This window comes from Malaclemys terrapin, chromosome 5, assembly GCF_027887155.1.
Source record: "Malaclemys terrapin pileata isolate rMalTer1 chromosome 5, rMalTer1.hap1, whole genome shotgun sequence".
Taxonomy (NCBI): domain Eukaryota; kingdom Metazoa; phylum Chordata; order Testudines; family Emydidae; genus Malaclemys; species Malaclemys terrapin.
In genome coordinates, this window is record NC_071509.1 from 116,328,711 (window position 1) to 117,482,143 (window position 1,153,433).

Sequence of the window (1,153,433 nt, forward strand, 5' to 3'; positions counted from 1 at the left end):
AGCTGTTGGGCAAAGGATTACACACTTTAGGTGAATTAAAATTTAAAAATGAGGGTAAACAATGCATATCGATGTGGCGAATGTTGTAGGTCTCTAGATGGCATTATTGTAGGCACTCTTCTATTTCTCTGAAAGCATGATCTTGGAGCAATGCTCATCACTAACTGTGAAACAGTTCTTTTTAGATGCTGAACAATTACCAGTAAAGCTTGAGATCTCAGAATAATTTTCCCTCATATAGTTGTGCTTACAAGCTATACCCACACAAGAGGATAAAATATAAGGCATACAAACATTTTTAATAAAACCTCAACTGGACATTCACATTATTTTATTTACACTCATCTTTGAAGATATAATAGCATTTTTATTATAGCACATTGTGAGGCTAAATATACCAACTAAATAGCTCCATTTTCACAAAATATGAATAAAAAAAAGTTTGAGTTTCATTTTCAACCCTAACATCAAAGTTAGGGTTGAAAATGGATCTCAGTCTGAATACAGATTGCACTTCAGTATCAAAGTTAAGAATGCAACATAACAAATTTGTGTATTAATCCTGGCCATTTGTGGTTTATTTACAAAGCCAGGATTTTGCATTGTGTTTTACAGGGATAATTAAACAGAAATGTATGAGAGACCTTTTGTTACTGGGGCTGGCCCTTTCAGGAGAGTCAGGGCTCTGTGACAAGCTCCTGAAAGGAAGAACAAGCCAACTCAAATCCACCTAGAGGTAAAGAAATCCCTATGCGCCTAGTTGACAGCTGATTAGCTAATGAGCCTGACAAAGGGTTACCAGTCCTCAGCTGAGGTGATAGTTGTTGCTCTGGTAGACAGGAAGTTCACCAGAGCAACAAGTTCAGGAGGGGGTTCCTGGAGACAGGAAGCCCCCTGAGGAGAGCTTACCAGAGCCAAGAAGGTGCACTCTTAGGCTAGGTCTACACTACCGGCCTGTATCAGCGGGTAGAAATCGACCTCTCAGGGATCGATTTGTCACGTCCCGTCGGGATGCGACAATTGATCCCCGAATCGACGCTCTTACTCCATCAGCGGAGGTGGGAGTAAGCGCCGTTGATGGGAAGCCGCAGAGGTCGATTTTGCCGCCATCCCTACAGCGGGGTAAGTCGGCTGCGATACATCGAATTCAGCTACGCTATTTGCGTAGCTGAATTTGCACATCTTAAATCGACACCCCCCTCCCCCCGTAGTGTAGATGTAGCCTGAGACACAGAATGGCCAGGCTGTCAGAAACTACATGCTGCTACAGAGAAGAGCTACAGCTGATAGATCTGATTCTGGGGAAAGAATTCTTCCCAGATCGTGGCAAGAAGCCTGAACAGAGAGAGCTGCTGGAGTGGACTGGTGGACTCATGTGGGATGGATAAATTAAGATTGATGGTCTCCCAGCTAAGACATTGGAGTGAAGGTTTGGATGCATTTTCATTGAGGCTCTGGTTAATAAACTAGACCCCCTCAGAGGGATGCTATTCCCTAAATAAAGCCTCATTTAACTTACGGATAGCCTACTTGGGGAAAGTGAGGCAGGGAGCATCTACAGGACACCTGGCCAAATAGCAGCACTATAGGACAGGTACACCCTGTCTGAAAAAAGCTTATGCTCTATGGCCCGAGTCCTACAGTTGGATCTGCTACCATGAGCCTTTAGGCCCAGGCAAAGATCCACTAACTCTGATTAGGATTTATCACAGACAAACACAGAAGGTGATAAGACAGTGGAGGGGAGGAGACAGGATGGACATTAAATAAAGATGATGCAGGTCTAATGACGTTTGTAAACAAGTAAGTTCTGATATGTTTAAACAGAGTGTGCAAGAGAGGAAGAATACATAACACAACAGTGGCAACTGTGGAAAGCAAAACAAATGCAGTGCACTGAGGAGATAAGATTTGGTCCTCTGAAGTCATACTGAATTAGGTATTGGACACTGTTGAAAGCAACCTTCTCCCTTCTATCACAAATCATTTTCATCCACCTCTATTGGTCTTACTCCTTGGGAATAGACCAAAGAAGGAGAAATGCCACACTCAGGTATGGGCTGCAGTAAAGGCAGGTGTCTCTCTTGCAAAAGTGAAGCTTGGGCCAACTCAAAGCAAGTCTCAAAATAATCCACTGATTCCCCATCTTGTCTTTGCATTAAGAGTTGGTAGTCTCCAAAGCGAATGATGCATTTCCATGGCAGGTCAATTTTGTTTAGGTAGTCCAGTTCCACATTGTCCACAATTAGTTTGGTTTTTTTGCTCATGTTCTTTATCTCAAAACCAAGTTCTGAGCTGTTGAGTTGCCTGAAAAACTGCAGGGTAAACTGAACCCGGGAAACACGGGTATCCATTAAATTATAATGGCAGATGTTAGAATCTCGGCCAAACTTTGCCACTTCATCTACCCTGCGCCGCTCTCGCTTGTGGAATTTTAAGCTGCGAAACACCTGCTTTTCTTCTTGGCAAGGATGGTACAAAGTTATATGGAGACAAGTTACTGTCTCTTCAGTTTCCACTTCTTCCATGGAACTCATGATGATGATCCTTCTCAGAACTACAAGAATGAAAGAAACATGAAATTATTGCAATGCCAAAAAAATCCACTTGAAACTGGCATCATTTTAAGAACTTTACATACTATTGATTAATTAAAATGTACTTGTTTTCTAGAGATCCATGGGTAGTAAACATAGTCTAGCAGCCTGGGCACAGGATTGGGAGTGAAGAATTCCAGCTCGATCACAATAGTTCCATTCCCAGTTTTGCCATTGACTTATGTGGATCTGGACAGGTCAAAAGCCTCTCTGTGCTTTGGTTTCCCTTTTGTAAAATGAGGATAAGTACAGAGACAAGGTGAGTGAGGTAATATCCTTTATCGGACCAAGTTCTGTGTAAGAGCAAAAGTTTCTCTCTCACGAACAGAAGTTGGTCCGATAAAAGATGTTACCTCACCCACCATGTCTCTCTAACATCCTGGGACTGATATGACTACAACAACACAGCATACAACCACAAGTACAGGCTGTTAGGAAACTGCCTTCATATTTTTAAATGTTTTGAGATCTTTGCATGAAACTATGCAAATATATTAACTAGTTCTGCCCCTATTATAAGTGTCTTACTAAATGAGTTCACCTTTGAAGAAACATTTTGGTGATACATCATTGGAAGCCTAAACACTTGTTTTGTAGACCTCAAAGACCCACATTGGAACTATTATAGTATTTGTTAATGACTGAATATTATATATCACTATTTATTATATTCCTTTGACAATATGAAATGTGACAAGTACAGTTTGCCTGGGATGTGGGAAACTCAGGATCAATTCCCCTTTTCCTGCCAGAAGGTGGGGAGAGGATTTGAACAGAGGTCTCAGATCTCTCTAATCACTAGGCTGTGGGACATTCTGCTGCAGGGTTTCCTCGGTCTCCTGTTTTGAAGCAGTGGCACTCCAGCTAAATAATGAAAGTAAGTGGACAGGCCCCTTGGTCTTGCACTTCCTAGATGGGTTCCCTAACCTCTGGACTATAGAGTCATTCTCCCTCTCTCTGGCCTACTGATTACTTCAGTATTTATCCATGGTAGAACAGTCAAGCAGGAGCTCAGAAGAACATTAGCTTTTTCAGAATTACCCACTGACACAAACTTTACCTTTTGAAATCTCATTAAGGAGTAGCTGCTATATGTAATACATTACAAATATCAAAAATGAATTTAAAGTCGGCATGAAAATTCCCCTGCTTTCTCCAACAAAAATGGGGTACAGGATTTGCCATACTGCATCAAACCTGTGGTTCATCTAGCCCAGTATCTCTAACAGTGGCCAACACTAGTTGCATTAGAGGAAGATGCAAGAAAAACTGCAGTTATGGAAGTCTGTCCAGAGGGAAAGTTTCTTCCTAAACCCTATTAATTAGCAGTTGGCTCATGCCTGGAAATATGGGGTGGGGTATATCCCTTTCAAAACTTCTTGTTCTTGTTTTTAATATGTGCTACTGTAATTCTGGATGTTTTTGTCCACATAAATATATTTAACTCTTGGCCACGTATTTTGTGGCAAAAAGTACCACAAGCTATGGTATTTCCTTCTACATCCAAATAAGTTCCTCACTTAACTGATACGTACATTTCACTATGAGGTGCATAATCAGTGTTATTCATTGTATCGGAGTCATTACTAAAAGCAGTTTACAGTTCAGTCTATTGTATTTTATTGCTACGTGAAGCATCATTGCGATATGGACTCTGACATACGATTGCCTTTCCAAGCATAAGATTGCACAACTTTAATCTATAAACACACAAAGAATGGATTACTGGTACTAGGACACCTTTCTGTGATGCCAGTATTTAGAGATACCATATAAATATCTCAAGATCTCTGGAATTATTTTCCTTATTTTCCTTCCTTAATTGATATTCAAAACAAGGTACAATGCTTTTTCTTACAAAGCAACAGCTCAGGTGCAGAACATCTCCCGTTTCAGTGCTAGATAAATCTGCCCAGGGAAATCACATTAGTGAACTCTACTTAAGCATTACTTGCTAGAATGGTGCTGGTATGGCTTTCCTGGCCATTGTAAGCAAAACCTAAATGTTAAGAAACAAATTAATTTCAAGTAGATTCTGATTTCTAGGCTGTTTATAACTCCTGTAACTAATTCTGCTTTTCCCTAGCCCATCTTGAAAACAATATAAAACTGATGGAAGCAAAAAGCCCCCAGCCTTTAGCAAGAGTTTTACATTCATAGGACTACAGCGTTAAACCCTTGGTGTCATTATCACATTTGGAATGTGCATACTTGTCTCACTTCCCCGTACATTCCACGCAAATCCATCAGCAAAAAATCCACACAACTTCCTTGGGGCACTGACTGTTAACATCACCAGGCATGGGAATGTGTGGATCTTTTGCTGAAGGGTTAGGTTGCCCATACACCCACCCCACAAAAGAAAATTTCTAAGACCAAATTTCTTTCTGGTATTCAAACTTTTTATATTGACAATAAAGCAAGCATCAAGAGGTGAAAATACTAATGATGCAACTGTTTTGAAATCAATTCTGACTCCATTAAATCTCACAAAACTTAGAAAGGGAACAAACTGATTACACCATCAGGTCTATTCCCCCCACCTCCCCTTACAAGATGTAAATTCCTAATAGAGGCCATAATAAATGTTTGTCTAGGCTAGCCTGGATCTTTTCTCTCCCCCCCACCTCCCTTTTGCCTCCATTTGCCACTGAGGGGCATGGCCACTGTATGGACTGAAGTTTGCTACTGAGAGGAGCAGCTAAAACCTGGAGTGCAGTTTGCCAGTGAGGCAAGCGGTTGGACTGAGGACTGTTGGCCCCCTGGAAGGGGGGAAAGAACCTAGTGGGGCACAGCTGGAGGGGTGTGTCCAGAAGAGGATGACAGGGCTGAGGGAGCGACACAGTTCCTGGATGCAGAGACAGGAGTGAGGATGGGTGGGACACCACCTGAGGAGGGCGCATGGGCAACCGGAGCTAATTCCCAGGATGGCCAGCAGGGGGTGCCGCAGTGGTGAGTCGAACACCTGTCACCAGGTCCAAGAGCAGAATTTCCCATAATGCCTGGGAATTGACTAGAGTAAAGAAAACATTTTCCCCAACATCTCTTGCTATGTTTATTCCTTTGTAGGTTTTTTATAAGAGTAAATTTACTGAGAGTTGACAGTGCAGCAAGATCTAGTACAGACATCCAAGGTCCTGACAATTAAGGGCTTGATCCTGCTCCTATTGAAGACAGCAGCAGCAGCAGGCACACGCCCTAAAATCGCAGCAGAGGGGCCCCTCCAAGCTCCATCCCACCGCAGATCTATTGATGACACGGATCTTTGGCGGGAGGAGGCATCCCTTCGACCAAGCAAAAAGGAAGCTATACTAACTGGATGAGGGCAGCAGCCGAATGCCCACTCCCACGCCAATCTCTGTCTGTAAACAAGAAAGTGCCCCTCACCGGCAATGGCAGTGAAAAGGTGCTCTCGGCCCGGCCCCTTGGCTGCCACCTGCCAGTGGGAAATTTTTCTCCTTGCAGCTGGGAAACTCCCAAGACGCCGATTTAGTCCACCCACGAGCTGCCGCTCACAGCGCATCCAAATGTAAACACGTCCCCTGCCATGCCGTGTTACCAGCTGCCCCCCGCGCAAGCCTGCTCCAAGGAGCGAAACTCCCGCTGCCTTCCACGGGCGCAAGTAATTGCGCGCCGCCCTTTGCATCCCCAAATCAGCCCGTCGCCACTGATCCCCCCCGCCCCGAGATACAGACACACACATTCCGCTTGTGGCGCAGCCTCTGCTGCTGTCTGCCCCCCTATCCCCACCGCTCCCATCCATCCCCCTTTAAACTGCCCCCGGGAAAGAGCCAGCGGCCATGGACACCCGTCAGCTCCGTGCGCTCACCTCTGCCGGGGGACCCAGAGCGCAGCGAGGGAGATCCCAGCGGGGTGTCGGGGGAGCTAAATGAGCCTCTCCCGCGCCCGGAGCCTGCTCCTCTCCAGGCTCGGCTTTAGCGCTCGAGTCTGTCTGTGCGGAGCTGCCACGGGACAGGATTTTCCCCGCACTCCCCGCCCATTGCCTCTCGCGGGTGGAGGAGGTGGAGCAGCTGCACCATGGGACTTGTAGTTCGCAGCACTAGGGCTTCCTGCTTCACCTAGGGCGGCCACCAAAACAAACTCCCTGCACCGGCGGCTTCTCTCCGGCGAGCATAATGTAAGTGCCCCTTAGTGAGCATAATGTAAGTGCCCAGCACAACGGTCAGCAATTCGGGTAATTAAAGGGATTCCAGCAACTTTAAAAACAGGCTACGGGCTGAACCTCTGATCCTTGTGAATAACGCCTGCTGATGACCAGATCAGAAAGGGATTACACAAATGTATTTCCCTATTATTGTATCACTGTGTTTTCTTTGCGCCTTTAGCATTTGTGTGTGACTCTACCGTTTGCTTTGTCCGCTCGTACAGTCGGTCAGTTTCCTTTGCTGGTGTTGCGGCCTTTCACACAGCAACGGAGCTGAGAAACATTTTAATAAAAACGAAAATGAGTGAAAAGCTCCCAGAAACTGTTAGGGAGGAGTCAGGGTAGGTATAGTGCCTGAGACTACATTACCACATTGGCAATGGCCATATTAATTAAAATTGATCCATCTTGTAGGAGGTGTCAACATACCTGACATTTATTAATTAAAGTCAAAGAAGGAAGTGTTGAGGATCAATTGAAGGGAACTAGAACAATAATCTGCAAGGAATTCTGAGCTCTATTCAGCAGTTTGTTTCTATCTGGGTTCTTGTACAGGATCTATGAGGGACAGAGTTTATTTATGTGTATCATACAAGTTGTTTGCATTCTATCGGTGTAAAAAAAAAAGTTCTCTTAACACTATCATGATCAGATTTCTGTCGCTGATGATTTATTTTGAGCAAAATCTTGCTCACTTTACTGTCACACAGCCCTCACCGAAGTCAGTTGTGATTAATGGGAGTTTTGTTTAAACAACTCTCAGTAGTCCATTCTAAAGAAACATGTTCAGATACAAAAAGTTTTAAAGTTATATTTCTAGGCAGCAAGACAGGCTGAGTCAAATGGTCAGTTAATTGCATTGTAATTGCATGTACCATTCTGCATGTAAGTTGCTGAAAGACACTTCACTAGTTCTCAAGTGTATTTTTCCCAGGTTATTAACCACCCTTCCCCACTAGGCTTTATTTAGAAACAAACAAAATATCTGCTTATAATGTGGTAGACAGAATAAATGCCAGCAGGGCCGGCTCCAGGGGTTTGGCCGCCCCAAGCAGCCAAAACAAAACAAACAAACAAAAAAGCAGCAATCGCAATCATGATCTGCGGCGGCAATTCGGCGGGAGGTCCTTCACTCCCAGGCGGAGTGAGGGACCGTCCACCAAATTGCCGCCGAATACCTGGATGTGCCGCCCCTCTCCGGAGTGGCCGCCCCAAGCACCTGCTTGAGAAGCTGGTGCCTGGAGGCGGCCCTGAATGCCAGTGTTAATAAGCTATCCATTTACGTTTTAAAATAGGAAGTAAATTGAAAACTGGGCAGGTGACATCAAATGAACTACCCAACTAAATTAACCAAAGACCTGTACATTTAGCAATGCAGTGTGAGACAGGACACTGCTTCATAGGACTGTTCACGGAGGAGGAGGAGGAGGAGGAGGAATCTTTGTTAATGAAACCTTATGGTTAAGATCATAAACCCATTGTGACACCGCACCCCATATTCTTCATAGTGATATTACTATGATATGATTATAGTATAATGATGCATTTTAGGCAAGATGGGTAATGTAAGATGTCATTGGGAAAGTTATGGTCTGCTGAATATGATTATCCTATTTGTCATTGGGGAAAGTTATGGTCTGCTGAATATGATTATCCTATTTGTATGCTTGTATTATTTTTGCATCTGAAGTTATGAATATTGGCTATGTATCTGTATTTCAAATGTAGTTATACCTGGATGATGCCCATTAGGCAAGATGCTTTCAGTCTAGATAGTGGGTGGGGAAGGGCCTGTTCAGGGTAATAAGCCATTAGGGGAAACAATAGGCCTCAGGAGAAGCTTATCCATCAGCTAGTGAGCCTTCCTGTGAACACTCCAGACAGCCTGTAAGTAATGGCTGCTATGACTCAGCAAGGTATGCAAAGGCCTGTAACCAGGCCACATGATCCATCTTGGGATGTTGGTGTTTTTCCATAAGCTGAGTTTAGCATATGGAGGGAATCCTTTTCCCTCCGTATGCTAAAGCTATCTAACGCAGAGAATGACATCATCTGTTGTTCTTCACTCCCCATACAAGAAGATTCCTAGAAACAACTAAGGAACAAAGACTGAACTGGGGGATTTCTAGCCTGTGTCTGAACGACCTGGGGATTCCAAGCTGTTAAGCAAGTGTAGCTTGTCCCTCAAGAATCTGCAGTCTGCTTGTACTGTCTCTCAGGGTGAGAGATTGGATATGAATTAGCAGTTTATCTAGTATGATCAGCTTAGTTTGTGTTTTTGTTTACTTACTAAGTAATCTGCTTTGATTTGTTTGCTACCACTTATAATCACTTAACATCTATATTTTGTAGTTAATAAATTTATTTTATGTTTTAACCTAAACCAGTAAGTTTGCAGTGAAGTGCTCGGGAATCCTAGCTCAGAGGGGCTGTTGCATTTCCTCCGCACATTGAGGGGGAGGCAAACTGGATAATAAATTCATACTGGTTGGGGTTTAGACCAGGGCAGGATGGCACAGCTCTGGGGACTTAGGCTGGGAAACTGGTTATTTTGGCCTCTCTACTGTTGGTTCGTGCAGTAGCTGGTCAGAGCCTGCAGGTAACTGCAGCTGGGTGTGTCCCTGCCTGTGTGAGTGCTGGTGGGAAGTATAAGTCCGGGAGCGGGTCTGCAGCTTGTCACAGCAGCACTGTATGAGAGGGAGCCCAAGCTGGTGGGTCAGAGAGCTCAGTGGCACCCCAGTTCCAGGTGGCATGCTAGGGGGAACCCATCACACCTATAAAGGTCAGTAAAAACCAAAATTATATTTCCACAACAATCATTGCATTCCCTCTTTCATAGTGAAGTCTTTCATATTACTCATTGTGGTGATAGCTTTGATTTCATATTAAATACCTTATATTCAGCATGACTGAATAACAGTTATTGTAACAAATATCTGAATTCCTTGACATCTGTAGGTTCAGAATCTCAGTCTACTGTTGCATTAAACAGTGTTCTGACTTTAGGATCCTGTGGGGGTGGGAGTTAAAAGAAAGAGAGCATCTGTAAATACACACGTGCATATGTCTGAGTGTATGGCACATGAATGCAGAATTAGGCCCTCATTACAGTTTTCAATCTTCCCACATTCATTTTGTAGTACCTAGTCTTCAATCAGTATCACACTTAGTAAAGCACACAAGCTACTTTGGACTACATCCATTTCAAGTTTAAAACAAAACTAATGTTGAGATCTCCAATCACAAAGGAATTACTGAACAAGTCTTTAAAAATGTAGAAATCACATCTTAAAATCCTGGGATAATTCAAAAACAGACAAACAAAATTGTACTAAACTTTACAGTGGGTGGGGGAAACAACCACTTTGGGACTGGAAGTGAGTGTGCAGAAATTAAGGTGCCACCAGACTCCTTGTTGTTTTTGTAGATACAGACTAACACGGCTACCCCCTGATATTTCAAATGGCAGTTTTTCTAAAGCATTTTCATTTACAGGTGCTTAGTGTCTCTTCATTCATAATACTAGCAAGCAGTTCTGCTGGAACCCTGGTAACCACCAGAGTTGGGCTTGGAACCTGAGATATGTATAGAATTTTATCCAGTTTTCTTTATATGTATTTGCAGGATTGTCTCCAACTTCTCCCTCAAGGACTGGATTTGTCCATAATTCATGAGGTTGGGAGGATTTCTACATTCAATTTGTTGTTTTACCGTAACTGACAACCACTTTGGTTGTCTGCTTAGGGCACTGAATTTTTTAGTTGTGCCTCTTTCTTTAATAGCTTGTCTCGAAGACAGACAAAATTAGACTATGCAAGCAATGCTCCCAGCTGATAGTGTAAAACATAAAGTAGATGTATTTATACCAGTACATATTAGAACCATAGGAATTAATGTGATAAATAAAATTTGTAAATGTTACCCTAATATGATCTAACACAGAAAAGAGAAACTCTTTTCAGTTCTTAGCTTTCAAATAGATATTTGTGTCCTTAATGTATAACTTTCAGCAATCACACCATGTTCAGACCTTCACATGAGGTTTCCTCCAATGTGCTTTCACTTCATTGAGGCTCCGGACAAGTTCCAGAATGTATTGCTGTCCTTTAGAATTCAATCTATGAGCCAAAGACTAAGCCCAGTCTTCTTGTACTCAGGTCATCTTCAGCTGAGCTCCTAACAATGTATCCTAGTCACGGGCCCACATGCCCAGTATTGAATCCCTACAGTGAACAGTATTCAGTACGGGACTGTTCTTTGGTGACACTCCAGTGTCACTTCTGCAATGTCTTGGCCATAGAGAAATGCTCCATCATAAAGTGATTACATCAAGGAAAATATATTTGTATTGTAATTCTTCTATACAGAAAGATCCCCACCCTTCAGGGTGTTTATATTGTAACAATTCTGCTTGTTAGGGAAACATTTAGGTTTGTTTGTTTGTTTGTTTGTGTTTTTTTGGTTTTACATTTACAGCTTAATTAAGTTATTTGCCAACAGAGAATAAAATAATTTTTCTTATGTTTTAAGAAACAAATGCTGAGTCTGAGCAAATTTCACTGACTGTTAGAGAAGAAAAAATCCTTTCTTGGCTGGCAATCCAAGTTCAGTCGAAAAGAATATTTTACTTTGAGTCCTGATGCAAACTTACTGCATAATAAAAGTTCAGTTATAGCATCTTTCATCCAATGGTTTCCAAGCTCATTACAAAAATGAGTAGGTATTAATTACAGATACTTCTTTGTACCTTGGTTACTGTAAGTTACTTTCAAAAGATCACACAGTGAGTGAGTGGCAGATTAGGGAATAAATTCCAGGTCTTTTAAATCCCAGCCTTAAGTACTAGACAGCCCTGCATCTCCCATACTATGTATGTGACAGTATGATATCTGTGTGCCAAATCTTGTAATCTATACTTTCGTAATATTCCCGTTGAAATCAATGGGTGTTATGCCTGAGTAAACTTTGCAGGATTTGTCTCCATGTGAATAAATACACCTCTACCCCGATATAACGCGGCCTGATATAACATGAATTCGGATATAACACGGTAAAGCAGCGCTCCGGGGGGGCGGGGCTGCACACTCCGGTGGATCAAAGCAAGTTTGATATAACGCGGTTTCACCTATAACACAGTAAGATTTTTTGGCTCCCAAGGACAGCGTTATATCAGGGTAGAGGTACTACAATATTATAAAACATATACTTAGATTAATATAAATAAACAAATTCCATACCATGGATGGTTAAACAATACAATATATTACTTCCTTTTGTATACAAAAGTGCTTAATTGCTTTAGGTACATTTGGCTAGATATGCTGCTTGTGCTCATTTAAAATGATTATTGTGATGTAACTATTTGCTGTGTACAATTTTTTGTTCGTATTTTTTTTTAAAAGCTTTACTTCAGAGAGAATTTTAAATCTTAGTGCTATTGCTTTTAATGTGAGACTCCTGAAAAGGATATACTGGAAACAAAGTAAAGGGAAATCATCTCTCAGTTATACATATCCCAGAATGCCTTTTTAGTGCAACAGTCTTGTATGGGTGTGTTCTTCTTTCAAGAAGTATCTTGTTACAGACTGACCCTGAGGCTGCTGTGGTTGGAACACCCACAATTGTGCAACTTTTATGTGTGCTTTTATTGTCTGTGCTGTTTTTTTCATGTCTCTTGCCTGCCTCTTATTTCCTGAAACCGAACTAATTTACAAGAACTCTGATGTTTGATAATAATAAGGAATGATCATCTTCCTGAATCAGATTACGTGCTATCATTAAGATACTGGTATCTATAAAATCAGGTGAGTATCAGTCTGGTAACCTGTTTTATCTTCCCACCATTCATCTGTTTATTATTTGATAAGCACTTGGGTGTAGGAGGATTTTTCTAGGAAAGTGTAGTTAATGTGAGGTTAAAGAATCTTTATTGACCAGGTTGTGGCTTTTAAAGTGTGTGTGTGTGTGAGAGAGAGAGAGAGAGAGAGAGAGAGAAACCCATTCCTTAGACAATAGCAACTGGGTCTGATTCTCCTCTACTCCACATCAGTTTTACACTGGTGGAACCATTGCCTCCAGTGAAATTACTCCCGATTTACATTGATGTAAGTGAGAGGAGAGTTAGGCCCAGTACATTCATGCTTTTAAGATAGTGTCATTGGCATTTACTGCAATAATACAGTTGCTTGGATTATTAGAGTGCATTTTTTTCTCATATTAACTTTGCTGTTAGATCGCTGTAGCTTCAGACTTTCCTTAGGTGAAAAGTGGGACTGCAAATAAATGCTGAATGGCAAAATTTTGGAAAGCTAGACAGTGTAGCCTAGTGGATAGGGTACTAGTCTGGAAGTCAGATGATCTGACTTCTGTGACCAGCATGGCCACTGACCAGCTGTGTGACCTTGGACAAGTCACTTCACCTTCTGTGGTTCTGTTTTCCCACACTCCTTCTGTCTGCCTTGTCTATGCAGACTAAGGTGTAGGGCCAGGGACTCTTTCTTAATACATGTTTGAATTGGGCCTCACACAGTGGGGCCCTGATCTTAGTTGGGGCCTTAAGGTGCTACTCATACAAAATATCCTAAAAGTAGGAACTCTGAAGGGTACCACACACTCAAGATTTGTTTTATGCTGGATATGGATGAAAACAGGCGCACATTAGATCAGAAAAGTAATTTTGAGTAATGGACCAAAGACAAAGTTTATTTGATTCAGACTGGACATTACAGAATGATATAAATTAATGATATCTTCTGTAAATTATCCTTGAACTGTCATATTAACATAGTGGGACATGATATAGGTTTTCTGTGATCCTTGCCAGTAATCTTCTGGGTCCATAGAGAACACATTACTGAACCAGTGCTTAATTTTTACATTCAAAACTGATGCAGCAAGCCCAGAGGTGGAAGGGCTATGAACTGCCAAGCATAAAGGTGCCGGGACTCAGCCTGACACAAATTAAGCAGTGACCAGAACTATTCTGTCAAGGAATTTAGCAGCTTAGGATGCTCTAGGACCTCACTCCTGCACCCATTGAAGTCAAGGGCAAAGTTTGAAGTTATTTGCAAGTCATTGAGGTCAAGGGCAGAAAAAGGACCTCATTAGAGAGAAGTTCTGGGATGTGCCTGATCATTTGCTTTGAGGACAGTATTGCTAATATCACTGCACAAAGTAACCTGTAAGGTGATGCATGAGGGGGTCACGCAGAGTCACGTTCCCTGCAGATTTCTGCTAGGGTTTATATAATCTTTTTTGCAGGAAATGGGTTAAAAATTGTGCCCCCACCCTCTATCTTGTGCCCCCACTCACAATTGTCACCTCTACCGTACTGTTAACTTTTATTCTTAGAACTAATAAATCTGCATTTAATTATATGAAATCTGAATAAATATCTGCACACGTAGGTATTCGTATTGGGCACAGGTTATATATACAGAATGTTCATTCATTATTTGGGCATAGCCCATTGCTCAAAAGCGGGTATTAGGTGACTGTTCAGCCTTGTTTATTCAGATCAACAAAACATGCTTTGCCACAGAGCCTCCAACCACATTGGGGGAAAAAACCACAGGCTATGTCTACACTACCACTTATGTCGGTATAACTGTCGCTCGCGGCCACCCCCAAGTGACATAAATTACACTGACCTAAGTGCCAGTGGGGACAGTGCTAGGTCAGCAGGAGAAGCTCTTTACCACTGCTCGTTGGGGATGGATTAATTAAGTCAACGGGAGAGCTCTCTCCCATTGGCTTAGAGCATCTACAGTAGAGAACTTACAGTGGCACAGCTCCTTCGGTGCAGCTGCACCCCTATAAGCTCCCTAGTGTAGTCATAGTCACAATTTTGGTACCACGGGTGTTATACAGTCACTGTGAACTTGTTTAGGTCTGAAAATGTGTTTTCCTTAATGGAAGATAAATCCAGTGTAGAGATATATAATTATAATCAAGGTACATGCAGGGTTTAGGAGTTTAGGGAGGACTAGAAGACCTATCACCTTCTTGCAGCAGCAAGAGGGTCTAGTAGGGTTACCATATTTCAGCAAGCAAAAAAGAGGACGGGAGGAGCCCCGCCCTAGCCCCGCCCACTTCCCGCCCCCACAGAACCCCCAACCCTCCCCCCGTTCCTTGTCCCCTGACTGCCCCCTCCTGGGACCCCTGCCCCTAACTGCCCCCCAGGACTCCACTCCCTATCTAAGCCTCCCTGCCTCTTGTCCCCTGACTGCCCCAACCCTTATCCACACCCCCACCCCCAGACAGACCCCTGGGACTCCCACGCCCCATCCAACCACTCCCCACCCCCTGACAGCCCCCCCCCCGAACTCCCAACCCATCTAAACCCCTCTGCTCCCTGTCCCCTGACTGCTCCGATCCCTCTCTGCACTCCTGCCCCCTGACAGCCCCCCCCAGAACTCCCAACCCATCTAAACCTCTCTGCTCCCTGTCCCCTGACTGCTCCGATCCCTCTCCCCACTCCTGCCCCCTGACAGCCCCCCCCCCAGAACTCCCAGCTCCCCACCCCCCTGCTCCTTGTCCCCTGACTGCCCCTTCCTGGGACCCCTGCTCCTAACTGCCCTCCAGAACCCCACCCCTAAGCCTCCCTGTTCCTTGTCCCCTAACTGCCCCCTCCTAAGACCCCCCCCAACTGCCCCCCAGGACCCTACCCCCTACCTGTACCCTGACTGCCCAAAACTTTCTCCACCCCCCCCAAAAGCCCCCCCCCCGTTTCTTGACTGCCCCCTCCAGAACCTTCCTGCCCCCGGTCCCCCTTACCCTGCTGCTCAGAACAGGGTGTTGGGCTCTGTGCGAGCCGAGCCGGACACGTGGCTGCGCTCCCCAGCACAACAAAACCCGGTCCCTGGCCCTGCACAACAAAACCCGGTCCCTGGCCCTGCACAGTGCTGCCGGACCAGGTTGCAGGAGAGGCCAACTCAGAATGCAGGGCGGCTCCGGCTCCTCTACAGCTGCTCAGGAGTCCAGCCCGGGATTTTTCTGCAGCCCTCCCAGCCGCTCGCTCTGCCGGGGGAGGGGGAAATCCCGGACATTGTGAGTGCTTTACAAATTCCCCCCGGACGCTATTTTTAGCGCGAAAAGGAGGACATGTCCGGGTAAATCCGGACGAATGGTAACCCTAGGTCTAGCATGGAAGAGGATAATCAGGAGAGAAAGCTGCTTCTCGCTTTCACCACTCAAATCAGGCAGGAAGGGAGACTCACATTTATCAGATTCCTAGAGGCTTGCCTAAATGGTGCAGCAGTGTGCACACCAATGTATTGCACACCAATGTATTGCACACTAACGGCCCACGTCGAACCTGCTGCATGCACTAGGGGACTTTTAGTGCGTGCCAACAGGATCTGCATGGGCCAGGGTGTGCACAACACATCAGTGTGTATTAAAATTCACATCTTTCTAGTGCGTATTGCTTGTGTACATGGTGCAGCCCTCTTTCCTGTAGGCTACTAAAGATGGAGCCTCTGAACATGGCATCCCTACATCTTCCCTGTCGTGTCCATTCTCTTGAGGCTAAACGAGATAAGCTTCCTTAACTTTTCCTCATGATCTTATTTTCAAATCCCTTATTCAGTCTGGTTGCCTTTCTTTGAACCCTTTCTGTGTCCATGATATCGTTTTAAAGTGAGGGCACTAGTACTGATGATATGCTTTTGCTAAACAGAAAAATTACTAGGGTAAGTAATGTCTTGTCTTCTGATTATTTCAAAAGAGGAACTTCCCTTCTCGAACATCAGGATTTTGCAACACTAGCTTACAATAATTATAATTGCAACAAGGCACATCTAGTGGCTTCTCCGGATAGAAAATAAGAGTTGGACTCACAATGGGGACTTGGGTGCCCAACTGGCAGTAGTCTCAAAACCCCCAAGCAGCTGCTGTGTAACTGTGTAGGTGCCTAACCTCCCAAGATGTTCACGTTTTCAGAGGTAAAGTCCCCTGACTGCCTAAATTTCTGCTGGCAAGTAGGTAAGCATGCATCCACCTCAGACCTGACATCACTGAGCCATTGAGCACTAAATCTCCAGTTCTCTTTCAGATTTCACTTAGTTCAGCTCGTGGGTGCAAAGTTTATACACTTTCAAAATGGCCATTATACTCCTGCAAAAGAATACTGGCTGCACCAGCAACCATGTTTGTATGGTGAATTGAGAGCAACTGGTGAAGCACAACCCCTGAAGTGTAATTAGTGTGCCTAAGAAAACAGGGTTTGCATTTAGCTGCTTCAACTGCTTGAGTAAGGACTGAGTTTTCTTCCCAATACCATGTGCACTCATAATTGATAATATCTCTTTGAGAGATTTAATAAGATGGGTTGGCTTTGAGATGTAGGAAACTATTGTCTTAGCTGAGCATTAATAACAGGACTTATTCCTCAGTCACACTGATAAACAGACTCCGACTCAGCAGAAGTTAGAAAGGGGCAGGTTAAGATTGGTGTTACACCCAGAAGTGAAACTGTCCTGACTTTTCAATATTTATATTCTCAACCTTAATTTTGCATGAAGAAGGATTTTTGGCCTAAGGGAGTGGGGCTGGGACTGTCCCATGGGTCCTTCATTGTAATTAGATTTGGGGGAGTTTCCCATGGGAAATTCCAGCTTTTGTGGGAAATATTTACTGCCATATATGGCATGGAGGAGATTTCTAAACAAATATATCATTTTTTTTTTAAAAAGAGCTATCTGCAGTTGAGGCAGTTTAAATATTCCCATGAAATAACTAAGCTGCTGTTTTAAAAGCAAATAATGAGAGACAGTGTAATTACTCTTTTCCTATTACATCACTATTGGCTGTGTCAGGGTTCCCTCCCCACTCTGAACTCTAGGGTACAGATGTGGGTACCTGAATGAAAGACCCCCTAAGCTTATTTCTACCAGCTTAGGTTAAAAACTCGCCAAGGCACAAATTCTCCCTTGTACCTTGGATTAGGAAACGCTGCCACCACCCAGAAATTAGACAAAACTCAGGGAAAGGACCACTTGGAGTTCCTACTTCCCCCAATATCCCCCCAAGCCCTACACCCCCTTTCCTGGGGAGGCTTGAGAATAAACAAGATGAGCACAGACCAACCTTGGGGGTTTTTTTAGGACACTAAAAAAAAAATCAGATTCTTAAAAAGAAACAGAATTTTATTAGAAAGAAAAAAGGTAAAAGAAGCACCTCTGTAAAATTAGAATGGAAGATAATCTCACAGGGCAATCAGATTCAAAACACAGAGGATTTCCCTCTGGGCAAAACTTTAAAGTTACAAAAAGAAAAGCAGGAATACACTTCCCTCTCGGCACAGAGAAAATCACAAGCTAACATAAAAGTAAGCTAACGCATTCCCTTGCTAGTACTTACTAATTCTAATGGAGTTTGATTGCTTGCTTTCTTGATCTGTCTTCAGCAAGCAAACAGAACAGACAGACAAAACAAAGCCTTTCTCCACCCTCACCCGCAGATTTGAAAGTATCTTGTCCCGTTATTGGTCCTTTTGGTCAGGTGCCAGCTAGGTTACCTGAGCTTCTTAACCCTTTACAGGTAAAAGGATTTTGTGCCTCTGGCCAGGAGGGATTTTATAGTACTGTATACAGGAAGGTTGTTACCCTTCCCTTTATATTTATGACAGGCTGCTATCTCCTTCTATATCTCACTGTTTACCAGGCACACACTGTAACTTTCTTTTCGTAAAACACCACTTGGAACTCAAGGAAAGATTTGTTTAATCAAATATTAGACAATACTGTTTTACTTGGTGGCTTTTGAGAGTCTGTGGCTTTAGGTGTCGCTGTTTTCCTTGTGTAGCCCCTGTATTCATTTAAATTGGTTTTTTTAGGTATAAAAGTATTGCCATACCAGATCAGGCTAGTGGTCTGTTACAGTATCCTAACAATGGCCAGCTCCTGATGCTTCTCAAGAAGGTTCAAAAATCCCACAATGGAGTTTTCCTAGGATTACTGACTATTGCCTGGCCCTTTGGCGTGACACAAGCACAGACTGCAACTTCTAGTCTTGACCCACGCCTTGCAGCCAGGATCCTGACACTAACTCGTCTTCTCAAAAAGCAGCATAGTGCCTAAGCCTCCTCTCTCCAGGTGTCAGGTTCCCATTTGTGGATCACTAAGCTGATAATAGGCACTTTTCTGTCTCCTGGACTTGGGTGCCTACTTCTGAGAGATGGGAGGGGCTTAGCACACACGCCTCTGGTCAGCATCTCCCATTGGCTAGCTTAGATGGGAAGCTGCCTAGCATCCCGGCTTTTGTGGATGCCATTTATAGGCACCTATTTCTCCCCAGTTGTTGTCTGTGGAGCCCAGGTTCCTAACTTGACCTTGTGGATCACAGTGTGGTTCCTGTGATTTCTCTAGGCATTTAAAAGTTAGGTGTTGTGTTGCAATCCCTAAGTCCCTTGGGGATTCCACCTTTACTAATTTATAGCCAAGTATTATTATTTATTACTGTAAAAGGCCTAAACTTTCTCATCTTGCTCATATATGTGGTACCTCTTTGATTCAGGGAAGCTATTCCCATGAATAAGGTAAATAAGGTTTGGCCTTTAGATGGTCTGTTAAAAAATGCACACTGTGCAAGCAAGAATTTTTATAGGTTTTTCTTTCTAGCCAGAAACATTAAATAATTAGCATAAACTATCTTTTTTTTTTGTTTGTTTTGGCCTGGGAAGTTCTCCAGCATAAACTTTTGAATCACACAGAAGATAGGTAAGTTTTTAAATATTCCTGAAATCAATTTACTTTCATGCAGAATAAGATGTAAATGCAATAACTTTGCTTCGTCTCTGGTGGAGAAAGAAATCGTAGATCACATTAAATGATTTTAAAGAGCACTTAGACGTAGGGTTTTGTTTCCAAGTCTTTTTGATGAATAAAGAAATTGAATTAGACAACACTTGAACCTGATTATGTAAATTTAACATACTGATAGGGTTTAGGAAGAATCTATCACTTTGGGTAGGTTTCAGAGTAACAGCCGAGTTAGTCTGTATCCGCAAAAAGAAGAACAGGAGTACTTGTGGCACCTTAGAGACTAACAAATTTATTAGAGCATAAGCTTTCGTGGACTACAGCCCACTTCTTCGGATGCATATAGAATGGAACATATATTGAGGAGATATATATACACACATACAGAGAGCATAAACAGGTGGGAGTTGTCTTACCAACTCTGAGAGGCCAATTAATTAAGAGAAAAAAAACTTTTGAAGTGATAATCAAGCTAGCCGAGTACAGACAGTTTGATAATAAGTGTGAGAGTACTTACAAGGGGAGATAGAGTCAATGTTTGTAATGGCTCAGCCATTCCCAGTCCTTATTCAAACCAGAGTTGATTGTGTCTAGTTTGCATATCAATTCTAGCTCACCAGTCTCTCTTTGGAGTCTGTTTTTGAAGTTTTTCTGTTGTAATATAGCCACCCGCAGGTCTGTCACTGAATGACCAGACAGGTTAAACTCCCACCTGTTTATGCTCTCTGTATGTGTGTATATATATCTCCTCAATATATGTTCCATTCTATATGCATCCGAAGAAGTGGGCTGTAGTCCACGAAAGCTTATGCTCTAATAAATTTGTTAGTCTCTAAGGTGCCACAAGTACTCCTGTTCTTCTTTTTGGGTAGGTTATTCCGTAATTTCTTACTTTCTATTCTTGACTGTTCCTTTGGAGCAGCTGGTTCTGGCCACTGTCAGAAACAAGATACTAGCCTAGATGGATCACTAGTCTGGGCCAAGAGGGCAATTTCTATATTCGTCAGTTATTTAAATAAATTAACATTTGGGGTGAAATCCTGGCCCCATTGAAGCCAGCAGCAAAACTCCCATTGCCTTCAGTGGAGCCAGGATTTCACCTTGTGTCTTCTTCCTTTGTTTGATTCCCAAGGGGCTAACTTTCAGACCTGGCTATCTAAACTCTAAATGCAGAATTTACGGGCACAGTTGCTGTGTGGACAGAGTGGGTGTTTCCGTGCACAAATGAGTAACCGTGCATATATGCACTCATTTTGCAGGCACTATTTAGGTGACCACTTTGAATGTGTGTGTTAGTTTTCTGACCACTTTTAAAATAGCCATTAATTTGTAGGTGGTCTGACCATTTGAGTACTAATTTAGAATAATTGACTGTAGTGACTCCTTTTACTCAAAATCCACCTTGTAAAATGCCCACACCAGATTTAAGTGTAGTGTAAAAAGGGTAAATGTAAAGAGATGCCATTATTCTGCAAAGCTGATCTCTCACCACAAGGGGACAGAAATGAAACATTAAAGGGCTTAACATTATATGCCTTAAATATATAAAATAAAGACTACCTAGACTTTTGCAGAAAACCTATGAAAAATGTGATCAGTAGGTGAGCTTTTTCCCCTGGGGGTTGGCTCTACTAACGTATTTCAGAGGCCAAGTATTCCTGCACTCCCTTTCACTCCCTCCAATCCTCAAAGACGCATGTCCTACATTATTCCCCTTCATATAGAACATCTGGGAGTAGGAGATTGAGAACACCTTAAATTTTTCTCCCCTTGAATCTGTAGAGCCTGTCCTACAAACACATATACATACTAACTTTACTTATATGAGAAGACCCATTAGCTTCTGTTAGGAGTACTCACCTGATTAAAGTTAGGCATGTGCTTGTGTTTGCAGGATCAAGCCCCTAGATAGCCACCCCAACCCACCGAGTGAGCTTATTTTAAATAGAATTCCTTTTATTAAAGAATATTATTACTTTAATATTGGGTAGAAATCTAATATATAGTGTGATGGATTTCATTTCAAGTAGCTATTTACTATTTGTATAATACCATAGTCATCGTGATACTATATAAAAATTTGAACATACATCACCCTTTGGTTTTAAACTCCTTGACGTCATCCTTTGTTTGATTAGCCTTACAATTGCTTGAGTAATAACCCCAAATTAGAGGATTTTTCTGTGCCATTAGTTAAATTAACCATAAAGAGTGGAATACAGAATCATAACTGCCTCAGCACAGAGGCCTGGACTTGATGACTTTTTAAAGGTCCCATCCATCCATACACTTCTATAATTATTAGAGATAGACTAGGCCTAGAGTCCCTTGCTAACAGTATCTTTGAGTACTGTTGCATTGCATCCTTTTCTTTAATAAGGGATTATTATTGTCTGTTTGGGAACCTTGTAGCTGAATTTCTTCAGTAACTTTCATTGCCATGAATTCCACAAGAATCCACTGAAGATGGGGTGATAACAATGATGAGATAAAGAGTAACTGGGAGCTTTGGGGGCACAATAGCCAGACTTGTGAATATCTGTATACTGGTGGCTAGATAATACCAAGGAATCATAGACAGCCTACATCTGTGAATATAATGTACTATAAATTGAATTACAATTTTCTTATCTTCTTACAAAAGACGATACCCACCCAAAATTATCTCGCTTTCTACTACTTGATCTAATTCTAGTCTGTATTGCTTTTGGTATAGGAAGTAATCTGAAAACAAATTGTATGCAACTTTACTGATTCCAGATGTATTTCCACTTTAATCGCTTGGGTATGTTCACATAGCCCTGTTCAGGCAGGTTAAGATATTACAGCCAGTAGATGGCAATGTTGGGTTATGTTACCGGAGTTGTAGTGTAAATCAAGCCTTCGGTCTTTTTGTTCTTTTAAAAGACTTTTAGTGCTCGTTAAAGTCTTGTGAACACTTGATCCTGAAAACATTTACACACATGAGTAACTTTATGCACACGAGTAGTCCCATTGAGTTCAATGAGACTACTCGTGTGTGTTTGCAGGATCAGGGTCTAAAGTGCTGGGCAACCTTGGAGACTGAGGATGAGGTTTCCAAAGGCATATAGGGGAGTTAGTTACCTAACTCTTCTTTGTCCTCTACAATTTCCTCCAAACTCCTCTGTGTATCCAAAGACAGAAGCAGCAACAAGAGCAAATATTATGCCATCTTCCCCTAGCATTGCCCTGCCGCTGTGCCTCAAACCTGATAGTGGGATAGCTATACTTTTTGGAGTGTATGAATTAGAATTTTGGAATTACAAGAACTGTAAATCTCCCTTTTAAAATATTTTAAGTGAGTGTCTAGGGGTGATGATAGTGGACTGAAGATTGCTTAGAGCTCACTGAGGAAGGCAGCAAAGCCCTAATAATAATTTACAGCCAGACCTTAGTACTGCATATCCCTTATTTATTTATTTTGCAGCATCCAAAGTGTGCTAGTAAGACTTGATCCCTGCCCCCAAAGAGCTTATGATCCAAATATCAGACAAGAGACACAGCTGATTCTAAATGGAAGAGGAAAGGGAAGTGGGGAGGAAGGAAGAAGAGATGCATAGGAAGGAGATGAATTTGCTGAAAGTTTTGAATCCCAATTCTAGGTGGAGCGAGTCTCCAGAACAGCTCTAAAACCTGAAGTATTTGGGAGGCATTTCAATGCAAGAACAAAATGTGACTCTCTCTTTGTTTTACTTCCCTCTTCAGTCCTCCTGCCTTTACTGAGGGGATAGGATTCTTCCCTCTCACTTCTGCACTGCTTGGTGCCTGAATCAGTCTTCTTGAAGTTGTGTGCATGACTGACAAGGAGAGCTGTTTCTCGCAAGATGGGTTTTCCCCATCTCTCTCCCTCTCGCTCCCCCTGTCTTCTCTTGTTTTCTTTCTCTCCTGTGTTCTGCCTCCATTCCTGCTCCAGGCCTGTCTTGTTTCTCATCTGTCCTTCCCTCCCTGACTTCTCTTTTCTCTCATTTCCTTTTTGTCTTTTCCCCCTTTCTCCTCTTACTTGCCCTGTCTCCCTCACCTGCCATTCTCTGCTTCCTCTCACTGTCTCACCAGTTCTCCTAGCCGTGTCACCTTCCCCCCCATCCTTCCCCCCTCACTGTTCTCTTCCTTTTCACCTCCACCAGCTCATCTCACCTCTCTTCCTTCTCACTTTCTGCTCTTCCTTTCTGATTCTCCTCTGTCCTCCCTCCCTAAAAAGAACAAAGCCTTACATGACAAGTTCAATCACACAGGTCTGGGACAGCAAGACATTTGCAGGGAGGCTGTGAACTAGGGTATGAGCTGACCCTGCTACCATAGACTTGTACCCAGTAGTGAACTCTTTCCCCAAACCTTTGATCTCTCCCCTGATTTGGCTACATTGTGGGAGCCGCTCAGGCATTCTGCTTCCTGCTTTGATGGAGAGGGAAGCCAACTGCTATTCAGAGAACTACGGCAGTCAGCATCAGGAAGGGATCTGTAGTGGGGTTCTGCTACAGAAAAAGGGCCATAGCATTACTGTGACCTGGAGGCAGCAGTAGTTCCTTAGTCAGTTTTTAGCCTCTCTGTTGATACTGCCAGTAAGTCCCAATGGTGAGGGTGTTCTTTAAATAATAAATGTTAAATACATTATACATCACATATTTATCTAGAACACTCTGCCTCTTTCCACCTCATCAGAAGCTGAGATCTACAAATGCACAAGGCCTCCAAAAGCGGAGCAGTGTCCAATGAGTGCCATTTTACATGCTCAGTATTTGCTGCATAAGACAATTATTGTAACAGCAGAACCTTCCTGTGGAATTGAATAGAGAATGGTCGAGTTTTCTGTAGAGTTTTAAACCAACTGATGGAATTCTAGAGCAGAGCAGATTCTTCATTATGGTACACTAGTTGCAGCTCCATAGTAAATGATGAGTTGAGTTTTGCACTTAAAGCAAAGGTTCAGGTTAAATATGAAGAGTGGTATTGCCAGCCCAAAGTGTTCAAAATCATGAGTTGGGCCCCACAAAATTAGGAGACTGGCTTAAAATTCATGAGATTTTTAAGAAATAGTCAATTTAAAGGATTTTTTAAATTTGCCTTTTGATTGGGGCCTTTGTGGTTTACATTTTCAGACTTTTCTCAACAATCGTGAGGGTTAATAATTTAATTTTTCTTTTAAAATGAAAACTGAAGCTTGGTCTACACTACCCCCCCTAATTCGAACTAAGGTACGCAACTTCAGCTACGTGAATAACGTAGCTGAAGTCGAAGTACCTTAGTTCGAACTTACCTTGGTCCACACGCGGCAGGCAGGCTCCCCCGTCGACTCCGCGGTACTCCTCTCGCCGAGCTGGAGTACCGCAGTCGACGGCAAGCACTTCCGGGTTCGACTTATCGCGTCCAGACTAGACGCGATAAGTCGAACCCAGAACTTCGATTTCCAGCCGTCGAACTAGCTGGTAAGTGTAGCCAAGGCCTGAGATTCTCACATACTCAGTCAACTCCAGGAGCTGGAGCTCTAAAATAAACCCCGATTATCATGCATCTAGTGTTCAGATAAGAATTGGCAACACTGGAAGAATATATTGTATCCTCTCCAAAATTACAGCATTAGCTCTTTGGGCACAGAATGAATTTTCTAAGAATTTACAAGTAAATTGGTTGGTTAATGTTTGGGTTAATATTAATTTTAAATGGTCCTTTAAGAAATGTACTTAATTGTTTTTTTGTTTTTGTTTTTTGTGTCCCAAATGATCTCAGTTCAGGCATTGTCTGTCTGCACCAAAATTGGCAGAGAGGTGACTCTTGAGTAAATTTAGTACAATGGGTAGGGTTTTTTAAAAAAAAATGTTTAGAATGAATAGTCCTCTTCCAATGTTCTTCATAAGTGAAGACTTATCTGAGCAACAATGTTCTTCAGAGAAACACCCCTCTTTCAAAATGGCTGCCATCACTCAGTGTTCTCAAAGGGACTGAAGCCACAGATTGCCCTTAGCAAAGATGGAGTCAGAACTCTCAGGAGTTCACCAGCTGATGCAGTTGCTGGAATAGCCTGGTTCCTGATACACATAGCTTGTGGTGGAAAGACCACTGGCACCGCTAACAATTTGGCCTAGAATGATCCAGACTCAATAGGAATTAAATGTTGAAAAATCATAGTCTAAATTGCACGGTATGTATGTTGGATAAACAATTGAGAAGACTATGTGTGAATACAGGGTGTTTTACAGCCATGCCAGGGGAACAAATGTTAGTTAGCCCAGTAAATTACCCTAGCCTAAATGACATCTGAGAATCTGCAGGTTTGATAAATGAGGAAAAGATTCCTCCTGCAGCTTCTCCTGATGCATCATCCTCCCATTCTTCCCTTTCTCGAGTGGATCACGGTTCTTGTTGAAACATTGTGAAATCAATTCCTGGTAAAGTAGCCGTGTAATATGATTGTAAATTAATCATAGCATAGAAGTGCAGAACCAGAAAGAAACAGATATGAGAATGCAGCAGGAGCATTATGCTCAGTCATTGGGAAAAGGGGGCAAGGAGGCACTTTCATGTGGCTCTTGCTAATTAGAGTGGCATTGACTGACTTTGGAGGAAGCCTCATTTAGCCCTCAGAATGGGAGAGGCTCACTGTGATGCAGGGTTTCAAGAGTAGCAAAGGGAAATGAATGAGGGAAGAGCCAAGATTTTAAAAATAATCTCATCATTAAAAGGAAGCCTAAATCATCGGATTGATCTATGGGAGAAATACTCGGAACTTGCCTTTTTGCAATCAGGCACCAAAACCGCTTGGAGCCTCGGATTGTGGGGTAGGGCATGTTTTTGAAGAGGAATTTCTAGTGGATTTAGTAGAGTTGGAAGGTAGAAATCACTAATATTACTTCTAGGGCAGCACTATTGTGTTTAGTAATTGTGCACCTAATTGCTTGTGTAATTGTGCTCCCTCACTCACCGCTATACAGAAAGGGAGCCCCTTGCATTTTCTCTGTAAAACATCAAATTAGTTGATCAAAAAAGCAGGTTTTATTGGTGGCTGGCCCCAATGGAACTATGCTGATTTACATCAACTGAGGATCTGGTCTACACAATAAACATGAGTGAAGTTACACTCATTTACTCCAGTTGAGAATCGGACACCATGTTTTTAGGGAGATTGTGTATTCTGTGACTAAACGTGTATTAACTTAAGTTATAATTTTATGGAGGTTTCCATAAACTTAAGAGATCACTGATCATATATTTAAGGTTTTCTCCTTGTTTGTGCTTGAATTCTACTGACTAAAATATCAGAGACATTTTCATTTATACAGGATGAGGCAAATTAAACGAATATCTTCTAAGAAGGGCTTCTAACAGGGTCACTGATTCCTTAATGGAATTGGACCCAGCTCTCCTATTCTTATCCAGGTGTGCCCTAGTCTGGTGTAATGAGGAGAGCAGGGCTGCCCTTGGGGTTATAATTGAGAGACACCCCAAAGGCAAGAAGGACTTCATAACCCAGAGAAAGAATTCACAACCCATTGTCCACGAAGGGGGAGAGGCCAGAGTCCTGAATAGAGAGAGCTCAGAGGAAGAGCAGAGCTGGGCTGAGAGCTTCAGGGTGAGGATGCTGCTCCTGAAGGAGGAAGCGGTGAAAATGTCATGGTTGAGCAGTGGTGCCAGATCAGGCTGGTGAAAGCAGAAGGCGAGAAAGCAGTCGGAGGATTACCTACAAACTTCCCAGACCAGAGAGCCATGGCCAGAGAGGGTGGAAGGCTGAGAATAGCAAAGGGCGATGGTTGCCGGCTCTCTGAGCCGGAGAACTGAAGCCAGAGAGGGCTGAAGGCTGGGAATGACAGAGGGCTGAGCCCACTGATGTCTCCAGGCAAGAGCTGGGAAGAAAACAGAACAGAGAAGCACCTCAGCTAGAGGGGCTGGGGTGAGGCATAGTGAGGAGGCATACGGGGGAGCTGGAGTACAGTGAGAGACACAGGAGCTGTATTTGGTGTGGATGGACTTTTGGGACTTGAAAGAGTGAATGTACCGTTCACACTGTGCTGGGGAAATCTGGATTATGGTTCTGGGACCTCTGGTAATAAATTAACTGTGAAAAGGGCTATTTATTGCATGGAGTTACTGAGGACTCCAGAAGAAAGGGGAAACTGAGGCAGGAGCCTCTGTCAGCTATGGCCTGCCTTGAGGGTGACTCAGGAAGGGGCCATCTTATCACATATGGTGGATAATGCAGGCAGGAGATCAGCCCCTGGGAAAAGGGCACTCTGGGAGAGGGAAATTGAGGCGGTGGTGCGGGGGTTATATGTCTTTTAAGTTTATTCAGAGGTATTTATATGAGTTATCACCTACTTCAAGGAGCTTCACTATTCATATGTGGTTTGGACAATTTTCCTTTCAGAATGACAGACTGTGAACATTTTGCACGTAGATCTCGATAATCTTTATACCACCTCAGACTACAGTCTTGTCCGATATCGTGAGCTAAACAAAATAGGACCTGGTCAGTACTTGGCTGGGAGATGCCCAAGAGAATCCCTTTAAACTGTAGGAAGTGATATTGGTAATTCAGTAGAGTAGATGGTATTCTTTTCCCTGAGTGGGTACAGAATGTAAGGGGCTCTGGGCTACTGAAGGTTTCATCTTTCAAATGAGACATAAAATTTAAGACCTGACTATAACAGTAACCACTGAAGTCAGTGGATTATGACCCATCATGTGACAGGGTATTAACCTTTGTAACCCTAATGACTAGCTGTGATCATTAAAGACCCTATGGCACTCCTTGCAAGAACCAGAGTATAAGTCCTGGTGTCCTGGTCAGATTGCAATTTAAGAAATGTGTTCTGCCTAGCTAAATTCTATCTGCACCTTCAAATGGATATAGTATTCTTCTGTAGTCCCTGTTCTAAGGTGTCGTGCTGCTGTGTACAGCTGCCACGTTCCACCCCAAAGTTGGCTGCATTTCAAAGGCATATGAAGTGATCATTGTGTATAGTTTGTCTAGAAGTAGGTTACTTTGAATATCATACTGGAGTCCTTATTAATGAAAGGTGCTGGATAAATGTAAGATATTATTTTTGTCACTTAAAAAAATTCCTGTTTGGCTACTCTGAAGCAAATTAATTGTGTATAAAGATAAGTGTTTGCAGTATTTAGGGGCCTGAAGAAATTTCACTGGCTTCAGTAGGCTTCAGTACAGGCCCCATAAATACCATGATTTTCTTTCTAATTTGATTGTATTGTGCCTTGCGAAGCTCACATAAGGTACCTTGGGCACTGTATTGTGTGTCAATGTATATTCTAGTCCACTACGCAAATTTTAAAGGGGCTAGGTGATGTGCATTAGTCATCTAACTATGTGAGATGCATCTTGCCCTAGAGTTTAATTATTTTCTTTTCCTTAATGGATATCTGTGGAATAGCCAGCAGAAGAGTAGCCAGTTGGTGCTGACCAGAAGTGCTTTACCTGGGGTGGCTGCTATGTGACAAAGCTTCCTGGGATGATGCAATATTGATAGTTTCACTCAGCAGCAGGCATTGATCATAAAGCTCTCTGGTGAATCAGTGAGGCACCTGCTGGACTCTTTTCTCTTGTTTTCAGCTGCCACCCTGAAAATAAGAGAAACAAATATGCGCACGCACACACCCAAGGCCTGATCTAAAACCCACTGCAGTAAATGGGAGTCTTTTTACTGATTTAAATTGGCTCTGGATCAGGTCCACAGAAAGGGATATAGCACAAGAAAGGAAAAAGAATGTGGATGAAAAAAATGCATAGGAATGAAATGGAGGTAAAAAGGAGAGAGGGAAGCAGGGGGTGGAATAGAGAAAGGGAGAGAAGCATGGTTCAAAAAGCATTTCCAGTTTACAATAGTATCCCACATCACTTTCTGATTATATTGGTCACCTTCTAAATAGAGATGGCCATCAAAATTTGGTAAATTTTAGGTACCCCACAGAAAAATGTGCTAAGGCAATCTCACCCGGAAGGCTGGTTCTCAGTTCATCTTTATATATTGTGAATTGTTGTTCCAACAGCCATGGCTTCTGAATAATTGCTTGCTGTTGAAAGACCAGGTCAACATTTTACTTTAATCTTGTATGCTACAGTTATAGATTGGCTGTTAGAAGTAGTGACGACAGCCTCGCATCTCATGTGCAGTGTGACCTTATTTGGGAGGAGAGAGGTTCTGTCCCTTCATAAAAATTCTTCATGATGAAAACATTAGGATTTCACAACACAGAGAGCACTGGTTTATGGATTTGTGCAAAGTCTCACAAGGGAACACTGTTCAATAGGCTTCAAAGTGATTCAGCCATGGCATAACTGCGGCTGTGGCCACATGTAATATAGCCTGTAGCTCTTTAAAGAGGATTAGCCTTAGATCAGGGGGAGCATTCATCACTGGATTTCATGTAAAGTAGAATATGCTAATGAAATGGAAATGTCTACAGCAAACATTGCATAATATCGTAGACCCTCAAAATTGAGCTTAGTGTCTTGATATCTCCACTGGAAGTCCAATTTCTTCCTCTCGTTATTTCTGGGGAAAAAAGTAAAATATGTGATGTTACAAAAACATTTCTTTTTAGCAAATTAAGGTTCATTTTGTTGCCTGATTAGCTCACCAAAGTTCAAACAGCAGGAGCAAATATCGTAAGGTAACTTTATGAATAATATTGACCATTTTAATGTACAGCATTCCCAGGAGAACACCCCCCTCCCCCCGCACACACACACACAATTTTTAATCTATTTATTTTGATCATATACATATGAAGTTTGATCCTGAATTCTTTGTGTTTCTGTACCTCCCATTGGTATGCAGGAAATTCAGGATCAGTTCTAAAGATGCAAAATAATTGTCATATGTATCTACTCTACTGCATCCTTATAAGCCATTTCCTCCCTTCTGCCTGTATATGAACCTCAATGCACAGTTTTGTAAAGTGCTGTGGGTTTGAGTCCCCTCTCACATATTCCAGCTTTATACCAATGTAACTCCACTGACATCATCTGAGTTGTTCTGGATTTAATCGGTGTTACTGACAGTAAAATCGGGCACTATGTTTCTATTCTACTTCTCCCTGCGGAGCATTTTGTGAATAGTTGGTAAAAAGACCCCATAAAAAATAAAGCCCAAGAGTTTCAAAAATTGCTAGTGATTCTGGTTGTCCAGCTGTAGATGCTTTAAAGAAATCTGATTCTTAGAAAGTGCTGAGCACCTGCCTTCTGAAAATTAGACCCTTTTGTGTTGTCTCAAGTTGGGCACCCAAAAATCACTAGTTACTTTTGAAATTCTTGGCCAAATTGTTGTTTTTTTTTTTTTTAAGGGAACCCATTCCTGTAGTAGAAAATAGTATATATTTTAAATATGTCAAACATTTTAATCTGATTTAATGCATATTATTTTTTAATGTATTTGTAAGTTTCACACCATATATTTGATCATGATGGGAAGCAGGCAAAGAGATGGGAAGCCTTGGAACCCTTACACATACAGGTAGTCTGTATTTACATGAGTAATCCCCTCGAAATCAACTTGACTACTCACATGAGTAAGCATGGGCTCACGTGAGTTTGAGCTGATCAGGCCCACGGTTTTGTATATACAGCCAGGGGTTTTTTCCATACCCGTGCAACACATCTGGTCAAATATTTGGTATAAATATAGAGAAAGATGCATAATAGACCTCTATGGGGTCATTTAGGTTTTGCACATTTACACATGAAGATGTGAAGTGCTCTATAGGCTTCATCTCAATTTGCTGGGAAATAAAAGTCCTAGGAAAGGCTTTGAGCAGAGGGTTCCTCTGGCTTGATTACCAAAGCGTGAGCTTTCATTAGTTACTAGCATTTCGCTCCGCTCAGCTCAGTAGCTTAGGATTTTGTTTTTTGTTGGTTGGTTGTTTTGGGGGGGGAGGGTGTTTTATTTTTTATATTGCAGTTTTGAAGGGTTTGTCTCTGTAGACACGGAGGGCTGGTGATACATATTCATGAAAGAGAAGTCTTTCCAGCCACTGTTAACGGTGACAAAGACTTAGCTGTTTCACACAGCAAGCTGACTGGAATTGTGTGTGGGGGGCTGCATGACCAGATTAGTGCAAACAGCAAGCTTATTTCTCAAGTCGTTAGGCCTCGCCTTCCTAACAATTTCCCCAATTGTCATTTGTGACAAGGCTGTCATTAGGTGATGGCTTCTTTTGGCCATTTTCAGATAAAGATAATTTCCTTAACTTCCATTTTATTTGACAACAAGTAGTTTGGAACAGAAAGGAAGTGCTTCAGTAGTTTATGGATTAGGGGTTTGTCACTTCAAAGGCATCTTTGATCTAAAAATATGTGCTGTACCAAATTCATTGTCTTTTTTTTTAAAGATCTTTTAAATTTATTGATCTGTCTCTCCGTTATTCCCTCTTTTGCATCCAATAATGGTGTGTGAAATGGTAGTTTTGGGAGAGGGAGGAGAGCCAGAATTGGCACTTTTAAAGCCACTACAAGAGCAAAACAACAGGTGCTTTTGTACACCAAGTCTGGACACTATCACAATTCTGCATTTAGCCAAAGATCCCTTCTGCTGTTATCACCCTGTGTTATATTAGAGGTATCAATTGGGAGTGGAGGAGGTAAAAAGTTGGGACTTTGGCACTCTTCTTAAGGGAAGTAATGGAAATATTTATAAACGTGTGTTTCATGAGGAACAGCTTACAGTACACATTTCACATCCACCAATCAGCCGCTTTTATCAAGCAACAAGAACAAATGGCCTATGAATGTGGAGTGACTATAGAGCAGTGTACTGCACAGTCTGTTGAAAATAGACATCTGAGACACAGAGGATAGTCCAATAGGAGCAGTAGAGCCCTTCAAAAATGACTCAGGTTGGGTTTGTTTGCTTGTTTGTTTTAACATTTCTGGTTAATAAGTAAACAAAGTTTGAACAGTTTAGGGATCAGTTTCTGCCCCAGAATTCCCTTCTCCTACATCCCCTAGTACATAAAGGGGCCAATTGCTCTACAGTTTTGGTTTACAGCTTAAGGTGACAATTTTATGTTCTCCAGAATAATGCTGCTCATGCAAATATTCTTGCAGGCAGCCTTTTTTGGTTCCTATGGACAATGCAAGTGACTGTGTAAAAAAGTGAAAGAAATTAGTGCAAGTTGTGAAGTGTCTTTATACCATAGTGAAATTGTGCATATATGGCCAAATTCAGGAAAGAACTGCTACTGAGGAAAATACTTAAGCACATGCTTAAAGTTAAGCATCTCCCATTACATTCAGTGAAAGTTGTGGTGCTCGGTATTTCTGAGTCAGTCCCTTCTTCCCTTATGTATCTTGTTTTGTGAATATAGCTATGGGTGAATTAACTGAAAAGGGAATATTTACATGCAACTGCAAGAAGGACAAGTCTTACATAGACATGGAGAATTGAGGGTGATTATTTTAAATCCCCACCTATCTTAAAAATGCTAACTCTCAAGGGAAATGTTTAATGAGGATACATTCTGGAGAGCAATGAAATCTAAATTTTTTACTGACCACTTTTTTTTTTTAAGACCTAAAACAAAGTGCTATGTGAAACTTCACCTGTTAGACAGAAGTTTTCTTTCTTAGGTGCTTATTAGTGTGGTGATGTCTGGTTTTCTCAAATAGAATTATAGAACTGGAAGGGACTTCAAGAGGTCATCTAGTCCAGTCCCTTGCACTCATAATCCGGATCAAAGTTTTATGTAAATGTCTATTGTTTTTAAATTTTATGAATGTTCCCTAAAATTCAAAAGAATAATCTCAAATGCTTCATTCTGAATAGATCATTTCCCTTAAAGACTTTATTCCCTTAAAAGCTAAAACAGTTTTGAAACAAATCACTTGAGGCTTTTTTTGTTTTACTAATAAAGAACATTCTTGAACTTTTACTCAGTATCCGTGCCACACTGAAAAATATCTGAAGTTTTCTGAAGAACCATATGAAGGATCCTTAAGTGTCCAGTGGCTATATTTACAATCCATCTCCAAAGCACTATTTTTCAATAATGGCCAAGGTAGATAACAGGGATTCTGTCTCCAATCTTATTACATTAGTCACTTGAACACTTTTTCTCAGCAGTCTGTATGGCTCACCAAAAAAGGTGAAAAGTCCAGATTTGAATTAAGGATGTTTGGATCCAGTTTCTGATTCACCCCATTACAGAGCTAGGAAGCAGCCATTGAGTTTGGCTCCAGACCTGCAGCTAAGCTTTCCCAAAGCATGGGTAAGTGGAGTTAGATGAAGTGCCTTGTTTGGGCCCATCTCTGCTTATAAGCAAGCATTAGACCAAATTCTGCTTTCCATTACACCAGAGCAAATCTATCTCAATAATGATATTACTCTAGGTTTACACTGGTTTAACTGAGGGGCAGAATTTGTTCTATTTTAGTGATATCTAATCTATCCACATTAGCTTTTTCTGTAACGCTTATCTCTGTAGAGCCTAATAACAATCCCCTCACTGCTGTGGGCTGTTCCTGATCCCATTTCTAAACACAAGCACTTCTGCTTCAGTTTTGACTGGGGGTGGCTGTGCAGAGGGCGGCTTTCTTTTCCCCCCTTCTCTCCTTTTGCCTGTTAATTGGCTGAGACCACCAGAATTTGGAGGACACAGATGTCACTGATAGTTTGCCTAGGGAGCACATTCATGCCCATCTGTTGCAGTCTAGAAGGCTGTTCGTATATCCACAAGGCCTTCATTTAATTCTTGTCAGAAAGTAATGTAAATCCAGTTTACCTCAGAGGTCACAGCCGAGATTTATGCCAATGAGCCCCCTGCAATTTACACACACTGTAGTTGTATAGGATGAAAAGAAAGCCTTTCATGTTTGTGCATATTAACAAGAAAGCTTGCCTTTGGAGAGGCTTTTTTGATTGAGGTTCTTCCTTATTTTAATACAGCCAATGCCAGTTGGTATACCCAGCTTTACAAAAAGAAAACATCTAATCTTTAAACCAGAGAAGTAAAATAATAAAAAGCCCCTAGCAAATAGCTTTGCCATGTCTCTTTCATTATCTCTGACAAAGCAAAGCTTCCATGCACCAGAAAAAAATAATACTCTAGTGAAACACAAGTGATTGTCAGAATATTCAGAAACTGAACTTGCCTGCTGCTGGGGATGATAGTAATACTGATCAGCTGAAGTGCTCACTGGTGATATATATTTTTTGTTAAGTCTTTGGTTGCTAGTGTGTTGATTGTTCCACATGTAGAAAAATTCTAGGACATGAGACCAAATCCTCAGCTGCTGTAAATCGGCATAGCTCCATTGAAATTAATGGAGCAACACCATTTACATGAACTAGGGATTTGGCCCCAAAGTGTTGTGTGACAAGTGCATAAATGCACAGAACTAGTAGTATGCATTTTCTACTTTTTTTTTTTTTAATAATCTCATCTTATTAAATTGGCTTTTAAATAGGAACTGGGAGACAGACAGTGCATATAAACGTGGCCCTGACCATTTGGATCTGGAAAGAAAAACAGACTGCTGTGGAAATAAAAACACTTCTAAATTTCACAGGTGTGGGGCCTAGTCCTGCTCCTGATGGAAGTCAATAGGAGTGTTGCTAGTTCCTTCTAAAGGGGACTGGATGAGGCTCTTTAGATTTAATGGATGCAGGTATGCAGCTAGAGTAGCTTTACAGTAGCTCCAGAGGGTCATGATTTCACTACTGCTCCTATTTAATCAAGGGACTTGGAGCCAGATCCTCATCTGGTGTAAATCAGTGCAGCTCCATTGACCACAATGAAGCTACGTGCAGCTATGCCAAGTTATACCAGCTGAGGATCTGACCTATCATCTGTTGTCAGATGTAATCTTCACAATGGGCAGTTTTATATATTCAGTTAATTATTTGGTTAGAACAAGAGAAATGATTTCTGCTGGCATCACAGAAGGGTTCCTTAGCTCAACATGCATCAGAATTGCCAAGCGCACATGGCATTGGCACAAGGGAATGTGCAAAGGAAGGAAAGAATCTTTCAACTTTGTTGAATTAGAAGGGAGAGAAAAGTTAATAGGTTGCATTCTACTAAATGGAATTTACATTTAATTTGAATGGAAATATATTAAAAATAACTGTTTTCATATAAAAATAAAGGATCAGATTTTTTTTAAAGTTGTTCACGTGGTTGAGAAAAAATATCACCTAGATCATGAATATACGGGGAAGAAATATGAGAATGTTTTGCTACAGTGAGATGTGTCAGGGTGTCTAAGCCAGTCACAGAGGGCCTGATTTTTAGAGAAGTTGAGTACATCTAACTCCAGTTAAATCATTGAAAGTTGTGGGTGCACCTTTTATGTATATCAGTTTTAGACTAATGCAGCCCCACTGACTTCCTTGGAGTTACTCCTAGAATCAGGCCCTAAGTCTGCTTGGTGTAGACAAGGCCTCTCTTCCTGCTCTCTGCAATGTGTCTCAGCAGTGGATTTTGCTTTGGGGAAACGCTTTTTGATGTGATTGACATGAAGATCAGTATCATGTACTCTATGGCATTTAAACCCAGCTTGAATCTTCCATCAGTAAGGGGGAGGGGAGGGGAGAGGAGAAGCAGGCACAGCTGACTTAAAAATTAAAACAGTGTTTGATTTCTGAGTTTCAGTGTAGCACTTAAAATAATTAAAATGTTTATTTGAAAGTCAAAACAGTCCCAGTCATAAATAACTACCCCATTTCTCAATTGACTGTGCTGCGTCCCAGCTGAAATGCCCCTGGGATGAGGTTTAGTTGCTCCCTGTTGGGATTAATCCATAAATGCAGCCTCTACATGGAAATCATCAGGTCTTTGCTTCCCCTTCATTGGTCTCCCTGGAATTGTAGCATGGCCTCAATAAGATCAAAATTAGGATAATATATTTTCAGAGACAAAAGGCTGAGAAACTCTAATTGGGATTTCAGGACCGTAACACTGTGAGCATTTCCTAAACATTGTTCACAGCTTCTCGAATGATTATTATATTTGCTCCGTTTTTGGAGTGTCTGTTGATTGCTTTTCAAAAATGGCTTCAAAACTGATTGCAGTCCAGTTAGGCGAAGCCCCACATTTCCTCCTACCCACAATATAACTTAAAATTCCTTTCTTTTGGCAGATTTTGTGATGTTCTAGCTCAGGGGTTCTGAAACTTTTTCACAGTGCGGTCCACACCTTGCTAAAGAGATCATCTCATAGTGCCCCCGCCTCCTACAGTCATTCCCATTGGGTGGCAACTACAGCATTTGTGTAAGTACTAGGTATTTTCTGGTGTTTTTAATACAATAAAGGTTTTGTCCTCTTTGGGAAAAAATTAATTATGCTGTCTTCTTTTGCTGTTCAATTCATCTCCTTCTCCATATTCTTTATTCGCCTACCCCCAACTTTCCCTGGGACCTGATTGTCTTTTCCTCTTGCATGTTTCCCTGCTGTCAGATCTTCCTTTCTTCGGCACATGTTGTGCAACCCCCCTGAGTCCCTTCTCCTCTGCTCCTTGGCTACATTGCTTTTCTGCCTAATCACTTTCTTCTCTATTTTCTTGCCAGTGTTAACCCAGCATTCTGATGCCCTTTCCTCCCTGCAGTTTGCCGCCCCTGAAAATGCTGCTGAGCCACTTGGTAGCTTCTCCCCTGGGCGTTCTTATTGGAGGCTCTTAACTCTGTTCCCAGATGTTGCTGCTGCTCGCAGCTGACAGCTCCAGTCCACCCAATGGCTCCAGCCTCTGGGATTGGCTTCTGTTTCTCCTCCTCCTAGGTAGCGATGGACGAGGCCATAGTGCTGGCTCCTCCTTTTTGTGTTCAGCTGCTTCCAGGATCTTGGAGGAGAAGCCAGCACCTTTTGACCTACCAGCTTTCTCTGCAATCTGCAGGCAGTCTAGGAACCATAGTTATAGAGCTGCTGGTCTAACTCTTGGGACCCTGATATAGGGACCAATCCTGAAATATTGAAGCCAATGGAAACTTTGCAACTGACTTCAAGGTGGTGCAGGACCAAGCCAGGAAAGAGGCCTATGTTTATAAAAATTAATAAATGCAATTGAAAAGTTATACACCGGTGAAATGTACATTCATAATCCTATTGGAGTCTCTCAGTTGTTCCGCTCTGGTGCCCTAAGACCCCTTCCATCTGCTCATGATAATGTTTGGTCATGTACTCGACTTTAGGGTGTTGTATACGTAACGTGCAAGCTAGGAGTCCCTTTTTATTGGAGATGAAGAAGTATTTAGCATTCTAATACTATTAGTATTTATTTTATTTTTTATTAAGCTATGTAAGAAATGGCAAAAGAGAGCACCAGAATGAACACATGGCTGCTTTCAACCCAGGGACCCTTCTGTCATTCATCAACACATGGAAGCTCATGATATACAACAAATCATACAAATATTTCATTATTGTACAGCACGTATATGTACATGTAGACTCACTTTGCAGTGGCATCCACCAAAGAAATGCCTTTCTTTCTAACTACTATGCCACTCCTTCTTGCTGGCAATGTATGACAAGCCCAGATTATTGGCTAACAATCTATACTGTCTATATTTTGCATGGGACAGAGGAGGAATAAAAAATATTCTGATGCTATAGTTAGCATTCCTGCACAACAGCAAGTGGGAAATATGAAGAAAAATGGATTTCATTATCCTGGGAACAGTCTACCTGTTGCCCATGAACAACTGAAGAGTGTACTTTGATTAGCCAAATTGTTTCCCAATAAAAGTTTTAGGACTTGTGATCAAAATCTACACTGTGGTGCTCAATAACGTGAAGAGAACGTATTCTTCCTGACTACACTGTCCAGTTACTATAGAGGTGTAGATCTTTTATGGGAAACTATTTCTGAAGTGGCTAAGTAAGGAGTTTGAATTTTTTTTAACCCATCATTCACCTTGGGGGCAACTTGGAAGTGGACACCCTGGAAGAAGTGATTGAATTCCAAGGGGAAAAAGTGTTTTCTTGTATATTTGTGGTCAGTAGACAAAAATGTCCTCAAAACTACTGAAAATCACAGTGTGAGCTGGGAAAACTATATACATGTTTCTAAAGTCTCACTTAAAGAATAATGGGCCAGATTCCAGGGTCCAGCTGCAATGTACGCAGCACAAGTCAGACTGTTTGCAAAGCTCCCTTTGATTCCCCTGTTCCTTGAGCACTGTGTTTAAGGCCAGCTCCGTGTTCTTTCTTGCTCTAGTGCATTTTTAGCACAGATTTTTTTTTTCTGTGAGTATTTATCTGATGATGTGGCCCAAAACATTTCTCCTCCAACCAGCTGCTAAGGCATGCTATTTCCAGAGTTGGTGGGGGTCTCTCTCTCTTTCTCTTTTCCATATACACATATTCTGTGGTGAGAGAGAGAGTGTAAACTAATACATGTATGTATGGTAATAAAGTGCTTCCCAGAAAAGCAAGTTTTTTTTTAAAGAAATCTATTTACGTGCAGGAATAGAGCTAGGGCCATATGGCAGGGATGATTCGTCTTAACCTGAGATGTACTCATGGGACTGTCACATGCACCCCTTCACAAACAGGATTGTTTAGTCAGATAAATCAATTGGATGTCAGTGTGCCTAATGGTAAATGTAGCTCTGGTGTTTTATAGTAGCTTGAGTTGAGAGCTTCTTTTTTTCTTCTTTGATTGAAAGGTAGCCTGTAACTGGATCAATTTCTTTAGCCCTAATGGGATAAGGAGGAGAGTGCTTTGATATTATAAGGATGTACTTTTTCAGCAATGCTACCAGGTTTAGCAAACTGAAGTTCTCACTACTTATGCCTGTACAAAAGATGCTTAGGAAAAGGGATCTCTGTGAAGCGAAGTTGTGATGAGCCTTTTCCAGTGATCTTGACAAACAATTTGGCCTACAATTTCACTTGTCCTTTAGATTTGAATCTTTTTTTGGAGCGGGGGAAGAAGAGAGGGTAGGTTTTAACCTTAGGATGATTGATGTTTGTTTGTTTTTAAGTTATCAATAGCTAAATTAGGGTTTAAACATGACTAGCTGACATGATGCTGAACAGGGTTTGTGCCTTATCTATGCTGGATGTACTGTTGTGGTCAGTATTCTATAAGTTAATTGGAGTCTTCACCATAATGTTTTGCAGTGAAGACCAGGCTTCCAAGCTAGACTATGTCATTTAGTGTAGCCCTGTGTTGTGGGGTGATGCAGACCCTAGAGGGACCACAGTCTCAGGGAGCGTTAGAGCTCCCTCTTTCATTGTCCCCAAAGAGCAGCCAGCAGGCCCTCTGTCTGGGGAATTAAGGAGACCGCATGACCAGAAAGTAGTTCCTTGCCATTCCCCCATCCTCTGCTGGCGGTGGAGCTCTGCTGACTGTTCTGCATGCTTGGGAGAATGCAGAGCACTGGATCAGGCCTATTTCTATTGCTACCATCCCTGATGAACACCAGGGAGAAGACAGCACTAGTGGAGTGGGGCAATCTTCTATAGACTTGCTGTGAAAAACCCATCCCTGTTCAGGGACAGCCACCAAATTTGTGAGCATCCCAGCCTCCACTGACTCACTTTCAAGCATTAACTGTTACAATGAATTTATTGAAGTCGTAATTCCTTCCAGTGGGTTCATGTGAAGTGAACAAAACTCCTGTTAACATAAAGAAGACTGGTGACAGGAGACTGTTCTAGAGGTATAGGACTTAAAACTGAGAATCTGCCTCCTGTTTCTGTCCTGAACTGTAACTGCAAAAAGAACATGCTTCATAAATCAATGAAACCCTGAGTAACGTGGGAGTGATTTATAGGCTTGTGCTTGTTTTTTGCAGCATTTAAGTGCCTTCACCACAAGACCATCCTTTCTCTTCCTGTAATCCTCTTCCTCATTCACTACTCATCTTCCAGCTTCTGCAACAAATGCAGATAAAAGATTTCACAGGCAACTTTATTCTGGCATTTCCTGACTTTTGAGTGCTTGACTTTGCAACCTTAATAATGTTTAATTCACATAGTTTATTGTGTGTAAATTCCAAACTGAAACCCCCCTCAGAAATTCCATCAGGTGGCATGATATTGACACCCACATGGGTCATCAGCAGAACTGGAACCTTTAGAGCCATTACACTAACCTCTGCCAGTGGAGCTAAGGGAATAAATGATAGCGGTAGCAGGTTGTCATCCTGTATGTGGACCAGTGTTGGCGCGGGATGAGAGAGTTTGCCAGGGTTTCACGAATATTTGCTGACCGCTGAGGAGTGGGGAGACTCAGAGATCTTGGGTTCCATTCTAGGCTCTGTAGGGGAGTGTGCTCCGTGGGCACAGACTTTTCTGCTCTAACCCCCAAAATGTGATCATTTCTGCCCCATCCTTTCCAATGTGACCCTGCCCTAATCCTGTCTCTTCCTCACCCCTTGCCCCAATCCCATTGTCCTCACCTAGCCAGTCCCAGCTTCCACTCCTCAGGGTTTTCATACCAGTCCCAGTCTACTTGCCCAGAAAGTCCTAGGTCTATCACTGTAGCCTATAGGTATAGGTATGTGCTAGGGGAAGCCTGGCATAAGGCCCCAAAACCCTTGGCATAAGTAGCTAACCAAGAGTGAGCTAGATCATAAGAATCACAAGATAAAACGCTGTAATAACTAAACTGCTGATAGATAAGCACAATATGGGATTCTTTTTTAGGATATTTTTAGTTAAGGACATCTGCTGATGTCTGGTCACAAGAATGCCATGGTAAACTAATTGACACACATGCAAATAAGCATGTGGGGAAAGGATTAGTAACCTTTCGGAGACGGGTACCCCAACATAGCACCTAAATAAGCTATAAATAAGGAAAAGAGGCTGAAACCCCTACTGAATATGCATTAGGCATAGTGGTATCAGCATAACACATTATGAAAGTTGTATCCCAGCCTGTGTGCTTTGAGAGGGAGAGACGTAGCTCTTGGGAGATGCCAGGATGATGACCACTGGTGATGGTGAGGAAGAAGATGACTAACACTTTAGATTGTTTTGCAAGGGATGGGGATAAGTATATGGATGCTCCACTCATTTTATCCTTTTCTGCCTGCTTTGCTGGGTTGGAGTGTTTGTGAATTTGCTAACTGTATTAATAAAACTGTTATAAACCAGAGTGTGCATGTTACATTAGGACCTCTCAATGTGCATGGTTGCAACAGTAGTTCTGATAATACTGGGCCTGATCTTGATACAAGAACCTACCAAACTTCAGAGTGCTAATTAGGGAAACTAAATTACTAATATAATCAGCATACAATTAATAGATCAGGCAACATGGCTTTGGACTTCCCATCCCTGTCTTCACCTTCTCCTTATCCAGCCATTTCCAGTGACCCCATCTTTTTGACCCAGTCTCATTGACCAGCAAGTCCCAGTACCTTTTCTTCTAGTTCATCCAATCTGTCTCCCTCCCACAATCTGTCCTCCAGTTTTCCAGTCTCAATTTTCCTTCCCAGGCTCCTTGTCCAGTCTCAGTGTTTGCCCCCCAGCTCTTTGTCCCAGTTTCTACCCAGGTTCCTTATGCCAATCTATCCCTCACTCCCCTTGCAGGTCCAGCTCTTGTCCCCTCTGCATTTGAATCAAGCAGCTTTGTCTTCCAAACTGCCTGGGCCTAACGGGGGTCATTGACAGGCTTTCTGTTCTCATTTTCAGAACCATGACCTGAACCTGGACTCAGCCCAGCCTGCAGCAGCCCTGAGATGCAATGCAGGGAAAGCCCTGCTCAGTCTTGAGTTGGAGCAGGCCCGGTGCAATTGTAGGGAGACCAGATGTCCCGATTTTATAGGGACAGTCCTGATTTTGGGGGCTTTTTCTTATATAGGCACCTATTACCCCCCACCCCCGTCTCGATTTTTCACACTTGCTCTCTGGTCACCCTATGCAATTGGTATCTTTGAGGAATTTCACCGCTAAAATCAAAGTCTCTTCTGAGCAGGAGTCAACTTCAATTTTTCCAAGGCTTATAACTTGGCCAAAGTTTGGAATATTTTCACAGGGTCATCAAAAGGCTCATCCCTGACGCAAAGGCCACCCTATGCCAAACTTCAAGTCCCTGCTCCAAAATGGGGAGCACTAGAAGTTCTCAAAGTGAAGGTCACCAAAATTTAACAGGGGCAAAACAATATATCTTTCTCTAATCTGATTCTTGGAAACCATTTCAGCTGAAATTTTTCTAAATAAGTCCAGTCTGAGGCAGACTGCCAACATGGAAAATTTCAGCCAAAATGGTTTACATTCGGCAAAGTTATAAGCAACTGGAAACAGGATCTTATAATGGGAAATGTCAGGCAATCCTAATAATAGGCAGTGCTACCAGCCCCTCCCATAATATAAAAAACAGTCCTCTTCCCCCTCTATGTTCTAAGGTGGCTGTTGAAGCTGAACTAATTCCATAGTTTTCTGTAATTTCAAACTAGATTTTTTTGTGTATAGTTTGTCTATGTCACACTGTGTTGACAGCCATTGAAGCAAACACTAGTATCTCTAGATATAGATTCTGAAATCTTGAATGCCGGGAAAGATTCCTTTCAAGAGATTATTTAGAGAGAATATTGTATTGGGGGATTAGCAGCGTGTTGTGTTGATTAGAGAAGTTGCGGGGAGGGTGCATAAGAGAGAGCTGCATACTACGATGCCCATGAGTAAAAATTATACAGCCTAACTTTTCCCTGCAGGCTCCAGTAAGCATATGCCATGTCACCCAGCAAGTGTTTGAAAATGTGGCGTTTCACTGTAATTCTGTGTTAAAAGGTCTACAATTCAGTTCAAACTAAAAGCACTTGACTGCGTGAGTCTCCTAAGTGAAAAGGGATTCAGTGCACCCTGGCTAGTCACTGCACTGCTTGTGATTTTATGGCTCCATTGAAAAGCAAGCCCTTTCTCTCTGCTCTCTGGTACCTCAGAGATGTTTGCCTTGCACAGTTAGTCACAGAGACCCTGCAGTTATTTCACACACTCCTCTAATAAAGTCTTCCGTGGCTGTCATGTATTTCCCCTATTATCTCTCCCTGCTTGAGTCTCACAGATAATTGATGATGCTTTAGTTAATCATCTTCCCTCTCTTTTGTTCACCAGGTACCTCAGCCTTGAAGGGATCCTTTTCATTTAGAATTTGTGTCTTCTCCTAGGTAATTGATCACTGCTCACCCAGGGACGCCCAATTCGCAGCAGAGTGGGAGCAGGCATCATGAATAATCAAAAAGTCGTGGCTACACTGCTTCAGGAGTGCAAGCAAGCTCTCGATGTGCTCTCACCCAAGATGTCTGATGCATCGGAGGAAGACAAGAGAGAGTACCAGCAGTGCAAAGGTGAGGTCTCAACGAGAGGCCCCAGGAACAAGCCAGCAGATTGCTGTGAACTTCCTTGCCACAGTGACACATCCCCATCCCTGTCCTATTTTTCTTCTCCCAGCAGATGAGTGTCAGAAGATGACTGGATTTCTAGGACATGAATGGGATGTGGGCTACAGGCAGGCAGGGAAAGAAGCCCACTTTGTTGCAGTGAATTGCTGTCAGTTCCAATTTTAGGCTTCAGTAAACATGAGCCTATAAGGAACAGTTTAGTTTGGGAAGAACAATGCCCAAAAGTTTGCTGATGCACATAAATTTCAATTATTAAAAAAAAAAAAAAAAAGATGCAACTTCTGAATGCTGGCACTTATTTACTTTCCTTTCACTAGGAATTTGTCTGTTGCTTATGTATTTAACAGTTTCTCCTCATCCAAAAATCTCACCATTTGAATCTCTTTCTTGTAAAACATGCAACACCTCTACAAGTGGTGTTCCAAGAAAAACACTTGCAATATCCATATTGAAAGAATATCCTCTGCCTTTAATATTTGGAATAAATACATACAAAATGAGTGCTAAGATTCAAGAGTTTTTCATTGCCTGTCCTATGGAGAAGCTAGCATTTATTTCAGCATTGTGTGATGGTTGGTGTTTTGAATTATTTCAATTCCAGTGAAATTTAAATTTGTATTAGATATGAGAACCTGCCAAAGGTTACTGTTCGTTCTAGTCAGTCTGTAATAAGCTTTCTAAGGGGCTACCCAACCTTACACCATCATAGCTTTTATTTTTCACATAAAGAATTATTTTGAGTTTTCATTACTGAATTCGTTTTCTGAGTGTCTTTCTTTCTGTCACCAGCTGGAGAGTGTACCTATTCTGTTTTGCCACACAGAAAAATTACTCATGCCCTGAATACAAAGGAAAATATTAATAGTTGAACCTGAGATTTTTAAAAAGCCAAAACCATTTTTTTTTAATAAGAGTGCATGTGTTTCTCACCAACTAGTTCACTTGTCTGTAGTTGGTACTATATGCATTCAGGGCATTCTCCCCACTTTGCATGAGTGATTCAATCCTAATAATATTTAGTACATATTGACCCATTTTGTATTCTAGTCTGCTTGGAACAGATTTGCAAACCCATGATCTTACTGGGAGGTCAGTGGCTATCAAGCATCTCAGTTAGTTTCTGAGCATGGTTGTGTTTGAGGGTGGTGGATAGGTTTCTGTTATAGATACGGGAAGATTTTTCTTTTTCTACAAAGGGTACTTTGTTTTCTCATCACAAATTCCTTTAAGCTTTATCACTCTTTAGAATGGGCTCTTGAACTCCTAATCAGGTAGCGCTTTCTTCTTCATCCTTCTCTTCTTCTTTTCTCCTATTAAATGCCACAAAGCATGAGAAATAATCAGCTTAGTTCCAGATAAGGTAAATCAGTGCCCTTATAGTTACTAAATTAGACATGGCCCTTCAGGTAAACTGCTTCAGGAAGTGAGTGATCAGAGACTGAAGTGAGGCTCAGGCTTTTCTTAGGAACGGCTGGCTAAAAGAAGAAAATCCACTTGCAATGGGGCAGTGATAATAATATTAATACCTAATCATAGTTGCTGTCTGTGTGTGTATTCTACTGGAGGGCACAGACTGCAGGTTGGCTGGATGATCTCAGACTGCAGATCCCCTTTCCTATGGCAGGTGGCTTTTAAACAGCAGTAACAATCAGATTGTGATATAACTGATTCATCAAGCCCACATGTGCTTCCAACAGAATGGCATTAGTACAGGGTCACTTATGGCAGCAGTTTGAGCCAAGGGGATTCTCTGAACACAAACGCTGGGGGTTTTTCTTCTCTCCCCTCCCCCAGACATTGCCTTTGTCAAACTGGTTTTCAGACCAAACATAGGAACAACTGAAAGCCAAACACGCACAAATGGGGAAAAAAAGAATCCTCACCATACCTTACTTAAGGTTTTTTGTTTTGTTTATAAATCCTACAAATCAGCTTCAGTGTAGTTTCATCTCCTTCTTCAGCCCTCCTAATTAGCTGTGAATTTACATTGCTTACAGTGATAACACAGCCATGTCATAAAATCGGTGGTGCTTGGATTTTGGCTGAAGAGTGCAGAATTATTTATAGTTGCCACTGCAATATTTTGTGGTTCCATAGATGATGATACAATGCACACAATACAATAATTGTATTTATTGCAGTCACATCCAGAGGCTCCAGTAAGGATTGGAGGCCCCATTGTACTAGGCACATTATAAATGCTTAAGAAGACCTGCTCCCAAAGACAACCTAAAAGACTCATTGACTTTCAGTGAGACTTAGGTTCGTAAGGCCCACATTCTCCAGGTACTTAGGCACCTTACTCTCATTGAAAACTCACTGATTTCAATGGGAGTAAGGTGCCTAAGTACCTTTAAGGATCTTGGCCTAAGTGCTCAAGTCACTTTAGAAAATGAGACTAAAGTTCCCAAGTGACTTAAGTGCTTTTGGAAATTTTATCCTAAATTCTGTTTTAACTAACACAGCATTAAAGACATTTGGTTAAGATAATAGGAAAGAATTAGGCCTTATTCTATCCTTTGCTATTTATTGCATCCAAATGGGAACAGAGTTCATCTGCGGGATCGGGGCCTAATTAAAATCAAATGTTTAATGCAAATTTAAATTTCACTGGAGTTGAGGGTAACAGTAATGGTCTTAGAGAGTCTGCCTACGAGTGTCCCAAACCACATTACTTATTACTTTTGTAATGCTTGATGCTGTTACTGTCCTCTAAATGTCGGTATTATTTAATTCAGTGTGCTTTTTTTTTTTTTATTGGGGAGGGGAGAGATGAGGAAGAAGAAAGGGAGAGAATGGCAACGTTGGGAAGTTGCAAGCAGTGAGGTGCAGCAAGTCAATATCAGCAACTGTTAAATCTATTAACTGCAAATGTCTGAGTCAAAGAAGTCACTCTGGCAGAAAAGTTGACTCTGGCATCTCTGCAGGTATTGCTTGCTAGCCTGCCTGACCTCTTTCTCCTTCTGCTGCTGTTGCTGATCTGGGCTGAAGGGGAAGCTGGGAGAAGCTTCTCTGCTGGAGTTGTCAGCCACATTTGACAGCCCGGGAGCGCACCAGAGTGGCACCTTCTGGGACTCAGGGTCTCCAAGCAGGCTCCAGCAGGCTCCTCGGCCAGGGGAAACTTCCTCTTTGTTTAAGGCTACCATACATAAAAAGGCAGGATCTTAGTTCTGTCCTCTTTGTGGTCAACCAAGTTTCCCTCAATCCTATTTATGTGTTATCACAATTGTTATCATAGAGTTTCTGTTAGCACTGGGAAGAGGTGAGCATGCTACATAGCTGTCATCCCCTCTGACCATTCCATTGAGCCACCTTTCCGTGCCTTCGCTCTCTGCCAGCCTGTGCAGCAGTGGGAATAATACAGTCAATGCCCAGACAGTGCTTCAAAACCATGGGGAATCCTGGCTGCTTGTGGGGTGCTAGCAACATATAACTGCAGTGCAATGTCACTTGAGTGAGATAATATGTGCAAAAATGTGGGCATAATTTTAACGGCAACTTTTGAAAATTTGTCCCTGAATGTCAGGGCTTCCATCTTTTTCCAAGAAAAACTATTCTACAGCCCAATAGCTCTCACTGTCAGTAAGTGGACTTTAATAAGTATAAGAAATGTGGGTTTTAATTTATTATCTCTAAGATATCATGATATTGTAGAAATGTAGAAGTACATTTAACTCATTATCTCATTAAGTAATGATGATCTCAGAACAGGATTTTTCCTGGGGATCAATGACCAGCTGGGGCTAGATACGCAGCTGATGATTGCCATTAACCCCAGCTGGTCAATAATCCCTGGTTAATCCACTTTTATTAGCAGTGGGAGTCATAAAGTTCTGGTAGTTAGCACAGAGGTCTGAGAGTCATGAGACCTGGATTCATGCCTCATCTATTCTATTCCTAACTCTGCCACTGACTCACCATGTGACCTTTGGCAAATCACTGAGGGGCTGAGCATGCAACATACCACTTGAAGTCAATGGTAGTGCTGGGTGCTCTTCACCTCTGAAAATCAGGCCTTTAACCTTACTGTGCAATACCCATTTTAAATAGGACTTAGAAATCCTCAGATGTAAGGCACTGCCAATGGGGAATTCAAAAGTGTAAAATTGGCCTAATTCTGCTTCCATTGAAGTCAGTGGTCCATTGGCTCCAGCAAGAGCAGAGTTAATCTATGCAGAACACTTCTGAAAATTCTACCCTATATGTTATGGAGTATTATTACTTCTAACATAAACTGAAAATGAAGCATAACAGTACAGGCACATATTGCCAGATCCTCAGCTAGTGTAAATCCATGTAGCTCCATGGACTTCAAAGGAACTACCCTACTGTATAGCAGATGAAGATTTGGTCCATGGATTTTCTGTATGGGTGATGCAGTTTCAGCTGGTAAATACAGGGCATTTGTAGAGAATTAATTCCCTGTGCCATACATCAGCCATTCAAATGGACTGAATAATTTTGTCTTCATTTTTCTACATAACTGAGTTTTATTACTCCTTTCACTGTGGTACTGGGAGTATGTGTGTGTGTGTGTGGGGGGGGTGTGATCCACAGTTATTTCTACTACTGCAGCTTGAATAATTCATTGCCAATGACCTTTGTGGCAAATGTGGACATTGAAGAATTATTTAACAAACTTTCCAAGCCTTCTAATTATCTTAGTCCTTTTTAGTCATTAGCAGATTTCTAATAGTCTTTAGCAAATGGGATAGGTTTACCATGCTGTTGGTTGGGTTAATTCACTCAGCCAAAAACCTGTTCTTTGGGGAAAATGTTTCCTACGTTTCTTTCTCTAGTTCTTCACGCATAGACGGCCACCAAAGTGTTTTACTTCCTGCTAAAAACCTTTTTAATGTCTGGCAGCCCCAATTTACCTGCAGGGCATAGCAGAGCAACCGATGAGACGCACCCCTCTCATTATTACTCTTGTGACAAAAACCAACAGCTTGTAGTCCCTGAGAAGAGGTGCAGGCAAGGGAATGCTTTTTGCGGGTTAGATGCTACATCATAACACCAGAGGCTGAATTATCTGCAATTTCCTTACCTGCACTTTGACCTTTTCAGCTTCGCTCCCTGATGATCTAAGGACCCTTATTGAAGAGGCAAAGGAAATGAAGTGGCCCTTCGTGCCAGAGAAGTGGCAATACAAACAAGCCATAAGCCCAGAAGACAAAACAAATCTGCAAGATATGATCAGTGCAAGGCTGCATGAATTACTGGTATGAAGTTCAGCACACCTGTTCCTTTAAAATCTACAAATGCAATTCTTGAGTGTATAGTGTCCTAGTCCTCTATATTTACTGCTACACAGATGACACCATTCCTCACTGTAATTTAGCAGACAATGACTTTGTTAATGAACTAATCTGAGGAAGCAGCTATCAGAAAAGGGCCAATCACACACAAACTAGATATGGAACTCCCATCGCTTCCCTAGTTGAATTCCCCAGATGAAATGAGGTTACGATTAGTATGAACAGCTTAGAATCATTCCTGTTGTGATTTTAATGAATCCATATCCTGGAGACAGTGGCTTTGTGCCATCACTCTTCATGGAGTACCTAATCTCTAGATACGCTAGACATAATGAAAGCTGGAAGGATAAAGGATAGTATTGCTGTTCAGAAACTGGGAGCCCAGTCCTGCTCCCATTGAATTTAATAGGAGTTCTTCCATTGATGTCAGTGTGAGCAAAATCAGGCCTTTCTGTTAGATTTCTGGGCTGTGGGCTAGCTGAGACTCAGACTTGAACTTGAGATCTAAGATGATGTTCACCCCCATTCCCAGCTGGCAACCCAATGAGAGCTTTTAAGTTGATTATTAAGAGACTCTCTTGCTGTGCCTGACAGTGGGGCAAAATAGCCTAATTCAGGATATGTCTACACTACCCACCGGATTGGCGGGCAGCAATCGATCCAGCGGGGATCGATTTATCACGTCTAGTCTAGATGCGATAAATCGACCCCCGAGCGCTCTCCCATCGACTCCTGTACTCCACCGCCGCGAGAGGCGCAGGCAGAACCGACAGGGGAGCGGCAGCAGTCGATTCACCACAGTGAAGACACCGCGGTGAGTAGATCTAAGTACGTCGACTTCAGCTACGTTAGTCACGTAGCTGAAGTTGCATAACTTAGATTGATTTCTTCCCCCCCCCTCCCCTACCCCACCCCCCCCGGGTAGACCAGGCTTCAGAGCACAGCACATAGTGGGGAAATGAGTCCCGGTGGACGATGCAGGAGGTTGGCATCAGAGGATACGTATATGCTGTAATTAAAAACCCGTGGCTGGCCCGTGCCAGCTGACTCGGGTTTGTGGGACTCTGGCTAAGGAGCTGATTAATTGTAGTGTAGCTGTTCGGAGCCTGGGCTCTAGGACCCTGCGACGTGGGAGGGACCCAGAGCTTGGGTTGCAGCCCAAGCCTGAACATCTATACTGCAGTTAAACAGCCCCTTCGCCCAAGCCCTGCCAGCCAAAGTCAGCTGGCATGGGCCAGCCATGGGTGTCTAATTGCAGTGTAGACATACCCAGAAAGGCTCCAGGCAGGATATAGTGGGTGGAAGCAGTGACATCTCCATGTGTACAAATATTTTGCTGTATAATGGTACAGGAAAGAAAGTATCTAAAAGGACTTTGATAGTATTCCCTCAAGCAGAACTAATTATATAAATGGGCAGGAATATGCCTACAAGGAATGATTTGTTCATTAATTCAAAACAAAAACATAAAAATAACTTTACTTCATTTATGCTGTTTACTAATCTCTGCACTTGATGCATTTGGGGTAGGGATGGCCTTTCTTCTGTTTTCGCCTTGCACAATGGGGTCCTGATCCATGACTGGAGCTCCTAGTTGCTATGGTAATACAAACAATAAATTAATAATAATAGATTAGTCACTTTCACTTTATTAGCCTCTTTAACGTTCCAGTGATCTTGCACTACTGTGATGCTGTTGTGTTCACGTTTCCAGCAAAAGAGGAGAATGTTTAAATCCTCCCAGAAAACTTTGCATTGACATTTAAAATAAAATCCTGAAATACATATTTATATAATATTTTGTAAAACCTGATTTTGGAATTTAGTTCAATGGGGCTGATAGCGCAGAGTATGGACTCCTCACATGAGTGAGGTCATGTGGGATTGGGCCCTCAGTTTTGGGACGAAAGTCCACAACAGAAACCTGCAAAAATGTTTCTGCATCATGCAAGAAACCCCTTTGATTTTAATGGGGCTTTTCACAAGAGTAAGGATTACTCACCCAAGAAAGGTTTTGTAGGATTGAGCCCTAAACAATCAATATCTGGTGCCTAAAGACCCAAGCCTGGAAGGTGATGGATAAAAAAAACCCCACTTTTTCTCCAGCCTTTTCCAGTTATAGAAATATCAAGTTTGCTTGTTTGTTTATTTTGAAGTCAAGTGTGATATTTAGATTCATGGTGCCTGTTTAAAAACAGAGTTAAACTAAAGATGAGGGGACTCCAGTTTTCCTCTCACTTATAGTGAGGTACATCAGGAGTAGTGAGCAGAGTTACACTGGTGCAAGTGAAAGAGGAGTCAGGCCCAAGAGACCTGGGGAGAAATCCTGGCCCCACTGACATGAATGGCAAAACTCTTCTTGACTTCACTGAGGCCGGGATTCCATTCTTGATCTTGTATACGGTACTTCACTGGGAGTCAGGCCTGAGTACAGCCAACAAGTTTTGGATCCAGGAACTTCAATCATATTTTTTACACATCAGCACAAATAGCTTTAAAAAAAGAAAATTGGAAGCTTGACTCGCACCCCTTACATGTTACTAATAAGTGGGGAGTGTTTGCTTTTGTACGCTCCACTGATAAGAAGGATTTTATTGTAATTCTCAATTTATTTTGGTATTTTCTTTTTTCTCTTGGTGTGTGTGGCCCTAGACAGAAATTTATGGCAGAGGCCGACCTCCTTTACAATCCTCACAAAGCTTTCTAACTTTGGAGCACTTGTCTGCTCTCTCCCAGGATAAACACCTGCAGTAAACTCCCCGAGAAACCGGGATAGATAGGAGATTAATGTGGCTGTAATAGTGGAGCAGTGTTTTCAGCATTATGCCCGCTCCCCAGGTAGATGGGTCTTTTCCGAGATGATACCAATTATTTATTGCCGAAACATCTGTTGATAACTGCAGCTGCCCTTGTTAAACAAAGCATATCATGGGGTCATAGACTATAGGGACCTAAAATCCTACCGCATGCTAGTTTTAAACCATTCACCAATACCCCTTGAAATCCATGGGTTACCGTCTTCTTCAATGTTTCATCGTGCCGTTGAAAATACTTTGTAAACGCTGTGCTGCCCTTCCCCGTGTGCTTTGAAGTATTATTTCATCTTCATCGGTAATTTATATTCCAGTGCTATTGTACTGTGGGGAAAAAAGGGAAAACCTTTTTTGTTTTCCATTTAATTGTAGATCGACTGACATTTTGACCTGTATTATTAGTATTAGTCAGGAAAAGGGATTTTTTTCCTCCTTCTTCCCCCCCCCCTTTTTTTTTAATTTTAAATAAAATTTCAAGGCAGAGCAAGAGCTCTTTGAATCAAAGGCTGGGGAGGGGGAGAAGAATGAGGCTGAAAAGGAATGTTTACAGTTTGATGAGGAAAGATAAAAGTCTGAACAACTTTTTCTTTTTTAATGTGGAGGGCAAAGAGATAATTAAATTCTCTGAAAGAAAAATAAGCCTTCGTAGATATTGAGGAAAACCTTTTAACAATTTTCATCTGCGTTTATTCTAAATTATTAAGTTTAGAATAAGTTCTTAAATTTAATGAACTAAGGTTTGTAAAGTACTTTGAGATCTTGAATGAAAGGTGCTTTATTACCATAGAGCGTTGTTGCTATTATGAAGCGCCAGATTTTGATACCCTTACTCATGTTGGGTAATGACTTACGTGGTGAATAGTTTGTTGATTTCTTGGTTCTACCCAAAGGGAGTAAGTGTATTGGAATTTGGTCCTCAGCATTTGGCTTATTCTCACATTTTTAAAACTGGTGTATCAGTTCCTGGCTGCTGCATCTGTAGGAGGCACAAAGAGTTTGTCTGACCTGTCAAGGTGAGACGGCTTCCATCATTCTTTTAAACTACTCCACTTCGTATTTGTTTCGGAATTTTTGCTTTTCCAATATGACTAAAAGATTATTTCCCTCCCCCATGTTTTTTTTTTTTAAGTCCTATTTAGTTCAAATTCAATGGGAATCTTCCCTGCATCTCTTTGAAATGTCTTCTGATGAAAATTCACAGGCATATCCAAATGACCATCCCAATTTAACTGGCTCAACAAAGCGTTTCTCACATTTTTTAAACAGACAAACAGGTTTTTAAAGGAGTGGTCAGCTAAAAGTGAGCATATCCCCCAGCTAGTTACAGTGGACCTCATTCTGCAGGCTTCTTCAGCAAAAATTCCCATGAAGGGGGTATTTGAGCTGGGTAGAGACTTCAGGATGGAGCTCTCTATTTGTATCTAAAGCCAAAAAAATGTTCCAGTTGTCAGTGAGATCCTAATGCTTCCAAACCCCAAACATGTGGAAGCGTCAGGATTTTTGTTTTACTCATAAGACTGCTTTTGTTTTCCTTTGTCAGACCATGGTAGCAACCTTAAATCTGGAAGGATTATGCCCTCTCCATAAGAAAACCACACACATCTGCAGGACTAAGACAGGACTCCTGGCCCTTCAGTTCCAAAACCTGAGGCTTCTGCTGCTTATATTAGCCCTCTGAATGATCTCTGTTAGCTGTAAGCTATCAAAATGTCCCTGTGTTCTGCTTCCAGCCTATAGAGGGCAACATGTCCACACACACACACACACACACACACACACACACACACACACACACACACACGTATGTGAGTAGTTTCATTGTGGGACAACTTTATGCTCATGAGCAGTCATCTTGTGAGACTACTCATGTGATTTAGTGATTTACTGGATTAGGGCCATACCCTGCACTTACTGAAGTACGTGACAAAAATCTCCCATGAGATTAATGGGAGCAGGATTGCACCGTGTTATATTAATTGTTGTATTTATTATATTAAATATTTGTAATGATCATGGACCAGGATCCTATTGTTCTGGGTGCTGTACAAAGACAGAACAAAAAGATAGTCCCTGCCCCCAAAGAGCAAGAGGGAAAATGGGTACAGATAGACAAGGAAATAATGAGACAATACTGGTCAGCATAGTGGGCAGTGGTCTCATCGGCAGCCTAGCCATTGACAAGCTTTTTGTAGGCATCAGGGCAAAGAAGAGTTTCTCTAAACCATCCACAAGAATCATTAATAACTTTGCTTATTGAAAATCTGTTTTCTTTTTCAAATGTAGCCAGCATATGAGGTTTCAAGGAGATTTAACTACATGGAAAGCTGGAAGGGGTAAGAGCAAGCCAGTTTTGACTAGAGGGAGACCAGCATTAAACAGAAGTCAATTTCAAGTAATGATCATTCTTTCTTATTATTAGAGTAGTATCAAGGGACCAGCCAAGATTGGGTCCACACATGGTGCTAGGCCCTGTACACACAAGTAGACAGTCCCTATCCCAAAGAACTTGCAGGTTAAATAGACAGGAGAAACCCAGGGTGAGGGCAAGTGGTAAAACTCACAAGCAGAGTGAACAATGTGAAACAATATTTAATGACTGTTAACTAAAAATACATTTTCTGCCAGGTTTGAAGAAGATATGTTAATTTATTTCTGTGTCCTCACAGTAAATGCGGCAATTTTCAGACCAAAACAATTTTCCAAGGCAAAGTTATTGGGAGACTGGGGGGAGGGAGTCTAAAATAAGCTATTGTAATGGGAACTAGTTGAACCTTAACTTCAGGAAAGCTTATTCAGTCCTTACGTGGGCAAAATTCCATGAAGTTAATGGGAATATTCAAGTCAATGGGAATTGTGCGATAATGAGGACTGAATAAGCTTTCCTAATGACTTGCCCTAATGAAATGTTTAGAGGCTAACATTAGAGAAACAGGCCTGATTAAGATGTCACAGGTGTGCTTGACACTTTAGAGATGGGAACCTTTGAAACAGCAGGAGCTGAGTATTTAGCTTTCTCCTTTTTGTACCTGTTGGTAAGGTAACAAAGAGCATTATAATCTAAAGCCCTAACTCTTGGCCCTGGGCCTTTAGCTGTCCAGACTGACCTTTTGCTACCTGACTTACGTTATAAGATCTCCCTTAGGTGATCCAAGTGTAAGGGAGAGTCAGGTAACTGAGAACTGCAGTTTTGTTTCTGTCTGGTGCTGAGGAAGGAATTCGTGCCATCATAGGCTCCCTTTCATTTCTACTGATGCCTACATCCCTAGCATCCCAGGTCTTTCTTTTTTTAATTGAGAAATATCACAGAACAGCTTTTATAAGCATCAGAGAATGCCAGCTCTCTAATTCTAATCCAGAATTCGCAGTGCTCAGGAAACTGAAATGCATACAAAACCAAAACTTTCCATCGGATCTGTTGGATCAAAGAACAGTTTACCTGTTGGATCCTGTGGTAAATTAGCCAAGGGTATTTGTGATAATGCTGAAAACATCTAGCCCTGTCTGGTAAATTGCCACAGTATATCTGTCTATTAGTCTGAGTGACCAATGACCATTTTAAAGTATTTAAAGAGAGACAAGGTGGGTGAGGTAGTATCTTTTATCGGACCAACTTCTGTTGGTGAAAGAGACAAGCTTTTCAGCTACACAGACTGAAGAAAAGCTCTGTGGAGCTCAAAAACTAGTCTCTTTCACCAACTGAAGTTGATCTAATAAAAGGTATTACTTCACCCACCTTCTCTCTCTAATATCCTGGAGCCAACATAGCTACAACCACACTGTAGGAAACATTTTAAAGGTATGATATCTTGTTTACCTTGAGGGATATAAATTAACCCTGTTAATTGCCAGTTTTCAAACAATAGTATGGCAGTATCTTCAAGCCCTCGTGAGTCACAAAACATTACATCTTAAAATCACATTATTCTGACTACCAGAATGCATTTTGCCTCCACCTTCAACTCGGACTGGATTTTAGTGGCTCATATCTTGAGAATTGTTAGACCAGGTAGACGAGGAGGAGGAAGGAATTATAAATTCTGATCATAAAGCACCATTGAAGTAAATGATTGCTTTGCCAGTGACTTCAGTGGGCATCCATCTTGTATATTTAAATACACCCCTTTACTGGATTTAGCCTCACAACACCCTGTGAGATAGGGAAGTAGTATTGTCCCCATTTTACAGATGGGAAATTGTGGGACAGAGAGACCATGGCCCAGATCCTCAAAGATATCGAGGTGCCTATTTCCCATTGATTTAAATTGGAGTTAGGTGACCAAATATCTTTGAGGCTCTAGACCTAAGTGACCTGTCCAAGGTTACACCAGCAGTCTGTGGTAGAGCAGGGAATCAAACTTGGCTCTCCTTAGTCCCAGGCTAGTGCCCTAACCACAGGACTATCTTTCCTCTCCTAGCAGGCAGAAACTTAGCACTTGCATAGCAGTTTACATTTTCCAAGTGCTCCCTGTACTTAGTAACTAATCTTCCCGGGGTTATGGTGAATGCCCAAAGGGACTCAAGCTTTTGTTTTCCTGATTCTGACATCCTCAGAATTCCTCAATGGCAACATAGCCTCAGAGATTCACAAGTGAATATTGATCCATGTGTTGTCATGTGTATGAAGTCTACGTGCTGTTAAAGTGTAGAGCAGGAAATGAAAAATATATAGTAAATGTAATTGCCAGAAAATTAAGCTGAAAAGAGAGAGTGAATTTTTGATTCTTGAAAGCTGTAACTGTTCCAGAACTTAGTTCTCATATGGTGAAGAAAGACATTTACTCAAAAAATAAAGCTGTTCCAGGGCTTTTAAATTCCTTTGTATCTGGGGCTACTAGTAACAGGCTCAATCAATCAATGGAAAAACTATCAAAGACCTCAGAAGGGAGTTGGTTAGGGCTTGTATCAGCAGACCCAGAAGTTACATAAGAAGTGAGGTAGTGGTGTCTACCAGTTTGATCAGGGAACTAGATGTCCGGAATCATGTGTTCTATTCCAGACTCTGCCACTGATTTGCTATATGACTAGGGCAAGTCATTTAACTATTCTTTGCTTCAGTTTACCCATATGTAAAATGGGTGTTAGAGAACATAGCAACCTCACAGAGATACTGTGAGGTTTAATTCATTAGTGTTTGTAGAGGGCTATAAGATTGGCAGAGGACTATACAGAAAGGAACTATACAGAAATGCAAACTGTATTATTTTACAGTTAGATTGTTAACAAAGATTGACAGAGAAACCCAGTACAATGCCACAGGGTTAACAATTCCCAGCAGATCCAGTCTCCACTAGAGAAGATGGGCTTTGCTAACAGGGCATTAATCAAGTCCTTCAATGCCATATCCTTCAATGCTTTGGCCCTTTGTTGATTGATTGGCCCACAGCTGATATAGATGGATGGAAGAAATATAAACAAGCAATAGGCAATTTCTTAGGATTTATATATATAGATGAGATGTAAATTGTGTGTCAATTTAGGAAAAGACCTAGGAGATATAACTGAAGCCACTGGAAATATGCACCATGAAAATTCCTTCCCGTTGCATGCATTTGGGATCTCCCTGAAGAATTTCAATGTTCACTAACAAAATAAATGAAAGCTGAAGTGTTCAAACATGAGTGCCTACAGCTAGGCACATAGTTCCCTAGTTAGGCACCTAGATGAATGCAGGATGAGTTAATGGTGCTCAGTATCTTTGAAAATTAAGCCATTTATTAGCTGCCTAAGTTTCTACCCCTTTTTGTTGCAAAGGCATCTTTCCTAATGTGAACTTTCCTGAGTCTGCAGACAGACACTCATTTCATGGAATGCTTACCTATGTGTTCATTGCTTTATAAATAGACAGACAGGCGTGAACCAGTATTTCATTTATTTGTGCTTTTAATTCCTGTTAAATTAGTCATCAGATTAAGGGTTCCCCAATCTTCTTCACCTCCTCCTCCTCCTCATTCATTACTACACCAGTAATATCCATTTTACACAGTTCCTGCCAGGTCTAGTGCCAGATGGCTCTGGTTCTGAATTTGTGTCCTGTCTTGGGAACAGCTGCCATTGTCAGTGCAAAGAAGGTGTCATGGCTTTGAACCCAAAGCTCGGACCAAAACTTGAAGCTCTATGTGGGGCGGAGCTGTAGCACTAATGCAAGAAACCATGAAAACAGCACACACTTCCACTCGCTGCTGTTAAGCAAAAGCCCTTCACTTTCAGTAAAGGCTCTTTTACATTTTTCCCAATCAACCATGTATAGAAATCTCATGCAAACTTAATTCCGTCACCACCTGACTCCGCTTCCCAGCCATGAGGTTCCTCTTTGTATCATAAACTCAATTAGACATATGCATTTCACTTCATGGAAACAGATGTTAAAACAAAGTGTGTATTTATTTTCTCTTTCTCTGTCTCCCCCTAGATCTAGACACATACAGACACTCTCTAAAATGATAATAGGAAATATAGTAAATGAGAGAGCTCCCAATAAAGGACAAAGGGGCTTAAGTGTCCATGTATGAGCAGCAGATCTGAATTTCTGATTGCTCTCAGCTAGGCAGTTACACCTTTGAAGTCAGTGGAGTTACTCTGGGTTTATAATGGTGCTATGGAGAGCAGAATTGGGTCCTCTGTCTCAGTTTGTTTAAAAATAGTTTCGAGAGTTTCTTTGTACATGTTTTTGTGTACGTACCCAGCATGGCAGTTATCCAGCACTATCTTTGGATGCTAAGGAATTTTAAAGCCATGCTATTTGGCAACAAATGAAAGAAGTGAGTATTAATTTCTCAGTGTACTGGTAGAAACACAGGAACTTAATTACAAGGACTGACACCAAACTACGTTGCTATGTGCCACACAGCATGCAACCGTTCCTTTTTTAAAAAAAAAAATTGTGGAGATTCTCCCCCGGGCTTGACTTTTCTACATTTTGAGTACATTTGGTTTTGGAGAGAGACACAAGAGCCTTCAGCTTTGAGCAGAGAGTTAAATTATGCAGCTGCAAGGCTGCCAGGCCCTCCAGAATAGGATGCTTCGTTTAGATTTTTCACAATGCTATTGAAGTGCTTATTTTCCTCCTGAAGAGACACAAACAGATGCAAACTTCTGTAAACACTTTAGAAATGAATTCAGTGAGTTTGGCCTCTCAGCAGTGCTCAATAGCTGACAGAAAAATGTCTAATTAGTGCAAGTGGAAATAATAGGGCCACTTGGATTCCTTCCATCCTCCTCCAAGTCTACTTTTCCTAGGAACTCAAAGGCCCTTTTGTTTGGTAGGTCACCCTCTCTCAGGCTTTTGTGCTCCAATCTATTAAGGGAAGAAGGGGAGAAAAAATAGATTAGGCAATGCTCTGTGCTTAAATATATGGTGTGTTCATGAGCATTTAGAATGGGTAGTTTGCAGGGTCAGTTTACAGGTGCTTAAAGAGAGGGATTCCTCCATTGTGGACAGGCAGAAGTAGAGCATGTGTAGGCAGGGAGTGGGGAATCCCTTTCAAGTGCCATCCTTTCAGCAAACACCACTCTCTGGATCAGGAAAAAGTTAAACAAAACAAAACAAAAAAACAGAACACCACCTTGAAGTATGGAAAAGCTGGGAGATAGCAAATATGCTGCTATTGATTGGTACCATTATCCTATCATCATATCCTATCCAAACCATCCCTGCCTTGCTTTCTTCATCACCTGAGAGTTACATAGCAAGCTGTGCATTTAAAGAATAGTAAGATCCCCTCTGTGAGCCTGAGCCTGATCTCAGTTGCATCAGTATAAATCAAGAGTCTCTCTATTGATGTCATGGAGCTAACCTGGTATAAAAACCCATATGAAAGGAAAATCAGGCTCAGTGGCACAGATTCTCAAAGGTAGTTAGGCGCCTAACTCTCATTAGGTACATGTACACTTAAGGTGGCGTGTAGCAGACAGACACTGCCCAGCCAGCTAGCGCAGATATAAATAGCAGTGTAGATGGGGAGAGAGAGCCTAGGCGAGTAGAGTAGCATGCCCTACATGCAGGAACCCTCTGCACACCCAAGCAGTGCCTCTCATGTCTACAGTGTTATTTTTAGCAGTGGAGTGTCCCACTGCCAGGGCCATGGTGAAAGGCTCCAGCAGTGAAGAAAGGCTCTAGCAGGGGGCCTTTCCCTGCTGGAGCTTTTCTCTACCAGAGCCTTTCCCTCTGGCTTACTCCCTGCCACAACCTGTTCTTGCTGGGGAGCTGCTGGAGTTTTCCCTGCGTCTGGAGCCTCTCATTGTGGGGTACAGCTATGCACCAGAGTGACAAGTGTCGACGCAGCCAACCTTTCACTGTGGCGGATACTAGCTATATGTATGGTCTTCTCCTTTACACATTGTTATAAGTGTAGATCTAGCCATTGAGTTGGGTATTACTAAATACCTTTGAGTATTAATTTGAGTATTGAATATGTGCCTACAAGGAGAGCTAATGAGCGAGGGAAATGTTATAAGCCAAGTACAAACATTGAGCTAGCTGCCTAACCTTTTTATTTGAAATTTTGCTGGTGATTCAGATAAAGTTCTCTCTTCAGTCGCGCGGTATCTGATAGGGCTTTGGGGACTGATTCTGCTCTCACTCACCAGTTTTAACACCATTGATTTCAGTGGAGTTACTCCTGATTTACACTGGTGTGAGGGAGAGGAGAGTCAGGCCCTCTTTGGGAGAGAGCTTGACATACTAGATTTTTCAAACACTCCTGGCTCTGCACTTTTCACTGTATAGAGAGCCCTTTACATCCAAGCATCTCAAAGTACCTGACAAAATTGGGTAAGTAGCATTACTAGCCTCATTTTTACAAGGCGGGGTAATTGAGGGTTACAGGGAGGTTGTAGGCTAAAGACCTGGCTGGAAAGCATATTCTGTGCCTGTGGAAGCACAGGAGGGATGGGTTCACACCAAGAGACAGTGTGACCCATGGGAATTCTGTAGAATAGGATCCAGTTAAAAGACAGTTCAGACAAGAAGGAAGGGACAATAACTTCACACTCCTTTACATTCCTCCTACAACCTGTGCTCCCGGAGTGATATTTTGAGATAGGAAAAGAGGCTTCTACCGTGGTTTACTGGTCCTTCATTCTGCCCTGCTTCTCAGATAACAATAATCATGTAATGTACACGTTTCAGTGAAATGATCATTGGATGCTACTCTCCCCATCACAAGACAAACCCTCAAAGGTGGTATGAAATTCCTAATTTGAGCTTGTGGAGCTCTTTTCCTCATTGCCCCATTGGAGGGAAGGGGGGTGGGGGCGGGGACTGATCCTCCAACTCCCCTGGAAAGGGCAAAGTGTTTGGGCCCTTGACTGGCAGATGTCCCAAGATCTGCATGGCTCTCTAGACACCCACAGAGGCTCTGTGCATCCACACTGCTACCCTGCTGGCCTCCCTTCCCCCTAACAGCATGCTCCTTCGGGAACTCTGGCTGATTCCTCATACCAGTGAGAAGGATCAGCCACAGAGGAGACTCCAAGGGAGTTAATACTGCTTTAAAAATCATTAAAGGTGACCTGCAAAGGAAAAAACATTGGACTTCTGCCCTGTTTGCTTCTTTGTGATGTATAAAGGAGTGTTTGATCTTGCAATCTTAATGTTGCATTAATGCCAGTTATTTATATTTAAGTCTGATCCGGCAGAGAGCTGATTGCCTCCTGAGAGGCCATAATTTCCTATGGGACTTTTAGGGGAAAAAGGAAAAGAAACTCTGGAGGTAACACTCACAGCTCCCATTTAAGCTAATGGGAACTCCAGCAGCTCAGCAACACTAAAAATCAGGCCACTCATTTGGATAATATTTAAATATTTACACATATGTAAATAAGTGGCCTGAGGCACTCAAGGCATTTTGTTTTCATCTTCACCTCTCTGTGCCTCAGTTTCCCAATTGCAAACTAGGACTAATGGTACTTACCCACCTATGTCAATTCTTTGAAGATTTATGGATAACAACTGCCGCACAAACTAGATGCGGCGCTCTTGCAGCTGTCAGTGACATCAGATGGAAATTGGGAGGGTGCTGGGTACTTCTCCAGGCCAAGCAGTGTAAGAGCTAGACATTACCATTATGACTATTAATTGGTTTGTTGTTCATTTAAGTTTATTTACAAAGCACTTAACTGCCATTCTAGGAGCAGTATAACAATTAAAAAGACAAAATAGGGACAAAATCCACATTACAAACCCATAAAACAAACTACCCAACCAGAAGCTTGCATGCTAAAAAAAAAAATCACAAAATAGACAGAAATAATATTTATAATACTTATAAACTTTATTTAATCACTATCACCCTTACCAAAAGCCCGGGAACAAAATAATTGCAAGCAGATTGAGAAATGCATACAGTATTTTATCAACCAGCAGATATTTGTTTTTCCTAATGTCTATTTCTTCAATCTCTGTAAAATTGTGTGACTATCTGATAGCAAATAAGGAAGATTATTTGACTGAAAATTTGGTCTAGTGCATAGTGTTGTGTAAGCAGCACTATTCCGCAAAGAGTTATTAAGCTTGAGTATTTTCTGTAAACACTTAACTGAACTTATTTTACCTCTCCTGTTTCTGCCTGGCTCTCTCCTGTTTTTGGTTTTCTTTTCAGGTTTATTTGAAAGCCTCCATCATGGTCAAGGACTGTGCAACAGCAGCTGCTATTGTGTTCCTGATTGACCGATTCCTGTATTGGGTGGATGCCTCCAGCAAACTTCTTCGGATTGCCAAAGGCCTGCACAAGTTGCAGCCAGCCACACCAATAGCCCCTCAGGTGGTTATTCGCCTAGCTCGCATCTCTGTAAATTCAGGTAACAAAACTCTTGTTAAGTGCTCTCTTGCTCTCTCTCTCCATTTTCTCAGCTCAGTTCTAATTAGGAGCTACTTGACTTTCAAGAGGATACTTTGTCCTATTCTGGGGATGACATTCCTATGATCCCAGTGCCATCTTTTCAAACCTAGATCCCACCCCCCTGCCTCCCTCCCACCTCCTCTTGCCAGCACAAAGGGCCTGGCATAAAGGGTTTCAGAGCCAAAAGCAGTAGAGAAAATTGTGAAAGGGTGTGGAAAATACTAATTGGAGCTTTTGTTCCTTAACAAATCTGGCCTGCTGGTTTCAAACAGGGGTATCTGAATTGCTATACTTCTGACCAAGAGCCTTTAAAAAGTAGATTAGAATACTGGCATTTTCTCTGCACTGTCCCAGCCGCTTTTTCAGTAGGGCCACTTGACTATACAAACAATGCAGCTGACAGACCCACTAATGTAAATTGGTACTTTTTTTCCATCACTCTTGGAGCGTGGATGGTACCTGAAGGGCTTTTAAAGTATCTTCCCGTTATTTCAGGACCAAAGGTAAAAGGAGAAGCTGACTGAATCTAGCCTGGTTTTAACAACTCAATTTAAATTTCATTATATATTTTTTTTGTAAAATAATGACAAGAGAAACTATAATTTACCTTTCATATTTCTTATTTCTCTCTATGTGTTTCTAATGCTCCCTTTGCTGTGGTGTCTAAGCACCAGAATATTCATACTTAGGGCTGGTGCTGCAAACATATCACTCTAACCACATGAGCAGTTCTGTTGACTTCGGTTGGACTGCTTGTGGAGCCAAAGCTGCCTCAACGTGATAAGGGTGGCAAAACAAGGCCTCACAGCATCTCTCTCAGCATTCAAACCTGCCAGTGTGTGACCCAGGCCATTGAAACGGGTGCTGAGATGTGGAACACCTGTGTTTTGTTGAACGCTGTGCTGTCATTGGCAGCTTTTACTGTTTTTTTTTTCCACTGTAAACCTTGTGTTTAGGATGTTTCCTTGCTGCATGAATTCAGTACCCACCTACCCAGTTCTTAAATCTGTTACTGAGGAGGGGTAGTTGTCCCAGGTTGCTCAGAGGATTGGTGGGTTTGGGAAGAAGGTGCCTGCCTGGGTTTGTTGGGGGCATCATGGAGAGAGGGATTTAGGGAGAAGGGATGGTCCCTGGCCAGGCTGCTCTCAGTACAGTTCAGGCCAGGCCATGCATTTCCCCAGTTTAGCTTTCCTCACCTCCTCTAAAATTAAATCTGTCCTATCGCCCTACCTCTCTGCAGCACACCATAGCTGCTGCCCCTGCTCCTCTCTAGCCCTCCTCTCTAACAAACAGAGGGGGGAGCCCAGGGAGCAGGTGGGACAACTACATTTTTTGCAAGAGAGAGTGTAGAAGGGCGTGGAGCCACTCAGCCTGCGAAGAGACCAGCAGCTCAGGGCCTGTTCCACACTCTCTTCTTTGAATGATGTAGCAGCCTAACCTCCTCACCCCTCCTCGGTCCGAAACCACCTCTCTCTGCTTGTGATCAATCCCCGGGAACAGCTCCCTATTCCTTGAAGAGGGATAGAGGAGATCAGGGAACTATAGCTGCTGGAGGACAGTCTCTTCCTTTCCTCCACTATCTGCCACTGTTTGCTGTCCTCGGAGGACACCACTTCAGGGTGGGGGCAGAGGCAGCATGGATGGCACAGTGGAGAGCTCAGCCTGTTCAGCACAGCCCTACATTATGGGAAGGGTGGAGCACCACAGGCAAGCTGAGGCCTTTTAACGAGTTCAGCATACTGCCCTCATTATGACCAGCCAGCCCAGCCGAGGGGCCCATGAGGAGGGCACAGCCATGGCACCTGCTACTCCTGGCCCTCCTTCAGGTGCCGGCCCCCTGTAGGGAGCATCTCAGAAGCAGCTCTGTGTAAGGTGCATTTTTCCCTCCCCACAGCTGGGTGGCTGTGTAGGGGCAAGATCTGCATGATTGTAAGTAATATTGTAATATCTAGGGTACTGGAAGGAATGAGGCAAGGCCCATAACTCTGCTAGGGGTTGTTGTTTCTGTTAACAAATATTTTATTTATTTATTAGCCCAATTCTACAAACACATTGTACTGAGCATATCCCATGAATACAATGGGACTATTCGCAGCAGCAGTTCTGCACTCTAGTGTTGACAGGATGGAGCTGTAGAGCAGGGGTTCTCAGACTGTGGGTCGGGACCCCAAAGTGGGTCACGACCCCGTTTTAAGGGGTCGCCAGGGCTGGCGTTAGACTTGCTGGGGCCCAGGGCCGAAGCCCGAGGGTTTCAGCCCTGAGTGGTGGGGCTGAGGCTTCGGCTTCAGCCCTGGGCGGCAGGACTGAGGTTATTGGGCCCCCCGCCCAGGGCTGAAGCCCTTGGGCTTCAGCACTCCCCGGACTAGGGCGGTGGGGCTCAAGTGGCCTCAGGCTTTGGTCCCACCTCCTGGAGTTGTGTAGTAATTTTTGTTATCAGAAGAAGGTCTTGGTGCAATGAAGTTTGAGAACTGCTGCTGTAAAGTAATACATATTAACTTGGCATACATGATTTTCTAAGTACAAAATAGTGCAAATATCCTAGCTATAAGGTATCCTACTTTACCGTTTCTTCTGTGTTTCTGTGCATGCAAAATTGCATGTGGCGCTCAATATACATACAGGTGTCCTTTATTTCCTGACCACTAGTTTAAATCTAGCTGTGAGTGTTTAACAGCAGTCCTAATTTCAGTAATGTAGAATTAAAAACACTTAAACGTGAACAGTGAATGCATTAGAAAGATGGAGACTAACTAGAACAGGCAGACTTTTATTCATGAATAATTCAATCCCGCCTGTATTACATAATGCATTTTTATATTCATCTATCTTTTGGGGTTCTTTTTTCAGGAAAACTTTTAAAAGCCGAGTATATCCTAAGCAGCCTTATAAATGACAATGGAGCAACAGGTATGTCTAAGTCATCATTTTTGGCAAGTTTATACACTTTTTAGCTAATTGTATCATTTGCCACACTCACACAAACTTTAAATATTATCATTCACTGCACAAACCTTGATAAACTCCTGATTTTGCAATGACTTACACCAGGCATAATGCTTCCTACCAATATTAGTCAGAATTCAGTGGTGCTGCTAACAGTAGTAGCCTGATAAGAAATAATACTGATAACTAAGATGTGCCTGCAGGATCGGGTCTTAAATTGTGATGTTCTCTTGCAGCTTGATCATGCATTCCTTATGCACCAAAAACTCCCACAAAAGACCCTTTGTTGTTCGTATTTATTTCCTTTTTAATTATTATTTTTAATGCCCAAAAATGTGGTAGGCAAACTACATATTTCCCTTCTCTCTGCTTTTTACCATGAGAGAGAGAGATATGTGGGCAATGAAGCTTTCTCTTTTCACACTTCCCTAATTCATTCAGGGCCCATATTCTGCGAACTTTTACTTAGGTCGAGAAGTACCCTGCACCTTTGACTGCATCACTGACACCCTGCCTGCTAATTTCTCTCCCATGGGAGTTTTCTAACATTCTAAACCTCTAACCAGTTTCAAACAATTGACTGATTTTATTTTATTTTTAAATCAGATTGTCAGAGAAATGTTTCTCTTTCCTCCCCAAATCACTTGGGCTTTATGCACAAAATGAGGAATATTGTGTCCTGTGCCAATAATAATTGTTTCATTATATAGTGACCATCAGAGCTAAAAATGCAGGATTTGTACCAATGGGGAAAAGAGAGTTCCAGCTTTCACAGCACTTGTTTCTAGTCTTGGAAAGGTCTGAAATATTGGACTTAAAGGTCGTAATATTCTTGTGCTATTTTAAAAAGCTGTTAGAATTTGTATAAATACTTATTTGTTAGCGTTACTCTCTCCCTCGGAGGTCTGTACAGTTGGCATCAGAGCTTGATTTACAGGTGGAAGGATGTGCTGTATTGTCAACCCCAGGTGCTCAATAATCATGAGTCAGGCCCCAAAAATCATGAGATAGTTTTTAATTATACATTTTAGGTGCTTTTTCTTTGCCTTTTGGTTTCTGAGCCTTTATGATTCACTTGGGTCATGTTTTCAAGCTTTTCTCCACAACAATGAGGGCTAGAAACTTCCTTTTTTAAAATGAAAGATAAGTCTCTCAAACATCCACACAAGTCCAGGAGCTGGGATTGAAGAGACAGACCAAATATCACAAGACTTGGGATCAAGTTAGTGTGGGTTGACAGTGCTGAATATGAACAACATTGCCAGTTTTAAAACAATGCAAACCTCTGAGATAAGGTTATTTGCATGCTGTTCAGTGAGACTAATTGTTTTATCTAACCATAGTTTGTAATATTCATTCTTTAGTGATGTGTGTAAGTGTATGTCTTGTTTTTAATTATGCTTAGCAAACTTACTTATAAGTTAATAAAGTTTTGGGTGTGAACGTTCAATATCTATGAAAGATGCCATATAACTATCAGACAAAAATAAGAATTTAGATGCCTAATTATTATGTGTGTGATGAGAAAGCATTTTTTTGCACAGGCTAAAAGAATGTGTTATGCTGCCATTTATACATTACCACAAATATATTAATTACATTAAATAATCACTTTAGTTAATATTTGTGATATTTAAATATTATTTATTAATATTTAGCCACCCTTGCAAACCTCTGAAATCTTTAGAAGGGTATTCCATAAAAGTGCTAAATTTTATTATTATTAATATTATTTTATTGCTGTTGTTCTAGGGTATATCTAAAAACAATTGGTATGAAAGCTTTACACTGGTGTTTATCTCTCTGAGTTCTTTTACTGTTCTATCACCTGTGTATCTGAGTGCCTACAAGGTATCTAAAGCCCTAATTCGAAGCCCATTGAAATCATTGGAAAGACTCCAGTTGATTTCATTGAGATTTGGATCAGATTTTAAGGGCTCAGGAACCACCGATAGCTGTGTCACACTCCAGTGAGTTTTTAAACTCTTGTTTCAGGCGTGTGGCTGTATGACAAGGAAAGCGATAGGATTCTTGTTCAGTCAGTCTGTATACAGATCAGAGGACAGATTCTGCAAAAGCTTGGTAAGATCACACTCTGCAGCTAGACACCTTTCCATGCAGTGATTTCACCATTTAAGTGTTAAAGTCATTTCCCATGTTCATAACTTACTAAAAAGAAATTCCTGTGTTAAGTAAAGACTTGGCTTATCTAATTTTTTCCCCTGGTTTCTCTGACAGAGAAAGCCACAGAAAATTAGCTCTACTCACAACTGGCTGAGACAGAAAACACTTACAGCTAGCAAGAGCCCATTTATCAAACAAATGCAATTTACAAATTGTCAGTCTGTTGCTGAGACAACCAGAAGATAAGCACTCGCAAATGCAGTTTCTTTGTTATTTTTAATATTAAAACTATTCCCCCTTTTTCAGCATTCTTTCCTGAATGAAACCAGCCAGTAGCTTACCCCCATAGAGCTGTCCTGAAAATTACCTGGGCAGAGGCAAGAAGTCCCCAGGTTGGTGGTGCAAAGAGCTGCTGTATGGAAGCTCTGCTCTTGGTAGGATGATAGCATAGCCAGCCTAATGCTATGCTGTGCCTTCTGAGTGAATTTCCATTTTCATGACTGCTGATCTGCAAACCAAAGCAATATGAAATTAATAAATGTAATGATGTAACTAAGTTGGAAAAGTGTCATAGAATGGTTTTATACAATCTTGAAATCTCCCAGCTCAGGATAGGTGAAATAAACTCATCTGCTTTAAAGCAATATAGAGCAATGTTGTAACTTAAAGAAGCAGTCTGCTTATTGATCATTTCTCTGCTTTATTTCAGGAATGTGGTATGAGGCAGCGGAGCTGGTTTGGGCGTCAATTGTAGGCTATTTCAAACTGCCTCAGCCAGATAAAAAGGTTACTGTTTTTTTCACCCTGAATACTCTCACTAATTCCACGTTGAGTCCAGAATCTGTTGTGTTTCCCTCAGTTATATGTCCTGGTTTTATTCTTCCTGGATGTAATCAATTTCAGTCAAGGTTAAAACGTGGGGCAAATGTTCTAGCTGAACATTACACTACACTTGATTTATTTTTACATGCATGTGCTTGCACTTATTTTTAAACCAGCATGTCTTGAGCTTTGTTTTGTTTTCTGCAAAGAAATAAAGTGATCCTTTTCATTCATTACCATCACCAGAAGTAAATGATCAAATGAGATGATGCAATGTAGTTCTCTGACTGAGTGACAGAGTAATACCAAGATGCAGCCATTATTATACTTTTAGGGAGGGTCTTAACCATTTCATTGGAACCAAACATTCCTGAGCTTCAGGAGTGTTCAAATTCTGAACCAGGGTCTGAATATCTATCTATCTATCTGGGTAGTTATATAGTCCCCATCATCAGAGTATCTGAGTGGCTTACAGTTTTTAATATATTCATCCTCATAACACCCCCATGAGGTAGAGAAATGCTATTATTCCCATTTTACAGATGGGGAACTGAGGCACAGAGTGGGTAAGTGACTTGCACAGAGTCACACACGAAGTCTGTGGCAGAGCAGGGAATTGAAGCTTGGTTACTCAGTCTTATGTTAATGCCCTAACCATCATAGGTCCTACAACCATCCTTCATATATTTTGTTTTTAACTTTGCAAGTAGCCCAGATCTTTATAACACCTCCATGCTTTAGAATATTTGGAATCTGGATCTGAATTGTGTAAACCAGTCCTATCTTTATAATGGACCAAACCAAAACTCCAGATTTCAAACTTCCTAAACTTAGTTGGTTAAAACTCTGGACCGAAGTTTTGCAGCTTGAACCTGTCTCAGAAATATTTATATGAAAGCGGAGGTGTGCAGGGAATTGTACAGATATTTAAGAAGGCAAAGAGGCATCATGTAATAGAATGATTTAGCTGTACTAACTGCATCTTAAGGTAATCTGTTGTCTGGCATACTGTTTGGGAATAGTGAACAACTGTCCTGTTTTGGAAGGACACAAAAGCCAAATGCACCTATCTTCATGACATTACAAATTCTTGTGATTCACTGACCCCTATTTAAAATTGCAAATTCCAGTGCCCAGAGTTAAATAGTCATTAACTGGAGCACCTGCCTTTTTGTCAAAACCTGCTGGGTTTTTTTTAAGTGCTTCATAAAATAGATCAGGGCAACATTACCTCATCAGTGGCTTGGTGCTCTATCAGCAGAACTGTACGTTGATTGCATTTGATATGGCGCTTGTCTAGACAATTTTTCCTCGTGCCTCACAAATAGTTTGAGAGATACTGATCAGTTCTAAATTATTGGTGTGCAGAAAAAGTTAGTAGAGTGTTAAAACAGCCTAAACAGATTAAGAACCTGTTTTCCAAAATCTGTTTAGTCAGGATTTAATGTAGCATTTAGTCTGACGATATTCTTATGTTATGTCACATGATGCTGTGCTGTATTTGTCACACCTTAAAAGCTGACAGGCTGGAGGAAATAGGAAGGAAGAATGTAACAAAATTCCAATCCTCATTCGGATCCCTCCTAAAATACAAAGCTAGATCCGCAGTTGGTGTAAATGGATGCAGTTTAATTCAGTTTAGTGGAGCCATACAGACTTACACCAGCCCTCATTCTTTCCTCAATGCCCGCACATTTATAATAATCCAAGAAACAAAATCCGGCTAACTTGTTTCCTGCTCTAGATTTCCCCATGTGTCCTCTCTTCTCTGTATGTCTTGTAGATGGCATGGAACTGTCTTTATCTTTGTGTCTTGTGCAGCACCAGCAAAAATAGAAAATACAATGGAAAAAATACGTATTTGTTTTTATTTTTCAGGGAATTGCTACATCACTGGGTATTTTGGCTGACATCTTTGTTTCCATGAGTGAGAAAGATTATAATAGTTTTAAAAACAACTCTCAAGTTGACCTGGTAAATATTCATATATTAGAAGTCTCTTGCTGATCCTTATTTAGTTGCACCAAGCGCAGCCAAACTTCCTGCTCTTGTCCTTGCACTGAGTGCTTGGGGAAGCTCCACAATGCCAGCCAAAGTATTTGTTATCTCGCCTAGACACAAAATGGGTGTCATTTCCCTCCAGGACAAATTAAATTAACACTGTGAACATTGTTAAGACCAAAATTAGACACATGTTAAACGTCCAACGTGATGGGAAAGGTGAATGGGGAGAGTCTCCAGGACACAGGAATTGGTACAGATCAGACCGTTGGTGTAGATGATCTAATATCTTGCTCTGGCAGTAGCCCAAGACTCATTAGAGTAGAAGCCTCTTGTGGATGCAAAACCTGAGAGGTGCTGAGCATCTGCAAAACTCAGTGGATTCAACTAATCAAATTCTAAGGTCCATGCTCTATCCTGACTGAGTCCTGATCTTCACTGAAATCAATGGCAATTTGCCTGAGTAATGATTGTGTTTTAACTTATTAAAGATCTCAGGATTCGACCTATAGGGAGTGGATGGTGTTCAGTGCATCTCAGGATTTGTCTTATAATGAAGTCAATTATTTCACATAATAACTTGAGAGGAGAAGTCAGTTTCCCTCTGTACTAGAAGTGCAATCTGAACATAGCATTGCATCGAAACAAACTGGGACTTTCATTTTCTTCCACCGTGTGCCAAGTCCTGTGGTCCTAAATCAGCCCTTGCTCAGACAAAATTCCTGTTGAACTACGTTAATGTAAACAGTAAGGCTGCACAGTTAGAAGAAACCAGTATATGTAGAATTTAAGGTTCCCAGGGCAATTTAATTCATGTGCATTGTCTATATTTAGTATCTTCCCGTTTTCTGGTTAGATATGTAACTTAATTTCTGTTTGACATAAAATGACTACTATAAAATCCATGGCCAATTTAATGTAGTTATAGGAATCCTCAATTTACCGCTTTATTTTAACAATCAAGCTGTAACATTTCATTACATAAAGCCAAATTATGACTCATGTTCTCGTCAGATGCAGCTGGGCTCTGCAGTCAGATCAGTCCTACTGCTTTCAATGGAACTAGGCTGGGTTACACCAGTGTAACTGAGCTCAGACTCTCCCCTTTTATTTCCAACTATTTCCCACCACACGACTATGACCCTCATTATACAGTCAAGTCTTCGTGGGTATGTCTACACTGCAATGGAAGCCCAAGATTCAAACTCAGGCTCAAGCTTAACCCCGCTTCCTTCCACACAAAAATCACTCTAACCTAGGGCCCAGGCCCCAGACCCCAGGAGGGTGGAGGGTCTGAGCCTGAGTCAAGCCACGACCCAGGATTCAAGCTCTGTTGTTTTGCAATGTAGACACAGCCCTATTGGATCCATGCTCTGGGAGTCCACCAAAAGTATCCCATGAGCTGACTTTCTTTGTCCTCTGGACAGTCAAGTTTTCCCACACTGCAACACGAATAAAGGGCTTGAGTGGCCACATTTTGGGAGGGTGCTAGGAAATGTGGGATATGGGTGGTTGGGCTCAGGCCTGCATAATGCTCCAGCCCCAGGTTGGGAGCCAGGGTTCAACAATTCCTACCCTAGGGTTATAAAGCCCTATGTTAACAAATCCAGGCTCTGCTAATTCAAGATCTACCTTGGACTTACATTGCAGTGTTGACATACCCTATAACTGTTACTTGCCTTTTTCCACCACCAAAAATGTGACATTACAAAGATGACAGTGTGTGTAAAGGAATTTTTATCCTGCTGTTTTAACAGAGCCTTCTCCAAGAGTTTGACCATCGCTTACTGTCAGCTGCTGAAGCCTGCAAGCTGGCAGCTGCCTTCAGCCAGTACACCCCGCTTTTTGTGCTCACCGCGGTGGTGAGTATGATTTCAGTTCATATCTGGGACTTGGGTAGGATGGTGCACCCCTCCCAGAACTCCTATCTAAAACCACAGAGGGAGAAAGACAGGTGGAAAGACAGCTCCCCCAGAGTGATGATGCTTTGCAAGTTAATACCTCACCCCCCTGCAACTCTAAGCAAATTTAAAATAAAGCATCATAATCAGAGATATATGACAATCCTTACCTCATTTCCTAGAAATGCAGGAACGATCTGTAAGAGCTGGTATCTGTGCCTTGAAATGCATGAAGAAATAGCACTTTTTTTCTTTTTATTTGGAACAGAATTCCATATTTCTATTTCATTGATTTCTCATCCTTCTTCCTTTTCAGAATATCCGTGGCACATGCTTATTGTCCTATAGTTACTCCAGAGAATGTCCTCCAGAGAAGAGAAAGTTCTATTTGTCAGAAGCTAAGGAATCCTTTGAAATTGGTCTTCTCACCAAGAAAGAAAATGACCCTGTCACTAGCAGGCAGGAGCTTCATAGTTTTATTAAAGCAGCTTTCTGCCTTACAACAGTTCATCGGCAACTCTACGGGGAAAGCAAGAGACTCTGTGAGGTGAGACAGCTATGTAGCGAAGCCATGGAGAAACTGTACACTTACAGCACTTCACCTTTTACTGAGGATCAAGACAAAGAAACACTTGCCAAAGAGATCATGTCTTTGATCATGTCTGTCAAGAAGCATTTAGAAGTACAAAGCTTCCCTAATTCAGATGCCAGGTCTTATGTTCCTGATAGCTACAAAGGTGGAGTGGAAAAGCCTATCTTGCATGGTGAAGTGAATTTTGAGAAAATCCTTGAAATGCATTCCCAGCATCATAGGTCAATAAGTGAAGTGTTTGAAAGTACTTGCAGGAGCCAGGAAACCAGACACAGAGAAGCCAAAATGGGAGCTTGCATCACTGCCTTAAAAACTGAAACTAAAAATGTAGACACCATGTGTACCACTGAAGAAAAATTACCCTATGGCAAATACATTGCCAAAATCTCTGATTCACAAAACGCAAGAAGAAGCCGTGAGAGACTCAGTGGCCGAAGGAGATGGATTAGTTCTAATGTAATGAACGTCTCCCTTGAAGAAGAAATGGAGAGCAAGCCATTAGATAAAGTTACCAGTGATGAAGATGGGATTTTCAGCCATTTGCAAAGCAGGAGTCCAAGCACTAGTTCTTTGAAGTCTTGGAGCAAGTTGTCAAAATCAAGTTCCTCTGCTAGCTGGGAGGAGCTAGATTGTAACGCTAGCAATAAACTGCCCAGAGATTGGCAACCAAGGGAAAAGGGCTCAGTGGATGAGCAGTGTTGCACTGCCTCAACCGAATCTACTGAGGAAAATGTTCAAGCTAGTAGCCTGCACTCATTGTCCTTCCAAACTCATCATCTTACTCTTCAAGAGCCACAGAGTGGCTGTTCAGGTCCTTCTCAGCATTCATTAAAGAAAAATATGCTCTTTGCTAATAGATTAGCAGGTGCGTCCTCAGCTTCCAGAGAAGGGCTCTTGCAGGGGACAGAACCTGAAAGGGATGCCTCAAAACAGAACGCAGGGGATGCCAATAGTATAGACTTCAGGAATAATGCTATTTCTTTCATGGACTTAAAGGGTGCCCATTGTTCTGGTCCCAACAGACCTGAGAGGGAGACAATTTCCTCTTCCTTGGCAGAATTAGAATCCTTTGAAATGATTGAGTCCAGAACCAAGGACAGCAATAGAGACGTCAGTGTTATTCACAGCCCTACTCAGCGCAGCATAGTGGAAGGAAATGTAATAGATGCTGAAAGATATAAAAGAATCACAGAGCCATTATCTATAAATAATTATTTGTGGATTGACCCAGAAGGAGATACTGTAGACAATACAGAGGATCTGCCAATTGAGCCTCATGTACCTACAGGTAAGGTAGCTACTACGACATCTATAAGCAACAAGCCAGAAATAGCAAGTGATTCCTTTGTATGTAACTGGATTAATAAATCTTCTGCTGAAATGGCTGGAAATGGGTCTTTTGAAATGCCTGAAGTCGACACCCAGGCAGATACAGAAGATGAATGGGAGTTTGCTTTCAGCAATAGCAGGAGCTCAGTAAACAGCTCTCCTGCCATGAATGCTCCAAGGCCTCAACTTAGCCACGGGGTTGGGATCAGAGTTTCACCATCAGGGAGGGAGAAGCCAGAAGCTGACGGCTTCAATGACTGTGCTACCACAGAGGAAGACGAAGCGGAAAAGTACAGGAACATTCTGAACAGCAGCCACAGCTCAAGCTCCTCTCTGAAATCATGGTACAAATCAGCCCAGTTTTCCAGCAGTTTCTCTGAACTAGAGAGTCCATCTTTTCCAAACTCCAGTGGGAGCTCTTTTGTCTTTGTGCCTGGGAGAACCAAAGAACAAATCCTAAAAGCTCGCTTTCTAGAGGATGCTGACTATGAGAAGCTCTTGTCAGGTGTTGAGCATCACTGGCTAGTGCAGAGACTGGAGACTACTGGAATATTTAAGGCTAGACAACTCCACAAAGCATACTGTAAGTAACATCTTCCCTGTGTGTATATGTTCTGTGCCATTGTGGTCCCAAACATAGCTATAAGGAGGTCAGAGCTAACCTTTGAAGGATTTTGTACTACGTGCAGGCCAGCACTCTTACTATGATGATGAACAAGGTATAAAACCCTCAAAGATAGATAGAAGCAGCAGATAGAAATCTAGGGTCTGATCTTGCAATTCTTATTCATATGTGTTTGTGCATTGGCCGTATAATTCAGAGGTTAGAGCATCGCCCTTGTAAACTGAGAGTCACATGTTTGATTCTCATTTTGCCTTATGCCAATAATTTAGAAGAGAGTAGAGTAGGGACTGGTCCTTTCTGGTCTTAAACATCTATGAAACTATGTATGAGTAAAGGCTGCAGAATCAGGTCTGTACTACTTACTGGATCATACAGATCTCAAGGGTCTGGATATTTTTAGGCCCTCTTCATTGTTCACAATATTTAGATTTAAATAAAAAAAGAGCCAAGCCAGGGCAGAACAACATTTTGGCTTAATTTGCTATTTTGCTTAATATCACATCCAGTTTTTTCCTTTCATCTGTTAACCAAACCAAGTCAGACTGTACCTGCTGCCAGAATCTCTCAATTATTTTTAATTTGTCTTAAGGTTCTTGTGAGTTTTATATTTTGTTCATTTCAATAAAACTCTGTTCTCAATCTGTGAGTCTAGGAGCTCTGTCTGCTAGATCACAAAGTTAATAAACAAGCACAACTGACGTGAAGCACTGATTTAAAGTGTGGCTCTAATCTGAAGAGGGTAGGTTTTGATGAAACATTTTGATTGACCTGATCTGAAAAAAACATTCAGAAGTTCAGTTTGTGAAAGTTGTTGAGATTTCAATTTGTGATGGGAAAATTATTTGAAATCTTGAAAATTCTTGTAGAATCATTTCCTGCCCAGCTCTAAGTGCCCTGGTCAATCTAGTACAGTATCCACTCTCTGACAGTGCCGGCACCAGATGCTTCAGGGGAAGATATAAGAACCCTGCAGTGGGCAAATGTGGGATGATCTGCCTCCACACGAAGGTCTCCTCCTAAACCTAGCAGTAGATTGGTTTTAACCCTGAAGGTTTTATATCCCTTCCAAATTTGTGTTAGCATTAACTAGTATAAGTCTAGATAGTCTTATCAGTATAAATATCCAGTGCCACACAATTTGGTGGTATTCAAGTTTATATATGTGCTAGAGGCTTATGACTGGCTCATAGCAGGGGCATTACAGAGCAGGAGTGAAATGCATTTGATTCTTCCTGTAGATATTTTGTGTTCTCTACTCGCTCTTAGTTTTTCTGCAGGATGCCCTTATCATTTAAATTTTTATTAGTGTACAAGACAGGTGCAGGAAAGCCCTGCTACCCCAAAGTAGCCGTACAGTGTTTCCTGCCAAAGCAATGCATTTTACTTAACTACCTTATACATTTCCACTTACGGATGAGCTTCTTCAAAAGATGCTGTTTCAATACTGCACTGTAATAGGTAAGTGTGACAAGATAGCAGAGCTTTGAAAGTTTGCCTGGGCATGGACATCAATCCCAACAGAAAAAATTGAAAGCTCTTAGGTTTCATCCTTGGTTACTGGTATGCTTGCTAAAGAAGCGGTCGGTTTCATTTCTTTTGGTAGCTGCTCTTCTTCTGAAATACTCTAAGAAATCTGGGCTGTGGACAGGCCAGGAAACAGCTGTGTATATTGGAGACTACCTGAGCGTGGCGAAGGAAGGCAAACAAAGGAATGCATTTTGGATACACTTTCTGCATCAAGAAGAAACTTTGGGAAGGTATTGATCAAGCACAAATTGCTGAAGTGAAATTTTAATCAGGGCTAATTCTGCACACATAGGAACATAGCAATTGCCATACTGGATTAGACCCAAGGTCCAGCTAGTCCAGTGTCCTGTCTCTAACAGTGGTCAGTACTAAGTGCTTCAGAAAAAGGTGCAAGAAACCCCACTGTTATAGGGGCGTTATGGGATAACCTGCTCCCAGGGAAAGTTTCTTCCTAATCTCCATTAGTTAAGAGCTGGCAAATATCCTGAAGCAAAAGGGTTTTATAGCCCTTCCAAAGCTCCTGGCTATTTGATCCTCACTATTATAGCTCTGGATATTCTTGTTACCCAGTTTGATTCTGAAGTTACGGTCTTTCCATAGGGACAGGTATTTAAAAAAGAACCAATTGTTTCATTATTGTTTTCTATGGTATCCAATACTGTGTTACATTTACTGTCCATTTTCCTATTATACTCTTGGGCTTGTCTACACACAAATCTGCACAGAAGTCAGTGAATGGATTTTATTTCACACCTTTTGTTGTTTCAAATTCTTTCATTGTGGATTAAGAGTTTCCTATTTCTGATTTAAATATAATCCAGATACAACAATCTTAATCTGAAACGAGAGTATCCACACACAGATTTGCATGAAATAGGAAAATAGTCAAATTAAAACCAATTTAGTGATTTCAGTGCAAGCTAGTATGTAAACAAGGCACACAGTAGAGTGTGCAATATTGTGTTTTAATACAAATGTGAGTAGAGGTTGCTCATGGGCACAAGATTAACTACCAAGTATTGACCTCTGCCTGAAGTGGAGTCTTAAACTCCTTGCTGTGCTCAGTGTTGCAATGCCTAAGTCTGATTTTTTTTAAAAATGATTTAGACATGTGGGAGCCTAAATCCCATTTACAGTCAGATTTTGGCTCCCAGGTGTCTAAATCACTTTTGAAAGTAAGATTTAGGCTCCTAAATCAGTTAGGCAGTGCAATGCTGAGCGCAGCAACACCAAAATGGCTTTAAAAATCTGGGCCTAGCTGTCTTGTTCTCAAGAGGATAAGGAGAGAGGTGGGCGGGGCAGAGCATGGCATGTCTGAGAGATGCATAACATTTTATTCTGTGTGGTGGCTTTGTGAAATGGACACCTCTGCCTAAAAACTGGAATAAATCCACCTGCTCACTTCACCTAGGCCATAGCACCTAGAGGCAGTGCTTGCTGCTTGGGAGAGGGAAATGTGGATTTTTGACCATGAATAAATGTGATGTATGGGTCATTAGGGTGTATGGTGGGATTTTCAAAGGTGCCTGTGCTCCAGTGGAAGTCAGCTGGAGTTAGGTGCCTAATTCATTTACACGCTTTTGAAATTCTCACCCTAAGACTAAGATCTTTCAGAGCTAACTTCTGTTATTCCATCAAGAGGTACAAGACCAGATTCCACTTGTTGTCATTTTAAATAACTTACCAATAAATAGCTTTGCCCTTGAACAACAAAGTGGATTTGTGGTGATGATTTGCAATCCAATGAGGATTTCCCTTATTGCTATCTGCCTGAGGAATTGGCTATTCTGTGTGTTTGTTTTTACCATGTAGGTATGTTGGGAAAGAGTATAAAGAAGAAAAGGGGCTTCTTAACCATTTTATTGATGTAGAGCGACAAATGACTGCCCAGTACTACGTGACAGAATTCAACAAAAGGCTGTATGAGCAAAAGATTCCAACACAAATCTTTTACATCCCCTCTACAGTACTCCTGGTAAGAAATCCTAAACTGAAATCAACTGAAGCAGGGAATTTACAGAAGCCAGCAGGAAATGATCAGAGAATGTTTCTCCTGTAGAATAATGGGTATAAAGTGAGGAAAGTTTCAAGTTCTCTGCAGAACAATAATGATTATTATAAGCCACTTGTGTCCCATACACAGTGGATATGTAAACACAGCATTTTGGAGCAAGCAGGAGTGAGCCTCATGGCTAAAAATAGACAGCCTCTCCATAGGTTTCAGAGTCTGAGCTCAAGCTGTAACTTCAAAGCACTGTCTACACAGCTGTTTTTAGAACACCAGTCTGAGCCTTAGAATCATAGAATATTAGGGTTGGAAGAGACATCAGGAGGTCATCTAGTCCAACCCGCTGCTCAAAGCAGGACCAACACCAACTAAATCATCCCAGCCAAGGCTTTGTCAAGCCAGGCCTTAAAAACCTCTAAAAATGGAGATTCCACCACCTCCCTAGGTAACCCATTCCAGTGCTTCACCAGCCTCCTAGTGAAATAGTGTTTCCTAATATCCAACCTAGACCTCCCCCAGTGCAACTTGAGACCATTGGTCCTTGTTCTGTCATCTGCCACCACTGAGAACAGCCTAGGCTCCATCCTTTTTGGAACCCCCTTTCAGGTAGTTGAAGGCTGCTATCAAATCTCCCCTCACTCTTCTCTTCTGCAGACTAAATAACCCCAGTTCCCTCAGCCTCTCCTCATAAGTCATGTGCCCCAGCCCCATAATCATTTTCGTTGCCCTCTGCTGGACTGTCTCCAATTTGTCCACATCCCTTCTGTAGTGGGGGGGACCAAAACTGGACACAATACTCCAGGTGTGGCCTCACCAGTGTCGAATAGCGGGGAATAATCATTTCCCTCGATCTGCTGGCAATGATCCTACTAATGCAGCCCAATATGCCATTGGCCTTCTTGGCAACAAGGGCACACTGCTGACTCATATCTTGGTCTTGCTAGAGCAAGTCTGTCGACCCAGGGAGGCTCACTCGTTCTCACTCCGAAATGCTGGATAGAGATCCCCTAAGAGGCAAATGCCATTATCTGGTAAACAAGTTTGATTATTTAAAGATGAAAAAACATCTAACATACAAGCACAGATTCTCACCAGAGAGTGCAATAGGTGCACCTGTAAAAGTATGTACGTCCTGCCAGGCTCACCAAACCCATACCTTTATGTATGTACCTTGGGCAGGGAAGGGCTCAGCTAACCAGCTGGCAGGTATAGTTGCCCAACTGTTAGCACCTAACCAGTTTGTGCACAGAAGTATGAGGGCTCGTATTTGCCTGCAGGTGCACATGCTATTTTAGTAGCTGCACCTTTAGCGTGCTTCTTTAAAATGTAGCCTATAGTTATAATGATGCTCTCGGAAATAACAGAATTAGGGTACAATTCTGCTCAGTTTATTCACTTAAATTGGCCCATTGATTTAAGTGGGACTTCTCAGCACTGGTGCCAGAACGGGGGGCAGGGGGAGGAGACAGGGAGCCATGGCCCTCCCATTTATAAAAGGGCCATGCCCCCCACTTTTTAACAAAAGAAACATGCGCTGTGGGGAAAAATGCAGTCCCATGTTTAGAACTAAAGTTGTCTGTTTGTTGTACTATAATAAAACCTTAAATATTATAATGTGGCTACATTTTGTATTCTGGTTATTTATGTTACAGTTGTACTCTGCAGGATATTTAAGTAGCATTTTAATTCCTCTGCCACTTTGGCCTTGGCCCACCCACTTCTACAAAGGTTCCAGTGCCCTTGCTACTCAGATGAGCCAGGCAAGCAGTGTGTGGCCCTTAGATTGTCAATTCCTTGGGGCAGGAACTTGTTTTTTCATCTGATCATTAAAAAATGTTTAAATCAATAATAATAATTATTAATAGTAACGATGTTGCAGGAAATAACAGTTAAAATAATATGGGCCAGATCCTTGGGTCCAGCCAGTCCCCATTCAGTGCAGCCTGAGGGTTACACTAATCTGCATTGCTTTGTAATGGCACCCAAGGAATGGATGGGGATCATCAGATTGCAGCACATCCAGACTTGCCCCCAACACACCATCCATACCGAGGGGGATGGCAGGGGATGCGGAGAGCCAACATAGCTAGCTACATGCCATGTGGAGAGTCCTCCATTCCAGGGAAATCAGCAGCTACCCTGGGACAGTGGCTTTCTGACCCTCTTGCATCACCTGCGTGGCGCACCGGCCAGAGCATTAGCCAACATCTTTCCCTCTATCTTTTATAGATCTAGTTTACACATTTAACTACATTCTATTAGACTTCTGCAAATAAAATACAAATAGCCCAGTAGACTATTGTGTACAGTATCGATGTCCTATTTCTTTGTCCCTGCATGTGTGGCATATAAGTTACTGCTCTGTTGTTCACGTGTACACTATAATGCAATGTGCAAATGATTTTGGATCAAAGAGCTTTGCTTTACTGCTTTTGCTAAGTATGCTGTCATTGGTGCTGCTTCTCAGCTCCTTATCCCACTTTTTAAACTGACTTTCTTGCAATATATTTTTCATTTGCTTTACAAGCAAGATACATATAGAACTTGTTGATCACCGTGTCTGGTCTCACCAGGCTGAATTGACATTTCCAGAGCTGACACTTTCTTGTCTCTAGCTAGATGTGAGCTCTGCTTCCAGATGTGTGTGGTGGGAACAAACAAATGGGTGGCACAATGTGGGGGCTCTTTACATCCAGTTTCCTGTTAGTGCAGTGGGGAAAAGTAATAGTGCAAATAAGAATTCAAATAACTGAGCTATAGGACTTCTCATCTCTACTGGGATTATTTTAATCCTTTAACATTCTGTTTTCTTTCAGATATTAGAAGGCAAATCTATAAAAGGATGTGTGAGTGTGGAGCCCTATATTCTGGGAGAATTTGTGAAACTATCTAATAACACAAAAGTAGTAAAGACAGAGTATAAAGCCACAGAGTATGGCTTGGCCTTTGGCCATTTCTCATATGAGTTTTCCCATGGCAAAGATGTGGTTGTCGATTTGCAAGGTTTGTATGATGGCTGATTCTGTTTGTTGTGTGCCCTTCCCGTTTTCCAGCAGTGTGTGCTGTACAAAGAACAAAACCATTTACAATGTCATTAAGGCAAGGGGAGGCATAGCGAGGACTCAGACTCACATTGCGTAAGAAAACTGGACATAATTTTTGGCATGTGAAATAAATAACACCTGGCGGCTCAAGGAGAACCTCCCTCTCTTCTTGATGTGAGAGAAACTGTGATCCTGTTCCTGGGCCAGATCCTAGTGTGATGCAACCTTGTGTCACTCCACCCATGTGAAAGTTAAACTAAAGCTAACAGAAATGGGCCCCTGAGGGGCTTCTCTGCAAAGGGGGCTCCTCAGGTGACACTGAGACAGTGTAGCCGCTCCCATGCCACACTTTTCCTTCCCTGTGATTGGCAAGCCCCCAAATGGCTGAAAGCTACCTTCGTGCATACACCCCCTCTTTAGCTTCACAGGCTCTCCTTGGTTAGAGCTGAGGACCTGACTGGCAAGCTGTTGACTCAAGTACCCTCCTCCCTTAGCAGGGTAAAGCCAAAACCAAGATGCTATTGGGACCTGATGTCATCTTGTGATTGTGTTCTTACCTGCATATCAGTGCAGCCTTATTCTGCTCTCGCTTACCCTGGGGTAAATCAGGAGTAACTCCACTGACGTCAGCAGAATTCCACCTGTATAAAACTGATCAGACTTGGGGTGGGTGGGGCTTAATTACAGAATGCAATGAAGTGAAGGGACTATTGTATGTCATTTTGTATTCTTTATTCTACAGGTTGGGTGACTGGTAATGGAAAAGGCCTCATCTACCTCACAGACCCCCAAATTCATTCTCTTAATGGGAAAGATGTTTCACACTCCACCAACTTTGGAGAGAAAGGAATCTATTATTTCTTCAATAATCAACACGTGGAGTGCAATGAAATCTGCCATCATCTTTCTTTAACGAGGCCTTCGGTAGCAGAACCTAACTAGCCTCATGCAAAGACAGCCTGACAGGTGCTGATGTCGGACCTGATCCCTCACACATTTAGACACATAAATAACTCTGCTTGCGAGAGCAGAGACATAGAAGTAAAAGTACTTTTATTCCTAAGTGTGGAAGGATCCGGGTCATTGTTCGAGGTTGGTAACACCATGTTTCTGAATACTGCTTGTGGAAATTAACAAAACCACATAAAAGTATATTCAAGGAACATACAGGGTGTAACAAACCCACAAGGGCCAGGAAAATTATGAGCTAACACTAGAACTTTGTCCTTACAATGATCAGTCTCATCTAGAATTCGCAGCACCAGAAGGAGGCAAGATAGTACAACCTTTACTCTGGGCTTGACTTCAATGTGGGTTTTGGCTGAGAAAGGACAGTGGGATGTGTAACCCTAGCTGCTATTAGGAGATACTATTCTAAGGAAAAGGGTGTAGTCAGGATCTGGTATAGTTATTTCAGGTATTTGGGATTACTTGTATTTATGATTTTCAGAGACTTTTTTCAGTGTCTATATGCTGTGTTACTGAAACAAAAAGTGATAAAATATAGCTTCTTTCTCTCAGACCTTAGTGTGTAATTTCTTGCTTCCATTTTAAAATGGCAGTTTTAATGGTGCTAGCCGCAGAGCAAACCTTGCAGCCCTTATACAGGCAAAACTGCTGTTGATGCGGAAGGAAGCCTTGCCGCAGGAAGGATGGCTGGACTTGCTCACATCTGTGTTAATGTGCCCACAGGACTGACAGTTCTCTCTTCAAAACAAAACAAAACGAAACAAAACTGCCTCTAATGGAACTGTGGCTGCCACAAATCTAAAGGCCAGTCTTGCAACCCTTATTCACACAAGTAGTCCCACTGAAGTGAAGGGAGCTATTTGCCCTTAACTGGACACAGGACTCCAACTGAGGCGTAACCAGCTCTGAGTAGAGTGGTCCAATCACCTCCCGTGACTTGCATGCTATGCCTCTGTTCATGTAGCCCAAAATTGCATCTGCTTTTTTGGCAACAGCATTTCATTGTTGACTCATGTTAAGGTTGTGATCCACCTCAACTCCCAGATCCTTCAGCCGTGCTGCTGTCAAGCTAGTTATCCCCCATTCTGTATTTGTGCATTTGTTTTTTCTTCCCTAAGTGTAGCACCTTACATTTGTCTTTGTTGAATTTTGTTGAAATGTTGAATTTATCTTTGTTGAAAGCGTTGCAGCGACACTACTGTTTTTAGTGTCCTAACTCAGATGAGAGCTAGCACACACATGCATATGTGAGCTGGGAGTCACCCCCCTAGTTCATAGTGTGGACATAGCCACACGGTCACAATGTCTCCTGGGAACTGCAGCTTACACAATTTTCAGGGCAGTGCCTAAAGTCACATTCTGTACCTATGTGCTCATCTAGCACTAACTTATCTGACACATTGCACTCTCTTGTCACTGATGGTGTAAGAACCTGTCATCTGTAGCTCTTTTCATCTGGAAGTGCCTTCCTGAACATCTCTACTTAACTCCTAGCTGTTTTCAAATCCACTCTGAAAGGATATCTTTTCTCCCTTGTCTATAGCTCTAACTTCCCTTTTTCCTCTGCTTTCATTTCTAACATGTCTCTTGATTAACTCTATAAAGAATGAAAATGCTAAACTCCCTATATGCTTAATGTATCTATCCAGCCCATGATGTATTAGGATTTCTGCAGAATATAAGAATATCATATAAAAATTAAGATTCTGCTCCTCGTGGTTGTGAAAATAAACTTTCCAATGTACAGTGACCCTGTGCACTAGCCTAGATAAACCTGAAACACCAACTCTAAGAAAGTTGTGAACTGTCCTAATTCAGAGCAGTGTGGTGATAACTCTGAAGTGTAATGATGCTGGAAGAAACAGATTGGTGGATAATTTAGGCTTGCAATTGCACACATAATTTGCGCATATAACATGCAGTCATGCATGCAAATTAGGCAATTGCACGTACAAATGATTAAATAAACAAATGGCAGACATAGGGACAGTCCTAAAAGTATCCTGCAGAATTTTCCCACTGACTGATGCTGAATGCACTAGCAATTTTACTAGCTACGTGTTTGATCCATCTCCCATTAATGCCAATGGAAAAATTCGCATTGACTCCAAAGAGTTGTCTTGGCCTCTGAAAGTTTAATTATGACATGGTCATATTCTAGTTCACCCTTTGTACAATCATTATCATCAGTGAGAGCTCTGTTATAGACTGACGATAGTTTCATGTCCCTGATTTTGTGACCCTGGCTCACAGACCGTAATATAAAACTGTAATTCCCCACAGAATGGACTTGATGCCTTAGCATTTTGGGGTTTCTTCTGTCAACATAAATTATGCGACTGAAGCAGAAATATCTGGTGATATTCTGGGGTTCAGGAGATGTAATTTCACACTAACCCCCTCAACAGCCAGTGTCACTTACCCTGCTGTTCTGCCCCCTGAGAATACTCAATTTAATTCAACCCACACCCCGAAGACGTTTCTTGGAGCTTTTACATGTTTGCTGGCTGTGCTGGGGACATGTTTTAGTATTGCATGTACATGCAGCTGCTGCTTTGAACATTTCCTCTTTATTTCATTCATTTTTATCTGCACTTTTGTTATTGTTCATGGTTCTATAATATACTCCAAGAACCCCTGATTTTTAACACTCCGGGGTCTTTGAATGTCCTGTGGTATGTGTGCTGTCCGCAGGCTTCAATAGTGCTTACCCTGGGTAGAGGCAGCTGCCGCTTTTTACTTTTTATGAAACAATCTTTTGTTGGTTTTTTTAGACCAAAGCTTGTAATTCATGGACGTGACCTTCTTGGACTTTAGTGAGCTACCACCTGGAGAATTGGAAAGTAGCAAATGCAGTTATGTCATTCCCTTCTCAGAAGCTCATTGGGGATGTATTCAAGGGGCAGAGAATGTCAGGCTTTATCTGCATTCGATTTCTTGTCAGGCTTGTCTTCACTGCAACAGATAGCTCGAGTTAGTATACTCAAGTTACTGCACTCCAGCTAGCCTTCAGAACAACACTGGAGTTGCACAGAGTGGTCGGATTAGCAGCACAGACTGATGAGTTGTAACTCGAGCTGTTACATTCCCCACTGTGTAACTAGCAGCAGCATCACTCCAGCCTCAATGCACCCCTCTTAAGGGTAGTCTCCACTGCACCTGGGAGGTGATTTCCAGCCCAGGCAGCCAGACTCAGACTAGCTCCGCTTGAGCCAGTATGCTAAAAATAGCAGTGTGGATGTTACAGCACGGCCTAGCTGTCAGAGTCCAACCCCCCACCCCAGGGTCTGAGCTCAGGTAGTTAGTCCGAGCCACCGCCTGGTGTACCTCATTTTTAGCATGGTAGCTCAAGCTGAGCTAACATGAGTCTGTCTACCCATGCTAGGTATCGCATCCCCCAAGCTGTGGTGCAGATATTACCTGGCTTGAGTTTAAAGCACAATTTAGCTAGAGATTTTGGGGCGGGGGGGCAGGAATTGATTTAGTATTAACACTCAGATCATAGCTTGAGCTAACTGTGCTGTGAAGACTCACCCTTAGTGCTCCTTTGCTGGTGATGTGATTGACCTCGTAGAAAGCGCTGAAAGCCTCTGTCTGAAGTAGCCAGACAAACTAGTTTCCGATGCATTCAGATCATTGTCCCAACTCTTCTGTGAGCTGAATGGTCTCGTGGTTGCAATGCAGGATTCAGACACTCTCAAGTTTTATTCCTGGTTCTTCCACTGATTTGCTGTATGGCCTTACTCAAGTCAATTAACCTCTCCGTGGCTCTGTTTCCCCATCTGCATAATGAGCAGAATACCTACCACACAGGTTTGTTGAGGATTAATTTGTTACTGTTCGTATAGCGCTTTGAAGATGCCATTGCCATGTCTCGTAAGTGCTAAGTAGTATTATCTATGAACCAGCTAAAGGCCTTGATCTTGCATATAGTTCCATGTAGTTCGGCCCTGTCTCCATGTGGCACCTTATCAACTTCAGTGGGGCTCTGTGCAGGTTTGGGGGGGTCCACCCATGTGGAACCACCTCTTGGATGGGGGGCAACATTTGTTACTTCTCAGGGAGCTGCCCCACCAGCTAAAATAAAACAGCTCTGACTTTGCAAAAAGTGTGCCCCCTTTGCGTTTTGTAACAATGTGAATAAAAGGTGTTTGATTTTCCTGCTAAATCTATAGTTCAAGACTTCCATTAGCTAAAATACAATTTTTTGCAAGCCAAAATATGTCTTAAAGTTCCAATATCCTGTCCCAGAAAGGCATCTGGTTGATATTGTTTAGGGTTTTTTTTTCCCCCTCATCTTGAGGGGGAAGGAAACTGGATACTAAAGGTCCATCAAAATATCGGACCCCCAGTACAAAGTTAGACTTAACAAAACCATCAGCTTTTGTTTCTCCCCCCAGCAGAGAGTTCAGACTTTTTGTTACTGTTGTTTAGTTCTGCTATTGTTTCTGAGGTGATGTTTGTACTGAGTTGTTTGGATATACAGATGCCCTATAATTGCACAGAGCAGGGGAAACTAGTTGTAAGGAGTGGGAAGCAAGAGAAAAAAATTAAATCTCTTTATTATGGTGCATAAACCTTCAGTGTTGGGGAGCTGTGCAGCTGCGCAGGGAAAAAATGCATTCAAAAATATAATGCTAGTGTGAATAATCCTTTCTAGAATGCTGCTTGCAGACTGCTCCAGCTTTGTCAGGTGAACTTGAACTGGGCCATCAGATTTGCTCTCATTCCCACTGCACACTGTCTGTCACCCCAGGGCATTCACCGTCTTGCCTGTTGTTAAAAAAGAGCAAACAATCCATCATTGAGCCCGGGAGTCACTTTCTCATAGAAAAGTAAAATCGGCATGTGACAGTACACTCAGCTCCAATGTTTCGCAGATTAAAATTATACATGAAGACTCACGTGTTACTGGGAAGATTAAGTCAGTTATCTTGTACCACAGCCAATAAAGAAGAGGATTGTCTGCAACAGTAAAATGCTGGATTTAACCTAGTGACAAAAGTTGTGTGCACATGGGTTAGTGCTTCTGGAAAATACATCTATAGAATTTGAAGGAAAAAGAGATAGTAAGGTTTCAGGAATTAATAGGCTGCAAAAATGTTACGTTAAAGCCTTTTTACAGAATTCACTGGGGTGTTTTTTTAATTTTCTCAGATTGGTTGAAGGGTCCTAATAAATTATAAGCAACTAACACTGCCGTGCTTAGTAACTATCAGCACTAATAACACTTTTAATAATTAAACCTGACAGCATTTTAAATAGCTAATTTACAGTTTATAGTGTTTGTTTTACTTTTTGATTTCACTCTGGTAGACAGTGAAATTAAACTGATCATTTTCACTATTTTTAGTCAGTTTCACTTTTGGTTGTCTTGTATTAGAACAACGGTATTGTTTTCTTTCACAATCTATCCATCTCACATAATTATATGGCACCCATTAGATTAGTATCTGGGCGCCTGACAGTCTTTAATGTGTTTATCCTCAAAATGGCCCTGTGATGTGAGCAAGTATAATTATCCCTGTGGGTAATTGTCTGCAGGGATTCTCCCAAGGACTTCTGGAGGAAGCCGTGATGGAGCAAGGAATTTCACCGTAACCATTTACCCACCTTTCTGCTCCGAGGGGCTATTACAGAGAAACCAAAAACAAATAAATCTTTTCATTTAAATTTTTACAAAATGATTTTTTTCTATTTATGAGATTTATAAAAAGCTTTTTTCTTAACAAAAATCTAAATTTTAAATCTTAAGCAAGTTGGCAGTATCTCTTTATTCTAACAAATTACAGACCCTTATTATACCTGTATCTTTTCACTGTAAAAAGGCCCACATCTGCCAGTGTTTGTCATAAATCATTAGGAAAATAAATGTGCATGACACCATTTTGCTGAGTTTTCCCAGTGCACTATAAAAGATGGAATGCACATCACATCATTACACAAGGTTGTATTTTCATGTGTGTGTCTCTGTTGACTCCAATAGGCTTTGAATCAGGCCCTTTAACTGGGTCCCCAGTCTTTTCTGAGATGCTGTGTAACCTAAACCACACAAGGCCAGAGTCTGATCCCATTATTAACACTGAATAGTCCATCGCTCCATGTGTAGCCCCAATTACTTCAGTGTTGTTGCTTTGAGGAGTAGAATACTGAGATGCTACGTGCTGTGAGGAAGGAATCAGAACCTGGCTCGCAAGGAGATGATCTAACATTTTATATCCATTTTCAACAAGTATTTGGTGGGTGAGGTCAAAACCCAAGTTTGGTAGTTTTCTTCCTGTGGTTCCCTGGGTGTTCGAAAATGGGCTTTCTCTTTGCCCTGGTTAACCCTGAGTGAGTTTCTAGCTTGTAGTTGCCTTTGAGTTAGCAGTAACAAACCAGACTGACTCAGCTATCTGTGAGCTCGCTTTAAGAAAGGTAGCCTCAGCAGCCTGCTCTTTCAGCACATCTCCCTGCAGCCGTTGTTTGAAATAAGGACACAGTGTAATGGTCTGTCTCTGTCATTTATTTTGGTGCAAGACTTCTGAGTCAGGGAGCTCAGGATTATAGGAGTCACGGATAAGCATCTCAGTTACTACAGCCCTTTAATGAGAAGCAGCTAGTGTGTCACTCTGTAGCTAGTGGCAATGACCGCCTGCCAGACAAGCTACAAGGGTTACTGGCAGCCTAAACAAAGGCAAATCACCTGGATTGCTAAGTGCTGCTCAGTTGTGTTAGTTGGGTTCCTTTGGGCATAGCACAGCACTTTGTGCCTGGTCAGTTTTGCTGCTTCCCTTTTAATGTAGTCCAGTGACTAGTTACAAATAACAAATACCCCATTGGAAATCAAGTCACTGCTGTTAGCACAAAGGGGTACAAACTGCACCACCTAAACCCAGGAGGATTCACCCCTGGGCAGGGACATTATAACCTGTGACCAGGCCTCCAAAGGGGCCCTTCTGATAGAGGCTGCCTGCTTATTTGCTGAATCCTGGGTGCCCTGGCCAGGCCTACTCAACAGCATAATGCTGTCCATTTCTGAGGCTGCATTGGCCAGCTGCAGGGCTCTTTCCCTCGCCCCACCAGTGTGGGGGTTATGGGTGCCTTGTGCTACTGAAACCTCCTCCAGATGGATTTTCCTTAATTGGGAGCTCTCCTTGCAAGGCTTCACTGGCCAAAGCCACTGTGGCCTAGGACTTGATTCTGATCTCACACCAATGTAAATCAGAAGTAACTGATAAATCAATCGAGATATAACAGTGTAAAATCAGGGTGTCATCAGAATTAGGTTCAGAATGGCAGCAGGCAGCAACTTGAATCACAGGGAACTGCAACTATCCATTTTATTTATTTATAGAATTAACAGGTCCCAAACAGGGGCTTGGATGACTCATGGGTGGGTGCTGGATATAGAGCTTTTCATTTCTAGGTTACAGATTTCAGTTTGGACCTAGTGACCAAAAATCCCAGTTTTGCTATTGACTTATGTGACCTTGGGAAAATCACTTAACCTAACTGAGTCTCAATTATTTTCTTATCTATTAATGGAATGATAAATTACCTCTGCCAAAGGGTGCCGTGGGCTTAGTTAGTTAATGTTTATATTGCACTTTGAAGATCTAGAGCATTATATAAGTGTTAGCATGATCGTTCTACAAAAGCTGTTCTGTGGCCTGTGTTTTGGTCTCTATAGAATATTGTCATTTTATTCATAAGGAAATTAGGTCTGAGTAGGGGGAGAAGAAAATATTCTCTCTTCTCAGCCTGCATGTTGTTGGTTCAAGTAACAGACAAGGGCTTGGGTTTATATTCAGTGCTTGCACTCTGGTGCTGCCAGGAGTTTGTGGTGGGTGTGCTGGACAATTTGAAGAGATCTTTCTGTCCTTCCAAGGAGATGTGGTCCCTCCTACTTCTGTCTCTGAGTATCCAAGTGGAGACTGGGGATCCCCTGGTGCTTTTTATAAAGTGTATGGGGCAAATCGAATAGTCTGGCCAATTAGGATGTCCCAAAATGCAGCAGATTCCATGGAACTATCCGCAAGAAGGTAGTAGAGGCAATGGACACTTCCACTGTACTACCAGCATTTAACATAATTGCAGAGTACTGTGGAACATTTCCAGTGTAAAAAGAGCTCTACAGAGCCCAGAATCTTTCTCTTCTAATGATTCATTATTGAATAAAATGGCCTTAGTAGCTTTATATAAATGTTTGCCCTCTACTCTCTTGGTCTGAGACATCACTCAGAGTCTTTCACATTGGTGTCAACAATGAATTCAGAGCAACCTCTCCAGCTGTGTGGCAGCCATATGTATTCTTGAATTCAAGATGGCGCACTCCTTTAGGTAATCTACACTCTTTTTTTGATCCAGAGACCTAAATTTAGACACTGATCCCTGAGACGCCTCAGATCTTACTTCTTGTAGTGGGGAAAATCCCCACTCCTGTCAGGAAGGGGTTAAAAACCTCCCCTGGGCACAGTGAGCCTCAACCCAGCAAGCACCTGTGAAGCTTTTCAAGCCTGGAGATGGGCATGTCCTTAAAAGGGAGGATCACTGCTTAGTGCCGCTGAGCATGCGGCACAGGATTGCATCCCCAACCCTTGGAAGCCGGGGCTGCTGCCTGGTGAAACGGCTTGAGAGCCATGGCCGGCCAGGCCCTCTCAGGCAGGTGAAGGAAGGGCCTGTATTTTTCCCCATTCCTCACCTACCCCCCGTTGGCTTCCCAGTGGTGTAGGATTGTGCTTTTTGTGGGCAGTACTTTAACTCCGCCCTGCAAGGAGGCCAACACCTTGAACAATGCAGCAGCAGCGCTGTTCCCAAGCCTCTGAGACAGCCCCCAGGGGCTGCTAGAGTGGGAATATTACCCAGCCATAAAAATAATATCCAAAAACTCTACTGGAGAGAAGCTTTTTTTCATTGGCTCCTTGTGTCTCTGACAGATTGGTTTGAAATCACTGGAGTAATGTTGCTGAAACACTGAAAGTTGTTTGCAGATGAGGTTAAAAGGGTCCAGGTGGCGACATTAACTCCACAGCCTGCATGCCACCAGCCTGTAACTGTCATTCCTCCTCTGAATAACCTTCATTCTCCACATGGATGGCAAACACATCAATGCATGTATTGCTGCAGTTTCTCAGCAAGCAGGAATCTGGGGTGACAGTTACAAGGAAAGCTGTGTTAATTATTTAACAGAAGAGGGGGCAGGATGTAGCTGGAGGACCTGTGTTCCCCTTTGGATTAAACACTGCCTCAGTTAAATCAGTTATGATGCAATCATCACGGAGTCCATCTGCAAGGGGAAGGGGGGGCTAAGTGAGTTAGATCTCAGCAGCAGTGCACTGTAGAGGCACTCAGCGGCGACTGCTGCCTGTCTGAAGAAGAGCATCTCCAGACAAGCCTGCCTAGAACAATGCCCACTGTGCCGCCTCTCCATCCAATCCCCCTCACGTGACTCACTCCAACAGTGTGAAGGCCTGCTCCTTCACAGAAAACCAGGATTACGCTGGATGTTTATAATGGATTTGCTGAACTGGCCACAGTGCAGTACGGAGGATGCAAATCCTTATCCCCTCCGGAATTGCAGAGCCCCATGGAGCATACTCTGGCCTCAGCACAGCGCAGTTATTGCTCACTGACTGTCTGGTCTTAGCTACCCATTCAATTGACTTTATCTGGATAAGTCTCATATGGGTGCCTTTATGATCAGTTTCTCATTCACAGGAATAGAGGGAGGTGGGAAAGAGGGCTCAAACAGAAACTTGCTCTTCTTAAAGACAATAGCAGTGCTCCCTTTGAATTCAGTGGCAGCAGGAGCAGACACTGAATATTCACAGGAGATGCTACCAAGAGCAGAAAAATAATGTTTCTGCTGAAGCTTCCCATCACTTCCAATCACTCTTTTGTTTCTACAAAGAACGCCATCCCTCCAGAATGGCCACAGCTGCACTAGAGTGGAATGGATTTTATTTTAATCTGGTTTGCCTTCTAATTCCTTAGTTAGATTGTGTCTCTGGTCACTGATTATTCAAAGCAAGGGATATCATAGCCTGGGATTAATCCTTACTGAATGGATGAGCAGGACATCAGCTGCTTCTCCATCACCTCCATAAGGGCTAAGTCTGGCTCTTAGATCTATATGGTGGTAGATACAGTCAGTGATTGAGCTCCTTTTGACATTGAGGGGAGATTGGCATGCAGAGGGTAGGGAGAGCAGCAATAAGTATCAATATCTTCATATGGATCAGGGAGTAAAATATTTTAACATGGCAACTGCAGGGGTAATTCTGTCCTAACTTACTGTATATCCCATCACCACCACCCCTCACTGGCCTCAATAGTGTTGCACAACAGGTGAGTCCGGCCAGAATCTGGCACCTTTATTTCACCCGGAGACAAATCAAATAATAGCCAAGAAAAATACATGCTTTTTTTAGGTATATTTATTGCTGCACACACACACCACGCCGGCTACCTACCCATCCAAAGCAGGTGGTCAGAGAATGAGAGGGGAGGGGAGAGGCCAGAACCTCGGCTCCCCCTTAATGCACCAGCCAGCACAGCTGAGCCAGCTCAGGGCCGGTAATAATTTACTATTTGAATAGATCAGGATCAAGTTTCTACTCCCCACCTGAAACATGGGGACGTTAGGAAGGAATCATGCCTCTGCCCATCCCTGTGTTATTTCTGGAGGGAGGGGGTGCACCAATGCATTGCCCTGTGCACAGGGCAAAAAATGAAAGCAAAATCTAGCCCTCAGAAAGTTAAAGGAGAGTTTTTCCCCTAACTTTGCTATTAAGGGGGAAAAAAACAAGACAGCCACTGCAGCAATAAATGAAATGGAGAGTTCCAGAAATATTTCAAACGAAGGTGGAATTAATATTACAATACAAAAGACTGACTTTTCACAATGAAAAATAATGTTAATAATCTCGCCTATCTTTTAAATCCACTTTCATTTCCTCTTTCTGTCCCAATCTATTTTTTAAATGGATTCAATAAATCCCACAAATATATTATTTGTAGATTACACTCAATGTACATGTTTTAAATGAATCCTATGATGAGCTCAGAAACAACTTAAAAATAAAAAGCGTCTCCAGCTCTCATGAATGCAAAGAAAAGTTGAACGTGAGCCAAACAGAAGCGATGCCTGCCTGAGTCCACAGGCAGCCTGAAACAATAGCTCAATAGTTCCTAGAGGTGTGAACTGCCCCATTCATCTAGATTCCAAAAGCTGCTGCCACCCCAAGGAGGGATGGGGGGGCCATTGCCTAAGCACCATTGCCACAGCATGGGGGTGGGCCCATGAGAGCTCTAGAATGCGCTCTGCCCACACTGCTCAGAATGTCTTAATTCATCCCTCCCTGAGACTTCAATCTTACATGTCCCAGGCTCACCAAACAGGTGAATAAACAATCTAGAAATGCATGCCTGATCATACAAAATACCATACTGAAAGATGTAAATCTGTGGCATTGGGGAAACAATGGTAATTTTGCTTGAAGGAGGCCTGATTAAAACCTGAGGGTCACATTCTTGTTGGGTAGACCATTACTCTGTGATTAATCCCTTTTACTTCACTGGACCACTATTTCAGTAAGGTGCCACAACAGGCACCAGAGGAGTGGAATCTGGTCCTGACTAAGGCCTTGTCTATACCGGCAAGTTTCTGTGCAGTAAAGCAGCTTTCTGCAGTGTAACTCCCAAGGTGTACACACTGCCAAGCCACTTAGTGCACAGAAACTGTGCAGTTGCAGCGCTATAAAAAACACCCCAACAAGAGGCGTACAGCTTTCTGCGCCAGGGTACAGTGATGCGGTGCCAGGGTAGACACCATGGTGATTACAGCACTGCGATTGGCCTCCGGGTGGCGTCCCACAATGTCTGTTCTCTCCTCTCTGGTCATCAGTTTGAACTGTACTGCCCTGCCCGCAGGTGACCAACCATGAGCCTCACCCCTTAAATCACCTATAAGCATAGGAATATTGTAATCGGCCAGATCCAGCCTCCATATAGGCAGCGCCATCAGGCCTTTAAACAGACAAAAGCACACTCAAGTCATTCTGCACTTGCTCAGCCTGTTGTTGAACCGCTCCTTGCTGCTGTCAAGGTGCCCTGTGTATGGCTTCATAAGTCACGGCATTAAGGGGTAGGTAGGGTCTCCCAGGATCACGATGGGCATTTTGACTTCCCCTACAGTGATCTTCTGGTCTGGGAAGAAAGTCCCTGCTTGCAGCTTCCTGAACAGGCCAGTGTTCCGAAAGATGCGTGCGTCATGCACCTTTCCAGCTCAGCCTGCATTAATGTCCATGAAACTGCCACAGTGAGCCACAAGTGCCTGGAGAGCCACTGAGAAATAATCCTTCTGCTTAATGTGCTCGGTGGTCTAGTGCCAGAATTGGAATATGCATGCCACCTATCGCCCCTCCGCAGTTAGGGAAGCCCATTTGTTCAAAACCAGCCACAGTGACACGCACATTGCCCAGAGTCACAGTCTTTCAGAGCAGGATGCAATTAATGGCCCTGCAGACTTCCGTCAACCTGAGTCCAACGGTTGACTTTCCCACCGGAACAGGGTTAGCGACTGTTTGGTAGCAGTCTGGAGTAGCCAGCTTCCACAGTGCAATTGCCACATGCTTCTCCAACGGCAGGGCAGCTCTCATTCTCGTGTCCTTGCACTGCAGGGCTGGGGCGAGCTCCTCAAGCAATCCCATGAATGTGGATTTTCTCATGCAAAAGTTCTGCAGCCACTGCTTGCCATCCCAGATGTGCATGATGATGTGATCTCACCACTCAGTGCTTGTTTCCCGAGCCCAAAAGCGGTGTTCCACTGTGGTCAGCTCCTCCGTGAATGCCACAAGCAATCTCATGTTGTAGCTACTACGTATGGCAAGACCAGTGTCAAACTCCTCTTGCTTTTGTAGTTTAAGGGTTAACTCCACTGCCACTCGTGATGTCTTAGTGAGAGTGAGCGGCATACTGGTCAATAGTTTGGGATCCATTCCTGCAGACCAAAGAGGCAGAGTGCGCAGTACACAAACTGTTGAAAGATGGCGCCAAATGTGGATGGAAGCACAAGGATTGCTGGGATGCGAAGCAATGCATCACGGGGCACTGGGGTAGGACCCAAGATGCCCCGCGCCCCCTCTGCCTTCCCACAACTCTTAGTGGCAGAAGAGGAAGAGATGCTCTGTGGGATAGCTGCCCAGAGTGCAATGCTTCAAATACGGCTGCAAGTGGCACAAGTGTGAACACGCTATTGCACAGGCAGCTGTCAGTGTGAACACACAACAGTGGTTTCCCTTCAGCATTCTCTGAGCGGCGCTGTAACTGCCAGTGTAGACATACCTTAAGGTCTTCAGGAGTTGGCTCCATAACAGTAACTAATATAGCTGTTTTCAAAGCTGTATTGTCTGTCCCTCATTCCCATATAAAAACAGGACAATTGAGGATCTAATTATTTTTTTTTGTGGGTGAGGCATCACTGATTATTATATTATTCAACATGAGTGTATTATTACATCTGTTTTATTGTATTTAACCATCTCCTTCTTCCCGTCCCCTGTTTTAAAAAAAATAATCAACCAAACTAATGAGTCCAGCGACGTTAACAGTCAGTTGAGCTATATAACTTGCACGGTCATGCAAGAGGTGGTTTTTGTCTCTCTCCTTAGTTCGGGAGCACCAGTTGATATTAGCAAAGTTGAAGTCTAAACTGCTGTGCTTGATGCTAGAGGCTGAGGGATGCAGTCCCTCTAGAGTAGGCCATCATGTTAATAAGGGTTGATTTGTAAACGGCGTCTACCCCCACCCCCCTTTGCCTGACTCCCGCTTTTCTGCTCAATGGCACAGATGCTGCTTTGTGCTGTCTGGGACCAAGCAGCTATTAGCAGCAAATCCAGCAAGGGAAATTAATGAAGGGGACTACTAATAAAAGACAGCTCAGGACAGCCATACCAACTTGCTCCAAGCAGTAATTAACTTTTTTTAAAAAACTCATGAAGGTAAATATGCCATCAGCTTTGGTCCAGTCTCTCTTTCTCCTTTATTAAAAGATGAGAGAGAGCAAGATTGTTCGTGGTAGCTAAGGCAATCAATATTCCTTTCCCGTAAGAACAACTTTCAGTAACTTGCTGCACTATTTCTCAAACTCCCTGGCATAGAAACATAGAGCAATCCTCATAGACCCAATCCAATCTCTAATTAAAAGTGGCCAAATAAATAAATAGACTAAATAAAAAATCCCTCTGAAGAGAAATAGATTTGAGAGCAAAAATTATTTTAAAAGGAAGAGCTTCTCTTTTGCCATCTAATGTTCTTGCTTGTCTTTCATCACATACTCTGAATTTAATACACCATGCTAACTATTGTAGATATAAAAATAGCAGACAGAATAAAGCTAGATGCTTGCAGACAGATCTCAGAGCCCCATTGGCAGTTCAGCTGAGTTTAGTTTTGACCATTCAGGACCAATTACTAGGGCCAAATTTGCCCCCACTTAGCCCTATGCAATCCCACTGAAGTTATGCAACCTTTTATGTTCACAGTTTAATAGACTTTAAGACCAGCAGGAACCTTTATCATCATGGAGTTAGATGCCTAAATATCTTTGAAGATCTGGGTGTTGGTGTCTAAATACTGGGCCAGATATTGTGACTCCTATTTGGATAAAACTCTCACTGAACACAATGGGATTTTTGCCTAAGTAAGTAGGGCTGTAGAAATGGGCTCATTATACAAGAAGTACACACAGTTAAGATTGTGCAGGGGATATTTATCTAGACCCTTTTAAATAATATACACTAAAAATACTGCCTGGGCCAAATCAGCGTACAGTGAAAGCTAAATTTTGCCAGGACCCAGTCAGTATAGGATTTGTTTCTGTGTTTCTGTGGACAGTGTGTCTCCAACTTTTGCATTTATCGATACCCTCATTGACCCATCCCTTTTCCCAACAGCCAAGTCCCTAGTTCTCAAAATGTTTCCTTTTGCAGAGCAATTCAAAGGGCTTATAGTCTATTTATTGTGTATGAAAATCACTAATTGAGGAGGTTATAAATAGAACATTTTCTGTTTGCTTGGGCACATGCGTACATTTGCAAGTGTGACCCTTACACTGGGATCTGCATATCCTGCCAGTCTGAAAGAGAGTGCCTGTATTTCTGAGTATGATTGTTGTCCTTACCTACAAAAATAAGATTAGGGAAAGCAGTTACTGTCTACTGTTCAACAGCTTGAATGTACTGGTGAGTGCAGCTGCCTTGAGCGCTTTGCCACAGAGTCAAACTCTTCCCAATAAGCCTTCTATGCTTGCTTGAAAAACACAGGCTTAGCCTTCATTTAACCGTTAGCCTTGCTTCTGGCTCAGTTTTATTCCTTCACGCTGAGTTTATCTGATTACTTCAGCTGGGTGAAACAGAAGGCCTGTTGACATCACCAGTGAATACTCTGGCCTTGTATATGGCTCTGAAGCGGCCATCTAGCATTTCATAAAGACGCAGGAATCAATTTTGGAGAAGCATTGGGAAAGCTTGGATGTAAAGCATGTATTAAACAGATTCTGCACAAAGGAAGCAGCGCACCTATCTGTATGCAGCAAGTGGTGTTTCTTCATTGCAAAGTGGCCTTTCAAAAACACACAAATAACATATTACGAATAAACCTCATTGTTTTGATCATTTAAAATCCACAGTGTCTTTCCATGCTGCAAGCCTCTCATTTGTCAATTTTGAAAAGCACAGAATGCAAGATGGGCCTGAGAGCCGAAGTATGGATCCATCTCTGAACTCTCACAACTTTTTGGGAATGTTTGGATCTGAAGTTTTGGTTCCAGCCCAATTCTAAACCTGATTGTGATGAGCTGCTTTTCCTATGACTTTATTAGTATTTTGCCACAGTTGGATGGCTGCTTGTGAATTCAGTATTTATTAGTGTACTGGGGAATGAAGTTCTTTGTCTCACTACACCAGACGTTACAATAGCCCCACCATTTCCCACAAATGTGCCTCAACACTTGACCAGGCAAGACAGCTTGCAGGGATAAGAAAGAGTGCAGTCTCCCTGACCATTCATTCTTTGGGTTCTCTGCAGAGACTGCTAAGAAGGTTGCTGATTGTAATAGTAGTTTTAGCGGTGTGGATACATGCCCTGCTCACATGATTCCATATCTATTGCTCTTTCTCCATCTCTGAGACAAGACACACCCTACTAGAATCACCAACAAGGTACAGTTGTCCGGGCTCTGCTTTTTTCTGTTCTCCTTGGTTGTGTTTTCTCTACTTTTAACTTTAATTACCACTATAATGCTGATGATACAGAACTATACCTATCCTTTGACACCTCCAGTGACTCCGCCTTGACTAACCTTCTCCAAATAGACTCCCTCATCTCCCATCCTGGGAAATCTCCTTCTCCGTACCTCAGCAACATTGTGTAACTCACTGCCTCAGCTTCAGCTCTGCTCATCCATGTTTTTATCTCCTCTTCTCTTGACAATGCATTTGTCTTCTATATGGTCTCCTAAAATTAAGACCTCCAGACACCTGTATGCAGAGGAAGTGGCTGCTTGCTTTCTTCCACACAAACATCACCATATCAACTTCATCCTCATGGGCTCCTCATTCATTTCTGAGTCAAGTTCAAAACTGCCCACCTAAAGCCTTCCATGACCTCCATGCAGCCTGTCTCCCAGATGACTGGCCCTCTCTAATCCCCTCCCTGATGCCCCCATATGTTTTGCAGTGACATCCCTCAGTCCCTCCCATCCTTCCCACTCTCAGTGCAATAGACTCTGGCAGAATGACCCTTCTGTATTTCTTAGATAGCCTATCCCAGGGGTAGGCAACTTATGGCACTCATGCCGAAGGCAGCACGCGAGCTGATTTTCAGTGGCACTCACACAGACCGGGTCCTGGCAACTGGTCCGGGGGGGGGGGCTCTGAATTTTAATTTAATTTTAAATGAAACTTCTTAAGCATTTTGAAAACCTTATTTACTTTACTTACAACAATAGTTTAGTTATATATTATATACTTATAGAAAGAGACCTTCTAAAAAACATTAAAATGTATTACTGGCATGTGAAACCTTAAATTAGAGTGAATAAATGAAGACTCGGCACACCACTTCTGAAATGTTGCCTACCGCTGGCCTATCCCAAAGGAAAATTCATGGCACCAGGCTACTGTCATCTCCACCAACCAAGAAGCAAGAGGTAAAAATATTTATACAAGGTTAGCATTACCCCTTTCCCATCAGCCTATATATTTCTTGGGTTTTCAGCAGTTTGAATCCCTGCTACAGGAATTACTCCAGTAGTTGGTAGCAGTACCAGGCAGTTATCCTCCAGTGGACCAGCCATTAAAGAGGGGAGGGGACACATTGTCAGCACATTTCAGAAGCATGAAGAACTACTTCCCTGCTGCCTCCTCTCCTTCTACAGAAAGTCAAATGAGGAAGGAGGGGAAAAAGACAGAAAGGGAGGGAAAAGCCCTGCAGGGAGAATAACTCACTCTGAGCCAGGCATACCTCAAGTGTCCCTCCCTCCTGTTATCTGTGTTCCAGGTCCCTGAACTCTCTACTCTTCTCTCCGCCAGCCACATCCACACAGCTCACTGCCTCCCTGTTACATGTGTTTATTATTAGTAGTAATTATTTTATTTTATTTATTATTATTCCCTATCAGATGGGGATGAGGAGAAGTCTACAACAAGCTGTTTTCTACTTCTCTGCCATATCAACTCTCCGTCTCATTCCAAATATCATATGAAAAACAATATTTTCTCCTTTGACTATTAGTTGTATGTATTGTTTGCATTACAATAGTGCCTAGAGCATATTGTGCAAGGCACTGTATAAACACATGATGACAAAAGTCCCCCCAAAGACCTTACAGTCTAAATAAACAAGAAAGACAAAAAGGTGAGAAGGGAAACAAAGAAGATAAAGTGATTTGCCGAAGGTCACCCAGCAGGTCAGCGGCAAAACTGGGAATAGACGCCAAGTCTCCAGACTCCCAGCCCAGTGATTTGTTTTTCCTTTCCCCCTGTTATTTTAGGGCCCAATCATGCAATGATTTACTTACATGCTTAATGTTACACACTGTGAAAAGTCCTATTGACTTAAAAGCATGTGTAAGTCTTTGTGGGATCATGACCTTGCTAACAATTTAACTGGACTTGTGTGCACAAGAACCCTGTAAATATTTTGGGATAGAGTTTGTAGGAAAGATAGTATGCAGAATTGTAGTGCATGCATATTTAATCACCGTCCCATATATAATGCCTATGTTGATATGTGGCATCAACTACACCATTAAAGGCCCCTGGCTTAAGCACATGCAGAACTTTACACAGCTGCTTAGTCCCAATGGAGTTAATGTCAATGGGACTCCTCCTGAGTGCAAATTTCCACATGAGCTTTTGTCATTGAAGGACCTGGACCTAGTTTAGGATTGTCTCAAGGTGACATTGGCACTTTAAGAAAGAAATGGTCTGTACACCTGTGGCTGGTAAATTGCTCACTCCCTTCCCCTTTTTTCCCCAATTAGGCTTTAAAAAGGGCATCTGGGCTGGGGCCTAAATGAAAAAAGTCCCTGAAGGAAGTCAGATGAAAGTTGCCTGGAAGGCCCCTGAAAGAAGCTAAGAGAGAACTGGTGAGTCAGAGCTGCCTAAGACCATTGATTGAGGGAGACAGAGAAGGGCAGGTGAAAGCTGTCTTAGGAGGAGAGGAGACACCCAGAAAGAAGTAGCAGAGGAAAGCTCTTACAGTGAGCCATTGGGAAGAGCAAAAGGCTGTTAATGGCCAGAGCTGGTGGCCCCCTGACAGATTAAAGGAGAGATTGTGCAGAGGCCCTTGGGAAGATGGGGAGGAACCCATCTGGTTAGGAAAAGCTGAGATCAGAACAAGGGGTTGGTCTTGGAAGGCAGTTCCCTGAGCCAGGAAAGGACTGCAGGCAGGGAGGCCTGGTTGACTGGAATACTGCAGGCAGTTCTGTTACAGGAGACCTGACCTGGGACTACCAGAGAAGACTTGTGGGAGAGAACTGGGTCTTAAAATTCTCAGGGAGAAGGGACCATGATAGTGTTTAATAACTTTCTGGTGGATGGTGGTGGTGTAGGGGGAATTGGTGACCTTTCAATGGGATTGGGGAGTTGCTGCATTATAACTTAGTTTTACTTTGGGGTTTTGAGAAGTGTCTTACTATGAGGCTCTGTGGACTGGCAGTTGAATTTCTTGCTAAGAGACACAATGTTACTTTATCCTGGTGGATTCTATGGGGAAACTGAGGCAGATGTGTATGTCATACTATGACCTGCTAGAGGGGGCTCTCCACATAGGGCCACCCTAAGTCAAGGGTCTATGTGGATTTTCAGTATCAATTCTGTTTTTCATGGGTTTGAGGGATCATTGTACAAGTTACATTAAAAGCTGTTGAATCTTATTGTTACAGAACTTCACAAACATTTTTGTGAACAAGTGTTTTTGTTTTGTTGTTGTAGAGGTGCTATGTTTAGTTAAGTTTTACATAGATTTTCTGAGGCAAAGAGTTTTAACTTTGATAACACAATGGTTGATCTTTTCAATGTAAAATAACTTTGAAGCCACTGAAATATTAAAAATCATGCAGTGACTGAATACCTGTTAATGCTCCAAAAATTACAATACCATACTAACTCTGTACATCCTAACTGAATTACTTGACAGTACAATCGGATTACTTGTTTCTCTGGCATGATGTCCAACATTATGATAAGCTAATTTGAAAATGACACATGCAAGACTTGATTTTTTTTTTTTTTTTCATTCCTTGGGTACTAAAAACTTGCATGGAGTGCAGGCTCAGACCCCCAAAGAAACGAAATAATCAAGAATGCAAAACAAATTCCTCATCAATAATTGCATATAAACGAAAGGATTGACGACAAAGCCACCTATTCAACGGAAAATAACCTTCTATTATTGGGAGGGGGCGAGATCTGTGTTGCTCCTGGTTCTTAGCTGCGAACTGTCTATGTATGTTCAGATTTACCCAGGAACATAAATTGGTTGAATTTACAGTTCTTAGATATTATTGTCTAGCCTCCTACACTTAATTTTGCAGAGTGATCAGTTCCTGGATGGAACGAGGATGGGTAACAGCTGATCAACAGCTCTCGCCATTCATGCACTAAAGCCCCACTTTCTCTTTGCTTCCAGACATTTGTCTAGGGGGAGGAGGGTGGAATCTTTGTTTAAATGACACAGCCGAATTATGGCTGTGTCAGGAACACTCCTTTTAGTTATGACGAGATGTGGCAAGATTTATGCCTTACGTGAAAGAAAGCAAACGCAAGCCCTGGGGGTTATGCTTTTGTCACACTGGCACTGCTTTGGCTTCTCGTCGCTATTCTGATGCCAAGGAGGGCAATAAACCCCCACGAGAGTCCTAGAACTGCCCGCTGAGCTCTGACGGTGCAGAGAAGCTTTTATGCCCAAATACAATACACACAGGGATCATAAACTCGTTGTAAAGGGAAGATGACCTCTCTGTCACGAGGAATTACGTTTTTATGGCAAGGAGCTGCTATGGAAACCAGCTCCTATTTTTCCCCACTTATTCTGCACGGGCAGGGTTCCATTTTACAGCCCACTCCCAGCACGTATTGACTTTATTGGTGATAGGCTAATGTCCTGATTTCCCCCCGGGAAATGCTCAGCACCCACAACTCCAGCTGAAGTCAGTAGGGAGTGGGAGCGCTCAGCACTATAAACGTCCGCTCTCGGTGGATAGACAAATAGTCCCCTCTTTGTCCACTTTGAAGTATTTGCAGGAAACGCCAAGATAGACTGGATAGTACTTGTGGTTTTGCCTCCTCTGGCCCAACTGGGAGAGCCCGTCTATATTTTAATAAGTAAAAAATTTTAATAAAAATCACCTAAGCTCTTAGAGGGGCATGTGTTTGAAATCTGCCCCTGCCTTGTGCCATCAGTTGTAGGTATCAGTACAGTATCTGCCTTCAGACACGTGGTGTTTGTTTCACTGGTGAGGCATTGTGCTTAACCTGCTCCCACTCCACTAACTGTAAAAGGGGGCACCTCAGGGTTATTTTAAATTGTGCATTTCAGAAATCAGAGCCGTGGTAGCATGAAGGCCCGTGTTCCTACCATAGGCAGAGGCTCTTTCAGCTGTAGCTGAAGACAGAGACTCAACTGCTGTCAGGCACATGCCCTACTGGGTGGGAGAGGGTCTTTTATTTGCAAGGGACAGAGGCTGACAGGGCAGAGTGGTGAGCCTCCCTCCCGCCCCCTCTGTATTCGGGCAGAGTGGCTCACATTGTGTTTACAGCCAGTAAGTGATAAAAACAGACATTTCCTTTCACGCGCTGAACGGCTGGATGAGTGGGGAATGCAAGTAAAACCAGCAGGTCTCAATAACGGACAGGAACTGTACCGTAATTGTAATGTACACGAGTAGGATCCGTTCACATCCCCTTCTCCTCAAGTCTTCTATGCCATAGCTGTGGAGGAATGACTGGCTTTTCTAGCACATGGTCAGCTCGTTTCCCTGGGACACGTTATTGCTCAGTTTAATGGAACTGTGTATCTCTCTCCTAATTCAGGAGATTCCTATTCATCCCCAGAAACCATAAAACGAGCTTTCCCCTGGAGCCGTGTAAAAGAGACCTCGAAGACCTTGTGCCCCCCGAGGTGAGGTTCAATGGGACTCATCTCGGCTCCGATTCTTTTTATTGTCTGAATCCAAAACTCAGCTGCACCCACCACGTTCTTGCCTGGATTTGGGTGGAAACCACTGAGTTGCATAGAATCATAGGACTGGAAGGGACCTCAAGAGGTCATCTAGTCCAGACCCCTGCTCTCATGGCAGGACTAAGTATTAGACCATCCCTTACAGGTGTTTGTCTAACCTGCCCTTAAAAATCCCCAATGATGGAGATTCCACAATCTCCCTAGACAATTTTATTCCAGTGCTTAACAACCCTGACAGTTGGGAAGTTTTTCCTAATGTCCAACCTAAATGGGAGGCAATTTTAAGCCCATTGCTTCTTGTCTCAGAGGTTAAGAAGAACAATTTTCTCCCCCCTCCTTGTAACAACCTTTTTTATGTGCTTGAAAACTGTTATCATGTCCCCTCTCAGTCTTCCCTTTTCCAGATTAAACAAACCAATTTTTTGTTCAATCTTCCCTCATAGCTCTTGTTTTTAGGTCTTTAATCATTTTTGTTGCTCTTCTCTGGACTGTCTCCAATTTGTCCACATTCTTCCTGAAATGTGGCGCCCAGAACTGGACACAGTTGATGGTGGTTTCGCCTCAAATCCATATGTATGTTTGCCTTTGATCTGTTCTGACTTATTGCCAGAGTGAACGTAGGTGAATCTGGAGCATTTTGAAGATCCCCGAAAGACCCGCCTCACGTTTCTGGTTCATAAGGAACCCCCAAACCAGGCTTTGTAAAGTAATGTTTTCCCATTCCCGTAGCCCTACTGCCAACCAGTGCGTGGAGTCTATTCTCAGTACTCCTGTTAGGACAAGGCGCTCTCTCGTCTAGCTCATGAACAAGGCACTGGAGACGGAAATAAACAAGGAGAAGAAATGTCCTGCTCCAAGTCCTGTGCTGCCTTGCTGAGAGCTGGAAGGAGCCCCGAAAAGAATAATGAAATGCTAATCACCTAGGCGCGTTGCTCATCACACCTGCGCGGTAGCGACATTCGACGTTCAGGTACAGCCTTTAATGGGGGGGAAACTTCGCCTTTGGGGGGATAGGAACGCACGTGTTACCGAGCCTTTTAAAAGTGCACGCGGGACAATGGAATCGGTGGGGCCTGGCTTGAAAAGAGATAAAAGCACCGTTTCTCCCCCCCCCCTCCTTTTTTTTTTTTTTTTTTTTTTTTTTTTTTTGCATTCCTAGAGTTTGGTTATTAAATGGGCTGGTTAAGAAGAAGAAAGTGAAGCTAGTCTGACGCGCTGCCCCACACGCTCAGTGGCCTGAGAGAGTGGGTCTTGTTTTGTTCCTCCAGGCCAATGACTGATTTGGGGGGACCCAGCCTGAGATTGCTGGCCACATCAAAGCAGTGATTATGCAAATACCCACTTTTTAAAAAAAGAATTATTTATCCCACAATAACCCCCTGCCGGGGTGAGAAACAATAGATCTGGCCAGATAGCTCTTCTAGCCCAAGGCTGCCGGGGAGGGGTGGGGCGAGAGAACCCCGCAAGTTTTATTGGACTAACCTAATTTCACTAATTCTCTTTTCACACGTTTTTCTTTTGGGACTGCGTTTTAAGGGCCGGGTTTCACGCTCCCAGGATCTCGTGGCACCGGGCGAATTCATGGGCTGCGCATTTTATTTAATTAATACATTCATCCGCGCCGGTTCCTTGGTGGGGATTGGCGCCTTTGTAATGAGTTCCAGGTGTTTGTCCCCAGAAGTCACCCAGTGCTCTAGGGTGGATGATGACGATGGGACCGATTGATTTTAATTAGTGACAGTGCTGTAAATCTGGAGGTAACGCCACCGAGGTCAGGGGAGTTAGCAGGCTTTACTGAGTGCGAGCGGATCCCCTCCTGGGACATTTAAAGAGGAGGAGGGCTCTTAGCTGGAAGGAAGTGTGGGTGATTACCCAGCCTGTATCAGATCCCCCCTCTCTCCTGTTAATACACTGCCTGATGAGAGCTGGGCTGCTTAAGTCTGAAGCCCTGCGACTACCTCCGGGGTCTGACCTATTGCCCACCGTGGGCTCCTCCGCCTATCCCAGACGCTAGATGCTGGCTGGCCCTGGCGATCTGGGCTGAGGTCGCTCAGGGTGAATCGTTCTCATACAGCCCGTGTGTAGATCCCGTTCGTGTCTGTTCCGTGGCGGTTCGCCTGCCCGCTCCGCGGCTCTCTGAGCAGACGTTTGACATGCAGGGGTACCCCCGCTCTGCGGGACTCGTGTGCTCCGACAAGGGCTCACGCTGCTGCTCTCCGCCCCCGCCCCCCTTCCAGGGCCGCTCAAAATCGATAAAAGAGGAGCGAGCTCGGGTACCTGCCTCTATCCGCTTCTCCAGCCTTCGCCTCCAGCTTTAGGTGGAGCTCTGGGGATGGATTATTGCCGGTTTCATGGGGCCCCAAGGCTTGTGTATCGTAACCCCTCTTTCTTATAAAAGGGGCCGCGTGATCTGCCCTCTCCACTTTGTTTCCTTTCGCTTCTAGAGAACAATAACGAAGGACCGGAGACAGGCACTACACGGCGGCAGTGAAGGGGGCAGAATCTGGCCCACAGCCTCGCACGTGGTTTAGATACCCCCCCCCCCCGATTTCTGTCAAAGTTAGTTGCTTTCAGAGAAACAGACCCTAACACGGCATTTCTTGGAAAAAAATCCAGTCGACTTTATAGTCCTCTACACACAACCAATTACTTCAAGCGCTCACGAGTGAATAAAAAGCCCTGCAAGGGTGGTGATCAGCCTAAAACTCTGGCTTCATAAACTGATGCCACTGAGGATCTAGACATAGATTCCATCGTTGTTCCGCCACAAAGGAAAACATCAGTGTAACTTCTCCCAAGACTGTACTTTTTTTTTTTTTAAAGCAACTTCAGCAGTGAATAGAAATGAAGTCTATGCCATAATATTTATCACCTAGCTGTATGTTCAAATGCACATCTCTCAGATATACATTCTGGGTACACACACACACACACACACACACACACACACACGTATCTGACTAAGAGTAGCATCGGGTGACAACCTTCAGTCATCTAGCAAGCAAGGAGGTAGTGACGGCCTGCAGCGGACCTACTATTTCACACTATCCCTACGATACTCTCCTGGTGGCTGAAATCCTGCTCAGTAGCACCGAAGACTATCGGTCCGTGTTGGTGTGTGTTTGAATAGTTTATTGTAGTGGGGAGGGAATCATTTAATATTTAACGATTTTAAATGGGTAGTTCCTTGCTAGGCCTTGGTGTGTGCTTGTGTGAATTAAATAAGTGGACGTGATTAAATGGGATAAGTGATTGTCGAGAACATACAGAACGATGGCGTTCTTAGAACAACGCAAGCAGCTGTTACTGTGTCTTGGGTGTTTTTTCTTTGAGGATCATCGATCCGCTAGAAACCTCCACCAGAGCCTTCACAGCTCACTGGATCGATGTTATAAAACTTGGATACAGTACACTGTTTGGGATGAAGAAAATTTCCTATGCGTGGCCAGCAGCAATTTTTAAAAAGCTGGGATCAATTGATTCTTTCCCCCACTTTGTCCTTAAACTAAAATCTATGAAGTGAACAAAAAAGTAGCTAACTTCTATCGATGTTATAGAACTGTCCTGAAGTCATTCGATTATGCACACCTGGTCACTTCAAAAAACAAACCGGATTTTGTTCTAAATTTTCTGTGTTATTTCCTGGGCTGAGATGATGTTGGCCTAGGATGCAGTCCGGAGAGAAGTTTTGTGTGTTGTGAGCGGGTTGCTAGCGCAGATGCTTTGAGTAAATAATAGCTGTGTGTAACGGGATCTATGGCTTCCTGATCATTGCCTGCGAGGCTCCGTTTGGTAAATTCGGTGTCCGTTGGAAACAATAGTGATGGTATAAAATCATAAACCTCTGAGAGGCACAGAGGAAGAATCGACTTCATACGAATATATTTACTTTTATATCCCTTTCCATTTAAACTGAGGGAGTGATCGGATTAAACGGCTATTTCAACCAGTTTATCTCACCGGATTTGTACAGAGGAGAATTTGTCACGTTACTCCCTTCTGTGTCAATCCACACGTAGAAAGACCCTGCAAATAGCAGGGCAAGAATCTTCAGTACACTTTCCCTGAATTTAAATTAACTGCAAGGTTTAGCAAAAGGGCTCTGATCTCGCTTTCCTCAGCGTTGCATCATGAGTGAACTGACCAAGCAGCCCCAACTTCACAACATCTCTGGATTTATACACAGTAAAGGCTAGTGGATTTATTTTTATGACTCAGAGCACAATAAAGCGGTGAAGATTTAACGTTATGGAAGGTAAGGGCACTGTTTCTAGCTGGACCTTTCAAGTTTTCTTCAAGCGTGGGTTAACATTTAATTTTGTAAAATCATATAATTTCGGCTGAAGTCTTAAACCAGTTGAGTTATTTTTAGAGTAAAGCAACTTAATTTCACTTTTTTTTTTATTTCGAAACAACTATTTATGGTCTACTCGTTCACATCTACACCTTGCCCCTCTTTCGAGGGAACTATACACGCTTCTCCTGAGTGTTGTGGTTCAAACACATGACAAAGTGATTGCGGTGCTTAATCTTCATGTAAACACGCAAATATACCTAGTGTTTGTATTAATAACACCTGATCCTATACTACCGACTCTGAGCTCCTTTACTGGATTGGCTTTTGAGGGGTGGGGGTTAAGTCACTTAGCATGTCGTAGAAATGCCCCCTAAACTTTCGTGGTTACAATAAAGGACACTCGCCCCTTTTGCTGCCAGATGATACGTAAACAATCCAATCAGAAACGCTGCACAAAAGTTATGAAAATTATATATTTTATTTATCTTAAGAACACTCCCTTTGCTCTTCAGCTGTAAATACATACTAGAATAAACTCTGTGAAATATACAAAAAATACATATCTTCCATGAAATCTTTCTTTTATAATAAATAGATGTGAACACGTGTGTGGCTGATCGCTGTAATGCTCCGTGTCTGTTTAGGTTTTCAGTTTGTTGATTTATTTTTAATCTCTTGAAAGAATGGGGGAGTGCCTCGTCCCCTAAAGGGTCGAGATAAATAATGCATGAGGTAATCCTCCCTCCTGATTCCCCCCCCCCTTTTCCTCTACATTTTTTTTTCTTTTGATAGAGAGTTCAGCCTAAATTTCCACGCTTGCATTCAATCATTACAAAGCCTACAAATTATACAATGACTTCTAACCTGGGCCTGGAACAAAACAACTTTTTCCCCCTTATAAATCATAAGAGACAGATGGCAAAATAGGGGGAGGGAGCAGGAACGAGAAGGACGGGACAAAAACGCATTGTGACAAAGCTGGGAAACTGAACAAAGTGCACATCAGAGAGGAAAAGTTTGGTTTGACAGGTGAAATTCCCACAGCCTTGAGGCAGCACTGGGAAGAAAGCAGATGCCAGGCATTGCAAATCTGTGGCTAATATTGTTACCGGCCCTATAGTTCAGCTGCGCAAGTACTTTTCCGTCATACATTAACATGTCAGTGAAGAATCAAAGGTGACGAGAGCACATCACGCAGTGTCGCTTCCTTGGCAGATTCACAGGCCCCGCAGTCCCTTAGCGCGTCCGACTTGTTCGTAGCCCTTTCCCTGCGCTCGGCCTCCTCGTGTGTCTCTGCCAGAGGTTCCCCTGCGGGGCGGGGGCTGTTCCTAAGCCCAGCTTGGGTCAGATCCACTGTGACCTTCCCCAATCTCTTGCCTGGGATCTACGCCAGCTCTCCAGCCCCCGCGCGGCTTATTGCACCAGCACTACGCGAGCTGCCACCCCGCCAGCAGGGCCCGGGCTGGCTGCACCGCCGGGGCGAGATGGGCTGTTAGATAAAGTCCCTGGCCAGCGGGCGAGGCGGCGCGTAGCGGTGCTTGTCTGGGTGCCAGTAGTCCATGTCTGAGGCGGAGCTGCCCGGGCTGGCGGGAGATAAAGTGCAGCTGTAGGAGGAGGAGGCGGAGGACAGGGGGCTGTTGGTGCAGCTCCAGGAGGAGGCTGGCGAGGGGCTGCTGTCAGTGCTGGCGGGCGCGCCGCCGGGGCTCAGCAGCACTGCCTCGGGGAAGAGGGCTCCCGGCAGGCCGGCAGCGCCGCAGTGATCGGCCAGGCGCAGGGTCTCGGTCAGCGCCCAGATGTAGTTGTGCGCAAAGCGCAGCGTCTCGATCTTGGTGAGCTTGGCGTCCTCGGGGAAGGTGGGCAGCACCTCGCGCAGCGCGTCCAGCGCCGCGTTCAGGTTGTGCATGCGGTTCCGCTCCCGGTTGTTGGCCTTCAGCCGCCGGCTCTTCTTGATCCTCTGCACCGTTTCGGCTGTCTTGGTCCCCCGGGAGCCGGCCCGGGCCCGGCCGGAGCGCCGCTTGCACTCGTGCCGCCTCAGACTCAGCTGCAGCCGCGCCTGCTGCTCCTCCGCCGGGCGGGCCGGCGAGGGCGCCTGGAGTTCATCGTCCTCCTCTTCCTCCGCGCTGGAGGAGAGCGGGGTGAGCGAGGCGGAGCAGGGCGAGGCCGGGCCCAGCAGCAGCAGCTCTCCCTCCGCCTTCAGCTCCAGGCTCTCCGGCTTCACGAACATCCTGCAACGAGAGCGGGAGAAGCCCCATCATCACGCCATGTCCCCGCATCTCCCCGGCCTCACAGGGCTGCAGCCCGCCCGCCCCAGGACTGGGGCGCCCCCCTGCTCCCTGCCCACCCTTGGCCGTGTAGCTGTCATGCGCCTATTGACACACGCGGCGATCTGCCCCCCGCGCACACGTTGTCCCCGCGGTCTCTACGGCACTTCTCCTCCTCGCCCGCTCTAGCTCTAGCCCGGCAAGTCAACTCCGCGCAGCCAGCGCTGCCATAGGAACGCAGGGATGCATTCCCACCCCCGGCGCTCTCTGCTGAGAACCTGACATCTCTCCCCTTTAAAACAGCTGGAGCGGGGCAGGCCGAACGCAGGGAGAGGGAAGCGGCCGGACTTAGCACAAGATATTTTGCTCTCAGCAACTGAGGGTTTTTTTTGCGCAAAGTTTGAAGTAGAGACTCAGTGACTTACTTGGCTCCCCTTTACAATGTTTTGTCTCTTTGCGGAGTGCTCTCTCCCTGCACTGGCCCTCACCGCAATCTTCAGGGACAGATTTGCGTGTGTCCCCCCCTCCCTTCTCCTGGAGAGGGTCCCACTGTTATAGGGGGTGGGGGTCCAGCTGCCTTTGCCAAAGAGGAGTTGAAGAAGGGCCGGTTGCCTGCTGCCTCTGCCTGTGTTTTGTTGGTGGGGTGTGTGAGAGCGAGTCCTGGTGGGGCCAGCTGCTGGCACGCGCCCCGGCACTCCAGTTAAAGTGAAGCTGCTTGAGGTTCAGTGGCTGTGTGTCTGGCACACGACTCTCCTTAAAACCCCTTATATATCCCCCAGAAAACAATCAAATCTACCCCCGGGGCCCCTTGAGCTTTCCCCTCCCCCTCCCAGGGTTTATTCTTTCTTTTCATTTCATTTATCATCACTCATCTCATTCTTTTTTCTCTCTCTCTTTTAAAGCCCCCTGCACCCCTTGCCTCCCTCCCCTGTCTTTCTTTTATCTGATCCCCATAAAGTGTGTGGTGCAGCCCCGGCTGCTCTGCGGTGTGATTGGTGCCTCGCGCTCGGTTGGAGCGTGCCGCTAATTTATTAATGAATGGGGGTCGCGAGGCGCAGCTGGCCAATCAGGGAGTCCCGCTAGCCACGCGCGCTGGAGCCTGCTCCTTTTCAGCAGCTCATTAGGCTGGAGGGCAGCGAAGGGGAGGGGGACTATAGTATCCAAAACTCAACCCCCCTCCAGTCCCCTCTCCTCGCGGACTCGAATGCACAGAGAGACGGACTTACAGGCCGGGACACACAGACGCACCGATAGAAAAGATGAAGCTTGAGCTGATGTATCAGATTCCACTGAGAACAAGGGCAGCTCAGTGGTTGATACTCAATGAAATTCTGTGCCGCACAGTTTACACCCTACATTGACAACTGAAAGATACAATGATGGGAAGCACGTGTGTCCGTATAGGTCTATCCAAATAATATTGTGGGCGTGGTGTAGTACGATCTTGAGCTGGGGGGGTTGTTCTGGAGGGATGTGGGGGGGGGGAGATGCGGAGTAGAACGACTTCTAGTGTGTGGTACTGGATGGTGGTGTGGAGGAGGAGGTTTTTAGCTGTGCATGGTGGAAGGCATGAAGTAGGGTTATGTGTGAGTGTCTGGGGAGAGACTCCGCGTGCAAAGATGTGAAGAAGGAAGGTGTCTGTATTGCTGTATAGGGGGTTACAAGCCTGGAGCAAGATTATCTACGCCTTTCTGGGGAGGGGCGTGTGTAAGGGTAGCAGGTGTGGAGCAGGGCAATGGCTGTGTCAGAATAGAGGTGTGTGTGTGTGTGTGTGTGTGTGGCGTGGAAGCCCACGTGCTGTTATCTGGTACATGGTGGGGGGGGGAACTCTTGTCTCCAAGGCATAACTACAAGCTCTTCAGTGAATGAGTTGCATTCCCGCTCCTCGTCGTGTGTGCTTGCCCAGTTTAACTTGCTCAGTGTGTTTCGCACGAGGTGTAGACCTGCCCTGAGGAAAGGAGCTGTCCAGAGTCCCCTCAGCTAGCCAGTGCTCCTCGTTTGCCTTCTTCCAATAGTTTCCTTCTGGCTTGCTTTCCTAAACAAATCCCTCCCTTCTGTTTCCCTACGGCTCGGAGGGCATTCGAATCCTGTAGCCAAAAGACACCGGTGAGAGGATGCGCGTGTGGTTGTTGGAAGAGGGAGGATTAAAGAGACTGTGGCTACGGATTCAAGGGGGTTAGGGGTACACTATGGGATCATTAGATAGCGATCCTTCAACAGGAGGACTGGGTGATTTGTAGGGGAGGATTCGCATCTGCAAATGTCCTGAAATGAAATGATTATGACACACCATAGCTCTGACGATAAATAGCATTGCAAGTGAGTTACCCAGGCTAGGATAGGGGGAACTTTGAAAAGAACATAGAAAATCCATTGCCAGAATAGCTACCATTTTAATTTTTTCAGGAAAGGACGTCTAAAGAGTTCTTGCTGTACAAAGGAGGAGAACAGTGCAGCTAATGTGGTCTGTTGAAATCGTTGGAAGGCCCATGTGCGGATAAGATCTGTACCTCCTGTTCTGGAGGGATCTGAGCAAATGAAACCTTTCTTGGCAACTCATGACACATACGGGAAATAATAAAGCCATGACAACAGGCTTGCACGAGATTCGTCTTTTTTTTTTTTTTTTTGCAGCCTTTTTTTTTTTTAATTTCTGTGCTAACGTATTTTCTCTGCTCTGTGTCCATTCGTGAAGTTTAAGGCTCTAAAATACATAATAACAAAAATAAAACAAAAGGCGAGTTATGATTAGTATTGTTTGCGAACTCGGAACAACTTTAGAATGAATATGAAAAAAAGAAAGGAAAGGCTTTTAAATATTGTCTTAAACACACTACACTTAGAAATTAATGCCAGTTTATGACGGGGAAGAGAGAGGACAGATTAAGAAGGAAGCTGCCTCATGTACATTTATGCTGTATTTTGTGTTTGAAGAACCAACCAAGAGAAAAGGGAAAAGCAAGGGGGGAAATTATTTGGGGAACAAAAAGTGCATTGGAGATACATAGTTTTTATTACAACATACTGTAGTAAGATGTTAAAATACATATCTGAAGAAAATCTTAAATCTGCCTTTTTTGCCAGAGTTTCAACATGCTGAAAGAAATAAACGAATAAAGCAATACAACTGATTGAAAACAAGAGGGTTTTCTGCAGCTTTAGAGAGATGTTTCATATACACTCCTCTTCATACCTGACAGATCAGATGATATATCTACTCTTGCCTTGTATTTCCCTCGCCCTTGTAAAAGCAGGGAAATTCAGAGGAATGAACGGAAATGCATTTTTTGGCGATGTGTTTATTTTCTAATTTATAATGTGCCATTCGTTCTATCGAGTCACAGGTTCACCAATTTCAAAACAACAATGTGAAATATAACACACTGACACAATATCCGCTCAAAAGGACTTAAACAAAACAAATCAAGCAAACAAACAAAAAACCCTGGTCAGTCCACGACCAAAACTCAACCCCCACCCTTTCTCCAGACCACCCTCTTAGGCAAAAGTCTTGAGTGAACACATAGGCCTTGCAACATGCCCTGGAGGTCAACAAATTCGGTCTTTGTCGGTCCAACACGGAAAATGAATTTGTGCTAAAGACATATACAATCAAATGAAGCCCACAGCATACTTTAGTGTGCAAAATCAATTTCTATGAATATTGTTGTAAACACGATTATTGCAACTTGGGAGGGAGGAAAACCCCCACATCTAATAATACGCATAGAGAAACCTAAAAACTAGATGTTGATACCATTACACATACCACACACAGAGATACTGTACTTACTTAAATCTCAATGCAGCTCATTTAACTTCATATTCAACAGATATATTTCCAGATTCTACGTGATTTGGTCTTTCATAATGAGTGTGCCCGAATTTCTTTGTGAAAAATACTTTTTATCATTGTTATTTTAGCTTTCATGTTTTAGTGCTGAAACCAAATCTGAGAGTTAATATCACCTTCTAAATGTTTTATATTTAAATTCAATTGAATGTAATACACATACATACAGTTTCAGGTACCGGTGAAAGACTTCCTATACAGTCCTTGTACATGCTCCCTTAAGTTGAGTAAAATATTGACTGGTTTATTGAAAATCAAAAGTGTTACTAAATTTAGTGGACTGAATGGAAAGCGTCTGCGAATCTGGCAAGTGATTTAAATGAATATTTTTAATATTGTTCATCAGAAGTATGGAAAATCTACATGCTTTCTTAACCATATGCAAGAGTAAAACCAAGAGAAACTCCATGCAACAGCCCTTAGTTTCCTCTCTACCTTATGAAAAATCTTCAATGCAGACTAGAGTCACCTACTCTCTGTTGTTCCACATTTCTGGATTCCCTCCCCCCTCCCTATTTACCGAGATTTATTTAAATTTGTCACTGGTGTAAAAAGTGATAGACCGGACATGGACAGTATTGGGGCTTTGTTAGAACAATTACAAATCAAAAGGCCCTTTAAAATGTCCAAACCCAATTTTTCTCCATGGTGTCTAGTTGACAGAAACAAATATTTATGGGAGATGCTACAGGGAAAGAAAAGTTTGGAGGAAAGAAACTTCATAGAAAAACAATTTCAGTTGCGTGATTTAAACATAAAACATTGCAATAAGATACTGGGGACATAAAATGTTGCAATAAGAGTGACTGGAAAGTGCATGACCGTATGTTTTTCAAACTAGTTACTTTTAACCCAGCCTCCTACTTGTTCAGCAACTTAGCCAGGTCGTGATGGCAAAAAGCTATTTCAGTTCGGCCTCGATTTTGAGCCAAACGTGACCAAAGACCAATGTGCTAAGCTAGGCTTTCTAGCACTCTTTTAACGTAGCTAAATTCAAGAGGCACTTGTGTGGTCTAAAAATTGGCCGAATGAAACGAAGCTGAACTGTTATGCAAAGAGCGCTGAATAGCACCAGGGGGGTGGAAAAGAAGTATCGCCTACTGTCCACTGCATGAACTGTCCCCAAAGGGTCAAACTGTTCAGCTTCAGCCCCTTTGCCAGGCTCAAGCCTCCTTTGCAGGAACAAAAGCCCAAAGCAGGCAGTGATCAAGAAACAGGAGCACAATGATTTAAGCTCATCACACAGCCCAGAAATAAAGGGCACTGAGCTGGCGTGTGAGCGAGTGAGAGAGATCTTTAGAAAGGCTTTGTTCCTTATAAGAAGCTTGAACTCTGAGGCGACCCAAAAGTCCTAAAAGTTTAGGGTAGGTGTTGCTGAGGGACCTTTGGCTCCAGCCCATCCACGCTTCGACCTCACAAGTTGCGAGCGAGCATGAACGGCTCGCTGCTGCGCCAGGTGACCGGAGCCCTGAGCTGGGGACAGGGCATGTGTGCTCACGGGAGGGAGAACAAGGGTGTGTTTGGATGTTGCGGTACTGTGGCTAAAACCTAGGGCGTTCTCTGCACGTGCTGCGGCTTGCAGGAAGGGTCTGGCCAGGGTGAGGGGCCGCCAGCCCATGGCACTTAGCTGCGGTTCTCGGCCCCTCTCCTCCTGTGGGGGGTAGTGGTTGGGGGCGAGGGCAGACACTCAGTTCCTGTTGGCATTGCGGGTGTTGAGAGCGTCAGCCCGGGGCACCCCCCACCCTTCAGTGTGTTACAGTGCCCCCCCACCCAATCCCAAAGACTCGCTTTCCTCCTCCTTTCGTGTCTGTGGAAATGAAGCAGCGGGCCAGATTAATGCATTGCTTGGGTTTCACCCTGAGCCCTCCTTGTCCCTGTGGCTTCAAGGCGTCTTTTCCCTCTAGCACAGAGCCCCCCGGTGGGACTGTGCCCCCGTTTTAGGCCGATTGTTCCCTTCCAGATTTGCATGGCAGGTGCAGGCCTGCGGAGTGATTTTTAGCCCCATGCCCCCCCCTCCGTCTCCCCCAAAGGGTGTCTGTGTGCTGTGAAAAAGGCCGCCGGTCCCCTCCTTTCCCATGAAGAAGAGAAGACGCCAGAGCCCGCGTGAACATGCTTCAGTTTTCTTATTATTTTCTATAGATCTGGGCAAAAGAACAGCCGATTGTGTGAAAAACCCGGTGCCTGCAAAAGGGACATTGGCCATCCAGGCGAAGGTGCGAGAGCGAGCGAGCACTAATCGCTGAACCAGGAGACAAATACGATTACCAGCTTCGAGCCTTGAGTCAGAAAGTCTCATAGACTTTAAGATGTTAATCCCCAACATAATCCTTCCTTTGGCGTGTAGGAATAGTGCAGCCACAAGAGTTGTTTTGTTATTTATATTGGCGTTTAATAAAACTCAGCCAGTGGTGAATGGGCTGCCCACTCTCCAATGGTAATTAATTCCCTATTTCAGTGACCCAATTGTGCTGGGATAGAGCAGTGGGACAGTCCCACTGCCCCAGCCCGCCTTTGTGCAGCTACACAGCTCTCGTGCTTCAACAGCTATGGAAACTCATTCTTTTGATGTCATTCAAGGAGTTTTCCTTGGGCATCTTCTAAACTTCAAGGACCCTTTTCTTTCTCAAACGCATGAAAAGCAGGGCTAGCTTGACCACCTCTGTAGAATGTAATGATTTGGTGAAAGGGCCTTTTGGGGGTTTGTGTAAGGAGAGAGAGAAAGAAAATTTGGCAGGGGGCTATCCAAACGTGAGCGCACCAACCTCATTCAGCTCCTAATATATACAGATCTTAAAAGCCATCCTTCCTTATTACACATACTTCTGGGCGTCTCTTGCCCAAGCCATTTTTTTCAAAAAGGATCTGCTGAGAAACGTGTATTATTTTACACTCTTGCCACACATTCAAATAGGAGCATGTTGGCATTGTGCACTCGCAGCCCTGAAAAAAAAAATCTAAGACGGTATTTTCCGCCATTAAAAGGGAAAGCTAAACTGGGTGGAATCGGTTCGGTTAGTGTTCTAGCCAAGGATGCGCTATTTGCTGTTATATGTTGGGCCCTGGGAGAGTCGAGGAGAAAGTAATAGCAATTAGGTGGCTGGAGAAGGAAGGTGTGAAATAAACACGTGAAGAACATGCAGTGGCGCTGCAAAGCAGTCCCAGCGCAAGCAGCTCCTTCTATGTCTTTATACACACTTAAAAAAACACCCACCTTCGCAAGTCACAGAAACAATTCTGAATTCAACTAAGAAAATACAGAGTGAACCATATGGCCAGGGTGGCTCGAGTTGGCTGCATTTTCCCCCAGACAAAGAAGGGATTGAGAGTTGAAGGAAAGGAGAAAAAAACCAACTTTCCGGCTGATGAAGCTGTTGTCTGGAGGCAATGATCCCAAATCTCAAGGCTTTATTCCAGGCTCCGACTGAGACGTGATATGTCATATGATTAGCATCTTTCATATTTACAAGAGTAGTATAGGCTGCCAGTCTTTAGAGAAAGGCGAGAGAAAGAAGGGGCATATGCTGAAATGGATTTAGCATTTGAAAGAGTGAAAAGAGATCGGATAAATACACTTAAACGAGGATTTAGTTTTACTCCTGGTGAGTTCTAATGGATTGTTGATTGAGATTTTAGGGAGCTGTAACAGAGGTGTCAGCAGTAATTTAAAGGAGCTATTCAGTCATCTACTGTTTCTTCTTCTTCCACACTTCACTTATTAATGTCTTCAGTCACTACTTGGGCTACAAACACGTATCAAATATGATAGCGAGAAGTGCTCGCTCTCTCTAAAATTTAAGAAAATGGATAGCTGCAAAGTTTAGGCTGTGTAATGCAGTTCTGTTTCTTCACACACAAAGAACAGCACTTCAGCTTCTGCTGGCAGCAGACTTGCATCAGATTTAAGTCATTATCTGTACTGATGTCGTGTGATTATTCAAATGTTCTTTCTTCACTACCTTTCTTTATTAAACCTTTGATAGTTCAAAAGGATAGTTATCCAGATTGGTCTAGCGGAAAGAAAGAGTGCACTGGCACCACCTCGTGGACAATCTTTATTTTATCACAAGATCATTTTTAGGCTCTGGAAGAACTTACAAGTACAATGAACAACACATGCGTATTATATAAAATCACATTGCAAAACCAAGCTTTCTACATGATATACAAGAAATACTGGTTACTGGTTTCAAGTTGTTTCAGAAACTAGGATGAATGGCTTGAATATCTTAACTAAGCAAAATTTCCAAACAACTAACACTTTCAATACAAAACATTCTTAGACCTGGGGCCTAGACATATTCTCTGATAAAATATATTTTCAATAAGCTACAAGAGGCTTCTCTGGTTGTTTTTTGGTCATTTTATAAGGGCTGTTCTGGTTAGTTTCCAGACTTCTTGTCTCATGTACAGGTTTCCTGTTTTACATTCAGCTCTGTCATGGAATAGCATGCTATGAAGTTGTATTCATATCATTCAGGTGGACAGCAGCCCTGAAAAGAAAGAATAAGTATTTGTGGGTGGCTAAAGACACATTCTTCTTTTTAAATTCTCAAAGATTTTATTTTTAAGGGGAGTCACGGAGTGTTTCATTTACTCATGAAGGAAAAAAATAAAAAAAAGCTTCAGTGTCTTATATCAATGGATTTGCAAGTAAGCCAAGTAAGAATTCTTCTAAGACAGGCCATGCTAAACGATGATGTAATTCTAAAGATCAATTAAATACTTTTCAAAGGTTATGTTTAATAAGTAAAGGGGAAAAAAGCATTTTTCTTTTTATAAAAACTTAGCCAAAATGTAGGATTGGCTGAAAGAACCCATATTCTCAGAGAGTGAAAACACTTTCGTTTTTATTATTGTGTAAAATGTTTATCCACACACCAAAACCACATTAAGTTACATTCTTGTATCCTCAGTCACAATGATTAACACTTCACTCCACAAGTGGTCCCACTGGAAACAAAGGTGCAATTTAATGTGAGTAAGGATATCATAATCTGGCCCATAAAGAAGTTGAGATAATCAGATTGTGAAACAACCACTTATTAAATCATAGCAAAAATCCCTTTGAAGTCACTGGAAGCAAGAGTTGGCCCAAAGTAAAGAAGCACTCCATCCTATGTTATTATTCATGATGGGCTGCCAGCACATGTAATAGATTCAGGTGGTGGCTATGGTTTGTTCCCTGGTATTTAGAGCCTGGAATGATGGCAGTAATATCTTAAATTTTCCAGCATGGCTACAGGAAAAATGCTTTTATCACACCAACTCCTGATAGTCAAGGACACATATGGATGCACATAACTATAGGTAATTAAAATAAGGGCAATAGGAGAGGAGAAGACACTGCATTAATGTATGGTCTGCGAATATACCATCTTAACTTTTAACTTAAAAGATTCTGTTTTCAGTAAGTATTTAACATCTCAACTACAGAATCGGGTAAGGCTGGAAAGGACTTCTTGGATCTATAGAACCTATTTTGTACTATACCCATAACTATGTTGTTTGAGCACCCAGTCCAACCTCTGTGTGTGGCAAGTAGCATAAAACACATCATGTGTGAGAGAGATGGATGTTTTCTTTTTCTCCATTAACTATATAGCCATGAGATATTGCTGGAGATATTGGGGCACAGCATATTTTCTCTCCATTAGGTACATTTCCCCCTCAGTTAGTCCTAAACAATGGCTCAGGTCACCAATAACTTGAGTCCTATTTTCAGTGTGTATTTCATTTTGCCCTCTTACTCTTACCACTGTGATTACTTTTAGTGCTAGATTAAATTACCGGGAATGTATTTAAAACTAGGAAAACATACTTTAAAACTGCTATTAATTGCTATGACCACTATAAGAGTATATACAAAATTTGACATAATTTGAATTGCTGCTTCACACTAAAAATCCTGTGTGTTGCCAAACCAGCCGGAGATTTTTCAGGGTGCATGGCTTCATTCCTAGATACAAGTGGCAATAATTAAGCCTGGAGGTCACACATACACAGATAACCAAAGTTAGATCTGTGTTGGATAGGATAGGGTATAATCTTGTGACCATTTGTAAATGGGAATGGCTGTAGTTTGCTGACATGGCTATTTGAGCATCCCACAACAATAACTGGTTCCCCATGTAGGTAGTTATAGGCTGTAATCAAGTCACCCCCTTACTCTTCTCTTTGATAAGCTAAATATATGTCAGTATTACAATTTGTTTGAAAACACGAGTCCTTTTTCACCCTCCAATCCCTATACAAATTGTCTGATTTAGGGTAAAATTATTTCTTATTTTCAGGTTTTTAAAAAGGCTGAAATTGATCAGGAGTATCAACAATACATGGGGCAAAGTGTACCCATCATTAGACAGATTCCAGAAAATCCAAAACTTGATATCTATATTAGTAAGGAACACAAGACCATTCATAACTCAGTGCCCCCAGCTACTGGGCCTTCTGGTTTTGTGTATAAGAATTACCCCATAGGCAAAATCCTATATCAGGTGTCTCCAGGCATTTCTTTTGAAAGGAGGGGACCATTCACTGTAGTGTATACAGGATCATGGTTCCAAGCCAGGTACTGGACTCAAATGGTGGACAATCCCAGAGAACATCTGCAGGGGTCTTTCAATATTCCTTCCAGACTCACAGCTACACACATGAGATGCCTGATGGGGTGAGGAGCACACCAGGGGCACAGAACAACACAGGGCACTTGGAGGTCTATAGAAAGTAACCTTTAGGAGCTTCATAGCTGCCCTATGAAGGTTCCAGAGACACCTCTAGGGTGACCACATTTTGTTCCTGTCAGACAACACTACCCTGTGGCTTATCTCAACAACCAAGGGGGAAGTTGGAGCTCTTTTCTACATGTAGAAGCAATGGAGATAATGAAATGGGCACAGAAGAACATATTTTCCATAAGACAAATATACATGAAGAGAGAACAGAATCAGAAGGCAGATGGCTTAGCAGACATGCAGTCAACAGCTCAGAATGGTGTATAAATCAGGACATTGTCAACCTGATTTTACAGAAATATGACCTCTGAGATGTCAATCTGTTTGTTAGTCAGAAGAACAGAACGTCGACAATGTACTTCATACCAGGGAAGCAGATGCCAGGTCCCTGGGGACGGATGCTCTCTCACACAGATAGCCACAGGACCTGCTTTACACAGTCCCACCTCTTCTACTTCTAGGGAAGGGAATTCAGAAGATAAGGTGAGAAGCAGCAAAAGGTGATAGTTCTATCTCCATACTGGTTGAGTAGACCGGGGTTTTCTTGGCATTAGAACCCCCACTGCATCTACCAGTAAGACTGGTTATTCTTCACCTATTCTCCATCCAGGCAGTCTACTCAGACTATCTACCAAAGTGATTGGGACTCTTCTCTCTTCCAGAAAGGATTTATCAGTAAAGGCTTACTCCTTTGTCGGGACAAGATATAGCTCAAAACAAAAAACTCAAGGACCCTGCCATCTCAGCTCTTCTGGACTTTCTTCAGGATTGTATGGACAAATGACTTCAGCCACGCACCACAGTGTATCAGATGTCAGCCATAAGTAGTATCTTACATACAGGGTCCTGTGATTCCTTGGCAGGGAATCCTCAAGTATCCAGATTTCTCTGGACTATCAGATTGGTCTGACTGCAGATCTAACCAATCTTTCCTAAATGGGACCTACCACTGTTGCTGAAAGCCCTCACCCACCTTTTTGAACTATTGACATCGGTCACTCCCTTCTATTGATCCATCAAAACCTATTTCTGGTCACTATCACATCTGTTAGATGAGTTTCAGGGTATGTCTACACTACGGGATTAATCCGAATTTATATAATTCGAATTTTGGAAACAGATTGTATAAAGTCGAATGTATGCGGCCACACTAAGCACATTAATTCGGCGGTGTGCGTCCATGTACCAGGGCTAGCATCAATTTCCGGAGCGTTGCACTGTGGGTAGCTATCCCATAGCTATCCCATAGTTCCCGCAGTCTCCTCCGCCCATTGGAATTCTGGGTTGAGATCCCAATGCCTGATGGGGCCAAAAACATTGTCGCGAGTGATTCTGTGTACATCCTCCCCTGTCTCCAGGGAAGCAACGGCAGACAACCGTTTTGTGCCTTTTTCCGGGGCGAACAGTGCAGACGCCATACCACGGCAAGCATGGAGCCCGCTAAGCTCAAGAAAGCAGTAATGAACATTGTAAACACCTTGCGCATTATCATGCAGTTTATGCTGAACCAGAACCTGCAAAACCAGGCTGCGAGGAGTAGGCTACGGCAGCGCGGAGGCGAGAGTGATGAGAACATGGAATTCTATCAAACCGCGGGCCCCGGCGCTTTGGAGATCATGCTGTTAATGGAGCAGGTTATAGCCGTGGAACGCCGATTCTGGGCCCAGGAAACAAGCACAGACTGGTGGGACTGCATAGTGTTGCAGGTGTGGGATGATTCCCAGTGGCTGCGAAACTTTCGCATGCGTAAGGGCATTTTCATGGAACTTTGTGACTTGCTTTCCCCTGCCCTGAAGCGCCAGAATACCAAGATCAGAGCAGCCCTCACAGTTGAGAAGCGAGTGGCGATAACCCTGTGGAAGCTTGCAACGCCAGATAGCTACCGGTCAGTCAGGAATCAATTTGGAGTGGGCAAATCTACTGTGGGGGCTGCTGTGATGCTGGGATATAACAAAATTATATGTTACAAGTGCTTATTTATTATATTATACTATCTATTTTAAAATATTCTTTGGTGTTACATAGAAAAGTACACAATTTCTATACCTTTTCCTGCTGTGAAAGAGATTTTTTTATTTCTTTCTTTTGCTTATTCTTTTCTTCTTCTTTCTTTTTCTCCAAGTAATATTTAAGAATGTTGTTCAGTTGTTGCTCATACTGGCTTACATGTTGCAATCCATTCTCTCTTCCTAAAAGCAGTCATACAGGACAATTACATCTTATTTTGCAACATCCATCATAAAATCATATTGTCATGATGAAAATATCTAATTCCCAAAACACACCAAAAGGAAATGTTTCTCTAACCTTGAAAACTGGATTTCTGTGAGGAGCCTAACCATTATAAATCAGTGGGGCTCTTCCTCTAATGTCAACAGGCAGTTAACTAATTTAGTGGGTAGAGCTTTGGCATCCAACTCTTCTCTTGCAGCAGCTCCTACCTGAAGCACTTCCTAACATGATAACTCACTGTTTCTCAAGGTGTGCAGTGTGCCCCACATATGGATGTACAAAAGCCTACCTGAGAGTGTCAGTTGTACTTTAGAGTCTCAGTTTTCATTTAAAAAAGTCTCTGACTGTTATGGTTCCAAGGGGAACTTTAAAGACATGAGAATGGGAATATGGCCTGGTCTATGGTGCTCAGGGGTGTGAAAAATCCACATCGGAGTGCTGTAGCTATGCCAACCCAACCCCTGGAGGACACACAGCAAAATCGATGGAAGAATGTTTCAGTTGACCTAGTTACCGTCATCTAGGAGGTGATATTCCTACAGAGACAGCAAAAACCCTTTCCATTGCTGTAGGCTGCATCTACACTACCGGAGTTATGCTGGCATAGCTATCATGTTGTTATGCCACTATAGTCCCCATAGTGTAAACATGGCCTATAACTGATTCAGTAATGTCTGCCTGAGTTTGCAGAGAGCCTGAAACAATAGCTTTGAGGTGTGAACCGCCTCCTTTATTTTATTGGGACTAACTCAGTTGCCAATGATATTTCAGATGTCAACACAGAATCACAGAACTGGAAGGGACATCGAGAGGTCATCTAGTCCAGTACCCTGCACTCAAGGCAGGACGAAGTATTATCTAGACCATCCCTGACAGGTGTTTGTCCAACCTGCTCTTAAAAATCCCCAATGATGGAGATTCCACAATCTCCCTAGGCAATTTATTCCAGTGCTTAACCACTCTGACAATTAGGAAGTTTTTCCTAAAGTCCAACCTAAACCACCCTTGCTGCAATTTAAGCCCATTGCTTCTTGTCCTATCCTCAGAGGTTAAGAACAACAATTTTTTTCCCTCCTCCTTGTAACCATCTTTTATGTACTTGAAAACAGTTGTGTCCCTCTCAGTTTTCTCTTCTCCAGACTAAACAAACCCAATTTTTTTCAATCTTCCCTCATAGGTCATGTTTTCTAGACCTTTAATCATTTTTGTTGCTCTTCTCTGGACTTTCTCCAATTTGTCCACATCTTTCCTGAAATGTGGCGCCCAGAACTGGACACAATACTCTAGTTGAGGCCTAATGAGCATGGAGTAGAGCGGAAGAATTACTTCTCATGTCTTGCTTACAATACTCCTGCTAATACATCTCAGAATGATGTTTGCTTTTTTTGCAACAGCATTACACTGTTGACTCATATTTAGCTTGTGATCCACTATGACCCCCAGATCCCTTTTCGCAGTACTTCTTCCTAGGCAGTCACTTCCCATTTTGTATATGTGCAACTGATTGATTGTTCCTTCTTAAGTGGAGTACTTTACATTTGTCCTTATTGAATTTCATCCTATTTACTTCAGACCATTTCTCCAGTTTGTCCAGATCATTTTGAATTTTAATCCTATCCTCCAAAGCACTTGCAACCCCTCCCAGCTTGGTATCGTCCACAAACTTTATAAGTGTATCCCTATGTCATTATCTAAATCATTGATGAAGATATTGAACAGAACTGGACCCAGAATTGATCCCGGCAGGACCCCACTTGTTATGCCTCTCCAGCATGACTGTGAACCATTGATAACTACTCTCTGGGAACGATTTTCCAACCAGTTATGCACCCACCTTATAGTAGCTCCACCTAGGTTGTAATTCCCTAGTTTGTTTATGAGAATGTCATGCGAGATAGTATCAAAAGCCTTACTAAAGTCAAGACATACCACATCTACCACTTCCCCCCTATCCACAAGGCTTGTTACCCTGTCAAAGAAAGCTATCAGGTTGGTTTGACACAATTTGTTCTTGACAAATCCATGCTGACTGTTATTTATCACCTTATTATCTTCTAGGTGTTTGCAAATTGATTGTTTAATTATTTGCTCCATTATCTTTCTGGGTACAGAAGTTAATCTGACTGGTCTGTAATTCCCCAGGTTGTCCTTATTTCACTTTTTATAGATTGGAAAAGGGCAAATATAGTGCCAGTCTTCTGGATTGTCTCCTGTTTTCCATGACTTTTCAAAGATTATTGCTAATGGCTCAGCTATCTCCTCAGTCAGCTCCTTGAGTATTCTATGATGCATTTCATCAGGTCCTGGTGATTTGAAGACATCTAACTTGTCAAAGTAATTTTTGACTTGTTCTTTCCCTATTTTAGACTCTGATCCTACCTCATTTTCACTGGCATTCACTAAGTTAGACGTCCAATCCCCACCAACCTTCTTGGTGAAAACCGAAACAAAGAAGTCATTAAGTACCTCTGCCATTTCCACACTTTCTGTTATTGTCTTTCCCCCGTCATTGAGTAACGGGCCTACCCTGTCCTTGGTCGTCTTCTTGCTTCTAATGTATTTGTAGAATATTTTCTTGTTTCCTTTTATGTCCCTAGCTAGTTTGATCTCGTTTTGTGCCTTGGCTTTTCTAATTTTGTCCTTTTGTGCTGTTTGTTTATATTCATCCTTTGTAATTTGACCGAGTTTCCACTTTTTGTAGGACTCTTTTTTGAGTTTTAGATCATGGAAGATCTCCTGGTTAAGTCAGGATGGTCTCTTGCCATACTTCCTATCTTTCCTACGCAGTGGAATAGTTTGCTCTTGTGCCCTTAATAAAGTCTCTTTGAAAATCTGCCAACTGTCTTCATTTATCTTTAAATATTTCACAGCTCAAAACATGTAAGAAAGGAGGGGAAGTATAATAAAGACCTACAACAGTGTTTCCCAAAGTGTATATGTTGTAGGAAGGAGGGACCTGTGAAGGATTAGCCAAGAGGATGCAGAAGATATATTCATTAAGATGTATAGCCCCTTAACAACAAAAATGAGTCGCAGGAGGAAAGTCTGACCCAGGGAGCCCTTGATGCTAATTGGCAGAGGGCACACAGGGTGCCAAGGGCTTTATAAGAATCCCCTGGATTCAATAGCTGCATAATTGTTCACCAAAGGGTGGCATGTGAGGTCTCCACTGGTCATCATAATCACTGTGAAATGTATGTATAGATAATATTTTAGGTGTTATGTGTCTATATAGAAAATTATGTTCTTAAAGTCTTAGAGTTAAGGCAGCTCACAGGAGATTACAAATTTCAGAAATGTTCCATTCAGGTAGGACACCTATCTCCCTGGCTGGCCATTTGTATATTGTCTGCCTCACACTGCCTTCCTATTTGGATACTGAGCCAGGTTCAAACTGAAAGACATCAAAATGTACAAGAGAGGAAATCTAAAGGAATAAATAGGAGGGGGGTGTCCTGTTTATGAATAAAGACAAAGAATTGGTCTGGTACATCTTGGAGGGCAGAGAGATCCACTTGATCCTTCAGCGAGGTGGCAAACAGAGTGTTTGTGTCTGATGAAAGGAGAGTTACAGCCAGGCTGGCTGTAAAGGGCTGCAAGGATTTTGGGTGAGTAATATTCTCATATCTTGAGAGCATCTTGTCAATTAAGTGTAGGCTTTAGAATGCATGTTACTATTTTATATGTAACCACTTTTTCCCAATACTTCTACTTGTTACTCTATGTCTTGTTAAATAAACAAACTAGATTTCATTGTAATGTTGGCAGGCAGCCGAAGACTATCCCTGACAAAGGGGGGAACGCACTGCTGGCACAGAGCTGGAACAGCTAGTTCTGCAGCATCTACTCATCATCCCTTGTTGCAGGGTGAGGTGAAACGAACAGTATTCCACTTGCTCCTCAGATGGTGTTGAACGGTCGCAGTCACATGAAGGGCATCCATCCAATCCAAAATTTGGAAGCAGCAGAACATCACTGAGCTGGCAAGAAATATTCTCACCAAGGAGTTGAGGGTTTCCCCAAAAACTATCCATTAGCTTCCAGAAACAAGGATCATTTAGGGAAGTGGAACCCTTAGCCACCAAGGTGGCTTTGTGACTCAGGTGAATATTCACTAGAATCCCAGATATTTCTGGGATAGCCTTTAGATTGCTTTAGGGATTGAAATTTTGGCATTTGACTTCTCCCAGAATTCCTTTGATTTATTCCATATATTCCTGGAGAGGGGAAACACTCTCTAGATTTTTCCCTCTGGATGTAATCACTTCCTGGGCACCTGGTCCATGGTGTCTTTCATAGAGCGATCCAGGCCAGAAAAAAATGCTTTTATCTACCAGAACTTCTGATTCCTCTGTGACAAACTGTCTTACAGTCTCCATGTCCACAGGAGGGTGGGGCTCCTTCTTTATGACCCTCTTCCTCTGTCCCCCTCCCCCCCACAAGGAACTGGAGTAGACTCTTGGGTAGGAAGCTCCCTTTTCATTACTAATTCCCTGACTGTAGATTTTGAAAAAAAGTTTTAGAGGGAAGACGGGGAATATAACCAAAGAGGAAAGCTGCAAGTTCTAGCTCTAATTATGCTGCTTGTTGTGTTGGAGTGGAGAAGAGCTTTAGTTGCCAAAAGGAGAGATTTCAGTGAGTAAGGGAGGGAAGATGGACAAGTGTAAGTCCCTGTATTGATAAGAGAGAGCTGAGAGGAGGGACTGATGGCTGAAAGGTCAAATTCAAGAGGTGGACGGGGCTGAGGTTTGAACTGCAGGGTCTGTAAGGACTTCAGGCCCCTACCCATATTATACCTTGTGCTGGGTTTCAGCTGTACATCCATAGGCTATGAGGGTTGCCTGGCACTGGGCTGTTTGGTGGACCTCACTTCTTGACGATTTCACTTCCTCTTTTCACCTGACTTGACGAGTGATCTGATTGTTATAGGGGTAGAGAAGACCAATGAGAAGATGGGAGCTGCTTCATTAGAGGAGCTGGCTGTTAATACTCTTTTTTTTAACTTGTTGGCTCCCTGATGATATCAGGAAAAGAAAGAGCAGCCTCATACTCGCACGCTGATTACAGGCTGCTAAGCACCAGTAACTGTTTGCAGATAAGCTATAGGGTAGACATTTAAATAAGATGCAATATAGTTTTATTACAGCCAGAAAAAAACCTATTCCAAATAGGAGGTGATTTTAAAATAAAAAATATTAATTTTTACCTTCACAGTGGTGAATTACGCGTCCCCATAGTTTGTTCTTACTCAAGCAGGCTAGATTTCCCACAATCAACAAATGCCTTTTTCCTCTTGTCAGAGCCACATTCATTCTCTTTTCTGAGTCTATGAACCCAACTTGTCTTGTTCTCACACATGACAAAACAATGATTTCCTTTTCTGCTCCTTGGAATGCATCTACAGTAGACACTTGGACAGCTTTAATCTCAAGAGCATCCAAGTGGACAGCACTAAGTAAATTAGAAATCTGTGGACAAATGAAGATGGTGGAGAGTCATTGGTTTCTAAATATACTAGTTACATAGTCACACTCACTCATATCTCCAATAAAAATACATTAAACAGACTAGCAACTCTGTTGATTATATATTACAGGAGTACCTCCATCAAGTGTAAACACAAAATTTTGCACTGAGTCTATCCCTGACACAACATCCATACATCTAATGAGGGACAGCGTTCCTTCCTGGCAACCGGAGAGCCCTACATAAGACTTTGTGAGGACAGAGTGACAGGTACATATGACATACAAATCCTCATTTGCTAAATAGAGAGTATCATGTTAGACACAATGATTCCATTCCTGGCATACACATCAATTCACAATGGGCTTCCCATCCATTAATTAAAATTAGAGAGGTTCTGATGTATTATCAGTCAGTTTTCTATAACCCTGATTATGCTGGGCAGTGGGAATGAACCAAACTTCTGAGACAGTGAATCTCAGCTGTATGAATTAACACAATCCTTCTGATTTGTCTATTAGCAAAGTTATGCAAATTGCTGTAAATGTGTTTAACAGCAAAGTAAATGCAAACTTTGATCTATCTATGATCAAATGTTGTTTAGCGCTCCTTCTTCACTTTTGAGTCCACCAGGAAATAATCCAGATTGCTCAGTTCAAAGGAAGACTGTTTATCACAAGATTTGTTCTTTTGGAAGAAACAGAACTATATACACATTAACAATTTTTAATAAAGAATAGAAACTTAAATTATGAAGAAAAATGCTTTATTGCAACTTCTTAAGGACAGCCATACAGGGTCAGTATCCTGTCCTCTGAGATTGGCCAGTGCAAGCTGCTTTAGAGGGACTGAACCGAACAGGGCAATTTCAGTTGTCCAGTCCCAGCTTCTGGCAGGTGAAGGTTTAGGAACACTCAGAGCATGGGGTTGGGTACCTGAACATCTTAGCTAATAGCCACTGATGAACCTATCCTCCATGAAATTTTCTAATTCTTTTTTGATCCCAGTTATACTTGTGGCCATCACAACATCCCCGGCAATAAAGTTCCACAGGCTGACTGTGCGAAGAAGTATTTCCCTTTGTTTTAAACCTACTGTTTATTAATTTAATCAAGTGATTCCCAGTTGTAGTGTTATATGAAGGGGTAAATAACACTTTCCTGTAACTTTCTCCACACCATTCATGATTTTATAGACCTCTATCACTTCCTCCCTTTGTCGTCTCTTTTCTAAGTTGAACAGTCAGTCTTTTAAATCTCTCCTCATAGGAAAGCTGTTCCATACCTCTAATCACTTTTGTTGCCCTTTTCTGTACTTGTTCCAATTCTAATGTCTCTTTTTAATGAGACAAGGTGACCAGAACTGCACACTGTATTCAAGGTGTGGGCGTACAATGGATTTAGATATTGGTATCATGATATTTTCTGTTTTATTACCTATCCCTTTCATAATGGTTTCTAGCATTGTTAGCTTTTTTAAAGGCTGCTGCACACTGAACAGATGTTTTCAGAGAACTATCCACAATGACTCCAAGATCTCTTTCTTGAGCTAATTTAGACCCCATCATTTTGTATGCATAGTTGGATTATTTTTTCCAATGTAAATTACTTTGCACTTATCAACATTAATTCCATCTGCCATTTTGTTGCCCAGTCACTCAGTGTCATGAGATCCCTTTGTAACTCTTTGCAGTCTTTTTGGACTTAACAGTTTTGAGTAGTTTTGTATTCTCTGAAAATTTTGCCACCTCATTGTTCATCCCATTTTCCAGATCATTTATTAATATGTTGAATAGCACAGGTCCCAGTACAGATCCTTGGGGGAACCCTTCTATTTACCTCTCTCCACTGTGAAAACTGACAATTTATTCCTCCCCTTTGTTTCCTACCTTTTAACCAGTTATTGATCTATGACAGGACCTTCCCTCTTATCCCATGACTGCTTAGTTTGCTTAAGAGCCTTTGGTGAGGGGCCTTGACAAAGGTTTTCTGTATATTATATCAACTGGATCACCATTGCCCACATGCTTGTTGACATACTAAAATAATTCTAATAGACTGAGGCATAATTTCCCTTTAGAAAAGCAGTGTTGACTTTTTCCCAACATACTGTGGTCATCTGTCTGTCTAATAATTCTGTTCTTTACTATAATTTTAACCACATTTGCCTGGTACTGAAATTAGGCTTACCAGCCTGTCATGCTTACCAGCCTCTGGAGCCAGTTTTAAACATCACCATTATATTAGTCATTCTGCAATTTCATATTTGAGTTCCTTCAGAACTCTTGGGTGATTACCATCTGTTTCTGGTGATTTATTACTGGTGAATTTATCAATTTGTTCCAAAACCTCCTCTATTGACTCCTCAATCTGGGACAGTTCCTCAGATTTGTCACCTAAAAAGAATGGCTCTGGTGTGTGAATCTCCCCCACATCCTCTGCAGTGAAGACTCATGCAAAGAATTCAATTAGCTTCTCCACAAGTTTTCCTTGAGTGCTCCTTTAGCATCTCAATCATCCAGTGGCCCCCATTGACTGTTTAGCAGGCTTCTAATGTACTTTAGGACTAAATCAAAAAAATTGCCTCTTCCCTTGTGGCCTTCAGGACAAGCTGTTCCAAGAAGCACTCATTTATGTTGTCTAGAAATTCTATCTCTGCATCCATTCCTGAGACAACATACCCAGTCAATATGAGGATAGTTGAAAATCCTAATTATTTCTGAGTTTTCTGCCGTTGTAGCCTCTCTAATCTCCCTCAGCATTTCACCATCCTGGTCAGGTGATTAGTAGTATATTCCGACTGTTATACTCTTATTGTTCAAACATGGAATTCCTATCCATAGAGATTCTATGGTGTAGTTTGATTTGTTGATTTTATTATTATATTTGAATTAATGCTTTCTTTCACTTATAGTCAGGGCCAGCTCTACCATTTTTGCTGCCCCAAGCGCAAAAAAAAAAAAAAAAGCCGCTCAGACTGTGCCGCCCCAAGAATGGACAGAATGCCGCCCCAGGCACGTGCTTCCTCCACTGGTGCCTGGAGCCGGCCCTGCGTATAGTGCAACTCCCCTATGTGCAAAACCTACTCTGTCATTCCTATATATTTTGTCGCATGCTATTACTGTGTGCCAGTGATTCTCCTCATTCCACAAAGTTTCTGTGATGCCTTTTATATTAATATTCTCATTTACTGCCAGGCACTCTAGATCACCGATCTTAGTATTTAAACTTCTAGCATTTCTATATAAGCACTTGTACATTTTGTCAATATTCAGTTGCTTGCCTTCATGTATTACATTTAAATGGGACTCATTTATGGTTGACTGGTCATCACATCTTGTGAAAAGTATAGTACATACCTTATACATCTGTGACTTATATAGTGTAATCACCCCAATCATGGATCCCTCTATTCCACTCGCAATCAGAGACTGGATAAGCTTGATTATAAAATAAACTTCTGCCATATTATAAAAGCTATTATCTTTTTCAATCTGGAGATGGGAAAGAGATTTCAAATTATGCTCTGCTGAAAGGCTATTTAAAAAAAACATTTAGCCATCCAACGATAATGCAAAAACTCTAACAAGTAAAATCCCAAACCAAGATATCTATTGACTATTATAGAAGTTATTTAAAAACCTACCTGCTCTGTCCCATTAACATTAAAGAAACATAGTGTTGGAAGCCAATCCAATAGAGGACTTCTGTCCATCTCTGAAATGCCATCCAACAGATTTCCTTCATAGAACAGGTCATTGACTACAGCACTAATAGCAGGGTGACAGCGATACTGTGTCCTAAGAAAGACTGCATCGTGTCCCTACAGAAATGCAACATTAAAAAAAAATGAAGAAAATGTAAATAGTTGCTAATCACTTTCCAATACATTGCTGGGAAATTGCTTAATAATTTATATCAATTAAGAAACTAATAGAAAAGATATATTTAGATCAGTGGTCCCCAAACTTTTTTGTTCACTTCCGCCCCCCCCCCCCACTTACTTATCTGGTCTGTGTCCCCCCCAGAAGCCAGAGTTGGGAGTCGGGGCCAGAGCTGTGATGGGGAGCCAGGGCCTGGAGCAGGACCAGGGCCACGGCGGGGCCAGAGCTGGGGGCAGAGCGGAGCTGGTGGCGAATTGAGGGGTTCAATTACTGATAAGCAATACTTAGAAAAAAAATCTGGACAAAACAACTTAAAAAAATCACTCTCCTAAAATAACATTTACACTAAGATGCATTTAGATTAACTACCTCAGAGAACACAGGAGTGAAATCCCGGCACCACTAAATTCAATAGGGCCTGGATTTCATCCCATATCTTTTTAAAAGATGTGTTTAGCAGCACATACCATCAAGCAAAGCCGGTCAAAGAGAGTCTGCTCCAATCCATTATTATGAGCACCTTCAGACCCTTGAATAGTTGGTGGAAGCTGCCTAGGGTCTCCAACTAGAATCAGCTTTTCACACTCAAACCTGCAATCAGTATTCCAATGAAAATCCAAAACACAAATTCTAATTGTTATAAGTACTGTAATTAATTCATTTTTTACAATGTGGTTCTCTTTATAATTAGCAGTTTGCTTTGTACTGGTTTCCTCTTCTATTAACACCTTGTGACAGAGTGAACTGTCAAATGTGGGGAGAAAAAAAACAAAAAAAAAACCCCAATCCCACAAACAGGTGACGCCAATTAACCTCTTAGGGGCTGCTAAGAGTGGGAGGAGTCTGGGCCTATATAAGTCAGACCTAGCACCTTCCAAGGGAAGGAGAGGCAACATCCAAGAAGACTGGGACGCTGAAGGAGTGCCAACGTGGCAAAACAGTGCCAGAAAGGGGAAGGAGAAGAAAACAAAATCACCTGGGGGAAAATGTTCTCAGTTTAGGAAAAGTTGGGCCTAGGCTGGGGCTTGCCTCCCTAGGAAACCTTGGACTTGCCTGAGAGGTAAGATAATTTATGAAAGACGTTGATTGTAGATGATGGTAAACTCAATAGTGATATAGACCCCTTTTAAAGGTACTCCAACATTCTCTCTAGTATCCTTTTTCTTCCCCCACCTCTTCTGTGATGGTGAGATCATCCTGGCCCCCCAGGCAATGGCTTGGTGTCATGTGGAATTTGGAGCTTAGCTGGAAGGCCAAGTCATATTCATGATGAACTCCCTGGAGCTTTTAAGAATCCACCAATTCACATCCCTCCTTTGTCAACTGAATTAAATAGGTGTCCGCTAAATGCATAGTAGTCCAGAATTTGTCTTTTCTCTTTATATGAGTAATTAATTATGTTCTTAAAATACTGAAGTGTGATTGTTAATTAAAGTTGTCACTATTCACTAAAGGTCATCGCTAAACAGAAATGTAAACCGTTGATTTGTACCTTGCAATGGGAAGAAGAGAAACAGGTTCTGTCATCTGACTGCACTCATCCAGCACCACCACAGGAAACTTAAAGTTATTCATGGAAGGGAATGGGCAGGCAGCACAGGTTGCTCCAACCACTCTCACCTTTGGGGAGGTGGGGGGGGGGGAAAGAGATTTAATAACCTACACAAATACATTGCTACCACTTCCATGATAGCATAAGTTACATAATTAAATTTCTATCTATCTATCTAGGCATTTCTAGTGTACCCATCACTGTGGTATGCAGATACCAAAGACTGAATTTCAACTTCTACTCTAACATCTCCTCGTACACACACTTCTTCAAAGCTGCGTTAACACTTTTGCCCCCTCCCACACAGGTAAATCTTTTATATTACATTTAAGGTTCCAGAGGACATCTCTCATCTTGTGATTCCTTTTCTTCAATACATTTAAAGTAGAACTCAGTCATACAAGCTTCATTTACTAAAGTATATTGGGGAAAAAACTTGTCAGGGTCTAGGGTATATCTCATTCTACACCAGTAAAAGCTTTGACAGCATCAGACATCAGAGGGGACTGCCAGTTTATCCATGCTTGACCTCTCAAGTAAAGATTTTTAAAATGTTTATGCTCTCTTCTTTCAATCACTGTTTAGTACCTGTTGCAGAATAGCTTTATTGGTTCCCAGCTTATGATGTTCAATACTCTTCCTCACATATATTTTTTCTGCCGGAGTTAAATCTTTTTTCATCAGGGCAAGCAGTTCTTTTAATTGTTCATTTTCACTTCCAGAGCCAGCATGTAAGCTTTAAAAATATTTTGAAATGAGTTATGAATAATGACTATAACTGCTTTTAGCACTCAAATGCAGGAAGTATATAAAAATAGTTCTATTCACAACTTCAGTGTGACTGATTTAGTTAATGTTTGTAAATCTTCACAATATCCATGTGAGATAGGTAAGATTCTCTCCATTGTATAATGGAAGACACAACCAATAAGTCATGAGTGCCCAAAGCCACATAGCAAGTCAGCTGCAGTCTGGATTAGAATTGAGGAGTTCATTTTTCATTCTTATGCAGGTATGTTTATAAATGATATCTGTGTGACACTCAGCTGGCGATTCTGAGTAATTGAACAGTTTTCAAAGCTCTTTTCAGTTCATGCTATGCTTTAATTTAAATTGCACAGAAAATGCTATCTAGATCACTTCTGCTTAAATCATACCAACTTTTAAACAGATGTCTAAAACCCAAACCATTTTAGATTAATACCGCCATATAAGACTGTTTGATTACAAACTATGAGCCATTACAACTATTACATTTTCTGTAAAATCAACTGCTCTGCAAGAAATATTGAAAAACACAATAAAATCGTATTTCCATAGCCTTCACAGCCATTGCCTTACAGTACCACTTACTACTCTCAATTGTGTGATCTATTCAGTCCTCTGAAGATCTTAAGCCTTTTACCTGTAAGGAAGAACTGGCTTGGCAATTTTTCTAACACTTCCAACTCTGATAAAGTCCTCAAATCCAAGTTCTAGTAGACTTTGAAAAAAGATGCAAGACATTTATTGTAGAAATAGAACAAAATGCAAAACTTGCATGGAAAATGACTGCTCTTAAGAGTGACAGATAATCAAAACACTGATTAACACAAACTTTTTTACAGCCGATTTATCATGGGAAGTAACGCCATGAACTACAAAACATGCATTGTTCATTTATTTTGACAAGAGTAGATTAATTTAATTATATTTCTCACAGTGCTTGATACTTTTATAATAGTCCTCCCAAAAGCACTCCTCACCTGCATCCTGTTGCCTTCTCCTTATCTCTCCTTTCATCCCCATCACTTGCTCCCACAAGCTGCACCAAACCTTCATCTCTCCAACTTCCTTCCCATCCTGGCTCCTCTTGTTGATCTCTCAATCCTACACTCATGCTCACTTCCTTCTAATACTCATCCCTGCTGCTGATGTTTCTTTTTAACCCTGTCCCCTTTTATTTCTGCTTGTTCTCCTCTTGTCTTCACACCTACCACCTAACGATTCTATTCTCCCTCTTCCTCCCAACTCTTCTACTCCCCTCTGAGGAGCACTTGCTCCACTTAGCAAGAACACTAACTTGGTAGACAAACTCTCAATATTCTGCTACCTATGTATGTTTGTCATCACAAAACCTGGCTGTTTTCCTGTGTCCGTATCTGCCCTCTCCTGCAGTGACTTTGCCTTCTCACACACTTTGTGTGCTAGATGCTGCTGCTCTTTTCTTTCTATAGTTTCCAGCCCCACTCTCTCACACAGTCACTTCCTTTGAAGTGTGTTGTCTAACTTCCCCACCTTACTTTGGGTTGCAGTCAATCATTCTTCTAAGGTACTTTCTCCTTTGACTCTGGCTGGTTTTCCCTTCTCCACAGTCCCCTTGTCTTATTCTTAGTGACTTTTATTCTCATACTGACTTCCCCCTCACCCTCTTATCTGAAAGCCTCTTGCTGCTCCCACTTCCTGCTGATTTGGTCACTCATTTGACCTAGTGTTCACCATGAATTGTTTACACTCTAGCTTTTCCCATCTCCAAATCACCTCTCATCTTTCAGCATCACTCCCACTGCCTCGAGATTCCCAATCCATTAGCCACTCTGGGCCAATAATAAAGGCACAGTGCTTCCTGAAGCTCCCTGAGCACAGGGGAGCATAAGGTATGGCTGCTGTGCCACACCTGAAGAGGGTGCGTGCAATGTGCCTCTCCTCCATGACTGACCAAGTCTGCTGGAGGTTAGTTTAAACTTAGCTTTGCACAGTTAACACTGCTGAACTTACAAAGTCCTTGAGCTCAAGTGAGCTGCTATATGGAGAAGGGGGAGGAGCAAGAGCCATTACAAGAGAAGGACACAATCTAGCCCAAAGGGTTTATACCGGAAAAAGTAACACAATTAAGTCTAACAGGGCAAATGTGCCACTATAATAAACACACACAAACAAACAAACATACACACAACAAAAAGAAATGTCATTTGCTACCTATGTAGCAAAAAGAGTCTATAATCTTTTTAATTCAATGTTACTTACCCAAGAAGTACCCTGTCAACAGCAACATTAGTGGAAGAAGCAATCAGAAGTTTCCATGGGGTTGGTCTTGAGCCTTCAGCTGCTTCACTGCTTTCAAATAACTGTACCAGGAACAAGACCACAACAGACAGCAAATAGCTCTTTCCAGCTCCAAAAACACCTAGTATTTTGGGAGAAAATCCGAGGTTACAAATGAATTATTTCAAGGAAACATCATTTAATTTTTATTGAAATTAGTTCTTGAAGTATTATGGCTTGATTTTTCTCTCAGTACTTCCTGGGGAAGCAGACAGCTACATGAGCAACCAGTAGGTGTGGGGAATCTCGTAGGCCTACATTTTGCATTAATTTTCTGGAATGTTTAGAAAAAGAGAAGGCTTGACAGTTGCTAAGGCAGGAATCCCCTCAAAAGCAAATGCAAAGTGATTGTCCACAAGGTGTGTATTATGCCCCGAAGGGACAGTAGGCAGACGTTTAGAAAGGAGAAGAGAACTGTGACACGAGTTACTCTACAAATGGAATAATAAATTATAAACAGATGCAGGTGCTGACAGCATAACAAAGTTTTAAAAATAGTCCGCTTGATCCAAAGTACTACTGATAACATTATTATAAATGTTGTTTATTTTAATAGGACCCAAGACTAAGATATGTACCTCCCAATACAGATTAAAAATAAGATCTCTGAACTAAGGAGTTTACAAACTATGTTTGGATACAATGCAGTAAGAGGGCAAAAAGACAGTAGGGAAGAATAGAAGATCAAGGACAAAGCTATCAGCAAGCAGATTCTGTGGTTATTTAGCAAAGCCAGTGTATAGCACGATGGAGCAAAAAGCCCTTTTTATATTAGATAAATTGATAGAATGAATAAGCAAAAGAAACAAATCCCGACTCTGCAATTGGATCCGCTAACATGGAACCCAGAGTTCATGTAGAGTCCTACGGAACTTAGTGAGATGCTGCAAGGGCACAGGCGACTGTGCTGCTGATCCTGAAGTGGAATCAAAGCCTTAATCAGCATGTTTCCTGTAGGCCTCATGGAAGAAGTGGATCTTCAAGAAAGATTTGCAAGAGAAGAGGGCAGTAGTTTTACGAACCAGCTGAAGAAAGACATTCTATGTGTAGGGGCTTCCATTAACTTCCATTTGGTTCAGTTTGAAATTAACCAGCATTAAACTGGGCATGAGGATATCCTTCACTATAGGGTACTCCAAATGGAGTGGAACCTATAATATCTGTACAATCTATTATGTCAGGATTTAAAGAATTTAGACCTGAATATTCCACTAACAATAGCATCACATCAACTTGTATTCTTACACAGATCAAGTCATCTAGCATCTCTTTGGGTGCTTGTGTGTATAGTACAGGGGCTCAAAGGATCAGTCAATAAAAATAAGGGCTGTTTTTATTTGCTTTTTACCATGTATGACTGTGATAGGGAAGGCCTGCTGTTTTTCCATTTGTACATCATTTTCAGGTAATGCCACCATCTGAGCTATTTGAATCAGTGCTGAAGCTTGATCTGTGTTTAGCTGGAATCTCTGGATCATCTTTCTGGCCAATCCTAGTGTTACTTCTGGACTGAGAAGTCCACACATCATTGTGCTCTTGGTATTTAACGCTGGCGGAATAAATTTTCTTTTATTGACTCTGTTAGCATGTTCGGCTCTGAAAGGCCTAAGAAAAACACAAGAGTTGACAGATCAGTAAATTCAGACCATTTTCAACTAAATGCATCAATACATAACTTATAATACATGATTTTAGGTGTGCATGCATACATGTAAAATTACTTTGATTTCCTCCCCTTAGAACAGCAAGTCAAAACTAAAGTACACTTTCAACAGATTTTCAAGTAAAAAAGGAGGAAATATTTTCACTTTCATTGCTGTATATTTAAATTCTATCCCAAATTCATGCATTATTTTTCTTAACTTTCTTCTATTTTGAAATATAGTAAATCTTTATATGGCTACCAAATATTTTCATATTCTGTTACAAATATTCTAAATATCAATTTGGTTTAAAAAACCCACTGTCTTTTTTTTTTTTTTTTTTAAATAAACCATACCCTCACTGCTTATTTGGGCCAAAGATTTTCTGTTTGCTAAACATAATCTCACTAAATTTTAAAAGTTACTGGTATGCTTATCAATACAAACCACCTCATGAATCTTAGGGTTATGCTGTTAGATTGGCTCTCTTCTCTCCCTTCCCCCCCGCCTCTTTTCCCACCAGGGAAAATATTATCTAATCTTCCTGTGATTTCTTAGTCCTGCATGTTTTTCTGACACTTCTCTTGAGTGAAGGATAGAGTTATCTGAAGTTTGTGGCATACAAGTTTGCATATCTATGCATTTGTATTGTACATGTGGTTTATAAGTTTATTATCAGTGGTCTATATTTCCATATGGTTAAACAAGTCGTCATACATGTGAATGATAACTTTAATGAGATCATTGCAATTGTCTTATACACTGAACAAACTACCTTGTGACTACTCAGAACATTTTTTACCCTTGGCATGAATTTGTTCCTATGTTACAAATGTAGGGAGGAAATACTGGAAAATTCATTCACGGAATATAAAGGTTGTTTCCATTAAATTAGTATGGTTACTGACTTTGACATTAAACTTGTATTATAAAGTTTCATAACCCAGTGATCATTAGAAGTCTAATATGAATCTCCAAGTTATAAAGAGTGGGGGCACAGGTGAATGTAAATCTAAACAAATTCTTCAACTCCTTGAATGAAATTTAAGCAAGGAATTACTTGCATCATAAATTAATGAAAACTGAAGTGTGACATTAGGTGCAACTATACATGATTTATAATGCCACATTTTCCAGCTTTTTTTTCATACCTACTTTTTGTCCAGAAAACACAAATTAAAGCTTGTTTGTTCCTTTTGCATCTATTCACTTATAAAACACACATGAGACAGTGTGCACGCACAGTGGTTACTTATACTTGCATTTTTAGTAGGTACTTCATTAGTGGTACAGTAGCTGGATTGAAGTACTCCAGCATATTTCTCAAAGTTGTGAGCTCAGTGCTAGCATTACAAACCAGCAAGGCATGAACAATCACTGGAAAGATTACAAAGGAAGTTACAAAGTATAATCAGCCACAGAAAAACAGTCTCGTAATTCATTTCTAATGCTGCGTAAATAACTTTCCCTGCTGTAATAGAAGCCAAACTGATTACTTTACAATGTCTAACCTATGATTCTAGAGCAAAAGATCAATGAGAATTTCCTTTAAGCCCATTATTTTGAGGGATTTCTAGCTCTGGCATGAAAATCCTTCAAGGATGGAAACCTAGATTCAAAATCTCAGCATTTCCTCTAATATTTTAAGGAAACTATTTCATTGGCTATGGAGTTTAGGAGATTAACTTTTAAAAAGTTCATTATTCATCAATAGACTAGCTTCATTTCCATTTTGCAAAAATGTCTTATAGGTGGAGTTATTTTTCATAGCATGAATTACAATGCGTAGACAGCAGTCTTTGATCAGCTAAATAGCTCATTCTTTTTAGCATGTGGTGGCAGTGTTTGTGCAGAATAATTAAACTCAGGGTATGTCTATACCACAATTAGACACCTGCAGCTGGCCTGTGCCAGATGACTCATACTCATGGGGCTCAGACTAAGCAGCTGTCCAACTGCAGTGTAGATGTTTGGGCTCAGACTGGAACCCAGACTCTAGGCCCTGCAAGGTGGGAGGGTCCCAGCCAAGTCTGAACCTCTAAACTGCAATTAAACAACCCCTTAGCTCGAGTCAACTGGTATGAGCCAGCTACTGTGTCTAATTGCAGTGTAGACATATCATTAGTCTGCAGATTATTTTTAGTGCATAGCTTACTAGTGTAGACTCAATCTGAGGTGTATTTTACAAACTACGCAATGAAAAACTTTACCCAACGAAAACTATAATAAAATGATGAGAAGATATCAAAAACAAAGAAGTTCACATTTAAGCATCTTCCAACAGTCTTCCAACAGTAGCCCACACAAGTCCTAAAAGTTGTTCCATTTTCCTGCAGTAATGAATGTTGCAATTAAAGTCACAACACCTATTTTCACTTTAGTCTTTCTGCAGTCTTAAAAATGATGGAAAAACATTTTGTTCTTGGTTTCAGCTCATAACTATTTAAGAACTAGCAAATTTCATTAGGCTTTTCTGAATTAACCAAATGGGGAGGAAGAACTACTTTTTATTATGGGAAAATGTAAACTTTGTTGCATATGGATAATACAAAAATAGCTAAACCTTAACATTTCAAGTTTATGTAGCTAGACCTCAATGAAGAAAAATTTGTTTTTTAAATCTAGTGTCTTACAATAACATTCTAAGCTATTTAGAAGTCTCTTTAGACATGTTTAGTTTAACATCTCCATTAGGGTTTTCAGCTTTGTAATTAACCATAGTAGTATGAAATAGCCCTACTTCAATGCCTCAGATAGGTGTTTTTTCCCCCTCATTTTAAAATCTAAAAGAAAAATGAATAAATGTGAAACCTTATACTAAAAGATTAAAATTGCAAAGCTAGACACAATAGTCAGAGATAGGAAGAGTTAAGGGCCCAATCGGTGGTTCTCACTCAGGGCAAAACTCCCACTGAATTTTGGGTGCCTGGCTAGGATAGAAATATTAGCTTGGCCACATTGCACATATATACAGTGATCTTTCTTACTCATTTAATAGACTGAAGATTAATAACTTGGTATATAAAGTATGTGCAGTGTATGTGGGTTAACAAAGCTATTGAAAACATAACTCTGAATTCTGTATTTGTGTACACTCTTAAAGTTGTATCAAAATAGTGTCAACAGGTGTAGGCTTCTATCCTGCTCCATAAAGAACATATACTGCACTCTAAAGAGTTCCTATTTACTCCCTCCTTGGCTTACTTGTAACTCCAGCAGCAAAAAACCATAATCCTCAACATAAGCTTTCCCCCATGTTTGGCTGTTCCTTGGGTTTCTCTGTAGGACCTCCTCTGTTCTAGCACCCACTTCCCTCTGCTCAAGGCATGCTCCAAACCCTCTAGCATCACTTTCCAAAATATCACCACAAAATATAACAAACTGATACTGAGTGGGTCTAAAATGAGGCTGGAGTGGAGGGGAGAAGAGCAAAACAAAAAAAAAGGAAGATGGCACTAAATTACTTTTGTGAAACAGACACATTTATTATTTGCCAAATATTTCAAAACAACTCCAACTCTCTCTCTACTGGCAGTGTTCACTTTCCGAAACATTTACAAAAATAAGTCAAAACTGAAGAAGTCCTTTAAAAATTTATCCAACTTTATTTTTCTGAACATTCCTTTGATTTTTGATTTTTAAGGTACTAGGATGTGGGAATATAACACAGGAAGGAAGATCATCTGAGCCACATAATAGATTAAATAAATCCAAACTTTATTATGTAAAAATACATTTTACCTAGCAAGTTCTTAAAACACTAATGACATACTTCCTCAGTAGTAACTGGTGAGATTGTCACTGTCTATCACTTTGCCTTATGGGCCTTATTTATGGGTCCTTAACTTCTTCAGCTGCTCACTGCTCAATCAGTAAGGAATTGATTAAATGACTGACCTGAAAATAATACTTTGCACAGTTGGATGATCAAAAAATAATTCATAATAAAGTTTGAGAAATAGTGACCCCATTCCTCATCCCATCTCAGATATTTCTTACAAGTATTGGTCTATTAATGTATTAAACAATTCTTTGGCATAAAACTTACTATTTGAGCACCAATTTGAGGGATAATAGCCTTTCAGAGGCAATAATTCAACTTCATTGCTAGATGATGGTCCAAAGAAAGCACTACATGCAATGAAAGTGTCCAGGGATTCAAAGAACAGAGTCTTTGAAACAACCCAAAGGTCATCTGTCAAAACAATAGATCAATTTATTTCACTTAAGTTTCTGCTATTGCAGGCTTTTAAAAATACTCAACATGCCTTATTTTGCAAATTAAGCCATTAATACTCTTTAAAATAAAGAGGGGAAAGGTAGTACAAAATTCAAAAGATTTGTTGGTACAGTCCTTTGAAAGGGAGTAATCAGATCATTCACGAGCTTCTTAATACTTTCTTTACTTGCCATGAATTACAGTAAGCACACAACAAATGTACTAAAGGTTCTTCCCTATGGTAACTAGTATCAAGTGACTTCTGACTAATCTAAAGTGTGTTTGGTTTGGTTTTGTTTTGTAATGCTTTTCACACTATTTGGATTTCAGACAAATTGTTAAAAGAAACAGTAATCGTTGCCAGCCACTAAACCAGACTACAATTATACTTAGCAGCTATTTTGCTAAAGAACACTAAAACATTAAACACAAAAAATCCTCTTCACGCTAGATTCTGATACTCTTAGGCTATGTCTACGTGGTGTACCTTACAATGGTGCGGCTGTGCTGCTGCAGCGGCGCTGTTGTAAGGTATGCTGTGCAGCCACTCTTTGTCCGCGGGAAAGAGTTCTCCCGGTGACCAAATAAAACCACCTCCAACGAGGGGCAGTCGCTCCCGCCAACGAAGCGCTGTCCACACCGGTGCTTTTTGTCATTAAAACTTTCGTCACACCTCTGAGAGACAAAAGTTTTAACGACGAAAGTGTCGGTGTATACATAGCCTTAGTCATGTTGGATAATACTTTAGTCCTCAAGTAGTCCCAATGAAGTCTAAGGCACCACTTGGTAAGTAAGGTGCTACTCATCATGGTTTAGGTTGTCAAAATCTGGTCCTTCATTTTGTACAGTAGACAAATATTTTCCTCTGCTCCCTTAAAGGGAACTATGCTGGCAGAAAAGAGTGACGCAGGCAGAAGCCTGCAAAAGCTCTATAAATTCTTTGCCATATACTATGAGATTAAAATGTAATTACATTCTCAATTTGCCATATAATGGAGAACATAGAAAGGGGGATTATGACTTGTGTTAAAAGTCAAGTTTTCTGAACTGTGCAGGCATAAACACACAGTTGCCCACAGCGAGTTCTGGCACACAAGTACTTCAATGTATGCAAGTAAGAGGTTTGTCCACACAGAATTTCAGTATCTGTAAATGCAAACCCTGACTTCTGAGTACACTTCAGAGTACTGATGTACCTAGTATGCGCAGAGGCAAATGTGCATGTACACTTCTGAAGATTTGTCCTATAGAGTTATATTCTGCCTTTCAATTAGAAAAATCTCAAAGTGCATAAGTTATGTAGATATGAGAATCACCTCATCTACTACTGAAGTGCAGCCCACTTGTATGGAATGCAATAGTTGTCAAACAGGGGACTACAACACTAAATAATTTAAGTCAAGAAGTGAAAAATACCTTTGCCAAATGAAACTGCAGAGAACTTTAGGTAGGCAGGATGTAATTATCAAAAATGCAATATGATTGTAGCAGCAGGGCAGACAACTTCCTTGACCTTGTGAAAAGTTCTTTAATGACCACAAGTATCAGATCAGAGGGGTGGCCACTGTGGTCATTAAAAAGCAACAAAGAGTCCTGTGGCACCTTATAGACTAACAGATATATTAGAGCACAAGCTTTCGTGGGTGAATACCCACTTCGTCAGATGCATGTATTCACCCACGGAAGTTTATGCTCCAATACATCTGTTAGTCTATAAGGTGCCACAGGACTCCTTGTTGTTTTTCAATGACCATAGTGGTCAACAACCTTGAGATTATTTTTTATATATGTTTACATTGAAACGCAGTTCCTCTAGCAGAACACTAATCCCTAACGTGGCAATGGGTCACTAGGTCTGAACCAATTCAGAGAGAAGAGCGACACCTATTGAATAACCTACACTAATTTCTATGACCTGAGCTTTTCTTAAAGGCTCCCCATTCAAATACCGACTATTCCTGACTCTACGTAGATTTAGCAAGCTAACAAAATCACAGCCCAAGGTGGCACGTCTGTAGACCATAAATTCTGCAAAATCACATAAGCTTATATTAAATACTTTTACTTTGTACAACATTCACTTTCTATTTTTCTGAACATAGTTTTTGCTTTTGTAATCATGAACATTGAAAACCAACTTAACAATACATTTAGCTACCTTTCTAAAATCAGAACTAAGCTTCATTGCTTGTCAGGACTGATGGATTTGAGGTTTTTCTCTGCTGTGATAAATGCTTTAGAATACCACTTTAGAGACAATACAGGAACCTGTATTAGACCTGACACTGAGATACTCAGATTCACTTACCTTTGCTGTACATAGAGGAGTATTCCTTTCTGCTCAATTTAAGATATAACTTGCTTTTAGAATCCCCATCAAATTGGGCATTTGCAATCATCAATTTCTTTAGCTTACTACAATGTTTTCTTTGAACATCAAAGGCTCTTCTGTTTTTTAAAAAAAATCGTATTACTTCAAGATTCAGTATATAATCTAAGCGAAAATCTGGCAGATTTCTTCTTCACCATACAAATCAGTCTTGTCAAATAACAGCAAAAATATTAAAAGATTTTAATGATTTTTGCAGTCTTTTCTCTCCTTTGAAGAGTTTATGAAACATTTATACCTAGTAAGAAATACTTCATTGATATTTCTTACCTTCCCACCTACTTAACCAGGCAAGAAATGGGAATGTAACATTTTCCCCTTTCCTATTAGTTGCGTAGCTGAATGTGAAAGCATTAACTTTAAGAACACAAATGTTTAGTGTTAAATTTGTTTTCTTTTGCTATACGACTTCAGTAGCAAGGCACACATGACATATTAAGCCTAATTTTTAGAGCTGTTTGGAAAACTTTAAACAATTTGCAATTTCTACAAAAATGGAAAATATTTTTCACTTTAAATGGTTTGTTTCAAGACTATCCTTACTAATTTTCTATCCATTATCAAACCTATACATTTTACCTATAGAGTAACCACGAACTTCTTGGGCAGCTGCCTCTGCTGCTGCCCATAAATTTCAGCAGCATGAAACTTTGACAATTGCCTGCAGGGTTTCCTGCTGTGAAAGCACTAGTGTTGGCTGTCTGCTGACTCAGAAAACACCATGGAGTCATTTTAAACTTCCTGATGTTAACTGAAGGTAATCTCCAAAGCCAGGAGGACTAGATTTGGGTTGGTTTTTGTTTATTTTTAAAATTGACAGCTTGAGGTCTGCAGAAATTGATGGCTTAGACCCCCACAACTTGTTCGGGAACCTTTCACATTCACCATTGGCAAATGCCCAGGTGAAGCTTCAAATGGTAATGACTTTTAGTTACTACCAAGCTGGGCCACAATGAACCTGTTCTGAAAATGAAAAGCTCAATATACCACTATTAGTCACCCAGACAACACTGGAAATTATTATCTGGTGAAGAGGCTGCAGCAATTTGCTGGCTAGTGATATATCCCATTTTAATCACTTTAATGGAGAGAGCACTTGTAGCAGAGCTGTTAAATATAAAATGCAATACACTGAGGTAGAATTTTACTTCCCCCATTAAAATCCCACTGTTAGGACCAAGATCTGGGATTCAGGCAATTCACACCTTTATTGCCACTCTTTGTTGTAGATTCATGTTCACATTCAGAAGTTTTTCTTTGCTACCTCTCTACTTCTACTCAAGCTCCCCTGTTTATGCATCCTTGAAGCAGTTCTTCTGGCCACAGCATCACATAGGAGCTCTGTTCAGCTGATTATCCACCACAGCCCCCAAAGATGTAAGCTTAAATTCTGGAGAAACTGACTGGCAAGCATGCTTACCAAAGAACATTTCCAATTTGGCTTTACTGAGTGGATTTTGTTAAAGCTTCCCCAACAGAATGTATTTATGGGAAAAGTTACACAAATGGTAACAAACGACAATCAGGGCAGGTCTTCACTACGGGGGGTGGGGGGGGTGTCGATTTAAGATACGCAAATTCGACGTATCGCAGCCGACTTACCCCGCTGTAGGGATGGCGGCAAAATCGACCTCTGCGGCTTCCCGTCGACGGCGCTTACTCCCACCTCCACTGGTGGAGTAAGAGCGTCGATTCGGGGATCGATTGTCGCGTCCCAATGGGAAGCGATAAATCGATCCCCGAGAGGTCGATTTCTACCCGCCGATTCAGGCGGGTAGTGTAGACCTAGCCTCAGAAGGGGCTTAAATGATTGATCAAATTGCTGGTACACAATAATGTTTTCACAAGACTGATGAAGAAATCAAAGTCCTGAAATGCCACTGCTGTATCTCTTTCTCAGTCTGAACTTCTTCAGATTTCCCCACAGAATCATTACTTCATTAGAAAAGATGGTGAACGTGGGCCAGATTCTCTGCTGGTGTAATCCCATTAACCTCAGTGGAATTATAGCAGCAGAACATTTATACCTGGGTATTTACAAATGTTAACTCTCATAGTGCCGTATGAAGTATATTTCGTATTCCACTATACCTCACCAAAAGCTGGCATTCCTCATAGATCGAAATCTTTTGACATCTGAGGTAAGCACCAATACTTTTTATATCATGAAGCACTAGACTGTGTCTGGATTTTAGCTGTCCTGGGTTTACTTCTTCTATCCACTTGAAAAATTTACACTGGTCAGTTTTTGGGGCATCACAGGTATAAAAAAGGCGACCCTAGAACAAAGATAAACCATCAACATTTTATTTTGAAAATGCAAATCAATCTGTAAATTTGCTGGCCCATATTGGATGCTATTCAAATAAGAGAACAAATCTGCTTTTTCAGTATGCTCCATAAACCTGCTGGAAAACCAAGCAGCTTCCCAGAATCACTCATTTCTGTAGTTTTTCTTCACACAGCGCACATTCAACCTTTGGAACTCCTTGCCTGAGGAGGTTGTGAAAGCTAGGACTATAACAGGGTTTAAAAGAGAACTAGATAAATTCATGGAGGTGTTAAGTCCATTAATGGCTATTAGCCAGGATGGGTAAGGAATGGTGTCCCTACCTCTGTTTGTCAGAGGGTGGAGATAGATGGCAAGAGAGAGATCACTTGATCATTACCTGTTAGGTTCACTCCCTCTGGGACACCTGGCACTGGTCACTGTCGGTAGAGAGGATACTGGGCTGGATGGACCTTTGGTCTGACCCAGTATGCCTGTTCTTATGTAACTGTGTACTAACTGTCTTTCATCATTATCCACAGACTCCGATATTTAGCAAATTTATAGATTTAGAAACTCAAGTCTCAAGTTAACTATATATGTGTGTAAATAAAATGTTTATAGATGAAGATGTATTAATAATCGAATTGATACTAACACTGATCTTCACAATATAATAATCCATTTTAATTTGTAAATGTTAATAGAATATAAGCTAAGTACCATAAAAAAGAAACAAACAGCACCTTATTTTGACCTTCTTTTTTAACCATAACAAGCTTTGCTGGATGCTTGTGATTGCAGAGTGGAACACAGTTTTCCTTACTTTCTTCTTGCCCATCTTTCACTGACTTGCAAAATGATGTGTTCACTTTGGAAAGAGCCTTGTGTAGCCTTTGTGACAGCTCAAAAAGCAATATGTTTAATTGCTCTTTATATAAAAAAGAGAGGAGGGAATTAAGATTACCTTCAAATAATACTTGTGTACATAATAGTTAAGTAAACAAATGCATCTGAATTTATTACTATCAACCTCAAATCTAGAAGGCCAATTTTTCAAAGATGTAAACCTGACCTCTAAATATGACACCATCTTCTGAGTGTGAACAATTCAGAAATTTAGTTACAACTACCTTATTTCCACAAGTCCCATTTAGGTGTGTAAACTGAAGGATTTGCATATTAAAATGATTGCACTTGAAAAAAGTTAGGTACAAATTTTGATGTGGGACTTAAATGGTGTGTGGATTTTGGGCTAGACAACAGCACAGAGGTGAATTTTGCCCTCAGTCCGTTTTTGAAAAATTGGATTACAAATAGCAATCAGTTTGAACCCACTGTCGTCAGAGTAACTAAGATACAGTCAAATCAGAAGTTACTGTTCCCCGCCATGAAAATGCAGTACTTCGAGCAAAGCTACATATATTACTACATGGCACATGACGTTCTTTAAATAAATGGTCAAGGAGTGAATAGGCAGAGGAGCCTAATATTCTCAACCATAACAAAGTATATGTCAGAATTAAGGTGTGTGGGCAGGAGAACCAGTCAGGTGCCAAAACAGATACAAATCTAATATAACATGGATACCACTGCTTCACTTTGTGAAACTTTAGAAATAAATTAATAGGTTGTGATTTTTTTTATTTATTATAGTTTTCAACAGATGTCAGCCATACCTGTCAAAGCAGCTGTAAAGATCTGCTTGTAATGAACATAAGATTGAAACACAGTAGGTATATATGTCTGCCTTTTAGGAAGATTAGTACATTTTACTTTATCCCCACTGGGAAAAGACAGCTCAGAGATAGATATGTCCTGCAAAGTAACAAAAGAAGGCATTAAAAAGCCTTGCCAAACCCTGATCCCCCTTATTATTTTTATAAAATAAGTAATCCTGAATAGGAGGAATTTTGATTCCTAACTGATATGCAAAAGAAAAGCAATCTGATTCACTTCAGTGGGACTACCCACGTGTGTAAGGATAAGTACATACAAGTTTGCAGTACTGGGCCTTTGGACAGCACTTTATACAGTAATACCATATTCACTTCCAGTATGCTAAACAAAGTGAAATTCACCCCTGTACTGAGGGCCTGCACAAAGTCTATGCACAATCTAAGCGCTATTTTGAGAGCTTTAGTGGAAGTGAGGCATAGGCATGGTACAGTTCTTAGCACATAGATGAATTCCACCCAATCCATGATTAGTACCATTTCTGCACTGTAGCAAAACTAGTTTCACTTCTACAGTTCAGAAGACTTGTCGGCATTTCATTGTGTATATACCTTATTATCTGGGGGCTAAAATATGGCCTGCCAGGTTTGTGCCTGGAAACAAATATTTTCACCCAATTCTCAAATATCTATTTTCTTGATTTGTAAATTGTAAGACTTTTGTTTTTGGTCCCCCTCCACCCCAATTTAATCCACTTTTCACCTGTTTTGGACATTGCTTTGTGTTCCGAACTCCAACATCTCTATTTGTATTTCTCAAGAAGCTCTTAGTTTATTATACGTACGACTCCTAATTGGTTTGCTTTTAATGCTAAAATGGATGAGATAACTTAGAAAATTAACTACTTCATTTTGAAATAACACTTTTCAAGCCTTAATATTCTAATTTGTGTGAGCAGTCTATATGAATAACCATAATCCTCAAGCTATAAATACAAAATATTGACTTAAAGGAATACTGTTAACTTTAAATGACAAAAAATTAATTGATTTTTATCTTTCACATTTTCCTATCTTCCCCAGTGTTCCTCCCTCCCTCTGCCACTGCTGTGTCAAAGGCAGGAAGAAAATGACTAATTATACAGGGGAACTATGAAATTTACTGTGCATTTGACAATATCATGAAGATAAAGTACACAAACATTGTTTTAAACAGATGGAATCTTACATCTGTAGTGACCTTAGCTGTCACTTACTAAAGTAGTAGGTGAAGTGTGACTTTTTTTAAGTTGACTGTCACTAAAGATTGCAAAAGCATGAAATCAGCCATTATAGTCTATCAAGTTAATTTCCCCCCCTCAAAACATTAACTTTTTTAACCAACAAACTAAAAATGGCTCTTTTCTCTGAGGAAAACATGAATGTATATATAAATTTGAAGGGAAACAAAACCTAGAAAATTTGGAAGCAATTTTCATAAAGACCACCTGAAATGCAACTATAAGTCTTCTCTGTGCAAAAGTCATATGTTCAGGCACAGCTAAATATCATTTGCCTATAGAATCATCTATTTCCACCTGATGTGTGTGTGCTACAAATGTGTTTTCAATCAGAATAACCAATTTTTGAAAGTGGCCTTGCAAATTCTGGACAAGACCATAACACCACAAATGGCTTCTTGTCATCTCCCTGGCATCAAAATTCAGAGCGTACAAATCCATATCTGGCAGTGGATGAACCAGGAATTAGTCATAAAACAGTTATCAGAATAAAAATGTTTGTACCATAAACTGTCTTTGTGCAGCAACTAAAGATATAGGAAATAGTTCAATATTTAGCTGTAATATCCCAAAGGAGATCAGACAAATGCAGTTAGAATGCTCAGTAAAGTGTTTTTCTATAAACAATAAATATATCACACCATTCAGCCTTGCAAATTTTTACATGCTAGGACTTTTTTAAACATAAGTAACATGTCATTGATCTTTTCTTCATCAAAAGTGTGGATAAGTAGGTGGTTTTTTTTGTGTGTGTGCCTGAAATGGTAAATTTTCATGACTATTTTGCAAGGATGTTTTTGACAAGACCTGCTCCGGATAGTACAGCCAGACATGCATTGTCGGTGGGGCAAACATGTAGTAAGTGTACACAGTCTGCTTGAATAGTTACGCACCTGGGTGCCTCCTATTACACCACGGTGAGTCAGCTGACCTAACACCTTTTGTGCTTCTTCAGCAATAGGAATCTGGTTTAAGTGCAGAGAAAGTATCTTCCCTTCTGAAACAGAATCTTGGCTGCTAAAATTTCTGCCGTGTTTACCAAGTATGCCTTTTATCATTTGCAGATGCACAGAGTTTGGAAGGCTTTTATTCATGGCATCACTCTGACTCTCTCCAGTGTCAGCATGTGGCATTCCAAAGACATTCTCAGCATAGAAGTAATCAGTCACTTTCACATCACCTCTGTTTTGAGTTATCAAATCACATTGAGCTGTGTTTTGATATTTCAGCCACTTGCTTTGTCTGTTTTGTGAAGTAGCATTAGAAAACACTGGCTGTATAAACTCCCCTTGTCTTTCTTCCAAGCACTCTACAGGCACAGAGGTTTCATACTTCCTGTCCTCAGGCCCAAAAGCACAGACAGGAAATTCTCCTGACTTGTCATAAAAGTTGACTGTTGGAGAGCCAAGGAATTGCTGGACTTCCTCACAGTCAATTACACCTGAATAATAAACTGAGTCAGGAATCTCCTCAGTGGCAGGAACAGTGATAAGTGGCGTTCTTGTTCTAAATGTGGACGGGAGTCTTGAGAGGTTGCCATCTCCTAAACAGGAGGACTCTTCTATTCCTATAAGGCAAATATGTCTTTAGCAACCTGCTGCACCAATCCTTCAGACACTATATTAATTTTAAAGTCACACAGAATAAGCGAAATATTACAACTTCCTCATGCATCTTGAGTTTATCATGTCTGTTCTCCTAAGCAGCAAGCCCCTCGTGCTGGTGTGCCCTGAAGAGTACCAAACTAAATGCCAGCACTTAAATAGTCATTTCAAATGTGATTCTTATATAATTTAAATTCCTATTTTCAAATAAAAATTTAGAAGAGTTGCATTTAAGACCTATATTCTCTAAAAATTGTTTCAGTACTCTAGCAGTATAGCCTCTACTATTGCAGTTATTAATAAATATTTGGAACGAAGGGCTAGGTCAGCAGCGTGCTTTCAAAAACATTATAGATTTCAGCTTTAACAGTTGCAAGAAATAAAACAATACCACAAAGTTACTATTGTCCCATGTAAAAAATAAGGTTCTGGAATTACAAGAATTCTTTTGCCCAAATTCAGTATGAGAAGAAATAATAGCCCAAGTGTTAACACAGTCACTAAAAGTAGGTTCAATGGAAGAAAATGTAAAAGCAGGCAAATAAAAAAAATGACTGCACTAAGGGTGAAAGCTTGGCTTTCAGTTCTTTTTTAATGCCTTCTAATAAAAGGCATTGGATTTGTTGACAAGTTTCTTACTGGAGGAAATACTATTTCAGAAATAAACAGAGTACAACATGGCTCTAATTAACTTACTCAGGCCAGCAAGATATTTTAGCTAATTGCTATTTACAACTTTACACAAACATATCTATATCTATCTATCTATCTATCTATATGAGACCTGAAACAAATGAGTGTTGACGGAGCTTGGCATTTGTCAGGAAGCACTCAGAACATTTCAGGATCTAGACCCAAGTGTACAGTAGCAGGTTTATGCAATGGAACTTATTGTGTCACAGAACTTCAGAGCTCTGCAGGCAAAAGTAGCATAACTTGTAATTATAAAGAATATTTTTCTCACTGAAAAAGTATGCTGAATTATCTTTATCACTTGGTAAACATCTGGATGTCAGGGACTTTTGTTCTTGTATGTCTATCCTATTTTCTTCACTCCTTGGAGTTGGGGACATAGAATCAGAATTCAACAAAGGAAACTGCTGCACCGATGAGAACACCTACATGCAAGGAAGCAATTTGTAAAGCCAAGTTAGGAAGAGAAACAAACATGAGATAGTAAAAAACAATCATACTCAAAACATTGTTTACAACTACCTGAAACACTTCCTCCAAAACTTTGAGGAGAGGCATCTAACAAAATATAATATGGATATCAGATACTACTATTATGACCATTATAGGAAAAGAGACCTAAAATAAACAGACTATTCACACCTTGTTGGGCTCCCAGGAAGTCCACTGTGGCAGTCCCAAATTAAAATCTAAATGAGAAGATGATGTAAAATTCAACAGTGCTGCTGGGGAAAAAAAAAAAAAGAAAGACAGACAACATTCAGACAGAATAATCATTCTGGGGGTCAGTCATTATTACTTCACATTTACTTACGAGATGCACTGGGGATTGGGTCTTCAATAAAGTCACATTTCTTTTGAAAATTATCTTCTGTAATAAAGTTCAGATCATCTTCTGTAAGACTTCTTGAGCCTGGGGACTTCAGAAAAAACTAATTTTATAAAGCTGATAAAATATTATTCATCTTTCAAAATTTTCATTTTAAATGGGAAGACCTCATTTCCAATCAAAAACTTTCAATCAAACAAAATATCTTGCACTACCAATGTTGCAGTTCTGGAAATAAGACATATAAATGGCTTTCCTCCAGTTTCTTCAGTACTGTAAGGGACACTGTTCTGGAGAAAAGAATGGCACAATATTCCAGGAATCTGAGACCAAATATTTAAGTCAGGACAATATGATCCAGACAGATTTTTTTCTTCTCCTTGATTCAGGACTCATATATTGTAACAGGACTGGGCAGTTACAGATGCCACTGTCAAGAACAGATCAGAATAGAACGTTACACTCCTGATCTCCCCCCCCCAAATGAGTAAATTGTAAAAGGCCTTGGTTGGTTCCTCTGGGAGGAAGGTATTCAATTTAATACCCCATGTACAAATGTGTGTGTTTCACTGATCAGAGACATTGATTAGAATAAAATTAGAAATTCAGTCTTATAAACTCTTACTCATATGAACAAGGCCTCCAGCAAAGTAAAGATTTCTAGGATCATTACTCATTAATTATCACTCTCAAGCAAACTTTGTGAACACAAACTAACTTTTTTAGTTCTTTGTGATTTTGATATATTTATGCTAGTTTTAATAGCTAATTCTCCTCCTAAATGTTATCTTCACATGATGTTTTCTTTGATTAGACTAAGGAAAGGCAACTAGAACAAACCTCATCTTACCTGTATTGAGCCAGTCACGACAGAACTGCTTGATAACTGGGGTGACAATAAATAATTGTCTGTTGTGAGGCTTTCGTGCTCAACCATATCTGGGTATTGATTCCATCCTAGCTGTGAGTAGGGAGGTCTCATCACTAACTCACTAGCGGCTGATCCTTGGACCTGGTGCCCTTGAAATTCAACTGGCTATACAACATATTGTGATTATTAAAAGAAAGCAAAAACTGTTTAGCAACAATCTATAATCTGAAACAGATTATCTGTAAATATAAAGGAAAAAAACACAATTGGTTTGCTCTTACAATACTGTATAGGGCAAGCATTAACTTGTATCTCTGCAACTCAGCACAAACTATTTTCCACATCTTTAATTCAACAGAAAATTGTGACATTCTTCTTTCATTTACTGAACTATGAATTTGCAATCCATAATAAACTGAATACCGAAAGATATATTAAAATGCAAACAAATCAGGAAGCCTAAAATGAATGTTTAACTATTTTTGATTGGAACTTTACTCAGCATTCTGTTGAAAATGGTGAACCATTATCTTAAATTTTAAAGAATAAGGCATTGTTAGCACTTGAACTCCTTAGACTGTACCTTTGATTGGTGGTCAAAGGTTCCCTGGTCTGGTACTACAGCTAGGAGAGCAGCAACAGATTTCTCTACTTCGTTGTTCATGGAAGATTGCTGGATACAAAGCACCAAGAGCAAATTGGTCAGATAGTGCGATTGGTTATTCTGTACATAGTCACTTTTGCAGAGGAGGACCTATTCTGGCTTGAAGTCAAAACTTGCTTCATGGAAAAAGTTATGAATTTAACATTTAACCTGGATATAGATCTCAAGATTTTTCTGGCAGCTAATATGTCTATACACTGGAGAATACTGTAAATCATGTCCACTGTTTGGAAGCCAGAAAACTTGTGACCCCACTGTTGGCTAACTGTAGTACACAACTTCTATGGGGAGAAACAGAAGAATGTGCTTAGAAAGACACCTATTTCTGTCAGTTGGAAGAACATGATAAATTTTAATTCTTGAGGGTTAAAGCAAAGGGCTAATAACAGTACTAGATAACATCAACATAATGCAGGCAGGCACTGAGCAAATGTCATCACACAGTCTGACCATGAACCTGAATCCAAGCAAGCACTAGGGCTCTTAGTAAAGTATCCTAGAAAGCAATGAGAGAAATCTTAAATTGTGAAAGTTTAAAAAAAAAAAAAAAAAAAAAAAAAAAAAAAAAAGTGGGGAAATAGCAACAACAAAAAAATGCCAGTGATAATACCAAGGGGGGTGAGGAGAGGGGAGATAGCAGCATACCATAGCAGTGGGAGTAGGCAGTAAGCATTTTGGAGTAGGAGATACTTAATCCCAGATTCTGCTCCACTAGAGATCCTTTAACCATTTTAAGAAGATATGGCACTTTTTTTCTTCAAACTTCAGGACCACTGAGGGCAACCGTTACCCATCTTTTTGGCCTGGCCCTATTTCATCATGCTATAGTATCCCATTAAAGATTCTGGCTATGGAATTATTAGCAACAAAAAAAATCAGTCACTGAGACCGCTTTGCCCAGAATGGGAAGGGTCCATTGCAAGAGAATGGCTGATGGATAAGAATGTAGGAAATAGGGCAGTGTATGAAGAACCCTAAAGAAATATTTAGCAGAATGATTGCAGCAAGCAATGTTATGACTGCCATTATTTTTAAAATTTAATAGCGTTCTATAACATTTTGTTTTTCAGCTTCCCCATTGTAATTTCCAAACAACACTGAAAATATTAATTTGTATGCCCAATCCTGCACTCCTTACTTGGGTAAAACTCCCATTAATTTCTTACTAAGGTGGACGGGAACTTTACCAAAGGAGTGTGGGTAACTATCATTTGTTTTACAGCACTCAGAAGGGTGCCAGGCACCTCCCAGTACAGATAGACAAAATAAATGTGCTGCTGTGCTTAATGCTTTACAATCTAGTTTCAGGCAAGACAGAACAAGGCAGGCAACCAAACAATAGGGCGTGAATGAGGAGGATTACATGAACAAGATCACATGGTTAGCCATCAAAGGCATGTGAGTAGAATGATGGAACAATTGTTCTTTTAAATAGTCCTTGTATCTCATTCAGCTCCAATTCTTGATATATAAAAGATGTATGTGTGTATACATGTTGTTTCAGAGCAGAAACATTCAGTACATCATGTTAAAGATCATAATATAAATGCAATGACATTTTTAAAATATTGAAAGAATTCTGGAATTTGTGTGTAGACTATTTCATTGTTTGGGGTTGAAGCAAGAAGTGTGGTCCTAAAGGGTCAAAGAACAAACTGGTAAATTAATAATATCCTCTCCCTTTTACCTTCTCACCCTACAAAAAATTAAACTTCAACATTATTCTGCCATCACTGATTTATTTGGTTTGATTTTTTTTTAAGGCAATAATGATTCAAGAGGGGAATTTTTACTAAAACTATCATAGCTCATCCAAACTAAGGCCCCAGTCCTACAAAAACTTTCAAAATGCGTACCTTTAAGCATGTGAGTAGTCCAACTGACTTCAATATAAATATTTAAGTGCTTGATTTTAAAACCAAGCATTAGTATTCTCAGGTTTGAGCATAATATATTTACAAAGGAAAAAACACATTTATTTTTAAAGACAATCAACCTGTAAAGGTTTAAATGGTTCTGTGACGTTGTGCAGTCTATATGGTTTTATAAAAACTTGATAATAGGTCAATATAATGTAACTGAGATAGTTTTAGAGAAAATACGGTAATAAGTGAATGTAACGTAACTGGGATATGCTTCATGCAAAAGGTCTCTTGTAAGGTATCATTACAAAGCTTATAATCTACTGAGTATGATCATCTGATTTGTATAAATGTACCACTCTTGTATCTAAAACTAGAAATATAAAATGTAACTCTGAGGGCCTATTGTAATTGTGTAAAGTGTGGACCATTAATGATGGTTTGGAATCTTGATGACTCCCATTATCTGCAGATGGCTGTATTTACCTGTGAGTCTTCCTGTATATGTGTGTGCTGGCAAGTGAGTAATGAAGTCTTGCAGTGACATGTGATCATGTCACCTGAACTGGAATCCATCTTTAACCTGGTGCTTTTCCAGTGAGGGGGGGTGGAAACCCAGAGGGACAAAGAGTTCCCGCCTTATGCAAAAGATATATAAAGGGGGGAAGAGAACAGAGAGGGGGAGGAGCCATCATGAAGAATCCCCTAGCTACCACCTGAGTTGCAACAAGAGCTGTACCAGGGGAAAGAATTGTGCCCAGGCCTGGAAGGTGTCCAGTCTGAGAAAAAACTTACTGAAGCATCTCTGAAGGTGAGATTATCTCTATTCAGTTTGATTAGACATAGATTTGCGCATTTTATTTTATTTTGCTTGGTGACTTACTTTGTTCTGTCTGTTACTACTTTGAACCACTTAAATCCTACTGTCTGTATTTAATAAAATCACTTTCTATTTAGTAATTCACTCAGAGTATGTATTAATACCTGGGGAAGCAAACAACTGTGCATATCTCTCTATCAGTGTTATAGAGGGTGAACAATTTATGAGTTTGCCCTGCATAAGCTTTATGCAGGGTAAAACGGATTTATTTGGGTTTAGACCCCATTGGGAGTTGAGCATCTGAGTGCTAAAGACAAGCGCACTTCTGTGACCTGTCTTCAGGTAAACCTGCAGCTTTGGGACAAGTGATTCAGACCCTGGATCTGTGTTAGAGCCAGACGGGAGTGGCTGGCTCAGCAAGACAGGGTGCTGGAGTCCTGAGCTGGCAGGGAAAATAGAAGCAGGGGTATTCTTTGCACATCTGGTGGCAGCCCCCAAGGGGGTTTCTGTGATCCAACCCGTCACAGGTTCATCCACTGTAGATAAACTGTCATACTGATTTCCTTGCAGAAGCAATGGCATCTGTGCAAGTAAAAACAGTGATTATCTTTTATGTGTTTATTTAATCCTTCCATATGAGATATTTAAGTGGTTTGTCAGGTGTCTAGTTTTCACTGCAGTTTAACTGTACAAAATATAGTTCAGCTAAAAAAAAAATCAAATGACATTTTCACACATTTTGCAGACTGTATACAGGAAAAAATAAAATATCTTAGATTAACTGTGGTAGGAAGGGCAGAAGTTCTGACTACATTTACAAGAAAACTTGAAGTTATTAGTTCCCCATTTAAAAATTAAACTTGGTAGGAACATAAGAATCACCATACTGGATGGGATAAGTGATCTATCTAGTCCTGTGTCCTTCCTCCAGAAGTGGCCAGATGCTCCAGAAGAAGGTGTTAAGAAACCATGTAAGAAACAGTTACAAAATAACCTACACAAAGGAGAAGTTTCTTTCTAATCCTAGGCATACTGTGGTTGGCTTATCCCTTGAAGATGTATCACATTTATGGTATCTAATACCACTCTGAGTATTTTATATACATGTCCTGATAAGCTCTTAACCTCAATAATATAGTTAAAAATGCAAGATCATGCACTTAGGGTCTAATCATGAGCACACAGAAATTCTTATCAGTTGGAAGCAATAGAGAAGAGACTTGGGTCTGTAGGTTGATCCCAAGATGACTACAAGCCACCCATTCAGCTGTGAAAAAGGCAAATGCAGTCTCAGGATGTATTGAGGCATTTCCAGCAGAAAGAGAGAGAAGTTTCAATGCCATTATACAAGACACTGTTTAGACCTCATTTGAAATACTGTATATAATTCTGCTGATCCATATTCTAGAACAGTAGTTTTCAACTTTTTCATTTGTGGACGGATAGATTTCGAATGGAGATACAGACCCCTTTGGAAATCTTAGACATAGTCTGTGGAACCCCAGATATCCACAGACCACACGTTGAAAACCACTGTTCTAGAAAGATGAATTTAAACAAACAGGTGCAAACAACAGCTACCAGGATGATCAGGAAAATTGAAGATATATGAGAGACTGGAAGAGTTTGGCTTATATAGTCTAGCAAAAAGAAGACAGAGGGAATATGATTACTCTTTATAAATACATCAGAGGAATAAGTACCAGGTAGGTGAAGAGCTATTTAAGCTAAAGGGTAATGTTGACAGAAGAACAAATGGATATAAACTGGCCATTAACAAATTCAGGCTGGAAATTAGAAGGTTTCTAACCATCAGATGTGTTAATAGGTATTGTATGGGCAAACAACTTCATTAGTTGTGAGAGAGAGCTGGACAAACAGGGTTGCTTATGACGGTACAAGACAGAGGTCAGAATCCCTGGGGCTCACGTCCGGTTTGTCTGATGTTCCTTAAAGCTCATGCTTCATGGCTTCAGTCAGCTACCAGGTGTCAGGAAAGGCTTTTTCCCTCCTGTGTACTCTGGGAGGTTTTTTTTGTCTCCTTCCCTTAAAGCATCAGGGATTACCACGACTGGAAATAGGACATTGGACAGAAAGGCTCAGGGCTTTGAAGTGGCACCAAGCATTCTCTCTCTCTGATACTTGGGCTGGCTGGTTCTTCATATGCCCAGGGTCTAAGTGATTGCTATACATGGGTTCAGGAAGGAATCTTCCTCCAGATCTGTTTGGCAGTGACTGTGGGGAGGATTTCGCCTTCCTCTGCAGTGAGTGGGGGTGGGTCACTGCTAGGATTATGTGGGAATATCTCACAATCATTTCCTTGACATTGTGAGGGTCTTGGGCACAGGCGTACCTCAGTCCCTCCTATTCTCAGCTTGTGACACATAACAGTCTAGTCTTCTGTGGCTGTAATACTATGATCTAATTTTGGATGCTGGGTTTAGCGTGTGGGTGGTGTTGGTGGCCTGATATACAGGTGGTAAGACTAAATGGTCTGGTGGTCCCTTATGGCCTTAAACCTTATGCGTAATATATTCTGGCAACGAGGACCACAGGTTAACAATGTGTTGAATTAAAAGTATGTAGGTATATTACATTATTTGTTTATATTCCATCCCTCAGCTCAACCATTGTGGTGTCTCAAAGCATCAGGTGGCTTTAAGGAGCAGCATGGAACCTGATTTTATTTTGTATAGGAACATGCACATGAAATTAATTACCACTACTTCAGGAGAGTCAAAGTACAAATAAGAGGTCTGCATATCTTCTGAATAAGACACTTCAGCTAACTGTTGCCTAGCTACAAAAGAAGGAAAAACATAATAAGTCTTAGTTACAATTTCAATTCAATCAGAAAATATCTGCACATTTACACAGTCTGATCCTGCAACCCTTACTCATGTAAGTAGTTATCCCCTTGAAGTCATTGGCACTACTCATGGAAATAAGATATTCAGGTTTGGGACACGTTTAAGAAAGTTGCTACCAAGTACCAAAAACTGCATAAGGTATTTTAGCACACATACTTATTGCACACGGTTATGTCAGTGGTGTATATAAAACAGTCTGACAGTACCACTCCAAAAGAGGCTGATACACTATTGATACACATTAAAATCTGCAAATTACTGCAAGAGGTCCTCTGGAGCTGTTACTATTTCATTGCAAAAGCACCAAATTTTTTTTAAAGCCATTTCCTTGGCTATTCATTGGTCATATATAAGAAAAAAAAAAATCCAGAATAATACCCTATCCCTGAAGACATTGGCAACTGCTCACGTAAGTAAAATTAAGCCTATGTCTAAGTCTTTGAAGGATGAGGACCTTACTAATGAATATTTTTCTTCATGTAGTTTTGATATCAAAGCAAGTGTATGGAAGTTTCACATAGGAAGAGAGAAAAAAAAATGATTGACATTACATCTTTAGAACTAATCCAGTGTCAAAACACTCAGCTTCCTTTAAAAAACAGAAAACCCCAAAACCCCAATGCTTTTAATGTAACCAGTTTTTGATGGGGGGGGTGGGAGGATGGAGTGGAATTCTGCAAAAGGAATTAAAAAGGACATCTACATTAACTGAAAACTGCCAAAGTAACATTTTCAAACGTCTAAGGAGGTATTACAAAAAAAAGAAAAAGCGTAAAGACTACTTAAACGATATTTAGCAATATCCTTTTTAAATAACTTAAAACAAATTTAAGATTAATCAAGGCCAACACTTACAGTTGTTGGCACTGGAGGCTTGATAGTTGCTAAAGTAGTTAGCATAAATTTTTTTTTGGCTGGTTATACCTTGTCTGTTTTTTTTTTTTTAATTATTTTTCAGATTGTTATACCACACTTTTCAAATTAGCATCTCTAATTCACCACTGAGTAATCATGTTATCAGGGCCCACTGCTAGAATGGGAAATCTGAAATAAAATTGCAATATACAACAGATATTGATTTCAAGCGGCTCAAGTATGTATTTTCCTACCTGGTTATACATTTTCCAGGAATTACATTTGTTCACCCAGTTGTAAGAGTTGCCTAGTTTCCTCAACTCCCACTACATTCAGAATTGATCCCCTTTACGTGTTTTCTATTACATATGCAGGGTCTGATTTTTATAATTTTAAATCTTTGTTTTATATACAAATGACAACAGCATGAGGAAAACACGGTTTATTTTAAATCTCAAAATGAAAGGAAGCCATCTTCAAAAAAATCTTACTTCTGGAGGCTGTTCTCCCTTCACATGTTGTGCTGCTCACTCTAAAAACATTAGGGCTAAATACTGTCCAATTAGTTTAAATGGCAATGCACAAATAACTGCAGACGGAATTTGGCCCATTATCAGATTATTTTCAATTTTCTTTCAATAATTTTAACGTTCTACTTTGATAAAAATTGTCAAATTTCAGAGCTTACGAATTACCATGTTGAGAAGTCAAATCCTTACCACAGAGACTCAAATGTTAGGGGGCCCCGCTCCCAAATTCACTGAAGTCTATGTAAAAACTTCAATAAGCTTTAGATCAGGCCTAAGAGCCTATTCATTCTAGCCAATAACTGTGATGTTAACTAATTATCAATAAAAAATGTTACTCTATTTGGCTTCTGCAGTTTTGAGTAACAAATCATCCATCTTCAATCCTTTTATTTTCTAGCTGTTCCAGCATTCTCTGGCTTGGGGTGGGGGAGTCTACCTCCAACTTTCAGGCAATAATGAAGCATAACATTCTGCTTAGTCACTATTACTGTAATCATTTTTCCTACAGACTCTGTTAAATGAATTGTCACCACCAAACTAATTCATTTTATATTCCTTAAAGGGCTCAATCCTATATCCACTGGAGTCAATAGCAAAATCACACTGTCTTCAGTGATGCAGGACCAGATCCTACATTTTTTTTTTTTTTTACAGTTAATTTCAATTGTGAATTTTAATACTAGTGAAAAGTTACGACGAGCAGTTCTGGAAACGGAAGCATTCTATTTAACTACAGAACAGGTACAGTACAAGGTGATAGTGCAAGCTTCCCCCGCAGTATGTTTCAACATGACCTAAAATGATGACTTCTAGGGTTGAAAGGCAGTTCAGTCTCCATGCCCATTCAATCCTTGTCTCCTCTGTTGAGACTAGATAAAAATAAGTTTTTGTTTTATTATCTATGCCAAAATACTCATGGAGAGTATAAAATATCATCTGTAGAACATATAAAACTCATACCAAAATTCAGTTTTTTAACTGGAAATAATTGTTTTCAATAGAATTAAATCTTTATGGGAAAATAAAGCAGCCAGGTCAAACTCTAATATAGAAATCAAATATTTAAAAATTAATATCATAATCCAATGTCAAATGGAATTTGACCTAACCTTCCAATTCTTCAGCTGGTTCACTTTTCTCTTTAGTAGTCTCTCGTTGATCAAACAAACCATTATTGTCCTCCATCATTTGTAAACTTTCTAATGCTGTCTTATGTTCAGTCAAAGATCTTAAAAGAGTAATGCCATTTGCCAACTCAGGAAGCCCTGATGAATTCTCAATTTGAGCTAAGTGTTTCAAGCAATCAGTTCCCATTCGTTCACCTTCCCTGGTTTCATGGATGGAAGGCATGATGCTTGATCCATTTTCAAACTCAGTTTCTCCTATTCCAGCTTCCTTTGAAGTTGAATGCCCTTTTGTTAAAGGATAAGTGGCAGTTTTGGAAACTTGAGTATGTTCTTTATCTAATGTATCAAATGCAGTACAACATTTACCAGTAATATGCTGGCATGGGTCATCGGAATTGCAAGTCTTTAGTGATAAGGCCTGTAAAAGATTAATTGGTTTAATGTCATCACCACTGGCACCCAAGTAATTTTCTAAAGAACTATCCTGGGAATTTGTGCCTCCAAGATGTAGAACATCTTTTTCAGGATTTTTGTCCATGACAGAAGTCTGTAAAGTAGCAGGAATATATGAAATAATTTCAGTTTTCTCAAACTTGTTGTTCCTAGTATCACATTCATAATTACTGACTCTACTGTGCACAAAATCATTAGAGCACTTTTTATTCACTATTAAGTCACTAACAGTACACACAGGAGACAATTCAAGGCCTTTCTTACTGCCAGTGGTTTCAATATTTAATGTACTTGCATTCATCCCTTCTACAATATTTTCAGCCCCTGAGTGTCCCAGTTCTATCAAAGAAGGAGTTAAAGCATCTTTCACACTCTTGTCAAAACCTTCACAGGTTTCATCACAAAGTTTTAATGGCAGAGACTCTCTGATCTGATTATCATCTCTCTCTCCCAGCATTGTTGAATATTTGACAACTCTTTCCTCATTACTATGTAGCATTACTTCACAGTTCCTATGAACCCTCCTCTCACCATTTTGTGCCATAGCTCCCTTTGTCAAGCATGCTGAACCCTGTGAAAACATGTTACTTTCACATACTACTTTATCTTCTGGGTCACTAAAATCAAAAGTATCCAACAGATTGAAGTTAATCTCCATGAACTGTTCAGCTTGATCACTAACATCTCCACATACAGTTAATTCCTCATTTATAGCTCCAGGACCAGCCCATGTTACGTCCCCAGAAATCCTAGCCTCATTAACTACACTTCCTGAATTTATTCTTGGCAGAGTTTCACTTTGTGACTGAGCAGAAGAAACTTCTAAATCTTTAGGACTCTCAGTTACTGCATGTTCATTGGATTTGGGGAGATTTGTTTCAAAGGTAATGAACCCATTTGTGCTTCTAGAATAAACATCTTCTGAAGATGAGACAAATTGAATGTTACTCTCTTTATTTATGTTTGATTCAGATAATACAAAAGTATTTGGTTGGTCTTTGCCAAAACTTTCATTAATAGTTGACAGTTGAGTTGTCCAGTCACTTCTGCTGAATGCAGATGCTTGAGAAACTGTTTTACAATCCCAGCTGTATTGCTTCTCATCATCTGTTAGTTTCACGTGACTGTAATTCAGCTCTTTTTCAACAGGCTGCACAAAGGCTGTCACAAACTGTGAAGCCTTTGGGTTGTAAGGGTCTTGTAAATCCAAACCTAAATTACTTGTTTTGTCATATCTCCTTTCTGTGACTTCTTCATCACAAGATAGTTCAGCTGAATTTGGCAGCATATAAACATCCCCATGATTATTAGTTATAGTTTTCTCTGTAGTATACTGGTGCTGTATATTCTTGGTGCTTTCTCTGACAGAGTTATCCATATGTCCTGATAGAGTTTCACTCTTTCGTTTAAATAAAATGCCTGTGCTTTCTGATGGCTGACATCCAGAAAAACACTCTGTGACTTCAGAAGGTTTTTGCTCTTTGCACAATTGTGTTGGCTTGGAATTCAGAAGTGCTATAATCTGTGCTTTGCTCCTGATGCTCTGTGAGACTGCCACACCATTGATTGTCTGACAATTTGATTCCATCTGTCCAGAAATAGAGATGCTGTGGTTTCTATTGCATATCACTTCTTTGGGAATGCGAATATAAGAAGTGGAAACCAGTGAGGAGACAGACATACCGTCTCTATCGCGACTTGTGCAAGCATCATTATTAGAGTGTGATGGTAAATTAGTTTCTGCATCCTTCTTGCAAGTAGTAGAAAATAAAGGAGAGGTGATATGTAACTGAGAAGGAAAGGAAGACTGAGACCACTTAGATGAAGGGGATATTATTGCTGCATCATCTTCCATTGGCACCATTTTCTTTTCAACTTGACGTGGCCCTTGGAAGCCCTAAGAGAGAAGTTTTTAATTTTAATCTTATTCATAAATCAGCTTTTGAATTTGGAACCAAAACAGTAGAAAGCAACAGGGCACCTATTATGCTGCATGTTATCAAACAATTTGCAACATTCATTGAACAATCCAAAATTATGGTTCTTTTGTATCGCACCCTTAACAGCAGCAATGCTGCTAAACATAACAAATCTATTAAACCAGGGAAACATAACTCTTGATAATATTAAGAATTTGCCTTATAGTCCCCAAAAAGCACAAAGAAATGTATCAGTACATTTAATACTGAAACTCTGGCATTAATCCACTCTGTTCCCATGCACTGCAACATATACATTATTGTGCAAACCATGTAATGTTTTGAGCCCCTCTTGAAAAAGGTGTTAAGAGAAAAATTGATAGACATTTAAGGATAATAGTATGAATAGAGAGTGCTGAAATATACATGCATAAGAATTCACAGAATGATATGTATCAAAACAATAGACATGCTTACATGTGCTGAGCAAGGTAGTTTTGTTCATCTGCGGCATTAATTATACATATTTTCTTTCCAATACACCTTACCTATTTTATTTGTACTACCCAAATATGTACTAATGAATCCATTGGAAGTTTAATACTCTTCATTAATATTTTAATGTTAATGTCCTGTAACTAAACAAAATCTAATATGCAGTAAAGTGAAGCTGGCTAGGAGGATGACATATTTAGTGTGAATTTCACAAGTCACAGATCTGAACAATACACTTATATTAATGTAGTTTGCTGCTGAGAATTATACTCAAACATTTTATTATATCTCCTTGTCTACACGCACCTCATTTGATTTCACTCCAATGGAGCTCCTCACTTACATCCCCAAAACACAGACTTATTCCTTGGATAAGCAGAAAGCACTAGGAAAGACACTAAGCTGGATGCAGTTGCAGGGAATACACAACCAGGAGAAGGGAAACAACTCAGTAATTTGAAATGTTTTCCCTGACACTAGTGCAAATTAAGAGGTTCCATTAATGTTTTAAATTGTATATGAATGTCAAACATACATAAGAAACAAAAACATACAGTATGTTTCCTTTTCAAGCCAACAGGTAGATGTGGCAGAGATAGACCAGGGGGCTTCAAACTATTTCTGTTCAATGTAGGAGCTTCTGTTTTCTTTGGCAGCTCACTACGACAGTTTTCAGTAACTTTTGCTGCTTCAATTGTGATTAAATATCGATCGCTTTCTAAGTCATCTCCAGGTTTCACCTAGACGAGACAAAGAACAAAAGGGGCTGTGTGTAATGGCCAGTGAAAAAATGACCGTTTATCCTAAATGTTGCACAACGTATATATATTGAAAGAATTTTTGTTTACTATATTCTCAGAAATGAAACCATAATACACAATATTCACTCTAGCCTAGACAACTGGAGCAGACTAGCTATGAAAGCAAACATTAGCCCTTGGTTTCAAATTGTTTGTATAGGTTCTAATATAAAAACTCCAATTTGCTCAGGTTACTGAATACTGTAGCTTAAAACAATGAAGTTTTTAAACACCTAGCTCCTTACATCATAATTATGTATATAAGTATCAGTGTTTGGCTGTACAATAACTCAGTAGTACCAAACAAACAAGCAGCTCTCCATCTCAAGAGCTTGCAACATAAAAAGGTATTATACAGATCAAAATCAAACATGTAATGGTGAGAGTATATTGCAGTTGTAATGCTTTCTAGAATAGGTAGGTCTACGAACAGTGGTGTGTGTTTGTTTTTTTTTTTTTTTTTTTTAAGAAATGGCGTGAAAGAATTGCATACTTTAGTAGGAGGATATTCCAAGCATAGTGGGTTGCACAACCACATGCAGTGAAAATTTACTGTATATTAATATTTATTATCCACCATTGGTACATTTGTCAGTTATCCACTGTACTCAAAATCTGCTATGTACTGCTTTACATACAGTGACATACAAACAACCTGTCCAGATGATTGTTTTCTAACGTAAAAATTTAACAGCTGCAAGGATCAGAACATTAGCAATGACAAGCTAGACAAAACTGTAGAGTATGGAATTTTGGATCATGTGAAGATAAAAGATGCTACCTCAAGTTACTTATCCAAACAAGGATAAAAGCTTTTAAATGATTATAAAAATAATAATAATATACCTGAGATTTAACAAATACACTCTCCAAACATTGTCCTCTGTCATCAAATAAGGTTGCCTGTATTAAAATAGGATAATTTAAAAAAACAATTGTGTTTCAAAAAGCAAATAGTGACACAAATAGAAGCTGCAAGTATATACGATACTCTAATACAGTATCATACTATATTAAACCTGAATTCTTCACCTTATTTCCTCCAATACTGGTCTTCAAAACTCCATCTTGCCATATTTTTGATTTCTTAGTCTTCTGATGAGTGTACAAGACCTTATTTAAAAAAATGTAAACACAAATTATTTATAGTGGTCATACACACATATTTGAATTTTATATACAATTTAAAAAATAAGACTCACAGTAAACTCCTGACAAGCCATTGCTTTGGTGAAAAAAAGCAATCCAAAGGCTTACTGCGGGTATTCAGATCTTCACACTACCCAAAAGAGAGAAGGGCATATTTAGAATTCAACTCAGCTGCAATGCAAGTGTGTCAGACAAAAAAGATACACATCCAGTTCTTTCCCTATAAGGGAGTGGGAAGTAAGACATGGCAAAAACTGGGTGGTGGTGCTAGTGAAGGAATTTTGGAGTTCTAAAGACTCATATGGTGAAAATAAGCTACCAAAAATAAAAATGATTAGCAAAAGTAGCATTTTTATTAAATCTCAAGAAGAGGTCTAATTTTCAGAGGTGCTGAGCATCTTTAACTCCTATTCATTTTAATGGAAGCTCTGGTTGATAAACTGATTTTTCAGAGATGTGCTAATATCAATTAATATTTATACACACTTTGAAAATTAGGCTAATAATTTTCAAACAGAAAATAACATATCCACTACTAACAAATTAATAAAGATTTTTCAAATCCCTAGTGATGTGGTGGGTCTTCATTTTTGGGTACCTAATTTTAAACACCACGAAGGGGCCTGATCTTCTGAAAGTGCTGAGTACACATACTGCACAATTAAGCCTCTTTCAGGTGTCTCAAGTTGGGCATCTAAAATCACTAGTCACCTATGAAAATCTTGACTTAAGGCAGTCACCAGTAATCAAAGCATTATATAAACATTTCCTCATCTTCAAACATTGTGACACACCAATAGAGTAGAACAGTAACTGTTAAACTTCATAACTTGTATTTATGTGTAAAGACTTGCATTTACATTGGGATCTTAATCATCAATATTAATTGCTGACACTTCAATTAAAACACAACCACAGGAACACAGCTAACACTGGCAATTGCTCTAACTTCTTGAAATCACTGGCTGGCTCTGTAGACAGCAACATAAGTGTTTAAAAGTAATCAAACATAAGAAAAGGCATATGGCAGGACATAAAACATGGGAAAGCTGTAGAGATTATAGAAAAAGATATGATGACTAGACTAGCTATTAAAAATAGCTGAAGGGATAATGAGAATATTTAGTATCTTTTAACATTTGGAGCAGTAGAGACAAGTTGAAAAAGCTCATAGGATAGTTTTCAAGTTGGTCCCCAAAAGGTATTTTTGAAAAATCATAATATGCTGATTATGTTGTTAGCAGATAAACAGATATTAAATTAGCATATATTTTCTTTCTGCATAAATGTCTTTAAAACTGAATAAAAAACATGTATTAGAAGATAAAGTATATTCATGCTTTTTCTCATGACAATGTCTCCCAAGCTGTGCTACCTTTTTCATTAAGAATTCCAGTTTTAAAGTGTCTTGTCTTTCAACTTCTTAAATTCTACACCTTCACCACAAGGTGGCTCAGAACCTTCACTATAAATTTATTCTTCTCAGTCTTGGTACTGTTTAGAGAGGTGTATGGAAAATCATGTCCCCAGCTGTGCAATTCACAGATTCTGTGGCCCATCACCATTTGTGGAACAATACAGTACCAGAAGAGAAATCTGCACTTTCCCTTACTTGAGCTACTAACAGTGCTAGATCAAGCCATTTACACAAAGATGGTTACTTAAGAGCAGAATGGGAATTTTCAGATAGTCTTCATCTCATCCCTAGTAACAAAATGGAACAAGAATAAGAATGGAAATTATAAAATCTGTCAGTCAATACGTGGGCATCATGAATCAGCATTTATGTTGCACTCCCCATCAGCACGCAGCCCAGGGGAAACTAATGATTAGAGCCTTGTGCAATTACAAAACGTATATCTGCAAACATGATCTGCGGATATAAAGCAGATAACTGCAAATCTGCAGTTCTCTACTAATGATCCAACCACACGACCAAATTCAGTGATGAATCCTGATCACATGCCCCCCTGAGGCACATTGTGGATGTGCTAAGAAGAATCAATGGGTACAATATTTTACGGTAGACTGAATAATAGGGCTACTAATACAGACTTCATGTTGTTTGGTTTATTGCCCTTGAAAGAATATAACTGCAGCTACTGAAAGCCTTAATGACCTAGAATAAATCAGCAATTTTGATAATGCTTAATGTTAAAAATAAGACCGTACTGCATATCTTTCATAGAAACTACCACAAAATGTTTTCAGAGTTACAAATTTAACAGCAGCAAAGGAAGAGAGAAATTAAAAGGAAGAAAAATAATCAGAATTTCTTTCTGATCCAGCACTAATTCCTAGAAAGTATTATGGTCCTGAAAGGATTTGTACCAGAACAAACTGTACTCATATATTCCTGGCAGGGCATGAAACATTATTATTTTGCTCTCACATCACTCCCTTCATATTAAAGGTGACTAACAATCACTTTCGCAAACCATTTAGAAGGGAATTTTCAAAAGCATTCCATATTAGCCAAACACTGGTCTTACTGAAGTCAATGGGACTTTTACCACCGACTTCAATGACAGCAGAGTTCAGCCAATACTGAATGCTTTTAAAAATCCCAACGTTAAAGACTAATGTTTTTTACCTTTGAAAGTTGGGTTACTACCCTGTTTCCCCGAAAATAAGACAGTGTCTTATATTAATTTTTGCTCCCAAAGATGCGCTAGGTCTTATTTTCAGGGGATGTCTTATTTTTCAGAAATGAAAAATGCCTTATTATCGGTGGATGCCTTATTATCAGGGAGGTCTTATTATCGGGGGGATGCCTTATATTACAACGAGAGGCAAAACTGTAAGTAGGCCTTATTTTCGGAGGATGTCTTATTTTCGGGGAAACAGGGTAGTGTAACTGAAGTTCTTAACATTTCAAAGTTAGATATTGATTATTTTTCTGATAGCATGACATTAAGCTCTATAATTTTTTAGTGGCTTCTTTGGTCTGGCAGAGCTTTAAAAAGTGAACCAGGACTGACTATAGCAAATCCTGCCCCTGGAGCAAGCTGATGAGAAGCACTAAGGTGACCTGCAATGGAAAAGAGTTGGGCTTCTGCTCTTTTCCTCTAGAGGCCAGAGCACTGTACAGAGGCAGTCCCTGCTCTGGAGAGCATGCAGGGAGACCTATTTTTAAAGTGCTTAAAAAAAAACACCTCAGCAATTCTCACAGTAGCTAGGCTGGAGGACGCTGGTGCCGGAAGGACTAGACAGGAGGCAGGGAGAGGGGTACGTCCAGACTGCCTGCGGCTCTGGTTTTCGTTACCAGACGTTTCATGTCACTGACTGACCGTTTCTATGGAGGCGGACGAGCCCCTTCCCGAGCCCACGGGGGCGAGCGGGCGCTGCACTCCTGCTATTCCTGGTGTAATAAACAACAGCAGCCCGAGCTGGCCTCTCCCGCCCCGGCCTTTCCCATCCCAACCCCCCTGGCACGGATCGCGCGCCCAGCAGCGCCGAGCCTCTCGGGTCACCCTTAAGCCGGGGCGGCGGGGGGGTGGCGCTGAGGGGCGATCGCTGTGCTGACCCCGATGCGTCCGAGAGATCAGGGGGTGGGGGTTTCAGGGCGCAGGGAGCGGAGCGGAGCCGCCCCCTCTCTTCCCGCACCTCTCGCGGGCTCGGCCGGTCTCCCAGCTTTGAAGGTTTCCCGCGCCGCCAGCTGTCGATGACGTTATTTTCCAGCGCGACAGGCTGGGAAGCCCCGCCCCGCCTGGCAGGCGGCGGGAGAGCCGGTAGCGGGGAGGTGCAGTGCCAGTGCCACGCGCTCGGAGCGCCCTTCGGAGCCGGCTGACACTGGGACCCAGCGGAAGGGCAGGCGGGGGCCTTTCTCCCCGGGGCTGAGCGTCGCGCGCTGGTATCGATGCTGTGGCTGCTGCTGCGCCAGGGAGGGCAGGAGTCCTGGGAGGAGGCGGGTTTGGGTTCCCTGGCCGCGGGCTACTACGTCACGCCGAGGGAAGCCCGTAGGAGTTCGCGGCGGCAGGTCAGAGCCCGGCTCTCCGGACGGGGTGGGGGGAAGAGCCATGGAGAATTGTGGCAGTGTAACCCCTTCCGCCCCGCAGGCAGGGGGCGCTGCCGGGTGCTTTCTCCGCGCATGCGTCAAGGCGCTTCCGCGTGTCTCGTGCGATGGGAAAGAGGCGTTAGTGGCGCGGGGGGCGTTGGGCGTGCTGGGGTGGCTGGTGGGGGCGCAGCTCATCACTTGATCATCTCTCCTGTCCGTCAGGGCTTGAGGGGGTGACTCCGAAGTGCTCTGGGTGCCCCCCTTGTAACTCCCGCCCAGCACTCCGGAGTGAGGCTGTTGATATGGGGAGGGGCAGTTCCTTTGGGATCACTGCAGTGTAGCGAGGGGGTTGCCTTCTGCCCTGCTGTGGTCTGCTTTAGCCATCTCCGGCCATGTCTACACTGCATTGTAAACCCGACCCACGCTTGTGCATTGGGTTGAGCGTCCACGCAGTATTGTAAACCTGGGCTCACTTGTCCAGTATGTAGACTTGGGTCTGTGGCTTGAGCTGCATCCACACTACAAAATGATATGGCTTGGACCCAAGTCTCTCAGAGAATCAGGCTCTTCCCTCTCTTCCTCTCCCCCTTCCCCCCAATGGGCCCCAGGAGCTGGGTCCTGAGTGCTTGCTGGTTAGTAGATAGACTTGTGAGTGGATGATAGGTTTGAGCCCACCCCTCTTGAGTCTGCCCTCAAGTTTCCAATGCAGTATAGAACATACTGTAAATGACTGCAATCCAAGTTCAGCTCTGCAGCCCCCAATTCAATTTAAGTTAACCCTACCATACTGCATTAATACCTGCTCAACATTGTAACAAAGCTGCCAGTGCTTTTTACGTGCAGCACCTTGCACATGTGAGAGTAGAATAGAATCTGGCATTGTAAGCATTAAACATGTCTTTCGGTACCACTGACTCGTGAACCTCTGACCCATTTCTGTTGGTTAAAAGCAGGCTTTTTTCTGACAAATCACAGTTGCTCGACAGTTGCTTACATCCTGTAATTCTTGTAAATGCCTAATTTTCACTGAAGTCAACAAAAACTTGTCTGGGTAAGTATAGCATTGTTTGGCCCATAGCTTTTACTGATAAGTTTTGTTATTTTTTGTCCTTTCAGTGCTTTGACTCTTTGTACATAATGTGCTGCTCCATTTAAAATCTTGTCTATTTAAATTACTTGAGCAGCTACTGTGCATGCCAGTTGGAAATTGAGGAATAATTAGAAAATACTCTAGGCAATAGATGTTAACTGTGGAAATGCATTGATGGTGGTTTTAATATAGTTATGTAAAGTAGTTCTGACCATTAATATTGTGCTAGAACAGGATATTGCTATAGCTACTTTGAGTAAGAAAATAGAAAAAAATGGAATGTACAGTGAGTGCCCCATTCATAAGATAATGATTGGGAGTGCAAGCTTTTATGATTTTGGGGCATTTTCTATGACTTTATTATGGTTGAAACCTAAGAGGCTTTTTTGTACAATCCTTTGTTTTTAAAATACAAATCCAATGAATGTCAATTGTTTGACTTGATGCTGAGGCCAAGTAACATAAACCTCAGTGGTGAATGACTCAAAGGGAATAATATGAGTTTCTTCTTCCACAAATAATAATGTTAGTTTTTTCCCTCAGTGCCAGGTTGTGACCAAGCTAATTCAAAGCACTTTCTTCTACTGGCTACCAGAATCATGACTAGCAGTGAAAAAGGGAGGACATCCTCTGTTGCAGGGGTGTCAATTATTTTTTTTTGTCAAGGTCTAAATTTCTTGGTCAAGGTCCAGATTCCATAGAAAATAATAATAAAAATGATTATAATAAGTAAATAAAAAATCTCTGGTCCATTCAAAAGCGTCTGGTGGTTTGGATTTGGACTATGGTCCACATATTGACTACCCCTGCTCTGTGGGATCACTCCTCCTCCTACCAGAGCTGTGGCTCTCCCCCACCTCCCCACATGTACATCAGCCAGTGCAGCTGAGCTGACATGTTGAAGAAAGGTATCTCTGCTAGGTAATAGAGCATCCATCTTCATTTCTCTTCCCCCTTCTCTTGAGCATCTTATTGTGACTTTGAGTCCTGAGGCAGTGCATCTTCAAGCTAGCCTTGCTCAGGTCTTCTGGCAAAACCACAACTTGGGACCTGGTTAATGCTCCCAGCACAATATAGAATTTGCTTAAACTAAAATTTGGATTTGTGCAGTGTCCTTAATACTTGAAGCTTCCTAAACAGTTTGCAGATTAGTTGGATACTGGTAGTTAAGTGATGGAGTAGACAAGACAAGCACAGCTTCCATTATATGATGAGCAGTAGCTTTCAGAGACTTGGATATTAGGTGTTTTTTGTTTTTGTTTTTCAGAGAGGGGATGTTGTCTGGAATACATCTATAATACATCTATAATGCCTGAATATTTTATTTAGAGAATTGGCTTGCAGTCTTTAACTTCTAACTGGACAGTCATCAGAGGCATCCTCTATCTGAAAAAAGTAACTCTAATTAATAGTACAATTTTTCCTTTAGCCTCCTACCAAATACTGTATTGCATTGCTGACATTTGTCTTGCAGTGTGACTTGAACTGCGTTGAACTTCTGGCTCAGTGATCAGAGTATGACCTCCCTTATCCTTTCAAACTAATTGACAACTTGTTGACTGTAATCATCTTGAATGGTCAGCTCACAGCAGGGAGATAAACTGGAATCTTGCTTAGAGGAGCCTGATTTACACAATAATCTGAAAACCATTTCCATTTTTATGCCATCTTGTTATATAGATGAGCTTCCTCTCTGATACAAGCACCACTTCCTGGTATATTGTATTGCAGTACTAAGCCATTGGCCAAGCAATGGGAAGACTTATGTAGCTATCACACGTAAAATACTTCAACTTGTGATAACTTCATTTTTAGACAGCTTCCCACTTTTGCCAAGCTGTATCTGTTTTTATTTTACACATCAGAATAAAGTGGTCTGAAAGACTGGTCATTCTTAAGGTTGAAGAGTGACTAGGGTAAAAATAAATTAGAGTTTAAGTAACATATACTTCTATTGATGAACAAGATCAAGTTTGATATTTTCTAATTATTTAACTCCATATAACTTGTTATCTTTGCTCAAGTTACATTCTGTTTTCTACAAGCTTTATTTTATTAGTTGCCAAGAGCTCTCAATTTGCCAGTAAGGTCAGTGGGAGTTGAGGATGCTCAGCACCTCATAAGAGCAGACCCTACATAACTGAGAAAAAGCAAAACTTTCTTTTTAAATACAGCACATCCAAATTATAATGTAGACTTGCAAAAAAAGTATTTATCAATGAGCCCAAAAATATGATGCTCTAAATCTTTGACACAATGTTAACAATGTAGTGAAAATGCATTGTACTGTACTCAGAAGATGTCGATTGAAAAAATTTGGTTCTCCACATCCTTTCCTGGTATAACTACTGGCAGAGGTGCGTTCCGGCTTTTTTGATAATTTGTCAAGAACCATTTTCTTATGTGCATCCTATTGCCACCACAAGTCCAATTGTGCTGAATACTACCGCCAAGTGTTAAAATGCATTTTGGTATTGCACTCCTCTACAAGGAAGCAGACGGTTCTTAAATTTGGGGTTCAGACCAGAAACTAATGCTGCCAGATCCTTAGCTAGTGATAACCACCATAAGCTTCTGGAAAGACAAGGTGGGTAAGGTAATATCTCTTATTGAACCAACTTCTTTTGGTGAAAAAGACAAGGTTTTTGTGCTTATGCAGCTTTTCTTCCTACGACCAACTACAGTGTGGCTACAGCAACACTGCAAACATAAAGCTCTTGGAAATTATTGGATGGGAAGTGCTATAGAAGAGAAAAGCAATATTACCTACTATTGGTAGGAAAAACTTCTGTTTTTTACAAAGTTATGTTTAATTTTCAGATGACAGAATGACTGGCATAGAGAATGAAACTGTAAGAGGCAAAGCCATGGAGGAGGAAAGCACCGAACTGAAAAAGGAACGAGAGAAAAAGAAAAGGTCGAGGGTTAAACAGGTGCTGTCAGATATAGCAAAACAAGTGGATTTCTGGTTTGGAGATGTCAACCTTCACAAAGACAAATTCCTCCGAGAACAAATAGAGAAGTCTAGAGATGGATGTAAGTTTGTTCTAAAATAATTGAGAAAGTGGTAAACAAATTTTTGTTTTGAATTGTAATTTCATCTGCAGTGGTGACGTTCTGAATTATTGCATATATAAATTATGGAGGCATTCTGCATGTTTAGCTGCTGTGGAGGGGAAAAAAAGCCCATGCAAGCAACTGGAGCAATGACAGTCCACTCATGAGAGAGATGCTTACTGGGCTTATGAGGAATCTTATTTATCCTTATTCTTTTCCTTCCCTTACATCCTATTATGATCGTGCTTTTGAAGAATCTTCATGGGTGAAAATTCATGGTTCTTTAGATTTTGTGCTTTTTTATTTGTTTTTTTTTTTGTTTGTTTTAAATCCGTGAAAAAATATGAAAGCATACTCTCACTATTAATATTTGGTTTATAGTGTAGCTGGTATGGAATCACGAGAGCTCTCACTTTTGTTTTGCTTTTGGTTTTGTTCCAGCTTTTTTTATTTTGTGTTTTATATGTTTGGATGAGTGAATGGTTGTTCCTTTGCATGGCAAGGAAGGCTAGTGACAGTTTTGTTCTCTGTCCTTTGATTTTTGTTTGTGTGGTTTGTTTGACTTTTACCTTACAAAGGAAAAAAACTACAGGTGTCACAAATTTTTACTTAGGTTTCTTAAAGAACCACAGAACACCTGTCATTTGAGATGGAAAAGGTTCTTTCAGCTGTATTGTGTTATGTGATGTGATTTTTGTGATGCTAGTACAGGCTCAAAGGTCCTTTGATTTTTGGTAAGGTATTGTAGACATCCTCCTATGTGGGATTGTATGGTAAGTGAATGTACTAGAGTTACTTTTTATCAAAGGTTTCAGAGTAGCAGCCGTATTAGTCTGTATCCGCAAAAAGAACAGGAGTACTTGTGGCACCTTAGAGACTAACTCCTGTTCTTTTTGCGGATACAGACTAACACGGCTGCTACTCTGAAACCTGTCATTAGGCAAGGCACTGCATTTAGCCGTATGGAGTGGAAATCCATCAACTTCATGAAAAAATTTTAGTCTCTAAGGTGCCACAAGTACTCCTGTTCTTTTATATCAAATGCTATGCAATCTAAAAATGATGTTAAAGTCCTCTTCCAAACAGCTATAAATTAACCTTTTTTCTGCATATTAATCTTAAACTTGGTAAAAATGTTACCAGTACAAATATTGCAACAGTTTCTGTCAAGCTTTTAGCAACATAACTCATTACTACTAAATAGAGGGAGTGAAGGGATCTTTTGTAATGGGAGCATTGGGTTGAATCTGAACACTAAGTGAGTGCTTGGAGGAAAGGCACATCTTCAGTGAAAAAGATTTTTGCATCATAAAACCACAATAGAAAGGGGTTTTTCTTCGTTTATTTCCAAAGAGAATAGTTACCAGTGGGAGCTGAAAGAATAGATCAAAATTCCTTTGGGAAGAAGGTTAATGGGGAAGAGAAATAAAATCTAAGATCAGGAAAGCCTAAATTACAGACAGTAAAAATCCACTTTTATGTAAGTTCTTGTCAATAATCAACATAGTTACAAACCAGAGGTTTGCTCTTGCAGCCCTCGTGCATGGAAATAGTCCCAGTGGCTTCTATGATACTTTAGCAGCGGATCAGTATTATCTATGTATTCTAATGTGAATGAGGCCTAAATATGTTTTCCTTTTTAACTTGCACTATTTTCACCACTTGCTTTTTTTCCCCCCAGATGTTGACATATCACTTCTTGTATCGTTCAACAAAATGAAAAAATTGACGACTGATGGGAAATTGATAGCCCGAGCAGTTAAAAGCTCATCTGTTGTAGAAGTGTGTATTGTTTTTTTCATTCTTTTTTTAGCTGCTGTTACTGTAGTTGGGGTGGCAGACAATACTGTAGAAAATGCTGTCCTAATTTGTCTTTGTTGCTCTTAGCTGGATTTAGAGGGAACTAGAATCAGAAGACGTCAGCCACTGGGTGAGCAACCAAAAGATGTGGATAGTCGTACTGTATATGTGGTAAGGTTGCATCTGTTACATGTGTCTCATGTCTCTTGAAGGTTTATGGACTATTCTGTTGTTTATGAAGGTTAATTTAAAACTTATTTCTTACTGAATTTGAGACTGTAAATTCCACAGTACCTGGTTTGTTTCTGTCTTGTAAAGTGCCACACCATGAAAATGAGTGAAGGATTAGAAGGCATGCCTTATAAATAGAGAATCCAGGAACTCAGTCTGTTAATAAAGAGAAAGTTAAGAGGTGACTTGATTACAGTCTACAAAAGGGGTTGGCAACCTGCGGCACGTGTGCCAAAGGCAGCATGCAAGCTGATTTTTAGTGGGACTCTTCTGCCAGCTGGAGTCCCGGCCCCTGGATGGACGGAACTCCAGGCCGGCAGCGAGCTGGCTGGGGCCGGCAGCGGGCTAAGCGGCTCAGCCCACTGCTGGTCTGGGGTTCCGTCTGTTGCCCCCACTGCCGGTCTGGGGTTCCATCCGCTGGCCCCTGCCAGCAAGGATCCCGGCTGCCGGACCTGCTCAGCCCACTGCCAGTCTGGGGTTCCGTCTGCCTGCCCCTGTAAATATAAAATGTATTACTGGCACGCGAAACCAGTGAATAAATGAAGACTTGGCACACCACTTCTCAAAGGTTGCCAACCTCTGGTCTACAAGTATCTACATGGGGGAACAAATCTTTAATAACGGGCTCTTCAATCTAACAGTGAAAGGTACAACATGATCCAATGGCTGGAAGTTGAAGCTAGACAAATTCAGACTGGAAATAAGGCATACATTTTTCATAGTGAGAGTAACTAACCACTGGAACAATTACCAAGGGATGCATGGATTTGTTAGTCTCTAAGGTGCCACAAGTACTCCTGTTCTTCTTTTTATGGATTCTCTGTCACTGATAATTTTAAAATCAAGATTGGATTTTATTCTAAAAGATATGCTTTAGGAATTATTTTGGGGACATTCTAAGGCCTGTGTTATACAGGAGTTCAGACTAGATGATCACAATGGTCCCTTCTGGCCTTGAAATTATGAATCTCTGAACCGGTTAGGATAATGAAGAACAAATAATGAATACTAGCTGGTACTTGAGACAGGTTGTTAATGGAATTAGAAGACTGGAGAACAATGCAGCTTTGGAGAAAGGAAATGATATACTTCATAACATGAATATTCTAATGTCACTTTTACTATTGCTTTTCTTTTGCTGTTAAATCAAGATGCAGCATATACAGTGAATGATTGAACTCAAATTAACTAATGTTAGCAAGATAAGCTAGATCTATTTTAACACATGAGGGGTATTTATATTGGAGAAATTTTTGTGTATTTTCCTGCACTATTGCTTCCACAGTTTGTAACATGAGAGGAGCTGCAGTGATACAGACAAGGGTTTATATATATATTCTCTTAGAGTAAACAAAGCTTTAGGATGATGATAAAGATAACTTGATCAGAGAAGATGAGTTTGACAGATGATTTAGAACTATTTTATAGGTCATTTGTAGAGCGTACATTACAACACTAGTTATTCGTTTTAGAAGTACCAACATGTTTGTTGCAAATCTGGTTTGTCCTGTAGTATCGTCAGTCTTTTGATAGCAGAAAGCTCCTAAATTGGTTGGTTTCAGTGTTTTATTTCTGGAAAACTCTTCTAGTATATCTGCCCTGTGGCTATACTGAGATTTTTCTGAAAATATCTCTGTATTGCTGCAGCACCAGTATTCCAACAGTGCTAGCAATGGCAGTAAAAAATGCAGCTGGCTGATGTAAGCTAGTGCTCCCTCTGAGGAGTTGTATTCTTGGAAGACTTTCAGAAGGAACTCTGTGTAGCCAGTTCCAACTTCACTGGGGCATTATCTAGGAGTCCCCTGGACTTCAGAGAGCTTTTATGGCTCGTATCAAAGTATAGTAACTCCTCACGTAACGTTGTAGTTATGTTCCTGAAAAATACGACTTTAAGCAAAATGATGTTAAGAGAATCAAATTTCCCCATAAGAATGAATGTAAATGCGGGGGTTAGGTTCCTGGGAATTTTTTTTCACCAGGCAAAAGACCTATACATACATACATATATACACACACATATACACACACACAGTATAAGTTTTAAACAAACAATTTAATACTGTCCACAGCAATGATGATTGTGAAGCTTGGTTGAGGCGGTGAAGTCAGAGAGTGGGATATTTCCCAGGGAATGCCTTACTGCTAAATGATGAACTAGCACTTGGCTGAGAACTCAAGGGTTAACATGTTGTTAATGTAGCCTCACTCTACAAGGCAGCACAAATGGGGGGAGGGGAGACAATATGGCCGACAAAAACAGAGAGAGACAGTATGTGAAAGAGAGAGAGAGCATTGAGCATTACCCCTTTATTTAAGTTGACCCCAATCTAAGTACATTGCCTTTTTAAGTAGATCAGCAAGTTGAGACAGCAGCTGCTGCCGGCAAGTTCCCTCTGTCCTGAGCCCTGTCGTGTGTCTCCTCCCCCCACCCTACCCGCTCTATAGAGGGGGACACCTTGACAGCCTCCCTCTTCCCTTCCCTCCCCCCCTCCCCCCCTGCACAGCAAGCAGGAGGCTGCCGGGAGCAGCTCCAAGGCGGAGGGCAGGAGCAGCACACAGCAGTGGTGGGGAGGGACAGCTGAACTGCCGGCAATTGATAGTGGAGGAGTGGGGAGCTGCCGGTCCACCCTGGTTCCAAGCCCCCACCAGCTAGCTGCAACTGGCTGCTCTTTCTGCAAGCAGTGGACAAAGCAGACGGCTGCCAAACAACGTTATAAGGGAGCATTGCACAACTTTAAATGAGCATGTTCTCTAATTGATCAGCAATAAAATAACGTTAACCAGGACGACTTTAAGTGAGGAGTTACTGTAGGTAATGTAGCAGGAGCCATTTGGGGAACTGAGTTTTCATTGAACCAGCATTTTTTGTTATTTGTGTACCAAACTTTTTGTGATGGCATGTATTGTAACCACCATGTAGATATATACATGTGCAAAGTACTACAGCTCAGTAAATAACTTGCGTTGCTCTGGTCATTCTAGAGAATAAAGTATTTATACAGCAGCTCCTTTCTTTAACAACAAATAGTGATGTCTGGGCTTTTGTTAAGTGTGGTGTGATAGTGCTAATAGAATTCCCTAATGCAGTTGTAAGCTCTCCTTATTCCAAAGCTCTTCAAATATTTTGAAACTTTTCCGTCAATATCATTTGAAGTAAGGTGTTCCTATTTTAATGAGCTATTTAGTTAGGCTTTGATTTGAAATTGTTGTAAAAAGAATCACTGGTGTATATTTTGTAGATCACCAAATTCCCAAAGCTCTTATATGAAGAGTAATTTGCAATACATCTCTACCCCGATATAACGTGACTCAATATAACACGAATTCGGATATAACGCGGTAAAGCAGCGCTCCGAGGGGGTGGCGCTGCACGCTCCGGCGGATCAAAGCAAGTTTGATATAACATGGTTTTACCTATAACACGGTAAGATTTTTTGGTTCCCGAGGACAGCGTTATATCGGGGTAGAGGTGTATATATCTGATCCTTCTTACCACCTACAGATTTTTTTAAAAAGAGAGAGACCCAATGTGTTTTTTATACAGTGATTTAAATTTTAAACCCTGCTAAATCACTTCTGATGTGCAACCATGGGGCGGTATAGTTGTATTAGGGTATGTCTACACCGGGGGTTCTCAACCTTTTTCTTTCTGAGGTCCTCCCTCCCCCCGCAACATACTATTAAAAAATCTACAGCCCACCTGTGCCCCAACAACTGTTCTTCTGCATATGCGGTAGATTAAAAGCCAGAGCCGGTGTTAGGGGATAGCAAGCAGGGCAATTGCCTGGGGCCCCACAAAGCTAAGTTGCTTGGTCTTTGGCTTCAGCCCTGGGCATCGGGGTTTGGGCTTCAGTTTTCTGTCCTGGGTCCTAGCAAGTCTAACGGTGGCCCTGGTCTCTGATTTATTTTGGTGAACCCCCTGAAACTTGCTCACAGTCCCCAGGAGGCCCTGGACAGCTGGTTGAGAACTGCTGGTCTACACAACAATTAAAGATCTGCAACTGGCGTGGGCTTGCGGGGCTCAGGCTTCACGTCTGTACAATTTATGGTGTAGATGTTTGAGCTCAGACTGGGCCCTGAGCCTGGGCACCAGTCCAAGCCTGAACGTCTGCACCACAGTTTTATAGTCCTGCAGCCCAAACCCTATAAGCCCAACTCAGCTGACCCCAGCCAGCTGCAGGTTTAAATACTGTGTAGGCATTCCCTAGGGCTATGTCTATACTGCAGTTAGACACCGCTGACTGGCCTGTGACTAGGGTTTTGGGCTAAGGAGATGTTTAATTGCAATGTAGACATTGCTCTGGAACTCTCCCACCTTTCAGAGTCCTAGAGCCCAGGCTGATGCCTGAGCCCAAAAGTCTACATTGCAATTAAACAGCCCCTTAGCCCAAACCAACTGACACAGGCCAGCTGAAGGTTTTTAATTGTGATGTATACATACCCTTAGAGTCCTTGATAAGTTCTGCTTCCATCCTGGAGAGGGGAAGAGAGAGGTTTTTGTGCAGGATCAACACACAGACTACTTTTGTAGTCTCAGATGAATAGGAACACATCCTTTGCATATCACAAAAAATCTGCTACCGCACTTGGGCTCACAGGCACAATAGCATATTTTTCAGTGTATGCAGCAAGGCACAGCTCCATTTTTGAAACAAGAATTAAGTCCATGTAATGTATTCCTTTAAGTAGTCGCTTCATTATCTTGTATATAGAAAGAAACTTCCCTTAAGGCTTCATTGAATTGTCAAAAGATATTTTTGAAGTTTAAATTTCAAAACAAGTTTTACAAAGATAATCTTTGTTAATAAACTTTCTCTGCTCTACTTTCGACTCTCTAGCAGTGCATAATTGTTTCTGGTGCTTTACATATCCCATTAAATATTTTATGTAGTTTTACATTCACTAACATTTAGATTGTATCAAAACTATAATGGAATGTGCTTCTCAGGCAGGCAGAGCCCATATTAAACCAATAATTTAACCAGAAGTTTCTCTCTCTTTAGGAACAGTGCAGTGTCTCGTCACTAAGTTCTTCAGTTAAAACCTTTTTATAAAAATAAACCTGTTGGGAGACTAAATAATGCTGACATTGCAATTTTTGTTTGTATAAGTGTTTGAAGATGTATCTTGTCAAATGGGCTGCCCATAAGGCCCTCTTTAGAAAGGTATAGGAAGCTGTTCCCGAACTAGAAGGAGCTAATAGTTTGAACAAGCTTCCACTGTCAGCAGTAAAGGGAAGCCAGTAGGAACTGAGGCAGGCGGTCTGCAAGTTGCCAGAATTTGTGGCATAAAATTGCTAATTCATATGTGCCTATTGCCCAGGTGACAGGCTGAAAACCCCACACTGGTCGTCACTACAGATGGTCAATTAGCATATTAGTGCTCATCATAAAGTTTAAAAACTAAAGAGCTACCAGGTTTAATTTACCAGTTCTTTTCACTAGTGCTTGTTTGTTGTTCCATATAAACACCTATTTCTCTGAAGTGTGAGTTACCCAAAGTCAAAAAACCATTGTGCTGTGAATTGTTTCAAGCCAATGAGACTGCACTGGCTCAAGGGTCCTCATGCATGGATGTGGTTGCAGAATTGAGGTTTTGGTTCAGGAAATAAGAAAATAACATATATCAAATGTATGTTGTTGTTTGTACCAAGGGTACAATTTAAAACAGTGGTGGGCAACCTGCATCCTGTCAGGGTAATCCGCTGGTGGGCCGTGAGATTGTTAGTTTGTTTACATTGACTGACTGCAGGCACGGCTGCCTGAAGCTCCCAGTGGCCAGGAATGGCAAACCGCAGCCACTGGGAGCTACGAGCAGCCGTGCCTGCGGATGGTCAATGTAAACAAACTGTCTTGCGGCCCACCAGCGGATTCCCCGATGGGCCGCAGGTTGCCCATCACTGCTTTAAAGTGACATTTCCATGAATGCTAAAACGTGCTGTTACTCCTACTGATTAATTTGCTACTATTTATCTACCTATTTCATTCTATAAACATACTTGTCTAGAAATGTGAAAGTATTTCCTAAATTTTTCTTAGATATTTCATTGAAAACTTTTAAATAGCTAGCAGTACTATGCTCCATTGAGCCTCTGATTCTATGGTAACTGACTATACAGGAATGTGTATATTATATTGCTAAAAGAAAAATAAAATGTTTCGTTTTTTTTAGGAGCTGCTTCCCAAAAATGTCAACCACAGTTGGATTGAGCGGGTATTTGGGAAATGTGGTAATGTAGTTTATATCAGTATCCCACGTTATAAGTCCACTGGAGACCCAAAGGGATTTGCATTTGTTGAATTTGAAACGAGAGAGCAAGCAGACAAAGCTATTGAGGTAGGCCCAGCTTTAACACTTCTTTGCATGTCATAATTAAGACTACGATTTAATCATGGATATTTTTAGTAAAAGTCATGGATAGGTCACGGGCAATAAACAAAAAGTCACAGCCAGTGACCTGTCCATGACTTTTACTAAAAATACCCCTAATTAAATCTTAAATGCTTGGGGAGAGGGGGCGCTCCAGCAGGCGCTGCTGATCTGGGGGAGGGTGCTCTGGTGGTCACTGCTGCTCCAGGGGGCGTGGCCCCACTACTGCCACTGCTGCTGAGGGGGCGGCCAAGGGGGCCCCGCTGCTGCCGCCACTCCTCCTCCAAGATGGGGGTGTGTGCACTGGACCAGTTGTCTGGGGCTGCCCAAGCAGCGGCCGGTGCAGCTGGCCCAGGGCCAGCTGCAACTGCTTGGGCAGCCCTGGGGTCAGCCGCTGAAGCTGCGGAAGTCCCAGAGGTCCTGGAAAAGTCATGGAATCTGTGATTTCCGTGACCTCTGTGAAAGACTCACAGCCTCACTCATAATAGAGTGGCAAATGTGAATAGTCTCCAGTGCTGTAAAGGGCAGTGGATGGGAAACTTAAGCTTTAAATACAGGAATTCTCAGAAATAATAAAATTACAAAGCCTAGATATCACCTTGATTTTTGGGGGGGGTCTTTTTTAAACCTGCAAATAGCTTCACAAACTGTAAAGTTTTCTAATTCAATTAAATTAAGTGGAGCAAATAGGAGAAAAACACACTGATATTTTCTCCCTTAATTTCATTGGGCTATTTTTTAGCTCCTTTTGAACCCAGAATAAAAATCTGTTTATGACAGTAGCAAAATGGGAATGAAATGGCCTTGCACAGTTCACTGGAAGAGGATAGTGAAGGTATTAATACTAACTTTTATCATAGCTTTGTGGTATGGTCTTGAGGTTTTAGAAATTATCATTCCATAGTACAACAAAAATAAAAGTAAAACTGGTGTATTGGTCTAAGGAGCTAGTAACACTAATGTCTTGAAGACTAATAAACTTTTAAGCAGTGTTCATGGACCAATTATCAAAAAGAAGAAGGTACTTTGTTGGATTCTTCAGAGACCACATCTTTCTAGAATGGGTGTAGAGGCAGTATATATTTTTAGTAATTATTTCTTTTGGGGGGTGGGGGGATATTCCACTGTGAATAAATTTAGTTTTTAAATAATATTTTGTTGATCTTAAATACTTCCTATTTTTTTTTTATTTAAGTTTTTGAATAATCCACCAGAAGAAGCACCAAGAAAACCTGGGATGTTCCCCAGAACAGTAAAAAATAAGCCTGTTCCTGCACTGAATATAAGTGACTGCAGTGTAGTGGGTAGGTATTAGTGGTGGGGGAGAGGGATATTTTGGGCATAATATTTTAATTCAGACATCTTAAACTCATTTTGCTGCTGTTTAATCTATTAATTTAAAACTTTATTGAAACAGAAATGTGTAACTTTTTTTGTTTTCTTTGGTAAATATGGCTTTAGGAAACAAAACTGGAATACAGAGATGAAGCATCTGTTTTCAATAGTGAATTTCTGTCTCTTTTCTGTCTTGAATAAGGATGAAAATTTCTTGCTAACCAAGAAGCAACCTTGTTTGCTTTCATACTAGCAGACTAGGCTGTACTATTTATTAATCATTATTTAAACAATCACCGTGAGTCCCAGTCAGATTTGTCATACTTGCATAAAAACATTTAGCATTGAAGAGAAGGGTATAAATTATAATAGCAAAATTACATTTAAAGATTAAGGCTGCTAAAACCAACATGTTTTAGATCTAGCAGGTCTTGGATGGCAACCATCTGGCATTTTTCTTTCTGCTCAACTTGTTAGCTGTATTTCTGTAGAACCAGAGAAATTTACCAGAATTTTACTGTCTGAATATCTCACTGAAGATCCTTCAGTCTTCATAACTCCAGTGCCTCTGGGCAGGGACTTCTAAATGTTTGCTCACAGAAACATGGGGAAAAGTGCAAAGGGAAAGCCCTTCAGTATGCTTGAGCAGTGGTTCTGTAAGGGATCTGTAGATTAATTTTGATAGCATAATTCTTCAAGGAGCATGATTATAGTTTCAGTTGACTTGCACAGCTCATTCTTACCTTGTTTTTGATGGAGGAGCTCACTTTGTCTCATGCGGAGTCTTGAGGCTCCTTCTATTCACACAGTGAGTTTCCCCATCACATCCATCATTTTTCTGGACAATGACTGACTACTCCTTTATTAACAACAAGGCTTTGCTCCTTAATCATTTTTAGTAGTGATCGGTGTGACTCAAAAGGTGAAGGTGCCGCTTCTACTTCAGGATCTGATTGTGCTGCTTCTCAGTAGTGTTCCCAGCCCATGCCAATCTGGAAGCAAATAAACAGTACTGGGTATCAGACCTAATTTTCCCACTTTACAATATAGATAATCTCCCTATTAAGTAACTTGGCAGGCATGTAGTTCTTGGTATATACAAATTGTGATAGATTCAGTGAATTCATAAAAGCAGTTCTGACATTTTCCCAGTATCTACCAAAGGTTGTGTCCCCCAATAGACCTCATAATTTAAATCAGCCAGCTTTCCTATTTACTTGTCCATCCTGACGGAGTAAGGACCCTTTTCTTTCCTGCCAACCTCCAAAAGCAGCCAGTTCCAGGGAATGTTGTAATCACATACAAATCATGAGGAAGAACAGGACTTTATCCCCAACCCTTTCAGGCACTCTTGATTCTCCCTGCTAACTCAAAAGAGAGCATTCTAGGAAACCTCTTCTCAACCTTCACTTACAAGACCATGGCCTCACTCTATATTGGGAGATTCTAGCAAAACCCCCTCTATAGTTTTATCTCATCTTCCTAAAATAACTAGTAAAGCTCTCTGGGACCATCTCTTGCCTCTTTCTAGTAATTGCAAAGAAATCAACTTTCCCAGGAGCTGAAAACTCTCTGATCTCTTAACATGAGGGCATGTTGTGCTACCTCTATGCAGTTAGGCTCGCTGATCTAGTCTAAGCTTTAATCAGGAATGCTAACTGACAAAGTTTTAAATGTGTTGTTTGCTTTATACAGAAGAGAAGAAGAAGAAAAAGAAGAAAAAATCCAAAATGAAGAAAGAAAGCAGCTTACAGTCAGCTGCAGAAATGAAAGAATCAAACATGGACACTACTGCAGATCAAATAAGCAAGTCAAAGAGACACAGGACAACATCTGAGTGCTTGGAAATGGAAGTATCTGGAGTCCATAGGCAACCTTCTAAGAAAGAGAGAAAAAAATGGGATAGAACAGAAAGCCCAGAGTTAACTGAGGAAAGTAGGCTAGGGAAGAGAAAAAGAAGCAACTCTGGAGATGTAGAGGCATTAGGTGCAAAAGTCAAGAAAACTGCTCAAAAAGATGATGTTCATTCTGTAAAAGAAGAAACAACAGAAGCTCAAAAGGATTCCAAAGGTAAAAATATTATTCAATTTTGTACCTTTTTGTATTTTCTTTTAGCTGCATAGAAGCAAAATTAACTAAAGATGGATTTTCACAATCTTCCAGAGATAATGAAAGGTGGGTTTGCAGAAGAGGAAGAAGTGGGAATGGGGGAAAGATTTGGGAACCAAAATAGAATTTCCTTCTCAGTGTTAGAAATCTCATTGTTAGGGTATAAATTAAGGCGAATCAGTTCCTGAAAACCCACTTCCTTATGGAAAGATGGAATTTTGAGCGAGTTAGGACTTGGTGGCAGACAAGTGAAGGAGTAGGGAGCCCAGTAGGAGTCAAGGCTAGAGAAGAGCAGGGTTTCATGAAAGGAGGAGGGAGTGAAAGAGTTGTGCATAGAGGGAGGAGGGGGATACACGCTCCTGGCTTTGGGAGGGATGGCCTCGGGTTACTAGGCCTAGTACTTAGACTAGTGTTTATTGGGTAAATTTATGTGTTAAGGAGAGTGATAATGGATTCAGACATTGGACACCAATTACTTTTTATCAAAAGGACTTTAATCTTTTGAAGCATTCATTAGTGGTATTTGGGCCAATAGCTGGCAGATACATGAGGGTTCAGATAATGAGTTGAGGAATATGTAGAGTTGCATATCATTGCTCATAGAAATGTTGTCAAGTTTAAAGCTAGCACTGAGACATTCAAGAGAGATGAGCTTGATGGAGAATAGCAGAGACACTAGGTAAGGTTTGATGCTCTCATCAGAAATGAATATGGTTTACAGGGAAGGCTCAAGTCAGACCTGGTATGGGCAGCTGGAACGCCATTGAAATTGGGTGTAGATTTAAAAACTCAAGACTATGCTGAAAGGCCCCATATAAAAACCTAGATGGGTAGGATTAAAATCAGAAAAGGAATGTGCTGGAGACACTTTTTTTCTTTTCTACTGGAAATAAGAAAGATACAGCAACACAAGATATTAAAAGCTATGTCAAAATTACATGTGACAATAAGGATCCATGGTTAGAAGCTAAAAGTAAATAGCTAATCACCTGGGACTACAGCAATCGTAGTTTTGGGGAAAGGTTGATATCCACAGATCCAAAAGTTTGTGTTGAGAAAACAACTTTTTTCAAAACAAAAATCATAAAATCCTAGAAATGTAGGGCTGGCAGGGACCTTTTGAGGTCATTGAGTCCGCATACTGAGGCAGCCAAGTCTATATAAAATGGGAGAGGGGAAAGGATTGTGGCTCGCAAGTGAGGACTAGTTAGCTGAGGGTTTCAGCAGAAGGAGAGTGATAAGATCACTTTTGATCGGGGTAGTCAATTATTTTTTGTCAAGGTCCAAATTTCTTGGCCAATGTATAGTCCAGGTCCAGACTCCAGAAAAAATAACAATAACAATAATGATAATAAATAAGTAAATAAAAAGATTTTGGGGGCCATTCAACGGCATCTGGCAGTCCAGATTTGGCCTGGAGTCTGCCTATTGACTACCCCTGATTTTGATTTTGACAGGGAATAGTTTATGGGAAATAGAATAGTGCAGCAGTTCTCAAACTGTGGGTCGGAACCCCAAAGTGGGTCGAGACCCCATTTTAATGGGGTCACCAGGGCTGGCTTAGACTTGTTGTGGCCCAGGGCCCAACGCCAGAGCCAAAGCCTGAAGCCCACCGCCCCGGGGCCAAAGCTGAAGCCCAAGCCCCACTACTTGGGGCCAAAGCCCAAGGACTTCAGCGCGGTGGTGCTCAGGTTACAGGGTTAGGCTCAGGCTTTGTCTTTGGCCCCCCACCAAGTGGTGATGGGGATCAGGCTTTGGTTCAGGCTTCAGTCCCCCCTCTTGGGGTTGTGTAGTAATTTTTGTTGTCAGAAGCGGCTCGCGGTGCAATGAAGTTTGAGAACCACTGGAATAGTGGCTCATGCTACTGATGAGGGGGGAAAAGTAGGGAGACAGCAACTATTGTTGGAAATCCATTAATGAGTTTCTCTTATTCACATAGCTGGAGATGGTTTTAATGTGAACTAGAAGGGGTGTGGAGAGGAAAAGAATACTGGATTATAGGTGGCTTAAGGGAGAATTAAGAATCTAAGATGAAGGAAGCAATGGAGTACAATATCTTTTCAGCTTTGTAAAGGATAAACCTTCAGTGCTCAGTGGAGAAAGGAGTGAAGGGTTGGGAATGAAACAAAGTAGAGAGTGAATAATAGTCTAAAACAGGCATTCTGCATTGTTTTTCATGTTGGTTGACAGAGACAGTTTGTATTAGTCTGTACTTTTTAAAATATACTGTGGAAATAAATTAGAAGAGACCTCTCTACATTTCACTGTGATATTAGTAGGAAAATTTCAAACTGAAAAAGATGATCATAAATGTTGTCACAGCAGTGCTTCTTATAGCAATGTAAATGAAGGAACATGCCATTTCAATTATGTTTATCACTTTAAATATGATCTGTCCAAGTCATGTCCAATTATCTTTCTTTTGGTGTTTTTCATTTAGAAGTTAATACAGAAGAGGAGAAAGACGGTGATAAGAAAGACACATCTCTTTCAAAATCAAAAAGGAAGCATAAGAAAAAGCACAAAGAAAGGCACAAGATGGGAGAGGAGGTCATTCCATTGAGAGTACTCTCAAAGTATGTTATGACATCAACTAATATGTTTATAGCATTCAGAGTAGGTTTTTTTTTTTTTTTTTTGTGTGTGTGCTGATTGAATATACCATACCATTCAAAAAGAGAGCAATGGTATTAACCCACTTGCACTGTAGGGCAGTAGTGTTTCTTTCCCCCCCTCCTAATCAGTTAGCTGCTGTAAGCTCTCAGTCAACATTAGTTCAAGTTAATGTCACTGCATTAATATATCAGGTGGATTTCTTATTTGAGAACTTGTCAAAATTTGTCTTAAGACTGCTGTTTTAGGAGTAGTAATGGGGAAAATTATTGTTTCCACCATATGGTGGGATGTTAGCTCTATTTCAGATAATGAAAAATACACAGAACCCTGCTGTCTTTGTGGCAAATAACTTCAATCTCTTAAAGAAAATAAGTGCAAAAGTAAAATGTTCACAGCATATCCCCACAATTAGGTTCATTATGGAAGCTTCTTAAGCCTAATCTTTAAGAATCTCTCTGACCACTGTTGGATACTGAAATAAATGAAACTCTGGTCTGTACTTTGATGGCATTATACAGTTTGCATAAGGCACACAGGTCTGCTTTTTCTTCATGTAAACTCAGGAGTAAATTACACCAGTGTTACACCCTTCAAGCTTGGTGGTGTTTGAATTTACAACAATGTAAGAAAGATATGGACCGTGTTTTTAAAGGAATTGAAGTGCCTGAGATAGGTTGAAAGCATTTTATTTGAATGCTTTCCTTTAAAATAAATGTTCAGGATTGAACTTAAGACTTTCAGTTAATTCTCTCAACAATTTAAATATATTTTTTGCACCTATTTTCCAATTAATGAAAACTTAGCTTCAGTTATGATTTTACTATCCATGCAGACTGTGGTGTCAGTCATGGCACAAAATCTGCTAAAAAGTCACTTTTCTCTTGTGCAATCCCAGGATGTGTGTAGGTAAAATATTTTAAGTGTTTGTTTGGAAACTATATTATGATTTAAAAGGCAGAACAAGCTATGTAGCTTATCTTTTAACTAGCAATAAGTTGAGTTTTGTGTGGTAAGTATTTATGGGATAAAAGTGTTAGTAGCTGTGTTGCCAGGTCCTTTGAATTTAATGGGATTTCTTCAAAAAGGATACTTTTAAGAGTTGTGGATATAACTATGTTGTACTTTCTTAGATCCTTCCAAGATCAAAATTTGAATTGTTCATGATTCTCTACAAGTGAACAGACCAAATTAAGCCCCAGAAACAGAAGATTATAAGGAGAATCTTTTACATCCATTTAAACTGTTATATAGTAACCCAAATTTAAATGCTTTCATGTTTTGACATAATGGTAGACGTGAATGTGCATGCTTCTTTACGCCAATATGCCACTGTTAACTGTGTGACGTTTTCAAATAAAATATAAAAATATAACTGTCCAATAAAATCACAAGTTTCTAAAGTTTTGCATACTTTATTAAATATCGCCAAACTGAAATTAATTGAATACAATGCATCTTTTGATATTTATCTGAGAGCATCTAATATGTCCAGTATTACATTGCCATTTCCTGTAATATCTATTTGTATGTCTTACAGTCCATCACCATTGCTAAAGTGCAATTCCAGCTTTTACACAACAGAGTTGCATATTAGCAACAGTAGTGGCCTGCAGTTAAGATATATAACAACAAAGTTTAAACATTTTACAAGAGATATTTACAGCGAACTTTTAGATAACAAAACAGATTCAAATTAAAAATATATATATATATATTTTGTTGTTGCATCATGGAGTCCACTATGTAGCTGGGTAAAACTTATCTTAAAAAAGGTTGCCATTTATTTAAAAGTAAAATAAAAAAAACCTCTATACTATAAGTATTTCATATAAAAATTGCTGTTCTCCTTGATAATAGACAGTAGTATAGAAAATGTAAATTGAGTAGTGTATTTATTTACATTCCTTCTCCTTAATAGATAGTAGTATAGAAAATGTAAATTGAGTAGTTTATTTACATTCCTTCTAATACTCTTAATACCAACATCTCTCATTGGATTTAAAAAAAGCTATCTGTTGCTCTGTGTGTTGTGTGGTACCTGGAAAATACAAAAATAGGTATAAAAGCCAAAAATACAGTACTATCAAATACAAACACAAACAACATTCCAACTTGGGGCCCTCCAGATAATCACAGTGGACTTTTAACCAGTGTACTAAAACAGCATTTTCTGCTGTGTAATTGATCTGTAAATGAGCAATTAGGATTCACCACAACTAAAACATGGAAGCACTTACTTTTTCAAGCATCCAGCAAGTACTTCCATGTTAAAGTAGAGGGGGTCCTTTACAACAAAGACTAACTATTTTTGCATGGGGGTGAGGAGGGAAGGAAGTAAATCCATGAGTGCATAGCTGTTATGAAAAGAGAGAAACTAACCCTGTATAGGGATGCATTAGTGCTGTGGAGAAAAACAGTATTGACTGCCCTCTGCCCCCAGAGAATTTCATATTTATGTCATGATGCCAGTCTAAGCCATGGATTCTGTCTAAGTGCCTCATATGGGCAGGATTTCTCCCTTAAGAGTATTTGTGTAATTCATATCTACAATGCATGGAATGTTTTTGCTACAGATTAATTACAATTCTGTAAGTCTTTAGTCCTCTTAGGTTTCCACATCAAATGTTTTCTGTGGAAATGGGAATTTTTTCAGTGTAGATGTTCTGCAGTTGAAAATCAGGTTTCACCATCACTAAAACATGGAAGCACTTACTTTATCAGAAGCAAAGCAAGTACTTCCACATTAAAGTAGTGGGGGTCCTTTAAGCTGAGGCTGCAAACTTCTGTTATACCTCTTTTTTTCTGTAAAATATAACTACATATAAGAATTTGTTAAAATATAGCATGCACATTCAGAGTATTTTCTAATAATATAAAATGTAATCTTTAGGCAGCATTTTTGTTGTGAAAAATCTGAAGTTTGAAGTACAACAATAATAAGGGTTGATATTTTAAAGGACAGACTTGCTAGCATTTGTTATTTTTTGTACATTTTAGTTTGCTTTCTGAGCGGTGATCAGTCTTATTTGCTAGAAGTGTCATAAATTCAAGACACTAGGATCCACCACGACTGAAACATGGAAGCACTTACTTTTTCTAGGCAGCAGGTACCCCCATGTTAAAGCAAAGGGGGTCCTTTAAAAGTTGTCATAAATACCTCACTTGTAATAATCATTAATATTAATTACAATAACATACATAATAGGTAAACATGATTTCTTATTTTTCCTCTTCTTGTGTTTATTTCCTTTATGGATCAACAAATCCTCTGACACAAGAGTAGAGGCAAGGTTCCTGTTTTTCCATATGGATATTCCAGGACTGAGATCAGGATTCACCTCTACTAAAACATGGAAGCACTTACTTTTTATAGTCACAGAAAGCACCTCCATGTTAAAGTAGAAGGGGTCCACATAAACCAGTACTTTGCAGTGTCTGCTATCCTTTTCCACCAGTTCAGTACACCTGCTGCACAAAATATAACAGAAGAATATTACATTTCTATTCATTATTGCATAGTAGAAATGCTTCAGAAGAACATTATAAACATTGAATTACTTGCCTGGCTCATTCCCCATGGTGTGCTCTTCCTTTTCAGTCTAGTTAACAGGGAGTGCCTCCTCCGGCTCTTATTTATACCATACCTTACTACAGAGTGGTTGTTGCCTTTTTATCTCAAAGAATCATTACATGGCTCTTTTGTTATTTTAATGTCTTTGCTCTGTGAGAACGTATGATCCTGGGTGAGCTAGATGCTTTTTTGAAGTATACAGTTGTCAATGTTAACAGCTAAAACCATTACCACAAGATATCCTCCTCTTTAAAAATCCCCTATCAGCTTGTTTGATAGCACAGATTAGGGTAACAATGAGTCGTTCTCACAGTGGCACTATAGGCATTGTGTTTCTATGGAGCAAAGCTCTAGCTGTTTGCAGAAACATCTCCATGTTAAATGTATGTAAATATATAAATTGCTTCCATGCAGTGTGGATTTTTTTAAAACTCTAATGCATTTGAATAGTAAGGAATGTTCTTATCTCTAAGGTTTTTTTTTTTTGGGGGTGAGTTTAACCAGTTGTTGGTTTTTAATCAGTGAATTTTCTAGAGAAAATGACTAATTTTTAATGTAGTAAAACTAAAGAGGGCTCAGTGAACTAATCAATCCTGAATTAGTGTCCGTGCTCTGTAATTCCAGTTCCAAATAATATATGTCTGATTTACCAAAGCATTAAGAATGCTTTCTGAAGAAGATGTAATACATTTGGCAATCTCTCTTAATTTGTTAGTAATTTTGTTCTCCTGTTAGTATTTATTTAGACCATTTAGTAGATAAAACAAAGTGGTAATTTAGTCAGATAACCATCAGACCCTAGACAGCTATATAAAAAGATGGGGAGGCCATTAAGCACAACAGGGGAGAGCCTCAGCTGGCATATATTGCCATAGCTCCAATTTACGCCAACTGAGCATCTGCCCCCTGATATCAGCTATGGTTTGTATTTTATTTGCAAGTCATTTTGACCATGTCACCCATTGCAGCCTATCCCCACTCTCATTCGCTATCAAGATGTTGACTGTCACCTCTAATCAGTCCACAATGCTACCCTCTGTTACCCACTTGCTAATTTTTCAAACAAGCACTCTTGTGCTTTTTCCATACTGTGCTTTGCGCTTGGGAGGAACTCCCCATAAACATCTTCAAAGCTACCTCATTATCCTACTTCAAAACCCTCCTCAATACTTGTCTTTTTCATGATGTCTACAAAAATTTGATAAGTTAGACTGTTGGTGTACTGAGACCACTGCCTATCATGCTGACCAATATTGTCCTGTTCTCTTGTGCTACCTCATCTGTCTCTGTCTGTTGTCTCTTGTCTTATACTTAGATTACATTTTTGGCGGCAGGGACTTTCTTTTCGTTCTGTTTGTACGACACCTAGCACAGTGGGGTTCTGGTCCATGACTAGGGCTCCCAGATTCTGCAGTAATACAAATAATAGCATCATAATTTTGTCTTCATGTTAGTAATGGCTTTTTTAAGTCTAATTATCTTTGCACAAATGTTGACATTTTTATTCCTAAATCTTTGTCTTACGTAGGAGTGAATGGATGGATCTGAAGCAAGAATATTTGGCCCTTCAAAAAGCCAGCATGGCTTCCTTAAAGAAAACAATGTCCCAAATCAAATCTGAGTGTCTGGAGAAGATGGAAACAGATAGTGGTGTACAAAAGTGTCCTCAAACAAAAAATGTCAAATGTAATGGTTGTTCTGATGATCTTTATGTTGTGTGTTTTATGATGGGTTGTTTTTTTTTTTAAATGCAGTTGGTGGTCATTAGAGTTTGGTATTCGAATAGAACTGGAAAATAGATCTATATCAAAATAGTTCCACAGTGTACTAACTTCTCTGAATGGAAAAGGCAGAGTGAAATAAAGCTTTTACAATACTTCATATTAAAGGAACTATGTTATATAAAATAAATTGTATTTATACCCCGATTATGGTTTATTGAATTATCTGAATTAATGAATAATCAAATTATTTAGAAAATAATCCAAGATTACAAAATGATCTTTGCTTTTGAGACGTTTAGTTTAATTTAATGATAATATTTCACAGTAAACCAACTACCAAGTCTTGCGGTATTTTCCATTCTGGGCCTGTCTACACAAGCAGTGCATCCGTGTTAGTCAGAACCATGTTTCAACTCAGTTCTTGACAGTACCATGCTAGCAATGTTTCTGTGGTCAGTGTAGATGGAGTAAACAGTGTTCCAGAAAGTGCCTTACTCTGTTACTGGGTTGCACTGGATCCCCTGAACTTCTGTCCACAAACTTCTAGCCTAGGAGCACTAAACCTTTTTCAGCACTCTTCAAGATCATTCCAGAATTTGGGGTGCAAAGATCCTTACAACTAACAGGGTGTTAATTTAAGTATTCTTACCATAGGTTGTGTTTAAAACTGCAAAAGGACTTGTAAAAGGCCTTTTGTTTAGGAGGGATTTCTAATTGATTCATTCATTATGCCATCTCCTGGTATTGTCACTTTGGTTTTATCTTTTGAAATACTAGTTTCTGCCATCAATATCTATATATATAAATTGATCCCAACTAACAAAGTATATATCCATTGCAGCCGTGTTTGGTATTCACTGTATGAATGCCACCACAAGATTTATTGCATTGTTTGTGTGATTTTTGTGGTTATCTTGTGTTTGTCAAGGTAATACGTGTGAAGCTTCATTATGCTCTTTTCCTCTTCAAATTAACAGCCACCAATGAAGATTCTGGCCCCCCTGAGAAAGCTAACACAATGGGACCACAGTTTGTGAGTGGAGTAATTGTGAAGATCATTAGCACCGAACCCCTACCAGGCAGGAAACACATCAAGGTAATGCCTTTGTAACCTCAGGGCAGCTGTTATCCTTTCCCCTTATACCATCCTGAAAATGATTGAATACCATTTAAACTAGTCCTATTGAATTTCTATCCGGCAACTAGCTGTATACATATTTCTGAATAGTACCCATTAATGGAAGATTTCATTAAAGCAGAACCAGGTTGAGAGAACCTATTTCAAAACCAACAGTAATAAAAGCTTTGAGAAGAGAAAAGAGCTCTTCCAGAGAAGTCAAGTTTACCACAAAAATAAGTTTTATAAAACAGATTTACTTTTTACTGAGGGGTGAGTCATTTTCTCCCTCTATCACCAGCCCTGACTGCTCCACCCTTACAACTTAGGTATGACAAACATCAGTTGAATTCTGTATTGTTAAGAAAACAAACAAAATAACTATTTAAGTTACTGGTAAGCTGTTACTTCATATAAAGGCAAAATGGATGATAGTTGCTTAATATAGATTAATCTCTATCAAAATAATATACAGTGCCAGTAATTTTTTACTGAACCTTTTTTTACTTAAGGTTTGTTTATCTAATAGGAACTTGAGGCCAATAAAGTGCTCCCTGAATGAGAGTGATAAAATATTTCCCTAAGTGACTCACAATTATTCCAAAAATACCATTTATGTTACATATGGTTATATGTAATTTGATAAATGAAATAACATGTAACTGTTACTTATTTTTGTGCTTGTCAAATTGGTTTTTTGGTCTTAGTTTACATGAAACTTAATATAAATTTGCCGCGCTGTGAGGTGATAGAAGACCAATGTCTTATGTATTTTTGGTTCAGATAAGAAAGAATAAATAGAGACACGAACTTGTGCCTGTTTGGGGAAACACAGAAGCTGAGTTTCTATGGTTATTTTCATCACTTGCCCCTAATTTAAATACATTCTGAAACATCCATTTCAGAAGCCCCCGGCACAGTAATATGTGAAGTATTAGCGTATGCTGGTTCTTTTGCATAGATGGGGCCCTGAATTAGTATATGGACTGAATCAGTTCTTTTATGACACTTAAATCAGAAGGTTTAATACTTGAATGCTTTTCAAACAGTAAACATTATGTTATATTGGCAATATTGGAATGAATACTCTGTAGATCATTTAAGGCAATGAGAGAACTATTTCAGACTTAGTCTTGCAAAGACTTATGCAATTGCTTAAGTTTACAATCCTGTGAATAATACAGTTGAAGTCAGGGTGGCTAATCATGTGTCTAAACTTCAGCATGTGCGTACGTTTTTGCAAGATCGGGGCCATATCTCTCTTACTGAAAACAAATTGGTGATATGCTTTCAGCTGAATCAGTCTTATCTATTTAGGTATTTATAAGCAGCTATCTAAGAGCCAAGAGACATTAATGAGAGAATGTCTGACCTCCTCCCTCCCCCTCACTCATCACTTGTAATATCTAGGCGCTATTTAGTGTTTGTCTGCATTTACATGTTTTATTGTGTCAGGGGTTTGAGTTACAACATGATGTAATATAGTCAAGGGGATAACAGAGTTTTGATCTTGTTTGTGTAGATGAAATCAAACTGTGTTAGACTCTCTGGTATTTTCAGATATGTAAATCAAATTACTTGCCTGATTTGCATCAGTCTTAAAAAAATAAATCATCTGACATGTGACTAAGCATGAAAATTCTCAGGAGAAAAGAAAGGACTGTGAAAATATGAATTATAATAGAAAGTCACTCCCCATCTTAACTATGGAGTCACAACCATGACTAGAGAATAAACAGGGCTGATAACATTTTACAAAATGTTACACAAAAATATTACGATGTTTTGGCTTACTTTAGGAAATTATGGAAATATTTTGTTGCTGGTCTGGTCACCTCTGTTGTAAGTCTAGGTTTCACAATACATTCTTGACAGATAAGTGCAAAATACCTTTTGCTGGCTTATTGCATATATTTTAAATGTAACATTATTGCTTAAACATTTCAATTCTGATTACCAAAATGTTATTTAATGCTACTGAGTGAAGGCACTTTTCAGAGATCAACCAATAAGCAAATATTCCTGTAAAATTAATTTTGGTAGTCTGCATAATTTTCTGTGGAAATGTTATGTGGGAATACCAAACTTAGGGGTGAAAAGGTTTTGTTTGGACCACACATGGTCTTGTCAGCCTAAGTGCTGTGGGGGTTTTAAGATTCAGCCTTGCAGCTGAAGGGTTAAAAGTAGTACCTAATTCTTGCATAGAAACATTTTTTACTTGCAGTACCTGCTGTGAATGAAATTGACTAGGAATGCGTGATCCCAGTTAATTTCCCTCACAGCAAGTTTCACAGGTAAAGTATTTGATTGAAAGAGTGTGTGTGACTCTTCCTTCTTCTGCTGCTGGTGTCAGTTTTCAGGCAGAGATCATTTGGTATAGGAGAAAAGGAACCTCAGTATCCACTGTAGTGTGCCATGTACTGATTTCCTAACTTCTTCACCGTTCTTGAGCTTTTTCTTTTCATTCTCCAGAGTCCTAACCTTAAATAAAATATTTAGGTGTGGAAGTAAATATATATTTGTTGGACTAACATATGAAATGGAAATACTATTGTATTACATAATTATTCTTCTGCTGTCATCCCTCCTAATGACTGTAAAGAACATCAACAAGGGTTAGCTGTTGAGTGGATTCATAATAGATATAGCCTGGACTTGGGTTCTTGGGACACATGCAGCTCTGAGGTAAATTATATAGTTCTCAATCTAGTAAACGTTGACTATTCATAGATTTTCTTCTGAAAACTCAATAAATGTTAGCCAGAAATTATTTGACATCAGATTCGTTTATTAATGTAATAAAGTTGCACTTTCACTTCCTTGTAACTGACTTTAGAGAATATTTCCCAAGCCATTGCTCCTTTGTATGCACCTTGGATTTTCAAAGGACAGTATTTGAAAATATTGCAGTTTATTTTTGTTCTGGCTAACTTGTCTGAGTTCTCTTTTGTGCCACAGGATGTTCTGGCAATGATAGCTGATGTTGCTTATGTTGACATGCTGGAAGGAGATATAGAGTGTCATGTTCGGTTTAAAACTCCTGAAGATGCACAAGTTGTAATGAAAGCACATAAAGAAATTCAGATTAAAAACAACTGGAAACTTGAGGTCCTAACTGGTAAGATGTTTATTAAAATATGTGCATGAGAGACAGCTCCTAGGAACTAAGAGCAGGACTGTTGTTTCATTTTAACTTTATTGCTGATATTCAGTTAAGATACTTTCCTGCATCATGTATAAATTACAGAATCAATATTTTGGTTTTATATCATTATTTCTTCTTGTCGCTATTCTCCCTTTTCTACAAAAACTATAGCGTCAAAACCTCAAGCATACAATGTCACTTTTTCTTTGTCAAAATGTGTTGGTATTTTAAATTGGTTGCCTTAACCAGGCCACATAATTTTATTCGTACAAGAGTGGTCATTTGACTTTATTATAACTTCAACTGGCAGATCACTTTTTGGTTTCAGTGACAATGGACAGTTGTCACTGCAGTGAACCATATTCCTATTCCACTTTTCAGCCTCATAATTACAATGTGATGGTGAAAGGCAAGTGGGTGTCTCTAGAACATTTGGAATAATGAATTTTATGGAAATTTATGACTAGACTAGCTGATAACTATACAGGTATAGTTAAAGTGATAAAACTGTCGTTAGTTTGGATGCAGTTATACTGGTATAAAGATGTAGTATAGCATATTGCCGCTAGGGAAGTGGAGCGTCTTTATTCTGGTATAACTGTGTCCTCACTAGAGCTTTTACCAGTATAACTCTGGCCTTGTCTATAGATGGAGTTATTCCAGTATAGCTATTCTGCTTTAAATTCACACTCTACCTTAATCTGAAATAATTTTAATATGTAGGCAAGCTCTTTGTCAGTGATTTAAAAAAAAAAAAAAACACAACACCCACCTAATCTACATAGTTAGACCAGTAAAACTTTGAAGCGTAGACCAGCCTCTAGATAAAACCCCAAATGACTAAAGAACAGAACAAAAGGAAATAGAAACCATGCACCTACAATAATTAAGACTGCACCAAATAAAGGACAGGTCTGTAAATATAAATATTTTACTGAAACTGGTTTATTTTACCACAGACCATAGAATCATAGAATCATAGAATATCAGAGTTGGAAGGGACCTCAAGAGGTCATCTAGTCCAACCCCCTGCTCAAAGCAGGACCAATTCCCAGCTAAATCATCCCAGCCAGGGCTTTGTCAAGCCGGGCCTTAAAAACCTCCAAGGAAGGAGACTCCACCACCTCCCTAGGTAACGCATTCCAGTGTTTCACCACCCTCCTAGTGAAATAGTTTTTCCTGATATCCAACCTGGACCTCCCCCACTGCAACTTGAGACCATTGCTCCTTGTTCTGTCATCTGCCACCACTGAGAACAGCCGAGCTCCATCCTCTTTGGAACCCCCCTTCAGGTAGTTGAAGGCTGCTATCAAATCCCCCCTCATTCTTCTCTTCTGGAGACTAAACAATCCCAGTTCTCTCAGCCTCTCCTCATAAGTCATGTGCTCCAGACCCCTAATCATTTTTGTTGCCCTCCGCTGGACTCTTTCCAATTTTTCCACATCCTTCTTGTAGTGTGGGGACCAAAACTGGACACAGTATTCCAGATGAGGCCTCACCAATGTCGAATAAAGGGGAACGATCACGTTCCTCGATCTGCTGGCAATGCCCCTACTTATACAGCCCAAAATGCCGTTAGCCTTCTTGGCAACAAGAGCACGCTGTTGACTCATATCCAGCTTCTCGTCCACTGTGACCCCTAGGTCCTTTTCAGCAGAACTGCTACCTAGCCATTCGGTCCCTAGTCTGTAGCAGTGCATGGGATTCTTCCGTCCTAAGTGCAGGACTCTGCACTTGTCCTTGTTGAACCTCATCAGGTTTTTTTCTGTCCAATCCTCTAATTTGTCTAGGTCCCTCTGTATCCGATCCCTACCCTCTAGTGTATCTACCACGCCTCCTAGTTTAGTGTCATCTGCAAACTTGCTGAGAGTGCAGTCCACACCATCCTCCAGATCATTAATAAAGATATTAAACAAAACCGGCCCCAGGACCGACCCTTGGGGCACTCCGCTTGAAACCGGCTGCCAACTAGACATGGAGCCATTGATCACTACCCGTTGAGCCCGATGATCTAGCCAGCTTTCTATCCACCTTACAGTCCATTCATCCAGCCCATACTTCTTTAACTTGGTGGCAAGAATACTGTGGGAAACAGTATCAAAAGCTTTGCTAAAGTCAAGAAATAACACATCCACTGCTTTCCCCTCATCCACAGAGCCAGTTATCTCATCATAGAAGGCAATTAGGTTAGTCAGGCACGACTTCCCCTTCGTGAATCCATGCTGACTGTTCCTGATCACTTTCCTCTCCTCTAAATGTTTCATAATTGATTCCTTGAGGACCTGCTCCATGATTTTTCCAGGGACTGAGGTGAGGCTGACTGGCCTGTAGTTCCCCGGATCCTCCTTCTTCCCTTTTTTAAAGATGGGCACTACATTAGCCTTTTTCCAGTCATCTGGGACCTCCCCCGATCGCCATGAGTTTTCAAAAATAATGGCTAATGGCTCTGCAATCTCACCCGCCAACTCCTTTAGCACCCTCGGATGCAGCGCATCCGGCCCCATGGACTTGTGCACGTCCAGTTTTTCTAAATAGTCCCGAACCACTTCTTTCTCCACAGAGGGTTGGTCACCTTCTCCCCATGCTGTACTGCCCAGTAATGGATCCTCAAACTGTGGCCTTGATCTGGCATTTTGATTTGCATAGGTGCAGCAGTTCACCCAGTGGATCACAATGCAGGATCAGGGATCAGGGACTTACTATCATTGTTAATAGAGCCTTAACCTGCCTTATAGTGATAGGTCAAGGAGCTCAATCCGTTTATCTTAACGAAGAGACGGTTAAGGGGTGACTTGATTATAGTCTGTCTACATGGGGGAACAAACCTTTAATAATGGGCTCTTCTGTCTAGCAGAGAGAGTTATAACATTATCCAGTGTCTGAAAGTTGAAGTGAGACAAATTCAGACAGGAGCGTAATTAACGGTTGGAACAATTTACCCAGGGTCATGGTTGGTTCTCCATCACTGACAATTTTAAAATCAAGTTTGGATATTTTTCTAAAAGATATACTGTAGTAATTATTTTGGGGAAGGTCTATGGCCTGAGTTATACAGGAGGTCAGACTAAATGATCACAATGGTTCCTTCTGGCCTTGGAATCTGGCTGTGTCTACACTACTACCTTAGCGCTAAAACTTGAGTCGTTCAGGGGTGTGAAAAAACTCCCCCCAAGCGACAAAAGTTTTAGCGCTGAAAAGTACCAGTGTAAACAGCGCTTTTCCTGTCGATAAAGCTAGCACCCCTCATTCGGGGTGGTTATTTTTTTAGCACCGGGAGAGCTCTCCCCCGGTGATAAAGCATGACTACACTGCCCACGTCACAGCACGGCCGCGCTGTAACATGGGCAGTGTAGACATACCCTCAGGGTATATCCACACTTAAACCGCTATACCGACACAACTGCAGCTGTACCACTGTAGTGCTTCAGTGTAGACATTACCTACGCTTCCCATCAGCGTAGGTAATCCACCTCTATGAGAGGCTGTAGTTAGGTCGACGGAAGAATTCTTCCATCAATCTAGTATTGTGTACATCGGGGTTAAGTCGGCATAGCTATGTCTCTCGGGACTGTGGATTTTGCACACCCTTGAGAGGCATAGCTACGCCCATGTAAGTTCCTAGAGTAGACCAGACCTAAGAGCCATAATGTAAGCATTTATTTGTCATGTTAATTCTTAAGCAGAGTTCTGCTGGAAGTTTGTGATCTACTGAATGCAGCAATATTTCATTTTGAGATGAAGCTTTGCCTTTAAACCATTCCAGTTCTGAGATCCAAAGACAATCTGAAGAAATACAGCATTTACTTTTCAAGTTATAATATTACTATTCTTTATTTTTACTCTCTATTAAGCCTTCAGTATTTTAACATTGTCAAGTAAGACTAGAGTGTTACAGTTGGGGTTGATGGACCTTGGGTTTGCAGGGGACTCTTACTTTACAATAGATTCCTTTCTGGGTTTGTAGTGCTCTCCAAGTCATTGTTTAGGGTTTTTTTTTGTTTGTTTTTTTAAATCAGCTCACTGAAATGAAAATAAGTAACTTTTAACCATCAAAAATTTCCCAGACTTGACCTCAAAACAAAGATGATTTTGGGGGAGCAAATTTCCTCTCTGCTTTTTCCCCCGTGCCTTCCTTCCCCACATAAAAATATTCTTTCAGATTAACACAAAGTCAGTGATTGAAGATTTATATGTATGCCTAATGTTGTATTTAAAACTACTTTTATTGAAATGAGCTTCCTCTCATAATGAAAAGGGATTAACCTGTTCTTACACAGAAGTTCCTTCCTTGCGGAAGTGCCAGGTTTCATCCACAAATATTGTTCATGTGGTTATACATATTAAAATAAGTTGACCTGACCATGACAGATAAAATGCTGCGTTCTTTATATTGGATAACCTTATTAATGCACTATCACTTCATGTGTATGTCAAGGTGATCATGAACAGCGGTACTGGCAGAAAATTTTGGTGGACAGACAAGCTAAACTTAACCAACCTAGAGAAAAGAAGCGAGGCACAGAGAAGGTAAAATAAGTTTGAATAGTGGATTGTCTGGATTTATATTTATTTTTGTGTAACAGTGATTGAAATGTGATTTCTGTGATCAAAAGCATGGGTGAAAGGGAAATATCTGTATTTTTCCTCAACTTTGTGATCTTCCGCTCCACTTTCGTCTCTTATCTTATCCTGATGACTTGGCAGTAGATTTTACAGTCAAATACTGAAGCAAAGTAGGGAGCACTTGGTTACTGCAGGGTCCAGTTGCTACATGTAGAAAATAAAAATGAATGATTTGCCCACCTAGACGCTGGTGTTCTGAAGCAGTCACTGCTAAGGAGTTTTGTGTTTGCATGTAGTTAAAGAATTCTGATTTCTAGTTCTAAGAGGTAAGACAGCTTTACATTTAATGGAATAAATTGATTGGTCTGAATAGTATTTTAAAGCTGCAAAACAATGCATTTCAAATGGAATTTAAAAGGATTTATGTGCTGTTCTATGATAAAGTTAAGGGGTCTGATTATACTAGTGTTGCCAACTCCTGTGATTTTTATCACGAGTCTTTCAATATTTGGTGTTTTCCTTAAACTTCTAGCTCAGGGGTAGGCAACCTTTCAGAAGTGGTATGCCGAGTCTTCATTTATTCACTCTAATTTAAGGTTTCGCGTGCCAGTAATACATTTTAACATTTTTAGAAAGTCTCTTTCTATAAGTCTATAATATATACCTAAACTATTGTTGTATGTAAAGTAAATAAGGGTTTTAAAATGTTTAAGAAGCTTCATTTAAAATTAAATTAAAATGCAGAGCCCCCCAGATCGGTGGCCAGGACCCAGGCAGTGAGAGTGCCACTGAAAATCAGCTCGCATGCCGCCTTAGGCAACCTATGGTATGTGTGCTCTAGCTCATAGTGTCAGGCAATTACATGAGAATCTCTGCTTTTATTTAAAAGCAAGTAAGCTCACAGCCCTCATGGTTGCGGAGAAAAGCTTGTAAACATGAACCCTTAAAGTCTCAAAAACCAGATGGTAAAAAAAAATTAAAAAATTTTAATATTACTACTACTACTATTATTATTATTATTATTTATTTGGAGCGTGACTCATGATTGAACAGTTTGGATTGCATACATGGTGTTGGAGACCAGAGCATGAGGAACACTCCCTGCTACATCTGTGCTCTTGTGTGTGCACAAACTTGCACGTTTACTATCTATGGATGAGATTCTGTGCTACACCAGAACTTACAGCCCAAGAGGGGGGAGGAGGAGGGGGTTCAGAACCCTAACAATTCTAGACTGCTGAGGGCCAGAATGGTCCCAATGGAACCTAGGCTCTGCCCATAATCGCTATTCTTGCATAGCCCCCTAGTGTAGACACAGCATCTGCTGACAGGAGGACTTCTGTCAGCATAGTAATACAGCACCATCTTCCTGAACGATATTAGCTATGCCTACAGAAGCCCTCTTCTGTCGGCATAGCTGTGTCTATGTTGGGGGTTTTGCCAGCACACGTATATAGCCCAGGGCTGTCTAAGGCCAGGTCTACTCTACAAGCTTCTGCCACCATACAGTATTGCCAACCCGAAATGTTGAAAACTCATGAGTCAGGCTCGCCAAAAATAATGAGATTATTAAAAAATAGAAGATTTGGTCTTTTTATTTGTCTTCTGCTTTTTGAGCCTTTAGGGTGCACTGGGGTCACATTTTGAAACTTTCTCCACAGCCAGAAGGGCTAGAAACTTACTTTTTCTTTAAGAATGAAGGCTGTGAAATCATCACATATCCACTTGACTCCTTTTTAGGAAAACATTGATTATTCACCCCTTCTTGTCAACTATTGAGAATAGGCCTCTTCTATCTTAATTGAATTGACTCGTTAGCACTGTGACCCCCCACTTAGTAAGGCAATTCCCATCTTTTCATGTGCTATAATATTTATTCTGCTTACTGTATTTTTCACTCCATGCACCTGATAAAGTGTGTTTTAGCTCACAAAAGCTTATGCACAAATAAATTTGTTAGTCTCTAAGGTGCCACAAGAATGCCTCGTGGTCATTTTTTAGTGATTATCATGAGAGTTGTCAACACTGTGATCTGGCAGAGGTGGGAAGAATTGTGATCCTCGAGTGACATAGCTGTGCTGACATCAGCCTAACTGTGTGTAGACAGTTATACTGGCAAAATTGTACTTTTGCTGGTATAGTTTATTTTGCTTGCAGAAGCCGGTATAAGTTGTACCGGCAAAAGTTGAATCCATACTAGGAGTGCTTTGCTGCTATAGTAATAATAGTATAATTATACCAGAGAAGCGCTCCTAGTGTAAACCTGGGCTAAGTTGCTGACCAGAATCTTTGTAGAACTGTGCACCTAAAATTCTCCTCCCACCCTGTTGTACCCCTTAAGCCACTGTTTGTTAAGGGGTTCTTGGAAAACAGTTTGTAGCTGTCACTTTCAGTTCCTGCCCTGGGGAATTTCTCCTTTGCCTAGATCTGGGGCTTTTAGAGTCCCTTTACACCACTCTGTCCCCTTTACCTTGTGTACAAGGGCTGGAGAAGGGGTGAGAATCTCACCTTACATCTTATTGCCTTGATCACCGTATATCCACTGCAAGTAAGGTCTTCTGTTTGAATTTTAAAATAACCCTTTTGTTTTCACCTGTAAAACTGGAAAATCTGGTTTTCTTGACCAGTCTTAGTTTCCCAGTTGCATATATAGATGAAAAGGAAAAAATCTTGTATGGCTGCATTGCTGCTTCCTTCTTCAGGTAAAAATGCTATTAGCAGTATTTTTTACATATACTATTATAATATTTCATATAATTACTGAATGTTCTCTGAGTTCTCACATAGGTAAAGCTACCATACAGGGATTTGTTGACTTGACTTCAGCTGGAGTTGTGGAAACTCAGCACCCAAGTTTCTAGCGCTTCTTGTTGTGAAGATAGTACAGTATTTGCTGTGCAAATTGATGTAAGGTAGCCTGTAATGTGTAACTCATCTAGGCTTGCAAAAATAAACTCTCAGTTCTGCCTAACAATAGCAGCAGCAAAAGGTGCAAACTCTCACTCCTCCCCCTCTCCCATCACCTTTCAACCCAGAGAGGTGTTAGCTTCAAAGCCTAGTCAGGTCTATTTAAATGCTAACATTAGTAAGCAAGGCTTTGTGAGAGGAATGATTAACGGAAGTCAAATAACTTTAACTCTTTCATTGCTCTTTGATAGTCTGTGTTCCAACTGCAATTTCAACAACTCTAATATCTGTTTTTTGCCTGCTCATCAATGTTCATTTATACTGTCAAACCTTTGTTAAAGATCCTTCAGAATTAGTTATGTTTTTTCTTTAAAGTCACAATTTAGGAAAGCAAGAAAATTATTGTAATAAAAACTTTCATAATTAAGGCTGTACAGTTCACGAAGACATTACAGTTAAGAACTAATATTGGGAATGGGCAACAGGGGATGGATCACTCGATTACCTGCTCTGTTTATTCCCTCTGGGTTCCTGGCATTGGCTACTGCCGGAAGACAGGATACTGAGCTAGATGGACTTTTGATCTGACCCAGTATGGCCGTTCATATGTTCTTAGCATTAAAGGGATTTAAAATCCTATTTATTTTGTAATTTACAAGTACAAAATTAGTCTTTGAAGATGTTTGTAAAGCACTTTACAGATAAGTGTTAAACATGAATCTGATATAAAAATACATGCACTTTATATAGTCTGAATAGAATCATAATTCTAGTTGGAAACTCATCTATCATAATTTAAAATGATCTTCCAATTATATGAATGAATCTGAGGGTGACACATTGAATGCTGAAGGTCAGGATATATTGAAAAGAGTATTTGTCAGACTTACCTGGTACTTGGCTCTTCTGTAAAGAATTAGGCGTCGTTTTTGTTCACTCTACGCTCCAGCTTGGGCTCTGCCTACATTAAATAAATGTGCACCAGGGCAGTGTTTGAGCACCGATGTAAAGTGGGGCTTACAAATCACTACCATCAATTCAGAGGGGCTGTGTGCTCGTGGTTTCTACTGCTGTACAAGCATATGGTGCAAGCACAACAGTCTGAGCACGCACAATTGGTTTAGCTTAACAATTTTATATTCATATAAGCAATATAGATGCAACTTTAATTATAGGTAAGGCTTTACAGTGGTGCTCCAAAGTTAGCTGTACCGTTGTAAGCCCTGCTGTATAACTGCATCAGTGTAGTTAAAGTGGTGCAAGTTTCCCTAGTATAGGCTGGGCTTTATTCACAAGAACATCTGTCTTCCTACACACTTCCTACCTAGACTTGAAAGAAATTGAGGTACTTTTGTCCGTTCCTTGTTTCTTTGCATTTTCTCTGCTTCCTTTACTATATTTCATCTGATATATCTGCTATAACATGACATCTGGCTTGTGTTCTGGAGGATAGTGAGGGTGCCATGGAGTGAGTCTATACTTCTGCTATTGCGGTACACAGAGCCTATCTACACGCAGACTTGCACAGATTTAGTTAAATCAATGCATGCCCCAGTATGGACACTAAATGGCATATATCAATTTTGACTCAATATCCTCCAAAACACAAGCAAGATGTCATGTTTGTGTGGACAAGACCACAGTTTTTTAAAGTTGGTGATTTCAGATAATTGATAAGATTCTGTGTCTTTAGGTAAATCTCAGCAGAACTTGTCATCTGTCTTTGTAGAGTTATTAAGGCTCTAAAGGTGTACAGTGTATATATGTAAGATTACATTGTTTGTTTGTTTTTAAAGTAAGTTTATTGGGGGAAAAAACAAAACAGTTGCATAGATGTGAGTCACCATGGATCCAGTGATGGCAGAAATTTCCTGAAATTCTCACTTTTGTTTAAAATAGACTTTTGTGGTATCCCATTTAATTTCTTCAGATTGGGGACAAAAAAGCTGAATCTGCAAGTTGTTAACTAGTAGTGCAGTTTGCTTCCTACAAGGGTAACATATGAGCATTTTTGCATTTCATATTACTTTGGACTGAGAGCTTTTCCCAGCTATTGTTCTTAATCTCCAAGGAGTGAGGGGAGGTTTGCTGTTGCCACATGAGTTATGTGGTGTGTGCTGTGATAAGAGAGAGGGGTTGAAAGTATATGAGTAGAAATGGAAGAAAATTTGCAGCTCACATGTTAGTTTTGGTTTGAAAAACTGAGGACCTCTCTTGGACTGGCCTAATATTTTGAGCCTGTGTCGAAGAAGAAAGAGGGCCCTCTGGTCAGCGACTGGACAGTGGACGATAGAATTGCTTTTGTAGTGGGAGAGTTCCCTGTGGCAAAACAATATCCAATTTTTTTGTTTAAAGATTCCAAGTTCTCCCAATGTCTTTATGGTGAGTTCTGTGTGCTGCTGTGCAAGGGACTAGGTGTTGATTTCCTGGCTAAGCTATCCAGGGCTGGGAGTGCGGAGGATATAGCATGCTTGATCTGTAGGGGAGCCACTGACTCACGTTCATTACTCTGCATCAACTCTTGTGGCTCAGCTACAAATGAAGGTAGAGCTCCAACAATGGCTCTGTCTATCCTCCCTCTGCAAAGGTGGTAAATAAGTTGCCATGACAGAGAGCCTTAAGGTTAGGAGAAAGGTGCAAGGCCCTCTGGTCAATGATGCAAATAGTTGTTAGGCAGGTCTTCTGTTAATGCCAGTAAAAACGGGACTCCTTCCCTTGGAATGTTCATTTTTATTATTATTCTATATATAATGTAATATCCTTTTTAAAATTATACAGGCAGCCTTGGATTTTGAGGTTTCTTTGATTCACAGTTTTTTTAAAAGCTATAAATGCTTATTTCTAAAATGTACCATCAAGTCAAATTGAAGGGTTGAGAGAAATTGTCAGTAATACCACAATTTAACATTTATAATTTCATACGCCTTACAAATATTAACTAATCCCCAGTACCCTGGTAAGAGAGGGGCTATCTCCATTTTACAGCTAAGGAAACTGAAACACGGAGAGGTCATTGATAGAGCTGGCATTTGAACTCAGGATTCCTAGGCCCAAGTTCATTCCTGTGGCCAATACTGTTTAAATTCAGATGAGTAGTCATTAGATTTGCAATACATAATGCATTGTTTTCCCAATCTAGAGGATGGGCCTCCTTCTGGATTTCAGTCTTTTGTCTCTCCAGAAACTGACTCTAGAAAATGACATAGCATTCCTGACAAATTTATTTTTTTAAGGTTTGATCCTGCTATAGTTAAGTAAATAAGAGCTTGAAGCCGCAAAGAACTAGTCCATTTAAAAATGGCTATGAAGGTTGTGTTTGAGGTCTTTGGGTTGTGTGTGTTTAACTATCAGTTCCTTTCCTCCCTCCCTCCCCCCATGTTTGATGGGACACTGGGATGGAATGTTAAAGGAATGTTAAAGACACTAATCTGTCCAGAGATTAAGGGAAAACTTTGTGCTATTTGTGTACTTTCTGATGGTTCCTATATGCTACTGAGCAAAATAATATCAGGAGCCACTTCATTTTTGGTATCAAGAGAACTATGCTCTGTACAGATTGGTTCAGTTGTTCGAAGGTTAGTTATCTTCTAAGAGACCTGCTAACATGATTATGACTTTGATATAAACCTGTAATCTGAATGCAGTTTTTCTTTCACCTTTACTTCAATGTTCTGTTTTGTTTTTGTTTTTTTTTGTAGCTGATTGCCAAAGCTGAAAGAATGAGACTTGCAAAGACACAAGAGACAAGTAAACATATCCGCTTCTCTGAAGATGACTGACCTAAAATTGATTTTATTCTGTAAAAGGATATTTAAAATAGTCACTGGATATTTTAACAAAATCATAAACTGTTCTTATGAAGAAGTCAAAAACCAGTCCATTTGCTTCAGTGTGCAATTTTATTCTAAATTCCATTTTTAAATATGCTGAGTGTTTGCTGCTCCTGAGCCTGTAGGTAAAGCTTTCTGGGAAAACATCTCAAACAAGGTCTTGCTTTGTTTTACATTTAGTTTTACTTCTAATGAATTTTTGTATATTGCAGTTTTATAAACTGAATTATAGAAAAGAACAAATAAAATGTTTTAGAAATTGACCATATTAATTTGACTTTTGTTTTAAAAAGATCAGTAAAGAGTAATGTGAATAATAAAGCTAATTTATGTTAAATAAATTGAGGTCTCTGCTTCCTCCATCAAACTGTGGAGGAAAAAAGTAGAAAGATTGAAATTATAGTAAACACAGGCTAGATAATTTATCTAAAATCATATTTAAATACTTTAGGGCTGTCAGAATATTGGAGTGTCACAGAGGTGGTGGGCAGGCTGAAAAGAAGCCTACTGAATATGCCAAAAATTAACTTAACACCTCATTCCTTAAAAAGATCTTCTTTGGAACAAGTTTTGCAAGCATATCTGTGAGGAAAGTAAATAAGAAAACATTTACATTTGTTGTTTGAGAATTCTAGTTCCATAAGTAACTCCTGTTTATAGCTAAAAGTGTATATATTATGCAATTTATGTGTTAAAGATACAATCTAGTGCACTTGAATATTTCACATTGCATTGTAGGTTGACAATATGAAATATTTTATAGCATAATTTTATTTCTACAGCTTGAGCTGTGGGTTTCAGTTTTGGACGGAATAATAGTTAAACATATGAATGATCAGCCCTAGTCTCTGAAGTTCTCTCCATTAATGTAAAGAGAAGCTTACACCTTTGTTTGTGCTTTGTTTGTGTCTGATCTACAAAATGTGAACACTGCTAGTTACAATCAGAAGGGTGAACAACTTGTTTTAAAAATAGAGGTACATTCCTAAAATATTAGCATAATCTATTTAAATAAACTAAGTCAGTGAAATGCATTGATTTTCTGTGCCCATGATGGTGTTGCTGGCAAATTACAAGAGCAGTGTAGGTGTTTGTACTAGCCACACAGACTGTGCTGGTGATATCAGTATATTTCTACTGTATGTAGCGATGATAGTTCATGGTGCAACACCAAGCCACACAGTTCTGCTATTATTGACAGCCAGTGCTACACAGTCATGGAGAAGAGGGAACCAAATAAGAGAAAAGCACGGGGAAAATACTAGAAAAGAGGGTGACATTAGATAATACAGAATTTACCAATCTGGGGGTGGGATCAGACTGTTTCAAAGAGGACTGAAGCAGAGCAATAGGAGCAAGGAAAGTTTCCTGAACATAGAATTCCACAATTTGCTTTCTCATTGCATGCTTGTTCCTGTGGCATCCCCTACTGTGGCACCCTTGCTCCAGGAACAGTGCTGGCCTGGTAGGCTCAGGCACACAAGCTTCTGTCCTTTGCTCCCACACCATTCAGCTCAGCCACAAGAGTGAGTACATGCCTTAGAGCCAGCAGTGGATGTGACCACACCCCAAGCAGTATTTAGATGTAGCTATCTGTGGAATGAAGGGGAATAAGTGGATAGAGTGGAGAGGGAGCAAAAATGAGGAGATGGAAATAGATTTAAAATAGTGACAACAAAAATACAGGAAAAAATACAAGATAAGATAAAAATTGAGACGAGAGAGAGAGAGAGAATGGACAGAAAGAAGAGAACATGACTAGTGGTGTGAGGCTATTGCACAAGGGGATATAAGGAGATGTGCTAAGAACCACTGTGTTTTAAATCCTCTTCACACAAAATCAAATTAGCCTCTGAGTTTCACCAATATTTGGAAGTTCTCTTATTTGCAGCTTTCAGACTATTAAAAATCCTAACAAACATATAAAATGTTTAATTTTCTGCCTGGTAAGACATTTCATTATAAAGCAGGGTTATTCTTTCACTGAACCTTCCATGTTTTGCACAGGGCTGAGATGGCAATGGTCTGTAAAATAAATCATGTACCCATCTTTAGTGCCACTGATTTTTTTTTTTTTTTTTTTACAAGTGGAACCTTCCCTACCCCTTAGTTCTTCTCCGTGTTTACATTAGCCTAAGCGCTTAAACAAGGAGAAGTGTTTTTCCGTTTTCTTTATTTAAAGTCCTGCTTAGATATATCATATGCCCTTGTTGAGCTCCTAGCCCCATTTAAATCAATGTCAAAACTCCCATTGACATTGACTTCAGTGGGGGTCGTCGATGGTGTTAGGATTTCATCACATGCTCTTTCGAAGAAGTAAATAGGTATTTTGCCACTGACTACAAATGGACCAGAGCTCATATGCACAGACCAAGTATGAGCCATCTGCTCTTCCATGGGAAGAATAGATGTAAGTTTGTCAGAATGGCTTACATATTTTTTTAAGGTTAAATTTTATAATAGTTGCTCCGTTTGTTCTTGTGCCTTGCCACTGCAATAAGAGGATTCTGTCTGTTTGGAGATGTATTTAGCAAGACTATCCCAAAACAGAGATGTAGCCCTCCTTTCACCTTTTTGTCTTTCCAAAGGAGTGTACTGTCTAACTCCTACCGGGAATCTCTACCCAAGGTTGTATTGGTTTTTTGGTGGAGAATATTACCATCTGGAACTTCCATGTTCTTACACAATGCCTTTTATTATTTAGAATAATCTGTTCATGGCTCAGCCACAAATGGGGTAACTTTAAATTGTGGGGGCCAGTCCATTTTTCAAAAATAATACAACTTGACTCAGAAAAAGAGATGTCACTGATGCTTCATGCTGCAAAGTAATCCTTGATCTTTGGTTATTTCACATATTTTGTTGAATCGCCCATCTCCTAGAGCAGTGGTCTCCAAACTTCTTTGATCGTGCACCCCTATCAGTAAAAAAATTTTGAGCGCCGAAGGGGGGGGGGGGGGGACCTCGGACTCCCGCCTGAACTGCCGAAGCGCGCAAAAAAAAAAAAAAAACCAAACCGATCCTCCTGTCGTGCACCCCCAAGGATCCTCGCGCACCCCACTTTGGAGACCACTGTCCTAGAGTATCTACTTTTTATAAGAACATAGTTATTCCATGCTGTGCCTGGAGCAGTCTTTAATTGAAGCAGCTCTTAGTTCATGACCTCAGTAGGCTTAGGAACTTGAAACATGTTCAGTACCAGCAGCATGTTTTTAATGCGGTTACGTTTTTTACCTCTGTCTCCTTTTACGTGTCCTTTACAAGGCAGAAATAGGACAGTAAGTATGAGTTAACTGAGCACTATCAAAATATAAATGTTAATAATCTCTTGGTTCTTTACTCAGAAATAATTAAAGGATGGTAAAAATATGAGTTATCCAACTATGAAACAATCGGATAGTCTTGAAATTAAGATCTTGGAGTGTCTGATGCCTTATGGAGGATTTCTTACAAACCATCTTCTCTAGATACCAATCCCTTTCAGACAGTGCAGACTCAACAGACATCAGCAAGGAGGGGGTTTTCCAGCTACACCACCTGTGCCTGGGGAGCATACTTCTTCAGAAGGCTTCCCTGTCTCCTGAGCTGTTCAAGCCTCCCACGTCAGGACTCCTAGGCACTGTCTGGGGATGCTTTGGGGGCACAGTGGAAAAGGGCCTGCACACAAAGCAATTCTTTGCAGAGTAGCCTTCTCCCTAACAAAGATGGTTAATCGTGTTTATTAAAGTAGTGCCTAGAGATCAACCAAGATTAGGGCCCCATTGTGCTGGACTCTGCACAAACACAGAGCAATAGGCAGTCCCTGCCTCAAAGAGCTCACATTCTAAATAGACAAGATAGACAAAAGTATAGGGAAAGGAGTAGAACAGAGCAGAGCAATCACTGTGGTGGCAAAAACTAGCATGTTCGTTTTGCAATTCCTTTGTGAGATGGCGGAGGTATGTGGAGTGACGCTGAGGTTGAGATTGGAAGGGGGCGTTAGAGCAAACAGGTAATCAGCAGAGGGGAAAGTCCAGTCAAAACTGTAGAATATACTATCCATGTCTGTTGGTCTCTGCATAAGCTGCTTCTGAAGCTGCTTCTGCAGCTGCTCTGCTGGCCTCAGTCTCTGGTTGGGGCCTTTCAGCAGTTTCTTTCCTCTCTGGACACATGGCAGGGGGAGGGGAGGCACTACATGTGTCCTAGTGGCCCCTAGAGGTGGGGGGTGTACTCAAATCTACCTGAGGCAGGAAATTTGGGATAGAAAGCACAGCTTTGTTGTCAAATCTGCCATTACTGTTCAGATTTGAAAAACCCTATGACCTGAATAAGTTTTTCAAAAACGCACTCCTGACTTATGCAAGTAAATGTAATATTTGCTCTTGAGGATTAAGGTCAGGGCTCTGAAGGGAGGCATTCTCATCATATCTAGTCCTTCAGACACCTATTGATTTGTTTAAATTCCTCCTCTTACACTGATATTTTAATTCATTATCCTCTTGAATTCATGACAAAGTAGTGGTTTTCCAGAAGAATTCCATATTGCACAGGTAAGCTACAGCTTCTTGAGTTTGCCCAACGTTGTTTCCAGAAACAGAGCCCCAAAACATCAGTGGATCTCTCCTGTACTTCATAGTTGGTAACTGCCATCCACGTATTCATGCCTGCTGTTCTTGAACAGGCTGCATACGTATACAATCACAGTGAATGTTTCACAATCTGGTCCTTATCAGACAGAAACGTGTGCCAATTTCCAGCCTCTCTTTTAAGTGAGTTTAACACATGCTCATATTTAACTTTTATGTAGTGGTTTCAAGAAATCATTGAACAGATCTTTCTCCTAAATATGAATTCGTATCATACTGGCTAGTGTTATTTTTAATTTGTAAGCAAAGAGCCCTGATGAGGCAGAGCTGAAGCAGTAGGGCCTGCATGTTCTCTAGTGGGAAGCAGAGCCTCTTCATGTGCACACTTCATGTCTTTTGTGGGATTTTCTGTCTCACTTTGTTCCTACTCTTAATGGTGTAGAAAAGGCTTTTTATCTTCAATTTTTTCTACCTCACTAATGTTCATTGTATAGTTTGTTTTGATCTTGTTCTTTATTACTGTATGTACCTTCTGGAACAATCATAGAATCTTAAAATTCCACCTGTTCTGTATGGGATTTCCATTGAATAACACTGAGTTCCTGAAAAGACTTTCTTGTGTGGAAAATGTGTACTTTGCAGTGAAAGAACACTCTAAATCATTAGTTGTTTTCTGTGTATGGATTCAGCATCCCCCAAGGACTATTTCACTGTCTTTATCTCCATTTAGTTCTTTTGCTTTTACTATCTTAATGTTGTTTTTCCCATGAATGCCACCTATTGTGCCATGGTGTTTTATCTTGCACAACATACCTCTGTGTTTGAGTTGTGGTTACAAATTGCATCAGTTACACTAATTTTTAAGAACACACTATGTAGCCTAGCTGAAATTGGAATTTAAACTGGTTCTTGAAGGTTGCGAAATAAACTAATCACATTCTCAAAGACAGGCTGTCTCCTAAAGCAAATTAAAATATTATCACTATGACTGAAGTCCAGGGGAGTTTGCCCACATAGGAACTGGAGGATTTAGGCCTATATTCTAATCAGTTATTTGTATAACACTAGTGCCCAGGGGCCCCAACCAGGATTGGAGCCCATTGTGATGCACTCAGTACAAACACATAGTTAAATCCCTTCCCCAAAGAACTGACAATGAGTTTAATTTAACTTTCCTGTGAATGCCCCCCACACCCTCAGTTCTCCATACAACACATCAATAACATTATTTTCTCTAATGTTAAAAATGTTCCTAAAGTTTTATGAAGCATTTCCCTTGCTACAAACTGTGATGTCCAGCATAACAAAATCTGACCTTATTTAAACCGATCCAGGTCAATAACATTGGTAACATTTTTTCATGGGGGAGGCTTATCAATTGATTTACTTGACATCCCTCAGAAACTAATCAAAATTCCAATCTGTCAGGCCACACATCATATCTTTAAACATTAATATCAATGGTGCTCTAAAACTGTTATAATTCTGTGTCTGTAGAAAAGTCAGGATTGGGGTCTAAGTCATGTGTTGTATCTAGGAATTCAATTCCTAGATCTATTATAGCTAAGTGTTCAGTTGGTCCTACTTGTTCTCTCTCCCGCTGTTTGTCATCTGGAGGTGCTACCCAACTATGTTGGCCTCCATCGTTGCTGTAGCTGAATGCCTCACTGATGTTTATTTATCCTTGCAGTACCCCTGTGAGTTAGGGAAGTAGTAATATCCCATCTACAGATAGGAAATTGCGGCACAGAGAATTTAAGTGAACAGCTGTAGCAGTGCCAGAAAGAGGACCAGATCTCCTGAGTCCCAGTCCAGTGTATCAATCACAAGACCATCTTTCCTCTATATTAATACATTCTATATGTGGATATGTAAAATTACAGCAATTCAATAAAGATAGGGATTTTCTTTCAGCCATGTATAATCTGCTCATTCTCTGTGATAAAATGCAATAAATAAAGAACCCATTAATTACGTATAATCAGACTATCATCTGCACAAAACAGTTGGACTATCCCCCATAAAAAAATTTATATTTAATTTTAATACTGTTCTACAGAGCTTTGAATACTTTGGTAAATTATCTGAATTGTTATGAATACTTTGATATGTTCCCAATTTGCCAATATAATGTAGCTAGAGGCACAACATTTAAATAGCTGTAAAACCGGTGCTGTATAGTGGTAAAGCAACGCAGCAAAAATGTGATGGTTAGTCAAATACCACAAACTCCTTTTCTCAGAGTTGTATTTTAGTCACAGAAATCAGTTAAGTCTCAAAATGTAACACAATATTCCCCAATTTGAGGGATTTTACCTCAGACCTGTGGCTCTGGGTTCAGAAGGCCAAACAGTTGCTGACTTCCTCTTCTTCATGCAGCTGCTTCTATGGCTGCTTCCTGGAGCACCTGTGTGAGCCTGAGTTCCTTTTAATGCCTCATTTGCCTGACACGATACAGGGATTCTACATCCTACCACAGACCTGGAATCAGGAACCCCAGAGCTTTAATCTCGGCTCTGAGGAAAAAATGCCCCTTCTGGCAAATCATTTAAGGCTTAATCTAGCTTCTACCCCTATTGACTTCAATAGGAGCAGGATCAAACCCTTCAGCTCTTGATTTCTCCATCTGTAAAATAGAGATGATATTGCACAGGTTGTTGTGAGGATCAATCAGATGGTGTTCGCTTGGTTCATTTGGAAAAAGGATCACTAATCAACTAAGGGAGTTAAAAATCTGCAAGTAAAATCAGCACAGAAAGTGATTTTTTTTTAAAGGTCCTATTGATTGTATCTAAAGTTCTCTATAAGCAACAGACTATTGTACAGGCCAGCAAAGCCATTTGATTTGTAACAATTGTCAATTTATTATATAAGAGTGCTGCTTTGTTACCTCTCGCTAGGATTGTTCTGGATTTGTACTATGTTCCTAACAATCCTATTACATCAAGATACTCATTTTTTTGGACATTTGGTTTTGGCATGTATTGGAAAATGTCTTAAATACAAAAACACACCCAGTTTTTATTTCTATATCATAAATATACTGGCATATACTTTAGGAATGCATAGAGGACAAATTGGTGGGAGAACTTAAAATATTTCTCCCTGTGAAATGAATCATGTCACTACATCCTTTGCATTACATTCTGAGTAACAGAATAATGTACATGTAAATTATGTTGTATTATCATTCATTAACCAGGAAACTAAAAACACACTAAAATATTTATTACTTCGGTTTTGCATAAAGTAACAGTAACTAATCATGGCCAATTGCACAGCATAAATTCTTGATGTAGTTCAGATACTTCTTGAACATATAATAAAACTAAAAATATAAATCTTTTAAGTGAATCCTAATCCTCAAAGGGTCTCTGTTTAATGGAGCTGTAAGTGGAACAGAATTACAAAGTTGCAGATGTCTGAACTTCATCTCAAAATGCAGTGATTGCTGCTATTAGTAGGGCTACAGTTCTGTACTGTAGATTGTGCAATGGTACATGGACGCTTTGAATTTAACAAGGATCTGTTGCCAAAGTCCCTGTCTGTTCTTTGGGGGGGGGGGGGGGCGGAGTATTTGGCTACTCATAGATTTTTGTTAGTTTACAAGCAGAACCAACCCAACTTTCTTATTCACTCAGCTTCCATCTGCTGGAATAAATATTGATTTGAATATGTAGTATGCATATCTATTATCCAAACAACTAAGAAAACAAGAGAAAAAGAAGGCAGCATAATATTAGAGAGCTTTGCTTGCTGTTACTAAGGTAACCAGTTCCTAGGTATACACATGTTCAGCCACATCTACAGTTTTATTGCAGCTGTGGCTTTTTGAGAAGCAAAGTGTGAAGGGGGTGGGAGAAAGGCAAAGGAAAGAGGGAGAAAAACCACCCAAACACTTGAAAATGAATGACAATTCTGTGAGCAGTAGTGGTTCACTTATCAATTAAATGGAGTCCTTGTTTGGGATTTGGGTCACAGTGCCCTGATGTGTGTGCTGGTCAGTTGTAGAGGGTTGCCAGAAATGCAAACGAATTGTTAGAAAAGATTTTTAAGTGGATAATTTTCTCATGCAGGGTGATATTGATTTTGTGCAAAGGAAGAGAGTTGGAATGATGGGGGGATTACATTTGTTTGGCATCTGTTGAGTCCTTCCAGCTTGCGGTGATTTTATTCATGCCCATTTAACTTCCTTTATTTCTACCTACCCTTCTGCATAGATGGGCCAGATATTAGTGCTGGGGGTAGGAGAGTCTGTGGCTGGTTCATTGTGCCCTATTTCTGACTTTTAAGCATTGGTAGAGTTTTATGTACAGCATTTATTTGGTGATGGGCACATCACATTTATTTATATGGGCCAGGATTTTCAAAAGTAACTAATAATTTCAGATGACCAACTAGAGACATCTTAAAGGGGTCTGATTTTCAGAGGGCACCATTTTCTGAAAACTGGGCCCCTTTAAAAGTGTCTGAAGTTGAACACTCCAAATTGAGGCTTCCCAAATCACAAGTCATTTCGGAAACACTGGCCATAAATAAATCACTTGCATAAAGTTGTCTACAAACTCCCATTAATGATTCAGCATTTCCAATGTTAATCTAAAGTAATAAATAGAGGCAAAACCTGACTCCCACTTCCATGACCATAGAGAGCCCCTGATGCAATGCAACAAGTTTGGTTCCATGCAACACAGGAGTTAGGAGATGAGAGGGAATCTGTGCAAAGCGTCTGTAACACATGCACACTATGGAGCTCAGTTCTGTAGGGGGTTTCTGAACTTCCACATGCTGTAGGGTTTGGGAGTGGGGCAGAGGTGATTCAGAAAGGAGAAAGGCCATGGCCAGGTATCAACTGCTATACTGATCCACTCAGCATTGCAGAGGTGCAGAAACTTATGCTAAAACCCTGAGGCTGTATAATGGCTGTGGAGCAGATAAAGAAGGATCTCCAATAGATGTCTTTGGCCAGTAGAGGGCAAAACCACTATATAATTCTCCTGAAAAGGTGACATGCAAAGTTAAATTTTGAGGTAGGCACCGGTTTCTGTGTTTAATGCCCTAACTAACCTGGCTAGGCAGGCCATTCTATACATAACTTAAAACAAAAAACATCTGTGAAAATCCACTGCCCATCTAGTTGTTTTAGAGACACCCCAAATACATTGTCAGGAATCCTAGATACCAGAAGTCTACAACTGCTGACTCATCTGGTGTCTGTGATCTGCCAGAATGATGTATTCTGGGGCTTCTGTAGTGAATACAGGAGAACAGATATTTACAAAGAGAAAAAATACATTGTATAAACATTAATCAAAACTTATTTTTTGTGCTGAAAGCCCTCATGATCCCCCCCAGGGCTATCAGGAGAGAAATCTAGGCTTAACTCAATACTGAATTATTCACTGCAGTTCACCTTCATTCAGCTCTGAACACCCAAACACACAAGCAGCTGCAGTGCAGTACGTACATGGTGTAGCTACTGGACATGTACAAAGCTGCAATGTGGTCAACACTAAGGGATGCTTCTCTATAAAAAACAGGACACCGGTTTTAGGAGTTTCACCTTATTGAAACATTAAATTGAGGGTCATCCTATCTGAAATCAGCAGGTCTACCATTGGGGGAGGGGGGAGATGAAGGGCACTAGTAATAACACGTACAGTGATATATAGGATGTATATTATGTACATTCTTCACTTTTACTCTCCTACTATGAGAGGGCAAAGCTATTACAAAAGCACGGAGTTCTCTGAATCCTTACCTTTGCTGGGCAAGTGTATTGTTATTCCCCTCTTTCCATCAGTAGTATGTGTCTTTGCTCTATATAATACATAAGATCAACAGGATGCATACCCATTTGCCTGACTAGTTACTATGATTTGCTGTTTGTTCACCTTGGCAGACATTCCTGTTTGTTTCTCTTTTCCTTTCCTGCTGCACTCTTATGTGGTTACAGTAAGAAGAGTGACTGTGTAAAACATCACTCTCTTACTAAGTATATTTCAAGGACACAGAAGAAGCAGATATATCCAGTTACTTCTCTGAGAGCCTGCTTGTCTTATAAAACGAGTTAGTAACTCCAATGGGATGTCTTGCAGGGGTTTGCCCTAAAATAAGACTTTACTATTGTTGGAAGCACTGAGGTGATACAGCTCTGGAAGAATAAACTTGATTTTATTCCTCTTTATGTACCATCAAGAAAATGGCAGTTATGTTGCTACCACTGAATCATTTAATTTAACTGAGGTTTTTTCATCAGACCCCCAATTGTATTTTTTTCCAGGTTGACTGGTACAGCCCAGTATTTCCCTAGTGGGAAATCATCTCAAGTGGAGATTGTGTGAAATAAGGCATATAGCAGGTGTTTTTATCTCAGTATAATTTAAGGTCTGATCCTATGAAGTGTTGAGGACTCTAAACTCCTTGCAGGGATGAACTCATAGGCCCAGTCCTGACAGGCAAAAGGGGTGTGTATTTCAGTCATGTTAACTGAGCTAGCTTAACACAGCTGGAAATCTCTAATCAGATGCAGACTAACACATTGAAAGCTATATTAGTTGGCCGTTTTATAAGTTATGTCTACACTGCATACCACTGGTGTCAGTATGTAAGGTATGTGTAGCTACATGCTGCAGTGAAAGGCTCTGGCAGGGGGAAAGCAGAGGGGAAAGGCTCTGGCAGCTCCTCCCTGCCCAACTTCCCCCCCCCCCCCCCACCGTCAAAGAAAGGCTCTAGCAGTAGAGAGTTGCCAGAGCCTCTTCCTGCTGCTAAAACCTTTCCCTGTGGTGAGAGAGACTCTGGCAGAGGGGAGGTAATGGGACACTCACGCTACAACTAGCTGTGTAGATGGGGAAGCGCTGCTTGGGTGTGTGGAGAGCTGTGTAGGATACAGACCCTAAGTGTTCAGGTGTGTTTTTACTCCCCTCAGCAGTGCCTCACTGTCTACACTGCTGTTTATACCCATGCTGGGGGGTGTGCAGTGTATGTACTCTACATGCCACCGTGAGGCATTTGCAGTATAGACGTACCCTTAATCTAGGCTAGAATATGGTCAATTAATATGGTTTCAGATGTGCTAGCCTACATCTTGATTGGGCTTTTCATTCCTGTTAAACTAACTTGATTCATCTCGCAGAGTGGGTAAGGCTTAAATCCAATTAACTCCAATCTGTATAATATGTCAAATTATTAATATTACAAATCAGGATTGAATGTTCTTAAAATTATGACTGACAATGCAAAATTCATACTTTACTTTTGAAATTGTTTTTAAAAGCTTCCCTTTTAATCCCCAAATTCTCTAATGTTGTTCAAGCAGTATGCCCTCAACTGAAACACCAAATGGGTTGTTCGATAATTTATTCCCATTTATCCTCCAATATCTATACATCTAAGCAACACTTCTGAAATTTCTTCTCTTGTAGAGGGGTTTCACCTCTCTAGCTGGTAATGTCAGACACTCAAGAAGTAAATCATCTCTAGGGCCTGGAACAGTAAACACTATATACAAACTAGTCAAATTTTCTGGATTTTCCAATTGATTATTGTGTGTTTTGATCCTATAGGGGCCAGGGGCTTGTAATCACATAGAAAGCATTTATTGGCAAAGTGTGTGTTACATCCCCCTCTAGTGGCTGATCCATTAGAGAATAACAGTCTCCTACTACTACCAAGTAATGGAGTTATTCCTTTAGCTCAAGTGGCAGAGGTCTGTGCTACAGTTCCCAGGTCTAAATTCTGCTGATGACTTGTGGGGGTTTTGTCACAGATGCAGGAAACATCCATGGTTGAATTTAAAGGGGACACCTGCTGTTATAATACAAGTGGAAGTAGCAGATATGGAGAAATGGCAGTGGCCTCTTGAAAAGTGTGAACATGGAGAAAATAACATACTTTCCTTCAAGACCATATTTTCTTTTGCTTACTTTTCCCTTCCCTTCTTAAATTCTCCTTTCCCCTTTTTTCTTTCCTTGCTTTGGTTACTGTCTCTTCCTTTCTGCTTCCCGATAGTTGTTTCCCCCTCCTTGTCTTTCCTGTGTCCTCATCTCTTAGCACTTTTCTTCTACCCTTCCCTTCTAATCTACCACTTCTAGTTTTGATTAATTCTTTCTTCCCCCCGCCCTGCATATCAAGGTTAGGAACAGGTTCCTTTCCCCAAAAAAACTCCTGCTGCCACTTCCTTGTGCTTGAAGTTCTAGGGCTTGATTCTTTACTCAATTACACCAATTTTACCTTGGTGTAAAACTAGGGTAATATAGTTTGGCTCTTGGTCCCTGATTCTGATTTTTAAAGTTATGTAGGCACCTAAAGCTGCAGAGAGGCAATCCCACTAGGTTTCCATCATCATCTCTAGACACCTAAACACCTTTGTCCCCGAATCACCAGAGGGAGAGGATGTGACTGCTGTGGCAAGACGGAAATGGTGATTAATTTACATGCACAACTTTTAGTGGAGGAAAATATATTCTGCAATTTTACAGCTATGAAGTAGGTGTTTGTCACTTTTTGTATGACTTGGGCCTATGCTGCATTTGGTAAGGACCCAAAACCAGACATCATTATTCTGGTCTGGAGTCAAGCCTCAGAATGCGGCTTGACTTAACCAAGTTCTTAACCAATATTTTGGTTGTTGAAGAGACACTTCATCTATTTCATTTTCTTCTTAATTATGATATTCACCTTTTTAATCTGTGACACTTTGAGCTGAGAACACTTTGAGCTATTTATGACTTCATCAATTTGTGTTAAAGGTTCCCATGTCAGAATGACTAATAATTCATACTTACTGAAAAATGAATGCAGGATAGCTAACCAGTCCATAGTAGGCTTACTGAAAATATTCACTGGGGACTTGATGTCTGAAAGGTACACATACAACTTCTGGGAATATTTCCACATTAGCTGATGCTGGAAGCAGACAGATAAAACACATTTAAATGATGATTTGGCCATCAGAAGAAAGGCAACAGTATTTTTGGAAAGTGGATTAACTGGTATATAAGCTGGTAGTAGATTTCTAGAACACTGTTAATGTTGGAAAAATGTTTTGTTTCTCTCTTCCTATGTTCAAGTTCCATAGTATAGAAATCAGCGTGGCAGCTGACAAATTGATGCCAAGCAATGAGAGCATAATACAAGCATCCTGCTATACTTTGGTAAAAGGCATCTCTTCTGGTACCAATTATTCCTCTCTGCCAGCATCGGTGACACACAGCCTACTTTATGATGGAGCACATTTGTTCAGATATAATGGAGATGCAAGAACAAGTCTAACACTGATTCTGTCTAAGCAATCTTACTTCACTTATTCTGCTAATGGGAATCTTCCAAGATAACAATTGCTTTTCCATCACTCACCTTTCACATTTGTTAAGGAAACACTGATAGGTTCCAAGACACACATACATTCAGTGCTGCAGGTTGAAAAGTAGATGAAAATGCTCCAGTCTTATCGACCTAACTATCTAGGTTTTTATCCGACATTCACCACCATGGTATCTTCAGTCCTGGCTCTCTTAAGAAGATGCAAAAGGCATCACAGAAGAGAGTTCTTGAAACAGGTAGATCAGTGCCATGATCTCAAGGACTCCATTAGAGATGCTTTCAGTTGAGTCCCAGTGTCTCAGGAATTAATTCCCTAGACTGAAGCTTTCACTTCTCCTCAGTGTAATCTCCTCAGCGTTCTGTGAGGATAGCCAGAATCCGAAGATGAAACTCCCAGATCTTTGCACTTTTTCTCCACTTGCACACTGCAGCCTCCTCCTTCATTGTCTGCTCAGCCAATACAATAGTTATTCCTTCTTCAGTTGCAGGAGATGAGGGATTTCAACCCTTCATTATTCTCTATGCCCTCTTTGCTGGAAGGCTAATATTGTATTCTTGAGGCAGCTGGAAAGAAATACAGTGTAACAAAAAAAGTATAGTACACTGCGTAAAGAGGGTCTGAAAGTGGGAGTAAATTCTGTTTATACATCCACTTTAAGTTGCTGTAGTGATGTAAAGGAGCCTTCGTATTAATGAGAATCAGGCCTTAGTCTTTAAGATCCCAGTTCAGCAAGGTACTTAAGCACATTACTAACTCTTTACGCACGTGAGGCATCAAACTGAAGCAAATGCTTAAAGTTAGGCACATACTTGAGTATCTTGCTGAATCAGAACCTTAATGTCCACGCATTGCATTTCACCAAAAGATTCCAAATGACAATGATGATACAAGAGTGAATGCCAAGAGGGACTCTACCGATTCTTTGAAACTCTTCTGACATCAAGGGTGAAACAGGAAGAACTGTTAGTGATACCTGATGATTTCTGACCTGATGGAGCAGGAGGGACCTTCTCTCTCTAGGTACAACCTTAATTTGTGTGGTGAAAAATTATACCTGCTGTATGGAAGGAAGCCTCATGTTCCAGAGCCTGTAAATGACAATAATGCTGACAGGAAGCACGACATGACCACAGACACATGGCTGAAGAATCCACAGTAAGGGGCAGGTCAAGGGGTGGTGTTGGAGAATTGATTGGTGCAGAGATTTTATTCTGAAGAATCATTGTGATGGAATTTTTTTTTTTTTTTGCTGACTCAGAAAGACACACGAATCTTGAGCATCTGGCCAGCACACTTGGGATTCTATTGTCTGACAAAAAGATTTATTATACACCTGCTCTTAGTGTTTTGTTTCTTATAGATGAGTGTATGTAGCGGAGGAGAGAGGATGTATACATGGATGCATGCATATATATATTTATATGAATACAACATGTCCTGTTGTTCCCCATAATAGATTGGTAGGTTTGTATTTTGTACAGAATATATCTTGTTTGTTAAACAACGTTTTATAATACAGTAGGTGTGTAAATACAAGATTTTGTTAGCACAATTATTTATTATTTTATTATAGGAGCATGTAGAGGTTACAACTGATTGGGGACTCCCATTGTGCTAGGCACTGAACAAACATCTGACTTTAAAGTCTATGAGTCCCTGTCCCGCAGAGCTGGGGTCTGGGTGAGAGCTGGGAATAGAACCCAGATAGCCTGAGTCCAGGTGCAGTTGTCTCCTTGTTTTGCATATTAAAAGATACTCTGGTAAATAACAGTGGTATAATTCTGTTCTCTCCAGTAAAGTTACACCACTGATGAATGTAGCTCATCATGTAAAATTCAAAATGTTGCTCCAAATTAATAAATACACATACAATAAGAATTATAAGAATAAAAATATCAGTGATGGCCTCCAAAGCAGCTGTCTATTTTAAAAGTTAAATTTGAATTTAGCAAAATAGATAAGCAAATACATATTTATATCAGACTGGAATTACTTAATAAATTATTACCCAAATACATAATCAGTCACCTCAGAGATAAATACGCTTTTACTAAGGCTTCAGCGCTATGAGATTCTCTGCCATACACTAAAATAATGTATAGTTTCCCTTTAAATATTTCTTTTTTTGTAAGGGACAAAACAATAGGCCCAGTCCTGCTCTCATCTCTCTGTATATCTTCATTGGCTTCATCAGGGTGAACCTCTACCACTGTTACAACTGTGACATAAACAAAAGCCAGGCAAGTCTAAATTAAAGGCTGCTTCTCCATTATTAAATCACAGCCTTGTGGTGTCTTTGCAACCTTAGCAATGATTTTTCAGATTCTGCAAGTAAAGGTCACCTTCAGCAAGAATTTTGTAAATACATATAAATGCACAGGCGCCTGTCATTTGCATCTTTATTTGGTTTAAAATCCAGGATCCCCTACATACGACATTGCTAATTTTGGTTTTGCCAGCCTCCTTTTTCTCCTGAGGACAGAGCTACCAAACAAGTCAGATCTTGAGCATTTCCAGTGATAGGGATGACCACTAGCAAACAGAGGAAATCCCTCCAATCCTCACAGGTCTATCTCTGTTGAAGAATCAAGAGTAGAATGAGAATCTGCAGCTGCAGAGCACACAACAACAACAATACTAGCTCTTTTGGTGTGCTTTTCCATGATAGCTCCCAAACTCTTCAGAAAGGAGGTATCATTATCCTCACTTTACATATGGGGAAACTGAGGAAAAGGGTGAAGTGAATTATGGGCCAGTGACTCTGCCAGCAATAGAACCCAGGTATCCTGAGTCCCAGTTCTGTTCCCCATCCACTAGACCTCATTGCCTGCTAAAAGCTCCATTGACTTTATTCCTTTAATGGGCTTTGGATCAGGTCTTTAGTGTTGATTCTGAGGCCAGCATCAATACTAACTGTTCAAAAGTACAACTGCTCTTACTCGGTAGCAATAGTGAGGGATGTGTAAATTTGCATAACTGTAAAGCTGTAGGTGAGAGTGACATTTCTTTTTCAACAGTTAGCACTGAGCTATCAGCATGCACCCTTGGCTACGCATCACAAGTTGTCAGCTTCAGAAGTCAGATAGACAAGGACATTCAGAGGCTCTGGGGGACCCAGAGCAAAATCTGAAACTGAGCCCCCTCCCTCCTCACAGTGAAACTTAGGGAGGGAGAGCGAGCACTCCGTGCAGTCACCCCACAGCTGCAGCTTCTGTTCCATGAGGCTGGGACCAGTTTCCCACCCCAAGTATTGTGACCTGGTGTATGGGGTTGCAGCACCACTCAAGCTTGGCCCAGCTGATCCTCTGTCACGATGGGTGGCACTGGACCAAATTTGAGTGAGTGGCATTGTGACCTGTTCATGGAGTTGCAGTGCCACTCAGCGCCTCAGCAACTGGGCCAAACCAGAGTGGAGTTGTGATCCTGTGCACCAGGACATACCACCACTCACTCAAATTTCATTGGTTGGGGGCTCTCTCAAATGAGGGACCCAGAGCAAACTGCCCCTTTTGCCACCGCCACCCCAGGGCAGTCCTGTAGATATGTACATGATTGCTTTGTGTTAAGATTATAACACATTGTATCTGACTCCTGAAATTGCCAATCTGTGTTAAGATTTCAAGCCATAGGTGTGTGCGTATGGTGGTGTGCCATGTGTGTATGAGCCCTGTCTCCTCTGGAAAGTATCAGGGGATGTGCTGTGAAGTTCGCAGGTATTAGTGGGACCATGCAAGGGAGGACACTTGTGGCTTACTGCAAATTAGGAAAGGTTGAGGCAATTTAAATAAGATAAGAACCTACCCAATGCACCATCCAAATCTATGGCTGAACCCTGGTTCAAAACAGTTAATTTTGAAAACAGGTTTTTGCATGATGGCTCTGCACATTCTGGCATTAGCCATGATGCAAACTGAAAGTGACAAAATATTGCAGGGAAGGCTGTTCTTGTGGCATTTATAGCATGACCAGAAGTTGGGAGTACCAGAAACCTCATGAGAAAAGCTGTTTTTGTAAATGACTTGAACCTATTTTGCAGATACCAAAAAGTGTTGGTAACTCAGTTCAGATAATCATCTCAACATTTGGAAGCTTATCTGAAGGACATTTCCAAGCCTGTTGAGGTTCATGTATCCTTATTTACTGCAAATGCCTACAGCCATTTAGCAGGCTGGACGGAATGGATGATGGGAGAGCTGGTCAGAAAGGGCCCAGACAAACCTCGGGCTGCTTTAAGCCTCCCAATTTCATCCACCTCCCAGGAACAGCCCAGATCAATGGGGAAAAACAGGAATCCAGCAGCAGCAGAGGACCAGGCATCAGCACGCCTGCCCTGCCCCAGCAGCCTGACTCCTGATATCTGATTTCAACAGAGACGTCCAGCTGGAGCGACATATTAGTGCAGAAAAGGCCCATTTGCACCGTAGAAGGAGAAGATGATGGAAGAACCATGTCAGGTCAGGAAAAGGGGGTGGCAGGGAAGGTGGGAATTATGCGTAGGAGACAGTATGACTAGGGTTGGGAATTTAGAAGGTTTAATGATAAACACTAAACAATTTTTGAGAATGGTTATGGGGTTTTTTTTGTTTTTGTTTTTTAAGCAAGAATAATGATCTTGAAATCTGTTTGTTTCTTGATGTATTTTGTTAAGGTGAAGATTTAATTCAAAACAATGTGAAAAAGTTTCCTAGCATCATACCCTCCCTCTCTGTGCTCAGATACTGTGGTGATGGGCACCTGTAAAAGAACCTACTATCTAATATCTAGCTAGCATGTTCATGAGGTACCTACAGTTCTGTGTACTGTATCTCTTTGCTGTATACTTGTCACAACGGGAACATGAATGCACTTTGTTACTATTACAGAGTGAGAGTGAGGTGACTTGGGGCTCAATCCTGCAGAGTGCTGAGCAACTGCTGGAGGTGTTGAGTGCTCCAAACTCCCAGCACAACACAGGATTGTGCCCTTTGTGAATGACTGAATGTGCTGTAGCAGAAACTGAATAATATTCTTGGCCACAGAACGCTGACTCATTTGTGTGACTACAGTATCTTTGGAAATATCCCATGTCTATTGAGGAAAAAGGCAAAGAATAATTTTTCCAGGAAGAAAGGGCATTCATTTTCAGTGGCTCTTTTCTTCCCTCTAGATGCTCTGAGAGTAGCTCAGTAGAGGTCCCCAATCCAATGGAAAGTTTGGATGTGCTGCTCTGATTAAATATAAGTCTACATTTCTAAAGCAACTAACACATAGTTATAAAAAGACCATACACATTAATAGCAAAATTAAAAGCATGCTCAATAAAAATCTGGCAAAAGCAGATAGTTGCATCAGCTTTTAGTCTTTTACCTACCTGCTTTTAAATAAAGGCCTAAAAGCTCTTCTGAGTGAGAACAACTAAGACTCATTGCTAAGGAATTGCTTGTGCTAGTGTTCTCCTACTTTCTGTGCAAACAATAAGCACTGAATTGCCATATGTAACTTGGGGTAGGGGATAAATAAAAGTAATGTTGTTCAGTTTATTTAAAAGAAAAACAAGTTTAGCCAATTTGAAGCATCATGTTAAAATTAAATTTAGAAGCGTGAAGACAGCTAAAATTGCACACACATGGATGCAATATATTTTGAGTGAAAATAACCAGGTTTGCCAACTTGGTTCCTAACAGAAAGAGATGTTGCATATCAGCTCCCAGTTGATGCAAACTGATTCTGTATGCCACCTTTATAACTATTATAATCCTTCTCAGTATTAGCTAAAAAGATAAGGGGCCAGATTCTGAGCTGTTGTAAACTGGTGTAGCTCCAGAGAGCTATGCAAGATTACACCAGCTAAGGATCTGGCCCACCATGCATAATAAGAGAGAGAACAAATGAATTCCCTCTTCTGTCTCCTACTTCATTATCACCTCCAATAAACTCTCTTGTGATGATAATATAATATTTACAGAAGAAAGCATATTCTTGCTCTCCCCTATATGCTGGACCTATCTTCACACCATTAGGGATGATGAAAGCAATCTCTTGCAGAATCAATATTTGCCAAGTCTGATTCTTACTTTGCATCCCATATCAAAGAGCAACAAAGACTAGGGCTAAAATCTTGGTCCCCTTGAAGTCAGTGGGAGTTTGGCATGATTTCAGTCAGGCCAGGCCTCACCTTATGTGCATGGACCCAGTCAAAGTTATTTTCTTTCAGTATATTGCCCATTTCTCAGGTTAGCTGCACCACTTGTGCCTTAGCCTTTCTTATTGTGAGTCCTTTGTTCCAGAGCGATTTCCTTGGGGCCATTTCCTTGCCTGCAAAGAGTCTCTGAAGGCTGTACTCTCATGTAACACAATATACAGCAGAATTACAGTGTTGTCTTGTAAACCCATTATATTACATTGCTAAGTTGTGAAGCTGCAGTACAACAGTCAAGAGTTCCTGTGAACATCTTGTTCTTTTTTTCTAATAGGACCAAGATCCTCAGCTGGGGTAAATGGCTGTTGTTGCATTTAAGTTAATGGAGTTTTGTAGATTTGCACCATCTGAGGATTTACTCCAGCCTTTAGCTCGTTGACTTTGGCATATTAAAGTAACAACAGGTGTGATCATATCTAAGAGGATTTGTGATGGCAATGTAGCTTTGTTGTAAAGAGAATAGGAGAGATAACAGAAGTGATATCTCATGTTGCATGAGGCAGGCCACCCTACTAATCCAATCTTTGTTTGGCATCTTTAGTGAGGTGAAACTAGCATACCTTAGTGAGCACAGTATCATCCTCCTCACATGAAAGCATGCAGAGAGGACATCTATCTCAGTTATCTAGCTAAAGTATTTATTCTCTGCTTATCAGGGGGTATCTGAGCACTCAGAGCCTGCATTGCCATCAATAGGTACTTGTTGAGGACAGGATTCTTGGTGATATGACTGTCCTGAGCTTCTGAACAAGGTCAAAAGGGTGAAGAAATCAGTGCAGCCCACTTTTGTACATGGGAAGCCCAGATAATAACTCTGCATGACAGAATCCTTGAGTGTTGAGGTCACATAGACTGTTTAAGAGGAACATGCAGAATGAGAGAAGGAACATTATTTTGATTATATAAATCTGTTGTTTCATGCAAGAAGAGATGTGGAAGTAACTGGCAATGATGTAGAGTTGTTATGGCCTGATAATTGAAATTTTTCAGAGAGTAAACTAGCTATATGAATGTTATTGGCCACTTACCCCAAAAGAACTACTGGAGCGTGAAATCACTGCTCAAATAAAAAAGCAGGCAAAAGGGCAGAGTTGTATTAATGGGAGATTTTAACTCCTAGGCACAGAGAGGAGAGTACATTAAATGGAGGAAATAAGGCTGGAGGTATGTTAGTAGTGAGAGTACAGAAGTGCAATTTAATCCGAAATGTGCAACAACCAACGAGAAGTGGGACAATATTGGCGTTGGCAAGAAAAGATAGACAAGATATAATTTAGGACAGAAAGGTAGGGAGGAAATGTGAGATATTGTTCCAAAGCTTCTTAGGTTTTATTAAAGCGTTCCTAATTAAAGGGAAATCTGAATTGTGTATTTTAAGGATGGAATAACCCCCTCCCCAAAACTAGCCACACAAGTCATCTGTAGATGGTGACAGATATTTTCAAAGATGCCTAGGGGATTTGAATGCCCAATTAAAATTAATGGGAACTGGGCATCCGAATCCCTTAGGCTTTTCTGAAAATCTCAGCCATTCTCTACGCTATAGCTAATTTTTTCTTAAACTTTTTCTCGCTACCTACCATCCATAGTTGCTTTTTCCACAGGCTCTCCTAGGTGGAATATGGGCCCAATAAATGTTAGATTTCAGGCTTACCTGTCAAACCCATGATGTTCAAGTGGTCTTGAATGGAGGCAAAAAGAGTCCATCCATCCCTATGGAGGGATAAGCAATGTTAAGTAGTATTGCAAAGATCTAACATTAGCGAATATATATGAACATGAAATGCCAGATCATCAGCTGGTGAAAATGGACCAAGCTCCACTGAAGGCAATGCTCTGCTCCCATTCATACTAGCTGAGGATTTGACTTATAATATTTACCTCCATTTCTGATACCATTTTCAAGGCTACTGTTAAAATCACAAATTACATATAATCCTGCAATGCATGCATCTGACCAATGAATGTCACAACCTTCTGGTTGCAAGGCTCCCAAGTCCACTAAGGCCACTTTGTGCCATGTAAGCAGGGCAAAATGGCCTTACAATGGCTGTAGATAACCAGCGCTGTACTCCTCCTGGGCAGGGGAACTCTCTGCTGGCATAAGTGTGGCACCACCCCCTGTGCTAGCCACCTCATCGTCCCCAGTGTAAGGGCACATTGAGGGCATTCTGTTGGGCAGGGCATCTAGGGGACAGGGAAGAGATGTGAAGTGAAGCTCAATTATGCCTGATCCTCCACTGATGTAAGATCCCTCAGGAACCTTATGGCAGTGACATAAATTAGTTGCCCTTGTGTACCTCTCAATTGCACTGAGGCTGGGCAGCTCTGAATCAGGGAACTGCAACCAGCCCTATGTGACACTCCCCCCACATCCTTCCCCTTCCACTCCATCCATGTGGAGTGTGAACAGATCGGAAGATCAAACCCATGGCTTTATAACATCAGGAACGTCGCAGGAAAAAAATCTAAGGCTGACGTTGAGAAGAAATCCAACCTTCCATTACACTTTGTATGTTTCTACAATATCTGGTGTTCCTTGACATCTTTCTTTCTTTAATACATTGGAGTATTTTTTCCTAAACTAAGCAGATTAAGAGGATCTTCTACCTGGAAAATATTAGGGGGGGGGAGTTCAAAATTAAAATTGTAAAACACAGTAGAAGAAAAAACAGGAGGGGAATAAACGTGTTCTGAATATGATTAGTATCATTGGAATGCCAGATTATTAACTCTTGGAATCACCTTCCAATAACACCATTAAACACTGGAGAAACAAAAGGGGAAATTACTCAGATATTATCATCTCCCAAAACCGACTTGGAATAATTACCTTTCTCTGAGATACCCATCTCTCCCTCTTTAGCATTGCCTCTACCTTTCCACCTGAATTACCCTTGCCCCTCCCCAGCCAATCTTCTGCCATGTATACTTGCTTCCCAGTCTGTGAGTGCTCCAACTGTAATTATCAGGAACAAAGCTGCCTAATGTGCATTCCATACTTTGGTGATGGGCACCATAAAAAAACCTGAGACAGAGAGGTGCTGCTCCAGGAGGGCAGGTGGTATATGGGTTCAGCAGTTCTAGGGATGTTAATGGTGCTGGAGACTGTGAGGATGCTAATGGAAGATAAATACAGGTAAGTAGGATGAAAAGAGACATAGTTGTGTTCAGTTAAAATTTGCATCAGTGCAAGGTGGCAGCAGTTGCCCCACAGACTTCATGCCTTGTAATGAAGGGAAAGGTCTATCATGAGCTGTCTTTTTGGCGGTGATATGTGAATAGACTGTGGCATGGGGGCTGATTCAGATTTCCCACTGTTTTACACTCATCAAACGGCATGAATTCAATGGAGTTACTCCTAATTTACACCAGACTCAGACTACTTTTGTTTCCTTATCTCACTTTTCACTTCGCACCTTCTTTCATATCACTCCTACACTTAGAGCAGCTGCCTTATTTCATGACAAGCAACCCTTAATCTTCTTTCAAACCCTCCCCTGAAAACCCAAGTCTTTAACGAAGCCTTCCAACTTTGATCGCCATTCTTCCTCGTCCTTTTGATTTATTCTCCTACATTTGTCTGGATTCGATTGCAGACTCCTCTGAGCCAGAATCTTCTTTTGTAGGTGTCTGTAAAATGTGATGTACACTTGCGGTGCTCCATAAATAATAAATAACTCATCTCAGTCAACATACCAATGTGTTACGTGGCTTTCCCTTCTTTGCCGAGAGACTGCCCACAGGTCACAAGAGACTCTAGTCCCCTCTCATAGATTATATGAGCAATTTTCATTCTGTGCTCTCACACATGCTGTTCTGAAATATAATGAAGAATATTTCAATCTTCTATTTATAGTAATAATGTGTATTGAATTGTTTTTGAGTGAATTAAATGAAGACTATTACGAAGACCATACTCTGTCAGTTAAAAAGAATGCATATGAATGAGTGTAATTCATTCATTGATTAATGGAGCTAGTATCTCCAAGCATGTCACAAATCTACATTCTTGAGGGCTGGATCTCTGAGTTAGCTGAAAGATGTGTACAAGAACATGTAGTTCAGAGAGTTCCTTGCTCTACCGGCATTCCTGGACATTTTTCCTCACTAGCCACTTACAATATATTACACTGAGGAAATTTGCTTTGTTGTTAGTTTCAGGCACAAGAATGTGAAGAACAGGTGTGTAGGGTTAGAACGTCCCAATGTCAAGAAATTAGTGACAGGAAAACCCCCCAAAAGTTGGTTTGCTCAGGATTTTTCCCAAAATTTCTAAACCCGTGAGGACCTCAGCAGGTCCCATGGACTTCCTTCTCCATGCACCCGCTTTCTGAATCGCCATCTTAGCCCATCATTTACACATAACTATATGCTTCCCTCTAAAAGTTCCTGATTCCCCAACCTGCTGTGTTATCTACTTGTGGTGAGGTTCAGCAGCCCATTTACACCCTTTGTGGTTCTCCTTCCACCTCAAAAAGAGGATTGGGGCATGCTACCCTATCTGTAGTATTATGTTTTCCTAATTAGGGTGTGACTAGTTGTCCCCCAAATCTTCTCTGGTTTATCTTCTCCCACTTCCCCAACTTCAGTCAAGTGGTCTTGGCTGGATGTGGCCCATTCCCTATGCGTCTAGTAATCTCTCCACTGGGTTCATTAATAATTCACACAGTATATGTGAGGTAGAGGTGTTGGGAAATTCAGAGCCTGCAAGACCACTCCTTCCATTCCCATGAGAGCTGCTAACTTTGCTCCTGAATCAGACTTCTCTAAATCTGCACCAGCAAAAGACCGGACAGTTCTTCTCCAACTCTAATTTCCACAATCTGTCCTAATATAGCATACTGGAACAGCAAGAGTTGAGTGGAGGCCTCTCAAAATTAGACACAGTGGCCATGTTGACACAAGGAACAAAGCTGAAATGCTAAAACATGTTAAAATTCTACTGAAGACAAAGTTATTTTAACATGTTAGCTGGTACAGATAATTTTAATGGTAGTTAATGCATATTAGCTAACACATTAAAAAGCATACTTTTTCTCACTGTTAAAAACGTGGTCAGTATGTAGCACCAAAAATGCAGAAGTCTGAGCGCAAGCGTAAGTCTACAGAGAATATAACCTAACCCAACTAAAGAATAGTATTTAGGAAAAGACTTAAGAGACTGCACTACGGTTATGTGCATAATGTTTTTGACAGCAGTATAACAAAATAGTGTGGGGAAAAGATTTCTGGTAGTAGAAAGCTCTTTAATCTGGCAGACATAGGTATAACAAGATCCAATGGCTGGAAGCTGGAGCTGGAGCTGGACAAATTCAGACTAAAAAATAACACCGTTTTAAAAATGTGAGGGTAATTAACCATTGAAACAACTTATCTAGGGATGTAATGGATCTCTATCACTTGAGGTCTTTAAATCAAGATTGATTCTCTTTCTAAAATTTATGTTCTAGCTGAACCAGGAGTTATGTACTTAATGTGGGAATCACTGAGTGAAATTCTATTCCATAACAATTCCTGTGTTATGCAAGAAGTCAGGCTAGATGATTATAATGATCCTCTCTGACCTTAAAATCTATGAATCTTTGGGGCAGGGTATGTCTTTTATTTTATGATTGTACAGTGAGGGCTCCTGACAATACAAATAAATAATAGTGAAACCAGGTTGTAATATGCATACACATGTCCTGTGATAAAGATATACCTAAAAGACTTGGCTGTACCATAAGGATAAAGGCCAAAACCACTGGTCTTCAGCAAATGAGAAATATAGGCATTCCTGGGCAATCAGACTGTGTGTGAATATAGTAAACACACATGAAAATGTGAGCATTTTTTGCATCTTAAAGCAAATAATTTTATTCACATTTTTATTTAGAGCCTATTTAGAAGGTAAAATATATCCTTTAGTATTTAAAAATAATATATTTAAAATAGAAAATAAAATCTCTTCCCTGTCATCTTGATATCCAGCTTGAGATGGAGCTGCGTCAGTTACAAAGACTCAGTGAACACACAGTTGAAATAAAACATCTGGTGTACAACCTGTGTATCACAAGCTTTAGAGTCCTGTGGCCCCCAGAATTATTTTTTCTGAAGAAACTAGAGAAGGAAAATTGCAGAGAAAAATAAAACTTGAAGATTACTCTCATTGACATCAAGGCAGTTATATATGGAGTGGAAAACATTTATATCCCAATATACTCAACACTACAGTAATGGCTATTGATCTCCAGGAACAGGATAAGGGATATTTAAAATTATTTTGATTCAAGTGGTTCTGGGAATCTCCTCTTTGCTGATCCAAGCACAGTCTGACACCACATCCCCAGTTGCCTGCCCTTCTTTCGCTCTCTCTCCCTCACTCTCTATTTAATTTTACACTTGATTTTATTTTCTCTCCTTCGCTGCTTCTTCTCCATCTCCACTTTTTCCATCCCTCTCTCCTCCATTTCCTTTTCTATCTGTGTGATTGATATGGTACATAGACAAGGTACATGTAAAAACAGACAATTCATGGACTATAGCATACAGTGCATTCTTGTGCCTACTATAGGGACAGAGACATACAATAGCTTTGCAGTCTGACTGGCGGATAAATTCTACTTTCAAAGTAATAAAAGCATAAGTGACCTGTCTCTGGCTGAAATATATTTGTGATGGGTTGGATCACAGAAACCCCCTTGGGAGCTGCCACCCGATGTGCAAAGCCTACCCCTGCTTCTGTTTTCCCCGCCAGCTCAGGACTCCAGCACCCTGTCTTGCTGAGCCAGACACTCCTGTCTGCTCCAACACAGACCCAAGGTCTGAATCACTTGCCCCAAAGCTGCAAGTTTACCTGAAAACAGCTCACAGAAGTGTGCTTGTCTTTAGCACTCAGATGCCCAACTCCCAATGGCATCTAAACCCAGATAAATCTGTTTTACCCTGTATAAAGCTTATGCAGAGTAAACTCATAAATTGTTCGCCCTCTATAACACTAATAGAGAGATATGCACAGTTGTTTGCTTCCCCAGGTATTAATACATACTCTGAGTAAATTACTAAATGAAAAGTGATTTTATTAAATACAGAAAATAGGATTTAAGTGGTTCCAAGTAGTAACAGACAGAACAAAGTAAGTCACCAAGTACAATAAAATAAAATGTGCAAATCTATGTCTAATCAAACTAAAGACAGATAATTTCACCCTCAGAGATGCTTCAGTAAGTTTTTCTCAGACTGGACACCTTCCAGTCCTGGGCACAATTCTTTCCCCTGGTACAGCTCTTGTTCCAGCTCAGGTGATAGCTAGGGGATTCTTCATGATGGCTCCTCTCTCCCTCTGTTCTCTTCCACCCCTTTATATATCTTTTGCATAAGGCGGGAACCCTTTGTCCCTCTAGGTTTCCACCCCTCCCCCCCCCCACTGGAAAACCACCAGGTTAAAGATGGATTCCAGTTCAGGTGACATGATCACATGTCACTGCAAGACTTCATTGCCCACTTGCCAGCACACACACACATACAGGAAGACTAACAGGTAAACACAGCCATCTGCAGACAATGGCCCTTGTTAATGGGAGTCATCAAGATTCCAAACCATCATTAATGGCCCGCACTTTACATAATTACAATAGGCCCTCAGAGTTATATTTCATATTTCTAGTTTTAGATACAAGAGTGGTACATTTATACAAATGGGATGATCACACTCAGTAATTATAAACTTTGTAATGATACCTTACAAGAGACCTTTTGCATGAAGCATATTCCAGTTACATTATATTCACTTCTTATGTTTTTATAAATCCATATAGACTGCACAACGTCACAATATTAGCCTCTAGAGCACTCAGAATTCTAATGTGGAATCTTTTGAAGGTTCAAAAATGGTCACTCTTTAATGAGTGCTCTAGCACGGACTGAAAAGACAAGCCTGCCAAGGACGATATGAATTCATTCTTTATTACTTTTACCTAATTAGTGAAATTCTGTTAATCCTTCAGTGAGGTGAGATGTCAGAATGTAAAGTTTTAGTCTATTATAAGGATACTTAGGGCTTTACAAACAAGTATAAACACAAAAATATTTATGTTTGCAAAATCTTAAGTATCATTATTATATTTCATATTGTCTTGATCAATGTAAAGTTTTCAGGGGGCTGGCCTGCTCCCTGTAATGGATAGTACAGCATCACACATTAAACGGCAGTTCCTTAAAGGTCCTCTACGCACAGAATTGTATAAATGTGTACCTGTGCAGGACGCTCCCTGTGGGCTTTAATTACAAACATGCTCTGGGTAGACCTAGCCTTATCATTAATGCATTTGTGCTGATTATGTTAATTTCCTAGCATCATTTCCCCAGGCTCTCAAAGACAGAAAGCAGAGTAAGTATATACACACATCCGCTACTCCACCCAAACACACTTTCTTTCAGTCCAGTCACCAGAAACTTCACTAACTTCACTAACCCAGACTAACACGGCTACCCCCTGATACTTCACTAACCCAGATTTCTGTAACTTTGCACTGAAGTACCATTGCCGTGATGAAGCTCCCAGCGTTCACCTGGCCCGCAAGACTCACAGCACCTTCACTCAAAACAAAGATCAACAACGCTTTTGTCTCCCACGGCTCACACTCCTCTCCCCGAAGCACGAGAAGGCCCCATGCACTTTTCCCATTGCCCACCAGCAAGACACCTGATTCCTATGCCAGTTGCCAAAGCGCTAAAAGGGAAGCAAGTCAGGTATCAGCTCCTAACTGCCTGGGCTAATTCCTGATGCGGGGCTGGGTGCTGGTAATGGTGTGTATGTGTATTGGGGGGTGGGGGACTCCCACTTTCCCACCCTCGGCTCCAGCCAGTAGTGGTGTATTGAGACGTTATTTCCAGGAGCTGTCCATGAGCTCATAGCGGCCCAGCCTCCTCGCTCGCTCGCTCCTCTCCCTGAGCGCGGCTAGAATAATCCCAGCGCTAGCGCCGCTCCCCACCCCCTCGCTCGCTCGCACACACGGGCTGGAGGAGACTGGCGGCAGAAGGGCTGGTGCGCGGCTGCAGCAGAAGCCGCCCCGCCGCGGAGCCCGAGCGGAGGCACAGCCGCACTGCCGCTGACTTTTACCGGCAAGGTCATGCACTGACCGGCTCCCAGCCCTTCCCACCCACCGCTGCAGTGCGCGCAGGGGGCCTGGGTGGCCGGGACGGCGCTGTGCTCTGCAGGGGCCGCTCCGGGCGGCGGAGGGGGGGTGAGAGAAGCGGGGCTCTGGGATGAGCAGAGTTCCCTCCTCCTGCCCTTGGCGCTGTCAGAGGAGAGGCCGGGAGGCGGCTGCGGCGGTCGCAGGCAGACACCGGGCAGCAGGGCTGGGGAGAGCAAAGTGACAGCGAGAAGGAGACCAGGAGCAGGAAGATGGCTTCCCCCACCTCCCCCGGGCCGGGAGGCGGGTCCTCTCCCCCCGCCGGCCAGGCACGCATTCGCCAGGTGGGTGCACCCTGAAGAGGGCACATAGCTTGGGACTGACACACACCGCCTCACAACGCACTGCATGGCACTGACACACACCACCTCACAGCACCCACTGCATGGCACTGACACACAGTACCTCACAACACATTGCATGGCACTTACACACACCACCTCACAGCACCCACTGCATGGTACTGACACACAGTCCCTCACAGTACACTGCATGGCACTAACATATACTGCCTCACAATACGCTGCATGGCATTGGCACAACAACACGCCCTGCATGGCACTGGCCCAATCACACATTGTAATAACATCCTGGCACACACTGACTTGATTCCGCACACTACACACATTGCAAGGCACTGGCACACAACACAGTCTGACTGGAATGCATAACACAGAGTAATGTACGCTCTCCATACACCCCAAACAAACACACACTCACTTTACACTGACACCATGTGTCACACAAAGCATATGCACGTCTGACACAGAGAGCACTGAAACAAATGTGACAGATGACACAAACACTACGTGTGTTAAAACAGCACACACACACACACACAAAGCCTGACTCATTCATCTCACACATAAAACACTGCACATGAGAAACACCACATAACCTGGAATAGTCAAATACCAGGACATTGTATGACAGACAAACACCACTTGTCTCTCTCTCACACACAGACACACTGTTTATTATTGTGTTCTAGAGGAATGCAGGTTTCTATTTGCACTGTGCCACATAAGAGAGGCTGAAGCCATCTGGGTGTCTTAAGAGCTGTGTGGTGTATGCTTGTGATCTGCAGAAGCACTGATGGCAGGAAGGGTAGCACAGAGGCGGTGTCAATGTGTGTAGGCATGAGTGTGACCTTTCTTGGCTGTGTTATTATTGTCATGCTCTGATGGGACATGGGGATGGCAAGGGTGGCTCTGACACAGGAGGAAGCAGGCTGAGGACGGAGTTTGAAGTTTTCCTTGGTTACCGGCTCAGCTAGGATTGGGCTTCAGGAAATGAAGCGGGGATATGTGAGGAGAGGAGAGGGCAGGTTTTTTTCTCTGTAAGTGGTCAGAGTTGCAGTTGTTGGGAAGGGAGAAATTCAGTGTCAACATGGAAGAGTTATGATAACATCTAGAAATGCTCTCAAGTGTCATGCTCACCTTCAGTTTACATCGCTTTCCACATCAGGACCTCCAAGGGTTCATGGTCTGATTCATGTAAGTGGAAGTATTATAAGGACTCTCCCATTTCTTTCCCCTTCATTCCACTTGTTTGGCAACACAGTGAAAAATTAAGGGGTTATTGCTCTGTCTGTTTGTAACCTAATTAAGTTCTGGTGACAATGCTGTACTAGGTCTTTCTTTTGACTGCATCTTGCTGCCTCTGTCTGTTCCCGATAAGGTATCTATACTGTTGAAATCTAATACATATGCTATGCTCTCCAGTGACATGCACTAAATTGTCTAAAATGAATTCAGTTGTAGAAAGCAAGACCTTATGTTGTGATGGTGCTCACTCTAATGTGGTACCACCCTATTAAAGAGAGAGATCTGATGACAATATTCCTGTATAATGTCTCTTTAAACAAAACTCACTGTTGCAATGATTGTGTATTTCTGATATTTACATGGCAAGGATTTGTAAACCTGTTAATACTTCCTAAGTAAATACCTAGAAAGCAGGACCCTAGTTGCTTCAGAATTACATTAGAATCATGACAAAAAACACATGGGCCTTTCCCATCCGTGTGTACCAAAAATGTAGAACCCCTCCTAACGCAGTAAGCTAGATGATGTCATTTTATGAACATTGATGGTAAGGGATCCAAAACCCAAAGTATCACTGAGTTTTAAACAAAGGCAGAAGGACTGAAAGGTAAAGCACTGAAAGAAAACAGCTAATTATTAATCTATTGACACATCTTTCCTTCTCCCTTCACATTCTAATATAGATATATAAAGAAAACTATTTCAAATACTATGTAGGTGTGTATGTGTATACATGCATGTATGTTAAATATAATACTCATTTGTGTATATACAAACTTGAGTATGCACACACATTGAATTATATCAGGATGCCAAGAGATTAATACAAAGTTACATTAAAACAATGTCAATAACAGTAACTATGAATTGACAAATATTTTAGGGTGTGTTACTATTACGACTGAGACATGTTTACTGAAACACGTGAATACAATTCTTAATTAATATAATTCAGCAATTTCCAGGCTACTGTTCCATCTCCTGTTTTTTGTAACACTCTTGCACCTCTTTGCAAAAAAGAGCTGTAAATTGTGGTGACTGGTGCATTAATTTACATTTTGGATTTTGAAATTGGTTTTTAGAGTTATTTGTCATTCTCCACCTGGCCTGGTCTTCATCCACTCAAGTAGAACAGAAATACTGCCAACTTCTGACTGCAGGGAATTGCAGTGATACTGTTCTGCAAGTGTTTTTGTTCTGTAAGTGTTTTTGAACATACTAGAAATAGAATAGATAATAATGGGTGTGTCCTGCTAAGGTCTGAAATGTTTAGTTTGCTTTTTATATTAGGATTTCAAAAGTAGCATGATTAAGATGGTAAAATTAATAAATTAAAAACTGTTCAAAAAAGGATTCCTGGTAAGTAATCAGATTAGTGTGCAGCATATGTATTCTTCTTTATATCTTCTGTTGACAAAGTAGCCATAGTGTTTATGGGGGAATCTCAGCTTTTGGAGTTCAGATAACACTTCAGAAGTTTGGATGATTATCTGAACTAGTCAAATCTATTATGTATTGAAAGGTCAGGCTGGAAATCTCGGGTAACAAGGCTTTTGTGTGAAATTTCAAGACACATTTGCTTCTGGCCCCAGCTGGAAATACCACAAGAACAGTCTTTTTTTCAAGTATTTTGGCACTTCCTGTTCCTTCCCAGCTGGAAACTGAACGTGAGGAAGAAAGTATCTGGGCTTTAATAGTTCAGTCTGAGTTTGATTCTAGAAGTGAGCAAAATGAATAGGGGACTTTCCTGAATTCATTTGACCTTCTCTACACAGTGAAATCAGTAAAGACTTGGAGTATTAGGACAAAATGAAGTTACAGTAAAGAGACAGCAAGGACCTGACCTTGAAGAAATCAGGTCCCAAACCTAAACACTAGGAATCTTTGAGAAATCACTCCATAGAGAAGCTTGTAGCTTTGTTTGCTTATAATTTATTCAGTATGGTTATTTGAACCAGATATGCAGAATCATCCCTTGTAGTGACTGAGAGCCGCTATGGCGACTCACCTCAATAGAAATCTGATTTGATCCTCCTGCACATTTCAAGCCTTTGGTGCATTTCTTAGATCTCTGGTCAGCATCTAAGTCATGAATATTACTTGAATTAACGTTTCCAGTTATTTATTTTTAATAGCAAACAGTTGGGGGTTGCCCCAACCCATGGAGGGAAGGGAAAAATAGAAGCCATTCTAGAACCAGAGAGTTGTTCTCTACATGGTAGACACAGAGACAATATTGCATTCTATCCAAAAGAAAAGTGAGATGTTATATACCAGGGAAGTGAGACAAATACCATAAGCTTTGCTGGGCTGTTATGTGTGCTCAAGTGGCTAGTGGAGTATTCCATGTGTGTAGGAGGATCTTCTAGTAGAATGCAAATTCCAGTACTATAACCCCTTCTTGACCATTGTCAAAAGGGCATGTCTACGGTAAAAGGAGTATGGTTGGGCAGCTCTACACCCTGGCTGTCCTTGGTTACCAGAATGGGGTCAGAAGCAACCAAAGGGAAAGGAAAGCAGTCTTCAGACTGTAGCAGAATTAACTACTAACTAGTCAGATATATGTTTAATGACATTGAAAATATTATTTTTCTGTGCATATCTTTATTTTACTATTTTAGAAAGAGTTATTACCATGATTTACAATGTTAGCTAGCAGTCAGTTTGTTAGCTGCCATAGTTACATGTATCTCCATTAGGGTTCTGCTGGATTATTTTTACTTTCAAATCAAGTACTTTTTAGCATTCTGAATTAGTTTTTCATTACGATATTTATTCTGCAATAAACATGAGACAGCGACACAACATTCTGAATTAATATGTAGGGATGAATAATGAAAGAAGTGTTTGATGGCTACAAATGCCTTCCATGCTTAATATGCATTTTGTTTACTGTATGTTTAGAATTATTTTTAATTACACTTAAAAAGGAACCACTCGGCAGTCATGTTTCTGATCCTTGGATATGAGTTTGCGATTTGTTATTTGGACTTTTACTATGCTGCAATGAAACAGCATCCATGCAATGCAGTGAGTGCTCTTCACAAACATTTAATACTACATCTACAAAGATATAAGCCCCAAGATGAAATCAAATAACCCGCATACAGCTAAAATTATTGATTCTTCTTATGCAACTACTATTAGAGTCCCACACCACCACATCTCTCACAGCTTCTTATGAGGGAAGGAGAAGAGAGGCCTTGCAGCATGGCAATAAATTCAGGATGTTACAAACCAAATGAGTACATTAATTAGAAGCCATTATGTTGATTACATTTTGATGTACTTATGTTATCACAATAACACTTCTAGTTATTGGGCCACATTCTGAAACCACTCTACATGCAAATCTCCTACTGACTTGGGGCACTGAACTCTATGGGAGTCTTTCAGTTGATTTTAATGGGCTTTGGATCAGGCTCCTGAACTGGAGTTATATTTCTGAAATGCTTGTTGGATTGAGTGCATTATTTGCACTTGCTAGCTATGACCCTGATTCAGAAAGGCATGTGCTTTTTCCTTAAGCATGTGAGGTCATCCCATATTGTTTAAAGGCCTGCATCCTACTGTCAGTGGTATTTATCATATAAAGCTTAAAAAATTACTGAATGTTTAACAAAGCTCTTGCAAATGACACCATTTCAGAGTGAAGTATTTTAGAATATAATGGGTGTTGTTGTCACTCACACTTAGGGTTTTGCAAGTTGGTTTCAAAAAATTTTCTTCTGATTTTCAGTGCTTATTTTAGGGACTATCTCCTCAGGAGGAAAAAACCCTATAAAATCTAGGTAAATATAAAATTTGTCATGCAGATTTTAATTGTATTTTCACACTTGTTTTCAGCACACCCTACACTTGATGAAAACAGGGCAATGTGAAAATAATCCTTTAAGTACTTCATTACCAAGATGTTTAACTCGTCCTGTGGTGTATCCACATTTAGAAGGCCCCTTCTACAGATCTCCTACTACCTTCGCAGAGGATGGGTCAGCTACCTCCTTGTCCCAGATCCTATGGAAGCCTTCCCTGGCTCTGGACTCCACACAGGTGACGGAACAGGCACACTATCTGCATTGTCACCCCCTATAGCAACTTGAGCCCCCACATTGTAAAACTACCCCTTAAAGTCCTGATCCAGCCAAGTACTTTGGCATGTGCATACCTTTAACCACATGAGTAGTCCCATGACTTCAGTGGGACTCCTCATGTGCTTAAAGTTTGCTAGATCAGAGCCTAAATGATGGGTTCTGAAACAGAAGTTGTCTACACAAGCAGGAAGTCAGAGGAATTATCCAAAAGTACTAAGGAGCACAGGTCATATTAAGATTCAGTTAAGGCTGGGAAGATTGAGGAGGAGAGTCCTCTGTGATTTTTGGATTACAATTTTTTGAATGAAGAGAAAAAAACAGGAAACAGCTCTTCCTTACTATCTTCAAGGATCTGTTCATAATGCATAAGAAGTGCGGACTGTCTAGTACATTAGCAGGAAAAGACATATGATTTGTAGTGCAATTTAAATTTAAGGGAGAAAAGTGGAGTGCTCAGATTTGAGCTGTCTATAAGTTTAAAGAGAAACTGACTAGCGATAACAGAGCATGAAAATACGATCAGACATCCCTTTTGAATGAAAGTTGAACAGTGCCATTTAGAGACCAAAGAATAATCTTGGGTAAAATTGGTGGAACATCCTTATCCCCTTATCAGTGTTGCTGCTTATCTGGAGCACTGAAATTGTAGCTAGAGACTTTTGCTGCATTCCAGAGGTGAAAGTGAAAACAAAACTGAAGCAAGAAGCAAAGGTGTCAGGATGTATTATATAGTGTGAGAAATTCAGCATGCAGGTGAGAGAGAGATGACAACATGATCAGCAATAGCAATGAAGTCAGTATTAGGAGGAAGTAGTTTTCCCATTCAATGAAAATGTTTGAGATTTCAAAGATTTTTCCATTCCATATCAGGATTAACCTTTCAAAATTTTTCATAAAAACAGACAGAAAGAGACCCCAGAGTACTCACGTGGGATGTGGGAGGACTAGGTTCAAGTTGCTGTCCCAAATCAGGCAGAGCTGGGGTTTGTACATCTCAGGTGACTGCCCTAACTTTTGGAGTGGGTCTCTCTGTCTCATTTTGACCAGAAATCCTATATTGGACATGAGAAACCTTCCTGACAAAAGTGTCATCTAAACTGATCGGTTCCTATGAAAAGTTTTGGTTTTGACAAAAAAAGGTTTTGGTCAAAAAATTGCAATTAGCGCTAGTCAGTACACACACAGAGTAAATACACCACCTAGGAATGTGGGAACCAATCATCAGTAGGAGAATCAGGTTAACAGCAGTGACTGAGTAATCTGAAATCCTTCTGATCAGAAAACCTCTCTGTGTTCTTTCTTCTTTTTCAATTGTCTTCATTTTGGTACCTGTAGGGTTTTTAAATATATATGTATTTTTAAATTTACTGTTCTTGGAAGATGCCAGATGGACAGCCCTGGAGGATGGCATTCTCTCTCTACAGAACAGATGCAGGGTGCAGCCAGGCAGTAGCTGTGAAAGGTTCCTTACACTGCCATGCCACTTTGCTTCATTCCTGGAGGGGCTCAATTCTGAGAGTGAGAGAGTAGATGAGAGTTCATGCCAACTCTTCTGGGATAGCCAGCAAGGGTGCAGAAGAGTATTAGTGGCTTTTGTGATGTGTTAACTGGTCTGAAATTACCAGACACATTTCCCATAGGGAACATACAGTAATCATATGGTAACAGTGCTTGTTCACTACTGAACTGGGCTGGTTTTAAACCTGTGATCCAGAGGTGGAAGATTCTTTAGTCCATTAACAGTCTCCTAATTTTCCTCTTATCTGCATTTTTATGGTGCAAGTATTTTACTGTGTTAAGGAAAAGAACTGTCTCTATTTATTAGAAATTGGCCTCGTTGCAAAATTTGGATCCTGGTCTAGCTTCCTTCCCCTGTCCCCTCCACCCAAAGTTTGAGAATGTCGGTTTTCTAGGGATTCAACTGAGGCCCATCTCAGCCTTTGCTCTAACTTTAGATGCAGACATGTGGAATTTTGGACTAGTTAAAATATATTATAAATGTGCAGAGCCCTATTATGATGTACATGCAAGGCATCAAACTCAGCCCAGACTCTGTGCTGGCTACTATTAGCATAGACCTTTACCGCGGCCTGCCGTAGCCAAAGATCCACTGAGATGAGAGGAGGTTGTACTGATATAAAGTGGTCATAACCTCTTCTTTGCTAAAGGCTGTACAGGTTGCCAGTGTAGTTTCATAAGACATCCCAGGAAACCCTATTATGTGCAGAAGCAAATCATCCCTTAGCAGTCTGGGTGTGTGCTTGGCTCCAGTCACAGCTTAAAGCAGCCTACTTCAGGTGGAACATCCTGAGGGAAGGCAGCAGCAGCAACACCTGTGGCCTCCCAGGGGGTGTGAACCCTGTCGGGTGCATGGGGATCAGCTGGTGGAGGGAGTTGTAATTTGCGCCTACTTGTTCCAGTTTACATGAATTCTGGCCAAGGGGGACAGAATTAAGGTGACAGTTGTGTGGCTGCAATCTCCACTTTAATGATATGTTAATTGTTGTTGTTTGTATATGATAAAATACTATCCACAGACATATTTGAATATATTCATATTGAGAATAATACTGAAAAGTTGAAGATGATAAATAAATAATTCAGTTGAATGAAGTCTCTTTAGAAAAGTCAGGGAAAGATGCAAAGATAATCACCAGAATATTTACATTAAGTGATATATTATATGATTTACCATGTGATCTTTATAAATAAACCCTTTTCATGTTTTGTTTAATCATGAACAGAGATGAACCCAAACAAAGTTTCCAGTTCTGAATGTTTTATCAGCATTCAGAGTTTTGGTTCAATCTTATCTTTAATTTTGACCTTTTAAAGCTATTAAAAAAGTAAAAGTAGTGACATATGAGCTTAAACAGCACAACAAAGAGAACATCTGCAGAAATGAACAAATATGCATTCGTGATTTCAGTAAACCATGTGTGACTTATTGGGAAAAATGCATTCTAATACAGAATCTCTATTCAGCATTTTAAAATGACCAAACATGATGGGTAGCGAAACTGTTGTATAATAGGTGTAAGGTATAATAGGAAAAGGTAATTATAATTAATGCATAAATAAATTAGTGTAAATAACTACATTAAAAATGTTATTCAAGTTGCAAAGTTAAACACTGAAAAATTAGGAGATACTATGTTTAAGGTTGCCCATGCAATCTTAATTCTAACCCTTTCTGTGTCTCTTCCATGCACTGAATGAGGCAGGACTCCTATGGAAAAATAGTATGTGATCATGTAATTAATGACTATTATCCTATAGTAACACTCTTTAGAATGTTCATGTTCAGTGTTACTGTTTTGGAATGCTGTCAATATTTTTAAGGCGATGGTGATTTTCAAAAGTTTATAATTCAACCATACCTAAACAGAATTTCATAGGACAAATAAAAGGCACGCCCCTAGCCCAAGGGCTTTGTCTCTGCCAAGCTTCAAAGTCTTGCAGCAAACGAGATGTTAAAGCTTCTAAAGAAAAAGGTTGCAAAGATTCTTTATAATGGAAGGTGATAGTGCCCTCCATAGTTAGGTTGCCTATCAGCTCCTCTTATATTGTATATAAAAATACAGGGCATATTGTATAGACACTAATGTGTACACTGTATACTATCAGAAAACAATTTTTTCTTGGATGAAGGCCCAGATCTTCAAAGGGATTTAGGTGCCTAACTCCCATTGATTAAAAAAGAAAATGAGCATTATGATGTGATATTAATATTAGAATTTATATCACTTAAAATGGAAGAAGTGATAATGAGTTAGTATTGATAAATAAAAACTGTTTGTAAACTAACAAAAACTTCCTATTGAAGTTGCTTAGGTCTCTTACTATATGTATATATAGTAGCCAGCGTAATGGGGCTCTCAGTCACTTTGGGCCTACAGGCAGTACTGTAGTACAAGTAATAATAAATAAAAGCCTGAGTAGGAAGGTGGGAACATCCATTGCTAAGTTGCATTATAATTTTATCGTGAAAAGGCAAACTAATTAAAATACAATAGGACTGTAAATTACACTCCACGCTAATGCAACTACAGTGTTTTCTGGAGAGGCATTCACAATCCTAGTGATATCCCTTGAGGGAGATTAGCTATGTCAAGCCAGACTCTGGGATGGGGCTTTTTGTGTTAAATTGCAGCTGAGGTTTTCAGAGTCCCAGCTGGGAATGCCTGCCTGAGCTGAAGCAATCAGGTACAGATGAGCCTAATTAGGTGCAGAGTCTTAAAAAGAGTCTGGGCTAGAGAGCTTTGTGTGTAAAAACCAGAATACAAAGCTCAAGTGAGAGAAGACTCATGGTTAAGAACTGGTTTTGGTGTTTAACACACATGGAGGCAATGTAGCCAGAGATAGGGAGGAGAGAGAGCTGAATGAGAGAGGAACCCTGTCAAAATAAACCTGAAATCCTAGAGAAATGTTTTTTTCTCTAAGTTTTCTGTGAAATTTCTTTCTAGTTGAATAGTCCCCTGGTCTTGCTACAACAATGTAGTAGATATATGACAAAACCAGACACAAGGGGGTGTTTGTAAAATAGGGTTAATATAGTTACCATACAAACCCTCTGTAAAACAATAGGTGAAACATACCATGACAACAACTTATAAATGGTTTCAGACTTAAGGTGTGTCTCCCTCTGATGCTAACTGAAGACCAGTTTCCAGTATTCTGCAGGATTGACAATCCTTCAGTTAGCTAACAACCTGATGTTATAACCATCTCTAGCTGAAGATGTAGTTATAGAAAAAAACATGTGAAGCACTTGAAGTGGAAAAGAGACCATTATTAATTGCATGGAGACACTACTATTGCTGACAATACTGCTGTGACAATTGCTAAAAATAAGTGTGCACACAGTGATCACCTTCCTTATCCTTTGATACAAAAACCTGAAGACGAATGCAAGTGAGGAGATCTGGATTTGGTGAGTTTTGATTCTGCTCTTGATATTCCTTAGTCATTATAATGTTTCTTGTCAGGAAAGTCAGAGACTTTGGGATAGGTCTATTTTTCCATAGCATTCCATTAACTTCCAAAGAATTTATGTATGTGCATTGAAAAGAGGCTATACTATGTTGATGGCTAGACCACAGGGCTGTATCCTGCAAATGCTGTTGGAGGTGGATGGGATTGCTGGGTGTAGGTTGTTTCTCTTGCTGGTTTGCATATGTTAGCAGGATGCTGCAATGATTGGGTTTTAATCCCATTGGACAACTTCCATAAATAATTTCCCTTACAATAATATAAAATTTATGGAAACATTTATTTTGATAAACTTTGTAGGTGCGTGGTTTTCTGAAACATCATTTTGGGGTCTCAACTGACCTGATGGTATCCTTTTAAGTATGTTTGTGTACTGAGAAGGAGGATAAACCTCTGGGTTATTAAAGTAAGTAAACTGTGCTGATGATCTATTAAATTGGATGTTTTGTCTCCCAGTGGAAAATTTAATTTTTTTTTTTAAATAGCAACTCATAAATGGACTTCAGAAGTTGCTCAGTAAACTGCCAACTTAGAGTGAGAATTGACTTAAACTGAGAAACAAAAAGGCTTTCACAAAATGTGGAACCCTTAGCTATATACATTGCTATGAAATAGACTCTTCCTTATGTTGTTCTTGCTTTCAGCCATATCCTGCTTTCTTTGCTCACGCAAATCTCTTCTTATCCTAGTGTGATCAAATGTCCCGATTTTGGGGGCTTTAGGCACCTATTACCCCCAACCCCCTGTCCCGATTTTTCACACTTGCCCTGTGGTCACCCTACCTTGTCTTTAGTGGGCATTTCGAGTGAGTAAGGAATGTAGGATTAAATCCCATGATTTTAAAACAGAAATTCTATGTGATGTAACAGCTGTCTGTATAATGCCCTTATACACAGGCTTCAGTAAATGATAAATATTTAAAGAAAAAGGAAGAGAAAAATCAGCAGCCTTTGTTCATTTTCCTGCAGAATCTTGTAACCTCAGGAAAGATGCAAGATACTTTCATAATCCATTGTTGACACCAAAAGAATCCTGAAACAAAGTCAATGAATGTCTGTATTAAATCGTATGAAAAAAAAGTTGTCTGAGAGCTCATCACTAGTTTAAGTCAATTTTGCCCTCTTTCAAAGTATTAGGAATAATATTGAAGGGCAGAGGGGCAAATAGAGATGAGACAAGAGAAGGATTACTGTGTGAAAAAGAGCTACTAAAACAAATGTTGCAAATGAGCTGTTTGCAGAACTAAAAACTCATTGTTAAGGGAGGCTTCCCTTAAATTAAAATGAAATGATATTTTCTCCATTTTGAATCATACTTTTCAATGAGACACTATCCAAATAAAATGAAGTATTGTGAATGAATGACCAGCTGTATCTGAAGGCTATGTCAACTGATAAGAAATATTGCTAATTATCAACTGCATATGCAATATATAATGAGTGGTTACTAAACCCTTTATGGACAATCAGTGTGATAGCTATGCTATGCAATTACAGGTGGAAGTGTCAGAATTGGACTTCCCCTTCCAGCCTCAAAATACAACTATCAGATCTGAAGGGTTTGTCAAAGTCATCTGGGGAGTAATGTTTAAAAATATGCTTCTAGTAAATTGTCTGATAATGCCGTGGAATAATATTTGTATCTGTTTTTCTTTCATCTGTGACACACACTGCTGGTCCCAATTATGTGCAACTGCTCTACATTTTTTGGATGTAGTTAAATCAAAGTCTTAGTCGAGTCATACATCATAGCTGTGATGCCAATATGAAGAAAAACCCAACCGCTGATACTGTGCGGTAAAAGAGCTTAAAAAAGTATCTTTCTCTGCTTCCAGTAGTGCAGCTCATTTTTAAAAGTCTGTGTGGTTGTCAAGTATTTGAGATGATCTGTGGGACTTAATTGCTCCCATAGAGTATCAAGAGTACAGTATATAATGGGGCAGTGACTTGAAACTTCCTATAGTAAAGGAATCTTTGTTTATGCAACAAAGATTCATTCATCAAAAATTCCTGCAAAACATTTTGGAAGAGTGTTTGCTTTGTTAATCCATTGGATCCAGTTTTGCTTCTGTGTCTGAAGTGTGGCCTACAGCAGATTAGGCTGCTGACCTTCCTATACATCAAGAGTTCTCAGTCAGGGATTTGTGGCCCACGGCAGTCTGTGGAAAGCTGGCTGGTCACATGGTGGTGTCTCCTCATTTCGGGCTGCTAAAAGCCATTATGATATCTTAAAAATGCCTTCCTTTCCTAATGTATTACTTTCCCATTCAGGAAATAGTTTTAGTCACAGGAGAGGAGCCTGGGTATGTGGAGAGGTATAGCCAGAGTGAGCCTCTAGTCTCCTGAGAGATCTGTACCTCCTTTGCCCACCACTCTCTTCCTTTAAGGTTACAGGGTGGTTGCCCTGGGCATGCAGAAAGCCTGAGTCCAGGATCCTGTTGGAATAACTCAGTTGTGTCATTATTCTTCATTGCATTAATACTGTGTCTTCTATAGGAATCCATCGTTATCATCCTCATACAATTCTCCCCACAAGCAATATATTCATCACTACTGCCAATCCCAGGGATTTTAATAAAAGATTGAATCATGTGGGTTTGTCTTTTTGCTCTGCCTTGTGATTATTTCTTGTTTTTAACTCCCCTTCCATTTAACAGAAATTTGCATGTAGAAGTGTGTTGCAAAACATGTGGGTAACACAATTTTGACCCCTGCTACTGGAATGTTTGCTAGAGGACCCAACTAAGATCAGGGCCCCATTGAGCTGGGAACAAACACATAGTAAAGAGACAGTCCCTGCCCCAATGTAACTTGCAATGTAGTGGAAAGCATGGCTGAGAGTTTGTAATGAGAACTAGAATTGTGACTCGCCTAACTTTTCTCATGAAGGTACTACAAACATCCATTAGATGGGAACAACTTTCAATCTCTACCAAAGGAGGCTGGATTCAAATGGATGACCTAAGGGGGTGGAAGTGCTCGTATTCTCTGTGAAGTAATGAGACAGCAATTTACATCTGTTTTTTTCATTAATACATGTACTGTCTTAGGTTAATTTATGGGAATCTGCCTGTAAGGATTTGGCTCTTCCTTTCCTGCAAATCTCACTTATGTTCTAAAAATTGTATAATTTTTTTGGACATTAAGTAGTCTGTTTCCCCCCGTAAATTAAGTAACATTATCTCAGTTAAATACAACCCCCTCTACCTCTCAAGAAAGCAACAAAGGCCTGATCCAACTCTGAATGATATCCATGGCAAAACTGTCCATATAGTGTAGGAGTAGGTTGAGCCTCTGAGTATGTATAATGTTGTTCAAGGACAAACTGTCAGCTCTGACCAAGAAATCCCTTTCAGATAAGTTCTGATTTCTCCATGTTGGGGATTAGTTCACAAAATGCATCTCATTGTTTGTTGTTTGATCTCATGACTAGGGTACTTCTGAACCACCCTTTTATATACTGAGTATAGCTAAATGAATCATCTGAGGCTATTTTTTGTTTACCTTCTTTGCTTCTTAACACTTTAAAATCTAGCTTTCCCTCCCCGCTCTGGTATAGAAAGAGTACAGAAAGCCTGCCAACCCGTGGTAATCTGTGACCCTCGGCATGCTTAGCTCTAGTAGCAAGGGAAGGCTGAGGTTTTGTAATTCCCTGTGTGTTGGTTGCAGGGAGAGAAATGTTTTTTGTATCATTAATAGGAAAGGTCTCATGACAGTGCAAGAAAGATCTAGAAACTGGCATCTATATCTTTGTATCTCTATCTTTGGTTCAAGGTACTGTAACTCTCCCAGGGAATAGATGATCAGTGCACAGAAGCAAGAAGCCAGTCCGTTCACTTGGGATATCACACCAGACCATCAGCTGCTTAGATATATGCCTGTCTTAACCTTCTTTTTTTTTATTATTATTATTTTTAAGGTCAAGTTTTAGATCTAGATCTTCTCCTATCGTTTGGTCTCTGAATCACCGTGGGTACTCTCTTGTCTTTGTGGTGCTGCTCATTATCAGGACCATCTCTGAAAATGTTTTTTAGTGGTGATAACATTGAAACTCTGTAAACGCTAAAAGAAGAACAGGAGTACTTGTGGCACCTTAGAGACTAACAAATTTATTAGAGCATAAGCTTTCGTGGACTACAGCCCACTTCTTCGGATGCATCCGAAGAAGTGGGCTGTAGTCCACGAAAGCTTATGCTCTAATAAATTTGTTAGTCTCTAAGGTGCCACAAGTACTCCTGTTCTTCTTTTTGCGGATACAGACTAACACGGCTGTTACTCTGAAACTTGTAAACGCTAACTTTTTTTTGGCTTATTCCTGGGATACTGTTTTGTGCTGGTGCACTTTCTCAATTAAGCCATTTGGTAGACTGGGATTTATTAAGCAGAAGTTCCTCATCAGTTTTAGAGTGTGGGGAAAATAAGCTTGTCTGATGTCAGAGGTAGGCTTAGGGAACACAAGAGGTTAGGACCTACTTTGCTTCCATGGAATAGCAAAACTCCCACTGATTTCAATGGAAGCAGGAGTGGGCCCTTACTGGAGGCTTTTCCACATTCTATCTTTGCAAGAGCTCAGAGACTTGAATCCAGCAAGGCAGAAATGGAGGACCAAAGTTCAAAAAAAAAAAAAAAAAAAAAGCTCAGATTTAGTGGCCAATCACATTTGCATATGTATCTGTAACAACTCCCTACTATGCATCATGTGAACCCACGACCTTTAACCCTGAGGCACAGATCTCTACCACTTGAGCTAAAGTAGCACCGTTAGCAGACAGTAGTCATAAGCTATCTTCGATGTGGACTAGCAGTTAAAGTAGAACGCAATGAACACTTTGCAAGTGTATGACATATACATAAGCAAAATTGACATTTGCGCATACAGATAAAACCATCAAAGGGGCCTGATCCGTTGTGTTCAATGGGATTTCAAAGCATTCAGCACAATGTAGAATCAGTCTCTTTGGTTGTAAATTTTCCTCAACAAGGATCATAGCTTACTGTGTACATTTATGGTGCTATATAAATGATTTGAAAATATAGCCAACATTTTGTTGGCCAGCTTGGAAATTTGGCTCAAGGGATTTAAAGAAATCAACGGACAAAAAGTCTAAACTGCCATTGATTTATGCATAACCACACTTTTTTTTTGCATTAGTCTCAGAAGCTAGATAACTGTCCAGCAGAAGGGTGGTAAATGAGCTAAAATCCTATTCCTAGAACTGTTGTGATCGCACTGATGTTAATGAAAACCAAGTGGTAAACAAGTGGTTTAGAGGAAATAAATGTTTATTCGTGGAAAAGGGCAAAAACAGCAGAGGGAAGAACGTTTGAGTTTCTAAGCAGACTTTAAAAACAAAAAGGGAAATTAAAAAAACAACAAAATGTTGCAGCATTTCTTTAACAATGGCAGTGAAACAGTCAGAGTAAATAGAGGATAGTGAGTGTAAAACCTCCAAAGCAAAGCACTCTTACCAGACCTCTCCTGCAAAACTCTCTTTGGCTCCAATGGAAACAGGTTCATCCTCAATATATTCAGTTCGAACGAAGTGAACAAACATATTGGAATTTTTGTGTAAATTTACCTCACTGAAGTTTTTTGTCTGAGGAGGGTTTGCATCAGTAGGAAGGAAATGGTTGGGGGCTGACAGATGGAAGGCAGTGGAAGTTCTTGGAATAGAGAAAGTAGCAGCAGGAGGAAGGGAGTGAGGCAGGAGAGGACACACTATAGAACAGAGAGGATAGGCAGAAGTGGAGGCCAGAGATTGGAGGAGAGAAAGTTTGGGCCCCTTACCCTGTAGTGTTAAGGCAGAATAACTTGCCAAATGCAAGGATTGTGTGACAGTCAAATGTGTTTGATTTGTTGATATAAAAACATATGAGGTCATTGCTAAGGTTTTGTTCTAGAGTACGAGTTTGCTGAAGCAGGGGTATGTATTATTTTTTGGTGTCTGCTGGATATGGAACTGAAAATCTTGTGGAGAATTGGAGTGTGTTATCAATAGCATTGTAAGCTAGAGTGAGTGGAGCAGCAAATGGGATTTTGCAAGGGAGATCTCCAGGTAGAGAAGCAGTATGGCACCCTTGCCTGGGTTAGTTTATCTGTTTTGCTTGCTTGCCATGTGCCAGCTTGATTGAAGTTTATAGTGTGGTCATTTTGGGGGACTGTGTGCTAAGTTGAGTACCCTACTAGGCAAGACTGAGAGCTTCCTAATGAGGATCCAGCCTGCTATCCTTTGATCTCTAGGGTGAAATATCGGGACGGGGGCGGGGGGGGGAAACCAACTTTAAAAAAAAAAAAAAAGCCGGTGGCAGAGCACAAAAAAAAATAAAAAAGCCGCCGGAGCTCCACACCCCCGCCCCCCCCCCATGGCACCAGCTTGCCTCTGCTCCGTCTCCACCGTAAAGGGCGGGGATTTTAAGTAACTTAGTCGAGAGGGCGTGCAAGCCTCCTCCTCCCCGAATGAAGAGCTCGGGCAGCCTCGAGGCTGCACAATCAGCCTCCCCTCCCCCAAGGGCCAGGGCAGTGGGGAAGGGAGGGCGAGCAGCCCAGTGACACTGGGCACCCCCTGTGCCCCCACAGCCCTCAGGAGGAAAGGCACTGCTGGCACCGGGGACGCAGCCAGCTACAGTGGGGCTCAGGTCCCTGCCGCAGGCCTGCAGGGATCGCTGCTTGGGTGCTTCCCGGCTGCGCTGCAGCACGAACAAGCGGGAAGTGCCTAGGCTGGCGCCGGCCACACACGGATGTAAATGTGACCCGAGCCCGGGGCGGCCCCGGGACTCTCAACAACCCCCGCCTGTAGCCCGAGGACCGACACCCTGATGCCGCGGAGATGGGCACGGACACGGGGAGTGCCCCCACCAGGTCCCTGCGCGGAGACCGGCCTGGCCGCGGGCGCGCAGCATGGGGCAGCCCCTCCCCGTGGGCCCGGGAATGCGGAGCCGTAGTGACCTTCGCGCCACTGGGCTACACCCTGCTGGAGAAAGCGGGACCTTGCCGCGGCCCTCAGGCCGGGACCTGCCCCAGCATCGTGGGATGGGGTCTCCTCACCTAGGGATCCCCCACCCCTTCCCTGGCTCCAAGGCCAAAGCCATACAGCTGATCAGCGCAAGCCTGGGAGGGAGGGGGAGGAGGAGGAATGTGGGGAAGAGGCGGGGCCAGGGTGGGGATTTGGGGAGGGATCCAATGAGGCAGTAAGGGGGCGGGGCTAGGGGCAGGGCCAGGGTGGGGATTTGGGGAGGGATCCAATGGGGGAAGGAGGGGCGGAGTTGGGGCGGGGGGCATGAGCCCCCTTCGGGCTCCGCCTGTGCGCCGGAGTGGAGGCAAAATAACTGGACAATTCGCGTCCCGACCAAACATCGGTCAGGACGCAGGACAATGAAGTAAATATCGGGACAGTCCCGATAAAATCAAGATGTCTGGTCACCCTATTGATCTCTAACTCATGTAGGATCCCTTGGCAAGGAGGTGCAGTTAATTCGGGGAGAACAGAGATTGAAAAAGAAACAGTTTGTAAGTGACCAGAGGAGCTAGCAAACAGGAGCAGCAAAGAGGGAAGTTTTGTGACTGAGTTTAGAGGGGGAGCATGAAAGACAAATACACCTAATAAACATTCTCTAAAGGCTAATAACCACCTCCTCTGCAAACCTCCTGCCCCCCACACTCAAGGAACGAGTGAACAAACCAACCCCTGCAAGAGTAAAAACAATTCAGGCAGAAGTCCAGCAGCACAGTGGGGGCTGTTGCATTCAATGCAACATGTATGATTACCTGCTTTGTGGGCAGGTGGTGTGTGTGCTTTCTGTGCAAGCAGCTCATGGCCCTCAGAAACTGAGCTCTTGAGACCAGAGTGGCTAAACTGGAGGCACCAAGGGAGACAGAGAGGTACATACAGGAGACTTTCTAGGACACAGTAGAATAGTCCCGCACCCAGTAGAGGAGGATGAAAGTCTCAAGGAAGGAGAACATTAAGCTGGAGCGGAGGGAAATGATCCCATAGTTGGGATCCTTCTTCCAGATAATGCCATATCCTATCTCACGGAGGATACCTCTATGTGGGGATTGAACCCCTGTTATGAAAAAACAACAAAGAATCCTTGTGGCAGCTTAGAGATTAACAATTCTATTTGGGCATAAGCTTTCGTGGGCTAAAACCCACTTCATCAGATGCATGGAGTGAAAAATACAGTAAGCAATATATATACATAGCACATGCCCCCACTTGCTAAGGCAAGTCCCATCTTTTTGTGTGCTGTTTTAGCCCACAAAAGTTTATGCCCAAATAAATTTGTTAGTCTCTGAGGTGCCACAAGGACTCCTCGTTGTTTTTGCTGGTACAGACTAACACGGCTACCACTCTGAAACATGTTGTTATGAAGAGAAAGATAATAGTAATGGGGGATTTGATAATTAGAAATATAGATAGCTGGGTTTGCGATGACTGGGAGAACTGTGTGGAGAATTGTTTGCCAAGTGCAATGGTTGCAGATCTTACAAGACATCTAGACTTATGTGTAGTGCTGGGGAGGAGCCAGTGGTTATGGTGCATATAGGTACCAATGACTTAGGGCAGGGGTGGGGAACCTTTTTTCTATTGGGGGCAATTGACCCACAGAAAAAATCAGTCATGGGCCCCACACCACCCCTTGGGGGGGTAAGGAGGGGTGGAGGCTTGGGGCTTCCCCTAGGTTCCGGGGTGGGACCAGAAATGAGGGGTTCAGGGTGTGTGGGGAGCTCGAGGGCAGGGGGTTGGGGTGTGGGAGGGGGTGAGGGCTCCAGCTGGTGGTGTGGGCTCTAGGATGGGTCTGGGGATGAGGGGTTTGGGGTGAAGGAGGGGGCTCTGGGCTGGGGCCAAAGGGTTTGGTGTGCGGGAGCAGGCTCAGGGCTGTGGCAGGGCATTCGGGTGTGGGAGGAGGTTTGGGGTGCGGGCTCCATGAGGGAGTTTGGGTGTGGGAGGGGGCTCAGGGATGGGGCAGGGGGTTGGGATGCAGATGGGTTGCTGGCTCTGGGAGGAAGTTAGGGTGCAGGAGGGGGTTCCGACCTGGGGCAGGGGGTTCAGGGTGTGGGCTCCAGCTTGGTGGCGCTTACCTCAGGTGGCTCCCGGTCGGTGGCACAGCAGGGCTAAGGCAGGGTCCCTGCCTGCCCTGGTTCCGCGCCGCTTTCAGAAGCGGCCAGCATGTCTGGCTCCTAAGCAGAGGGGAGCATATCTGGCCAATGGGAGCTGCAGAGCTGGGAGCATGTCTGGCCAATGGGAGCTGCGGAGCAGGCACTGGGGGCGGGGGCAGTGCATGGAGTTTCCCTGATCGCCCCTGCTCCTAGGGGCCACAGGGACATGCTGGTCACTTCCGGGAGCTTCATGGAGCCCACCAGACTTTTAGCGGCCTAGCAACCAGCAGTGTGAGCTGGCGCTCATGGCTCCAGCCCTGTGTGTGTGGGGGGCGGCACGGAGGCTTGGGGCTTCTGGCTGTGGCGTGGAGACTTGCCACAGGCCGGATGAAATGAAGCAGCGGGCTGGATGTGGCCCACAGGCTCTTTTCCTACCCCTGACATAGGGAAAGGTAGGGAAGAGATCCTGGAGGTCAAATTTAGGTTGCTATGTAAGAGATTGGAGTCCGGGATCTCCATTGTCTGAAATGCTTCCAACTCCATACACAGGGCCAGTTACACAGGCAGAACTGCAGGGTCTCAATGTGTGGATGAGACGATCGTGTTCACAGGAGAGATTTAGGATTATTAGGAGCTGGGGAACCTTTTGGTAAAGAAGGCTCCACCTAAACCAAAATGGAACCAGATTTCTGACATGTAAAATTCAAAAGGCTGTAGAGGAGTTGGGGAAAGCCAATGGGTATGGAGGAGCATATGGTTCAGACAGACTCATGCAGTAGGGGAGGATTTATTAAAGGAAATACTCTATATCCTAATAAAGAGGGACAGAATAGAAGTTGATAAAGTACAGATAGGAACTTCAGTACTAAAGTACAGTCAGATGAAAGAGTCCCATTCAATTACATCATTTGAAGGCAGACAACTAAATATTGACAAATTTTATAAGAGTTTATATATAGATGCAAGAAGTCTAAATACTAAGATGGGTGAACTTGAGTGCCTTGTATTAAATGATGATACTGATATAACAGGCATCACAGAAACTTGGTGGAATGATAATCAATGGGTGTGATAAATGAAGAGGGGGTAGCTCCCTTTTATGGACACCCAGCCAGCCAGTTAACTGTAAAATCCCTCTTGGTAGCTGTTCTCTGCTTGCTTTACCAGTAAAGGGTTAAAAAGCCTCCCTGCATAGGTACAAAAAAGAAAAAAAAGAAAAAAAGAGTGGGCACCTAACCAAAAGAGCCAATGGGAGGGCTAGAACTTTTTAAAATTGGGGAAAAACTTCCCTTTGTCTGTTATTCTCCCTGGGCTGCAGGGACACAGAGCAGCAATGCTATAAGCAGGAATGCTGTGTAAGGTTTGAAGCAGGTATGAAAAATTATCTTCCATACCTAGAAGGACTCATTGGGATAGGGAATGTTTAGATAGACACGATCAAGTTTATTTCTTTATTTTGGCTTGTGGATCTCCTCTGTGCTAACCCCAGATGATTTTGGTTGCTTGTAACCTTTAAGCTGAACCCCCAAGAAAGCTATTTTGGGTGCTTAATTTTTGGAATTGCTTTTAAAATCTAGCAAAGGCCTAAGTTCCAGATGTATTTTCTTCCTTTTTGTTTTGAATAAAATTTATTGTTTTTAATAAAATGTATCTTTTTTAAGCACAGGATTGAATTGTTGGTATCCTAAGAGGTTTGTGCACATGTTGTTTAATTAGCTAGTGGCAGCAGCTAATTTCCTTTGTTTTATTTCTTTGCTCTTCCCCGGAGGGGTGTGAAAGGGCTTGAGGGTACCCCACAGGGAGGAATTCCCAAGTGCTCCTTCCTGGATTCAAGGGTTTTTTTGAATTTGGGTGGTGGCAGTGTTTACCGAGCCAAGGTCAGAGAAAAGCTGTAACCTTGGGAGTGTAATACAAGCCTGGAGTGGCAAGTATTAATTTTTAAAATCCTTGCGGGCCCCCACCTTCTGCACTTGTCAAGGCCCCACTCTGGCATTTCAATGGGACATGGCAATACCAGGGTACAAAATATATAGGAATGACAGAGTAGGTCATACTGGTGGGGACATGGCACTATATGATAGGGTTACCATATCTATTAAATAAAAAAAGAGGACCCTCCACGGGCCCTGGCCCCGCCCATTTCCCCACCCCCCAGCCCCGCCCCAACTCCGTCCCTTCCCCGCCCTAACTCCGCCCCCTCCTCCCTCCCACTCCCAGCCACAGGGAAAGGGCTGCCCGAGCGCTACCGGCTTCACGGTTTGCCGGGCAGCCCCCAGACCCTGCGCCCCCGGCCGGCGCTTGCCCAGCACAGCTGGAGCCCGGGAGGGGAAGCGCCCAGCCGGGGGCGCAGGGTCTGGAGGCTGCCCAGCAAACCGTGAAGCCGGTAGCACTTGGGCTTCGGGGAGGAGCAGAGCAGCCGCGGCTGGAGGCTCTGCTCCTCCCCTGACTCTTCGGCTCTGTTTAAGAGCCGAGCTGCCCCAGCGCTACCAGCTTCGGGCAGCCCCCGTGCCTCTGGACCCTGCACTGCCGGAGCCCGGGAGGGGAAGTGCCCGGCCGGCGGCTGGGGTCCGGAGGCAAGAGGGCTGCCTGAAGCCCATAGCGCTCGGGCAGCTCGGCTCTTAAACAGAGCCGAAGAGTCAGGGGAGGAGCAGAGATGCCATTTTCCCGGACATGTTCGGCTTTTTGGCAGTTCCCCCCGGACGGGGGTTTGAGTGCCGAAAAGCCGGACATGTCCGGGAAAAAGAGGACATATGGTAACCCTACTATATGAAAGAAAGCATAGAGTCAAATATAATAAAAATTTTATATGAATCAAACAATGCCATAGAAACTCAGTGGCTATTGTGTACTTGGGCTTTCAGAAAGCTTTTGACAAGGTCCCTCACCAAAGATTCTTAAGCAAAGTAGGCAATCATGGGATAAGAGGGAAGGTCCTGTCATGGATCAATAACTGGTTAAAAGATAAGAAACAAAGGGCAGGAATAAATGGTCAGTTTTCACAGTGGAGAGAGGTAAATAGCGGGGTCCTCCAATCATCTGTACTGGGAACAGTGCTGTCTAACATTTATTCATAAATGATCTGGAAAAAGGTGTAAACAAAGATGTGGGAAAGTTTGAAGATGATACAAAATTACTCAAGATAGTTAAATCCAAAGCTGACTGTGAAGAGTCACAAAGGGGTCTCACAAACTGGGTGATTGGGCAACAAAATGGCAGATGAAATTCGATGTTGATAAATGCAAAGTAATACACATTGGAAGATATAATCTCAACTATACATACAAGGTGACTGGGTCTAAATGAGCTATTACCACTCCAGAAAGAGTAAAAAAAGATAACAATGTTAGGAACCATTAGGAAATGGATAGAAAATAGACAGAAAAAATCATAATGCCACTATATAAATCTATGATATGACCATACCTTGAATATTGCATGCAGTTCTGGTCACCCTATCTCAAAAAAGATGTATTGGAATTGGAAAAAGTACAGAAATGGGCAACAAAAATGATTAAGGATATGGAACAGCTTCCAAATGAGGAGACATGAAAATGACTGGGACTGTTCATCTTATAAAAGAGATGACTAAGGGAGCATATGATAGAGGGCTATAAAATCATAAATGGTGTGGAGATAGTGAATAAGGAAGTGTGTTTTACTCTTTCACATAACAGAAGAACTAGGGGTCACCCAATGAAATTAATAGTCAGCAGGTTTAAAACAAACATAAGGAAGTACTTCTTCACACAATGTACAATCAACCTGTGGAACTTGTTGCCGGGGATGTTGTGAAGGCCAAAAGTATAACTGGGTTAAAAAAAGAATTAGATAAGTTTCTGGAGGATAGGTTCATCAGTGGCTATTAGCAAAAATGGTCAGGAACCCAACCCCATGCTCTGGATATCCCTAAACCTCTGACTGCAAGAAGGTGGGACTGGACGACAGGGGATGGATCACTGGATAAATTGCTCTGTTCTGTTCATTCTCTCTGAAACATCTGGCAGCAGCCACTGTCAGAAGATAGGATACATTGGTTCTGACCCAGACTGGCCATTCTAATGATCTTAACATGGAGGGGGGAAGAAATGCTCTAATCATTCCCCTTAGCTTCTTATTTCTGTGTTTTCCTGCTGCAACCTTAACTGTCATTAACCACAAGGTTTTTTTGTAGTCATCCCCTTAGGTATTTGAGACTTTGTTATTGTGCCCATTTCTGAAAAGTGTGTGTGCCAATATGGACCTTTGTCTCCTTGAGTCAACCACTAACACATAAGGGGCTGATCCTCAGCTGGTGGAAATTGTCATAGGCCCATTTAAGTCAATACGTTATTTGGAAGTCATGGAGAATTCACCCACCCATTCCTCCTACTGTGCCATTTACCCTAACTTGAAAAGAAATGGGCTCCTTCCCAGTGCTTGTCTGAGGCTGTTCTATACTCCAAAATTGTATCAACATAACTGTGGTGATCAGGGGTATGAAAAAACCACATTCCTGACCAACTTAGCTAGGCCAACATAACATCCTCTGTACATGCTGCAATGTCAACAGAAGAGGGCTTCCATTGACCTAGCTAACTTTCTTGAGGGAGGTGGTGTTCCTGCACCAAAAGAAAAACAACCTCTCAGTTTAGGTTGCATCTACATTACTGGCATAGCTATGCCAGGATAGCCCTGTAAAGTCTCCATAGTGTAGACATACCCTGCAGATTGTAGTGGCTCTGTTGCCATTAAATAAGAATATCTTCTTACTCATCTGAAATCTGGCATGAAAACTCCCATTGACTTCAGTAGGGCTAGGATTTCACCCTGTGTCTCTGAGACACATTTGCTTACTAAATTGCTCTAAACAAATTTTACTATTGCTGACACAGTCAATACAGCTATAGAACAACGGTTTGATTCTTAAGGCATCAGGATTCTACTTTGCCTCATGAACTCATTGGTAAAAATTATCAGCTAGATTCTAATAGCAGAATCATCACTGGTGATGGTTATTTAAAAATATGCAGACCCCGGGCTGAGTTTACATTGCAGCACTGACAGGTGGAAAAGTATTTAAGTTATATATGGTGCAAACATAGTAGTTGTTGAGAGAGTTAAAATGCTATCACAAAGATCTTTTCTGAATACAACAGCATTTCAAATGCAATTGCTAATGCAGTTTTTCTGTACTGGTAATTCATTCAACATAACCAGAAGAACTCATTATTTTAGCTCAATATGGGGGGGAGGGGGAGAGGAGATTCACTGCTTTACTCTATGTATCCTCTATTACTGTCTCCAAACACCTGGTGCTTGGGTTAATAAATCCCCCGGGAGAAATTCCTATATGTATGCACACAAGTAACATTCTGGAGGTGAGAATTTACTCTCTAGTGGAAGCCTTTTTATATTCTGTTAAAAGGGACATCTGTCATCTTCAACATGCTATTTTCGTTTTTAAGTTGCAAGATGAACAATTCACACATGGTGTCTATTTCTTCTTAAACAAAAATTAGTAAAGCCCCAAATCTAAAATGAAATTTACCTATTAAAGTCTTCCTGGTCAATGGAGTGATTAAAATAATCCCTGTAGGCTTTTTTTTTTTTTTTTTTTTTTTTTTTTTTTGAGAAGAGGTGGATTGGTGACAAATAATGACATATCTACATGAAAGTGAAAGTTGAAGAATGTTTGGATAAAAGTACATCTTAAATGAAAGACTTCCATAGAATTCCAGACTGTAAAAGACTGGAATGTAGGGATTGGAGAAGATGTTCCAAAAAACCCCAAACAAACAAATCAAGCAAACTTCAAAATTACTATGAAACTACAAAAGATAAAAGGGTAAAATGCAGAATATAGTCATCAGAGTGGCTAGTTCATTGAACAGTATTTTAGTGTTCACACTGTTTTGTAACAGGGATGATTAGAGTAAGAGTTGTGATTAGTTTTTTGAATGTCTGACCCCAAACTGTTGCCTTTTTTGAAATACCAAATTTAATCAACTGATAATGAAAACAATAATATAATCCACGCTTAAATAAAAGTACAAAGATAGACATGCATTCAGGGCATTATTTCCTCTTTAGAGAGGAAATAAATTATGGTTTTGGACTTAAGCGGAAAGATGAAAATGCGTATGGCCTGCAATACCACAATACCATAGGCTAGTTTATTGTGGCAGAAACATTTTATACATTTTGTCTGATTTTTTTTTTCAGGTTCCAAAGGTAGCCAGGGTATAATTATGAACTAGAGAAGCTGTTATGCACTCAAGCCATGTTCTGTCATAACCAAATGCACCACTCAAGGGTGCCCATTTTATGTGTAATTAAGATAATCAATTTTTTGCAATTTAAAAGTCATATTTAGAAGAACATAAATATGCATATAAAAATCAGCAAGTGTAAAGAGAAATGCTTCTGTCTACAAATACTGAAAAATAAAGTTTAGGTCCTTAAGGTCGAAATTCTACCCTCAGCTCAGTGGTTTGAGCATTGGCTTACTAAACCCAGCGTTGTGAGTTCAATCCTTGAGGAGGCCAGTTAGGGATCTGGGGCAAAATCAGTACTTGGTCCTGCTAGTGAAGGCAGGGGGCTGGACTTGATGACCTTTTGAGGTCCCTTCCTGTTCTATGAGATAGATGTGTGCATATCTTATATTGAAGTCAATGGAAATCCCACCCAAATGCAGCTGAGAATAAAATGTGGCCCTTGGGTGATATCCATGAAGCAACTATTGAACTGTATTCTCCCACGACCAGAAATGAGCAGCAATCAGATACTGTCATACTTATATACTTAGAGCTGGGCAATTCTTTTGACAAATAGTTTTTTTGCTGAAAAAAGTAGTTCTGGATTGACTGAAACTATTCACAAATTTGGGTCAAATTCAGAGAATGCTTTTGGCTGGGGGAAAAACAATTAAAGTCAAAATGTTATGTTTTAACATTTTCTAAATAAAATGTTTTGACTTCATTTCAAAATGAGTTTGTTTAGTAATTAAGATTTATTAAAAAAAAACAACAAAGGATAAACACCCAAAAACAAAACAAAATGAAAAAACAAAAAAATATTATTTCAGATTGAACAAAATATTTCATTTGACTTGGCCTATGGGGTGTGGGGTTTTTGTTTTGTTTCCCAGTTTGTTTTTTGTTTTGGTGTAAAAAAACAAATAACTTCTGTTTTGAGTCAATCCCAAACAATTTTTCTCGGTATTTTTTTGGTTTGGCCACTGACCTCAAAAAACAGTCATTCCTTCAGCTCTACATATTCTACATATTTGAAATAAGGGGAAAGAACAGTTAAATTATGAGGTGAGAAAAATAATTGTGGAAATTCAATTTCAGTGATTTCAGAACTGTTAGCGTAGGGACAAGGGAAAAGGGGCATTAGTTTCCTCCCTTTTGTGTGATCACATGGCCAGGTCTCCAGAGGTTTAGGAGGAGATGGCCACATGGACAGGGCTATGTCTACATTATGCAGCTTTTAGTGACACGGCTGTGCCGCTACAGCCATGCCCACAGGCGCCAACTTTCTAATGTGCTGGAGGGTGCTTGACCCTGACTCGGCCCCACCTCCACTGCACCCCTTCCTCCAAGGCTCCACCTCTTCCCTCCCCATTCCGCCCACTCCCCAGCGTGCTGCGCCCTCGTGTCCCCCCCCCCCCAAGCCTCCTGCACGCCATGAAACAGCTGCGGTGGACAAAAGGCATGGGAAGGGAGGCGCTGATCAGCAGGGCCTGCTGGTGGGTAGCAAACACTGGGGGGTAGGGGAGGAAGTAGCACCCACCATTTTTTTTCCCCGTAGGTGCCCCAGCCTTGGAGCACCCATGGAGTTGGCATCTATGGCCATGCCGCTAAAAGGTGCGCAGTGTAGCCGCTGTTTGTCGGCAGGAGAGAGCTCTCCTACCAATTAAAAACTTCCACCCCCAATGAGCGGCATTAGCGTTGTCAGCAGGAGAGCGCTCCTGCTGACAAAGTGCTGTTCACACTAACGCTTGTCATCAACAAAACTTTTGTCTTTCGGGGGGGAGGTGAGATTTTTTAATACCTCTGAATGACAAAAGTTTTGTCTTTCACTTGCCAGTGTAGACAAAGCCTAAGATACAGCTGTGGCATTATCCTGGCATATTTATGGGAATGTTCCTGTGGGAGTTAGTGACAACGAGCTTGATTCTGCCATCCCCTTCTCATATTAAATAGGTTTCAGAATGGTAGCCGTGTTAGTCTGTATCAGCAAAAAGAACGGGGAGTACTTGTGGCACCTTAGAGACTAACAAATTCCAATTCTGCAGTTTCTCATTGGAGTCTGTTTTTGAAGTTTCTTGGAGAATTGCGACTTTTAGGTCTATAATTGAGTGACCAGGGAGTTTGAAATGTTCTTCGACTGGTTTTTGAATGTTATAATTCTTAACATCTGATTTGTGTCCATTTATTCCTTTGTGTAGAGACTGTCTGGTTTGGCCAATGTACATGGCAGAGGGGCATTGCTAGCAGAATTGGAATTAATTTACAAACTGGACACCATTAAATTAGGCTTGAATAAAGACTTGGAGTGGATGGGTCATTACACAAAGTAAAAACTATTTCCCCATGCTAATTTTTCCCCTACTGTTACTCACACCTTCTTGTTAACTGTTGGAAATGGGCCATCCTGATTATCACTACGAAAGTTTTTTTTCTCCTGCTGATAATAGCCCATCTTAATTGATTAGTCTCGTTATAGTTGGTATGGCAACACCCATTGTTTCATGTTCTCTTTGTGTATATATATCTTCCTACTGTATTTTCCACTGCATGCATCCGATGAAGTGGGTTTTAGCCCATGAAAGCTTACGCTCAAATAAATTTGTTAGTCTCTAAGGTGCCACAAGTACTCCTTGCTTACAGACAGCCTCCCAACCTTAAGCAAATACTCACCAGCAACCGCACACCATACAACAAAAACACTAACCCAGGAACCTATCCTTGCAACAAAGCCCGATGCCAGCTCTGTCCACATATCTATTCAAGTGACACAATCATAGGACCTAACCACATCAGCCACACTATCAGGGGCTCGTTCACCTGCACATCTATCAACATGATATGTGCCAGCAGTGCCCCTCTGCCATGTACATTGGCCAAACTGGACAGTCTCTACTCAAAAGAATAAATGGACACAAATCTGACGACAGGAATCATAACATTCAAAAACCAGTGGGAGAACATTTCAACCTCTCTAATCACTCAGTGACAGACTTGAAGGTGTCAGTTTTGCAACAAAAAAACTTCAAAAACAGACTCCAAAGAGAGACTGCTGAACTCGAATTAATATGCAAATTAGACACAGTTAACTTAGGTCTAAACAGAGACTGGGAATGGTTGGGTCATTACACTAATTGAATTTTTTTCCCCATGTTAAGTTCTCCTCACACCTTCTATGGATCATCTCGATCATCACTTCAAAGTTTTTTCTTCTACTGCTACCGATAGCTCATCTCAATTGATTGACCTCTTACAATTGGTATGCATACTTCCACCTTTTCATGTTCTCTGTATGTATAAATATCTTCTGTCTGTGTGTTTCACTCTATGCATCTGAAGAAGTGAGCTGTAGCCCACGAAAGCTTATGCTGAAAGAAATTTGTTAGTCTCTAAAGTGCCACAAGTACTCCTCATTCTTTTTGCTCATATTAAATAGTACATTATTCTTCAGCTTTGGCTTAACTGTGCTTCCACTGAAATCAATGGGAGTTTTATCATTGACTTCAGGGGGAGCAGAATTAGGCTTAGGGCCGGCTCCAGGCACCAGCTTAACAAGCAGGTGCTTGGGGCGGCCAAGGGAGAGAGGCGGCATGTGCGGCAATTCGGGGGCGGCAGGTCTGTCATTCCCTCTGGGAGCGAAGGACCTGCCGCCGCTGATCGCGGCTTTTTTTTTTCCCCAATTGCCGCCGCCGATCGCGGCTTATTTTTTTGTTGTTGTTGTTGCTTGGGGCAGCAGAAATGCTGGAGCCGGCCCTGATTAGGCTAAACCTGAGCATTTTGAAAATCCCATCCCTACTACATTGTTTATATTGCAGTAGAACCCAAAATGTGCTAGGCGTTTTCTAAACCTCAAGAAAGACATGGTTCCGGCTCCAAAGAATTTTCAGTTTAAATTTGGACAAAGTGTTGGAGGTTGAGAGTTAAACCGTAAGCAAATGTGGGTTGTGTGGGCTTCAGAGGGTTCCACAAACTGTTTATATAGACTCCATGATAAACTGTCTTGGGAGGTAGTTACTATTTTGGGAGTGGGGAGGGAGGTGGAGTTGGGATTGGAGGAGGAAGAGGGGATGAATGGTAAGGGAGAGGAGAAGATAGACTGGAGGGAGGAAAACTTTGTATTTTTCTGTAGCGTTTCATCCATTTTAGAAGTTTCACATCCCTAGGACGCAATCATCACTTATGTATGGAGAATGATACTATGGAGGTACCATAAGTTGAAGCAGTTTGCATAGAGGACCTTTTCTGCAGCATGAATAACATTTATTTTCCTGACATTTCAGAAGGTGAAGCAGTGATATAATGTACCTTGTGCAAAAATGACTTCTTACCCACAGGAGAAATATTTTAAAACGATGCTGGCAGGTAGTTTAGGCTCTGAATTTCCCTTTAAAAGACAAAGTTAATAAAAAACAGAACTACTGATGTTTCCATCATTGCATTAATTGGAATGAAAATAGGTTTTTTGTTTGAATTTAAATATTCCTTTGCAATATTCTCAACATCATTATCAATTATTCACAAGGCCCCTTCGAGACAAATTTTTAAAAAAGTCCCTGCCCCAAGAACTTACAATGTAAGATCCCAATCCTGTAAACAAAGTCAAATGCACTTCATGTTAAGCACTTGTCAATGTTTGCAGGCCCCAGTCCTGCCTCCAGATTTACTAGCATGGTTCCCTAGATTCATGTGGAGTCCCGGGGTAAAGCTTCTTTTTAGTCAATACCGATGTAAGATCAGGGTACAACTATAGTCAGGATGGACCATGGGGGAAGTGAAGGGCAAGAAGGATGGGGAAGAGAAAAGTCACAGTGATAAGATGATGTGATTACAAGTTAGGTTTATCTTGCAAGTTTCATGGTGATTGCAATTTTCATTTTATGTAGTTAACAGATATGTGAAAGAACTAAAGTGAGGGTGAAGTTTATTGAATGTACATGTTTAGATGTGGGTGGGTGTACGGGAGGATATGTAGAAAGGTAAATGAAGGCTTGGGGAGGAGGTGAGAGAAGGATATGTTGAAAAGTGAGATTAGGAGGGAGGGAAGAGCAGAAATGGGTGAGAGTAATGGAGGGCAGGGAAAGATGAGGAAGGGATCATGCAGTTAGACCGATAGAAATTAGAAACTACTTGTGGTGGTGTCAGGAAGCTGAGGCTGAGAAGACTCTTTTGGGTGCCGCTGGGTCAGTGGTTGTTGGGAGGGATCTCTGGGAGTCAGCCATCTTCTGTGGCTGCCTTTGAATCTGCAAAGGACCGATTCTGCTCTGTCCGTGTCAGAGGTAGTGGTGTGTGTGTGTGTCTGTGTGTTTGTGAGAGAGACGCAACCGTGACCAGGCCCTCTTAGAGGTCTAGAGAGGCCCGGGCCTCTTCCAGCTTTTGAGGCCCCCTAGCCATAATAAAAATAAAAAATGACAACACATGAAAACCAAATAAGGTACCAAAAAAAGAGTGAGAAATAATTTGAACATTTTTTTATTTAATAAATGCTTTTCTAGCCTTTTTCTGTGCAAATGCACTAATTATTGAGGAAAAATCTAGCTTTTGTGCAATGTCACAGTTGATATTAAGCATGGCGAGCCCATTCAAACGCTCTTGTGCCATCAGAAACTATATATTTTTATTAATATTTATGAATATTTTTAACTCTTTAATATGACAAAATCTATATCAGTTAACAAAAAAATCATGTCTTTTACCAAATCACATCTCTTATTTGCTTAAATTTACTGCTCTAAGATGAGAGTGTGTGTCACATTTTGGTCCTATAGGGATGCGCATAAAAACAAGTTGCGAAACTTATCAAATGCCAAAAAATTAACACGTGTCTAAATTTGAAGCCCCCTTTAAGCTTGAGGCCCAGGCCAAATGGCCCTCCTCGCCCCCCCTCTGATTGGCCCTGACTGTGACCCACTGTTTGGAACCTCTACTGGCTGGTCGAGTAGTGGGGAGACAGCAGCCAGTTTCTTCCATGCATTTCTGCTTGATGTTTAGAACCGGTCAGAGGAGTCAGAGTGGGTCAGGTTTTGACAACATGAAGATGTGCTTCTGGTGGTGGTGAGAGGCTGGGCCAGGATGCTAGGGACATCATGTGGGGACACCATTGTGCTAGTGCATGAGAAACAGAAAGTGACAGTCTAATCCAAACTGAGAAAAATATAAACACAGACCATAAATAGTGAAAAGTAGATAGAATTTTTAAGCTTCTTTCAGATTAATTAAAGTACCTTGTGGTGTATTTGATAATATAGCTAAGACAGCGTATTAGGCAAAATATGCTTTTAGAAAATATTCCTGGTGCAACTTCACTGAAATCAATGGGAGTAGTTGTGCTCTGCATCTCAAAAACCAGGCCCCTGGTATCTGAAGTTGGGCACTGAAAAACCGAGGCACCCAAAACCAGTGGCCACTTTAAAAAATGTTGGCCATGGCCCAGTGGCGGATTAATAATTTTGCCGCCCCTAGGCTGGGAAATAATTGCTGCCCTGGCCCTGCCCCGACTCCGCCCTTTTCCCACCCCCATTCCAACCCCCTCCCCAAAGTCCCCACCCCAACTCCGCCCCCTCCCTTCCCCTATTGGATCCCTTCCCCAAATCCCCGCCCCCGGGCCCGCCTCTTCCCCCAGCGCGTGGCGTTCCCTCTCCTCCCCCCTCCCTCCCTGCCCTGCAAAACAGTTGTTTCGCAATGCAAGCACTGGGAGGGGAGAGAAACAGGACGCTGCAGCGCGCTTGCAGAGGAGGTGGAGGTGAGCTGGAGCCGGGGGGCAGGGTGTGGGGGGGGAGCTTCTGGCCCTGCACATTTGCCGGCCTAGGCCTAGGCAATAATATGGCGCTGCCATGGCCACTCTGCGTCATTTTAGTGATCTGCAAAACTGGCATCATAATACTTCGCTGCCTCACAGGACTATTGTGAAATTTGGGTCCAGAGCCTCAACCAGATGAATTTGGCATAGCTCCATTGAAGTCAATGTACACAGATTCAACCTTGCCGAGAATTTGGCTCTTATGGTTTAATTGTGTGCAAATTGTCTGATGAAAGGCTCTATAAAAGTACAAATTTATATATAAATACCTAAACTAGCAGGTAAAGCAGTCTACATCTTGTGTTAAATGCTGTTGTCAAGATACCTATATGCACCTTTATTTTTCCACATAGTTGTCCACTGTCTGGGAAGAACAGCCTGTATTTTTGTTTACAATTTTTTCTCTCTCCCACATTTCCTTCCCTGCAGCTTGCACACATACCAGTCTGTCACCATTACTTCTACACCATTACATAAACACTTCTACGCAGTGGCATTAATACCTGGCATGAGTAGCAGCTGGAAATGACAGAACAAGGGCATCTGATTATGACTGCTACTGAAGGGGTGGCATCGCATTGTACCCGTGCAGGTCCTTAGATTGGACAATTCAAGCTCTATTCTTTTCCTTGCAGTCTATCAGATTCAAAGTAAACACAAATTGTCTGGATTGCACAAAAAATAAGCTAATGTAAACCTTTGCATCCTCTGCAGTAATACCTAGAGGACACAGTTGGAGTTGGGCCTCGATTGTGCTAGGTGCTGTACAAACAGGGCTGAATTGCCAACAGTTGATTTTCAGAGTTTACATGTTCTGAGTATTCCAAAATGGGTATTTTGTTTAGTACCCTCGGAGATTCTGTTTTCCTACTGCGTGAACAAAGAGCTATATTTGAAAAAAAAAAAAAAAGACCAAGAGACAGAGGATGCTGTGGGATGCTGTATCATGTGTATTTCTAGGTGGGATACGTTAATAAGTTGTAAGGGCTACATCATGCTCTCTCTCAAACACAATCCTAGGGGGAGGTGAGGGGGAAGAAGTTAGGCAGAAACTCCATGGCCTTGAGGCCAAGGATTTACTTGCAAATCATCCTGTAGTATGGGGGAGAGGACAGGGAGGAGGTTACTCCCCCATGTAGTGGGCATCGGGTGTAGCTCTCCAATCCCGCACATGTCCTAAGAACTCTGAGGAAATTCCACAGATCTCAGGGTAGCTGAGGAGGGATGATCCATTTATGCAACTTGTGCAAGTCATCTCCATCCCCCTTCCCCTGTCCCTCTTGGCAAAGCAGTTCTCTCAGGAATATGAGAGAATCTGCAGGGGTTTGCATAGGGATGCCTCTGTGCAGATAGGTGGTTCTCTGGTTCTGCTTGTAATAAAAAATAGTGTAAAGTAATGTTTTGCTATTCGGGTTCTCAGATGCTTTTACAGTGCAGACTACAATTTAATACAGAAATTGTCTCCTGGATAGGGCCCTACCAAATTCACAGTCCATTTTGGTCAATTTCATGGTCATAGGAATTTAAAAATAGTAAATTTCATGATTTCAGCTATTTAAATCTGAAATTTCATGGTGTTGTAATTGTAGGGGTCATGACCCAAAAAGGAGTTGTGGATGGGGGTCACAAGGTTATTGTGTATGGACAGGGTTGTGGTACTGCTACCCTTACTTCTGTGCCTCTGCTGGCAGCAGCACTGCCTTCAGAGCTGGGCAGCTGGAGCGGGATGGCTGCCGGCTGGGAACCCAGTTCTGAAGGCAGAGCCACCATCAGCCGCAGTGCAGAAGTAAGGATGGCATGGTATGTTATTGCCACCTTTACTTCTGCGCTGCTGCCGGCGGGGCGCTGCCTTCAGAGCTAGGCACCCAGCCAATAGCCACCACTCTCCGGCTGCCACATTCTGAAGGCAGTGCAGAAGTAAGGGTGGCAATACTGCGACACCCCCTCTTCCCCCCAAAATAACCTTGCAATCCCCCTTGCAAATCCCTTCTTTGTTAGAACCCCAATTTGAGAAACGCTGGTCTCCCTGTGAAATCTGTTTAGTATAGGGTAAAAGCATGCAAAAGACAAGATTTCAGGAGGGGAAAACAGATTTCACAGTCTGTGATGTGTTTTTCATGCCTGTGAATTTGGTAGGGCCCTACTTATGGGCATATTCTCGCCTATTGATGACCACGTGCACCACCTCTCCTCCCATAACATTAGTGACAATGTCAGCAATTGCTTCCATGGCATGGTAATATTAGGAAAGTATTTGTGCTTTGTTCTTCTTAAGCAAAAGTTATTTACACAGTCTCCTTTTGATATTACCAGCCAGCTCTCCAGTCCCCCAAAGCTCCACTGACCAGGGCCGACTCCAGGCCCTAGCTAAGGAAGCAGGTGCTTGGGGTGGCCAGTACAAAGGGGTGGCACTCTGTCCGCTATCGGGGTGGCACATCTGGGTCTTCAACGGGAATTCAGTGGCGGGTCACTCAGTCCTTCTCTTCCTCTTTTGAGCTGCCGCCAAAGTGCCGCCGAAGAGGAAGAGAGGGAGCAAAGAACCCGCCACCGAAGAATCAAGAGAGGCGGCAGCTCAATCGCTCATCGGCTTTTTTTGCTGCTTGGGGCGGCAGAAAAGCTGGAGCCGTCCCTGCCACTGACCATAGGCTTGAGAATCCTGGTGCCTTAGCTTAGCATAAGAGCTCCTTCTAGTAGTGATAACGTTATTGTAGCTGTGTAAATTTAATGCTGCATATTAAAGAAGTGACTGAAAATAGCTTCCTGGGTTCACCAACTTTTACTAGCCCAGCCACATATACACATACTCTGTTCACAATGTGTGTAGGGACTTCTATTGATTTGGAGGGAGAATGATGTTATATTGTCTCAGCTAATACTTTACTGCCCCCAAAACTACAGAAATTTGGCCAAAGGAGCAGGTTTTCTGATTTGTTTAGGTTTTCTGATTTCGGTTCTTGTCAGCAAGCATAGAGGATGGTAGGGCCCAAAGAAATGATGATCAGATTAAAAAATACATTAAACCTTTTTATATATCCTTCGTTCCTGATGCATATTTGATTTCTAGCTTGACAAATCAAAGATTCTGACTTGGAAATATTCCAGATTGTGAGCAAAGAAAAACAGCATGATATTAAGAATGGTTTTCACCTTGTTAAAACACACTGGTTTTATTTTTATATTCCTCCATCAATGTTTTTGGAATGAGAGAAAAAGGAATTTGTCTACAATGTGTTACTTATTAAGTTAAAAATAAATGTGATCTGATAAGATTTTTAATAGCTTTGTTAGAATGGATTTAGGAGGAAAATGGTAACACATTATAGACACAGCTGATGGGGAAAAATCAGTATAATTTATTAAACATTTTTATTTGAAATAAATGAACATTTATCATTTGGTTTTATTTTTTGCATGATATTGGCAGGGGTTGATTAAAAGTTTTGTTGGAAATAAGAAAATAAACACTTTCTATCACTGTTTCACTTTTTTCCTCAGGAAAACCAAGCCAGTGGGGGTGGAGAGAATAAAAATTTGAAAGAAGTATTTCCCCCGCATTGAAATGAAATAAAATTGTTTACTGAAAAAAAAAAAATCAAAACGTTTCATTCCAAAATTTTTCACCTAAAAATGAAAATTTTCGACTGAAATTTTTGATAGACATTTTCATTTTGATCAAAAAGGCATTTTCTACTGCAGGAAGAAATTGTAAGTACATTTTCAATCAGCTCTAAATATAGATCCATTTCTGAAGTCCATCCTCAGGCCAAACTATCTTCTTCACTAAGGGCCAGATTTTAATACCTTTCCTCACACTTAGTACCACTTTTCTCCTCAAATAGTCCTCTTCAGCACAAGCAAGGACATCACAATCTGGTCCTGGGCGTTTAGCCTGAGCAATGACTTCACGAATGGGCCTTATGCTGCAGAAAGGAAACGAACCTCTCCCAAAATATGAATTAATCTTTGAATTTGGTTAACTTTTCTACTCACTTATCCATTATCAAGCAACTCTGCGCTTCCAGGTTTCAGATGAGGTCAACATATTATGTATTAAATTGCTCAGAAAGGCAATTTTTGTGGGATTTTTTGTTTATCTTGGGAAAACCACAGAGTTCTAGAAATTTTCTTTGCCTCATCATCCCAGAGGAGTGCAGATACTCTCTGAATACATGTTTGAAGTTTTGTATGGTTATCTGAATCAAACCTCTGAAACTTTTTGAGGTTCACAAATCACTTAAAACAAGATAAAAACTTCACCGTTGTCCTCACTTCAGTTATAGCTTTTAAGATTATTAATAGAGGCTTTCAGTGTATTTTATCATTGAGACTAAATTTTGCCTATTATGATCTATGATTTCCTAAATTACTCACTAGAACCATATTGATTCCTCCTTGGACAATACATATTTAAATATTGAACATAATTTATATCACCACTCTACTCCTGTTAATGATTGCCAGTGGTAGCCTTGTGTGACCCCAGAGTCCTTATTTTAGGAAAGAGTATTCTTAAATGCACACTGGCTAATAGGGGAAGGATCAAAGTGAGGTTGAAAAAAATATCCGTAAGAGCTTTTTGTAAATCTTCCCCCTTCTCCCCCACCCGAATTATTTCAGATCAGAATGGCAGTCAGGAACTCTGTAGCAGCCCCTTTGCTGTCAGATAGCGAGGATTAACTTTTCATTAAGTGCCTTTCTTTTAGGCCCTTGACTACCCCAGACAGCCCTTTTCCCAGCTATCTTCATTGTTTCCACAATAAAATAATAAACCAGAGGTGGTGTAATTAACGTAGTGTTGAGAGACGGTTCTAGCAAACAGTAAATGGGGACTTATATTGTTTAATTCTAAACATGTGGGCCTATTTAGAACAAAATCTGTAGAAACAATCAAGATCACACCCCAACTTCAGATTAAGTGGAAAGGCTTGTTGGCACCTGTTGAATGTATTAGAAGAATCACTGCCAATTTTTAAATTATTAAAACTGGGACCAAGGCTATATAATCTTGCACACTAATTAGCTGGAGAAAAAATAAAATAAGTTTTGCTGGTGACAGGAGAGACAGACTGGACATAATAATTGTAATCCCCACTAGCAAAATGTGGGTCTTGATTTGCTCGTAATGACTGGTGTATATGAGGACATCAGTCTACTTCCAGATCACAGCTAAGGGAGTTACACCTCTGTTAGCTCAAGCAATAGAGGTTCATGCTCTTTAGCACTGAAGATATTGGTTTGGAAAACCACAGATGACCTAAGTGAGGAGGAGTGGGATAATGAGGATTAATGGTTCTGGTATGATTCATATTCTTATGGTTCCTTTCGGTTGTTTTGAGGGAAGAAGTGGAAGATTTTGTGAATAGGTAAATGGTGAGTCCTGACAAGACATGAGTTTAAAGTATAGAACCACGACGAGCAAAGAAAAAGAGATTTAAAGGTGAAGCTGTTAAGTACATTCTGATGTACTTTAAAATGGAGTGAATGTTTTCTGGATTTGAAATACTTATTGGTTGTTGGGTTTGCTTTTGGAAATCCACCATTCCCAGGAATAGGGGGGCAGAGTGTTGATGTGCAAGGCTTTGAGCCTGGGAGATAGGTGTTCAGATTAAGATTAGCTCACTAGTGAAGGCGCCAGGACTTTAGAGGGAGTTTTTCAAAAGCACCTGAGAGAGACAGATGCATAAATCCTATTGGAATGTCAGTAGAGCTTATGCTCCTACATTTCTTAGGAGCTTTTGAAAATCTTCCTCTTAAAACATATTAAAAGGAATCTGATCCAAAGTGGTGGGATCAGTACCAACAACGGCAGTGAATAGAACCTGCAGGTGCAGACCATTAGCAGAGAGGGACCTGCCACTCTAGATCACAGATGAAGTTAGTTTTGCCTCAGTTTAATCCTTAGTATTTTCCAACTGGAAAAATAATGCAAGATAAAATGGTGAGAAAACCATTTTCGCTTTGAAGCTTCTTAAAGTGTACTACAAACAATAGAGAATGCAAAAAGTAGAATCTATTTTTAAAGATACTTGGTGAAGTAGTAGTTGTTTAAGAAAAAAACGAATAACAGTTTGCTTCTAGATTTGAGATGAAGTGTCATCAGTCATGATTTTCTGTCAGGCAGAAGGACTAACCTGTGAAATAAGGGATGTACAGTAATGCTCTGTTGTACCTGACAGCCACTGTGCTCAGCTGCTCTCGAACCTCTGTGCCAAACAGAAGTTTGAGCATATTGAGTGTCAAACCCAGCTCTGGTAAGTGAAAAAAGAGCAGCAGGTCTGTCAGCTGCTAACTGAAATGCAAGCTCCAGATAGGACATTTCTAATTAAGGATGCAACAGTGGAAGCCTGATTCTTTACAGCTTTGAGTACAGAAGAACATAGAAGGTTAATGGATGATTGATTTTTTTAATGATCAAAAATGGTTTTAAAAAGTCACTTCTCATAGACACTGCTTGACTACATTGTCAAAACACTGTAAAGGGCATGATGACAATCCGTGCATGTGGTGTGAGACGGTAATTCTTGGATTGTCATTCCAAGATTACCTCATTTGAATGATTGGCTGCCTCATGAGTCATTTGAACACAACAGCAGAGGTCTGATCAAGTGCTTCTATCAGACGCATGAACATCGAGAAGAAGTCATATAATTCAGCTAGGACAAACCTAGCAATGTATGTACTTATAAGGCACAGCTTTTAATCTAAATTTCAGCTATGCAGTGTACACATGTACTAATTCATAATAGATTCTATGTTCCATGACATTGCCAAATCTTTTCATATACAAAGGAATGGTCTATTGTTAGATAAGCAGCTCTATTGCATGAGGAACCCTCTGGCATATGGATAAGATTAGGTTTGTCCATGCAGTCAGGCAGTCTCTGAAGAGCTTAGCTTTTCAGTAGGAAAAAATACGTTCTGATTCTGAGCTGCGGAATTTGTGCATCTGGCCCTAAATGCTTTTAAATCTGATTTACTTACAATTACTACACACTTTCATATTTAGTGCATTGATTTGGGAGTTCATTTGAAACCATCTAAACCTGTTATAAGCAGACCACTCTGAAAATGATTGAGATATTAAAATAGTGTCACAGCTATTAGTTGGGTTGCCAACTTTCTAATTGCAGAAAATTGAACACCTCTTCCCCAAGGTCCCACCCCTTCTCCATCCCCCTCCCTCCGTTGATCACTCACTCATTTCCATCAGGCTGGGGCAGGGGGTTTGGGTGTGGGAGGGGGTGAGGGGCTTGGGATGCAGGAGAAGGTTCCAGGTTGGGAGCTGGGGCCGAGGGGTTTGAAGTCTGAAAGGGGGCTCTGGGCTGGGGGAGGGGATTGGGGAGTGGGAAAGAGTATGGGCTCTGGGTTGGGGTGTGGAAGGGGGGTGTGGGCTCTGGGGTGGGGCCAGAAATGAGGAGTTCAGCGTGCAGGAGGGGACTCCGGACTGGGGCAGGGGGTTGGGGTGTGGGAGAGGGTGAGGACTCTGATTGGGGATGCAGGCTCTGGAGTGGGGCTGGGGATGAGGGGTTTGGGGTGCTGGAGGGGGAGCAAGAGGGGGTTCTGGGCTGGGGCCAAGGCGTTCGGAGTTCAGGAGGGGGGTCAGGGCAAGGGGTTGGGGTGTGGGAGGGGGTGAGGGGTGCAGGCTCTGAGCGGCGCTGACCTCAGGCGGCTTCAGGGAAGCAGCATCATCTCTCTCTGGTGCATAGTTTTTCTACAGGAAACCTGAATCTAAGAATTATCTGATCTAATCGGAAGACAGAAATATAGCACGTGACCCGTTGGTGTCTAATAACCCCTTCCCCAAACTTTAGACTTCCAGTCCAGAATATTGATAACAAACTATGCATAAAAGACTACAGACCTAGAATTATTTGAGTAACTAATAATCAAATAGTAATTGTGATCACTGACAATTTGTGAACAGAAAATGAGGCGTAATTCATTGAAAAAATTAATTAATTATACACCCAGCTCTACCCCAGATAACACACCCAATTGCCATAATCACACCCTAACTTTTTAGTTCAGTTAGCACTTAATAAAATGGAATGAGATGCATTATATAGTAAGAGCTGCTATGAATCTTTCAACAATAAAGAACTCCCACTGGAATGATGGGAAAGGTTCCATATTATGGGCCGTATCCTGCAGCCCTTATGGGTGTCTAACTGCACTGAGGTCAGCTGGAGTTTTACGTGCATAAGGGCTGAACGATTGAGTCCAGTACAGTTTTGGACCTGCACTTGCTTTGTGGTTTTTTTATTACTTTCATTTAAATAGGCCGTTTGTTCACCCTTGCCCTCCACTACTCCTCAAAACACTGAGATCTGAAGAACTTTCATTCAGTAAATATAAACTGCTTTATCTCAGTGTTCATGCAGCAGACAACTAAGCAATGGATTTCAGTTAGACATAGGGTTACCTTATTTAAAAAATAAAAAAAGAGGACACTCAATGGGCCCTGGCCCCGCCCCTTTCCCACCCCGGCCCCACCCCAACCCCGCCCCTTCCCCAAAGTCCCTGCCCTAACTCCCCCTCCTCCCTCCCAGCCATGCGAAAAGGGCTGCCCGAGCGCTACCGGCTTCACTGTTTGCCGGGCAGCCTCCAGACCCTGTGTCCCCAACTGGCGCTTCCCCAGCGCAGCTGGAGCCCAGGAGGGGAAGCGCCCAGCCGGGGGCACAGGGTCTGGAGGCTGCCCAGCAAACCGTGAAGCCGGTAGTGCTCGGGCTTCGGGCAGTCCCCATGCCTCCGGACCCTGCGCCCCCGGCCGAGCACTTCCCCTCCCAGGCTCCGGTGGCTGCTGTGCTCCCTGAACTTCTGGGCTCTGTAAGCGCCGAGCTGCCCAAGCGCTACCGGCTTCGGGCAGCCCCCATGCCTCTGTACCCTGCGCCCCCGGAGCCCGGGAGGGGAAGTGCCCGTCTGGCAGCTGGGGTCTGGAAGCAAGGGGGCTGCCCGAAGCCGGTAGCGCTCGGGCAGCTCGGCTTTAAACAGAGCCGAAGAGTCAGGGGCGGAGCACAATAGCCGCGGGGTAGGGAAGTGCCCGGCCGGCGGTATTTTTCCCAGACATGTTCTGCTTTTTGGCAATTCCCCCCGGACGGGGGTTTGATTACCAAAAAGCCGGACATGTCTGGGAAAAACTGGATGTATGGTAACCCTAGTTAGACAGGAACACAGAGAGGGTGCCTCCAGATGTGAATCATGTTGTCATTCAAATTACGGAAGCAATTCTACTTTAAATGATTTGCTTGAGAGGAAACTGATTTTTTTGTTTTTAAACTTCCTCCTGTTTCTGATAACCCTTTAAGTGCTTAAAATGGCAAGTGAGTTTCTCCCAGGTTACAGCCTCATGGGACATAACTGTCTGTGACAGGGCACCATCTCGCCTGTGGCAATGGAACTTTTTTTAGGGTTACCATACGTCCGGATTTTCCCGGACATGTCCGGCTTTTGGGGGCTCAAATCCCCGTCCGGGGGGAAATCCCCAAAAGCCGGGCATGTCCGGGAAAATCGGGAGGGCTGGGTGGTGCTCGGCCGGGGCCGGCGGTGCGGGGCCGGGGGCATGGTGCCGGGCCGGGAACCAGGGGCGCAGTGCAGGGCCGGGCGCGGGGCCGGACGGGGAGCTGGGGGCGCGGTGCCGGGCCGGGGTCCGGGCTGGGAGCCGGGTCGGCCGGGCCGGCGGGGAGCCGGGCCGGCGGGGAGCCGGGTTGGCCGGGCCGGCGGGGAGCCGGGTTGGCCGGGCCGGCGGGTCGGCCGGGCCGGCGGGTCGGCCGGGCCGGCGGGGAGCCGGGCCGGCGGGGAGCCGGGCCGGCCGGGCCGGCGGGGAGCCGGGCCGGCGGGGAGCCGGGCCGGCCGGGCCCGCGGGGAGCCGGGCCGGCCGGGCCGGCGGGGAGCCGGGCCGGCGGGGAGCCGGGCCGGCCGGGTCGGCGGGGAGCCGGGTCGGCCGGGCCGGCGGGGAGCCGGGCCGGCGGGGGGCCGGGCCGGCCGGGGGCCGGGCCGGCCGGGCCGGCGGGGAGCCGGGCCGGCGGGGCTCCCCGCGGGGAGCCGGGCCGGCCGGGCCCGCGGGGAGCCGGGCCGGCGGGGAGCCGGGTCGGCCGGGCCGGGGGTGCGCCGGGCCGGCGGGGAGCCGGGCCGGCCGGGCCGGGGGTGCGCCGGGCCGGCGGGGAGCCGGGTCGGCCGGGCCCGCGGGGAGCCGGGCCCGCGGGGAGCCGGGCCGCCGGGGAGCCGGGGAGCCGGGCCGGGGGTGCGCCGGGCCGCCGGGGGCCGGCAGTGCTGGGCGGGCCGGGGGTGGTGGGCCGGGGCCGGCACCCCAGGGCCCGAGCCGACCCAGGCTGGAGCCGCCGGGGGGGGCTAGCCTGGGCTGCGCCTCCTCCCCCCCACATCCCCCTTACCTGCTTCAGGCTTCCCGCGAATCAAATGTTCGCGGGAAGCAGGGGAGGGGGCGGAGACTTTGGGGAGGGGGCGGGGTTGGGGAGGGGGTATGGGCGGGGCTGGGGGCGGGGCCGGGGGCGGGGCCGTGGGCCGTGGAGTGTCCTCCATTTGGAGGTACAGAATATGGTAACCCTAACTTTTTTGATCTGAGAGGTGTATGTAAATTAAATGAATTAAACAAAATCTCTGAACGTCTATGAGCACCCATTACGGGAGCCCAAACAGGAAGATTTGGGATTCAGAAAGGGCTAGCATGCCACAGTTCTATGGGAGGGAAGCACCGGCCATTTGCAAAGGAGCATTACTGAGCCCAAATCTTTAGAGGGTAGGGAGATGGTTTTGGAATGCTTTCACTAGGCCTGACTTGTTCATTATGACGTAACTACTACATCTCCTCTTGCTCTCCATACTCAATCTTGGCCCTGCATATTGCACCGGCAGCAGACCATCCGACTGTCATTGCTCAGCATTACACACAATTTCGGATGGATAGGTGTAATTGTTGGCCTGGGGGGGGACCTAGGACTTCCAGCACTACCGTGAACAGTATTGCTAACCCTGTGCATTCAAAAATCATTAGATTTTGAAAATATTTTTATTGTAATTATTTGTCTTCTCTTTTCTGACTTTTATAGCTTCTTGTTTTCATGCTTTTCTCCTCAGCCGTGAGGGCCAGAAACTTGCTTTATTAATGAAAGCTGAGATTCTCAGGTAATATGATTCCAGCAGCTCAGGCTTTGAGACAAGCACTCATGATATTCATGATAAAATCACAGGACCTGGCAACACTGAATAGCTCTCTCTCTGATACAAGCCTGTAGCTGCACAGCCAGCCAGCAGCAAGGACAGTACAAAACTGATTGCTGCGGCCTACAAGAACTGGGGTGGAGGTGGGGAGTGGAGGCAGGGGTAGGTGGTGGGGGATGCAATTTGAACATGTCCGGGATCCAAGCCCAGAAGCAAGAGGCGAGGGAAGTTTCCTGGATATCTTCTACAAACTGCTTATGAAAGCCTAGGAATTTTTCTTTATAAAACAAAAGAAACATGGGTAGGGAGAGAAGAGAAAAGCAGAAGACAAATTGGAAAAAAGAGTGGGGATGGGGAAGGATAAGCTGGAAAATAAAATAGAAGCAAAACATTATTAATTAACCTGGTTCGTCCTGTGATTTAAAAAAATAATAATCCTAGATTCCTATTTAGGTTCTTAAAGTGCAGCTTTGCTCTGAAGAGTAACCGTGTGGAAGTGACATAGAAGCATATATGCTCACTTGGTGTGTTGAGAGTCAGATTGGCTGACTTCATTGACAAACATACACTTCCATTGGTTTTTATTCCTGATAGCACTGAAGGATCATAAAAGTTTTGTTGTGGTATTAGAGCTTCTTAGTGAAATGCTTTACAATTTAAGGCTGACTAGAACCATATAAAAGCTAAGTGTTTTTTGTGATTAATGTTTTGTTAATTTTCATAAAGAACATACAAAAATTTCAGAAAGGTAAATGATTTACAGCTTGTATATATTACCAAATACTGCCCGTTCCATGAATTCTCAAAGCTAATTGCTAACCATTCTGAGATTGCTTCTGCTGATTCCTTAAGAACCCTAGGATGCATTTCATCAGGCTCTGCCAACTTGAATATATGTAACTTATCTATTCTTTAAACTGTTCTTTCCCTATTTTATCTTGGGTTCCTTCCCTGTTGTTTTGTTTTAGTATCTGATCACCATTAACCTTTTTAGTGAAGATTGAAGCAAAATTGACATTAAGCACCTTCGCCATCTTGATGTCATCCATTATCATCTCTCTTTCCCCCCTAAGTTTAGATTTAACTATGTCTATATCTAGACTACCACTTATGTTGGTATAATTTATGCCACTCAGGGATAAGAATAAGCCACTTCCCTGAGCGACATAAGTTACACCAACCTAAGCCCTGGTGTGGACAGCACTATGTCATAGCTGCCGTCACTCGTTGGGGATGGGTTAATTAAGTCAACGGGAGAGCTCTCTCCCGTTGGCTTAGAGCGGTTACACTAGAGAATTTACAGCTGCACCACTGTAAGCTCTGTAGTGTAGCCATAGCCTTATTTGGCCTGTGGAATCATCATTACTGGTGATGAGGTGTGAATAGAAAAGAACCAGGACTCCCTGAGCTCAGGCTGAGTTTGCAGGATTGGCATCTTTGTAAAACATCAGATTATCATTCAGTACAAAAATCACTGAAATAAAATAAACATGGAATCCCATGATGCCATGTTTTCTGGAGTTACTTTTCAGTGCAGAACTGCACTTTAAGAACTGACCAGTTCCACATTCATTGTTACTAGTCTATACTCTCGAGCACTCCAAGGTGTAGTGCAAGGTGGGCCTTGCAAATCCTGGATGCAACCTGGGCAGCACATCACTGCCAAATCTGAAGGCCCTGTTCAGTGCAGCATTCAGATCCATAGCACCCCTTAATAAGTCTGCTACTTCCAGAGGACAGGGCATATGGGGATATAGGGACAGAATTATTGGAATTAACTCCAAGCTTCTAGTGCTTTATTTAAATTATATGAATGTGATATGTTCTCCCACATTGCTTTTTTTTTTTTTCTGGAAACACAAATTTTCATATTAAATAAGTGTGTATTAAATTTAAAAACTAGACATGTCAAGCATGTTTGCTGATGCACAGACCACTTCCACAGTGCACAGACCTGTGCAATGATTGTTCTGCTCAGCAGCCCTGTCCTCCACCCTAAACTCATGCCCTGCCCCCATTGTGAACCATACATGGTGTGTAGGGCATCCATGTCAGCAAGAATTTCACCCCAGTGATTTGTTTGAGTGCTTATGTATGAATCATCCGCAGTCTCCACACTCAGAGACACACTAAATAGATCAGTAAGAGTTGAGTGAGTGAGTTTGCTGTTCCAGTTCACTGTGTGTGCTCCCTCTCTGTTTTAGTTCAATCCCTTGAACAATCACAGTCCAGTAGTATGTGTAATGGAATGGGAAAAATCTAAGATTTATTGTGTAGCTCAAGTTTCTGTTTTCACAGAAAAGGAGCTTTCTTTTAATTGCATTCAGCATGTTCCCTTTCTCACAGGAACCATGCCAGAAGATGGCATTGCTGTGTACTAAGCACCCATCTCCATTGCAACAAGTCTTTAGGAGCAAGTGGAAAAACTGCAGTTTGATAGTCCATTAGTGTGAGTCAGGCTGACAGGAAATAAATGTCTTCATATCTTCCATCAAGGACAATCTCATTAAAGGATCCAGAACACACAATGTTCTGGGTAGCGATATTTTTTTTTATTATTAGTACACTAATAAGAAGCTCATATTACAAAATACAGTTTAGCCCTTAATAAGCTGAGCAGAGTGCTTTAAAAACTATAGGAAATGGAAAACAATCACAAGCTGCAGATGCTATAACCTTTCCCTCCGTCTTTACTGCATGGCTTCAGCATCTGCTGATTCCTGCCCCAGAAAACTCCCCCTCCCTCCCCCATCTCCACCAGCCCAAGGGCAAAAGTAAAATTCTAGTTTTTATGAAGATCTTTACAGGCAGTGGCACTTGACACATTCAGAAAATGTGGAGTTCTCAAAATCCAGAACTTCCCTCCAATGAGATCTGTATGTAGGAGTGACGATTGTGTAATCCTCAGTGATATTAATCAACTTTTGGTAACTGGAGTTCTGGGAAAAAGCAGGACTGCAATGAACTGGTATAAAATGTCCTTTCCTTTTTCCTATCACTTTGTAGGGTAACAGAACATGATAGCTCGGGGGTGGGGGCCGGATCTGGCCTGTCAGGGCTTTGGATCTTGCCCGCGTGATTGCCACCCCCATGGAGCTGCGGGCCCCGTGCCGCTGCTAGAAGTGGCCGGCACCACATCCCTGTGGCCCCTGGGGAAGGGGAGGCAGAGGGCTCCATGCGCTGCCCTTGCCTCCAGGCACCTCCCCCTGCAGCTCCCGTTGGCTGGGAAGGTACCCGCAGGGAAGGGCAGTGCACAGAGCCCTCTGCCTCCACTTCCAGGAGCGGTGCAGGGCCAGGGCAGGCCGGGAGCCTGTTTTAGCCCCGCTGCGTGCCACTGACACCCCGGAGCTGCTCCAGGTAAGTGGCGCCGGGCTGGAGCCCGCACCCTGAACCCCTCCAGCACCCTGCACCCCTTCTGCACCCCAACCTCCTGTCCTGAGCTCCCAACCCCCTGCCCTGAGCCCCTTCCAGCACACCGCACCTCATCCTGCATTCCCTCCCTCCCGCACCCCAACCCCTTGCCCGAGCCCTACATTCTAGGCCCTGCATGCAATTTCCCCACCCAGATGTGGCCCTCGGGCCACAAAGTTTGCCCACCCTGTGATAGCTCCCACTTCCAAATTGCATCAGAACATTTTAGCAATCATTAAAACAGAATAAAAAATTTTGACCAAAAATCAGTCAATCTCTTTAACTTTTGCTTGATTCAGTAAGGCAAAGAAACCATACACTGAATCAGTCTATCCTGTGTGGAGCTGTGTACTTTGTAATCAGAATTTTATTGGTCTGCTGCTTTTCTGAGATTGATTAAAACTACTTGCTATGTTTGGAGTTCCTCACTGGATCATTGGATTCCTTAGAAGGCTCCTGGTTACTGTCTTGATTCTTGGAAAACGCTCGGCTGGAATGTCCTTGACTCATGTTGGTGGCTGAACTCTATGGAGCACATTTCCTAATTATGTCCAAAATACAAAGTAGAGCTGCACAGAACTGTAATTTAAAAATTTAAAAAACAAAAACATAGTGCTGGAAATTAGCAAATACCAGAGAACTTCATTCTGTCTATGCTGAAAAGAAGGTTGCATTCTTTAATCGATTTTGTAAAAAGAGACATGTGGCAAAGATACTGTTCAGAAATACTGGATCACTTTAGTGATCATTTAGTTATCACTTTACCCAGCAAAGACGTTGCTTGGTAACTCTCACCCTTAACCTAGAATCCCATGTAGAAAGGAAGAGGTTCAACTTGGTTGCACCATTTCCTCCCTCCTTCCCAAGACCTTGTGTATAGCCTTTGTATCTATTGTGGAGAAGAAAGGGTGCAGGCTGGTTTGGAGGAGTTGGTAGCCCTTTATTAGATGGGTCAGGATGAACTGGCACATATTGAATGAATGGACAGACATATCCTTCTCCTTCCAATCTCATGGAAGTTCCTTCAGGAACATAATGTAGCCTGGGAATCTATTATCTTTCGCAAGGAGTCCCCTTCCGTGGGTTGGAATAGCCCTTTAAGAGGGACTTCAGAGGCAGCTATGCATAGGGGAAGTCTCTGCTAGAGGAATTTGTTTCCATTGGTAACACGCTCTAAGGGATAGAGCAGGGGTCGGCAACGTTTGGCACGCGGCTCACCAGAGTAAGCACCCTGGTGGGCCGGGCTAGTTTTATTTACCTGCTGACGTGGCAGGTTCGGCCGATCGCGGCCCCCACTGGCCGCGGTTCGCCGTCCTGGGCCAATGGGGGCGGCGAGAAGCCGTGTGGGCGAGCGATGTGCTGGCCGCGGCTTCTCGCCGCCCCCATTGGCCCGGGACGGCGAACCGCGGCCAGTGGGGGCCGCGATCGGCTGAACCTGCCGCGTCAGCAGGTAAAACTGGCCCGGCCCGTCAGGGTGCTTACCCTGGCGAGCCGCGTGCTGAATGTTGCCGACCCCTGGGATAGAGGCATGAGGGCCATCAAGGGTACAGAGCCATTATGGAGGCACAGGGCCAAATTAATGTTTGGCATCCTGCCGTGGCTCATTCTGCAGAGTAGGGACAAATCTTCCCTTATGTAACAATATGGGAGTCACTCCACGAGGGAATCTGGTAGAGTTGTCCTCTCCTTGAGCTCCCTCAGCAGGTGTTGTGGGAAAAAGCATTCTGGCCTGAAGTTTTGTTTGCTTAGAAAAACAAGCCTCTAGTTTGATGGTGAAATCCCCATAGTATTATTCTCATCTGAAGAAGCAGATTGTGTCTCTTCTGTTGATTCCTAATATTGATCCCCCCCCCCTTTTTTGCCTTTTTCACTCATTAAGAAATCTTTAAACAGACTTAACAATGAAAAACTATTCTAAGTTCAGCAAATACAAATATCCCCTTTGAAACCAGTTATGTTTGGATAACATTCTGATTTTTCATCCCTGATGCTGACCTGAATCTTACTGTATCAGTTTTGAAAATACATAGGACCCAACTCACTGTTGCATTACTCTAGTTTCATACTTGTGTAGCTCCACTAATTTCAATGAAACTACACACCCATAGTCAAACTGGATTAATCTAATGATGAGTTTGCAACTATCACTGAACCAAGTCTGGAGGAACCACTCTAATTTTAAGATAAGCATAATGGCTTGCTTTCTCTTTGTAAGCAAAAAAAAGAGAAGATAGCAGCTTACCCAACACTTTCACATATGACAACCTGCAGATTCCTTGGGAACTGTTATAATATCACCACCTACACCTAACTCCAGTGTGGTACTATTGGATTATAATATTGCCATTTTGACCATTATCCAGCATTCCTTTGGCACTCACTGAACTCAGTGGGAACTTTGGCTGTGCAAGGAAGTTGGATCAGGATCAACTTTGTTTTTACTCTATATAGCTAAAAGCATTATTGATTTCATTCGCAATGAATGAAAAAAGTGATTTTTAGATGCATCAGAAAAAATGGGAGCAGGAATGGGGAGAAACCAAAAAAGAGGTTCCATTATAGACATTATCTAGGTTTCCTCACTTTAACTTGTCCTGCTTGTGCATGTTTTGCATAGCAAGATCCAAAATACTCATGCTTTCCCAGGCTGCATAAACAGTACTGGAGTCTATAATATATTTTGAAGTCAAACTAAGTGATTTTAAATCCAGGATGGGAAATATCAGTCATGTTGTTAAGTTGTGTGCAAACCATGTTCACTTATCTATCTTCTCCCACAGAACCTCAAGGTTTCATTCAAGAAGAGGTCTGTACAACAACTATGCACAAACTCCAGCACCCATAACTATTTATTTTTGTTGTTTTTTATTTAATTGGGTTGATATTTAGCATGATCATTAGAGCTGTGTCAGAATGAAAACCCCCTGGATCCAAATACCCCTTGACTGGCGATTGAAAGCATGAGCTGATGTGCAGTGTCACACTATAATCTCCTTGTATCCTTTTATATATTTCTGCATACTAATTATTGTCCTTTTCCCTTTAATAATATGTTGTTATATCCCACCTTCTGTCAGTTTCTCAATTTTCAGGGTAATACTTACCCACTAAAACCTCCAAATCCAGTATGGTTGTAACAATTAAGGGCCCAGTATGCAACGTGCAAGGACTACAGGATTGGGTCCTCTATGTAGAGATGCTTTTCTGGTCTTCCTTGTAAATTTGCATTTAAAGAAAACATCAAGTTCATTTCACTTTTAGATGCTGTTACAGTGACAACACTATAATGACGACAATATTACTACTCTAATGCCCATGCTGCACTGACGTGTCTATTATTACGTAGAAGTGCTGTTGGCATTTTCTCTGAACCACAACACAGTGCTGTTTTCCTAGGCATCTGTAAAGAATACTGTCTATGCTTTGCTGACTTTAATTTTTTTATTTACAAGTTGTTATTCCTTAGCCAACATCCTACAGTGGTTTGCTTTGGGTTCTGCTTTGGTGTTCCCTTATTTCTGAGAAATGAGAGAGGAAAGAAGCTATCTGCACATATACTATGAGGGGTTGAATAGCGTAGTAGGTCTACCTGAGAAAGCCACTGATTTCAGTAGGTGTACCACATGTGGATTTAAGGTCCTGGCCTCAACACCTATAGAAATCAATGGAAAGACGCACTTACTTTGAATAAGGCCCCAAGACAGAACTGGCCCAGAATGTGGTCTCCAAATAATCCATCCAGACACTCAAATTAGTTTCTGCCTTTATTAAACTTGGTCCTCTAATCCTTTATAAACTCAGTTCTCACTAAAGCTTATTGGAGGAATGTGAACTTGCAGCAAGGCATTACAAAATTTCCATTGCAAAGAGTTACCAACATTGAAAGAACTCCATTCAAAGCCTCTTTATAAGATTAACCTTCCTTGTAGACTGCAGATAGCATCTGAACTTCCTATGCTAAAAAAGCGAGAGCAGGGTTTAAACTAGTTTATTCTTAAGTATCTACTATGCTTGCTTTGTGATAATCTAGGCAAATTACAGTATGTATTTTCACAGTCCATATATATTTTAAAAATACTGTATATTAAACCACAGATTACAATTGCATTTTAACACATATTTTATAAATGGTTCCAAAGATACTTTTTAATGGTATCAAGGATTTTGTAGTGGAATCTCATCAGAAATGCTATCCAGATTTACTTCAGAATATCTACTTCAATAATATTTTGTAGTTTGGCCAGCCTGCAGTATTTGAATTTCACCATGCAATCCAGTGACTACCTTAGAGGGCTGAATTTGGTAAACGTATTTCAAAAAGTAGCAAGTCATCACCTGGTACATATTTTTGCTGTTCATATGGCGTTATTCATAATTTATATTTTATACTTGGAATTAATGCTATCCTAACCCGTCCATGCACATGCTAAAGCTTGGAGCAATAAGATCATCTGGAACATATTACTCAAAGATTTTGAACCAGCTCCTTGTGAAATCAATGGTAAAACTCCCATTGGCCTTTTAGAAGGATGATTTTAAGGGTAACAGAACCCAGTTTTCCTCTTTAAAGTGTGTGGGTTTATTTGTTTTTGTCTTTTACATATTGCTCCATCCATAAGAATGAAATACCAAACACTCTCCTGCTTTTTCATTAGTTTTTACTCATTTAATTTAGGACAAAAAAAGTCAACAGAAAAAGAACTTTCAATTTACCTGAGGTGCCTTGGTTACTATGATATTCTTGTGTACAGTTTCCGTGGCCAGAGCCATCAAATGAATCTCTTTTAGTGTTTGCCAGACTGTGCTGTGTTGTGCACACATCCTCTCTTGTCATACGGCAAGAGTGTCCGATCACAGATGGACCCCAGCAAGCATACCCATACTCTGAGACTACGCTGGGACACCATTCAAATCTTAGAGCTTACTACTCTGTGTGTGTGTGTGTGTGTGTGTGTGTGTGTGTGTGTGTGTGTGTGTATAAAAATCCTTGATGTTATTGTTCAGTAAGTCTCAAGTCAACTTTACATCTTGTACCTGAAAGAAATCAAATAGGCCCAAGGGGATCTGGCAAGGCAATGCGATCTAAGAAGCATAATCTACTCCCATATTTTGTTTCACCAGCTATACCAGCTTCAACCCTTCCATTTATTTCCTTCCATTGCTGTTGCTGTGGATTTTTCCATTCTGCCCCCTCCCCAGGCCATGTTGTCAAGCCACCACTCGCTTTATTCAAGTCTCATTCAAAAAACCCCATTCTCCTCCTATAGTGCCCACCAGAAGCAAGTTTAGATATAATGGACCTGATTCACCACTTCGTTACTCCAGTTTTACGCCAGTGCAACTTCACTGATTTCAGTGGACTTGCACTGCCATAAAAATGCAGTAGTGCATTGGGTTCTCAATCGTTTTAACAAAACTGAAGGTCTCCCTTCTCAGCTGGCCACCTAGACTAGCAGTTTCCCGCATGATTCTGAAGCAGCTGCTTTCCTCCAGAGACTCCTTTTTGCAGCAAAACCATTCCCACTGTAATTTTGTTTCTGTTTTTCTTTAAGGATGGTGGTGGTGGTGATTTTGGGTTGGAGGTTGTTTGCCTATGAAACTACATGTACATTCCTGAAATCATCACCTTGCGTTTACTTTACACTTCAATCAGGAAAGAGAAGCTCCAGGTGCTCCTGTAGACATTGTGGTGGTGATTATTTGTATGACACTGGCATCCAGAGTGCTAAGTGCTTGACAGTGAAAGGTGGTCCCTGTCCCAAGGAACTTACGTTGTACACAGAGAAGGCTGGCAAAGGGAAGGGGAGTAACATGAAAGTAGAGTGATGGTTGTCACATGTCGTGATAGTTGCAGGCAGGGCTGGCTCCAGGCACCAGCTTAACAAGCAGGTGCTTGGGGCGGCCAAGGGAGAAGGGGCAGCACGTGTGGCAATTCGGGGGTGGCAGGTTCCTCACTCCCTCTAGGAGCGAAGGACCTGCTACTGAATTGCCGCCGCCGATCGCGGCTTTTTTTTTTCTTTTTCCCCCAAATGCCGCCGCCGATCGTGATCACAGATTTTTTTTTTTTTTTTTTTGCTTGGGGCGGCAGAAATGCTGGAGCCGGCCCCGGTTTCAGGGGCTGTGAAATAACTATGGTCCCTGGGGAGGCTTCAGCCTCAAGAACTGCCTCCCTCAGCTCATGTGGCTGGGGGAAGTGGTAGTGCTTCATTTGGGGATTGCCATCTATTGGGTTCAGGTTCAGTGTTGTGAGGGTGAAGGGCTTCACACATTCCCTGACACTGCTGTTGGTCCCCTGGGCTCCTGCTAGAATGGTAAATTCCTGTCATTAAAGCAGTGGTTCTTAACCTGGGGTGCACGCACCCCCTGGGGGTGCGAGATGCCCTTTCTGGGGGTGCAAGACATGCCAGATTTTTTTAAAAGGTAAATAATTGAAAATACAAATTAAGCATAGGCATGTAAGTACAACTACTTTGTTTCATCAAACCTATGTATTTATTAACATTATACATTTTTAACGATTACTGTAATGTACAAACAAAAAATATATCTAGGTTTAAAGAACTGACCTACTTCAACGATTTTTGATAAGGGGTGTGAGAACATATTTTGATTTTTGATAAGGGGTGTGAGAACATATTTTGAGAGGCAAAGGGGTACAGGCTGCAGTAAAGGTTAAGAACCACTGCATTAAAGGAACCAGAGAGCCATGCTATTTATTAGCGTCCCAAGGGGGAGCAGCAATCTCTGGAAGAATCTGCACAAACTCATTCAGAGCCGTGTTACCTACCAGCTGTGATGCTCAGGAATCTAAATGCAACTGAGGAGAGCCAAGTTCTTGTGGGCGGATGGCTTGGAGCATTCAGGAGGTAGGGTTGCCAGTTTTGGTTGGATGTATTCCTGGAGTTTTCATCACATGATATAATCTTTAATTCCTGGAGACTCCAGGGCAATCCTGGAGGTTGGCAAGCCTACCGGGAGGCTCTAATGTTGTCATAGTGATCATGTGGTGCTGTGTGGGCTGCAGGCACTGGCCAGCAGCAAGCACATGGATTACAGTAAGGAGGCTGTAATCGGAAAGTCTGTTGGAGCTAGAAGAGACATCAGTTTGCAGGAAAGCTTGGAGGCTCGCTGACTTGTCCCTTGTGCAGGGAGGGGGTCACAGCGCAGAGAGGAAGAGAGCCTGGTGTTGGCTGTGAGTGGTTGTATTGTATCGTTCTGCGACCAGGACGCTGTAGGGGGTTGAGGCTCCTTAGCTGAATTCCTTTATTGACTTGCAGCAGGGAAGTGCTGTGTGTTACCAGTGGATTTGCAAACTGCAGGAATTGATGCAGACAGATCCTCATCCTTATCACTGATCTTTGTAACATCCATGTACCACAGGCTCATGGCAGCTTTGCTCTGCACTTGCTGTTGTAGTTGGATGCAGAATTATGACTGCTGTTGATTTAGTTCAGATTTCCAAACTAGTCTTGAGTAGACTTAATGATTCTCTTCCCTTTGGAGGTTTCCCTGCAAAAAAGCAGTGTTGTCTCTTGCAGGAAACAGTGATAGGATATTTGGATTTGTGTCTTAGAGGTTGTGGCGAAATGAATGGTAGTTTTCTTGTTGGATGGAGGGGGCAGAGTTTTGGGGATGGGGAGGTAAGAGTTTCTAAAATGTGTTACTGACAAAGAAAAATGTCTGTGTATGTGTGTTGCCCAGACCCTTCCTCTGACCAGGACAGTTGTAGGGTTGTAAGTAGAAACCCTAGAGTTTGGGTTATATTGTGTGAAAACTATTGAAATGCAGAGCTGCAGAGAAGGGTAGGAAGACTGTAACCAGTGTTCTTCAAAGAGAACAGGAAATCTGCCTTCTGGGAAAAGATATCTAAAATAAAAGATTTCCCCTATTGTTTGGGGGCATCAGAAAGTAAATTCCCATTTTTATTTGAAGGCAATGGTTTGAAAGTGAGTTTTGCTCCCAGCTGCAAACACCTTTCTATTGAAGTATTTATAAAAGGATAATAATGTTGCCAACAATAAGAATGAGCTTTTGAGAAGGCACACTGAGAGATTTATTAATAAAATCCTGCATGATTTCTAAAAGGCCCCCAGTCCAAAGGATTATTTTCTACAGGTTATTAGGGAGTTTTATTTCTTCCTCCCCATATAAACAGGTGTTTTGGGGTAGAAAGCAGCTCCTCTCCATAAGATTTTTTTCAAGCAATGCAGAACAATAGACTATTGTGAGGTGAGGTGACTCCACCCCGATTCCACTTTCTTATCAAGATAATGAAGATCAGTTAGTAACTGACCTTTTTTTAGTAATGAGCTATTGAATGAAGGTAACCTTTTTGTTAGAAATGATTAGTCAGAGAATTACAGGTGTTGAATTTTGTCTGAGTGAAGTATGAGTAAGGAGTATTGAATAGGGTCCTTGGGTGTTTACAAATCTAGATTCTTTTCCTTGCTTTGACTCTGGTTTCATGCTTTACACAGGAAAAAGGAAATCACCAATATTACTTATTTATGTCCCCTAAAACAGTCTCAGTTGTACTAAGGTATCTGACGTGTTTTTAGTTGCTTATTCTATGGGAGAAAATGTTTCAGAGAAAAACAATCCACCAAAGTACATATTAAGCTCAAATTATTACAAGTAATTTTATTATAGGAGACTGGGCAAAAAGATATGTTAGCTGTTTCCGATTTTGTTTTCCTAGGGCAGATGCATGTGTTTGATCTTTATAGCTGAGGTATGGAGGAGGCCTTAATACTTGGATACCGCTTTGGTTACAAATAACAGCTGCTTAGAAGATGTTTACACTACAGTCGTGCTCTATTGTAGGGTTTTCGTGGGATGATCCATGTTTACTGTTAGCACATGTTGAAAGAGCAGGTTGATACAGTATCTTATGTATGCAGAAAAACAGATATTTTAAAAAGCTCTTTGCTAAACTACATTTCTTTTGCTAACTGTGTTCAGGTGGCTTTCGTGTTGCATTTTTTTAATCACTTATGTTCAGTCATGTTTACTTCTCTTTATCCCCATATTTTCTTAACCATTCAGACGAGTGAACAGAATTGCAGTGCGCAGTAGTAAATGGAATGTGATTTCAAAAGATAACCTGGTATTAGTCTGCTCAGCGATGGTAACAGAGGACCTGATCAAAAGCCTATTAAGATAAATGGAAAGACTCCCTTTGACTTCAGTTGGCTTTGGATCAGGCGCCTAATGTCCATCTGTTATAATTGTTGAATCTGGACTTTGTCTTCTCAACAGGATTCGGGAATTTGCTTCCAATTATTTTTCAAATAGAGATAAAAATCACATATCTTCTTGTTTTTCATCTGTATTGTTGGTGGCTAAGATGTTTCATGGGGCGTGGTTTTGTAATAAATCTTGGTTATGGTATTGCTGGATTATTTTATTAGTCTGCAGCAATCAGCTTACCCTAGCAAACTGTAGGTAATTATGCAGACCGTGTACAATCCTTGACCTGTCTTTTCAATCTAGGCATTAAGCTACATTGATATAGTACAATAAATTATCACTTGTCAACAGTGCTTGAGTTTTTCCTAAGTATAATTAAAGAGCTGTTCTAGGCCTACCAGCTTGTAGCTCTGAATAAATAAATAAAAGCCTCTTGCTCGAACTATTTCATGTCTCTCTCTCTCTCTCTCTCTCTCTCTCTCTCTCTCTCTCTCTCTCTCTCTCTCTCAAGAGTGATTTATTCAAATAAATATATTGCCATACTTGAGGTAAGCACTGCTCAGAGCCTGCACCCCTGACCCCCTCCCACGCCCAGATCTCCTGATCCCCCTCCCGCCTTCCGAACCCCTCAATCCCAGCCCAGAGCACCCTCCTGTACCCCAAACCCCTCATCCCCAGCCCCACCCGACCCTAGTGCCTGCCCCAGTTGAAAGTGAGTCCCAAAACTTCCATTGGCCCTGATTCTGCTTTCTTTCATCAGTTATCTCAGGAATATCTCCACTGAAATCAATAGTCACACCAGTGTGTGCCCAGAAATAGGTTAATCAATTTCTTTATCAGCAGGCCTGGACCCAGTTTCTTAAGCTTTCTGAAATTTTTTAAGGTCATTGATGTTGTGCATAATGACTCTCTTATGGTTTTGAAAACAAATACATGATTTATAATATGATGCTTTTGAAGTGTAAATGTAAATTGATGCCCATTTGGTTTTGTCTACAGTGGATAGCTTTTGTCACGTACTGTATATTGCTGTGTACAATGTTTGGGTCTCTTTAACTGATACCATTTAGTCATAAAACACAAGCAGATATCTCATGTAGTAAACAAAGCAGCAGATTTAAGTTAATGCTAGTGTGTTCCCAGTCAGAGCCAAAAGCATTTCAGGGTTGTTGTAACACACTGGGCGCACATTCCATCCATCTAAATGTCCGGAGGAGACAAAGATATAGATTGCCCTGTGGTACAAATCAGCTCACATGAGAGCCAGATGCTACTGTTTATTACCGTCAATAAGTTAGCTGAGTGGAGTATGGGAGTGGAAGGATGATCCTGTGGTTAGAGTGGTAGCCTGGGACTCGGGAGTAGACAGAGTGAATAATTGATTTTTTTGGTTTGCTGGCCATTCCAAAAATGTGTTTAAAAAAAAAAAACACCTGGTTTGGGTTGAACTGAATGGAGGAGGAGGAAGTGGGTGCCTTCCTTATAAGCTTATTTCGCCTGGGATGTGAGACACCTGCATTCAATCCCCCTCCTCTGCCTGAGGCATGGAGAGGATTTGAATTCGGGTCTTTCATATTGCAGGTGAGTGTCTGAGCCATTGAGCTATCTGAGGGTGGGTGGGTGGGTGTCTTTTAATCTCTCCTGTTGAAGTGCTTCTACTTTGTACAGTCAGTCTTTGGAGCAGGGACATTCTCCCACCTTCCAGGTGTCTCTCCTTACTACCAGGTTATTCTTGCTCTCTCTTTGGTACCACTGACTACACCTCTACCCCGATATAACGCGACGTGATATAACACTAATTCGGATATAACACAGTAAAGCAGCGCTCCTGGGGGGCGGGGCTGCGCACTCCGGCGGATCAAAGCAAGTTCGATATAACGCGGTTTCACCTATAACGCGGTAAGATTTTTTGGCTCCTGAGGACAGCGTTATATCGGGATAGAGGTGTATTTAATTATTTAAGCACAGTGGAACAGATTCAATAGGAGAGATTGAGAGCACTCCACATAAGAATATTCTATAACCCAGTGGCTAGGGCAATGGCGTGGGGCTGGGGATGAGGGATTTGGGGTACAGGAGGATGCTCTGGGCTGGGACTGAGGGGTTCGGAGGGTAGAAGGGGGATCAGGGCTGGGGCAGGGGATGGGGTCAGGGGTGTAGGCTTCGGGTGGCGCTTACCTCAAGCAGCTCCCGGAAGCAGTGGCATGTCCCCCCCTCCGGCTCCTATGCGGAGGCGCGGCCAGGAGGCTCTGCACACTACCCCGTCCACAAGTGCCGCTCCCACAGCTCCCATTGGTCAAGGTTCCTGGCCAATGGGAGCTGCGGAGCTGGCATTTGAGGTGGGGCAGCGCATGTAGCTCCCTGGCTGCTCTTATGCCTAGGAGCTGGAATGGGAACATGCCACTGCTTCTGGGAGCTGCGTAGGGCCACGGCAGGCAGGGAGCCCGCCTTAGCCCCGCTGTGCAAATGACCGGATTTTTAACAGTCAGAGGTGCTGCCAGAGTCCCTTTTCGACCAGGCGTTCTGGTTGAAAACTGGACACCTGGCACCCCTAGGCGGAAGGGGGAAACTGATCCCTGTAAGTGCCTATAGTGCCTTGTCTATGGGGGAGCATGGGGTTGAACTTGAGCTACTAACCCGAGTTCGTTGCCATGCCTTTACTACTATTTTAACCCAAAATAGCCAATGCAGATTAGCTAATCCAAGTTAAGAACACACCTTTTTGCAGTGTAGACATACTCTGTGTCTCTCTAAAATGAGGATAATAGTACTTCCCGACCTCACGGGGTTTTGGTGAAGATAAATATATAAAAGACTGTGCAGTTTTCAGAGACTATGTTAATGGGGACCAAATAAGGAACTGTAATAGAATCTGAAATTAATATTTGGATGTTGGTTTTAGATATATTTTATTGGTAATGTGTTATGTCCAATATCTGTCAATAATGCTTAAATATTGATTTGGGCCAATTAGTTAGCATAGCCCCTGAAACCACCTGTTGTATTAAACTGATTGCCTAACTTGTGTTGATGCAGAATTCCAGTTACTGAACATGATATTGAATATTTGTTATCATGGCTGTGGTTGAATTTTATTTGTTTCTTTACCATATCAAGGAACAACAGGCATTTTTAAAAGTATGGTCTTGAGCCTTCAGCAAATATTTATTAATGTGAGCAGTCCCATTGTAATCCAATATTGTTCAGGTGCATACCTGTTCGCAGGATTGGCCCCTGAATGCCAGTGGTTCCACTTGAATGGGACTACTCAAGTGAGTTAGAGCCATTGGTACATATCAGTTTATCATGAACTAGAACAAATAATAATCTGGTATTTGGTGTCATGGTTAGGCTGCTAAATACAATCCGTATTGAAGTTATTACAATGTAAGAAGTTGAAGTGATATTTGTCTGCTCAGAAGCTACATGTAAATATATGGCTCTGTTTTCCTAGAACTACCTTAATGAGATAATCAATACTTTGTTAAAAATTTAACAAAAACTAAAATCTTTCTTGAAAACTCTGCATTTAAATAAAAGTAGACATGGATATGCTTATAGTGCACAGCAATTAGATATAATTTTTAAAATGAACTCTTCAAGAAGGTTTTTTTCCCTTATATTTTTAAAGACTTGGTTCTTGAAATATGGATGTCTGCATTAATGTGATACAGTAGTAACATCACCATGGTGCTAATGCTACAGCTTTCAGGAAATCAAAGCAGAGCAGATCTGTATTGTATCAGTGCTGCAACATCTGCTTGCAAATCTATAACAATTCTTCATACAGCAACATCTCTAGGTTCTATTATGTGAGTAAAATATATTTATAATAAATCAACTATGTGTTGAACTTCACTGGGGAGAACATAGTTCAGTTTCTAGAAAGATGGTAGAAAACATACACATAAATATTGATATATATTTAAAATTACTTTGCACACCCCTTGAAATTTACTTTTAATTAGATGTTGAATACTGTAAGCATTCATAATGTATGTTTGCAAAGTTATAGACTTTAGGCCCCAGTCTCTGTTACCCTGCACGTCATGTATTTATTTATGCAAGAACCAAATGGGTATAAAGTACTACCAAACAGAATGATAGTCTTTTATTCTCACCTGGCACTCATGAAAATAACTACACATGATGCAGAGCAATGGCAAATCAGGCTCTCTTCACATTCTATTTTTGCCTGAACTCTTAATTGTATTTTTTCAAAACGTTCAGGCAATTAGAAAAATATTATTTAGAAATTATGCAGCCAGATATCAGTTTCTTAAAGGGTACGCTGAATGTGATACACTCTGTAAAAGACAAAATGGCCACTCGGTAGTAGTAAAACCTCCAGAAATAATTATGATGGTAATACAAATGATATTTCCTCTGAAGTCTCATATATCCTTTTATATGCTTGCCCACCCACATAGGGATTTACAAAAACAAATAAACATGTCTTCTATTCTATTGACAAGTCTGAAGAGAACTGAAGTAATTAGAAATTGAACAAGAAATTGAAGTTCCAAATCATCTGGTACTTAATATTCACAATAAAAATAACTTTTTTCAGACAGAGTTCAAAACCAGTACTCCATCCTCATCGTCTGAAAGCTGCCTTTGACATAGTCAACTGCACACTCCTTGAAATCTTGCCCTTCCTTGGCTTTTGTGATTCTGTCCTCTCTTAGTTCTCTTTCTGCCTCTTTAATTGCTCCTTCAATGTGTCCTTTTGAGGATCCTCCTCATTCCTGTTCCAGCTTTCTGTGGGGGCTTCCACGGCGCTCTGTCCTTGGTCCTTTTCTCCCTCTACACCATATCTCTAGGTAATCTTATCAGAAAACACAAACTCAACTGTCATGTCTATGTTGATGTATTTTCTTCAGTCCAAACTAAAATTTTGTCATGTCTCTGACATAGATGTGCAGTCATCAACTCAAGCTCAGCATGACTAAAACAGAGCTTTTATTCCCCCCCCCCCGCCACCTACCCCAAGCCCTCTTCACTATCTCCTTCCTGTATCACTGTGGACAACACCACCATTCTGCCTGTCACTTGGGGTGATAATCTGGATGTCATCTTCAACTCGGACCTCTGTCTAGGTTCTCACATCAAGGCTATGTCTAAATCTTGTCAATTTATTCTGCATAACATCTGTCAAACACGGCCTTTCCTAGCTATCCCCACAGTTAAATCTCGTGTCCAGGGTATCATAATCTCAAATCTTGATTACTGTAACATTCTTCTCCCTGGCTCAGTGGTGGAGTCAATATTTGCAAGGGAGGAGGAGGCGATGGGTCGTTGATGATGCCATGGGTCGTTGATGATGCCACCTGCAATTATACCTGTTGGCTTGCTGATTTCACGTTACCATGCCTGCTGCACTCTCTACCCTGGCCCCGCAACCCTAATCCTGGCCCGGTGTGGAGGGGAGGCCCCAGCCAGGGTGAGGTGCGGGAGCTGGAGAGTGAGCCTGGCCTGCAGTCACCCAGCAGTAGTGACTCCTGGCCCACAAGAATGGGCCCAGCTCCCCACTCTGGATGTTGCGAGCTGACATATGCAGTTGCAGTGCCATTCAGGTTTGGCTCGGCTGCCCCTCCATCAGGATAGAGGGGTTGCTGGGTCAAATTTGAGTATGGTGCACAGGCAGTTCAGGGCCACGTGACTCTGTGCACCCTGGTGCAACACCTGGATCTGGGAGCTGTGTACAGCCCTACGGAACAGGAGCCACCGCTGCTGAGTGAGCACAAAGCAGACTCATTCTCCATATCCATGTGAACATTTGTGTCATGCACCTCCTTTTGTCAATTGCATAATATATTTGAAAAAATGCTATGCATGCACCTAAAGGCCACTGAGGGTGGGGTGATGATCATCCTCCGATCCCCATTTCCTTTTCTATTAGCTTCACCACTGCTCTGGCCTTGACAAATGCAATCTTACGCTGTTCATATCCTTTCAGAATGATGCTGCAAAGATCATGTTCCTAGCCCGTCACTTTGACCATGTCATTCCTCTTTTTGCATCCCTCTACTGCCTCCCCCTTCTGAATTGCATCGGACATAAGCTACTTGTTCTTCACGTTCAAGGCCTATCCCTACCCTGCCTGTCATCTCTCATTGTTAAATTTTACAACAAGCACCTTCATACTTTTTCCAATGCTGCCTGTCAATTGAGAGGAGCACCATGTAAACAGCTGCAAAATTAACACATTATCCTCCTTCAAAATCCTCCTTAAAACTCTCCTTTCTATGGTGTCTACAAAAAACTTGACAACAGTTAGGCTGCTGATGTGCTGAGACCACTGCCTATCATGCTGACTAATATTGTTTCCTTGTACTGTCTGTCTTTTTTAAACTTGGATTGTAAGCTCTTTGGATCATGGATTGTCTTTTTGTTCTGTGTTTGTACAGCACCTATCACAGTGGGGTCTTGGCCTGTAACTGGGGCTCCTCAGCACCACTTGAATACAAATAATAAATAATATCTCATCCAGCGTACCCTCTGTTATCGCATATTTAATATTATTCATCTGGTTGTGCTAATTGTTGTTAATGGAGTGTACATGGCTTATATTACTCCCCCTTAAGATTATAGCTGATCAGTAGGCCTGAAAGCAATGAGAGCTTTGCCTGAGTCAGAACTGGGGATGGGAACAAAGGAGGCTGTTTTCTGAAGCCACAAAATATACACCGCTCCTACGAAAATGATTCTGTTGCGTTGTATTTCCATTTTTGTAATGATGGTCAGAAATGCAACCAAGTGCTTGGTTACTCTGCAGAGATGTTTTCGCTCAGCTTGAGTTAATGTTAACACGTGCTGGGCATTTTGAATAGCAGGTGAAATGAATACCACTACTGTTTTGGGGGATTTTTTTTGAGTGGCTGTCATATGCTATTGAAGTATGATTCAATTCAAATGAATGCAACAGTGTGCTAAAGGGGGGCATGTGGGATCTTTCCAGCCTTCTACAGAACTGTACTCTCTCTTCAATATATTGCACACTATGCAAGCATAGAAAATCACTGGAAATATGAAGATTATTTTCTCTTTTGGAATTAAGTTTGTTATGACTGTACAGAGCGATGTCAATTTTCTACTAGGATATTTGAGAAAATACTGGTAAATTTTGTGATGAGAACTTTATAGCCTAACATTTTTAAATACTGATTGTACAGTATGTGAGTCTAGTTATTAAACCTGGCCATAGGACTTAAATGGAGCATCCGCCGTCACTTTTGCTGCAGCATTTTTTGTTCTCTCCTATTCCCTCCTCCCACCCTACTGCCCATTTTCACTTGTAGCCATGAAAGCAGAAATTGAAAATTCTTGTCTGCCCGTCTTCCTGTGTTTTTTCATAGTTCCTAGTTCCTCCATCTGGAAGCACAGACCAGAGGTCTCAAACATCTGTAGGGCTAGAAAAAAATTAGACTTTAGTTTTCACAATTTTTTGAAAGAAATGGGATTTTTTTGCTCAGTTTTTTTCAGGAATCTTTTCATGTTTTTGATGGAAAAAAATAGAAAAGAAGCAGTGTTTTTATTTTAATTAAAAATAAAAGGTGCAGAAAGGCAGTTGAATCTGCTTTTAGCGGTTGAAAGAGAAACTGGCAGTGTTTACTCATTAGATTAGATTTCAGTGACAAAAATATCCCAACGGTTAGAACTGTTATGTCCTGCATAATCTGTGATGCAAAAGGGGAAATGTTGCTGCCGGGGCAGAGGTGGAGCAGCTGTCTGATTAGTTTGAATGGCCAGATACAAGAGCCACTACAAGAACTCAGCTCAAAGCTATGCAGCTGAGGTAGGATTTGAAAGACCACTTTAACTGTCAGCCACAGTAATGCGATGCTGTGAACTGTGCTCTATCTAGCTCTGAAGTTTTGGGGGTTATCAGGATATGTGTGGTGCTTGTTGTAAGTTTGTGAATATCACACATGCCAAACACATCAGAGAATGGCATAGGAAAGTGTCCTTCTGGGAAGGGAGAAATAAGGCAGCCATCCCTAGAAACCTTCAGGAGAAGATCGCAGAGTACTTCCAAAAAACTTTCATTGAGATCCCTCAGGAGGATGCAAGGGATATCTCTATGTACAAACAGATTGCTCCATGTCTTCCCTCCCTCTTCACTGCCTAACCCTACATGGGGTTGAAAAGAAGATAACTCTAACTTTTCTCATATGAGTAAAACAGTGACAAGTAGACATCTATGTCCTGCTAAGTTGGGGTTGGTCCGTGCACCATCTTCACATTTAAACATTTTAAGGGAGAATGCCAGCACACACTTACCCAGGTTCCTTCCCTTGGATCGGGCTCATCCGTGCTTGGCTGTTGGGATTGACTAGAGTGCGGTGGAGTCTCATACAGATCCTGGTTTGTGGCATAGCTGGACCTCTCCCCGCCCCACTGTTGCATATCTCTCTTCCTCCTTGCTGTTCACAACAGGGGGCTCTCTTTCAGGCTTCGCTGAGCTATCCATGGAGTGCTGGTGGAATCTCCACCAAGTGTCGCATGCAGTTCGTTGTAAAAATGGTAGTTCTGCAGCTCAGCACCAGATTGTCTGACTGTTCACCTCCCTGGCTTTGCGATATGCCTGCAGTAGGTCCTTCGCTTTCACAAGCACTGCTGCTGATCCCTGTCATACCACTTTGACTGCATCCCCTATGCAACCTTTTCCTAGGTGTCCACCTTTCTATGACTAGTTTGTAGCTGTGCCTGCACAACCTCTTTCCCCCACAGGCTCAGGAGATCAAATATCTCCTATCTACTTCAGGCAGGAGCATGTCTAGTTCATTGAGCTGGAATGGTTGGTTGAGCGGAAGCAACTGTCCATTGTTGTGCAAGGTGTGCTCACCAAGCTGGGAAATCAGGAAAAGGCATTCAGAAATATGTGGTAGTTTTAAAGGGAGGGATGATTTCCAGTCTTGATGACCCTTGGGCAGGTGAGTTCACAATTGTGACCAGAGCGTCGCTATTGGAGATTGCGGGACAGCTGCTGGAGGACTGTCAAGGTCGATGTAGGTCATGCAGGTTCTACACTTGCACTGCATTGCCGTAACAGAGCACTTACATCGGTGGGAGACACATTTGAGTGTATATACATGCACAAATAAGTTGCATCAACCTAATTTTGTAGTGCAGGCCAGGACATCGTCTCTCCACTAGGGGTATAGTCCAGTCCTCAGTGGAGGTTGCAATATAGATTGGAGCCCCTGAATAGAAAATGGGGTTCACACTTGGAAGTTTTCTACTCTTGACTGTGCCTGTCTCTTTGGTATAAGAGAATCTGCATATGATAATGTTTAGTGCATACTGCAAAGTCCTCTCTTCTCTCTAGCTTTTCTGAGGCAGTGGTTTGATGGATATGGAGTGGTTAGAGGGTGACTCTTTCTGTGCCATTATGGTTTTATATTTTTGCAGTAAATATATTGTGTATGGATCAGGGCAGACTATTGCAATCTATCATGATTTGTACTTTTTTTCATTGTACCTTTTAATGCTGTAAGATAGTCTAGAGCTTGGGAGAAGTGCTGTAAAATATTAAAGAAATAACGTATTTTTTATATACAGCTTTGGGAGTTGAGGCAGAGATATGGAGGCCCTGATTCTGGTACCTTTACTGACAACAAGAAGCACCTTACTCCACAAATTGTCCCATTTGCTTAAATAGGGCGATTTGCTCAGTAAGGTACTGCCTGTGATATTGGGGACTGTGCCTTTGAGGGTTGAGTTTCCCAGAAAGTCTGGGTGGGAGTGCTGTGCAGCTGTTTTTGCTATGCACTGCTAGTTGGAAATGGATACAGAATAAAGCAGAGCTCTTGGAAGTACTTTAAACACTGAGTGATCATTGAACACCACACTACCCAGCATGAGTAAGGGCATTCAAAGGTGTCCATTCGTGATTTACCAAAGACAACATGGGATGCTTGTGAACAGGTGGGGCTAGAATAGTAATCTCCTGACTCCTTACTCTCTGCCTTAGCTGCAAGACCTTCTTTCGCCTTTGTTTTTAAAATCAATTGAAATATTTCCCTCCATAATGACTACAACATTTTCCCCCGCATTCCCCTGCCAGGGAAGCTAAGAGATTTGGTGATATATGTTTTAAGTGGAGTGTTGCATTCATTTTAAGGAGCTGGGGGATAGGAGACTTCAGTTTAGGTCCAGTTCTTCAAGGAACTGAGAATTTCTTGTGGCAATGGAAGCTAGGAAGGAACAGCATTTTGTAAGATCAGGCCCTGAATAAGGTGCTCAGTAAGGCCTCGAGCCTGAAACTGACTCTGCATGGGCATGCCTGCACCCACAAGGAGCCCCACAAAGGGCTCATTTGAAAGTTTGGGGCCCAAATTAGTAGCATGGTAAAAGGGACTTGGATACTATTGTGATGGATGCCAATATAAGAACCTACACAGCGAAAGAGTTTACATATAAAAGGCAACATTTCCTTCACAACTGTTTCTTTGACCAATGTTTGTCTTGTGGTGGCATTTTAGAACAAGATTTTGTTTTTTTCAGTGTTTGTTCTTTTTAAACTTTTTTATTTTTTGAGCATTCAGTTCAGTTTTCAGCCCATCATATTTATCTTAAAAGAAAATATGCACATTGAGATTTGGTATGCCCATTGAGATTTATGGGCATACCAACTTTTAAACTCCAGTCTTCTTTGCTGTAGCCTGTTTTTTTTAATAGCCAGATTTTCCCCCCCCCCCACTTCTTTTTAACATTTTTTTTAAAACAGTAATGTGTGGGGTAGAATTTTTTTTCCGGGGATGGGAAAATCCTTTTAATTTAACATAAAAATAGATTGAGAATTAACTGAAGTTTAAAAATAATGTCACTGTCTGACATACACCAGTCCATGGAAAATGGGGAACTACCTGATAAAAGCATGGAGACACACAATTGTGATAGCACTTTTTGTTTTATGTACTGTGGTTATCATTAAAAAGTCAACCCCACATATTACATCTGTGATACTGTAGTTATTCCATGTACCCGCAATAGGAAATAACTGTTATCTCAGATACTGGGTGTGATAACTGAGGTATATGTTGACTTTTCACATAATAACGTGGTTCACATGACAAATACTGCAGTATTAATAATGTATATGCTGTGAGATACATGCAATATGTGTAGTATCGTTTACTAGAAGGAAAATAAAGGTACACCACAGGTATGGATTTTCATACTACTTTGATAGAGCTCCATAAGCTTGCTGCAGACTGATCTGCTCTTGTACTTTTTAGTAATGAGGTTCTCAGGTTACAAAAGCACAGATCCCTAGGCTTAGAGGGAAACACAAATGCATGTAGCCTCAGCACATTGTGGATGAGATTTCCAAAAGCACTCAGCATTGGCCTCTGTGCCTATTAGAGTCAATAGTAAAACTCATGGGATCAGAATTAGGCTAGTGCTCAGCGCTTTTGAAAATCCCCATGAGGTTTCTCTCTCTTCCCCCCCCCCCCCCCCCGGCATAAAAGAGAAAGTGCATTAGTGTCTTTATCTTCAGTAGACATGAATATTATTGCGAGAGTCCATTGTAATTATTTTCTTGAGATTAATTGAGGAATATAAAAGAACTGTCTGAGAAGAGACCTGAACAATCATTTGTGTTACTCTCTCGGAGTGAAGGCAGGATTTGATTATTTGTATAGTTTTCCTTGCCAGTACAGATTAGAGTTTTAGTTTCTGGAACATTAACAAAAGTAGCTGTACTCCAGAGTCCCAGTTGTTTTCAAGTTGTCAAAAAATGTATAAGCTAAAATTGTGAACATGTTTTTGAGGCACACCAACAAAATCCTTCTCTTTCAAGTTTTAGAAAAGAATCTATTTTGAAACTAAATGTGTACATACAATTAGATTTTGTGTGTAGTGCTAATGCTAGGGTGAGAAGGTGTATCTTAAATTTATTCTGCATATCGAATCCAAACATTTTTAAAGCATGAAATAAATGTTTCTCTTCTAGATAAAAATGGAGATTAAAATATTTACACAAGAAAGTGTGGAGTGTTCCCAGTCTTGCTTATAAATAAAGTCCCAATTCTCTTCTCACACCAGTTTGGTAAAACTATATGGACTTGAGTGGAGATACTCCTGACTTATATCACTAGAAATGAGATCAGAATTGGCCCATTGTGGTTAAAGATAAAATTTTGCCAGCTCTTCCCCTTCCTAGGCTACTTTTCTGAGCTTGTTTCTTTTCATAGTATCCCTCCTGCCTTCTTTGCTCCACCAATAAAGCCATCCTACATCTTTGGCTGCTTCCTGCACAGCCTTCCTCTGGGTTTTCTTCCACATTGCCCCTTATGCTTGGGATACCCTTCCTGAGCTGGTCTCTACTCTTTGAAATTATTTTTCTAAACCCATTTCTTCTGTGAAACCTACAAGAAATTAGCCAATGCAGCCTTTTATGTATTTTATTCCACTAATACAAGCAAAACAAACATTTCTCCATGCTGTGCAGTAGCACTCACTGAGTTATCATATTATCTTACTGATGTTACTTCTGCTCTTACTAACCCAACCACTTCCCTACTGTCTCATGTCATGTTTAATGTTGGCTTGTATGGTGTTTGGGGGAGGGAACATGTCCTTTATTATGTTTAGAGATGTGCTTTGTAAAATTGTTGTGATGATAAATCATACATTTTTAGTGGTGGAGTAAAGCACGGGGAAACAGTTCAGCTTTCAGTCATCATTTTCTTTGTTTTTCTTCATAGCAGGTCAGATTCTGATACTTAGAATGAGTAGTACCTTACTCCATGCTAAGCTCCATTGGTGTCAGAGGCTTCTTGCCGGGTATAACACATCATGAGTAAGAGTATGCAGTCTCTCACTGTAATTCACATTTTTGTTTGCACAGAACAACAGAATAGGGATTTATCATGGACTTCTTCACTCCATTGTCTCTTTGGAAAAAGCGATTTGTTTTCCAAGCACAAAGATTGATAATCATTGGGTTAAGAACCTTAGAGATTTTTATCTAATTGAAAAGGGAATCCTTGGAAGCTGGCATCTGAACATCTATTTAGAATGTAGCAAATAGTGAATCTCCAGTATAAGTAATATGCCAAACTATAAACTCAGATGCCTGACCAGTTCAAATTGTGTATTTTAGTATTGCATAATTTATTTCTATACACTGGTTATGCTCATTCTAGGGACCATTTCACACTGTACTTGGTAACTCTTTTAATTTTCTGCACTTTTATATTAAAATGTCGCTGCTGCTCATCTATAGAACATGCAAAACCCTCTATATTACATTTTTTAAAGTTCCCTTTCAAATATCAACATAGAATTGTAACTTTTGGGCATAAAATTGCTACTGTTTTAGTGATCTCATATTAGCTTATTTAAATAAGAAATGAGACTGGAATATTACTCTGGAGGCATCTAAATAAATAGCATGATTAACATAACCTAGTGAATGATGTAAAAACACTGTGTAGAGCACTTTAATGTTTATAACTAGGCAATTCTTAAATAAAACAATATGACCATGAAATCTGATGGGGATTTTGTATATTTATAGAGAGCAGTAAGTTTACTAAATGATGGTAAAAGATTAAGAGTTATTCCAGATCCCAGCAAAGTCAACGGAAAGAGCTCTGTTACTTAAGCAGTGATTAGCTCAAGCTCTCAGTCCTATACTGCTGATCCTTTGGGTTTATCTGTTATGCTGTCATCATGCGACTCAGATCAAAAAACCACCTGGTACTGTACATTCAGCAGCACGGCAGGTGTATGGGTCCTGGATGTATATAAAACATTTGGCTTTAAGCAGTTAAGATCTAACCCAGGAAGAAATACATCTGGTTTCCACATTGTGCAAGTCAGTTGTAAAAGTTAATTTTTAGATGGGTTCCTGGATGTTCAGGCAAGATGTATTTTTGAATAAATGGGTCTTTCAGCAGTTATGAAGCAGTTTTGCCATTTTTCCTAGGGCCTTATTCTCCCTTCATTTACACAGATGTAAATCAGGAGTAACTCCAGTGACATCCCTGAGCCTGCTCTAAGGTATGTCTGGTGTCAAAATAGATCCCAGTGGGCCCCAGAATTATGGATGTGTGCAGTGTGTGCCAGGCAAAGCTTCAGTGCACCTGAGGTTGAACCCTAAAAATTGGTGTTTGTGGTTCAGGGACTGAATTCTACAACTCTCCTTCAAAGAGCTATTGTTTTAAAAATCTCAGGTATTGAACTATGTTCTGTACTGTCTAAGTACACTTAAATTGGATTTCCTTGTGGAAATGTATGCCAATTTTTTCAAACCTAATTGCTTGTGTTAAGGACTTAAGCCCATGTTTAGATACCTAAATAAGTGGTCTAACTTTCAGATGTACAGAACACCCACCAGCTCCTCTAATTCCCATAACTCTAGCCTGGATGTAGGTGTTTAACTTGGGCACTCAAGATGGAAAATGTTGGCCATTTTTATATAACTTCATTAAAGTTTTAATGTACATATGGTCCAATCCTGAGAGATGCTGAGTGCCTCCCGAGGGATTCTAAACAGCCCTCAATTCTCACTGACTTCAATAGGAGCTGAGGGCACTCAGCACATTTCTAAAGGTTGCTTTTTGTGAGATCAGGCCCATAATTGGCAGAAATAAACAAACCAGAAATTCCTTTAGCAAAGTTGGAAAGAATGTTGAAACATCTCACACAGTGTTGAACTCTCATTCATTAGTGCACTGCAGGCAGCCCTTCATACAGCAATGCTAGAAATTGGCTGCTACATATGCCAAATAACCTGCTATTCAGGCACATTCTCTGTGTTACACAATTTAGGTCCCTCCCATTTGGCCAATGATAAATAATTAACGAATCAGACCTTATATATATTGAAACATACACATCAGAGTGATAAATATGAATGTCACTAATGCAGCACTGCCACTGTGGTCACTCTATGACTTACTAAAGACATTTAGGTTTCTAGTCTCCCTTTGATTTTATGTATTAAACTCTCATTTGCCTCCATTTTCAGAAATGTCTGCAAATTCTGGGTGCCTTGATTTCTGGGTCTCCTGTCCCCAGGACTTAATTTTCAGAGGTACTGATTACCCAGAGCTCCAGTTGACTTCACTAGGGGTCTGAATGCTCAGTCTGAAAATCAGTCTCTTTCTGTCTAACAGGATACCTCAAATTATTGGACCCTTTTGAAAATTTAGGCCAGGGGTCAGCAACTTTTCAGAAGTGGTGTGCCGAGTCTTCATTTATTCACTCTAATTTAAGGTTTCGCGTGCCAGTAATACATTTTAATATTTTTAGAAGGTCTCTTTCTATAAGTCTGTAATATATAACTAAACTATTGTTGTATGCAAAGTAAATACGGTTTTTAAAATGTTTAAGAAGCTTCATTTAAAATTAAATTAAAATGCAGAACCCCCTGGACCAGTGGCCAGGACCCAGGCAGTGTGAGTGCCACTGAAAATCAGCTTGTGTGCCACCTTTGGCACGCATGCAGTAGGTTGCTTACCCCTGATTTAGGCCATTGGAGTTATATGCAAGGAATGAAGCGAACTCTTAATGTTTTATATTCTCTATTGGCAAATTCCCATTACATCAGTAAATGTTGGTTTTACTTAACTCAGAAAGCCTGTTTTTGGCACTAATTTTAGGAAAACATTTCAAGGGACTAATTCTTACCTGTAATTTCAGTGGGATTGTCTCAGGCTTTTATGCTCACTTTATTACTTGTTAGGAAGTTTCCTAGTATATAAGGGAGAATCATCATGGCCCCGAGTGCAACTTTACCAAAGTCAATATAAGTTCACCACTCTAAATTCAAGACTGTATTTGCTTATCAGAATGTTTATAGGGGTTGCTTTGTAGTTGTATTTCCTTTGACTTAAAGTGACTGTTGAAAAATGGCACCGTCTAACTCAACAGATCTTCTCCCAGTCTGTATTTCAGGGAAGTGATATTACTTAGATGGTAAGCTCTTTGGTACAGGCATTGTCTTTTCCCCCCATGTTTGTACCTTGCATAGAACAATGAGGTACTGCTTGATGCTATGATATACAAATAATAAATAATACTGTAATACTTTTGATCCTGTTAGCCCAGCAGGAGACAATGCAGCTTGGGGAGAGTGAGTTGGATTCTAGTCTAGCTCTTCCATTCTCAACTGAATGGTTAAACAATTTCCAACTGCTGTGGACCAAATTGTGAAGAAAATGGGATTGCCAAGGTATAACAGATGGCAAAATTTTAAGACAATGGTGCAAGGTGAAACTAAGGAAAAACATTGGCTACAGACTCTGATGTAGATGCAAGAGCAAACAATAGAGCAAAATAGAATCCAGCTTATTTTCAAATGCAGAATGTGTGTAGAATGAGAACACATTTGCTGTAGAAGTCATTGAGATTCAGGTTTTAGGGCCAAAAATGGATCATAATGATGATCTAGTACAGTGGTCTCCAAACTTTTTTGATCACGCACCCCTATCAGTAAATTTTTTTTGAGCAAGCACCCCCCACCTGATGAAGCAAAAAAAAAAAAAAAAAAAAAAAGCTCCTCCTGCTGCACACCCCCAAGAATCCTCTTGCGTACCCCGCTTTGGAGACCACTGATCTAGTGTGATATCTTGTCAGTTAATAAATTTACTCAGTAAACTCTGCATCAAGCCCATCACGTATTTGAGCCAAAGCATATATTTTAGAAAGACCAGCAACTCTGATTTAAAGTCTTCAAGTGATGATTCATTATTTCGGTGACAGAAGGGACCATAGTGATCATCTGGTCTGACCTCCTGTGTAATAGGCCATACAGCTTCTCCAAAATAATTCCCAGAGCATATCTTTAGGAAGAACATCCGGTCTTGATTTAAAAATCAAGTGATGGAGAATCTACCATAACTCTTGGTAAATTACTCCAACGGTTAATTACCCTCACTGTTAAAAATGTATGCCTTATCTCCAGCCTGAATTTGTCTAGTATCAGCTTCCAGCCATTGGATTGTGTTATACCTTTCTCTGATAGACTGAAGAAACTATTGTCAAATATTTGTTCCCCACATAGGTACTTGTACACTGTAATCAAGTCACCCCATCTTCTCTTTTTGTTACACTCAAGGAGCTCAATCTGTTTAGTTTATTACTGTAAGGCCTGTTTTCTAATTCTTAATCATTCTCACGGCTCTTCTCTGAACACTTTCCAATTTATTAACGTCTTTCTTGAATTGTGGACACCCGAACTTGATGCAGGATTCCAGCAGCAGTGGCACCAGTACCAAATAAAGTGATAAAATAGCCTCTCTACCCCTACTCAAGAGTCCTCTGTTTATGCATCCCAGAATCGAATTAGCCCTTTTGGCCACAGCATCACACTGAGAGCACATGTTCAGCTGATGAGCCACTACTACTCCCAAGTCTTTTTCAGAGTCACTGCTTCCCAGCATACTGTCTCCCATCCTGTAAGTATGACCTTCATTCTTTGTTCCTAGATGTATACATTTACATTTAGCCATATTAAGATGCATATTGTTTGCTTGTGCCCAGTTTAGCAAGTGATCCAGATTACTCTGTCAGTGATCTGTTCTCTCCGTTATTTACCAATCCCCCAATTTTGGTATAATCTGAATATTTTAACAGCGATGATACTATATTTTCTTCCAGCTCATTGATTAAAATGAGAATCAGCCACATCCCTAGAGAAGTTGTTTTCATGGTTAATTACCCTCTATTAAAATTTGAACCTTATTTCTATTCCAAATTAGTCTAACTTTAGACACAAACATAATTATTAATATTACAGTAGCACCCAAAATGTACTAGGTGCTGTGGAAACACATTGGAAGACAGAATCACTGCCCTGAATTGCTTTCAATCTAAAAAGGCAAAAAACTGACCAAGGGCTGGGGAAAGGGAAAAACAGGCAAAGACTGGCATATACCTGGTTAGACCCACAGTTTTTTGTTTGTTTTTTGTTTTTGTTCAGTTGCTCCAGTACCTAACCTCTACTTACTATTTTCATGAAGTAATTTTTTATAATCACTGTACATTGTTGACTTTAAAGATTCATAGAGACTGGTTTATTGACTTTTGCATTTTTTTAATACAATATGACTAGGGCTGCGAATTTGTCATGGAGGTCACAGAAGTCACTGATTCCGTGACTTTCTGTGACCTCTGTGATTTCTGCAGCGGCTGGTGCGCCTGGCTCAGAGGCAGCTCAGGCAGCCCCTGCGCCAGGCACACCAGCTGCTGCTGGGGCAGTCTTGGGCCACTGTTTCCCCTCCCCCAACAAGCAGCAGCAGCAGATTTTTGGGTGTGGGAGGGGGCAGCAGATTGGGGCATGGGAAGGGTGAGGCAGGCTCTGGGGGGCTCCCTGGAAGCGGCGACATCCCCCTCACTCAGCTGCTAGGCGGAGGTGTGACCAGGCAGCTCTGCATGCTGCCTCCGTCCAGGGCACAGCCCCTGCAACTCTCATTGGCCAGGTAGGGAGCCTGCTGGCCCTGCCAACCTTGCCCCCCCACCCCCCGCGCGCACTAGCAGGGGTCCCGGGCCGCGTGCTGTTGCCTGTGCCCTCCCAGGACCAGTGGGGGTCCTGGGCCATGCACCGCCCTGCCCCACTCCAGCACTTGCGGGGTCCCAGGAATCCCCCCCGCCCCAAGTTTTAGTCACAGGTATTTTTAGTAAAGTCATGGACAGGTCATGGGCTGTGAATTTTTGTTTATTGTCCGTGACTTTTACTAAAAACACCTGTGACTAAAACGTAGCCTTAAATATGAATATTCAGCCAAATCTTCAGCTGATGTAAATCAGTGTGACTTCAATGGATCTGTGCTGATTTTCACCAGGGGATGATGTGCCCCTTGGTCGGTATATGAACTTTGAATTACTAATTCAGTTTGCACAGGTGAACTTGTTTTCTTTCACTGAAATTAAATATGTCCTAAAGAACTTTCCCTCTGAACTGACAGTATCCAGAAGGAGGAAGGGAAGGCATGGGAGAATGAAAGGCCCCATATTTTCAATGACCAGTCCAGGTAAAGGGGTGAAAGCATCTTGCTTTTCAGTCTTTGCTTAAACTCTTTGGCATGTTATACCTCTCTTGGCACTTCTCCTCACTAGCCCCTGATAGGTGTTCAGTGAAAAAATATCACTGAAGACCTCAGCCAGCACTGATGGATTTCCAAGGAATTTGGAGTCATAAAACATATCCCATAGTTTGAGGTCTCTTGTCTATGGAGACCAATGTTCGGCTGCAGCTTTATTGCTGCACATGATCATGCATTAGAAGATGATTATTCTAGAAGTTTAATTAGACTCAAAGAGCTCAATCTATTTAGCTCAGGGGTCGGCAACGTTTGGCACGCGGCTCGCCAGGGTAAGCACCCTAGTGGACCGGGCCAGTTTATTTATCTGCTGATGCGGCAGGTTCGGCTGATCGCGGCCCCCACTGGCCGCGGTTCACCGTCCTGGGCCAATGGGGGTGGCGGGAAGCGGCGTGGGCGAGGGATGTGTTGGCTGCGGCTTCCCACCACTCCCATTGGCCCAGGACAGCGAACCGCGGCTAGTGGGGGCTGCGATCGGCCGAACCTGCTGCGTCCCTGTTGCGTCAGCAGGTAAATAAACTGTCCCGGCCTGTTAGGGTGCTTACCCTGGCAAGCCGCGTGCCAAACGTTGCCGACCCCTGATTTAGCTTAACAAAAGAGAAGGTTAATTACCATCTATAAGTATGTACATGGGGAACAAATATTTAATGGTCTCTTCAGTCTAGCAGAGAAAGGTATAACATGATCTAATGGATGGAAGTTGAAGCTAGACACGTTCAGACTGGAAATAAAGCATAAATTGTTAATGGTGAGAGTAATTAACCATTGGAACAATTTACCAATGGTCATGGTGGATTTTCCATCACTGACCATTTTAAAATCAAGATTAGGTGTTTCTCTAAAAGATATGCTCAAGGAATTATTGTGAGGAAGTTGTATGGCCTGTGTTATACAGGAGGTCAGAGTAGATGATCACAATGGTCCCTTCTGGCCTTGGAATCTATGAATTAGGTAACAGTTTTAATTTAACATGCTCAGTTGCTCATCTTACCACTACATAGAACGTTTTACACCTCTCTTTTGCTGATGCTGGGGGCAACATCTCCAAATTATGGGATGGGAGAGAGTGCAACAGAGGTAGCTGACCTTCCCATCCTGAGCTGGAGGTGGAAGATCCTTATGTAGAGAGGACCCATTCTATGTGGATCATGGCGGGAACAAGGGGAATATTTCTTCCCAGGGATCTTAGTAAAAATTTGTAAAGAAAATTAAGGTTTCTTATTAGTTCAGCACTTCATGTTTTCAAAATTCAGACACCTGCATTCTGAGCTGGAGCATGCACCTTGCCAATCACTAGCACTGAGTACACCTCTAACCCGATATAACGCGACCCGATAGAACGCGGTAAAGCAGTGCTCCAGGGGGGTGGGGCTGCGCACTCTGGTGGATCAAACCAAGTTCGATATAACACGGTTTCACCTATAACGTGGTAAGATTTTTTTTGGCTCCCGAGGACAGCGTTATATCGAGGTAGAGGTGTATTTTTCTAATTTAAGAAAAGTGCAATTAACCCACATAGCATCTAAATACTTCCCCCATCCATCCCCTCTTCTGATTCCTTTTCTTGAGTGCTCTCAAAGATATACTGTCTCTACTCCTGCCAAGCTCCTAGCTTTTGTGCTACCAGATTCTTTCAGTCTGGCACTGACAACACCAGTGGCCCAGTCGGATTAAGTCTAATCCAATGCCATGCACCATAACAAATGCTTTTTGGGTCAGGTTAAATGGTGAAGCTTTCGCAAACAGGAAAAACAGTTGTCAGCTATCTTTGTGGTGGCACCAAACAGATATCATGGTAGGACATCAGACAAAGAAGTCCACGAGGCATATAGCATATAAAACAGCAAGCTAACTTTAGGTATATCCAGATCCATTAAGAGTGCCTTTTTATGATGACTTGTTCAACAAACAGTGGCCAACATAAGAAGGGAGAAAATCTGTCATCTATTCTTAATGGGGATAATATGATCTCTTGGTCAATGGAGAAGCCTGTAAACTGCAAAATTACTCTGATGACGTATGACTTTTATGGTGGTGTAAGATTTGCAACCAGATCTAATGTTTAGTGCCTTTGATTAAACACAGGTGTGACTTCCACTGTATTAACAGGAAGGATACTTAAATTTCTTGAGAACAGGTAAAGAGGCTGCATTGATGAGCTTTGAGGAAAGACCCCCCCTCTGTTCCTCTCAGCAAGAAAGATGGTGGCTGTGATGAGAGTGGGGTGAAATGGGATCTTTGGGAGTCATAGCATTTCAGGTTACTGGGGGTGTTTTCAATGCACTCATTTACTTTAAGATCATGTGCTTTAACTGAGCATGTGCATCTCACCTGGCAATACATAGGGTCCAGTCATGCAATGTTTGTGTCTTCTTGCAATGTGCTAAGCACACTCAGCTCTCAGTGAGACCATCACCTCATACAGTACTAACTCAGATTCCTAAAATCCTGTTCCAGCATGCACTGGGATCACTGTTAAATTCAGCATCTTTAGAAGCAAATTCTTCTTTGGTTATTCTAAAAACTTGGACCAGAATCTGGAAGGGGGGGTGGGGCGGAATCTTTTACGCTGTCCTTCCCCTCAGAGAAGAGAGAAAGGAAGGGAGTTGGAGTAGGTTTGTTTTAGAGTTGGGAGTCCCAACCCCGTATTGGTGTCAAAGTTTTTCTTTGTTTAGGCCTTAATCTTTTCTGCAGATTCTCAGTCAGCTGTGTTATTTATTAAAAGCTGATCGGGAAAAGAAAACAAGAAGCAAATTTTTGTTGTTTTTTCCTTAGGTTAAAAAAAAAAATGGCAGGTGATTTTGTCCTTATCCTCGACTAGTGCTTTTTTTCCTATCTTTTTCAAAAATAGAATATTGTGGGCCAGATTCAGTACTGTGCCAAGTTTATGCTCAACACAGAGAGGTGGCAATTAGGGAGCTGGTTATAGCTGGCCCTGGTGCAGGGTAGAACAGCTGAGAAGCCGGCAGTGGGCCCCAAGAGACCAACCAACTGCTGAGCATAGCAAGAGTGCAGCTTCCTCCCCACCCCTGACATGTCTTTGTAAAACAGATGGTCTAGTTGAATCACAAGTTGTTGGGCTTGATGCTGAAATCACTGGGTGAAATTCTATGGCCTGCCTTGTGCAGAGTGTCAAACTGGATGATCTGTGGTCCGTGCTGGCCTTAAAGTCTAGGGGTAAAATCCTGGCCCTATTGGGAATTTTGACATTGACTTCAGCAGGGCCAGGAATTCACCCTATGAATCTACTGAGCTGACCGAAGGATGACAATTTCATTTTGTGTCAAATTCATAGGTTTCAAAATTGTTTTAATTATGCACTGGAATAAAACATTTTTGAACATTTTTGTAAAACATTTTTGTAAAAACAGAATTATGTCAAAATATGTATTTGCGGATCAAAACCTCAGCTTTTTAATTCTGGAGGGAAGAGGAGATGTGTACCTATGTCCATGTCCATTCGGTTAGGGCACTAGTCTGGGATGTGAGAGATCCAGGCTCTAGTCACTGCTCTGCCTGGTACAGAACAGAATTTTTCATCCCAAATCATTCTGATCTAGGCAGACAAGGGACTTGAGCCTGGGTCTCTCACATCCCAGGCTCATGCCCTAACCAAATGGACATGGACACGGGTGCACATTTCCTCTGTCTTCCGGAAATAAATGAGTGCCCGAACCACTAGGCTGTAGAGTGAGAGAAAGCTAGTACATGCTCTCTCAAATCTTCCTGATGAAAACTTTGTTGAAACAGTCTCCATTAAACAATATTCTGACCAGCTCTAGAACCCATGGCATGGCCCCTATACTGAGGATACAGGGAGAGTAGCATGGAGCTGGTTACATTGGTTCTTGCTCACTGGGAACTCCTCCATGCCAAATCCCCAGCAGAGGAGTCAGGAACAGGTTCCTTCCTCGTTATGGTACAGGAGCCTCACAAAGGACAAGGAGGAGAAAGAGAATCTGTATATTTTGTGGGTCTGATTCTCTGTACCACATCATACAAGTAACTCCCACTGAAGTCAGTAGGAGTTACTTGTGTCCTTTTGAGGAGATGTGTGCCAGGTATGTGTGTTCTTTCTCTTTTCACATATAACAAAAACAGTGCAAATAAAACGTTGGATGCCAAACAAATGAGGTAATGCTTTAAAAGTGCAGTAATGGCTCTAGCCAGCTGGACTTCTCTGCCTCATAAGAAACCTCCCCTGACAAATAAAAGCTTCTTTAAGCATATCATATTGAACAAGTAAATGTGCAGAAGAAAGGTCACAGGTGGCTTGAGCCCTCAAATTGCATTTTCTAGAGCAGCCCTTGTGATTTTAATTTCATAATGTGTTAATGGCTGTCGGGTTCTACTCTGCTGGTCAGTGAATGGATGAGAAATTTAAGACAGGAGAACACTGAAATGGTCCTTAACATAGCACACCACAATCCCTGCATGCTTTAATTACGAATGTCCTTTCCTAAGCTAGAAATGGCTGTGAGACTTTCCATTCTGCATCTCAGCTGTCAGGGAACTGCTGCAGCTACAAAGGTTTTGGTAATTATGTAATTGATATAATTTCCCCCCCTCTCTGCACAGACAATATTTTGGGAGGCTAGCTCAAAATATTTGCTGGCAGGGCTCTGTAGGGGGACCGTGTTTTCCAGACCGCGTTCATATTTCTATTCTTTTTTTCTTTTTCTTTGTTTTTAATTGGATCAAAATTTAAAAATTTGTGAGAGGAGGAGGAGAAGGAAAATGGTTTCATAAATAGGTAGCAAAACTTGTTGGAAGGAGGCCAAGCAGAAACTGTTGAGCCAGATTTTCCAAAGTGCTCAGCATCCACAATGTTCAAAAATGCTCACCTCCAGTTTAGCTTTCTGAATGAAGTGGTCAGGTTTTCAAAACTATTCAACAGCTCCCACTGAGAACAATGGGATGTGTTGCATGCTGAGTGTAAGGGTATGTCTACACTTTGAGTTGGGAGTGCGATTGTGATCGAGCTAGTGTGCTAAAAGCAGAAGAGTAACTGTGTGAGCAGCACGAGGGGCTAGCTGGGGATCATTTGGCTAGCTCAAACATCTACATCCCTTTCATAATGGAAGTTTGTACTGAGATGAGTATGCATAACTGCTATCACATGATATTTGTGTCAAAACACAAGCAGCATTGAAAAGGCATATTCTCATAAGGCTACGGTCAGTGGATGACATCAGTACAGTATTTAGAGAAACCTTGATATCCTTTGTCATGAGGTTATTTTCACCTAGTCTGTGGTTTTCATTGCACAAACTTACATTTAGTTAAAATAATAATGATTCTAAGCAGAGGCAGAACTCTCACCTGGATTTTTCATATATTTAGTAGAAATTATGATTATCTTGACTGGTAACTTCACAGAGAGCTGCTTTGTAAAGAATGATGCAGTGGGTTTCTCTTTTTATCAGAGAAGCAGAAATATTCTCTCTTTGTTTCTACAGGGAATTAAATAGATTACTGCACCATTAATGCTCGGATTTACTTTTACAGGTGCCTTACATGATGAGTGCCAATGATTTCAAAGGCTTTACAGGATCGGGCCCTATGCGATGTCAGTTTAAGCATTTATTAAGCTCCTACTAAATAGCAGATCAAGAGTGATTTTTTGTGTTGTACTTCTGTAACGAAAACCTTTCAGAAGACTTTTTGACTCCAAGAACATGTGTCAAAGTGAAAGAGTTCATGCTGTCAGTGCTTTAATATTGGACATATTGTGTAATGTACACGGTCTCTAATTGTATTATACTTATGAGTCAAACTCTCACTGTGTTCCAAAAAACCTGTACAAAGGCAGCATTTGTTCTCCTCCTTTGTGACCCTTGCGGATTCGGTTTCAGCATACTGGCCTGGAACAGAATCAATCTGACAGAAAAAAGAAGCTAGCTTTAGAATAGTTTGAAGGGGAATATCCAGTGCCAGATTGCCTGCAAGACTTTAAGCAAAGAAATAGGTATATAAAGGCTCTCCCTTTAATTTAGGATCCTAATTCCTTAAAGACTTCAGTTGGGTACTGCATTATTGTGTTATAGCTACAATCTGCGATTTATATTCAGTGGTTGTTGCTCCATGTGGGGTTAGTGCTGTATCAATATTTTATCCCATCTATTTGAAATGGGCAGCAGGTGAGAATGCTGAGTGCAGTGGCCTTGAGGAGAGAGCTGAGCAACACTATGATAGATAGAATCTCACTTGTCTTTTAAAAAAAAATGTTGTGAAGTCAAAGCAAAATGTTTTGATGGCCAATCTACCCTGTCTCTCATGTATAAGTGGGAAATACTTTGTTTCAGCACAGGCCCAAATGCAAGTCTCTGTCTCCAGGAGTCATCCAACCAATCCCAGAATCCTACATGTAACCAGAGGAGTGCGTTTCTCCTTAGAGGTTTATCATCCATGTTGGTGGCTACTGACCTAGCTCTCTTGTTTTAGCCACTGACCTTGATACAGATGTACCAACCCTTTGGAGTTCAGAGTGAGAACCCTTCAGGTTTTAAAGCAACCTGTCTGAGCAAGCCCCACTACTCCTATGCCCACTACAGGGATATACCCAAGATCAGTAGAGGTAAAGAAGTTGTGTGCTCCCATTTACCCCCAGAGGGAGCCATATAAGTAGGCGTGGCAGAATTCTGTTTTGATTTTTTTTTATAATTTTGCTCCTGTATAAGAATACTTGTCAGCAATGTTTAGCAACAAATTATAGATCCAGACAAGTCACTGGCTTTGTCGCTTATCCGGATCTGGGCATCCAAGAGATACTCTTCCAAATGATTCACTTTGATTATCAAATCCCAGAGGGGTAGCCCCCTGCTCAATAGGTTTAGGACTCTTTTCAGTGGGGTGTCTTCCTTCACTGAGTCTGTGGTATGAGTCACATAGTCACATGAGACACGGTCACATAGCAATTCAGCCAGGTTTGGAAGTAGCTGGAGATGTCACCTATACCTCCTCCTGTACTGAAAACCTCGATCCATCTCAATCATATAGAATCTCAGGATGTAGACACTTGCTGGTGTTTCCAATATTTCCCCTCATCCAATTTTACCAGGACTGGCTCTCCTGATTTAAATTTGGTTAAGCTTTAGATTGCATTCTTACCATGAGTGAAAGATACCCAAGACATCTTAGACATGGCATCTCTCAGCTAGGAGCGGCCCTAGCCATTTGGCCAGAAAACATTTTTGGTACCACATCCCTCTTCCTTCCCACAGCTGCTGAGACAACCCTCCCCCCCATCCCAACCCTCAACCCCTCAATCTCCCACTGGCCTATAGAACAGGTCCTACCTACTCTCAGCTTTCCAACCTTAAGCAGGGCCACTTAGCACCAAGATTTTATTTTACCTGTAAAATTGGTAGCATTCTGATCTGTTGACTTATAAGAAGCTGAGCTGGGCTTACTGTGGTGACTTGCCCTATAGCTTGCAGGCTTACTTCTGGGTTGCTCTGTAATACAGCAGAGCTGATAGTTGGGTCTTTTTGTTGTAGAATTATCTTAGCCATCTGCACTACTATCTTTGCCAGTCCATTCCCTTGTGGATGGTCAGGGCTAGGAATTACATGCTTGAAATCTCACTTTATCCCAAAAGCTTGGAATTCAGAACTGGCAATCTATGTCAGTGGCTGTTTCTTTTGGAATGCTGAAATGGGAAAAAATGCCTTTTAACTTTTCTATGACCTTTTCTAAACCAGTTGCCTTGTTGGTTTAGTGAGAAACAGAATTTCGGACTCAAATTTGCTGATGGTCCATAAAAATTTAGTATCCTTTTGATGCTGCTGTTGTAAATAGTTCACATGAGAAACACAAATGCATGAAACTGAGGTTATATAATATGTTCAAATAAGCTGGCCATATCACAGTGGTATCTAAGATTGGTAGAGTTTATGATAAAGAAATTAATCCCATGTTTTCCAGTGCTTTGTCACTTGTTTTATGTTAAAACATTTGGGGGCAGGGCCTATTCTTTGTATTGTACATGTGTGCACTGAGCCTCACACAATGGGGCCCTATTCTGATTTAGGGCCTCTTGGTGCAGCTGTAATATAAAATTAATTTTCTTTACACCCTTATTTTGGGTGTCTTTTCTTATTGTAGATCCAAGTCTTTGGAATTTAGCAGGTTAATCACACAATGTATGTAGCTGTTAGTGTTTCTGTTGATGTGCCTTAGTTCCATTTTACACCTTTTACCCTTCATAGTGATCTGAAATTGGTTCAGATGATATGAGCTTTATAAACAGTTAGTTCAATTTATTCCTGGTGGTTTGAGCATTGGTCTGCTAAACTTAGGGTTGTGAGTTCAGTCCTTAAGGACGCCACTTAGGGATCTGGGGCAAAATCAGTATTTGGTCCTGCTAGTGAAGGCAGAGGACTGGACTCGATGACCTTTTGGTGTCCCTTCCAGCTCTATGAGATAGGTATAGCTACATAAAATACAAAAACATCGACAACAACAACACCCCCTCAATTGGCTTAGTGTGCTTAGACCAGGTCTGAATGTAGCCCATTATTATTATTTTATTAAAACAAATTGCTTTTCTCTTATACTTTAAAGAGACAGTGAATTCAAGTTCAAACTGCAAACTATGACCAACTTAATTATTATAAACTTTTGGAAAGATGTCCCTTCCTTGTCCTTTTAACTTATTGTTCTTTGCTGGAAAAAAGCTAGTATTTTATAGGCCTGTCCCACCTTTCATTGAAGTCAATAGGAGTTGAAATGGAACATAAGCGAGAATACTCAAATATGTTATATTAGCTCCTTCAGCTACCCTGCAATATGGTGATCAAGTGCAGTTGAGTTAATACCCCCTTCCTCAGAAGTGTGCGGGGAACTGCAGACCTTAGTGCTGGCTGTGTTCCTACATGGCAGTGCTTGCATAGGGTGGTACACTCGACAGCTTTTCAGAATTTTGCCCTCCAATTCAAGCACTTCCTTCAGTGCTTTCCTCAACAAAGAAGAATTTAACATGCTTAAGTCCTATATAATCACATGCTTAAATGTTTTCCTGAAAAAGGATACTTTCCTCACCTGAGGTCTCTAAAACGATGTCATTGTCCTTGCTAATAGAGGACGTGACACTGACAATACCTGACATATGCATAAGGGTCTGAGGAGCAATAAGATGGGTCTGTCTGCCTTCTCTGCAGGTGTGCTGCTAGAAACAGTGCTTCAGGATCATTTTGGCTTTGTGCTGTATGAGAGGGAGAGGCCGGAGGAAATTGTCTCACTGAATACAGCCTGATGTGGGGAGATGATTACATCTTTTGAAGCCCTAACCAGTTTGAATTATGTGCAAAGCCATACATCTCAAATTGCCTAGACCCAATGTGGACAGTGTTGTGTGACAAAGACCCAAAATGAAGGACTCCAAAAATTCTACATGTAGGAAATGCTGTACAATTCATTCCATTAGTGTGAATCACCTTATCTGCATCCTCAAGTTCATGATTCTTTGTTTCCCATGTACATAAATGTCAATGATAAAATGTGTAAACAGACCAAATTTGTATAGAACATTTTAACTTGAGACTAAAGTAAGTGATATCACTCAAAATGAGATATGGATGAGAGAGATATGCATTCCTTCTGACAAAATGATTTCTGTTTGTGCACCACGAAAGGCAACTGTGTTGGTTTCAGCTTCATTAGAAGATGAACGGGGAGAAGAATGTGCATACTGTTTGCCAAATGGCAAAGGACAAAATTCTTGAGGATCCGAATTGTATTTTCTGAAGCCATGCTTTCTTGAAGATAGAAGGCCTTTGTACTAGTGCTCTTTGGTTTGAGGTGATCTCTAATTTTTCAAGCTTCCTAGAAGGTATTGAAAACAATGGAGGGAAAAACCAAATAGGTGTAGGTCATCGCATTGCTGTTCTCATCATCTCTGCACTGAGTAGCTATTTATTAAGGTCAGGGAAAGAAGTTGTGGAGGAGTTTGCTCTGAGGGGCATCTGTGCCATACGTTTTCATGTGGTAGACAGAAAGGAGTTTAGTGCTGCCTCTCTGCTAAACTTGAGGCACACACTCCTTGAAAAGCGGGGGAGGAGGGAGAAGAAAATTAAAAAGTGGTGCCTTTCATCACCAGACACTTGTTCTCAGTCAGATGCCAGGAGAACATTGAATTGTCAGTCTGAACACTGCGTACAAAGAAGTACACTTTAAATCCAGCTAAGTACATTGCACAGTTAAGATACAATAGCATTATAAAATTTGAAACAGATCCAGGCACTGGAGAGGTCTGTGAATTGTAGCTGGCAGTTGCGGTTCTCTTGAAGAAGACTAAACATGTGCATGAGGACCAAAGGACTAAAGTTTTCTTTTTCAAAAGTGGATAATACAAGTTCTCTTGGCGGATCTGAGCTTATTCAGAGGCAGAACAGAGCAGCCCAACAGGAGATGGAAGCAACAGAATTTGTGCAATAGATGTGTGATTTTGGCAGTGATGTGAAATCCGGACTAACATAAAATCAGATGAATGCAGGCAGTTTTACAATTCAGCTTCTAAACTCTTCTCAGAGTGAAGTGAAGAACATTTGATTTTTGTATTTCTTACACCACGTTGTGTGAGATGTTCAAATCCATTTCCAACTTTGCAGAAAGCTTAGAAAAAGGCAAATCTGGAAAACACAAGGCATTGGTCCTGGGAACAACCTTTCTCTAAGAAATTCAAGTGCATTTTTGTGTTAAACGAAAAAGCTGTTTAGCAGGGTTTTTTTGGCCTGCATTTCTTTCATTCTGAGTTTGTGATGTTTCATCTTCCCATGTCAGGTGGATGAATAGAGCTCCAAGAAAAACCCAACATGTTGCAGAAAGTGGTGCTGGTGATTCAGTGCATAGCATTTTTCTCTTGGAACCTGTGCGCCTACATGAATACTTCTATTATTGTGTGTTCATACAGTGGCTAAAATGATATAGACACGTTATAGAATGTATTGAAGATACAGCCCCTACTCTAATGAGTTTATGATCTAAGTATAGGCAAGAAATAGCAGACAGACCGTAAAAGAGCAGGTGAACGAGAGGACCAGGATTATGTCAACATGATTGTCTATTTCAGTTATTCATGTTTGGGGGTGATACTATCTAAGATTGTTTTTGTTTGTGTGGTTTTTTTTGTTTTATATGTGGTGAGCATGCAGGGTGAGAGAGGTGAGATGTTGGGGAAAGTGGTGAGTCTATAAGAGGAAAAGATAAGGAAATGAAGAGGAGAACAGAGGCAGCAAGGAAGAGGAGAGGGAGTAATAATAATAATACTTAGCTCTCATTTAGCATGTTTTATCCACAAAGCTCCAAGCACCTAAGGGAAGTTAGATATTATTATCCCAGTTTTACAGATAAGGAAACAGAGGAGGGAAGTGACTTGCCCAAGATCACACTGGAGGCTGGGTTCAGAGGACGGAACCAGTGGGTGAAGCCCTGGCACTATTGAAGTCAATGGCAAAACTTCCATGGACTTCCATAGGACTGGGATTTCACCTCAAGTCTCCTGATCCCTGGTTCAGTGTCCTGTCCACTGGACCATATTTACTCTAATATATTTTTTCTGAAGTATCTATTAAGAACTTGAACAGACAGAGATAGTGTTTTGTAGTGTACCTATTATTAAGGAAGACTTATTGAAGGGGAAACCAGATTTGTGTTCATGTTAAATGTATTGATGATGAGAGGCATATTTAAGGGTATTGGAAAATTCTGATTTTTTTCCTCTTCTTTTCTAGGTAAGTAACTGAACGGGGAAATGAAGAATTGATATTTCAAATGACCACCATGTTGCAAAAGGTACTTTGGTATTTCGTTTTAGTCGAAAGGGCAGTGTCTGAAGAATTCAGTTGTATGTGTATTATGGTTAAATTTTTATTTTTTAAATACTAGTTTCTTCTGAGGAACTGAATTAAGCACAGATCAAAAAGCCATTTTATGGTTTTCTTAGTTGAAATGCTATTCTTAAATTAATTTTAATAATTAAGGGAGTCTACTCTCTTCTAAATGCATGTATATAACTCCTATTAATGGACCAAATTTTATCCTTTGTTAGTTCTTTCCAGACCTGTTGATTTCAATATATTCGTAAACCCTGAGGTCAGTGCACAAATAGAGTTTGGCCCACTATAGAAAGCTGTGTGATTACCGCAATGGTGTATCAGTAGAAGGAGTCAGGTGGTTTTAAAGAAGAGTGGACTGTATAATTAATGAGAATCAGTTGTGGATGGGGAGCCCTTTAGTGCACTCAGTTCCTCACCCCTACTTATGGACCTCTGTAAGCTTCAGTGTGCTTACCCTTTCTGACTATAAACTGAGATCCAAACGGACTTTTATTGGGGCAGGAGGTCCAGCTTTGGGTTGTCACACTATGGAGAGGAGAGTACACCTTTTCAGTATTTTTCTTTATTCTTTAGCCAGTATGTTGAAATGGGTTAATTTGTGATAGGTTGAAAAGCTAATGGGAAAATTGGAGTGGTGGCATGAAAAGTGGACTGTTTCAGCTTTTGTCTGACTTCTTTTCTGTCTTTTAAGATTTCCTTTTATTTTGAATGAGGTCATGCTGTATTGCTCCTTTGCTGTTACTCATTTGAAAATCTGTCTTGGATGCTGATTGTAAAATTGATAGACATGTCATGTCTGACTCTCTAAGAGATGACATCACTGAGTAGTCTTGAAAAAGCCAAATGGCTCCTTGTTCTCTAGACAGTTCTGTGCCAGCCAGATGGTTATTTAAGTGTGTAAGTGCTTACCAAGTGAGGGAAGGAGGTATCTGGAGAGATGCTGTTAACAAAATGATGAGATTTGTTCATATAACTCCCCTCCACAGGTTTGGAAGCCTACTCTGCTATAGTTTGTTTGCAGCATTTGCCCTGCTGGTTATTTTTGAAATAATTCAAAGCAACTGACTACTCGTGTAGAATGTTTGTTGTCAAAAGTGACAGTCTGTGGAATCCTCCAGAAATGAGAGCCTGGATGCTGAGGAAACAACTGTCACTCAAAATAAATCAAGTTGTTATCCTTTAAGAATGCTAATATTTAATTGGCAGACTTTTTAGGCATCAAATGCAGGCTGCAATTAACCTCTTTACTTAGCCACACTTTTCCATTAAGCCCCATTTTTCTTCTTCTGTTTTCCCCTATTGGGCCTTCATTGGCATGGTCATCTTACACAGATGTGGGACCCAGTGTGGCCTCTTCTGAAACTGATGTCATGGCTACCTGGAGTTGCTTTGAGGAGTAGTCCAGCTTGCATTTTACCACAGCTTTTCCTTAGCTGGAAATTAATTGCCTTATTTTCCAAAGTGCTGAAGAACCCCATTTCCTGATGATTCCAGTGGGTGTTATAGGTGCACAGCACCTCTTAAAACTAGGACAAAGAGTTAGATTTCTACAACATGAGCTGAGAAAGAGGATTATTCAAATTTGTTCCCCCCAGACTTGCTCTTTCTTAGTAACACCAAGAACCTTTAGAATAAATGTGTATATGTGCAAAAGTGGTAAGGGTGGCAATACCTATTTCCCAGTGAACAAATGCTCAGCTTCCCCTTCTGTATGTACTGGTGCTCAACTCCACTGTTGTATTCTAACATATGAAAATGGAGCATGAATTAAAGATACATGCTTTCCTCCCGTTGATAACACAGTATGCAGATAAGACTCGGTTGTTCAGTTATGCTCTGTATTGAAGTGTGTAATATTTTCTGATTAATGTATATTTCAGTAATGGTAGAAAATAAATCAGAGAAAGTAGAGATGACACACACACAGATGACACACACAGCTGGACCTTTTAATGAAAGTAAACCTGTATTCAGACAAAGTAATTCCTTCTGCGGTATACAGACTACATAATTTCTTCTGGTTTGTGCATGGAGTAGGAATTCAGGATGTGGGTTAAAATGTTCAAAAGTGCCTAAATGATTTATAAGTGCATCCCCCTAAATAACACTGTACTGACTGGAGCATTGATTGTATGTATGCGCATCAGAGGATGTTAGAAGAAAGGAAATATAACAGTTCTGACAAAATGTGTGTACCCCTCCTCCAGCAAGAAGAGGAAGAAGTTAATAAACTTGCGTGGTAGGGTAGGAAAGTATGTATCGTATCATCCCTTTGGGGTATAAGATATCATTGCTAGAGGGCAAAGAGCTCACCACTGGGCCTCTAAACGGAAGGGTTTTGGCCATGCAAGACCTCTTTGGCCAAGATTTTCAAAAGGACCAATGGTTCAGGGATCCTCAGTTTGAGAAACTTTAAGAAGAGTTGGGATGATATTTTGGCCCCGTTGAAGTAAATGGCAAAACTTGATTGACTTCAATGGAGGAGGATTTCACCCTTTATTTTAAATGTGTAACCTTTGGATGGGCTAGTGTTTACTTTACTACTCCTCTCCTAGTGCTTCAACACAGCTTGTATAGAAAGGTACATGGAGACCCAGAATTCAGCCACTGAGGATTTTCAGCAGTGATTGCACAGGGTCAGCCTCCCCACAGTCAAGTCCAAAAAGAACAAGAGGGATTAACTTGAGTACCAACTTTATAAAGTTTTATAATAAAAACCAAAATAATAGCTTAATTTCTACTAACTAACCAGGCTACTTCATAATCCACATACATTATCTTAAAGTGATATGTAAATATAAACAAAAGACAAATTAAATCTAAACAGGTCAGTTCCCACATAAACACAGTGAGAAGTAAAAGAGTTCCATTAACTTTCAGGTGAGTTTGTTAAAGTCTCTGTTCTCAACTCTCCTGAGTCAAAAGGCACTGCAAGGATATCTTTCCTCCTCTTGCTTGAAGAAATATCCCAATGGAACCCACACACAGACTTTCTCCTCCTCTCCTGGAGTGTGGAGTCACTTAATTAGCTAGTCAGCTAACTTAATAACCAACCTATAGGTATTAATTGTGTAAATGAATAATCCTGCTGCAAAATGCTTCAGAGTTAGAGGAAAACAGTCTCTTTCTGCTCCTGTGGCTGAACTTCTCCCGACCCATCACACAGGTCGTGTGTCTTTGTAAAGCAGCTGCCCTGACTACTTTCCCTCAATTCATTCTTCTTAATCGATCTATAAGGAGACTACTGAGCATGCCAAAAACTATCACAAGCAGTTCCAGGAACTTTTGGGCATGGAACAGAGCAACAGACACAACTCATTCCTCCTCTGTCCCTTCTCTCTAGATCTCTTAAAGGGAGATCTCCCTGTTAGGCACGTGGGTTACATCAACACTTTCTGAAAATCAGACCTCTTTAGGATGTCTCAGGTGAGCATTCAAAATCCACTGCCCACTTTTGGAAATCTTGTCCCTTGCCTGACTCACAGAATAACATACTCTGCATGAACTCAGACTTGGAGGGCTCTGCCTGGGGAGGGTGGGACACTGGCAACATTGTTGTGAGTTGACCTTTTCAAAGGGCTGAAATAAAATCCTATTCAAGACTAAAAATGGTGATTTGCCTTTGAACCCTAAATTCAGTAGAACACATGGTGGCCCAGTACAAAAGAAATGACTATGGGAGGACCACAGTATAAAACCTCACATTACTGTGCTTGTCTTAAGTGTGTATTTGGGAATTATAACATCTGTGCAATGTCAGTGATTATTAGTTATTTAGTTAGTTAGTTTATAAACAGAAGGAAAAAATATTAGGACAACTGGTACAGCGTTTGCATGTTGAATATCCCTTGCGGTTGATAAGTGTAAAATTAATAAAAGTTTATCCTGGATAAGGTTTGTCTCTCATGGGTTAAATTAGGATCTACTTCAGGGAAACAAATGTAATGATAGAAAAAGATGAAATTACAGTGATTCATTTCAGACAATTTAATCTATTATATCTGACATGTTATCAGATCGCTGAAATCTAACTACAAGCTTCCTGTTGGAAATGTATCTTGTCCTGTCTCTCTGTGCTCCACAATGATAATCTGCAGTGCATTATCACTACCTCACTGCAGCTGTGTACATTCTGCTGGAAGCCAATGCAGACTGTCTGTTGATGAAGAGAACAAAATTCCTTTAATTTTTGTGAAACGAACTTGCCAAAGTTTTATCATTTTATCTTTAGAATTAGTGCTCAGTATACCCCTTGTTGTTTCAATGGTGGACTGTGTCATAGTCTCATGCAACCTAGGATATTAATACTTGATATATTAAAAGCATTGTTTCCTTCCATAGCTGTTCTGTGACACTAAATTCTGTCCATCAAACCATATACACTAGATTATAAAAGTAACATTTTAAACAACATACCAAGGATACATTCCGGTTGGGAAACCTCAAAGGACATCCTGTAGCTCAGTGGTTCTCAACCTGTGGATTACAACCCACTGGGGAGTCGTGAACAAGTTTCAGGGCAGTAGAGATGCTCTTATCTTCTCCCTTTCATTTAAAAAAAAAGTGTTTCTAGCCCTTATAATTGCAGCGAGAACCCCCAAAATATGACCCGAGTGTAAACTGATCTTGTGACGCCTGACTGAATCTTCATACAGCCTAAAACAACAACACTAAGAGGTGTATCTTGCCCCATTTATCGTAGTCAACCTCTCATAGAGGTTGCAATTCTGCAGCTGTGGAATCTGGCAGCTTCTATTATGTCATAGAATGGAACATTTTAATTATTTGGCATTTTGTTGCAGTCAGCCAACTAACATTTTCAGTTGATTCCTTGCCTTGCTGGGACCTGTCTGCAGATGCCTCTTGCTCTCCAGTTTCCCCCTCAAAGGGAAGTTAATTGGATTTTATAGTGCATGCTCCCTGCACTGTTTCAAGGAGCCAAGCAGCTAAGCAGTCCTGATCACCCTCCTCTTCTCCTCAGTGTTGTCTGCTGCTTTGCGGCCTGACTTTCCTCTCTGGTGGACTCCAACCAAAACATGTACAAAAATGTTTAACTACTGCAGTATTTCAACATGGTGCATTAGGATTCTGAATACAGCCATTAGAGCAAGAGCCAGTTGAAGGCCAAGCATTCACCTTTACAAAGAAACCTACTGAATTCTTGAAGCAAAGTTCATAGTTTTTCAGAATTGTTTTATTGACTGGCAATGCTGTAAACATAAAAACACTCCCAAGTATCACAGGTGATGTTGCTACGAATAGTAAAAACTGCTAAGTTTTTTAACTGGGGAACACTGATTGTGCCTTACAATTTAGGTATCATTATACAGTAGTTATATTGGGCTCTGATGTAGCCAGTCAACTCAAAGCAACTGTCGTCTCCAATGATGCAGTTGCTTCATTGACCTAAAATGTTTAGTATTAATTTTATCTTTAGCATATTCTTTGTGACATCTTTACAGACTTAAATGGATATTAAAGCTGTCTAGATGAAGAATTATATCTTGTTTATAATATGGGTAGCCAACTAGTAAACTGCTATTGTTACATCGTAATTTAATAGAAATATTAGGAAATGCTGACAGTTCTAAGAAAAATTTTTAAAAATACTTAAAAGGATAGTAAATCTTACTAGAGTGACTAGTCACTCTCTGCCAGCAACTTGGCTTATTCTCCAGGTGCCAAGGATTCCAAAAAGAGGTACTTGTGGAGTCCAGAGAGAATGAGTTCTTCAGGGGACAGAGACTGTGTTCTGTTGCACGTCTGAGAGTAGCATCATAAAAGAAGTTGTAGGTGTGCCAATGGGCAGAAACTCTGAAACAGTGTGGAAAGAAAATACACATTTCTATTTAACCCACTGGTTTGCCTTTTGGCACTGACCTAGTCCCTGAAGAGCACTGCACTGTAACTGGCTGACTTGATAGGTGTACTTAAAGTCACATATCTGAGTAGTAACAATAGAACAAGGCAGGAGATTTACTGCCTAAGAACACATTATAATTCCCTTAACTGTTTCAAATGAAAATTGGTGTTTTTCCACTGCTGTGAAGCTTCAAAGGCAAACTTTGGAAAATTTAGCTATTGTGTCTAGTTAAAACTATCTCTGTCCTTTCCTTCATTTCTCTCCCTTCCATTTACACTTCCACATTTGTTTAATGCCCGTAACCAATGGGACTGACAACACATAGCAATGGAGATAGTGACATGCTCTCTGATGTAAAGAAAGTAAAATGCATGTTGACATGTTTTATTTGGATTGTCTCTCTGACGTTTGCCTAAAGCTGAAAGGTATTTTTTTGTATACCAGTTGTATAGTCTACACATCAGCAGGGAACTCCTGCACAACGGGTTAATTCAGTCAGTGCACTATAATACATGTGTGAGATGGAGATCCTACTCACAATCCCTTTTGTCCACTGGGAGAAATGGTGTTAAAGGCAAGACAGATTATTGATAGCCTAGAAGAGATGTTCTCTGGGTAATCTGATATTGGGAAGGATTGATGTATGTATATATTTTAATGGATGGCAGTAATGGAAAATTACAGCAGAGCATCCAGACAATAGGATTAAAAGGCTAAGTGCTTATACTAGTTTCTAAAAGTCATTTAAAAGTTACAGCTGTGTTTGTTTTGTGTTTTGGTTTTTGAAATGTTCAACTAACACACACATGCTGTAGAGTTTGACAGGACATCTTTCAAAATCATGCACATTTCATTTTTAAAAAGGATAAAACACTCATTATGGGCATGTGTGTGGTGGAGACAACTTGTGATTGTTTCCTGTTCAAATTGAAGGATTCTAAAGACTTAGTTCTAATAAAGCAGCTCTGGTATAGTGGGCTTTGGTCCATGTGATGCCAGACAAAAAGGAAATGGGCCTGACAGATTCAGCTCCTGTGGAGCCAGCAGAGTGGCTCTGCATGCCAAGAGGATGACAGCTCTGGAACCTGTTGCACTTGAGTAAGCTTGAGCCAAGGGGAAAAATATCACTTCATTTCCCATTCTGTTCCAGACATAGTCAATCTCCTAAGCAATTTTTCCTTTGAAGAAAGGGAGGGGGGAGCAAGGAGTCTTAGTACACGTAGCTAGCCCCCATGACTGGATCATTGTCTAGTGTGGGTAATGAGGACCGAGAGAGTCCTGCACGATCTAGTTCAGAGACCCAGAACCAGACTGAATCCTTCAGTTTGATTCAGAGGGTTTAGAACTGACCCAGTCTCTGCAGACTCACTTGGAGTTCATGTTTGATGAATGATAATCTCCACGAAGAGCCCTCCACAAACTACTGTGCCTATCAGTATCTATCCTAGGTTTTCATGTTTTCACTTGTCAGTGAGCTGTACTTAACACTTTTCTCTCTCTATCCTAACAAGCTCTGGACATTCTCTCCCTCCTCCCCACCCAGCTGCTTAGCTTCAGGTGTGAGATTGATGGGAATGGTGAGGTAAGAAAGCTGGCTGGTTGACTAGGGATCGGAACGGGAAAGCGTGCTGGTTTCTCAACTGCATGAATAACCTTAATCTATTTGCCAAACATTTTTGAGTCTGGGTTGAACACTAATTCAGGCTGATGTGAAATATTTTTACAGTTTGTCTTGAATATACCACACCGCTCTTTAGGTAGTGTTCTGCTGTAGATAAACTAGCTCTCGCACTAGTGACAAAGATTATAAGTGGAGGGCCTGTATGTTTGTGTTAGAAATGATTTAGTACAATCAGCAATTAAACTTCCTGAGTTGACAGAATGATCTCATGTCTGCGCTTTTTATCTTTATCATTCTATAATTAGATTTTCTTCCTCCTTGAAGTGTGCAAATAGCACTTCTGTTTTTTTCCCCATTTGTTTACATTAAAACTTGAAGTTATGTTAATTAGCAGTTATGAGGATTGTATTTTGATATCTTTGTTGTCGTCTCTTGCTCTTTTTCATTGTAAGGAGTGGTGGCTGGTAGTTGTATTACTCCTATCTCGCTAGTTTCCATTTATTGTATTGCCATAGTTTGTTTTTCTGGATTACTTGCATTGGATCTTAAGAAGAAGATCACAAAGAAAAGTTTTTTAACATGGCGAAATGACCACAAACTAGAATAACAAAATGAAGAAAGCGTGTGTGTTTGGTTTTTTTCTGGCCTGGAGATTTTTCTTGGGTAGGGAGTTGGTAGCTTATAGTCACCAAGAATGTGATTACAAGTGCTAGGTACATCATGACATGAAGTTGTTACCATATGCTGGCTGTTGCAATCATTTTATTTCATTTTCCAATGGAGGGGTGTCCAAATCTGAATAACCACCATAGCATTTTATATTAATTGGCACTCTGCCTGACAATTTCAGAAGACAGGAAGGTCTGACTGGGCAAGGAGAATGAATTACCCTTTGAACCATAAAGATAGTCAGGGGTGAAACAGGATGGGGAAGTTTGTGCTTGTTGGTATTTATTTACTGGCTATATAAAGGATTTCATTCTGCAGGGCTCCAACATGATCATTGCATTTGCATTATGAATTCTAAAGAAAATTAAAAAAAAATTAAAAAAAATTAAATTAACTAAAATGAGCAAGTGGAAAAACCATAGGGTGGAATACTGCTTTTGACCCCAAGCATTGTTTTGACCCCAGAAAAAGAGATGTGCCACTGACTCATGAAGTCTATTAAGGACTTAACTATTGCTATTGATTTATGTGGAAGGCTGCCAGAAACTGTGGTGATGGGTAGCAGTAAAAAGCCCAAGGATCAATATGCACACAAAGGGCCTGATTCTTTGAGGTGCTGAAGCCAGTGGAGTTTGAAGGCACTTTTCAGAAATGCTCATCACCTTGTGGGATTAGACCCACAATGCCCTTGATATGAGTGGGAGTTGTGTATTACTTGCCCAGTGAGTGGATATTTAGGCCTTTTAAGATACTTATGTAGTTATGGTTGAAACAGCTTTCAGCTTAGAGAATGAATGAGGAAAAAACTGGGTGTGGTGACCATTCTGCTCAAAGCAGTGGCTGTTAAAGAGCACATTGTGCATGGTTTTTCCAGACCGTTCTTCTTTGAGAAATTATTTTTTCAGTAATAAGAATCAAAAGGCAGAAGAAGCCATTCCTGATGGGCTGAAAGCTACCAGAATTACTTCCTTTCTCCTGTATAAAGAGGTCTATAAATCTTAAGGGAAAAGCTGATATGGTCTTAAAACTGTCCATGGCTCTTTCCAGTCTCCAAGTGAAATTCCACATGTGAACTGTTGGCTGCAATGAGCAACGTGCTGGCTGCCAAATTCTCTCTCTCGCTCTTTTTTTTTTTTTTGGTCTGCCTTAACCTTACTGCCAAAAATGCTGGGTTTTGTTGTTATTTTCTGCATTAACTTTATTGCCAAAACCCCTATTTTTCTTTTATTGCAAGTATGGCAGTCCAAAGGGCATTATCATTATTTGTCTCGAGCGTGAGAATGGGTAGTTCTTGCCAGCCAAACACATTTTATAAGGTACCTGTAAGGAATTCTGGAAATTTATGTTTGAGAGTGAACCATTTTCCTTAAGGCAGTTTTTACAATTTTTCTTTATTACATCAGAGGGGATGAAAAAACTGTTCTGACCCTGTCTTCAAACCTCTTTTAAAGATGTTCTCCTTGTATTGATATTTCTCTTAATTACAGTCTTTCATCTTTTTCCACATTTTATTTCTGAAGCTTCCCACATATGACTGCACCAATAAAGGACCCTTCCCAAAGCAAAAGAGCACTTTAGTAATAGGCTTTATACTGACTTGGGAACTAATTAGGGACAGGAAAATAATGTTTTTTTCAAATGCACCGATAAGCTACCTAGATAATAATAGATTTTTGGTATTCTTTATTTCTTTAGGTTTAAGCATTAAAAAGTAGCCTGTCAGTCTCTCAACAACATAATAACCACCCAATAGCATTAAAAACATCTTACATGGATAACACACAAACTCACCCCACTGGGGCATTGGGTGTGAATGCTCTTCCAGTTACCTGGAGGAGTGCAATGATCAGGCATGGGTGCACAGTTGCAGTGGGAAGCTGTATAAGAACATGACAAGAAGACCAGAGGCATGAAGCAATCATAATTGTTTACTAATCAACACAGACAGGCAGTAAATCAAAGCAAGAGTGAAATCTCCTTTCCACCACTCCCATTACCTTCAGGAATTCTCCAGATCCCTGTCAAATAAATGGCTTTTGTAGCATGGCTAGAAGGTCATGATGTTTGAGCTATTTTAGATTAAGGGAGGGAACAATTTCCAGAGTTCCAGGAGTTCTAGTGTGACCAATTTTCTAATTTGTGAAAACCAAACACTAAGCGCCAGAAGCTCTCCTGCCCCTGCTCCACCTCTTCCCCCCTAAGGCCCCACCCCTGCTCTGCCTTGTCCCTCAAGGCCCCACCCCCACTCCTCTTCTCCCCCCGTATCACTTACTGCTCTCTCCACCTCCCCTCCCTCCATACCTGCTCTAGGTATGGAGGGGGTGACTAGGGCAGGATGTTTGAGGAAGAGCCGCTTTCAGGGGGTGGGGGTAGGGTGATTGGGGCAGGACAGGAGGCAGCACACCAGGGGCTGGGCAGAAAGGAGGCTGAGAAGGGGGCCCAGGCAGTGAGCCCAGCCACTGGCCCCACTCCTCAAATGCCATGCGCTTCAGGATCCCTCCCCCAGGTGCCAGCTACTGGTACCTCTTTCTGCTGGAGCCAGGCAGTTCCCGAATGCTCCGCCAGCTCCAGCAGCAGCTGTTCTTCCTGCCCTCCCAGCAACAGAACAGATGGTTACTCAGGTAACTGGACTTTTGGTGTCAGGTCAGTAGCACTGACCGGATACTATCAGGTCCCCTTTTCGACCAGCCTTTCCAGTCCAATACTGGACTCCTGGCAACACTATACAGGACTCTCACCAAAAATGCCCTTCTCTTTCATAATGAGAGGATTCATTTTTATCTCCTTTTCCTTTCCATGCTATACTCATGGACAATAAGACTAGTAACATCTGAAAATCATCATGATTAGTAGAGCTAGTGGAAAAAAAATTGAACATTTTCCTGTCGGAAAATGGGGTTTTGTCAAAATTGAAATTCTCTGCAGGAAAAGATTTCAAGTTGACATTAATCTCTGCCTCAGCTGCCCCAGTGTCCCCTGGGAGTTGCAGGTCTGGGTCCTTAGCACCCCCATTCTCCCCTATGGGCCATTCTCCCTAGCTATATTACATCTCCCATAATGCATTGCAATCTCTCCGCTTGCTGGTATATTTGCCAGTGGTTGGGAACCACTATTCTAACATATCAAGAGTCTAAGGATGGATTGACTGCTATGTTTGTGGTACAGGTGCAAATTCAAGATGCCTTAAAGCTGTGAAATTGGGATCTGGATTTCAAACACCACCAGAGAGTTTGGGATGTTCAGAATCAGCATGTTGTTTTATTTGAACTGCATCCTACTGGTGCTCATTACTCTTTGAGTGCTACGCATAAATGTACATTTCTGTTTTGCCAATTCCTTTAAGTGCTTCACCAGTGTACTCTGTATCTCAAGAGATAGTGGTTTCATTGGCAGTATTTCAAGAACCAATGTGGAATAAATTTCAAGGGAGATTTGTGTTCTAGCTGGTAGGCTGAGCAGTTTATATTGGACATAAATGCTAATGGCAGAAAGCTTTTGACTGACGTATTTGTGGCTACACTAGTTCACTCTGGTCATCCTAATCTACCCAGTACAGTGAGTGTATTTCCCGCCCCCCCCCCCAAATACCGGTTGTATTCAGTATCAGAGGGGTAGCCGAGTTAGTCTGGATCTGTAAAAAGCAACAGAGAGTCCTGTGGCACCTTTAAGACTAACAGATGTATTGGAGCATAAGCTTTTGTGGGTGAATACCCACTTCATCAGATGCATGTAATGGAAATTTCCAGAGGCAGGTATAAATCTCCCGTGTAGATTGGTCCAGGCTGAGGTTGATGGTGGGGTGGAAGCTGTTGAAATCGTGGTGGAATTCTTCCAAAGTCTCCTTCCCATGAGAAACTGCTGAGCTTCAGTTCATTTGCAAATTTGACACCATCAGATCAGGATTAAACAAAGACTGTGAATGGCTAGCCAACTATAAAAGCAGTTTCTCCTCCCTTGGTGTTCACAGCTCAACTGCTAGCAGAGGACCTCACCCTCCCTGATTGAACTAACCTCGATATCTCCAGACTGATTCTTGCCAGCATATTTATACCTGCCTCTGGAAATTTCCATTACATGCGTCTGACAAAGTGGGTATTCACCCATGAAAGCTTATGCTCCAACCCATCTGTTAGTTTTAAACGTGCCACAGGACTCTGTTGCTTTTTACGGTTGTATTCAGTTATCTTGATATAAACCCTGGCTTCTCTAGGCTACTGCTTTGGGCAGCCACCAGGTGTAAAATCAAATGATTGTTAAATTCATTTAGATGGTATTGATTTCATTTTTCTCTTTTCTATTGGTTAATTCATCATGTTGCGATTTAGTGTAAGGTTGTAAAACATGGCAATTTCATGTTTCCAAAGAAAAAAGCGCAGTCAAGAACAATTGTATAATCTTTGTTGTAATCACAGCAATCGTTTTTAACTTCCTGAGAGGCAAATGCTGTCATCTGTCCTCCGGTCCTTTACCCCAAGTGCTTCCAGTGGTCAAGTAAATGGTCTTTGCACAGGGAACTCACTGAGATTGGAGGGGATATGGAGAAACCCTATCCCCACCTCCAGCATCAAACTCATTGGCACATTGTAGTGGCTGTGCAGCTGCTATGGGGTTAGTACTGTAGCCCACAGCTATAGTAAGTTGGGAGTCTTTTCACGTCCCCTATTGTGGGGAATGTGAGGCTGGTGGGTGTGCATCGCTTTCTAGTCAGTCCTCTCTCAGAAACACCCTGCACTTCAATGGAAAGACAAGGGTGCAGACTTCCTGTGTCACAAATGATAATTCAGCATTTCTTCTTAAGGAAGACTTTGCAAAGAATATTATGTAAATAAACTCATATAACATGCACGCATGGTTGTTTGAGGCCAATTTCCTTATGAAATTCCTAGTGTTCTTTTCCATGCCCAGAGCCATTTTGCCTAGCTAAAAGCTGGGCCTCCTCCTCATCTTCACTTGTTTGCTTAGACCAGAATGTCACTGTAATTTGTCTGTGAACAAATGAATGAATTATAATCTACTGAATCAGACAATAATAACTTTATTCACTCAAAAGGTTGTAAAAGATGATAGTGGAGGAAGTTCTTGTTTCCCCCCCTAATATCTGAGTACTATAATGAGCATATTTTCACAAAAGATTTAGTAAAAAATTATCAAAGGTTGTCTAGTTAATTTAAAGGAGAATGAAGAATATGTTGTTTGAAATTAACGAATTCCCATTCCAAATAAAGAATTGGACTTAGGTATAAACCAGCATATCTTTCATAAAGGAAAGTTCTGACTCTGCTATTCTAGTAGAATTCTTTGAGGGAGTCAACAAAACAGTGGAAAGAACAAAGATGGTTGATATTGTTAATGTGGACTTCAAAAAATCTTTGACAGTCTTTCACAAGAGGCTGTTAAGGAAACAAAGTAGTCTCTGTAAGCAAATGTTAAAATGTCTGTCATTGGTTAGGGCCGAGAGAGTTAAAAAAAAAAAGAAGGAATAAATGGTCATTTTTTTTAAATGGAAGGATCCATTCCCAATCCAACCCAATCCAACCTAGAACTGGTGTTTAACTTAATGATTTGAATAAGGAGGTAAAATAGTGAAGTAGTAACATTCACAGATGATACAGAACTCTTCATGGTAGTAAATGCTGTGAGGAACCTCAGAAAACCTGTTGATTGGTATATCTGAGTACTGTGGCAGAAGAAATGAAATGAATGTGAGTGCAAGGTGATGCATGCTGAAAGGAAAGGTTTGAGCTACTTACACATGTTGATGGGTGTAAATTGGGTAATTGCTAAGGAAAAAAAGATGTCGATGTCACTGTGCACAGCTCAGTGAAAACATCTGCTCAACGTACAGTAGCAGCCAAAAAAGCAAACAGGATGTTAGGTGGTATTAAGAATGGGACAGATAATCCTCAACATATTATAAAATTATATAAATTGATGGTATATCCTGAACATGAATAATGTGTTTTAATTCCGGACACCCATTTTAAACCAAATAAATAAATAATAGAAATAGAAATGGTCCAAGAAGGATAACAAAACTGATTAGAGGCATAGAAAGGCTTCCTCAGGAGGAGAGATTAAAGGGGTTAACCATACAGTTTAGAGAGGAACATGAGGGGATGTGCTAGAGGTAAGTAAGGTAATGAATAGTGTAAAGAAGGTCAACCAGGAGGTATTTACCCTTGCTCATACTCGTAGAACCAGCTACGAGTATGAGCTACGGGTTTCTCCATCAGGATGGTCACAAACAGGTTTCAAAGTATTACAATTGCCCTTTCACGTCTTTTCCTTTAAAAAAAAAAAAAAGGTTCTGGCCCTTATGATTGTGGTGGTAACTTCTAAAATGTGAACAAAGCATAAACCAATGCAGTGTTGCCTGTCTGAATCTGCAGACAGCCTGAAACAATAGCTGTAAAATAGGGGTTCTTAAACCTTGGGGTTGCCTTGTTCTCTACTGAGTATAGACAAACTGTGATTTATTTTTTTTGAAGGCTTGTCCCTTGGCCAAATTTGCATAGGGAAGACAAAAAATACATCCCTGAGACTACGTTGGGTGACCTCCTGTGCCAAAGTCTCTATTCCAAAGCATAGAAGTGCTAGAGCAGGGATGGGCAAACTTTTTGGCCTGAGGGCCAAATCTGGATATAGAAATTGTATAATGGGCCATGAATGCTCACGAAATTGGGGTTGGGATGCGGGATGGGGTGAGGGCTCTGGCTGGGGGTGCAGGCTCCTAGGTGGGTCCAGAAATGAGGAGTTTGATGCGGGAGGGGGCTCCGGAGTGTGTGTGTGTGGGGGTCAGGGCTCGGGCTGGGGGTACGGACTCTGGGGTGGCGCTGGGGATGAGGAGTTTGGGGTATAGGAGGGTGCTCCAGGCTGGGACCAAGGGGTTCAGAGATCGGGGTTGGGGCACAGGGGGAGGCTCAAGGGTGCAGGCTCCAGGGCTGCCCGGGGGGGACCAAGTGGGGAAATTTGTCCCGGGCCCCACAGGGGCCCCCATAACAGTTTTGGGCAGGTCTTTGGCGGCAGATCCTTCAGTGCCGCCGAACACACCCGGAGCGAGTGAAGGACCCGCTGCCAAAGACCCGGAGCTTCTTCCGCTCTGGGTCTTCAGCGGCAATTTGGTGGCGGGTTCTTCACTCACTCCGGGACCCACCGCCTAAGTGCCCTGAAGACCTGGAGCGGAAGGACCCTGCCGCCGAAGACCCCAGGCCCCCTGAATCCTCTGGGCGGCCCTGGCAGGCTCCAGGCGGCGTTTACCTCAAGCAGCTCCCAGAAGCAGTGACATGTCCTTTCTCCGACTCCTACAGGGAGGCGTGGCCTGGCGGCTCTGCTGCATGCTGCCCCCTCCGCAGGCACCGCCCTCACAGCTCCCATTGGCTGCAGTTCCTGGCCAATGGGAACTGTGGGGGTAGCGCTTGGGGCAGGGGCAGTGTGCAAAGCGGAGCCCCCTGGATGCCCCTTTGCGTAGAAGCTGAAGGGAGGCCATGCTGCCGTTTCTGGTAGCCGTACGGAGCAGCCCCCGACCCTGCTCTCCGGCTGGAGTGGAGAAAGTCCCAAACCCCACTCCCCAGCAGGAGCTCAAGGGCAGGGCCGGCTCCAGGCACCAGCCGAGCAAGCTGGTCCTTGGGGCGGTAGATTGAATGAGGTGGCATTCTGCCCAATCCGAGGGTGGCACGGCTGCTTTTTTGTTGTTGTTGTTGTTGTTCCACTCCGGCAGCCCTGTAGGGGGCAGCGGCGTGGAGGACGGGAGCGCACTGCAGCAAGCCCGGCAGGGCAGCCCACGTCCTTCCCTCCCCGCCGACTGGAGCGGAGCCCTCTGGCGTGGTGGAAGGGGCCGCCTGGCAGCGCCCCGCTGTAGCCCTCGCCACCCCCCTTCTCTCTCTCTCCCGCCCACTACCTCCCCCTCCCCCCCGCTAGCCGGTCCCCCTGCACCCGCGCTCCGTCTGCGCCGCAGGTTTTGTTTTTTTTTTTCTTTGCCATTCTGGCCGCTCCATCTGGGGCGGCCAAAAAGCCAGAGCCGGCCCTGCTCAAGGGCTGGATTAAAACGGCTGGCAGGCCGAATCCAGCCCGCAGGCTGTACTTTGCCCTCCCATGTGCATTTAATTCTTAATTAAATCGATGTAAGAATATTATTTAACATGGGCAAAACAATGTATTTTCCCCTAATCTCGTTCTTGGAAATTAAAATTCCCTTCCCCTCCCTCCCTCCCTCCCCACCCCCCCGAAAAAAAATCAGTCTCAGGCAGACACCCAGCATGGAAAATTTCAGCATGAACATTTAAATTAGGTGACATTATAAGCCACTGAAAACAGGATGTGATGTGGTGTTTAAGCTCCACACTGGCTACCCATGTGTTAGCAGGCCCCTGAGCCCAATTATGCCCTGGGTGGTACTTAATTATTTTAGCCATAATTAGTGATGAAACCCAGCTGTGAAGGAGCTGGGTGTTCATAAAGGAAGGAGCTCAGGGCAGTGGGGAAAAAAAGGCCAGCAAGACTCCTTCCCATTAGAGAGATAATTCTGCATTTCCTCTCTCTGTCTAAAGGCAGAGAGAAGCCTGGAGGCAGAACCACAGGGTTCTAAGTCAGATGGGAGGCTGAGGGCAGTGAAGCCTGGGATCAGAGGCGGGTTGTCCTGAGCCAGGAGGAAGCTGGAAGCAATGAAGCCCAAGAACCAGTGACAGTAGGGGCATTTGGACTGAAGTTTGAGGTGCTACAGTGACTCTTTTGATACTAGGGTAGTAGAAGAAACGAAGACACAGGATTGGAGCAAGCTACTGTGGCTGACTCTGAACAAGGGCTGGAACCAGACTCTGGGGAGAAGCCTGGGGAGGTATTGCTCATTGCAAAAGGCCCACGAAGGGGCTGTGGAAAAGGCCCGATGAAAGGCGAATGGTGGGAAGGAGTCCAGGGAGCCAGCGGCAAGATGTCTGACGGAGCAGAACTTGGTTGCTTTTCCTAGAGTCCCTGGACTGGAACCCCGTGTAGTAGGGAGGGCCTGGGCTCCTCTACCAGCCACTGAGGAGGGTGGTAATTTGAGGTTTCTAAGAAGGGAATAAAAATGAATGAAGATCCTGAGAGAAGAATGTGAGGACTACAGGGCCCAGAGTCAGGGTCAAAGATCTGTTTGAGAGGATGTTGGACTTGTTTGGAAAGAGCTGCTATCCTACATGCAGCCACAAGTGGGTGCAGCAGCAGTGAGTTTACTTTTCTACTAGCATCTTATAATGTACGTTTTTGGACAACCCCTTAACTTTATGTTGCTACTTGCGCCACCTATAATGTGTGTGTGTGATCTTTAAAGGACATTGTGTTTATAGATTTATATCAGACTTCATGCATTCTAATAACTAATTTCTGCTGCAGAGATATTTATATAACACGGTATGTGTTTGGCACAAAATGCAGAGGATATTACAAGGTTGCAGTGATCTCGTATGACATACCTATAGAAAATAAAATTCTAAAAAAGCCTCTTCCCAAAAATACATGAAAAATATTAGGAACTTGTGGAAACTGTTAGCCTTGTATGTAATTCCAGTCCGTGATAACAGGAGAGGGGAAATTTGGAGGTAACCATCAAGGGAGTTTGGACAGCAGGTAAAACGTGGTGGTGTTTTGATCCCCAACAAGTGACACCTGAGTTATTGAGTTTCCTGTGGGATTTGCTATTTTAATATAAATAGCATTGCTTGTTGCCAAGAAACTGTAATGACAGGTGATGCCATTGTTTGTCTCCTTCCTTTTCTCTAAGGGCACAGTTTTGTGTAAGAACTTATCATAGACAATCTGCAAATAGCCTGGAACAACAGCTTTGAGAGAAGTATGATTCCTCTCAATGGGGTGTTAATTCTGAATCCCACCTCTGACAAGTCAAATCTCCACATTAACTATTGCATTGATAATCACTTTAGTAGAAACATCAAGCCACTGTGCTTTACCCTTCATTGTTGGAATTAGCAGGAAGGGGTAGGTGAGGGGCACCTGCCCCCCTCCTGAGTTTTGTACAGGAGGTCTGCTTGTGGTGCACATCCTAGCCTGAGGCGGAGCTCTGAACTGCAGTGCAGTCTGAGTGTGGAATGTGAGTTCTGCAGGGGAGAGGTGCTGCTCCCAGCTTGTGCCTGTGGGACAGGGAGTCAGTATTTTGTTTACAAACAGAGGCAGGGTGATCAAAATAAACAGGGCTGGTAATTTAAATTAAGGATCTGGAAGTCATTAGATTAGCCTGTAAAATAGAAATCTTTCTGTGGAGAGAATGCAGGGGACTCAGAAAAAACACAGCCAATCCCTCTTAGCCAAGGTTACATTCAGAAAAGAAGGAGGTATGAGGGGGATAGGTGAAAAGAAGGGGCCAAAAGTAAGGGAAGGGATAACAGTGGTATAGAGATGTTCCTACTCTACCTGTGGTACTTATGTGGCCCCATCACCGTAGTATCTGAGCGCCTCACAATGTCTAACCTATTTCTCCTCACAGCCTCTTGGTGAGGTAGAGCAGTGCTGTTATCCCCATTGTACAGATGGGGTACTGAGGCACAGACTGACTAAAGGCCAGATTTTCAAACGTATTTAGGCACGTAGTGAGATTTCCCAAAGGACCTAGAAGGTTAGATGTTTTGTAAACACCACTAGATGCCTGGTTGCATCTTTGGGTGCCTAAAAGGCTTTGAAACTCTGTCCCTAAGGCACTACTAGCCTGAGGTCATACAGGATGTCCATTGCAGAGTAGAACCCAGGGGTCTCAGGGCTAGGCTGATCCAGTGGATAGGGAGCTATCTCTCTGCTGTATGCTCGGGGAAAAAAGAGGACTCTGATAGATGGGAGCAAAACCAAGAAGGCCAGTTCTCTGAGACTCCAGCAAATGGTCCCAGGTGACTGGGAAGATGTCATGGTTGAGAAGCATGAAAAGCAGCACAGGGGATAGGAAGGATGAAGAAAGAGAACAAGTGCTAGATGAGAAGAGATCACTTAACCCCCAAGGGGTGGCAGGTTCTGCCCAATGCTGGATGGTAGAGCAATAGCTGCTGTGAAATTTTACATTTTAACTGAAAACCATTTTGTTTTGTCATTTTTTGTTCTGAGTTTGAGAATAGGAAGGAATGAGGAAGTTTCGTATGAGTATCAGATGTGTTTATTCCTCAAATTCTTAGGGTTTCAGCTGTATTCAGGCCAATTCCAGAACAAAGAACACAAATTGCATCCACAGTGTCCATAAAGTTGACAATTATTGTCATGATTTGTATTATTCTCTGGGCACCATCTGTGTGCTCAGCACTCTTCAGAATATGCCAGAAAATATAGCCCTTGAGCCAAGGCATATACAATATGTAGCCCTGGATAAGACTGCTCAGATATTTAAGTATGAAGTGTATAGTTATAGAGCACATGTTAATATCTATGAGTGGAAATTGTGATGGCAATAGAAGTTTTGCCTGATTAAGGACTGGAAGATTTGACCCTCCAACTTTTTTTCGAGCTGCCCAGAGCTCCTGTCCCTGTTTTGTTTTCCTTTCCTGCCTGCAGTGGCCTTGATATACCTCAGAAGACTCATTTTTTCCCCTCAACTTTAAAATGTGTAATTTTCTTGGTATTTGGTTTTAAATATTCTCTTGTGAGAACTGCAACTCAATCACTGTGTTTAAGAGCCTTCTGGAAAGTAACTAGCCTTTAAACAAAGGTGAAAGCAGTGTTGCCAACTCCTCATGATTTTGTGATGAGTCTCTTGATAATTATTGTTTTCCTTAAAGCCCCAGCTCCTGGAATCAAGAGGAAATGTGATATTTCAGCCTTCATTCTTAAAGAAAAAGTAACTTTCTAGCCCTTGTGGCTGTGAAGAAAGCTTCAAAATGTGACCTCAGTGCACCCCAAAGTCTCAAAAAGAACACCAAATCTATTCTTTTTACATAAACTCATGATTTTTAAGCCAATCTTCTAATGCTTGGTGAGTCTGACTCATGATTTTGAACATTTGGGGTTGGCAATACTGTGAAAGTGACTTGAAAGTTTCATTCCTGTTTAAAGTCAGTTTCTAGTCTATTATTTATAGTATGGTAATGCCCCTAGGGCCCCAAGCAGGTGTGGTATAAATTCACAGGGCCTTGCCCTAGTAGGATGTTTCCAAAAGCGAAATGATCTATTCCTTGGTGAACTGTAAAAAGTAAGTAGCCTAAATGATGGAAAGCAATCTAGATTTTTCTACAGTTGTTTCAATTGTTGTGTTCAAGAGTCAGTAACAAAGAATATACATTACAATTTTAAACCTAACCAGTGTCCCCTAAATGACTTGACAAAAGATGTCAGAACATGCTAGTATTAGAGCTGAGTGGGTCTAATATTTATTTGTCTTTCTTTATATAGGATTTGGATACAGTGCTCCTGTCAGCTAATTTCTAAGTTATTATCTGCAAAAAAACGAAAGTTTTCAGGAGCCTAATTGGCCTCTGGAATCACTGTTAAAGTCCCTCCTCCCCCTTACCAAAATCTGAAGTGGCGCCCCTGGGATTTAGTAATAGATTTTGCAGTGAAATGCAGCAGGTCAGGTTGTTGGAGAAGATGGAATTCAAACCTCTCTTCCTACAAATGTAAAGTTATCTCCATCCTTGTGCATAAGGGGAAAAGGAAGAGGAGATTCATTCTCTCTCTGGTATGAGAGTCTTCATTGCTTGGTAACCAAATTCGCCTACCATGCCTCCCCTAACGCCAAAATCCCTAACAGTCCCCTATTCTGCTGTCAGACCTCCAACTTCTCTTTTCTTTTTCCCAGCAAATTCTACAATGCACACACTCATTTTCAGTTTGAAATAGAATATCTGGGCAGTATAAAATCTCTTAAATTTGATACAAAAATGATCAATCTGGGGAATATTGATTTGGATGTGTGTTGGAGCACAATAGCTCTTCACTGTGCCCTATATAGAATAAAAAATGTGGGCCATGACCCAGGATTGTAAGAAGTGACTAGTGATTTTTGGATTCCCAACTTGAATCACCATGAAGGGGTCTCATTTCCAAGTCTGTATGCTCAGCACTTATTGAAAATCAGACCTCTTCATGATGACTCAAGCTGGGCATCCGAAAAAAATGAAGCATCCAAAATCTTGCACTTGCCTATACTCTGTGTGGCAGGATCACTTCAATGTAGAGTTATGTCTGAATGAAATGAATTGATACTCATGAGAGATGGGAGATTTAAGTAGAATAATAACTTTCACCCATAGCTTTCTAGATAGATGGGTGACGAGTATGTTTATGTACATTCATTTTCTCTGCCCCTCTCTTATGTGTATCTGAGTTGACTGGAGTTTATAGTTAATGTTGCTCACTGAAGTGTGAAAAGGACAACACGGAATTAATTTCTATTAGAGGTCATTCTTTCACCTCAAGCATAGCTGCTAAGTTTCATGTAATATAATGTGTGGCATTTCTAACTAGTACGAACAAGTTGCTGATTTCTTCCTCAGAGTCCCTTGAGCAGTGGAAGCAGGTGTGCGTGTGGATGGTCCAGTCAGGAGCCTGTCTCCTGCACCCCTCCTCGTTGATGGAGAAGGTTTGGAAGAGAATGGCAGCTGTAAAGAGCCATGGTGTTGGGTTGGGGGAAGTGGTAGGGGACAGGGATAGGATTGATCAAGAAGCCTAGGACAGACAAAGGTTGGCTTTGTTGGAGATGAGGTAGGGAATGTATGTGGGTAGTTTGGGAGGGGTTAGGAGAGCCTGGAGCAGCCTGGTTGTGGGATGGCTGCCCCATCCCATCAACATATAGCCAGGGAAGCAATGAGAGTGGAAGAAAAAAGGCAGCATAGCTGCCTGCAATTTCTGCACCATGTACTCCTGAGGGAATTCGGTACCAAAAATAAAAATTATGCGCACAGTATTTTAAAATTCTTCAAAACTCTGCAAATTTTATTTGTCAATAAATATGGCTCCAGCATGGCAGTGGGGAGCACAGGCCACTGGCTGTATTGAGGTGGGCGATGACCCTGAAACCCCCACCTACTTTAGTACAGGGACTCGGCAGTAAGACTGCACCCAACCCTGACACAATGCAAGGGCAGGGCCTGCCCCACAAACACCCTGGGGCCCTGCCCCTCTGCACCAGGCGTGGGTGGGCGGGCTCAGCCCAGCAGGATCCAAGAGTGGAGGGGCTTAGTGTCGGGGGATCCATATGTGGGGCACTATGGGTGCAGGCAGCTCAGTTTTAGATCTGGATACACAGGAGCTCATTCGGGGGTTCCGGGTGCAGGGGCAATGGGACTGTTCAGGGGATACAGGTGACAGTGATTGGGGCTTATGCTGGGGTTCTGGGTGTGGGGAGATGGGGGAAGGGGAGGTCTGGGTGCTGGGGGAGTGGGACTTAATGGGGTGGGGGTCCAGGTGCAGGTGGTTGGGGCTCAGTGGGGTGGGGGTCTGGATGTGGGGGGCTCATTTGGGGAGTTCAAATATAGGGGGGTAGAACTTGTCAGGGTGAGGGTTTGATGGGCTTGCTTAATGGGGGAGCCACAGCTGCTGCCAAGGGGACACTGCATGCCGGGCTCCCGTTTCCCTCTGAGATTCCCCTATCCCCCTTTCTTCCCGTCTCACCTCCCTTCTCCTTTTCTTCTCCATCTCATCCCCCTGCCTTCTCCCCTCACTTCCACATTCCTCTCCCGCTACCTTATTCCACCCCCTTCCTTCCCCACTGCCTCTTCCCTCATTTCCCCTGCCCCCGCTTATCCAGCCCTACCGCGATCACTCACTCTTGCACAGAAAACAGGAAGGCTCCCAGCACACAGAAGGGACGCGTGACTGGCACTAGGACTCAGGAGGCAGCATTCAGCTGCAGAGTCAGCGGAGCCCGGAAGCAGCCTCTTTCAGCTGGGCAGCTCTGCACTTGCAGAAATGAGGGGGGAGCAGTGACACGTAATCTCGTGTGCCCCCCATGCCTCATCTGCATGGGGGGGACAATCCCCCCCAAGAATTGCGCCCATGGTTGTCCCCCCGCCACGCGGCTTCCATTTGCTTCCCTGCCATTTTCTGCTGAGAAGCACAGGAATTCTGCGGAGGTGTGTGTGTTTTCTGCAGGCGCACTGTCCCACAGAGTTTCCCCAGGAGTAACCATGGCAGGCCCTGGGGATGGAAGGAGCGAACTTCATGGGAATATCCATTGTCTTCCTGCTTGCATGAGAATCCAGCGGGGATGATGGTAGATGCAACATGTCTCTGAAATATGTGATTATCAGGCAGATGCATGAAAACAAGTGAGGGTTGGAATGAAATCAAGTCTAGTCTTGGTTTATTTTTTTTAAATGTAGATCATATTTGACTCTCTTTAACTCTTCTCTTCTCTCCAGTTGTAAGAAAAACTCCACATACCCCCAATAACTCACCTGACTAGGAAAAGTGAGTTTTGTTACCATCAAGCAACTCACAATGAGTTTTATGCAAAGTGCATATACTATTTCAGGTCACATGATCTGATTTCCGGTCCTATCTGAGATGTAAAGTAGCTAGCTTTTTAAGGGAGAAGACCTGATAGAGAGCAACATATCTGTGCCAACAGGGTTGCCACTAATAGTGAGGTTACTCTTTCAGTGGCTTTTAACAAATATTGTAAAAACAATTTTCCTTTGATAGAGGATTGTTATTTCCAGTGGGGAAGATGGGTGGTACAATGCTCCACAGAACATGTTTATAAATAGTATCAGCTGTATCAATTCTATTTTCCAGAGAAGACTCACCAGTGTCGCTAAAGATTTTACTATTACCTATGTCAGCTGATAAGCAGGTTACTCAAAAATTTTACATCAGGTTTTGAAAATAATGCCTTGGCTTTGTTCTTAGATGATTTCCAGACCTTCATGATAACGATTTCCAGACCTGCAGTAGAATGCTACGTAAAATTAATCACATACCTGTAGTTACCGTGTGAATGATGTATGCATGGAAAGACTGCATGCTGTGGCTGATGTTTTGCTGAGGGACATATGCAGCATCATTCCATTGCCCAAATTGGATAGATTGTTTTTTACTGTTTTAAATTCATAACTGTACAGCTATTGCTCCAGTTCATGCAATGACACTGTTTGATGACTATGTAGTAGTACAATGCAGAATCAATTTTAATATGCTAGTGTTATCTAAAAAGGTGATCTAAGTACATGCTGGTTATAAACATGGATAAACAATAACAACATAGTCAAAAATGATGGTCATACTGGAAGTGGACTTACATTTTAGGCATAGCATATTACAAATAAAATAAACAGGTTGTACTAAATTTTGAGCCTGTCCTGGTCTCATGTATTCTGGTGCAAATCAGGAGAAATATCACTGAAGTCATTGAAGTTACAGTGCTACAAAATTGATATAAATGAATGGACAATTAGGTCAACTAGGGGTGACTAAATCAAAGCTCAAAATAAGAGAAGCATAGGTTTTGCTTAATACAAATGTAATCTCATGCAGCACAGTTCATGACTTCAGATACCATATTGAGGCATTGGGATACATTGGTATACAAATCCATATGGATGACCTGTCTAATTTACACCTGATTTAGTAAGGGCTTGGCTACACTTGCGAGTTACAGCGCAATAAAGGAGCCCCAGGCACCCTAGCTCACTACCCATCCATACTGGCAAGTTATGTAGAGCGCTCTGACTCTGCGGCTACAGCGCTGCTGGTACTTCACCTCGGCGAGTGGAATAACGTTTGCTGTGCCTGCTCTGGAGCGCCACGGTGCCAGTGTGGATGAGGTGTTGCATTACTGCGCTCTGATCGGCCTCCAGAAATGTCCCATAATCCCCTTAAGTCAAGTGGCTACTCTTGTCGTTGTGAATCACTGTAGGAATGTGGATATACCCTTTGAAAGCTTTGTTTCTGACAGCCGGGAATGCTGTGTGTGTGTGTGAGAGAGAGAGAGGCGGGGGGGAGGGAGAGGTCTGCTGCTGTCTGAACTTACAAGACAGCATGCTGACATGCTCTCAGCCCCCCAAAATCCCCCTCTCTCTCCCTCCACTTACACACAACACACTTCCTGTCACACTCCACCCAACCCCACTCCCCATTTGAAAAGCATGTTGCCGTCACTTGCATGCTGGGATAGCTGCCCATAAGGCACCGCTCCCAATGCCGCTGCAAATGTGGCCACGCCAGTGCACAAGCAGCTGACAGTGTGGACAGACTGCAGTGCTTTCCCTACTGCGTTCTACAAAGGCGGGTTTAACTCACAATGCTCTACATCTGCAAGTGTAGCCATGCCCTAAAATACTTAAGCATGTGCCAGTACTACTTACAAGCTCAAAATTAGGAATATGCTTAAGTATCTTGCTGAATTAGCGCCTAACAGTTAGATCTTGCTATAGAAAAAAGCCCTAAATCGAGCTTGTTGAAGGCACCCCAGAGAATAAAAGGTTGCTGAAATTAAAATGTTTCAGTCAGTGTACTAAGCAAGAGTCAGTATCCAGAAAACTTCTCCTGAGCCACTAGTTGTGTTTCTGATATAAAATATGAATCCTTCACTAAGGTATTGTCATTGTTGTCTTTTTAAAAAAATAAATAAATAAAAATATGCCCACAAAAACCTCCACTTACAAATCAAGGGCACAGCCCTAAGACAAAAGGACAGTCATCTAAACATGATCAATGTAGAGAGAAGATTTGTGAACATCTGTTGAATTCTATATCTCATCTGTACTCAGCTGTAAATCATTTAACAGCACCTGTGCTTTAATGTCTGAGGAAAGCTGGCAACACAGAGGGAAAGATTCCTTGATGTGCAGTAAGCGGATAAGTTTAAAAGCTAATGCCCCCTGTGCATCCCCACCTCCCCCATTCTTTTAAAGATGTTTTGGAACTCTTTCAGTCATCATGAGACAGCTCTCCTTTAACTGAATAGTGATTTAGAAACAAATCTGATGCTTTGACAGCACTAAGTAGGATGTGAAACCAACTATTTTATTAATAAAATAGAACCTAATTTTATAATCACTCTTTTATCCACTGGGTTCTTTTTAACTCTGGTAAACAAAGGAAGTACAAGGACTCAGTACAGTATACACAAAGGGTCAAATTTTGCTTTCAGTTAAATAGCTTCAACCTTACTTGAAGTTAATGAGGTGGTACCTGTGTTACTGAGAGCAGAATATGGCACAGTCTGTATATGTTATTGGGAAAACTTTCTCTTCTGTACTTCTCTAGTACTCAATATGTTTCTGCCTCATATCAACCATCTGTGTTAGAGCTGCACAGTCTTTATGCACGCAGCCCCTTTTCCCAGCAACATACATTTCCCCTCTCAAGTTGGCTGCCAATATCATAAATGCTGTTGATCATGAATTAAGCTTTGACACATCTGCCAAGAAGGTAGGCTTCCACTGAGTATGTAAATTAATGATTTTGTAATTAATACCTTAAAATGAAAGCTCATTTTACAGTTTGTCTTAGACACTTATCAATAAGTCATTTTGTTTGTTTGTCATTTCTATATTATTACTATTATTATTACCACAAGCCTGGACAAAAGATTGTCTATTCTCAAACCTCTGGATGAAGGAAGAGCTCTTACTCATTGACTAAAGGTTATTTTTACTACTAAAATAATGTGATGTGTTATGACTTCCCCTTGCAAGTTTTTAAGTTAGTTCTTTGAGCTATTTAGCATGTAATAATTTGGAAACTAAAGGATACATTTTAAATTTACAACTCCAGAAAACAGCTTCACCACCTGGATGGAAGAACAGAGTCTCTAATAGGCCTTTGTAAAAAAGGAAGGGGAATAATTGAATTTGCAAAGTGTAAGAAAAGGGCAGAAACTCTCTTAATGACAGTGTCCTCTTGTCCTCCAATTTGAAGTTGTCCTTCAAATTGACAAAGGCCCATTGATAGTCACATGGGGTAAAACTTCCAAAAGTGCCACAAAAGATGTTTTCACTGCAGAGCAGGGGTGAAAGTAACTTACAGGACTTACTGGTACTGCCGGAGTCATGAGGGGGCGTGGCCTCATCCGGAAGAGGCGGGGCCTCTCAAGATTTAAAGGCCCTGGGGCACCAGCTGTGGCTGGGAGCCCCAGGGCCTTTCAATCAACCCGGGGCTCCCAGCTGCAGAGGTGGCTGGGAGCCCCCGGGGCTCCCAGGCAAATTAAAGGGCCCAGAGCTCCGGCTGTCACGGAGCTCCGGGCCCTTTAAATCCCGGCCCCAGCCCAGCAGCCGGGCTCAGGCGTGGATTTAAAGGGCCTGGAGCTCCTGCGGCTGCGGGGAGCCCTGAGCCTTGCCAGGCTGGGGCTGGGATTTAAAGGGCCCGGAGCTCCTGCCGCTGCGGGGAGCCCCGAGCCCTTTAAATCCTGGCCCCAGCCCAGCCACAGGAGCTGCGGGTGGGATTCAAAGGGCTCGGGGCTTCCCACTGCGGCAGGGAGCTCTGAGCCCTTTAAATCCTGACCCCAGCTCGGCCGCCAGAGCTGCAGGTGGGATTTAAAGGGCTCTGGGCTCCTCACAGTGGTGGGGAGCTCTGAGCCCTTTAAATCCCGGCCCCAGCCCAGCTGCTGAGCTGTGGGCGGGATTTAAAGGGCTCTGGGCTCCCCGCTGCTGTGGGGAGCCCAGAGCCCGTTAAATCCCCGCTGCGGAAGCCGGTGTGGTCTGGCACGGTGTACTGGCTCTTGCCGGTACACCGTACCATACCGTATCGGCTTACTTTCACCTCTGCTGCAGAGTTAACTCAGGTGATTGGCACCCGGATTAGCATAACCTGGGTGTGAGCCGCTACACCTCAAAGCTATACCCGAATTGCTGTCCTTGCTGGTGCTGCACTCACCGGTGTGTGTTGATAGGACTTCTGGGGGCATATCCCATGGTTCTTTGTGCTCCGGTAAGCTGAGACACTTTTTGATTCTTTCCCAGAGAATTTTGGGTGAACTCCTGTCCTCTGGCATGCAGGGGGAATGGTGGGAAGGAACTGAAGGACTATCAGCACTTTAGTGGTTTAGCTTGTGTTGACACTGCAAAGGGAACGGGTTACTGGTCTGAGTGAAAGCCTGTACCCCCAGATGATCCAGATAGCCTGGCTTGAAAGCACCACCAAACTCAGGTGAGAGGGCTAGAGCAATACCCAAGTAAGAGCCAGAGTTAACTCTGCAATTCGACACCTGCAGCTGGCCTGATTCAGGCTCACAGGCTTGGGCTAAGGGACTGTGTAACTGCAGTGTTGTTATTTGGGCTCAGGGACCCTCCCACCTTGCAAGGTCCTAGAGCCCAGGCTGCAGCCTGAGCCTGAACATTTATATTGCAGTTAAACAGCCCGTTAGCCGGAGCCCTGGGAGCTCAAGCCAGCAGGCAAAGGGAAGCCGCAGGTTTTTAATTGCAGGGTAGACATACCCGCAGTGACATAGGTGCCTCAGTCCCAATTTCAAAGATGAGGTGGGGCTGTCAATGAACATCCCCCCGCAGATTGGTAATTGCTGCCGTCAAATGGGAGGAATAAGCATACACTGTATACATTGTGTCATAGAAATAAATTTAAAATAGGCTTAAAATCATACTTCTGTATGAAAAAATTGGATTTTTTTCTTTATATGAAGTATCCATTTCACTGCTTCCACGATCTTGTCAGTCACTTTTACCCTAGCTAAAAAGAAACTTATAAATACCCAACAGGGAAGCAGAAAAATCCTTGATAAAGGTTTTTTGGTGTTTTTAAAAGGAAGTTTCTGTAAAAAATGGTGGTCCTACAATTTAGAGGGTGCCCAGTCAGAATGTAGATTAAAAAAAAAAAAAAGCCTTGAGTGTCCCTTTAATATGATTCTGATCTTAAAATGATCGGATCACCTGAACTTATGCCTTTAAAGGCATTGCCTCAAGGGTGACCAGGGATACTTATGTAGATTCAAGAGCAACTCTTCTCTCTGACAAAAGCCCATATCCTGGGATGAGGGCTGAACAGGAATTGACTATCTCCTGCCAATCTGCCTGTCATGGAAACAGGTCTCTTGAACTCTGTCACTAATCCAGGCAACAAGCAAGGGCAAGGAATAGTTTCTGAATAGTCTCTCATCTGTGAACCAGTTGGTAAGCTGCAGACATGATACCACTGAGGTAAAGTTATTTAAAAACTAGTGTTAATTAGATCAGCAAGTGTTGGCTGCGGAAAACACATCCCTCCAATCTGTGTAGCTGACCTTTCGGTGTAATATTAAAACACATCTTCTCTAGTGAACAGTTTCTCCTTACTTTTTAAAACTTGTCGTCATTGCTGTCTGTTGCCAGATAACGATAGAAAATTACCGACATTCGAAATGAGTCAGAGTATGCTTTGTTCTGAAAGTATCTGTTAATATGTTTTTCTTCATAGCCCTTGGGGTTTTTAGATGGCTTTTCTGTTGTATGTAGTTTTTAGCTCATCAGGCCAGAAATCTCTCTGGAAGGAATTTTAAGGTGAATGATAATAGTGTGATCTTGAAATATCTTTTCCCAGCATTAATAAAGATATTGTTCTGAATGATTTTGTCATCTTTTCCTGATACATGTTGTTCTGATTTATCTGAAGTCCGAAAAAAAAGTTTAAAATATTTTATGGATTTGGAAGCATTAGATTTAAAGTAAAACATTAAAGAATATGAAACTGAGAGAGCAGCACAAACTTAGTGGAAAATAATCCAATATATATGCTTTGGACTAAATCCACAAAACTATGCAGATTTATAGCAGCTGAGGATTTGGCCTTTTAATTCCAGAATACATGTACACTAATGCAATGAGAATGTGTAACAGGTTTGTGAAAGAAGAAGCTGGAGTTATTTGCAATCCGATACAAGTGACTCTGATTGAAGTCAGTGGGAGTTGCTGTGGTGGAAGAATAGGGCCCTGCAAAAATGAGTTTTCATTTTCAGAAGTGCACAGCACCCATGATTTCAGCTGAAGTCAGTGGAAGCTGCAGGTGCTCAATTAGGGTTGCCACCTGTCCAGGTTTTCCTGGGATTGCCCCTTGTTTGAGGTAGCCCTCCTGGGAAATCTGTAAGAGTGCTCAGTACGTTCTGCCAGCTGTCCAGTTTTATAGGCTCAGGATCATCCCAGGTGTCCCCCTCTTCCCCCCCCCCCTTTTTTTTGTGTGCTTGAAAGGAGCAACCGTATGTTCAGTCAGTACCTGTGAAAATTAGGATCGGAATGCCCATCAGATATCTAACATAATAACTGCACTTCTGACTGTGTTCCATTTAAGCTTATATATACTTTTTGTTACATTAGTTAAAAAATTTTGTTCCAAAGTGCAATTACTAATAGAAATATCTTACATGAACCCCCCCCAGCATATTACAAAAGAATACCTATTTGAAATGTTTAGATCTATTACATTCTCTTCCCACAATTGCTTTATGAGCATTTACCTGGATTTTATTTTTATATAGAATAACAGTATATTTAGTACATTCATCTGTTAATCAAATGATTTTTTTATAAATGCTAAATTTAATAACTATAATCAGTCCATATGTTTGTGTTTGAAATGTAATATATACCATAGCTATACAAAAGAGAATCAGCATTCACAAATACACTTAATTGTAAGAGCTTTCTTGGTTGCTTTTTGGTATATATCATGCTCTGTTATTGTTTAACCTCAGCTGTTAATGTGCGTCTGAGTACATTATAAATTTTTTTATTTTAAATTTATTTGAACTGGGGATTTTTTGGCTGGAAGAAAAACTTTAAACATCAAACAAACATTTAAATAAATCGCTAGCATCTGCAACCTAGCTAATAATCAGTTTGCTCTATATTAACAAGCACACAGTGCCACCCTATGGACATAAAGTAAATGAAATCAGAGCTGGTATAATGATGGCTTTGAGGTTCACCACATTAAGGGAATTTTTGTTTACTTGTCCGTCTGTGTTATATTAATGGCGAATTATGCCTTTCCGAGGTTTATTTCAGCCCAATAAGTTTATACAATGCTCCAGCTTTCGAAATGTTTGTGATTAACTTTTTAAATTGTATTTTCTAAATGTTAAAGTGCAATGCTAAAAAGTTTGTTAAAATCCTTACCTTTCTTGCAGATGTGACACCTTACATGGTGAAAACATTACAACTGAAAGAACCTTAAAAAACCTAATTTACTTTTATTCTGGTTGTTTTACTGTTGTGCATTTTACCTATGTGAGATGGTGTGTTCACCGCACAGACGACTTGAAGGTGGCTAGGTGGGCCAAGTAACGGCCGAGGCTGCACCTGAGGAAGAGCCAGGGTGTAATGAGGGTTAATTAAAGAGGAAGCTCAGCTGGACAGGAATGGGAGAGGCCTGTATAATGGCCCGTAGCTGAGAGCAGAAGGGGGTGGCAGAGAGATTGTATTCACTCTGAGGTGGAGAGAAGGTATGGTAGGAAGTAGCTCAGGGTTACAGCAGTGAGATTCAGGACTATGCAGACCTTGACTGCTTGTTGTAGGGTCCCTGGGCTGGAACCCAGTGTAGGGTAGTGGAGCCCAGGCCCACCCACTACCATCTATTCTGAAGTAGTGTCATTAAGGAGCAGTGAGAGGAAAGCATGTCTGGGACAATGGGTCCCGAGAGAGTGATACCCTGGAATGGGAGCACTACAGTGACCTGGCTAGAGGGGCAAACCATGAAGGGGAGCAGTCGAGTCCCAAGCAAGCAAGACAGGATGGCAGAGTGAGCCACCACAGGAGGAACATCAGCGTGGAAGAGCTAATCCCCAGAGAAACCAGGAGGCAGGTGCCTTCCTGTGGTGAGTAGCGCACCCCATGACACCGTATCAGAACTGTAAACAGACAGTCAGCCTGTTTTTTATTCATAGACAGTTCAGGCTCTTATTATATTGCCATACTTGGTCCTGCTAGTGAAGGCAGGGGGCTGGACCCTTTCAAGGTCCCTTCCAGTTCTAGGAGATGGGATATCTCCATTATTATTTATTATTATTATTTTTTATAATACTGTGGTGTTTCAGTTTTCAACTCTAAAGGGGGATGTTTCAATAATTAAAAAAACAAAAACAAAAAAACCCACCATCCCTGTTTGCTTTGACATTTAAAAACAATTCATGAAAGCTTTTCTATTTATTTTGGGCCTAAACAAAGTTAACTGTGTCCCTTTAGTGCTCTCTGGAGAAAGTTCAGCTCAGACTGAAGAGCCAGGCTTGTCAAAACAGAGTGCCTAAGGTGGGTTTCTTAAGGGTGAGATTTTCAAAAGTGCCTTATAGTTTGATGTCTACCTCCTGCTGACACGTAGTGGGAATTAAGCACCTAATTCAATTAGGCATGTTTGAAAATTTCACTCTATCAATATTGACACACCTAAAAAAGTGGCCTGTTTCTCAGAAGAGTTGAGCAACTTTTGAAAATTAGGCCACTTGTTTATATGCCTAAATATGGACTTAAAACTAACTTTAGATACCCATTACTGAAATTTTTTGTGTGCATATGTTTATATATGGTACATGCATGAGCTATCTTTGCATATATATTTAGACAGCGTGTGTGGTGGTGATATTCTTGTAATAAATTGTATTTACCTTGCAACTTTGACCACCTCACCTGTATTCAGCCTACTAATCCATCTCAGCCGGGACTATTTTGAAAATGCCACAACTCTGAACACCTTTAAAGAGCTAACATTTAAAACAAACAAACAATTATTTCACACAGATGTGAAGTCCTTCTTCCCAAAACACCACTGGTCTTAGTTGCAGAAAGGACAGTATATTTAGTCCTGGAATAATGATAGGTTACGAAATATAAGGCTTTAAACCTATCAGGACTAGTCATAGCAGCTTTAGCTATTGGAGAGTTGAGAATTCATCCTTTCCAGTGGGTATAAAATACTTTCCCTGAGCCCTGGTCAGAGGTACTGAATCACAACATTATTTTAATAAAAGAGGTATTTAAGATAATTTTTAGATATTTACAAACAGTGCACTTGGTACAATACATAAAAATAAAGACAGACTGTAAGGTAGGTAGACAAACAGAAGGTGAGACAAACCAAGAAATCTAGAAGCATGGCAAAATTAAAATTTTGTTTTCCAAACTATAACAGACTCATTTCTTACAGGCATTGGAGAGGAAGTGGGCTTTTCAGAAGGGACTTGACTGAGAAGAGGTTGGTCTTAAATAAAATATATTCATTACAATTCCCCTTTCCCCTCAAGACCTCTGGAGTTGGATTTATGCTACTCAGGCAGTCTAACTTGACAAGTAAAGGGATACAGAAATTGTAGTTGTTGTTTATTGGTAAACTCTTTAAAACTCCTTTACAATAGTTTTTCTGTAAAATACTGGCATACAGAGAACTGACATTCTCTGGCATACAGAGAATTCAAAAAAATGTCTGATTGTCATTTGCATGGTGGATGACCTGCATACTTGTCTTTTTTACTTGACTGTCATGAGCAATGTGGTCATACAAATTCATCCCAATAAAACTGTTAGACCAAACTATATTGTATTTTGTTTGTGCATATCTGACACCTGCATTTTCATGCTTTCCTGCTTTTTTGCGGTGATGGCTAATATTTAATTTCCAATAGAATCTAGTACATATGTTGATTTGGTATTCCATGTCTTCATGACACATTTTAATATTATATTTTACCATAGAAATTGTAGTAATGGTACCAGTTGTTTGTGCAGTGATTGTTTTCTCTTCATCTGACGCTAGGGTTACCATATTTTGAGCCTCCAAAAGGAGGACACTCCACCGGACCCCGGCCCCACCCCCAGCCCCGCCCACGCCCCAACTCCGCCCCTTCTCCAAAGTCCCCGCCCCAACTCCGTCCCCTCCCCTGCTTCCTGCGAACATTTGATTCGCGGGAAGCCTGAAGCAGGTCAGGGGGAGTGTGGGGGGAGGAGGAGCGGCCCAGGCTGCCCCCCCCCCGCGTTTCCAGCCTGGGCCGGCCCCCAGCCGAGCACCCCCTGGCCCCGCCGGCCCCCGGACCCCCGGCCGAGCATCCCCCGGCCCGCTCAGCACCCCCTGGACCCCCAGCCGAGCACCCCCTGGCCCCGCTGGCTCTCGGCGCTCCCGGTCCCCGGCAGCGCCGGCCAGCGCTCGGCCCCCCGGCAGCGTCGGCGCTCGGTGTCCCCGGCCCCCCGGCAGCGTCGGCGCTCGGTGTCCCCGGCCCCCCGGCAGCGCCGGCGCTCGGTGTCCCCGGCCCCCCGGCAGCGCCGGCGCTCTGTCCCCCCGGTCCCCCGGCAGCGCCGGCCGGTGCTCGGTGCCCCCGGCAGCGCCGGCGCTCGGTGCCCCCGGCAGCGCCGGCCGGCGCTCTGCCCCGCCGGCCCCCGGCAGCGCCAGCGCTCGGCGCCCCCGGCTCCCCGGCCCAGCACCGCCGCCCACATGTCCTGATCTTCCCGGACATGTCCGGCTTTTTGGGATTTCCCCCTGGACGGGGATTTGGAGCCCAAAAAGCCGGACATGTCCGGGAAAATCCAGACGTATAGTAACCCTATCTGATGCTGAGATTTTAATGTTGATTCCTCTTATGAGTTCTTGAATATAAAAGCCCTGTTTGAAAAATACGCAGAGAAGTTGAAATATAAGGAAGATTCATGGCACATTTTTTTAAAACTGAGATTTAAGCTCTCTCTCTTATGAGGAGTGACCTTGGTGTGACTTCAGTTAGCTGAAAAGTCCCTGAATCAGTAAATTACAAATGCAACTAAATGCTCAGTATTTGTGTATCGCATCAAGAACCATAGGGTTTATGTGACTACTCTACTCTAAGCCTTTGAACATTTTTATAGGGAATAGCAGCAATTTCAATTCTGACTAGTTAAAGTGTATTGACTTGTCCTGAAGGTTTCCAGTTGGTGGTCTCTGAGAAGACATGCCAATAAATATTTAGTATGCCAGCATTCATAATTTATTTATTACCCAAGACACTGCCTTGAACGCTTGCAGTTCCATTAGGAACTCAATATCTATTGGAGGTAGAGTGGAACAGATACTTTAAACTACTTTGCAAGAGTACAGGGAAAAATCTTGCTTTTAAAAAGACTAGAATTTTATATTGCACAATGAAATTGTACTGAAGAATTAAGGGGCATATTATACAACCCTGTAATAAAACTTGTGTGGGAATAGGAACAGAAATAATCCTTGCAGTGTTCATCAGTGGGACAGGTCTCAAGGGGACTATAGTGTAGGAAGTAGAGGGGCTTCTGACCTTCACAGATCCAGAGATCTGCAAGAAAAGGGATCTTCTATCCCCTTGTGTGACAGTCTCCTCTTCTCCCTCCCTCTTTCAGTGTGGCTTCCTTAGGCCTTCCTTTTTAAGTTCTTCTCCCTAGACCTGCACAATATCCTTTCTATGGGAGGGAAGAGTGTGTGGAACCAGATGCAGAGAAAAAATTAATACTGTGAGAGCAATGTACTGGATATATGTCTGGTTCAGAGGGAAGCATGCCACAGAGAGTGGCTGCTCCCCAGCCATGTTCTACCCTGAGTTACAGATGGCGTAAAGTGGGGGCAAAAGGGCTTCTGTGAACTCCAGGTAGGGAGGAACAGGCTACAGGCGTTGCTCCCCATGCATTTCCAGCTGTGCATGTGCCATCTCCCTCTACATAGGGAAAGAGACTCATTGATTCAAAGGCTCTGCTCCAGCAAAACATGCAGGCATGCAATGATAAGCATGTGAATAGTCCCACTGAAGTTAATGAGCCTATCTATGTGTTTAAAGTTACTCAATGACTTCAGTACTTTGCTGGATAGGAGCCTTATTTAGGTTGATTAAAACATTAAAATGGATCTGCTTGCCATTTAAAATGGTAGAAGCATATGTGATTCCTCATGGCCCTCATTCAGCAAAGCATTTAAATGCATGTTTAAGTTTAAGCACGTGCTTGAGTGCTTTGCTGAATAGAGACAACTCCATATATTTTGTGAAGTAAGTAGCATGACGTGTAACGTATAATTGAACTTGATTCACCAAATTGCAGAGATGGTTTAATCTGAAACACTTTTTGTTTCTGAAATAGAGTTAGAAATAGCTGTTGCCTCAAAGTTGAAACAAAACCTATAATTATTGGTATTAATTAATTGGCTTGCACATGTTTTTGTGGGAGGAGTAAGTACTGGTGTAGTTTAAAAAAAAAAAAAGCCATGGTAACATCTATATTAAAAGCCTAGAAAAGAAGGGGCAAGAACAACTTGAGAGGGCAGGGGAAAGAGGATTTCTTTCTTGGCTGCTATAATATAGTAAGAAGTGTTCTGCATACTTAATGATGCCAGCCAGCTGCTGAGCTCAGATATATTAATGAGTTTCTACAGTAACTCAGAAGAAATGTGGTGTGAAGCACATGGGCTTTGTCCATGTCACCAAATATTTGCAGATAGTTTTCCACATAGTCCCTCATAATGATTGCCATGTTAAAGGATCATCAAGTTTTAAAATAAACTATGGACAAAAGATGAAAGGCAGTGCCTCCTTACAATTAAAGAGTGATAAAAGAATTTGGACTAAAGCAAACTTAATTGTTTGTATTAAAATATTCTTACTGAAAAGTTGGAGCCTGATTGAGGGGTTTAGTGCCCTCAACTCTCATTGAATTTGCATCCTTTCAAAGGGACACTTCTCTCTCACAGTCAAGATCACATGGTGTTTTTTAATTTAAATCTGACATCTGCTTTTTAAATTCTGTCCTCTGACATATAGCCTAGGAAAACAAAGGGAAATTAATACAAAATCTGAGGCATAATTGAAGTATATACTTGAGTTTCTATCGGGACAGAAGCTGGACTAATTATTGACATCAATGGGACTCACCTCTTTTTTTTTTTTTTTTTTTTTAATTCCTTAAACTTGAGGTCAATGAAACTTCTTACATACTTAAGTGCTCTGTTGGATTAGGATCTCAATCACTTCTCTTTAATCCAGGTTTTACACAAATTCGCACCAGTTTAACTAAAATATGAGTTTTTCAAATTGACCTAGTTAAATTGGTGCAAACAGATTTAAAAATGGTTTATATTAGGTTATCTTAATTCTATTATTAATGGACTTAAGATAAAGCGACATAAGCCATTTTAAAACTATTTTAAAACAAGGACAAGGCTGAAGCATTTCAGCAGGGGTCTCACACTTCTGCTATGCATGTTGTATCTGTTTTGTGAATGAGTGTCCACACAAACCTTTACCTAAGTTTAGTTTCAATAGATTTTAAAGTGTGTGTAGACAAGACCCCTAACCACTGTCCATGATAGCAGAGGTGGAAAACTAGGCTTCTAGAATAAACCCCATCCTGTAAATGGTGTGCATATATGTTTGTATCAAATAATGCTGAAGAGGATGTACAGTAACTTCCTCTTGTTTTGATCAAACATTATCTTTCATAGATTCTAATGCCAGAAAGGACTACTTTGGTCATCTAATCTGCCCTCCTGAATAACACAGGCCATAGAACTTCCCAAAATAATTATTGTGTGAACTAGATTATATCTTTTAGAAAAATGTCCAATCTTGATTTAAAAATTGCCATAAATCAGGTTTGTGTCCATTAGAAGGGACAGTTTCTCTGTGAGAGAATTTCTTTCCAGGGCAATACTCTGAATTTAAATAAAAAAAAAACTTTGCAAAAGCCGAAGTAATGTTTGTAAGGAATAGATCAGGCTTTGTGTATCTATGCTCATGCATGGATGCTAATATCTGCTTGGGGGATGCAGAGCTCTCCTCATGCTGCAATCCTTTGATTTGATACTGTCTGATGGTTAATCCATCTAGGTATTTATATTACCTCCTTGTCATGTGCCTCTCCTTATCCACCCACCCCAATAACTGGTATACAACTTCTACCGAGCCAGTCAGCACTCAGCATGAGATCCTATTTGTGACAGTTGGTGATAGTTCCTGCTGTTGTTAGCTGGGTTCCATCTTGTCCCTATCTGGCTGAGTGGCCGTGTTCTCCAGTGCTGCTTTTGTTTACCCTAGCCCAGTGCCAGCCAACTTGTCTCTCTTACTTTTCAACTCCCAATCATCTATCTCTTCTGCCATTACCTGGTTTCCACTATTCACCTCCTGCTCCCTGTCTCCGTTCCTGTCCACCTCTTGTCTATCATCCACTTCCCTCATCCTATCTCCCAAAGGCCCTTCAAACCTCTTCTAGTGCTTCTTCTATCTACCTTTCCCTTCCACTTTGGTTTGTCAATTCCCTTCACTTTCCTCCTACCTGAATCCCACCTTAGGAGCTCCACAGCCCAATCTCTGCCCTGTTCCCTTGAACATGCAAAAGGGAGTGAACAGGTTAATTCATTCATGTTTTCCTTAACTAGCAGGTAGGTAGACTGGAAGCAGCCAGACTGAAACAGTATATATTATAAACAGTAAGTGTTGTGGTGAACTACTTGTCAATAGGTGATGGTCTTGGGACTGAAATTTGAATAAATCGATATGCAAATTATTCCTGGGAAAGGAGTGCTGGGATTTACCTTAGACTGTTAAAATAATTAGTTATATAATATTACCAAAGCTTCACTTTTGAAGCTGTTTAGGATTCCAAGAGGGTTTACAAGATGTTACACAGGAGAACCGGAAAATAGGTCAGCGTCCAAGACAGGCTGTTAAGTGGGGAAACTGGACTCCTAAAAATACATGAGTTTTAGGTATTTGTGCATGTTTCTTATTTGGGTTCTGAGAGACTAAGGCTTTTATAAAGAAACTCGGTGGCTTTTTGAGTTTACTTGAATTATTATTTGGCTTATAATGTGCAGTGAAACTGAGAGAAGTATTTTTATAAATATGCTCAAACAAAGAAATATATTTACTCATCAAAATCTATTGCACTTTGTCCTTGTCAGTTTCATCTCCCATCCTTTCATGTACAGCCTTGCATTTGCAACAGCCCAGAGACTTGAATCATTGCCCTATAAAAAGAGGAAAACCAGTGTCTTTCTTTTGCATCCTGCACAATGTTATGCTTGGAATTCTGCTACTTTCTTTAATCACTCATTAATTATGAAAAGTATTATTATTATTATTAAGATGTGCAGCATTTCAAATGGACAGTGTCTACCTGAAGCCTAAGCTAATGCCAAATGAAACCAATAGGAGTATTTGAATGGGAATTGGATCAGGTCCGTTGGTTGGTTGGTTGTTTACTGAGATACCACCACCTGATGGTGCTGCAGTTTTAAAATGTAAATAACTTCACTCTTCTTGTGACCACTGTGTTTGTGTGTGTGTGTGTGTGTGTGTGTGTGTATGTATGTATGTAGAATATCTATGTAAAATATATATAAATATGTTTATCTGTGAAGTTTGTAGGTCTTCATGTCTTCTCTTCTTTGGGGGAATCATCTGGTTAAGGGGAACTGTCTCTTTGTATGCATGCAGTGTTGTTGTAGTTGTTTAGGTCCCAAGATATTAGAAAGACCAGGTGGGTGAGGTAATGTCTTTTATTGGACCAGCCTCTGTTGGTGAGAGAGACACATTTTTGAGTTTACACAGAGCTCTTCTTCAGGTCTGGGAACAGATTGTTTAGCATAAGTAGTTAACATATATATCAAGGGACCATTCAAGGTGAAGTGGCCAGTTAACACCCCCCTCTAGGTGGAGACTGGAAAGAAGGAGGAAACAAAGAAGCTGGGGGGATGTTAGTGGGTTATAGATAGTTGTAATAAGCTATAAATCCAGTATCTTTATTCAGTCCATGATTTTTGGTGTCAAGCAAAGTTATGAATTTAAGCTTCCAGGTTTATCTTTTGGAGATGTCTGTGCAGGTTTCCTTTGAGGATGAGCACTGAGAGGTCAGATGTCGCGTGATTGCTTTGTAAAAAGTGTTCATACACAGGTGATAGGGTGTTTTTGTCTTATCATTTTTCTATCGTTCAAGGATGGAGTGATTGTCTTGTTTCACTTACATAGTGCACTGGATGAAGTATGCCACATGTTGTGATAGGCATATGTAGGACCTATGGATCTTGAAAGGTATGTTATGGAGAGTGTTGATCATCATAGCAGTGGACATGTGTCTACAGGTTTGACATCTGTTGTTATGGCAGGGTCTGGTGCTGTTTTGAATTAGTGTATCCTGGTCTGTGAGGAGCTTACTTCTGATGATGAACTTGGAGAGGTTGGGGAGTTGTTTGAAGGCTAGAAGAGGAGGTTCTGGAAAGATTTCTTTTAGGATATGGTCTTCATCAAGTAGGGGTTGTAATTGTTTGATATCCTCTATGGGTTCAAGTGTGGGGTGGTAGGTGACAACTAGGGGTGTGTGAGCAAAGGGATTTTTATTTCCATATTGAAGCAGGTTCTCTTGGAGTATGTGGGTGGTCTGTTTCATGATGCAGTTTATTTCTCTGGCAGAGTGTCCTTATTTGATGAAGGTGGTTTTAAGTGTGTTAACGTGTATCTCCCAGACTTTCTCCTTGGAGCGTATTCTGTGGTATCTGCGTGGCTGGCTGTAGATAACAGATTTCTTGGTGTGTTTGGGGCGGTTACAGGATCTGTGAAGGTTGATATGGTGATCCATCGGTTTCTTGAATATAGTTGTTCGAGGGTTCCATTATTGAAGCTGACAGTGATGTCCAGGAAGTTGGTGTGAGGGTGGGAGTGTTCTAGAGAGAGTTGGATGGATGGATGGTGGCTGTTGAAGTTACGGTGGAGATCTATTTAGGTCATTTGTCCATAGGAGGAAAATATCATTGATGTATCTCAAGTATATCATTGGTTTTGTGTGTCCAGCAATTCTTCCTCTGGGTGGTCCATGAACAGGTTGGCATATTGGGGAGCCATCCTGGTACCCCGTCTGTTTGTTGTTGAATGTAAAATTGTTATGGGTGAGGATGAAACGGAGGAGTTTGGCAATGTGTTTGGGGCGGATATCTGAGTGTTGGTCCACTGTCTTGTAGATATTTGAGGCAGAGAGCGCTGCTGTCATTGTGAGAGATGCTGGTGTATAGGGAGGTGACATCCATGGTGGCAAGAATGGTGTTCTGAGTAGGTGTTCTTTGTATGTGTCAGATATGATTCTGGTACTGTGAAAGAGCCACAGTGCAATGGAGTGGGTGAGAGAGAAGTGTTTCACCCAGAAGGGGTAGCAAAGGGTAACCATAGCAATGCCAGAACAAGCAAGGTAAAAAGGCAGTCAAAATGTGAAGGAAAGCAGTGTTGGTCTCTGCGGGGCTAGCAGGGAGCTTAGGCACTCTGAAAATCTAGGGGTTATAGTGGACCACAAGCTAAATATGAGTCAACAGTGTGATGCTGTTGCAAAAAAAGCAAACATGATTCTGGGATGTATTAACAGGTGTGTTGTGAGCAAGACACGAGAAGTCATTCTTCCGCTCTACTCTGCTCTGGTTAGGCCTCAGCTGGAGTATTGTGTCCAGTTCTGGGCACCTCATTTCAAGAAAGATGTGGAGAAATTGGAAAGGGTCCAAAGAAGAGCAACAAGAATGATTAAAGGTCTTGAGAACATGACCTATGAAGGAAGGCTGAAAGAATTGGGTTTGTTTAGTTTGGAAAAGAGAAGACTGAGAGGGAACATGATAGCAGTTTTCAGGTATCTAAAAGGGTGTCATAAGGAGGAGGGAGAAAACTTGTTCACCTTAGGTCTGGTCTATACTACCCGCCTGAATTGGCGGGTAGAAATCGACCTCTCGGGGATCGATTTATCGCGTCCCGTCGGGACGCGACAATCGATCCCCAAATCGGCGCTCTAACTCCACCAGCGGAGGTGGTAGTAAGCGCCGCCGACAAAAAGCGGCAGAAGTCGATTTTGCCGCCGTCCTCACAACGGGGTAAGTCGGTTGCAATACGTCGAATTCAGCTACGCTATTCACGTAGCTGAATTTGCGTATCTTAAATCGACTCCCCGCTGTAGTGTAGATGTACCCTTAGCCTCTAAGATAGAACAAGAAGCAATGGGCTTAAACTGCAGCAGGGGAGGTCTAGGAAATGACATTAGGAAAAAGTTGGACATTAGGAAAAAGTTCCTAACTATCAGGGTGGTTAAACACTGGAATAAATTGCCTAGGGAGGTTGTGCAATCTCCATCTCTGGAGATATTTAAGAGTAGGTTAGATAAATGTCTGTCAGGGATGGTCTAGACAGTGTTTGGTCTTGTCATGCGGGCAGGAGACTGGACTCGATGGAAGACGGTCAGACTGAAAGCACAAGACACAACATGATGGCTCTTCTGAATAGCTGCTATTTGAAGAGAAGGTGATTTGGGGCAACAATGTCTCAAAAGAGTCATAAAATTCAAGGCCAGAAGGGACCACTAGAGTGACTAGATCACCTAGTCTGACCTCCAGTACATCACAGGCCACCAGCACCACCTAAACCGAACAACAAAAATGAGTAAAGTAAATGAGACCCTCAGGAGACTAGACTATTATGTGCCACAGGCAGCGAATAGAAGGGACTGAGGTTCATCAGAGCGCGAGCCACTCCCACCCCAGTGGTAGAGAAATGACTAGGTGAGAGAGACTCAGATAATTCTGTCCAGTGACACACTCCCACATGTTGCAGAGGAAGGCAAAAAAGCCCCTCAGGTCACTGCCAATCTGACCCAGGGGAAAATTCTTTCCCAACCCCATATATTGTGAGCAGTTAGACCATGAACACGTGAGCAAGAACAAGCCAGCCAAGCACTTGAGAGAGAAAATGCTTGGTGCCACCTCAGAGCCCTGTCCCACCCTCCCCAGTGTCCCATCTCCAGCTGTGACCGTCCCCGATGCTTCAGACCAGTAGGCAGGTTCCTCTTCATTCTATAGTAACAGTAGAGCTATTGCAGCAATGGCAAACAATAAGTGCCCTACCTCAGTATCAGAGTGAAGTTCTGCTGTAACTGTTTAGTTTTTTGACCATATGGGAGCTGCCATTCTGCATACGGATCTCAAGTAAAGTCAATGGTAGTTCTGTATAAAATTCTATGATGTGGCCCGATTTGCAAAATACTGAATTGTTAACACAGATCCAATTCTGTTAATTCAATTGACCTTAATTATTGAATTCCAGGGATTCTGGAATAATAGATATGGTTTTGAAGGATTTATATATGTCTAATGGGTCAATCACAGGAAGTAAGGAGAATAGGCTCTCTGTCAGGAATTCAGGGCTGTAACCAGTGCAGGACGAGCGTGGCAGCCACCCAGGGCACAAAGCTGCGGGGGTGGAAAGTGGGGCAGAGAAATGAAGGGAAAAAAAGGGTGGGGACTGCAAATATGCTTGCTCACCTCCAGGAGCTAAAATGTCTTAGTTACAGCTCTGCAGGAACCATGAATGAACTTGCACCAGGGAAGTGGAAACCATCTTGAGAGAGGTCATGTGGAGTCTTCTCTTTATTCTCCTCTCTCCCCCACCAAAGGGGGTGTGTGTACCAACATTTCTCTCTGTGATCCCCATGTCATTTTACTGTTTGTGACAAACTCATTTTGAACTAAATTGTGAGGTTTAAATGCCAAGAACAGTGATTCAACATAAAATTTACCTGGAAACATTCAATGATAGGCAGATTAAGAGAATACTGTCTAGTGGACTATGGAGGCAGACAAAATCAATTAGATGTCTCTCTAGAGAGCACCAAAAGTTTAATTTCCCTAGCAGGAAATTAATATCATCCAAAAAAGGAGTCCCATGTGAGAAACATTAATGACATACCTCCATAATTAATATAAACAAAACATCTGTAATCCCTTCTCACCAAACAAATAACTAAGGCGCTCACAATTCACACATGAATGAGTAATGGAAGATAATCTCAAAACCTTTTGAGGGCTTAAGTATTATTTATATAATAATGATGTTTCGTTAACCTCTTCACCCAAGAAAGGATTATTTGCTGAGAAGATGCAATAAGAAGAGAGGGGAAATCAGAAAAGGAAGAAGAAAATGTAAAGCACTGCTCTTCGTGTTACCATTTGACAGGCTGTTCTGTGGCCTATATATTTAATGGTTTCATACTAGTTCCCAATGAACAGGTGTGAATATCACAGAACACTCCACAGTTGATACCCTTGTTGGTGATCTGAGTAGGGAGGCAGGGAAATGGAGTTATCCTCTCAGGCCTGGAAGTGCTCCCCTCAAGTAAGATTTGCTGGATGCTAATGGGGTTGTTTGCAGAAGCTCAGACTATAACTGCTCAAGAGGCAAGTTGTGTAGATTTTACTTACATACACACACACACTAGCATCTTCCTTAACTACTGCATTTCTGGAGCCATAAAATCCCACCTGTCCCACAGGAAGGAAGGATCTTTTTAATTTTTATATGAATCACAATGTTAGTCAAGGGACTTCATCCTTCAGGAAAAGAAATACCCTGTGAATCTAATGAAATTTTAAAGACACTGGGACTTGAAAGTAATACATACACAAAATAAGCCCCTTCTGTCAAAGGATTCTTTGACTAACAAAGCTTCATGCTGAATACTACACAATGTGTGTAACTTTGAACTGTACTTGAGTATGTCTGGCTGGCAATTTAGTTTTATAAGAACAGTGTTCTGGAACGGTGCAAAAGCAGTACACTCTAGGGATATACATCTGGTAGAGGAGAGAAGCAATATTCTGCTCTGGGTCTCTGGTGGATCTATACAGGACAGGGGGCAAAGATGATTCAACTATTGTAGCTCGGAGAAATTTAAAATTCCCCACATGGATGTCATCCTAGCTTTCAAATAGCCCACCTTTGCACAATCCTCTGGAGCCAACTTAATTTCTGTAGCCCTACTTCCAATTACTGCATGCTTTCTCTTTCCCACCATTAGTAGGGCTGGTCCCACACCCCATTCTTCCTTTTGTCTCCCGGTTCCTCCTAGTTTATTATTCTACTCCAATAGTACCCACATTGACTGGCAGTTTCCATTGGTCCTTCTCCTCCTCCTCTTTTCCTAAAAGATGTGACCAAAGCCTTAGCCACTTTTGGAAGGCGGTCAACACTGGAATCTGTGGCAATATCTCAGGTCTCCGAGGACTATCCAGGGATGTGGGTTTCATTCACAAAATGGATGGTGGTATTTTTTTTTCTCTTCTAATTTTGAAATGTAGCATCACCAAATATATTTCAATAGTTGGCTGTCACTTCCTTGGTTTTTGCAGGTTATTCTGCCCTAGAACTTAACCTGTCACAGTTTAATGGAGGGGTGACATTTAGTCACCATTTGACATTTTCCCACCAGTAGAAGTTAAACGATCATTTGTGAAGGTGCATTTCATTGTATCACAGAGTCTGTTAGAGGGTCAGTTTCATTTCCAGTAGAACTGACTGACTTTTAGTCAATGTAATTACATCAGGGTTGAACTGATCTCATCATGGGGTTGAAAGATATCCCAAGCACTTTTACTGAGTGCCTGGAATGCCAAAATGGCATTTTGCTTTTGATTTTCACACTTTAAATCTTTTATCACCAAAGTAGAACTCTGTGCAAGAGTCCTTATTGATCCTCCTCTATCAAAAAAGAGGAAGCATTTTTGTCACGACATGTGCCTAATATTCTGATCATTGCAGTAAAAATACAAAGAGCATTGTCTGGCATTTAAATTATTTGGAATGTCTCCTTTTCTTTATCTAAAACCCAAATAGCGTCGTGATCTAAAGGGCCCAATCTATCAGAAAATATCTGCAATTTTGTGGCCTGATGGAGGATGGCTATGGAGGAGTCCCAAAACTATAACAACCCAGCGCGTGATGGAGTTGTGTTCCTCACTTCCTGCATCTCACATGTACATAGTATGGACATAGTCATCTCCTTGGGCTACATGCAGTCCCAAGACAGAGAACAGTCCACAGCTTTGAATGTCATTTAAAAAAAAAAAAGCCTTATCTTATCTTAAAAAACAAAACAGAGAAACACGTGCAAGTCCCTCAGACTCCCAAGGAAGGCAGGTGAGTGCAACTCTCAAACAAGGATAAGGGGCCTATCCCTGTGATATTGAGGGCTATCTGTAATCATTTAATGAAACCCTCCCTCCTTATCACTAACTGATTTGTGTGGTGTGTGAATCTTCAGTCCAGTGGGATTCTTTCTGTTCTCTGGTTGAATGGTACTAACAGACGGTGCGCCAAGTTATAGTCTGGTTTCATTTGAAATGGCCAAAATAATTTTGGGAAATGGCCTCTGTAATGGAAACATGAGATTTTAACTGCAGTAATGCTATCAGATTCCTCAATAAAAAACTTATGTAAACAACTTGGGCTGGAGGAAGTGAAGCCAAAATGTTCACAACAGTGATACAGTACTGGAGCTTTTTCCTATATTGTATGCCTGGGTCAGAGTATGTATTATTCTAATGAATTAAAGAGGGAAAATAAAGAACTCCAAGAATATGCTTATTCCTGGGGGAATTCTGCACTAAAAAAATTAAAATTCTGCGCACAATATGTTTAAAATTATGCACAATTCTGCATATATTATTTGTCAAAATATCACTATATAATCATGGCAGTTTCAATTATTTTGCTAATTTATTTCAAAATATCTGTCAGCAACTATGTCTGTAACAATACAGAGAACACCACAAATTCCCCCAGGAGTTGAGTTAAAGAAACCCCTATGAAAACCCAGGTCCTGTTTCTCTATATCCTCCCCCGACCCACAGCCCAGCCCTCCCCACCATCAGAGCCCAGCCATGGGACAACCCCTCATCCCAGATACTTGCACCCTCTTACACCCCCAGAGGCCAGGGAACCAGAGGGAGAAACAGTTTGATGCTGGGTGTGGGCTTGTACGGAGTTTCCTGCACGCCACCTCCTTCCTTCAGGGCATGCTGGGAACTGAAGCTACATGGAACCCTCCAGCTCCCCCCACCCCCACAGTGTCCTGTATTTTTGAGTTGGGGTGCTGGGCTCAGCTGGGTCTATTGACTCCTACTGATGGCCAGGAGCTCTGCAGCTTCAATTCTGCGGGGAAAAAGGAAATTCTGCACAGAACATTATTTCTATGCAAATTCTGCATTGTGCAGTGGTGCAGAATTCCCCCAGGAGTAACATGCTGTAGATAACTACTGTGGGCATGGTCTCTGTGAGCTTATTATAACGCAGAATTCACCAATGGCTATATGAAAACATTTTGGGGCACAATAGCAGGGATCTGATGGTCATAGCTAGAATTTAGGGAGATCTTCATTAAATGAAGTACTAGTAGCTTGTGCTGGCTCTTAGTGCATTTCCATAGCATTCAAAAAAGCATGAGAAATGAAACAGCTGTAAATTTACCTCTCCTCTTCTTACATAACCATTGGGGGTGTGATTTTTTTTTAAATTATTTCAGTGAGGTGAAGAATACACATACAATAAAGGTTATTAAATAAAATATAATTTAAATAATGACTTTAGGGCTAAATAGCCGAGGATTGGTAATGTGATATGCTTCTGTATTACTGGAACCTGTAAACTTCAGTAATAAATGAAATTAGTTAATATCTCATGACTGTTTAATGGCTGAGTTTGCTGGTCTCTGGTCTCAGTTCAGTTCCTAATAGCCAGGTGTCTATATTACAAAAACTGACATCACAACAAAATAGGGATAACTATTTTTTCTGTTGTAAAGGAGTGTTGTGAGGCTTAATGTTTAAGTGCTTGGAAATCAGTCTTTTTTTATTTCAGTTTAAAAACAAAAGAAATTTAAATTCTAAATACTATGTTAATATCACGTCAGAGTTGAGAATTCAATCTCCCCAAAATGTAATTTATCCACACTGCACATATGTGCTAGAGTTTTCACCATTCAGTTGTAACAGAAAAACAAAACAAAAAACAAAACAAAACAAAAAACACTAAACCAATGCACCCTACAGTATTATCAGTTGTAACTGATAAACGCTGGAAACTCAAACTGGCTGTATCAGCAAATATGCCAAATTGCAGCCAAGTTCTAGCAGAGCCGGTGGATGCAGTGGAGATCAAAAACAGTTGATGAATAAACTCTTAAGAACAAATAATTTCTTGTAGAGGAGATGCATGGTAAGCACCATACAATTGTTACATTTTACATTTTGAAAAGTAACTGTGCCAATAGTTATTGAAAAGATTGCCAGCCATAATTGCTGTAAGTGTTTTATCTAAAATTTGCATTACTTTATGGGAGTTGGTGCAGAAACATTAAACTGGCCTTTAAAGATCTATCTTGTTGACGTGACTTGATTCAAATATAAAAGAGAAGATGAGAGAGAGCAAACACATTCAATCCAGAGTCAGTTTAAAATAGGTTGATGGTCTCATTGAAAGTATGTCCTGGCTGCCAACACACATCCCAAACTGAGCCAAATGTGTGAAAAATGTCTATCTGAGATTTATTACACAGATGCCAATTGCATTTTTGATTTAATTCAGACCACAGAGATTTTTATTACAATAAATGAAATACCTAAGGCACTTGGGGATCTTTTTACTTTTGCAGACAAAATATATAGAGATATACTAGCATGGCTAAGCTGGGAGTCAACTGCAGTGTTACTACAAAAAATTATTAGACAACTATGCTAAAAACTGGGAAGATGTCATCTGCCTCCCCAGCAGTTCAGCAAGCTACATAAGGAAATTCTGAGGTCCTAAATAATGCAAACCTGCATCCTGAAAAGGATGTTATATGCATGACCTATGCCACTTGCTTCTTGGTGGTCTTTAAGTCTGCATTGAAACTATCTCAAGCTTTTAGCTTGATCTTATCACATGTTCTGAGTTCAAGTGCAAAATGCTTTGTGTGTGTATATATATTTCTGGCTTATGATGGTCAAATTCTTGTCTGGAAAGCAGAGAGAGTATCAAAGGGACTTGTGAGATTTGAGGTTGACTTCAGGAATCAGTCAGTACACTTGGCTTACAAAGAGTGGAACATAAATATTAACCGTGCTGTCTCAATATATTGGGTACTGTATCATATGTGCTGCACAAATACTAGAATCAAATTATTCTTCTCTTGCACCTGCAAAGATTTCATTTCACTGCATCCCGATGAATACATGCCCTTTTCCCAGTGGAGATTCATAGCCACAGACCGAAACATTTTGTATTGGAAAATCAAAGTTAGAAAGTCTCCTGTTTTACTTTTCAGTTTATTATCTTCTGACTGTAGGAGTTATTAAAATCCGATAAAATGCATTATACTATTGCATTTTATTATTGTTTATTATGCATCGCAAATAGACCCCCTTCTGTGTCTTAAAACACTTTGCACAAGCATTTAATGTAGCTAGAATCTAGTAATGCAATATATTTCCTTCATTTGGGCCTGGATTTTCCAGTGTGCTTAAGCACTGGGGCAGCTCTATGATTTTTGCCGCCCCAAGCACGGCAGTCAGGCGGCCTTTGGCGGCACGCCTGCTGTCGGTCCGCGGTCACGCGGATTCGGTGGCGTTTCTGCGGGTGATCTGCTGGTCCCGTGGCTTCGCCGTCCCCGCCGCCGAAACCGCAGGACCGGCGGACCTCCTGCAGGCATGCCGCTGAAGGCTACCTGACTGTTGCCCTCACAGCGACCGGCAGGCCGCCCCCCGCAGCTTGTCGCACCAGGCATGCGCTTGCTGCGCTGGTGTGTTGAGCCGCCCCGGTTAAGCACTTATCTAACTTTGAGCACATGAAGAAGTCTATTGAAAGCAATGGCACTATTCATACTTAAACATGTTTATTTACTTTGCTGAATTTGGGCCTCAGTAAAGTCTCCTCCTGGCTTCAGCAGCTGGCCAACAACCTTGAACAATACTAAGTCCCAGTTACAAACACAATAAAAACTAGTCAATCATAAAAGAATTGGGTGCTAAAGAGTCATAAGAGTTATTTTGTGGGTGTTGGTGGGATAAGTAAATGGTTAACAGTGCGCATGAAGGGTATCAGACTGACAGCACCGGGAATTGAAACCATCCATCTATCCACTGATCTTCGCAGCACAGGTAGTCGCAATGCAGGCTTCTCCAAGCCATGTTCCCACTGTACCTTAACCCTTTCTTTATGCTGAGACTGACAGCTAAGGAACAAATTAGTGTTAATTAAATTAATGTTCCTAGTCAGAACTCTGGCTCTTATTCCAGTAGGCTGTGCCTACTTGGAACACACCAAACCAAGGTTGTGGAGACATGATGTGGCTGCTGTTTTCTGTGATAGAGCTAGTGTCAAAAAGCCATGGAGCATAGCAAGGTGCTAAATGCCAGGCAGAGAATAATCAGGCATTTGAAAAAGTCCAAGACCGATTGTCTTTCCTATTCCATACTAAATAGATAAAAGACCAATAGCAAGTAGGCTTATGATGGACATTAAAAGCAGGGCCAGCTCCAGGCACCAGCTTCTCAAGCAGGTGCTTGGGGCGGCCGCTCCGGAGACGGGCGGCAGATCCAGGTATTCGGCGGCAATTCGGCGGACGGTCCCTCACTCCGGCTCGGAGTGAAGGACCTCCCGCCGAATTGCCGCCGCAGATCGCGATCGCGGCCGCTTTTTTTTTTTTTTTTTTTTTTTTTTTTGGGTTTTGGCTGCTTGGGGCGGCCAAAACCCTGGAGCCGGCCCTGTTAAGAAGTAATGAATAAAAATAGCTAAGGCAATCTATAACCAATATATTCAATGTATCTTTCTCCGTTTTGATGGGCAAAAGCCTTGGTTTCAATGCATATTTTCGATCAATGTAACTTGCTTATGGTCTTACTGTTCAGTAGCCTCCAGCTTTAGGCTGCTTCTGCAATGTTCAAGAATGTTTTTCAAAATAAATTTAAAAAACCCACAGAAAATTTAAAATACTTTCTACACAAGGATTTGCTTCATCTTTAAATTCAGTTCCATAGTTATTCTGAACCCTGATTCTCATTCACTCCTGTAATAGTAGGTGCTAGACTGGATGAGCATAAAGAGTATATATTGGAAGCAGAGATTTTTCCAGTGTGAGCTGGATATATATTCTTGTTAAAGAGAGAGGGCTCATTGTATCCCTAAGGCACACCCTATGATGGGCTGCTTGGAGCCACCCCACCCCAAGTGGAGCTCACTGGTGTATAGGGGAATGCACACGCTGCTACAATCCTGCAAGGAGTGCAGCATGCTTCCCTTTGCATGCCAAACCTGTTCCATGTGGAGGGGTTCAGGGCTGCTGACCTCTTTCCTACCTTATCTCTTTTTGGGCACTTGGAGCCCGAGAGGAGTGCAGAGGGAGCAGTCCCTTTACTCCCTACATCAATTTTCCCTAACTGGGCCAGAACATTTGTATGCAACATCACTTGTCATTTATCACACACTGAATAAAAATGCCCTTTGCTCTCCAAGAGCCTCATCTTCTCAAATTGCAAGTGACCATTACAGGACCAATTGCTGGATGAAACCCACAAAAATTGTCCCTAAATTTGCTGTTTATAATAGCCTGAGGTCCAGCCTATCATGTAAAACATTTGGAGTTAAATCCTGGCCCCATTAAAGTCAATGGCAAAGTTCCCATTGACTTCAGTGGGGTCAGGATTTCGCCCCTGGGGTTGAAAGGTGCCTTCTATTTCTAGCTGTTTCAGATAGAACTTATGTTTCTGTTAAAAACTTCACAATGTGCAAAACAGTATTTTCCTTCCTCTTGCTGCTTACTGTGGGTAACAATTATTTCTAGCATTCTTTCTTCCATTGTAAGGGAGTACTAGTCACTTCCTCACCTCTGCGGTAACTTGCCAGATGTAAGACATTTTAGAGGCCAGCCACTCATAAGCAAAATCACTCCCTTCAAAATCAAATTACTTTACATTTTTTGATATTTTAAGACTTCTTTTCAAAGTATTTCATAGTGTTGCTTATTTTCATGCGGTGCTGTGGAAATGATGGGGCCTCTGTAACATGCTGCTGGGGATACTTGTGCACTGCCGCCACCAGCAGCAGTGCAGAAGTAAGGGTAGCTTGGTGACCCTCCCCTCTCCCCCAACTCCTTTTTGGGTCAGGACCCCTACAATGACAATACCATGACATTTCAGATTGAAAGAGCTGAAATCCTGAAGTTTACGATTTTTAAAATGATATGACCATGAAATTGACCAAAATGGACTGTGAATTTGGTAGGGCCCGACTGATGGAGGCTATTGGCAGGCCAAGGAGTAAACTACCACTTCCTTGAAAATCCCTCCATGGCTATCCCTAATATAACAACAAACAGGAGCAGCTCAGTGGCACCCCAGCTCAAGCTTTTGTCTGCTCTCACCACACAGCTCTGCTGCAACAGGACAATGGACACCTGCCCCTGAGCTGCATGTAGCTTTGGATGAGTGAGGAGGAAGAGGCACGGGGAAGAAAATAGCAGAAATCAGTAGATATGGAAAGAAAAAACAAGAAGGGGGGAAAGAGCAGAAACAAAAGGAAGAGGAGAGAAAAAAGTAGATAAAGGACAGTTGTGCTTTGGCGTCATGCAAGAAGATACAGTGGGGTGGGAGCCTGCACACCAGTGCATCGCAGGATAGGCCTCCAACAGAAGTAAAACTGGGAGCCATTGGATTAGATTTATGACAAGGCTTGAGAGCAAAACAAAAATATTTTAACTTAGAGGTTCTCAAACTGTGGTCTGTGGACCACCAGTGGCCTTCGAGCTCCATTCAGGTGGTCCGTGGATAGTTCTCTCTCAGGTGTGCGCCTGGGCGGCCACACACAAGAGAATGAAGGCCACCCACATAATTAGTGGAGCCGGGGAGAGATGGATCTCCTTCCCAGCCTCAGCTCTGAGGCTGCTGTGGTGGGGGAGAGAGGGAGAGACCCCCCACCTCCTTCCCAGCCCCAGATTGAGGGCTGCTGCAGTGGGGGGAGGGGGCACCATCCATCACACTAGAAAGGTAAGACTACTGATATTAAAAAATGAGTTGTGTGCTTTTATTATTAAGGTTTTTTTTATATAGTGCTTTTATCCAAAGCGCTTTACAATAGTTAGCTAACTGTACAAACAACATTTGGAAAGATCATTAAGTGGTCCTCTGAGACCCTCAGCAATTTTCAAGTGGTCCACGGAAAAAAAAAGTTTGAGAATCACTGTTTTAACTTGTATATTAGTATTACCATTTTTAGATGCAATTTATAAACATAGATAAATTAAAATATTTTTCTAAACTTTATCACTGTGATGCTTTATTGGATTTTGGGCAAAGAGTCCCAACTTAAAGTAAATCATCATTACAGTGATAGGTACTGTGCTGGCAATCTGATGTAAACCTTGGAGAAATTTATACCAAACAGAATGAATAAAATGAGGTCCCTGGAAAACTGACCACAGCAAAATACAGCTGCTGTCAGCTGTTACAGTGCAAATGTATTCTATTACGGCTATGAACAAGTCCTTTTCTTTGTCCTCTATGTGAGCTCAGGTCAAGCAAATCACTCCATTTCCATAGATGTGATTCCCAACTTGACTGTCAAGAGTGGAAATCAAACTGTATACTCTCCTGGGCAATTACAACCATTTGCATTAAGAGGCTCTATTTGCAGTTGTGTTTGCTGAAACCATGTGCTGCTTGGTGAATTCTCCAATTTTTAAAAGCAATATGGACAAACAGTCATCCTACATTTTTACCAGTGAAGCCTGTTTTTTTATCCAGTAAGAGTCAAACAGTGCATGTAGTTAGCAATAAATTCTGACATCTGTTCTTAATCTTTGTTGTTTGATACTGTTGAGATTTAAAATATTTTTTCAGCAACATGGATGGGATTTTTTGGTACAATGTTTTAATATGTAGGTGGATTTACATATTGCACTGCAGCTGTCTACAGCTAGCTACAGTAATGAGTCTGCAGTTTAGAGGAGCTGCAGAAAGCAGACAGCAGGCGGAGAAAGGAGTGGCATTATTTCATTATACTTGGAAGTGACCAAGACCAAATGCCTTATAACCTCCACTTTCCACTGATTTGAATGGATCACCTGATAGCATCAACTGATAATGCCCCTGAGGGGCTTGGTTAGCACCAGTTAGAACCTGGCATACAGTTGAACACAGTCCCAGTGCAGCACAATCCCAGCCTATTCCTTCTTTGCAATTTCAGCACAAACCTCCACTTTAACTGAATATACCATTTTTGTCCCTAATTGTATGGTTGACAGTGTTTTTTCTTCTTCAAAGCTGAACTCAATTCCTTATTCACAATCTTAAGTGTTTGAAAAATACTTGATTCCTCATTCCACAAACTGAATTTTTAATGATTCTGGGATTGTTTCTGACATTACAGCTTGTGTTTTGTAAGCCAAGAACATTCTTTTCTGGGAAGTCAGTTGGCTCCGTATTCCTCTTAGCCCTTTACAGCTGCCAGCAATCAGATTATTGTAAGTGAGATTGTAGGTTTTAGTGTCAGGTGGAATAATTTTTGCAAACAACATGGGGTCTGCTTCAGTTTGTTAGTAGCAAAACACCTATTGACTTCAATAGAAACAAGACTGTACTGCCATTTAGTTTTTTCTGCTTTGATTAATAAAAATTACTTACATTAGTTTTTGTGTAAGCAAAATGTTTTTATACAAATATTTGTACTGTGTCCAAACTGAGATCTACAAATATGCATTTCTAACATTTTATATTTCCTGCCTCCTGTACTTGGATGTCTTTTTGCGTTCTTATGATCTAACTGTTCAGGGTTACTTAAAAATATTTTTTTCCTTACTATTGGGCAACATTCAATTGTCATAACACTGATTTGGAACACTAAGTTATGCTAGTTACTTGGACTTACTGGTAGCTATATTTAGAAAGAATGCTTATTCCTAATGAGTTCAATCATGCACCAGTGTACATGCCTACACAAGGGAGTTAGCGGGTGTAAAGTACCTTCTAAGAACTAGATCCTGTGGCCATTAAAGTCAATAGTAAAGCTCCCATTTTCTTTAATGGTGCAGGATCAGCTCTTATTCCCCAGCACAGTGTTTTGAGAAGAACAGCTGTCACTGGTCCATTCGTTCCCCTCTTGTTTCAGACAATGGAGACTGGGTGCAACTGAGCTGGTGTGGAAGGAGCAGTAAACTGCACCAGGTGTTGGCGCAGCTTAATCTCTCCAGGGAACAGCTGCTTGCTGTCCCTCACTCAGGGCAGATTGCAAGTGCCAATGTTGTCCATTGTATTTTTCTGAAGCTGATAATTTTATTTATCTATTTTCATATGAGGGTATTTTTGCAAGTAGAAAAACATCCTAATGTCATCAAAGGACACTTAATCTTCCACTTGTGATTTTTTTATTAAAATCAGACCCTAGACAGGCAACACTGTTAGATCTGAACAGTATTGCTCTGCGATTACATTTAATTTTGGCTGAAGATGCTTGATTTTTTTTGCCAGTGCATTACAAAAATAATGTTAATTTGTTAATGAATTAGTTAATTTGTAATCAAGATTTAAGATTCTGAAATGCTTCTGTTTAAAAAAAAAGAACATCGATGCCCTTGTAAAGTTTATTTTAGTTAAGTTTTTTATTAATCTTTTATGAACATATGTATGAGACTAATGGCCAGAATCTCGAAAGGGGGAAGAGCTCTCTACTCCCACCATTGATGGAAAGTGCTGCCAGAGAGAGCTTCATCTGCCTACAGTCCTACAGTTCCTCTAGTGACACTTGGAGGGTCGCTGTAATACTTGGATACTTGAATTTTGGGGATAGTAGACTCCCAGAAAATCTTGGATAGGTGAAAGAGCTCTCTCACCTTTATTTGCATATATATTCAGGTGCTGGATTTTCCCAAGTTTTATGATTTTCTCCTAATAAAGATTTCCTTGTCTGTATGCAGTCTTGGAGTGCTCGCGACTGGGGAAGTCTCTCTTGTAAGGGCACCCAGGGGGAGTGAGTTTAGTTTTCCCAGGTTTCTGGGTGGGGGCTCAAGTCAGTTTAGTTATTTCTCCAGAGGGACCCTAGATGTATTGAACCCAGCACTTTTTGCTGCTACTAACCACCTGGAAGAAGGGTTGCATATGTCACATAATTAGAAGTGATAGCCACCTTAGTGTGCCATAAATATGTGTAGCACTTGACTTCGCTACCTATCTAGTAAACAAATAATTTACTAATGTTTTGTGCTATGGGAGGTCTCAACATACTTGACAAATGTAAGTTATTTAGCCTCATTACAGTCTCTGTGAGCTAGATACATAATATCTCCAATCGGCAGGTGAGAAAGCTGGGATGTGGAGCAGTACCATGTGCAATCTGAGGCAAAGAACTTGGGTCTCCTACCTTCTGGTCTTGTGCCTTTACCACAAGGCCATCCACCACCCACTTAATTTTGTGACAATGGTAAAAATGTTTAGATTCCACAAATAAATAGTAAATGTCACTTGTAAAATGCTGGACCAGAATCTCATCCTGTTGACTTGTGTAAACCCAGAACTATTCCACTGAGCTATTCAGTGAAGTTACCTTGGATTTATGTGGTATAACTGAGATCAGAATCTGGGCCTCTGGGAACAAAATGAAAATGAACAAAGAAGGGCCCCAATTCCAGATACCATTTTCAATTTGGATGAACAGCACCAGTAATAGCAGGGTACACTTCAGAGGCTCCTCTGAAAGGAAGCATTAGACAAAATGCTGGGTTTCTTTGGGCCCATTCATCATTTTCTGGATACATTTAGCTGCTTTGAGAGTTGTTTGAGGATGAGGGCTGCACAGAAGTAGCTTGACATTTTCAGAGACAGTCACCATAACCCGTCCATGTATATCAGTTTGCTTCTGTTATATTCAATATACACCAGGGGCTGGGAGAAAAAACAGATGCTTGTTTCTGTAGCATCTGGACTAAAGTCACAGCTTGAGCTCTTGTTTAGAGGCATGACATTTGATAAATGGGCTATTCAGAAAGGGGCATATTTGATGAAGTCTTCATTGTCTAATTCTCCTGTTTTTTCTGATATCTATAATGTAAAGTTTATTCTTGACAGGAGAAAATACTGTTGTAAAAATGCTAAATGAACAGTCATGTAAAAGAATTATTGTTCAGAAAAGTCCAGCATATTCATGGTATTATGGAAGGTTTATTTTTGTTTAATAATTAAGAGCTTTATTCTTGTTTCTTTCAATACACTTCAAACAGTTTTGAATGCAAGAGACGTACTGTGGAAGGTGGTAACAGAAAGACATATTTGTTGCTAATTTTAACCTCTAGCTATCTTCTCTCCTAGGATGAACTATGCAGACAGCAAAGCTTGTGGGCGGTTAGGGAACAAGTGTTCTTCACCAAGAAAACTTGACTGGTTGGAATATATAAATCCATCATTCAAATAAGGACATTTGTGTTTGGTTCAACACTGTATGTTTCTTCTCATAGAATCATAAAGTTAGAAGGGACTGCAAGGGTCATATAATCTAACCCCCTGCCAACATGAAGGATCTGTTGTGTCTAAGCCATCCAAGACAGATGGTTCTACAGCCTCCTTTTGAAAGCCTTCAGTGAAGAAGCTTCTATAACCTCCCAAAGCAGTCTGTTCCTTTGTCCTACTGTTCTTACAGTTAGGAAGTTTTTCCTGAGATTTAATCTAAATCTGCTATGCTGAAGTTTGAATCCATTGCCTCTTGTCCTGCCCTCTTTGGCAAGAGAGAACAACTTTTCTCCATCTTTATTATGGCAGCCTTTCAAGTATCTGAAGATCACTATCATACCCCCCTTAATCTCCTCTTTTCCAAACTAAACATGCCCTGTTCCTTCAACCTTTGCTCATATGGCTTGAATTCCGTCCCTTTGATCATCTTTGTCGCTCGCCTCTGGATCCTTTCCAGTTCCTCTACATCCTTTCGATACATTGGTGACCAACATTGGACACAGGACTCTAGCTGAGATCTAACAAGCGCTGAGTAGAGCGGTACTATTATCTCCCATGACTTGCACACTATGCCGCTGTTAATGCAATGTAAAATTGCATTTGCTTTTTTGCAACAGCATTGCTGACTCATGTTGAGGTTGTGATCCACCACAACTCCCTGATCCTTCTCAGCAGTGCTGCTGAATAGTGTCTTAATCTGTGAGTAGTGCCACTGAAATAAGATACGACTTAGTGTTAGCAAGGGTGATAGAACTGAGCCTTTAATCTGCATAGTTTATACCAGGGGTCATAAGCGCTGACTTACCAAGTTGCTGGGGGTTGCTTGACCCAGACTCTGCCCCAGGCACGCCCCCCACTTCACCCCTTCCTCCAAGCCCCTACCCTGCCTTGCTTCCCCCAACTCCCTCCAGCCGGCCCTTACCGCTCAGCAGGAACCCGAAGATGAAGCTGCCTGGGGCACACAGGCTGAGGGATTCGCCCATTGGGCAGAGGGGGCACCTCCAGGGCTTGAGCTCCGCCCGCCCCTCCCAACCCCAGCATGGTGTCCGGCTGCGTCCGTCTCCTGCTAGCACCACACACTGCTGCCCTGGTCTCCAGCCCCAGCTCTAGCGCCACCCAGACCTTCCCCCACGAGGCACACTCCAGGCACAGGGCTGGAGACCAGGGCAGCAGCATGTGGCGCCATCAGGAGAGGGATGTGGGCGGGCAGTCGGACACAAAGCCAGGGTCGGGAGTCCCAACCTGTGGATTTGGGGGGCTCTGACCCCAAATTGGGTGGGCCTGCTTGGATTCTAAGTGGGTGGGCTGTGGCCATGCCTCCCCAGACCCCTGCCTCTTTCCACCTCATCCTCTGCTTCACCACCACCAGTGCCATCGATCAGCTGATCACCGGCAGGTGGGAGGTGCTGAGAGGGGAGCGGGAGGCGCTGATCAGCGGGGCCACCGGTGGATGGGGAGGCGCTAGGGGGAGGGAGAGGCGCTGACCCGTGGGGCTGCCAGTGGGTGCTGAGCACCCACTGTTTTTTTTTCCGTGGGTGCTTTGGGGCTGGAGGTTTTCCTACACCAGGGTTCTCAACCTTTTTCTTGCTAAGGCCCCCCTCAGCATGCTATAAAAATGCCAGGGCCCAGGGGTGGGGCGGGGAGGAGAAGGGGGAAGACGCATGCGGGGCTCCAGGCCTGGGGGAGACGACACTTGGGCATAGGCATAGTTTTACTTCTATTTGGGGGGGGGGGCAACGGCTGGCAGGGCTTGAGCCAGCACTGCACAGTGGGGTCCAGGGAGGGAGCGCCACTGCCACCCCCGACTCACTCAGGAGCCACCCAGCATGTCTGGGCAGTGGAAGGCCACAACCAAAAAGTATAACTCAAAGTGGGGACTTGGTTCAAAAAGTTTGAAAACTGCTCAGGGTACAGGCAGAGGATAGCTAGGGGCTGTGTGGGGGTAGGGGGTAGCTCAGGGTGCAGGCAGGGGATAACCAGGGGCTGTGTGCGGGCAGGGAGGTAGCTCAGGGTGCAGTCAGGGGGTAGCTAGGGGCTGTGTGGGGGCAGCAGGTAGCTAGGGGCTCTGTGCAGGTGTGGGGGGGAACTAGGGGGTGTGTACGGGTGGGGAGGGGCTCCCAGTAAGGTTCAGAGCTTCGGGGGGGGTGGAGGGTGGTGCTGGGGCTCCTGGCTTCAGTCCCCTGCTGCTCCTGGCTTGGCGGGGGGCGGAATGTTTGCTGTCTTCAGCCCCACGTCGCTCCCATCTTCAGGGGCTGCGGGGGGCCCACCCGCTTCAGCCATGGCTTGGGCACTGGGTTTCAGCCATGGGGCTCCGCAGCCCCCCTGAAAGTGCTTGAGGACCACCAGGGGGCCGCAGAGCCCCGGTTGAGAACCATACAGTTTATACCATACAGTGGCAAACAGATATTGAGTTCAGCCAGAGGAACTGCATATTCCAGGTGTTAATTGCTTTCTTTCTAATATTGAATTTCATTTGTTAAAGAGAATCTATGAGTTTTATTATTGATTCCATGGATAATGTTTCTACATTAAATTTACATTTTGGGGGAAATGGATAATTTTAGAGAATTTCTGATGAGCTAAACAGTAGAGCCTTTTCCCACTAGGTTACCTTTACCAATACCCTGGTTATTAATTATTAGAGCTGGGGCAACCATTTTCAACAAACAGTTTACTTGGTGAATTAGTTCTTCTTGATTTCAAATTGTCTGCAAACACACTGCAATTTAAACAAACTTGTTTGCCATTTGCAATCATTTTTTGCATACTAATTTCATTCCACAGACTGCTTATTCATTACTGGTTGCATGAAAATCACTTCCTACAAAAAATTAAAATTAATTTACTACTACTACTTCTTACTCTTAACCTATCCTCTGAGGTCAGTTCGTTATGCAAGCATCTGCCATCTTCATCTGAGGCAGCTCTGAGGTACACCAGTTTGCCATCTTCTTTGATGCAATCCACCCACTGTTTCCTACCACCCTTATCTGATGCTGAAAATTAATTTGGTTTTGTTGCAAACTTTTATATAAACAGGCCAGGCATGAAAAACAAATAAAAAGGGGATGAAAACATAGCTGAAACAAAATTATATTTAGAAGTCACCAAAATGTTTGCGTGTCATTTTCCACACTGTGTGTCCTGCTGTGACAGTGAGTGAAAGTTAACGCTATCTGATAGCTGTTCAGTGGCCTGTAGCAAATGAGTCTGGTGGTCTCAGTTGAGTTCCCAGTGGACAGGTACCCATCACCAAAATCATCAGCCAGTGTATGGTAATTGACAACCTTGTCACTTGCTGAAGAGAGGGCAAGTAATGAAAGGGCATGGAAAATCTCATCAGTTTCACCTTAGATGTGGTTCCCTTCAGGACTAAGATGGAGCACAGTGGGGTTTCAGTATGGGAAAGCTTGTACAACTATACTTCCTGCTAAACCAGGTATGTGCTAGTGCAACAGTCTTTTGGGATATCAGTATGAAACTTTTCACGATCAGTTCAACTTGCGTGCACACACAAGAATTCTGTTTTCAACATAGGGATCATACTTGCAGTATACTTTAGATTAAAAAGTCTTTGTAATGCAGTTTCATGCTTGTGGTTGGTGCTAGATTGACAGTCTTGGAGACTCCCATGATTCCACTATTTAGCTGCGGAACAGACAGCAGCGATACCAACAGCCCACAAAGTCTTGACTTGGCAGGATTACCACATAGATCAGAGGGTAGTTCACTTTTTATGTGATCTCCCTGCTAAGCCTGCCACAAGGGCACTAATTGTAATGACAGTTTTTATGCTATGGCTACTCTGCTAGTAGTAATTGGACTGAGATCACCAACTCATCAAAGGGTAATGAGTGTCACTATGTTCATGGAGCAGCTTTGACCCTGTCACCTGGAAGTGGAAGTCTCTATATCTAATTACTAATTCACTGAACTATCCAGTCTCTCATAGATTTTCTTTTTTTAATCACTGTTCTCATGTATGAGGTGTCAGCGAGTCAGGAATGACTAAAAGTCTATTAGGAAGTGTATGTTTTCTTATACTCCCTGAATCTTGCTAGATTCACAATTTGTGTTGTGTTGATAGACAACCAAAACTGTGGACTGAAAAGCGGCCAGGAGACCCATCTGCTAAAGAGAGAGTTCTCTGTTTCTAATTACAGTCTAGTGAGCAGAGCCTGGAGATAATGACACACCGTTCTTCCTATGAATATTTTCATCATCTTTGCCTGTCTCTGGAGACTCCTGCAGTGCTCTGCTAAATTGGGTCATTTGTGTGTATACAAAGGAATGGACGCAAGATGGGGTATATGGTCCAGTATTACCTTAAAACTGTAATCATTTTAGAAGAAAAGGGACCTTGCTTCACTCATGAGTAAAATAGAGCAAAAGACCCTCTGTACTTGGCTTTTTTTGTACTTGTTTGTTTTTTAATGTAGTATAGAGCAACTTGGACTGAAGAATGGGAGATTTTTTTTAAAATAAAGGAGCTTTCTTGCTTAAGCCTCATCTTATTAGTCCATTTAGTGCAGGCGCAGTCATTTTAAAATGTCTTATTAAGGTATTAAAACATTCTCACTGAAATGGCCATTACTACATATTTCTCTGTCTATCCATTTCTGATTCTCCCAACTCAGTGCTATCTACATCTCATGCTGTTTTAATTCTAGCTTCAAGCAAATTTGCAATTGCAGGACACCTGCATTTGAGCAGTATAATCTAACTATTCAATATTGATACGATAAAAAAACAAGAAAGGGATTTGGAGTGTATATATAAAGGTCTCTTCTAAGCAAATACTCTGTTGGAATGTCTTTTGTCTTCAGGATGAAACAAATTCACTAGTTTTAATCTGACTAAATACAGTCCTAATTAAAAAAAATTCTAGCACTTTTATGCTTAATGACCTCTTCATTTGTAGTAATTCCCACCACTCATAAATATTCTACTACAGGCGGAGCATCAGCAAAGCTCCCTCGCAGGCTTTCATACAGTGCCTGAGTTTTGTATGAACATACAACATTTCTTCTAATGATAAAAACAAAATAAAGTAGCTATTAAGCATTATCTTTTGATTGAAGCAGCCAGTTACCTTATTTTTTAACAGGATTAGTGAGTGGGTCAATTAAAGAGCCTCAGAAGCTAACTATTATTAACATCAATGCTTCCTCCTAGGATGCAGGTGCACTTGGTGCTGATCAGTCGGGGTATGGTTTTAGTTGATCCCAGTGTTACTTAAAAGGAGTCACAGCTGCAGTAAAGCAGTTTCCAATCTTCTTGTGTTAATGGATCAAATACTTAGATCATAGTTGAGAATAGCTAATCTGCCATCCCAGTTCGTGTGCTCTCGATTCTTGCTTTGTTTCTGGCTGCCTCCTGCTCATGTCTGCTCCTGCAAGAAAACTCCCACAGCAGCACTTTGGAGGATTTTCACTAGTTTCTTCTCCACCCAGATTCGAAGTGTTAGGATTTTCTTGTTGTGCACAAAGAGAGTAACACACTTTTTGTATTTTGTAGATGTCTTTATAATACTGATTAAAAGAAGGGAGTGATTAGGAATACCCATTGAAAATCTGTCCTAATCTTTTTACCAGCTGAGTAGTGATTGATGGTGTAAGGAGTTTAGTCTATTTCCATTTTAGCTGTATTGGTTATATGATTATAATATTTTATTGTTCATCTTTTGGTCTTCTGTAAAATCTAATTCTGCAAGTTCCTGCTAATCTTATAATGTTTGCCTTTGGAATTATAATTTAAAACATAAACATAGTTTCTATACGGTTTTTATACCTTTACAGACATTTTCCTTCTATTTTTATTTCATGGTCACTTAAGATTCAACAGACATTTGGAAAAGGAAAGGTCTGTGTATCAGAAAGGGAAGTTTTTTATTGTTTTAAAGTTATTTATAAATCATTTGCATCTTGAGAACGGACGAAAAAGGGAAAACAGAATACATGGAAATTCCATAGTTTTACATAAAAGCACCATTATTGTATATAGTTAACACATTTCTAATTGAAAAAATAAGTTATTTGACTGATGAAAGTAAAATGAAGAACACAGACAATAGTTTTGAGTAGTATAAACAGATTTCCCTAATGTATGGCCAGCATTTGGGATTCCCACATCCCGGGACAGTATCTTGACCACCCAGCAGTAGTCTCTTTCTTTCTAAAACTTGCCCAACAAAAGTTTTATCAAAACCATATGGACTTGATGAAACAGAGTAGTTTGACAAAAATGTTCTGACCAGCTCTGTTGTATTATAATGTCCCTATTACTGAGGGTCTGATACTGCACAGCTTACTCACACTGAATAGTACTTAAACAATAGTACTTAATCCCATGGTCTTCAGTAGGACTACTTTCTTCAGTAAGTAACATGCAGCATATGTAAGGTTGCAGCATTGAGCTCCTAGGCCCTGATTCTGCAGCTAGCTCTATCTGGATGGACCCCTGTTCCCATGCAGAGCCAGCAGCAGGATTGGGCCTATGTTAAGTGAATCTGTTTACCCTCCTTTAGTCTATCATCTGTTTTCTTCCTTTCCCTCTCATCAGTCACATCCTATGCTAAGTCTAGAAGACTTTTTGAGGACAGTCCTCTCCATTTTCCACAAGTTAATTGCAGCCTTGAGTGCCTGTAAAGTTGCCGATATAGCCACAGGTTAAGGAAGTTTGGGTACACCTAGGGTGACCAGATGTCCCGATTTTACAGGGACAGTCCCGATATTTGGGGCTTTTTCTTATATAGATGTCTATTACCCCCCACCCCGTCCTGATTTTTCACACTTGCTGTCTGGTCACCCTAGGTACACCTGCCAAAGATGGTGATGCTACTCCATACTTAATTCTGCTTTATGGACAGCTTGCTGAGAAAAGGAAATTTAGAATCGTGGGCATCAGAACCCTTTCTTTTGAGCAGTGTCTCTGATGCAGAAATATTTCAGAAGTAGTGTGTGCACCATGGTAACCAGTGCATCAGTCTCTCTATTATTTCACAGAAAACCATCTGAAACGTAGCGACACTATTCAGTATACAGTAGTGCCAATTACAGAAGTGGCATACCTGACCTAGTGTATCTAGATTGTCTGTTTATTCCAGTTTCTGAGTATTAAAAATTATATTTTGCAGTTTTATAGGGATTTTATGTTCATAATAATTAGCTTTAATGTAGCACCTCACAAACACCTTAATGAAGAATCTCACAACAACCCTCTGCGAGGTAGGTAAATGATATTACCCCCATTGTTTTAACTGCTTGGAAAACTGAGACAAAACAGCTTGCCTGATGCCACAGCCAGGAGTAAAATACAGGAATTTCTGCATCCGAGTCTTGTGTTTAAACCACTGGCCCATGCCTCTGTGTCCCACCAGATGACACCTCTGACTGTAGCAAAGAACAATCATGCACTCCTGCCCTACTTTTCGAAAACCTGGTTTTAGGACGTTTTGAATGTGTCCTTAACCCTTCAAAAACATGCTTGTCTTGTATTGCAAGAAGTTAGCTATTCTTTCCAGTTTTTTGTATCTTTTTTTAGTATTTTAAAAGTAAATAAACTTTCAACCACAGAAAATCTACAGATGTTCAAGTAAAGCACCATGTTTCCTAGTCTGAAAGCTGATGGGGAGAAGGAGGTGTGAGTGCAAGTGCAGTGACTTGGATGTGACAGGTCTTTTCAGTGTCTCTCGCTCTCTTTTTTTTTTTTTTTTTTTAAGGTGGTAGTAGGGGGCTAATTAGTTCTTTCTGGGTTAATGAGCAAGGTGCAACAGACTGTAAACATGCAATCAGTCCTTGTTACAGAGAACAGATCTGATGTTTGTACACATCTTTTTGTTCAGATGAACTTTGTCTCAATGATGCTCTACTTAATTGGGCAACATTTTAAAACATGAATCAGGGAAAAAACCAGAATAATAATTATTAAACTCCACTAATTAAAAAAATTAAACCTTTTGAGTATCAATATGAAAAGACAGAAGCTCCGAGTCTCTCCCCACCTCAGTCTGATAGGTGGAGAGTGGGGGGAACGTGCAGGTCTGCGAGCCGCATTTTATCAGTAAAAGAGCCGCATGCATAGGGTGACCAGATGTCCCGATTTTATAGGGACCGTCACGATTTTGGGGTTTTTTTCTTATATAGGCTCCTATTACCCCCTCACCCCCGTCCCGATTTTTCACATTTGCTGTCTAGTCACCCTACGCATGCAGCTCACGAGCCACAGCTTGGTCACCCCTGTACTAGTTAATGTACTGAAGTCTATTGTGTATAAGTAAAACTGAACTTTCAATGAGATTTCAATACATTATCTTCTTGCTGGGAAGTGGGGAGACAGCTTTTTTATTAACACATGATAGAGGTAATTATTAGAAAATGCAGATTGAGGTTCTACTGTATTGGGTTCTACGTAGGGCATTTTGAGACTGGTTGCTAAGCCTGAGCTCCCATCAACAGCCAGGAATGGATGTGACTCCGACCATGGGTTAGCTTAACTCCAGGGTCTGTAAAGCTTAATAAGTGGATGTGTGTGGGTGTGAGGGGGGGGGAGTTAAGAATTTTACTGTATCAACTCATCACCCATGAGAAGAAACCCATTGTCAGCAAACCCATTGGCTCCACAATTTGTGAAGCTTGGCCAGTCTTCCTTTATTTTTTTCTTAAGGGACTGCCACAGGCTGGTGAATTTCTGAAGGAATCAGCGCAGCCATATCTATAATCAGGCAGTAAAGTGGAGTGCATATCAGTTACTTAAAAGAAAAACGGCACTTGCAAATCTGAAAAAAATAAATTCTATAGGCACATGATGACCTAAAATATATGAGCTACCCTGAAAATGGCACTGAGCTGGAAAAGCCTCTCAAATTTCCTCTCTTTAGTTTTGTACACATAAGTAAACTTGTTTATGGAAATAGAAAGAATAAGCAATTGTCTGTATAGGACAGGCTACAAAAATGGACTTTATCGTTTCTGTTATAAAGCACACAACTTTAGCTTTTCAAGTGTTAAAAAAAACCAACAACAGTAGGACCCTTTTAAATGAACAATGCTAGCAGAAGTCTTGCAGCTCTGTTAGGGAATCTCTCAACCTTGTGTAATGACAAAAATTCAGTCAAGGGAAAGAGGTATGGCTTACTTTTGTGAGATTTTAATGGGACATTTCTTTCCACTGTGCACTTAGCCCTGTCATGAGGGAACTGGAAGAAATGCAATAATAGGTCAGAGGGCTTTGGAATTTTGTTCTAATTTAGAAAAGTCACACAAGTCCAAATTTGACAGCCAAAAGAAAAGACTTTTTGAAAAAGTAACATGGCCTATGTGGATGTATTAAACTTAGAACATAGCATGCTGAGGGCTGAACGTTTTTGAAGTTAATGTATAACATAAGGGTTTGGAAGGTGATAAAATATTACTATATAAGGCAGGCAGAGTAAAACAGAACAAATTAGTATTCTACCTTTAACTTAATAGACAAATAATTTTTAAAAAAAAATATAATGAATGTGGATTTATACTGTGTTTTTTTTTAGACCCCCCCAATATTTTAAAGCACCTCACATTGGCATTAGGGCCAGCTTTTCCAAGGTAGTTAGGCATCTATGGTGCCTAAATATGTATGAAAATCTGGCCCTTATGAGTAGAGGAATGACTTTGTAGATTAATGCAGCAGTTCTTATGTGATTCAAAATGATGCACAGCCTTAGACATTGCTAACTGATTATATGAAACCACAATTATCCAAAAATGATAGAATTTAATAATTTTTAATTCAAATCGTATAATATAATTAAAATATTGTTTAATGAATATTAATTAAAATATTGCTTGGTAGCCAATAAGCTTAAGACTGTAAGTATGAAAATGCTTTGTCTTACATCTCAAAGCTTGTCTCAATTAATTTTGAGATGGCATCTCAATACCCAGGAAGTCTCTGCATCCCAGCACGGGTCTCTTTTCTTTATGGGAAAACAGGTTCCTTTGTTATCCAGAAAGTCCCTTTTTTTCAATCTGGTATCTAAGGAGCCCATTTACACATTTTGTCATCTTCCCAAATCAGTTTAGGTCAGCCTAATCCTTTCTCCCAGCCCCCAACAGTTACAGACAATAAACACTATCTTGCTGATTGCCACTTCGCAATCTTCCATGCATAGCCATTATTCTTAATGACTTTTCAGTAACATTTTTGTGTCCCTACAGAGCACTCCCAATGGGTCACTGGGGATGTATGTCTGCATACATTAGCTAGGAAAGTCTTTGTGAACAGCTTGCCCCAACCTACCAGTGAGAAATGTCCAAACAGAAATAACACAGATGTGCAGAATAATACAACATGCTAACCTAGATATCCTGCACTGCATCATAGCCTCAAATAGATTAATTTGGCATGCAGTGAATGAGAAATTCAAGGCCAGGATGGCTTCTTCCATCGGTTGCTGAATAATGAATTCTTCTTACAAAGTGAACATGTTATGATTTGTTCCTTGAAGCGAAAAGAGAAACAGTTGAGTTTTCTGCTTATTATCTTAGCAGAATCTGATGTGGTTATGAAGAGTTCTTTGATTAGTATCATTGGTATACAACATCTTTCATTTACTCTACAAGGTTTCACTAGGCAAAAAAGCCGCCTGCCCCCAGCCAGAGCACCAGGAGCACGGCGGAGAGCCCCTGGCGGCCAGAGCGCCGGGAGGAGGGCGGAGAGCCCGGCCGGGGCTCTCTGCTCTCCCCGGTGGCGAGCCCGGCCGGGGCTCTCTGCTCTCCCCGGCAGCCAGAGCGCTGGCAGGAGGGTGGTGAGCCCGGCCAGGGCTCTCCGCTCTCCTCGGCGGCCAGAGCGCTGGGGGGAGGGCGGCAAGCCCAGCCAGGGCTCTCTGCTCTCCCCCGCGGCCAGAGTGCCGGGGGGAGGGCAGAGAGCCCCCGGCGGCCAGAGTGCTGGGGGGAGGACGGCGAGCCCGCCGCAGCTCTCCGCTCTCCCCGACCGGCCAGAGCGCCGGGGGGAGGACGGCGAGCCCGGTCGCGGCCCCGCTCTCGGGCCGGAGCGCCCCGTCGTGCCGTCCCCATCCAGGCGCTGCCCCAAGCACATGCTTGGTGGGCTGGTGCCTGGAGCCGGCCCTGGGAGTGAATAAGAGGGCCGGGATGTGGAGAGTGAGGCATGAACAGCAGTGGTGCAGTGGATGGAAAAGCATACACCCGAATGGACAGACCTGAGCCTTGCAATTGGGTGTTGCCCTGTTTCAGTTCCCGAAAGGCTTGACTTCAGTGCTGCCCCTAGCTGCATCACCTCACTTGGGATCATATGGTAGCTAGCTAAGGCTGTAGAGCAGACTCATTTTATCTCTCTCTTTAAGTGGTCTCGGTACCATTAGATGGGACAGAAACCACACCCAGAAGGTGTGTGGGTTACATAAGCAGTCAAAAAAAAGATACCTGTGCATTAACTGAGGGAAGACTCATGTCAACAGACATAGAAATGGGGGCAGTATCTGCCTCTTTTTGAGCAGTGAGCTCGTTGAACATTCAGAACACACACAGAATGTAAGCAAGCAAACAAGTTGTCAATATTATGTGCAAACCGCATTGTTCTTTGTATATTTAGGGTCTTTTGCTTCCAACCTTGAAGATCTGCTTTTTGTAAACAGGGGACACTGCCCTTTTGAAGGGCTCAAGCAAAGAAATTTGCAATGATTTCAATGATCTATTAAAGCCTGCAGTAACGATGATTAATACTGTGTAGTAGCTTCTGGCATTAAATGAGAAATTATATCCAGTTGTTCGGTTAATACTTGCTTATTGGGAGATGAAATATTGTCATTCTGCTTATTTATTTATCATCACTTTATTCTTTATTACTTTATTTTATTTATTCCTGTTTTTATGGATTTATCTATGCTGTAAACCAGAGCCATTTTTTTCTCTTCTCCAGTTTTTATTTTATGATCCATGCAGGTAATTGTTTTGTGTGGTTAAGCTAATTAAACGAACACCACCAGCTGACTTGAATTTGCTTTGCATGTGAACTGCATTTCCATATTTGTATTAATTATTCTCTTACAGTTTTATTGGAATGTTTTCTTATTAATTAACAAAACAGTAAATTATTATTTTTATGATGGTCATTTTATTTTTTCTCTTGGTAGAGTTTTGATTTTGGTGTTCTAAAACTTTAATAAGCAAATTGTCATGAGGAGAATTCTGGACCCCTTGAACTGTGGTGTGATTTGGGAAATGGCCTAGAGGTTTCCTTCCATCTTTCCAATACATGCGCCATTGGGAACAATCCTGCCAGCTGACTGGGAGATGGAGTAGATGAGCTAAATGGCCTTCTCCATTTTTAATTACTCTGATTTTGTGGATTAATAAATTGTTTTCTTTCTGTGGACTTCATAAGACCATCTTCTCCTCAGTACTATATTTCCTCCTTACTGCTTAGTTCACAAAATTCTTCATTCTGTGGACCACCACTAAGACCGCTACAAATCACTGGAGGTACAAAGACCATAGTCTAAGAACCACTGCCCAAGGGCCCGGTCCTGGAACCAAATCCATATGGGCAAAGCCTTGCACCTGCGTAAAGGCATGCTGGCTTCAGTAGGATACTGTGGGTGCAAGGTCCCCCTGGATGGATATAACTGCAGTATTAGTGCCTTTTGAATTTAACTATTTCTACTCATGAATAGTTAATAACTTCAGGCAACATTTTCTACCTGTTCACGTTAGTTATGGTATTGATAAAGACCTTCCACTCTGATTGTATTTCTTCTGATTTCTTATGGTCAAAGGAGACAGCAGCAGCATTGATGGACCAGTGGGTTGATCTGGTATGGCAAAGTCTAAATTTCTAATTGACTGTCAAGTTCTGATATGTGTGAACACTGTCATCTTGTCAGCTCACATGTAGCGAGTTCTTCTCTCCCAAAAGAAGCTGAGAGAAAGCTTGTACCGTACTCCATGAATAGTCCCATTGGCTTAAATGAGGTTACTTGAATTGTACGGTGCTACTAATATATGTAATGGTGGTAGAATCTCTCACAGGGTCTGACCCTACCCAGTTGAAATCAATAGGGATTTTGCTGTTGACTTCAGTGAGGCAGGATCATGGCCACTGAACAAGTGGTAGCAGTGGATTAAAGAAATCAGTTTCTGACTACCAATTCTGTAGGCTTTTAGATCCATGGGGCCAGTGGCAGATGGTATAACTTAGAGCGTGAAGGATGTTGTAAGTTACATAGGGGACCCATCCTAGAATGCAGGTGACGTAGGGACCGATTCTGTGTGCCTCTGGCCGGAGCGGAGCATCTTGGCATTAGAAAATTTGAAGGTACTTTAATACACCTTTAAAAGACTGGTATGGTTTAAACAATGTGAGTGATTTTTGGAGTAACATTTTCTGTAGAGAGTTTTACAGAATGATTATTTACAGTATTCTTGTCAGCTAATACTATAATTTGCAGGTACGTGAATTACAACCTTGACCCATCCAAATTAAAACTTAGCTTGCTTCTTTCATATAGTACATGGAGATAAAGAATACCTTTAAATTTTAGTTTATCCAAGTTTTATGCACCAGTCTATGAGTCCATTACATTTCTTAATTAGGACAACTACTGCTGGAGTTGAATTTCACTTTAGTAACAAATAACAAAAGAACTTGGCCATCTGCTTATGACAATTCAAATTCTTGAGGCCAAATGCTATCACACCAGTGTAAATCAGAGTAACTGGGTGGTTTGAGCATTGGCCTGCTAAACCCAGGGTTGTGTGTTCAATCCTTGAGGGGGCCATTTAGGGATCTGGGGCAAAATCATTATCTGGTCCTGCTAGTGAAGGCAGAGGGCAGGACTCGATGACCTTTTGGGGTCCCTTCCAGTTCTATGAGATAGGTATATCTCCATAACTCTGCTTACTTCAGTGGAATTATGCCATCTTTAATGGATTATGAGAGCAGAATTTGACCCTCACCCTGGTTACTAATTATGTTTTCTGCAGCACCTTTTCTTACATCCATTGACTGGCAAGAAGACTCAGAAAGTGAAAAAAACAACCTTGATGTGAGTCTCTGTCAGTTTAGAAACATCAGAAAATATCCATTAGTATGCAGCGGTAGTCCTTGAGGGAAATGAAAGGTAGTTTAATCTACAGAAGAAACATTTGACCCAAAGTCAAATCTCCTGAGAACCAAATAGTGTTGCCATTTAACCACATCTACTACAAGCCTTTTGAGTGGTTTGTGATATTTCAATGGCTAAATGTGGGAGTGAGGAAGCATGGATCACATTTAAAGAACAAAGGATGTCTTTGGAAAAATTTCAATAAACATTCAGTTTAGAAAATTATTGCCCTTTAATATCATGTTGTTTCTTTTTCATAGCTGTCCCCTCGTAAGAAAGTCTTGGGTGTTACTCTAGACAAAATGGGTTTGTTGATATGGAGCCAGATTGACACCCTTACTCGCACTAGTACTTACACCATGAATAGTCTCACTGTGGAGTAAAATAATGCTCAATGTAAGGATATTACAGCCTGTTCAGTGGATATGGTTAGTGGACCAGATCCTCAATTGGTATAGCTCCACTTAGGTCATTGGAGCTATGACAATGTACATCAGCCGAGGATCTGGCTCAATATCTCCATATAAGTCCAGTGGTGAAAGTGGTTTGAAGTATTGGGATGCTCAAAAGAACCCAGCTCCACTGGTCTAAGCATCTTCCTCTCTCTCTATTCCCTTGTGGATTGGAGGAATCTGCTACTCTGATGCAGCAGTTCAATCCCTCAGACCATTTTGCTCTTGCCTCTGTCTCTGTGTAATACTGCAGAGCAGCAGCTGCACAGCAGGATGTGCCTGCAGGGCATCAAGCTAAAGGAATCACAGATGTTAAAACAACATCAACATTAATTGACTTCAAGACAGATTTATTCTTCTTGTATTTCCATAGAACAGCAAGCGAGCATCGTATCACTGTTATATCCACAGTGTTCACATCCTTATCCATATAACTTGTTTTCAATATCAAATGCAAAGAAAATATATTTCGAATACTTACCAATAAATAACAAAAGCAAACAACATTCTAGCACAGTGGTTTTCAACATTCTCATTTGCAGACCCCTAAAAAATTTCAAGTGAAGGTGCAGACCCCTTTGGAAATCTTAGACACAGTTTGCAGGTCCACAGGTTGAAAACCACTGTTCTAACATAAAGAATCACCATGCTATAACTTAAAGAATGCCATCATGAGGATCTCGTTACCATTGCATTTTTAGGTTATCAGAGTCCTTTGGTAGAATAATATCCCTGTATGACATTATTTATTGGTTGTCATATTATTAATTTTATTACAAAATATTTATATAGGATTGGTGAATTACACATATTGCCTGCTCTGAAAATTTACAATCTGGAGAAGGCTAAAGGCAAGACCTAGGACCACCACTTGGGAAGGGAGGAGGAGAGGATTGTTAATACTGAGAAGACAGGAGAAAGGATTGCTTAAGAGATAATTTATGCTGGTTTATGTATTATTCTTAATAGATGGTGCCACAGATACCTACAAAATAGAATCTGTTATTTTTATTGCATAACAAGATGTAGTGACTAAACTCTGTTCTCTTCAGTATTTTTATAATATTCATTTTTCTTTATAATCATCTTATTCCTCTGTATCGTTTTATTTTTTATATTATAATTTTGGGGGTTCTTTCTGTTAATTCTTCCCCATCTTATATACCATGTCTTTCCCTTGCCGCCCTCTCTCCACAACCTCTCCCCATCGCAATCCTGACCTAATGTGGTGGCCCCAGATGATGCTTCAGACCTATCCTGCTGCATCGTGTCTGCTCCTCTTTCTTTTCCACATAAGGATTCTGATCCTTCTTCCATGGACTTTAATGGCAGAATGCCTATCTGACTTAAATGGGAACAAGACATAGAACCCAGAATGTGTCATTGGAGAATTGAGAGCAAAACAGCAGAGCAGGACACCTCTGCAGGGTAGCAGATCACATACCACAGTGGTCTCTGCTACTTAGGGACCCAATCCTGCAAACAGTTATGGATGCCAGCATATTTACTCATTGTGGAGTCTTATAGAGTTCAGTGGCATTCTGTACAAAAGTGATAATACTTGCAGGTATAACTGTTTGCAGCATCAGTCTGAGGAGGTATTGAGGATCACACTATATTTAAGGACTTTGTTGTGTAGATTATCACAAATTAATGACAATTTGCTTCATGTGTAGCAAGGAAGAGTTAAGTTAGAACAAGAGAACTAAATGTACCTTGGTTTCTTTTCGGTATGATAGGCCATATCCCAATTGGCTATTATAAAAATCCTTCCATACATTTTAAAAAAAAAAAAAAAGCATGAGGCGGCATAATTACTGCTAAATTGGGAGACTGAAAAATAAAAAGATAAAGATAAAGTAAGATATCTAAAACCTGCTGGAACCTTCATCTTCTCATTTTGGCTCCTTGTTCCTAAATATGTCCATTCTGAGAATAAAATAAAATAAAAAAAAAACCCTGAAGAATCCCAAAGGAAAATCAGTCTGCTCAGCTGCTATGGTTGCTGTGGGCACCATTTTACTCTAATTGCCTGTAGCTATTTTGTGTTCAACCAGAGAAAGGCCAGTAAATAATTTATATTTTTTTCTAAAAGCTCTAATGTGTCTGTCAGAGGAAGGTTTCTGTCCCATTTTAAAATATTATTCAAAATGTATATGGTTATACTGAAATCCACATAAAATTGATGGCTACTATTTGACTTTAGTTTACCATTTTGTAATTAGGAAACCTAAATGCTTTTCTTTACACACAGCAGAAGTTAGATCGATTCTAACGTCACCCCAAAGCTATATAAAAGTGTACCCACGCTGCACAGCTTTCACTCATTTGACTAGTCTTTACTTTTGTGAGTAAAGAATTGCAGGCTCACTCCTCAGGATACTTTCCAAAGTTTGACAAGCAGCAGTTTTCGTGTGCAATATCGAATTATGAATGCAGATCCTGTATTCATGATTTGCATGTAACACTAATACATTTTAAAGGCAAGAATGGCAAATATGTTTGCATGCATGATTTTAGGGTCAAAGGCTGTCATGACTTACAATTTATGAACCCAATTGAGTTCAATGAGATTGCACGGGCAGGATTTGGGTCCAAATTTGGATCCCACTTGCACTGGTGTAGGGTTACCATACGTCCGGTTTTTCCCGGACATGTCCGGCTTTTTGGTAATCAAACCCCCGTCTGGGAGAAATTGCCAAAAAGCCGAACGTATCCGGGAAAATACCAGCCGGGCACTTCCCCTCCAGTGACTGCTGTGCTCCTTCCCTGACTCTTCGGCTCTGTTTAAGAGCCGAGCTGCCCGAGCGCTACCGGCTTCGGGCAGCCCCCATGCCTCCGGACCCTGCGCCACTGGAGCAGAGCAACTGGAGCCTGGGAGGGGAAGTGCCTGACCAGCCGCTCGGGGTCCGGAGGGCTGCCCGAAGCCGGAGTGCTTGGGCAGCTTGGCTATTAAACAGAGCCGAAGAGTCAGGGGAGGAGTACAGCAGCTGGAGCCCAGAAGGGGAAGTGCCCGTCCGGGGGCGCAGGGTCCGGAGGTATGGGGGCTGCCCGAAGCCCGAGCGCTACCGGCTTCACGGTTTGCCGGGCAGCCTCCAGACCCTGCGCCCCCGGCTGGGCACTTCCCCTCCCAGGCTTCAGCTGCACTGGGGAAGTGCCGGCCGGGGGCGCAGGGTCTGGGGGCTGCCCGGCAAACCGTGAAGCCGGTAGTGCTCGGGCAGCCCTTTTCGCATGGCTGGGAGGGAAGAGGGGGAGTTAGGGCGGGGACTTTGGGGAAGGGGCAGGGAATGGGTGGAGTTGGGGCGGGGCCGGGGGTGAGAGAGGGGCGGGGTCAGGGCTGGGTGGCCAGAGAGTGGCGGCTGCTGGAGAGCGGTGGCTGCTGGCCGGGAGCCCAGCTCTGAAGTCAGAGCTGCCACCAGCGCAGAAGTAAGGATAACATAGTATGGTATTGCATCAGTGCAGAAGTAAAGGTGGCAATACCATAACATGCCATCCTTACTTCTGCACTTATGTTGGCAGGGCGCTGCCTTCAGAGCTGGGTGCCGGCCAACAGCAGCTGCTCTCTGGCTGCCCAGCTCTGAAGGCAATTCTGCTACCCCCTAAAATAACTTGTGACCCCTCTGTAACTCCCTTTTGGGTCAGGACTCCCAATTTGAGAAACACCGGTTTCCCCCATGAAATCTGTATAGTACAAGGTAAAATCACACAAAAGACCAGGTTTCATGGGGGGAGATCAGATTTCCCAGTCTGTGATGCATTTTTCATGGTCGTGAATTTGGTAGGGCCCTATGCATAACAAGTGGTGAAATTCCCTAAGTGGTTCTCACGTTGAGACCAATCATTTGTTTTTGAACTAGAGTGTATGCTTTAGAAAAGCATCCAATCCTGATTTAAAGACTTCAAGTGATAGAGAATTTACAATTTTCTTTGGTGCATTGTTCCATTGGTTATTACTCGAATGGCTAAACGTTTCCAGTTTGAATTTTTTTACCAATAATTCTATGGTCTGTTCACACACAGACTATATATTGGTACTTAAAATTGGATCGAGGGATCAGCGCTTGCTGAATTATAACTCAAAATTCAGCAAATAGCTTTCAAAAGGAAAGTGTTGTGAATGGGTGATCTGTGGTGTTGGTGTGGTGTACTTATTCATGGGAGTACTATTACCTTTATGTGCATAAAGGTTGCTTTCAAAAAGCAGACCTTTATGACTTTATTCAGGCAATACTCCCTGGGAAGTCAGTGGAAGCATTGCTGTGTAAGGGGTTAATCTTGCAAACCTCAATCAGGGGAGTAGTTCTTTCTCACCGGAGAAGGGGTTTCCAGGATTGGACTTTATCCCTTTGGTTTCTTAATTTAAAATGCAAAACATTGAAACATTTGCGAATTGCTTGTACTTTAAATGCCTGTTTAAAGTGTTTGGCATTAGGCTTGATTCACCAGTACATTACTTCAGTTTTATGGCTGTTAAATGGTAGTTAATAGCATTATAGTGGCATAAAATTGGAATCATGCAGTGGTGTATCTGGCAGTTTGTCTTTAAACACTAACAAATATTAAATGCTAGAAAATGATTTTTTACATGATCTTTTCTTCAAACCCTCCCTCCCCCCTGATTTGGATCAAAATGCTGTTGTAGAATTATTGCAGTCTTTCCAGGCCATATTGTTACTTCTGAGGGCATTCTGTGTCAAAAAATTAAAAATTCTGTACCCCCAAAAATATAAAAATTCTTCGCACTATTTCAAAATTCTGCACATTTTATTTGTCAAAAAAATGTGGAGACTCTGGCATGGCATTCGGGAGTGCAGGCCACTGGCTGCACAGAGGTGGGAGATCACTGTTCAGCTCCCCCTGAGATACGGACTCAGCGGTGAGGCTGGACCCAGCCATGACACAGTGCAAGGACCGGGCCTGCCTCAGAAACACCCAGGGCCCTGCCCCTGCGTGCCAGGTACACCAAGAGTGGGCAGGCAGGCTCAGCAAGGCAGGATCCAAGTATGGAGGGTATAGTGTTGGAGGGGGGGGGAGGGTCCAGGTGTGGGTTAGAGTCATAGAGTCATAGACTTTAAGATCAGAAGGGACCATTATGATCATCTAGTCTGACCTCCTGCACAGTGCAGGCCACAGAATCTCACCCACCCACTCCTGTAATAAACCCCTAACCTATGTCTGAGCTATTGAAGTCCTCAAATCATGGTTTAAAGACTTCAAGGTGCAAAGAATCCTCCAGCAACTGACCCGTGCCCCACGCCAGTTTATGTCCATTTGTTCTTTTGGCCACATTGGTACTGATAAAAATAATTTCTCTTCCTCCCTGGTATTTATCCCTCTGATATATTTATAGAGAGCAATCATATCACCCCTCAGCCCTCTTTTGGTTAGGCTAAACAAGCCAAACTCTTTGAGCCTCCTTTCATAAGACAGGTTTTCCATTCCTTGGATCATCCTAGTAGCCCTTCTCTGTACCTGTTCCAGTTTGAATTCATCCTTCTTAAACATGGGAGACCAGAACTGCACACAATATTCCAGATGAGGTCTCACTAGTGCCTTGTATAATGATACTAACAACTCCTTATCTCTACTGGAAATACCTTGCCTGATGCATCCCAAGACTGCATTAGCTTTTTTCACAGCCATGTCACATTGGCGGCTCATAGTCATCCAGTGATCAACCAATACTCCGAGGTTCCTCTCCTCCTCTGTTATTTCCACCTGATGAGTCCCCAGCTTATAACAAACATTCGTTATTAATCCCTAAATGCATGACCTTGCACTTTTCACTATTACATTTCACCCTATTACTATTACTCCAGTTTACAAGGTCATCCAGATCTTCCTGTATGATATCCCGGTCCTTCTCTGTATTGCCAATACCTCCCAGCTTTGTGTCATCCACAAACTTTATTAGTATCGGGGGTAGCCGTGTTAGTCTGTATCTACAAAAACAACAAGGAGTCTGGTGGCACCTTAAAGACTAACAGATTTATTTGGGCATAAGCTTTCATGGGTAAAAACCTCACTTCTTCAGATGCATAGAGTGAAAGTTACAGATGCAGGCATTATATATTGACACACGGAGAGAAGGGAGTTTCTTCGCAAGTGGAGAACCAGTGTTGACAGTAGGGTTACCATATTTAGTGCCTCCGAAAGGAGGACACTTTAAAGGGGCCCCAGCCCCGCCCCCAGCCCCGCCCCCGCCCCAACCCCGCCCCCTCCCCAAAGTCTCCGCCCCCTCCCCTGCTTCCCGCGAACATTTGAGTCGCGGGAAGCCTGAAGCAGGTAAGGGGGGTTGTGTGTGGGGGGGGAGGAGGCGCGGCCCACCCCCGGCACCGCAGGTCCCCAGCCCGTCCCCCGAGCCCCCGGCCCGGCCCGGCACCGCCGGCCGAGTCCCCGACCCGGCACCCGAGTCCCCGGCCGGGCCTGGCACCGGGCCCCCCCGAGCACCGCCGGCCGAGCCCCCGGCCCGGCACCTGGCACCCGAGCACCGCCGGCCGAGCCCCCCGGCCCGGCCCCGGGCCCCCCCCGAGCACCGCCGGCCGAGCCCCCGGCCCGGCACTGCCGGCCAGGCCCCCCGAGCCCCCGGCCCGGCCCCGGGCCCCCCCGAGCACCGCCGGCCGAGCCCCCGGCCCGGCACCCGAGCCCCCGGCCCAGCACCCGGCCCGGCACCCGGCACCCGAGCCGCCGGCCGAGCCCCCCGGCCCGGCCCGGCCCCGGGCCCCCCCGAGCACCGCCGGCTGAGCCCCCGGCCCGGCCCCGGGCCCCCCCGAGCACCGCCGGCCGAGCCCCCGGCCTGGCACTGCCGGCCAGGCCCCCCGAGCCCCCGGCCCGGCACCGGGCCCCCCCGAGCACCACCGGCTGAGCCCCCAAGTCCCCGGCCCGGCACCCGAGCCGCCGACCGCATGTCCGATTTTCCCGGACATGTCCGGCTTTTTGGGATTTCCCCCCGGACGGGGATTTGGAGCCCAAAAAGCCGGACATGTCCGGGAAAATCCGGACGTATGGTAACCCTAGTTGACAGGGCCAATGCAATCAGGGTGGATGTAGTCCACTCCCAATAATAGATGAGGAGGTGTCAATTCCAGGAGAGGAGAAGCTGCTTCTGTAATGAGCTAGCCACTCCCAGTCCCTATTCAAGCCCAGATTAATGGTGTTAAATTTGCAAATGAATTTGCAATGAAACTTCAGAAACAGACTTCAAAGAGAAACAGCAGAACTAAAATTCATTTGCAAATTTAACCTCAATGTCCTTAACTACTTCAAAAATTTTTCTAAGACCTTGCATACTACAGATGTCAAACTAACAGGCCTGTAGTTACCCTGATCCCTTTTTCCTCCTTTCTTAAAAATAGCAACTATGTTAGCAATTCTCCAGTCATACAGTACAACCCCTGAGTTTACAGATTCATTAAAAATTCTTGCTAATGGGCTTGCAATTTCCTGTGCCAGTTCCTTTGATATTCTTAGATGAAGATTATTTGAGCCCCCCGATTTAGTCCCATTAAACTGTTCAAGTTTGGCTTCTACCTCGGATGTGGTAATATCTACCTCCATATCCTCATTCCCATTTGTCATCCTGCCATTATTCCTAAACTCCTCATTAGCCTCATTAAAGACTGAGGCAAAGTATTTGTTTAGATATTGGGCCATGCCTAGATTATCCTTAACCTCCACTCCATCTTCAGTGTTTAGCGGTCCCACTTCTTCTTTGTTTTCTTCTTATTTATATGGCTATAGAACCTTTTACTATTGATTTTAATTCCCTTTGCAAGGTCCAACTTTACACGGCTTTTGGCCTTTCTCACTTTATCTCTACATGTTCTGACCTCAATAAGGTAGCTTTCCTTGCTGATCCCTCCCATCTTCCACTCCTTGTATGCTTTCTGCTTTTTCTTAATCACCTCTCTGAGATGCTTGCTCATCCAACTTGGTCTACAACTCCTGCCTATGAATTTTTTCCCCTTTCTTGGGATGCACGCTTCTGATAGTTTCTGCAACTTTGACGTGAAGTAATTCCAGGCCTCCTCCGCCTTTAGATCCACAAGTTCTTGAGTCCAATCCACTTCCGTAACTAATTTCCTTAATTTTTTTAAAGTTAGCCCTTTTGAAATAAAAAACCCTAGTCACAGATCTATTTTTGTTTATCCTTCCATTTAGTTTGAACTGAATTAGCTCATGATCGCTCAAACCCAGCTTGTCCCCTACAACTATTTCTTCTATGAGGTCTTCATTACTCACCAAAACCAAATCTAAAATGGCATCCCCTCTTGTTGGTTCAGCAACTACTTGGTGAAGGACTCCATCAGCTATCACATCCAGGAAAAGCACTTGTCTTCCAGTCTATATCTGGGAAGTTAAAGTCTCCCATGAGCACACAATTCCCATTAGTATTTACTTCATTAAAAACATTAAAGAGGTCTCTATCCATATCCGAATCGGATCCCGGCAGTCTATAGCACATCCCAAGCACCATCTCAGGGGAGGCTCTAGTAGTTTTCTTCCCCATTGTGATTTTTGCCCAGACAGACTCTGTCTTATCCATTCCATCACTTCTTATTTCTTTACAGTCTACTTCATCATTGATATACAATGCTACTCTATCACCTTTGCCTTTATTTGTCTTTCCTAAACAGCACATACCCTTCAATACCTGTACTCCGGTCATGACTACTATTCCATCATGTTTCTGTTATCCCTATAATACCTGGTTTCACTTCCTGCACCAGTAACTGTAGTTCCTCCATTTTGTTACCTAGGCTCCTCGCATTGATGTACAAATATCTTAATTTTTGCTGTTTGGCTTTGCTGACATTCTTTACCCGATTAGGCACAGACATTCTACTGCCATTATCACCTATTAGACTGGTATCTACACTACCCTTCCTCCTTATGTCCATTCTCCTACCCCCGGCTGTATCCTTTCTTATGTCGTTTTCTTCCCTCTCAATGTTAAAATCCAGAGTGGAGATTACCTGGACATCTCCCAACCATCTCCCCCCGAATTCCTAATTTAAAGCTCTCTTAATCAGTTGTGCCAGCCTCCATCCTAGAAGTCTATTTCCCTCTCTACTCAGGTGAAGTCCATCCTGAGAGAACAGTCCTCTGTCCAGGAATGCTTTCCAGTGGCCAGACTGGGAAGCATCCCAAAGCCCTCCTTGTAGCACCACTGCCTGAGCCATCTGTTAATCATCATAATCATGTCACATCTTTTTTGCCCTTCTCTAGGAACAGGCAGAATCCCACTGAAGATCACCTGAGCCTCGATTTCCTTGAGCATCTTCCCCAGCCTGGCATAGTCTCCCTTGATACGTTCCAGTGAGAATCTAGCCGTATCATTTGTTTCCCACATGAAGGACAATCAGTGGATTCTTTCCTGCTCCCATTAGGATCCTCTTCAGCCTCAGGTCCACATCCCGTATCTTAGCACCCGGCAGACAGCACACCCTTCTGTTCTCTGGATCACCTCAGGTTACAGGCCTGTCTATTCTTCTCAGTAAGGGTTGAGACTGTGGGGCAGTCTGGGTGCAGGTGGCTCAATAGAGGATATGGATGCACAGGGGCTTGTTGGGGGGGGTTCTGGGTGCAATGGTAATAGGACTCTGCAGGAGGGTCCAGGTGAAGGTGGTTGGAGCTCAGTGGGGGGGTTGTGTGTGTGTGGGGGGGGGATAGACCTCAGCAGGGGGATCTGGGTGTAGAGAGCTTAGTGGAGGGGTCCAGATGCTTGGGGAGTGGGACTCAGTGGGGTGGGGATCCAGGTGCAGCTGGTTGGAGCTCAGTAGGATGGGGATCCAGGTGCAGGTGGCTCGTTGGGGTGGTCCAGGTGCAGGGGGAGTGGGGCTTATGGGGTGGGTTCTGTGTGTGGGGGGGGTGAGGCTCGGCGGGAGGGTCTGGATATGAGGAGGTCTGGATGCACAGGGGTTGGGCAGAACGGGGGCAGCTCCCTGCAAAGTGATCCCTCCCCCTGCAGCTGAGGAGCGATGGGTGCAGGAAGTGTGGTTTGTGTGAGTTTGCAGAGCTTCCTACAGCTGGGGGAGAAATCTGGGGGTGGGTCTGATGCAGTACCAGATGCCCTGCAGGGGAAGAGGAAGTGCCATCCTCCCCAGCCTAGCCAGCACTAGCAGCTGAGCCCGGCACAGGGTAGGAGCCACCAGCCGGGTCTTCCCAGGTCCTGCCCCTACCCCACAGTGATTTCCCTCTTTTCCTGCTGCCCTGGGCACTAGAAACATACTACTGGAGAGGGTCGCATGACCACTCTTGTGGTTTCCCTTTGCTTCTCCGTCAGAAAGTCATTTTTCTGCAGGGAAGCAAAGAAGTCTGCGAGGGACACACATTCTGCGCATGCGCAGTGGCGCAGAATTTCCCCAGGACTAATATTGTGCCACAGATTTTTTTGTTTAAGCATAGTTCCCCATTTAAATCAGTGAGCAGTTCTATTTAAAGTCGATTAGCATGATTTGGCCACCTGTTAGCAAGTATATCTAACTGTGATTTAAAAATACTCTTCTCTGCACTTATTGTCAGTGGCAAACTACACTTCAGTGCAGCATGGCTCCCTTACATCTCTCCTTGTGATTCATTTCTAGCAGGAGGGAATGCACACTAATTAGCTGTTCATGCTTTTCTCTCTACTTTTGGTATTTTGCCATCTGTTTCATGTTTTTTTTTTTTTTTTTTTTGCCACTTGTACAGTAGAAATTTGTCAAACATTTAAGTTAATTTCAGAAAAATGAAAAAAAAAAAGTAAGAAGGCTAATTTTTTTCCAGATGGATTACTTTAAAATGTCTCTCAGAATAATAGGGTCAACCTGAATATGAATATGGATTTATTTCCAAAAGCTCTGTTTTTAAACCAGGACAAATTTGTTTATCAGTTTACTTTGTAATTTTTATTATTTTAAGAGGTCCATTTTGTTTGCTAATTATTGATTTAGGGCCAGTTTCTGTTGCCTTTTACACAGGTTAAATGTTTTATCCTGGGGTATTGAAGTAAATGGGAGTTTGGCAATTGATTTTAATGATGTAGAACCTGGCCCTAAATTTGGAATTACTCCAGATTTACACTGGTGGAACTGAGAGCAGAATCTGAGCCATTGTGATAATTCATTGTAGTATATTGTACGTTTGGCCTTGTGTACAAATTATATAATTTTAACAAGTGTTTTCCTTTTAACAGAATTTATTTTAAGTGGCCTCTAGTATTCAAATGTTTGCAGGTGTTCTAGCTTAGATTGACTGTACACAGGCCTACATACAGGGCCGCTGAGAGCGGGTTCGGGCCCCGGTGAAAATTTTTTTTGGGGCCCCCCAGCAAGGGCGGACCGGCTAAACAGGGCCGACGGGGGGTGGGGGGGAGAAGAGCCGGGGAAGCTGGGCCCCAGGCCTCATTCTGGAACACCGGGCCCCGGTAATTTGTACCGTCTCCCCCCCCCCCCCTTGTCGGCCCCGCCTACATATGAGCTGCAATGCTTGACACAGAGATAATTTTCCCCTCCTGTGTTAATGATGTGTAAAATCAATCATTGGCCTTTTTTGAGAGAGCACTTTATAGCTGCTTGTGTGCAAATAGCAGTGGGAAATACACTATTGAGGTCCAAATTTACATTGCTTGAACTAAATCTCTGGAACCTCATGTATGATATCTCTGTGGTTGTTTCTTCTGAAAATAAGCACTCAGATTTAATTGACAAATATCACATCGACTTATAGGCTAGTTTCTTCAAAATGGTGTACCCTTACTGTTGTTGGTGACGTTGCCTATGTGTGATTGAGTCCAGACTTTGGACTTAGTATTATTGTTTAAACGCAGACAATGTGCTCAGCTCTGTGTAAGACGAAAAAATAGACCGTATCTGCCTCAAAAAGTGTATTATGTAAGGGCTCAGTTATGACATGGCTGGGGGCCCACACAGGAAAAAGTAAGGGAGGGCATAAGGAGTCCCTTTAAATGTCTGCATACAGTACCCACATCTCCAGACTCTGCATGGGAGCGGGAGAGCAGCTGCTGCCAGGCGCTTTCTCCCCTCCCATGCAGGTATGTGGAAGTGGTTGGGCAGGAGTGGGAAATGGGAGGGGCCTTGGTATTGGCCAGATCAGATGTCTCTTACTTGAACTAGATTTTTAAAGGTAGGGTGTGTGTGTGTGTGTATGTATGTATACACACACAAGCACATCGAGAGAGAGAACTGGATACAATAGGAAGCCCACAGAAAGAATAACTGTGATTTCTTTTTAAGCTTATTATAGGTGAGGCTGGTACCTTCCCATTACAACACCATGCTTCCAATTGCTTCCATGCCGGTTGTCTGCCTCAGGCTGACCTTTTTTTGGCAAGTTTCAGCTTTTTTGGCAAAATGGTTCAGCTGTTTCTGGGAATGAGGCTAAGGAACAATGCATTGTTTTTCAATGTTAAAAATATTCTGGCAACCTTTCCTTTGAACAGGTCTGTGGAGCGGGAAGTTGAAATTTGGCAGAGGATTGGCCTTTGTGTCACAGATGTGCCTTTTGCTGTTTCTGTGAAAATCTTCACAATTTTGAACAAGTTACAAGCCTTTGAAAAACTGTAGTTTGCACATGCTCAGAGACTTTTTAGGGTTTAGCAGCTAAAATCCTTGAAGATTCAGTAGTCACTGAGCATGCTCCAGTGCTTCACAGCGCCTATGTGTGACCAAACTGTGCGTGCACCATCACCACATAGTGAGTAACGGTGTTCCATCCCCTCACATTCCTACATGTGACCAGACTCTGTACATCCCATCCCCACAGAGCAACTGAGCATCCTCCAGCCGAGAAATACGGGGCAAGGCTGCCTTGGCTCCCAGCTGCTCCAGGCTGGGGTGGAGCTGAGCACTGGAAGTGAGAACAGAGAGCTTGTCTCTCCTGTGCTCTCAAAGACTCGTCTCTTGGTAGCCTGGCAGTGTGGAGGAGGAAGCCACCTGACTCCAATGTGTATGGGACAAGAGCCAGTCTGGGGAGGGAAAGCAGTCGATTGGGGAAAGCAGCCTAGTGAGACAAGGACTTAAAGGGGGGTAGGAAGGGGGTGATTGGGAGTGGGAAGACAGGGACTGAAGGCTGGGGGTAGGGTAGAGGGGAAGCTGAGACTGCTTGGGCAAGGAAATTGTGACCAGGACCTAGTAAAAGAAATGGAGCAAAAGGGCACTGGAAGCCAGTTGGCAAGTGGAGGACATTGAGATTAGATGAGGAGCTGGGGTAGAGGACAAGCAATGAGATTGGAAACCAGTGGGACAGAATGGGAATGGGGGCATGGAAAATGAGAGACAGATCTGATGAGGAGCCAAGTTGTGGAGGAAGAACTAGGATTGGAAAAAGAGACTGAGAATAAGAATCGGGAAGGGGGAGACTGGAACAATGAGTGGGGAGGGGAGACAGATTGGATGAGGAACCCCTTGAATGAGGCAGGGGTCTTGTGGAAAAATAGTATGAGAAGTGTAGTTAAAGATTGTATCATAATGCACATATAAAAGGAGGCTGAATTAAGGTTGTAAAGGCAATCTTAATCCAGCATTCCTTAACTTTTGAGTGCTTGACTTTGCAACCTCAATAATAATCTTTTAATGCTGTATTTTATGTGTAATACTATTTTATAGATATGTCTGTATCTGGTGTAAATAACTGTATGTAAATTTAACATAAGTAGTTAGATGAGGTCATCAACATTGTCTTATCACTTTCATAGCTGTTACCTATTGATTCATAAACTGATTCCTGCAATGAAGACATGTTACATTTTTTTATAGTAACAGGGTTTACTCAAAAAGGAAAATTATCTATGTTCAGTCAGAATTTTAATTACTTAGTAAATAGGAAATCTGAAGAATAACTGATTTTACTTACCCAGAGACATAAATGACCTGAATAAATTAGATCAGAACTCTCATGATGACACTTCTGGCACAACAGCAGCATCAAAGAGATATCGGATGTTAAAGCCTCCATTGATTGGCATGTCTTTGGTGCAAATCTAAACAAGGGGCTTCATGTTCATAAACCTGATACTGCAACACATACAGAGTTGTCTTTGATTGTAAGTTTGACATAATTTTTTTTTTAAATGACATGGTTGGAATTCCTACTGATTTGATTTATTTCTGATTTACATTAAAAATAATAACCTGAAGCACTAACATTCCTAGCACCATGCCCTTTGTCAACCATATTTTTTAGTTTCTGTGTTGGTAAACAATGCACAAAAATGTGCAGTCAGACCACCTGCACCACAGGACCAGACTGTTTTTTCTTTTCTGTAGGAAGGGATGCGATCAAGTGCTCATAGGCAGCTGCTGGAAAGAAATCTGTATCTGCTGCGATTTTCTCTTTATAGGCTGCAGAGAAAAATAATCTGTTGTATTTAAACTCTCTTTAAAGAAATCACAAATTCTATCCAAATAAGCATACAGCTAGATTTTTCACAGCATCATGCCTTGTATCCTCCCAGTATCCACCTTTGCAATAGACACATGCATGCACCAAAGTTCTGTACTAGCTTGCACTCATTGAGTCATCAGTGTCAGTAGCTAAGTATCTAGGAGAATTTTACTTGAGACCTTGATGCCTATAGTATTTGATAGAGGCTAGCTAAGCAGAGATATTGGGCCTAATTCTCATTTCACTCACACTGAATTTACATTGGTATTTCTCTAGAGTCCTCACTGGAATGACTCTTGATTTGTAAGGGCGTGAGGTCAGAATCAGATGTATTGCCTTTCTTTGTGTCTCTCTCTCCCGTGTTACATTACTGTCAGGTCCTGGCTCATTTCATCATGTTAGATCAGAGGGATTTATTAGATGGTTTGGGGGAACCCTTTGGAAGTTTTGGTTTGGAAAAATAACTAAAAACATATCTGAACCATCCTTGTTGGGATACGGTCAAAATTGCTCCTTGGGCGTAGGGATGGTCTTTTAGTACATTTTTGTGCAACACATACACATTGTGCCCTGATCTTGAGTTGAGGCCTCTAGCAGTATAAATAACAATAATACCAGAATGGAAACATGCTTTTTCAGAGTTGCACTGCTTCTGCTATTAGAAATAATGGCATAAGAACTTCCTTACTGGTATTTCCTCCCAGTTCCATTCCTTTATTCCAGAGCTGTAAGCAATTAATATTTTGTTTATATATTGCAAACTTTTTGTGTACCTCACAAAAGGTTCTCTTTGAGGGCCTCATTTCACAACCATTACAGAGCAGCAACGTACTCACTTTGAGTTGTCCCTCTGATGTCACAGCAGATGTAGATTTAATCTGAGTGGTTTCTGTGATTGCTAGTTAATGATTCCTTCTCCAGACAAGATCAGTCACAGGTTCAGTGGTACAGGTGGTCTGTCAGTGTTGCCAGTGGGACTACTTGCAGAATAAGGTGGCAGAATCTGACTCCTGGTTTTGCTTCTGAGCAGGGATTCCAAATGTTTTCAACCAGTTCTTGTTTTATCTTAACTGGTTTGCCCACCCTTTCTTACAATTCTGGACCTTATTCTGCATGCTACCCCTTTCCCAAGCAAAATCCCAATTGAATTTAGTGAAACTTCACTCTTTATTCTACCAGAGTAAGGAGTGCTAAATCAACATGACACAACAGAATATTGCTTTAGGGTTGGGCATCTAGGCTACTCTACTTGTAATGAGTAGCTCCTTATGCCACAAAAAGCCCCAGATATGAGTAAGGGTGGCAGAATCTGGCCCCAATAGGCATTTGGAATTAAAGTGAACAAGGGAGAGGTAATTGGAGTAAAGTAGATATTGTCAGCGATGCTTTTGTATTGTCAGCTACTGCAGTTTGCCTCATTTCCTGTTTATTTTCCGCTTACTCAGGCCTGGTCTACACTAGGCGTTTATGTCGAAGTTAGCGCCGTTACATCGAATTAACCCTGCACCCGTCCACACCGCGAAGGTATTTAGTTCGATATAGAGGTCTCTTTAATTCGACTTCTGTACTCCTCCCCGACGAGGGGAGTAGCGCTAAATTCGACATGGCCATGTCGAATTAGGCTAGGTGTGGATGGAAATCGACGCTAATAGCTCCGGGAGCTATCCCACAGTGCACCACTCTGTTGACGCTCTGGACAGCAGTACGAGCTCGGATGCTCTGAACAGCCACACAGGAAAAGCCCCGGGAAAATTTGAATTTGAATTCCTTTTCCTGTCTGGCCAGTTTGAATCTCATTTCCTGTCTGGACATTGTGGCGAGCTCAGCAGCACTGGCAATGATGCAGAGCTCTCCAGCAGTGATGGCCGTGCAATCTCAGAATAGAAAGAGGGCCCCAGCATGGACTGATCGGGAAGTCTTGGATCTCATCGCTGTGTGGGGTGATGAGTCCGTGCTTTCCGAGCTGCGCTCCAAGAAACGGAATGCAAAGATCTACGAGAAGATCTCTAAAGACATGTCAGAGAGAGGATACAGCCGGGATGCAACGCAGTGCCGCGTGAAAATCAAGGAGCTGAGACAAGGCTACCAGAAGACCAAAGAGGCAAACGGACGCTCCGGATCCCATCCCCAGACATCCCGTTTCTACGAGGCACTGCATTCCATCCTAGGTGCGGCCGCCACCACTACCCCACCAGTGACCGTGGACTCTGAGGATGGGATATTGTCCACGGCCGGATCCTCGGACATGTTAGCGGACGGGGAAGATGAGGAAGGAGAAGAGGTGGACGAGGCAGTCGACAGCACTCACAACGCTGGTTTCCCCGACAGCCAGGATCTCTTCATCACCCTTACAGAGATCCCCTACCAACCGTCCCCAGCCGTTACCCCGGACACAGAATCTGGGGAAGGATCAGCCAGTAAGTGTTGTAAACATCTAAACATTTATTTTTAACAGAACAGGAATATTAACAATTAAAAAAATGGGTTTCTCATGATTAGTTTGCCCTAGGCGCTTAACGGTTCAGTCATGGGCAGTGCAACTATTGAAAAAAAAAATCTAGCAATGTCCAGTTTTGCATGATTGTCCTGCCCAAGTCGCTCTACTGTTTAGTCACTGCTACAGCAGCTAGAGTAAAATGCGGTCTATATGTCCGGGGATGGAGCAGAAATCCTCCTGTGACATCTCAAGGAAGCTCTCCTGGAGGTAATTGGAAATCCGTTGCATTAGGTTCCTGGGGAGAGCGGCCTTATTGGGTCCTCCGTAGTACGACACGTTGCCGCGCCACGAGACAAGCAAGTACTCAGGAATCATTGCTCTGCACAGCAGGGCGGCATACGGCCCTGGTCTTTGGAGGCTTTCCCGGAGCATTCTCTCTTTCTCGCTGTCAGAGATCCTCATGAGGGTGATGTCGCTCATGGTGACCTGCTTTGAATGAGGTAGGGGAATGTTAGTGTTGGGACTGCTTTACCGTTCCTTTACAGAACTGTAACCGCTGGTTTGCAGCCATGCGGTGGAGGCGGGAGAGGGGCAGCCGAAAGGGATCGTTCCCGGGGACAGCCGCGAGGGTGTGGGACAGGAGCAGAGTTCCTGCTTGCCGGATTGCTGGCAGCAGGGACCGACATTGATTTCAATGTGAAATGAGGCCATTGCTAATATTAAAGTTTTAAGCTGCCACGAGTCTACGGCTTACCATGTCTGCCTGCAACAGAAATTCCGTTGTCCTGACACGGTTCTCAAATGTGCTGTGCAAGACCCCAGGCACTGAATGCGAAGGCCGAGAATTCGACCTTGTGCTGAGTGCGCATGTGATAGGTGCTGTGCATGGTCTTGTTCACAGAGAAAGACTATGTTCTTTGTTCACAACTACATTTATCTTTCTGAGGAATTCACTCCCTTTTTCCCATTCCCACAGCCCCATCTGCGACTGTCTCACAACCTAGCCTGGCATCACACTCCCAGAGGCTAGCGAGGATTAGGCATAGGAAGAAGAGGACACGGGAGGACATGTTCTCAGAGCTTATGGCCTGCTCCCGAGCCCAGGCAGCACAGCAGACCCAGTGGCGGGAGAACTTGTCCCAAATGCAGCAAGCAAACATGGATCGGGAGGAGAGGTGGTGGCAGGAAGACCAGCAGGCGACTCAAACCCTGCTTGGACTACTGAGGGAGCAAACGGACACGCTCCGGCGCCTTGTGGATGTTCTGCAGGAGGACAGAGCCCCACTGCAGTCCATCTCTAACCGCCCTCCCCCGCCACCAAGTCCCATACCCCCCTCACCCAAAGTGCACAGAAGGAGAGGCGGCAGAGTCCACGCCAACTCTCACTCCACCCCTGCAGAGAGCTCTAGTAGCAGAAGGCTCTCATTCCCCAAAATTTGACAAGTTCTTTCCTTCCCGCCTGACACAAGCCCCCGTCCAAGTTTCACCTCCCAGTTCCATGTGTAGTTGATAATAAAAAATATGTTTCTGTTAACTAATGTTTCCATCATGTTCTTTTGGAGGAGGGGGGGAAAGGGGGATGGTAATTGGACAGGACAGTCACCTTTGGCAGGGTACATAGGCGGGGGCAGGTACAGCAGCAGGGCACATACACAGTGCAGTGACTAGTTGCCCTGGTCAGTCTGGGAGGTGGTTTTCATGTTCTGTAGTGGGGGGTGGGTTGCTCTGTGACTTTGTGGTGGGGGAGGGCAGTTACAGATCTTAAGCGGCGGTCCTTATGCAGGATCACAGAGCCACACAGCAGGAGATCTGTAACCGTCCTCCCCCTGCCACAAAGTCACATAGCCCCCCCATACACACAGTCCCGATCAGGAGGGGTGACAGGCTCCGTTGAAAGAACCAGCCCACCACAGCGGAGCCTGTCAATCCTTGAGTTTAGAAGCTTTCTTTGCGTCACTACACTACACACGCTCCGCACCACAATCCGCGTCCCAGTTTTAAAAAATTCCCGCGAAAACAGTAGTAAAGAAAACGGTGTTCATTAACAAAGTAGAACTGATTTTATTTCGAAACGTGTGTTGGAAGGGGGGGAGAAGGGGGTATGTAACTGGAGAGGATAGTCAACATTAACTGGGTAAAGAAACGGGGGCAGGTTCGGCTTCTCTGTACACAAACTTTACAGTCACAGGTTACCCTGCTCACTCAGGAACTTAGCTTTCAAAGCCTCCCGGATGCACAGCGCGTCCCGCTGGTCTCTTCTAATCGCCCGGCTGTCTGGCTGTGCGTAATCAGAAGCCAGGCTATTTTCCTCAACCTCCCACCCCGCCATAAAGGTCTCCCCCTTGCTCTCACAGAGATTGTGGAGCACACAGCAAGCTGCTGTAACAATGGGGATATTGGTTTCGCTGAGATCACAGCGAGTCAGCAAGCTTCTCCATCTCCCCTTGAGACGGCCAAAAGCACACTCCACCACCATTCTGCACTTGCTCAGCCGGTAGTTGAAGAGTTCTTTTTCACTGTCCAGGGCGGCAGTATAGGGCTTCATGAGCCAGGGCATTAGCGGGTAGGCTGGGTCCCCGAGGATGACTATAGGCATCTCCACATCCCCAACAGTTATTTTGTGGTCCGGGAAGTAAATACCTTGCTGCAGCCGTCTAAACAGACCAGAGTTCCTGAAAACACGAGCGTCATGAACCTTGCCCGGCCATCCGACGTAGATGTTTGTAAAACGTCCCCTGTGGTCCACCAGTGCTTGCAGCACCATGGAAAAGTAGCCCTTTCTGTTAATGTACTGGCTGGCCTGGTGGTCCGGTGCCAGGATAGGGATGTGAGTTCCATCTATGGCCCCACCGCAGTTTGGGAATCCCATCGCTGCGAAGCCATCTATGATCGCCTCCACGTTTCCCAGGGTCACTACCTTTGGCAGCAGTACATCAACGATTGCCTTGGCTACTTGCATCACAACAACCCCCACAGTAGATTTGCCCACCCCAAACTGGTTCGCGACTGACCGGTAGCTGTCTGGCGTTGCAAGCTTCCAGAGGGCTATGGCCACTCGCTTCTGGACAGTCAGGGCTACTCGCATCCGGGTGTCATTGCGCTTCAGGGCAGGGGACAGCAACTCACAAAGTTCCAGGAAAGTTCCCTTCCGCATGCGAAAGTTTCGCAGCCACTGGGATTCATCCCAGACCTGCAGCACTATGCGGTCCCACCACTCAGTGCTTGTTTCCCGTGCCCAGAATCGCCGTTCCACGGCATCAACATGACCCATTGCGACCGTGATGTCCTCGGCGCTGGGTCCCCTGCTTTCTGAGAGGTCTGTGCTACTCTCAGACTTCAGGCCATCACCGCGGTGACGTAGCCTCCTCGCCTGACTTATCTGCATCTGCCTCAGGGAAAGGTGTATGATAAGCTGCGAGGCGTTGAGAGCGGCCACAACTGCAGCGATGGTCGCAGTGTGCTCCATGCTCGCAGTGCTGTGGCGTCCGCGCTGTCACTGAGTAGAAAAGTGCGCGAACTGATTTCCCGCCGGCGCTTTCAGGGAGGGAGGGCGGGAGTGATGGACGGATGACGACAGTTACCCAAAAGCACCCTGGACACATTTTTTTTACCCAGAAGGCATTTGCGGCTCCACCCAGAATTCCAATGGGCAGCGGGGACTCCGGGAACTGTGGGATAGCTGCCCACAGTGCACAGCTTCCAATGTCGACGCTTTCCCCGTTAGTGTGGACTCACAAAGTCGAATTACTGTCCTTAGTGTGGACACACACGTTCGACTTTGCAATATCGATTCCAAAAATTCGATTTAAGTAAAATCGAACTACTCTCGTAGTGTAGACAAGGCCTCAGTGTGTCCTTGCCTTGTAAGCACGTGTTAATTCTATTAGCATAGCTCATCACATTCTAATCATTCTTATCAAGGTATCTATATTCTGGAAATCAGATGATCTGGTTTAGACTTCTTGGAATAAACGCCGGAACTCTGGGGGTGGAGAGTTGTGGCTGGTTACTAAGAATATCTGATCAGATTGCATTACTATAGCAACAGTGTTGCCAAGACTGAAAAGTTTCACTGCAATCACTTGGAATTCATAAGTGAAAGACATTGTTTATCTCAGTAGCATTTTAAAATGAACATAGATAGATATACTTAGGCGAAAATCCCAAGATTTGGAAAACAAAGCATGTGCTAATTTCTTAGTGATCCATATTGGGTACTTGCTGAATACTGGAGTGCCTATGAGAAAGTGTGCCTACGTTAGGAGGTGACTTAAAGGGACACTGTTTGCAGTGTTGTAGTCAGGTGTTCCCAGGATGTTAGAGATACAAGGTGGGCGAGGTAATATCTTTTACTGGACAAACCTTGAAAACTTGTCTTTTTCACCAACAGAAAGAGGTCCAGTAAAAGATATTACCTTACCTATCTTGTTTCTTTAAAGCAGTGGTGGTCAACTTGTGGGCCGCATGCGGCCCATCAGGGTAAGCTGATTGCGGGCTGTGAGACATTTTGCTGACATTGACCATCTGCAGGCATGCCCCCCCCCCCCCCCAGCTCCCAGTGGCTGCTGTTTGCCATTCCCGGCCAATGGGAGCTACAGGAAGTGGCGGCCAGCCTGTCGCTGCAGCCCACTGCTTCCCGCAGCTCCGACTGGTCAGGAACCGTGGCCACTGGGAGCTGTGGGTGGCCGTGTCTGCAGATGGTCAATGTCAGCAAAATGTCTCACGGCCTGCAATCAGCTTACCCTGATGGGCTGCATGTGGCCCACGGGCCGCAGGTTGCCCACCATTGCTTTAAAGGGACACTGTCAGATTAAAAATCCTGTGATATACATATAAATATTAAAAATTGCACCTTAGAGTTTTAAAATTGTTTCCAATTTAAAAATCAAATTGACTATCCTCTGTTTAACCTGTTAGTTTACTTTTTGCAATTTTTTTTCACTTTTGATGTTGAAATTAGTCAAATTTACCTTTGTTTCCAGTCCATTTCACTTTTATACATTTAAATTTGGAAACATTTGGAGTATAGGCACTGCAGGAGATTATTTGTATTTTAAAAAACACCTGTTTTTGTTTGAACGTTTAATGACTTTTTAAAAAATACGAAAATTGTCCAATTTCAATTCATCCTGGGTTTTGTAAAATTTTTTGTAAGAAAACTTAAATTTTGGGGCAAATTGGACTGGACAATGTCAAACACCCTATTTCCTAAGGAATGGCTGATTTCACAGGCTCTCATTTTCCATCTTGTCAAATAAAGGTCAGTCACAGTTAATTCTACTAATATCCTATAAATTAAACTATTACATAATCAGTACAACTTTTGTCATCTTCTAAACAGCACACCACCTTTTTATGCAATTGGGTGTAGTCTAATAACTGGCACTTTATTTTAAAAGCATGTGAACATTGACTAATTCTCAGAGTGGGCTTAATTCTGGGGGCAAGGAAAAGTACTTTAAAGCAGTGGCTCTCAACCTTTCCAGACTACTGTACTCCTTTCAGGAGTCATAGATCAAGATAAAACAGTAACTAATGGAAAATTATTCACTTAGGTAAAGACTGTGCTGAAATTAGGGCCTTTTCCAGGTGACAGATAATCATTGTTATCCTAAAGCTCTCTCAGGTTTAACTACACCACTCAGGACTGAGCAGCAACGAGGATAAATTTACTCCCTCATTATAGTTGCTTGCCACTTTAAAACACAAGGAGGAGCTGGTCTGTTTTGGTCAATTGGTATTGCTCTGATTTTACAGTGGTAAAAATTGAGACTATCCATAGTGGCAGTAGTTCCAGTTTTTCTTAAACTTATTAGTGGTTCACAAAATGCCAGTGGTTGCTCAGCAAATACTGCTGTTTACCGGAGACCTTATTGATTCCAAGCTTCTCTATTTTCAGAGTAGCAGCCGTGTTAGTCTGTATCCGCAAAAAGAACAGGAGTACTTGTGGCACCTTAGAGACTAACAAATTTATTAGAGCATAAGCTTTCGTGGACTACAGCCCACTTCTTCGGATGCATATAGAGTGGAATAAATATTGAGGAAATATATATATACACACATACAGAGAGCATAAACAGGTGGGAGTTGAGTTGTCTTACCAACTCAGATAGGCCAGGCCTCTGAGAGTTGGTAAGACAACTCCCACCTGTTTATGCTCTCTGTATGTGTGTATATATATCTCCTCAATATTTATTCCACTCTATATGCATCCAAAGAAGTGGGCTGTAGTCCACAAAAGCTTATGCTCTAATAAATGTTAGTCTCTAAGGTGCCACAAGCTTCTCTATTGTACATTTAAAGATGTTACAGTGAATGACTATGAAACAAAATTCATACATTACAGTTTGATATCCATAAAATACATAGCAACCTGCTGAAAATGGGACATCCATCACCTATAAAGAACTAGGTGCAAATGCCTTAAGAGTGTATGGGTTTGTCCACACTTAAAACACTACAGCTGCATGGCTGTAGCGCTTCAGTGTAGACACTAGCTGCGCTGACGGGAGGGGTTCTCCTATTGACGTAGATAATCCACCTCCCTGAGAAATAGTAGCTGTCTAATCGCAGGTTAGATTGGTTTAACTACACCACTCAGGACTGTGGATTTTTCAAACCCCTGAGTGACATAGTTATGCTGACCTAATTTTCTAGTGTAGATCATGTAGAATCAGATTTTTAGGTGCCTAAAGATCCCGATAGATGCCAAATGGCATTTTCAAAAGTGCCTATGCATTTAATTCCCATTGAAATCAATACAGAGGATGAAACCAATGGGAGATAGGCACCTAGGTGTGTTTGAAAATCCTGCTTGGTGCCTCACATCTGCATCTTTTGATACCTAAATATCTTTAAAAATTTATCCCCTTAGTCTTAGTATTGTTGAAAGTCAATGGAATTGTGGAAAGTCAATGGAATGGCTCCTAAGTCATTTTTGAAAATGAGACGGACGCTACTAAGTCAAAGAGTCCTGTGGCACCTTATAGACTAACAGACATATTAGAGCATAAGCTTTCGTGGGTGAATACCCACTGTGTCAGACGAAGTGGGTATTCACCCACGAAAGCTTATGCTCCAATACGTCTGCTAGTCTATAAGGTGCCACAGGACTGTTTGTTGCTTTTTACAGATCCAGACTAACACGGTACCCCTCTGATACTTGACTAAGTCAGTTAGGCACTTTTGAAAATTTTACCATGGATCTAGGAATCTTGGCCCCACTGAAGTCAGTTTTACCTTTGACTTTAGTGGAGCCAGAATTTCACTCCAGGAGTTCATCATCTGAAAAATAACCACTTATTGGTATAAGATTAGAGGGAAATCACAAGTATTTTACTTAATTTGGAACTCCATTATAAATATTACAGTACAATAATTGGTTGGTAGAACACCCCATGTTTATCTTAGTCTGTGTGGTTGGAAATAATTTATTAAAATGTAAATATTTAATATAAGTATTATAATATTAGACAAAATGACCTAAGAAAAACCTTATTCTCTCTTCTCTGGTGACTTGCCCAGAGTTAATATATATGTTGTACAAAAGATATGAGATTTATTTTATTTTAGATACTTAGGGCCAAATCATCTGCTGGTATAACTCGGAGCATCTGCATAGCCCTTATATTTTAAGCAGGTGTTGTTTCTTACAAATTATTGAGAATTATTGTAACTTTTTATTTGATTGTGTTAATACACAAGTTGCAGAGTATTACATTGGGTATATTGCACTTGTCCTTAACTTTTTTGAATAACTTTGAAATGAAAATGATTTTGCTTCCTTTTTTTAAATGTCTCTCAAAAACTGAGTAATTCTAGTTCTCTGGAACTCAAATCAGATCCTACTGTAGCTAAGGGTGTCAATCCAAATTAGGTGATGATTCAAGAGCTAAATTATTGTTTGCACTATCTGAGTAATGATTACCAAAATCTGATATCAGGTGTAGATGTATCAAAGAGCTCCTTGCTAAAGCTGTGTGAATAACTGATGTTTTCCATTCACTGGCAGTTCCGAAAAATGTTTTGGGTTGAATTAATCATTTGACCCAAAACAAAATGTTTCATTTCAATTTTGAAGTTTTAAACATTGTTTAACATAAAATTGAAGGAAATTTCTAAAGGGAAAGTCATTTGTAATAGAAAATGTTAAAATGAAAGTTTTGATATTTTGAAAAAAATATTAACCGAGACAATTCAATGAAAAGGGTATGAATTCATGAAATGTTTCTGTCAACCTGAACCTGCATTATTACCAAAAAAAAGTTTTGGAACAAAATTTTTTGCCCAGCTGTGCTCTGACATTGTATAATCCTGGTCCTGTTGTTGTTAGCTTGGAATACCAGCACTCCAGTTTTTATTGGTGTGTTAAGTCTGTAGGGGCCTTTGGGGTGTATACCACTGGGTCTTAATGCCAACAGATTTTCTAAAAATGACAGTCTGTAGAAAGGAAAACTCACTGAAGGAAGTTCGAATTAAATTCTACTGAGTAAGTATGCTGCGTCTTTTTTATTTTATTTTTTAAAGGCAGTGCATCCTTGTACTGGGAGTAGCAAAGATATTTTTGTAATTCTTATATATGTATGTATTGCTATTTTTAGGGGTTAATGGTAGGGAGATGACATAGTATGTACTTTAATAAAATACAACCGTTGCAAGAGACTGATGTTATATATTTGCAATAAGATTTAGGTGCCTCAAGCTTTCTCTGACTCTCATTAGGTACTTATGGTGATAAGGACACATGCTGCTCTCCTCACTCAAAGCAGGTAATTCTACTAATCCAAGCAGGATTTAGCTGTGTACAGATTTCATTTCTTAACATCAGTTTGTTCAAATAAAAAAAGTAGTGCTCATCTGAAGCAGTGGTGTCTAACTACGATAGCCCATGAGCCAAACGTAATTTCAGAAAGGCTGAGAGGGGTCACCATCGATGCTTTGTGGCAAATTTTCTATCCTATTTTGCTTCACTGATGTCTCCTGTTGGAGATTCCACCACCATAGTGGGAGTTCCCGATGAGTGGAGAGTCACCGCAATCATGCAAATTGTTGTATTGAATGTGAGGTGGGTAGTGGCCAGGAAGCTTTACCTTCAGCTACCTCTAGCGGGCATATGGTCCTTTGGAAATCACTGGCCGCTTTTGCAAGTTAGAGCAGAGACCCTAGGTTCAGGCAAAGCTAGCTGAACTGCTATTCTGCTTCTGTCTCTTCCCCCTTTTACCCTGCCAGGCTTCCATGGCCCAGCAGACAATGGAGCAATCAGAGGTCCTCTCTCCTCCCTCACCTGGGTTATGCAGCAGGAGGCCAGAAGTTGAGCTGCTGAGCATTTGCAGCAGGGAAGAGAAAGTGTTTGTTCAGAGCACTTCTGGCTCGCAGGAGACTTTTGTGGACAGGGCGGCGAGAGAGGCAGTGAGAAGTGGCTGGGGAGAAGCCGATAATCCCTACTGCTGTAGTGCGTCTGGTGAAGCCATGCTATATCAATGGGAGAGCACTCTCCTGACGGCATAATTACTGTACCTCAATGAGAGGCAGAAGCTATGTTGGCGGCACAGTGTGGACACTGCTTTAAGTCAATGTAACTTATGTCACTCGGGGCGTGGTGGTGGTAGTGTAGACATAGCCTCAGGGACGATGTTTCAGTTCATAATAAAATACAAATATTCTTAATGCATGTGCCTTATTCATTGGCCAAAAGTTGGACACTACCGATTTATAGGTTGATTCAATTAAAAACATTATTTTCCTACTAAAATTTACTTTCTTGATCTTTGTTCACGATGGGATCAATTCTGAAAGGTGCTGAGCACTCTGCCACCAATCCTGTAGAGAGCACTTAAACCTTGGTTAAATTGTATAGGGACTTAACTTCAGTGGTATTACTCATGTGCTAAACACATGCTTAATTGCTTTGCTGGGTTGGTATCAGAGTGCTCAGCATCTTCCAGATATTAGGATTGAAACATTTTAGGAAAAAGCCTGATATATTGTTCTTGTTCCCATTTTTTTTGTTTTTGTTTTTGTTTTGGTGCAAGTATGTGCGTGTATTGTATAAAAAAGCAAGAAACATAGTTGTGAAAAGAGACAGGTTTGGGGCAGGCAGGCACTGTACAAAGCAAACTTCCCTATCAGCTCTGCCAATGCACCTCCATCCTAGGGTTACCATTCGTCCGGATTCTCCCGGACATGTCTGGCGCTTTTGAGTTAAAAATAGCGTCTGGGGGGAATTTGTAAATGTCCGCACTTCCCCCCCATGCAGAGCGCACGCGGCTGACAGGGCAGCCGGCCGGATCCTGCCACTCGCACGGGGCTCTGGCCGCCAGAGCCCCTCCTCCGCTTCCCCCTCCTCTCCCCTGCAGCTTGAGATCACTCCCCTCCTCTCTCTCCCTCCCTCCCACTCCCTGCATTTGCAGATCGCCGGGGCCGTTTGCATCGGGCCTCCGGCAGTCTGGAGCTCCTCCCCCTGCTCCCCCCCACTGCTCAGTGCGCCGCTCAGCAGCACTCTGAGCGGCACGGTAAGAGGGCCAGGGGGTCAGAGAAGGGGCAGGGAAGTTCTGGAGGGGGCAGTCAAGAGACAGGGAGCAGGGTTGGATGGGTCGGGAGTTTGGGGGGGGTCTGTCTGGGGGTGTGGATAAGGTTTTGGGCAGTCAGGGTACAGGTAGGGGGTACGGTCCTAGGGGGGCAGTTAGGGTGGGGGGGTCTCAGGAGGGGACAAGGAACAGGGAGGCTTAGGTGGGGGGGGGTTCTGGAGGGCAGTTAGGAGCAGGGGTCCCAGGAGGGGGCAGTCAGGGGACAAGGAGCGGGGGGGGGTTGGGGTTCTGAGGGGGGCAATTGGGGTGGGAAGTGGGAGGGAGTGGATGTGGGCGGGGCTAGAGCGAGGCTCTTCCCCCCACCCCCCACCCCCCCCGTGTCCTCTTTTTTGATTGTGGAAATATGGTAACCCTACTCCATCCTGACTTGCAAAATCTTCCTCCTGTTCAAATGCTGGGCCTCTACTGAGCACAAACTTCATATTATGCTGTGATTCAGGGATATGAACAAACCTCCATTGGGGGAAAGAAAGAGACCACTAAATTTATTGCTACTTGGATTTGAATCCATGCTTACATGGAGGACAGGCTAGTACACTAATCTCCTGAATCACAGTCCACCCCCAATTTTATAACTGTGCAAATGTACTGAATCATAAACTTTGTCAGCGTCATTAGCCTGCATTAGTGACTGATAGAAAATAACAGTAGTAACACCTACACAATGTCAGGCCTCTACCTAGTCCTGAAATGAGAGGTTGAAACTTCTTGATGGTTTAATTTATGGAGTGAGCGGTGGTGGCAAGAATAAGCTATACAGCTTGGATTCATAGAGGATATGTTGAGCTTCTTAAAAATTAGAAGTCCCAGGTAATTGGGTCAGCTTTTCATACAGTGGTGTCTCTTGAATGGACAAGCCTTTGAAAGTGCAGATTGTGTTTCCTTGGATTTATGAGAGATTCTGAGGTTTATACTGTGCTTACTAGTCTTGTCTCTGCTTTTTAGTTTGATTTTTAAAAAATGTTTCCTGTAGCTTTTCTTATGATGCAGTTTTGCCATAATATACAGAGGCACTATTAATGGGGTTTCCTTTGGCACCAATTTAAAAAAAAAGGGGGGGGGCGGGGGGAGAAGAGAGAAATATAGTAAGCTCATTTGGTGGAGGGTTGCCCAAGATCATGGTAACGTTAAAACTGAAAAAGGGGAAAAGGTTTTTATATTTTTATCAAATGACCCATTATGAGAACATACCATAACATCAATTAATGAAGAGTTGAGCACACATAAAATACTCCTAGGAATTCCTACTTCACAGCCATTTACCCAGACTAACAGAATGCTTGTTTTCTGTGAGGTCCTGAAATTGAAGGAGCAATGATGTAAACCCTTCAAAGACTAAGAATGAAAGGAGATTTTTTCCATCCCCTAATGAAAAGAAGCTTTTGTTAGTGAAGAGAGAATTCTGAATGTTGTAGTGTCCAAGAACATATCATTCTTTCTACTTACTGTCATTGTCTTCATTACACCAGTACTCAGATTTCTATTTTTATCAATTTGCTGCAAGGGCTCAGTTCCGCATCTGCATGTATAATTGTCAATAATGTTAATGGGTTCTGTGCATGGTCTCTGAGAAAAGATGCTCATATGATTACTAAATACGTTGGAGTGAAATGTTTTTCTTGTCAATGTTTCGGATGGTTGACTGTGGTAGTGGGATAGCCAGAATCAATTTTAGCTACTGCCTACTTCACTCAGAACAACTCCTGGCTTTTCACGTGATCAGGACTCGTTGATCTTGAACTTGTGACAACATTTTAGTTTCAAACTATTTTTATTTTCTCTATACAACTGGACGTTCTAGTTAGTTGTTCTTTATGTAGAATAAAAAATATTATGAGGTTCTGTTAAGTTTCCTTTGATTGCTAACTAATCGCACTGTTAAGAAATAATAGAATAGAACACCATTTATTTAAATATTTTTGGATGTTTTCTACATTTTCAAATATATTGATTTCAATTACAACACAGAATACAAAGTGTACAGGGATCACTTTATATTTCCTTTTGATTACAAATATTTGCACTGTAAAAAACAAAAGAAATAGTATTTTTCAATTCACCTAATACAAGTACTGTAGTGCAATCTCTTTTATCATGGAAGTTGAACTTACAAATGTAGAATTATGTACAAAAAATAACTGCATTCAAAAATAAAACAATGTAAAACTTTAGTGCCTACAAGTCCACTCTGTCCTACTTCTTGTTTAGCCAATCGCTCAGACAAACAAGTTTGTCTACATTTGCAGGAGATAATGCTGCCCACTTCTTGTTTATAATGTCACTTGAAAGTGAGAACAGGCGTTCGCAGGGCACTGTTATAGCCAGAGTCGCAAGATATTTACATGCCAAATACCCTATATCCGTTTATGCTTCAACCACCATTCCAGAGGACGTGCGTCCATGCTGATGATGGGTCCTGCTTGATAATGATCCAAAGCACTGCAGACCGACGCATGTTCACATTCATCATCTGAGATGATGCCACCTGCAGAAGGTTGATTATTTTTTTTTGGTGGTTTCCGCATCGGAGTGTTGCTCTTTCTAGACTTCTGAAAGCATGCTCCACATCTTGTCCCTCTCAGATTTTGGAAGGCACTTCAGATTCTTAAACCTTGGGTCAAGTGCTGTAGCTATTTTTAGAAATATCAAAGTGGTACCTTCTTTGCATTTTGTCAGATCTGTAGCGAAAGTGTTCTTAAAATGAATAACATGTGCTGGGTCATCATCCAAGACTGCTATAACTATAAATAAATGGCAGAATGCGGGTAAAACAGAGCAGGAGACACACCATTCTCCCCCAAGGAGTTCAGTCAAAAATTTAATTATTGCATTTTTTTAACCATCATCATCAGCATGGAAGCATGTCCTCTGGTATGGTGGCCGAAGCATGAAGGGGCATACGAATGTTTACCATATCTGGTACGTAAATACCTTGCAATACCAACTACAAAAGTGTCATGCGAACATCTGTTCTCACTTTCTGGTGACATTGTAAATAAAAAGTGGGCAGCATTGTTTCCCATAAGTGTAAACTGTAAAGGGACAGCTTAGTGGTTTGAGCATTGGTCTGCTAAACCCAGGGTTGAGAGCTCAATCCTTGAGGGGGCCACTTAAGGATCTGGGGCAAAATCCATACTTGGTCCTGCTAGTGAAGGCAGTGGGCTGGACTCGATGACCTTTCATGGTCCCTTCCGGTTCTAGGAGATAGCCTATCTCCAAATTGTTTGTCTCAGCAATTGGCTGAACAAGAAGTAAGACTAAGTGGATTTGTAGGCTATAAAGTTTTATATTGTTTTATTCTTGAGTGAAGTTATGAACAAAAAAAAATCTACATTTGTAAGTTGCACTTTCAAATCAAGAGATTGCACTATGAGGTGAATTGATAAATACTGTTTCTTTTGTTTGCAATTAATTTTTTAAAGCACAATTAATGTTTCTGTTAATCGTGTGAGTTAACTGTGATTAATTGACAGCCCTAATGTCTTAAGAATTTATTGAAGAGGTTAAAAAACTGATTAAAAATGCAGACATTTAAAGAGCCTAAGGAGTAACCGAGATTGGGACCTCATTGTGCTAGGCACAGTACCAGCACAGAATAATAGACAGTCCGTGCCCCAAAGAATTTACAATCTAAATAGATGAGTCAGGGGAAAGGGATAGGACATATAAACAGAGTGATGGTTAGCAAATAGCTTGTTAGTGCCACCAAATTTTTAATTCTTTGTATGGGATTTAGCTAGAAAGGGATTAGTTAAATGGAAAGACAGAGGAAAGGGTGGGAAGGGGGAATAGAACAGGGGATAAGAGAGAGAGGAAAGGAAGGAGGGGAGCATATAGGGCAGCAAGAGTGAGGGTAAGGTGAAGAGACTGTGAAGTGGAACATGGGGGGAGGAGGCAAAGTTAGGGGTCCTGAAGCAAAAAGCCAATCAGCACAAGAGAATGTCTGGACTGCATTCTGCACTTTTGACTGAGAACATCATCCATATCTACTGGTTCCTGCTGGTGATACTTCTGATGCTGACTAAAGAGTTTCTTTGGCTTGTTCGTCCCTGGATTTTTTTCTTTCCACAGTCAACATGGCTCAAGGAAAGGGGGTGCCACACAGGTCCTAGTGTTGCTGGAGGGCAGGGATTCACCCATACATAGTGATAGGTACCGGAGGGTGAGGGGTTGGGAGAGGCATGGCCTCACCCTTGCTTGAGACTATTCATGCTTTCAAAGGGTCACATCCTGCATCCACATCTTAGTCTAATAAAACTCTTCAGGAGCAGAGTGAAGTAGCATACTAAAACCCCAATCTATTGCTTGTTTCTCTCTCTTCCCATAAATGTCTGTCTATCAGATCTGCATGGCCACTGCATCTGTGGGTACAGGGATCCTCATAAAACCCCTGATAGCTGGCTTGTGTCCAAAGCTTTTAGCATAATAGTGTCTGAAAAAGGCAAAGGATGGTGTTGTGGAGAAAGCACTGGGCTGAACTCAGGAGATCTGGGATCATTTGTCAGTGCTGCCACAGACTTCTTGTGTAAACTTGGGAAAGTCACTAAATCTCTGATCTTGGTTGCAAGTGCTACCCTAATACAAATAAATAATAAATAATATCACATCATGAGTGTAATATTCCAGCTTCTGAGGTGTCAAAGTATAATTAAATGCACAGGCAAATGGGAGATGTGTGGTGTGACAGTGTGTGAACCCTGCTGCAGACAGGAAGGGGTTAAAGAACAAGACATAGGCTCAGTTATCCCCACCCTGTTACACCTGCACTGGGGAGTGGACTTAATGAGAAGGAAAGCCCTGCTGTTGGGGGCCTGATGAGGAAGGAGAGCAGACAGGCTCTGAGTTAGGGCCAGGAGTTGTCTGAAGACTGCAGCCTGCCCAAACCTGGTGGGTAGTAGCAGGGGTCTGGACCAGACTGTTGGTTTGATTGGAGCCCAGTAACCAGTTGCTGAGTGTTGAGGCAGGCCATTGCAGCTGGAGCCATGCCTGCAAGGAAAGGGGTTTAAGATTTTTTTTGTTCTGTGCATGTTGGATTTGAACAAAAAAACTCCATTCAACTCTTTTCAGGGTAACTCCCTGAAGCAACTTGGCAGGAGGGTTAAGCTACATCTATAGCAAAGTGGGCTGAAGACCAGGTGGGGAAACTGAGGCAGAGCTGCTGCATGGCTATGCTGCTCCACGTGGGGAAGCGCTGGTATGGCACCTCTGTTACATCGTGAGTATTAAAGTTTTTGCATCTTGCAATTATGTTAGAGAAGGGACGGCAAAGTCTAGCCCCTGGGGCATTGTGTGTATTTGGGAAACTTCCTGGAAGGACTTTGGACTTGATTTGTCACCACTGTGTTACTCCAGTTTTATACTGAAAGCATAGAGTGAGACTGGCAAAAAAGCTGGCATGCCCCTAATTTGTTTTTACAAAGTAACAGGCCCCTAATTTGTTTTTCACTGTTTATGCTCTTCGTTTCATTCAGCCATTTTATTCAGCTTGCATAATACAGAATTGAGTAGTCACATAACACTTTCTGGATCTCAGACATTATAATAATGCTGCAGAGTTTTCTGTTGCAACACTGCTGGGAAATGTTTAAATAAAAAAACAACACTGAATAATTGAATTAAAAATTAATAAAAGCATTTCTGCTGACACAGAATTGTGTTAACAAAGATAGCTTTAAAATGCAAAAGCTACACTTTGGGCCTAAGCTTACCTTGATAATATCTCTTTTTAGTATTTCTTGTAAAATTGAATATGTATATAGGATCTTAAAATAATGTTAATTAGTAGCTTTACACTTAATAAATCTGGCCCCCCTTCTCTTGTTTGGAATAAAGGACCCATCTGATTACTATCAGGATTCCAGAAGCATAGGCACCTGGAAAAGCTATTTAACTATATTGAGATCTGATTCTGATCTCACATAAACCAGCAGCAACTCTGCTGAAGTCAATGGTGTAAAATGAGTGTAAGGTTAGAATTTCTTCTGTTGGAATTAAAAACACCAATTCTGCAGATGTTGAAACTGACATCCTGTAGGAGGCAAAACCAGAAAATAAACCCTCCAACAAATGAAAGGAATAATGTTTTTATTGGGCGTAGCAACTGGTGGATAAAGTTAGTATACCTTTGAGGCAATGGGAGGCTGCTGCATGATAGATCTTTTCGTCCATGCTGTGGTGTTTGTTTCATAGTTTGATGGCGAATTGTTCATTAAAGTACATTTTAGGCCCTTCAAATAAGGTGAATTTCTGGATATTTATTAGCATTTGAGACTGTTCCAAGAAGAGATGCTGTTATGCTTTCTCATTATGAAAAGCTTATCAGAATGGAGATGTAAAAAGTATGGCTGTTACTGCCCATATTAATATGCCAGATAACTGTAAACCTGACTATTTCTCCTCTTCCACCAGTTTGCAGTCAATATATTTGTTTATTGATCTTGTTTGTTTTGCATCTAAAATTTTACATTAAATCACAGTGAAAACTTTTTGAGAACCAAATTTAATATGATTAGCAGTAATCTCTCTTACTACAGTAGTACCTTAAAGCCTCAAGTGAGATCCTGCCCCCATCTTACTAAGTGCTGTGTTACAGTTAGTGGGAGACCTGAAGAGTTTACCATATAAATAGATAAGACAGAAGAGAAGTATTATCATCCCCATTTTACAGATGGGGAGCTGAGGCTCAGCAGGGTTAAATATTTTGCCCAGGGAAGTAGGTGGCTAAGATGGGAATTGAACGCAGGTTTTCTGAGTCCAATTTAGTGCCTTAATCTCAAAACAGACAGTTTTCTCTTAATTCATCCCTGCTGTTGCTCCAGTGAAGTCCATAGATTTTTCTATAGTACAGCAATCCCTCTTTAACAAGCAGATGGTTTTGGTTCCACTTAGAGCAGAGGTGGGCAAACTACGGCCCGGGGGCCACATCCGGCCTGCCAGATGTTTTAATCCGGCCCTCGAGCTCTTGCCGGGGAGTGGGGTTGGGGGCTTGCCCCGCTCTGCGTGACTCCCAGAAGCAGTGGCATGTCCCCACTCCAGCTCCTACGCATAGGAGCAGCCAAGGGGCTCCGCAAGCTGCCTCTGCAGTTCCCATTGGTTGGGAACCGCAGCCAGTGGGAGCTGCAGGGGCGGCACCTGCGGACAGGGCAGCGCGCAGAGCTGTTTGGCTGCGTTGCCGCATAGAAGCCAGAGGGGGGACATGCCACTGCTTCTGGGAGCTGCTTGAGGTAAGCACCACCCGAAGCCTGCACCCCTGGCCCCCTTGTGCATCCCAACCCCCTGACCCAGCCATGATCCCCCTCTTGACCTCCAAACTCCTTGGTCCCAGCCCGGAGCAACCCTCCTGCACCCCCAGAGCCTCACCCCCCAGCTGGAGTCCCAGCAATTTTGAGAGTATTCATGGCCTGCCATACAATTTCCATACCCAGATGTGTCCCTCAGGCCAAAAAGTTTGCCCACCCCGACTTAGTGTGTGTGGCAGGGGAACTCTTTTGGCAAATTTCCTGATTGAATTTACACATAGCCCATGTTTTAAGAGCCTTTTTTCACAAATAGTTCTATCTCTGAGTGTTGAATACATTTTTTTAATGCACTACCAGTATCATCCCCCAAATTAAGCAAAAATGTACCGAACTAGAGAGAAGAGAAGAAACCCACCACAAATAAAGGGTAATAAGTCTAAATAGAAGTTAGTTACAATCAGAGTCCAGATGGTGCTCAGTAAGATATTTCTGGTAGGGGAATTAAATTTGATTAAAGCTCTTTGAATTTCCCCCCTGCAATTGTTGATCAGTGTTTCAAGTGGGAGATTGCCTCTGAAGATTTCATATCGCTTCAGAATGTGTTCTGCTTTCTGTGTGTGTGTGTGGTGATCAGATGAGGAAAATGGACTAGTAATAAAGGCACTGGATTAGAATCACAGACTTCCTTTGTGATGTTGGGGAAATCACTTATGGCCAGTTTTTCAAAAGCATTAGTGGGAGTTACTGGGTGCTGAGCACTTCAAAAATCTTTATGCTTTCTGTTGCTCATCTTTAAAATGGAGATAATACTTCCTTCGTCTGTATTGTCTATTTAGGGTGGGATATTCAAAAGTGCTTAGCGCTGGTTTAACTTGAGGTAGCCATTCCACCTCAGACTGCCCTACAGGCTTTAGCTCAGGACGCTAACCCAAGTTAAAAGGTAAGATGCCCTGTCTCCACTGCTATTTTAACCTGGGATAGCTAATCTGAGTGAAGAGACAGCTTTGTTTTGCAGTGTAGACAACCCTTATATTATAAACTAGAGTTGGGGTAGGGACCATCTCTTACTATAAATATGTGCAGAATCTAGCACAATGAGGGCCTGACTTCCACTGGGGAATATAGGGGTACACCTAACGAATGTGAATAAAAAGTGACGTAATTTAAAAGACCAAGCTCGTCTCACCGGGGGGGGGCAAGTGGGGCAATTTGCCCTGGGGCCCCACAGGGGGCCCCCACGAGAAAGAATATAGTATTGCAACTTTTTTTTATGGAAGGGGCTCCCGAAATTGCTTTGCCTCAGGCCCCCTGAATCCTCTGGGCGGCCCTGTGTCTCACCAACGAAAGTTGGTCCATTAAAAGATATTATCTCACACACCTTCTGTCTCTAATATCCTGGGACCAAAACAGCTGCAACACCACTGGATATTTAAAAAAAATCATGTAGAGATACAAGCCTTGATTATGTTGACACTGTAATGACAATTGGCAGATCAATTCATAGAGCTCTCTGAAGGTTATACTATTTTTAGTTGGCATGGAGTCCGATCTGCAAACACTTGCACTTCTGAGTAACTGCTTTCACAAATGAAGTTAGTTACCGGCACACAGGAGCTGCGCCAGGGTTTTTGCCGCCATAGGTGGCAGCGCTCCTCCTCAGAGCATTCGGCGGCAGGGGTCCTTCCGCTCCGCGTCTTCGGGGTGCTTCGGCAGCAGGTCCCGGAGTGAGTGAAGGACCTGCCGCCAAAGCGTCCCGAAGACGGGAAGCGGAAGGACCCCCGCTGCCGAGGACGGCAAAATGCCGCCCCCCAAATCCTGCCGCCGTAGGCGACCGCCTAGGGTCTCCTAGTGGAAGCGCCGGCCCTGCCTGCACAAGTCTGTGAGAGAGGCTGGCCTCAGTTTATAGTTTTCTTATAAAAAAAAATTCTCTGTAGGGGGATTCTGTTTTAAGAATTTACCTATTTTAAAATTAGGAACATACACAAACTTGAACTTGTCTATGTTTTAACAGTGAAATTGTATGCATTTAAAAATTACAAATACTAATCTCCTAACACAAATTCTGATGTTTCAAATTGGGGAAAAAGCCATTTTGCAAACAAACCTATTGTAGCTGATCTTCCAGGAATTAAAAAAAAACCTAAAAAACCCCCAACTGATATATTTTAAATGCTCAGTATTGTTGTTGAAAACTCTGAGTTTATTTCCAGTATAGTAAGATTTCCTTATTAATAAATCTCTATATGTCACAGAGCTGCTGTAAAACAAATACTAATCCTCTGTTGCATATTGTTATTGATGGATGTAACTTTTCATCAGGCACATAGCAATTGTGGCATCTTTTAATGATCGCCAAATGTAGCAGACCTTATATTTTCTCAGTTAAAACTGTGCTAGCTACTGATTTAAATCCCATGGTTTTAAAAAAATGTCATTTCTTATAGTTTCCTTTTCCGTCACCCCATCCTATTGATTTCAGAGTGTTTTTTGGGCATATTTGAGGGTAGACTTGTGCTTCTGGTGTTAGATTTGTTTTGATTTCCTTTTTTTTCCTACTTTGCTTGCTCTCTGAGCATTAGTTGCTGATTGCTGACTGTGGTGAGCCTGGCACCAATATCTTTGACACACTTAACCTTGAGGGAAGAGTATCAGAAACTCAAGTGGTTGCATCAGAACCATACCTATATATAGTAGGGGCAGAGTGATTGTCTCATCAGATTGCCTTGCCCTGGCCCACAGCTTAGATTTCATAGCATTAACTCTAGTCTTCCCAGTTCCCCAATTGGGGCTTTTAATAACGAAGTACTGCCAAGTTTCCACTGAAAGAAAACAAATCAGTTAACATTCCAAAATTACTTAAAATCAGCATCTCATTAAATGTAGGAGTTTTGATCTATAGAACATACTAGCTGTGGTGGATAGTAACAATTGCCATGGTGAGATTAAGAATTATGGAGGTGGTAAAAGAAGTATTGTGGGTGCTGTTAATATTATTGCATCAGTTAAGCCCTATTTTTTGGATGTTTACTTTTCTAAAAATGAGATTTAAGCAGGTTATGGTGCTCAGACACTGGTTATGATGACTATAAAAGTACCTAGATATATGGAGTATGATGACCTCATGGGCACGTACTGATTAGAATACTGCACCAGTATGTACCTATATTTGAAAAAGGGAACAAGGAAGACCTAAGGAATTATAGACCAATCAGCCTAACTTAAATGCCTGGAAAGATAATGGAGCAAATTATTAAACAATACGTTTGTAAGCACCTGAAGGATAATAGGACTATAAGAATAGTCAGAATGGATTTGTCAAGAACAAATCATGGCAAGCCAACTTAATTTTCTTCTTTGATAGGATTACTGATTTAGTGGATGTGAGCGGGGGGAAGGAGCAGTAGATTTTAGTAAGACTTTTCACACAGTGCTTCATGACATTCTCATAAGTAAACTAGGGAAATGTTGTCTAGATGAAATTACGATAAAGTGGGTGCACAGCTGTTTCAAAGACCATATTCAAAGAGTAGTTATCAGTGGTTTGCTGTCAAACTGGGAGGGCATCTGTAGTGCAGTCTTGCATGGGTCAGTCCTGGGTCTTGTACTATTCAATATTTTCATTACTGACTTGGATAATGGAGTAGAGAGTATGCTTATAAAATTTGCAGGTGACACCAACCTGGGGTGAGGGGTTGCAAGCACTTTGGAGGACATGTTTAAAATTCAAAATGACCGTGACGAATTGGTGTGAATTCAACAGGATGAAATTCAATAAAGACAAGTGCAAAGTATTTTATTGAGGAAGGAAAAATCAAATGCACAGCTACAAAATGGGGAATAACTCTAGTGGTAGTACTCCTGAAAAAGATCTAGGTTATAGTGGATCACAAACTGAATATGAATTGTCTATGTAATGCAGCTGCAAAAAAGGCTAATTTGATTCTGGGATGTTAACTGGAGTACTGTATGTAAGGCACTGGAGGTAATTTTCCTGCTCTACTCAATGATGGTGATGCCCCAGTTGGAATACTGTGTCCAATTCTGGGCACCACAATTTAGGAAGGATGTGGACAAATTGGAAAGAGTCCAGAGGAGAACAAGAAAATGATAAAACATTTAGAAATCTGACCTATGAGGAAAGGTTGAAAAAACTGGGCATGTTTAGTCGTGAGAAAAGAAGACTGAGGGGGACCTGATAATAGTCTTCCACTATGTTAAGGGCTGTTATAAAGAGGATGATGATCAATTGTTCTCCATGTCCACTGTAGGTAGGACAAAAAGTAATGGGCTTAATCTTCAATGAGGGAGATTTAGGTTGGATATTAGGAAAAATTTGCTAACTATAAGGGTAGTCAAGCTCTGGAACAGTCTTCCAAGGGAGGTTGTGGAATCCCCATCACTGAAGGTTTTAAAAAATAAGTTGGAGAAACACCTGTCAGGATGGTTTAGGTTTACTTGGTCCTCCCACAGCACAGGGAGCTGAACTCAATGGCTTCTTGAGGTCCCTTCCAGCCCTATGTTTCGATGATTCTGTGTATTAGTTGAAAGACAGTGACACCTGCACTAATGAGCACCTCCAGTAGGTGAACCCGTGTCCTCTTTAACAAACACTTAAAAGTACCTTTCATGACTTTTTTTCAACATTCAGTTAAAAGGCCACTTCATTGCTAAGCAACCAATTTTGGCTCATCCCCATATGTGATCATATAGTAGATGTATCCAGTCATATTGGTTAATACAGGTGAAACCTGTAACTTTGACACACCAGCAATTATCTGTGATACTAGACAAACTCAAAATGGAACTCTGCATCTCAGTCCCCTCAGACACTAAATTGTGATCTGCATTCAAACTCTGTGCCCAGTGCCCACCTCTCTCCTGATCAGGTTCATTCCTTCGTTGGAGATTTGCTGAAGGGCTGTCAATTAATGCCTGTGAAGTTCATTCAGATCCTTGTATGATGTAGCGGCAGGGTGGGAGGTCATGAAAGTACAAAGCCATTCCAGTGAGAACATAAACTGTTGCCAAATAGTTATGAGAACTTGTCCATTTGAACCAGGGTAAAATATTCCTTCTTTGACCAGTAAATACAGAGGATTGCTGAAACGTTAGGAAAATTGTATAGTTTCTCCAAGAAATGTTTATTTTGTCATAAGGAGGTATCCCCTCACAGCAAGAGTGCTTTTACATGAATCAAATGGCAGAGTGTTACTTGCTGAAACGGCTTGCTTTGGCTTTGAAGAAACCAGGAAAAATTCTTTGCTGAAAGATGTCAAACAGTTCACTGTTGGAGAGGACGATTTTTGAATAGCTCTAACTGTTGTTAAACATTGATATATATTTCAGTGTAGTCAGGATCAGGGTCTCATTGCACTGTGCATTGTGCAAACAAAGTGAATATGAATACACAGCCTCTGCCCTAATTTTAACAATCTAATTTTAACTTTAAAAAATGTTTGGTTTTGTTTGGCTCTAATCCTATGTACAGATGGAAGTGCTCTGTTTGATCCAAACATGCAGGTGAATGAAAGATGGAAACAGAAATGGATTTAAGCAGCTGCCTTCAACTACTTAGTGCTCCTCCCTGTTATCTGTCTATCCCCTCTCAAATACCAAGCATTTAATTGGTCTACTGAGGGGTTACAGGGCACCCATCATATAACCAGTAACTCAGGGCAGACCCTCTTCAGCCTAACCTGTAGGACTTAGTTCACTTCTGAATCCTCTCAGTGCGCCGCTTGGTGCCCCCTCCTTGTGAAGTGGGGTAGAAGGTACCAATTGGAACCTCAGTCTGTGAAGACTTTGGGTCTCCCCTTTGTCTTACAGGCCAAATGTCCAACAAACTTATTCTGGGTCTCAGTTGCCTCTGGGAGCTGCCTCTTTTAGCCTTTCTCCACACTGGACACTGCATTCTTACAATCCTTCTAACACTGCCTTCCTGTTCTATTTTTAACTTCAACTGGGCCTCCACAACGCTGCAAAGAAGGTGAAAAACACTCTGCACTCCTCTCAGTTTAACACAACAGGGAGAAAAAAATCTTTCCTGGTCAAAAGCAGGCAATCGCAGGGAATGGAGCTCAGTATAAGGCAGGGCAGACTGGGGTGTGTGAGAGAGCCAGTCAGCCTCCCTAATCCTCCCCTCATTGGCCAATGGGAGGCAGAGAAGCCTTTTCTTGTATCCAAGATACATACCCATTTGCACCTTGAGACACACTAAGGGGCTGGCATCCAGTAATATGGGTTGGCACAAGCTCTCAGGAATTAGATCCCCCTATTGGTCCAACCAAACTCTCTCCCCCTCTCCACAGAGATGTGGAGGGGCTTTTTAAAAGGCTTCATTTATTTCTCTGCATGCTTTAGGCTGATATACTGTAAACAGAATTTATTCATGTAGCTGGTGTATTTGGATTATAATACTCACCATACAGCATATGAAAGGAGGCCCTATTTTAATGAGGGAGAATGTACTGTATGAACATTTTCCCTGAACATTTTTGCTGTTGCTAGAGTGATTCACCGTTTTACACGCTGTGGGAGTGTTAATCTCCATGTTCTATCAGAGGTGCTACCTCTTCAAAAGGTAATTAGGGAATATGTAACTGTGATATACTGTACACCAGGAATAACTTCGGAAGAGGTGTCAGTTATAAATATTGATTGGTGTGGTTTCTGAAACAGAGCTATATATTGAGAAATACAGTCTACTGCTTAAAATACTGTTTATGCTTATTACTTAAAAATTAGAAATCTATAGGCAAATCCTATACACCCAACACAGAGTAGAAAGGTTAGACCCATCTATATGTTATAAATGGCAACGTTGTGCAACAGATAATCACACACCAACATACATCCTCTTTGGGCTTCCCTACCCATTGTCTTCATTTTGTCAAATCACATTTAATCACAGGCCTGAGTTTTCCCAATGGTAATTTGCAAGACTTTAAAAACTCTTATTGACTTAGTTGAACTTTAGGCTGCTTGCAGACAGGTTTGGCCAGTAAAACTCACTCAACTCTACAGAACAATGAAAGGCAGTTTCAAGGAGCCCTGCTAAAGCATTAGAAATTTGCTACAATACTGGGAATGAATGGCATCAGTATGCCTAATCCTAGTGAGTTCTAACTTCTAATTTAAAAAAAAAAATCCGATGTGGGGGCAAATCAGTGTCTGGGTCAGATTTTTCCATTCTCGACTTAAGTTTGATGTGCAGCATAGGTGAGCCCACCAGTAATACCGTACATGAAGGCCCCACTTCAGCATGAGTTTAAGACCATCCCTATTAAGCAAAACACTTAAGCACGTGCTTAAATGCTTCACTGAATTGGAGGCTAGGGACTGAATCCTCAGCAGTACCGTACTAAAGACCAGATTCTTCTGAGGAGGAAGATGCAAAGCAGCCATCTGCAGCTCTGGAGTCTGATGCTGGTTTTCTTCCATCCCATCCCCATCACAGTTTAGAGCAGCCTCAGGGACCATACGGTCTGTTATTGTGTCCAGTGATCCACAGTGTGCTCTGGCTAAATCCACTTGCTAGAACAACCTCTTCCTGGAGTAGCACACAGGGAGCTTAGCATGAGCCAGGATTGGTCCTAAACTCACATTTGTGAGTCTGATTAGGGACTTGCACATAAAAAGGCCTGTTTATGCACAGAAACTAATCTGTGTGAATGTCTACAATTTATGCACTGTATTTTGCTAATGTAGTTCTGTAATTGTGTACTGTAAAAGCAGTTCTCATCAAAATTAGAACGTGTTTCTTACTTGGCAACAGCCAAGGTGAAAATTGGATACATTATTTATGTTCATTTATTGTTTCAAATGTATATTTTGATACAATTTTAAAGGACACATTTTCTGAAATGATTGATATCCTGTGGCTGTACAATCATATAAGACTCCTCCTGAAAGTGCATATTCAGCTTCCGTTGAAACATGGAGGAGCTGTATGTCTGTCTAGAGGTCAGAAATTGGCCCAGAGATTTGAGTAAAAAGAGTTTGAAAACAGAGCAATAATGCATTAAAAGGGGTGAAGATATTCATCCGTTCAGATTTCTGTAAACCTGAGCAGTGGAGAATGGGACTATCCAGGTGAGGAGAATGGGACGAGGAGATGGGTGGGCAAGAGACAGCATAATTGACATGCTCTGGGGAAAAATCAGGGGTGTGTAGCTGTTTGTAGGACACTTGCTTCATTTGTTGCAGAAATTGGAAAGAGTGTAGTGAATGAGGCAGGAGATTGCAGGAAGACAAAGGATGGCCTTATGATGAAGGCAGTTGATTGCTACCCTGCAATTTGGATTCTGTCCCTGCCTCTACCACAGAGCTTCTGTGTGATGCTGAGCAAGTCACTTAAACCGAACTTTTCACAGGTGGTCACTAATTGTATGTTCCTCTTTTTCTTGGTGTCTGACTTGAGATCCTGGCATTTGATTAGCAGAAGTGTTGAGTGTTCATAGCTGCAACTGAAGTTAGTGGGAATTGTGCTTGAATATATAGAGTGCTATGTAATGGTACACTGAAAAATCAGATGCTGGTATTTCAAATTGGGGCCCCAGAATCAGTGGATATTTGACCCTTAATCTTTTTGTACCTCTCTGTGTCAAATGGAGGTAATACCATGCCCTCACCTCACAAGGGCAGTGTGAAAATAAATTAATGTTTATGAAGCACTCAAATACTGTAAAAAGAACAGGAGTACTTGTGGCACCTTAGAGACTAACAAATTTATTAGAGCATAAGCTTTCGTGGACTACAGCCCACTTCTTCGAATGCATATAGAATGGAACATATATTGAGGAGATATATATACACACATACAGAGAGCATAAACAGGTGGGAGTTGTCTTACCAACTCTGAGAGGCCAATTAATTAAGAGAAAAAAAACTTTTGAAGTGATAATCAAGATAGCCCAGTACAGACAGTTTGATAAGAAGTGTGAGAATACTTACAAGGGGAGATAGATTCAATGTTTGTATCTGCCATTCCCAGTCCTTATTCAATCCGGAGTTGATTGTGTCTAGTTTGCATATCAATTCCAGCTCAGCAGTCTCTCCTTGGAATCTGTTTTTGAAGTTTTTCTGTTGTAATATAGCCACCCGCAGGTCTGTCACTGAATGACCAGACAGGTTAAAGTGTTCTCCCACTGGTTTTTGAGTATTTTGATTCCTGATGTCAGATTTGTGTCCATTAATTCTTTTGCGTAGAGACTGTCCGGTTTGGCCAATGTACATGGCAGAGGGGCATTGCTGGCACATGATGGCATATATCACATTGGTAGATGTGCAGGTGAACGAGCCCCTGATGGTATGGCTGATGTGATTAGGTCCTATGATGATGTCACTTGAATAGATATGTGGACAGAGTTGGCATCGGGGTTTGTTACAAGGATAGGTTCCTGGGTTAGTGGTTTTGTTCAGTGATGTGTGGTTGCTGGTGAGTATTTGCTTTAGGTTGGGGGGTTGTCTGTAAGCGAGGACAGGTCTGTCTCCCAAGATCTGTGAGAGTAAAGGATCATCTTTCAGGATAGGTTGTAGATATCTGATGATGCGCTGGAGAGGTTTTAGTTGGGGGCTGAAGGTGACAGCTAGTGGTGTTCTGTTATTTTCTTTGTTGGGCCTGTCTTGTAGGAGGTGACTTCTGGGTACTCGTCTGGCTCTGTCAATCTGTTTTTTCACTTCAGCAGGTGGGTATTGTAGTTTTAAGAATGCTTGATAGAGATCTTGTAGGTGCTTGTCTCTATCCGAGGGATTGGAGCAAATGCGGTTATATCTTAGAGCTTGGCTGTAGACAATGGATCGTGTGGTGTGTCCTGGATGGAAGCTGGAGGCATGTAGGCAAGTGTAGCGGTCAGTAGGTTTCCGGTATAGGGTGGTATTTATGTGACCATCGCTTATTAGCACAGTAGTGTCCAGGAAATGGACCGCTTGTGTGGATTGATCTAGGCTGAGGTTGATGGTGGGATGGAAATTATTGAAATCATGGTGAAATTCCTCAAGGGCTTCTTTTCCATGGGTCCAGATGATGAAGATGTCATCAATGTAGCGCAAGTAGAATAGGGGCATTAGGGGACAAGAGCTAAGGAAGCGTTGTTCTAAGTCAGCCATAAAAATGTTGGCATATTGTGGGGCCATGCGGGTACCCATAGCAGTGCCGCTGATTTGAAGGTATATATTGTCCCCAAATGTGAAATAGTTGTGGGTGAGGACAAAATCACAAAGTTCAGCCACCAGGTTAGCTGTGACATTATCAGGGATACTGTTCCTGATAGCTTGTAGTCCATCTTTGTGTGGAATATTGGTGTAGAGGGCTTCTACGTCCATAGTGGCCAGGATGGTGTTTTCTGGAAGATCACCGATGGATTGTAGTTTCCTCAGGAAGTCAGTGGTGTCTCGAAGATAGCTGGGAGTGCTGGTAGCGTAGGGTCTGAGGAGAGAGTCTACATAACCAGACAAGCCTGATGTTAGGGTGCCAATGCCTGAGATGATGGGGCATCCAGGATATCCAGGTTTATGGATCTTGGGTAGCAAATAGAATACCCCTGGTCGGGGTTCTAGGCATGTGTCTGTACAGATTTGTTCCTGTGCTTTGTCAGAGAGTTTTTTAAGCAGATGGTGTAGTTTCTTTAGGTAATCCTTAGTGTGATCAGAGGATAATGGCCTGTAGAATGTGGTGTTAGAGAGCTGTCTAGCAGCCTCTTGGTCATATTCCAATTTATTCATGATGACGACAGCACCTCCTTTGTCAGCCTTTTTGATTATGATGTCAGGGTTGTTTCTGAGGCTGTAGATGGCGTTGTGTTCAGCATTGCTGAGGTTATGTGGCAAGTGATGTTGCTTTTCCACAATTTCAGCCTTTGCACGTTGACGGAAGCAATCTATGTAGAAATCCAGTCTGTTGTTTCGACCGTCCGGAGGAGTCCACGCAGAATCCTTTTTTTTGTAGTGCTGGTAGGGAGGATTCTGTGGGTTAGTATGCTGTTCAGAGGTATGTTGGAAATATTCTTTGAGTCGGAGACGTCGAAAGTAGGATTCTAGGTCACCACAGAACTGTATCATATTCATGGGTCTGGAGGGACAAAAGGAGAGGCCCCGAGATAGGACAGACTCTTCTGCTGGGCTAAGAGTATAGCTGGAAAGATTAACAATATTGCTGGGTGGGTTAAGGGAACTACTGTTGTGGCTGCTTGTGGCATGTAGCAGTTTAGATAGTTTAGTGTCCTTTTTCCTTTGTAGAGAGGCAAAGTTTGTCTTGTAAATGGCTTGTCTAGTTTTTGTAAAGTCTATCCATGAGGAAGTTTGTGTGGAAGGTTGGTTGACATCATCATAGGACCTAATCACATCAGCCATACCATCAGGGGCTCGTTCACCTGCACATCTACCAATGTGATATATGCCATCATGTGCCAGCAATGCCCCTCTGCCATGTACATTGGCCAAACCGGACAGTCTCTATGCAAAAGAATTAATGGACACAAATCTGACATCAGGAATCAAAATACTCAAAAACCAGTGGGAGAACACTTTAACCTGTCTGGTCATTCAGTGACAGACCTGCGGGTGGCTATATTACAACAGAAAAACTTCAAAAACAGACTCCAATGAGAGACTGCTGAGCTGGAATTGATATGCAAACTAGACACAATCAACTCCGGATTGAATAAGGACTGGGAATGGCTGAGGCATTACAAACATTGAATCTATCTCCCCTTGTAAATATTCTCACACTTCTTATCAAACTGTCTGTACTGGGCTATCTTGATTATCACTTCAAAAGTTTTTTTTCTCTTAATTAATTGGCCTCTCAGAGTTGGTAAGACAACTCCCACCTGTTTATGCTCTCTGTATGTGTGTTTATATATCTCCTCAATATATGTTCCATTCTATATGCATTCGAAGAAGTGGGCTGTAGTCCACGAAAGCTTATGCTCTAATAAATTTGTTAGTCTCTAAGGTGCCACAAGTACTCCTGTTCTTTTTGCGGATACAGACTAACACGGCTGCTACTCTGAAACCTGTCAAATACTGTAGTGATGAGCCCCAGAGAAAAGCCCATGAGGAAATAAATTGTCTCTTCAGAGCAAGGTTTTTGATAATATGCAATAAATAAGACATGGGACCATACATTGAAAGCTGAGGAGAAAACAAAGTATTGAATAGTTAGCACCATCCATTTTGTGCACTGAATGAGGCAATGGTTGTGTGGAAAAAATAGTATGTGATCATGTAGTGAAAGACTAATAATACATATTCACAAAGAGGCCAAATTAAGGTTGCACAAGTAACTTTCCATCTTTTGAGTGCTTGGTGTTGCAGTCTTAATAGTGTTTTTAACATAGTTGCTTGTGTGTAATATCTTAGCTTTACAAAATTAAACCAAACTGAAAAAAACAGAAATTCCAATATGTCGCATTATATTGACACCCATGTGGGCCATCAGGAGGGTTGGAATATTTATATCCTCCATGCAGATCTCTGCCGCTTGAGTGAATGGAGCAAGTGATAGCAATAGTAGGCTGCCATCTTCTTTGTGGATCAGTACTAGAAAGGGATGGGACACTTTGCCAGAGTTTCACGGATATTTGCTGACAGCATAGGAATGGTGAATCTGGAATTTAGGATTCCATTCCAGGCTCTGGAGGGGAGTGTCCTCTAGTGGGCATAGACTCTACTGCCCATTTCCCCCAAGAATTCCTCTTCAACTTGCCTATCTCCTTCAACCTGTCCTTGTCCCAGTCCTCTCTCTTCCCTACCCAGGCTCCTTATCCCAGTTCTATTCTCTTTATCTAGCCAGTTTCCACTGTTAGATCCATTCTCTGTCTCTCCTTGTCCAGCATGTCCTTGTCTCACCCCTCCAGACAATGTCAGTCTCTTTGCACAGCCATTCCCAGCCTCCCCTCCCTTTCTGGCTTCTCACCCCCAGTCCTTCCCTCCCCTCATTCATGTTCCCCATCGGCACCCAGTCCCAACCTCACCATCCTCCCTCCCAGACTCCTCTTCCAAATCTGTGTCCTTTGTTCCCTCTTAAAATTTCCAGTCTCTCTGTCAAACTAGTCCCAGTTCTCCCCCAAAACCCCAGCTTCTTGTCAGGTTTTTCTCCTCTCCTCCATCATACAGTTTGGAGTAGCTTACATGAGTGCCAAGCTTGGGGTAGACTGTCAAGATGCAGGATAGACATCCCAAACTGGTAATATGTTCTATAATTAGATTTCCCCAATCCAGTAACAAGTGTGAACACTTAAAGCGGTATACCAGTCTTACCACGGAGTCACAGACAGTCCCCTTGGTCATTCCAGTCCATCTTGCCACTCAGGTAAGCTGGACTTAGTAGTAGATGGTTGCTATACCCTAAAGATTAGGGTATTTAAGATATTCAAGTTACTCCCAGTCTCAAATGACAAGTCACTTACCCCAGGTCGATGTGTACCTTAGATCTCAACCAAAGACAATGCTATGTTGCCAATCCTGTATAGTAAACTATCTAAGGATTTATTAACTAAGAAAATAAATGAGTGTTATTACAAGGTTAAAGCAGGCAAATATATATGAGTTAGTCTGTGGCTTCAAAAGGTGACAGAACTGTAGTAATTTGTCAGCTTTGAATGCCTTTTAAGGCTACGCTGGGGATCTCTGCTTCTGTTTCATAACTCTGACCCTGAGAGAGTCCAAACAACGAAAGATGAAAATTTTCCTTGTAAGCTTGTCTCGCGATGGCCTGTTTAGTTTTGATAGGGCAAAAGATGATCCCTCCTGACTTTGTTCACAATTTGAGCAAACATTTTTTACAGTTACAAAGAAAAAAATAAGAAAAAACTATATCACATGCTATAAGGTAATATTTAAGATACTATAACTGAGATTAATGCATGCAGCAACTTAACAAGCATTTCATAAAGTCTAAACACATTGTTATAAATCCAGTACCCATCTTGACCACACTAACACACAGGTAAAACAGACTAGGTTTTCAGCAATGAATTTGTCAGTGCTCAGCTGAAGCCTAAAGCCTTGGCAAGAGCTGGCACCTGGTCTGCTAGTATCACACCCTCTCTCCTCTTTCCCTTCCATCTTACTGGTTTTGACTCCCAGTCTCCCAGCCAGTCCCAGTTTTCCCTCAACCCAGCTGCTCCGAATCCCAGACTTACTCTCCATCAGCCTCTAGTCCCACTTGCCACCGCTTCCCCCAAGCTTCTTGTTCCAGTCTATTTCCCCCTTCCCCTTGAGGTCCAGCTCTTGTCCCCTCTGTATTCAAACCATTCAGCTTCTTCCTTTAAGCTGCCTGGGCCTAACGTGGGTCACTGAGTGCATGGGAGAGACAAGCTCCCCGTTCTCAGTTCAGATGGTCAGACACAGACCTGGCATGATCCTCAGCAGTCCAGACCTGCAGTTGCATGGAAAGTCCTGTTCAGCGCCAGACTGGAGCAGTGTGGAAGGAACTTTCTGGGAATTTAGCTGCTAAAATCTAAGACCTCTACTGAGCATTAGCCAATGTCAATTTTTGCAAAGGGAAGCAAAAGGCCTACTTTGTAGCACATTTCAAATCCCTGCTCAAAAGCAATGGATGAGATAGAGCTTTTCAAAGAAAAGGTTTCCAGAATAGGAAGAACAACATATTTTTCTTAGCCTTGTTCTTGGTAACAGCTGAAATGTTTCAGCGGAAATTTCCCCCCAAAAATTAGCCTGAGACAAACACTCGGTATGAAAAATTTCATCCCAAATGGTTAAAGTTTGACAAAATTATAAGTGTTAGCCAAATGGGCTCGTTTCCCCCTGGAGCTGCCCAATTACCCCAAGGAGGCACGGGAGTCTAGAAGACGGCTTCAAGTTCTTTATTGATCAGTCAGCTGAGCGGGTGTCCCCCTCGACTCATGCCAGAGGGAGGAACACACCTTACAAGCATAGAGCAAGCCTTTTTATACCCAGTAACAAATGACTTAACGTGCATACATTCCGCTGACCTAAGGAATTTTTAAATTCCTTTCTAGGGGTATATAGGATACATCTGTTGGGGCCCCCTTGATTGATTGCTTTTCCAGGGGTAGGGGTAATGGGATACATCTGCTGGGCCTCCTTGATTGATTGTCTTGCTATACGTTCATATACGGGAAATGGAGCTGTGGCCACAGCGAGTATTTGGTCTTTGTTCTAACAAGGTTCTCCCCCCTTAAAAGCATTTTGAGAGCCCTATGGCCCCCAATCCTCAGCTTTTACCGGTTGATATAATGCCATCATGCGTTGGCGTACAATTTGATTAGCCATTCGTCGGACTAATGCAATTACACAGGGAGCCACTCTTGAGCCCCCCCACTTTTGGGAGCTTCCAGCAATTAATGAGGAATCAACGGACCGCCTCTCCCTAATCAAGTCGTCATATACCTTAATTCCTAATTTATTTCCCTGGATTTGGGGTAGTAGAAAGAATAAGGGCCTAATGTACCCAACATAACATATTCCTGACCAATTTGGAGGCAATCTTCGATAAGCGTATTGCCCACATATCCAGTAATGGCCTTTTAGGGCCCATTGTCCATTCGCAAAGGGGCCATCCCAGGTTTCGGGATAGTCCTTGGGGCCCGGTTCTTCATAATACAAAGAGTTACCCATCTCCAGGGGTCCCCCTAATACAATAGATGTACTGTCAGGATTACAATAGTCACATTTCCAAGCCCCAGCCCCTTCCCTCCAAGCGCAATTACAACCAAATTTAGGGCTATTGGTAGTAGACCAAAAATGATTAAAATGGGTTACCCGAGTTCCATTAGAATGTTGCCATGCCCACTGATACCAGCGTACCACGTGATCCTTACTGTCGGTATTATCTCGCTGGCAACTTAGAAAGAGGGCATCAAAGAACCCATCTTGTCCAACTGCCTAACAGCCCTTGCCGGTATGCTGTTGGTAGGAACAACTTACCCAGCTATGATTAGTGAGTTTTACGTGGGTATGGTTCCATCGTCCCTGATATTTAGAACAGTCATACATATGGCAACTAGGGTGATCATAGCAGTCAAATCCTAGAGATAGGGTCCAGTCACATTGGCTTTTGCCCACATATACCCCTTCTTGTTTTGTTCGGTTTAGACAAAGGATCCCCATCTCAGAGGAATAGAGTCACCAAGGGCTACTATCCTCATCCCAAACTTCTGTTCCTTTGTGGACTATACTTAAATTACTGATCCACCATTTAGCTTGCACTGGCTGGGCTACCCAAGGCCATTCATTCCAATCCCCTGGACCTCCACAAACCCAGCAGCTACTAAGATTGAAGGAACTCGCTATTATTTCTCCCAGTTGTATAAACCTATTCTCCCAACCATAGCCGTGATAGACACCTATGAACAGAAATATCAATAATGAGTTCATTATTGCTTTTTCCTAAACAGTCCTTTTAGCCCATCGAGTCCTTGATACTCCCAGACGGTGTCTTCGCCCGTGCCACCCCGGGCTTCCGGGGCCGGGGTGGGCAGAGGGCCGGTGTCCTCTTCCGTGGGATTGGTTCCCTGGTCAGGATTCAGAAACCGCTTTACCCGGGTGTGATGTGTCCATCTGTCGCTCCTGAGAATTTTAACTGCGGCCTGGCTGATGAGCGAAACGGTGTGTGGACCATCCCACCTTGGCGTAAGGGGGTCGCGTTTCCACTTCTTGACAAGGACCTGGTCACCGATCCGGAACGGATGCACGGTCTGGTCCAAGGGGAGAGCCTGGAATGGTGCCGCGTCGATGCAGCTGTAACAAAACAGATTGCAACCCGGAAACCTGTTTCCATAGTAAGTCATTTCCCACTTCCCAGGTTACATCCTCCCGGAATCCTGGGATAAGTATTCGGGGAGGGAACCCAAAGACCAGTTCAAATGGTGAAAGCTTAAGACCCTTACGTGGGGCCCTTCGAATGCAGTTAAGGGCGAGTGGTAACGCATCAAGCCACTTTAAACTAGACTCTGTGCATAGTTTAGTGAGGGTATCCTTGAGAGTTCTATTCATTCTTTCTACTTGACCCGAGCTTTGCGGCCTCCAGGGTGTATGTAGCTTCCATTGTATACCGAGTGCCTGGGACACCTGTTGCAAGACTTCAATACAGTCATGAGTGGGGCTGGTCTCATAGGAAACCCAAGGGTCAGGCAATAGGGTAGCTAGGTTGAGGGAGCTAACTGTCCTAAAGGTTAAGTTAGGGGCTAGCAAGAGCCCTACCTCATATCTGGTATGTCAACTGGGATTTAAATGCTTTTCCCCAGCACCTGTCCCCAGTATTTGAGGCACCCCGTGGGGGACCACAACCTCAGTGTCCCCTCCCAGGGTCAATTTTTTTAGCCTCTTGTACAAGAAGAGCGGTTGCTGCAACGGCCGTAAGCAGGCAGGCCACCCCTTGGCGACAGGGTCCAACACCTTTGAGTAGTATCCAATGGGTCGCCAGGTTGGTCCTGACCTTTGGCATAGAACTCCAGCAGCCCCCCCTCCCCTCTCATGAACGTATAGAGTGAACGGCCTCCGAGGGTCGGGGAGGGTTAGAGCGGGAGGCTGAACCAAGGCTTCTTTTAGCTCTCGAAATGCTTTTTCCATCTCTTTGGTCCACGTCCAATGGAGCAGACCTTCTTTAGTTAAGGATTCATACAGTGGTTTGGCTCTTCCCCGTAGTCAGGGATCCAGAGTCGACAAAATCCAGTCAGTCCCAGAAAAGCCCTTAATTCTCGGGGGTGCCGGGGTTGAGGGCTATTAAGTATAACCTGGATTCTTTCTTTACCCAGACTACGACTTCCTTGGCACAAATGATACCCAAGGAAAGTGACCTGCTGCTTAACCAGTTGTGCTTTTTCCCTTGAGACTTTATACCCCTGTGCCCCAAGGTAATTCAGGAGCTTTACAGTCTGCTCTTTACAAGCTGCCTCTGTTTCAGTACTTAAGAGCAAATCATCGCAATACTGGACTATGTTACATGAGGGGTGTCTAGCCAGGAATGGGGCAAGGTCCCTTCTCAACTGGCTGCCAAAAATCTCAGGTGCACAGGTAAGTCCCTGTGGGACCACGGTCCAAAGGTATTGAGCTTTGTAGTGGGTATCTGGATCCTCCCACTCAAAGGCAAACAGTCTCTGCTATTAACTTGTTAATTTGTCTTAGGTCCTGGACCAACCGATACTGCCCATTAGGCTTAGGCACCCCCATTATTGGAGTATTGTATGGGGACGTGTCTTCCTTTAACCACCCGCACTGCAAAAACTTTTGAATCAGGGGTTTTAACCCGATCCGAGTGGTTAACTTAAGGGGGTATTGTCGAATTCGGACTGGGCTGCTTCCCTCCTTAAGGGAAATATGCACTGGTGTAGCATTCCTGGCTCGGGCCACGCCTCCTTCCTCCGCCCAGACCTTGGGATTTACGCCCCCCCCCTTGCAGCTGGCTTCCAACACTTCCCTTACATTCCAGGGAGTGATCTCTAGCATTTATGAGAGCCATCTGGTAATTAGAGGCTTGTTGCTTAGGGATTCTGACTTCCATTGTCCCGTTATCGAATGAGATCTCCGCCTGTAATTTAGTGAGAATATCTCGTCCGAGCATCGCTATGGGGCAGGAGGGACTGCAAACAAACTGATGGGAAATTTGACGGTCCCCTATTTTTTTTACTAGGAGAGGCAAAGTTTTTTTTTTTTTTTTTTTTCCAAAGCTGTAGTTTGTCCCTCTATCCCCTGGACTATGGCACGTCCCCGAGCTCTATCTCGGGGGGCCTTATTAAGGGGGAGCAAACTAAGAGTGGCCCCAGTATCAATAAGGACTTCAATTGGGCGGCCCTCCACTTTAATTTTTACCGTGGGATCCAGGCTGGCAGCTTGTGCTGTCAGGAGGGGCCGCTGGGTCCCTCGGCTTCTCTATGGGGAAGATCCCTCCCCTGAACGTCCCGTGTTGTTGTAAAGGAGGGGAAGGACCGGGTTTTGTTTTTACGTTCCTTTCCCATAGCCTGTCGCCGGGGGCATTTATTCTTCCAGTGCCCCTCTTCCCTACAGATAGCGCACTGGTTTCGACCCAGGCGGGGGTCCTGTCCTCTCCCAGGTGGCCCTGGCTTCTCCTTAACCTTGTCCCCCCTTTCTGCATATCCTTCTCTCAGGGCCATGGCCAAAACACGGGCCCCTTTCTTTCGCTCCTCATCATCCCTCCGATCATAAACCTTCATGGCTATTTCTAAAAGTTCCTCTATATTCTTGCCCGAAGCCCCTTCCAATTATATAGCTCACTAGTGGTAAAGGGAACATATACCATAGTGAGATTACCCTCAGGGGCTACAGTTTCCCGCAGTGGACACAAATAATTCTGTTGCAGGGGCCCTTGGAGTACCGGGCCACCCTTGCTTCTGGTGTGGTTAGACACCGGGGAGCTCAGAGAGATCGGAGGGGGTTCCCGTTTGGAAAAATCCTGGTTGCTTGGCTCACCCCTTTCAGCTGAGGCATTATCCTCAGAGATGTGGGGGGGGATTTCAATTGAGGGTACCGGAGCCGGGAGGCCAGGATACAAAGTGGGAGGGGGCATAGGATCAGGGGCAGAGGGAATCACAGCCCGCAGACAAAATTTCTTAACAGGGAAACAGGGTTTCCTAACAGGGGCACGGGCCATTAAGGTTTTAATAGTTTGTGATCTACATTTTTGCAACCATGGGGGATGATTGGCCACAAAGTCCTGCCAAATATCTATATAGGGATATTGGTCCCAATGCCCATCCCAGGTCACAATGCTATGTACTGCTTGTACAACCCCTGGTTTGAGCGTCCCTCCCTCGGGCCATTCCACCCCGTATGTCATCCATTCAAGAGTACAGAATTTTACAAGCTTGTCTTTACATAATACAATTCCATAATTAGCCTGGCGTCTAAACGCCTTCCAGTTATCCAGCATACATCCCAGGGGTGTCCAGGAGAAGGTGCTTTGTCCGGACCCCATTATGCTTTACCCAGAGTTTTTTTTTGAGACAGAGATATCAAGAGGGGGAAGAGGTATAGATCTAGTTCTAACTCAGATATCCGCTGGGTCACGAGGTTCGGCTGACCCCCCTTGCAATCAAGATATCCTGGTCATCGGGTTTCCCCTCGCAGGAGTCTTGGGGCGGCTGAAGTCAGCTTAAGCCTCAGACCTGTCAGCAGCACTCATTCATCTTTCACACAGATCCTTTAATCAGTTACAATCTCGGTTTCCAACACACCATTAAGAGGAGAAACAAGATTACCCTTCCTATAAACAAGAGTAATCCCTGAGGTTGCTCCAAGTCCCAATAATTGTTAAAAACGGCCCATGGACTTGTGGAGTTAGTTACGTTACTCATTGGCCGTTATTTGCTTACCCTTTAACCAAAAACACAACAACAAGACATTTACAAAGCTACAATAATGTTAACATACCTTCCCGTATACAGGCTGCCTAGGGGATTTCCACTGTCCAACCCACACCTCGGGGGCGTTATTCCTCAAACCCAGGAGGTAAACGCACTTACCGCCCGAAGTGGCCGCGTCCGGCAGTCAGACTTCCCCTTCTTCTGAAGCCGTCTTGCTTCCGTGTCCTTCAGAGTTCTCTTTAGAGAGGACACAGCCGCCCCGGCCAATTGTGACGATCCGAGGCCCGAGCAAAGCAACAGCTCGAGGTGGCCACTCCTCGGAATCGCCCTCGGCCGTCGGTCAGTGCCCTCTACAGGGAGAGAAGTCCCGGCGGAGTCGCCATTTGTTAGCCAAATGGGCTCGTTTCCCCCTGGAGCTGCCCAATTACCCCAAGGAGGCACGGGAGTCTAGAAGACGGCTTCAAGTTCTTTATTGATCAGTCAGCTGAGCGGGTGTCCCCCTCGACTCATGCCAGAGGGAGGAACACACCTTACAAGCATAGAGCAAGCCTTTTTATACCCAGTAACAAATGACTTAACGTGCATACATTCCGCTGACCTAAGGAATTTTTAAATTCCTTTCTAGGGGTATATAGGATACATCTGTTGGGGCCCCCTTGATTGATTGCTTTTCCAGGGGTAGGGGTAATGGGATACATCTGCTGGGCCTCCTTGATTGATTGTCTTGCTATACGTTCATATACGGGAAATGGAGCTGTGGCCACAGCGAGTATTTGGTCTTTGTTCTAACATAAGCAACTGAAAACAATCTGGCAATCAATAATACAGGGTGTTACCAGCCCTGCCTATAATATTTATGTTTTCGTTCTGATAGGCTTATTATAATTCATGGCAAGGAGACAGAGCTTAATATAAACATTGTTCATTATTTTGTTATGGTCCCTCTGAGAAATTATTATAAGACACACTTTTCTCATAGTTAATGTAAATCAAATGATTTGAGAGCCTGTGACATAAATGATATTTTCTCCTCATTGTCTTTTGCATTAAAACTGGTTTCTGAATTCACTTCTGGTAATCTTTGCCTTCCCAGACAAACAGTCAGTTCTTGTTGTTCACCCTGAAATAAAACATAAACAAATTAACTAACTGAAAAACCAAAACCAAAAATCCAAAGCACTTGAGGGAATGCTAGTCAGAAAGTATCCACACCAGGTGTCTGGTTACTATAGCAATCGCCAGATGGCATGTGACCAACATGATAATTTTAAGGTGCTTGAGAGCCCATTCTTTTGCCTCTCTAAAAAGAGAGGACTGTAAGTTTGTCTGCTAAAAAGTGGTGTCATGTGAGGTCATGTTAATTCAACTACAACAAGTGACAGAGTATAAGCAGGAATATTTTGGGGGCCCCCACACAAAGCAAATAAGGGGCCCGTCTTGAGCTGCTCAGGGCCCTAAGCAATTGCTTAGTCTGCTTATGCCTAGCTCTGGCTCTCCTGAAAAAGTGTTTATGGATGGATGCCTGATACAAATGGTTGATTTGCGGCTCTCCCTGCACAGAAAATGGTGCATTCAATTAATAGATTTTAATTTATTTGAAGTATAGAATATTACAAGCCATGAAAGAATTTCCTTTGCACTTTTATGCATTGTAACATGCTTACTGTTTTTGTCTGGATTTTGACTGGCAGTTTAGTTGTGTGGGAATCTCTGTTGTGTACATGTTTTGGGGGGGGATCTGCAATATATTCACAAACAAATGTTCTTCTGAACAACTTGGCAGGCAGTGGGAATGCAGCTAGCTCTAAAGCAAAATCTGATACATGTAAAACAAACAAGTAATTAATATTATACTGCAAAGTGACTGGGGCCTTTGTAAAAACAAATCACATTTTAAAGTTAATTTCAGAATTGATCTAGAGTTGATCTAGAGAATCAGGTGACTTGGGTACTCTAAATTACACCCATCTCTAACACAGAAGGGACCCAGGTTCCACTGTATTTGTCTGCATTATCTGAAAATGGATAAACTCTTTTATGAATGTTGTTAAAATTATTTCAATTTATAGCTTTGTTGAATTGGCATTCATTAAGTTATTTATACAAGCTGAGAAGAACCCTACAGAAAATCATAGTCCTGGATGGAAAAGGTTTCTTTAGAAATGTTCCTTGCCATTTCTGTAGAGTGGTATTTACTGTAGAATTAAAACCTACATGCATCAATCCTTAACAATTCCAAAATAAAAAGTAAAATGTGTTTTTTCATGTAATGACTGAAAAGTCAGTGCCAGTAACAAACTCACAAGTGAAATTCTGGTATAGACGTGTTTTTACTTTGTCTTAGTTAGTGACCTCCTCTCTTGCACCCCTCCCCAAATAGTGCAAGCATAATTGAAATGAAGATCAGTGTGAAGGAGGGAGTGTGGGCTGGTGGTAAGAACAGTGGGCTGGGAGAGAGGGCTCCTGGATTCTCCCAGTGGGCTGGGAGATAGGACTCCTGGATTCTGTTCCTAGCACTTGCCAATGACTCAGTGTTTCTCCAAGATGGAAACCAAACCTGTGGGTTTCTCACAACTGTTGCTTGTTAAATGCCTGTGTTTGCATAATAGCTTTGGAACAACTCTTTCTCCATGTGATTTTTGTTTTGTGTAATTCAGTCTCTGTTCTATTTGGCTAATGGAAACAGAAAACAAGCACACTATAAAGGGTTAACAACATACACAAAGAACAAAGGGCTAGATGTCTTTGTGTTGAGGTCCCCTAACAACAGCAGATACACAGCTGGGGAGATGAGTCACCCAGGTGAATTTGTCACTGAAGATGTTTCCTGGCTTTCTAGCATGTTGATAAATGAAGTGTTTGACTCCTCTATTGCATGACGCATCATCAATTAATTTTTTTGTGTATCTGAAGGAAACAAAGGGTGAACAGGTTACATTTAAAAATGTACAGGGAAACAGGTTTATTCTGCGCTGCTGTCCATTGCTTTTGGTGCTGACATGAACAAAGAAAAAAATGCAGAACTGACCAACATTATTTAACCTGGCTTACTTTAAAAATAGGTGCAAAGTACATCTAGATAACTTTAATTGTATCTCTTTAGAGAGTGAGGATTGCTGTAAAATGGGGTATGATTTATTGTCCTGAGTTGGATGCACCAGAAGGTCATTCATATCAATATGGTATAAATCCAGAAGGAAAATCATTTCATACCAAACCTTTGCAAGTGCAAGTTAGTTCTTAAATGGAATGCAATAGTGTTATTTTTATGGGAAAATTGTGTCTTAATCAAAGTGAAAACATTCTCCATCAAAGGAAGGAGTCTTTCTACTGGGATATGCATTCCAAACTGCTAGTGACATACACAGAAAAGGCCATATTGTTGACTGTTGTAAAGGGGTACAATTCCATTAACTTCAGTGGAGCTGTGTCGATTTTCACCAGGTGAGGATCTGGGCCAAAATTAGATTTTTGTTGTACATTTGAAAAGTGCAAAAGTGACTTGGAGTGACTTATTATTTTTTGCCTCCCTTTAAATCACAAAGTTTAGGAGTGACTGGTGTATCTTAAACTATTTATTTGTGTTTGATAAATTCCAACATCCCTGTCCTGATAAACAACTTTAAAGGCCTGATCCCACACCCACTGCCAGCATGCAGTGTCATTGGCTGCAGCATTGTGAGCATTAGGTATTCTTTATCAGGGAAGAATTCATTGATGTGGAAATACCTCTAAAATTAGATACAACAAAATTAATCTCTAGGTTACAGGTCATGTGCAACAGTTGGTCTGTCTCTTATGCTGCTAAAGTGGTGTAAAGGAGCTTTAAATGTGACAAAACCAGCCCCCCTAGAATAAGCCAGCTTCTCTGGTTAGCATGGGATGGCAATGGCTCTACACTAGCATCCTTCTTTGCCCTCACCATAGAGGACATGTCGAAGGCATGGCTGAAACACTGCACTCCAGCTATTTTTTGCCAGTGTTATGGTCCACTACAACGAGATGCAGTTTAGAGCAGTCCTTAGGTTGCTTTAAACTGTGCTGATGGCTGGCCCCAGAATTTGCAAGTTCCAAAGAGGCCTGAATTTTCCCACTTGACCCATCCTTTCCTGTGCTGGGCATAGGAAAAGAGCAACATGGAATCTGCCTTTTGTGTCTATATATGGTGATTGACATGTACCTTTTGATTGCTTTATAATAAAGCCTATTTAATTGTTGTTGTTTTTAATGACTATTTTGCATACCTACTCCTGCATCTCTTCTTTACCTATAGTCTACTTTGGTTCTTTCTGTTTTCCGTCTCCTTTTTATTCTATAGGAGGGGTCAGCAACCTTTCAGAAGTGGTGTGCCGAGTCTTCCATTTATTCACTGTAATTTAAGGTTTTGCGTGCCAGTCATACATTTTAACGTTTTTAGAAGGTCTCTTTCTATAAGTCTATAATATATAACTAAACTGTTGTTGTATGTGAAGTAAATAAGGTTTTTAAAATGTTTAAGAAGCTTCATTTAAAATTAAATTAAAATGCAGAGCCCCCCGGACCAGTGGCCAGGACCTGGGCAGTGTGAGTGCCACTGAAAATCAGCTCGTGTGCCGCCTTCGGCACACATGCCATAGGTTGCCTACGCCTGTTCTATAGTTTTTATTTCTGACTAAAATAAATCCACTCCAAAGCCACTGACTTGATCTCCTTTTCTTCCTGTCTTTTTGTGGGTCTGCTATTGGTTTTGTCTGTGCTTCACTTATTGTGGAGAGAATGATTATTGCTTAGGGGACTCTTACATAACAGTGCAGAAGGGCTGATTTATTGGGTATTATGTATAGTTTAACTTCAGCATTCCTCTTGAGGGATAAAAATAATTTAAAATGCCATTTGTCCAGTATTGACGATATAGTTAAAAATAAATGCCTTACCATTTCCCCTTCTCCCCTACCTCCGATTTTGGATTGGTTTGATGATTTTAGTGATAAACCATAGTTTTGGTCTGGTCTCTTCTCCCACGCCCAATCCTTCCTCTCTCTCTGTCCCTCCTTCCCCCTGTGATTTACTCTATTGTTCTTTCCTTATCATGGTGGGACAGATGCAGCCCTCAGGGTTCAGAGCAAGGTAACCAGTAGAAACCAGAAACCTCTCAAGGGAGACTCAAGAAAACCCCAGAGGATCATCCTATACAGACCATTTAATAAGTGCAGAACAATTAATGAATATGATTAGTGATTCTTCCCAATTTTAAATACAGACACTATTAACAAAATACAACTATCTGCCTTTTGAGAAAGCAAAACATCTGCGTTTATTCAAGTGGAACACACAAGTGCTTTAGTGATAGCAACATTAAATGCATTTTTATACTTTAAATGAAAGGTTGGATTCTGGATTCAGTTAAAGATTGATCAGTGGTCTGATATGTTCAGTGTGTTAGGAATTACCTTCCCCACCCAGAAGTGGCATAAACATGGATGAAATAGATCAGTGTTGCAGAGGAAAGTCCTTACTTGATCTATCTTTCTAATGTTTCTCCATTTCACTGTTTTTCTTTGTAATGGCTGAATGCCTGTCCTGTGGGATTAAATTAAATGGGTGTGCTGCTGCTGACTTCAATGAGAGTGGATTTGGCTTTATGGAATGATTGATTATTTGTATTGTAGTAGTGCCCAATTATAGATGAGTAACCCACCATGCTTATGTATAGTATAAACACATAACAGGTAGAGAAAGAGAGCCCTGCCTTTCTTAGGGGTCAGGAAAGGCTAGATGAAAAAGCTGTCGGTGTTGTAGTTTAAGCAATAAAACCAATAATATGGATGCAAATAAATCTCTTTAATCTAATTTGCTTTGGAAAAGGGGAGCATCAATTAGTTGATTAATCCTTTGTCTGAATAACTTAGCTAATGAAAGCTCAGCAAATTATTGCGGGTCTTTATCAAAAATACAAAACCCACTTCTTTTTCACATCCTCTGCATCAATGATTTTCATTGTAAAGGAAATCAACGTTTATTTGATATTGAAAGGTGGAGTGGAAAGATTAAAAGCCAAATGTGAAATGTCAGATAACTAAATCGTTTGATCTTTCTTAACCTCATACACATGGGGCCCATCCTGTTGTTCTTGCTCATGTAAAACTTGATGTCACTTCCTATGTTTTCCCATGGTCAGAGTAAGTGTGGGGAAGGCAGATTGATCCATTAAAGAAAACAAAAGTACCATTGTTACCAGTTTGCCAATACTTGACTAAAATGTTTATTCTTTGAAGTTTTTCTAGTTTGGAGATATATGTAGCAGGTTCGTTATTCTTTTCTTTATTGCAAAAGAAAAGTGTAGTTGGGGGATGGGGAGGGGGGAAGTGGAAAAAGCTTGAGGAAAACCAGAGGAATTAGTTTGGGATTGTTTCTACCTTGATTGCACTATGATCTCTGCTACTTGTTGTAGAATCTGATTTTTACCTAAATTCTATAGTAACTAACACTTGAGATATTATTTATCTTATCTATTCTGATCCCCAAAGAAGTTCTTGATGTTTGCCCATGATGTCCAGGGCTGTGAGAGCTATTGTTTAGTGCATTAATGATTATCCTGTTTGCCTACGCAGTCTCATTATAATATCGGTTCCTAAATTATATTATACTTTAAAACACATTGAGGTACACTCTGAAGCAATTGCTGTTTTCAGTGTACTTTGAGAGCAGCCTCTTATCCAAATTGAAAGGAGAAGCTGGTATGAAGCACATTCAGGAATCAGAAGAGTACAGTGGTGGCTCCCTTCTTAGATCCCTGATTCAAAGCCAACATGCCAACTTTCTCCGTGTGTGTGGCTGACCTAGTACTCTACTTAGCAGACTGTCATGGATAAGGTTGTCAGCTGCATGTTAAAGATTATTAGTGTAAAAGAAAAGATTCTTTAGCAGGTGAGTAGAACAACATGTGAAAAGAACTTCCTGACAAGTACTGACTCTCTCACCTTCAAGAACTATCAAAATGCTTTTCAACCATTATTATTATTTTCATAAATTCTTCTTATGCATCACATTTGTCTATAATCTTAGGCAAGTCATCAGATGACTGGTTCCCAAATTTGGTTGGATTAAAATGGAAAAACAAGATATATCTGAGAAACCTGCTTTCACAGTAAACAAGGGGGATGCACCGTTGGCTAATGGAAAGCATCCCATTTGCTGGTAGATCCAGAAGAGGCTAAAGTCATGCCAAGCAGTAGCCTTCCCTTTATATCTTGGGCCAAATCCTCTGCTGGTGTAAATCACTGCAGCTTCCTTGATATCAATTGGACCCCTTGTCTACTTATTCTTAACTACTTATTTTAAGTGCCTCTGGAAACTGGTCACTGGCTGAATGATTTATCATTCCGCCACTGACGTGTTTCAGATGGGGCCCAGTAGCTGGTTCTCAGTGGCCTTCTGTTCACTAAACACCTGACTGAGACCACTCATTTAAAAAGGTTACCGAACACTGATCAGATGTCAGTGATTTGATCCAGAGGTGAAAGTTTACATATTCTTGTGCCAATCCTCTGAGTCATCCAGTCCCTTTTTTCACCTTCTATGATTCCAACAATGGTGAATCTCATCTGTTGATAGGAAGTCTTTTGTTTAGTCCAGTTTGATAACAGAAGCTTGAGAGGGTAGACTTTTTTTTGTCTTGCCCTGTTTAATGGTAATGGGTTTTTTCCTTTGGGTGCTACTGTTGTCATCCATGCCTCATCTGAATTAAGTTCCCTTCCTTACTGCTTAGAAAGTAAAGTATACTTTAAGCTTTTACTCTCCTTGACCTTATTTTCCCAAACTAAGCATTTTTGCCTTCAACTCCCATGATAGAAAGGACTTCTACATCAAAACGTCATAACTCCTTTTGTAGCAATAGGGTTTCCTTGGGCATACAGTTGGGTTAGTAAATTGCTTCTAATAGTGTGGCTAATATTTTCAAACCTGGTTGCCTGAAGTTAGGTTCCTAAAATCATACATAGACAACTAAATAGCAGTGGCCTGATTTTCAAAGGTGCTGAACCATCTGCAGCTCATGTTGACGTCATTGGGAGGTGGGGTTGCTTGGTGCCTCTGAAAATTAGGCCACTTCATATTTAGGTACCTCATGTTAGGCACCTAGCTATGAAAATTTGCCCACAATCACAGTTCTGAGAGTTTTGGTGAAGTGTATTATGCCTCTTAAAAGTAGAGATGAAATGGGACTTGCCATATATGGATGGGTTGATATGTTGGACACTGTAATATTTAGCAACAGCCATTTGCGCTGTATCAGGTCAACCATTCCTGGCAGCTGTTGGAAATTCTCCCTCAGCTCAGGTGGCAAAGCAAATGTTTTGGGGCATTAAGTTCCTAGGATTATAACCAAAACAAGCAATTCAGTAAGGAAGCATTTCTCACAAACTAAGAGAGCACTTATCAGATTCAAGAGATTGATTTAAACACTTTCATGGGGACTAGCTGGCATGTTGTTAAGGAACTTTCAAAGAACTGTTCCATAATTTGCTTGACGTTGTGATTCTGAATGTGTAATCCGTTGGCAGCTTTACGAACAAAATTGAAACCAGGATTTATTCAGCTCCATTAAAGTCGTTTGAAGGAGGATGATTTTATACTGCTTCCTCTCCATGGAGTACTATTTCCTTTAGTTTTTCATAGATAATTCTAGACTGCATAGGGACTACAGTTAGCTATAAGAAGCCAACTAGCTAAATTCTCCATTGTCATAATTACTGGTTTGGGTCCATCTCAAATTAAATATATTTAAAGACTAGCTACAAGGGGATACGCCTGGGAGAGTTTCCTTTCACTGTTCCATCTGAACACCTAAACTCTCATTCATGGGATCCTGGTGATCATGTGTTACCAACCACTGATCTCATAATTGCTTTGTGGTCAGACTTCCTGTTGGAAACTGATGGGTGTTTATCATGTATGTGATTGAAGCATTCCACTGTTAGTGAGTTAACTACTCAATCCCTGTACCATATAATTTCAAGTGCCTCCTATATTAAAAGACTGACAGCCTGTATAGCATTTTGCCAGCTAATGCATTGTGCTCTGGGAAGTGGACCCCATAAGATATAAACATAGGACCAGCCAATCTCTTCCACCTGGGGCTTCTTCCAGCCATCTGTTATCTAGGAGTATATTAGACAGGCTTGAAGAATACTGAGGAATAAGTGGGACATCCAACATCCTTTCTCTTTGACTTTAAGTTATCTGAGCCAAGTGAGGCAGTATTAATTCACATAAAATACATTCAATGATAAACAGTAAGATGTTTGACTCCCTATTTACTAAGTTTCATATTGTATTTCTGTGGTAACAGGATATAAGAAATTGTAACATGTCACAGAGTGTGAACATTATTTCCATGACTGCATGTAAGATCCTGTTGCCAAAAATGAATTCCCAGACTTAGAGAAAACAGGCAAACAGCAGTTAAGGTTAATGAGGATGTCATCCTTCAGTGAGTTTGTACCCTTCTAGCATTGTATGTCCCATTAATAGGTATTTGATATGCTTGTCAAAACAAGCTTTTTCAATTTATTCCTTTTAGAATATTGTCACAGTATACCCGTGATTTCCCATAAGGGAGATGCTGCACTGCTGCCATTATAAACTAACAGAACATGGAAAACATCTGAGAAGAAATGCACACTGTCACTAGCAAAACACCTATGCTTAATATCTAATAATCCTACTTTGTTTGCAGTCTGGTCTTCAGGGCCGGCTCCAGGCACCAGCCGAGCAAGGTCGTGCTTGGGGTGGCAGATTCTAAGGGGCAGCATCTGTCCAATCCTAGGGTGGCATGGCCGCCTTTTCTCTTTTTTCGCTCCGGCCACCCTGTAAGGGGCGGTGGGGCAGAGGAGGGGAGCACCCTGCCTGGAGCGGGCTGTGCGCTCCCTCTGCCCCAGCCAGTGTCAGGTCTGCAGCAAGCCCAGCAGCCCACGTCCTTCCTCCTCACTGACTTTCAATTCACCTGCAGGCGGGAACGGCGTGGAGCCCTCCTGGCAAGCGGCACGGCGGGAGGGGCTGAATGGCGAGCACCCCAGCTGAAGGAAGCCCTGGCCACCCCCTTCTCTCTCTCTTTCTGGCCCCCACTCCTTTCCCCTCCCCCCACCGCTAGCCGAAGCACGCACTCTGCTGCCTGGGACACATCTGCAGCACAGGGAGACCTGCTAGCCAGCGTGGCCGGGGGAGGCAGCCACGAGCTGCCAAGTAAGTGGCACCAAAAGTTTGCACCCTGGCTCCGGCCGCCCTCCACTTTTTTTTTTTTTTTGTGTATGTGTGTGCTTGGGGCGGCAAAAAAGCCAGAGCCGGCCCTGCTGGTCTTCTAGCCAGAAGTGTCTGTTTCCCCATGTATTTTTATGTTCTCAAAAGCTTATGTGAGGGTGGAACTGTGAGAACTTTTGAAAGCCTACCTAATCAAAGTGAAAATCTCAGAAACCTGCTTCACACATCCCCGATCTCAAAAGCTCTCACTGATGCCTGGCCACCATGCAGTGGCACTAGCCTTGTTTTTTCACTAGTCTTTCTCTTTTATCAGGCTTTAGCCTTCCACCATGAAGAACTCTTGGGACTTCCTGCCTGTTACCCTGGCTGTCACAGAGCTCTCTTGCAGCCATGTTCTCCTCTTCATTTTCCAGCTGGAAGATCACAGTAGATGTAGAATGTAGAGTGAAATTTGGGATAGCAGCTTCCATATTCTCAGGGGCCTGAGGCAAGCCTCAGAGTTGGAGAGAGAGGTCTTTCTAAGTCAAGCTGCATCACTGCAATACAATATAGTCAATGTTTTTTCAGTGATGCAGCGTGTGTTTTTTTCCAATGTCAATATTTTTCTCTGTCTGGGATTTTCATAGGTTAAAAATCCATGTTTTTAAATTTATCCAGTTTTTGTGAGGTTTGCAAGAGAAATTCATAGAGTAACAAAACAAACACTAAGTACCTCATCCCGAGGCACATCAAGGGCACATCTTGCCGTAAGGAGCAGTTTAGTAGTTGGGATATAGATGTAAACAGAAAGTTTTAAAAGTTTAGGCCTATAGGGGAAAAGGCAAACAGCTGAGCATTTAACCTGTCTGTACTGGGCTAGCTTGATTATCACTTCAAAAGTTTTTTTTTTTTTCTCTTATTTAATTGGCCTCTCAGAGTTGGTAAGACAACTCCCACCTGTTCATGCTCTCTGTATGTGTGTATATATATCTCCTCAATATATGTTCCACTCTATATGCATCCAAAGAAGTGGGCTGTAGTCCACGAAAGCTTATGCTCTAATAAATTTGTTAGTCTCCAAGGTGCCACAAGTACTCCTGTTCTTTTTGCGGATACAGACTAACACGGCTGCTACTCTGAAACCTGTCATTTAAGATAGAGCATTTAAAAATAACTCTAGCACACAAGGGTATTTTGCTTATGAGTTAAAAGTATGTCCATGTCTTTCTAGGTTTCACAAATGATTCCCATGAATGTCTGACACTAATAACAAATGTCTACTCCATGTTTTTCCCCAACATTTACCATGACAAATTACAGCTCTAATTATGGCATAACAGATGCTAAGTAATATCATGTCTACCTCATTCGAGTTATCCCTCTCCTTACTTCAACATGAAGATTCCTTCTTCTACTAAGAAAAAAGTCAGCTATAAGTAGCTCTAAATAAAGAGTTGCAGACTGCTGGTGCATATTGAACATATTGTTGTTATGATGCAGATGTTCATTGTATTAGCAGCTGATTTAATTGTGTGAAACTGCACATTCATGCCTCATTGGTTCTTTTCCCCTTTCTCACCCCTCCTCCTCCTCCACTGAGTAAGCAGTTAGTGACTTCTTCCTTTTGTTTCCTTCACCCTAGCTACTGTTAAGGAAGGAGGGCAAATTTCTCTGTTTCTTTGTTCAGTAGCAAGTGGAACAGTATTTTTGTTAGCATATTCACTGGAAGAAATAAAGAACTTTCTTTGCTATTCCTGCATGCATTTACATCTGAATGTTTCTATCTAGTCCTTTCAAAACAAGGTGGGGGTGATTTAGTTTAGAATATGAACTATTTGCTCACACTGTGGAAACCATTTTAGTATTATTTGGACTTAATCTCAACAATTCCACATGTAGTTTTCTTAGTCTATTGATATTACTGCAGTGACTTCACTAATGTGCATGGGATTCAGGACAAGGGTATGTGTGTTTCCTATTGCGCCTAGTACAACATGGAACCTATCTTGACTGGGGCCTCTGTCTGCTACTGTAATTGAAATAATAAATAAATCTTAATCCATGAATTAGAGAGGTGGGATAGAATACTGGTGTCTACGCAGGGCTCCAGTCCTAACACAGGGAGAAAACTGTTATTGAAGTATTATGGCACCTGGGAATGGGGAATTTTGCCCACTTAAGAACTGGATCCAACAAAATGTATTCATAAATTTGATTTAGATTCTTTGATTAGAATATAACAAATCAGGAGTCTGTGCCAGCAGGCATACGGGGTAAGAGAAGGTCTAGCTTCTAACATTCATTTCTTCCTTCATTGGAAAGAAAAGTTGATAGAGTGAAAGTAGTAGTTAAATATGACTTTCATCTTTGCGGGTTTCTTTTCAGGTGGAACAGAATAACTGTAATCGGAATTTAATGTTGGAATTCTCTCAGTAACCATGCTGCAAATCTGGAGTAACTCCACGGAGAATTAGATTTGGGTTTACACCAGTGTGTAACTGAAAGCAGAATGTTGCCAAATGCATCCTTCCTTTGCATAAAATGTAATGTACCCCCTTGGGTTTAGGAAGCACTGCAAAGTTGCTACAGTGATCTTATATGCCTTGTGTCAGCTCTGCGTTGAAGTGTAATCACATACAGGGATTGTTGTGCAGTCTTTTCCCCACATCTCATCAAAAAGGAAATTGTATCAAGCACCAACTAGTCACCATGCTGATCCCCGCACCCTGTGCTAGACCCTGGCATTCTCAGTTCAAGGCTTTCTTCGTTGTAAAGCATCCAGACTTTGTTGGTAATTGGTTGAATCAGATTTAACAATGCAGTCAGATAAACAATTGTGGCAGCTGCTGCCATGGCAACACCATCATGCTCACCCTCCCAGTGCGCCCTCTTCCCTCCCCCACCAACACACACACACACAGACGCACACATATACACCCCTCCTCCTCTCCAGCAAGTGACACACTCACTAATGGTCTGTACAGTCGGGAGGGTTTAATGGCAGAGATCTTTGCTTTCAAAACTGTTCAAAATGATGAACGGAGAAGCAGCCCAAAAACACGATGGTGGGGAGAAGTACAACGGCAGTAATCAGAGGAGGAAAAGACCCAAGAAGGTAATGTGAACGGAGACTGCAAAAATTTTGTGTGAGGAAACAGAGCGAGACTATAGGAGTGGTTTGGAGACTAGGGATGCTGGAGCATCGAGCTTCTTTAGTTCAAGTGTAGAGATATGTCTATAGCTTTCCACTTTCTCTTATTCTGTAGATGAGGGAAAGGCAAGCAGCATTGACTTGTTTGTTTGTTGATAACATTGTAGTTTAATGTAGAGCTCATAATGGTTGAGCTAGCTGCGATACTGTGATGTGTACACAGCGAAGGTGTGTGGTGTATGTGAAGCTTAGAGAGGGATTTTGTTGCTGCCACTGATGGATGGTTCCATAGCTAACCTGGTGAGAGAGAAAATCCTAGGGTTTTTGGTGTGTCTTGAAAGATGAACTAATAATGTTGTGTTAACCAATCTGGGCAGTGAAGTGAAAGGTTTTTTTGACAAGCAGCTGCCTGTTTTGTTGCATTAGTCTTGACTTTATTAGACAGCAAATGCCTTTCAGCACTGGATTCAGTATGTCCCTTTTCGGATAGAGGCAATTAGTTGTGACAGAAGAAATTTTACACCTGGGCACGATGTCTCTGACTTAACTTTTATGTTTTTTATTTATTTTTTGAATGACTGCAAATGGATTTACCTACCTTTCATTTAATTTGCCAAGAAAGTTCTGTACCTCTTATGTTGGTTTAAGAAAATGGCTAAACAGACGGTATAAAATAAATTTAAAAAATACAGTTCAGCATTTTGCATAGATCCCTGTAGCACTTCAGTGGTGAAAACCAATAAGGTAAAACTCTACAGCCACACCCAGTTTCCAAGACACTCTTTTTCTACACTCTGTCTCTAGTGAGTGACTGATTTATTTTTTTACAGCTTCCAGTACCCAACCGTTGATCCCCCGACTTGTAGTAGTGTCCTCTTACAATTAAGACCATTGATTAAATAAACTAATTGCTCTTGACTATTTTTCTTTCCCATTTCTTTTAATGGGAAAGAGTGTAAATGATCCTGCAAAACGGTAAAATGGCAGGTAAAGCAAAGACTTATCTCAGCCACCCATCCATGTTTTATTTATTAAGGGCTAGACTCTGCCTCTCATTGAGTAACATCTTATCCTCCAAGTAGTCTGATTTAAATTGGACAACCCATCTAGTAAGGTATTGCTCAAAGTGAAGCAGAATCTAGCCCTTAAAGACAGCTTGCAGTGAATATTCACGAATATATTTTGCAGTTGCCTTTTAAAAACTTGTATAGGCTTTATACTGTTATAACGTGTTCTGGGAAAATAAACCCCTGTATTTTTAGAAATCTGATCATATTTGATGGGTATAACGGAGACTAATTAACACAGGCCTTTAGAAGAAGTTTGAACCGGTAAAGGAAGTGTCCCTATAGATGATAAATATGATATGTACCTTTATATCTCACAACGAAGCCTGTGTTTGAATAACTACAAGGATGTGACATAATCCAGCCAAAGCAAGAAAATGGAGAGAAGGCTGAAACATCCCCGCCCCATTCCACTGTGCCTGGAATATTGCCTGAGTCTCCACACAGTGGGGAATTTTATATAGCATGTTGGGTTTTAGTGTTTTTGCCTCCTCTGAACTCTAAATTTTTTGGCCAAATTTTCAAAAGGCCTTTATCTGTGTGTATGTGTGTAAAACTCCTATGGGTATGTACATGCAGAAACCAGTGCAATTATCAAGTGCAATTATATTAGACATTATTATTAGAGGAACTGGGAGCAGTCCTGCATTGGTAGAGAGATGGGCTAGAAGATCTAATAATATAGTTAGGTCTTTTCCATCTCTAATTTTTATGAGTTACGCATCTGTTAGGTTGTTTTTAAATCTAAGTGTGTCAGACACTTCTTGTCCCTAAAATGCTAATATATTCCAGTCTGCTGCTAGCCAAATGAATGCATCAAAATGTGTGTGCATTTAAAAAAATAAAAATAAAAATCCAGAGTCTCCCAAGGGCTAATATATCTACATCTTTCAGAAATACTATGAGTGGTCACATAGCTCTTTAAAATAATCTTTTGATAATTTTAAAAGAATAATTTGAGCTATTTCAGTTCAAGTACAACAAAATAATCTTTAAACCTCATCTTCTTGGTAACTTTCCTTGCACATATCCTAACAATGACTTGCGTGCATTAGACATTGAGGCTTCGAGCCTGCAAAGGGGCCTGCCTGCTTTCTGGACCCTTTTCTGGACCCTTGCTTCCATGTGAAGTCTCCATGTGGCAGTGTGGCTCAGCACATGAAGATTCCTTTGTAGACTCTGGGGATACATTGCTAGGACTCTGATCCAGTCAGATCCATGCAGGTGGATCTTCATGGCTGCCTGGAGTCCTGCTGAAGTCCTTTGGCCCCCTCATAAGTTCAGGAATCCAACCGCATGGCTTAGTCTGCAGGATTAGGGCCTAAATTTCTAGGTGAATTGAAAAAAAAAATATTTTACACATTCAAGGTGACCAAATAGATGTTTGAATTTTTTTACTCTGCCTAGAAGAAAATATTAATGCTAAGAATTAGCTGAAGGCAAAAGCTTATATCCGAGAAAGATGGGATATATCAGAGTGGTGGTGTAGGGGCAGCACGAACAGTTTAGCTGCTGTATTCAGCACAGTGGGATGATTCTTAATGTAAAGCCAGCACTTGTGGAGCAACATACGTGGAGCAGCACCTGTTGTCATTGGGCCTGCACCCCCGGTGCCTGTTGCAACACCCAACCTGTACAGTGCCATAGTGCTGATTAATTCCTATAATTACCCTGGTAGCTCCTGGGGCATCATCTGTGGCATTGTGCGCACTTTCTGGAAGCTGCTAAGGGCCATGGTGAGCACGTTCCGGAGGTCTCAAACTCCCGCTGGATTCATTGGAGTATACTTGGGTTGGGCCATGAGTTGTAGGGTTCTGTGAAGTTAATTTCTTAATAGAATACATTATTGTCATGGGAAATGAGTGGTGTGTTTTTGTGTGTGTGTGTGTGTGTGTGTGTTTTTTTTAATTGTAGCACCTCTCTGTTGGGAAAAGCCTGTGGTCTTCTTTGTGGCAAGTTAACTTGTTTCTGTTTCCAGTAATACAATCACAGATGGCAAGAGGGTTTCTAAAACACACAGATTTTTATTAAACTGGTGATCATAAAACATATAAAATGTGTCATTGATGGATGCAGAAATGGTCTGTCTCACTTTAGTAATGACTCCCACTCTGAACAGTGGGATTACTTGTTCTTCAAGAGTGATTTAACTTTATGCCAAACTATATGCTTGTAGTTGTCAGGTACAATGAAGACCCAGTCTCAGCTGCAGCATCTGGACTCCACTATAGCATAAATAATAGGAAAACATGTAATTGTTGGTGTGTGTGGGGTTTTTTTTTTTAAACTAGGTGTAGTGTAGGATAGGGAATAATTACTTTGCAGATTGGCTTTAAATTACTTAAAAGGACAAATCAATAGCGACGACACAAAGTCTGGCGTTTGCATTGCAGACCTACATGCAAGGCCCTGGGAGTTCTGAGAGAATGGCTTTTGCAGTTTGCTACATCAAAAATTGGATATTTGTTTATTTAAAGCTAGCCTGGTGTGATTAGTGTGTTTATTTTTCTAAACCTGAATCTTTCACCTTATTTTAAGCTTAGCCAATAGTTTCACATTTGCCCTTTTTCATATTAAATATCTCCTGCAGGTCTGTGCTTGCAAACATTGTAGACTGGCTTGCAGAGGTTGACTTATACTTACAGGCTGTTCAGTTTTAATGACTATAAATGTGGCTATTTAACTGTATTAGTTTTGTAAATTACTTTATTTTTCCCTCCGCCAAATTCAGAGGAAAATTCTGTATAAATTGATCTTTATATTTGTAGAAAACAAGCTAGTGAGTTGTCATAAATATTTATTAATCAAAGCTGTTGAGTGCCATCAGAAGTAAATTTTTAACCAGTGGTCAGTCTTCTTGTAAAATCAATATGGAGATTTCTAAAATAATAGTTCCCATTTGCTGCCATTTGTTTTCTCTAAGTTTGTTATCTTTATTTTCCTTAGCTCTGCCCCATCCAGCCTTCATCAGTTGATTCTATCTCCCAATCTCTGCCATTGTTCCTGGAAATGGACAGGGTCAACGCTACTCTTTGCATCAACAGATAGGCTCTTGCCTGGGTAGTTTAACCCTACCCACATCCCACCATCCTAGGAGAGAGTAACCTCTGCTAATCTCAATGAAATGCAGGATTTTACTGCAAATTTAAAGGGCAGAAGGAGCTGGTGAAGAACAATTATGTTAAATAAATCATTTATTTTTCTCATCCACATTAGAGTGGCTAAAATCGCTTGTACTAAAACCAAACCAAATTTAGCAGCTCTAATTTTAAGACAACTCACCAGTCTAGTGTGTTGACGAACAATTCTGGTAATAAAAGTGCATCTTATACTCAGTGGGTCGAATTATTCATTCACACCAGTTTTTCAGACCTGTACTTCCATTGGCTTCAGTGGCTCCCATTTTTAATAGGTGTAAGCAAGAGGAGAATTGGGTTCCGTGTTTACAGTGCAGTTACTAAGATTGGAATCTGGCCCCCATCTCGTGTCCTCCCACAAGCTTTACAGTATATTAGATTCTTAGTATGAAATTAACTGCGTGGTCACAATTTCATTTCGGTCATATTTTTTCTTCAGGTTTAATTGCTGTTTGTAGCAGATAGAAACAAAAAATAAAGAGTGTGTTGTGTTTAGCTCAGTAGGCACTAAGGACATTCACCCATTACAACAATGAAATTGATGATCATAAAGACCCCTATTAATTACTACATACTGTGGGTAGTTTAATAATGGAAATCAACAAAAAGAGAAACTGTAGTCAAGTTTGGTACATCCCTGGGAAGTAGGTATGTACATGAGGGAGCTAAAAGAGAACTGTTTTAATTTTAATGTAGTATTTGAAAACTATTATTAGCTTTTGATTTTCTGTCTAGGGATGTTATGCCTAAGACAGAGTGAAATTCTCCTCTCTGTTCCAAAGAGCAGTTGAGCTGAACTGTGATATCCTATTCTCACTACTCGATCCAGTTGGAATTCTGTGCATGAAAGGAGGGCAGAATATTGGCTGGATCATCTGCCATGTGGACCTGAGAGGAGAAAATTGTTTAAGTAAAATCAAACAGTGACAGAGTTCAACGAATGTTTACTTACGCTTAAGTGGTGCCTTGCATTCAGTGATCTCCAAGTTCTTTACAGTCAATCCTCCAACACTCTGTTAACCCCGTTTTAAAGAAGGAGAAGCTGAGGCACATTTAGGTTAAATGATTTTTCCACAGGTCACGTGTGAGGCTCTAGCAGAGCTGGTAATAGAAGTGAGGAGTCCTGATCCCTAGTCTTTTAATTTCACTGCTAGATCACAAAGCTGATGAAGAGCGTATGGTAGGGAACACTTTCCCTTTTGTGACTTTATTAAGAACATCTTACGTTAATTACAAGCCCACTCCATATACAGTTATTGCTAGAGATGAACTGAAAACAAAACCACAATACTCCTGGACTGTTGAATAATCCTGGACTGTTTGATCAAGATTTGGACTTTGCACATCAGGCTCACCACTAGTTATAGTACACCTCATTTTAGGTTCCTATTGCAAATCTTTGTATAAAAATATAAATCCCTGTATACAGTGGGCTTGGTTCTCATTTATACCAAGGCCTATTAATACCACTGCAGCATTGTGAAGTGGCCTTAAAATAGATGTAAATGTGGCCTGACAGTAAATGCGTATCAGACCTGCGGTGAGTATTGAAGTTAAATTATGTGTACCTTAATACACATTAGAGAAATTGGCACTGGTGTAGATACATCAGTGGGCAAGCTTCATGGACATAAGCCCCACTTTGTCAGAGCCACCCATCTATATTAGGAATTGGTACTTTTGGCAGCATATTGATATAGTTACACCAGTGCACAGAGCCTCTGGCACCAATGACAGGAACACATGCAGAAGACAAACAATGAGGACATATGAAGAACAAGACCTTGTACAATGCAGTTCTGGGCACTGTTTAAATCATTGACAGCAATGAAAATGGTTACAGCAGAGTTGTACAAGATGCTTTTGCCACTGCAGTATATACTTGTAGTGTCAGGCACAATGAAGACCCAGTCTCAGTCTCTGGTCAAAAACGGAGCGCCTGGCCACCCTAGCTTCCCCTCTGGCTAAATCAACATTTACAGTGATATGGAGAGAACAGATACTGCATGTCCAGCTAGCATGGGTATAAAAAAATAGTGTAGCGACTGAGACATGGCTTTCCTTGCTGCCTCTCTATTGCTGGAATCTTTCACTACCATGTGTAGCTACACACCACAGTGACATGTGTGGATGCAGTGTGTCTTTCACTGCAGCATGTAGCAACGTGGCTAGTGCCTGTACTCTACATGCCACCATAAGTGTAGACTTAGCCTTAGACAATCCACCCACCTAGATAGCCCCAAATACTTGTACCCATTTTGCTCTCCAGACAGCCCCCACTCAGCATCCAGTTAGCCCTCCACACAGGCCCCAGTCTCACCCTACCAACCTCTATATACCCTTCACTACCCCCATCAAGCTGCCAAGTTTTTGCAGCTCTGTGACCTACCCCACCCCCCCCCAATCGCTACTTGGGAAGGGTGTGCTGACCATCAGGTGACGTTTGTGGCTATAGGCAAACTTGCCAGTGCATGAATTGACATATGACATGTATAGTTAGGGTAACCAGATAGCAACTGTAAAAAAACAGGACGGGGGTGAGGGATAATAGGTGCCTATATAAGAAAAAGTCCCCAAAACCGGGACTGTTCCTTTAAAAACAGGACATCTGGTCACTCTATGTATAGTAGACAAATGTTTAAGGTAAAAATAAGGAACCCCGGACCTTACAGGGTGAGAGGAGCAGAGGGAAGCTTGGGACAAGGAGTAGGTGACTGAGAGCTCTTACCTTCAGGTTAAACTGCTGTGATTAGATATTTTTCAGTCCTTGCAAACTAAACAAGTTTCTGGTCTTGGTGAACAGAGGTTGTTTAGATCTAAATTTGAAGTCATTGTGACTGCTTCTGAACTGGGTTGTGTTTGTTGTTTCAAGTGCAATTGAAATGTCCCACTATTTACTGCATGAATGCATGTCATAGACCATACGGCACTCAGTTACCATTCACAAACATCAGAATGCTGCCAGAAATGACCTCCGCACAATAGACCAATTTTTCAGGTGTATACCAGCTCCTGAACTGCATGGACAACACTTAAATTTATTGACATAGCCCACACTGTCACATACAAATCTTAGAGTTAGAAACACAAATACCCAGTTCGCATGTCCATTTTCCCCTTTGCACATTCAACTAGTGTGTGTGAAAATGTGGCTCTGTGTGTGTATTTATTTATTTAAGAATATGGCGTTGCTGACTTATATTTTAAGCCAGTTGCCTGAACATTGTCCAGAAAATAATAAATGCCTCCTCATAAACTTCTGGAAATACAAAAACAGTCCTTCAGAATAAAGATAAAGTAATTTGCGCAGGCTGATTTAAACCATAATGGATGCTTGCTTGAATTCTCTCACCTTTTGTATTGCTGCATCCAGCTGGCGAGCCACTATACTTACATACAGGTAAGTAATCTGTGTTTAAGTTACATTTGCTCTGCAATTTAGCTGATGTGCACATGTTAGCGTACACAAACATTTAAACATTCAGTCTCGGTGTGAAGTGCTCTCTAGAGAGAGGGGCTATGTTTGCAATTTAGGCTCCGGGGAAAACAGCTGAATAAATTGCCATAATTGTGGTTTGAAATGATTGTCTAGGTTAAACACCATACAGGTTTCTACCACATGGTAAGTTGCTCCAAAGTATAACTATAGCTTTTATTTACTCCTTTGAGCAATGAATAGCACAAATAGTCTTGCATGACATATTCTTATATACAGTGCTGTAATTGTTGGATCTGAATAAACCTCCTGTGTGAATTTATGTACTGTATTGCTCTGAATCTACAGAATCATGTAAAATTGTGTTTTTTGTGTTAAATACAGTCTGTTCACTCTGATAACCTGAAAGATGTGGCGGAACAATGTTCAAAATATAGTTAAACCATATCATCACTGCTCAAATAGTTCTAAAATACGTAAGTGTAAGAGAAAGCTAGAAAAATTTAATGAATTCATATTCTTTTCTACAGAAATGATTCTGGTCGTTTTGGTGGTTATATTTAAAAATTTGCTCTCATGTAGTTAACTTGTATTCAAAAGGGTCTGTTATTCCCTTCTTACAGTTACATGCTGCAAATACTACTGGCCTCTATCAAAGGAAGAACAGACCCCAGAATATGGATTAAAGTATCATGAGTTTATAGCAAGGCTGGCCAAACTTACTGACCCTCTGAGCCACATACGATAATCTTCAGAAGTTCGAGAGCCGCAAGACACAAACAACCTTTACATGTTCATTTTTTTTAAAATACCATTATCCTACTTACTGTATTACGGCTAATTACTGCTAGAGCTAGAGGCTTTGTGGGTTTCCATCCTGGTCGTAAGTCTTTGGAAATCTGGTTGATATGTTGTCAAGGCAGTACAGAGGAGCTTGGTCAGATGTTGATTTGTAAGGCCTGCATGATGTTTCGATTTTACAAACTTCATCGTGGAGTATGGCAATTCACAGCAGTATATTGGGCCAAAAATTGAAATGAGTCGAACACTAGTCTTTTTGAGTTCAGAATACGTCATTCCTGGCACTTGCTTCTAGAACTCGATTGAAGACTGTGATTTATGCAACATCTTTAAAGCCTGGACTTCATGGAGTTCCAGTAGTTCCATTTCTACAGTAGATATTTCTGTAATCCCGCTTTTGGGAATCGGACAACCGTCATTGATCACATCAACCATGAATGGGTTTACAAGAAAGGCGAAGCAGGATCTCAGCTTATGCAAGTCTTCAAACCTGGTCTGAAAGTCATCAAGCAGTCCTTGTAATTTACTTCTGTATTCCTTGAGTTTGTCTTCTATTTTGATGTCAGGGAATGTGTTTACCCTACTCTTGAGATAGGGAAAGTGGTTGAAGTCTCTTGACACTGTCTCTTTGCAGAAGATGCAACTCGTTCTGGAAGCTGAAGACTGTCTAAGGTCAGAAATAATCTTATCCTTCCCTTGGAGTGCCAATTTGAGAGTTTGCAGAAGCTGCATAATATCAATGAAAAACATCAGGTCCTGCATTCATTGCTAATCTTTCAGTTGTGGATCTTTCCTTTTCTTCAAGGAAAGCATTGATAGGCTCCAACGGTTCCACAAATGTATTTAAGACATCAGTGGCTAATAACCACCTCACAATACAGTAGAAAGCGACGTCATTAGGTTTGTCTTCAAGATTCAGCTCTTCAATGAAATTTTTGAACTATCAATGAGTCTTCCTATGAAATTGACAATTTCCAAGACAGTTTTCATAACATTTTCATACTTGAAGTATCTGCCTGTGAGATGTTCATGATGGATGATGCAATGAACAGGGAGAAACTCTGGAAATTTTGGATTGCTTTTCAAAAGACCGATAAAGCCTACTCCCCCCACCACCACCATTACAGGTGCTCCATTCATTGCAACACAGAACATTGGCATTTGCCAGTGCTCTGTCAAGTGTGTTCTTTATGTCAACACCATGGGTTGTTTCTTTTAGCGCCCCTAAATCCAACATTTCTTCTTTCCCAATGACATCCGCAGAAACATAGTGAACAAATGTCGCTAGTTGTGATTTATCTTGAATATATGTGGATTTGTCAGCAGAATGCTAGAGAATCCTTTAGATCGTTTTGCATATTGCTTGCAACATCAGCACTGATCTGGGAGATTTCCCTTTCTGTAGTGTGGTGCGAAATTGGAATTTGCTGTGTTAGTTGTTGGAATTTTGTGTTAGTTGGATCTAAAATTGTAACCACTTCTGAAATATTCTTCGTAACAAATTCTCCATCAGAATACTGACGTGTTGCATGAGCGATATTCCATGCCATAACAAAACTATCTTCAGTCGTTGTGTCAGGTTCCTTACTGAATGCCAAAAGTAGTGTCTGTTGACTGTTGAGGTGTAATTTTAATGTGGTTAGCTTGTTTTTCCTTAATTCTGATCCAGGAGAATATTTAGAGGAGAAGTTGTTGTTGTGATTCATTTCATAGTGACAATTCAAGTTGCTTTGTAGTGAGAGAGCAATGCATTGCAGATAAGGCACAGGGGTCTGCCATCTTTACTAGTGAATGCAAAATCTTCCTCCCATTCTGGCTGAAAACTTTGGTTTTCTTCTTCATACTTGCCCTTTTACAGTTTGAAGATGTCATTGTCCTCCACAAAATTAACATAGCGTTAACATTTCAATCTAAAACTATTCAGCTGCGACTTATGAACAGTAAACACAGCCTGGAGTGTGCCGCATGCAAGGACATCACAGCACATGAGGTCTGCACAGCACTACAGTGTCACAATTTCCTGTTATAATAGGCATGTGCTGCTGAAGCTGGAGCCTAGACACCACTTGCAGGGCTGAAGCCCCAGCACCAGCTTGCCGCCTCCTGGGGGCTGAAGCCCTGAGCACTGGGTTGCTGCCTCCTGCAGGGCTGAAGCACCAGCTCACACCTATGGGGCAGAAGCCCCGAGCTTCGACTTGCCCCCCCCAGCGGGGATGAAGCCCTGAGCCGTGGCCCCCCACCAGGGGTGAAGCCTCAAGTGCCGGCTCAACCTGCTGCGGGGAGAAGCCCCGAGCCTTGCTGCCCCACCATGGGGCTGGAGCCGCAATTGCTCGCTCTTCCCTCCGCTCCCCGCCCCCACCCTTCCAGCAGAGTGAAGTCTCAAGCTCTGTGAGCCGTGGTTTGGCCTCGCCTGGTTTATAGTCTAGTATTATAGTTATTTATCATGGAAACAACGATTAAGATTTGACTCATTGCCCTGTTCTTTGATTCATATCAGTATAAGTGAGTTACATTAATGTAACAATAATGTAAATGAGGAAAATCAAGCGCGCTGTCTCTGTGTAGGTATATGTGTAATTATAATATACTTCTGTCTGCATATCTGTCCATGTATTTTTTTTGTCTAGGCAACTGTCTAACTATGTAACTAACCAACCACAAAGGACTCAATCCTCAGCTGATGTAAATCATTGTAACTGCATCACAGTCAATGGGGACTCTGCCAATTTACACCAACAGAGGATCTGGTCCCATGTTGATACATATGTATATACTATAAAATATTAAAATTGAACATGTTAAAGATTGGGAATCAGAAATGCTGGACTGCATAGAACATCTCCAATCCAGATGTGATTCATACTCATTAGTTTTGAAACACTGATGAAAGAAGCTTTATGAGCTGGCTTTTCCATCAGAGCTTTAACTGTTTTACTCGAATTGATGACACTCCAATGACTACAGCCTTCTCAAAATAAGCAAGAGAGTAAGCAAAGATTGGAAATACATTCTGTTCCTACTCTAAAGGTCACTGCTTTATCAAAAGGCTTAATGCCCCAGTTACAGAACACAGGCCTCCCATTCAGTTGCTGGAAATATCAGCAACAGGTTACTGTATGGGAAATGTAACTTCCATTCATACCGTGTAGGGCTGAATGAGGCTTGGCCTTTGCTTGGGTACAGTACTTAGTGTGGGGAGGGCTGGCACAAGACTTCCCCCTCTGCCTTGGACTCCCTGCCCAAAGTGATGGTACAATTATTATTTTTATATGTATTAATTGCTTCTGGTAGCTCCCACAATGCACTAGGCACTTCTGTAGAGGTTTCAGTGCCAGGGAGTTCTCAGTAGCAGTCCCTATGCTCCAGGGAAGACAGGGACTATTTAATTTAATGGAAGTGCCCCAAGAGGTGAAAGTCCTTGCTGCAGATAAAGCGTGAGGCACCATCCTACTGGGTAGTACAGCAGGTGCATTCCCTGGAGTTCTTGAGATGCAGCTCCTCCCGGAGCTCATTGCTGGGGGGAGTGGATGCTCCGTGTCAAACCAAACACAGCTCTGAGGAGAAATTACCAAGTTTGGATTGTAATGTGGTGAAGGGAAACCACCTCCTACAAAACTACTGCTGAAAACCTCTTCTGAATAATGTGGCTGTGTCCAAATGAACACCAGACAAGGCCAATTTAAAAAGTCATTAAAGGAAAGTAGTAGAAGTAATTAGTGAAAACTGACCTTTTCTTGTAATTAAAGTGACTGAGATACACAACGTGTATAACAGTATAAACAAGTCAACATACTTAAGACTCAATGAAGTGTCATCTGTTTGGGTTTGATCCTATATAGCACAAGGTGAATGGACTACGCATGTGGGTAAGCATTCCAGGACTGGGAACTATGCTTAGATTCTTCCATCAGTCCTTTTCTGGGGATTAATGAAATAGAGCAATACATGAATAAATAAAATTAAAAAAAAATGTTTCTTTATAGAAGGAGGAAAACACATGAAATGTTCAGTTTATGTTTTTACAAAAAAAAATTTTTTAACCTCCCAGACAAAATTTATGTACCATTTAATGAAGGAGCATGAGGAAATGAAACACTGCAGAGTGAGATAAACTTCTACTCTGTGTGCCCTTAAGAAGATAACATCTGGTTTCTTGATGCAAGAGTTTTGAAATTAACTTCTGAATGAAAATGAAAGAGATCAGGTCCAGTGTTGGATTTTTTTGGCGTCCGGGATTTAGAAGGGAAATTCTAATTCATGTTATCTATCAGGAAGAACATATAAAGCGCATTTAGTATTACAATAATTTGAAAATATATATGTAATTGTTTCTTTTTTCTGTCTAAGAATATGATCTGTAACATTATTTATTTATACATACATACATACATACATACTACAGAGGTGCATAGTAATTCCAACTGAGATTGGAATTCCATTGTGCTAGATGCTGTACCAATGTATAAAATACTCTTAAATAGCACTTTTCATCAGTAGATTTCAAAGCACTTTACAAAGGATGTCCGTATCATTCTCCCCATTTTACAGACAGGGAAACTGAGGGACAGAGCTTAAGTGACTTGTGCAAGGTCACTCAGCAGACTATTAGTACAGCTGGGAATAGGCCTCAGTCCTGTCTTCTATCTATTAGGCAACACTGCCTCCCCATATAGTAAGAGACAGTCTGCCCCAAAGATTTAACACTCTAAATATGTAAGATGTAGGGTCTGAGAAAGGAAGGATTATTAATATTTATTACAGCAGAAAATAATTCTGTTACTAAAGGAAATATAGCTTACCCTCTTCCACCTTTACAGGTAAATGCATATTAGGTGTCCCTCCCTGATGATCATCCTCACAGCGTTCATCTATGTTAGTCCCAGGGCTCTTGCAGATTCTTGAAAGATAATGTGTTCACAGCACTATGACTTTGTGCTGTTTCTCGTGTGCATCCACTTATAAAAGCAGAAAACGAGGGGACTGGATAGTTGAGACTGATCATTGGCTATGGAGCTGTTTACCTCTAGCTCACCAGTTCAAATGTGGTTGAGGTTAATGGTGTTACTACTTGGCCAAGTGGTAGCAGGTTTTGGGGTGCTGCACTAGGACAGGAATTCATGACATAGATTCAGGGTATTTTTAGTGTCATTTATTTTCAAAATGTTCACAAATTCTGTTAACTCTGAACAGAAATGGTCAGAAGTGCACACGGCAATTCCACACACACAAACCCCAGGTAATGCACCGCTGAGTCATTTCCGTTGCCAAGAAACAGCTCCCTTGGCCATTGTCCCTTTTGCTTTCAATACCCTGCTTGTTCTCTCTTGCCTGTGCCCTGTACTTTTCCCTTGGAAAACCACTTAACCCAAAGTCACTAACCTTCAGCAATGTGGTTCCCAGGGTTAGTTGAGGTAGACTGGGGGCATTAGTCCAACCTTTCTGTGGCTGCTCTGCACAAAGAAACTATATCCAGCATCCACTGGCGCTGAGTACTTAACCCACAAATTCCCCTTATGGCATGAGCCAAAAAGCACAGAAGCAAATGGAAGAAACTCATTGACTTCAGTGGTTTTTGGATCCTGTCTTTCATGGCTTTGGGATTCAGTCCAAGGGTAAGCTCAACCGTGCAAATTGCATCTTTTCTTGTCTACCGTTACGGTTTGCGTGACTGCAGCTACATTGATTGCTGAACTGGGACTAAACATCAGTATAGATAAGGCTAAGGCCTTGGTTTGAGTCTTTAGTGATCCATCTCTTGGGCCAGGCTTTCTGTTTAACCCCTCAACAGGCAACTTTCATATGGAAAACTTATATTGGTAATGGATATCTGGTATTTCATCAACATCTCTAACACAACAGTAATTACAACTTGATTGGCTATTCATGGTCATTGGTGAATTGAGCTACTGATGTCAGTAACAAGTAACAGGGGCCATAAACCAACTGTCATCAAACCACAGATACCAGCAGAAACGTATTGGTACATATTATTGTAGCATGTCAGTTAACCTTTAGAATAGTATGATTGCAGCACTGAAGACACATCCCAGTCTGAAGGGTAGAGTTAGTCCACCCTGTGAAGGCTGGAGGCGCAACATACTGGTGAATTATTTATGCCAAATAGCATTAAGAAAAAATCTTCTGGGAAGGGCTCATTTTTTTTCATTGATTTCTGTAGACCAATAAATTATTTCAAACAGCTCCCTTCACTTTTAGCTGCCTAGCTATCATAAAAGATTTGTTTTGTGTTTGATTTTATGCCATTGTCAAGACTTGGGGATATGTTTCCTCTCTATGGTCCATATTAAAGCATGCCTGCAGTACTCTCATGTGTGAGGGTGAAACAGCACTTTCCTCTTTGAAGGCATTACTAATCTTTGTGACCTGGCAGCAACACAGTTTTAAATTGTACATTGTGAATGTTGTTTGAACGTGAACAGTTAGAAGAAAGCTGGGGTTAGATATGGCCGAGTGTGTTGGTAAACAGAGGAATCAGCTTGCCAGAAATCTTCTTTTATGGCCCAAGGCAATAATACATATAGGCCAATACTTAGACACCTAAATAGGTGGCCTGATTTTCAGGGATGAGGTGCACCTCCTGACCTCCATTGAAGTCAGGGAAAGCTGTGACTGTGTAGCACCATTTACAATCAGGTAACTTATTGTGGATTTAGGTGCCTAATTTTATTCACCCACATTTGAAAATTATGACACTAGTTTAAACAAGACCTCAACCTGTGAGCGGTTCAGCATTATTGAGCTACAGTAGCTGTTGTACCATACAATCAAACTGAACCTAAATTAAGCTGAATTTAGGTTCCATTTTGCACTGCTGAAAATCTTCATTAGAGATTTTTAGTAGCCAAATATCATGGAGATGAGCATGGTATAAACATTTAGATTTGGTGTTTCAAGGACATTTGGAGGGCACAATACCTGCAAGACGTGTCTGAAACAGCTTCATTTATCATAGTGATTCCCTTTCAAAAAGCAGATAGTGTGCTCCATTTAGTGCATGAGTAATTTCAAGCGATGTGTCTAGTTTTCTGATGCTTGTGCTAATAGAAAAGTAGCCTGTATTTTGTTGTACATCATCAAAATTACAATGATCAGTTGCCAGGGACAGGGAGTAGTGGGAAGGCAGCACATACTAATGTTGTGTGAAGACAAACGTCAAAAATCCCCTTCCAGCTGAGTGTGGAACAGGACTGTCAGGCTCCAGGAGTCATCTAGTCTTGTATTCTTTAGTCAGAAGGCTGGCATCTGTAAAGTAGGGCCTGGACTCAGAGGAATGGTGGGGAAATATTCAAAAGCTCATTGATGGCAAAACTGTTTTTTGGGCAGGGTGAGGAGGGAGGCTGTGTGTGGGGGAGGGGGTGTTGAAAAAACAAATATTTTAATTCTTGTCCAATATATTGTGCAAAATGAATAGCACTTTTAGGCAGATGACTCTGTTAGCAATTTTTGCAGGGAAATTTGGTGGCAAACTTCCTCTTGAAGTAAACTCACCACCACATTCACTGTCCTGACTTTCATCATGATTCAAAGGGAGGCTAAAAAGTCAAACTCCTACTCACCTGCACTCTGCATCCTATTTAAATTACAAATAACAAAAAAATGCCCTTTGTCTTTGATCCTGCTAATGTGCTTATTTGTTCTCTAAACACAAAAAATCCCTGAATAGAATTGCTAAATATTATTTATTAGGGCTGTCAATTAATCGCAGGTCACTCGTGCAATTAACTAAAAAAAAAATTAATCGCAGTTTTAATCGCACTATTAAACAGTAGAATATCAATTGAAATTTATTAATATTTTTGGATATTTTTCTACATTTTAAAATGATTTAAATTACAACACAGAATATAAAGTGTACTCTGCTCACTTTATATTTTTTATTACAAATATTTGCATTGTAAAAATGATAAAAGAAATAGTAATTTTCAATTCACCTCATACAAGTACTGTAGTGCGATCTCTTTATCATGAAAGTTCAACTTACAAATGTAGATTGTTACATAACTGAACTCAAAAACAAAACCCTGTAACATTTTAGAGCCTACAAGTCCACATAGTCCTACTTCTTGTTCAGCCAATCGCTAAGAGAAACAAGTTTGTTTACATATACAATATCACCTGAAAGTGAGAACAGGTATTTGCATGGTACTTTTGCAGCTGACATTGCATGGTATTTACGTTCCCAGTATGCTAAACATTCATATGCCCCTTCATGTTTTGGCCACCGTTCCAGAGGACATGCTTCCATGCTGATGATGCTCATTTAAAAAAAAAATGCGATAAGTACTTAGTGACTGAACTCCTTGGGCAAGAACTGTATGTCTCCTGCTGTTTCACCCACATTCTGCCATATATTTCATGTTACAGCAGGCTCGAATGATGACCCAGCACATGTTGTTCGTTTTAAGAACACTTTCATTGCAGATTTGACAAAACACAAAGAAGGTACCAATGTGAGATTTCTAAAGATAGCTACATCACTCAAACCTAGGTTTAAGAATCTGAAGTGCCTTCCAAAATCTGAGAGGGATAAGGTGTGGAGCATGCTTTCAATAGTGTTAAAAGAGCAACACCCCGATGCGGAAACTACAGAACCTGAACCACCAAAAAAGAAAATCAACCTTCTGCAGGTGGCATCTGACTCAGATGATGAAAATGAACATGCATCAGTCTGCAGTGCTTTGGATCGTTATCAAGCAGAACCCATCATGAGCATGGATGCATGTCCTCTGGAATGGTGGTTGAAGCATGAAGGTACGTATGAATGTTTAGCGCTTCTGGCACATAAAGATCTTGTGATGCCGGCAATAGCAGTACCATGCGAATGCCTGTTCTCACTCTCAGGTGACATTGTAAACAACAAGCAGGCAGTATTATCTCCTGCAAATATAAACAAACTTGTTTGAGTGATTGGCTGAACAAGAAGTAGGACTGAGTGGACTTGTAGGCTCTAAAGTTTTACATTGTTTTGTTTATGAATGCAGTTTTTTTGTACATAATTCTACATTTGTAAGTTCAACTTTCATTATAAAGAGATTGCACTGCAGTACTTGTATTAGGCGAATTGTAAAATACTATTTATTTTTTACAGTGCAAATATTTGTAATGAAAAAATATAAAGTGAGCACTGTATTCTGTGTTGTAATTGAAATCAATATATTTGAAAATATAGAAAACATCCAAAAATATTTAAATGGTATTCTATTATTGTTTAACAGTGCGATTAATTTTTTTAATTGTGTGATTAATCATTGCAACTAATTTTTTTAATTGCTTGACAGCCCTATTATTTATATTAAAACTTTCCTCTTACAAAATCTTTGAAAGAACAAAGGAAGAGAGAGAGATTTTTCTTGATTCATTTCAGGTCTGAATAAGTGTTTGTTGCAGTCAGTGTAAAGATTCCATTTGTATCACGGTCCCAAATGGATACTAACAATTGTTCAATACCTTTGTCCAGTGCATACAAAACTGAGTATCAGTCCTCTCGATACTTAGTAAATTGTTTCTATACCTTGTTAAATGTGTCCAGTGTAACTAACTGCCTGAATAAAGAAACCATTGTTTAGCTGCCCTGTGTGCAGAAATGTCACAGAAGCCACTGGGAGATCAGTAGCTGTAAAGCTTCAGAATTGGGCCCTTTGGCCCAGATTTTTGAAGATATTTAAGTGTTGTGCCACTCAGTATTGCAACACTTAACAGACTTAGGAGCGTAAGTCTAACTTTCAAAAGTGACTTAGGCACTTAGCCTCATAAGTCTCATTGCAAGTCAATATATTTAGGCTTCTAGAGCCCAGATCCTCAAAATATTTAGGTGCATAACTCCTATTGAAATCAAGAATTCAGATTAAGGGTCTGGGCCCAAGTGTCTGTCACTTTTGAAAATGAAACCTAGGCTCCTAAATCTGTTCGGTTTTGCAACCCTGCGTGGAGCCCCACCTAAAATACCTTGTAAAAAGGCTATCATGCCTTGTTTCTGTATATCTTGGAATAGCTTCTTAGGGTAAATAACCTGAAATCAAGAAGGGAAAAAACAAATCTTGGCACAGAGTTACATTTTATTTACAAATGATAACTTAGTTATCAGCAACACTGTTGTTTCCTCTTTGTTCTTTAGATGTGATTTTGAAAATGAGATTTCCTTTACTTCATCTCTTCCCTTGACTCATCTTAAGAAATCTGCCTAAAATCTCCCTCCCGACAGATCAGGCAGCTATCAAAGTATTTTGTGCAGATTTTATTATGGGCTTTCACTCTTCCATCAATCACCTTCCCCTTGTGCAGGTACAGTGTCCTCAGATGCACACAACAGCAGGTGGTAGTGGGCAGGACTCTGATAACCCCCACTTTCAGGATTAATGAGTAACGGCTCAACCATCTGACAGTAGCATCCCAACAACCTTTTGTTTTTTCTGTGACACAGCTTTCCCTTCCCTAATCTTACATCAACTCTTTTATGCTGAGATCTTTATAGACGTAAAGATCCATGTGGCAATCTGTGTATTATATATTTATATTTATGCACACCTATTTATATGTTAATTAGATAATTACTTACCATTTATATGAAATACTTTGGGTGTAATAGTGTAGGCTTAATCACTGGTATAATAGAACTTGGCATAATGTTCACGTATTGCTTATTGTTGCTCTTCTTGTTTAATGTTTATGGTAGTTTAAAAAAGATAGAGCAATAAACATTAGCAGCATTAAGCCATTCCATTTGTATTATGATAATGCCTGTTGCAACTCCATAGTTAAGGTTGCGCTGAGATGTCTACTTAAAGCAGGATTTAAATCCCTTTGTTTTATACTTTAATGATTAGTACTTCACCCGTATTACTATGAAGAGTTATAGCAGCATGAGAGGTGTTGCTACTTAAGAGTTGTATTCCTCTCTATCTACAAAAAAAGGGACTGATCTTGTACTGTGCTGGGCCCCTGCCACTCCCATTGACTTCAGTGGCAGTGGTCAGTGCTCATCATTTCTCAGGAGTGGGACCTAGTTATCCAGGTCATTATTGATAGTGTACATGAGATATTTCTGAAATGGAGTGAGTTTCCAGTAGTGTGTGAAAAAGTTTTTGAATTCTAGGCACAAGACTAAATACAGTATCAGAAATGTGTGTATGGGTTCATCATATTTTCAATTTGTCAGGAATGACAAATCGTGGCACTCTTACGATTGTTAGGGCAATGCTTTCAGATACATATATTTTAAAGAAGAGCCCTTTATTCTAACCACTATGAGCAGTTGGAAGGACTGTGGAAACTGTCAATGCCAAATGTACCCATCTTTACCATTAAGCACTTCTGTTGTCTCAGGGAGAGTCCAGGATACTCTTTTGGTCTGCAGCACTCCTTGAAGCCCAATATATTATGTATTTGTAAATACAGAGCTAGCTAGGATTTGTCTATATAGCTGGGTATGTGTCATTATCCCCATCTTGCAGAAATTAAAAGCCCTGCTCAAGGATACACAGCAAATGTGTGGCAGGGATAGAAATAGAAACCAGTTCCCCTGTCTTGCAGTTCAGTGTCCTGATTGTTGGATCATTTTGCCTCAAATATGTTGGAGAATCAAAAGGAGTTTTATGGTTTTATGGTTTTTAGTGGGGGAGGAATATGACCTCAGGTTTTAAGTCCTCGTGACTTGAGGGCTGATATTCTTATTTTGTGATAAATATTTATTTTATAAAGTGAAAGTCAGAAGTCCTCTAGGAACACAGACTTAGCAGACTGAACCCTATTAAGGTTTACACTTATGGAGCAGAAGACCCGCAGGCCAGTAATGACACTCTTCATTCTTCTTACAACAGTCTGTGAGCAGCTGTATGAGGTAATGTTTACTTACACAAGCCGATTGGGAGGTCTAACTCATTAATATTTGTAAAACTCTTATATCCTCAAGTGGGAGGATCTTTGTTCTATGTTAGATCCACTGCTGTGGCCAAAAGTAATAATTCACGCCTATTTCCATCTAATTCAGCAGAACGGAGGTAAAATCTTTTTTTCTGAGCTAGGTAGAAATGAAAATATCCTGCTGCTGACATTTTTGCTGACTTAGCCATGCCCGCCTGAGCTCTCAGGTGGAGAACAGTTTCTTCTGCAGTCTGTGAGAGAGAGCCTTTTGGAAGGGATAATTTTGCTTTGGAAAGCAAGTTTCCTTTTATATTTGTCTAGGAATTTTCCATTTTGAGATGGAATGGAATAGAGTGGAGTGCTTGAAGTGGATTCCTTTCACACCAGTCATTTCCCAAATGCTCACTCCCAACTGCCATTGATGCCCTGAAGTATTATTCCTTCTCTTTTCATCACAAAAGTTATCCAAAAGCTTTTAATAAAACAATTATATCAACTGTCTCTCTCCTCTCCCCCACCCCCCGAAAACAACAACACTGAGCTGATGTGGCCTGTTGAGGTGGTACTTGGGCCCCCATGACAGATTTTGCAGTATTCAAACTTTTTTGAGCAAAAAAATGTAACTTTTAGTTGCTGTAGTTATGGAAAACACTTTAAAATGTTTCTAAACTGGTGCAAACCTAGGTGATCATTCTGAGTTTTACTTCTGAATGTCTGGCTTTGGATTTATAATATCAAGATTAACGTTCAGGAGATGCAAACCCAGACAGATCAAAACAGAAAAAGGAAATTAAACCAGTGAGCAATGAGTTTTGCCAAGCCCTATATTTGGGTCTAAAATTAATGTAATTCCTTGTAGTGAGAGGCTGTTCATGGCTATATTGGTAGCTTATTGTGCTGGGCTTTGTCCTTTGCTTTTCCTCTCTGATAGGCAACTAGTTCACCCTACATAACTGGAAGGAAGGAAAATTCTTTCTCCAGTATCTATAACCCATACTTTTGAAAGTGGTTACAGGTGCTGATTACTTGTTTGTATATTGTCAAATAACACTACAGAGCCGCAGTGTCCAACGTTAACCAGACAGAGCCCAAATGCTCTATTGAGATACAGCACCACTGAGAAGGCACAAAGAGGCTAATAACTGTCTGCAGCTAGCCAACAGAGAATTCATCCCTTGGAGAGGAATTCCCTGCTAGTTTAAGTATGCCTGGCTCTGAGCCCTGCACCTCTGTACCCCTCCATTCCTCTTGGCATAGGGACAAAGAGAGGGCATGGCAGAGAGTGAATCTGGATGTGACACTGTGACTATCCTTCACCGTAGTAGGGTCCATTAGAACATCAGAACGGCCATCCTGGGTCAGACCAAAGGTCCATCAAGCCCAGTATCCTGCCCTCTGACAGTGGCCAATGGCAAGTGCCCCAAAGGGAATGAACAGACAGGTTATCATCAAGTGATCCATGCCCTGTCACCCAATCCCAGCTTCTGGTAAACAGAGGTTAGGGACACCATTCCTGCCCATCCTGGCTAATAGCCATAGATGGACCTATCCTCCATGAATCTATCCAGCTCCCTTTTGAACCCCTCTAGCTCTCTTTTGAACCCCATTAGAAGATCCTAAAGCAAAGGTGAATCTATCCGGCGAGGACTGATGGTCCAGTGAAATGGATGTGACCCTGGGGCCTGAAAGACATGAGTCTTCCTCATTTAAAGGTCTCTATCCTGCTCACATTGAAGTCAATGGGAATTTTGCCATTTGCTTCAATAGGAGAAGGATTGTAAAGCAATAAATGTTGCCTTTTGGGGTTGGTTTTTTATATAAAACGTTCTCTTATAAAATACGTTTCTTCTCATATTTTCTTTTTAAAAATGATTTTCCACATTTTCCCCAATACTGTTTCTTTCAGAGATTAAATTTCTTTGTCTCCGGAGATGTCTCCAAGTAGGAATCCATCTGTCCTACTCCCACGGTCTCCCACTCATTCAAACACACTTATATTCCTAGCCCACCCATTCATCCCAGGCCCCAAACCTTCTAGGTTTGTTCTTTCTGTAGTCTTGCATGACACTTGTCCTCTTTTCCAGGTCAGAGGTTAAGTGCCTTTCTTCAAGGCGGGTTTAGATATGTTGTAGTGAACGATCAGTGGCATTCCAAAAGTCCACCTCCATGGTCATCTTCATAAAAGAGGAAGATCATTCTTTATATTGGTGTCCAAGTGCTAAAAACAGCTAAAGGAATCTCTCTTGGGGTAAGCAAACAGTAGGTGTATAATTTGTATCTGTCAGCTTGCATATTTCCATGTTTGGTATCAAATTGTGATTTGGGCCCATCGTATTTAATGAGTAGGACTGATTAATTTTTTTCTAATTAACTGAGTTCTCTCTCCATTGATAACACTGCTCTAGAGCCAAAATGCTTCTGAAATAAATGTAGTCAAACTTTACTACTTCTGGGTCACTGAGAACGAAAATGATACTTAAAATTGTTGATTGGCTCTAGTTTTCAAGATATGCTATTGGGTCAGTATATACGACCTTTGACTTGGGAATGGCGGAGGATAAGTGAGTTATAAAGGGAAGGGAGCTCAATTTAAACCAGAAATGACTAAAATACATCTTTGACTGGATCTATGAATAAATCTATGACTGGGTTTGGACAGTACTTGCTTTTTAGGCAAAACAATGAATGATGCAATCTGAAGCTGGTATTGTGTCATACATGATATGAATTGCATCATGTTATTCCTAGAAGTCATGGATGATGCAATCATAACGAAGCTTACATCACTCTGCTGAACAAATTGCCCTATATCAGCTCTAGAAATCATACAGTGTTGTGCTCTCTTATTTGTCAGTGTTTGATTTTGCAAAGGGACACATTTCTATTTAGCCAAAGCGAGCAGAGATGCCTCGTACTTGTGTGAACAGTGCAGATAACTTCTGCTATGTTTGTGGTGAAGTGACTTTTGCATCACAAAAGCGCAGTATAACCACTGTGGTTAAGAAAGCCTATCACCTTTATTTTGGCTGCAAAATTGGAGATCAGGACAAGAGGTGGGCCCCACACATATACAAATCTTCGCCAGTGGTTGAACAGGAAAAGGAAATCTATGCCTTTTGCAGTGCCAATGATTTGGAGAGAGCCAACAGATCATACCAGCAATTGTTACTTCTGCATGGTGCCTCCAGTTGGGAATACAAGAGACAAGCCAAGAAGCGCCGAGTAGACACTGAATAGGACTAAACTATGTACATAATAGTTTTTTGCCTTTTGTTTCATAATATATTTTATTTAGATAACCCTTTTGCTGATTTTTAAAGTGTTACATAAACAGGACAGGTGAAATATCATGTAAAGTAACCATAAAAACATGAAAAGACCTAGCTTTACAATTTATAATTAGAACTCTACTATCTACACAATATACATAGACATAACATGTAAAAACTTAAATATGTTAGAAACAGTAGCCAATCAGTTGTTTTAATTGTCATATTTGAATTCAGCACATCAAAATACATAATAAATAGCACATTTTATCTCTGAAGCAGACGACTTCTCAAAAATTGTAGACCAGTGTAAGAAGCTGTGTCTGGGCAGTTTGTAAACTCAAATCTCACTATATAGATGATGAACAAGATAATTTCAGTGATGTTTAATTAGATCATATGGTGTTTTATTGGGTGATATCTGAATTAGTTTGGATTACCACTTTAAAACAGAAGACGTGGGTAGAAGCAGTGAATTGCTCCCTTTTGATATTTAGGGAGAAGTTGGGTTCATATGAGGTCAATTCTCTCTAAGGATTGCTGGCTTTCCGCATTTCTCTGTTGTAGCAAATTAGAGAGCATTATACATAGTAGCTTGGGCGTGACTTTTTCAAGTGCCCATTATCTAGCCCTATGAGCCCTATGTATTTGTGTATTAATTTGAAACACTGTATACATGTAATTACCTGATTTTATATCAATTTAGTTTTCTTTGGCTAGAAATGAATTAAGCTTAATCAATATAAGACAGAATTAAATAGATCTAGATGGAAACGGTAGAATTATCAATAATAATGTAAAAAAGGCAGACGTGTTCAATAAATATTTTTGTTTTGTATTTGGGGAAAAATAGATGACACCGTCTCTTTCGATTCCCTTAGTACCTCTGAAGGATGTTAAATAGATGCTACTAAAGATAGACATTTGTAAATCAGCAGGGCCAGATAACTTGCATATAAGAGTTTTAAAAGTGCTGGCTCAGAAGCTTGCTGAACTGTTAATGTTGATTTTCAATAAGTCTTGGAGCATGGAGAAAGTTCCAGAGATTGGAAAAAAATTAATATTGTACCAGTATTTAAAAAGGCTAAATGGAGTGGCCTGGGTAATTATAGGCCGGATAGCTTGACATTGTTCCTGGTGGGCTTGATATGGGACTCAATTAATAAAGAATTTATTGGGGGAGGGGTAATTAATGGAAATCAGCATGAGTTTGTGGAAAATAAATCCTGTCAAACTAACTCAATATCTTTTTTTGCTGAGAATACAAATGTGGTTGGTTGATAAAGTAATATTGTTGACGTAATATATTTAGACTTCTGTAAGACTTTTGACTTGGTACCACACGATATTTTAATTAAAAAACTAGAGCAATATAAAATTAAAATGGTACACATTAAATGGATTAAAAACTTCCTAACTAATAGCTCTCAATGTAGTTGTAAACAGGGAATTGTTGTTGAATGGGTTTGCTTCCAGTGGGGCGCTGCAGGGATCAGTTCTTGGCCCTATGCTATTTAACATCTTTATCAGTACCTGGGAGAAAACAAAATCACCACTGATAAAGCTTGCAGATGACACAAAAATTTGGGGACTGGTAAATAGTGAAGAGGGCAGGCCACTGATTCAGAGCGATCTAGATCATTTGGTAAACTGGATGCAAGCAAACAATATTAGTTTTTAATATAGCTAAATGTAAATGTATACATGTAGGAACAAAGAATGTAGCCCATCCTTGCAGTATGGTGGACTCTATCTTGGGAAGCAGTGACTCTGAAAAAGATTTGGAGGTTGTGGTGGATAATCAGCTGAACATGAGCTCAGCATGACACTGTGGCCAAAAGAACTAATACGATCCCGGGATGCAAAAGCGGGAATCTCGAGTAGGAGTGGAGAGGTCATTTTACCTCTATATTTGGCACTGATGCGATCACTATTGGAATACTGTGTCCCATTCTGGTGCCCACAATTCAAGAAGCATATTGATAAACTGGAAAGGGTTCAGAGATGACACACAAGAATGACTGAAGGATTAGAACACATGCCTTATAGCATCAGTTCTCAAACTTTAGCAACCCGAGGATTTAAAAATGTTTGCGGACCCCCAAGCTGCCTGCTCAGCCCCACCTCCCCTCTTCCTGCCCCCACATAATGTTTAAAGGGATAGATATTTAGCATAAAAATCTCTGTGACCTCCCACTCATGAGAATGGCAGTACATGACTTCAAGTTTCTTAGAGCCCACTCCTACAGCCCTTACTCAAGCAAAACTTCCATTGAACTCAGCAGGAGTTTTGCCTGAAGAAAGAATAGAGGCTCTTGGTGTCTGTGCATTTGCCTGAAATACACATTTCAAAACAGAAGCTGAGATTTTTGTAAAGTAATAAATTATGGAATACTGAGCCTTGGAGAACTGCTATATGGCAGAATGGGCTTCCTTCTCCATCTCTAGTTTCAACTGTCATATGATTAGAAAGCTAAACTTCCTGAAGTGTTTGTGGGGAGTGTCTGTGCTTGTTTAACCAAAGAACTCAGAAATGTGGAGAAAAAAGGGCAACATTTCTAAAAGAGCATTTTAAAATGTTACCTCTGCAAGCTAGTAAATATTTCACTAAAATTAGGTAGAATATTATTATTCTCTGAATATTTATTGTGCTAAGTGTGAAGATTCAGAGCAAGATTATCAGATCCTATGATGTCAGTGCAGCTCTGCCAATTTACACTGATGAAGATCTGGCCCTAAAATTCTATAATGAAGTGTGAAATGGATGGACATGAGTCTTGCTTCAAGTGCAAGTTAGAACCTTGTCTTAACTATGGAGTTTGTTACTGACACCTTCATAAAATTATGTCTAGCTATTACCATAACGATAGGTACAGTAGTGTATAGTTACACTATTTCCCTATTGTTTGTTGGTGTACAGTCAAGTATTTTTCTTTAGGTGAAATCAAAACACAAAAAGTACATGAAAGTAGGGGCCTGACATTTGGATCAGCAGTCCCTCCTTAACTTGTCCCATTGTATCTAGATATTACAGAAGTCTAGCAAGAGCCACCTTTTAGTAAGGAGCAGTTTTTAAACACCTGAGTTACCCCACTCCCCGAACATATGCTTATATGTGTGAATAGGTGGGTACGTGTGTAGTAATTTGACCCTTAACTTGAGCAGTTCAATTGGTGTCTTGGATATGTCTTTAAAATTCTGTAGGCACAGATCTAGGGGAAATAATTATCTGTCGCATTTGTTGCTGTAAAAAGACATTGTATTAATTTCTACATAAAACAAATGTAGAAATCAAATGATATTTTGAAATGCAGCAGATGAGCTATGTGATCAGAATGGGCATCAATGATTTTTAAAGTGTAGAAACCCCTGTTATGGCAACATGGAAAAAGTGCAGCACCAAATAAAAAATGTTAAATTGCTTTTCAATGGGATGAATAGAGAAAGCAATACAGGTAAGTTGTCATCTCACACACAATTAATATTTGGTATTTAGTGCTTATAATTATGAACAAGAATAATAATGTAGAAGAAATACATTTCCAGACTGTTAAATGAAGAGACATTGGGCAAGTAAAAGTAAAAAATTCAGAGGTCATTCTAACTCTAGAGAGTGGTTAAATTCGTGTAACATACACCTTTTTGCCTCACTGTGATTGTAAGGCCATGTCTACACTTACCGGGAATTGATGCCATTGCAATCAATGCAGCAGGGGTTGATTTATCAGGTCTAGTGAAGACCTGCTACATTGACCACAGAGCGCTCTCTGGTCGACTCCGGTACTCTACTGGAATCAGAGGAGTAAGGGAAGTCGACAGGAGAGCATCTCCTGTCGATGCAGTGTGGTGTAGACACCGCAGTTAGTTGACCTAAGCTATGTCGACTCCAGTTATGTTACTCATATAGCTGGAGTAGCGTAACTTAGGTCGACTTACCCCAGGAGTGTGACAAGGCCAAAGATTCACAGTACATTCCTCTAGATTTGCTTAGACTCCCTCTCCCCCCATACACATCCCTTCTAAATTTGGTGTATGGCATCCCAATTGGGGTAGTACACAATCTAAGGTCAAGAGAAAAAACTAGTAAGAAACCCAATGAACAGGAGTTTATAAGAACATATATTGTGTAGCCTCTTCACGTTTTACCCTACAGCTTCTTACACCTTCTTCCAGTTCACAGTATGTAAGCTGCACCAATTGAGACTCTCTTATGCATTGGTAAGTGGGCTAAAGGGGTCTGAGGGCCAACTTGTAAACCATTTCTCAATTTGGCCTATGGTCTCCACTCCCCTTCCTCTAATCATATAGTGTAAAAAGAAAAATAAGGAAGGCATTTGCTGTAATATTAGAAAAAACACCACACAAACAGCTTCCCTTATTTCAGGTTTGTCCTACTGGCTAATTTTTCATTCCAAGCATTCACGTCACTCTAGCAGTATCCAGTGCCCATACACCATCTAGTACCCCTCCAAAGTAAGTCCCACATTAATGCTGTGGTATGCTTTCTAGTACCAAGCTAAAATTAAATATGGCACATTATCAGTGGTTTATTTTACTTTAATAAAACATGCCATATGTTGAGATTTAGCACATCCAGTGAGTTGTCTGTTTTAACCATGTATCCAAAGCTGTCTGTATAAATAAATATAAGATATTAATTTATTTTCGGAGACTTTCATGAATGTTTTTGCAGAGATTTTATTGTTGAAAACTGAGTTTTCCTAAACAATTTGGAGGAACAAAAAAAAAAAAAAAAATTCCACTGTTCTCATTTAAAATGGACACACTTAATCAGGGAAAGACAGTTGGATTAGCTGTCTACATTTTTTAAAATTTAAATTAACATTTTATTGAGTTACTATGCAAAAGGCACATATACAAAGAATATACAAACAATACTACAACATATGGCCATCTACTGCATTAAGTCTGGTACATTATAGCCCTGATTCTGCAACCAATACTAATATTAGAGTAGTAGTTATGTTAGTAGTCTCAGTGAACATAGTGGGATAAAACTGAACTCATTGGGACTATTTGTATAAGGTACTATTCAACATGAGTAAGGTTTGTGGAATTGGACTGATTAATGACCCAATCCTATCCCACTGAAGTCTAAGGGGGATTTTTTCCATTGAGATAATCGGGATCAGGACTGGGTCACAAGTTACTACTCTCTGCTACAGTAGCAAACATTTTTAAGGTACCTCTTTCCCTAACACTGCTTCTGCAGTGGAGCAGCGGGTCTTACACTGAGTTCAACACCCTTTGGTTTGCTGTGATGTTTTCTTTCGTATAGAGAATTTTGTTTTTTAAACATCAGCTGTAGAAGGATTTGTATTGTTCCGGTGCATTCTTAAAAGTGGATCAGCTTTTCATTCTGAGTAGTAAATATTTAGTATGATGTTCAAGGAAAATTGGCAAAGCAACTCTAATAAGGTTATTTTTCTGGTGCTCCAAGAAGTGACTGATGAATAGCACTGATTGAAACAGACATGATATGGCTAAGTACTGTGTATATACATAATTTTGTAAATTTACTGCAGTTTTGCTGCACTGCACTCTGGCAGTTTCAGTCCTGCAAATGGATTACATAACTATAAGCTGTATACTGCTATTGTTCCATTCACACAACTCCTATTGAAGTCAGTAGGACTTTTTTGCATTAAAATCAATAGCAGAATATGGTTTATTGTGCCAAATAAAGAGACAGAAATGAAAACCCAAAGCAAAAACAAATCCTCTTCATACCAATCAAAGCAATACTGGCTAAACTAGAAAACTAATGACTGCAGCATAGGAATTTTAGTTTTTGTCTCCATCTTTAGAGGAGGGAGGCACTTGTGAAGAGGTGGATGGACTAGGAAGTTTGAACTCATAGCTGTTTACCAAGATTCACCCTTAATCTACCAATGTGGTGAAAGGGAACTGGTTTCATTGTGCTTTTCATTAATAAAATAAAGTTAACACCACCTTGGATTAATATAATTACTATCTATTAGAGAATCATAGAATATCAGAGTTGGAAGGGACCTCAAGAGGTCATCTAGTCCAACCCCCTGCTCAAAGCAGGACCAATTCCCAGCTAAATCATCCCAGCCAGGGCTTTGTCAAGCCGGGCCTTAAAAACCTCCAAGGAAGGAGACTCCACCACCTCCCTAGGTAACGCATTCCAGTGTTTCACCACCCTCCTAGTGAAATAGTTTTTCCTGATATCCAACCTGGACCTCCCCCACTGCAACTTGAGACCATTACTCCTTGTTCTGTCATCTGCCACCACTGAGAACAGCCGAGCTCCATCCTCTTTGGAAACCCCCTTCAGGTAGTTGAAGGCTGCTATCAAATCCCCCCTCATTCTTCTCTTCTGGAGACTAAACAATCCCAGTTCCCTCAGCCTCTCCTCATAAGTCATGTGCTCCAGACCCCTAATCATTTTTGTTGCCCTCTGCTGGACTCTTTCCAATTTTTCCACATCCTTCTTGTAGTGTGGGGACCAAAACTGGACACAGTATTCCAGATGAGGCCTCACCAATGTCGAATAAAGGGGAACGATCACGTTCCTCGATCTGCTGGCAATGCCCCTACTTATACAGCCCAAAATGCCGTTAGCCTTCTTGGCAACAAGGGCACACTGTTGACTCATATCCAGCTTCTCGTCCACTGTGACCCCTAGGTCCTTTCCTGCAGAACTGCTACCTAGCCATTCGGTCCCTAGTCTGTAGCAGTGCATGGGATTCTTCCGTCCTAAGTGCAGGACTCTGCACTTGTCCTTGTTGAACCTCATCAGGTTTTTTTCGGCCCAATCCTCTAATTTGTCTAGGTCCCTCTGTATCCGATCCCTACCCTCTAGTGTATCTACCACGCCTCCTAGTTTAGTGTCATCTGCAAACTTGCTGAGAGTGCAGTCCACACCATCCTCCAGATCATTAATAAAGATATTAAACAAAACCGGCCCCAGGACCGACCCTTGGGGCACTCCGCTTGAAACCGGCTGCCAACTAGACATGGAGCCATTGATCACTACCCGTTGAGCCCGACGATCTAGCCAGCTTTCTATCCACCTTACAGTCCATTCATCCAGCCCATACTTCTTTAACTTGGCGGCAAGAATACTGTGGGAGACCGTATCAAAAGCTTTGCTAAAGTCAAGGAATAACACATCCACTGCTTTCCCCTCATCCACAGAGCCAGTTATCTCATCATAGAAGGCAATTAGGTTAGTCAGGCACGACTTCCCCTTCGTGAATCCATGCTGACTGTTCCTGATCACTTTAGTTGAAGAATTAGAAGAATACGCAAAAACTGTTCTATGAGTGAGTGCTAATTTTGGGACATGTTCTGATTTCACTTATACTGGTGTAAAATCAAAGTAACGCCACTGAGGTCAATAGAATTATTGTTGATTTACCCAAAGTGAGATGAAAATCTGGTTATTTGTGTGTGTGTGTGTGTGTGTGTGTGTGTGTGTTTTAGAGAAACAAGTGTTCTCTAGTCTTGCCAGCTTTTTAAGCCTGATGCCTTAACTGCCAATAGAGAAGTAAATAAGATGCACTTAAAAGTTCTTGAGTAAAACATTATTTCATAATTTGACACTCAAATTAATGGAAGAGTGATTTGTGGAGTGAACATCAGAAGATTGTCCCCTCTCTCTCCTTTTTTAAAGTGCAAAGCATTCCACCCATTCCATCTTAGTTTCAGAACTTTTGTGCTTTATGTAAACTCATGCTCCTCTCCTTTACTGAGGTTTTCTCTTCAGTCTTTTTCACTGATCCAGTCCAGCCTTCTTACTTATTCTCACTCCTCAGAAGGAATCAGTATCCAGAATTACCAGATCATATTCCAAATGAATGTATGGCACACTAGGTGCTTTCTGAACATTATCTTCCATGGCTGTAATTCTGTTATCACACTGCTTTGAAATCCCTTCTCTGCAAAGTAGTGCAATTTGAGGAGTGTGTGTTTGTGCCCAGACAAATACTTTATTGTGAACCTAATAAGGATCTTCAGGTTCTCTGTGAAGAAGAAACCTATTAGGCAAGCAGCAGAAAGATCTCAAGCCTTCAAGGACCTAATTCATCATCAATATTCACACCTTTGGCAAACTAAATGTACCACTAATCTTATTCCCAGTGCATTATACATTGGATCATAAGAGTTAAGGTTCAGTTCTAGTTGTAAATAGAAAATAAGTTTTATGGAGCTATTCTTTTCAAATAATTTTTAACTCGAGGATCTGCTCTTATAAATAAGTAACGTTTTTAAAAAAAATGAGTTCTACTGATGAGGTTAATTCGCTAAATAACTTTTTGCAGATCTGTATGCTAAAGCACATTTTCTCTGTGTATGGCTTGAATGGAGAATATTAATGCCTTGGGACTTTGATATCAGAGCTATCATTGTAAACATGCAACTTACAAATATAGAATTATTTTTAATATAACTGCACTCAAAACAAAACAATGTAAAACTTTAGCCCCTAGAAGTCCACTCGTTTCTACTTCTTGTTCAGCCAATCATAAGACAAACAAATTTGTTTACATTTATGGGAGATAATGCTGCCTGCTTCTTATTTACAATGTCACCTGAAAGTGAGACCAGGTATTTGCATGGCACTGTGTAGCCAGGGTTGCAAGGTATTTACATGCCAGATATGCTAAATATTCACATGCCCCTTCAGACTTCAACTCATAGGCTCTAATGTTATACATTATTTTGTTTTCAAGTGCAGTTATGTAAAAAAAAATTCTACATGTGTAACTTGCATTTTTATGATAAAGAGATTTAATAGGCAGCAGATTTAAAACAAATAAAAGGAAGCATTTCTTCACACAACGCACAGTCAACCTGTGGAACTCTTTGCCAGAGGATGTTGTGAAGGCCAAGACCATAACATAGTTCAAAAAAGGATTAGATAAATTCATGGAGGATAGGTCCATCAACGGCTATTAGCCAGGATGGGTAGGAATGGTGTCCCTAGCCTCTGCTTGCCAGAAGCTGGGAATGAGCGACAGGGGATGGATCACTTGATGATTCCCTGTTCTGTTCATTCCCTCTGGGGCACCTGGCACTGGCTACTGTCGGAAGACAGGATACTGGGCTAGATGGACCTTAGGTTTGACCCAGTAGGGTCATTCTTATGTTCTTAAGAGATTGCAGTACAATACTTGTATGAAGTGAATTGAAAAATACTGTATGTGATAAATGAAGAAACTTAGTGAAAACTATGGTTTTTTTGTATCTTTTGTATGATTTTTTTGAGTCAAGAATCATAGAACAATAGGGTTTCAAGGCACTGCAAGGGTCATCTAGTCTAACCCCCTGCCAAGATGCAGGATTTATTGTGTCTAACCCATCTAAGATAGATGGCTATCCTGCCTCCTTTTGAAAATTTTCAGTGAAGGAGTGACCATGACCTCTCAAGGCAGTCTGTTCCATTGTCCTACTGTTCTTACAGATAGGAAGTTTTTCCTGAGATTTAATATAAATCTGCTGTGCTGTCATTTGAAGAAACTACTGGTCTACTGTTTGCATTCCTATTAAACACAAAAGCTAGAAGGCAGGGACTGGTGGGCGATGTTGACTGAACTACTCTTTCATCTCCCGCTACTGAAGTATAACTGAAAATTTCAAACACCTCCAATGGTTGTGGATGTTTAAGGTCAGAACCAGATTTCACAGCTTGGTCCATAACCAGTTCCTTTTAGGTCAGGATTGAGGCACATTGATAAGCTGGCAAAAAGAAGCATGGACTGCCACTGCCTATACTCTACCTCGTGTATTTTTAAACAGTGAGCTTAACTCTGCAGGGCTATCAGAGGTGGCACATTTCAGCAGCACTAAATTCAAATGCGTAGATACTCAAAATTAAATAAAACATTTGTTTCCTTTAGAAAGTGCACAGCTAAAATCTGAACTGTTGGGCTTGTGGTTCTTTTTAAGGATCTGATACCTGCTGTAGAGAAGATTTTCTGCATTCAGGCTAGTGCTGATTCTGGAAGTGCTTTGTTAGTTCCAGCATGCCTGATACTGGATGTAGATGTGTACAGGTTAAAACTCTTCATATGTTTTGTTAATGCAAAAATCAACCACAGAATTCTTTTTGTAGCTTTTGAAATATAATTAGCTTTATGCATCTCCGTATCACTAAATTGTTTGTTGGATTTTCCACGAAGACTACTAAACACATTCTGTGTTCTTATTAAAATGCAAATTTGAGATAAAAGTCAACCTTCCCCTTTTGACTACAGCCAAACTGTAATTGGAAGTATATAGTTGTAGTATGAAAAATAAGCCAAAAGAAACAAATATCATGCAGTAGTTGCTCTTCCTGGGCAGGCCTGACTTAGCCGTGCAGAGAGACTGTACCCTGAAGCTTGCTGTCAGTCCATCACTAGTGCCCATCTCTAGAAACTCTTGACACATTATCAACACTGCAGGAGATGATAGCAATTAGCCCAATTTCCAAATAAAACTATTCAACCTAATACACCAACTTAAGCAAGTTGTAGGATTAATGATGCTGCCACTCTGACATAGAGGTAAATCACAAAGACCGTGTATCTCCACTAAGTTTATAAGCAACCAAATGTAACTAAAGCAGAAGTAGAATTGTATATTTTGTAGAAAGGTGCTGTTTTAGTAATCTGCCCTTCTTACTTCATAGAATCACATCTAAGTGACAGATCTTCATCTGGTATAAATCAACATAACTCCAGCGATTTCAATGGAGCTATGCCAATTTACACCAACTGAGGATCTGGCCCTAGGTGAGTTTCTGGTGCAATATGATTTAAAATAAAACAAATACACGTGCAACTCCATATGTCTCAGCACAGAATGTAATGCTACAACTGCTTTGGTATCTTGGAGCTGCATCTTCATCTGTGAACACTTCACTTGTCTCCCTAAAGAAACTGTGGACTGGAGTGGCTCCCTAGCAAATTAAAAGGAAAATCAGCAAAGAACTTTTTCTTCATCTTACTAAACATTTCAGAACTGCTAGCAATGATTACACACTACTGAACGTTAATCAGATTTATAATTGTAGCAAAAGACACCCCATGTGCTGTGGTTAAATAAAGCACCCCGATGTGTGCCATGTTAGGCTTGAAAAGTTGAATATTCTTATTTGAGGAGTGAGAAGTAAAAAGGAAATGAAAATGGTTTTATCTGTAACACACTGCTGAAAGTTTCCATCTGATGAGCCATTTTGGAGATAATGTGAGCACCCCAAAAGCTTTAGACTTTGGGATAACATGCATCATTTCAGGAAGATCCTTTTTTGTGTGTGTGGCAAAGTTAGGTGGAAGGTTCGCAGACTGAGCTTCTGATGAGGAGCTAGCTTCAGCTTTAGTGCTTTACTGACTACTGCTGCCCCAGAATAATTGCTCATGCATAATACCTGGGGGTAAATGCACAAACACATTCCTGTCACGGGGATCAGCACAGGCTTGAGTGTGCTCTATCTTACATCTCCAAGGCAAAAAAGCGTACGTATTAGAGCCCAGTTATGAGTTAATGACTTCTTGCTGCTTTCTCACCTCTATTCAGTGCCCTTGCCTTTTGACTGGCACCTCTTTTTTATATGGCCAAAACCCACACTCCTCCTTGTAATCTTCCTTTTCAGTTAATTTCTTCAGGGGCCTGGTCCAAAACCCACTGAAATCAGTGGAAAGACTCCTAGTGACGTCAGTGGACTTTGGATCAGACCCTAGTAGGGAATGTTTTTTGTCATTTTGCTTCTGTGCCACTTTTTGGGATGGCTTGGCCCTGTAGGTGCGGACTTGTATAGAAAAAGATACTGGACTACGTATGGATGGCTGTGATTACTGTTACCAGGCTGTACAGGGCATTTTAATTTGGAAAAAATACCCAATAGTACATTAAAACTTCCACATGGAGGTAAGCCCTAAGAAGAAGGGTGGAAAGAGGCGATTTTTATTTAATAATAATTTGATAAATCCTTTTAAACTTGATTAATGGGAGTATTCAATCTATATTGCTGTTCTGTTCATTCTGTTTGCAAGTTACTTTTCTGAATCTATATTCAAATGATAAGACATTTGGAAAGAGAGCAGGTGAATTACCAGCAGTTATGCTAAATGATGGCCCTATGACACTGTAGCCTTAGCCGTAAGGCACTTACCACAATTGGAATGTTAATGATAAGGCAATTTAAAATAAATTGAAATAGGAAGAGGAGCTCTCACCTCCCCACAGTGCTCTGAGAAACCCTGCTCCCCAAAGGTAAAGGAGCAGAGAGCTCTTCCTCTGGTCTTAGTGGTGACGGTAGAGCTCCATTTTCCCAGCAGCCTTTTATTTTAACCCCTGTAATAACATGCAGACAGCAAGAAAGAGAAGAGAAAGTGGAGTGGTTGGTATCTACTAAGTCAGTGTTATCCTTTGATAAGGAAGAGGGTGGTGATAAGTATAATAAGCCACTAGTGCTAAAGAAATGAGAAATAAAAATGAAACTGCAGTGGGTGTAGACTACAGATAAGGGAAAGAGAAAATGAAAAATAGACTAATTCAGAGGAGTTTAAACCACAGGATATTGTGTTCTGTACTGTTTTTCAGCCCCAGATATCTATTGTGACACATGCAGCTAAACATGGTGCCATCAGAGATTTATAATATATGCAGAAATCAACAATGTTCTGCAGTTGTACCACCTTGAGGTGTGATCTTGTTAAATCTTGTAAGCTAATTAGGGTTTGTCCTGATTGGTATGTGGATGTGAAGGAACACTTAGGTTATTCAAGAAATAGTATTAGGCCCTCAGTAGGTTGTGCTCACCCTATTAATAAACATGGTGCTAAGGAACACTGATATTGGCAGTAAAATCATACAGTTGAGATGTACAAAAGAGGTCCTGACTGCTCATAGTCATTTGAAATTCTTAAGGCACTTTCACAAGAGTAGGATTGTGCTGGCAAGGTTTCAAATGGATAATTACATTATGTGGATCTGAAATTCCCCTTCAGTTTCAGCTGGTGAAGGTATTCTTTTACTTTTTGTTGCTTTGTGGTGCAGCCATACTGTGTCCCTTGAGTTAATCGATGTTAACTATACACTATCCTTGATTGAAAATAGAGTGTAGGGGAAAATCCTGCATTGGCGGACAGGATGACTTAAGCACGGACTTTGTGCTTCTAAATTCAATGATAAAAGTAAGCATATGAAGCTACAAAAATACAACTTGAAAAACAAATTCAAACACTTTTCTTAAAACAAAACAGAAGCTTTAATGTGCCACACAGATAAATAGTAGGTTGATAGTTATATATATAAGATGTGCATGATATCTACATAATCAAGACTGTAACTCAAAAATGAGTGTAAAAGCATAAACATGACAGACCTTATATCTCAGAAGGCCTTGGCATGTTTATTGGTTTCTCGGGAACCTGTCTGGCTGCATAGATCCAAAGGAGACAGGTTTTCAATTATTCCTAGTGAACAGGGAGGCCCCAGCAGTGCAGCACTGCACCATTGATTACTCTTCTCTGCCTGGTATCCCAAATGTCTTGGCAATTATTAATGTAACACTGACTGTGTGAGTCATTTTCCATTAATATAATTTGGTTGAACTACGTATACATGCAACTTTATTCAAATGAACACTGAACCTACTCATGCTAGATGATTCCTTAATCATTCTAACATAGAATGAACCAACAAACCTGCTCCTCTTCTTCCCCCCTGGAAGAAAATATGCATCCAGAAGTCGTCTGGTCTTTATCACACTTGTAGGTGGCTTTATTGCTTACATAATGTATCATTTCACAATTAATTCTAATGACTGATCTCCCAGATTGCAAGACTTCTTGCAATCGGGACTTTAGTAATGTGGAGAATAATAGAACACTCAGGAGCGTTTTTAATAAAGTGATGCAGGTGGAAGATGAGCCTAGAAATCTGATTACCAAGTGAATGTGTCTTGTCTTCAATGCACGGTTTTAGTTTATTTATAAAAATACTTTTGGGAGCAGTCTGGAGCTTGATGTTTTACCTTTGGATAGAACTTGTTCAGAATGATTTCCTTGTGAGCTACATGTAAGATTTTGAGAAGGATTCCATTAAAATATGTACATTTTCCAACCAGCTCTAGCCAGGGATCTTAGTGATGCAATATATATCAGTTTATGACGTTATCCTTTTCCTCCAGTAATCACTTTCTCTCCATTGCAGTTGTCTTACTCCCAGAGCCAGAGAGGTTTACTGGGGGAGGCTGGTTCTAGACCTGAGCCCTTCTGTGGAACTTCAGGGATTTGCTTGGATTTCCAGGAATCACATAGTTTGTGTATGTTATCAACAGCTAATTCCAGCAAACCCCACCTCCTCCTCCTAGTGGAACAGTTAGGGAGGACTTGAGTTGGGGACTCTTGTGGAGATTGCTTCCCTCTCCAGGGTTTTTTTCATGGAGGGGATGGTTTGGGCAATGGTCATTATCAATAAAGCTGATCTACTTTGGAAACATTCTAGAGATCATACCTTTTTGCTTTATCCCTATAATCACCTTTTTTCTTTCGATCCTTCTCTGTATTGGAGAAGAATGGGTATGGAAAAAAGCATGTAAGCTTCTCTTCCCCAGTGTTAAGGAAATATTGTTAAACACAAGTTTACTTTGTCACACTGACAAAAATGACATGGTTCAGTCACTTGGTTGCCACATTCATTCTTCAATTTTTTTCAGTTTTAATCTCTTCACACTCGAGTCTTCTAAAGGCTGAGTCAGAATGCACTAATTCAGGGGTCGGCAACGTTTGGCACGCAGCTCGCCAGGGTAAGCACCCTAGCGGGCCGGGCCAGTTTATTTACCTGCTGACGCGGCAGGTTCGGCTGATCGTGGCCCCAACTCACCGTCCCGGGCCAATAGGGGCGGCGGGAAGCGGCGCGGGCGAGGGATGTGCTGGCCGTGGCTTCCGAAGAAGTGGGCTGTAGTCCACGAAAGCTTATGCTCTAATAAATTTGTTAGTCTCTAAGGTGCCACAAGTACTCCTGTTCTTTCCACAACATGAGCTTTCCAAGTCAGGACTGTGGCACGTTGGCAAAGTAGGGGAGGGATAGCTCAGTGGTTTGAGCATTGGCCTGCTAAACCCAGGGTTGTGAGTTCAATCCTTGAGGGGGCCACTTGGGAATCTGGGGCAAAATCAGTACTTGGTCCTGCTAGTGAAGGCAGGGGGCTGGACTCGATGACCTTTCAAGGTCCCTTCCAGTTCTAGGAGATGGGATATCTCCATTATTTAAGTAGAATAGTTCAGTGGTTTGCACATTGGCCTGCTAAACCCAGGGTTATGAGTTCAATCCTTGAGGGGGCCATTTAGGGATCTGGGACAAAAATCTGGGGATTGGTCCTGCTCTAGAGTAGGGGGTTTGACTAGATGATCTCCTGTGGTCCCTTCCAACCCTGATATTCTACGATTCTAATAAGGAAGGTTTTCATTTCTGCCTCCCTGGTTGTAACTATGCTTTGGTTTATAGGGCTGTCAGTCTAGTTCACAAGCAATGAAAAATTCTCAATTTAAAAAATATTAATTTTGCATACCTACTTTACATTAGAAGACTGACTGTGACACAAAATCTGTGTTACAGTGGAATCCTAAATGTTATAGTAAGATAAATGATCACAATAAACTAGGGTTACCATATTTCAACAATCAAAAAAGAGGACGGGAGGAGCCCCGCCCTAGCCCCGCCCCCGTCCTGTCCTAGCCCCGCCCCTGCCCCTTCCACTCCCTCCCACTTCCTGCCCCCTCAGAACCCCCAACCCCCCCCCCACTCCTTGTCCCCTGACTGCCCCCCAGGACTCCATCCCCTCCCTAAGCCTCCCTGCCTCTTGTCCCCTGACTGCCTCCTCCTGAGACCTTCCCCACATCCTAACTGGCCCCCTAGGACCCTACCCCCTACCTGTCCCCTGACTGCCCCAACCCTTATCCACACCCCCACCCCCTGACAGCCCCCCCCAGAACTCCCGACCCATCTAAACCCCTCTGCTCCCTGTCCCCTGACTGCCCCCTCCTGGGACCCCTGCTCCTAACTGCCCTCCAGAACCCCACCCCCTACCTAAGCCTCCCTGTGCCTTGTCCCCTAACTGCCCCCTCCTGAGACCCCCCCCCACCTGTACCCTGACTGCCCAAAACCTTACACTCCCAACCCCCAGACAGCCCCCCCCCGAACTCCCTGACCCATCCAACCCTCCCCCCTGCTCCCTGTCTCTTGACTACCCCCCCCCGAACCTCCCTGCCGCTTCTCTGGCCCCCGGCCCCCTTACTGTGCTGCAGAGCAGCGCGCTCGACAGCGGGGGAGGGCAGCAGGGTCGGAGCTCCAGACGAACAGCCGGGGATCTGTGAATGCAGGGAGGGCGGGGGAGGGAGAGGAGGGGGGGTGTCAAGTTTCAGGAGAGAGGCGGGGGGAAGTTGCAGGAAGGGCTCTGGCTCTGACTCTGGCTTGGAGCCCCGGCTGGTCTGTAAGCTGCGTGCACGCTCTGCATGGGGGAGGGGGGGAGGAGGGGAAGTCCGGACATTGACAAATTCCCCCCGGACGCTATTTTTAACCCGAAAAAGCCGGACATGTCCGGGGGAATCCGGACGAATGGTAACCCTAAATAAACTGGATCATAGTGTTCATTGAACTCTCTGATAGTCACAACTAATTTACACCACTGAAAACACCTATTGTTTTAATCTTATCCAATTGCAGTATCCAAGACATTTCCCAAGCACATACATTTTATGCAATTGTGTATACATGATTGTAGCTTACATAGTTATGAATGGATTTCTGATGAAGAAAGAGATTGTTCTTTAGGAATTTGGACTACTGACTGTATTTTCCCATCAGGAAGTGGAACATTTACAGGATGTTTGACAGCCAGCATGCACTCTAAAAACATAGGCTCTTTAACAGCAAATTAATGTCATGTGCCAGTCATAAAGAATGCCAAAAAGTCACTTTCTTTACCATTGAACTAGGAACTCTCGTACAATAAAGAAATCAAGTATTCTCTTTCCACTTTACTGTAGAATTTCTTCCTAGATTCTTCCCCCGCTCCTCCTTGGCTTCCTCTTGCAGATGTAAATAAACAGTACACAAAACCTTGCAGAATGGGTGACCTGACCAAAAGTTCCATTAAAAAGCAGCAGATTATTTATTATAAATTGTGATGTTATTTACTCAGATCCCTGTTATTAGGAATTTATTTGTACAGTGTGTCTGTATTTGCTAAAAGTGGAAAATGTTTTGAGAATAATTCCTCATAGTAAAAATCAAATGGTCCATGATGCAAAATTCTGATCTGGGTTTGAGTCACAATACCTCCCCCTTTCAAAGTGTGTAGGGTATTCCTATTTGAGGTTCTAATGTTGCCAATTATAAAGGGAAGCCTGAATCTCAAAATCCACTTCAGACCGAACTCTAATTAAAATATTCTTATAAACTAATGTGATTTTATGAATTAATAGAATTTGTCTATTAACATTTGTCTCATAAGCCATGTCACAAAAATTGCACATGTTTCTCAGACTACTACTTTTGTGTTTTATGTAGAGCCTTAGAAAAGGCTAGAATATTTCCAAGAATGTTTTAAATCCCAAATAACATAAATTTTAAGGTCTACGTACTCCTGAGGGCAAAGGAGGAGGTGGGGGAGGGGAGAGGAGCTCATTTAGTGTGTGGATGCATGCATTTAATTTTTAATTCAATTAAATATTTAATATACCAACATCTTACATGTGTATCTAAGACCATTTCTTTGTAACCAGCATTGACTTAATAACAGAATCTAAATAAATAAATACGTAAAAGGGTTTACATACAGTTTTGCAGGGCAGAAGTAGATATAAAACTAGAATAAACATAACATTAAAAATCTATGATATATTTATATAGTGCCACTGAAAATTTGATCTATAGCATCTCAGTAGAGGCATTTATAAAAGACCATTTTTGTTTTCATTCTGGTCATTGGAAGTTTGTTCTCTGAGAGCAATCATATTAATATTCTCCCCCGACCCCCCCCACACAATCCCTATTACCATAATTGAGAATTGTAGGCCTGATATGAAGCTTAAGTTATCATTTACAAATACCTTTATGAATCTCAATACAGTGTCTTTCTATATAACTACAGGTACAGATTGATAGTACTAACTAAACTATAAAGATTACTATTCTCCATTTTGAGCATTGAGTCAATTTGCAGTTGACAAATAATGCCTTGCTGGCTTGATGTATCTGATTTCTTCAGTTGAAGTCTGCTGATTGTGAGATCAGTTTAAATACTAAATACATATTAATGGGCGAGGAAGTGAGTTTTTTGCAGAACTGGGAATCTTGGTCTTCTGCTGAGCCCACCATATCAGATTAAAATAGTGTACGTCTCAACTTCCCAATGCAAACAGCTGTCCAAGAGAAACTCAACTGATTAAAACAAGCGAAGTTTGCCTCCTGAGCTTTGCAGTGTCCAGCTGCCTCTGCCATATTGCTGGTGACTGTTTAGCAGAAATTTTGTGGGGCTGCTGGGAGTTGTTCTGGGAGGTATCAGGAAATGAACTGTACATTCATGTTCCCTCTTTAATTTTGGAATGAAGAAGTGGATGGCCATGTGTCAAGGGTCATTCATGTAAAACCCAAGAAAACATCAATAAGTGCCATATACTCTAGTGGGAGATAGGGGAAGTAGTTCATTTCCCTGGCAGTTGGCACGCATTTAATTTTTAATTCTATTAAATATTTAATATTCCTCATTTAGTATTCCACCGTCTAACATGCAAACTGAGTTTGTTTAAAAATGCATGTCTACCTTGTACATGCTTATGTTTAAGCATGTGAGCAGTTCCATTGCAGATGAGCATTGGTTTAAGCGTTTTGCTGGCTCTAGACCTTAGGGCCAGATCCAAAGCCCATTGAATCTCTCTGTTCTCCACTGCCAAGAGTGGCTTTTGGATCAAGCTCCTGGATTTTCCTTTATACAAATAATAAATAAGTACTACAGCACTGTACAGTAATGGCTTAATATTATAGAATTTTGGGACATTACAGTAGTATTCTCTGTTTTAATAAAAGCCTTATTGGGCAGGCGTTTGGTGATACTGGCAACATGCACTTCAATGAGGCCTGCAGCTGGCTGGCAATGTTTTTGTAAAAGCATTGCCCTGTTAACGACTGATGATCCTGCTGGAAAATGGTGTGTTTTGCTGACTGACTGTTGCACATGGTTCTTACTCCGTCTGGAGATTTGGGAGTGACTCACTAAAGAGAGAGAAGTAGGATTTGGGAGATTAGTGGTCCTAGAGGGCAACTAACCTTGTTTAGAAGACTTGAGCAGGATTATGTGTTTCATTTTGACTTCCTTTGTGAGCGAAAGCAAACTTCAGACAGATGGTTTTGACCCACTACAACTTGGAACAGGGTGGGATAGCCACTCTCAGGACCTTCCTCATCCCTCCTGACATTATCTGTAAATGAACATCATCCCCAGTGCATTCAGTAACCTCCATGTACATTGTCTCTCTCCTTCCCCATCTCAGTTCTAGGTGATTTAGCATGTTTCAATCTGCTGGGCTGGTAACAAGTTATATCATGTGGTTATTTAATTGTATAACCACGCCAGACTGTTTTAATGATTGCAAACTGCACTTGCCAGGTTAGTTGCCCATTTTTATCTACACCCCAGTTTAGGTCACACAGATGTCAGAATCTCTGATTTGTTGGATCATTACTTATATTAATCCTTACCCACATTAAAAAGTCCCCTAAAGTCAAGAATCACTTGGGCTTTTGAAGGCTCAGTGGAAAATGCGACCATTAAAATATATTTAGTGAAGATATGTGGAATTGTTTTTTGTGTCACAGGAGTGTTGTTGGTTCTCTTAATAGTTATAATGTAATAAACAATTTGCGCAAGAGAGGAGACAGGATAAAAACGGAGGAGATTCATCATGGAGAAAGACAACTTAGACAAGCAATGTTGTAGGAAAATTTTTCAAAATGGTTTGTTTTACTTTAGCTTCTGGGTTTGATTTAAGAGCTCATGCTTCTGGTTTTTCCTACAACTTCATACTTTATATATTAAACTGATTTAATTAAAACACCAAGTGAAGAATTTGGATGTAGATTTTCAGTTTGTCATCATAATAGTTCCCTGAGCAGCTGTTATAAAGAGCTGCTACTCAGTGTGACATTTGATTTTTGAATTATAGTCAATGAAGATAGTGGAATGTTAAGATCTAGGAGATAGATAGCAAAAGCTAAGACTTGTATTCAAAAATCGTGAACTACATTTCACTCACATACTTTTTTTCAAATTCCACTGCCTTTTTGACATGATCAGCATAAGCTTGATTATGATAATCTGGCTCAGTTTGATTGAGTCCATATTACCCAATGCATGAAAGAGATTTTTTGCTGAAGCGAAGGAGCATTCTTTAATTTGGTGTTACGATTATTACCCCGAAAATGCGTGAAGTAGTTTCAAATAGCTCAGCTACAGTACATGTACTCTTCCCACATATAGCCTGCAGAACAATGAAGTCTCAGGAGATATGCCTGTTTACACCAGATTCAAGTGCTTACTTCTCTTTCTTTGTAATCTTTGATAGTCTACCGTTCATGAATACCCTTCATAAGAACTGCCATACTGCGTCAGACCAATGTAGGGTTGCCAACGTATTTCAAAAATAAAAGACTGTTTTCCTAGCATCCCCAATCTACCCTTTCTCCCAATATTAATGTTGTTGTTGTTTATTATTTATTCATAATAATAATGAGTATTCACCTACATTTGCCACGTGTATTTCTTGCTGCTTTTTGCAGCACTCAGCAACTCTCGATGTTGTACAGAGATGAAAAGTAAGGGGCATCCCTTGTAATACGGACAGGGCCAGCTCCAGGCACCAGCCCACCAAGCTTGTGCTTGGGGCGGCACCTGGAGGGGGGCGGCGTGGGGCGGTGCTTGGGCTCCGGCCGCCGGGGAGAGCGGGGCCCCAGCCGGGGCTCGCCGCCTGCCCCAGCACTCTGGCCGCCGGGGAGAGCGGAGCCCCGGCCAGGCACTCCGCCCTCCTCCTAGGACTCCGGCCGCCCTCCCCGTGGGTGCCCTCCCCCCGGCCGCCGGGGAGAGCGGAGCCCCGGCCGGGGCTTGCCTCCCTCCCCTGCCGCGCTGGGACGGGGGGGCGGCCGGAGGCTTTTTTGCCTGGGGCGGCAAAAAAGCCAGAGCCGGCCCTGAATACGGAACTGTTGGCAACCCTAGGCCAATGGTCCATCTAGCCCAGAATCCTGTCTCTAATAGGGGCCGGTAGAGCAGTGTACAGAACAGGGCAGTTAGGAGTGCTCCACTGCTGTCTTCCACTCCTGGCTTCTGGCAGTCAGAGGTTTAGGGTTGCCCTGAGCATGGAGTTGCATCCCTGACCATCTCGGCTAATAGCCATTGATGGACCTATCCTCCGTGAACTTATCTAGTTCTTTTTTGAACCCAGTTATACTTTTGGCCTTCACAACATCCCCTGGCAATGGGCTTCACAGGTTAATTGTGTGTTGTGTGAAAAAAATACTTTTTTTGGTTTGTATTAAACTTGCTGCTTATTAATTTCATTGGGTGACCCCTTGCTTTTGTAGTATGGGAAAGGGTAAACTTTTTTCCACACCATTCATGATTTAATAGACCACTATAATTTCCCCCTTAGTTGTCTCTTTTTTAGAAAAGCCCTAATCTTTTTAGTCTCTCCTCTTATGGAAGTAATTCCATACCATTGATCATCTTTGTTGCCCTTCTCTAAACATTTTCCAGTTTCATTATATTCTTTTTGAGATGGGGCAACCAGAACTCGGCACAATATTGAAGCTGTGGGTGCACCATGGATATATGTAGTAGCATTATATTTTCTGTCTCATTTGTTATCCCTTTCTGAATAGTTACTAATATTTTGTTAGCCTTTTTGACCTCTGCTGATCTCTATGTTGAGTGGTAAGAGCTAATTCAGAACCCATCATCATATATGTGAAGTTGGACTATTTTTTTCCATTGTGCAAGACTTTGCTCTTATCAGTGTTGAATTTCTTCTGAAAATGTGTTGCCCAATCATCCAGTTTTGTGAGATCCCCATGTAACTCTTCATAGTCAGCTTGTGACCAGGGCCGGCTCCAGGGTTTTGGCTGCCCCAAGCACCCCCCCCCCCCCAAAAGCCGCGATTGCGATCTGCGGCGGCAATTCGGCGGGAGGTCCTTCGCTCTGAGCGGGAGTGAGGGACCATCCGCCGAATTGCAGCTGAATAGTTGGACGTGCCGCCCCTCTCTGGAGAGGCTGCCCCAAGCACCTGCTTGCCAAGCTGGTGCCTGGAGCTGGCCCTGCTTGTGAGTTAACTTGCATATCTGAAGTTAAGCTTACTGGCCTGTAATCGTCAGGATTGCCTCTGGTACAGAGGCTTGTTTCAGCATTTGGTTACATACTGCAGTTAGTAGATCTGCAGTTTGAATTAATTCTGAACTCTTGAGTGAATCACATTTGTTCATGGTGACTTCTTATTAAATTTATCAGGTTGTTCTAAACTCTCTTCTATTGACACATCATTGTAAAGTACTTCACATTTGTCACCCAAAAAGAATAGCTCTGATGTGGGTTTTTCTCTCACATCTTCCGCAGTGAAGACTGAGTCAAAGAATTCATTTAGCTTCTTTGCAATGTCCTTGTCTTCCCTGAACGCTCCTTTTACATGTTGGTTCTATAGTGGCCCCACTGTCAGTTTGGTAGGCTTCCTTCTGATGTACTTAAAAAAATTGTTACTGTTAGTTTTTGGATCTTTAGCAAGGTCCTTCTCAAATTCTTTCTTAACCTGCCTTATTATACTTTTACACGTAACCTGCCAGAGTTGTGCACTTTCCTATTATGCTCACCAGATTGGACTTCTAAATTTTAAAGGATGCTTTTCTGCTTCTAAAGGCCTCTATTACTCTGCTGTTTAGCCATGGTGGTATTCTTTTGATCTTCTCACTGTCTTTTCTAATTTGGGTTATACACTTAGTCTGAGCCTCTATTACAGTGGTTTTTAAATAGTCCCCAAACTCCTTGCAGGCATTTAACCCTTGTGACTGTTCCTTTTAATTTCTAACAAGCATCCTCATTCTTGTGTAGTTCTCATTTTTAAAGTTAAGTATTATGTGGGGTTTTTTTTTTTGGTATTTTCCCCTAATCAAGAATTTTCTCACCTCTTGCCGTTTCCAGGACTAGGTGCTCCGTGAAGCAGTTATTTATGGTGTTTAGAAATGTCATCTGTTCCTCAGGTGACATTTACCCTGTCAGTTTGAGGGTAGTTAAACTCACCATTCTTCTTTGAGTACTTGTTCATGTAGATTCCATTTTAGGGGTGTGCATGCCCACGTGCACAGTCAGCGGAGATTTCTGTTTTAGCGGTATCCGTAGGGTCAGCTGTAGTGCCCCCTTGACTGCCACACTCGTGCATTGGTACATGAGGCGCTGCCGACCCTACGCCCTCAGTTCCTTCTTACCGCCCATGACGGTTGGTCGGAGTCCTTGTCTTGCATCGCAAGAGCATTAGCAGTTCTTCACGGCCATTGTCTGTCTTTGTATATAGTTTGTAGATACTTAGTTAGCCATTAAGTTCAGAGTTAGGTTAGTTTGGTAGTTGGAGTCCCAGCGCAGAGCATGCCCCACTCGCCCAGCTTCAAACCATGATTGTCATGCAACAGGCTGATGCCTATGACAGTTGTTTGAAGTACTTGCGGGAGTCCCATAGAAAGGACAAGTGCAGAATCTGTAAGAACTTTTGCCTAGAACCCAAAAGGAGCGGGATATCCACTTGAGGGCCCTGCTGATGGAGGCTGTGCTTCATCCTGCATCAGCGCTCTCCCGCTCGGATCCCACGCTGAGCCACCTCAGTATCGGTGCAGAGCGCACCATTGGCACTGGGTTCTGCCCGGCATCGTTCCCCCTCGCTGGTGCCAAAGAAGTTGCAAAAGAGGAAGAGCCCCCTGGCACTGGAAGGGAATGTCAGGTCATGTGGGGCTTCACAGGGGTACTGCTGAGGTCAGAACCCTGGCGGGGCCAGGGATCTGCCTCCGACTCCCAGGAAGTTGCAGGGGATCCCAGCTTCTCCCAGGGCCCTTGTTGCTTCAAGCGGCCCGGTGGCTAAAGAACAAGCAGGTCGACCAGCACTGCAGACACTTTGCCAGGCGCCAGACTCGGCTAAAGCCCCGACACCTAAGGGCAAGCCGGTCATGGGACCACCTCATAGGGCACTGGAACACCCTCGATCCCTGGACCTCAGGTGCAGATCCCCATCTCCGTGGCCTAGGACCCTGGCACCACATCCCCAGTCTCCCGTCAGAAGACCCAGGTTCCCAACACCGCACTCTCCCCCATGAGGCATGGGACACTGGAGTCAAGGTACTGGTCTTCCCGCCAAAGATCGACATGGTTCAGGTCACCCTCTCCCAGACGTTGGTCCCCACTGAGGCAGGGTCACTCCCTGTCATGACACCGGTCTCCATGCCCCTGTACCGCTCATCAGGCAGGCACTGATCCTCACCTCACCGGTAACCAACCAGGGTCAGTTAGCAGACTCAGGTCTTGACAGCTCTGCCCTGGTTGCCAGAAGGGCAGTGTTTGGAGTCAGACTGGGAGTTCAGCCCCTTGCCAAGGAAGGGTGATTTGCCACCGACCCACGAAACTGGGGCAGCACCTTCAGCGATGGCATGGCAGCAGGGACAGTGGCCCGCTCAGTGGCCATACTGGAACCCATGGGGCATGCCCATAATGTCGGTCCCATATTCCCACCAGTCCTCCCTGGCCGCTTTGGACAAATCGCCGTCAGCACTGGAGTCAGAACATGGTACCGAATCCGACGTGGGGGGCAGCACATCGGACTCCAGCACCTAAGGAGCCATCCCCAGAGAAGGAAGGGGAACCCGCCTCTCCCCAGGCGGTGCAGTTGTTGTCCGACTGCAGGTTGCGCAGCTGGCTTGGGGTGTGGGAACGGGGATGCCGGGGGGGGGGGCTTGCGGAACAGGGGCCGAATAAAAATGCCTGGAGGGCCTGGGGTGAGGGGTGGGCGGGGAACGCCCTCTCGCAGGGCCTGCTGCAGGAAGACGAGAGAAACGGGTGACAAGGCGGCTTCCACCTCCTGGAGTATGTGCAGGGGGGTCGGAAGGGTGGAGAGCTCCATGCGCCAACCCAGCACATGGGGATCTACCCAGTCCCCCCGTCATAGTCCAGGAGGTCTCCGACCCTAGTGGTTTCCTCCAGGACCAACCAATTTTAGCCTATGGGACTCCCTGAACAAATTCAAGGTGGCCCTCCCACAGGACCGAGCCCAGGAGTTCACCGCTTTAGTGGACAAGGGCACAGCAGTGGCAAGGGGGGCCCTTCAAATGGCCTGGGACGCTACTGACTCAGCAGCTACAGTGGTCGCCTCTGCGGTGGCCATGAGGCACAACTCCTGGTTCCAGTCCTCCAGGTTATCCCAGGTGATGCAGGCTGCTATACAAGACCTCCAATTTGAGGGGGAGGGGCTCTTCTCCGAGCTCATGGACTTGAGACTCCATGGCCTTAAACACGTCCCGTCTGTCTGCTCCTTGGGCCTCCATACTCTTCAGCAGGCCAGGAAGCCGGTCCGCCCACCACCTCCACAGTGCAGGTTCTGGGGGACTCCCTGGCTGGGCACCTACAGGAGAAAGGATGGGGTCTAAGCGGTGACAACTATCATCTTCCTATTCGTCTGCTCAGCCCTGGCCCATCTAGGAACCAAGGAGGCCAGCAACAGTCATTTTGAGGGTGCGTTTGAGGACGATGCCCCAGTCACTTCCCTGGATCCACCCTCCCACTCTTTCCTTGACCGCCTCCGCCCTTTCCAGTCAGCCTGGTTTGGCTGACTTTGGACCATTGGGTGCTCGAAGTAATATCCTCAGGTTACACCATGCAGTTCGTGGCGAACCCTCCCTTCTACCCCTCTTCAGGGACCCTTCTCATGAACAACTCCTCATTCCAGGAGGTCAAGAACCTCCAGCACTTGGAGGGTGGTGGATGAGGTCCCTCGAGACATGAAAGGAAAGGGGTTCTACTCCCACTACATCCTAATCCTGAAAGCAAAAGGTGGCCTCAGATGCATTTTGGACCTGCATCATCTCAACAAGTCTCAAAAATTTGAAGTTTCGCATCATTTCCTTGGCCTCCATCATCCCCTCCCTAGATCCAGGAGACTGATATGCTGCCCTCGACTTGAAAGATGCTTGATTCGGGGGATTGGACACTTTTCTGCTCCCATGGTCCGGGGCTCTGTTGTACACCTTCCCTCCAATGCCGTTGATTCACAGAGTCATCATGAAAATCAAGCAGAACGGGGCAAAGGTGATCCTCATATAGCGCCGGCTTGGCTGCGCCAGCACTGGTTTGGCATGCTGCTGGACCTCTCTCTAATCCTCCTTTTCCCCTGATACCCCTCTCTCTTCTGCCTCAAACTGTTCTAGATCTTCGTTTTGGCTGACATTAATTGATAACTCATCTTTTGGTGGCCTTTATTTTTTCCATGCACAAATCTTCACTGACAATGCCTTCCTTTTCATATTTCTCACACCTAACATTCCCAGCTATCATATTTTACCTATCCTATATTCATCACCATGGTATGTGAGCACCTCAGATCTTAATTCAAGATTTTAATTTAGATTATCATGTTGTTGGGGCAGGGACAGTGGCTGTGACTTCTATGTTTGGATAGTATCAAACATATTGTCAATATTCAATAAGTAATAAAAGATATTGCAGTGGTCCCTAGTGAATTTACATTTAGTTGAAAAAGGTTTCTTTGCAAGCACACTCATATTTAGACTGTGTATGAAATATGTTATCTCCAGTTCAGTGTCTTATCATGAACACACTGAAGTGAACTGGTTTACGGTAAAAAGAAGAACAGGAGTACTTGTGGCACCTTAGAGACTAACAAATTTTATCTGTACGAGTTTTTTCATGAGGTTGATGGATTTCCACTCCATACGGCTAAATGCAGTGCCTTGCATAATGACAGGTTTCAGAGTAGCAGCCGTGTTAGTCTGTAAGTACTTTAATCAAAGACTGATTTTTTAAAGTAGTTTTTGTACTTTTATTTTTCTTAGGTTCATAGACTCTGATCCAGTAAAGCACTTAAGCCAGTGGTCCCCGACCTTTTTTGTCCTGCAGGCAGTGGACGAGCATCTGCCGAAATACTGCTGATAAGCGGCAATGTCAATAGGTGCCGCCGCTGACGAGCAGCGTCATCCAGAGGCGTCGCCACCGAAATGCTGCCGAAAATTGGCGGCATTTCGGCGGCGATGCCTCTGGATGCTGCTGCTTGTCAACGGCATTTTGGCGGATGGTCGTCCACCGGCCAGTACACGGGCGCACTTAGATGCTCCGGCGGGCGCCATGGTGCCCACGGGCACCGCGTTGGGGACCCCTAATTTAAGCAATAGCAGTGTCGGATTAGCCACTGGGCCACAAGGCCCATGCCTAGGGAACTTGGCCAATTTGGGAGCCCCTGGAAAAATTCCCCCACCCCTTCCACCTGCCCACCCAGTGCTTCTGCCAGGAGCAGAGCAAGCTTCCATGCCCCAATCTTGCTCCCCAGCAGGAGCACCAGGGATGTGTGGAGGGGACTGCAGGTGGAAAGGTGCTTTGGCCCAGGGCCCCACAAAATCCTAATCTGTCTGAGCAATACCTTAAATTGAACATTTGAGTAGTTTGGTCAATGCCAATGTTTGTTAAGTATGTGCTTAAACTGCTGTGCCGGACTGGTGCTTTAGTTAGATTTTCTGTCACTGACTTCTGCTCTCTCCCTTTGTTGATACGTTTGCAAAACCTAGCAGTTGTAGCAGCTTCTATGCTGGTCCCAAGGTGCTTTGATGGGAAATCTTGTATGTTCTCATACACAGTGCTCTGTGGTGCATTGCTACCAGGGAAAGCATCAGACCACATGGTATCTGAATTCAGAGATTCTGGTTTGGAACAGGAAGTTTGACCCAGCTACTGGCTGTGTCTTCAGAGCAGGGCTTGAACAGTGTGCAGTTAATAAGATATGAGTACCACACATTGAATAATGAGGTGAAATCAAATTATTGAATAGCTGCTCATTAAGTGAGTACTGTACATTCTGTGCACTAAACTAAGTAAGGGTGCTAGGGAAAAATATGTGATCAGGAACTGAAGACTATAATAATTCATATACACAAGGGGGCCAAATAAAGGTTGCACAGGCAATGCCTTTTGACTGACTTTGCAACTTTAATGTTCTTTAATGTTGTGTGTGTGTAAACGAAGGTAGAGCGAGCAGAATGCCACAGGAATTGCCTTTAACATATTCACAAATTCAATACAGAATTTCATATGCTGTGGCATTAATAGTTGTATGAGCTTATGAAATCCAAACAAGAGGAATAAAGAGCAGAAGAAATTACTGTTAATGACTGGCACTTCTGGCAATACTCGTCACAGTAGCAAGGCACAAATAGAATTTGGACTTGCAATAAATCATTATGTTTGTTCTGCTATTGGCTCTTCGCGTTTGCAAAAATGCTTAAGAAAGCTGCCAAGAACATCTGTTGGAGCCTTGTCATGATGCTTCATTGCTTTAATTTTTCACTTAGAGCATTCCAATATTTTGCTCCCAGCCAGCTGGGGGTATTATCCAATAGGAAATTGTATCGATGCAAAGTTGTCTGAGATCACCAAAGAAAAATAGCTCACGACCCACCTCTTTTATGCCCCTTACAAAGAGGTTTTTATACAGTTCCCCACACGACATTTTTATCACAGTTTCACGCTTTTCCTGCCCTACTCTGACACCCTCCACCCCCTACTCCAAATACTCATTTTCTTCTGGTAACACTTTTTAGCCTTTGATGCAACTGTGGTGATTGGTAAAATACACATTTTACAGTTAAATTATCTTGTAGGAGGCGGGAATATGCAGAGAGTATTGCTAAATGATCATTATGCTTCTGTCGCTCTCTTCTGCTTTTCTCAACACACTAACCGGTTAAAAATAAAAACAAAGACAGACAAAAACAGAGTTGAAGGACAAAGTAACATTAAGAAGATCACTTGCACGTCCTTACATCTACTTAGTTGCATAACCTATGTAAGAACTCAACCCGTGCATGTAATCTTAGTATGTTAAACACACGTTAGTAGTGCAGTTGTGTGTTTTTTTTTGCCTGTGCAGTTGTATACCTGAGGAATTGAAAATTATACTTTAATACGTAAATGCACAGTAGCACCAAAACTGGTCAGAATGGCCCTCATCCAGTGCCTGTTGAAGTCAGTGGGAGTCTTTACAGAGACTTCAGTGGCTGTTGGATCAAGCTTGTAATTTCTTCTCTCTAATGGGCAAACAATGTTTTCCTTGCCTGTAGAAGAATTGGTTAGATAATTGAAAACCAACTGTTTGTTTAGGCACCTGTGCTTATGGTTTATAACAAGAATAGTAGTTGGTGTTTTTCTGAATGAAAGTCCTGTTCTCCTTGCATGGTAATAGAGACATTGAACACAAAACACATGATCCCCAAGAATGATAGGCAAGCACCTGGTTTTCTTGTTAATCTGGGAGCTTTCTCCTGAATTCATAATGCACAAGGCACTCACCTGGGATGTGGGAGGCTCAGTTTCTAATCCTTGCTCTGAATCAGGAAGAGCAGGACATTGAACCGGTATCTCCCGTGTACTTGGGGAGTGACCTGACCACATGGCTCGGTGGGGTTGCTTTTGCTAGTGACTCTGGTTTTCACCAGAAATTCCATCCTGGACCTGAGAAACCTTTTGAGACAAAAGTTTAATCAAAACCGACCCTTAATCATGAACAGTTTTTTGGTTTCAACCAATTGGCATTTTCCTACAAAAACCCATTTGGTTGAAAAATCCCCTACCAGCTCTAGTGAAAACTCCTTAGAAATGTAATGCAGCTGCTTTCTGATCCGCAGCTTCTACCTTCCTCTGGGGAGACAGACCAATGACAGACCTGCTGTGCTGCCAGGGCCCTATGTCTGTGGGAGGCCAAAACACTATGCGGTGAGGCATCTAGATGCCTTGAGATCTGCAGAGTTGATGATAGGGTTCCACACAGTCTCTGTGTTTAAAAGGCTATGCCCCTTGTGCCAATACTAATCCTTCTGCCAAGGGGATAATATGTCTGCTTCTCTGTGCTTCGAAATTCAGAGGTTTTTCATTCTGCACACTTTTGTATGGGAGAAAGATGGAGACTGATTGGTGTGAGTGCATGCCTCTGATAAGTTGTATTTGGAGAATTACAGGAACACAGGAATTGCCATTTCAGATCATACTAGTGGCCCATCTAGTCCAGTATTGGATCTCTGGCTATGGCCAATACCAGACACTTCGGGGAAGGCATCCCCAGAGAAAGTTTAAAATGAATTAACAACAGTGGAGACAGTCTTCTAATATAGTTGGAGCAAAATTGTACTTCTAACTTCTGGGACTGAGGCGTTCTCTTACGACAGGTTGCCTAATAAAAGTGGTCTTTAGATCAGGTTTCACCATATTCAGAGCAAGTCACATTATATTATAGGTCCAATTTACAGCCTATCGGACCAAAATAGGTGAGAATCTAAAAATGCTGTGGAGCCACATTGGTCATTGTTCAAAACAAACAATGCATTCTGCCCTCCAATTGTTTAAACCTTCTTCTGAGTTGGAGAGAAAATTTGGAGAAGAAGCCAGCCCATATGATCACTGGTGCAACATGTCCCATTTTATTTACATTCCCATCGTATTTGAAATATCAAACTACTGTTGAGAAAAGGTGGGTGAGGTGATATCTTTTATAGGACCAACTTCTGTTGGTGAAAGAGACAAACTTTTAAACTACATAGAGTTCTTCATGTGGCCTGGAAAACACACACACGCTGTCACAGTTAAATACAAGGTGGAACAGATTGTTTAGCATAAATAGTTAACACACATTCTAAGAGACCATTTGAGGTGAAGTAGCTTATTAACTCCCCTGCAGTCATAGGACAAAATAAGGGGTTGGGGTCAGTGGGTTACAAATTGTTGTAATAAGCCATAAATCCAATGTTTTATTGAGACCACAATTTTTAGTGTTTAGCAAAGTTATTAATTTAAGCACCCAGGCTCATCTTTTGAACGTGTTGTACAGGTTTCCTTTTGAGGATAAGGGCAGAGAGATCAGGTATAGTGATTGTTTTGTGAAAAGTGTTTGCCCATGGGTGATATGGCATTTTTGTGTCTCATATTTTCTCAAATGAGCATACATTGGTTGGTCCAATAAAAGCGATTACCTCACTCACCTTTTCTCTCTAATATTCTGGGACCAACATGGTCGGCTACAGTAGCAACAATACTATTGTTGACTTATATAGAGGTTGAACATTTGGAGAAAATGCCTCTAAAGAGCTCAGTTCTAGCTGAGGCCATTACATTAGTTTTCCATAATATGTTCATGTAACAATTGTTTGTTTTCTGAACGATTACAAGATGTACTTTATCCCTGAACTGAACCAGACAAGTATTTTAGTTGAGGTGTGGTTAGTAGTCATATCTGTAGCAGGAGTGCCCTCTCGTGGTGGCTGGGAAGAACAGCATTATTAGACAATAGTAACTTATTTCAGAGTGGTAGCCGTGTTAGTCTGTATCAGCAAAAAAAAAAAAAAAAAAAAAAAAGAGAGAGTCCTTGTGGCACCTTAGAGACTAACACATTTATTTGGGCATAAGCTTTCGTGGGCTAGAGCCCACTTATGCCCAAATGAATTTGTTAGTCTCAAAGGTGCCACAAGGACTCCTCATTGTTTTTGCTAATAGTAACCTAGTTCATCACTACAGGATGGTGCTGGCAAATTTAGTTTGGAAATTATAGTCTGACAATTATTGGGCAAGTTAAAGAAATGTGCACTGAATAAAACACTAAAGAAATTCACTTTTTAAATAGAATAAGAGAAATATTCTGAAACTCTACAGTGCAGTCCTGAAGTTCGATTGTTACTTGTAGTAGTCAAGGACCATAGTATGTTCACTACTCAAATTTCTGACATTGAAGAATAACCATTAGCCTGGTGATTAGAAGGATTACTTGGGATGTGGGAGAACCAGGTTCAAGTCCCTGGACACTTGTATGTTGGTCTTCCGCGTCACAGTTGAATGCCCTAATCACTGGGCTATTCTGGGATTAGTTTTTTTTTTTCTCATGTTGACCAGAAATTTTATCCTGAACTTGCTGAAAAATTCCAGATGAAAATATTGTTGAAATTGTTATGTTCCCAGGAAAAGTTTCACCATATCAGTATTTTTCAATGAAAAAGTGTTTTACCAAAAATTCCTGATCAGTTCTAGTAAGAAATTCCCCATAATTGTCCTTTCAGGATGAATGCAAACAATGGTAGATACATTTTAACTAGTATAAGTGGCAACTAGGCACTATGGAAATGGACACCCTAAAAATGCCTTAAGTAGATTAGTTTAAAATGGATAAAGAATAGAACTGATTCAATGCTGCAAATACGCATTGTGAATATTCACTTGAATTCATTTACTGTGCTGTGCCCCTCCGGAATGTGGTTTTACATGAACATTCAAGAGATCTGGGCCAGTAAAAGTCAATGTTCATGGAGGATGGGACGCTGACATCAAAACTGAGGTAGGGAGAAGCTTGACATATCACAATAAATATTTCATGGACAGCTCTTCCTGTGGACATATGGGACCCAGACATGTGTGCACAGCTCCCAGAGATTACAATAGTTACTGCCTGTTTGTATCTGAAGGTTTGATTCTGTGTGTGTGTGCGTATGAACTTGCACTAAAAGATAACTGGCTAAACCCTTTGTTACCTTTGTGATAAGAATCTTTGCTCACTTTAAAGTCGCAAATATCCGATCTAAATCTGTACATGGGTACAATGCAGTAGCTATAGTAGTCATTAAGGACAAATGCAAAATACTCCACTTAGGAAGGAACAATCAGTTGCACACATACAAAATGGGAAATGACTGCCTAGGAAGGAGTACTGCAAAAAGGGGTGGGGATGGGGGGTGTCATAGTGGATCACAAGCTAAATATGAGTCAACAGTGTAACACTGTTGCAAAAAAGGCAAACCTTGCTCTGTGTATTAGCAGGAGTGTTGTAAGCAAGACATAAGAAGAACAGGAGTACTTGTGGCACCTTAGAGACTAACAAATTTAACAAATCTCAAAGGTGCCACAAGTACTCCTGTTCTTTTTGCGGATACAGACTAACACGGCTGCTACTCTGAAAGACATAAGAAGTAATTTTTTTGCTCTACTCTGTGCTGATTAGGCCTCAACTGGAGTTCTGGATGCCATATTTCAGGAAAGATGTGGTCAAATTGGAGAAAGTCAAGAGAAGAGCAAAAAAAAAAAAAAATGATTAAAGGTCTAGAAAACATGACCTATAAGGGAAGATTGAAAAAACTGGGTTGGTTTAGTCTGGAGAAGAGAAGACTGAGAGGGGACATAACAGTTTTCAAGTACATAAAAGGTTGTTACAAGGAGGAGGGAAAAAATTGTTCTCCTTAACTTTTGAGGATAGGACAAGAAGCAAGGGGCTTAAATTGCAGCAAGGGGAGGTTAGGATGGACATTAGGAGAAACTTCCTAACTGTCAGGGTAGTTAAGCACTGGAATAAATTGCCTGGGGAGGTTGTGGAATCTCAATCACTGGAGATTTTTAAGAGCAAGTTAGACAAACACCTGTCAGGGATGGTCTAGAATAATACTTAGTCTTTCCTTGAGTGCAGGGGACTGGACTACATGACCTTTCAAGGTCCCTTCCAGTTCTAGGATTCTATGATTATTACACACAGTGCTGTTCTCTGTTATACCCCAAAATCCCCATGCATGGCTCCTGTTGACAGTAATGATAGTTTTGCTCAGGGACACAGTGATGTGTGTGCAACAGTGATATTTATAGCTCTTTTCATTTTTAAAGCCTACTTAGATTGTAAATTTGGTGGGGCAGGAACCACTTTATTATATATGTATACAGGACCTATCACAATGGGGCCCCAGTCCCTGACTGAGCCTATGCATACTACTTACCATTCAAGTAATAACAGACACACACATTATACACACAAATTATTCCTCACAAGCCCACCATGAGGGGTAGTAAAAGTAGTATTGCTCTCATTTTACAGATGGAGAAACTGATGTTGAGAGGTTAAGTGCTTTGTCAAGGAGCACTGAGGAAGTCAGTGTTAAAGCCAGTAGAGATCCAGGGTGGGTCTGAGACTAGAACTTTGTCTATCCTGAAAAGTTCACACAGCTAATGGCTCCTTGTTTTGCATGGTAAAAAGTCATGCTCTTACCCACTTAGTCTTTTGTGTTGATGTAAATGTACTAACATCAAAAGTCAAAGCTCGACTTGTTTTTTCATCTAGTTCAGAATATGCATGTATTGGATCTGTCAAGCCGCATCACAACAGTGCCTTTGTTAAGTTCTTAGCAGTGCTGTTTTTATGATGTGATACTTTTTGAAGCTCCAAGGAGCTGTTTCTATTAACATTACACAAACGTAGCATTAAATCATAAAATCAAAACGCAACATAAATGTTATCCAGTGAATACTATTAGTTTGAATTTAATTTAATTTTATCCAGAAATGAGGCTCACTCTCATTTGGTAAGATAAAGACGGACTCTTGCAAGAAGAGTACTTGCAGTCTATCCTCTGGAAGTCTGAAGGGGAGAGGTAATGGATTAGCAAATCCTTTCAGGGAAGAGGTGGAACTAAATTCTAAAGTATTTTATTATTTTACTTGATTGTTTTGAAAAGTGCAAGTAGTTTTGCTTAAATACCTAATGATTCTCCAATTCCTAGCAAAATAGAATTTATTCAGACCTCTGTTGCCTTTAAAACCTAACCCCAAAAAACAGAAAAATCAATCTTCAGGCAATTGAAATTATGAGCCATTACTTAGGGAGGTGGTGACTAAACTGTGTTGCCTGTTTTGGAATAAAGCCTCTGATAAGGACAAGTTGATTTGATTTTAAGAGTGTTTACTGGCTGCCAAGAAGTAGATTTGTTCCCTTTTCTGTTGCAAGCAGTCCCATAGGAATAAAACACCAATAATCTGAAAAGAAAATACCATATTATAAGTATAGTCTTCAGGTCAAACTTCAGCATGAATCATCATAGGTGCTGACTCCGTGGGTGCTCCGGGGCTGGAGCACCCACAGGGAAAAATTAGTGGGTGCCCTGCACCCACTGGCAGTCAAACTCCCCTCACATCCCCCCCCCGCCCCAAGCACGCCGCGTCCCCACTCCTCTGCCTACCTCCCAGCGCTTCCCCCCGACCGCCACCAAACAGCTGTTTGGCCACGGGGGGGGGGGGGAGGAGCGGGAACATGGCACACTCGGGGAGGAGGCGGGGGGGCTGGGGTGGGAATTTGGGGAAGGAGTTGGAATAGGGGCAGGGAGGGGGTGGGGACGTCGGGGAAGGGGTTGAAATTGGGGTGGGGCAGGTGTGGGAAGGAGCAGGGGCGGGGCTGCATGGAAGGAGCGGAGTGGGGATGGAGACGGGGCAGAGCGGGGGTCGAACACCCAGGGGAAAGCAGGGAAGTCGGCACCTATGTGAATCATAGAATCATAGAAGATTACAGTTAGAAGGGACCTCAGGAGGTTATCTAGTCCAACCCCCTGCTCAAAGCAGGACCAACCCCAACTAAATCATCCCAGCCAGCGGTTTGTCAAACCGGGCCTTAAAAACCTCAAAGGAAGGAGATTCCACCACCTCCATAGGTAACCCATTCCAGTGCTTCACCACCCTCCTAATATCCAACCTAGATCTCCCCCACTGCAACTTGAGACCATTGCTCCTTGTTCTGTCATGAATGGAATGAAGTTCAAAAACACTATTACTAACAGGAGTTATAGGATTAACTCCTCTGTCCTCACATATGGCGCCATGCTGAAAGTGTGCAACCTAAACTTTTAAATATTTTGTGATCTACATGACTAGCTGCTCCACTCCTTTGCTAAAGGTTACAGATACATGAACTTGAGAATAGCTCATTTCATATGACATGGTATGGAAGAAAAAGGGAACTAATTTTCTTGACTGTGATTTCCCTGAGAATAGAAACAATGAGCATAGATTTGACAGTACAGATTTAAAATCATAATCAGTTTGGGCCTCTTCCTAAGATGAACATAGTGAAACATACCATTTTAGAAATGTGCTTGGATAAGGGGGGGGGTGTGTGTGTGTGAGTGAGAGAGAGAGAGAGAGAGAGAGAGAGAGAGAGAAGCTGTGTTTTAAGCAGTTTATATTGGAATAGAGTGTGATTACAATACCACTTTAATAAAGAGCAAAATAGAGATGGAAATTCAGTCTGATTCTGAAAATGTAACATCCTTCTCCTGATTTCTGAATAATAAACTGGCTATTTTTATTTTTGGGTTACTGAAGAACTCATGAGTGAATATTGAGTCATAGATTTTAAGACCAGTAGGGGCCATTATTATAATCTAGTTTGACTTTCTGCATAACACAGGTGAGAGAACCTCATTCATTAACTTGTGGCTCAAACCCATAACTTCTCTTTGAGTTCCAACATATCTTTTAAAAAGATAGCTAGTCTTAATTTAAAGACTACAATCCACCACATCCCCATGTAATCTACCATGCTCCTTGGTCTATTGTTGCATGGCACATGTACCTGCTCTCTGCGTAGGCTGAGATTTTCAAAGGATCAGCCAAATGCTTGTTGAAATTCAACTAGGTTTGGTCACTTGACTCTCTAGGCTCCCTTGAAAATACCTGTTGCAGTGTCAGAAGTACCTGACCACTCTAGGCCAAGTCTAGCCAGCTGCAGCTGAGAGGAAATGGGACCTTAATATAAAAAGCGATCCAACTAGATTCACTGTCAACGCACTGTATGATATTGGCAGGTGGCAGGGTGATACGGCACTTGAAAATATATCCAGTGTACGTATGTTCTATTATCCAAATGATGTGAAGATCAGGCTACTTCAATCAAATTTGACCAAATTTAGAATGATAATTTGTTCAAAAAATAGGATTGGTACTCTGTTGTGCTAAGCACTGGACAAATACACAGGAGGACAACTGCCCTGATCTGAAGAGCTTTCTTGGGTACTCATCACTGTAAGAGATGTGTAACATAATTAAGCTCCAGGATATGATATAGATACAAGTATATCTTTCGGAGTAGGAAGCCAGTGACTTAGGCTACATCTACACTACAGGGGGGGGTCGATTTAAGATACGCAAATTCAGCTACGCGAATAGCATAGCTGAATTTGACGTATCGCAGCCGACTTACCCCGCTGTAGGGACGGCGGCAAAATCGACCTCTGTGGCTTCCCGTCGACGGCGCTTACTCCCACCTCCGCTGGTGGAGTAAGAGCGTCGATTTGGGGATCGATTGTCGCGTCCCGACGGGACGCGATAAATTGATCCCTGAGAGGTCGATTTCTACCCGCCGATTCAGGCGGGTAGTGTAGACCCAGCCTAAGGCTTTTGCTAATACCCTTATTTGGGGGTAAAAGTTCAGATGAGAATGTATATATAACTCAGAACTGCACAAGGCCTTGGCCTACTAGGCCATATGCTTTTGGAGAATATATTTTAGTGCTAAGACTACCATAAAGGGCCTGAAAAATCCCACACTCTAGGTTTTATGCTATAAGTCCCCTCGGTTGCCTTGTATCCTAGTAGTAAGGGATTGTGTCTTTTTCATCCCTTGTATTTTTCTACCTTGTTTGTGTTCAGTCCTTCCATGTTTATTACCTGGATGGTTCCAGCGGCTGCCTGGAATGCAGTTGACTAGCATAACTTCAACTGGAGTAGGTTTTGATCATACCCAACTTTCTTTACCTACTGAGGAGCATTGAGGACCAGACATAGGTGATTGCCATATATATGTGTGATATTTCTCCAAGATAATTGTATTTTGATCATGGCATGGTAACTATCACAGTAAAAAGCAAAGTAAATGTACAGTGTAGAAGTCTGACTTCTTTCTTTCCGCACTGTGAAATAGTAGCTTTTCTTATGGTAAAATGTGAAAATTTTAAAGAACTACAAGGTGTAGATTGGACAAGAAGTTTTCATATTTCAATGATTCTTAGCTTTTAATGGCAAAATTATTCTATAAATCAACATAGACTTAGCATAACTAAATGCATAATTTTATTTCATTCCTGGTTGATTAAACGGAAAAAGTAATTCATGTAAGGCACATGTATTGAAATATATATTTGATAGCCATTTTGTTTTACGTTTGTTTTGACTGACTCATCTCAAGCCCATAACGTGCAAATCAGCCCACATAGGAGGACCCATATGGACCCATAGAGGAGTCTAGCGATTTCAATGGAACTTCATGTCAGCATAAAAGTGGACCTGTGTGCCCTTTGTGGGATCGAAGCTGTCAGTTGTGATCATTTTAGGCAAGGGTATGTGTCCTAGTCTGTATTTGTAATGTGCTGTGAAATATACATCATATTTATAATATTAGTGTTTTAAAATAACCCTTATTTTAACTAAACAATTCTGATACCTTAGTTTACCGTGAGTTTGAGCCATACCAGTGATTGAAACATAGTTTATTCAGCATGATGGAAGACAGTGCAAATGAACATACAACTCCAGAATTATAGATTATGCTTTTTGGTATAAGGGGAAGTCAAAATGACTGCTGACTTTTCCATACCAAGGGGCCAGTTCTCCCCTTGATACACATGCTCTACTATTTATATCATCAAAATGAAAACAGATGTCTCTGTGGATAGGAAGGATAATAGTTTCCATTCAGCTGGCCAGCCAGTGGTGCCATTGCAGGGGTCCCTGAGTCATGGGTGCCCCACCCTCGCAGGACCTAGTTGAGATGCTGTTCCTGTTCCAGTGCCACATTTTGTGGAGTATGAACTCACTTTGTTCTCACGGAGAGCTGTGGTGTGATGATAATTTGAGTTCTCTGAGAAATCAGGAACTGTATCCTTATCATGGCCCTTGGATACTTTACAATTTATAATCTCCTTTTTAACAGGGCACCTCCATTCACCATTTCCCTATTTCTCCCCACAAACACACACTGAAGTTTGAGATACATTCCCTAAAGTCACTTCCACCCATGGGAGTAAATCTGCCCGTCTCTTCACCCACCCCCATGCTGGCATATCTAGAACAGACTCAGGAAACACAATGGGGGTGGGGAATAAAATCACGAGCCTGGCAGCTGGGCTGGGGTGGGGGACAGATTCATTGAAATCTGCCATTGAGTTATTTCAAGTCCTTTTGTAGTCTTGGGTCACTTGTAAGTGGTATGGTTCAGCTATAAACATAAAATCATATATTGTCTGCTCTGTGTTTGTTTAGAATTAAAGGGAATTCCATTTCCACAGTTAGGGGATAACAGATTCCACTGATTGTAGACTTCCATGGTTCATGTGATTCAGTTCCGTGGGCACATGTGTTTAGAGCTTCTGGAAAAGGAGCAGCAGCCTGCTCTGACGTTCAGAAGAGAGGTGGGGAGGAGGGAGAGTGTTCGTGTACTCTTGGTTGATCATTTTTAACACTAATGACTTGGTGAAATGTGAAATCTCTGAACATATAGTGACAGTCAAGGGGGAACAGTTGGAGAACTCAGCTGAATTGCAATAAGGTTTCCAATTATTTCAGACTTGTCAAATGGAGTATCCTTTTGAAAAGCTACATGTCTTTTGTAATGATCTCTGCAGTGCACTTTCAAATCTCCATAATAACAAGAGGTGGCTTTGGAGAGTGGTTCAGATGGTGCCACTTTTTGTTGTCGTTGCAAGATTGGTTATTTCCCAGGCTGTCTTTCTCAAATTATTCCCCTCAATAAATCCCTGTTCGTTAACTAAAGATGGTAATTAATGAAGCCTTACTAGTATTTTAATTTTAGCAATGAATTAGGGCCCAGCCCTGCTAGATGCCTGCCAGGACCTATTGAGTACCCTCAGCTCCCACCTGAAATTAATGAAATCTGAGAGTGCTCATCTCCTTTTCGGGATCAAGACCGTGGTGATTTATATATATTTGGATCTGTCAGGCACTCCTCTTTGCTGCTGATGGTGATTTGAATGTGTAGTGCAGTGGTTCTCAAACTTCATTGCACCGCTACCCTTTTCTAACAACAAAAATTATTCCACGACCCCAAGGTGGGGAACTGAAGCCTGAGCCTGCCCGAGCCCCAAGTGGGGGGCCAAAGCAGAAGCCCAAGGAATTCAGCCCCAGGCAGGGGACCTGTAACCTGAGCCCCATTGCCCGGCGCTGAAGCCGAAACCCGAGACCCACTGCCCAGGGCTGAAGCCCTTGAGCTTCAGCTCCAGGCCCCAGCAAGTCTAATGCTAGCCCTGGTGACCCCATTAAAATGAGTCGCAACCCACTCTGGGGTCCTTGACCCATAGTTTGAGAACCGCTGGTGTAGTGTATATGCATGCATGCTCTATTGTTTCCTATAGCAGAGCCAAAGTGAGCAGGACAGGTTCCATCTTAACAGAGAATACTGTGCCTCCCCATTACACCCCCCCTTCCCTAACACCTCTTTATCTTGCTTATTACATCAAATGCTGTAGCCTCAGATCTAGAAAGCTGTTTACAATATTTTTGTCTTAAGTACAGACCCAAAATAAGACCAATCACTCCAGTCTGATGTAAACACAGTATTTGACCAGCATGCTGATGCAGGAGCCCATTGTCATTGTCCAAGTCATTTTGATCTGTCTCTATATGAAAATAATGTACTCAGGGCTGCAGTCCTGCTTCCAATGTAGTACTCTGGAATTGATCAAAAAAGTCCCTTTGACAAGAAGCCAAGCTATTTCTTGACAAAGCTCATTCAAAATAATCTAAAATTAACTTCTTAAAACCAAAAGTGATCTCTTAAATCACTGAATGTTGTAAAACTGCTGAGATAATTAAGAATTCTACTCAACAGCAGGCAGCAGAATCCAGATACAAATAATATTCCACAGTCTTTGAAATCCACACAAGTATTGGAAATTCATTAGTGTGTGTACCAGCACTGTTCCCATTTGCCTTTTAATTGTCTATAAGCAATCTTTTATTGTAAAATCCAATATACAAGGAATTGGAACTCAGCTTTTTTTAAAAATTGCTGTGGTCTGGAATTTAGCAAACACTAGGCCAAAGACAAATTTTTAAAAATAGAACCTCAGTGCACTTTATATATACAGGAATGCAATAAATCAGACCTTCTGTGGTTCCTGATGTATTTGTGCCTTTATGTGACTCAAAAGTGACTTTGTCTTTAAAACCAATATTTCACAGACTAGTTTATAAAGGTTACTGAAGGCTTGAAAATATGACCAGGCATCTACTAACCAGAGGACCTAGTCTACTAGCCAAAGACTGTTTACAAAAAAAAGAAAGAAGTGAGTCCCCTCTAGCAAAGTCCAAGAACAACACTGCCCAAGGCCTACCCTTAGACACCCCTGTTCAGTTGCTGGGAATGGTAGGGAGCTGTCCTTACATCCAACATGCCTGTCTACCTCTGGGTGCTGGAAAGAGGAAGGAATTTTCTCTATTTCCACTACCTCAGGTACCTCTGGGTGCTACAGGACAGTTTCTCCAGTCGTCCATGCCACTCTAAACTTTCTGGCTTGTGGCAGGATGTTGATGGTATTCCCATTACGCAAGCTCATCCCAAGCCTCCTGACTGCTAGCAGAGGTGGTCTCTGTCAGAACTAGATAGCTCATGAAATGGATGCTGGGATAGGGTAATATCCACCTGCCCCCACTAAAGAATAGCTCCAGTATAGTCTCTCCTGTTTTCAAAAGGGTAATAGCTAAAACACTAGTGCACACAATTTTAGCCTTGATATTGTAGGTCATTTAAATGTAATTCTTCATGTGGGCAGGGCACTCAGATTGTATTTTTTGCAAGTGTTCCATGAAATAACTGTACAATCAAGTCAACATATGCAATTGCTTTTATCCAAAACCATCTTTCTTTAACAACAACAATGTAATGGATGTGTTTGAAAATTTGTGCACACCAAAGCTGTATAATCATTTGTGAGAGTAACTTTATCTTGTGTTCAGGCAGTGCTTCTACCTAGGATTATGTCAGCACTTGTATTTTTAGTTGTGTTGTAGCTAACAAAGGTGTAAAAGCTAGTGTAGACAATACACAACTCCTCACTAGACATTACTATCATATTAATTTACAAACCATCCTGCTGATAAGATCTCTCAGACCTCTTTTAAAGTTTTTCATGTGGGTTGTGACTAGGTGTGTAAATTTACCAATGGGATCCTGGATGGAACAAACCCTTTCACACACTTGGGCTACTTTGATTACAGCACTTCCATCAACAATTACACCATACTTTAGCCTTGTTATAATCTGCCCCTAAAAGATTATACTTAAAGTGCAGTAATACTGCAAACAGAAGTAGCTGTATAACTTGTAACTGAAAAAGCCTTTACTGCCACCAATGTACTCCTCAGAAACTGTTCCCTTTACTGATTTAGCAGGGCTTGCCCAGCAGAGGGCTATCATTCTCCATTCATTTCTATGGACGCATATCAGAGGAAATACACTGTGTTTGTCCAGTTTATCCGAAATCACATTTCCAGTGGAGATGGGCTAATGACACAATATTCAGATATAGATTCTAAACAATTAAATTTTCCGGAGGTTTGGATTTGGGATTTCAGTTCAAGTTCATCTTTAATTTCCATGTTCCAATATTAATTTCTATTGATAAAAATTCCAAAGACTATTCTTATTCTCCTTGATCCTTGCTATTCACACAGTGTTTGAGCAGTGAATGATATGGATGGTCAGATTTCTAGTGTTCTTTGGGTAGAACAGCATTGTGTGCCATCCCTTATTAATGCAGGTTCTGCTATAGCAGGGCCAAATTCTTCGCTGATAAATGCAGTCTGCTGAATTCACACGAAGTCAACTAAGGTCAGAATTTTATCCCCCTAAAGGGTCAGTTATGCTGCATTTCAACTTTCTGAAGCATTTTTCAGTTTTCTATTTGTGATGTTTAACTGATTATATATAATATTAGTGTTGAGTTTAGGGGCCCCAATCCTGGACCAGGACCCCATTGTGGTAGATGCTGTACAAACACAGAACAAAAAGACAGTCTCTGTCCCAAAGCGTTTGCAATCTAAGACAAGAAACAACAGAGGGACACGGAGACCCAGGGAGTACAAGGAAACAGTGAGATAATATTGGTCAGCATGATATGTAGTAGTCTCAGCACACCAACAACTTTCATAAATTTTTATTTGATGGGATTGTGTTTTATGGGCTCCATTGTGGTTGGCCCTTTGTGGTTGCACAAAGTGGAGGGAAGGGTTTCCCAGGACTGTCTCTCTCTTTCTGTCCACCCCACACAGGAGCCACTACACCATGCTAGCTCTGTCCGTGGTGCTAGCCTCCCTACGGGATAGGCCAGGATGAGGCCACGCCTACCCAGCAGAGCTTGATTATTACGAAGGGCAACGTGCTGCATTTCAAAGGGTGGCGGAGCTTCAGCTCTTGTGTGAACTTCATGAGAACCCCAGGAACACAGTTCTGCTGAGTCAGACATATGTCAACCTGGGATTCCCTGTAACAAGGCCACTCCATCCACCTACTGTTGTCCCCAATAAAATGATGTGCATTGAAGGCACAGTCCAGCTATCTATGTTTAGTGTAAGGAATAGCAAATTAATTCTATGTAGTAGATCTAGTCTTTCTATAGGCAGATTCAGTCTTTGGGCCCTATGAAGCCCATGACCACAGGTCCTTGTGATTTTGGGGAAATAAAAATGTTACGCAGTCTGAGCTTTCTTCTTTTTTAAAGTAAGTTTCTAGTCCCATTTTATTATGAAAATTTAAGCTGATACATGCAAATACCTCCATTTGGATGAAACAAGCAGCTGGGCACTTCTACCTACCCTACTCACCCATCAACCCACGTAGTGTGTATGTGTAACTATGTGGTTAAATTTGGGGGCATATCTCAGAGAATCCTCTTGATAACTCTCCTGAGAATCCTTAGCACAGCCCTTTCTCCTAAGACCTATATGAACAGGAATCTGATATAGCTGGGGTTCTGGTGAGCAATGGCAAAAACTTGCTTTGAAAGCAATCCCAAAAATGCTAAGGCAGGCTTTGGCTATAGATATCCTGCAAAGTATTGCAGAACAGCATTTAATCTCTGTTTCATACAGCTTTGCTTGCACTAAACAGAAAAGATTTAGATGTACTGCTGGCTTTAGATCAGGCTGTTCTAGCCATCCTGGACTTGTAAAGAAGCTTCTGATACAACAGACTGTAAATTTGGCTGCTGAAGGCACAGAGTTGCTGGTATGTTTGGAACTGCTCTCAGTAGTTTGAGTCATACCTACAAGATAAGAGTTAGTGAGAACTGATGGGCAATTGTGTGTAGTCTCTGAGGGTGACATCCAGACCAACTACAGAAAGCTCAAATACTCAGACTCTATATGAGTGGACTGTGGAGCAGTTGGGAGGGTAAAATCCACCCCATCATAATCTCCAGTGTTATCCAGATTACTGTGGCTAATGTTACAGTTAACATATGTATAGAGATCACAGACTAAATAAAAGATGCCACATATATTTGCACTCTGCATTTTTACACATCGTAAACTATAGAAAATTACTAGTTATTTTGTGTCGTCATTCCTTTATTTGGGAATAATCACATTGGTGTGCATTATGTTTAGGGCCAAATTTGAAAAAGTGTCTGCATGAGTTGTGTGCGCACACATCCTGATTTGCATACATATGTACCAATAAACATTTAATTCAGGGTTTGAATGGACTCACCTGAATGACGTGAGTAGGTCATGTGCAAAAATGCATGCACGTTTTTATATGCACAACCTGCTGCCTATGTGAATTCTTTCAAGTTCAAACTGAAAGGGTTTCAAAAATCTTTTTATGAGATCTGGGTCACATGGACTCCCAGCTTCTGAAGTTTGACTTGGTTCCCATTTGAATGAATCCAGTTTTCCCCTGATGTGATCTTGCTGTAAAAGCATAGGTCAGTTTCAGGTTTGTGACCATATGTCTGAATTTCCTGGTTTGTCTGACTCTGCAGGGCTCAGCTATGAGGTAACAGAGCTCTGGCTTCAGAAAAATAAATATTTCATGCTAAATTGGGTTATACTATAGTGACTGTAGTCTGAGCCAAAATACTATAGCTAGAGGAATTTGTGAAGGTAATTGAGTACTGGGCCACACAAATCCAGGTTAGTCAGACAAACACAGGGGTTAGGAAAAAATTTATTCTGACTTTTCCAGCTGGATCAGACAGTTCCATTGAAATGCAGCCCCCTTTCTCTGGGAAATCAAATAAAATGGTTTCTTTTTAATCACAAGAGATTGGTTGAGGCAGTCAGGGAAACAGGCGAGATACATAGAAATTACTTTCAGCTTCACTTGCCTCTCGTGATCTTCTCCAACTAGTTATACTTGAAATTGAAATACACTCGGTTTCAGCAGGTCTGACAAAGTTAATGGGGCATCCAGCTAGGATGCAAAAATTCACAACCAATTTTTGCAGAGACAAGGTGGGTGAGGTAGTATCTTTTACTGGACCAACTTCTGTTGGTGAGAAAGAGAAGCTTTTGAGCTACACAGAGCTCTTCTTCAGGAGCTCAATGTAGCTCAAAAGCTAGTCTCTCTCACCAGTAGAAATATTACCTCACCCACGTGGTCTCTCTAATATCTTGGGACTAACATGGCTACAACCACGCAGAATACAACAACTTCTGCAGATAGTTTATAGACACAGATGGCATTTACATAGCCACCCGAACCCTCAAATACTTCTCATTATTTAGGCAGGAAAATTGAAAATACTCCTCCCCACTAGGTTCATGCTCTTGCTTTGCTGTCTAGCCAGTCCCTGGGAGGTAACAGTGTGACTGGCTCCTGCTTCCGATGTCCTAAAAGCAGTAGCAGTGAGTGTGGTTGAAAGGACCTGTGGAAAACAGGCATGCACAAAGGGGATGAGAAGGCACATTTAAGTTTTTAACTAAATGGTAGTGGTCCTGATCCAAAGCCCATTGAAAGCAATGGGATGATTTAGCTGGGAATTGGTCCTGCTTTGAGCAGGGGGTTGGACTAGATGACCTCTTGAGGTCCCTTCCAACTCTGATATTCTATGATTCTATGATTCTAATAGAAAGACTCCCATTGAATTTGGATGAAGTCTTAGGGTATGTCTACACTACCCGCCGAATCGGTGGGTAGCAATCGATCTATCGGGGATCGATTTATCACGTGTAGTGTAGATGTGATAAATCGATCCCCGATCGCTCTCCCGTCAACTGCTGAACTCCAGCTTGGTGAGAGGCGGAAGCAAAGTTGACGGGGGAGCTGTGGCACTTCGCATCCTCGCGGCGCGGGATCGATGAAGTAATTCTAAGTCGATCTAAGATACGTTGACTTCAGCTACGCTATTCTCGTAGCTGAAGTTGCGAATCTTAGATCGATCCCCCCTCCCCCCCCCCAGTGTAGACCAGGCCGTAGTTGATTAAGTTAAAATATAATTCAGTATTTTCATTGATATGAAAACAAAGAAAAAGCCTAGTTAAAGCTACATTTATAGGCAATGCAACTTTGTTGCAGTAAGAAAATTGCAAAATGTGTACTATTGTCAGTGGTATAAACCTACAGTTGTGTGCACCTGGAGAAAAATGATTAGTATATTGTCCCTTTGCTATGTTTTCAGAGGTCTTTACTCCACATTTGGAGTGGGATTTTCAAATGCACTTAAGTGACTTACGAATGCAGGTCCTGAACTTGTGCTTCTAAGTCACTGAACTGCTTTTGTAAGGCCTAGTATACATTTAAATATTAGGTTGACTTAGCTAGGTTGGTCAGGGATGTGAAAAATCCACATCCATGACCGACATAGCTAGGCCAACTTAATCCCCAGTGCAGATGCAGCTATGTTGTCAGAAGAATGTTTCCATCAGCCTAGCTACTGTTACTCAGGGATGTGATGTTCCTACACCAATGGAAAAACTCTTTTTGTTGGTGTAGGCTGCATCTATGTGATGGGGTTATACTGCCATAATTACGGTGCCGAAGGTATACCAGTATAGTCCCCGTAGTATAGACATACCCTAACTCTCACCCTTAGTGCTTAGATTGTAGGACAGGTATGGAAATAATTTCTCTGTCAGGGACAGTTTGAATGCTAAGCAAGGTTGATTTTGAGCATGTTTATGGTTTGAGTCTAACTGCCATCTCGTCCCGCTCTCTATTCCTGAATTATATAACTCTGCTGGTGACACTCATGCTATCATTGGCTGGGGGGAAATCATGAAATCACTATCTCAGTTGTGCCATCTATGAAAAGAGAAGTAATTGGGAGGACTGATTAGTTAATATTTGTTTGTGAGATGATGATGAAGTATTTTTTTTGTAATTGTTACTATTAAAATGACTGTGCTCTGGTGTACAAGAGATATATCTGTGACTGATATTAAAGTGAACATTCACCAAGGCACGACACATTTACAGCACTGTACAAAGGGAACTTGTGGAGTTTCAGATACCACTGTGGCCAATTATGAACTTTTAATGCTGACTATTGTAGATTAGTACCATGAATTGTACCCTTGGTTGTATCTCAGAGAAGGAGGAAGAGAAGGTAAGACAACCTAATTTCTGTTAAAGATTGTGACATATAGTTTTCCTTTAGGCAATGAGTTTTTCCATTTCATGTTCTCTATTGTTTCTATTCAATTAATAACATGGATTTGATTAAAATACTGAAAAAATGCTGGAATATAGTTTCACATTTAATCTTTTCAGTACATGTTCAGTGATTGGCCTAGAGCTTTCAGGAACATTTTATGTATTCATATGTTCAGTAATGCGACAGTGAGAGAGTGAGCCTTGTTTTCTACTTTTAAATTTTGCTCTTCCATAAAACATCAAACAATAAAATGAAGTTTTTACAGGACAATATGCTTGCTAATTCTCTCGCAGAGTTACTGTACTTTTAAAAGATGGCACAACTGTTTTGTAACTAACAAATACATTTATTTATTAGTTTTGTAAGAGTTTGGGTTAAACAGTGGGAGGAGAAGATGGAAAGGAGGCAGTAAACAAATATAGCATGATGGGCTTGAGAGTCCAAATTTAGACACATTTTTATACTTTTCATTAGAATTAGTTTGAATTTGTCTGTGAAAGCTAGTGGCCATTTGAGTTACTAAATGTATTGATGTATACAGTTAATCAGAATTGCTTTAAATAGCTGAGTTAAATACATTGTCAGTATCTAGGAGCCTTTGGTTTCATTAAAGTGCTGTGCACTCGTTATGCTGGATTTCTTATTTAACACTTCTCCCTCCCCCATCCCCACCATCAAATGTATTTGGTTCTGTCTTGATTGTGCCTGTGCACATTCGTCTCCAAAAAGGCAGAGTCCACAGAAGTACCATATAAGTGTTTCTTGATCAAAAGTGGGAATAATGTATGTCTGACACTTAGGCCTCGTAGAATAATAGCACAGTTAGATCATGTGTACACCAAAGGGAAAATTCAATCTAAGCTACGCAATTTGAGTTACGTGAATAGCGTACCTCAAGTCGACGTAGCTTAGATCTACTTACCACGAGTTCCACACTACATGACGTCGATGGGAGACACTCTCCCGTTGACTCCCCTTACTCTTCTCAATCAGGTGGAGTACAGGAGTCGATGGGAGAGTGATTGGCGGTCGATTTAGCGAGTTTTCACTAGACCCGCTCAATTGACCACCGATCCATCGATCACCGCAGCGTCGATTCTCCAGAAAGTGTAGATGAGCCCTTAGTTAACTGTATGTGTAAGATGTATACTGCACTGTATTTGAGAACAACTCTAAATTTCATGCAGAATTACATTTTACCTTTTTTCTAAAAGGTTGCCAGTCCTTTTTTAAGCCACACCCCTGACAGTTATTAGTTGTTTTCACCTAAACCTGCTTTTTGGCTCTATCTCTCTTCCTGGATGCTAGGAGGTCAGTGGGTGGGGGGGGCACTATCCCCATCCTAGTTGGTAGTTGGAGTCAGAAGCTGTTCCCACCATCGTCCCCTGCCTCGTCCCTCACATAACCATTAGAACATTTTTCAGCCACGCTTCGTCTTCCCCATGAGTCTACTTGGCCTCTAGATCCTTCCTCACACCCATCTCCATGATTGCTGGAGAGGCAGAGGAATCTTTGATGGATCCAAAATCTTCCCCCACTAATATGTCTGGTGCTATGCCAATGTTGATAATCAGGGGATCAAGCCAGGAGGCTAATTATTGGTCCTTGAGTTTTAAACCAGGCAAGGGGGAACTCTAGCTATAATTAAGTACCCAGACAACCAGTGGATCCCATGACACATCTAGGATCTCTAAAACGCACAGTGCATGCAAAAAATACACAGAACATTATACAATGTGAACTCTTGGAGCCAAATCACCAAATCTTGGAGCCAGGTAAAAACCTATTGAAGCCAATTAAATTATCCCAGAGATGCATCTGGCTCCTGAGTTATGGAGTTAATGATGACAAATATGTTTCAGAAAAGACACATTTTTCTCTGGTGTTCTGTTCTTTTTGTCTTATTGTGCATCTGCCTACTCTCCCACTCCCCTCCTACAAACCATTTGTGGCAGAGTTGTGGTATATGCTGTTGTCCTTGTGCAGCAGGCTCACAGTGCATGCCTCCTATGAAGAAATATTTTTAGGAAAATCACACTATGTAGGAGGTAACCAAAGTTTTATTGAAAAGGATCTATAATATCCAATCTTTTGATTGATGTCTGCAGAGGGGTTTCTTCTTTTAAGATCTATGAAATGCTGCATACAGAAGGCAGTGACTGATCATTTTCTGCTATAGTTAGGGAACTCTCTCTACAGTAAAACAAAATGTTTCCTCTCTTTAGGAGAGCCAGGTCATGTACTTTGTGTTCCTTCCTTCAAAATTGGATACCACCATTTCTTGGTTGCAGTCACGATACTCTGTTGAAGGACATGTTTTTGGCATGAGACAAATACAAACTCTGACCTCTGCTTGAATTAGAACTGTTTTTATGGGGTATGTAAATAATTTAAATGGCAGTGAACTCGCAGCGCTAGTCTTAAGCCCTGCTTGCTCAAAAGTCAGCTGGAGAATGTGCGCTACCCTCTTGTGTCTCTCCTGGCATCAAAAATTCTAAACATTAGATAGGGTTACCATATTTTGTGCCTCCTAATGGAGGACACTCCCGGGGGCCCCGGCCCCGCCCACGCCCCCGCCCCCAGCCCCGCCCACGCCCCAACTCCGCCCCCTCCCAAAGTCTCCGCCCCCTCCCCTGCTTGAAGCCTGAAGCAGGTAAGGGGGGCGGGGGGGAGGAGGCGCGGCCCAGGCTGGCCCCCGGCGGCTCCAGCCTGGGTCGGCTCGGGCCCTGGCCGACCACCCCCGGTTCCCAGCCCCGCGGGCCCAGCTCCCCGACCCCGGCCCCGGCTCCCCGGCCCGGCTCCCAGCCCCGCGGGCCGGCGCCCGGCTCCCCGACCCCGGCCCAGCTCCCAGCCCCGCGGGCCGGCGCCCGGCTCCCCGACCCCGGCGCCCGGCTCCCAGCCCCGCGGGCCCGGCCCGGCTCCCCGACCCCGGCCCGGCTCCCAGCCCCGCGGGCCCGGCCCGGCTCCCGGCCCGGCTCCCCGACCCCGGCCTGGCTCCCAGCCCCGCGGGCCCGGCTCCCGGCTCCCCGACCCCTGCCCGGCTCCCAGCCCCGCGGGCCCGGCCCGGCACCCCGGCCCCGCGCCCAGCCCGGCCCGGCACTGCGACCCTGGCCGCCGGCCCGGCTCCCCGGCCCGGCACCATGCCCCCGGCCCCGCACAAAGAGGCCCCGGCCGAGCCTCCCGATTTTCCCGGACATGCCCGGCTTCTGGGGATTTCCCCCCGGACGGGGATTTGAGCCCCCAAAAGCCGGACATGTCCGGGAAAATCCGGACGTATGGTAACCCTACATTAGAGCAGGAAAAGACCTAAATCCTCTCTACTCAGGGTGCTGAAACCTTTTGGAGTGTGCACCACATTCTCTTGCATAAATTGGATCACAGCCCATCTCCCTCCCATTCACAACCTCTTGACAGCCTGGTACTGTAATATCATGTAGTAATCAGTGCTATGTGCTCTAAAAATACATAAGAAGAGACAGTCCGTGCCCTGAAGAGTTTACAATCTAAAATGTCAAAAACGTATTTGGGGGGTTTATTATTTATTTTTTTCATTTAACTCTCACTGCTTTTTCTCTACCTAATTGTTTTTATCTATGTAATCTTTGCCTTTACTATCTTTGTTCATTTTTTGACAACCCCACCTTTTATTAAGATGTCTAGACAGGATAAATTGACCCTTATTTATTTTGCCGCTCTTCCACTCCCCCTTCCCCCTCCCCCAAACCTTTAGTTAGCTCCTTAACCTTCCTCACAGTAGTTATCTCCAGTGCTCATTTGCAAAAGGCTAGTGCTGAGAGTTGTTCCTGGTGAACTGCAGGCTGTCAGCAGTCTTGTTCTGCAAAGTGTGATCCATCTGCTCTCTGCTGCCTCTGCCTTCCCTTGTTGTAGGCCATCCCCGGATGTGGAATCTCTTGTCCAGCGTTGTCTAGAGTCTCAGGGTATGTCTACACTATGAAATTAGGTTGATTTTATAGAAGTCAATTTTTTAGAATTGGATTTTATACGGTCTATTGGGTATGTCCACACTAAGCGCATTAAGTCGGCGGAGTGCATCCTCACTACCGCAGCTAGCATTGACTTACAGAGCGGTGCACTGTGGGTAGCTATCCCACAGTTCACGCAGTCTCTGCTGCCCATTAGAATTCTGGGTTAAGCTCCCAATGCCTGATGGGGCAAAAACTGTGTCACAGGTGGTTTTGGGTACGTGTCGTCAGCCCCCTCCTGCCTCCCCGCCCTTCTGTGAAAGCAACAGCAGACAATCGTTTCACGCCTTTTTTCTGGGATCCCATCCGCCGGACCCGCTCAGCCCGCTGCCTGCCTGGATGATTGGAACCCCAGGCAGGCAGCGGGCTGAGCGGGACCGGCGGATGGAGCCCCAGACTGGCAGCGGACTGAGTGGCTCAGCCCGCTGCTGGTCTGGGGCTCCATCTGCTGGCTCCTGCCAGCCGCGGTCCCACTCAGCTGGCAGACCTCAGTGAGGTTGATCAGGAGTGCTTGGACAGACTTGGCTATCCTCCTCTTAGAGTACCGAATGGGAGTGACTCCAAGTCATTCTCTTCTTTAAGTTTCATCTCATGGAGATTCAGTCCTACGTGGAATATCATGCGAGCTGGAGGCTTCTGCCTCAGGCCTCTCCTCCAGCCGGCATTACCGCGCGGTCGCACCTACCCGAGCCTGCCCCTTGCTCCCATGGGTCATGAAGCCTGGACAGTAGTATAGTAAAGAGCAGTTCAACTTGTGGAATGACGAAGGATTGCACTTTATGGGCCACGTTAAGATTATTTCAGAGTCCTAGATAGCATTTAGTCCCTATAAAAGGCTTCATGAAAATTTCCCCCCACCCCTAACAAAAATGTTAATTTATCAGAGCAGCTGAAAGGGTAAGGAACCTGGGACTATAACTTAGAGAGAGCTTCCGTATTATTTAACTCATAATTGATATAATTCAAAGTAAAATTTCACAGCATGGTCTGTTCTAAGACTAAAAATGCAGGTCGGGAGTCAGAAAAAGGAACAGTGACCTGTTTCCGCCCAGTTTCGAACTGGGGACGTTTTGCGTGTTAGGTAAACGTGATAATCACTACACTATGGGGCTTTCACATGTTAGGTGACCGTGATAACCATTACACTACGGGGCTTCTCTTCTTTTGCCACAGACTTTGCCGAATGCACAGGAATGTTTTCTCTAGAAGCTACCTAATGCAATGTCTATATCTATGGCCTTCTTGCTCACAAAGCGGTCATGCCCCCGCCCAAGGCTGACACAGTGCGGAGTGCATGTGACACAGCGACCTGGCTCAGGCAGGATCGCTAGTGAGACATGATACTTTTGCTGTTAAGCAAACACAGCAGTTCTTTCCTGTCCTCTGCCACTGAATGCCTCAATGCATTATGCTGTGCCCTATCAGTGCAGGAGGACTGCATGAGCTCGGAAAACATGTCATCGCAAGTGCGTTTTTTTCGCCTTCTAAGCTGCGATAACCTCAGGGACGGAGATGATAGGGGGAGCATAGAAACATTCTGGGGGGACTGCATGGTCACCTGTGCTGCTGAGTGCTGCTAAGTTTGCCACGCTGGCCAAACAGGAAATGAAATTCAAAAGTTCCCGGGGCTTTTCCTGTATACCCAGCTAGTGCATCTGAGTTCAAAGTGCTGTTCAGAGCAGTCACAATGGAGCACTCTGGGATAGCTCCTGGAGGCCAATGCCATTGAATTGCATCCACACTACCCCAAATTCGACCCAGCGATGTCGATTTCAGCGCTAATCCCCTCATCGGGGAGGAGTACAGACATCGATTTTAAGAGCCCTTTAAGTCAACAAAAATGGTTTCGTTGTGTGGACGGGTGCAGGGTTAAATCGATCTAACGCTACTAAATTCGACCTAAACTCATAGTGTAGACCAGGGCTCACAGCCCCGCGGCATGCAAGGCTTGGCAGGGGCTGCAGCCAGAACTGCGAGCCTCAGCCCTGGGGCTGCAGCTGGAGCTGCGTACGTCAGCCCCGCAGTGTCCTGGGCTTGGCAGGGGCTGCAGCTGGGGCCGTGTGCCCCTGCCCAACGGCTGCACTGGAGGCCACATGCTCCCTGTGGCTGCGCACCCCACTTTGGCCACTGGACCTGGTGCTGTGCTCAGCTTGACAGTCCCCAACCCCATGTGACTCCATTCCTCTCCCCTACCTAGCCCTGCCACCGCCCACCCCCCCAGTTATTTTTAGTAAAGAACCGGACAGGTCACGGGCTCCGTGAATTTTTGTTTATTGACCGTGACCTGTTTGTGACTTTTACTAAAAATAACTGTGATAGAATCTTAGCCTTAGTTATAAGCAATGCACTATTGGTTAGGGTTACCATATCTAATAAATAAAAAAAGAGGACCCTTCACGGGCCCTGGCCCCGCCCATTTCCCCATCCCTAGCCCTGCCCCAACTCCGCCCCTTCCCGCCCTAACTCCGCCCCCTCCTCCCTCCCACTCCCAGCCACGGGGAAAGGGCTGACCCAGCGCTACCGGCTTCACGGTTTGCCAGGCAGCCCCCAGACCCTGCGCCCCCATCCGGCGCTTCCCCAGCGCAGCTGGAGCCCGGGAGAGGAAGTGCCCAGCCGGGGGCGCAGGGTCTGGAGGCTGCCCGGCAAACCGTGAAGCCGGTAGCGCTCGGGCTTTGGGCAGCCCCTATGCTTCCGGACCCTGCGCCCCCAGCCAGGCACTTCCCCTCCCGAGCTCCGGCAGCGCAGGGTCTGGAGGCATGGGGGCTGCCCGAAGTCGGTAGCGCTCGGGCAGCCCGGCTCCCGGAGCAGAGCAGCTGGAGCTGGGGAAGGGAAGTGCCTGGCCGGCAGCTCGGGGTCCAGAGGCAGGGGGGGCTGCCCAAAGCCAGTAGCGCTGGCTCAGGCAGCTCGGCTCTTAAAGTCTGAGAGGGGAGGAGCGAAGCAGAGCAGCAGCGGGAGGGGAAGTGCCCGGCCGGCATTTTCCCGGACATATTTGGCTTTTCGGCAGTTCCCCCCGGACGGGGGTTTGATTGCCGAAAAGCAGGACATGTCTGGGAAAAACCGGACGTATGGTAACCCTACTATTGGTGATATCTGTGGTTCATAAATGTCAAAAAGAGAGTCTAGACTCTTTACAACCTATTCTCTCCTTTCTTTTGCCTCGTTAACTGCCTCGATGTTTCTCACTCTGTTGGTGGCTGCCATCACTACCTCTTATGTTCCAGTTGTGAAGTTACAAAAAGTACTTCCTGTGAGCCAATGTTATGGACAAGGAACAGGGTAGTGGGAAGAACCCAGGAGGGAGTCAGGACATAAGCCAAGGGCGGGTGGGCCTTGGTTACATTGCATTCTCATTAAATACATGTTTATTTTGCACTTTTTGTCTGGGCTTTAAAGGAGAAACTGGGAATTCACCATAGAAGAGGGAAGCTGAAGAAGAACCTGGGTTTTGCATTATGGTGATGGAATATATTTTTTGACTTTGTGTTATTTTGGAAACATTTATGTTAATAAATTAGCCCACAGTAAGGACATAATTGAACTGAGCTGCAAAGATGGAGTATGAGGAACCTAACGAAGGGGAAACAGGATGGGATGATTGTGGGGTCACCTTGAGCCATGAGAGGGTGCTCCAGGAAGGCCTGCTCTGTTACACTGCCAGAGAGAGAGGGATTATCACATGTAAGTTCCCGCCGCCTGCAGGCAACTCTTGCTGTGCACAGGGAGAAGGAGATGCAGTGGGGCCAAGCTGCAGCTACACTGAATTGTGTGTGGTTTCAGGGATTGTACAAGTGCTTGTAAAAGCTCTGGTTTAATCTTAGCCCAGTTCCAACTGGCTGTGCCTAGCAATAAGAACATCACAGCACCCTGTCCAGACTAGGGTTACCATACGTCCATTTTTTCCCGGACATGTCCGGCTTTTTGGTAATCAAACCCCCGTCCGGGGGGAATTACCAAAAAGCCGAACATGTCCAGGAAAAATACTGGCCGGGCACTTCCCCTACCAGGCTCCAGCTGCTCTGCTCCTCCCCTGACTGTTCGGCTCTGTTTAAGAGCCGAGCTGCCCGAGCACTCCGGCTTCGGGCAGCCCCCTTGCCTCCGGACCCCGAGCCACCGGCCGGGCACTTCCCCTCCCGGGCTCCAGCTGCTCTGCTTCAGCGGCGCAGAGTCCAGAGGCAAGGGGGCTGCCCGAAGCCGGAGAGTCAGGGGAGGAGCCGAAGAGTCAGGGGAGGAGCACAGCAGCCGGAGCCCAGGAGGGGAAGTGCCCGGCCGGGGCGCAGGGTCCGGAGGCATAGGGGCTGCCTGAAGCCCGAGCGCTACCAGCTTCACGGTTTGCCGGGCAGCCTCCAGACCCTGCGCCCCCAGCTGGGCGCTTCCCCTCCCGGGCTCCAGCTGTGCTGGGGAAGCGCCGGCCGGGGGCACAGGGTCTGGAGGCTGCCCGGCAAACCGTGAAGCCGGTAACGCTCGGGCAGCCCTTTTCGCGTGGCTGGGAGGGAGGAGGGGGAGTGAGGGTGGGGACTTTGGTGAAGGGGCGGGGAATGGACGGAGTTGGGGCAGGGAAGGGGCGGAGTTGGGGCAGGGCTGGGGGTGGGAAAGGGGCGGGGCCAGGGCCTGTGGAGTGTCCTCTTTTTTATTTTTTTAAATATGGTAACCCTAGTCCAGACTCTTCCTCTGGGAAGTTCAGCTTTTTTAAACCTCCAATACCAGAAAGGGAAGTTTTACAGCAGCTGCAGTCTACCTTTATCCCCACCTGGCTGTCCAGGCACAGCCTGAAGTTTGAAGAGTTGGTATTGTGAGGGAGCATGGATCCTCATTTCCTTCCTAACCTCCTACGATAGACAGGGGAGAGCCACTCCCTTATCCATCCACCTGCGCAACAGTTAGGAGAAACTGCCAGCAGTTAGGAGTTTTGGATGCAGTGATCATATTTGCATACACACATTGCATATTTAGGCATCCAGCTGTATGACTGGCACACACAAATCGATGCCTGTTTTATATATGCATGCATGATAATTATATATGGAAAATATAAAACAACTTTTTGAAAATTTGAGCCTTAATATTTGGTCTGAGCAGATGCTATGCAAAGATTTTTACTGCATCTCAATGCAGCATCCCTGCTCTTCCAACCCAGTCCTGGGGCCTATCTGACACTACCAATTCTGTAGTGGGTTTGGAACGTGGTCAGATGTCCACAAGAGGTTGGCTGCTCTTTTTAACTACACATGTCTGGAAGTTTTAGCATCTCCTGTTTCAATAAATGAGTGCTTAACGTATTTGCAGCAGCAAACTACACACCAGAAGATGCGACTGGTATTGTGAGATGGTGCTTTAGCTGGGTGATAAGCAGCCAGGGGATGACAGCCCCATCTGTCCCTGATATTAAAGCTATACATTACTGTCTGTGATGTTTGGGGAGGGGATGATTATTTTTGTAATTAACAGGATGTTCTTTCTATCTGTTTCTTCTTGTCTCTCTCTTTTAGTCCACAACAGTAATCATCCCTTTTTATTCCCAGCACAGTGATTTGTAAGTCATCTTAGCAAATGGCTGAAAATAGCCTCTGGCAGTGAATAATAATGACCAATATACTCTCTATTAGTATTATTATTATTATTTTTCCTCTGTAGAGTTCAGCTGGCTTGGGCAAGCTGAGCTGTGTGCTCTCCTTGCTCATGTCCCCCTCAGAGCAGCATTTGGTTTGCTGCTTAATGCTGCTCTCCTAATGCAGCCTCACGTGGATCCATAAACGACACAATGAGGACTTGAATATTCCCAGCCTTTTTCAGGCTCAGTCACCCGTGCTTTAGTACAGAAGTCGCTGCCTGCAGGTGAGCAGGCTGCAGCTGGTCTCCTCTGAACCCAGCAGCTTTTGCTTCTGTTTTTATTTTAATTTCAATTTAAAGCAAGGGAAGCAGGAAAGGAAGAGAAGGGGGGAAAGACATATCATGTGTTCTAGCACAGGCAGTCGCAGCAGCAGCAGCAAGTCATTAAGTCAGACTGCACCATTTTATTCTCACCCTGCATAGAGGTGATGCTGGAAACTGGAAGGAGCTGTCCACCCTTTTCTCCACTTGATGGTTACACGGAGGTGGCTTCTTCCTGGCTCTAGTCAGAAGAGACAGTCTGTCTGGAGGAGTCCCAAAACACCTTCCTAATTTGGTGATGTGTGTTTAAAGGATGGATTTTTTTCAGCTGATCTGAAGCTTGTCTTCACTGATGACCACAGCAAATGTGAAGTGGTTTCAGGCTGGTATTAGGAGTTCACCTGACTGCTATCTACATGTGTGCGTATGTGTAGCTGTGTGTTTGGCTTTGATTTAGAACATGTTTATGTTGTGCTGACTTACGAGTGCTGCAGAGGCTGTAGCAGAGCTGTGACCTATCACAAGATGCTGAAGGAGGAAGAGTGGATTATACTGTGAATTTTGGCTCACCGGCAGGGTCACTGCGAAACCCCTCCACGAATTGTCTGGATATCCGTCTGGTGGATATTGATGCCTTGGAGCTGGTGTTTCCCTTTCCAAAATGGCTCATGCTGCTGCATCTATTAAAAAAGTTCGGGAGGCCGAACTCGATGAGAGGGAGAGAAATCTCGAGAAGGAGAGGAAAAAGCAGCGGAAAATCCCTAGGGAGCGGGTAGATCGGAAACGCAAGGTATGAGGAAAAATTCCCACCCACACCTTTCCCTCTCTGTGGAGGGCATGGACACAGATGTCTGCAGCAGCACTTGTAATACTCTCTCCTTCGCCTTTCTCGGTATCCTATTTCCCATTTGCCTCCTTCCCCATCATTTCTGCACCTGCATAGCCTGCACCTAGGCTAGCTGCAATGAGATGAAAGTGCTACCAGACATGGCAGCCCATAGCCACATAGATACATGCAAGTAAAGATGGCCAGGGGCACTAATATTGCCTTCCTTCCTCAATCCCCCAAAGATCTGGAGCTCTGTTTCATCATTCAGGGACCAGGTGTTTCATGTCTCCAGCTGATCTGAAGCAGTTGTCAGGGAGGGGGCGGGTGTTGATTTTGTGCTTTGCAGTATTAAGGTGCATTTTGTGCTTTGTGATATCCCTTCCCCCCTTTTCCTTCCTATTTTCAATCCAGGCCTCTTAAATTATTAGCATACAGCATTTTCATCAAAGCTGGATGCTACATCCAGACTCTGTTCCAGTGCTGGATCCATAGGCTGGGTTGTTATTCAGTCAGGCATCAGTAACTAATACTGGTTCAAGCTGTAATTCAGTATATTTACACTGTATACTGCAAGTGTATTTTTTTTAGCTTTGGTTTAAAACACAAGTCTGCAGTCTGTCGTTTTCTCTTCTGCTGCTGATGAACTGTGGGAAATAGCTTTTGGAAGGTTTCTATCAATTCATAATTAGATACTGTTATTCTTAAAAACTGTATTAGAAATGAGGAGCTAGTCTTAATTGATTGCATCCCCCTCCCCCCCAAACCAGCAACCCAGAATAAAAGATACAGGTACACGATTTATTTGCCAGATCATTGTATAGTTTACAACAAAGATGCAACATTTTACCAGTGTGAGAAAAAATAGCAAGAATTGAGATTTATGTACCTTAACAAGCTGTTGTTAAAGATGCCTTTAGGACTAAATTGCACTGAGAATGCACCTGCTGTCAGTCTTTTCTTGACCATTATTCTTTTCCTGCCATATCAGAAATCTCTAGCTTATTGTTGTGTGCATTTTAACACATTTCTGACATTACCTTTTGATCCATTCCTAAATAAATTGCTTACTGCATAGTACACAAGATGGATAATTTTCTCCCTTTCTTTTTGTATTGCATTTCATGTATATTCTCTTGAGACCCACAGGTTTGTCAATAAAAGGCAAAAAAATAGGATCTTGCAGTACTACATTTTAATTTACAGCTCCTTTTAGCAACGCTTTGGAGTTCCAAACCCATCTATTCCAGTGGCCTAGCTGAGAACTTTGGAATTCATCTTATTTCCATATCATTAAGTTGTGGGATGATTTTTTTCCGACTGCCTGCATTAAAATCAATAAATCAAATGACTAGGCTGCTTGATATCTTATGGGAGCACTGATATGTTCTCTCTAGATTTTAAAAGGCTTTGTTTAAAGAGTTCATTAAGTTGCATTAGAATTCCTTTTTATCAGAGCAGGAATGTCATTTCTAATACACGTAGTGTTTGGATGCCTTGAACAGAGCCGCTTGGGGCAGACTGTGATTATTTTACTAATCCCCTAAATGGGACACTACAGCATAAGGTATTTTTTATGATTACATTTTTGATTGTGGAAATTCCTGAAAAATAGCATTCTTTCTCTGCTGGGAGGGGGTGTTTGTCCTTGTTGGAGGGCCTATACAGGTATACCCATTGCTCACACGCATTCATGCACGTACATGGCCAGAACATCAGTCATTTTCACTGATTTGCCTTTCAAAAAGCTTCCCAGGTCTGTACATTTGTTGGTTTCAAACATGATTACTATGACCTTAATTAAAGCTGGACAGAATTAAAGCTGACCTTCCTTTCCCAGAGTGCTGCATAACCCTGATTGGAACCAGGCAGACTCAGGGCTGTCCGTGTGTTTATAACATGGTAATAGAGTTGCTTGATCAGATTTTCATATCTCAGAAGCAGCAGTAGGTCTTTGCTTGGGAACTATGGGAAATACCAAGCTGCTGTTTGCTTTTGTTCCGTGTTAATATTCAGCCACTGACCTCACTTCTGTCGCCCTTCTACTGCAGCTGCACACTTGCTGTTACATAAATAGCTGCTTAGGATGCACAACAAACTTGTGTTCAAATGGAGTGGGTGTGGCTTAGATTAACAAATATCTTTTTCTTGTTCTTTTTGTGTGAGATACATAATAGCAGAAGCATGATGTGCTATGCTGTGTGTATATGATGTATGGTATATAATAGATATGTATGCATTTAAATTGATGAAGGAATACAAATCCCTCTACTGCAAAGTGATGAGCATATCCTGCCATGTGATGAGCCCCCTCAGTTCCCTTCATTGGGAGATGAAAGCCATCAGCATATTGCAGGTCAGGCCAATAATGGCTACAAATAAACGAGTGGTGCTTGATTACTCTCTAGCATCTGGTGCTCTAGTAAGGCGGGGGATACTGTTCTAGCTTCACTATCGATTTAAATTCCATTTTGTCGGGTTGGCTGGATTTTGAGTACAACGGGGGTCCATTTTGTTTGTGGAATCAGTAGTGGGAGTGAGAATATGATGATAATGAGGTGTTGGAAACTCTCTCTCAAATATCTCCTTTAAAGATCTGTTGTATACTGTGTATGTGGGCAGTGCTCCGTTGGCCCAGAAGGGAATTTCTCTTACTTTCTCACTGGCCCTGAAGCTTCCTGATTTTGCCAGAGGAGCAGGATAAGGTTGACTAATTTAGCCCTCCCCTGCTACCAGGACATGGGGTCTTTACTACTTTACTGTACTTCCCCTATCTTCCAGACTACTTCAAGGTATGTGTTGTTTGCTGCTTTACTCTGTCCATAGTCTTTTAATTTTTGGTGGGGGCGGGGAGGAAGGGAGGTGTGTTGCATCCTGCTCCTCCTCTTCTCCTGAAGAGTGGTAGTGCCTGCTACTGCTTATAAGTTTCCGTAGTAGCAGCTGTGTAAAATGATATCAGTCCTCTGTTTCACCAGTGTTTACAGGGCTCTGAATAGCAGCGGTGAAACCAACCAGAATCTTCTTAATTTCACTTTTGCTGTAGCTTGACATAGATGTGAACAATAACAGAGGCTCTGGAACTATCTGCCTGCAGAGTCAGGAAGATGATATTGCATCAGTGTTCACACTTCCTGTAGTTCTTGTTTGAAGGCTTTCTTCACAATCATTGAGCTAGAATGTTAATTTTGAAGGAACTGAAGCTTTTAATTCTTTAGAAATTGATGGGTTAGGCCCCATCTCCACTCACTGGAAGAAACCTCCCATTTACCACTCTCAAACAGGTGAAAAGATTCCCCCCCCACCCCCCCCAAATCTACTTTTGTGCATTCTGCTTATCAGTTCTGGGCCTGATTCTCCTCTCAGTTGTACTAATTTTACCCTGGTTTAGCTGCAATGACGCTCAGATTTACTCTTGCTTTACAGTAATGTAACTGAGAGAATCAGATTTCTCAGGGTCCGTCTGTATATAAAAAGAGTAGATAAGTAGAGCCCAATTCTGCTCTCCTTGTAGTCATATGGAAACTTTTCAGTTTTATATATACAGTGCTTATGTATAATATAATCACAGATATTGGTATATGCAAATACAGTATAAAATATACATAGGCAAACATGAAAAAGACAACACACAATAGAGTACATGGTTATATTGGCTACCTAAATGTCTCAGGTGCATTAAAAGCTCAAAGCCATAACAGGTAATATCTGTTATTGGACCAACTTCTCTTGGTGAGAGAGACAAGCTTTTGACACAGCTACAATGTCTAAATCCTATTTTCAGAGGTGTCTTAGGCCCTTAACATCCTAAGTCCCATTCACTTTCAATAAGACTTAGGGCTAGTCTACACTGGCAACGCTAAAGCGCTTTAACATGGCTTGTATAGTCACAGCTCAGCGCTGGGAGAGAGCTCTCCCAGTGCTCTAAAAATCCCATCTCCATGAGAGGCGTAGCTACCAGTGCTGGAAGCATGGCTCCCAGCGCTGGTACACTGTCTACACTGGTGCTTGACAACGCTGAAAATTGCTGCGCTCAGGGGGGTTTTTTTTCACACCCCTGAGCAAGAAAGTTGCAGCACTGTAAATTGCCAGTGTAGACAAGCCCTTAGGCACTTTTGAAAATTTTACCACAGGTCCTTATTTTGAAGTGTTTACAGTATTGTGCCTTTCATCCAAAGTTCTCAAAGAATCTGCAATCATTAAGGCTGTGTCTATACTGCTTTACCATTTGGACTACAAGGGTGTGAATAGCAGTGTGCACCAAAGTCCTGTACTGCATCTCCACTGTCTGGGCACTGCGGGCGTGAACTAAAAGGTTCCCAGTTTGCATTAATGTAGTTCTGTTTGAAAAGGATTACAGTCATGTGAACTAGGAACCTTTTAGTTTGCACCCGCAGTGTCCATCCTGGTAGGGTGACCAGATGTCCCGATTTTATAGGGACAGTCCCGATCTGTGGGTCTTTTTCTTATATAGGCTTCTATTACCCCCCACCCCCATCCTGGTTTTTCACACTTGCTGTCTGGTCACCCTACATCCTGGAGAGTTACAGTACAGCACTTTGTACTAACTGCTGCTCACACTCCTATAGTTTGAATTGCAAAGCAGTATGTGTAGACAAGCCCTAAGCCTCACGGTGCTTTTGCAAGATAGGTGAATATGATCCCCATTTTATAGAAGGCAATCTGCCCCTGGCATTAACCACTACACAATACTCAGCCATCTGTCTCATTCACATTCCCCTGTCCATGTATAATACATTTGAAAGCATTCAGAACGTCCTGCTTTCTCACATTCCAAGCAGTTCTATTTTTCCGTAGGTGTTGTCTGAAGCAGATTTCCTTATGCCACACCGTTGGAGGGGGGAAAAAACACTTTATACTGTACAAATATAATAGTTGATCTGATTAAAAAAATATACCTCCAAAAGGCCACCTATAATGGTTCTGCTGACCTGCATGACTTTGACAACCTATCCTAACATCTTCTAAGGCAGCTGGAACATCCACCTCTTTTCAGTCAAAGAAAGGGAAATGAAACAGAAGTATCTCAATGGTCCTGTCTGCTACCACCTTCAATACCCTAAGGCATTCTACTGCTGCTAGCCAATACACACAGAAGGACAAAGACAGAGGTAGAATCAAAGTTCTGCTGCTGTCAGCTAACTTCAGAAGATGTGTGCGTGCAGCAGAATTTAGCACCAGGTAAGTAGTCATATAGTCCCCCTGAATATTTGCTGAAGACAGTAGCCTTGAATTTCCTAGCATTCGCTGCTTTCCCTCAGTATCAAGGAGTAAAGAACATGCTTTCCCTTCATTAAACTCCTGGCATGGTGCAATTTTCTAAACTGCAGAGAGAAATCGTGTTTCATGAAAAGCATGTGACCAGAGGGTTTGGAAGGTAATGCACTTATCGAACGCTATGCTTAGAAAATCATGGTTCTTCTTCGAGAGATGGTCCCTATTGAATTCTACTGAGGGTTATGTGCATGCTTCTGGAGCCAGAGCTTTTCAAAGTAGTAGTGTCTGTTGGTCCTTGCATGTGCCTTTGCATTGCCTTGTGGTTTCGCCTGTGACAAACTTTTTATTCGTGTATGTAATTGGGATTTTACTGGTTTTGTAGTTTTAGTGTTTGTAGTAATTTGTGTAGGGTTAAAGATTTTGCAACGCCACTTTGGTGGTTTTTCGCCAATCTACTATTCCCTCCCGCCACACCTGTGTCTGTGTCTGGATTATGCCGAAGAAGCTGGGATTCAAGGTCTGCCCTGCCTGCCCTTGATAGGTTTTTGAGGTTTAGGAACTCGCTGGGCCAGGAAAATGGTCACTCGTTATGTGATGTATAGGCTTCATCCTGGGAATGGTCAGGAAATAGCTCAGTCTCTCTGGAAAGGGCCTGCATTGCCTGACTTTACTGTAAGGGTGTGCATGGCAGTGGATAGTGCCCAATTAATGAATTCCCCAGCATTCTAGGAAAGGGAAGAGAGATTCAGAATGAGATGGCAGCCTGGGGGAGAAATATACTTCAGGGAGAGATCTGGGGGTAGGTAGGGCTTTCCTCCTTGTTCCTCAGGGTCTTGGCTCATGTAAGACAAGATGCTATTGCCTCTCACGCAGTGTGGTAAGCTGCCTCGTTGATTTGTTTCGGACTTGTGTTTAGCTCTGAAAAGAGAAGTGACTTTTCATCATTTTCAGCAAAACACAGTTCCCATATGTCTGAACCTTTCTCAGGCACCAGGGTCCTCGTTGGACTAACCCTGTTTGGGCTGGTCTGTTGTGGCATTTACTATGTGTTTTTTTCCCTCCAGATCAGTGACTGTATCTTCTGTGTGTCAATGTTCAGTTGATGACCACAACAAACTTCCTTTCTATTCCATAGGTTTCCAAGGGGTTCAACTGCTTTGTCAGGAGGAAAAAGCTTTTGGTGTTTAATACCTGATAAAAAAATAGTAATATATTTTTATTTAGATGGCACCATGCTTTAAGGCCTTTGAGCTCATAACTGTTTATTATATACTACTTGTTATTGACTTAATATCTGCAATGTATATGGCATATTACTGCCATATAGGAGGGCAACAAAATTAGGCAGACCAAACATAAACAGCTAAGTTTCAGGTAAGAGAAAGGGAGGAGACAGTGTCAGACAGGAAATCTAAGTTGAAGAACTAAGTGAAAAACATAACACTGCCATCAGCATCATCCTGGAAAAGGAAACAAGGCCCAATACAGTATAGAAATGGCATAAAACCAGGTCGGGAGAATGAGATTGACCTTTTCTGTTCCCCTCAAACTATATAAAATAAAAAACAATAAAGTATTGGGCTTTGTCTGAGAGGATTCTGTGTGTATATAATAGACAATTAAGGAACACACAGTGGCTATCCGTGCTTAAATGTATAATAAAGTCAAGTAGTAGTATTGCTTTATACTAGTTTTTTTTTCCATGAGAATTTCATGTTGTCTTTAACAGTTAAACTAGGAATAATACACACAACATCAAGAAATAATAAAAGCCAAGGAATGTAGTTAAGGCTGATGATTACTAATTCCCTTGACTATGAAGGAAAAGGAAGCAATTTCCACTTCCATTTGGAATTTCCTGGCCTTTTTATTACCTTTTTATTGGTGTATAGTCCAACCATAGCAGTATTTATATGCAGTTTTAAAATTTAATTTCCTTGGCTATTTTTTAAAGATAAGTTTTATTCTATTGTGACAGGAACATAAATATATGTAGACAGTTTTTTTCCCCCAAGATACATATCTATCCAAGTGAACTACTGGTCTCTTGGATAAATATGCATTTATACATCTTTTAAAATTAAATTACTACATATTCAGGCTCCTTCAGGAAGTTTTGTGGCAGTGTGAAAGTTTGCAATAGACTGGACACTCTATTCACTAATGATATCAGGGCCCTGCTATTGAACCCAGGCCTGCCAGGTTCTTAGGCGAAAACCATAGCCGCTATGCCAGGGCAATGCACTGAACTGGAGCGCCTGACCAACAGCCTTAGAGCTAAAGGCCTACATGCCCACAGCAGCCATGTCCCAGCCCCTGATTGGAGGGACAGGCAGCACTGTCATTGGTACTTGAACTATATAAAGACCCCAGCAGGAAGAGGAAGCTGTCTGAGCAACAGGCCAGTACTGCTGGTTGCTCCTCAGATGGCTATGCCTTCCTTTTGGGGCCGCTTATGACCCTCCCTTGTTGCCTTGCTGCCTCGTCTGACCTTGCCTCCCCAGCTCACTGACCCAGCCCATTGGATTGGATATTTTGGCTATTGAAACCTTGTTAGAACTCTGACCACTGCCCTGGACTGCCTCTGATATGGACAGACCTGCCTGCTACCCGCGCACATGAAAGTACTGCTCTAGATTGCCTCCTAGCCTGCTTCGGTCACCAGTTATTACAAATGTCTAGATTGTACCTTTGCCTTACTTCCAGAAATGGTTCTAGAGCCAGGCGAGTAGGGTGATAGCCCTGGGCATAAACTTCCAAGGGGTGGTAAACAGCTGTGCAGCTCAGCTTCCCCCCCCCTCCATTCTTGATTGACTATCTTTTTTTGGGGGGGGGGTGTTCTCTGCTAGCGTGCTTATTTGGCTGAGTATGGGAGTGAGGCCTCACACCACATCTTTTCTTGGCTGAGTAAGACATACTTGGGCTTAGGGGCCAGGTAAGGTGTGGAGTACAACCTCTGCTCTCTGATACTTTGTTCGATAATGGGTGGTGGGGAAGAGCCAGAAGTAGCCATATCCTTGCTCCCCCCCCCTTCCTACTACTGTGGGAAGGCATGGAGGAGAAGTAAGCTGTACCCTTTTACAAGGGTTGCAATGACTCCCCCCACACTATTCTCAAAGCAAGAGGGGAGCAAGGGAGGAATTGTGCCTCGGGGGGTGTCTGAGTCATGAAGTCTCCCAGAGATTCTGGTGCTGCTCAAGCACCACTCCTTTCTTATAGTTGGACCTAAAGTCATAATCTAGCCGTTAAGGTGTAAAATGGCACAAATATCTAGAACCGGCTCTATATTTCATGATTTTACTGCAGCGGCACTCAGGCTCATGGCTTCATTGTGCTGGGCACTGTACAGAGGAAAAACTGTCCTTCCCCTGAGGAGTTGACTCTATAGTTTTTTGCAATGATGATATCCAGTTGAATAATATGCCTTCAAATTTTGTTGCAGGATTGTTCCATAGTGTTAATTGCTTCCATAGAGAAATATTAGCCAGGAAAGAGTTGACTAATGGAGTCCAAATTTTCCACTCGAATTAATTTCTTTTCAGTAAAGGGAACTTTTGCTATAATGTTACTTTATAAAAAAGAGCCATCAAAAGAGGGAAAACAGGCAATGCATTTCTTGCACCTGGTCTCCCAATCCATTCAGGGGCCTCTTTGCAATAGTTTTACAAATATGGATTCCACTTCAGTAACTACAAGGTGGTCAAGAATTGAAGAGAGGAAATTTTAAACCTATACAAGAGGCATTCCTTGTAACCTTTTTTGTTTTGTTTTTAAACTGCCTTAGCAGAAGTCTTGTAGTGGTAGCATTGTAAGCCAGATTCTACATTGCCAGAGAGAAGCATCATTGGAAGAAGGTTTATTTCATGCAATTTTTCATCAGACATTTTGAAACCATATTAGGAATGAAGTTTCTCCACCTCATAGCTAACCAATCAAATAGGAAATAATGTTCTGCAGTGTTAACTGAATAATATGAATCCATATAGTTGTTAATGTTCTATGGACCTTGAGAGATCACAAGGTCCTGGTATACATCTGCCAATAAAGAGGGCTTCCAGAGCTCAGAATCTATCAATTGTGTGTTTGAACACAACATGTAGGAAAGCCATTTTGTTCATAAAAGCGGTGATTTGGAGTCTGAAAAATGTGATTGTTTTTTAATACATATTTTAAGTTGATAGCACCCTTCACTAAGTAAATACTTGAACGTGTCTTCTCTATTCCTCAGTGAACACAGGTGTATTGAAAACAGTACTATTTGTATACAAAGTGAGGAGTTGTCCAATAGCTAAATTGTTTACTGTGTCTTTTTAAAACAGTCTGGCAATATTTTATTACTATTGCACGTTGGAACAAAACCATTTTAGTGTAAATGCAATAATTGAATGTGTTGTTCTGCGTAGCTTATGTCAATGAGATCTACACGGTCATCCCCACCAGCCTCCGGTCATATTCCAATACCCAAATGCAAGTTTAGATACGAATGTCCATTAGTGCACACAAAATGACACTAAAAATAGCTTAGAGAATAGGACTGCACTGGGGATAAATCTGCTATCAATAATTAAGTGTTCTACTTTCTAACGTAATTGAAACCTTTCACCTTGAAATATATTTCTTTACTCCTTTCTAATGATCATTTAGGACTTGTTTCTAAATAGACACCTCAACTTGCAGTCTTTGCTTAGGGAAATTTCTGTGACATCATTGGGAGTTGTCTGTGATGGGATTGGAAGATCATCCCCGTAAATTTCTTACCACTGACTTCATGAATTAAGTGATTTTGTTTTTCTTTTTTTTATTGATTGTGAAGATATTTTACTCTACCTTACTTTTTTCTCCTATCTAACAGCTAACATTCTCTAATTCCTGAAATAATTTTTTAATATTTAATCAGATATTCTGCCTTTGTTATATGCTCGTGGCCAACCACATCCAGACTGATTTTTTAAAGTTAGTTTTTTACAATTTTATTTTAACACCACTCTAGAGCTAAATGATTTAAAGTCAATTACTTACTTGACCCATTTAGCCTCTTTGCTCACAAATTATCTGAGCAGCTTACAATTTATTAAATAATTTGTTGCTTGAAGCTATTTTCAATAATTCTTGGTCTGTACATGGTTCATGAGGAGTTCTCTTTTGGGCTATTGTCATTCTAAATTCAATCTGTGTTGATTAGTTTTGTTGAATATGTGATATGACTGGATAAATGTAACTCATGCAGTCTGGTGTCTTATGAGGATATGTACCATTTACAAGTTCAAATATCCCTTTCTGAAAATATATTTTAATATGCATTTATAGGCTTAGGGCCTAACCCAACTCTCATTGTCGTCAACAGAAAGACTGAACTTCCGTGGGAGCTGGATAGGGGCCCTCTGTGAACATTCCTGTCAGTAAACTCATTCACTAGACTATTTACAAAATGGAATCAGACATCGATAAAGCCAATTATTTTTTTGTTTGAGTAAATATTTGCATATGCCTTTCTGAGTTGCTTGTCCATCTCTGTACTATCCAAAAAGAGTGGAAACTAAACCCTACAAACGTGGAAGGCCAAATTTTGCTTCACTTACTAAATCCAATCAGATTGTGCATGTGCTAAGGAGAACAAAATTTGCCAATGTGTGTCCAATATAGAAATGGAGATCACACAGATATAAGTGGAAAGGAACAAGAATAACAACTAGACACTTCCTTTGTGACATAATATACAAGTTGTCTATGCGCTTCTATTTCAGAGATTGAGAAATCAAGAAATAGAACTATGAAGATGAGATGATACAGTTAAGGTCAGGAGTCAGGACACACTACTGATATGGGACCAGCTTCTGAGCTTAGTTATATTGTGGCAAATTCACAGAAGTAAATGAATTTATTATGAATTTACAGTGGTGTACCTGAGCTAAGTATTGTTGCTGATACAAGGAATGTTTCCCTGTCAGATGATGTAAGTGTTATAAAATATGTTTGTTTGCAGTGTTGTTGTAGCCGTATTGGTCCCAGTGAGTTTATTCATGAGTGTAGTGATTGTCTGGTTTCACCCCATAGTTGACTATGCTCTCCAATGAAAAATGATAAAAGACAAAAACTTTTCACAGAATGTTCACTCCACATCTGATCTTTCAGTCCTCATCTTCAAAGGAAACTTGGATAACACCTTCAAAAACTTGAGCCTGGGAGCTTAAATTCATAACTTTGCTATACACTAAAAATCATTTTCTTATGACATTGGATTTATGGCTTATCACAACAATCTGTAACTCACTGACTCCCCCCCCCCTTTTTTTTTTTTATTTGTCCTGTGACTTGAATGGTGTCAACAGGCCACTTCACCTTGAATGGTCCCATAGCATATGTATTAACTATTTTTGCTAAACAATTTGTTCAACCTTGTATTTAGCTATGACACTCTTAAGTACTTTTCCCAGACCAGAAGAAGAACTCTGTGTAGCTCGAAAGCTTGTCTCTTTCACCTACAGAAGCTGGTCCGATAAAAGATGTTACCTCACCCACCTTGTCTCTCTTATAAAATATTAGCGTATGTAGTATAATATATAGTGCAAACCCTTACTCACCTGAGAGGTCCCATTTCACTTGAATTAGGCCTGCGTGCATGAGTAACTGTTCACAGATCCTTAGTAGCAATAGTTATATGGATTTTCCAGCAAGGTATGCTCATCCTTAATGGCGAGGTTAAGGGATGGAAAAATGCAGGGAGACATAATTTTGCATATTATAAATTTATAAATAGTTTCACTGTAACAAAAATGTGCCACACTCTGCTGTACACACCAGTATTTAAGTTCCTGTATGGTGAGTAGCTCAGAGTGCATTTAGGAAGAACCAATAAAGGTTAAACCACTGAAATAGCATTGAGGGACCATAATGACAACCCCCCCTGTGCTATCCTAGATTTAGTAATGCAGGCTTAGTGTTAATTATTTACTGTTTCTTGCTCATGCTATGCCAGGATGTCTAATAAAGACATGTCACTGTTTGAAACCACTGAAGCTGACAATGTAATAGAAAACTTGAATGGATAAAAGGGCAGTTAACCCTGCTGCTCTTTTCAAGCCAAGGTTTAAACAGGCATGGATCGGCTTTGTTCAGCATGCTTGCTAGGGTTTTCTGTGGCCACTGAAGCAGTGGAGCTGAGGTTGAGGTGGGGGGAGATGGGGAGAGTGAAGAGAAGGGTCAGAAAGAAATTGCACTATGTTGATATTACTGCAATCAACTTGCATCAAAGAGAGTAACTGCAAGTTACCTAACACCTGAGCCTACTGTTCCGATGAGCTGATTGAGAATATGGTTTGCTCAATAAGCATTTTCCATCTGCTACTGAAGAATGTGGGAGTAGCACGGTTAGAAACAAGATACTGAACTTGATAGACCAGTGGTCTGCCCCAGTGTGAGAGTTGTACACTGCAGTAAACTAAAAGGAATTGTGATTAGCATGTAAAATTATGTTGATGTTTAAGCTCTGGCAGAAGGAAAAATATCCCACTTTCAAATGATGTCTATGTAAATTTCTGTTTATATGTTGCTGCTTAAAATGTGGTTTGATACATTTTGGACATTTGTATGCAGAGGGGACATAGTGTGGTATGAGAAATTTAAAGGTGCTTTTATTTAGATTGGTAGTGACATTATTAGCAACCAATGCTGCAGGAGCATCAATAATGCAAGTAAATTCAAAGAACTGATTTGAGCTTGAGCACTTCGAAATAATTGATATGCCAGGCTGTTGAGAACAGTGCAGATGCTCTGGTTTTAATGGTTGTGGTAGTCAGGGTCCAGACACCCCAAGGGGAAAACCGGGGCATCTGAACCCCAATGAATAAACAGTTGAAACAACTGGTTGTATACAATATTTTTGTGTATAAATATGCATCAGGTAAAGGCTTCTATGACAGCTTGTAAGGTTCTGAACTTAATGGTCATTAGGAGATATGTTTACAGGTTATGGTTGTGAATGTATGCATGTATATATGTGTAGAACATTGTAATTGTAACTAGGAAGCTACTACTGCATCAACTAATAGCAGTGTGGGAAAGCAATCAGGCAAGGAGTGGCAGCTCCCAGGTTAGTTGTGTACATAAACTAACGCCAAGCACCTAGCATTGTACAACCCAGGGAAAGAAAATGGTGGACCATTAAAGTTAATGGAAAGACTTTGAAATTGAAAAGAAAACCCTGGTTTTGGAAAACTAAGGAAGGAGGATAGGTCCATCAATGGCTATTAGCCAAGATAGTCAAGGAGGCAACCCCACCTTCTGGGTGTCCCTAGCCTCTAACTGCCATAAGCTAGGAGTGGACAACAGGGGATGGATCACTCGATAATTGCCTGTTCTGTTAATACCTTCTGAAGCATGTGGCACTGGCCACTGCCAGAGACAGGATACTGGGCTAAATGGACCATTGGTCTGAACTAGTGTGGCTGTTCTTAAGGAGTTTCCCCTGCTCTGTGTAACCATGAATTACTATAGTCTTGAGAGAAGGGGGTGGAGGGGAATGCCCACAAACCATGTTAAAAGGGAAGAAGGTGAAGTGAAGACCAGAATCTAAGCAGGATGCTGTCTGTGAAACACTGGATCCCCTCTGGGGCAGAGGGCACTCTGGAAAACTATTAAGAGATAATAGTTGTTTGCAGTGATGTTGCAACTGTGTTGGTCCTGGGATTTTAGAGAGATAAAGTGGGGGAGGTAATATTTTTTATTGGGAGAACTTTAGTTGGTGAGAGATCCAAACTTTCGAGCTTACACAGAGCTCTTCATCAGCTCTTTGTAAGCTTGAAAGCTTGCCTCTTTCACCAATAGAAGTTGGTCCACTAAGATATTATCTCACTCACATTGTCTCTCTCTGAGGCCTGGTCTACACTGGGGGGAGGGAAGGGGAGGCGTGTCAATCTAAGTTACCCAACTTCAGCTATGTGAATAATGTAGCTGAAGTTGATGTACTTAGATCTACTTACCACTGTCTTCACTGCGTTAGGTCAACTGCTGATGCTCCCCCGTCGATTTCACCTATGCTTCTCACTCGGGTGGAGTACCGGAGTCGACGGGAGAGCTCTTGGTGGTCAATTTATTGTGTCTTCACTAGATGTGATAAATCGACCCATGATGGATTGACTGCTTCGGAGGTAAGTGTAGACATGTACTAAGAGGCAATAGCTAACTTGTTAGAGAAGGGAATTTAGCTTATACAGAAGTGTAAAGCCTGAGGTTGTCTCTTTGTTTAGTTTCTGTGTAACTTGTGTGTTTTGCTTTTCCTTGCTATTTCATCTTTTAATCTATAATTTTTCTATTAAATAGCCTGTTTATTTTTGCTCCAAGGAGGGCTTTGTTGTGCAAACTGTGTGGATTGTGTGTGTCAAAGTGAACTGTTAATTGGGGGCAGGTTTCACTCCTTCAGGAGTGATGAACCAGATGGGAAAAGTCTGAGTGTCAGGTAGTTAAGAACTCGGGGGACAGATTTGGGGAGATTTGGGACCAGAAGGGCTATTGCAGCCACCTTGCAAGGAGTAACTAGGCTAGAAGAAGCCTAGGTGAAACATTATGCTTGTAGGGTGGCTGCTGGTATCAGAGCTCTGAGCCATAGCATTAAGGCACCCACAGTTATCAGGCAAGAGGTGATCCCCAAAACCTCACAATGGTTACAGAAACATTTGTAAATGGGTTGTTTGAGACTAAAAGTGAATTATATTTGCAAAACAATCAGGTTACCCAATGTTTTCACTAGCAATGGCATATGGTATGTAAATGACTTAGAGTTTTGCCTGAAAATTTGTGCAGGCTCCATAGCAACTAGATGAAATGAAAGATACAGCCTCATTATAACTACAGTCATCTCTCTTGAAAAGCCAGCATTTGCCAGCTGTTATCACACCATGGCACCTATTCTAAGTATACTAAAGCACTCCAGATACCTTAGTGTGGTAACTCTTGGTAAATGATTACTTTAAATGGTGATCACATGCCAGAATTGTTTTTAAGAATACAAAAAGGAATAAAAAACATTCAAAGACTTACCTTTGATTGTCACAGATGGCAAGCCATGGAAACAGTCTGTAGCATGGTCCAAAAGGTGCAGAAACCCGTTCATACATTTCTTTCCTTGTAGTAATTTCCTACCTAGCTCTTTTTGCCTGAGAGACACTAATAAAGTCTAGTCGAGGTAGGACTTACTCCTCTAAAATGGTACCTGGTGGTAGCCCTGTTCAGCTGTGAAAACTCAAGAAAGAATCCTCAAACAAATGGAGTCTGAAACACTTTATTCCAATGCACAGAACTGACCAATACATGGTAGCAATAGAGAATAGCTTCAAAGAATCCTCATCCATAACTGTCTTTCCAGAATTAATTTTGAAACCTGAACCGTTACCGTAATCTGTCTGGGAATCAGTTAGTGCCTGTCTCCCCCTAGTGGAGGATTACATATTTTATTACTGTCCAGCCGTGCTGGTGGATGTCATTTAATTTGGCTGCAACGTCATTCACTTGAAATATCTGGGAGTACCTGGCAACAAATGGTACAGTGCAGGTTACCATCCTTTCCTTAATCATTTCACATAAACTCTACCCTCCCTTTCCTTGCCTCATCCCAGTAAAGAGGGCCTCATTGTGGCTACATGGGGTATAAATACCTCTTCTGGTCAGCACCAAGGGCAGTGCAGTGACCCTTCCTGTCCATACCTATAAACTTCCCCCCTTTTTCCTGTTGCATGGCAGTCCTTAAAGGGCAATGCCCCTGTTCCTCAGCTAGCGGGACAAAATCCCTTCCATGAAGGGTACAGTTGGGCAAATTCTACTTTTTTTTGCCAATTTTTGTACATGAAAGTTTTCCAAAATGTAGCATCTCTCTGTAGGGAAAAAACAGTTGAACATCTGAGGATCTACTCTACCAAAACAAAAAAACTATCTGCCATATTCTCACAGCTGGTATCAACTGGTGTAATTCCATTGATTTCTGTAGAGTTACACCAGTTTACACCAGCAGAAGGTCTGTCCCAGTAAGTTTTGTTTTTAACCATTGGTGCAGAGCTCTAGAGAAGAATTTAATGCTTGTTCTTGGCAGTGTATATGTGGAATAACTGCATTGAAATGGAAGAGAAAAGCTTTGAGGCAATAAGAGAAGCAATGTATTGCTTGTACTTGAATTTGTACATAGTAAGAAGGGCAAATTAGCCTCTATTATCTATTTAGGTTTAATTTAACCATATTTGTAAGTTATTTGTGGTGTACTGAGCAATAAAATGTTCTTTTTGTTCTAGCAATACTTGATATTTTCAGCAATGAGCCCTGGTACAGTCTAAATCATTGGTGTGATCTAGTAATCATCATCAATCCAGAATATAGGAAGTGGTCATTGATCACTCACTTTAAACAGTCTCTGACTAAACTAATTGTAATATGCAAACATGATGCTACAAGATCAAAACAGTTGAGAAGCAATTTTATTTTTAGAATTGATCTTGGAGAGAAGGACATTTAAGATTATAGCAAGAAAAATTAGCTATTTAAACAACTGTCAAGGTAGGACACACTTAATTAGATAAATAGAAACATAAGGGTGAAATGCTGTCCCCATGGGAGTTTTGCCAGTGATTTAAAAAGGGCCAGGATTTAATCCAGAGTGACTAAAAAGCTATAGATAATTAACCTCAAGTTTTGTAAGAACTTCACACTATAATAACACTTTGCACTTTACATCTTCAAACTGCTTTACAATATTAGCTTATGCCTCATAACACCTCTATGCAGTAGATAGGTAAGTATTATTAACTCCACTTTATGGAAAAACTTGCCCAAGGCTGCAAAAGGGAATCGGTGTGAGAAACTGATCACTTGAATTACTGCATGCAGTTTTATTGGAACTATACTGCTACACAGGAGTAATAATAGCATAACAAGTTTTATGGTGAGAAATACGAGACAATAAATACAACTTTAGGGCCAGGTCCGGCAAAACTTTTTTCAGGCAAAACCTTATTCAGGCAACCTTATACAAATAGTGCCTCTGAAGTCATTGGTACTGGCATGAGTAATGGTTTTGCAGGACCAAAATTACGTTTTGTATAGTCCCATTTATACATACTGTATTCCAAAATCTTTTACGGACTTTGTACAGAACTAAAATGTTTAGCAGGGAGAGAAAGAGATTAAAAGTTTTAAGGAGAGAGAGGTGTGCAAATGAGATGGTGTCCTTGAGGCAAAGAAACACAGGACAGCTATTTCCAACATCAGGAGCTGCAGATATTCATATACTATGAATTTAATGCCATTTAAGTGATTGCTTGTCTCAGCATTTACAAAGAAGCCTAATGTACTTTGAACTTCTTTGAAGATAAATTTCAAATATTCTGCCTTTGCCTTTAGTGATGATAGTTTAAAAAGTAAAGTTCCACTGGTTGAGCTTCCCCCGTACCGTGCTCTCCCATTCTTAAATTTGCTCAGGTATATATGGAAGATTGGATACAGAAGTCAGCACTAGAATAGCAAGAACAAAAGGGATATTTTGGAAGAATAAACATCTGATAGACATGACATGAATCTGAAGACTAAATACTGACTCTTAAAAACGTACATTTGGTCTGTGTTAAATGAACTGTGAAATATGGACCTTAAAACAATTGATGATAAAGAAATTACAATCTTTCTAATTATGGATTTATAGAAGAATTCTGAAAATATCATGGATAGACTGAGTAACCAATGAAAAAGTATTGGAGATAACTGAAACTCAGCAAACACTAGTCAGAGATTTTATGAAAAGAAAGATTCAGTTTGAAAGGCACATTATAAGAGGTTCAACAGGCAGTGCATGTTTACAGGCACTGGAACATAAGAATGGCCCTACTGGGTCAGACCAAAGGTCCATCTAGCCCAGTATCCTGTCTTTTGACAGTGGCCAATGCCAGGTTCTTCAGAAGGAATGACCAGAACAGGTAATCATCAAGTGATCCGTTCTCTGTTGGCCATTCCCAGCTTCTGGCAAACAGAGGCTAGGGACACCATTAATGGACCTATCCCGCATGAACTTATCTAGTTCTTTTTTGAACCCTGTTAAGGAAAAGTTGATGGCAGAAGAAATAGTAAAGTGAGATGTACAGTAATTTTTAAGACGTGGGGTGTGAAATCCTGTCCCCTTGACTTCAATGGGACCAGGATTTCACCAGTAGTATGTATATAATTTATAATGGCACTAGTGCTTTGTAGTGAAGAATCCACCTACTAACAGGGTTTAATCAGTATACAATGTGCAAGTTATGGGTAGTCTGCATCGATATACATAGTCGTTTAGTAATATATATATAGTCATAATTCTACATTTCTGTGCTGAGTTGTTTCTGCCTCCTCAGTTTTGATGTGAGACCTTGTGTTCTGCTAACATGTTATACATATGAGTTGTCCTGTTGGACTGTCCATTATAAATGGTAAAGAAAGGGATATTTTATGAGAAACCTGCCTAGACAAATATTGCACCTTGTTGAAATTAAGTTTTTGTCATAAGCGTGTTTTGTTTTACTTGTAACCATATCTGTCTCTTCTGTTTGTACTTATTTAAGTGATAATATCTATTCTTTGTTGTTAAACTTAATCTTGTTTTATTACAATACCATCTCAGTTTTGAGTATTAAAATGAAGGATAAAGTCCTCATCTAACAGACTGCTGTGTATTCTGTCTCTTTGGAGGCATTGAACTTAACTTCAGGGACTGGACACTACAGGGGAGATGGTTTTGGGGAGACTCGAGACTGGAAGGGCTGTTTGTGTCACCCTGAAAGAAGTAACTATGCTAGTGGAAACCACGGTGAAGCCATTGTGGTGTGAGCGTGCTGCTAGTACTAGGGCTCTAAGCCAAAGCTGCACAGCACAGAAGCACAGAGGGTTACAGGGCAGGTGGTGACAGATCCCCCCACTGGTCTTGGTGAACCCCCAAAGCAACACAACTTGTTCTTTGGTGTTTTTTGTTTTTTGTTTTTTTTGTCTGATAGTTTATTTGCCACCGTTTTCTTTTTTCTTGTAATTCTTTTTCACAATAAACTATTATGGGAGTATAAGAGTGAAAGCTTTTTTGCACTACATAAAGGTAATTTTCTTATAATTAGCTCGTGCAGTAAAAGTGTGAAGCCATATTGTGCCATTATAAGTCATGGAAGGAATGTGAGAAGAGACGAGATTAAACATACACTGTACATTGAGTGCAATTCTGCCCTTTAGAAAATCCACTCGTATAATTTCATTTTGGTTCCAGTTCACCAAGGTGCTGAGCAGTTCTTTGGAGATGCTGATTTCCCTAGGCTTCCATTTGCGATAGAGGACACTTGTCACCACATTAGAATAAGGCCCTAAACTGGCAAATCTCTGCGTAGGAGGCGGATAACAGAATCTATACTGGATCCTGCCACTTTGGTTTCTGCTCTTCCTAGTCCTATAGGATGTGACTGAATTATGCTACTTAACTCTGAAGTTATGTCTACACAGCAAAGAAAAACCTGTAGCTGGCCCATGCCGGCCAACTCTGGCTTGTGGGGCTTGGACTGCGGGGCTGTTTCATTGCTGTGTAGATTTCGGAGTCTGGGCTCAAGGACCTGGAGGGTGGGAGGGTCCCGGAGCTCAGAATACGGCCTGAGCCCAGAAGTCTCTCCTGCAATGAAACAGCCCCATGAGCCCGAGTCATCTGGCACAGACCAACTACGTTTTTTCTTCACTGTGTAGACATACCCTGAGTGGTCAAGGGAGTCTTATCTCTTCTAGGGCCCAGCCCATTCCAACTGAAGTCTAATTGCAAAAATCCTGTTTGACTTCAGTGGGAGTAGGAGTAGGTTCATAGAGAACATATATGAACAGCCAAATATTTACCTAAGCAGACAGCTACTTTCCAGGTCTACAGTGGCTGCTATCTTCCTTTTAATGAGTCATTCTTCTGCAGTAATTAAAAAAAAAAAAATTCTTTTGTCACTTTAATTGCAATAAGGCAATAGGGCTTTATAAAAGCTTCACACATGATCTATTTTCTTGTACTTAACATTTAAATTCATTTACCTAACTTCAGCTCATTAAACTATTTATTATATAATGTTCCTTTTTTAGAATAACTTTCATTACATAATATTCATTGTCCTTCATTCTACTTGACTGCTTTTTTAGCTACAGTTTATAGGGTTGTATAAATGTTAATTTTCTGGCACTTCTACTCTATCTGAAACATAAAATGGAGAAATTTATACAGGAACTGGGGTCCAGTGGATAGGGCATTGGACCAGGAGTCAAGATTCTAGCGTCTGCCACTGACTGGTTGCATGACATTAAATTGTCCTGTACATACGGCAGTGTCCTCCACTGTAAAATGGGAATAATTATAATTACCTTCCATTGTAACATGCTTTATAATCTATGGACAAAAAGTACAATCTGTACAAAAGCCAAGTAGTAGTAGTAGTATGTTAACATTTATAAACTATTACTAGTATTTATCCCTATTATTTTTCACAGTGTAGTTTGTTGAGATAAACCAGTTTTAAATTTTTTAAAAGTTTGGCATGCTTAAATTTTTCAGAATGTGTAGGATGAAGAGCATTCTCATACATTATTCTCTGTTGCCATAAACTATTACTGATAATTACTGTTTTTTTTTTTAATTTATTTGTAGAAAATTGGCAAATGCAGTGTTGTCACTTTAAAACACTGGCAGATTTGAGGTTCTGTAGGTACTCATCTCATGGAGATTGTGATGTCTAGCACATGCATTCCATATATCTTAGATTTCCTTCTTAGATGGTGGTAATCTGGGTAGTTGTTTTTAATTTATTATGTATCCCAGCTAGCAGTAAACATTCATTATGGACCAAAATGCTAATTTAAAGTTTTAACTCAAATAGTGTCTAAGGACCCAATTCTGCAGTCCTGTTCAGTCTGATTAACACTTATTCAAGTAATCCCATTGACCACTTCAATCATGCTACTCACCTTAGTAAGTGCTACTCACTGACGGTACATCTACACTGCATGCTCCTTATGGCAGTGTATAGAGTACATACATGGGTATAAATAGCAGTGTAGACAGTAAGGCACTACTTAGGCGAGTAGAGTAAAGACACGTGAACCCTAGGGTATATACCCTACATGGCTCTCCACATGCCCAAGCAGTGCCTCCCACATCTACACTGCTATTGTGTCCTGCTGGTGGAACGTTTCCCCCGCTGCCTCCCCCTTGCCAGAACCTTTCACTGATGCCTGTAGCTACGCACTGCAGTGTGAACGCAGCTTGCTTTTCACTGCAGTGTCGATGCCAGTGTTGTGCAGTGAAGATGTACCTTGAGAGTAAGGATCGTAGACTCGATCCCCAAAAGAAATTAAACATAGCTCTAATTCTGCCCAGTAATAATGACATTCATCTAAATGGAAACGTATTCATTTTTCAGTAGCTGAAATGGAAATTTTGTGACTCCCACTAGGCAGAAGTTCACATCTCAGTGGATGCCACTATAAACGTACTGAAGTCACAAGTGCAGTGTTAAAGAGGAATGGCTTGTATAACTCTGCAGCCTGTTTTCCACATTGCAGTTCCCATGGGCCCAATTTTGGTCCCCTGCCATAAAGTCTGAATAAATCAGCTGTAAGGTTGGTAAATTTGTGCCCTTACAGATCCAGATAAAACCTTAACTCTCCAAAATGGAACATTGCTATAAATTATGAGCTATGAACATCATCATCCTTAAGCAAGGTAGCCTACCAAACCCCCACCTCTTCCCACCTGCACATCAGAGTCATGCTCCTTTGGAAAGAAATATATTAAATAACCTTTGCAGGGTGGAGGAAAGAAATGTCAGTGCTAAGAATTTCAGGATTGTATTTCAGCTTTCGTTACTTCTGGGAAATCTCAGGATTAATGGAATAAAAATTTAGTGTCATATTTAGTAATGATCCATTATTGTATAGAGCTTAGAGCAGGGGTGGGCAAACTTTTTGGCCTGAGGGCCACATCTGGGTATAGAAATTGTATGGCGGGCCATGAATGCTCATGAAATTGGGGGTTGCATGCAGGCTCCAGCTGGGGGTGCGGGCTCTGGGGTGTGGCCAGAAATGAGGACTTCAGGGTGTGGGAGGGGGCTCCAGGCTGGGGCAGGGGGTTGGGATGCTGGGGTGGGGGGATGAGGGCTCCGGCTGGAGGTGCAGGCTCTGGGATGGGGCTGGGGATGAGGGGTTGGGGGTGCAGGAGGGTGCTCCGGGCTGGGACTAAAGGGGTTGGAGGGTGGGAGGGGGATCAGGGTTGGGGCAGGGGGTTGGGACATGGGAGGGGGTCAGGGGTGCAGGCTCTGGGCAATGCTTACCTCAATCAGCTTCCAGAAGCAGAGGCATGTCCCCCCTCCGGCTCTACGCAGAGGTGTGGCCAGACGGCTCTGTGTGCTGCCCTGTCCACAGGCGCTGCCCCTGCAGCTCCCATTGGCCGTGGTTCCTGGCCAATGGGAGCTGTGGGGGCAGTGCTTGGGGTGAGGGCAACGTGCAGAGCCCCCTAGCTGCCCCTACGTGTAGGGGCCGGAGGGGGGACATGTTGCTGCTTCCAGGAACCACGCGGAGTGAGGCAAGCCCCTGACCCCGCTCCCCGGCTGGAGCACCGGAGCAGGGCAAGCCCCAGACCCTGCTCCCCAGCAGGATCTTGAGGGCCAGATTAAAATGTCTGGAGGGCCGGATGTGGCCCCCGGGCCGTAGTTTGCCCACCCCTGGCTTAGAGTTTAAAATATTACTATCTCTGTCCTTTCCATAGGAAGTTAACATTTAAAATTGGAGAGGGTAAAACATATGAGTTGAAGGTAATTTATATACAGCAAGGCCCTAACTTTCCTTAGCAAATGACTCTTAACATAATTGGGTCCCATTCAGTTTTATTTATTTATTTATTTTGACCTTCCATTAATGGAAAGATTGATTTGTCACTAAGTTTGTTTTTTTTAATCTGATTAAACTATAAAGCTGCCATGACTTCTCAGTCTCTGCTTTGTGAGATAGTGGAGCTATGTGTTAAACTTCTTCCAAAGTATGCAGAGCCATCTGATGAAAGAAAAAAAGTCAGTAAAGCTGAAAAAATTGTCTGGTAACGAAGGGTCCTGTTTTGCCTCTTATAGAGGAACTCCCACTCAAGTGAACGAGTATCTCTTATGGATTCAGAGGGCAGAATTTTACTTTGGCTCATTTAAACTCTGTTTTCTGTGTGTAAGTTATCATGGATCATTTCAGTTGTAGTCTTGTTCTGAGAGTGAACCAGGCCACAGAAAAAAAATAATCTGTTGTCATGAGGAACTATCAAACAAGAAAATCACAATGTGGTTGCAAGACATGGAATGTTCCATTTAATTAATCATAATAGTATTGCAGGCAGATCTGGAAAATATTATTTGATGTCTTTAAAGCTTGATTATATGTAGATGCTTGACTGACTCTTAAATTCATACAGCACAATCACAGTTAATTCCATTTAATACATTTACCTAGGAAATTATAGTTATTAACATTTGCCTACAAATGGTTTGGTAGCTTAGTGTATATCTTTCCTGCACTGGAAAAGGGCTGGCCACACTCAAGTTGTTCCTGCTTTATTATGCTGGAAGTTTATCTGTGGTCCTTCTTTTCTTTACTGTCATGAACTGTTTATTTATTTATGTATTTATTTATAAATCTCACGCATTGCTTTCGGATCTGGGAATGATTTACAGTTATTTAAATTGATAAAATTTAGATGTGTGAAATGTGCATTAAATATCAAAACTATTTTTTCTATTATTTGAAGAAAATGTAAAAAAGAGGGATCATCCTAAAATTCCTAATTCACTATGTTCATAACCTTAGCATTTATCTTGCTCCTCTATCCTAGACACAGTACTCAATCCAGTGTGTAGATTACCAAACTGAAATGGACAAGATTTCCTCTGAAACAGGGAGTGGAGCAGAGATTAGAAAACATTGTTTAGGGATTATACCACCAGTGCATACCAGATCACTACAATACTGGACACTACATAGACACAGCGGTCTCTTTGGTTGAAGATATAAAAGAGATTAAGAACAAGAATTTTACTAGATCAACTGATCCTAAACACAGAAACTCTTTGATATAGGCTAGATCTACACTACCCGCCTGAATCGGCGGGTAGAAATCGACCTCTCGGGGATCAATTTATGACGTGACAATCTATCCCCAAATCGGCGCTCTTACTCCACCAGCGGAGGTGAGAGTAAGCGCCGCCGACAGAAAGCCGCAGAAGTCGATTTTGCCGCCGTCCTCACAGCGGGATAAGTCGGCTGCGATATGTCGAATTCAGCTACGCTATTCACGTAGCTGAATTTGTGTATCTTAAATCGACTCCCCCCTGTAGTGTAGATGTACCCATAGACTGAGACTGTTCTGATGACATCAGTCTTTGGAAACTAATGGGGTTACTGCTACAGGATGTCTGCAGATACTGTAGGACCCCAAAACAACAAACTGGCCCTTAAGTGATGTAGGGAGTTATGTAAGGAGAGTAAAGGAGTGGTGTTGGTCATTTTGCAACACTGCCTCAGGGCAGGATGGTTTAAGGCAGGGGTCTGAAACACGTGGCCCGCGGGGTGATTTTCTGCGGCCCGCGAGATCCTCGCAGCCCCCCCCCCCGCCCTTCCCCAGTGTTTACCAGAGCGGCAGCTGGCCGTGCACCGGGAGCAGGGCAGGCTCCCTGCCTGCCTGCTTCCCTGCCCTGCCCTGCCCTGCCCTGCGCAGCTCCGGGAAGAGGCTGGAACGTGGGGAAGGGGGCGGGGGGGGGCAGAGGGGCTGTGTGTGGCCGTTGCTTCAGGCAGCACCCCCAGCAGCTCCAATTGGCCGGGAACGGGGAACCGCGGCCAATGGGAGCTGTTGGAGGCAGTGCCTCAAGCAACAGAAACACACAGCCCCTCTGCCCCCCCTTCCCCACGTTCCAGCCTCTTGCGGGGGCAGGGCAGGCAGGGAGACTGCCCTACCCCCGGTACGTGCCGGGCTAGATCCTGCCCCCCAAACCCCTCCTGCAGCTGAACCCCCTGCCCTGAGCCCTCTGCACCCCTCCTGCACCCCGACCCCCTGCCATACCCCTCACCATTCCTGCATCCCAACCCACTGCCCTGAGCCCCATGCCGCACCCCTCCTGCGCCCCGACCCCCTCCTGCACCCTGCACCCCTCCTGCACCCTGACCCCCCCTGACCCAAGTCAGAATTTTCTCCTAAACCTGAAAGTGTTTCTCATAGACTTAGCGCTGAAACATTTCAGTTACAAACCTGAATGTTGAAATCTCAGAGCCTGCCTTGCATAGCAAGAGGTTTACCAATGAATGAACTTTGAAATTATAGGATCATTTCATATATTACACAGAACACCTCCTGTTTTATGGCAGTGGGCAAAGCAGGAAAAGGCATTCTTCTCCTTGACTAATGTCCTATGCCGCAGTCAGCCAACCCAGGAGCTTGTACTGCCCAATAAATGCCCTCTTGTTAAAATAGTAGCCTCAGTGGCTGACTGTTGCCACAGGACAATCCAGGGTGTACAAACTGCCTTTCTGATCCCACCCTAGCTTGGAGGACTACCGTGCTGCCTCTGTGCTTAGTCCTGGGTTTGCTATGCTTTGTCGTCGTCAGTTTAGTAAGCATTTAATTCACAGCTTAAGTCTTCAGTTTCATCATCCTGAATATTTTTAAAATATAGATTTGACATTTGGATTTTCTTTGCTCTGAATGGGCATTTTTTTCCTGTAAATCCCACACCACTAGAAGTTACTGCTGGGTTTTTTTTCTTTTTGAAATGTTATGTACTGTAAGTTCATTGAGACATAGTAGACTGTATATTTTTCAACTTTCTTTCAAAGGACGGAGGAGGAAAGACCCAGTTCAGTTGAGCAGCCCCTCCTAAAATTTGTTTGATACTCAATTATGCTAATAACTGTCTTAATTGAAATGACCTTAAAACTAATATTTCTTTCAGTGTGCTTCTGCCTTTTGGGTTTCATCTGTTCCTCCTGGGAGTGCAGAAGCCAACATTAAAATATTTATTACTTTACTGTATTAATATGGCATGCACCATTATTATTAAGCAAAAGGTACATATCACTGCATCATTAATAACTTGCAAATGGCAGTTGTAAAGATTTGCAGTAGCATATTGTATCTGTGGCGCCTATAAGTTAGGCTTGATAGGAAAGTAACATTTTGCCATGTCATCACTAGGGTCCTGGTCCTGGATGGGATTCAGTATCCGTCAAGATAAATCAGGTACACCTTTTTGAAAGGTCAGAGATGTGAAACCTCAGGTGAGAAATGAGACTGAAAGTTTATATTCCTCCAGCACCTACAGCATATAACTTACTCTTGCTAATTACTTTCTGTTCAGAGTCAATGGTACTGCTTCTACTTGGAAGCAAACATTCCAGGCAATGTAGACGTTTAACATAATCTGTTAACTCAGGTGCTGGAGAAATATAAAGTTATGCAGTACTTGACCCAACGTGACACTGATTAATACTTTGGTAATCCTATTCAAGTCTCTTCGCCGTTCTGTCTACTTTACAAATACCATTGATTTAAATAGAGTTGAGAGAATAATTCATAAGAAATACATTTTATTTTCTGTTTGTGAGTTGTCCATGAACAGACCTTGAAATTCTCAAATGTATTCAGAATTACTAGTGAATTTCTTTGGTGAGTACTTCTTGGTATACAGATCATTCATGAATTGCACATAGGTACAATTTGTGCTCTGGTTACACAAGTAATGTGATAGTATTTTTGCTTACTGATTGGTTAACTTACGTAATTAGCCAAGAAACACGATTCAAACTACAATTTTGATTGTAGTATTTCAAAATGTATATTTAATTTGCAAACTCCTATATTCATTTGTAATATTCACAGTTCATGCTGTTACATATGCTTAGTTATTTACTGCACAAGATATTGTTTACGTATCTGGATTGCATGATTTACATAATTTTCAGGCACAAAGTATGAATTTTACCATGCAATATAAAATAAAAAATTTTCTTTGGGTGACTACTCTTCTACCCCGATATAACGCAGTCCTCGGGAGCCAAAAAACCTTACCGCGCTATGGTGAAACCGCATTATATCAGATAGGGAAGGCTGTGCCTCCCCAAACAGTCTGGCCCTGCCCCCTATTCGACCCCACCTACTTCCCACCCCCTGACTGACCCCTCAGAACCTCCGACCCATCCAGCCCCCCCCCCTCCTTGTCCCCTGACTGCCCCCTGAGACCCTCTGCCCCTTATCCAACCCCTCAGCCCCGGCCCGGCACCCTTAACATACTGCTCAGAGCAGCGTGTCGGAGCCGTCCCTAGAGGGGTGTGGGGCCCGGGACAAATCAGCTTCCTCACTAGTCTCCTCACTGTCCGCCCAGCGCTCCCGCCCACCTGCCGCTTGTCTCCGCACCCCACCTACCTGCCCGCCGCTCGCCTCTCCACTAGTCTCCTCACTGTCTGCCCAGTGCTCCCACCCGCCCAGCTGCCGCTTGCCTCCTCACCCCACCTACCCGCCTGCCTGCCCGCCGCTCACCTCCCCGCTAGTCTCACCGTCTGTCTGGCATGCCTCCCCCCGTCCGCCCAACTGCTGCTCTCCTGCTTGCTGTCTTCCCGCCTGCCTGCCTCCTCACCCCACTCCTGCCTGCTGCTCACCTCCCCATTCGCCTCCTCATCCCGCTTGCCATCTCCTCCCACCCTTAACACACTGCTCAGAGCAGCATGTCGGAGCCTGATGCGCTGATCCGCTGGAGCGCGCAGACCCGCCCCCCAGAGTGCTGCTTTACCGCGTTGTATGCAAACCCGTGTTATATCGGGTCGCGTTATATCAGGGTAGAGGTGTATTTGAACATTTAAGCTTAACATTTGTTTTCCAAGAATATTACATTTCCAACATTTGAGTATTCAAAGGTTCGCAGAATGATGACATGTAAGGGCTGTAATGTGCACCACTCAGATTTCATTTTAATTCAAATGAATATTCGTGGTTAAGGTTCTAATTTGCACCCCATTAAAATGCTTAGTGTTTTCAGAGTTCTTCTGGAAGATTGTCATCTTTTATTTATCACCCATCACAAGTGATTTCAGTCTGGGACAAATGCATTAGCTAGAAGCAATATAAAAACAAACTTCCTAATTAATGTATGCAGGCATATGAGAGGCCAGGCAAGTTTAATTTCACAATTCATTTATTTTTTTCTAAGACTGAGATGATGAGCCCATTAGAGTTTACCTCCTAAGAAGATAACTTTGCGTAAGAGTAGAAGCATGGTCTACTGGTTAAAGCTAAGGGCTGGGAAGCAGTCAATCTAGGTTCTGTTTTGGTTCTGATAGGAACTTGTTGTGTGACCTTAAATAAGTTCCCAAACATCCTTGTGCCCAATTTCCCTTTCTGGGGGTAATAGTACTTAACTACCCTACATGGCTGTTCTGAAGCTTAATTCATTAATGTTAGTAAATTCCTTTGAGCCCTTGGGATGGAAAGTAATATAGAAGTGCAGATATATTAGACATCATGTAATGATTCTTGTGCTATGGTATGGTATGGTATTGCATGGTATGTTAATGTATGGTAAAAATCCTAGCTGGAATCCTATTAAATATAGCATTAAAATATAGTGATATTTTTTTACTGGTTGTAGTTCAACTAAAGTGTCATTCCATTTTCTAGTCTGTTTACTCTCAAAATGGATATATATATGTATTCAATTTATATGCATTTGTTCATTAATTCGTATAACTATGTTTTGGTGTGTGAATGTGTATGCATCCTCATACAGGAGATATCCAATTTTAGAGACTTGAGCTTAACCAGGTGAAGAACAGCTCCCTAAAACAGATTACTGAACACAACAGAAAATTGTTTAGTACTAGATATTAATGGAAACCCTGCTTACGCTAGACATATTTAATGGACCATGAAATAATGGGTAGGCACATGAAGCAAAACAAACTAGAAATCATACAGATGAAATACTGCTCCTTATCAGCAAACGTTAATTACAACAAAAGAGTAAAAGCTTACATTATTGGCTTCAATACTAGCAGAAAAAAACTTTGTTAGGTATTGACTCCTTAAGTGTGCTCTTCTGACATTTTTGATTGAGTACAGAGATGAAGAGGATAGTGAATATATAATCTGTCTGGTCCCTTTTTCCCCTTCCACTGCTTGAAATGTTAGGTGACTCTATAGTACCTGTGTTTGCATATCAACTTGAATCCTCAAAATTCTTATTAGCAGGACATATTTGGTCCTGATGTGACGAGTGCCAGAGACTCCAGAAGTGCTATTGATGTGGAGAGAACTCCATTGGTTCACCTGACCAGATGTAGCCTGTTATGACTTCCTGGCCTAAAAGACCCTCCTTAATTTAGATTGACTGCATCAGGCCAGGAATAAAGATTTGAGTATATTCTTGAATCCTAGTCAATGGGAAAGAGGCTTTCAAAACATTAAAAGCTGTACTATTAATCTACGATGAAGGTGGATTAAGCAGAAAATTATATTTCGTTAACACTTGTCCCCACATCAGTTGCAGTGGCCTTGCCAAAACAGACTCCTCCTGGAGGTGTGGGTCTCACAGAGCCACGCTGGCTTACGTGTTTTGGGAACATCTCAGGATTCAACCCTTTTGGCTAGAAGTAGGTAGGAGGATTAATATGATAATAGCTGCCTCCTTAAAAATTACTTCTCAGAACTGTGTTTTCGGATACATTCCATTTTCTTGGAGTTCTCTAGGGCAGTGCTTGTATCCAAATGATTCTTGTTGCTTAGATGGAAGAGCAAACTGCCTCTGGGGATAGAAGCTTGGCGCCGCGACTTGGCTGATCTGGCAGCTAAAGAGCAGGTAACATTTTGGAGAAGAGGGACCTCAGAACAGATTAGAAAAGATTTGTTCTGACTCTTTAGAAATCTTTGATAAATTTCTAGTAGATGGAAACTGAGACATTACTCTCCATTGGTCTCCCTGCCTCCCTTCTTTTCATTCCTTTACTTTTTTGTTCTTTTTTGCTTTTTGTTTGGTTTTTGTGTTCTCTTTTGACTTTTTACAGAGAGCATTGGCAATTCTGTAATAGTCAACAAATATGGATGAATAACACTTTACTGTAAAATGCTGCTTAGTGACTAAGTAGACTTAGTTGGGACTAAGGATACTATTTATTTTTCCGCTGTGCTCAGGAAGACTTAACTTATTGAAATCAGTAGTGTTTGAAACCTTTTTGCAAACTGAAAGGCATTTGCTTACGCAGTCTCCTAGCTGCAGTATGTTTTGAGGTAGAGACAGGTTTTGCAGGAAAATATGAAAACTGTATCTGTGAAAAGCATATAAAATTTGCTAGAAGTCAAATTCACCCTTCCTATATCTCAAACAAGAATAAGTTATTCAGGAAAATCATCCATATCCATATGACATAAATGTAATAGAAAAAACTAACATACAGGGAGCCTGGTTAATTTTTTTTTTTTTAAATACTGGCAGCAATCATACAGATTTTCGGAGAGAGAAGATGGTGATTTGAGGATTACAGCAGTCAGTACTGGGACCATTTTCTTCACTTTACTTCAATAGCCTGGAAGAAATAAAATATAATGGTTTAGGCTGGGAGTTTCAAGGGAGTCCAGCACCCAGCTCCTACTGACTTGTAATGCAAGTTGGATGCCTAACTTCCTTATTCCCCTTTGAAAATTCCTTCCTTAAGCGGTTCATTGCAGAGAAATATGAGGCAGAGGAGAACCTAGGAGTGAATCATGAAGTAGTTTTATTTGTGCATAATATAGGAACCTGTGTTATTCAGAAGAAAGTCTAGGATGACTATCTTTGGAGAAGAGGATTGAAGGTTCCTTAGCGAGGTATGCCAAATTCTGGATGAAGTCGTTTGAAGAAATGATACATAACTTTTAAGACAGTATCACAGTTATATCATGGAGCAAAAATTTGAGCTAATGAAGGGGGAGGGTTTTGAGGAATTTACCTGGCATTGCATTTAATTGTGAGCAGCTGATTGTTATATATGAAGTGAATTGCCTCCAAAAGCAATAGAAGCAGCAAGTTTCCAATAAAATTATAGTATTTGATGAGCAAATTATTGTGTGTGAAGGGGATGATGTTACATTTATAACACTGTGGGCATGATAGGTCTGAATGGGATTCCTAGCTTTCCCATTGAAATTTCCCTGAATTTCAGTGCAGTGAAACCTTTGTTGCAGCCATGTTCTTACATTACTGCTCCTAATAAAATCCAGCAGTGTTAATCAAAGTGAAGTAGGGCACAATTAAGCAGAGCTAAACACTTGTGTGTGTTACATAAGTACAGTAAATCTATTTGATACTGCTAGCTTCCATCACTGCTTTCTAATTACTTGTTTAGTTATCAGCTGTACTTCAATCCAACCACAACCCATTCTCTGTATACACAAACAGAAATATTGTTACATGCTTTTAGGTGAATACCTTTCACACTAGAAAACAAACACGATGAAGACTCAAGCCCACAAAAACAAGGAAGTTCAGAATGAAGGCTGTCATTTTAGCCACATACTCCATCCTTAGTTCACATTGTTTTGCTTAGGATTGTGGCATTATTCTGACAGTGTAACATATTTCAGTGCATTTGCTTAAGATTTCTGCAATATGTGAACATTGCACACTGAATTAAAGAAAATTAAGGTCAGTCAATTAAGTTACATCAGTCTAATTTTTCCCAATGGTTCAACCTGGAGTTTGTCTTAACTGTGATTTTTTGCTTGTTTTGTGGTTTATAAGGCAGACTGTTTATGATGGCAGTTTCTCTTATGGTTTAATTACTGTCTGAGTCTGGAGTTAACAAGAATGTTTAAAGATTCAGTGAGCCAGGGAGGAAAGAAGAGGAAAAATAATCTATTGTCAGTATTATGATAAACTATATCAAATAAAACTTACAATATGGTTGCAATGTGTGGAATGTCCTTCCAAACTAATCATAATAGTGTATATGGCAGGCAGTCTAGGAAAATATTTGCACTCCTGTAATGGCTTTCATTCAAAAAGCTCAATATTTTTTACAAATATTAGGTAAGCCTTACATCTGTCCTGCAAAGTATGTATGTATTATATCCATTTTAAACATGGGTGAAGAGAAGCAAAAGCAGAGCTGGGTAAATAACATAGGAGTTCACACTTCCATTATAAAATTAGCTTATAATGAAAGATTTTTGGGTAAATTTTTAGTAAATTTCTTGATGTGTCTTGGAATTCTTCAAACAGCAAAATATATTTTTTAAGATGGTAATTTGCTCTTTGTGAGTGGACACATACAGAAGCACAAACGTGGAGCAACATACATATTTTTGAACTGCATGAGAAAAATAATACATCCGTTTTAGTTAATATTGTATATTTGTAGATTGTATGTCCATGTGCTGTACATCACTAGCCACAGAATCATTTGATGCAGCAATATTTATTAGACATCAAAAGATGTAGCAGGCCAGTAAACTATACCTTTTGACTTGATAGAGTTCAAACATAATCATCCTCACTTGGATTCTTTCTTTTGTCTCTGATGTGTTCTGTGAAACAATGGATACTCCATGCCTCTTCCTCAGGGAGGCTCAGTTGCCCTCATATTTGGAAGAGGGCTCCTGGCAACTCATGCTAGACCTTTGAGATTGTACATTTGTATTGGGTTTAGTTTAAAAATTTTTTTTTTACTGAATGGGAAATGATCTTTCTCTCACCTACTCTCCTTCAGTACTACAGTATCTGTAAATGCAGTGAGTAAAGGAGCAGGTTTTCTGTTTTCATATTCTTATTAAGGGTTTAGAAACATATGGTGCCTCCTGGATTAAAAGATCTGTCAAGGTCTAGAGAGGATTATTATGCTTAATATATTGAGTGATTCAGTGTATGGAAAAGAGTGGAATGACCCTTCCTTTTCCAAATGGCTCAGAAAAGACCTTTGTAATTGATTGGCTAGTGAAGTCGAAAGGATTGTGGTTGTGGTCATTTGATGATCTTCTGTTTAGAAAAGTAATTGAATATTCAGGGGATTTGTTGTTTTTATGTGTGTGACCAACTATTAACAGGCACCAGAAGAAATATGCAGCTACATCTCTGGGAGGACAATAATCACATCAGAATCACGGTTATAAAACATAAAGGGCCAGATGCTCAATTGATATAAATCTCCATAGCTTCATGATTATCTACTCTAACAGAAGATCTGACCCAGTAAGCTCCCCAAAAGCCCATGAGCCATAGGGTACTGGATCTTTCTACAGAAGAATCCAGAGGAGTGGAGGACTTTGAAAGGTCCAGTAAACTCTGCATGTTCCGTAGATTCCAACAAATCCTCCTCTCATTGTTGGCTCAGGAAGCTATGCAGTAGGCAAAGGATATGTGGCCTTTCCATGGATCCTTGAAATTCACGAGGAAGGAAAACACCAGTGAAACAGAGCTCTTCACACTGTCACTTTCCTCATTTTTGACTGGCTTACTTGGCTATGAGAAGATAAACAGGAGTTTACCACATAAGGAATATACTTCAAAAATAAGTGCCAAGGAATTGTATTGATAAGTTTAGTATTGACCGTATTCAGGTGCTACCTTTCTTTCCCTCTCTGTATCTCTATTTATTTATCTCCCTTTCTCTGTCTATTTTTATGTAAATCAGCAATATATATTGATATACAAACACTCTTGTTAAATAGCCTTCTGTGTCAAACATGTCTTGAACATGTCTTGAAATATCCTCAGTAGTACAGGCAACTAACGGTAACAAGTATAGTAGGGGAAATTTCTTCATAGCAGTACAGGGCAGCTTGCTTATTCTGGTGCTGTACAGATAACTGTGATGGTCCCAAATGCTGTTTGAGTTTAGCAGACAGGGAGCTTTGCCCTTCTGCGGCTGACTAGCAGTATCCTCGGAGAGTAAATCTCAATCTGGAGATTAGATTATGAGTTTGATTTCACTGTTTCTCGATTATAAGTCTTTGAGTTGCAAGTGTAGAGCCTAAAAGTAGCCTCAAATCAGTGGTCTCATATGCTGTCCGGGGACTGGAGAGCCAGTGTGAACGGAGATGCCACTGTTCACTCAGAAGGTCTTTGGAAAAGTGAAAATAGAAATCGGTGTCAGTAGAAATACTGGAATTAAAAGTGTAAGTGTTTGTTATTGGCAATAATACATTTTATATACATTTTTTCTTGTTCACATTGTATAATGAAGAATGAACATGAGTCTAACATGGTGAAGTACAGTAATATACGTGTATGTAAAAGAAAATTTCCTTTGCCTAGTCAGTTTTTTAACCTAAAGAGAGATCTGCTCAAGCACAAAGACATTCTATTTTATTTTTATCTTTTACAATTGCTTTATAGACTCTTAGGAAATATCTTTTATCTTTATTGATGTTACTTGTTATTCTCATTCTTGGAACAATAAACATAGACCCTTTCATGTTATACACTGGTTATGCCTGGATTATGTTAAATGAAGTGAGTGAGGACTAACATTTCAAATTATGCAAATAGTGTAAAAATTGATCGTGGTAATATAAAGAATGCAATAAAAATTGTTATGTTGGTTTTAGCCAGGCAATAGCCTTGAAAAAATATTAGAAAATGTTTGTGACTGAATTTTTTAGAGCAGGGTGTAATGAGTTCATTTCATACATAGAAGAAGATTACATGTTCAATGTGTTATAAATATGCATATTAACTAGTGGGTCATTTGCCAATGGAGAGTAACTGGTTAATAATCACTATGAATAAATATTCGTAATAAATGTAAAGAAATTTGGCCGTCAGTCCCCTGAGTGTTCTAGTTGCCTTAAAAAAAGTTAAACTATTTTCAAATGTAGGCAATGTGATTCTGCTCTTTTTGTCTTTGATTTTAATGGGAATAGGATCAGCTATAGACATTAGATTCACTATGCATACTCTGTAAAATACACTTTTTAAAATTAAAACCATTACTGAAACCAAAAACTGAGGATTTTAAATGAAATATTTGCAGAAAAATGTTTGCAAAGGAATTTAATGTAGCTAATTTGGGAGAAAGCAAACAAGCCAGCCCTGCCTGCCTTGGATTGCCAATATTTCCATCAGTGTTAAAGTTTGAGGTACACAAGGAATTAAGGGTTCAGAGTAGCAGCCGTGTTAGTCTGTATCCGCAAAAAGAACAGGAGTACTTGTGGCACCTTAGAGACTAACATTATGCTCTAATAAATTTGTTAGTCTCTAAGGTGCCACACGTACTCCTGTTCTTTTTACAAGGAATTAAAAATACAAATACCAGTCTACTCTGAAGTCTCAAAAATTTTGCTTTGGGTTCAGTCTTTTCAGATTTGTTCTTTAAATTTTAATAATCCAAACCTGTTCACGTATCCCTAATGTATACAAAGCATATATTAAGTGACTACAATTATATTATACAAGACCCATCATGATTAATATGTACAAGGAAAAGATAATCATGTTTCATATTTTTTGTACTGACGTATACAGCACTGCACATGTTCTGCTGCTGGATACATTTAGTAATATAGGATCTAGTGATATAGTAGGAGATTTAAACCAAACCATAATAAAATCATAGATTCTGTTGAATGCTCTTGGCTAACTTGAATAGCTGCTGCTTTTCCAGAAGCTGTCAAACATGAACAACTGAGGTAAACAAGAATGGTAAATGAAATTTCTAACAGGACTAAGTCAGGTTCATTCTTGCTGTAGCTATTTCTCACATAAACGCCACGATTTGGAAAAATTGTTTTTATGTATTGTGATTTTTGTCAGTTTCCTGGCTGACACATTGCTGTTCTTGATCCACTAAATATTGTGAGATGAAATTCCCAAATAGACATTGCTCAGGATTTTGCCCATTGTTTGTGTTCTGGTTCTGTGTTTAAAAGCAATATTAATATAATTGCCCAAGGCTTACTGTGAATTCGAGGCAGAAATAGTCTGTTTAGCAAATCCTATAGCATGATTTAAAATAGAACAAATATATTGATACTAGTCTCGGTGCATTTTCATATTCTTCTCTTTTACCTGAGAGCCATTTGTTAGCAAGACTCTCTATCGTGGCTTTTTGAACTCTCTGGCCCAGATTCTCTGGTGCGATTTGTTCACTTTGCACTACTCAGTGGGGGTGCAAATAGGATGGAAGTGAATTCCCTGTTGTCATACAGCTGTTGAAAGCACAAGAACTATCTCCTGCACTATCCCTGTATAGGAGGCATGCCACAGGTGGGAGGAATGTGCTAAAAATTGGAGTGGAGCGGAGCTTCACTATGCTAATTGTCCATTGACATACGTTAGAGTAGCCCCAGGGATGTTTTAAATAATACTGGACTGGTTTTAAATCAGGGAGGTACCAGTTCCTTGATACCTCCCACCTTTCTCCTGGACCAAGCAGAATTCAGACATGTGGGAATACTGAGTCCCTCTGAGTCTTCTTCCAAGAGTAACACTGCTCTCTCACTATCCTACGGTCTGAACTCATGGACAAGTTTACGTGAGGGGCATGGAGTGAGGAGGAAGTGTGCAACATACACTGAAATAAGATTCCTGTTCTACATGACTACCTGCTTTTTCAGAGCAACACATTCATAAGCCCCTCAGTGATTCATCCTGACTCCTCCCCAAATGGAGAGAATAGACCTTGCAATATGTGTGAATATTAGACTCTGGTAAGCCAAAGGGAGAAGTGACTGTCAGCAGATTAAATTGAGGGAGCTCCTGTTTGAGCAACTCAGCTGGCGCTATCACGTTGGAAGAGAGGTGGCTTCTTAGGTAACCCATTACAGAACAATATAGAGTTTTGAAGGTCAAGACCAACACCTTGAATTCCATCCATAGTCTGCCAGTGCTGCTCATGGAGTATAGACACTATATGCCCTCAAAATTATATCCCCTTTAATATGTTGGCCTCTACAGGCTGCACCTGTTTCAGCTTCCAAGTAGCCTCTGGTGTAAGCCATGGATAGGTGTAGCAAAGTCTGTATGTAAAATAGTCTTTGTACAAAGAACAGGTGGAAAAAAGTGCTCTTAACCACAGCTACTACTTCGACATCCAACAGCAGTTTCATGTCCAGAAGAACCCTTATACTGCACACCTGAGTCACAAATTCTGTACTTTTATGAATGATGGTGATATAATCTTTGCTAATTCTTCTGGTTGCTTCTCCCATTTTATCATCATCATCATCTTAGGTCAGATCTTAGCCAACTACTTTCCATCTCAGCCCTAATCACCAGAATATAACATAATGGCTTATATTTATATGTGGCCTGGTGTCCTCCCCGTGGGAATGTCAAAACACATTCCACTGCTTCCTTAGCTTACTGAGTGGTAGAAGTCTCTGTTTTTCAGCAGAAGGCCATGAGTCCTTTTCCCCCCATGTTCTGAATTGATATACGTATATGTGGCCACATACACAGAGATTGTAATAACAGGGCTCTATGAATGACCTAACACATTTTCAAACATTGTGATTTCATTAAAAAAAACAAAGAAAACCAATATTTACAGAGGATGTAGTGTGAATTGTTTAAACTGGTTATGAATGTGTTATGCTAGCTACAGAGATATTGAATCCTGTTCTGTTTTCATCTAACAAGGTATAAATCTGGAGTAGCTTCACTGGTTTCAGACAAGTTACTCTGGATTTACTCCGGTGTAATTCAGAACAGAGTCTGGTTTATTATTCAGAAACAGGGACTAAGATACTTTAATGTCTACTCTAGAGCTTCATAACTGAAGACCAGGCCTTTGTTTTTGGTTCGTTGGCTGCCGTCTTAGATGATAGATTTGAAAAACAATAGTGCAGCCCAGATAATAACAATAATCGCAAAAAGAGCATGGGAACTTACAAAGATATTGCAACTATGTCCCTCCATGAGGACTTCGAATCCTACATCCCAAGATACTTACTTTGTTTGAATATCATGCCCTAACTAAGTTTGGCAAAACATGAAAATGTTTGCTTTCTGAGTAATTTGCCCTAATGACTTTGAACCATTTTGACAAACAACAGTGATATTGTTAAAAGGACTCTGGCAGAAAGCTTATCCCTTGCTCTGTCAGATGTCTACATAGATTGTAACTGTCTACAAGCGTTATTTCTAAGGAATGCATGCTGCTCAGTATTCACCATCGTTTCCCCTCCAGCTGCTGCACTGGTCTTTCTTTTCTTTTTTTTATAAGTTTGTCTCGTATTAATTGACCACTTTATGTTAGGAACCAGTGGAACAGAAAAGCTACCATGGCAGGGGCTGCATTAAGCACTCACAAGGATGTCTGACAGGAAAGGTGCTAGTTGGTCAAATAGGTCCTCTCGTGTTTGGGCTTTTTTAATATGGGAAATGAGGCAATTTAATCTGGAAAAAATGTCTAACCAGCTGCCCAGTGAATAGATTGGTCATTTATGTGAAGCTGTTCCTTGGAAATCCATTGTTTTTACAGCTGTAAAATTTATTTCTGAGGTTGTTTATTCAAATCTGTTTGGGCAGAAATCACCAGCAGCAGTAAAGCATAATGGATTTAAGCCTTCACACTTCTCCATTTCCAGCCCTCTTCAAAAATCTGCGATGTGCTATAGCATCTCATCACAAGTAGATCTTTTAAATCAATACTTAGTGCCTACATCCTCTTGGGATCCCTTGGTTTTGCAGATGTTCTTTACTCAGAGAAATGATCTGCACATGCAAATGGGTCACCTCCTCACACAGCGAAGTCCCAGTGAGACTTTGAGTCCCATGAAACTAGAGAGGAACCATTTTTGTGCTCATTTTAGAACCATTTCCTTTCTCTGTAAGTGGTGTTGTCTTTCATACATTAATGACTATTTTTCTTAGAATTACTACATCCATGCAGTTAGGAGATGAGACCTATCAAAAAGAAGGAACAAGGGTCTGCACCAGCTGAGGAGGCCAGCTGATGGAAGAAGGTCTGAAGAAACTAAAGCTCTGAATAAAACTGGGGACTTGTGACAGTACATAGCACAGTAGTGATTTTAAAACAAGATGCCATTGCCTCTGTATGCTGTTCTCATTGACCCTGATACAGTAGTCTAAAATGTGTAGTTGAGCTGATTGAGGCAAATGGCTTGTTAGCACATCAGCAAGTTGTGCTATTGCCTGCGAATGTTTTACCCACCATTATAATTAACAGCTAAGGGTGATCTGAAAGAGACAATAACCTGTTTCTCTGATTTTTTTTAATGTTGCTTGATTTGTGCATTTGGCAGAGCTTCACGGGCTTCCCCTGTTTGTATAGGTCTTCCACACAGCAGGAGGGAGAGAAAAGTTATTTATAAAAAGAGAGGCATGTTTGTGCAACTAACACAAGGTGACTCATGCGAAGGTGTAATCCCTGAAATTACCTTTAACTCCTTTTTAAAAAATGAATACATTTCAATTTGACAGTGTCCCTTTAAAATGAAGAGATGGTGTCTTTTCTCAGTCTAGCAAAACAAATAAATACCTGCTTAACTTTAAATAAGCATGTGTTTGTGTTTTACTGGATCAAGACGTCCGGGCACATGGCTTTGTTGCACATATTTATGAGTGAGACTCTGTAGTGGTAACTCAATGAAGGAGAAAATGAATTTATTTACCGACAACTGGAGTATTTAAAATATCCCAATATAGAGCAGATAATGTAACCATAAGAGATCTAACCTCAATTCCCGACAACATGATCTTTGTGTAAAGAAATGGTTCGGTGTCACAAATGAGGGAGCATGTCCTATTGATTTGGTATGACTGGATAGGAGGGGGCAGTTCATTGCAGTAAAGAACCTCTTTGACACACTAGTTATATAGATACCAGAATATATACCACACGTGGTGATGATATTCAAGTGATAAATTGGAGATGCTTAACTGTTCTACTTGCCCTCTACCTATTAAATCTGTCACCCAAGGACTTAAGTGAACTTTCCCTGAGCAATTTCAACTAACTACGAGTTCTGTTTTAAACCTATGTGACATAACAGCATTTCCTCTTTCTTCCCCTAATTGTGGGGCAGCCTGTAACTGTTGCATCATAGAAATGGGAGCCTCAAGAGCACCTGAGATTACTTTTTACTCAATTTTTTTTGGTTGGCCTGATTTCAAGTTGACAGTGTCCTTTTAAAAAACAAAAACAGTAGGTGGGTGTGTTAGTGTGTGGGTGTGTTTCTTTTTACGTGTACAAGCCTTGGTTATATGAACTTTGTCTGAGTCAAGGATTTGGTGTTTTCTGTTTTTTGCTATTTTTGTAACAATAGATGTAACAAGAGCTGGGAATTACCATTGTCTGAACCATTTTAATACTGCAATAGTTTGAAACTTGAAAGAGAAAAATGTTGGGTTAATGCTTCTGGCTTTTGAGGAACATCATTCAGTTTCTGAGGAATTTCAGACCAAGTTCATGCTACATATACACATTTCCACTCACGGATTGAATGCATATCCCTCAAGATGATGATTTAGCAAAGATACAGCATGCTCTACTACAAGCCAATATTTACTGATACACTGGCTTTAGAGATGCATTTGCTATCTGCTATATTTATTTCCTTGTTAGTTTTGCCGATTTTAAGCTCTGCAGGGGAGGTTCTTAAAGTTAAGGAATAGTGGGCTAGTTCCAAAAGGGGATGCTCAATACAGCTGTCATTCTACTTGATACAACCCTAAATACAAAGGCAGAGGGAAAACCTTTATACTCTGATTTAAAAAAAAAATGAAAATATGGTCTAGACAAGATTTAACATAAACAAAAGGGTCAGAAATTGTTGCTTAAATTACAACTGAATATCTATAAAACCATAGCCCACATACAAATCAATCCAAAATGAGCTCATCATGATTAATAGATGAGTGAACTTTAAATGACAAAAGAATGATTAATATAAATGGTCATGAAAAATGTGCTCATACATTTTGATTGTCTTTTGTTTTGTTACATACCAAATAGATGCCATTTGAATTAGGGTTTTCTTGTGTTGGAAACTTGCAAGACATTTAGCAACATTCTGAAATTTAGTGCTTTGTATAAACACAGTCAGACAGAGAGCAGTAGGAAAAAAATCAAAACAGTCAAAGGCATGCAACTGGGTAATTCAATAACCCTCACATGTAGAGGCATTTCACACAGTAGGACTTCAACTCTGTGTGCTAGGCAGGCTGACTGTATGCTGGAAAGCAGCTCCCCCCTCAACTCCATTTACATGCATAGCTGGCCTAGTAGGTGTAAAAATAGACAGGCAGCGCCTGAATTGGAAATGGTCACTGAACGCTGTCTGCAGTTGCTGGGGTTTCGAGTTCTCTTTGACACAGGCCAGCTAGAGAGGAGGGAGGGAGGGAAGGTATTCAAGGGAGCACAGCATACGAGTGAATGATCATCTTTCTGCATTGTCTAAATCAGCTGCCCTTTGGGAACACTGGGCACAGTCCATAGTGAAGGATAAACCCACTTGCAGGAATTGATAGAAGAACTGATATGGGCAATGCACCAGTTTGCCAGTCTTGTCACACAGGCAAGAGTATAAGAGCACAAGGGAACATACAGGATTTGGATAAAATTCCTGATTACTATGGATACAACAATGAAGAAAGCAAAGATCTCGAGGCTCAGGTAAGTCTTAACTGGTGAAACAGATAAAAGATGGGGGGAAAGTTAAGGTCCTAGAACTATAGATCTTAGTCTTGAAAGGAACCTCTTTGCTCAACCCTTTTGAGGCTGCTGGATAGTAGCCTACCCAGTTAAGGTAGAGGTGTGTGTGTGTGTGTTTAAGCTGTTGCATTTGCTATTGTGGCACTAAGAGTAATGAAAAAGACAGTTGGCACTATGCTGAGCAGTAGCTTGAATATATTTTCAGGTACCAAGTAGTCTAGGAATGTAGGCAGCAGAGGACTTCATGTGAACTTAAATGCTATGAAAGCATGGATATAATATAGTATTTTAGCCTATCTTACTGCCATAAATCATCCTACATTGATAGATTAGTCACAAATTATCACTGGTTTCACTGTTCTCTAGAAATCTAGCAACATTATTTCTGGGTTTGTGGCTCTATAGTACTGACCCTTGCCTGCAAACCCTTAATCCCACGAGTAGTCCCATTCAAGTCAATGGAACTACTCAACTACAGAAGGACAATGCAGATGAGTGTTTGCAGGAGCTAGACTTCGGTATACTTATTTCTTGCAATGTCTGACTATCAGATTAAAACATACGAGTAACTTTCCTGCATCTAAGAGGAAAAATGCAATATGAATTGAATTTCTGTGTTAGTTAAGCAGCAAGTGAAGTGCCCTTTTCCTCTGTTGCTCTTATTCCCCATGCTCAGTATGAATAGAAAACGACAATCAGGGCCAGATCCTGGCACCCTTGCTCTGACTAGTCTTTTACTATACGAGGAATCCCACTGAAACAACGAGACCAAAAGTGTACTACTCACTGAGTGTCATACAGAGTTCGTACTTGAGCTGACTGAGTTACTTTTGCAGTTAGCGCTGTGGTCACCAAAGCTAATTGCCTTGGGGGGTTTAATATATGCAGATATTGACTCTGATATTCACTGACTTTTGTCATGATCTCAAACGGCTTTTGGGTCGACTCATTCACGAATACGTACTCCGGATATGTTCCTTGGTGTGAATATACCTCTGTCGTCTGCTCAGGTTGTCATGGTGAACAAATGACGTACAAGGGATGAAGTAGGAGAGGGGAGAGCGCATCATTGGCAGAAGATCTGACTCTGACCATATGAATCACAGAGAGGTTCAGCTCTCCTATTCCATGGATGTGATAGAACTCTCAGTTCCAATCTTGTCATCTGCACAATCTCCTGCAGCAGAACTGTTCTAGGGTTTGGGCTATCATTCAGCTGCACTGTCTTCGTGAGATTTCAGACCAATGTTTCTCAGTGCAAGGAGTTGTCAGTATAAATCAATGTATTTAGCATAATAGAAGCAGTGGCAAAGACCAAGGAGCAAACTCACCTTTCCCTAATGTACTGCCATTTTCACAATCCGAGGTTCTGGCTTCACTAGGAGTGTTCAGCCAGCCACCTTTGAGATGGATTCATGCCACTTGTGATCGGTGAAAATTAATGAGGAATGCCTGAATCCTTTATAGAGAGAGCAAGGTGCCTGAAACCTTTAAAAACCTTTAGCTTGGGATTTTAAAAAAATCCTTTTTTTTTTTTTTTTTTTTTTTTTTTTTTTGCAGACTCTGACCTTTTTCTCCATAAGGTGGGGTCATTGAGAAGCAGGCCAAATGCAGCAAAATTATTTTGGATTCTTATCAATCAGGATTCAGAACTGCCTGTGGCATGGAGGCAGCACTACTTTCATTGGCTCTTCAGGGCAATAGGCAGAGATCAAACATCCAGCGTGACACTGTCTGTAATACTGTTAATCATGAGGTTCTTTTGATTCCTATGTGGCAGTGGCAGAGATGGAGGGAGTCACTTTAGGGCAGGTTTCTCATTCAACTTGTAAAGGACCCAGAAAATTACAAAGGGCAATTGCCTTTTTTGCATTGGCTTGTGGAGTCTCATTGCATTCACTGTTGTCAGTTCTTCATACAAGATAGAAAGAGAGCTCTGTAAAAGAAAGTGTCAGCCAAGTTTTGTGGTGACATGGGAAATACAGTGACTGTATCATCTCTTCTGAAATATGGTATCTGCCACAGTACCTTGTTGTCTTTTTATGCTATTATTTGCTACTTAACTGGGACCTTGTTTTACTGTCCTACTTTCAGCAAGACAGACTGTGGGTCTTAGTGACCAAAGGAAAAGATTAGCATCAGGCTGAGGATGGTGGCTCGGTGAAAACTTGCAGCAGATGCAACATCCAAAGTTTAATTCAGTTGGTGTACAGCCATCTTGAACAGCTAAATTGTTCTGATTAATCTGATCCCTTCTAAATTGAAATTAAAAACAGCTTTCTCTGCTGCTTCAGGCCCCACTCACTAAAGAAATCATTTCGTGTGTTGGAAACAGTACTTTCACTCAGCTGTCCAGAATTGTCTGTATTGTGCAAAATAACTTTTTCAGGTGAGATGTCAAACTGCTGGATATGGTGGTTTTTTTGTTTGTTTTAAGCAAGCAGGGCTCATTTTTAAAAGGCTATTTAAAAAAAATCAAGTAACTCTGTTAAAGATTTTAAGAAAATAAACTACTCTACACTGATTTTTATTTTCATTACTAAGAGATCGGTCTCAAATTGCAGAAAACCAGAATTTGACAGACTCACAATAATTTTTCTCCCTTCCTTTCGTACCCTCCTTGCCTAATCTTGCTGCTACTCTAATGGAAGTGTGGTCTGATCACACATGTGAGTGTTTGAGAGTAAGTGGAATAGACTGCTTTCTGACCTTCTGGGCGCATGACTTCCACTATGTCATTCTGAGGAGGAATGTTTCCTTCCTGTGGTCAGTGTATTGGACTTAGTGGAACATAGCTATTTCCTTAGATTTTGCATGAAGGCAGAAAATGCACCTGGGTAAGTTTATACTCAAACACGCGACTAAAACCTTGTGTGACAACTAAATCGAATTTAAGTGAAAGTGAAACCAACCTTCATAATACTTTAATACACTAATACAAAGCCATGGAAAAAACATTCCCAAAATGGGGGGTTAAAAATAAAGGTCCAAATCAGAGCCTGCTCACATTTTGGACTCTTCAGATTTCGTCCATTATAGAGAGACTTGATGATTTGGATCTGACTTTTTGGTTTGTGGTCATCCAGCTTATCTGAATATTGTGTGTAGTTGAAGGAAAATGTTATTCAGGCCTGGGTATGGTACTTGGGATTTGGGTACCATTATGTGCTTGGATAAGACATTTTTAATAATTTCAGATACAGATTATTTGGAGACTAAGGACCAAATTCTTTGTATTTGGTTCTAAAATGGTGGTGGGGTTTTATGGATTATATTCAACAGGGAATTAAGAAGAGAGGATAATTTACTGATATTATTAAAGTGAAGTATAAAAACATACAAACAGCAGGTGTGGCAATTAATAAAGAAGAACAGAAATGAGGATTTCATCAACCCACAATACCATCTAGTGTAAATCCCAGTCAAGGGAGTGGTGGTGGTGATCTTAATATGAGCAGGCAAAAAGAGATTATCCAGAGGCCAGCTGGTTACTTGACTGGTTGCATGAATCCTATGGAAGCCTATGAAACCAAGTCTGGTCTCTCTAGCCACAATGGACATAAAGGAAAACTCTACATTCACCACTCCAATAACTGTGGTATCTTCCTGTACAGTTTTTAGTTTAAGATCTACCCTGTCACCAGAGTCGCAATGAAGGAACAGGTGTTGAGTTTTCAATAGTACCTACTCTTGTCTGTGTATCTACTCTAGTCTATCTCATCGGAAGAAGAAATCTATGTTAACGGTAAATGACTTTGACTCTGTGGTTGTTCAACCACACGTGTTCTCAGTCAAAAGGCAAAGTATCAAAGCTTCTGCTGGATCTTTAACACTCACGATGCTAGTAAAATTCTTTTTCATTGAAACATTTCCCTCTATGGTTGTAAGGTATGTAAGAGATTAGAAAAATGAAGAGACTAATACAACTGGGATTATCCTCTAACACTCTTTCACTTGACTCCTTTCTTTATGATTTTGTTATGACTAGGAAAAGAGAGAGGATTTTTCCAAGATATTTTTAGAAAGTCTCTTAAAGATCCATTCTAATGCTCTAACGGTCTTCTAATATTCTAGTCAGTAGTGTATAAGGAGAGGGGCTGTTTGTTTTTCTTTTTCTAGGATGTTGCTGGCAGTGGTAAATGTTGCCAAATAAACTGTTTAAAAATCGATCAGCCTCTGAACTTTGTGCCTCCACCTCAAGATATTGGTGAACTATGGAGCTATAAGTGCTAAAGCTTGTTCCTCTACTCCCTATTCCTAGTTGGAATCTTAGTTCCATACCAACATTTGAGAGATTGTGCTAAATAACAATGATCTATGAAGGAAGTGAATTGGTCGTGTCTCATTTGAGGGCATCATGAATACTGTACCTTCTTGGTGCAGAGAAGGTTTATATGTTATCTTATTCAAATTCCAGTGTTATGAACTTCTCCATTATGCAATATATATTATCCAGTGTTGTTTATATATATATATATATATACCTATGTCTGTCAGGGATGGTCTAGACAGTGTTTGGTCTTGCCATGCGGGCAGGGGACTGAACTCGATGACCTCTCGAGGTCCCTTCCAGTCCTAGAATCTATGAATCTCATAGAGCTGGAAGGGACCCTGAAAGGTCATCAAGTCCAGCCCCCTGCCTTCACTAGCAGGACCAAGTACTGATTTTGGCCCAGATCCCTAAGTAGTCCCCTCAAGGATTGAACACTCACCCCTGGGTTTAGCAGGGCAATGCTCAAACCACTGAACTATCCCATCCTATTTAAATGTCTTAAGGAAAACAGTTGAATATTTTCTATTTTTTAGGATTATCCAACCGTGATCACGGCTTTTATTCTTTATACCCAACTTTTTTGGTTTTTAATCCATAAACTCTTTCAAGGTTCTGCTTTCTAAAGTAATTGTGACCAGTACAATCTGGACTTGGATCCATTGATTTGAGTTTCCTTACCTTGGACCTTACATAAAATGTTTAATTTTAAGCACATGGGACTACTCACATGCCTAACGTTAAGCTTGTTCTGCTGAAGCAGGCTGTATTGATGATGAATGATGAAACCTAACTTTATATTTTAAAACCGTATTTGGAAATCTGACATGGCACAATGTAGCAGCCTCAGTGGAGCAGAGGTGAGCTGGGGGGGAGCGGTTCCTCTGCCCCCTCCCCCCCCCCCGGGTTACTTCCTGCGGCCCTCCCCGCGCACCCCACCACCGCAGCTCACCTCCGCTCAGGGCTGGCTCCCAGCTTTTTGCACCCCAAGGAAAAAAAAAAAAAGGAGCCAGAGTGCCGCCCCTTGTTAAGTGCCACCCCAAGCACATGCTTGGAGTCCTGGTGTCTAGAGCCGGCCCTGCATACTTCATTTCCCCTAGCTCTCTCATAGTTCCTCTGAGTCCTGCTCTCCATTCCTGGAGATGTCAGCAGGTAAGCTTCTCCACCATTCCCCTGCCATCAGTCCTCTTTGACCCCTGGCTACAGTTCTCCAGCTTAGAGCCAGCAGGAAACTCCCTCTTCTGCTGCTGCTCTTGCCTTCAGCCCTCGGCTTGGGGAGGCCAGCCACCAAACCCCCTCTTGCTCCTCTCTTGCCTTCAGCCTTCTCCCAGGAACCACAATCAATTTCTGGCAATTTTCATCTCCTTACATTCCTGACTGAACCAGTCTGCTCCGACTCACTGGGAGTCTCCCTAACCCTTTTTTTTTAGCCTCCAGGTGCTGCCTGGCCTTCTGAATTAGCCAAGTGGGAAGGAGCAGCTACTCTAGCATGTGGGAGTTGGATCTGCTTCACTTACAGAGGTCAGCCATCCCGTGAGAAGTGCTATATCCAAATTATTCTTTGCTCTCACAAGTCCTTCATTGACTTAGGAAAAGGCAGCTGGCAGTGAGTCCACTATGCCAGACTAATGAATATAGTGGGAGGACTCCTACAAATGTCTGTGGTAGCTAGAGAGCTAAGTACCACAAAGGTTTTACAGAAGACTTTTGCAACTTGGATTCAAACCAAGGTTGATTCTGATGCTTAACAAGTTTTTGCATCACTGTTGTCTGCTGCTACTGGTGACGATATTGGCCCAGATTCAGCAAAGTAATTAAGCATATGTTTAAGTCCATCTCTATTCAGCAAAGAATGTAAGCACTTAGTATAATGAACATGTTTCAATTGAAGTCAATAAGACTTAAGCAGATGCTGAAAATTAAGCACACACTTACGAGCTTTGCTGAACTGGGGTCCTTATTGGTTTTGGAAACACGATTGGGTTAGCACAGGGGTCGGCAACGTTTGGCACGCAGCTCGCCAGGGTAAGCACCCTGGCGGGCTGGGCCAGTTTATTTACCTGCTGATGCGGCAGGTTTGGCCGATCGTGGCCCCCACTGACCGCGGTTCGCCATCTCGGGCCAATGGGGGCAGCGGGAAGTGGCGCGGGCGAGCGATGTGCTGGCCGCGGCTTCTTGCTGCCCCCATTGGCCCGGGACAGTGGAGGGCGGCGATCTGCCAAACCTGCCACGTCAGCAGGTAAATAAACTGGCCCGGCCCGCCAGGGTGCTTACTCTGGTGAGCCCCATGCCAAACGTTGCCGACCCCTGGGTTAGCATCTTTACATATCCATAGGAAGACAATCTCAAGTCATCTGGAAAGAGGAACTACTGATGGCTAAGGAAAACATAAAAGTTGTATGGTTCTGGAATCCTGAAGAAGCAAAAAAGTCAAGGGTGTGAAACAATCATTATTGCTTTGACAGACAATAACAGAGTACAAGGAAACTCAAACATTAATAGTGAAGAAATGGGATTTTTCGGGTTAGAACCACAAACCATAGCAATTGAAAAGTAGTTTTCCCCTAAAATATCCCATTGGAAAGCTATTCAGAGCTCCAGAATCGTGAAAAAATCTCCATGCTGAATGCATTATCTCTACCTTGTATTAACTTGTAATACCCCAGGAATTGTTAGCAAGACTTTAATTTCCCCATTAGTTATGTTTGCTGAAATAAAAATATATGTGCTGGAAGTTAGAGGAAGCTCAATGTGTCGAATACAACTTGCTGCGTACCCCTTTATCGCTTAAAAACACAAATCTCTGATGAGACCTAGTATGACTTACTATGAAAGTGTCACTTACACACATTAAAACTACTTGGGAAAAGCTTTAAAACCTGCATGAATTAATTTATCCCCCAAAAGATGTTTGAGATAACAGCGTATGTGAAAGTTGGACCTTGTTTTATTTTCTTAGCCCCTTTTCTGCAATATCTTGCTAAGCCTATTCTCTGTCATAGCTGGTAATATTTTTTTCTTAGTGACACAATAAATCTTAAATATAATTACACACTTTATTTCTTTGTAGTTGCAACTTCTTCCTCTAGTAGAAGAGAGCTATAAGTACCTCATATACCAAATAAAGGCAACTATATTCATTCTTCCCATCTACTTAGGCGAAGCATAACTTTTGACTCCTAGCTATTCCTTAATAGGACTTCCTATGATACTCAGATTTTTATCTAAATGTATGCAAGCCAATATTAATTTGTTACAAATGAATGTAATTTTAATGACTACAAAGGTCTAACAAGAAACTATACAACACAAATGCAAATATTTTTTCTTGTATCTCTTTTCCCTGCATGCTTTTATTATAACAAACAGTGTTTTTGTAATAAGTAGCAATAGGCCTGGTACCAGAGTTTGGATGCATATGCCAATCTCTGTGATGGCTACGGTGTTCAGATGCAGGATTGTGATGTAGACCCAGATCAGTTGCTATATTGCAAAACTACCTCCACTGAAAGTTTTGTCAACTTTTTAGTCTACTTCACAACATTCCAAGATGAACTGATCTAATGGCTGCAAATGCCTAAAATACACATTAGAAGTATTCACATGTTGTCTATGTACCCAAAGGAATAGAATTCTTTTTACCAAAACCTTTTCTGATAACTGTCACCTCCAGCCTTTGTAGAGGGGTAGTAAGTATTAATGGGTCAAAGCCACTGATATTAAAGCAATAGTTAAATTGTTCTCCAAAGAGAGATCAATCAGTTGCATGTTGATAAAGAGTCCTTGGCTTGTGTATGGACTCCCATACAGGAAAAGTTGCCTTTCCCTTTTGGTCGTCTTTTCAGTAATTCATATGATTAAGTTCGCTTGCTGATAATTAGGTTTGAGAAGATGAGATGATTGCAAAGTTTTGTTGTGCCCTTTCCTTATACATGAATGCTATTCAAAGAATTTTTAATAATGTACCTATTTGTTGATTCAGATTGCTGTTTTAGTTTAAAAAAAATTAGCTCTGAATTAACTAATTCGGTGCCTTTTATAAGGAAAAGGCATATGCCAGGGTGAGTAATAAGAAGATACCTGTGCAACTTGCAAGTATGGAGAAATTTGCACAATTGGTTTGAGCACAGAAACAGTAATAAAATTACTGAGTTGTTTGAAATTGACACCTTACATGATAATTGGGCAAGTCACTTAACTACTCTGTAAAACCTATCTCAAAGGAAAGTGCGTTGGAAATGAAAAATACTACTTCATATATAGTTAGTTTGCGTATGAAAGCTGCATACTCTTAATAAAGCTTGGGAAATGACTCTTCATTGCTGATATCATTACTTCTCTTTATTCAGCCTTTTACAGACCTACCAGGGTCAGATCACTGAGCCTATTTTACTGCAAGTGAAAGACTTAGCTTTGCCAGTAGCCTGCACATCAGAGAGTTTGATAATGTGCTGTGATACTCCTCTCAAAATATGCCTTGGCATTCTGGCCCATAGCGCCATCTTAAGCTTGCTATTCACAAAGCCATGTCACTATTCAATGGTTATGCCCTCTGGAGAGAACCAGCACTTTGAGATCAGTATAGAAGATTGTTCTGAACATCGAAGAGAAGATGCAAATAGCTAAGAAATTGTAGCTCTCAAGGCTTTGCAGCAAAGGTTTCTACATAAAAATATCTTCTTTTCGAGTCTCATTCATTTGAACATGGTGAGATAAAACAATTACTTACTATGTTGGCAAAAAGCCTTCATATAAAATATGCAGTGTAAGGGTGCAGCTTCTGTGCCGTTTTATAGAGTTACACCCAATTGCATGCTGTCTGGTTTTAAACAGATGGTCTCTGAAACCAGAGATTAATCAGATCAATTGGGACAAAAATTTAATGGGTTGCCCCAAGGATATGATGGTAAATTTAACACTATAGGAAGTCTGGCATAATACAAAACTAATGAGAAATGTTTTCATGTTATAAAGTGTGTGTGTGTGTGTATATATATATATATAGTCTGCATCTTGTAGCTGCTTGGAAACATCAAAAAAAGACAAAAACCGGATCGTAGACCATGTGGCTTTATTATTGTGGATGGCTGAACCACATATACTGTGTTTTCCAGACATTACTTGAATATTTTAATGTGATGAACAGCCAAAGAATGAAGGGATTTTTTAATGGATTGAATTCCATATTAACAGAGTTAACAAGCCATCAGCATTGCACTATGAAAGCAGCTGGTTTACAAACACTTTGCCACTCTAAATATTGTGAGTGGTTGTAACACTGTCAAATAAAACCAGAAGCTCTTCACAATGGCAGTTTCTATGTTCCTGGACAGAAATGGTATATATCATCATGATAATACAAGGCCCAATTTCACTTGTACATTTTTAGAATTGGTAATGATGGCATATAATAGAGACAAGTTAATAAGCATATTTTGTTGCTCACCTGTCCATCAGGATCAGAGTTCTTTATCCTTCAAGGTCATATCCAACTAAGTGGATTACATAAGATCGGATCTGTGTGTTTTAGAGTGAACACTTTAAAGGTGAACTTAAAAGAAAAAAAAGAAAAGTTCTTTGAGATCTAAGATCATTAGTAGAATACATATTTAGACATAAAAGTTACTATATAAAATACATTATTTGCTTAACTGCCCATACTTCAGTTTTGAATTTCATGCTTTCCTCCTTCAGTTAACACACTATGTTTAAGGCACAGGAGTAGATCAACAGGCTGTTCCTTCATCAATTTTCTTTGTGATTTTGGACAAGACAGTTATTCTCCCTCGTTATTTCTCATTTTCCTTGTTTGAAACACAGGCCCTAACTTGCAGGGAAATGTTTGCAAAGTGGTCTTGAGGGTGCCATATTAACTGTAAAAGATTGTAAATGTTATTTTTAAAGCAGTGAATGGAATGTAGTTCCCTGTGCTATTTTATCTGTTAGTGATGCCATTAACTGTTGCAGTACACTGTAGTTATAGCAGGTAAAAAGCTATTAACTTTTATAAATATTTTGTATATAGAAAGGGAATTTTGAACCTCTTTCCCAGTCATAAAATTCCAACGTGGTCCCTATAATAATACATTTTGTTTTGCAATAAAAATGGCTTAACATGGTAGACTGGATGGCTTTGGTAATGGGAAGCCTGTCACCTTGTAACTGAAAAGTGAATCCACAAAATCAATAGGATTCACACATAAAGCTGAATTTTCATTCTCAACTCACCTGATCATGCCTAGCATTCCACTGAGTTCTAAACACAGGGTGGTCCCTCACCATATATGCTGCAATAGATAAATACAGGAAGGTGGACTGAGTAGAGAGTTTCACTTTTAACTATGACTTTCCTGGCTATAACATTTTTAGAACGTCACTTTGATAAGAAGAAGCATTTATAGAAAGCCAAGGAAGAAAATAGGAATCTGAACAGAGCATGTGAGACCCAAAAGGAAGACTTCTAACTATTAAAATACAGGATTACTTTCAACAATAGTGTATAGCTCAATTACTAGGAGTCCCTAAATTATATGTGGTTTAACAAGTGTTGCATGCAGGCAAAAATTCTGGCATTGGTACTAGTCCTGAAGCAGAGGTTGAAACCACAGCCAGTGTCAGCAATTCTTTAGCAAATATTATTTCTCTAAAGTGTGTTCCTCTTCGCCTACCTGGGTCTAATATCTTAAGAATTACAGTAGATACTAATAAAAGTACATTTGTATTTAACCAGTCATACTGGTTGCTACTATCATAGTTAAGATTAGGTCAGGAGTTTCATAATACATTTATATATGTTCAGTGCTTTCGGAAAATGTCTTCATTCTGGCTGAAATTCTTCAGGTTCAGTCACAAGCAAAAAGTGACTTTAAAATAACCTATTTTTTGTTATATGGAAAGATTTGAGCAAAATCACATCAACTGTTTTTGCACTATTTGACACTGGGTGAAAAACACTCTTTCCAATTCAAGTAAATTTTAAGATTTTTTTTTAACTCCTACATAACTCAAAACCAACTCAACATTGCAATATGACCCTTTTTTTGTATGAGTAAATAACAAAAGCAAAACTGTGAGCATTTTAAAAGTTGGATTTGCACATTATGGCAGTAACTTGTTAGCATCAGAGCTAACATTGTCAGTTACATGTTATGTTAATTGGGACATCATACCTAGTGTCTATGGAGAAAGTTTTCAACATAAAAACCTTCCTCTGCAGACAGTTTAATACAGAAAAGGATTCTGAACTGAAATTTTTATGATCCTGCATAGCTTATACATTTTCCAAGAATGAATCTTTTTTCTACAAGGGCAGAAAACATCATGAAATATTATTGGGTATTGTTTGAGAAATAGTATGTGTTCATGAAATTACTACACTGTAGTTCATATATATGGGGGCAGAGGTAAAGTTGTATTTTACATTTCTAGACTTCTGAACATGACTATTTCTGAAGCAAACAGGGCACAAAATGAGACAGTTTGTGCTCCAAAGAGCTTGCAGTCTAAAAAGAGAAACAGAAGTTGGAATACAAAGGGGAAAACAAGAAATCAGGAAAGAAATGTGTCTTTAGTAGAGACTTGATTGAGGATAGAAAGGTGGCTTGGAAAATTGGTATGGAAGAGGGTTGACAGAAGAAACAAGGTCAATGGACATTCAAAACTGGCATCATTGTTAAATGATTAACCTTATTGTTATATTAAAGAATTTTTTTTTGTATTTTAATGAAATAATAAAGTGGAAGTCCCCAAAATATAGGGAGCAGATTTATTCAAAAGGAGTGCAAGGAGTGTTGCTGTTTACAGAATACACTATAACCAAAGCATTATGCACAAAACTAAAATATCTGTTAGCATTGCATTGCAAATAAAGAGGAAAATTAAACAAAACTACCCCAATTTCCCAGTATTCTAGCACCACAATCTTACTGGAAGGTCTTTTGTAGTGTCACCCTGATTTGTGATGAGCACTTGGGAAATGTACCGCAGAACTGTATGGTAAACAATATTGGTTCTATCACAGTTGCTGTAAAAAATGCACATTTCTTCCAGGGGCCAATCAGACATTACAGAAACTACCTGTGATAGGGTGTATTCCCCACACTGGGGGGTGTATTCCCCACATTTTACCACTAAAATGGTAAATTAGGACAGGTAGTCTACAAGGAGGCCACTAATTAGAAGCAGGCTCAGCTGGACAGGAACGGGAGGGGCCTGTATAAAGTCCAAGAGTGGAGAGCAGATGGGAAGAAGTCCACAGTCACTTCTTGAGAGGAGGGAGAGTAGGTTGGCAGACCCAAAGAGGGAGGGGAGCCAGTTATATAGGAAGAAACTGAGGGAAACAGCAGCAAGGGCTAAGACAGTACAGGTCTTGGCTGCATGTTATAGGGTCCCTGGGCTGGAACCCAGTGTAGAGGGTGGGCCTGGGTTCTCCTACCAGCCACTGGATAGTGACACAAGTGGCACAGGGCATTGGAGATGTCAGCAGGACAGCTGGTCTGGGAGGACTGCAATTTTCCTCGAAGGGGAGGAACTTAGTGACCTGGCCAGAGGGCCACATCACAGACCAGAAGTTGCAGCTCAGAGAATGAGAGAGGCTGCACACCGAGAGAAGATGATGGATAGAGAGACCGCTGAGAAGAGTGCAGCACCTAGTAGAGCAAATTCCCAGAACAGCCAGGAGGAGGTGCTATGAGTGGTGAGGGAACCCCATTACACTACCACTGTATTTTTTACCTCAGCAGAGACCTCTCAAGATAATATGTTAGAAGGAAAACACATTGATGCACCAAGATTGTCAGTTTGTTACTTTCTACTGTAAAATATCAGTTGAGTATTCTTTAACGGTTAAGTGCTACACAGGAAATGCAGCGCAGCATCATTCATTTTCATAACATGGGATGACATATAGCTCCCATGGTCTTGTACGTTTCATTTTGATGGCTATAACCATGCCTAATTCTTAATGGCCAAAATCTCTGATTTGCATGTGCAAATACAATTTGAGTGTGTGCAAATTAAAGTTTGGGGGCACCTAAAATTGGGTTTCCATAAATACAAGCTTCTAATATTAGGAACCCTAGATTTTGCATATGGTGCCTAGTTTTCCTCTTTCCTAGAGATGGTCTTGATTTTTGTTGGCGGTACATTTTCTTTTGGAGAGAGTGGAAACTTGACTGTGGTCTGAGAATCTCGACCATCTCTTAGAGCTCAGAAGGATGTGCATAGGAAGGGAAAGTGCATTTGGTAACAAACAATACAATAAATTCTGTGTGTTTTTATCTTCATTTCCCCCCCAAAACAAGTCACAGTGACAGGTGGTAACATCATGTAGTCAACCAAAAGTTGAAGAATCAGCTGGACTAATATTCTCAACTGCTGTGCCATTGAGAGGTGTCATGAATTCAAATGAATATCTGCCCATAGGGAAACAAAATACTTCCCCAAGGATTTTTCAAGTGATGGAGAAAGTCTGCAATAACTAGAAAGCATGATTTCACAGCACCTCAAACTACAGAAAACCCTGAGATGGATGAGTAGTAATAAGATTTTCAGAGAGTCGATCTGAATTTATGGGAATACCGGCTGGTAAATTATAGACACAGCAGTATTGGTAAAAACTTGCTTCTTTAGACCTTGACAGTTACAAGAAGGAAAAAAAAGAACTTGTCTTAAAAAACTGCAGAGTTGCAGAGCAAACTGGCACAGTAAATTACACACATTAGTACTTTGCCTTACGCGTAACCTGTTAGGTTGTCCAGGCTTTGAAATGCAGTACTGCACCTTTGAAAAGCTCATGAAAGTGGAATATTTCATTGGTATTTGTGAATCTATAATTAAGAAATACGTAACAATATACCCCATGTTCTGTATTACTGTGGTGTCTAATATCAGTGTAACGGGGTGGCTCACCCTTGGACTGGAGGGCTAGGCAAGCCTGATTACAGAATGAGAGACCAGGTGACTGCAGCCTCCTACTGCTGTAGGACAATGGAGACAGCTAGGACTGAGCAGGCTCCAGTAAAGCGTCCTGGGAGTTAGGACTGTGACGCCAGCCAGACAGGGGCCACCGAAGCAGGAAAGGCCCTAGGCAGCAAGGCCTGGGAGGAGGATGAGAAACTTTTGTTTGTGTGGACTTTTGGATGAACTTGAAAACTTTATTTAATTAAGCACAACCCAAAAAATGATGGGAATGGATCAAAGAGTTCTTTGAGTTTCTTGAACAGCTCAAGAGAGGAAAGTGAGTTAGGCTGCCTGCAGCATGACCTTAAGCCACATGAGAGGTGGCTGGACCACTATAAGCAGCTTTGTTTGAATTGCTGCTTTGGATCTTTGTCCCTTGGACGTTGGTGTGAGATACATGTTTCAAATGGATTTAAATGAAGAGCATCATTGCTTGGTGCTCCTTTTCTATAACGAAAAATATGTTGGCCTACACCAACAATATTCTCTGTTCTGTTTTCTGAGTGTATTGAGTATAATGCACCTGAACACTATAATGGGAGGGGAGGGTTGTTTCTGACCATGTTCAAAGACCACAAAGAGAAGAAAGGAAAAAAGAAACTTGGATAATGTATTGGAAAAAAAACAGTCCAACCAATTAATGTAGAATTACTCTTCAGAACCCAGGGGAGCTCTTATGGTTCTTATCAGTGCAATAAATGCCAGAGATGTCTGTGATGGATAAGTCATTTGTTTTACAAAGATACTGAAACTTTATTAGACTTTAAGATTCTACTCATGCTCTTCATTTGCTTTCCCCAATATGGAGAAGCAGATTCTGTAAGCGCTCTCAGGCCCCGCTTCCCAACGAGGCAAATGGTGCAGGAGCCATGGGTTGGGGACTTAAGAATTTCCCCTCATTCTCCAGAAGGAGAAAATCTGGCAGCAGCAGAGTGGCTTTCACAAAAACAGACTGATGATGTCTTCTAGCTTTTATTGCCATAGAGACATGGTGTTTGTCAGGGGTATGTGAGGTGAAGGCCATTCAAGGACAGAGGGAAGGGTGTTTCATTATTTCAGGGGAGGCAGCAGGGATATTATTTGCTAATTTTACAAAGAAAAACAGTGTTGTTGTTTTTTAAAAGAAATTGCTAAAAACAGGTAAAAAATAGTCAAAGGTTAATGTCAATAAATACAATAATTTTCTATATAGAATAGGGAAAGGTAATTCAGTTTTATGTAAGAAAAATGAAAACAGAAAAATGTAAAAAACAAAACAAATAAAAGAAGATGATAAACTGTGCCTGTGACTAACAGACGTGTCTTTCAGTGGCCTGAGCAGTATGTCCCTAGCCCTCCATGGCAAAAGGGTCTGCCTGTGTGGATCCACTTGCAGGACCGGGGCCTATGTCCGTATGTTGTATCTGTTTTCCCCTCGCATCTGTTTTTTCCTTTTTATAGTGTAAGCTCTTTGAGCCAAGGAACGCGTTTGTTTTCCTGAGTGTTTAGATAGCATGAAGCCTGATCCTTTTTGAGGACTTTGGGTGCTACCATACCACAAATAATTAACTAATTTGTCTTGTGTGGATTAAACCAGGTCTGCTTCCGGTAATTAACTTGCCTTTGGGTATTCTGGACCAAATTCATCCATGATGTAACTCCACTGAAGTCCACAAGATGAAGTTGACGCATTATTTCAAAGTTTTGGTTGGAATTATATTGTTATTGATATACTGGAAAACTCTTATTAAAAGAGAAAACTAATTTTGATTCTGATGGGATTCTAGAAAATCTGGTTACCATACTTTGTTGATGGACCTAGCCAGAATTTCATCATTTCCTCCATTATAAGTGATTAAAAGTGATTCTTTCCCCTATTTAGGAGAAATGTGTTCTCATTCTATCAAGTTACTGTGAAACCATATCAATTTCCTTCTGAGCAGATACTCTGCCCTGGCTGTTTTTTTTAAAAAGGGAGGATGGTTTGAAAAGGAGAATATATCAGGGATTTCATTTGAGCTCAATGGGCTTTCACATCAGTGACTTGTAAAGTGCCTGAAGTGTCGTAGGGAATGGATTGTAATCAACATATGATATGGTTCCATGGCAAATGCTGTTTCATCTGTTTGTGCATTAACAACAAGGAGTCTAGTGGCACCTTAAAGACTAACAGATTTATTTGGGCATAAGCTTTCGTGGGTAAAAACCTCACTTGACACTATAGGCGGCAGTCAGGTGCATCTGCATTATCAACCTGTACTATTGTGCTGTTCCATACATGACAGGCCAATGATAGAGAAGATGTTTAAGAACATGAGAGGGAGTGCTATGAAGAGAAGGAGAAATAATGTAGGTCCAGTGCGTGTGGCAGTGAGGAAGAGGTGAGAGGGGGGAATTAAGATTAGGCTGGAGTTTTCAAAGGGCCTGAGAGATTTATCCCCCAAACTCTCATTGAATTACAGTGGAATTTGAGAAACTTCTATTAGGTTCCTTTGAAAATCTGAGCCCTAATATTTATAGTTGAAGTACATATTTCCCAGAGAGAGAAGTTTTGGTGGTTCTTTTCAGGTCACTCAGAACCAAAAACAGTAGTGGCACACAGTTGGTGGATAGGGATTTTATCTGTCTTGCTATTGTGCAAACAAAGAAAACAAACTGCAGTTGATCCTTTTAACTATCAAACTAAAATATGTTCACTACCCTTTGACTAATGATGTCACACTATGCTTTCACAAGTATGTCACACAAGGTTTAGAAACTTTTGGTCTACTTGATCTCCCACTTGACTGGCCAACTCAGTTTTTCAACTGGTACACAGAGTACACTAAGCACTTGTTCATCCTTCAAACCAAATTCAGCAATAGTACCTGCTCCTTTTCTCTCTGCTGAAGTCTTGATATAAATCCCCTTGATATAATAAATTCTAAACATGTCTCATCCCAACCTCTTCTTTTACCATCTCTCTGTAATAAGAGCAGGTCTGTCCCAAAGAGCAGGTGTGACCCTTTAAAATATTTATATACTGCAATCAAATCTTCCCTACTCTTATTTTTTCCAAGGCTAAATATGTTCAACTCTTGAAGTTTTGCCTCATGGTGAAGACCTTTGTATGTCCCAGGGATCTGTAGTTTTTCTCTCTATGCTTGGATCCATACATATATTTTTTTCTTCCAGTTCTGACACAGATACAAACCTAAGCATTAGCACTTCTAAAAATTTAAAATTAGATTTGTAACAGACAAACCCAACACACCTATTCCAACATCTGGGCAGCTTTGACAATTGTTTAAAATCACAGCTAAGCATAAATCAAACTTTTTACTAAAAAGAAAAAATAGAAAAAAATCACCTCACCGTTTCTAAAAAATTGCTCCTCAACCAACCTCCAGCTCCTCAGAATCTCCCCTACAAAACTCAAACCTGTAGTATGACCTGAAGATCAACACCTCAAGGATATTTGAGACCAAGTGGATGGGGAACAAATTCCAAAGCCAAGTGATGCTGGCATGGCATTCTCAATGGGCATCTTTTAAACTTTTAGCATCTTTCCTGCTTTTAACTGCACCAGTATGACATGGAGAGGTTCAGTCATCCAAGGAGGCAAGTACCACACCAGTTAAGGTTTTATATGTTTAAATCGACGCTTTAAACTCCACCCATGAACCCCAGGCAGACCTGTTAGTGCAGATCACAGAGCACTAGTCTAATATACTTATGGGATACCTTTCTTAGCAAAAAGAAGAACAGGAGTACTTGTGGCACCTTAGAGACTAACCACAAGTACTCCTGTTCTTCTTTTTGCGGATACAGACTAACACGGCTGCTACTCTGAAACCTTTCTTAGCAAGTGAACTGTTCTCTACCAGGTTGTTATCTGAATGGACCTAAAATATATCACTAAGTAGAATGCATCGCAGTAGTCTAGTCTTGAAGAGGCAAAGATATGAATCAAGGTAATGAGATTCATATATAACAATAAAGCTTTGCACCCTTCTTGCCAGAAACAAATGTAAAATATCACCCTACCTGTGGCTGAAAGCTGTTTTTCCAAAAATAATTGGGAGTCTAACATTAACTTTTAATATAGTTGTCTGGCTGGAAGAAAAGCAAATAAATGTTGGATATCCGTGTCCTTAATAAAAGAGCATTGATTGAATTGTGTGTCATTGCTCAGGTCTTTACCACTTACACATTTTTGAAACTATGAAAGCAACTGATTGTAGCCTTGGGACTGTTAATTCCTGTAGACATGTAAAAAGTGTCAACAAACAAAAATTGACGTAACCCGTAGTGAGTAAATTCCGTTCCCAAATCTCCCATTGACTTCATTAGGGCCAGTATTTCACCAAAAGTGCTTTAATTTCTGACTTTTTCAATGTTTCTACTTCAAGACAGTTGATTTTTTTCAAGGTCAATTAAAAATTACAGTATAATTTTGCTGTGTGCACACACATGTAATATAGGAGATGCTGCATTGCTCAAGATCTCCTTTGATATGGACCAATGGTTGTCAAACTTTTTTCATTTGTGGACCCCTAAAAAATTACAAATGAAGGTGTGGACCCATTTGGAAATCTTAGACATAGTCTGCAGATCTCCAGAGGTCCATGGACCACAGGTTGAAAATCACTGTTCTTTGGTAACAACAACCTTTTGCAGACGCCTTACACATAGTCTGCTGATCCCCAGGGTTCCGCTGACAATAGGTTGAAAACCATTGATATCTTTTTCAAACATGTGGCAGAGACTGCTGCTATGTCATGCTTTATGCAATGCCCGATTGGCTCATGCCTCAAGCTATAATGCGACTCTGTAAATCCAAATTCCTATGCTACCTTTCTTCTCCACCCTGCTGTGCGTAAGAAAGATCGTCTGTTTTCTTAACATTAAAAAAGACGATGAAAGAAATTTGCTGAAAGGAATTTAGAAGGAAATCTTTTAGTCTTGGCATGAAATACAGTAGTAAAAAGAATAGGTCTGATGATATCCATCTGTTGCAGATTAAAATAGGTGGGAACCAGTGATGTAAATTGAGCTCCTATGGAGTGATAAAGAACAATGGTGGTGGAAATAAATGGATCAATGTGATTAGTATTATTAAGCTGTACAAAAGCTGGCTTTGAGTATTGTGGGGTCTTCAGGAGAATGGGCTTTACAGTCTTGCTCCTCGAACAGCGATGGGAGTACATGGAAAATGTGTTTAATGTAAGTTTGAGATATTACAGCAAAACTTTAAGTAGCAGAGCATTCTTATGCCTGTTCTTCTGCATCACTATGATCCCAATAATTTCCTCCTGTGCTGGAAAAAATGTTACCAGTCAGAAACATACTAGTAGATTTTTTTAAATTTAGTCTTTCCCTTCAAATTGCATTTTCTGTTCTGCCTGCAGAAAGTATAAAATAGCAAGAATTACTTTCTCTTTCTTTAGGTCCCCAAATCTTCATACATGACCATAATCATACTGATTTAACCCTGCTGCTATAGCACTCCTTTCTTCTCTCTCTGCTGACAGCTGTATTAATTGGCAATTGACTTAACTGCAAGCGCACACAGGTGCATCATTGTGTTTGTGTCTGTTGGCCAATTTGAATTCTGTGCTCTAATTAAAGACAAAGGGAGCAGGGCTAAAAGCATTTCATACTCCCTTGGGTTACTGTTGGACTTTAAATGTGACTACATGGACAAAAGCAGCATAGGAGGGGAATGATGATGGTTGCGACATTATCTTGGATATAGATACTTCATCCTCTTTGGGTCTGTGGCCCAAGGTTAAACATACCTGCAGCACTGTTTTCCTGGGAAACATGTTAGGGCTGTCTGCAGTGCCACATTTACAGACACTGTTAATCATTGTATTCTGTGTGTTCAAGCTGTTTTATTCATGCTCATCTCAGCTGATTACGGATATCTGATGGGGCCTTCTATCTTTCAAATATTTTACTCTGTGTCTGTGTCTGTGTGTCTGTGTGTCTGGGTCTGTGTGTCTGGGTCTGTGTCTGTGTGTGTGTGTCTGTGTCTGTGTGTCCGTCTGTGTCAGCCAGGCACGTTCAAATAAGAGCCCGAACTCTAGTGACATTTATCTCTCAAAATGGAAACAACAGCAGAAGAGATGACTGGTTGCTTATGACCCAGGCAAAATGTTAGTAAACTACCTTAGAGCCATCAGAGGTTCCTGGTGAAATGTTAGTAAACTATCCGATGTGGGCACATATATAGGAGGGATTCTGTGACTGGCAAATTGGTTGTACTTAGCTAGACTCTGATCCTTTACCTACTATCGTTAATTCTAACCAGCAGGATTTTTACTCTCTTCCTTCAGGCTAACTAATTTTTTACCTTTGGCAACTGTTGCAATATTTTGCTCAGTCTGAGAAGTCGATAAGTTCTTTGTGCTAATTTTGTACTGTTTAGGGTGTATGTGAATCAATGAAGGTAAAATGTATGAATAGGTTTTTTTGCACCATATTGTTACAGCTTCAGCATACAATGTGGATACCTTTGATTATATCAGTGCTGTATTCTCTTTAAAGCAGTCATTTGAATTTTGTTTTTTTTCCTCCTCTTTTCACAGTCTGACAGCAATGCGAGCTTTCTTCGAGCTGCCAGAGCTGGCAATCTGGACAAAGTAGTGGAATATCTGAAGGGTGGAATAGACATTAACACATGTAATCAGGTAAGAAAGACTGCATGGGCATGTGTTTGCCGTACACAAGTATTATATGTAACAGATAAGGACCCTGCAAATAGGAAAACCTTAAATGGTTTTATGGTTTAGATCAATTTAAGACCTTCACAGTCAAGTTCTGAGTCAGTTTGGGCTATATTTTCAGCCCTGGCCTTTGACTTGGAGCATCCACTTTTGCACAGCTGACTATGACCACAGCACATATTTAACAGAACATCTCTATTGTAAGCAAACAAGCCTTTCTGAGCCCCTTATTCCTGGCACTACCTCTATTCAAACCACACTAAAAAAGTGCTTTCTAGCTAAATAAATTAACTTTGTGTAGGGGGGAAAAAAAGAAGTTATAATTAAATGTAAACCTTGGATTCCCAGTCATGCTAGCTGGAAGGGTTTGTTCCTGGGCAGTTCTTTCTCCTGGATGAGTGCTTTGCAGCTGGCTTACTACTTTTTTCTTCCAGCTCCTCCTCTCCTGGCCTATCTATTGTGGTAACAGAGTGCAATGAGGTTCAGCTTCCCAGCCTTAACAGTCCCCTATACAAGCTACCACTCCACTGATGTTTGTCCACTAGTTATCCCAATCCTCCTCCTCACAGTTACTCATGCACTCACTCTTTTTCAGACAAATAAAAGGAACTGCTATTTTTCATATTATAGGCAGTGGTGTTTAAGTCATGTCCACCCTAGGATATTAGAATCACAAAGTCTTCAGGACCTGGGGAATTCTGTGTAAGCTCAAAAGCTTGTCTCTCTCATCAGCCAAAGTTGAGATATTACCTCATTCCCACCTTTTCATATTCTCATTCCTCTAGCCAGTATTTATTTATTATTGTTGTTTATTTGTACTGCAGTAGCATCCTCATGACCCAACTGGGGATCATGACCCCGTTGCACTAGGGTATTTTACATACTTAAAATGCAAAGACAGTTCCTGCCCCGAAGAGCTTGCAGTTTCAGTATGTGATGACACAATTTGGGAGAAGGGCACAAAGTAACAATGAGATGACTATAATGAGTGTAAAAAGCAACATTCACAGCACACCAAGTGCCTAGCCATTGTTAACTGTTGTGTAGGCATTTTTACAGAGAGCTCCTCACATGCAGAAGAGAAGAAAGTGTGACTGTGTTTGTGTGAAACTTTGATTAAAGAGCAATAAAGGTTGGTATCACTAGCAGAGCCAATGAAGCGGTTGATGGCTTTAGGCCATATAAGAGATGATAGGTAGAGTGGAGATAGGCCATAAATGGTTTTTAAAGTGAAAAGAAGTAATTTATGTATGATGCAGTGGAGAAAGAGGAACCAGTGGAGGAATGCAATGTAATTGAAGCAACAGGCCAGGAAGATGATTTCTGCAGCAGAGTTTTGAATCAATTTAAGGACTGTGGGCTATAAAATTATTTTTGAGAGCTAAATAAATAAGATAGAGGAGGAGATATGAGATAGTGAATGGTAGTTTTATACGCATTAATACCAGGATTAATAACTCTTTGGGGCAGAGACTGTCTTTTTGTCTGTGTTTGTACCGAGCTTATGACTAGCCTCCTAGGTGTGACAGTAATTCAAATAAATAAATAAATAAATAAATAAATATTTAATTTATGTAATTATTATTATAGGTCAGGATTTTTAACAAATTTGGTATTTTGACACATATTCCAGTAGAAATTAACCTAGCCACATTTCAATATATTATGTTTATTTATTAAGTACACAGAAATAAACATTAAGATCTTCATGAATCTAATTTACTAATAAGCACCCCAGTTTGAGTCCACATTTTCTTTTATATCAAGTTTTTTTTATATCTAGTTTCCCATGATGTTTCCCTATGATGTTTCTAATTACATTACTACAGTTTGTTTCTATCTTCTTTCATGTTTACTTGCCACACCTCCTGAACAATCAATGTGTTTGTACAATTCAAAGCTGTTGTATAAATGCCAAAATTAAATAGATACAATAACTAAAAAATAAAGCTATATATTTCTGCTGTTAGTAAGGGGAATAGCATGTCGGTATCAAATTCTGAACCTGGCAGTGGACTTTTTTACTTTTACAGTGATTCTGCTATGTCGCTAAACCCCCTCTGTGCACATTTTGCTTTGAATTGCCTTTAATTTTCCCTATACGGCATTTAACTCCTAGAGAGTCAGGTGGAGGATCTGTGGATGTTTTCCATAAGCAGGGTATTGAGAATCCACTCAGGCAAAAGAAAGGCAATTTAAAAGTAGGTTGGGACAGCTACCAAATTAACCCATCCCTCACCAGGCCACATATGTGAAAGATGGACATTAAATCATTTTTTCTCAATTATAACAGCAGATGTCACAACTTGGGGTGCAATCCAGACCAGTGAGCGATTGTGTCACTACTTGCCCAGCAACCCTGGGTGACTAACAGTGCTTTGCTGCTGTAGCTCACAGCCTGAGACACTTAGGCAGCCTACAGGCATGCAGGTCATACTCGGTGTGTTTGTGTGCTGTGTAGCCGGTCCTGGTTCAGCAGCTCTGACCCTAGCAGCTCATCTATGGCCCTACAGCCCCACTCTGGCTTCCACCAGCCTTGGTTACAGCCAGCAAGGTGACCCCAACACACTCCCAATCCCAAATTTTCCCCAAATCATGTGCTCTGTAATGTCCAGCCCTCTTCTGGACAGTTCAGAGAAATAATAAAGCTAGTTTTTTCCTCTAAAGACAGAAAAGCACATCACAGCTTATTAACTGTGATTAACTGTGGTAAATAACCCTTCTCTGTATGGTTTATGGTAAAAAAAAACCCCACAAATATTTTAACAGGACATAGCTTAAGTGATGCCAAATAAAATGAATAAAGTAAGAGAAAGTTACGTGCAAAAGTGAAAACATGCATCTAAAAATGTAGCAAGATACACGCTTTGTTCAAGATGGTTTCTCACCTATAGTCAGTTTCCAGAGACTTCATCCCCCGTCCCTGGGGTTGAAGGACCGTTCTTTCTCAACTTTCAAGACCTCTGTTTCCTTTTGTCAGTCTAGTGATGGATGCCAGAGATGGCTTCTACGTTTTCTTATATCTTCCAAAGTTCTATGACTTTGTTTTAAGAGTCAGGATGACCTCATTCTGTTTTTCCTTTCCGGTGGACTTCCCATCCCCCCTTTCTGATTTCTATGTAAATGGGGCTTCCATTGTTTCGATTCCACCATACTGAATTTACATAGGAGACAGATAGATAACTACCTTCTCTTCTGTCTGAGAGGGAACCTGTTTCCCACTCTTTGGCCACAGATTTTAAAGCATAATATTAAGTATCCATATTTCCTCAGACAGTGATAATATATACATTTCATAATTATATCAATAACCAATGTGTCACTAGCTGTCAGAAAAGACCTCACTCTGTACACTTTTATAATAGTTATATTGTATACAATCTGTTGATTCAATTGCTTATCACTTGAGGTTCAACACCTCTGTTTTTATAGACCATTAAATGTTTAAAATGGATTCTTCTGAGGGTTACGCCTCAAAGTAAAGTTTATTCAGGCTTTGAGGAAGGTGACATGGAGTCTGGTAGTGAAGGACGCTTCATGCTCTTTCTTTCCCCACTTGTTAGATTAATAGCTTTGTTTACCTAATATGTAAAAATGGACCTTCATTGTCTTTGCCTGAAGATGGGGCTGGTCAGAGAATTAAATATACATTCTGTTGTCAGTAGCAGACCTGTTTACCAACTACCCCTGACATGTCTGATTTAGTCATAAGTCCATAACTCCTAACACACATTGTGTACATACTTTACCCAAGAATATTAATGATCAGTGGTGATTTTAGTTTTCAAATGAGATGTCACAAGGTATATTTTATAAAGATTGCAATAATAGTTTGTAGGGTGTGAATACAGGGGTGCTTCTAGAAGGGTGGTTCTTCTCATCTATTCTGTGTTTCTAATGCATCTTTAACGTCAATGATTGTCATGTACTGGCGATGACCTCCTTGGTTGCTAGAGAGAAGGAAGCTCCTTTGATCATTTAATTCTCAAACTCTAACCTAGCATCTAAAAAAATTTCAGAAAGCATCTTTTTGTAATTTTTATAGTCAGTGCTTGACCCTCATATAGTTTTATGTTGGTTCCAAAGCACTTCATAATTCCAGGGCAGTTTTAAATAGATTCAAATTAAGTAATGGGAGGTTTTACAAATATTGGTGCCACTCCTCCCTTGGGAACAATTGCTGGAAATGTGCACATGATTGTCCCACTACAAGAAAGATAAAACTCCAATTAGAAAACGTACATGCACACAGTGGGAAACGTTCTAGAGGTTCCATGCAATATATACACCTCTACCTGCATATAACACGACCCAATATAACATGAATTTGGATATAACGCGGTAAAGCAGTGCTCTGGGGGAAGGAGGGGGGCGCTGCGCACTCCGGCGGATCAAAGCAAGTTCGATATAACACGGTTTCACCTATAATGCGGTAAGATTTTTTGGCTCCCGAGGAGAGTGTTCTATCGGGGTAGAAGTGTAGATATTAGATATTCCTTTTTTACTGCAGGAAAGCAGTATGATCAGCCACCCCCTTCTTCCTGGCCATCAAATATATCATCCCCCACAAAGCATCTGATTGCCATTGACCCAGAGTGCAGAAGTCTGAGGTTTCCCTGGCTGCTTCTGCATGGTATCTGGCTGTAAGCAAACACTCAGTGGATTATTTTTAGCTGAAAGGCTTAAGTGTGTCCAAGCAGATTAAAATCTAGTAGCTCACAATCACCGACAGTAAACAACGTCACTAGTGCCGAATGCCAATTAGTACTGTTGCTGTTATTAGAGACTCAAATGACTGGAAAGGGACCACATTTTTTGGATCTTTTTTGTTTTTGTTTACTAAATCTACAAAGGGTTATAAATATGGAGTATATGAGAGTGGCCCATTTATCAAGTTTAAGTTTGTTTTCCCATCAGTGGTTGGTTTTCTTACAAACTAATACAGTTGTACAATAAAATTAGCATAAAGAATATTTTTCTCCTTGGGTTACTACTCACCTTTGGAAACGCTGTTACTGCTGCAAAGGAATGAGCCACTGTTATGCACAGCATCCAGCCCGTGCTTTCCTATCACACACTGAAAGCCATTCTCTTAGACCAGTGGTCTCCAACCTTTTTGTGCCCAAGATCACTTTTTGATTCTAAGGGCAACCCAGGATCTGTCCGTCCCTCCCGTTCACTCCATCCCCTCCCCCCATCGTTCACTTTCCCCCACCCTCATTCACTTTCACCGGGCTGGGGTAAGGGCTTGGGGTTCAGGAGGGGGTAAGGGGTGCAAGCTCTAGGAGGGAGTTTGGGTGCAGGAGCGGGCTCTGGGCTGGGGCAGAGTGTTGGGATGCAGGAGGAGGTGCAGGGTGCAGGCTCTGAGAGGAGGGGCTCAGGATGGGGCTTGGAGTGCAAGAGAGAGTTCAGGGTGCAGGAGGGGGCATGGGGTGCTGGCTCTGGGAGTGGGGGCTCAGAGTAGAGCTTGGGGTGCAGGAGGTGGTTTGGAGTGCAGGGTGGGGGTATGGGGTGCTGGCTGTGGCAGGGGGCTCAGGGCTGGGGGTTGGGGTGTGGCCTCCCGCTGGGCAGCACTTACCTCTGGTGGCTCCCAGTCAGCAGTGGGCACAGCAAGGCTAAGGCAGGCTCCCTGCCTACCCCAGCCCCACACTGCTCCCGGAAGGGGCCAACGCGCTCCTGGGGCGGAGGGAGCATGTGGCTCTGCGCTCTGCCCCTCTCTGCAAGCACCACCTCCACAGCTCTCCTGGCCAATTGGAGCTGCGGGGGCGGTGCTCGCAGGCAGGAGCAGTGTGCAAAGAGAGACCCCTGCTCCCCACTCCCCCAGCTGGCTGCTTCTGGGAGTGGCATGGGGTAGGGAGTCTGCCTTGCCAGAGAACACGATCGACTGGGAGCAGGGCCAGCTCTAGGCACCAGCAAAACAAGCTGGTGCTTGGGGCGGCACATTTTTAGGGGCGGCATGGCCGGCGCCAGAATGCCACCTCTAAAAATGTGCTCTGGCCGCCCTAGCTCACCTCCGCTGCTGTCGCGCGCGAAACAGCTGGTTCACGCACCGCTGCTCCCCCTCCCTCCCAGGTTTGAGAGTCTGAGAGGGAGGGGGAGACTCTGAGTGGCCGCGGCGCGCGCGCCGCTTCTCCCCCTCCCTTCTAGGCTTGAGAGCTTGCGGGGAGGAGGCAGGGCTGGAGATTTGGGGAAGGGGCGGAGCTGAGGTGGGGCCGGGGGTGGGGTAAGAAAAAAACAGGGCAGGGGAGGGGGGCAGCCAAAATTGTTTCTGCTTGTGGCGGCAAAAATCCTAGAGCCGGCCCTGACTGGGAGATCCTCTAGGATCGACCAGTTGATCGCGATCGACCGGTTGGTGACCACTGCCTTAGACTTTGAGTTGCATTTTCATCAATAAGCTTGTTCCATGAACCCAGTTTGCATCAAAGAGTGACAGAAGACCTAATCTTGCTAACACTTACCCACATGCTTAACTTTTTGCAGTTGAGTAGTGCAGTTTAATTTAGTGGAACCACTCATGCATATGGTTAAGCATGCATATAATTATTTGCAAGGTTTATGCTCTTTGGGGACCAATACTGCAAGTCTAGCACCCATGGATCTCTCACTGAAGTCAGTGACAGTTCCATGTACTAAGAACTTGCAAGATCCAGCCATGTATGTCTAAGTTGCTGAGAACTTCTAATGAAATTTGGCAGAAATGACCCCTGAATTTGTGCTATGGCTGAGAGTTTGCAGGAAGGAAGTAAAATACTTCCAACAGAAATTTCATCCAGGTCTGTTTAGAGACTAAAATCCTACAAGGTGAACTAAAATTCGGTGCACAGACTCCAACACAGGCTAAAAAAAAATAAAATAAAAAAAAATCTACTTTTAGAATGATCAAAAGCAGCTGTCATGTATTGGCCATCGCACTGGGCTCAGCTTACTGCTGGCAGAACTCACACTGTAGTGGGTTCCCAGTGTCGGTGAATCTGCACAAAGTGGGCGTGCAGCCTTGCATATTGATGGGGCAGGCTAGGAAAGGGTCAGGGCCAGGTCATTGCTGAGATATTGTGATCCTCTCATCTCCCAGTAACCTTCTAATGTCTCCTAAACAGCCTCACTAAAATCTCTTGTTCCCTAGCTGCCCTTATGCCAACATTCAGCCCAGAAAAAAAGTCATCATGATATACCATGGTCTTTGTAGAAAGCTCAGATAATGAAGGTTTTTAAGGAAAAAATTGCCAAAACTCTAACTAAAATTTCATAGATGAGGCCATTATTTTGTTAGAGTGGTTTTAAGAATGAAAACCAAAATAATTACATAGCTCTTCTAACTACTTCAGAAAAGTATATTGTCTACCAAAGTAAAATAGCAGATGATTAAGTAGTCAAGTGTCACATCAAAGTTTGAATAAAAATGTGTGTGTGGAGGGGAGATCCTTCTGAACTTCAGAATATAATGTTGTGCACGCTGTGTTATTTAGAGAATTACTGGGTTCTTTTTAAAAGTATTATTTGAGGAGTTTCTATTTTTTTTTTTTTTTTTTTTAAAGAAATGGCTTGTTCCAGAGGATTGTCTGTATAATACGTAGAACTGGGTGAATGCTGGAAAAAAAATCTGCAAATTCTTTAAAAACATTTTGGCTATGTTCTATCCCTTCAGTTGGACAAACACCTGTCAGGATGGTCTAGATCAGTGGTCCCCAACGCGGTGCCCGTGGGCACCATGGCGCCCGCCGGGGCATCTAAGTGCGCACACATACTGGCCGGCGGACAAGCATCCACTGAAAAGAGGCGTCATTAAGAGGCGTGGCCACCGAAAAGCATCTTGACGTTGCCGCTTCTCAGCCGCATTTTGGCGGATGCTTGTCTGCCGGCCACGGTCCTCGGTGGCTCGTCGTCTGGCGCCCGCCACCTGGAAAAGGTTGGGGACCACTGGTCTAGATAATACTTAGTCCTGCCTTGAGTGTAGGGGACTGGACTAGATGACCTCTCGAGGTCCCTTCCAGTTCTATGATTCTATGAAATTATTTTTCTGATATTGGCAGGAAATGGTTTAGGAATTTTCTATAAAATTTCAAGTATCTTAAGTGCTTGGAAGGCAATTAGTAAAGATTAAGACAGCAGTGCTTATAGGCCTATTATTAAAATGAATGTATTTGATTAGCATATTGTTTGGATTCTCATAGTTGCCAAAAGCTATGGAACTGTTTCTCCATGCACTGGGTAATTTGTGTCCTCAAGATAGTCTGTCATGTGGCTTTGGGACTTTCAACTACAAAGAATTAACTGTGACATGCCTCCTGCATGGTCAGGAGTAAAGAGTACTATTTCCCACTTTTAGCTTCTTGGCCATGGTCATCTGACAATGTGTGTTCCCTCTTTTGCCCACAGAGATATCCACTGTGAGAATGAGTGGTAGTTTATCGTCTTTGAACCAGCCATCTGGTCTATGTTCTGCTAGTTCTGATTTTGAAACAAAATTGCTTGTTTCCATCCTAATTCACCCTGGAATGGATTTGTACATCATTTACTAGGGACAGAAGAACCAGTTTGAACCACATCCATCTTCCTGAATGGACTAGGCCTACACAAATTTTAATATTTGGAAGTTGGTTCAAATAAATTTATTATTACTTTGATAATCCTTCCGGTAGTAGCTAATGGCACTCCATTGTGCGAGGCACTGTACAAACAGCATAGAAGACATTTCTGGCCTGAAGAACTTACCATCTTACTAGACAAGACAGATGGATATAGACACATAGTAAAGAGGTAAATTGCCTAAAGTTAGCATACAATTTCTCCCTATGGTCTACCCACCTCTCAGTCCAGAGAAGAATCAAACTCTTTACAGCTCTTATTCACCTCACATCCTCCTTGCACCCTACTTTGCTCCCACAGAAAAACATTCAGGTGAAATTTTGGCTCTGTTGAAGTCAGTGGCCACTATCACCCTCAGCCTCACCCTGATTGAAGGACTTGAAGAAGAAAAATCCACAAGTGTCTGAAGAAGGGGCATGGCCTGGGTCGTGTTGGATGCTCCCAGGCAATTTCTTCCTGTCCCTCTCATATGTTTGAAAGTGACATTTGGCAGTGTGCCAACCCCAAGCATTCAAACATTATGAGTTAGTCCCCAAAACTCGTAAGATTGGCTTAAAAATCGTGACATTTAAAAAAAAGCCTTTTATTTGCTTTGAGGTGTTTTGAGCCTTTAGGAGTCATGTTTTTTAGTTTTTCCTCTGCAACCAGGAGGGCTAGAAAATCACCTTTCTTTTTAAAATGAGATCTGAGATTCCTGAGTAAATGCAAGACTTTTGAGAAGCTGGGCTTCAAGAAAAAGACCAAATATTGTGAGACTAGCAATAAAATTGCCGAAGCCAGCAACACTGTGCAGAGGACTCGTTCCCAGTGAAATCCCCTTCCCGTGAGACTGTTCCATCATTCTCCCTTGTTCTCTCTTGCCCTATTCCCCTATTGTGTATTCAGACAAATATTGAATCTCTCTGAAGAGCTCTCTCATTTTAAGTCTCATGTAGTACTAGAGCTTGAATTTTTGACATAAACTTCTTTCATTGTACCAGGGCCTCTAGAATAGTCCTGAAAGGAGAACTCTTCACATGAAGCTTTCCCTCTGTGGATCTCTGCTTTCCTGTTCCATTTAATTAAATAAAGTGCTTCTTGGATGCCAGCCAGCCTCTCTTCTATGTTGGACTTTACCAGCTGACCTTTTGCTGTTTCCACTGATCATTAAGACTGAATAGAGGCTCTAATGCCATCTATGTATTTTTGGGTTACGCTCATTCATTTTATACTGACTTGCACAGTATTCAGTCATATGTAAAGAAGACCAACAGTTACATTAGATCGGTAGAGTGCAGGGGGGAGAGACATGGTCAACTGGTCTAAGCAGAGGATTGATCCACCCACTTCTGTGTTCTGATTTGAGCTCTGACACTTACCCATTTACAGTAGTCCTCTTGATCTACTGCTGATTGAAAGAGCAGGTTAGAGCACTGTAGATTTAGTCCCCAGCTTATTGCACCAAGTGTCTCTCTGGACAAGCCCTCATTCTCTCTCTGTTCTTAAGACTCTGAAAAGCTTACCATTTGCAACATGGTGATGGGCTGGGGTTATAGCCATTAACTAGATTCTTGAGGTTAAGAAAGACAAGGAATAAATGCTAGAATTGTACTATTGCCTAGGTTACAAGGAAAGTCCTGGTAGACCACAAGTTCTAAATTTGTATCTTATTCTGTTTAATTTCTAATTGAAGCCATTTGATTGTAAGCCGTCAGATTCTGCCATCCTTGCCCTATACTGAGTAATAGCTTATAAGGCAAGTAATCCTAAATTTGACAGAACTGGACTCAAAGTGAATAAGCAGCTGTGGCCTATCATGTGACAGACTTGTAATGTGGAGGGAGACAATACACTGTTTACCATATTTGCTGCATAATGGGCCTGGATAGGACCACTGCTGCTTTCAATCAACTCAGTTATTTAACGCTGTCATTTCCTAGCATCACCATGCTCTCATCAGTCGTCGTACTCTCCAGGTGCTTTCCTTAAATATCTATTTGCTCTCTTCAGACATACCAAGAATAAAACATTTCCTGTGGGTCTCTTCAATGATGGAAGTCATTCCTAGCTAGTGAAATAATCCTACGAGGGGCCAATTCCTGGGCCTTGCACACAGCTAAAATGAAAGAAATGTGCTTAGTGGAGTTCTGTAGGGTCAGAAGGGATAGAATCCTGCTCTTTCAGACTAGGGAATAGTACAGGAGTCATTCTGCAGCTGCTACTGCAGCCTTGATGGTTCAGCAGCTGTTTAGCTGTCACTCTGCCTGCAGTTTGGATGGTGTATTTATATAGTCATAGATCTATGTGCTATACGCAAGCCCCCAACCGGCTCGGGAAAAGGGTGTGCCCCCTGTGCCCATTGGACGAGAAGGTGTACATTTGACTTTAGGGAGAAAAGTCTGTGTACTGCTTTGAAAATGTAGTGTCACATGTCAAATGCACTGGAGCTCCAAATTTGCCTTTTCCTTTCTTTAGAATGGTATGCTTTTTTGTTGGACTAAGAAATAATTCTTGTGGGTCTATACCAACTGTCTTTTGCACTGCCGACCTATATACCACATGTTTAGGATGATGGCTTTTAAAGATGAACCGTTCATTTTCTATTCTATGTGAAAAAAGTAGCAGTCTACATTATATCCATAACCTCCTAATAAGCTACATATACTTTTTTGTTCACATTTATTATCGTGTTTAGTTTGGAAGTAGTCTTCTGTTTTCTTTACAGATGTAATATTTTCACATACTATAAATTTATTTTCTGTTGTGCCCATTATTAAAAGTAAAATATGTTTTCAATAGGATGGATTCCTAGTAAATATTATCTGCTATTTGAGTGCATTTAGAGCACAATTTGGTAGTGCAAGCCTTGCTCAGTTATATGAGATAAACTGGAGAATAATAGTCGCTTTGCTAACTTCAAAGTGTCCTATTACTCTAATGGAGCCTGGAGGAAATTCTTTCTATGTCTGGGGTGTCTTGTACTGCTTGGGGAATGCTGGCACTGTTTATATAGGGAGGACTCTGATGGAGAGCAAGAGGTATCTCTATGTCTCCAGATCATCCATGAGTGTGCCTACCCCAGGAGGAAATGCAGAAAAGGTGGGGTGGCTTGTTTGGGGGTTTTCTGAGTGTAGATCTCAGAGTTGAGCAGATCTCTTGTAACTATAAGGTCTGCTGTGCAGGGAGAGGTTGGGTAAGCTGAAGCATGGGAAGCATACCCAGCGTGGTCAACTCTCTGTTTTAACTCCAGTAATGTGATTTTTGCCCAGTGCTGTAGCCAGTTTATCAATGAGACAACAATCTCTAGCCCTCATGATTTCCAGCTGGGTACAGGGGAAAATCCCCTCTGATTGTCCATCTTCCCCTTCTCCTGGGGAAGAGCAACCAATCAGAACTGCTCCAGGAGGTGAACAGAGCTCTTCCTCCTCCCCTCAGGATACAAGATAACGTTTTGGATAGGGGAGATGGGAGGAACTGACATCATTCTTAAAGAGGGGAGGGGAGAGAGAGGAGCAGAAACAGCCCAGCTGCTAAATTTGGCATGTCCCCACCTCTGATCCTTCCTATTAACAGTGGTTCAGTCTGTTGTCTACTTCCCCCCTCTGCTCTTCACTCCTTTCTAACCTAGGAAGGGAAAGAGAGGGGGTGAATAACCCCTGGACCTGCCCCTCCAGGCCTGGCAAGGAGGAGAAGGGGACCTCATCGCAGCTTCCCACACCAGGGCTGGGATGGTGGGTGAAGAGCCCTGGAGCTGCAGAAGGGGCAAGGATGCACTGATGCTAGTGACAGGTGCGGGACTGGAGGGACAGAGCTGATGTGCATAAATAATTACTGGGCTGGGAAATGGGCAAATGTGGGAATGGAGTGACACAATTAATTCAATTAGACTAGTAGAGCTTGGAGAGAAATTGGCAGCTCCATATCCCATAGTGCAGTCAGTGAGAGGTCTTGCAGGGAGGCCAAAATCAATGCTCTCTGCATTTGGGAGAACTGGCAACAGTTTAATTATCACACGCATTGGGAGTGGGCAGCAGAAGTTAAAAAAAACCTGAAAGACAGACCAAAAACCACAAGATAATCTTAGAAAAAAAAAAATCTAATCTCATGATTTTGGGGGGTCAGATTCATGACAGAAGGATTTGCTAGTTATGATTTTGTTATCATGTTTTTGTAGCTAGTGTGTGAAGTTAGAAAATAAATGTTTTGATTTATAAATATCCAGCATTGACATTTCTCGGAAAATTGCAGGGCTGAATGGCAAAGCATGAGGGATAAATGGTGATGTGTTAATAGTCTATGGATGGAGTCACATTACTAAGACCACTATGTACTACTGATCATCACTGTTGTGATAGAGTGAAGTTCTATATGGAACAGTGTAAATAATTAAAACATTTTTCAGTTCACTGGCCACCCCAAAAAGTAAAATAAGTTCATTTTGGATCTACCCAATACTAAACTTTTTCAGTTTTCTCAGTTAAACAAAACAAAATAAAATAAAGAATAAATAGTTTTGATTTTGGAGCATTCTTAACTGCTGTTTGGTTAAAAGCAAATTTGGAAATGCCATTCATGGAGGAGGTGGTCTCCCCTTATATCCTATAGCCCAGCGGTTAGAGCACTCACCTGGGATATGTGAGATCTGGGTTCAAGTTCCCATTCTGTCAGATTGGGAGCAGGGATCTGAACTTGGATGTCTCATTCTGCAGGTGAGGTGCCCTTCACAATGGTCTAGAGTGTATTCCGGTGTGGTCTCTCTGTTGCTCTTGTTGAAGATGTTCTACTTTGTGTATATTCTTAAATATTCATTTGAGCAGGTAATTGAACCCAGTGTCCTTCTTCCCAGGTGGGAGCCCTAACTGCAAAGCTATCGTTATTTTCATCCTCTCTCTCTCTGGTCTATGAATATTAAAATTTATAAATTAAAGGGGCAACCACCACTGGGTTGGTGAATGGCCCCTAAGTCTCCTTGTGAATCTAGTGCCAAAAATGGTTTTGGATTAAACTGTTTGGTGAATGTATGTTGAATTAATGAATAATTTCAGTCAACCCAAAACTGCATTTTTCAGCAAATAAACTATTTGTCTAAAAAATTTCACTCGGCTTTAGTTACACAGCCAGGTGAAGAGCCCGAGTCCCTATTTTGAGAATAGCACACGGGCATTGAGTTATTGTCCAAAACTCAGTCTCCCTTCAGAGGATTTTTTTTACTCTTAATTTAAGGTCCACAGACATAGACCTCAGCCTAAACTTTCTCCTGAGTTTTACTGTTCTCTGCAAGACCTCTCTGTCCCCACACTTTTCTTCTAGTTCCTGCTGGTTCACACAAAGTGTAGTCTGGTTTAGGGTGTACTAATAATATTAAGTTAATTTATCAATTTAATTCTTATTTAATTAAATTAATTACATTAATAATAATCATTAATATTAATTAGTATGGGTCTTAGGGTCGCCAGTTGGTTTGATCGGAAGATAAAAGTTCTTGTCCTGAGTCAGGCTCCACAGAATTTACAAAGGATCCTCGGGGGTATGACAGGAAGCTCACACTGAGACAGATATAGCCTTAAAGACTTTTTATTAAAATCAATAATAGTAAGTAAATGGTAAAATACCCAGCGTACAAAGTTACAACGGTATTACTGCTATTTAAAAGATACATATGATAATCTAGTATTATATGCAACAAAGCCTTGGTTAATATACTCACACCCTTCCTTGATAACCTGGTGGTTAGAAACACAGGACCAGCCTTGCAGTTAAGGTTTTTTAATTTTGGAGTGAGGGATGCAGTCCTTAGAGGGAATTAATGCTAAGAGCTGTTAAGACTAAATTAGGGTTTACTTGACTAACTTAAACTTAAAATCAAAACCTAATAAACAAACTATAAAACTTAGGGAAACCAAGCTTAGCCTAGTTTCCTTGAAGCTTAAAGTTTAAGAAGAAGTAGTACAGCCTACTAATGGTAGCTGTTATTGTAGATAGAATAGATACAGAGAGAGAGAGTAGAAATAGAAAGTAAGTGAGAATACTCTATTGAGGTGGGTCACCTCTTTTATAGAGCACAAGTGCCGGAAATCGTTCCTCCTATGCCCAAACTTCATTTCTCACCCACAAAATGTTAGGGTACGCTTACCCCATAGGCTAGTATGTTTGTGCGTATTGATGACATGTACATACCACATAAGTTCCCTTGTGGTGTACCTGTTAAGTCTGTGGGTACAAAATTGAAAAAAACCCTATGCCATTCTCCATTGTCTATTGGTCTAGATAACAGGTCATAGACATAGGCGTGGGTACTTACTTATTTAGGTAACAAACTATAGGTCAACTTTACTTTCTGAGTAAAAGGTCTTAATATAGATATGCTAACTTTGCCTTAGCTTAACATACAGGATATGGCCTGTAGGTTTCTTGCATTACAGTCAAACTTACTTTAATATAAATTTATAAACCTATTACAATAAACCAAATACTTAAACTATAAGAAAAGATATATGCAAGCAAGCAGGTTAGTCCTTGAAGGACATAAATCCACACCGTGTAGAGGTCAAAGCATAGGGGTTTATTACACACAGCGCTGGCGGAGTGTCACCTGGCTTATTGGGCTCAGAGACACTGTCAATTAATTGATTACAATGAAATATATAGATTTTCCATGCGCGGGGGAAAGTGACGGGGTAGGCAGTTCCACACCCCGGGATAGGTTTTGCAGCAAGACAAGATAGCACAATAGCCAATGGTTAAAAGGTTACACAATGTCTCCGCCCATGGTCTCAAGTTAGCAAATTAACATTTGATTAATACTTTGATAAAATGTTATTAGTATAAAATATATATGTTGAATTCTGATTTGGGGTCCATAGGAATGGAGTAACTCCTTTGATTGTCCGACAGGTACATGTCTAGGGGATAAAGCAAAGAAACAGTGAAAGCATATGAAAATAGAGATTGTCTCCTTTATGTCTTAAGGCAGGGCATTGGTCCCTTGGAAGGGAGGTGGAAGGGTGCCATATCATTATAGTGACATGTGCCAATATTTCATAAACTCAAGGTTGGATCTGTGGGAAGACTGTTTTCCCTTCAGGAGAAACACAATAGGAACAGGGATCCTTTGTTCAATTTGAAACATTGGATGAAACATAATTATTCAGTTATTGCTTCAACATCTGGCATTTCTACTGACCAAGCAGATCTTAGTAAAGGCAATGTTATTTTGTTTACCCCAGCTTTCTCTTAGCTGATCACTATTAGTTAGGCCTCTGGTCTCCAGACCAAACTCTGGACTTCGGGTCTGAAAAAGAGCTGGCACAATCCATATATACCAGGTTGTTATATAACATGCACATGGATTTTAACCCTTCAGTCCTATAGGCTACAGAAGGCTCAGAAAACTTCCATAATTCTAAGTTGAAGTTAATATAACCAACTTGATCTGATCATGATGGTGAGTCAAAAGAAGAACTTTTGTTCTCTGTCCAGCATCCTAGCACAAAATGACATCACATCTTCTCAATGGCAACTTTAAATTGTTACTGTTTTGAATGTGTGTATGGTTCAGTTTATAGATAACTATTGCCCCCTATACATTAATAATACATTTTAAAACATTTTTATAAATTCTTTCAACAATGAACTCAATAGGATTCCGAGACCATCTCAGTCTTAACTGGAGTCACTCTTGATTTATACAGATGCCTTGCATTTGACATATATGAATGAATGTTATAAATTATTCTTTTTGATATGCAGTATTTTTAGTTGGGACTGTAATTTTACAACATAGGTTTGAATGGCACATCAGTTATCTTGACATAGGACAATTCTATCAAAAGACAAAAACTGTATAATCTGCAGGTGCTGAAGGTGTATGAGTTGCTTGACATTCTTAAAAAGAGATGATAATTCAAGATGGAATATATACGAATAATACCTGGTTTTAGCCTGAGCAGTTAGCCAATATTCGAGATCTTGCAGGTCAATGCTGTTAGAAGAAATTTATGATAGTCAGATCCTTCTTGAATGCATTCCTGTTTATTTTCAAAGAATGCACACAAAGTCCTGATTCCCTGAACGTGATTGGAATCAAAGAGGAGGCAGTTTCTTTGCTCACAGTTCTAAATCTTTTCCTGGCCAGTACTCTGTCCAAAAATCTTTTTCTCTCAAGGCCACGTTACCAGTGCTGGTCTTATTGTCTGCTTGTCCTGCTGCCATCTTTGGCTGCTTGTGACTCTCACAGCTGCACAAAACAATATCCTACCCCTGCCTTTGCATTCAGACCCAGAGAAAACCCCTTTATACCATATGGTTCAATTCCTACACCTGCCTTGCCACGCAGGTCAGTGATTTGTGTAGTGGCTTATGTTGTTTCAGCTATTACTAAACAAAGAGGCATTTAACTGCTCCCTTAGTTAGTCTGAATTGAAGGGAACTTTCAAACCCACCAGCACAGCCCATAGATCAAACACACACTTAGGCCTGGTCCACACTAACCCCCCACTTCAGAGTAAGGTACGCAAATTCAGCTACGTTAATAACGTAGCTGAATTCGAAGTACCTTAGTCCGAACTTACCGTGGGTCCAGACGCAGCAGGCAGGCTCCCCTGTCAATGCCGCGTACTCCCCTCGCTGAACTGGAGTACCGGCGTTGACGGCAAGCACTTCCGGGATCGATTTATCGCGTCTAGACAAGATGCGATAAATCGATCCCAGAAGATCGATCGCTTACATCCGGACCAGGAAGTAAGTATAGACGTACCCTTTCTGAGAGCCACCCACCCTACAGCTTAACAATAGTGGTGATAGTGGTAGTGTTGTGTATGAGTGGTAAGTCAATAAGTTCACATAGCTTCACGAATTCATAGGCTGCAAAAGGATTAGAAGGGAGATGTCTGCACTTTCACAGCCTCACACAATTTCCCCCCCCATTTTTTAAGATTTTCTCCTTTATTTCTTTAAGATATTTTTTGGGGAAAATCAAGGGGAGTCTTGCGGTTGGGAAGCCAGGTGCTCCTGTCTACTCTGTTCCTCTCCCTTAGCCCTTCCCATAGAGGGAGAACTTATGCACACTTCATGCTGTTTTCATTTCCCTAACTCCTTGTGGCTTTGTGCATGGGTGGGAATGCATTTGTAGTCTATTCAGGGCTGGTCCACACTAAGCCCCCAGTTCGAACTAAGATACGCAACTTCAGCTACGAGAATAATGTAGCTGAAGTCGAAGTATCTTAGTTCGAACTTAAAGGTACTTACCGTGGGTCCACACGCGGCAGGCAGGCTCCCCCGTCAACTCTCACGGAGCAGGATTACCGGCGTCGACGGCAAGCACTTCAGGGATCGATTTATCGCATCTAGACAAGACGCGATAAATCGATCCCAGAAGATCGATTGCTTGCCGCCGAACCAGCGGGTAAGTATAGACGTACCCTCAGTTTTGTCCCAGAATGTAAGGCTTTTCATGAAGTCACCAGACGTATTTGTGAGCAAGCTGATGTTTCTATCTTTCATGGTTAGAGATAAAACTCATTAACTTTCATAAGAATTATACTGTGGCTAGTTAGACATAGGTGGTGAGATGCAGTGACACCCTTCATTCAGCCACAACATTGAATGGAATGCATCATCTGCATGCAGAATGAGCCACAACAGGCTCTTATTTTCCACTGTGTTTACAACTTCTTCAGAATTGCCCTGATAGTACACAATCTCATGTGCACATGGCTTCAAGCTTCAGTGCATGGGTCAGATTCTCCACTGACTTGCACCCCATTGGACCTAACTAACTACAGTAGGGTTGAACAGGATGGAAGTCAGTGACAAATTGGGCCCAATTCTTCACTTTGTCATTCCAGGTTTCTATCGGCATAACTCCATAGATTGCAATAGAATTGCAATGAAATAAACAGGAGTAACATATAGTGTTGAATTAGGCATATGTCTTGCATTCTCTTTTGCCATCCCAGGCTGAAGCTTGAATTACAACAGAGCAAGACATTGACTTTTAATTTTCACACTTTTTTTCACAAAAGGAGAGTTTGTCTGGGGTGGAACCAAGATACAGACAGCCAAAATCCCTCTGGTTCATAAGTGACCAAGCCAAAACAACCATTATCAGTGTCTTTTGAACACATAAATAATAATACTGTGACTTTCTTTAACAATTTTATTCCGAGGATCTCAAAGTACTTTATAAATTAAATAAGCAAGATTCCCAAACACCTTATGGCATATTATTTTCTATATTTTACAAATGGGGTAACTGAAGTACAGAAAAATTAAGAGACTTGTCATAGGTCACAGAACATCAGTGGTTAGAGGTGGAAATACAAAAAAAGAACTCCCAGCTCTGTGCTCTGACAACTAAACATTTCTGCCTCTGCTGAAAATCTTATGAAGTTTCTTTCTGTTTGGAAAATATAAAGCAATTTTCATATGGACGAAGTTCACCAGGTGATTCGTCCTGCCCTGTTCTATTGGAACCAACAGAACTACAGTAGTACTAAAACCCTGTTAATATCATACCCTGCAGAGGCAACCAGAATGAACTGCATTACATTTAAAGTTAAATGAGAACATCTTAAATTATCAAAATGTTTTGGTTTTGAAAATAGATTTTAGTTTCATTGTTGTTTTTATAGCTGTGTTGGTCCCAGGGTGGTATTAGAGAGACAAGGTGGGTGAGGTAATTTTTTTTTTAAATTGGCCAACTTCTCTGACTTTCACCAATAAAAGATACTGCCTCCCCCACCGTGTCTCTTTCATTGACTTCACTGAGGCTTTTTCCACAAATCCTTTCAGCCTTTGACTGATTCTGACTTCGAGAGTTTGTCTACCAAGAGACTTAGTGTGTGGCACACTAGCTGGCTACATGGACCCTGTTACCACAGACTAACAATTTCATAGTTGCTGTTTGAGACAGGAGAATGTCAAAGTGCATTACAGAACTTTTAGTGCACAGTAGCAGGTCCACACAGCAACGTAGTGCTTAGCAAGTAAGTGTGCGGTAGAATCACACCCTGGCTGGCCACACACTAAGTCTCCATGCAGACAAGGTCTGAGTGTCCTGAGGCAGCAGTGGGCAGTAATAGGGGCCCGAAAGAGCCTGAGCATCACCGACAAAGTGCTGCACACCCATTGCTTCCACTAAAGTTAATGGGAGTTGCAAGTATTCATCATTTTGTAGCATGTCAGTAAGTGAAAGGGGTAAGTCTATTGAGCTACATTTCTATTTTCTAATGTCATGAAAGACCTAAAGTGAAATGTGCACTTTCAATCTGAAATGAGCACAAAAAAGTTGTTATTCCTTAGGGTAAAAGCAAACATTTACCTAAATCACATAGGTAAATATTCCCAAATGTAAGGATGTTTTCTACACTTCATTCAAACTTTTTGTTTTACAGAATGTATGTTTTGATTTTGGTTACACCTGTCAGTAAACAATCTTAATCAGAAGAAGAGCAGGACCTTCTAGAGTTACCAAGCAACCCTTCACAGTTGCTCTGAGACATGATTGTTTTATTAGTAAAGAATGATGCTGAATGCAGGTTAAGTTGAACAGGGAACTTTATTAAATCCTGTGCACTGCTCTGCCCATGTGGCTAAGTTGCTTCCAACCTAACCATCCATTCCCAAGTCTTGTCCATAACAATCCCTCCAGGGAACATGAACCCTCTGACTCCAGTTCCACTGATCATGAAACAGTGGTAGTTAAACTACCTGTCCCTCGTCTACACCAGTGCTTCTAGTTTGCTAATGCCATTGGAGTTGTACTGACAGTAGACCATCACTGCGTGAAGTGCTAGTTCAGATGAAGCCTAAGACCAGCTATGAAGAAAGCTTGCATCAACAATCCTTTAATTTGAAGGGTAAAACATATTATACAAGGGACCAATTCTACTCCCATTGACTTTGGTGGGAACCATTTCCAGCCAGAAGTTGAGACTTCAGAGCCAATCTTATTTACAAAAAAAATAAAAGACAATGCTTGGCTAAGTGTTGGAACAGGTTGGCAATTTCTGTGCCTTTCATAGAAACGCATGGGCTCCTTTGTGGATGTAGGGAAATTATATAAGTAATCACTGCTGAATAGTACTCTTGCAAACTCAGCAGGAGATAAGGGGTTGAAATGTCTTTCTTATAGATAGAGAGAACTAGAATCTAGGAGAGAGGTGGTCTTTGCAGGGAAACCCTTGTACAGCCAAGCTTGAGGAGAAGGCTTAGGGTTATGTTCTTTAATTATTGTGAGAGTTAGTAATGAAGCCAAACCCCAGGAAAGAGGTAATTATGCTGTGTGCTTACTTTCAGGATTAAGACAGAACTCCTGCTTTCAAATGTTGTTTAGCATATGACTAGTTTAAACAAAATCCCACCTACTTTTTTTTGGCAGTTTCAAAAAACATTGTTACTTCAGCACGCTGGAATTCAGCTGACAGGAGCAGGGGAGCCACTTTGATTTACAGACCTTCCATCATAAGAAATAGCAGGAATAAATCCTGTGGGCAGGAGAATAATTACAACATTGACTCTGGATGGGGAGGAACAAAGCTCAATTTAAAAGTGTACAGTTGTACAGGTCCTACTACAAAGGATGCAGTGCTTTCTTCTGATATTTTAGTTAAAAAGAACAGAAGCTATTTACATTTGTACAGCAGATACTGCATAGTCTTTTTGTAATCTTTTCACTGCCCCTTAGTAAAGCATTTTATATTGCAAACATTTTAAATGAATATTATGCAAAATCCCATACATTTCAATGAGATTTCACATAATAAGCTATTCATTGTATTGGGGATGAAGTACCTAATATGATATCCGCAAAACGAACAGGAGTACTTGTGGCACCTTAGAGCAGGACTGGCTCCAGGGTTTTTGCTGCCCCAAGCGGCAGGAAAAAAAAAAAAATTTTGGACCCGCCTCCAAATTGCCGCCGAACAGCCCGATGTGCAGCCCCTTGCCCTTGGCCACCACAAGCACCTGCTTACTAGACTGGTGTCTGGAGCTGGGCCTGTGTTAGAGCCACAAGTTACTCCTGTTCTTTTTGCGGATACAAACTAACACTGCTGCTACTCTGAAACTTGTTAATATGATACCGTTAGGCACATATCATAAGGTATACATTAAAATATTTTAACGTAGAATGGAGTAGCTTTTTGTTTGGTGAAGCTACTGTCCTTCTATTCTGCAGAATATTAAAATATAGAATATCTTGTTCCTTGCTATTTGCGGTCACAGGCACGTGTGGACGTATGGCACAAACACTCACATCACATTCTCTTTGTCCTACCCTACTACTTCACTCTTTTTTCACTATGTGAGGATTCTAGTGTGTTAGCCATTGTCCATATACTAAGACCTTTCATTGCGATAAAACAGTTGTATACAACTGTAAGGGACAGAATCTCACTTTCCATTCCTGCATATAGAGTCCTATTGATTCTGAGTCTGTGAGATCATACCCAAGTATAATTATCTGACCTAAAATAATTAGAACACTATACCTGCCCTCTTACAGCATATGATTTTCAAAACTTTACATCACTATAGGAAATAATACTAATACCCAGTAGTGTTAGAAAGAAACTAGTGTATATATAATCAACTTTGTGACAAAAGCTCAAGTCACAGTTTAATAAGCAGGCATGGTACCTGCTGCTGAATGTGAGTTAAGTAAACACATCTATCAAGTCTGTAGATCTATTTAGTGTAGCTCCTTCTGATTTTCAGTGCAGGACAGTATATTTCAGTGTGCTAAAAGCATTTATGAGACTCGTACAATGCCAGCAAGCATCACAAATGTACAGAGTAAATTTCCAAAGCTTAAAATCAGTACAATGGGCCAGATTCATTCCTGCTGTAACTCCACTGAATATAACCTCAAAATCTGCTCAACTTACTCTCCTGAACACAGTATCCATTGGTGTTACTTCAGAAATGAATCTAGCACTTTCTGTTTACAGCCACTAGGCCTAGTGCCATTAAGTGTCTCCTCTCAGGAGCTGAGTGCTGTCAGATTCCACCGGGAATTGCAGACGTGAGCTGTCTATGATGATGAACGAATAAAGACCAGAAGGCTGTTTGTTCGTTCATTCCAAGCCTTTAGCACCTCCAATCTGCTTAGAAACAAGAAGTGTGGCGAATATTATATAACTCTCAACTGGCTGCAGACTGTGTGTCATTTATGATGCTTGCAATATGGCAAAATAGCAGAGTGCTTGAGGGAAGTGGCAGTATTTATATCTGTCACCTGGCTGATGTATTGTGAAGATCATCACAGGACTGTGAAAAATAGGTTTGCAATTTCAGGTTTGGGAGTGAGATGTGAGGTTTTGGGAGGCTGTCTTATGGGGGGCATTTATATGGGGCTTGAGACATGGGGTGGGTTTATTTGGGGAGATGGGGATTGGGATGGTGGGGAGATGAGTGGGGGGCTGTGGCAGGAGGAGGTTTCGTGGGGTTTGGTTTTATTTATGGGATGGGGGCTATGTTGGGTTTATTTGGGGACAGGGTTGCAGGAAGTTGGAGGGGTTTAAGCAGGAGCTGGGAGGGTTGGATGGGTGCTGTGGGAGGGACAGGTTGGATGGCTATGGCAGGGGCAGATTGAGTGGGGAGCTGTGAGAGGAAGGATATTTGGGGGAAGGGGCGGTATGTGTGTGTATATGAACGCAGGTTGCTGTGTGGCAATGTGGGTGGCCACAGCTGGCTGTGGTTGTCTTTGGCTCGCTCCCTCCTCCTCAGCCCTTTCCCCTCTCTTCTCCCCTCTGCTCTCCTCCCTCCATCTTGCTTGCTCCCTCCCGCCCTTGCAGGCACCAGCCCCAGCTCTGCTCATTGGCACTGGGGAGGGATGGATTCGCTGCTGCCACACCAGGGCATTAAAGAATGAGATGAGCTCAGATAATATGGTAATAGGGGCCATAGAAGTATCCAAGATAGTCCTGTTAGTGAATACAGAATTATCAAAGAGGAGGATATTTGCCTGTTGCAAAATGTGGTTTGTAATTATGTCCTTGTTGCCATGAGAGAAGTGTTGTTACTGGAGGAGCTTTGTCACAGAGTACTTGAGCTCAACTAGTGTAGTAAGAAATATTGGGCTTATGCAGACAAATAACTAAAAGGTGAACCAATATTCTGGACATTAATCTTCATCTTTTACTTTGATAAAGTGTGCATGTGTATCTTTACAAATGTGGTATTTATGACTGGTATGGCCCTTTTGCTTACAGAATGGACTCAATGCCCTACACCTGGCTGCCAAAGAAGGCCATGTGGGACTGGTACAGGAGTTACTGGAAAGAGGGTCAGCAGTGGATTCAGCTACTAAGGTAATATGTGCATGTTTATATAGTTTATTTACAGAGCAAAGAGATAAAAGAACTAGAAGTAGATATTTTCCCTTGTTATCCAATGGGCAGTGCAAATACTCAGGAAATTTGCAAAAAACTGCAATATAAGAATATAATATTAAGATAAATACCTCTTTGGTAAAATATAAGGTGTTAATTTCTTCCTAAATCACAGGACCAGAACTTCCGCGGGTGCAAATCAGTTTACCTTCATTGACTTCAATTTATGAGTTTGATACAGAAATTATAGGGTTGAAATTATGTGGCCTGTGTTATACAGGAGGTCAGGCTAGTGATCACAATGGTCTCTTCTGGCATTAAAATCTGTGAATCTATGAATCAGCTGAGGCTCTAGGTTGTAAATGAAGATGGGGACTGAGAAGTATGTGTATAGAGGGAGCCCTTAAAGTTTCACTATTATGAAAAAAATTACCCTTTCTAGTGGCATTTTTCATTAGAGAGACAAAGAATATAGCTGACCAATAGTAGACTATTTCAGAATAGTGAAAACGTGTAAGTGTAACATATACAGGTCCCTACGTATGCTGCATTACAATGGAACCACGTTTTGCAATAATAACTTCTATAGTATAATTCATCAATGATTATTCTCAGTAATGACTAAGGAAGGGTTTTCAGCTGTGCTCTGTAGATAGCCGAGCTGTATGGCCTTCAGCATACGTTGTTGTCTAGATGGTCTGGAACAGAATCTCTTTTCCCTACCCAGCGCATGCCACAGAATGGGGGACATTGTCGTCAGCTTCAGCAGTTCATTTTCTCAGTTCTCAGGAGCTGCTCTATTCTCTAAGCATCCTAGCTGACCAGCTTGCACATCTGATTACACCTGCTCCTTTTCTTCAAGCTGTATTCTAGCCCTGGCTCCCTGACCCCTTTCCTACCTGGTTCTGTAGAACAGTGAGGGAAGCATACACTGTAATCCCAGTATCTCCCCTGCAAGTAGGTCCTAGCGGGACAAAGAGAAGGTAAACAGTGCTGAGCACCTGACTGCAGCACAATAATCCATTCTGCAGCAATAATGGTGAATTCTGTGATTCTTGGGAAAATGGCCATTTCCACAACTGTACAATAACAGAGTTGATGGGGCCCTGAGTGAGATGAATGGGGAAGATCCCTCCTCTCAGAGCCGTTGTTTCTGGCTCTTTGCAGACTCAGGTGGGCATTGATTATGCTCGGTTCATATTTCCATGGTTATCTTTGCAACTATTAGGGCTAGAAATTTAATTAAAAAAAAAACAAAAGCTGAAATTCTGGAGCATTGTTCTGAAGCAAAAAGTGAATTCTCTGGCACTTCAAATTATGGAGATAAGTGAATAAATAAATAATTTTTTTAAATATTTTTTTTTTATTTATTTTTTTAGATAAGTGAATAACCGTGTTGCACTATATTTTGGCTGTTGAGTTCTGACATACGGGGTAATGTTTCTAGAATTTTCAACACAATAAGTCTAGGCCCTCACACCAAACTGCTTCTCTCCACCCCTGTGGTCACCTCATTGATGGAGACCGAAGGATTCCCTCATTTTACCTTTCTTTAACCCACCCCTCTGACTATGAGCCTTACATTGAACCATGTTTTTTCTGGCCTAGATAGGACTCTTTTAAGAGTACATTAGCACATAATTGTTCAGCAAAATGTCTCTTAGATGTGGGATACTTCCTCCTGCAGGAACACCTTGGCTCACAGTGGGGCTGGGAATGAAATGCAAATCTCCACCAAGGCTCTACTGCTCTAGCCATTCATGTTCGATTGGAGAGAAATGGGTTCTCCAGGAAGCCCCCATTTCACTCCCCCCGCCCCCTCACATAACAGCAACCCTGCCTTCAGCTGAGAAGGGCTCTCTCCAGTGCCATTAATGCCAGTGGGAGACCCTTGAGGACAATATGAAGTGCTTTCTCCCCACTTTGCCTGCTGCCTCCACCCATCTTCCAGCCCTGGTTACAGTCAAGTAATCACGTTCTTTTCTACGCACACTTTACTAAGTGCCAACAAGTAGAAAACAGAGTAAATTCTCTTCTCGTTATTTTCATGTTTAGGTGGTTTTTGTCTCTGGTAACCTGGTTCTTTCAGCAAAGTACTCAGTATTTAGACTGTTCTTTCAGCCATGTACAAGAAGATCTCACCTTATTGGGTCATGTGGTGTGATTTAGAAAGCTCCTAGATCTCTGCTTTCCCTTTTGGAGAGCACATCCACTGAGCTGAAGGGAAAACCTATCTACTCTAGTTCTTTGTCAAACATCAAATGAGCAATTTGTTCCATGCACCAGCCAACCCCTTTTCCACAACTCCACCCAAAGGTTATAAGAATATATCCTGGGGAGTTAACATGACAAAATCCCTTTGGAATGCCCTTTGGTGGCATATCCCAGCTCTGTCCCATGCAATGTCCACAATGCTGTGTATACTATAAGGTAGAACAGTGTCCTATGAAGTAATGCATGGAAGTAGTATTGTGTTCTGAATGTCATAATGATTGTTAATGAGGGATCATTTCTTTTACATAACAGAAAGGGAATACAGCCCTACACATTGCATCCTTGGCCGGACAGGCTGAAGTTGTCAAAGTTCTGGTTAAGGAAGGAGCCAATATTAATGCACAATCTCAGGTATGATGATGTTTTCCCTCTATTGTAAGTATAATTTGGTGAAGTTTTGTAAAACAAACTTAAGGCAATAGACAGGCACAATGCATGCTTCCCCTGCACCTAATCCTGACAAATCAACCCAGCCTTGACCTGTGTCATAGATGGTATTCCTTCGTATGTGACTGTGAGTATAAATACCCAACTGCATAGAATGAAGTTGTGTGTTGATTATGTGATGCATAAACTAGGATTGTTGTTGACTGAGATCACCAAGGAGAATTTTTCCTGTGTGTTCTAGCAAATCAGGAGCCTCAAATAATCCAACTATGCTAAGATGTTTTAAAATAATATGTTTGTCTTAAATTCTCACCCTGTCAAGCTGCCTGGAATGGCTCACGAGCAAGAGTACCCACCTCAGGGAAGATTGTGAAGAAGCAGGGCACCAACCCCAAACTGGTTGTGAATTCTATACTTAGATTTCACCAACCAAGAATCGAGTGTGAACTCCTCAAGCACTATAACACCCTTAACATGGACTCACAGACAGTCCCCTGGGGTACTCCAATCTATCTTGCCACCCAGGTTAGCTTGCCTTTGTGATAGATGGTCCCTAACACCAAAAATCACAACAGTGTTCAAGCTAGTCCCAGTCCCAAGGGACCAGTCACTAACCCCAGATAAATTGCACCTTAGATCCCACACTAAAGGCAATGCTTTTAGCCAGTCCTATAATAAATTAAATAAAGTTTTAATAACTAAGAAAAAGAAATGAGTTATTTATAAGGTTAAAGCAGGTAAACGTACACACACAAATGGGTTACCGTCTTAGATTCCAAAAGGTAAGAGAAGCTGCTATAATGTGAAAGCTCTGTATGTCTTCTAGGGCTAAAGCAGACTAAGCAGCCAGGGATCCCTTGTTTATGCTTAGAAATATTTGCCCCTCAGAGTCCAGGTAGCATAAAGAAACCTAGTTCCTTCTTGTCCAGGATTTTTATTCCCTTTTCCCAGAGTTCAAGCTGATGGGATGGGTCCACCTGCACATCTCCTCTTCATGGGTGTGGGTGTGGGGGGGACAATCAACAAAGGCTTTTGTCCTCTGGTGTTCCACCTTGGCTTATCTGGGCCTTCTTTTGTTGGGCAGGAGATGACATCTCTTGTGGAAAACTAGTATTTCACACGTGGTACTGCTTTTCTCATGAGTGGGTTTCATAGCAAACACTTAAATATTACCTTATAACATGGGATACAGATATTACAAGTGAGATTAATGCATGCAGCAACTCACAAGCATTTCATAAAGTCAGAACACAGTCCTATAACTCTAATATATATATTAACACTACTAACACACAGGTGAGCCAGACTGGTTTCCAGCTGTGCATTTGTCAGTGTTTTCTGAGGCCTAGGGGCCTTGGCATGAGTTGTCATCTGGTCTGCTAGCATGACAACTCCAACACTTACTTTTCAGGCACAAGGACTAAAAGCATTGCTTTTCATTGTTAACTATTGATTTTAAAAGTTTGTAGATGGATTAGTTTCCGTTATGATAGGTCTCGGTATTCATTCTTCCCATAGTAGGCATTAAATCAAAGATTTGGCATGCATATTTGATCTGGGGAAATGCACCTTATTTTGGAATGCAATCCAATTGTTAAAAAAAAACCTATTAATCTTTATGGCATGAAGGTTGGCTACTCTTCCAAAATGTACCAAAGAGCATAATGATGTCATTACAGAAACTGACCAATGGTGAAATGCTTGAAGGTAAACTTCTCTCCACCTTTCTGCAAGGCTGTAGTAGCAACAGCTGTCTCATTATTGCTATTTCAGACTTGTAAACAACATGTGTTAGGTTCTCAGTAGAAAAGAACAGACTGCAAGCCATATAGATGGTTTGTTTTCAGAGCTAAGAACCTCCACCACCACAAACAGATACACCTAATGGTTATCGTTGTTGTTGTTGTTGTTGTTTTTAGCAATTTGCCAAGTTATCACAACACAGTATTTCAGATACTGCAATTGTTTGGAATCCTAAACACAGGGAAATAATGAATATCTCAGACAGCATTGTTTGGTATGTGTTGGTAAATGCTACTCTTTAACGAAGACAATTGTGCATAAACATAATTGGGGGGGGCAGTTGGAAAGTGATCTATTATATGTTGAAGAATCTGGCATCTTTATGCATAAGATTATTATGCAATGTATAGTGAGCCAGTGGCATTCTCTGAAGTAGGTCATCAAGCTAAATCCTACTGCTGGATTTAAAATATGGCTGGATCATTTGATGCCCACTGGTAATGTCTGTACAGTAGCTTTGCAAGCTAAGACCATGAGAAAAATGAGTCATACTTCAGAGGGTTCAATTAAAGCCATGTTAAATTCTGCCTTGCTCTTAGTGAACATGGGCTAGATAATGGCCCTCACCTCCATTCATTTGTGCTGCACAAGGTGAGGGGGATGGGGACAAAGAATAGAGAGAGTTGCCTTAACAAAGCAGCTGGGGATTACCAGGTGAGTACCCCAGGAAGCATAAAGCTGGCACAGTTGCCTCTATGCCACATGCTTCCCCTCACTCCAGCACAGGATATGTTTGTAGGCAGGGAAGTGCATAGGTAGAATCAGAGGTGTCAGTGGATGTGGCCATGTAAATTTTAGGGGTCTGTTGTAGCTAGTGTTAATTAGAGCAGCTCTAAATTATGCCAGGGTCCAACCAGTCCTTGATCTGCTCCAGGATCTTCCCCTGACTGCCCAAGTCCTGCACTGAACACAGCTTGATCAGACCTGGAGATCTGGTATTTCATTATGTGTAATATCCTGTCTAATGCAGGAGATTGGAAGCATGCAAGGACCAGTGATGCAAGCAGAAGGCAATAGACTAACCAATGTATTTATAAAATGGATAGCTCTGTCCCTACCTTCACAACACTCGCATAAAGATCAGGCGTTTGTTTCTGTTGTTTTCTTCCCAAAAGCTTCTTTGCTAAGGAGCTCTCAAGACAACTGATTATCAGCTACACCCCATACTTCAATTGCATGTAATTGAATGCTGAGGAATGCTATAATGTTGTTCCTCTAATTCAAGAAATGAACTAGTTGCTTTCACAGAGTCTTAATTGGATAATTATCACACACTTTCATAAACTTTCATAAACTTTCATAAACTGTTGCTTCTAAAATTAGGATTTCAGCAATACTAAGAGATCAGCGTGAAAATATAATTGTTTTAATAATCAGGAACACTTTTTAATATGAAAAAAAAAATGTGTTTTCTGCCAAATTGGGTAAACATTTTCACAGTAAGCTTAGAACAGCAATTGCAGTTTTATTGTTAGCACTGAATGTTCCAGATACTGTATCCAATCATGGCAACAAGCATTTGCTCCTTGAGTTCTGATCCAAATGGAATTGACTTAGAGAATTATGACAGGCAATATGACATACTCTCATCTCTTGCCCACTGAAACCCTTATGTATATGACAGTAGTTTCAACATTCATAATAATGGTGAGAGGGGCTGTTTTATCAAGATATCTTCTGGAAAATCTTTCCAACAATACTGAAATCAGTCTTCAACTTTGTGGAGGATAGCTCTTAGAGTAAAAGTGAGAGCAGCACCAAAGAGATAGGGAAGGGACAAAAAAGGTAGGGACAAACTGGAGAGGGTCCAGAGGAGAGCAACAAAAATTAGAGGTTTAGATGCATGAGACAACATGTCCTTTGAGAACAGGATGAAAGTATTGGGCATGCTTAGTCTAGAGAAGAGAAGGAGGACCTGATAAGTCTTTAAATATGTAATAGGGTGTTATAAAGAGGATGATCAGTTGTTGACCCATGGCCACCAAGAGTAGGACTAGAAGTAATAGGCTTATGTTGCAGCAAGGGAGATTTAGGTGAAATATTAGGGAAAACTTTGTTAACTATTGAGAGAGTTACCAAGGGAGATAGTGGAATCCCCATCATTGAAGGTTTTTAAGAACAGGATGGCCAAGTTATATTTAATGCTGCTGTGTATGGGGAGAAGGAATAGATGATATCTTGAGGTCCCTTCCAGTTTTACTTTTCTGTGGGTCTACGAAAGCATGAATAACTCAGGCGAGGTCATTGTCTGCCAAGATGAGATGGTGTCTCCTAGCCAACCAGAGATGATAGAAAATATTACTCCTGGATGCTTCTTTGTGAGAGCTCAGCATCAGCAAGCAATCCAAGAGTATTCCTAAACTATGAACTAAATGGACCAATTCTGGATGTGTACCTTCAACCAAAGGAGATTACACCATGGCAGCAAGCTCTGCCCACTAGCATCACCTCTTTCCTGCTCAGGTTCGGTTTCAGCCACCTGTTCCATATCCATGAGCATATCTCATCCAAGTACAGGGCCATCTTGGTGGTGGTCGGATGTGGTGAAGGAGAGGTACAGTTGCTTCTCATCTGCTTGTTGCTGACACTTGAAGCCATGTCATCCAGTTCACCTAGTGGCTTCATGGAGATGTTGAAAAGGGCTGGAGAGAACCACAAGTAAGGGATCTAGTGAAAGAGTTTCCCATCACTATTTATTGGGGGGGATCTCCTCCAGGAAGAACTCAAACCATTTTAGTGTATCACCCTATACCCCTGCCATCTCTCCTTACATTAACAGGCATCCCACTGGTTTGAATTAGAGGTTGACTGTCTCAGGTGTGCACATCATTTCCTTGATTATCTACAAATAGACTAGACAGAATGCTGAGAATTACACAGTAGGAAAGTAAGAAGTAAGAAAGAAATGGGGTAGATGATGTAATTGATCTTTCCCATTGCTAGCAAATTCTTATTGCATGTGTGTGTATATACCTCAAGCAGTTAGTGTAAAATAGACTTAAGTATCACCTGGAAAGTGGGTAAAAAGGGTGGATGGTCTTTTGGTTAAGCACTGAATAGGACTCAAAAGATTTGGGTTCTCTTCCTAGCTTTGTCATAGACTTCCTGTGAGACCTTGGGCAAATCACTTAATTGCCCTGTGCTTCAGTTCCCCGTAAATAAAATGAGGATATTAATACTGCCCTTTTTCTCAACATTGCTGTGAGGTTCTCAGAAACACACCTACACATAAATAAAACAGAAGAAGCTAAACAGTTAATAAAAACCCTAAATCTCTCTGGCTAAAAGTGTAAGTTTTGTGGGGGGAAAAATAAGATAGTTCATCTAGAGAATGGAAAAGCAGGTGATTGGAGAGAATAGTACCAAGAGCATGCTGAATGATTTGTATCTAAACTTCCCAATAGGAAATACAGACAGTAAAAGGAGGGGGCTAAAAGGACAATGGAACAATTATCACTTGAAACGTGTTTTTAATAGACATGTTCAGAAAAAGACAAATCAAGAAATAAACAGGATGAATACAGTGAGTAAAGAGAGCCAGGTTATGAGGCCTCTGTAGTGGCTGAAATTCTGGGGTTCTCGTTCTTAGACTTCCCCTGGACTTCATTTTTAAAAATAGACACCACATTAGTAACATCTTAGTCTTCAGGAACAGTTGCTGTTATTAAGGATGTATTATATATCCTCCTCAGCATCTCTGCTATTTCACACTTTATTTCTTTCAAACCTCTGGTGAATATGATCCAGTGGTAGTGATTTAATGCCATTGAGTTACTCAAGTTGCTCCATAACTTCCTCTTTAGAGACTTAAATATCTGTCAAAGTCACACTCCTATACCATAAAAATTGCCTTAACAATAAAAATTTCCCACTGGCTTCTATACAGACTGATGGAGAAAAGAGAGTTGAGAAGTTCCTCTCTCTTTGTACTTTTTTCCTTTGGTTTATAGAGTGGCTGCAATCAAAATAATTTAAACTTGCCAAAATTGATATCTGAAATACTGTAGTTATTTCCTTAAACTTAGAATAAGGCAATAATGAGCGTATCTCAGGCAAATGTGGATTTTTGTTTAAATAGTGACCACGGAAGGCACAAACACCATCTATTGTCCCCCTGTCTGGTAGGGGGGACAGTGATTCTGAGGCTGAAGCTGTGATTCTAAAGTTTTTGTTCTGCTTTGCCCTTCAGCCTTACAGGACCCTTTTCCCTCCCCCCCCATGTATTTTTATGCAGAACTTCCAATTTTTAAAATTTGCTACTTTAAAGTTAATAATCATCGCTGTTAATTTTAGGGAAGTACTCCTCTATTCTGATTTAAAAAAACCTAATTGTGAAGTGATTATTAATGCAATGCTTACAATATGACCCATGCATATTACTTGAGGAGTAATAGATACTGTCCTGTATATACTAAAATGAGTGGCTCTAAAATACAATCATTTAAGATACAAACATTACTAATCCAAACTATGCCCAGTTTGTGCCATCCAGTCAGTATAGTGTGTAAGGGAATGATACATTTGCTCTTAATCATAAAAATGTACTTTTTCCTCTTGGCTATGATCTTGATTTGTGATCATATTGCCCCCGCAGTGAGTTTGAAGTCATCTTGCTGACGTTCACATGTGTCAGACCTACACTCTCCTTGATACGCTATGGGGTGGTGTGATCTTTAGTAATGCACGTTCCTTTCTCTTGGTGAACCTAGTGATACTTGCCTACTGCTCTTCCTTGTAAGCATAAAGATTGACAATAGTTCATCACTTAATAGCACAAAATTACTTAGTAACCATCCTTCCAACTTCCCCTCAGTTCATGAGGTAACTGCACAGGGAGGGAAATAAATGACTTCTGATCCAGAGTCTATTCAATCCAGTGGAAAGACTCCCATTGGCTTGGATCAGGTCCTTTGATTGCATTCTAAAAGTTAACAATATGATTTGACTTTGCATTGATTCTCAGACTGGTGTTGGAGGCAGTGGTTGGTTATAACAAGGTACATCTTCCTGTTTTATTGTCACGAATAATTTGCATCCAGTGCCAGTAAAGAATGAAACTCTGGTGAGATCAGATACATAGCTGAATTCATCTGAACTAAAAAGAGAGTTTGCATAAGGTAGGGGATGTAAGAGTTTATACCAGAAATTTGTATATAGCAATACAATAATTGCAGACATAGACAAGTGCACTTTTCGTTGGCCAGCACATAAGTGGCAGTTTGAAGAGCTACAAAGCCAATCTCTAGTTCAAGGTTTATCAAATTGAATTCTCTTCTAAATTCAGAAAAAGTGTGCCCTAGGTTATGGCTGAATCAGGATAATTCTTGGTTCAGAACCATGTAAAGATCATGGGCCACCCATTTCACAGAATTGTCCACACTGCCCACCAATTTGCTTCTTCCAGAGCTGGAGCACTTCCTCTCTCTGCTTCCTTGTGCTTTGGGCCATTGCTGAACACAGTAATTGTTTCTCTCTCTCCTTCTATCTGCAAGTGTCTGATTTTGACCTATGAGTAGGGCCCTACCAAAACCACTTTCCATTTTGATCAGTTTCATGGGCAGAGGATTTTAAAATTTTAAAACAATTTCACGTTTTCACATGTTTACATCTGAAATTTCACAGTGTTGTTACTTTGGGCGTCAAAACCCAAAAGGTGCCCGGGTCTGATCTCTTCCCCCCACCCTCCCCCCCGCCTCCCAGAGCAGCCATGCAGGGGATGGACAAGTCCTGTCCCTCCACAGATGAGCAGGGACTCGCAGCTAGGAGCCCCCTGGCTGGGGCACTCCCGGCAGCAGGGGGAGATTGGACCCACCTCCACAAGCTGCCTCCAACTACAGGAACCTCCAGGGCTCCTGCCCAGCCCCAGAGCTTCCTGCAACAGGGGGAGGCACTTGGAGGTGAGTCTGATCTCTCCCCAAGAGAGGCTGTGCAGGGGATGGACAAGTCCTGTTCCTCACCAGACTGCCCGGGACGTGCAACTACTAAGTCACCCCAGGCTGGGGTGCTCCCAGCAGCACAGCAAGATCAGTTTTCATTGGGAAGGGCTTATTTCACGGCCCATGACATATTTTTCACAGTCGTTAAATTGGTAGGTCCCTACCTATGAGAAAGTGTTAGCACCATTTCTTGGTCTTTGCTCAGGTAGCACAGCAGATAACCCATGAAAAGTGCCAGCTGTCTGAGTCAGTTGTGCTAATTGGTAAACTATTGTAAGCCTCCCACTACGACCTCGCTGGGACAGAGATAGCGAATACACATCCACGTCTCCCTGTCCTGAGTTAGTCCTCACTCTCCTCCATATACACCCTGCTCCATACAAGAGACCTCCTCAGAGGCAGGACCTGGATGCCAGTGCACTGGGGAACTGGTTTTAAATGTCTACATCTGAAGTTTACCGTAATGGAAACATTTTTTAAAAATATGAACTCCTGGGCCAAGGGCTTTTATTGGGGATAATGTTGTGCATTTGGAAACTATATTTTAGTCATGTGGAAAAGTGCAGCTGATTCTAAAATGGCTACAGTTGTCGGTACATATTGTTGCCCACATGGGCTGAGTTAGAGAGGTTTGAATTTTAGGTGTCCAGTCTTTTAAACTTCAAGGAACAAACTTTCAGCAGGTGTTACTTGTATGAATACAAATTTCTGATGGTCACTTATGTAATAATACCAATTTGAACTAATGGGCATTTCTTCTACATGTGACAAAAAGGCAGATGGACCCATCTAACAATGGACTCTTTTCTTGATAAAACAGTGCCCTCTAGGCTTGACAGGGGGACCACCCAAGCTCTGTTCTGCCGTATGGAGTCACAAATATGTAAAGGGAAACATATCTCTCCTTTCTTCATTTGTGGATGATTTCTGGCTCCAGTGGGATACAAAGTATGCTTGACAATCACCCACATTAGCAGCCATTATGGATTAAGTAGAACCTCACCCCACCAAAGAGCCTGGCACGTCAGTGGAATGATTAACTTGCTATTTCAATATTCCAGCATCTGGTCCTATTGGTCTATCAAGACCAGAGTTCTGACTACAGCAGAATCTACAGTGCACTTACTGGTTCTCTCTCAATCTGATATTGGCAAATGCTTTCTTCTTAGGAGGGAAACAAGAAGTTCTTGAAGGTGACCATTGCCTTCCTGGGCCTCATATCTTCTAGGTCTCTTGGTATACTGCAGAAAGATAGTCCTGTGGGCTCACATCTATGTGAAAAGTCTTCAGGCATAGCTCCTCTGTCAGGGTTCTCATATTTTATTCAGAGCCTGATGCGTGGGGCCAGTAGTCCACTAACTGTGACAATATCCCTACTGCAGTAGTCCTGATAGATAAATTTGCTGGAAAAAACTCCCCTGGAGCAACAACCACAGATGTCCATCTCCTAGACTGGGGAATTCATCTTGATCATCACATATTCCAAAGGGGAAAACAGTTTGTCTCAAAATGATGAAATTCAACATCATTATACAAAATCGAAATGAAGAGTTTAGACTTGTCTGGTATGAATAGGTAAGGAAAAGCCAGGAATGGAAATAGTGTGTAGTAGCTACAAAGGAATTACCATATTTCAGAGCCCTTCATCTGATAGGAAAAAGCATCACCTCAAATTTTAAAATTTCTGTAGCAGAGTGTAGAGAAAAAACCAGACAAGTAGTATGCTTTAAATTAATAGAATCTTAGAAATGTAGGGTTGAAAGGGTCCTCAGGAAGTCATGGAGTCTGGCCTCCTTCACTGAGGCAGGACCAAGTAAACCTAGACCTTCCCTGATAGGTGTTTTTCTAACCTGTTCCTAAAAATCTCCGATGATGGGAATTCCACAACTTCCCTTGGGACCCTATTTCAGAGCTTAACTACCCTTGTAGTTAGAAAGTTTTTCCTAATATCCAACCTAAATCTCCCTTGCTGCAGAGTAAGCCATTACTTCTTGCCCTGTGGACATGGAGAACAATTGATCACAGCCCTTAATATATATGTTATCAGGACCCCCCTCAGTCTTCTTTTCTCAAGACTAAACATGCCCAGTTTTTTTTAACCTTTTCTCATAGGCCAGGTTTTCTAAACCTTTTATAATTTTTGTTGCTTGCCCCTGGATTTTCTCCAATTAGTCCCCATTTTTCCTAAAGTGTGACTCCCAGCACTGGACAATCTCCAGATGAAGCTTCACCAGTGCCGAGTAGAGCAGGACAGTTACCTTCCATGTCTTACATATGACATTCCTGTTAGTGCACCCCAGAATGATATTGTGTTGTGGCCAATGGTTCACTCAGGGGTCCATTTAAAGGCGGAAACCTGTCCTCTAATCACTAAATTATTTAGAGTGACCCAGATCTTGAAATGGAGGATTAAGCAAATTGTTCCTCTCCAGAGCCTGATCCTGTTGTTGAAAGCCCTCCAGTCTCTGCCCCTCCCCAGTCTCCTTTGAACTCACATCAGCTATTCCTCTAGACATTTTCTCATCTAAGTTTGCTGCACTTATGGTGATATTTCCAATTAAAAGCATTGGAGGCGTGGCTGCCCTGGTCTCTGAATCCTTTGTCTTTATAAGGACAAGGGAACCCTTAGGAGAATACAAAATGTCCAACCTAAGGTGCTATCCCAGAGATAAATTTAAGGGGCTTGCTGGAGGCCCATATTAAATTCTGTCATCAAATTGAAGACATGGTTTACATGATTCTCCTGCCTGTGATGGAGTCACTTCTCTCAGGATACTCCTGAATCTTCTCTTTGAGACGTTACTTCCACCCTGAGTTTATAAACATACTCTTGAAGCAATCATTTTGTCTTTGGAATGGACCAGTTTGCACCACATGTTGGCAAATCCTGGTCACTCCACAAGGTGTTAACCCTTCTTCCCCTTTTCTGATTGCACAAGTTGAACTATGTGCTTTACTATCAGTAAACTCAGCGGGCCCACTTCTCAAATAGTGTAAATCAAGATAGATCATTTGATTTCAATTTAGCAAAGCCAGTCGACACCAGCTGAGGATGTGGCCCATTGTCTTTCCATTTATTTTTCCAGCTAAAGGAGAAACTGGGAAAGTCCCACTGACAAACCCGAGGGTGCTTTTACAGTAGGTAAAAGTTCAAGCATTTTACTGTTTCATTTGCTTGTCTGGCATGTGTAGAAGATGGGTACATTTATCCAAGTCATTGTACCTGCTGATTATAAACCCAATTTACCACAAAAGGTTTCTATTTTAAGAGATTTAAACAAAGACAATGCATTAACAGTGACAAAAGGAGAGATTTCCTCATGCATCCTTTTTTCAATCTAGTCCAGGTTCCTACTGCCTTGTCTTCCTTGCAGAACTTATTGGTTTATACAGAACAATGAGTATTCTTGATCACAAAGGTATGATCTCAGCAAGTGAGGAGGAGGGATTCATTAGAATGCCTGTGAGTAAGAGATACCATGAATATAGGAAATGATGGAGAAAGTACAGATGCTGCAGGCTACAGCAGTACATAGTAGTGGTAAGATAGTGACTGTCAAGTAGCGTTAGAGTATTTACACAGGCAGACTGGGAGCCTAATACAATTCTGCAAATAGCTAAGATATTGAGCAAGCAGCATAACTACCATGCTGATCTGAAACGTGGGATCAGTTGGCTATATCTCAATTGGACATGAAGATCTTAAGGATAACAGAGGGCACTCAGCCAGTTTTAGTGTGTCTCCCTGGGGTCTCCGCTGCAGCCTCAGCAAGATAATAACTGCTGCTGTGGCTGGATTTACAGTTTAAAATAAACCATGGGCAAGTGCCAAGTTATTGCATACAGGATCAATAAAAATCCATAGAGAAGCATCGTGTAACCATCCCTGTTGCTTCCTCATTGAGTCCTGTGAAATTTTTTTAAAAACTGAGTTCTTCAACAAGTCTTCAGATATACAGTAGCATAGTATTTAGCCTGCTGCGTGAAAAAACGCCTGTGAAAAGATGCTGGTTTACACCTTTACCTATATAGTATTAGTTACAAGATTCAGTTTTTACGGGGACAGATTGAGGCAGTTTGGGGCCCTTGACACGATATTATAGATCCCCTGTGGCCTAGCACTGCACTTGGATTGGCAGTGGCAAGGACTTCTGTCCCTTCCTCTGGAGACAAGGAGAATGATATGAGGCCCCTTTCTTCAATCCAGGAGTAGCAGGGCTCACCGCTTCCCAGAAACATCTGGGTTAGCAGCAGAGAGTCTAAGACAGTGCTTCTCAACTTATTTATCATGCAGCCCACAATGTGTTACTTGGGCTGCAGGGGTCGGGTGATGGGGCAGTGGTAACCCGAACCCGGATCCCCGACCTTGCGGGGCTGGCCGGGAGCCCCTGACCTCTTGGGGCGTTCCAGCAGCCCGGACCCTGACCCTGCCACTCTGGGCAGCGGGGCAGCTCAGACCCCACTGCGCCGGGCTGAATGGTTTATGGCAAGCAAAAAGTTAAGTTATATATCTGACCCTGTCTTGGTACTTTATAATCACCTCTGATGACTTAAGTATTGTAAGAGGGTGGAAAGTCTGTGGAAAGTCTTCCAATAACTTCAATGGGTTTTGGTTACATCGAGAATTATGTTAATTTCAAAGTAGGTACATCTTATATGTAGATTTAGTAGCTTGTAGATCTCTTCAGTGGTCATGTGGCATAGAGATAGATAGCACATTGCAGCTTTTGTTGTTTATTTTTCTTCCACTTCATTACTTTGCTCTCACTGCTCTTATATTGCACAGATTTCAAGCACCTGGATAAAACATATGGACCCAATAGGGTTTTTCATAGACCAAAATGCTGTGCTTCATCCTGGGGTAATGTCTATAAATCAAAGGAATAAAAAATCTAAAATCAAAATACTGTGTGTTAGCATAAGTTTACAATAATATGCAAGTGGATGAGTTAAAGCAAACTAAGACTGTCAGCAAAGAACTTGCTGAACAGTAGTGAAATAAATCAGAACCAAATAGTATAAAAGTGTGTATGTTTACATTTTAATCTTATCTTTGTTGTCTCCAACTGCCATAACCTAAACGTAAAATAAACTGATCTTTCTAAAATGCTTTCACTGCAGATCTGAATTAAAACCAAGGATAAAGGGCAAATACTTAGTGATATTAATTCTGGATGCTGTCCATCCTGAAAATCCTGCTCCCGCCAACTTCTTTGGGCCTCTGAGTTGCAGAGGGAAAAAGCCAGTACCCAGGGCCTGCTTCTTTGTGCATGACTAATCCATTCTCTTCCCAGTACCCACCCCCATCAACTGAATTTCTGCTAAAAGGTTCAATCTAGTAAAAATGACATGTTTTCAAAGAGAGGAATATCTTGATTTCTGGTTGACTCTGTTTTAGTCTCTCTTGTTAATCTGCTGTTCTGGGGGAAGTTGTGGGGGATGCAGTTGTGATATTTGAAGCTGCTAAAATTGATGCTTGCACATTTCAAACTGTTCTTATAAGCCAGAAAGCTCTGATACTGTTGAACACTTTAAAAAGCGATCAGTTTCCTGGAGAAGGGTTCTTCTAACCAAAAAGTAGCAGGTGTCTTCTAAGTAGTGCTGCTTGTACCACTTTTAAGGTTCCCTATAAGCCATGAGGAGTGAAGTCATAAATACTAATATATCATATATCATAAACCTAAATAATAGAGTTTATCTGTAGACTTTTATATTTATTACTATGATATAAAAATGGAGCGTAAAGTGCACAGGATGCTCATTTTATCAGTAAATTTGTGAGACAGCCGAAGAGTGGTATTTTCTATATAACCTTTTCTGCCATGACATATTTAATTTATTACAGTATAACATTATTTACATGATCTGTCTTAAAAAAAAGTTCAATATTCCTTTTATTGATTTTTTTTCTTTTAATAACCCAACAACATTAAGCTCTAGTGATTTAGAAAATCTTCCCCTACTAAATCCTCTGTAATTCTATCCCTTTTCCTAAATCCAATACATTTTCCTGACCTGTAAGGCCGAATCCTTAGAGTCAATGGAGCTCCATACGGGTAGAGCATTGCATCTGGGTGCAGTGAATTAGAGAATTGGAGACTAAATTCTTAATGAGTAGCAGTATCCAGTAGCACTCCAGGATTTAAGAATCCTTTCATTCATAGTATTTAATGAAACTGGAGGTTGATGAAGAAAAGAGATCATTTTGCAATTACATTTTTGAGAAATAATTTTTGATCAAAGATTAAACAAAAATTGCCTCTGTAAGAACATTTAAGTAGAAGCTTCCACTTACATAATTTTATCAGGTGGATGGTGCCAGGTCTTTCACGTGTTGTAAGGATAAGCAACTTGATTGACAATATTACCCAATCAATGCATTTGGAATACTGGACTGTGCATTCAAAATAACCAAGGTCAAGGCCTTGGTGTGTCAGTGCTGTTGTGCCTCAGTTTAGAGGATTACACCGCACAAAAAATAAACTGGCAGTGCATAGTTATGTAAATGTATTCCACTGTCTATTTAAATTCCTGCAATTGCAAGTATTTCACACTTGCTTCTAAAGGTTGGAACTGAATCTGTGCATAATGGCAGAGTCTTCCAACTTCCACAATTGGCTTTCCAACAATCACATTTTCCTCTAATTAACTGATAGCCAGTATGATACAATATGATACCATACTTCACCTTCCGTTGGACTATGCTACTACTTGGGGAATTCTGTGCCAAAAAATTAAAAATTCTGCATATTTTATTTATCAAATAATGCTATATAATCACACCAGTCTCGATTGTTTTGGTAATTTATTTAAACCACAACACAGAAAAAAAGGCACAGTAACTATTCAGCATTTCCTAAACACATGAAAGTTAAGTTACAAACACTTGGTAACTAACACCCCACATTCCAGTTATAATCCTACATTTTCATTTGTTACATTACAGAACTCCAAATACTCTTTCTCCCCCCCCCCCCCCCAAAAAAAAAAGTAATTTTAAATTGCACACATGAAAGTCAGACAGTTTTGCTAATCAGTGTCCTGGACCAGGCTGGGTACTTTGGGAAGTGCTTGGTTCTGATTGTCCTGACATTTTATTGACTGCTTGGTAAATGTTTTCTTTACTCTCAGTCTTTTCTTTTTTAATGGCTAAGTAAAATAAATTCTAACCACACAGGAAAAAAGTGAGAAAGCACATAGATCTTCCTAGCTGAATCCCTTACTGTCATTTCTAAGGCTTTACAACACTCTGGGAATGTAGAGGCCTTAAAACTTTTACAGGTTTTGTGCTCCTGGGGGGAATTGACTGAGAATAGGAACAGTTAACTAACAGTAGGAACATTAACAATGTTACCAGGCAGGCAGGCTACTACATTTCTGCCTCACTGACAGAGCCTGCCTATTGCATAATAAAAAGCCCTACCCCTCCATGCCAGTAGCAAGTGAGAGGGACAGAGTCTCTCTCGGTTGTTGGCACTCACATGCCCAGCTCTGCCCCCTGATGGTGATCATTGTCTCCCATGCAGGCACACATGCCCAACCCCTCTCCCTCTGCAGTGATTTGCATCTCTGAGCCTGCTCTAGGCACACTGGAACAGACTTGCTGCCGGGGAAGAGGCATGTGTCCCCCTGAAGATTTCTTTTGCATTTTTCTGCATTGGGGGGGGCCCACAAAAATATGCGGACCATATGAATTCTGTCAGCAGTACTATGTGAATGAGTAGGGTATTACTCTTTGTGAGTGTGGTTATGAAAATCTAGTCTTGAATTTACACACTCAGAACATAAATCACAGAATAACGGTAAGCAATACTTCAGCGCTAGCTGCTTAGGTTGGACACTATGGAATAGATTTCCATACTCTTATGCGGAGTGGTACCTTAGTCCTCAAGTAATTGTTTGAAATCAGTGGGACTCCTTGAGATTTTAAGTATTACTCAACATGAATAAGGATATGAGAATTTGTTACCTAATTTTTAAGTATAATTTATCCTTTATTTGAAGTGTTGCATCAGGTGATATTTAAAATTCAGAGCTCATTTTAAATCTTCTGGCTGTTCAGTATAGAGGGCAAAACTGCACCATTCTTAGGGCCAGATTATGACTTCAGGTGTGCTCCCACATGGGGGGAGAAAAATGTAGAAAGCCCACTTACTTACCTATATGGCCTATCCATACCACAATAGAAGTGCAAGGGAGAGAGAGATACATCTGCTAGTTCCACTCCTATACAGATGGGTGAGAAGAGTAAAGGAATGAACCCCATATGCAGGCCAGTTTATAGACTGATGAATATTACTTCACCTGGAGCAAGGATAGAGCCATGAATCAGATTGTGCCTCTCAAAGTCACAGTCTGGTTCCTCGTCTGTTCCTGGGGCAGCTGAGCTACACACAACCCATTACTCAGGTCTTGTGGCAGTGAGAAATCCATACAGACAACGCCCACAAGATAAAGTAGGTCATTAGATCAAAAATCACACACAACTTTGAGCAGCTGCAATTTCAGGTCGTATACGGTCTTAAAATAAAGGATTAAAAGTTAAAATCAGACAATGTGAGTACTTATTCCAGGGAGCAAATTATTCCATTAGTTTTGGTGTGTAAGGCCAGAAGGCTGTCTCTATAGTCAATTTTTCGCCATGGTTAGTTTGTAATTAATAGATATTGAAATGAACTTAAAAGAAAACACAATTGTATGTTTCCATATGATGCTTTTTAAAGTCACAACAACAATATAACTGAATGTGAAATATTTTTATCCAAATCTGATCAACCTTGAAATGTTTGTGAATCTTCCACATGCTCTTTAATTTTTTTAAATTCACGACTGTCACTAATTTTTTAATTAGTCGCTGAGAGTGCATGCACTGATTCTTGTAATTAGCTCTCCTCACGTCCCCTCTAAAATTCAAAATACATATTTGATTTCTCACTTTTTATTTCCCAAATGCCAGCCTATAGCTTATCAAATGTAAATTTAACTTGTGGAGTATGATAGCCTAAGGAAATAAAATTATACATGTTTTAGAGCGGAAAAATTCAAGGAAGAATGAGAAGTGCTGTTTATTCCAGCGTCAGTATGACCTCCTGTCATACTCGGACTGTGATTTAATCATGTCTTGTAAGCTAAAAAGGATCAGACCTGGTCAGTACTTGAATTGGGGGACTTCTGAAATAAAACCCAGTGTGCTGCAGGAAATGCTGGCAGAAGTGATTCTGTACAGTGAGTATGTACACTCTTTTTTCTGGCTTAGTACTGAAGCAATGACCCAACATGCTGTCTAGTGAGCCTAATGCTGCTAAAACAAGTCTTTCAAATGAGTTTTAATACTGAGGTCCAGACCTTTTCTCATCATCAAAGATCCACCACAGGCATAGTCGTGCTAGCCCAAGTGTTATGCCTGAATTCCAATTTAAGCAATTACATTCTCCTTATCTGAAACACCTCTCTGTTGTTTCAGTCAGATATAGTATTCTGGTTTGCTTCAATCATGTCTTAAAAAAATTGTGTTCAGTTACTCTGTTAACACACAATGACATAGAAGTCTATGGAATGCTTTGTGGCCCTCTTGGTGAAAGGAGTTAGCTATATAAATGTATAGGGTGACCAGATGTTCTGTTTTTAAAGGGATAGTCCCATATTTAAGGCTTCCTGCAGGTGTCCCAACTTTTTCTTAAAAACAGGCAAATTGTCCCATATTTTGTGTCTTTCTCCCCCTCCCCCCAGAATATTGGCAGGTCCTGCTGCTGGCCAGATCCCTGCTCCCCAGCCTCCCGCCCACCAGCGGTGAGTGGAGGGGTCCAGAGGCCGACGATGGGGGTGGGTGTGCAAGGCTGGTGGCAGGGTGAAGATGCGGCTTGCAGGGCAGGCCGCTCCGCCCCCCACTGGTCCGTCAGCGCAACCCCCACTGCGTGCCAGCTCTCAGCCAGCAGGGCCCTGTCGCATTGCCAGATGGCACTGGCTGCGCGCTGCAGTGGCTGGTGAGTGTAAGCAGGCACCAGGTGGTGGCCAGTTACATGGCACCTCTTTTGCCACACACCAGCCTTTTACGTGTCCTCTCCCTGCTTCGCACCCCCTCAGTCCTGCTGCTCCTCCATATCCCCACCGGCGGGGCGCATCCCGCTCCCAATGCTGTGCAGAGAACCAGCCCCTGGTTGGAGTGCTCAGCTCACCAACAGCCTGGCCAGCAGGCTCCTTCCTCTCTAGCCCGGGGCACTGGCCAGGAGGAGCTGAGCCCTGCATGTGCCAAAGCCCTGCACAGCGCTGACACAGTGAAGCCTCTCTGCCTCTCAACTAAGCTCTGGAGTGGCGGGGGGGTGGGGGGAAAGCTATTTCCAGCCTGTTCGTGCCGTGAACCCACAGGCTCCACAGCAGACCCTCAGGCAGGGCTTAGCACCCTCTTCATCTGCCTCCTCCCGCACCACCGTGGCTCCTGCCCCCCGGGAGTGTGGATCTGCTCTGTCCCCATGGCACCCTCCCCTGCTGAGCCACCTCTCTGGCTGGGTTCGCTGGAGCCCCTGCAGTCAGGTTCCCTGGGCCCTGGTCCACAATTCATCCTTAGGGTTTAACCCCTTCCTGCCTGTGGTGTAGCCAAGGGGAGTTGAGAGGGGACAGGATGCGGCTGGGTTATGTTGGAGCCGGTGGCCAGCAGCAGCCTGGAGGTGTTAGCTGCCTTTCGACACTGTGCGGGCACAAAGGAACAAGCTGCTTCCAGCCATAGAGGGGCAGGGGGAAGAGATGAGGTCTACAAAGACATAGGCCATGTCATCCCTCTGCCCCCCACCCCTACCCCAGAGACTGGAAGCAGCTCCCGTCCCTTCCCTCCTGCATAGTACCAAAAGGCTGCTGGCCACATTTTGGTGTGAACCCCGGGCCCAGAAATCTGGGGAGTGAGGGTATGTGACCCTGTGTGCCACCCACCCCCATGTTGCTTCAGGAAGATGTGGTGCCAGGTACCAGGAGAGGCAGGTCAGTCCCGGGGGCCCAGCCAGGCATGGTGGGTGGAGAGCGCCAGCAGGGAGGGTGGGATCGGTCAGTCACCCCTCCGCATGTGAGAGAGTTGTACAGTTGTGTGTGTCACCTCTCCCCGTGTGTGTGTGTGGGGGGGGGGTGTCACCCCTCCCTGTGTGAACCCTAAAGCCTTAAAGATAAGAAGGTAAATAAAAAAAACCCAGCTACGCAGTGTTTCTTTTTAATGGGGGCTCAGTCAACTTGATGTTAATTTGATCGTTTGTACTGCATAGTTCTGATTGATTGATTGCCATTGAACTCACTTGAATATGAGTAATTTTACCAGGTGTCCTGTATTCAGCATAGGGAAATATGGTCACCCTATAAATGTAAGATGTTATGATTTAAACATGTTTTTTGTTTGTATGTCCTTCATTCTTTTTTACCTGGCATGGTAACAGAATGTATAAGAAAACATCTTTTCCACATCTCATCTCTTGCTTTATCATAGCAGATGATTTGCATTCCTTGAGGTTGAGAGCAGCTGACTAAGGGCTTGTCTGTACTGGCAAGTTTCTGCGCAGTAAAGCAGCTTTTTGTGCTCAAGCTGTGGACATAACACACTGCCAAGCCACTCTGTGCGCAGAAACTCCTCAGTCACAGCGCTGCGAAAAACCCACCTCGACGTGAATCGTAAGGCTATTTGCACAGAAGCTCCAGCACTCTATTGCCAGTGTAGACACTTGATTGCTTTCTGTGCTGTAATTGGCCTCTGGAGCTGTCCCATAATGCCTCAAGTAACCGCTCTGCTCATTGTTTTGAACTCAGCTGCCCTGGAGACATGTGCCCCTCCCCTTTCAAAGCTCCTTTCTGACAGTCATTGCATGCTGGGCTGATCTGCTCCGGGACACAAAGCAAACCATTAATGGGGAATGCTCGTGCTGTTGAACACAGAGGAAGGGGTGGTGTGTGTGTGTGCGTAGGGAGGGAGGCGAGGGCTGATGTCGGGGTTTCCCCCTCCTCCTGCCTCAGGACTGGTTGCTTCCTGCCACTGTCTGAACTTAAAAGACAGCATGCTGACACATTCTCTGTCCCCCAAAACACACAGTCCCTCTCCCCCCGATACGCACACACATCAGGGCCGGCTCCATGCACCAGACTACCAAGCACATGCTTGGGGTGGCACCTGGAGAGGGGCAGCGCTCCGGCCGGCCAGGGAGAGCGGAGCCGCGGCAGGCTCGCCGCCCTCCCCCAGCACTCCGGCCGGCCGGGGAGAGTGTGGCCGGATGGGCTCTCCGGCCGGGGAGAGTGTGGCCGCGGCCGGGCTTGCCGGCCGGGGAGAGCGGGGCTGCGGCCGGGCTTGCCGCCCTCCCCCCGGCGCTCTGGCCGGCCGGGGAGAGCGGGGCCGCGGCCGGGCTCGCCGCCCTCCCCGCGGCGCTCCGGCCGGCCGGGGAGAGCGGGGCCACGGCCGGGCTTGCCGCCCTCCTCTGCCGCACTCCCCGCTGGGGGGCTGGGGGCGGCGGGAGGCTTTTTTGCTTAGGGCGGCAAAAAAGTCAGAGCCGGCCCTGACACACACTCCCCGTCACACACTCCCCCAACCCCACGTCAGTTGAAAAGCAGTTGGCAATATAGTAGGATGCCCACGGAACAATGGGATTGGGAAACCTGCATCATGTGATGCTGTGCCTGCCCCATGAGGCATTGCAAACCTTTTCCAAATCACCCTGTGGCCAGTTGCGCAGTGGGATAGCTACCACAATGCACTGCTCTCTTTGTCATTGCAAGAGCTGCTAATGTGGATGCACTCCACCGGAGCACAGTGTGGTTGCGCAACAGCGGTTTAATTCCAGTGTTTTAATAAAAGCGGTATAACTTGTGGCACAGAAACTTGCCAGTGTAGACATTCCCTAACTCTCCTCTGAGCAATGGCATCCTACACAATTCTTAGGTGTAGTGACAGTGCTTTGTCTTGTGGCGTCATTTCTCTTGAAGATCAAGGCCCAAACGCAGCAAAACGCTTGCTTAATTTTAAGCATGTGAGCAGTCCCATCCCTATTCAGCAAAGCACTTGAGCATATGCTTAACTTTAAGCAGAGGAGTAGTTCCATTGACTTTATGGGTGAAATCCTGGCTCCACTGAAGTCAAATGGAATTTTCCCATTAGCTGCAGTGGGCCAGGATTTCAGTCAGTGTACTCAAGTGGTTTGCTGAATTGGGGGGCCCAGATGAACAGGGTGGTTAGCTCTTTGGCCAAAAATTTTCAAACTCACAAAGGCAGGCACCTAACTCAGTGGCTCTGCAAATCAAGCCACTTACTATCTGCAGGTCCCATTAAAGTAAAAATGTATTTGTAGGTTAATGGGAGTTGCTGGTGCTCAGAACCCTGGAAAATCTGCCCCCTCCCTACACACTTATCTAAATGGCTAAGTATGGATTTAGCTGCCTAATTTCAGGGACCCAAGACAGAAAAATATTCCTTAATTTATATAATTTACTGTACTGTTAATCTGTGTGCAGAACTCTGACAGTAAATATGACTGGTGATCTTAAATTCATATTTATCCATAGAGATAATGTGTATTCACAAATTCACCAATTATATATTGGTTTGAATGTGAATACATATCCACTAGTCAAAATGAGTATTTGCCTGGGAGATCATTCTCTTGAAAAATATGTCAGTAATATAACATTTTATGAAAAAAAAGCCTTTTTAATTATGGAAAAAGCAAGGAAATAGAACATTAAAAACCCTGGTGTATCAGAAATTCAGATTTTGGCATAAACTAATAAAACCCAGGAAATTGAAAGATAAAGTGGGATATCTGTCCTTAATTCAACCTTTAAGAGAAAGAGAGTCTGTTCTGTTGAGGTAAAATCCTCTTATGAGGAATTTATTTTTAGATTGGCTGAGAATAATGCTCTGAGTATAATGCAAAACAAAAGTTATCAGAATTCTGAGCATTTTGATTCTTTCATGGAGCCATCCACCACCAGTCCCCTGAGTCTATTAAAGAACTGACTCTTCATTTGGCTTATGGTGACATAACATCTGTAGGACTTGTGTTTACAGGTCAAATCGTGCATTCATTATGTCTATCAGTGCTCCCATGGAGTTGAATGAATGCAGGATTTGGCCCTACATCATTAGCATATAATCCCTTCATTGGGATGCTATACTCTCTCCCATGCAGATGGACAGGAAATGGGCAGGAAGGCATTGGGAATTGGCTACGCCTTGGCTCTGCCCCCTCCCTACACACACAGATGCCCGCCAGCCAGCACAACTGAGCCAACACACAGTGTGGGGAGTAGCTGCCACTAGTATAAGACCAGAGCAGATTTCTTCACCCTATAACTAGGGCCCTACCAAATTCACCATCCATTTTAATAAATTTCACGGTCATAGGATTTTTAAAATCTTAAATTTCACAGGTTCAGATATTTAAATCTGAAATTTCATGGTGGTGTAACCATGGGGCTCCTAACTCAAAAGGAGATTTTGGGGGGGGCAGGGGGGAGGCTAAATAAGGGTCACGATACTTCCACCCTTATTTCTGTGCTGCTGCTGGTGGTGGCAGTGCCTTCAGAGCTGGACAGAGTGGCAGCTGCTAGCTGGATACCCAGCTCTGAATGCAGTGTCACTGCTAGCAGCACTGCAGAAGTGAGGATGGCATGGTGTGGATCTTAAAGGGGCCTTGGACTGGTTGTGTCTGTGTGTGTTTGTGTGTGTGTGGGGAGGTAATCACAGCACCCCCCCTGACCACAGTGCCCTGGGCAGTCGCCCATGTCACCCACCAGTAAGTCCATCCCTGACCCCCTGAAAAGTGACCACCATCTATGCCACACTCACTTCTGTGCTGCTGCTGGCGGTGGCATTGTCTTCAGAGCTGGGTGCCTGGCCAGCAGCCACTGCTCTCTGGCTGCCCAGCTCTGAAGGCAATGCAAACGTAAGGGTGGCAATACTGGGACCCTTCCCTCCCATAGCCAGATTTCATGGGGGAGACCAGATTTCACAGTCCATGATACGTTTTTCACAGCCATAAATTTGGTAGTGCCCTACCTATAACAGTGTACCAGTGAGGTGCCAGGGAGAGAATTGTGACATATTGAAGAATGGTGCCAGTCAGGAAAGTAAACTTATATTGTGAGGTGCAGCAAAACCGTGATAAAATTGTCACAGTAGCAGTTAGAGGCCCCAAACAAGATCAGGGCCCTGTCAGGCTAGATACCATCTGAAACCCATAGTGAGCGTCTCTATCTGGACAACATTATAAATTAGGGTACGTCTACACTACCTGAATCGGCAGGTAGAAATCGATCTCTCGGGGATCGAATTATCGTGTCTCGTCGGGACGCGACGTTCGATCCCCGAATCGACACTTGTACTCCACCAGGGGAGGTAGGAGTAAGCGCCGTCGACGGAGGGTCCATTTGCCACCGTCCTCACAGCGGGGTAAGTCGGCTCCGATACTTCGAATTCAGCTACGCTATTCGCATAGCTGAATTTGCGTATCTTAAATCGACTCCCCCTCTCCCCAGTGAGGACGTAGCCTTAAATAGATAAGACAAAGTATAGGAAGGGAAGTAGGCACGCAGAGGTGAAGTCATTTGCACAAAGTCACACATCAGGTCTGTGGATAAAACAGGAGTAGAACTCAAGTCTCCTGACTCCTAGTGCAGACCATCAAAATACATCAGATATGCTTTTTCCATAGGCAATATATGTGGATTGCATCCTTCTTTGAAAATTGTTTTAAAATAGAGTTAAACAGATGTGGTAAAGGTTTTTCAACAGAAAGGATATCATTCATTTTCATTTGAGAGCTTCTCTCAAAGACTTGTCATTAGTTTGATACTGAGAAAAGAACTGAAAAAAATATGCAGTAAACTGGAGAGGCATAGAACAGCAATAAGCCAAAACATATTACACTGAGATCACTGCAGGAATCCTGTTCCATTTGTTTGAATTGCAGCTAGTCCGTAAAGGGCAATCTGATGATCACATTGACCTGCAAATGGGTAATTACTTTTTGAGCATTAATTGAAGAGAAGAGCATTCGTTGTAGGCAAACAACTGCATTAGACAACAGTCATCTCCCACTCCCCTAGTGATGCCATTGATCTGCTGTCACCATATCATACAGAGTCTGTAGGCTTTTAAAGTACGTCAGATACATTCATTAATACCAACAGCATTGGACATTTCATTATGAGAGATGCTATTAACTCAGATATAATATCTCATCTTAAAGGAAACTCAGAATTAGCACAGAAGAGACAGACTTTCCCCCTCTCTCTCTCTCTCATATATTATCACATGTATAGTTATTATAATGAGGTGGTAACGCCTCTATAATTACAATTGAGACAAGCTTTCTGTTTAACAGCCAATTTTCCTAAGTGCTCTAAAATCCATGTTTACTCAGATTGCTTGAACATTGGCGTTCTTCATCAAAGGCCTGGGGTAGGTTTAATGGTGCAATATTTGGAGACATAAATATAAAGCCTCAGTAATTTCCATGAGTGACTTAGAGAGCCATAGGGAACTACTTATTTTCTCAAATGAGCAATCAAGTGAGCAAATATTGTGCGGGGGGTGGGGGAGAACCCTCCAAGGATAATGTATAACAAAATGTACTCCATTTATGTAGTTTTAATTCTTCATCATAACTTCATATTATACTAGTAAATGTCCTATTTTTACTGTCTTTGTAATGATAATGTCAAAGCAATATGAGACCTCATTACATGTATTCTAAGAAGTGGAGGGATACCATTAATTTTTTTACTGGAATTATAGGGTATGCTGCAGATCAGCAGGATTCTGTTATGTTTGTGTGTCTCTGTCATAGACCTTTCTAATTATCTCATTACCATAGAGTCGAGACACCACATCCCTACCTGCTACTGCATGTAACACATTGCAAATTACTGGCCCACATAGAGAAGGTGGCCCGAATCCTGGTCCCATTGAAATCAAGGGCAAAACTCCCATTGACTTCATTGGTGCAGGATCCAGCCTTCAGAGAATGCAATTCAAACCTAGGTGAGGGAATCCTTTGTTCCAGTGGTACTGCCTTGTGCTTTTGGTGCAGTAGGTCCAGGGATCTGTCCCTGTTGACTGTTGTAGTTTTGCTACATATGCATCTATTAATGTTGTAGACAACTTAGTAGGATATTTTATTGTACTGTCTGAGAATTAGTATGTGACCTTGTGATATATGACAAAGGGAAGCAGTTAAGTTTGTGCATGCTACTTTTACTGTGGCATTTCCTGACTTTTAACTGGAAAACCCCTACATTAAGATTTAAAGCTTCATGGATAAATACTAAAACATCCAGATATATCAGAATTAAAGTGAAACTGTAGCTCTGTCACCTTATGCATAGGCATAGTGATTCAGTATTTGATTTCAAGATCACAGGCTGTTTTTTTCAAATACCAAAACTAAATTTACAAAACACAAAACCATATTTCAGGCCTTCACAAAGAAACAAAACAAAGTGCATTTTTCCCCTTTCCAGGTCATTTTTAAATACAGTTATCCAATTTGGGGGCCAAATCTTGATATAGATTATGCCAGATTAAGGGCCTCATAAACCAGAGATGAGTTTCTTAAAATATGGCTTTATTTCTAAGGCTTAATAAGACATTGTTCTTTTACAATCCACACACAGATCTCCCATGCCCCATACAAAAAATGAGGTCCACAACACCATCCTCTTCCTCCCCCTCCCCCTCAACCTCCATGAATAATTCTCTGTGGATTGGGCACTGGGGCAGACATATTTCATTACCCTTGCACCTATCTGAAACAGCATAGGAAAATGAATCCATCAAGGGACTATACCAACTTTCCTATAGAAGGTCCATTCTTGCTGGGCAACTTCCTTACAGGGGAACCCCTTGCAGGGATACAACAGAACTGTGCTGCTAGGGCTTTAGGGCAGAGCTACAAGAGACTCAGACAATATAGAGGAATATAGCCACCCAGTGGAACACCAAGATCCTCTATGTCTATGAGAGAGCAAATCACACCTAGCCTCTGTGTGATCGCAAAACCAGCTAGATTTCGAAGAATATCAGTGCAGTAGTTTTAAAGTTTTGAATGTTTAAATGTGGCAAACCAGTTTTCAAAATTCAATGGGAGTTGTAGGTACTCAGCACCTTTGATGATCAAGCCCTGAAGCGCAAATCCTGATCTTAAGTGAGCTAAGGGCCCCCTACCAGCAGAACCAGAGTAAGGAAAAATTTGCACAGGGGGATACCCATATATAAATATATATAACTCTGTCTTGTATTTTACTTACTGCATATTGTCTGTGCAAGCTCAGATAATATCAGCTTTTAAAGCAAGTACGCCTTTTTACATATTGGAGCAGTGGAGCATTTTTCATAAACTCTTTACTAGCCAGTGTTTTTCCCAAGGGAATTTATAAAACTGTAAGATGAAATACTTTATATCGTATAAAGGCACCGTTCTATTCCACTGCCATGTCTATATGCGTAGAGAAGTGGCTAGAAATAATGACCACAGGAGTTAGAGCTAAATGTTTCTCTAAGGGGTTCTGAACTTTAATCATATTTATGGTATTGAGGATGAATGACACTAAGAATGTCGATTCATCTTAATTCAGTGGAAGCTTAAGGAAAAAATATTAACTAATAAACATAATTTAATGTGTAAGTATTTCCTTCCCCATAACCCCTGTGGCTTTTGCCATGATTATAGCAAACTTACTGCTATGAATGATGGGTTTCCTCAGTGTGATAGAAACTCTGTAGGTCATCAGCAGCACTATGTGGAGATGCATTATTCACCTCCTGGTGCTAAATGACCGGGTCATGTATGGGATGACTATAGCCTCCTCTAATCGAGAATTTTATTATCCTAGTCCGACTCCAGAACTAGGAAACTTAGTTGGCAAAAACCCTTCTGCTGAGCTTTTGGGCAAATCGTTTCACCCTCACTTGAAAATCCTCTAGCTCCACACATTTCTAGGAATGTGCATGATGCTGGTGTACTTATTTCTTAGTATTCAGTAACATCAGGATTTTACAAATGGCATAAAATCCATGAAAATAAAAAGGAAAGAGTATAATTGTACAGTGTGAGCCTTTAATAAATATTAGACATTGATCCTAGGGTGTGGTAAATTTCCATTAGCTACACCTAATAAGTTGATGCTGTGCATGTATCCAGGTCTGGGGGGACAACCAAAATGCTTACACAGTATATTCCCCTGCTGCTTTCTTTTGCTGTTCTACCAAATATAAGTTTTTAAATACTGTTTTAGTCCCTGTTGCCTGTTCACTCCAACTCTAATCAGGGGCCATTGTGCCATACTAAATGAATGCACCAATAGGCATGACTTCATTTTACTCTGTGAGGCTCAGAGCAGGCTCGGTATGGTGGAGCAGGATTGTCAAACAATAGAAGCCAGGAGCAGAAGAGGTTGCTGAGTTACAGGGCATCTTCTATAGATTATTGTTTGAAATCCAGCAGTGATTTATATATTGTCATAAGCACAAGGGTTTGCATATCTTCATAGTTTTTGGCTTGACCTAATGAAGAATGACCATATCCCCAACTTCACTAGTTGGTGGACAGGAAGTATATATGTTTGTTATGACGCACATGCCATGCACAGGCCAGGATGGACATTTGCAAAATAGCAGATGAAAAGGTCAGCCAGGAAATACCGTAGGGTCTCTTCAAGTATCTTGTAAACTGTCCATTCAAAATTATTTATCTTTAGTCCTTTGCCTTTGTTCAGCAAATAGGGACATGTAGACTTGTTTCTTGTTACTGGACTGAATTCTGCCCTTCATTACCCCCTGGAAACATCATTAAGTGAGTGATGATACATGGATGTAAGCGAGTGGAGAATTTGACCTAGAAGCACTTTCACAGTTGGCTGCTTGATCCTGAGCTTCTGATGCCACGTGGGACTTCAAAGAAGAGCGCAATGTTCAATATCAAGATGTGTGTCCTTTATTTCTTGAATGAGTTTCTGTTAAATTACTAACCATGGAGAAAGGTGCAGCATAAGTGCAAGACAGTTAAGCAAAGTATACCTATGTTTAGCCCCAAGAAACCCTCCTAAAAACAATAGGCAATATAGAGTTATAGTCAGGGTGGTTCTATACTAACGGGAGTGTGTACGCTGTAGCGTTTTAAGTGTAGACAAGCTCTGAGATATTTTGAAGTGGAGACGAGGCATATATTTCTGGTATATCAGCCTATAATTATGTGGCCTTCTTAGCTACCAACTGGAAAAAGCCATCAAAAAGACATGCTATTAGTCAGCATGGTTTCTTCTGAGTACCTTAGGGCATTTCTAGATGACTTTATACTTAGTCTTACTGTGTAGTCAATCGGGGCTCTGCAGTATTGGGTTTTTTATGTTTGGTGGTTTGCATTATTTTATATATTGTGAAATTATATGTATTATTTTAAAACTCTGCCATCTCTGCTTGGTTTCTTTTGAGGCAGGTGTTTTATGGTCTCCGGTGAGATGCCTTTGGTTAAAAAAAAAATAGTAGTAAATAAAGGGAAATTCTTGCTTCCTTGTCAGCTTTCTTAAAACTTTATTGCTAATATTACATTTCTGTTTCATAAGAGGGGGAAAATAGTTGTGGTACTGTAATAATGAACATTCCCAATGTATACTGAGTTGTCCTAAGAGTATGGAAAAATATTCCAAAGTATGCCAGCTGTGAAAGGATGTATAGAGTTTCCAAATCATTGCAAAGCAGCAGATGCTTTGATGTTTTAAAATTCCTTCTTAATATTTGTTTTTTGCAGTCCTGACAGTGAAGCTTTTTGACTTTTTAAGTGACATAGACAATGCATTCCGTGCCTTCAGTATATCTCATTAATGCAGAAAGTGCAATCTTGTTTCTTTTTATCAGTAGAGAAAAGTGCTGTTCTCAGAAGATACTTTTGCTGTGTGGGGTCTTTAACATGTTTTATGTACAAAGCTCACTACAATGCTTCCTGTTGTGCTTTTTCCTAGAATGGTTTCACTCCTTTATACATGGCAGCTCAAGAGAACCACATTGATGTGGTAAAATATCTGCTGGAAAATGGAGCCAACCAGAGCACTGCTACTGAGGTAAAGCATATACTTCTTTTCTACAGACTGTCTCTTATTTTCCTTTCCCTCATGACCCAGATGGTTTCAGAATGAGTATGATTTTCAAACCGAATATTTCCAAACTTTGGGCCAGATCGTGCCACTGTGATCTGTGTGTGAATTTTTCTCTTTCTGTGTGTGTGTGAGAGGTGGGGAAGGGGGGAGAATCAGTTGTCTTCAAAGTGCAGCTTCTTCCTCCCCATGCTTGGAACCATGAAAAACCCTCTTTGAGTTTAGGTGTGAAATTATGGCCCAACTGAAGTCAATAGAAAAATTCCCTCTGACTTCCAGGGGGCCAGAATTTCACCCTACAATCTATGTATGGGTGATGCAGTGTATTGTCCTCCCACCAGCCCCATGGGGAATATGCATTGAGGGGATGTTCCTTACAGCAGCATCTAGGAGAGGAAGACGTGGCAGCTTGACTTTGTTGGAGCTGCACTGCCAGAGCGCTGGTTTGAAGAGTGCAGAATGCAGAAGCAGAAGGTTTTTGATGAAACCTTGTGCCTCCTGCAGATTCTGTGAGATGCCCACCATCTTCACCTCGGCAAAAATGCCATGTATGCATGCCCTACTCCAACGACCACATGGTGTGATCTGGGGAAGAGTCAGCCAGGGGAACTTTGCAAAGTTTTCCTTCCACTGTCCCATGGAGTGGGTTTTTCAATGATCTGGAATCTTGATTCAGTCCCTTTCTGAGCTAGAGCAAAATGTGTGGAACTAGAACTATGAGGAACATGTCTTAAAATATATATTTAAAGCATAAGACACAGCAAGTCTTGTGTTGACAAAGAATAGTATTGCACCTCAGCTGTCATATCCTGCCTCTCAGAGCAAGTCCTCTTTGAGTTAGGAGTCTCCTGAGTTCACATGTGCTCATCTTGGGTTTGTATGGGTTCTCACAAAATGAAACTGAGAAAAACAAACAAATATACAGAAAAGAAACACAACCAGACAGATTCTCTCCTGCAATTTAGCTCTGCTCGGGGAAGAATAGCAGGAATGGGCCTCGGTGAGCCGATCAGGGTTCTCTGATTCTGAGGTTTGTGCCTGGCTTGTTGAAATAGTAAATGTTTCCAGGTGTGATTAATATAACTAGGAAACCAGATATACAACTCTAATGAGGATACAGACTCGTCAAGTAATATGCTGCTTCATCTTCCGTCAATAGATATTTGCCTACAGATCACAAGTATAAGTACAAAAAGTTTGATACTCAAAGCCAGGTTCTGAGCTCAGTGAAAGGGGTGTCAATCTGGAGTAACTCCACTGACTTCAGTACAGTCACTGCAGATTGACACCAGTGCAATTGAGATCAGAATCTGGCGCTAAGAATATAGAAATTGGACCATGGGACCATTCACTTCTTTCCCCAGAAGTTTTAGGCAATGAGCAAAACTCACATATAACAAACTTTGTGTTCACTCTATTTCCCATTGTTCTCTTGCTACCAAATACTGCTTTCCTCTGTCTCAGAAAACTAAGTGGACAGCTGTTGTTCTGTAAAGCCTGTCAACTTTATTATTGTTCTCTCCATATATAACTATTGTGCAGTGTAAAACAGTAAAAGGAAACCTTCCTCTCCCTCCATTTTCATTCCTCTTCTCACCCATTCCTTCTTTTGTGTGCACTTGTTACTTTTCTTCCAATCAGTATGGAAACTCACCGACTGTGGGTTACCTTGGCCAATGAACTGATTTGGAATAGTGTTGCATTTATGCTTGCTTACTTCGTGCTATAGCCAAACAGCTGTCTTACTATCCCTTCATTCAACAGATACTTGATGATGGCTCCTAAAATTATCCTTTCTGTGACTTGCATTGATTGAGATCGTGTTACCATTGCAGCTTTTCTGAAATATGAAATCCTGTGCGATTGCCAGGCAACTTGGCAGAAACAGTGTTTCCAAATCACAACAGAGTTTTGGGACTATCAAGATCTAAGCCTAGCTAAAAGTTCCCAATGACCAGCTTTCAGTCCTCCACAGAACTGCTTTGCATTTTTTGTGGTCAGGTTTGCTGTAAATTCATTACCCTAGAGGATCTGGAGGCCAATACAGTTACAATTGTTGTGGAAAAAGTCACCCACCCATCATTTTTGGTTCAAAGACTTAGCCTGAGGCCCGTTTATTGAATAAACACCAATGCGTTGGTGTTAGTAGCTATAGGGGCACTGCTCCCCCGAAGCAAAGCATACAGTAGCTTTTAAAGCTTAAAACCGCAAACAAATTACACACAGTTAAGTAATGGTAATTACATATTAGGAATTAAATTACACATACTTGGGTAATAGTGACCTTATTAGGAATAAAAGAGTTAGGGTCTTTTGGTACTTTCCAGTGTTCTTTGCAGCCCTGCCTCGGTATGGGTGCAATTTGAGTTAAGGTCTTTCTGGTACTTTTCAACGCAGTTACAACCTTGCCTTTTATGGGGTGCTATTACACCATTGCCGTTCACGGGGTACAGTAACGCAATGCGGTGGTTACACAATTGATATAGGGGGGGCATGAGTTACATTTATAATTGCTTCACACTTATAGGTTACATTATTGTTCCACACAAGCGGTTATAATATTTCAAAGCATTAGGCACATATTGCAAATAGTTCCCGCTTCTGGGGCTTTCCATTGCCTCCCCCCGCCCATTGGCCCAACTCCTTCCTCAATTACAATGGTTACAGACTTAACTCCTAGCTTGGTTCAGGCTTCAGGCCTGTTAGCTGTAAAGCAGGCCCAGACCAAGCAAGCAAAGGCCTAGACCATTAGGGCTAGTCTAATTTTTCCTCCACACAATTAATCTACAGATGGGCCTGAACTCAAGCTGTAGATCGAGATATCTCTGGAATTCATAGATAGGTTTGGATCCAGAGTTCTATATCTGACTGTCTTCTGCATTCTAAACTTGGCAAAGGCCAATTTCATTTTCTGGGGTTTGGAAGGTGAAGTCATGCTCATTTCAACCCCATGGAAGGGTTCTCAAGATAGTAGTTCCAGCAGAGAAGACTAGTCCACCCAGGGAGTGGACTGAGCTCCCTCCTGCTCCCACATGTGTGTTGATTCTTGCTGGTTACAACCAATGGGAAAAAACTAGAGCTGCCAATTAATCACAGTTAACTCCCACGATTAACTCAAAAAAATTAATCATGATTAAAAAATTGATTGTGATTAATTGCACTGTTAAACAATAGAATACCAATTACATTTGATTAAATTTTTGGATTTTTCTTTACATTTTCAAATATATTGGTTTATATTACAACACAGAATACAAAGTGTACAGTTCTCATGTTATATAATTATTTTTATTACAAATATTTGCACTGTAAAAATGATAAAATAGTATTTTTCAGTTCACCTCATACAAGTAGTGTAGTGCAATCTCTTTATCATGAAAGTGTAACTTACAAATGTAGATTTTTTTTTTGTTACATAACTGCACTCAAAAACAAAACAATGTAAAACTATTGCGCTTACAAGTCCACTCAGTCCTACTTCTTGTTCAGCTAAGACAAAGAAGTTTGTTTACATTTACAGGAGATAGTGCTGCCTGCTTCTTATTTACAAAGTCACCTGAAAGTGAGAATGGGCATTTGCATGGCATTTTTGTAGCTGGCGTTGCAAGGTATTTACGTGTCAGATATGCTAAACATTTGTATGCCCCTTCATGCTTTGGCCACCATTCCAGAGGACATGCTTCCATGCTGATGATGCTCATTTAAAAAAAAATGCATTAATTAAATTTGTGACTGAACTCCTTGGAGGAGAATTGTATGTCTCCTGTTCTGTTTTACCCACATTCTGCCATATATTTCATGTTATAGCGGTCTCGGATGATGACCCAACACATGCTCATTTTAAGAACACTTTTGCTGCAGATTTGACAAAACGCAAAGAAGGTGTCAATGTGAGATTTCTAAAGAGAGCTACAGCACTCGACCCAAGGTTTAAGAATCTGAAGTGCCTTCCAAAATCTGAGAGATTTGAGGTGTGGAGCATGTTCGTAGAAGTCTTAAAAGAGCAACACTCCGATGCGGAAACTACAGTACCTGAACCACCAAAAAAGAAAATCAACCTTTTGCTGGTGGTTATCTGACTCAGATGATGAAAATGAACATGCATCGGTCCGCTCTGCTTTGGATCATTATCGAGCAGAACCCACCATCAGCATGGATGCATGTCCTCTGGAATGGTGGTTGAAGCATGAAGGGACATATGAAACTTTAGCTCATCTGGCACATAAATATCTTGCGATGCCGGCTACAACATGCAAATGTTTGTTGTCACTTTCAGGTGACATTGTAAACTGGCAACATTATGTTCTGCAAATTGTAACCAAACTTGTTTGTCTGAGCATGAAGTAGGACTGAGTGGACTTGTAGACTCTAAAGTTTTACATTGTTTTATTTTTGAATGCAGTTATTTTTTTATATATAATTCTACATTTGTAAGTTCAATTTTCATGATAAAAAGAATGCACTACAGTACTTTTACTAGGTGAATTGAAAAATACTATTTCTTTTGTTTTTTACATTGCAAATATTTTTAATCAAAAATTAATATAAAGTGAGCACTGTACACTTTGTATTCTGTTGTCATTTAAATCAATATATTTGTAAATGTAGAAAACATCCCAAAATATTTAAATAAATGGCATTCTGTTATTGTTTAACAGCATGATTAATCGCGGTTAATTTTTTAAATTGCTTGACAGCCCTAAAAAATACTCCCAAGAGTTGAGAGGGAGGAATGGCAGTCTGACCTGGCAGTCCCATTGAAATAGCACTGGGAAGCAATCAGCAATTGGTATTAACTAGAGTACTGTGGTGCTCCATCTCAGAAGAGAGCATTACTGAATGAGGACCCCAAGACTGCGAGGATATTGTAAGAAGAAGCAACACAGAAGGGAAGTGCTAGGGAAGAGTCAGAGGCAGATGGGTGGATTGCCACAATTTTGTTTCGGGTTCAGGATCCAAATTTGAATCTGGGCCACGATGAGATTTAATTAAACACTGTAATCTCGGATACTAACTCTGACACCATCCAGATCTAGATCAGCAAGTGAGGTGTATATATATTTAAAGTGCCAAATTCTGTTGTTGGTTATAACCATGTAGCTCAATGCCTTCAATTACTTAAAAGCCTAATGATTCAATTACATTGTGTGTAGTCAACCCAGGACAAAGTTTGTCCCCAAAGCTTTAAATGTTTCAGTGAGGGAGCCACACAACTCACAAATAAGTATTTTTAAACATATGGGATCAGTCCTCAGGACCAGCCAAACTGCTCAAATCAGGACTTGAAGGAGGAGTGAGGTAGCTGTTATATCGCCTTTGCTCTTCCCCAATCCTAAGGGTGACCTAAGGCTGATTTGGCCCTGGGCTTTATTAAGCCACACGCATGTCATCACTCTCATTTAGGTGGTTTCTGGCCTTTGTTTTGATCTGTAAGAGTGATGAAAATCCTATCTCACACAAGTATGTAGTCACAAATGGCATAAGGATCTCCAGCGCTGTCTTCTCCAGTTGAGCACACCAGAAATTCTCAAGCTTCATTGTCTCAAACTGCATTCGGATTCGGCCATTGGCTCGTAATTCAATGAGATCATCTTTCATCAAATCACTATCATTGATGGAATCCGGGTTAAAAAGAAATGGATCCAGTATCCATTTCTTTGCCACATCAAGATCTTCAGTGGAAAAATATCCTTGGAAAGAGTCACTCAACTGTTGCAAATGTTTTGTCACTTCAGTTGTGATGGTCATTCCTTCATTTTCCAAAACTGTTTCTTCAAGAAAAGGAAAGTTAGTGAAATTTCATTTCTCAACACGCTTTATCCAAACTGGAAGTTTCTGAATAAAAGCAGATAACTTCTCTCTGGCTGTTACCATGTTCATCCAAGTTCCTTGCATAGATGTGTTGAGTTCATTTAGGTGTGTGAATACATCTGCCATGTACGTTAAGCAAAGGATAAGCTCTCTATTTTCGAAGTCATCAACTAAATTACTGCTTTGGTTACAAAGAAACTGACTTATTTCATCACGTATTTCAAAAATACGAGTAAGCATTCAGCCACGGGAAAGCCACCTCACTTCTGTATGGAAAAGGACAGTGTGCTCCGCACCAATTTCTTCGCAAAAAGCATGGAAAATCTGGCATGTCTCGCACCCCCAGAAAGGGCATCTCACACCCCCATGGGGTGTGTGCACCCCAGGTTAAGAACCACTGATTTAGAGCAACCTCAGAATTGCTCCAATTTATGGTGATTGGTAACAGCCCCTAAAGGGCTTTATTTTAGCTGGGAACTGACAGAGCAGAGCAACGTCTTAGTTGGAGTTCTCCATCCCTCCGATGCATCCCCTATGTTGGCTCTATATCAGTTGGGGATTCAACTGTATCAAACAGGCTGTATCAGAGGGTTGGTTCTGGTTGATGGAAAGGAAAATATGTTTGTGATTGACTGTATTTTTTACCCACCTGGGTTTTGAACAGTTATAAGACATGGGATTAGTACTTTGCTACTATAGAAAAATACAAACAAATATCTTTTTGTGATGACCTGCATGAAACTTTAGTTTTTTAAAAAAATCATGTGTCTGGCTTTATGTAACAGAATTGGGCATGTGCTCATTTCATAATTAAGGATGTTCACCCCTTCTTCCAAACTTCCAGGAATTTCTACTTCTTGTCAGTTTTCAACCCTTCCTTTAGACATTAATTTTTCTTTTTTTTCAGTAGTTGCTCGCTTTCTATCTATTTGATGTTAAACTCGGGTTAAAATAAAAAAAATCCACTATCCTGAAATTTCTGTTCTTCCAGTCCAGAGGCTTACTTGAGTAGATACAGCAATATGTATGTATGAAATGTGCAGTGCTTTTGTGATGTTTAGGAACAAGGATGAGACCACCAAACTCAGTTTCAGATGTGTCCCCCTAATCCAGGATTTGCTCTCAAGTTTCCAGAGGGAAAAGGCTCCTGCGCAAAGCCATCTCACTACCTAATGTAGTCCCAATCTTATTCTGATTCAGCTGTTTCTTCAGCTGTTCTCCCATCTTAATTCCCAGTACAGAATGTAGTCTCTTGAGAATAAGCTGCTATAATAGTGTAGCTGTTTCAAAGTCTACTCATAATTTTACACAAAAGGGAGTGAAAGGTATTAGATTAGTGAGATGCATGCCTGGTTTGGTGAGTCTGGGCAACACCTCAAATATCTGAACAGGTTCAGGTCTTTACTGCCTCTGACGCTCCCCTTTCTCACTATTCCATCTTTCTCTTTTCCTGCTCCCAAGCCAGCCAAATTCTTCTCTTTCCTGACCCCATTACTCTGTTTCTCCCAAATCCATCAGTCTGCTTCCTTTCCTCTTTCTGATTATAAATACAGTAACTCCTCACTTAAAGTCATCCCAGTTAACCTTGTTTCATTGTTACATTGCTGATCAATTAGAGAACATGCTCGTTTAAAGTTGCACAATGCTCCCTTATAAGGTTGTTTGGCAGCCGCCTGCTTTGTCCACTGTTTGCAGAAAGAGCAGCCCATTGAAGCTAGCTGGTGGGGGCTTGAAACCAGGGTGAATCGGTAGCCCCCCCATCAGCTCCCCAAAGTTCTCTGTGCAGCAGCTACCCAGCAGGCTATCAATTGCCAGGCAGTTCAGCTGTCCCTCTCCCCCATTGCCTTGTACTGTTCCTGTCCTCTGCCTTGGAGCTGCTCCTGGGAGCCTCCTGCTGTGGGGGGAGAGGCGGAAGGGAGAGGAGTGCTAATGTCAGGGTGTCCCCCTCTCCCTACCCCCCATCTCCATAGAGCGGGGGGACAGACGGACATGACAGGGCTCAGGACAGAGAGAGCTTGCTGGCAGCAGCTGCTCTCTCAACTTGCTGATCTACTTAAAAGGGCAGTGTACTTAGAGTGGGGTCAGCATACTTAAAGGGGCAATTCGCGTCTCTCTTTTACACACAAGGTGTATGTCTCTATCTCTCTCTGCCATGCTGTCTCCCCTCCATCCATTCGTGCTGCCTTGTATTGCGTGAGGCTACATTAACAACAATATGTTAACCCTTGAGGGCTGAGCCGAGTGCTAGTTCATCATTTAGCAGTAAGGCATTCCCTGGGAAATATCCCACCCTCTTCCTCCACCATGTCAACCAAGCTTCACAATCATTGTTGCTGTGTACAGTGTTAAATTGTTTGTTTAAAACTTATATTGTGTATATTTGTGTGTGTGTGTATATATATATATATATATAGAGAGAGAGAGAGAGAGAGAGAGAGAGAGAGAGAGAGAGAGAGTCTTTTGTCTGGCAATTTTTTTTTCCTGGAACCTAACCCCTCCATTTACATTAATTCTTATAGAGAAATTGGATTTGCTTAACATCGTTTTTCTTAAAGTAGCATTTTTCAGGAACATAAGTACAACATTAAGCGAGGAGTTACTGTAACTGAACCTTCTCACCTGGTCATGGTAACTTCCTGTTCTCCATGCCTTTCCCAATGCTTCTGTTTTCAGTTAATCCTTGTCTGTCTTCCTTCCTATCCCTTCATCCATCCATGACCCAAATCACGGTCTCTTTTGTCCTTAAGTGCCTTCCTAAGGGTGGGATTTTCAAAATTACTCAGCATTAGCCTAAGTCTGTACCCATTGATGTTAATGGAAGTTTCCTCATTGGGGACAATGAAGTTTTACCACTGAAGTCAATGGGAGCAAAGTCTGGCTAAGACTGGATGCTGTTGAAAATTATATTTTACCAGGTTAGGAAAGAAACATAAAATTCCACACTCTGCTGGATACTCCTTCCCCTAGCTCTGCTTGCTTATATAATGAAGCCAAATTATTTCCACTTGGAGGAATGACTTCAGCAGCAATATTTGTAATAGTCAGACTTGATTATGTTTAAGCATTAGCAGAACAGGACACATTTTGGTGACTGAGCATTTCAAAGTAAAACTAGAAATGTACTCAAAAGAAAAAAAAAGATTTATTTCTGAAATTTTGTTTCCAGAAATAACAACTATTGTGGTGCTTTGCTGCTTAGGATCAGAGTGAATAAATGACATCCAGCTATCTGACTGAATCACACAGGCAGCATGTAATTTGGGAGAATTAGAAGGAACAACAATAAATGTCTCTGGAGATGAGAAAACTTGAGACACACTGTCTAAAAATGGTATATTGTGAGGTATATTGTAAGATGCACCTAAGAGGGGCTCTCCATCTTATTCATGCCAAATCCAACAACGGACCATTTGTTCTTGCAAGTATATCTCCAGAATCGTTTGATGCACGATGCTTTTAAATACGATGAGCATTAAAGGAGATACCATCGGAATCAGTGCAATGGCCTATATGGAATGTACTTGACATTGGAAAAGGACCAGTTTGAAGTGACTAAGTGCACATCACAGGTGTTTGAAGCCATGTCTGAGGCTGGGTCTACACTACCCGCCTGAATCGGCGGGTAGAAATCGACCTCTCGGGGATTGATTTATCGCGTCCCGTCGGGACACGACAATCGATCCCCGAATCGACGCTCTTACTCCACCAGCGGAGGTGGGAGTAAGCGCCGTCGACGGGAAGCCGCAGAGGTCGATTTTGCCGCCGTCCCTACAGCGGGGTAAGTCGGCTGCGATACGTCGAATTCAGCTACGCTATTCGCGTAGCTGAATTTGCGTATCTTAAATCGACCCCCCCCCCCCCGTAGTGTAGATGTCAGATAAAGTTTGTGACTCCTGTGCCATTGACAATTGCTGGCCATTATATTGGGGGTCACAACCCACAGGCTGAAGATGACTGCTGTATACATTTAACATGTGCCTATGTGTGTACAGTACTTATGGGATTTTGATATGTGGCCTTCTCCTTACGGAGTATATTTTGTTTTCCACTCTATCAGGATGGCTTCACCCCGCTAGCTGTTGCACTGCAGCAGGGACACAATCAGGCAGTGGCCGTCCTCCTAGAGAATGACACCAAGGGGAAAGTGAGACTTCCAGCTTTGCACATCGCTGCCAGGAAAGATGATACAAAATCAGCAGCACTCCTGCTCCAAAATGACCACAATGCTGATGTTCAGTCCAAGGTAAAAAGGTTTTGTTTTGGAGGCCTGGGGTAGTCATGTGACTGGGTGCCTCTGGGAAAGGGACATTCATTCCATAATTTTAAAATAATAATTGAAAGTAACTTCTGTGGTAAATGATAAGTTGCTAAAACCAGTATCACCAATAAAACATCTGCTTTTGCAGTGTATAGCTGCAGGACACAATAAATACGGGCTGTGTACTTTTTGACACATCTTGTAAACCCTTTTAAAATCCGTTCTCTTTCATTATTTATGATCAAGAAGAAACAAGAATGGAAGCAGAATTACTGAGTTCTCTCAATTAAATAGGATACTGGTTTGTGGCTCATGTGTGCATGGATTGTATTTAATGTTTAATGTATGTTTGAGTGGCTTTTCCCATAACAACAACATAACTCATTTCAACAAGCAACTTCGTTTTCCTTTTCCTGGATGATCTGTAATATTTTTCCTCTTTTTTCCAAACCATGCTGCATCAGATGATGGTGAATAGAACAACTGAGGTACCGAGATCAACAATTTTTTTAATTAACTTTTTCTGTTAATTAGTGGTTACTGCTCTTCCTTATGCTACCATATTTTTTTTCTATATTATTTAGCCCTAAAAGTGAAACTTAAGGAACTTTTTTAAATGCCTAGCAGTGACAGTATCTGTAAAGCAGCAACCCTTTTTTGTTCTGCCTTTGTCTTGTAATTTCCTCCATCTTGAGAGTATCATTGTCTTGAGGTAAATTAGAGATATCAAGTAGTCAAAAAGCGTTAAGGGCTAGAGATGGGCGTAGGTAGATGGATACATTTTTGAACTCAGTAAAATTAATTATGCAAAAGCATTCATTAGTCAAAACTAAATGAAAACTATTGGCGTGTCAGGCTAATCCAAAATCCTGGCAAAAGTCAAATGCCAAGACAATAAAGATTCTGTCTTTAGTTATATCCATACCACTCCATTCACTGTAGTGAGATTGCATAGGTGTAACTTGGCCCAAAGTGTTTTGAATCTGTTTAAAAAATCTAAACCCATTAAGGGGATAAATTCCTCATGCACCAAAAAGTGAAAGACAATAGATAATTAACCTGTCACATGTATGCATTTTCAGCGTAAGAAAGCCAAACATTTAATACATAAAATAGTGCCCTCCAAGAAGAATATTTGTTCAAATCATATTTTTATTTGCAGTAACCAGTAGAATGGGACAAATTGTTTTAACAGAATGTTCAGAAATCCATGCAGGGCAGTGGGTGGGTATATTCTTGCATAATCAAAACTTACTCACAGCAGGCACCATCATGTTTTTCATGTTAATTCTGGAAGAACCAACCCTGAAAGCAGTACTGTAGGGCATGATGTGTCTGCCACACCAACTGCCTATAACTCAGATATCAACCCTAAAAGTATCACCAACCTTGAGGGGAAGGGTTTGTTTTCAAGAATCAGATCATTAAGTAATGTTTTCAAATGCCTTTGTTTAGTCAGTTGGGGGCTTTGCGAGGTGGAGGAGATGGATTTTGGATGCATGTGTGTGCAAAAGTGTCTTGAGTTGTTAGGTATTTTCTTGGTAGCCTAACTCTATCAACAAGGCCATGAATTTAATGAGTGTTTGATTCTACTTAGACCCTTTTCAGAGTGGTAGCTGTGTTAGTCTGTATCAGCAAAAACGAGGAGTCCTTGTGGTACCTTAGAGACTAACAAATTTATTTGGGAATAAGCTTTCATGGGCTAAAACACACTTCATCAGATGCAGACCCTTTTAATCTGGGGGCTGACATTGAAGTAAAAGGAACGAGATTAAAATAATAGGCTGAGTGCTTTTGGGAACAAAGTCTTTTGGGAAAAAATTGTTTCCAATATGTAACATCTGAATATGGTTTGCTAATGGACGAACAGTTTACCATGCTGATCCCAATGCTAAAAAAATGGAATCTGGTTTAGAATACAGTATGTTCAGAAGCAGAAAACATTTCACTGTTCCTTCCATAATCGACTCAGTGTTGTAAGGACATAATATATGCAACATTAAGGCCTTTCAGAGGAGAACTTAAAAAAACAAGATTTGATCTGCTTCTCATGAACATTAAAGATTCCCTGGAACTTTTTATAAGACTAGAAGTTTGTTCATTATCCGTATTTCAAATAAATTATGTCTTACACTGTTGTGCAGCATTCTGTACTCTGTGGCAGAAGTAGTAGTCACACTCTAGTCCACTACACTGTGGCTACATTTTAGTGGGGTTTTCGTTTTTTGGTCACTATACTGTTTTGGAAGTGTTTTGGGATCCCTCAGGAGGCAGGGTTTAATATAAATATCGAATATTGTGGTCATTAAACTCTACTGTCTAATAAGTAAAATATTTTGACACGCCTTGAAGATACTTGCAATACAATATGAACATTTGTTGCTTTCCCATACAAAAAAAGGCATTCTCATGCTGAAATTTGCCATTCTAAGAGAAGATCAGCAAAGTAAGAGCCCAACAACAAAACAGGACAGGTTGAAAGCTCTGCTTCAGTGTTGTGGAAAGGAGGAGGAAAACACTTGAATATTTTCTCTGACAGTGTCTGACCAGCTCTTTCTGGTTAGCAGCATAGATTCATGAGGAATAGCAAATAACACAAATGACCAAGAACTGAATGGGAAAGAAGAGCTTTTTGTAATCCACAGTAGGGAAAAAAAGCATTCATTCTCGGTTCAAGACCCTATGCTATATTGTAGGTGTGCGAGGTTAGAGTAACATAACACATTTGTTTGCCGAAAGCTGTTAAAATCAGAAGCTCTCTGAGGACACTGATCATATAGCATTGAAGAAATTTGTTCCCTAACTAGGACTGTTTCCTTTTGTAGAGTGGCTTCACACCTTTGCACATAGCTGCACACTATGGAAATGTCAATGTGGCGACACTTCTGCTCAACCGAGGAGCTGCAGTGGACTTCACAGCCAGGGTACGGACGAATACTTTTTTCTTCTTCGATGGGATAGTCAGTAGATGTGAGAGCCTATCTTTGCTTAAAATTCCTAATCAAAAGCAGAGTGGAAAGTGAAGTGCTGAGGAAATTTCAGCATGTGCCCACAGATATCTTTTTGCATAAATGTCTAAAGAGTGCTTCCAGGCAACTCAGCACATTCCTCCTGAGCTTAGAAGCAAACAAATAGTTATTCCCAATTAGAAAGTAAAATGCCCCCTTGAAGATGTCCAGAATGCAAACACTCTTATGTGTCAACTCATTTAAGAGTCCTTGCCACAGTCAGGCATGCTATAAAACCAAGTATTATTCATTGGCTTTGCCCTGACTCCTTAGTTTTTAAGATTTAACAGAATAAGATTATTTACCTTTCCAGAATATTATTATATGCGAACATATCAATACATTAACATATATTGTGAATATATAAAACAGAATAAAGGTACTGATTAACTGAAAGCCATCTTTGCATGAAAAACCGCAACCATAGGCTAGCTAATATAGTCCATTTACTATTCTATGTCACTTAACAATTAATTAACATGTGCATTGCTATAGCTATCTCCACTGGATTAGGAATTTTTTTGTTTCAGTTTTCATTGCCAGAGCCTTGTTGAATTGCTTTATGAGGAACTGCCTTTCAGAAGGATTTCATGTTCATGCTGACACTATTATCCTCACTAATGCACTCTCTTATTTTCCCTGAGAGTTTTCCACCTGATGTGCCGGCAAGGGCATCCTTGCTGAAAATGAAATATTAAACACCATCTTCCAGCCTAATTAGGGCCTGGTTTTTGACACAGACTCCAGTTATGCTAATGAGCTTCCTTTGTATCTGAACCACCGTGCTGTGTATGTTGTGTGTATATTGCAGTGATTTAAATACATGTGTGTGCTGTGAATATTGACTAATTTGGGCTCTGATATATGTTTTGTCTTACTGTGTGATTGTGATGTTTGGTGTTTTGGTGAATGTGCTTCTTTGTTACTTTAGAGTAAATCAAGATACATGTCTATAAGAAAATCCAAACACCAGAAGATCTGTATCTCAAATGACATGTGCACCTAACTCTGATTCTCAAAAACATGCTTGTTTATCTTCTATACTGTATTGATGTTCCTCTTTTTGTGATCCAAACGCAAAGGCATCACCATTATACACTGTCAAGTCCATCATGCTCTTTGTTTGTTCTTTTCATGGTGTAGAATGGAATCACCCCACTGCATGTGGCTTCCAAAAGGGGAAACACAAACATGGTGAAGCTTTTGTTGGATCGTGGAGGGCAGATCGATGCCAAAACCAGGGTGAGTGTTTCTATCCCTGAATATTGTGTTATCACTTCTTGGGTTTTTTTTAGCTGGAGGCTTGGAATGTCAACGTTCATAGATAGGAAAACTCAGCTTCAGAGATTGCTTCTTTCCCTTCTGAAAGCGGGACTTTAGATGCAGCTATTACATATCACAGGAGAGAAAATGCTCAGCTGAACACAATCCCAAAATATTGAACATTCTTCCCTCACAAATAACACTGAAGCCATTTTTGATACTGTGGGTCAAATTATTCCATGCAGCTATTTGCACATGTAGAATCTTACTTCTGTGTTTATAGGGAGACAAGATAGGTGAGGTCATATTTTTTTATTGGACCAGTTTCTGTTGGTGAGGGGGTTCAAGCCTTCAAATAACTCTCCAAGCTTATCAGAAGCAAGCTGCCCACAGACCAGGACACACCAACTCAGGGTGGCATCAGACCCTACCAAAACAACAGATGCAAAATCTGCAGACATATCTCCACTGCTACAATGATCAACACCCCCACAACACACCTTTCAAGATCCAGAGGTCCTACACATGCCTATCACAATGTGTGGTGTACTTCATCCAGTGTGCTAAATGCCCCAATAGTAACTATGTGGGTGAAACGAGACAGTCACTACCCTAGCGAATGAGCTCACACAAGAAAATGATAAAAGACATGTGGGCAAACACTTTTCACAAAGCAGTCACTTTATATCTGACCTATCAGTCCTCATCCTCAAAGGAAACCTGCACAACACTTTCAAAAGAAGAGCCTGGGAGCTTAAATTCATAGAGGTATACACTAAAAATCACAGATTGAACAGGGACACTGGATTTATGGATTATTACAACAATTTATAACTCATTAACAACCCCTGCCCTCAGCTGCCTCAGAAAACAACTGCTGTGGGACCACTACACTTCTCTTTCTGTGCAGGTGGGCAAGGCTGAAAAATGATTTGAAGTATTGGCTTAGCTCCCAAAATGCTAGCCAGCAGAGCTGAGTCAGCATTGGAGAAGCAAATAATTTATTGTTGCTCTGTACCAGCAACAGGTTGCTTCCCCACAGAGTATGGAGGAATCACAGAGATAAATGTGACTCTAAATCACCGTTTCCTTCCTGATCCACTCCCATGGCTTAACTCTGCCCCTTTGTTACCTATTTGAGATCTAATATACATACGTACCAGCTTGTGTGTGTATGATGGGATTTTTTTTTAAAATTGCATTTTTGGAATGACCTCTGAAGATGTGCCTCCTTGTGCTAACTGATCACTTCTTTTTCATGCAAGTCGCTCCTTGAAAAATTGACCTGTTCTTAAAGAGATGTTCATTTTTAAGCCTTGATCCACTTAGTTACTAATCTCAGCTACGCCCACAATTAAAAACTGGTTCAAGCTGCAATGTTAATACACGGCTCTAGGTTTTGAAACAACAGTAGTTAACGTGTTTGAATTCGGATTTTTGGTTTGGCATGTTATAAATATAGGGGATATTTGCATTTAGTTCCAGGGTTGGATTTCCGACACCATCTGAAAGTTTAGAGGGTGTTTGGAGACTGGTATTTGATTTGGGTCTATCTCACCAATAGTGTGATAGCATTGGAAGGTCTGAGAAAGTGGTAGTGACAGTACATTTCAAAACCTGTGTGGTCCTAATCATCTTTCTTGCTTCTTAGCATGTAGTGCACACAATAAACAGCTCTTGAGATTGACTCAACCCTTCTGCTTCACTTTGGCTATTAATTAATTGAATCAGTTTTTTATTGCTTCATATGCTACAAAGGCTGTAGAGATGATCTCTTAATTGAATTAATCATATGATTGTATGATTAGTATTTGATTTGTGATTTTGTAGGGAAGAGAAATACAATTATCTCTGTTTTTTTACTACACCTCATATGGGAAAATGCTGCCTTTCATGAAAGTGAGCACTAACTCACAGAGGGCCAGATTCTCCAAAAGTAGTGGCTAAAATACATGCATACAATATGCAAACGAAGGCACAAATAGCTGACTGTGCACCGTACACAAGATATTCATGTACATGCACAAGTTGGGTAGTTGCGTGCAGATGGCCCATTTTGTGCATGCAATTATAGTTTTGAATTAAAATTTGAACACAAAATGTCCAGGGGTCTGTACCTTTAAGCATCTGATTTGGAAAAGTTGTCCCAAAATAAATGTAAAAAGAAGTTATATCTCCTATTTTGTGGACTCAAAGTACAGTTCCACCAGCCAGATCAAAGCATAGTTCTAAACCAAACTAGAGGAACAGGATCACATACTGTTTGTATCAAAAGATCTAATTTTAGGAGACCACCCATTGTCTCCGTTTATCACCCCTCGTCAGGTGGTAGATTAGCTCAAAGCTGTCACCTGTCAGAGACAAGGATGAAACCTGTAAATATCACCAAGAACACACATTCTGACTTGCATAGACTCAACAGCTTCTTCTTGCTTTAATAGTCTACATTCTCTCTGCTAAAAGACACACTGTTGAGGGCAGCTGTGTGCACTTGACAGTGTGGGAGATTCCAGAGCTTTGATTTTGTCTGTTGATGTCTTGCTGTGGTGATGTCCTCACGCCAGCATTATATATAGTCTTGGTGTCTTTTTCTTTTTCCTTTGCTTTGTCCGCGTGCCTTGTGCTTTGCTATGGCTGTGAGTGTGTAGGGTAATGAAGAGGTAGGTTGTGTGTCGCATGCCATGCATACATGTGTTTTGCATTTTAAAGGAAAGACTTCTGCCTCCTACTTGGTACTAACACACTTGTCTGTCCATACTTTCCTTTCTATTTCTCCTGGGGAAAGCTTATCTTTCTCCAGCAATGCAGGATAAAAATGGGAAGCAACAGAATGAAATACATTAGGATGTTTATTCTGTGTTCTGGCAGCTCTGACCTTTATACTTGAATTCTTTGTCACATTAGAACCAGCACTTTGGCCCAGGAAATATTCATTGATGTCATTCTTTTTATTTTTAACCCTCTTCACTAGGTTATTTGATGATGCATACATCAGGACAATGAAGGTTTAGTTTAATGTATTTTAAATGAGTCTTAAGAACTCTATACACTGCGCAACAGACACATTATAATCGTCTCATTAGAGCTTTTTATGTTTGGAAATGTTCTCTAGGATTGATCCCTATGGGAGTTTTTTCACCTTCTGTCTTAAATAAATGGACAAACCCTAGTTCTCAAAAAAATAGTAAATTATGGGTGCACACTCACAGCTCTATAGTTAAAGTTTCACTGGCATTTCTATTTAAAGACAGGATTAAACCTCTTAGTTTTGTATGGCTAGGGTGACCAGACAACAAGTGTGAAAAATCCGGATGGGGTGGGGGGTTATAGGTGCCTATATAAGACAAAGCCCCAAATATCACGACTGTCCCTTTAAAATCAGGACATATGGTCACCGTATGTATGGCTAATATAATGTGTCCCATCCAAGCTTAAAGCACTTATTCCTAGAGTCTAGAACCATCTGAGAATTTGCAAGTAAATCTGTTGGTTACATGTATAAGTTATAATTAAGATTAAGATGTTGGCATGGGGGTGGAGGGTTATTAAAAATCACAGGCAGGACATGGGCGCAATAAACCGTAAATCACGGAAGCTGGAGCCCTGCCGCCTGGGGCTGAAGCAGAAGTCTCAGAGGACTGTTAAAGTCATGGAATCTGTAACCTCTGTGACCAAATTGTATCCTTCCTTATACTCATTTCAAAACAATCCCTTTTTGAAACTTATAGTGACTCTTGCCATTTTCCAGACCTTGTTAGCAAATAAATTCTTTAAAAAATGTGATTTGGATGCTTAACCCACTTACAGAGCATTCCAAAATCTAAAATATAGCCTGCTTGCAAAGCTTACTCACAGGAATATTTTTGTTAATTAACATCCTTAGTCCTAAGCAGTTCTCTTTAGATCGTGATGTTTGTCATGAGATTTGTTATCTAAAGTTTTAGATGATAAAACGTCTTATAAAAATCGTATGACTAGAACATTACATGGCAGAATATATTCTCTAAAATCTTACACGACTAATGGGTGCAATGACATCAATTTGTCACCTAACATTTTAGATGACAAAGTTTTAGATAACAAAACTTATGACTTCTAAAATATCATCTAATGAAAAGATCTAATGATAGATGAATATTGGTTTCAGAAATGATTGTACAGATGGTGGGTTATTCTTGGATCTGCTGGGCACATGATGATTGTCTAAAAGTCCATGGCAATTCAAATGTATGATTAAAGGGGGGTCGTGTGATCTGGGAGGGTAAGGGAAGAATTAGGTGGCAACACTTAATTCCAATTTTGTTATAAAAAGACTTTGTAACCTTCCCTCAATGGCTGTTTACAGGGGAAATAATCTTAGCCTTAAAAAGGGGGCAATACTTAGCATATCAGAAAGGATATTTCTATTAAAATGCATTTCTCTGATATAAAAGAATAGTGACAGTGGAGATATGCAAATTATATATTTACTATAGTGACATGTCACTGTACTGTTAGTAAAGAGACTGGTAAGACTGGTTAGAGCTGAGTGGGAAATGCCTGCCCCATACTGAATCATTTCAAGAGTTCAACATTTTTTCCTATCCCAAATTGTGATGAAAAGTCAAAATCTTAAAAATTTTCATTAACCTAAAAAACAGCTTTAGGTCAATTTAAGTCACCAAAACATTTTATTTTGGTAATTTTGAAATGGTTCATTTTGATTTTGACCTTTTAAAAAACTTTTAAAAGTCTAATTAGCTTAAATGTTTAAATTAAGTCATTTCAAATAGGAAAACAATTTTTTTTTTAAATGTTGATACAAAACATTTCAACAATTTCTAAACTTTTTTTTCTCAGCTTTTTTTCCAAATCAGGAAATTTGTGAAATCCAACTCTGATTCATGAAAGGCTCTACTGGTGATATTTTTTGGAGAATGGGTGTTTGTATAGCTTTCACGGTTTTTCATTAAACACTGAAATATATGGGATGGGGAGGGACACTGGGAACATGGGGTTTTGTTGGCTTTTTGTTTCTGTGTACTTTATTTACCTTTTCATACAACGTTATTCACACATCTTTGACATCCTAATGGTGTTCCCTTATTCATGCTACATGATAACAGTATTCTAATGAAGATGGATGAGCAAATTCTCCTGTAATAACTGTGATCAAATGTTAGCCCAATTACTTTAGCTTCAGTTGCAGGTTCATTTGGATAGGGATAGTATTCTTCTATGTGAATAAACAGCACCAAGCACTGTGTGGACACAACCAGAATACAAATAAATAGTAATAATCCCACTTAATCTGAACTGAATCCAAAACCTTCAATATTGGATTAGTCTCATTAAACAAATTCCTCTGCCCAACAGAGGCTCTCTGTCCTTGATACTGAAGCTGTGGCGCTCATCAACAGTGACCAGGGCCGGCTCTAGGCACCAGCGTTCTAAGCATGTGCTTGGGGCAGCCCTTTTCAAGGGGCAGCACTCCGGCCTTTTTGTTGTTGTTGTTGCTGCTTGGGGCTGCAAAAAACTTGGAGCCGGCCCTGACAGTGACAGTCTTTTTTACTGAGCCATGCCACCTTCTTCGTTCACATTTTCTGTGCTCCGGGGCTTCCCCTTTTAGAGTCACCTTCGTGTAACAGAGAGACTAGCACAGCTTCTGGGACTTGCAACTTAATATCAAAGATAGCAGGGATTGGAAGCCTGTTATGATGGAGAATAAGAATGATACCATGGGACTCCATATCTAGATATGGGGGCAGAAGGTAGAAGTGATGCCAGTAGTAGACTGAGAGCAATTTAAATGAGGGGCAAAAATTGCTGTAACCCATCTGAGGTGGAGGGAGATCATGGAAGGTTAAAGAGTCTGAGACGGAGCTGGGAAAATTGACAGGCTGGTCACAGAGAGCTATGAGAGTGTGAGGAGAGGAGGAGTAAGGAAGAATCCACAAGCTGAAGAAAACATTGTGGAAGGAATAACATTTCCTTTCATAAGCATAGAGCATCCTGATAGATCAGAAAAGGGTTTCTAACATAGCAAGATTATAAAGGGTTTCCTATGATAAAACCATTGTGTTGGGATCTCAACACAATTTCTCTCCACTATACTAGGAGTATGGTGGATTTTCTGCAATAATGGTACTGTGACACATTCTCCCAATATAATCTCAGAAAACAATAACAGCACTAACTCATTGAGTGGCTTCTGCCATTTTAAAAACAGTGACAAATGATGTATACCTTTCTTTCTTTCTTTCTTTCTTTCTTTCTTTCTTTCTTTCTTTCTCCAAAGACCTTCTTAGTGTATTTCAATATTTTTTTTTAAAAGAAAAGAAAAAATATATGTAGGCTGACATAGCTAGTGACTGCATATAACATAAATAATACTTTGATATAATTCTACAATTATTTAAGTATAATATATTGCGTCCTATTGGTTGGGCAAACCCAGTTAAGATTTTTTTCTTTATCTTTTAGATTTGTGTTTTGAAGAGCATACATGATCAATTACATTAGAGTATAGTTAATTACAACAAGAGAATGAAGACTTAAAGCTAGAGGCTGAAGTTACATTGATTGTTTTTAATGAGATGAGAATTGGCAGTAATAAATAAAATAAGTGGTTTGCAGCCAGAAAAGATAAAGTTTAAGCAAATTAAGATGTCCCACACAAAGGATAATAAATGACAATGAAAAATATATAATAAAACTTTCAAAAAACAAAGTAATCTGTTTAAAGCAAAGTAAATTTAGGAGAAATTTGAATTATTTATTTCACAGTGCTGAGTTAAATCTGTTGCAGAATTAATAATAAATGAAAATACGGTGTCTGATGCCTTATAAATAGCTGTACCTAATATTTATACCACAAATCTGGATTAGCACTTAATTTTAATACTGCAAGAGATGCACTGATAAATAAGAGGACCTATGCAAATGTACTAAAGTGGAAATCTTGAGACTCAATGCTCTTGATGCATAGTACAATTTTGCTTTTGTTTGTTAGATTGTATTTTTGCATAGAATCTGTATAATAAGCCTAATCCTGTGAGGTGCAGAGTGTGTTGAACTCCCATTGGATTAAAAAAAGAGAGAGTGCTCAGCAATTTGCAGTATTGAGCTTACTATGCTTCTTCATAAATGCTAGTAGTTTAGTTGATTTCCAAAATTATTTAAATTGGTAAGATATTTTGGAATACCCATAATATGATTTTTTTTTAATTACTGTGTTCAAATGTATTGCTTTTCCTTATCTGGCAAGGAAAATGCATAAAGAGTTCCTGATGCTTTACATACAATTATAAAAAAAAAATCTGGGTTAGATCTTTAGCTAGTGTAAATCAGTGTAGTTCATTGAACCAGCTTGACTTATGGCTGCAGAAAGCATGACCCTTTGTTATCATATAAGTCTATTCATCCACCACAGGTTTTTGGTATTTTCCTTCCCTCTTTGTTACTATTGTAGACATTTGTGTGAGAGCCTGATCTTTCTGTCTGGAGGAGCTCATCTATCCTTCCTGCTTCTGTCTCATTTGGAGTATGATTGGCAAGATGCTGAGTGCCTCCTAGAATGCTGAGATCTTAGAAGCTGAAGGCATTCAATACCTAGCAAGATTGTGCCCTTCAAGTCACAGACCTGAATTTTCAAAGGGATCTTCTAAATTTTTCCAAATTTCCATATGCAAACCTTTTGTTTCAGGCAAAAAATTGACATTGAATGTAATTGCCTGCCGTATGCAACATGCAAATATGAGTTCACCCATGTGCTAATGAGAGTTTTGCAGGTGCAATTTAGAAGACTCCTGTGATAATTTGACCTATAATGTTCACATAATATCATCAACACTTCATATATAAATGTGCTCTACCTCCTTTAACAAAATTCAATCCTTCCCCTCCCCCCCCCGATTCCCGACTTGAATGCTTTGTAGTGACCATTTCTTATTTCCAGTCTTGCTATTGCTTTGTAGTAGAGCATTTTAATAACTATGATATGACAGAATAATTTGTCATAGTGAGCCTGCAGTGAAAAGCTAATGCAAATGATTCATAATTAATTTACAGGTTAAAGAACGGGCAGTAATATTAGCGGGGGGGGGGCTCTCTGAAGTTCATTTTCAGTTTAGACCGCCAATTAAAAGGGAATGGAGAAGTTCTGAAATTTTTAGCTTTTATATTGATGTGATCGATCTTGATGTCATTTCTGAAAGTAAACTGTCCTGTTCACTTGGTTACAAAAGGCCAACAAATAGAATATGGGACTGATAGAACAAATAGCTCATGGATGTTAAAACATTTGTGTATGTTACTCAGTTACTCTCATGAGAACAATATATACAATAGGCCTTAAATTCATCTTAACATACATTACTGGGTGATGAGATGAGTATGGATCCTTTAATAGAGACAGATGCATTGTATTTCTTCACTTCTGTTAACCGTTTTATGGGAGCTTTTGTGCTGCTGGAGTACCTGCTGGCTTTATTTGAAAGCCATGATGCTTCAGCCAAGACATGGTGTGTTAAAATTACATGCTTAGTATTTGGGGCAGCACCTGCATGTATTTCCCAATGTACCAGGTACACTATATAGTGGTAAAATGATCAAGAAAGATATAACAGGTAAACTCCCACAGTACATTTTAGAGTGTTCAGAACCCCTGTAACTTGCTACATGGCGCTAGAGCATACTTATATGTTATAGACTGTTGTGTCTATTTTAATTACAATCTTCTTCTTGGTTAGGAGTTCCTGAAATAAACAAGACAGTTCAATTGCACTGTGGTAGTGTTGGTTTGTCCTAATTGCACTATATACTAGTTCCTCTAGTGCAATGTGCTTTTCCCAGTTCAGTTCTCCTCACTTTTGAACAAAACATAAATAAAAATATAGTTATTTTTTTTTAAATAATAAAATATCAATTTAAAAAATCCACATGCAGTTTTCCCTCTGCGAGAGGAAGAAAGAATTGAGGAAAAGACAAAAAAGGATTTTTTTAAAGGCTCAGATTAGTTCCTATTTTTCTTTTCACTAAAATTGAACCTTTTTTTTAGCTATGGAATTGAGCACCATTTTGTGAGCATATCTACAAATTATTCATCTCTTGGTTTGAGTTGCTCTCCGTTTCTTCACTCTGGGGATTTGTCTTGTTTTCTTGAAGGCTTCACATCAATCATTACCTTTGTTTTGCTATTTTACAAACTGGAACAATATCGAAGATGGTAAGCAAGCAACCACCCATTCTGATTAAAAGAGCACAAAAAGACAGATCTGGGAGAGCAATAACAAATAAACACCTTTCTCCTGAATCCCTCAGGGATGTATTTTCACTTCAGTACTGCTAATGGGAGTTAGATGTGTAAATCCCTGTGGCACTGAGATAAGGATATATCTCAGTATATGCAGCTGCAAAATTGATTTAGGATACACTAGAATTTCAGAGCAATAACAATCCAGCTAACCCAGTTATGCTGCATTCCTTTGTAAAGATACAATTTTGTGAGATGCTGAGCACCCACAAAATCCATTTAAAGAATTGATCCTGCACCTATTGAAATTAATGGCAAAGTTTCCATTGACTTTAATGGTGCAGGATCAGTACCTTAATTGGTGGGAGCTGAGGCACACTTAGCACTTCTTGGTATCTGGAAAAATCTCTTGAAGCTAGCAGCGAAGTACTAGAGCAAGAATTCTTCCTTGCAGATTTCAGCTCCTCTACAAGCTAAACTCTACAAGTCACTCTTTCAAAAAAGCTCTTCTGTATTCTTTGATATTTAAAATTGAGGGCTGGGAGAAACAAAATAATTTTAAAGTCTATTCCAGAATCCACCACTGCCCCCATCAGGTTATAACTGGAATAATAAGGTGCAATGGTTTATCATACATTTACTCCTGGGGGAATTCTGCAGGACTGCACACCCACAGAAAATGCCCTCCCCCCACAGAATTCCTGTGTTTTCCTGCAGAAAATGGCAGGGAAGCAAAAGGAAGCTGCGTGGGGGTACAGGTGGGGGGATGAGAATGGGTGTAGTTTTAGGGGGATTTTCCCCCAACAGAGGTGAGGCATGGGGGGACACACAGGGTTACGTGCCATTGCCTCCCCCCCCCATTTCTGCAAGCACAGAGCTGCCCAGCTGAAGGAGGCTGCATCTCAGCTCTGCTGACTCTGCAGTTGAACACTGTCTCTTGGGTCCTAGTGCCTGTCGTGTTCCTCTTCTGTGTACTGGGAGCCTTCCTGTTTTCTGTGCAATAGTGAGTGCCTGCAGTGGGGCTGTGTAAGAGGGGGAGGGGGAAATGAGGGAAGGGAGAGTGGGGGGAAGAGGCAGCGGGGAAGGAAGGGAGGTGGGAGAGGAATGTGGGCGGGAGGGGGATGGGATGGGGAGGAAAAGGGGCTAGGGGAAGTGGGAGCCAGGCACGCGATGTCCCCTCAGCAGCAGCTGGAGCTCCCCCATTAAGTAAGCCCATTGAACCCTCACACTGACAAGCCCTACACCTAGACCCCCTCAACGAGTTCCCCACACCCAAACCCCCATCCCACTGAGCCCTAACCGGCTGCACCTGGAACCCTATCTCATCAAGCCCCACTCCCCCAGCACCTGGACCCCCACATCCAACCCTCCCGCTGAGCCCCATCTCCCCCACCTAGACCCCCTCTGCTGAGCCCCAACCACTTTCACCTGCATCCCCTGGACAGTCAGAAGTAAATATATCAAACAAGTCAATTGGTGTCACAATGGTGTTTTCTATTACTTTAAATTCAAAGAAAACATCTCAATTACACATCTGTATTGAACAGGCATTGAGTGCTCATCTGAGTGCATGTATGGTAATACAGCATTGCGGTTTGTTAAGGTTAAAATTCTCTATATTTGGGTTTCTTTTTATATCTTATGTGATTTTCTTTTTTCTGTCATTCAGCACTAATATTTTATTCTTTTTCATCGTCCCTTCCCCCCCCGCCCCATTTGCTATCTCTTTCTCTCTAAGGGAAGGACCAGACAGTAGCAACATTATCTAGAATGCACTTTCCTTTCTAAGTGTTTCATTGACCCATCTTTCTCTGACACTGCTTTGTTCAGTGACCAAGCAGCCTGAGCACGTGCTTTGGGACAGGATAGTCTTCTGCAATGGAGAGAAAATTTCAGAGATGGTGCTGTCACAGCCAGGGCCGGCTCCAAGTTTTCTGATGCCCCAAGTGGCGAAAAAAAAAAAAGCCGATCAGTGGCACTTCGGCAGCAGCTCAATCGCACTGCTCCATTCTTCAGTGGCAGCTCGGCGGCGGGCCCTTTACTCCCCCTCTTCCTCTTCGGCAGCACTTCGGCAGCAGCTCAAAGAGGAAGAGAGGGACTGAGGGACCCATTGCCGAATTCCCACCGAAAACCCGGACATGCTGCCCCACTAATGGACGGAGTGCTGCAGCCCTTTGTATTGGCCGCCCCAGGCACCTGCTTCCTTCGCTGGTGCCTGGAGCCGGCCCTGGTCACAGCAGGTTTAGTAAAGGATTATTAGATCTTGCTTGTCATTGAGCCTCGGAAGGAAGAGTCTTTTCTCTGTTGGTTTCTCTCCTCGACTCAGTCTTTCCTCTCCTCCTGCTTGTTAGAAATTTTCTGGCATAATTTCCTGGCATGGATGTTTACTATTTCATCCCTGTATCAAAAGCAATTGAAGCACTGTGGTTGATTAGCTGAGCATCCTTCGGCCATCACACAGTATTCAGGGAGAGGCAGCACAATTTCAAAGCCATGTGGGGAGTGAGGGAGAGCAGGAGAGGCGTGCATGCAATCTCTTCTTTGTTAATGGGTTTGCACACACAATGTGTGTCCTCTCCACCATTCTCAGAGTGTTACCTCAGAATGCCCTTCACTGATGCAAGGGTGAGCTGGGGGTAAAGCTTCATTTTACTAAGTCAGTTTCATCTAGACATTAATAAAAGGGATAGCTTTTGCTGAAGGTTTGCAAGATTTGCAGGTGCTCAGCACCCACTCAGTATCAGGAACTTGTGGGGTAAATTTCTGAATGTTTGTTCCATAGAGAGCAGTAAGATGGGCAGTCTGGATATATGCTTAACACTTTCCTTTTGCTTAAAGGATGGATTGACTCCACTCCACTGTGCCGCACGAAGTGGGCATGACCAGGTTGTAGAGCTCCTCCTGGAACGGGGTGCCCCACTGCTTGCAAGGACCAAGGTGAGTATCTCATTCACAGAATAAATTAATATCAGTGACAACCCTTCAAAGCAATTACTAGGTATGCTGGAAGGGAGAGGAGGGATATAGGGACATGTCAGTAACCCCACAGGAAACGCTTTAGACTGAATAAATATTTTGGATAGAGTAATCCAAAAGTAAGGTTTTTCTCTTGAAAATAGGGACTTGAACCTTCCACATAAGTAGAATTGGTATACATGAACAAAATCACTCCATTTTCTCTTAGGAGACAGGTTACATGTGTGATATAGACCAGTACTTTTTCAGGAAAAGCGGCCTGTTCTCATCCCACACAACAGGAATTAACTAATGTGGTTTCATGGAATCATAGAAGTTAGAGATGGGTCATGTATCCCATCTCTTCGGTCAGGGTAAGATCATTCCCTTTATATTGTCTGATCTTTTATCTTCTTTTATCCTTTAGTAGACTAAACAATTCCAGAGTATTTCCATTAATGAATAAATATACAACCACCAATTTTTTTTTTAAATTAGTGTAATTAAGGTAAAGCCATTTAATATAAAAGCTTTCTTTATTTTGGATATTCCCTCTTCCCTTTAATCAAATTCTCTCTGCCAATCAGAGGATACATTTCTCATCCTACATACTGCATCAAAGGCAGATGAAAACAGGTGCTGAACAACCATACTTATTAAATGATGTGAAGTATCTGAATAGAAATGGAGAATGTCACTTTGTCTTTGTGTTCTTAAGAGACTGATATGGTCATAACAGATTGCATCCTAAATCTGCTAAGCACTTTGCCAACCTAGAGCTAAACAGAGTCTCCTTGCCAAAGAGTTGTCTAGAATTAATGTATTAAAATTAATTGCCATTAATGTTCAGTAGTTACAGTTCAGCTAACTCGTAACTAATATTAACAGTAATTGAACACTAATTGAACTAGTAACTTAAACTAGTTACTAGTACAATTAGTATTCAATTACTGTTAGAAAAATTTTGACTAGCTCTAATCACCACCTTTGAAAAGCAGGTCACTTTTTTTAGGTGCCTACACGTGGATTTAGGAGACTAATTGTAGACACCTAAGTTTGAAGATATCCGTCTTGGGATCTATTTTAAATCGATACGAGTCTTGGCTATTTTACATTAAAACTAGCTTACTTCTTTCATTGCTCTGGGTCTGTGGGCTGTGCCATGGACATATTTGCACTGTGTAACTTTGGATCCCTGGGAGCATCCTGTGTGGGCAGGTTATACAATGGGTGTCTGTATAGACGCTGGGTGGGGGTGTGCAAAGGAATCCTTATGGCTGCACTGGTTCCTTTGGCTAATGTGCTCTTCATCTGCTAGAAAGAATGGCTGGGCATATGCAGTGCTAATAAAATAGTAAATATAAATAAATATTAAATAATAAATGTCTTTGTGACTCCACTGCACCTCTCCCAAGATCTCTCTTGCACTAAGGAGCCAGGGGCCCCCAATGGAGCCAATGGCTGTGGCACAAAAGAAGTCCACACTTCGATTGCTGGTTTCCCAAATTTTGAACATATATGTTCCACTGAGTCAGGGCCCTCCATTATGATGAGGGAGTGGCAGGAGCTGGTCCAGGGTCTTCTAGAGATCACTCGAGCAATTGGTCTGAAGCATAGCCACAGGTGTGGCATGAAAGATCTGTACAGCGAATGGATCCTACATGTTAAATACTGCAGTGATGATCAGAGGGCTCCATTCTCCCATCATCAATTCACAATTCCCTTCACCCTTTTGATATTGACAGGGATTGGGACCCTCTTCAGGAAAAGTAGAGGGCAAAGAAGCAACCAATTCAGGAAGATATTTTGTAGCCTTTTAATTATATTTTTAATTAACTAGTAACTTTGAACCATCTGAACTGAGACACACTCTTCTTCCCCACTGCCAAAATCATACCTGACCTGTAAAATGAAACCTGTGTTAAAGACAGCTTCCCTTCTAGTCCCCTAGCCCCAGTGGAGCTGTTCCAGATTGGAGACAGACAGATGAATGAAAAATAGAAATAAGTCACTTTGCTTCAGTTCCTTCCCATGAACTTCAATATTGTATACATTTTTGTCTTATATTAAAATGACATATATAATGCTGAGAGTGGTACAGCAGCCTGCCTGGCGAAGCTCTACCGAGACCCCATTGTGTACATTTGTCAAGAGACAGGTCGAAATCCCCAGCAGCTGATTAGGCTGGAGCTTTCATCCAAACCACTTGATGATCATTTCCTAAAAACTAAGCACATCAAAGTGTTACCATATTCAGATACTAGAGCCTGATTCAGTAAACACTAGCAAATGTAGCAGGATTTTTCCTGGTATTGAGCACTACACTTGCCTAGTAAGTGTTCTCAGGATCAGCCCTACATTTGTAAACTCTTTCGTAAGTACCATTGCCCTGATTTTCAGAGGTTTGAGGCACACTCAGCTGTATTGACTTTAGTGGGAATTGTGAGTGGTCAGCACCTCTGAAAATCAGCCCACATGTCTTTTGTGTGTATGGTAACTTGCTGCTTACAGTACCGTTTACAGTGTTATGGCAGGGTTTATTAATAATACTCAACTAGCCTTTTTTCTGTAAACTATACGGGAAAGCATGACTCATTTGTGTTTAATTACTAAAAGGCCTATAGAAGGTTTGTAATTGAGTTCCTTACTATTTTGTATAATAGTGTACTTTATGTATTTCTTTTAACCAAGAACGTAAATATGATTACAACTGTATCGTATAATTCCTTGTTGACAGTTGTAACACAGGGTCCATGACATCTTCCCACGTTGGGCTGTGAGAGTATCAGGTCTCATAAACTAAAAAGGGTCAGGGTTGGCCAGTATTTGTTGTTGGAGACCTTGAGGAAAAATAACATGTTCTACAGTATGTGTGTTGGTGATTAAGTAGATGCTTTTCCTTCTGAATGAATACAGACCCTATTGCCTAGCATAGCTTTGTCATAGCCTAGGGAAGCACAGTCCTGACATTAAAGATACTATGAGACTTTTCTCAAGACAGTGCACTATAGCTAATTTCCATATTTGGATAACTGTATTCTGCCTGCCTATATTTTCCACATATTTGCCATGGGTTTATGGCATTCTTTTTCACTCCCTTTTACAACTGTCTGTGATGTTGTTGTGCACTGTTAGTGTTACATCCCATAGGTGGCTACATTTCAGTGCTGGATGAAGTTATTCCTGTACATTTTGTAAAGCACGTTTGGATTCTTCTGAATAAATGGTACTATATAATCATGAGTTATTTTTACTGGAAGTTTGATACACTTGTATTTTCTGCTGGCACAGAATGGACTCTCTCCGCTTCACATGGCTGCTCAGGGTGACCACGTGGAATGTGTCAAACATCTACTGCAGCACAAAGCTCCTGTTGATGATGTCACACTGGATTACCTGACTGCCCTACATGTTGCTGCACACTGTGGTCATTATCGTGTCACCAAGCTTCTGCTGGACAAGAGAGCAAATCCCAATGCTCGAGCCCTGGTAAACTTGCCTCACCCCTCTAATGCAACACCGCTGCAGATTGTAGATGGCCCCATCCTGCAAACACTACTGAGCATAGTGCTTACTTCTTTGAGCAGTCATATGTCAATAGGATGTAGTGCTTACTGTTGTAAACGGCAGTTACTGTTGGATGTAGGACTTCCACTTCAGTGGGTCTACTCATGATAGTAAACACTATGTTCGCTAGCAAGTGTTTGCATGATCAATTCCTGAGGCTATGCAACCGTTCTTGGAATCACAGTCATTGCTAGCTAACACTATCACACATTCCAGTGTTTTAATACGTTTGCCATTTTGGCCTTTCACACTTTACTGCACGCAGTTCGTATTTGTTACAACTGTAAAAGGCTGATTGGTGTGGACGTAATACTACTTCTCGAGGTAGACTTTTTAAAATAAATTGTCCAACATTTTTGCTAGATGGCAGAAAATTAGACTTTTACACTTATTGAACTTCCATTTACCAAATATCATTAATCATAGCATGTCCAATTTTTTATTTTTCTGAAGCATAAATAAAAATATAATATTATGAATAATTCCTTGTGATAATAGGTACCTGACTATTATCCCCTAAACAGGAAGAAAAAAAATCATATTTGACTTCATGAATGTCTAAGGCCTTTAAGACTTTACAAAGAGCCTGTCAAGAACACTTTATGACCACAGCAAGGTCAACAAGATGTAGTAAAATGAACTAAATACAATAAAATTAACAGTGGAAATTTCTGAAACACTACAGCTTCCCAGAAAATGTATCCATTGATATGACACAGTATGTGAAATTTCAAGGGTATTGATTTCTTTTTGGGGAAGTTGGGAAGGTTAATTGTTGGGCTTATAATGGGAAGCTACTATCACCCTTAACTATGGAGTGGCTGTTGTTCCTCCATAATATTAATAATAATAAACATTGGTCGTCATAATTAATTTATTTTATAAAGCTTCCCTGTCCTTTAAAAAGAACAGGAGAAAAGCAACTGACCAGAGCCTGGTTAAATGACATACTATAGAATTCTAATAGTTAGAGATGCCCGTTTGCAAGGGTGATGATGTTGAGGAAGACAGAGATAACCATTGGGATGTTGTAGGCAAGGTGTAAGTGTACATTTAAAAGGGAGATATAATTTCATAACTCAGATTTGTCAACAATCAGACTAGAGGGCAACTCTAGGACATCTGAGCAATGCCAGCTAGAAGCATGGACCAAGCTTGTGTTGAACCATATCTAAGCCTAGCTATTCCAGGCTAACATTTAAAGCTATCTGGACTAGTTAATTCACTATTCTACATAGTATCTCTAGCAAGTAAAGTGATGGAATAAGCTTTATGAATAATTCATTTTGAGATAAATAGTCTTGAAGCACTTAATTAGTTAATGTTGGTACAGCGCTTTGAAGATATAAAGCCCTACATAGGTTCTCAGTTGTTTTAATTATTGTGTTTTAAAACATATTAATGTCAACCTATAAGTAACATTTATTTTAACAGACACTAGCCATGGAGTAAGCTGTCACTCTAGCAGCTGCTCTCCTCCTCTCTCTCACTGATTAACTAGCTCTACTTCTAGTTGAGCACTAGCAATAATGACCTTTTTCATTAGAAAAACCAATGATTATCTAACACGTTCTTGCTTTGCATTAAAAGAAAACTATTTGTATTTTTCAACAAGTGTCTACTTAAAAAAGTAAACACTGTGGTCCTGATCTTTCAAGGCTTTGTTGTCCAGCCTAGGTCCCAATTCAGCATCCATCACTACTCAGCAAAGAATGTAATCATTTGCTTAATGTTAGGCATATGCTTACGCCCCATAGACTTTAAAGGGACTTAAACATGGACTTGAAGTTAAGGATATGCTTAAGTCAAATAGGGATGTACTCATGCACATGCATAAATGCTTTGTTAAACTGGGGTCCTAGATCCTATTACCAGGAATAGTTCCATGGAAGTGAATAGATTTCTTACTGATAGTAAGGATTATGCTCAGTAGAAAGCGTTAGTACAAGCTGCCTCTTAGTGAATGCATGTATTCACCTGCATATAAAATATACAGTAGATATACTGCATAAATTTGGACATACATAGATATAGACACATAGGTCAGAGAGTCTTTTTTAAAGGAGAATAGAAAAATGAGATGTGATCTAGGAGAAAGGCAAACAGTTAAGTATCCTGCCCCCTATTTTTTAAATGACAGTAGATAATTTTGGAAGCATCTGTTGGTTTTTATCACCATCATCTTTTAATATATGATTTTTTTTTCACGTGAGGCAGGCTCCACAATATATGTAAGCTGTTCCGAAATGGATGGTTTTATATTTGCTTTCTAGTATGTTCTTGACTGTCAAAAGGAGAATGTCCGTGTTTTGTTAGTTTATATGTTTTTCTCCAATATGTGGGCAGAAAGCCTTGGAGGCTGTTGTGTATTAAGGAAATAGCAGCCCATTAAGATGACTTGGTTTTTTTTTCTATATCTCAGAGCCTACTATGACTGAGGAACAGTGGCGTCTGATATTCTAACACTACTGCTTGCAGTGTGCCAGCCTGGAGCTGTGTGGGAACTGTAGCTGCATGTTTTTAGCTAACAGAATTGTTTTTTGCACAGAATGGTTTTACTCCACTGCACATTGCCTGCAAGAAAAATCGCATCAAAGTCATGGAACTCCTGGTGAAATATGGGGCTTCAATCCAGGCTATAACAGAGGTAGAACAGTGTTTCAACTCCTAAAAAAAAATTCCTTCTCTTCTCCCTTTTCTTCTTCTCCCTCTCTCCATATCTTCTTAGTCATGTTTTATTTAAATGAAGAAGCCCTTCAGCCCCTGTGCAGAGGAGTAAAACTGCTGTTGCTTTGTTTCACAGTCTGGCCTCACACCAATACATGTGGCTGCATTTATGGGCCACTTGAATATAGTCCTCCTCCTGCTGCAGAATGGAGCCTCTCCAGATGTCACTAACATTGTGAGTATGGCTTGGATTAGAATAATCACTGCATAAGCTCATACAGCATGGAACTGAGCTGCCATGTAGCCCAGCCAAAGGTCACATTTTAATGATTATTTATTACTAACTGAACTTCTCTGAAAAATAACCTCATATCATTCTCAAACAACCGTAAAAGCAGGAAGTTGCCTTTAAAACAGGCACTTTAACCCTTTCATGGTACAACAGTTTTAGTGTGTTTCTCAGCAGCACTGGGATTCTGAATAGTTTCCTTATCAGGTTTATCAGGGACACACTGAAGGGAAGATTTTATGTTTCAGTTTTGAATACTGCAGTTTAAATCCAAAAGGATAAAAATTTTGCTGGGGTCAATGGGCACACAGCTCCATTGACTTCAATGGAACAGCGCCATATAAACTGGCAGGGAAGTTTTAAAAATTTTAACCTAGCAGTTTAAACTAAAACCTAGAAGTTTTAAACTAAAGCTGTTCCTTTACCAGACCATAGATATATTTCCCATTTAGAAGTAATGGATTTACAATTCTAGAGAACATCACTTTTATTTTTAAAGTCCTTAAAATACGACCTTTGAGAGGTGACACCAAATGCAGGACCTGGCTTGCCATGGAAATGAGTGTTTGTGTACCAAACATCCAGCTATTCTAGAATAAATGAGACCAGGGACATGTCCTGGGGTTACGTTACATGTGTTTCTTATTGTTTGAGTTGTTAATATAACAAACTCAAACAAGAGTTACTTGTGAGTGTCTGTTTTTTAAATCAGAATTTTACCAGTAAATAATATTTTAAAATGATAGAAGTTCTGAGCTAAATTAGTTAGTAATCCATGTACTCTGGACTCACCACCTTTTCTCTACTAGAAAGGTAAACAAATCTACCAGGGGGTTCCAATAAGTATGCATACTATACTGTATTTCTTTTTTTTTATTTGTTTAATAAGAGAAATTATTCATGACAAAAATGGCTGCTGCTTTTATACTTTTTATATGGAAGCAATATTTATATAACAACTTTATTAATTGTAAAAAAGCTAACAAGAAATTTTGGGAAAGAAACTAAGTCAAAAAAGGATCAGAACTGATAACAGATATTAATAAATGTTTGGATACAAAGTTTAACATTTTACAATTGTTTGTGCTTGGCAGGTGTCTTCGCTTTTACTTAGCAAAGCTCACTAATTGTTTTCAAAAGTTAAATTACTTCACTAATGCAAGTATAGAATGATCTTTATAGAAATCTAAACCTGATAATTTGCAAAATGAAAGGCTTATTCACAAACAGAATGAAAACGTTTTTAACCGTACATTCTTCAAATTATAAGATTTTTATATGATCAAATCCTGCAATCAAATCTTTAGGTAAAACACCCATTAGGACTGCAGGAATTTACCCATTGTCTGTTTACTAAAAATAGCTGTTGACCTTATGTAGATTTCAAAATTTATATAAACTGATGGGTTTATATAAATAAACTAACTCCCAATAAGGAGGGTTTAATTACATTATAAGCTCATCACTGTGAGTAGATTTGGGTTACTTTTTAACTATCTCAGTAAACAACAACAAAAATTGGTCCTTTTCTGGGCTTGATACATGGACTCAGCTCCTAGGTGAGAGGAGAGAAAGCCAATGCTACAGCAATTACAGATTAATCTGACAGAGTGTCAACAATAAGAGTCTTCAACTGGTAGGTATGGTCCATCCATGGTAAAAAGATGAGGCTCTTCTCTTTATACAAGTCAGTGGCAAGATTATACAAGTCGGTGGCAAATCAAATGATACTCTGTCGTCAGCAAGAGCTCATGTGTATGTTGGACGAAAAATGCTAGACAGCTATTTATCCTGCTGCGCTGTCATAACAGAGAAGACAAAACAGGTCTCTCTATTGCTGCACTATGCCAATGCCTGGTATTTCCTAGACTAGCCACATAGAAAGAACTTGTGGCACCTTAGAAACTAACAAATGTATTTGAGCATACGCTTTCGTGGGCTACAGCCCACTTCTTTGGATGGCTGTAGCCCACGAAAGCTTATGCTCAAATAAATTTGTTAGTCTCTAAGGTGTCACAAGTACTCCTGCTGTTTTTGCGAATACAGACTAACACAGCTGCAACTCTGAAACTAGCCACATAGAGACTCTCTTGGTATAAATTACAGTACTGGCCATAAAGAAGATGGTATAGTGCAAGATTAAGCCAACATCTCCAACAGCAAAGATTATTTATGAATTTCTAATGTTGCTTTGCAAACATATGGAAAGAAAAGGAACATCCAGAGCTTTTCATATTCACTTTCTTACCCAGCTCCTTATACTCTAAAACACTTGGACTTCCTGAAATTCATGTATCCATCTCAAATTCTGTGGGCTATACAAGGCTTGAGAGGGTCTAGCTAGCATTCATTGCACAGCCAGTGCCAGTAACCACAGTTTTTAGAACACTATCCAGGGATTGTTATATTGCCTTTACAATGCCCTCTAAAGCTGTCAGCTCCACACAATGCACAGGAAGAGACCATCTGGAAAAATGTCCCCTTCCATTTTGAAGCTCAGGTGCTCAGCAATCCCTTGAGAATCCTAGGCTCAATATGTTCTTATCCCCTGGCTATTTTGACATACCAGCAGAAGCACCATTATGTAGAAAACCAGGGAATACCTATGATCAGGAGGGAATAATATGCGGAATGCCATTTAAAATAATGGTTTGGTGAATATTCCCAGGCAGCACTGGTGGGTTGTGATTTATTTAACAATTTGTAAGACTCTGACTGTCAACTCTTGATTCCATTGAAGTCAATGGCAAAACTCCCACTGACGACAATGAGGCTAGGATTTCACCCTGACCCTCAATGATGCAGTTACCATTGTCTGTGGCCACTGGGGTGCCAAGTGAAATACAGTCTCCAGTCCCTTCCCCCACCCAAAAGACATCTATATACACACACTTCTGAATTTGTTATTAAGGTCAGACCCTCTATTGATGTCATCAGTGTTTACACGAGCTGCAAATTGCTTATTTCTCATGACTTGGGACTCTAAAAATCTCTGCTTTTCTGCAGCGTGGGGAGACTGCCCTACACATGGCGGCACGTGCTGGGCAGGTGGAAGTGGTCCGCTGCCTCTTGAGGAATGGTGCCCTTGTCGATGCCCGAGCCAGGGTAAGTGTTTCATTGCAGCTTCCATACCTTCTGTTTTACTTGTAAACACAATAAAAACAATGGGCTTACTAAGGAAGGATGTTTTTTCTTCAGTACCACAATAAAAGGCCACATGTTGTGTATTTATTTGTTTTTGGGGGCTTCACCCTAACCAGTTCTTAATACAGTCCTGTAAAATGTAACTTGTTTACTTGTATTACTACTCTCTTCTAAATAGAACAGATCTCACTTAGAATTGGAGTGCCCAGGTTCTAACTCAGTAGCAGATTCCAGATCTGCGTACTGTAGATGTACTGCCTGCTGCCGTGAGGCAATTCAATTACAGACAGGGTCTTTGGCTATGTCCGCACTGGAGCTGAAAGTGTAATTTCCAGCTTGGGTAGACATATCTGCTCTAACTCTGATCAAGCTACTGCACCAAAAATAGCAGAGTAGCCATGGCGACTTGAGTGGCAGGATGGGCTAGCTGCCCCGAGTACGATCCCATCTGAAACCCCAGGTATATACTCAGGGCGGCTAGTCTGTCTCGCCGCTCTCACTGCAGTGGATACACTTCTATGTTTAGCATTCCTGCTCAATCAGAGTTAGCATGGGTATGTCTGCCCAAGATGGAAATTACACCTCCAGCTCCAGGGCAGACACACCCTACACCATTTCAGGGCGCCTCATGACCTATTTCTGCACCATGATTGGATTCTGCAGCACAACATGTTATTTTCTGTTGTGGAATGGTGGTTAGTTTACAGTTTACCTAGTAAAGGGACTACCTGTAATTCCATGTAGCAATATTTGCTTTTGAATAGTAAATGTGCAAGATAATAACTGGAGCTAGCTTATATTATCTGAAGTTGAAAGAAAGAATAGATTGAAAAAAATGCAGGTTGTCAAGGGAATGATTCTGGCACATTGGGCAGAATTTCTGTATTGTCTACTGTTTGTGCTTTCTCCCCAGCTCCCTTCAGGGCTCAAGTTCTAAAAGACATTTGAACTCTTAAGTTTAAAAGAGTACGATAATGTAAATGCTGAAACAAAACATCAGAGGATTCTGACTAATCTTACAGCTGAACTTCCACCATTGTTATATATCAAGTGCAATTCTCCCACTGTCCACTAAAATCAATCACGTAGCCCTGATTTGTATATGTGTGATGTGGTTTTAAACATTTAATCCTGATAATGCATTATAAAATATAGATGGAAGCAGTTAACACACAAAAGGCCAAGCTGTCTAAACACTGGCACGTAAAAGAATTATGAGCCAGATGCTCCTTATGTAATCACTTACAAGATTTTGTGACTATTTTTTCATTGGCTTTAATGGAAATTGCGTAGGTGTGCAAGATGAGTGCAAAGTGAGTGTAAACCACTTGCAACCAGGATAAGTGAGTGGAGAATTCTGTTTTAGTAGCATTATACTCCCACTTTGCACAGTTTAAATGACTATACTGAGAGGAAGAATGGTCCAGTGGCTAGGGCACTGGCCTAGGACTTGGGAGACCTAAGTTCCATTCCCTGCTCTGCCACAGACTTCCTGTGTGACCTTAGGCAAGTCAATTAACCTCTCTGTGCCTCATTCCCCATCTGTAAAATGGGACTAATAGCTCTGCTTTGCCACGCAGGGGTGTTGTAATGATAAATACATTAAAGATTTGTGAGGCGCTCAGATACTATAGGGATGGGGGCCATGTAAGTACTTGATGTAGGTAGAGAGATGTTCAAGGCAGTGGAAAATATATCTGAATATATGTGATCACACTTTAAGAACATTGTCTGTGGTTATTGGGGAATTGTATTCTGTTTCCATGTACTTGGAAAACTGCAAGCAGACAACAACAATACTGTACTTATACTGGTTATTCATTAGCCCCACCAACATTACTTATGCATTCTTTCACAGGCAGGTCTTTCAAAAGAGCTCAGCACCCAACAGTTCTTGCTGTGCTTAATATTTTGAAAATCTGGCCACTTCATTTAGGTGCCAAAATGGGAGCTGATCGTTGTAAAAATCTAGCCCTAATTATCAGCACTGAACACTTTGGAAAATCTGTCCATCAGTGTTTGAAAGAGCATCTATTTTTAGCCTAGATGTTCCTACAAAAATTAAAATTCCTACCACAGAAACACATCGAAGCAGTTGCTGTGGCCACAATCAACCCAACAAGTCCCAGGAACAACTTTTTGTCTGATTTCTATATTAGATGATGCATATTTTTGACAATATTGAAAAATCAACTGTAGTTGGCCACGTGCAATATGCATGGTATATATTAGGTGAAGATATTAAGCCTGGGTTGTGCTTTAAATGATGGGGGCAGGGGATTCCTGGGGTTAAGATTCCTACTCTGACATTAAACCCTTCATGCAAAAGCAGAAATACCTTTGGATGGTTTAGGGCACTCAAACATTGTGATTGTTTTTTGTGTATCATTAGTGCACATTTAACCTCAGTCTATGCAAAATCTATCATTTGGAAATCAAATTGAAAGAATATTATACAATAAAATCAAAATATAATGTCTCGGCGAGCCAAACTCATACAAATGTGAAACATTTGCTTTTCACCAGGCCAGTTTTGTGCATATTTTTCATGCCAGTAAAACGCAAGTTTTGCACCAAGAATGGAATTTTTCACTATACATTTGTGAAATAACTATGGGCTGCAGAAAAATAAAGTCAGGAAACTGAGGTAAAAACAACAGCAAATGTTTCTGAGACGTTTCATTGGAAACCGTTTGTACAGCATAATCCTCAAATTTGGCACAGCTCCTCTGAAGAATTGGCTGTTATAGGGAAGGCTTCAGTTACCAGACTGAGGACTTTTTATGTTTCCTCTGCTCACATGTTGGACCCAGATCTATGGATGGACAGCATGTGAGTGTATCACTGCAGTGCCTCTGGGATTATTAAATACCCAAGGACTTCATTTTATGACAATAAATGATTGAAGAGTTGCACGTAGTCTGTTTATATTTAAATATACACCTGGAAAGCAGCAAGAAGAACAGGAATAGAAAGTATCTAGACATTGTTTCCATGGGGCCAGATTCTGAAACTACTTGTGGAGTAAGGTGCTACTGAAGGTCAGGGCTGGTGCAAGGATTTTTCGCGCCCTAGGTGAAACTTCCACCTTGCGCCCTTCCCCCTCCCTGAGCCCTGCGGCATCTCCCCGACCCCCCCCCCCCCCGCGGCAGCTCCCCACCCCAGCTCACCTCTGCTCCACCTCCTCCCTGAGCCCTGCGGCAGCTCCCCCCCCCCCCGCTCTGAGGCACCCCTGGTGGCAGCTCCCCCCCCTGGCCCGGGGAGCCGTGCGGCAGCTCCCCACCCCAGCTCACCTCTGCTCCGCCTCCTTCCCGAGCACGCCATTGCTGCTCCACTTCTCCCCCTTACAGGCTTGCGGCACCAATCAGCTGTTTGGCGCCGCAAGCCTGGGAGGGAGAGAAGCAGAGTGGGGCGGCGTGCTCGGGGAGGAGGCGGAGCAGAGGTGAGCTGGGGCGGGGAGCGGTTCCCCTGTGTGCCGCCCCCCCCTTACTTGTGGCAGGCGGCCCTCCCGTGCCCCCTGCCCTAGCTCACCTCCACTCCACCACCGCCCTGGAGCGCGCTTTAATCCGCCCACAACCACTTGGTGCCCTAGGCAGCCGCCTAGTTTGCCTAGTGGGTGCACCGGTCCTGCTGAAGGTGAGTAAGGGTTTCATAAAGTCGTAATACAAAGAAATACAAGTAGGACTATGGTGCAAGTGATCTACATTCATATTTAAAGAAGAAAAGAAAAACAATGTTCCTCCCTACATTTTCCCTCTCTTTGATCTAATAGCACATTGTTTAATCTCCCCACTGGTACTGAGCATTCCCCTGTGTCCCTTATTCTTTTATATGTGGTGAATGTGTCGAGTCTTCAACTGGAATCCATTAGTTGAATGGAATCCATTAGATGTGGTATTCAGGTTGCCTCTACCGGCATTAACTGTTCACATGATTTGAGTTGTAGGAGGAACAGACTCCACTGCACATTGCCTCTCGGTTGGGTAAAACAGAGATTGTCCAACTGCTGCTACAACACATGGCTCACCCTGACGCCGCAACCACTAATGGGTACACCCCACTGCACATCTCTGCCAGAGAGGGGCAAGTTGATGTAGCATCGGTTCTCTTGGAGGCAGGTGCTGCACACTCTTTGGCCACCAAGGTAAGATGAGATGCATTGTGCTAGTCTCCCAATAGGAGAGAGAAGACTGTGATGTGGTTACCAAGCAGGGAGGCAGCTGTCTAGTGAGGGAAGCATTGTCACTGAGAAACTAACCTGGTTTTATTATAAACAATAGTCAAACAGATGAAAGCAATATACAGGGAATTCATCAGATTTTGACACATATTTGCCTTCTCTGAAGCCTCAGGTTTTGGTTTAAGCTGGAGACAAAATACTGGACTTGATAAACAACAAATGATCTTAACAAGTTTAGAAAGTACTAGGTTTCTATGACGAAGGAACCTCTCTTGCCTACAAGGTGCCTTCTATGTATCCAAATAAACACCTAAAATCATCATCCCTCGCATTTTTAAACAAACAAACCTCCTTAAAGGCCTTATTTATTTTAATTATTTAAATTAATGAAAGAACTCTGGTATCTAACAGCTGAAACGAAATTCTCAAAATATAAATTGCATAATAAATCAGAGTATTCTACAACCAGATTGACATTCAGCATCTTAGTAAATTAGTAAAGTATTGTACCACATGGCATGGCATAGTTGATTATTTCAAAGATTGTCCTAAAAATATTCTACAGTACTAGATTTGTTTGTCTGCCTATTAAAGTGTTAACAGATAGATTCCTAATAGAAGTAATATAAAGGAAAATGGATATGGGGGACAGAGCGATGAATCAAACCCATCATCTGTGATTATGCGATTGCAAATATGGTATCAGATGGAAAGAAGAGCTCCTTATTTTATAGTTGGAGCTTAAACCTTATATCTTCCGGGGTTTAGAAAATTCTAAACCAATAGTTCTCAAATGAGAAGTCACAGATTACTGGTGGTGTTGGCTGTTTCCAGATGTTAAATCACATTAAAACACAGTTAAAACTATACTAAATACTTTCCTAATTTTCCATATAAACAATTGCTGTAATTGCTGCTGGGATGTTGAGTAATCATAGCTAAGAGAAGAGGTAGTCTGTAAGGTAATCCTTCTTTGTTAACATGTGATCCATGCTATGGAAAACTTTGGGAACCCCTGGTCCAAACCCTATGCAGGTAGAGTAACATAACTTGATGGCAACTAGAATAAACACCACACATTGTCAAAATGTCAGACAAATATGTTATGGTGACTCCCTGGTGGTGATTCCAGGACAACAGTTGCAGATCATCTGCCCCCTGCTGTCCTTAACCCTTAAACTTTTCTTATCAACCTGATTTTTAAAAAGAAATTACTAGAGAAATAATGTGTTAGACAGACATTTTGTCAAAGGTCTAGTGAATCCATATTAACACTTAATAGAAAAGGTGTTTTTAAGAAGACAACTTTTCACCGCTACCTCCGTAAATGTATGTGTTTACAAAAATTAACTTATTACAGCCCTCCTGTTAGACAATATCTATTTCAGTAGAGCTGCAGAAGCTGTATCCAAATGTATTGGCTGTATTAGGTATGTGTGTCTTAATATATAGTATCATTCTTCTGCGGAGCTGCTGCAACGGTAGCACCACGTTCAGAGCTGTGCTCATTGGATTTAGTTTCTTGCAGATTGTTTGGACTATCAGTTGCTTCCAGGGACAAATCAATGTAGTGGATAAATAATTAAAAACTCTGTCACCATAAAACTAAATAAAAAATTGAGCCACTGAAAAGCTAAGTTTTGGATAAAATTTGAATTGGAGCCTCACTACCCATGCTATGGATATTACTTGGTAAACTTTTTAGGTGGTAAAATGTCATACTGTGGCCATATGGAAGACTGAAAAAGAGGATATTTTCTTATATGACACACTCATATCAAAATACTTCAGACTCATTGGTGCCATTACTAGTTAAGTCTTATTAGTTATTAATGAATAAAAATGGCAGGTGGCTTTAATTTGAATCGTAACCTGCTAAAACATTCAAAAAACATTGCGTGAAAGATCCCAGAGACTTGCACTAATATTTTTGTCTCCTAAAAATTATTCAGAAGGGATTCACACCACTGCATGTGGCAGCCAAGTATGGAAGCTTGGATGTGGCAAAACTACTTTTGCAGCGTCGTGCTTCTCCTGATTCAGCTGGCAAGGTACAGTCCTCCACTACAGGGAATCACTGGGGGATTGAAAAGCAAAAAGCAATTATGCTCAGTAATTTGGTGAAAAAATAATGTAAAAGAAGGAAGAAGTTGCATTCACTGTCCAACTTAACTGTATTAAAAATAACAGTCTCTCTGGAATGATTTTTACATATACATGTATATGAGGCTACCTCACAGTGTGTTTAATATTTTACTTTTATTACAGCAGGACATGTTGGTGCACAATTATAAAGACTGATATGTTACTGTGGATCAAGAAGTGCCCATTCTGTTAAATTATTCAGGTCATAAAAATCACAATTCAGAAATAATGGGGCAAGACCAGAACTATCACTTTTTTCCCATGTTGCGAAGGTTGCTCATAATGATGTTTCTCTGACTTGGAGATTTCAGAGCTTGGTTTGTGATGAATAATAAATACTGGCCAAATCAAATTCATCCACAGTTGCTTGCCCTATTTTAAGCAAAGTACATCATACTAACTGTTGGCTTACTATTATTTTCAGTCTCAGCAAAGTTTCTAAAACAAAAATAATTCAGACTGAGTTAAATGTCATTTTGTTTATGTATTTATTGGCTAATCAATTAATATATTTGTTTAATATATATTGATTTATGGCTTAATGGTTGCTTATGCCCAGCTAACAACTTAATTCGGTAACACGCCCTTTACAGAATGGCCTCACCCCACTCCATGTAGCTGCTCACTATGACAACCAGAAGGTGGCTCTGCTGTTGCTGGAGAAAGGTGCCTCTCCCCATGCTACTGCCAAGGTGAGATTTCACAGCCAAGCACTGGCAACGTTACCATCTGAGAACCAGGGGAATAATTTTAAAACAACAACAAACAAAGCAATGAAGGAGCTGAGTCACCTGAAGGCTGGAGCCACAGTTGCAAACTCCTGACACACCCCAGAAGGTGGATATAAAGGCCTCTGCTGGTCAGAGGCTACAATTGCAGCTGATTCATGCTTGTTCTTGAGCCTCTCAGATAAACAGTTGATGGGTGACCAGCAGGGGAAAGGGAGGAAGAATGTTTGGGAGTTGATGCACAAAGAAGCCTCATACTTTTTCTTCTCCCTCCTCTGCTGCCTCCTTTTCTTGCCCTTCACAGCCATACACAGTTTGGAGGGAAAGGAGTTCTCCTCCCCAGAGAAAAGCTGGAGGAGAGATGCCCCTCCTTTTGCTAATAATTGTCCCCATCATTAGAATACATTTAGAAATATTTTACAAAACTACCGTAGCTATGAGGTTGTATCTATAGTTTTCAGGATTTTTGAAGCTATGCAAGAACTCTGAATAGCACTTCTGAGACTATGCTCAAGCCTATTAATTGTATCTTCTATGCTCATTCTTAAAAATAGAGCTGTTTTTTTCAATAGAAACTGTAAGGGTTGTTTTTAAAGTCACTGTAGAGCGTTTTAGAAGCATACTTGCTTTATAGCATAGCCAGTTATAGTCAAACCTTGTTACTGAAACGTAAGAACTGCTGATTATCCAATGCATTGAGAAATATGAGGAAATTCAGTCTATGCGGACACCAGATCAGGATGTCCTTGTGTGACTGAGTTCCTGAGTAGACTTTATGGATCACTCATCTATTGTCCCTAAAAGAGACCCTATTCTGGTCTTACTGAAGCTACCCTGTTGCCTGTTCCAGTTAGTGACCAGACACAAAAAGACTGATTTTCCTCTTACAGATATTCCTCTTACTCCAAGAGTAACTTCATTAAAGTCAGTGAAATTACACCAGTGTAAAATCAATGTGCAAGAAAAATCTGGCCGAAGAGTACACACAGCCAATTAGAGTGGCATGTCCATCTGAAAGCTAGACTCCATGTGTGTCCAATATATTATTGCAGACTCAAAGTAGAGCCCATACAGTTTAAATGCTGTGGCTCTACCAGGTAAACCCATGGCGACATTCCTTGGGACTGAGTAGTAGGAGCTGTGCTAAGCTTGTCTCAGTCATTCTTTGAATATGTTGCATATATGACTGTCTGAGTCCAACTTAATTTTAATGAAAAAGAAGCATAATTTGGAGCTTACTTTAGTACTGCATAGTGTTGGAAACCTGTCCTTGAAATTGTGTGTGTAGAAAGGTTTGCCTGTCTGGCAGGATCAGGGCTTGTATCATTCTCTGATATGTTGTAGGAGACTAAAAATAGAAAACACACATACAGAACCCTATCTGTGCAAGTTTTCATTGTTTTAAAATTTTCTGGCTCCTACACTCTGCTCAAACTGTCCTTCAAGAAGTAGCCCTTTTTTTCATTGATGTACAGGAGACCCTGCTTTTGCTAGTGTGGATGGGAATTCAGCAGAAGCATTGCTACAGTAAGAAATTTTACCAACCCTCCTCCCCAAACGCAGATACTATAAACGTAACAAGGATTCTGTTTGTCCTAACCCCTAATTACGTCTTTGGAAATGAAATACAGGGAATTAAGTGGAACACCATCATTTTCTTTCCAAATAAAGCAGTGTGTCAATGCACTGAGACTGTACATTATAGTTAATAGCTCATGAAAGAACTCCTCCCTCTGACTGTATTTCCAGCCAATTGTATAACTGACACAGCTATCAAAGTTGCAGGTGCAAACACACATCCACCGCTATACTTTTACATCCAAAGAGCAGAGTGCAATGCAGATCATGCACCCATCAAGCACCAAAAAGTTGTCATTCATCAGTCAGAAGCAGGGTATTTACTCATTTGGGGGGAGGGGAGGAATTGGGTGAAATGGAGCCAGTGACAGGACAATTCTAATGTGTGAGGCTAGGGCATAGTTAAATTCCAGCTTGGGTGGAGGAGAAGTGGATGAAGACAAAGCAGTTGCAGAGCAGGTCCTAGTAGGTTCCAAAATATAATTAACTCTAATCTGTGAGAGTATAAAATAATACTGTTTCCAGGCACCTTATTTTACAGTGTACTGGCTTTTCCTAGTTTTTATGTAACTTCTCTTTCTTTTCTCTCTCCACCCACACTTTAGATCCTTAGCTGGTGTAAATCTGAATAGTTCAATGTCAATTTGTATTAGCTGGGGATCTGGATCTAAGTTCTATTGACATCTGCTATCTGCAGTATTCTTGTCAGCATCCATGTGGGTCAGCCAGTACATGCATGCATTTCCAAATCAGTGCATTTCTGTCTGTCTCTATATTCCTTGGGACATCTTATTCTTATAGAATATGTTCTTCTATATAATACAATACCCAAGATTTCCAAAATTTAGAGTTCATTGCAGTCTCTCAGTCTTTATTTGTTAACCAACTACCACTTTGGTATGTGGAGGACAAGATGCACTTTTTTTTGCATGATTACAGTATCACAAAGTGAAAAAAATGTTTTTGGATTTAAAAAAACTAAAAACAAAAACAAACTCATTGTAATATATGCCTTGGAATTAAATATTAGAACTGCTGGAAAATGGAATTTCCCTCATGAGAAATTTTTGATTTTTTTGGAATGACTTTTCATCCAAAATTTCAAACTTTTTCACGGGAGGAAAATTTCTGAAAAATTCCATTTTGGGATAACCAAAACAGTTAACTTTCCAGGCAGCTGCCTCCAAGAGGTGCCCAACTTCTCAGGCAGCCAACTCCCTTAAGGAATCAGGCACTACTGGGAGGCAGCTGCCCAGGGAGCCTCCTCATGTTGTTCAGCTCCCCAGGGAGCTGGCTGCCCCAGGATTCTGGGCAGCCAGGGAAACCCAGGCTCTCAGGAAACCTGGCAGGCAAGCACTCTGTCCTGCTTTCCTAGTTTCTGTCGAAAGTTTCCATGGAATTGACACATCCCCCTGAACCTTTAGATTCTGTCAGTTCAGCATTTTCTGACAGAAAAATGTTCTGTCTGAAATTTTTTGACAAGGTCTACTAAATATAGATTTTAACGTATTGCTTTATATGTGCAGTTTGCAATTGGAAAAGTTAAAATGGCACTGATTCCCACCAGATAGCATTGAGGCGAGGAGCCCAGAGGTTTAGAAAAAGGACTAGATATTTATGTGGATATTAAAAACAGCCACAATATACCAGATAGCATGAGGGGTTATATCCTTTTTATGCTAGTTTAGGGCATACGATAACTACTAAATGGCAGGGTTTAGGAAAAGATTTCCATATGCATAGGCTATTCCATAATTGTCCACCTTCCTTTGAAGTATCTGGTATTGGCCACTGTTGGAGACAGGATTCCAATCTAAATGGACAATTGGTCTCATCTGATACAGGAATCCTATGTAAATAATTCTTAAGATACAGAAATGTCTCAATAGTTGTTTTTAATGGTTTTTCTTTTCAACATTCCTTCATATTTCTCTATGCCACCATAATCTGAAAAGTGGATATTTTCTATTTCTCCATTATTATTTCCATGGAAACTGACTGTAGGATTGTCAAGAATGGGAAAAATAATGCCATAGTGTCTAGAGACAGATTGTTCCAGATATTTCTATGAAATAAAATGGACCACTATTTGCTATGTGATGGATTTGTAAACATCAGAAAAGGCTATTAACATGTGGAGCCTGGTTTTAGAATGGATACACCCCTCTGCACATTGCTGCCAAGAAGAATCAGATGCAGATAGCTACCACGCTGCTGAGCTACGGAGCTGAGACCAACATTCTGACCAAACAGGGAGTGACCCCGCTGCACCTGGCCTCTCAAGAAGGTCATGCTGACATGGTTACCTTGCTCCTGGACAAAGGATCTAATATCCATGTGGCAACTAAGGTAATGCCCTCTCACCCCTGAGGATAAGCTATCACAGGGAGGGCATCCAATGACTTGCAAAGTACAATACAAGAATAGAGCCTGCTGCTCAGAAATAGAGTCCAAACTACACACCTCTATACACATGCAAAAGCTCAAGATATGAGAAGTGTAAGGAACCAAGGCAGGCGGGTGAACAGCAGCAGTGAGGGTAGCTAGAGCTAGCAGAGAAAGTGACCCTGATCAGAAGCTGTCTTAAAAGCACATCATTAACAGCTTTGTTGGGTAACCTAGGGAGGACCTTCAGTGGTGTGCCATGTTCAGTGGAAAATGATGTGCCTGCAAGCTGTGACAGAAAGGTGGGCTTGGAGAAGCAGGCAAGCCAGGGGAAGTTTCTGCAGAACCAGCCATGGAGAAAGGGTTGTAGTGTTTCCACTGTCCTGCAGTCTTATATCTCTGAGCTGTTCCCAACATAATACCAAAGTTGTACATCCTGTCTAAAGGATTAAGAAATAATAGAAGGGAGGTTGCACAAAGCTCTAGGTCCTGTGGGTCATTGGGTTGATCCAGCCCTATGTGACACATGTCAGAGAACAATAGCTTGAGGGCGGAACTAGTGGAGTGCTTATGGCACTTACCCCAATATATTGTGCCATCCAGCTTCCTTGCTGGGATGGAAGAAACTAGTAATGTTTGGCAAAGAATAATGCAGCTTTACTAGTTGAGAAAATAATAAAATAATCCTAATGAAAACCATTCTGATCCATCAGGTTTTCTATTGGAATGTGTGCCAAATCCTTCCTAGAAGTACCTTGATTCCCTCCCAAAAAACATTACGTAAGACTTTCTGTGATGCAATTTTATCCAGCCAAAAGATGCTGAACAAAATTTACTCTCTCAGGCCCTGGTTCTGCAGCCTTTGCTCAGGAGTAAAAGTTGCATGATGAGGCTCTTGCTGTATGAGAATAGTGTAATGCACCATTCTAAGAAATGGGAAACAAACTTCTTTTCCATTCTCAAAGTCAATGTATCTATTTATACAAATTATTTATATAAGCTCTTACCCATTGCCTGTCCACAGGCTATCAACGTGTGTTTTTTTAAAGGTTTGCTTCAATTCTCTTTTTGGGCCTCAATTCTCTTCTACTGTTTCCTTTATTCTGACTCCTACCCATAATTGTTAAGGCCCATTTCTCCCAGCTTAGGAAGGCTACATATGCAGAAGGGGTCATCCTACTTCATTAGTTGGCACTTTGATTTCTCTAGTGATGTTATTATGTAAAGTCCAAGTATGGTAATCACTAGTTGAAAGCACCAATCTATAGTTATGATGACAGTTTGCTGTGATGAGCTGTTCGCTAGTTTTACATGGATAGAGACCAACTCTCGTTTCTGCTTAAAAATCTTTATTTTTGAAATTACAGACAGGATCTTGCTATATTTAAAAAATGATAAAACTTGCAAGTCCCGTTTCTTTCCTTTTGGTAACATTATAGTTCTCTTTCCATTTCATTTGTAGAGTGGATTGACATCCTTGCACCTTGCAGCTCAGGAGGATAAAGTGAACGTAGCTGATATACTGACAAAGCAGGGTGCAAACCAAGATGCCCAGACAAAGGTAAACCACATAATGCTACTGCTTCCCAGGTGAACAAGGATGTTATTGTTATAATGGAACGTCCCATTGACTGCATAGGTTTACTTTTTTGTGTTGTTTTATTGTAGCTAGGCTACACTCCTTTAATTGTGGCTTGTCACTATGGAAACGTCAAGATGGTGAATTTCCTCCTGAAGCAGGGAGCCAACGTCAATGCTAAAACAAAGGTAAAGAATTTGTCATCACTTCTGTTTTTTTCCTTCAGTGACCATATGATACTAATTCATACTGCATATGGACAGCTATAGGATTCTTTTCCTGGTAGATCTTTTTACAAATTACGCATGCACACTAGGTGTCAATATCTGCTGATTTGTGGCTGTGGTGGAATGAGTTCCCTTTGCTCTGCTTCAGGGTGCATTACTCACTAAGCTGAAGTTAGGTGCATTAACTCTGTGTGTGAGTGTGTGAGAAGGGAGATCTGTTCTCTTGAGTTTTTCCTTTATTTTATTTGTACTTGTAACACATATGAGCCTGATTCTGCTAGCATTAGTGTAATTCCATTGACTTCAGCAGAGTTACTTCTGAGTTACACCAGAATAAAACCCTCCAAGGTGTGCTATGTGGAGACAACTCTGCCTCTCTCAACCAGTGGTTTCTGAATCTGCCGAATATATGCTTACACTGAGGGATCTGTGACCACAAAGCCATGTTATATCACAGTTGTCATCACATCACCTGCACCAGAAGAAGGAGAAGGCCAGTCCACAAAGGCCCGCACTCCCTGGCTCCAATTCAAACTGGCTTCCTGTTGGTAGCCTATAGTCGTACTGTTCACCTGGTTTCCTTGGTGTTTTGATGTCAGTGCAAACAGCTAAGCTCCATTGATGGCTCCAACAACACATCTGGTGTCCTTGATAACTGATCAGAATCACACAAACTTGTAATTCACTGATCATTCCTGCTGACGACTCTGTCTCCAGCTGCTTACTTATATGGTCGATCCACTCCTCAAAGTGGGATGGCATCATGAAAATGAGCCCAACTAAACAGCACTAACTTCAATGCACAAAAAAACACAGTGGCAGGGATAGAGTCAGGACATTTCCAGAGCAGTCATAGCCCAGACTCAGTAGGTTAAAACCATAGATGAGATTGTTCAAAGAGCTCGTAGGTACAGTAAGAAAAAAGTTGAAACCCATAATAAAAGCAGACAGCTAGAAACTGGGTGCTACCAAGTGGCAGCTGGCATCACCTCCAGCTGAGCTACTTGGAGGCAATCGAAAGGAATGTCCTAATTGCCCCTTATCTGTTAGGTGTTACTCTGTATCTAAATGTGTGTAGAACTCATTGGGTCAGGTTCTGACTTCAGTTTCCCTGGTTATTCTAGTTATCTGAAATAATTCTATTAAAGTTAGTTTAGAGTAACATCAGAGTAACTGAAACCAGTATCTGGCTCACTGGCTCTTCGAAAACATCATAAATCTTGGCAGACTAACAGACCAGCATTGTGGATTCACTCAGTTTAAAGAGCAAGTCCCTCCTGGCCAGATTTATAGCTGACAGAACATGTTAAAAACCGAACGACATGCTATTGGGGTTCTTTCCATAGAGAGAACCTTCAGGATATTGTGTGCCATGTCCAGCGGAAAGGTGATGTGTCTGCACTCAATCCCAAGGGACAGCACTGATATTAAAGTAATAGAAATAATGTGCTTGTCAGTATAAAACACCACAACCTATAGTAAACCCCTGCTTTGTATCCTACCTGGTAGATGAATGCGTAGCCTAAATGTTACAAGGGCAACTAGAGAACCAAGCACGTTCTCACCCATCTGTCCATATGAAAGATACATGTCATAGTCATAGTTTAAGGCACACACACGAGTCCAAGAGATCAGTCTGAGTCCCTTAGGCTCTCTTATACATACATAAATGGTACAGTGAAATCAAATTGCGATTTCCCCCCAGTTTTATTCTCTGCCTACTTTCAAAGTCAAGTGCAGATAATTTGTAAATTAACTGCCTGACTAGATTCATACAATTCCCCCTCAGATCAGCTAGCTGAAGTGCAGTCTGGCTATGCTTTTGTATTGTAGAACATCATTAACGGATCATTGGAGTAGATACAGAATTAAAAATTGTTTATTGGTATGCAGAACATGCAAACATTTTTCACTGTATCTGTGGCACAGTTGGGACCTTTTGTAGACCAACAGAAGATGAAGTGCACTGACATTCATAATCAGCGAGGCTCATAGTCAAACAGCTGGTTCATTTAAAATGGACTCAATCAGTGCTTTTAGAATTTACATGGCTTTATAAATTAGCCCAAGTGTTTTTAAAGGCAGACTCCTTGGGTACCCATTAAAAACAGAAGGCTGGGAGTCAGAAGACCTGGCTCTCTCCCCCCCCCCCCCATTTGCTCTGTGACCTTGGGCATGAGCATTATGTTCTCTGTGCTTCATTGTTCCCATCTGTGAAATGGGGACAGTAATGTTTGCTCACCTTTATCAAGACCATTAATATTGTCATATGAAAAATGGTCTGCAAGTCAAAATATTATCATGATTTATTATTTCATTAATCCCTAGAGGGTTTAGAGAAGGTGCTGAGAATTATTATATGTGTGGGTGAAATGCTGGCATAGATGTGGTTTTAAATAAATTAAATGTCTTGAATAGAGGAAGTAAATTGAAATGTATTTTCTAATCACTGTATTTTTCTCTCCTTAAAAATATGGTGGTTACCACTAATAACAGAATGGCTACACCCCTCTGCACCAAGCTGCTCAACAGGGTCACACTCATATCATCAATGTTCTACTCCAGCATGGGGCCAAGCCCAATGCCATCACTGCTGTAAGTCTGGAAACTGTCTGTGGTACTACTGCAATCTATCACCTGCCTGCAGCTTTTCCCCCTGATGGCTCCTCTCTTTCTTGAGTCCGATTGACTCATCTGATTCCTCTCCTCTCTAGCCTTTTGCTTTGGTGAATGTGCTTCTCATACAGCTGGTCATCAGATGTGTGAGTGTGACTTCCTCTCTCCTTTCTAGCCCCTTAAGGTAGCTCTGCTTAGTTGCAAAGCTCTTTCCAGATGGAGAGTTAGTCTGAATAGTGAGCTGAGCATGGGATTTGGGAACAGTAATTCCTGAATTATAATTCCCGGTTGGCCACTGACTGGTTGTGTCACAGGCACTCTGCATCTCAGTTTCTCCATGTGTAAAACAAGAATGGCAATAAATGGTAGTCTTATTATTCTCCCAGTGCCGGGCCAAGATGAGGATCTGGATGAAGGCAAACTGACCGCAACCCTACTGTGTATAAGATGAAAGGGATACTTACTGCCCAGGATGAAGCACTTTAGTCCAGACCTGATTTACACTATTCCTCTATCCATTTGTTTGCCACCTCCTGGATTGAGTTCACTGCTACTCCTGGATTCTCAGATAGCAGTTATAGCCTGTAGTGTAGCTTCTATCCTCTACAGACATCCAGGAGTCTGCAACTGTTTTTCTTTAACGCCATTGTTGTAACAACCATCTATACCACTGACAACTCCAGGTGAGCTCTGTGTACCCAGAGGTTCCAACTGGTTAAAAAAAAAAACAGGCCTCAGCCTAGCTCCTGAGTGGGTGTCACTGCCATGAGTGCATAGTACACCTGCTTAAATCTGCACTGGCTTCTCACTCACTCCCTGGAACAATACTCTGGGATTGAGTTATCCAAGAATCCATGTCTTAGTTTATATCCTACGTCGTCAGCTGGGAGGCTTTTATGGTCAGTTCCTGCGGCTAAATACCCCATCAGGGCTTAGTTATTTTGAGGGTATGTTCATTTGATTTCAATAACCTTGTAGGGCTGTCACAGCCTGGGTCCATCATACCTCAAAGCACAATCACTGCAGAGGTAGCCGGGGCTCTTACTCTGATGTTACCAACCACACACAAATAGCTCAACCAGGTTAAGTGGTGCTTTCAAGTGGGGCTAGCTGGCACAGCTTGTTGGGTCAGGTCAGTCTGGGTTAGAGCCCCAGTTCAGCTTTCATTTGGGACTTGCCTTAGTTGCAGTGTTAGCTAGAGGTATATGTAATTCAAGTGTTACCCCAGCTTGATTCCTGTCTACACACACAAATCTCCCACTTGGGGTCAGTGGTGCTTTAAGCTTGAGCTAGCTGGACCATCAGGAGATGTAGGTTGAAGCTCAAGTGCTTCTGATGCTTGAGTAAATAATGCAGTAAAGCTATTCTGTGCCGCTAATCCAAACACTGTGCAGACTGAGTGTCATTTTGCAGTATGGTTTCTCTCAGTCAAGAGAGCCTAACTCAAAAGAAGTTTAATTTGAGTGTAGATAACTAAACTAACCCTAAAGTGAAGCCAAGGCTTTGGGCTGGAAAGCCACCTACTTTGCAGTGGCTAAAACACTCGAGTGCTTATAGTCCTTCCCTGTCTTCCAACAATTCTCACCATGTGCTCAGAAGGACACACAAATTCTCCCATTATTCACGGGGAAAGAATAAAAGAACTGCTCAGCTTACTACTGTACAAAGAACCATGCCCTCAGAAGTCCTAGTGATACACACAGGTGAATACAGTAGCAATAAGGACACAGTAACTTGGATAGGACTTTGCAGTGTGGCGGCTCATACCCTGGGGCTGATCACCCAGGTTAACTCTGAGTGAAGACATACCCTCAGACATTCTTACCTGATGTAGCTTGTGTCTGATATTTTTTTCTGCTCTTCCTGACAAAAAGGCACTGATTTTTGGCTACTCATTGTGGATGGATTTACACTGTGAACTTTTGAAAGAAATAAATACAGGCCAGATTTTGATATTCACTCCCATTGAGCAGCTCCATTGACTTTAGTGGTACAGCTCCTGATGTAAAATACTGTTCAGTGTGAATGAGAATATAACAATCTAGCCCTATATAAATAAAGTAATACCTATCCACATCACAAGGGTGTTCTGGGGTTTAACTAGTTAATTAATTTTTTATTTATTGAAGATTAAAAGGGCTATTTAAATACTAGTTATTTTTGATGGCTTAGATAGGCATTTAAATGTAAAAGAATTCTCCCCATGTCCTAAACTCGAATCTTGTTTTGTTTTGTTGCCTGTTACATCATGAGCTTTTGCATAAGTTATATATTCCCAGAGAGAGCATTGTACCTGCTGCAGATGTCAACTGTTTGTATAAGACATTAAACCCTAAAACTTTTAAATAGTTTTTAGAATAACCTCCCAAATAATAGAGTTTTTGGAAAACAATGCAGGCAAGGCACATAATGCGGAGTGAAATTTGACAACTTTAGGGTTAAAGCATGCAACATGTTTTTTATGAGGAATTGCAGGCAGATGTGAGTGTGTTGTGTTACCATGGTAATCAGGACTATAGTCTTAAAGAAGTTACAAAGACAGATTCAGATGTAATGGTAAAACTCAGTGATTTTCCTAAGCTGTGCCTTGTTTTGGATGGAAATGCTGGCTCATGCAGTGATGAGAGTGATCTCATTGGTTCAAATCACAGTCCTCCCTCTCATTTCTCTCTCTCTCTTCAGAATGGTAACACTGCCTTAGCGATTGCAAGGCGTTTGGGATACATCTCAGTGGTTGATACTCTGAAGGTGGTAACAGAGGAGGTCACCACCACCACAACTGTGAGTACTAGATGTGTTTTAATACTTCCATTCTCTATTCATGATGCTGTCTCTACTGTACTGCTTCAGACTCCCTCTGCCTCCCTCTTCCTCTTTTTAGTTTAAGTTTTTAAGGCCTTCCTTTGCTTGGTTGTTGCAAATGTATTGATGTGCATATAGATGTGCATACAGTACACAGAATTAATATAAATAGCTCTATAAATCCGAGTTTACACAGATGAAATAACAAGAACTCAAACCAGAATATAAGTTTTTAGAGAAGGGCCTGAGCAGCAAATCTAAACTTTCCTGAAGTTTGGGAGTGTTTGTATAGGATCTGGCCAATTTCTCTATTTTTCTTTTCCATTATCCTACTTCCTTATTTTCAGTCTCTCCTTATACTTGTATGCTTTCCTCTGTGACACCTGCTTGTGGCAGAACCACCATAGCAGGCTTCTTAGCAATCAGGCTATGCCAATCCATGCATGAGTGCCAGACTTAGTGGTGCTCACTAAGCGGCCTTGAAGCACATAAATCCTCATTTTGCTCAAATCACTTCCAGAACAAATCGATCCAGTTTTATCATAGTGTAAAAAATCCCTGCTCACTTCCTCAGCCCTCAAACTGACTGGAATCAGGATTTTGGTTCTCGGGGCTCATGAATGATATATGCCAAACGTCCCGAGTTGAGCCAAGTTGATGCCTGTGGAGTAGTTTTATTTTTCAAAACTCTGTTTACTCCTTTTTTAAAAAAAAAAAAACAATTTAATTTTAGAGAGGACAGTGGTAACCAGCCACTTGGTTACATGGTCAGAATAGATGCAAACTGTTGCTTTTAACCAGAAAGACTAGCTATATTCTGATGCCATGACACAAGTGGGGGGAGGAGGGAAGAGTCTCTCTCTCACTGGTCACATATCGCTACAGTTTGCCACTGTTTTAGTAAGTCAGAAAAGAGGCCTTCAAAAAGCTGTGTATCACTGAACACAGTAATACTACCATTTTTTGCATGAATTTGCCTTACAGTCTTCTACCATGAAAACTTATAAGGACAATGCTTATTTTTTAAAGCGTAAAACATTATAAAAATAGAAAGGCTATAAGCATTAGGTGCCCCATAATGATCAATCCAAAAATTCGTGAAAAGATGCTACCATATATTCAAACCAAGAACATGCACCACAGTGGAGATGGGGGGGTGGGTGAGGAACGAGAGAGAGGAAAATAATCTTGCTTTTACATCACATGCTGACAGCAAGTCCCTGTTGAAATGAACAGAGTAAGATGGAACAAAATTGGCTTGACATGATGTTATAAACAGAGTGAGCTATGTTTTATTAATGAACTGTGAGAAACAGGCTTAGTTTTCTTCTCCAAATTTGAGTCAATCTCCAGAAGAATCTTAGTAAATATGGAGTATTTGATTTTGCTGATATTTATTTATTTACTCTTATAACATACATACATGTTCATATTTGTGTGTGTGTGTGTGAGAGAGAGAGAGTGTATTCTCCCTCTCTCTGGGTAACATTTATCAAAAGTAATTAAGTCCATTTTCAAAACTGACTTATGTAGCCTATGTAACCACCCTTCTCTTCTCTGTTTTCCTCATCTTCCTTCTCCTATTTTCCTTTCACGTCTTTTACACCCACTTGTTGAATCTTCCATTGTATTTGTACAACACCTAGCAACACTCTGCTATCAGTGGCTGTGCAGGTATCATAACAATATAAATATTATAGTAATAATATGAATTGCAGTATTAAAAAGGAAATTTATAAACACATTTAAAATACATAACTTTGATTTAGTTATTTTGGATAAAAGATTTTTTAAAAAATCTATACTGTATATGTGGGCAATGGACCTTTCCTCCAGACATGGCAGATGCTTGAGGAGGCATTTACCTTTGGGCTAAATCAAACATTTGTTGAACCTAAAGGTTTATGTACAAGAAATCCTATTTCTTTTAGTGTATCTGTGTACCCAATACGCAAATTCAAACAAGAGAGAAACAGTGTTTAAAAAGTCTTGTGGGCAAATTCATCCCTGGTGAACTATGCCTGACATAGATAGAGTTTGCCAGAGATGAATTTGACTCGGTCCCCAAACGCCACTTTGGTGCATGCAGGTAATGAGGTCTCTGCAGCGTCTTAAAGAGGTAATTTGGGTGGTTAAAGAGCTTTTGGAACTATTGTCAAAAAGGAAAGATAAATTGCAGGTAATCCCGCCAATAGGGTTTTCCAGATGATGAGGTTGATATTGCTAGTACAATATAACATTCAACACTGAAAAAGATACATTGTCAGTACAGTCACCATAGCTATTGCATTCTTCAAGGCCCTGACTAAGATCAGTGGTATAACTGAGTGCTGCACAGAGAATGTGCTCTATTATATGCAAGTCACTGGCATTCCCGAAGATGAGGAATTTCCAATGCTGGTTTATATATGGAACAATTGCTTCCAAAGGCCCTTGGCCTACTATAAATGTGCAGAGTCTCATTTCCCTTTCATTTACATCAGAATAGCTCTATTGATCTGCATGGAGCTCCCAGAATGTAAAGCAATGACACTGAGAAGAGAGTCAGGTCCCCTGTGTAGAGAAGGATTGACATAGAATAGAAAGCAGGTAGCATGGAAGCACGGTTGGTTCTTATGCTACAGAAAACTTGTGATTTGTTTTAAAGAAAATGTTTGTCCTGCCTTCTGATTTTCACTTTGCAGGTCACAAAGTGACAAATTTAAATTGTTAAGCTGCTTCAGAGCAACAGTTAATTTGTGTATATATTTCAACATAGTTGGTAGAAACAAATATTTTGTGATACATATATGAGCTTTAGGTAGTGTATAAGAACATAAGAAAGGCCGTACTGGGTCAGACCAAAAGTCCATCCAGCCCAGTATCCTGTCTACCGACAGTGGCCAATGCCAGGTGCCCCAGAGGGAGTGAACCTAACAGGTAATGATCAAGTGATCTCTCTCCTGCCATCCATCACCACCCTCTGACAAACAGAGGCTAGGGTCACCATTCCTTACTCATCCTGGCTAATAGCCATCAATGGACTTAACCTCCATGAATTTATCCAGATCTCTTTTAAACCCTGTTATAGGTCTAGCCTTCAAAACATCCTCAGGCAAGGAGTTCCACAAGTTGACTGTGCACTGTGTGAAGAAGAACGTCCTTTTATTTGTTTTAAACCTGTTGCCCATTAATTTAATTTGGTGGGCCCTAGTTCTTGTATTATGGGAATAAGTAAATAACTTTTCCTTATCTACTTTCTCCACATCACTTGTGATTTTATATACCTCTATCATATCCCCCCTTAGTCTCCTCTTTTCCAAGCTGAAAAGTCCTAGCCTCTTTAATCTCTCCTCAGATGGGCCCCTTTCCAAACCCCTAATCATTTTAGTTGCCCTTCTCTGAACCTTTTCTAATGCCAGTATATCTTTTTTTGAGATGAGGAGACCACATCTGTACGCAGTATTCAAGATGTGGCTGTACCATGGATTTATATAAGGGCAATTAGACATTCTGTGTCTTATTCTCTATCCCCTTTTTAATGATTCCTAACATCCTGTTTGGTTTTTTGACTGCCACTTCACACTGCGTGGAGGTCTTCAAAGAACTATCTACGATGACTCCAAGATCTTTTTCCAGATTAGTTGTAGCTAAATTAGCCCCCATCATATTGTATGTATAGTTGGGGTTATTTTTTCCAATGTGCATTACTTTACATTTATCCACATTAAATTTCATTTGCCATTTTGTTGCCCAATCACTTAGTTTTGTGAGATCTTTTTGAAGTTCTTCATAGTCTGCTTTGGTCTTAACTATCTTGAGCAGTTTAGTATTATCTGCAAACTTTGCCAGCTCAATTTTTACCCCTATCTCCAGATCATTTATGAATAAGTTGAACAGGATTGGTCCTAGGACTGACCCTTGGGGAACACCACTAGTTACCCCTCTCCATTCTGAAAATTTACCATTTATTCCTACCCTTTGTTCCCTGTCTTTTAACCAGTTCTCAGTCCATGAAAGGACCTTCCCTCTTATCCCCATGACAACTTAATTTACGTAAGAGCCTTTGGTGAGGGACCTTGTCAAAGGTTTTCTGGAAATATAAGTACACTATGTCCACTGGATCCCCCTTGTCCACATGTTTGTTGACCCCTTCAGAGAACTCTAATAGATTAGTAAGACACGATTTCCCTTTACAGAAGCCAGGTTGACTTTTGCTCAACAATTTATGTTCTTCTATGTGTCTGACAATTTTATTCTTTACTATTGTTTCAACTAATTTGCCCGGTACTGACGTTAGACTTACTGGTCTGTAATTGCAGGATCATCTCTAGAGACCTTTTTAAATATTGGCATTACATTAGCTATCTTCCAGTCATTGACAGAAGCCAATTTAAAGGATAGGTTACAAACCATAGTTAATAGTTCTGCAATTTCACATTTGAGTTCTTTCAGAACTCTTGGGTGAATGCCATCTGGTCCCGGTGACTTGTTACTGTTAAATTGATCAATTAATTCCCAAACCTCCTCTAGTGACACCTCAATCTGTTCTCAGATTTGTCACCTACAAAAGCTGGCTCAGGTTTGGGAATCTCCCTAACATCCTCAGCCGTGAAGACTGAAGCAAAGAATTCATTTAGCAACTTCCAGGAGCAGTGGACGGTGCGGCCAGGTGACTCTGCACGGTGCGTGCTACCCGCATCCACAGGCGCCACCTTTGCAGCTCCCATTGGCCGCAGTTCCCGGCCAGTGGGAGCTGTGGAGTTGGCGCTAGGGATGGAGGCAGCACGCGGAGCTTCCCTGACCACCCCAGTGCCTAGGGGCAGGACAAGCCGGGCCACTTTCAGGGAGCTGCGCAGAGCCAGGTCATGCAGGGAGCCTGCCTTAGCTATGCTGCGCCACCGACCGGACTTGTAACGGCCCGGTCAGCAGTGCTGACCAAAGCCACCAGGGTCCCTTTCCGACTGGGCTTTCCGGTCGAAAACCAAGTGCCTGGCAACCCTACTAAGTAGTAATGTGATTGAGAGTGCTAATGCTAGTGTTGTGTAAGAGTAATAAACAGATGAATATATAGGTATTGATCACGTTTATGTAACGTGGCCTATGTCTAAGACTCTATATTGATAAATTTAACAGTGATCTAATGGGATTTTTTTCCTTAGTAAAGCAAATTTTAGAGCCCCAATAGGCTGTCACCGTATTCTATGTCCACTTATCTGATATTACTAGATATTGGCGGGGGTACGATGTATACAATATGCTATTAGTCTTATACTATATATTAACATACTGATCCTATTTTGGTACTTTAATTAGTTGTCATCCTACAACAACCACTATCCCTACCCCAAATGGGGGGCATTTTGTTTAAATAGATTAAATCCCATTTTGAATTGTGATTCTTTCTCCAATTAATGTTAACACTACTGAAGTGCTGAGGTCCAAAGCTGTGGGCCAGAGAATTCTAACTCTCACCTCTGTGTTGTTCTCCTGTGCATGGCTCTTGTTCCTGAGCTCGATATGAGAACTGGGATTTGGGCCTGAATGAATGAATGGTCTGTTGCACTTATTGTAGACAGAGATGAACTTCTTAAGAACTTTCATATCTGACTCTTACTTACCGTATATACTCATTCATTTGTCTGTTCGTTTATAAGCTGACCCCCCAAAAATGGTTAGGTAAAAATAGCAAAAACTGTATGACCCCTTCATAAGCCAACCCTATATTTCAGGTGTTGGAAAACTTTGGCTCCCGACCCAACAGAGTAAGCCGCTGGTGGGTCGGTACATTTTTGTTTACTTGGAGCATCTGCAGGCATGGAGCCCCTCAGCTCCCTGTGGCCACAGTTCGCCGTTCCCAGCCAATGGGAACTGCGGGAAGTGGCGCACCCCCATTGGCTTGGAGCAGCGAACCGGGGCCAGTGGGAGCCGCGATCGTCCAAACCTGCGGACGCGGCAGGTAAACAAACCGGCCCGGCCCACCAGAGTGCTTACCCTGGTGGGCTGTGTGCCAAAGGTTGCCAATCCCTGTATTAGATATTCAATTCAATGATTCCATAGAGTTTAAAATCATCAAATTTTGGTGTAGACCCGTTTATAAGCCGACCCCCGCTCTTTGATGCGTCTCTTTTTTACCAAAAATAAACTTATGAACGAGTATATATGGTAATTTTTTTCTCGGTAATTCCATTTTTCTCTTTTCCTCAGAGACCCCCTCTCTGTTTGCTGAGTTCTTGGCTATTTTATTCAGTGCTCATACTCAGCAGCAGTACAGCATTTGGGTTACTTTCTCATCTTTTTAACAACTGATGTACACACACAGTGCTTTGCCCATCACTTGAAGAATATACTATCCTCCTTCTCACCTTATTCCACTTGTAGAGTGTCAGCCTTTTTGTTTATTTAGGATTTATTTCTGAATTCATTGCTTTTATTGCTACAAAGAAGGAGGTTGAGGTCACCTGCACTGCCGTGTGTGTTCAGTCTGCTTCAGCTGGCTCGGACTCCCTACTGCTGCCTGACCTTTCTAGGGGAGCGATAAAAAGAGTCAAAGAATTGGCTGAGGAATGTAATGAGTACAAAAGAGCTTGGAACACATAACACATGCATTGAAAACCGTACTTGTTAATTCCTTGAATCATGGTTAAGATCTAATTAAAGATGAATAACTGAGATTGCAGGCAACCAGTTTTGCCCACCCTCCATCCTGCCCACATACAAACTATAGGAAGGTAAATTGAAACGTATTCTCTGCAGTTAATGCATTTCAGACACTTAAACTTAGACAAATTACCAGTGTTCACAGATTCAGCAATGATGAGAGATGTATAGATATGTATAGAAAAGCATCATAATAATGAATAGTGCTATCTTCCTCACTGGCTTGCCAGAAGTATAGAATTACAGCACCAGATCTGGAAGTCCTCACTCAGTTTTTACACAGGCAAAATTGCCATTGACCTCAGTGGAAGTTTTGCTTGAGTACGGATAGAGTGGGGGCTTCAAGGTTCATCCCTCAATAAATATCACAAGAGTTGTATGTTGTTTTGCTACTTCCACGTTTGGGGTTAATTTATGCTTTATAGGTGCTGGCCAGAATTGAGAGTGGAGCAATGGTGACCTATTCCTGTGGGAGCTTCAACAGACATACTGTCTCCTGACACTCCCCTGTGTACGAAGGGGTTACATCCACTGCTACACACCTTAAGGAGTGAAGCGTAAACTCTCCTTCCCGGATATCCAGTTCTACTGGCTGGTTTCAGAGTGGGTTGTGGCCATGGAGTGGTTGTGTACTGGCTAGAGCAGTTTTGACCATGGAATTCCTCTTGAATTCATTGACTTGTCATCTCCTATTATGTCACATGCAACATTCTTCAGGCCCCTATATAATCCTCTCTCCACCTATAGAACATATGTGCTCTCATTTCTCCCCAGAATCCTTTCATGCCCTACACTCCTCACAATGCTCTCTTCTTATTGCTTTCTTCATGTCCTTGACCCACACATTACCTCGTGCTAAGATGATGCTCCCTTTCTTGAATCAGTCTCTCTCCCTCTCCCAGTCTCACTCCATGGCCAAGCACCCTCTGTCTTCCTCTTCGAGTCCTTCATGCAAAGTCACTGATTCTAAAAATCTGTTTTCTAATAACCACCATGCTCACCCTTACCTGAACTATTGCTTCATGTATTGTCTCTGGTGTTTTTGCCTTGTATAACTAATCCTATAAGCTATTTGGTGCAGGTGATATGTCTGAATTTGTGTGTGTGTAAATCACCATGTACATTTACTCCAAGACATAGGGTGATTTGTAATAATTATGAAAAGAGAAACATTAATACACATAGTAGTCACTGAGCTGCTGTTTCAAGTAAGAAATGCATCATATGGTCTGTCTAACTACTCTTCATCTTTTTCAGTTTAAATATTTCACATCATTCATAGCTTCATTTCCAAATGCTTTACAATTTTAATAATTTCCATATGTCCCGTATAACTTTTTACGGTTCTTCTGTAGACGTTACCTAATTCAATTTAGAACCATCCTGGAAGCATTGTCTAAGTTACTCTACGTGCATCATCTATTTATATACATGTTTTTTGTATGTTTTTTCCAGAATAAATGATCATTTGATGTAGCACAAATAGAAAGCAAGAGCAACTATGGTAAAGATTACACCCTGAAAAATAAAACCAGAGGGAAGAGAAAGCATTGTAAAATGTCTGAACAGATTGAACTGCAGCTGTTGTTGAAAATACCCTGATAAATGCCTGCTATTTTTCTTGATGCTTAACTTGAGAGATGATTATTTTGTCTCTGCAGACTGTGACTGAGAAACACAAACTGAATGTACCTGAGACGATGACTGAGGTCCTAGATGTTTCAGATGAGGAAGGTGAGCAACTTAAATTCCTTTGTTTAGTGTCTTTTGCGCCATTACAGTATAGAATTAAGCTGCTTCAATTCTTGAAATAGTGTGCTGTTTAAAGACCTTGATTTCATGCCTTTTTGGTTACAAGATTTGAATAGAGGCATTAAAGATGACCCCAATCCAAAAACCCTGGATCCAAATTCCAGTATCAGATCCAAACTTCTTTGTATGTTTGTAATGGTCTGAACCAAATAGAAATCTAAACACTTCCAAATGTGGGAGTTTAAAATTTATATATAAAGCTTTTCCAAAGGTGCACTTGCCCACTATAAAGAGAGGTTTGAGGCTTTGAACATTTTGGATCAGATCCACCTGTATCCAGATATGCATATCACAGAAATAGATAGGGATCGTTGTTTAATTGGAAACATTTAGGTAAAGATGCATATGTCTGAAGAAGATGAAACTGTTAGCTTGAAGGCCTTTTGGCACTTGCTGAACACAGATTCATAGGCCATGACATAAAGTAACTACACACTGATACCACTGAAGTCCTTCCAGATTTAACCCCACGTGCTGACTCGAGGTATATGTTACATCACTTAGCTTAATCCTAAAAAAAAAATCTGTGAAATTTATCTGGGATTATTACCTTTGGGCAATTTATACTGAATAGAAATAAACAAACTAGCTTTGGGGGATACACCTTTAATAGTTTATGAAAGAATAGTTGACAAATTTCAAATACGGTGACTTCTCAACTAATGATGCGTCTGCTTACAGGTTATAATAATGGATTAGCTTCTCTTTCTTTTTCTATCTGAAATGCTGAATAATTCTATAGTAATGATATTTTATGCATGGCATATCTGCTGGTTCTTATTATTTGATGGGGATTGTCCTGATTGTGAATGCCTAAGGGACTTAGGAACCTAAATTACAATTTTAAAAGTGACTTAGGTCCTTGAAAGATTAAGTCTCATAGAAAGTCAATAGGATTTGGGCTCCTAAGTGCCTAGATCCCCTTTAGAGATGGGACATAGGCTGCTAAATCACTTAGGCAATTTTTTTAATTTATCCTGTCTCTAATTTGTGTACTGAACTACAGATATTTGATTTCTTTTGTTAATTTGCCCATGTTTAGCAAAACAGTAGGCCAGAAATCAACAAGCATTCAAATCTACATGCAGTCAAGAATATATTAGGCTTCTCTGCAATGTAATCAATGCAGTTATATCTCTAGGGCCCGACTCTGCAAACTTTATTCCCTTTGAGCAGCACTTTACTCCTTGAACAATCTGAGTGGGATTACTCATGGGTGACAAAATAAGGCCTTTAATAATTACTGCATTATATTTATATTTTTCTATCCCCTTTGTTCGTGTAAGCTACCATTCAATCCTCTTTTAATCTGCAAAGCACAGCATGGCTTTCCACTGCTGTATCTGGAGGAGCTAGCTACTGGGTATCCCCTTTTCTCAAGCTAACTTGTATGTTGTGCAGCCTTTAAACACTCTGATGATGAACGCCTCAGTGATGGGGAAGCATATAGTGGCACAGGTGCTGTTAGAAGGAGTTCTTGGAGTAAGACACAAAAACTTTTCTGTTTCTGTTTAATTTGGTTGTATATATTTATTTTTGTGGTGAGACGATCTGCATCTGCATAATCAGAGTGCCTAACGCTGACCCATGTTGTTACTTTTGAGAGCATGTCTGTGTGTATTTTTCTGTATGGAGACGCCAAAAACCCCAAAGGCAATTTTACCTGTACCATTAACTATTTGACAGCACTTATTGTGGCCTTTTGGCATGACTAATTCCCTCCAGATTATTATTGTAACCCTCTGGGTTTTCTTGTCACCAGCTGACAAACAGAGTTTATCATAAAGCTAGCAGACTGGAAATCAACCCTCCTCTACATCTCCTTGCAAGGCCTTGGCGCTGTACTAAGCATTTATGCCAATACTGCTGATCACTGAGCAGAATGGTCACAATGATTGCACTTCATGTCACCCTGCTTATAAAATCCATTCTTGGGGGCAAAATCATTTTGGGTGTTATGGAAGCTTGTTGTTATGGGTGGTGACTATAAGAGGAAATTAAAGTAGCTGGAGGCCAGAAGACAGAGACCTTTTATTAGCGAGACTGAGCCTTTTCATAATTGTGGACTGTCTGTAAGAGACTAGCGGTAAGATTCCTGCATATCTTGTCCTTAGCTGTATTAGTGACAAGATATATTTCTGAATAAATAAATGTGACACAGTAAACCGTCTAACTTTAATCATATAGTTAAAAAGTTGAACATGAGAGGAATACTTGAGCCAGTGACTATTTCAGAGGAGTTAGTTGTTTGGTATTTTCCCTGTGAAGCAGTGGTTTTGTTTACGACTAATACTACATTAACAATATAATATTCATATATGAATAATAATTCAAATGCAATATCCAGTGTCAATGATGTAAAATCAAAAGAGCCATCTAGTTCATTTACTTCCCTGGAATGTTTCCTGGAGGATGTTTGCTATTGTTCAGGTTTTAAATGTCTCAGTGATGGGGCGAGGCTTCCACTGTATGTGTGTCCATTGGGCTCCCACTTGGTCTTTGGTAATTTTCATCCAGTAGTTTGCACATTTAGCAGCAAGAGTCCTACTGGGGATCTTTTACTCCTGAGAATATCTGCAAGAGTTTGGTGCAGAGGGTAACATTGTTATTCACATAGAGGCAGTAGGGTTGGTATTTTGTGTTTGTATGTTAAATTGGTTTCTGTTTTTTGTTAAATAAACATCATTGTTTGTATCATGTATTTTTAAGCACCAGAAATATGTGGTTGGTGTTGTATAAAACAGAGAGAAAGACGGAAATGCAGACACATGTGATGTGATGACATTCAGATGGGTCTCCATCAATAGGTTTGGCAGAAAGAGTGAATGTTAGGCAAGATTTGAATGAAGAAAGGTAATCATCTTTTGCACCAGAAGGCCAGGGAGTTCCAAAGTCAGGCTACCATGGAAGAAAGTATGAAGTCATGAGTGGAAGATAGGGAGTGGTGAGTGGGAGGCACTGAAGGCGCAAAGGGAGTGACAGATGGAAACTTTTGAAGATGATGAGAACACTGTTACATCAAAGAATAAATCCCACTACGTTACCACGAAGGGCCCTGTTACATAGACCTACACAGGCAAAATATCCATTGGCATCAGTGCGTGTTCACAAGCTTGATATCAGGGTCTAAGACGTTTTTGTCACAACCCAGATTGGAATCAAGTATGTTACATCATAGAATTGTAATCTAAAATAAGGAATGCTTAAAGATTAATATTAGTTGCTCCATATTTATTATCATCACTATTTGTTTAGCACCAACAATATGATCAGTGCTGTACAAACTACAGAAATAGAGAGTCACTTTCTAGAAGTTCAGACAGATCAAGGCCCTGATCCTGGAAATACTTACACATGTTCTTAATGTTATGTGTAATCAATGGGGCTATTCATAGCTGTAAAGTGAACCATGTGCATAAGCTTTTGCAGGACTGGGTCCTTAAAGAGAAATATTGATGAGACAAGACATACTAGACAACTGTGAAGAGAGAACTTTTTTCCCTTCAGATAATTGATAAGTAATGTCATTATTACTATGCAGACATTACATATATGTTATTTTTGCCCCACTTAGAGTAATAATAATTATAATAAAATACTTAGCACTTATTTTAATGCTATACATGTTTAAAGGTTTCCACGGACAGTAATTAATTTATGCTCAAAACTTCCTTGAGAGAGAGATTTTAACTGTTGTCATCCCCATTGTATAGATAGGGGAACTGAGGTGGAGAAGTAAAAGAACTTACCCAAGGAACTGCAGTGAGTTTCTCAGAGAAAGCAACTCCTAATTCTCAATTCTGTTTCCATTGGAATAGATCATGGCATCATTTTGTATTTTGACATTGATTAAATAAAGTTCATTTTTGTTTGAGGAAAGGAAAATATAAAAGGCCAGGGTATGATTTTTTTATATGTAGAGGAAATAGTCCCAGAAATCAGCCATAGAATAACAACACCCAAAGAGGAATAACCATTATAAAATAAACCCCTAGTGTTTACTGTCTAACAAATTACAAAAGATTCTATCCCATCTTTGCTTTAGAAATAAAGTTGTGTTGTAATTGTGTCCTTCTTTTAAACACCAACAAATACTAGTCATCTAAAGAAGAGGATCATTAGGATAATGAATTTGCTAAAGTATTGCTGAAAACAGAAATAGCTTAATCATATAGGCTGAAAGTAACATATGTCCTCTACATCTATATGTACCATGATATGCATTAAATCACTACATGTTTTAATCACTAAAGACCAGATTGTTCCATCTGTACTCTCACAGAGTAGTCCCTTACTCTCAAGTAGTCCTATGGATTTCATACTTACTCTAATAACCATGTGAGAGAGGGGTTTCACATCTCTTCATGAACATGGATTAGTGATAAAGTGATTTCATGTAATCTGTAGAAGTAACTCATCACTGAAGCACAAGAAAAATGTGACTTTAGATTTCATAAAACAGCTCAGAGTTAATCCATAACCTGTTCCGCCAGATTCCCGATTAAAAGAAAAGTGGCTTACTAGGAATTTATAAACTGAAAATCCTATTTCACATAAGAGAAAGGCACCAATAAAAAAGGTTTCTTCCTTCATTTTTGTAGCATACACTAAAGTTGAGTATGTGAAATATTCAAATCATTTAATGAACATGGCTCAAATATTGCCATATGCAAGAAGAGTTGACAAGAGCTAATGAGATATTACTGTTTTGTTTAGGCACTGAAGTGGGAATCAGCAAACATGGGTTCTATTCCAGGATCTCCACTGATCTGTTTGTGTAATGTTGGGGAAGTCACTTCACTTTCTTGTGCCTCGGTTTCCCCTTCTGTAAATTGTGAATAATGATGCATTTGTTTGTATGGCACTTATGGATCTATGGATTTAAAGTTCTATGTAAGAGCAATATTATTCATAGATTCATATATTTCAAGGCCAGAAGGGACCATTGTGATCATCTAGTCTGACCTCCTGTATAACACAGGCCATAGAACTTCCCCAAAATAATTCCTTTTGAAATGAAGCATATTATTTAAAAAAAATCAATCTTGATATAAAAATTGCCAGTGATAGAGAATCCACCACAACCCTTGCTGGATTGTTCAAATGATTGATTACTCTCAATGTTAAAATTTTTCATTGTATTTCCAGTCTGAATTTGTCTAGCTTCAACTTCCAGCAATTGGATTTTGTTATACCTTGATATGCTAGATTGAAGAGATCATCACCAAATATTTGTCCCCCATTTATAAACTGTGATCTGGTCACCCCTAAACTTTCTCTTTGTTAAACTAAATAGATTGAGCTCCTTGAGTCTATTACTAAAAGGCATATTTTCTAATCCTTTAATCATTCTTGTAGCCCTTCTCTGAGCTCTCTCCAATTTATCAACATTGTTCTTGAATTGTGGACACCAGAACTGGATGCAGTATTCCAGCAGTAGTCACACCAGTGCCAAATATGGAGGTGAAATAACTTCTCTGCCCTTACTCAAGATTACCCTATTTATGCATCCAAGGATTGCATTAGTCAATTTGTCTATAGTGTTGCACTGGGAACTCATATTGAGCGGATTATCCACCATGACATCCAAAACTTTTTCAGAGTCACTTCTTCCCAGGATAGAGACCGTCATCCTGCAAGTATAGCCTACACTCTCTGTTCCTAGATGTATACATTTACATTTAGACATATTAAAACACATTGTTTACTTTAGCCCAGCTTACCAAGTGATCCAGAGAGCTCTGAATCAATGATGTATACTCTTCATTATTTACCAGTCCTCCAATCTGTGTGTCACCTGCAAACTTTATCAATGATGATTTTATGTATTCTTGCAGGTCATTGCTAAAAATGTTAAATGGCGTAGGATCAAGAACTGATTCCTGTGGGAACCCACTAGAAGCACTCCCACTCAGTTCAATTCCCTGTACAATTACGTTTTGAGACCTATTAGTTAGCCAATTTTTAATCCAATTAATGCATGCCATGTTAATTTTGTGTTCTAGTTTTTTTAATCAAAACGTCATATGGTACCCAAGTCAAATGCCTTGGAGAAATCTAAGTATATTACATCAACACATTTACCTTTATCTATCAAACTTATATTCACATCAAAAATTGAAATAATCAAATGTTAGTTTGATTATGACATGATTATTATAATTATATAATAAAATACTGTAGGTATAGAGGAATATTATTTGCTCAAAATGTGTTATAGCTGCACCTGCCTGGAATTGCATTGTGATAAACATATCGAAAGGTTGCCTACTACCTTCTATAACCTTTTCTGTAAACAATGCTAAAATGCTGCTTTGTAGCTTCTTATCAAGAATGTTCCTCACTGAATCACATAAGATGTTCAAGTGCCTTCTATAGCTGCATTAAAGTAGTGGGAGTATTATTTGGCTATGTGTAGGCTTGGCAGAATTTGATTTTTACTTTTTTATCATATCAGTGTTTATTTTAAGCAGTTTTTTTCTATTATTGACTTAAATTTTCAGAGTTGTGGGAAATTGTGGAGTGGGTCAGACATTGGGAAGGGTCAGATAAAAATTGCTTAATGACAGTAGATACTGAGATTCAAATAGGTAAAGCTTTATATCCATTAAAACACAACTTTTCAACATCTCACATCAGAATATACAAAATACATATCCTTAAACTCTAATAAGTTCTCAAGCAGTATTTTTCTTAATTTCCCTATCTGTAAATTTTGATCATTAATGGAAATATTTTTTCAAAGGTTTTTGTGTGTGCGGAGAAATTGACATGTACTAATAAAAATCTAATCTTTCCAAGCCTAGTTAATGTGTGTGAGAAAGAGGTTGGGCAGACTAGTCAGGGCTAAATTCACTGCTGACATAAGAGCACACAACTCCATTGAAGTTGTGTATTACGTAGTGGAAAATATAGGGCCTTCCAAAATTATCTAATAGCAGGAGATGGAGGATGTAGAACCTTGGTTAGATTGAAGAAACACAATTTATAAATACTTTATTATACTTTAAAGCTACATAGTCAAATTCTGCTGTTGCATTACACCAGTGTAAATCCAGAAAACCCGCACTGAAATGAATGCACTTACCCTAGATTTTCTCTTTTATAACTGAGAACAAGATTTGGCTTAATGTATGTAGCCAAGTATGGATGACTTACAGAAGCAGGTCAAAAGCTATATGTCAAAAGCCTCAATGGGAAAGAGAGAGAGAAATGTACATTCATAGGAAGTATTTGGTAGGCATATTAAAGCTAATTCCTAAAATCTTGTTGACAGGAAGGGAACAATAATACAATAATACCTTTCTTCTGTGCATGCTGTGATAGTCATGGGAAACCAGCAGAGAAATTTAGCCAATGTCTCCCCCTCATTTCAAAATGATCTCCATACTCTAGATTTCACACTCTAGCTGTGAAAGAAAAAAATGGTTAGCTATTAAATGATCTCTTGCTTGGGCCTATCGAGACAGAGCTATTTGTGTTAAAGTGCAGTACTCTGTATAAATGGCTTTGTTGGGTTCCATGTTTGTAGTCTCTTCATGATTTTCAACTCCAATGATTGTTTTTTTCTAAGTGCCAGACGTACAAACTCAGTTGTAAATTTGAAAGTCAGGATGGATTCTTTCTTTCTGCCATCAGAATTTTTTTGACATGTGAAGCAGATGATCTCTCTCTCTTCCATAGTTGCATTGGCTCTGCATTGCTAAGACAAGCCAAAAATAATAAGTAGATCTGGTTGAAAAATTGTCATTGAAACTTTTTTCTGACAGAAAATGGCTTTTTGACAAAATAGAAATTTGTGTGAACATTTTTCAGGTTTTCACCAAAAAACTTGAAGCTGATTTGTTTTTAACAGAAGTCTTTTTCTAGCTCTAGTTATTTCTTGTTAGTAATGAATATTTGGGGATTTTGAAAAAAATCAGGGTGTGTTTGGCTTTTTTCACCCCCACCCCCTGCTCAAAAAAAAATCTTGACTGAAACTAACACTTCATTTTCTTCAAAAATTTTCTCAGGAAAATAGAAACCTTCCCTGACCATGTTTAGTAATAAGAATAAACTTTGGCCAGTAAAATCAGCAGGCGTGACTCAAAACACAAGACGCACATTTATTGCATAAGAAAGTATCAGTTTTCCATAGATGTTTTGCAGAACAAAAACTCAGTTTAAAGTAAAAAATGAATACTCTGCTCTTTCACAAATGGTCTCCCTGAATCTTAATTTAGTGGAAAAGGTAGCAATAAGAAAAGGCTGGAGAATGATTAGGAGGCACTTATGACATACTGTATACCTTTAAAATCATTGTAACAGATGACCTTACCAGCAATTCTGGAAATGGAATTATTTTTTCCACAGGATCTAGCAGGACCTGATTATATATTAACATAACTGTTTGTTTGAAGCAACCTGCTAGTTCTTTTTCTTTCTAAACCAAGATCAGAACATTACAGGAAGGGGCATGATTTCTGTTGAGTCTTACCCATCTGAACAACATCTTTGAAACCCATCTTTAAAGAACAGTAACTGCCAGAAATTATTTCCACTCTCCACAAGCTTTAGAATGTACTTTCTTATCTTTCCTGCATGGCTATTCACAAGTTGTTTTTACATCGACATTAATAATCTTAATTAATGGCAGGTTCTCTGGATGCTAACAGTGCCATAAGTCATTAACAGTTAAGTTAAATCCAATGAGTCATTATCACTGTGTTTAAATAGAGTGTCATGGATGTTTTTCCTTTACTCTCCAACATTCCTGTGAATGATGCTTTCAGAGCACAGGTTAGCATGTAACATTTTATTTTTTTTTTTATTAAGGCAAAGTTACAAGAAGACATTAACATACTACATCATACATTACTTATTTAGGATCAGGTTCATATTCAAAGAACCTGGCTAAAGATATTGGCTTGCTGGCTGGAGAGCTGTCTTCCTTTGAGTACACTAAAAAGGATGATCACATTTCTAAATACCTATCTCCTTTTTGGTGCTTCTCTTGTGTAGTACTTAAAGAAAGCTGTTGAGTGAAAGACAGACATCCATTTATCTATCCTCTTGAACTTAGAAGGACAAATGATGCAATACTTTGTACCACTGAGCAAGGCAAAGAACCATTTCTTTCCTTCCACCTAGTACCCACAATATCTCTGTCAGTGAATGTATTTGGGTTATAGATGACCCAGTTAATCCAAGCTGTCTCCACTCCGTGGCTGACATGAGGTCCTCATGTTATGATAAAATTCCTTGTTTTGTGGATAAAATCAATGAGATTTGAAGTGAGCTGTTTCCATCCATATGGGAAGAGCAATATTCTGGTGGGATGTATCTTCTCTCAGTGACCCTTTCCCCAGGTGAGTTTCTTTTTAAGACATTCCCTGCACAAAATCTATGTTTAGGTTCTGTTCTCTCTCTCTGCTTGGAGTCACACAAGGAGTTACTAACTTCTGAGGCTTCTACTGACTAAATGACCCAGGGGAAGAGAGAAGTGGAACAGACATGTAGAACAGGAACTTTTGGTGCTTGGGAGCAACTTTACATGAACTCTCTACTGTTGGCAGCCCCCTGCTGTAGCACTTTATTCCCCTTTTGGCATTGTACAGTAGACCTACTTTGGATTTGTCAGCCTGCCATTCAGTCAGCATGCATTTCTTATCAAGGCTTCTACGGCATGGAGGGTTGTGAATATTTTATTCTGGTTCACATCCTAAAGAGACAGTGTTTATTCTCTGTCAGGTGACAGCTTGGCAACCTGCCAAATACTAGAATTCACTTTAGAATGCTCTAATTCAGGAGGAGACACATTTCAGTCATCCTCCCCTTCCCAGAATCCCAGGAGGGCAGATTACGGCCAGTGCACTTGATTACCCTCTTCTCACCAGACAGTAGGGACACGTGCAGACTTTCCATTTCATTTGCTCCATTTCCTGTCTTTCTGTCAGTGCTTCTCTGAGCGACATATGGCTGACGTGATGTGATGTGCATCCACGATCAAGTAGCTATAGAATATTTGGGGTTTCAACTGGCTAAAGATGCAGAAATCTACAGCTGTGTTATGGCAATTATATTCATTAGCTAAACCCATTGTAGTGCAGGTAATTGTTTAATGGGTGTAATCCACTGAGTGGAACATTGACTCTGGGGAATCAAAGGTTTCCAAGCAGATTCTCAGGGGGGTGATCTTTAATATACTTGCCATTAAAGATACTTCTGAGTTGAATAAAAAATTCATACTTGCCTTAGCTGCCTCTTCTCCATCTGTTACTTCTAAGATGCAGAGCCCACATAGGGAGCTGTACAGCATCGTGGACCTTACCAACATATAGCAAGGGAAGACAGTGTTTTTGGCAAACTAACATAAGTGTCTTTAGCTTTAAGAGCTTACATTAAAAACAGTTTTTGGCAGCTTTTTGCACTGCCCCCTTTCTTTCTCTTTTTAAATTTATCTCTTTGGCTTTCTTTGATGAAAATACTATGGGAAAATGACTGGAAGAACAGTTCTTCAGCAATTGTCTTCCACAGTATAGTTATGTTGCTGGGAGGGGACTGTGATGAGTTAGAGCTGTCCTATTGCATTAAAAGTACCCCCATCCCCCAATGAGCTGATTTATAGAGTGTATTTCCAGGCTAGCATGGAGAAAATTACACAGAGCCCCGCTCCTGGCTGAAGATGTGGGCATAATGACCAGAGCACCATAATGGAAATGCATTCCTAGCTGATCTGGCTTGTTTTAAAAGCCTTAATTAAATGTTTCTCCCAGAGCCGTAATTCCCAAACTAAGAACTGTATGTGGCTTCCCAAATTCTGCTCTCCATATAATGATATATTGCACTTACAGTGTCTTTCATTTGAGGATCTCAAAGTGCTTTTTTGATGGTTAACTGATTTAAGCCACTCTTCAAGGTAGGAAAGTATGCACCCCCATTTTAGAGTTACATATAAGGAGGTTCAGTGTAATTGGGTAATTTGTCCTGTCACTCAGTAAGTCAGTAGAAGAGTTAGGAATTAGGATATAGGATCCCATTCCCAGTCTCCTACTCTAACAGCTAGACAGTATTGCCTCCATGTTCAGCAGGGCTTGCCAGGGAAGGACAGAGCACTGTGACCTCTGCACATGGCCAGCCTCTCTTATCAGTCTATTCACTGATAACCACATAATACTGGTGTCTGAACATGTGAAATCACCAGTATAAAGATTATTTTTGTTTTAATAAGACCCACAAATTATTAGCAAAAACATTTTACTTTTTATTCTAGCCCAACCAAGGACCAAATCTAGTCCCAAAGCCCTGTCAAGATGTTCCCCTTACTGCTTATAGAAGCCATCTTAGCAACTTGAAATTGAAATCTGTTGCCTTATTTTTTAAAAAAGAATTGTGACATAGCAGGTTTACACTCCTGATGTTATAGGGTTAGTCAATAATGGTAGGCTGTCTGTAAACATGACTTTTTGTTGAAAATAGGAAATGGAATATATGTTCACAAAACACAGAACTATCAGAATGATTATGACAGAGTATTATTGGCTTGGGCAAAGAGATTTTTTTTTTTTTTTTTACTTAACTCCAGTTTGAAAGTTTCATGTGGCTATAACGGGTGGCCAAACTTTTTGGCCCGAGGGCCACATCTGGGTGGGGAAATTGTATGCAGGGCTATGAATGTAGGGCAGGGGGTTGGGGTGTGGGAGGGAGTGCGAGGTGTGCAGGAGGTCAAGTGTGTGCAGGAAGAGGTTCAGGGGAGGGGTTTGGGGTGCGGGGTGCAGCAGGGGGCTCAGGGCAGGGGGTTGGGGTGCAGGAGGTGTGCGGGGTGCATCAGGGGGCTCAGGGCAGGGGGTTGTGGTGCAGGAGGGGGTGTGGAGTGTGGGAGGGGGCTTAGGGCAGGGGGTTGGGGTGCAGGAGGTGTGTGGGGTGTGGCCGGGGTTGAGGTGTAGGAGGGGGTGCAAAGTGTGGGAGGGGGTCCAGTGTGCAGGAAGAGGCTCAGGGCAGGGGGTTGAGGTGCAGGAGGGGGTGCGCAGTGTGGGAGGGGGCTCAGGGCAGGGGTTGGGGTGCAGGAGGGGTTCGGCATGCAGGCTCTGGCCCAGCACCGCTTACCTTGAACGGCTCCAGAGTGACAGCAGCACGCAGGCAGGCTCTCTGCCTGCCCTGGCCCCGCGCCGCTCCTGGAAGTGGCCAGCATGTCCGTCAGTGGCTCCTGTGAGGGTTGGGGGGGCAGAGGGCTCTGTTCACCACCCTTTTCTGTGGGTACTACCCCCGAAGCTCCAATTGGCCTTGGTTCCCTGTTCCCGGCCAGTGGGGGGTGCCTGCAGGCAAGGGCAGCGCGCGGAGCCCTCTGCTCTCTCTTTCCCCGCCCCCACCACCGGGGCCATGGGGACATGGTGCTGGCTGCTTCTGGGAGCGGCACGGGGCCAGGGCAGGCAGGGAGCCTGCCTTAGCCCTGCCACACCACAGGACTGGGCTGTAGTTTGCCCTCCCCTGGGCTATAGCAATGATTGACAATGGGATTTCCCCTCATTCCTCCACCACCATCAGGCTCTGAGCAGACAGAAATCTCCTAGCAACTGCATTTTGAGAGCTGACCTTTGCATCTAATGTGACCGGCCCCTTTACCACCATGATGTCAACTCTTCACCACTTTTAATAACACCAAGGACACCAGCCCAAGTATTTGCTGCTGGCTACTCTTCCTAGGTTAAGCCATCTACCCTCCTGCTCCTCCACTGTGGTAGGGTGTCTATCTGCAAGTCCTGGGGAGTTCATCAAACTGCTAGTATTATTATAATTATGTATTATTTTATTAATTTGTAATTAAATAGTGTTCAGAGGCCTCAGTCAGAATGAGGGTCTTACTGGATTAGTCATCTGCTGATTGTAACAATATTGATCTCATATGCGGAGAGAGAATCTCTCAAGTAATCAGAGCCACAATTTAGGGCTTTAGCTCTGAAAGCTAACCCATTGAACTCCTCCTACAAGTTAATAGGTAGCCAGCACAGATCATGAAGCACCAGTATCAACTGGTCTGTGCATCATGATTTGCTTATTAAGTAGTGTAAATTTACATGTAGTTAATTTGACAGGTAACATGATGACACAACTTAATAGAAAACACTGGTAGGTCAGATTAATTATTTCTAACATGATAAAAGAGGGCAGTTTTTATATTGCTACAAAGCTACCATCTGAGGTGATTTTTCTGTGTAAATGCACTCATGGTCACCTGAACATCAAGCTCTCCAGAGTCTGTCTTTTTGTATGTTTTTGTGTATCACAATGAGACACCAGTCCTGATTGTGGCCCAGGGGTGTTGCTATATATATTAATAATACTGACTTGTAAGACAGAATGTCTGTTTATTACATACAATTAAGCAACTCTCTCTGCATGCCTGTAATCCTCCTGCAATGAATTAACACATTCTGGTAACCTCAACTGTATGAGAAGTTGCCTTAAGTTAATATATAGACTGTAGTTAGATTTGATAAATTAAATAATTTGTATTTGTTTATCCTCTAGGCCACAGTATTCTTCCCTTGCTATTAAGGGCATGTCTACACTGTCCCGCAGTTCCAACAGCTAGACTATGGGGTGTGTGAATAGCAATATGCACTAAAATGCTGTGCATTAGCTCCCCTGTATGGTGCTGCGGGCATAAACAAAAAGGCTCCTACTTTGCATTAATGTAGTCCCGTTTGTAGAGGACTACTTTACTGCGAATTAGGAACCTTTTTTTTCATGCCCGCAGCATCCACACAGGGGAATTACAGCGCAGAACTTTGGTTCCTGTTGCTGTTCACACCCCCATAGTCTGGCTGTTGGAACAGTGAAACAGAGTAGACATGTCCTCAGTGTTGTGATAAAAAGAGATGGGATGACTCAAGGCATCGGTAATGGTGCCTTCCCTTCAGGGTCACTGCTTCAAGGATAGGCTAGGTCAGCAGTGTTATGACTGTTCATTTGTCATTGTGAAAAGTATTAATGGTCTCATTACAGTTCACAGTGTACAGATGTCCACATCACCCTAAACAATTAGTACTAATTGGTACCACTTTTGGCAGTTGCAGCTCAGCCACCAAAGTTTGAATGGGTCATTTTTTGGAAGGGATGCTAGTGGGATGAAAGCTGGTAAGGTTTTGCCTTTGTTTCCATTATGGATGGAATGCTTGGCATGATTGTAAGTTTTTATTTTATTTGAAAAATCATTTGAAATTCCTTTTAAACAGCTTTCCTTTGATATCTTCCAAGGTTTAAATAAGTCGTGTGGTTTATATTGTCAGAGTCTCAGGAAACATTGTTTGACAAAAGACAGGAAATATGCAACAATTAAATGCATTCTCTTGTTTTCTGTGAAACAATGCCCAGTCTCATTTTCTTTCAGTATTACAGATGGAGTTTTAAAAGGCTTTGTAGTTACCTTTTAAAGATTTAGGTGTGTATATAGATTAGATAGAGACAGATTATTAAAAAAGTTGATTTTATTTGTTTTTGGATGTCAAATTTTCAGATGTTTTTATTTAACAGCTGGAAATAATGCTTGACCAAGCTAGAAAAGTTCAACTGAAATCAAATGTTAAGCTCTTTATGAAAACAAATACCAGCATTTCTGTATTTGTGATTAAACAGTATTCATTTAGCCTGCTATCCTAGTTAAATTGAGCAGAAAAGATGACACATTATCCCAAGTATAGATGTTAACAATAATACATTGTCATTATATTTTCCTCTCCTTTGCCTTTGTTAAACTAATCAGATTTGCATATTTGGACTGCATATCATAGAGGCATCCAAACTAAGGCCCCGTGTCAACTTCACTAGAGCGCAAAGAAAATGTGCAGAATACAGAGCACGTAAGAGTGCGGTCTCCTTTGATATAAAGTTGTAGTCTCTGGAATGCCGCAGTGTTGCTTCTCGAGCTGAGCAAATCAAGGTGGAGCATCACAGCAAGGACTGATAATTTTTGCAGGCCCTATCTCGGCATCAGAGTTGCTGTCCGCTTCATTTGATGCCGGTGCAGCTCTGAAATGAGAAAACTTGGAAACTTCTGCGATTTGTGGACTGGAATTACTGGTGAGGGCCACATGGTGGATTTCTGTGGCCTGCATTTAACATACAGGGACACACTGTAGTTCTGGAATACCACACTAAGGAGTTGGGAAAGAGGATGGAAAGACATCAGGTTAAATGAGTATCTTCACTGAGGCTAGCAGAAACCATTCTCTCCAATATGGAGATGGTTCACACTGGAAATTTTTAAAGAAATGGGGGGAAACTTCCACGTGTCACGTAGAGATTTAAGTTCAATGATGATGATTCTCCTGAGAAAAACAAGTTATTACTTCATTCATGCATTCGGTGTGAGGGACCCTACTTTCCCCACCTCATTTGGTCCCAAAAGTACAAATTTATTCACCTTCAGAACATGTTGTAAGGTCCACCTGTTTACCCAGCCTTCGGGAGAGAAATGGGCATGGTAATGGCCGATATTTGTGATAATGGGGGCTAATTTAGGTTTTGATTTCACCTTTGGTGAATTATTTTCTTGTTTATGCTGGTTCATTTTTCCGCCATCTGTGTGATTGTATTTCTAATTTATGGCAAATGGGCATGGAGCTTCTGAGTATCAGTTACCGTGTTTTAAAAATTATAATCTTACGGGTGACCATGCGTGGATGTTTGTTGTCAGGAGTGACACAATGTCCTTTGGAGTGCAGTTTGAATGTCTGAGAATTCAAATGAGGACTGACTTGTACCTGTCAGGCACAGGGACAAAAAATGTACCTTTCTGAGTTGAAACCAACAGTTTGCAATCAAAAGAGAAATTGTCTCAGCATCCACTGTCAGTCCAAGCATCTAATGTAGCTGTGGATAAAGGAACTGTCACACTGTCTGGAGTGGCTCACGACCCTGAGTGCCTATTTCAGGACAGATTGTCAGAAGCAGGGCCAACAACCCACACTGGTGATATGTTCTATAATTAGATTTCACCAAACCAGTAACCAATGTGAACTCCCAGAATACTACAATAGTCTTATAATGGAGTCACAGACAGTCTCCTTAAACACGCCAGTCCATCTGGCCACTCAGGGAAGCTGGACTATGCAATAAATGGTCACTTACACCAAAAATCACAAAATATTCTGGTTTCACCCAGTCCCAAGAGACCAGTCACTCACCCAGGTAGATTTGCATCCTAGACCTCACTCCAAAGACGATGCTGATAACCCATTGTATAGTAAACTAACCAAAAGTTCGGTAAGAAAAGGGAATGAGAGTTATTGAGAGGTTAAATCAGGTAAAAATATATGTACAGGTGAGTCATAGTCTATAACAGTAGTCCCCAAACTGTGGGGCACCCTCCTCCCCCGAGGGGCACAGAGGAATGTTCAGGGGAGCACACAATAGGGCCAGGGCCAGTCCCTATGGGGGCGGGGGCGGCGGAAGGGAGCACCACGCTTCCAGCCCTGCTCTGCCCCCAGATCAGCTATGCCCCTAGCCTCGCTCCTCTCCCAACCCTGGTCAGTCCCCAGTCCTGTTCCGACTCCAGGTCCAGCTCCTCCCGCCCTCTTCCTCCCAGCCTAGCTCTGACCCCAGCTGTTGCTCCACTCCGCCCCCAGCCCAGCTCTGCCCTCATTTCCTCTGCACCCCCTGACCAGCTCTGCCTCTAGTCCCAGCTCCTCCCCAATCCCCAGTTCCACCCCCACCTCTGCCTTCAGCCCAAGCTCCCCTGCTGAGGAAGCCTTGGCTGTTCCGTAATGGGGGGGGCGGGGGAGGGTCATGGACGGATTCCATTACTGGTAAGGGAGGGTGCAAAAGTTTGAGCACCATTGGTCTATAATTTCAAAAGGTCTCAGAGATGTAGTAGTCTCCCAGTTTCCCAAAAGTCTATTAGGGCTACACAGAGGGATTCTGGGATATCTGTGTTCTCATTCAGCTATTCTGCCCTGCTAGAATCCAAACAGTTCAGAGATGAATAATTTTTTCCTGTGTCCATACTTAAAGTTTCTTCTCATAGAAAAACAAGTTGACAGTTCTAACCAAGTGTGCTCTTTCTTTGATATGGAGAGAAGGGAATGCGTTTAGGGTCTTTGATCTCTGATCATGATACACAATGACCATTTGCTTTGCAAAGCACAATAATTAGCACCTTCCTGTTACTGTCCTTCATTTGCTTTACATGGCTTCTTTGTGTTTGGTGAGTCACCTAGATATAGGGTATATACAATGTCAATGTGTGCTACTACATTCTAACAGTATTCAGATAAGTGATAACTATGCATGCAACATCCCATTAGTTTTCATGAAGTTTAAACACCAAACACATTGGAATCTATTTAACAACCACTTTGATCTATACCAATACACAAGTGAATTGGCCTGGCTTCCAGCTGTGAGTTTGTCAGGTTTTTAGCTGACACCTACCACCTTGGTAGCTGGCTGGCACCAGCATTACAGGAATCAAACTAAAAGATAATCTACAGAAATTAGTCCTTCAAAAAATCCGTGCAATGGCAAAAGATGGAGGACAAAAACTGATCGCTTACTCACCTTGATTTTGATTTGGTTTATCCTGCTTGATGTGCCAGTTTTGTCAGTGTATATTAATTGCTCATAATTTGCAGTGCTGTGTGTGTGAGAATTACCTTCCAGTTATTTGTGCCATCCCGCTGACATGCTACCCCAATCTGTAAATAATGTGGGACTTGTGAGTTTACTGATCTCTGTGGATTGTGTTTCTGTTTTGTTTCAAGGTGACGACACAATGACTGGAGATGGGGGAGAATACCTCAGGCCAGAGGACTTGAAAGAACTAGGTGATGACTCTTTGCCCAGCAGCCAGTTCCTAGATGGTATGAACTATCTGAGGTACAGCTTGGAGGGAGGCCGATCTGACAGGTATTTTACCTGAAAATTATATGTTTGTATGATGAGTTAGAGCATAATTTTGTTGAATAGTTAAGCTCTCTGCACAGATCTTCTCAATGTCTTTAATTCAAAGTAGCTATGTGATATGCCTATTCCTTCTCATTTCAATAATTATTGTCACTTCTTAGAAGAAAGGTGTAGTCAAAAGAAAGTCATGGGAAGAAAACTATCAGGAACCAAATACATTTGGTACTGGGGAAAAAAGAGTTTACAACTGAAGGTGATCTAATTCTGTTGTACACTAATACTATACATGGTCCTAACATCCCAAAGAGCTTAAGGAAAAGTCTGTCCATGATTCACGGTAGGGCGTTAACCAAGGGCATGGTTTGAGAATAAGAGCAATGTACTGTCCTTCCTTGTTGTAGCCACACGAAGGAGGAGTGATATTGGCTCTGTGGTAGGGTCACTTAGTTATCCTAACCTCCAGCTGGCACAGAGCAGATGGCTCAGAATCAGGGGATGGTTGGCTGAGATATTTTAGTGCTTCAGTAGGATGCTCCTTTCTAGCATGTGTTACCAACCACAGCACAGAAGGAGAACCCTCAGTGGGGCTATCTTGCACAGATGGGTGTTGTAGCTAGGGTGTGCTAGTGCTTAGGGAAGTGTACCATTATATTGTAAAACCAAAATCAAAAAGAGTAATAGCCCTTTACACTTCAAAAAGGTTTATTGTAATTCACACCAAGTCAGTGTAATCTACATTACAATACAGGGTACAGTTTTCAAACTTTGGTATTTAACTAGTGAGCATAAATGCATAATCAGGTCCACAAACTGACAGATAGACATCCACATTTCTAATTCAGAGTTACGTGCCCAAAGAGGGAAATGGGTGTCCAAGATTAGGCATTTAGGTTTGAAAATTACAGTGTCTAGTATCAGAGGGGTAGCCGTGTTAGTCTGGATCTGTAAAAAGCAACAGAGAGTCCTGTGGCACCTCTAAGACTAACAGATGTATTCGAGCATAAGCTTTCGTGGGTGAATACCCACTGCGTCAGACGTATGTCTAGAATAAATTGCTCATGTCATTTCCAGATCTAGTGCATTCAGAGGTGGTATTTCCTTAAATAATGTTTGTGTCAAGATTTTGGCCACACAAATTGTAACACAGACCAGTGTCCAATGTAGTATGTTATTCCAGCACCAAATAGGATCTGCTCCAAAGCCCAGTGAAATCAGTAGAGTTGTTTCAGTTGACTTCAATGGTCTTAGGATCACTCTTGGAACAAAAGAAGCCAGAAAATTACTCAGATTGTATCATAAGATATCTAAACCCCTAAGCATTTAGGCCTTCCAAACTTGGAGCCTTCGCTGCTCCAGTAAATCCAATGAATCCTAGAACACAGTGGTTAAAAAAATCAAAAAGCGTTAACAATAATCTGCTGATGGTGGTGATACTGATTTTTTTTCTTTTTGTTTTCAATGAGTTGTATAAGAAGGCTCACATAGATTAATGCTAGGCTAGATTCAGTTCTCATTTATGCCAGTGTAAATCTTGAGTACATGCATAGATTTCAGGGGATTTACACTAGCATATTTGAGACAAAAATCTGGTACACAGTTTGCAATATGAAAATTATTTCGCTGTCCTGTAGCGGATCTGTTTAAACTGAAATGCAGCAAAAGGACATCCAGGAAGAAGAATCAAACAAAAATGTGCATTTTCCCAGGTCCATCTTTCCGCTGCTCTTTCACTAATACAGTAGGGTCATATTCATGGGAATTGCCACCAAAACTGCCTAAATAAAGTTGCTTTGCTGCAGTACCTGAATCAGAGACAATGCAATGCAATAGAGATTTCATTTTTTCTGCTGTAACAAATGCAGCACAACAAATTGTGTAAGCAGCCCATTTTCATGTATTATTATGCATTTAAAATTATATTTTAAAAGCTTATAGTTTTCTTTTGTAACCGTATTCCCTGTTTATTATTTCTCTCTCCCCATCATTCTTTTTAATATGCTTTCATTAGCACTATGCCCAGGTAGGTATTACACAGCATGTAAACAATGTTGTCCCCAGTACACTCGTGCAACACCAATCACTATTCATCCATTTTGCAGGCCTGCTGATGGATCTAGGAGATTTATGTACTGGAGTTGTTGTTTTCACAGGGCCAAATGAATGGCATTGCTATTGGAGTTAGTTATATTCTCAGACAAGAGAGATGACCTGGTATATAGTAGCATATAATAATCTGTCAGCTAACCTAGGTTCAGGAAAGGCTCAGGTTTGTGATTCAGTGTATGACCTCCACTCCTCAACTTAACTCAAACGTATCTGCCATGTCAGATGGGAAAGATTTTCTATCCATAAGTGAGGCCCTGTTAGGGAATGTTTCCAAGACAGGTTTATATAAAGTTGCAGGGGGCTCAAGTAATTTTCACAGAGTGCTCAGGCAACAGAAAACATTTTGTATTTCCCACACCAGGTGACACCAGTGATAAATGCTACATTTATCCTCTCAATTGGTCACTAACAGGGTGAATGGAGTCCCAGTGATCCAGTGCATCCTGCAGTGGTGAATTTGCCAATATTATCTGAACCACCCCATACAGAAAGTCTGTTTTAGTAGATTTCCCAGAGCATCTTGCCTCTTATGTAGTGACAATATTCTAAAAGCCTACCAAAAATAATAATTAGTGAATGTGTCTCTTAATCAGCTCTGTTCAAAACACCGCTTCCCGTTAATAGTCAGGTCCTGGTTGCCATAAGCACCCTTGCTTCTAAGTTTACACCACTTAGTGTACCTCAGCACCAGATGCTTTAGCAATCAGGTTGTTCCTTATGTATGCAACTGATATAATCCATAGAAGGTGAGCAATGCCATCTCAGTATTTGTCTTAAACAAAATTTTAATGGAAATGATACACTTCTAATTCATCACAGACCTCAGTCACATTTGTGTAACTATCACGTCTCTTGGTAATGTCCATACCTTCAATGTACTGGGCCTGTATTTATGAACATGTACCATTCACTGGGCATGTTGTGGGCAAATTGTGGTGGTTGTAATAGTAATGTCTCCTAACCATAGGAGAATGAGGACCAAATTGCTGCAGGATGTCTACGCTACAGCTAGGAGCCTCCCAACACAGGTAGACAGACTCATGCTAGTGGGCCTTGGGCAAATGCTCTAAAAATAACAGCGTGGACATTGCGGCTCCAGTGGAGACTCGGGCTAGTCCCTGAAGCTCAGACTCAGGGGTCGGCAGGGCTTGAGAGCTCAAGCTGCCAGCTGAGCGGCAACGTCTAAGTTGTTATTTTTAGTATGCTACTTCGAGCCCCACTGGTGGAAGTCGATCTACCCAGGCTGGGAGGCTAGCTCCAAGCTGCAGTGTAGACATACCCTTAGAGACCAGCAGTAGTGCCTAGTACATGTTTCTTTTCATTCAGTAGTGGTCTGGTGAAACCTTACGTTAGCTGAACAGCAGGACCTATGATTTGGATGGCAAACCCCTTGCAAGCATTGCATGGCACTGTAAATCAGCTGTGAATGTTTCAAGCATTAAAGCAAGTAAAGGATAGTGGTGAAAAATGGGGTCTGCTACTGATGTTTAATTTCTGATATACGAATGACTATTTGCTGAAGTAATGTTATTATGGAAAACAAGGTGTAGCACTACAAAATATCTGCCAAAGTAATGTACGTGTATTCAAAATGACCTACAACCAAGGCTTCATACAATACATTTTATTTAAAACAAGTTAGACATGGACTAAAATTCATGAGGTGAAATCCTCGCCCCATTGAAGTCAATGGGTGTTTTGCCATTGCCACTGCCTTCAGTGGAGTCAGAATTTCATCCAGGGAATGTATAATACCCAGAAAATGTCATATATCATCCTTGCTCAATTCTGTTTGCCCACTCATCAGGGTGAGTAATATTTGATGACGTGCAAGTGATCATCATTGAAATGAAATATCATTAGATTTTTAACCATCGTTATCCTGGTCAGAGTGGGTGAAAAGGTATTCTGCACTAATTTTCATGGCAGTTTTCCAAGACTGATATTCATGTAATATTTTCATCATCTTTGTTATGATCAATTTTATACAATCCATTTAATATGGCTGGCATGCAATGGAAGGCCATTGGTAGCTCTTTTAATTTTATGTATCTCTAAAGTAAATACGCCATGCCATTTATTTGTAAAATACAGATACTGCAAGAACCTGTTGGATGATTGTAATTATATACACTGTCATTGAACAGGATCTGTTGCTGCAATATTTTTGTCTGACTTCCAGTGGGTTTACATTTAATAGTACTTACTTCAATCTAATGTATATAATGTACACTTAATATTTAAAATGATACTTGAAAATAAATTATCCCATGTTAAACCAAATATATTGAATTCTTATGGTACGTGGAGAATGAGGACATCCACAGTTAGAGTAAAGCTCTGATTAAGAGAGAGAGAGAGATGTAAATTAACCACTAACCAACCAGGAGTGGAAGAAAGCTTCCCATATGGGCATTTTATTTCAAAACTGTCCATTATGGGGTTTCTTCCATCTTCCTCTGAAGCATCTGGTACTAGCCATTGTCAGAAAGTTTATTGGGCTAAGTGGCCCACTGGTCTGATCCACTTCAGCAGTTCCAGTGTTCTAATGTTTCTACATTATCATGGAGAGTACCCACACAAGTGCAATCCATGAGAACATAGCTAGTTCCTAAACTTACATGTAATGTGTCCTTAGCTACATAGAATAGTAACAAGGAGTACACCTACATGAATATAAAGTGAAACTTGTAAAATCTGAAGGGGTCTGAGCTGTTGATTTTTTGCAAAAAAAAAAAAAAAAAAAAAAAAAAAATCCTGTATATACTGTTGTTTTTAATATTTAAAGAGCAAAAGTCATACTACTGTGTGGCAGAAACCCCGTATTAGCTCGATATGTCTTTGTGTGCGAGGGTATCTTAGTTTTGTTTTGCTTGTTTGGATTTTGCTTTGAGCTAGCAGCTATTGCAGTTACGTTCTGCACTGGGTGCTTGGAAGCAGCTTATTACTGCCTTGCATCTCTCATTGCTACAGCAACCCGTGTCCTGTCGTGCTGTGCATACGTACAAAGGAGCCTGTGCTCACGTTTTGGATTGCTGTTCTAGAGATGCTGAAGGCATGCAGGAGGCACTTTGTTTTACACAGGAAGCATGTGGCTGGCCACAGTTCACCTTGCTGTGTACCTTCCAGGGGACAAAAACGAACCTTACTCGTTTATCATTTGAGTCAGAGAGAATCGATCAGAATGAAACTTCAGAGGGACTCGTTTCAGCTTCTCATCAGATATTTGCATTTTTTTTCCCCTAGACAGTTCACTTGTATTATGGAGCAGGAGAGAGAACTTCTTCAAAGAGCCTCAGCAGGAGTTCCTTTTTAGTATAAGGGAAGCAATTAAGCCACATAGCTAATTTAAAGCATTGGTGGCTAGAAAATAAAATAGATTGTGATCTAGTTTAATCTCTTGGGTTCTCCTTTGGATTAAATGAGAGGAGTCAGTCAAAAGACTGGTTCAGCGCTCAGTCAGAGATCCACAAGAGTCTATTTTATACTCCCCTGGAAGTTGCATTATATTTGCTAACAGCACGCTTTTTTCACTCTTCTGCTTGGTCCATCATCCCATTTTCACAATACCTTCTCTACTGCTGATATATTGCCATGGCATCCTGCCAACCTACCAGCCTGCGGTCCTTCAGTTCAGACAGGTCCCACACGTTGAGCCATGCCTCCTACCTGAGGGACAGTGCCATGATCGATGATACTGTCATAATCCCCAGCCACCAGGTAAGACCTTTCTCTTTATCTCACTGATCAATTGCACAATATGCATTTATTTTAAATATTCAGTTTTGGAAATATGAAAAAGAATCCCTGTATGGATTCTATTAACTGAATGAGGTAATGTGTGCTGTATTATTAATTGTACCATAAATCTGTTTAATTTCAAACTGCTATTAAATGAACTAGCTTATTGTAGAATACTAAAGTATATTCTGTATTAACCAGAAATGTGTAAATGCATTTACAGGACATGTCTTTATAGCACTTTCCATTGTATCTGATTTTTGAGCAATGTTAATAGGCATGGGGTCAAATGTTCAATTGGTGTAAATGAAATCAAAGGAGCTTTGCTGATTTACACCAGCTGAGGATCTAGTCCACTATTCAGAGAGAAGATTTTTGAAGAGACAATTAAGTCATATAAAGAGGGGTCAATCTGGTCGCTCCCAGTATTCCTGTTCACTGGGGCTAGTAACATTTGTGGTTGCTTTGAAAAAGCACAAGATGTTACAATAAGGTGCTTGTAGTACTTTGATGTCATTATTGCTCATTTTTGTTATTGCCTTTTTTAAAGTGTTAATCATTTTCAGCCCTGATATACAAAAATAACTCTTACTCATGGTATGTTTGGCTCATTGCTTTTAAGTATGGAAATACAAATTAAATAAGAGTTCTATCACATGCTCAGGTATCAACTCTGGCCAAGGAAGCTGAAAGGAATTCGTATCGCTTAAGCTGGGGCACTGAAAATTTGGACAATGTGGCGCTTTCTTCGAGCCCTATTCATTCAGGGTGAGTAACCCAATCCACTGATATGTATTAAGAGGGTCAGAGAACCAGAGTGAGAATAACCGAGGTCCCAGCTGCTTGAGCTAATGCTTAACTTGGAGTTGAATAATACTTCATTACAATCTAGTATTTAAAATAAATTGTTATAACCATTCAAATTCAGCTAGTCAGAAGAATATGAATATGGGCCTGATCCATTGACCACTGAAGTCACTGAGAATCTTTCCATTGACTTCAGCAAGCATTGAATCAGGCTTTACATGAGGGATTTTGACCGATTACTACATAAGAATGGCTATACTGGGTCAGAGCAAAGGTCCATCTAGCCTAGTATCCTGTCTTCTGACAGTGGCCAATGCCAGGTGTCCCAGAGGGGATGAACAGAATAGGTAATCATCAAGTGATCCATCCCCTGTCACCATTCCCAGCCTTTGGCAAACTATTAATACCCCACCCCAAAAAAATGCTTGGTTTTTATGGAGAGAAAAAGCATATCATGCCTTTTTTGCTTTCACGAATAATGGAGAGCAAGGGCCTGATCCTGCCACGTGATGAGCATCTCTTGTGAGGTCATTTGACATCAGTGGGAGCAGGGCCGGCTCTAGGCACCAGCAAAACAAGCTGGTGCTTGGGGCGGCACATTTTTAGGGGCGGCATGGCCGGCGCCAGAATGCCGCCCCTAAAAATGTGCCCCGGCCGCCCTAGCTCACCTCTGCTGCTGCTGCCACGGTGCGCGAAACAGCTGATTCGCGTGCCGCTACTCGCCCTCCCTCCCAGGCTCTCAAACCTGGGAGGGAGGGGGGGCAGCGGCGCGCGAATCAGCTGTTTCGCACGCCACGGCGGCTCGGGGTCTTCCCCTCCCTCCCAGGCCCTCAAACCTGGGAGGGAGGGGGAGATCCCGAGCAGACGTTTCGCGCGCCACTGCTCCCCCTCCCTCCCAGGCTTGGGCGCCTGGGAGGGAGGGGGAGAAGCGGCGCCCGCGCCGCGGCGGCTCGGGGTTTCCCCCTCCCTCCCAGGCTCTCAAACCTGGGAGATCCTGAGCGGCTGTTTCGCGCGCCGCTGCTCCCCCTCCCTCCCAGGCTTGAGAGCCTGGGAGGGAAGCGGCGCCCGCGCCACGGCCACTCAGAATCTCCCCCTCCCTCCCAGTCTCTCAAACCTGGGAGGGAGGGGGAGACTCCGAGTGGCCGGGGCACGGCGCCGTTTCTCCCCCTCCGTCCCAGGCTTGAGAGCCTGGGGAGAGGAGGCAGGGCTGGGGATTTGGGGAAGGGACGGAGTTGAGGCGGGGCCGGGGGTGGGGTAATTGAATAAGGGGGGGGGGCGGCCAAAATTGTTTTTGCTTTGGGCGGCAAAAATCATAGAGCCGGCCCTGAGTGGGAGTTAGGGAGCTGAGCAACTTTGAGCCCTCAGCACCTCCCTGTATCAAGCCTTCACAGAATGAAATTGCAAAGAAGTGAGAGAAGGGAGGCTAAGTGAACTGTGCAAGTGCTTTTTGCAAGTATAGTAAACTATGCTCCAGAACAGCAGTATGTAATGAAAGTTGTGAAAAAATTCTAAAAATCACCAGTGCTACAACCAGAATCTTGAGGGACTGTCTCTTCTAATGAAGATTATCTTTCTAATAAATAAAGTGAATAGTGGTTGTTTGTGTGATGCAAAAATCTAGCACAGTAAGTTATGTTTATTGTTAATCAATTAATGTCCTCCAAGGAACATTTTGGTTTACACGTTCCTGACCAGTTGCCTTCAGCTATCCCCACAACTGATTATTTTTTGTAGGCATTTTTATTAGAACCAGTTTGGTGAAACGTGAACAAGACAGAAACTAAATAAACCAGACCTGGTCAAATCAGTGTTTATAAATGTTATCCTGTATGGGCAAAAAAATTGTGGACTTGTTTGCTTATTTGTATTTTGGTATCAAAAATAAGTAACTCTGAACATTTATATCTAGAGAGAGAGTGTGTCAAGATTTAGATTTTAAATTATTTTGGCAGCTAATTCTAGCAATTGGTGCCAAATAAGCAAAGGTCATTTTTCCAGAGGATGTATATTACTTTTCACTACACTAAAGTTGGACTGTCCAATGATTGCAGGAGACAAGTTATTTACTTTTTATAACAGTGATTTCACATTCTCTGGGGCTTGATCATTTCACACTTTCATTCAAAGATTAATCAGTGATTCCTTAGATCTTCTGTATGACCAAGTCTGAGTTCCAGGGTCAGGCAATTAAATGTAATAAAAGCAACTGCCTCTGTAAAGCCATGGGGAAAATAATTGTATTTAACAAAAGACAGAGGTAGTATTTGGTATTGCTATTCTGTTTTTGATTTATACTGTTAATATGCCAATGAAATATAATACTAAAGGAGCCTTCAAGAACCAAAATCCAACCCTTGAAAAATGCTTCATGAAAGTGTATTCTTACCTTCCACTTACTTATCAAAAGAATTAACTTTTCTTTTGTATGTTAAAGGGAGGGTGTGTGTATGTATTTTAACCCTACATTTGGGTTTTAAGTGAGGGAGGGATAGCTCAGTGGTTTGGCCTGCTAAACCCAGGGTTGTGAGTTCAATTCTTGAGGGGGCCATTTAGGGATTTAGGGCAAAAATCTGTCTGGGGATTGGTCCTGCTTAGAGCAGGGAGTTGGACTAGATGACCTCCTGATGTCCCTTCCAACCCTGATATTCTATGAGTCTATGATTTAAATCCACCCAACTCTGTCCTTTTATAGGCTCATCTGTCATATGAGTGAAGAACAACAAAACAAAGGTCAGAGATTCTGGCAGCCATCTTGGAAACAAGAAAACTCCCTCCTCCTATGGGAGCTGCCACCCCAATAGTGTGCAGTAATTTAGTGTAGAACATTTCCCAATTATTTTGCAGAGTTAGTATTCTCTTTATATCTTAATAAACTGGCTTAAAGGGGAAAAATTCTGCCACATTATAATTTTCCAGCAGGAGGACATCTAATCTCCATTTGAGACAATCAGTGTCCTTCTCATTAGGAGACATGCATGAGATGACATGCTCAGCAAAGTTAAGATTGTTTCAGTATGTTAGAGACTCTTGGACGCTGTAACTGATGAGAAGGCAAAGACCTATTGCTTTGCTGGAAATGCCAGATAATATAGTCTCTCTATTTTTTTTAACTTCCTGTCTATGTGTTAGGAGAGACAAAGGTTTTGGCCAGGTTTATGCAGGTCTCTTTAAATAGTTTTAGTCACACAGTTTACAGTGAGTTTGTAATTTTATTGTGAAAGGGGCATAATGTTTTCATTAGGTTGGAAAGTGAAACTCTGAATTTAAAGATCTCTTTCCATTTGTAGTTTTTAGATATTGCTTGAAAATAGCACATTTTTGTATCTTTTCCATCTATCAATGTGGTTTGTAGTATTGAATGCAACTGGTACATTTTTAAGGAACACTAGGTATGCAAAATTGTTACATTGTACTTGTTTTGTTGGGTTTTGGTGACATGCAAGCAACTTCAGCTTTACTCTTCTGAATTATGTGATTACCAGAAATCTTCAAGACAAATATATATTTAACAGTTACCTGTTCAATTTAGTTAAATTTATATTGCAAACAGGGAGGCAATGTGATCAATTGGTTAGAGCATGAGACTGGAGCCAAGAGACTTAGATTCTAATTCCCACTCTGTTATTAACTTGCCCCTGTGATCTAGGGCAAATTGTCACTTAGGGCTTTTCTACCCAGCGATTTAATGCACAGCAAGCCAGGATGTGAATCTACAGCGCACAAACTGACCATGTGGACCCTGCTGCACTTTGGTCTATTCCCATTTCAAATAGCAGTATGGCAAAGCACATTATAGAACTTTCAGGACATGGTAGCAAGCTCTACGTGGTCAGTTAGTACGGGGCAAGCTAGTGCACAGTAGATTCACACACAGACTTGCCACACATTGAATGACTGTGTAGACAAGCCCTTAACCCCTTTGTGCTTCAGTTTCCTCTCCTGTAAAATGGAGATGATAATGCTTACATTTTATATATAAAAAAGGAGATCCTCAGATGAAATTCATTACATAAGTAAATGCTATGTATTATTTTTATTATTACATATACACGTGCATTTATTAAATAGACATTATGGAAATAGAAGTCTGATTGGTTAATAGACAATCCAAATGCATGTGTATCTAGCAAAGCTAAACAGTTGGGGTTGTGTTAGTGAGTTTACCCTCCTGGAAATCATTATTTCCATCAGTGGGACTAAAAAACACTAGAGAATCAGCAGCTGAAATTGACAAATAATTAGAGTTATCATTCTTAGCTGCCTGTCTGCAAAAAAGGAGATTGGATCATTGCTAACAAGGTAAACAAAATGAATTTAAACTGTTGTATTTTGGATCCCTTACATTGTTTTCTCTAGTGTGACATTCGCTTCCTGGAAATAGTTGTGAAAAGAGGACCTGGCAGGTAGCAGCTGAGAGTCTTTTTCAAATGTACAAAATTAAATGATATCAGAATACACTGATGCCTTTAACAGGTTATTTAAAACAAAACTTGGGTGTGTTTCAGTATGGGCAAAGTTCTGCTGATGTCAAAAGAAGTAAATGACACTGGAGACATCCATAATAAGAAAGTGATGTCAGAAAAGTACATAATTGACCATATAATGTATTATCGGAAACATAAATGGTTAGAAGAAGAAGAATAAAAAGTTTAAACTGTATCACTCTGGAGGGGGAATGAAAGGAGGACCAGAAACATGCTAAGCTGCGGTAAGCTGGAGGTCAGAAGATTCTTGATAGGAGACTTGAGAAGAGAGGGTTGAGATGGAATCTTAGCTCTTATGGAATTTGATGTCACCAGAATCTCTTGATGAAATTATTTGAGACATGTAGATACAGAGTTACTCGTATTATGCTGTGGATCCAATTTTCAAATTTGAACACCTGAACTAGGGAGTCCCTTATTTGGTTTCAGATAAGTATTCAGGACTCCAAATGACCAATTTAGGTACATGAGTGCCAACCTGAGAACTCCAATTCAGAACTGGGATTAAGGCACACATGTAGAGAGGATCTGATGACATCCTAAATCATTCTAATTTTGCTGTTGTAGTAACTCATGATATTTGTTTATGCTTATATCCCACACTCACTTTTATCCTCTCCTCATATATACTGTATATATATATACACAAAGTTACATATTTAAGTCAAAATCCTCTTCTGTTTTCTTCTTATATTTCACTTAATCCATTCTTTTTTTTATGCTAAATGATCTATTCTGTTGCAGCCGCTCCTCTCCATGCCTTGATCATGACAACAGCAGGTGAACGTCTGCATAATTCTGTTAATATGTGGCTGCCCCTTCCCTTTTCATCCTTCTCCTTATTTACCTCACTTCAGGATGCTTTAGTATGTTTGTCCACCCACCCTCGGGATGGCAGTTAAACGGAGCCCTATTTTTCAATGTGTCCCTTTTCTCCCAACTGTGTTACTCCCCTTCATCAGAAAAACGCTTGATACAAAAAGGGTAAAAATGGTCCTATATTCTTAATTCTGTTTGATTTTATTGATTTAAATTGAATCCTTCATGTTGGTGCCAAGTGCTGCACTACTATGATTAATTTTTTGTTGAGCCACTGATGTGCTCGGTGCTGCACAGAGCATAGCAAATGATGCAATCTCAGCCTGAAGGAGATTGTAATCTATTAACAAACTGAGGTCTGATACATTCATTGGAGATATGTTCCCTTCGTTTTTTTAAAACATCACTGTCATGGCAGTTGAAAGATGCTTTTAAATTCTCAGCTGAATAAAATTGTTAGGAAAGTAATGATTCACAACATCATTTTTAAAGGCTGCACACCAACAGTCTTGCTCTTCGTTTAGCATACTAAAAGTATTCTCATCAGTGAAGGGTACATTACTGTATGCAAATTACAATTGTTTCCAGATGCCTTGCACCTAGAGCCATGTTTTTTGTCCTCCCAGAATGTATTTTCCCCCCATACTACATATAGCTCAATTTTGGCCTGATTCAGCACTCACTGAAGAAACTGAAAAGTCTCCCATTAACTTCAGCAGGCATTGGAGATCAAGGCCTTGATTCTTAGTATCTTTGAATGCGAACTTTGGATCAGTTTTCCTCTCCAGTTGTAAACTTGAGAATTGCTGAAGCAGCCTGATAAAACTATTCGTTTCTACTTTTTTCACACTCTGACTAACTCTGAATGCTGCTATCTCCTTGTTTCCCTGTTTCTTATATTAGTTAAGCTGACTTAGATAGAAGATTTCTTAAGTGTATCTATGGTGGATATAGTTCAGTGATGACTGTTATCATTGCTTCCTGCTGTATGATGAGACGCATGTGCCTTACTAACTCAATTGAATAATCATTTCTGAACTGACAGTATAATAAGGGTATATTGCTTTTGCATTTTCCGTTTTTATGTTCATTTTAACATTAACCACAGCCTGTTTTAGAAAGACTCTTCATGGAGCTGTATTTGCATGGCACTTCAAATGGTTCTACAGACAGAGATGTGCAGCAGAGTCCCAACAAGCTAGTATTCATTGCTATCCGAAGAGACTAACTCTTAGCAAAGCAGTTTACAAAACAATGACACTTAGCACAGCCCCAAAATAATGTCTTCTCTTCCCCCCAAATATAGGCCTATCCATTCTTTATTTCCTTGTTTATTTCTCTGCTGTATTTTTAAGTGGGCACAGAAATAGTTAGCTTACATGTTATTGTCATACCAAGAAAATCAGACCAGGAAATAACTTAGGGGTTGTTTACATGAACGTTTAATTTGTAGCAAGCCGGGCTGTGAATCTACCCCACACTAGTCTGCCATGCAGACTGTGCTGATGCACACTAATGGTTCCTTAGTGTGTTTTGACCTACCCTGCTTTGAAATTGTTAGTGCTTGTCAGCAGGGTCCACACAGGTAGTTCTTGTGCAGCAGGCTAGTGCAGGGTAGATTCACCCCCGAGCTTGCTGCAAACTAAATGTTCCTATAGACAAGCCCTTAGTGTCACAGCAGAAAGTTCACAATACAAAGATTTCTTGGAACGGAATTTCAGCTCTTCATGTTTTCAAAGTAGATAAGTTGAACACCATGCATTTTATATGATTCTTGCAAATGAGACTGCTATAACAAATCTGGCCCATAAAGCTTGAATGCTATATTTACACAATACTATGACCTACCTCCATGAAGTACATAAAATTACCCTTATGGCTTTCATGCACCTCACATATTAACTCCTCCCAAATATAGTTAGGACCTACATATTGGACAAAATTTAGCAGTTAAACCCTCCGTGTAAGTGAGGGCAACTTCACCGATGTCAATGGGCTGAATTTAATCCATTAAGTAGAGTGGACATTGGTTGGTCTCACCTGTATCTGTTCTTGCCAGAACGGTATGTCTTCGCCTCCTCCCATGGAATACCCAACCTACATCATATTTCCTGAAGAGTATTTGCTTTTCTTCCCTTTAATTGCTTTTCATCTTCCAAGACCTACTACAACTCCCCCTAAAAAGGAGAATTTCACTATCTTGCCCTGAAAATTCCTTTTCGCTCTGATTTGGGCCATAATAAGCACTTGACATTTGCTTGCAAGCATGATTAATTCTAAACTCTAGGAAGCAAAGCATATTAACTGCGCTGGTTGATCCAGTCCTGCAAGACTATATAAACTTTAGGATCATATCCTACCTTTGCTAAGCTTCGTTTCCAGCTTTTTTCTTTAAAACTTTGCCAGAAAATGAAACGTATTCAAAACTTGTCCATCCCAGAACTTGTCCATCCCTAGCTCCAGGAGTTTACCTTCTTGCTAGTGCAGTCACCCTTGACACATGTATATGTTGACTTCATTGATTTAACTCTTGAATTGCTGTCATCTTGAATCAGGACCCAATTAAAGTTTAAATAGAACATCATTCTAATAAACCAAATACACCTACCCACACTTAAGAAGTACATTTCCCTGAGATGTATAGGAACCTTTAAAACATGGTGTGTGACAGAATTCTTCAGATATACATAAAGATGTAAAACTCAAAAAGATTCATCTAGCCCATTGTTTCGATACAGGTATGTACTCTAGTTTTAATGGCTCAAAAGAAGGCATTCCCATCACTCACTTGAGAGAGATCTTTCTGAAAGAGTCCTCATAGTTAGAAGTTTCTCTTATATTTGTATTAACTTGACGCCATTCAGTACCATCCTAATACCACTCCTTTACTGTTTTTACACGCTTAAAATGACTATAGATGTCTATTATATCTCCCATATTCATCAGTTTCTGTAAATTAGTTTAGTTCTTTTGACCTTTCCCCATAAATCAATCTCTCCAGATATTCTGCAACTTCCCTTTTACAACATATCTGGGGTACTGAATAGACATTGGCCCCAGCCATGAAATTCAGGTTTGGGTATGAATTTTGACCCAACTCCTTTCAAGTTTTGTAAGATTGGAATTGGGGTACCAAAGAGAGAGAGAGTGATTACAAAATGTGGATCTTATGTTTGATCCAGATTTTGATAGCACTGCCCACTTCAAAACTTAGGACTCTAGCCCATTTCTAGTACTAGGTGTCCAGAACTGTGCATAATATTTTAGGTATGATCTCACTGGAATCATACAGAAAGGAACTATTAACTCTCTAGATTGTGAAATGATGTATACATATGTCTAAAATTGCAAAGGCTTTTTATTTTGCTGCTATAACAAATAGCAAAGTCATACCTAATTAGCTGTTCTCTATTACTTATAGTTCTCCTTTGATGTACAGTATTCCAGGTTCTTCCTTCCTACTCAATGTCAGTTTCAGATCACTCTTCCATAGATATATTGATCATTAGCTTGCATTTATCTAATTTTGTTATTTCCTGCTCATAATCTTAACCCTTATTGTATTCTTATGTCTTCGCTGATGTTTGAATCACCTCCCAATCTAGAATAATGTATGAATGTAAATAATATGCTGTTTTCTCATCCTCTAGATCATTAATAAAATATCAAATTAAGCACCATCCCTGCAGCATCCTCCTCCAACTCAATACATTGCTGCTGATCATTAACTTTTGTTCACAGTCCTTCAGAAAATGTTTAGTCAATATGACACTGCTTGACTTTTTATGTAAAAGTTTCTGAATCAGAACATTGAACACATTAAAGCAATTAATTTTCTGCCATGATTTGTTTTTATTCAACCCCCATGCCTTTGTTTTTACCAAACCCATAATTGCTTATGACTATTATACTCTAGGAGGTTACTGGGTTTTCTTCCTCTTAATATTTTTTCCATTATTATACTCAGGGTAGAGGTTAGCCTTATTGGATGTAATTATCAGGGTTGCTTATTTTATTCCCATTTTTAGAAGACTGATATGACAATTGATTTTTAATATACATCTGCTGCCTCCTTGGTTCTCTGGGATTATTTTTTTTCCAAAATTGTTTACCAGTTATTTAATAAATTCATTGTTTCATGACTTTAAAACTCTTAAGCCATATAGGGTGAAATCCTGGTCCTATTGAAATCAATAGAAATATCATCCACACTTGCTGATTTGCATATATTCCACTTACTATATATTCTTGGACCTGCGTTTTAGGCCTGATCCTTCACCATTGAAATGAGTGGAATGTTTGTCATCAGCTTCATTGACAGCAGGATTAAGCATTTTATTAATGGCTGTATTAACAAAATCATCTTTACTTCTGAATTGTCAGTGTCCCTAGTCCGCTGGTCCTTTTTTACTCTCCTTATCTTTATATCCTCTCTCAAATGTGCCTTTCTTGGCCTATTTTTTCTGTTTTTGAGGGTAATCCCCGCCTTACTAATAAATATTTGGGATCTTCCTCTTGCTTATTCCAGCTGCTATATACCCTAAATAAACTGAAGATTGACAAGTTAGTTTGCTTCGTGCCCTGATGTCTTTGGCTGAGAAGGCAATAGCTAGCACTTTGCACCTGTGACACTAATTAGAGACACAGACCATACTAGAATTGTAAGTTGACCTGCAGATAATCTTGGATGTTCCAGTGGATGGAACGCAGGGGCTGCTACTATTTTACTTGTGAACATGCTGCAAAATTCCAGTATAAATAAGAATGCTCCAAAACAGAGATATTTGTCCTATTTCTAACCTCACTTTTACACCACTGATTTGTTGTCTAAATAGAGATCATCTTCCAGGGCTACTTCATAGGTATACAGGCTGTTTGTTTCATGGGAAAGCATCATCATTTCAGTTCACTTCCCATCTTTTAGCTTATCTGAAAACTTTCACTCCTTAGAAAGCTTCACTTAAAAAGAAAGTACCAGCTGTGAAAATAGAGTCCAGTATTGCTACTGTAGCAGGGATTCCTTGATTGGGTCCTTTGCCATACTCATTATTAGGGATGGTTGAATTACTATTTATGGATATTTTTATCTATTTATTTGTATTTTTGTAGCAGCCCCAGCAATGCTACCAAAGCTCAGCAATGTTGACACACAATGTGAGATTAATTGCTTAGTTTCTAAGGGAAATAAAATATTCCCTGAATTAAATGGAAAAAATTGTTGATTCCATTATCGTTTACTATTAGTTGACCATCTTGAGCACTTGTTGAGTAATGAACAAAATTGTATTAATGATTAGTTTACTTGAGAAAAATGCCAAAATTCATTCAGTAAATTATTTGCACCAAATAATTCAGTCAGCTCTAATAACAGTGGTTGTGGTTTCTGTAGTTGTTCAGAATATTAATACCAGATTGTGAACTGCTTATGCCATCCCAGAATTTAGGCTGTTGTTAAATTCATTTCTAAAGCATTCTTCATCATTGAATTTTAGGCTGATTCTCAGAGACAAAAGTCACAAACAGTTTCATCCATTTATTACAAAGGTGACACAAAAACTGCATCCAGATAAGGGCTTTGTTTTAACTTGGAAAGGCATCACATAGCATTATTGTAGAACCTGAGCAATTAGTATCCTGGATTTCCTCTTTCATCCCTATTCATATATATATGATATAAACTATATCTAGAATGGATTAAGATAGGTAGAGTCCTTACTTCAAAAATGAAGCCTAGGGAATTAAAGCTGTAAACACTTGTTCATTTTTGTTTGTTTTTTGTTAAAACCACAGAAACATCAGCCCCCTGAGGAATGAGATAATGGTTGTACTCCATAGGGTATTACACTAAACAAAATCTAGAGGTATCTGAATGGTGGTAGAATAGGAGACTGCATGTGTGGGAAGGAATGGGAAGTCTCTTCATATGGCATCCATGGTGCATGGCGTGCTTTAGATTGGCAGGTTGTGGCTCCTTCCTCTCGTTCATTTTATTGACGTGACTTGCACGGAGTGTTGGGTGTTCTGTTTTAATAGCATGTGGAATGAATTGTAAATGTTTTGATAATGAATGTATTCAAATATGTGTAATACTGAGTGACCCAAGAGAGTGAAAAATATCTGTATTTGTCTCCAATGTGGTAAGATTTTTTTTATTGCAGGTCTCTCAGTGCAGATGTTAGCATTTGTGTGAATCCCTGTGTGGTGACTAGTGTAGTCCTAAAAGTAGGTCTGGTATTATCCTATCTCACGTCCTTTCCCCTACTCTCACTGCAGCCAGTCAACCTCTCCACCCCCAGGGCAGTGGTGATCAGAAGCCATTAAACTGAACAATATAAAAATTTAAAGTAGCCATTTTTTGAGGGTTTTGTACATTTCACAGAAATGGCCTTAATTAAGCTGTGTCCCAGATCGCAGCAAAACTATCAAAATCAGCACATTGTCTAGTCATGACTGAACAAAGTGGGCTATAGGTAGGAGAAAGGAAAAAAAATAAAGGCAATTTATCTCGAGCCATGAGGGAGCTCCTTGCCACAGATGTCTTCCTGCCACTGTAAGGAATCCCACAGGGACATATTAACATTTTATATAGTAAGAGAGAGAAAGCAGAAATTTATAAATAAACCCACTACAGAATGGTTACCAGCTGCTCAGATCTCCACATCTTTCTGTAGTTGTCTTATCCTTCTATAACAGAGGCACGTTGGGACAGTATCTTAATTGACAACAAGCCCATCTCACATTCGATTATTTGCCATTCTTTCTGTATAAGGATATAATTTTAATAGAAGAATCCCACTTTATTTGCCTCTTTCCCATCCTTATTTTCTCCTGTCCTGTTTTGTCTTTGGAAAGGGTAAGGAGAAAAGTGGGCACCTTAAATGTAGTCAGAAGTAGAGTTTATCTTGTTAAAAGTCAATATAGTCACTTTAAAAAAAAGTGAATTGAAATCTTGAAGATTATTTTTCTCCTCTCTAGTCAGTTTGTCATGATATCATACAGCGATAAGTTTTTAAGAAATGTTAAATGTTAAAGAGAGGGAGACATTCATATTTGATATAAAGAGGTACAACTCCCACTGGCTTTAATAGGAGTTGTAACTGCTTTCTCCAGAACAAGATTTGGCTCATAATCTGTGAATTACATAATTTTAGGAGTTTTGGTTACATCAGACTAGTAAAAGAATTATACTGACCTTTCAAAAAATCAGAATTGCCTTTATATTATTGCATTAGTAAGCCATTTTTCTTTAATAATATATATATAAAAATTGTATATTATATGTGTGTGTATCATACCCATCTTAGTTTGCAATGACACTAGTGGTAGAAATACGCCAGTTAGCATTGGGGAAAATATATAATATGAAAGAGTGTGTGTGTGTGTGTGTGTGTGTGTGTGTGTGTGTGTATATGTATGTATAAAATAAAGGCACTTGGTCATGACCTTATATTTTATATATAGTATATTTCTACCATCAGTTGCATTGCAAAATAAGATTGTTGCTATGAAAAGCTCTTAAGATAAATATTTCTAGTGCAAGCCATCAGGGATGTTAGCATGAATTATTACCACATATACAAAAGGGGGTTGTTTTTTTTTACTGTACATATTAAGAAAGTGCCATAGATATATAGTTTGTTACATTTTGGAAGAAAACCATTTGGAACATAACTGAAGTGATTTTGCTTTGGCTAATATACTTTCCAAACATATCTAATATTAATTTATTGTTTTCAGCTTCCTGGTTAGCTTCATGGTGGATGCCCGTGGTGGCGCCATGCGAGGTTGCAGACACAACGGGTTAAGGATCATTATTCCGCCTCGGAAATGCACTGCCCCAACACGAGTAACCTGCCGGTTGGTCAAACGTCATAGACTGGCCACCATGCCGCCGATGGTGGAAGGAGAAGGTCTGGCCAGCCGCCTGATTGAAGTTGGACCTTCTGGTGCTCAGTTTCTTGGGTAAGACTTGCTGTTTGACCTAAATGAAAATGATAGGTATATCTCCATCAGTTTGCAAATTGCACTGGGGTAGCCCCTGCTTCAAGATTTAAATTGGAAAGGTCTATTTAGCATACTGTTCCATATTGATCATAACGTTATAGGCCCCCTAGTGCAAATCAGCGATTAGTTCACTTAGCTTGTATGCCTTTTCATTTGAAAACACTGATGTTTATTAACCACTAACACTAAGGTTTAGTGTGCTTCCTCGAATAAGTTTATTAATCAGTGCCATGCTAGTCAAATTGAAATCACATTGCTATCAGTGTCAGGCAATTCATACTCTGTTTAAATTGTCCACAGTTAAGGCATGAAAAACAAATAGCACAGCACTGATCTAAAACCAAATTTAAAGCCTGCTATGGATATAGCACAAGTTAAAGCTCCTTATAGTAGAAACTTGTGTTTTGTCTATAGGCCTGCTGTCAATAATTTGGACTATCAGGGAAGCACAAGCCTTTGATTTTTCTGGGGTTAAAATTGCAAGTTCAAACAATAGGACAATTCAGGAATTCTCCAGCAGTTTATTTTGTCCTATGTTGCAATACCCAATAGAAAGATCAGAACTGCAACTACTGCTGTGCTTGTTTTAGCAATTTTCAGCTGAAACCAGCAGTTCTGCACACTTTTATTTGTTTTATCAGCTACTCTCCTTATCAACTGTGGCATCCAAAAATGGATGATTGAAGGAACCCCTCCAATAGAGTGAATGGCTTCAGTTGGAAACTGACGAATGAAATTATGAAAGGCAACAGTTTAAATCCATTTTGAAACAGTTCAATTGTATTTAAGTCCTGTCATTTAAAGGTAGTCAGCAGAGCCACCTGATGAAGTTATATCTGGAGGAATGAGCTTGAGAAAGAGTGGGCAGTGGGTTGATGGTTTTTAAAAACACATAGAATGGAGTATGAGAGGGGAAAGTATCCGTGCTTGTTCCCACTATTTTATTGATGCTGTTCTTTAATATGGATCAGGAAGAGTTATGAAACACTGGGAACATAAAGCTAGAGGCCAGTCCTCTTCTGTGACAAATGGGGTGCTCCTAGGTTTCAGATGCATCAGCAGAAAAGCTGCCTAACAAAATACTAATTTGACATTCTCTTCAAATGTAGGTCAGTTCTTATCAAAACCCAAATTTAAAATATCAGCAGAATACCTCTGCTGTCACATTCATTATTTCTCTAATCTTCTGTCCTTCTTCCCCACATTCACACTAACATGCAGTACCTTTTATTTTTTTAAATGGTCCCTCCATTCAATGAGGAATCTCAATAAAAACTCATCTGAATAACACACATGGATACGTTAGTCAGAGTTTTTGTGTCGCTTCTCATAGGTTTATTTTTCTGGGTGGCGTCCTGGCAGTGAAATCAGGTATTGTGCACTGTACCTGCCAACACAAATATTACTGTACTACACTGACATATCCATTCTAAGAGCCGGATTCTGCTCCCATTAAGTTCAATGACAAAACTTCCGTTGACATTAATGGAAGCATTTCATTAATTTCTATCAGCAGTGGGGCACAACTAGGGCAGAACCTTATTCAGTGTTGGACCTAATTCTACTCTGTTGACCAGACAGTGGCACTGGGGTTCTGAAAAAAACATACATAAAGCTTATTTATGTTCTTTCTTTCACTGCTGCTTTGGATGTACTCAGTAAACTTCATCTGCCTACGGCTCCTCCCCCACTTAATGAGGGAGAAAGCTTGGTCAGCCGAATCCTTCAGCTGGGGCCTCCTGGGACCAAATTCCTTGGGTAGGAGAGACTTAAAACAAATTGATGGATGCTGGCCCCCCCATTCTTCTCCTCCTCCTGCAATATGATTTATTTTTTTATGTCATTGTGCCCATGACATTGTCCCTTTCTATGATTTGAAATTTTGTATATCTAACCTTTAGTGGACCATTTTCCAATCCTTGTGGTATGTGGTTTTTGTTTTGGTGGTATGTTTGTATCTTTTTCTTAAAATTCTGTGACCTTCATTTTTGTTTTAGCATGAGATCTTCCTAGCTGTAAAATGTGCCAGCTGTTATGTGCTTGATGTCTGTAGCAAAGCAACCTGGATTAGAACTAAAAAGAATCTTCTGCTTGTGTGTCTATTTTGCACCCATTGCTATCAAACCAATAGTAATATGTTATATGTTGTATATAATATAACATAGTATGAAATAGTATGACACTTATCGAGTATATGATGGCCCATATCATTATGCACTCGTGAGGTTTATGTATACGTGTATATTTATATTTTCTTCCAGCGTGTACAACATACCAGAGTTATGAGAGTGTGTGAGCATATATATATATATATACACACACACACACACACACACGTGCGCACACATATATTTACGTGTGTTCATAATGGAACAAATTCTTATCTTCTCTACACTAGTAGAAATCCAGATTAGTGTTGGTGTAAAATCAGCATAAATGAGAGATAAATCAAGCCCATTGACTTCAGTGACATTATTCTGATTTTCACTAGTATACCAGATCAGAATTTGTCCTACTGTCTGTATATACTGCAGTGGAATCTCTTTGAAATGAGATTTTACAGGTTAACACACATGGTGGTGACAGCTAAAATGAGCATGAGTTTTAGTAATTTTATCAGTTTGCAACAACACTCTAAAATCTCTGTTCAAAGTACTGCTTCCTTACTGAGAGCTGTCCACAGTGTGCAAAGAGATGTATGAACATCTAAACTGTCCTACTGTACATACTGGGTCCTTATAAAAAGCGAAGATGCTCTAGTGACCCACTGATATGCTGTTTAGGATTGCACCCGACTATGCTGGAGAAGTGGGTAGAATTCCAGGTTACTTTGTAACAGACTGAATGGATTGCAGTTACTTCTATTTCTTCCTCTTTCACCCATATACATTTAATGTGCTGTGTTGCTGTGTCAGGCCTGTGATCGTGGAGATCCCCCATTTTGCAGCTCTGCGTGGGAAAGAGAGAGAGCTGGTAATCCTGCGCAGTGAGAATGGGGACAGCTGGAAGGAGCATTTCTGTGAATATACCGAGGATGAACTGAATGAAATCCTCAATGGAATGGATGAAGGTACTCAGTGCTGGGACAGGGGTGGGGTGAGGGTTGAAGAGGATAACAGAGGAATTAAAACGATCCTTTGTCCTGTATTATTTCTATATCTGGGTAAGACCTAGTTTATCTCCTCTCTGATTGACTGCCTCATTACTGACCTCCTCTCCGGAGGCCATGTTGCCACATTCTGCTGATGTTTCACAGGAATCCCAGTGGAACATCATAACATGCTTACTGTACATGGCGGTGCTGGGAGTACATGTCTGCTGACATCCTAGCACATTTAGAAGCAGCAAAGGGGCAAAAAATATCTGGTAAAGAGCAGTTCTTCTTCGAGTGCTGGTCCTTAAGTGTATTCCATATGTGTGTATGCATGTGTGCCATGTGCCCGAGTCCAGAAATTCTTACATGCAGTGTCTGTTGAACCACATATGTGCAGTAGATCTCCTCGTGGTACTGACCAAGGGTATAAGAGACAGTGTGGGCTGATGCCTCTTCAGTCCCTCTTTCTCAGTTCACACTTCTGCTGCGGATGCAGCAATGGTATCTGCAGTACCGCAAGCATCTTTGCCGCTGGCTTCCTCACTCCCACCTACAATCTTAGCACTGCTTGCCAATAACCACATGTGGAATGCACAGGGCCGGCTCCAGCATTTCTGCCGCCCCAATTTCGGCGGCAGTTCAGCGGCAGGTCTTTCGCTCCTAGAGGGAGTGAGGGACCTGTCGCCCTCGAATTGCCGCAGGTGCCGCCCCTCTCCCTTGGCCGCCCCAAGCACCTGCTTGTTAAGCTGGTGCCTGGAGCCGGCCCTGGGAATGCACATAGGAATCAGCACTCGAAGAAGAAATGGAGGTTACTTACTGTAACTGGAGGTTCTTTGAGATGTGTGGTCTCTATCTCTGGATTCCACTTCCCACTCTCTGTCCCTCTGCTTCGGATCCTGTTGGATTTGCGGTAAGAAGAGGGACTGGAGAGATTTCAGCCCGCGCTGGCTCTTATACCTTCGGTCATGAGCACAAGGAGACACCTACTGCATATGTGGTGGCCAACGGATACTGCTTGTAAGAATTTCCGGATTTGGGTGCATGGTGTGTATTCATACCCACATGTGGAATACACATAGGGACCACACATCTCAAAGAACTTCCAGTGACAGTAAGTAACCTCCATATACAAAACTTCTCATTGTTTAACTCCCTTTTGGTACATGAATTCCCATGCCCTTTTCACAATACTAAACTAAGAGCTTTCTTTGCAAATATCTCACTGCGCTGTATTTTATTACCTTTTATGGATTGCTGCTTGTCTGGATGGGGCTGAGTATTCACAGATACTATTGCAACTTGAGGGGATAGTAGTAACTCCATAGTGGCACTGACAGTGATCTACGGCAGGGGGAGGGGCTTTGTGCTAGAGTCGAGGACATACCTGAAGGATGATTTTTAGTTTTTAGAAAGCTTGTTTAGATCTTGATTCAATGTGGTACTTGAGCATGTGCCTCAGTTTAAGCATGTTAGTAATACTATAGAACTGAATAGGACTGCCTACGTGCTTAAAGTCAGGCACATACTTAAGTAACACATTGATTGGATGTTATCCTTGGCCTTCAAGTAGGTCCATAGCATAAAGATCAGCTCAAACCAAAGTTCTTCATTTATATGTCCCCCACATTATAGGAAAGTAAAGGCCTGGTTCTGAATTAGGTGTTTTGGGCTATCTCTAATTCCGCTTCCCCCCCTCCCCCCCCCCCCCCCCCCCGAATTCTGGCTTTTAAATTTCAAAGGTCTTTAAAACTTTTCACCTTTAATTGCTATGTATGTATAGCTTTTCTTGTCTGGAAATTGCTGTGTTGTCTCTATGAAATTCCTGTTGTGTGAATGTGGCTCATTTTTCACTCAGTACTTGACACTCCGGAGGAGCTTGAGAAGAAGCGTATCTGCCGTATCATCACCAGGGATTTCCCACAGTATTTTGCAGTGGTGTCCCGGATCAAACAGGACAGCAACCTCATTGGACCTGAGGGAGGCGTGCTTAGCAGCACTGTAGTACCACAAGTGCAGGCAGTCTTTCCAGAAGGAGCACTAACCAAGCGAATTCGTGTCGGCCTCCAGGTACAGAGAAGCAGTGACGAGGCTTATTACACCTTCCTCGTTGGCTTTTCATTTGAGCCGTGACCCTGGTAAAACAATACATTTTCTATATTGCATAATCAGCAGACAGTTGAACAATTACATCAGCTTACCATTTGTCCACTGCTATCTAAAATGCCCCGACAGCAAAATAAAAATTGTGGGAGAGAGAGTCAGGTCTAGAAGCTAGAGCAAGGTAGTGAGAGTCTGATTTCTTGAGTTTTATTCATGACTCTGTCACTGACTGACTGTAGGATATTGGGCAAGTCACTTAACCTCTCTGTGCTATGATGGTAATACTAACATAGCTCACAAAGGAGCTGTGGGATTTAATTACGATTTGCTATATAACACTGGCAGGGATCAGATACATTCATTTACATCTTCATTAAGCTACATTTCCATATTGTTTATTCATTTTTGTCTTGTTACTTCGGAAAGGCCCAACCTATGCACAATGAACTTATAAGGAAGATTTTAGGGAACAAGGCAACCTTCAGCCCTATAGTCACCCTGGAGCCAAGAAGGAGGAAATTCCACAAGCCAATCACAATGACTATTCCTGTCCCCAAAGCCTCCAGTGATGGGATGATGAATGGTTATGGGGGAGAAACACCCACTTTAAGATTACTATGCAGCATAACAGGTAGGCTTAGTGCACCAGAGTTTTGTAAGTGATGCAGAATCTTGAGATCACAAAGTGTTGTTGATCAAATGTATTAAAAAGATTACATTGACATAAATCTCTGTAAACTCTTTGCTGGGGGCTGTGTATGAAAAATAAACTGCATTCATTCCACTGGAGTGGAACTGATATTTCACCACTTGGGAGAACAACAGCAGTATTGTATATTTTTCTCCATTCTGTATAGCCCCATGCTTTTCACTTCTTAGCATTTTCTTCATTGGTTCTGTTTATGGAGCATATGCTGGTCAATGATGTCCAAACATTCATGACACATAAGGAAACACAATCAATGTCCCAAAGAGTTTAGGGCCAAATTTGGAACCCATGGTTCTCTTTGGTAAGCCATTGAAATCAGTTATGAGTAACTGTTCATTAATATGAGTGAGGGATTCACAATCTGGCATATAAAATATAATACAGAGTTTTTCTATAAATGTGCAAAATCTTCTTCTGCAGAATTAATTCCGCTGAAATAAATAGCAAAACTTGAACTTGAGTCTAATCAGAATAATTGGGAAAGGAAGTTCTATATACTAGAAATCACAAATGTATTATTATAGTTTCTTCGTCCCAAGTACAACTTCAGCAGAGTTGTTATTGGGATAATTTCCCACTATATGGGTAAAGAATCTGGAATGGGCAGAAGTTATGTTTGGTTTCCTTCTTAGCATATTCGCGACATGCCTTAGGTGGCATGTGATCAGGATTCATTACCGAATTTGGTCTGCTGGTTAGATCATTAGCTTTCCCAGCTTGGGCCAGGTACTGACAGAAAGTGTGACGCAAATGCTGATCCATGCCCCTGTTACATTTAGTTATGACATACAGAAAATGTTAGCCTCATCTTTTTGCTTTACTGTGTCAGAGGTTTGCATTTAGCTGTAAGTCCCATACCATTTCAGATGCAGTTTGAAAAGATTGTTTGCAGAGCTGTGCTTCAGCACCCATGGTTTGAGAACATGCATATTGGTTTATTTGGGCAAACTCTCTCCTTGGCTAAATCCATGCGATCCTGTTAACATCAGCGGAGTAACATCAGGTGTAACTGAAGGCAAAACTGGGCCTATTGTTTACAACAATTTGAAACATGCTACAAATTTCCTACAAAAAGACGGCTGGGGTTTTGCTAGTTTTTAAATTATTGTTTTTATTTATTTATTTGTTCTTTCAGGTGGAACTACCCCTGCTCAATGGGAGGATATTACAGGAACAACACCATTAACGTTTGTCAATGAATGTGTTTCCTTCACAACAAATGTGTCTGCCAGGTACACACACAGCAAAACATCTCTTAAAATGAAGCCTTTAAATCTGGTCCTTTTTTCTTCCATGCATTTCTCACTTATATCTAACCTCTCTTTTGGAAGGGGTTTAGTTTAGTTTAACCATTATCTTCTATATAGCAGAATAAGTTGATTATTTTAAACTGTTTAGTGGCATACGATAGCCACAGTTCAGCAAGGCATTTAAGCACATGTGTAACTTTAGGCGTGTGAGTATTCCCATTGAAGTCAGTGACACTACCCAAATGTTTAAAAGTATGGACGTTCTTAAGAACATTGCTGTAGCATGAATGATTAGACCCAGGGTGCATCCATCCAACTGGGATGTGAGAGGAGATTTTGTAATTGGCCTAACTGGATTCGTATGATCTTTTATGCCTGAAGATGTTTTTTTACAGACATACAGTGGGATTTTCAGTGTTGACTTTACTTTGCACTCACTGAATTAAATGGGAATTTTATTGTAGATTTAAGTGGGTGCAGAGTTTCAGTATCAATAAGCCCCTTTGAAAACCCCACCATGGTTTTGCCTGGTAGGTCCTCCTCTACTGGGCAGACAAAAGTCCTGTGTTTAAACAGTTAATTGAAGAGTCATCCAGGGAAAACCAACCCAGGGGAAAGAGGTTGCTTCTGTACTTGGTTTACAACTTATAAAAGAATATGTTACTTCCAGCAATCTCCAAAGAATCAGAAATCGGAGAGGGAGAACTTGTATAATGACTCGGAAGTGGTCCTGTATGTAAATCACAACATGAGGCACACTCTACAAACTGAGTGAAGCTTACATGAAAACGAACAGCACTAACACATCCTTCCATTTGCAAACAAAGCAATTGCACCCCAACCCATTCTAAATTAATTCAGCTAAAGTATCTGCCTATCTTCAGATTTTGCTGCATTGCAGATACAACAGAGACATGATTTTAGCAGCTGTTCAGTGTCACCGAAGTGAAATACTTTCCTGATCAGATTCAGCTACTGTCCTTCTGAATAACTATAAACAGAATCTTCAAAAGAATCTATATTAGATTTGACTGGCTTTTTACTAACATATGGTGTTTATTATTATCTGTTATTTATATTACAGAAGCACTGAATCAAAATCTGGTAGGCCCAGCAGTGGTGCTGGAACATTTTTAATAGTGAGGGTGTTGAAAGCCAGCCCCTTCCCCCTGTCCACCCCTTCCCCTTCCCTCTCCACCACCCCTCGAGTTGAGGCCGGCAGCTGGGACCCGAGCATGGGGCCGGCAGCCAGGAGCCCGGGGCTGCAGCTGCATCCCTAGTTCCCGCGCCTATGAGGCCCAGACACACATCTGGGAAGATACAGTCCCTGCTCTGAAGAGTTTTTAATCTATGGGCCCTTCAAATTCTTGCACATGTGAGTAACTTCACTCATGCAACTTGTCCCATCAGGTTCAATAGAATTATTTGTATGAATGGAGCTACTCATGCGTATATTTGTGGCACCTTAAAGACTAACAAATTTATTAGAGCATAAGCTTTCGTGGGCTACAGCCCACTTCTTAGGTTGCATATATATATATCTCCACAATATATGTTCCATTCTATGCATCCGAAGAAGTGGGCTGTAGCCCACGAAAGCTTATGCTCTAATAAATTTGTTAGTCTCTAAGGTGCCACAAGTACTCCTGTTCTTTTTGAGGATACAGACTAACACGGCTGCTACCCTGAAACCTGTCATCATGCGTGTATATCATTGCAGGATCAGAAGCCATTAAAACAAAGTGTCAGGTTCTCACCCCTGCTCAGGGTACTTTGCACCACTCCAGCAGTGCAAAGCAGTTTTAGACCGAATCAACGGGCTTCCTGGGGATTCCCTTAGTGTGGCAAAATTACCAAGTGAGTTAGGGTTGGTAATTACCAGTTCTAGGCCACCCTTGCTTGCATCCCCCAGCATAAAGGCATATATAAGACATGGCAAGGGAAAGGGAGCCACAAAATGTCTGCTTTTGACCAGCTGGGGGCCGTAGAGAGCTCTCAGGATCTAACACCCTTTCTGCTTAAGCAGTGTTAAAATTGGTGGATGATATAGACAAATGTTTTGTAGCCAAACCAAATACTACTACTATTTTAATTAAATGAATCTACTGACAAGCAAGTCTAATCAAAGCAATGGTAAAATTGGGTCAAGCTTCTGGAGCCTTGTCTAGACAAGGGCTCTGTCGGTAGAACTGGTGAGACATTTCCCCAGGGTAGACAGCTCCATTTGCAGTGAAAGGCCAGCAGTGAAGCTTTAAAAAGATATGTACCCAAAATGCTCAGTCTCAAACGAATGGGGAATAAACACTTTTCACTAGAGACCACAAGAGAGACCTCTTCAGCCGTATGTTGTGTCTCAACAGCTGTATGCAGCATTAGTTACGCTAAAGACTTACATTAAAGACTTCATTCAATAGTCAGCATTGCAGATTAGACACTGTATTTGAGAGATCCAAGTCTAGAGCTGCACTAGGGTTATAGCATCAACAGCAAGCCCAGATGTGGAAGTTGTTAGTATGTGAACAATGAGTCACAATTGTTTGATCTATAGGCCTTCTACAACAGTGGTTTTCAAACTTTTTTTCTGGCGACCCAGTTGAAGAAAATTGTTGATGCCCGTGACCCAACAGAGCTGGGGATGAAGGGTTTGGTGTGTGTGTGTGTGAGAGGCACAGGGCTGGGGTGCGAGGGTGAGGGCTACATGGTGAGACTGGGAATATGGGGTTCAGGGTATGGGAGGGGGCTCTGGGCTGGGGCAGAGGACGGTTGGGGTGCAGGAGGGGGTCTGGGTTCTGGGCTGGGGGTGCAGACTCTGGGGTGGGGTCAGGGATGGGATGAGGGGTTTGGGGTGCAGGAGGGAGCTTGGGTTTGGGGGGCTCAGGTGGAGGGTTAGGGTGTGGGAGGGGATCTGGGCAGGGGGTGCAGGCTTTGGGGTGGGGCCGGGGATGAGGGTTTTGGGGTGCAGGGGGCTCAGGGCTGGGGAAGGGGGTTGGGGGGTGGGAGCGGGTCAGGGCTCTGGGCGGGGGTGCAGGCTCTGGAATGGGGCTGGGGATGAGGAGTTTGGGGTGCAGGAAGGGGCTTCGGGTTTGGGGGGGCTCAGGGCTGGGGCAGGAGATTGGAGCACACGGTTGGGGATGCGGGCTTACCTCGGGCGGCCCCCTGTCAGCAGTGCAGCAAGGGTCCTGGCACTACAGACCGTGCTGCACCCCAGAAGCGGCCAGCAGCAGGTCTGGCTCCTAGGCAGAGGTGCGCAAGTGGCTCTGCGCAGCTCTTGCCCACAGGCACAGCCCCCCCACAGTTTGAAAACCACTGTTCTATAAGAGCTACCTGCTCCCTTTTCACTCAGCAAGATTCATAGATTCATAGATTCTAGGACTGGAAGGGACCTCGAGAGGTCATCGAGTCCAGTCCCCTGCCCGCATGGCAGGACCAAATACTGTCTAGACCATCCCTGATAGACATTTATCTAACCTACTCTTAAATATCTCCAGAGATGGAGATTCCACAACCTCCCTAGGCAATTTATTCCAGTGTTTAACCACCCTGACAGTTAGGAACTTTTTCCTAATGTCCAACCTAGACCTCCCTTGCTGCAGTTTAAACCCATTGCTTCTGGTTCTATCCTTAGAGGCTAAGGTGAACAAGTTTTCTCCCTCTTCCTTATGACACCCTTTTAGATACCTGAAAACTGCTATCATGTCCCCTCTCAGTCTTCTCTTTTCCAAACTAAACAAACCCAATTCTTTCAGCCTTCCTTCATAGGTCATGTTCTCAAGACCTTTAATCATTCTTGTTGCTCTTCTCTGGACCCTTTCCAATTTCTCCACATCTTTTTTAAAATGCGGCGCCCAGAACTGGACACAATACTCCAGCTGAGGCCTAACCAGAGCAGAGTGGTTGACTTCTCGTGTCTTGCTCACAACACACCTGTTAATACATCCCAGGATCATGTTTGCTTTTTTTGCAACAGCATCACACTGTTGACTCATATTTAGCTTGTGGTCCACTATAACCCCTAGATCCCTTTCTGCCGTACTCCTTCCTAGACAGTCTCTTCCCATTCTGTATGTGTGAAACTGATTTTTCCTTACTAAGTGGAGCACTTTGCATTTGTCTTTGTTAAACTTCATCCTGTTTAACTCAGACCATTTCTCCAATTTGTCCAGATCATTTTGAATTATGACCCTGTCCTCCAAAGCAGTTGCAATCCCTCCCAGTTTGGTATCATCCGCAAACTTAATAAGCGTACTTTCTATGCCAATATCTAAGTCGTTGATGAAGATATTGAACAGAGCCGGTCCCAAAACAGACCCCTGCGGTACCCCACTCGTTACGCCTTTCCAGCATGATTGGGAACCATTAATAACAACTCTCTGAGTACGGTTATCCAGCCAGTTATGCACCCACCTTATAGTAGCCCCATCTAAATTGTATTTGCCTAATTTATCGATAAGAATATCATGCGAGACTCTATCAAATGCCCTACTAAAGTCTAGGTATACCACATCCACAGCTTCACCCCTATCCACAAGGGTCGTTATCCTATCAAAGAAAGCTATCAGATTGGTTTGACATGATTTGTTCTTCACAAATCCATGCTGGCTGTTCCCTATCACCTTACCACCTTCCAAGTGTTTGCAGATGATTTCCTTAATTACTTGCTCCATTATCTTCCCTGGCACAGAAGTTAAACTAACTGGTCTGTAGTTTCCTGGGTTGTTTTTATTTCCCTTTTTATAGATGGGCACTATGTTTGCCCTTTTCCAGTCTTCTGGAATCTCTCCCGTCTCCCATGACTTTCCAAAGATAATAGCTAGAGGCTCAGATACCTCCTCTATTAGCTCCTTGAGTATTCTAGGATGCATTTCATCAGGCCCTGGTGACTTGCAGGCATCTAACTTTTCTAAGTGATTTTTAACTTGTTCTTTTTTTATTTTGTCCGCTAAACCTACCCCCTTCCCATTAGCATTCACTATGTTAGGCATTCCTTCAGACTTCTCGGTGAAGACCGAAACAAAGAAGTCATTAAGCATCTCTGCCATTTCCAAGTTTCCTGTTACTGTTTCTCCCTTTTCACTAAGCAGTGGGCCTACCCTGTCTTTGGTCTTCCTCTTGCTTCTAATGTATTGATAAAAAGTCTTCTTGTTTCCTTTTATTCCCGTAGCTAGTTTGAGCTCATTTTGTGCCTTTGCCTTTCTAATCTTGCCCCTGCATTCCTGTGTTGTTTGCCTATATTCATCCTTTGTAATCTGTCCTAGTTTCCATTTTTTATATGACTCCTTTTTATTTTTTAGATCGTGCAAGATCTCGTGGTTAAGCCAAGGTGGTCTTTTGCCACATTTTCTATCTTTCCTAACCAGCGGAATAGCTTGCTTTTGGGCTCTTAATAGTGTCCCTTTGAAAAACTGCCAACTCTCCTCAGTTGTTTTTCCCCTCAGTCTTGATTCCCATGGGACCTTACCTATCAGCTCTCTGAGCTTACCAAAATCTGCCTTCCTGAAATCCATTATCTCTATTTTGCTGTTCTCCCTTCTACCCTTCCTTAGAATTGCAAACTCTATGATTTCATGATCACTTTCACCCAGGCTGCCTTCTACTTTCAAATTCTCAACGAGTTCCTCCCTATTTGTTAAAATCAAGTCTAGAACAGCTTCCCCCCTGGTAGCTTTTTCAACCTTCTGAAATAAAAAGTTGTCTCCAATGCAGTCCAAGAATTTGTTGGATAGTCTGTGCCCCGCTGTGTTATTTTCCCAACATATATCCGGATAGTTGAAGATATTTAAACCCGTGCTTAAAGTAAAGCACATGAAGCCAGTGAGCAGGACTGCATGTGCTTTAAAGTTAGCCACAGGCATATATACCTTTCTGAATTGAGGCCTTAAAATGGTTTTACAAGAATCACACTCCCATTCACAGGATTAAGTCCTTCCAGACACTATTTGGGAAATCGGTACATTTATCTAGAATACTGAAGAAGTTGATTGCAGTCTTGGCCAATTTCCATTCCATCAGACACAAATTTAGTCTCAGCTGTACTTTTTGTCTGCTGTAGATGGAATCAAATTTTAAAATGTTCCTCTGTTTGAGCACTGTGGAGGCTTCTCAAGGTAGGATTTGCCTCCCTGGTTTGAGTCAGATACAGTACAATCTTTCCCCACTTCTGTAAATTAAGGACCCTGGAGTATCAGATTTACTTCCTTGTGTTCAGATGTCATCAATTTCCACTGTTTAATCAATGAACATGTTCAGTGTTGTAGAGAAAGGCACAGAATGAATATCCATTATTGTTCATCCTAAGTTGAGTAAGACCAGAGTAATCACGTTTCAAAGTGCATGGTTTGTGGGACGTTGTGCCATGTGATGTACAGGAAGTAATAAGCCCCCTGTAGATTGTCTCAACTCTGAGTCTTTGACCCTTCGTGAATTCCTCTTCCTTCCTACGGGTGTCAAACTCAACCATGTTTTCCACCTACTCATCAAATTTTATTTAAATGAAATGCCATCAGCTCCAGGGATAAACTAGATGAAAATAACAGCTTTTATTCCTGTCATTTGGAAATATATAACAGGGCTTCAGCTCAGAACTGTACAAGATAGGATTTTTTTTCAGTGCCTTTATTACATAAAGATCACTCTGTCTGTCTCAACGAAGTGTATGGCAGTTGTAATATGGTAATGTTTCATGTTCTTGCATTTTGAGAGGGGGTAATATTGCTGTCTAGTGACTAGCCAGAAGAGGTGGGGTAAGGTACGTGCTACCACTATGTGTAAGGGGAGTTTTCCTTCGGCTCAACTGGTAGAGGCCAGTTTCTGGAGCTGTAGTTCTAGTCCTGGATTCTGAGGTGTGCATGCAATTTATTTAGTGAACTGTGTCTATGGTCTGTGATACATGGGTCTGTTGCGACATTACATGAATGCAAGTTGCTTTGTGAGAAATAGTGAGGAATGTTTTCAATGAACTCTGCTGGAGGAAAGTGCTAAAAGCTGGTATCCTCTTGTAAGCAGTTTACTGTAAGTGGTTGTTAAATAAGTGAAGCCAGATAAACAATGGCCTCTCATTGATTTAATCAGTTTATAGGCAGGCATATCATCCAAGAGACTATGTCAGGCAGTATGGGCTTGTATCATTGTATAAAACCCAGATTATATCTGAGGTTCCAGGCTTTCATTTCTTGCTCGGGTAAGACTGCCTGGCCACAGTGCTGGAGTTGGTTGGTATTGGGGGATGTTCACTAAGAAAAGAGTTTCCTTTCATGTCCTATCAGCAGATACTAGGTTCTGTTCACTGCTGTATAATGCAATTTCCCGTGTCTAGTAGAGATGGAGATTAGTAGGGCATGTTTTGGTTTACAGCTAAGCCTTAATGACAGCAGGTTAAATGACCAGGTCTTTAATATAGCAGATTACTGTTAAAGCTCCTGACCCTGCAAAGACTTCCACATATACTTCACCCAAACTTTAAATCTTTGCTGGATTAAGATCTATATCATTTTTTAAAATTTGCTTTTACCAAGAAAAAATGCATTATGGGTTGCCTGACCCTCATCTCCTCAAATTGATGAGTTTTAAATTTCTATTTTTTTTCATGAATAACTGTGGCTGTGTTACTTGATGTCCGAGGGCAATGGTACCAGGACAGTGTCTACACTACCAGTATGGAGATTTGCATTGCTTACATCTTGCTAGATGGCCAATTCCAATAACTGCTCTTTATGTTCCTTCACAGGTTTTGGTTGGTAGACTGTCGGCAGATACAGGAATCTGTTACTTTTGCCTCCCAAGTGTACAGAGAGATTATCTGTGTGCCCTACATGGCCAAATTTGTTGTGTTTGCCAAATCACATGATCCCATAGAAGCTCGATTAAGGTGCTTCTGCATGACAGATGACAAGGTGGATAAAACGCTAGAACAACAAGAAAACTTTGCAGAAGTTGCCAGAAGCAGGGATGTAGAGGTACAATACAAGATAATATAGTATCATTTTCTTTGTCTTCATTCACAGTGTCTTGCCCCATCTATTTCTAAAATCACAAATTCTGCATACTGTCTGATATAGGAGGCAGAAATTAGTAATGGAAGCACGTATACATTTATAAAATGTTTTGTAATTGGATTCAAAATCAAGCTTACATCCTCCAAACCAAAGAATGTGGCAGTATGTTTATGTGTGTGGAAATGTATACTGGCCTTTTGAGTCTCCTTTTCTGTTCATAAAAATGAACAGTAATTGCAGAAAACTCTTTTTATACCTTCAAGTTGTATGCATAATTTACATACCGAGTTGGTTATGTTTTGTAAGCAGAATACTGTGATCTCAGAGCAAGGTGTAAGATCATTCAAAACAAGCACTGAGTTTCAGGCCAGCTCTGACTTCATATGAAACTCTCATTTCATATCAATGGGAGCTCAGGTAGGCCATCACTGAGTGCTTTGGAAAATCCCAGCTGTAAGGTTTAGATTAAAAGAAAGGATTGGGTTGGGACTGTGATGGAATGAGTGGCCTGCAGATGCTTCATTCTGGAGGCTCAGAGTTCCAAGTTCTAGGGTAAAATTTTCAAAAACATCTAAGTGACTTTGGGAGCCTAGATTCCATAAGTCTGATTGACATTCAATGAGACTCAGGCTCTTAAGTCTCTTTTGGGGCGTTTTTGAAAAAAATATCTCTAAACTCATTCTGTTCCTCCCCAGGCCAATAGGGTTAGAGAGTATTATATAGGTGGCATTCTCTATCAAATCCAGGGGAGGGAAGTCCTCAGGATACTGTGATGATCACTCTTATTGTCTAATTTCACTGCAAAACAGCAATATGGAAGGGTAATGGTTCCTGCCTTCATCAAAGGAACTCTGCTGTGGGGCACAGGAATACTCCTGCTGAAAGGCTGGCTTTGTTTCTTGTCAAGCAGGAGTAATTGTCAAGCTAGTTTTGGGGGGAGGAGGAAAGATTATAGTGAGAGGGTCATTTCCTGTGGCCCTTAGTGAGGCAAAACTGTCACTGAAGTTGGTAGGAATGTTGGCTGATTAAGGACCTCAGAATTTGGTACACAAAAACAGAGAAATCAGGTCACTGGGCGGCTACAATGGAGGGAGATCACCCCAAGGGAGGGTGTAGCAGTATTGCTGCCACACCGATTCACACACCTTACAATTCTGTCAGAGTAAGGAGCAGTTTTAAACCCACTTGCGCTCTGTAGGGACCCTGTCTGTGGAATCCACCTGGAAGATGCTATAAATCAATGCATCTACCAGTCTGCCTCACCCCACTTCCTTCCAGTCCAGGGCTGCTCACTTGGTAGCCTATGTTTTCTGACTCCAAGACCCTCAGTGGAATGGCAGGTTGGAGGCAGCTGTGCACTGCCAGTGGACATGGGGGCTGCAAGTTTTGTTCAACACTAAGAAAAGCGCACAGTGACCATTTCTGTGGTGGTCACAGGAGAGTGATTTAATTTTAATTAGCTTTGTGATGTAACCCGTCAAGACAAAATCTTAAATTCCTTGTCATTCAGATAATCTCCCACTGACTCCTTTAGAAGTTTGCCTGAGGAAGGAACTTGAAAAAGCCGAGTAACCTCCTCAGGATTTATCCTTTTGCACTTATTGGTCATATTTTTGATGTTTAAATGATTTAAGCTTTGTAAGGCACATGGAATGTTATAGAGGATGGGCTCTGGAGATTTTCAAAGGCTCTAAGAGAAGTTAGGTGCCCACCTGCCAGTTTCCACCAAATACCTATTCATCATTGAAAAGATCGTCAACACCTTGACAGCAGTAGTTGGAGTTGGTCAGTGTGTTTGCTGTTGACATCGGTGAGAAAAGCCGTGCTCGTCCACCAGGAGCAAGAAGTTAAATTAGCAGGTTTGATAAATATTCATGTTTGATATTGAACATAGAAAAGCCTTTCTGTGTGGATATTAGCGCTGTTTGTTAAATGCTTTACTGGGTGAGTCAGCTCCTTTAAAATTGATGACAAGTGGGAAATGGATAAAGCACAGCGCATTCTGCCTCCTGACAAATACTTTTTTTCTGCTCTAATTCCCACCATGCATAAATGATTTCTCAGGTTCAGTGTCTGGTGCTAAAGGCTGTGATAGGCAATCTTTTGCAGAGATGGTAGATAAAATAGGTGCTCATTACATTGGCAAAGCTAAATTACTGGGAGGTAGAAGTAAGAAGGTCCCTTTGAATGTGCTGTTAGCTTGTGTCGGGTGAGTCCAAAAGCTGTGATGAGGTGAGTTCCTGGGACTGAGGAAGGGTCGTATAAATAACTACCAGGAGATATAAGCAGTATCATAGAGGCATCCCAGACATTCACTTGAGTCCTGGTTTTCAGAAGTACTGAATGCTCACAACTTCAGTGGGAGCCAATGGGATCTGCAAGTGCACAACCCCTCTGAAAATTGGCCCTTGGAGCCCAGGCAAAAGCCTCAACTCTAAGGCTGTTCCAAGTAGATTGGACCCGTATGGTCACCCTGCTACAGAATAAACAAACTGTGGAATTATTTGAATTGACCAAGAAGGTAAAACATGTAACCTCACGATACTCACAGCCAAATTGTCTACATTCCAGCTCAAAATCGGGATCCTGAGTTTGCTCATGGACTAAGATCTTTCCTTCAACTGTAGTGGTGAACATAGAGTGACTGACCCCTTTAAGAGGGAGCAGGGTCCAGTGCACCTGTGACTTTGTCAGCTGCCACCCAGTGGTAGAGTTAGCCAGAAAAGGGCAGGTGAGAGCTGAAAAGAAAACTGGGGTAGGTGCACTTGTCGTGCTGTGGCATGATGCTAGAGGGTGCCCTGGATGAGGGCCACCATATGGTAACCAGTTTAGTGCAGTATGCTGAAAAATGCACATATTCTTGTAAATGGAAAATCTGCACAGGTTCATAGAACACAAGGCATTGTTCTCATTTATAAGCACTTCTCACTACTCTTAGTAGGTGAAACTAGTATGATATTCAAAATTAGAATTGAAGTAAATAATCTGAAATGTGTCTTCACACATTCTGGATAATGCTAGATGGCAACACTAATGCTGAGTGTTGAGATCACTGTATTCTGAAAATTTTAAGATTGGTTCAAATCAATGCAGAATTGTGCTTACATAAGAATAAATCAAAATCTTGTAGAAATGAATATTGAATATGGCTATTAATATGATTTTGGGGGGGGGGGGTCTTTTTTTAACTCCACATAGGTATTAGAAGGAAAGCCTATCTACGTTGACTGCTTTGGCAATCTGGTGCCACTAACAAAAAGTGGGCAACATCATATATTCAGTTTTTATGCCTTCAAAGAAAATAGACTTCCACTATTCGTCAAGGTAATGGAATAACTTCAGTTATGGACTGTGGTTTTATTCAGGGCTGGCTCTGGGTTTTCAATACACTTGTCAGTCTGGAAAATGTCCATCCCACAGATTCCCCACCTTCTCATATAAGAAATACTGAAATAAGTATTTTGTTGATATGAGCAACCACTGCCTTCTGTTGTCTGGTAGGGCAAACCAGACTTTATCGAATACAGTGGTCCCAAATCTGGGTAAAAATGCACTGTATGTGTACTAATCTGTGGCTATATCACTCTCATCAGTGCATGGCATACTTACAGTGATGCATTTCAGACTTCAATGTTGTGTCTTTTGGAATACTGCTCTCTACCTAATGAGATGAAGGAACAGGTCCATTAGTCTTTGTTTTATTTTTCCGGATTTGATTGGTCCATTTGCAAGTGCAGTCCTCTGTTTTACAGAAATATATTGTGACGGAAGGAAACACTTATGCAAGGCAGCAAGTGCATTTACATAAATCCTCTTAATACTCCTGAATTCCAACTCTGCTATTTGAAGTAGTAGATAAGCCTCTAGAGCCCTGATACTAAGTGGTTTGACTGTGGTTCATAAGAAAGCTGCAAATACTGGTCTGCATCACAGACAGGTTGGCTGAATTGTACTGGTGCTGGCCTTACTACTTATCATACCAAAATCATATAAATACAGGTGTAGTTCTTCAACTGTTCTACAGGTATTCTTCAACTCTGGGCCCAATCTTACTCCCACTGAAGGCAATGCAAAATGTCCTTTGACTTCAGTGTGAGCAGGAATGAGTCCTTTATGTATATTTCAAATTATGCTGCTCATCCGCTGCCTTCATAGGGTCTCAAGTGGAGGAGCAAGCTGATAGTGATAACAGCTGTAGTGATGCTCTCACTAAAATCCATGTTACTAGCATAGAGACCTACTGGCATGGATCTGCTATGCTTACAGTTACCTCTGACAAATGCACTTCTCTCCTTTTTAGAGGGGGAGTTCAGAGGGCTTCAGTTGTAGTTTTAAGGTGACTCAGTTACTTTTGAAAATTGTCATATCAGTGGCACTAGAAACAGAAGAACTCAGCCCAGAGAAAAGCACTTTCATAGGCAGTGCAGAGCAGATTTTCCCACAATTCCCTGGCAATGGGTTTCAAAACCATCCCTAGGTAATTGTGCCCTGGAGTATTGGGGTAACTCTGTATCACCAGCAATGGTGCCAGGGACTACTGGGCTGAGATTGCTAAACCAGTCATTTCAGGGTTTTGTTTAAATTAAAAATGTTTAATAATCTCTGTGATGTAAAATTAATTTAGCTAGTCAGATGAACAAATGGGGATTAATTGAGAAAGTGAACTTTTGGAAAGCATCTACAATTCTAGATAGGTTAGTCATAACCAAGGAACATCCTCTTGTGTCACCTCTTCCCTGCCCAGCTCACTATTGTATGAATACGTCTTCCTTATATAGAACTGAATCAGCTGTGTTTATGTCACATACTGCTGGCTTCACATGGTTGTGACCCATCCTGAATTTTCTAATACAATCCTGAAAGTCTGTCATGTGGCTCTGCATCCTGTATATTCAGGTTAATAGAAGTATGTAACCACATGGCTATATTTAAGACTAATTTTTATCATTTGGCCTTGGTGATGAAACCCGTAATGAGGTATAATTCTTTTATTTGTATGTACTTCCCAAGACTGTTTACAGAACCTAAAAACACTTCATATTTTAAGTCCTAAATGTTGCATGTCCAGTTCTGTCTTACAGATGTGATACACGGGGATCTTCCAAGATTTACTTCAAAGTCTCAGAACATCTCATGATCTCATATAATTTTGTTTTGTTTCATGGGTTATACAGTGGTCACACTTAAATAACTTGCAGCTTTTTCAGAGATATTCCATCAGTATTCTCAATTTTAAGTGCACTGAATATGGCTTTAATTGATAAGATATTTTAAAATGGAAGAAAACTTTTAAGTGTGACCTTTGTCACTCTCTCCCTATAACAGCAGCTAAATGATCAATTGCTGTCTTTTGTTACTAATGAAGTCAAAGAAGCAGCAGTTGATGATGATCTACCTAGGAAGATACAAGTGCATGTATAGATTATGGTGGTGGTATGTGTGAATTTTGAAGGTTTTTATTTTATAGATTAATTTAAAAATGCCCTAACATCAGTATGTCAGTGAAAAACAGAGTTAGTGCAGGTTATCATGAGAGCGTATTCACAGTGCAATTACTGTCTCAAACTGCATTGTGTGAATAAGTCATTATTACTGACTTCAAAGTGTCTAAATTATTTTGCTGATCTCTCCTGTTTTTCACATATATACACATACTCAAATATATAACAAACCAGAACAACAACACCATAAACATACATCCACATACATGAAGAAGCTTTTTTCCAGATCTAATCTCTACCTGTAACTAGTTTTGACACTGCATATGGAATACAGAGTGCTGCTAAAGTACAGATTAAACATTTATATCTTTGCTGCATTAGGTACGAGACTCCACTCAAGAGCCTTGTGGGCGACTATCATTTATGAAGGAGCCAAAATCTACAAGAGGGCTAGTCCATCAAGCCATCTGCAACTTAAATATCACATTGCCGCTTTACACAAAGGTAATGTCAACTGTACTGTATCAGAGCTTTATAGAAGTTTTTGTCTAGGATCATCAGTGTCACAACACAACCAGGAAATAGGCAGGAGGGCAAAAGATTGTTAAAGACTTACAATTTAGGACATGTTTTCTATAAACTCAAGTCAATCTATGTTAGGCTGCCAGACAGCCGCAGTGGATCTGGCTTCTTGTCAATTTCATGGCTCCAGTGGACAAAATGACAGCCAATAGATATAAGTAACGCAGTGTCTACAGGGACACCGCGTCGCCCTAACTATGCTGACATAAGCCCTAAGCCTCTCGTGGAGGTGGAGTTACTATGGTAGTGTAGTAGGACACTTAGGCTATGTCTACACTACTGCGGTAAGTCAACCTAGCTACGTGAATAACGTAACTGAAGTCGACGTACCTTAATATACACTGTATGTAGGAGTTCTATGATGTAAACATACATTCCATAACAGGATTTAGGACACACTCGAAGCCTAAGACCCCACAAGCAGCTTTTCTGTTTGTAATTTGCTTGTCGCTGCCACCTTTTATATTTAAACTGACCCTCTGTCATTTTTGACTCGTGACAACTGACTTGCAAAAACTGTGCTTTTTACCTACTCTTGCCTGTTGAATTTTGTCAGAAACAATACTTTTCCTATCCTTTCTGTATTTTTCCTTCTCTCTTTTTTTCCTCTCTTGTTGCATGGCATTTTGGGGCTGAAAGGAATCGGAATCAGACCAAGAGCAGGAAGAAGAGGTAATTTTACTATACTGCCACTTCATCATGGCTCTGCTATTGCTTATTTCTACTAACAAGTGAGAACTAGCATACGTCTTGGAAGACTGAATGTTTTGTCCTTTTAGACATATTATATTGTCCACTGACTCTGTTCTGAAACTAGATGTGCTGGGGGTGCAGCACTAGCACACCCCCCCCCGGCTTGAAGTGGTTTCCATCATAAACAGGGTTTACAGTTTGATTCAATGGCTCTCTCAAAGCACCCCCACTATACAAACTGTTCCAGCACCACTGCTTTGAGACTACAAACACCTATTGAAATCTTTGCAATACCAAAAAAAAAAAAAAAAAGGTCCTTTGTAGTTATTGTTGGACAAAATGCCTTTTTTCCCTAGGTAAAAAAACAAAACAAATCTTTGCACCCTTATACCCATCCATTTTGCAAGCAACCATGAATTTCATAAAATGGAACTTGAAAAGGATTAGCCTATAAGGAATGGTGCTCCTAACTGAACCACATTAGATCATCTCAGTAGCACTAGGTCAGTGGACACAGAACAGAGTTTGGAAACCACTATTGCAAGAATTTTAGATAACACAATTATTCAGGTTGCCATTTAAAAAACTAAATATTAGGGATTGGAATGATTATAAAGGAACACACCTTAGGCCAAATATTCCTCTCCCGTTTAAATAATTTGGCCGTATTTTCAGAAGTGCTCAGCTCTTGGCAGGTGACAAGTGAAAGTACGGCCATATTTTTAAAGAGCTTAAATGGTGACTGAGCTCTTTTGGAAATCTGGCCCAATTGGGGTGTGGACCATTTTTAAAAATCAGTCTCCATTTATCTATCTAATCTGATATCCTGCTTCTGTCAACTGCTGATACACGTAGGAGTTACAACTCCCTTCCCAACACCCAACAGTTTTAGACCCTGAACCATGAAGCTAATTGTTTCAGTTTTTTAAAATGACCTGCCTGGGCCAATATCCCAATGTAGAATTATAGTAGTAGTTTTCATTGATTTTGTATTACTAAAATTAATTGATATGGACATAGAAGAACACTTGGGGAAATATTGTGAGATTAATTGTCCAAAAATTAGTCCAATTTTAGGGAGTCTGTACTTCCCTTCGTACATCTGTGGGATTTCTACTAGCAGTGCAGTAATTACACAAGGATATTGACATTAAAATAGTCGCTTACATTAATCTATAGTTGTTCACCTAAGGTTTACTAATAGTAATGTGACCTACCAGTGATCATAAGGCAGGTCTGTATCACAATTTGTAATAATGTATTTCTGTTCTGATAACTCCCTTGAAAAGCAAGAGATAGCAGATAAAGATAATATTTTGGGGCAACATCTTGCATTTATCCACATACAGAACTCTTATTGGGTGAAATGGGAATTCTTCACACATACTGAAGACAAATTGTGGGCCCCAGTGTTATATGCAGTATGCTTGTAGCATTACCCAATTCCATTCCTTCCAGTCATTCTACCAACAGAGTTGACTCTCAGGGTTAAATGTTCAGAATGTAGCGCCTAATTTTTCCTCACACCGTTTTGGATGTGTAAATTCCATTTACATGTGAGATTCTTTTATTTGTGCACAAATAATAGTGCTGGCAGAATTCCACAGACAAATTTGTGAAGACAAAACCAAAGGCCAACTTTGAAAATTTACCCCTATATATCCTTATATATACTCATATATACACACACCAGTGTGATATTGTAACCATTTCACTTTATCTGTGTTCTCTTTCAGGTTGACGTGACCTCAGAAAAAAGTAAGATTAAAAAAATTATAACAACTGTTTGTATGAAAGCTGGTTAAGAATAAGAAAAGCATGAAAGAGACCGCAAGCTCTAATTGACATTACTAATAATTATAATAGTTTAAAAATGTAATAGTAAGCAATATAATAGGAATGCAGCTATTCAATTAAATACATTTTTAACTTACAAATTTAGAAGTAATACCATATTAAGACAATTCATCTAAGCATTCACTTTCCTTCGACATCCCTAGAAATCCTGCTATTGCTGTTATGCTTGTATAAATACCCATCCCTCCATTTTTATGTTTTTGTATGTTCATTGGCATAGTATTGTCACCTCATTTTTATCAGTGAAATGACAGTATCACTTTTTAATAAAAGCATCACTAAACTCCCTAATATACATTATTAAGTTGATTACAAGAAACACAGGCATGTGTAAAAGTGATACTGTCCAAAGTAATCAGGCTGTGTAATCCCCATTACTGTGGTGAAATATGATTGGATATATGGCTTTGCTTAAATACCCCCATTATGTAGTGGAGCCTGACAGTTATTAGTTGGAGTGATAGGGATTAATGGTAGACTAATGAGAATGGACTGGCTTAGTCCTAACCTATACCAAACAAGTGCTCTGCTAAATGTCTCCCTTTAATGAAGATGCAAACCCAGACAAATTTATCTGCTCAATTTGAACAATCCTGTGATGAGAGCTGAGAGCTTTCATATGCAGCAATTTTTCTGACTAACTGCATTTTGCGGGGGAAATGACTTTTGACTTGTTTCAGGGTTGCAGCCACCTTTAAAAGTGAATACAATTTAATACAGAGGAAAAAGTTCATTTCTGCCTATCGTCTTTGGAAGTTTTGCTATTCATCCATGTGGCACTATACACCAAATTAGAACTAGTTATTTTTAGCACCAAATTCCTGAGACATGAATCTTTCCCATTTCCCCCCTTTTTTTAATTTATTTATTTAGCACATGGTGTCCATTGTGCAAACTCCTTTCTAGTGTGTGGATTTTACAGGATTTAATGGTGATTATTTGCACAATGCCAAACTGATCTTTTCTCTTTTGGGGTTCATAGGCGAGGCCCTGACCCTGCCAGAAGATCAGACTCCTGTGCCCATATGGGGTTCAATGCAGACACAGTGCATTGCAAATTTTGTTTTTATTTACTGGATTAAAAGGTTACTAGAAAGAAATGAAGCATTTGGAAATCCCAATTTAAAGGATTTCAAAAACAAAAAACAAGAAAAAACCCATCCCTGATGTACCAACCCTCTTCTTTTGTTGCCGAAACCGAGTGATTTTCATTAGAACACACAGGCCTTTCAAAGAGCCTGGATGCGTAAAATCCCAGTAAAATTCCATACCAGTCAGAAGCAGCTAACTAGACCTCCAAACCTGTATCAGGACCCATTAACCTGGATCCCTGGGCCTATGTGGAAATCCGTGGGAATTATGGCTGCTCCACATAGATAAAGGGGTCCACACTACCTATTCACATTGGATAGTTGGGGGCTTAATGCCAATATTTCCCATGAACTGACAATTTGTCAAATATTATGAGGCGTGCAAGATGTTGAATTTGTCTCAAATGTCTCCAAGCAGTTCTGGAGATTTCACAAGCTTGCCTTTATTTTTCATCAAACCTTAGTTACTCTGTTAGCCTTCTCGTTTACCATAATGGGCATTTGGTAGTAGTATAAAACAACACAGAGCTGACCTGTTAATCTGTGAAACATAAACGTCCAGTTTTACTGTGCCTACTTCCCCAGTGGAGGAATGCTCGGAATTCAGGAAATACAAAAAAAGTATTCCAACAGAGTGAATATTTTTTTAAATAAATGCAGATATTTGATTGCACAGTATCTTTCAGATAGGTTTACTCCATCTTTAATTAATACCTTACGATACAGTATATTGTAATTTTTTTAAAAGCAAGAACAATTCATTACATTTCAAATAAATAACAGTGGTGCTCTGGACATAACTGACATTAATCCTGTACTATTTTATTCAATCAGATGCAGATTTCTTAATAATCCTTGTTCGAATTTGGCCCTGTCACAAAATATTCTCCACAAGCAACTATGCCATATCCTGAGCTGCCTACAATCCTATACTTCATATATTGGTTGTGGAGAATAGCCAGTACTTCACCACAGTATGTTATGTTTATTTTCATGTATTATTTTAATTTATAACCATTCTCCACCTATTGCTTTTAAGTAAGGCTACATACCCAACACCTTTGCTTTGCATGGAAATAACTTGGCTTGCATAAACTGTATGTGTGTCCAGTGTGAATGTCTGTCTGATTTTTGGTTGCCATACATTACATTTTTTGAACCTTTAAATTCACATTTAAGTTGATTCACGGTTATTTTTATTTTCCCTTCTTTTTTTCCCTTCTTTTTTTATGCTCTATCTATACGTTATTTGTCAATGAGGATGTTCCAAAGAAAGGACCATACCTCTTGAAGCAGAAGAATGTTTGTTTCATTGTTTAGGTTTGAGATCCCCTTAGATGAAATGCCGGTTTGCAGCGGATTCAGATCTCTATATATTTGATCAGACTTTAGATTACTGCAGAATTAAATACACATAAATACAGATTTTTTATTTTGATCATTAAGAAAAACAAATGTATACTTCTACCCAAATGTTATTCTGACAGTTTGCTACCACTGGCTTTCACTTAGAGGAAATCGACTTTCAACCAATTTTAATGGGTTTTTTTGTTTGTTTGCTTGCCCTTTTTTTTTTCTTTTTTCTTGTTTTTTTAATTTGAACATTGATCTATAACATCCAAACAATCTTGAGATGTCTATCTGTGTAATTTCACTGTGTTCCCGCATTGTTTTTTATTTTTAATTTTTGTTATTGTTGTAATTTTTATGTTGTCCTGATAATTTCGTTTGTTAAGCTTTGGTGGTGTTGTATGTGTGGATGTGCAATAGTGGGAAAATTAAGCAAGTTATTTCCTGCCCATTTTCCTTTTCAGTTTTTTTTTTCCTGTTAGCTTTGCTTTGCTCTTGTATCCTCAGATCTTGTGGATCCACCATGCCCAGCCCATTTTGTTGACCTTCCTACCAATGCAACCAAAGACTGTCATTTTCAGTCCTGATTACATTTTTCAATCTCTATTTTTGATTTCCATTTTACTTTCAATGTTTTTCATTCACATCAAAGATGATGACGAGACAGAATCTACAGAAACATCTATCCTGAAAAGCCACCTGGTTAATGAAGTCCCAGTATTAGCCAGTCCAGACTTGCTATCTGAAGTTTCTGAGATGAAACAAGATTTGATCAAAATGACTGCCATCTTGACAACTGACCCTTCTGATCAGTCAGGTTCCATTAAGGTGAAAGATCTTGGGAAAGCCACTGAAGAAGAGCCAGGAGAGCCTTTTGAAATTGTGGAAAGTGTGAAAGAGGACTTAGAGAAAGTAAATGAAATTCTCAGACATGGAACCTACACAAGAGACGACCATATACTGCCAAGGTCCCATTCTGGAGGAGAGTTAGTGGAAGAGGAATGGGTTATTGTCAGTGATGAAGAAATTGAAGAGGCCAGACAAAATGCTCCTTTAGAAGCCATTGAACCTGCCTGCATAGAACTTAGGATAGGAAAAGGAACAACAGAGATAAGAAAGACAGACATGGCAGGAATGGTAGACTATCTTACCGAGGATTTAAAAACCTATGTATCTCTTCATAAGGTGGAGCCACAAATATTCCAAGAAGATTTAGTAGGAGAGAGATTTGAAGCTGTTGTTATAAGCAGGGGTTCTGAAAAAGGAGGGCAGGGCTCTCCAACAGCTGAAACTCAAGGTACACAGGAACAACGCAAACCAGCCCTGGAAATTAAAAAACCAATTAGGAGGAAACTAAAAGATAAACAAAGGCAAAAGGAAGGAGAGGGAGAGACACAAGAACCATCAGGACTAACAAAGTTCAGTTCTGAGGAGTCATTAGATGATGAGCCAGGTTTAACACCTGCAGCTGTTCCTAATGTTAGCGCAGTATCCCCTGTAATAGAAGAAACGCCCATTGGCTCCATAAAAGACAAAGTAAAAGCTCTTCAGAAGCGAGTGGAAGATGAACAGAAAGTACGTTCAAAACTGCCTGTCAGAATCCAACCAAAAGAAATCACTACTGAGAGGGCTGTTACAAGGCCAGTGCAAGCTAAAAAAATAGTGCACAAAGCACAGCCACCTGTTTCACCCTCAGCTAAAACAGAAAGACTTGAAGAGACTATGTCAGTCCGGGAGCTGATGAAAGCCTTCCAGTCAGGGCAAGATCCATCCAAGAATAAATCTGGACTCTTTGAGCACAAAGCTATCAAACAAAAGCAACAGCTCTCTGACAAAGAACCAACTCAGAGAGAAGCAGTTTATTTAGAACGCGAAACAGAACAGGTACCAACACCTAGGAGAACAAACAAAAAAGATAGCCTGCCAGCCAAACAAACCAAAGTCCTTAAGATAGATAAAGATTCCCCATCAAAAAAAGGACCAAAAGTTTCTTTTGATTACGCTAAAGAGGAACCTGTAGATAGAGGCCAGGTAAAAGAACAGAGCTCTAAAAGAACTGAACCTTTCTCTCCAGTATTTGATGAAGAAATTTCCAAGGAGGCAGCAATTGTGAAGGAAAGTACAGTTGATGATGACCAAGGAGACACTGACTTCCAGATCAGCCCGGATAGAAAAACCTCAACTGACTTTTCTGATGTCATTAAAGAAGAGCTTGAGAATAATGACAAGTACCAGCAGTTCCGACACCTTTCAATCACTGAGGAGGGAGAGCTTCACTTAGAGCAAGTACTGACCAGTCCTTTCAGTGTTACCTTCCCATCAGAGTATGTGAAAGATGGCTTCCTACCTGCTCTCTCCTTGCAAAGTGGTGCTTTTGATGGTAGCTCAGAAAGCCTTAAACATGAAGGTGTAGCAGATTCTCCTGGTAGCCTACTTGATGGAACCCCTCAGATCAGCTCTGAGGAAAGTTATAAGCATGAGGGTCTGGCAGAGACTCCAGAAACAAGCCCTGAAAGTCTGTCTTTCTCACCAAAGAAAACTGAGGAAATTGGAGAAACAAAAGAATCCACTACAGTGCATAGAGCAGCAGAGACATGTTCGCCAAAGGAACTCTCTCCAATGAAAGGTGAAAGAGGTATTGCTGCAGAACAGCTAACTGCAGATACTGAAGCTATCAAATCTCATTCTGATCATTTATCAGAACAGGTACCTTCAGGCCCTGAGAAAGGGGCAGGCAAACTTACAGATAGTAGCTCAGCTTCGAGTATGAAAGATGTTAGCAGTGCAAAAGAATCCAAAAGCATTGAACACACACATGTAACTAAATCTTCTGAAATGAAAGACAGCTGTTTAGAGAAAGATATGACTGGTGAACATCATGTTGTTATTAGAAGTCCCCAAGGATTGGAACTTTCCCTTCCTAGTCATCACAGTGAAAGCTTTAGTCCAGTGGCAGATGAATCCCTGGCTATAAGTCATAAAGACTCATTGGAAGCAAGCCCAGTGCTGGAAGATAACTCATCACACAAAACACCCGATTCCCTGGAGCCTAGCCCTATGAAAGAGTCGCCATGCCGTGATTCGCTTGAAAGTAGCCCTGTAGAACAAAAAGCAAAGGCTGGCATTCTTACGGGACAGGTTCCCCTTCAGTCTTTCCCTACCAGAGCAGAAATGTTCCCAGAGTTGGCATCTGTGCGTTCCAGAATTCTCCGCGACCCTGATGGAAGTGCTGAAGATGACAGTTTAGAACAAACATCCCTCATGGAGAGTTCTGGGAAAAGTCCTCTTTCACCTGACACTCCTAGCTCTGAAGAAATTAGCTATGAAATTACACCCAAAACTGCAGACTCGCAGGCACTGTCAAATATATCTAAGTCAGCCACAATCCCTGAAGTCAGTGAAGAACCAGAGGATGATTCAGAAAGTGAACCAAAGAAGAGGCTCACTCCGGAAGAGGAGATGTTTAAAATGGTGACCAAAATCAAAATGTTTGATGAATTGGAACAAGAAGCAAAACAGAAAAGAGAGTACATAAAGGATAAAAAGCAAGAGGAATATTCTTCAATTCCTGATTCGGGTGTTACATGTGAAAATGAAGTATCAGAGCCAACAGCCATTGAAGAAAAACATATACCTACAGTAGTGATGTCTTCTGCGGACACTAGAAAAAGTTCTTCTTCTTCTGAAAGTGAGCCAGAATTGACTCAGCTGAAAAAAGAAGCTGACTCAGGCCTCTTAATGGAACCTGTAATTCGAGTGCAACCTCCTTCACCACATCTATCTGGTGTAGACTCCAGTTCCAGCCCTGAAGAAGCAGGATTTCAACCTATTGACCCCAAACAACATGTTTTCAGGATGGAGTATAAATCAGAATCAGATAAGCCAACAAAGGGAGACAAAGAGGAACCATCTGAGTTTGGTGATAGCTGTAAAGCTTCTACTACTGAAGAATCAAACATTTTTCACTCTGATGCTGGTATCATAGCAGAAACTGATGAATCAAAGTGTTGTTATAGTACAGATGAAAGTGAAACAATTAGCCCTAATGGCCCAGTGACCAGACTTGATGGTGCTTTCTATCATGCAGTTGGTGACGATGCTCAAAAAGAAGTTGGGGTTCATCAGCTGTCCCCAGCACTACAGCAACACCATGCTTCTCAGGAACAGACTGATGCCGCTGGAAAGTTAACACATGAAGACCTCAGTGCTTCAGGGGATGTGTCTGGGAAAGGATATGGTCCCTTTGGACATGATACTTCTCATAGTCCTGCATCACAAGACGATGCATTGGCTGAAGATGTTTCCCCTGCATGCTCTACTTTGGGAAGTGGTTTGACAAAATCGGGCAAAGATTTTGAGACATGCCAAAGTGTTTCTTACAGTGAGGAGCCTTCCACAGAATATTCATCGCTTACCACTAAAAAGGATGAATTTGAAGGCTATGCAGCAGATACTGATGAAAGTGGTGCTCCACGTATAACAAGCCCATATGAAAATGTCCCTTCTGAACATTTTTTCACTATCTGTGAAAGTAGGATAGAAACTGATACAAGGCAGATGACAAGTCCATCATCCAGAGATGCTCATTCTGTTGAAGTAGAAACAACCATTGAGGAAACATTAGTGGCAGGTTCCCTTAGCAGACCTGCTCCTTCAGGTGAAGATCAAACTTCAGAAGAGGTGTATATGGAAATAGAGTCAAAACAGAAAATATCAACTTCAGTGCCTTCAACAGCAGACCCCATAGCATTAGATCAAACTGCCCTTCAGTATATAAAAGATGAAGCTGAAAAACTGATCAGCCAAGTGGTCATCACTAAAACAGATGTGGATTCTGACAGGTGGAGTGAAATACGTGAAGACGATGAAGCTTTTGAGGCTCGGGTGAAAGAGGAGGAGCAAAAGATTTTTGGTTTAATGGTGGACAGGCGGTCACAGGGTACAACGCCTGATACCACACCAGCCAGGACACCCACAGAAGAAGGGACACCAACTAGTGAACAAAACCCTTTTCTCTTCCAGGAAGGAAAGTTGTTTGAAATGACTCGAAGTGGAGCCATTGACATGACCAAAAGAAACTATGCAGATGAAAGTTTTCACTTTTTCCAAGTGGGGCAGCAGTCTCAAGAAGAAGTTTCTTTATCTGAAGAAATGAAAGAGGCCGCAGAGATGGAATCTCCTAAACTAGAGAGATCACCAGATCCATTTACACCTTCAGAATCAGATGAAATTGATATACAGGAAAAAGATGCACTTACAATAGCATCACCAGTATCTGAGCCTCCTGATAAATCAGAGGAAATGACTAGCACAGGTGTCAGTGTGGGCACTACAAAAGCTGAACTTAAATCTAGAATTCCCATTAAAATGGGTATTTCAGTTTCTTCAAAATCACCAAAGAAAGAGACTGCTGCCTCTGAAGCTTCTGAAGTAGATCCCTTCTCCAAAGTGGAAACTGATGATGAATTTGACAGCAGTCAGGTGCCTTGCCCTATCTCTCCAGAGCAGTCTGTGATAGATGTACAGTTAGATTTTTCTACAGTCACTAGGTCTGTGTATTCTGAACAGGATGATGAGTCCCCAGACTCTTCACCAGAGGAACAGAGATCCGTGATTGAAATCCCTACTGCTGTCCTGGAGAGCAGTGTGCCTTCTTCTGAAAGCAAATCCAAAATTCCTGTCAGAACAACTCCTGCTGCACCACAGTCATTGCAACAATCAGAATATGAGATCCTGCCCTCAGATGGCTTTCTGGACAGCTTGCAAGACGAAATAAAAGATGACCAAACAAAACCAAAGTCTAAAATTCCTGTTAAAGCAGCTTTCCAAAGAGCCGAGCAACAGTGTGCATACACAGAAACATCTGTCCAGAAGCCAGAGTCACCCAAAGCTCTTGATACGACATGCAAACTACCTATGAAACAAGATAATCGAAGCAAATCTGAATCTGATGCAAGTATTCCCATGAATCCAAAGACTAGGCATTCAATAAAAGCTAGGAGTTATGCTGAGGTGGAAGCAGAGACTAGAGAGAGGGTGGATGAGATGAAGGTTGAGCTAGAATCAGATGATGTGACAACAGCAAGATCAAAGATATTTTCATCAAGACTGCCAGTTAAAAGCAGAAGCACCACAGCTTCCCACAGTACTGTTAGTCCCACAAAAGAACATAAGGACTACTTTTTTGACCTTTACAAAAACTCCATAGAGTTCTTTGAAGAGATTAGTGATGAAGCTTCCAAGTTAGTGGATAGACTTACCCAGTCAGAAAGAGAACAAGAATTAATTTCAGATGATGAAAGTAGTAGTGCCCTAGAAGTTTCTGTTATTGAAAATATGCCATCCACTGAGACCCAGCATTCAATTCCTGAAGACATCTTTGACACCAGGCCCATTTGGGACGAGTCCGTTGAGACTCAGATTGAGCGTATTCCTGATGAAAATGTCCATGACCGTGCTGAAGGTATTTGCCAGCCACTGGGATTCCTAGTGCCACGCATGTCATGAATTTTATAATTCTTTTGTGTGTGTGTGTGTGTGTGTGCGCGCGCGCGCGTGAGTGTGTGTGATTTGTGCATCATTTTCTTTGAGCTTTCTGTGATTGTTAACGCGTTTGTGTAAGCTGTGTTTGTTATTGTATTGTGTCTATATTTTCTTGTCTGGGAAACAGTCTCAAGATTGCACACTGCGAATGCTTATGGAAAGTGTTAACACAATAAGCAGAAAATCCTTTGGTAAAAATGTGATATTATTTTGCCTTTAACTCAAGTGATTCTTCAGGCCATGTGAGTTTTGACTTTTGGTTTTCCTTGATCCTAGATTGACCTTTTATTTTTACTAGTGATAAAATATTTTGGCGAATAAATATGCACTCTTGTTGAAACTGGGATAGGTGTATTTTTTTTTCTTTTGCAGTTTGAGGCCTCAGTACTGTTTCACATTTTAAAAATCATTAAACTTTGTTTTTTGACCCCCAATTTCTCAAGAATGCTCCACATTTCACCAGTAACTTAATATAGTGCATAGTGATTGGTGGTGGTTTTTCCCCCAATAAATGTTAATTTTTATATTATATCATTGAGTAGCCTCAAGGAAAAGCCAATAACTAAAACTTATAAACACAATCTGTATTCCTGTAACTAAGCATTGAGAGAGTAATTTCATGAAATCTATGGGAAAACCAAAACTTCAACTCTGCTGGTCTAAAATTGGATGTGGGGATGGGTCCTTGTACTTTTATCACTGAAATATATAAACACTGACAAGTGGAATCTTGTCTTTCCCAGGCTTTCTTTGTAAATATCCTGGGTTATTCTTTGAATTCAATTGTAATAATCTTTAATGAAATAATCAAATAAAATATATTGCTAAATACCAAATACAAATTGTAATTTGAAATTCCTTGTGAATGAATAACATTTTCTTTAAAATAATAATATATCAAAATGAACAAATTGCAGTACATTTTTTACTTCTCTTTGGCATTGACTAAAGAGAGCATGGAAAAACACAGTTTTTGTCTGAGTAACAGTTTGCCCTCTCCTCTTTGATCTAGATATAAGGGGGCTTATTGTTAAATAGAAGCCTAAGAATAACTTTTTGGGCCAAAATGGGTACAGTAGACATTTATATCCTATTTTGGCATCTACATGAGTAGTCTGATTTTCAAAAATGCTGACCAGCCAAAAGCTCCAATTTGAAAATCCCTTTTTGGCACCTAAATAGGGCTGTAAAAGCCTAATGTTAGGTATCCATTTTTAAACACTTAGCCACAGTTTATGGAGCTCCAGAGCAGTTAGAAGAAGAATGCTTTCCTTTCTTGAGATACATCAGTTTCGTAGCTTCTCCTTGACTTGTTGGTAGACAACTTGTGGCTGTTCTGTTTGACCTTATTTAGATCAACAGGATGATCAAGGAAGAACAGAGGAAAGACTGGCACACATTGCTGATCATCTTGGATTCAGCTGGACAGGTAAACTGCATGTAATCTCTTCAGATGAAGTACGTTTATTCAGAGTTGGGCTTTTCTTCCATTTCTATGCTTCTGCCAAATGTCTTCTTTATTAATGAAAGATAATTCTCCAATAGCTTATAGAAACTAGGGTCTTTTCAGGATATTGATGAAATTACGACCTTGCCGTAAAGAAAAGGAAGAGTATGGGCCAGATTCTAGACTCTATGGCCAGCATAAGAATGGCACAGAACCAACATACATAAAACAATATCACTCCTCCTCGCAGCCCCCCAGGACTCTGGTTAGAGGCCATATCAGGGCACGTGGGTGTGTGGCCTTATGCAGCCTGTGCACTGGCAATTCTGGGCTGCAGAGCAGCAACAGGCAGCTGACTAAGTCTTCCATAAATGAGAGCAGCCTTTTTTTTTCCAGAACTGATGGCAGAGTTTGGGGAGATGAAAGGGGCCATATTTGCAACGGTGATTTTATCTGCAGAAACCCACACCAGGGTGAGACAGATACATCATTGGTGGAGAGGCCAAATTGGAACTGAGTGAAATCAGTAATTCTACTGCTGGAAATCAGCTGACAACAAGAGGAATTTAAAGCGAATGAGCTGTGCATAGTTCTCTGTCCTGCATTTGGGTGCAACAAAAACTTTAAACTCAGCTTCACTTGAGATCTACATTTGCAGTGAACTCTGCACCTTTTCTCACTCAGTCCACTGTACCCAGACCATCCTCCCTGGCCCTATGCCATGCAACCCCACTCTCCTCTTGTCATACCTCTAGTAGTTTCCCCATGAATTTAGAGAACAGAATCCTCAATCACTTCCTAGTGGTAGGCAAATTTACCATGCTCCTTGATGGAGGAATTCCAAAGAAGTCCCATTTTGCTGTAACCCTCTAGGGCAGTATGAAAAGGGAATTACATACTGGAGAAAATTTTAAAATCCATCATATGAACAAAATGAAGTTAATCTGTACTGGGTTTTTCATAATTATCCTCACCGTATTTGCAAAACATCAGTGATGTTTTTGTTTCAACAAATATCCCTATCCCTCTACTTTGAACCTGCAGGTAAGTAGATGACTTGTGCCTCCACATATTGAGGGGCACAGTCTAAAGGGGATGACACGTGACCGCTCCACGTATCTTCTCTGCCCAGTGACCACTCCCTGCCCCATGTTACTTGCCCCAATGCCCATAGATCTCTAGTCTTGATACCTTTTCAAGGTCCTGTGTCCTCTTGCTCTTCTATTATGAGGCTCTGTCCTCCTCTCTCTGAGCCTCCCCCCTGCACGTTCGGCTGCTCTCCCTGGCATCTGGGTGGGGAGCGGGATGGAGTCACTTCTGCTTGAGAGAGCCTGGCTGGGAGGCAGCAGTGGCCCACTCCCTGTCAGGCTGCCAGGGAGAGCAGCTGAACATGCCAGGGGGTGCCGTAGGGAGAGAAGGACAGAGTCCCCCTCCCTCTCCCTCCCCGTCCTGGCAGGCCAATCTGGGGTGGGGCAGTTGACCCTCCATGCCCCCCCTACACATCGTTGGAGCTACTGCTGTGGCTCTCCCCTTCCTCCTCCTCACTGTTCATGGCTAGAGTTTCTGTCTCAGGCTCCTCCGAGATATCCACGGTGGTCTCTGGGGTGCTGGTGGGGCCTCTGCCGAGTACAGCATGTAGCTCATTGCAAAAGCAGGAGGCCTGTGACTCTGCACCAAATCTATTGTTGGCCTCCCTGGTCTTGTGACTATGCTGACGCATTTCCTAGGTGTGTGCTCACCAAGCTGGACAATCAGAAAAAGGCGTTTCAAAAACACATGGGGGAGGTTAAAGGGCCGGTGGCTTCCAGTCTCTAGGACCTCTCTACAGTTGTGACCAGAGCAGTCACTGTCACAGAGACTGGGGCATTGTGGGACAGCTAGGGTCAACAGAAGGCATGCAATGTCTACACTCACACTGCATTGACTTCAATGGATTGATCATGGCTCAGTGCCATCTAGGGAGGTGGTTTTACTGCATTGTCATAATAGGGATCTTACATTGGCCAGAAACAAATCTGAGTGTAGGTGCATGCAACTTTATAGTGTAGATCAGACCCAGTGTTCTGCACATTCCTTGCCTCCTGCTGCACAGAGAGGAAAAGGGTCACTTCGTATCCCAGCATGGTATTATAAGGGCAGCTCACCATCTTGTCTTTAATTTGGTCTTTTTTCATCACAAACTTTGTTTTAGCCATACACAGCAGTGACAAACCTGAATTCTGAGTGGTTAGAATATTCTAATGATGGCAGCAGAGCAGAATGCCTGCCTGAAACCTAGAGGTATACACATACATATGGCAAAGGTTCTTCTTCCCTATTTTACTTTGGTGGTACAAGGAAATTGTTTTTAGAAAAAGTCCTGCATGACTCACAGATCTAAGTCTAATTTGTAGCTAGAGTGCATGTGCCAAATTTGTTTTTCCATATAGTCTGGCTGGTTACATTTTTTGTTTCAAAATTCCAAAAGGGCATGAATTTACAAAATGGATTTACTAAGGGCTAGATTACTCAATCTGGGGCCTTTGGTACATCACTTCATGGGACCCCCTATGGCCCTGCCATTCAGAGTGGCTGTGGCAGAGGGTCCCCCCTTCTCTCCCAGAGAGACAGGAGCAGTGACATGGGCCCCAATTTTCCTGCCAGGAACGGCAGCAGGGGTTCCCCAGTATTTACCCCAGCTGCTGAGTTATATCAGCTTGGATGAATTGGCCCAAACCCAGGGGCGGCTCTATGTATTTTGCCACGCCAAGCATGGCAGTCAGGCGGCTTTCGGCAGCACACCTGCGGGAGGTCCAGCTGGTAACGCGGATTCAGTGGCATATCTGTGGGAGGTCCGCCAGTCTCACGGCTTCGGCGTACCCGCTGCCGAATTGCCGTGAGACCAGGGACCTCCCGCAGGCATGCCACCGAAGGCTCCCTGACTGCCGTCCCCACAGCGACCGGCAGACCACTCCCCGTGGCTTGTCGCCCCAGGCACACGCTTGGTGCACTGGTGCCTGGAGCTGCCCCTGCCCAAACCCATGCCCTCTTCTGCTACACACACTCTTATGTTGAAGAGGTATCGGCAGGAGCCTCCCACTAAATCCGGGTGTAGTTCCCTCTCTCAGAATTATAATTTGAGGCTATCTGCCAACACAAGCAGACCTGGCTACACTGATTACTCTCAGTTCACATGTTCAAACTTTTCTTCCAAACCATAAATCCTAGAAATGTTGTTTTTTTTTAAATCGGAATGCTAAGTTTCTGGCCATCACATGTCCATAGAGGCCTCTAGCATTTATGCCTTAATCCAACCCGGACTCAGTGCCTGCAAAATGTGTCATCATTTAAAATTAACCAGCCCTTCAACTAGATTCAAAAAGCTTCAGATACTAAATTGAAATTGGGAATGATGGATTCTGGAGGATTTGGTGATCTCTAAATAAAAATGTCTCACCCTGATGTCTGTAGGTATGGCATATAAAATGGAGAGAAGGTTGGTGTCAGGGAAAGTAATCTCTGTGGCTGCAGCTGCCAGCCCAAAAAGCTAACAACAAATGTGAAAGGCTTTACAAAAAATGGCTTCTTGTTCACAGAATTAGCAAGAGAACTGGATTTCACAGAAGAGCAAATTCACCAGATCCGAATTGAAAATCCAAATTCACTGCAAGACCAGAGCCATGCACTTCTGAAATACTGGCTTGAAAGGGATGGGAAACATGCTACAGGTGAATTTTCAGTTATTGCACGAACTGTACTTTCCCAGACTAGCAGGGACTGTGCTCACCCACAGTCACACAAAGGGAATATAGATAAAGCTTAGAAGAGTACGAAGGCAACTGACCAAAGAATGTACTTTCTTTTAAGCAATAGCATCTGCATAATGAGGAATAGAACAAGATTTTGTGTTAAAGTTAGTAATTTATCGCAGCCCATTTGGAAGGTAAAAGCATAAAATCTCACAGAAGGCAGAAATGAGTTATCCCACTTTGCAAATCTAGGCCTAGGTATTTACAAAGGTATTTATGCACCTGCCTTTGATTTCAGTGGGAGTTAGGCCCCTAACATTACCCACGCAAGCAGAAAAATTTGCATTAGCTGAGGAAGCTTTCTAACTGATGATGTTAGAATAATTCATGCATGCAACCTTTCCAACATATCAGGTTTTCTATAATAACATTAATACAATTTTTTCATCCTGTCCCTTGGTTCTTTTCACATATGAGGTATCTGCATTGTATGTATGATAATGCTGTTTGAATATCTTACGTATTTCTGTGATTTGGGGCATTGGTGGCCCAGGAGTGTAGGCAAGACAGACCTCTCAGCTCAACTAAATGGTGTCTTTCTAACATCACAGATAAAAGTCTTACCCAGTGTCTAACAAAAATCAACCGAATGGATATTGTTCATCTAATGGAGACCAGCCACATGGACTCTGTGCAGGGCCATGGCGCTCGCACCTATGCAGAAATTGAACAAACGATAGGACTGGATCATAGTGAAGGTAGATACTTCCTGATGTTAACCCTTCACCTTTTCCAGCAAGTTACACACTGACAAAGTGATCTCATCTGCGCACCAGATTCCGTTCTCAAATGGGTAGTTAGGAGACTCACCTAACTTTTCCATTGTATTTGTGTAGTAGTAGCATCTAACTTTAAAATCAGGACAATTTAATAATGAAGAATGTAGATGAAATAATACATTTAATCAAACACCTACCATAACCAGTTCTTATAATGGAAGTAAATGAACCTTTGCAGAAATTATTGTACACTCTGGGGCAATCTGCTCACAGTTATACAGTACGGGTGATTCCATGGAAATCAATGAGGTTGTGCCCATTTAAATGAGAGAAAAGTTTATCCCACATTTAAAAATACTTTATGTAGAATATTAAAACAATATTTGTTCCATAGCTTGGAAGGCCTCTGAATACAAGTGTCCATGGTACAAACTACATTTGGTGATGTGATTTTGTTGGATTTCATAAAGAGTGGCAGTCGTTAGATGGAAAGACATTTAAGAAACACCAAGATGTTACACAAAAATGGTATTCTCTCACCATTCTTTGGATAAAATATGAATATAAGGTCCTTATTTAAAGATCCTATTCCACTTTTCATTACAGTAAGAATGTTAACTACAATGTCTTGATCAAATTCCAATTCAGGTAATTACATTCTTCTCACCTAAATTCCTCCTGCAGTTTTAGTTGGCTAGAATATTCTTCAGTCTTCAAAACATTGTTACTGAGCACTTTAGGACTTTGTGAGTGAAGCAATAATCTACATATCCCTGGTGTACTTCAAAGGGCTATTGTGGGTCTGAATTAATATTTCTGAAGTGCTTTCAGCTCGTTCAATGGCTGTTATTTTAGATAGGGAGCTCATTTGTTTTGCAGGTTACTGTAAAGCAAGCTGCATGGCAATCCTATTGATAAGTCCAACATTTCACCAACTACTTTAATCAGTTTCTTCATTTTCCACCCAAACTGTGCACTTATAAACCATCCACAGCCCATGATACATTGAGGTTTTGAGCAAATGTGTTTCTTCTGCCTATTGAATCTCTGACTTAGAGTGGCAAGATCATCACACTTCCCAGGGAGCATTCTAATTGTGTTTTTTCTTAACTCATTCCTAGGATTTTCTGCATTGCAGGAGGAACTGTACAGTCCAAGACACAAGAAGGAAGAGGAGCATTATAAAGAGAGTGAGCCATTTGATCACCCTCCCATTGTCTCCGAGGAAGACACTTCTGTCAGTTACTCTTCCTTTCAGGAGGGCACTCCCAGGACTGAGACAGACATATCAGTTTCAGAGCTCCTGCGACAAGCACACAAAGAGCGAGTGCAAGCTGAGTTCTCCGGGAAACCACAGGATCTGCCAGAAGATTCATCAGCTGCACAACAGGAGTACTTGTAAGCATCAAAAGATGGCTGGTCAAATCCATAACCGATCTCATGATGAACAGAAATGTACTTTTATTTATTTTGTATATCTTTAAGGATATGCTTCAGGGCTTAAATTAATCTCTCATTATTTGAGATCAGGATGAAATCTATGTGGGGTTCTTTATACAGGAGAGGAAACTCAACAGGGTCAGGAAAGAAAACTCAGTCATGGATTGGCTCATTATTAGTCATAAGGAATAATTTTGTCTCAGTAATTACAAAAGAAAAGAAGATGTAGGCATGAATGCGTGGAATTATTTTGGAGGGCTGTTTTATTGATTGGGGTGCCAGCAATTTTTAAATGACAACTTTGCAACAGTTGAGTTATATTTTAGATGTTAAAACTGATAGTAATAATTCCCTTAATGGAAAGGATCAATGGCAGAGGGGTGGCATTGGTTATTTGCACATTGTATCTTTTACTTTCAGACAGGAATTTTAATTCAGAACACTAACCGCTCTTCCACCATAATCTTTATTTGCTAAACTCAGAACTATATGAATAACAAGAACTGTATGTGAAAGGTAAACTTCAAATAGTCAAGGAGAAAGGAACATTGCTTTAAAGAGAAAAGGTGTTTCAGGACTGCTTAAAGTAACAATACACTTTAAAATTATAGGCCCAGAGGGAGCGCACAGCACAGCTTGGGGGGTTGGTAGTGTGTAAAGGTAGCTTTGACCCACCTTTACATTCATGTGATTTTGAGGAGGACCAAAAAAAAGGACTTTGATTTGCTTAGAGATAGTAGACTGGTAACATTTGCAGAAGACAACATGCTCAAGTACAAATACTTAGAGTATACAAAATGTCAACAAGATCTTACATTTTCTGTACATACTGAGTATGAAGTTATTTTGGTGCTGTTTAAGATGATTTTAAATATTGTGTTTGGTGACAGTTGTTATATTTTGGAGAGGGTAGTATTGAGATTGAATAGATGTAGCAATGGCCAGGGAGAAATGATTCCAGCCTTTGATGTACAGCATGAATTTGGAAAAAAGATTGGCCAGACTTGACCTAAATAGGGTATGAAAAAAATAAGAGAGCCGGGGGGAGAGGAATCATATAATGCTACAAATGGTTTTGAAAGGAAAAAAAAATTACTTTGAATTAACCGAAATAATCTTTCATTTATATTGAGACAATATTTTGTTAAAGTACAGCCATTTGGAACCATATAGTGTAACCTTTCCCAATACTCATAAATGTTTACTCATACAAATAGTCCCATTAACTTCACTCGGACTGGTCATATAAGTAATTACTCACTATTCTGAGTAGGGAGCTTACAATCTTGGACTTAATTTGTAATTTTTCATAATCTTATTTTTCCAAATCCAGAAAGGATTATGTTTTAAGGAGAAAAGTCATAAATTAAACCTGTCTATGGGTGTTGGCTCCCGAACATCTTAGAAGCAAAGAGTTGGATTCTGCTTTCACCTTTTCTCCCCTGTGTAACTCCACTGACACTAATGGAGTTGCTCTTGATTCATATGGATGCAAATGAGGAGAGTCAACCCCAAAGTAACATTCCAGAAAATGAAGTGCCTGATCCTGCTCTCCCAGCAGTGTAAATCAGGAGTGAGTCCCATAGATGTGTGTGGAGTAAAATTGGGGGGAATGGGAGGAGACTCAGACTTGAACTGTTTCCATAATGTTTCATGATAAATACTGTATTCACTAGATAAGCAGAACTAAACCTCTGAAGTCACCATTATTCCCAAGCATATGACAGCACAATTTACGTATATGTAGGTTTCAGTTTTATTGTTAACTCTTTTTAGTTCTTTTGTTTTAAATGTTTTATACGAGCAATTAAACAACAGCAGTGTTCACTTATGAAAATAACTTTGCAAAGAAATTAGCTCATGGAGTATGTAACCTCATTTAAGCAGAGCCTCATATTTATGGGGCTCATCATAGAATGCTTTGTAGTTAGCTCCTTGAATCTGTAATCCACAGTGTCACAACTCCAGGAACAGAAGAATCCATAGCTCCAAAGGCTGAAAAATCAGCAGGCTTTGCAAAGGAAAAATCTAAAGGCTTCACCACAGCATCTGAAGAGCATGAGAGGCCATATCTTCAGACGCCATTGTCCAGTGAGCGAGGTGACTCTCCCATTGCACAAGAACACGAGGACCTCCAGCTCTCCCAAGAAGAACTTTCCCCCAGGAGAACTAGTCTGATTATAGTGGAATCAACTGATGAACAGCCAGCAAAGTTTGAAAGACATTATGATGATGAATCTTTTGAAAAGGTAAATACCAACCTCCCCCCCATCATAAAATATTTGTTCAGGGAGAGCAAATTTCCTTTGTCTGGAGTCTTTGGGTTATTTTATCTTTGTTTTATTTTGTCTTAAGCAGATGCTGGCAAAATCAGCTCTCATGGGTATCTTTAAGCATGATGTGACAAATTTAGCACTGACGTAAGCATCAACAACTTGCATTGATGACAATGGGAGCTGTGCCCTCTTACATCAGGATTGAATATGATCTTTAGAATGAGACGCATTGTCTGAGTGCAGGCCTGTGAGATAGGCACTCTTGTGTTCTAACTCCAGCTCTGCGGTGACTCCCTCTGTAGCCTTGGGAAAGTCACTACATTGTTTTGACTCAGTTTCCCCATGAGTAAATGGTCCTTTCACATGGTCGTTACAAGGATTAAGTATTAATCTGTATGGAGGTTTTGAAGCACTATGATCTGATTCTGCAGCACTTATTCTTATTTCGCACTATGCAAGTGGTGCCGCTGAAGTCAATAGGACTGTTCATGTGAGTGAGAACTACTCTATCTCAGTAAGGGTTGCAGAAATAGGCTCTGCATTCGGGGGGAGCTGAAAAAGAGAAGACAGTCATGAAAGCCAAAGGAAAGAGTGACTGACAAGCAGTAAAGGGGTGAAAGGGCCATAGTGGCTCTGAAATTTGACCAAGAAAAGGTTGTTAGGTGATTGAGAGTGGAGACAAGGCCATGGAGGGAAGATGAGAGTAGGTTTAGGATGAGTTGGATTGAATCTCAGGGCAGTGATGGTAGGTGGTGTGTTCAATGAGGTTAGAGGTATGGGGGAGAAGTGAAGGTTGGTGGGAGTCTGAGAGGAGGGTGGCTCATTGGTGGTTTTTTGTTCATTTGTTAAGACAAGGAAGCACCTCCCCCCCCTCCCCCCGGCATGTATTGTCAGGAGCATGAGGAAGAATTAGAGTGAGACAGGTTGAGGGACAGTTGAGGTAGGAGGAGAGCTGTCAGTAGGGATTGGAGGCACTGAGACAAGAGGGTTAGAGGTGAGAAAGCCATCAAAGTCAGAGGAGAAAAAGAAAAGAATGATAATGGGGCAGCAGACAGATCTCATCAGTAAAGTTAAAGAAGGGAAATACAGTTCTGGATTTGTTGTCTTAAGCTGATGATGTATTTTACATTTTCACATCCAGCTAGGGCTGGGAAGTCTCAGAGTCAAGATAACATTAAGTAGGGTAGCAGTGAGAGGGCTTAGCATAAGGGAAAGTGGGCCCCGCCTCTCACCTGCCACTATACTGAGAAAAGGAGGAATAGCTTTCCTGGCTCTCCTCAAAGACAGTCTTGCACTGGAAAAAAATTAGTGAGTGTTCATAAGATCAGATTTACCAAACCTTTTCTGAACATCCTAAAAAAGTACGAGTCATCGACGATCCAAAGATTTGGTGCTATGCTTATTTGGCTTGGAGTAGTACATCCAGCACTACTAAATGCATTACCAATGTGTCAAAAGACAACCCAAAAGCAAGTTAGAACACACTTGGATGGGTGTATAGCTAACTTGCAGTGCAGAATTAATTAGTTCCAGACCATTTTGGTGCACCTTGGCCTGAATGCCATTTTTGCAGTTTGAAAAAACCGAACACACAGGGCCAGATCAGCTGGTATAAATTTGCTTGATGCCAGTTATATCAATGGAGCTACCCCAGCATCTGGCTCACTGAGCCAAATTCTGCCCTCATTTTCAGCTCTCGCAACTATGTTAACTTCTTGGGTGTTGAGTGGAGGTATACGTGACGGCACAGTCTTGCCTACTGCACCTCTTCCCCCATTGAAGACTATGGAGGAGAAAAAAGAATGCTGTGCCAGTTAGGTTACACAATGAGGAAGTAACATATGGGTGCCACAAGTAAAAGGAATGATGAACAATGTGTATAAATGGCCTGGGGCTTTTTCCAAGTGAGGATGTCTTTGGAATTAATAGCCCCACACATTTCTGTGGGAATTTTTAGTGAGCGTTAGGTTCTGGTGTCATATGTTGTATATCATGTATCAGTTTGACTATCTCGTTGTTCCCGGGTTTATTGCGGATGTCCCTAGGTAGAGGGCTGAGCTTAGCATTTCAGTTCCAGTCCATATCGAATTTTAACTGATCCATTTGTCATAAGAGACGTTTCTGACTTCATGAAAAGGCCTTTGTTCTCTTTATGCTTGGTTTATTCAAGATCAAATAAGGATTTTTTAATAAATGGATGTCTTTACCTATAAATCTTTAAAATATTCTAACGTACTGTACTTGCTAAACACTAAAGGAAACTAAAATCTGCTTTCCATCATTCCTATTGTTCTTTAATCTTTTCTTTTTTACCATCATATTAATTGTTTCCATATGCACTGATATATTTGATGATTTGTAAGACTATAGGAGACTGCAACAATTTCCCAGTAAATCTTCTAGTACACGCTACGCTTCTATTCTCTCTGCATTTAGAGGTGTTCATTTCCCTTTTGCATCCTCTCTTATGCAAGAGAGAAAAACCTTAAGACAGGCCACTAACTGTTGTTTTTTGACATTCCCAAATCTAGGTGGCAGTGCTAGGAATTAAACAGTTTGTTGTTTTCCCCCTAGCTAAATGTGTTAGTCCCGGTATATGTATGCAGTGCTATGCTGTGCAGCTGTCAGAGGATAGGAAACTCATTCTTATAATATTGGTTTTGTAATGCGTCATACAAAAAAGATCTGAATTCAGCTCTTAAAAAAAAAAATTAAATTAATGGAGATATCCCATCTCCTAGACCTGGAAGGGACCTTGAAAGGTCATCGAGTCCAGCCCCCTGCCTTCACTAGCAGGACCAAGTACTGATTTTGCCCCAGATCCCTAAGTGGCCCCCTCAAGGATTGAACTCATAACCCTGGGTTTAGCAGGCCAATGCTCAAACCACTGAGCTATCCCTCCCTCCCCACTGATACGAATGGTACCTTATGTCCTAGATTTAGCAGTTTTATACAGCAACACTGCTGCTGGCCAGGTTATCGCAACCTCCAGTAAAAGCATCTTTTAGAATAGGTTAAATATGTTCACCTAAGATTTGTCATCCACTCTAACCAAACAATGAATTTTATTAAGATAAAAGAGAGACAACGAAAGGAAAGTGGTGAAATGCTGTTCATAGTCCACATATATGTTTCTCAAAGAGGAAATATAGTAGTCAAAAACCTTGAATCAAAACTTTCAGAATAGATTATAACTCTGGTGGAAACGTCATAAATACAACATCAGTATGATAAATAGAGCAATGCTTCATGCTTCTACTAGGAGCTAGCGGAGGAATTAGGTGAGCTAGAGACCAGCTCAGATGAAGAAGAGATGGTAACTACCAGGGTCATTCGCCGCCGGGTGATTATTCAGGTACTGAGTGTTGAACTACTGCACGTGCCACTGGCAATTATGTCCTGGTTACATCTGTAGGAAACCCTCAGAAGGTCTGCTGCTAAGGCAACCACTTATGAAGTTGCCAAGCTCCTGAATAATGCATGGCAATTAAATAACTTCGATAATATTATTCTAATACGTTTTAGGGCGGAAGAGAATTACAGTGGGACTGTCAGCTATAGCATATATTGTGGAGATGCCTCAGTAAGGGAACAAGGACTTTGTTTTGCTTTTTTTTCAGTCCCACACATGGCCAGGTGAACTAATATTTATTTGCCTGTTGGATGTGGTATAACTTTCCTATGCATGCCTTTTACTATTCATTTGCTGAATGTTTTATGGAGTTTAACAACTCAGCATTGATGCATCTTGACTGCCTTTTCAATTTAACCAACTAATAATTTTATGGTGTTTATTTAAAGCATCCACTTATATTAAGGCATTGCTTAATGCAGTTTTGTTCTCTTGTCGTGCAGGCTGATGATATGCCAGAAATACCACCAGAAACGGTAACAGAGGAGCAGTACACAGATGAACATGGCCATGTGGTGGTGAAGAAGGTATTGTCAGTCATACGCTCTGGTGCATTCTTACTGTCCTTAGGTAAAATGTTCAAAACTGCCTAAGGTACTTAGGAGCTGAAGTTCTATTTTCAAAAGTAACTTCAGCTGTGCAGGAACTGGAATTTCTGTTTTGCAGAAAGTTTGTTGTCATTCCAAAAGCACAGCGATATTTATTTGTTGTATCTTTATTTTATGCTTGCGGTTGAGGTTTTGTTTGTTTTTGTAATTTCACTGACATTTTACTACAATCTTCATTTTCCAAAGGAAAAATGTTCTGTTGGAAAATGTTCAACCAGCTCTATGGAGGAGCATACTGCCAATTCAGTTTCCATGAGACTTAGGCTCTAAGTAGCTAAGACTTTTGAAAATGGGACTTAGGCTCTTATATCACTTTAGGTGCTTTTGAAAATTTTTACTTGTTTTAGTGGAGAAAGCACCATCGTGTGGTTATTTTTGTACAGAACTTTCCATCACCTAGGTGTCATTAATTACCATGGGCCAGATATTGATACCTTTTATTCACAATGAGTAGCACCAATGGGAGCGTGATATTATTCAGTGTCAATAAGGGTGTCAGAATCTGTCCCCATGAGAACTGGGCAATCAAAATGCTTGGGGTGACAGATTTGGGTTTTGCATCTGCTTAACCATTTTTCAGCATGTAGATACTACTGAGATAGGCACTTTAGAAATACATGATAAGAGTGTATGTGCCAATGGCAAAACTGTTGTTGAGTTCAATGAGGCCAGGATTTCACCCTCAGCTTATTAATGTTTGCTAAGTGCTTCAAGATCCTTGAATGGGAAGATACTACACATAGTACAGAAGTTTAAAGTCTGTTTTTTATTGTTAAGAGTGCTGTACCTAAATGTTGAAGTGAACTGAAGACAAAAATAAGTTTATCCCCTTAGGTCACCAGAAAGATTATCAGGCGATATATTTCACCAGATGGCACAGAAAAAGAGGAAGTCCTAATGCACGGACCACCACAAGAACCTGTTATGGTTGAAGAAGGAGATGGGTATTCCAAAGTCGTAAAGCGGGTTGTGCTGAAGAGTGACATTGAACAGTCTGAGGTGATCCTTTCTAAGATTCCTTTTCATGGAAGGAAGAGAGCTGTAGAAGAACAGTTCCCTTATCCCTCCCCCCACAACTTATTCTGTGTCACCACAGTCTACGACTGAAAGTGCTTGAATAGGTGTTTATCTTTGACTTTCGGTGTACTGGTTTTAAAAAAGTACTTTAAAGGGGAATCAGTAAGAACCAAAGGCAGACTTTCAGTCTTGTGATATAAATGAAGATTAAATTTTTCTGACTTGAGCCCCACAATGAATTCAGTGGAGCTTCTGTAAAATAATCTCTATCAATCCATGCTTTCTATGTTTTGTTTTTAAATAAAGTAAATGCAGCGCTTTCCTGGAGAAGGAATTCTTGTGTTTACCCACAGAGTGTTTGGTCTGTGGATAGTGACAAATATGTTTCCATGCCCCTGCAATCCTTGATTGCTAACAAAGATATCTGTCAGTAATGTAGAATCCTGGAAAAAACCTACTCATTTCACTTATGCACACAGCTGAATATTGATTTTCAGTCTCCTTTTATGAATGCCCTGAGCGATCCAACACACCACACTCTTATGCAACATGTCCCACACCCAGGAGAGTATAAAAGTTCTCGTCATTAGCTCTTTAACCTGCGTATTTATCAGTATTTCTAAGAACAGCCGTTTTCTGTAGATATCAAACTATCAGTTCAGAATGTTAGATCAGAAATTGGGATGGAAATAGAACAAAATCTTTGCATGTAGCAATGAGCCAGGCACAATTTATATTATGGAACATTATTTCCAAATGAATTATCAAGTGAAAACAAAGAGGATTTTAAATTACTGGGCTATAGCTCCTCTGAAGGTTGCGTTGGCTTTATAGCCATGGAACTGAAGCATGATTCAGGAGTTAATATTATTTTAAAATTTCCTTCTGAAGTCATATAACAATAATTCATACAATCTGTGCAATCCAACCAAAACTTAGTGCCTAGCCTAGTCCCTAGCAGTCACCGTTCTCAGTATTTCTGTATGTACACACACACACAGTTCTCACAGAGAGAGAGAGAGACTGGTTATATTTAATTAATCTGTCTAAGTAGAAAGTGATTAAATAATAGTATGTAGATTGTGTTAAGGATTTCCCCAGGCTGAAATGATGATCTGTATGGTCTGCAATACATACCTTCTTCTTACCAGGTGACATTCTCTGAACCCAGTGTTCTGACGGGTGCCTCAGAATTTCAGGCTGAACCAGTGGAAGGCCGGAAGGTCAGTAAAGTTGTAAAGACCACAATGGTACAAGGAGAGAGAATGGAGAAGCACCTGGGTGATGCTAGTTTAGCCACTGATCTTCCATCAGCCAAAGAAGACTTTGAAGAGGTAAAATGCCTTCATTTGGAATTCACAGAAAAATAAATATAAATCTGGCACCGTGGCAGAGCATATACGGACAAAATCTACCCCCATGGCAGTAAACAAACTAACACCTCGCAGTATCGAGCCCACCCTGTTAAGGAATTTGCAGCTAAACAGCTACCAACCCCTAGGGGATAGCTGCTGCCACTTGGGGATAGCTACAAACAACTATGGGGCTATAGTTACCTATTCCTAATAGCTAACCATGGATATCAAGCTATACGTGCCTACCATTACCAGTTGCTACAGCTAGATAAGTATAGCTGTCAATATCCATCTACAACAGGGGTGGGCAAACTTTTTGGCCGGAGGGCCACATCTGGGTGTGGAAATTGTGTGCAGGGCCATGAATGTAGGGCTGGGGAGGCGGGAGGGAGTGTAGGGTGTGTGAGGGGGCTTGGGGTGCCAGTGGCGCGAAGGCAGGCTCCCTGCTTGCCCTGGCCCTGCGCCGCTCCCAAAAGTGGCCAGCGCCACAGCCTGGGGGGAGAGGGGGCAGAGGGCTCTATGCGCTGAGCTCGCCTGCAGGTACTGGCGACGGTTCCCCGTTCCCAGCCAATGGGAGCTGCAGGGGGAGCAGTGCCTGCAGGCAAGGGCAGCGCTCGGAGCCCTCTGCCCCACCCCAGGGGCTGCAGGGATGCGGCAGGCAGGGACACTGCCTTCGCCCCACTGCACCAGGCTGGCAATCCCATGGGCTGGATTGAAAGCCCTGATGAGTCGTAGTTTGCCCTCCCCTGATCTATAGCTAGGTAACTCTATGGATAGCATCCTAATCTACAGGTCGATCTGGTTCCTTGCTGATAGCTCCCAGTTACTATGCATATTGATGAATAGCAAGAGACAGCTACCCACCACTACAGCGTGGGGTACAAATAGGTATCTATAGCTACAGCTATGGAGAGCTATCCATAGCCACAGGTGGCTATTCCTAGGGATAGGTCATTGTTTATAGGTAGAGGAAACAGTAGCTCTGGAAGAGTGCCAGACAGTCACATCGCTATAGCAATCTATACCTACCACAGAGATGATCCTATTAAAAAAAGCAAAGGACAAAGAACTAGGGAACAAATTAGTATATTGAAAGCCATTGGGGAAATTAGAAAAACAGGAAAATTCCATGCAGCCATTTAGAAAATTGTTTCCCATGTGGTTGCCTCCTAAACTTCTATAAGGCCAAGGGTGCAATCCACACAGGGACTTAGGCTCTGTAATGCTCCGCATTACAGAGCCTCGGCTCCAGTTCATTGGCCCAGGAGAGTTATGCACCTTCAACTGCAATCCACAAAGCCAGCACATTAGGCAGGAAGCCACCCATCACTGTGGCACTCTCTGCAGGGCCTGAAACAAAATGGGCACAGGGCATACTACCTCCCTTATAACCAGCCACAGGGAGACCCCTAGTGCAAGTTCCCCCTTTTCCTGAAGGGAGAGTTTAGTGATCTCCCTGCATTAGGTGAGTGTTTTAGAATGATGCTACACCTAATGAGTAAATCTTTCATTGGCCTACTTAATTATTCTGTTCTTTATTCAGAGTGGAACAACTGCAGGAGGAGAGATGGTCGGAGCCCCCCGCCCCAGAATATTCCTTAGCCTTGTAGTTAGGACTCTCACCTGAGAGTCAACCAATACCATTTCAAAGTTAAAAAGGAAATACTGTGCCAATAATGATGGACTACTTTCATTTTTTAACTAGAGATTTTTAAGGGCACAAATGGCCCCTTCTCTCCAACTCAAAGTCAATAGGCATGTAGCACTTCAATGTTTGTCATGCCTTGCCTCTGATAGCCCTCACAAAGCTATAAAAACAACCTAATGCAGAAGTATTAAAGTGTGCAGTACAATTAATTACCTAAGGTTGTGTTATGTGTTTCACTTTAGGCTTTGAGTTTTACATGTAACCAAATGAAAGTCCAACTCCCCACTTTAGTAGAGAAAGAGATCATGAAAGAGGATGGATCAATTATTAAAAGGTTTGAGTTGGCATGGCAGTGAACTTTTAACAAACTAACACTGAAAAAGTCAATAGGTTGACCGTGGGCCAAATCCAGACACTTTTGAACAGACTCCTGACCTAAAGTTTACCTGACATACTAAATGATGTAAGCTAATATACAGAGTACAGTGAAGGGATAAAAATAATCAGGGATTGGAAAACTCCCCTCTTAGATAACTGGCATCAGCAATTCAGGCTAAGATAATGTATAGCTGATTTTACAGGAGATGAGGAATAATGGATTGTAATTAGTCATTTTGAAATTAATTTAATTTACACAGCAGCTGAAAACTCAGATTCCATATTCCTTCCTTTTTAACCATTTAGTTTGATGAGTATTTTCAAACATTTGAGTGAGCAAGACTGAGCTGGTTTCTGAGTATGATTAGAGTTGCTACTCTACTATGTAAATGAGGCACAGAGATGAGCTGTTCAGAAGTATTTGGAATCCAAACCTGGATCTGATTTTTTTAATTGAGGGGTTCTCAATTAAATTATCTGGTTCTGAATTTCCAGCTAGATGTCATCTCTAGAAAGTATCATAGGTTTTTACTGCATAAGACAGTCTATATATATATACCAGTCTCCTTGTGACTATTTAATTGGGGAAGGCAGAATATCAGTCACAATATTAACCTAAGAGAAATAGGATTACTTTCGAGAACTGGAGATTCTATTATATATTTTTGAAAAGTATATTAAGAGCAAAATGTTTTTAAAACATTTTATACAGCATATTCAAAATTTTAGAGAAGACAAGTCATAATGAATTGTCTTGCTCTGTGACACTTCCCCTATCCCCCTAGAGACATTATGCCCAGTGTTACATCTAGAGGTCCAATTTCACTAGATGACTTCATTAATGTTTTTGCTTATTAATGCTAACAGTGAATTTGGCCCTCTAAGTCCAATCACCATGCATAGGGCAGCAAGAATGTCAGATGAAAATATTACTGACCTAGTGGCTAGCAAATGTGTGTCCAGTGATAGTAACTCCACCCAGGATTTAACAAAAAGGTTTGGAGTTACTTAAAATTACACAGAACATGTGTATGAGAGGGAGGAAGTAGGTTGACTGGGCTTAGAGGAATAGATGATAGTAGTAACAGGACTGGCCCAAACAAGTGACACTAAGTCTGAAATATTTACCAGGCAATCACAAAAGCAGACTGATACTGAAGAGAGGGTATGGGGAGGGAAGAACCACCACTAGAGCATGAACTTCAAATGCCAGCTTAATAAGTCTGACAGGCTCCTGTAGGCTGATTTACTTTTACTGTAAATGAATGCATTTCTCTCGCCTCTTTGCAAAGCACACTGTCTCTGGAAATAGTCTGTCTCCCCCAAATGTTTGCTTACTTTTGAATGGGTTGGGACATTAATGAACATGATATAGCCTAGGGCAAATCATTGTCCTTCTGGAGACTGCTGATAAATACACATACATCTCACAAGCAGCTAACTTGGCTAGAAGATGCCAGCACTTTGAGTTAAATTCCGTTTCCTTCTGAAACAGAACAAACAAAGGCCAACAACACACCCGCTCACTGAGCCCAACAACTGAGATTGTAAAATACCATTATAATGTTTTATAATCTTTTTGTGGCAGGCAGGTTATTTGTTTAGTAGTGAGTGCCTGTCTGAAGTAGTCAGTGAAAGATGGAACAGTTATGAGAAGGACAGTATATAAGAGAAACAAAACTGATAGTGGGCGTAACTTCAGCATACAAACCTAAGTAAGAAAGTCCTGCATGGATTTCAAAAGCTGTTGCATGCTGGTGCATTAGAGCATATATTTTTCCAGGCATTTGTTTTAAAATTGCATGATGTAATCCTTGTGAAAAAAAATCCAACAAATGTTTTTAGCTGTTTTTTCACAACACAAAACTATACAAGATTAAATTTAAAAAGCAATCTGATTTTGGTTTCTCAACTATTTAAGCTTCTAGTCACTGTTTGTTTAGAACATCTGAGCTCGGTATTTGCTGTTATCAGCTACAGTTCTTCTCATATGATTTACCATCTTGCTGCCTTAAAATTCCACCAGTCCTGCTCAAAAGGAAGAATGTCTTTTACAGAAATTCCATGCTATGTAATGTAATTAATTCTGCAGGAAAGGAGGAATGCTTCGGGAGGGGTGGGGAGAATGCCACATTCATTTACTTACTCTCTTGTCTTTAGGACAATAATGAATAAATCCAGCTCACAGAAGAGGACTGTGGTGAAGGACCAGTATGGAAAACATATTCTTGTGGAACAGCTGGAGAATAGACCAGAAGCACGGGATGATCTCCAGCATGACCTCCAGCAACTTCTTAGACATTTCTGCAAAGAGGACCGGAAGCAAGAGGCCAAATGAGAAGCTGCCACATCTCACTACCCCCACCACCTATCCAATATGCAGCATTCACTCTCATCTATAGAGATAAACTTCATAATTTACGTAATCTCTGGAAGTCACTGACATTTCTTCTTCAGGCACCTACAATGAATTCAATTTTCCTTTCTTTTCTTTTTGTACCTGTAAGCTAATTTGTGACCAAAGATAGCATCCTTCATTCAGGATGGTTTATCCACTAAGTCATCACCTTTGTGCTGTACTAGGAACTTGTGAACTTTGCCACATTGCTGTTCCTTTGCTTCTGCACTAGCTCCAATCTCATCCACAGGCCTCTTATGTACATGTATCATAAAAAAAGGCTATTAACGTGTAAACTGTACATAGCTAAAGTGCTTGGACTTAAAGACCTCAAAAAAACCCACTGCCCATTATGACTACTTTTAGCATTGTGGATTACAAGGTCTATTGAAACTGCTGAACAGCAAGTAACAACAAATATTGCTAACACAATCGACTAAAGATACTCTGGGGAGGAAGCACTGCAGACCTTCTGTATCCATAGGACTTCCAGTTTAGTGATCTCTTAGGAAAAGGCTCTAAGAGTCAGTCTGATAACCTTGAAACACAGCTGTTCCCATGACATTATAGCTGACTGTGGCTATCAATACTACTAAGATTCTTGGACAGCCACTTAAAGAAGGAAAAAATACCCAATTAGGTAACCAACTTGCTAGCAGCTATATCTATGGCACATTTGCATCTGGTATTGAAATCTTTTAGATCTGGACATGTGGCAGGGTGTATTAAACAGCTATAACTACAGTAGTTTCCTGTTTTCATCACTGCTTTAGCAAACCACATTGTCTTATTGGTGGTACTTCCTGCTGGCCACTGCACTGTAGATAATTCTATGGGAGAAAAGACTTACCTGCTATACAAAAAAAAAAAAGCTTAGACTAATTCATCACGTTTTATCAAGATTGCCTCTTATCGGATACATGCATGTGGCATTTAAAAATCAAATCCTCTTGTAATCATGTCAGAGGCTTGTTAACCCTCTTAGCACTGAGCGAGCAGTTTTTATCTTCCAATTAACTGTTTTGGTTTTTTTTAAAGTCACTGACTAGGGCATAAAAATGCTTGAAACATTCAATTTTGTTAATATTTGATTTATATTTCTAAACTAACCCTCTGAGAATTGTAACAGCATCCCTGCACTTTTATTTGAAAGAAGGGAATATAGATCTGAAATATTTTTTGTCCTATACTTTATTCTACTAGTGGTTGGATCGCTGTAGCATTTTAACATATATAATATAGATACACACATACATATAAATGTACATTTTGAATCAGTTATTTGATAAAGAAAAAGTATATTCAGAGAAGATGAAAATGAGTCAAGTCCTCCTCGGGTTGATATTTTTCCAAACGTATCTGGCCTTTTACTCTTGTAAAAAAATGACTCACTCAGTGCTCAGAACATTAAAAAAAAAATACCACCCACCCATCAAACAATGGTACTTCCTCATTAGAGAGAAAACATCTTGGGAGATTTGGCTTCCTGCAAGCAAAGCAACCCAAGGCACCGTGCTAATGTTTTTTTGGCAGTCAGATGGGAAACAAGCATTGTTGGTAGCCAAAATAAAAGAAACCCAGGATGAAACATTTCAAGACACACCATGGCTTTCTAATTGTCAAGGACAGCACTGGATGACCTTCAAGAACAGGGCTGTAAAGAAATGCATTTCTGTTGTGTTATTTGCGGTGCAGATGATGTTCTGTGTAACAACATAATGGTTATTCACCTTTTGATTTTTTGCTGTGTTATCAAAGAACTTGAATACTGTGCGAAGAAGTGATTTTTAAGTTGATGAATCAGCATCTTGTTCCCATGGTGATAACACTAACTGAATATATCTATGAGGGCATGTATTAGTTAAATAAACCTACAGCACTAACAATACATAGCTGCAATGTGTACAATGGCTGATTTAATTAAATAAAATGTACAAGTGTTAAATGTAGCAATAATGGCTTGTTCTTTTTTACTACTGATTTGACATTCTGTATCTTGATTCTTCTGGCTTCACCACCACAACTGTCCCATGAAGACTGAACTAGTCTCACATTCAACATGAACAGTATTTTCCCCCTTTTAAGTTCATTTTTTTATAAAACTGTATGGTTTCAGCCCTTAGTGGTGAGCCTGTTACCATAATATGCAATGCAATTTGTCACTATTTCCTAGAATAAGTACAGAAAATTATGGTAAATGTTGGCTTTAAGAGTGACCATTTTACTGTATTAACTTCCTTGAACACTTGAGGGCACAATTTGCCCTTAAACTGTGCAACTTTTAGCTTTAATATGTACAGATGTGGGCCAAATTATGCCTTGAGTCCCAATGACATTACATATGAATTGTAGGAAGTATTGGCCCAAGTGACTTACCCTTAAAAGATTTTATTCCTCTGCTACCCACTGAAAATATGGGGTGTGGCTGAGGCTGAGTTGGTGCAGAATTTGGACCATAATAACATGGACACAGAGTCCAAGTCTGCCAAGGAATACGTCTGGAGTAATTGTATTGACATTAGATCAGTGTAACAGACCAGACCTGGGCCTGAAACATCAGCCCTCACATGTACTCACGCCTGACTGATGCCATAGAGAATTAGTTTCCATAAGGAATGCAGGACTGGCCAATGCAGTTCAGGTAGTTACATCCCTAACTACTTTGTTAAACATACAATTTTCTGATGCATGCAAAGGAGTTTTGTTAATAATGGGAAAAACTGACAAGTGATCTCAAAACAAGTTCTCTGAGCACAGCTTATGCATGATTTCTGTAAATTCCCTTGCTGAGATAATTAAGATAAAAAGTCTGCCACCAGGTGCCAAGTTTCTTAAAGGATCCAGTTTAAATAATTTTTAACTCCTAAACTAATTAGTGAGTTACAAGCAAATCTGCTCAATGCTCTTTGAGAGAAGAGAATATGTGCTGTAGTTGTAGGGAGGATAAGATTTTTTTTTTAAATACATAAAGAAGTTGAATCCATGCTGTAAGTGTTAATTAAAAGAGTCTTCACTATGGAGCTGCTACTGGTGTCTCTATGGTAAGCTAGTACAACCAACCAGAAATTTAGTCCTTGAATTTACTGACTTCTTAGTTTACATTTGCTATCATATTTTAAACAGAAAAGTTTCTCATAGAAGATTCATTTAAAGGATTAAATATACTAAATTCTGGCAGCTTGTAAAACAGTCTTATTCCTTCCCCATTCATTTTATATGGTTTCCATTGTCAAGTGATTAAATGTAGGCTTTGTACTCTCATCCTTTATGCCACTGTTTATTTTAATAAGACTGTGAATGAGATTAATGTACCCCTTTACTCTCATGTGTTTAGAGCCACTTGTACTGAAGATAGAGGACACCTTGTAAACAATTCCAACAGAAGAAGCCAGTGTAAGTTACCTAGAAGTGGATGAAGCATAGTTAAGCAAAATGCAGATTCTTATTGGCATGAGTATTTTGTAATGCATCATTTGGTTATAAGGAGGCTGTTGGGGGATGTCTAACATGGGAGCTAGAAATAACATTAGCATGCTGTTCTGTTTTATAGATTATAAAATCCTGACCTTACTAGAAAAAAAGTAGGTCTATTGTGACTAAAGCTTTTAGGTGTTCACAATCCTTTTATAACTCTGAACAAGCACAAAATGTTCATTGGAAGTGGAAACATTTGCTCGAGCAACCTGTTACTTGTACCCTTTAAGGAGTCAGAAACAGAGCAAGCAAGAACGCAGCTGAAGTCTTTTGGAAGGAACACAGAGTACAGACAGACTCCGAAATTCTCCTCTTCACCTCCCCATGCCTTGCTCTAAAGTCTAAATTCCATTGATGTATGCAGCCTGACTGGTTTATAGACTCTTGAGAGCAGATTGTAGGTTATGCTATATCTGGAAATTGTTCCTGGAAGCCAGATTATACATTAGAGAGAGAGTTCTGATATCAGCAACTGGTTATACCAGAACTAGTAGACAACAGTTGACCTGGGTCAACAATACCTGCAACTGTGAATCCTTGCCCCTCCCTTTCATCAGCTTGCACTTTTAAGTTTACTTCATGCACCCAGCCAGTGAGCAAACCTTTAACAAAACACACCAGTTCCCCAGACCTTCACCGATCTACGAAGTAGAGTGTTTTTTGCTGGTTGTCTAGCAGCTTTCCAATCACTCTGGTTAATTTTAAGCAATTAAATGAACCAGAAAGGGATGTGGGTACGACTTGCACCTATGGGTATATCCACCCTGCAATCCACGGTTAGCAGACCTTGGGTTTGTTAATCTAAGGCTCGAGCGACTACACTGCATTATGTGGGCCTGAGTCCGACCACCCGTATCCAAGACTTCCTAGAGCCCTCCCAAAATGTGGCTGCTCTAGCCCTTTGTTTGCATGTGGAAAAACTTGAATGACCACCAAATTTTACACTCCAGAAAACAGCCCATGGGATGCTTTTCGTAGACTCTTAGAGCATGAGTTCAGTGGGGTTGTGTCCACACTGCAAAGCAATAGGGCTTGAAGCCTGGGTCCCAGTTCAACTCAAGCTCAGATCCTCCACCCACCTGGGTTAGCATAATTTGTGTGTTATCAGAAGCACGATTAGGCTTGAGCCTGAGTTCAAAGCCTGGGCTTCCATTGCAGTGTAGTAGAACCACTACACCTGGTTGGCATGAGAGAAAATTGATTACAGGTTCCATTAAACACTGTAACTACCTAATCTGTTTTATGTGTGTCTCAATCAGGAATGAACCCAGCTATTTAAAAGTTTGAGCTCCACTTACAGGTACAAATATAACACTCTCTTTTGTGCCAAATAAGGCTTGGGGAATCATTTCCTTTCCTTGTTTTCTCTCCTCCTTAAATTGCTTACTATTCATCCCCCCCACCCGAGAATCAAAGCCCACTCATTTTTATCAGGTGTTTAGTACAGGTTGTTTATAAAACAGGTCATCCAATCAGAGAGCAGAAACAATATCATGATTGAGGACCTCCATCATAGTGTAAAGTATAAATCATGAATACTCATAGCAGAAAGTTTACTCACAAGCTCTTGAACATTTACAGAAAATAAATTAATGAGCTGTTCATGCATAACATAAAGGGCCTAAATTCAATGAATAAATTATTCATTCCCAATTGATCAGACCTAGAAATCAGTAACAGTGATAAAATTCATCTTCACTGATTCTGAGACCTACATGCTCTTAGCTGTGACATGACTCTTAATATAATTGTTTATCCAGGACTTACTCGGTTCTGAAGAGCAAGAAAACATGACTTCTGGTTCTCAGTTTGCTCTGCTCCGAGGCCCCTCCCTCCATCAGACTTATTTGCTAGTCATTAGTGTGATGGGGTATATTTGAGAAACATTTTAGCACATATATAAACAAAGCTATCACTGATTTGATTCCGCAGATTTAGAAGCCATTCTAGGATGGATGAGGAATTCAAGTCTGTCTTTCCTGGGACAATTTACACATTGGTTGATCAAACTCTAAGTGAGGAGAGATGGGTTACATAGCTTAAAAAAGCCCAACATATAAACTGTACATAACTGGCTGACTCACAAGATGTCAGAGGATGCCTTTCATGATTGCCCTTACCATCCTGCCAGAATGCAAGGTGTCTGTACTTAAAGGCATTTTACACAGCTGATTTGAGTATATGACTCCCCTGGAGGAAAAGCTGTTAGGGCTAGTCCACATTAAAAGCACTGCAGCTGCATCATTGTAGAACATCTAGGGAAGATGCTCTATGCTGACGGGAGCAAACTCTCTAGTTGGCATAATAAAAACTACCGCCTCTCACATATGGGGCAGCTCTATTTGTGCGAGAAGCTTTCCTGCTGACATACCAGTGTCCACATCAGCACTTTGGTCAGTGTAACTCATGTCGCTCAGGGGATTGGGTGGGGGGGCTTATTCACACACACACACACCCAGAGCAACATAAGTTATACCAATATAAGAGGTAGTGTGTAGAAGCCCTTAGTCTGGTTAATCAGCACCCTGCCCATACTGTCAAGGAGTAGGGGAGCTACCAGGGGGGCAGACATCACTGCAAAAAGATCAGGAAATGAAAAGTGATTTTAAAACCAAAAATATGTTCTCACTCCCTCCCTGCCACAAAAAAAAAACAAACACCACTTCTCATTTTCCAGTGAGGTCCTGATCAAAACCTTCCTTTCCTCTTTATAATTTTACATTTTCAGGTTCAGGAATGAGAGCCGTGCACAGGCTAGACTGGGTTCCTCAGATAGATGTGTTCTGTGTATAAATATGGACCCAGGATTCAGAACTTGAAATTAAAACACACACTGGACAGCTACTGCCCTGTGAAGTGCAGAACAGAGGTACTGAGCATCCACAGTTCCCATTGATCTCAGCTGGACTCAGACAATCTGCATTTTTGACAAATCTGGCCTTAAGGGCATCAAGAAGAGTAGACAGGGCATACAAGATGGAACCCGAGAGCTACAACACAAACCCCTTTGTCTGTTTCAGCAACAATTTAAACAAACTGAGTTCAACAAGTGAACAGCAAAGTGAAACCTATTAGCATGCAGGCCCTTCCACCCATCCTTGTATGTTATCAGACTGAGTTATCTAGCTAGCATCCACTTTGTAAGACGGCATTCCTCACACAGATAGCTTGATTCACATTTGTACTAAGGCCCCTACCCATCGTCACTCTGGATAAAAGAGAATCAGGCCCCTCCATTCCTTGCTTCTCCAAATGTTTTACACTGTTGATCCCTGGGAAAGCATTTGCAGATCACTAGTGAACAATGGACTATGTAGTAGGGCTGCTGTCACTGACGAGGTGGGCCTAACGAGTAATATTGTCCTTTCCTTGGTCATGGCTTAGCACAGAGACCCAAAATTTCCACGCTTGAGCACTTAAAAAAAAAAAAATGGTGCTTGTGTAACCCACACACCTCCTGGATGCGGTTTCTGTCCCATCTAGTGGCACTTAGAGAGAAAATGAGTCTGCTCTACAGCTTTAGCTAACAGCAAGTTGGCTTTTAGCTCACGCAGTAGAGGCTCATGCACTAAGCTCCAGAGGTCCCTAGTTCAATCCTGCCGGCTGATTACCAGGGTCTGTTGCCATTGCTACTTGTAGTTGGGTACAATTGTAACTCCCAAAAGTGCCTTTTCCTACTCCGCTGTCCAGAACATAAGGGAATACAAGAGAGGTACTTCCTCAAATTATCAGGAATCCTAAAAGATTTCTCATTCAAATCAATGAGGAAAAACTGTGCCCAGAAGAAAGGAGAAAGCCACAGAGACAGCTCTGTGCTGCATAAGAACCTGCCACCAGCTCAGGAGTGGACAATCATAATGACAAGTGGATGCAGGGATCAATCCCTTCATCCAACATCCTACACCTGAGCAGATCAGACCTTCTTCTGATGCAGCTGAGGGGGGTCTATCATTTTTGTTCTACTTTGGCAATACTAACTGTATCAAACTGAACTGAAAATTGTCTCCCTCCCACCCCTATTTCAGGCTGCCAGGGGATCATCTTGGGACAGTGAAAGAGTTTGGAGGAGGGTGTAGAACTGAGCATCCCAGGAACCTTGCTGAACACTCCCCTCCCTGGGTGGGAAGAACAGAAGGGGGGATTCCAATTCTCCTCCCAGCTTGCTAAGATGGGGAAAAGAAAACATCCAAGGTGAAATCTTGACTCTATTGAGGTCAACCCTGGAGCTGATATTGACTTCAGTGGGGCCAGGATTTCAGTTCCTGGTTCCTGGAAAGATCCAGGGAGAAATTATCTACTTCTCTAAATTTCCTGACCAGCAGGGACACACAAGGATCCCCAGATCACTGGGAAAGCTGACCACATCTTTCAGTCTAGGGAGGACAAAACATGGAGCCTTGAGGTGAGACATTAGATGGCAGTGAAACACACACAAGAAATGCAGGCAGAGGAATCTTTGAGAGGCTTGGGGGAGCCTTTACTGTTTGGAATGAGGAAACATCAAAAATTCTACAATGAAAAGATGGTCAGTCCCAGCCCATTTCCTACTGGCCAGCTGCTTGCGTCGTACAAAACCAACATCTCAGCTGGCAATAGTCTGAACCCTGCTGGAAGTCTCACGAAAAACAAAACGCATAGCCCAAGGATTTGAAGAGGCAGGAAGAATTACTGTGATCCTGTCTATACAGGGCTGAGGCTGCACCAATACTAGATTCTGGTCTACACTGCTGTCAATCCAACAACTTTCAGAAGCTCCAAAGTCACTTGAAAATACCAAACACAAACATAGGCAGATTGAAGTTGTACTCAGACTACTACCATCTAACCCAGGGGTAGGCAACCTATGGCACATGTGCCGAAGGCAGCACGCGAGCTGATTTTCAGTGGCTCTCACACTGCCCTGTTCTGGCCACCATTCTGGGGGGCTCTGCATTTTAACTGAATTTTAAATGAAGCTTCTTAAACATTTTAAAAACCTTATTTACTTTTCATACAACAATACTTTAATTATATATTATAGACTTAGAGAAAGAGACCTTCTAAAAATGTTAAAATGTATTACTGGCACGCGAAACCTTAAAATTAGAGTGAATAAATGAAGACTCGGCACACCACTTCTGAAAGGTTGCCGACCCCTGATCTAACCTATTGTGACCACCATTATTAAAGGAAAAAGAGCTAAAGTTGTTACTCTTACAGATTACTGATTGTACCATAGGAAACAGATCTACAGAACTGAAAAAGCAAGTGATGTTATTTTACAAACACACACCCACAAATTAAGCCATTCTGGGGACAAAAAGTAAGCCTTAAATTGGAGCCTGGCCAGGATTCTGTGAAAACTTCAGTTTTTCTAGGTAGCCACTAGAGGGGAGCAGTTCACAAACTTTAAACAGAACAGCTGAATTGCTGTGTAGATCAGATTACTGTTTTCTAGGAGATAAATGTTCCAGTATTAGCAATACAAACCAAATATCAAATATGAAAGAAATTAATCATAGACATGTAGGTCGGAAGGGACCTCAAGAGGTTATCTAGGGTCTGTCTCAGTGCAGCAGGAAGGGCATGTATACCTAGGCCATCCTTGACCGATGCTTTTCTAACCTCTTCTAAAATGCCCCAATGACAGGGATTCCACAACCCTTGTATACCTACAGTATACACCTGATTATCCAAATAGCACAGGGGACACAGAGTTTATTCAGATAATTGGCAGGGCAGGAGTCATTCAGCAGCAGGGTGGCCTCCCCACCTCTCCCAGGGGCTTCTTCCGCCTCCTCATGGTCCACAGGGCCGATGACACCCAATCCCTGGGAGGGAGGGAAAGGGAGGCTGCAGTCTGGTGGGGCAGAGCAGAGAACACAGACCAGAATTCTGCTCTGTCCTGCCAGAACTGCAGCCTCCCCTGCACCTCATTTCTGCAGGGAGCCCTCTTCAGCTCCACTGTCATGGCACCACTCAGACTTTAGGGCCAGAAGAGACCATCATGATCATCTAGTGCACTGGCTCTCAACCTTTCCAGACTACTGTACCCCTTTCAGCAGTCTGATTTGTCTTGCATACCCCCCAAGTTTCACCTCACTTAAAAACCACTTGCTTACAAAAATCAGACAAAATACATGTCACAGCCCACTGTTACAGAAAAATGCTTACTTCCTCATTTTTAACCATATCATTATAAATCATGTGGAATATTAATAGTGTACTTACATTTCAGTGTATACTATATAGAGCAGTATAAACAAGTCTATCTGTATTACATTTTAGTTTGTATGACTTTGCTAGTGCTTTTTATGTAGCCTGGTGGAAAACTAGGCAAATATCTAGATGAATCGATGGAAGACCTCTGGTTGAGAACTACTGATTTATTCTGATCTCCTGGACACTGCAGGCCAGAGAACCTCACCCACCCACTCCTCTAATAGATCCCTAACCTCTGGCTGAGTTTCTGAAGTCCTCAAATGATGGCTAAGGACTTCAAGTTACAGAGAATCCACCATTTATACTCATTTAAACCTGCAAGTGACCAGCTTCCCATAATGCAAAGGGAGGTGAAAAATCTCCAGGGTCTCTGCCACTCTGACCCCAGAGGAAAATTCCTTCCAGGCCCCAAATGTGGCGACCCAGAGCACGTGGGCAAGACCCACCAGTCAGACACCTGGCAAAGAATGCTCTGTAGTAACTCAGAGCCCTCCCCAGCTAATGTCCCATCACCGGCCATTGGAAATATTTGCTGCTAGCAATTGTAGATTACCTACAATGGCATGTAGCCAATCTCATCATACCATCCCCTCCATAAATTTATCAAGTTCCGTTTTGAAGCCAATTAGGTTTTTTGGTTCCCCCACTGCTCCCCTTGGAAGGCTGTTCCAGAACTCCACCCATTTGATGGGTCATCTAGTTTCAACCCTAAACTTGTTGATGTTATATCCATTTGTTCTTGTGTCCACATTGGCGCTCCTCTCCCTCCCTGGTTTTATTGAGAGCAATCATATCTCCCCTCAGCCTTCCTTGGGTTAGGCTAAACAAGCCAAGCTCTTTGAGACATGCTCCTTCCCTGCCAGAGAGCTCCCTACACTGCCATTCAGCAGCCGAGTGGCCTCTGCTGCGTTCAGGGGCTCATTGTCCACAGAGCACCGTTTCAGATTTTGGTGGGGGCGGGGCAACTTTATCCGTGATTCCAGGGGCTAATTAAGCACCTAAAAACTCTAGTTTTTGGACAGATAACTTAGCAATTAGTTGACAAGAGCTCTGTATCTAATTCCTGTATAAAAGAAAGCAAATTAAATATTAGACCCACTCAGCTCTAATACTAATATGCCCTGACATCTTGTGGCAAGTCACTTAAGGGACACTGGCTAGGTTTAAGATTTTAATGTATATTTTTCCTTTGTTACTAACGCTGCAGAGAGAGAGACACTCCATCAGGACTCTAGGGTTCTATCTGAGCTCTGGGATGGGAGTAGGGGTCTAGTGGATTACAGCGGGAGTGGGGGTAGATACATCTGGGTTCTATACAAGAACAGCAGAATGGCCATACTAGGTAAGACCAATGGTCCATCTAGTCCAGGACCCTGTCTTACAATTGTGGCCAATACCAAGTGCTTCAGAGGGAATGAAAAGAACAGGTAATCATCAAGTTATCCATTCCCCATCACCTACTCCCAGCTTCTGGCAAACAGAGGCTAGTGACACGCAGAACATGGGGTTGCATACTTGCCCATCCTGGGCAGATGTTTTCAGAGAACTATCCACAGTGACTCCAAGATCTCTTTCTTGATAGGTAACAGCTAATTTAAACACCATGATTTCATATGTATAGTTGGGATTATATTTTGCCATGTGCATTACTTTGCATTTATCAACACTGAATTTCATCTGCCATTTGGTTGCCCAGTCACCGAGTTTTGTCAGATCCCTTTGCAGTCAGATTTGGACTTAACTATCTTGAATAGTTTTGTAACCATGCAAATTTTGCCACCTCACTCTATCTCTTTTTCCAAATCACTTATGAATATGTTGAACAGCACTGGTCCAAGTACAACCATTTGGGGACACCACTATTTGCCTCTCTCCATTCTGAAAACTGACCATTTATTCCTAACCTTTGTTTCCAATTTTTTAACTGGAGTGACAGGCAATGCTTTCAGGATCATCTAACTATCCTGATGCAAGCAGAGTCAGAATGGGCTCTACCCTGACATCTGGTGGTGAGCTGTGGAAAAGGACTTCAGGGGCTGATCTTGTTTGCATGGGCACACCCACCCTGCATAGCATGATGGACTGCTTGCCCTAATGGTCACTTTGGCTGCTGTGGGATCCCCAGTCTCTGTTATTGGGGCAGGAGTAATAAAGTGTTGTTATCCTGGTTATGTGAATCAAGGACAGTAGAACGGTATTTGGCATTTTATGATGGAGGGACTCGCCCTCAGCTAAGCATTTGACCTACTTTGGGCTAGTGGTGCACCAGCTAAAATCACTAAGAGTTGAGATTGCTGAGAGCTGTATTAAGGGGAGCCTGAAGACAAGTTGCTGAGCAGATAGCGGAGAGGCAGAGCGGATCAGCTGGTGGTGAAGACTGCAGCAGAACCCCATTGGGAGGCGTGGCAAACAGCCATCAACCTGAGCAGCAGAGCATGTAAGATGCCCCCCCATGCCTCCTCCACTTTCATGCAGGCAGGGGGAGGTAAACTTTGCAGATGAACTTCTGGAGTCTGGGGGACTGTACTGACCAAGGACAGAAACTGTGGGAGGAGTGTCTGTTGGGTTGCTGGACTTGAGAACCTGAGGGGAAAAGGACACTGCTAAACTTACTTAGGAGTATCAGAGGGGTAGCCCTCTTAGTCTGAATCTGTAACAAGTGACAAAGAGTCCTATGGTATCTTATAGACTAACAGACATAGTGGAGCATAAGCTTGCATGGCTTTATTCACCCACAAAAGCTTATGCTCCACTACATCTATAAGGTGCCACAGGACTCTTCGTCACTTTTTACTTGGAGTGGGGCTTTTGCTCATGGTTTGTGTTATGAATCCTGTCTGTGATGTTTCCCCAACATAATGCCGCATTGTTTCCCTCCTTTATTAAAAGGCTTTTGCTACACTCAGGGCTTGTCTACACTACAGGTCATGTTGGTATAACTTGATGCTCAGGAGTGTGAATAAGGCCATGTCTACACTAGCAAGCTTACACCTGTACCAATGCAGCAGTAGTAGCTATATCGACGTGGCACAATATCTAAACGAATATTTTGCATCGGTCTTTAATGAGGCAAATGAAGGGCTTAGGAATAGTGGCAGCGTGACAGAAGGGAATAAAGGAGGGGAGATTACCATATCTGAGGTAGAAGCCAAACTTGAACACCTTAACGGGACTAAGTCGGGCGGACCGGATGATTTTCATCCTAGAATATTGAAGGAACTGGCACGAGAAATAGCAGGCCCCTTAGCGATAATTTTTAATGAATCTTTAAACTCAGGGGTGATACCGTTGGACTGGAGAATAGCTAATGTGGTTCCTATTTTCAAGAAAGGGAAAAAAACTGACCCGGGTAACTACAGGCCTGTCAGTTTAACATCTGTAGTATGCAAGGTCCTGGAGAAAATTTTGAAGTAGTTAAGGACCTTGAGGTCAATGGCAATTGCAACAAATTACATCTTGGTTTTACCAAAGGCAGATCGTGCCAAACCAATCTGATCTCCTTCTTTGAGAAAGTAACAGACTTATTAGATAAGGGAAATGCGGTGGACCTAATATACCTCGATTTCAGTAAAGCGTTTGATACGGTACCACACGAGGAATTATTGGTTAAATTGGAAAAGATGGGGATCGATTTGAAAATCCAGAGATGCATAAGGAACTGGTTAATGGGGAGACTGCAGCGGGTCATACTGAAAGGTGAACTGTCAGATTGGAGGGAGGTCACCAGTGGAGTTCCTCAAGGTTCGGTTTTGGGTCCCATTTTATTTAATCTATTTATTACTGACCTCGGAACCAAATGTAGGAGTGGGCTGATAAAGTTTGCGGATGACACAAAGTTGGGAGGTATTGCCAATTCGGAGGAGGATTGGGATATTCTGCAGGGAGACTTAAATGATCTTGTAAATTGGAGTAACAGAAATAGGATGAAATTTAATAGTGAAAAGTGTAAGGTGATGCATTTAGGGATGACTAACAAGAATTTTAGTTACAAGTTGGGGACGCATCGGTTGGAAGTAACAGAGGAGGAGAAAGACCTCGGAGTCCTGGTAGACCGCAGGATGACTATGAGTCGGCAATGTGACGTGGCGGTGAAAAAAGCCAATGCGGTCTTGGGATGCATTAGGCGAGGTATATCTAGTAGGGATAAGGAGGTGCTGCTTCCGTTGTACAAGGCACTGGTGAGACCACATTTGGAGTACTGTGTGCAGTTCTGGTCTCCCATGTTTAAAAAGGATGAACTCAAACTGGAACGGGTACAGAGAAGGGCCACTAGGATGATCAGAGGAATGGAAAACCTGTGGTATGAAAGGAGACTCGAGGAGCTCGGTTTGTTTAGCCTAACCAAAAGAAGGCTGAGGGGGGATATGATTGCTCTCTTTAAATATATCAGAGGGATAAATACCAGGGAGGGAGAGGAATTATTTCAGCTCAGTATTAATGTGGACACGAGAACGAACGGATATAAACTGGCCGTGGGGAAGTTTAGGCTTGAAATTAGACGAAGGTTTCTAACCATCAGAGGGGTGAAATATTGGAACAGCCTTCCAAGGGAAACGGTGGGGGCGAAGGACCTGTCTGGTTTTAAGATTAAGCTAGATAAGTTTATGGAGGGAATGGTTTAACGGGATAACGTGATTTTAGTCAAATCAACAGCGTACCATCGCTGGTCAATAGTATCAATGGCCAATGAGGGTCTGGCTGGAGAATCTTGCCTACATGCTCGGGGTTCTACTGATCGCCATATTTGGGGTCGGGAAGGAATATTCCTCCAGGGTAGATTGGCAGAGGCCCTGGAGGTTTTTCGCCTTCCTCCGCAGCATGGGGCGGGGGTCGCTAGCTGGAGGATTCTCTGCGACTTGAAGTCTTTAAATCACAGAATTTGGGGACTTCAACAGCAGAGTCAAGGGAAAGGGGTTGGGTCAGCTTTTGTGGCCTGCATCATGCAGGGGGTCAGACTAGATGATCATAATGGTCCCTTCTGACCCTAAAGTCTATGAGTCTATGAGTAGCTCTTCACCAACATAGCACTGTGCACATACCACTTATGCTGATGAAATGTATGTCGCTCAGGAGGGTATTTTTTTTCATATCCCTGAGTGACATAAGTGGTAGTGTAGGCATTGCCTAAGCCGCCCTTCTGGGTCACTTAAGTTACACCCATCTAAATGCTGGTATGGACAGTGCTGTGTTGGTGGCAGAACTCTCCCGGGTGCAGCTGTGCCGCTGTAGTGCTTCTCGTGTGTACACTAGCCTATAGTGCTGTCTATACTTGGGGTTAGGTCAGTGTAACTGTATTGCTCAAGGGTATGGATTTTTCAAACCCCCGAGCAACGTTGTTATACCGATTGTAAGTTTATGGTGTAGACCTGGCCTCCCTCAAACATCCCTTTCAGGTTTTTAGAAACTTTATTTTAAGTCGTCTGCGCACAAGACTAGGACTTCTCTGCATACAAACTGGAACCAAAATGACTAAATCAGTTGTAATTTGCACCAAAGTAACTAAAAGTATCAGTTTTATTTTGGAGTAAGAGTGTCTAATTTCAATTTAACTTAAATTGATTTTTTTCTGACTTAAGTTGCATTGAAAAGGGTACTTTTCTTCAAAATAAGTGTCCACACACACATACTGCCACAGAAATAAATAAGGTGTGAATTACAACCAAGTTAGTTATTTCAAGTCCAGTTTGTGGGTGGATGAGCCCAAGGAGCGTGGAACTCTTGAGTTCTACTCCTGACTCAGCCATAGGTTACCTTTGTAGCCTGGGACAAATCATTGTAACTTCGTTTACTCATCTCTAAAAGGGGATTAAAAATAATACTGACGTACCTTACAAGGGTGCTGTGAGGACCGGTATGTTTATAATATGTACATAATGTTTGTAAAATGCTTTTAATATTAAAAGCGCTGTATAAATATAACTTTTTTGGAAAATGTCTCAGTTTAAAAGGATAACATGCAAAATGCTAAATTGTGTGGCATATGTTGACAAAGTTATTTTGGCCTTTTAGCGATATCATTCCATGGTTGAGACTTTGATCCCCCTGGTCCCTATATGTTGCTGTGGTTAGGTACAAGGGCTGAAAAAAGCCTTTTATTCCAGCCGAGGAGAATTCCTGCAGGACAGTACTGTGCAGCATAGCCAGAGGCTTCCTATGCACATCCCCTTAGAATCTCCAGTGCAGAGGACATGCCGGGTGTAAAGCTAGGGGTGGAAGGGAGCTTAACAGGGCAGTGAGAGCAGGCCTTTAGGGCTGTGGGGATTCTTGACAAGGTCACTACTAGTAGCAAATCCAGAGCAGGCTGTATATAATTTAGGCACCCGGGATGGCTGCTCTAGAGATGCAGGAAGCTGCACTAGTCTGTAATTAGGATGGCCTCGCCCTTCCCCAGGGTTATGAGTTCGTGCTGTGTCTCCAAGAGGGTATGGATCTTGCCCTGTATTATTTCCATCCCCCTTGCCCCCTCCATCCTGCTCCTTTGAAGAACCCTAGTATCAAAATAGCAGAGAGCATCCTGATATTTATCACTCTTAGAACGCTCTCTGCTGCTCAAAATATGGGCCCCCTGCCACCGGATATTTTGTTTGTGTAATGTGCAAGGGATTTCTTTCCTTTACGAAGTGATTTAATCATTTTCTTACTGCTCACAGGAGTAATTTTCCCACTTTGGCCTTTTGAATCTTATGGGAATAAAGGTTCAGCTAAAACATATCTGACACTTATACAATACAATGAATCACCACCTGCATGCATTAATTCACAAAATAGGTTCCATTGGTGTCTCAAAATATCAGACCTTAACATAACATCACTCTGACCACCTTGCATTTTTCCTACTTCAATTCCAATGTGATTTTACCAGTTACCATTTTACAAATGGAGTGAGAGTTAGTGCTTTTAGTTCAATTGAAAGCTGATTAGCTGTTATGCTTGAAGGTTTTAATGGCTACCAGCAAATATCTTTGATTTGTAGGCAGAAACCATGTTAAAGTTGATGGGCATGACAGCCACCTTTCATTAGGCGAAATGTAGCTGAAACAATAGAAGCTGCCACTGAGGGCACTGTACCACATGGGACGGCCTGAGCAAGAACTAATTCGGGGACAAGAGGGTTTTCCCTGAGGACTGATTACAAATGCAAGGGCTGGGGATTGATTGGGTGCAGCTGTGTTTATCTGTGTGGGTTTCAGAGGCAAAAAGCAACCAGAAAGCCAAGAGACTAAAGGCACAGCTACGCTAGAGAGTTTACAACTGCTCTAAGCTGATAGGAGAGAGCTGTCCGTCGACTTAACTACTCCAGCGCCCGTGAGTGGCAGAAGCTATGTTGGCAGGAGAAACTCCACACCAGCGCTTATGTCAGTATAACTTATGTTTCTCAGGGGGGTGGTTTATTCATACTCGTGAATGACATAAATTATGCCGACATAGCTTAGGAGAGCCTGAGAAGTATTTGTGAGGATGCCTTTTGGAGGGAGAAGAGCCAGAGCTCTGTGGGGCACAGGACAGTCTGGAAAGGCAGACTTGGAAAATGTGAGCAAAGAAACTGCTTCTTGTTCTTTGTTTCTGCTATGGTCATGGAATCAACTTTGTGTATGTGCTTTGTAAGTAAACAGGATTGCACCAAAGAAATAGCTGACTCGTCGTATTAATTGATTCTCCAAATAAAAACAATATGGTCAGGCTCTGAATTTTGGCCAAATGTTCAGGCCAAGGGCAACAATACATTAGATGCTGCACTAACTTACACTAGGAGATCAGACCAGCACACAGCTGGTTCGAGATTGTGAGAGCCTAAATGTGGCTTAAACCATCTTTGGCTCTCTCCCGGCTCCCCCTTGTTTTAGCCAATGGGGGGTGCTGTACATTCTTCAGACAAATCTTGGAATCAAAATGTTTTAACAAGCAAAGATCTTACCTCTTATCCACTGGCCAAAGATGGTAGAATGTACAGACTATCTGAGTCTATTTGTCTAATTACTGTGTTTATGCCATTGCTCAGGCACTCCAGGGTACTAGAATTAACAAGCCCACTCCCTTCTACTCATTAAAGGTTTTAAATTTTAATGTATTTTAGTGCTTGAATTGTTAAAAACATTATCCTTCCATGACTTCTTTCATATACCTAGCAGAACTAGTGTGACTATGTTTGCAAAAATGCCCAGCTAGATCTCTGCATGTATATTACTTTAATATAATTTGATGCAAAATCTATAGCATTAGATGCAGAATTAAGACTGAAATAAAAAATGAGGAAGGCCCAGATATGAGAGCTCTTTCTGCAACCTTAAGTCAATCATCCTGCACATACTATGCATTTTGTAATGCACATTAATGACAAACAATAATACATTTTTACAAGGCTTTTTTTTTTAATTTACCTGCTAAATGTATTACTTAAGTATCAGAAATTCGACATGTGCAACATGGTTAAGTTAGCATTTTGGGAGCAGCCTTAGCTTCTGGAAAGTCTTGATTTGAGTCCTTGATCATTACATTGCATTGCATTTTAATTTCCCTGGTATAGGTGTATATATAATTTAAAAAAGATCGAGAAGAAATAGGAATCTGCAGCTATTTGGCTTGGGGAATTTAAGCTCCATTGCTTTTACCAATGGATCTTGTAAATTTTTCTCTCTGCCTTATTAGTATTTTATTATCTTTATTGTGATAGCACCTAGGGACTGTATCTGGGATCAGGGCCCCATAGTGCTAGGCATTGTACAAACAATAGTAGTCCCTGCCCTGAAGATGTTACAATTTAGATAATGAGGAGGGAGGTAGAAAAGAGAGATAACATACAAGCAGAATAACAATGTAATTATATGCAAGTGACATGTTTGTTCCACAATGTAGGTTGTTTATTTGTTTTTTAAAGTTTTGGGTGGGGTTTTTTAGTAGGGAAGTAGTGAAACTGAAAGATAAAGGGAAAGGGGACTTGGAAGGGAGGGAAAGAAGGAGAGGGCCATGGAGTACTGTCAGAGTCAAACCCACGTCTGAGAGACCAATGGTTTAAGATTTTATTTCCTTCCAAGGCCCTGAGGGACAAGGGCAACCTTTTACCCTCCTCCTGCATTCACCACAAGTGAATTATTGATTAGACTTCATATGTCTGATATTTCCACCCATTCTTTTCTGCAGATAGTGAAGACATACCCTTAGTAAAAATTCCTTTATTACTAGATGTGCATAGGTATGTTATTGGGAACCCACCAAGGGAAAGAAGAACAGAACTTCTAGAGACGAGGTTCTTAAACTATTGTCCATAGAGCACTTGCTGATGGCCCAAAGTGAACTGGCTAGTTACATTGTGCTGGCTCGCCTTTTTTTTTTCTAGCTAACTTGTATTAAAAATACCTCAAATAGTTTTCTAATATTTTTCCATATAAGCAATAATTATGATTGATGTTATTCAATTGTAAATGGGACTGGGGGGACTGGGAGGCCTGGCAGTTATGAATGAGCAAGAGGAGGTCTCCGTGAGACAATTAGTCTATTAAAAGTCAGTCCATCCCATGAACAAGCTTGAGAATGCCTATAAGGCCTAGAATTTAAAATGCCTACATTGCTTGCCTCTGAGCTCACAATACAGCTGGCACACAAATATTCAAAAGGGTATTGGCCAGGAAGCTTTTTGTAAAAGTCTCTCTCTCTAGTAGCCAATGCTGCTTTTAAACACAAAATAGTTACCCAGGCCTAAAAAACTAACTGTCTATATATGTATTTACAGAGAAAATAGTAAGTGTATTATTGGATGTAAGTGATTTACTCCCTCTCTCTTTTCTGTTCTGCTTTTGTCTTGCCTCTTCTTTCTTTCATTTCACATTGCTCTTGGCTCTTTGCCCACTTCCTTCTCATCATCCCACTAGCGTTGTTGTATCTGTAAAGTTTTTCAAAAACATGTACACACTTTGGTCCCTCAACTTGATCCCCTTGCCAGTTGCTCTTGGAACTGCATTTCCACATGTTTTGTAGAAACAGGACACATCTGCCACACAACAAAGCATGGAGGAGGGCATCCAGTCTTTTAGTTCCCAGATCACTTTATCCAGATATGGTGTAATGAAATTGGGACTAAAAATCAATTGTAGTGTAATTGCCCAGGGAACACACCCACCAACGTGTGCATGCCCAGTGAAATAAGATTGCTGCTGCTTTAGGGGAATGTTAGAACAATTTACTAGTCACAAATCATGACAGATTAACTTGTATCCACACCTGTCCTTCACCTTTTTATCACAGATTGCCATGCTTCTCAGCTGATCCGTTACACCTGTGCAAATGTGGAGGTAAAACACTCCTATTCTAATCTGATAGCATTTTTACACCCATTCTGCAGAGCTGTAGATGAATACTTGAGGTGCAAATCCGTAGAGAAAAAAGCCCATGGCAACTTCAGCTAGTGCTGAATCAGCAACAGTTTATTCCTTGAATGAGGCACACTGTTGTCACTCCATAATGCCTCTGTCCAGGCTTTGCAGTCATTTTTATACAGAGTTGAAGGTTTTGGGTAGAAGCTAAGTAGAATTGCTATATGGTCAGGAACCCAATTATTAAGAGCTTGCCTCTCTCCCACTATGGGTATTATTGCCTCACTCTTACTCTCAGTCAACCTTAAACTTCCACAAGGGTGGGTTTTTTTGAAGTAGTCAGCTGTTCACTAGCAACTGGGACTATCATCTCAGTTCACAAAAGCCACCAAACAGTTCTCTATCACCACGCATCTGGATCTGAGTTGAATAAGCAATATAAAAAAGAATGCTTCTGTATCCTGTTGCCAATCCCTTAAAATGTCTAAGGCTAGATTCTGAGCTCCTTTACAGTAGTATTAATAAGTAACCCTTTGACTTCAGCATAGTTATTTCTCACTTATACAGTTATAAATGAGACCAAGATCTGCCTTTTTTCCCTTCTCTACTAAATACTACTCAACCTTGCCACTAATACCCTAAAAGCTACACAGTAATTGAGTTTGTGTAGCATCAAGATAGGCTGTTCCTGTAGGTATCTTGTTTTCTTGTACATAATACAATTCAATAATAGTTTTAAGTCCCAAAACTGGTTTATTTTCTATTTGAATGATATTCTATCTTGTTTGATTTGTAGGACTCTGGAATTCACACCAAAAAGATGTTTCTCAACTCCAAGTGGAAAAAATACTCTCCCCTGCCCCCAGAAACAGTGGTATTTAAAATATGTATAAATTATACTTGAGACTTAGGTGTTTTGGAAAATCCTAACATAACTTATCTGCATCTAACTACCTTTAAAAATCTGGCTCTAAAATTATTTGTCATCTCATGTTAGCCATGACATGCTCATTAGCTGTACAGTGGATAAAGAAAGACCATTCAGACACAGCCACCTGATTTAAAAGGTCTTGGATAGGTTGCTCATGTAAAAGCTTACAGACAATACAAAGATAATCCCTAGTGATTTTAGGACAACCTGGCTCCCTTTCTAAGAATTTTAACAAAATAATTATTTAAAAATACCTAAGCAGAACAGGTCAATGGAGGTGCTTTTTTTTATTATGATATACAGTCTTTCCCTGACACCCTTGTGAACTTCCTTGTTATTGCTGGGGTCTTCTCTTATTATTCCGTTGGCCAGATCTGTGCATACATGTTGTATTTTTTATGGTTGTAGAATAATATCATTCCTGCCATATTTGCATTTTATGTTATTTCTTAGTTATTCCAGTCATATGCATTTTTGCATATGGATTATATAATTAGAATGAAAGAACTGCTAGGAATAGGTCTATGGTCTATCTAGTTCAAGATCCTGCTTCTGGCTTTAGCCATTGTCATTTGCTTCAAAGGAAGATACAAACCTGCCCTAATATAATTTTATATCAGGGTAAAGACATTTTTTTCTTAAATCTAATTTATAATCAGTTTATTTCATAGACCTTTGGATTGATAATCTTGTAATTTCATCATAGCTGGATAAATGAAGAGGCTATTTTTATTTTCACATGAATACTTTTCTAGTATAGCACACTGTAGATGTCTAAAGCACTCTGTACAAACAATAACTAATTATTCTATTGTATAGAATATCCTAAGGCAACAAATTGCCCTGGTTAATTATAATGGGTGTGAACAAGTGCAGTATATTTTTTGTAACTGTTTAAGTTTGTTACCTTTTACTTTAAAGTACCCTCTTGTGTTATGGAAAAATTATTTTTTGAACATATGAAAGCATAACTGATACAGATGAGTCCAAGCAAGTGATAAATATATAAACTGTTAACATATTAGCAAACAAAAATATAAAAGAGGTGGTACAGTTTCCCCAAAGTTCAAACATCCAGAGCTGCTAAACTCTTGCTGTTTTATGAAGAGTGACTCTGAAAGGGACACAATTTTACTTGTAAATTTAGCTGATTTGATAGGGAATTCTTTCAATCTACAGTACTAATACCACACAGGCCTAGCATTCAGTTCTCATCCCTGGCAATGGAGTCGGATACATCGGAGGCAAGGCATTCAGGATTTAGGAAACTTGCTGGGCCACATGGAGGGAGCTGGAAAGATGTCCTCCCTTTATACCCAGGCCTGGAGCATTCCTGTATTGGGTACTAGAGAGATATGAGAAAAGAATCTTGTTAATTCAGTTACAACACACTGAAATCAGAGTTTAAGAACTGAAGGGACCACCAGATCACCTAGACCTCCTATATACCACAGGCCACCACCTTCACACTAAAGTCAAAAACCAAAATTAAATCACGTATTACATCCCACAAGACACTAGATTATTATAGGTCACTGGCAGAGAATAGGCACCAAGGTGCACTAGTGCCCAAGGCTGCTGCAATGAGAGGGAAATGATTATGTGACATACCAAATAATCTTGGCAAGTGACCCACACCCACAGTGCTGCAAAGGATGGCAAAAACCTTTAAAGTCACTGCCAATATAACCTGCGGGAAAATCCCTTCCCAACATTTGGTGATCAGTTAAACCCTGAGCATGTGAACAAGAATTAACCAGCCAAGCACCTGAGAGAAAAATGCTTGGTGTCACCTCAGAGCCCTGCACCATCTGTATTCAATGGTCCATCTTCAGCTATGGCCCACCTTGATGCTTCCGAGAAAGGAAGTTTAAAAAAAAAAATATATCTATCTATCCCTCAAACCCAGAAGTAAGAAGGCAAAAAAAAAAAATCCCCTTCCTATGAAGCTTTTAGAAATAAGACAAAGTGGAAGCCAGGGCTGCTAAGGGCCCTTACCATCCCAAACAATCTCACCTCACTCCTCTAAATCTTCTAATTTCCAGACTGAATTTGTTCAAGACCAGTTTATATCCATTTGTCCTTGTGCCAGCATTGTCCTTTATCTTAAATAGCTCTTCACCTTCTGTGATATTTACCCCCTAGTGTACATAGAGAGCATAAGAATGGCCGTACAGGGTCAGATCAAAGGTCCATCTAGCCCAGTATCCTGTCTTCCAATAGGGCCAATGCCAGGTGCTTCAGAGGGAATCCATTCCCAGCTTCTGGCAAACAGAGGCTAGGGTCACCATCCCTGCCCATCCTGGCTAATACCATTGGTGGACCTATCCTCCCTGAACTTAAACTAAATTTTTTTTTAACCCTGTTGTAGTCTTGGCCTTCACAACATCCTGTGGCAAAAAGTTTCACAGGTTGACTCTGCGATGTGTGAAGAAATACTTCCTTTTGTTTGAAACCTGCTGCCTATTAATTTCATTTGTTCTTGTGTTATGAGAAGGAGAAAACACTTCCTTATTTCTCCACACCAGTAATGGTTTTATAAACCTCTGTCATGTCCCGCCTTAGTCGCCTGTCTTCTAAGATGAAAAGTCTGAGTTTTATTAATCTCTCCTCATATGGAAGCTATTCCATACCCCTAGTCATTTGTTGCCCCTTTCTGTACCCTTTCCAATTCCAAGATACATCTTTTGAGATTGACAGGGAGGACACACCAGATTTGCACACAGTATTCAAGATGTGAGTATACCAGGGATTTATATAGCAGCATTATGATATTTTCTGTCTTATTATCTATCCCTTTCCTAATGATTCCCAACATTGTTAGTTTTTTTTGACTGCTGCTGTACATTGAATGGATGTTTTCAGAGAACTATCCACAATGACTCCAAGATCTTTCTTGAGTGGTAACAGCTAATTTAGACCCCATCATTTTGTATGTCTAGTTGGGATTATGTTTTCCATTCTGCATTACTTTGCATTTATGCACATTGAATTTCATCTGCTATTTTGTTGTCCAGTCACCAAGTTTTGGGAGATCTCTTTGTACCTCTTTGCAGTCTGCTTTGGGTGCAACTATCTTGTGTATGTATCCTTTGCAAGTTTTGTCACCGCACTGTTTACCCCTTTCCATATCATAACCCTTCTCAGCCTTCTTTTTGCTAGGCCAAACAAGCCAAGCTATTCCAGTTGCCCCTCTTAAAATAGGCTCTCCATCTCCCCCCAATTACCCTAGTAGCTCTTCTCTGCACCTGGTCCAATTTAAATTCATCTTTCTTGAACATGGATGACCAGAACTGTACATAGTATTCCAGATGAGGTCTTACCAGTTGTGATGGGTTCTTCCCCACACACCCCAGGGTGCCACCTGGAACTGAGGTACAGCTGAGCCCTCAGTCTCACCAATCTGGGATCCCTCTTGCACTGTGATGTGATAAGCTGCATAGCCCTCCACACTTGCCCTCACACCAACAGACAGGAACCACACCCAACTGTGTTCATGAATGCTCTGGCCAGCCACTCATGCACCCACAATAGAGAGGGTGCAGCCAAAATACTCCCAGCTCAAGACCTCAGAGCTGCACCATCCTAGCCTAGTCAAAACCTGTCCAGTATGAATTTGTTGCCCAGACCGCCACTTCTACAAAGGAAAGTGGCATGCACCAACTCTTAATCATGAGATTTATCCCCTTTGCACTTCAGAGTGTTTTAGGTAAAGTATAAAATAGCTTTTAAGTGGTAGCAAACAGATCAAAGTAGATTACTGTACAAAATAAAACAAAACCACAATCTAAGCCTATTGTACTCTTTAATATTTGAGAGAAGCATACAAGGCAGGCTTCCTTCTTTCCTGCTTGGGACCAGCACTTCCCCCTCAGTTCAGTCTTTCCTCCAGTACTTGCAGGTGTGGGGTTGTAGAGAGAGTGAAGTCCAATCATGATGTCATTCCCCCCCTCTATCACTGGAAATGCTTCTCCTGCATCCTAGGATTGCAGTTGCCTTTTTCACAGATGTATTTCATTGGTGGCTCAGTCATCCTGTGCTCAATCCATACAGCCAGCATGAAATAAAATAAAAAAAGCAAAGAAAATACAATAAAAATTAGAAGGTTATAGGATAAATTAAAATATTAAAAACAAGGAACTTACCTCCTTGAATGCTGCTACTCAAAAGTGGTCCAGCAGTGTGTGAAGAGGGAACGGATGACTTACAGCTATGGCATCTGAAAATGAGAGGCTTTAATTACTACCACCTATGCCAGAAGTGGACAAACTACTGCCTGCAGGACCCTCCTGCCCAGCCGGCAAGCCCCTTCCCCACTGTTCTCCCTCCCCCGCAGCCTCAGCTCACGCCAGCCACCAGGGCTCCAGGCAGTGTGGTAAGAGGGCAGGGGAGTTCAGGGTGGTGGTCAGGGGGTGGACATGGCTTGGGGTGGTCAGAGGGCAGGGAACAGGAGTGGCTGAATGGGGGCACAGGTCCCAGGGGGCAGTCAGGGGCAGGGGGTGGTGGATGGGGAAGGTGTCCCAGGGGGGCTGTCAGGGGACAGGAAGCAGGGGGTTTGGATGCAGTAGGAGTCCTGGGGGACTGTCAGGGGGTGAGAAGCAGGGGCAGGGGGTTGAATAGGGGTTAGGAGCCAGGCCATGCCTGGCTGTTTGGGGAGGCACAGCCTCCCCTAACTGGCCTGCCATTCAAATTTTGGAAACCCGATGTAGCCCTCATGCCAGGAAAAAAAAAGTTTGTGCCACCCCCACCCCGAGCTTTGGAATGAACCAAAAATGTGAACAGGTGAAAATAGATATATTGTGAATCCCAGATCCTATGCACCTGCTCCAGGATGCCAGGCATTATGGAATATATTCCTCAATCTAGATGAATGACAATGCTTGTAGGAAATGCTCTCTGTGGATGCAGTGCTCTGTGCTCCAACAGGTTGCCTAGTTGCAGCAGCAGCACAGTCACATTCATATAAGAGGAGTATGTACAATTCTCTAGTGAAGGTAGCCCCAAGGAAACACAAAAAACTAAGGGCTCACCTACTCTGACAAAAATACCTGGTTGGGGGAGTCATGTTATTTGGTTTTGTCCCATTTATCTGGGACTCATTTTATATGGATAGTACAATGCTATATTGTGCTATGGTCTTGATTGTTGGTCTGTGTTTCAGAAGGCTGGGTCTATACTAGAAAAGTTAGCTGTTGCTGATAACAGGCCTTCAAGCTGGCCCTAACTAGTTTCCTGAAGGTGCAAAACACAGCTTGTCCTGATCCATGCTTGCAATTAAACCATATGCAAGTGAACAGGTGCTGACCCTGTTGCTGAAACTTGTTGACATCATGCAAGAGGTAATTTTCCTAGTTAGGTGAGACTAAAAGGTGTGTCTGTTTCATGAAAGCCGGGCACATGTTTCAGGAAGGAGAAAACTGCTCTTTTTTTGGTCCAACAAGTGATCTTTCTAGGATTTAACATATGAATTAGTAGCTGAGAAATATGCTTGTTGATAGGAAATTTCCAAGATCTGTCCCTCACCTGCAGAACAAACTTAATTTAAATAGTAAAATTATGTAATTTGCCAAATGTTAATACTCACAGATGTATATATTTAAACATACTGGAGTAAATTTAGCCCTGGTGTAAGTGGGTCAAACTTCAGTGGAGTTTGGAAGTAATACACATGTTCATGCAGGTGACCCAACTTTATGCCCCAAGCTTATTGTCTTGGGAGGCCAGAACCAGGCCCATGGCAGAGAGAACAGATTGCAGATTTCTCAAGCAATCTTATCTGGCTGTCATGTGGATCAGCATTTAGCATTCTGTATGGAGGAACATTTAGCATTCCTCAACCTCCAAGTGTGTGTGTGGGCAGTGAATACAAGTGGAGAAAATTGGGAGAATTTAATTAAACCCTCCTCCTCTTCAGAAATAAACCACTTTGAAATAAAGTGTTGCTCAGAATACTCTCTGTGACATCTGAGGTCACCTTTTTCAATGGGACTTATGACTGCTATTATAGGTCAAAGTTTTGTTCAGTGACTTGGAGGCATTTTTAAATGACATTTTGGGCAAGCTTGGCAAAATTCCATGAATTACCAAAACAAAAATCCATGGAAGATTTTGTCTAGAGTTGTCTTTCCATGGGTTCCCTGAGAAAAAGTGTGTACCATATACTATTACTGCCTCTGAATTTCCCTGGTACAAGAACCTGGAGCCAGATTTCTCTTAGGCCTGGTCTACACTGGGGGTGGGGTGTGGGGGAATCTACCTAAGATACTCCACCATGGCTGAAATTGTGTATAGGAGTTGATGGCAGAGTGATTGTGATAAAGTGATCCGATAGATTGATCACTACCTGCTGATCCCAAAGTCTATATAGATTCTCACATTCAGTAGAGAAAATGATCTTCTGTGGAGAATACCAGTTGCATCCATTGTCAGGAGAAATACAAGTTTTATAATCTATAGTACTAAAGTTTTTCAACTCCCACCTTTTCATTTTAAAATATCCTGTCTATAGATATTCTTCCTGAGAATTCACTTCTTGGCTTCTCTCCACTGTCTGAGTCAAGTATTTCATTTTCCTGCTAAATGGAACAGTGTTATTTGCAACCCAGAACATGTCTATGTTGCTTGGTTGATACTACCAAGTGGTAGTAACTGGGTCTTAATTCTGAGAGGTCATGTATTACAGTATGATCAGTAGTAAGGACAAGTTTTGAACCATCTTTGCCAATTTAGGGGACTGTTCTACCTCTAAAGAAGCACTTTGATGATTGAGTAGGCCTTGTTTTTCCTCATGCACAGAAGGGCTTCCTGTAGCCTACATGTAGGATCACCAGTTCTGGGCTCAAAGTCTCACTCTTGAAGTTAGCATTCCAGGCTGGTAGCTTGTCTTTTTAGCTGAAGCTCAGTCAAAGCCAGAGCATTCAACCAATAAAAAGTTAATTGGGAGTCTTAGTTTTCTCATTTTTATAGCAATTTCTAGTTCTATGGCCTATATTTTTTATTGGTATTTAAAAAAAAGAAAACAGAATTGTTGATAATGAAGTATTTTTTACATTAGCAGTATATCAGAATATGATAGTCAGAAATAAAGTATTGGTTATGGTAAAAAGGTACACATACTGTTCTAGACAATCCATTTTTAACCGATTTGTCCCATTTGTTTAGTCTTTCATCCAATAGTTTAGTTGTTAACTTTTACAGATATTAGGAAAGTTGACTGACTATTTTTAGTTTGTGTCAACCTCATTTCCACAGTTGGAAGTTGTTCCTGATAGGTGTCACTACAGTCATAAGGATTCCAAACAACTATTTCTTTGATTAATTTCCAAGTATTGGAATACTTCCCTAACACAAATTGTGACCTCTATGAGGCAGACGTGGTCTTTGTATATACAGAGTCTAGTATAATGAGATCCAGACTCCAAATTTGGATTCTTAAGTGCTACTGCAATAGAAACAAAACAATGATATAGGAATCTTGCACCAAGGACTAGAGGACAATTTTTATGAGGTTAGGCTTTATTAAAATATTTATATTGTAGTACCCTCAACCAGGTTAAGGTCCCACTTTGCTCAGCACTGAGCAGACATAGTAAATGAAAGTCCCTGCCCCAAACAGCTTACTATTTAAATGACAAGATTTTACAGGTGGGTGAAACAAATAAGCAGGCAGCAGGGACAGACAGCTAATCTGTGCTTAAAATATCCTGTCAATAACAGCAGTCAACTCACCCTGTGCCTAGCTATTAGGAAATCGGACAAGGAAATGAAGTAACAAGTCTCTCCAGAAGCATGGAAGACTAACACTAATTACTATATGCAGGACAAGTTCCCCCTTACAGAAAGGATACTGAAGGAAGTGTGTTGGATATTTCCACACGCCAGTTTTAAAAAAATGAAACCAATCCAAAACTCAGAACAAAATACAGGAGGGAATGCTATAGTAAGGGGAACCATCTCTCGGGAATATATCCAAACTGAAAGGTATTTGCTACAGTGTTAGAAATCTGGACTATATTATATATATAAAAATATACACACACACACTTACCCTCTCACTAACCTTCTACATTCGCTTATCTTTTCATTTCTTCTACATGAAGTCCATTCTCAGTGTCTTCCATGGAACTTTATTCACTAAAATGTAATCCTCAATTACTCATACAATTTGTTTGCTACTATCCTTGCTTGGGTGCAGTTTGAAAGTCTCAGCCTTGTAGGACTCAAATGATCTTACATGGGTCTCCAAAAGGGAAAGTAAACCAGAAACACCATCATCCCAACAGGTCTACATAACATCTTGTCTTTTATACAAGATTTAATAGTGTATTCAGTAGTGGTATAGCTGTATTGGTCCCAGTATATTAGAGAGACAATGTGGAGGAGGCAATATCTTTTATTGGACCAAATTCTGTTGGTGAGAGAGAAGCTTGAGTTTACACAGAGCTCCTCTTACTAAGAGAAGTTGGTCCAATAAAAAAAAAATATTGCCTCACCCACCTGATCGGTTTAATTTTGTACTTTGAGTGTTCAGAGTTTATTAAACAATATTTTTGGCATTTCCCTTCTGTCTCTTGTAGGTTCACTGAGAGACATTTAAAGCTCTCCATCCCACTATGTTAGCATAATTTTGCATTAATTTCACAGTTTTTAATAGGAGTGTGTTTGGGTTCCTCTGAATCTTTGAATTGTAGGGTTAGAAAGAACCCTTGCGGTCATCTAGTCTAACCCTCTGCCAAGATGCAGGATTTGTTGTGTTTAAATCATCCAAGACAGATGGCTATCCAGTCTCCTTTTGAAAACCTCCAGTGGGGAAAAACAAAACCAAAAAACAAACAAACCACTTTCACAACTTCTGGAGGCAGTCTGTTCCCATTCTCCTACTTTCTTAAGCTGGGTCTACCCTACCCGCCTGAATCGGCAGGTAGAAATTGACCTCTCGGGGATCGATTTATTGCATTCCATTGGGACGTGACAATCGATCACCGAATTGACGCTCTTACTTTTCCACCAGCGGAGGTGGGAGTAAGCGCCGTCGACAGGAAGCCACAGAGGTCAATTCTGCCACTGTCCCTACAGTGGGGTAAGTCGGCTGCGATACGTTGAATTCAGCTATGCTATTCACGTAGCTGAATTTGCGTATCTTAAGTCGTGCCCCCTCCCCCCCCCACCCCGTAGTGTAGATGTAGATGTAGCCTAAGATTAAATAGCAGGAAAAACTTCCTAAATCTAAACCTGCTAGGCTGTACCCATTGCCTCTTGTGATGTCATCTGTGGCAAAAGAGAACAACTTTTCCTCCATCTTTTTTTATGGCAGCCTTTCAAGTATCTGTAGATCCCCCATTATATCCCCCTTAATCTCCTCTTTTCTGAGCTAAACATACTCCGTTCCTTTAGCCTTTGCTCATATGGCTTGCATTCCATCCATTTGCATCCTTGTATCTTCCACATTACCTCCACTGTTTTATCTATTTTTATGCTCTTCCCACCTTAAATTTTTTGCTATAGCGACAGCCCCCAGCTGTGAATGGCTGCATGGGGGAAACTATTAGCTTGTTCAAGTTTGTATGAGGTGTAAAGGAAGGGTGTCAAAACCAATGTTTGGAAGCTAGGAACTTCACTCTAGAATTGAGCAGAGGGATGGATGCCTGGATAGGCTGAGCACACTATTTCTGTAGCCCTCTTAGCCACTGTCACTCAAGGAGCAAAGGCTCATGCTCAAGTGATAACTGAGTCTCTTCTTGCTAATGCAAAGCCATTATGTCTTGCTAAGATATTAGAGTCATTAATTCAAACAAATCCAAATATCTAACATGAATTAAAACCAAGTATACTTTAAATCTTTCATGCTATTTATTAGGGAATAGATTCCCTTCTGGTCTTCACTTACAATAGCTTCTGGAATGCTACTGTATATATAATTTAAAAAAAATCTATGTAGATGAAGGGATTTTCTCTTGTCACTTTATAGTACTGTCTTTCAGTATAGATCTGTTTTGCCTTAGACATGTCTAAATGATAGCCTCAGATACATTTTTCTTTGCAACTTTAAGTAAAATGTGAAGTTTGACACATTACAGGAATTACTGTGATGAAAAGAGCAGAGATCAATTGCACTACATGTATTCTGAGAAACTTGGGAAAAGGCACCATCTAGTGCTCTGTAGTATTGAAAAACTCTTCTTATGGCTATAGTTACTTTCCTCCCAGTTCTGCCAAAGCTACATTGAAGTGGTGAAGAAATAATCTGTAAGTGATGGTGCAGATGGGTAAATACCTTATGTTTAAGAACATTTATGCATACCAATTAATTTTTATTAAAAACATTTTAAATCAAATTTACTGCACAGCTGGGGTTGGCTTGGGTTATGGAGGATTGCAAGTATTGGTTACATTCAAGGTTCATACATATCACATAACAAGCATAGATCCAAATTGGGGTGTGGGAGTTTTTAAAGCATCAGTGGATATATGCGCTCAGGTACTCCACCCATGGAATGTATTAAGACTCTAAGTAGGTATTGGTGTAGAGAATAAGTACGTGGGTGGGGTGCGTTCCTTGGTTCCTCAGGGAAGGAAGTGGGTTATTTCCCTGCTCAGTGTTCTCGTTTACTCGACCTGGTACTGGCAGTGTCCTGTGATGTGTTCCGTGTAGATGTCTCTGGGTAGTACTCACCTGACCTAATGTTAGGCAGTTGAGTTGAGAATTCTGATACTGTTGCTAAAGTGATATTTTAAGTATTTTATCGTATAATACCACCAGGAGGCCAAATTCACTGCTTGGATAAGCAAGTGTGACTCCTGTCATTGAAGTATATTTATACCAATTGTGAATTTGATGAAGAATGAAAAAACACAAAGATATGACTTTCTAGTCAAGGACATGGATCCTGAATTGATTCTCAATAAATAAGAATATTTTAAAAATATTCTAGATCATATGTAATGAAAAGCCAATATATTCTTATTTTGAGGTGATCCATACCATCTGCCTGACTTCCACTAGTGGGACAATCTGGAATATATTCCCCCACCTTGATGCACATGAAAATGGAGAAAATATGCTTCCTCTTTCTCACCCCCCTAGGTTTGAATGAGATGCCAAATATATTTAGTTAACTTACTTCTTTATAGCTGACCAGTATTCCTGGTACAAATAAATGGACCTGTGTAGGATGTATGCAGAAAGGGGTTACTTTTGGACACACATTACAGAAAGCTTTAAAATGGTAACAAACAGTTGTCAATGCAAAACTAGTGCCAAATTAATTTTTAAATCAAAAAGGCAACATTTTTTAAAAGTTAAGAAATGTATGCAGGTTCTTATGTGACTGAGACACTGTAGTATGCGAGTGCCTTCCAGAAATGCACAAAGGACTAAGTGATGTAACTGGCTACTTGCACCTATGAGGTGTCCCAAAAACAAATAGCAGAACACATACAATACAAACAAAAGCACTTAATCAGTATTTATATAGCCCTCCATCAACCAAGCAACACTTAGCTCTATCTATGGTCTTTCACCTCCCATTTCAGAAGCACACTGGTCTTATGCTTTAGTAGTCCATAACACTGTCCTCCAACTCCCTCAGCTCTCCTCCCCAAAATTCATATAAGGGCCCGTCATCTCCCTACTGGCCCACAGATAATTACTATTTGATAAATCAAAGGTGAACATTCAAAAGGAATGTTCAGTGTACATTCTCACTACAGCAATGGGAGGGGTTCTCCTTTCACTGTAGTCAATCCATCTCCCCAAGAGGCGGTAGCAAGGTCAACAGAAGACTTCCCCCGCCCCATCAATCTAACACTGTCTACACTTCCCTGCTCACTCAGGACCCTTTTGACTCCCTGCATTCTCTTTCTTCCAGCCCTTTGTCAGCTGGGCCCACTCAGTAGTTAAACCTGGAATCGCCTAATTCTCAGGTGGGGCCCATTCTATAATCAGGGCTGGCTTAGTCAGTGGCTCTCTATCATCATCATCTCAGAGCTCTGGATGATCTGAGTGTTGATCTCTAGCTATAGAAAAGCAATACAGCTTGTGTGCCTGGGAGATCATTCACATGGAAATACCCAGATGTTTTGTACTGATAAACTCACAAGACAACTTAGTAACTAAGGTACAGTACAAAACTTTTCCCTGGAGTAAGTCAACCAACATTAGTGCAATTTATACAGCTGAACAGAGATAGCAAATATTTTATAATTCTGTTTATATAGGGCCTGATCCTTCCTTCCACAGGTTCAATGGCCAAATAGCAACTGATTTCCATGGCAGCCACTTTAGACTCTTCCTGTCCTGGAAATGGATTTTCAGTGACATGGATTTATTTTTCCTGTGTTTCTACTATTATTTATTTTCACAGATCTTCATAATCTCCCACATCAGTACTGTTGTGCAGTAGGTAATTGGCAGACCAAGCAACAAAGTACACATGTTGAATACTTCAGCACCTCACCAGCCCTTTGGTTATCAGATAATGATACTTCCCTCCCTACACCACAAAGTACTCGGACTTTGACACATGTAGTGTTTCTAGGATTATCATTGCTACTAATTAGTCCTCATGAGAGCTATTCCTAGTATTCCAAGGTTTGAGAAGCTTCCTAGAGACTTTAAAAAAAGTGAACATACTAAGACTTGCAAGCTTACATGCAGAAAACATCTGATTTATTGCGATCTATTCAATTAAAATTATATTTTTACCCTTTGTGTTTCAAACATTTCATTTCAGTTCTGGATGCTGAAACTACTGAGGATAAGACAGAAGGATACAGTGGAATCCCTCCTCTCTGCAGATTCTTCCCACAGTGACTTCTAACACATGAATGTATTGCATAACACATCAAGCATTATGCAATACATCCACTCTTCTGAAATACCATGTGAGTTAATTAAGCCCCAATGGAGAAGAAATGGGGGGGGGGGGGAGAACCCAATGAATGGAGACAATATGATCTCAAGGACCAGAGGGGACTATTCTGATTGTATGTATTTCTCAGAACATTTCATGACTTGCATCTTGATCAGTGATACTCAGACTTCAGCTCTTGAGCCACAAGTGGCTTTTTGATGTGTCTTTGCAGTGTAGGATATAAAAACACTGGGTGATTTAATTATTAACCAGTCTAAGTTATTAACCAATCAGTATGCTTTTACTAGGTCATTAACCAATTAAGTTGTCAACTTGCTCCAATATACATTATATAAAAAATGTCTAAATATTTCCCCTCTCATACTGTTTAAATAGGAATACTAAATGAATCAATGCATTCACACAACTGTAGCTCTTTTGGGTAATGTTGATCACTAATTTGGCTGCTGAACTCCCAAGGAGTGACTATCACTGATCTAGATATTGAAGTTCTGCAACATGCAAACTGTATTCCCTTAACTGGAGGGAAAGTCTTTGCTGTGGTAACTGACAGGTTAACATGCACTACAGTGACAGGTAGAAGGTCTAGCGCAAGCTGATTATTACTTCTCACATTATTATGGGTATCGTACAATCATTCAGTAAAAGAATGCCCAAGAGGATTTCACCATCTTTAGCAAAATCCTCATGCCAACTGCCTGTGATGGGAGTTCCCTAGTCAGGTGACAGTATGGACTTTATCTGCAAATTCAGAGACTGGAGGCATGTTTGAGAGCACAGAATTAACCAACCCAGAAAATGAGGAGCACCAGTTCACTAGAGTGAAAGAGTACTTCCAGGGGATAAATGCATACCTGAAAAAAAAAACCACACAATACAGCTGGTGTGTTTGTGAGATCAGTCACATGGAAATGCCTAGATGTTTTCTACTTATTGACAGACTCCATAGAAGGCTTGTTCAATACAAAAAAAAAAAACCACCACCACACACACACTTTTCCCCAGAGTAGTTGAATTAGCATTACTGAAGGAGATTTCAGGTGGCCCCAACAGGGTCTCAAGCCCATGGAGTCCCTGAAGGAGAATGCCAGCGGCAATCCAGGACCTACAGCTCACCAGGATAGAAGTGAAGAGATACCAATTATTTCATAATAGCTATGCAGTTAACTTCAGCCTCAGTGCTGGCAAGAGAATCCAAGTAGAATTAAGAAGAAGTTTTCAAATATGCGAAAAACTCATAAGGAAATTTAGATATAAAAATACCAGCTTTTTGGAAGTACTAACTGACATCAATGAATCTTTTATATGGCATAAAAACTATGAGATGAAGTGGCATTTTAACAGCTGTTGCTACTATTTATTCTCCTTGTGCGCTGTGACAATATTGTCAGGTTATTTTACTGGATTTGTAACAGTATATTTATGTCAGTCTACTATTTATTCTTGTTTATGTCATCATTATTGATATTTATTGCTTATAAATAAAATAAGTCATACAAAAGGGTAACCTCCAACCGTAGTTATTTGTATTAAATACCTATACAAGCAAAAAAACCCACCCCCAACCCCATCTCTGTAATTGTTCATCCTTAAAACTCCAATTCCAGAAAGTACTTAAGCATACGAGACCCAACTCACTGAAGTTCATGCTTCAAGCTGGGAACACACTTAAATACACTGATGAATCTCACCTTCACAGGGCTTCCATATGAAAATACTGTGTAATAATTAGTCTTTCCACTGTAAGAGACCACATGCATCTCTATCCCTCTTCCCCCCCCCCCACCTCTTTACTAGAAGATTTTTGCCCAGTAGTTGTGGATGTTTGGTGTACAAGATGGTGATGTTAGAAGAGGCTAGTTTGGTGTTCTCTCCCCATCAATCAAGTGTGCATGCCCCACCAAAAAAAACAAAACCACCAATTAAACTCATTGTAACCAGCTTGTCTATAACCCCCACAAAAAATCAGGTTAGCCTGCATTCACACACCCCAACCTAAAATCAGTCATGATTCCATGTATCCAGCTCTTCTCCACAATATATTTATAAGCAATCATCCCCCACTTAAGTGTGTGCACACATGCATTCCCAGCAGATTTGTATGTCCTCTTCCCTGCAGCTGACTCCTTTGTATGTGCCCAGCCTAGACTAAATTCATTCTTGCAGGGTAAAATGTGCCAGACAACATATCTCCTGATAGATGGTTCAAGTGCACCCTCCCCCCACTTCCCTCAATCAGGTTTGTGTGTGCCTAGCTACTCCTATCCCCTCCCCCACAACCGAGACTGCATGCATCCATGCAGTAATCAGGCTTGTGTTTACCCCCAACCACCATCACTCACATTTTCATACACTCCCACACTTCCCCCAGATTAGATTTGCATACACTCTCCTGCACCAACCTTGCTTGCTTGCCCTTCTCCTCTCAAACAAATGAGATTTACATAATCACAGCCATCTCCCCTCCCCATCAATCAGTTTGGCATGCAACTGTTTCATATACCGGGTATTAACCAGGGGTGGCTCCAGATACCAGCATGCCAAGCCCATGCCTGGGGCGGCAAGCCGTGGGGGGGCAGCCTGACGGTTGCTGTGAGGGCAGTGTCACATTATTGATTTGAACTGGGACCATATAGAACATGGTTGCAACCAAAGTCCTGTAGTGGCATCAAATCTTGTATAAAGGGGGTCAAATGAGGTGTCTAAGACAAGGTTATGGTCAGCTGGTTATGATTATGCTGTCTATGTGCGTATCAATTTTGTAGTTGAAGTTATGAATATTGGCTCTATACTGTCTGTATTTCAAACGTATGCTATGCTTCTGGGAGACATCCCAGACAAGTTGGCCATCAAGCAGGCTAGGCAGACCTAAGGATCGTCAGCTATACAACTGACCCATTGAGAGAAGGCAAATACGCCTTGTAACTCAGCAAAGTATGCAGGGACTGGCCCATGTGACTCCAGATTCCATTTTGCTGTAATTTTCCACAGTAAGGACAAAGAGGTGTTCTTACATCTGGAAAAGACTATAAAAGGCTGATGTCTTATCTCCATTTTGTCTTCAGCCCTGCTCCTTACCTCTGAAGGGACTTTGCTACAAACAGAAGCCCTGAACAAAGGACTGAGGGCCCATCCCAGTTGGGGGATGTACTCTAGAGACCTGATTTTAAACCTGCAGTTTATTTCATCACTGCTACAAGCCTGAACCAAGAACTTTGCTAGTACTGTACATAATTGATTCCATTTAACCAATTCTAGCTTTCATCCATAACTTTTTCCTTTTATTCCTTATTCTAAAGGATTGGCAACAGCATGATTTGTGGGCAAGATCTGATTTGTATATTAACCTGGGTCTGGGGCTTGGTCCTTTTGGGATCAAGAGAACCTTTCTTTTACTGAGATATTGGTTTTCATGACCATTTGTCCACATAACAAGTGGCACTGGTGGTGATACTGGGAAACTGGAGTGTCTAAGGGAATTGCTTGTGTGACTGGTAGTTAGCCAGTAGGTTGAGACCACAGTCCTCTTTGGCTGGCTGGTTTGGTTTGCCTTAGAGGTGGAAAAACCCCAGCCTTGGGCTGTAACTGCCCTGCTTTAAAACAGTTTCTCCTGAACTGGCACTCTCAGTTAGGTCCCACCAGAACAGCATTATTACAGGCAGCAGTCAGGCAGCCTTCCGTGCATACCTGCAGGAGGTCCACCAGTCCCACAGCTTTGGCAGACCTCCTGCAGGCACACTGCCAAATCCACATTACCAGCAGACCTGCCACAGGCACACCATGCTGGGGAAGGGTGGGGGGGGGGAAGGAGGGCAACAAAATATATAGAGCCACCCCTGACCACCTCACTATACCCCTGCAACACCACCCCTTACCAGGAATTAGAGACCAGATCCTTAGGTGGGACAGTGCAATCCAACAATCTGGAGGAGCCCAGGCCCTTGAGCAGGGTAGAGCAAACAAACAGTCTAAGATTTACCACCCTGACTCCAGCAGACAAACTCAGGCTTCTGAGCTTAAGGACTACTATCCCAAGGCAGGGTTGGTAGCAGGGCATGGGGGACCCAAGCCCATCCTGCTCCACCAGGTCCCAGCCCAGGACCCCAACTATGCCAGGGTTCCACCACTGGCTCAGCAGGGAGCCAACCAAAACACACTGACCAGCATTCAGGTAGTCACAGAACTGAACTATAGCCAGCTGTCCCTGGACTACTTCCTACTCTCCTACTATAAGGTACCTGCAGTTCAGGATCAGCCTCTAGCTTCTCAAGATATACAGCAAGCAGCAATCCCAGCAACTCTTCCCCTGGGTCAGTCTCATCCTCAGACAGGGCACAGTGCAGCTTCAGGCTCAAGAGCACTCTGAAGACATCTGTTCTCTTCCCTGGCTCAAGGGGAATTACATTACAGGCTCCGCCTTTTATACTTAGCTTCCTGCAGGAGGGGTGAGCCAGCCTGGCTCCGCCCACCAGGGATCAGAGAGTGGTCCCTCCCTCTCCAGCTCAGTGGGATGCTACTCCATCTCAGTAGGGGGGAGGGGGAAAGCGGGGACGGACTGAACCCTTGTTGCATGGAGAGATCAATCACACAGGGCATTTAAAAGACTAGGTCCCAAAGGTGTGAAACAGACAGAGACCTGAGCCCATATTTAAGCGTGGCCCTTGAGCTACAGATATATAATGGATACCCAAATCATTTGTTTGGAGGCGAAGGACCTTGTTCACTATTTACAGGGAGGTCCTTCTACATGGCACTTCTAGGGAGCTTAAACCCACTGAAACAAGTGTTTAAGACCCGAGCCCTCATTAGAGGGGAGCAGGGGCATGCACGCAGTGTGTCTCCATCCTTTCTCCGGGGCTTTTTCTTCCCTTCTCTTTTCCTGCCATTTCTTTGGTGTTTCTGTGGTCTTGTCCGTTTTGTCTTTAGAGTTGCTAGAAAGAGCGCAAGAGAGAAAGACAGAAGTTTAGGTATGGACTGAGTGGATATCATGATTACAGGGTCAATTTAGATTAATCTGACAAGCCTCTCCGGCTCCTTGAACCCAAACTCCTAGTCTTCCATACCCGTCTGTGTACCCTGGGGGAGCAGACTGGCTGGGGGGGGGAGGGCGGGAATCTGCTGGGCTGGAGATCTGCTCCTGTCATCTGCTTTGGGGGTAGAGACCCCCCAACTCCCTGCAATACCTGCCCAGATGGATTAACCTATAAACTGTGGGGGCCTGAGACCACTGCACTCCTCTGTTGTTCCCCACCCACTCCTCTCTGCCCGCGGCTCTCTGTGCCCCACTTCTTCCACCCTTCAAGCTGGGACCCCCACCCACCCTGGGGAGCCCCTCCTCCAGCTTGGAGTCAGTTCTCCCCACATTGGTGTGCTCTGATCCAGTTCTCTGCCCTCCCTCACCCAAGGCTGGGAGCCAGCTCTCTCCACCTCCCAGGCTGAGACCCCCACTCCTCCCCGCCCTGTGCTCACTCCCCCAGTCCTCCGGCCCTCCCTTGGGACTGCGCCCCTGTCCCTGTGCTGGCCCCCAGCTACCTGTTATAGCTGCAGTGGGTCAGGACTCTTATCGTGGTGTCAGCACCATCCCTGATCAGCCAGGGGAAATCAGGATCTCTGCACATCCAGTTGGGATGCAGGCCCCACCCCCATTCGGGTCCCTCAGCACCATCATGTTCTGGGGGACACAGAGACGGGAGCCTGGATGCATGGGTCCCATTCCCTACAACCCCCACTCCCAGGGGCTGGGAGCTGCAGAGCCCCTAAAGGAGTCATCTGGGTCCCATTCCCTCCCCCCTTCTCCAGGCACTACAGAGCCCCTGTGGAGCTGTCCTGGATGTCTGGGTCACATTCCCTCCCCATGGGGCTGACAGCACTGTTGTCCCTCTCCCAGGAGAGCTGCCTTGGACACCTGGGTGGCTGGGTCTGTTTCCCTTGCTGTACCCCCACCCCCACCCCGGGCCTAGCAGCACTGTGGTTCTGCCGGTAGGGGCGTCCTCCCGGATGCCTGGATCCCATTCCATCCCTGTAGGGCCTGGGCCTGGGGGAACATGGGGAGGAGGGGGTCAGAGAGATCATAGGAAAGAGGGCGTGGGAAGGGTCACAAAGGGTGGAGGGGAAAGGGGCCATGGGGGATTAAGGAGCATGAGGGACTTGGCGGAGTGGAGGAGAAAGAGGGTGAGGGGGTTATAGAGGTGGAGGGGGCACCTTGGGTTTGGAGGTACTGGGAGGAGAAGTAGTTAAGTGTGGAAGGGGTCTGGGGAAAGGAGAGTGCACTGGGGCATTGCAGGGTGGGGTGGGGTGAGGGGGTGGGGGAGCAGCAGAGGCACCAGGGGGCACTGAGGAGGGCAGCAGAGAGGTCACTGGGGGAACCACTTGTGCTGGAAGCCTGGAATCTGGCAGCAAAGAGCCCCCTGGCAAAGTCCCCAGCTTCTTCAGTCTCCTCATACCCAAACTGGCACCAATTAGTGACTGACATCATGTCTGACCTTCCAGGAGAGCAGGGTCACAGCCAGCCGAGAGCATGACCTTTCCAGGGGTGCTAGCTCCGATCCGGCCCCAGGGCAGGGAGGCAGACTGGTTGGCTCGGGAGTGTGCGTGAGGGGGAAATGGGACACGGGGCCTCTCCTCTGTAGGGGGATGCCAGATCCAATCCAGACCCCAAGCAGGGGGACTGGTTGGCTCAAGGGGGTGAGGAAAGTGACATGGGGACCTGACACTGAGGGGTGCTTTGGGGGGAATTTACTGATACACACAGATGACCGGCTCCTTGTAGGTCCCGTGCCCAAGTCTCTGGCTCCCCAACTGGGCGTAGCGATGGCACAGGTTGTACCTGCCCAGGGAAAGAGCTGTGAACATCACCTCATTCACCCCCTGCCTTTCCCCACCTGAGCCAGGGATAGCACCCAGCTCCCCTGCTCTCTAGCCCACTAGACTCGTTCCCCCTTTGAGAACCAGGGATAGAACCCGGGCATCCTGGCTAGGCCCGGTACCCGGTGAGTTCCTTCGCTAGGGCCAGGACAGCATCTCCTGTGTTGTCTCGAACCTGCTGCACCATGGCAATGTCACAGAGCACCAGGATCTGCAGACATGCACGCTGAGGAGGGGGGCGTGGGCAGCCAGGCGCCACGCTGGCTTCATCAGCGCCTGCTCCCCAAGCAGAGCCTCAATCGGTGCACTTATCACCCGCACATTGGCCACGTGGCCTCTCCAAAGCTGTGCCCATTGAAGGCGCAGACCTTGAAGACGGCCCGGGCAAGGTGCATCCTGAGCAAGAACAGGAGCAGGGTGGGAGAGTGTTATAGGAGGGAGAGCCTCAGGCAAGCGGGAGAGGGTCTTGTGGGTCAGTGCCCAGGCAGGGAGGGTACAGAACAGAGATCTGGCTCATTGCTGAGTAGGCAGCTGGGACTTGGATCCTTTTGACTGGCAGATCCAGACATTAAGGGGAGAGAACAGCCTGGGCTGTGCTAAAGCCCCTCTTCCCCCCCATCCACCTCCAGCCCCTGTCCAGGCCCTGGGAGTCCTGGCTTCTAGCCCTCCGCTAGACCCCAATCCCCTCCCAGTGCTGGGGATAGAACATGGGCATCCTGGTTTACAGCTCCCCCCATGAGCTGCTGTGCATTCTCTAGCTCTGGCCAGGTTTAAATCAAGATGGGATGTTTTCCTAAGAGAGCTGCTCTGGTTCAAGCAGGGATTAATTCAGGGCCTGGGTCAGACAGGGGGGACAGATGAGTTGATCACAGGGATCCCTTTGGGATCTATGAGAACCTTGAGCTGTCAGCAGAGACCCAGGGCAGCTCATTGTAAGGGCTGACACCACAGTCATCATCAGCTGTGGATGCCTTAGTAGGAGGAGGAGCCAGGCTGATCTCCAGGTGGACAGGGAGTGTCACCACCTGCAGCTGATCAGTGGGTAGTTTATTTAAGGGCTGGATCTAGGCCGGGCTCCCTCCTATGGGAAGGGCTATGACAGAGAATCCTCTTCAGAAACTGCTCCAGCTTGCAGCTAGTTTGGGGTTTTCCAGACCCTCCCCCCATCTGCTGGTGGGTGGGAACAGTCTTCTCATTTCCAGCCTCAGCTGAGCCCTGGTGAGTTTATCCCCGTTGGCTTTTGGGACAACATTGTCCTTTAGCTTCACTAGCTCCTTCCCTTCCCTGGTCTACTTACAGGGAGCAACCACATCCCTGGCTTTAGGGCAAACAAGCCACACTCTTCCAGTCTCCTCTTGGAAGAGTCATGGGCTGTTTCCCTGAGCATTGTAGTTGTCCCTGTCTAAACAGCCCCTGCGCCCTATCCCAGAGGTCTGAGGATTCAAACCCATTCCAGAATATGTGGGCATTAACTGTTGTTATGCTGGAAGGTGAGAATGGCTCTTTGATCTATAGACAATCACAGACCCGAGTGTGTGAAGAGCTTTTCTTTCCAGCTAAGCAGAAGGAGCAGTTAAATGCCCCTTTGTGTAGAGATAGCTGTGAGCAATGGGGAGCTACCACCCGAAACACTGGGCTGCATGGCACAGCCGATCAGAAGCGGAGGGGTGTGTTTGGGACCAGTTGTATACGCAGAGGCTGAGGGATCGGCTGTGTTCTGGGCAGAAAGTTAACAGACGGTAAAGGAACTTAGGCCCCTGGAAGGAAGCAGAGAAACCGCTCCTTTGGACATGGGGCGGGCCGGAGAAGCAGGCTTGGGTTTCAGAGCAAGGAAAGGGCCTGGGTGGTGTGATTCCCTTGAGGAACAGGACTCTGTGGATTCCATGAGTAATTCGGATTGTGCCAGATGGAAATAGTTCAGCACAGTCCCAAGTAACAGCAAACCACAGGGGCCAAAGGAGTTGCCATAATGTTGCTGATCATATGTACCTCATAATTCCCCTCCGCCCCCCTGGCGCTACCATAATGCTGCTGACGATGTGCACTATAAAATGGGGAGGCTGTTACTGTAATGCTGCCAATAATGTCTACTTCATACTGGGGCACCTCCCAGGTGGTATGATAATGTCGGGGCATGCAAAAGGGGGGACAAGAAGAGGCACGCCCCCTCCCCAGTAATTGTCAGGGACACTGAACTCCTCCAGTTGCGGTGGTGGGGAGAGCGAGCTCCTGTTGGAGCTGGGGTGGGGGGAAGAGCATGCTTCTGCCAGAGCGGTGGGGGCACAGTGCCCCAACAAAAGGGGTCAAAGTTAAATTTCTGGGCATGTCCCTGGATAATGTGCACTTGGTTCTGGGACAGGTGCTCCCATACAGGGGGTTCCCCCCAGGCACTATAAAAAGGGGAGCCCACGGGCCCTATCGTAGTGCTGTTGCTAATGTGCACTTCATAATGGCCCACCTCTCCTCCCAGGTGCTACTGTAATGTGCTGCTGCTAACGTGCATATCATAGGGTTTCCTCCTTGGTTTTGGGCTTCTATGTGCTACCATAATACTGCTAATAATGCCCATGCCCTGATTTTGGTCAGCACTACTGTAGCTCACACAACAATGATCCCAAGCGGTGCTGGCTCCTGGCTGTTGCTGCCCTACCCCCCCCACCCCCCGCTTCAACTCTTTCTCTCTGTCTCATTGCTGCTGTCAGATCAGCACCCTACAGTTCCAGGGCAGTAGGAGTCACATCACCAGAAGAGCACAGCTCACCTGGATGGTATTACTGCTGGAGTCACTAGAGCAGAAAGGGTTAAAGGGAGCAGTGAGGGGTTGCTCCCTCAGAAAGCCCAGCAGCTGTTTGACTCTGGGTTGGATTCTGCTTTTGATTCCTTCTGTGTAATCCCGCTGACTCCACTTCAGACTGGATTTTGATCTTGATATCCCCCTACCCTGTCTCTCCCCATTGGGTCGTTCTGGTTTTACAGGGGTCTGATCAGAGCACCATTGACCACTGTATAGCCAAGTCTCTCCATGAGCCATTCAGGGACCAGGGGCCTTTGCTGAATTGTCACAATATGTTTGTAACCCGTCGGTATTTCCAAAGTTTTGGGGGTGTTTTTAATTCACAGAAATAATTCTGCATGAAGAGAGATGCTGAGACCAAGGCATATCTCCTTCCAGTCAAAGCGGTATTAAATGTCAGAGGAGAGGGTGGCCTTTACTTAAGGGCAAGAGAGTGGGAAGGAGCAACCATTTAAGCAGTGAATGTACCAACCATTTAAGGCCAATGTCCCAGGGTAGCTGGCTTCTTTAAGAGGTGCCGGGGTCTGGTCTATCTATGATGAGCTTTTTAAAGAAGGAACCCGCCTGTAATTAACCGCCTATGTGGCTGGTGGGCAGTGTCGATAAATTATAGCATCGAGTGCTTGGCTATGCGTTGGTTTGTTATGAAATATATAGAAGGGCTCAAATAACCAATATCAGTCGGGTTTATTGCGGAAAGTCAATAATGGCATAGTACAGGAAGAAAAGTTCAATAAGATACCGTGACAGAACGCACCCCTGTATTCACATCCGACACACTATTGTAAAAATCTTTGTACAGAATAGGCCTGCTTGGGGTACCATGTGAGAAGTAAAACTTGCTGGTCAATAATATCATGGTAAAATGTATGTAGCAACATTATATGTAAAGTTATGAACATAAGCCAAAATCAATACTTGTTTACCAGACATGTCTGGGGAGTGGGCAAACCTGTTTCTGAAACACAAAAGACAAGTTGATACCCCAGGCAGGTATCATCACCTATCAAGTGCAGTGCCGGATTAATGCAGGGGCTTTAGGGGCTGCAGCCCGGGGCCCCGCAGGCCTGCCGGCCGGATGCGGCCCACTGCTTCTTTTCATCCGGCCCGCGGCAAGTCTCTGCGCCGCTGGCCGGACGCCAGTCCCTGAGCCTCCGTGCCCCCCCCCCCCGGGCCTGGAGCTGCGAGCGCCAGCTCGCCAATGTGCCCCTGCAGCACCTAGGCGAGGGGCATTCAGGGAATCTCTGTGTGCTGCCCCCAGCGCTGGCTCCGCAGCTCCCATTGGCCGGGGACCCCAGGAGCTGCCTGAGGTAAGTGCTTCCCGGACGCAGCCTGCACCCTAATCCCTTGCCCCAGCCCTGAGCCCACTCTCCCACCCCAAGCCCTCAGAGGCCCCACAAAATCTAACAGCCCCAAGCCCACAGGAGAGTTAATCTGGCCCTGATCAAGGGGTCATTCTTTGGCAAGGAAGCAGGGCAGGAACACACAGATCCGATCTTAGCAAACGACAGTACGAAACCTCTTCCCCACCAAACTGTGTGTCTCCTTGCTCTCAGCTGGAAAGAGCTTTTAACCAGGGGCCATGCTCAGGAACATGGTTTCCAAAGGGTGACTGAGCTATAAAAGAGGGGCAAAAACATCCCAAGTTATCTCTTCTTGTCCATCTCTCTCTTTCACCTAAGCGGACAAAAGAAAACAGCCATTGGACCTCGGGAGCAGTTCCTGCCCTGTAATTTGGTCAGCAATGCTCATGGAAATCTGCGTTAATGATTTCACCTTGAATCGTGTCTAGTTTAAGTGGCGTACTAGGAAGCGTTTTATGTTTGTCTTGTAACCATTTCTGACTATAACTTGTAGTTTTAAAAAAACTCTCTTTGTAGTTAAATGAACTTGTTTTGTTCTTTAATAGCAAATCATCCAGCGTTGTGAATCGTGTGGGGAACTCCATTTAAGCTCGATGCCCTCACAGAGGCAACGGACCGAATATATCTGGACAGTGCGGAACAGACATTTCTGCGGGGAAGACCGGGAGCGCGTCGGGATCACCGCGCACGTAGCGATCGAGGCTGCCGGAAGCCAGATCGTGGCCGGTGTTTGCTAACAGGCCGCCGGGGTCAGAATTGCAGGCCAGGGCCGTGGCGATACGCAGACATTCAGGGCGTGACCTGCAAGTCGTTTGGCTGTTTGTGAGCGGCCCTGCTCGGGAGCCACAGCAGCAAGGCATTGTGAGGAACCTCACGTTGCAGGGGAGGTAGTGTATTCCTAGGATGATTTTACAAATTATAAAACTCTTCACATGTCACTAAAATCCAGCCCATCAGTTGGTTCCAGTTCTTCCACTTGGTACTCCTGGGGGAATTCCGCACCACTGCATGTGTGCAGAATTTACATCCCACGCAAATTTCTTTGCTTCCCCACAGAAAAATGACTTTTTGATAAGGAAGCCACAAGAGCGGTCACGCAGCCTTCCCCAGCAGTACGTTTTGGTGTCCAGGACAGCCGGCAGAGAGGTAAATCATTGTGGGGCAGGGGGCGGGACTGGGGAAGACCTTGCTGGTAGCTCCTAACATGTGCCGGACTCAGCTGCTAGTGCCATCTGGGCTGGGGAGGACGGGACTTCCTCTTCCTCTGCACGGCATCCGGGGTTGTGTCAGACCCACCACCAGATTTCTCCCCCGGCTGTAGGAAGCACTGCATGCACATCCCCCCACACACACACACTTCCTGCACCCATCGCTCTTCAGCTGCAGGGGGAGGGATCACTGTAGAGGGAGCTGCTCCCCCATCTGCCCAATCCCGTGCATCCAGACCCCCTCATACTCAGACCCTCCCGCCAAGCCTCACCCCCCACACCCAGAACCCCCCTGACGAGCCCCACTTACCCCTCCACTGATTCCCCCCACACTCAGACCCCCCTGCTGAGCTCTATCCCCCCCCAGGGCTCCCCCTTCCATTGAGCCCCAACCACGTTCACCTGGACACTCTGCCCCCCCCTCCCCCCCAGAGTCCCATTACCGTTGCACCAGAACCCTCCAACAAGCCCCAGTGGATTCAAGTCCTCCCTCTGCAGTCAGATCCCCCACTGAGCTGCCTGCACCCAGATTGCCCCACCCAGAGCCCTCTCAACCCTCACCTGGATCCCCACACACTAAGTCGCTCTAGACTTAGATCCTGCCTTGCTGAGCCTGCCTGCCCACGGCTGGTGCACCTAGCAAGGAGGGGCAGGGCCCTGGGCTGTTTCTGGGCCAGGCCCTGTCCTTGCGCTGTGTCAGGGTTGGGTGCAGCCTCACCGCTGAGTCCTGGGGGGAGTTGCACAGTGATCTCCCACCTCTGTGAAGCCGGTGTGGCCTGTGCTCCCCAATGCCATGCTGGAGCTTCCACATTTATTTGACAAATAAAATTTGCAGAATTTTAAAATACCGTGTACAGAATTTTCATTCTTTTGGTGCAGAACGCCCTCAGGAGTCACTTGTTCTATGCCATTCGTTCTCCTTGTTTTGGATATTAGCATTCCAGGTACTGACCCCAGAAGGTACCCCTGTAGTTCGTACCGGGGCAAAATAGAAATGTATTTGGATTTTTGACAAGTGACCTATCTGCTTATGTCACAGGCCAAGCGGCACTATCGCAACATGTAGCTTACCTGCTTTGCGTCGCCCAGGCGTTCAGTTCTGCCCGCCTTTCGGTTACAACACAGAGCCATCCCAGGGCTTCCGCAATCCCCCTCCTGGGGCCAACGGGTTACTTGTTTGATGGGTCAACAAAGGGCTCAGTGGCTAGTCACAAATCCCTGCATTGAATCATTGCCACCGGTCTGGTGTCCGTGACACAAGAGTATGTTAATGACAACTGGCAAGGGGGGTGCAGAGGGGTTACAGAAACCTCCTGAGTTTGCTATGAGCATTCTGGTTCTCCCAAAGCATCTCAGGTGAGGTCTCACATGAATGCCGGGGACACGCTAGTCATTAATATTGTGGTGAAATGTCGTACAGATACTATGTAAGGAGTTGTGTATTTATAAAATGAAAATGTGTGTTTAAACTCCGACAGGTATATGTCTCCTGTTGGGATGTGAATGTAGCATTGTAAAAGAAGAGACCACACGCCTGTTTACATACAAAGTTTATGTAATAAAGACATGTGAACTCTACAGAAAAGGAGCGTGCAGGCGAAAACAAGCCCCGGGGGATTATCCCGCCTCCGAGTAAAGACGGCGAACATCGGGGGTATATATAGAAGGCACAGAAGACACCCCTTCCTCCTGCACCTGGCGAGCGAAGGGACAGCGTGGGTCGCAGGCAGCCTCGGTTGAAAACGCCGCTGCAGACTTTGACTTTGGGTGAGAGAAACGTCTTCAGCCAGGAGGTTAACCTGATGGTTTGTATCTAAAAAGCGTGCTATGATTTTGGTGGTTTAGGTAATGACTGGTTTCCAATATTCTTATTAAACTCTGTTCTTTGTTAATAATTTTATTCTCATTTTCTGTAATCTCAGCACCTGCGGTTAAGCCAAGCGCCGGTCCTGAGTTGAATCTTACAAGCCAGTATGTACCGTTCATTTGGGAAAGCGTTCAGTGGCAGAGGCTGGGCACCGTAGTGGGTGTGAGCGCCTAGCTCTTCCTGTCCAGGGAGCACAATCTGCGTGTAATTAGAGGGTGGGGGGAAAGAGGGTCAGGGAGTGGCTCCCCAGGAAGACTTCCTCATGCTAAGAGGGGTGGTAGTGAGGAGCCTCCTGACCCAGGGGAATGTCAGTGTGATAGAACACCCCTCTCACGTGTGCAACCTGCACCTGGTGCTGTACACTTCTCCACCTTGTGGTGGAGTCACAGCAAGGAGACGGCCCATGTCTGGGTTCTCCTTTCCACATCCTCTTAGTACAAGTTCAGTGGAGATAAAATCAAAATGTGACAGAGGGTTGGTTATTGCTGCCCTAAGCGCTCTGCCCCCGTCCGCTGCTCTGCTCATTTCTCTCTCGTGTCACAGTCCCCTTGAGGGGCGGGGCGGGGCGGGATATTGTCTTTTTGGTCTGTGTAGGGTGACCAGATGACAGAGGTCAAATACCGGGATGCAGGGGGGGGAACGGAGCAAAAAAAAAAAAAAGCGGGCGGCGGAGCAAAACAAAAAAACCTGCCGGAGCACAGGAAAAACCGAGAACCCACCGGCAGCTCCACACCCCGCCCCCCACCAGCTTGCCTCTGCTCCGTCTCCACCTCCCTCCTCGGGGAGGGAGGGGGGCAGCACGCAGAGCGCGCCCCCCCCCTCACCAGAGGGACCTGCCAGGGGGGTCCCAGACGGTGCTAGCCTTACCTGGAGCGGCTCCCACCAGGGAGCATCCAGCAGGCAGGTCCTGTCCCTCTGGCTCCTAAAGTTGCTCGGGTCGGGTCGGGTCGGGGGGGGGGTCGGGGGGCTCGCTGCCGGTGCCTACAAGCCCCCCCGCCCCTGCAGCACACAGTGGAGACGTCCTTGCCGTCTCTGTGCGTGCCTGGGGAGTGGGGCTGCAGCGCTCTGCAGGCTCCGGCCGGGCGGGCAGGCGCTAGGAGTTCAGCTGAGTTGCCCCAGGGCCCAGGAAGAAGAGGTGAGCGGCGCCGGCCGGCAGTGCCGGCTTGGGTCGTCCACCAGACGGTCCCCCGAGCTCGGGACAAAGCGCGTCCCGACCAATGTAAGGTCAGGACGCGGGACAAGTCCCCTACAATCGGGACGTCTGGTCACCCTAGGTCTGTGTCCCTGCAGTGCTTGGCTCCGGGTTGCTCGTGTAATGCAGCTCAGCGAGCCGGGGACAGCAGCTGGCACAAACCAATGGCCTGGCCGGGGGGCAGAGGCTGGAGCTCATCAGGAGGGTCGCGGAACGTGACGTCACAGGCCCCGCACATCCACCAGCCGGTCTGAGCGGCGCATGCGCATTTGGGAACAGCGTCCCATTGGTCGCCTGCCTACCCAATGGGGAGGCGCGGGCGGGGTACAAAGCCGGAAGCGGCTCCCGCGCGAGAGAGCGGCGGCTGCTCCAGCATCCAGAGCAAGGAAGAAGCCGGAGCGGCGCGTGTCTCGCTGCCGGGTCGGGCCGCCGAGAGCCCCCGGGCCCCGTGACTCCGGCGTTTGCTGCACGTACGTCAGGGAAGGTACCAGTACCGGTCCCCCAACGCGAGAGCGCCGAGATGCCGGGGGCCGCCTGTAGCTCGCGGGTGGGAGCGGGGGCGGCAGCCACTCGCCACCGGGACTAGTTACTAGAGAGCCTCAGTTCTGCTGCTTTTTGGGAACCTTTTTTAAATGTTCTTCTCTTGAAGAAAAACTTTGTGGAATAGCTTCACACAACTGAGGGCATTTCATTGTTGTTCAGTGCTTTGCTTTGAGTTACAAAATGACCAATTATTTTCTTTCTTACAGATTGGCTGCAACCTGGGGAATAAATAATGTGCTTGTGACCATCATAGAATATGAGGGTTGGAAGGAGTCCCCCCCCCCTTGTAGTGCTAAAGGTTTCTTGTCCACTGTAACAGAGATTTCCACCCCAGTTACATGCAGTGTTGCCTACTAATTTCAAATTAAGTACTTAGCCTGACCAGGGGAGGAGTCAAGGAACCTCTGCTTAAAAGTGTAGCAACCTCCCTCATAGCTAGTCACTATTGAGGGGGACTTTAATTGTGAGCAAAGAATGTTTTGGTTTTTACAAGTATCTCTGTAGTAAAACAAACTACTCTTTCTTTTCCAAGGGGAGTAGGGGGAGGGGGACATAGGTTGGTGTCAGGATTCTTTCTATCTAAATGGTGGGAAAAGAATACCCAGACAGTTGTGGACAGAACAATATAGCCAGTTTTAGGTCTATTGCCCTGTTTTTGGCTCCCATTTATGTTTTGTAAAGATAAGTTGCTCACTAATAATTCAGCATCATGTTAATAACTAATACAAGCTCCTTTGAATAAAGCTAATGTGTGAAAGGACAAATTCTTTTCCTCTGTTAAAGAGCAGAATTTGGACCTAATTCTCAAAATGTGTATGATTTGCAGACATATCTTACTGCTTGAAAAGTGTGTTCCTCTCCCATCTATTTCCCATTATTATGGCCTGAGTTTATTTAGAAATAAAAATGAGGTTTTAGTCCTGCTGTTCTTCTTTTCCAAGAGCCCTTGAAACCAGCAGGAGCTTCATTTATCATGACCTCTTCTTTTAGAGAACATAAAAGAAAATAGAGCCTCTAATAATACAGCATGATTTAAAAAGTTAATATTACCTCTGATGAGGAATGAATGGAGATGTAACCTGGGATTAGCATTTTGGGGGGGGTGGAGGAATGTAATAATGGGTGTCATTTATTTATTCATGTTGTAAATTGAAAATTCCACTGCATGAATGATTTTGTAGCAGTTTTGCTATTCAAAGGTATTAGAGATGGTCCCAAGTCACAGACTGTGCTTTTAGATCCAGATTTCTCATGCCCTCCTGTGTTTGGGGGTGTTCGGGCTCAGCCCATTCTGGAGATGGAACCAATGATTTGTTGGAGGGGTATTTTTAGTACAAGTCATGAACTATTGCCAGTGACAACACTGAAGAGCCACACAAGTAACACACTCTCTCTCTCTGAAAGGTTTTCCTTTTTAAGACAAAGTTACAATAGAACATTAACATACATCACACCTTGAATACACTAACAAGAGTGGCTACATTTCTAAGTATCTGTCTTCTTTGTCTCTCTTCCAGAGGAGGAGTGTCATACCCAATAATGTGCAATATAAAGTCTAGTTGCTAACAATATAATTTGTTGTTTTGATTAAAATGAAAAAACTGTTTAATTTCTAGTGAGTCATGGTATGGAAAGGTTGAGAACTACTGTGTGTTTCCTGCCAGCCAGGGGGACAAATCAGGACAGGGGGTGGAGGGTTAACAGCCAGCTGTGTGTGACATTCCAACCCTGGCTAGCTGCTGAGGTAATCTGCCAGGTGGTGGGCCCCCAAGCCACACCTCTTCCCTGCCCAGTTCCACCCTCCCCACCTCCTGATGCTGTGAAACACAGCAGGCGGGGAGCCGCCGCTCTCCACCTGCTCACCTTTTCACAGGGCTGCCCTGGGTTTTGGCAGCCCCAAGCAGCCAAACGTCGCAATCTGCAGCGGCAAGTCCTTCGCTCCGAGCAGAAGTGAGGGACTGTCTGCCGAATTGCCCCTCTCCAAAGTGGCCGCACCAAGCACCTGCTTGGTAAACTGGTGCCTGGAGCCAGCCCTGCCTGCTCACCCACCCGCCTCCTCATGATTTTATCAAAGCACAGGGCCTGGGGCTGGCACATACAAAATAGGAAATGACTGCCTGGGAAGGAGTACTGCAGAAAGGGATTGGGGGGGGTGTGGTCATAGTGGATCACATGTGGCAACAGTGTAACACTAACACTGTTGCAAAAAAAGTGAACATCATTCTGGGATGTATTAGCAGGAGTGTGGTAAGCAAGATGCGAGAAGCAATTCTTCTGCTCTACTCCACGCTGATTTGGCCTCAACTGGAGTATTGTGTTGGGCGCCACATTTCAGGAAAGATGTGGCCAAAAATTGGATAAAGTCCAGAAAAGAGCAACAAAAATGATTAAAGGTCTAGAAAACATGAGCTCTGAGGGAAGATTGAAAAAATTGGGTTTGTTTAGTTTGGAGAAGAGAAGACTGAGAGGGGACATGATAACAGTTTTCAAATACATAAAAGGTTGTTACAAGGAGGAGGGAGAAAAAATGTTTTCGTTAACCTCTGAGAATAGGACAAGAAGCAATGGGCTTAAATTGCATCAAGGGCGATTCAGGTTGGACATTAGGAAAAACTTCGTGTCAAGATGGCTAAGCGCTGGAATCAATTGCCTAAGCAGGTTGTGGACTCTCCATCATTGGAGATTTTTAAGAGCAGGTTAGACAAACACCTGTCAGGAACGGTGTAGCTAATACTTAGTCCTGCCTTGAGTGCAGGAAACTGGACTACAAAACCTCCTGAGGTCCCTTCCAGTTCTACGATTCTATGATATTCCACTTTGGAAGTACAGCTATTTCCTCTTTACTAGGCCCTCCACATCCAACTATTATACATATCAGATGAATGGACTATTTGCCCATCACTACCATCCAATGTACAGGGAGTTGATGGAACCAAGATGAACATACCCACACATATCAGTCCCTAGACTAATACTCCCTTTTGATAGCCTTTCTGTAACATTCCCTACCCATTTCCTGTTCCATCTTTAGTTTGTCTCCTTACTTTGGTCAGAAGCATGGCAGCATATTCCAAAATTTCTAAAGGTCATTGACCTCTTCCTTTACCAAATTCCTGTAAGGCAAACTTCTTTAGATCATTTAATCACTCATCCTTTCTGCACCAGCTTTTGGGTATATAAGCCAATTCATTTATTTACAGTTTATTGCCACTAAATATATATATATTCACCAGACAATCTCAAACAATTCGCTCTCATATTATGTTTAAGTCAAAAATTCTTGGGCAAACACCAGCAAAGAATATCTTAAAGCTTACCGTGCCATTATTGAAGAAAAACCATTCTGGACAATATTGGCTGCCTTTCCGGTAAGTCAGGAGGAAAGGCACTATCTTTAGATGAGCTAATTGATGAGCTGCTGCTAGAGACAGCAAATATTCTATTATCATACCACTTTTGTCGGAAGGGGGCCTTTAAAATGCAGGAGATAGAAATGTGCCCATATGAGAAGTTAGCCTACCCAAGACCATGAAATGCACGGTGGATGTGTGGCAAGTTTTACTGCCATACTTCCTGATCTAATCAGTAACATTAATTGTACTTTTACATCTTAAAAAGTGCAATGCAAATGTTAACTAATCTTTGTGATCAGCTGTCATTCAATGGCCAAAGAATAATTAATTTTTTAGCGCTTATGGAGGTATGAAATTCAAATATTTTTCACGTTTCTAGTCTATACCATGAAACCCGTTACAAGAGCTTAATTTGAAGATTCAAAAACAGGAGCGCCTGTTACTTTGCAGGGATGTCTGCAGACCCACCCTACAGTATACGAACAGGGCAAAATCTACATGTGTGTCTCTGGAATTTTTAACATATAAAAACCTAATGCCTTAAAATTTTGGAAATATGTAACGAAGGCATTTTTCAATGGGCTACTTTTAATATAATCAAATCTTAACATCTTTTCCAGCAGCTCTACTTTTGCCAACCTTAATTCTGACTTATTGTTGTTGATCTATCTCTGTATAAAGATATTAATCATTTATATTACCTTTGTCAGTTGATGAGTGATATGTACAGTTTTTATATTCCACGGAAAGGGAACAGACTATTTGATTACAGTCTGTTTTGCTAGGGTTACCATATTTTGTGCCTCCGAAAGGAGGACACTCCACGGGGCCCCGCCCACGCCCCAACTCTGCCCCCTCCCCAAAGTCTCCGCCCGCAAACGGGACGCCTGAAGCAGGTAAGAGGGAGTGTGGGGGGAGGAGGCGCGGCCCAGGCTGGCCCCCCCGGCGGCTCCAGCCCGCCCAGCACTGCACGGCCCCCGGCGGCCCTGCGACCCCGGACTGGCTCCCGGCCCCGCAGGCCCAGCCCGGGGCCCGGCCCCGCGACCCCGCACCAGCCCCGGCCAAAGAGGCCGCCCTCCCTCCCGATTTTCCCGGACATGCCCGGCTTTCGGGGATTTGAGCCCCCAAAATCCGGACGTATGGTAACCCTAGTTTTGCCAAAACAAACTTTACAGGCCTGTTAAATTTTCTTGTAGTTATGTAATATGCTTACAAAGGGAAAATAAAAAAAAAAAAATCACCCACAGCACAAACGAAGAAAGCAAACAAACAGACTACTGTAGATAGTGAAGACACTCCCAGAAAGTATCAGAGGGGTAGCCGTGTTAGTCTGAATCTGTAAAAAGCAACAGAGGGTCCTGTGGCGCATCTGAAGAAGTGAGGTTCTTACCCACGAAAGCTTATGCTCCCAATACTTCTGTTAGTCTTAAAGGTGCCACAGGACCCTCTGTTGCTTGCTACTCCCAGAAAGAAATGCCCAAACACCCATTTTAACGTATTATATACACTTCTCTAAACTTCAAATTCAACAACCAATACAAACAATCCAAGATAAAACTAAGATTCTACTCCATTTTTTATTTTACTGAAACTTATTCAAGAACAGAAGATAGTCACAAATCTATCCTTGTCAAAATTAAAGTTCTTAATATCACCTTATCTATGCTACCATAGCACCATAATAAGGGTAGTTAATTACATGTGGATCAGAACTCCTGGTTTCTTCTTTTTCCAGCTCAGGGAACCTTCTATTATGCTTCAGGGATATTTGATGAGGACATCTATTTGTCTTTCTGATCAATCAAATTAAAATTCAGCAGCTTCAGACTGACCCACAAATTTGCCTTCAATACTTAAAAATGTTCGGGCGGTCTTTCTGAACTGTCTGGTAGGTTAGGAGCCCATGGTCTTAGTCATCAATAAGGGTAGTTCATTACATGAGGATCTGAATTCTTCGTCTTCTCTTTCCCAACTCAGTAAACAGAGATACTTGATGAAAGGGTCTCTGGGTCAAGTCATTACAATTCAACAGCTTCCGACTGGTGCACAAATTTGCCTTTATCAAATTAATAAAACCCTGTGCTATGCATTTACTTGTGCAATACATTTACTAGGAATCCTTGTTATGGAAGCAATGACATGTGCAAGTTTGGACCTTAGTTATAATCATACCTTCGTACTAAAGAAACGTGAGACCTCTGCAGAATAAAACCTTAAATTCTTAATGCAGCTGTAACTACCACAGTACTATAAATCCTGGCAAAGTCAAGTCAGAACCAGTAGCTGAATTGCTGACCAGGAGTGGCATGGGAATTCTTAAAACAATCTGCTAATTTTCTTTAATAAGATAACACAAATCTAGCTCAATGGTGGAGAAACACACAACGGAACCCCAGCAAACAACATTAGGATTAGACACTATTTTACTGCAATGTCTGACAAAAGAATAAAAACTTTGCCCAAGAATGATGGATTTCGGAAGACCACAGCTACCTTTCCTAGCCCAGTCTCAATGGGCAAACATCAAAAGATTTCAGAGGATTATTTGGATAAACACATGCCACACAATGCCTAACTTTAAATGGAAGCTGTCGGGGCTTTCTAGTGCCATATTATCTAGGGCAGGGGTTCTCACGACAAATTTTTTAGTGGTCTCAGTGTACGGCCACCAACTCTTGCTTAAGAGCCATTTGAGGTTATCCATCATCTATGACTTTAGGTCTTGCTGTGGGAAAGCCAGCCACAGGTAGATAAAAAGGGAGGAAAACACCACCAATACATCCCCACTTAAGCTCACCTTTATCATCCCACTAGCAGGCTTTCATCATAGAAATAGATGACCCGATGACTTCTGCACGGAACACAAGATCTTTCCACACAAAGCGCCTGAGTGTCCGCATCACTTCTAGGGCTTTGTGAGACCTGCCTTCCGGTCCCGATCAGCGTGGTTCCATTACAGCCACCCTGCCAGGGCTGCCCCAGGCTGGAACAATGGGTGCTGGGGGTGTGAAGTTTTAAGTAATAAGAGCCACCAAACCATGGTCTCATCGTATACTGGGTTTGCAGTTTTGTTCATTTGCTTTCAGTACCCCGCAACATCTTCCCCTGGGATTTCACCCTGGTGTGGAATACAGATGCCCAACACCGCTGGAAAATCATGGGAGAGTGGGGAGCATAGCCCATGACAGTCTGGGGGCTCTGCTAAGTCTGCTTTCTCTGCTTTGCAGCGTGTCTTTCAAAAAACTTGAAGCAAAAATCTCAAATTTCTTATAAAAGTGCAGGAAAACTTGGGAGACTCTAACCAAATTAATGTGCACAAAAATGTTTTCATGGTTTCTTCGTGTGATTTTTCTTTTTTAATTTCAGTGAAAATAGTTTTCTTGTTGAATTAAAACACATTTCTCTGCAATGATGGAAACTCCAGCACAACAGTCTGCGCTAGGGCTTGAGATCCAGAAAATGAAACGTGACCACAGGAAGGGAAGAGAACTAAACAAACCAGAAGAATTCCCCTGCCCAAGCAAAGGGGAAGGCAAATGTTAAAAGAGAAGGAACCAGCAAAACTGGTGAACACTGAATTTCAATTTTTAAAAAAGTATTTGAATTCTTTCATCCCAGGGACACACTTGGTAAAAAAATACCTAATGTGACTTCTCTGCATAACCTCCTTCTGACCACATTGGAAATCATAGTCATCCATGTGGGTACCTCTCTAGCATGTTTTATTATCCTAATTGCTCATCCTGTTTTATGATTTAGTCTCAATTTTTCACTACTGTCAGCTACTTGGAGTGACCAACAGGACATGATATTCACACCTTTCAACTACATCTATTCCTCAGCTCCGGTATGACTATTAAGATCGGGAAATAACAATTAGTTAAGGTTTCATTTTCTCAGAGCACACTCTCTCCTATAGTTTCACAGAAGGAAGAGACCGACGGTTTGTGCTGTCTACATTTTAAATGTGCCGTCTAAATTGGAGGAAATGGTTAAAGTTGAGATTTGCCAATATTTTTGAGGGGCCTAAACCTTTCCTCCAGAGACCCCCCTGTCCCTAATCACCCCTAAGACTCCCACGGCCTATCCAACGCCCCCATTCCCCATCCCCCCACTGCCTCGCCCCCCCAGAGCCTCTGAACCATCCAAACCCCCCACTCCCTGTCCCCTGACCGTCCCCCCGAGACCCTCTGCCCCTTATCCAACCCCTCGGCCCCGGCCCGGCACCTTTAACACACCGCTCGGAGCAGCGTGTCAAAGCCAGACACGCCGATGCGCCGATCCGCCGGAGCGCGCAGTCCCGCTCCCCAGAGCGCTGCTTTACCGTGTTATATCCGAATTCCTGTTATAACGGGTCGCCTTATATCGGGGTAGAGGTGTACTTCCCCTCCACCCCTAAAGTACTCTGACTTCTACATATGTAGTGTGTTTCTATTATGATCAGGGTTGCTATTCATTCATCTGTCCTCATGAGAACTATTTCTAGTATTTCAAGGTTTGAGAAGCTTCCTAGAGACTTTTAAAAAAAATAGGAACATACTAAATGACTTGCGAGCTTATGTGTGGAAGAGATATTTTCATTTAATTTATTGAGATCAATTCAATGAAAATTATATTTTTTCCCTTTGTATTTCAACCATTCCCTATTTCATTTCAGCTCCGGATGCTGCAACTACGGAGGTTAAAACAGAAGGATGCAGTGGAATCCCTCCTCTCTGCTGATTCTTCCCACAGTGACTTCTAACACTCCAGAACGCTTGACGTGTCATGCGATACATTCACTCTGTCCTCATCATATACCGGAGCTTGAGAAGTTTCCTAGAGACATTTATAAAATATGTGAACTGAGCATAAGACTTGTAAGATGATGAGGTGTAGAAAGGTATTTTCATTTCATGTATTGACGTTAATAAAGGGAAACATTTATTTTTCCCTTTGTGTTTCAACCAACTCTCATTTCATTCCAGCTGAGGATGCAGTGACTTACAGAGCTTAAAACAGTTGGAGGAAATTGTATCGTGCAGTGGATTCCCTCCTCTCTACTGATTTTTCCCACAGTGATTTCTAAGGCTCCAAAATGCTTGACCTTGTATTATGCAATACACTCACTCCACAAGAACAGGTTTCAGAGTAGCAGCCGTGTTAGTCTGTATCCGCAAAAAGAACAGGAGTACTTGTGGCACCTTAGAGACTAACAAATTTATTAGAGCATTCTTAGGCTCTAAGGTGCCACAAGTACTCCTGTTCTTTTCACTCCATAATGAAATCCCAACTGTCCATATTACAATTTATGTGATAATACTCTGTTGATTTACTCAAAGTTTAAATTGCAAAATGAAGGATATCGATGCAAAAAAGTTACAAGAAAATTAAGAAAGGGCTAAACCTTAAACGTTGTTGACATAATGTGTTTGCTATATATTTCTGTGGTTCAACTCTTCTCTGATCAAAATGTCATGTCTGAACTGTAACAGGCAGCTTAAGCACAGTATAACAGCATAACAAATATGAACTGGAAAAACTTTGCAAGAAAAAAGATGTGCATAATTTTCCTCTAATGTCAGAACAAAGGGAGAGATTTCAGGTGGCCCCAAGGGGTTTTCAAGCCTCGAGTGTCTCTGAAGGGGAACGGCAAGGTGGCAATCTGGGAAATCTTCCTGCTGCTTTTGCAAAAATCTCTCTGAAACGACCTGAGGTGAGAGTTCCATTCAGATATTCCAACACAGACTCATCAGCAAGTTGGGCATGTGGAGACATGTTTGGTTGCAGTGATGGAAAATGGGAGGCTCTGACCAGGAGGTAAGGACCATAGGCGTGCGCAGCACATTGCATTAGGGTGTGCACCCAGGGAATGTTTTTTTTTGTTTTTTTTTAAAGGCGAACATCATAAACGGCTGGGTGTGGGAGGGGGTGCTATGTGCGGGAAGGGGCTCAGGGCAAGGGATTGGGGGGCAGAAGAGGGGGTGTGGGATGTATGAGGGGGCTCAGGGAAGGGCGTTGAGGTGCAAGAGGGGGCGGAGGGCGGCAGGGGGCTCAGGGCAGGGGGCTGGGTTCAGGAGGGGTGCAGTGTGCAGGCAGGGGGTTCAGGGCAGTGGATTGGGGTGAGAGGTGCAGGCAGGTGGCTCAGGACAGGGGGTTGGGAGCTCAGGGCAGGGGGTGGGTGTGAGAGGTGCAGGCAGGGGGCTCAGGGCAGGGAGTTGGGATGCAGGAGGGGTACAGGGTGCAGGCAGGGGGTTCAGGGCAGGGGGTTGGAGTGAGGTGCAGGCAGGGGGCTCATGACAAGGGGTTGGGAGCTCAGGACAGGGGGTTGGGGTGAGAGGTGCAGGCAGGGGGCTCAGGGCAGTGGATTGGGGTGCAGGGTGTGGCAGGGGGCTTAGGACAGGGAGTTGGGGTGAGAGGTGCAGGCAGGGGGCTCAAGGCAGTGGATTGGGGTGCAGGGTGTGGCAGGGGGCTCAGGACAGGGAGTTGGGGTGCAGGAGAGTGCGGCAGGGGGCTCAGGACAGGGAGTTGGGATGCAGGAGAGTGCGGCAGGGGGCTCAGGACAGGGAGTTGGGGTACAGAAGGGGTACAGGCGGGGGCTCGGGTGCAGGAGGGGTACAGGGTGCAGGCAGGGGGCTCACGGCAGGGGGTTGGGAATAGGAAGGGGCTCAGGGCAGGGGGTTGCGGGGCAAGGTGCAGGCAGGGAGTTGTGGGGCAGGGGTTGGGGGGCAAGGTGCAGGAAGGGGGCTCAGGACAGGGGGTTGGGAGCTCAGGGCAGGGGGTTGGGGTGAGAGGTGCAGGCAGGGAGCTCAGGGCAGGGAGTTGGGATGCAGGAGGGGTACAGGGTGCAGGCAGGGGGTTCAGGGCAGGGGGCTGGGGTGAGAGGTGCAGGCAGGGGGCTCAGGGTAGGGAGTTGGGATGCAGGAGGGGTACAGGGTGCAGGCAGGGGGCTCAGGGCAGGGGGTTGGGAGCTCAGGGCAGGGGGTTGGGGTGAGAGGTGCAGTCAGGGGGCTCAGGAAAGAGAGTTGGGATGCAGAAGGGGTACAGGCAGGGGGTTCAGGGCAGGGGGTTGGGGGCAGGAGGGGGCTCAGGGCAGGGGGTTGCGGGGCAAGGTGCAGGTCGGGGGCTCAGGGCAGGGAGTTGTGGGGCAGGGGTTGGGGTGAGAGGTGCAGGCCGGGGGCTCAGGGCAGGGAGTTGTGGGGCAGGGGTTGGGGGACAAGGTGCAGGAAGGGGGCTCAGGACAGGGGGTTGGGGTGAGAGGTGCAGGCCGGGGGCTCAGGGCAGGGAGTTGTGGGGTAGGGGTTGGGGGACAAGGTGCAGGAAGGGGGCTCAGGACAGGGGGTTGGGGTGAGAGGTGCAGGCAGGGGGCTCAGGAGAGGGAGTTGGGGTGCAGGAGGGTAGGCTGTTTGCAGGCAGGCCCGGGGCTGGGGATCTGGGCTCCCCCGCCCTGGCAGGCAGGCTCGGGGGCCGGGCTGGGCGCTTGGGGCCAGGCCGGGAAGAGGCAGCCAGGGTGGATCGCAGGGCGCCGAGCTGCTCCCAGGGCTGGACTCAAGCCCGAGGGTGCCGGGCCGGAGTCCCCGAACAGCGCCGGGGAGCGGAGCTCGCAGCCGGGCTGCGGGAGGGGGCCTGTGGGCCGGGCTCGCCCCCTGCCCCGGGCCTGCTGGGCTCAGGGGCGGCCTGACCCCCCGGGTGGTGCCCGGGCCCCTGGCCAGCGCGGGGAGCCGCAGGCGGGTTTGGGGCGCTGGAGGGGGGCAGCTGCCTTGGGGCGGGGAGCTGGGGCAGCACCCGCGCGGGCCACCTTAAGCGGCTGTGTTGGTGCTGCCGGGTGGGAGGCTGCCAGGGAGCACATGGGGCTGTTAAAGCAGCCAGCCCAGCCCTGGGGAGGGGGAGCCCGGCTCAACGGGGTGCAGGCCGGGGGCTCAGGGCAGGGAGAGGGGGTGCAGGAGAGGTTCAGGCTTACCCGCAGCGGCGCGCTCCCCGCCTGCCAGGGCCCCATGCCGGGCCGCTCCCCGCAGCCCCGGGGGAGGGGCGGAGCAGCACAGGGCTCTGCACGCTGCCCTTGCCACGCCTCCAGGTACCTCCCCTGAAGCTCCCATTGGCCGCAGTTCCCCGTTCCCGGCCAATGGGAGCTTCGGGAGGCGGTGCCTAGAGCAACCCCTTAGCCCCAGAGACCTGCTGCCCTGATGGCTGCTTCGGAAAGCAGCGCGGGGCCTGCGGCACCACGGGGGGCAAATCCCGCGGGCCGGATGCAAAGCCCCGAGGGGCCAGATCCGGATCCGGCCCATGGGCATGAGGGTGTGTGCCCGGGCCCACCCCGTGCGCACGCCCATGGTAAGGACCTATAGTTTCCCAGGGTGAAAGGGAAGAGAGACCAATTTCTTTCATCAGAGACAAGCAGTTCAGCCTCAGTGCTAGCAGGAGAATCCATGTGGAATTATGGGGGTTTCAAATCTAGGACAAACTCACAAAGAAGTTTAGAAATTTAAATACCAACATTTTTAGAAGTACTAATCAAAATCAAGTAATATTTTATACAGGATTTAAAATGAGATGCGGTGGAATTTTAAAAGCTGTTACTATTTAGTCTATCTGTGCACTGTGACAATAGTTTCAGATCATTTTACGCCATTTGTAACAGGATCTTTATGTCAGTCATTTATTTATTGTTCCTATTTATGTAATTATCATAGGCATTTGTTTCTGATCAATAAATAATTATTTTATATAAAATGGCAACCTATAGCAATAATGATTTGAATTAAATATCTATTGAACCAAAACGAAAAAAGGAGAAGAGAAAAGCCCTGTAATTGTTCAGCCTTAAAACCCCAATTCCAGAGAGTACTTATGCACGTGACTAACTTAAAGTACGTGAGCCATCCCACTGCTGTTAGTGCTCCAATCAGGAACATGCTTAAATACATTGATGAATCAGTGTCCCAGTTCACAATAATTCCATATTAAAAATAATAGTTACTGAATGATAATTAGCCTTTCCATTCAAACAGACCCCACACCACACCTGAACTCTGCCACCTTTTTCTATTCTACTTTTTACCAGGTTATTTTTCCCCAGAAAACCTTGGCCATTTGGATGTTTGGTGTAGTAGACGGTTGTATTGGAAGAGGCTAGATTGGTGCCCTTTCCCCCACTAAGCAAGAGTGCATGCATCCCTTAATACATATCAATTGTTAGTTTGTAATTAGCCTGTCCATACCCCATCCATCAGGTTTATGTGCATTCACATACCCTCTCCCCCCACCCAAATCAAATCAGGTTTGTATGTATCCAACACCTACGCACAATACACTTACTAGCACTGCCCCCACTATTAAGTTTGTGCTCGCATGCACTCTTATCAGGTTTGTGCCCCCACCGCCTGATCCCATTACCTTTGTGTGCACCAGATCCAATTCATTCTTGGGCATACACCACAAACAAAATTACATGTGAATAATGAGAGCAGGAAGAGGCCATTTTGTATTAGGATTATCAAAGTTTCTCTTTGTCACCTCTAAAATGCAGCTCCCCATTTGGTGGAATACATCAATCAGTTACTACTGGAATGGGGATGGGAGAGGCGGAGCAAGGGTGGAGTCGGGCCAGGGCTGGGGGTAGAGGGGGCTTGAGCACCCATCAGCGCCACTAGGGTCTGCGCCTCTGGGGGCTACCCCTTTTGCCCTCCCCCTACCGGCCTAAAATCAAGCTTGTGTGCTCATGGACTGCATGTTCCACCAACAGCCAGTTTTATGAGCACAGTGCGTCAAAATTTCAGTTGTAATGTGAATAATGACTAAAAGTTACGCTAAACCCAATAATTTAAAACTATTTGAAAAACAAAACAAAACTAGCCCTTAGACTGGACCTAGTGAGGATCTACCTCTCTACCAAATCTGGGTACGTAGACAGTATTCTGAAGAGTTGCTACTCAACCCTAGCACTGCCTAGGACAAATTTAAGCCAGACACTAAAACTGGAGATTTCTTATTGAAAAGTTTTTAAAAGAAGTCAAACAGCCACTACATTAAATGTTCCAATAGTATAAAAACAACTTGGGTGTGAGTTCTCACAATGATTGTCAATCTCCCTTTAGAGAAAAACCAGGAACATATTCCCCACAGGCAATCCCTTTTATAATGCAACCGAAAATACGGAGTTGCTAATAGGAGCCTCTGTACATTCAAAGTCAACAGATGGCGCCACTGCAGAAGCCTTTGCTTGTCTTTCCTCTGGGGTTCTAAAACAGTTTTGATGTGGGCCTAATCTTATAAAAATTGTTCTATGGACCCTTTCCTCACCTCTTCGAGATCAGGTAACACCTTCGTGGCAGGTACAGCAAATGCTTCCAAAGAAAAGTAGCACTAGGAACATATTGACAGTAATTTCAGTACTAGGAACGTGAGATCTGCCTGCTCACTGAAGACCACCATCAGGTCCTCCATGTGCCACCACCGATACATAAACCTCAACTTGGGACCTGCTGGTTTAGAGGCACGTACAAGGAGTTAACTCTGACAACAAATGCCTATCCTTTCTTATGGTGCAGGTTTTTTTCAGTAGCTGTGCCTATCGGTAGTAGTAGTTCTTTCCTGCTCAAGTCTCTCTGCCTTCTTTCATTCCTTGGTGGAGTGGAAACCTACAGGTTATATTGACAAAACACAATTACATTAAAATGAGAGCAAAAAACAAAAACAATAGACTGTATAAACAAGTCAAGGATTATAAACAGATTGGTTCACAACCTCCAAGATGTATCCCCCTCTCTGGTGGTACATGGCAGTAACAGAGCATGTGGGAGCCATACACATTCTTCTTCAAAGTCTAACTAAATCATTACCCCTATGGTGCAGAGGGGAACCTCCCGCCAATCATTCCATCACACTGTTTTTAAGCTGGGCTACATATAACAAATGAATTCGTTTCCTTAAGAAGCCATTGGGCGATTTCTATCATCTAGGATTTTAGGCCTTCCTGTGAGAAAGCCAACCTTAGGGGGATAAAAAGGGAGGAATACGCTACCACTAGATCCCCACTTAAGCTCGCCTTTATCCTACCATTGGTAGGTAGGAGGAAATAGTGACAGGTTTGTCTCCAGCTTTCATCCTAGAAAGAGATGAGGCTCTGGTTTCTGTACAGAACACAAGGTGTTTCCACACAACGTAATTTTTGTGCCACTGATATTGCAAGCTACGCCCACTAGAGCTGTGCTAGCACTGCCCCAGCCCAATGTGTGCATGCTCGCTAAAGGCCCCCCACGTGGATCATAACTGTACGAAGAACAATCCAAGAGAGAAGTATGTGCAAAAGCATCTTACTCCATGGCACCTCATCTCACTTCCATGTGGCACAAGTAAGAGTCCCGTGCAGATGGCTCTATCCCTGCACGAATCCTCTGCAGCAGGCTCTGAGCAATTTGTAACTAACTTTCCTCAAGCAAGAGACTAGCCGTTTGCATATATGCTGCAGGGGAGCTGGAACTAGGGGCACTGGGGTGCCCAGCATGAAGTGATATTAGCAAGCGAATGCACGGTTTCCATCATACATGGGGTTTACAGTGTTGTTCAATGGCTTTCAGCATCCCCACTATAAAAATTGTTCCAGACCCCTGAATTGCTGTTACCATAGGTGCCAACCCCTTGGGGGCTCCAGGGCTGGAGCGCCCACTGAAAAAAATTAGTGGGTGCTTAGCACCCACCGGCAGCCAGCTCCCTCCCTCCTTCCCTCCCAGAGCCTCCCACCCGCCACAATCAGCTGTTCCACGGCGTGCAGGAGGCGCTGGGAGGCAGAAAGAGGAGCAGGGATGAGGCACACTCGGAGGAGGGGACAGAAGGGGGTCAGACGAGGTGAGGAGGGGGTGGGGTGGGATGGGAAAAGGCAGGGCGGGGGTTGGGGAAGGGGTGAGGGCAGGACCTGGGGAGCAGCAGGGGGGCGGCAAGAGGCGGAGCGGGGGTGGGAGCTTAGGGGATGGGGGCGGGTGGGGCCGTGGGCAGAGTGAGGGGGGTTGAGTAGCCCTGGAACCCAGAGGAATCCGGCACCTGTGGCTGTTACTGTACAGATTTCCTGAAAAAGGTGATTTGGCTCCGCTCCCATTACCCTGTGTTTATTTTGTCACCTTAGCCTGTCCTAGTATTCACACTACTTATTTCCCTCTCTCCTCAACAGCTTCCCCTGAACTTCACCCTGGTGGGGAATACACATCTCCAACACCCCCAGAAAGTAACCGGAGAATGGGAAACATTGCAGCCATGGCTATCTGGGGGGTCTGGTAAGTCGGCCAGAGTGGTGGAGGTACAGAACGTCACAGCATGAAAATGTTATGTTTCTTCGGGCAGAATTAGACCCTCGCTAGCTGAGCACCATCTTTCGGAAACCGGCCATCGGCGGGCGCCCCCCTCTGGCCTGGCGGAAAGCCGACCAAAAGCCATATGGCTGCAGCTTTTTAAGGCCCAGCCGCCCTGGCCAGGCATTCCTTTTTTATGGCTGGAGAGTTCTGCTTCTGGGGCAGCAGCTTTCTGCTCACATACCCGATGGGATGTCTCTCCCCCTTTCCGTCAATCTGCATTGGCACCACACCCAGCCCTCTTCTGAAGCGTCAGTGAACACCGGAAAGAGCTTGTCAAAGTCCTGCTTTAACAGCACCGAGCCCTTGACCAGAGCCTCTTTCAGAGCACAGAGACCCCTCTGCCACTGCTTGGTCCAGACCACCTTATCTGGATTACCCTTCTTACATACATATCTCATCGCGGCGCTCCAGCCTCTGCTTTGCCCCTCCTGCCAACTCACAATCGGCCACCCGCTCCTCTTTCTCAGGCAGTGCCTGTCGCTGCTTCCCATCCGCCCTCCTCACGGTGCCTGCACCGCTTTTAGCCTCAGCCGCAGTCCCTCTCATGCCGCCATGTGGAAGCCTGGACCGAGCCCCCCGCCTCTGAGGTGCTTGCTTCATCTGGTCCCAACCATTCTGTTGTTCCCGGGGTAGCGGGGTTCTACTGGCTGTGGGCAGCTCCTAGTGCCGCTTCTCCCCATTGAGCCCCCCTTTCCCTGAGGGCCTGGAGCAGTGTCAGAATTTCAAAGACCAGGGCCCCCGCCTGGGCATGTGGCCCTCTGCTCCTAAGCCCCGCCCCCGGATCGTGCCACCTCAGAGGTTCTCTCGGGCCCACCTCACAGTCGGCGCTCGCCGTCCTCTAACCTGAAGTCTCGCCTCAGTCTCGAGCTGACTCAGCCTCTCTCTCACACCGAACGCCCTCCCTCTTGAACCAATTCCTGCCCAGTCTGAGCCCCGCCCCCTGGTGGAGCCCCCTGTGGGCTCCGTCCAGCCCTTGTGTCTGCGACTAAGTTTTGGAGTCCTGGTGCCATGGCGGCAGGGCAGCGATGCACAGAGCTGCCTCCAGAGGTGCGAGGGGCGGATCTCACCTGTCAGGCTTCCCATGGCAGCCCCCGCACTGAGCCTGCCCTGGCCTCTTCCTACGGGGCAGGGGGAACCAAACCATCCCCTGCTGTCCCTCAGCAGTGCACAGAGCCTGCCTGCCCCTGCTTCCCCACTGTGCCAAGCTTGGCCCCATCCCTGCTGCTCAGGCTTTAGCACCAAGCCCACCATGGCTTCCCTCGTCCCCAGCAGCGCGGAGCCATCCCAGACTCTTTGGCAGAGCCCACCACCAGCCCAGGGAGGAGTTGGGCCACTCCCAGCCTTAGGCAGTGACTTCCCATTTGCACAGCCCGACTCCATTGACAGGAAAGAGAAACCAGGAGATAGCGACCCACATCCTCAAAGATGTTTGGGCCCTTCACTCCCATAATGGCTATGTACCTTGGAGGAGCTGGGCCAATATAGCCAAAAGATACAGCAAAAGCTTCTAGTGTAAAGAGACATCCCCTGCACAGGCATCAGAAAGGAAATGACCCGCACACTGAAATGTGCTGAGGTGCTATCTACACATCAGTATATTGAGTCCTGGAGGTTCTTCTTTTTATCCATAGAGGTTTAAATTAATCTTCTAGGCAAAGCACTTTCAACCTTGATTTAATTATAGGGATGTGTTTTATAGTACACAAAAATAAAGAGCTTGTAATTTTACAATTCTATCTACAAGAGACCAAATGTCATAACCCAGTACCTTAAACTTTAAACCATTCTAGAGTTACATGGAAATTCTGTTCTTTATTCCCCCTGAAGAAACCGAATATATAGGGTTTGTATGTGTGTTTGAATCTTTAGCGATAATAATCCCAGTAGACAGGCACCTCTGACCAAGAAAAGGGCCGCTCAGGAATGCAGCAGGGAAAGATCCTTCTACCCCTGGGGCAACTGTTCCAAACCCCCCAGAGTGAACACACACACACACACACATCCATATACCGGAAGAATATAGGAAAGGGAAATATTTCTTTCCACGGAGATGAAAGGAGAAAGATAACAGGGGGAAAGATGGGGGAAGCGGTAAAACAGGGTTGCGTTCATTACAAGGCCTCACTAGTACCACAGTCGGAAAGAGCTGGGGGGAGAACGGTAATTCTATTTTATAGAGGATTTTGCTATTTCAAAATCAGATTTCATTCTGATTTGGAATCATTTTCAAAAATTTTGAAATTCTGTGTGAAATGGAATTGCTGATCTCCACTGAGCTCTAAAGCAGCCTTGTAGGCTGCCCCAAAGCTGGAGATCCTTGGAGCCTTACAAGACCTAGCTTCACTGTAGCACACCTGGTGGGCTGTCCTGGAGCCATGGACCCTAAGAGCCCTACCTGGCGAGGAGTCACGAGCCTGGCAGCTGGGGCTCCCGCAACTTTCAGGCTCCCAGCTTCCCATCAGCCCACCAGGCAGGCAGCTGAGGAGCTGGGAGCCTGGAAACCCAGGTTCCCCAGCAGCGTGCCACATGGTCTATCAAGGAGCCCGGCAGCTGAGCTGTCAGGAAGCCAAGCAAGTTTCTGATGGAATTCTGCCTGGCCGGCAAAGTTCCATTGGAAACATGCTTGGTTTCTGGTGGATTCTGTCAGAATTGACACAGTCCTGCAGTGTGTTTCAATTTCAACAAAAGAGCAAACTCTGGCAATTGTTTTTTTCTAACAAGCTCCGCTAATTAGCAATGGAGAGCAACACGACACAATAGTTTTAAACAATAAGACCATCATAGACAAATCAAACAGCAGGGAAGATAATTTTTAAATAGGCAGAAGGTATGGTAATTATTCAGTGGAAATGCAACCTGCACCAACGCAGTCTTTGAGAGGTTTAGCCAACTTTACATCAGGTTAACTAGCAGCAATCTATTCTATTGAATAGTCAGTCCTGACAGATCTTTTGTTTAGCTGTGGAAGCCCTTTCTTTTTCCAGGTACGCATGATGACTCTGGCTGAGGTATGCTAGAATGGTACTTTGCTGAATTAAAGCCCTCATCATCATACCATCGGGTTTCAGGTCTCTCATAGCGGGCCATTCATCCTCTAAGAAGGAAGAAGCCAGTGCACCTGCGACTCATCAGCTGCCTCTGAATTGGGTTTAAGTGAAGGGGGAAAGGGGCAAGTCAGAGTACCTGTAAACAGAGAAAAGACGACTATTGAATCTATTGAAGTCATGGAGTTCCCCTAGTGTAACTGCAGCTGCTGCACACTTCTTCACGGGCTTTTTCTACAGCAGGCAAACAATCACCTAATATTGAGTATTTGCTTTCCAAGTTGCCCACTTTTGAATAATAAATCATAGGGCAAGGGTAATAAATAAAAAGCACATCCCCATGCATATTTCAATGGAACAAAAAGCACCTGGTATAGGAGAAATGAATTAACAAATGCAAAGAGAGAGAGGCTGTTTCAATTCATTATGCACAAGAGAGTTTTCTTCACAGCATTAGCAAAATTAATGCCTCCATAGTGAATTATATCTTCATGCACCCTACCAAAGTTAATCTCTAGTTCTCTCCCACCCCTATAGAATCTCATTTTTAGTAAAAATTCTGTTTAGTGCTTGTAGATCTCAAAACACTTTACAAATGAGGTCAGTACAATCATCTCCCCTCCCCCACTTTTTTTTTTTTAAATGGAGGGGGACACTGGCACAGGGAGGCAAAGTGACCACCAAGTGACCCAGCAGCAGAGGCAGGAATAGAAACCAGGTCGCCTGAATCCCTGGCCAGTGCTCTAAACCACTAGACCACACTATCTCACATGTATTAGCATATTGAAAATTTAGTGCACCGTAAAAGTCAATTTCTGAGAAACTTGAGATTGAATTGAATATAAAAATATTACATTAATCTACTTTTTTAAAAATGTCTGAACGGGAAAGGTGCAGAAACCAGGGGACCTTGCTAGTTTTAGTCCAATCTTATCATAGCCACAATCATATATTGTGCTCAGGAAGTGAGCTTTAGGGCCTGCAGATCTCAAGCAATCTATAAGCCTGGGAACAGTGAAGGAACCAAACAAAGGCCTATTCTTGTGCACCTTAGAAGCTTTAGGAGGGCAACCTTATGCACCTAAGTGGCAGTGCGATCTCCATCCTCAAGATCACACTGCAGTCTGCCCAAAACGTGTGATCCAAGAGAAAAATCAAACTTGCACCACTAAAGGGTAGTTACTTCCAACGACCGCATTTAAAGGGTAAAAAGATGTTAATTAAATTAAACGTAACAATACCAAAATTCTTCACAAGTTTATCAGATTCCTTTTTGTTTAGCCAAAGAAAGAACTGAGACTATACTTGAATGTATACATTTTATTAATTGAATTACATAAGTAACAAATACATTCATAAATAAGGAGTTACAGAAAGCAAAGCAATGTGATATGACAATCAAAGTTCAATCCATGCATTTAACATGGGGTCGTTATCACACTTTTATCAAATAGGTATAATCAGAGCTAGATAATTCATTTCACACATCAGAAAGCGGCGATTTTAGCAAAATCATCTTAATACAGAACAGAATTAACTACCCAGTGTAAGTCCTTTAATACAGGTCATTGTTCAACACGGAATTGGCAGAAGTAGAAGTTTCCCACAATTATTACACTTTGAAAAGCTCAATAAGGTTTAAGGAATCCCCTAAAGCTGCAGAAATGCTACCCTCTTGAAAGTCTCTGGAGATATCTTTATTCTGCCTGGTCATCTTCATCCAAGATTTTGTAATTAGGAATGACAGTAAGAACTGAGGTAGCCAGGTGGGTCCTGCATCCTTGTTGAGCTAAAAATTCAAACCTCAGTGCTTTCAAACACCTACCCGAAATTAACTTTCACACCAATTAAATTGCACCAAACAGGCAACCTCAGCTTTGCCCTCTAAATACATCTACTAATGTACGGATACAAAAACATCTAGAATTGCCAACAATTCACACTAAACCAATACCAGAAAAACAGTCATAATCACAAAATACTGCACCTCCACCCAAATACCAAGACTTAACAGAAAAATACCTACCTAAAACATCCACATCATCATCCTTTGAATTCAATAAGCGTAAAGGACTACTAAAACACCACAACTGCCACTTCCACCAATGGACACAACTACTAAAAACACTCTCACTTCTGACACAATAGATGCAAAGTTAATTTTGAATGTGTGGTACACTTTGGTTGGTGTGACCGTTTAAGTAGAGCAGGTGTTTGAAAGTTGTGAAGTGCGGAGAGTAACTGCCAGTTGCCAAAACATTTAGTTTTGTTTGCTTCCTTTGAGAAATGTGTGAGAAATACACAAGTTAGGCGTTACCTGGAGTAAATGTTAATTTTCTGAACCTTAACTTTATTTGAAGAGTTTTGGGGGGAGAATTGGAGGGGAGGGGAGGATTCAAATGTATACCTTCCCTTAAGTGACATCTTTGCACTTCCAGTAGGAAATGATGATTTCTTAATAATAGGAAGTTATAATTCTATACAACTTGAGTGTTTAAGGTCCATGCATTTCAGATTCACAGTTATACCATGGTACTGACACTTCCTTCTTCTCCACTTCTGCTTCATGATGCCTGAATCAGAGAGAGGGAGCACAAGGAGTGTGTAAATGAGAACCGCTTTCGACAACGGTCCAAAACCGCCCCGGACACTCCCTTTCGGATCTTACCACCAATAGCATGTCAGGTCTCCAAGAGTCCAAGAAGTGAGTAGAAAGCAGGAGACTTGGCTGCAGAATTCCAGGCAAGTTGGAAGCGCTGTTGGAAGGGCCGGAACCCTTGACACAGTCTCATGGGGGCGCCAGAAATAGTAGCAGATGAGACCTGTACGCTGTTTACAGGGTGCTCATTCAGAGCAGTGGCTGCATTTGGCCAAGTGCCAAGAGACTAGAGGGCAAAGACCAGATCCCTGATTACAGGGCGGTTGTTGGCAGCAGGCTGTGAAGACAGCACGAGGCCAAGAGACCCAGAGGGCCTCGGAGACGCACACCCTAGTTACAGGGAGGTCAAGCTGCCCATGTTATGGTCATGATTCTAATCCCCCAGATTTCAAAAGTGAGATGCAACCTGTACCCTGACTACAGGGTGGTCGCTGGCATTAGCCAAAGAGGAGAGACCATAACCTGAATTACAGGAAGGTCAAGCTGTCAAAGTACCAAAGAGCTCGATATGTCCCATCCTAGAGAGGCTTGTGACATGGACCCTAATTACAGGGTTGTCACGCTGACTAATGGGGCAGAGCACGGCGTAAAGCCAAATGAGCAAGAGGGCAGAGATCCAGACCCCAGTTACAGGGCGGTCACATTGCTCAGTTTAACAAAGAGCTCAATGCCCCTCCAAAGACACGGGGAGGTGACTTGCACCCTGATTACAGGGCAGTCACATTCACCAACTCTATAACGGAGACCCAAAGGGCCTCGGAGACGCAAACCCTAGTTACAGGGAGGTCAAGCTGCCCATGTTATGGTCATGATTCTAATCCCCCAGATTTCAAAAGTGAGGTGCAACCTGTACCCTGATTACAGGGTGGTCGCTGGCATTAGCCAAAGAGGAGAGACCATAACCTGAATTACAGGAAGGTCAAGCTGTCAAAGTACCAAAGAGCTCGATATGTCCCATCCTAGAGAGGCTTGTGACATGGACCCTAATTACAGGGTTGTCACGCTGACTAATGGGGCAGAGCACGGCGTAAAGCCAAATGAGCAAGAGGGCAGAGACCCAGACCCCAGTTACAGGGCGGTCACATTGCTCAGTTTAACAAAGAGCTCAATGCCCCTCCAAAGACACGGGGAGTTGACTTGCACCCTGATTACAGGGCAGTCACATTCACCAACTCTATAACGGAGACGCAAACCCTAGTTACAGGGAGGTCAAGCTGCCCATGTTATGGTCATGATTCTAATCCCCCAGATTTCAAAAGCGAGGTGCAACCTGTACCCTGATTACAGGGTGGTCGCTGGCATTAGCCAAATAGGGGAGACCATAACCTGAATTACAGGAAGGTCAAGCTGTCAAAGTACCAAAGAGCTCAATATGTCCCATCCTAGAGAGGCTTGTGACATAGACCCTAATTACAGGGTTGTCACGCTGACTAATGGGGCAGAGCACGGCGTAAAGCCAAATGAGCAAGAGGGCAGAGACCCGGACCCCAGATACAGGGCGGTCACATTGCTCAGTTTAACAAAGAGCTCAATGCCCCTCCAAAGACAGAGGGAGGTGACTTGCACCCTGATTACAGGGCAGTCACCCTCAAAAGCCAGATATCGGAGCAGAATGTCAAAACGACACAATAGCACAGACCGGGACCCAGCTTACAGGGCGGTCACGCTGCTCAAGGTATTAAGAGGCTCGAGATTCCCCTACAGTCTAATTACATGACCTGAGGCCTGATTTGAGGTTGGTTACTGTGCCCAGAGTTCCTTTCCTTTTCCTCCATCTTCTTTTCTCCTCTGTGTGTGTCATTCCTGACACTTCCTTCTTCTCCACTTGTGCTTCATGATGTCTGAAACGGAGAGAGAGAGCACAAGGCGTGTGTAAGTGAGAACCGACAATGCCATGTCCCGCACGCAAACTCAGTGTAATCTACTGATACACTGTTCCTTTCCGCATCTGCAGACAGTCTGGATATTTAGGTCCAAGACCGTTCTTTGTGGTCCTCAGACACTTCCACAAGCATTTCCCGCTCCTCCCAAGCTGCACTGGGTGAGAAAACTACTGGGCCCATTCCCCTCTAAAGCCACAATCTCCAGATTTCCCCTTGACAATTATTTCACCAGGCAGCCTCCATACAAAATCAGGAGGAATAAAATGATGAAGGGGGGTAAGGAATTAATTGACAAGTATTCTTAAATCAATGTGACAAGGTATACTGCCTGGAATGACGTAGTCCAAAACAGCCCCAGACACTCCCTTTCGGATCTTACCACCAGTAGCATGTCAGATCTCCAAGAGTCCAAAAAGTGAGTAGAAAGCAGGAGACTTGGCTGCAGAATTCCAGGCAAGTTGGAAGCGCTGTTTGAAGGGCCGGAACTCTGGACACAGTGTCATGGGGGTGCCATAAATAGTAGCAGATGAGACCTGTACCCTGTTTACAGGGTGCTCATTCAGGGCAGTGGCTGCATTTGGCCAAGTGCCAAGAGACTAGAGGGCAAAGACCAGATCCCTGATTACAGGGCGGTCGTTGGCAGCAGGCTGTGAAGACAGCACGAGGCCAAGAGACCCAGAGGGCCTCGGAGACGCACACCCTAGTTACAGGGAGGTCAAGCTGCCCATGTTATGGTCATGATTCTAATCCCCCAGATTTCAAAAGCGAGATGCAACCTGTACCCTGATTACAGGGTGGTCGCTGGCATTAGCCAAATAGGGGAGACCATAACCTGAATTACAGGAAGGTCAAGCTGTCAAAGTACCAAAGAGCTCAATATGTCCCATGCTAGAGAGGCTTGTGACATGGACCCTAATTACAGGGTTGTCACACTGACTAATGGGGCAGAGCACGGCGTAAAGCCAAATGAGCAAGAGGGCAGAGACCCAGACCCCAGTTACAGGGCGGTCACATTGCTCAGTTGAACAAAGAGCTCAATGCCCCTCCAAAGACAGGGGGAGGTGACTTGCACCCTGATTACAGGGCAGTCACATTCACCAACTCTATAACGGAGACCCAAAGGGCCTCGGAGACGCAAACCCTAGTTACAGGGAGGTCAAGCTGCCCATGTTATGGTTATGATTCTAATCCCCCAGATTTCAAAAGCGAGGTGCAACCTGTACCCTGATTACAGGGTGGTCGCTGGCATTAGCCAAATAGGGGAGACCATAACCTGAATTACAGGAAGGTCAAGCTGTCAAAGTACCAAAGAGCTCAATATGTCCCATCCTAGAGAGGCTTGTGACATAGACCCTAATTACAGGGTTGTCACGCTGACTAATGGGGCAGAGCACGGCGTAAAGCCAAATGAGCAAGAGGGCAGAGACCCGGACCCCAGATACAGGGCGGTCACATTGCTCAGTTTAACAAAAAGCTCAATGCCCCTCCAAAGACAGAGGGAAGTGACTTACACCCTGATTACAGGGCAGTCACCCTCAATAGCCAGATATCGGAGCAGAATGTCAAAACGACACAATAGCACAGACCGGGACCCAGCTTACAGGGCGGTCACGCTGCTCAAGGTATTAAGAGGCTCGAGATTCCCCTACAGTCTAATTACATGACCTGAGGCCTGATTTGAGGTTGGTTACTGTGCCCAGAGTTCCTTTCCTTTTCCTCCATCTTCTTTTCTCCTCTGTGTGTGGCATTCCTGACACTTCCTTCTTCTCCACTTGTGCTTCATGATGTCTGAAACGGAGAGAGAGAGCACAAGGCGTGTGTAAGTGAGAACCGACAATGCCATGTCCCGCACGCAAACTCAGTGTAATCTACTGATACACTGTTCCTTTCCGCATCTGCAGACAGTCTGGATATTTAGGTCCAAGACAGTTCTTTGTGGTCCTCAGACACTTCCACAAGCATTTCCCGCTCCTCCCAAGCTGCACTGGGTGAGAAAACTACTGGGCCCATTCCCCTCTAAAGCCACAATCTCCAGATTTCCCCTTGACAATTATTTCACCAGGCAGCCTCCATACAAAATCAGGAGGAATAAAATGATGAAGGGGGGTAAGGAATTAATTGACAAGTATTCTTAAATCAATGTGACAAGGTATACTGCCTGGAATGACGTAGTCCAAAACAGCCCCAGACACTCCCTTTCGGATCTTACCACCAGTAGCATGTCAGATCTCCAAGAGTCCAAAAAGTGAGTAGAAAGCAGGAGACTTGGCTGCAGAATTCCAGGCAAGTTGGAAGCGCTGTTTGAAGGGCCGGAACTCTGGACACAGTGTCATGGGGGTGCCATAAATAGTAGCAGATGAGACCTGTACCCTGTTTACAGGGTGCTCATTCAGGGCAGTGGCTGCATTTGGCCAAGTGCCAAGAGACTAGAGGGCAAAGACCAGATCCCTGATTACAGGGCGGTCGTTGGCAGCAGGCTGTGAAGACAGCACGAGGCCAAGAGACCCAGAGGGCCTCGGAGACGCACACCCTAGTTACAGGGAGGTCAAGCTGCCCATGTTATGGTCATGATTCTAATCCCCCAGATTTCAAAAGCGAGATGCAACCTGTACCCTGATTACAGGGTGGTCGCTGGCATTAGCCAAATAGGGGAGACCATAACCTGAATTACAGGAAGGTCAAGCTGTCAAAGTACCAAAGAGCTCAATATGTCCCATGCTAGAGAGGCTTGTGACATGGACCCTAATTACAGGGTTGTCACACTGACTAATGGGGCAGAGCACGGCGTAAAGCCAAATGAGCAAGAGGGCAGAGACCCAGACCCCAGTTACAGGGCGGTCACATTGCTCAGTTGAACAAAGAGCTCAATGCCCCTCCAAAGACAGGGGGAGGTGACTTGCACCCTGATTACAGGGCAGTCACATTCACCAACTCTATAACGGAGACCCAAAGGGCCTCGGAGACGCAAACCCTAGTTACAGGGAGGTCAAGCTGCCCATGTTATGGTTATGATTCTAATCCCCCAGATTTCAAAAGCGAGGTGCAACCTGTACCCTGATTACAGGGTGGTCGCTGGCATTAGCCAAATAGGGGAGACCATAACCTGAATTACAGGAAGGTCAAGCTGTCAAAGTACCAAAGAGCTCAATATGTCCCATCCTAGAGAGGCTTGTGACATAGACCCTAATTACAGGGTTGTCACGCTGACTAATGGGGCAGAGCACGGCGTAAAGCCAAATGAGCAAGAGGGCAGAGACCCGGACCCCAGATACAGGGCGGTCACATTGCTCAGTTTAACAAAAAGCTCAATGCCCCTCCAAAGACAGAGGGAAGTGACTTACACCCTGATTACAGGGCAGTCACCCTCAATAGCCAGATATCGGAGCAGAATGTCAAAACGACACAATAGCACAGACCGGGACCCAGCTTACAGGGCGGTCACGCTGCTCAAGGTATTAAGAGGCTCGAGATTCCCCTACAGTCTAATTACATGACCTGAGGCCTGATTTGAGGTTGGTTACTGTGCCCAGAGTTCCTTTCCTTTTCCTCCATCTTCTTTTCTCCTCTGTGTGTGGCATTCCTGACACTTCCTTCTTCTCCACTTGTGCTTCATGATGTCTGAAACGGAGAGAGAGAGCACAAGGCGTGTGTAAGTGAGAACCGACAATGCCATGTCCCGCACGCAAACTCAGTGTAATCTACTGATACACTGTTCCTTTCCGCATCTGCAGACAGTCTGGATATTTAGGTCCAAGACAGTTCTTTGTGGTCCTCAGACACTTCCACAAGCATTTCCCGCTCCTCCCAAGCTGCACTGGGTGAGAAAACTACTGGGCCCATTCCCCTCTAAAGCCACAATCTCCAGATTTCCCCTTGACAATTATTTCACCAGGCAGCCTCCATACAAAATCAGGAGGAATAAAATGATGAAGGGGGGTAAGGAATTAATTGACAAGTATTCTTAAATCAATGTGACAAGGTATACTGCCTGGAATGACTTAGTCCACAACAGCCCCGGACACTCCCTTTCGGATCTTACCACCAGTAGCATGTCAGATCTCCGAGAGTCCAAAAAGTGAGTAGAAAGCAGGAGACTTGGCTGCAGAATTCCAGGCAAGTTGGAAGCGCTGTTTGAAGGGCCGGAACTCTGGACACAGTGTCATGGGGGTGCCATAAATAGTAGCAGATGAGACCTGTACCCTGTTTACAGGGTGCTCATTCAGGGCAGTGGCTGCATTTGGCCAAGTGCCAAGAGACTAGAGGGCAAAGACCAGATCCCTGATTACAGGGCGGTCGTTGGCAGCAGGCTGTGAAGACAGCACGAGGCCAAGAGACCCAGAGGGCCTCGGAGACGCACACCCTAGTTACAGGGAGGTCAAGCTGCCCATGTTATGGTCATGATTCTAATCCCCCAGATTTCAAAAGCGAGATGCAACCTGTACCCTGATTACAGGGTGGTCGCTGGCATTAGCCAAAGAGGAGAGACCATAACCTGAATTACAGGAAGGTCAAGCTGTCAAAGTACCAAAGAGCTCGATATGTCCCATCCTAGAGAGGCTTGTGACATGGACCCTAATTACAGGGTTGTCACGCTGACTAATGGGGCAGAGCACGGCGTAAAGCCAAATGAGCAAGAGGGCAGAGACCCAGACCCCAGTTACAGGGCGGTCACATTGCTCAGTTTAACAAAGAGCTCAATGCCCCTCCAAAGACACGGGGAGGTGACTTGCACCCTGATTACAGGGCAGTCACATTCACCAACTCTATAACGGAGACCCAAAGGGCCTCGGAGACGCAAACCCTAGTTACAGGGAGGTCAAGCTGCCCATGTTATGGTCATGATTCTAATCCCCCAGATTTCAAAAGCGAGGTGCAACCTGTACCCTGATTACAGGGTGGTCGCTGGCATTAGCCAAATAGGGGAGACCATAACCTGAATTACAGGAAGGTCAAGCTGTCAAAGTACCAAAGAGCTCGATATGTCCCATCCTAGAGAGGCTTGTAACATGGACCCTAATTACAGGGTTGTCACGCTGACTAATGGGGCAGAGCACGGCGTAAAGCCAAATGAGCAAGAGGGCAGAGACCCAGACCCCAGTTACAGGGCGGTCACATTGCTCAGTTTAACAAAAAGCTCAATGCCCCTCCAAAGACACGGGGAGTTGACTTGCACCCTGATTACAGGGCGGTCACATTCACCAACTCTATAACGGAGACGCAAACCCTAGTTACAGGGAGGTCAAGCTGCCAATGTTATGGTCATGATTCTAATCCCCCAGATTTCAAAAGCGAGGTGCAACCTGTACCCTGATTACAGGGTGGTCGCTGGCATTAGCCAAATAGGGGAGACCATAACCTGAATTACAGGAAGGTCAAGCTGTCAAAGTACCAAAGAGCTCAATATGTCCCATGCTAGAGAGGCTTGTGACATGGACCCTAATTACAGGGTTGTCACACTGACTAATGGGGCAGAGCACGGCGTAAAGCCAAATGAGCAAGAGGGCAGAGACCCAGACCCCAGTTACAGGGCGGTCACATTGCTCAGTTGAACAAAGAGCTCAATGCCCCTCCAAAGACAGGGGGAGGTGACTTGCACCCTGATTACAGGGCAGTCACATTCACCAACTCTATAACGGAGACCCAAAGGGCCTCGGAGACGCAAACCCTAGTTACAGGGAGGTCAAGCTGCCCATGTTATGGTTATGATTCTAATCCCCCAGATTTCAAAAGCGAGGTGCAACCTGTACCCTGATTACAGGGTGGTCGCTGGCATTAGCCAAATAGGGGAGACCATAACCTGAATTACAGGAAGGTCAAGCTGTCAAAGTACCAAAGAGCTCAATATGTCCCATCCTAGAGAGGCTTGTGACATAGACCCTAATTACAGGGTTGTCACGCTGACTAATGGGGCAGAGCACGGCGTAAAGCCAAATGAGCAAGAGGGCAGAGACCCGGACCCCAGATACAGGGCGGTCACATTGCTCAGTTTAACAAAAAGCTCAATGCCCCTCCAAAGACAGAGGGAAGTGACTTACACCCTGATTACAGGGCAGTCACCCTCAATAGCCAGATATCGGAGCAGAATGTCAAAACGACACAATAGCACAGACCGGGACCCAGCTTACAGGGCGGTCACGCTGCTCAAGGTATTAAGAGGCTCGAGATTCCCCTACAGTCTAATTACATGACCTGAGGCCTGATTTGAGGTTGGTTACTGTGCCCAGAGTTCCTTTCCTTTTCCTCCATCTTCTTTTCTCCTCTGTGTGTGGCATTCCTGACACTTCCTTCTTCTCCACTTGTGCTTCATGATGTCTGAAACGGAGAGAGAGAGCACAAGGCGTGTGTAAGTGAGAACCGACAATGCCATGTCCCGCACGCAAACTCAGTGTAATCTACTGATACACTGTTCCTTTCCGCATCTGCAGACAGTCTGGATATTTAGGTCCAAGACAGTTCTTTGTGGTCCTCAGACACTTCCACAAGCATTTCCCGCTCCTCCCAAGCTGCACTGGGTGAGAAAACTACTGGGCCCATTCCCCTCTAAAGCCACAATCTCCAGATTTCCCCTTGACAATTATTTCACCAGGCAGCCTCCATACAAAATCAGGAGGAATAAAATGATGAAGGGGGGTAAGGAATTAATTGACAAGTATTCTTAAATCAATGTGACAAGGTATACTGCCTGGAATGACTTAGTCCACAACAGCCCCGGACACTCCCTTTCGGATCTTACCACCAGTAGCATGTCAGATCTCCGAGAGTCCAAAAAGTGAGTAGAAAGCAGGAGACTTGGCTGCAGAATTCCAGGCAAGTTGGAAGCGCTGTTTGAAGGGCCGGAACTCTGGACACAGTGTCATGGGGGTGCCATAAATAGTAGCAGATGAGACCTGTACCCTGTTTACAGGGTGCTCATTCAGGGCAGTGGCTGCATTTGGCCAAGTGCCAAGAGACTAGAGGGCAAAGACCAGATCCCTGATTACAGGGCGGTCGTTGGCAGCAGGCTGTGAAGACAGCACGAGGCCAAGAGACCCAGAGGGCCTCGGAGACGCACACCCTAGTTACAGGGAGGTCAAGCTGCCCATGTTATGGTCATGATTCTAATCCCCCAGATTTCAAAAGCGAGATGCAACCTGTACCCTGATTACAGGGTGGTCGCTGGCATTAGCCAAATAGGGGAGACCATAACCTGAATTACAGGAAGGTCAAGCTGTCAAAGTACCAAAGAGCTCAATATGTCCCATCCTAGAGAGGCTTGTGACATAGACCCTAATTACAGGGTTGTCACGCTGACTAATGGGGCAGAGCACGGCGTAAAGCCAAATGAGCAAGAGGGCAGAGACCCGGACCCCAGATACAGGGCGGTCACATTGCTCAGTTTAACAAAGAGCTCAATGCCCCTCCAAAGACAGAGGGAAGTGACTTACACCCTGATTACAGGGCAGTCACCCTCAATAGCCAGATATCGGAGCAGAATGTCAAAACGACACAATAGCACAGACCGGGACCCAGCTTACAGGGCGGTCACGCTGCTCAAGGTATTAAGAGGCTCGAGATTCCCCTACAGTCTAATTACATGACCTGAGGCCTGATTTGAGGTTGGTTACTGTGCCCAGAGTTCCTTTCCTTTTCCTCCATCTTCTTTTCTCCTCTGTGTGTGGCATTCCTGACACTTCCTTCTTCTCCACTTGTGCTTCATGATGTCTGAAACAGAGAGAGAGAGCACAAGGCGTGTGTAAGTGAGAACCGACAATGCCATGTCCCGCACGCAAACTCAGTGTAATCTACTGATACACTGTTCCTTTCCGCATCTGCAGACAGTCTGGATATTTAGGTCCAAGACAGTTCTTTGTGGTCCTCAGACACTTCCACAAGCATTTCCCGCTCCTCCCAAGCTGCACTGGGTGAGAAAACTACTGGGCCCATTCCCCTCTAAAGCCACAATCTCCAGATTTCCCCTTGACAATTATTTCACCAGGCAGCCTCCATACAAAATCAGGAGGAATAAAATGATGAAGGGGGGTAAGGAATTAATTGACAAGTATTCTTAAATCAATGTGACAAGGTATACTGCCTGGAATGACGTAGTCCAAAACAGCCCCAGACACTCCCTTTCGGATCTTACCACCAGTAGCATGTCAGATCTCCAAGAGTCCAAAAAGTGAGTAGAAAGCAGGAGACTTGGCTGCAGAATTCCAGGCAAGTTGGAAGCGCTGTTTGAAGGGCCGGAACTCTGGACACAGTGTCATGGGGGTGCCATAAATAGTAGCAGATGAGACCTGTACCCTGTTTACAGGGTGCTCATTCAGGGCAGTGGCTGCATTTGGCCAAGTGCCAAGAGACTAGAGGGCAAAGACCAGATCCCTGATTACAGGGCGGTCGTTGGCAGCAGGCTGTGAAGACAGCACGAGGCCAAGAGACCCAGAGGGCCTCGGAGACGCACACCCTAGTTACAGGGAGGTCAAGCTGCCCACATAACGGAAATGATTCTAATTACCCAGATTTCAAAAGCAAGATGCAACCTGTACCCTGATTACAGGGAGGTCGCTGGCATTATCCAAATAGGGGAGACCATAACCTGAATTACAGGAAGGTCAAGCTGTCAAAGTACCAAAGAGCTCAATATGTCCCATCCTAGAGAGGCTTGTGACATGGACCCTAATTACAGGGTTGTCACGCTGACTAGTGGGGCAGAGCACGGCGTAAAGCCAAATGAGCAAGAGGGTAGAGACCCAGACCCCAGTTACAGGGCGGTCACATTGCTCAGTTTAACAAAGAGCTCAATGCCCCTCCAAAGACACGGGGAGGTGACTTGCACCCTGATTGATGAATGAAGGGCAGGTACCAAAATCCTTGATACAGAGTGGTCATGTTGTCCAGGTTCTAGCACATGCTTTACTTCCTTTGACCTAAATCACGCTCATTAAAGGCCATTCATTGCCATCAACCCACTAATAGAAATTCAACCTAAAGAAAGCAGAAGTGGAGAGAGTTTCTCCTATGCACTAAAAGATGATATCTGAGCTTTTACTGTTCCCTTTTGTGGGGAGGAGGAGGATAAATATATTAATACACATTCAGCTCTTTTTCCAATTCTGAGGAGAGTAAAGAAAAAGCACTGCAGTGATTTAACTGAAAGAACTCAAAATAAATAAATAAATACCGATGTTCACACCCATTTGTATCACATGCACTCACATACACATACATACAAAAGAAAGGGGGACTTCCCAGAACAGAAGGAGAGCTCACTGCAATAGGTCACTTGACCCACAGTGTTAAACTTGACCAATCTTCCTCCCCTCCAAAAAAAAAGGGAAAAGGCATAAGACCTGGATCCTGCTTACAGGGGGGTCATACTATTCAAGGGATTAAAAGGTTTGAGATCCCCATACAGTGTAATAAGATGACTGGAGGCCTGATTACAGGCAGTTTACTGTGCCCAGAGTCCCTTTCCTTTGCCTCCAGCTTCAGTGACTTCTCTTCTTTCTTCCCCTTGGCTTGACATTCCTCAACCTTTCTTCTTGTCCACTTGTGTTTGAAGATGCCTGAAACAGAGAGAGGGAGCACAGAAGCATGTGTTAGTCAGACACCCTTACAACAACTCCACAACTCTCAGATAAAATTTTCCCCTCCTGAGTCAGAAAAGTACCAAATCTTTCGCGCTGAGCTCCTCTCCTGCATCACCTCAGCCATTCCGGCCCACCCCTTCAGAGACACCTCAGCCTTTCCTGCCCAGGCTCTGACACCCCCCGCAATTCAGAGTCTCCACAGCATTTCCCGCCCAGGCTCCGAACGCTCCCCCCGTTAGGGTCACCTCAGTGTTTCCCGCCCAGGCTCTGACCCACCCCATTCAGAGTCACCACAGACTTTCGCGCCCAGGCTCTGACTCCCCTTCCCCAACCACTTCAGATTCACCTCAGTGTTTCCCATCCAGGTTCTCACCCCGCCCCCACCCGCAGTTCAGAGTCACCTCAGTGTTTTCTTGCCCAGGCTCTGACACCTCCCACTCTTCAGAATCACCACAACATTTCCCGCCCAGGCTCCAACCTCCCCACCCCCTTAGGGTCACCTCAGCTTTTCCCACCCAAGTGCCGGACTCCTCCTCCCCAGCCACCTCAGACTTTCCTGCCCAGACTCCAGGTTCCTCCTCTGGTGTTACCCAGGCTCCGAACCCACCCCCGTTCAGAGTCACCAGAGATTTTCCCATCCAGGCTCTGCAACCCCCCGCAATTCAGAGTCACCACAGCCTTTCCCACCCTGGCTCTGACCCACCCACTTCAGAGTCACCTGAGCCTTTCCCGCTCAGGCTCTGACCCAGCCCGTTCAGAGTCACCTCAGCCTTTCCAGCCCACGCTCTGACACCTCCCCCTCTTCAGAATCACCACAGCATTTCCCGCCCAGGCCCCCACCTCCCCACCCCCTTAGGGTCACCTCAGCGTTTCCCGCCCAAGTGCTGGACTCCTCCTCCTGTGCCACCTCAGACTTTCCTGCCCAGGCTCCGATCCCCGACTCTTTCGGAGTTACCTCAGCCTTTACTGCCAATGCTCCGACCTCACCCCCCTTCAGAGTCACCACAGACTTTCCCGCCCAGGCTCTGACTCCCCCTCCCCAACCACTTCATTTTCACCTCAGTTTTTCGCATCCAGGCTCTCACCGCCCCCGGTCCCCCCCCGCCGTTCAGAGTCACCTCAGTGTTTTCTTGCCCAGGCTCTGACACCTCCACCCTCTTAGGGTCACCTCAGCTTTTCCCACCCAGGCTCTGACCCAGCCCCTTCAGAGTCACCTCAGCCTTTCCCGCCAATGCTCTGACCTCACCCCCCTTCAGAGTCACCACAGACTTTCCCGCCCAGGCTGTGACCCCCACTCCCCAACCACTTCAGATTCACCTCAGTGTTTCCCATCCAGCTCTCACCTCCCCATCCCCAGTTCAGAGTCACCTCAGCGTTTCCCGCCCAGGCTCCCACCTCCCCTCAGCGTTTCCCGCCCAAATGCTGGACTCCTCCTCCTCTGCCACCTCAGACTTTCCTGCCCAGGCTCCGACCTCCGACTCTTTCCGAGTTACCTCAGCCTTTCCCGCCAATGCTCTGACCTCACCCCCCTTCAGAGTCACCACAGACTTTCCCGCCCAGGCTGTGACCTCCACTCCCCAACCACTTCAAATTCACCTTAGTGTGCTGGTCTCCTCCTCCTCAGCCACCTCAGACTTTCCTGCCCAGACTCCAGGTTCCTCCTCTGGTGTTACCCAGGCTCTGGCCTCCCGCCTTCAGAGACACCTCAGACTTTCCCGCCCAGGCTCCGACCCAGCCCCTTCAGAGTCACCTCAGACTTTCCAGCCCACACTCTGACACCTCCCCCTCTTCAGAATGACCACAGCATTTCCCGCCCAGGCTCCCACCTCCCCATCCCCTTAGGGTCACCTCAGCGTTTCCCGCCCAAATGCTGGACTCCTCCTCCTCTGCCACCTCAGACTTTCCTGCCCAGGCTCCGACCTCCGACTCTTTCCGAGTTACCTCAGCCTTTCCCGCCAATGCTCCGACCTCACCCACCTTCAGAGTCACCACAGACTTACCCACCCAGGCTCTGACTCCCGCTCCCCAACCACTTCAGTTTCACCTCAGTTTTTCCCATCCAGGCTCTCACCGCCCCCGCCCCCGCCCCGCTGTTCAGAGTCACCTCAGTGTTTTCTTGCCGAGGCTCTGACACCTCCCCCTCTTCAGAATCACCACAGCATTTCCCGCCCAAGCTCCAACCTCTCCACCCTCTGAGGGTCACCTCAGCTTTTCCCATCCAGGCTCTCACCGCCCCGTCCCCCCCCCCCCCCCCGCCGTTCAGAGTCACCTCAGCCTTTCCAGCCCACGCTCTGACACCTCCCCCTCTTCAGAATCACCACAGCAATTGCCGCCCAGGCTCCCACCTCCCCACCCCCTTAGGGTCACCTCAGCGTTTCCCGCCCAAGTGCTGGACTCCTCCTCCTCTGCCACCTCAGACTTTCCTGCCCAGGCTCCGATCCCCGACTCTTTCGGAGTTACCTCAGCCTTTACTGCCAATTCTCCGACCTTACCCCCTTTCAGCGTCACCACAGACTTTCCCGCCCAGGTTGTGACCCCCGCTCCCCAACCACTTAAGATTCACCTCAGTGTTTCCCATCCAGCTCTCACCTCCCCATCCCCAGTTCAGAGTCACCTCAGCGTTTCCCGCCCAGGCTCTGACCCACCCCCTTCAGAGTCACCACAGCCATTATGTTTATGTTTATGTATCTTTAGCATCCTCATAGCCAAGATGGAGTCTGCTCTGCAGGCAGCTCTGACCAAGAAAAGGGCCACGTGGGAACGCAGCAGGGAAAGATCCTTCTACCCCAGGGGCATCTGTTCCAACCCCGCCAGAGTGAACACACACACACACACACACCGGAAGAATATAGGAAAGGGAAATATTTGTTTCCACAGGGATGAAAGGAGAAAAATAACAGGGGGAAAGATGTGGGAAGCAGTAAGACAGGATTTCATTCATTACAAGGCCCCACTAGTATCACAGTCGGAAAGAACTGGGGGGAGAACGGTAATTCTATTTTGTAGAGGAGTTTGCTATTTCAAAATCAGATTTCATTCTGATTTGGAATCATATTCAAAAATTTTGAAATTCTGTGTGAAATGGAATTGCTGATCTCCACTGAGCTCTAAAGCAGCCTTGTAGGCTGCCCCAAAGCTGGAGATCCTTGGAGCCTTACAAGACCTAGCTCCACGGTAGCACACCTGGTGGGCTGTCCTGGAGCCATAGACCCTAAGAGCCCTATCTGGGGCTCCCGCAACTTTCAGGCTCCCAGCTTCCCATCAGCCCACCAGGCAGGCAGCTGAGGAGCTGGGAGCCTGGAAACCCAGGTTCCCCAGCAGCGTGCCACATGGTCTATCAAGGAGCCCGGCAGCTGAGCTGTCAGGAAGCCAAGCAAGTTCTGCCTGGCCGGCAAAATTCCATTGGAAACATGCTTGGTTTCTGGTGGATTCTGTCAGAATTGACACAGTCCTGCAGTGTGTTTCAATTTCAACAAAAGAGCAAACTCTGGCAATTGTTTCTTTCTAACAAGCTCCGCTAATTAGCAGTGGAGAGCAACACGACACAATAGTTTTAAACAATAAGGTCATCATAGACAAATCAAACAGCAGGGAAGATAATTTTTAAATAGGCAGAAGGTATGGTAATTATTCAGTGGAAATGCAACCTGCACCAATGCAGTCTTTGAGAGGTTTAGCCAACTTTACACCAGGTTAACTAGCAGCAACCTATTCTATTGAATAGTCAGTCCTGACAGATCTTTTGTTTAGCTGTGGAAGCCCTTTCTTTTTCTAGGTACGCATGATGACTCTGGCTGAGGTATGCTAGAATGGTACTTTGCTGAATTAGAGCCCTCATCATCATACCATCGGGTTTCAGGTCTCTCATAGCGGGCCATTCATCCTCTAAGAAGGAAGAAGCCAGTGCACCTGCGACTCATCAGCTGCCTCTGAATTGGGTTTAAGTGAAGGGGGAAAGGGGCAAGTCAGAGTACCAGTAAACAGAGAAAAGATGACTATTGAATCTATTGAAGTCATGGAGTTCCCCTAGTGTAACTGCAGCTGCTGCACACTTCTTCACGGGCTTTTTCTACAGCAGGCGAACAATCACCTAATATTGAGTATTTGCTTTCCAAGTTGCCCACTTTTGAATAATAAATCATAGGGCAAGGGTAATAAATAAAAAGCACATCCCCATGCATATTTCAATGGAACAAAAAGCACCTGGTATAGGAGAAATGAATTAACAAATGCAAAGAGAGAGAGGCTGTTTCAATTCATTATGCACAAGAGAGTTTTCTTCACAGCATTAGGAAAATTAATGCCTCCATAGTGAATTATATCTTCATGCACCCTACCAAAGTTAATCTCTAGTTCTCTCCCACCCCTATAGAATCTCATTTTTAGTAAAAATTCTGTTTAGTGCTTGTAGATCTCAAAACACTTTACAAATGAGGTCAGTACAATCATCTCCCCTCCCCCACTTTTTTTTTTAAATGGAGGGGGACACTGGCACAGGGAGGCAAAGTGACCACCAAGTGACCCAAGGACAGCCAGTGACCCAGCAGCAGAGGCAGGAATAGAAACCAGGTCGCCTGAATCCCAGGCCAGTGCTCTAAACCACTAGACCACACTACCTCACATGTATTAGCATATTGAAAATTGAGTGCACCGTAAAAGTCAATTTCTGAGAAACTTGGGATTGAATTAAATATAAAAATATTACATTAATCTACTTTTTAAAAAATGTCTGAACGGGAAAGGTGCAGAAACCAGGGGACCTTGCTAGTTTTAGTCCAATCTTATCATAGCCACAATCATATATTGTGCTCAGGAAGTGAGCTCTAGGGCCTGCAGATCTCAAGCAATCTATAAGCCTGGGAACAGTGAAGGAACCAAACAAAGGCCTATTCTTGTGCACCTTAGAAGCTTTAGGAGGGCAAACTTATGCACCTAAGTGGCAGTGCGATCTCCATTCTCAAGATCACACTGCAGTCTGCCCCAAACGTGTGATCCAAGAGAAAAATCAAACTTGCACCACTACAGGGTAGTTACTTCCAACGACCGCATGAAAAGGGTAAAAAGATGTTAATTAAATTAAACGTAACAATACCAAAATTCTTCACAAGTTTATCAGATTCCTTTTTGTTTAGCCAAAGAAAGAACTGAGACTATACTTGAATGTATACATTTTATTCATTGAATTACATAAATAGTAACAAATACATTCATAAATAAGGAGTTACAGAAAGCAAAGCAATGTGATATGACAATCAAAGTTCAATCCATGCATTTAACATGGGGTCGTTATCACACTTTTATCAAATAGGTATAATCAGACCTAGATAATTCATTTCACACATCAGAAAGCGGCGATTTTAGCAAAATCATCTTAATACAGAACAGAATTAACTACCAGTGTAAGTCCTTTAATACAGGTCATTGTTCAACATGGAATTGGCAGAAGTGGAAGTTTTCCACAATTATTACACTTTGAAAAGCTCAATAAGGTTTAAGGGATCCCCTAAAGCTGCAGAAATGCTACCCTCTTGAAAGTCTCTGGAGATATCTTTATTCTGCCTGGTCATCTTCATCCCAGATTTTGGAATTAGGAATGACAGTAAGAACTGAGGTAGCCAGGTGGATCCTGCATCCCTGTTGAGCTAAAAATTCAAACCTCAGTGCTTTCAAACACCTACCCGAAATTAACTTTCACACCAATCAAATTTCACCAAACAGGCAACCTCAGCTTTCCCCTCTAAAGACATCTACTAATGTACGGATACAAAAACATCTAAAATTGCCAACAATTCACACTAAACCAATACCAGAAAAATAGTCATAATCACAAAATACTGCACCTCTACCCAAATACCAAGACTTAACAGAAAAATACCTACCTAAAACATCCACATCATCATCCTTTGAATTCAAGAAGCGTAAAAGACTACTAAAACACCACGACTGCCACTTCCACCAATGGACACAACTACTAAAAACACTCTCACTTCTGACACTATAGGTGCAAAGTTAATATTGAATGTGTGGTACACTTTGGTTGGTGTGACCATTTAAGTAGAGTAGGTGTTTGAAAGTTGTGAAGTGCGGAGAGTAACTGCCAGTTGCCAGAACATTTAGTTTTGTTTGCTTCCTTTTAGAAATGTGTGAGAAATACACAAGTTAGGCCTTCTTCTCCACTTCTGCTTCATGATGCCTGAATCAGAGAGAGGGAGCACAAGGCGTGTGTAAATGAGAACCGCTTTCGACAACGGTCCAAAACCGCCCCGGACACTCACTTTCGGATCGTACCACCAATAGCATGTCAGGTCTCCAAGAGTCCAAGAAGTGAGTAGAAAGCAGGAGACTTGGCTGCAGAATTCCAGGCATGTTGGAAGCGCTGTTGGATGGGCCGGAACTCTGGACACAGTCTCATGGGGGTGCCAGAAATAGTAGTAGATAAGACCTGTACCCTGTTTACAGGGTGCTCATTCAGGGCAGTGGCTGCATTTGGCCAAGTGCCAAGAGACTAGAGGGCACAGACCCGATCCCTGATTACAGGGAAGTCGTTCGCAACAGGTTGTGAAGACAGCACGAGGCCAAGAGACCCAGAGGGCCTCGGAGACGCACACCCTAGTTACAGGGAGGCCAAGCTGCCCACATAACGGAAATGATTCTAATTACCCAGATTTCAAAAGCGAGATGCAACCTGTACCCTGATTACAGCGTGGTCGCTGGCATTAGCCAAAGAGGAGAGACCATAACCTGAATGACAGGAAGGTCAAGCTCTCAAAGTACCAAAGAGCTCAATATGTCCTATCCTAGAGAGGCTTGTGACATAGACCCTAATTACAGGGTTGTCACGCTGACTAATGGGGCAGAGCACGGCGTAAAGCCAAATGAGCAAGAGGGCAGAGACCCAGACCCCAGATACAGAGCGGTCACATTGCTCAGATTAACAAAGAGCTCAATGCCCCTCCAAAGACAGGGGGAGGAGACGTGCACCCCGATGACAGGGCAGTCACCCTCAATAGCCAGATAACGGAGCAGAATGTCAAAACGACACAATAGCACAGACCGGGACCCAGCTTACAGGGCGGTCACGCTGCTCAAGGTATTAAGAGGCTCGAGATTCCCCTACAGTCTAATTACATGACCTGAGGCCTGATTTGAGGTTGGTTACTGTGCCCAGAGTTCCTTTCCTTTTCCTCCATCTTCTTTTCTCCTCTGTGTGTGGCATTCCTGACACTTCCTTCTTCTCCACTTGTGCTTCATGATGTCTGAAACAGAGAGAGAGAGAGTGTGACAATGCAGTTCTGGCGGAACCCAACTGAGAGTGCCAACTCAGGACAAATTGCTAAAACAGGGCAGTTACAGCCCAAGGCTGGGGTTTTTCCACCTCTAAGGCCAACCAAACCAGCCAGACTAAGACTTCGGTCTCATCCCACTGGCTAACCGCAAGTCTCACAAGCAATCTCCTTAGACACTCCAGTTTCCCATTATTACCACCAGTGCCACTCGTTATGGGGACAAATGGTTATGAAAACCAATACCCCAGTAAAAGAAAAAGGTTCTCCTGATCCTAAAGGACCAAGCCCCAGACCCAGGTCAATATACAAATCAGATCTTACCCACAAATCACGCTGCTGCCAATCCTTTAGAATCTAAAATCTAAAGGTTTATTCTTAAAAGGAAAAGATAGAGATGAGAGTTAGGATTGGTTAAATGGAATCAATTACATACAGTAATGGCAAAGTTCTTGGTTCAGGCTTGCAGCGGCGATGGAATAAACTGCAGGTTCAAATCAAGTCTCTGGAATACATCCCCAGCCGGGATGGGTCCTCAGTCCTTTGTTCAGAGCTTCCGTTTGTAGCAAAGTTCCTCCAGAGGTAAGAAGCAGGATTGAAGACCAGATGGAGATGAGGCATCAGCCTTATATAGTCTTTTCCAGGTGTAAGAACACCTCTTTGTTCTTACTGTGGAAAATTACAGCAAGATGGAGCCTGGAGTCACATGGGCCAGTCCCTGCATACTTTGCTGAGTTACAAGGCGTATCTGCCTTCTCTCAATGGGTCCATTGTATAGCTGATGGTCCTTAATGGGCCATCAAGCAGGCTAGGCAGAGCTAATCTCAGCTTGTCTGGGATGTCACCCAGAAGCATAGCATAAGTTTGCCATACAGACAGTATAGAGCCAATATTCATAACTTCGACTACAAAACTGATACACACATATAGACAGCATAATCATAACCAGTAAACCATACCCTTGTCCTAGACACCCCATTTGACCCCCTTTATACAAGATTTGGGTGCCACTACAGGACTTTGGTTGCAACAATGATCTATACGGTCCCAGTTTATGTCAATAACATCACAGAGAGCACAAGGCGTGGGTAAGTGAGAACCGACAATGCCACGTGCCGCACGCAAACTCAGTGTAATCTACTGATACACTGTTCCTTTCCGCATCTGCGGACAGTCTGGATATTTCTTCGGGCAGAATTAGACCCTCGCTAGCTGAGCACCATCTTTCGGAAACCGGCCATCGGCGGGCGCCCCCCTCTGGCCTGGCGGCCATCGGCGGGCGCCCCCCTCTGGCCTGGCGGCCATCGGCGGGCGCCCCCCTCTGGCCTGGCGGCCATCGGCGGGCGCCCCCCTCTGGCCTGGCGGCCATCGGCGGGCGCCCCCCTCTGGCCTGGCGGCCATCGGCGGGCGCCCCCCTCTGGCCTGGCGGCCATCGGCGGGCGCCCCCCTCTGGCCTGGCGGCCATCGGCGGGCGCCCCCCTCTGGCCTGGCGGCCATCGGCGGGCGCCCCCCTCTGGCCTGGCGGCCATCGGCGGGCGCCCCCCTCTGGCCTGGCGGCCATCGGCGGGCGCCCCCCTCTGGCCTGGCGGCCATCGGCGGGCGCCCCCCTCTGGCCTGGCGGCCATCGGCGGGCGCCCCCCTCTGGCCTGGCGGCCATCGGCGGGCGCCCCCCTCTGGCCTGGCGGCCATCGGCGGGCGCCCCCCTCTGGCCTGGCGGCCATCGGCGGGCGCCCCCCTCTGGCCTGGCGGCCATCGGCGGGCGCCCCCCTCTGGCCTGGCGGCCATCGGCGGGCGCCCCCCTCTGGCCTGGCGGCCATCGGCGGGCGCCCCCCTCTGGCCTGGCGGCCATCGGCGGGCGCCCCCCTCTGGCCTGGCGGCCATCGGCGGGCGCCCCCCTCTGGCCTGGCGGCCATCGGCGGGCGCCCCCCTCTGGCCTGGCGGCCATCGGCGGGCGCCCCCCTCTGGCCTGGCGGCCATCGGCGGGCGCCCCCCTCTGGCCTGGCGGCCATCGGCGGGCGCCCCCCTCTGGCCTGGCGGCCATCGGCGGGCGCCCCCCTCTGGCCTGGCGGCCATCGGCGGGCGCCCCCCTCTGGCCTGGCGGCCATCGGCGGGCGCCCCCCTCTGGCCTGGCGGCCATCGGCGGGCGCCCCCCTCTGGCCTGGCGGCCATCGGCGGGCGCCCCCCTCTGGCCTGGCGGCCATCGGCGGGCGCCCCCCTCTGGCCTGGCGGCCATCGGCGGGCGCCCCCCTCTGGCCTGGCGGCCATCGGCGGGCGCCCCCCTCTGGCCTGGCGGCCATCGGCGGGCGCCCCCCTCTGGCCTGGCGGCCATCGGCGGGCGCCCCCCTCTGGCCTGGCGGCCATCGGCGGGCGCCCCCCTCTGGCCTGGCGGCCATCGGCGGGCGCCCCCCTCTGGCCTGGCGGCCATCGGCGGGCGCCCCCCTCTGGCCTGGCGGCCATCGGCGGGCGCCCCCCTCTGGCCTGGCGGCCATCGGCGGGCGCCCCCCTCTGGCCTGGCGGCCATCGGCGGGCGCCCCCCTCTGGCCTGGCGGCCATCGGCGGGCGCCCCCCTCTGGCCTGGCGGCCATCGGCGGGCGCCCCCCTCTGGCCTGGCGGCCATCGGCGGGCGCCCCCCTCTGGCCTGGCGGCCATCGGCGGGCGCCCCCCTCTGGCCTGGCGGCCATCGGCGGGCGCCCCCCTCTGGCCTGGCGGCCATCGGCGGGCGCCCCCCTCTGGCCTGGCGGCCATCGGCGGGCGCCCCCCTCTGGCCTGGCGGCCATCGGCGGGCGCCCCCCTCTGGCCTGGCGGCCATCGGCGGGCGCCCCCCTCTGGCCTGGCGGCCATCGGCGGGCGCCCCCCTCTGGCCTGGCGGCCATCGGCGGGCGCCCCCCTCTGGCCTGGCGGCCATCGGCGGGCGCCCCCCTCTGGCCTGGCGGCCATCGGCGGGCGCCCCCCTCTGGCCTGGCGGCCATCGGCGGGCGCCCCCCTCTGGCCTGGCGGCCATCGGCGGGCGCCCCCCTCTGGCCTGGCGGCCATCGGCGGGCGCCCCCCTCTGGCCTGGCGGCCATCGGCGGGCGCCCCCCTCTGGCCTGGCGGCCATCGGCGGGCGCCCCCCTCTGGCCTGGCGGCCATCGGCGGGCGCCCCCCTCTGGCCTGGCGGCCATCGGCGGGCGCCCCCCTCTGGCCTGGCGGCCATCGGCGGGCGCCCCCCTCTGGCCTGGCGGCCATCGGCGGGCGCCCCCCTCTGGCCTGGCGGCCATCGGCGGGCGCCCCCCTCTGGCCTGGCGGCCATCGGCGGGCGCCCCCCTCTGGCCTGGCGGCCATCGGCGGGCGCCCCCCTCTGGCCTGGCGGCCATCGGCGGGCGCCCCCCTCTGGCCTGGCGGCCATCGGCGGGCGCCCCCCTCTGGCCTGGCGGCCATCGGCGGGCGCCCCCCTCTGGCCTGGCGGCCATCGGCGGGCGCCCCCCTCTGGCCTGGCGGCCATCGGCGGGCGCCCCCCTCTGGCCTGGCGGCCATCGGCGGGCGCCCCCCTCTGGCCTGGCGGCCATCGGCGGGCGCCCCCCTCTGGCCTGGCGGCCATCGGCGGGCGCCCCCCTCTGGCCTGGCGGCCATCGGCGGGCGCCCCCCTCTGGCCTGGCGGCCATCGGCGGGCGCCCCCCTCTGGCCTGGCGGCCATCGGCGGGCGCCCCCCTCTGGCCTGGCGGCCATCGGCGGGCGCCCCCCTCTGGCCTGGCGGCCATCGGCGGGCGCCCCCCTCTGGCCTGGCGGCCATCGGCGGGCGCCCCCCTCTGGCCTGGCGGCCATCGGCGGGCGCCCCCCTCTGGCCTGGCGGCCATCGGCGGGCGCCCCCCTCTGGCCTGGCGGCCATCGGCGGGCGCCCCCCTCTGGCCTGGCGGCCATCGGCGGGCGCCCCCCTCTGGCCTGGCGGCCATCGGCGGGCGCCCCCCTCTGGCCTGGCGGCCATCGGCGGGCGCCCCCCTCTGGCCTGGCGGCCATCGGCGGGCGCCCCCCTCTGGCCTGGCGGCCATCGGCGGGCGCCCCCCTCTGGCCTGGCGGCCATCGGCGGGCGCCCCCCTCTGGCCTGGCGGCCATCGGCGGGCGCCCCCCTCTGGCCTGGCGGCCATCGGCGGGCGCCCCCCTCTGGCCTGGCGGCCATCGGCGGGCGCCCCCCTCTGGCCTGGCGGCCATCGGCGGGCGCCCCCCTCTGGCCTGGCGGCCATCGGCGGGCGCCCCCCTCTGGCCTGGCGGCCATCGGCGGGCGCCCCCCTCTGGCCTGGCGGCCATCGGCGGGCGCCCCCCTCTGGCCTGGCGGCCATCGGCGGGCGCCCCCCTCTGGCCTGGCGGCCATCGGCGGGCGCCCCCCTCTGGCCTGGCGGCCATCGGCGGGCGCCCCCCTCTGGCCTGGCGGCCATCGGCGGGCGCCCCCCTCTGGCCTGGCGGCCATCGGCGGGCGCCCCCCTCTGGCCTGGCGGCCATCGGCGGGCGCCCCCCTCTGGCCTGGCGGCCATCGGCGGGCGCCCCCCTCTGGCCTGGCGGCCATCGGCGGGCGCCCCCCTCTGGCCTGGCGGCCATCGGCGGGCGCCCCCCTCTGGCCTGGCGGCCATCGGCGGGCGCCCCCCTCTGGCCTGGCGGCCATCGGCGGGCGCCCCCCTCTGGCCTGGCGGCCATCGGCGGGCGCCCCCCTCTGGCCTGGCGGCCATCGGCGGGCGCCCCCCTCTGGCCTGGCGGCCATCGGCGGGCGCCCCCCTCTGGCCTGGCGGCCATCGGCGGGCGCCCCCCTCTGGCCTGGCGGCCATCGGCGGGCGCCCCCCTCTGGCCTGGCGGCCATCGGCGGGCGCCCCCCTCTGGCCTGGCGGCCATCGGCGGGCGCCCCCCTCTGGCCTGGCGGCCATCGGCGGGCGCCCCCCTCTGGCCTGGCGGCCATCGGCGGGCGCCCCCCTCTGGCCTGGCGGCCATCGGCGGGCGCCCCCCTCTGGCCTGGCGGCCATCGGCGGGCGCCCCCCTCTGGCCTGGCGGCCATCGGCGGGCGCCCCCCTCTGGCCTGGCGGCCATCGGCGGGCGCCCCCCTCTGGCCTGGCGGCCATCGGCGGGCGCCCCCCTCTGGCCTGGCGGCCATCGGCGGGCGCCCCCCTCTGGCCTGGCGGCCATCGGCGGGCGCCCCCCTCTGGCCTGGCGGCCATCGGCGGGCGCCCCCCTCTGGCCTGGCGGCCATCGGCGGGCGCCCCCCTCTGGCCTGGCGGCCATCGGCGGGCGCCCCCCTCTGGCCTGGCGGCCATCGGCGGGCGCCCCCCTCTGGCCTGGCGGCCATCGGCGGGCGCCCCCCTCTGGCCTGGCGGCCATCGGCGGGCGCCCCCCTCTGGCCTGGCGGCCATCGGCGGGCGCCCCCCTCTGGCCTGGCGGCCATCGGCGGGCGCCCCCCTCTGGCCTGGCGGCCATCGGCGGGCGCCCCCCTCTGGCCTGGCGGCCATCGGCGGGCGCCCCCCTCTGGCCTGGCGGCCATCGGCGGGCGCCCCCCTCTGGCCTGGCGGCCATCGGCGGGCGCCCCCCTCTGGCCTGGCGGCCATCGGCGGGCGCCCCCCTCTGGCCTGGCGGCCATCGGCGGGCGCCCCCCTCTGGCCTGGCGGCCATCGGCGGGCGCCCCCCTCTGGCCTGGCGGCCATCGGCGGGCGCCCCCCTCTGGCCTGGCGGCCATCGGCGGGCGCCCCCCTCTGGCCTGGCGGCCATCGGCGGGCGCCCCCCTCTGGCCTGGCGGCCATCGGCGGGCGCCCCCCTCTGGCCTGGCGGCCATCGGCGGGCGCCCCCCTCTGGCCTGGCGGCCATCGGCGGGCGCCCCCCTCTGGCCTGGCGGCCATCGGCGGGCGCCCCCCTCTGGCCTGGCGGCCATCGGCGGGCGCCCCCCTCTGGCCTGGCGGCCATCGGCGGGCGCCCCCCTCTGGCCTGGCGGCCATCGGCGGGCGCCCCCCTCTGGCCTGGCGGCCATCGGCGGGCGCCCCCCTCTGGCCTGGCGGCCATCGGCGGGCGCCCCCCTCTGGCCTGGCGGCCATCGGCGGGCGCCCCCCTCTGGCCTGGCGGCCATCGGCGGGCGCCCCCCTCTGGCCTGGCGGCCATCGGCGGGCGCCCCCCTCTGGCCTGGCGGCCATCGGCGGGCGCCCCCCTCTGGCCTGGCGGCCATCGGCGGGCGCCCCCCTCTGGCCTGGCGGCCATCGGCGGGCGCCCCCCTCTGGCCTGGCGGCCATCGGCGGGCGCCCCCCTCTGGCCTGGCGGCCATCGGCGGGCGCCCCCCTCTGGCCTGGCGGCCATCGGCGGGCGCCCCCCTCTGGCCTGGCGGAAAGCCGACCAAAAGCCATATGGCTGCAGCTTTTTAAGGCCCAGCCGCCCTGGCCAGGCATTCCTTTTCTATGGCTGGAGAGTTCTGCTTCTGGGACAGCAGCTTTCTGCTCACATACCCGATGGGATGTCTCTCCCCCTTTCCGTCAATCTGCATTGGCGCCACACCCAGCCCTCTTCTGAAGCGTCAGTGAACACCAGAAAGAGCTTGTCAAAGTCCTGCTTTACCAGCACCGAGCCCTTGACCAGAGCCTCTTTCAGAGCACAGAGACCCCTCTGCCACTGCGTGGTCCAGACCACCTTATCTGGATTTCCCTTCTTACATACCTTAGTGATTCGGGTGGCTATGAAGCTAAAGTGGGGAACGAATCTCCGGTAGTAGCCCGCCATCCCAATGAAAGCCTGGACTTGCTTTTTAATCTGGGGAACGGGCCCATCTCTGATCACCTCCACCTGAGCCGGCTCTGGCTTTAGGCAGCAGCCCCCCATTTTGTGGCAGTAAGTGACTGGGGAGCAATAAAACAAAGTGGGATTAGCGAGAGATGGGCATGCTGGAGGCTCTGAGAGGTGCAATTCCAGGAGGCGGAGGAGCCTCCGGCTTAACCCCCAAGAAAGAGTAGACCCCTGAGAATGGCTGTCGCACTGAAGGGGTTCCTCCCAGGGATTGTGGGGAGCTGAGAGAGTACAGGCCTGTGAGTCCATGACCCCTTGGGAACAGCATGGAGATGGCCTATACCCATGTCCTTAAGAAGGACATTGTAGAGCTGTGCAGAGAGAGAGAGGGCCGCGCCTTGGAAAATTCACCAAGGCACAGCTGATTGCCCAGTTGGAAGAGAATGATCACTCTAAGGAGCCAGTTCCTGAGCCAGCTGGGGCTGCGAGAGAGGCTGGGAGCAGCCAGGCAGCCCATCTCTCCGACCAGCAGGGGATCTTCCCGACCGAGTTCCCCGTTGGTGGAGCTGAGACAGTTGGAGTTGGAAAAGGGACAGAAACTGAAAGAGCTGGAGGACCATGAGAAGGAATGGGAGGACCGTCAGAGACAGAATGAACTGGCGATGGCAGAGCTGAGAAGCGGAGAGACCCCTACCGTGGTGAGTGCGGACGGGCCCAGGCTAGCTAAGCCCATAGGGAACGCAGATATAAAAGTGCTGCCTCAGTTTAAGGAAGAAGGGGATGATAGAGGTGCCTTCTTCACTGCCCTTGAGAAGGTCTGCAATGTGCACCAGGTTGACCCTGCAGACATCTTTGGCATCTCACCCCCTTACTGGGTCCCAAACCCATAGAGATGTTCAGCCAGATGGATGAGGTGGAAGCAAGGGACTATGAACTGTTCAAACAAGTCCTGCTGCGCAAGTTTGAGCTGACCCCCCGAGGCGTACAGGAAAAAGGTTCTTGAGTGTGCAGAAGACCCAGGGGGTGACCTATCTGGAACTGGTCACACTGATTGGGGAAATACACCCGCAAGTGGGTGAATGGGGCGGGGCCCAGACCAAGGAGGACGTGATTGAATTATGGAGCTGGAGCAACTGTATGAACTCTGCCCCCCTGACCTGAGGATGTAGTTTGCAGACAAGAGGCCGAAGGACCTGTGCCGTGCAGGGCTGCTGGCGGATGAGTTTGTAGTTAGCAAACTCGGGCAATGGAAGGGAATCCCAGGGGGACAGGCCCACGTCAGTGCAGAAGGGGGGGGGGGGGTCACCCAGGGGCTTCCCTGAAGGAAGTCTTGGAGAAATCCCTCCTGAGAGGCACAGCCAATACCAAAGCTGACCCACCAGCCCCGGGAGACCAACGGGACCTGAGGTGTAATTACTGTGGGCAGGGGGGCCACAGATGGGCCCGGAGCTAAAAGCTCAGGGACAGAATGAGCAGACCGAGCCCTCAAAGGGGCTGGATCCCCAGGCAGGTGGGACTGGCAGTTTAGCAATGGCCCAAGAGGGAGAAGTCTCCCAGGCCAGCTCCTCGGGGAGGCTTCATGCTCAGTGTACAGGGTGGGTGTGGGGCGGCCCCTGAGGAGCGAGTGCCTCATTCCCCTGGAGGTGGATGGGAAGCAGGTCACTGGGACGTGAGGTGACACTGGCCCGGCCCGAGGTGGTGGCCCCAAACCGGCTGGTGTCCAACACCTACCTAACCCTGACGGGTGTCTGCGAGCCCCCATTTAAGGTACCCATGACCAGGGTACATCTGAAATAGGGGGCCAAGGAGGGCCCCAAAGATGTGGGGGTGCATTATCAGTTGCCTACCGAGGTGCTGATGGGGGGGAGTGACCTGGCAGATTGGCCGGGCAGCTCCCAGAGTGCCCTAGTCACCACCTGTAGCCAGAGCCAGCGAAGGGCATTCTGCCCTGACATGGGGGGCGGTGGCCTGCCGCGGGTGCAGGTTCCTACCCCAGCGGGAAAAGAGTCATTGGGGACAGGACTTGGCGGGGCTGCGGCCTGGGACCCAGCCACTGAGAGGGAGCAGGTCCTCATCCCTTCCCCAGCCGCTGAATTCCAGGCCGAGCTGCGGAAAGATCCCTCTTTAGAGAAGCTAAGGGAACTTGCTGGCCACAGCCCGGCAAAACCCCTGGGGGTAGGCTGCCTGGAAACATTCCTGTGGGAGAAGGGATTCCTGTCTTGGGAATGGGCTCCCCAAGGGGAAGTGGAACTGGGGGAGAGCGGGGGGGGGGGAAGGGAGGAGATCAGGAGACAGCCAGTGGTCCCCCAGAAGTACTACCGCAGGCTACTGTACCTGGCCCATGATGTCCCTCTCTCGGGATACCAGGAAATCCAGCGCACCAGGCAGAAGCTGCTACAGAACTTACACTGGCCTGGGATCTTTGATGCCATCCAGCAGTACTGCAGGTCCTGCAATCCCTGCCAGAGGGTGGGGAAGGCCCAGGACAAGGAGAAAGCAGCTTTGAGGCCCCCGCTCATCATAGAGGAGCCTTTCCAGAAGGTGGCCGTGGACATAGTGGGACCCCTCAGCAAGGCAATTCGGACAGGGGAAAAAAATACATTCTGGGGGTGGTAGATTTCGCTACTCCCTATCTTGAGGAGGTGGCCTTGTCTGTTTTCAGCAGAGTGGGGGGTTCCCCAAGGAGCTCCTTACAGACCAGGGCTCCAATTTCATGTCAACTCTGCTCCGGTGCTTGTGGGAGAAGTGTGGGGTCCGACGCACCTGGGCCTCAGCGTATCACCTTCAGTCCAACGGGCTGGTGAAGAGGTTCAATGGGACCCTAAAGATGCTGCTGAAAACCTTCATGAACCAGCACTCACAGGACAGGGACAAGTTGTGATGTTATTGATATAATCTGGGACCATATAGGTCATTGTTGCAACCAAGGTCCTGTAGTGACACCAAATCTGGTATAAAGGAGGTCAAATAAGGTCTCTAAGACAAGGTTCTGGTTTGCTGGTTATGTTTATGCTATCTGGATGCATCGATCATTGTTGTATTTAAAGTTAGAAGTATTGGCTCTATACGGTCTGTATTTCATAATTATGCTGTGCTTCTGGGTGACACCCCAGACAGGTTAGTGTCAGCTCTGCCTAGCCTGCTTGATGGCCCCTTAAGGACCATCGGCTATACAATTGACCCATTGAGAGAAGGCAAATATGCCTTGCAACTCAGCAATGTAGGCAGGGACTTGCCCATGTGACTCCAGACTCCATTTTGCTGTAATTTTCCATAGTAAGGACAAAGAGGTGTTCTTACACCTGGAAAAGACTATAAAAGGCTGATGCCTCATCTCCATCTCGTCTTCAATCCTGCTTCTTACCTCTGGAGGGACTTTGTGTAGAGCTGCCGTTTGTAGCAAAGGACTGATGACCCATCCCAGCTGGGGATGTACGCCAGAGACTTGATTTGAACCTGCAGCTTAGTCTATCACGGCTACAAGCCTGAACCAAGAACTTTGCCATTACTGTATGTCATTGATTCCATTTAACCAATTCTCTCTCTCCTCTATATCTTTTTCCTTTTATGAATAAACCTTTAGCTTTTAGATTCTGGCAACAGCGTGATTTGTGGGTACGATCTCATTTGTATATTGACATGAGTCTGGGGCTTGGTCCTTTGGGATCCAGAGAACCTTTTTTTCTTTTACTGGGGTATTGGTTTTCATAACGAGTGGCACTGTTGGTGATACTGGGAAACTGGAGTGTTTAAAGGGAACTGCTTGTGTGACTTGTGGTTAGCCAGTGGGGTGAGACCAAAGTCCTCTTTGTGGGGCAGGTTTGGTTTGCCTTAGAGGCAGAAAAACCCCAGCCTTTGGCTATAACTGCCCTGTTTTAAGCAATTTGTCCTAAATTGGCACTCTCAGTTGTGTCCTGCCAGAACCACCATCGTTACAGTGGCGTAGTCGTGCTAGGATCCACAGAACCAGGTCAATTAAGCTCTGGGTCAGAACCCCACGCCATCCAAATTTGAATTTTGGGATTGAGAGTTTGGTTGGTTAAAGAGCAGTTGCAATGGGTAAGCAAAGAGCATATGAGGGCCTTGGCAAAGAAGCCCTGGAAGATTTGTGTTCAGAAAAGGGGATAAGCTTTAGAAAGAAAGCTACAAATCAAGAACTGAGTGAGCTGTTAATGGCCAGTGATCCGGGGGCAAGAGCGCAGCCCTTACCGGAGGCTACAGAAGATGCAGAAAAAATGAGAGTACAGAAGGTAACAAATAAACTGTAACTTGAGCATGAAAGGAATCTAGCAGATCTTCGATTGCTGGAAAAAAAACAAAAAACAGCTGAATTAGAAAGAGAAGCTGATAAGAGAGAAGAAAGAGCTCGTAAGGGGCGTCTGGAGCTGCTGGCTGCGGAGGAGAAAGCTCCACAGATGGAACAGGAGACGGCCAAACTTCAGCTCCAAGTAATGGAAGAGTGGAGAAAGTCATCACCACCTGGTGCTCCACTTCCCCACCGCCACAAGAAAAACTGGGAAAGGATGCGTCCCATTGACAATGATACTGAGGATAGAGAGGAGTTTTTGTCTACCTTTGAATGCCTCTGCAATCTGTACCAGATCCCTGATGATCAGCGAATGCCTGTCTTGCTGGCCAGACTGACTGGAAAAGCCAGGGAGGTATTTAATGAACTGGGGGAACAAGAAGCCTTGGATTATGAGCGGTTTAAAGATTCTGTGTTAAGGCCGTTCAAGGTTACTCCTGAATCTTACAGAGTTAAGTTTAGAAAGTTTAAAGTGTCTAATGATGGCACTTCTGTAGAATGTGCTCATAAGCCCATGGGCTTTGTTAAAAAGTGGGTTGTGGGAAGCAAAGGCGCATGGGAGTTTTGAAAAACTGCTGGATTTAATAATTTTGGAACAACAGTTCTTGGACATTGTGCCTGACCACGTGAGAGCAGCTGTGTGTGATAGGAACCCTGAGTCAGTCCTACGGGCTGCAGAGATTGCGGGTGCCCATACCCAAAACAGGGCTCGAGAAGGGTATAAACCCCCAGGGAAAACTAATCACCATTCTCCCCAGTTCAAGGGGGGGGGGGGGGTGGGGAGGGGAGGAAAAGGATTTAAAAGTAAACCTGGCGCTGACTATTCTAAAGGATCTCACGGGGGCCCAGAGGATAGGAACTCTCACCACGAGAATAAACAGGTTAAATGCCATCACTGTGGTGTGCTTGGCCACATGAGACCAGATTGCCCGACCCTGAAGGGCAGCCCAAAACCAGCAACCCCAAATGCCACGGTAAATGCTAATCCTGTTATAAACTCACAGGCAGGCCACACACAGCCCACCGTTGGTGCCCTGTGTGCAAATGCTGTTTCTGTGGTCTCTGAAGAATTTGACCTTAAAACTCATATTAAAGCTAAATATGGGAAAAATAATGCAGAGTTTATTACCAGTGCAGAAGTGAATGGAGTAAGGTGTATGGCATGGAGGGACACCGCAGCCGATATTACTTTGGTTAAAGCAAGTCTTGTCAGGGAGGAAGATTATTGGCCAGATGAAAGTGTAACTGTTGTAGCCTCAGCTGAGTATTTTGTCAGGGCGTCTTTGGCTCAAATCCACCTGAAATGGAAGGGATTTGAGGGCACCATGGTTGTGGGAGTAAAAAACACAATCCCTAAGGATCTTATGATTGGAAAGGATATTAGAGCTATGTTCAGTCAAGTTAACACAAACCAGGCACAGGAGAGGTTGTGTCTAAAGTTGTGTCTTTGGAAGGTTTTTCCAAAGGTTTGTCTTTGGAAAGTAGTAGTTTGGCTGTGAACGAAGTTTCTGAATGTCTGCCTGCCTAATGTTTCAGAAGTGAATCTGGAATTAGATCAAGCACAGAAAGATCTCATTGGTCAGGAAAATGTTTCTCAGGAGCAGCTTAAAGTGGATGGACAGATGGAAGCCCCAGCTGAGGGAGGAAAGGGTAGATTTTTAAGGGGTAATGAATTGGTGGCTAGTACAGCTTATACAAGTGAACCTGAAAAGGGTAACTCTCATTTGCAGACAGTAGCTCAGGGTAGTGAATAGAGCAGCAGTTTATCTGTTGGGAGTGGAAACGTGTCTGGTAAAGAAAGTTTGGATGAGCCTAGACAACCTTGTGAGCTGATGGCTTTATCTAGTCAGCAGTTTGGGAAGGCAAGGATAGCGGAAAATGAGGGCCCCTACACCTTACTTGTTTCCTGTGGGGAGAATTGTGACAGTGAAGGAAATGTGCCTGTGTCCGTCAGGGGTATTTTAACTTGCCTACGGAGGAATCTACCTCGGTCTCCAAGCAGTTGTCTGTGAACAGCCCTGCGTGCCGGGACAAGGGAAATGAGATCCCAAGCTGCGTGTTTGGAAAAGGAGAATGCGGCTCCGGCTCTTCTTTGTGAAGCAGACAGAAGGTGCCTTTCAGCCTGTGATGGTTGAGGATAGTGCAGTGGTCTCAGAGTTGGTTCTGGATTCAACTAAAGCCCAGGAAGGGAATGGTCCTAAGTTTGTGTCTGCTAGGGAGAATGGCACTGTAACTAGGTTGCATCCAGTTAGCGTCTTAGCAAAATCCCAGAGACCGGACAGTTCTGGTGCTTGTATTTTACCTGTTGCTAATGGGTGGTTGGAAAAGGATGTAGCAATTCTGTCTGATCAGGGGGATATCCTAGCCAGGACACCAGGAGAGCAGAAAGGTGATTTGACTGATGGTGTGGAAACTTGTGGCAAGAAGGAAAAACTTCCTGAACTTGTGTGTGGCTAGCTTGTTGGAAAGACACTGGTGTTGGGACAGGAATGTCTCCATGCTAATTCCTTAAATGAGCAGTCTGTGCTTCAGGGTGTGACAGATTTGGTTACTGGTGTTTCAGAGCAGAACAGTTTTATGGCTGAATGCTTGAGGCCGGCCACAGGGGAGAGCAAGCAAACTCTCAGCCTCAGCCTCTTGGGATTTGTGTGGTCTCTCTTTAGGACAGGAGTCCAGTCTTCAAATTGGTAGCAGCTAAGAATTTAAAAGCTAGTGTTTGCGTTGATGCAAATTACCTGACTGACTGGGAGAAGACAGACTTGCTAATAGCTGTTAGCACAGACAGCCCACCCAATCAGCCAGGGAATTCTGTTAAGCAAGAGAAATCAGGATTTAAACCTTCAGGACATGGAGGAAAGAGAACTTACTTTGGCAAAGGGAAGCCCCACGTTAACCCTAAAATGCCCAAACCCCAATGGTATGGAGCCAAAGGTGTGGCATAACAAACAGGATTGTAAATGGACACTTGCAATGAATTTGTTCTTATTGCCAACGGTAATTTTTGTAACTAATGTGTTGCTATTACCAAGAACTGTAAAAATGTGCAATGTGCCTAATCTGGCGAGGGCGAGAAAAAACAACAAACAAACAAACCACACCACCTTGAACATGTTAAAAGAATTACATGAGAACATACTTTATGTTAAGGGCCTTGTTAAACTGATAATTCACAGTTGATGCCTGTGAACAGTATGGGAATTTTCAACAGGGGAAAAGACATTCCAAACCTAATGTGCTGTATGAAAAGGGAAACCGAGGCATACTACCACATTGCTGTCACGGCTAAATGCCAGGATTCCTATACTATAGACAACATTAATCTCTACATTGACTTGATGTTAACCGGGTTCCAAACATTTGCCAGAGCTTGTATGGATAAAGTAGCTATGTTCTTTAGCATTTGGCAAAAGAAAATGAAACATACAGAAACCATGCTGCAAGAGCAGATCCAATCCATTATTGTTCTAACCAAGTTTTACCTGGAGTTTGTAACGAGATTAAAGCAGGTTATTGAACGGGACTTGGATAAACCATTTCTGTTTTACACGAATACGGCTTCTAACCCAATACTAGCTGTAGTGAGACGGAACCAAGGATGGGGGGCTCTTGGGATGTAGTCAGTGATGTTGGAGTCATCCCTTCCTGCATCAGTTTTGCATTGGGGGTGTGACATTATTGATATAATCTAGGACCATACAGATCATTGTTGCAACCACGGTCCTGTAGTGGCACCAAAGCCGGTAGAAAGGAGGTCAAATAAGGGCTCTAAGACAAGGTTCTGGTTAGGATTATGCTAGCTGGATGCATATATCATTGTTGTATTTAAAGTATTGGCTCTATACTGTCTGTATTTCAAAATCATGCTGTGCTTCTAGGTGACACCCCAGACAAGTCAGTGTCAGCTCTGCCTAGCCTGCTTGACGGCCCATTAAGGACCATCGGCTATACAACTGACCCATTGAGAGAATGCAAATACGCCTTGTAACTCAGCAAAGTAGGCAGGGACTTGCCCATGTGACTCCAGACTCCATTTTGCTGTAGTTTTCCATAGTAAGGACAAAGAGGTGTTCTTACACCTGGAAAAGACTAGAAAAGGCTGATGCCTCATCTCCATCTTGTCTTCAATCCTGCTTCTTACCTCTGGAGGGACTTTGTGTAGAGCTGCCGTTTGTAGCAAAGGACTGATGACCCATCCCAGCTGGGGATGTACTCCAGAGACTTGATTTGAACCTGCAGTTTAGTCTATCACTGCTGAAAGCCTGAACCAATAACCTTGCCCTTACTCCAGTATCAGAGGGGGAGCCGTGGTTGTTGCTTTTTACAGATTCAGACCGAGGCTCCTGGGGCACCTTTAAGACTAACAGAAGGATTGGGAGCGTAAGCTTTCGTGGGTAAGAACCTCACTTCTTCAGATGCGAGATGACTTGCATCTGAAGAAGTGAGGTTCTTACCCACGAAGGCTTACACTCCCAATCCTTCTGTTAGTCTTAAAGGTGCCCCAGGAGCCTCTGTTGCCATTACCGTATGTCATGGATCCCATTTAACCAATTCTCTCTCTCTCTCTCTCATCTATATCTTTTTCCTTTTATGAAGAAACCTTTAGATTCTAAAGGATTGGCAACAGTGTGATTTGTGGGTAAGATCTGATTTGTATATTGACCTGGGGCTTGGTCCTTTGGGATCAAGAGAACCTTTTTTCTTTTGCTGAGGTATTGGTTTTCATAACCATTTGTCCCCATACCAAGTGGCACGGTTGGTGATACTGGGAAACTGGAGTGTCTAAGGGAACTGCTTGTGTGACTTGTGGTTAGCCCGTAGGGTAGGACCAAAGTCTTCTTTGTCTGACCGCTTTGGTTTGCGCAGCGGTAGAAAAACCCAGCCTTGGTCTAACTGCCCTGTTTTAAGCCATTTGTCCTGAATTGGCACTCTCACTTGGGTCCCACCAGAACCAGTATTTACCCCAGCTGTTGTTCCCCTACTGGGAAGGGGCCCAGAAATCAACCGTGTTCTCTCCTTTCGAGTGGCTGTATGGGAGGAGAGTAAGGGGACCTGTGGACTTGTTGAGGGACGAATGAGAGGGGAAGGCCTCCCCGATGGAAAATCAGAAGTGGAGTATGTACTGACTTTCTGGGAAAAGCTTGCTGAGCTCATGGACTTGGCCGGGGAGAATTTAGCCAGGGCCCAACGTAAGCAAAAGGTCTGGTACAACCGCCCAGCGCGTTCCCGCTCCTATGCTACCGGGGACCAGGTGACAGCTCTCATTCCCATAAGAAAGAACAAACTACAGGCTGCCCGGGACAGGCCCTTTAAGGTCATCAAGCAGCTGAATGAGATCAACTATGTAGGGAAACCCTTGCGGCCAGAGTCAGGTGCCAGCACAGTGAGAGTCCATGAAAATGTTGCATTTCTTCTGGGATGATTAGATCCTCAACAGCTGAACACATCTTTATGAAACTTAGTCAACCTAAGAATGGCCATACTGGGTCAGACCAAAGGTCCAGCTAGCCCAGTACCCGGTCTTCCACCAGTGGCCAATGCCAGGTGCCTCACAGGAAATGAAAACAACAAGTCATCATGCGATCCACCCCATCGCCCATGCCCAGTTTTGGGCAAACAGAGGCTAGGGACACCATCCCTCTTTCCAACAGATTTTGCAATTTAAAGCAGATTCACCCAGTCCCTTAACTGCCATCATAAAGACACACGTACATATGCTGGACGTGGATGTTCAAGAAGCAAACTTTTACATTTCTACCTTTCTTGTAGGACTCTCCGGGCCAAATGTTTAACAGACCTCCTTACAGGCTTCAACATTTGTAGGCAGATTTCTTTGCATGGCAAATTGATCAGTTACATGTAGTTTCTGGATTTGCTTAAGACTTTGTGCAAATGCCAAGGTTTGGTCCTAAAAGATCTGTTAGCTAGCAGTCAACAGGAAACCAAAACCTACTTCTAAAGCAGATAACTAAAAGTTACCTATTGACTTTGAAATATTGGCCCCACCTCCTCAGTATCTACTGCCTGTCCATTAGTCCTTCCCAGAAGGTCAGTAACAAGAGTAGCCACTTTTATACAGAAAATATGGGCATGCCAAGAAAAGACACCATCAAGGTGAGTTGTCCTAACCCCCTACAACAAGGTATCATGTGGATGTTAAATTGAGGGGAAGACAGTCCCTAAAGTAACAGATTTTTGTTTGAGACTTCCAGCTATGCACAACAGAAGCAGGAAACAACCCCCCTGCCCATCCCAGATGAAGCCCTGGCTGCAGCAATACATGCCTTTACCTTCCACTCTACTGCCTCAATCAGCCCAATCAAGATGAAGCTTCAATTGGTCCAGCATGCTGGCCAAACTCCTGACAGCATCACCTTGGCAACAGCTTATTAGGCCACGGTCAACGCTCTGGAGTGTCTCCCCAGTGCTGGATTTGCTTTGCGGTCCTAGGCCTAATCTATAAAGCCCCAATAATGTGAGCTAGATCGGGGCTCTGTGCAGCCCTTCAAGAATACACCAAGCCACACAGGAAATATGACTGACAGCGCTTGGGGGGGGGGCGGAAAACAAAACAACAACAAGCCCACCACTCACTGCACAAGTTACACTTCCCTCTGGAGCCGAGAGCCCTCACCTGTGGAGCATCCCTCTGCTGGGGATCAGGAAGAGCCCATATATTTTACAAAATAAAATGCTGGAACATCCTTGAAGGCCTGCCCCAATAGAGGGCAATGGGGCAACCGTCTATTTCTGGAATGGGACACATTTTGAAAATAGATCCCAGAGGGCTCATTTCTATACAGCAATGAACAATTCTTGTTCTAAATATAATGGTGTTAGCCACCTATATAAAGTATTCGAGCGATGGCTGTTTTACTGTTGGCTAGTGTAGATACATACCCAGCAGCACTTGGCCATGGCACCAGCTGCACTATTACCTAGTGCTTCTATTTTGTGAATTACACTGGGGGGGGATGTGATCCTTTAGTTGGGTTTATTTTCTTCTTTGGGGAATCACGGCTTGCTATGCCAGTGAACAAATGAGTCAGGGGATCTCAGGTCTCTTTGCACGTATGGAATAGGCACATGTATGTATACAAATGAACTGATGTCTGCATGGATATGTTCTGCTTCACCCCAACCCCCCTACTTTTTGCAGTCCAGCATCTTGAGAGTGACAAACACACAAGCAATTCTGAACCATGCAGGTTATGACCTCAGACAGTTAGTGAGCTGGTGAAAAAGGAGTATTTAAGAAAGCACATAATTACAGGAAAATTTAAATGCCACAGTTTTTGGCAAGAGTAGTTCAATCGGGGCTAAGGAAACTGAGGCATTTAGACATACATGCATACCTGGTTGGATGGTCTCTACACTATGCTGTTTAAGACCCTTTATCAAGGCTTTCCATTGGCATTTATACCTGGGAAGAGGAAGAGTTCTGATCTTAGGTTGAAATAATCCTGGGAAATGTAGTTCAGCAAGGGACTACAATCATTTGAATTCGCTGAATTGCAGCATCAAGTCTGTTCTATTATTCTGAGCTACAATGGCTCAGAACTACTCTACCACAAAAGATCCCACATTCCTTCTGCCTTTGAAAAACATAATTAGGGCACTGACAAACATTTAGTTTCAGATTTTCAAAAGGTAGAATGGTGGGAGCTGGCAGGTATGGGGCACTTTTGAAAGTCTGGCCGCTTCACTAAAGCGCCCAAATGGGAACCGAGCTCTTGAAAATGTGGCAACAAGGGATCAATTCTGCTACAGCACATACGTCCGGTGTCTTAGTAGTAAAGTTTCGCACTGGATTCAGGGGATGACTCATGGAATGAAAGTACTGCTCAGTGAAAGTAAAGGAGAGAGGAAGCCAGCCCTTAATGCACAGAATGGGCCTTTTCTAGTGTGGAGTTTATTGTGTGTGCAGCACAATTTATGTAGAATTAAAACAAACAAAGACAGTGTGTGCAGCACAATTTATGTAGAATTAAAACAAACAAAGACAACCTACAACCAAATTTGGGCTAGGCCAGGAGCTAAGTAAATTCAAAGGTTAGCAGCACAATTATTTATATGACTTACCAGCAATACTTATCCCATCCAAAAAGAAGAAGTTCCAAGTAGGCAATCTTTGAGTTCATTTCTTCCAAAGGACCTATGGAATATCGAAGTAAACATTTCAAAAGCACGTGCAACCTGGAGTTGTTCCCCCACCCCCTGAACCGTGTATCCAATATGGACAAAGTAAATCACTTCATGTTAACTTGCTGTTGAAAGAATCCCTTCTGCAGAGAGGGGTCTAGCAGCACATGTACTCACGCAATATAGAAGTGGCCAAGGTCAGTCAGTCAGTCATTTACTGGTCACCAAAGGTGCTGTCATCAGCTGGATGTAGACTAGGGCTGAGATACAGTGCTTGCCGTGAGGGGTAGGAAAAGAGAGAGCGGACAAGGAAAACTACAAAAGTGTAGTTGTTTCAGACACGCTGCAATTAAAGGAATTTAAGAAAAAGCATTGTAACAGGGTTTACTCACCACCCTGCACTGCCTCATGGCCAGGCATGGCATCACAGTATCCTTGTGGGGTAGCAGCCCTTGTCAACAGTCACTCTGGGGCTGTGGTGGTTTCTTTTAGATAACTCACCCCTCCAGCCAGGGCACAGTCTTTAGTGCGGATGGCTGACCCTGGAAGGAACAGACTAAAGTTCTAAACTCTCTTAATAGAAATCAAAAGCTTCCAGCCTCTCCACAGCTCTTCTTCAGCGAGGTCACATTCAGACTGCAGCCCCCTTCCTGGGCTCAGCTACCCTTGTACACCACTTGCTGAGGGCTGGTAGGGGAATCCAGTCCCAATCTCAATTCTGGGTTACAGCCCAGGGCCCTGGACTGCACAACCAAGTCAAATCCTCTACCCATAGTGCAGTTTTCCCTGCACCATTTCCTTCCTCACCTCTTTCCTTCCCTTCTCGGTCTCCCAATCTGTCCCCTGGGTGCTCACTCAAGCCCCTGCAGGCACCTTTTGACTCTCTGCATTCTCTTTCCTCCAGCCCTTCCTCAGCTGGGCCCACTCAGTAGTTAAACCTGGAATCACCTAATTTCTCTCAGGTGGGGCCCATTCTGTAATCAGGGCTGGCTTAGTCAGAGGCTCTCTATTATTATCTCAGAGCTCTGGATGAGCTCTGAGAGTTGATCTCTCTCTTTCCATATATATATAAAAAAATTATTGTCAGGCTTTGGCTCTGATCCTCTTACACCAATCACTGTAACTGACTTCTACTCTGGGTTATCTGGTTTCTTTTCATGATATTGGTCTCATGTTGGGCCAGATTCTCTCCCCCTTATGTTGACTAGTACAATACCCCACAAGCAAGCCCCATTGAAATCAGTGTTAGTAGAGTGAGGTATTACTCAGTGTGAGTAGGGGTGACAGAATCTTGCCTATTATGTCTAACTAGTCTTTCTACACGTAGCAATACCAATTAAAGGCTGTTTTCTAAAGATTACACTTTTAAAAGTAGATTTTTCTCCCTGCCTAATGCAGCTGCCATCTTGTCCTTAAGATGCAGCATGTTCCAGTCACTCTGTTTTCTCGGTCATGGAAAATTTCTCTTTGTTCAGTCTTTGGGCCCAATTCTGAGAAGTGCTCAGCACCCACTAGTTCAGTGGGAGTTCAGGGTGATCAGGACCTTGCAGGAAGTGGTTAGTGTCTCTTAGGGTTAAGCCCTTTCTTCGATGTTTTTCCTTGACCTGAAATGAAAACAAATCTAGACCGAAGAGTATGTTTTACTCTGTGAGTATGAGCATGAAAAACATCCTTCCTGAGACGTGGAATCACCTTTCCCATAGCTTGGCGGTTCTTCACCTTGTGTAAGATTTTGTGTTTAGGTAACAACTATAGCACCTCTGTCTTGTCTATTTATGTCCTTCTGCTTGTACGTCAGTCTGTGTTGTGATTAGGGTGACCAGCTGTCCCGATTTTGGGGTCTTTTTCTTATATAGGTTCCTATTACCCCCCCACTCCCTGTCCCGATTTTTCACATTTGCTGTCTGGTCACCCTAGTTGTGATCCTGTGTGTCATATCAGTGCACTTGCATTTCCTCATACATTATACAAAGAAGTATCAGACAGATGTTCAAGGAGCAGATTTATACCACACAGATTTATACCTGGGGAGGATTGATGCATTCTGACTTGCATATTTAGTCTATGTTTTTGAAAGTCAGAAAATGTCAACATAAAAGCTAGTTTAACATTTGATTATTTTCCAAATGTCAGTTGCATTGATGCTGCAATTATCTGCGCATTTGACCATCACCAGCGTGAACCCACAGTCAAGTAACCGAAAACAATCACCCCACTAAATATGAAATTGGTCTTTTGTGAAAGGAGTTGTGCTGAAGGGTTGCCACGTTGTCAGAAGTTCAGACGAATATAGGCCGAGATGAGCTTTTCTTTTAGCCAAAAAGTTCCCCGAGGTTGGAAAGCCCCTCAAGAGAAATTAGGATTAAAGGGGTTTAGTTGATGGCCCTTACTGGTTATCTAACACAGTTTTGGTCTAACAGGGAGATGAAGCTATCCATAAAAGGAAAAGTACAGGCAAGCTTGACAGAGACCGAGAGAGAGAGGAAAAGGAGGAGAAACGATGTGGGAAATAGGCCATGACATTTGTTACGGTGCCATAATTGTTAGATGAACAGTAGGAGTAAGGGAAATATAGAAGATAATTATACAGACCTAGTGGGAAGATCTGTTATTTTCTAAAAGGTATTTCTAGACTGGACAGCCCAACAGCGTTTGGCATTTTATAAAACCTCTAGCTTGGTGAAACAGTTTTTATGATGGTGTCAGGACAATAAAGATAACAGTGTCTAGTAGAATGGAGAAAACATCCTCCCCAAAACAGAAATGGTGGAACAGTAAACTGGGTGCCTTGTATAAATATACAGGGATGAACGCGAAGAAAAAAGACACTAAAAATTGTGAAAAGAAACCACCACAGGAAAAATCCGTCTCTCGCTTAGCAAGAAAATGAGGCGAGAAACACAGAACACATGGGACCAAATCGGGCCACCTCTCATCAAAGCTCAAAAATCTGGCTTTGGGTGGACTGTTTTGCCCCTGAGCCTGCTGGGTTGCCAAGGAATAGCTGCAGTGGTGCTCTAGTGGTAGAGACAAATGGGGTTCCTATACACCTCATCCATTGGTTGTCACCTACTACAGCACAGAGCTGTCTAGTGGCTACACCCGCAGCCCTCCATTCTGTTGCAAAGAAAGGCACCACAAGAGTTCAAGGGCATAGAGACTTCCCAGCACACACCCTGCTCTCAGCACAGTACCGCTATTCTGCTTGTATTCTGGTCTGGTATATAAACAGAGGATAGGGCAGCATGTGTGACTTAATATAGTGGTTGACTAGTTTCTAAAATGTTTGGGAGGTTTCCTACTCTAGGAGGTGCCGGCTTTCATTCTTTTCCACAGCAAAACTGAGCAAAACGGAAGGATGTGTAATCTGATTTCATGAGGTCTTGCCCAAGAAAAGCAAGTATGTCTTAGACCACTTCACCTTTTTACATTGTAGAGACAGTCTCCCTTTGTACAGCTTATAGCCGGTCTAGAGTATCTTCTATCCTGAGATGCAGGACTGAAGGGGATAGGCCTGGGAAATACTTCAGTAACCGCAACACATTTTCAGTGTGTATATTTTCCTCACATAATGCGCTTGAACTGTTTTAAGCATTTTGCTCAATTTTACATAAGGTGGTTACATCTTTACAAAAGGAAATATGATTGTATGTATAATGTACACGTACAATGTAGCATGTGCAATATAAAGTGATGCTCCCTGGCCAATGCAATGTTATAACAAATATGTACACGTGGGACTCAGTTATGGCTCTAAGAGTGGGACGGGGGAGCTGCACTGCCTGAGTGGTGGAGGTACAGAACATCACACCATGAAAATGTTACATTTCTACGGGAGGATTAGACCCTCAATAGCTGAACACATCTTTATGAAACTTGCGGCCACCGTCGATACCGCCTCTGGCCTTGCAGCCAAGCAAGTCAGTATGTACAGCTTTCCTCTGGGTGTCTTCTTAGGGAAACGACCCAGACTATCTACACCTACATGCTGAAATGGAACCTCAATTATGGGGAGTGGCTGGAGAGGGGCCTTGACCTGGTCCTATTGCACCTGGGAGCCATACAAACTCTTCCTCAAAGTCTAACTTCTTCATTACGCCTATAGTGCAGAGGAGAACCTCCTGACAATCATTCCATCACACCGTTTTTAAGCTGTGCTATGTGGAAGAATCTTTTCATCTACTTAAGAGCCATTTGAGGTTATCCATCATCTATGACTTTAGGTCTTCCTGTGGGAAAGCCAGCCACAGGTAGATAAAAGGGGAGGAAAACTCCACCTATACATCCCCACTTAAGCTCACCTTTATCATCCCACTAGCAGACTTTCATCATAGAAATAGATGACCCGATGACTTCTGCACGGAACACAAAATCTTTCCACACAAAGCGCCTGAGTGTCCGCATCACTTCTAGGGCTTTGTGAGACCTGCCTTCTGGTCCCGATCAGCGTGGTTCCATTACAGCCACCCTGCCAGGGCTGCCCCAGGCTGGAACAATGGGTGCTGGGGGTGTGAAGTTTTAAGTAATAAGAGCCACCAAACCATGGTCTCATCGTATACTGGGTTTGCAGTTTTGTTCATTTGCTTTCAGTACCCCGCAACATCTTCCCCTGGGATTTCACCCTGGGGTGGAATACAGATGCCCAACACCGCTGGAAAATCATGGGAGAATGGGGAGCATAGCCCAGGACAGTCTGGGGGCTCTGCTAAGTCTGCTTTCTCTGCTTTGCAGTGTGTCTTTCAAAAATTTGAAGCAAAAGTCTCAAATTTCTTATAAAAGTGCAGGAAAACTTGGGAGACTCGAACCAAATTAATGTGCATAAAAATGTTTTCATGGTTTCTTCGTGTGATTTTTCTTTTCTTGTTGAATTAAAACACATTTCTCTGCAATGATGGAAACTCCAGCACAACAGTCTGCGCTAGGGCTTGAGATCCAGAAAATGAAACGTGACCACAGGAAGGGAAGAGAATTAAACAAACCAGAAGAATTCCCCTGCCCAAGCAAAGGGGAAGGCAAATGTTAAAAGAGAAGGAACCAGCAAAAGTGGTGAACACTGAATTTCAATTTTAAAAAAAATATTTGAATTCTTTCATCCCAGGGACACACTTGGTAAAAAAATACCTAATGTGACTTCTCTGCATAACCTCCTTCTGACCACATTGGAAATCATAGTCATCTATGTGGGTACCTCTCTAGCATGTTTTATTATCCTAATTGCTCATCCTGTTTTGTGATTTATTCTCAATTTTTCACTACTGTCTGCTACTTGGAGTGATCAACAGGACATGATATTCACACCTTTCAACTACATCTATTCCTCAGCTCCGGTATGAATATTAAGATCGGGAAATAACAATTAGTTAAGGTTTCATTTTCTCAGAGCACACTCTCTCCTATAGTTTCACAGAAGGAAGAGACCGACGGTTTGTGCTGTCTACATTTTAAATGTGCCGTCTAAATTGGTGGAAATGGTTAAAGTTGAGATTTGACAATATTTTTGAGGGGCCTAAACCTTTCCTCCAGAGACCCCCCCTGTCCCTAATCACCCCTAGGCCTCCCACGGCCTATCCAACGCCCCCATTCCCCATCCCCCGACTGTCCCGCCCCCCAGAGCCTCTGAACCATCCAAACCCCCCACTCCCTGTCCCCTGACCATCCCCCACGAGACCCTCTGCCCCTTATCCAACTCCTCGGCCCCGGCCCAGCACCTTTAACACACCGCTCAGAGGAGCGTGTCGAAGCCAGACACGCTGATGCGCCGATCCCCGCAGCCCCGCCCCCCAGAGCGCTGCTTTACCGTGTTATAGCCGAATTCCTGTTATAACGGGCCGCCTTATAGCGGGGTAGAGGTGTACTTCCCCTCCACCCCTAAAGTACTCTGACTTCTACATATGTAGTGTGTTTCTATTATGATCAGGGTTGCTATTCATTCATCTGTCCTCATGAGAACTATTTCTAGTATTTCAAGGTTTGAGAAGCTTCCTAGAGACTTTTAAAAAAAATATGAACACACTAAATGACTTGCGAGTTTATGTGTGGAAGAGATATTTTCATTTAATTTATTGAGATCAATTCAATGAAAATTATATTTTTTCCCTTTGTATTTCAACCATTCCCTATTTCCTTTCAGCTCCGGCTGCTGCAACTACTGAGGTTAAAACAGAAGGATGCAGTGGAATCCCTCCTCTCTGCCGATTCTTCCCACAGTGACTTCTAACACTCCAGAACGCTTGACGTGTTATGCGATACATTCACTCTGTCCTCATCATATAGCGGAGCTTGAGAAGTTTCCTAGAGACATTTATAAAATATGTGAACTGAGCATAAGACTTGTAAGATGATGAGGTGTAGAAAGATATTTTCATTTCATGTATTGACGTTAATAAAGGGAAACATTTATTTTTCCCTTTGTGTTTCAACCAACTCTCATTTCATTCCAGCTGAGGATGCAGTGACTACAGAGCTTAAAACAGTTGGAGGAAATTGTATCGTGCAGTGGATTCCCTCCTTTCTACTGATTTTTCCCACAGTGATTTCTAAGGCTCCAAAATGCTTGACCTTGTATTATGCAATACACTCACTCCACAATGACAGGTTTCAGAGTAGCAGCCGTGTTAGTCTGTATCCGCAAAAAGAACAGGAGTACTTGTGGCACCTTAGAGACTAACAAATTTATTAGAGCATTCTTAGTCTCTAAGGTGCCACAAGTACTCCTGTTCTTTTCACTCCATAATGAAATTCCAACTGTCCATATTACAATTTATGTGATAATACTCTGTTGATTTACTCAAAGTTTAAATTGCAAAATGAAGGATATCTATGCAAAAAAGTTACAAGAAAATTAAGAAAGGGTTAAACCTTAAACATTGTTGACATAATGCGTTTGCTATATATTTCTGTGGTTCAACTCTTCTCTGATCAAAATCTCATGTCTGAACTGTAACAGGCAGCTTAAGCACAGTATAACAGCATAACAAATATGAACTGGAAAAACTTTGCAAGAAAAAAAGATGTGCATAATTTTCCTCTAATGTCAGAACGAAGGGAGAGATTTCAGGTGGCCCCAAGGGGTTTTCAAGCCTCGAGTGTCTCTGAAGGGGAACGGCAAGGTGGCAATCTGGGAAATCTTCCTGCTGCTTTTGCAAAAATCTCTCTGAAACGACCTGAGGTGAGAGTTCCATTCAGATATTCCAACACAGACTCACCAGCAAGTTGGGCATGTGGAGACATGTTTGGTTGCAGTGATGGAAAATGGGACTCTCTGACCAGGAGGTAAGGACCATAGGCGTGCGCAGCACATTGCATTAGGGTGTGCACCCAGGGATTTTTTTTTTTTAAGGCGAACGTCATAAACGTCTGGGTGTGGGAGGGGGTGCTGTGTGCGGGAAGGGGCTCAGGGCAAGGGATTGGGGGGCTGAGGAGGGGGTGTGGGATGTATGAGGAGGCTCAGGGAAGGGGGTTGAGGTGCAAGAGGGGGCGGAGTGCAGCAGGGGGCTCAGGGCAGGGGTTCAGGGGGGGTGCAGTGTGCAGGAAGGGGCTCAGGGCAAGGGACTGGGACAGAGGAGGGTGTGGGATGTATGAGGGGGCTCAGGGAAGGGGCTTGGGGTACAGGAGGAGTGCGGAGTGCAGGAGGGGGCTCAGGGCAAGGGATTGGGATCCAGGGTGTGGCAGGGGTCTTAGGACAGGGAGTTGGGGTGCAGGAGAGGTGCGGCAGGGGGCTCAGGACAGGGAGTTGGGGTGCAGGAGGGGTACAGGGTGCAGGCAGGGGGCTCAGGGCAGGGGGTTGCGGGGCAAGGTGCAGGCAGGGGGCTCAGGGCAGGGGGTTGGGGGCTCAGGGCAGGGGGTTGGGGTGAGAGGTGCAGTCAGGGGGCTCAGGGCAGGGAGTTGGGATGCAGAAGGGGTGCAGGCAGGGGGTTCAGGGCAGGGGGTTGGGGGCAGGAGGGGGCTCAGGGCAGGGGGTTGCGGGGCAAGGTGCAGGTCGGGGGCTCAGGGCAGGGAGTTGTGGGGCAGGGGTTGGGGTGAGAGGTGCAGGCCGGGGGCTCAGGGCAGGGAGTTGTGGGGCAGGGGTTGGGGGACAAGGTGCAGGAAGGGGGCTCAGGACAGGGGGTTGGGGTGAGAGGTGCAGGCAGGGAGCTCAGGGCAGGGAGTTGGGATGCAGGAGGGGTACAGGGTGCAGGCAGGGGGTTCAGGGCAGGGGGCTGGGGTGAGAGGTGCAGGCAGGGGGCTCAGGGTAGGGAGTTGGGATGCAGGAGGGGTACAGGGTGCAGGCAGGGGGTTCAGGGCAGGTAGTTGGGGTGAGAGGTGCAGGCAGGGGGCTCAGGGCGGGGGTTGGGAGCTCAGGGCAGGGGGTTGGGGTGAGAGGTGCAGTCAGGGGGCTCAGGAAAGAGAGTTGGGATGCAGAAGGGGTACAGGCAGGGGGTTCAGGGCAGGGGGTTGGGGGCAGGAGGGGGCTCAGGGCAGGGGGTTGCGGGGCAAGGTGCAGGTCGGGGGCTCAGGGCAGGGAGTTGTGGGGCAGGGGTTGGGGTGAGAGGTGCAGGCCGGGGGCTCAGGGCAGGGAGTTGTGGGGCAGGGGTTGGGGGACAAGGTGCAGGAAGGGGGCTCAGGACAGGGGGTTGGGGTGAGAGGTGCAGGCCGGGGGCTCAGGGCAGGGAGTTGTGGGGTAGGGGTTGGGGGACAAGGTGCAGGAAGGGGGCTCAGGACAGGGGGTTGGGGTGAGAGGTGCAGGCAGGGGGCTCAGGAGAGGGAGTTGGGGTGCAGGAGGGTAGGCTGTTTGCAGGCAGGCCCGGGGCTGGGGATCTGGGCTCCCCCGCCCTGGCAGGCAGGCTCGGGGGCCGGGCTGGGCGCTTGGGGCCAGGCCGGGAAGAGGCAGCCAGGGTGGATCGCAGGGCGCCGAGCTGCTCCCAGGGCTGGACTCAAGCCCGAGGGTGCCGGGCCGGAGTCCCCGAACAGCGCCGGGGAGCGGAGCTCGCAGCCGGGCTGCGGGAGGGGGCCTGTGGGCCGGGCTCGCCCCCTGCCCCGGGCCTGCTGGGCTCAGGGGCGGCCTGACCCCCCGGGTGGTGCCCGGGCCCCTGGCCAGCGCGGGGAGCCGCAGGCGGGTTTGGGGCGCTGGAGGGGGGCAGCTGCCTTGGGGCGGGGAACTGGGGCAGCACCCGCGCGGGCCACCTTAAGCGGCTGTGTTGGTGCTGCCGGGTGGGAGGCTGCCAGGGAGCACATGGGGCTGTTAAAGCAGCCAGCCCAGCCCTGGGGAGGGGGAGCCCGGCTCAACGGGGTGCAGGCCGGGGGCTCAGGGCAGGGAGAGGGGGTGCAGGAGAGGTTCAGGCTTACCCGCAGCGGCGCGCTCCCCGCCTGCCAGGGCCCCATGCCGGGCCGCTCCCCGCAGTCCCGGGGGAGGGGCGGGGCAGCACAGGGCTCTGCACGCTGCCCTTGCCACGCCTCCAGGTACCTCCCCTGAAGCTCCCATTGGCCGCAGTTCCCCGTTCCCGGCCAATGGGAGCTTCGGGAGGCGGTGCCTAGAGCAACCCCTTAGCCCCAGAGACCTGCTGCCCTGATGGCTGCTTCGGAAAGCAGCGCGGGGCCTGCGGCACCACGGGGGGCAAATCCCGCGGGCCGGATGCAAAGCCCCGAGGGGCAAGATCCGGATCCGGCCCATGGGCATGAGGGTGTGTGCCCGGGCCCACCCCGTGCGCACGCCCATGGTAAGGACCTATAGTTTCCCAGGGTGAAAGGGAAGAGAGACCAATTTCTTTCATCAGAGACAAGCAGTTCAGCCTCAGTGCTAGCAGGAGAATCCATGTGGAATTATGGGGGTTTCAAATCTAGGACAAACTCACAAAGAAGTTTAGAAATTTAAATACCAACATTTTTAGAAGTACTAATCAAAATCAAGTAATATTTTATACAGGATTTAAAATGAGATGCGGTGGAATTTTAAAAGCTGTTACTATTTAGTCTATCTGTGCACTGTGACAATAGTTTCAGATCATTTTACGCCATTTGTAACAGGATCTTTATGTCAGTCATTTATTTATTGTTCCTATTTATGTAATTATCATAGGCATTTGTTTCTGATCAATAAATAATTATTTTATATAAAAGGGCAACCTATAGCAATAATGATTTGAATTAAATACCTATTGAACCAAAACGAAAAAAGGAGAAGAGAAAAGCCCTGTAATTGTTCAGCCTTAAAACCCCAATTCCAGAGAGTACTTATGCACGTGACTAACTTAAAGTACGTGAGCCATCCCACTGCTGTTAGTGCTCCAATCAGGAACATGCTTAAATACATTGATGAATCAGTGTCCCAGTTCACAATAATTCCATATTAAAAATAATAGTTACTGAATGATAATTAGCCTTTCCATTCAAACAGACCCCACACCACACCTGAACTCTGCCACCTTTTCCTATTCTACTTTTTACCAGGTTATTTTTCCCCAGAAAACCTTGGCCATTTGGATGTTTGGTGTAGTAGACGGTTGTATTGGAAGAGGCTAGATTGGTGCCCTTTCCCCCACTAAGCAAGAGTGCATGCATCCCTTAATACATATCAATTGTTAGTTTGTAATTAGCCTGTCCATACCCCATCCATCAGGTTTATGTGCATTCACATACCCTCTCCCCCCACCCAAATCAAATCAGGTTTGTATGTATCCAACACCTACGCACAATACACTTACTAGCACTGCCCCCACTATTAAGTTTGTGCTCGCATGCACTCTTATCAGGTTTGTGCCCCCACCGCCTGATCCCATTACCTTTGTGTGCACCAGATCCAATTCATTCTTGGGCATACACCACAAACAAAATTACATGTGAATAATGAGAGCAGGAAGAGGCCATTTTGTATTAGGATTATCAAAGTTTCTCTTTGTCACCTCTAAAATGCAGCTCCCCATTTGGTGGAATACATCAATCAGTTACTACTGGAATGGGGATGGGAGAGGCGGAGCAAGGGTGGAGTCGGGCCAGGGCTGGGGGTAGAGGGGGCTTGAGCACCCATCAGCGCCACTAGGGTCTGCGCCTCTGGGGGCTACCCCTTTTGCCCTCCCCCTACCGGCCTAAAATCAAGCTTGTGTGCTCATGGACTGCATGTTCCACCAACAGCCAGTTTTATGAGCACAGTGCGTCAAAATTTCAGTTGTAATGTGAATAATGACTAAAAGTTACGCTAAACCCAATAATTTAAAACTATTTGAAAAACAAAACAAAACTAGCCCTTAGACTGGACCTAGTGAGGATCTACCTCTCTACCAAATCTGGGTACGTAGACAGTATTCTGAAGAGTTGCTACTCAACCCTAGCACTGCCTAGGACAAATTTAAGCCAGACACTAAAACTGGAGATTTCTTATTGAAAAGTTTTTAAAAGAAGTCAAACAGCCACTACATTAAATGTTCCAATAGTATAAAAACAACTTGGGTGTGAGTTCTCACAATGATTGTCAATCTCCCTTTAGAGAAAAACCAGGAACATATTCCCCACAGGCAATCCCTTTTATAATGCAACCGAAAATACGGAGTTGCTAATAGGAGCCTCTGTACATTCAAAGTCAACAGATGGCGCCACTGCAGAAGCCTTTGCTTGTCTTTCCTCTGGGGTTCTAAAACAGTTTTGATGTGGGCCTAATCTTATAAAAATTGTTCTATGGACCCTTTCCTCACCTCTTCGAGATCAGGTAACACCTTCGTGGCAGGTACAGCAAATGCTTCCAAAGAAAAGTAGTACTAGGAACATATTGACAGTAATTTCAGTACTAGGAACGTGAGATCTGCCTGCTCACTGAAGACCACCATCAGGTCCTCCATGTGCCACCACCGATACATAAACCTCAACTTGGGACCTGCTGGTTTAGAGGCACGTACAAGGAGTTAACTCTGACAACAAATGCCTATCCTTTCTTATGGTGCAGGTTTTTTTCAGTAGCTGTGCCTATCGGTAGTAGTAGTTCTTTCCTGCTCAAGTCTCTCTGCCTTCTTTCATTCCTTGGTGGAGTGGAAACCTACAGGTTATATTGACAAAACACAATTACATTAAAATGAGAGCAAAAAACAAAAACAATAGACTGTATAAACAAGTCAAGGATTATAAACAGATTGGTTCACAACCTCCAAGATGTATCCCCCTCTCTGGTGGTACATGGCAGTAACAGAGCATGTGGGAGCCATACACATTCTTCTTCAAAGTCTAACTAAATCATTACCCCTATGGTGCAGAGGGGAACCTCCCGCCAATCATTCCATCACACTGTTTTTAAGCTGGGCTACATATAACAAATGAATTCGTTTCCTTAAGAAGCCATTGGGCGATTTCTATCATCTAGGATTTTAGGCCTTCCTGTGAGAAAGCCAACCTTAGGGGGATAAAAAGGGAGGAATACGCTACCACTAGATCCCCACTTAAGCTCGCCTTTATCCTACCATTGGTAGGTAGGAGGAAATAGTGACAGGTTTGTCTCCAGCTTTCATCCTAGAAAGAGATGAGGCTCTGGTTTCTGTACAGAACACAAGGTGTTTCCACACAACGTAATTTTTGTGCCACTGATATTGCAAGCTACGCCCACTAGAGCTGTGCTAGCACTGCCCCAGCCCAATGTGTGCATGCTCGCTAAAGGCCCCCCACGTGGATCATAACTGTACGAAGAACAATCCAAGAGAGAAGTATGTGCAAAAGCATCTTACTCCATGGCACCTCATCTCACTTCCATGTGGCACAAGTAAGAGTCCCGTGCAGATGGCTCTATCCCTGCACGAATCCTCTGCAGCAGGCTCTGAGCAATTTGTAACTAACTTTCCTCAAGCAAGAGACTAGCCGTTTGCATATATGCTGCAGGGGAGCTGGAACTAGGGGCACTGGGGTGCCCAGCATGAAGTGATATTAGCAAGCGAATGCACGGTTTCCATCATACATGGGGTTTACAGTGTTGTTCAATGGCTTTCAGCATCCCCACTATAAAAATTGTTCCAGACCCCTGAATTGCTGTTACCATAGGTGCCAACCCCTTGGGGGCTCCAGGGCTGGAGCGCCCACTGAAAAAAATTAGTGGGTGCTTAGCACCCACCGGCAGCCAGCTCCCTCCCTCCTTCCCTCCCAGAGCCTCCCACCCGCCACAATCAGCTGTTCCACGGCGTGCAGGAGGCGCTGGGAGGCAGAAAGAGGAGCAGGGATGAGGCACACTCGGAGGAGGGGACAGAAGGGGGTCAGACGAGGTGAGGAGGGGGTGGGGTGGGATGGGAAAAGGCAGGGCGGGGGTTGGGGAAGGGGTGAGGGCAGGACCTGGGGAGCAGCAGGGGGGCGGCAAGAGGCGGAGCGGGGGTGGGAGCTTAGGGGATGGGGGCGGGTGGGGCCGTGGGCAGAGTGAGGGGGGTTGAGTAGCCCTGGAACCCAGAGGAATCCGGCACCTGTGGCTGTTACTGTACAGATTTCCTGAAAAAGGTGATTTGGCTCCGCTCCCATTACCCTGTGTTTATTTTGTCACCTTAGCCTGTCCTAGTATTCACACTACTTATTTCCCTCTCTCCTCAACAGCTTCCCCTGAACTTCACCCTGGTGGGGAATACACATCTCCAACACCCCCAGAAAGTAACCGGAGAATGGGAAACATTGCAGCCATGGCTATCTGGGGGGTCTGGTAAGTCGGCCAGAGTGGTGGAGGTACAGAACGTCACAGCATGAAAATGTTATGTTTCTTCGGGCAGAATTAGACCCTCGCTAGCTGAGCACCATCTTTCGGAAACCGGCCATCGGCGGGCGCCCCCCTCTGGCCTGGCGGAAAGCCGACCAAAAGCCATATGGCTGCAGCTTTTTAAGGCCCAGCCGCCCTGGCCAGGCATTCCTTTTTTATGGCTGGAGAGTTCTGCTTCTGGGGCAGCAGCTTTCTGCTCACATACCCGATGGGATGTCTCTCCCCCTTTCCGTCAATCTGCATTGGCACCACACCCAGCCCTCTTCTGAAGCGTCAGTGAACACCGGAAAGAGCTTGTCAAAGTCCTGCTTTAACAGCACCGAGCCCTTGACCAGAGCCTCTTTCAGAGCACAGAGACCCCTCTGCCACTGCTTGGTCCAGACCACCTTATCTGGATTACCCTTCTTACATACATATCTCATCGCGGCGCTCCAGCCTCTGCTTTGCCCCTCCTGCCAACTCACAATCGGCCACCCGCTCCTCTTTCTCAGGCAGTGCCTGTCGCTGCTTCCCATCCGCCCTCCTCACGGTGCCTGCACCGCTTTTAGCCTCAGCCGCAGTCCCTCTCATGCCGCCATGTGGAAGCCTGGACCGAGCCCCCCGCCTCTGAGGTGCTTGCTTCATCTGGTCCCAACCATTCTGATGTTCCCGGGGTAGCGGGGTTCTACTGGCTGTGGGCAGCTCCTAGTGCCGCTTCTCCCCATTGAGCCCCCCTTTCCCTGAGGGCCTGGAGCAGTGTCAGAATTTCAAAGACCAGGGCCCCCGCCTGGGCATGTGGCCCTCTGCTCCTAAGCCCCGCCCCCGGATCGTGCCACCTCAGAGGTTCTCTCGGGCCCACCTCACAGTCGGCGCTCGCCGTCCTCTAACCTGAAGTCTCGCCTCAGTCTCGAGCTGACTCAGCCTCTCTCTCACACCGAACGCCCTCCCTCTTGAACCAATTCCCGCCCAGTCTGAGCCCCGCCCCCTGGTGGAGCCCCCTGTGGGCTCCGTCCAGCCCTTGTGTCTGCGACTAAGTTTTGGAGTCCTGGTGCCATGGCGGCAGGGCAGCGATGCACAGAGCTGCCTCCAGAGGTGCGAGGGGCGGATCTCACCTGTCAGGCTTCCCATGGCAGCCCCCGCACTGAGCCTGCCCTGGCCTCTTCCTACGGGGCAGGGGGAACCAAACCATCCCCTGCTGTCCCTCAGCAGTGCACAGAGCCTGCCTGCCCCTGCTTCCCCACTGTGCCAAGCTTGGCCCCATCCCTGCTGCTCAGGCTTTAGCACCAAGCCCACCATGGCTTCCCTCGTCCCCAGCAGCGCGGAGCCATCCCAGACTCTTTGGCAGAGCCCACCACCAGCCCAGGGAGGAGTTGGGCCACTCCCAGCCTTAGGCAGTGACTTCCCATTTGCACAGCCCGACTCCATTGACAGGAAAGAGAAACCAGGAGATAGCGACCCACATCCTCAAAGATGTTTGGGCCCTTCACTCCCATAATGGCTATGTACCTTGGAGGAGCTGGGCCAATATAGCCAAAAGATACAGCAAAAGCTTCTAGTGAAAAGAGACATCCCCTGCACAGGCATCAGAAAGGAAATGACCCGCACACTGAAATGTGCTGAGGTGCTATCTACACATCAGTATATTGAGTCCTGGAGGTTCTTCTTTTTATCCATAGAGGTTTAAATTAATCTTCTAGGCAAAGCACTTTCAACCTTGATTTAATTATAGGGATGTGTTTTATAGTACACAAAAATAAAGAGCTTGTAATTTTACAATTCTATCTACAAGAGACCAAATGTCATAACCCAGTACCTTAAACTTTAAACCATTCTAGAGTTACATGGAAATTCTGTTCTTTATTCCCCCTGAAGAAACCGAATATATAGGGTTTGTATGTGTGTTTGAATCTTTAGCGATAATAATCCCAGTAGACAGGCACCTCTGACCAAGAAAAGGGCCGCTCAGGAATGCAGCAGGGAAAGATCCTTCTACCCCTGGGGCAACTGTTCCAAACCCCCCAGAGTGAACACACACACACACACACATCCATATACCGGAAGAATATAGGAAAGGGAAATATTTCTTTCCACGGAGATGAAAGGAGAAAGATAACAGGGGGAAAGATGGGGGAAGCGGTAAAACAGGGTTGCGTTCATTACAAGGCCTCACTAGTACCACAGTCGGAAAGAGCTGGGGGGAGAACAGTAATTCTATTTTATAGAGGATTTTGCTATTTCAAAATCAGATTTCATTCTGATTTGGAATCATATTCAAAAATTTTGAAATTCTGTGTGAAATGGAATTGCTGATCTCCACTGAGCTCTAAAGCAGCCTTGTAGGCTGCCCCAAAGCTGGAGATCCTTGGAGCCTTACAAGACCTAGCTTCACTGTAGCACACCTGGTGGGCTGTCCTGGAGCCATGGACCCTAAGAGCCCTACCTGGCGAGGAGTCACGAGCCTGGCAGCTGGGGCTCCCGCAACTTTCAGGCTCCCAGCTTCCCATCAGCCCACCAGGCAGGCAGCTGAGGAGCTGGGAGCCTGGAAACCCAGGTTCCCCAGCAGCGTGCCACATGGTCTATCAAGGAGCCCGGCAGCTGAGCTGTCAGGAAGCCAAGCAAGTTTCTGATGGAATTCTGCCTGGCCGGCAAAGTTCCATTGGAAACATGCTTGGTTTCTGGTGGATTCTGTCAGAATTGACACAGTCCTGCAGTGTGTTTCAATTTCAACAAAAGAGCAAACTCTGGCAATTGTTTTTTTCTAACAAGCTCCGCTAATTAGCAATGGAGAGCAACACGACACAATAGTTTTAAACAATAAGACCATCATAGACAAATCAAACAGCAGGGAAGATAATTTTTAAATAGGCAGAAGGTATGGTAATTATTCAGTGGAAATGCAACCTGCACCAACGCAGTCTTTGAGAGGTTTAGCCAACTTTACATCAGGTTAACTAGCAGCAATCTATTCTATTGAATAGTCAGTCCTGACAGATCTTTTGTTTAGCTGTGGAAGCCCTTTCTTTTTCCAGGTACGCATGATGACTCTGGCTGAGGTATGCTAGAATGGTACTTTGCTGAATTAAAGCCCTCATCATCATACCATCGGGTTTCAGGTCTCTCATAGCGGGCCATTCATCCTCTAAGAAGGAAGAAGCCAGTGCACCTGCGACTCATCAGCTGCCTCTGAATTGGGTTTAAGTGAAGGGGGAAAGGGGCAAGTCAGAGTACCTGTAAACAGAGAAAAGACGACTATTGAATCTATTGAAGTCATGGAGTTCCCCTAGTGTAACTGCAGCTGCTGCACACTTCTTCACGGGCTTTTTCTACAGCAGGCAAACAATCACCTAATATTGAGTATTTGCTTTCCAAGTTGCCCACTTTTGAATAATAAATCATAGGGCAAGGGTAATAAATAAAAAGCACATCCCCATGCATATTTCAATGGAACAAAAAGCACCTGGTATAGGAGAAATGAATTAACAAATGCAAAGAGAGAGAGGCTGTTTCAATTCATTATGCACAAGAGAGTTTTCTTCACAGCATTAGGAAAATTAATGCCTCCATAGTGAATTATATCTTCATGCACCCTACCAAAGTTAATCTCTAGTTCTCTCCCACCCCTATAGAATCTCATTTTTAGTAAAAATTCTGTTTAGTGCTTGTAGATCTCAAAACACTTTACAAATGAGGTCAGTACAATCATCTCCCCTCCCCCACTTTTTTTTTTTTAAATGGAGGGGGACACTGGCACAGGGAGGCAAAGTGACCACCAAGTGACCCAGCAGCAGAGGCAGGAATAGAAACCAGGTCGCCTGAATCCCTGGCCAGTGCTCTAAACCACTAGACCACACTATCTCACATGTATTAGCATATTGAAAATTTAGTGCACCGTAAAAGTCAATTTCTGAGAAACTTGAGATTGAATTGAATATAAAAATATTACATTAATCTACTTTTTAAAAAATGTCTGAACGGGAAAGGTGCAGAAACCAGGGGACCTTGCTAGTTTTAGTCCAATCTTATCATAGCCACAATCATATATTGTGCTCAGGAAGTGAGCTTTAGGGCCTGCAGATCTCAAGCAATCTATAAGCCTGGGAACAGTGAAGGAACCAAACAAAGGCCTATTCTTGTGCACCTTAGAAGCTTTAGGAGGGCAACCTTATGCACCTAAGTGGCAGTGCGATCTCCATCCTCAAGATCACACTGCAGTCTGCCCAAAACGTGTGATCCAAGAGAAAAATCAAACTTGCACCACTAAAGGGTAGTTACTTCCAACGACCGCATTTAAAGGGTAAAAAGATGTTAATTAAATTAAACGTAACAATACCAAAATTCTTCACAAGTTTATCAGATTCCTTTTTGTTTAGCCAAAGAAAGAACTGAGACTATACTTGAATGTATACATTTTATTCATTGAATTACATAAGTAACAAATACATTCATAAATAAGGAGTTACAGAAAGCAAAGCAATGTGATATGACAATCAAAGTTCAATCCATGCATTTAACATGGGGTCGTTATCACACTTTTATCAAATAGGTATAATCAGAGCTAGATAATTCATTTCACACATCAGAAAGCGGCGATTTTAGCAAAATCATCTTAATACAGAACAGAATTAACTACCCAGTGTAAGTCCTTTAATACAGGTCATTGTTCAACACGGAATTGGCAGAAGTAGAAGTTTCCCACAATTATTACACTTTGAAAAGCTCAATAAGGTTTAAGGAATCCCCTAAAGCTGCAGAAATGCTACCCTCTTGAAAGTCTCTGGAGATATCTTTATTCTGCCTGGTCATCTTCATCCAAGATTTTGGAATTAGGAATGATAGTAAGAACTGAGGTAGCCAGGTGGGTCCTGCATCCTTGTTGAGCTAAAAATTCAAACCTCAGTGCTTTCAAACACCTACCCGAAATTAACTTTCACACCAATTAAATTGCACCAAACAGGCAACCTCAGCTTTGCCCTCTAAATACATCTACTAATGTACGGATACAAAAACATCTAGAATTGCCAACAATTCACACTAAACCAATACCAGAAAAACAGTCATAATCACAAAATACTGCACCTCCACCCAAATACCAAGACTTAACAGAAAAATACCTACCTAAAACATCCACATCATCATCCTTTGAATTCAATAAGCGTAAAGGACTACTAAAACACCACAACTGCCACTTCCACCAATGGACACAACTACTAAAAACACTCTCACTTCTGACACAATAGATGCAAAGTTAATTTTGAATGTGTGGTACACTTTGGTTGGTGTGACCGTTTAAGTAGAGCAGGTGTTTGAAAGTTGTGAAGTGCGGAGAGTAACTGCCAGTTGCCAAAACATTTAGTTTTGTTTGCTTCCTTTGAGAAATGTGTGAGAAATACACAAGTTAGGCGTTACCTGGAGTAAATGTTAATTTTCTGAACCTTAACTTTATTTGAAGAGTTTTGGGGGGAGAATTGGAGGGGAGGGGAGGATTCAAATGTATACCTTCCCTTAAGTGACATCTTTGCACTTCCAGTAGGAAATGATGATTTCTTAATAATAGGAAGTTATAATTCTATACAACTTGAGTGTTTAAGGTCCATGCATTTCAGATTCACAGTTATACCATGGTACTGACACTTCCTTCTTCTCCACTTCTGCTTCATGACGCCTGAATCAGAGAGAGGGAGCACAAGGAGTGTGTAAATGAGAACCGCTTTCGACAACGGTCCAAAACCGCCCCGGACACTCCCTTTCGGATCTTACCACCAATAGCATGTCAGGTCTCCAAGAGTCCAAGAAGTGAGTAGAAAGCAGGAGACTTGGCTGCAGAATTCCAGGCAAGTTGGAAGCGCTGTTGGAAGGGCCGGAACCCTTGACACAGTCTCATGGGGGCGCCAGAAATAGTAGCAGATGAGACCTGTACGCTGTTTACAGGGTGCTCATTCAGAGCAGTGGCTGCATTTGGCCAAGTGCCAAGAGACTAGAGGGCAAAGACCAGATCCCTGATTACAGGGCGGTTGTTGGCAGCAGGCTGTGAAGACAGCACGAGGCCAAGAGACCCAGAGGGCCTCGGAGACGCACACCCTAGTTACAGGGAGGTCAAGCTGCCCATGTTATGGTCATGATTCTAATCCCCCAGATTTCAAAAGTGAGATGCAACCTGTACCCTGACTACAGGGTGGTCGCTGGCATTAGCCAAATAGGGGAGACCATAACCTGAATTGCAGGAAGGTCAAGCTGTCAAAGTACCAAAGAGCTCGATATGTCCCATCCTAGAGAGGCTTGTGACATGGACCCTAATTACAGGGTTGTCACGCTGACTAATGGGGCAGAGCACGGCGTAAAGCCAAATGAGCAAGAGGGCAGAGATCCAGACCCCAGTTACAGGGCGGTCACATTGCTCAGTTTAACAAAGAGCTCAATGCCCCTCCAAAGACACGGGGAGGTGACTTGCACCCTGATTACAGGGCAGTCACATTCACCAACTCTATAACGGAGACCCAAAGGGCCTCGGAGACGCAAACCCTAGTTACAGGGAGGTCAAGCTGCCCATGTTATGGTCATGATTCTAATCCCCCAGATTTCAAAAGCGAGGTGCAACCTGTACCCTGATTACAGGGTGGTCGCTGGCATTAGCCAAATAGGGGAGACCATAACCTGAATTACAGGAAGGTCAAGCTGTCAAAGTACCAAAGAGCTCGATATGTCCCATCCTAGAGAGGCTTGTGACATGGACCCTAATTACAGGGTTGTCACGCTGACTAATGGGGCAGAGCACGGCGTAAAGCCAAATGAGCAAGAGGGCAGAGACCCAGACCCCAGTTACAGGGCGGTCACATTGCTCAGTTTAACAAAGAGCTCAATGCCCCTCCAAAGACACGGGGAGTTGACTTGCACCCTGATTACAGGGCAGTCACATTCACCAACTCTATAACGGAGACGCAAACCCTAGTTACAGGGAGGTCAAGCTGCCCATGTTATGGTCATGATTCTAATCCCCCAGATTTCAAAAGCGAGGTGCAACCTGTACCCTGATTACAGGGTGGTCGCTGGCATTAGCCAAATAGGGGAGACCATAACCTGAATTACAGGAAGGTCAAGCTGTCAAAGTACCAAAGAGCTCAATATGTCCCATCCTAGAGAGGCTTGTGACATAGACCCTAATTACAGGGTTGTCACGCTGACTAATGGGGCAGAGCACGGCGTAAAGCCAAATGAGCAAGAGGGCAGAGACCCGGACCCCAGATACAGGGCGGTCACATTGCTCAGTTTAACAAAAAGCTCAATGCCCCTCCAAAGACAGAGGGAAGTGACTTACACCCTGATTACAGGGCAGTCACCCTCAATAGCCAGATATCGGAGCAGAATGTCAAAACGACACAATAGCACAGACCGGGACCCAGCTTACAGGGCGGTCACGCTGCTCAAGGTATTAAGAGGCTCGAGATTCCCCTACAGTCTAATTACATGACCTGAGGCCTGATTTGAGGTTGGTTACTGTGCCCAGAGTTCCTTTCCTTTTCCTCCATCTTCTTTTCTCCTCTGTGTGTGTCATTCCTGACACTTCCTTCTTCTCCACTTGTGCTTCATGATGTCTGAAACGGAGAGAGAGAGCACAAGGCGTGTGTAAGTGAGAACCGACAATGCCATGTCCCGCACGCAAACTCAGTGTAATCTACTGATACACTGTTCCTTTCCGCATCTGCAGACAGTCTGGATATTTAGGTCCAAGACAGTTCTTTGTGGTCCTCAGACACTTCCACAAGCATTTCCCGCTCCTCCCAAGCTGCACTGGGTGAGAAAACTACTGGGCCCATTCCCCTCTAAAGCCACAATCTCCAGATTTCCCCTTGACAATTATTTCACCAGGCAGCCTCCATACAAAATCAGGAGGAATAAAATGATGAAGGGGGGTAAGGAATTAATTGACAAGTATTCTTAAATCAATGTGACAAGGTATACTGCCTGGAATGACTTAGTCCACAACAGCCCCGGACACTCCCTTTCGGATCTTACCACCAGTAGCATGTCAGATCTCCGAGAGTCCAAAAAGTGAGTAGAAAGCAGGAGACTTGGCTGCAGAATTCCAGGCAAGTTGGAAGCGCTGTTTGAAGGGCCGGAACTCTGGACACAGTGTCATGGGGGTGCCATAAATAGTAGCAGATGAGACCTGTACCCTGTTTACAGGGTGCTCATTCAGGGCAGTGGCTGCATTTGGCCAAGTGCCAAGAGACTAGAGGGCAAAGACCAGATCCCTGATTACAGGGCGGTCGTTGGCAGCAGGCTGTGAAGACAGCACGAGGCCAAGAGACCCAGAGGGCCTCGGAGACGCACACCCTAGTTACAGGGAGGTCAAGCTGCCCATGTTATGGTCATGATTCTAATCCCCCAGATTTCAAAAGCGAGATGCAACCTGTACCCTGATTACAGGGTGGTCGCTGGCATTAGCCAAAGAGGAGAGACCATAACCTGAATTGCAGGAAGGTCAAGCTGTCAAAGTACCAAAGAGCTCAATATGTCCCATCCTAGAGAGGCTTGTGACATGGACCCTAATTACAGGGTTGTCACGCTGACTAATGGGGCAGAGCACGGCGTAAAGCCAAATGAGCAAGAGGGCAGAGACCCAGACCCCAGTTACAGGGCGGTCACATTGCTCAGTTTAACAAAGAGCTCAATGCCCCTCCAAAGACACGGGGAGGTGACTTGCACCCTGATTACAGGGCAGTCACATTCACCAACTCTATAACGGAGACCCAAAGGGCCTTGGAGACGCAAACCCTAGTTACAGGGAGGTCAAGCTGCCCATGTTATGGTCATGATTCTAATCCCCCAGATTTCAAAAGCGAGGTGCAACCTGTACCCTGACTACAGGGTGGTCGCTGGCATTAGCCAAATAGGGGAGACCATAACCTGAATTACAGGAAGGTCAAGCTGTCAAAGTACCAAAGAGCTCAATATGTCCCATCCTAGAGAGGCTTGTGACATGGACCCTAATTACAGGGTTGTCACGCTGACTAATGGGGCAGAGCACGGCGTAAAGCCAAATGAGCAAGAGGGCAGAGACCCAGACCCCAGTTACAGGGCGGTCACATTGCTCAGTTTAAGAAAGAGCTCAATGCCCCTCCAAAGACAGGGGGAGGTGACTTGCACCCTGATTACAGGGCAGTCACATTCACCAACTCTATAACGGAGACCCAAAGGGCCTTGGAGACGCAAACCCTAGTTACAGGGAGGTCAAGCTGCCCATGTTATGGTCATGATTCTAATCCCCCAGATTTCAAAAGCGAGATGCAACCTGTACCCTGACTACAGGGTGGTCGCTGGCATTAGCCAAAGAGGAGAGACCATAACCTGAATTACAGGAAGGTCAAGCTGTCAAAGTACCAAAGAGCTCGATATGTCCCATCCTAGAGAGGCTTGTGACATGGACCCTAATTACAGGGTTGTCACGCTGACTAATGGGGCAGAGCACGGCGTAAAGCCAAATGAGCAAGAGGGCAGAGACCCAGACCCCAGTTACAGGGCGGTCACATTGCTCAGTTTAACAAAGAGCTCAATGCCCCTCCAAAGACACGGGGAGGTGACTTGCACCCTGATTACAGGGCAGTCACATTCACAAACTCTATAACGGAGACCCAAAGGGCCTCGGAGACGCAAACCCTAGTTACAGGGAGGTCAAGCTGCCCATGTTATGGTCATGATTCTAATCCCCCAGATTTCAAAAGCGAGGTGCAACCTGTACCCTGATTACAGGGTGGTCGCTGGCATTAGCCAAATAGGGGAGACCATAACCTGAATTACAGGAAGGTCAAGCTGTCAAAGTACCAAAGAGCTCGATATGTCCCATCCTAGAGAGGCTTGTAACATGGACCCTAATTACAGGGTTGTCACGCTGACTAATGGGGCAGAGCACGGCGTAAAGCCAAATGAGCAAGAGGGCAGAGACCCAGACCCCAGTTACAGGGCGGTCACATTGCTCAGTTTAACAAAGAGCTCAATGCCCCTCCAAAGACACGGGGAGTTGACTTGCACCCTGATTACAGGGCAGTCACATTCACCAACTCTATAACGGAGACGCAAACCCTAGTTACAGGGAGGTCAAGCTGCCCATGTTATGGTCATGATTCTAATCCCCCAGATTTCAAAAGCGAGGTGCAACCTGTACCCTGATTACAGGGTGGTCGCTGGCATTAGCCAAATAGGGGAGACCATAACCTGAATTACAGGAAGGTCAAGCTGTCAAAGTACCAAAGAGCTCAATATGTCCCATCCTAGAGAGGCTTGTGACATGGACCCTAATTACAGGGTTGTCACGCTGACTAATGGGGTAGAGCACGGCGTAAAGCCAAATGAGCAAGAGGGCAGAGACCCAGACCCCAGTTACAGGGCGGTCACATTGCTCAGTTTAACAAAGAGCTCAATGCCCCTCCAAAGACACGGGGAGGTGACTTGCACCCTGATTACAGGGCAGTCACATTCACCAACTCTATAACGGAGACCCAAAGGGCCTCGGAGACGCAAACCCTAGTTACAGGGAGGTCAAGCTGCCCATGTTATGGTCATGATTCTAATCCCCCAGATTTCAAAAGCGAGGTGCAACCTGTACCCTGATTACAGGGTGGTCGCTGGCATTAGCCAAATAGGGGAGACCATAACCTGAATTACAGGAAGGTCAAGCTGTCAAAGTACCAAAGAGCTCGATATGTCCCATCCTAGAGAGGCTTGTAACATGGACCCTAATTACAGGGTTGTCACGCTGACTAATGGGGCAGAGCACGGCGTAAAGCCAAATGAGCAAGAGGGCAGAGACCCAGACCCCAGTTACAGGGCGGTCACATTGCTCAGTTTAACAAAGAGCTCAATGCCCCTCCAAAGACACGGGGAGTTGACTTGCACCCTGATTACAGGGCAGTCACATTCACCAACTCTATAACGGAGACGCAAACCCTAGTTACAGGGAGGTCAAGCTGCCCATGTTATGGTCATGATTCTAATCCCCCAGATTTCAAAAGCGAGGTGCAACCTGTACCCTGATTACAGGGTGGTCGCTGGCATTAGCCAAATAGGGGAGACCATAACCTGAATTACAGGAAGGTCAAGCTGTCAAAGTACCAAAGAGCTCAATATGTCCCATGCTAGAGAGGCTTGTGACATGGACCCTAATTACAGGGTTGTCACACTGACTAATGGGGCAGAGCACGGCGTAAAGCCAAATGAGCAAGAGGGCAGAGACCCAGACCCCAGTTACAGGGCGGTCACATTGCTCAGTTGAACAAAGAGCTCAATGCCCCTCCAAAGACAGGGGGAGGTGACTTGCACCCTGATTACAGGGCAGTCACATTCACCAACTCTATAACGGAGACCCAAAGGGCCTCGGAGACGCAAACCCTAGTTACAGGGAGGTCAAGCTGCCCATGTTATGGTTATGATTCTAATCCCCCAGATTTCAAAAGCGAGGTGCAACCTGTACCCTGATTACAGGGTGGTCGCTGGCATTAGCCAAATAGGGGAGACCATAACCTGAATTACAGGAAGGTCAAGCTGTCAAAGTACCAAAGAGCTCAATATGTCCCATCCTAGAGAGGCTTGTGACATAGACCCTAATTACAGGGTTGTCACGCTGACTAATGGGGCAGAGCACGGCGTAAAGCCAAATGAGCAAGAGGGCAGAGACCCGGACCCCAGATACAGGGCGGTCACATTGCTCAGTTTAACAAAAAGCTCAATGCCCCTCCAAAGACAGAGGGAAGTGACTTACACCCTGATTACAGGGCAGTCACCCTCAATAGCCAGATATCAGAGCAGAATGTCAAAACGACACAATAGCACAGACCGGGACCCAGCTTACAGGGCGGTCACGCTGCTCAAGGTATTAAGAGGCTCGAGATTCCCCTACAGTCTAATTACATGACCTGAGGCCTGATTTGAGGTTGGTTACTGTGCCCAGAGTTCCTTTCCTTTTCCTCCATCTTCTTTTCTCCTCTGTGTGTGGCATTCCTGACACTTCCTTCTTCTCCACTTGTGCTTCATGATGTCTGAAACGGAGAGAGAGAGCACAAGGCGTGTGTAAGTGAGAACCGACAATGCCATGTCCCGCACGCAAACTCAGTGTAATCTACTGATACACTGTTCCTTTCCGCATCTGCAGACAGTCTGGATATTTAGGTCCAAGACAGTTCTTTGTGGTCCTCAGACACTTCCACAAGCATTTCCCGCTCCTCCCAAGCTGCACTGGGTGAGAAAACTACTGGGCCCATTCCCCTCTAAAGCCACAATCTCCAGATTTCCCCTTGACAATTATTTCACCAGGCAGCCTCCATACAAAATCAGGAGGAATAAAATGATGAAGGGGGGTAAGGAATTAATTGACAAGTATTCTTAAATCAATGTGACAAGGTATACTGCCTGGAATGACTTAGTCCACAACAGCCCCGGACACTCCCTTTCGGATCTTACCACCAGTAGCATGTCAGATCTCCGAGAGTCCAAAAAGTGAGTAGAAAGCAGGAGACTTGGCTGCAGAATTCCAGGCAAGTTGGAAGCGCTGTTTGAAGGGCCGGAACTCTGGACACAGTGTCATGGGGGTGCCATAAATAGTAGCAGATGAGACCTGTACCCTGTTTACAGGGTGCTCATTCAGGGCAGTGGCTGCATTTGGCCAAGTGCCAAGAGACTAGAGGGCAAAGACCAGATCCCTGATTACAGGGCGGTCGTTGGCAGCAGGCTGTGAAGACAGCACGAGGCCAAGAGACCCAGAGGGCCTCGGAGACGCACACCCTAGTTACAGGGAGGTCAAGCTGCCCATGTTATGGTCATGATTCTAATCCCCCAGATTTCAAAAGCGAGATGCAACCTGTACCCTGATTACAGGGTGGTCGCTGGCATTAGCCAAAGAGGAGAGACCATAACCTGAATTGCAGGAAGGTCAAGCTGTCAAAGTACCAAAGAGCTCAATATGTCCCATCCTAGAGAGGCTTGTGACATGGACCCTAATTACAGGGTTGTCACACTGACTAATGGGGCAGAGCATGGCGTAAAGCCAAATGAGCAAGAGGGCAGAGACCCAGACCCCAGTTACAGGGCGGTCACATTGCTCAGTTTAAGAAAGAGCTCAATGCCCCTCCAAAGACAGGGGGAGGTGACTTGCACCCTGATTACAGGGCAGTCACATTCACCAACTCTATAACGGAGACCCAAAGGGCCTTGGAGACGCAAACCCTAGTTACAGGGAGGTCAAGCTGCCCATGTTATGGTCATGATTCTAATCCCCCAGATTTCAAAAGCGAGATGCAACCTGTACCCTGACTACAGGGTGGTCGCTGGCATTAGCCAAAGAGGAGAGACCATAACCTGAATTACAGGAAGGTCAAGCTGTCAAAGTACCAAAGAGCTCGATATGTCCCATCCTAGAGAGGCTTGTGACATGGACCCTAATTACAGGGTTGTCACGCTGACTAATGGGGCAGAGCACGGCGTAAAGCCAAATGAGCAAGAGGGCAGAGACCCAGACCCCAGTTACAGGGCGGTCACATTGCTCAGTTTAACAAAGAGCTCAATGCCCCTCCAAAGACACGGGGAGGTGACTTGCACCCTGATTACAGGGCAGTCACATTCACAAACTCTATAACGGAGACCCAAAGGGCCTCGGAGACGCAAACCCTAGTTACAGGGAGGTCAAGCTGCCCATGTTATGGTCATGATTCTAATCCCCCAGATTTCAAAAGCGAGGTGCAACCTGTACCCTGATTACAGGGTGGTCGCTGGCATTAGCCAAATAGGGGAGACCATAACCTGAATTACAGGAAGGTCAAGCTGTCAAAGTACCAAAGAGCTCGATATGTCCCATCCTAGAGAGGCTTGTAACATGGACCCTAATTACAGGGTTGTCACGCTGACTAATGGGGCAGAGCACGGCGTAAAGCCAAATGAGCAAGAGGGCAGAGACCCAGACCCCAGTTACAGGGCGGTCACATTGCTCAGTTTAACAAAGAGCTCAATGCCCCTCCAAAGACACGGGGAGTTGACTTGCACCCTGATTACAGGGCAGTCACATTCACCAACTCTATAACGGAGACGCAAACCCTAGTTACAGGGAGGTCAAGCTGCCCATGTTATGGTCATGATTCTAATCCCCCAGATTTCAAAAGCGAGGTGCAACCTGTACCCTGATTACAGGGTGGTCGCTGGCATTAGCCAAATAGGGGAGACCATAACCTGAATTACAGGAAGGTCAAGCTGTCAAAGTACCAAAGAGCTCAATATGTCCCATCCTAGAGAGGCTTGTGACATGGACCCTAATTACAGGGTTGTCACGCTGACTAATGGGGCAGAGCACGGCGTAAAGCCAAATGAGCAAGAGGGCAGAGACCCAGACCCCAGTTACAGGGCGGTCACATTGCTCAGTTTAACAAAGAGCTCAATGCCCCTCCAAAGACACGGGGAGGTGACTTGCACCCTGATTACAGGGCAGTCACATTCACCAACTCTATAACGGAGACCCAAAGGGCCTCGGAGACGCAAACCCTAGTTACAGGGAGGTCAAGCTGCCCATGTTATGGTCATGATTCTAATCCCCCAGATTTCAAAAGCGAGGTGCAACCTGTACCCTGATTACAGGGTGGTCGCTGGCATTAGCCAAATAGGGGAGACCATAACCTGAATTACAGGAAGGTCAAGCTGTCAAAGTACCAAAGAGCTCGATATGTCCCATCCTAGAGAGGCTTGTAACATGGACCCTAATTACAGGGTTGTCACGCTGACTAATGGGGCAGAGCACGGCGTAAAGCCAAATGAGCAAGAGGGCAGAGACCCAGACCCCAGTTACAGGGCGGTCACATTGCTCAGTTGAACAAAGAGCTCAATGCCCCTCCAAAGACACGGGGAGTTGACTTGCACCCTGATTACAGGGCAGTCACATTCACCAACTCTATAATGGAGACGCAAACCCTAGTTACAGGGAGGTCAAGCTGCCCATGTTATGGTCATGATTCTAATCCCCCAGATTTCAAAAGCGAGGTGCAACCTGTACCCTGATTACAGGGTGGTCGCTGGCATTAGCCAAATAGGGGAGACCATAACCTGAATTACAGGAAGGTCAAGCTGTCAAAGTACCAAAGAGCTCAATATGTCCCATGCTAGAGAGGCTTGTGACATGGACCCTAATTACAGGGTTGTCACACTGACTAATGGGGCAGAGCACGGCGTAAAGCCAAATGAGCAAGAGGGCAGAGACCCAGACCCCAGTTACAGGGCGGTCACATTGCTCAGTTGAACAAAGAGCTCAATGCCCCTCCAAAGACAGGGGGAGGTGACTTGCACCCTGATTACAGGGCAGTCACATTCACCAACTCTATAACGGAGACCCAAAGGGCCTCGGAGACGCAAACCCTAGTTACAGGGAGGTCAAGCTGCCCATGTTATGGTTATGATTCTAATCCCCCAGATTTCAAAAGCGAGGTGCAACCTGTACCCTGATTACAGGGTGGTCGCTGGCATTAGCCAAATAGGGGAGACCATAACCTGAATTACAGGAAGGTCAAGCTGTCAAAGTACCAAAGAGCTCAATATGTCCCATCCTAGAGAGGCTTGTGACATAGACCCTAATTACAGGGTTGTCACGCTGACTAATGGGGCAGAGCACGGCGTAAAGCCAAATGAGCAAGAGGGCAGAGACCCGGACCCCAGATACAGGGCGGTCACATTGCTCAGTTTAACAAAAAGCTCAATGCCCCTCCAAAGACAGAGGGAAGTGACTTACACCCTGATTACAGGGCAGTCACCCTCAATAGCCAGATATCGGAGCAGAATGTCAAAACGACACAATAGCACAGACCGGGACCCAGCTTACAGGGCGGTCACGCTGCTCAAGGTATTAAGAGGCTCGAGATTCCCCTACAGTCTAATTACATGACCTGAGGCCTGATTTGAGGTTGGTTACTGTGCCCAGAGTTCCTTTCCTTTTCCTCCATCTTCTTTTCTCCTCTGTGTGTGGCATTCCTGACACTTCCTTCTTCTCCACTTGTGCTTCATGATGTCTGAAACGGAGAGAGAGAGCACAAGGCGTGTGTAAGTGAGAACCGACAATGCCATGTCCCGCACGCAAACTCAGTGTAATCTACTGATACACTGTTCCTTTCCGCATCTGCAGACAGTCTGGATATTTAGGTCCAAGACAGTTCTTTGTGGTCCTCAGACACTTCCACAAGCATTTCCCGCTCCTCCCAAGCTGCACTGGGTGAGAAAACTACTGGGCCCATTCCCCTCTAAAGCCACAATCTCCAGATTTCCCCTTGACAATTATTTCACCAGGCAGCCTCCATACAAAATCAGGAGGAATAAAATGATGAAGGGGGGTAAGGAATTAATTGACAAGTATTCTTAAATCAATGTGACAAGGTATACTGCCTGGAATGACTTAGTCCACAACAGCCCCGGACACTCCCTTTCGGATCTTACCACCAGTAGCATGTCAGATCTCCGAGAGTCCAAAAAGTGAGTAGAAAGCAGGAGACTTGGCTGCAGAATTCCAGGCAAGTTGGAAGCGCTGTTTGAAGGGCCGGAACTCTGGACACAGTGTCATGGGGGTGCCATAAATAGTAGCAGATGAGACCTGTACCCTGTTTACAGGGTGCTCATTCAGGGCAGTGGCTGCATTTGGCCAAGTGCCAAGAGACTAGAGGGCAAAGACCAGATCCCTGATTACAGGGCGGTCGTTGGCAGCAGGCTGTGAAGACAGCACGAGGCCAAGAGACCCAGAGGGCCTCGGAGACGCACACCCTAGTTACAGGGAGGTCAAGCTGCCCATGTTATGGTCATGATTCTAATCCCCCAGATTTCAAAAGCGAGATGCAACCTGTACCCTGATTACAGGGTGGTCGCTGGCATTAGCCAAAGAGGAGAGACCATAACCTGAATTGCAGGAAGGTCAAGCTGTCAAAGTACCAAAGAGCTCAATATGTCCCATCCTAGAGAGGCTTGTGACATGGACCCTAATTACAGGGTTGTCACACTGACTAATGGGGCAGAGCATGGCGTAAAGCCAAATGAGCAAGAGGGCAGAGACCCAGACCCCAGTTACAGGGCGGTCACATTGCTCAGTTTAAGAAAGAGCTCAATGCCCCTCCAAAGACAGGGGGAGGTGACTTGCACCCTGATTACAGGGCAGTCACATTCACCAACTCTATAACGGAGACCCAAAGGGCCTTGGAGACGCAAACCCTAGTTACAGGGAGGTCAAGCTGCCCATGTTATGGTCATGATTCTAATCCCCCAGATTTCAAAAGCGAGATGCAACCTGTACCCTGACTACAGGGTGGTCGCTGGCATTAGCCAAAGAGGAGAGACCATAACCTGAATTACAGGAAGGTCAAGCTGTCAAAGTACCAAAGAGCTCGATATGTCCCATCCTAGAGAGGCTTGTGACATGGACCCTAATTACAGGGTTGTCACGCTGACTAATGGGGCAGAGCACGGCGTAAAGCCAAATGAGCAAGAGGGCAGAGACCCAGACCCCAGTTACAGGGCGGTCACATTGCTCAGTTTAACAAAGAGCTCAATGCCCCTCCAAAGACACGGGGAGTTGACTTGCACCCTGATTACAGGGCAGTCACATTCACCAACTCTATAACGGAGACGCAAACCCTAGTTACAGGGAGGTCAAGCTGCCCATGTTATGGTCATGATTCTAATCCCCCAGATTTCAAAAGCGAGGTGCAACCTGTACCCTGATTACAGGGTGGTCGCTGGCATTAGCCAAATAGGGGAGACCATAACCTGAATTACAGGAAGGTCAAGCTGTCAAAGTACCAAAGAGCTCAATATGTCCCATCCTAGAGAGGCTTGTGACATGGACCCTAATTACAGGGTTGTCACGCTGACTAATGGGGCAGAGCACGGCGTAAAGCCAAATGAGCAAGAGGGCAGAGACCCAGACCCCAGTTACAGGGCGGTCACATTGCTCAGTTTAACAAAGAGCTCAATGCCCCTCCAAAGACACGGGGAGGTGACTTGCACCCTGATTACAGGGCAGTCACATTCACCAACTCTATAACGGAGACCCAAAGGGCCTCGGAGACGCAAACCCTAGTTACAGGGAGGTCAAGCTGCCCATGTTATGGTCATGATTCTAATCCCCCAGATTTCAAAAGCGAGGTGCAACCTGTACCCTGATTACAGGGTGGTCGCTGGCATTAGCCAAATAGGGGAGACCATAACCTGAATTACAGGAAGGTCAAGCTGTCAAAGTACCAAAGAGCTCGATATGTCCCATCCTAGAGAGGCTTGTAACATGGACCCTAATTACAGGGTTGTCACGCTGACTAATGGGGCAGAGCACGGCGTAAAGCCAAATGAGCAAGAGGGCAGAGACCCAGACCCCAGTTACAGGGCGGTCACATTGCTCAGTTTAACAAAGAGCTCAATGCCCCTCCAAAGACACGGGGAGTTGACTTGCACCCTGATTACAGGGCAGTCACATTCACCAACTCTATAACGGAGACGCAAACCCTAGTTACAGGGAGGTCAAGCTGCCCATGTTATGGTCATGATTCTAATCCCCCAGATTTCAAAAGCGAGGTGCAACCTGTACCCTGATTACAGGGTGGTCGCTGGCATTAGCCAAATAGGGGAGACCATAACCTGAATTACAGGAAGGTCAAGCTGTCAAAGTACCAAAGAGCTCAATATGTCCCATGCTAGAGAGGCTTGTGACATGGACCCTAATTACAGGGTTGTCTCACTGACTAATGGGGCAGAGCACGGCGTAAAGCCAAATGAGCAAGAGGGCAGAGACCCAGACCCCAGTTACAGGGCGGTCACATTGCTCAGTTGAACAAAGAGCTCAATGCCCCTCCAAAGACAGGGGGAGGTGACTTGCACCCTGATTACAGGGCAGTCACATTCACCAACTCTATAACGGAGACCCAAAGGGCCTCGGAGACGCAAACCCTAGTTACAGGGAGGTCAAGCTGCCCATGTTATGGTTATGATTCTAATCCCCCAGATTTCAAAAGCGAGGTGCAACCTGTACCCTGATTACAGGGTGGTCGCTGGCATTAGCCAAATAGGGGAGACCATAACCTGAATTACAGGAAGGTCAAGCTGTCAAAGTACCAAAGAGCTCAATATGTCCCATCCTAGAGAGGCTTGTGACATAGACCCTAATTACAGGGTTGTCACGCTGACTAATGGGGCAGAGCACGGCGTAAAGCCAAATGAGCAAGAGGGCAGAGACCCGGACCCCAGATACAGGGCGGTCACATTGCTCAGTTTAACAAAAAGCTCAATGCCCCTCCAAAGACAGAGGGAAGTGACTTACACCCTGATTACAGGGCAGTCACCCTCAATAGCCAGATATCGGAGCAGAATGTCAAAACGACACAATAGCACAGACCGGGACCCAGCTTACAGGGCGGTCACGCTGCTCAAGGTATTAAGAGGCTCGAGATTCCCCTACAGTCTAATTACATGACCTGAGGCCTGATTTGAGGTTGGTTACTGTGCCCAGAGTTCCTTTCCTTTTCCTCCATCTTCTTTTCTCCTCTGTGTGTGGCATTCCTGACACTTCCTTCTTCTCCACTTGTGCTTCATGATGTCTGAAACGGAGAGAGAGAGCACAAGGCGTGTGTAAGTGAGAACCGACAATGCCATGTCCCGCACGCAAACTCAGTGTAATCTACTGATACACTGTTCCTTTCCGCATCTGCAGACAGTCTGGATATTTAGGTCCAAGACAGTTCTTTGTGGTCCTCAGATACTTCCACAAGCATTTCCCGCTCCTCCCAAGCTGCACTGGGTGAGAAAACTACTGGGCCCATTCCCCTCTAAAGCCACAATCTCCAGATTTCCCCTTGACAATTATTTCACCAGGCAGCCTCCATACAAAATCAGGAGGAATAAAATGATGAAGGGGGGTAAGGAATTAATTGACAAGTATTCTTAAATCAATGTGACAAGGTATACTGCCTGGAATGACTTAGTCCACAACAGCCCCGGACACTCCCTTTCGGATCTTACCACCAGTAGCATGTCAGATCTCCGAGAGTCCAAAAAGTGAGTAGAAAGCAGGAGACTTGGCTGCAGAATTCCAGGCAAGTTGGAAGCGCTGTTTGAAGGGCCGGAACTCTGGACACAGTGTCATGGGGGTGCCATAAATAGTAGCAGATGAGACCTGTACCCTGTTTACAGGGTGCTCATTCAGGGCAGTGGCTGCATTTGGCCAAGTGCCAAGAGACTAGAGGGCAAAGACCAGATCCCTGATTACAGGGCGGTCGTTGGCAGCAGGCTGTGAAGACAGCACGAGGCCAAGAGACCCAGAGGGCCTCGGAGACGCACACCCTAGTTACAGGGAGGTCAAGCTGCCCATGTTATGGTCATGATTCTAATCCCCCAGATTTCAAAAGCGAGATGCAACCTGTACCCTGATTACAGGGTGGTCGCTGGCATTAGCCAAAGAGGAGAGACCATAACCTGAATTGCAGGAAGGTCAAGCTGTCAAAGTACCAAAGAGCTCAATATGTCCCATCCTAGAGAGGCTTGTGACATGGACCCTAATTACAGGGTTGTCACACTGACTAATGGGGCAGAGCATGGCGTAAAGCCAAATGAGCAAGAGGGCAGAGACCCAGACCCCAGTTACAGGGCGGTCACATTGCTCAGTTTAAGAAAGAGCTCAATGCCCCTCCAAAGACAGGGGGAGGTGACTTGCACCCTGATTACAGGGCAGTCACATTCACCAACTCTATAACGGAGACCCAAAGGGCCTTGGAGACGCAAACCCTAGTTACAGGGAGGTCAAGCTGCCCATGTTATGGTCATGATTCTAATCCCCCAGATTTCAAAAGCGAGATGCAACCTGTACCCTGACTACAGGGTGGTCGCTGGCATTAGCCAAAGAGGAGAGACCATAACCTGAATTACAGGAAGGTCAAGCTGTCAAAGTACCAAAGAGCTCGATATGTCCCATCCTAGAGAGGCTTGTGACATGGACCCTAATTACAGGGTTGTCACACTGACTAATGGGGCAGAGCACGGCGTAAAGCCAAATGAGCAAGAGGGCAGAGACCCAGACCCCAGTTACAGGGCGGTCACATTGCTCAGTTTAACAAAGAGCTCAATGCCCCTCCAAAGACACGGGGAGGTGACTTGCACCCTGATTACAGGGCAGTCACATTCACAAACTCTATAACGGAGACCCAAAGGGCCTCGGAGACGCAAACCCTAGTTACAGGGAGGTCAAGCTGCCCATGTTATGGTCATGATTCTAATCCCCCAGATTTCAAAAGCGAGGTGCAACCTGTACCCTGATTACAGGGTGGTCGCTGGCATTAGCCAAATAGGGGAGACCATAACCTGAATTACAGGAAGGTCAAGCTGTCAAAGTACCAAAGAGCTCGATATGTCCCATCCTAGAGAGGCTTGTAACATGGACCCTAATTACAGGGTTGTCACGCTGACTAATGGGGCAGAGCACGGCGTAAAGCCAAATGAGCAAGAGGGCAGAGACCCAGACCCCAGTTACAGGGCGGTCACATTGCTCAGTTGAACAAAGAGCTCAATGCCCCTCCAAAGACACGGGGAGTTGACTTGCACCCTGATTACAGGGCAGTCACATTCACCAACTCTATAACGGAGACGCAAACCCTAGTTACAGGGAGGTCAAGCTGCCCATGTTATGGTCATGATTCTAATCCCCCAGATTTCAAAAGCGAGGTGCAACCTGTACCCTGATTACAGGGTGGTCGCTGGCATTAGCCAAATAGGGGAGACCATAACCTGAATTACAGGAAGGTCAAGCTGTCAAAGTACCAAAGAGCTCAATATGTCCCATCCTAGAGAGGCTTGTGACATGGACCCTAATTACAGGGTTGTCACGCTGACTAATGGGGCAGAGCACGGCGTAAAGCCAAATGAGCAAGAGGGCAGAGACCCAGACCCCAGTTACAGGGCGGTCACATTGCTCAGTTTAACAAAGAGCTCAATGCCCCTCCAAAGACACGGGGAGGTGACTTGCACCCTGATTACAGGGCAGTCACATTCACCAACTCTATAACGGAGACCCAAAGGGCCTCGGAGACGCAAACCCTAGTTACAGGGAGGTCAAGCTGCCCATGTTATGGTCATGATTCTAATCCCCCAGATTTCAAAAGCGAGGTGCAACCTGTACCCTGATTACAGGGTGGTCGCTGGCATTAGCCAAATAGGGGAGACCATAACCTGAATTACAGGAAGGTCAAGCTGTCAAAGTACCAAAGAGCTCGATATGTCCCATCCTAGAGAGGCTTGTAACATGGACCCTAATTACAGGGTTGTCACGCTGACTAATGGGGCAGAGCACGGCGTAAAGCCAAATGAGCAAGAGGGCAGAGACCCAGACCCCAGTTACAGGGCGGTCACATTGCTCAGTTGAACAAAGAGCTCAATGCCCCTCCAAAGACACGGGGAGTTGACTTGCACCCTGATTACAGGGCAGTCACATTCACCAACTCTATAACGGAGACGCAAACCCTAGTTACAGGGAGGTCAAGCTGCCCATGTTATGGTCATGATTCTAATCCCCCAGATTTCAAAAGCGAGGTGCAACCTGTACCCTGATTACAGGGTGGTCGCTGGCATTAGCCAAATAGGGGAGACCATAACCTGAATTACAGGAAGGTCAAGCTGTCAAAGTACCAAAGAGCTCAATATGTCCCATGCTAGAGAGGCTTGTGACATGGACCCTAATTACAGGGTTGTCACGCTGACTAATGGGGCAGAGCACGGCGTAAAGCCAAATGAGCAAGAGGGCAGAGACCCAGACCCCAGTTACAGGGCGGTCACATTGCTCAGTTGAACAAAGAGCTCAATGCCCCTCCAAAGACAGGGGGAGGTGACTTGCACCCTGATTACAGGGCAGTCACATTCACCAACTCTATAACGGAGACCCAAAGGGCCTCGGAGACGCAAACCCTAGTTACAGGGAGGTCAAGCTGCCCATGTTATGGTTATGATTCTAATCCCCCAGATTTCAAAAGCGAGGTGCAACCTGTACCCTGATTACAGGGTGGTCGCTGGCATTAGCCAAATAGGGGAGACCATAACCTGAATTACAGGAAGGTCAAGCTGTCAAAGTACCAAAGAGCTCAATATGTCCCATCCTAGAGAGGCTTGTGACATAGACCCTAATTACAGGGTTGTCACGCTGACTAATGGGGCAGAGCACGGCGTAAAGCCAAATGAGCAAGAGGGCAGAGACCCGGACCCCAGATACAGGGCGGTCACATTGCTCAGTTTAACAAAAAGCTCAATGCCCCTCCAAAGACAGAGGGAAGTGACTTACACCCTGATTACAGGGCAGTCACCCTCAATAGCCAGATATCGGAGCAGAATGTCAAAACGACACAATAGCACAGACCGGGACCCAGCTTACAGGGCGGTCACGCTGCTCAAGGTATTAAGAGGCTCGAGATTCCCCTACAGTCTAATTACATGACCTGAGGCCTGATTTGAGGTTGGTTACTGTGCCCAGAGTTCCTTTCCTTTTCCTCCATCTTCTTTTCTCCTCTGTGTGTGGCATTCCTGACACTTCCTTCTTCTCCACTTGTGCTTCATGATGTCTGAAACGGAGAGAGAGAGCACAAGGCGTGTGTAAGTGAGAACCGACAATGCCATGTCCCGCACGCAAACTCAGTGTAATCTACTGATACACTGTTCCTTTCCGCATCTGCAGACAGTCTGGATATTTAGGTCCAAGACAGTTCTTTGTGGTCCTCAGACACTTCCACAAGCATTTCCCGCTCCTCCCAAGCTGCACTGGGTGAGAAAACTACTGGGCCCATTCCCCTCTAAAGCCACAATCTCCAGATTTCCCCTTGACAATTATTTCACCAGGCAGCCTCCATACAAAATCAGGAGGAATAAAATGATGAAGGGGGGTAAGGAATTAATTGACAAGTATTCTTAAATCAATGTGACAAGGTATACTGCCTGGAATGACTTAGTCCACAACAGCCCCGGACACTCCCTTTCGGATCTTACCACCAGTAGCATGTCAGATCTCCGAGAGTCCAAAAAGTGAGTAGAAAGCAGGAGACTTGGCTGCAGAATTCCAGGCAAGTTGGAAGCGCTGTTTGAAGGGCCGGAACTCTGGACACAGTGTCATGGGGGTGCCATAAATAGTAGCAGATGAGACCTGTACCCTGTTTACAGGGTGCTCATTCAGGGCAGTGGCTGCATTTGGCCAAGTGCCAAGAGACTAGAGGGCAAAGACCAGATCCCTGATTACAGGGCGGTCGTTGGCAGCAGGCTGTGAAGACAGCACGAGGCCAAGAGACCCAGAGGGCCTCGGAGACGCACACCCTAGTTACAGGGAGGTCAAGCTGCCCATGTTATGGTCATGATTCTAATCCCCCAGATTTCAAAAGCGAGATGCAACCTGTACCCTGATTACAGGGTGGTCGCTGGCATTAGCCAAAGAGGAGAGACCATAACCTGAATTGCAGGAAGGTCAAGCTGTCAAAGTACCAAAGAGCTCAATATGTCCCATCCTAGAGAGGCTTGTGACATGGACCCTAATTACAGGGTTGTCACACTGACTAATGGGGCAGAGCATGGCGTAAAGCCAAATGAGCAAGAGGGCAGAGACCCAGACCCCAGTTACAGGGCGGTCACATTGCTCAGTTTAAGAAAGAGCTCAATGCCCCTCCAAAGACAGGGGGAGGTGACTTGCACCCTGATTACAGGGCAGTCACATTCACCAACTCTATAACGGAGACCCAAAGGGCCTTGGAGACGCAAACCCTAGTTACAGGGAGGTCAAGCTGCCCATGTTATGGTCATGATTCTAATCCCCCAGATTTCAAAAGCGAGGTGCAACCTGTACCCTGATTACAGGGTGGTCGCTGGCATTAGCCAAAGAGGAGAGACCATAACCTGAATTACAGGAAGGTCAAGCTGTCAAAGTACCAAAGAGCTCGATATGTCCCATCCTAGAGAGGCTTGTGACATAGACCCTAATTACAGGGTTGTCACGCTGACTAATGGGGCAGAGCACGGCGTAAAGCCAAATGAGCAAGAGGGTAGAGACCCAGACCCCAGTTACAGGGCGGTCACATTGCTCAGTTTAACAAAGAGCTCAATGCCCCTCCAAAGACACGGGGAGGTGACTTGCACCCTGATTGATGAATGAAGGGCAGGTACCAAAATCCTTGATACAGAGTGGTCATGTTGTCCAGGTTCTAGCACATGCTTTACTTCCTTTGACCTAAATCACGCTCATTAAAGGCCATTCATTGCCATCAACCCACTAATAGAAATTCAACCTAAAGAAAGCAGAAGTGGAGAGAGATTCTCCTATGCACTAAAAGATGATATCTGAGCTTTTACTGTTCCCTTTTGTGGGGAGGAGGAGGATAAATATATTAATACACATTCAGCTCTTTTTCCAATTCTGAGGAGAGTAAAGAAAAAGCACTGCAGTGATTTAACTGAAAGAACTCAAAATAAATAAATACCGATGTTCACACCCATTTGTATCACATGCACTCACATACACATACATACAAAAGAAAGGGGGACTTCCCAGAACAGAAGGAGAGCTCACTGCAATAGGTCACTTGACCCACAGTGTTAAACTTGACCAATCTTCCTCCCCTCCAAAAAAAAAGGGAAAAGGCATAAGACCTGGATCCTGCTTACAGGGGGGTCATACTATTCAAGGGATTAAAAGGTTTGAGATCCCCATACAGTGTAATAAGATGACTGGAGGCCTGATTACAGGCAGTTTACTGTGCCCAGAGTCCCTTTCCTTTGCCTCCAGCTTCAGTGACTTCTCTTCTTTCTTCCCCTTGGCTTGACATTCCTCAACCTTTCTTCTTGTCCACTTGTGTTTGAAGATGCCTGAAACAGAGAGAGGGAGCACAGAAGCATGTGTTAGTCAGACACCCTTACAACAACTCCACAACTCTCAGATAAAATTTTCCCCTCCTGAGTCAGAAAAGTACCAAATCTTTCGCGCTGAGCTCCTCTCCTGCATCACTTCAGCCATTCCGGCCCACCCCTTCAGAGACACCTCAGCCTTTCCTGCCCAGGCTCTGACACCCCCCGCAATTCAGAGTCTCCACAGCATTTCCCGCCCAGGCTCCGAACGCTCCCCCCGTTAGGGTCACCTCAGTGTTTCCCGCCCAGGCTCTGACCCACCCCATTCAGAGTCACCACAGACTTTCGCGCCCAGGCTCTGACTCCCCTTCCCCAACCACTTCAGATTCACCTCAGTGTTTCCCATCCAGGTTCTCACCCCGCCCCCACCCGCAGTTCAGAGTCACCTCAGTGTTTTCTTGCCCAGGCTCTGACACCTCCCACTCTTCAGAATCACCACAACATTTCCCGCCCAGGCTCCAACCTCCCCACCCCCTTAGGGTCACCTCAGCTTTTCCCACCCAAGTGCCGGACTCCTCCTCCCCAGCCACCTCAGACTTTCCTGCCCAGACTCCAGGTTCCTCCTCTGGTGTTACCCAGGCTCCGAACCCACCCCCGTTCAGAGTCACCAGAGATTTTCCCATCCAGGCTCTGCAACCCCCCGCAATTCAGAGTCACCACAGCCTTTCCCACCCTGGCTCTGACCCACCCACTTCAGAGTCACCTGAGCCTTTCCCGCTCAGGCTCTGACCCAGCCCGTTCAGAGTCACCTCAGCCTTTCCAGCCCACGCTCTGACACCTCCCCCTCTTCAGAATCACCACAGCATTTCCCGCCCAGGCCCCCACCTCCCCACCCCCTTAGGGTCACCTCAGCGTTTCCCGCCCAAGTGCTGGACTCCTCCTCCTGTGCCACCTCAGACTTTCCTGCCCAGGCTCCGATCCCCGACTCTTTCGGAGTTACCTCAGCCTTTACTGCCAATGCTCCGACCTCACCCCCCTTCAGAGTCACCACAGACTTTCCCGCCCAGGCTCTGACTCCCCCTCCCCAACCACTTCATTTTCACCTCAGTTTTTCGCATCCAGGCTCTCACCGCCCCCGGTCCCCCCCCGCCGTTCAGAGTCACCTCAGTGTTTTCTTGCCCAGGCTCTGACACCTCCACCCTCTTAGGGTCACCTCAGCTTTTCCCACCCAGGCTCCGACCTCCGACTCTTTCCGAGTTACCTCAGCCTTTCCCGCCAATGCTCTGACCTCACCCCCCTTCAGAGTCACCACAGACTTTCCCGCCCAGGCTGTGACCTCCACTCCCCAACCACTTCAAATTCACCTTAGTGTGCTGGTCTCCTCCTCCTCAGCCACCTCAGACTTTCCTGCCCAGACTCCAGGTTCCTCCTCTGGTGTTACCCAGGCTCTGGCCTCCCGCCTTCAGAGACACCTCAGACTTTCCCGCCCAGGCTCCGACCCAGCCCCTTCAGAGTCACCTCAGCCTTTCCAGCCCACACTCTGACACCTCCCCCTCTTCAGAATGACCACAGCATTTCCCGCCCAGGCTCCCACCTCCCCATCCCCTTAGGGTCACCTCAGCGTTTCCCGCCCAAATGCTGGACTCCTCCTCCTCTGCCACCTCAGACTTTCCTGCCCAGGCTCCGACCTCCGACTCTTTCCGAGTTACCTCAGCCTTTCCCGCCAATGCTCCGACCTCACCCACCTTCAGAGTCACCACAGACTTACCCACCCAGGCTCTGACTCCCGCTCCCCAACCACTTCAGTTTCACCTCAGTTTTTCCCATCCAGGCTCTCACCGCCCCCGCCCCCGCCCCGCTGTTCAGAGTCACCTCAGTGTTTTCTTGCCGAGGCTCTGACACCTCCCCCTCTTCAGAAACCACCACAGCATTTCCCGCCCAAGCTCCAACCTCTCCACCCTCTGAGGGTCACCTCAGCTTTTCCCATCCAGGCTCTCACCGCCCCGTCCCCCGTCCCCCCCGCCGTTCAGAGTCACCTCAGCCTTTCCAGCCCACGCTCTGACACCTCCCCCTCTTCAGAATCACCACAGCAATTGCCGCCCAGGCTCCCACCTCCCCACCCCCTTAGGGTCACCTCAGCGTTTCCCGCCCAAGTGCTGGACTCCTCCTCCTCTGCCACCTCAGACTTTCCTGCCCAGGCTCCGATCCCCGACTCTTTCGGAGTTACCTCAGCCTTTACTGCCAATTCTCCGACCTTACCCCCTTTCAGCGTCACCACAGACTTTCCCGCCCAGGTTGTGACCCCCGCTCCCCAACCACTTAAGATTCACCTCAGTGTTTCCCATCCAGCTCTCACCTCCCCATCCCCAGTTCAGAGTCACCTCAGCGTTTCCCGCCCAGGCTCTGACCCACCCCCTTCAGAGTCACCACAGCCATTATGTTTATGTTTATGTATCTTTAGCATCCTCATAGCCAAGATGGAGTCTGCTCTGCAGGCAGCTCTGACCAAGAAAAGGGCCACGTGGGAACGCAGCAGGGAAAGATCCTTCTACCCCAGGGGCATCTGTTCCAACCCCGCCAGAGTGAACACACACACACACACACACCGGAAGAATATAGGAAAGGGAAATATTTGTTTCCACAGGGATGAAAGGAGAAAAATAACAGGGGGAAAGATGTGGGAAGCAGTAAGACAGGATTTCATTCATTACAAGGCCCCACTAGTATCACAGTCGGAAAGAACTGGGGGGAGAACGGTAATTCTATTTTGTAGAGGAGTTTGCTATTTCAAAATCAGATTTCATTCTGATTTGGAATCATATTCAAAAATTTTGAAATTCTGTGTGAAATGGAATTGCTGATCTCCACTGAGCTCTAAAGCAGCCTTGTAGGCTGCCCCAAAGCTGGAGATCCTTGGAGCCTTACAAGACCTAGCTCCACGGTAGCACACCTGGTGGGCTGTCCTGGAGCCATAGACCCTAAGAGCCCTATCTGGGGCTCCTGCAACTTTCAGGCTCCCAGCTTCCCATCAGCCCACCAGGCAGGCAACTGAGGAGCTGGGAGCCTGGAAACCCAGGTTCCCCAGCAGCGTGCCACATGGTCTATCAAGGAGCCCGGCAGCTGAGCTGTCAGGAAGCCAAGCAAGTTCTGCCTGGCCGGCAAAATTCCATTGGAAACATGCTTGGTTTCTGGTGGATTCTGTCAGAATTGACACAGTCCTGCAGTGTGTTTCAATTTCAACAAAAGAGCAAACTCTGGCAATTGTTTCTTTCTAACAAGCTCCGCTAATTAGCAGTGGAGAGCAACACGACACAATAGTTTTAAACAATAAGGTCATCATAGACAAATCAAACAGCAGGGAAGATAATTTTTAAATAGGCAGAAGGTATGGTAATTATTCAGTGGAAATGCAACCTGCACCAATGCAGTCTTTGAGAGGTTTAGCCAACTTTACACCAGGTTAACTAGCAGCAACCTATTCTATTGAATAGTCAGTCCTGACAGATCTTTTGTTTAGCTGTGGAAGCCCTTTCTTTTTCTAGGTACGCATGATGACTCTGGCTGAGGTATGCTAGAATGGTACTTTGCTGAATTAGAGCCCTCATCATCATACCATCGGGTTTCAGGTCTCTCATAGCGGGCCATTCATCCTCTAAGAAGGAAGAAGCCAGTGCACCTGCGACTCATCAGCTGCCTCTGAATTGGGTTTAAGTGAAGGGGGAAAGGGGCAAGTCAGAGTACCAGTAAACAGAGAAAAGATGACTATTGAATCTATTGAAGTCATGGAGTTCCCCTAGTGTAACTGCAGCTGCTGCACACTTCTTCACGGGCTTTTTCTACAGCAGGCGAACAATCACCTAATATTGAGTATTTGCTTTCCAAGTTGCCCACTTTTGAATAATAAATCATAGGGCAAGGGTAATAAATAAAAAGCACATCCCCATGCATATTTCAATGGAACAAAAAGCACCTGGTATAGGAGAAATGAATTAACAAATGCAAAGAGAGAGAGGCTGTTTCAATTCATTATGCACAAGAGAGTTTTCTTCACAGCATTAGGAAAATTAATGCCTCCATAGTGAATTATATCTTCATGCACCCTACCAAAGTTAATCTCTAGTTCTCTCCCACCCCTATAGAATCTCATTTTTAGTAAAAATTCTGTTTAGTGCTTGTAGATCTCAAAACACTTTACAAATGAGGTCAGTACAATCATCTCCCCTCCCCCACTTTTTTTTTTAAATGGAGGGGGACACTGGCACAGGGAGGCAAAGTGACCACCAAGTGACCCAAGGACAGCCAGTGACCCAGCAGCAGAGGCAGGAATAGAAACCAGGTCGCCTGAATCCCAGGCCAGTGCTCTAAACCACTAGACCACACTACCTCACATGTATTAGCATATTGAAAATTGAGTGCACCGTAAAAGTCAATTTCTGAGAAACTTGGGATTGAATTAAATATAAAAATATTACATTAATCTACTTTTTAAAAAATGTCTGAACGGGAAAGGTGCAGAAACCAGGGGACCTTGCTAGTTTTAGTCCAATCTTATCATAGCCACAATCATATATTGTGCTCAGGAAGTGAGCTCTAGGGCCTGCAGATCTCAAGCAATCTATAAGCCTGGGAACAGTGAAGGAACCAAACAAAGGCCTATTCTTGTGCACCTTAGAAGCTTTAGGAGGGCAACCTTATGCACCTAAGTGGCAGTGCGATCTCCATTCTCAAGATCACACTGCAGTCTGCCCCAAACGTGTGATCCAAGAGAAAAATCAAACTTGCACCACTACAGGGTAGTTACTTCCAACGACCGCATGAAAAGGGTAAAAAGATGTTAATTAAATTAAACGTAACAATACCAAAATTCTTCACAAGTTTATCAGATTCCTTTTTGTTTAGCCAAAGAAAGAACTGAGACTATACTTGAATGTATACATTTTATTCATTGAATTACATAAATAGTAACAAATACATTCATAAATAAGGAGTTACAGAAAGCAAAGCAATGTGATATGACAATCAAAGTTCAATCCATGCATTTAACATGGGGTCGTTATCACACTTTTATCAAATAGGTATAATCAGACCTAGATAATTCATTTCACACATCAGAAAGCGGCGATTTTAGCAAAATCATCTTAATACAGAACAGAATTAACTACCAGTGTAAGTCCTTTAATACAGGTCATTGTTCAACATGGAATTGGCAGAAGTGGAAGTTTTCCACAATTATTACACTTTGAAAAGCTCAATAAGGTTTAAGGGATCCCCTAAAGCTGCAGAAATGCTACCCTCTTGAAAGTCTCTGGAGATATCTTTATTCTGCCTGGTCATCTTCATCCCAGATTTTGGAATTAGGAATGACAGTAAGAACTGAGGTAGCCAGGTGGATCCTGCATCCCTGTTGAGCTAAAAATTCAAACCTCAGTGCTTTCAAACACCTACCCGAAATTAACTTTCACACCAATCAAATTTCACCAAACAGGCAACCTCAGCTTTCCCCTCTAAAGACATCTACTAATGTACGGATACAAAAACATCTAAAATTGCCAACAATTCACACTAAACCAATACCAGAAAAATAGTCATAATCACAAAATACTGCACCTCTACCCAAATACCAAGACTTAACAGAAAAATACCTACCTAAAACATCCACATCATCATCCTTTGAATTCAAGAAGCGTAAAAGACTACTAAAACACCACGACTGCCACTTCCACCAATGGACACAACTACTAAAAACACTCTCACTTCTGACACAATAGGTGCAAAGTTAATATTGAATGTGTGGTACACTTTGGTTGGTGTGACCATTTAAGTAGAGTAGGTGTTTGAAAGTTGTGAAGTGCGGAGAGTAACTGCCAGTTGCCAGAACATTTAGTTTTGTTTGCTTCCTTTTAGAAATGTGTGAGAAATACACAAGTTAGGCCTTCTTCTCCACTTCTGCTTCATGATGCCTGAATCAGAGAGAGGGAGCACAAGGCGTGTGTAAATGAGAACCGCTTTCGACAACGGTCCAAAACCGCCCCGGACACTCACTTTCGGATCGTACCACCAATAGCATGTCAGGTCTCCAAGAGTCCAAGAAGTGAGTAGAAAGCAGGAGACTTGGCTGCAGAATTCCAGGCATGTTGGAAGCGCTGTTGGATGGGCCGGAACTCTGGACACAGTCTCATGGGGGTGCCAGAAATAGTAGTAGATAAGACCTGTACCCTGTTTACAGGGTGCTCATTCAGGGCAGTGGCTGCATTTGGCCAAGTGCCAAGAGACTAGAGGGCACAGACCCGATCCCTGATTACAGGGAAGTCGTTCGCAACAGGTTGTGAAGACAGCACGAGGCCAAGAGACCCAGAGGGCCTCGGAGACGCACACCCTAGTTACAGGGAGGCCAAGCTGCCCACATAACGGAAATGATTCTAATTACCCAGATTTCAAAAGCGAGATGCAACCTGTACCCTGATTACAGCGTGGTCGCTGGCATTAGCCAAAGAGGAGAGACCATAACCTGAATGACAGGAAGGTCAAGCTCTCAAAGTACCAAAGAGCTCAATATGTCCTATCCTAGAGAGGCTTGTGACATAGACCCTAATTACAGGGTTGTCACGCTGACTAATGGGGCAGAGCACGGCGTAAAGCCAAATGAGCAAGAGGGCAGAGACCCAGACCCCAGATACAGAGCGGTCACATTGCTCAGATTAACAAAGAGCTCAATGCCCCTCCAAAGACAGGGGGAGGAGACGTGCACCCCGATGACAGGGCAGTCACCCTCAATAGCCAGATAACGGAGCAGAATGTCAAAACGACACAATAGCACAGACCGGGACCCAGCTTACAGGGCGGTCACGCTGCTCAAGGTATTAAGAGGCTCGAGATTCCCCTACAGTCTAATTACATGACCTGAGGCCTGATTTGAGGTTGGTTACTGTGCCCAGAGTTCCTTTCCTTTTCCTCCATCTTCTTTTCTCCTCTGTGTGTGGCATTCCTGACACTTCCTTCTTCTCCACTTGTGCTTCATGATGTCTGAAACAGAGAGAGAGAGAGTGTGACAATGCAGTTCTGGCGGAACCCAACTGAGAGTGCCAACTCAGGACAAATTGCTAAAACAGGGCAGTTACAGCCCAAGGCTGGGGTTTTTCCACCTCTAAGGCCAACCAAACCAGCCAGACTAAGACTTCGGTCTCATCCCACTGGCTAACCGCAAGTCTCACAAGCAATCTCCTTAGACACTCCAGTTTCCCATTATTACCACCAGTGCCACTCGTTATGGGGACAAATGGTTATGAAAACCAATACCCCAGTAAAAGAAAAAGGTTCTCCTGATCCTAAAGGACCAAGCCCCAGACCCAGGTCAATATACAAATCAGATCTTACCCACAAATCACGCTGCTGCCAATCCTTTAGAATCTAAAATCTAAAGGTTTATTCTTAAAAGGAAAAGATAGAGATGAGAGTTAGGATTGGTTAAATGGAATCAATTACATACAGTAATGGCAAAGTTCTTGGTTCAGGCTTGCAGCGGCGATGGAATAAACTGCAGGTTCAAATCAAGTCTCTGGAATACATCCCCAGCCGGGATGGGTCCTCAGTCCTTTGTTCAGAGCTTCCGTTTGTAGCAAAGTTCCTCCAGAGGTAAGAAGCAGGATTGAAGACCAGATGGAGATGAGGCATCAGCCTTATATAGTCTTTTCCAGGTGTAAGAACACCTCTTTGTTCTTACTGTGGAAAATTACAGCAAGATGGAGCCTGGAGTCACATGGGCCAGTCCCTGCATACTTTGCTGAGTTACAAGGCGTATCTGCCTTCTCTCAATGGGTCCATTGTATAGCTGATGGTCCTTAATGGGCCATCAAGCAGGCTAGGCAGAGCTAATCTCAGCTTGTCTGGGATGTCACCCAGAAGCATAGCATAAGTTTGCCATACAGACAGTATAGAGCCAATATTCATAACTTCGACTACAAAACTGATACACACATATAGACAGCATAATCATAACCAGTAAACCATACCCTTGTCCTAGACACCCCATTTGACCCCCTTTATACAAGATTTGGGTGCCACTACAGGACTTTGGTTGCAACAATGATCTATACGGTCCCAGTTTATGTCAATAACATCACAGAGAGCACAAGGCGTGGGTAAGTGAGAACCGACAATGCCACGTGCCGCACGCAAACTCAGTGTAATCTACTGATACACTGTTCCTTTCCGCATCTGCGGACAGTCTGGATATTTCTTCGGGCAGAATTAGACCCTCGCTAGCTGAGCACCATCTTTCGGAAACCGGCCATCGGCGGGCGCCCCCCTCTGGCCTGGCGGCCATCGGCGGGCGCCCCCCTCTGGCCTGGCGGCCATCGGCGGGCGCCCCCCTCTGGCCTGGCGGCCATCGGCGGGCGCCCCCCTCTGGCCTGGCGGCCATCGGCGGGCGCCCCCCTCTGGCCTGGCGGCCATCGGCGGGCGCCCCCCTCTGGCCTGGCGGCCATCGGCGGGCGCCCCCCTCTGGCCTGGCGGCCATCGGCGGGCGCCCCCCTCTGGCCTGGCGGCCATCGGCGGGCGCCCCCCTCTGGCCTGGCGGCCATCGGCGGGCGCCCCCCTCTGGCCTGGCGGCCATCGGCGGGCGCCCCCCTCTGGCCTGGCGGCCATCGGCGGGCGCCCCCCTCTGGCCTGGCGGCCATCGGCGGGCGCCCCCCTCTGGCCTGGCGGCCATCGGCGGGCGCCCCCCTCTGGCCTGGCGGCCATCGGCGGGCGCCCCCCTCTGGCCTGGCGGCCATCGGCGGGCGCCCCCCTCTGGCCTGGCGGCCATCGGCGGGCGCCCCCCTCTGGCCTGGCGGCCATCGGCGGGCGCCCCCCTCTGGCCTGGCGGCCATCGGCGGGCGCCCCCCTCTGGCCTGGCGGCCATCGGCGGGCGCCCCCCTCTGGCCTGGCGGCCATCGGCGGGCGCCCCCCTCTGGCCTGGCGGCCATCGGCGGGCGCCCCCCTCTGGCCTGGCGGCCATCGGCGGGCGCCCCCCTCTGGCCTGGCGGCCATCGGCGGGCGCCCCCCTCTGGCCTGGCGGCCATCGGCGGGCGCCCCCCTCTGGCCTGGCGGCCATCGGCGGGCGCCCCCCTCTGGCCTGGCGGCCATCGGCGGGCGCCCCCCTCTGGCCTGGCGGCCATCGGCGGGCGCCCCCCTCTGGCCTGGCGGCCATCGGCGGGCGCCCCCCTCTGGCCTGGCGGCCATCGGCGGGCGCCCCCCTCTGGCCTGGCGGCCATCGGCGGGCGCCCCCCTCTGGCCTGGCGGCCATCGGCGGGCGCCCCCCTCTGGCCTGGCGGCCATCGGCGGGCGCCCCCCTCTGGCCTGGCGGCCATCGGCGGGCGCCCCCCTCTGGCCTGGCGGCCATCGGCGGGCGCCCCCCTCTGGCCTGGCGGCCATCGGCGGGCGCCCCCCTCTGGCCTGGCGGCCATCGGCGGGCGCCCCCCTCTGGCCTGGCGGCCATCGGCGGGCGCCCCCCTCTGGCCTGGCGGCCATCGGCGGGCGCCCCCCTCTGGCCTGGCGGCCATCGGCGGGCGCCCCCCTCTGGCCTGGCGGCCATCGGCGGGCGCCCCCCTCTGGCCTGGCGGCCATCGGCGGGCGCCCCCCTCTGGCCTGGCGGCCATCGGCGGGCGCCCCCCTCTGGCCTGGCGGCCATCGGCGGGCGCCCCCCTCTGGCCTGGCGGCCATCGGCGGGCGCCCCCCTCTGGCCTGGCGGCCATCGGCGGGCGCCCCCCTCTGGCCTGGCGGCCATCGGCGGGCGCCCCCCTCTGGCCTGGCGGCCATCGGCGGGCGCCCCCCTCTGGCCTGGCGGCCATCGGCGGGCGCCCCCCTCTGGCCTGGCGGCCATCGGCGGGCGCCCCCCTCTGGCCTGGCGGCCATCGGCGGGCGCCCCCCTCTGGCCTGGCGGCCATCGGCGGGCGCCCCCCTCTGGCCTGGCGGCCATCGGCGGGCGCCCCCCTCTGGCCTGGCGGCCATCGGCGGGCGCCCCCCTCTGGCCTGGCGGCCATCGGCGGGCGCCCCCCTCTGGCCTGGCGGCCATCGGCGGGCGCCCCCCTCTGGCCTGGCGGCCATCGGCGGGCGCCCCCCTCTGGCCTGGCGGCCATCGGCGGGCGCCCCCCTCTGGCCTGGCGGCCATCGGCGGGCGCCCCCCTCTGGCCTGGCGGCCATCGGCGGGCGCCCCCCTCTGGCCTGGCGGCCATCGGCGGGCGCCCCCCTCTGGCCTGGCGGCCATCGGCGGGCGCCCCCCTCTGGCCTGGCGGCCATCGGCGGGCGCCCCCCTCTGGCCTGGCGGCCATCGGCGGGCGCCCCCCTCTGGCCTGGCGGCCATCGGCGGGCGCCCCCCTCTGGCCTGGCGGCCATCGGCGGGCGCCCCCCTCTGGCCTGGCGGCCATCGGCGGGCGCCCCCCTCTGGCCTGGCGGCCATCGGCGGGCGCCCCCCTCTGGCCTGGCGGCCATCGGCGGGCGCCCCCCTCTGGCCTGGCGGCCATCGGCGGGCGCCCCCCTCTGGCCTGGCGGCCATCGGCGGGCGCCCCCCTCTGGCCTGGCGGCCATCGGCGGGCGCCCCCCTCTGGCCTGGCGGCCATCGGCGGGCGCCCCCCTCTGGCCTGGCGGCCATCGGCGGGCGCCCCCCTCTGGCCTGGCGGCCATCGGCGGGCGCCCCCCTCTGGCCTGGCGGCCATCGGCGGGCGCCCCCCTCTGGCCTGGCGGCCATCGGCGGGCGCCCCCCTCTGGCCTGGCGGCCATCGGCGGGCGCCCCCCTCTGGCCTGGCGGCCATCGGCGGGCGCCCCCCTCTGGCCTGGCGGCCATCGGCGGGCGCCCCCCTCTGGCCTGGCGGCCATCGGCGGGCGCCCCCCTCTGGCCTGGCGGCCATCGGCGGGCGCCCCCCTCTGGCCTGGCGGCCATCGGCGGGCGCCCCCCTCTGGCCTGGCGGCCATCGGCGGGCGCCCCCCTCTGGCCTGGCGGCCATCGGCGGGCGCCCCCCTCTGGCCTGGCGGCCATCGGCGGGCGCCCCCCTCTGGCCTGGCGGCCATCGGCGGGCGCCCCCCTCTGGCCTGGCGGCCATCGGCGGGCGCCCCCCTCTGGCCTGGCGGCCATCGGCGGGCGCCCCCCTCTGGCCTGGCGGCCATCGGCGGGCGCCCCCCTCTGGCCTGGCGGCCATCGGCGGGCGCCCCCCTCTGGCCTGGCGGCCATCGGCGGGCGCCCCCCTCTGGCCTGGCGGCCATCGGCGGGCGCCCCCCTCTGGCCTGGCGGCCATCGGCGGGCGCCCCCCTCTGGCCTGGCGGCCATCGGCGGGCGCCCCCCTCTGGCCTGGCGGCCATCGGCGGGCGCCCCCCTCTGGCCTGGCGGCCATCGGCGGGCGCCCCCCTCTGGCCTGGCGGCCATCGGCGGGCGCCCCCCTCTGGCCTGGCGGCCATCGGCGGGCGCCCCCCTCTGGCCTGGCGGCCATCGGCGGGCGCCCCCCTCTGGCCTGGCGGCCATCGGCGGGCGCCCCCCTCTGGCCTGGCGGCCATCGGCGGGCGCCCCCCTCTGGCCTGGCGGCCATCGGCGGGCGCCCCCCTCTGGCCTGGCGGCCATCGGCGGGCGCCCCCCTCTGGCCTGGCGGCCATCGGCGGGCGCCCCCCTCTGGCCTGGCGGCCATCGGCGGGCGCCCCCCTCTGGCCTGGCGGCCATCGGCGGGCGCCCCCCTCTGGCCTGGCGGCCATCGGCGGGCGCCCCCCTCTGGCCTGGCGGCCATCGGCGGGCGCCCCCCTCTGGCCTGGCGGCCATCGGCGGGCGCCCCCCTCTGGCCTGGCGGCCATCGGCGGGCGCCCCCCTCTGGCCTGGCGGCCATCGGCGGGCGCCCCCCTCTGGCCTGGCGGCCATCGGCGGGCGCCCCCCTCTGGCCTGGCGGCCATCGGCGGGCGCCCCCCTCTGGCCTGGCGGCCATCGGCGGGCGCCCCCCTCTGGCCTGGCGGCCATCGGCGGGCGCCCCCCTCTGGCCTGGCGGCCATCGGCGGGCGCCCCCCTCTGGCCTGGCGGCCATCGGCGGGCGCCCCCCTCTGGCCTGGCGGCCATCGGCGGGCGCCCCCCTCTGGCCTGGCGGCCATCGGCGGGCGCCCCCCTCTGGCCTGGCGGCCATCGGCGGGCGCCCCCCTCTGGCCTGGCGGCCATCGGCGGGCGCCCCCCTCTGGCCTGGCGGCCATCGGCGGGCGCCCCCCTCTGGCCTGGCGGCCATCGGCGGGCGCCCCCCTCTGGCCTGGCGGCCATCGGCGGGCGCCCCCCTCTGGCCTGGCGGCCATCGGCGGGCGCCCCCCTCTGGCCTGGCGGCCATCGGCGGGCGCCCCCCTCTGGCCTGGCGGCCATCGGCGGGCGCCCCCCTCTGGCCTGGCGGCCATCGGCGGGCGCCCCCCTCTGGCCTGGCGGCCATCGGCGGGCGCCCCCCTCTGGCCTGGCGGCCATCGGCGGGCGCCCCCCTCTGGCCTGGCGGCCATCGGCGGGCGCCCCCCTCTGGCCTGGCGGCCATCGGCGGGCGCCCCCCTCTGGCCTGGCGGCCATCGGCGGGCGCCCCCCTCTGGCCTGGCGGCCATCGGCGGGCGCCCCCCTCTGGCCTGGCGGCCATCGGCGGGCGCCCCCCTCTGGCCTGGCGGCCATCGGCGGGCGCCCCCCTCTGGCCTGGCGGCCATCGGCGGGCGCCCCCCTCTGGCCTGGCGGCCATCGGCGGGCGCCCCCCTCTGGCCTGGCGGCCATCGGCGGGCGCCCCCCTCTGGCCTGGCGGCCATCGGCGGGCGCCCCCCTCTGGCCTGGCGGCCATCGGCGGGCGCCCCCCTCTGGCCTGGCGGCCATCGGCGGGCGCCCCCCTCTGGCCTGGCGGCCATCGGCGGGCGCCCCCCTCTGGCCTGGCGGCCATCGGCGGGCGCCCCCCTCTGGCCTGGCGGCCATCGGCGGGCGCCCCCCTCTGGCCTGGCGGCCATCGGCGGGCGCCCCCCTCTGGCCTGGCGGCCATCGGCGGGCGCCCCCCTCTGGCCTGGCGGCCATCGGCGGGCGCCCCCCTCTGGCCTGGCGGCCATCGGCGGGCGCCCCCCTCTGGCCTGGCGGCCATCGGCGGGCGCCCCCCTCTGGCCTGGCGGCCATCGGCGGGCGCCCCCCTCTGGCCTGGCGGCCATCGGCGGGCGCCCCCCTCTGGCCTGGCGGCCATCGGCGGGCGCCCCCCTCTGGCCTGGCGGCCATCGGCGGGCGCCCCCCTCTGGCCTGGCGGCCATCGGCGGGCGCCCCCCTCTGGCCTGGCGGCCATCGGCGGGCGCCCCCCTCTGGCCTGGCGGCCATCGGCGGGCGCCCCCCTCTGGCCTGGCGGCCATCGGCGGGCGCCCCCCTCTGGCCTGGCGGCCATCGGCGGGCGCCCCCCTCTGGCCTGGCGGCCATCGGCGGGCGCCCCCCTCTGGCCTGGCGGCCATCGGCGGGCGCCCCCCTCTGGCCTGGCGGCCATCGGCGGGCGCCCCCCTCTGGCCTGGCGGCCATCGGCGGGCGCCCCCCTCTGGCCTGGCGGCCATCGGCGGGCGCCCCCCTCTGGCCTGGCGGCCATCGGCGGGCGCCCCCCTCTGGCCTGGCGGCCATCGGCGGGCGCCCCCCTCTGGCCTGGCGGCCATCGGCGGGCGCCCCCCTCTGGCCTGGCGGCCATCGGCGGGCGCCCCCCTCTGGCCTGGCGGCCATCGGCGGGCGCCCCCCTCTGGCCTGGCGGCCATCGGCGGGCGCCCCCCTCTGGCCTGGCGGCCATCGGCGGGCGCCCCCCTCTGGCCTGGCGGCCATCGGCGGGCGCCCCCCTCTGGCCTGGCGGCCATCGGCGGGCGCCCCCCTCTGGCCTGGCGGCCATCGGCGGGCGCCCCCCTCTGGCCTGGCGGCCATCGGCGGGCGCCCCCCTCTGGCCTGGCGGCCATCGGCGGGCGCCCCCCTCTGGCCTGGCGGCCATCGGCGGGCGCCCCCCTCTGGCCTGGCGGCCATCGGCGGGCGCCCCCCTCTGGCCTGGCGGCCATCGGCGGGCGCCCCCCTCTGGCCTGGCGGCCATCGGCGGGCGCCCCCCTCTGGCCTGGCGGCCATCGGCGGGCGCCCCCCTCTGGCCTGGCGGCCATCGGCGGGCGCCCCCCTCTGGCCTGGCGGCCATCGGCGGGCGCCCCCCTCTGGCCTGGCGGCCATCGGCGGGCGCCCCCCTCTGGCCTGGCGGCCATCGGCGGGCGCCCCCCTCTGGCCTGGCGGCCATCGGCGGGCGCCCCCCTCTGGCCTGGCGGCCATCGGCGGGCGCCCCCCTCTGGCCTGGCGGCCATCGGCGGGCGCCCCCCTCTGGCCTGGCGGCCATCGGCGGGCGCCCCCCTCTGGCCTGGCGGCCATCGGCGGGCGCCCCCCTCTGGCCTGGCGGCCATCGGCGGGCGCCCCCCTCTGGCCTGGCGGCCATCGGCGGGCGCCCCCCTCTGGCCTGGCGGCCATCGGCGGGCGCCCCCCTCTGGCCTGGCGGCCATCGGCGGGCGCCCCCCTCTGGCCTGGCGGCCATCGGCGGGCGCCCCCCTCTGGCCTGGCGGCCATCGGCGGGCGCCCCCCTCTGGCCTGGCGGCCATCGGCGGGCGCCCCCCTCTGGCCTGGCGGCCATCGGCGGGCGCCCCCCTCTGGCCTGGCGGCCATCGGCGGGCGCCCCCCTCTGGCCTGGCGGCCATCGGCGGGCGCCCCCCTCTGGCCTGGCGGCCATCGGCGGGCGCCCCCCTCTGGCCTGGCGGCCATCGGCGGGCGCCCCCCTCTGGCCTGGCGGCCATCGGCGGGCGCCCCCCTCTGGCCTGGCGGCCATCGGCGGGCGCCCCCCTCTGGCCTGGCGGCCATCGGCGGGCGCCCCCCTCTGGCCTGGCGGCCATCGGCGGGCGCCCCCCTCTGGCCTGGCGGCCATCGGCGGGCGCCCCCCTCTGGCCTGGCGGCCATCGGCGGGCGCCCCCCTCTGGCCTGGCGGCCATCGGCGGGCGCCCCCCTCTGGCCTGGCGGCCATCGGCGGGCGCCCCCCTCTGGCCTGGCGGCCATCGGCGGGCGCCCCCCTCTGGCCTGGCGGCCATCGGCGGGCGCCCCCCTCTGGCCTGGCGGCCATCGGCGGGCGCCCCCCTCTGGCCTGGCGGCCATCGGCGGGCGCCCCCCTCTGGCCTGGCGGCCATCGGCGGGCGCCCCCCTCTGGCCTGGCGGCCATCGGCGGGCGCCCCCCTCTGGCCTGGCGGCCATCGGCGGGCGCCCCCCTCTGGCCTGGCGGCCATCGGCGGGCGCCCCCCTCTGGCCTGGCGGCCATCGGCGGGCGCCCCCCTCTGGCCTGGCGGCCATCGGCGGGCGCCCCCCTCTGGCCTGGCGGCCATCGGCGGGCGCCCCCCTCTGGCCTGGCGGCCATCGGCGGGCGCCCCCCTCTGGCCTGGCGGCCATCGGCGGGCGCCCCCCTCTGGCCTGGCGGCCATCGGCGGGCGCCCCCCTCTGGCCTGGCGGCCATCGGCGGGCGCCCCCCTCTGGCCTGGCGGCCATCGGCGGGCGCCCCCCTCTGGCCTGGCGGCCATCGGCGGGCGCCCCCCTCTGGCCTGGCGGCCATCGGCGGGCGCCCCCCTCTGGCCTGGCGGCCATCGGCGGGCGCCCCCCTCTGGCCTGGCGGCCATCGGCGGGCGCCCCCCTCTGGCCTGGCGGCCATCGGCGGGCGCCCCCCTCTGGCCTGGCGGCCATCGGCGGGCGCCCCCCTCTGGCCTGGCGGCCATCGGCGGGCGCCCCCCTCTGGCCTGGCGGCCATCGGCGGGCGCCCCCCTCTGGCCTGGCGGCCATCGGCGGGCGCCCCCCTCTGGCCTGGCGGCCATCGGCGGGCGCCCCCCTCTGGCCTGGCGGCCATCGGCGGGCGCCCCCCTCTGGCCTGGCGGCCATCGGCGGGCGCCCCCCTCTGGCCTGGCGGCCATCGGCGGGCGCCCCCCTCTGGCCTGGCGGCCATCGGCGGGCGCCCCCCTCTGGCCTGGCGGCCATCGGCGGGCGCCCCCCTCTGGCCTGGCGGAAAGCCGACCAAAAGCCATATGGCTGCAGCTTTTTAAGGCCCAGCCGCCCTGGCCAGGCATTCCTTTTCTATGGCTGGAGAGTTCTGCTTCTGGGACAGCAGCTTTCTGCTCACATACCCGATGGGATGTCTCTCCCCCTTTCCGTCAATCTGCATTGGCGCCACACCCAGCCCTCTTCTGAAGCGTCAGTGAACACCAGAAAGAGCTTGTCAAAGTCCTGCTTTACCAGCACCGAGCCCTTGACCAGAGCCTCTTTCAGAGCACAGAGACCCCTCTGCCACTGCGTGGTCCAGACCACCTTATCTGGATTTCCCTTCTTACATACCTTAGTGATTCGGGTGGCTATGAAGCTAAAGTGGGGAACGAATCTCCGGTAGTAGCCCGCCATCCCAATGAAAGCCTGGACTTGCTTTTTAATCTGGGGAACGGGCCCATCTCTGATCACCTCCACCTGAGCCGGCTCTGGCTTTAGGCAGCAGCCCCCCATTTTGTGGCAGTAAGTGACTGGGGAGCAATAAAACAAAGTGGGATTAGCGAGAGATGGGCATGCTGGAGGCTCTGAGAGGTGCAATTCCAGGAGGCGGAGGAGCCTCCGGCTTAACCCCCAAGAAAGAGTAGACCCCTGAGAATGGCTGTCGCACTGAAGGGGTTCCTCCCAGGGATTGTGGGGAGCTGAGAGAGTACAGGCCTGTGAGTCCATGACCCCTTGGGAACAGCATGGAGATGGCCTATACCCATGTCCTTAAGAAGGACATTGTAGAGCTGTGCAGAGAGAGAGGGCCGCGCCTTGGAAAATTCACCAAGGCACAGCTGATTGCCCAGTTGGAAGAGAATGATCACTCTAAGGAGCCAGTTCCTGAGCCAGCTGGGGCTGCGAGAGAGGCTGGGAGCAGCCAGGCAGCCCATCTCTCCGACCAGCAGGGGATCTTCCCGACCGAGTTCCCCGTTGGTGGAGCTGAGACAGTTGGAGTTGGAAAAGGGACAGAAACTGAAAGAGCTGGAGGACCATGAGAAGGAATGGGAGGACCGTCAGAGACAGAATGAACTGGCGATGGCAGAGCTGAGAAGCGGAGAGACCCCTACCGTGGTGAGTGCGGACGGGCCCAGGCTAGCTAAGCCCATAGGGAACGCAGATATAAAAGTGCTGCCTCAGTTTAAGGAAGAAGGGGATGATAGAGGTGCCTTCTTCACTGCCCTTGAGAAGGTCTGCAATGTGCACCAGGTTGACCCTGCAGACATCTTTGGCATCTCACCCCCTTACTGGGTCCCAAACCCATAGAGATGTTCAGCCAGATGGATGAGGTGGAAGCAAGGGACTATGAACTGTTCAAACAAGTCCTGCTGCGCAAGTTTGAGCTGACCCCCCGAGGCGTACAGGAAAAAGGTTCTTGAGTGTGCAGAAGACCCAGGGGGTGACCTATCTGGAACTGGTCACACTGATTGGGGAAATACACCCGCAAGTGGGTGAATGGGGCGGGGCCCAGACCAAGGAGGACGTGATTGAATTATGGAGCTGGAGCAACTGTATGAACTCTGCCCCCCTGACCTGAGGATGTAGTTTGCAGACAAGAGGCCGAAGGACCTGTGCCGTGCAGGGCTGCTGGCGGATGAGTTTGTAGTTAGCAAACTCGGGCAATGGAAGGGAATCCCAGGGGGACAGGCCCACGTCAGTGCAGAAGGGGGGGGGGGGTCACCCAGGGGCTTCCCTGAAGGAAGTCTTGGAGAAATCCCTCCTGAGAGGCACAGCCAATACCAAAGCTGACCCACCAGCCCCTGGAGACCAACGGGACCTGAGGTGTAATTACTGTGGGCAGGGGGGCCACAGATGGGCCCGGAGCTAAAAGCTCAGGGACAGAATGAGCAGACCGAGCCCTCAAAGGGGCTGGATCCCCAGGCAGGTGGGACTGGCAGTTTAGCAATGGCCCAAGAGGGAGAAGTCTCCCAGGCCAGCTCCTCGGGGAGGCTTCATGCTCAGTGTACAGGGTGGGTGTGGGGCGGCCCCTGAGGAGCGAGTGCCTCATTCCCCTGGAGGTGGATGGGAAGCAGGTCACTGGGACGTGAGGTGACACTGGCCCGGCCCGAGGTGGTGGCCCCAAACCGGCTGGTGTCCAACACCTACCTAACCCTGACGGGTGTCTGCGAGCCCCCATTTAAGGTACCCATGACCAGGGTACATCTGAAATAGGGGGCCAAGGAGGGCCCCAAAGATGTGGGGGTGCATTATCAGTTGCCTACCGAGGTGCTGATGGGGGGGAGTGACCTGGCAGATTGGCCGGGCAGCTCCCAGAGTGCCCTAGTCACCACCTGTAGCCAGAGCCAGCGAAGGGCATTCTGCCCTGACATGGGGGGCGGTGGCCTGCCGCGGGTGCAGGTTCCTACCCCAGCGGGAAAAGAGTCATTGGGGACAGGACTTGGCGGGGCTGCGGCCTGGGACCCAGCCACTGAGAGGGAGCAGGTCCTCATCCCTTCCCCAGCCGCTGAATTCCAGGCCGAGCTGCGGAAAGATCCCTCTTTAGAGAAGCTAAGGGAACTTGCTGGCCACAGCCCGGCAAAACCCCTGGGGGTAGGCTGCCTGGAAACATTCCTGTGGGAGAAGGGATTCCTGTCTTGGGAATGGGCTCCCCAAGGGGAAGTGGAACTGGGGGAGAGCGGGGGGGGGGGGGAAGGGAGGAGATCAGGAGACAGCCAGTGGTCCCCCAGAAGTACTACCGCAGGCTACTGTACCTGGCCCATGATGTCCCTCTCTCGGGATACCAGGAAATCCAGCGCACCAGGCAGAAGCTGCTACAGAACTTACACTGGCCTGGGATCTTTGATGCCATCCAGCAGTACTGCAGGTCCTGCAATCCCTGCCAGAGGGTGGGGAAGGCCCAGGACAAGGAGAAAGCAGCTTTGAGGCCCCCGCTCATCATAGAGGAGCCTTTCCAGAAGGTGGCCGTGGACATAGTGGGACCCCTCAGCAAGGCAATTCGGACAGGGGAAAAAAATACATTCTGGGGGTGGTAGATTTCGCTACTCCCTATCTTGAGGAGGTGGCCTTGTCTGTTTTCAGCAGAGTGGGGGGTTCCCCAAGGAGCTCCTTACAGACCAGGGCTCCAATTTCATGTCAACTCTGCTCCGGTGCTTGTGGGAGAAGTGTGGGGTCCGACGCACCTGGGCCTCAGCGTATCACCTTCAGTCCAACGGGCTGGTGAAGAGGTTCAATGGGACCCTAAAGATGCTGCTGAAAACCTTCATGAACCAGCACTCACAGGACAGGGACAAGTTGTGATGTTATTGATATAATCTGGGACCATATAGGTCATTGTTGCAACCAAGGTCCTGTAGTGACACCAAATCTGGTATAAAGGAGGTCAAATAAGGTCTCTAAGACAAGGTTCTGGTTTGCTGGTTATGTTTATGCTATCTGGATGCATCGATCATTGTTGTATTTAAAGTTAGAAGTATTGGCTCTATACGGTCTGTATTTCATAATTATGCTGTGCTTCTGGGTGACACCCCAGACAGGTTAGTGTCAGCTCTGCCTAGCCTGCTTGATGGCCCCTTAAGGACCATCGGCTATACAATTGACCCATTGAGAGAAGGCAAATATGCCTTGCAACTCAGCAATGTAGGCAGGGACTTGCCCATGTGACTCCAGACTCCATTTTGCTGTAATTTTCCATAGTAAGGACAAAGAGGTGTTCTTACACCTGGAAAAGACTATAAAAGGCTGATGCCTCATCTCCATCTCGTCTTCAATCCTGCTTCTTACCTCTGGAGGGACTTTGTGTAGAGCTGCCGTTTGTAGCAAAGGACTGATGACCCATCCCAGCTGGGGATGTACGCCAGAGACTTGATTTGAACCTGCAGCTTAGTCTATCACGGCTACAAGCCTGAACCAAGAACTTTGCCATTACTGTATGTCATTGATTCCATTTAACCAATTCTCTCTCTCCTCTATATCTTTTTCCTTTTATGAATAAACCTTTAGCTTTTAGATTCTGGCAACAGCGTGATTTGTGGGTACGATCTCATTTGTATATTGACATGAGTCTGGGGCTTGGTCCTTTGGGATCCAGAGAACCTTTTTTTCTTTTACTGGGGTATTGGTTTTCATAACGAGTGGCACTGTTGGTGATACTGGGAAACTGGAGTGTTTAAAGGGAACTGCTTGTGTGACTTGTGGTTAGCCAGTGGGGTGAGACCAAAGTCCTCTTTGTGGGGCAGGTTTGGTTTGCCTTAGAGGCAGAAAAACCCCAGCCTTTGGCTATAACTGCCCTGTTTTAAGCAATTTGTCCTAAATTGGCACTCTCAGTTGTGTCCTGCCAGAACCACCATCGTTACAGTGGCGTAGTCGTGCTAGGATCCACAGAACCAGGTCAATTAAGCTCTGGGTCAGAACCCCACGCCATCCAAATTTGAATTTTGGGATTGAGAGTTTGGTTGGTTAAAGAGCAGTTGCAATGGGTAAGCAAAGAGCATATGAGGGCCTTGGCAAAGAAGCCCTGGAAGATTTGTGTTCAGAAAAGGGGATAAGCTTTAGAAAGAAAGCTACAAATCAAGAACTGAGTGAGCTGTTAATGGCCAGTGATCCGGGGGCAAGAGCGCAGCCCTTACCGGAGGCTACAGAAGATGCAGAAAAAATGAGAGTACAGAAGGTAACAAATAAACTGTAACTTGAGCATGAAAGGAATCTAGCAGATCTTTGATTGCTGGAAAAAAAACAAAAAACAGCTGAATTAGAAAGAGAAGCTGATAAGAGAGAAGAAAGAGCTCGTAAGGGGCGTCTGGAGCTGCTGGCTGCGGAGGAGAAAGCTCCACAGATGGAACAGGAGACGGCCAAACTTCAGCTCCAAGTAATGGAAGAGTGGAGAAAGTCATCACCACCTGGTGCTCCACTTCCCCACCGCCACAAGAAAAACTGGGAAAGGATGCGTCCCATTGACAATGATACTGAGGATAGAGAGGAGTTTTTGTCTACCTTTGAATGCCTCTGCAATCTGTACCAGATCCCTGATGATCAGCGAATGCCTGTCCTGCTGGCCAGACTGACTGGAAAAGCCAGGGAGGTATTTAATGAACTGGGGGAACAAGAAGCCTTGGATTATGAGCGGTTTAAAGATTCTGTGTTAAGGCCGTTCAAGGTTACTCCTGAATCTTACAGAGTTAAGTTTAGAAAGTTTAAAGTGTCTAATGATGGCACTTCTGTAGAATGTGCTCATAAGCCCATGGGCTTTGTTAAAAAGTGGGTTGTGGGAAGCAAAGGCGCATGGGAGTTTTGAAAAACTGCTGGATTTAATAATTTTGGAACAACAGTTCTTGGACATTGTGCCTGACCACGTGAGAGCAGCTGTGTGTGATAGGAACCCTGAGTCAGTCCTACGGGCTGCAGAGATTGCGGGTGCCCATACCCAAAACAGGGCTCGAGAAGGGTATAAACCCCCAGGGAAAACTAATCACCATTCTCCCCAGTTCAAGGGGGGGGGGGTGGGGAGGGGAGGAAAAGGATTTAAAAGTAAACCTGGCGCTGACTATTCTAAAGGATCTCACGGGGGCCCAGAGGATAGGAACTCTCACCACGAGAATAAACAGGTTAAATGCCATCACTGTGGTGTGCTTGGCCACATGAGACCAGATTGCCCGACCCTGAAGGGCAGCCCAAAACCAGCAACCCCAAATGCCACGGTAAATGCTAATCCTGTTATAAACTCACAGGCAGGCCACACACAGCCCACCGTTGGTGCCCTGTGTGCAAATGCTGTTTCTGTGGTCTCTGAAGAATTTGACCTTAAAACTCATATTAAAGCTAAATATGGGAAAAATAATGCAGAGTTTATTACCAGTGCAGAAGTGAATGGAGTAAGGTGTATGGCATGGAGGGACACCGCAGCCGATATTACTTTGGTTAAAGCAAGTCTTGTCAGGGAGGAAGATTATTGGCCAGATGAAAGTGTAACTGTTGTAGCCTCAGCTGAGTATTTTGTCAGGGCGTCTTTGGCTCAAATCCACCTGAAATGGAAGGGATTTGAGGGCACCATGGTTGTGGGAGTAAAAAACACAATCCCTAAGGATCTTATGATTGGAAAGGATATTAGAGCTATGTTCAGTCAAGTTAACACAAACCAGGCACAGGAGAGGTTGTGTCTAAAGTTGTGTCTTTGGAAGGTTTTTCCAAAGGTTTGTCTTTGGAAAGTAGTAGTTTGGCTGTGAACGAAGTTTCTGAATGTCTGCCTGCCTAATGTTTCAGAAGTGAATCTGGAATTAGATCAAGCACAGAAAGATCTCATTGGTCAGGAAAATGTTTCTCAGGAGCAGCTTAAAGTGGATGGACAGATGGAAGCCCCAGCTGAGGGAGGAAAGGGTAGATTTTTAAGGGGTAATGAATTGGTGGCTAGTACAGCTTATACAAGTGAACCTGAAAAGGGTAACTCTCATTTGCAGACAGTAGCTCAGGGTAGTGAATAGAGCAGCAGTTTATCTGTTGGGAGTGGAAACGTGTCTGGTAAAGAAAGTTTGGATGAGCCTAGACAACCTTGTGAGCTGATGGCTTTATCTAGTCAGCAGTTTGGGAAGGCAAGGATAGCGGAAAATGAGGGCCCCTACACCTTACTTGTTTCCTGTGGGGAGAATTGTGACAGTGAAGGAAATGTGCCTGTGTCCGTCAGGGGTATTTTAACTTGCCTACGGAGGAATCTACCTCGGTCTCCAAGCAGTTGTCTGTGAACAGCCCTGCGTGCCGGGACAAGGGAAATGAGATCCCAAGCTGCGTGTTTGGAAAAGGAGAATGCGGCTCCGGCTCTTCTTTGTGAAGCAGACAGAAGGTGCCTTTCAGCCTGTGATGGTTGAGGATAGTGCAGTGGTCTCAGAGTTGGTTCTGGATTCAACTAAAGCCCAGGAAGGGAATGGTCCTAAGTTTGTGTCTGCTAGGGAGAATGGCACTGTAACTAGGTTGCATCCAGTTAGCGTCTTAGCAAAATCCCAGAGACCGGACAGTTCTGGTGCTTGTATTTTACCTGTTGCTAATGGGTGGTTGGAAAAGGATGTAGCAATTCTGTCTGATCAGGGGGATATCCTAGCCAGGACACCAGGAGAGCAGAAAGGTGATTTGACTGATGGTGTGGAAACTTGTGGCAAGAAGGAAAAACTTCCTGAACTTGTGTGTGGCTAGCTTGTTGGAAAGACACTGGTGTTGGGACAGGAATGTCTCCATGCTAATTCCTTAAATGAGCAGTCTGTGCTTCAGGGTGTGACAGATTTGGTTACTGGTGTTTCAGAGCAGAACAGTTTTATGGCTGAATGCTTGAGGCCGGCCACAGGGGAGAGCAAGCAAACTCTCAGCCTCAGCCTCTTGGGATTTGTGTGGTCTCTCTTTAGGACAGGAGTCCAGTCTTCAAATTGGTAGCAGCTAAGAATTTAAAAGCTAGTGTTTGCGTTGATGCAAATTACCTGACTGACTGGGAGAAGACAGACTTGCTAATAGCTGTTAGCACAGACAGCCCACCCAATCAGCCAGGGAATTCTGTTAAGCAAGAGAAATCAGGATTTAAACCTTCAGGACATGGAGGAAAGAGAACTTACTTTGGCAAAGGGAAGCCCCACGTTAACCCTAAAATGCCCAAACCCCAATGGTATGGAGCCAAAGGTGTGGCATAACAAACAGGATTGTAAATGGACACTTGCAATGAATTTGTTCTTATTGCTAACGGTAATTTTTGTAACTAATGTGTTGCTATTACCAAGAACTGTAAAAATGTGCAATGTGCCTAATCTGGCGAGGGCGAGAAAAAACAACAAACAAACAAACCACACCACCTTGAACATGTTAAAAGAATTACATGAGAACATACTTTATGTTAAGGGCCTTGTTAAACTGATAATTCACAGTTGATGCCTGTGAACAGTATGGGAATTTTCAACAGGGGAAAAGACATTCCAAACCTAATGTGCTGTATGAAAAGGGAAACCGAGGCATACTACCACATTGCTGTCACGGCTAAATGCCAGGATTCCTATACTATAGACAACATTAATCTCTACATTGACTTGATGTTAACCGGGTTCCAAACATTTGCCAGAGCTTGTATGGATAAAGTAGCTATGTTCTTTAGCATTTGGCAAAAGAAAATGAAACATACAGAAACCATGCTGCAAGAGCAGATCCAATCCATTATTGTTCTAACCAAGTTTTACCTGGAGTTTGTAACGAGATTAAAGCAGGTTATTGAACGGGACTTGGATAAACCATTTCTGTTTTACACGAATACGGCTTCTAACCCAATACTAGCTGTAGTGAGACGGAACCAAGGATGGGGGGCTCTTGGGATGTAGTCAGTGATGTTGGAGTCATCCCTTCCTGCATCAGTTTTGCATTGGGGGTGTGACATTATTGATATAATCTAGGACCATACAGATCATTGTTGCAACCACGGTCCTGTAGTGGCACCAAAGCCGGTAGAAAGGAGGTCAAATAAGGGCTCTAAGACAAGGTTCTGGTTAGGATTATGCTAGCTGGATGCATATATCATTGTTGTATTTAAAGTATTGGCTCTATACTGTCTGTATTTCAAAATCATGCTGTGCTTCTAGGTGACACCCCAGACAAGTCAGTGTCAGCTCTGCCTAGCCTGCTTGACGGCCCATTAAGGACCATCGGCTATACAACTGACCCATTGAGAGAATGCAAATACGCCTTGTAACTCAGCAAAGTAGGCAGGGACTTGCCCATGTGACTCCAGACTCCATTTTGCTGTAGTTTTCCATAGTAAGGACAAAGAGGTGTTCTTACACCTGGAAAAGACTAGAAAAGGCTGATGCCTCATCTCCATCTTGTCTTCAATCCTGCTTCTTACCTCTGGAGGGACTTTGTGTAGAGCTGCCGTTTGTAGCAAAGGACTGATGACCCATCCCAGCTGGGGATGTACTCCAGAGACTTGATTTGAACCTGCAGTTTAGTCTATCACTGCTGAAAGCCTGAACCAATAACCTTGCCCTTACTCCAGTATCAGAGGGGGAGCCGTGGTTGTTGCTTTTTACAGATTCAGACCGAGGCTCCTGGGGCACCTTTAAGACTAACAGAAGGATTGGGAGCGTAAGCTTTCGTGGGTAAGAACCTCACTTCTTCAGATGCGAGATGACTTGGTAAGAACCTCACTTCTTCAGATGCAAGTCATCTCGCATCTGAAGAAGTGAGGTTCTTACCCACGAAGGCTTACACTCCCAATCCTTCTGTTAGTCTTAAAGGTGCCCCAGGAGCCTCTGTTGCCATTACCGTATGTCATGGATCCCATTTAACCAATTCTCTCTCTCTCTCTCTCTCATCTATATCTTTTTCCTTTTATGAAGAAACCTTTAGATTCTAAAGGATTGGCAACAGTGTGATTTGTGGGTAAGATCTGATTTGTATATTGACCTGGGGCTTGGTCCTTTGGGATCAAGAGAACCTTTTTTCTTTTGCTGAGGTATTGGTTTTCATAACCATTTGTCCCCATACCAAGTGGCACGGTTGGTGATACTGGGAAACTGGAGTGTCTAAGGGAACTGCTTGTGTGACTTGTGGTTAGCCCGTAGGGTAGGACCAAAGTCTTCTTTGTCTGACCGCTTTGGTTTGCGCAGCGGTAGAAAAACCCAGCCTTGGTCTAACTGCCCTGTTTTAAGCCATTTGTCCTGAATTGGCACTCTCACTTGGGTCCCACCAGAACCAGTATTTACCCCAGCTGTTGTTCCCCTACTGGGAAGGGGCCCAGAAATCAACCGTGTTCTCTCCTTTCGAGTGGCTGTATGGGAGGAGAGTAAGGGGACCTGTGGACTTGTTGAGGGACGAATGAGAGGGGAAGGCCTCCCCGATGGAAAATCAGAAGTGGAGTATGTACTGACTTTCTGGGAAAAGCTTGCTGAGCTCATGGACTTGGCCGGGGAGAATTTAGCCAGGGCCCAACGTAAGCAAAAGGTCTGGTACAACCGCCCAGCGCGTTCCCGCTCCTATGCTACCGGGGACCAGGTGACAGCTCTCATTCCCATAAGAAAGAACAAACTACAGGCTGCCCGGGACAGGCCCTTTAAGGTCATCAAGCAGCTGAATGAGATCAACTATGTAGGGAAACCCTTGCGGCCAGAGTCAGGTGCCAGCACAGTGAGAGTCCATGAAAATGTTACATTTCTTCTGGGATGATTAGATCCTCAACAGCTGAACACATCTTTATGAAACTTAGTCAACCTAAGAATGGCCATACTGGGTCAGACCAAAGGTCCAGCTAGCCCAGTACCCGGTCTTCCACCAGTGGCCAATGCCAGGTGCCTCACAGGAAATGAAAACAACAAGTCATCATGCGATCCACCCCATCGCCCATGCCCAGTTTTGGGCAAACAGAGGCTAGGGACACCATCCCTCTTTCCAACAGATTTTGCAATTTAAAGCAGATTCACCCAGTCCCTTAACTGCCATCATAAAGACACACGTACATATGCTGGACGTGGATGTTCAAGAAGCAAACTTTTACATTTCTACCTTTCTTGTAGGACTCTCCGGGCCAAATGTTTAACAGACCTCCTTACAGGCTTCAACATTTGTAGGCAGATTTCTTTGCATGGCAAATTGATCAGTTACATGTAGTTTCTGGATTTGCTTAAGACTTTGTGCAAATGCCAAGGTTTGGTCCTAAAAGATCTGTTAGCTAGCAGTCAACAGGAAACCAAAACCTACTTCTAAAGCAGATAACTAAAAGTTACCTATTGACTTTGAAATATTGGCCCCACCTCCTCAGTATCTACTGCCTGTCCATTAGTCCTTCCCAGAAGGTCAGTAACAAGAGTAGCCACTTTTATACAGAAAATATGGGCATGCCAAGAAAAGACACCATCAAGGTGAGTTGTCCTAACCCCCTACAACAAGGTATCATGTGGATGTTAAATTGAGGGGAAGACAGTCCCTAAAGTAACAGATTTTTGTTTGAGACTTCCAGCTATGCACAACAGAAGCAAGAAACAACCCCCCTGCCCATCCCAGATGAAGCCCTGGCTGCAGCAATACATGCCTTTACCTTCCACTCTACTGCCTCAATCAGCCCAATCAAGATGAAGCTTCAATTGGTCCAGCATGCTGGCCAAACTCCTGACAGCATCACCTTGGCAACAGCTTATTAGGCCACGGTCAACGCTCTGGAGTGTCTCCCCAGTGCTGGATTTGCTTTGCGGTCCTAGGCCTAATCTATAAAGCCCCAATAATGTGAGCTAGATCGGGGCTCTGTGCAGCCCTTCAAGAATACACCAAGCCACACAGGAAATATGACTGACAGCGCTTGGGGGGGGCGGAAAACAAAACAACAACAAGCCCACCACTCACTGCACAAGTTACACTTCCCTCTGGAGCCGAGAGCCCTCACCTGTGGAGCATCCCTCTGCTGGGGATCAGGAAGAGCCCATATATTTTACAAAATAAAATGCTGGAACATCCTTGAAGGCCTGCCCCAATAGAGGGCAATGGGGCAACCGTCTATTTCTGGAATGGGACACATTTTGAAAATAGATCCCAGAGGGCTCATTTCTATACAGCAATGAACAATTCTTGTTCTAAATATAATGGTGTTAGCCACCTATATAAAGTATTCGAGCGATGGCTGTTTTACTGTTGGCTAGTGTAGATACATACCCAGCAGCACTTGGCCATGGCACCAGCTGCACTATTACCTAGTGCTTCTATTTTGTGAATTACACTGGGGGGGGGATGTGATCCTTTAGTTGGGTTTATTTTCTTCTTTGGGGAATCACGGCTTGCTATGCCAGTGAACAAATGAGTCAGGGGATCTCAGGTCTCTTTGCACGTATGGAATAGGCACATGTATGTATACAAATGAACTGATGTCTGCATGGATATGTTCTGCTTCACCCCAACCCCCCTACTTTTTGCAGTCCAGCATCTTGAGAGTGACAAACACACAAGCAATTCTGAACCATGCAGGTTATGACCTCAGACAGTTAGTGAGCTGGTGAAAAAGGAGTATTTAAGAAAGCACATAATTACAGGAAAATTTAAATGCCACAGTTTTTGGCAAGAGTAGTTCAATCGGGGCTAAGGAAACTGAGGCATTTAGACATACATGCATACCTGGTTGGATGGTCTCTACACTATGCTGTTTAAGACCCTTTATCAAGGCTTTCCATTGGCATTTATACCTGGGAAGAGGAAGAGTTCTGATCTTAGGTTGAAATAATCCTGGGAAATGTAGTTCAGCAAGGGACTACAATCATTTGAATTCGCTGAATTGCAGCATCAAGTCTGTTCTATTATTCTGAGCTACAATGGCTCAGAACTACTCTACCACAAAAGATCCCACATTCCTTCTGCCTTTGAAAAACATAATTAGGGCACTGACAAACATTTAGTTTCAGATTTTCAAAAGGTAGAATGGTGGGAGCTGGCAGGTATGGGGCACTTTTGAAAGTCTGGCCGCTTCACTAAAGCGCCCAAATGGGAACCGAGCTCTTGAAAATGTGGCAACAAGGGATCAATTCTGCTACAGCACATACGTCCGGTGTCTTAGTAGTAAAGTTTCGCACTGGATTCAGGGGATGACTCATGGAATGAAAGTACTGCTCAGTGAAAGTAAAGGAGAGAGGAAGCCAGCCCTTAATGCACAGAATGGGCCTTTTCTAGTGTGGAGTTTATTGTGTGTGCAGCACAATTTATGTAGAATTAAAACAAACAAAGACAGTGTGTGCAGCACAATTTATGTAGAATTAAAACAAACAAAGACAACCTACAACCAAATTTGGGCTAGGCCAGGAGCTAAGTAAATTCAAAGGTTAGCAGCACAATTATTTATATGACTTACCAGCAATACTTATCCCATCCAAAAAAGAAGAATTTCCAAGTAGGCAATCTTGGAGTTCATTTCTTCCAAAGGACCTATGGAATATCAAAGTAAACATTTCAAAAGCACGTGCAACCTGGAGTTGTTCCCCCACCCCCTGAACCGTGTATCCAATATGGACAAAGTAAATCACTTCATGTTAACTTGCTGTTGAAAGAATCCCTTCTGCAGAGAGGGGTCTAGCAGCACATGTACTCACGCAATATAGAAGTGGCCAAGGTCAGTCAGTCAGTCATTTACTGGTCACCAAAGGTGCTGTCATCAGCTGGATGTAGACTAGGGCTGAGATACAGTGCTTGCCGTGAGGGGTAGGAAAAGAGAGAGCGGACAAGGAAAACTACAAAAGTGTAGTTGTTTCAGACACGCTGCAATTAAAGGAATTTAAGAAAAAGCATTGTAACAGAGTTTACTCACCACCCTGCACGGCCTCATGGCCAGGCATGGCATCACAGTATCCTTGTGGGGTAGCAGCCCTTGTCAACAGTCACTCTGGGGCTGTGGTGGTTTCTTTTAGATAACTCACCCCTCCAGCCAGGGCACAGTCTTTAGTGCGGATGGCTGACCCTGGAAGGAACAGACTAAAGTTCTAAACTCTCTTAATAGAAATCAGAAGCTTCCAGCCTCTCCACAGCTCTTCTTCAGCGAGGTCACATTCAGACTGCAGCCCCCTTCCTGGGCTCAGCTACCCTTGTACACCACTTGCTGAGGGCTGGTAGGGGAATCCAGTCCCAATCTCAATTCTGGGTTACAGCCCAGGGCCCTGGACTGCACAACCAAGTCAAATCCTCTACCCATAGTGCAGTTTTCCCTGCACCATTTCCTTCCTCACCTCTTTCCTTCCCTTCTCGGTCTCCCAATCTGTCCCCTGGGTGCTCACTCAAGCCCCTGCAGGCACCTTTTGACTCTCTGCATTCTCTTTCCTCCAGCCCTTCCTCAGCTGGGCCCACTCAGTAGTTAAACCTGGAATCACCTAATTTCTCTCAGGTGGGGCCCATTCTGTAATCAGGGCTGGCTTAGTCAGAGGCTCTCTATTATTATCTCAGAGCTCTGGATGAGCTCTGAGAGTTGATCTCTCTCTTTCCATATATATATAAAAAAATTATTGTCAGGCTTTGGCTCTGATCCTCTTACACCAATCACTGTAACTGACTTCTACTCTGGGTTATCTGGTTTCTTTTCATGATATTGGTCTCATGTTGGGCCAGATTCTCTCCCCCTTATGTTGACTAGTACAATACCCCACAAGCAAGCCCCATTGAAATCAGTGTTAGTAGAGTGAGGTATTACTCAGTGTGAGTAGGGGTGACAGAATCTTGCCTATTATGTCTAACTAGTCTTTCTACACGTAGCAATACCAATTAAAGGCTGTTTTCTAAAGATTACACTTTTAAAAGTAGATTTTTCTCCCTGCCTAATGCAGCTGCCATCTTGTCCTTAAGATGCAGCATGTTACAGTCACTCTGTTTTCTCGGTCATGGAAAATTTCTCTTTGTTCAGTCTTTGGGCCCAATTCTGAGAAGTGCTCAGCACCCACTAGTTCAGTGGGAGTTCAGGGTGATCAGGACCTTGCAGGAAGTGGTTAGTGTCTCTTAGGGTTAAGCCCTTTCTTCGATGTTTTTCCTTGACCTGAAATGAAAACAAATCTAGACCGAAGAGTATGTTTTACTCTGTGAGTATGAGCATGAAAAACATCCTTCCTGAGACGTGGAATCACCTTTCCCATAGCTTGGCGGTTCTTCACCTTGTGTAAGATTTTGTGTTTAGGTAACAACTATAGCACCTCTGTCTTGTCTATTTATGTCCTTCTGCTTGTACGTCAGTCTGTGTTGTGATTAGGGTGACCAGCTGTCCCGATTTTGGGGTCTTTTTCTTATATAGGTTCCTATTACCCCCCCACTCCCTGTCCCGATTTTTCACATTTGCTGTCTGGTCACCCTAGTTGTGATCCTGTGTGTCATATCAGTGCACTTGCATTTCCTCATACATTATACAAAGAAGTATCAGACAGATGTTCAAGGAGCAGATTTATACCACACAGATTTATACCTGGGGAGGATTGATGCATTCTGACTTGCATATTTAGTCTATGTTTTTGAAAGTCAGAAAATGTCAACATAAAAGCTAGTTTAACATTTGATTATTTTCCAAATGTCAGTTGCATTGATGCTGCAATTATCTGCGCATTTGACCATCACCAGCGTGAACCCACAGTCAAGTAACCGAAAACAATCACCCCACTAAATATGAAATTGGTCTTTTGTGAAAGGAGTTGTGCTGAAGGGTTGCCACGTTGTCAGAAGTTCAGACGAATATAGGCCGAGATGAGCTTTTCTTTTAGCCAAAAAGTTCCCCGAGGTTGGAAAGCCCCTCAAGAGAAATTAGGATTAAAGGGGTTTAGTTGATGGCCCTTACTGGTTATCTAACACAGTTTTGGTCTAACAGGGAGATGAAGCTATCCATAAAAGGAAAAGTACAGGCAAGCTTGACAGAGACCGAGAGAGAGAGGAAAAGGAGGAGAAACGATGTGGGAAATAGGCCATGACATTTGTTACGGTGCCATAATTGTTAGATGAACAGTAGGAGTAAGGGAAATATAGAAGATAATTATACAGACCTAGTGGGAAGATCTGTTATTTTCTAAAAGGTATTTCTAGACTGGACAGCCCAACAGCGTTTGGCATTTTATAAAACCTCTAGCTTGGTGAAACAGTTTTTATGATGGTGTCAGGACAATAAAGATAACAGTGTCTAGTAGAATGGAGAAAACATCCTCCCCAAAACAGAAATGGTGGAACAGTAAACTGGGTGCCTTGTATAAATATACAGGGATGAACGCGAAGAAAAAAGACACTAAAAATTGTGAAAAGAAACCACCACAGGAAAAATCCGTCTCTCGCTTAGCAAGAAAATGAGGCGAGAAACACAGAACACATGGGACCAAATGGGGCCACCTCTCATCAAAGCTCAAAAATCTGGCTTTGGGTGGACTGTTTTGCCCCTGAGCCTGCTGGGTTGCCAAGGAATAGCTGCAGTGGTGCTCTAGTGGTAGAGACAAATGGGGTTCCTATACACCTCATCCATTGGTTGTCACCTACTACAGCACAGAGCTGTCTAGTGGCTACACCCGCAGCCCTCCATTCTGTTGCAAAGAAAGGCACCACAAGAGTTCAAGGGCATAGAGACTTCCCAGCACACACCCTGCTCTCAGCACAGTACCGCTATTCTGCTTGTATTCTGGTCTGGTATATAAACAGAGGATAGGGCAGCATGTGTGACTTAATATAGTGGTTGACTAGTTTCTAAAATGTTTGGGAGGTTTCCTACTCTAGGAGGTGCCGGCTTTCATTCTTTTCCACAGCAAAACTGGGCAAAACGGAAGGATGTGTAATCTGATTTCATGAGGTCTTGCCCAAGAAAAGCAAGTATGTCTTAGACCACTTCACCTTTTTACATTGTAGAGACAGTCTCCCTTTGTACAGCTTATAGCCGGTCTAGAGTATCTTCTATCCTGAGATGCAGGACTGAAGGGGATAGGCCTGGGAAATACTTCAGTAACCGCAACACATTTTCAGTGTGTATATTTTCCTCACATAATGCGCTTGAACTGTTTTAAGCATTTTGCTCAATTTTACATAAGGTGGTTACATCTTTACAAAAGGAAATATGATTGTATGTATAATGTACACGTACAATGTAGCATGTGCAATATAAAGTGATGCTCCCTGGCCAATGCAATGTTATAACAAATATGTACACGTGGGACTCAGTTATGGCTCTAAGAGTGGGACGGGGGAGCTGCACTGCCTGAGTGGTGGAGGTACAGAACATCACACCATGAAAATGTTACATTTCTATGGGAGGATTAGACCCTCAATAGCTGAACACATCTTTATGAAACTTGCGGCCACCGTCGATACCGCCTCTGGCCTTGCAGCCAAGCAAGTCAGTATGTACAGCTTTCCTCTGGGTGTCTTCTTAGGGAAACGACCCAGACTATCTACACCTACATGCTGAAATGGAACCTCAATTATGGGGAGTGGCTGGAGAGGGGCCTTGACCTGGTCCTATTGCACCTGGGAGCCATACAAACTCTTCCTCAAAGTCTAACTTCTTCATTACGCCTATAGTGCAGAGGAGAACCTCCTGACAATCATTCCATCACACCGTTTTTAAGCTGTGCTATGTGGAAGAATCTTTTCATCTACTTAAGAGCCATTTGAGGTTATCCATCATCTATGACTTTAGGTCTTCCTGTGGGAAAGCCAGCCACAGGTAGATAAAAGGGGAGGAAAACTCCACCTATACATCCCCACTTAAGCTCACCTTTATCATCCCACTAGCAGACTTTCATCATAGAAATAGATGACCCGATGACTTCTGCACGGAACACAAAATCTTTCCACACAAAGCGCCTGAGTGTCCGCATCACTTCTAGGGCTTTGTGAGACCTGCCTTCTGGTCCCGATCAGCGTGGTTCCATTACAGCCACCCTGCCAGGGCTGCCCCAGGCTGGAACAATGGGTGCTGGGGGTGTGAAGTTTTAAGTAATAAGAGCCACCAAACCATGGTCTCATCGTATACTGGGTTTGCAGTTTTGTTCATTTGCTTTCAGTACCCCGCAACATCTTCCCCTGGGATTTCACCCTGGGGTGGAATACAGATGCCCAACACCGCTGGAAAATCATGGGAGAATGGGGAGCATAGCCCAGGACAGTCTGGGGGCTCTGCTAAGTCTGCTTTCTCTGCTTTGCAGTGTGTCTTTCAAAAATTTGAAGCAAAAGTCTCAAATTTCTTATAAAAGTGCAGGAAAACTTGGGAGACTCGAACCAAATTAATGTGCATAAAAATGTTTTCATGGTTTCTTCGTGTGATTTTTCTTTTCTTGTTGAATTAAAACACATTTCTCTGCAATGATGGAAACTCCAGCACAACAGTCTGCGCTAGGGCTTGAGATCCAGAAAATGAAACGTGACCACAGGAAGGGAAGAGAATTAAACAAACCAGAAGAATTCCCCTGCCCAAGCAAAGGGGAAGGCAAATGTTAAAAGAGAAGGAACCAGCAAAAGTGGTGAACACTGAATTTCAATTTTAAAAAAAATATTTGAATTCTTTCATCCCAGGGACACACTTGGTAAAAAAATACCTAATGTGACTTCTCTGCATAACCTCCTTCTGACCACATTGGAAATCATAGTCATCTATGTGGGTACCTCTCTAGCATGTTTTATTATCCTAATTGCTCATCCTGTTTTGTGATTTATTCTCAATTTTTCACTACTGTCTGCTACTTGGAGTGATCAACAGGACATGATATTCACACCTTTCAACTACATCTATTCCTCAGCTCCGGTATGAATATTAAGATCGGGAAATAACAATTAGTTAAGGTTTCATTTTCTCAGAGCACACTCTCTCCTATAGTTTCACAGAAGGAAGAGACCGACGGTTTGTGCTGTCTACATTTTAAATGTGCCGTCTAAATTGGTGGAAATGGTTAAAGTTGAGATTTGACAATATTTTTGAGGGGCCTAAACCTTTCCTCCAGAGACCCCCCCTGTCCCTAATCACCCCTAGGCCTCCCACGGCCTATCCAACGCCCCCATTCCCCATCCCCCGACTGTCCCGCCCCCCAGAGCCTCTGAACCATCCAAACCCCCCACTCCCTGTCCCCTGACCATCCCCCACGAGACCCTCTGCCCCTTATCCAACTCCTCGGCCCCGGCCCAGCACCTTTAACACACCGCTCAGAGGAGCGTGTCGAAGCCAGACACGCTGATGCGCCGATCCCCGCAGCCCCGCCCCCCAGAGCGCTGCTTTACCGTGTTATAGCCGAATTCCTGTTATAACGGGCCGCCTTATAGCGGGGTAGAGGTGTACTTCCCCTCCACCCCTAAAGTACTCTGACTTCTACATATGTAGTGTGTTTCTATTATGATCAGGGTTGCTATTCATTCATCTGTCCTCATGAGAACTATTTCTAGTATTTCAAGGTTTGAGAAGCTTCCTAGAGACTTTTAAAAAAAATATGAACACACTAAATGACTTGCGAGTTTATGTGTGGAAGAGATATTTTCATTTAATTTATTGAGATCAATTCAATGAAAATTATATTTTTTCCCTTTGTATTTCAACCATTCCCTATTTCCTTTCAGCTCCGGCTGCTGCAACTATTGAGGTTAAAACAGAAGGATGCAGTGGAATCCCTCCTCTCTGCCGATTCTTCCCACAGTGACTTCTAACACTCCAGAACGCTTGACGTGTTATGCGATACATTCACTCTGTCCTCATCATATAGCGGAGCTTGAGAAGTTTCCTAGAGACATTTATAAAATATGTGAACTGAGCATAAGACTTGTAAGATGATGAGGTGTAGAAAGATATTTTCATTTCATGTATTGACGTTAATAAAGGGAAACATTTATTTTTCCCTTTGTGTTTCAACCAACTCTCATTTCATTCCAGCTGAGGATGCAGTGACTACAGAGCTTAAAACAGTTGGAGGAAATTGTATCGTGCAGTGGATTCCCTCCTTTCTACTGATTTTTCCCACAGTGATTTCTAAGGCTCCAAAATGCTTGACCTTGTATTATGCAATACACTCACTCCACAATGACAGGTTTCAGAGTAGCAGCCGTGTTAGTCTGTATCCGCAAAAAGAACAGGAGTACTTGTGGCACCTTAGAGACTAACAAATTTATTAGAGCATTCTTAGTCTCTAAGGTGCCACAAGTACTCCTGTTCTTTTCACTCCATAATGAAATTCCAACTGTCCATATTACAATTTATGTGATAATACTCTGTTGATTTACTCAAAGTTTAAATTGCAAAATGAAGGATATCTATGCAAAAAAGTTACAAGAAAATTAAGAAAGGGTTAAACCTTAAACATTGTTGACATAATGCGTTTGCTATATATTTCTGTGGTTCAACTCTTCTCTGATCAAAATCTCATGTCTGAACTGTAACAGGCAGCTTAAGCACAGTATAACAGCATAACAAATATGAACTGGAAAAACTTTGCAAGAAAAAAAGATGTGCATAATTTTCCTCTAATGTCAGAACGAAGGGAGAGATTTCAGGTGGCCCCAAGGGGTTTTCAAGCCTCGAGTGTCTCTGAAGGGGAACGGCAAGGTGGCAATCTGGGAAATCTTCCTGCTGCTTTTGCAAAAATCTCTCTGAAACGACCTGAGGTGAGAGTTCCATTCAGATATTCCAACACAGACTCACCAGCAAGTTGGGCATGTGGAGACATGTTTGGTTGCAGTGATGGAAAATGGGACTCTCTGACCAGGAGGTAAGGACCATAGGCGTGCGCAGCACATTGCATTAGGGTGTGCACCCAGGGATTTTTTTTTTTTTTTTAAGGCGAACGTCATAAACGTCTGGGTGTGGGAGGGGGTGCTGTGTGCGGGAAGGGGCTCAGGGCAAGGGATTGGGGGGCTGAGGAGGGGGTGTGGGATGTATGAGGAGGCTCAGGGAAGGGGGTTGAGGTGCAAGAGGGGGCGGAGTGCAGCAGGGGGCTCAGGGCAGGGGTTCAGGGGGGGTGCAGTGTGCAGGAAGGGGCTCAGGGCAAGGGACTGGGACAGAGGAGGGTGTGGGATGTATGAGGGGGCTCAGGGAAGGGGCTTGGGGTACAGGAGGAGTGCGGAGTGCAGGAGGGGGCTCAGGGCAAGGGATTGGGATCCAGGGTGTGGCAGGGGTCTTAGGACAGGGAGTTGGGGTGCAGGAGAGGTGCGGCAGGGGGCTCAGGACAGGGAGTTGGGGTGCAGGAGGGGTACAGGGTGCAGGCAGGGGGCTCAGGGCAGGGGGTTGCAGGGCAAGGTGCAGGCAGGGGGCTCAGGGCAGGGGGTTGGGGGCTCAGGGCAGGGGGTTGGGGTGAGAGGTGCAGTCAGGGGGCTCAGGGCAGGGAGTTGGGATGCAGAAGGGGTGCAGGCAGGGGGTTCAGGGCAGGGGGTTGGGGGCAGGAGGGGGCTCAGGGCAGGGGGTTGCGGGGCAAGGTGCAGGTCGGGGGCTCAGGGCAGGGAGTTGTGGGGCAGGGGTTGGGGTGAGAGGTGCAGGCCGGGGGCTCAGGGCAGGGAGTTGTGGGGCAGGGGTTGGGGGACAAGGTGCAGGAAGGGGGCTCAGGACAGGGGGTTGGGGTGAGAGGTGCAGGCAGGGAGCTCAGGGCAGGGAGTTGGGATGCAGGAGGGGTACAGGGTGCAGGCAGGGGGTTCAGGGCAGGGGGCTGGGGTGAGAGGTGCAGGCAGGGGGCTCAGGGTAGGGAGTTGGGATGCAGGAGGGGTACAGGGTGCAGGCAGGGGGTTCAGGGCAGGTAGTTGGGGTGAGAGGTGCAGGCAGGGGGCTCAGGGCAGGGGGTTGGGAGCTCAGGGCAGGGGGTTGGGGTGAGAGGTGCAGTCAGGGGGCTCAGGAAAGAGAGTTGGGATGCAGAAGGGGTACAGGCAGGGGGTTCAGGGCAGGGGGTTGGGGGCAGGAGGGGGCTCAGGGCAGGGGGTTGCGGGGCAAGGTGCAGGTCGGGGGCTCAGGGCAGGGAGTTGTGGGGCAGGGGTTGGGGTGAGAGGTGCAGGCCGGGGGCTCAGGGCAGGGAGTTGTGGGGCAGGGGTTGGGGGACAAGGTACAGGAAGGGGGCTCAGGACAGGGGGTTGGGGTGAGAGGTGCAGGCCGGGGGCTCAGGGCAGGGAGTTGTGGGGTAGGGGTTGGGGGACAAGGTGCAGGAAGGGGGCTCAGGACAGGGGGTTGGGGTGAGAGGTGCAGGCAGGGGGCTCAGGAGAGGGAGTTGGGGTGCAGGAGGGTAGGCTGTTTGCAGGCAGGCCCGGGGCTGGGGATCTGGGCTCCCCCGCCCTGGCAGGCAGGCTCGGGGGCCGGGCTGGGCGCTTGGGGCCAGGCCGGGAAGAGGCAGCCAGGGTGGATCGCAGGGCGCCGAGCTGCTCCCAGGGCTGGACTCAAGCCCGAGGGTGCCGGGCCGGAGTCCCCGAACAGCGCCGGGGAGCGGAGCTCGCAGCCGGGCTGCGGGAGGGGGCCTGTGGGCCGGGCTCGCCCCCTGCCCCGGGCCTGCTGGGCTCAGGGGCGGCCTGACCCCCCGGGTGGTGCCCGGGCCCCTGGCCAGCGCGGGGAGCCGCAGGCGGGTTTGGGGCGCTGGAGGGGGGCAGCTGCCTTGGGGCGGGGAACTGGGGCAGCACCCGCGCGGGCCACCTTAAGCGGCTGTGTTGGTGCTGCCGGGTGGGAGGCTGCCAGGGAGCACATGGGGCTGTTAAAGCAGCCAGCCCAGCCCTGGGGAGGGGGAGCCCGGCTCAACGGGGTGCAGGCCGGGGGCTCAGGGCAGGGAGAGGGGGTGCAGGAGAGGTTCAGGCTTACCCGCAGCGGCGCGCTCCCCGCCTGCCAGGGCCCCATGCCGGGCCGCTCCCCGCAGCCCCGGGGGAGGGGCGGGGCAGCACAGGGCTCTGCACGCTGCCCTTGCCACGCCTCCAGGTACCTCCCCTGAAGCTCCCATTGGCCGCAGTTCCCCGTTCCCGGCCAATGGGAGCTTCGGGAGGCGGTGCCTAGAGCAACCCCTTAGCCCCAGAGACCTGCTGCCCTGATGGCTGCTTCGGAAAGCAGCGCGGGGCCTGCGGCACCACGGGGGGCAAATCCCGCGGGCCGGATGCAAAGCCCCGAGGGGCCAGATCCGGATCCGGCCCATGGGCATGAGGGTGTGTGCCCGGGCCCACCCCGTGCGCACGCCCATGGTAAGGACCTATAGTTTCCCAGGGTGAAAGGGAAGAGAGACCAATTTCTTTCATCAGAGACAAGCAGTTCAGCCTCAGTGCTAGCAGGAGAATCCATGTGGAATTATGGGGGTTTCAAATCTAGGACAAACTCACAAAGAAGTTTAGAAATTTAAATACCAACATTTTTAGAAGTACTAATCAAAATCAAGTAATATTTTATACAGGATTTAAAATGAGATGCGGTGGAATTTTAAAAGCTGTTACTATTTAGTCTATCTGTGCACTGTGACAATAGTTTCAGATCATTTTACGCCATTTGTAACAGGATCTTTATGTCAGTCATTTATTTATTGTTCCTATTTATGTAATTATCATAGGCATTTGTTTCTGATCAATAAATAATTATTTTATATAAAAGGGCAACCTATAGCAATAATGATTTGAATTAAATACCTATTGAATCAAAACGAAAAAAGGAGAAGAGAAAAGCCCTGTAATTGTTCAGCCTTAAAACCCCAATTCCAGAGAGTACTTATGCACGTGACTAACTTAAAGTACGTGAGCCATCCCACTGCTGTTAGTGCTCCAATCAGGAACATGCTTAAATACATTGATGAATCAGTGTCCCAGTTCACAATAATTCCATATTAAAAATAATAGTTACTGAATGATAATTAGCCTTTCCATTCAAACAGACCCCACACCACACCTGAACTCTGCCACCTTTTCCTATTCTACTTTTTACCAGGTTATTTTTCCCCAGAAAACCTTGGCCATTTGGATGTTTGGTGTAGTAGACGGTTGTATTGGAAGAGGCTAGATTGGTGCCCTTTCCCCCACTAAGCAAGAGTGCATGCATCCCTTAATACATATCAATTGTTAGTTTGTAATTAGCCTGTCCATACCCCATCCATCAGGTTTATGTGCATTCACATACCCTCTCCCCCCACCCAAATCAAATCAGGTTTGTATGTATCCAACACCTACGCACAATACACTTACTAGCACTGCCCCCACTATTAAGTTTGTGCTCGCATGCACTCTTATCAGGTTTGTGCCCCCACCGCCTGATCCCATTACCTTTGTGTGCACCAGATCCAATTCATTCTTGGGCATACACCACAAACAAAATTACATGTGAATAATGAGAGCAGGAAGAGGCCATTTTGTATTAGGATTATCAAAGTTTCTCTTTGTCACCTCTAAAATGCAGCTCCCCATTTGGTGGAATACATCAATCAGTTACTACTGGAATGGGGATGGGAGAGGCGGAGCAAGGGTGGAGTCGGGCCAGGGCTGGGGGTAGAGGGGGCTTGAGCACCCACCAGCGCCACTAGAGTCTGCGCCTCTGGGGGCTACCCCTTTTGCCCTCCCCCTACCGGCCTAAAATCAAGCTTGTGTGCTCATGGACTGCATGTTCCACCAACAGCCAGTTTTATGAGCACAGTGCGTCAAAATTTCAGTTGTAATGTGAATAATGACTAAAAGTTACCCTAAACCCAATAATTTAAAACTATTTGAAAAACAAAACAAAACTAGCCCTTAGACCGGACCTAGTGAGGATCTACCTCTCTACCAAATCTGGGTACGTAGACAGTATTCTGAAGAGTTGCTACTCAACCCTAGCACTGCCTAGGACAAATTTAAGCCAGACACTAAAACTGGAGATTTCTTATTTAAAGGTTTTTAAAAGAAGTCAAACAGCCACTACATTAAATGTTCCAATAGTATAAAAACAACTTGGGTGTGAGTTCTCACAATGATTGTCAATCTCCCTTTAGAGAAAAACCAGGAACATATTCCCCACTGGCAATCCCTTTTATAATGCAACCGAAAATACGGAGTTGCTAATAGGAGCCTCTGTACATTCAAAGTCAACAGATGGCGCCACTGCAGAAGCCTTTGCTTGTCTTTCCTCTGGGGTTCTAAAACAGTTTTGATGTGGGCCTAATCTTATAAAAATTGTTCTATGGACCCTTTCCTCACCTCTTCGAGATCAGGTAACACCTTCGTGGCAGGTATAGCAAATGCTTCCAAAGAAAAGTAGTACTAGGAACATATTGACAGTAATTTCAGTACTAGGAACGTGAGATCTGCCTGCTCACTGAAGACCACCATCAGGTCCTCCATGTGCCACCACCGATACATAAACCTCAACTTGGGACCTGCTGGTTTAGAGGCACGTACAAGGAGTTAACTCTGACAACAAATGCCTATCCTTTCTTATGGTGCAGGTTTTTTTCAGTAGCTGTGCCTATCGGTAGTAGTAGTTCTTTCCTGCTCAAGTCTCTCTGCCTTCTTTCATTCCTTGGTGGAGTGGAAACCTACAGGTTATATTGACAAAACACAATTACATTAAAATGAGAGCAAAAAACAAAAACAATAGACTGTATAAACAAGTCAAGGATTATAAACAGATTGGTTCACAACCTCCAAGATGTATCCCCCTCTCTGGTGGTACATGGCAGTAACAGAGCATGTGGGAGCCATACACATTCTTCTTCAAAGTCTAACTAAATCATTACCCCTATGGTGCAGAGGGGAACCTCCCGCCAATCATTCCATCACACTGTTTTTAAGCTGGGCTACATATCACAAATCAATTCATTTCCTTAAGAAGCCAGTGGGCGATTTCTATCATCTAGGATTTTAGGCCTTCCTGTGAGAAAGCCAACCTTAGGGGGATAAAGAGGGAGGAATACGCTACCACTAGATCCCCACTTAAGCTCGCCTTTATCCTACCATTGGTAGGTAGGAGGAAATAGTGACAGGTTTGTCTCCAGCTTTCATCCTAGAAAGAGATGAGGCTCTGGTTTCTGTACAGAACACAAGGTGTTGCCACACAACGTAATTTTTGTGCCACTGATATTGCAAGCTACGCCCACTAGAGCTGTGCTAGCACTGCCCCAGCCCAATGTGTGCATGCTCGCTAAAGGCCCCCCACGTGGATCATAACTGTACGAAGAACAACCCAAGAGAGAAGTATGTGCAAAAGCATCTTACTCCATGGCACCTCATCTCACTTCCATGTGGCACAAGTAAGAGTCCCGTGCAGATGGCTCTATCCCTGCACGAATCCTCTGCAGCAGGCTCTGAGCAATTTGTAACTAACTTTCCTCAAGCAAGAGACTAGCCGTTTGCATATATGCTGCAGGGGAGCTGGAACTAGGGGCACTGGGGTGCCCAGCATGAAGTGATATTAGCAAGCGAATGCACGGTTTCCATCATACATGGGGTTTACAGTGTTGTTCAATGGCTTTCAGCATCCCCACTATAAAAATTGTTCCAGACCCCTGAATTGCTGTTACCATAGGTGCCAACCCCTTGGGGGCTCCAGGGCTGGAGCGCCCACTGAAAAAAATTAGTGGGTGCTTAGCACCCACCGGCAGCCAGCTCCCTCCCTCCCTCCCAGTGCCAACCACCCGCCACAATCAGCTGTTCCACGGCGTGCAGGAGGCGCTGGGAGGCAGAAAGAGGAGCAGGGATGAGGCACACTCGGAGGAGGGGACAGAAGGGGGTCAGACGAGGTGAGGAGGGGGTGGGGTGGGATGGGAAAAGGCAGGGCGGGGGTTGGGGAAGGGGTGAGGGCAGGACCTGGGGAGCAGCGGGGGCGGCAAGAGGCGGGGCGGGGGTGGGAGCTTAGGGGATGGGGGCGGGTGGGGCCGTGGGCAGAGTGGGGGGGGTTGAGTAGCCCTGGAACCCAGAGGAATCCGGCACCTGTGGCTGTTACTGTACAGATTTCCTGAGAAAGGTGATTTGGCTCCCCTCCCATTACCCTGTGTTTATTTTGTCACCTTAGCCTGTCCTAGTATTCACACTACTTATTTCCCTCTCTCTTCAACAGCTTCCCCTGAACTTCACCCTGGTGGGGAATACACATCTCCAACACCCACAGAAAGTAACCGGAGAATGGGAAACATTGCAGCCATGGCTATCTGGGGGGTCTGGTAAGTCGGCCAGAGTGGTGGAGGTACAGAACGTCACAGCATGAAAATGTTATGTTTCTTCGGGCAGAATTAGACCCTCGCTAGCTGAGCACCATCTTTCGGAAACCGGCCATCGGCGGGCGCCCCCCTCTGGCCTGGCGGAAAGCCGACCAAAAGCCATATGGCTGCAGCTTTTTCAGGCCCAGCCGCCCTGGCCAGGCATTCCTTATCTGTGGCTGGAGAGTTCTGCTTCTGGGGCAGCAGCTTTCTGCTCACATACCCGATGGGATGTCTCTCCCCCTTTCCGTCAATCTGCATTGGCACCACACCCAGCCCTCTTCTGAAGCGTCAGTGAACACCGGAAAGAGCTTGTCAAAGTCCTGCTTTACCAGCACCGAGCCCTTGACCAGAGCCTCTTTCAGAGCACAGAGACCCCTCTGCCACTGCTTGGTCCAGACCACCTTATCTGGATTACCCTTCTTACATACATATCTCATCGCGGCGCTCCAGCCTCTGCTTTGCCCCTCCTGCCAACTCACAACCGGCCACCCGCTTCTCTTTCTCAGGCAGTGCCTGTCGCTGCTTCCCATCCGCCCTCCTCACGGTGCCTGCACCGCTTTTAGCCTCAGCCGCAGTCCCTCTCATGCCGCCATGTGGAAGCCTGGACCGAGCCCCCCGCCTCTGAGGTGCTTGCTTCATCTGGTCCCAACCATTCTGATGTTCCCGGGGTAGCGGGGTTCTACTGGCTGTGGGCAGCTCCTAGTGCCGCTTCTCCCCATTGAGCCCCCCTTTCCCTGAGGGCCTGGAGCAGTGTCAGAATTTCAAAGACCAGGGCCCCCGCCTGGGCATGTGGCCCTCTGCTCCTAAGCCCCGCCCCCGGATCGTGCCACCTCAGAGGTTCTCTCGGGCCCACCTCACAGTCGGCGCTCGCCGTCCTCTAACCTGAAGTCTCGCCTCAGTCTCGAGCTGACTCAGCCTCTCTCTCACACCGAACGCCCTCCCTCTTGAACCAATTCCCGCCCAGTCTGAGCCCCGCCCCCTGGTGGAGCCCCCTGTGGGCTCCGTCCAGCCCTTGTGTCTGCGACTAAGTTTTGGAGTCCTGGTGCCATGGCGGCAGGGCAGCGATGCACAGAGCTGCCTCCAGAGGTGCGAGGGGCGGATCTCACCTGTCAGGCTTCCCATGGCAGCCCCCGCACTGAGCCTGCCCTGGCCTCTTCCTACGGGGCAGGGGGAACCAAACCATCCCCTGCTGTCCCTCAGCAGTTCACAGAGCCTGCCTGCCCCTGCTTCCCCACTGTGCCAAGCTTGGCCCCATCCCTGCTGCTCAGGCTTTAGCACCAAGCCCACCATGGCTTCCCTCGTCCCCAGCAGCGCGGAGCCATCCCAGACTCTTTGGCAGAGCCCACCACCAGCCCAGGGAGGAGTTGGGCCACTCCCAGCCTTAGGCAGTGACTTCCCATTTGCACAGCCCGACTCCATTGACAGGAAAGAGAAACCAGGAGATAGCGACCCACATCCTCAAAGATGTTTGGGCCCTTCACTCCCATAATGGCTATGTACCTTGGAGGAGCTGGGCCAATATAGCCAAAAGATACAGCAAAAGCTTCTAGTGTAAAGAGACATCCCCTGCACAGGCATCAGAAAGGAAATGACCCGCACACTGAAATGTGCTGAGGTGCTATCTACACATCAGTATATTGAGTCCTGGAGGTTCTTCTTTTTATCCATAGAGGTTTAAATTAATCTTCTAGGCAAAGCCCTTTCAACCTTGATTTAATTATAGGGATGTGTTTTATAGTACACAAAAATAAAGAGCTTGTAATTTTACAATTCTATCTACAAGAGACCAAATGTCATAACCCAGTACCTTAAACTTTAAACCATTCTAGAGTTACATGGAAATTCTGTTCTTTATTCCCCCTGAAGAAACAGAATATATAGGGTTTGTATGTGTGTTTGAATCTTTAGCGATAATAATCCCAGTAGACAGGCACCTCTGACCAAGAAAAGGGCCGCTCAGGAATGCAGCAGGGAAAGATCCTTCTACCCCTGGGGCAACTGTTCCAAACCCCCCAGAGTGAACACACACACACATCCATATACCGGAAGAATATAGGAAAGGGAAATATTTCTTTCCACGGAGATGAAAGGAGAAAGATAACAGGGGGAAAGATGGGGGAAGTGGTAAAACAGGGTTGCGTTCATTACAAGGCCCCACTAGTACCACAGTCGGAAAGAGCTGGGGGGAGAACGGTAATTCTATTTTATAGAGGATTTTGCTATTTCAAAATCAGATTTCATTCTGATTTGGAATCATATTCAAAAATTTTGAAATTCTGTGTGAAATGGAATTGCTGATCTCCACTGAGCTCTAAAGCAGCCTTGTAGGCTGCCCCAAAGCTGGAGATCCTTGGACCCTTACAAGACCTAGCTCCACGGTAGCACACCTGGTGGGCTGTCCTGGAGCCATGGACCCTAAGAGCCCTATCTGGCGAGGAGTCACGAGCCTGGCAGCTGGGGCTCCCGCAACTTTCAGGCTCCCAGCTTCCCATCAGCCCACCAGGCAGGCAGCTGAGGAGCTGGGAGCCTGGAAACCCAGGTTCCCCAGCAGCGTGCCACATGGTCTATCAAGGAGCCCGGCAGCTGAGCTGTCAGGAAGCCAAGCAAGTTTCTGATGGAATTCTGCCTGGCCGGCAAAGTTCCATTGGAAACATGCTTGGTTTCTGGTGGATTCTGTCAGAATTGACACAGTCCTGCAGTGTGTTTCAATTTCAACAAAAGAGCAAACTCTGGCAATTGTTTTTTTCTAACAAGCTCCGCTAATTAGCAATGGAGAGCAACATGACACAATAGTTTTAAACAATAAGACCATCATAGACAAATCAAACAGCAGGGAAGATAATTTTTAAATAGGCAGAAGGTATGGTAATTATTCAGTGGAAATGCAACCTGCACCAACGCAGTCTTTGAGAGGTTTAGCCAACTTTACACCAGGTTAACTAGCAGCAACCTATTCTATTGAATAGTCAGTCCTGACAGATCTTTTGTTTAGCTGTGGAAGCCCTTTCTTTTTCTAGGTACGCATGATGACTCTGGCTGAGGTATGCTAGAATGGTACTTTGCTGAATTAAAGCCCTCATCATCATACCATCGGGTTTCAGGTCTCTCATAGCGGGCCATTCATCCTCTAAGAAGGAAGAAGCCAGTGCACCTGCGACTCATCAGCTGCCTCTGAATTGGGTTTAAGTGAAGGGGGAAAGGGGCATGTCAGAGTACCTGTAAACAGAGAAAAGACGACTATTGAATCTATTGAAGTCATGGAGTTCCCCTAGTGTAACTGCAACTGCTGCACACTTCTTCACGGGCTTTTTCTATAGCAGGCGAACAATCACCTAATATTGAGTATTTGCTTTCCAAGTTGCCCACTTTTGAATAATAAATCATAGGGCAAGGGTAATAAATAAAAAGCACATCCCCATGCATATTTCAATGGAACAAAAAGCACCTGGTATAGGAGAAATGAATTAACAAATGCAAAGAGAGAGAGGCTGTTTCATTTCATTATGCACAAGAGAGTTTTCTTCACAGCATTAGCAAAATTAATGCCTCCATAGTGAATTATATCTTCTTGCACCCTACCAAAGTTAATCTCTAGTTCTCTCCCACCCCTATAGAATCTCATTTTTAGTAAAAATTCTGTTTAGTGCTTGTAGATCTCAAAACACTTTACAAATGAGGTCAGTACAATCATCTCCCCTCCCCCACTTTTTTTTTTTTAAATGGAGGGGGACACTGGCACAGGGAGGCAAAGTGACCACCAAGTGACCCAGCAGCAGAGGCAGGAATAGAAACCAGGTCGCCTGAATCCCTGGCCAGTGCTCTAAACCACTAGACCACACTATCTCACATGTATTAGCATATTGAAAATTTAGTGCACCGTAAAAGTCAATTTCTGAGAAACTTGAGATTGAATTGAATATAAAAATATTACATTAATCTACTTTTTTAAAAATGTCTGAACGGGAAAGGTGCAGAAACCAGGGGACCTTGCTAGTTTTAGTCCAATCTTATCATAGCCACAATCATATATTGTGCTCAGGAAGTGAGCTTTAGGGCCTGCAGATCTCAAGCAATCTATAAGCCTGGGAACAGTGAAGGAACCAAACAAAGGCCTATTCTTGTGCACCTTAGAAGCTTTAGGAGGGCAACCTTATGCACCTAAGTGGCAGTGCGATCTCCATCCTCAAGATCACACTGCAGTCTGCCCCAAACGTGTGATCCAAGAGAAAAATCAAACTTGCACCACTACAGGGTAGTTACTTCCAACGACCGCATGAAAAGGGTAAAAAGATGTTAATTAAATTAAACGTAACAATACCAAAATTCTTCACAAGTTTATCAGATTCCTTTTTGTTTAGCCAAAGAAAGAACTGAGACTATACTTGAATGTATACATTTTATTCATTGAATTACATAAATAGTAACAAATACATTCATAAATAAGGAGTTACAGAAAGCAAAGCAATGTGATATGACAATCAAAGTTCAATCCATGCATTTAACATGGGGTCGTTATCACACTTTTATCAAATAGGTATAATCAGAGCTAGATAATTCATTTCACACATCAGAAAGCGGCGATTTTAGCAAAATCATCTTAATACAGAACAGAATTAACTACCCAGTGTAAGTCCTTTAATACAGGTCATTGTTCAACACGGAATTGGCAGAAGTAGAAGTTTCCCACAATTATTACACTTTGAAAAGCTCAATAAGGTTTAAGGAATCCCCTAAAGCTGCAGAAATGCTACCCTCTTGAAAGTCTCTGGAGATATCTTTATTCTGCCTGGTCATCTTCATCCAAGATTTTGGAATTAGGAATGACAGTAAGAACTGAGGTAGCCAGGTGGGTCCTGCATCCTTGTTGAGCTAAAAGTTCAAACCTCAGTGCTTTCAAACACCTACCCGAAATTAACTTTCACACCAATTAAATTGCACCAAACAGGCAACCTCAGCTTTGCCCTCTAAATACATCTACCAATGTACGGATACAAAAACATCTAGAATTGCCAACAATTCACACTAAACCAATACCAGAAAAACAGTCATAATCACAAAATACTGCACCTCTACCCAAATACCAAGACTTAACAGAAAAATACCTATCTAAAACATCCGCATCATCATCCTTTGAATTCAATAAGCGTAAAGGACTACTAAAACACCACTACTGCCACTTCCACCAATGGACACAACTACTAAAAACACTCTCACTTCTGACACAATAGGTGCAAAGTTAATTTTGAATGTGTGGTACACTTTGGTTGGTGTGACCGTTTAAGTAGAGCAGGTGTTTGAAAGTTGTGAAGTGCGGAGAGTAACTGCCAGTTGCCAAAACATTTAGTTTTGTTTGCTTCCTTTGAGAAATGTGTGAGAAATACACAAGTAAGGCGTTACCTGGAGTAAATGTTAATTTTCTGAACCTTAACTTTATTTGAAGAGTTTTGGGGGGAGAATTGGAGGGGAGGGGAGGATTCAAATGTATACCTTCCCTTAAGTCACATCTTTGCACTTCCAGTAGGAAATGATGATTTCTTAATAATAGGAAGTTATAATTCTATACAACTTGAGTGTTTAAGGTCCATGCATTTCAGATTCACAGTTATGCCATGGTACTGACACTTCCTTCTTCTCCACTTCTGCTTCATGATGCCTGAATCAGAGAGAGGGAGCACAAGGCGTGTGTAAATGAGAACCGCTTTCGACAACGGTCCAAAACCGCCCCGGACACTCCCTTTCGGATCTTACCACCAATAGCATGTCAGGTCTCCAAGAGTCCAAGAAGTGAGTAGAAAGCAGGAGACTTGGCTGCAGAATTCCAGGCAAGTTGGAAGCGCTGTTGGAAGGGCCGGAACTCTGGACACAGTCTCATGGGGGCGCCAGAAATAGTAGCAGATGAGACCTGTACCCTGTTTACAGGGTGCTCATTCAGAGCAGTGGCTGCATTTGGCCAAGTGCCAAGAGACTAGAGGGCAAAGACCAGATCCCTGATTACAGGGCGGTCGTTGGCAGCAGGCTGTGAAGACAGCACGAGGCCAAGAGACCCAGAGGGCCTCGGAGACGCACACCCTAGTTACAGGGAGGTCAAGCGGCCCACGTAACGGAAATGATTCTAATCCCCCAGATTTCAAAAGCGAGATGCAACCTGTACCCTGATTACAGGGTGGTCGCTGGCATTAGCCAAAGAGGAGAGACCATAACCTGAATTACAGGAAGGTCAAGCTGTCAAAGTACCAAAGAGCTCAATATGTCCCATGCTAGAGAGGCTTGTGACATGGACCCTAATTACAGGGTTGTCACGCTGACTAATGGGGCAGAGCACGGCGTAAAGCCAAATGAGCAAGAGGGCAGAGACCCAGACCCCAGTTACAGGGCGGTCACATTGCTCAGTTGAACAAAGAGCTCAATGCCCCTCCAAAGACAGGGGGAGGTGACTTGCACCCTGATTACAGGGCAGTCACATTCACCAACTCTATAACGGAGACCCAAAGGGCCTCGGAGACGCAAACCCTAGTTACAGGGAGGTCAAGCTGCCCACATAACGGAAATGATTTTAATTACCCAGATTTCAAAAGCGAGATGCAACCTGTACCCTGATTACAGGGTGGTCGCTGGCATTAGCCAAAGAGGAGAGACCATAACCTGAATGACAGGAAGGTCAAGCTCTCAAAGTACCAAAGAGCTCAATATGTCCTATCCTAGAGAGGCTTGTGACATAGACCCTAATTACAGGGTTGTCACGCTGACTAATGGGGCAGAGCACGGCGTAAAGCCAAATGAGCAAGAGGGCAGAGACCCAGACCCCAGATACAGAGCGGTCACATTGCTCAGATTAACAAAGAGCTCAATGCCCCTCCAAAGACAGGGGGAGGTGACGTGCACCCTGATGACAGGGCAGTCACGCTGCTCAAGGTATTAAGAGGCTCGAGATTCCCCTACAGTCTAATTACATGACCTGAGGCCTGATTTGAGGTTGGTTACTGTGCCCAGAGTTCCTTTCCTTTTCCTCCATCTTCTTTTCTCCTCTGTGTGTGGCATTCCTGACACTTCCTTCTTCTTCACATGTGCTTCATGATGTCTCAAACAGAGAGAGAGAGAGAGCACAAGGCGTGGGTAAGTGAGAACCGACAATGCCACGTGCCGCACGCAAACTCAGTGTATTCTACTGATACACTGTTCCTTTCCGCATCTGCAGACAGTCTGGATATTTCTTCGGGCAATATTAGACCCTCGCTAGCTGAGCACCATCTTTCGGAAACCGGCCCTCGGCGGGCGCCCCCCTCTGGCCTGGCGGCCCTCGGCGGGCGCCCCCCTCTGGCCTGGCGGCCCTCGGCGGGCGCCCCCCTCTGGCCTGGCGGCCCTCGGCGGGCGCCCCCCTCTGGCCTGGCGGCCCTCGGCGGGCGCCCCCCTCTGGCCTGGCGGCCCTCGGCGGGCGCCCCCCTCTGGCCTGGCGGCCCTCGGCGGGCGCCCCCCTCTGGCCTGGCGGCCCTCGGCGGGCGCCCCCCTCTGGCCTGGCGGCCCTCGGCGGGCGCCCCCCTCTGGCCTGGCGGCCCTCGGCGGGCGCCCCCCTCTGGCCTGGCGGCCCTCGGCGGGCGCCCCCCTCTGGCCTGGCGGCCCTCGGCGGGCGCCCCCCTCTGGCCTGGCGGCCCTCGGCGGGCGCCCCCCTCTGGCCTGGCGGCCCTCGGCGGGCGCCCCCCTCTGGCCTGGCGGCCCTCGGCGGGCGCCCCCCTCTGGCCTGGCGGCCCTCGGCGGGCGCCCCCCTCTGGCCTGGCGGCCCTCGGCGGGCGCCCCCCTCTGGCCTGGCGGCCCTCGGCGGGCGCCCCCCTCTGGCCTGGCGGCCCTCGGCGGGCGCCCCCCTCTGGCCTGGCGGCCCTCGGCGGGCGCCCCCCTCTGGCCTGGCGGCCCTCGGCGGGCGCCCCCCTCTGGCCTGGCGGCCCTCGGCGGGCGCCCCCCTCTGGCCTGGCGGCCCTCGGCGGGCGCCCCCCTCTGGCCTGGCGGCCCTCGGCGGGCGCCCCCCTCTGGCCTGGCGGCCCTCGGCGGGCGCCCCCCTCTGGCCTGGCGGCCCTCGGCGGGCGCCCCCCTCTGGCCTGGCGGCCCTCGGCGGGCGCCCCCCTCTGGCCTGGCGGCCCTCGGCGGGCGCCCCCCTCTGGCCTGGCGGCCCTCGGCGGGCGCCCCCCTCTGGCCTGGCGGCCCTCGGCGGGCGCCCCCCTCTGGCCTGGCGGCCCTCGGCGGGCGCCCCCCTCTGGCCTGGCGGCCCTCGGCGGGCGCCCCCCTCTGGCCTGGCGGCCCTCGGCGGGCGCCCCCCTCTGGCCTGGCGGCCCTCGGCGGGCGCCCCCCTCTGGCCTGGCGGCCCTCGGCGGGCGCCCCCCTCTGGCCTGGCGGCCCTCGGCGGGCGCCCCCCTCTGGCCTGGCGGCCCTCGGCGGGCGCCCCCCTCTGGCCTGGCGGCCCTCGGCGGGCGCCCCCCTCTGGCCTGGCGGCCCTCGGCGGGCGCCCCCCTCTGGCCTGGCGGCCCTCGGCGGGCGCCCCCCTCTGGCCTGGCGGCCCTCGGCGGGCGCCCCCCTCTGGCCTGGCGGCCCTCGGCGGGCGCCCCCCTCTGGCCTGGCGGCCCTCGGCGGGCGCCCCCCTCTGGCCTGGCGGCCCTCGGCGGGCGCCCCCCTCTGGCCTGGCGGCCCTCGGCGGGCGCCCCCCTCTGGCCTGGCGGCCCTCGGCGGGCGCCCCCCTCTGGCCTGGCGGCCCTCGGCGGGCGCCCCCCTCTGGCCTGGCGGCCCTCGGCGGGCGCCCCCCTCTGGCCTGGCGGCCCTCGGCGGGCGCCCCCCTCTGGCCTGGCGGCCCTCGGCGGGCGCCCCCCTCTGGCCTGGCGGCCCTCGGCGGGCGCCCCCCTCTGGCCTGGCGGCCCTCGGCGGGCGCCCCCCTCTGGCCTGGCGGCCCTCGGCGGGCGCCCCCCTCTGGCCTGGCGGCCCTCGGCGGGCGCCCCCCTCTGGCCTGGCGGCCCTCGGCGGGCGCCCCCCTCTGGCCTGGCGGCCCTCGGCGGGCGCCCCCCTCTGGCCTGGCGGCCCTCGGCGGGCGCCCCCCTCTGGCCTGGCGGCCCTCGGCGGGCGCCCCCCTCTGGCCTGGCGGCCCTCGGCGGGCGCCCCCCTCTGGCCTGGCGGCCCTCGGCGGGCGCCCCCCTCTGGCCTGGCGGCCCTCGGCGGGCGCCCCCCTCTGGCCTGGCGGCCCTCGGCGGGCGCCCCCCTCTGGCCTGGCGGCCCTCGGCGGGCGCCCCCCTCTGGCCTGGCGGCCCTCGGCGGGCGCCCCCCTCTGGCCTGGCGGCCCTCGGCGGGCGCCCCCCTCTGGCCTGGCGGCCCTCGGCGGGCGCCCCCCTCTGGCCTGGCGGCCCTCGGCGGGCGCCCCCCTCTGGCCTGGCGGCCCTCGGCGGGCGCCCCCCTCTGGCCTGGCGGCCCTCGGCGGGCGCCCCCCTCTGGCCTGGCGGCCCTCGGCGGGCGCCCCCCTCTGGCCTGGCGGCCCTCGGCGGGCGCCCCCCTCTGGCCTGGCGGCCCTCGGCGGGCGCCCCCCTCTGGCCTGGCGGCCCTCGGCGGGCGCCCCCCTCTGGCCTGGCGGCCCTCGGCGGGCGCCCCCCTCTGGCCTGGCGGCCATCGGCGGGCGCCCCCCTCTGGCCTGGCGGCCATCGGCGGGCGCCCCCCTCTGGCCTGGCGGCCATCGGCGGGCGCCCCCCTCTGGCCTGGCGGCCATCGGCGGGCGCCCCCCTCTGGCCTGGCGGCCATCGGCGGGCGCCCCCCTCTGGCCTGGCGGCCATCGGCGGGCGCCCCCCTCTGGCCTGGCGGCCATCGGCGGGCGCCCCCCTCTGGCCTGGCGGCCATCGGCGGGCGCCCCCCTCTGGCCTGGCGGCCATCGGCGGGCGCCCCCCTCTGGCCTGGCGGAAAGCCGACCAAAAGCCATATGGCTGCAGCTTTTTAAGGCCCAGCCGCCCTGGCCAGGCATTCCTTTTCTATGGCTGGAGAGTTCTGCTTCTGGGACAGCAGCTTTCTGCTCACATACCCGATGGGATGTCTCTCCCCCTTTCCGTCAATCTGCATTGGCGCCACACCCAGCCCTCTTCTGAAGCGTCAGTGAACACCAGAAAGAGCTTGTCAAAGTCCTGCTTTACCAGCACCGAGCCCTTGACCAGAGCCTCTTTCAGAGCACAGAGACCCCTCTGCCACTGCGTGGTCCAGACCACCTTATCTGGATTTCCCTTCTTACATACCTTAGTGATTCGGGTGGCTATGAAGCTAAAGTGGGGAACGAATCTCCGGTAGTAGCCCGCCATCCCAATGAAAGCCTGGACTTGCTTTTTAATCTGGGGAACGGGCCCATCTCTGATCACCTCCACCTGAGCCGGCTCTGGCTTTAGGCAGCAGCCCCCCATTTTGTGGCAGTAAGTGACTGGGGAGCAATAAAACAAAGTGGGATTAGCGAGAGATGGGCATGCTGGAGGCTCTGAGAGGTGCAATTCCAGGAGGCGGAGGAGCCTCCGGCTTAACCCCCAAGAAAGAGTAGACCCCTGAGAATGGCTGTCGCACTGAAGGGGTTCCTCCCAGGGATTGTGGGGAGCTGAGAGAGTACAGGCCTGTGAGTCCATGACCCCTTGGGAACAGCATGGAGATGGCCTATACCCATGTCCTTAAGAAGGACATTGTAGAGCTGTGCAGAGAGAGAGAGAGGGCCGCGCCTTGGAAAATTCACCAAGGCACAGCTGATTGCCCAGTTGGAAGAGAATGATCACTCTAAGGAGCCAGTTCCTGAGCCAGCTGGGGCTGCGAGAGAGGCTGGGAGCAGCCAGGCAGCCCATCTCTCCGACCAGCAGGGGATCTTCCCGACCGAGTTCCCCGTTGGTGGAGCTGAGACAGTTGGAGTTGGAAAAGGGACAGAAACTGAAAGAGCTGGAGGACCATGAGAAGGAATGGGAGGACCGTCAGAGACAGAATGAACTGGCGATGGCAGAGCTGAGAAGCGGAGAGACCCCTACCGTGGTGAGTGCGGACGGGCCCAGGCTAGCTAAGCCCATAGGGAACGCAGATATAAAAGTGCTGCCTCAGTTTAAGGAAGAAGGGGATGATAGAGGTGCCTTCTTCACTGCCCTTGAGAAGGTCTGCAATGTGCACCAGGTTGACCCTGCAGACATCTTTGGCATCTCACCCCCTTACTGGGTCCCAAACCCATAGAGATGTTCAGCCAGATGGATGAGGTGGAAGCAAGGGACTATGAACTGTTCAAACAAGTCCTGCTGCGCAAGTTTGAGCTGACCCCCCGAGGCGTACAGGAAAAAGGTTCTTGAGTGTGCAGAAGACCCAGGGGGTGACCTATCTGGAACTGGTCACACTGATTGGGGAAATACACCCGCAAGTGGGTGAATGGGGCGGGGCCCAGACCAAGGAGGACGTGATTGAATTATGGAGCTGGAGCAACTGTATGAACTCTGCCCCCCTGACCTGAGGATGTAGTTTGCAGACAAGAGGCCGAAGGACCTGTGCCGTGCAGGGCTGCTGGCGGATGAGTTTGTAGTTAGCAAACTCGGGCAATGGAAGGGAATCCCAGGGGGACAGGCCCACGTCAGTGCAGAAGGGGGGGGGGGGGTCACCCAGGGGCTTCCCTGAAGGAAGTCTTGGAGAAATCCCTCCTGAGAGGCACAGCCAATACCAAAGCTGACCCACCAGCCCCTGGAGACCAACGGGACCTGAGGTGTAATTACTGTGGGCAGGGGGGCCACAGATGGGCCCGGAGCTAAAAGCTCAGGGACAGAATGAGCAGACCGAGCCCTCAAAGGGGCTGGATCCCCAGGCAGGTGGGACTGGCAGTTTAGCAATGGCCCAAGAGGGAGAAGTCTCCCAGGCCAGCTCCTCGGGGAGGCTTCATGCTCAGTGTACAGGGTGGGTGTGGGGCGGCCCCTGAGGAGCGAGTGCCTCATTCCCCTGGAGGTGGATGGGAAGCAGGTCACTGGGACGTGAGGTGACACTGGCCCGGCCCGAGGTGGTGGCCCCAAACCGGCTGGTGTCCAACACCTACCTAACCCTGACGGGTGTCTGCGAGCCCCCATTTAAGGTACCCATGACCAGGGTACATCTGAAATAGGGGGCCAAGGAGGGCCCCAAAGATGTGGGGGTGCATTATCAGTTGCCTACCGAGGTGCTGATGGGGGGGAGTGACCTGGCAGATTGGCCGGGCAGCTCCCAGAGTGCCCTAGTCACCACCTGTAGCCAGAGCCAGCGAAGGGCATTCTGCCCTGACATGGGGGGCGGTGGCCTGCCGCGGGTGCAGGTTCCTACCCCAGCGGGAAAAGAGTCATTGGGGACAGGACTTGGCGGGGCTGCGGCCTGGGACCCAGCCACTGAGAGGGAGCAGGTCCTCATCCCTTCCCCAGCCGCTGAATTCCAGGCCGAGCTGCGGAAAGATCCCTCTTTAGAGAAGCTAAGGGAACTTGCTGGCCACAGCCCGGCAAAACCCCTGGGGGTAGGCTGCCTGGAAACATTCCTGTGGGAGAAGGGATTCCTGTCTTGGGAATGGGCTCCCCAAGGGGAAGTGGAACTGGGGGAGAGCGGGGGGGGGGGGGAAGGGAGGAGATCAGGAGACAGCCAGTGGTCCCCCAGAAGTACTACCGCAGGCTACTGTACCTGGCCCATGATGTCCCTCTCTCGGGATACCAGGAAATCCAGCGCACCAGGCAGAAGCTGCTACAGAACTTACACTGGCCTGGGATCTTTGATGCCATCCAGCAGTACTGCAGGTCCTGCAATCCCTGCCAGAGGGTGGGGAAGGCCCAGGACAAGGAGAAAGCAGCTTTGAGGCCCCCGCTCATCATAGAGGAGCCTTTCCAGAAGGTGGCCGTGGACATAGTGGGACCCCTCAGCAAGGCAATTCGGACAGGGGAAAAAAATACATTCTGGGGGTGGTAGATTTCGCTACTCCCTATCTTGAGGAGGTGGCCTTGTCTGTTTTCAGCAGAGTGGGGGGTTCCCCAAGGAGCTCCTTACAGACCAGGGCTCCAATTTCATGTCAACTCTGCTCCGGTGCTTGTGGGAGAAGTGTGGGGTCCGACGCACCTGGGCCTCAGCGTATCACCTTCAGTCCAACGGGCTGGTGAAGAGGTTCAATGGGACCCTAAAGATGCTGCTGAAAACCTTCATGAACCAGCACTCACAGGACAGGGACAAGTTGTGATGTTATTGATATAATCTGGGACCATATAGGTCATTGTTGCAACCAAGGTCCTGTAGTGACACCAAATCTGGTATAAAGGAGGTCAAATAAGGTCTCTAAGACAAGGTTCTGGTTTGCTGGTTATGTTTATGCTATCTGGATGCATCGATCATTGTTGTATTTAAAGTTAGAAGTATTGGCTCTATACGGTCTGTATTTCATAATTATGCTGTGCTTCTGGGTGACACCCCAGACAGGTTAGTGTCAGCTCTGCCTAGCCTGCTTGATGGCCCCTTAAGGACCATCGGCTATACAATTGACCCATTGAGAGAAGGCAAATATGCCTTGCAACTCAGCAATGTAGGCAGGGACTTGCCCATGTGACTCCAGACTCCATTTTGCTGTAATTTTCCATAGTAAGGACAAAGAGGTGTTCTTACACCTGGAAAAGACTATAAAAGGCTGATGCCTCATCTCCATCTCGTCTTCAATCCTGCTTCTTACCTCTGGAGGGACTTTGTGTAGAGCTGCCGTTTGTAGCAAAGGACTGATGACCCATCCCAGCTGGGGATGTACGCCAGAGACTTGATTTGAACCTGCAGCTTAGTCTATCACGGCTACAAGCCTGAACCAAGAACTTTGCCATTACTGTATGTCATTGATTCCATTTAACCAATTCTCTCTCTCCTCTATATCTTTTTCCTTTTATGAATAAACCTTTAGCTTTTAGATTCTGGCAACAGCGTGATTTGTGGGTACGATCTCATTTGTATATTGACATGAGTCTGGGGCTTGGTCCTTTGGGATCCAGAGAACCTTTTTTTCTTTTACTGGGGTATTGGTTTTCATAACGAGTGGCACTGTTGGTGATACTGGGAAACTGGAGTGTTTAAAGGGAACTGCTTGTGTGACTTGTGGTTAGCCAGTGGGGTGAGACCAAAGTCCTCTTTGTGGGGCAGGTTTGGTTTGCCTTAGAGGCAGAAAAACCCCAGCCTTTGGCTATAACTGCCCTGTTTTAAGCAATTTGTCCTAAATTGGCACTCTCAGTTGTGTCCTGCCAGAACCACCATCGTTACAGTGGCGTAGTCGTGCTAGGATCCACAGAACCAGGTCAATTAAGCTCTGGGTCAGAACCCCACGCCATCCAAATTTGAATTTTGGGATTGAGAGTTTGGTTGGTTAAAGAGCAGTTGCAATGGGTAAGCAAAGAGCATATGAGGGCCTTGGCAAAGAAGCCCTGGAAGATTTGTGTTCAGAAAAGGGGATAAGCTTTAGAAAGAAAGCTACAAATCAAGAACTGAGTGAGCTGTTAATGGCCAGTGATCCGGGGGCAAGAGCGCAGCCCTTACCGGAGGCTACAGAAGATGCAGAAAAAATGAGAGTACAGAAGGTAACAAATAAACTGTAACTTGAGCATGAAAGGAATCTAGCAGATCTTCGATTGCTGGAAAAAAAACAAAAAACAGCTGAATTAGAAAGAGAAGCTGATAAGAGAGAAGAAAGAGCTCGTAAGGGGCGTCTGGAGCTGCTGGCTGCGGAGGAGAAAGCTCCACAGATGGAACAGGAGACGGCCAAACTTCAGCTCCAAGTAATGGAAGAGTGGAGAAAGTCATCACCACCTGGTGCTCCACTTCCCCACCGCCACAAGAAAAACTGGGAAAGGATGCGTCCCATTGACAATGATACTGAGGATAGAGAGGAGTTTTTGTCTACCTTTGAATGCCTCTGCAATCTGTACCAGATCCCTGATGATCAGCGAATGCCTGTCTTGCTGGCCAGACTGACTGGAAAAGCCAGGGAGGTATTTAATGAACTGGGGGAACAAGAAGCCTTGGATTATGAGCGGTTTAAAGATTCTGTGTTAAGGCCGTTCAAGGTTACTCCTGAATCTTACAGAGTTAAGTTTAGAAAGTTTAAAGTGTCTAATGATGGCACTTCTGTAGAATGTGCTCATAAGCCCATGGGCTTTGTTAAAAAGTGGGTTGTGGGAAGCAAAGGCGCATGGGAGTTTTGAAAAACTGCTGGATTTAATAATTTTGGAACAACAGTTCTTGGACATTGTGCCTGACCACGTGAGAGCAGCTGTGTGTGATAGGAACCCTGAGTCAGTCCTACGGGCTGCAGAGATTGCGGGTGCCCATACCCAAAACAGGGCTCGAGAAGGGTATAAACCCCCAGGGAAAACTAATCACCATTCTCCCCAGTTCAAGGGGGGGGGGGTGGGGAGGGGAGGAAAAGGATTTAAAAGTAAACCTGGCGCTGACTATTCTAAAGGATCTCACGGGGGCCCAGAGGATAGGAACTCTCACCACGAGAATAAACAGGTTAAATGCCATCACTGTGGTGTGCTTGGCCACATGAGACCAGATTGCCCGACCCTGAAGGGCAGCCCAAAACCAGCAACCCCAAATGCCACGGTAAATGCTAATCCTGTTATAAACTCACAGGCAGGCCACACACAGCCCACCGTTGGTGCCCTGTGTGCAAATGCTGTTTCTGTGGTCTCTGAAGAATTTGACCTTAAAACTCATATTAAAGCTAAATATGGGAAAAATAATGCAGAGTTTATTACCAGTGCAGAAGTGAATGGAGTAAGGTGTATGGCATGGAGGGACACCGCAGCCGATATTACTTTGGTTAAAGCAAGTCTTGTCAGGGAGGAAGATTATTGGCCAGATGAAAGTGTAACTGTTGTAGCCTCAGCTGAGTATTTTGTCAGGGCGTCTTTGGCTCAAATCCACCTGAAATGGAAGGGATTTGAGGGCACCATGGTTGTGGGAGTAAAAAACACAATCCCTAAGGATCTTATGATTGGAAAGGATATTAGAGCTATGTTCAGTCAAGTTAACACAAACCAGGCACAGGAGAGGTTGTGTCTAAAGTTGTGTCTTTGGAAGGTTTTTCCAAAGGTTTGTCTTTGGAAAGTAGTAGTTTGGCTGTGAACGAAGTTTCTGAATGTCTGCCTGCCTAATGTTTCAGAAGTGAATCTGGAATTAGATCAAGCACAGAAAGATCTCATTGGTCAGGAAAATGTTTCTCAGGAGCAGCTTAAAGTGGATGGACAGATGGAAGCCCCAGCTGAGGGAGGAAAGGGTAGATTTTTAAGGGGTAATGAATTGGTGGCTAGTACAGCTTATACAAGTGAACCTGAAAAGGGTAACTCTCATTTGCAGACAGTAGCTCAGGGTAGTGAATAGAGCAGCAGTTTATCTGTTGGGAGTGGAAACGTGTCTGGTAAAGAAAGTTTGGATGAGCCTAGACAACCTTGTGAGCTGATGGCTTTATCTAGTCAGCAGTTTGGGAAGGCAAGGATAGCGGAAAATGAGGGCCCCTACACCTTACTTGTTTCCTGTGGGGAGAATTGTGACAGTGAAGGAAATGTGCCTGTGTCCGTCAGGGGTATTTTAACTTGCCTACGGAGGAATCTACCTCGGTCTCCAAGCAGTTGTCTGTGAACAGCCCTGCGTGCCGGGACAAGGGAAATGAGATCCCAAGCTGCGTGTTTGGAAAAGGAGAATGCGGCTCCGGCTCTTCTTTGTGAAGCAGACAGAAGGTGCCTTTCAGCCTGTGATGGTTGAGGATAGTGCAGTGGTCTCAGAGTTGGTTCTGGATTCAACTAAAGCCCAGGAAGGGAATGGTCCTAAGTTTGTGTCTGCTAGGGAGAATGGCACTGTAACTAGGTTGCATCCAGTTAGCGTCTTAGCAAAATCCCAGAGACCGGACAGTTCTGGTGCTTGTATTTTACCTGTTGCTAATGGGTGGTTGGAAAAGGATGTAGCAATTCTGTCTGATCAGGGGGATATCCTAGCCAGGACACCAGGAGAGCAGAAAGGTGATTTGACTGATGGTGTGGAAACTTGTGGCAAGAAGGAAAAACTTCCTGAACTTGTGTGTGGCTAGCTTGTTGGAAAGACACTGGTGTTGGGACAGGAATGTCTCCATGCTAATTCCTTAAATGAGCAGTCTGTGCTTCAGGGTGTGACAGATTTGGTTACTGGTGTTTCAGAGCAGAACAGTTTTATGGCTGAATGCTTGAGGCCGGCCACAGGGGAGAGCAAGCAAACTCTCAGCCTCAGCCTCTTGGGATTTGTGTGGTCTCTCTTTAGGACAGGAGTCCAGTCTTCAAATTGGTAGCAGCTAAGAATTTAAAAGCTAGTGTTTGCGTTGATGCAAATTACCTGACTGACTGGGAGAAGACAGACTTGCTAATAGCTGTTAGCACAGACAGCCCACCCAATCAGCCAGGGAATTCTGTTAAGCAAGAGAAATCAGGATTTAAACCTTCAGGACATGGAGGAAAGAGAACTTACTTTGGCAAAGGGAAGCCCCACGTTAACCCTAAAATGCCCAAACCCCAATGGTATGGAGCCAAAGGTGTGGCATAACAAACAGGATTGTAAATGGACACTTGCAATGAATTTGTTCTTATTGCCAACGATAATTTTTGTAACTAATGTGTTGCTATTACCAAGAACTGTAAAAATGTGCAATGTGCCTAATCTGGCGAGGGCGAGAAAAAACAAACAAACAAACAAACCACACCACCTTGAACATGTTAAAAGAATTACATGAGAACATACTTTATGTTAAGGGCCTTGTTAAACTGATAATTCACAGTTGATGCCTGTGAACAGTATGGGAATTTTCAACAGGGGAAAAGACATTCCAAACCTAATGTGCTGTATGAAAAGGGAAACCGAGGCATACTACCACATTGCTGTCACGGCTAAATGCCAGGATTCCTATACTATAGACAACATTAATCTCTACATTGACTTGATGTTAACCGGGTTCCAAACATTTGCCAGAGCTTGTATGGATAAAGTAGCTATGTTCTTTAGCATTTGGCAAAAGAAAATGAAACATACAGAAACCATGCTGCAAGAGCAGATCCAATCCATTATTGTTCTAACCAAGTTTTACCTGGAGTTTGTAACGAGATTAAAGCAGGTTATTGAACGGGACTTGGATAAACCATTTCTGTTTTACACGAATACGGCTTCTAACCCAATACTAGCTGTAGTGAGACGGAACCAAGGATGGGGGGCTCTTGGGATGTAGTCAGTGATGTTGGAGTCATCCCTTCCTGCATCAGTTTTGCATTGGGGGTGTGACATTATTGATATAATCTAGGACCATACAGATCATTGTTGCAACCACGGTCCTGTAGTGGCACCAAAGCCGGTAGAAAGGAGGTCAAATAAGGGCTCTAAGACAAGGTTCTGGTTAGGATTATGCTAGCTGGATGCATATATCATTGTTGTATTTAAAGTATTGGCTCTATACTGTCTGTATTTCAAAATCATGCTGTGCTTCTAGGTGACACCCCAGACAAGTCAGTGTCAGCTCTGCCTAGCCTGCTTGACGGCCCATTAAGGACCATCGGCTATACAACTGACCCATTGAGAGAATGCAAATACGCCTTGTAACTCAGCAAAGTAGGCAGGGACTTGCCCATGTGACTCCAGACTCCATTTTGCTGTAGTTTTCCATAGTAAGGACAAAGAGGTGTTCTTACACCTGGAAAAGACTAGAAAAGGCTGATGCCTCATCTCCATCTTGTCTTCAATCCTGCTTCTTACCTCTGGAGGGACTTTGTGTAGAGCTGCCGTTTGTAGCAAAGGACTGATGACCCATCCCAGCTGGGGATGTACTCCAGAGACTTGATTTGAACCTGCAGTTTAGTCTATCACTGCTGAAAGCCTGAACCAATAACCTTGCCCTTACTCCAGTATCAGAGGGGGAGCCGTGGTTGTTGCTTTTTACAGATTCAGACCGAGGCTCCTGGGGCACCTTTAAGACTAACAGAAGGATTGGGAGCGTAAGCTTTCGTGGGTAAGAACCTCACTTCTTCAGATGCGAGATGACTTGCATCTGAAGAAGTGAGGTTCTTACCCACGAAGGCTTACACTCCCAATCCTTCTGTTAGTCTTAAAGGTGCCCCAGGAGCCTCTGTTGCCATTACCGTATGTCATGGATCCCATTTAACCAATTCTCTCTCTCTCTCTCTCATCTATATCTTTTTCCTTTTATGAAGAAACCTTTAGATTCTAAAGGATTGGCAACAGTGTGATTTGTGGGTAAGATCTGATTTGTATATTGACCTGGGGCTTGGTCCTTTGGGATCAAGAGAACCTTTTTTCTTTTGCTGAGGTATTGGTTTTCATAACCATTTGTCCCCATACCAAGTGGCACGGTTGGTGATACTGGGAAACTGGAGTGTCTAAGGGAACTGCTTGTGTGACTTGTGGTTAGCCCGTAGGGTAGGACCAAAGTCTTCTTTGTCTGACCGCTTTGGTTTGCGCAGCGGTAGAAAAACCCAGCCTTGGTCTAACTGCCCTGTTTTAAGCCATTTGTCCTGAATTGGCACTCTCACTTGGGTCCCACCAGAACCAGTATTTACCCCAGCTGTTGTTCCCCTACTGGGAAGGGGCCCAGAAATCAACCGTGTTCTCTCCTTTCGAGTGGCTGTATGGGAGGAGAGTAAGGGGACCTGTGGACTTGTTGAGGGACGAATGAGAGGGGAAGGCCTCCCCGATGGAAAATCAGAAGTGGAGTATGTACTGACTTTCTGGGAAAAGCTTGCTGAGCTCATGGACTTGGCCGGGGAGAATTTAGCCAGGGCCCAACGTAAGCAAAAGGTCTGGTACAACCGCCCAGCGCGTTCCCGCTCCTATGCTACCGGGGACCAGGTGACAGCTCTCATTCCCATAAGAAAGAACAAACTACAGGCTGCCCGGGACAGGCCCTTTAAGGTCATCAAGCAGCTGAATGAGATCAACTATGTAGGGAAACCCTTGCGGCCAGAGTCAGGTGCCAGCACAGTGAGAGTCCATGAAAATGTTACATTTCTTCTGGGATGATTAGATCCTCAACAGCTGAACACATCTTTATGAAACTTAGTCAACCTAAGAATGGCCATACTGGGTCAGACCAAAGGTCCAGCTAGCCCAGTACCCGGTCTTCCACCAGTGGCCAATGCCAGGTGCCTCACAGGAAATGAAAACAACAAGTCATCATGCGATCCACCCCATCGCCCATGCCCAGTTTTGGGCAAACAGAGGCTAGGGACACCATCCCTCTTTCCAACAGATTTTGCAATTTAAAGCAGATTCACCCAGTCCCTTAACTGCCATCATAAAGACACACGTACATATGCTGGACGTGGATGTTCAAGAAGCAAACTTTTACATTTCTACCTTTCTTGTAGGACTCTCCGGGCCAAATGTTTAACAGACCTCCTTACAGGCTTCAACATTTGTAGGCAGATTTCTTTGCATGGCAAATTGATCAGTTACATGTAGTTTCTGGATTTGCTTAAGACTTTGTGCAAATGCCAAGGTTTGGTCCTAAAAGATCTGTTAGCTAGCAGTCAACAGGAAACCAAAACCTACTTCTAAAGCAGATAACTAAAAGTTACCTATTGACTTTGAAATATTGGCCCCACCTCCTCAGTATCTACTGCCTGTCCATTAGTCCTTCCCAGAAGGTCAGTAACAAGAGTAGCCACTTTTATACAGAAAATATGGGCATGCCAAGAAAAGACACCATCAAGGTGAGTTGTCCTAACCCCCTACAACAAGGTATCATGTGGATGTTAAATTGAGGGGAAGACAGTCCCTAAAGTAACAGATTTTTGTTTGAGACTTCCAGCTATGCACAACAGAAGCAGGAAACAACCCCCCTGCCCATCCCAGATGAAGCCCTGGCTGCAGCAATACATGCCTTTACCTTCCACTCTACTGCCTCAATCAGCCCAATCAAGATGAAGCTTCAATTGGTCCAGCATGCTGGCCAAACTCCTGACAGCATCACCTTGGCAACAGCTTATTAGGCCACGGTCAACGCTCTGGAGTGTCTCCCCAGTGCTGGATTTGCTTTGCGGTCCTAGGCCTAATCTATAAAGCCCCAATAATGTGAGCTAGATCGGGGCTCTGTGCAGCCCTTCAAGAATACACCAAGCCACACAGGAAATATGACTGACAGCGCTTGGGGGGGGGCGGAAAACAAAACAACAACAAGCCCACCACTCACTGCACAAGTTACACTTCCCTCTGGAGCCGAGAGCCCTCACCTGTGGAGCATCCCTCTGCTGGGGATCAGGAAGAGCCCATATATTTTACAAAATAAAATGCTGGAACATCCTTGAAGGCCTGCCCCAATAGAGGGCAATGGGGCAACCGTCTATTTCTGGAATGGGACACATTTTGAAAATAGATCCCAGAGGGCTCATTTCTATACAGCAATGAACAATTCTTGTTCTAAATATAATGGTGTTAGCCACCTATATAAAGTATTCGAGCGATGGCTGTTTTACTGTTGGCTAGTGTAGATACATACCCAGCAGCACTTGGCCATGGCACCAGCTGCACTATTACCTAGTGCTTCTATTTTGTGAATTACACTGGGGGGGGATGTGATCCTTTAGTTGGGTTTATTTTCTTCTTTGGGGAATCACGGCTTGCTATGCCAGTGAACAAATGAGTCAGGGGATCTCAGGTCTCTTTGCACGTATGGAATAGGCACATGTATGTATACAAATGAACTGATGTCTGCATGGATATGTTCTGCTTCACCCCAACCCCCCTACTTTTTGCAGTCCAGCATCTTGAGAGTGACAAACACACAAGCAATTCTGAACCATGCAGGTTATGACCTCAGACAGTTAGTGAGCTGGTGAAAAAGGAGTATTTAAGAAAGCACATAATTACAGGAAAATTTAAATGCCACAGTTTTTGGCAAGAGTAGTTCAATCGGGGCTAAGGAAACTGAGGCATTTAGACATACATGCATACCTGGTTGGATGGTCTCTACACTATGCTGTTTAAGACCCTTTATCAAGGCTTTCCATTGGCATTTATACCTGGGAAGAGGAAGAGTTCTGATCTTAGGTTGAAATAATCCTGGGAAATGTAGTTCAGCAAGGGACTACAATCATTTGAATTCGCTGAATTGCAGCATCAAGTCTGTTCTATTATTCTGAGCTACAATGGCTCAGAACTACTCTACCACAAAAGATCCCACATTCCTTCTGCCTTTGAAAAACATAATTAGGGCACTGACAAACATTTAGTTTCAGATTTTCAAAAGGTAGAATGGTGGGAGCTGGCAGGTATGGGGCACTTTTGAAAGTCTGGCCGCTTCACTAAAGCGCCCAAATGGGAACCGAGCTCTTGAAAATGTGGCAACAAGGGATCAATTCTGCTACAGCACATACGTCCGGTGTCTTAGTAGTAAAGTTTCGCACTGGATTCAGGGGATGACTCATGGAATGAAAGTACTGCTCAGTGAAAGTAAAGGAGAGAGGAAGCCAGCCCTTAATGCACAGAATGGGCCTTTTCTAGTGTGGAGTTTATTGTGTGTGCAGCACAATTTATGTAGAATTAAAACAAACAAAGACAGTGTGTGCAGCACAATTTATGTAGAATTAAAACAAACAAAGACAACCTACAACCAAATTTGGGCTAGGCCAGGAGCTAAGTAAATTCAAAGGTTAGCAGCACAATTATTTATATGACTTACCAGCAATACTTATCCCATCCAAAAAGAAGAAGTTCCAAGTAGGCAATCTTTGAGTTCATTTCTTCCAAAGGACCTATGGAATATCGAAGTAAACATTTCAAAAGCACGTGCAACCTGGAGTTGTTCCCCCACCCCCTGAACCGTGTATCCAATATGGACAAAGTAAATCACTTCATGTTAACTTGCTGTTGAAAGAATCCCTTCTGCAGAGAGGGGTCTAGCAGCACATGTACTCACGCAATATAGAAGTGGCCAAGGTCAGTCAGTCAGTCATTTACTGGTCACCAAAGGTGCTGTCATCAGCTGGATGTAGACTAGGGCTGAGATACAGTGCTTGCCGTGAGGGGTAGGAAAAGAGAGAGCGGACAAGGAAAACTACAAAAGTGTAGTTGTTTCAGACACGCTGCAATTAAAGGAATTTAAGAAAAAGCATTGTAACAGAGTTTACTCACCACCCTGCACGGCCTCATGGCCAGGCATGGCATCACAGTATCCTTGTGGGGTAGCAGCCCTTGTCAACAGTCACTCTGGGGCTGTGGTGGTTTCTTTTAGATAACTCACCCCTCCAGCCAGGGCACAGTCTTTAGTGCGGATGGCTGACCCTGGAAGGAACAGACTAAAGTTCTAAACTCTCTTAATAGAAATCAGAAGCTTCCAGCCTCTCCACAGCTCTTCTTCAGCGAGGTCACATTCAGACTGCAGCCCCCTTCCTGGGCTCAGCTACCCTTGTACACCACTTGCTGAGGGCTGGTAGGGGAATCCAGTCCCAATCTCAATTCTGGGTTACAGCCCAGGGCCCTGGACTGCACAACCAAGTCAAATCCTCTACCCATAGTGCAGTTTTCCCTGCACCATTTCCTTCCTCACCTCTTTCCTTCCCTTCTCGGTCTCCCAATCTGTCCCCTGGGTGCTCACTCAAGCCCCTGCAGGCACCTTTTGACTCTCTGCATTCTCTTTCCTCCAGCCCTTCCTCAGCTGGGCCCACTCAGTAGTTAAACCTGGAATCACCTAATTTCTCTCAGGTGGGGCCCATTCTGTAATCAGGGCTGGCTTAGTCAGAGGCTCTCTATTATTATCTCAGAGCTCTGGATGAGCTCTGAGAGTTGATCTCTCTCTTTCCATATATATATAAAAAAATTATTGTCAGGCTTTGGCTCTGATCCTCTTACACCAATCACTGTAACTGACTTCTACTCTGGGTTATCTGGTTTCTTTTCATGATATTGGTCTCATGTTGGGCCAGATTCTCTCCCCCTTATGTTGACTAGTACAATACCCCACAAGCAAGCCCCATTGAAATCAGTGTTAGTAGAGTGAGGTATTACTCAGTGTGAGTAGGGGTGACAGAATCTTGCCTATTATGTCTAACTAGTCTTTCTACACGTAGCAATACCAATTAAAGGCTGTTTTCTAAAGATTACACTTTTAAAAGTAGATTTTTCTCCCTGCCTAATGCAGCTGCCATCTTGTCCTTAAGATGCAGCATGTTACAGTCACTCTGTTTTCTCGGTCATGGAAAATTTCTCTTTGTTCAGTCTTTGGGCCCAATTCTGAGAAGTGCTCAGCACCCACTAGTTCAGTGGGAGTTCAGGGTGATCAGGACCTTGCAGGAAGTGGTTAGTGTCTCTTAGGGTTAAGCCCTTTCTTCGATGTTTTTCCTTGACCTGAAATGAAAACAAATCTAGACCGAAGAGTATGTTTTACTCTGTGAGTATGAGCATGAAAAACATCCTTCCTGAGACGTGGAATCACCTTTCCCATAGCTTGGCGGTTCTTCACCTTGTGTAAGATTTTGTGTTTAGGTAACAACTATAGCACCTCTGTCTTGTCTATTTATGTCCTTCTGCTTGTACGTCAGTCTGTGTTGTGATTAGGGTGACCAGCTGTCCCGATTTTGGGGTCTTTTTCTTATATAGGTTCCTATTACCCCCCCACTCCCTGTCCCGATTTTTCACATTTGCTGTCTGGTCACCCTAGTTGTGATCCTGTGTGTCATATCAGTGCACTTGCATTTCCTCATACATTATACAAAGAAGTATCAGACAGATGTTCAAGGAGCAGATTTATACCACACAGATTTATACCTGGGGAGGATTGATGCATTCTGACTTGCATATTTAGTCTATGTTTTTGAAAGTCAGAAAATGTCAACATAAAAGCTAGTTTAACATTTGATTATTTTCCAAATGTCAGTTGCATTGATGCTGCAATTATCTGCGCATTTGACCATCACCAGCGTGAACCCACAGTCAAGTAACCGAAAACAATCACCCCACTAAATATGAAATTGGTCTTTTGTGAAAGGAGTTGTGCTGAAGGGTTGCCACGTTGTCAGAAGTTCAGACGAATATAGGCCGAGATGAGCTTTTCTTTTAGCCAAAAAGTTCCCCGAGGTTGGAAAGCCCCTCAAGAGAAATTAGGATTAAAGGGGTTTAGTTGATGGCCCTTACTGGTTATCTAACACAGTTTTGGTCTAACAGGGAGATGAAGCTATCCATAAAAGGAAAAGTACAGGCAAGCTTGACAGAGACCGAGAGAGAGAGGAAAAGGAGGAGAAACGATGTGGGAAATAGGCCATGACATTTGTTACGGTGCCATAATTGTTAGATGAACAGTAGGAGTAAGGGAAATATAGAAGATAATTATACAGACCTAGTGGGAAGATCTGTTATTTTCTAAAAGGTATTTCTAGACTGGACAGCCCAACAGCGTTTGGCATTTTATAAAACCTCTAGCTTGGTGAAACAGTTTTTATGATGGTGTCAGGACAATAAAGATAACAGTGTCTAGTAGAATGGAGAAAACATCCTCCCCAAAACAGAAATGGTGGAACAGTAAACTGGGTGCCTTGTATAAATATACAGGGATGAACGCGAAGAAAAAAGACACTAAAAATTGTGAAAAGAAACCACCACAGGAAAAATCCGTCTCTCGCTTAGCAAGAAAATGAGGCGAGAAACACAGAACACATGGGACCAAATGGGGCCACCTCTCATCAAAGCTCAAAAATCTGGCTTTGGGTGGACTGTTTTGCCCCTGAGCCTGCTGGGTTGCCAAGGAATAGCTGCAGTGGTGCTCTAGTGGTAGAGACAAATGGGGTTCCTATACACCTCATCCATTGGTTGTCACCTACTACAGCACAGAGCTGTCTAGTGGCTACACCCGCAGCCCTCCATTCTGTTGCAAAGAAAGGCACCACAAGAGTTCAAGGGCATAGAGACTTCCCAGCACACACCCTGCTCTCAGCACAGTACCGCTATTCTGCTTGTATTCTGGTCTGGTATATAAACAGAGGATAGGGCAGCATGTGTGACTTAATATAGTGGTTGACTAGTTTCTAAAATGTTTGGGAGGTTTCCTACTCTAGGAGGTGCCGGCTTTCATTCTTTTCCACAGCAAAACTGGGCAAAACGGAAGGATGTGTAATCTGATTTCATGAGGTCTTGCCCAAGAAAAGCAAGTATGTCTTAGACCACTTCACCTTTTTACATTGTAGAGACAGTCTCCCTTTGTACAGCTTATAGCCGGTCTAGAGTATCTTCTATCCTGAGATGCAGGACTGAAGGGGATAGGCCTGGGAAATACTTCAGTAACCGCAACACATTTTCAGTGTGTATATTTTCCTCACATAATGCGCTTGAACTGTTTTAAGCATTTTGCTCAATTTTACATAAGGTGGTTACATCTTTACAAAAGGAAATATGATTGTATGTATAATGTACACGTACAATGTAGCATGTGCAATATAAAGTGATGCTCCCTGGCCAATGCAATGTTATAACAAATATGTACACGTGGGACTCAGTTATGGCTCTAAGAGTGGGACGGGGGAGCTGCACTGCCTGAGTGGTGGAGGTACAGAACATCACACCATGAAAATGTTACATTTCTATGGGAGGATTAGACCCTCAATAGCTGAACACATCTTTATGAAACTTGCGGCCACCGTCGATACCGCCTCTGGCCTTGCAGCCAAGCAAGTCAGTATGTACAGCTTTCCTCTGGGTGTCTTCTTAGGGAAACGACCCAGACTATCTACACCTACATGCTGAAATGGAACCTCAATTATGGGGAGTGGCTGGAGAGGGGCCTTGACCTGGTCCTATTGCACCTGGGAGCCATACAAACTCTTCCTCAAAGTCTAACTTCTTCATTACGCCTATAGTGCAGAGGAGAACCTCCTGACAATCATTCCATCACACCGTTTTTAAGCTGTGCTATGTGGAAGAATCTTTTCATCTACTTAAGAGCCATTTGAGGTTATCCATCATCTATGACTTTAGGTCTTCCTGTGGGAAAGCCAGCCACAGGTAGATAAAAGGGGAGGAAAACTCCACCTATACATCCCCACTTAAGCTCACCTTTATCATCCCACTAGCAGACTTTCATCATAGAAATAGATGACCCGATGACTTCTGCACGGAACACAAAATCTTTCCACACAAAGCGCCTGAGTGTCCGCATCACTTCTAGGGCTTTGTGAGACCTGCCTTCTGGTCCCGATCAGCGTGGTTCCATTACAGCCACCCTGCCAGGGCTGCCCCAGGCTGGAACAATGGGTGCTGGGGGTGTGAAGTTTTAAGTAATAAGAGCCACCAAACCATGGTCTCATCGTATACTGGGTTTGCAGTTTTGTTCATTTGCTTTCAGTACCCCGCAACATCTTCCCCTGGGATTTCACCCTGGGGTGGAATACAGATGCCCAACACCGCTGGAAAATCATGGGAGAATGGGGAGCATAGCCCAGGACAGTCTGGGGGCTCTGCTAAGTCTGCTTTCTCTGCTTTGCAGTGTGTCTTTCAAAAATTTGAAGCAAAAGTCTCAAATTTCTTATAAAAGTGCAGGAAAACTTGGGAGACTCGAACCAAATTAATGTGCATAAAAATGTTTTCATGGTTTCTTCGTGTGATTTTTCTTTTCTTGTTGAATTAAAACACATTTCTCTGCAATGATGGAAACTCCAGCACAACAGTCTGCGCTAGGGCTTGAGATCCAGAAAATGAAACGTGACCACAGGAAGGGAAGAGAATTAAACAAACCAGAAGAATTCCCCTGCCCAAGCAAAGGGGAAGGCAAATGTTAAAAGAGAAGGAACCAGCAAAAGTGGTGAACACTGAATTTCAATTTTAAAAAAAATATTTGAATTCTTTCATCCCAGGGACACACTTGGTAAAAAAATACCTAATGTGACTTCTCTGCATAACCTCCTTCTGACCACATTGGAAATCATAGTCATCTATGTGGGTACCTCTCTAGCATGTTTTATTATCCTAATTGCTCATCCTGTTTTGTGATTTATTCTCAATTTTTCACTACTGTCTGCTACTTGGAGTGATCAACAGGACATGATATTCACACCTTTCAACTACATCTATTCCTCAGCTCCGGTATGAATATTAAGATCGGGAAATAACAATTAGTTAAGGTTTCATTTTCTCAGAGCACACTCTCTCCTATAGTTTCACAGAAGGAAGAGACCGACGGTTTGTGCTGTCTACATTTTAAATGTGCCGTCTAAATTGGTGGAAATGGTTAAAGTTGAGATTTGACAATATTTTTGAGGGGCCTAAACCTTTCCTCCAGAGACCCCCCCTGTCCCTAATCACCCCTAGGCCTCCCACGGCCTATCCAACGCCCCCATTCCCCATCCCCCGACTGTCCCGCCCCCCAGAGCCTCTGAACCATCCAAACCCCCCACTCCCTGTCCCCTGACCATCCCCCACGAGACCCTCTGCCCCTTATCCAACTCCTCGGCCCCGGCCCAGCACCTTTAACACACCGCTCAGAGGAGCGTGTCGAAGCCAGACACGCTGATGCGCCGATCCCCGCAGCCCCGCCCCCCAGAGCGCTGCTTTACCGTGTTATAGCCGAATTCCTGTTATAACGGGCCGCCTTATAGCGGGGTAGAGGTGTACTTCCCCTCCACCCCTAAAGTACTCTGACTTCTACATATGTAGTGTGTTTCTATTATGATCAGGGTTGCTATTCATTCATCTGTCCTCATGAGAACTATTTCTAGTATTTCAAGGTTTGAGAAGCTTCCTAGAGACTTTTAAAAAAAATATGAACACACTAAATGACTTGCGAGTTTATGTGTGGAAGAGATATTTTCATTTAATTTATTGAGATCAATTCAATGAAAATTATATTTTTTCCCTTTGTATTTCAACCATTCCCTATTTCCTTTCAGCTCCGGCTGCTGCAACTACTGAGGTTAAAACAGAAGGATGCAGTGGAATCCCTCCTCTCTGCCGATTCTTCCCACAGTGACTTCTAACACTCCAGAACGCTTGACGTGTTATGCGATACATTCACTCTGTCCTCATCATATAGCGGAGCTTGAGAAGTTTCCTAGAGACATTTATAAAATATGTGAACTGAGCATAAGACTTGTAAGATGATGAGGTGTAGAAAGATATTTTCATTTCATGTATTGACGTTAATAAAGGGAAACATTTATTTTTCCCTTTGTGTTTCAACCAACTCTCATTTCATTCCAGCTGAGGATGCAGTGACTACAGAGCTTAAAACAGTTGGAGGAAATTGTATCGTGCAGTGGATTCCCTCCTTTCTACTGATTTTTCCCACAGTGATTTCTAAGGCTCCAAAATGCTTGACCTTGTATTATGCAATACACTCACTCCACAATGACAGGTTTCAGAGTAGCAGCCGTGTTAGTCTGTATCCGCAAAAAGAACAGGAGTACTTGTGGCACCTTAGAGACTAACAAATTTATTAGAGCATTCTTAGTCTCTAAGGTGCCACAAGTACTCCTGTTCTTTTCACTCCATAATGAAATTCCAACTGTCCATATTACAATTTATGTGATAATACTCTGTTGATTTACTCAAAGTTTAAATTGCAAAATGAAGGATATCTATGCAAAAAAGTTACAAGAAAATTAAGAAAGGGTTAAACCTTAAACATTGTTGACATAATGCGTTTGCTATATATTTCTGTGGTTCAACTCTTCTCTGATCAAAATCTCATGTCTGAACTGTAACAGGCAGCTTAAGCACAGTATAACAGCATAACAAATATGAACTGGAAAAACTTTGCAAGAAAAAAAGATGTGCATAATTTTCCTCTAATGTCAGAACGAAGGGAGAGATTTCAGGTGGCCCCAAGGGGTTTTCAAGCCTCGAGTGTCTCTGAAGGGGAACGGCAAGGTGGCAATCTGGGAAATCTTCCTGCTGCTTTTGCAAAAATCTCTCTGAAACGACCTGAGGTGAGAGTTCCATTCAGATATTCCAACACAGACTCACCAGCAAGTTGGGCATGTGGAGACATGTTTGGTTGCAGTGATGGAAAATGGGACTCTCTGACCAGGAGGTAAGGACCATAGGCGTGCGCAGCACATTGCATTAGGGTGTGCACCCAGGGATTTTTTTTTTTTTTTAAGGCGAACGTCATAAACGTCTGGGTGTGGGAGGGGGTGCTGTGTGCGGGAAGGGGCTCAGGGCAAGGGATTGGGGGGCTGAGGAGGGGGTGTGGGATGTATGAGGAGGCTCAGGGAAGGGGGTTGAGGTGCAAGAGGGGGCGGAGTGCAGCAGGGGGCTCAGGGCAGGGGTTCAGGGGGGGTGCAGTGTGCAGGAAGGGGCTCAGGGCAAGGGACTGGGACAGAGGAGGGTGTGGGATGTATGAGGGGGCTCAGGGAAGGGGCTTGGGGTACAGGAGGAGTGCGGAGTGCAGGAGGGGGCTCAGGGCAAGGGATTGGGATCCAGGGTGTGGCAGGGGTCTTAGGACAGGGAGTTGGGGTGCAGGAGAGGTGCGGCAGGGGGCTCAGGACAGGGAGTTGGGGTGCAGGAGGGGTACAGGGTGCAGGCAGGGGGCTCAGGGCAGGGGGTTGCGGGGCAAGGTGCAGGCAGGGGGCTCAGGGCAGGGGGTTGGGGTGAGAGGTGCAGTCAGGGGGCTCAGGGCAGGGAGTTGGGATGCAGAAGGGGTGCAGGCAGGGGGTTCAGGGCAGGGGGTTGGGGGCAGGAGGGGGCTCAGGGCAGGGGGTTGCGGGGCAAGGTGCAGGTCGGGGGCTCAGGGCAGGGAGTTGTGGGGCAGGGGTTGGGGTGAGAGGTGCAGGCCGGGGGCTCAGGGCAGGGAGTTGTGGGGCAGGGGTTGGGGGACAAGGTGCAGGAAGGGGGCTCAGGACAGGGGGTTGGGGTGAGAGGTGCAGGCAGGGAGCTCAGGGCAGGGAGTTGGGATGCAGGAGGGGTACAGGGTGCAGGCAGGGGGTTCAGGGCAGGGGGCTGGGGTGAGAGGTGCAGGCAGGGGGCTCAGGGTAGGGAGTTGGGATGCAGGAGGGGTACAGGGTGCAGGCAGGGGGTTCAGGGCAGGTAGTTGGGGTGAGAGGTGCAGGCAGGGGGCTCAGGGCGGGGGTTGGGAGCTCAGGGCAGGGGGTTGGGGTGAGAGGTGCAGTCAGGGGGCTCAGGAAAGAGAGTTGGGATGCAGAAGGGGTACAGGCAGGGGGTTCAGGGCAGGGGGTTGGGGGCAGGAGGGGGCTCAGGGCAGGGGGTTGCGGGGCAAGGTGCAGGTCGGGGGCTCAGGGCAGGGAGTTGTGGGGCAGGGGTTGGGGTGAGAGGTGCAGGCCGGGGGCTCAGGGCAGGGAGTTGTGGGGCAGGGGTTGGGGGACAAGGTGCAGGAAGGGGGCTCAGGACAGGGGGTTGGGGTGAGAGGTGCAGGCCGGGGGCTCAGGGCAGGGAGTTGTGGGGTAGGGGTTGGGGGACAAGGTGCAGGAAGGGGGCTCAGGACAGGGGGTTGGGGTGAGAGGTGCAGGCAGGGGGCTCAGGAGAGGGAGTTGGGGTGCAGGAGGGTAGGCTGTTTGCAGGCAGGCCCGGGGCTGGGGATCTGGGCTCCCCCGCCCTGGCAGGCAGGCTCGGGGGCCGGGCTGGGCGCTTGGGGCCAGGCCGGGAAGAGGCAGCCAGGGTGGATCGCAGGGCGCCGAGCTGCTCCCAGGGCTGGACTCAAGCCCGAGGGTGCCGGGCCGGAGTCCCCGAACAGCGCCGGGGAGCGGAGCTCGCAGCCGGGCTGCGGGAGGGGGCCTGTGGGCCGGGCTCGCCCCCTGCCCCGGGCCTGCTGGGCTCAGGGGCGGCCTGACCCCCCGGGTGGTGCCCGGGCCCCTGGCCAGCGCGGGGAGCCGCAGGCGGGTTTGGGGCGCTGGAGGGGGGCAGCTGCCTTGGGGCGGGGAACTGGGGCAGCACCCGCGCGGGCCACCTTAAGCGGCTGTGTTGGTGCTGCCGGGTGGGAGGCTGCCAGGGAGCACATGGGGCTGTTAAAGCAGCCAGCCCAGCCCTGGGGAGGGGGAGCCCGGCTCAACGGGGTGCAGGCCGGGGGCTCAGGGCAGGGAGAGGGGGTGCAGGAGAGGTTCAGGCTTACCCGCAGCGGCGCGCTCCCCGCCTGCCAGGGCCCCATGCCGGGCCGCTCCCCGCAGCCCCGGGGGAGGGGCGGAGCAGCACAGGGCTCTGCACGCTGCCCTTGCCACGCCTCCAGGTACCTCCCCTGAAGCTCCCATTGGCCGCAGTTCCCCGTTCCCGGCCAATGGGAGCTTCGGGAGGCGGTGCCTAGAGCAACCCCTTAGCCCCAGAGACCTGCTGCCCTGATGGCTGCTTCGGAAAGCAGCGCGGGGCCTGCGGCACCACGGGGGGCAAATCCCGCGGGCCGGATGCAAAGCCCCGAGGGGCCAGATCCGGATCCGGCCCATGGGCATGAGGGTGTGTGCCCGGGCCCACCCCGTGCGCACGCCCATGGTAAGGACCTATAGTTTCCCAGGGTGAAAGGGAAGAGAGACCAATTTCTTTCATCAGAGACAAGCAGTTCAGCCTCAGTGCTAGCAGGAGAATCCATGTGGAATTATGGGGGTTTCAAATCTAGGACAAACTCACAAAGAAGTTTAGAAATTTAAATACCAACATTTTTAGAAGTACTAATCAAAATCAAGTAATATTTTATACAGGATTTAAAATGAGATGCGGTGGAATTTTAAAAGCTGTTACTATTTAGTCTATCTGTGCACTGTGACAATAGTTTCAGATCATTTTACGCCATTTGTAACAGGATCTTTATGTCAGTCATTTATTTATTGTTCCTATTTATGTAATTATCATAGGCATTTGTTTCTGATCAATAAATAATTATTTTATATAAAAGGGCAACCTATAGCAATAATGATTTGAATTAAATACCTATTGAACCAAAACGAAAAAAGGAGAAGAGAAAAGCCCTGTAATTGTTCAGCCTTAAAACCCCAATTCCAGAGAGTACTTATGCACGTGACTAACTTAAAGTACGTGAGCCATCCCACTGCTGTTAGTGCTCCAATCAGGAACATGCTTAAATACATTGATGAATCAGTGTCCCAGTTCACAATAATTCCATATTAAAAATAATAGTTACTGAATGATAATTAGCCTTTCCATTCAAACAGACCCCACACCACACCTGAACTCTGCCACCTTTTCCTATTCTACTTTTTACCAGGTTATTTTTCCCCAGAAAACCTTGGCCATTTGGATGTTTGGTGTAGTAGACGGTTGTATTGGAAGAGGCTAGATTGGTGCCCTTTCCCCCACTAAGCAAGAGTGCATGCATCCCTTAATACATATCAATTGTTAGTTTGTAATTAGCCTGTCCATACCCCATCCATCAGGTTTATGTGCATTCACATACCCTCTCCCCCCACCCAAATCAAATCAGGTTTGTATGTATCCAACACCTACGCACAATACACTTACTAGCACTGCCCCCACTATTAAGTTTGTGCTCGCATGCACTCTTATCAGGTTTGTGCCCCCACCGCCTGATCCCATTACCTTTGTGTGCACCAGATCCAATTCATTCTTGGGCATACACCACAAACAAAATTACATGTGAATAATGAGAGCAGGAAGAGGCCATTTTGTATTAGGATTATCAAAGTTTCTCTTTGTCACCTCTAAAATGCAGCTCCCCATTTGGTGGAATACATCAATCAGTTACTACTGGAATGGGGATGGGAGAGGCGGAGCAAGGGTGGAGTCGGGCCAGGGCTGGGGGTAGAGGGGGCTTGAGCACCCATCAGCGCCACTAGGGTCTGCGCCTCTGGGGGCTACCCCTTTTGCCCTCCCCCTACCGGCCTAAAATCAAGCTTGTGTGCTCATGGACTGCATGTTCCACCAACAGCCAGTTTTATGAGCACAGTGCGTCAAAATTTCAGTTGTAATGTGAATAATGACTAAAAGTTACGCTAAACCCAATAATTTAAAACTATTTGAAAAACAAAACAAAACTAGCCCTTAGACTGGACCTAGTGAGGATCTACCTCTCTACCAAATCTGGGTACGTAGACAGTATTCTGAAGAGTTGCTACTCAACCCTAGCACTGCCTAGGACAAATTTAAGCCAGACACTAAAACTGGAGATTTCTTATTGAAAAGTTTTTAAAAGAAGTCAAACAGCCACTACATTAAATGTTCCAATAGTATAAAAACAACTTGGGTGTGAGTTCTCACAATGATTGTCAATCTCCCTTTAGAGAAAAACCAGGAACATATTCCCCACAGGCAATCCCTTTTATAATGCAACCGAAAATACGGAGTTGCTAATAGGAGCCTCTGTACATTCAAAGTCAACAGATGGCGCCACTGCAGAAGCCTTTGCTTGTCTTTCCTCTGGGGTTCTAAAACAGTTTTGATGTGGGCCTAATCTTATAAAAATTGTTCTATGGACCCTTTCCTCACCTCTTCGAGATCAGGTAACACCTTCGTGGCAGGTACAGCAAATGCTTCCAAAGAAAAGTAGTACTAGGAACATATTGACAGTAATTTCAGTACTAGGAACGTGAGATCTGCCTGCTCACTGAAGACCACCATCAGGTCCTCCATGTGCCACCACCGATACATAAACCTCAACTTGGGACCTGCTGGTTTAGAGGCACGTACAAGGAGTTAACTCTGACAACAAATGCCTATCCTTTCTTATGGTGCAGGTTTTTTTCAGTAGCTGTGCCTATCGGTAGTAGTAGTTCTTTCCTGCTCAAGTCTCTCTGCCTTCTTTCATTCCTTGGTGGAGTGGAAACCTACAGGTTATATTGACAAAACACAATTACATTAAAATGAGAGCAAAAAACAAAAACAATAGACTGTATAAACAAGTCAAGGATTATAAACAGATTGGTTCACAACCTCCAAGATGTATCCCCCTCTCTGGTGGTACATGGCAGTAACAGAGCATGTGGGAGCCATACACATTCTTCTTCAAAGTCTAACTAAATCATTACCCCTATGGTGCAGAGGGGAACCTCCCGCCAATCATTCCATCACACTGTTTTTAAGCTGGGCTACATATAACAAATGAATTCGTTTCCTTAAGAAGCCATTGGGCGATTTCTATCATCTAGGATTTTAGGCCTTCCTGTGAGAAAGCCAACCTTAGGGGGATAAAAAGGGAGGAATACGCTACCACTAGATCCCCACTTAAGCTCGCCTTTATCCTACCATTGGTAGGTAGGAGGAAATAGTGACAGGTTTGTCTCCAGCTTTCATCCTAGAAAGAGATGAGGCTCTGGTTTCTGTACAGAACACAAGGTGTTTCCACACAACGTAATTTTTGTGCCACTGATATTGCAAGCTACGCCCACTAGAGCTGTGCTAGCACTGCCCCAGCCCAATGTGTGCATGCTCGCTAAAGGCCCCCCACGTGGATCATAACTGTACGAAGAACAATCCAAGAGAGAAGTATGTGCAAAAGCATCTTACTCCATGGCACCTCATCTCACTTCCATGTGGCACAAGTAAGAGTCCCGTGCAGATGGCTCTATCCCTGCACGAATCCTCTGCAGCAGGCTCTGAGCAATTTGTAACTAACTTTCCTCAAGCAAGAGACTAGCCGTTTGCATATATGCTGCAGGGGAGCTGGAACTAGGGGCACTGGGGTGCCCAGCATGAAGTGATATTAGCAAGCGAATGCACGGTTTCCATCATACATGGGGTTTACAGTGTTGTTCAATGGCTTTCAGCATCCCCACTATAAAAATTGTTCCAGACCCCTGAATTGCTGTTACCATAGGTGCCAACCCCTTGGGGGCTCCAGGGCTGGAGCGCCCACTGAAAAAAATTAGTGGGTGCTTAGCACCCACCGGCAGCCAGCTCCCTCCCTCCTTCCCTCCCAGAGCCTCCCACCCGCCACAATCAGCTGTTCCACGGCGTGCAGGAGGCGCTGGGAGGCAGAAAGAGGAGCAGGGATGAGGCACACTCGGAGGAGGGGACAGAAGGGGGTCAGACGAGGTGAGGAGGGGGTGGGGTGGGATGGGAAAAGGCAGGGCGGGGGTTGGGGAAGGGGTGAGGGCAGGACCTGGGGAGCAGCAGGGGGGCGGCAAGAGGCGGAGCGGGGGTGGGAGCTTAGGGGATGGGGGCGGGTGGGGCCGTGGGCAGAGTGAGGGGGGTTGAGTAGCCCTGGAACCCAGAGGAATCCGGCACCTGTGGCTGTTACTGTACAGATTTCCTGAAAAAGGTGATTTGGCTCCGCTCCCATTACCCTGTGTTTATTTTGTCACCTTAGCCTGTCCTAGTATTCACACTACTTATTTCCCTCTCTCCTCAACAGCTTCCCCTGAACTTCACCCTGGTGGGGAATACACATCTCCAACACCCCCAGAAAGTAACCGGAGAATGGGAAACATTGCAGCCATGGCTATCTGGGGGGTCTGGTAAGTCGGCCAGAGTGGTGGAGGTACAGAACGTCACAGCATGAAAATGTTATGTTTCTTCGGGCAGAATTAGACCCTCGCTAGCTGAGCACCATCTTTCGGAAACCGGCCATCGGCGGGCGCCCCCCTCTGGCCTGGCGGAAAGCCGACCAAAAGCCATATGGCTGCAGCTTTTTAAGGCCCAGCCGCCCTGGCCAGGCATTCCTTTTTTATGGCTGGAGAGTTCTGCTTCTGGGGCAGCAGCTTTCTGCTCACATACCCGATGGGATGTCTCTCCCCCTTTCCGTCAATCTGCATTGGCACCACACCCAGCCCTCTTCTGAAGCGTCAGTGAACACCGGAAAGAGCTTGTCAAAGTCCTGCTTTAACAGCACCGAGCCCTTGACCAGAGCCTCTTTCAGAGCACAGAGACCCCTCTGCCACTGCTTGGTCCAGACCACCTTATCTGGATTACCCTTCTTACATACATATCTCATCGCGGCGCTCCAGCCTCTGCTTTGCCCCTCCTGCCAACTCACAATCGGCCACCCGCTCCTCTTTCTCAGGCAGTGCCTGTCGCTGCTTCCCATCCGCCCTCCTCACGGTGCCTGCACCGCTTTTAGCCTCAGCCGCAGTCCCTCTCATGCCGCCATGTGGAAGCCTGGACCGAGCCCCCCGCCTCTGAGGTGCTTGCTTCATCTGGTCCCAACCATTCTGATGTTCCCGGGGTAGCGGGGTTCTACTGGCTGTGGGCAGCTCCTAGTGCCGCTTCTCCCCATTGAGCCCCCCTTTCCCTGAGGGCCTGGAGCAGTGTCAGAATTTCAAAGACCAGGGCCCCCGCCTGGGCATGTGGCCCTCTGCTCCTAAGCCCCGCCCCCGGATCGTGCCACCTCAGAGGTTCTCTCGGGCCCACCTCACAGTCGGCGCTCGCCGTCCTCTAACCTGAAGTCTCGCCTCAGTCTCGAGCTGACTCAGCCTCTCTCTCACACCGAACGCCCTCCCTCTTGAACCAATTCCCGCCCAGTCTGAGCCCCGCCCCCTGGTGGAGCCCCCTGTGGGCTCCGTCCAGCCCTTGTGTCTGCGACTAAGTTTTGGAGTCCTGGTGCCATGGCGGCAGGGCAGCGATGCACAGAGCTGCCTCCAGAGGTGCGAGGGGCGGATCTCACCTGTCAGGCTTCCCATGGCAGCCCCCGCACTGAGCCTGCCCTGGCCTCTTCCTACGGGGCAGGGGGAACCAAACCATCCCCTGCTGTCCCTCAGCAGTGCACAGAGCCTGCCTGCCCCTGCTTCCCCACTGTGCCAAGCTTGGCCCCATCCCTGCTGCTCAGGCTTTAGCACCAAGCCCACCATGGCTTCCCTCGTCCCCAGCAGCGCGGAGCCATCCCAGACTCTTTGGCAGAGCCCACCACCAGCCCAGGGAGGAGTTGGGCCACTCCCAGCCTTAGGCAGTGACTTCCCATTTGCACAGCCCGACTCCATTGACAGGAAAGAGAAACCAGGAGATAGCGACCCACATCCTCAAAGATGTTTGGGCCCTTCACTCCCATAATGGCTATGTACCTTGGAGGAGCTGGGCCAATATAGCCAAAAGATACAGCAAAAGCTTCTAGTGTAAAGAGACATCCCCTGCACAGGCATCAGAAAGGAAATGACCCGCACACTGAAATGTGCTGAGGTGCTATCTACACATCAGTATATTGAGTCCTGGAGGTTCTTCTTTTTATCCATAGAGGTTTAAATTAATCTTCTAGGCAAAGCACTTTCAACCTTGATTTAATTATAGGGATGTGTTTTATAGTACACAAAAATAAAGAGCTTGTACTTTTACAATTCTATCTACAAGAGACCAAATGTCATAACCCAGTACCTTAAACTTTAAACCATTCTAGAGTTACATGGAAATTCTGTTCTTTATTCCCCCTGAAGAAACCGAATATATAGGGTTTGTATGTGTGTTTGAATCTTTAGCGATAATAATCCCAGTAGACAGGCACCTCTGACCAAGAAAAGGGCCGCTCAGGAATGCAGCAGGGAAAGATCCTTCTACCCCTGGGGCAACTGTTCCAAACCCCCCAGAGTGAACACACACACACACACACATCCATATACCGGAAGAATATAGGAAAGGGAAATATTTCTTTCCACGGAGATGAAAGGAGAAAGATAACAGGGGGAAAGATGGGGGAAGCGGTAAAACAGGGTTGCGTTCATTACAAGGCCTCACTAGTACCACAGTCGGAAAGAGCTGGGGGGAGAACAGTAATTCTATTTTATAGAGGATTTTGCTATTTCAAAATCAGATTTCATTCTGATTTGGAATCATATTCAAAAATTTTGAAATTCTGTGTGAAATGGAATTGCTGATCTCCACTGAGCTCTAAAGCAGCCTTGTAGGCTGCCCCAAAGCTGGAGATCCTTGGAGCCTTACAAGACCTAGCTTCACTGTAGCACACCTGGTGGGCTGTCCTGGAGCCATGGACCCTAAGAGCCCTACCTGGCGAGGAGTCACGAGCCTGGCAGCTGGGGCTCCCGCAACTTTCAGGCTCCCAGCTTCCCATCAGCCCACCAGGCAGGCAGCTGAGGAGCTGGGAGCCTGGAAACCCAGGTTCCCCAGCAGCGTGCCACATGGTCTATCAAGGAGCCCGGCAGCTGAGCTGTCAGGAAGCCAAGCAAGTTTCTGATGGAATTCTGCCTGGCCGGCAAAGTTCCATTGGAAACATGCTTGGTTTCTGGTGGATTCTGTCAGAATTGACACAGTCCTGCAGTGTGTTTCAATTTCAACAAAAGAGCAAACTCTGGCAATTGTTTTTTTCTAACAAGCTCCGCTAATTAGCAATGGAGAGCAACACGACACAATAGTTTTAAACAATAAGACCATCATAGACAAATCAAACAGCAGGGAAGATAATTTTTAAATAGGCAGAAGGTATGGTAATTATTCAGTGGAAATGCAACCTGCACCAACGCAGTCTTTGAGAGGTTTAGCCAACTTTACATCAGGTTAACTAGCAGCAATCTATTCTATTGAATAGTCAGTCCTGACAGATCTTTTGTTTAGCTGTGGAAGCCCTTTCTTTTTCCAGGTACGCATGATGACTCTGGCTGAGGTATGCTAGAATGGTACTTTGCTGAATTAAAGCCCTCATCATCATACCATCGGGTTTCAGGTCTCTCATAGCGGGCCATTCATCCTCTAAGAAGGAAGAAGCCAGTGCACCTGCGACTCATCAGCTGCCTCTGAATTGGGTTTAAGTGAAGGGGGAAAGGGGCAAGTCAGAGTACCTGTAAACAGAGAAAAGACGACTATTGAATCTATTGAAGTCATGGAGTTCCCCTAGTGTAACTGCAGCTGCTGCACACTTCTTCACGGGCTTTTTCTACAGCAGGCAAACAATCACCTAATATTGAGTATTTGCTTTCCAAGTTGCCCACTTTTGAATAATAAATCATAGGGCAAGGGTAATAAATAAAAAGCACATCCCCATGCATATTTCAATGGAACAAAAAGCACCTGGTATAGGAGAAATGAATTAACAAATGCAAAGAGAGAGAGGCTGTTTCAATTCATTATGCACAAGAGAGTTTTCTTCACAGCATTAGGAAAATTAATGCCTCCATAGTGAATTATATCTTCATGCACCCTACCAAAGTTAATCTCTAGTTCTCTCCCACCCCTATAGAATCTCATTTTTAGTAAAAATTCTGTTTAGTGCTTGTAGATCTCAAAACACTTTACAAATGAGGTCAGTACAATCATCTCCCCTCCCCCACTTTTTTTTTTTTAAATGGAGGGGGACACTGGCACAGGGAGGCAAAGTGACCACCAAGTGACCCAGCAGCAGAGGCAGGAATAGAAACCAGGTCGCCTGAATCCCTGGCCAGTGCTCTAAACCACTAGACCACACTATCTCACATGTATTAGCATATTGAAAATTTAGTGCACCGTAAAAGTCAATTTCTGAGAAACTTGAGATTGAATTGAATATAAAAATATTACATTAATCTACTTTTTTAAAAATGTCTGAACGGGAAAGGTGCAGAAACCAGGGGACCTTGCTAGTTTTAGTCCAATCTTATCATAGCCACAATCATATATTGTGCTCAGGAAGTGAGCTTTAGGGCCTGCAGATCTCAAGCAATCTATAAGCCTGGGAACAGTGAAGGAACCAAACAAAGGCCTATTCTTGTGCACCTTAGAAGCTTTAGGAGGGCAACCTTATGCACCTAAGTGGCAGTGCGATCTCCATCCTCAAGATCACACTGCAGTCTGCCCAAAACGTGTGATCCAAGAGAAAAATCAAACTTGCACCACTAAAGGGTAGTTACTTCCAACGACCGCATTTAAAGGGTAAAAAGATGTTAATTAAATTAAACGTAACAATACCAAAATTCTTCACAAGTTTATCAGATTCCTTTTTGTTTAGCCAAAGAAAGAACTGAGACTATACTTGAATGTATACATTTTATTCATTGAATTACATAAGTAACAAATACATTCATAAATAAGGAGTTACAGAAAGCAAAGCAATGTGATATGACAATCAAAGTTCAATCCATGCATTTAACATGGGGTCGTTATCACACTTTTATCAAATAGGTATAATCAGAGCTAGATAATTCATTTCACACATCAGAAAGCGGCGATTTTAGCAAAATCATCTTAATACAGAACAGAATTAACTACCCAGTGTAAGTCCTTTAATACAGGTCATTGTTCAACACGGAATTGGCAGAAGTAGAAGTTTCCCACAATTATTACACTTTGAAAAGCTCAATAAGGTTTAAGGAATCCCCTAAAGCTGCAGAAATGCTACCCTCTTGAAAGTCTCTGGAGATATCTTTATTCTGCCTGGTCATCTTCATCCAAGATTTTGGAATTAGGAATGATAGTAAGAACTGAGGTAGCCAGGTGGGTCCTGCATCCTTGTTGAGCTAAAAATTCAAACCTCAGTGCTTTCAAACACCTACCCGAAATTAACTTTCACACCAATTAAATTGCACCAAACAGGCAACCTCAGCTTTGCCCTCTAAATACATCTACTAATGTACGGATACAAAAACATCTAGAATTGCCAACAATTCACACTAAACCAATACCAGAAAAACAGTCATAATCACAAAATACTGCACCTCCACCCAAATACCAAGACTTAACAGAAAAATACCTACCTAAAACATCCACATCATCATCCTTTGAATTCAATAAGCGTAAAGGACTACTAAAACACCACAACTGCCACTTCCACCAATGGACACAACTACTAAAAACACTCTCACTTCTGACACAATAGATGCAAAGTTAATTTTGAATGTGTGGTACACTTTGGTTGGTGTGACCGTTTAAGTAGAGCAGGTGTTTGAAAGTTGTGAAGTGCGGAGAGTAACTGCCAGTTGCCAAAACATTTAGTTTTGTTTGCTTCCTTTGAGAAATGTGTGAGAAATACACAAGTTAGGCGTTACCTGGAGTAAATGTTAATTTTCTGAACCTTAACTTTATTTGAAGAGTTTTGGGGGGAGAATTGGAGGGGAGGGGAGGATTCAAATGTATACCTTCCCTTAAGTGACATCTTTGCACTTCCAGTAGGAAATGATGATTTCTTAATAATAGGAAGTTATAATTCTATACAACTTGAGTGTTTAAGGTCCATGCATTTCAGATTCACAGTTATACCATGGTACTGACACTTCCTTCTTCTCCACTTCTGCTTCATGATGCCTGAATCAGAGAGAGGGAGCACAAGGAGTGTGTAAATGAGAACCGCTTTCGACAACGGTCCAAAACCGCCCCGGACACTCCCTTTCGGATCTTACCACCAATAGCATGTCAGGTCTCCAAGAGTCCAAGAAGTGAGTAGAAAGCAGGAGACTTGGCTGCAGAATTCCAGGCAAGTTGGAAGCGCTGTTGGAAGGGCCGGAACCCTTGACACAGTCTCATGGGGGCGCCAGAAATAGTAGCAGATGAGACCTGTACGCTGTTTACAGGGTGCTCATTCAGAGCAGTGGCTGCATTTGGCCAAGTGCCAAGAGACTAGAGGGCAAAGACCAGATCCCTGATTACAGGGCGGTTGTTGGCAGCAGGCTGTGAAGACAGCACGAGGCCAAGAGACCCAGAGGGCCTCGGAGACGCACACCCTAGTTACAGGGAGGTCAAGCTGCCCATGTTATGGTCATGATTCTAATCCCCCAGATTTCAAAAGTGAGATGCAACCTGTACCCTGACTACAGGGTGGTCGCTGGCATTAGCCAAAGAGGAGAGACCATAACCTGAATTACAGGAAGGTCAAGCTGTCAAAGTACCAAAGAGCTCGATATGTCCCATCCTAGAGAGGCTTGTGACATGGACCCTAATTACAGGGTTGTCACGCTGACTAATGGGGCAGAGCACGGCGTAAAGCCAAATGAGCAAGAGGGCAGAGATCCAGACCCCAGTTACAGGGCGGTCACATTGCTCAGTTTAACAAAGAGCTCAATGCCCCTCCAAAGACACGGGGAGGTGACTTGCACCCTGATTACAGGGCAGTCACATTCACCAACTCTATAACGGAGACCCAAAGGGCCTCGGAGACGCAAACCCTAGTTACAGGGAGGTCAAGCTGCCCATGTTATGGTCATGATTCTAATCCCCCAGATTTCAAAAGCGAGGTGCAACCTGTACCCTGATTACAGGGTGGTCGCTGGCATTAGCCAAATAGGGGAGACCATAACCTGAATTACAGGAAGGTCAAGCTGTCAAAGTACCAAAGAGCTCGATATGTCCCATCCTAGAGAGGCTTGTGACATGGACCCTAATTACAGGGTTGTCACGCTGACTAATGGGGCAGAGCACGGCGTAAAGCCAAATGAGCAAGAGGGCAGAGACCCAGACCCCAGTTACAGGGCGGTCACATTGCTCAGTTTAACAAAGAGCTCAATGCCCCTCCAAAGACACGGGGAGTTGACTTGCACCCTGATTACAGGGCAGTCACATTCACCAACTCTATAACGGAGACGCAAACCCTAGTTACAGGGAGGTCAAGCTGCCCATGTTATGGTCATGATTCTAATCCCCCAGATTTCAAAAGCGAGGTGCAACCTGTACCCTGATTACAGGGTGGTCGCTGGCATTAGCCAAATAGGGGAGACCATAACCTGAATTACAGGAAGGTCAAGCTGTCAAAGTACCAAAGAGCTCGATATGTCCCATCCTAGAGAGGCTTGTGACATAGACCCTAATTACAGGGTTGTCACGCTGACTAATGGGGCAGAGCACGGCGTAAAGCCAAATGAGCAAGAGGGCAGAGACCCGGACCCCAGATACAGGGCGGTCACATTGCTCAGTTTAACAAAAAGCTCAATGCCCCTCCAAAGACAGAGGGAAGTGACTTACACCCTGATTACAGGGCAGTCACCCTCAATAGCCAGATATCGGAGCAGAATGTCAAAACGACACAATAGCACAGACCGGGACCCAGCTTACAGGGCGGTCACGCTGCTCAAGGTATTAAGAGGCTCGAGATTCCCCTACAGTCTAATTACATGACCTGAGGCCTGATTTGAGGTTGGTTACTGTGCCCAGAGTTCCTTTCCTTTTCCTCCATCTTCTTTTCTCCTCTGTGTGTGGCATTCCTGACACTTCCTTCTTCTCCACTTGTGCTTCATGATGTCTGAAACGGAGAGAGAGAGCACAAGGCGTGTGTAAGTGAGAACCGACAATGCCATGTCCCGCACGCAAACTCAGTGTAATCTACTGATACACTGTTCCTTTCCGCATCTGCAGACAGTCTGGATATTTAGGTCCAAGACAGTTCTTTGTGGTCCTCAGACACTTCCACAAGCATTTCCCGCTCCTCCCAAGCTGCACTGGGTGAGAAAATTACTGGGCCCATTCCCCTCTAAAGCCACAATCTCCAGATTTCCCCTTGACAATTATTTCACCAGGCAGCCTCCATACAAAATCAGGAGGAATAAAATGATGAAGGGGGGTAAGGAATTAATTGACAAGTATTCTTAAATCAATGTGACAAGGTATACTGCCTGGAATGACTTAGTCCACAACAGCCCCGGACACTCCCTTTCGGATCTTACCACCAGTAGCATGTCAGATCTCCGAGAGTCCAAAAAGTGAGTAGAAAGCAGGAGACTTGGCTGCAGAATTCCAGGCAAGTTGGAAGCGCTGTTTGAAGGGCCGGAACTCTGGACACAGTGTCATGGGGGTGCCATAAATAGTAGCAGATGAGACCTGTACCCTGTTTACAGGGTGCTCATTCAGGGCAGTGGCTGCATTTGGCCAAGTGCCAAGAGACTAGAGGGCAAAGACCAGATCCCTGATTACAGGGCGGTCGTTGGCAGCAGGCTGTGAAGACAGCACGAGGCCAAGAGACCCAGAGGGCCTCGGAGACGCACACCTAGTTACAGGGAGGTCAAGCTGCCCATGTTATGGTCATGATTCTAATCCCCCAGATTTCAAAAGCGAGATGCAACCTGTACCCTGATTACAGGGTGGTCGCTGGCATTAGCCAAAGAGGAGAGACCATAACCTGAATTGCAGGAAGGTCAAGCTGTCAAAGTACCAAAGAGCTCAATATGTCCCATCCTAGAGAGGCTTGTGACATGGACCCTAATTACAGGGTTGTCACACTGACTAATGGGGCAGAGCATGGCGTAAAGCCAAATGAGCAAGAGGGCAGAGACCCAGACCCCAGTTACAGGGCGGTCACATTGCTCAGTTTAAGGAAGAGCTCAATGCCCCTCCAAAGACAGGGGGAGGTGACTTGCACCCTGATTACAGGGCAGTCACATTCACCAACTCTATAACGGAGACCCAAAGGGCCTTGGAGACGCAAACCCTAGTTACAGGGAGGTCAAGCTGCCCATGTTATGGTCATGATTCTAATCCCCCAGATTTCAAAAGCGAGATGCAACCTGTACCCTGACTACAGGGTGGTCGCTGGCATTAGCCAAAGAGGAGAGACCATAACCTGAATTACAGGAAGGTCAAGCTGTCAAAGTACCAAAGAGCTCGATATGTCCCATCCTAGAGAGGCTTGTGACATGGACCCTAATTACAGGGTTGTCACGCTGACTAATGGGGCAGAGCACGGCGTAAAGCCAAATGAGCAAGAGGGCAGAGACCCAGACCCCAGTTACAGGGCGGTCACATTGCTCAGTTTAACAAAGAGCTCAATGCCCCTCCAAAGACACGGGGAGGTGACTTGCACCCTGATTACAGGGCAGTCACATTCACAAACTCTATAACGGAGACCCAAAGGGCCTCGGAGACGCAAACCCTAGTTACAGGGAGGTCAAGCTGCCCATGTTATGGTCATGATTCTAATCCCCCAGATTTCAAAAGCGAGGTGCAACCTGTACCCTGATTACAGGGTGGTCGCTGGCATTAGCCAAATAGGGGAGACCATAACCTGAATTACAGGAAGGTCAAGCTGTCAAAGTACCAAAGAGCTCGATATGTCCCATCCTAGAGAGGCTTGTAACATGGACCCTAATTACAGGGTTGTCACGCTGACTAATGGGGCAGAGCACGGCGTAAAGCCAAATGAGCAAGAGGGCAGAGACCCAGACCCCAGTTACAGGGCGGTCACATTGCTCAGTTGAACAAAGAGCTCAATGCCCCTCCAAAGACACGGGGAGTTGACTTGCACCCTGATTACAGGGCAGTCACATTCACCAACTCTATAACGGAGACGCAAACCCTAGTTACAGGGAGGTCAAGCTGCCCATGTTATGGTCATGATTCTAATCCCCCAGATTTCAAAAGCGAGGTGCAACCTGTACCCTGATTACAGGGTGGTCGCTGGCATTAGCCAAATAGGGGAGACCATAACCTGAATTACAGGAAGGTCAAGCTGTCAAAGTACCAAAGAGCTCAATATGTCCCATGCTAGAGAGGCTTGTGACATGGACCCTAATTACAGGGTTGTCACACTGACTAATGGGGCAGAGCACGGCGTAAAGCCAAATGAGCAAGAGGGCAGAGACCCAGACCCCAGTTACAGGGCGGTCACATTGCTCAGTTGAACAAAGAGCTCAATGCCCCTCCAAAGACAGGGGGAGGTGACTTGCACCCTGATTACAGGGCAGTCACATTCACCAACTCTATAACGGAGACCCAAAGGGCCTCGGAGACGCAAACCCTAGTTACAGGGAGGTCAAGCTGCCCATGTTATGGTTATGATTCTAATCCCCCAGATTTCAAAAGCGAGGTGCAACCTGTACCCTGATTACAGGGTGGTCGCTGGCATTAGCCAAATAGGGGAGACCATAACCTGAATTACAGGAAGGTCAAGCTGTCAAAGTACCAAAGAGCTCAATATGTCCCATCCTAGAGAGGCTTGTGACATAGACCCTAATTACAGGGTTGTCACGCTGACTAATGGGGCAGAGCACGGCGTAAAGCCAAATGAGCAAGAGGGCAGAGACCCGGACCCCAGATACAGGGCGGTCACATTGCTCAGTTTAACAAAAAGCTCAATGCCCCTCCAAAGACAGAGGGAAGTGACTTACACCCTGATTACAGGGCAGTCACCCTCAATAGCCAGATATCGGAGCAGAATGTCAAAACGACACAATAGCACAGACCGGGACCCAGCTTACAGGGCGGTCACGCTGCTCAAGGTATTAAGAGGCTCGAGATTCCCCTACAGTCTAATTACATGACCTGAGGCCTGATTTGAGGTTGGTTACTGTGCCCAGAGTTCCTTTCCTTTTCCTCCATCTTCTTTTCTCCTCTGTGTGTGGCATTCCTGACACTTCCTTCTTCTCCACTTGTGCTTCATGATGTCTGAAACGGAGAGAGAGAGCACAAGGCGTGTGTAAGTGAGAACCGACAATGCCATGTCCCGCACGCAAACTCAGTGTAATCTACTGATACACTGTTCCTTTCCGCATCTGCAGACAGTCTGGATATTTAGGTCCAAGACAGTTCTTTGTGGTCCTCAGACACTTCCACAAGCATTTCCCGCTCCTCCCAAGCTGCACTGGGTGAGAAAACTACTGGGCCCATTCCCCTCTAAAGCCACAATCTCCAGATTTCCCCTTGACAATTATTTCACCAGGCAGCCTCCATACAAAATCAGGAGGAATAAAATGATGAAGGGGGGTAAGGAATTAATTGACAAGTATTCTTAAATCAATGTGACAAGGTATACTGCCTGGAATGACTTAGTCCACAACAGCCCCGGACACTCCCTTTCGGATCTTACCACCAGTAGCATGTCAGATCTCCGAGAGTCCAAAAAGTGAGTAGAAAGCAGGAGACTTGGCTGCAGAATTCCAGGCAAGTTGGAAGCGCTGTTTGAAGGGCCGGAACTCTGGACACAGTGTCATGGGGGTGCCATAAATAGTAGCAGATGAGACCTGTACCCTGTTTACAGGATGCTCATTCAGGGCAGTGGCTGCATTTGGCCAAGTGCCAAGAGACTAGAGGGCAAAGACCAGATCCCTGATTACAGGGCGGTCGTTGGCAGCAGGCTGTGAAGACAGCACGAGGCCAAGAGACCCAGAGGGCCTCGGAGACGCACACCCTAGTTACAGGGAGGTCAAGCTGCCCATGTTATGGTCATGATTCTAATCCCCCAGATTTCAAAAGCGAGATGCAACCTGTACCCTGACTACAGGGTGGTCGCTGGCATTAGCCAAAGAGGAGAGACCATAACCTGAATTGCAGGAAGGTCAAGCTGTCAAAGTACCAAAGAGCTCAATATGTCCCATCCTAGAGAGGCTTGTGACATGGACCCTAATTACAGGGTTGTCACACTGACTAATGGGGCAGAGCATGGCGTAAAGCCAAATGAGCAAGAGGGCAGAGACCCAGACCCCAGTTACAGGGCGGTCACATTGCTCAGTTTAAGAAAGAGCTCAATGCCCCTCCAAAGACAGGGGGAGGTGACTTGCACCCTGATTACAGGGCAGTCACATTCACCAACTCTATAACGGAGACCCAAAGGGCCTTGGAGACGCAAACCCTAGTTACAGGGAGGTCAAGCTGCCCATGTTATGGTCATGATTCTAATCCCCCAGATTTCAAAAGCGAGATGCAACCTGTACCCTGACTACAGGGTGGTCGCTGGCATTAGCCAAAGAGGAGAGACCATAACCTGAATTACAGGAAGGTCAAGCTGTCAAAGTACCAAAGAGCTCGATATGTCCCATCCTAGAGAGGCTTGTGACATGGACCCTAATTACAGGGTTGTCACGCTGACTAATGGGGCAGAGCACGGCGTAAAGCCAAATGAGCAAGAGGGCAGAGACCCAGACCCCAGTTACAGGGCGGTCACATTGCTCAGTTTAACAAAGAGCTCAATGCCCCTCCAAAGACACGGGGAGGTGACTTGCACCCTGATTACAGGGCAGTCACATTCACAAACTCTATAACGGAGACCCAAAGGGCCTCGGAGACGCAAACCCTAGTTACAGGGAGGTCAAGCTGCCCATGTTATGGTCATGATTCTAATCCCCCAGATTTCAAAAGCGAGGTGCAACCTGTACCCTGATTACAGGGTGGTCGCTGGCATTAGCCAAATAGGGGAGACCATAACCTGAATTACAGGAAGGTCAAGCTGTCAAAGTACCAAAGAGCTCGATATGTCCCATCCTAGAGAGGCTTGTAACATGGACCCTAATTACAGGGTTGTCACGCTGACTAATGGGGCAGAGCACGGCGTAAAGCCAAATGAGCAAGAGGGCAGAGACCCAGACCCCAGTTACAGGGCGGTCACATTGCTCAGTTTAACAAAGAGCTCAATGCCCCTCCAAAGACACGGGGAGTTGACTTGCACCCTGATTACAGGGCAGTCACATTCACCAACTCTATAACGGAGACGCAAACCCTAGTTACAGGGAGGTCAAGCTGCCCATGTTATGGTCATGATTCTAATCCCCCAGATTTCAAAAGCGAGGTGCAACCTGTACCCTGATTACAGGGTGGTCGCTGGCATTAGCCAAATAGGGGAGACCATAACCTGAATTACAGGAAGGTCAAGCTGTCAAAGTACCAAAGAGCTCAATATGTCCCATCCTAGAGAGGCTTGTGACATGGACCCTAATTACAGGGTTGTCACGCTGACTAATGGGGCAGAGCACGGCGTAAAGCCAAATGAGCAAGAGGGCAGAGACCCAGACCCCAGTTACAGGGCGGTCACATTGCTCAGTTTAACAAAGAGCTCAATGCCCCTCCAAAGACACGGGGAGGTGACTTGCACCCTGATTACAGGGCAGTCACATTCACCAACTCTATAACGGAGACCCAAAGGGCCTCGGAGACGCAAACCCTAGTTACAGGGAGGTCAAGCTGCCCATGTTATGGTCATGATTCTAATCCCCCAGATTTCAAAAGCGAGGTGCAACCTGTACCCTGATTACAGGGTGGTCGCTGGCATTAGCCAAATAGGGGAGACCATAACCTGAATTACAGGAAGGTTAAGCTGTCAAAGTACCAAAGAGCTCGATATGTCCCATCCTAGAGAGGCTTGTAACATGGACCCTAATTACAGGGTTGTCACGCTGACTAATGGGGCAGAGCACGGCGTAAAGCCAAATGAGCAAGAGGGCAGAGACCCAGACCCCAGTTACAGGGCGGTCACATTGCTCAGTTTAACAAAGAGCTCAATGCCCCTCCAAAGACACGGGGAGTTGACTTGCACCCTGATTACAGGGCAGTCACATTCACCAACTCTATAACGAAGACGCAAACCCTAGTTACAGGGAGGTCAAGCTGCCCATGTTATGGTCATGATTCTAATCCCCCAGATTTCAAAAGCGAGGTGCAACCTGTACCCTGATTACAGGGTGGTCGCTGGCATTAGCCAAATAGGGGAGACCATAACCTGAATTACAGGAAGGTCAAGCTGTCAAAGTACCAAAGAGCTCAATATGTCCCATGCTAGAGAGGCTTGTGACATGGACCCTAATTACAGGGTTGTCACACTGACTAATGGGGCAGAGCACGGCGTAAAGCCAAATGAGCAAGAGGGCAGAGACCCAGACCCCAGTTACAGGGCGGTCACATTGCTCAGTTGAACAAAGAGCTCAATGCCCCTCCAAAGACAGGGGGAGGTGACTTGCACCCTGATTACAGGGCAGTCACATTCACCAACTCTATAACGGAGACCCAAAGGGCCTCGGAGACGCAAACCCTAGTTACAGGGAGGTCAAGCTGCCCATGTTATGGTTATGATTCTAATCCCCCAGATTTCAAAAGCGAGGTGCAACCTGTACCCTGATTACAGGGTGGTCGCTGGCATTAGCCAAATAGGGGAGACCATAACCTGAATTACAGGAAGGTCAAGCTGTCAAAGTACCAAAGAGCTCAATATGTCCCATCCTAGAGAGGCTTGTGACATAGACCCTAATTACAGGGTTGTCACGCTGACTAATGGGGCAGAGCACGGCGTAAAGCCAAATGAGCAAGAGGGCAGAGACCCGGACCCCAGATACAGGGCGGTCACATTGCTCAGTTTAACAAAAAGCTCAATGCCCCTCCAAAGACAGAGGGAAGTGACTTACACCCTGATTACAGGGCAGTCACCCTCAATAGCCAGATATCGGAGCAGAATGTCAAAACGACACAATAGCACAGACCGGGACCCAGCTTACAGGGCGGTCACGCTGCTCAAGGTATTAAGAGGCTCGAGATTCCCCTACAGTCTAATTACATGACCTGAGGCCTGATTTGAGGTTGGTTACTGTGCCCAGAGTTCCTTTCCTTTTCCTCCATCTTCTTTTCTCCTCTGTGTGTGGCATTCCTGACACTTCCTTCTTCTCCACTTGTGCTTCATGATGTCTGAAACGGAGAGAGAGAGCACAAGGCGTGTGTAAGTGAGAACCGACAATGCCATGTCCCGCACGCAAACTCAGTGTAATCTACTGATACACTGTTCCTTTCCGCATCTGCAGACAGTCTGGATATTTAGGTCCAAGACAGTTCTTTGTGGTCCTCAGACACTTCCACAAGCATTTCCCGCTCCTCCCAAGCTGCACTGGGTGAGAAAACTACTGGGCCCATTCCCCTCTAAAGCCACAATCTCCAGATTTCCCCTTGACAATTATTTCACCAGGCAGCCTCCATACAAAATCAGGAGGAATAAAATGATGAAGGGGGGTAAGGAATTAATTGACAAGTATTCTTAAATCAATGTGACAAGGTATACTGCCTGGAATGACTTAGTCCACAACAGCCCCGGACACTCCCTTTCGGATCTTACCACCAGTAGCATGTCAGATCTCCGAGAGTCCAAAAAGTGAGTAGAAAGCAGGAGACTTGGCTGCAGAATTCCAGGCAAGTTGGAAGCGCTGTTTGAAGGGCCGGAACTCTGGACACAGTGTCATGGGGGTGCCATAAATAGTAGCAGATGAGACCTGTACCCTGTTTACAGGATGCTCATTCAGGGCAGTGGCTGCATTTGGCCAAGTGCCAAGAGACTAGAGGGCAAAGACCAGATCCCTGATTACAGGGCGGTCGTTGGCAGCAGGCTGTGAAGACAGCACGAGGCCAAGAGACCCAGAGGGCCTCGGAGACGCACACCCTAGTTACAGGGAGGTCAAGCTGCCCATGTTATGGTCATGATTCTAATCCCCCAGATTTCAAAAGCGAGATGCAACCTGTACCCTGATTACAGGGTGGTCGCTGGCATTAGCCAAAGAGGAGAGACCATAACCTGAATTGCAGGAAGGTCAAGCTGTCAAAGTACCAAAGAGCTCAATATGTCCCATCCTAGAGAGGCTTGTGACATGGACCCTAATTACAGGGTTGTCACACTGACTAATGGGGCAGAGCATGGCGTAAAGCCAAATGAGCAAGAGGGCAGAGACCCAGACCCCAGTTACAGGGCGGTCACATTGCTCAGTTTAAGAAAGAGCTCAATGCCCCTCCAAAGACAGGGGGAGGTGACTTGCACCCTGATTACAGGGCAGTCACATTCACCAACTCTATAACGGAGACCCAAAGGGCCTTGGAGACGCAAACCCTAGTTACAGGGAGGTCAAGCTGCCCATGTTATGGTCATGATTCTAATCCCCCAGATTTCAAAAGCGAGATGCAACCTGTACCCTGACTACAGGGTGGTCGCTGGCATTAGCCAAAGAGGAGAGACCATAACCTGAATTACAGGAAGGTCAAGCTGTCAAAGTACCAAAGAGCTCGATATGTCCCATCCTAGAGAGGCTTGTGACATGGACCCTAATTACAGGGTTGTCACGCTGACTAATGGGGCAGAGCACGGCGTAAAGCCAAATGAGCAAGAGGGCAGAGACCCAGACCCCAGTTACAGGGCGGTCACATTGCTCAGTTTAACAAAGAGCTCAATGCCCCTCCAAAGACACGGGGAGGTGACTTGCACCCTGATTGATGAATGAAGGGCAGGTACCAAAATCCTTGATACAGAGTGGTCATGTTGTCCAGGTTCTAGCACATGCTTTACTTCCTTTGACCTAAATCACGCTCATTAAAGGCCATTCATTGCCATCAACCCACTAATAGAAATTCAACCTAAAGAAAGCAGAAGTGGAGAGAGATTCTCCTATGCACTAAAAGATGATATCTGAGCTTTTACTGTTCCCTTTTGTGGGGAGGAGGAGGATAAATATATTAATACACATTCAGCTCTTTTTCCAATTCTGAGGAGAGTAAAGAAAAAGCACTGCAGTGATTTAACTGAAAGAACTCAAAATAAATAAATAAATACCGATGTTCACACCCATTTGTATCACATGCACTCACATACACATACATACAAAAGAAAGGGGGACTTCCCAGAACAGAAGGAGAGCTCACTGCAATAGGTCACTTGACCCACAGTGTTAAACTTGACCAATCTTCCTCCCCTCCAAAAAAAAAGGGAAAAGGCATAAGACCTGGATCCTGCTTACAGGTGGGTCATACTATTCAAGGGATTAAAAGGTTTGAGATCCCCATACAGTGTAATAAGATGACTGGAGGCCTGATTACAGGCAGTTTACTGTGCCCAGAGTCCCTTTCCTTTGCCTCCAGCTTCAGTGACTTCTCTTCTTTCTTCCCCTTGGCTTGACATTCCTCAACCTTTCTTCTTGTCCACTTGTGTTTGAAGATGCCTGAAACAGAGAGAGGGAGCACAGAAGCATGTGTTAGTCAGACACCCTTACAACAACTCCACAACTCTCAGATAAAATTTTCCCCTCCTGAGTCAGAAAAGTACCAAATCTTTCGCGCTGAGCTCCTCTCCTGCATCACCTCAGCCATTCCGGCCCACCCCTTCAGAGACACCTCAGCCTTTCCTGCCCAGGCTCTGACACCCCCCGCAATTCAGAGTCTCCACAGCATTTCCCGCCCAGGCTCCGAACGCTCCCCCCGTTAGGGTCACCTCAGTGTTTCCCGCCCAGGCTCTGACCCACCCCATTCAGAGTCACCACAGACTTTCGCGCCCAGGCTCTGACTCCCCTTCCCCAACCACTTCAGATTCACCTCAGTGTTTCCCATCCAGGTTCTCACCCCGCCCCCACCCGCAGTTCAGAGTCACCTCAGTGTTTTCTTGCCCAGGCTCTGACACCTCCCACTCTTCAGAATCACCACAACATTTCCCGCCCAGGCTCCAACCTCCCCACCCCCTTAGGGTCACCTCAGCTTTTCCCACCCAAGTGCCGGACTCCTCCTCCCCAGCCACCTCAGACTTTCCTGCCCAGACTCCAGGTTCCTCCTCTGGTGTTACCCAGGCTCCGAACCCACCCCCGTTCAGAGTCACCAGAGATTTTCCCATCCAGGCTCTGCAACCCCCCGCAATTCAGAGTCACCACAGCCTTTCCCACCCTGGCTCTGACCCACCCACTTCAGAGTCACCTGAGCCTTTCCCGCTCAGGCTCTGACCCAGCCCGTTCAGAGTCACCTCAGCCTTTCCAGCCCACGCTCTGACACCTCCCCCTCTTCAGAATCACCACAGCATTTCCCGCCCAGGCCCCCACCTCCCCACCCCCTTAGGGTCACCTCAGCGTTTCCCGCCCAAGTGCTGGACTCCTCCTCCTGTGCCACCTCAGACTTTCCTGCCCAGGCTCCGATCCCCGACTCTTTCGGAGTTACCTCAGCCTTTACTGCCAATGCTCCGACCTCACCCCCCTTCAGAGTCACCACAGACTTTCCCGCCCAGGCTCTGACTCCCCCTCCCCAACCACTTCATTTTCACCTCAGTTTTTCGCATCCAGGCTCTCACCGCCCCCGGTCCCCCCCCGCCGTTCAGAGTCACCTCAGTGTTTTCTTGCCCAGGCTCTGACACCTCCACCCTCTTAGGGTCACCTCAGCTTTTCCCACCCAGGCTCTGACCCAGCCCCTTCAGAGTCACCTCAGCCTTTCCCGCCAATGCTCTGACCTCACCCCCCTTCAGAGTCACCACAGACTTTCCCGCCCAGGCTGTGACCCCCACTCCCCAACCACTTCAGATTCACCTCAGTGTTTCCCATCCAGCTCTCACCTCCCCATCCCCAGTTCAGAGTCACCTCAGCGTTTCCCGCCCAGGCTCCCACCTCCCCTCAGCGTTTCCCGCCCAAATGCTGGACTCCTCCTCCTCTGCCACCTCAGACTTTCCTGCCCAGGCTCCGACCTCCGACTCTTTCCGAGTTACCTCAGCCTTTCCCGCCAATGCTCTGACCTCACCCCCCTTCAGAGTCACCACAGACTTTCCCGCCCAGGCTGTGACCTCCACTCCCCAACCACTTCAAATTCACCTTAGTGTGCTGGTCTCCTCCTCCTCAGCCACCTCAGACTTTCCTGCCCAGACTCCAGGTTCCTCCTCTGGTGTTACCCAGGCTCTGGCCTCCCGCCTTCAGAGACACCTCAGACTTTCCCGCCCAGGCTCCGACCCAGCCCCTTCAGAGTCACCTCAGCCTTTCCAGCCCACACTCTGACACCTCCCCCTCTTCAGAATGACCACAGCATTTCCCGCCCAGGCTCCCACCTCCCCATCCCCTTAGGGTCACCTCAGCGTTTCCCGCCCAAATGCTGGACTCCTCCTCCTCTGCCACCTCAGACTTTCCTGCCCAGGCTCCGACCTCCGACTCTTTCCGAGTTACCTCAGCCTTTCCCGCCAATGCTCCGACCTCACCCACCTTCAGAGTCACCACAGACTTACCCACCCAGGCTCTGACTCCCGCTCCCCAACCACTTCAGTTTCACCTCAGTTTTTCCCATCCAGGCTCTCACCGCCCCCTCCCCCGCCCCGCTGTTCAGAGTCACCTCAGTGTTTTCTTGCCGAGGCTCTGACACCTCCCCCTCTTCAGAATCACCACAGCATTTCCCGCCCAAGCTCCAACCTCTCCACCCTCTGAGGGTCACCTCAGCTTTTCCCATCCAGGCTCTCACCGCCCCGTCCCCCCCCCCCCCCCCCCCCGCCGTTCAGAGTCACCTCAGCCTTTCCAGCCCACGCTCTGACACCTCCCCCTCTTCAGAATCACCACAGCAATTGCCGCCCAGGCTCCCACCTCCCCACCCCCTTAGGGTCACCTCAGCGTTTCCCGCCCAAGTGCTGGACTCCTCCTCCTCTGCCACCTCAGACTTTCCTGCCCAGGCTCCGATCCCCGACTCTTTCGGAGTTACCTCAGCCTTTACTGCCAATTCTCCGACCTTACCCCCTTTCAGCGTCACCACAGACTTTCCCGCCCAGGTTGTGACCCCCGCTCCCCAACCACTTAAGATTCACCTCAGTGTTTCCCATCCAGCTCTCACCTTCCCATCCCCAGTTCAGAGTCACCTCAGCGTTTCCCGCCCAGGCTCTGACCCACCCCCTTCAGAGTCACCACAGCCATTATGTTTATGTTTATGTATCTTTAGCATCCTCATAGCCAAGATGGAGTCTGCTCTGCAGGCAGCTCTGACCAAGAAAAGGGCCACGTGGGAACGCAGCAGGGAAAGATCCTTCTACCCCAGGGGCATCTGTTCCAACCCCGCCAGAGTGAACACACACACACACACACACACACACCGGAAGAATATAGGAAAGGGAAATATTTGTTTCCACAGGGATGAAAGGAGAAAAATAACAGGGGGAAAGATGTGGGAAGCAGTAAGACAGGATTTCATTCATTACAAGGCCCCACTAGTATCACAGTCGGAAAGAACTGGGGGGAGAACGGTAATTCTATTTTGTAGAGGAGTTTGCTATTTCAAAATCAGATTTCATTCTGATTTGGAATCATATTCAAAAATTTTGAAATTCTGTGTGAAATGGAATTGCTGATCTCCACTGAGCTCTAAAGCAGCCTTGTAGGCTGCCCCAAAGCTGGAGATCCTTGGAGCCTTACAAGACCTAGCTCCACGGTAGCACACCTGGTGGGCTGTCCTGGAGCCATAGACCCTAAGAGCCCTATCTGGGGCTCCCGCAACTTTCAGGCTCCCAGCTTCCCATCAGCCCACCAGGCAGGCAGCTGAGGAGCTGGGAGCCTGGAAACCCAGGTTCCCCAGCAGCGTGCCACATGGTCTATCAAGGAGCCCGGCAGCTGAGCTGTCAGGAAGCCAAGCAAGTTCTGCCTGGCCGGCAAAATTCCATTGGAAACATGCTTGGTTTCTGGTGGATTCTGTCAGAATTGACACAGTCCTGCAGTGTGTTTCAATTTCAACAAAAGAGCAAACTCTGGCAATTGTTTCTTTCTAACAAGCTCCGCTAATTAGCAGTGGAGAGCAACACGACACAATAGTTTTAAACAATAAGGTCATCATAGACAAATCAAACAGCAGGGAAGATAATTTTTAAATAGGCAGAAGGTATGGTAATTATTCAGTGGAAATGCAACCTGCACCAATGCAGTCTTTGAGAGGTTTAGCCAACTTTACACCAGGTTAACTAGCAGCAACCTATTCTATTGAATAGTCAGTCCTGACAGATCTTTTGTTTAGCTGTGGAAGCCCTTTCTTTTTCTAGGTACGCATGATGACTCTGGCTGAGGTATGCTAGAATGGTACTTTGCTGAATTAGAGCCCTCATCATCATACCATCGGGTTTCAGGTCTCTCATAGCGGGCCATTCATCCTCTAAGAAGGAAGAAGCCAGTGCACCTGCGACTCATCAGCTGCCTCTGAATTGGGTTTAAGTGAAGGGGGAAAGGGGCAAGTCAGAGTACCAGTAAACAGAGAAAAGATGACTATTGAATCTATTGAAGTCATGGAGTTCCCCTAGTGTAACTGCAGCTGCTGCACACTTCTTCACGGGCTTTTTCTACAGCAGGCGAACAATCACCTAATATTGAGTATTTGCTTTCCAAGTTGCCCACTTTTGAATAATAAATCATAGGGCAAGGGTAATAAATAAAAAGCACATCCCCATGCATATTTCAATGGAACAAAAAGCACCTGGTATAGGAGAAATGAATTAACAAATGCAAAGAGAGAGAGGCTGTTTCAATTCATTATGCACAAGAGAGTTTTCTTCACAGCATTAGGAAAATTAATGCCTCCATAGTGAATTATATCTTCATGCACCCTACCAAAGTTAATCTCTAGTTCTCTCCCACCCCTATAGAATCTCATTTTTAGTAAAAATTCTGTTTAGTGCTTGTAGATCTCAAAACACTTTACAAATGAGGTCAGTACAATCATCTCCCCTCCCCCACTTTTTTTTTTAAATGGAGGGGGACACTGGCACAGGGAGGCAAAGTGACCACCAAGTGACCCAAGGACAGCCAGTGACCCAGCAGCAGAGGCAGGAATAGAAACCAGGTCGCCTGAATCCCAGGCCAGTGCTCTAAACCACTAGACCACACTACCTCACATGTATTAGCATATTGAAAATTGAGTGCACCGTAAAAGTCAATTTCTGAGAAACTTGGGATTGAATTAAATATAAAAATATTACATTAATCTACTTTTTAAAAAATGTCTGAACGGGAAAGGTGCAGAAACCAGGGGACCTTGCTAGTTTTAGTCCAATCTTATCATAGCCACAATCATATATTGTGCTCAGGAAGTGAGCTCTAGGGCCTGCAGATCTCAAGCAATCTATAAGCCTGGGAACAGTGAAGGAACCAAACAAAGGCCTATTCTTGTGCACCTTAGAAGCTTTAGGAGGGCAACCTTATGCACCTAAGTGGCAGTGCGATCTCCATCCTCAAGATCACACTGCAGTCTGCCCCAAACGTGTGATCCAAGAGAAAAATCAAACTTGCACCACTACAGGGTAGTTACTTCCAACGACCGCATGAAAAGGGTAAAAAGATGTTAATTAAATTAAACGTAACAATACCAAAATTCTTCACAAGTTTATCAGATTCCTTTTTGTTTAGCCAAAGAAAGAACTGAGACTATACTTGAATGTATACATTTTATTCATTGAATTACATAAATAGTAACAAATACATTCATAAATAAGGAGTTACAGAAAGCAAAGCAATGTGATATGACAATCAAAGTTCAATCCATGCATTTAACATGGGGTCGTTATCACACTTTTATCAAATAGGTATAATCAGACCTAGATAATTCATTTCACACATCAGAAAGCGGCGATTTTAGCAAAATCATCTTAATACAGAACAGAATTAACTACCAGTGTAAGTCCTTTAATACAGGTCATTGTTCAACATGGAATTGGCAGAAGTGGAAGTTTTCCACAATTATTACACTTTGAAAAGCTCAATAAGGTTTAAGGGATCCCCTAAAGCTGCAGAAATGCTACCCTCTTGAAAGTCTCTGGAGATATCTTTATTCTGCCTGGTCATCTTCATCCCAGATTTTGGAATTAGGAATGACAGTAAGAACTGAGGTAGCCAGGTGGATCCTGCATCCCTGTTGAGCTAAAAATTCAAACCTCAGTGCTTTCAAACACCTACCCGAAATTAACTTTCACACCAATCAAATTTCACCAAACAGGCAACCTCAGCTTTCCCCTCTAAAGACATCTACTAATGTACGGATACAAAAACATCTAAAATTGCCAACAATTCACACTAAACCAATACCAGAAAAATAGTCATAATCACAAAATACTGCACCTCTACCCAAATACCAAGACTTAACAGAAAAATACCTACCTAAAACATCCACATCATCATCCTTTGAATTCAAGAAGCGTAAAAGACTACTAAAACACCACGACTGCCACTTCCACCAATGGACACAACTACTAAAAACACTCTCACTTCTGACACAATAGGTGCAAAGTTAATATTGAATGTGTGGTACACTTTGGTTGGTGTGACCATTTAAGTAGAGTAGGTGTTTGAAAGTTGTGAAGTGCGGAGAGTAACTGCCAGTTGCCAGAACATTTAGTTTTGTTTGCTTCCTTTTAGAAATGTGTGAGAAATACACAAGTTAGGCCTTCTTCTCCACTTCTGCTTCATGATGCCTGAATCAGAGAGAGGGAGCACAAGGCGTGTGTAAATGAGAACCGCTTTCGACAACGGTCCAAAACCGCCCCGGACACTCACTTTCGGATCGTACCACCAATAGCATGTCAGGTCTCCAAGAGTCCAAGAAGTGAGTAGAAAGCAGGAGACTTGGCTGCAGAATTCCAGGCATGTTGGAAGCGCTGTTGGATGGGCCGGAACTCTGGACACAGTCTCATGGGGGTGCCAGAAATAGTAGTAGATAAGACCTGTACCCTGTTTACAGGGTGCTCATTCAGGGCAGTGGCTGCATTTGGCCAAGTGCCAAGAGACTAGAGGGCACAGACCCGATCCCTGATTACAGGGAAGTCGTTCGCAACAGGTTGTGAAGACAGCACGAGGCCAAGAGACCCAGAGGGCCTCGGAGACGCACACCCTAGTTACAGGGAGGCCAAGCTGCCCACATAACGGAAATGATTCTAATTACCCAGATTTCAAAAGCGAGATGCAACCTGTACCCTGATTACAGCGTGGTCGCTGGCATTAGCCAAAGAGGAGAGACCATAACCTGAATGACAGGAAGGTCAAGCTCTCAAAGTACCAAAGAGCTCAATATGTCCTATCCTAGAGAGGCTTGTGACATAGACCCTAATTACAGGGTTGTCACGCTGACTAATGGGGCAGAGCACGGCGTAAAGCCAAATGAGCAAGAGGGCAGAGACCCAGACCCCAGATACAGAGCGGTCACATTGCTCAGATTAACAAAGAGCTCAATGCCCCTCCAAAGACAGGGGGAGGAGACGTGCACCCCGATGACAGGGCAGTCACCCTCAATAGCCAGATAACGGAGCAGAATGTCAAAACGACACAATAGCACAGACCGGGACCCAGCTTACAGGGCGGTCACGCTGCTCAAGGTATTAAGAGGCTCGAGATTCCCCTACAGTCTAATTACATGACCTGAGGCCTGATTTGAGGTTGGTTACTGTGCCCAGAGTTCCTTTCCTTTTCCTCCATCTTCTTTTCTCCTCTGTGTGTGGCATTCCTGACACTTCCTTCTTCTCCACTTGTGCTTCATGATGTCTGAAACAGAGAGAGAGAGAGTGTGACAATGCAGTTCTGGCGGAACCCAACTGAGAGTGCCAACTCAGGACAAATTGCTAAAACAGGGCAGTTACAGCCCAAGGCTGGGGTTTTTCCACCTCTAAGGCCAACCAAACCAGCCAGACTAAGACTTCGGTCTCATCCCACTGGCTAACCGCAAGTCTCACAAGCAATCTCCTTAGACACTCCAGTTTCCCATTATTACCACCAGTGCCACTCGTTATGGGGACAAATGGTTATGAAAACCAATACCCCAGTAAAAGAAAAAGGTTCTCCTGATCCTAAAGGACCAAGCCCCAGACCCAGGTCAATATACAAATCAGATCTTACCCACAAATCACGCTGCTGCCAATCCTTTAGAATCTAAAATCTAAAGGTTTATTCTTAAAAGGAAAAGATAGAGATGAGAGTTAGGATTGGTTAAATGGAATCAATTACATACAGTAATGGCAAAGTTCTTGGTTCAGGCTTGCAGCGGCGATGGAATAAACTGCAGGTTCAAATCAAGTCTCTGGAATACATCCCCAGCCGGGATGGGTCCTCAGTCCTTTGTTCAGAGCTTCCGTTTGTAGCAAAGTTCCTCCAGAGGTAAGAAGCAGGATTGAAGACCAGATGGAGATGAGGCATCAGCCTTATATAGTCTTTTCCAGGTGTAAGAACACCTCTTTGTTCTTACTGTGGAAAATTACAGCAAGATGGAGCCTGGAGTCACATGGGCCAGTCCCTGCATACTTTGCTGAGTTACAAGGCGTATCTGCCTTCTCTCAATGGGTCCATTGTATAGCTGATGGTCCTTAATGGGCCATCAAGCAGGCTAGGCAGAGCTAATCTCAGCTTGTCTGGGATGTCACCCAGAAGCATAGCATAAGTTTGCCATACAGACAGTATAGAGCCAATATTCATAACTTCGACTACAAAACTGATACACACATATAGACAGCATAATCATAACCAGTAAACCATACCCTTGTCCTAGACACCCCATTTGACCCCCTTTATACAAGATTTGGGTGCCACTACAGGACTTTGGTTGCAACAATGATCTATACGGTCCCAGTTTATGTCAATAACATCACAGAGAGCACAAGGCGTGGGTAAGTGAGAACCGACAATGCCACGTGCCGCACGCAAACTCAGTGTAATCTACTGATACACTGTTCCTTTCCGCATCTGCGGACAGTCTGGATATTTCTTCGGGCAGAATTAGACCCTCGCTAGCTGAGCACCATCTTTCGGAAACCGGCCATCGGCGGGCGCCCCCCGCCGATGGCCTGGCGGCCATCGGCGGGCGCCCCCCGCCGATGGCCTGGCGGCCATCGGCGGGCGCCCCCCGCCGATGGCCTGGCGGCCATCGGCGGGCGCCCCCCTCCGATGGCCTGCAGACATCTTTGGCATCTCACCCCCTTACTGGGTCCCAAACCCATAGAGATGTTCAGCCAGATGGATGAGGTGGAAGCAAGGGACTATGAACTGTTCAAACAAGTCCTGCTGCGCAAGTTTGAGCTGACCCCCCGAGGCGTACAGGAAAAAGGTTCCTGAGTGTGCAGAAGACCCAGGGGGTGACCTATCTGGAACTGGTCACACTGATTGGGGAAATACACCCGCAAGTGGGTGAATGGGGCGGGGCCCAGACCAAGGAGGACGTGATTGAATTATGGAGCTGGAGCAACTGTATGAACTCTGCCCCCCTGACCTGAGGATGTAGTTTGCAGACAAGAGGCCGAAGGACCTGTGCCGTGCAGGGCTGCTGGCGGATGAGTTTGTAGTTAGCAAACTCGGGCAATGGAAGGGAATCCCAGGGGGACAGGCCCACGTCAGTGCAGAAGGGGGGGGGGGGGGGTCACCCAGGGGCTTCCCTGAAGGAAGTCTTGGAGAAATCCCTCCTGAGAGGCACAGCCAATACCAAAGCTGACCCACCAGCCCCTGGAGACCAATGGGACCTGAGGTGTAATTACTGTGGGCAGGGGGGCCACAGATGGGCCCGGAGCCAAAAGCTCAGGGACAGAATGAGCAGACCGAGCCCTCAAAGGGGTTGGATCCCCAGGCAGGTGGGACTGGCAGTTTAGCAATGGCCCAAGAGGGAGAAGTCTCCCAGGCCAGCTCCTCGGGGAGGCTTGATGCTCAGTGTACAGGGTGGGTGTGGGGTGGCCCCTGAGGAGCGAGTGCCTCATTCCCCTGGAGGTGGATGGGAAGCAGGTCACTGGGACGTGAGGTGACACTGGCCCGGCCCGAGGTGGTGGCCCCAAACCGGCTGGTGTCCAACACCTACCTAACCCTGACGGGTGTCTGCGAGCCCCCATTTAAGGTACCCATGACCAGGGTACATCTGAAATAGGGGGCCAAGAAGGGCCCCAAAGATGTGGGGGTGCATTATCAGTTGCCTACCGAGGTGCTGATGGGGGGGAGTGACCTGGCAGATTGGCCGGGCAGCTCCCAGAGTGCCCTAGTCATCACTTGTAGCCAGAGCCAGCGAAGGGCATTCTGCCCTGACATGGGGGGCGGTGGCCTGCCGCGGGTGCAGGTTCCTACCCCAGCGGGAAAAGAGTCATTGGGGACAGGACTTGGCGGGGCTGCGGCCTGGGACCCAGCCACTGAGAGGGAGCAGGTCCTCATCCCTTCCCCAGCCGCTGAATTCCAGGCCGAGCTGCGGAAAGATCCCTCTTTAGAGAAGCTAAGGGAACTTGCTGGCCACAGCCCGGCAAAACCCCTGGGGGTAGGCTGCCTGGAAACATTCCTGTGGGAGAAGGGATTCCTGTCTTGGGAATGGGCTCCCCAAGGGGAAGTGGAACTGGGGGAGAGCGGGGGGGGGGAAGGGAGGAGATCAGGAGACAGCCAGTGGTCCCCCAGAAGTACTACCGCAGGCTACTGTACCTGGCCCATGATGTCCCTCTCTCGGGATACCAGGAAATCCAGCGCACCAGGCAGAAGCTGCTACAGAACTTACACTGGCCTGGGATCTTTGATGCCATCCAGCAGTACTGCAGGTCCTGCAATCCCTGCCAGAGGGTGGGGAAGGCCCAGGACAAGGAGAAAGCAGCTTTGAGGCCCCCGCTCATCATAGAGGAGCCTTTCCAGAAGGTGGCCGTGGACATAGTGGGACCCCTCAGCAAGGCAATTCGGACAGGGGAAAAAAATACATTCTGGGGGTGGTAGATTTCGCTACTCCCTATCTTGAGGAGGTGGCCTTGTCTGTTTTCAGCAGAGTGGGGGGTTCCCCAAGGAGCTCCTTACAGACCAGGGCTCCAATTTCATGTCAACTCTGCTCCGGTGCTTGTGGGAGAAGTGTGGGGTCCGACGCACCTGGGCCTCAGCGTATCACCTTCAGTCCAACGGGCTGGTGAAGAGGTTCAATGGGACCCTAAAGATGCTGCTGAAAACCTTCATGAACCAGCACTCACAGGACAGGGACAAGTTGTGATGTTATTGATATAATCTGGGACCATATAGGTCATTGTTGCAACCAAGGTCCTGTAGTGACACCAAATCTGGTATAAAGGAGGTCAAATAAGGTCTCTAAGACAAGGTTCTGGTTTGCTGGTTATGTTTATGCTATCTGGATGCATCGATCATTGTTGTATTTAAAGTTAGAAGTATTGGCTCTATACGGTCTGTATTTCATAATTATGCTGTGCTTCTGGGTGACACCCCAGACAGGTTAGTGTCAGCTCTGCCTAGCCTGCTTGATGGCCCCTTAAGGACCATCGGCTATACAATTGACCCATTGAGAGAAGGCAAATATGCCTTGCAACTCAGCAATGTAGGCAGGGACTTGCCCATGTGACTCCAGACTCCATTTTGCTGTAATTTTCCATAGTAAGGACAAAGAGGTGTTCTTACACCTGGAAAAGACTATAAAAGGCTGATGCCTCATCTCCATCTCGTCTTCAATCCTGCTTCTTACCTCTGGAGGGACTTTGTGTAGAGCTGCCGTTTGTAGCAAAGGACTGATGACCCATCCCAGCTGGGGATGTACGCCAGAGACTTGATTTGAACCTGCAGCTTAGTCTATCACGGCTACAAGCCTGAACCAAGAACTTTGCCATTACTGTATGTCATTGATTCCATTTAACCAATTCTCTCTCTCCTCTATATCTTTTTCCTTTTATGAATAAACCTTTAGCTTTTAGATTCTGGCAACAGCGTGATTTGTGGGTACGATCTCATTTGTATATTGACATGAGTCTGGGGCTTGGTCCTTTGGGATCCAGAGAACCTTTTTTTCTTTTACTGGGGTATTGGTTTTCATAACGAGTGGCACTGTTGGTGATACTGGGAAACTGGAGTGTTTAAAGGGAACTGCTTGTGTGACTTGTGGTTAGCCAGTGGGGTGAGACCAGAGTCCTCTTTGTGGGGCAGGTTTGGTTTGCCTTAGAGGCGGAAAAACCCCAGCCTTGGGCTATAACTGCCCTGTTTTAAGCAATTTGTCCTAAATTGGCACTCTCAGTTGGGTCCTGCCAGAACCAGCATCGTTACAGTGGCGTAGTCGTGCTAGGATCCACAGAACCAGGTCAATTAAGCTCTGGGTCAGAACCCCACGCCATCCAAATTTGAATTTTGGGATTGAGAGTTTGGTTGGTTAAAGAGCAGTTGCAATGGGTAAGCAAAGAGCATATGAGGGCCTTGGCAAAAAAGCCCTGGAAGATTTGTGTTCAGAAAAGGGGATAAGCTTTAGAAAGAAAGCTACAAATCAAGAACTGAGTGAGCTGTTAATGGCCAGTGATCCGGGGGCAAGAGCGCAGCCCTTACCGGAGGCTACAGAAGATGCAGAAAAAATGAGAGTACAGAAGGTAACAAATAAACTGTAACTTGAGCATGAAAGGAATCTAGCAGATCTTCGATTGCTGGAAAAAAAACAAAAAACAGCTGAATTAGAAAGAGAAGCTGATAAGAGAGAAGAAAGAGCTCGTAAGGGGCGTCTGGAGCTGCTGGCTGCGGAGGAGAAAGCTCCACAGATGGAACAGGAGACGGCCAAACTTCAGCTCCAAGTAATGGAAGAGTGGAGAAAGTCATCACCACCTGGTGCTCCACTTCCCCACCGCCACAAGAAAAACTGGGAAAGGATGCGTCCCATTGACAATGATACTGAGGATAGAGAGGAGTTTTTGTCTACCTTTGAATGCCTCTGCAATCTGTACCAGATCCCTGATGATCAGCGAATGCCTGTCCTGCTGGCCAGACTGACTGGAAAAGCCAGGGAGGTATTTAATGAACTGGGGGAACAAGAAGCCTTGGATTATGAGCGGTTTAAAGATTCTGTGTTAAGGCCGTTCAAGGTTACTCCTGAATCTTACAGAGTTAAGTTTAGAAAGTTTAAAGTGTCTAATGATGGCACTTCTGTAGAATGTGCTCATAAGCCCATGGGCTTTGTTAAAAAGTGGGTTGTGGGAAGCAAAGGCGCATGGGAGTTTTGAAAAACTGCTGGATTTAATAATTTTGGAACAACAGTTCTTGGACATTGTGCCTGACCACATGAGAGCAGCTGTGTGTGATAGGAACCCTGAGTCAGTCCTACGGGCTGCAGAGATTGCGGGTGCCCATACCCAAAACAGGGCTCGAGAAGGGTATAAACCCCCAGGGAAAACTAATCACCATTCTCCCCAGTTCAAGGGGTGGGGGGTGGGGAGGGGAGGAAAAGGATTTAAAAGTAAACCTGGCGCTGACTATTCTAAAGGATCTCACGGGGGCCCAGAGGATAGGAACTCTCACCACGAGAATAAACAGGTTAAATGCCATCACTGTGGTGTGCTTGGCCACATGAGACCAGATTGCCCGACCCTGAAGGGCAGCCCAAAACCAGCAACCCCAAATGCCACGGTAAATGCTAATCCTGTTATAAACTCACAGGCAGGCCACACACAGCCCACCGTTGGTGCCCTGTGTGCAAATGCTGTTTCTGTGGTCTCTGAAGAATTTGACCTTAAAACTCATATTAAAGCTAAATATGGGAAAAATAATGCAGAGTTTATTACCAGTGCAGAAGTGAATGGAGTAAGGTGTATGGCATGGAGGGACACCGCAGCCGATATTACTTTGGTTAAAGCAAGTCTTGTCAGGGAGGAAGATTATTGGCCAGATGAAAGTGTAACTGTTGTAGCCTCAGCTGAGTATTTTGTCAGGGCGTCTTTGGCTCAAATCCACCTGAAATGGAAGGGATTTGAGGGCACCATGGTTGTGGGAGTAAAAAACACAATCCCTAAGGATCTTATGATTGGAAAGGATATTAGAGCTATGTTCAGTCAAGTTAACACAAACCAGGCACAGGAGAGGTTGTGTCTAAAGTTGTGTCTTTGGAAGGTTTTTCCAAAGGTTTGTCTTTGGAAAGTAGTAGTTTGGCTGTGAACGAAGTTTCTGAATGTCTGCCTGCCTAATGTTTCAGAAGTGAATCTGGAATTAGATCAAGCACAGAAAGATCTCATTGGTCAGGAAAATGTTTCTCAGGAGCAGCTTAAAGTGGATGGACAGATGGAAGCCCCAGCTGAGGGAGGAAAGGGTAGATTTTTAAGGGGTAATGAATTGGTGGCTAGTACAGCTTATACAAGTGAACCTGAAAAGGGTAACTCTCATTTGCAGACAGTAGCTCAGGGTAGTGAATAGAGCAGCAGTTTATCTGTTGGGAGTGGAAACGTGTCTGGTAAAGAAAGTTTGGATGAGCCTAGACAACCTTGTGAGCTGATGGCTTTATCTAGTCAGCAGTTTGGGAAGGCAAGGATAGCGGAAAACGAGGGCCCCTACACCTTACTTGTTTCCTGTGGGGAGAATTGTGACAGTGAAGGAAATGTGCCTGTGTCCGTCAGGGGTATTTTAACTTGCCTACGGAGGAATCTACCTCGGTCTCCAAGCAGTTGTCTGTGAACAGCCCTGCGTGCCGGGACAAGGGAAATGAGATCCCAAGCTGCGTGTTTGGAAAAGGAGAATGCGGCTCCGGCTCTTCTTTGTGAAGCAGACAGAAGGTGCCTTTCAGCCTGTGATGGTTGAGGATAGTGCAGTGGTCTCAGAGTTGGTTCTGGATTCAACTAAAGCCCAGGAAGGGAATGGTCCTAAGTTTGTGTCTGCTAGGGAGAATGGCACTGTAACTAGGTTGCATCCAGTTAGCGTCTTAGCAAAATCCCAGAGACCGGACAGTTCTGGTGCTTGTATTTTACCTGTTGCTAATGGGTGGTTGGAAAAGGATGTAGCAATTCTGTCTGATCAGGGGGATATCCTAGCCAGGACACCAGGAGAGCAGAAAGGTGATTTGACTGATGGTGTGGAAACTTGTGGCAAGAAGGAAAAACTTCCTGAACTTGTGTGTGGCTAGCTTGTTGGAAAGACACTGGTGTTGGGACAGGAATGTCTCCATGCTAATTCCTTAAATGAGCAGTCTGTGCTTCAGGGTGTGACAGATTTGGTTACTGGTGTTTCAGAGCAGAACAGTTTTATGGCTGAATGCTTGAGGCCGGCCACAGGGGAGAGCAAGCAAACTCTCACCCTCAGCCTCTTGGGATTTGTGTGGTCTCTCTTTAGGACAGGAGTCCAGTCTTCAAATTGGTAGCAGCTAAGAATTTAAAAGCTAGTGTTTGCGTTGATGCAAATTACCTGACTGACTGGGAGAAGACAGACTTGCTAATAGCTGTTAGCACAGACAGCCCACCCAATCAGCCAGGGAATTCTGTTAAGCAAGAGAAATCAGGATTTAAACCTTCAGGACATGGAGGAAAGAGAACTTACTTTGGCAAAGGGAAGCCCCACGTTAACCCTAAAATGCCCAAACCCCAATGGTATGGAGCCAAAGGTGTGGCATAACAAACAGGATTGTAAATGGACACTTGCAATGAATTTGTTCTTATTGCCAACGATAATTTTTGTAACTAATGTGTTGCTATTACCAAGAACTGTAAAAATGTGCAATGTGCCTAATCTGGCGAGGGCGAGAAAAAACAACAAACAAACAAACCACACCACCTTGAACATGTTAAAAGAATTACATGAGAACATACTTTATGTTAAGGGCCTTGTTAAACTGATAATTCACAGTTGATGCCTGTGAACAGTATGGGAATTTTCAACAGGGGAAAAGACATTCCAAACCTAATGTGCTGTATGAAAAGGGAAACCGAGGCATACTACCACATTGCTGTCACGGCTAAATGCCAGGATTCCTATACTATAGACAACATTAATCTCTACATTGACTTGATGTTAACCGGGTTCCAAACATTTGCCAGAGCTTGTATGGATAAAGTAGCTATGTTCTTTAGCATTTGGCAAAAGAAAATGAAACATACAGAAACCATGCTGCAAGAGCAGATCCAATCCATTATTGTTCTAACCAAGTTTTACCTGGAGTTTGTAACGAGATTAAAGCAGGTTATTGAACGGGACTTGGATAAACCATTTCTGTTTTACACGAATACGGCTTCTAACCCAATACTAGCTGTAGTGAGACGGAACCAAGGATGGGGGGCTCTTGGGATGTAGTCAGTGATGTTGGAGTCATCCCTTCCTGCATCAGTTTTGCATTGGGGGTGTGACATTATTGATATAATCTAGGACCATACAGATCATTGTTGCAACCACGGTCCTGTAGTGGCACCAAAGCCGGTAGAAAGGAGGTCAAATAAGGGCTCTAAGACAAGGTTCTGGTTAGGATTATGCTAGCTGGATGCATATATCATTGTTGTATTTAAAGTATTGGCTCTATACTGTCTGTATTTCAAAATCATGCTGTGCTTCTAGGTGACACCCCAGACAAGTCAGTGTCAGCTCTGCCTAGCCTGCTTGACGGCCCATTAAGGACCATCGGCTATACAACTGACCCATTGAGAGAATGCAAATACGCCTTGTAACTCAGCAAAGTAGGCAGGGACTTGCCCATGTGACTCCAGACTCCATTTTGCTGTAGTTTTCCATAGTAAGGACAAAGAGGTGTTCTTACACCTGGAAAAGACTAGAAAAGGCTGATGCCTCATCTCCATCTTGTCTTCAATCCTGCTTCTTACCTCTGGAGGGACTTTGTGTAGAGCTGCCGTTTGTAGCAAAGGACTGATGACCCATCCCAGCTGGGGATGTACTCCAGAGACTTGATTTGAACCTGCAGTTTAGTCTATCACTGCTGAAAGCCTGAACCAATAACCTTGCCCTTACTCCAGTATCAGAGGGGGAGCCGTGGTTGTTGCTTTTTACAGATTCAGACCGAGGCTCCTGGGGCACCTTTAAGACTAACAGAAGGATTGGGAGCGTAAGCTTTCGTGGGTAAGAACCTCACTTCTTCAGATGCGAGATGACTTGCATCTGAAGAAGTGAGGTTCTTACCCACGAAGGCTTACACTCCCAATCCTTCTGTTAGTCTTAAAGGTGCCCCAGGAGCCTCTGTTGCCATTACCGTATGTCATGGATCCCATTTAACCAATTCTCTCTCTCTCTCCTATATCTTTTTCCTTTTATGAAGAAACCTTTAGATTCTAAAGGATTGGCAACAGTGTGATTTGTGGGTAAGATCTGATTTGTATATTGACCTGGGGCTTGGTCCTTTGGGATCAAGAGAACCTTTTTTCTTTTGCTGAGGTATTGGTTTTCATAACCATTTGTCCCCATACCAAGTGGCACGGTTGGTGATACTGGGAAACTGGAGTGTCTAAGGGAACTGCTTGTGTGACTTGTGGTTAGCCCGTAGGGTAGGACCAAAGTCTTCTTTGTCTGACCGCTTTGGTTTGCGCAGCGGTAGAAAAACCCAGCCTTGGTCTAACTGCCCTGTTTTAAGCCATTTGTCCTGAATTGGCACTCTCACTTGGGTCCCACCAGAACCAGTATTTACCCCAGCTGTTGTTCCCCTACTGGGAAGGGGCCCAGAAATCAACCGTGTTCTCTCCTTTCGAGTGGCTGTATGGGAGGAGAGTAAGGGGACCTGTGGACTTGTTGAGGGACGAATGAGAGGGGAAGGCCTCCCCGATGGAAAATCAGAAGTGGAGTATGTACTGACTTTCTGGGAAAGCTTGCTGAGCTCATGGACTTGGCCGGGGAGAATTTAGCCAGGGCCCAACGTAAGCAAAAGGTCTGGTACAACCGCCCAGCGCGTTCCCGCTCCTATGCTACCGGGGACCAGGTGACAGCTCTCATTCCCATAAGAAAGAACAAACTACAGGCTGCCCGGGACAGGCCCTTTAAGGTCATCAAGCAGCTGAATGAGATCAACTATGTAGGGAAACCCTTGCGGCCAGAGTCAGGTGCCAGCACAGTGAGAGTCCATGAAAATGTTACATTTCTTCTGGGATGATTAGATCCTCAACAGCTGAACACATCTTTATGAAACTTAGTCAACCTAAGAATGGCCATACTGGGTCAGACCAAAGGTCCAGCTAGCCCAGTACCCGGTCTTCCACCAGTGGCCAATGCCAGGTGCCTCACAGGAAATGAAAACAACAAGTCATCATGCGATCCACCCCATCGCCCATGCCCAGTTTTGGGCAAACAGAGGCTAGGGACACCATCCCTCTTTCCAACAGATTTTGCAATTTAAAGCAGATTCACCCAGTCCCTTAACTGCCATCATAAAGACACACGTACATATGCTGGACGTGGATGTTCAAGAAGCAAACTTTTACATTTCTACCTTTCTTGTAGGACTCTCCGGGCCAAATGTTTAACAGACCTCCTTACAGGCTTCAACATTTGTAGGCAGATTTCTTTGCATGGCAAATTGATCAGTTACATGTAGTTTCTGGATTTGCTTAAGACTTTGTGCAAATGCCAAGGTTTGGTCCTAAAAGATCTGTTAGCTAGCAGTCAACAGGAAACCAAAACCTACTTCTAAAGCAGATAACTAAAAGTTACCTATTGACTTTGAAATATTGGCCCCACCTCCTCAGTATCTACTGCCTGTCCATTAGTCCTTCCCAGAAGGTCAGTAACAAGAGTAGCCACTTTTATACAGAAAATATGGGCATGCCAAGAAAAGACACCATCAAGGTGAGTTGTCCTAACCCCCTACAACAAGGTATCATGTGGATGTTAAATTGAGGGGAAGACAGTCCCTAAAGTAACAGATTTTTGTTTGAGACTTCCAGCTATGCACAACAGAAGCAGGAAACAACCCCCCTGCCCATCCCAGATGAAGCCCTGGCTGCAGCAATACATGCCTTTACCTTCCACTCTACTGCCTCAATCAGCCCAATCAAGATGAAGCTTCAATTGGTCCAGCATGCTGGCCAAACTCCTGACAGCATCACCTTGGCAACAGCTTATTAGGCCACGGTCAACGCTCTGGAGTGTCTCCCCAGTGCTGGATTTGCTTTGCGGTCCTAGGCCTAATCTATAAAGCCCCAATAATGTGAGCTAGATCGGGGCTCTGTGCAGCCCTTCAAGAATACACCAAGCCACACAGGAAATATGACTGACAGCGCTTGGGGGGGGCGGAAAACAAAACAACAACAAGCCCACCACTCACTGCACAAGTTACACTTCCCTCTGGAGCCGAGAGCCCTCACCTGTGGAGCATCCCTCTGCTGGGGATCAGGAAGAGCCCATATATTTTACAAAATAAAATGCTGGAACATCCTTGAAGGCCTGCCCCAATAGAGGGCAATGGGGCAACCGTCTATTTCTGGAATGGGACACATTTTGAAAATAGATCCCAGAGGGCTCATTTCTATACAGCAATGAACAATTCTTGTTCTAAATATAATGGTGTTAGCCACCTATATAAAGTATTCGAGCGATGGCTGTTTTACTGTTGGCTAGTGTAGATACATACCCAGCAGCACTTGGCCATGGCACCAGCTGCACTATTACCTAGTGCTTCTATTTTGTGAATTACACTGGGGGGGGATGTGATCCTTTAGTTGGGTTTATTTTCTTCTTTGGGGAATCACGGCTTGCTATGCCAGTGAACAAATGAGTCAGGGGATCTCAGGTCTCTTTGCACGTATGGAATAGGCACATGTATGTATACAAATGAACTGATGTCTGCATGGATATGTTCTGCTTCACCCCAACCCCCCTACTTTTTGCAGTCCAGCATCTTGAGAGTGACAAACACACAAGCAATTCTGAACCATGCAGGTTATGACCTCAGACAGTTAGTGAGCTGGTGAAAAAGGAGTATTTAAGAAAGCACATAATTACAGGAAAATTTAAATGCCACAGTTTTTGGCAAGAGTAGTTCAATCGGGGCTAAGGAAACTGAGGCATTTAGACATACATGCATACCTGGTTGGATGGTCTCTACACTATGCTGTTTAAGACCCTTTATCAAGGCTTTCCATTGGCATTTATACCTGGGAAGAGGAAGAGTTCTGATCTTAGGTTGAAATAATCCTGGGAAATGTAGTTCAGCAAGGGACTACAATCATTTGAATTCGCTGAATTGCAGCATCAAGTCTGTTCTATTATTCTGAGCTACAATGGCTCAGAACTACTCTACCACAAAAGATCCCACATTCCTTCTGCCTTTGAAAAACATAATTAGGGCACTGACAAACATTTAGTTTCAGATTTTCAAAAGGTAGAATGGTGGGAGCTGGCAGGTATGGGGCACTTTTGAAAGTCTGGCCGCTTCACTAAAGCGCCCAAATGGGAACCGAGCTCTTGAAAATGTGGCAACAAGGGATCAATTCTGCTACAGCACATACGTCCGGTGTCTTAGTAGTAAAGTTTCGCACTGGATTCAGGGGATGACTCATGGAATGAAAGTACTGCTCAGTGAAAGTAAAGGAGAGAGGAAGCCAGCCCTTAATGCACAGAATGGGCCTTTTCTAGTGTGGAGTTTATTGTGTGTGCAGCACAATTTATGTAGAATTAAAACAAACAAAGACAGTGTGTGCAGCACAATTTATGTAGAATTAAAACAAACAAAGACAACCTACAACCAAATTTGGGCTAGGCCAGGAGCTAAGTAAATTCAAAGGTTAGCAGCACAATTATTTATATGACTTACCAGCAATACTTATCCCATCCAAAAAGAAGAAGTTCCAAGTAGGCAATCTTGGAGTTCATTTCTTCCAAAGGACCTATGGAATATCGAAGTAAACATTTCAAAAGCACGTGCAACCTGGAGTTGTTCCCCCACCCCCTGAACCGTGTATCCAATATGGACAAAGTAAATCACTTCATGTTAACTTGCTGTTGAAAGAATCCCTTCTGCAGAGAGGGGTCTAGCAGCACATGTACTCACGCAATATAGAAGTGGCCAAGGTCAGTCAGTCAGTCATTTACTGGTCACCAAAGGTGCTGTCATCAGCTGGATGTAGACTAGGGCTGAGATACAGTGCTTGCCGTGAGGGGTAGGAAAAGAGAGAGCGGACAAGGAAAACTACAAAAGTGTAGTTGTTTCAGACACGCTGCAATTAAAGGAATTTAAGAAAAAGCATTGTAACAGAGTTTACTCACCACCCTGCACGGCCTCATGGCCAGGCATGGCATCACAGTATCCTTGTGGGGTAGCAGCCCTTGTCAACAGTCACTCTGGGGCTGTGGTGGTTTCTTTTAGATAACTCACCCCTCCAGCCAGGGCACAGTCTTTAGTGCGGATGGCTGACCCTGGAAGGAACAGACTAAAGTTCTAAACTCTCTTAATAGAAATCAGAAGCTTCCAGCCTCTCCACAGCTCTTCTTCAGCGAGGTCACATTCAGACTGCAGCCCCCTTCCTGGGCTCAGCTACCCTTGTACACCACTTGCTGAGGGCTGGTAGGGGAATCCAGTCCCAATCTCAATTCTGGGTTACAGCCCAGGGCCCTGGACTGCACAACCAAGTCAAATCCTCTACCCATAGTGCAGTTTTCCCTGCACCATTTCCTTCCTCACCTCTTTCCTTCCCTTCTCGGTCTCCCAATCTGTCCCCTGGGTGCTCACTCAAGCCCCTGCAGGCACCTTTTGACTCTCTGCATTCTCTTTCCTCCAGCCCTTCCTCAGCTGGGCCCACTCAGTAGTTAAACCTGGAATCACCTAATTTCTCTCAGGTGGGGCCCATTCTGTAATCAGGGCTGGCTTAGTCAGAGGCTCTCTATTATTATCTCAGAGCTCTGGATGAGCTCTGAGAGTTGATCTCTCTCTTTCCATATATATATAAAAAAATTATTGTCAGGCTTTGGCTCTGATCCTCTTACACCAATCACTGTAACTGACTTCTACTCTGGGTTATCTGGTTTCTTTTCATGATATTGGTCTCATGTTGGGCCAGATTCTCTCCCCCTTATGTTGACTAGTACAATACCCCACAAGCAAGCCCCATTGAAATCAGTGTTAGTAGAGTGAGGTATTACTCAGTGTGAGTAGGGGTGACAGAATCTTGCCTATTATGTCTAACTAGTCTTTCTACACGTAGCAATACCAATTAAAGGCTGTTTTCTAAAGATTACACTTTTAAAAGTAGATTTTTCTCCCTGCCTAATGCAGCTGCCATCTTGTCCTTAAGATGCAGCATGTTACAGTCACTCTGTTTTCTCGGTCATGGAAAATTTCTCTTTGTTCAGTCTTTGGGCCCAATTCTGAGAAGTGCTCAGCACCCACTAGTTCAGTGGGAGTTCAGGGTGATCAGGACCTTGCAGGAAGTGGTTAGTGTCTCTTAGGGTTAAGCCCTTTCTTCGATGTTTTTCCTTGACCTGAAATGAAAACAAATCTAGACCGAAGAGTATGTTTTACTCTGTGAGTATGAGCATGAAAAACATCCTTCCTGAGACGTGGAATCACCTTTCCCATAGCTTGGCGGTTCTTCACCTTGTGTAAGATTTTGTGTTTAGGTAACAACTATAGCACCTCTGTCTTGTCTATTTATGTCCTTCTGCTTGTACGTCAGTCTGTGTTGTGATTAGGGTGACCAGCTGTCCCGATTTTGGGGTCTTTTTCTTATATAGGTTCCTATTACCCCCCCACTCCCTGTCCCGATTTTTCACATTTGCTGTCTGGTCACCCTAGTTGTGATCCTGTGTGTCATATCAGTGCACTTGCATTTCCTCATACATTATACAAAGAAGTATCAGACAGATGTTCAAGGAGCAGATTTATACCACACAGATTTATACCTGGGGAGGATTGATGCATTCTGACTTGCATATTTAGTCTATGTTTTTGAAAGTCAGAAAATGTCAACATAAAAGCTAGTTTAACATTTGATTATTTTCCAAATGTCAGTTGCATTGATGCTGCAATTATCTGCGCATTTGACCATCACCAGCGTGAACCCACAGTCAAGTAACCGAAAACAATCACCCCACTAAATATGAAATTGGTCTTTTGTGAAAGGAGTTGTGCTGAAGGGTTGCCACGTTGTCAGAAGTTCAGACGAATATAGGCCGAGATGAGCTTTTCTTTTAGCCAAAAAGTTCCCCGAGGTTGGAAAGCCCCTCAAGAGAAATTAGGATTAAAGGGGTTTAGTTGATGGCCCTTACTGGTTATCTAACACAGTTTTGGTCTAACAGGGAGATGAAGCTATCCATAAAAGGAAAAGTACAGGCAAGCTTGACAGAGACCGAGAGAGAGAGGAAAAGGAGGAGAAACGATGTGGGAAATAGGCCATGACATTTGTTACGGTGCCATAATTGTTAGATGAACAGTAGGAGTAAGGGAAATATAGAAGATAATTATACAGACCTAGTGGGAAGATCTGTTATTTTCTAAAAGGTATTTCTAGACTGGACAGCCCAACAGCGTTTGGCATTTTATAAAACCTCTAGCTTGGTGAAACAGTTTTTATGATGGTGTCAGGACAATAAAGATAACAGTGTCTAGTAGAATGGAGAAAACATCCTCCCCAAAACAGAAATGGTGGAACAGTAAACTGGGTGCCTTGTATAAATATACAGGGATGAACGCGAAGAAAAAAGACACTAAAAATTGTGAAAAGAAACCACCACAGGAAAAATCCGTCTCTCGCTTAGCAAGAAAATGAGGCGAGAAACACAGAACACATGGGACCAAATGGGGCCACCTCTCATCAAAGCTCAAAAATCTGGCTTTGGGTGGACTGTTTTGCCCCTGAGCCTGCTGGGTTGCCAAGGAATAGCTGCAGTGGTGCTCTAGTGGTAGAGACAAATGGGGTTCCTATACACCTCATCCATTGGTTGTCACCTACTACAGCACAGAGCTGTCTAGTGGCTACACCCGCAGCCCTCCATTCTGTTGCAAAGAAAGGCACCACAAGAGTTCAAGGGCATAGAGACTTCCCAGCACACACCCTGCTCTCAGCACAGTACCGCTATTCTGCTTGTATTCTGGTCTGGTATATAAACAGAGGATAGGGCAGCATGTGTGACTTAATATAGTGGTTGACTAGTTTCTAAAATGTTTGGGAGGTTTCCTACTCTAGGAGGTGCCGGCTTTCATTCTTTTCCACAGCAAAACTGGGCAAAACGGAAGGATGTGTAATCTGATTTCATGAGGTCTTGCCCAAGAAAAGCAAGTATGTCTTAGACCACTTCACCTTTTTACATTGTAGAGACAGTCTCCCTTTGTACAGCTTATAGCCGGTCTAGAGTATCTTCTATCCTGAGATGCAGGACTGAAGGGGATAGGCCTGGGAAATACTTCAGTAACCGCAACACATTTTCAGTGTGTATATTTTCCTCACATAATGCGCTTGAACTGTTTTAAGCATTTTGCTCAATTTTACATAAGGTGGTTACATCTTTACAAAAGGAAATATGATTGTATGTATAATGTACACGTACAATGTAGCATGTGCAATATAAAGTGATGCTCCCTGGCCAATGCAATGTTATAACAAATATGTACACGTGGGACTCAGTTATGGCTCTAAGAGTGGGACGGGGGAGCTGCACTGCCTGAGTGGTGGAGGTACAGAACATCACACCATGAAAATGTTACATTTCTATGGGAGGATTAGACCCTCAATAGCTGAACACATCTTTATGAAACTTGCGGCCACCGTCGATACCGCCTCTGGCCTTGCAGCCAAGCAAGTCAGTATGTACAGCTTTCCTCTGGGTGTCTTCTTAGGGAAACGACCCAGACTATCTACACCTACATGCTGAAATGGAACCTCAATTATGGGGAGTGGCTGGAGAGGGGCCTTGACCTGGTCCTATTGCACCTGGGAGCCATACAAACTCTTCCTCAAAGTCTAACTTCTTCATTACGCCTATAGTGCAGAGGAGAACCTCCTGACAATCATTCCATCACACCGTTTTTAAGCTGTGCTATGTGGAAGAATCTTTTCATCTACTTAAGAGCCATTTGAGGTTATCCATCATCTATGACTTTAGGTCTTCCTGTGGGAAAGCCAGCCACAGGTAGATAAAAGGGGAGGAAAACTCCACCTATACATCCCCACTTAAGCTCACCTTTATCATCCCACTAGCAGACTTTCATCATAGAAATAGATGACCCGATGACTTCTGCACGGAACACAAAATCTTTCCACACAAAGCGCCTGAGTGTCCGCATCACTTCTAGGGCTTTGTGAGACCTGCCTTCTGGTCCCGATCAGCGTGGTTCCATTACAGCCACCCTGCCAGGGCTGCCCCAGGCTGGAACAATGGGTGCTGGGGGTGTGAAGTTTTAAGTAATAAGAGCCACCAAACCATGGTCTCATCGTATACTGGGTTTGCAGTTTTGTTCATTTGCTTTCAGTACCCCGCAACATCTTCCCCTGGGATTTCACCCTGGGGTGGAATACAGATGCCCAACACCGCTGGAAAATCATGGGAGAATGGGGAGCATAGCCCAGGACAGTCTGGGGGCTCTGCTAAGTCTGCTTTCTCTGCTTTGCAGTGTGTCTTTCAAAAATTTGAAGCAAAAGTCTCAAATTTCTTATAAAAGTGCAGGAAAACTTGGGAGACTCGAACCAAATTAATGTGCATAAAAATGTTTTCATGGTTTCTTCGTGTGATTTTTCTTTTCTTGTTGAATTAAAACACATTTCTCTGCAATGATGGAAACTCCAGCACAACAGTCTGCGCTAGGGCTTGAGATCCAGAAAATGAAACGTGACCACAGGAAGGGAAGAGAATTAAACAAACCAGAAGAATTCCCCTGCCCAAGCAAAGGGGAAGGCAAATGTTAAAAGAGAAGGAACCAGCAAAAGTGGTGAACACTGAATTTCAATTTTAAAAAAAATATTTGAATTCTTTCATCCCAGGGACACACTTGGTAAAAAAATACCTAATGTGACTTCTCTGCATAACCTCCTTCTGACCACATTGGAAATCATAGTCATCTATGTGGGTACCTCTCTAGCATGTTTTATTATCCTAATTGCTCATCCTGTTTTGTGATTTATTCTCAATTTTTCACTACTGTCTGCTACTTGGAGTGATCAACAGGACATGATATTCACACCTTTCAACTACATCTATTCCTCAGCTCCGGTATGAATATTAAGATCGGGAAATAACAATTAGTTAAGGTTTCATTTTCTCAGAGCACACTCTCTCCTATAGTTTCACAGAAGGAAGAGACCGACGGTTTGTGCTGTCTACATTTTAAATGTGCCGTCTAAATTGGTGGAAATGGTTAAAGTTGAGATTTGACAATATTTTTGAGGGGCCTAAACCTTTCCTCCAGAGACCCCCCCTGTCCCTAATCACCCCTAGGCCTCCCACGGCCTATCCAACGCCCCCATTCCCCATCCCCCGACTGTCCCGCCCCCCAGAGCCTCTGAACCATCCAAACCCCCCACTCCCTGTCCCCTGACCATCCCCCACGAGACCCTCTGCCCCTTATCCAACTCCTCGGCCCCGGCCCAGCACCTTTAACACACCGCTCAGAGGAGCGTGTCGAAGCCAGACACGCTGATGCGCCGATCCCCGCAGCCCCGCCCCCCAGAGCGCTGCTTTACCGTGTTATAGCCGAATTCCTGTTATAACGGGCCGCCTTATAGCGGGGTAGAGGTGTACTTCCCCTCCACCCCTAAAGTACTCTGACTTCTACATATGTAGTGTGTTTCTATTATGATCAGGGTTGCTATTCATTCATCTGTCCTCATGAGAACTATTTCTAGTATTTCAAGGTTTGAGAAGCTTCCTAGAGACTTTTAAAAAAAATATGAACACACTAAATGACTTGCGAGTTTATGTGTGGAAGAGATATTTTCATTTAATTTATTGAGATCAATTCAATGAAAATTATATTTTTTCCCTTTGTATTTCAACCATTCCCTATTTCCTTTCAGCTCCGGCTGCTGCAACTATTGAGGTTAAAACAGAAGGATGCAGTGGAATCCCTCCTCTCTGCCGATTCTTCCCACAGTGACTTCTAACACTCCAGAACGCTTGACGTGTTATGCGATACATTCACTCTGTCCTCATCATATAGCGGAGCTTGAGAAGTTTCCTAGAGACATTTATAAAATATGTGAACTGAGCATAAGACTTGTAAGATGATGAGGTGTAGAAAGATATTTTCATTTCATGTATTGACGTTAATAAAGGGAAACATTTATTTTTCCCTTTGTGTTTCAACCAACTCTCATTTCATTCCAGCTGAGGATGCAGTGACTACAGAGCTTAAAACAGTTGGAGGAAATTGTATCGTGCAGTGGATTCCCTCCTTTCTACTGATTTTTCCCACAGTGATTTCTAAGGCTCCAAAATGCTTGACCTTGTATTATGCAATACACTCACTCCACAATGACAGGTTTCAGAGTAGCAGCCGTGTTAGTCTGTATCCGCAAAAAGAACAGGAGTACTTGTGGCACCTTAGAGACTAACAAATTTATTAGAGCATTCTTAGTCTCTAAGGTGCCACAAGTACTCCTGTTCTTTTCACTCCATAATGAAATTCCAACTGTCCATATTACAATTTATGTGATAATACTCTGTTGATTTACTCAAAGTTTAAATTGCAAAATGAAGGATATCTATGCAAAAAAGTTACAAGAAAATTAAGAAAGGGTTAAACCTTAAACATTGTTGACATAATGCGTTTGCTATATATTTCTGTGGTTCAACTCTTCTCTGATCAAAATCTCATGTCTGAACTGTAACAGGCAGCTTAAGCACAGTATAACAGCATAACAAATATGAACTGGAAAAACTTTGCAAGAAAAAAAGATGTGCATAATTTTCCTCTAATGTCAGAACGAAGGGAGAGATTTCAGGTGGCCCCAAGGGGTTTTCAAGCCTCGAGTGTCTCTGAAGGGGAACGGCAAGGTGGCAATCTGGGAAATCTTCCTGCTGCTTTTGCAAAAATCTCTCTGAAACGACCTGAGGTGAGAGTTCCATTCAGATATTCCAACACAGACTCACCAGCAAGTTGGGCATGTGGAGACATGTTTGGTTGCAGTGATGGAAAATGGGACTCTCTGACCAGGAGGTAAGGACCATAGGCGTGCGCAGCACATTGCATTAGGGTGTGCACCCAGGGATTTTTTTTTTTTTTTTAAGGCGAACGTCATAAACGTCTGGGTGTGGGAGGGGGTGCTGTGTGCGGGAAGGGGCTCAGGGCAAGGGATTGGGGGGCTGAGGAGGGGGTGTGGGATGTATGAGGAGGCTCAGGGAAGGGGGTTGAGGTGCAAGAGGGGGCGGAGTGCAGCAGGGGGCTCAGGGCAGGGGTTCAGGGGGGGTGCAGTGTGCAGGAAGGGGCTCAGGGCAAGGGACTGGGACAGAGGAGGGTGTGGGATGTATGAGGGGGCTCAGGGAAGGGGCTTGGGGTACAGGAGGAGTGCGGAGTGCAGGAGGGGGCTCAGGGCAAGGGATTGGGATCCAGGGTGTGGCAGGGGTCTTAGGACAGGGAGTTGGGGTGCAGGAGAGGTGCGGCAGGGGGCTCAGGACAGGGAGTTGGGGTGCAGGAGGGGTACAGGGTGCAGGCAGGGGGCTCAGGGCAGGGGGTTGCAGGGCAAGGTGCAGGCAGGGGGCTCAGGGCAGGGGGTTGGGGGCTCAGGGCAGGGGGTTGGGGTGAGAGGTGCAGTCAGGGGGCTCAGGGCAGGGAGTTGGGATGCAGAAGGGGTGCAGGCAGGGGGTTCAGGGCAGGGGGTTGGGGGCAGGAGGGGGCTCAGGGCAGGGGGTTGCGGGGCAAGGTGCAGGTCGGGGGCTCAGGGCAGGGAGTTGTGGGGCAGGGGTTGGGGTGAGAGGTGCAGGCCGGGGGCTCAGGGCAGGGAGTTGTGGGGCAGGGGTTGGGGGACAAGGTGCAGGAAGGGGGCTCAGGACAGGGGGTTGGGGTGAGAGGTGCAGGCAGGGAGCTCAGGGCAGGGAGTTGGGATGCAGGAGGGGTACAGGGTGCAGGCAGGGGGTTCAGGGCAGGGGGCTGGGGTGAGAGGTGCAGGCAGGGGGCTCAGGGTAGGGAGTTGGGATGCAGGAGGGGTACAGGGTGCAGGCAGGGGGTTCAGGGCAGGTAGTTGGGGTGAGAGGTGCAGGCAGGGGGCTCAGGGCAGGGGGTTGGGAGCTCAGGGCAGGGGGTTGGGGTGAGAGGTGCAGTCAGGGGGCTCAGGAAAGAGAGTTGGGATGCAGAAGGGGTACAGGCAGGGGGTTCAGGGCAGGGGGTTGGGGGCAGGAGGGGGCTCAGGGCAGGGGGTTGCGGGGCAAGGTGCAGGTCGGGGGCTCAGGGCAGGGAGTTGTGGGGCAGGGGTTGGGGTGAGAGGTGCAGGCCGGGGGCTCAGGGCAGGGAGTTGTGGGGCAGGGGTTGGGGGACAAGGTACAGGAAGGGGGCTCAGGACAGGGGGTTGGGGTGAGAGGTGCAGGCCGGGGGCTCAGGGCAGGGAGTTGTGGGGTAGGGGTTGGGGGACAAGGTGCAGGAAGGGGGCTCAGGACAGGGGGTTGGGGTGAGAGGTGCAGGCAGGGGGCTCAGGAGAGGGAGTTGGGGTGCAGGAGGGTAGGCTGTTTGCAGGCAGGCCCGGGGCTGGGGATCTGGGCTCCCCCGCCCTGGCAGGCAGGCTCGGGGGCCGGGCTGGGCGCTTGGGGCCAGGCCGGGAAGAGGCAGCCAGGGTGGATCGCAGGGCGCCGAGCTGCTCCCAGGGCTGGACTCAAGCCCGAGGGTGCCGGGCCGGAGTCCCCGAACAGCGCCGGGGAGCGGAGCTCGCAGCCGGGCTGCGGGAGGGGGCCTGTGGGCCGGGCTCGCCCCCTGCCCCGGGCCTGCTGGGCTCAGGGGCGGCCTGACCCCCCGGGTGGTGCCCGGGCCCCTGGCCAGCGCGGGGAGCCGCAGGCGGGTTTGGGGCGCTGGAGGGGGGCAGCTGCCTTGGGGCGGGGAACTGGGGCAGCACCCGCGCGGGCCACCTTAAGCGGCTGTGTTGGTGCTGCCGGGTGGGAGGCTGCCAGGGAGCACATGGGGCTGTTAAAGCAGCCAGCCCAGCCCTGGGGAGGGGGAGCCCGGCTCAACGGGGTGCAGGCCGGGGGCTCAGGGCAGGGAGAGGGGGTGCAGGAGAGGTTCAGGCTTACCCGCAGCGGCGCGCTCCCCGCCTGCCAGGGCCCCATGCCGGGCCGCTCCCCGCAGCCCCGGGGGAGGGGCGGGGCAGCACAGGGCTCTGCACGCTGCCCTTGCCACGCCTCCAGGTACCTCCCCTGAAGCTCCCATTGGCCGCAGTTCCCCGTTCCCGGCCAATGGGAGCTTCGGGAGGCGGTGCCTAGAGCAACCCCTTAGCCCCAGAGACCTGCTGCCCTGATGGCTGCTTCGGAAAGCAGCGCGGGGCCTGCGGCACCACGGGGGGCAAATCCCGCGGGCCGGATGCAAAGCCCCGAGGGGCCAGATCCGGATCCGGCCCATGGGCATGAGGGTGTGTGCCCGGGCCCACCCCGTGCGCACGCCCATGGTAAGGACCTATAGTTTCCCAGGGTGAAAGGGAAGAGAGACCAATTTCTTTCATCAGAGACAAGCAGTTCAGCCTCAGTGCTAGCAGGAGAATCCATGTGGAATTATGGGGGTTTCAAATCTAGGACAAACTCACAAAGAAGTTTAGAAATTTAAATACCAACATTTTTAGAAGTACTAATCAAAATCAAGTAATATTTTATACAGGATTTAAAATGAGATGCGGTGGAATTTTAAAAGCTGTTACTATTTAGTCTATCTGTGCACTGTGACAATAGTTTCAGATCATTTTACGCCATTTGTAACAGGATCTTTATGTCAGTCATTTATTTATTGTTCCTATTTATGTAATTATCATAGGCATTTGTTTCTGATCAATAAATAATTATTTTATATAAAAGGGCAACCTATAGCAATAATGATTTGAATTAAATACCTATTGAATCAAAACGAAAAAAGGAGAAGAGAAAAGCCCTGTAATTGTTCAGCCTTAAAACCCCAATTCCAGAGAGTACTTATGCACGTGACTAACTTAAAGTACGTGAGCCATCCCACTGCTGTTAGTGCTCCAATCAGGAACATGCTTAAATACATTGATGAATCAGTGTCCCAGTTCACAATAATTCCATATTAAAAATAATAGTTACTGAATGATAATTAGCCTTTCCATTCAAACAGACCCCACACCACACCTGAACTCTGCCACCTTTTCCTATTCTACTTTTTACCAGGTTATTTTTCCCCAGAAAACCTTGGCCATTTGGATGTTTGGTGTAGTAGACGGTTGTATTGGAAGAGGCTAGATTGGTGCCCTTTCCCCCACTAAGCAAGAGTGCATGCATCCCTTAATACATATCAATTGTTAGTTTGTAATTAGCCTGTCCATACCCCATCCATCAGGTTTATGTGCATTCACATACCCTCTCCCCCCACCCAAATCAAATCAGGTTTGTATGTATCCAACACCTACGCACAATACACTTACTAGCACTGCCCCCACTATTAAGTTTGTGCTCGCATGCACTCTTATCAGGTTTGTGCCCCCACCGCCTGATCCCATTACCTTTGTGTGCACCAGATCCAATTCATTCTTGGGCATACACCACAAACAAAATTACATGTGAATAATGAGAGCAGGAAGAGGCCATTTTGTATTAGGATTATCAAAGTTTCTCTTTGTCACCTCTAAAATGCAGCTCCCCATTTGGTGGAATACATCAATCAGTTACTACTGGAATGGGGATGGGAGAGGCGGAGCAAGGGTGGAGTCGGGCCAGGGCTGGGGGTAGAGGGGGCTTGAGCACCCACCAGCGCCACTAGAGTCTGCGCCTCTGGGGGCTACCCCTTTTGCCCTCCCCCTACCGGCCTAAAATCAAGCTTGTGTGCTCATGGACTGCATGTTCCACCAACAGCCAGTTTTATGAGCACAGTGCGTCAAAATTTCAGTTGTAATGTGAATAATGACTAAAAGTTACCCTAAACCCAATAATTTAAAACTATTTGAAAAACAAAACAAAACTAGCCCTTAGACCGGACCTAGTGAGGATCTACCTCTCTACCAAATCTGGGTACGTAGACAGTATTCTGAAGAGTTGCTACTCAACCCTAGCACTGCCTAGGACAAATTTAAGCCAGACACTAAAACTGGAGATTTCTTATTTAAAGGTTTTTAAAAGAAGTCAAACAGCCACTACATTAAATGTTCCAATAGTATAAAAACAACTTGGGTGTGAGTTCTCACAATGATTGTCAATCTCCCTTTAGAGAAAAACCAGGAACATATTCCCCACTGGCAATCCCTTTTATAATGCAACCGAAAATACAGAGTTGCTAATAGGAGCCTCTGTACATTCAAAGTCAACAGATGGCGCCACTGCAGAAGCCTTTGCTTGTCTTTCCTCTGGGGTTCTAAAACAGTTTTGATGTGGGCCTAATCTTATAAAAATTGTTCTATGGACCCTTTCCTCACCTCTTCGAGATCAGGTAACACCTTCGTGGCAGGTATAGCAAATGCTTCCAAAGAAAAGTAGTACTAGGAACATATTGACAGTAATTTCAGTACTAGGAACGTGAGATCTGCCTGCTCACTGAAGACCACCATCAGGTCCTCCATGTGCCACCACCGATACATAAACCTCAACTTGGGACCTGCTGGTTTAGAGGCACGTACAAGGAGTTAACTCTGACAACAAATGCCTATCCTTTCTTATGGTGCAGGTTTTTTTCAGTAGCTGTGCCTATCGGTAGTAGTAGTTCTTTCCTGCTCAAGTCTCTCTGCCTTCTTTCATTCCTTGGTGGAGTGGAAACCTACAGGTTATATTGACAAAACACAATTACATTAAAATGAGAGCAAAAAACAAAAACAATAGACTGTATAAACAAGTCAAGGATTATAAACAGATTGGTTCACAACCTCCAAGATGTATCCCCCTCTCTGGTGGTACATGGCAGTAACAGAGCATGTGGGAGCCATACACATTCTTCTTCAAAGTCTAACTAAATCATTACCCCTATGGTGCAGAGGGGAACCTCCCGCCAATCATTCCATCACACTGTTTTTAAGCTGGGCTACATATCACAAATCAATTCATTTCCTTAAGAAGCCAGTGGGCGATTTCTATCATCTAGGATTTTAGGCCTTCCTGTGAGAAAGCCAACCTTAGGGGGATAAAGAGGGAGGAATACGCTACCACTAGATCCCCACTTAAGCTCGCCTTTATCCTACCATTGGTAGGTAGGAGGAAATAGTGACAGGTTTGTCTCCAGCTTTCATCCTAGAAAGAGATGAGGCTCTGGTTTCTGTACAGAACACAAGGTGTTGCCACACAACGTAATTTTTGTGCCACTGATATTGCAAGCTACGCCCACTAGAGCTGTGCTAGCACTGCCCCAGCCCAATGTGTGCATGCTCGCTAAAGGCCCCCCACGTGGATCATAACTGTACGAAGAACAACCCAAGAGAGAAGTATGTGCAAAAGCATCTTACTCCATGGCACCTCATCTCACTTCCATGTGGCACAAGTAAGAGTCCCGTGCAGATGGCTCTATCCCTGCACGAATCCTCTGCAGCAGGCTCTGAGCAATTTGTAACTAACTTTCCTCAAGCAAGAGACTAGCCGTTTGCATATATGCTGCAGGGGAGCTGGAACTAGGGGCACTGGGGTGCCCAGCATGAAGTGATATTAGCAAGCGAATGCACGGTTTCCATCATACATGGGGTTTACAGTGTTGTTCAATGGCTTTCAGCATCCCCACTATAAAAATTGTTCCAGACCCCTGAATTGCTGTTACCATAGGTGCCAACCCCTTGGGGGCTCCAGGGCTGGAGCGCCCACTGAAAAAAATTAGTGGGTGCTTAGCACCCACCGGCAGCCAGCTCCCTCCCTCCCTCCCAGTGCCAACCACCCGCCACAATCAGCTGTTCCACGGCGTGCAGGAGGCGCTGGGAGGCAGAAAGAGGAGCAGGGATGAGGCACACTCGGAGGAGGGGACAGAAGGGGGTCAGACGAGGTGAGGAGGGGGTGGGGTGGGATGGGAAAAGGCAGGGCGGGGGTTGGGGAAGGGGTGAGGGCAGGACCTGGGGAGCAGCGGGGGCGGCAAGAGGCGGGGCGGGGGTGGGAGCTTAGGGGATGGGGGCGGGTGGGGCCGTGGGCAGAGTGGGGGGGGTTGAGTAGCCCTGGAACCCAGAGGAATCCGGCACCTGTGGCTGTTACTGTACAGATTTCCTGAGAAAGGTGATTTGGCTCCCCTCCCATTACCCTGTGTTTATTTTGTCACCTTAGCCTGTCCTAGTATTCACACTACTTATTTCCCTCTCTCTTCAACAGCTTCCCCTGAACTTCACCCTGGTGGGGAATACACATCTCCAACACCCACAGAAAGTAACCGGAGAATGGGAAACATTGCAGCCATGGCTATCTGGGGGGTCTGGTAAGTCGGCCAGAGTGGTGGAGGTACAGAACGTCACAGCATGAAAATGTTATGTTTCTTCGGGCAGAATTAGACCCTCGCTAGCTGAGCACCATCTTTCGGAAACCGGCCATCGGCGGGCGCCCCCCTCTGGCCTGGCGGAAAGCCGACCAAAAGCCATATGGCTGCAGCTTTTTCAGGCCCAGCCGCCCTGGCCAGGCATTCCTTATCTGTGGCTGGAGAGTTCTGCTTCTGGGGCAGCAGCTTTCTGCTCACATACCCGATGGGATGTCTCTCCCCCTTTCCGTCAATCTGCATTGGCACCACACCCAGCCCTCTTCTGAAGCGTCAGTGAACACCGGAAAGAGCTTGTCAAAGTCCTGCTTTACCAGCACCGAGCCCTTGACCAGAGCCTCTTTCAGAGCACAGAGACCCCTCTGCCACTGCTTGGTCCAGACCACCTTATCTGGATTACCCTTCTTACATACATATCTCATCGCGGCGCTCCAGCCTCTGCTTTGCCCCTCCTGCCAACTCACAACCGGCCACCCGCTTCTCTTTCTCAGGCAGTGCCTGTCGCTGCTTCCCATCCGCCCTCCTCACGGTGCCTGCACCGCTTTTAGCCTCAGCCGCAGTCCCTCTCATGCCGCCATGTGGAAGCCTGGACCGAGCCCCCCGCCTCTGAGGTGCTTGCTTCATCTGGTCCCAACCATTCTGATGTTCCCGGGGTAGCGGGGTTCTACTGGCTGTGGGCAGCTCCTAGTGCCGCTTCTCCCCATTGAGCCCCCCTTTCCCTGAGGGCCTGGAGCAGTGTCAGAATTTCAAAGACCAGGGCCCCCGCCTGGGCATGTGGCCCTCTGCTCCTAAGCCCCGCCCCCGGATCGTGCCACCTCAGAGGTTCTCTCGGGCCCACCTCACAGTCGGCGCTCGCCGTCCTCTAACCTGAAGTCTCGCCTCAGTCTCGAGCTGACTCAGCCTCTCTCTCACACCGAACGCCCTCCCTCTTGAACCAATTCCCGCCCAGTCTGAGCCCCGCCCCCTGGTGGAGCCCCCTGTGGGCTCCGTCCAGCCCTTGTGTCTGCGACTAAGTTTTGGAGTCCTGGTGCCATGGCGGCAGGGCAGCGATGCACAGAGCTGCCTCCAGAGGTGCGAGGGGCGGATCTCACCTGTCAGGCTTCCCATGGCAGCCCCCGCACTGAGCCTGCCCTGGCCTCTTCCTACGGGGCAGGGGGAACCAAACCATCCCCTGCTGTCCCTCAGCAGTTCACAGAGCCTGCCTGCCCCTGCTTCCCCACTGTGCCAAGCTTGGCCCCATCCCTGCTGCTCAGGCTTTAGCACCAAGCCCACCATGGCTTCCCTCGTCCCCAGCAGCGCGGAGCCATCCCAGACTCTTTGGCAGAGCCCACCACCAGCCCAGGGAGGAGTTGGGCCACTCCCAGCCTTAGGCAGTGACTTCCCATTTGCACAGCCCGACTCCATTGACAGGAAAGAGAAACCAGGAGATAGCGACCCACATCCTCAAAGATGTTTGGGCCCTTCACTCCCATAATGGCTATGTACCTTGGAGGAGCTGGGCCAATATAGCCAAAAGATACAGCAAAAGCTTCTAGTGTAAAGAGACATCCCCTGCACAGGCATCAGAAAGGAAATGACCCGCACACTGAAATGTGCTGAGGTGCTATCTACACATCAGTATATTGAGTCCTGGAGGTTCTTCTTTTTATCCATAGAGGTTTAAATTAATCTTCTAGGCAAAGCCCTTTCAACCTTGATTTAATTATAGGGATGTGTTTTATAGTACACAAAAATAAAGAGCTTGTAATTTTACAATTCTATCTACAAGAGACCAAATGTCATAACCCAGTACCTTAAACTTTAAACCATTCTAGAGTTACATGGAAATTCTGTTCTTTATTCCCCCTGAAGAAACAGAATATATAGGGTTTGTATGTGTGTTTGAATCTTTAGCGATAATAATCCCAGTAGACAGGCACCTCTGACCAAGAAAAGGGCCGCTCAGGAATGCAGCAGGGAAAGATCCTTCTACCCCTGGGGCAACTGTTCCAAACCCCCCAGAGTGAACACACACACACATCCATATACCGGAAGAATATAGGAAAGGGAAATATTTCTTTCCACGGAGATGAAAGGAGAAAGATAACAGGGGGAAAGATGGGGGAAGTGGTAAAACAGGGTTGCGTTCATTACAAGGCCCCACTAGTACCACAGTCGGAAAGAGCTGGGGGGAGAACGGTAATTCTATTTTATAGAGGATTTTGCTATTTCAAAATCAGATTTCATTCTGATTTGGAATCATATTCAAAAATTTTGAAATTCTGTGTGAAATGGAATTGCTGATCTCCACTGAGCTCTAAAGCAGCCTTGTAGGCTGCCCCAAAGCTGGAGATCCTTGGACCCTTACAAGACCTAGCTCCACGGTAGCACACCTGGTGGGCTGTCCTGGAGCCATGGACCCTAAGAGCCCTATCTGGCGAGGAGTCACGAGCCTGGCAGCTGGGGCTCCCGCAACTTTCAGGCTCCCAGCTTCCCATCAGCCCACCAGGCAGGCAGCTGAGGAGCTGGGAGCCTGGAAACCCAGGTTCCCCAGCAGCGTGCCACATGGTCTATCAAGGAGCCCGGCAGCTGAGCTGTCAGGAAGCCAAGCAAGTTTCTGATGGAATTCTGCCTGGCCGGCAAAGTTCCATTGGAAACATGCTTGGTTTCTGGTGGATTCTGTCAGAATTGACACAGTCCTGCAGTGTGTTTCAATTTCAACAAAAGAGCAAACTCTGGCAATTGTTTTTTTCTAACAAGCTCCGCTAATTAGCAATGGAGAGCAACATGACACAATAGTTTTAAACAATAAGACCATCATAGACAAATCAAACAGCAGGGAAGATAATTTTTAAATAGGCAGAAGGTATGGTAATTATTCAGTGGAAATGCAACCTGCACCAACGCAGTCTTTGAGAGGTTTAGCCAACTTTACACCAGGTTAACTAGCAGCAACCTATTCTATTGAATAGTCAGTCCTGACAGATCTTTTGTTTAGCTGTGGAAGCCCTTTCTTTTTCTAGGTACGCATGATGACTCTGGCTGAGGTATGCTAGAATGGTACTTTGCTGAATTAAAGCCCTCATCATCATACCATCGGGTTTCAGGTCTCTCATAGCGGGCCATTCATCCTCTAAGAAGGAAGAAGCCAGTGCACCTGCGACTCATCAGCTGCCTCTGAATTGGGTTTAAGTGAAGGGGGAAAGGGGCATGTCAGAGTACCTGTAAACAGAGAAAAGACGACTATTGAATCTATTGAAGTCATGGAGTTCCCCTAGTGTAACTGCAACTGCTGCACACTTCTTCACGGGCTTTTTCTATAGCAGGCGAACAATCACCTAATATTGAGTATTTGCTTTCCAAGTTGCCCACTTTTGAATAATAAATCATAGGGCAAGGGTAATAAATAAAAAGCACATCCCCATGCATATTTCAATGGAACAAAAAGCACCTGGTATAGGAGAAATGAATTAACAAATGCAAAGAGAGAGAGGCTGTTTCAATTCATTATGCACAAGAGAGTTTTCTTCACAGCATTAGCAAAATTAATGCCTCCATAGTGAATTATATCTTCTTGCACCCTACCAAAGTTAATCTCTAGTTCTCTCCCACCCCTATAGAATCTCATTTTTAGTAAAAATTCTGTTTAGTGCTTGTAGATCTCAAAACACTTTACAAATGAGGTCAGTACAATCATCTCCCCTCCCCCACTTTTTTTTTTTTAAATGGAGGGGGACACTGGCACAGGGAGGCAAAGTGACCACCAAGTGACCCAGCAGCAGAGGCAGGAATAGAAACCAGGTCGCCTGAATCCCTGGCCAGTGCTCTAAACCACTAGACCACACTATCTCACATGTATTAGCATATTGAAAATTTAGTGCACCGTAAAAGTCAATTTCTGAGAAACTTGAGATTGAATTGAATATAAAAATATTACATTAATCTACTTTTTTAAAAATGTCTGAACGGGAAAGGTGCAGAAACCAGGGGACCTTGCTAGTTTTAGTCCAATCTTATCATAGCCACAATCATATATTGTGCTCAGGAAGTGAGCTTTAGGGCCTGCAGATCTCAAGCAATCTATAAGCCTGGGAACAGTGAAGGAACCAAACAAAGGCCTATTCTTGTGCACCTTAGAAGCTTTAGGAGGGCAACCTTATGCACCTAAGTGGCAGTGCGATCTCCATCCTCAAGATCACACTGCAGTCTGCCCCAAACGTGTGATCCAAGAGAAAAATCAAACTTGCACCACTACAGGGTAGTTACTTCCAACGACCGCATGAAAAGGGTAAAAAGATGTTAATTAAATTAAACGTAACAATACCAAAATTCTTCACAAGTTTATCAGATTCCTTTTTGTTTAGCCAAAGAAAGAACTGAGACTATACTTGAATGTATACATTTTATTCATTGAATTACATAAATAGTAACAAATACATTCATAAATAAGGAGTTACAGAAAGCAAAGCAATGTGATATGACAATCAAAGTTCAATCCATGCATTTAACATGGGGTCGTTATCACACTTTTATCAAATAGGTATAATCAGAGCTAGATAATTCATTTCACACATCAGAAAGCGGCGATTTTAGCAAAATCATCTTAATACAGAACAGAATTAACTACCCAGTGTAAGTCCTTTAATACAGGTCATTGTTCAACACGGAATTGGCAGAAGTAGAAGTTTCCCACAATTATTACACTTTGAAAAGCTCAATAAGGTTTAAGGAATCCCCTAAAGCTGCAGAAATGCTACCCTCTTGAAAGTCTCTGGAGATATCTTTATTCTGCCTGGTCATCTTCATCCAAGATTTTGGAATTAGGAATGACAGTAAGAACTGAGGTAGCCAGGTGGGTCCTGCATCCTTGTTGAGCTAAAAGTTCAAACCTCAGTGCTTTCAAACACCTACCCGAAATTAACTTTCACACCAATTAAATTGCACCAAACAGGCAACCTCAGCTTTGCCCTCTAAATACATCTACCAATGTACGGATACAAAAACATCTAGAATTGCCAACAATTCACACTAAACCAATACCAGAAAAACAGTCATAATCACAAAATACTGCACCTCTACCCAAATACCAAGACTTAACAGAAAAATACCTATCTAAAACATCCGCATCATCATCCTTTGAATTCAATAAGCGTAAAGGACTACTAAAACACCACTACTGCCACTTCCACCAATGGACACAACTACTAAAAACACTCTCACTTCTGACACAATAGGTGCAAAGTTAATTTTGAATGTGTGGTACACTTTGGTTGGTGTGACCGTTTAAGTAGAGCAGGTGTTTGAAAGTTGTGAAGTGCGGAGAGTAACTGCCAGTTGCCAAAACATTTAGTTTTGTTTGCTTCCTTTGAGAAATGTGTGAGAAATACACAAGTAAGGCGTTACCTGGAGTAAATGTTAATTTTCTGAACCTTAACTTTATTTGAAGAGTTTTGGGGGGAGAATTGGAGGGGAGGGGAGGATTCAAATGTATACCTTCCCTTAAGTCACATCTTTGCACTTCCAGTAGGAAATGATGATTTCTTAATAATAGGAAGTTATAATTCTATACAACTTGAGTGTTTAAGGTCCATGCATTTCAGATTCACAGTTATGCCATGGTACTGACACTTCCTTCTTCTCCACTTCTGCTTCATGATGCCTGAATCAGAGAGAGGGAGCACAAGGCGTGTGTAAATGAGAACCGCTTTCGACAACGGTCCAAAACCGCCCCGGACACTCCCTTTCGGATCTTACCACCAATAGCATGTCAGGTCTCCAAGAGTCCAAGAAGTGAGTAGAAAGCAGGAGACTTGGCTGCAGAATTCCAGGCAAGTTGGAAGCGCTGTTGGAAGGGCCGGAACTCTGGACACAGTCTCATGGGGGCGCCAGAAATAGTAGCAGATGAGACCTGTACCCTGTTTACAGGGTGCTCATTCAGAGCAGTGGCTGCATTTGGCCAAGTGCCAAGAGACTAGAGGGCAAAGACCAGATCCCTGATTACAGGGCGGTCGTTGGCAGCAGGCTGTGAAGACAGCACGAGGCCAAGAGACCCAGAGGGCCTCGGAGACGCACACCCTAGTTACAGGGAGGTCAAGCGGCCCACGTAACGGAAATGATTCTAATCCCCCAGATTTCAAAAGCGAGATGCAACCTGTACCCTGATTACAGGGTGGTCGCTGGCATTAGCCAAAGAGGAGAGACCATAACCTGAATTACAGGAAGGTCAAGCTGTCAAAGTACCAAAGAGCTCAATATGTCCCATGCTAGAGAGGCTTGTGACATGGACCCTAATTACAGGGTTGTCACGCTGACTAATGGGGCAGAGCACGGCGTAAAGCCAAATGAGCAAGAGGGCAGAGACCCAGACCCCAGTTACAGGGTGGTCACATTGCTCAGTTGAACAAAGAGCTCAATGCCCCTCCAAAGACAGGGGGAGGTGACTTGCACCCTGATTACAGGGCAGTCACATTCACCAACTCTATAACGGAGACCCAAAGGGCCTCGGAGACGCAAACCCTAGTTACAGGGAGGTCAAGCTGCCCACATAACGGAAATGATTTTAATTACCCAGATTTCAAAAGCGAGATGCAACCTGTACCCTGATTACAGGGTGGTCGCTGGCATTAGCCAAAGAGGAGAGACCATAACCTGAATGACAGGAAGGTCAAGCTCTCAAAGTACCAAAGAGCTCAATATGTCCTATCCTAGAGAGGCTTGTGACATAGACCCTAATTACAGGGTTGTCACGCTGACTAATGGGGCAGAGCACGGCGTAAAGCCAAATGAGCAAGAGGGCAGAGACCCAGACCCCAGATACAGAGCGGTCACATTGCTCAGATTAACAAAGAGCTCAATGCCCCTCCAAAGACAGGGGGAGGTGACGTGCACCCTGATGACAGGGCAGTCACGCTGCTCAAGGTATTAAGAGGCTCGAGATTCCCCTACAGTCTAATTACATGACCTGAGGCCTGATTTGAGGTTGGTTACTGTGCCCAGAGTTCCTTTCCTTTTCCTCCATCTTCTTTTCTCCTCTGTGTGTGGCATTCCTGACACTTCCTTCTTCTTCACATGTGCTTCATGATGTCTCAAACAGAGAGAGAGAGAGAGCACAAGGCGTGGGTAAGTGAGAACCGACAATGCCACGTGCCGCACGCAAACTCAGTGTATTCTACTGATACACTGTTCCTTTCCGCATCTGCAGACAGTCTGGATATTTCTTCGGGCAATATTAGACCCTCGCTAGCTGAGCACCATCTTTCGGAAACCGGCCCTCGGCGGGCGCCCCCCTCTGGCCTGGCGGCCCTCGGCGGGCGCCCCCCTCTGGCCTGGCGGCCCTCGGCGGGCGCCCCCCTCTGGCCTGGCGGCCCTCGGCGGGCGCCCCCCTCTGGCCTGGCGGCCCTCGGCGGGCGCCCCCCTCTGGCCTGGCGGCCCTCGGCGGGCGCCCCCCTCTGGCCTGGCGGCCCTCGGCGGGCGCCCCCCTCTGGCCTGGCGGCCCTCGGCGGGCGCCCCCCTCTGGCCTGGCGGAAAGCCGACCAAAAGCCATATGGCTGCAGCTTTTTAAGGCCCAGCCGCCCTGGCCAGGCATTCCTTTTCTATGGCTGGAGAGTTCTGCTTCTGGGACAGCAGCTTTCTGCTCACATACCCGATGGGATGTCTCTCCCCCTTTCCGTCAATCTGCATTGGCGCCACACCCAGCCCTCTTCTGAAGCGTCAGTGAACACCAGAAAGAGCTTGTCAAAGTCCTGCTTTACCAGCACCGAGCCCTTGACCAGAGCCTCTTTCAGAGCACAGAGACCCCTCTGCCACTGCGTGGTCCAGACCACCTTATCTGGATTTCCCTTCTTACATACCTTAGTGATTCGGGTGGCTATGAAGCTAAAGTGGGGAACGAATCTCCGGTAGTAGCCCGCCATCCCAATGAAAGCCTGGACTTGCTTTTTAATCTGGGGAACGGGCCCATCTCTGATCACCTCCACCTGAGCCGGCTCTGGCTTTAGGCAGCAGCCCCCCATTTTGTGGCAGTAAGTGACTGGGGAGCAATAAAACAAAGTGGGATTAGCGAGAGATGGGCATGCTGGAGGCTCTGAGAGGTGCAATTCCAGGAGGCGGAGGAGCCTCCGGCTTAACCCCCAAGAAAGAGTAGACCCCTGAGAATGGCTGTCGCACTGAAGGGGTTCCTCCCAGGGATTGTGGGGAGCTGAGAGAGTACAGGCCTGTGAGTCCATGACCCCTTGGGAACAGCATGGAGATGGCCTATACCCATGTCCTTAAGAAGGACATTGTAGAGCTGTGCAGAGAGAGAGAGGGCCGCGCCTTGGAAAATTCACCAAGGCACAGCTGATTGCCCAGTTGGAAGAGAATGATCACTCTAAGGAGCCAGTTCCTGAGCCAGCTGGGGCTGCGAGAGAGGCTGGGAGCAGCCAGGCAGCCCATCTCTCCGACCAGCAGGGGATCTTCCCGACCGAGTTCCCCGTTGGTGGAGCTGAGACAGTTGGAGTTGGAAAAGGGACAGAAACTGAAAGAGCTGGAGGACCATGAGAAGGAATGGGAGGACCGTCAGAGACAGAATGAACTGGCGATGGCAGAGCTGAGAAGCGGAGAGACCCCTACCGTGGTGAGTGCGGACGGGCCCAGGCTAGCTAAGCCCATAGGGAACGCAGATATAAAAGTGCTGCCTCAGTTTAAGGAAGAAGGGGATGATAGAGGTGCCTTCTTCACTGCCCTTGAGAAGGTCTGCAATGTGCACCAGGTTGACCCTGCAGACATCTTTGGCATCTCACCCCCTTACTGGGTCCCAAACCCATAGAGATGTTCAGCCAGATGGATGAGGTGGAAGCAAGGGACTATGAACTGTTCAAACAAGTCCTGCTGCGCAAGTTTGAGCTGACCCCCCGAGGCGTACAGGAAAAAGGTTCTTGAGTGTGCAGAAGACCCAGGGGGTGACCTATCTGGAACTGGTCACACTGATTGGGGAAATACACCCGCAAGTGGGTGAATGGGGCGGGGCCCAGACCAAGGAGGACGTGATTGAATTATGGAGCTGGAGCAACTGTATGAACTCTGCCCCCCTGACCTGAGGATGTAGTTTGCAGACAAGAGGTCGAAGGACCTGTGCCGTGCAGGGCTGCTGGCGGATGAGTTTGTAGTTAGCAAACTCGGGCAATGGAAGGGAATCCCAGGGGGACAGGCCCACGTCAGTGCAGAAGGGGGGGGGGGGGTCACCCAGGGGCTTCCCTGAAGGAAGTCTTGGAGAAATCCCTCCTGAGAGGCACAGCCAATACCAAAGCTGACCCACCAGCCCCTGGAGACCAACGGGACCTGAGGTGTAATTACTGTGGGCAGGGGGGCCACAGATGGGCCCGGAGCTAAAAGCTCAGGGACAGAATGAGCAGACCGAGCCCTCAAAGGGGCTGGATCCCCAGGCAGGTGGGACTGGCAGTTTAGCAATGGCCCAAGAGGGAGAAGTCTCCCAGGCCAGCTCCTCGGGGAGGCTTCATGCTCAGTGTACAGGGTGGGTGTGGGGCGGCCCCTGAGGAGCGAGTGCCTCATTCCCCTGGAGGTGGATGGGAAGCAGGTCACTGGGACGTGAGGTGACACTGGCCCGGCCCGAGGTGGTGGCCCCAAACCGGCTGGTGTCCAACACCTACCTAACCCTGACGGGTGTCTGCGAGCCCCCATTTAAGGTACCCATGACCAGGGTACATCTGAAATAGGGGGCCAAGGAGGGCCCCAAAGATGTGGGGGTGCATTATCAGTTGCCTACCGAGGTGCTGATGGGGGGGAGTGACCTGGCAGATTGGCCGGGCAGCTCCCAGAGTGCCCTAGTCACCACCTGTAGCCAGAGCCAGCGAAGGGCATTCTGCCCTGACATGGGGGGCGGTGGCCTGCCGCGGGTGCAGGTTCCTACCCCAGCGGGAAAAGAGTCATTGGGGACAGGACTTGGCGGGGCTGCGGCCTGGGACCCAGCCACTGAGAGGGAGCAGGTCCTCATCCCTTCCCCAGCCGCTGAATTCCAGGCCGAGCTGCGGAAAGATCCCTCTTTAGAGAAGCTAAGGGAACTTGCTGGCCACAGCCCGGCAAAACCCCTGGGGGTAGGCTGCCTGGAAACATTCCTGTGGGAGAAGGGATTCCTGTCTTGGGAATGGGCTCCCCAAGGGGAAGTGGAACTGGGGGAGAGCGGGGGGGGGGGGGGAAGGGAGGAGATCAGGAGACAGCCAGTGGTCCCCCAGAAGTACTACCGCAGGCTACTGTACCTGGCCCATGATGTCCCTCTCTCGGGATACCAGGAAATCCAGCGCACCAGGCAGAAGCTGCTACAGAACTTACACTGGCCTGGGATCTTTGATGCCATCCAGCAGTACTGCAGGTCCTGCAATCCCTGCCAGAGGGTGGGGAAGGCCCAGGACAAGGAGAAAGCAGCTTTGAGGCCCCCGCTCATCATAGAGGAGCCTTTCCAGAAGGTGGCCGTGGACATAGTGGGACCCCTCAGCAAGGCAATTCGGACAGGGGAAAAAAATACATTCTGGGGGTGGTAGATTTCGCTACTCCCTATCTTGAGGAGGTGGCCTTGTCTGTTTTCAGCAGAGTGGGGGGTTCCCCAAGGAGCTCCTTACAGACCAGGGCTCCAATTTCATGTCAACTCTGCTCCGGTGCTTGTGGGAGAAGTGTGGGGTCCGACGCACCTGGGCCTCAGCGTATCACCTTCAGTCCAACGGGCTGGTGAAGAGGTTCAATGGGACCCTAAAGATGCTGCTGAAAACCTTCATGAACCAGCACTCACAGGACAGGGACAAGTTGTGATGTTATTGATATAATCTGGGACCATATAGGTCATTGTTGCAACCAAGGTCCTGTAGTGACACCAAATCTGGTATAAAGGAGGTCAAATAAGGTCTCTAAGACAAGGTTCTGGTTTGCTGGTTATGTTTATGCTATCTGGATGCATCGATCATTGTTGTATTTAAAGTTAGAAGTATTGGCTCTATACGGTCTGTATTTCATAATTATGCTGTGCTTCTGGGTGACACCCCAGACAGGTTAGTGTCAGCTCTGCCTAGCCTGCTTGATGGCCCCTTAAGGACCATCGGCTATACAATTGACCCATTGAGAGAAGGCAAATATGCCTTGCAACTCAGCAATGTAGGCAGGGACTTGCCCATGTGACTCCAGACTCCATTTTGCTGTAATTTTCCATAGTAAGGACAAAGAGGTGTTCTTACACCTGGAAAAGACTATAAAAGGCTGATGCCTCATCTCCATCTCGTCTTCAATCCTGCTTCTTACCTCTGGAGGGACTTTGTGTAGAGCTGCCGTTTGTAGCAAAGGACTGATGACCCATCCCAGCTGGGGATGTACGCCAGAGACTTGATTTGAACCTGCAGCTTAGTCTATCACGGCTACAAGCCTGAACCAAGAACTTTGCCATTACTGTATGTCATTGATTCCATTTAACCAATTCTCTCTCTCCTCTATATCTTTTTCCTTTTATGAATAAACCTTTAGCTTTTAGATTCTGGCAACAGCGTGATTTGTGGGTACGATCTCATTTGTATATTGACATGAGTCTGGGGCTTGGTCCTTTGGGATCCAGAGAACCTTTTTTTCTTTTACTGGGGTATTGGTTTTCATAACGAGTGGCACTGTTGGTGATACTGGGAAACTGGAGTGTTTAAAGGGAACTGCTTGTGTGACTTGTGGTTAGCCAGTGGGGTGAGACCAAAGTCCTCTTTGTGGGGCAGGTTTGGTTTGCCTTAGAGGCAGAAAAACCCCAGCCTTTGGCTATAACTGCCCTGTTTTAAGCAATTTGTCCTAAATTGGCACTCTCAGTTGTGTCCTGCCAGAACCACCATCGTTACAGTGGCGTAGTCGTGCTAGGATCCACAGAACCAGGTCAATTAAGCTCTGGGTCAGAACCCCACGCCATCCAAATTTGAATTTTGGGATTGAGAGTTTGGTTGGTTAAAGAGCAGTTGCAATGGGTAAGCAAAGAGCATATGAGGGCCTTGGCAAAGAAGCCCTGGAAGATTTGTGTTCAGAAAAGGGGATAAGCTTTAGAAAGAAAGCTACAAATCAAGAACTGAGTGAGCTGTTAATGGCCAGTGATCCGGGGGCAAGAGCGCAGCCCTTACCGGAGGCTACAGAAGATGCAGAAAAAATGAGAGTACAGAAGGTAACAAATAAACTGTAACTTGAGCATGAAAGGAATCTAGCAGATCTTCGATTGCTGGAAAAAAAACAAAAAACAGCTGAATTAGAAAGAGAAGCTGATAAGAGAGAAGAAAGAGCTCGTAAGGGGCGTCTGGAGCTGCTGGCTGCGGAGGAGAAAGCTCCACAGATGGAACAGGAGACGGCCAAACTTCAGCTCCAAGTAATGGAAGAGTGGAGAAAGTCATCACCACCTGGTGCTCCACTTCCCCACCGCCACAAGAAAAACTGGGAAAGGATGCGTCCCATTGACAATGATACTGAGGATAGAGAGGAGTTTTTGTCTACCTTTGAATGCCTCTGCAATCTGTACCAGATCCCTGATGATCAGCGAATGCCTGTCCTGCTGGCCAGACTGACTGGAAAAGCCAGGGAGGTATTTAATGAACTGGGGGAACAAGAAGCCTTGGATTATGAGCGGTTTAAAGATTCTGTGTTAAGGCCGTTCAAGGTTACTCCTGAATCTTACAGAGTTAAGTTTAGAAAGTTTAAAGTGTCTAATGATGGCACTTCTGTAGAATGTGCTCATAAGCCCATGGGCTTTGTTAAAAAGTGGGTTGTGGGAAGCAAAGGCGCATGGGAGTTTTGAAAAACTGCTGGATTTAATAATTTTGGAACAACAGTTCTTGGACATTGTGCCTGACCACGTGAGAGCAGCTGTGTGTGATAGGAACCCTGAGTCAGTCCTACGGGCTGCAGAGATTGCGGGTGCCCATACCCAAAACAGGGCTCGAGAAGGGTATAAACCCCCAGGGAAAACTAATCACCATTCTCCCCAGTTCAAGGGGGGGGGGGGTGGGGAGGGGAGGAAAAGGATTTAAAAGTAAACCTGGCGCTGACTATTCTAAAGGATCTCACGGGGGCCCAGAGGATAGGAACTCTCACCACGAGAATAAACAGGTTAAATGCCATCACTGTGGTGTGCTTGGCCACATGAGACCAGATTGCCCGACCCTGAAGGGCAGCCCAAAACCAGCAACCCCAAATGCCACGGTAAATGCTAATCCTGTTATAAACTCACAGGCAGGCCACACACAGCCCACCGTTGGTGCCCTGTGTGCAAATGCTGTTTCTGTGGTCTCTGAAGAATTTGACCTTAAAACTCATATTAAAGCTAAATATGGGAAAAATAATGCAGAGTTTATTACCAGTGCAGAAGTGAATGGAGTAAGGTGTATGGCATGGAGGGACACCGCAGCCGATATTACTTTGGTTAAAGCAAGTCTTGTCAGGGAGGAAGATTATTGGCCAGATGAAAGTGTAACTGTTGTAGCCTCAGCTGAGTATTTTGTCAGGGCGTCTTTGGCTCAAATCCACCTGAAATGGAAGGGATTTGAGGGCACCATGGTTGTGGGAGTAAAAAACACAATCCCTAAGGATCTTATGATTGGAAAGGATATTAGAGCTATGTTCAGTCAAGTTAACACAAACCAGGCACAGGAGAGGTTGTGTCTAAAGTTGTGTCTTTGGAAGGTTTTTCCAAAGGTTTGTCTTTGGAAAGTAGTAGTTTGGCTGTGAACGAAGTTTCTGAATGTCTGCCTGCCTAATGTTTCAGAAGTGAATCTGGAATTAGATCAAGCACAGAAAGATCTCATTGGTCAGGAAAATGTTTCTCAGGAGCAGCTTAAAGTGGATGGACAGATGGAAGCCCCAGCTGAGGGAGGAAAGGGTAGATTTTTAAGGGGTAATGAATTGGTGGCTAGTACAGCTTATACAAGTGAACCTGAAAAGGGTAACTCTCATTTGCAGACAGTAGCTCAGGGTAGTGAATAGAGCAGCAGTTTATCTGTTGGGAGTGGAAACGTGTCTGGTAAAGAAAGTTTGGATGAGCCTAGACAACCTTGTGAGCTGATGGCTTTATCTAGTCAGCAGTTTGGGAAGGCAAGGATAGCGGAAAATGAGGGCCCCTACACCTTACTTGTTTCCTGTGGGGAGAATTGTGACAGTGAAGGAAATGTGCCTGTGTCCGTCAGGGGTATTTTAACTTGCCTACGGAGGAATCTACCTCGGTCTCCAAGCAGTTGTCTGTGAACAGCCCTGCGTGCCGGGACAAGGGAAATGAGATCCCAAGCTGCGTGTTTGGAAAAGGAGAATGCGGCTCCGGCTCTTCTTTGTGAAGCAGACAGAAGGTGCCTTTCAGCCTGTGATGGTTGAGGATAGTGCAGTGGTCTCAGAGTTGGTTCTGGATTCAACTAAAGCCCAGGAAGGGAATGGTCCTAAGTTTGTGTCTGCTAGGGAGAATGGCACTGTAACTAGGTTGCATCCAGTTAGCGTCTTAGCAAAATCCCAGAGACCGGACAGTTCTGGTGCTTGTATTTTACCTGTTGCTAATGGGTGGTTGGAAAAGGATGTAGCAATTCTGTCTGATCAGGGGGATATCCTAGCCAGGACACCAGGAGAGCAGAAAGGTGATTTGACTGATGGTGTGGAAACTTGTGGCAAGAAGGAAAAACTTCCTGAACTTGTGTGTGGCTAGCTTGTTGGAAAGACACTGGTGTTGGGACAGGAATGTCTCCATGCTAATTCCTTAAATGAGCAGTCTGTGCTTCAGGGTGTGACAGATTTGGTTACTGGTGTTTCAGAGCAGAACAGTTTTATGGCTGAATGCTTGAGGCCGGCCACAGGGGAGAGCAAGCAAACTCTCAGCCTCAGCCTCTTGGGATTTGTGTGGTCTCTCTTTAGGACAGGAGTCCAGTCTTCAAATTGGTAGCAGCTAAGAATTTAAAAGCTAGTGTTTGCGTTGATGCAAATTACCTGACTGACTGGGAGAAGACAGACTTGCTAATAGCTGTTAGCACAGACAGCCCACCCAATCAGCCAGGGAATTCTGTTAAGCAAGAGAAATCAGGATTTAAACCTTCAGGACATGGAGGAAAGAGAACTTACTTTGGCAAAGGGAAGCCCCACGTTAACCCTAAAATGCCCAAACCCCAATGGTATGGAGCCAAAGGTGTGGCATAACAAACAGGATTGTAAATGGACACTTGCAATGAATTTGTTCTTATTGCTAACGGTAATTTTTGTAACTAATGTGTTGCTATTACCAAGAACTGTAAAAATGTGCAATGTGCCTAATCTGGCGAGGGCGAGAAAAAACAAACAAACAAACAAACCACACCACCTTGAACATGTTAAAAGAATTACATGAGAACATACTTTATGTTAAGGGCCTTGTTAAACTGATAATTCACAGTTGATGCCTGTGAACAGTATGGGAATTTTCAACAGGGGAAAAGACATTCCAAACCTAATGTGCTGTATGAAAAGGGAAACCGAGGCATACTACCACATTGCTGTCACGGCTAAATGCCAGGATTCCTATACTATAGACAACATTAATCTCTACATTGACTTGATGTTAACCGGGTTCCAAACATTTGCCAGAGCTTGTATGGATAAAGTAGCTATGTTCTTTAGCATTTGGCAAAAGAAAATGAAACATACAGAAACCATGCTGCAAGAGCAGATCCAATCCATTATTGTTCTAACCAAGTTTTACCTGGAGTTTGTAACGAGATTAAAGCAGGTTATTGAACGGGACTTGGATAAACCATTTCTGTTTTACACGAATACGGCTTCTAACCCAATACTAGCTGTAGTGAGACGGAACCAAGGATGGGGGGCTCTTGGGATGTAGTCAGTGATGTTGGAGTCATCCCTTCCTGCATCAGTTTTGCATTGGGGGTGTGACATTATTGATATAATCTAGGACCATACAGATCATTGTTGCAACCACGGTCCTGTAGTGGCACCAAAGCCGGTAGAAAGGAGGTCAAATAAGGGCTCTAAGACAAGGTTCTGGTTAGGATTATGCTAGCTGGATGCATATATCATTGTTGTATTTAAAGTATTGGCTCTATACTGTCTGTATTTCAAAATCATGCTGTGCTTCTAGGTGACACCCCAGACAAGTCAGTGTCAGCTCTGCCTAGCCTGCTTGACGGCCCATTAAGGACCATCGGCTATACAACTGACCCATTGAGAGAATGCAAATACGCCTTGTAACTCAGCAAAGTAGGCAGGGACTTGCCCATGTGACTCCAGACTCCATTTTGCTGTAGTTTTCCATAGTAAGGACAAAGAGGTGTTCTTACACCTGGAAAAGACTAGAAAAGGCTGATGCCTCATCTCCATCTTGTCTTCAATCCTGCTTCTTACCTCTGGAGGGACTTTGTGTAGAGCTGCCGTTTGTAGCAAAGGACTGATGACCCATCCCAGCTGGGGATGTACTCCAGAGACTTGATTTGAACCTGCAGTTTAGTCTATCACTGCTGAAAGCCTGAACCAATAACCTTGCCCTTACTCCAGTATCAGAGGGGGAGCCGTGGTTGTTGCTTTTTACAGATTCAGACCGAGGCTCCTGGGGCACCTTTAAGACTAACAGAAGGATTGGGAGCGTAAGCTTTCGTGGGTAAGAACCTCACTTCTTCAGATGCGAGATGACTTGGTAAGAACCTCACTTCTTCAGATGCAAGTCATCTCGCATCTGAAGAAGTGAGGTTCTTACCCACGAAGGCTTACACTCCCAATCCTTCTGTTAGTCTTAAAGGTGCCCCAGGAGCCTCTGTTGCCATTACCGTATGTCATGGATCCCATTTAACCAATTCTCTCTCTCTCTCATCTATATCTTTTTCCTTTTATGAAGAAACCTTTAGATTCTAAAGGATTGGCAACAGTGTGATTTGTGGGTAAGATCTGATTTGTATATTGACCTGGGGCTTGGTCCTTTGGGATCAAGAGAACCTTTTTTCTTTTGCTGAGGTATTGGTTTTCATAACCATTTGTCCCCATACCAAGTGGCACGGTTGGTGATACTGGGAAACTGGAGTGTCTAAGGGAACTGCTTGTGTGACTTGTGGTTAGCCCGTAGGGTAGGACCAAAGTCTTCTTTGTCTGACCGCTTTGGTTTGCGCAGCGGTAGAAAAACCCAGCCTTGGTCTAACTGCCCTGTTTTAAGCCATTTGTCCTGAATTGGCACTCTCACTTGGGTCCCACCAGAACCAGTATTTACCCCAGCTGTTGTTCCCCTACTGGGAAGGGGCCCAGAAATCAACCGTGTTCTCTCCTTTCGAGTGGCTGTATGGGAGGAGAGTAAGGGGACCTGTGGACTTGTTGAGGGACGAATGAGAGGGGAAGGCCTCCCCGATGGAAAATCAGAAGTGGAGTATGTACTGACTTTCTGGGAAAAGCTTGCTGAGCTCATGGACTTGGCCGGGGAGAATTTAGCCAGGGCCCAACGTAAGCAAAAGGTCTGGTACAACCGCCCAGCGCGTTCCCGCTCCTATGCTACCGGGGACCAGGTGACAGCTCTCATTCCCATAAGAAAGAACAAACTACAGGCTGCCCGGGACAGGCCCTTTAAGGTCATCAAGCAGCTGAATGAGATCAACTATGTAGGGAAACCCTTGCGGCCAGAGTCAGGTGCCAGCACAGTGAGAGTCCATGAAAATGTTACATTTCTTCTGGGATGATTAGATCCTCAACAGCTGAACACATCTTTATGAAACTTAGTCAACCTAAGAATGGCCATACTGGGTCAGACCAAAGGTCCAGCTAGCCCAGTACCCGGTCTTCCACCAGTGGCCAATGCCAGGTGCCTCACAGGAAATGAAAACAACAAGTCATCATGCGATCCACCCCATCGCCCATGCCCAGTTTTGGGCAAACAGAGGCTAGGGACACCATCCCTCTTTCCAACAGATTTTGCAATTTAAAGCAGATTCACCCAGTCCCTTAACTGCCATCATAAAGACACACGTACATATGCTGGACGTGGATGTTCAAGAAGCAAACTTTTACATTTCTACCTTTCTTGTAGGACTCTCCGGGCCAAATGTTTAACAGACCTCCTTACAGGCTTCAACATTTGTAGGCAGATTTCTTTGCATGGCAAATTGATCAGTTACATGTAGTTTCTGGATTTGCTTAAGACTTTGTGCAAATGCCAAGGTTTGGTCCTAAAAGATCTGTTAGCTAGCAGTCAACAGGAAACCAAAACCTACTTCTAAAGCAGATAACTAAAAGTTACCTATTGACTTTGAAATATTGGCCCCACCTCCTCAGTATCTACTGCCTGTCCATTAGTCCTTCCCAGAAGGTCAGTAACAAGAGTAGCCACTTTTATACAGAAAATATGGGCATGCCAAGAAAAGACACCATCAAGGTGAGTTGTCCTAACCCCCTACAACAAGGTATCATGTGGATGTTAAATTGAGGGGAAGACAGTCCCTAAAGTAACAGATTTTTGTTTGAGACTTCCAGCTATGCACAACAGAAGCAGGAAACAACCCCCCTGCCCATCCCAGATGAAGCCCTGGCTGCAGCAATACATGCCTTTACCTTCCACTCTACTGCCTCAATCAGCCCAATCAAGATGAAGCTTCAATTGGTCCAGCATGCTGGCCAAACTCCTGACAGCATCACCTTGGCAACAGCTTATTAGGCCACGGTCAACGCTCTGGAGTGTCTCCCCAGTGCTGGATTTGCTTTGCGGTCCTAGGCCTAATCTATAAAGCCCCAATAATGTGAGCTAGATCGGGGCTCTGTGCAGCCCTTCAAGAATACACCAAGCCACACAGGAAATATGACTGACAGCGCTTGGGGGGGGCGGAAAACAAAACAACAACAAGCCCACCACTCACTGCACAAGTTACACTTCCCTCTGGAGCCGAGAGCCCTCACCTGTGGAGCATCCCTCTGCTGGGGATCAGGAAGAGCCCATATATTTTACAAAATAAAATGCTGGAACATCCTTGAAGGCCTGCCCCAATAGAGGGCAATGGGGCAACCGTCTATTTCTGGAATGGGACACATTTTGAAAATAGATCCCAGAGGGCTCATTTCTATACAGCAATGAACAATTCTTGTTCTAAATATAATGGTGTTAGCCACCTATATAAAGTATTCGAGCGATGGCTGTTTTACTGTTGGCTAGTGTAGATACATACCCAGCAGCACTTGGCCATGGCACCAGCTGCACTATTACCTAGTGCTTCTATTTTGTGAATTACACTGGGGGGGGATGTGATCCTTTAGTTGGGTTTATTTTCTTCTTTGGGGAATCATGGCTTGCTATGCCAGTGAACAAATGAGTCAGGGGATCTCAGGTCTCTTTGCACGTATGGAATAGGCACATGTATGTATACAAATGAACTGATGTCTGCATGGATATGTTCTGCTTCACCCCAACCCCCCTACTTTTTGCAGTCCAGCATCTTGAGAGTGACAAACACACAAGCAATTCTGAACCATGCAGGTTATGACCTCAGACAGTTAGTGAGCTGGTGAAAAAGGAGTATTTAAGAAAGCACATAATTACAGGAAAATTTAAATGCCACAGTTTTTGGCAAGAGTAGTTCAATCGGGGCTAAGGAAACTGAGGCATTTAGACATACATGCATACCTGGTTGGATGGTCTCTACACTATGCTGTTTAAGACCCTTTATCAAGGCTTTCCATTGGCATTTATACCTGGGAAGAGGAAGAGTTCTGATCTTAGGTTGAAATAATCCTGGGAAATGTAGTTCAGCAAGGGACTACAATCATTTGAATTCGCTGAATTGCAGCATCAAGTCTGTTCTATTATTCTGAGCTACAATGGCTCAGAACTACTCTACCACAAAAGATCCCACATTCCTTCTGCCTTTGAAAAACATAATTAGGGCACTGACAAACATTTAGTTTCAGATTTTCAAAAGGTAGAATGGTGGGAGCTGGCAGGTATGGGGCACTTTTGAAAGTCTGGCCGCTTCACTAAAGCGCCCAAATGGGAACCGAGCTCTTGAAAATGTGGCAACAAGGGATCAATTCTGCTACAGCACATACGTCCGGTGTCTTAGTAGTAAAGTTTCGCACTGGATTCAGGGGATGACTCATGGAATGAAAGTACTGCTCAGTGAAAGTAAAGGAGAGAGGAAGCCAGCCCTTAATGCACAGAATGGGCCTTTTCTAGTGTGGAGTTTATTGTGTGTGCAGCACAATTTATGTAGAATTAAAACAAACAAAGACAGTGTGTGCAGCACAATTTATGTAGAATTAAAACAAACAAAGACAACCTACAACCAAATTTGGGCTAGGCCAGGAGCTAAGTAAATTCAAAGGTTAGCAGCACAATTATTTATATGACTTACCAGCAATACTTATCCCATCCAAAAAGAAGAAGTTCCAAGTAGGCAATCTTTGAGTTCATTTCTTCCAAAGGACCTATGGAATATCGAAGTAAACATTTCAAAAGCACGTGCAACCTGGAGTTGTTCCCCCACCCCCTGAACCGTGTATCCAATATGGACAAAGTAAATCACTTCATGTTAACTTGCTGTTGAAAGAATCCCTTCTGCAGAGAGGGGTCTAGCAGCACATGTACTCACGCAATATAGAAGTGGCCAAGGTCAGTCAGTCAGTCATTTACTGGTCACCAAAGGTGCTGTCATCAGCTGGATGTAGACTAGGGCTGAGATACAGTGCTTGCCGTGAGGGGTAGGAAAAGAGAGAGCGGACAAGGAAAACTACAAAAGTGTAGTTGTTTCAGACACGCTGCAATTAAAGGAATTTAAGAAAAAGCATTGTAACAGAGTTTACTCACCACCCTGCACGGCCTCATGGCCAGGCATGGCATCACAGTATCCTTGTGGGGTAGCAGCCCTTGTCAACAGTCACTCTGGGGCTGTGGTGGTTTCTTTTAGATAACTCACCCCTCCAGCCAGGGCACAGTCTTTAGTGCGGATGGCTGACCCTGGAAGGAACAGACTAAAGTTCTAAACTCTCTTAATAGAAATCAGAAGCTTCCAGCCTCTCCACAGCTCTTCTTCAGCGAGGTCACATTCAGACTGCAGCCCCCTTCCTGGGCTCAGCTACCCTTGTACACCACTTGCTGAGGGCTGGTAGGGGAATCCAGTCCCAATCTCAATTCTGGGTTACAGCCCAGGGCCCTGGACTGCACAACCAAGTCAAATCCTCTACCCATAGTGCAGTTTTCCCTGCACCATTTCCTTCCTCACCTCTTTCCTTCCCTTCTCGGTCTCCCAATCTGTCCCCTGGGTGCTCACTCAAGCCCCTGCAGGCACCTTTTGACTCTCTGCATTCTCTTTCCTCCAGCCCTTCCTCAGCTGGGCCCACTCAGTAGTTAAACCTGGAATCACCTAATTTCTCTCAGGTGGGGCCCATTCTGTAATCAGGGCTGGCTTAGTCAGAGGCTCTCTATTATTATCTCAGAGCTCTGGATGAGCTCTGAGAGTTGATCTCTCTCTTTCCATATATATATAAAAAAATTATTGTCAGGCTTTGGCTCTGATCCTCTTACACCAATCACTGTAACTGACTTCTACTCTGGGTTATCTGGTTTCTTTTCATGATATTGGTCTCATGTTGGGCCAGATTCTCTCCCCCTTATGTTGACTAGTACAATACCCCACAAGCAAGCCCCATTGAAATCAGTGTTAGTAGAGTGAGGTATTACTCAGTGTGAGTAGGGGTGACAGAATCTTGCCTATTATGTCTAACTAGTCTTTCTACACGTAGCAATACCAATTAAAGGCTGTTTTCTAAAGATTACACTTTTAAAAGTAGATTTTTCTCCCTGCCTAATGCAGCTGCCATCTTGTCCTTAAGATGCAGCATGTTACAGTCACTCTGTTTTCTCGGTCATGGAAAATTTCTCTTTGTTCAGTCTTTGGGCCCAATTCTGAGAAGTGCTCAGCACCCACTAGTTCAGTGGGAGTTCAGGGTGATCAGGACCTTGCAGGAAGTGGTTAGTGTCTCTTAGGGTTAAGCCCTTTCTTCGATGTTTTTCCTTGACCTGAAATGAAAACAAATCTAGACCGAAGAGTATGTTTTACTCTGTGAGTATGAGCATGAAAAACATCCTTCCTGAGACGTGGAATCACCTTTCCCATAGCTTGGCGGTTCTTCACCTTGTGTAAGATTTTGTGTTTAGGTAACAACTATAGCACCTCTGTCTTGTCTATTTATGTCCTTCTGCTTGTACGTCAGTCTGTGTTGTGATTAGGGTGACCAGCTGTCCCGATTTTGGGGTCTTTTTCTTATATAGGTTCCTATTACCCCCCCACTCCCTGTCCCGATTTTTCACATTTGCTGTCTGGTCACCCTAGTTGTGATCCTGTGTGTCATATCAGTGCACTTGCATTTCCTCATACATTATACAAAGAAGTATCAGACAGATGTTCAAGGAGCAGATTTATACCACACAGATTTATACCTGGGGAGGATTGATGCATTCTGACTTGCATATTTAGTCTATGTTTTTGAAAGTCAGAAAATGTCAACATAAAAGCTAGTTTAACATTTGATTATTTTCCAAATGTCAGTTGCATTGATGCTGCAATTATCTGCGCATTTGACCATCACCAGCGTGAACCCACAGTCAAGTAACCGAAAACAATCACCCCACTAAATATGAAATTGGTCTTTTGTGAAAGGAGTTGTGCTGAAGGGTTGCCACGTTGTCAGAAGTTCAGACGAATATAGGCCGAGATGAGCTTTTCTTTTAGCCAAAAAGTTCCCCGAGGTTGGAAAGCCCCTCAAGAGAAATTAGGATTAAAGGGGTTTAGTTGATGGCCCTTACTGGTTATCTAACACAGTTTTGGTCTAACAGGGAGATGAAGCTATCCATAAAAGGAAAAGTACAGGCAAGCTTGACAGAGACCGAGAGAGAGAGGAAAAGGAGGAGAAACGATGTGGGAAATAGGCCATGACATTTGTTACGGTGCCATAATTGTTAGATGAACAGTAGGAGTAAGGGAAATATAGAAGATAATTATACAGACCTAGTGGGAAGATCTGTTATTTTCTAAAAGGTATTTCTAGACTGGACAGCCCAACAGCGTTTGGCATTTTATAAAACCTCTAGCTTGGTGAAACATTTTTTATGATGGTGTCAGGACAATAAAGATAACAGTGTCTAGTAGAATGGAGAAAACATCCTCCCCAAAACAGAAATGGTGGAACAGTAAACTGGGTGCCTTGTATAAATATACAGGGATGAACGCGAAGAAAAAAGACACTAAAAATTGTGAAAAGAAACCACCACAGGAAAAATCCGTCTCTCGCTTAGCAAGAAAATGAGGCGAGAAACACAGAACACATGGGACCAAATGGGGCCACCTCTCATCAAAGCTCAAAAATCTGGCTTTGGGTGGACTGTTTTGCCCCTGAGCCTGCTGGGTTGCCAAGGAATAGCTGCAGTGGTGCTCTAGTGGTAGAGACAAATGGGGTTCCTATACACCTCATCCATTGGTTGTCACCTACTACAGCACAGAGCTGTCTAGTGGCTACACCCGCAGCCCTCCATTCTGTTGCAAAGAAAGGCACCACAAGAGTTCAAGGGCATAGAGACTTCCCAGCACACACCCTGCTCTCAGCACAGTACCGCTATTCTGCTTGTATTCTGGTCTGGTATATAAACAGAGGATAGGGCAGCATGTGTGACTTAATATAGTGGTTGACTAGTTTCTAAAATGTTTGGGAGGTTTCCTACTCTAGGAGGTGCCGGCTTTCATTCTTTTCCACAGCAAAACTGGGCAAAACGGAAGGATGTGTAATCTGATTTCATGAGGTCTTGCCCAAGAAAAGCAAGTATGTCTTAGACCACTTCACCTTTTTACATTGTAGAGACAGTCTCCCTTTGTACAGCTTATAGCCGGTCTAGAGTATCTTCTATCCTGAGATGCAGGACTGAAGGGGATAGGCCTGGGAAATACTTCAGTAACCGCAACACATTTTCAGTGTGTATATTTTCCTCACATAATGCGCTTGAACTGTTTTAAGCATTTTGCTCAATTTTACATAAGGTGGTTACATCTTTACAAAAGGAAATATGATTGTATGTATAATGTACACGTACAATGTAGCATGTGCAATATAAAGTGATGCTCCCTGGCCAATGCAATGTTATAACAAATATGTACACGTGGGACTCAGTTATGGCTCTAAGAGTGGGACGGGGGAGCTGCACTGCCTGAGTGGTGGAGGTACAGAACATCACACCATGAAAATGTTACATTTCTATGGGAGGATTAGACCCTCAATAGCTGAACACATCTTTATGAAACTTGCGGCCACCGTCGATACCGCCTCTGGCCTTGCAGCCAAGCAAGTCAGTATGTACAGCTTTCCTCTGGGTGTCTTCTTAGGGAAACGACCCAGACTATCTACACCTACATGCTGAAATGGAACCTCAATTATGGGGAGTGGCTGGAGAGGGGCCTTGACCTGGTCCTATTGCACCTGGGAGCCATACAAACTCTTCCTCAAAGTCTAACTTCTTCATTACGCCTATAGTGCAGAGGAGAACCTCCTGACAATCATTCCATCACACCGTTTTTAAGCTGTGCTATGTGGAAGAATCTTTTCATCTACTTAAGAGCCATTTGAGGTTATCCATCATCTATGACTTTAGGTCTTCCTGTGGGAAAGCCAGCCACAGGTAGATAAAAGGGGAGGAAAACTCCACCTATACATCCCCACTTAAGCTCACCTTTATCATCCCACTAGCAGACTTTCATCATAGAAATAGATGACCCGATGACTTCTGCACGGAACACAAAATCTTTCCACACAAAGCGCCTGAGTGTCCGCATCACTTCTAGGGCTTTGTGAGACCTGCCTTCTGGTCCCGATCAGCGTGGTTCCATTACAGCCACCCTGCCAGGGCTGCCCCAGGCTGGAACAATGGGTGCTGGGGGTGTGAAGTTTTAAGTAATAAGAGCCACCAAACCATGGTCTCATCGTATACTGGGTTTGCAGTTTTGTTCATTTGCTTTCAGTACCCCGCAACATCTTCCCCTGGGATTTCACCCTGGGGTGGAATACAGATGCCCAACACCGCTGGAAAATCATGGGAGAATGGGGAGCATAGCCCAGGACAGTCTGGGGGCTCTGCTAAGTCTGCTTTCTCTGCTTTGCAGTGTGTCTTTCAAAAATTTGAAGCAAAAGTCTCAAATTTCTTATAAAAGTGCAGGAAAACTTGGGAGACTCGAACCAAATTAATGTGCATAAAAATGTTTTCATGGTTTCTTCGTGTGATTTTTCTTTTCTTGTTGAATTAAAACACATTTCTCTGCAATGATGGAAACTCCAGCACAACAGTCTGCGCTAGGGCTTGAGATCCAGAAAATGAAACGTGACCACAGGAAGGGAAGAGAATTAAACAAACCAGAAGAATTCCCCTGCCCAAGCAAAGGGGAAGGCAAATGTTAAAAGAGAAGGAACCAGCAAAAGTGGTGAACACTGAATTTCAATTTTAAAAAAAATATTTGAATTCTTTCATCCCAGGGACACACTTGGTAAAAAAATACCTAATGTGACTTCTCTGCATAACCTCCTTCTGACCACATTGGAAATCATAGTCATCTATGTGGGTACCTCTCTAGCATGTTTTATTATCCTAATTGCTCATCCTGTTTTGTGATTTATTCTCAATTTTTCACTACTGTCTGCTACTTGGAGTGATCAACAGGACATGATATTCACACCTTTCAACTACATCTATTCCTCAGCTCCGGTATGAATATTAAGATCGGGAAATAACAATTAGTTAAGGTTTCATTTTCTCAGAGCACACTCTCTCCTATAGTTTCACAGAAGGAAGAGACCGACGGTTTGTGCTGTCTACATTTTAAATGTGCCGTCTAAATTGGTGGAAATGGTTAAAGTTGAGATTTGACAATATTTTTGAGGGGCCTAAACCTTTCCTCCAGAGACCCCCCCTGTCCCTAATCACCCCTAGGCCTCCCACGGCCTATCCAACGCCCCCATTCCCCATCCCCCGACTGTCCCGCCCCCCAGAGCCTCTGAACCATCCAAACCCCCCACTCCCTGTCCCCTGACCATCCCCCACGAGACCCTCTGCCCCTTATCCAACTCCTCGGCCCCGGCCCAGCACCTTTAACACACCGCTCAGAGGAGCGTGTCGAAGCCAGACACGCTGATGCGCCGATCCCCGCAGCCCCGCCCCCCAGAGCGCTGCTTTACCGTGTTATAGCCGAATTCCTGTTATAACGGGCCGCCTTATAGCGGGGTAGAGGTGTACTTCCCCTCCACCCCTAAAGTACTCTGACTTCTACATATGTAGTGTGTTTCTATTATGATCAGGGTTGCTATTCATTCATCTGTCCTCATGAGAACTATTTCTAGTATTTCAAGGTTTGAGAAGCTTCCTAGAGACTTTTAAAAAAAATATGAACACACTAAATGACTTGCGAGTTTATGTGTGGAAGAGATATTTTCATTTAATTTATTGAGATCAATTCAATGAAAATTATATTTTTTCCCTTTGTATTTCAACCATTCCCTATTTCCTTTCAGCTCCGGCTGCTGCAACTATTGAGGTTAAAACAGAAGGATGCAGTGGAATCCCTCCTCTCTGCCGATTCTTCCCACAGTGACTTCTAACACTCCAGAACGCTTGACGTGTTATGCGATACATTCACTCTGTCCTCATCATATAGCGGAGCTTGAGAAGTTTCCTAGAGACATTTATAAAATATGTGAACTGAGCATAAGACTTGTAAGATGATGAGGTGTAGAAAGATATTTTCATTTCATGTATTGACGTTAATAAAGGGAAACATTTATTTTTCCCTTTGTGTTTCAACCAACTCTCATTTCATTCCAGCTGAGGATGCAGTGACTACAGAGCTTAAAACAGTTGGAGGAAATTGTATCGTGCAGTGGATTCCCTCCTTTCTACTGATTTTTCCCACAGTGATTTCTAAGGCTCCAAAATGCTTGACCTTGTATTATGCAATACACTCACTCCACAATGACAGGTTTCAGAGTAGCAGCCGTGTTAGTCTGTATCCGCAAAAAGAACAGGAGTACTTGTGGCACCTTAGAGACTAACAAATTTATTAGAGCATTCTTAGTCTCTAAGGTGCCACAAGTACTCCTGTTCTTTTCACTCCATAATGAAATTCCAACTGTCCATATTACAATTTATGTGATAATACTCTGTTGATTTACTCAAAGTTTAAATTGCAAAATGAAGGATATCTATGCAAAAAAGTTACAAGAAAATTAAGAAAGGGTTAAACCTTAAACATTGTTGACATAATGCGTTTGCTATATATTTCTGTGGTTCAACTCTTCTCTGATCAAAATCTCATGTCTGAACTGTAACAGGCAGCTTAAGCACAGTATAACAGCATAACAAATATGAACTGGAAAAACTTTGCAAGAAAAAAAGATGTGCATAATTTTCCTCTAATGTCAGAACGAAGGGAGAGATTTCAGGTGGCCCCAAGGGGTTTTCAAGCCTCGAGTGTCTCTGAAGGGGAACGGCAAGGTGGCAATCTGGGAAATCTTCCTGCTGCTTTTGCAAAAATCTCTCTGAAACGACCTGAGGTGAGAGTTCCATTCAGATATTCCAACACAGACTCACCAGCAAGTTGGGCATGTGGAGACATGTTTGGTTGCAGTGATGGAAAATGGGACTCTCTGACCAGGAGGTAAGGACCATAGGCGTGCGCAGCACATTGCATTAGGGTGTGCACCCAGGGATTTTTTTTTTTTAAGGCGAACGTCATAAACGTCTGGGTGTGGGAGGGGGTGCTGTGTGCGGGAAGGGGCTCAGGGCAAGGGATTGGGGGGCTGAGGAGGGGGTGTGGGATGTATGAGGAGGCTCAGGGAAGGGGGTTGAGGTGCAAGAGGGGGCGGAGTGCAGCAGGGGGCTCAGGGCAGGGGTTCAGGGGGGGTGCAGTGTGCAGGAAGGGGCTCAGGGCAAGGGACTGGGACAGAGGAGGGTGTGGGATGTATGAGGGGGCTCAGGGAAGGGGCTTGGGGTACAGGAGGAGTGCGGAGTGCAGGAGGGGGCTCAGGGCAAGGGATTGGGATCCAGGGTGTGGCAGGGGTCTTAGGACAGGGAGTTGGGGTGCAGGAGAGGTGCGGCAGGGGGCTCAGGACAGGGAGTTGGGGTGCAGGAGGGGTACAGGGTGCAGGCAGGGGGCTCAGGGCAGGGGGTTGCGGGGCAAGGTGCAGGCAGGGGGCTCAGGGCAGGGGGTTGGGGGCTCAGGGCAGGGGGCTCAGGGCAGGGAGTTGGGATGCAGAAGGGGTGCAGGCAGGGGGTTCAGGGCAGGGGGTTGGGGGCAGGAGGGGGCTCAGGGCAGGGGGTTGCGGGGCAAGGTGCAGGTCGGGGGCTCAGGGCAGGGAGTTGTGGGGCAGGGGTTGGGGTGAGAGGTGCAGGCCGGGGGCTCAGGGCAGGGAGTTGTGGGGCAGGGGTTGGGGGACAAGGTGCAGGAAGGGGGCTCAGGACAGGGGGTTGGGGTGAGAGGTGCAGGCAGGGAGCTCAGGGCAGGGAGTTGGGATGCAGGAGGGGTACAGGGTGCAGGCAGGGGGTTCAGGGCAGGGGGCTGGGGTGAGAGGTGCAGGCAGGGGGCTCAGGGTAGGGAGTTGGGATGCAGGAGGGGTACAGGGTGCAGGCAGGGGGTTCAGGGCAGGTAGTTGGGGTGAGAGGTGCAGGCAGGGGGCTCAGGGCGGGGGTTGGGAGCTCAGGGCAGGGGGTTGGGGTGAGAGGTGCAGTCAGGGGGCTCAGGAAAGAGAGTTGGGATGCAGAAGGGGTACAGGCAGGGGGTTCAGGGCAGGGGGTTGGGGGCAGGAGGGGGCTCAGGGCAGGGGGTTGCGGGGCAAGGTGCAGGTCGGGGGCTCAGGGCAGGGAGTTGTGGGGCAGGGGTTGGGGTGAGAGGTGCAGGCCGGGGGCTCAGGGCAGGGAGTTGTGGGGCAGGGGTTGGGGGACAAGGTGCAGGAAGGGGGCTCAGGACAGGGGGTTGGGGTGAGAGGTGCAGGCCGGGGGCTCAGGGCAGGGAGTTGTGGGGTAGGGGTTGGGGGACAAGGTGCAGGAAGGGGGCTCAGGACAGGGGGTTGGGGTGAGAGGTGCAGGCAGGGGGCTCAGGAGAGGGAGTTGGGGTGCAGGAGGGTAGGCTGTTTGCAGGCAGGCCCGGGGCTGGGGATCTGGGCTCCCCCGCCCTGGCAGGCAGGCTCGGGGGCCGGGCTGGGCGCTTGGGGCCAGGCCGGGAAGAGGCAGCCAGGGTGGATCGCAGGGCGCCGAGCTGCTCCCAGGGCTGGACTCAAGCCCGAGGGTGCCGGGCCGGAGTCCCCGAACAGCGCCGGGGAGCGGAGCTCGCAGCCGGGCTGCGGGAGGGGGCCTGTGGGCCGGGCTCGCCCCCTGCCCCGGGCCTGCTGGGCTCAGGGGCGGCCTGACCCCCCGGGTGGTGCCCGGGCCCCTGGCCAGCGCGGGGAGCCGCAGGCGGGTTTGGGGCGCTGGAGGGGGGCAGCTGCCTTGGGGCGGGGAACTGGGGCAGCACCCGCGCGGGCCACCTTAAGCGGCTGTGTTGGTGCTGCCGGGTGGGAGGCTGCCAGGGAGCACATGGGGCTGTTAAAGCAGCCAGCCCAGCCCTGGGGAGGGGGAGCCCGGCTCAACGGGGTGCAGGCCGGGGGCTCAGGGCAGGGAGAGGGGGTGCAGGAGAGGTTCAGGCTTACCCGCAGCGGCGCGCTCCCCGCCTGCCAGGGCCCCATGCCGGGCCGCTCCCCGCAGCCCCGGGGGAGGGGCGGGGCAGCACAGGGCTCTGCACGCTGCCCTTGCCACGCCTCCAGGTACCTCCCCTGAAGCTCCCATTGGCCGCAGTTCCCCGTTCCCGGCCAATGGGAGCTTCGGGAGGCGGTGCCTAGAGCAACCCCTTAGCCCCAGAGACCTGCTGCCCTGATGGCTGCTTCGGAAAGCAGCGCGGGGCCTGCGGCACCACGGGGGGCAAATCCCGCGGGCCGGATGCAAAGCCCCGAGGGGCCAGATCCGGATCCGGCCCATGGGCATGAGGGTGTGTGCCCGGGCCCACCCCGTGCGCACGCCCATGGTAAGGACCTATAGTTTCCCAGGGTGAAAGGGAAGAGAGACCAATTTCTTTCATCAGAGACAAGCAGTTCAGCCTCAGTGCTAGCAGGAGAATCCATGTGGAATTATGGGGGTTTCAAATCTAGGACAAACTCACAAAGAAGTTTAGAAATTTAAATACCAACATTTTTAGAAGTACTAATCAAAATCAAGTAATATTTTATACAGGATTTAAAATGAGATGCGGTGGAATTTTAAAAGCTGTTACTATTTAGTCTATCTGTGCACTGTGACAATAGTTTCAGATCATTTTACGCCATTTGTAACAGGATCTTTATGTCAGTCATTTATTTATTGTTCCTATTTATGTAATTATCATAGGCATTTGTTTCTGATCAATAAATAATTATTTTATATAAAAGGGCAACCTATAGCAATAATGATTTGAATTAAATACCTATTGAACCAAAACGAAAAAAGGAGAAGAGAAAAGCCCTGTAATTGTTCAGCCTTAAAACCCCAATTCCAGAGAGTACTTATGCACGTGACTAACTTAAAGTACGTGAGCCATCCCACTGCTGTTAGTGCTCCAATCAGGAACATGCTTAAATACATTGATGAATCAGTGTCCCAGTTCACAATAATTCCATATTAAAAATAATAGTTACTGAATGATAATTAGCCTTTCCATTCAAACAGACCCCACACCACACCTGAACTCTGCCACCTTTTCCTATTCTACTTTTTACCAGGTTATTTTTCCCCAGAAAACCTTGGCCATTTGGATGTTTGGTGTAGTAGACGGTTGTATTGGAAGAGGCTAGATTGGTGCCCTTTCCCCCACTAAGCAAGAGTGCATGCATCCCTTAATACATATCAATTGTTAGTTTGTAATTAGCCTGTCCATACCCCATCCATCAGGTTTATGTGCATTCACATACCCTCTCCCCCCACCCAAATCAAATCAGGTTTGTATGTATCCAACACCTACGCACAATACACTTACTAGCACTGCCCCCACTATTAAGTTTGTGCTCGCATGCACTCTTATCAGGTTTGTGCCCCCACCGCCTGATCCCATTACCTTTGTGTGCACCAGATCCAATTCATTCTTGGGCATACACCACAAACAAAATTACATGTGAATAATGAGAGCAGGAAGAGGCCATTTTGTATTAGGATTATCAAAGTTTCTCTTTGTCACCTCTAAAATGCAGCTCCCCATTTGGTGGAATACATCAATCAGTTACTACTGGAATGGGGATGGGAGAGGCGGAGCAAGGGTGGAGTCGGGCCAGGGCTGGGGGTAGAGGGGGCTTGAGCACCCATCAGCGCCACTAGGGTCTGCGCCTCTGGGGGCTACCCCTTTTGCCCTCCCCCTACCGGCCTAAAATCAAGCTTGTGTGCTCATGGACTGCATGTTCCACCAACAGCCAGTTTTATGAGCACAGTGCGTCAAAATTTCAGTTGTAATGTGAATAATGACTAAAAGTTACGCTAAACCCAATAATTTAAAACTATTTGAAAAACAAAACAAAACTAGCCCTTAGACTGGACCTAGTGAGGATCTACCTCTCTACCAAATCTGGGTACGTAGACAGTATTCTGAAGAGTTGCTACTCAACCCTAGCACTGCCTAGGACAAATTTAAGCCAGACACTAAAACTGGAGATTTCTTATTGAAAAGTTTTTAAAAGAAGTCAAACAGCCACTACATTAAATGTTCCAATAGTATAAAAACAACTTGGGTGTGAGTTCTCACAATGATTGTCAATCTCCCTTTAGAGAAAAACCAGGAACATATTCCCCACAGGCAATCCCTTTTATAATGCAACCGAAAATACGGAGTTGCTAATAGGAGCCTCTGTACATTCAAAGTCAACAGATGGCGCCACTGCAGAAGCCTTTGCTTGTCTTTCCTCTGGGGTTCTAAAACAGTTTTGATGTGGGCCTAATCTTATAAAAATTGTTCTATGGACCCTTTCCTCACCTCTTCGAGATCAGGTAACACCTTCGTGGCAGGTACAGCAAATGCTTCCAAAGAAAAGTAGTACTAGGAACATATTGACAGTAATTTCAGTACTAGGAACGTGAGATCTGCCTGCTCACTGAAGACCACCATCAGGTCCTCCATGTGCCACCACCGATACATAAACCTCAACTTGGGACCTGCTGGTTTAGAGGCACGTACAAGGAGTTAACTCTGACAACAAATGCCTATCCTTTCTTATGGTGCAGGTTTTTTTCAGTAGCTGTGCCTATCGGTAGTAGTAGTTCTTTCCTGCTCAAGTCTCTCTGCCTTCTTTCATTCCTTGGTGGAGTGGAAACCTACAGGTTATATTGACAAAACACAATTACATTAAAATGAGAGCAAAAAACAAAAACAATAGACTGTATAAACAAGTCAAGGATTATAAACAGATTGGTTCACAACCTCCAAGATGTATCCCCCTCTCTGGTGGTACATGGCAGTAACAGAGCATGTGGGAGCCATACACATTCTTCTTCAAAGTCTAACTAAATCATTACCCCTATGGTGCAGAGGGGAACCTCCCGCCAATCATTCCATCACACTGTTTTTAAGCTGGGCTACATATAACAAATGAATTCGTTTCCTTAAGAAGCCATTGGGCGATTTCTATCATCTAGGATTTTAGGCCTTCCTGTGAGAAAGCCAACCTTAGGGGGATAAAAAGGGAGGAATACGCTACCACTAGATCCCCACTTAAGCTCGCCTTTATCCTACCATTGGTAGGTAGGAGGAAATAGTGACAGGTTTGTCTCCAGCTTTCATCCTAGAAAGAGATGAGGCTCTGGTTTCTGTACAGAACACAAGGTGTTTCCACACAACGTAATTTTTGTGCCACTGATATTGCAAGCTACGCCCACTAGAGCTGTGCTAGCACTGCCCCAGCCCAATGTGTGCATGCTCGCTAAAGGCCCCCCACGTGGATCATAACTGTACGAAGAACAATCCAAGAGAGAAGTATGTGCAAAAGCATCTTACTCCATGGCACCTCATCTCACTTCCATGTGGCACAAGTAAGAGTCCCGTGCAGATGGCTCTATCCCTGCACGAATCCTCTGCAGCAGGCTCTGAGCAATTTGTAACTAACTTTCCTCAAGCAAGAGACTAGCCGTTTGCATATATGCTGCAGGGGAGCTGGAACTAGGGGCACTGGGGTGCCCAGCATGAAGTGATATTAGCAAGCGAATGCACGGTTTCCATCATACATGGGGTTTACAGTGTTGTTCAATGGCTTTCAGCATCCCCACTATAAAAATTGTTCCAGACCCCTGAATTGCTGTTACCATAGGTGCCAACCCCTTGGGGGCTCCAGGGCTGGAGCGCCCACTGAAAAAAATTAGTGGGTGCTTAGCACCCACCGGCAGCCAGCTCCCTCCCTCCTTCCCTCCCAGAGCCTCCCACCCGCCACAATCAGCTGTTCCACGGCGTGCAGGAGGCGCTGGGAGGCAGAAAGAGGAGCAGGGATGAGGCACACTCGGAGGAGGGGACAGAAGGGGGTCAGACGAGGTGAGGAGGGGGTGGGGTGGGATGGGAAAAGGCAGGGCGGGGGTTGGGGAAGGGGTGAGGGCAGGACCTGGGGAGCAGCAGGGGGGCGGCAAGAGGCGGAGCGGGGGTGGGAGCTTAGGGGATGGGGGCGGGTGGGGCCGTGGGCAGAGTGAGGGGGGTTGAGTAGCCCTGGAACCCAGAGGAATCCGGCACCTGTGGCTGTTACTGTACAGATTTCCTGAAAAAGGTGATTTGGCTCCGCTCCCATTACCCTGTGTTTATTTTGTCACCTTAGCCTGTCCTAGTATTCACACTACTTATTTCCCTCTCTCCTCAACAGCTTCCCCTGAACTTCACCCTGGTGGGGAATACACATCTCCAACACCCCCAGAAAGTAACCGGAGAATGGGAAACATTGCAGCCATGGCTATCTGGGGGGTCTGGTAAGTCGGCCAGAGTGGTGGAGGTACAGAACGTCACAGCATGAAAATGTTATGTTTCTTCGGGCAGAATTAGACCCTCGCTAGCTGAGCACCATCTTTCGGAAACCGGCCATCGGCGGGCGCCCCCCTCTGGCCTGGCGGAAAGCCGACCAAAAGCCATATGGCTGCAGCTTTTTAAGGCCCAGCCGCCCTGGCCAGGCATTCCTTTTTTATGGCTGGAGAGTTCTGCTTCTGGGGCAGCAGCTTTCTGCTCACATACCCGAAGGGATGTCTCTCCCCCTTTCCGTCAATCTGCATTGGCACCACACCCAGCCCTCTTCTGAAGCGTCAGTGAACACCGGAAAGAGCTTGTCAAAGTCCTGCTTTAACAGCACCGAGCCCTTGACCAGAGCCTCTTTCAGAGCACAGAGACCCCTCTGCCACTGCTTGGTCCAGACCACCTTATCTGGATTACCCTTCTTACATACATATCTCATCGCGGCGCTCCAGCCTCTGCTTTGCCCCTCCTGCCAACTCACAATCGGCCACCCGCTCCTCTTTCTCAGGCAGTGCCTGTCGCTGCTTCCCATCCGCCCTCCTCACGGTGCCTGCACCGCTTTTAGCCTCAGCCGCAGTCCCTCTCATGCCGCCATGTGGAAGCCTGGACCGAGCCCCCCGCCTCTGAGGTGCTTGCTTCATCTGGTCCCAACCATTCTGATGTTCCCGGGGTAGCGGGGTTCTACTGGCTGTGGGCAGCTCCTAGTGCCGCTTCTCCCCATTGAGCCCCCCTTTCCCTGAGGGCCTGGAGCAGTGTCAGAATTTCAAAGACCAGGGCCCCCGCCTGGGCATGTGGCCCTCTGCTCCTAAGCCCCGCCCCCGGATCGTGCCACCTCAGAGGTTCTCTCGGGCCCACCTCACAGTCGGCGCTCGCCGTCCTCTAACCTGAAGTCTCGCCTCAGTCTCGAGCTGACTCAGCCTCTCTCTCACACCGAACGCCCTCCCTCTTGAACCAATTCCCGCCCAGTCTGAGCCCCGCCCCCTGGTGGAGCCCCCTGTGGGCTCCGTCCAGCCCTTGTGTCTGCGACTAAGTTTTGGAGTCCTGGTGCCATGGCGGCAGGGCAGCGATGCACAGAGCTGCCTCCAGAGGTGCGAGGGGCGGATCTCACCTGTCAGGCTTCCCATGGCAGCCCCCGCACTGAGCCTGCCCTGGCCTCTTCCTACGGGGCAGGGGGAACCAAACCATCCCCTGCTGTCCCTCAGCAGTGCACAGAGCCTGCCTGCCCCTGCTTCCCCACTGTGCCAAGCTTGGCCCCATCCCTGCTGCTCAGGCTTTAGCACCAAGCCCACCATGGCTTCCCTCGTCCCCAGCAGCGCGGAGCCATCCCAGACTCTTTGGCAGAGCCCACCACCAGCCCAGGGAGGAGTTGGGCCACTCCCAGCCTTAGGCAGTGACTTCCCATTTGCACAGCCCGACTCCATTGACAGGAAAGAGAAACCAGGAGATAGCGACCCACATCCTCAAAGATGTTTGGGCCCTTCACTCCCATAATGGCTATGTACCTTGGAGGAGCTGGGCCAATATAGCCAAAAGATACAGCAAAAGCTTCTAGTGTAAAGAGACATCCCCTGCACAGGCATCAGAAAGGAAATGACCCGCACACTGAAATGTGCTGAGGTGCTATCTACACATCAGTATATTGAGTCCTGGAGGTTCTTCTTTTTATCCATAGAGGTTTAAATTAATCTTCTAGGCAAAGCACTTTCAACCTTGATTTAATTATAGGGATGTGTTTTATAGTACACAAAAATAAAGAGCTTGTAATTTTACAATTCTATCTACAAGAGACCAAATGTCATAACCCAGTACCTTAAACTTTAAACCATTCTAGAGTTACATGGAAATTCTGTTCTTTATTCCCCCTGAAGAAACCGAATATATAGGGTTTGTATGTGTGTTTGAATCTTTAGCGATAATAATCCCAGTAGACAGGCACCTCTGACCAAGAAAAGGGCCGCTCAGGAATGCAGCAGGGAAAGATCCTTCTACCCCTGGGGCAACTGTTCCAAACCCCCCAGAGTGAACACACACACACACACACATCCATATACCGGAAGAATATAGGAAAGGGAAATATTTCTTTCCACGGAGATGAAAGGAGAAAGATAACAGGGGGAAAGATGGGGGAAGCGGTAAAACAGGGTTGCGTTCATTACAAGGCCTCACTAGTACCACAGTCGGAAAGAGCTGGGGGGAGAACAGTAATTCTATTTTATAGAGGATTTTGCTATTTCAAAATCAGATTTCATTCTGATTTGGAATCATATTCAAAAATTTTGAAATTCTGTGTGAAATGGAATTGCTGATCTCCACTGAGCTCTAAAGCAGCCTTGTAGGCTGCCCCAAAGCTGGAGATCCTTGGAGCCTTACAAGACCTAGCTTCACTGTAGCACACCTGGTGGGCTGTCCTGGAGCCATGGACCCTAAGAGCCCTACCTGGCGAGGAGTCACGAGCCTGGCAGCTGGGGCTCCCGCAACTTTCAGGCTCCCAGCTTCCCATCAGCCCACCAGGCAGGCAGCTGAGGAGCTGGGAGCCTGGAAACCCAGGTTCCCCAGCAGCGTGCCACATGGTCTATCAAGGAGCCCGGCAGCTGAGCTGTCAGGAAGCCAAGCAAGTTTCTGATGGAATTCTGCCTGGCCGGCAAAGTTCCATTGGAAACATGCTTGGTTTCTGGTGGATTCTGTCAGAATTGACACAGTCCTGCAGTGTGTTTCAATTTCAACAAAAGAGCAAACTCTGGCAATTGTTTTTTTCTAACAAGCTCCGCTAATTAGCAATGGAGAGCAACACGACACAATAGTTTTAAACAATAAGACCATCATAGACAAATCAAACAGCAGGGAAGATAATTTTTAAATAGGCAGAAGGTATGGTAATTATTCAGTGGAAATGCAACCTGCACCAACGCAGTCTTTGAGAGGTTTAGCCAACTTTACATCAGGTTAACTAGCAGCAATCTATTCTATTGAATAGTCAGTCCTGACAGATCTTTTGTTTAGCTGTGGAAGCCCTTTCTTTTTCCAGGTACGCATGATGACTCTGGCTGAGGTATGCTAGAATGGTACTTTGCTGAATTAAAGCCCTCATCATCATACCATCGGGTTTCAGGTCTCTCATAGCGGGCCATTCATCCTCTAAGAAGGAAGAAGCCAGTGCACCTGCGACTCATCAGCTGCCTCTGAATTGGGTTTAAGTGAAGGGGGAAAGGGGCAAGTCAGAGTACCTGTAAACAGAGAAAAGACGACTATTGAATCTATTGAAGTCATGGAGTTCCCCTAGTGTAACTGCAGCTGCTGCACACTTCTTCACGGGCTTTTTCTACAGCAGGCAAACAATCACCTAATATTGAGTATTTGCTTTCCAAGTTGCCCACTTTTGAATAATAAATCATAGGGCAAGGGTAATAAATAAAAAGCACATCCCCATGCATATTTCAATGGAACAAAAAGCACCTGGTATAGGAGAAATGAATTAACAAATGCAAAGAGAGAGAGGCTGTTTCAATTCATTATGCACAAGAGAGTTTTCTTCACAGCATTAGGAAAATTAATGCCTCCATAGTGAATTATATCTTCATGCACCCTACCAAAGTTAATCTCTAGTTCTCTCCCACCCCTATAGAATCTCATTTTTAGTAAAAATTCTGTTTAGTGCTTGTAGATCTCAAAACACTTTACAAATGAGGTCAGTACAATCATCTCCCCTCCCCCACTTTTTTTTTTTTAAATGGAGGGGGACACTGGCACAGGGAGGCAAAGTGACCACCAAGTGACCCAGCAGCAGAGGCAGGAATAGAAACCAGGTCGCCTGAATCCCTGGCCAGTGCTCTAAACCACTAGACCACACTATCTCACATGTATTAGCATATTGAAAATTTAGTGCACCGTAAAAGTCAATTTCTGAGAAACTTGAGATTGAATTGAATATAAAAATATTACATTAATCTACTTTTTTAAAAATGTCTGAACGGGAAAGGTGCAGAAACCAGGGGACCTTGCTAGTTTTAGTCCAATCTTATCATAGCCACAATCATATATTGTGCTCAGGAAGTGAGCTTTAGGGCCTGCAGATCTCAAGCAATCTATAAGCCTGGGAACAGTGAAGGAACCAAACAAAGGCCTATTCTTGTGCACCTTAGAAGCTTTAGGAGGGCAACCTTATGCACCTAAGTGGCAGTGCGATCTCCATCCTCAAGATCACACTGCAGTCTGCCCAAAACGTGTGATCCAAGAGAAAAATCAAACTTGCACCACTAAAGGGTAGTTACTTCCAACGACCGCATTTAAAGGGTAAAAAGATGTTAATTAAATTAAACGTAACAATACCAAAATTCTTCACAAGTTTATCAGATTCCTTTTTGTTTAGCCAAAGAAAGAACTGAGACTATACTTGAATGTATACATTTTATTCATTGAATTACATAAGTAACAAATACATTCATAAATAAGGAGTTACAGAAAGCAAAGCAATGTGATATGACAATCAAAGTTCAATCCATGCATTTAACATGGGGTCGTTATCACACTTTTATCAAATAGGTATAATCAGAGCTAGATAATTCATTTCACACATCAGAAAGCGGCGATTTTAGCAAAATCATCTTAATACAGAACAGAATTAACTACCCAGTGTAAGTCCTTTAATACAGGTCATTGTTCAACACGGAATTGGCAGAAGTAGAAGTTTCCCACAATTATTACACTTTGAAAAGCTCAATAAGGTTTAAGGAATCCCCTAAAGCTGCAGAAATGCTACCCTCTTGAAAGTCTCTGGAGATATCTTTATTCTGCCTGGTCATCTTCATCCAAGATTTTGGAATTAGGAATGATAGTAAGAACTGAGGTAGCCAGGTGGGTCCTGCATCCTTGTTGAGCTAAAAATTCAAACCTCAGTGCTTTCAAACACCTACCCGAAATTAACTTTCACACCAATTAAATTGCACCAAACAGGCAACCTCAGCTTTGCCCTCTAAATACATCTACTAATGTACGGATACAAAAACATCTAGAATTGCCAACAATTCACACTAAACCAATACCAGAAAAACAGTCATAATCACAAAATACTGCACCTCTACCCAAATACCAAGACTTAACAGAAAAATACCTACCTAAAACATCCACATCATCATCCTTTGAATTCAATAAGCGTAAAGGACTACTAAAACACCACAACTGCCACTTCCACCAATGGACACAACTACTAAAAACACTCTCACTTCTGACACAATAGATGCAAAGTTAATTTTGAATGTGTGGTACACTTTGGTTGGTGTGACCGTTTAAGTAGAGCAGGTGTTTGAAAGTTGTGAAGTGCGGAGAGTAACTGCCAGTTGCCAAAACATTTAGTTTTGTTTGCTTCCTTTGAGAAATGTGTGAGAAATACACAAGTTAGGCGTTACCTGGAGTAAATGTTAATTTTCTGAACCTTAACTTTATTTGAAGAGTTTTGGGGGGAGAATTGGAGGGGAGGGGAGGATTCAAATGTATACCTTCCCTTAAGTGACATCTTTGCACTTCCAGTAGGAAATGATGATTTCTTAATAATAGGAAGTTATAATTCTATACAACTTGAGTGTTTAAGGTCCATGCATTTCAGATTCACAGTTATACCATGGTACTGACACTTCCTTCTTCTCCACTTCTGCTTCATGATGCCTGAATCAGAGAGAGGGAGCACAAGGAGTGTGTAAATGAGAACCGCTTTCGACAACGGTCCAAAACCGCCCCGGACACTCCCTTTCGGATCTTACCACCAATAGCATGTCAGGTCTCCAAGAGTCCAAGAAGTGAGTAGAAAGCAGGAGACTTGGCTGCAGAATTCCAGGCAAGTTGGAAGCGCTGTTGGAAGGGCCGGAACCCTTGACACAGTCTCATGGGGGCGCCAGAAATAGTAGCAGATGAGACCTGTACGCTGTTTACAGGGTGCTCATTCAGAGCAGTGGCTGCATTTGGCCAAGTGCCAAGAGACTAGAGGGCAAAGACCAGATCCCTGATTACAGGGCGGTTGTTGGCAGCAGGCTGTGAAGACAGCACGAGGCCAAAAGACCCAGAGGGCCTCGGAGACGCACACCCTAGTTACAGGGAGGTCAAGCTGCCCATGTTATGGTCATGATTCTAATCCCCCAGATTTCAAAAGTGAGATGCAACCTGTACCCTGACTACAGGGTGGTCGCTGGCATTAGCCAAAGAGGAGAGACCATAACCTGAATTACAGGAAGGTCAAGCTGTCAAAGTACCAAAGAGCTCGATATGTCCCATCCTAGAGAGGCTTGTGACATGGACCCTAATTACAGGGTTGTCACGCTGACTAATGGGGCAGAGCACGGCGTAAAGCCAAATGAGCAAGAGGGCAGAGACCCAGACCCCAGTTACAGGGCGGTCACATTGCTCAGTTTAAGAAAGAGCTCAATGCCCCTCCAAAGACAGGGGGAGGTGACTTGCACCCTGATTACAGGGCAGTCACATTCACCAACTCTATAACGGAGACCCAAAGGGCCTCGGAGACGCAAACCCTAGTTACAGGGAGGTCAAGCTGCCCATGTTATGGTCATGATTCTAATCCCCCAGATTTCAAAAGCGAGGTGCAACCTGTACCCTGATTACAGGGTGGTCGCTGGCATTAGCCAAATAGGGGAGACCATAACCTGAATTACAGGAAGGTCAAGCTGTCAAAGTACCAAAGAGCTCGATATGTCCCATCCTAGAGAGGCTTGTGACATGGACCCTAATTACAGGGTTGTCACGCTGACTAATGGGGCAGAGCACGGCGTAAAGCCAAATGAGCAAGAGGGCAGAGACCCAGACCCCAGTTACAGGGCGGTCACATTGCTCAGTTTAACAAAGAGCTCAATGCCCCTCCAAAGACACGGGGAGTTGACTTGCACCCTGATTACAGGGCAGTCACATTCACCAACTCTATAACGGAGACGCAAACCCTAGTTACAGGGAGGTCAAGCTGCCCATGTTATGGTTATGATTCTAATCCCCCAGATTTCAAAAGCGAGGTGCAACCTGTACCCTGATTACAGGGTGGTCGCTGGCATTAGCCAAATAGGGGAGACCATAACCTGAATTACAGGAAGGTCAAGCTGTCAAAGTACCAAAGAGCTCAATATGTCCCATCCTAGAGAGGCTTGTGACATAGACCCTAATTACAGGGTTGTCACGCTGACTAATGGGGCAGAGCACGGCGTAAAGCCAAATGAGCAAGAGGGCAGAGACCTGGACCCCAGATACAGGGCGGTCACATTGCTCAGTTTAACAAAAAGCTCAATGCCCCTCCAAAGACAGAGGGAAGTGACTTACACCCTGATTACAGGGCAGTCACCCTCAATAGCCAGATATCGGAGCAGAATGTCAAAACGACACAATAGCACAGACCGGGACCCAGCTTACAGGGCGGTCACGCTGCTCAAGGTATTAAGAGGCTCGAGATTCCCCTACAGTCTAATTACATGACCTGAGGCCTGATTTGAGGTTGGTTACTGTGCCCAGAGTTCCTTTCCTTTTCCTCCATCTTCTTTTCTCCTCTGTGTGTGGCATTCCTGACACTTCCTTCTTCTCCACTTGTGCTTCATGATGTCTGAAACGGAGAGAGAGAGCACAAGGCGTGTGTAAGTGAGAACCGACAATGCCATGTCCCGCACGCAAACTCAGTGTAATCTACTGATACACTGTTCCTTTCCGCATCTGCAGACAGTCTGGATATTTAGGTCCAAGACAGTTCTTTGTGGTCCTCAGACACTTCCACAAGCATTTCCCGCTCCTCCCAAGCTGCACTGGGTGAGAAAACTACTGGGCCCATTCCCCTCTAAAGCCACAATCTCCAGATTTCCCCTTGACAATTATTTCACCAGGCAGCCTCCATACAAAATCAGGAGGAATAAAATGATGAAGGGGGGTAAGGAATTAATTGACAAGTATTCTTAAATCAATGTGACAAGGTATACTGCCTGGAATGACTTAGTCCACAACAGCCCCGGACACTCCCTTTCGGATCTTACCACCAGTAGCATGTCAGATCTCCGAGAGTCCAAAAAGTGAGTAGAAAGCAGGAGACTTGGCTGCAGAATTCCAGGCAAGTTGGAAGCGCTGTTTGAAGGGCCGGAACTCTGGACACAGTGTCATGGGGGTGCCATAAATAGTAGCAGATGAGACCTGTACCCTGTTTACAGGGTGCTCATTCAGGGCAGTGGCTGCATTTGGCCAAGTGCCAAGAGACTAGAGGGCAAAGACCAGATCCCTGATTACAGGACGGTCGTTGGCAGCAGGCTGTGAAGACAGCACGAGGCCAAGAGACCCAGAGGGCCTCGGAGACGCACACCCTAGTTACAGGGAGGTCAAGCTGCCCATGTTATGGTCATGATTCTAATCCCCCAGATTTCAAAAGCGAGATGCAACCTGTACCCTGATTACAGGGTGGTCGCTGGCATTAGCCAAAGAGGAGAGACCATAACCTGAATTGCAGGAAGGTCAAGCTGTCAAAGTACCAAAGAGCTCAATATGTCCCATCCTAGAGAGGCTTGTGACATGGACCCTAATTACAGGGTTGTCACACTGACTAATGGGGCAGAGCATGGCGTAAAGCCAAATGAGCAAGAGGGCAGAGACCCAGACCCCAGTTACAGGGCGGTCACATTGCTCAGTTTAAGAAAGAGCTCAATGCCCCTCCAAAGACAGGGGGAGGTGACTTGCACCCTGATTACAGGGCAGTCACATTCACCAACTCTATAACGGAGACCCAAAGGGCCTTGGAGACGCAAACCCTAGTTACAGGGAGGTCAAGCTGCCCATGTTATGGTCATGATTCTAATCCCCCAGATTTCAAAAGCGAGATGCAACCTGTACCCTGACTACAGGGTGGTCGCTGGCATTAGCCAAAGAGGAGAGACCATAACCTGAATTACAGGAAGGTCAAGCTGTCAAAGTACCAAAGAGCTCGATATGTCCCATCCTAGAGAGGCTTGTGACATGGACCCTAATTACAGGGTTGTCACGCTGACTAATGGGGCAGAGCACGGCGTAAAGCCAAATGAGCAAGAGGGCAGAGACCCAGACCCCAGTTACAGGGCGGTCACATTGCTCAGTTTAACAAAGAGCTCAATGCCCCTCCAAAGACACGGGGAGGTGACTTGCACCCTGATTACAGGGCAGTCACATTCACAAACTCTATAACGGAGACCCAAAGGGCCTCGGAGACGCAAACCCTAGTTACAGGGAGGTCAAGCTGCCCATGTTATGGTCATGATTCTAATCCCCCAGATTTCAAAAGCGAGGTGCAACCTGTACCCTGATTACAGGGTGGTCGCTGGCATTAGCCAAATAGGGGAGACCATAACCTGAATTACAGGAAGGTCAAGCTGTCAAAGTACCAAAGAGCTCGATATGTCCCATCCTAGAGAGGCTTGTAACATGGACCCTAATTACAGGGTTGTCACGCTGACTAATGGGGCAGAGCACGGCGTAAAGCCAAATGAGCAAGAGGGCAGAGACCCAGACCCCAGTTACAGGGCGGTCACATTGCTCAGTTTAACAAAGAGCTCAATGCCCCTCCAAAGACACGGGGAGTTGACTTGCACCCTGATTACAGGGCAGTCACATTCACCAACTCTATAACGGAGACGCAAACCCTAGTTACAGGGAGGTCAAGCTGCCCATGTTATGGTCATGATTCTAATCCCCCAGATTTCAAAAGCGAGGTGCAACCTGTACCCTGATTACAGGGTGGTCGCTGGCATTAGCCAAATAGGGGAGACCATAACCTGAATTACAGGAAGGTCAAGCTGTCAAAGTACCAAAGAGCTCAATATGTCCCATCCTAGAGAGGCTTGTGACATGGACCCTAATTACAGGGTTGTCACGCTGACTAATGGGGCAGAGCACGGCGTAAAGCCAAATGAGCAAGAGGGCAGAGACCCAGACCCCAGTTACAGGGCGGTCACATTGCTCAGTTGAACAAAGAGCTCAATGCCCCTCCAAAGACACGGGGAGTTGACTTGCACCCTGATTACAGGGCAGTCACATTCACCAACTCTATAACGGAGACGCAAACCCTAGTTACAGGGAGGTCAAGCTGCCCATGTTATGGTCATGATTCTAATCCCCCAGATTTCAAAAGCGAGGTGCAACCTGTACCCTGATTACAGGGTGGTCGCTGGCATTAGCCAAATAGGGGAGACCATAACCTGAATTACAGGAAGGTCAAGCTGTCAAAGTACCAAAGAGCTCAATATGTCCCATCCTAGAGAGGCTTGTGACATAGACCCTAATTACAGGGTTGTCACGCTGACTAATGGGGCAGAGCACGGCGTAAAGCCAAATGAGCAAGAGGGCAGAGACCCGGACCCCAGATACAGGGCGGTCACATTGCTCAGTTTAACAAAAAGCTCAATGCCCCTCCAAAGACAGAGGGAAGTGACTTACACCCTGATTACAGGGCAGTCACCCTCAATAGCCAGATATCGGAGCAGAATGTCAAAACGACACAATAGCACAGACCGGGACCCAGCTTACAGGGCGGTCACGCTGCTCAAGGTATTAAGAGGCTCGAGATTCCCCTACAGTCTAATTACATGACCTGAGGCCTGATTTGAGGTTGGTTACTGTGCCCAGAGTTCCTTTCCTTTTCCTCCATCTTCTTTTCTCCTCTGTGTGTGGCATTCCTGACACTTCCTTCTTCTCCACTTGTGCTTCATGATGTCTGAAACGGAGAGAGAGAGCACAAGGCGTGTGTAAGTGAGAACCGACAATGCCATGTCCCGCACGCAAACTCAGTGTAATCTACTGATACACTGTTCCTTTCCGCATCTGCAGACAGTCTGGATATTTAGGTCCAAGACAGTTCTTTGTGGTCCTCAGACACTTCCACAAGCATTTCCCGCTCCTCCCAAGCTGCACTGGGTGAGAAAACTACTGGGCCCATTCCCCTCTAAAGCCACAATCTCCAGATTTCCCCTTGACAATTATTTCACCAGGCAGCCTCCATACAAAATCAGGAGGAATAAAATGATGAAGGGGGGTAAGGAATTAATTGACAAGTATTCTTAAATCAATGTGACAAGGTATACTGCCTGGAATGACTTAGTCCACAACAGCCCCGGACACTCCCTTTCGGATCTTACCACCAGTAGCATGTCAGATCTCCGAGAGTCCAAAAAGTGAGTAGAAAGCAGGAGACTTGGCTGCAGAATTCCAGGCAAGTTGGAAGCGCTGTTTGAAGGGCCGGAACTCTGGACACAGTGTCATGGGGGTGCCATAAATAGTAGCAGATGAGACCTGTACCCTGTTTACAGGGTGCTCATTCAGGGCAGTGGCTGCATTTGGCCAAGTGCCAAGAGACTAGAGGGCAAAGACCAGATCCCTGATTACAGGGCGGTCGTTGGCAGCAGGCTGTGAAGACAGCACGAGGCCAAGAGACCCAGAGGGCCTCGGAGACGCACACCCTAGTTACAGGGAGGTCAAGCTGCCCATGTTATGGTCATGATTCTAATCCCCCAGATTTCAAAAGCGAGATGCAACCTGTACCCTGATTACAGGGTGGTCGCTGGCATTAGCCAAATAGGGGAGACCATAACCTGAATTACAGGAAGGTCAAGCTGTCAAAGTACCAAAGAGCTCAATATGTCCCATGCTAGAGAGGCTTGTAACATGGACCCTAATTACAGGGTTGTCACGCTGACTAATGGGGCAGAGCACGGCGTAAAGCCAAATGAGCAAGAGGGCAGAGACCCAGACCCCAGTTACAGGGCGGTCACATTGCTCAGTTTAACAAAGAGCTCAATGCCCCTCCAAAGACACGGGGAGTTGACTTGCACCCTGATTACAGGGCAGTCACATTCACCAACTCTATAACGGAGACGCAAACCCTAGTTACAGGGAGGTCAAGCTGCCCATGTTATGGTCATGATTCTAATCCCCCAGATTTCAAAAGCGAGGTGCAACCTGTACCCTGATTACAGGGTGGTCGCTGGCATTAGCCAAATAGGGGAGACCATAACCTGAATTACAGGAAGGTCAAGCTGTCAAAGTACCAAAGAGCTCAATATGTCCCATCCTAGAGAGGCTTGTGACATGGACCCTAATTACAGGGTTGTCACGCTGACTAATGGGGCAGAGCACGGCGTAAAGCCAAATGAGCAAGAGGGCAGAGACCCAGACCCCAGTTACAGGGCGGTCACATTGCTCAGTTTAACAAAGAGCTCAATGCCCCTCCAAAGACACGGGGAGGTGACTTGCACCCTGATTACAGGGCAGTCACATTCACCAACTCTATAACGGAGACCCAAAGGGCCTCGGAGACGCAAACCCTAGTTACAGGGAGGTCAAGCTGCCCATGTTATGGTCATGATTCTAATCCCCCATATTTCAAAAGCGAGGTGCAACCTGTACCCTGATTACAGGGTGGTCGCTGGCATTAGCCAAATAGGGGAGACCATAACCTGAATTACAGGAAGGTCAAGCTGTCAAAGTACCAAAGAGCTCGATATGTCCCATCCTAGAGAGGCTTGTAACATGGACCCTAATTACAGGGTTGTCACGCTGACTAATGGGGCAGAGCACGGCGTAAAGCCAAATGAGCAAGAGGGCAGAGACCCAGACCCCAGTTACAGGGCGGTCACATTGCTCAGTTTAACAAAGAGCTCAATGCCCCTCCAAAGACACGGGGAGTTGACTTGCACCCTGATTACAGGGCAGTCACATTCACCAACTCTATAACGGAGACGCAAACCCTAGTTACAGGGAGGTCAAGCTGCCCATGTTATGGTCATGATTCTAATCCCCCAGATTTCAAAAGCGAGGTGCAACCTGTACCCTGATTACAGGGTGGTCGCTGGCATTAGCCAAATAGGGGAGACCATAACCTGAATTACAGGAAGGTCAAGCTGTCAAAGTACCAAAGAGCTCGATATGTCCCATCCTAGAGAGGCTTGTAACATGGACCCTAATTACAGGGTTGTCACGCTGACTAATGGGGCAGAGCACGGCGTAAAGCCAAATGAGCAAGAGGGCAGAGACCCAGACCCCAGTTACAGGGCGGTCACATTGCTCAGTTGAACAAAGAGCTCAATGCCCCTCCAAAGACACGGGGAGTTGACTTGCACCCTGATTACAGGGCAGTCACATTCACCAACTCTATAACGGAGACGCAAACCCTAGTTACAGGGAGGTCAAGCTGCCCATGTTATGGTCATGATTCTAATCCCCCAGATTTCAAAAGCGAGGTGCAACCTGTACCCTGATTACAGGGTGGTCGCTGGCATTAGCCAAATAGGGGAGACCATAACCTGAATTACAGGAAGGTCAAGCTGTCAAAGTACCAAAGAGCTCAATATGTCCCATGCTAGAGAGGCTTGTGACATGGACCCTAATTACAGGGTTGTCACACTGACTAATGGGGCAGAGCACGGCGTAAAGCCAAATGAGCAAGAGGGCAGAGACCCAGACCCCAGTTACAGGGCGGTCACATTGCTCAGTTGAACAAAGAGCTCAATGCCCCTCCAAAGACAGGGGGAGGTGACTTGCACCCTGATTACAGGGCAGTCACATTCACCAACTCTATAACGGAGACCCAAAGGGCCTCGGAGACGCAAACCCTAGTTACAGGGAGGTCAAGCTGCCCATGTTATGGTTATGATTCTAATCCCCCAGATTTCAAAAGCGAGGTGCAACCTGTACCCTGATTACAGGGTGGTCGCTGGCATTAGCCAAATAGGGGAGACCATAACCTGAATTACAGGAAGGTCAAGCTGTCAAAGTACCAAAGAGCTCAATATGTCCCATCCTAGAGAGGCTTGTGACATAGACCCTAATTACAGGGTTGTCACGCTGACTAATGGGGCAGAGCACGGCGTAAAGCCAAATGAGCAAGAGGGCAGAGACCCGGACCCCAGATACAGGGCGGTCACATTGCTCAGTTTAACAAAAAGCTCAATGCCCCTCCAAAGACAGAGGGAAGTGACTTACACCCTGATTACAGGGCAGTCACCCTCAATAGCCAGATATCGGAGCAGAATGTCAAAACGACACAATAGCACAGACCGGGACCCAGCTTACAGGGCGGTCACGCTGCTCAAGGTATTAAGAGGCTCGAGATTCCCCTACAGTCTAATTACATGACCTGAGGCCTGATTTGAGGTTGGTTACTGTGCCCAGAGTTCCTTTCCTTTTCCTCCATCTTCTTTTCTCCTCTGTGTGTGGCATTCCTGACACTTCCTTCTTCTCCACTTGTGCTTCATGATGTCTGAAACGGAGAGAGAGAGCACAAGGCGTGTGTAAGTGAGAACCGACAATGCCATGTCCCGCACGCAAACTCAGTGTAATCTACTGATACACTGTTCCTTTCCGCATCTGCAGACAGTCTGGATATTTAGGTCCAAGACAGTTCTTTGTGGTCCTCAGACACTTCCACAAGCATTTCCCGCTCCTCCCAAGCTGCACTGGGTGAGAAAACTACTGGGCCCATTCCCCTCTAAAGCCACAATCTCCAGATTTCCCCTTGACAATTATTTCACCAGGCAGCCTCCATACAAAATCAGGAGGAATAAAATGATGAAGGGGGGTAAGGAATTAATTGACAAGTATTCTTAAATCAATGTGACAAGGTATACTGCCTGGAATGACTTAGTCCACAACAGCCCCGGACACTCCCTTTCGGATCTTACCACCAGTAGCATGTCAGATCTCCGAGAGTCCAAAAAGTGAGTAGAAAGCAGGAGACTTGGCTGCAGAATTCCAGGCAAGTTGGAAGCGCTGTTTGAAGGGCCGGAACTCTGGACACAGTGTCATGGGGGTGCCATAAATAGTAGCAGATGAGACCTGTACCCTGTTTACAGGGTGCTCATTCAGGGCAGTGGCTGCATTTGGCCAAGTGCCAAGAGACTAGAGGGCAAAGACCAGATCCCTGATTACAGGGCGGTCGTTGGCAGCAGGCTGTGAAGACAGCACGAGGCCAAGAGACCCAGAGGGCCTCGGAGACGCACACCCTAGTTACAGGGAGGTCAAGCTGCCCATGTTATGGTCATGATTCTAATCCCCCAGATTTCAAAAGCGAGATGCAACCTGTACCCTGATTACAGGGTGGTCGCTGGCATTAGCCAAATAGGGGAGACCATAACCTGAATTACAGGAAGGTCAAGCTGTCAAAGTACCAAAGAGCTCAATATGTCCCATGCTAGAGAGGCTTGTAACATGGACCCTAATTACAGGGTTGTCACGCTGACTAATGGGGCAGAGCACGGCGTAAAGCCAAATGAGCAAGAGGGCAGAGACCCAGACCCCAGTTACAGGGCGGTCACATTGCTCAGTTTAACAAAGAGCTCAATGCCCCTCCAAAGACACGGGGAGTTGACTTGCACCCTGATTACAGGGCAGTCACATTCACCAACTCTATAACGGAGACGCAAACCCTAGTTACAGGGAGGTCAAGCTGCCCATGTTATGGTCATGATTCTAATCCCCCAGATTTCAAAAGCGAGGTGCAACCTGTACCCTGATTACAGGGTGGTCGCTGGCATTAGCCAAATAGGGGAGACCATAACCTGAATTACAGGAAGGTCAAGCTGTCAAAGTACCAAAGAGCTCAATATGTCCCATCCTAGAGAGGCTTGTGACATGGACCCTAATTACAGGGTTGTCACGCTGACTAATGGGGCAGAGCACGGCGTAAAGCCAAATGAGCAAGAGGGCAGAGACCCAGACCCCAGTTACAGGGCGGTCACATTGCTCAGTTTAACAAAGAGCTCAATGCCCCTCCAAAGACACGGGGAGGTGACTTGCACCCTGATTACAGGGCAGTCACATTCACCAACTCTATAACGGAGACCCAAAGGGCCTCGGAGACGCAAACCCTAGTTACAGGGAGGTCAAGCTGCCCATGTTATGGTCATGATTCTAATCCCCCAGATTTCAAAAGCGAGGTGCAACCTGTACCCTGATTACAGGGTGGTCGCTGGCATTAGCCAAATAGGGGAGACCATAACCTGAATTACAGGAAGGTCAAGCTGTCAAAGTACCAAAGAGCTCGATATGTCCCATCCTAGAGAGGCTTGTAACATGGACCCTAATTACAGGGTTGTCACGCTGACTAATGGGGCAGAGCACGGCGTAAAGCCAAATGAGCAAGAGGGCAGAGACCCAGACCCCAGTTACAGGGCGGTCACATTGCTCAGTTTAACAAAGAGCTCAATGCCCCTCCAAAGACACGGGGAGTTGACTTGCACCCTGATTACAGGGCAGTCACATTCACCAACTCTATAACGGAGACGCAAACCCTAGTTACAGGGAGGTCAAGCTGCCCATGTTATGGTCATGATTCTAATCCCCCAGATTTCAAAAGCGAGGTGCAACCTGTACCCTGATTACAGGGTGGTCGCTGGCATTAGCCAAATAGGGGAGACCATAACCTGAATTACAGGAAGGTCAAGCTGTCAAAATACCAAAGAGCTCAATATGTCCCATGCTAGAGAGGCTTGTGACATGGACCCTAATTACAGGGTTGTCACACTGACTAATGGGGCAGAGCACGGCGTAAAGCCAAATGAGCAAGAGGGCAGAGACCCAGACCCCAGTTACAGGGCGGTCACATTGCTCAGTTGAACAAAGAGCTCAATGCCCCTCCAAAGACAGGGGGAGGTGACTTGCACCCTGATTACAGGGCAGTCACATTCACCAACTCTATAACGGAGACCCAAAGGGCCTCGGAGACGCAAACCCTAGTTACAGGGAGGTCAAGCTGCCCATGTTATGGTTATGATTCTAATCCCCCAGATTTCAAAAGCGAGGTGCAACCTGTACCCTGATTACAGGGTGGTCGCTGGCATTAGCCAAATAGGGGAGACCATAACCTGAATTACAGGAAGGTCAAGCTGTCAAAGTACCAAAGAGCTCAATATGTCCCATCCTAGAGAGGCTTGTGACATAGACCCTAATTACAGGGTTGTCACGCTGACTAATGGGGCAGAGCACGGCGTAAAGCCAAATGAGCAAGAGGGCAGAGACCCGGACCCCAGATACAGGGCGGTCACATTGCTCAGTTTAACAAAAAGCTCAATGCCCCTCCAAAGACAGAGGGAAGTGACTTACACCCTGATTACAGGGCAGTCACCCTCAATAGCCAGATATCGGAGCAGAATGTCAAAACGACACAATAGCACAGACCGGGACCCAGCTTACAGGGCGGTCACGCTGCTCAAGGTATTAAGAGGCTCGAGATTCCCCTACAGTCTAATTACATGACCTGAGGCCTGATTTGAGGTTGGTTACTGTGCCCAGAGTTCCTTTCCTTTTCCTCCATCTTCTTTTCTCCTCTGTGTGTGGCATTCCTGACACTTCCTTCTTCTCCACTTGTGCTTCATGATGTCTGAAACGGAGAGAGAGAGCACAAGGCGTGTGTAAGTGAGAACCGACAATGCCATGTCCCGCACGCAAACTCAGTGTAATCTACTGATACACTGTTCCTTTCCGCATCTGCAGACAGTCTGGATATTTAGGTCCAAGACAGTTCTTTGTGGTCCTCAGACACTTCCACAAGCATTTCCCGCTCCTCCCAAGCTGCACTGGGTGAGAAAACTACTGGGCCCATTCCCCTCTAAAGCCACAATCTCCAGATTTCCCCTTGACAATTATTTCACCAGGCAGCCTCCATACAAAATCAGGAGGAATAAAATGATGAAGGGGGGTAAGGAATTAATTGACAAGTATTCTTAAATCAATGTGACAAGGTATACTGCCTGGAATGACTTAGTCCACAACAGCCCCGGACACTCCCTTTCGGATCTTACCACCAGTAGCATGTCAGATCTCCGAGAGTCCAAAAAGTGAGTAGAAAGCAGGAGACTTGGCTGCAGAATTCCAGGCAAGTTGGAAGCGCTGTTTGAAGGGCCGGAACTCTGGACACAGTGTCATGGGGGTGCCATAAATAGTAGCAGATG

General features: G+C 43.9%; 6 protein-coding genes and 6 long non-coding RNA genes across 64 annotated transcripts; 3 read left to right on the forward strand and 9 right to left on the reverse strand.

Moving 5' to 3' along the window:
• Positions 1-280: 280 nt before the first annotated feature.
• Positions 281-6,540, reverse strand: TIFA (TRAF interacting protein with forkhead associated domain). Its single transcript, XM_054030118.1, has 2 exons — positions 6,427-6,540; positions 281-2,557 (listed from the first exon to the last, which is right to left on the reverse strand). The coding sequence occupies exon 2, from the start codon at positions 2,535-2,537 to the stop codon at positions 1,977-1,979; it is 561 nt and encodes a 186-aa protein (XP_053886093.1). The 5' UTR covers positions 2,538-2,557; positions 6,427-6,540; the 3' UTR covers positions 281-1,976.
• A 124-nt stretch (positions 6,541-6,664) lies between these two features.
• Positions 6,665-83,185, forward strand: ALPK1 (alpha kinase 1). 2 transcript variants are annotated; one of them, XM_054031035.1, is made up of 15 exons: positions 6,666-6,735; positions 36,628-36,758; positions 43,607-43,786; positions 48,908-49,062; positions 62,510-62,708; positions 65,597-65,656; positions 67,688-67,774; positions 68,526-68,602; positions 70,517-70,612; positions 72,397-72,501; positions 72,857-75,044; positions 76,690-76,843; positions 78,426-78,588; positions 81,438-81,624; positions 82,408-83,185. In XM_054031035.1, the coding sequence occupies exons 3-15, from the start codon at positions 43,666-43,668 to the stop codon at positions 82,605-82,607; spliced, it is 3,792 nt and encodes a 1,263-aa protein (XP_053887010.1). In that variant the 5' UTR covers positions 6,666-6,735; positions 36,628-36,758; positions 43,607-43,665; the 3' UTR covers positions 82,608-83,185. The 2 variants fall into 2 exon arrangements, with proteins under 2 accessions (XP_053887011.1, XP_053887010.1); XM_054031036.1 differs by lacking the exon at positions 36,628-36,758 and having other exon boundaries at positions 6,665-6,735.
• Positions 83,186-109,150: 25,965 nt separating this feature from the next.
• On the reverse strand, positions 109,151-115,017 carry NEUROG2 (neurogenin 2). The gene has a single exon (XM_054028910.1). It carries the CDS (start codon positions 110,879-110,881, stop codon positions 110,150-110,152), a length of 732 nt encoding a protein of 243 aa, XP_053884885.1. The 5' UTR covers positions 110,882-115,017; the 3' UTR covers positions 109,151-110,149.
• Positions 115,018-123,542: 8,525 nt separating this feature from the next.
• On the reverse strand, positions 123,543-172,352 carry ZGRF1 (zinc finger GRF-type containing 1). The gene is made up of 29 exons (XM_054030555.1): positions 172,027-172,352; positions 168,790-168,866; positions 168,620-168,700; positions 168,434-168,490; positions 167,342-167,527; positions 163,903-166,270; positions 161,259-161,338; positions 155,776-155,865; positions 155,172-155,357; positions 154,307-154,412; positions 154,135-154,217; positions 153,764-153,917; positions 152,089-152,762; positions 149,919-150,057; positions 148,986-149,170; positions 148,062-148,249; positions 145,890-146,029; positions 143,411-143,557; positions 140,625-140,739; positions 139,068-139,324; positions 137,642-137,801; positions 136,041-136,118; positions 135,224-135,371; positions 134,576-134,703; positions 133,551-133,674; positions 132,846-133,022; positions 132,559-132,693; positions 128,941-129,202; positions 123,543-123,691 (listed from the first exon to the last, which is right to left on the reverse strand). Exons 2-29 carry the CDS (start codon positions 168,808-168,810, stop codon positions 123,543-123,545), a joined length of 6,618 nt encoding a protein of 2,205 aa, XP_053886530.1. The 5' UTR covers positions 168,811-168,866; positions 172,027-172,352.
• Positions 172,353-172,468: 116 nt separating this feature from the next.
• LARP7 (La ribonucleoprotein 7, transcriptional regulator) lies at positions 172,469-212,460 on the forward strand. 2 transcript variants are annotated; one of them, XM_054030557.1, is made up of 13 exons: positions 172,469-172,589; positions 176,644-176,859; positions 178,562-178,662; positions 178,768-178,851; positions 185,083-185,247; positions 186,476-186,584; positions 188,311-188,685; positions 191,165-191,300; positions 196,440-196,597; positions 197,613-197,731; positions 200,711-200,870; positions 205,333-205,424; positions 212,066-212,460. In XM_054030557.1, the coding sequence occupies exons 2-13, from the start codon at positions 176,652-176,654 to the stop codon at positions 212,144-212,146; spliced, it is 1,788 nt and encodes a 595-aa protein (XP_053886532.1). In that variant the 5' UTR covers positions 172,469-172,589; positions 176,644-176,651; the 3' UTR covers positions 212,147-212,460. The 2 variants fall into 2 exon arrangements, with proteins under 2 accessions (XP_053886532.1, XP_053886531.1); XM_054030556.1 differs by lacking the exon at positions 172,469-172,589 and adding an exon at positions 173,273-173,784.
• A 28,834-nt stretch (positions 212,461-241,294) lies between these two features.
• On the forward strand, positions 241,295-825,096 carry ANK2 (ankyrin 2). Of its 50 annotated transcripts, none has more exons than XM_054029227.1 (52): positions 241,295-241,725; positions 613,692-613,793; positions 637,607-637,705; positions 640,253-640,351; positions 669,103-669,201; positions 679,103-679,288; positions 679,768-679,791; positions 682,129-682,227; positions 683,455-683,553; positions 695,645-695,743; positions 699,053-699,250; positions 701,877-701,975; positions 702,132-702,230; positions 705,291-705,389; positions 709,375-709,572; positions 711,561-711,659; positions 712,347-712,445; positions 716,211-716,408; positions 717,907-718,005; positions 718,113-718,211; positions 720,747-720,845; positions 723,549-723,647; positions 731,969-732,041; positions 733,521-733,601; positions 749,858-750,002; positions 755,723-755,825; positions 756,511-756,614; positions 760,911-760,952; positions 761,882-761,917; positions 769,694-769,918; positions 771,620-771,718; positions 772,876-773,030; positions 774,910-775,121; positions 775,581-775,785; positions 776,999-777,095; positions 784,837-785,065; positions 788,303-788,428; positions 790,927-791,049; positions 791,767-791,799; positions 793,557-793,578; positions 796,771-802,581; positions 804,016-804,090; positions 807,684-807,815; positions 808,448-808,594; positions 809,737-810,013; positions 812,010-812,304; positions 815,594-815,686; positions 816,187-816,270; positions 817,186-817,350; positions 818,520-818,702; positions 820,614-820,705; positions 822,910-825,096. In XM_054029227.1, exons 1-52 carry the CDS (start codon positions 241,654-241,656, stop codon positions 823,085-823,087), a joined length of 12,105 nt encoding a protein of 4,034 aa, XP_053885202.1. In that variant the 5' UTR covers positions 241,295-241,653; the 3' UTR covers positions 823,088-825,096. The 50 variants fall into 50 exon arrangements, with proteins under 50 accessions (XP_053885202.1, XP_053885201.1, XP_053885211.1 ...); XM_054029226.1 differs by lacking the exon at positions 241,295-241,725 and adding an exon at positions 468,857-468,976; XM_054029221.1 differs by lacking the exon at positions 241,295-241,725 and adding an exon at positions 550,551-550,967.
• Positions 825,097-847,849: 22,753 nt separating this feature from the next.
• On the reverse strand, positions 847,850-861,299 carry LOC128838344 (uncharacterized). Its single transcript, XR_008445161.1, has 3 exons — positions 861,171-861,299; positions 848,206-848,279; positions 847,850-848,094 (listed from the first exon to the last, which is right to left on the reverse strand). It is a non-coding gene; the product is annotated as an uncharacterized LOC128838344 (long non-coding RNA).
• Positions 861,300-880,680: 19,381 nt separating this feature from the next.
• On the reverse strand, positions 880,681-884,790 carry LOC128838258 (uncharacterized). Its single transcript, XR_008445139.1, has 2 exons — positions 884,057-884,790; positions 880,681-880,935 (listed from the first exon to the last, which is right to left on the reverse strand). It is a non-coding gene; the product is annotated as an uncharacterized LOC128838258 (long non-coding RNA).
• Positions 884,791-886,223: 1,433 nt separating this feature from the next.
• On the reverse strand, positions 886,224-932,587 carry LOC128838613 (uncharacterized). 2 transcript variants are annotated; one of them, XR_008445217.1, is made up of 3 exons: positions 932,433-932,587; positions 931,981-932,053; positions 886,224-886,733 (listed from the first exon to the last, which is right to left on the reverse strand). It is a non-coding gene; the product is annotated as an uncharacterized LOC128838613 (long non-coding RNA). The 2 variants fall into 2 exon arrangements; XR_008445218.1 differs by having other exon boundaries at positions 932,218-932,587.
• Positions 932,588-1,006,495: 73,908 nt separating this feature from the next.
• Positions 1,006,496-1,010,974, reverse strand: LOC128838140 (uncharacterized). The gene is made up of 2 exons (XR_008445105.1): positions 1,009,780-1,010,974; positions 1,006,496-1,006,741 (listed from the first exon to the last, which is right to left on the reverse strand). It is a non-coding gene; the product is annotated as an uncharacterized LOC128838140 (long non-coding RNA).
• An 82,878-nt stretch (positions 1,010,975-1,093,852) lies between these two features.
• LOC128838141 (uncharacterized) lies at positions 1,093,853-1,098,331 on the reverse strand. The gene is made up of 2 exons (XR_008445106.1): positions 1,097,137-1,098,331; positions 1,093,853-1,094,098 (listed from the first exon to the last, which is right to left on the reverse strand). It is a non-coding gene; the product is annotated as an uncharacterized LOC128838141 (long non-coding RNA).
• A 29,576-nt stretch (positions 1,098,332-1,127,907) lies between these two features.
• Positions 1,127,908-1,131,893, reverse strand: LOC128838143 (uncharacterized). The gene is made up of 2 exons (XR_008445107.1): positions 1,131,161-1,131,893; positions 1,127,908-1,128,153 (listed from the first exon to the last, which is right to left on the reverse strand). It is a non-coding gene; the product is annotated as an uncharacterized LOC128838143 (long non-coding RNA).
• Between the last annotated feature and the right edge of the window lie 21,540 nt (positions 1,131,894-1,153,433).

What these genes read in the sequence shown, in the direction of transcription:
- ZGRF1 (XM_054030555.1), bottom strand. Translation starts at nt 168,810, where the DNA reads ATGGCTTGTCAGGAGTTTACT. An exon ending in TCGTGACTGGCTCAATACAG is followed by an intron (nt 154,413 to 155,171) that starts GTAAGATGAGGT and finishes TTTTTTCTGAAG; the next exon opens with TCCCCAGGCTCAAGAAGTCT. An exon ending in CGTAATTCACCACTGTGAAG is followed by an intron (nt 123,692 to 128,940) that starts GTAAAAATTAAT and finishes GACTGCTTTTAG; the next exon opens with GAAGAGAGAATGGATTGCAA.
- NEUROG2 (XM_054028910.1), bottom strand. Translation starts at nt 110,881, where the DNA reads ATGTTCGTGAAGCCGGAGAGCCTGGAGCTGAAGGCGGAGGGAGAGCTG.
- ALPK1 (XM_054031036.1), top strand. Translation starts at nt 43,666, where the DNA reads ATGAATAATCAAAAAGTCGTGGCTACACTGCTTCAGGAGTGCAAGCAA. An exon ending in ACAACTCCACAAAGCATACT is followed by an intron (nt 75,045 to 76,689) that starts GTAAGTAACATC and finishes TTCTTTTGGTAG; the next exon opens with CTGCTCTTCTTCTGAAATAC. An exon ending in TCCCCTCTACAGTACTCCTG is followed by an intron (nt 78,589 to 81,437) that starts GTAAGAAATCCT and finishes GTTTTCTTTCAG; the next exon opens with ATATTAGAAGGCAAATCTAT.
- TIFA (XM_054030118.1), bottom strand. Translation starts at nt 2,537, where the DNA reads ATGAGTTCCATGGAAGAAGTGGAAACTGAAGAGACAGTAACTTGTCTC.
- ANK2 (XM_054029220.1), top strand. Translation starts at nt 592,737, where the DNA reads ATGGGCAATGCACCAGTTTGCCAGTCTTGTCACACAGGCAAGAGTATA. An exon ending in AGGACTGGATCATAGTGAAG is followed by an intron (nt 808,595 to 809,736) that starts GTAGATACTTCC and finishes ACTCATTCCTAG; the next exon opens with GATTTTCTGCATTGCAGGAG. An exon ending in CCAAAGAAGACTTTGAAGAG is followed by an intron (nt 818,703 to 820,613) that starts GTAAAATGCCTT and finishes GTTTCACTTTAG; the next exon opens with GCTTTGAGTTTTACATGTAA.
- LARP7 (XM_054030557.1), top strand. Translation starts at nt 176,652, where the DNA reads ATGACTGGCATAGAGAATGAAACTGTAAGAGGCAAAGCCATGGAGGAG. An exon ending in AAAGCTCATCTGTTGTAGAA is followed by an intron (nt 178,663 to 178,767) that starts GTGTGTATTGTT and finishes TGTTGCTCTTAG; the next exon opens with CTGGATTTAGAGGGAACTAG. An exon ending in AAGTGACTGCAGTGTAGTGG is followed by an intron (nt 186,585 to 188,310) that starts GTAGGTATTAGT and finishes TGCTTTATACAG; the next exon opens with AAGAGAAGAAGAAGAAAAAG.